Raw genomic sequence first — 1,153,433 nt, 5'->3', positions numbered from 1 at the left:
AACACTCACACCCAGTCAACAGATCTGGGTTTGATCCATCACAGTTCTTTAGCCAAATCTGCCACCCCAGTTCAGACATGGCCATATGCAAATCAGTCTAACCCTGTGCCTCATGGGAACAGTCCAGCCCGAACTGCCAAGCCATGCCTTCCCTGGACCAGAAAGAAGCTTCCTAGGACCGGTTTCTGGCATTTCAGCCGTCTTCAGCCAGGCTTGCTTGAATCCAGTGGCAAAGTGAGCAAGGGACTCACGTCTGAGCATACCCTGCCAACTTATGGCAAACAAAACGGTACAAAAGGGGGTGGTGATGGACAGAGCATCAGAACCAATCAAACACTCACCCCCAGTCAACAGATCTGGGTTTGATCCATCACCGTTCTTTAGCCAAATCTGCCAACCCAGTTCAGACATCGCCATATGCAAATCAGTCTAACCCTGTGCCTCCTTAGAAAAGTCCAGCCCGAACTGCCAAGCCATGCCTTTCCTGGACCGGAAACAAGCTTCCTAGGACCAGTTTCTGGCATTTCAGCCGTCTTCAGCCAGGCTTGCTTGAATCCAGTGGCAAAGTGAGCAAGGGACTCACGTCTGAGCATACCCTGCCAACTTATGGCAAACAAAACGGTACAAAAGGGGGTGGTGATGGACAGAACATCAGAACCAATCAAACACTCACACCCAGTCAACAGATCTGGATTTGATCCATCACCGTTCTTTAGCCAACTCTGCCACCCCAGTTCTGACATGGCCATATGCAAATCAGTCCAACCCTGTGCCTCATGGGAACAGTCCAGCCCGAACTGCCAAGCCATGCCTTCCCTGGACCGGAAACAAGCTTTCTAGGACCGGTTTCTGGCATTTCAGCGGTCTTCAGCCAGGCTTGCTTGAATCCAGTGGCAAAGTGAGCAAGGGACTCACGTCTGAGCATACCCTGCCAACTTATGGCAAACAAAGCGGTACAAAAGAGGGTGGTGATGGACAGAGCATCAGAACCAATCAAACACTCACACCCAGTCAACAGATCTGGGTTTGATCCATCACCGTTCTTTAGCCAACTCTGCCACCCCAGTTCAGACATGGCCATATGCAAATCAGTCTAACCCTGTGCCTCATGGGAACAGTCGAGCCCGAACTTCCAAGCCATGCCTTCCCTGGACCGGAAACAAGATTCCTAGGACCGGTTTCTGGCATTTCAGCCGTCTTCAGCCAGGCTTGCTTGAATCCAGTGGCAAAGTGAGCAAGGGACTCACGTCTGAGCATACCCTGCCAACTTATGGCAAACAAAGCGGTGCAAAAGGGGGTGGTGATGGACAGAGCATCAGAACCAATCAAACACTCACACCCAGTAAACAGATCAAGGTTTGATCCATCACCGTTCTTTAGCCAACTCTGCCACCCCAGTTCAGACATGGCCATATGCAAATCAGTCTAACCCTGTGCCTCATGGGAACAGTCCAGCCCGAACTGCCAAGCCATGCCTTCCCTGGACCGGAAACAAGCTTCCTAGGACCGGTTTCTGGCATTTCAGCCGTCTTCAGCCAGGCTTGCTTGAATCTAGTGGCAAAGTGAGCAAGGGACTCACGTCTGAGCATACCCTGCCAACTTATGGCAAACAAAGCGGTACAAAAGGGGGTGGTGATGGACAGAGCATCAGAACCAATCAAACACTCACACCCAGTCAACAGATCTGGGTTTGATCCATCACCGTTCTTTAGCCAAATCTGCCACCCCAGTTCAGACATCGCCATATGCAAATCAGTCTAACCCTGTGCCTCATTAGAAAAGTCCAGCCCGAACTGCCAAGCCATGCCTTTCCTGGACCGGAAACTAGCTTCCTAGGACTGGTTTCTGGCATTTCAGCCATCTTCAGCCAGGCTTGCTTGAATCCAGTGGCAAAGTGAGCAAGGGACTCACGTCTGAGCATACCCTGCCAACTTATGGCAAACAAAACGGTACAATAGGGGGTGGTGATGGACAGAACATCAGAACCAATCAAACACTCACACCCAGTCAACAGATCTGGGTTTGATCCATCACTGTTCTTTAGCCAACTCTGCCACCCCAGTACAGACATGTCCATATGCAAATCAGTCTAACCCTGTGCCTCATGGGAACAGTCCAGCCAGAACTGCCAAGCCATGCCTTCCCTGGACCGGAAAAAAGCTTCCTAGGACCGGTTTCTGGCATTTCAACCGTCTTCAGCCAGGCTTGCTTGAATCCAGTGGCAAAGTGAGCAAGGGACTCACGTCTGAGCATACCCTGCCAACTTATGGCAAACAAAGCGGTACAAAAGGGGGTGGTGATGGACAGAGCATCAGAACCAATCAAACACTCACACCCAGTCAACAGATCTGGGTTTGATCCATCACCGTTCTTTAGCTAAATCTGCCACCCCAGTTCAGACATCGCCATATGCAAATCAGTCTAACCCTGTGCCTCATGGGAAATGTCCAGCCCGAACTGCCAAGCCATGCCTTCCCTGGACCGGAAACAAGCTTCCTAGGACCGGTTTCTGGCATTTCAGCCGTCTTCAGCCAGGCTTGCTTGAATCCAGTGGCAAAGTAAGCAAGGGACTCACGTCTGAGCATACCCTGCCAACTTATGGCAAACAAAACGGTACAAAAGGGGGTGGTGATGGACAGAACATCAGAACCAATCAAACACTCACACCCAGTCAACAGATCTGAGTTTGATCCATCACTGTTCTTTAGCCAACTCTGCCACCCCAGTACAGACATGTCCATATGCAAATCAGTCTAACCCTGTGCCTCATGGGAACAGTCCAGCCAGAACTGCCAAGCCATGCCTTCCCTGGACCGGAAAAAAGCTTCCTAGGACCCGTTTCTGGCATTTCAGCCGTCTTCAGCCAGGCATGCTTGAATCCAGTGGCAAAGTGAGCAAGGGACTCACGTCTGAGCATACCCTGCCAACTTATGGCAAACAAAGCGGTACAAAAGGGGGTGGTGATGGACAGAGCATCAGAACCAATCAAACACTCACACCCAGTCAACAGATCTGGGTTTGATCCATCACCGTTCTTTAGCCAAATCTGCCACCCCAGTTCAGACATCGCCATATGCAAATCAGTCTAACCCTGTGCCTCATGGCAAAAGTCCAGCCCGAACTGCCAAGCCATGCCTTCCCTGGACCGGAAACAAGCTTCCTAGGACCGGTTTCTGGCATTTCAGCCGTCTTCAGCCAGGCTTGCTTGAATCCAGTGGCAAAGTGAGCAAGGGACTCACGTCTGAGCATACCCTGCCAACTTATGGCAAACAAAGCGGTGCAAAAGGGGGTGGTGATGGACAGAGCATCAGAACCAATCAAACACTCACACCCAGTAAACAGATCAAGGTTTGATCCATCACCGTTCTTTAGCCAACTCTGCCACCCCAGTTCAGACATGGCCATATGCAAATCAGTCTAACCCTGTGCCTCATGGGAACAGTCCAGCCCGAACTGCCAAGCCATGCCTTCCCTGGACCGGAAACAAGCTTCCTAGGACCGGTTTCTGGCATTTCAGCCGTCTTCAGCCAGGCTTGCTTGAATCTAGTGGCAAAGTGAGCAAGGGACTCACGTCTGAGCATACCCTGCCAACTTATGGCAAACAAAGCGGTACAAAAGGGGGTGGTGATGGACAGAGCATCAGAACCAATCAAACACTCACACCCAGTCAACAGATCTGGGTTTGATCCATCACCGTTCTTTAGCCAAATCTGCCACCCCAGTTCAGACATCGCCATATGCAAATCAGTCTAACCCTGTGCCTCATTAGAAAAGTCCAGCCCGAACTGCCAAGCCATGCCTTTCCTGGACCGGAAACTAGCTTCCTAGGACTGGTTTCTGGCATTTCAGCCATCTTCAGCCAGGCTTGCTTGAATCCAGTGGCAAAGTGAGCAAGGGACTCACGTCTGAGCATACCCTGCCAACTTATGGCAAACAAAACGGTACAATAGGGGGTGGTGATGGACAGAACATCAGAACCAATCAAACACTCACACCCAGTCAACAGATCTGGGTTTGATCCATCACTGTTCTTTAGCCAACTCTGCCACCCCAGTACAGACATGTCCATATGCAAATCAGTCTAACCCTGTGCCTCATGGGAACAGTCCAGCCAGAACTGCCAAGCCATGCCTTCCCTGGACCGGAAAAAAGCTTCCTAGGACCGGTTTCTGGCATTTCAACCGTCTTCAGCCAGGCTTGCTTGAATCCAGTGGCAAAGTGAGCAAGGGACTCACGTCTGAGCATACCCTGCCAACTTATGGCAAACAAAGCGGTACAAAAGGGGGTGGTGATGGACAGAGCATCAGAACCAATCAAACACTCACACCCAGTCAACAGATCTGGGTTTGATCCATCACCGTTCTTTAGCTAAATCTGCCACCCCAGTTCAGACATCGCCATATGCAAATCAGTCTAACCCTGTGCCTCATGGGAAATGTCCAGCCCGAACTGCCAAGCCATGCCTTCCCTGGACCGGAAACAAGCTTCCTAGGACCGGTTTCTGGCATTTCAGCCGTCTTCAGCCAGGCTTGCTTGAATCCAGTGGCAAAGTAAGCAAGGGACTCACGTCTGAGCATACCCTGCCAACTTATGGCAAACAAAACGGTACAAAAGGGGGTGGTGATGGACAGAACATCAGAACCAATCAAACACTCACACCCAGTCAACAGATCTGAGTTTGATCCATCACTGTTCTTTAGCCAACTCTGCCACCCCAGTACAGACATGTCCATATGCAAATCAGTCTAACCCTGTGCCTCATGGGAACAGTCCAGCCAGAACTGCCAAGCCATGCCTTCCCTGGACCGGAAAAAAGCTTCCTAGGACCCGTTTCTGGCATTTCAGCCGTCTTCAGCCAGGCATGCTTGAATCCAGTGGCAAAGTGAGCAAGGGACTCACGTCTGAGCATACCCTGCCAACTTATGGCAAACAAAGCGGTACAAAAGGGGGTGGTGATGGACAGAGCATCAGAACCAATCAAACACTCACACCCAGTCAACAGATCTGGGTTTGATCCATCACCGTTCTTTAGCCAAATCTGCCACCCCAGTTCAGACATCGCCATATGCAAATCAGTCTAACCCTGTGCCTCATGGGAAAAGTCCAGCCCGAACTGCCAAGCCATGCCTTCCCTGGACCGGAAACAAGCTTCCTAGGACCGGTTTCTGGCATTTCAGCCGTCTTCAGCCAGGCTTGCTTGAATCCAGTGGCAAAGTGAGCAAGGGACTCACGTCTGAGCATACCCTGCCAACTTATGGCAAACAAAACGGTACAAAAGGGGGTGGTGATGGACAGAATATCAGAACCAATCAAACACTCACACCCAGTCAACAGATCTGAGTTTGATCCATCACTGTTCTTTAGCCAACTCTGCCACCCCAGTACAGACATGTCCATATGCAAATCAGTCTAACCCTGTGCCTCATGGGAACAGTCCAGCCAGAACTGCCAAGCCATGCCTTCCCTGGACCGGAAAAAAGCTTCCTAGGACCGGTTTCTGGCATTTCAGCCGTCTTCAACCAGGCATGCTTGAATCCAGTGGCAAAGTGAGCAAGGGACTCACGTCTGAGCATACCCTGCCAACTTATGGCAAACAAAGCGGTACAAAAGGGGGTGGTGATGGACAGAGCATCAGAACCAATCAAACACTAACACCCAGTCAACAGATCTGGGTTTGATCCATCACCGTTCTTTAGCCAAATCTGCCACCCCAGTTCAGACATCGCCATATGCAAATCAGTCTAACCCTGTGCCTCATGGGAAAAGTCCAGCCCGAACTGCCAAGCCATGCCTTCCCTGGACCGGAAACAAGCTTCCTAGGACCGGTTTCTGGCATTTCAGCCATCTTCAGCCAGGCTTGCTTGAATCCAGTGGCAAAGTGAGCAAGGGACTCACGTCTGAGCATACCCTGCCAACTTATGGCAAACAAAACGGTACAAAAGGGGGTGGTGATGGACAGAACATCAGAACCAATCAAACACTCACACCCAGTCAACAGATCTGAGTTTGATCCAATACTGTTCTTTAGCCAACTCTGCCACCCCAGTACAGACATGTCCATATGCAAATCAGTCTAACCCTGTGCCTCATGGGAACAGTCCAGCCAGAACTGCCAAGCCATGCCTTCCCCGGAACGGAAAAAAGCTTCCTAGGACCGGTTTCTGGCATTTCAGCCGTCTTCAGCCAGGCATGCTTGAATCCAGTGGCAAAGTGAGCAAGGGACTCACGTCTGAGCATACCCTGCCAACTTATGGCAAACAAAGCGGTACAAAAGGGGGTGGTGATGGACAGAGCATCAGAACCAATCAAACACTCACACCCAGTCAACAGATCTGGGTTTGATCCATCACCGTTCTTTAGCCAACTCGGCCACCCCAATTCTGATATGGCCATATGCAAATCAGTCCAACCCTGTGCCTCATGGGAACAGTCCAGCCCGAACTGCCAAGACATGCCTTCCCTGGGCTGGAAACAATCTTTCTAGGACCGGTTTCTGGCATTTCAGCGGTCTTCAGCCAGGCTTGCTTGAATCCAGTGGCAAAGTGAGCAAGGGACTCACGTCTGAGCATACCCTGCCAACTTATGGCAAACAAAGCAGTACAAAAGGGGGTGTTGATGGACAGAGCATCAGAACCAATCAAACACTCACACCCAGTTAACAGATCTGGGTTTGATCCATCACCGTTCTTTAGCCAACTCTGCCACACCAGTTCAGACATGGCCATATGCAAATCAGTCTAACCCTGTGCCTCATGGGAACAGTCCAGCCCGAACTGCCAAGCCATGCCTTCCCTGGACCGGAAACAAGCTTCCTAGGACCGGTTTCTGGCATTTCAGCGGTCTTCAGCCAGGCTTGCTTGAATCCAGTGGCAAAGTGAGCAAGGGACTCACGTCTGAGTATACCCTGCCAACTTATGGCAAACAAAGCGGTACAAAAGAGGGTGGTGATGGACAGAGCATCAGAACCAATCAAACACTCACACCCAGTACACAGATCTGGGTTTGATCCATCACCGTTCTTTAGAAAACTCTGCCACCCCAGTTCAGACATGGCCATATGCAAATCAGTCTAACCCTGTGCCTCATGGGAACAGTCCAGCCCGAACTGCCAAGCCATGCCTTCCCTGGACCGGAAACAAGATTCCTAGGACCGGTTTCTGGCATTTCAGCCGTCTTCAGCCAGGCTTGCTTGAATCCAGTGGCAAAGTGAGCAAGGGACTCACGTCTGAGCATACCCTGCCAACTTATGGCAAACAAAACGGTACAAAAGGGGGTGGTGAGGGACAGAACATCAGAACCAATCAAACACTCACACCCAGTCAACAGATCTGGATTTGATCCATCACCGTTCTTTAGCCAACTCTGCCACCCCAGTTCAGACATGGCCATATGCAAATCAGTCTAACCCTGTGCCTCATGGGAACAGTCCAGCCCGAACTGCCAAGCCATGCCTTCCCTGGACCGGAAACAAGCTTCCTAGGACCGGTTTCTGGCATTTCAGCCGTCTTCAGCCAGGCATGCTTGAATCCAGTGGCAAAGTGAGCAAGGGACTCACGTCTGAGCATACTCTGCCAACTTATGGCAAACAAAGCGGTACAAAAGGGGGTGGTGATGGACAGAGCATCAGAACCAATCAAACACTCACACCCAGTCAACAGATCTGGGTTTGATCCATCACAGTTCTTTAGCCAAATCTGCCACCCCAGTTCAGACATGGCCATATGCAAATCAGTCTAACCCTGTGCCTCATGGGAACAGTCCAGCCCGAACTGCCAAGCCATGCCTTCCCTGGACCAGAAAGAAGCTTCCTAGGACCGGTTTCTGGCATTTCAGCCGTCTTCAGCCAGGCTTGCTTGAATCCAGTGGCAAAGTGAGCAAGGGACTCACATCTGAGCATACCCTGCCAACTTATGGCAAACAAAACGGTACAAAAGGGGGTGGTGATGGACAGAGCATCAGAACCAATCAAACACTCACCCCCAGTCAACAGATCTGGGTTTGATCCATCACCGTTCTTTAGCCAAATCTGCCAACCCAGTTCAGACATCGCCATATGCAAATCAGTCTAACCCTGTGCCTCCTTAGAAAAGTCCAGCCCGAACTGCCAAGCCATGCCTTTCCTGGACCGGAAACAAGCTTCCTAGGACCAGTTTCTGGCATTTCAGCCGTCTTCAGCCAGGCTTGCTTGAATCCAGTGGCAAAGTGAGCAAGGGACTCACGTCTGAGCATACCCTGCCAACTTATGGCAAACAAAACGGTACAAAAGGGGGTGGTGATGGACAGAACATCAGAACCAATCAAACACTCACACCCAGTCAACAGATCTGGATTTGATCCATCACCGTTCTTTAGCCAACTCTGCCACCCCAGTTCAGACATGGCCATATGCAAATCAGTCTAACCCTGTGCCTCATGGGAACAGTCCAGCCCGAACTGCCAAACCATGCCTTCCCTGGACCGGAAACAAGCTTCCTAGGACCGGTTTCTGGCATTTCAGCAGTCTTCAGCCAGGCTTGCTTGAATCCAGTGGCAAAGTGAGCAAGGGACTCACGTCTGAGCATACCCTGCCAACTTATGGCAAACAAAGAGGTACAAAAGGGGGTGGTGATGGACAGAGCATCAGAACCAATCAAACACTCACACCCAGTTAACAGATCTGGGTTTGATCCATCACCGTTCTTTAGCCAACTCTGCCACCCCAGTTCAGACATGGCCATATGCAAATCAGTCTAACCCTGTGCGTCATGGGAACAGTCCAGCCAGAACTGCCAAGCCATGCCTTCCCTGGACCGGAAAAAAGCTTCCTAGGACCGGTTTCTGGCATTTCAGCCGTCTTCAGCCAGGCTTGCTTGAATCCAGTGGCAAAGTGAGCAAGGGACTCACGTCTGAGCATACCCTGCCAACTTATGGCAAACAAAACGGTACAAAAGGGGGTGGTGATGGACAGAACATCAGAACCAATCAAACACTCACACCCAGTCAACAGATCTGGGTTTGATCCATCACTGTTCTTTAGCCAACTCTGCCACCCCAGTTCAGACATGGCCATATGCAAATGAGTCTAACCCTGTGCCTCATGGGAACAGTCCAGCCCGAACTGCCAAGCCATGCCTTCCCTCGACCGGAAACAAGCTTCCTAGGACCGGTTTCTGGCATTTCAGCCGTCTTCAGCCAGGCTTGCTTGAATCCAGTGGCAAAGTGAGCAAGGGACTCACGTCTGAGCATACCCTGCCAACTTATGGCAAACAAAGCGGTACAAAAGGGGGTGGTGATGGACAGAGCATCAGAACCAATCAAACACTCACACCTAGTCAACAGATCTGGGTTTGATCTATCACCGTTCTTTAGCCAAATCTGCCACCCCAGTTCAGACATTGCCATATGCAAATCAGTCTAACCCTGTGCCTCATGGGGAAAGTCCAGCCCGAACTGCCAAGCCATGCCTTCCCTGGACCGGAAACAAGCTTCCTAGGACCGGATTCTGGCATTTCAGCCGTCTTCAGCCAGGCTTGCTTGAATCCAGTGGCAAAGTGAGCAAGGGACTCACATCTGAGCATACCCTGCCAACTTATGGCAAACAAAACGGTACAAAAGGGGGTGGTGATGGACAGAACATCAGAACCAATCAAACACTCACACCCAGTCAACAGATCTGGGTTTGATCCATCACCGTTCTTTAGCCAACTCTGCCACCCCAGTTCAGACATGGCCATATGCAAATCAGTCTAACCCTGTGCCTCATGGGAACAGTCCATCCCGAACTGACAAGCCATGCCTTCCCTGGACCGGAAACAAGCTTCCTAGGACCAGTTTCTGGCATTTCAGCAGTCTTCAGCTAGGCTTGCTTGAATCCAGTGGCAAAGTGAGCAAGGGACTCACGTCTGAGCATACCCCGCCAACTTATGGCAAACAAAGCGGTACAAAAGGGGGTGGTGATGGACAGAGCATCAGAACCAATCAAACACTCACACCCAGTCAACAGATCTGGGTTTGATCCATCACCGTTCTTTAGCCAAATCTGCCACCCCAGTTCAGATATGGCCATATGCAAATCAGTCTAACCCTGTGCCTCATGGGAACAGTCCAGCCCGAACTGCCAAGCCATGCCTTCCCTGGACCGGAAACAAGCTTCCTAGGACCGGTTTCTGGCATTTCAGCCGTCTTCAGCCAGGCTTGCTTGAATCCAGTGGCAAAGTGAGCAAGGGACTCATGTCTGAGCATACCCTGCCAACTTATGGCAAACAAAGCGGTACAAAAGGGGGTGGTGATGGACAGAGCATCAGAACCAATCAAACACTCATACCTAGTCAACAGATCTGGGTTTGATCTATCACCGTTCTTTAGCCAAATCTGCCACCCCAGTTCAGACATTGCCATATGCAAATCAGTCTAACCCTGTGCCTCATGGGGAAAGTCCAGCCCGAACTGCCAAGCCATGCCTTCCCTGGACCGGAAACAAGCTTCCTAGGACCGGATTCTGGCATTTCAGCCGTCTTCAGCCAGGCTTGCTTGAATCCAGTGGCAAAGTGAGCAAGGGACTCACGTCTGAGCATACCCTGCCAACTTATGGCAAACAAAACGGTACAAAAGGGGGTGGTGATGGACAGAACATCAGAACCAATCAAACACTCACACCCAGTCAACAGATCTGGGTTTGATCCATCACCGTTCTTTAGCCAACTCAGCCACCCCAGTTCAGACATGGCCATATGCAAATCAGTCTAACCCTGTGCCTCATGGGAACAGTCCATCCCGAACTGACAAGCCATGCCTTCCCTGGACCGGAAACAAGCTTCCTAGGACCAGTTTCTGGCATTTCAGCAGTCTTCAGCTAGGCTTGCTTGAATCCAGTGGCAAAGTGAGCAAGGGACTCACGTCTGAGCATACCCTGCCAACTTATGGCAAACAAAGCGGTACAAAAGGGGGTGGTGATGGACAGAGCATCAGAACCAATCAAACACTCACACCCAGTCAACAGATCTGGGTTTGATCCATCACCGTTCTTTAGCCAAATCTGCCAACCCAGTTCAGACATCGCCATATGCAGATCAGTCTAACCCTGTGCCTCATTAGAAAAGTCCAGCCCGAACTGCCAAGCCATGCCTTTCCTGGACCGGAAACAAGCTTCCTAGGACCGATTTCTGGCATTTCAGCCGTCTTCAGCCAGGCTTGCTTGAATCCAGTGGCAAAGTGAGCAAGGGACTCACGTCTGAGCATACCCTGCCAACTTATGGCAAACAAAACGGTACAAAAGGGGGTGGTGATGGACAGAACATCAGAACCAATCAAACACTCACACCCAGTCAACAGATCTGGATTTGATCCATCACCGTTCTTTAGCCAACTCTGCCACCCCAGTTCAGACATGGCCATATGCAAATCAGTCTAACCCTGTGCCTCTTGGGAACAGTCCAGCCCGAACTGCCAAGCCATGCCTTCCCTGGACCGGAAACAAGCTTCCTAGGACCGGTTTCTGGCATTTCAGCAGTCTTCAGCCAGGCTTGCTTGAATCCAGTGGCAAAGTGAGCAAGGGACTCACGTCTGAGCATACCCTGCCAACTTATGGCAAACAAAGCGGTACAAAAGGGGGTGGTGATGGACAGAGCATCAGAACCAATCAAACACTCACACCCAGTTAACAGATCTGGGTTTGATCCATCACCGTTCTTTAGCCAACTCTGCCACCCCAGTTCAGACATGGCCATATGCAAATCAGTCTAACCTGTGCCTCATGGGAACAGTCCAGCCCGAACTGCCAAGCCATGCCTTCCCTGGACCGGAAACAAGCTTCCTAGGACCGGTTTCTGGCATTTCAGCCGTCTTCAGCCAGGCTTGCTTGAATCCAGTGGCAAAGTGAGCAAGGGACTCACGTCTGAGCATACCCTGCCAACTTATGGCAACTAAAGCGGTACAAAAGGGGGTGGTGATGGACAGAGCATCAGAACCAATCAAACACTCACACCCAGTCAACAGATCTGGGTTTGATCCATCACCTTTCTTTAGCCAACTCTGCCACCCCAGTTCAGACATGGCCATATGCAAATCAGTCTAACCCTGTGCCTCATGAGAACAGTCCAGCCCGAACTGCCAAGCCATGCCTTCCCTGGACCGGAAACAAGCTTCCTAGGTCCGGTTTCTGGCATTTCAGCCGTCTTTAGACAGGCTTGCTTGAATCCAGTGGCAAAGTGAGCAAGGGACTCACGTCTGAGCATACCCTGCCAACTTATGGCAAACAAAGCGGTACAAAAGGGGGTGGTGATGGACAGGGCATCAGAACCAATCAAACACTCACACCCAGTCAACATATCTGGGTTTGATCCATCACCGTTCTTTAGCCAACTCTGCCACCCCAGTTCTGACATGGCCATATGCAAATCAGTCCAACCCTATGCCTCATGGGAACAGTCCAGCCCGAACTGCCAAGCCATGCCTTCCCTGGACCGGAAACAAGCTTTCTAGGACCGGTTTCTGGCATTTCAGCCGTCTTCAGCCAGGCTTGCTTGAATCCAGTGGCAAAGTGAGCAAGGGACTCACGTCTGAGCATACCCTGCCAACTTATGGCAAACAAAGCAGTACAAAAGGGGGTGGTGATGGACAGAGCATCAGAACCAATCAAACACTCACACCCAGTCAACAGATCTGGGTTTGATCCATCACTGTTCTTTAGCCAAATCTGCCACCCCAGTTCAGACATGGCCATATGCAAATCAGTCTAACCCTGTGCCTCATGGGAACAGTCCAGCCAGAACTGCCAAGCCATGCCTTCCCTGGACCGGAAACAAGCTTCCTAGGACCGGTTTCTGGCATTTCAGCCGTCTTCAGCCAGGCTTGCTTGAATCCAGTGGCAAAGTGAGCAAGGGACTCACGTCTGAGCATACCCTGCCAACTTATGGCAAACAAAGCGGTACAAAAGGGGGTGGTGATGGACAGAGCATCAGAACCAATCAAACACTCACACCCAGTTAACAGATCTGGGTTTGATCCATCACCGTTCTTTAGCCAACTCTGCCACACCAGTTCAGACATGGCCATATGCAAATCAGTCTAACCCTGTGCCTCATGGGAACAGTCCAGCCCGAACTGCCAAGCCATTCCTTCCCTGGACCGGAAACAAGCTTCCTAGGACCGGTTTCTGGCATTTCAGCCGTCTTCAGCCAGGCTTGCTTGAATCCAGTGGCAAAGTGAGCAAGGGACTCACGTCTGAGCATACCCTGCCAACTTATGGCAAACAAAGCAGTACAAAAGGGGGTGGTGATGGACAGAGCATCAGAACCAATCAAACACTCACACCCAGTCAACAGATCTGGGTTTGATCCATCACCGTTCTTTAGCCAAATCTGCCACCCCAGTTCAGACATGGCCATATGCAAATCAGTCTAACCCTGTGCCTCATGGGAACAGTCCAGCCAGAACTGCCAAGCCATGCCTTCCCTGGACCGGAAACAAGCTTCCTAGGACCGGTTTCTGGCATTTCAGCCGTCTTCAGCCAGGCTTGCTTGAATCCAGTGGCAAAGTGAGCAAGGGACTCACGTCTCAGCATACCCTGCCAACTTATGCCAAACAAAGCGGTACAAAGGGGGGTGGTGATGGACAGAGCATCAGAACCAATCAAACACTCACACCCAGTCAACAGATCTGGGTTTGATCCATCACCGTTCTTTAGCCAACTCTGCCACCCCAGTTCAGACATGGCCATATGCAAATCAGTCTAACCCTGTGCCTCATGGGAAAAGTCCAGCCCGAACTGCCAAGCCATGCCTTCCCTGGACCGGAAACAAGCTTCCTAGGACCGGTTTCTGGCATTTCAGCCGTCTTCAGCCAGGCTTGCTTGAATCCAGTGGCAAAGTGAGCAAGGGACTCACGTCTGAGCATACCCTGCCAACTTATGGCAAACAAAGCGGTACAAAAGGGGGTGGTGATGGACAGAGCATCAGAACCAATCAAACACTCACACCCAGTCAACAGATCTGGGTTTGATCCATCACCGTTCTTTAGCCAACTCTGCCACCCCAGTTCAGACATGGCCATATGCAAACCAGTCTAACCCTGTGCCTCATGGGAACAGTTCAGCCCGAACTGCCAAGCCATGCCTTCCCTGGACCGGAAAAAAGCTTCCTAGGACCGGTTTCTGGCATTTCAGCCGTCTTCAGCCAGGCTTGCTTGAATCCAGTGGCAAAGTGAGCAAGGGACTCACGTCTGAGCATACCCTGCCAACTTATGGCAAACAAAGCGGTGCAAAAGGGGGTGGTGATGGACAGAGCATCAGAACCAATCAAACACTCACACCCAGTAAACAGATCAAGGTTTGATCCATCACCGTTCTTTAGCCAACTCTGCCACCCCAGTTCAGACATGGCCATATGCAAATCAGTCTAACCCTGTGCCTCATGGGAACAGTCCAGCCCGAACTGCCAAGCCATGCCTTCCCTGGACCGGAAACAAGCTTCCTAAGACCGGTTTCTGGCATTTCAGCCATCTTCAGCCAGGCTTGCTTGAATCCAGTGGCAAAGTGAGCAAGGGACTCACGTCTCAGCATACCCTGCCAACTTATGCCAAACAAAGCGGTACAAAGGGGGGTGGTGATGGACAGAGCATCAGAACCAATCAAACACTCACACCCAGTCAACAGATCTGGGTTTGATCCATCACTGTTCTTTAGCCAACTCTGCCACCCCAGTACAGACATGTCCATATGCAAATCAGTCTAACCCTGTGCCTCATGGGAACAGTCCAGCCAGAACTGCCAAGCCATGCCTTCCCTGGACCGGAAAAAAGCTTCCTAGGACCGGTTTCTGGCATTTCAACCGTCTTCAGCCAGGCTTGCTTGAATCCAGTGGCAAAGTGAGCAAGGGACTCACGTCTGAGCATACCCTGCCAACTTATGGCAAACAAAGCGGTACAAAAGGGGGTGGTGATGGACAGAGCATCAGAACCAATCAAACACTCACACCCAGTCAACAGATCTGGGTTTGATCCATCACCGTTCTTTAGCCAAATCTGCCACCCCAGTTCAGACATCGCCATATGCAAATCAGTCTAACCCTGTGCCTCATGGGAAAAGTCCAGCCCGAACTGCCAAGCCATGCCTTCCCTGGACCGGAAACAAGCTTCCTAGGACCGGTTTCTGGCATTTCAGCCGTCTTCAGCCAGGCTTGCTTGAATCCAGTGGCAAAGTAAGCAAGGGACTCACGTCTGAGCATACCCTGCCAACTTATGGCAAACAAAACGGTACAAAAGGGGGTGGTGATGGACAGAACATCAGAACCAATCAAACACTCACATCCAGTCAACAGATCTGAGTTTGATCCATCACTGTTCTTTAGCCAACTCTGCCACCCCAGTACAGACATGTCCATATGCAAATCAGTCTAACCCTGTGCCTCATGGGAACAGTCCAGCCAGAACTGCCAAGCCATGCCTTCCCTGGACCGGAAAAAAGCTTCCTAGGACCGGTTTCTGGCATTTCAGCCGTCTTCAGCCAGGCATGCTTGAATCCAGTGGCAAAGTGAGCAAGGGACTCACGTCTGAGCATACCCTGCCAACTTATGGCAAACAAAGCGGTACAAAAGGGGGTGGTGATGGACAGAGCATCAGAACCAATCAAACACTCACACCCAGTCAACAGATCTGGGTTTGATCCATCACCGTTCTTTAGCCAAATCTGCCACCCCAGTTCAGACATCGCCATATGCAAATCAGTCTAACCCTGTGCCTCATGGGAAAAATCCAGCCCGAACTGCCAAGCCATGCCTTCCCTGGACCGGAAACAAGCTTCCTAGGACCGGTTTCTGGCATTTCAGCCGTCTTCAGCCAGGCTTGCTTGAATCCAGTGGCAAAGTGAGCAAGGGACTCACGTCTGAGCATACCCTGCCAACTTATGGCAAACAAAACGGTACAAAAGGGGGTGGTGATGGACAGAACATCAGAACCAATCAAACACTCACACCCAGTCAACAGATCTGAGTTTGATCCATCACTGTTCTTTAGCCAACTCTGCCACCCCAGTACAGACATGTCCATATGCAAATCAGTCTAACCCTGTGCCTCATGGGAACAGTCCAGCCAGAACTGCCAAGCCATGCCTTCCCTGGACCGGAAAAAAGCTTCCTAGGACCGGTTTCTGGCATTTCAGCCGTCTTCAACCAGGCATTCTTGAATCCAGTGGCAAAGTGAGCAAGGGACTCACGTCTGAGCATACCCTGCCAACTTATGGCAAACAAAGCGGTACAAAAGGGGGTGGTGATGGACAGAGCATCAGAACCAATCAAATACTCACACCCAGTCAACAGATCTGGGTTTGATCCATCACCGTTCTTTAGCCAAATCTGCCACCCCAGTTCAGACATCGCCATATGCAAATCAGTCTAACCCTGTGCCTCATGGGAAAAGTCCAGCCCGAACTGCCAAGCCATGCCTTCCCTGGACCGGAAACAAGCTTCCTAGGACCGGTTTCTGGCATTTCAGCCGTCTTCAGCCAGGCTTGCTTGAATCCAGTGGCAAAGTGAGCAAGGGACTCACGTCTGAGCATACCCTGCCAACTTATGGCAAACAAAACGGTACAAAAGGGGGTGGTGATGGACAGAACATCAGAACCAATCAAACACTCACACCCAGTCAACAGATCTGAGTTTGATCCATCACTGTTCTTTAGCCAACTCTGCCACCCCAGTACAGACATGTCCATATGCAAATCAGTCTAAGCCTGTGCCTCATGGGAACAGTCCAGCCAGAACTGCCAAGCCATGCCTTCCCTGGACCGGAAAAAAGCTTCCTAGGACCGGTTTCTGGCATTTCAGCCGTCTTCAGCCAGGCATGCTTGAATCCAGTGGCAAAGTGAGCAAGGGACTCACGTCTGAGCATACCCTGCCAACTTATGGCAAACAAAGCGGTACAAAAGAGGGTGGTGATGGACAGAGCATCAGAACCAATCAAACACTCACACCCAGTCAACAGATCTGGGTTTGATCCATCACCGTTCTTTAGCCAAATCTGCCACCCCAGTTCAGACATCGCCATATGCAAATCAGTCTAACCCTGTGCCTCATGGGAAAAGTCCAGCCCGAACTGCCAAGCCATGCCTTCCCTGGACCGGAAACAAGCTTCCTAGGACCGGTTTCTGGCATTTCAGCCGTCTTCAGCCAGGCTTGCTTGAATCCAGTGGCAAAGTGAGCAAGGGACTCACGTCTGAGCATACCCTGCCAACTTATGGCAAACAAAACGGTACAAAAGGGGGTGGTGATGGACAGAACATCAGAACCAATCAAACACTCACACCCAGTCAACAGATCTGGGTTTGATCCATCACTGTTCTTTAGCCAACTCTGCCACCCCAGTACAGACATGTCCATATGCAAATCAGTCTAACCCTGTGCCTCATGGGAACAGTCCAGCCAGAACTGCCAAGCCATGCCTTCCCTGGACCGGAAAAAAGCTTCCTAGGACCGGTTTCTGGCATTTCAACCGTCTTCAGCCAGGCTTGCTTGAATCCAGTGGCAAAGTGAGCAAGGGACTCACGTCTGAGCATACCCTGCCAACTTATGGCAAACAAAGCGGTACAAAAGGGGGTGGTGATGGACAGAGCATCAGAACCAATCAAACACTCACACCCATTCAACAGATCTGGGTTTGATCCATCACCGTTCTTTAGCCAAATCTGCCACCCCAGTTCAGACATCGCCATATGCAAATCAGTCTAACCCTGTGCCTCATGGGAAAAGTCCAGCCCGAACTGCCAAGCCATGCCTTCCCTGGACCGGAAACAAGCTTCCTAGGACCGGTTTCTGGCATTTCAGCCGTCTTCAGCCAGGCTTGCTTGAATCCAGTGGCAAAGTAAGCAAGGGACTCACGTCTGAGCATACCCTGCCAACTTATGGCAAACAAAACGGTACAAAAGGGGGTGGTGATGGACAGAACATCAGAACCAATCAAACACTCACACCCAGTCAACAGATCTGAGTTTGATCCATCACTGTTCTTTAGCCAACTCTGCCACCCCAGTACAGACATGTCCATATGCAAATCAGTCTAACCCTGTGCCTCATTGGAACAGTCCAGCCAGAACTGCCAAGCCATGCCTTCCCTGGACCGGAAAAAAGCTTCCTAGGACCGGTTTCTGGCATTTCAGCCGTCTTCAGCCAGGCATGCTTGAATCCAGTGGCAAAGTGAGCAAGGGACTCACGTCTGAGCATACCCTGCCAACTTATGGCAAACAAAGCGGTACAAAAGGGGGTGGTGATGGACAGAGCATCAGAACCAATCAAACACTCACACCCAGTCAACAGATCTGGGTTTGATCCATCACCGTTCTTTAGCCAAATCTGCCACCCCAGTTCAGAAATCGCCATATGCAAATCAGTCTAACCCTGTGCCTCATGGGAAAAGTCCAGCCCGAACTGCCAAGCCAGGCCTTCCCTGGACCGGAAACAAGCTTCCTAGGACCGGTTTCTGGCATTTCAGCCGTCTTCAGCCAGGCTTGCTTGAATCCAGTGGCAAAGTGAGCAAGGGACTCACGTATGAGCATACCCTGCCAACTTATGGCAAACAAAACGGTACAAAAGGGGGTGGTGATGGACAGAACATCAGAACCAATCAAACACTCACACCCAGTCAACAGATCTGAGTTTGATCCATCACTGTTCTTTAGCCAACTCTGCCACCCCAGTACAGACATGTCCATATGCAAATCAGTCTAACCCTGTGCCTCATGGGAACAGTCCAGCCAGAACTGCCAAGCCATGCCTTCCCTGGACCGGAAAAAAGCTTCCTAGGACCGGTTTCTGGCATTTCAGCCGTCTTCAACCAGGCATGCTTGAATCCAGTGGCAAAGTGAGCAAGGGACTCACGTCTGAGCATACCCTGCCAACTTATGGCAAACAAAGCGGTACAAAAGGGGGTGGTGATGGACAGAGCATCAGAACCAATCAAATACTCACACCCAGTCAACAGATCTGGGTTTGATCCATCACCGTTCTTTAGCCAAATCTGCCACCCCAGTTCAGACATCGCCATATGCAAATAAGTCTAACCCTGTGCCTCATGGGAAAAGTCCAGCCCGAACTGCCAAGCCATGCCTTCCCTGGACCGGAAACAAGCTTCCTAGGACCGGTTTCTGGCATTTCAGCCGTCTTCAGCCAGGCTTGCTTGAATCCAGTGGCAAAGTGAGCAAGGGACTCACGTCTGAGCATACCCTGCCAACTTATGGCAAACAAAACGGTACAAAAGGGGGTGGTGATGGACAGAACATCAGAACCAATCAAACACTCACACCCAGTCAACAGATCTGAGTTTGATCCATCACTGTTCTTTAGCCAACTCTGCCACCACAGTACAGACATGTCCATATGCAAATCAGTCTAACCCTGTGCCTCATGGGAACAGTCCAGCCAGAACTGCCAAGCCATGCCTTCCCTTGACCGGAAAAAAGCTTCCTAGGACCGGTTTCTGGCATTTCAGCCGTCTTCAGCCAGGCATGCTTGAATCCAGTGGCAAAGTGAGCAAGGGACTCACGTCTGAGCATACCCTGCCAACTTATGGCAAACAAAGCGGTACAAAAGAGGGTGGTGATGGACAGAGCATCAGAACCAATCAAACACTCACACCCAGTCAACAGATCTGGGTTTGATCCATCACCGTTCTTTAGCCAAATCTGCCACCCCAGTTCAGACATCGCCATATGCAAATCAGTCTAACCCTGTGCCTCATGGGAAAAGTCCAGCCCGAACTGCCAAGCCATGCCTTCCCTGGACCGGAAACAAGCTTCCTAGGACCGGTTTCTGGCATTTCAGCCGTCTTCAGCCAGGCTTGCTTGAATCCAGTGGCAAAGTGAGCAAGGGACTCACGTCTGAGCATACCCTGCCAACTTATGGCAAACAAAACGGTACAAAAGGGGGTGGTGATGGACAGAACATCAGAACCAATCAAACACTCACACCCAGTCAACAGATCTGAGTTTGATCCATCACTGTTCTTTAGCCAACTCTGCCACCCCAGTACAGACATGTCCATATGCAAATCAGTCTAACCCTGTGCCTCATGGGAACAGTCCAGCCAGAACTGCCAAGCCATGCCTTCCCCGGACCGGAAAAAAGCTTCCTAGGACCGGTTTCTGGCATTTCAGCCGTCTTCAGCCAGGCATGCTTGAATCCAGTGGCAAAGTGAGCAAGGGACTCACGTCTGAGCACACCCTGCCAACTTATGGCAAACAAAGCGGTACAAAAGGGGGTGGTGATGAACAGAGCATCAGAACCAATCAAACACTCACACCCAGTCAACAGATCTGGGTTTGATCCATCACCGTTCTTTAGCCAACTCTGCCACCCCAATTCTGACATGGCCATATGCAAATCAGTCCAACCCTGTGCCTCATGGGAACAGTCCAGCCCGAACTGCCAAGACATGCCTTCCCTGGACCGGAAACAAGCTTTCTAGGACCGGTTTCTGGCATTTCAGCGGTCTTCAGCCAGGCTTGCTTGAATCCAGTGGCAAAGTGAGCAAGGGACTCACGTCTGAGCATACCCTGCCAACTTATGGCAAACAAAGCAGTACAAAAGGGGGTGTTGATGGACAGAGCATCAGAACCAATCAAACACTCACACCCAGTTAACAGATCTGGGTTTGATCCATCACCGTCCTTTAGCCAACTCTGCCACACCAGTTCAGACATGGCCATATGCAAATCAGTCTAACCCTGTGCCTCATGGGAACAGTCCAGCCCGAACTGCCAAGCCATGCCTTCCCTGGACCGGAAACAAGCTTCCTAGGACCGGTTTCTGGCATTTCAGCGGTCTTCAGCCAGGCTTGCTTGAATCCAGTGGCAAAGTGAGCAAGGGACTCACGTCTCAGTATACCCTGCCAACTTATGGCAAACAAAGCGGTACAAAAGAGGGTGGTGATGGACAGAGCATCAGAACCAATCAAACACTCACACCCAGTCAACAGATCTGGATTTGATCCATCACCGTTCTTTAGCCAACTCTGCCACCCCAGTTCAGACATGGCCATATGCAAATCAGTCTAACCCTGTGCCTCATGGGAACAGTCCAGCCCGAACTGCCAAGCCATGCCTTCCCTGGACCGGAAACACGCTTCCTAGGACCGGTTTCTGGCATTTCAGCCGTCTTCAGCCAGGCATGCTTGAATCCAGTGGCAAAGTGAGCAAGGGACTCACGTCTGAGCATACTCTGCCAACTTATGGCAAACAAAGCGGTACAAAAGGGGGTGGTGATGGACAGAGCATCAGAACCAATCAAACACTCACACCCAGTCAACAGATCTGGGTTTGATCCATCACCGTTCTTTAGCCAAATCTGCCACCCCAGTTCAGACATGGCCATATGCAAATCAGTCTAACCCTGTGCCTCATGGGAACAGTCCAGCCCGAACTGCCAAGCCATGCCTTCCCTGGACCGGAAACAAGCTTCCTAGGACCGGTTTCTGGCATTTCAGCCGTCTTCAGCCAGGCTTGCTTGAATCCAGTGGCAAAGTGAGCAAGGGACTCACGTCTGAGCATACCCTGCCAACTTATGGTAAACAAAACGGTACAAAAGGGGGTGGTGATGGACAGAGCATCAGAACCAATCAAACACTCACCCCCAGTCAACAGATCTGGGTTTGATCCATCACCGTTCTTTAGCCAAATCTGCCAACCCAGTTCAGACATCGCCATATGCAAATCAGTCTAACCCTGTGCCTCCTTAGAAAAGTCCAGCCCGAACTGCCAAGCCATGCCTTTCCTGGACCGGAAACAAGCTTCCTTGGACCGGTTTCTGGCATTTCAGCCGTCTTCAGCCAGGCTTGCTTGAATCCAGTGGCAAAGTGAGCAAGGGACTCACGTCTGAGCATACCCTGCCAACTTATGGCAAACAAAACGGTACAAAAGGGGGTGGTGATGGACAGAACATCAGAACCAATCAAACACTCACACCCAGTCAACAGATCTGGATTTGATCCATCACCGTTCTTTAGCCAACTCTGCCACCCCAGTTCAGACATGGCCATATGCAAATCAGTCTAACCCTGTGCCTCATGGGAACAGTCCAGCCCGAACTGCCAAACCATGCCTTCCCTGGACCGGAAACAAGCTTCCTAGGACCGGTTTCTGGCATTTCAGCAGTCTTCAGCCAGGCTTGCTTGAATCCAGTGGCAAAGTGAGCAAGGGACTCACGTCTGAGCATACCCTGCCAACTTATGGCAAACAAAGAGGTACAAAAGGGGGTGGTGATGGACAGAGCATCAGAACCAATCAAACACTCACACCCAGTTAACAGATCTGGGTTTGATCCATCACCGTTCTTTAGCCAACTCTGCCACCCCAGTTCAGACATGGCCATATGCAAATCAGTCTAACCCTGTGCGTCATGGGAACAGTCCAGCCAGAACTGCCAAGCCATGCCTTCCCTGGACCGGAAAAAAGCTTCCTAGGACCGGTTTCTGGCATTTCAGCCGTCTTCAGCCAGGCTTGCTTGAATCCTGTGGCAAAGTGAGCAAGGGACTCACGTCTGAGCATACCCTGCCAACTTATGGCAAACAAAACGGTACAAAAGGGGGTGGTGATGGACAGAACATCAGAACCAATCAAACACTCACACCCAGTCAACAGATCTGGGTTTGATCCATCACTGTTCTTTAGCCAACTCTGCCACCCCAGTTCAGACATGGCCATATGCAAATGAGTCTAACCCTGTGCCTCATGGGAACAGTCCAGCCCGAACTGCCAAGCCATGCCTTCCCTCGACCGGAAACAAGCTTCCTAGGACCGGTTTCTGGCATTTCAGCCGTCTTCAGCCAGGCTTGCTTGAATCCAGTGGCAAAGTGAGCAAGGGACTCACGTCTGAGCATACCCTGCCAACTTATGGCAAACAAAGCGGTACAAAAGGGGGTGGTGATGGACAGAGCATCAGAACCAATCAAACACTCACACCTAGTCAACAGATCTGGGTTTGATCTATCACCGTTCTTTAGCCAAATCTGCCACCCCAGTTCAGACATTGCCATATGCAAATCAGTCTAACCCTGTGCCTCATGGGGAAAGTCCAGCCCGAACTGCCAAGCCATGCCTTCCCTGGACCGGAAACAAGCTTCCTAGGACCGGATTCTGGCATTTCAGCCGTCTTCAGCCAGGCTTGCTTGAATCCAGTGGCAAAGTGAGCAAGGGACTCACATCTGAGCATACCCTGCCAACTTATGGCAAACAAAACGGTACAAAAGGGGGTGGTGATGGACAGAACATCAGAACCAATCAAACACTCACACCCAGTCAACAGATCTGGGTTTGATCCATCACCGTTCTTTAGCCAACTCTGCCACCCCAGTTCAGACATGGCCATATGCAAATCAGTCTAACCCTGTGCCTCATGGGAACAGTCCATCCCGAACTGACAAGCCATGCCTTCCCTGGACCGGAAACAAGCTTCCTAGGACCAGTTTCTGGCATTTCAGCAGTCTTCAGCTAGGCTTGCTTGAATCCAGTGGCAAAGTGAGCAAGGGACTCACGTCTGAGCATACCCCGCCAACTTATGGCAAACAAAGCGGTACAAAAGGGGGTGGTGATGGACAGAGCATCAGAACCAATCAAACACTCACACCCAGTCAACAGATCTGGGTTTGATCCATCACCGTTCTTTAGCCAAATCTGCCACCCCAGTTCAGATATGGCCATATGCAAATCAGTCTAACCCTGTGCCTCATGGGAACAGTCCAGCCCGAACTGCCAAGCCATGCCTTCCCTGGACCGGAAACAAGCTTCCTAGGACCGGTTTCTGGCATTTCAGCCGTCTTCAGCCAGGCTTGCTTGAATCCAGTGGCAAAGTGAGCAAGGGACTCATGTCTGAGCATACCCTGCCAACTTATGGCAAACAAAGCGGTACAAAAGGGGGTGGTGATGGACAGAGCATCAGAACCAATCAAACACTCATACCTAGTCAACAGATCTGGGTTTGATCTATCACCGTTCTTTAGCCAAATCTGCCACCCCAGTTCAGACATTGCCATATGCAAATCAGTCTAACCCTGTGCCTCATGGGGAAAGTCCAGCCCGAACTGCCAAGCCATGCCTTCCCTGGACCGGAAACAAGCTTCCTAGGACCGGATTCTGGCATTTCAGCCGTCTTCAGCCAGGCTTGCTTGAATCCAGTGGCAAAGTGAGCAAGGGACTCACGTCTGAGCATACCCTGCCAACTTATGGCAAACAAAACGGTACAAAAGGGGGTGGTGATGGACAGAACATCAGAACCAATCAAACACTCACACCCAGTCAACAGATCTGGGTTTGATCCATCACCGTTCTTTAGCCAACTCAGCCACCCCAGTTCAGACATGGCCATATGCAAATCAGTCTAACCCTGTGCCTCATGGGAACAGTCCATCCCGAACTGACAAGCCATGCCTTCCCTGGACCGGAAACAAGCTTCCTAGGACCAGTTTCTGGCATTTCAGCAGTCTTCAGCTAGGCTTGCTTGAATCCAGTGGCAAAGTGAGCAAGGGACTCACGTCTGAGCATACCCTGCCAACTTATGGCAAACAAAGCGGTACAAAAGGGGGTGGTGATGGACAGAGCATCAGAACCAATCAAACACTCACACCCAGTCAACAGATCTGGGTTTGATCCATCACCGTTCTTTAGCCAAATCTGCCAACCCAGTTCAGACATCGCCATATGCAGATCAGTCTAACCCTGTGCCTCATTAGAAAAGTCCAGCCCGAACTGCCAAGCCATGCCTTTCCTGGACCGGAAACAAGCTTCCTAGGACCGATTTCTGGCATTTCAGCCGTCTTCAGCCAGGCTTGCTTGAATCCAGTGGCAAAGTGAGCAAGGGACTCACGTCTGAGCATACCCTGCCAACTTATGGCAAACAAAACGGTACAAAAGGGGGTGGTGATGGACAGAACATCAGAACCAATCAAACACTCACACCCAGTCAACAGATCTGGATTTGATCCATCACCGTTCTTTAGCCAACTCTGCCACCCCAGTTCAGACATGGCCATATGCAAATCAGTCTAACCCTGTGCCTCTTGGGAACAGTCCAGCCCGAACTGCCAAGCCATGCCTTCCCTGGACCGGAAACAAGCTTCCTAGGACCGGTTTCTGGCATTTCAGCAGTCTTCAGCCAGGCTTGCTTGAATCCAGTGGCAAAGTGAGCAAGGGACTCACGTCTGAGCATACCCTGCCAACTTATGGCAAACAAAGCGGTACAAAAGGGGGTGGTGATGGACAGAGCATCAGAACCAATCAAACACTCACACCCAGTTAACAGATCTGGGTTTGATCCATCACCGTTCTTTAGCCAACTCTGCCACCCCAGTTCAGACATGGCCATATGCAAATCAGTCTAACCTGTGCCTCATGGGAACAGTCCAGCCCGAACTGCCAAGCCATGCCTTCCCTGGACCGGAAACAAGCTTCCTAGGACCGGTTTCTGGCATTTCAGCCGTCTTCAGCCAGGCTTGCTTGAATCCAGTGGCAAAGTGAGCAAGGGACTCACGTCTGAGCATACCCTGCCAACTTATGGCAACTAAAGCGGTACAAAAGGGGGTGGTGATGGACAGAGCATCAGAACCAATCAAACACTCACACCCAGTCAACAGATCTGGGTTTGATCCATCACCTTTCTTTAGCCAACTCTGCCACCCCAGTTCAGACATGGCCATATGCAAATCAGTCTAACCCTGTGCCTCATGAGAACAGTCCAGCCCGAACTGCCAAGCCATGCCTTCCCTGGACCGGAAACAAGCTTCCTAGGTCCGGTTTCTGGCATTTCAGCCGTCTTTAGACAGGCTTGCTTGAATCCAGTGGCAAAGTGAGCAAGGGACTCACGTCTGAGCATACCCTGCCAACTTATGGCAAACAAAGCAGTACAAAAGGGGGTGGTGATGGACAGGGCATCAGAACCAATCAAACACTCACACCCAGTCAACATATCTGGGTTTGATCCATCACCGTTCTTTAGCCAACTCTGCCACCCCAGTTCTGACATGGCCATATGCAAATCAGTCCAACCCTATGCCTCATGGGAACAGTCCAGCCCGAACTGCCAAGCCATGCCTTCCCTGGACCGGAAACAAGCTTTCTAGGACCGGTTTCTGGCATTTCAGCCGTCTTCAGCCAGGCTTGCTTGAATCCAGTGGCAAAGTGAGCAAGGGACTCACGTCTGAGCATACCCTGCCAACTTATGGCAAACAAAGCAGTACAAAAGGGGGTGGTGATGGACAGAGCATCAGAACCAATCAAACACTCACACCCAGTCAACAGATCTGGGTTTGATCCATCACTGTTCTTTAGCCAAATCTGCCACCCCAGTTCAGACATGGCCATATGCAAATCAGTCTAACCCTGTGCCTCATGGGAACAGTCCAGCCAGAACTGCCAAGCCATGCCTTCCCTGGACCGGAAACAAGCTTCCTAGGACCGGTTTCTGGCATTTCAGCCGTCTTCAGCCAGGCTTGCTTGAATCCAGTGGCAAAGTGAGCAAGGGACTCACGTCTGAGCATACCCTGCCAACTTATGGCAAACAAAGCGGTACAAAAGGGGGTGGTGATGGACAGAGCATCAGAACCAATCAAACACTCACACCCAGTTAACAGATCTGGGTTTGATCCATCACCGTTCTTTAGCCAACTCTGCCACACCAGTTCAGACATGGCCATATGCAAATCAGTCTAACCCTGTGCCTCATGGGAACAGTCCAGCCCGAACTGCCAAGCCATTCCTTCCCTGGACCGGAAACAAGCTTCCTAGGACCGGTTTCTGGCATTTCAGCCGTCTTCAGCCAGGCTTGCTTGAATCCAGTGGCAAAGTGAGCAAGGGACTCACGTCTGAGCATACCCTGCCAACTTATGGCAAACAAAGCAGTACAAAAGGGGGTGGTGATGGACAGAGCATCAGAACCAATCAAACACTCACACCCAGTCAACAGATCTGGGTTTGATCCATCACCGTTCTTTAGCCAAATCTGCCACCCCAGTTCAGACATGGCCATATGCAAATCAGTCTAACCCTGTGCCTCATGGGAACAGTCCAGCCAGAACTGCCAAGCCATGCCTTCCCTGGACCGGAAACAAGCTTCCTAGGACCGGTTTCTGGCATTTCAGCCGTCTTCAGCCAGGCTTGCTTGAATCCAGTGGCAAAGTGAGCAAGGGACTCACGTCTCAGCATACCCTGCCAACTTATGCCAAACAAAGCGGTACAAAGGGGGGTGGTGATGGACAGAGCATCAGAACCAATCAAACACTCACACCCAGTCAACAGATCTGGGTTTGATCCATCACCGTTCTTTAGCCAACTCTGCCACCCCAGTTCAGACATGGCCATATGCAAATCAGTCTAACCCTGTGCCTCATGGGAAAAGTCCAGCCCGAACTGCCAAGCCATGCCTTCCCTGGACCGGAAACAAGCTTCCTAGGACCGGTTTCTGGCATTTCAGCCGTCTTCAGCCAGGCTTGCTTGAATCCAGTGGCAAAGTGAGCAAGGGACTCACGTCTGAGCATACCCTGCCAACTTATGGCAAACAAAGCGGTACAAAAGGGGGTGGTGATGGACAGAGCATCAGAACCAATCAAACACTCACACCCAGTCAACAGATCTGGGTTTGATCCATCACCGTTCTTTAGCCAACTCTGCCACCCCAGTTCAGACATGGCCATATGCAAATCAGTCTAACCCTGTGCCTCATGGGAACAGTTCAGCCCGAACTGCCAAGCCATGCCTTCCCTGGACCGGAAAAAAGCTTCCTAGGACCGGTTTCTGGCATTTCAGCCGTCTTCAGCCAGGCTTGCTTGAATCCAGTGGCAAAGTGAGCAAGGGACTCACGTCTGAGCATACCCTGCCAACTTATGGCAAACAAAGCGGTGCAAAAGGGGGTGGTGATGGACAGAGCATCAGAACCAATCAAACACTCACACCCAGTAAACAGATCAAGGTTTGATCCATCACCGTTCTTTAGCCAACTCTGCCACCCCAGTTCAGACATGGCCATATGCAAATCAGTCTAACCCTGTGCCTCATGGGAACAGTCCAGCCCGAACTGCCAAGCCATGCCTTCCCTGGACCGGAAACAAGCTTCCTAAGACCGGTTTCTGGCATTTCAGCCATCTTCAGCCAGGCTTGCTTGAATCCAGTGGCAAAGTGAGCAAGGGACTCACGTCTCAGCATACCCTGCCAACTTATGCCAAACAAAGCGGTACAAAGGGGGGTGGTGATGGACAGAGCATCAGAACCAATCAAACACTCACACCCAGTCAACAGATCTGGGTTTGATCCATCACTGTTCTTTAGCCAACTCTGCCACCCCAGTACAGACATGTCCATATGCAAATCAGTCTAACCCTGTGCCTCATGGGAACAGTCCAGCCAGAACTGCCAAGCCATGCCTTCCCTGGACCGGAAAAAAGCTTCCTAGGACCGGTTTCTGGCATTTCAACCGTCTTCAGCCAGGCTTGCTTGAATCCAGTGGCAAAGTGAGCAAGGGACTCACGTCTGAGCATACCCTGCCAACTTATGGCAAACAAAGCGGTACAAAAGGGGGTGGTGATGGACAGAGCATCAGAACCAATCAAACACTCACACCCAGTCAACAGATCTGGGTTTGATCCATCACCGTTCTTTAGCCAAATCTGCCACCCCAGTTCAGACATCGCCATATGCAAATCAGTCTAACCCTGTGCCTCATGGGAAAAGTCCAGCCCGAACTGCCAAGCCATGCCTTCCCTGGACCGGAAACAAGCTTCCTAGGACCGGTTTCTGGCATTTCAGCCGTCTTCAGCCAGGCTTGCTTGAATCCAGTGGCAAAGTAAGCAAGGGACTCACGTCTGAGCATACCCTGCCAACTTATGGCAAACAAAACGGTACAAAAGGGGGTGGTGATGGACAGAACATCAGAACCAATCAAACACTCACATCCAGTCAACAGATCTGAGTTTGATCCATCACTGTTCTTTAGCCAACTCTGCCACCCCAGTACAGACATGTCCATATGCAAATCAGTCTAACCCTGTGCCTCATGGGAACAGTCCAGCCAGAACTGCCAAGCCATGCCTTCCCTGGACCGGAAAAAAGCTTCCTAGGACCGGTTTCTGGCATTTCAGCCGTCTTCAGCCAGGCATGCTTGAATCCAGTGGCAAAGTGAGCAAGGGACTCACGTCTGAGCATACCCTGCCAACTTATGGCAAACAAAGCGGTACAAAAGGGGGTGGTGATGGACAGAGCATCAGAACCAATCAAACACTCACACCCAGTCAACAGATCTGGGTTTGATCCATCACCGTTCTTTAGCCAAATCTGCCACCCCAGTTCAGACATCGCCATATGCAAATCAGTCTAACCCTGTGCCTCATGGGAAAAATCCAGCCCGAACTGCCAAGCCATGCCTTCCCTGGACCGGAAACAAGCTTCCTAGGACCGGTTTCTGGCATTTCAGCCGTCTTCAGCCAGGCTTGCTTGAATCCAGTGGCAAAGTGAGCAAGGGACTCACGTCTGAGCATACCCTGCCAACTTATGGCAAACAAAACGGTACAAAAGGGGGTGGTGATGGACAGAACATCAGAACCAATCAAACACTCACACCCAGTCAACAGATCTGAGTTTGATCCATCACTGTTCTTTAGCCAACTCTGCCACCCCAGTACAGACATGTCCATATGCAAATCAGTCTAACCCTGTGCCTCATGGGAACAGTCCAGCCAGAACTGCCAAGCCATGCCTTCCCTGGACCGGAAAAAAGCTTCCTAGGACCGGTTTCTGGCATTTCAGCCGTCTTCAACCAGGCATGCTTGAATCCAGTGGCAAAGTGAGCAAGGGACTCACGTCTGAGCATACCCTGCCAACTTATGGCAAACAAAGCGGTACAAAAGGGGGTGGTGATGGACAGAGCATCAGAACCAATCAAATACTCACACCCAGTCAACAGATCTGGGTTTGATCCATCACCGTTCTTTAGCCAAATCTGCCACCCCAGTTCAGACATCGCCATATGCAAATCAGTCTAACCCTGTGCCTCATGGGAAAAGTCCAGCCCGAACTGCCAAGCCATGCCTTCCCTGGACCGGAAACAAGCTTCCTAGGACCGGTTTCTGGCATTTCAGCCGTCTTCAGCCAGGCTTGCTTGAATCCAGTGGCAAAGTGAGCAAGGGACTCACGTCTGAGCATACCCTGCCAACTTATGGCAAACAAAACGGTACAAAAGGGGGTGGTGATGGACAGAACATCAGAACCAATCAAACACTCACACCCAGTCAACAGATCTGAGTTTGATCCATCACTGTTCTTTAGCCAACTCTGCCACCCCAGTACAGACATGTCCATATGCAAATCAGTCTAAGCCTGTGCCTCATGGGAACAGTCCAGCCAGAACTGCCAAGCCATGCCTTCCCTGGACCGGAAAAAAGCTTCCTAGGACCGGTTTCTGGCATTTCAGCCGTCTTCAGCCAGGCATGCTTGAATCCAGTGGCAAAGTGAGCAAGGGACTCACGTCTGAGCATACCCTGCCAACTTATGGCAAACAAAGCGGTACAAAAGAGGGTGGTGATGGACAGAGCATCAGAACCAATCAAACACTCACACCCAGTCAACAGATCTGGGTTTGATCCATCACCGTTCTTTAGCCAAATCTGCCACCCCAGTTCAGACATCGCCATATGCAAATCAGTCTAACCCTGTGCCTCATGGGAAAAGTCCAGCCCGAACTGCCAAGCCATGCCTTCCCTGGACCGGAAACAAGCTTCCTAGGACCGGTTTCTGGCATTTCAGCCGTCTTCAGCCAGGCTTGCTTGAATCCAGTGGCAAAGTGAGCAAGGGACTCACGTCTGAGCATACCCTGCCAACTTATGGCAAACAAAACGGTACAAAAGGGGGTGGTGATGGACAGAACATCAGAACCAATCAAACACTCACACCCAGTCAACAGATCTGGGTTTGATCCATCACTGTTCTTTAGCCAACTCTGCCACCCCAGTACAGACATGTCCATATGCAAATCAGTCTAACCCTGTGCCTCATGGGAACAGTCCAGCCAGAACTGCCAAGCCATGCCTTCCCTGGACCGGAAAAAAGCTTCCTAGGACCGGTTTCTGGCATTTCAACCGTCTTCAGCCAGGCTTGCTTGAATCCAGTGGCAAAGTGAGCAAGGGACTCACGTCTGAGCATACCCTGCCAACTTATGGCAAACAAAGCGGTACAAAAGGGGGTGGTGATGGACAGAGCATCAGAACCAATCAAACACTCACACCCATTCAACAGATCTGGGTTTGATCCATCACCGTTCTTTAGCCAAATCTGCCACCCCAGTTCAGACATCGCCATATGCAAATCAGTCTAACCCTGTGCCTCATGGGAAAAGTCCAGCCCGAACTGCCAAGCCATGCCTTCCCTGGACCAGAAACAAGCTTCCTAGGACCGGTTTCTGGCATTTCAGCCGTCTTCAGCCAGGCTTGCTTGAATCCAGTGGCAAAGTAAGCAAGGGACTCACGTCTGAGCATACCCTGCCAACTTATGGCAAACAAAACGGTACAAAAGGGGGTGGTGATGGACAGAACATCAGAACCAATCAAACACTCACACCCAGTCAACAGATCTGAGTTTGATCCATCACTGTTCTTTAGCCAACTCTGCCACCCCAGTACAGACATGTCCATATGCAAATCAGTCTAACCCTGTGCCTCATTGGAACAGTCCAGCCAGAACTGCCAAGCCATGCCTTCCCTGGACCGGAAAAAAGCTTCCTAGGACCGGTTTCTGGCATTTCAGCCGTCTTCAGCCAGGCATGCTTGAATCCAGTGGCAAAGTGAGCAAGGGACTCACGTCTGAGCATACCCTGCCAACTTATGGCAAACAAAGCGGTACAAAAGGGGGTGGTGATGGACAGAGCATCAGAACCAATCAAACACTCACACCCAGTCAACAGATCTGGGTTTGATCCATCACCGTTCTTTAGCCAAATCTGCCACCCCAGTTCAGAAATCGCCATATGCAAATCAGTCTAACCCTGTGCCTCATGGGAAAAGTCCAGCCCGAACTGCCAAGCCAGGCCTTCCCTGGACCGGAAACAAGCTTCCTAGGACCGGTTTCTGGCATTTCAGCCGTCTTCAGCCAGGCTTGCTTGAATCCAGTGGCAAAGTGAGCAAGGGACTCACGTATGAGCATACCCTGCCAACTTATGGCAAACAAAACGGTACAAAAGGGGGTGGTGATGGACAGAACATCAGAACCAATCAAACACTCACACCCAGTCAACAGATCTGAGTTTGATCCATCACTGTTCTTTAGCCAACTCTGCCACCCCAGTACAGACATGTCCATATGCAAATCAGTCTAACCCTGTGCCTCATGGGAACAGTCCAGCCAGAACTGCCAAGCCATGCCTTCCCTGGACCGGAAAAAAGCTTCCTAGGACCGGTTTCTGGCATTTCAGCCGTCTTCAACCAGGCATGCTTGAATCCAGTGGCAAAGTGAGCAAGGGACTCACGTCTGAGCATACCCTGCCAACTTATGGCAAACAAAGCGGTACAAAAGGGGGTGGTGATGGACAGAGCATCAGAACCAATCAAATACTCACACCCAGTCAACAGATCTGGGTTTGATCCATCACCGTTCTTTAGCCAAATCTGCCACCCCAGTTCAGACATCGCCATATGCAAATAAGTCTAACCCTGTGCCTCATGGGAAAAGTCCAGCCCGAACTGCCAAGCCATGCCTTCCCTGGACCGGAAACAAGCTTCCTAGGACCGGTTTCTGGCATTTCAGCCGTCTTCAGCCAGGCTTGCTTGAATCCAGTGGCAAAGTGAGCAAGGGACTCACGTCTGAGCATACCCTGCCAACTTATGGCAAACAAAACGGTACAAAAGGGGGTGGTGATGGACAGAACATCAGAACCAATCAAACACTCACACCCAGTCAACAGATCTGAGTTTGATCCATCACTGTTCTTTAGCCAACTCTGCCACCACAGTACAGACATGTCCATATGCAAATCAGTCTAACCCTGTGCCTCATGGGAACAGTCCAGCCAGAACTGCCAAGCCATGCCTTCCCTTGACCGGAAAAAAGCTTCCTAGGACCGGTTTCTGGCATTTCAGCCGTCTTCAGCCAGGCATGCTTGAATCCAGTGGCAAAGTGAGCAAGGGACTCACGTCTGAGCATACCCTGCCAACTTATGGCAAACAAAGCGGTACAAAAGAGGGTGGTGATGGACAGAGCATCAGAACCAATCAAACACTCACACCCAGTCAACAGATCTGGGTTTGATCCATCACCGTTCTTTAGCCAAATCTGCCACCCCAGTTCAGACATCGCCATATGCAAATCAGTCTAACCCTGTGCCTCATGGGAAAAGTCCAGCCCGAACTGCCAAGCCATGCCTTCCCTGGACCGGAAACAAGCTTCCTAGGACCGGTTTCTGGCATTTCAGCCGTCTTCAGCCAGGCTTGCTTGAATCCAGTGGCAAAGTGAGCAAGGGACTCACGTCTGAGCATACCCTGCCAACTTATGGCAAACAAAACGGTACAAAAGGGGGTGGTGATGGACAGAACATCAGAACCAATCAAACACTCACACCCAGTCAACAGATCTGAGTTTGATCCATCACTGTTCTTTAGCCAACTCTGCCACCCCAGTACAGACATGTCCATATGCAAATCAGTCTAACCCTGTGCCTCATGGGAACAGTCCAGCCAGAACTGCCAAGCCATGCCTTCCCCGGACCGGAAAAAAGCTTCCTAGGACCGGTTTCTGGCATTTCAGCCGTCTTCAGCCAGGCATGCTTGAATCCAGTGGCAAAGTGAGCAAGGGACTCACGTCTGAGCACACCCTGCCAACTTATGGCAAACAAAGCGGTACAAAAGGGGGTGGTGATGAACAGAGCATCAGAACCAATCAAACACTCACACCCAGTCAACAGATCTGGGTTTGATCCATCACCGTTCTTTAGCCAACTCTGCCACCCCAATTCTGACATGGCCATATGCAAATCAGTCCAACCCTGTGCCTCATGGGAACAGTCCAGCCCGAACTGCCAAGACATGCCTTCCCTGGACCGGAAACAAGCTTTCTAGGACCGGTTTCTGGCATTTCAGCGGTCTTCAGCCAGGCTTGCTTGAATCCAGTGGCAAAGTGAGCAAGGGACTCACGTCTGAGCATACCCTGCCAACTTATGGCAAACAAAGCAGTACAAAAGGGGGTGTTGATGGACAGAGCATCAGAACCAATCAAACACTCACACCCAGTTAACAGATCTGGGTTTGATCCATCACCGTCCTTTAGCCAACTCTGCCACACCAGTTCAGACATGGCCATATGCAAATCAGTCTAACCCTGTGCCTCATGGGAACAGTCCAGCCCGAACTGCCAAGCCATGCCTTCCCTGGACCGGAAACAAGCTTCCTAGGACCGGTTTCTGGCATTTCAGCGGTCTTCAGCCAGGCTTGCTTGAATCCAGTGGCAAAGTGAGCAAGGGACTCACGTCTCAGTATACCCTGCCAACTTATGGCAAACAAAGCGGTACAAAAGAGGGTGGTGATGGACAGAGCATCAGAACCAATCAAACACTCACACCCAGTCAACAGATCTGGATTTGATCCATCACCGTTCTTTAGCCAACTCTGCCACCCCAGTTCAGACATGGCCATATGCAAATCAGTCTAACCCTGTGCCTCATGGGAACAGTCCAGCCCGAACTGCCAAGCCATGCCTTCCCTGGACCGGAAACACGCTTCCTAGGACCGGTTTCTGGCATTTCAGCCGTCTTCAGCCAGGCATGCTTGAATCCAGTGGCAAAGTGAGCAAGGGACTCACGTCTGAGCATACTCTGCCAACTTATGGCAAACAAAGCGGTACAAAAGGGGGTGGTGATGGACAGAGCATCAGAACCAATCAAACACTCACACCCAGTCAACAGATCTGGGTTTGATCCATCACCGTTCTTTAGCCAAATCTGCCACCCCAGTTCAGACATGGCCATATGCAAATCAGTCTAACCCTGTGCCTCATGGGAACAGTCCAGCCCGAACTGCCAAGCCATGCCTTCCCTGGACCGGAAACAAGCTTCCTAGGACCGGTTTCTGGCATTTCAGCCGTCTTCAGCCAGGCTTGCTTGAATCCAGTGGCAAAGTGAGCAAGGGACTCACGTCTGAGCATACCCTGCCAACTTATGGTAAACAAAACGGTAAAAAAGGGGGTGGTGATGGACAGAGCATCAGAACCAATCAAACACTCACCCCCAGTCAACAGATCTGGGTTTGATCCATCACCGTTCTTTAGCCAAATCTGCCAACCCAGTTCAGACATCGCCATATGCAAATCAGTCTAACCCTGTGCCTCCTTAGAAAAGTCCAGCCCGAACTGCCAAGCCATGCCTTTCCTGGACCGGAAACAAGCTTCCTTGGACCGGTTTCTGGCATTTCAGCCGTCTTCAGCCAGGCTTGCTTGAATCCAGTGGCAAAGTGAGCAAGGGACTCACGTCTGAGCATACCCTGCCAACTTATGGCAAACAAAACGGTACAAAAGGGGGTGGTGATGGACAGAACATCAGAACCAATCAAACACTCACACCCAGTCAACAGATCTGGATTTGATCCATCACCGTTCTTTAGCCAACTCTGCCACCCCAGTTCAGACATGGCCATATGCAAATCAGTCTAACCCTGTGCCTCATGGGAACAGTCCAGCCCGAACTGCCAAACCATGCCTTCCCTGGACCGGAAACAAGCTTCCTAGGACCGGTTTCTGGCATTTCAGCAGTCTTCAGCCAGGCTTGCTTGAATCCAGTGGCAAAGTGAGCAAGGGACTCACGTCTGAGCATACCCTGCCAACTTATGGCAAACAAAGAGGTACAAAAGGGGGTGGTGATGGACAGAGCATCAGAACCAATCAAACACTCACACCCAGTTAACAGATCTGGGTTTGATCCATCACCGTTCTTTAGCCAACTCTGCCACCCCAGTTCAGACATGGCCATATGCAAATCAGTCTAACCCTGTGCCTCATGGGAACAGTCCAGCCCAACCTGCCAAGCCATGCCTTCCCTGGACCGGAAACTAGCTTCCTAGGACCGGTTTCTGGCATTTCAGCCGTCTTCAGCCAGGCTTGCTTGAATCCAGTGGCAAAGTGAGCAAGGGACTCACGTCTGAGCATACCCTGCCAACTTATGGCAAACAAAGCGGTACAAAAGGGGGTGGTGATGGACAGAGCATGAGAACCAATCAAACACTCACACCCAGTCAACAGATCTGGGTTTGATCCATCACCGTTCTTTAGCCAACTCTGCCACCCCAGTTCTGACATGGCCATATGCAAATCAGTCCAACCCTGTGCCTCATGGGAACAGTCCAGCCCGAACTGCCAAGCCATGCCTTCCCTGGACCGGAAACAAGCTTTCTAGGACCGGTTTCTGGCATTTCAGCGGTCTTCAGCCAGGCTTGCTTGAATCCAGTGGCAAAGTGAGCAAGGGACTCACGTCTGAGCATACCCTGCCAACTTATGGCAAACAAAGCGGTACAAAAGAGGGTGGTGATGGACAGAGCATCAGAACCAATCAAACACTCACACCCAGTCAACAGATCTGGGTTTGATCCATCACCGTTCTTTAGCCAACTCTGCCACCCCAGTTCAGACATGGCCATATGCAAATCAGTCTAACCCTGTGCCTCATGGGAACAGTCGAGCCCGAACTTCCAAGCCATGCCTTCCCTGGACCGGAAACAAGATTCCTAGGACCGGTTTCTGGCATTTCAGCCGTCTTCAGCCAGGCTTGCTTGAATCCAGTGGCAAAGTGAGCAAGGGACTCACGTCTGAGCATACCCTGCCAACTTATGGCAAACAAAGCGGTGCAAAAGGGGGTGGTGATGGACAGAGCATCAGAACCAATCAAACACTCACACCCAGTAAACAGATCAAGGTTTGATCCATCACCGTTCTTTAGCCAACTCTGCCACCCCAGTTCAGACATGGCCATATGCAAATCAGTCTAACCCTGTGCCTCATGGGAACAGTCCAGCCCGAACTGCCAAGCCATGCCTTCCCTGGACCGGAAACAAGCTTCCTAGGACCGGTTTCTGGCATTTCAGCCGTCTTCAGCCAGGCTTGCTTGAATCTAGTGGCAAAGTGAGCAAGGGACTCACGTCTGAGCATACCCTGCCAACTTATGGCAAACAAAGCGGTACAAAAGGGGGTGGTGATGGACAGAGCATCAGAACCAATCAAACACTCACACCCAGTCAACAGATCTGGGTTTGATCCATCACCGTTCTTTAGCCAAATCTGCCACCCCAGTTCAGACATCGCCATATGCAAATCAGTCTAACCCTGTGCCTCATTAGAAAAGTCCAGCCCGAACTGCCAAGCCATGCCTTTCCTGGACCGGAAACTAGCTTCCTAGGACCGGTTTCTGGCATTTCAGCCATCTTCAGCCAGGCTTGCTTGAATCCAGTGGCAAAGTGAGCAAGGGACTCACGTCTGAGCATACCCTGCCAACTTATGGCAAACAAAACGGTACAAAAGGGGGTGGTGATGGACAGAACATCAGAACCAATCAAACACTCACACCCAGTCAACAGATCTGGGTTTGATCCATCACTGTTCTTTAGCCAACTCTGCCACCCCAGTACAGACATGTCCATATGCAAATCAGTCTAACCCTGTGCCTCATGGGAACAGTCCAGCCAGAACTGCCAAGCCATGCCTTCCCTGGACCGGAAAAAAGCTTCCTAGGACCGGTTTCTGGCATTTCAACCGTCTTCAGCCAGGCTTGCTTGAATCCAGTGGCAAAGTGAGCAAGGGACTCACGTCTGAGCATACCCTGCCAACTTATGGCAAACAAAGCGGTACAAAAGGGGGTGGTGATGGACAGAGCATCAGAACCAATCAAACACTCACACCCAGTCAACAGATCTGGGTTTGATCCATCACCGTTCTTTAGCTAAATCTGCCACCCCAGTTCAGACATCGCCATATGCAAATCAGTCTAACCCTGTGCCTCATGGGAAATGTCCAGCCCGAACTGCCAAGCCATGCCTTCCCTGGACCGGAAACAAGCTTCCTAGGACCGGTTTCTGGCATTTCAGCCGTCTTCAGCCAGGCTTGCTTGAATCCAGTGGCAAAGTAAGCAAGGGACTCACGTCTGAGCATACCCTGCCAACTTATGGCAAACAAAACGGTACAAAAGGGGGTGGTGATGGACAGAACATCAGAACCAATCAAACACTCACACCCAGTCAACAGATCTGAGTTTGATCCATCACTGTTCTTTAGCCAACTCTGCCACCCCAGTACAGACATGTCCATATGCAAATCAGTCTAACCCTGTGCCTCATGGGAACAGTCCAGCCAGAACTGCCAAGCCATGCCTTCCCTGGACCGGAAAAAAGCTTCCTAGGACCCGTTTCTGGCATTTCAGCCGTCTTCAGCCAGGCATGCTTGAATCCAGTGGCAAAGTGAGCAAGGGACTCACGTCTGAGCATACCCTGCCAACTTATGGCAAACAAAGCGGTACAAAAGGGGGTGGTGATGGACAGAGCATCAGAACCAATCAAACACTCACACCCAGTCAACAGATCTGGGTTTGATCCATCACCGTTCTTTAGCCAAATCTGCCACCCCAGTTCAGACATCGCCATATGCAAATCAGTCTAACCCTGTGCCTCATGGGAAAAGTCCAGCCCGAACTGCCAAGCCATGCCTTCCCTGGACCGGAAACAAGCTTCCTAGGACCGGTTTCTGGCATTTCAGCCGTCTTCAGCCAGGCTTGCTTGAATCCAGTGGCAAAGTGAGCAAGGGACTCACGTCTGAGCATACCCTGCCAACTTATGGCAAACAAAACGGTACAAAAGGGGGTGGTGATGGACAGAATATCAGAACCAATCAAACACTCACACCCAGTCAACAGATCTGAGTTTGATCCATCACTGTTCTTTAGCCAACTCTGCCACCCCAGTACAGACATGTCCATATGCAAATCAGTCTAACCCTGTGCCTCATGGGAACAGTCCAGCCAGAACTGCCAAGCCATGCCTTCCCTGGACCGGAAAAAGCTTCCTAGGACCGGTTTCTGGCATTTCAGCCGTCTTCAACCAGGCATGCTTGAATCCAGTGGCAAAGTGAGCAAGGGACTCACGTCTGAGCATACCCTGCTAACTTATGGCAAACAAAGCGGTACAAAAGGGGGTGGTGATGGACAGAGCATCAGAACCAATCAAACACTAACACCCAGTCAACAGATCTGGGTTTGATCCATCACCGTTCTTTAGCCAAATCTGCCACCCCAGTTCAGACATCGCCATATGCAAATCAGTCTAACCCTGTGCCTCATGGGAAAAGTCCAGCCCGAACTGCCAAGCCATGCCTTCCCTGGACCGGAAACAGGCTTCCTAGGACCGGTTTCTGGCATTTCAGCCGTCTTCAGCCAGGCTTGCTTGAATCCAGTGGCAAAGTGAGCAAGGGACTCACGTCTGAGCATACCCTGCCAACTTATGGCAAACAAAATGGTACAAAAGGGGGTGGTGATGGACAGAACATCAGAACCAATCAAACACTCACACCCAGTCAACAGATCTGAGTTTGATCCAATACTGTTCTTTAGCCAACTCTGCCACCCCAGTACAGACATGTCCATATGCAAATCAGTCTAACCCTGTGCCTCATGGGAACAGTCCAGCCAGAACTGCCAAGCCATGCCTTCCCCGGAACGGAAAAAAGCTTCCTAGGACCGGTTTCTGGCATTTCAGCCGTCTTCAGCCAGGCATGCTTGAATCCAGTGGCAAAGTGAGCAAGGGACTCACGTCTGAGCATACCCTGCCAACTTATGGCAAACAAAGCGGTACAAAAGGGGGTGGTGATGACAGAGCATCAGAACCAATCAAACACTCACACCCAGTCAACAGATCTGGGTTTGATCCATCACCGTTCTTTAGCCAACTCTGCCACCCCAATTCTGACATGGCCATATGCAAATCAGTCCAACCCTGTGCCTCATGGGAACAGTCCAGCCCGAACTGCCAAGACATGCCTTCCCTGGACCGGAAACAAGCTTTCTAGGACCGGTTTCTGGCATTTCAGCGGTCTTCAGCCAGGCTTGCTTGAATCCAGTGGCAAAGTGAGCAAGGGACTCACGTCTGAGCATACCCTGCCAACTTATGGCAAACAAAGCAGTACAAAAGGGGGTGTTGATGGACAGAGCATCAGAACCAATCAAACACTCACACCCAGTTAACAGATCTGGGTTTGATCCATCACCGTTCTTTAGCCAACTCTGCCACACCAGTTCAGACATGGCCATATGCAAATCAGTCTAACCCTGTGCCTCATGGGAACAGTCCAGCCCGAACTGCCAAGCCATGCCTTCCCTGGACCGGAAACAAGCTTCCTAGGACCGGTTTCTGGCATTTCAGCGGTCTTCAGCCAGGCTTGCTTGAATCCAGTGGCAAAGTGAGCAAGGGACTCACGTCTGAGTATACCCTGCCAACTTATGGCAAACAAAGCGGTACAAAAGAGGGTGGTGATGGACAGAGCATCAGAACCAATCAAACACTCACACCCAGTACACAGATCTGGGTTTGATCCATCACCGTTCTTTAGAAAACTCTGCCACCCCAGTTCAGACATGGCCATATGCAAATCAGTCTAACCCTGTGCCTCATGGGAACAGTCCAGCCCGAACTGCCAAGCCATGCCTTCCCTGGACCGGAAACAAGATTCCTAGGACCGGTTTCTGGCATTTCAGCCGTCTTCAGCCAGGCTTGCTTGAATCCAGTGGCAAAGTGAGCAAGGGACTCACGTCTGAGCATACCCTGCCAACTTATGGCAAACAAAACGGTACAAAAGGGGGTGGTGAGGGACAGAACATCAGAACCAATCAAACACTCACACCCAGTCAACAGATCTGGATTTGATCCATCACCGTTCTTTAGCCAACTCTGCCACCCCAGTTCAGACATGGCCATATGCAAATCAGTCTAACCCTGTGCCTCATGGGAACAGTCCAGCCCGAACTGCCAAGCCATGCCTTCCCTGGACCGGAAACAAGCTTCCTAGGACCGGTTTCTGGCATTTCAGCCGTCTTCAGCCAGGCATGCTTGAATCCAGTGGCAAAGTGAGCAAGGGACTCACGTCTGAGCATACTCTGCCAACTTATGGCAAACAAAGCGGTACAAAAGGGGGTGGTGATGGACAGAGCATCAGAACCAATCAAACACTCACACCCAGTCAACAGATCTGGGTTTGATCCATCACAGTTCTTTAGCCAAATCTGCCACCCCAGTTCAGACATGGCCATATGCAAATCAGTCTAACCCTGTGCCTCATGGGAACAGTCCAGCCCGAACTGCCAAGCCATGCCTTCCCTGGACCAGAAACAAGCTTCCTAGGACCGGTTTCTGGCATTTCAGCCGTCTTCAGCCAGGCTTGCTTGAATCCAGTGGCAAAGTGAGCAAGGGACTCACGTCTGAGCATACCCTGCCAACTTATGGCAAACAAAACGGTACAAAAGGGGGTGGTGATGGACAGAGCATCAGAACCAATCAAACACTCACCCCCAGTCAACAGATCTGGGTTTGATCCATCACCGTTCTTTAGCCAAATCTGCCAACCCAGTTCAGACATCGCCATATGCAAATCAGTCTAACCCTGTGCCTCCTTAGAAAAGTCCAGCCCGAACTGCCAAGCCATGCCTTTCCTGGACCGGAAACAAGCTTCCTAGGACCAGTTTCTGGCATTTCAGCCGTCTTCAGCCAGGCTTGCTTGAATCCAGTGGCAAAGTGAGCAAGAGACTCACGTCTGAGCATACCCTGCCAACTTATGGCAAACAAAACGGTACAAAAGGGGGTGGTGATGGACAGAACATCAGAACCAATCAAACACTCACACCCAGTCAACAGATCGGGATTTGATCCATCACCGTTCTTTAGCCAACTCTGCCACCCCAGTTCAGACATGGCCATATGCAAATCAGTCTAACCCTGTGCCTCATGGGAACAGTCCAGCCCGAACTGCCAAACCATGCCTTCCCTGGACCGGAAACAAGCTTCCTAGGACCGGTTTCTGGCATTTCAGCAGTCTTCAGCCAGGCTTGCTTGAATCCAGTGGCAAAGTGAGCAAGGGACTCACGTCTGAGCATACCCTGCCAACTTATGGCAAACAAAGAGGTACAAAAGGGGGTGGTGATGGACAGAGCATCAGAACCAATCAAACACTCACACCCAGTTAACAGATCTGGGTTTGATCCATCACCGTTCTTTAGCCAACTCTGCCACCCCAGTTCAGACATGGCCATATGCAAATCAGTCTAACCCTGTGCCTCATGGGAACAGTCCAGCCAGAACTGCCAAGCCATGCCTTCCCTGGACCGGAAAAAAGCTTCCTAGGACCGGTTTCTGGCATTTCAGCCGTCTTCAGCCAGGCTTGCTTGAATCCAGTGGCAAAGTGAGCAAGGGACTCACGTCTGAGCATACCCTGCCAACTTATGGCAAACAAAACGGTACAAAAGGGGGTGGTGATGGACAGAACATCAGAACCAATCAAACACTCACACCCAGTCAACAGATCTGGGTTTGATCCATCACTGTTCTTTAGCCAACTCTGCCACCCCAGTTCAGACATGGCCATATGCAAATGAGTCTAACCCTGTGCCTCATGGGAACAGTCCGCCCGAACTGCCAAGCCATGCCTTCCCTGGACCGGAAACAAGCTTCCTAGGACCGGTTTCTGGCATTTCAGCCGTCTTCAGCCAGGCTTGCTTGAATCCAGTGGCAAAGTGAGCAAGGGACTCACGTCTGAGCATACCCTGCCAACTTATGGCAAACAAAGCGGTACAAAAGGGGGTGGTGATGGACAGAGCATCAGAACCAATCAAACACTCACACCTAGTCAACAGATCTGGGTTTGATCTATCACCGTTCTTTAGCCAAATCTGCCACCCCAGTTCAGACATTGCCATATGCAAATCAGTCTAACCCTGTGCCTCATGGGGAAAGTCCAGCCCGAACTGCCAAGCCATGCCTTCCCTGGACCGGAAACAAGCTTCCTAGGACCGGATTCTGGCATTTCAGCCGTCTTCAGCCAGGCTTGCTTGAATCCAGTGGCAAAGTGAGCAAGGTACTCACATCTGAGCATACCCTGCCAACTTATGGCAAACAAAACGGTACAAAAGGGGGTGGTGATGGACAGAACATCAGAACCAATCAAACACTCACACCCAGTCAACAGATCTGGGTTTGATCCATCACCGTTCTTTAGCCAACTCTGCCACCCCAGTTCAGACATGGCCATATGCAAATCAGTCTAACCCTGTGCCTCATGGGAACAGTCCATCCCGAACTGACAAGCCATGCCTTCCCTGGACCGGAAACAAGCTTCCTAGGACCAGTTTCTGGCATTTCAGCAGTCTTCAGCTAGGCTTGCTTGAATCCAGTGGCAAAGTGAGCAAGGAACTCACGTCTGAGCATACCCTGCCAACTTATGGCAAACAAAGCGGTACAAAAGGGGGTGGTGATGGACAGAGCATCAGAACCAATCAAACACTCACACCCAGTCAAAAGATCTGGGTTTGATCCATCACCGTTCTTTAGCCAAATCTGCCACCCCAGTTCAGATATGGCCATATGCAAATCAGTCTAACCCTGTGCCTCATGGGAACAGTCCAGCCCGAACTGCCAAGCCATGCCTTCCCTGGACCGGAAACAAGCTTCCTAGGACCGGTTTCTGGCATTTCAGCCGTCTTCAGCCAGGCTTGCTTGAATCCAGTGGCAAAGTGAGCAAGGGACTCACGTCTGAGCATACCCTGCCAACTTATGGCAAACAAAGCGGTACAAAAGGGGGTGGTGATGGACAGAGCATCAGAACCAATCAAACACTCATACCTAGTCAACAGATCTGGGTTTGATCTATCACCGTTCTTTAGCCAAATCTGCCACCCCAGTTCAGACATTGCCATATGCAAATCAGTCTAACCCTGTGCCTCATGGGGAAAGTCCAGCCCGAACTGCCAAGCCATGCCTTCCCTGGACCGGAAACAAGCTTCCTAGGACCGGATTCTGGCATTTCAGCCGTCTTCAGCCAGGCTTGCTTGAATCCAGTGGCAAAGTGAGCAAGGGACTCACGTCTGAGCATACCCTGCCAACTTATGGCAAACAAAACGGTACAAAAGGGGGTGGTGATGGACAGAACATCAGAACCAATCAAACACTCACACCCAGTCAACAGATCTGGGTTTGATCCATCACCGTTCTTTAGCCAACTCTGCCACCCCAGTTCAGACATGGCCATATGCAAATCAGTCTAACCCTGTGCCTCATGGGAACAGTCCATCCCGAACTGACAAGCCATGCCTTCCCTGGACCGGAAACAAGCTTCCTAGGACCAGTTTCTGGCATTTCAGCAGTCTTCAGCTAGGCTTGCTTGAATCCAGTGGCAAAGTGAGCAAGGGACTCACGTCTGAGCATACCCTGCCAACTTGTGGCAAACAAAGCGGTACAAAAGGGGGTGGTGATGGACAGAGCATCAGAACCAATCAAACACTCACACCCAGTCAACAGATCTGGGTTTGATCCATCACCGTTCTTTAGCCAAATCTGCCAACCCAGTTCAGACATCGCCATATGCAGATCAGTCTAACCCTGTGCCTCATTAGAAAAGTCCAGCCCGAACTGCCAAGCCATGCCTTTCCTGGACCGGAAACAAGCTTCCTAGGACCGATTTCTGGCATTTCAGCCGTCTTCAGCCAGGCTTGCTTGAATCCAGTGGCAAAGTGAGCAAGGGACTCACGTCTGAGCATACCCTGCCAACTTATGGCAAACAAAACGGTACAAAAGGGGGTGGTGATGGACAGAACATCAGAACCAATCAAACACTCACACCCAGTCAACAGATCTGGATTTGATCCATCACCGTTCTTTAGCCAACTCTGCCACCCCAGTTCAGACATGGCCATATGCAAATCAGTCTAACCCTGTGCCTCTTGGGAACAGTCCAGCCCGAACTGCCAAGCCATGCCTTCCCTGGACCGGAAACAAGCTTCCTAGGACCGGTTTCTGGCATTTCAGCAGTCTTCAGCCAGGCTTGCTTAAATCCAGTGGCAAAGTGAGCAAGGGACTCACGTCTGAGCATACCCTGCCAACTTATGGCAAACAAAGCGGTACAAAAGGGGGTGGTGATGGACAGAGCATCAGAACCAATCAAACACTCACACCCAGTTAACAGATCTGGGTTTGATCCATCACCGTTCTTTAGCCAACTCTGCCACCCCAGTTCAGACATGGCCATATGCAAATCAGTCTAACCTGTGCCTCATGGGAACAGTCCAGCCCGAACTGCCAAGCCATGCCTTCCCTGGACCGGAAACAAGCTTCCTAGGACCGGTTTCTGGCATTTCAGCCGTCTTCAGCCAGGCTTGCTTGAATCCAGTGGCAAAGTGAGAAAGGGACTCACGTCTGAGCATACCCTGCCAACTTATGGCAACTAAAGCGGTACAAAAGGGGGTGGTGATGGACAGAGCATCAGAACCAATCAAACACTCACACCCAGTCAACAGATCTGGGTTTGATCCATCACCTTTCTTTAGCCAACTCTGCCACCCCAGTTCAGACATGGCCATATGCAAATCAGTCTAACCCTGTGCCTCATGAGAACAGTCCAGCCCGAACTGCCAAGCCATGCCTTCCCTGGACCGGAAACAAGCTTCCTAGGTCCGGTTTCTGGCATTTCAGCCGTCTTTAGACAGGCTTGCTTGAATCCAGTGGCAAAGTGAGCAAGGGACTCACGTCTGAGCATACCCTGCCAACTTATGGCAAACAAAGCGGTACAAAAGGGGGTGGTGATGGACAGGGCATCAGAACCAATCAAACACTCACACCCAGTCAACATATCTGGGTTTGATCCATCACCGTTCTTTAGCCAACTCTGCCACCCCAGTTCTGACATGGCCATATGCAAATCAGTCCAACCCTGTGCCTCATGGGAACAGTCCAGCCCGAACTGCCAAGCCATGCCTTCCCTGGACCGGAAACAAGCTTTCTAGGACCGGTTTCTGGCATTTCAGCCGTCTTCAGCCAGGCTTGCTTGAATCCAGTGGCAAAGTGAGCAAGGGACTCACGTCTGAGCATACCCTGCCAACTTATGGCAAACAAAACGGTACAAAAGGGGGTGGTGATGGACAGAACATCAGAACCAATCAAACACTCACACCCAGTCAACAGATCTGGGTTTGATCCATCACTGTTCTTTAGCCAACTCTGCCACCCCAGTTCAGACATGGCCATATGCAAATGAGTCTAACCCTGTGCCTCATGGGAACAGTCCAGCCCGAACTGCCAAGCCATGCCTTCCCTGGACCGGAAACAAGCTTCCTAGGACCGGTTTCTGGCATTTCAGCCGTCTTCAGCCAGGCTTGCTTGAATCCAGTGGCAAAGTGAGCAAGGGACTCACGTCTGAGCATACCCTGCCAACTTATGGCAAACAAAGCGGTACAAAAGGGGGTGGTGATGGACAGAGCATCAGAACCAATCAAACACTCACACCTAGTCAACAGATCTGGGTTTGATCTATCACCGTTCTTTAGCCAAATCTGCCACCCCAGTTCAGACATTGCCATATGCAAATCAGTCTAACCCTGTGCCTCATGGGGAAAGTCCAGCCCGAACTGCCAAGCCATGCCTTCCCTGGACCGGAAACAAGCTTCCTAGGACCGGATTCTGGCATTTCAGCCGTCTTCAGCCAGGCTTGCTTGAATCCAGTGGCAAAGTGAGCAAGGGACTCACATCTGAGCATACCCTGACAACTTATGGCAAACAAAACGGTACAAAAGGGGGTGGTGATGGACAGAACATCAGAACCAATCAAACACTCACACCCAGTCAACAGATCTGGGTTTGATCCATCACCGTTCTTTAGCCAACTCTGCCACCCCAGTTCAGACATGGCCATATGCAAATCAGTCTAACCCTGTGCCTCATGGGAACAGTCCATCCCGAACTGACAAGCCATGCCTTCCCTGGACCGGAAACAAGCTTCCTAGGACCAGTTTCTGGCATTTCAGCAGTCTTCAGCTAGGCTTGCTTGAATCCAGTGGCAAAGTGAGCAAGGGACTCACGTCTGAGCATACCCTGCCAACTTATGGCAAACAAAGCGGTACAAAAGGGGGTGGTGATGGACAGAGCATCAGAACCAATCAAACACTCACACCCAGTCAACAGATCTGGGTTTGATCCATCACCGTTCTTTAGCCAAATCTGCCACCCCAGTTCAGATATGGCCATATGCAAATCAGTCTAACCCTGTGCCTCATGGGAACAGTCCAGCCCGAACTGCCAAGCCATGCCTTCCCTGGACCGGAAACAAGCTTCCTAGGACCGGTTTCTGGCATTTCAGCCGTCTTCAGCCAGGCTTGCTTGAATCCAGTGGCAAAGTGAGCAAGGGACTCACGTCTGAGCATACCCTGCCAACTTATGGCAAACAAAGCGGTACAAAAGGGGGTGGTGATGGACAGAGCATCAGAACCAATCAAACACTCATACCTAGTCAACAGATCTGGGTTTGATCTATCACCGTTCTTTAGCCAAATCTGCCACCCCAGTTCAGACATTGCCATATGCAAATCAGTCTAACCCTGTGCCTCATGGGGAAAGTCCAGCCCGAACTGCCAAGCCATGCCTTCCCTGGACCGGAAACAAGCTTCCTAGGACCGGATTCTGGCATTTCAGCCGTCTTCAGCCAGGCTTGCTTGAATCCAGTGGCAAAGTGAGCAAGGGACTCACGTCTGAGCATACCCTGCCAACTTATGGCAAACAAAACGGTACAAAAGGGGGTGGTGATGGACAGAACATCAGAACCAATCAAACACTCACACCCAGTCAACAGATCTGGGTTTGATCCATCACCGTTCTTTAGCCAACTCTGCCACCCCAGTTCAGACATGGCCATATGCAAATCAGTCTAACCCTGTGCCTCATGGGAACAGTCCATCCCGAACTGACAAGCCATGCCTTCCCTGGACCGGAAACAAGCTTCCTAGGACCAGTTTCTGGCATTTCAGCAGTCTTCAGCTAGGCTTGCTTGAATCTAGTGGCAAAGTGAGCAAGGGACTCACGTCTGAGCATACCCTGCCAACTTATGGCAAACAAAGCGGTACAAAAGGGGGTGGTGATGGACAGAGCATCAGAACCAATCAAACACTCACACCCAGTCAACAGATCTGGGTTTGATCCATCACCGTTCTTTAGCCAAATCTGCCAACCCAGTTCAGACATCGCCATATGCAGATCAGTCTAACCCTGTGCCTCATTAGAAAAGTCCAGCCCGAACTGCCAAGCCATGCCTTTCCTGGACCGGAAACAAGCTTCCTAGGACCGATTTCTGGCATTTCAGCCGTCTTCAGCCAGGCTTGCTTGAATCCAGTGGCAAAGTGGGCAAGGGACTCACGTCTGAGCATACCCTGCCAACTTATGGCAAACAAAACGGTACAAAAGGGGGTGGTGATGGACAGAACATCAGAACCAATCAAACACTCACACCCAGTCAACAGATCTGGATTTGATCCATCACCGTTCTTTAGCCAACTCTGCCACCCCAGTTCAGACATGGCCATATGCAAATCAGTCTAACCCTGTGCCTCTTGGGAACAGTCCAGCCCGAACTGCCAAGCCATGCCTTCCCTAGACCGGAAACAAGCTTCCTAGGACCGGTTTCTGGCATTTCAGCAGTCTTCAGCCAGGCTTGCTTGAATCCAGTGGCAAAGTGAGCAAGGGACTCACGTCTGAGCATACCCTGCCAACTTATGGCAAACAAAGCGGTACAAAAGGGGGTGGTGATGGACAGAGCATCAGAACCAATCAAACACTCACACCCAGTCAACAGATCTGGGTTTGATCCATCACCTTTCTTTAGCCAACTCTGCCACCCCAGTTCAGACATGGCCATATGCAAATCAGTCTAACCCTGTGCCTCATGAGAACAGTCCAGCCCGAACTGCCAAGCCATGCCTTCCCTGGACCGGAAACAAGCTTCCTAGGTCCGGTTTCTGGCATTTCAGCCGTCTTTAGACAGGCTTGCTTGAATCCAGTGGCAAAGTGAGCAAGGGACTCACGTCTGAGCATACCCTGCCAACTTATGGCAAACAAAGCGGTACAAAAGGGGGTGGTGATGGACAGGGCATCAGAACCAATCAAACACTCACACCCAGTCAACATATCTGGGTTTGATCCATCACCGTTCTTTAGCCAACTCTGCCACCCCAGTTCTGACATGGCCATATGCAAATCAGTCCAACCCTGTGCCTCATGGGAACAGTCCAGCCCGAACTGCCAAGCCATGCCTTCCCTGGACCGGAAACAAGCTTTCTAGGACCGGTTTCTGGCATTTCAGCCGTCTTCAGCCAGGCTTGCTTGAATCCAGTGGCAAAGTGAGCAAGGGACTCACGTCTGAGCATACCCTGCCAACTTATGGCAAACAAAGCAGTACAAAAGGGGGTGGTGATGGACAGAGCATCAGAACCAATCAAACACTCACACCCAGTCAACAGATCTGGGTTTGATCCATCACTGTTCTTTAGCCAAATCTGCCACCCCAGTTCAGACATGGCCATATGCAAATCAGTCTAACCCTGTGCCTCATGGGAACAGTCCAGCCAGAACTGCCAAGCCATGCCTTCCCTGGACCGGAAACAAGCTTCCTAGGACCGGTTTCTGGCATTTCAGCCGTCTTCAGCCAGGCTTGCTTGAATCCAGTGGCAAAGTGAGCAAGGGACTCACGTCTGAGCATACCCTGCCAACTTATGGCAAACAAAGCGGTACAAAAGGGGGTGGTGATGGACAGAGCATCAGAACCAATCAAACACTCACACCCAGTTAACAGATCTGGGTTTGATCCATCACCGTTCTTTAGCCAACTCTGCCACACCAGTTCAGACATGGCCATATGCAAATCAGTCTAACCCTGTGCCTCATGGGAACAGTCCAGCCCGAACTGCCAAGCCATTCCTTCCCTGGACCGGAAACAAGCTTCCTAGGACCGGTTTCTGGCATTTCAGCCGTCTTCAGCCAGGCTTGCTTGAATCCAGTGGCAAAGTGAGCAAGGGACTCACGTCTGAGCATACCCTGCCAACTTATGGCAAACAAAGCAGTACAAAAGGGGGTGGTGATGGACAGAGCATCAGAACCAATCAAACACTCACACCCAGTCAACAGATCTGGGTTTGATCCATCACCGTTCTTTAGCCAAATCTGCCACCCCAGTTCAGACATGGCCATATGCAAATCAGTCTAACCCTGTGCCTCATGGGAACAGTCCAGCTAGAACTGCCAAGCCATGCCTTCCCTGGACCGGAAACAAGCTTCCTAGGACCGGTTTCTGGCATTTCAGCCGTCTTCAGCCAGGCTTGCTTGAATCCAGTGGCAAAGTGAGCAAGGGACTCACGTCTGAGCATACCCTGCCAACTTATGGCAAACAAAGCGGTACAAAAGGGGGTGGTGATGGACAGAGCATCAGAACCAATCAAACACTCACACCCAGTCAACAGATCTGGGTTTGATCCATCACCGTTCTTTAGCCAACTCTGCCACCCCAGTTCAGACATGGCCATATGCAAATCAGTCTAACCCTGTGCCTCATGGGAAAAGTCCAGCCCGAACTGCCAAGCCATGCCTTCCCTGGACCGGAAACAAGCTTCCTAGGACCGGTTTCTGGCATTTCAGCCGTCTTCAGCCAGGCTTGCTTGAATCCAGTGGCAAAGTGAGCAAGGGACTCACGTCTGAGCATACCCTGCCAACTTATGGCAAACAAAGCAGTACAAAAGGGGGTGGTGATGGACAGAGCATCAGAACCAATCAAACACTCACACCCAGTCAACAGATCTGGGTTTGATCCATCACTGTTCTTTAGCCAAATCTGCCACCCCAGTTCAGACATGGCCATATGCAAATCAGTCTAACCCTGTGCCTCATGGGAACAGTCCAGCCAGAACTGCCAAGCCATGCCTTCCCTGGACCGGAAACAAGCTTCCTAGGACCGGTTTCTGGCATTTCAGCCGTCTTCAGCCAGGCTTGCTTGAATCCAGTGGCAAAGTGAGCAAGGGACTCACGTCTGAGCATACCCTGCCAACTTATGGCAAACAAAGCGGTACAAAAGGGGGTGGTGATGGACAGAGCATCAGAACCAATCAAACACTCACACCCAGTTAACAGATCTGGGTTTGATCCATCACCGTTCTTTAGCCAACTCTGCCACACCAGTTCAGACATGGCCATATGCAAATCAGTCTAACCCTGTGCCTCATGGGAACAGTCCAGCCCGAACTGCCAAGCCATTCCTTCCCTGGACCGGAAACAAGCTTCCTAGGACCGGTTTCTGGCATTTCAGCCATCTTCAGCCAGGCTTGCTTGAATCCAGTGGCAAAGTGAGCAAGGGACTCACGTCTGAGCATACCCTGCCAACTTATGGCAAACAAAGCGGTACAAAAGGGGGTGGTGATGGACAGAGCATCAGAACCAATCAAACACTCACACCCAGTCAACAGATCTGGGTTTGATCCATCACCGTTCTTTAGCCAACTCTGCCACCCCAGTTCAGACATGGCCATATGCAAATCAGTCTAACCCTGTGCCTCATGGGAACAGTTCAGCCCGAACTGCCAAGCCATGCCTTCCCTGGACCGGAAAAAAGCTTCCTAGGACCGGTTTCTGGCATTTCAGCCGTCTTCAGCCAGGCTTGCTTGAATCCAGTGGCAAAGTGAGCAAGGGACTCACGTCTGAGCATACCCTGCCAACTTATGGCAAACAAAGCGGTGCAAAAGGGGGTGGTGATGGACAGAGCATCAGAACCAATCAAACACTCACACCCAGTAAACAGATCAAGGTTTGATCCATCACCGTTCTTTAGCCAACTCTGCCACCCCAGTTCAGACATGGCCATATGTAAATCAGTCTAACCCTGTGCCTCATGGGAACAGTCCAGCCCGAACTGCCAAGCCATGCCTTCCCTGGACCGGAAACAAGCTTCCTAAGACCGGTTTCTGGCATTTCAGCCATCTTCAGCCAGGCTTGCTTGAATCCAGTGGCAAAGTGAGCAAGGGACTCACGTCTCAGCATACCCTGCCAACTTATGCCAAACAAAGCGGTACAAAGGGGGGTGGTGATGGACAGAGCATCAGAACCAATCAAACACTCACACCCAGTCAACAGATCTGGGTTTGATCCATCACCGTTCTTTAGCCAACTCTGCCACCCCAGTTCAGACATGGCCATATGCAAATCAGTCTAACCCTGTGCCTCATGGGAACAGTCCAGCCAGAACTGCCAAGCCATGCCTTCCCTGGACCGGAAACAAGCTTCCTAGGACCGGTTTCTGGCATTTCAGCCGTCTTCAGCCAGGCTTGCTTGAATCCAGTGGCAAAGTGAGCAAGGGACTCACGTCTGAGCATACCCTGCCAACTTATGGCAAACAAAGCGGTACAAAAGGGGGTGGTGATGGACAGAGCATCAGAACCAATCAAACACTCACACCCAGTTAACAGATCTGGGTTTGATCCATCACCGTTCTTTAGCCAACTCTGCCACACCAGTTCAGACATGGCCATATGCAAATCAGTCTAACCCTGTGCCTCATGGGAACAGTCCAGCCCGAACTGCCAAGCCATTCCTTCCCTGGACCGGAAACAAGCTTCCTAGGACCGGTTTCTGGCATTTCAGCCATCTTCAGCCAGGCTTGCTTGAATCCAGTGGCAAAGTGAGCAAGGGACTCACGTCTGAGCATACCCTGCCAACTTATGGCAAACAAAGCGGTACAAAAGGGGGTGGTGATGGACAGAGCATCAGAACCAATCAAACACTCACACCCAGTCAACAGATCTGGGTTTGATCCATCACCGTTCTTTAGCCAACTCTGCCACCCCAGTTCAGACATGGCCATATGCAAATCAGTCTAACCCTGTGCCTCATGGGAACAGTTCAGCCCGAACTGCCAAGCCATGCCTTCCCTGGACCGGAAAAAAGCTTCCTAGGACCGGTTTCTGGCATTTCAGCCGTCTTCAGCCAGGCTTGCTTGAATCCAGTGGCAAAGTGAGCAAGGGACTCACGTCTGAGCATACCCTGCCAACTTATGGCAAACAAAGCGGTGCAAAAGGGGGTGGTGATGGACAGAGCATCAGAACCAATCAAACACTCACACCCAGTAAACAGATCAAGGTTTGATCCATGACCGTTCTTTAGCCAACTCTGCCACCCCAGTTCAGACATGGCCATATGTAAATCAGTCTAACCCTGTGCCTCATGGGAACAGTCCAGCCCGAACTGCCAAGCCATGCCTTCCCTGGACCGGAAACAAGCTTCCTAAGACCGGTTTCTGGCATTTCAGCCATCTTCAGCCAGGCTTGCTTGAATCCAGTGGCAAAGTGAGCAAGGGACTCACGTCTCAGCATACCCTGCCAACTTATGCCAAACAAAGCGGTACAAAGGGGGGTGGTGATGGACAGAGCATCAGAACCAATCAAACACTCACACCCAGTCAACAGATCTGGGTTTGATCCATCACCGTTCTTTAGCCAACTCTGCCACCCCAGTTCAGACATGGCCATATGCAAATCAGTCTAACCCTGTGCCTCATGGGAAAAGTCCAGCCCGAACTGCCAAGCCATGCCTTCCCTGGACCGGAAACAAGCTTCCTAGGACCGGTTTCTGGCATTTCAGCCGTCTTCAGCCAGGCTTGCTTGAATCCAGTGGCAAAGTGAGCAAGGGACTCACGTCTGAGCATACCCTGCCAACTTATGGCAAACAAAGCGGTACAAAAGGGGGTGGTGATGGACAGAGCATCAGAACCAATCAAACACTCACACCCAGTCAACAGATCTGGGTTTGATCCATCACCGTTCTTTAGCCAACTCTGCCACCCCAGTTCAGACATGGCCATATGCAAATCAGTCTAACCCTGTGCCTCATGGGAACAGTTCAGCCCGAACTGCCAAGCCATGCCTTCCCTGGACCGGAAAAAAGCTTCCTAGGACCGGTTTCTGGCATTTCAGCCGTCTTCAGCCAGGCTTGCTTGAATCCAGTGGCAAAGTGAGCAAGGGACTCACGTCTGAGCATACCCTGCCAACTTATGGCAAACAAAGCGGTGCAAAAGGGGGTGGTGATGGACAGAGCATCAGAACCAATCAAACACTCACACCCAGTAAACAGATCAAGGTTTGATCCATCACCGTTCTTTAGCCAACTCTGCCACCCCAGTTCAGACATGGCCATATGCAAATCAGTCTAACCCTGTGCCTCATGGGAACAGTCCAGCCCGAACTGCCAAGCCATGCCTTCCCTGGACCGGAAACAAGCTTCCTAAGACCGGTTTCTGGCATTTCAGCCATCTTCAGCCAGGCTTGCTTGAATCCAGTGGCAAAGTGAGCAAGGGACTCACGTCTCAGCATACCCTGCCAACTTATGCCAAACAAAGCGGTACAAAGGGGGGTGGTGATGGACAGAGCATCAGAACCAATCAAACACTCACACCCAGTCAACAGATCTGGGTTTGATCCATCACCGTTCTTTTGCCAACTCTGCCACCCCAGTTCAGACATCGCCATATGCAAATCAGTCTAACCCTGTGCCTCATTAGAAAAGTCCAGCCCGAACTGCCAAGCCATGCCTTTCCTGGACCGGAAACTAGCTTCCTAGGACCGGTTTCTGGCATTTCAGCCATCTTCAGCCAGGCTTGCTTGAATCCAGTGGCAAAGTGAGCAAGGGACTCACGTCTGAGCATACCCTGCCAACTTATGGCAAACAAAACGGTACAAAAGGGGGTGGTGATGGACAGAACATCAGAACCAATCAAACACTCACACCCAGTCAACAGATCTGGGTTTGATCCATCACTGTTCTTTAGCCAACTCTGCCACCCCAGTACAGACATGTCCATATGCAAATCAGTCTAACCCTGTGCCTCATGGGAACAGTCCATCCAGAACTGCCAAGCCATGCCTTCCCTGGACCGGAAAAAAGCTTCCTAGGACCGGTTTCTGGCATTTCAACCGTCTTCAGCCAGGCTTGCTTGAATCCAGTGGCAAAGTGAGCAAGGGACTCACGTCTGAGCATACCCTGCCAACTTATGGCAAACAAAGCGGTACAAAAGGGGGTGGTGATGGACAGAGCATCAGAACCAATCAAACACTCACACCCAGTCAACAGATCTGGGTTTGATCCATCACCGTTCTTTAGCCAAATCTGCCACCCCAGTTCAGACATCGCCATATGCAAATCAGTCTAACCCTGTGCCTCATGGGAAAAGTCCAGCCCGAACTGCCAAGCCATGCCTTCCCTGGACCGGAAACAAGCTTCCTAGGACCGGTTTCTGGCATTTCAGCCGTCTTCAGCCAGGCTTGCTTGAATCCAGTGGGAAAGTAAGCAAGGGACTCACGTCTGAGCATACCCTGCCAACTTATGGCAAACAAAACGGTACAAAAGGGGGTGGTGATGGACAGAACATCAGAACCAATCAAACACTCACATCCAGTCAACAGATCTGAGTTTGATCCATCACTGTTCTTTAGCCAACTCTGCCACCCCAGTACAGACATGTCCATATGCAAATCAGTCTAACCCTGTGCCTCATGGGAACAGTCCAGCCAGAACTGCCAAGCCATGCCTTCCCTGGACCGGAAAAAAGCTTCCTAGGACCGGTTTCTGGCATTTCAGCCGTCTTCAGCCAGGCATGCTTGAATCCAGTGGCAAAGTGAGCAAGGGACTCACGTCTGAGCATACCCTGCCAACTTATGGCAAACAAAGCGGTACAAAAGGGGGTGGTGATGGACAGAGCATCAGAACCAATCAAACACTCACACCCAGTCAACAGATCTGGGTTTGATCCATCACCGTTCTTTAGCCAAATCTGCCACCCCAGTTCAGACATCGCCATATGCAAATCAGTCTAACCCTGTGCCTCATGGGAAAAATCCAGCCCGAACTGCCAAGCCATGCCTTCCCTGGACCGGAAACAAGCTTCCTAGGACCGGTTTCTGGCATTTCAGCCGTCTTCAGCCAGGCTTGCTTGAATCCAGTGGCAAAGTGAGCAAGGGACTCACGTCTGAGCATACCCTGCCAACTTATGGCAAACAAAACGGTACAAAAGGGGGTGGTGATGGACAGAACATCAGAACCAATCAAACACTCACACCCAGTCAACAGATCTGAGTTTGATCCATCACTGTTCTTTAGCCAACTCTGCCACCCCAGTACAGACATGTCCATATGCAAATCAGTCTAACCCTGTGCCTCATGGGAACAGTCCAGCCAGAACTGCCAAGCCATGCCTTCCCTGGACCGGAAAAAAGCTTCCTAGGACCGGTTTCTGGCATTTCAGCCGTCTTCAACCAGGCATGCTTGAATCCAGTGGCAAAGTGAGCAAGGGACTCACGTCTGAGCATACCCTGCCAACTTATGGCAAACAAAGCGGTACAAAAGGGGGTGGTGATGGACAGAGCATCAGAACCAATCAAATACTCACACCCAGTCAACAGATCTGGGTTTGATCCATCACCGTTCTTTAGCCAAATCTGCCACCCCAGTTCAGACATCGCCATATGCAAATCAGTCTAACCCTGTGCCTCATGGGAAAAGTCCAGCCCGAACTGCCAAGCCATGCCTTCCCTGGACCGGAAACAAGCTTCCTAGGACCGGTTTCTGGCATTTCAGCCGTCTTCAGCCAGGCTTGCTTGAATCCAGTGGCAAAGTGAGCAAGGGACTCACGTCTGAGCATACCCTGCCAACTTATGGCAAACAAAACGGTACAAAAGGGGGTGGTGATGGACAGAACATCAGAACCAATCAAACACTCACACCCAGTCAACAGATCTGAGTTTGATCCATCACTGTTCTTTAGCCAACTCTGCCACCCCAGTACAGACATGTCCATATGCAAATCAGTCTAACCCTGTGCCTCATGGGAACAGTCCAGCCAGAACTGCCAAGCCATGCCTTCCCTGGACCGGAAAAAAGCTTCCTAGGACCGGTTTCTGGCATTTCAGCCGTCTTCAGCCAGGCATGCTTGAATCCAGTGGCAAAGTGAGCAAGGGACTCACGTCTGAGCATACCCTGCCAACTTATGGCAAACAAAGCGGTACAAAAGAGGGTGGTGATGGACAGAGCATCAGAACCAATCAAACACTCACACCCAGTCAACAGATCTGGGTTTGATCCATCACCGTTCTTTAGCCAAATCTGCCACCCCAGTTCAGACATCGCCATATGCAAATCAGTCTAACCCTGTGCCTCATGGGAAAAGTCCAGCCCGAACTGCCAAGCCATGCCTTCCCTGGACCGGAAACAAGCTTCCTAGGACCGGTTTCTGGCATTTCAGCCGTCTTCAGCCAGGCTTGCTTGTATCCAGTGGCAAAGTGAGCAAGGGACTCACGTCTGAGCATACCCTGCCAACTTATGGCAAACAAAATGGTACAAAAGGGGGTGGTGATGGACAGAACATCAGAACCAATCAAACACTCACACCCAGTCAACAGATCTGAGTTTGATCCATCACTGTTCTTTAGCCAACTCTGCCACCCCAGTACAGACATGTCCATATGCAAATCAGTCTAACCCTGTGCCTCATGGGAACAGTCCAGCCAGAACTGCCAAGCCATGCCTTCCCCGGACCGGAAAAAAGCTTCCTAGGACCGGTTTCTGGCATTTCAGCCGTCTTCAGCCAGGCATGCTTGAATCCAGTGGCAAAGTGAGCAAGGGACTCACGTCTGAGCACACCCTGCCAACTTATGGCAAGCAAAGCGGTACAAAAGGGGGTGGTGATGGACAGAGCATCAGAACCAATCAAACACTCACACCCAGTCAACAGATCTGGGTTTGATCCATCACCGTTCTTTAGCCAACTCTGCCACCCCAATTCTGACATGGCCATATGCAAATCAGTCCAACCCTGTGCCTCATGGGAACAGTCCAGCCCGAACTGCCAAGACATGCCTTCCCTGGACTGGAAACAAGCTTTCTAGGACCGGTTTCTGGCATTTCAGCGGTCTTCAGCCAGGCTTGCTTGAATCCAGTGGCAAAGTGAGCAAGGGACTCACGTCTGAGCATACCCTGCCAACTCATGGCAAACAAAGCAGTACAAAAGGGGGTGTTGATGGACAGAGCATCAGAACCAATCAAACACTCACACCCAGTTAACAGATCTGGGTTTGATCCATCACCGTTCTTTAGCCAACTCTGCCACACCAGTTCAGACATGGCCATATGCAAATCAGTCTAACCCTGTGCCTCATGGGAACAGTCCAGCCCGAACTGCCAAGCCATGCCTTCCCTGGACCGGAAACAAGCTTCCTAGGACCGGTTTCTGGCATTTCAGCGGTCTTCAGCCAGGCTTGCTTGAATCCAGTGGCAAAGTGAGCAAGGGACTCACGTCTGAGTATACCCTGCCAACTTATGGCAAACAAAGCGGTACAAAAGAGGGTGGTGATGGACAGAGCATCAGAACCAATCAAACACTCACACCCAGTCAACAGATCTGGGTTTGATCCATCACCGTTCTTTAGAAAACTCTGCCACCCCAGTTCAGACATGGCCATATGCAAATCAGTCTAACCCTGTGCCTCATGGGAACAGTCCAGCCCGAACTGCCAAGCCATGCCTTCCCTGGACCGGAAACAAGATTCCTAGGACCGGTTTCTGGCATTTCAGCCGTCTTCAGCCAGGCTTGCTTGAATCCAGTGGCAAAGTGAGCAAGGGACTCACGTCTGAGCATACCCTGCCAACTTATGGCAAACAAAACGGTACAAAAGGGGGTGGTGATGGACAGAACATCAGAACCAATCAAACACTCACACCCAGTCAACAGATCTGGATTTGATCCATCACCGTTCTTTAGCCAACTCTGCCACCCCAGTTCAGACATGGCGATATGCAAATCAGTCTAACCCTGTGCCTCATGGGAACAGTCCAGCCCGAACTGCTAAGCCATGCCTTCCCTGGACCGGAAACAAGCTTCCTAGGACCGGTTTCTGGCATTTCAGCCGTCTTCAGCCAGGCATGCTTGAATCCAGTGGCAAAGTGAGCAAGGGACTCACGTCTGAGCATACTCTGCCAACTTATGGCAAACAAAGCGGTACAAAAGGGGGTGGTGATGGACAGAGCATCAGAACCAATCAAACACTCACACCCAGTCAACAGATCTGGGTTTGATCCATCACCGTTCTTTAGCCAAATCTGCCACCCCAGTTCAGACATGCCCATATGCAAATCAGTCTAACCCTGTGCCTCATGGGAACAGTCCAGCCCGAACTGCCAAGCCATGCCTTCCCTGGACCGGAAACAAGCTTCCTAGGACCGGTTTCTGGCATTTCAGCCGTCTTCAGCCACGCTTGCTTGAATCCAGTGGCAAAGTGAGCAAGGGACTCACGTCTGAGCATACCCTGCCAACTTATGGCAAACAAAACGGTACAAAAGGGGGTGGTGATGGACAGAGCATCAGAACCAATCAAACACTCACCCCCAGTCAACAGATCTGGGTTTGATCCATCACCGTTCTTTAGCCAAATCTGCCAACCCAGTTCAGACATCGCCATATGCAAATCAGTCTAACCCTGTGCCTCCTTAGAAAAGTCCAGCCCGAACTGCCAAGCCATGCCTTTCCTGGACCGGAAACAAGCTTCCTAGGACCGGTTTCTGGCATTTCAGCCGTCTTCAGCCAGGCTTGCTTGAATCCAGTGGCAAAGTGAGCAAGGGACTCACGTCTGAGCATACCCTGCCAACTTATGGCAAACAAAACGGTACAAAAGGGGGTGGTGATGGACAGAACATCAGAACCAATCAAACACTCACACCCAGTCAACAGATCTGGATTTGATCCATCACCGTTCTTTAGCCAACTCTGCCACCCCAGTTCAGACATGGCCATATGCAAATCAGTCTAACCCTGTGCCTCATGGGAACAGTCCAGCCCGAACTGCCAAACCATGCCTTCCCTGGACCGGAAACAAGCTTCCTAGGACCGGTTTCTGGCATTTCAGCAGTCTTCAGCCAGGCTTGCTTGAATCCAGTGGCAAAGTGAGCAAGGGACTCACGTCTGAGCATACCCTGCCAACTTATGGCAAACAAAGAGGTACAAAAGGGGGTGGTGATGGACAGAGCATCAGAACCAATCAAACACTCACACCCAGTTAACAGATCTGGGTTTGATCCATCACCGTTCTTTAGCCAACTCTGCCACCCCAGTTCAGACATGGCCATATGCAAATCAGTCTAACCCTGTGCCTCATGGGAACAGTCCAGCCCAAACTGCCAAGCCATGCCTTCCCTGGACCGGAAACTAGCTTCCTAGGACCGGTTTCTGGCATTTCAGCCGTCTTCAGCCAGGCTTGCTTGAATCCAGTGGCAAAGTGAGCAAGGGACTCACGTCTGAGCATACCCTGCCAACTTATGGCAAACAAAGCGGTACAAAAGGGGGTGGTGATGGACAGAGCATCAGAACCAATCAAACACTCACACCCAGTCAACAGATCTGGGTTTGATCCATCACCGTTCTTTAGCCAACTCTGCCACCCCAGTTCTGACATGGCCATATGCAAATCAGTCCAACCCTGTGCCTCATGGGAACAGTCCAGCCCGAACTGCCAAGCCATGCCTTCCCTGGACCGGAAACAAGCTTTCTAGGACCGGTTTCTGGCATTTCAGCGGTCTTCAGCCAGGCTTGCTTGAATCCAGTGGCAAAGTGAGCAAGGGACTCACGTCTGAGCATACCCTGCCAACTTATGGCAAACAAAGCGGTACAAAAGAGGGTGGTGATGGACAGAGCATCAGAACCAATCAAACACTCACACCCAGTCAACAGATCTGGGTTTGATCCATCACCGTTCTTTAGCCAACTCTGCCACCCCAGTTCAGACATGGCCATATGCAAATCAGTCTAACCCTGTGCCTCATGGGAACAGTCCAGCCCGAACTTCCAAGCCATGCCTTCCCTGGACCGGAAACAAGATTCCTAGGACCGGTTTCTGGCATTTCAGCCGTCTTCAGCCAGGCTTGCTTGAATCCAGTGGCAAAGTGAGCAAGGGACTCACGTCTGAGCATACCCTGCCAACTTATGGCAAACAAAGCGGTGCAAAAGGGGGTGGTGATGGACAGAGCATCAGAACCAATCAAACACTCACACCCAGTAAACAGATCAAGGTTTGATCCATCACCGTTCTTTAGCCAACTCTGCCACCCCAGTTCAAACATGGCCATATGCAAATCAGTCTAACCCTGTGCCTCATGGGAACAGTCCAGCCCGAACTGCCAAGCCATGCCTTCCCTGGACCGGAAACAAGCTTCCTAAGACCGGTTTCTGGCATTTCAGCCATCTTCAGCCAGGCTTGCTTGAATCCAGTGGCAAAGTGAGCAAGGGACTCACGTCTGAGCATACCCTGCCAACTTATGCCAAACAAAGCGGTACAAAGGGGGGTGGTGATGGACAGAGCATCAGAACCAATCAAACACTCACACCCAGTCAACAGATCTGGGTTTGATCCATCACCGTTCTTTAGCCAACTCTGCCACCCCAGTTCAGACATGGCCATATGCAAATCAGTCTAACCCTGTGCCTCATGGGAACAGTCCAGCCCGAACTGCCAAACCATGCCTTCCCTGGACCGGAAACAAGCTTCCTAGGACCGGTTTCTGGCATTTCAGCCGTCTTCAGCCAGGCATGCTTGAATCCAGTGGCAAAGTGAGCAAGGGACTCACGTCTGAGCATACCCTGCCAACTTATGGCAAACAAAGCGGTACAAAAGAGGGTGGTGATGGACAGAGCATCAGAACCAATCAAACACTCACACCCAGTCAACAGATCTGGGTTTGATCCATCACCGTTCTTTAGCCAAATCTGCCACCCCAGTTCAGACATGGCCATATGCAAATCAGTCTAACCCTGTGCCTCATGGGAACAGTCCAGCCCGAACTGCCAAGCCATGCCTTCCCTGGACCGGAAACAAGCTTCCTAGGACCGGTTTCTGGCATTTCAGCCGTCTTCAGCCAGGCTTGCTTGAATCTAGTGGCAAAGTGAGCAAGGGACTCACGTCTGAGCATACCCTGCCAACTTATGGCAAACAAAGCGGTACAAAAGGGGGTGGTGATGGACAGAGCATCAGAACCAATCAAACACTCACACCCAGTCAACAGATCTGGGTTTGATCCATCACCGTTCTTTAGCCAAATCTGCCACCCCAGTTCAGACATCGCCATATGCAAATCAGTCTAACCCTGTGCCTCATTAGAAAAGTCCAGCCCGAACTGCCAAGCCATGCCTTTCCTGGACCGGAAACTAGCTTCCTAGGACCGGTTTCTGGCATTTCAGCCATCTTCAGCCAGGCTTGCTTGAATCCAGTGGCAAAGTGAGCAAGGGACTCACGTCTGAGCATACCCTGCCAACTTATGGCAAACAAAGCGGTACAAAAGGGGGTGGTGATGGACAGAGCATCAGAACCAATCAAACACTCACACCCAGTCAACAGATCTGGGTTTGATCCATCACCGTTCTTTAGCCAAATCTGCCACCCCAGTTCAGACATCGCCATATGCAAATCAGTCTAACCCTGTGCCTCATGGGAAAAGTCCAGCCCGAACTGCCAAGCCATGCCTTCCCTGGACCGGAAACAAGCTTCCTAGGACCGGTTTCTGGCATTTCAGCCGTCTTCAGCCAGGCTTGCTTGAATCCAGTGGCAAAGTAAGCAAGGGACTCACGTCTGAGCATACCCTGCCAACTTATGGCAAACAAAACGGTACAAAAGGGGGTGGTGATGGACAGAACATCAGAACCAATCAAACACTCACATCCAGTCAACAGATCTGAGTTTGATCCATCACTGTTCTTTAGCCAACTCTGCCACCCCAGTACAGACATGTCCATATGCAAATCAGTCTAACCCTGTGCCTCATGGGAACAGTCCAGCCAGAACTGCCAAGCCATGCCTTCCCTGGACCGGAAAAAAGCTTCCTAGGACCGGTTTCTGGCATTTCAGCCGTCTTCAGCCAGGCATGCTTGAATCCAGTGGCAAAGTGAGCAAGGGACTCACGTCTGAGCATACCCTGCCAACTTATGGCAAACAAAGAGGTACAAAAGGGGGTGGTGATGGACAGAGCATCAGAACCAATCAAACACTCACACCCAGTCAACAGATCTGGGTTTGATCCATCACCGTTCTTTAGCCAAATCTGCCACCCCAGTTCAGACATCGCCATATGCAAATCAGTCTAACCCTGTGCCTCATGGGAAAAATCCAGCCCGAACTGCCAAGCCATGCCTTCCCTGGACCGGAAACAAGCTTCCTAGGACCGGTTTCTGGCATTTCAGCCGTCTTCAGCCAGGCTTGCTTGAATCCAGTGGCAAAGTGAGCAAGGGACTCACGTCTGAGCATACCCTGCCAACTTATGGCAAACAAAACGGTACAAAAGGGGGTGGTGATGGACAGAACATCAGAACCAATCAAACAATCACACCCAGTCAACAGATCTGAGTTTGATCCATCACTGTTCTTTAGCCAACTCTGCCACCCCAGTACAGACATGTCCATATGCAAATCAGTCTAACCCTGTGCCTCATGGGAACAGTCCAGCCAGAACTGCCAAGCCATGCCTTCCCTGGACCGGAAAAAAGCTTCCTAGGACCGGTTTCTGGCATTTCAGCCGTCTTCAACCAGGCATGCTTGAATCCAGTGGCAAAGTGAGCAAGGGACTCACGTCTGAGCATACCCTGCCAACTTATGGCAAACAAAGCGGTACAAAAGGGGGTGGTGATGGACAGAGCATCAGAACCAATCAAATACTCACACCCAGTCAACAGATCTGGGTTTGATCCATCACCGTTCTTTAGCCAAATCTGCCACCCCAGTTCAGACATCGCCATATGCAAATCAGTCTAACCCTGTGCCTCATGGGAAAAGTCCAGCCCGAACTGCCAAGCCATGCCTTCCCTGGACCGGAAACAAGCTTCCTAGGACCGGTTTCTGGCATTTCAGCGGTCTTCAGCCAGGCTTGCTTGAATCCAGTGGCAAAGTGAGCAAGGGACTCACGTCTGAGTATACCCTGCCAACTTATGGCAAACAAAGCGGTACAAAAGAGGGTGGTGATGGACAGAGCATCAGAACCAATCAAACACTCACACCCAGTCAACAGATCTGGGTTTGATCCATCACCGTTCTTTAGAAAACTCTGCCACCCCAGTTCAGACATGGCCATATGCAAATCAGTCTAACCCTGTGCCTCATGGGAACAGTCCAGCCCGAACTGCCAAGCCATGCCTTCCCTGGACCGGAAACAAGATTCCTAGGACCGGTTTCTGGCATTTCAGCCGTCTTCAGCCAGGCTTGCTTGAATCCAGTGGCAAAGTGAGCAAGGGACTCACGTCTGAGCATACCCTGCCAACTTATGGCAAACAAAACGGTACAAAAGGGGGTGGTGATGGACAGAACATCAGAACCAATCAAACACTCACACCCAGTCAACAGATCTGGATTTGATCCATCACCGTTCTTTAGCCAACTCTGCCACCCCAGTTCAGACATGGCGATATGCAAATCAGTCTAACCCTGTGCCTCATGGGAACAGTCCAGCCCGAACTGCCAAGCCATGCCTTCCCTGGACCGGAAACAAGCTTCCTAGGACCGGTTTCTGGCATTTCAGCCGTCTTCAGCCAGGCATGCTTGAATCCAGTGGCAAAGTGAGCAAGGGACTCACGTCTGAGCATACTCTGCCAACTTATGGCAAACAAAGCGGTACAAAAGGGGGTGGTGATGGACAGAGCATCAGAACCAATCAAACACTCACACCCAGTCAACAGATCTGGGTTTGATCCATCACCGTTCTTTAGCCAAATCTGCCACCCCAGTTCAGACATGCCCATATGCAAATCAGTCTAACCCTGTGCCTCATGGGAACAGTCCAGCCCGAACTGCCAAGCCATGCCTTCCCTGGACCGGAAACAAGCTTCCTAGGACCGGTTTCTGGCATTTCAGCTGTCTTCAGCCACGCTTGCTTGAATCCAGTGGCAAAGTGAGCAAGGGACTCACGTCTGAGCATACCCTGCCAACTTATGGCAAACAAAACGGTACAAAAGGGGGTGGTGATGGACAGAGCATCAGAACCAATCAAACACTCACCCCCAGTCAACAGATCTGGGTTTGATCCATCACCGTTCTTTAGCCAAATCTGCCAACCCAGTTCAGACATCGCCATATGCAAATCAGTCTAACCCTGTGCCTCCTTAGAAAAGTCCAGCCCGAACTGCCAAGCCATGCCTTTCCTGGACCGGAAACAAGCTTCCTAGGACCGGTTTCTGGCATTTCAGCCGTCTTCAGCCAGGCTTGCTTGAATCCAGTGGCAAAGTGAGCAAGGGACTCACGTCTGAGCATACCCTGCCAACTTATGGCAAACAAAACGGTACAAAAGGGGGTGGTGATGGACAGAACATCAGAACCAATCAAACACTCACACCCAGTCAACAGATCTGGATTTGATCCATCACCGTTCTTTAGCCAACTCTGCCACCCCAGTTCAGACATGGCCATATGCAAATCAGTCTAACCCTGTGCCTCATGGGAACAGTCCAGCCCGAACTGCCAAACCATGCCTTCCCTGGACCGGAAACAAGCTTCCTAGGACCGGTTTCTGGCATTTCAGCAGTCTTCAGCCAGGCTTGCTTGAATCCAGTGGCAAAGTGAGCAAGGGACTCACGTCTGAGCATACCCTGCCAACTTATGGCAAACAAAGAGGTACAAAAGGGGGTGGTGATGGACAGAGCATCAGAACCAATCAAACACTCACACCCAGTTAACAGATCTGGGTTTGATCCATCACCGTTCTTTAGCCAACTCTGCCACCCCAGTTCAGACATGGCCATATGCAAATCAGTCTAACCCTGTGCCTCATGGGAACAGTCCAGCCCAAACTGCCAAGCCATGCCTTCCCTGGACCGGAAACTAGCTTCCTAGGACCGGTTTCTGGCATTTCAGCCGTCTTCAGCCAGGCTTGCTTGAATCCAGTGGCAAAGTGAGCAAGGGACTCACGTCTGAGCATACCCTGCCAACTTATGGCAAACAAAGCGGTACAAAAGGGGGTGGTGATGGACAGAGCATCAGAACCAATCAAACACTCACACCCAGTCAACAGATCTGGGTTTGATCCATCACCGTTCTTTAGCCAACTCTGCCACCCCAGTTCTGACATGGCCATATGCAAATCAGTCCAACCCTGTGCCTCATGGGAACAGTCCAGCCCGAACTGCCAAGCCATGCCTTCCCTGGACCGGAAACAAGCTTTCTAGGACCGGTTTCTGGCATTTCAGCGGTCTTCAGCCAGGCTTGCTTGAATCCAGTGGCAAAGTGAGCAAGGGACTCACGTCTGAGCATACCCTGCCAACTTATGGCAAACAAAGCGGTACAAAAGAGGGTGGTGATGGACAGAGCATCAGAACCAATCAAACACTCACACCCAGTCAACAGATCTGGGTTTGATCCATCACCGTTCTTTAGCCAACTCTGCCACCCCAGTTCAGACATGGCCATATGCAAATCAGTCTAACCCTGTGCCTCATGGGAACAGTCCAGCCCGAACTTCCAAGCCATGCCTTCCCTGGACCGGAAACAAGATTCCTAGGACCGGTTTCTGGCATTTCAGCCGTCTTCAGCCAGGCTTGCTTGAATCCAGTGGCAAAGTGAGCAAGGGACTCACGTCTGAGCATACCCTGCCAACTTATGGCAAACAAAGCGGTGCAAAAGGGGGTGGTGATGGACAGAGCATCAGAACCAATCAAACACTCACACCCAGTAAACAGATCAAGGTTTGATCCATCACCGTTCTTTAGCCAACTCTGCCACCCCAGTTCAGACATGGCCATATGCAAATCAGTCTAACCCTGTGCCTCATGGGAACAGTCCAGCCCGAACTGCCAAGCCATGCCTTCCCTGGACCGGAAACAAGCTTCCTAAGACCGGTTTCTGGCATTTCAGCCATCTTCAGCCAGGCTTGCTTGAATCCAGTGGCAAAGTGAGCAAGGGACTCACGTCTGAGCATACCCTGCCAACTTATGCCAAACAAAGCGGTACAAAGGGGGGTGGTGATGGACAGAGCATCAGAACCAATCAAACACTCACACCCAGTCAACAGATCTGGGTTTGATCCATCACCGTTCTTTAGCCAACTCTGCCACCCCAGTTCAGACATGGCCATATGCAAATCAGTCTAACCCTGTGCCTCATGGGAACAGTCCAGCCCGAACTGCCAAGCCATGCCTTCCCTGGACCGGAAACAAGCTTCCTAGGACCGGTTTCTGGCATTTCAGCCGTCTTCAGCCAGGCATGCTTGAATCCAGTGGCAAAGTGAGCAAGGGACTCACGTCTGAGCATACCCTGCCAACTTATGGCAAACAAAGCGGTACAAAAGGGGGTGGTGATGGACAGAGCATCAGAACCAATCAAACACTCACACCCAGTCAACAGATCTGGGTTTGATCCATCACCGTTCTTTAGCCAAATCTGCCACCCCAGTTCAGACATGGCCATATGCAAATCAGTCTAACCCTGTGCCTCATGGGAACAGTCCAGCCCGAACTGCCAAGCCATGCCTTCCCTGGACCGGAAACAAGCTTCCTAGGACCGGTTTCTGGCATTTCAGCCGTCTTCAGCCAGGCTTGCTTGAATCCAGTGGCAAAGTGAGCAAGGGACTCACGTCTGAGCATACCCTGCCAACTTATGGCAAACAAAGCGGTACAAAAGGGGGTGGTGATGGACAGAGCATCAGAACCAATCAAACACTCACACCCAGTCAACAGATCTGGGTTTGATCCATCACTGTTCTTTAGCCAAATCTGCCACCCCAGTTCAGACATCGCCATATGCAAATCAGTCTAACCCTGTGCCTCATTAGAAAAGTCCAGCCCGAACTGCCAAGCCATGCCTTTCCTGGACCGGAAACTAGCTTCCTAGGACCGGTTTCTGGCATTTCAGCCATCTTCAGCCAGGCTTGCTTGAATCCAGTGGCAAAGTGAGCAAGGGACTCACGTCTGAGCATACCCTGCCAACTTATGGCAAACAAAGCGGTACAAAAGGGGGTGGTGATGGACAGAGCATCAGAACCAATCAAACACTCACACCCAGTCAACAGATCTGGGTTTGATCCATCACCGTTCTTTAGCCAAATCTGCCACCCCAGTTCAGACATCGCCATATGCAAATCAGTCTAACCCTGTGCCTCATGGGAAAAGTCCAGCCCGAACTGCCAAGCCATGCCTTCCCTGGACCGGAAACAAGCTTCCTAGGACCGGTTTCTGGCATTTCAGCCGTCTTCAGCCAGGCTTGCTTGAATCCAGTGGCAAAGTAAGCAAGGGACTCACGTCTGAGCATACCCTGCCAACTTATGGCAAACAAAACGGTACAAAAGGGGGTGGTGATGGACAGAACATCAGAACCAATCAAACACTCACATCCAGTCAACAGATCTGAGTTTGATCCATCACTGTTCTTTAGCCAACTCTGCCACCCCAGTACAGACATGTCCATATGCAAATCAGTCTAACCCTGTGCCTCATGGGAACAGTCCAGCCAGAACTGCCAAGCCATGCCTTCCCTGGACCGGAAAAAAGCTTCCTAGGACCGGTTTCTGGCATTTCAGCCGTCTTCAGCCAGGCATGCTTGAATCCAGTGGCAAAGTGAGCAAGGGACTCACGTCTGAGCATACCCTGCCAACTTATGGCAAACAAAGAGGTACAAAAGGGGGTGGTGATGGACAGAGCATCAGAACCAATCAAACACTCACACCCAGTCAACAGATCTGGGTTTGATCCATCACCGTTCTTTAGCCAAATCTGCCACCCCAGTTCAGACATCGCCATATGCAAATCAGTCTAACCCTGTGCCTCATGGGAAAAATCCAGCCCGAACTGCCAAGCCATGCCTTCCCTGGACCGGAAACAAGCTTCCTAGGACCGGTTTCTGGCATTTCAGCCGTCTTCAGCCAGGCTTGCTTGAATCCAGTGGCAAAGTGAGCAAGGGACTCACGTCCGAGCATACCCTGCCAACTTATGGCAAACAAAACGGTACAAAAGGGGGTGGTGATGGACAGAACATCAGAACCAATCAAACACTCACACCCAGTCAACAGATCTGAGTTTGATCCATCACTGTTCTTTAGCCAACTCTGCCACCCCAGTACAGACATGTCCATATGCAAATCAGTCTAACCCTGTGCCTCATGGGAACAGTCCAGCCAGAACTGCCAAGCCATGCCTTCCCTGGACCGGAAAAAAGCTTCCTAGGACCGGTTTCTGGCATTTCAGCCGTCTTCAACCAGGCATGCTTGAATCCAGTGGCAAAGTGAGCAAGGGACTCACGTCTGAGCATACCCTGCCAACTTATGGCAAACAAAGCGGTACAAAAGGGGGTGGTGATGGACAGAGCATCAGAACCAATCAAATACTCACACCCAGTCAACAGATCTGGGTTTGATCCATCACCGTTCTTTAGCCAAATCTGCCACCCCAGTTCAGACATCGCCATATGCAAATCAGTCTAACCCTGTGCCTCATGGGAAAAGTCCAGCCCGAACTGCCAAGCCATGCCTTCCCTGGACCGGAAACAAGCTTCCTAGGACCGGTTTCTGGCATTTCAGCCGTCTTCAGCCAGGCTTGCTTGAATCCAGTGGCAAAGTGAGCAAGGGACTCACGTCTGAGCATACCCTGCCAACTTATGGCAAACAAAACGGTACAAAAGGGGGTGGTGATGGACAGAACATCAGAACCAATCAAACACTCACACCCAGTCAACAGATCTGAGTTTGATCCATCACTGTTCGTTAGCCAACTCTGCCACCCCAGTACAGACATGTCCATATGCAAATCAGTCTAACCCTGTGCCTCATGGGAACAGTCCAGCCAGAACTGCCAAGCCATGCCTTCCCTGGACCGGAAAAAAGCTTCCTAGGACCGGTTTCTGGCATTTCAGCCGTCTTCAGCCAGGCATGCTTGAATCCAGTGGCAAAGTGAGCAAGGGACTCACGTCTGAGCATACCCTGCCAACTTATGGCAAACAAAGCGGTACAAAAGAGGGTGGTGATGGACAGAGCATCAGAACCAATCAAACACTCACACCCAGTCAACAGATCTGAGTTTGATCCATCACTGTTCTTTAGCCAACTCTGCCACCCCAGTACAGACATGTCCATATGCAAATCAGTCTAACCCTGTGCCTCATGGGAACAGTCCAGCCAGAACTGCCAAGCCATGCCTTCCCCGGACCGGAAAAAAGCTTCCTAGGACCGGTTTCTGGCATTTCAGCCGTCTTCAGCCAGGCATGCTTGAATCCAGTGGCAAAGTGAGCAAGGGACTCACGTCTGAGCATACCCTGCCAACTTATGGCAAACAAAGCGGTACAAAAGGGGGTGGTGATGGACAGAGCATCAGAACCAATCAAACACTCACACCCAGTCAACAGATCTGGGTTTGATCCATCACCGTTCTTTAGCCAAATCTGCCACCCCAGTTCAGACATCGCCATATGCAAATCAGTCTAACCCTGTGCCTCATGGGAAAAATCCAGCCCGAACTGCCAAGCCATGCCTTCCCTGGACCGGAAACAAGCTTCCTAGGACCGGTTTCTGGCATTTCAGCGGTCTTCAGCCAGGCTTGCTTGAATCCAGTGGCAAAGTGAGCAAGGGACTCACGTCTGAGCATACCCTGCCAACTTATGGCAAACAAAGCAGTACAAAAGGGGGTGTTGATGGACAGAGCATCAGAACCAATCAAACACTCACACCCAGTTAACAGATCTGGGTTTGATCCATCACCGTTCTTTAGCCAACTCTGCGACCCCAGTTCAGACATGGCCATATGCAAATCAGTCTAACCCTGTGCCTCATGGGAACAGTCCAGCCCGAACTGCCAAGCCATGCCTTCCCTGGACCGGAAACAAGCTTCCTAGGACCGGTTTCTGGCATTTCAGCGGTCTTCAGCCAGGCTTGCTTGAATCCAGTGGCAAAGTGAGCAAGGGACTCACGTCTGAGTATACCCTGCCAACTTATGGCAAACAAAGCGGTACAAAAGAGGGTGGTGATGGACAGAGCATCAGAACCAATCAAACACTCACACCCAGTCAACAGATCTGGGTTTGATCCATCACCGTTCTTTAGAAAACTCTGCCACCCCAGTTCAGACATGGCCATATGCAAATCAGTCTAACCCTGTGCCTCATGGGAACAGTCCAGCCCGAACTGCCAAGCCATGCCTTCCCTGGACCGGAAACAAGATTCCTAGGACCGGTTTCTGGCATTTCAGCCGTCTTCAGCCAGGCTTGCTTGAATCCAGTGGCAAAGTGAGCAAGGGACTCACGTCTGAGCATACCCTGCCAACTTATGGCAAACAAAACGGTACAAAAGGGGGTGGTGATGGACAGAACATCAGAACCAATCAAACACTCACACCCAGTCAACAGATCTGGATTTGATCCATCACCGTTCTCTAGCCAACTCTGCCACCCCAGTTCAGACATGGCCATATGCAAATCAGTCTAACCCTGTGCCTCATGGGAACAGTCCAGCCCGAACTGCCAAGCCATGCCTTCCCTGGACCGGAAACAAGCTTCCTAGGACCGGTTTCTGGCATTTCAGCCGTCTTCAGCCAGGCATGCTTGAATCCAGTGGCAAAGTGAGCAAGGGACTCACGTCTGAGCATACTCTGCCAACTTATGGCAAACAAAGCGGTACAAAAGGGGGTGGTGATGGACAGAGCATCAGAACCAATCAAACACTCACACCCAGTCAACAGATCTGGGTTTGATCCATCACCGTTCTTTAGCCAAATCTGCCACCCCAGTTCAGACATGCCCATATGCAAATCAGTCTAACCCTGTGCCTCATGGGAACAGTCCAGCCCGAACTGCCAAGCCATGCCTTCCCTGGACCGGAAACAAGCTTCCTAGGACCGGTTTCTGGCATTTCAGCCGTCTTCAGCCACGCTTGCTTGAATCCAGTGGCAAAGTGAGCAAGGGACTCACGTCTGAGCATACCCTGCCAACTTATGGCAAACAAAACGGTACAAAAGGGGGTGGTGAGGGACAGAGCATCAGAACCAATCAAACACTCACCCCCAGTCAACAGATCTGGGTTTGATCCATCACCGTTCTTTAGCCAAATCTGCCAACCCAGTTCAGACATCGCCATATGCAAATCAGTCTAACCCTGTGCCTCCTTAGAAAAGTCCAGCCCGAACTGCCAAGCCATGCCTTTCCTGGACCGGAAACAAGCTTCCTAGGACCGGTTTCTGGCATTTCAGCCGTCTTCAGCCAGGCTTGCTTGAATCCAGTGGCAAAGTGAGCAAGGGACTCACGTCTGAGCATACCCTGCCAACTTATGGCAAACAAAACGGTACAAAAGGGGGTGGTGATGGACAGAACATCAGAACCAATCAAACACTCACACCCAGTCAACAGATCTGGATTTGATCCATCACCGTTCTTTAGCCAACTCTGCCACCCCAGTTCAGACATGGCCATATGCAAATCAGTCTAACCCTGTGCCTCATGGGAACAGTCCAGCCCGAACTGCCAAACCATGCCTTCCCTGGACCGGAAACAAGCTTCCTAGGACCGGTTTCTGGCATTTCAGCAGTCTTCAGCCAGGCTTGCTTGAATCCAGTGGCAATGTGAGCAAGGGACTCACGTCTGAGCATACCCTGCCAACTTATGGCAAACAAAGAGGTACAAAAGGGGGTGGTGATGGACAGAGCATCAGAATCAATCAAACACTCACACCCAGTTAACAGATCTGGGTTTGATCCATCACCGTTCTTTAGCCAACTCTGCCACCCCAGTTCAGACATGGCCATATGCAAATCAGTCTAACCCTGTGCCTCATGGGAACAGTCCAGCCCAAACTGCCAAGCCATGCCTTCCCTGGACCGGAAACTAGCTTCCTAGGACCGGTTTCTGGCATTTCAGCCGTCTTCAGCCAGGCTTGCTTGAATCCAGTGGCAAAGTGAGCAAGGGACTCACGTCTGAGCATACCCTGCCAACTTATGGCAAACAAAGCGGTACAAAAGGGGGTGGTGATGGACAGAGCATCAGAACCAATCAAACACTCACACCCAGTCAACAGATGTGGGTTTGATCCATCACCGTTCTTTAGCCAACTCTGCCACCCCAGTTCTGACATGGCCATATGCAAATCAGTCCAACCCTGTGCCTCATGGGAACAGTCCAGCCCGAACTGCCAAGCCATGCCTTCCCTGGACCGGAAACAAGCTTTCTAGGACCGGTTTCTGGCATTTCAGCGGTCTTCAGCCAGGCTTGCTTGAATCCAGTGGCAAAGTGAGCAAGGGACTCACGTCTGAGCATACCCTGCCAACTTATGGCAAACAAAGCGGTACAAAAGAGGGTGGTGATGGACAGAGCATCAGAACCAATCAAACACTCACACCCAGTCAACAGATCTGGGTTTGATCCATCACCGTTCTTTAGCCAACTCTGCCACCCCAGTTCAGACATGGCCATATGCAAATCAGTCTAACCCTGTGCCTCATGGGAACAGTCCAGCCCGAACTTCCAAGCCATGCCTTCCCTGGACCGGAAACAAGATTCCTAGGACCGGTTTCTGGCATTTCAGCCGTCTTCAGCCAGGCTTGCTTGAATCCAGTGGCAAAGTGAGCAAGGGACTCACGTCTGAGCATACCCTGCCAACTTATGGCAAACAAAGCGGTGCAAAAGGGGGTGGTGATGGACAGAGCATCAGAACCAATCAAACACTCACACCCAGTAAACAGATCAAGGTTTGATCCATCACCGTTCTTTAGCCAACTCTGCCACCCCAGTTCAGACATGGCCATATGCAAATCAGTCTAACCCTGTGCCTCATGGGAACAGTCCAGCCCGAACTGCCAAGCCATGCCTTCCCTGGACCGGAAACAAGCTTCCTAAGACCGGTTTCTGGCATTTCAGCCATCTTCAGCCAGGCTTGCTTGAATCCAGTGGCAAAGTGAGCAAGGGACTCACGTCTGAGCATACCCTGCCAACTTATGCCAAACAAAGCGGTACAAAGGGGGGTGGTGATGGACAGAGCATCAGAACCAATCAAACACTCACACCCAGTCAACAGATCTGGGTTTGATCCATCACCGTTCTTTAGCCAACTCTGCCACCCCAGTTCAGACATGGCCATATGCAAATCAGTCTAACCCTGTGCCTCATGGGAACAGTCCAGCCCGAACTGCCAAGCCATGCCTTCCCTGGACCGGAAACAAGCTTCCTAGGACCGGTTTCTGGCATTTCAGCCGTCTTCAGCCAGGCATGCTTGAATCCAGTGGCAAAGTGAGCAAGGGACTCACGTCTGAGCATACCCTGCCAACTTATGGCAAACAAAGCGGTACAAAAGGGGGTGGTGATGGACAGAGCATCAGAACCAATCAAACACTCACACCCAGTCAACAGATCTGGGTTTGATCCATCACCGTTCTTTAGCCAAATCTGCCACCCCAGTTCAGACATGGCCATATGCAAATCAGTCTAACCCTGTGCCTCATGGGAACAGTCCAGCCCGAACTGCCAAGCCATGCCTTCCCTGGACCGGAAACAAGCTTCCTAGGACCGGTTTCTGGCATTTCAGCCGTCTTCAGCCAGGCTTGCTTGAATCTAGTGGCAAAGTGAGCAAGGGACTCACGTCTGAGCATACCCTGCCAACTTATGGCAAACAAAGCGGTACAAAAGGGGGTGGTGATGGACAGAGCATCAGAACCAATCAAACACTCACACCCAGTCAACAGATCTGGGTTTGATCCATCACCGTTCTTTAGCCAAATCTGCCACCCCAGTTCAGACATCGCCATATGCAAATCAGTCTAACCCTGTGCCTCATTAGAAAAGTCCAGCCCGAACTGCCAAGCCATGCCTTTCCTGGACCGGAAACTAGCTTCCTAGGACCGGTTTCTGGCATTTCAGCCATCTTCAGCCAGGCTTGCTTGAATCCAGTGGCAAAGTGAGCAAGGGACTCACGTCTGAGCATACCCTGCCAACTTATGGCAATCAAAACGGTACAAAAGGGGGTGGTGATGGACAGAACATCAGAACCAATCAAACACTCACACCCAGTCAACAGATCTGGGTTTGATCCATCACTGTTCTTTAGCCAACTCTGCCACCCCAGTACAGACATGTCCATATGCAAATCAGTCTAACCCTGTGCCTCATGGGAACAGTCCAGCCAGAACTGCCAAGCCATGCCTTCCCTGGACCGGAAAAAAGCTTCCTAGGACCGGTTTCTGGCATTTCAACCGTCTTCAGACAGGCTTGCTTGAATCCAGTGGCAAAGTGAGCAAGGGACTCACGTCTGAGCATACCCTGCCAACTTAGGGCAAACAAAGCGGTACAAAAGGGGGTGGTGATGGACAGAGCATCAGAACCAATCAAACACTCACACCCAGTCAACAGATCTGGGTTTGATCCATCACCGTTCTTTAGCCAAATCTGCCACCCCAGTTCAGACATCGCCATATGCAAATCAGTCTAACCCTGTGCCTCATGGGAAAAGTCCAGCCCGAACTGCCAAGCCATGCCTTCCCTGGACCGGAAACAAGCTTCCTAGGACCGGTTTCTGGCATTTCAGCCGTCTTCAGCCAGGCTTGCTTGAATCCAGTGGCAAAGTAAGCAAGGGACTCACGTCTGAGCATACCCTGCCAACTTATGGCAAACAAAACGGTACAAAAGGGGGTGGTGATGGACAGAACATCAGAACCAATCAAACAATCACACCCAGTCAACAGATCTGAGTTTGATCCATCACTGTTCTTTAGCCAACTCTGCCACCCCAGTACAGACATGTCCATATGCAAATCAGTCTAACCCTGTGCCTCATGGGAACAGTCCAGCCAGAACTGCCAAGCCATGCCTTCCCTGGACCGGAAAAAAGCTTCCTAGGACCCGTTTCTGGCATTTCAGCCGTCTTCAGCCAGGCATGCTTGAATCCAGTGGCAAAGTGAGCAAGGGACTCACGTCTGAGCATACCCTGCCAACTTATGGCAAACAAAGCGGTACAAAAGGGGGTGGTGATGGACAGAGCATCAGAACCAATCAAACACTCACACCCAGTCAACAAATCTGGGTTTGATCCATCACCGTTCTTTAGCCAAATCTGCCACCCCAGTTCAGACATCGCCATATGCAAATCAGTCTAACCCTGTGCCTCATGGGAAAAGTCCAGCCCGAACTGCCAAGCCATGCCTTCCCTGGACCGGAAACAAGCTTCCTAGGACCGGTTTCTGGCATTTCAGCCGTCTTCAGCCAGGCTTGCTTGAATCCAGTGGCAAAGTGAGCAAGGGACTCACGTCTGAGCATACCCTGCCAACTTATGGCAAACAAAACGGTACAAAAGGGGGTGGTGATGGACAGAATATCAGAACCAATCAAACACTCCCACCCAGTCAACAGATCTGAGTTTGATCCATCACTGTTCTTTAGCCAACTCTGCCACCCCAGTACAGACATGTCCATATGCAAATCAGTCTAACCCTGTGCCTCATGGGAACAGTCCAGCCAGAACTGCCAAGCCATGCCTTCCCTGGACCGGAAAAAAGCTTCCTAGGACCGGTTTCTGGCATTTCAGCCGTCTTCAACCAGGCATGCTTGAATCCAGTGGCAAAGTGAGCAAGGGACTCACGTCTGAGCATACCCTGCCAACTTATGGCAAACAAAGCGGTACAAAAGGGGGTGGTGATGGACAGAGCATCAGAACCAATCAAACACTCACTCCCAGTCAACAGATCTGGGTTTGATCCATCACCGTTCTTTAGCCAAATCTGCCACCCCAGTTCAGACATCGCCATATGCAAATCAGTCTAACCCTGTGCCTCATGGGAAAAGTCCAGCCCGAACTGCCAAGCCATGCCTTCCCTGGACCGGAAACAAGCTTCCTAGGACCGGTTTCTGGCATTTCAGCCGTCTTCAGCCAGGCTTGCTTGAATCCAGTGGCAAAGTGAGCAAGGGACTCACGTCTGAGCATACCCTGCCAACTTATGGCAAACAAAACGGTACAAAAGGGGGTGGTGATGGACAGAACATCAGAACCAATCAAACACTCACACCCAGTCAACAGATCTGAGTTTGATCCATCACTGTTCTTTAGCCAACTCTGCCACCCCAGTACAGACATGTCCATATGCAAATCAGTCTAACCCTGTGCCTCATGGGAACAGTCCAGCCAGAACTGCCAAGCCATGCCTTCCCTGGACCGGAAAAAAGCTTCCTAGGACCGGTTTCTGGCATTTCAGCCGTCTTCAGCCAGGCATGCTTGAATCCAGTGGCAAAGTGAGCAAGGGACTCACGTCTGAGCATACCCTGCCAACTTATGGCAAACAAAGCGGTACAAAAGAGGGTGGTGATGGACAGAGCATCAGAACCAATCAAACACTCACACCCAGTCAACAGATCTGGGTTTGATCCATCACCGTTCTTTAGCCAAATCTGCCACCCCAGTTCAGACATCGCCATATGCAAATCAGTCTAACCCTGTGCCTCATGGGAAAAGTCCAGCCCGAACTGCCAAGCCATGCCTTCCCTGGACCGGAAACAAGCTTCCTAGGACCGGTTTCTGGCATTTCAGCCGTCTTCAGCCAGGCTTGCTTGAATCCAGTGGCAAAGTGAGCAAGGGACTCACGTCTGAGCATACCCTGCCAACTTATGGCAAACAAAACGGTACAAAAGGGGGTGGTGATGGACAGAACATCAGAACCAATCAAACACTCACACCCAGTCAACAGATCTGAGTTTGATCCATCACTGTTCTTTAGCCAACTCTGCCACCCCAGTACAGACATGTCCATATGCAAATCAGTCTAACCCTGTGCCTCATGGGAACAGTCCAGCCAGAACTGCCAAGCCATGCCTTCCCCGGACCGGAAAAAAGCTTCCTAGGACCGGTTTCTTGCATTTCAGCCGTCTTCAGCCAGGCATGCTTGAATCCAGTGGCAAAGTGAGCAAGGGACTCACGTCTGAGCATACCCTGCCAACTTATGGCAAACAAAGCGGTACAAAAGGGGGTGGTGATGGACAGAGCATCAGAACCAATCAAACACTCACACCCAGTCAACAGATCTGGGTTTGATTAATCACCGTTCTTTAGCCAACTCTGCCACCCCAATTCTGACATGGCCATATGCAAATCAGTCTAACCCTGTGCCTCATGGGAACAGTCCAGCCCGAACTGCCAAGCCATGCCTTCCCTGGACCGGAAACAAGCTTCCTAAGACCGGTTTCTGGCATTTCAGCCATCTTCAGCCAGGCTTGCTTGAATCCAGTGGCAAAGTGAGCAAGGGACTCACGTCTGAGCATACCCTGCCAACTTATGCCAAACAAAGCGGTACAAAGGGGGGTGGTGATGGACAGAGCATCAGAACCAATCAAACACTCACACCCAGTCAACAGATCTGGGTTTGATCCATCACCGTTCTTTAGCCAACTCTGCCACCCCAGTTCAGACATGGCCATATGCAAATCAGTCTAACCCTGTGCCTCATGGGAACAGTCCAGCCCGAACTGCCAAGCCATGCCTTCCCTGGACCGGAAACAAGCTTCCTAGGACCGGTTTCTGGCATTTCAGCCGTCTTCAGCCAGGCATGCTTGAATCCAGTGGCAAAGTGAGCAAGGGACTCACGTCTGAGCATACCCTGCCAACTTATGGCAAACAAAGCGGTACAAAAGGGGGTGGTGATGGACAGAGCATCAGAACCAATCAAACACTCACACCCAGTCAACAGATCTGGGTTTGATCCATCACCGTTCTTTAGCCAAATCTGCCACCCCAGTTCAGACATGGCCATATGCAAATCAGTCTAACCCTGTGCCTCATGGGAACAGTCCAGCCCGAACTGCCAAGCCATGCCTTCCCTGGACCGGAAACAAGCTTCCTAGGACCGGTTTCTGGCATTTCAGCCGTCTTCAGCCAGGCTTGCTTGAATCTAGTGGCAAAGTGAGCAAGGGACTCACGTCTGAGCATACCCTGCCAACTTATGGCAAACAAAGCGGTACAAAAGGGGGTGGTGATGGACAGAGCATCAGAACCAATCAAACACTCACACCCAGTCAACAGATCTGGGTTTGATCCATCACCGTTCTTTAGCCAAATCTGCCACCCCAGTTCAGACATCGCCATATGCAAATCAGTCTAACCCTGTGCCTCATTAGAAAAGTCCAGCCCGAACTGCCAAGCCATGCCTTTCCTGGACCGGAAACTAGCTTCCTAGGACCGGTTTCTGGCATTTCAGCCATCTTCAGCCAGGCTTGCTTGAATCCAGTGGCAAAGTGAGCAAGGGAATCACGTCTGAGCATACCCTGCCAACTTATGGCAAACAAAACGGTACAAAAGGGGGTGGTGATGGACAGAACATCAGAACCAATCAAACACTCACACCCAGTCAACAGATCTGGGTTTGATCCATCACTGTTCTTTAGCCAACTCTGCCACCCCAGTACAGACATGTCCATATGCAAATCAGTCTAACCCTGTGACTCATGGGAACAGTCCAGCCAGAACTGCCAAGCCATGCCTTCCCTGGACCGGAAAAAAGCTTCCTAGGACCGGTTTCTGGCATTTCAACCGTCTTCAGACAGGCTTGCTTGAATCCAGTGGCAAAGTGAGCAAGGGACTCACGTCTGAGCATACCCTGCCAACTTATGGCAAACAAAGCGGTACAAAAGGGGGTGGTGATGGACAGAGCATCAGAACCAATCAAACACTCACACCCAGTCAACAGATCTGGGTTTGATCCATCACCGTTCTTTAGCCAAATCTGCCACCCCAGTTCAGACATCGCCATATGCAAATCAGTCTAACCCTGTGCCTCATGGGAAAAGTCCAGCCCGAACTGCCAAGCCATGCCTTCCCTGGACCGGAAACAAGCTTCCTAGGACCGGTTTCTGGCATTTCAGCCGTCTTCAGCCAGGCTTGCTTGAATCCAGTGGCAAAGTAAGCAAGGGACTCACGTCTGAGCATACCCTGCCAACTTATGGCAAACAAAACGGTACAAAAGGGGGTGGTGATGGACAGAACATCAGAACCAATCAAACACTCACACCCAGTCAACAGATCTGAGTTTGATCCATCACTGTTCTTTAGCCAACTCTGCCACCCCAGTACAGACATGTCCATATGCAAATCAGTCTAACCCTGTGCCTCATGGGAACAGTCCAGCCAGAACTGCCAAGCCATGCCTTCCCTGGACCGGAAAAAAGCTTCCTAGGACCCGTTTCTGGCATTTCAGCCGTCTTCAGCCAGGCATGCTTGAATCCAGTGGCAAAGTGAGCAAGGGACTCACGTCTGAGCATACCCTGCCAACTTATGGCAAACAAAGCGGTACAAAAGGGGGTGGTGATGGACAGAGCATCAGAACCAATCAAACACTCACACCCAGTCAACAAATCTGGGTTTGATCCATCACCGTTCTTTAGCCAAATCTGCCACCCCAGTTCAGACATCGCCATATGCAAATCAGTCTAACCCTGTGCCTCATGGGAAAAGTCCAGCCCGAACTGCCAAGCCATGCCTTCCCTGGACCGGAAACAAGCTTCCTAGGACCGGTTTCTGGCATTTCAGCCGTCTTCAGCCAGGCTTGCTTGAATCCAGTGGCAAAGTGAGCAAGGGAGTCACGTCTGAGCATACCCTGCCAACTTATGGCAAACAAAACGGTACAAAAGGGGGTGGTGATGGACAGAATATCAGAACCAATCAAACACTCCCACCCAGTCAACAGATCTGAGTTTGATCCATCACTGTTCTTTAGCCAACTCTGCCACCCCAGTACAGACATGTCCATATGCAAATCAGTCTAACCCTGTGCCTCATGGGAACAGTCCAGCCAGAACTGCCAAGCCATGCCTTCCCTGGACCGGAAAAAAGCTTCCTAGGACCGGTTTCTGGCATTTCAGCCGTCTTCAACCAGGCATGCTTGAATCCAGTGGCAAAGTGAGCAAGGGACTCACGTCTGAGCATACCCTGCCAACTTATGGCAAACAAAGCGGTACAAAAGGGGGTGGTGATGGACAGAGCATCAGAACCAATCAAACACTCACACCCAGTCAACAGATCTGGGTTTGATCCATCACCGTTCTTTAGCCAAATCTGCCACCCCAGTTCAGACATCGCCATATGCAAATCAGTCTAACCCTGTGCCTCATGGGAAAAGTCCAGCCCGAACTGCCAAGCCATGCCTTCCCTGGACCGGAAACAAGCTTCCTAGGACCGGTTTCTGGCATTTCAGCCGTCTTCAGCCAGGCTTGCTTGAATCCAGTGGCAAAGTGAGCAAGGGACTCAAGTCTGAGCATACCCTGCCAACTTATGGCAAACAAAACGGTACAAAAGGGGGAGGTGATGGACAGAACATCAGAACCAATCAAACACTCACACCCAGTCAACAGATCTGAGTTTGATCCATCACTGTTCTTTAGCCAACTCTGCCACCCCAGTACAGACATGTCCATATGCAAATCAGTCTAACCCTGTGCCTCATGGGAACAGTCCAGCCAGAACTGCCAAGCCATGCCTTCCCTGGACCGGAAAAAAGCTTCCTAGGACCGGTTTCTGGCATTTCAGCCGTCTTCAGCCAGGCATGCTTGAATCCAGTGGCAAAGTGAGCAAGGGACTCACGTCTGAGCATACCCTGCCAACTTATGGCAAACAAAGCGGTACAAAAGAGGGTGGTGATGGACAGAGCATCAGAACCAATCAAACACTCACACCCAGTCAACAGATCTGGGTTTGATCCATCACCGTTCTTTAGCCAAATCTGCCACCCCAGTTCAGACATCGCCATATGCAAATCAGTCTAACCCTGTGCCTCATGGGAAAAGTCCAGCCCGAACTGCCAAGCCATGCCTTCCCTGGACCGGAAACAAGCTTCCTAGGACCGGTTTCTGGCATTTCAGCCGTCTTCAGCCAGGCTTGCTTGAATCCAGTGGCAAAGTGAGCAAGGGACTCACGTCTGAGCATACCCTGCCAACTTATGGCAAACAAAACGGTACAAAAGGGGGTGGTGATGGACAGAACATCAGAACCAATCAAACACTCACACCCAGTCAACAGATCTGAGTTTGATCCATCACTGTTCTTTAGCCAACTCTGCCACCCCAGTACAGACATGTCCATATGCAAATCAGTCTAACCCTGTGCCTCATGGGAACAGTCCAGCCAGAACTGCCAAGCCATGCCTTCTTGGACCGGAAAAAAGCTTCCTAGGACCGGTTTCTTGCATTTCAGCCGTCTTCAGCCAGGCATGCTTGAATCCAGTGGCAAAGTGAGCAAGGGACTCACGTCTGAGCATACCCTGCCAACTTATGGCAAACAAAGCGGTACAAAAGGGGGTGGTGATGGACAGAGCATCAGAACCAATCAAACACTCACACCCAGTCAACAGATCTGGGTTTGATCCATCACCGTTCTTTAGCCAACTCTGCCACCCCAATTCTGACATGGCCATATGCAAATCAGTCCAACCCTGTGCCTCATGGGAACAGTCCAGCCCGAACTGCCAAGACATGCCTTCCCTGGACCGGAAACAAGCTTGCTAGGACCGGTTTCTGGCATTTCAGCGGTCTTCAGCCACGCTTGCTTGAATCCAGTGGCAAAGTGAGCAAGGGACTCACGTCTGAGCATACCCTGCCAACTTATGGCAAACAAAGCAGTACAAAAGGGGGTGTTGATGGACAGAGCATCAGAACCAATCAAACACTCACACCCAGTTAACAGATCTGGGTTTGATCCATCACCGTTCTTTAGCCAACTCTGCCACACCAGTTCAGACATGGCCATATGCAAATCAGTCTAACCCTGTGCCTCATGGGAACAGTCCAGCCCGAACTGCCAAGCCATGCCTTCCCTGGACCGGAAACAAGCTTCCTAGGACCGGTTTCTGGCATTTCAGCGGTCTTCAGCCAGGCTTGCTTGAATCCAGTGGCAAAGTGAGCAAGTGACTCACGTCTGAGTATACCCTGCCAACTTATGGCAAACAAAGCGGTACAAAAGAGGGTGGTGATGGACAGAGCATCAGAACCAATCAAACACTCACACCCAGTACACAGATCTGGGTTTGATCCATCACCGTTCTTTAGAAAACTCTGCCACCCCAGTTCAGACATGGCCATATGCAAATCAGTCTAACCCTGTGCCTCATGGGAACAGTCCAGCCCGAACTGCCAAGCCATGCCTTCCCTGGACCGGAAACAAGATTCCTAGGACCGGTTTCTGGCATTTCAGCCGTCTTCAGCCAGGCTTGCTTGAATCCAGTGGCAAAGTGAGCAAGGGACTCACGTCTGAGCATACCCTGCCAACTTATGGCAAACAAAACGGTACAAAATGGGGTGGTGATGGACAGAACATCAGAACCAATCAAACACTCACACCCAGTCAACAGATCTGGATTTGATCCATCACAGTTCTTTAGCCAAATCTGCCACCCCAGTTCAGACATGGCCATATGCAAATCAGTCTAACCCTGTGCCTCATGGGAACAGTCCAGCCCGAACTGCCAAGCCATGCCTTCCCTGGACCGGAAACAAGCTTCCTAGGACCGGTTTCTGGCATTTCAGCCGTCTTCAGCCAGGCTTGCTTGAATCCAGTGGCAAAGTGAGCAAGGGACTCACGTCTGAGCATACCCTGCCAACTTATGGCAAACAAAACGGTACAAAAGGGGGTGGTGATGGACAGAGCATCAGAACCAATCAAACACTCAACCCCAGTCAACAGATCTGGGTTTGATCCATCACCGTTCTTTAGCCAAATCTGCCAACCCAGTTCAGACATCGCCATATGCAAATCAGTCTAACCCTGTGCCTCCTTAGAAAAGTCCAGCCCGAACTGCCAAGCCATGCCTTTCCTGGACCGGAAACAAGCTTCCTAGGACCAGTTTCTGGCATTTCAGCCGTCTTCAGCCAGGCTTGCTTGAATCCAGTGGCAAAGTGAGCAAGGGACTCACGTCTGAGCATACCCTGCCAACTTATGGCAAACAAAACGGTACAAAAGGGGGTGGTGATAGACAGAACATCAGAACCAATCAAACACTCACACCCAGTCAACAGATCTGGATTTGATCCATCACTGTTCTTTAGCCAACTCTGCCACCCCAGTTCAGACATGGCCATATGCAAATCAGTCTAACCCTGTGCCTCATGGGAACAGTCCAGCCCGAACTGCCAAACCATGCCTTCCCTGGACCGGAAACAAGCTTCCTAGGACCGGTTTCTGGCATTTCAGCAGTCTTCAGCCAGGCTTGCTTGAATCCAGTGGCAAAGTGAGCAAGGGACTCACGTCTGAGCATACCCTGCCAACTTATGGCAAACAAGGAGGTACAAAAGGGGGTGGTGATGGACAGAGCATCAGAACCAATCAAACACTCACACCCAGTTAACAGATCTGGGTTTGATCCATCACCGTTCTTTAGCCAACTCTGCCACCCCAGTTCAGACATGGCCATATGCAAATCAGTCTAACCCTGTGCCTCATGGGAACAGTCCAGCCCAAACTGCCAAGCCATGCCTTCCCTGGACCGGAAACTAGCTTCCTAGGACCGGTTTCTGGCATTTCAGCCGTTTTCAGCCAGGCTTGCTTGAATCCAGTGGCAAAGTGAGCAAGGGACTCACGTCTGAGCATACCCTGCCAACTTATGGCAAACAAAGCGGTACAAAAGGGGGTGGTGATGGACAGAGCATCAGAACCAATCAAACACTCACACCCAGTCAACAGATCTGGGTTTGATCCATCACCGTTCTTTAGCCAACTCTGCCACCCCAGTTCTGACATGGCCATATGCAAATCAGTCCAACCCTGTGCCTCATGGGAACAGTCCAGCCCGAACTGCCAAGCCATGCCTTCCCTGGACCGGAAACAAGCTTTCTAGGACCGGTTTCTGGCATTTCAGCGGTCTTCAGCCAGGCTTGCTTGAATCCAGTGGCAAAGTGAGCAAGGGACTCACGTCTGAGCATACCCTGCCAACTTATGGCAAACAAAGCGGTACAAAAGAGGGTGGTGATGGACAGAGCATCAGAACCAATCAAACACTCACACCCAGTCAACAGATCTGGGTTTGATCCATCACCGTTCTTTAGCCAACTCTGCCACCCCAGTTCAGACATGGCCATATGCAAATCAGTCTAACCCTGTGCCTCATGGGAACAGTCCAGCCCGAACTTCCAAGCCATGCCTTCCCTGGACCGGAAACAAGATTCCTAGGACCGGTTTCTGGCATTTCAGCCGTCTTCAGCCAGGCTTGCTTGAATCCAGTGGCAAAGTGAGCAAGGGACTCACGTCTGAGCATACCCTGCCAACTTATGGCAAACAAAGCGGTACAAAAGAGGGTGGTGATGGACAGAGCATCAGAACCAATCAAACACTCACACCCAGTCAACAGATCTGGGTTTGATCCATCACCGTTCTTTAGCCAACTCTGCCACCCCAGTTCAGACATGGCCATATGCAAATCAGTCTAACCCTGTGCCTCATGGGAACAGTCCAGCCCGAACTTCCAAGCCATGCCTTCCCTGGACCGGAAACAAGATTCCTAGGACCGGTTTCTGGCATTTCAGCCGTCTTCAGCCAGGCTTGCTTGAATCCAGTGGCAAAGTGAGCAAGGGACTCACGTCTGAGCATACCCTGCCAACTTATGGCCAACAAAGTGGTGCAAAAGGGGGTGGTGATGGACACAGCATCAGAACCAATCAAACACTCACACCCAGTCAACAGATCAAGGTTTGATCCATCACCGTTCTTTAGCCAACTCTGCCACCCCAGTTCAGACATGGCCATATGCAAATCAGTCTAACCCTGTGCCTCATGGGAACAGTCCAGCCCGAACTGCCAAGCCATGCCTTCCCTGGACCGGAAACAAGCTTCCTAGGACCGGTTTCTGGCATTTCAGCCGTCTTTAGCCAGGCTTGCTTGAATCCAGTGGCAAAGTGAGCAAGGGACTCACGTCTGAGCATACCCTGCCAACTTATGGCAAACAAAACGGTACAAAGGGGGGTGGTGATGGACAGAACATCAGAACCAATCAAACACTCACACCCAGTCAACAGATCTGGGTTTGATCCATCACCGTTCTTTAGCCAACTCTGCGACCCCAGTTCAGACATGGCCATATGCAAATCAGTCTAACCCTGTGCCTCATTAGGAAAGTCCAGCCCGAACTGCCAAGCCATGCCTTTCCTGGACCGGAAACAAGCTTCCTAGGACCGTTTTCTGGCATTTCAGCAGTCTTCAGCCAAGCTTGCTTGAATCCAGTGGCAAAGTGAGCAAGGGACTCACATCTGAGCATACCCTGCCAACTTATGGCAAACAAAACGGTACAAAAGGGGGTGGTGATGGACAGAGCATCAGAACCAATCAAACACTCACACCCAGTCAACAGATCTTGGTTTGATCCATCACCGTTCTTTAGCCAAATCTGCCACCCCAGTTCAGACATGGCCATATGCAAATCAGTCTAACCCTGTGCCTCATGGGAACAGTCCAGCCCGAACTGCCAAGCCATGCCTTCCCTGGACCGCAAACAAGCTTCCTAGGACCGGTTTCTGGCATTTCAGCCGTCTTTAGCCAGGCTTGCTTGAATCCAGTGGCAAAGTGAGCAAGGGACTCACGTCTGAGCATACCCTGCCAACTTATGGCAAACAAAACGGTACAAAGGGGGGTGGTGATGGACAGAACATCAGAACCAATCAAACACTCACACCCAGTCAACAGATCTGGGTTTGATCCATCACCGTTCTTTAGCCAACTCTGCGACCCTAGTTCAGACATGGCCATATGCAAATCAGTCTAACCCTGTGCCTCATTAGGAAAGTCCAGCCCGAACTGCCAAGCCATGCCTTTCCTGGACCGGAAACAAGCTTCCTAGGACCGTTTTCTGGCATTTCAGCAGTCTTCAGCCAGGCTTGCTTGAATCCAGTGGCAAAGTGAGCAAGGGACTCACGTCTGAGCATACCCTGCCAACTTATGGCATACAAAGCGGTACAAAAGGGGGTGGTGATGGACAGAGCATCAGAACCAATCAAACACTCACACCCAGTCAACAGATCTTGGTTTGATCCATCACCGTTCTTTAGCCAAATCTGCCACCCCAGTTCAGACATGGCCATATGCAAATCAGTCTAACCCTGTGCCTCATGGGAACAGTCCAGCCCGAACTGCCAAGCCATGCCTTCCCTGGACCAGAAACAAGCTTCCTAGGACCGGTTTCTGGCATTTCAGCCGTCTTCAGCCAGGCTTGCTTGAATCCAGTGGCAAAGTGAGCAAGGGACTCACGTCTGAGCATACCCTGCCAACTTATGGCAAACAAAGCGGTACAAAAGGGGGTGGTGATGGACAGAGCATCAGAACCAATCAAACACTCACACCCAGTCAACAGATCTGGGTTTGATCCATCACCGTTCTTTAGCCAAATCTGCCACCCCAGTTCAGACATCGCCATATGCAAATCAGTCTAACCCTGTGCCTCATTAGAAAAGTCCAGCCCGAACTGCCAAGCCATGCCTTTCCTGGACCGGAAACAAGCTTCCTAGGACCGGTTTCTGGCATTTCAGCCGTCTTCAGCCAGGCATGCTTGAATCCAGTGGCAAAGTGAGCAAGGGACTCACGTCTGAGCATACTCTGCCAACTTATGGCAAACAAAGCGGTACAAAAGGGGGTGGTGATGGACAGAGCATCAGAACCAATCAAACACTCACACCCAGTCAACAGATCTGGGTTTGATCCATCACCGTTCTTTAGCCAAATCTGCCACCCCAGTTCAGACATGGCCATATGCAAATCAGTCTAACCCAGTGCCTCATGGGAACAGTCCAGCCCGAACTGCCAAGCCATGCCTTCCCTGGACCGGAAACAAGCTTCCTAGGACCGGTTTCTGGCATTTCAGCCGTCTTCAGCCAGGCTTGCTTGAATCCAGTGGCAAAGTGAGCAAGGGACTCACGTCTGAGCATACCCTGCCAACTTATGGCAAACAAAACGGTACAAAAGGGGGTGGTGATGGACAGAGCATCAGAACCAATCAAACACTCACCCCCAGTCAACAGATCTGGGTTTGATCCATCACCGTTCTTTAGCCAAATCTGCCAACCCAGTTCAGACATCGCCATATGCAAATCAGTCTAACCCTGTGCCTCCTTAGAAAAGTCCAGCCCGAACTGCCAAGCCATGCCTTTCCTGGACCGGAAACAAGCTTCCTAGGACCGGTTTCTGGCATTTCAGCCGTCTTCAGCCAGGCTTGCTTGAATCCAGTGGCAAAGTGAGCAAGGGACACACGTCTGAGCATACCCTGCCAACTTATGGCAAACAAAACGGTACAAAAGGGGGTGGTGATGGACAGAACATCAGAACCAATCAAACACTCACACCCAGTCAACAGATCTGGATTTGATCCATCACCGTTCTTTAGCCAACTCTGCCACCCCAGTTCAGACATGGCCATATGCAAATCAGTCTAACCCTGTGCCTCATGGGAACAGTCCAGCCCGAACTGCCAAACCATGCCTTCCCTGGACCGGAAACAAGCTTCCTAGGACCGGTTTCTGGCATTTCAGCAGTCTTCAGCCAGGCTTGCTTGAATCCAGTGGCAAAGTGAGCAAGGGAGTCACGTCTGAGCATACCCTGCCAACTTATGGCAAACAAAGAGGTACAAAAGGGGGTGGTGATGGACAGAGCATCAGAACCAATCAAACACTCACACCCAGTTAACAGATCTGGGTTTGATCCATCACCGTTCTTTAGCCAACTCTGCCACCCCAGTTCAGACATGGCCATATGCAAATCAGTCTAACCCTGTGCCTCATGGGAACAGTCCAGCCCAAACTGCCAAGCCATGCCTTCCCTGGACCGGAAACTAGCTTCCTAGGACCGGTTTCTGGCATTTCAGCCGTCTTCAGCCAGGCTTGCTTGAATCCAGTGGCAAAGTGAGCAAGGGACTCACGTCTGAGCATACCCTGCCAACTTATGGCAAACAAAGCGGTACAAAAGGGGGTGGTGATGGACAGAGCATCAGAACCAATCAAACACTCACACCCAGTCAACAGATCTGGGTTTGATCCATCACCGTTCTTTAGCCAACTCTGCCACCCCAGTTCTGACATGGCCATATGCAAATCAGTCCAACCCTGTGCCTCATGGGAACAGTCCAGCCCGAACTGCCAAGCCATGCCTTCCCTGGACCGGAAACAAGCTTTCTAGGACCGGTTTCTGGCATTTCAGCGGTCTTCAGCCAGGCTTGCTTGAATCCAGTGGCAAAGTGAGCAAGGGACTCACATCTGAGCATACCCTGCCAACTTATGGCAAACAAAGCGGTACAAAAGAGGGTGGTGATGGACAGAGCATCAGAACCAATCAAACACTCACACCCAGTCAACAGATCTGGGTTTGATCCATCACCGTTCTTTAGCCAACTCTGCCACCCCAGTTCAGACATGGCCATATGCAAATCAGTCTAACCCTGTGCCTCATGGGAACAGTCCAGCCCGAACTTCCAAGCCATGCCTTCCCTGGACCGGAAACAAGATTCCTAGGACCGGTTTCTGGCATTTCAGCCGTCTTCAGCCAGGCTTGCTTGAATCCAGTGGCAAAGTGAGCAAGGGACTCACGTCTGAGCATACCCTGCCAACTTATGGCAAACAAAGCGGTGCAAAAGGGGGTGGTGATGGACAGAGCATCAGAACCAATCAAACACTCACACCCAGTAAACAGATCAAGGTTTGATCCATCACCGTTCTTTAGCCAACTCTGCCACCCCAGTTCAGACATGGCCATATGCAAATCAGTCTAACCCTGTGCCTCATGGGAACAGTCCAGCCCGAACTGCCAAGCCATGCCTTCCCTGGACCGGAAACAAGCTTCCTAAGACCGGTTTCTGGCATTTCAGCCATCTTCAGCCAGGCTTGCTTGAATCCAGTGGCAAAGTGAGCAAGGGACTCACGTCTGAGCATACCCTGCCAACTTATGCCAAACAAAGCGGTACAAAGGGGGGTGGTGATGGACAGAGCATCAGAACCAATCAAACACTCACACCCAGTCAACAGATCTGGGTTTGATCCATCACCGTTCTTTAGCCAACTCTGCCACCCCCGTTCAGACATGGCCATATGCAAATCAGTCTAACCCTGTGCCTCATGGGAACAGTCCAGCCCGAACTGCCAAGCCATGCCTTCCCTGGACCGGAAACAAGCTTCCTAGGACCGGTTTCTGGCATTTCAGCCGTCTTCAGCCAGGCATGCTTGAATCCAGTGGCAAAGTGAGCAAGGGACTCACGTCTGAGCATACCCTGCCAACTTATGGCAAACAAAGCGGTACAAAAGGGGGTGGTGATGGACAGAGCATCAGAACCAATCAAACACTCACACCCAGTCAACAGATCTGGGTTTGATCCATCACCGTTCTTTAGCCAAATCTGCCACCCCAGTTCAGACATCGCCATATGCAAATCAGTCTAACCCTGTGCCTCATTAGAAAAGTCCAGCCCGAACTGCCAAGCCATGCCTTTCCTGGACCGGAAACTAGCTTCCTAGGACCGGTTTCTGGCATTTCAGCCATCTTCAGCCAGGCTTGCTTGAATCCAGTGGCAAAGTGAGCAAGGGACTCACGTCTGAGCATACCCTGCCAACTTATGGCAAACAAAACGGTACAAAAGGGGGTGGTGATGGACAGAACATCAGAACCAATCAAACACTCACACCCAGTCAACAGATCTGGGTTTGATCCATCACTGTTCTTTAGCCAACTCTGCCACCCCAGTACAGACATGTCCATATGCAAATCAGTCTAACCCTGTGCCTCATGGGAACAGTCCAGCCAGAACTGCCAAGCCATGCCTTCCCTGGACCGGAAAAAAGCTTCCTAGGACCGGTTTCTGGCATTTCAACCGTCTTCAGCCAGGCTTGCTTGAATCCAGTGGCAAAGTGAGCAAGGGACTCACGTCTGAGCATACCCTGCCAACTTATGGCAAACAAAGCGGTACAAAAGGGGGTGGTGATGGACAGAGCATCAGAACCAATCAAACACTCACACCCAGTCAACAGATCTGGGTTTGATCCATCACCGTTCTTTAGCCAAATCTGCCACCCCAGTTCAGACATCGCCATATGCAAATCAGTCTATCCCTGTGCCTCATGGGAAAAGTCCAGCCCGAACTGCCAAGCCATGCCTTCCCTGGACCGGAAACAAGCTTCCTAGGACCGGTTTCTGGCATTTCAGCCGTCTTCAGCCAGGCTTGCTTGAATCCAGTGGCAAAGTAAGCAAGGGACTCACGTCTGAGCATACCCTGCCAACTTATGGCAAACAAAACGGTACAAAAGGGGGTGGTGATGGACAGAACATCAGAACCAATCAAACACTCACACCCAGTCAACAGATCTGAGTTTGATCCATCACTGTTCTTTAGCCAACTCTGCCACCCCAGTACAGACATGTCCATATGCAAATCAGTCTAACCCTGTGCCTCATGGGAACAGTCCAGCCAGAACTGCCAAGCCATGCCTTCCCTGGACCGGAAAAAAGCTTCCTAGGACCCGTTTCTGGCATTTCAGCCGTCTTCAGCCAGGCATGCTTGAATCCAGTGGCAAAGTGAGCAAGGGACTCACGTCTGAGCATACCCTGCCAACTTATGGCAAACAAAGCGGTACAAAAGGGGGTGGTGATGGACAGAGCATCAGAACCAATCAAACACTCACACCCAGTCAACAGATCTGGGTTTGATCCATCACCGTTCTTTAGCCAAATCTGCCACCCCAGTTCAGACATCGCCATATGCAAATCAGTCTAACCCTGTGCCTCATGGGAAATGTCCAGCCCGAACTGCCAAGCCATGCCTTCCCTGGACCGGAAACAAGCTTCCTAGGACCGGTTTCTGGAATTTCAGCCGTCTTCAGCCAGGCTTGCTTGAATCCAGAGGCAAAGTGAGCAAGGGACTCACGTCTGAGCATACCCTGCCAACTTATGGCAAACAAAACGGTACAAAAGGGGGTGGTGATGGACAGAATATCAGAACCAATCAAACACTCACACCCAGTCAACAGATCTGAGTTTGATCCATCACTGTTCTTTAGCCAACTCTGCCACCCCAGTACAGACATGTCCATATGCAAATCAGTCTAACCCTGTGCCTCATGGGAACAGTCCAGCCAGAACTGCCAAGCCATGCCTTCCCTGGACCGGAAAAAAGCTTCCTAGGACCGGTTTCTGGCATTTCAGCCGTCTTCAACCAGGCATGCTTGAATCCAGTGGCAAAGTGAGCAAGGGACTCACGTCTGAGCATACCCTGCCAACTTATGGCAAACAAAGCGGTACAAAAGGGGGTGGTGATGGACAGAGCATCAGAACCAATCAAACACTCACACCCAGTCAACAGATCTGGGTTTGATCCATCACCGTTCTTTAGCCAAATCTGCCACCCCAGTTCAGACATCGCCATATGCAAATCAGTCTAACCCTGTGCCTCATGGGAAAAGTCCAGCCCGAACTGCCAAGCCATGCCTTCCCTGGACCGGAAACAAGCTTCTTAGGACCGGTTTCTGGCATTTCAGCCGTCTTCAGCCAGGCTTGCTTGAATCCAGTGGCAAAGTGAGCAAGGGACTCACGTCTTAGCATACCCTGCCAACTTATGGCAAACAAAACGGTACAAAAGGGGGTGGTGATGGACAGAACATCAGAACCAATCAAACACTCACACCCAGTCAACAGATCTGAGTTTGATCCATCACTGTTCTTTAGCCAACTCTGCCACCCCAGTACAGACATGTCCATATGCAAATCAGTCTAACCCTGTGCCTCATGGGAACAGTCCAGCCAGAACTGCCAAGCCATGCCTTCCCTGGACCGGAAAAAAGCTTCCTAGGACCGGTTTCTGGCATTTCAGCCGTCTTCAGCCAGGCATGCTTGAATCCAGTGGCAAAGTGAGCAAGGGACTCACGTCTGAGCATACCCTGCCAACTTATGGCAAACAAAGCGGTACAAAAGAGGGTGGTGATGGACAGAGCATCAGAACCAATCAAACACTCACACCCAGTCAACAGATCTGGGTTTGATCCATCACCGTTCTTTAGCCAAATCTGCCACCCCAGTTCAGACATCGCCATATGCAAATCAGTCTAACCCTGTGCCTCATGGGAAAAGTCCAGCCCGAACTGCCAAGCCATGCCTTCCCTGGACCGGAAACAAGCTTCATAGGACCGGTTTCTGGCATTTCAGCCGTCTTCAGCCAGGCTTGCTTGAATCCAGTGGCAAAGTGAGCAAGGGACTCACGTCTGAGCATACCCTGCCAACTTATGGCAAACAAAACGGTACAAAAGGGGGTGGTGATGGACAGAACATCAGAACCAATCAAACACTCACACCCAGTCAACAGATCTGGGTTTGATCCATCACCGTTCTTTAGCCAACTTTGCCACCCCAGTACAGACATGTCCGTATGCAAATCAGTCTAACCTGTGCCTCATGGGAACAGTCCAGCCAGAACTGCCAAGCCATGCCTTCCCCGGACCGGAAAAAAGCTTCCTAGGACCGGTTTCTGGCATTTCAGCCGTCTTCAGCCAGGCATGCTTGAATCCAGTGGCAAAGTGAGCAAGGGACTCACGTCTGAGCATACCCTGCCAACTTATGGCAAACAAAACGGTACAAAAGGGGGTGGTGATGGACAGAGCATCAGAACCAATCAAACACTCACACCCAGTCAACAGATCTGGGTTTGATCCATCACCGTTCTTTAGCCAACTCTGCCACCCCAATTCTGACATGGCCATATGCAAATCAGTCCAACCCTGTGCCTCATGGGAACAGTCCAGCCCGAACTGCCAAGACATGCCTTCCCTGGACCGGAAACAAGCTTTCTAGGACCGGTTTCTGGCATTTCAGCGGTCTTCAGCCAGGCTTGCTTGAATCCAGTGGCAAAGTGAGCAAGGGACTCACGTCTGAGCATACCCTGCCAACTTATGGCAAACAAAGCAGTACAAAAGGGGGTGTTGATGGACAGAGCATCAGAACCAATCAAACACTCACACCCAGTTAACAGATCTGGGTTTGATCCATCACCGTTCTTTAGCCAACTCTGCCACACCAGTTCAGACATGGCCATATGCAAATCAGTCTAACCCTGTGCCTCATGGGAACAGTCCAGCCCGAACTGCCAAGCCATGCCTTCCCTGGACCGGAAACAAGCTTCCTAGGACCGGTTTCTGGCATTTCAGCGGTCTTCAGCCAGGCTTGCTTGAATCCAGTGGCAAAGTGAGCAAGGGACTCACGTCTGAGTATACCCTGCCAACTTATGGCAAACAAAGCGGTACAAAAGAGGGTGGTGATGGACAGAGCATCAGAACCAATCAAACACTCACACCCAGTACACAGATCTGGGTTTGATCCATCACCGTTCTTTAGAAAACTCTGCCACCCCAGTTCAGACATGGCCATATGCAAATCAGTCTAACCCTGTGCCTCATGGGAACAGTCCAGCCCGAACTGCCAAGCCATGCCTTCCCTGGACCGGAAACAAGATTCCTAGGACCGGTTTCTGGCATTTCAGCCGTCTTCAGCCAGGCTTGCTTGAATCCAGTGGCAAAGTGAGCAAGGGACTCACGTCTGAGCATACCCTGCCAACTTATGGCAAACAAAACGGTACAAAAGGGGGTGGTGATGGACAGAACATCAGAACCAATCAAAGACTCACACCCAGTCAACAGATCTGGATTTGATCCATCACCGTTCTTTAGCCAACTCTGCCACCCCAGTTCAGACATGGCCATATGCAAATCAGTCTAACCCTGTGCCTCATGGGAACAGTCCAGCCCGAACTGCCAAGCCATGCTTTCCCTGGACCGGAAACAAGCTTCCTAGGACCGGTTTCTGGCATTTCAGCCGTCTTCAGCCAGGCATGCTTGAATCCAGTGGCAAAGTGAGCAAGGGACTCACGTCTGACCATACTCTGCCAACTTATGGCAAACAAAGCGGTACAAAAGGGGGTGGTGATGGACAGAGCATCAGAACCAATCAAACACTCACACCCAGTCAACAGATCTGGGTTTGATCCATCACAGTTCTTTAGCCAAATCTGCCACCCCAGTTCAGACATGGCCATATGCAAATCAGTCTAACCCTGTGCCTCATGGGAACAGTCCAGCCCGAACTGCCAAGCCATGCCTTCCCTGGACCGGAAACAAGCTTCCTAGGACCGGTTTCTGGCATTTCAGCCGTCTTCAGCCAGGCTTGCTTGAATCCAGTGGCAAAGTGAGCAAGGGACTCACGTCTGAGCATACCCTGCCAACTTATGGCAAACAAAACGGTACAAAAGGGGGTGGTGATGGACAGAGCATCAGAACCAATCAAACACTCACCCCCAGTCAACAGATCTGGGTTTGATCCATCACCGTTCTTTAGCCAAATCTGCCAACCCAGTTCAGACATCGCCATATGCAAATCAGTCTAACCCTGTGCCTCCCTAGAAAAGTCCAGCCCGAACTGCCAAGCCATGCCTTTCCTGGACCGGAAACAAGCTTCCTAGGACCAGTTTCTGGCATTTCAGCCGTCTTCAGCCAGGCTTGCTTGAATCCAGTGGCAAAGTGAGCAAGGGACTCACGTCTGAGCATACCCTGCCAACTTATGGCAAACAAAACGGTACAAAAGGGGGTGGTGATAGACAGAACATCAGAACCAATCAAACACTCACACCCAGTCAACAGATCTGGATTTGATCCATCACTGTTCTTTAGCCAACTCTGCCACCCCAGTTCAGACATGGCCATATGCAAATCAGTCTAACCCTGTGCCTCATGGGAACAGTCCAGCCCGAACTGCCAAACCATGCCTTCCCTGGACCGGAAACAAGCTTCCTAGGACCGGTTTCTGGCATTTCAGCAGTCTTCAGCCAGGCTTGCTTGAATCCAGTGGCAAAGTGAGCAAGGGACTCACGTCTGAGCATACCCTGCCAACTTATGGCAAACAAAGAGGTACAAAAGGGGGTGGTGATGGACAGAGCATCAGAACCAATCAAACACTCACACCCAGTTAACAGATCTGGGTTTGATCCATCACCGTTCTTTAGCCAACTCTGCCACCCCAGTTCAGACATGGCCATATGCAAATCAGTCTAACCCTGTGCCTCATGGGAACAGTCCAGCCCAAACTGCCAAGCCATGCCTTCCCTGGACCGGAAACTAGCTTCCTAGGACCGGTTTCTGGCATTTCAGCCGTTTTCAGCCAGGCTTGCTTGAATCCAGTGGCAAAGTGAGCAAGGGACTCACGTCTGAGCATACCCTGCCAACTTATGGCAAACAAAGCGGTATAAAAGGGGGTGGTGATGGACAGAGCATCAGAACCAATCAAACACTCACACCCAGTCAACAGATCTGGGTTTGAAACATCACCGTTCTTTAGCCAACTCTGCCACCCCAGTTCTGACATGGCCATATGCAAATCAGTCCAACCCTGTGCCTCATGGGAACAGTCCAGCCCGAACTGCCAAGCCATGCCTTCCCTGGACCGGAAACAAGCTTTCTAGGACCGGTTTCTGGCATTTCAGCGGTCTTCAGCCAGGCTTGCTTGAATCCAGTGGCAAAGTGAGCAAGGGACTCACGTCTGAGCATACCCTGCCAACTTATGGCAAACAAAGCGGTACAAAAGAGGGTGGTGATGGACAGAGCATCAGAACCAATCAAACACTCACACCCAGTCAACAGATCTGGGTTTGATCCATCACCGTTCTTTAGCCAACTCTGCCACCCCAGTTCAGACATGGCCATATGCAAATCAGTCTAACCCTGTGCCTCATGGGAACAGTCCAGCCCGAACTTCCAAGCCATGCCTTCCCTGGACCGGAAACAAGATTCCTAGGACCGGTTTCTGGCATTTCAGCCGTCTTCAGCCAGGCTTGCTTGAATCCAGTGGCAAAGTGAGCAAGGGACTCACGTCTGAGCATACCCTGCCAACTTATGGCAAACAAAGCGGTACAAAAGAGGGTGGTGATGGACAGAGCATCAGAACCAATCAAACACTCACACCCAGTCAACAGATCTGGGTTTGATCCATCACCGTTCTTTAGCCAACTCTGCCACCCCAGTTCAGACATGGCCATATGCAAATCAGTCTAACCCTGTGCCTCATGGGAACAGTCCAGCCCGAACTTCCAAGCCATGCCTTCCCTGGACCGGAAACAAGATTCCTAGGACCGGTTTCTGGCATTTCAGCCGTCTTCAGCCAGGCTTGCTTGAATCCAGTGGCAAAGTGAGCAAGGGACTCACGTCTGAGCATACCCTGCCAACTTATGGCCAACAAAGTGGTGCAAAAGGGGGTGGTGATGGACACAGCATCAGAACCAATCAAACACTCACACCCAGTCAACAGATCAAGGTTTGATCCATCACCGTTCTTTAGCCAACTCTGCCACCCCAGTTCAGACATGGCCATATGCAAATCAGTCTAACCCTGTGCCTCATGGGAACAGTCCAGCCCGAACTGCCAAGCCATGCCTTCCCTGGACCGGAAACAAGCTTCCTAGGACCGGTTTCTGGCATTTCAGCCGTCTTTAGCCAGGCTTGCTTGAATCCAGTGGCAAAGTGAGCAAGGGACTCACGTCTGAGCATACCCTGCCAACTTATGGCAAACAAAACGGTACAAAGGGGGGTGGTGATGGACAGAACATCAGAACCAATCAAACACTCACACCCAGTCAACAGATCTGGGTTTGATCCATCACCGTTCTTTAGCCAACTCTGCGACCCCAGTTCAGACATGGCCATATGCAAATCAGTCTAACCCTGTGCCTCATTAGGAAAGTCCAGCCCGAACTGCCAAGCCATGCCTTTCCTGGACCGGAAACAAGCTTCCTAGGACCGTTTTCTGGCATTTCAGCAGTCTTCAGCCAGGCTTGCTTGAATCCAGTGGCAAAGTGAGCAAGGGACTCACGTCTGAGCATACCCTGCCAACTTATGGCAAACAAAGCGGTACAAAAGGGGGTGGTGATGGACAGAGCATCAGAACCAATCAAACACTCACACCCAGTCAACAGATCTTGATTTGATCCATCACCGTTCTTTAGCCAAATCTGCCACCCCAGTTCAGACATGGCCATATGCAAATCAGTCTAACCCTGTGCCTCATGGGAACAGTCCAGCCCGAACTGCCAAGCCATGCCTTCCCTGGACCGGAAACAAGCTTCCTAGGACCGGTTTCTGGCATTTCAGCCGTCTTCAGCCAGGCTTGCTTGAATCCAGTGGCAAAGTGAGCAAGGGACTCACGTCTGAGCATACCCTGCCAACTTATGGCAAACAAAGCGGTACAAAAGGGGGTGGTGATGGACAGAGCATAAGAACCAATCAAACACTCACACCCAGTCAACAGATCTGGGTTTGATCCATCACCGTTCTTTAGCCAAATCTGCCACCCCAGTTCAGACATCGCCATATGCAAATCAGTCTAACCCTTGCCTCATTAGAAAAGTCCAGCCCGAACTGCCAAGCCATGCCTTTCCTGGACCGGAAACAAGCTTCCTAGGACCGGTTTCTGGCATTTCAGCCATCTTCAGCCAGGCTTGCTTGAATCCAGTGGCAAACTGAGCAAGGGACTCACGTCTGAGCATACCCTGACAACTTATGGCAAACAAAGCGGTACAAAAGGGGGTGGTGATGGACAGAGCATCAGAACCAATCAAACACTCACACCCAGTCAACAGATCTGGGTTTGATTCATCACCGTTCTTTAGCCAAATCTGCCACCCCAGTTCAGACATCGCCATATGCAAATCAGTCTAACCCTGTGCCTCATGGGAAAAGTCCAGCCCGAACTGCCAAGCCATGCCTTCCCTGGACCGGAAACAAGCTTCCTAGGACCGGTTTCTGGCATTTCAGCCGCCTTCAGCCAGGCTTGCTTGAATCCAGTGGCAAAGTGAGCAAGGGTTTCACGTCTGAGCATAACCTGCCAACTTATGGCAAACAAAACGGTACAAAAGGGGGTGGTGATGGACAGAACATCAGAACCAATCAAACACTCACACCCAGTCAACAGATCTGGATTTGATCCATCACCGTTCTTTAGCCAACTCTGCCACCCCAGTTCAGACATGGCCATATGTAAATCAGTCTAACCCTGTGCCTCATGGGAACAGTCCAGCCCGAACTGCCAAGCCATGCCTTCCCTGGACCGGAAACTAGCTTCCTAGGACCGGTTTCTGGTATTTCAGCCGTCTTCAGCCAGGCTTGCTTGAATCCAGTGGCAAAGTGAGCAAGGGACTCACGTCTGATCATACCCTGCCAACTTATGGCAAACAAAGCGGTACAAAAGGGGGTGGTGATGGACAGAGCATCAGAACCAATCAAACACTCACACCCAGTCAAAAGATCTGGGTTTGATCCATCACCGTTCTTTAGCCAAATCTGCCACCCCAGTTCAGACATGGCCATATGCAAATCAGTCTAACCCTGTGCCTCATGGGAACAGTCCAGCCCGAACTGCCAAGCCATGCCTTCCCTGGACCGGAAACAAGCTTCCTAGGACCGGTTTCTGGCATTTCAGCCGTCTTCAGCCAGGCTTGCTTGAATCCAGTGGCAAAGTGAGCAAGGGACTCACGTCTGAGCATACCCTGCCAACTTATGGCAAACAAAGCGGTACAAAAGGGGGTGGTGATGGACAGAGCATCAGAACCAATCAAACACTCACACCCAGTCAACAGATCTGGGTTTGATCCATCACTGTTCTTTAGCCAACTCTGCCACCCCAGTACAGACATGTCCATATGCAAATCAGTCTAACCCTGTGCCTCATTAAAAAAGTCCAGCCCGAACTGCCAAGCCATGCCTTTCCTGGACCGGAAACCAGCTTCCTAGGACCGGTTTCTGGCATTTCAGCCGTCTTCAGCCAGGCTTGCTTGAATCCAGTGGCAAAGTGAGCAAGGGACTCACGTCTGAGCATACCCTGCCAACTTATGGCAAACAAAACGGTACAAAGGGGGGTGGTGATGGACAGAACATCAGAACCAATCAAACACTCACACCCAGTCAACAGATCTGGGTTTGATCCATCACTGTTCTTTAGCCAAATCTGCCACCCCAGTTCAGACATGGCCATATGCAAATCAGTCGAACCCTGTGCCTCATGGGAACAGTCCAGCCCGAACTGCCAAGCCATGCCTTCCCTGGACCGGAAACAAGCTTCCTAGGACCGGTTTCTGGCATTTCAGCCGTCTTCAGCCAGGCTTGCTTGAATCAAGTGGCAAAGTGAGCAAGGGACTCACGTCTGAGCATACCCTGCCAACTTATGGCAAACAAAGCGGTACAAAAGGGGGTGGTGATGGACAGAGCATCAGAACCAATCAAACACTCACACCCAGTCAACAGATCTGGGTTTGATCCATCACCGTTCTTTAGCCAAATCTGCCACCCCAGTTCAGACATCGCCATATGCAAATCAGTCTAACCCTGTGCCTCATGGGAAAAGTCCAGCCCGAACTGCCAAGCCATGCCTTCCCTGGACCGGAAACAAGCTTCCTAGGACCGGTTTCTGGCATTTCAGCCGCCTTCAGCCAGGCTTGCTTGAATCCAGTGGCAAAGTGAGCAAGGGACTCACGTCTGAGCATAACCTGCCAACTTATGGCAAACAAAACGGTACAAAAGGGGGTGGTGATGGACAGAACATCAGAACCAATCAAACACTCACACCCAGTCAACAGATCTGGATTTGATCCATCACCGTTCTTTAGCCAACTCTGCCACCCCAGTTCAGACATGGCCATATGCAAATCAGTCTAACCCTGTTCCTCATGGCAACAGTCCAGCCCGAACTGCCAAGCCATGCCGTCCCTGGACCGGAAACTAGCTTCCTAGGACCGGTTTCTGGCATTTCAGCCGTCTTCAGCCAGGCTTGCTTGAATCCAGTGGCAAAGTGAGCAAGGGACTCACGTCTGAGCATACCCTGCCAACTTATGGCAAACAAAGCGGTACAAAAGGGGGTGGTGATGGACAGAGCATCAGAACCAAACACTCACACCCAGTCAACAGATCTGGGTTTGATCCATCACCGTTCTTTAGCCAAATCTGCCACCCCAGTTCAGACATGGCCATATGCAAATCAGTCTAACCCTGTGCCTCATGGGAACAGCCCAGCCCGAACTGCCAAGCCATGCCTTCCCTGGACCGGAAACAAGCTTCCTAGGACCGGTTTCTGGCATTTCAGCCGTCTTCAGCCAGGCTTGCTTGAATCCAGTGGCAAAGTGAGCAAGGGACTCACGTCTGAGCATACCCTGCCAACTTATGGCAAACAAAGCGGTACAAAAGGGGGTGGTGATGGACAGAGCATCAGAACCAATCAAACACTCACACCCAGTCAACAGATCTGGGTTTAATCCATCACTGTTCTTTAGCCAACTCTGCCACCCCAGTACAGACATGTCCATATGCAAATCAGTCTAACCCTGTGCCTCATGGGAACAGTCCAGCCAGAACTGCCAAGCCATGCCATCCCTGGACCGGAAACAAGCTTCCTAGGACCGGTTTCTAGCATTTCAGCAGTCTTCAGCCAGGCTTGCTTGACTCCAGTGGCAAAGTGAGCAAGGGACTCACGTCTGAGCATACCCTGCCAACTTATGGCAAACAAAGCGGTACAAAAGGGGGTGGTGATGGACAGAGCATCAGAACCAATCAAACACTCACACCCAGTCAAAAGATCTGGGTTTGATCCATCACCGTTCTTTAGCCAAATCTGCCACCCCAGTTCAGACATGGCCATATGCAAATCAGTCTAACCCTGTGCCTCATGGGAACAGTCCAGCCCGAACTGCCAAGCCATGCCTTCCCTGGACCGGAAACAAGCTTCCTAGGACCGGTTTCTGGCATTTCAGCCATCTTCAGCCAGGCTTGCTTGAATCCAGTGGCAAAGTGAGCAAGGGACTCACGTCTGAGCATACCCTGCCAACTTATGGCAAACAAAGCGGTACAAAAGGGGGTGGTGATGGACAGAGCATCAGAACCAATCAAACACTCACACCCAGTCAACAGATCTGGGTTTGATCCATCACTGTTCTTTAGCCAACTCTGCCACCCCAGTACAGACATGTCCATATGCAAATCAGTCTAACCCTGTGCCTCATTAAAAAAGTCCAGCCCGAACTGCCAAGCCATGCCTTTCCTGGACCGGAAACCAGCTTCCTAGGACCGGTTTCTGGCATTTCAGCCGTCTTCAGCCAGGCTTGCTTGAATCCAGTGGCAAAGTGAGCAAGGGACTCACGTCTGAGCATACCCTGCCAACTTATGGCAAACAAAACTGTACAAAGGGGGGTGGTGATGGACAGAACATCAGAACCAATCAAACACTCACACCCAGTCAACAGATCTGGGTTTGATCCATCACTGTTCTTTAGCCAAATCTGCCACCCCAGTTCAGACATGGCCATATGCAAATCAGTCGAACCCTGTGCCTCATGGGAACAGTCCAGCCCGAACTGCCAAGCCATGCCTTCCCTGGACCGGAAACAAGCTTCCTAGGACCGGTTTCTGGCATTTCAGCCGTCTTCAGCCAGGCTTGCTTGAATCAAGTGGCAAAGTGAGCAAGGGACTCACGTCTGAGCATACCCTGCCAACTTATGGCAAACAAAGCGGTACAAAAGGGGGTGGTGATGGACAGAGCATCAGAACCAATCAAACACTCACACCCAGTCAACAGATCTGGGTTTGATCCATCACCGTTCTTTAGCCAAATCTGCCACCCCAGTTCAGACATCGCCATATGCAAATCAGTCTAACCCTGTGCCTCATGGGAAAAGTCCAGCCCGAACTGCCAAGCCATGCCTTCCCTGGACCGGAAACAAGCTTCCTAGGACCGGTTTCTGGCATTTCAGCCGCCTTCAGCCAGGCTTGCTTGAATCCAGTGGCAAAGTGAGCAAGGGACTCACGTCTGAGCATAACCTGCCAACTTATGGCAAACAAAACGGTACAAAAGGGGGTGGTGATGGACAGAACATCAGAACCAATCAAACACTCACACCCAGTCAACAGATCTGGATTTGATCCATCACCGTTATTTAGCCAACTCTGCCACCCCAGTTCAGACATGGCCATATGCAAATCAGTCTAACCCTGTGCCTCATGGGAACAGTCCAGCCCGAACTGCCAAGCCATGCCTTCCCTGGACCGGAAACTAGCTTCCTAGGACCGGTTTCTGGCATTTCAGCCGTCTTCAGCCAGGCTTGCTTGAATCCAGTGGCAAAGTGAGCAAGGGACTCACGTCTGAGCATACCCTGCCAACTTATGGCAAACAAAGCGGTACAAAAGGGGTGGTGATGGACAGAGCATCAGAACCAAACACTCACACCCAGTCAACAGATCTGGGTTTGATCCATCACCGTTCTTTAGCCAAATCTGCCACCCCAGTTCAGACATGGCCATATGCAAATCAGTCTAACCCTGTGCCTCATGGGAACAGTCCAGCCCGAACTGCCAAGCCATGCCTTCCCTGGACCGGAAACAAGCTTCCTAGGACCGGTTTCTGGCATTTCAGCCGTCTTCAGCCAGGCTTGCTTGAATCCAGTGGCAAAGTGAGCAAGGGACTCACGTCTGAGCATACCCTGCCAACTTATGGCAAACAAAGCGGTACAAAAGGGGGTGGTGATGGACAGAGCATCAGAACCAATCAAACACTCACACCCAGTCAACAGATCTGGGTTTAATCCATCACTGTTCTTTAGCCAACTCTGCCACCCCAGTACAGACATGTCCATATGCAAATCAGTCTAACCCTGTGCCTCATGGGAACAGTCCAGCCAGAACTGCCAAGCCATGCCATCCCTGGACCGGAAACAAGCTTCCTAGGACCGGTTTCTAGCATTTCAGCAGTCTTCAGCCAGGCTTGCTTGACTCCAGTGGCAAAGTGAGCAAGGGACTCACGTCTGAGCATACCCTGCCAACTTATGGCAAACAAAGCGGTACAAAAGGGGGTGGTGATGGACAGAGCATCAGAACCAATCAAACACTCACACCCAGTCAACAGATCTGGGTTTGATCCATCACCGTTCTTTAGCCAAATCTGCCACCCCAGTTCAGACATGGCCATATGCAAATCAGTCTAACCCTGTGCCTCATGGGAACAGTCCAGCCCGAACTGCCAAGCCATGCCTTCCCTGGACCGGAAACAAGCTTCCTAGGACCGGTTTCTGGCATTTCAGCCGTCTTCAGCCAGGCTTGCTTGAATCCAGTGGCAAAGTGAGCAAGGGACTCACGTCTGAGCATACCCTGCCAACTTATGGCAAACAAAGCGGTACAAAAGGGGGTGGTGATGGACAGAGCATCAGAACCAATCAAACACTCACACCAAGTCAACAGATCTGGGTTTGATCCATCACCGTTCTTTAGCCAAATCTGCCACCCCAGTTCAGACATCGCCATATGCAAATCAGTCTAACCCTGTGCCTCATTAGAAAAGTCCAGCCCGAACTGCCAAGCCATGCCTTTCCTGGACCGGAAACAAGCTTCCTAGGACCGGTTTCTGGCATTTCAGCCGTCTTTAGCCAGGCTTGCTTGAATCCAGTGGCAAAGTGAGCAAGGGACTCACGTCTGAGCATACCCTGCCAACTTATGGCAAACCAAGCGGTACAAAAGGGGGTGGTGATGGACAGAGCATCAGAACCAATCAAACACTCACACCCAGTCAACAGATCTGGGTTTGATCCATCACCATTCTTTAGTCAACTCTGCCACCCCAGTTCAGACATGGCCATATGCAAATCAGTCTAACCCTGTGCCTCATGGGAACAGTCCAGCCCGAACTGCCAAGCCATGCCTTCCCTGGACCGGAAACAAGCTTCCTAGGACCGGTTTCTGGCATTTCAGCCGTCTTCAGCCAGGCTTGCTTGAATCAAGTGGCAAAGTGAGCAAGGGACTCACGTCTGAGCATACCCTGCCAACTTATGGCAAACAAAGCGGTACAAAAGGGGGTGGTGATGGACAGAGCATCAGAACCAATCAAACACTCACACCCAGTCAACAGATCTGGGTTTGATCCATCACTGTTCTTTAGCCAACTCTGCCACCCCAGTACAGACATGTCCATATGCAAATCAGTCTAACCCTGTGCCTCATGGGAACAGTCCAGCCAGAACTGCCAAGCCATGCCGTCCCTGGACCGGAAAAAAGCTTCCTAGGACAGGTTTCTGGCATTTCAGCCGTCTTCAGCCAGGCTTGCTTGAATCCAGTGGCAAAGTGAGCAAGGGACTCACGTCTGAGCATACCCTGCCAACTTATGGCAAACAAAGCGGTACAAAAGGGGGTGGTGATGGACAGAGCATCAGAACCAATCAAACACTCACACCCAGTCAACAGATCTGGGTTTGATCTATCACCATTCTTTAGCCAACTCTGCCACCCCAGTTCAGACATATGCAAATCAGTCTAACCCTGTGCCTCATGAGAACAGTCCAGCCCGAACTGCCAAGCCATGCCTTCTCTGGACCGGAAACAAGCTTCCTAGGACCGGTTTCTGGCATTTCAGCCGTCTTCAGCCAGGCTTGCTTGAATCAAGTGGCAAAGTGAGCAAGGGACTCACGTCTGAGCATACCCTGCCAACTTATGGCAAACAAAGCGGTACAAAAGGGGGTGGTGATGGACAGAGCATCAGAACCAATCAAACACTCACACCCAGTCAACAGATCTGGGTTTGATCCATCACCGTTCTTTAGCCAAATCTGCCACCCCAGTTCAGACATCGCCATATGCAAATCAGTCTAACCCTGTGCCTCATGGGAAAAGTCCAGCCCGAACTGCCAAGCCATGCCTTCCCTGGACCGGAAACAAGCTTCCTAGGACCGGTTTCTGGCATTTCAGCCGCCTTCAGCCAGGCTTGCTTGAATCCAGTGGCAAAGTGAGCAAGGGACTCACGTCTGAGCATAACCTGCCAACTTATGGCAAACAAAACGGTACAAAAGGGGGTGGTGATGGACAGAACATCAGAACCAATCAAACACTCACACCCAGTCAACAGATCTGGATTTGATCCATCACCGTTCTTTAGCCAACTCTGCCACCCCAGTTCAGACATGGCCATATGCAAATCAGTCTAACCCTGTGCCTCATGGGAACAGTCCAGCCCGAACTGCCAAGCCATGCCTTCCCTGGACCGGAAACTAGCTTCCTAGGACCGGTTTCTGGCATTTCAGCCGTCTTCAGCCAGGCTTGCTTGAATCCAGTGGCAAAGTGAGCAAGGGACTCACGTCTGAGCATACCCTGCCAACTTATGGCAAACAAAGCGGTACAAAAGGGGGTGGTGATGGACAGAGCATCAGAACCAAACACTCACACCCAGTCAACAGATCTGGGTTTGATCCATCACCGTTCTTTAGCCAAATCTGCCACCCCAGTTCAGACATGGCCATATGCAAATCAGTCTAACCCTGTGCCTCATGGGAACAGTCCAGCCCGAACTGCCAAGCCATGCCTTCCCTGGACCGGAAACAAGCTTCCTAGGACCGGTTTCTGGCATTTCAGCCGCCTTCAGCCAGGCTTGCTTGAATCCAGTGGCAAAGTGAGCAAGGGACTCACGTCTGAGCATAACCTGCCAACTTATGGCAAACAAAACGGTACAAAAGGGGGTGGTGATGGACAGAACATCAGAACCAATCAAACACTCACACCCAGTCAACAGATCTGGATTTGATCCATCACCGTTCTTTAGCCAACTCTGCCACCCCAGTTCAGACATGGCCATATGCAAATCAGTCTAACCCTGTGCCTCATGGGAACAGTCCAGCCCGAACTGCCAAGCCATGCCTTCCCTGGACCGGAAACTAGCTTCCTAGGACCGGTTTCTGGCATTTCAGCCGTCTTCAGCCAGGCTTGCTTGAATCCAGTGGCAAAGTGAGCAAGGGACTCACGTCTGAGCATACCCTGCCAACTTATGGCAAACAAAGCGGTACAAAAGGGGGTGGTGATGGACAGAGCATCAGAACCAAACACTCACACCCAGTCAACAGATCTGGGTTTGATCCATCACCGTTCTTTAGCCAAATCTGCCACCCCAGTTCAGACATGGCCATATGCAAATCAGTCTAACCCTGTGCCTCATGGGAACAGTCCAGCCCGAACTGCCAAGCCATGCCTTCCCTGGACCGGAAACAAGCTTCCTAGGACCGGTTTCTGGCATTTCAGCCGTCTTCAGCCAGGCTTGCTTGAATCCAGTGGCAAAGTGAGCAAGGGACTCACGTCTGAGCATACCCTGCCAACTTATGGCAAACAAAGCGGTACAAAAGGGGGTGGTGATGGACAGAGCATCAGAACCAATCAAACACTCACACCCAGTCAACAGATCTGGGTTTAATCCATCACTGTTCTTTAGCCAACTCTGCCACCCCAGTACAGACATGTCCATATGCAAATCAGTCTAACCCTGTGCCTCATGGGAACAGTCCAGCCAGAACTGCCAAGCCATGCCATCCCTGGACCGGAAACAAGCTTCCTAGGACCGGTTTCTAGCATTTCAGCAGTCTTCAGCCAGGCTTGCTTGACTCCAGTGGCAAAGTGAGCAAGGGACTCACGTCTGAGCATACCCTGCCAACTTATGGCAAACAAAGCGGTACAAAAGGGGGTGGTGATGGACAGAGCATCAGAACCAATCAAAAACTCACACCCAGTCAACAGATCTGGGTTTGATTCATCACCGTTCTTTAGCCAAATCTGCCACCCCAGTTCAGACATGGCCATATGCAAATCAGTCTAACCCTGTGCCTCATGGGAACAGTCCAGCCCGAACTGCCAAGCCATGCCTTCCCTGGACCAGAAACAAGCTTCCTAGGACCGGTTTCTGGCATTTCAGCCGTCTTCAGCCAGGCTTGCTTGAATCCAGTGGCAAAGTGAGCAAGGGACTCACGTCTGAGCATACCCTGCCAACTTATGGCAAACAAAGCGGTACAAAAGGGGGTGGTGATGGACAGAGCATCAGAACCAATCAAACACTCACACCAAGTCAACAGATCTGGGTTTGATCCATCACCGTTCTTTAGCCAAATCTGCCACCCCAGTTCAGACATCGCCATATGCAAATCAGTCTAACCCTGTGCCTCATTAGAAAAGTCCAGCCCGAACTGCCAAGCCATGCCTTTCCTGGACCGGAAACAAGCTTCCTAGGACCGGTTTCTGGCATTTCAGCCGTCTTTAGCCAGGCTTGCTTGAATCCAGTGGCAAAGTGAGCAAGGGACTCACGTCTGAGCATACCCTGCCAACTTATGGCAAACCAAGCGGTACAAAAGGGGGTGGTGATGGACAGAGCATCAGAACCAATCAAACACTCACACCCAGTCAACAGATCTGGGTTTGATCCATCACCATTCTTTAGTCAACTCTGCCACCCCAGTTCAGACATGGCCATATGCAAATCAGTCTAACCCTGTGCCTCATGGGAACAGTCCAGCCCGAACTGCCAAGCCATGCCTTCCCTGGACCGGAAACAAGCTTCCTAGGACCGGTTTCTGGCATTTCAGCCGTCTTCAGCCAGGATTGCTTGAATCCAGTGGCAAAGTGAGCAAGGGACTCACGTCTGAGCATACCCTGCCAACTTATGGCAAACAAAGCGGTACAAAAGGGGGTGGTGATGGACAGAGCATCAGAACCAATCAAACACTCACACCCAGTCAACAGATCTGGGTTTGATCCATCACTGTTCTTTAGCCAACTCTGCCACCCCAGTACAGACATGTCCATATGCAAATCAGTCTAACCCTGTGCCTCATGGGAACAGTCCAGCCAGAACTGCCAAGCCATGCCGTCCCTGGACCGGAAAAAAGCTTCCTAGGACAGGTTTCTGGCATTTCAGCCGTCTTCAGCCAGGCTTGCTTGAATCCAGTGGCAAAGTGAGCAAGGGACTCACGTCTGAGCATACCCTGCCAACTTATGGCAAACAAAGCGGTACAAAAGGGGGTGGTGATGGACAGAGCATCAGAACCAATCAAACACTCACACCCAGTCAACAGATCTGGGTTTGATCTATCACCATTCTTTAGCCAACTCTGCCACCCCAGTTCAGACATATGCAAATCAGTCTAACCCTGTGCCTCATGAGAACAGTCCAGCCCGAACTGCCAAGCCATGCCTTCTCTGGACCGGAAACAAGCTTCCTAGGACCGGTTTCTGGCATTTCCGCCGTCTTCAGCCAGGCTTGCTTGAATCCAGTGGCAAAGTGAGCAAGGGACTCACGTCTGAGCATACCCTGCCAACTTATGGCAAACAAAGCGGTACGAAAGGGGGTGGTGATGGACAGAGCATCAGAACCAATCAAACACTCACACCCAGTCAACAGATCTGGGCTTGATCCATCACCGTTCTTTAGCCAACTCTGCCACCCCAGTTCAGACATGGCCATATGCAAATCAGTCTAACCCTGTGCCTCATGGGAACAGTCCAGCCCGAACTGCCAAGCCATGCCTTCCCTGGACCGGAAACAAGCTTTCTAGGACCGGTTTCTGGCATTTCAGCCGTCTTCAGCCATGCTTGCTTGAATCCAGTGGCAAAGTGAGCAAGGGACTCACGTCTGAGCATACCCTGCCAACTTATGGCTAACAAAGCAGTACAAAAGGGGGTGGTGATGGACAGAGCATCAGAACCAATCAAACACTCACACCCAGTCAACAGATCTGGGTTTGATCCATCACCGTTCTTTAGCCAAATCTGCCACCCCAGTTCAGACATTGCCATATGCAAATCAGTCTAACCCTGTGCCTCATGGGAACAGTCCAGCCCGAACTGCCAAGCCATGCCTTCCCTGGACCGGAAACAATCTTCCTAGGACCGGTTTCTGGCATTTCAGCCATCTTCATCCAGGCTTGCTTGAATCCAGTGGCAAAGTGAGCAAGGGAATCACGTCTGAGCATACCCTGCCAACTTCTGGCAAACAAAACGGTACAAAAGGGGGTGGTGATGGACAGAGCATCAGAACCAATCAAACACTCACACCCAGTTAACAGATCTGGGTTTTATCCATCACCATTCTTTAGCCAACTCTGCCACCCCAGTTCAGACATGGACATATGCAAATCAGTCTAACCCTGTGCCTCATGGGAACAGTCCAGCCCGAACTGCCAAGCCATGCCTTCCCTGGACCGGAAACAAGCTTCCTAGGACAGGTTTCTGGCATTTCAGCCGTCTTCAGCCAGGCTTGCTTGAATCCAGTGGCAAAGTGAGCAAGGGACTCACGTCTGAGCATACCCTGCCAACTCATGGCAAACAAAACGGTACAAAAGGGGGTGGTGATGGACAGAACATCAGAACCAATCAAACACTCACACCCAGTCAACAGATCTGGGTTTGATCCATCACCGTTCTTTAGCCAACTCTGCCACCCCAGTTCAGACATGGCCATATGCAAATCAGTCTAACCCTGTGCCTCATGGGAACAGTCCAGCCCGAATTGCCAAGCCATGCTTTCCCTGGACCGGAAACAAGCTTCCTAGGACTGGTTTCTGGCATTTCAGCAGTCTTCAGCCAGGCTTGCTTGAATCCAGTGGCAAAGTGAGCAAGGGACTCACGTCTGAGCATACCCTGCCAACTTATGGCAAACAAAGCGGTACAAAAAGGGATGGTGATGGACAGAGCATCAGAACCAATCAAACACTCACACCCAGTCAACAGATCTTGGTTTGATCCATCACCGTTCTTTAGCCAAATCTGCCACCCCAGTTCAGACATGGCCATATGCAAATCAGTCTAACCCTGTGCCTCATGGGAACAGTCCAGCCCGAACTGCCAAGCCATGCCTTCCCTGGACCGGAAACAAGCTTCCTAGGACCGGTTTCTGGCATTTCAGCCGTCTTCAGCCAGACTTGCTTGAATCCAGTGGCAAAGTGAGCAAGGGACTCACGTCTGAGCATACCCTGCCAACTTATGGCAAACAAAGCGGTACAAAAGGGGGTGGTGATGGACAGAGCATCAGAACCAATCAAACACTCACACCCAGTCAACAGATCTGGGTTTGATCCATCACCGTTCTTTAGACAAATCTGCCACCCCAGTTCAGACAACGCCATATGCAAATCAGTCTAACCCTGTGCCTCATTAGAAAAGTCCAGCCCGAACTGCCAAGCCATGCCTTTCCTGGACCGGAAACAAGCTTCCTAGGACCGTTTTCTGGCATTTCAGCCGTCTTCAGCCAGGCTTGCTTGAATCCAGTGGCAAAGTGAGCAAGGGACTCACGTTTGAGCATACCCTGCCAACTTATGGCAAACAAAACGGTACAAAAGGGGGTGGTGATGGACACAACATCAGAACCAATCAAACACTCACACCCAGTCAACAGATCTGGGTTTAACCCATCACCGTTCTTTAGCCAACTCTGCCACCCCAGTTCAGACATGGCCATATGCAAATCAGTCTAACCCTGTGCCTCATGGGAACAGTCCAGCCCGAACTGCCAAGCCATGCTTTCCCTGGACCGGAAACAAGCTTCCTAGGACTGGTTTCTGGCATTTCAGCAGTCTTCAGCCAGGCTTGCTTGAATCCAGTGGCAAAGTGAGCAAGGGACTCACGTCTGAGCATACCCTGCCAACTTATGGCAAACAAAGCGGTACAAAAGGGGGTGGTGATGCACAGAGCATCAGAACCAATCAAACACTCACACCCAGTCAACAGATCTTGGTTTGATCCATCACCGTTCTTTAGCCAAATCTGCCACCCCAGTTCAGACATGGCCATATGCAAATCAGTCTAACCCTGTGCCTCATGGGAACAGTCCAGCCCGAACTGCCAAGCCATGCCTTCCCTGGACCGGAAACAAGCTTCCTAGGACCGGTTTCTGGCATTTCAGCCGTCTTCAGCCAGGCTTGCTTGAATCCAGTGGCAAAGTGAGCAAGGGACTCACGTCTGAGCATACCCTGCCAACTTATGGCAAACAAAGCGGTGCAAAAGGGGGTGGTGATGGACAGAGCATCAGAACCAATCAAACACTCACACCCAGTCAACAGATCTGGGTTTGATCCATCACCGTTCTTTAGCCAAATCTGCCACCCCAGTTCAGACATCGCCATATGCAAATCAGTCTAACCCTGTGCCTCATTAGAAAAGTCCAGCCCGAACTGCCAAGCCATTCCTTTCCTGGACCGGAAACAAGCTTCCTAGGACCGGTTTCTGGCATTTCAGCCGTCTTCAGCCAGGCTTGCTTGAATCCAGTGGCAAAGTGAGCAAGGGACTCACGTCTGAGCATACCCTGACAACTTATGGCAAACAAAGCGGTACAAAAGGGGGTGGTGATGGACAGAGCATCAGAACCAATTAAACACTCACACCCAGTCAACAGATCTGGGTTTGATCCATCACCGTTCTTTAGCCAAATCTGCCACCCCAGTTCAGACATCGCCATATGCAAATCAGTCTAACCCTGTGCCTCATGGGAAAAGTCCAGCCCGAACTGCCAAGCCATGCCTTCCCTGGACCGGAAACAAGCTTCCTAGGACCGGTTTCTGGCATTTCAGCAGTCTTCAGCCAGGCTTGCTTGACTCCAGTGGCAAAGTGAGCAAGGGACTCACGTCTGAGCATACCCTGCCAACTTATGGCAAACAAAGCGGTACAAAAGGGGGTGGTGATGGACAGAGCATCAGAACCAATCAAACACTCACACCCAGTCAACAGATCTGGGTTTGATCCATCACCGTTCTTTAGCCAAATCTGCCACCCCAGTTCAGACATGGCCATATGCAAATCAGTCTAACCCTGTGCCTCATGGGAACAGTCCAGCCCGAACTGCCAAGCCATGCCTTCCCTGGTCCGGAAACAAGCTTCCTAGGACCGGTTTCTGGCATTTCAGCCGTCTTCAGCCAGGCTTGCTTGAATCAAGTGGCAAAGTGAGCAAGGGACTCACGTCTGAGCATACCCTGCCAACTTATGGCAAACAAAGCGGTACAAAAGGGGGTGGTGATGGACAGAACATCAGAACCAATCAAACACTCACACCCAGTCAACAGATCTGGATTTGATCCATCACCGTTCTTTAGCCAACTCTGCCACCCCAGTTCAGACATGGCCATATGCAAATCAGTCTAACCCTGTGCCTCATGGGAACAGTCCAGCCCGAACTGCCAAGCCATGCCTTCCCTGGACCGGAAACTAGCTTCCTAGGACTGGTTTCTGGCATTTCAGCCGTCTTCAGCCAGGCTTGCTTGAATCCAGTGGCAAAGTGAGCAAGGGACTCACGTCTGAGCATACCCTGCCAACTATGGCAAACAAAGCGGTACAAAAGGGGGTGGTGATGGACAGAGCATCAGAACCAATCAAACACTCACACCCAGTCAACAGATCTGGGTTTGATCCATCACCGTTCTTTAGCCAAATCTGCCACCCCAGTTCAGACATGGCCATATGCAAATCAGTCTAACCCTGTGCCTCATGGGAACAGTCCAGCCCGAACTGCCAAGCCATGCCTTCCCTGGACCGGAAACAAGCTTCCTAGGACCGGTTTCTGGCATTTCAGCCGTCTTCAGCCAGGCTTGCTTGAATCCAGTGGCAAAGTGAGCAAGGGACTCACGTCTGAGCATACCCTGCCAACTTATGGCAAACAAAGCGGTACAAAAGGGGGTGGTGATGAACAGAGCATCAGAACCAATCAAACACTCACACCCAGTCAACAGATCTGGGTTTGATCCATCACTGTTCTTTAGCCAACTCTGCCACCCCAGTACAGACATGGCCATATGCAAATCAGTCTAACCCTGTGCCTCATGGGAACAGTCCAGCCCGAACTGCCAAGCCATGCCTTCCCTAGACCGGAAACAAGCTTCCTAGGACCGGTTTCTGGCATTTCAGCCGTCTTCAGCCAGGCTTGCTTGAATCAAGTGGCAAAGTGAGCAAGGGACTCACGTCTGAGCATACCCTGCCAACTTATGGCAAACAAAGCGGTACAAAAGGGGGTGGTGATGGACAGAACATCAGAACCAATCAAACACTCACACCCAGTCAACAGATCTGGATTTGATCCATCACCGTTCTTTAGCCAACTCTGCCACCCCAGTTCAGACATGGCCATATGCAAATCAGTCTAACCCTGTGCCTCATGGGAACAGTCCAGCCCGAACTGCCAAGCCATGCCTTCCCTGGACCGGAAACTAGCTTCCTAGGACCGGTTTCTGGCATTTCAGCCGTCTTCAGCCAGGCTTGCTTGAATCCAGTGGCAAAGTGAGCAAGGGACTCACGTCTGAGCATACCCTGCCAACTATGGCAAACAAAGCGGTACAAAAGGGGGTGGTGATGGACAGAGCATCAGAACCAATCAAACACTCACACCCAGTCAACAGATCTGGGTTTGATCCATCACCGTTCTTTAGCCAAATCTGCCACCCCAGTTCAGACATGGCCATATGCAAATCAGTCTAACCCTGTGCCTCATGGGAACACTCCAGCCCGAACTGCCAAGCCATGCCTTCCCTGGACCGGAAACAAGCTTCCTAGGACCGGTTTCTGGCATTTCAGCCGTCTTCAGCCAGGCTTGCTTGAATCCAGTGGCAAAGTGAGCAAGGGACTCACGTCTGAGCATACCCTGCCAACTTATGGCAAACAAAGCGGTACAAAAGGGGGTGGTGATGAACAGAGCATCAGAACCAATCAAACACTCACACCCAGTCAACAGATCTGGGTTTGATCCATCACTGTTCTTTAGCCAACTCTGCCACCCCAGTACAGACATGTCCATATGCAAATCAGTCTAACCCTGTGCCTCATGGGAACAGTCCAGCCCGAACTGCCAAGCCATGCCTTCCCTGGACCGGAAACAAGCTTCCTAGGACCGGTTTCTGGCATTTCAGCTGTCTTCAGCCAGGCTTGCTTGAATCCAGTGGCAAAGTGAGCAAGGGACTCACGTCTGAGCATACCCTGCCAACTTATGGCAAACAAAGCGGTACAAAAGGGGGTGGTGATGGACAGAGCATCAGAACCAATCAAACACTCACACCCAGTTAACAGATCTGGGTTTGATCCATCACTGTTCTTTAGCCAACTCTGCCACCCCAGTACAGACATGTCCATATGCAAATCAGTCTAACCCTGTGCCTCATGGGAACAGTCCAGCCAGAACTGCCAAGCCATGCCGTCCCTGGACCGGAAAAAAGCTTCCTAGGACAGGTTTCTGGAATTTCAGCCGTCTTCAGCCAGGCTTGCTTGAATCCAGTGGCAAAGTGAGCAAGGGACTCACGTCTGAGCATACCCTGCCAACTTATGGCAAACAAAGCGGTACAAAAGGGAGTGGTGATGGACAGAGCATCAGAAACAATCAAACACTCACACCCAGACAACAGATCTGGGTTTGATCTATCACCGTTCTTTAGCCAACTCTGCCACCCCAGTTCAGACATATGCAAATCAGTCTAACCCTGTGCCTCATGAGAACAGTCCAGCCCGAACTGCCAAGCCATGCCTTCCCTGGACCGGAAACAAGCTTCCTAGGACCGGTTTCTGGCATTTCAGCCGTCTTCAGCCAGGCTTGCTTGAATCCAGTGGCAAAGTGAGCAAGGGACTCACGTCTGAGCATATCCTGCCAACTTATGGCAAACAAAGCGGTACAAAAGGGGGTGGTGATGGACAGAGCATCAGAACCAATCAAACACTCACACCCAGTCAACAGATCTGGGTTTGATCCATCACCGTTCTTTAGCCAACTCTGCCACCCCAGTTCAGACATGGCCATTTGCAAATCAGTCTAACCCTGTGCCGCATGGGAACAGTCCAGCCCGAACTGCCAAGCCATGCCTTCCCTGGACCGGAAACTAGCTTCCTAGGACCGGTTTCTGGCATTTCAGCTGTCTTCAGCCAGGCTTGCTTGAATCCAGTGGCAAAGTGAGCAAGGGACTCACGTCTGAGCATACCCTGCCAACTTATGGCAAACAAAGCGGTACAAAAGGGGGTGGTGATGGACAGAGCATCAGAACCAATCAAACACTCACACCCAGTCAACAGATCTGGGTTTGATCCATCACTGTTCTTTAGCCAACTCTGCCACCCCAGTACAGACATGTCCATATGCAAATCAGTCTAACCCTGTGCCTCATGGGAACAGTCCAGCCAGAACTGCCAAGCCATGCCGTCCCTGGACCGGAAAAAAGCTTCCTAGGACAGGTTTCTGGCATTTCAGCCGTCTTCAGCCAGGCTTGCTTGAATCCAGTGGCAAAGTGAGCAAGGGACTCACGTCTGAGCATACCCTGCCAACTTATGGCAAACAAAGCGGTACAAAAGGGATTGGTGATGGACAAAGCATCAGAACCAATCAAACACTCACACCCAGACAACAGATCTGGGTTTGATCTATCACCGTTCTTTAGCCAACTCTGCCACCCCAGTTCAGACATATGCAAATCAGTCTAACCCTGTGCCTCATGAGAACAGTCCAGCCCGAACTGCCAAGCCATGCCTTCCCTGGACCGGAAACAAGCTTCCTAGGACCGGTTTCTGGCATTTCAGCCATCTTCAGCCAGGCTTGCTTGAATCCAGTGGCAAAGTGAGCAAGGGACTCACGTCTGAGCATACCCTGCCAACTTATGGCAAACAAAGCGGTACAAAAGGGGGTGGTGATGGACAGAGCATCAGAACCAATCAAACACTCACACCCAGTCAACAGATCTGGGTTTGATCCATCACCGTTCTTTAGCCAACTCTGCCACCCCAGTTCAGACATGGCCATATGCAAATCAGTCTAACCCTGTGCCTCATGGGAACAGTCCAGCCCGAACTGCCAAGCCATGCCTTCCCTGGACCGGAAACTAGCTTCCTAGGACCGGTTTCTGGCATTTCAGCCGTCTTCAGCCAGGCTTGCTTGAATCCAGTGGCAAAGTGAGCAAGGGACTAACGTCTGAGCATACCCTGCCAACTTATGGCAAACAAAGCGGTACAAAAGGGGGTGGTGATGGACAGAGCATCAGAACCAATCAAACACTCACACCCAGTCAACAGATCTGGGTTTGATCCATCACCGTTCTTTAGCCAACTCTGCCACCCCAGTTCAGACATGGCCATATGCAAATCAGTCTAACCCTGTGCCTCATGGGAACAGTCCAGCCCGAACTGCCAAGCCATGCCTTCCCTGGACCGGAAACAAGCTTTCTAGGACCGGTTTCTGGCATTTCAGCCGTCTTCAGCCAGGCTTGCTTGAATCCAGTGGCAAAGTGAGCAAGGGACTCACGTCTGAGCATACCCTGCCAACTTATGGCTAACAAAGCAGTACAAAAGGGGGTGGTGATGGACAGAGCATCAGAACCAATCAAACACTCACACCCAGTCAACAGATCTGGGTTTGATCCATCACCGTTCTTTAGCCAAATCTGCCACCCCAGTTCAGACATGGCGATATGCAAATCAGTCTAACCCTGTGCCTCATGGGAACAGTCCAGCCCGAACTGCCAAGCCATGCCGTCCCTGGACCGGAAAAAAGCTTCCTAGGACAGGTTTCTGGCATTTCAGCCGTCTTCAGCCAGGCTTGCTTGAATCCAGTGGCAAAGTGAGCAAGGGACTCACGTCTGAGCATACCCTGCCAACTTATGGCAAACAAAGCGGTACAAAAGGGAGTGGTGATGGACAGAGCATCAGAACCAATCAAACACTCACACCCAGACAACAGATCTGGGTTTGATCTATCACCGTTCTTTAGCCAACTCTGCCACCCCAGTTCAGACATATGCAAATCAGTCTAACCCTGTGCCTCATGAGAACAGTCCAGCCCGAACTGCCAAGCCATGCCTTCCCTGGACCGGAAACAAGCTTCCTAGGACCGGTTTCTGGCATTTCAGCCGTCTTCAGCCAGGCTTGCTTGAATCCAGTGGCAAAGTGAGCAAGGGACTCACATCTGAGCATACCCTGCCAACTTATGGCAAACAAAGCGGTACAAAAGGGGGTGGTGATGGACAGAGCATCAGAACCAATCAAACACTCACACCCAGTCAACAGATCTGGGTTTGATCCATCACCGTTCTTTAGCCAACTCTGCCACCCCAGTTCAGACATGGCCATATGCAAATCAGTCTAACCCTGTGCCTCATGGGAACAGTCCAGCCCGAACTGCCAAGCCATGCCTTCCCTGGACCGGAAACTAGCTTCCTAGGACCGGTTTCTGGCATTTCAGCCGTCTTCAGCCAGGCTTGCTTGAATCCAGTGGCAAAGTGAGCAAGGGACTCACGTCTGAGCATACCCTGCCAACTTATGGCAAACAAAGCGGTACAAAAGGGGGTGGTGATGGACAGAGCATCAGAACCAATCAAACACTCACACCCAGTCAACAGATCTGGGTTTGATCCATCATCGTTCTTTAGCCAAATCTGCCACCCCAGTTCAGACATTGCCATATGCAAATCAGTCTAACCCTGTGCCTCATGGGAACAGTCCAGCCCGAACTGCCAAGCCATGCCTTCCCTGGACCGGAAACAATCTTCCTAGGACCGGTTTCTGGCATTTCAGCCATCTTCATCCAGGCTTGCTTGAATCCAGTGGCAAAGTGAGCAAGGGAATCACGTCTGAGCATACCCTGCCAACTTCTGGCAAACAAAACGGTACAAAAGGGGGTGGTGATGGACAGAGCATCAGAACCAATCAAACACTCACACCCAGTTAACAGATCTGGGTTTTATCCATCACCATTCTTTAGCCAACTCTGCCACCCCAGTTCAGACATGGACATATGCAAATCAGTCTAACCCTGTGCCTCATGGGAACAGTCCAGCCCGAACTGCCAAGCCATGCCTTCCCTGGACCGGAAACAAGCTTCCTAGGACAGGTTTCTGGCATTTCAGCCGTCTTCAGCCAGGCTTGCTTGAATCCAGTGGCAAAGTGAGCAAGGGACTCACGTCTGAGCATACCCTGCCAACTCATGGCAAACAAAACGGTACAAAAGGGGGTGGTGATGGACAGAACATCAGAACCAATCAAACACTCACACCCAGTCAACAGATCTGGGTTTGATCCATCACCGTTCTTTAGCCAACTCTGCCACCCCAGTTCAGACATGGCCATATGCAAATCAGTCTAACCCTGTGCCTCATGGGAACAGTCCAGCCCGAATTGCCAAGCCATGCTTTCCCTGGACCGGAAACAAGCTTCCTAGGACTGGTTTCTGGCATTTCAGCAGTCTTCAGCCAGGCTTGCTTGAATCCAGTGGCAAAGTGAGCAAGGGACTCACGTCTGAGCATACCCTGCCAACTTATGGCAAACAAAGCGGTACAAAAAGGGATGGTGATGGACAGAGCATCAGAACCAATCAAACACTCACACCCAGTCAACAGATCTTGGTTTGATCCATCACCGTTCTTTAGCCAAATCTGCCACCCCAGTTCAGACATGGCCATATGCAAATCAGTCTAACCCTGTGCCTCATGGGAACAGTCCAGCCCGAACTGCCAAGCCATGCCTTCCCTGGACCGGAAACAAGCTTCCTAGGACCGGTTTCTGGCATTTCAGCCGTCTTCAGCCAGACTTGCTTGAATCCAGTGGCAAAGTGAGCAAGGGACTCACGTCTGAGCATACCCTGCCAACTTATGGCAAACAAAGCGGTACAAAAGGGGGTGGTGATGGACAGAGCATCAGAACCAATCAAACACTCACACCCAGTCAACAGATCTGGGTTTGATCCATCACCGTTCTTTAGACAAATCTGCCACCCCAGTTCATACAACGCCATATGCAAATCAGTCTAACCCTGTGCCTCATTAGAAAAGTCCAGCCCGAACTGCCAAGCCATGCCTTTCCTGGACCGGAAACAAGCTTCCTAGGACCGTTTTCTGGCATTTCAGCCGTCTTCAGCCAGGCTTGCTTGAATCCAGTGGCAAAGTGAGCAAGGGACTCACGTTTGAGCATACCCTGCCAACTTATGGCAAACAAAACGGTACAAAAGGGGGTGGTGATGGACACAACATCAGAACCAATCAAACACTCACACCCAGTCAACAGATCTGGGTTTAACCCATCACCGTTCTTTAGCCAACTCTGCCACCCCAGTTCAGACATGGCCATATGCAAATCAGTCTAACCCTGTGCCTCATGGGAACAGTCCAGCCCGAACTGCCAAGCCATGCTTTCCCTGGACCGGAAACAAGCTTCCTAGGACTGGTTTCTGGCATTTCAGCAGTCTTCAGCCAGGCTTGCTTGAATCCAGTGGCAAAGTGAGCAAGGGACTCACGTCTGAGCATACCCTGCCAACTTATGGCAAACAAAGCGGTACAAAAGGGGGTGGTGATGCACAGAGCATCAGAACCAATCAAACACTCACACCCAGTCAACAGATCTTGGTTTGATCCATCACCGTTCTTTAGCCAAATCTGCCACCCCAGTTCAGACATGGCCATATGCAAATCAGTCTAACCCTGTGCCTCATGGGAACAGTCCAGCCCGAACTGCCAAGCCATGCCTTCCCTGGACCGGAAACAAGCTTCCTAGGACCGGTTTCTGGCATTTCAGCCGTCTTCAGCCAGGCTTGCTTGAATCCAGTGGCAAAGTGAGCAAGGGACTCACGTCTGAGCATACCCTGCCAACTTATGGCAAACAAAGCGGTGCAAAAGGGGGTGGTGATGGACAGAGCATCAGAACCAATCAAACACTCACACCCAGTCAACAGATCTGGGTTTGATCCATCACCGTTCTTTAGCCAAATCTGCCACCCCAGTTCAGACATCGCCATATGCAAATCAGTCTAACCCTGTGCCTCATTAGAAAAGTCCAGCCCGAACTGCCAAGCCATTCCTTTCCTGGACCGGAAACAAGCTTCCTAGGACCGGTTTCTGGCATTTCAGCCGTCTTCAGCCAGGCTTGCTTGAATCCAGTGGCAAAGTGAGCAAGGGACTCACGTCTGAGCATACCCTGACAACTTATGGCAAACAAAGCGGTACAAAAGGGGGTGGTGATGGACAGAGCATCAGAACCAATTAAACACTCACACCCAGTCAACAGATCTGGGTTTGATCCATCACCGTTCTTTAGCCAAATCTGCCACCCCAGTTCAGACATCGCCATATGCAAATCAGTCTAACCCTGTGCCTCATGGGAAAAGTCCAGCCCGAACTGCCAAGCCATGCCTTCCCTGGACCGGAAACAAGCTTCCTAGGACCGGTTTCTGGCATTTCAGCAGTCTTCAGCCAGGCTTGCTTGACTCCAGTGGCAAAGTGAGCAAGGGACTCACGTCTGAGCATACCCTGCCAACTTATGGCAAACAAAGCGGTACAAAAGGGGGTGGTGATGGACAGAGCATCAGAACCAATCAAACACTCACACCCAGTCAACAGATCTGGGTTTGATCCATCACCGTTCTTTAGCCAAATCTGCCACCCCAGTTCAGACATGGCCATATGCAAATCAGTCTAACCCTGTGCCTCATGGGAACAGTCCAGCCCGAACTGCCAAGCCATGCCTTCCCTGGTCCGGAAACAAGCTTCCTAGGACCGGTTTCTGGCATTTCAGCCGTCTTCAGCCAGGCTTGCTTGAATCAAGTGGCAAAGTGAGCAAGGGACTCACGTCTGAGCATACCCTGCCAACTTATGGCAAACAAAGCGGTACAAAAGGGGGTGGTGATGGACAGAACATCAGAACCAATCAAACACTCACACCCAGTCAACAGATCTGGATTTGATCCATCACCGTTCTTTAGCCAACTCTGCCACCCCAGTTCAGACATGGCCATATGCAAATCAGTCTAACCCTGTGCCTCATGGGAACAGTCCAGCCCGAACTGCCAAGCCATGCCTTCCCTGGACCGGAAACTAGCTTCCTAGGACTGGTTTCTGGCATTTCAGCCGTCTTCAGCCAGGCTTGCTTGAATCCAGTGGCAAAGTGAGCAAGGGACTCACGTCTGAGCATACCCTGCCAACTATGGCAAACAAAGCGGTACAAAAGGGGGTGGTGATGGACAGAGCATCAGAACCAATCAAACACTCACACCCAGTCAACAGATCTGGGTTTGATCCATCACCGTTCTTTAGCCAAATCTGCCACCCCAGTTCAGACATGGCCATATGCAAATCAGTCTAACCCTGTGCCTCATGGGAACAGTCCAGCCCGAACTGCCAAGCCATGCCTTCCCTGGACCGGAAACAAGCTTCCTAGGACCGGTTTCTGGCATTTCAGCCGTCTTCAGCCAGGCTTGCTTGAATCCAGTGGCAAAGTGAGCAAGGGACTCACGTCTGAGCATACCCTGCCAACTTATGGCAAACAAAGCGGTACAAAAGGGGGTGGTGATGAACAGAGCATCAGAACCAATCAAACACTCACACCCAGTCAACAGATCTGGGTTTGATCCATCACTGTTCTTTAGCCAACTCTGCCACCCCAGTACAGACATGGCCATATGCAAATCAGTCTAACCCTGTGCCTCATGGGAACAGTCCAGCCCGAACTGCCAAGCCATGCCTTCCCTAGACCGGAAACAAGCTTCCTAGGACCGGTTTCTGGCATTTCAGCCGTCTTCAGCCAGGCTTGCTTGAATCAAGTGGCAAAGTGAGCAAGGGACTCACGTCTGAGCATACCCTGCCAACTTATGGCAAACAAAGCGGTACAAAAGGGGGTGGTGATGGACAGAACATCAGAACCAATCAAACACTCACACCCAGTCAACAGATCTGGATTTGATCCATCACCGTTCTTTAGCCAACTCTGCCACCCCAGTTCAGACATGGCCATATGCAAATCAGTCTAACCCTGTGCCTCATGGGAACAGTCCAGCCCGAACTGCCAAGCCATGCCTTCCCTGGACCGGAAACTAGCTTCCTAGGACCGGTTTCTGGCATTTCAGCCGTCTTCAGCCAGGCTTGCTTGAATCCAGTGGCAAAGTGAGCAAGGGACTCACGTCTGAGCATACCCTGCCAACTATGGCAAACAAAGCGGTACAAAAGGGGGTGGTGATGGACAGAGCATCAGAACCAATCAAACACTCACACCCAGTCAACAGATCTGGGTTTGATCCATCACCGTTCTTTAGCCAAATCTGCCACCCCAGTTCAGACATGGCCATATGCAAATCAGTCTAACCCTGTGCCTCATGGGAACACTCCAGCCCGAACTGCCAAGCCATGCCTTCCCTGGACCGGAAACAAGCTTCCTAGGACCGGTTTCTGGCATTTCAGCCGTCTTCAGCCAGGCTTGCTTGAATCCAGTGGCAAAGTGAGCAAGGGACTCACGTCTGAGCATACCCTGCCAACTTATGGCAAACAAAGCGGTACAAAAGGGGGTGGTGATGAACAGAGCATCAGAACCAATCAAACACTCACACCCAGTCAACAGATCTGGGTTTGATCCATCACTGTTCTTTAGCCAACTCTGCCACCCCAGTACAGACATGTCCATATGCAAATCAGTCTAACCCTGTGCCTCATGGGAACAGTCCAGCCCGAACTGCCAAGCCATGCCTTCCCTGGACCGGAAACAAGCTTCCTAGGACCGGTTTCTGGCATTTCAGCTGTCTTCAGCCAGGCTTGCTTGAATCCAGTGGCAAAGTGAGCAAGGGACTCACGTCTGAGCATACCCTGCCAACTTATGGCAAACAAAGCGGTACAAAAGGGGGTGGTGATGGACAGAGCATCAGAACCAATCAAACACTCACACCCAGTTAACAGATCTGGGTTTGATCCATCACTGTTCTTTAGCCAACTCTGCCACCCCAGTACAGACATGTCCATATGCAAATCAGTCTAACCCTGTGCCTCATGGGAACAGTCCAGCCAGAACTGCCAAGCCATGCCGTCCCTGGACCGGAAAAAAGCTTCCTAGGACAGGTTTCTGGAATTTCAGCCGTCTTCAGCCAGGCTTGCTTGAATCCAGTGGCAAAGTGAGCAAGGGACTCACGTCTGAGCATACCCTGCCAACTTATGGCAAACAAAGCGGTACAAAAGGGAGTGGTGATGGACAGAGCATCAGAAACAATCAAACACTCACACCCAGACAACAGATCTGGGTTTGATCTATCACCGTTCTTTAGCCAACTCTGCCACCCCAGTTCAGACATATGCAAATCAGTCTAACCCTGTGCCTCATGAGAACAGTCCAGCCCGAACTGCCAAGCCATGCCTTCCCTGGACCGGAAACAAGCTTCCTAGGACCGGTTTCTGGCATTTCAGCCGTCTTCAGCCAGGCTTGCTTGAATCCAGTGGCAAAGTGAGCAAGGGACTCACGTCTGAGCATATCCTGCCAACTTATGGCAAACAAAGCGGTACAAAAGGGGGTGGTGATGGACAGAGCATCAGAACCAATCAAACACTCACACCCAGTCAACAGATCTGGGTTTGATCCATCACCGTTCTTTAGCCAACTCTGCCACCCCAGTTCAGACATGGCCATTTGCAAATCAGTCTAACCCTGTGCCGCATGGGAACAGTCCAGCCCGAACTGCCAAGCCATGCCTTCCCTGGACCGGAAACTAGCTTCCTAGGACCGGTTTCTGGCATTTCAGCTGTCTTCAGCCAGGCTTGCTTGAATCCAGTGGCAAAGTGAGCAAGGGACTCACGTCTGAGCATACCCTGCCAACTTATGGCAAACAAAGCGGTACAAAAGGGGGTGGTGATGGACAGAGCATCAGAACCAATCAAACACTCACACCCAGTCAACAGATCTGGGTTTGATCCATCACTGTTCTTTAGCCAACTCTGCCACCCCAGTACAGACATGTCCATATGCAAATCAGTCTAACCCTGTGCCTCATGGGAACAGTCCAGCCAGAACTGCCAAGCCATGCCGTCCCTGGACCGGAAAAAAGCTTCCTAGGACAGGTTTCTGGCATTTCAGCCGTCTTCAGCCAGGCTTGCTTGAATCCAGTGGCAAAGTGAGCAAGGGACTCACGTCTGAGCATACCCTGCCAACTTATGGCAAACAAAGCGGTACAAAAGGGATTGGTGATGGACAAAGCATCAGAACCAATCAAACACTCACACCCAGACAACAGATCTGGGTTTGATCTATCACCGTTCTTTAGCCAACTCTGCCACCCCAGTTCAGACATATGCAAATCAGTCTAACCCTGTGCCTCATGAGAACAGTCCAGCCCGAACTGCCAAGCCATGCCTTCCCTGGACCGGAAACAAGCTTCCTAGGACCGGTTTCTGGCATTTCAGCCATCTTCAGCCAGGCTTGCTTGAATCCAGTGGCAAAGTGAGCAAGGGACTCACGTCTGAGCATACCCTGCCAACTTATGGCAAACAAAGCGGTACAAAAGGGGGTGGTGATGGACAGAGCATCAGAACCAATCAAACACTCACACCCAGTCAACAGATCTGGGTTTGATCCATCACCGTTCTTTAGCCAACTCTGCCACCCCAGTTCAGACATGGCCATATGCAAATCAGTCTAACCCTGTGCCTCATGGGAACAGTCCAGCCCGAACTGCCAAGCCATGCCTTCCCTGGACCGGAAACTAGCTTCCTAGGACCGGTTTCTGGCATTTCAGCCGTCTTCAGCCAGGCTTGCTTGAATCCAGTGGCAAAGTGAGCAAGGGACTAACGTCTGAGCATACCCTGCCAACTTATGGCAAACAAAGCGGTACAAAAGGGGGTGGTGATGGACAGAGCATCAGAACCAATCAAACACTCACACCCAGTCAACAGATCTGGGTTTGATCCATCACCGTTCTTTAGCCAACTCTGCCACCCCAGTTCAGACATGGCCATATGCAAATCAGTCTAACCCTGTGCCTCATGGGAACAGTCCAGCCCGAACTGCCAAGCCATGCCTTCCCTGGACCGGAAACAAGCTTTCTAGGACCGGTTTCTGGCATTTCAGCCGTCTTCAGCCAGGCTTGCTTGAATCCAGTGGCAAAGTGAGCAAGGGACTCACGTCTGAGCATACCCTGCCAACTTATGGCTAACAAAGCAGTACAAAAGGGGGTGGTGATGGACAGAGCATCAGAACCAATCAAACACTCACACCCAGTCAACAGATCTGGGTTTGATCCATCACCGTTCTTTAGCCAAATCTGCCACCCCAGTTCAGACATGGCGATATGCAAATCAGTCTAACCCTGTGCCTCATGGGAACAGTCCAGCCCGAACTGCCAAGCCATGCCGTCCCTGGACCGGAAAAAAGCTTCCTAGGACAGGTTTCTGGCATTTCAGCCGTCTTCAGCCAGGCTTGCTTGAATCCAGTGGCAAAGTGAGCAAGGGACTCACGTCTGAGCATACCCTGCCAACTTATGGCAAACAAAGCGGTACAAAAGGGAGTGGTGATGGACAGAGCATCAGAACCAATCAAACACTCACACCCAGACAACAGATCTGGGTTTGATCTATCACCGTTCTTTAGCCAACTCTGCCACCCCAGTTCAGACATATGCAAATCAGTCTAACCCTGTGCCTCATGAGAACAGTCCAGCCCGAACTGCCAAGCCATGCCTTCCCTGGACCGGAAACAAGCTTCCTAGGACCGGTTTCTGGCATTTCAGCCGTCTTCAGCCAGGCTTGCTTGAATCCAGTGGCAAAGTGAGCAAGGGACTCACATCTGAGCATACCCTGCCAACTTATGGCAAACAAAGCGGTACAAAAGGGGGTGGTGATGGACAGAGCATCAGAACCAATCAAACACTCACACCCAGTCAACAGATCTGGGTTTGATCCATCACCGTTCTTTAGCCAACTCTGCCACCCCAGTTCAGACATGGCCATATGCAAATCAGTCTAACCCTGTGCCTCATGGGAACAGTCCAGCCCGAACTGCCAAGCCATGCCTTCCCTGGACCGGAAACTAGCTTCCTAGGACCGGTTTCTGGCATTTCAGCCGTCTTCAGCCAGGCTTGCTTGAATCCAGTGGCAAAGTGAGCAAGGGACTAACGTCTGAGCATACCCTGCCAACTTATGGCAAACAAAGCGGTACAAAAGGGGGTGGTGATGGACAGAGCATCAGAACCAATCAAACACTCACACCCAGTAAACAGATCTGGGTTTGATCCATCACCGTTCTTTAGCCAACTCTGCCACCCCAGTTCAGACATGGCCATATGCAAATCAGTCTAACCCTGTGCCTCATGGGAACAGTCCAGCCTGAACTGCCAAGCCATGCCTTCCCTGGACCGGAAACAAGCTTTCTAGGACCGGTTTCTGGCATTTCAGCCGTCTTCAGCCAGGCTTGCTTGAATCCAGTGGCAAAGTGAGCAAGGGACTCACGTCTGAGCATACCCTGCCAACTTATGGCTAACAAAGCAGTACAAAAGGGGGTGGTGATGGACAGAGCATCAGAACCAATCAAACACTCACACCCAGTCAACCGATCTGGGTTTGATCCATCACCGTTCTTTAGCCAAATCTGCCACCCCAGTTCAGACATGGCGATATGCAAATCAGTCTAACCCTGTGCCTCATGGGAACAGTCCAGCCCGAACTGCCAAGCCATGCCTTCCCTGGACCGGAAACAATCTTCCTAGGACCGGTTTCTGGCATTTCAGCCATCTTCAGCCAGGCTTGCTTGAATCCAGTGGCAAAGTGAGCAAGGGAATCACGTCTGAGCATACCCTGCCAACTTATGGCAAACAAAACGGTACAAAAGGGGGTGGTGATGGACAGAGCATCAGAACCAATCAAACACTCACACCCAGTTAACAGATCTGGGTTTTATCCATCACCATTCTTTAGCCAACTCTGCCACCCCAGTTCAGACATGGACATATGCAAATCAGTCTAACCCTGTGCCTCATGGGAACAGTCCAGCCCGAACTGCCAAGCCATGCCTTCCCTGGACCGGAAACAAGCTTCCTAGGACCGGTTTCTGGCATTTCAGCCGTCTTCAGCCAGGCTTGCTTGAATCCAGTGGCAAAGTGAGCAAGGGACTCACGTCTGAGCATACCCTGCCAACTTATGGCAAACAAAGCGGTACAAAAGGGGGTGGTGATGGACAGAGCATCAGAACCAATCAAACACTCATACCCAGTCAACATATCTGGGTGTGATCCATCACCGTTCTTTAGCCAAATCTGCCACCCCAGTTCAGACATCGCCATATGCAAATCAGTCCAACCCTGTGCCTCATTAGAAAAGTCCAGCCCGAACTGCCAAGCCATGCCTTTCCTGGACCGGAAACAAGCTTCCTAGGACCGTTTTCTGGCATTTCAGCCGTCTTCAGCCAGGCTTACTTGAATCCAGTGGCAAAGTGAGCAAGGGACTCACGTCTGAGCATACCCTGCCAACTTATGGCAAACAAAACGGTACAAAAGGGGGTGGTGATGGACAGAACATCAGAACCAATCAAACACTCACACCCAGTCAACAGATCTGGGTTTGATCCATCACCGTTCTTTAGCCAACTCTGCCACCCCAGTTCAGACATGGGCATATGCAAATCAGTCTAACCCTGTGCCTCATGGGAACAGTCCAGCCCGAACTGCCAAGCCATGCTTTCCCTGGACCGGAAACAAGCTTCCTAGGACTGGTTTCTGGCATTTCAGCAGTCTTCAGCCAGGCTTGCTTGAATCCAGTGGCAAAGTGAGCAAGGTCTCACGTCTGAGCATACCCTGCCAACTTATGGCAAACAAAGCGGTACAAAAGGGGGTGGTGATGGACAGAGCATCAGAACCAATCAAACACTCACACCCAGTCAACAGATCTTGGTTTGATCCATCACCGTTCTTTAGCCAAATCTGCCACCCCAGTTCAGACATGGCCATATGCAAATCAGTCTAACCCTGTGCCTCATGGGAACAGTCCAGCCCGAACTGCCAAGCCATGCCTTCCCTGGACCGGAAACAAGCTTCCTAGGACAGGTTTCTGGCATTTCAGCCGTCTTCAGCCAGGCTTGCTTGAATCCAGTGGCAAAGTGAGCAAGGGACTCACGTCTGAGCATACCCTGCCAACTTATGGCAAACAAAGCGGTACAAAAGGGGGTGGTGATGGACAGAGCATCAGAACCAATCAAACACTCACACCCAGTCAACAGATCTGGGTTTGATCCATCACCGTTCTTTAGCCAAATCTTCCACCCCAGTTCAGACATCGCCATATGCAAATCAGTCTAACCCTGTGCCTCATTAGAAAAGTCCAGCCCGAACTGCCAAGCCATGCCTTTCCTGGACCGGAAACAAGCTTCCTAGGACCGGTTTCTGGCATTTCAGCCGTCTTCAGCCAGGCTTGCTTGAATCCAGTGGCAAAGTGAGCAAGGGACTCACGTCTGAGCATACCCTGACAACTTATGGCAAACAAAGCGGTACAAAAGGGGGTGGTGATGGACAGAGCATCAGAACCAATCAAACACTCACACCCAGTCAACAGATCTGGGTTTGATCCATCACCGTTCTTTAGCCAAATCTGCCACCCCAGTTCAGACATCGCCATATGCAAATCAGTCTAACCCTGTGCCTCATGGGAAAAGTCCAGCCCGAACTGCCAAGCCATGCCTTCCCTGGACCGGAAACAAGCTTCCTAGGACCGGTTTCTGGCATTTCAGCCGCCTTCAGCCAGGCTTGCTTGAATCCAGTGGCAAAGTGAGCAAGGGACTCATGTCTGAGCATAACCTGCCAACTTATGGCAAACAAAACGGTACAAAAGGGGGTGGTGATGGACAGAACATCAGAACCAATCAAACACTCACACCCAGTCAACAGATCTGGATTTGATCCATCGCCGTTCTTTAGCCAACTCTGCCACCCCAGTTCAGACATGGCCATATGCAAATCACTCTAACCCTGTGCATCATGGGGACAGTCCAGCCCGAACTGCCAAGCCATGCCTTCCCTGGACCGGAAACAAGCTTCCTAGGACCGGTTTCTGGCATTTCAGCAGTCTTCAGCCAGGCTTGCTTGACTCCAGTGGCAAAGTGAGCAAGGGATTCGCGTCTGAGCATACCCTGCCAACTTATGGCAAACAAAGCGGTACAAAAGGCGGTGGTGATGGACAGAGCATCAGAACCAATCAAACACTCACACCCAGTCAACAGATCTGGGTTTGATCCATCACTGTTCTTTAGCCAACCCTGCCACCCCAGTACAGACATGTCCATATGCAAATCAGTCTAACCCTGTGCCTCATGGGAACAGTCCAGCCAGAACTGCCAAGCCATGCCTTCCCTGGACCGGAAAAAAGCTTCCTAGGACCGGTTTCTGGCATTTCAACCGTCTTCAGCCAGGCTTGCTTGAATCCAGTGGCAAAGTGAGCAAGGGACTCACGTCTGAGCATACCCTGCCAACTTATGGCAAACTAAGCGGTACAAAAGGGGGTGGTGATGGACAGAGCATCAGAACCAATCAAACACTCACACCCAGTCAACAGATCTGGGTTTGATCCATCACTGTTCTTTAGCCAACTCTGCCACCCCAGTACAGACATGTCCATATGCAAATCAGTCTAACCCTGTGCCTCATGGGAACAGTCCAGCCCGAACTGCCAAGCCATGCCTTCCCTGGACCGGAAACAAGCTTCCTAGGGCCGGTTTCTGGCATTTCAGCCGTCTTCAGCCAGGCTTGCTTGAATCCAGTGGCAAAGTGAGCAAGGGACTCACGTCTGAGCATACCCTGCCAACTTATGGCAAACAAAGCGGTACAAAAGGGGGTGGTGATGGACAGAGCATCAGAACGAATCAAACACTCACACCCAGTCAACAGATCTGGGTTTGATCCATCACCGTTCTTTAGCCAAATCTGCCACCCCAGTTCAGACATCGCCATATGCAAATCAGTCTAACCCTGTGCCTCATTAGAAAAGTCCAGCCCGAACTGCCAAGCCATGCCTTTCCTGGACCGGAAACAAGCTTCCTAGGACCGGTTTCTGGCATTTCAGCTGTCTTCAGCCAGGCTTGCTTGAATCCAGTGGCAAAGTGAGCAAGGGACTCACGTCTGAGCATACCCTGCCAAGTTATGGCAAACAAAGCGGTTCAAAAGGGGGTGGTGATGGACAGAGCATCAGAACCAATCAAACACTCACACCCAGTCAACAGATCTGGGTTTGATCCATCACTGTTCTTTAGCCAACTCTGCCACCCCAGTACAGACATGTCCATATGCAAATCAGTCTAACCCTGTGCCTCATGGGAACAGTCCAGCCCGAACTGCCAAGCCATGCCTTCCCTGGACCGGAAACAATCTTCCTAGGACCGGTTTCTGGCATTTCAGCCATCTTCAGCCAGGCTTGCTTGAATCCAGTGGCAAAGTGAGCAAGGGAATCACGTCTGAGCATACCCTGCCAACTTATGGCAAACAAAGTGGTACACAAGGGGTTGGTGATCGACAGAGCATCAGAACCAATCAAACACTCACACCCAGTCAACCGATCTGGGTTTGATCCATCACCGTTCTTTAGCCAAATCTGCCACCCCAGTTCAGACATGGCGATATGCAAATCAGTCTAACCCTGTGCCTCATGGGAACAGTCCAGCCCGAACTGCCAAGCCATGCCTTCCCTGGACCGGAAACAATCTTCCTAGGACCGGTTTCTGGCATTTCAGCCATCTTCAGCCAGGCTTGCTTGAATCCAGTGGCAAAGTGAGCAAGGGAATCACGTCTGAGCATACCCTGCCAACTTATGGCAAACAAAACGGTACAAAAGGGGGTGGTGATGGACAGAGCATCAGAACCAATCAAACACTCACACCCAGTTAACAGATCTGGGTTTTATCCATCACCATTCTTTAGCCAACTCTGCCACCCCAGTTCAGACATGGACATATGCAAATCAGTCTAACCCTGTGCCTCATGGGAACAGTCCAGCCCGAACTGCCAAGCCATGCCTTCCCTGGACCGGAAACAAGCTTCCTAGGACCGGTTTCTGGCATTTCAGCCGTCTTCAGCCAGGCTTGCTTGAATCCAGTGGCAAAGTGAGCAAGGGACTCACGTCTGAGCATACCCTGCCAACTTATGGCAAACAAAGCGGTACAAAAGGGGGTGGTGATGGACAGAGCATCAGAACCAATCAAACACTCATACTCAGTCAACATATCTTGGTTTGATCCATCACCGTTCTTTAGCCAAATCTGCCACCCCAGTTCAGACATGGCCATATGCAAATCAGTCTAACCCTGTGCCTCATGGGAACAGTCCAGCCCGAACTGCCAAGCCATGCCTTCCCTGGACCGGAAACAAGCTTCCTAGGACCGGTTTCTGGCATTTCAGCCGTCTTCAGCCAGGCTTGCTTGAATCCAGTGGCAAAGTGAGCAAGGGACTCACGTCTGAGCATACCCTGCCAACTTATGGCAAACAAAGTGGTACGAAAGGGGGTGGTGATGGACAGAGCATCAGAACCAATCAAACACTCACACCCAGTCAACAGATCTGGGTTTGATCCATCACCGTTCTTTAGCCAAATCTGCCACCCCAGTTCAGACATCGCCATATGCAAATCAGTCCAACCCTGTGCCTCATTAGAAAAGTCCAGCCCGAACTGCCAAGCCATGCCTTTCCTGGACCGGAAACAAGCTTCCTAGGACCGTTTTCTGGCATTTCAGCCGTCTTCAGCCAGGCTTACTTGAATCCAGTGGCAAAGTGAGCAAGGGACTCACGTCTGAGCATACCCTGCCAACTTATGGCAAACAAAACGGTACAAAAGGGGGTGGTGATGGACAGAACATCAGAACCAATCAAACACTCACACCCAGTCAACAGATCTGGGTTTGATCCATCACCGTTCTTTAGCCAACTCTGCCACCCCAGTTCAGACATGGCCATATGCAAATCAGTCTAACCCTGTGCCTCATGGGAACAGTCCAGCCCGAACTGCCAAGCCATGCTTTCCCTGGACCGGAAACAAGCTTCCTAGGACTGGTTTCTGGCATTTCAGCAGTCTTCAGCCAGGCTTGCTTGAATCCAGTGGTAAAGTGAGCAAGGTCTCACGTCTGAGCATACCCTGCCAACTTAAGGCAAACAAAGCGGTACAAAAGGGGGTGGTGATGGACAGAGCATCAGAACCAATCAAACACTCACAACCAGTCAACAGATCTTGGTTTGATCCATCACCGTTCTTTAGCCAAATCTACCACCCCAGTTCAGACATGGCCATATGCAAATCAGTCTAACCCTGTGCCTCATGGGAACAGTCCAGCCCGAACTGCCAAGCCATGCCTTCCCTGGACCGGAAACAAGCTTCCTAGGACAGGTTTCTGGCATTTCAGCCGTCTTCAGCCAGGCTTGCTTGAATCCAGTGGCAAAGTGAGCAAGGGACTCACGTCTGAGCATACCCTGCCAACTTATGGCAAACAAAGCGGTACAAAAGGGGGTGGTGATGGACAGAGCATCAGAACCAATCAAACACTCACACCCAGTCAACAGATCTGGGTTTGATCCATCACCGTTCTTTAGCCAAATCTGCCACCCCAGTTCAGACATCGCCATATGCAAATCAGTCTAACCCTGTGCCTCATTAGAAAAGTCCAGCCCGAACTGCCAAGCCATGCCTTTCCTGGACCGGAAACAAGCTTCCTAGGACCGGTTTCTGGCATTTCAGCCATCTTCAGCCAGGCTTGCTTGAATCCAGTGGCAAAGTGAGCAAGGGACTCACGTCTGAGCATACCCTGACAACTTATGGCAAACAAAGCGGTACAAAAGGGGGTGGTGATGGACAGAGCATCAGAACCAATCAAACACTCACACCCAGTCAACAGATCTGGGTTTGATCCATCACCGTTCTTTAGCCAAATCTGCCACCCCAGTTCAGACATCGCCATATGCAAATCAGTCTAACCCTGTGCCTCATGGGAAAAGTCCAACCCGAACTGCCAAGCCATGCCTTCCCTGGACCGGAAACAAGCTTCCTAGGACCGGTTTCTGGCATTTCAGCCGCCTTCAGCCAGGCTTGCTTGAATCCAGTGGCAAAGTGAGCAAGGGACTCACGTCTGAGCATACCCTGCCAACTTATGGCAAACAAAGCGGTACAAAAGGGGGTGGTGATGGACAGAGCATCAGAACCAATCAAACACTCACACCCAGTCAACAGATCTGGGTTTGATCCATCACCGTTCTTTAGCCAAATCTGCCACCCCAGTTCAGACATGGCCATATGCAAATCAGTCTAACCCTGTGCCTCATGGGAACAGTCCAGCCCGAACTGCCAAGCCATGCCTTCCCTGGACCGGAAACAAGCTTCCTAGGACCGGTTTCTGGCATTTCAGCCGTCTTCAGCCAGGCTTGCTTGAATCCAGTGGCAAAGTGAGCAAGGGACTCACGTCTGAGCATACCCTGCCAACTTATGGCAAACAAAGCGGTACAAAAGGGGGTGGTGATGGACAGAGCATCAGAACCAATCAAACACTCACACCCAGTCAACAGATCTGGGTTTGATCCATCACTGTTCTTTAGCCGACTCTGCCACCCCAGTACAGACATGTCCATATGCAAATCAGTCTAACCCTGTGCCTCATGGGAACAGTCCAGCCAGAACTGCCAAGCCATGCCATCCCTGGACCGGAAACAAGCTTCCTAGGACCGGTTTCTGGCATTTCAGCAGTCTTCAGCCAGGCTTGCTTGACTCCAGTGGCAAAGTGAGCAAGGGACTCACGTCTGAGCATACCCTGCCAACTTATGGCAAACAAAGCGGTACAAAAGGGGGTGGTGATGGACAGAGCATCAGAACCAATCAAACACTCACACCCAGTCAACAGATCTTGGTTTGATCCATCACCGTTCTTTAGCCAAATCTGCCACCCCAGTTCAGACATGGCCATATGCAAATCAGTCTAACCCTGTGCCTCATGGGAACAGTCCAGCCCGAACTGCCAAGCCATGCCTCCCCTGGACCGGAAACAAGCTTCCTAGGACCGGTTTCTGGCATTTCAGCCGTCTTCAGCCAGGCTTGCTTGAATCCAGTGGCAAAGTGAGCAAGGGACTCACGTCTGAGCATACCCTGCCAACTTATGGCAAACAAAGCGGTACAAAAGGGGGTGGTGATGGACAGAGCATCAGAACCAATCAAACACTCACACCCAGTCAACAGATCTGGGTTTGATCCATCACCGTTCTTTAGCCAAATCTGCCACCCCAGTTCAGACATCACCATATGCAAATCAGTCTAACCCTGTGCCTCATGAGAACAGTCCAGCCCGAACTGCCAAGGCATGCCTTTCCTGGACCGGAAACAAGCTTCCTAGGACCGGTTTCTGGCATTTCAGCCGTCTTCAGCCAGGCTTACTTGAATCCAGTGGCAAAGTGAGCAAGGGACTCACGTCTGAGCATACCCTGACAACTTATGGCAAACAAAGCGGTACAAAAGGGGGTGGTGATGGACAGAGCATCAGAACCAATCAGACACTCACACCCAGTCAACAGATCTGGGTTTGATCCATCACCGTTCTTTAGCCAAATCTGCCACCCCAGTTCAGACATCGCCATATGCAAATCAGTCTAACCCTGTGCCTCATGGGAAAAGTCCAGCCTGAACTGCCAAGCCATGCCTTCCCTGGACCGGAAACAAGCTTCCTAGGACCGGTTTCTGGCATTTCAGCCGCCTTCAGCCAGGCTTGCTTGAATCTAGTGGCAAAGTGAGCAAGGGACTCATGTCTGAGCATAACCTGCCAACTTATGGCAAACAAAACGGTACAAAAGGGGGTGGTGATGGACAGAACATCAGAACCAATCAAACACTCACACCCAGTCAACAGATCTGGATTTGATCCATCACCGTTCTTTAGCCAACTCTGCCACCCCAGTTCAGACATGGCCATATGCAAATCAGTCTAACCCTGTGCCTCATGGGAACAGTCCAGCCCGAACTGCCAAGCCATGCCTTCCCTGGACCGGAAACTAGCTTCCTAGGACCGGTTTCTGGCATTTCAGCCGTCTTCAGCCAGGCTTGCTTGAATCCAGTGGCAAAGTGAGCAAGGGACTCACGTCTGAGCATACCCTGCCAACTTATGGCAAACAAAGCGGTACAAAAGGGGGTGGTGATGGACAGAGCATCAGAACCAATCAAACACTCACACCCAGTCAACAGATCTGGGTTTGATCCATCACCGTTCTTTAGCCAAATCTGCCACCCCAGTTCAGACATGGCCATATGCAAATCAGTCTAACCCTGTGCCTCATGGGAACAGTCCAGCCCGAACTGCCAAGCCATGCCTTCCCTGGACCAGAAACAAGCTTCCTAGGACCGATTTCTGGCATTTCAGCCGTCTTCAGCCAGGCTTGCTTGAATCCAGTGGCAAAGTGAGCAAGGGACTCACGTCTGAGCATACCCTGCCAACTTATGGCAAACAAAGTGGTACACAAGGGGTTGGTGATCGACAGAGCATCAGAACCAATCAAACACTCACACCCAGTCAACAGATCTGGGTTTGATCCATCACCGTTCTTTAGCCAAATCTGCCACCCCAGTTCAGACATGGCGATATGCAAATCAGTCTAACCCTGTGCCTCATGGGAACAGTCCAGCCCGAACTGCCAAGCCATGCCTTCCCTGGACCGGAAACAATCTTCCTAGGACCGGTTTCTGGCATTTCAGCCATCTTCAGCCAGGCTTGCTTGAATCCAGTGGCAAAGTGAGCAAGGGACTCACGTCTGAGCATACCCTGCCAACTTATGGCAAACAAAACGGTACAAAAGGGGGTGGTGATGGACAGAGCATCAGAACCAATCAAACACTCACACCCAGTTAACAGATCTGGGTTTTATCCATCACCATTCTTTAGCCAACTCTGCCACCCCAGTTCAGACATGGACATATGCAAATCAGTCTAACCCTGTGCCTCATGGGAACAGTCCAGCCCGAACTGCCAAGCCATGCCTTCCCTGGACCGGAAACAAGCTTCCTAGGACCGGTTTCTGGCATTTCAGCCGTCTTCAGCCAGGCTTGCTTGAATCCAGTGGCAAAGTGAGCAAGGGACTCACGTCTGAGCATACCCTGCCAACTTATGGCAAACAAAGCGGTACAAAAGGGGGTGGTGATGGACAGAGCATCAGAACCAATCAAACACTCACACCCAGTCAACAGATCTGGGTTTGATCCATCACTGTTCTTTAGCCGACTCTGCCACCCCAGTACAGACATGTCCATATGCAAATCAGTCTAACCCTGTGCCTCATGTGAACAGTCCAGCCAGAACTGCCAAGCCATGCCATCCCTGGACCGGAAACAAGCTTCCTAGGACCGGTTTCTGGCATTTCAGCAGTCTTCAGCCAGGCTTGCTTGACTCCAGTGGCAAAGTGAGCAAGGGACTCACGTCTGAGCATACCCTGCCAACTTATGGCAAACAAAGCGGTACAAAAGGGGGTGGTGATGGACAGAGCATCAGAACCAATCAAACACTCACACCCAGTCAACAGATCTTGGTTTGATCCATCACCGTTCTTTAGCCAAATCTGCCACCCCAGTTCAGACATGGCCATATGCAAATCAGTCTAACCCTGTGCCTCATGGGAACAGTCCAGCCCGAACTGCCAAGCCATGCCTTCCCTGGACCGGAAACAAGCTTCCTAGGACCGGTTTCTGGCATTTCAGCCGTCTTCAGCCAGGCTTGCTTGAATCCAGTGGCAAAGTGAGCAAGGGACTCACGTCTGAGCATACCCTGCCAACTTATGGCAAACAAAGCGGTACAAAAGGGGGTGGTGATGGACAGAGCATCAGAACCAATCAAACACTCACACCCAGTCAACAGATCTGGGTTTGATCCATCACCGTTCTTTAGCCAAATCTGCCACCCCAGTTCAGACATCACCATATGCAAATCAGTCTAACCCTGTGCCTCATGGGAACAGTCCAGCCCGAACTGCCAAGCCATGCCTTCCCTGGACCGGAAACAAGCTTCCTAGGACCGGTTTCTGGCATTTCAGCCGTCTTCAGCCAGGCTTGCTTGAATCCAGTGGCAAAGTGAGCAAGGGACTCACGTCTGAGCATACCCTGCCAACTTATGGCAAACAAAGCGGTACAAAAGGGGGTGGTGATGGACAGAGCATCAGAACCAATCAAACACTCACACCCAGTCAACAGATCTGGGTTTGATCCATCACTGTTCTTTAGCCGACTCTGCCACCCCAGTACAGACATGTCCATATGCAAATCAGTCTAACCCTGTGCCTCATGTGAACAGTCCAGCCAGAACTGCCAAGCCATGCCATCCCTGGACCGGAAACAAGCTTCCTAGGACCGGTTTCTGGCATTTCAGCAGTCTTCAGCCAGGCTTGCTTGACTCCAGTGGCAAAGTGAGCAAGGGACTCACGTCTGAGCATACCCTGCCAACTTATGGCAAACAAAGCGGTACAAAAGGGGGTGGTGATGGACAGAGCATCAGAACCAATCAAACACTCACACCCAGTCAACAGATCTTGGTTTGATCCATCACCGTTCTTTAGCCAAATCTGCCACCCCAGTTCAGACATGGCCATATGCAAATCAGTCTAACCCTGTGCCTCATGGGAACAGTCCAGCCCGAACTGCCAAGCCATGCCTTCCCTGGACCGGAAACAAGCTTCCTAGGACCGGTTTCTGGCATTTCAGCCGTCTTCAGCCAGGCTTGCTTGAATCCAGTGGCAAAGTGAGCAAGGGACTCACGTCTGAGCATACCCTGCCAACTTATGGCAAACAAAGCGGTACAAAAGGGGGTGGTGATGGACAGAGCATCAGAACCAATCAAACACTCACACCCAGTCAACAGATCTGGGTTTGATCCATCACCGTTCTTTAGCCAAATCTGCCACCCCAGTTCAGACATCGCCATATGCAAATCAGTCTAACCCTGTGCCTCATGGGAAAAGTCCAGCCTGAACTGCCAAGCCATGCCTTCCCTGGACCGGAAACAAGCTTCCTAGGACCGGTTTCTGGCATTTCAGCCGCCTTCAGCCAGGCTTGCTTGAATCCAGTGGCAAAGTGAGCAAGGGACTCATGTCTGAGCATAACCTGCCAACTTATGGCAAACAAAACGGTACAAAAGGGGGTGGTGATGGACAGAACATCAGAACCAATCAAACACTCACACCCAGTCAACAGATCTGGATTTGATCCATCACCGTTCTTTAGCCAACTCTGCCACCCCAGTTCAGACATGGCCATATGCAAATCAGTCTAACCCTGTGCCTCATGGGAACAGTCCAGCCCGAACTGCCAAGCCATGCCTTCCCTGGACCGGAAACTAGCTTCCTAGGACCGGTTTCTGGCATTTCAGCCGTCTTCAGCCAGGCTTGCTTGAATCCAGTGGCAAAGTGAGCAAGGGACTCACGTCTGAGCATACCCTGCCAACTTATGGCAAACAAAGCGGTACAAAAGGGGGTGGTGATGGACAGAGCATCAGAACCAATCAAACACTCACACCCAGTCAACAGATCTGGGTTTGATCCATCACCGTTCTTTAGCCAAATCTGCCACCCCAGTTCAGACATGGCCATATGCAAATCAGTCTAACCCTGTGCCTCATGGGAACAGTCCAGCCCGAACTGCCAAGCCATGCCTTCCCTGGACCAGAAACAAGCTTCCTAGGACCGATTTCTGGCATTTCAGCCGTCTTCAGCCAGGCTTGCTTGAATCCAGTGGCAAAGTGAGCAAGGGACTCACGTCTGAGCATACCCTGCCAACTTATGGCAAACAAAGTGGTACACAAGGGGTTGGTGATCGACAGAGCATCAGAACCAATCAAACACTCACACCCAGTCAACAGATCTGGGTTTGATCCATCACCGTTCTTTAGCCAAATCTGCCACCCCAGTTCAGACATGGCGATATGCAAATCAGTCTAACCCTGTGCCTCATGGGAACAGTCCAGCCCGAACTGCCAAGCCATGCCTTCCCTGGACCGGAAACAATCTTCCTAGGACCGGTTTCTGGCATTTCAGCCATCTTCAGCCAGGCTTGCTTGAATCCAGTGGCAAAGTGAGCAAGGGAATCACGTCTGAGCATACCCTGCCAACTTATGGCAAACAAAACGGTACAAAAGGGGGTGGTGATGGACAGAGCATCAGAACCAATCAAACACTCACACCCAGTTAACAGATCTGGGTTTTATCCATCACCATTCTTTAGCCAACTCTGCCACCCCAGTTCAGACATGGACATATGCAAATCAGTCTAACCCTGTGCCTCATGGGAACAGTCCAGCCCGAACTGCCAAGCCATGCCTTCCCTGGACCGGAAACAAGCTTCCTAGGACCGGTTTCTGGCATTTCAGCCGTCTTCAGCCAGGCTTGCTTGAATCCAGTGGCAAAGTGAGCAAGGGACTCACGTCTGAGCATACCCTGCCAACTTATGGCAAACAAAGCGGTACAAAAGGGGGTGGTGATGGACAGAGCATCAGAACCAATCAAACACTCATACCCAGTCAACATATCTTGGTTTGATCCATCACCGTTCTTTAGCCAAATCTGCCACCCCAGTTCAGACATGGCCATATGCAAATCAGTCTAACCCTGTGCCTCATGGGAACAGTCCAGCCCGAACTGCCAAGCCATGCCTTCCCTGGACCGGAAACAAGCTTCCTAGGACCGGTTTCTGGCATTTCAGCCGTCTTCAGCCAGGCTTGCTTGAATCCAGTGGCAAAGTGAGCAAGGGACTCACGTCTGAGCATACCCTGCCAACTTATGGCAAACAAAGTGGTACAAAAGGGGGTGGTGATGGACAGAGCATCAGAACCAATCAAACACTCACACCCAGTCAACAGATCTGGGTTTGATCCATCACTGTTCTTTAGCCAAATCTGCCACCCCAGTTCAGACATCGCCATATGCAAATCAGTCCAACCCTGTGCCTCATTAGAAAAGTCCAGCCCGAACTGCCAAGCCATGCCTTTCCTGGACCGGAAACAAGCTTCCTAGGACCGTTTTCTGGCATTTCAGCCGTCTTCAGCCAGGCTTACTTGAATCCAGTGGCAAAGTGAGCAAGGGACTCATGTCTGAGCATACCCTGCCAACTTATGGCAAACAAAACGGTACAAAAGGGGGTGGTGATGGACAGAACATCAGAACGAATCAAACACTCACACCCAGTCAACAGATCTGGGTTTGATCCATCACCGTTCTTTAGCCAACTCTGCCACCCCAGTTCAGACATGGCCATATGCAAATCAGTCTAACCCTGTGCCTCATGGGAACAGTCCAGCCCGAACTGCCAAGCCATGCTTTCCCTGGACCGGAAACAAGCTTCCTAGGACTGGTTTCTGGCATTTCAGCAGTCTTCAGCCAGGCTTGCTTGAATCCAGTGGCAAAGTGAGCAAGGTCTCACGTCTGAGCATACCCTGCCAACTTAAGGCAAACAAAGCGGTACAAAAGGGGGTGGTGATGGACAGAGCATCAGAACCAATCAAACACTCACACCCAGTCAACAGATCTGGGTTTGATCCATCACCGTTCTTTAGCCAAATCTGCCACCCCAGTTCAGACATCGCCATATGCAAATCAGTCTAACCCTGTGCCTCATTAGAAAAGTCCAGCCCGAAGTGCCAAGCCATGCCTTTCCTGGACCGGAAACAAGCTTCCTAGGACCGGTTTCTGGCATTTCAGCCATCTTCAGCCAGGCTTGCTTGAATCCAGTGGCAAAGTGAGCAAGGGACTCACGTCTGAGCATACCCTGACAACTTATGGCAAACAAAGCGGTACAAAAGGGGGTGGTGATGGACAGAGCATCAGAACCAATCAAACACTCACACCCAGTCAACAGATCTGGGTTTGATCCATCACCGTTCTTTAGCCAAATCTGCCACCCCAGTTCAGACATCGCCATATGCAAATCAGTCTAACCCTGTGCCTCATGGGAAAAGTCCAGCCCGAACTGCCAAGCCATGCCTTCCCTGGACCGGAAACAAGCTTCCTAGGACCGGTTTCTGGCATTTCAGCCGCCTTCAGCCAGGCTTGCTTGAATCCAGTGGCAAAGTGAGCAAGGGACTCACGTCTGAGCATACCCTGCCAACTTATGGCAAACAAAGCGGTACAAAAGGGGGTGGTGATGGACAGAGCATCAGAACCAATCAAACACTCACACCCAGTCAACAGATCTGGGTTTGATCCATCACCGTTCTTTAGCCAAATCTGCCACCCCAGTTCAGACATGGCCATATGCAAATCAGTCTAACCCTGTGCCTCATGGGAACAGTCAAGCCCGAACTGCCAAGCCATGCCTTCCCTGGACCGGAAACAAGCTTCCTAGGACCGGTTTCTGGCATTTCAGCCGTCTTCAGCCAGGCTTGCTTGAATCCAGTGGCAAAGTGAGCAAGGGACTCACGTCTGAGCATACCCTGCCAACTTATGGCAAACAAAGCGGTACAAAAGGGGGTGGTGATGGACAGAGCATCAGAACCAATCAAACACTCACACCCAGTCAACAGATCTGGGTTTGATCCATCACTGTTCTTTAGCCGACTCTGCCACCCCAGTACAGACATGTCCATATGCAAATCAGTCTAACCCTGTGCCTCATGGGAACAGTCCAGCCAGAACTGCCAAGCCATGCCATCCCTGGACCGGAAACAAGCTTCCTAGGACCGGTTTCTGGCATTTCAGCAGTCTTCAGCCAGGCTTGCTTGACTCCAGTGGCAAAGTGAGCAAGGGACTCACGTCTGAGCATACCCTGCCAACTTATGGCAAACAAAGCGGTACAAAAGGGGGTGGTGATGGACAGAGCATCAGAACCAATCAAACACTCACACCCAGTCAACAGATCTTGGTTTGATCCATCACCGTTCTTTAGCCAAATCTGCCACCCCAGTTCAGACATGGCCATATGCAAATCAGTCTAACCCTGTGCCTCATGGGAACAGTCCAGCCCGAACTGCCAAGCCATGCCTCCCCTGGACCGGAAACAAGCTTCCTAGGACCGGTTTCTGGCATTTCAGCCGTCTTCAGCCAGGCTTGCTTGAATCCAGTGGCAAAGTGAGCAAGGGACTCACGTCTGAGCATACCCTGCCAACTTATGGCAAACAAAGCGGTACAAAAGGGGGTGGTGATGGACAGAGCATCAGAACCAATCAAACACTCACACCCAGTCAACAGATCTGGGTTTGATCCATCACCGTTCTTTAGCCAAATCTGCCACCCCAGTTCAGACATCACCATATGCAAATCAGTCTAACCCTGTGCCTCATGAGAACAGTCCAGCCCGAACTACCAAGGCATGCCTTTCCTGGACCGGAAACAAGCTTCCTAGGACCGGTTTCTGGCATTTCAGCCGTCTTCAGCCAGGCTTACTTGAATCCAGTGGCAAAGTGAGCAAGGGACTCACGTCTGAGCATACCCTGACAACTTATGGCAAACAAAGCGGTACAAAAGGGGGTGGTGATGGACAGAGCATCAGAACCAATCAAACACTCACACCCAGTCAACAGATCTGGGTTTGATCCATCACCGTTCTTTAGCCAAATCTGCCACCCAAGTTCAGACATCGCCATATGCAAATCAGTCTAACCCTGTGCCTCATGGGAAAAGTCCAGCCTGAACTGCCAAGCCATGCCTTCCCTGGACCGGAAACAAGCTTCCTAGGACCGGTTTCTGGCATTTCAGCCGCCTTCAGCCAGGCTTGCTTGAATCCAGTGGCAAAGTGAGCAAGGGACTCACGTCTGAGCATAACCTGACAACTTATGGCAAACAAAATGGTACAAAAGGGGGTGGTGATGGACAGAACATCAGAACCAATCAAACACTCACACCCAGTCAACAGATCTGGATTTGATCCATCACCGTTCTTTAGCCAACTCTGCCACCCCAGTTCAGACATGGCCATATGCAAATCAGTCTAACCCTGTGCCTCATGGGAACAGTCCAGCCCGAACTGCCAAGCCATGCCTTCCCTGGACCGGAAACTAGCTTCCTAGGACCGGTTTCTGGCATTTCAGCCGTCTTCAGCCAGGCTTGCTTGAATCCAGTGGCAAAGTGAGCAAGGGACTCACGTCTGAGCATACCCTGCCAACTTATGGCAAACAAAGCGGTACAAAAGGGGGTGGTGATGGACAGAGCATCAGAACCAATCAAACACTCACACCCAGTCAACAGATCTGGGTTTGATCCATCACCAATCTTTAGCCAAATCTGCCACCCCAGTTCAGACATGGCCATATGCAAATCAGTCTAACCCTGTGCCTCATGGGAACAGTCCAGCCCGAACTGCCAAGCCATGCCTTCCCTGGACCGGAAACAAGCTTCCTAGGACCGGTTTCTGGCATTTCAGCCGTCTTCAGCCAGGCTTGCTTGAATCCAGTGGCAAAGTGAGCAAGGGACTCACGTCTGAGCATACCCTGCCAACTTATGGCAAACAAAATGGTACAAAAGGGGGTGGTGATGGACAGAACATCAGAACCAATCAAACACTCACACCCAGTCAACAGATCTGGGTTTGATCCATCACCGTTCTTTAGCCAACTCTGCCACCCCAGTTCAGACATGGCCATATGCAAATCAGTCTAACCCTGTGCCTCATGGGAACAGTCCAGCCCGAACTGCCAAGCCATGCTTTCCCTGGCCCGGAAACAAGCTTCCTAGGACTGGTTTCTGGCATTTCAGCAGTCTTCAGCCAGGCTTGCTTGAATCCAGTGGCAAAGTGAGCAAGGTCTCACGTCTGAGCATACCCTGCCAACTTATGGCAAACAAAGCGGTACAAAAGGGGGTGGTGATGGACAGAGCATCAGAACCAATCAAACACTCACACCCAGTCAACAGATCTTGGTTTGATCCATCACCGTTCTTTAGCCAAATCTGCCACCCCAGTTCAGACATGGCCATATGCAAATCAGTCTAACCCTGTGCCTCATGGGAACAGTCCAGCCCGAACTGCCAAGCCATGCCTTCCCTGGACCGGAAACAAGCTTCCTAGGACAGGTTTCTGGCATTTCAGCCGTCTTCAGCCAGGCTTGCTTGAATCCAGTGGCAAAGTGAGCAAGGGACTCACGTCTGAGCATACCCTGCCAACTTATGGCAAACAAAGCGGTACAAAAGGGGGTGGTGATGGACAGAGCATCAGCACCAATCAAACACTCACACCCAGTCAACAGATCTGGGTTTGATCCATCACCGTTCTTTAGCCAAATCTGCCACCCCAGTTCAGACATCGCCATATGCAAATCAGTCTAACCCTGTGCCTCATTAGAAAAGTCCAGCCCGAACTACCAAGCCATGCCTTTCCTGGACCGGAAACAAGTTTCCTAGGACCGGTTTCTGGCATTTCAGCCGTCTTCAGCCAGGCTTGCTTGAATCCAGTGGCAAAGTGAGCAAGGGACTCACGTCTGAGCATACCCTGACAACTTATGGCAAACAAAGCGGTACAAAAGGGGGTGGTGATGGACAGAGCATCAGAACCAATCAAACACTCACACCCAGTCAACAGATCTGGGTTTGATCCATCACCGTTCTTTAGCCAAATCTGCCACCCCAGTTCAGACATCGCCATATGCAAATCAGTCTAACCCTGTGCCTCATGGGAAAAGTCCAGCCCGAACTGCCAAGCCATGCCTTCCCTGGACCGGAAACAAGCTTCCTAGGACCGGTTTCTGGCATTTCAGCCGCCTTCAGCCAGGCTTGCTTGAATCCAGTGGCAAAGTGAGCAAGGGACTCATGTCTGAGCATAACCTGCCAACTTATGGCAAACAAAACGGTACAAAAGGGGGTGGTGATGGACAGAACATCAGAACCAATCAAACACTCACACCCAGTCAACAGATCTGGAATTGATCCATCGCCGTTCTTTAGCCAACTCTGCCACCCCAGTTCAGACATGGCCATATGCAAATCACTCTAACCCTGTGCCTAATGGGAACAGTCCAGCCCGAACTGCCAAGCCATGCCTTCCCTGGACCGGAAACTAGCTTCCTAGGACCGGTTTCTGGCATTTCAGCCGTCTTCAGCCAGGCTTGCTTGAATCCAGTGGCAAAGTGAGCAAGGGACTCACGTCTGAGCATACCCTGCCAACTTATGGCAAACAAAGCGGTACAAAAGGGGGTGGTGATGGACAGAGCATCAGAACCAATCAAACACTCACACCCAGTCAACAGATCTGGGTTTGATCCATCACCGTTCTTTAGCCAAATCTGCCACCCCAGTTCAGACATGGCCATATGCAAATCAGTCTAACCCTGTGCCTCATGGGAACAGTCCAGCCCGAACTGCCAAGCCATGCCTTCCCTGGACCAGAAACAAGCTTCCTAGGACCGATTTCTGGCATTTCAGCCGTCTTCAGCCAGGCTTGCTTGAATCCAGTGGCAAAGTGAGCAAGGGACTCACGTCTGAGCATACCCTGCCAACTTATGGCAAACAAAGTGGTACACAAGGGGTTGGTGATCGACAGAGCATCAGAACCAATCAAACACTCACACCCAGTCAACAGATCTGGGTTTGATCCATCACCGTTCTTTAGCCAAATCTGCCACCCCAGTTCAGACATGGCGATATGCAAATCAGTCTAACCCTGTGCCTCATGGGAACAGTCCAGCCCGAACTGCCAAGCCATGCCTTCCCTGGACCGGAAACAATCTTCCTAGGACCGGTTTCTGGCATTTCAGCCATCTTCAGCCAGGCTTGCTTGAATCCAGTGGCAAAGTGAGCAAGGGAATCACGTCTGAGCATACCCTGCCAACTTATGGCAAACAAAACGGTACAAAAGGGGGTGGTGATGGACAGAGCATCAGAACCAATCAAACACTCACACCCAGTTAACAGATCTGGGTTTTATCCATCACCATTCTTTAGCCAACTCTGCCACCCCAGTTCAGACATGGACTTATGCAAATCAGTCTAACCCTGTGCCTCATGGGAACAGTCCAGCCCGAACTGCCAAGCCATGCCTTCCCTGGACCGGAAACAAGCTTCCTAGGACCGGTTTCTGGCATTTCAGCCGTCTTCAGCCAGGCTTGCTTGAATCCAGTGGCAAAGTGAGCAAGGGACTCACGTCTGAGCATACCCTGCCAACTTATGGCAAACAAAGCGGTACAAAAGGGGGTGGTGATGGACAGAGCATCAGAACCAATCAAACACTCATACCCAGTCAACATATCTTGGTTTGATCCATCACCGTTCTTTAGCCAAATCTGCCACCCCAGTTCAGACATGGCCATATGCAAATCAGTCTAACCCTGTGCCTCATGGGAACAGTCCAGCCCGAACTGCCAAGCCATGCCTTCCCTGGACCGGAAACAAGCTTCCTAGGACCGGTTTCTGGCATTTCAGCCGTCTTCAGCCAGGCTTGCTTGAATCCAGTGGCAAAGTGAGCAAGGGACTCACGTCTGAGCATACCCTGCCAACTTATGGCAAACAAAGTGGTACAAAAGGGGGTGGTGATGGACAGAGCATCAGAACCAATCAAACACTCACACCCAGTCAACAGATCTTGGTTTGATCCATCACCGTTCTTTAGCCAAATCTACCACCCCAGTTCAGACATGGCCATATGCAAATCAGTCTAACCCTGTGCCTCATGGGAACAGTCCAGCCCGAACTGCCAAGCCATGCCTTCCCTGGACCGGAAACAAGCTTCCTAGGACAGGTTTCTGGCATTTCAGCCGTCTTCAGCCAGGCTTGCTTGAATCCAGTGGCAAAGTGAGCAAGGGACTCACGTCTGAGCATACCCTGCCAACTTATGGCAAACAAAGCGGTACAAAAGGGGGTGGTGATGGACAGAGCATCAGAACCAATCAAACACTCACACCCAGTCAACAGATCTGGGTTTGATCCATCACCGTTCTTTAGCCAAATCTGCCACCCCAGTTCAGACATCGCCATATGCAAATCAGTCTAACCCTGTGCCTCATTAGAAAAGTCCAGCCCGAACTGCCAAGCCATGCCTTTCCTGGACCGGAAACAAGCTTCCTAGGACCGGTTTCTGGCATTTCAGCCGTCTTCAGCCAGGCTTGCTTGAATCCAGTGGCAAAGTGAGCAAGGGACTCACGTCTGAGCATACCCTGACAACTTATGGCAAACAAAGCGGTACAAAAGGGGGTGGTGATGGACAGAGCATCAGAACCAATCAAACACTCACACCCAGTCAACAGATCTGGGTTTGATCCATCACCGTTCTTTAGCCAAATCTGCCACCCCAGTTCAGACATGGCCATATGCAAATCAGTCTAACCCTGTGCCTCATGGGAACAGTCCAGCCCGAACTGCCAAGCCATGCCTTCCCTGGACCGGAAACAAGCTTCCTAGGACCGGTTTCTGGCATTTCAGCCATCTTCAGCCAGGCTTGCTTGAATCCAGTGACAAAGTGAGCAAGGGACTCACGTCTGAGCATACCCTGCCAACTTATGGCAAACAAAGCGGTACAAAAGGGGGTGGTGATGGACAGAGCATCAGAACCAAGCAAACACTCACACCCAGTCAACAGATCTGGGTTTGATCCATCACTGTTCTTTAGCCAACTCTGCCACCCCAGTACAGACATGTCCATATGCAAATCAGTCTAACCCTGTGCCTCATGGGAACAGTCCAGCCAGAACTGCCAAGCCATGCCATCCCTGGATCGGAAACAAGCTTCCTAGGACCGGTTTCTGGCATTTCAGCAGTCTTCAGCCAGGCTTGCTTGACTCCAGTGGCAAAGTGAGCAAGGGACTCACGTCTGAGCATACCCTGCCAACTTATGGCAAACAAAGCGGTACAAAAGGGGGTGGTGATGGACAGAGCATCAGAACCAATCAAACACTCACACCCAGTCAACAGATCTGGGTTTGATCCATCACCGTTCTTTAGCCAAATCTGCCACCCCAGTTCAGACATGGCCATATGCAAATCAGTCCAACCCTGTGCCTCATGGGAACAGTCCAGCCCGAACTGCCAAGCCATGCCTTCCCTGGACCGGAAACAAGCTTCCTAGGACCGGTTTCTGGCATTTCAGCCGTCTTCAGTCAGGCTTGCTTGAATCAAGTGGCAAAGTGAACAAGGGACTCACGTCTGAGCATACCCTGCCAACTTATGGCAAACAAAGCGATACAAAAGGGGGTGGTGATGGACAGAGCATCAGAACCAATCAAACACTCACACCCAGTCAACAGATCTGGGTTTGATCCATCACCGTTCTTTAGCCAAATCTGCCACCCCAGTTTAGACATCACCATATGCAAATCAGTCTAACCCTGTGCCTCATTAGAAAAGTCCAGCCCGAACTGCCAAGCCATGCCTTTCCTGGACTGGAAACAAGCTTCCTAGGACCGGTTTCTGGCATTTCAGCCGTCTTCAGCCAGGCTTGCTTGAATCCAGTGGCAAAGTGAGCAAGGGACTCACGTCTGAGCATACCCTGCCAACTTATGGCAAACAAAACGGTACAAAAGGGGGTGGTGATGGACATAACATCAGAACCAATCAAACACTCACACCCAGTAAACAGATCTGGGTTTGATCCATCACTGTTCTTTAGCCAACTCTGCCACCCCAGTACAGACATGTCCATATGCAAATCAGTCTAACCCTGTGCCTCATGGGAACAGTCCAGCCAGAACTGCCAAGCCATGCCTTCCCTGGACCGGAAAAAAGCTTCCTAGGACCGGTTTCTGGCATTTCAACCATCTTCAGCCAGGCTTGCTTGAATCCAGTGGCAAAGTGAGCAAGGGACTCACGTCTGAGCATACCCTGCCAACTTATGGGAAACAAAGCGGTACAAAAGGGGGTGGTGATGGACAGAGCATCAGAACCAATCAAACACTCACACCCAGTCAACAGATCTGGGTTTGATCCATCACCGTTCTTTAGCCAAATCTGCCACCCCAGTTCAGACATGGCCATATGCAAATCAGTCTAACCCTGTGCCTCATGGGAACAGTCCAGCCCGAACTGCCAAGCCATGTCTTCCCTGGACCGGAAACTAGCTTCCTAGGACCGGTTTCTGGCATTTCAGCCGTCTTCAGCCAGGCTTGCTTGAATCCAGTGGCAAAGTGAGCAAGGGACTCACGTCTGAGCATACCCTGCCAACTTATGGCAAACAAAGCGGTACAAAAGGGGGTGGTGATGGACAGAGCATCAGAACCAATCAAACACTCACACCCAGTCAACAGATCTGGGTTTGATCCATCACCGTTCTTTAGCCAAATCTGCCACCCCAGTTCAGACATGGCCATATGCAAATCAGTCTAACCCTGTGCCTCATGGGAACAGTCCAGCCCGAACTGCCAAGCCATGCCTTCCCTGGACCGGAAACAAGCTTCCTAGGACCGGTTTCTGGCATTTCAGCCGTCTTCAGCCAGGCTTGCTTGAATCCAGTGGCAAAGTGAGCAAGGGACTCACGTCTGAGCATACCCTGCCAACTTATGGCAAACAAAGCGGTACAAAAGGGGGTGGTGATGGACAGAGCATCAGAACCAATCAAACACTCACACCCAGTCAACAGATCTGGGTTTGATCCATCACTGTTCTTTAGCCGACTCTGCCACCCCAGTACAGACATGTCCATATGCAAATCAGTCTAACCCTGTGCCTCATGGGAACAGTCCAGCCAGAACTGCCAAGCCATGCCATCCCTGGACCGGAAACAAGCTTCCTAGGACCGGTTTCTGGCATTTCAGCAGTCTTCAGCCAGGCTTGCTTGACTCCAGTGGCAAAGTGAGCAAGGGACTCACGTCTGAGCATACCCTGCCAACTTATGGCAAACAAAGCGGTACAAAAGGGGGTGGTGATGGACAGAGCATCAGAACCAATCAAACACTCACACCCAGTCAACAGATCTTGGTTTGATCCATCACCGTTCTTTAGCCAAATCTGCCACCCCAGTTCAGACATGGCCATATGCAAATCAGTCTAACCCTGTGCCTCATAGGAACAGTCCAGCCCGAACTGCCAAGCCATGCCTCCCCTGGACCGGAAACAAGCTTCCTAGGACCGGTTTCTGGCATTTCAGCCGTCTTCAGCCAGGCTTGCTTGAATCCAGTGGCAAAGTGAGCAAGGGACTCACGTCTGAGCATACCCTGCCAACTTATGGCAAACAAAGCGGTACAAAAGGGGGTGGTGATGGACAGAGCATCAGAACCAATCAAACACTCACACCCAGTCAACAGATCTGGGTTTGATCCATCACCGTTCTTTAGCCAAATCTGCCACCCCAGTTCAGACATCACCATATGCAAATCAGTCTAACCCTGTGCCTCATGAGAACAGTCCAGCCCGAACTGCCAAGGCATGCCTTTCCTGGACCGGAAACAAGCTTCCTAGGACCGGTTTCTGGCATTTCAGCCGTCTTCAGCCAGGCTTACTTGAATCCAGTGGCAAAGTGAGCAAGGGACTCACGTCTGAGCATACCCTGACAACTTATGGCAAACAAAGCGGTACAAAAGGGGGTGGTGATGGACAGAGCATCAGAACCAATCAAACACTCACACCCAGTCAACAGATCTGGGTTTGATCCATCACCGTTCTTTAGCCAAATCTGCCACCCCAGTTCAGACATCGCCATATGCAAATCAGTCTAACCCTGTGCCTCATGGGAAAAGTCCAGCCTGAACTGCCAAGCCATGCCTTCCCTGGACTGGAAACAAGCTTCCTAGGACCGGTTTCTGGCATTTCAGCCGCCTTCAGCCAGGCTTGCTTGAATCCAGTGGCAAAGTGAGCAAGGGACTCACGTCTGAGCATAACCTGACAACTTATGGCAAACAAAATGGTACAAAAGGGGGTGGTGATGGACAGAACATCAGAACCAATCAAACACTCACACCCAGTCAACAGATCTGGATTTGATCCATCACCGTTCTTTAGCCAACTCTGCCACCCCAGTTCAGACATGGCCATATGCAAATCAGTCTAACCCTGTGCCTCATGGGAACAGTCCAGCCCGAACTGCCAAGCCATGCCTTCCCTGGACCGGAAACTAGCTTCCTAGGACCGGTTTCTGGCATTTCAGCCGTCTTCAGCCAGGCTTGCTTGAATCCAGTGGCAAAGTGAGCAAGGGACTCACGTCTGAGCATACCCTGCCAACTTATGGCAAACAAAGCGGTACAAAAGGGGGTGGTGATGGACAGAGCATCAGAACCAATCAAACACTCACACCCAGTCAACAGATCTGGGTTTGATCCATCACCGTTCTTTAGCCAAATCTGCCACCCCAGTTCAGACATGGCCATATGCAAATCAGTCTAACCCTGTGCCTCATGGGAACAGTCCAGCCCGAACTGCCAAGCCATGCCTTCCCTGGACCGGAAACAAGCTTCCTAGGACCGGTTTCTGGCATTTCAGCCGTCTTCAGCCAGGCTTGCTTGAATCCAGTGGCAAAGTGAGCAAGGGACTCACGTCTGAGCATACCCTGCCAACTTATGGCAAACAAAGCGGTACAAAAGGGGGTGGTGATGGACAGAGCATCAGAACCAATCAAACACTCATACCCAGTCAACATATCTTGGTTTGATCCATCACCGTTCTTTAGCCAAATCTGCCACCCCAGTTCAGACATGGCCATATGCAAATCAGTCTAACCCTGTGCCTCATGGGAACAGTCCAGCCCGAACTGCCAAGCCATGCCTTCCCTGGACCGGAAACAAGCTTCCTAGGACCGGTTTCTGGCATTTCAGCCGTCTTCAGCCAGGCTTGCTTGAATCCAGTGGCAAAGTGAGCAAGGGACTCACGTCTGAGCATACCCTGCCAACTTATGGCAAACAAAGTGGTACAAAAGGGGGTGGTGATGGACAGAGCATCAGAACCAATCAAACACTCACACCCAGTCAACAGATCTGGGTTTGATCCATCACCGTTCTTTAGCCAAATCTGCCACCCCAGTTCAGACATCGCCATATGCAAATCAGTCCAACCCTGTGCCTCATTAGAAAAGTCCAGCCCGAACTGCCAAGCCATGCCTTTCCTGGACCGGAAACAAGCTTCCTAGGACCGTTTTCTGGCATTTCAGCCGTCTTCAGCCAGGCTTACTTGAATCCAGTGGCAAAGTGAGCAAGGGACTCACGTCTGAGCATACCCTGCCAACTTATGGCAAACAAAACGGTACAAAAGGGGGTGGTGATGGACAGAACATCAGAACCAATCAAACACTCACACCCAGTCAACAGATCTGGGTTTGATCCATCACCGTTCTTTAGCCAACTCTGCCACCCCAGTTCAGACATGGCCATATGCAAATCAGTCTAACCCTGTGCCTCATGGGAACAGTCCAGCCCGAACTGCCAAGCCATGCTTTCCCTGGACCGGAAACAAGCTTCCTAGGACTGGTTTCTGGCATTTCAGCAGTCTTCAGCCAGGCTTGCTTGAATCCAGTGGCAAAGTGAGCAAGGTCTCACGTCTGAGCATACCCTGCCAACTTAAGGCAAACAAAGCGGTACAAAAGGGGGTGGTGATGGACAGAGCATCAGAACCAATCAAACACTCACACCCAGTCAACAGATCTGGGTTTGATCCATCACCGTTCTTTAGCCAAATCTGCCACCCCAGTTCAGACATCGCCATATGCAAATCAGTCTAACCCTGTGCCTCATTAGAAAAGTCCAGCCCGAAGTGCCAAGCCATGCCTTTCCTGGACCGGAAACAAGCTTCCTAGGACCGGTTTCTGGCATTTCAGCCATCTTCAGCCAGGCTTGCTTGAATCCAGTGGCAAAGTGAGCAAGGGACTCACGTCTGAGCATACCCTGACAACTTATGGCAAACAAAGCGGTACAAAAGGGGGTGGTGATGGACAGAGCATCAGAACCAATCAAACACTCACACCCAGTCAACAGATCTGGGTTTGATCCATCACCGTTCTTTAGCCAAATCTGCCACCCCAGTTCAGACATCGCCATATGCAAATCAGTCTAACCCTGTGCCTCATGGGAAAAGTCCAGCCCGAACTGCCAAGCCATGCCTTCCCTGGACCGGAAACAAGCTTCCTAGGACCGGTTTCTGGCATTTCAGCCGCCTTCAGCCAGGCTTGCTTGAATCCAGTGGCAAAGTGAGCAAGGGACTCACGTCTGAGCATACCCTGCCAACTTATGGCAAACAAAGCGGTACAAAAGGGGGTGGTGATGGACAGAGCATCAGAACCAATCAAACACTCACACCCAGTCAACAGATCTGGGTTTGATCCATCACCGTTCTTTAGCCAAATCTGCCACCCCAGTTCAGACATGGCCATATGCAAATCAGTCTAACCCTGTGCCTCATGGGAACAGTCAAGCCCGAACTGCCAAGCCATGCCTTCCCTGGACCGGAAACAAGCTTCCTAGGACCGGTTTCTGGCATTTCAGCCGTCTTCAGCCAGGCTTGCTTGAATCCAGTGGCAAAGTGAGCAAGGGACTCACGTCTGAGCATACCCTGCCAACTTATGGCAAACAAAGCGGTACAAAAGGGGGTGGTGATGGACAGAGCATCAGAACCAATCAAACACTCACACCCAGTCAACAGATCTGGGTTTGATCCATCACTGTTCTTTAGCCGACTCTGCCACCCCAGTACAGACATGTCCATATGCAAATCAGTCTAACCCTGTGCCTCATGGGAACAGTCCAGCCAGAACTGCCAAGCCATGCCATCCCTGGACCGGAAACAAGCTTCCTAGGACCGGTTTCTGGCATTTCAGCCGTCTTCAGCCAGGCTTGCTTGAATCCAGTGGCAAAGTGAGCAAGGGACTCACGTCTGAGCATACCCTGCCAACTTATGGCAAACAAAGCGGTACAAAAGGGGGTGGTGATGGACAGAGCATCAGAACCAATCAAACACTCACACCCAGTCAACAGATCTGGGTTTGATCCATCACCGTTCTTTAGCCAAATCTGCCACCCCAGTTCAGACATCACCATATGCAAATCAGTCTAACCCTGTGCCTCATGAGAACAGTCCAGCCCGAACTGCCAAGGCATGCCTTTCCTGGACCGGAAACAAGCTTCCTAGGACCGGTTTCTGGCATTTCAGCCGTCTTCAGCCAGGCTTACTTGAATCCAGTGGCAAAGTGAGCAAGGGACTCACGTCTGAGCATACCCTGACAACTTATGGCAAACAAAGCGGTACAAAAGGGGGTGGTGATGGACAGAGCATCAGAACCAATCAAACACTCACACCCAGTCAACAGATCTGGGTTTGATCCATCACCGTTCTTTAGCCAAATCTGCCACCCAAGTTCAGACATCGCCATATGCAAATCAGTCTAACCCTGTGCCTCATGGGAAAAGTCCAGCCTGAACTGCCAAGCCATGCCTTCCCTGGACCGGAAACAAGCTTCCTAGGACCGGTTTCTGGCATTTCAGCCGCCTTCAGCCAGGCTTGCTTGAATCCAGTGGCAAAGTGAGCAAGGGACTCACGTCTGAGCATAACCTGACAACTTATGGCAAACAAAATGGTACAAAAGGGGGTGGTGATGGACAGAACATCAGAACCAATCAAACACTCACACCCAGTCAACAGATCTGGATTTGATCCATCACCGTTCTTTAGCCAACTCTGCCACCCCAGTTCAGACATGGCCATATGCAAATCAGTCTAACCCTGTGCCTCATGGGAACAGTCCAGCCCGAACTGCCAAGCCATGCCTTCCCTGGACCGGAAACTAGCTTCCTAGGACCGGTTTCTGGCATTTCAGCCGTCTTCAGCCAGGCTTGCTTGAATCCAGTGGCAAAGTGAGCAAGGGACTCACGTCTGAGCATACCCTGCCAACTTATGGCAAACAAAGCGGTACAAAAGGGGGTGGTGATGGACAGAGCATCAGAACCAATCAAACACTCACACCCAGTCAACAGATCTTGGTTTGATCCATCACCGTTCTTTAGCCAAATCTGCCACCCCAGTTCAGACATGGCCATATGCAAATCAGTCTAACCCTGTGCCTCATGGGAACAGTCCAGCCCGAACTGCCAAGCCATGCCTTCCCTGGACCGGAAACAAGCTTCCTAGGACAGGTTTCTGGCATTTCAGCCGTCTTCAGCCAGGCTTGCTTGAATCCAGTGGCAAAGTGAGCAAGGGACTCACGTCTGAGCATACCCTGCCAACTTATGGCAAACAAAGCGGTACAAAAGGGGGTGGTGATGGACAGAGCATCAGCACCAATCAAACACTCACACCCAGTCAACAGATCTGGGTTTGATCCATCACCGTTCTTTAGCCAAATCTGCCACCCCAGTTCAGACATCGCCATATGCAAATCAGTCTAACCCTGTGCCTCATTAGAAAAGTCCAGCCCGAACTGCCAAGCCATGCCTTTCCTGGACCGGAAACAAGTTTCCTAGGACCGGTTTCTGGCATTTCAGCCGTCTTCAGCCAGGCTTGCTTGAATCCAGTGGCAAAGTGAGCAAGGGACTCACGTCTGAGCATACCCTGACAACTTATGGCAAACAAAGCGGTACAAAAGGGGGTGGTGATGGACAGAGCATCAGAACCAATCAAACACTCACACCCAGTCAACAGATCTGGGTTTGATCCATCACCGTTCTTTAGCCAAATCTGCCACCCCAGTTCAGACATCGCCATATGCAAATCAGTCTAACCCTGTGCCTCATGGGAAAAGTCCAGCCCGAACTGCCAAGCCATGCCTTCCCTGGACCGGAAACAAGCTTCCTAGGACCGGTTTCTGGCATTTCAGCCGCCTTCAGCCAGGCTTGCTTGAATCCAGTGGCAAAGTGAGCAAGGGACTCATGTCTGAGCATAACCTGCCAACTTATGGCAAACAAAACGGTACAAAAGGGGGTGGTGATGGACAGAACATCAGAACCAATCAAACACTCACACCCAGTCAACAGATCTGGAATTGATCCATCGCCGTTCTTTAGCCAACTCTGCCACCCCAGTTCAGACATGGCCATATGCAAATCACTCTAACCCTGTGCCTAATGGGAACAGTCCAGCCCGAACTGCCAAGCCATGCCTTCCCTGGACCGGAAACTAGCTTCCTAGGACCGGTTTCTGGCATTTCAGCCGTCTTCAGCCAGGCTTGCTTGAATCCAGTGGCAAAGTGAGCAAGGGACTCACGTCTGAGCATACCCTGCCAACTTATGGCAAACAAAGCGGTACAAAAGGGGGTGGTGATGGACAGAGCATCAGAACCAATCAAACACTCACACCCAGTCAACAGATCTGGGTTTGATCCATCACCGTTCTTTAGCCAAATCTGCCACCCCAGTTCAGACATGGCCATATGCAAATCAGTCTAACCCTGTGCCTCATGGGAACAGTCCAGCCCGAACTGCCAAGCCATGCCTTCCCTGGACCAGAAACAAGCTTCCTAGGACCGATTTCTGGCATTTCAGCCGTCTTCAGCCAGGCTTGCTTGAATCCAGTGGCAAAGTGAGCAAGGGACTCACGTCTGAGCATACCCTGCCAACTTATGGCAAACAAAGTGGTACACAAGGGGTTGGTGATCGACAGAGCATCAGAACCAATCAAACACTCACACCCAGTCAACAGATCTGGGTTTGATCCATCACCGTTCTTTAGCCAAATCTGCCACCCCAGTTCAGACATGGCGATATGCAAATCAGTCTAACCCTGTGCCTCATGGGAACAGTCCAGCCCGAACTGCCAAGCCATGCCTTCCCTGGACCGGAAACAATCTTCCTAGGACCGGTTTCTGGCATTTCAGCCATCTTCAGCCAGGCTTGCTTGAATCCAGTGGCAAAGTGAGCAAGGGAATCACGTCTGAGCATACCCTGCCAACTTATGGCAAACAAAACGGTACAAAAGGGGGTGGTGATGGACAGAGCATCAGAACCAATCAAACACTCACACCCAGTTAACAGATCTGGGTTTTATCCATCACCATTCTTTAGCCAACTCTGCCACCCCAGTTCAGACATGGACTTATGCAAATCAGTCTAACCCTGTGCCTCATGGGAACAGTCCAGCCCGAACTGCCAAGCCATGCCTTCCCTGGACCGGAAACAAGCTTCCTAGGACCGGTTTCTGGCATTTCAGCCGTCTTCAGCCAGGCTTGCTTGAATCCAGTGGCAAAGTGAGCAAGGGACTCACGTCTGAGCATACCCTGCCAACTTATGGCAAACAAAGCGGTACAAAAGGGGGTGGTGATGGACAGAGCATCAGAACCAATCAAACACTCATACCCAGTCAACATATCTTGGTTTGATCCATCACCGTTCTTTAGCCAAATCTGCCACCCCAGTTCAGACATGGCCATATGCAAATCAGTCTAACCCTGTGCCTCATGGGAACAGTCCAGCCCGAACTGCCAAGCCATGCCTTCCCTGGACCGGAAACAAGCTTCCTAGGACCGGTTTCTGGCATTTCAGCCGTCTTCAGCCAGGCTTGCTTGAATCCAGTGGCAAAGTGAGCAAGGGACTCACGTCTGAGCATACCCTGCCAACTTATGGCAAACAAAGTGGTACAAAAGGGGGTGGTGATGGACAGAGCATCAGAACCAATCAAACACTCACACCCAGTCAACAGATCTGGGTTTGATCCATCACCGTTCTTTAGCCAAATCTGCCACCCCAGTTCAGACATCGCCATATGCAAATCAGTCTAACCCTGTGCCTCATGGGAACAGTCCAGCCCGAACTGCCAAGCCATGCTTTCCCTGGACCGGAAACAAGCTTCCTAGGACTGGTTTCTGGCATTTCAGCAGTCTTCAGCCAGGCTTGCTTGAATCCAGTGGCAAAGTGAGCAAGGTCTCACGTCTGAGCATACCCTGCCAACTTAAGGCAAACAAAGCGGTACAAAAGGGGGTGGTGATGGACAGAGCATCAGAACCAATCAAACACTCACACCCAGTCAACAGATCTTGGTTTGATCCATCACCGTTCTTTAGCCAAATCTACCACCCCAGTTCAGACATGGCCATATGCAAATCAGTCTAACCCTGTGCCTCATGGGAACAGTCCAGCCCGAACTGCCAAGCCATGCCTTCCCTGGACCGGAAACAAGCTTCCTAGGACAGGTTTCTGACATTTCAGCCGTCTTCAGCCAGGCTTGCTTGAATCCAGTGGCAAAGTGAGCAAGGGACTCACGTCTGAGCATACCCTGCCAACTTATGGCAAACAAAGCGGTACAAAAGGGGGTGGTGATGGACAGAGCATCAGAACCAATCAAACACTCACACCCAGTCAACAGATCTGGGTTTGATCCATCACCGTTCTTTAGCCAAATCTGCCACCCCAGTTCAGACATCGCCATATGCAAATCAGTCTAACCCTGTGCCTCATTAGAAAAGTCCAGCCCGAACTGCCAAGCCATGCCTTTCCTGGACCGGAAACAAGCTTCCTAGGACCGGTTTCTGGCATTTCAGCCGTCTTCAGCCAGGCTTGCTTGAATCCAGTGGCAAAGTGAGCAAGGGACTCACGTCTGAGCATACCCTGACAACTTATGGCAAACAAAGCGGTACAAAAGGGGGTGGTGATGGACAGAACATCAGAACCAATCAAACACTCACACCCAGTCAACAGATCTGGATTTGATCCATCGCCGTTCTTTAGCCAACTCTGCCACCCCAGTTCAGACATGGCCATATGCAAATCAGTCTAACCCTGTGCCTCATGGGAACAGTCCAGCCCGAACTGCCAAGCCATGCCTTCCCTGGACCGAAAACTAGCTTCCTAGGACCGGTTTCTGGCATTTCAGCCGTCTTCAGCCAGGCTTGCTTGAATCCAGTGGCAAAGTGAGCAAGGGACTAACGTCTGAGCATACCCTGCCAACTTATGGCAAACAAAGCGGTACAAAAGGGGGTGGTGATGGACAGAGCATCAGAACCAATCAAACAGTCACACCCAGTCAACAGATCTGGGTTTGATCCATCACCGTTCTTTAGCCAAATCTGCCACCCCAGTTCAGACATGGCCATATGCAAATCAGTCTAACCCTGTGCCTCATGGGAACAGTCCAGCCCGAACTGCCAAGCCATGCCTTCCCTGGACCGGAAACAAGCTTCCTAGGACCGGTTTCTGGCATTTCAGCCATCTTCAGCCAGGCTTGCTTGAATCCAGTGACAAAGTGAGCAAGGGACTCACGTCTGAGCATACCCTGCCAACTTATGGCAAACAAAGCGGTACAAAAGGGGGTGGTGATGGACAGAGCATCAGAACCAAGCAAACACTCACACCCAGTCAACAGATCTGGGTTTGATCCATCACTGTTCTTTAGCCAACTCTGCCACCCCAGTACAGACATGTCCATATGCAAATCAGTCTAACCCTGTGCCTCATGGGAACAGTCCAGCCAGAACTGCCAAGCCATGCCATCCCTGGATCGGAAACAAGCTTCCTAGGACCGGTTTCTGGCATTTCAGCAGTCTTCAGCCAGGCTTGCTTGACTCCAGTGGCAAAGTGAGCAAGGGACTCACGTCTGAGCATACCCTGCCAACTTATGGCAAACAAAGCGGTACAAAAGGGGGTGGTGATGGACAGAGCATCAGAACCAATCAAACACTCACACCCAGTCAACAGATCTGGGTTTGATCCATCACCGTTCTTTAGCCAAATCTGCCACCCCAGTTCAGACATGGCCATATGCAAATCAGTCTAACCCTGTGCCTCATGGGAACAGTCCAGCCCGAACTGCCAAGCCATGCCTTCCCTGGACCGGAAACAAGCTTCCTAGGACCGGTTTCTGGCATTTCAGCCGTCTTCAGTCAGGCTTGCTTGAATCAAGTGGCAAAGTGAACAAGGGACTCACGTCTGAGCATACCCTGCCAACTTATGGCAAACAAAGCGATACAAAAGGGGGTGGTGATGGACAGAGCATCAGAACCAATCAAACACTCACACCCAGTCAACAGATCTGGGTTTGATCCATCACCGTTCTTTAGCCAAATCTGCCACCCCAGTTTAGACATCACCATATGCAAATCAGTCTAACCCTGTGCCTCATTAGAAAAGTCCAGCCCGAACTGCCAAGCCATGCCTTTCCTGGACCGGAAACAAGCTTCCTAGGACCGGTTTCTGGCATTTCAGCCGTCTTCAGCCAGGCTTGCTTGAATCCAGTGGCAAAGTGAGCAAGGGAGTCACGTCTGAGCATACCCTGCCAACTTATGGCAAACAAAACGGTACAAAAGGGGGTGGTGATGGACATAACATCAGAACCAATCAAACACTCACACCCAGTCAACAGATCTGGGTTTGATCCATCACTGTTCTTTAGCCAACTCTGCCACCCCAGTACAGACATGTCCATATGCAAATCAGTCTAACCCTGTGCCTCATGGGAACAGTCCAGCCAGAACTGCCAAGCCATGCCTTCCCTGGACCGGAAAAAAGCTTCCTAGGACCGGTTTCTGGCATTTCAACCATCTTCAGCCAGGCTTGCTTGAATCCAGTGGCAAAGTGAGCAAGGGACTCACGTCTGAGCATACCCTGCCAACTTATGGGAAACAAAGCGGTACAAAAGGGGGTGGTGATGGACAGAGCATCAGAACCAATCAAACACTCACACCCAGTCAACAGATCTGGGTTTGATCCATCACCGTTCTTTAGCCAAATCTGCCACCCCAGTTCAGACATGGCCATATGCAAATCAGTCTAACCCTGTGCCTCATGGGAACAGTCCAGCCCGAACTGCCAAGCCATGTCTTCCCTGGACCGGAAACTAGCTTCCTAGGACCGGTTTCTGGCATTTCAGCCGTCTTCAGCCAGGCTTGCTTGAATCCAGTGGCAAAGTGAGCAAGGGACTCACGTCTGAGCATACCCTGCCAACTTATGGCAAACAAAGCGGTACAAAAGGGGGTGGTGATGGACAGAGCATCAGAACCAATCAAACACTCACACCCAGTCAACAGATCTGGGTTTGATCCATCACCGTTCTTTAGCCAAATCTGCCACCCCAGTTCAGACATGGCCATATGCAAATCAGTCTAACCCTGTGCCTCATGGGAACAGTCCAGCCCGAACTGCCAAGCCATGCCTTCCCTGGACCGGAAACAAGCTTCCTAGGACCGGTTTCTGGCATTTCACCCGTCTTCAGCCAGGCTTGCTTGAATCCAGTGGCAAAGTGAGCAAGGGACTCACGTCTGAGCATACCCTGCCAACTTATGGCAAACAAAGCGGTACAAAAGGGGGTGGTGATGGACAGAGCATCAGAACCAATCAAACACTCACACCCAGTCAACAGATCTGGGTTTGATCCATCACTGTTCTTTAGCCGACTCTGCCACCCCAGTACAGACATGTCCATATGCAAATCAGTCTAACCCTGTGCCTCATGGGAACAGTCCAGCCAGAACTGCCAAGCCATGCCATCCCTGGACCGGAAACAAGCTTCCTAGGACCGGTTTCTGGCATTTCAGCAGTCTTCAGCCAGGCTTGCTTGACTCCAGTGGCAAAGTGAGCAAGGGACTCACGTCTGAGCATACCCTGCCAACTTATGGCAAACAAAGCGGTACAAAAGGGGGTGGTGATGGACAGAGCATCAGAACCAATCAAACACTCACACCCAGTCAACAGATCTTGGTTTGATCCATCACCGTTCTTTAGCCAAATCTGCCACCCCAGTTCAGACATGGCCATATGCAAATCAGTCTAACCCTGTGCCTCATAGGAACAGTCCAGCCCGAACTGCCAAGCCATGCCTCCCCTGGACCGGAAACAAGCTTCCTAGGACCGGTTTCTGGCATTTCAGCCGTCTTCAGCCAGGCTTGCTTGAATCCAGTGGCAAAGTGAGCAAGGGACTCACGTCTGAGCATACCCTGCCAACTTATGGCAAACAAAGCGGTACAAAAGGGGGTGGTGATGGACAGAGCATCAGAACCAATCAAACACTCACACCCAGTCAACAGATCTGGGTTTGATCCATCACCGTTCTTTAGCCAAATCTGCCACCCCAGTTCAGACATCACCATATGCAAATCAGTCTAACCCTGTGCCTCATGAGAACAGTCCAGCCCGAACTGCCAAGGCATGCCTTTCCTGGACCGGAAACAAGCTTCCTAGGACCGGTTTCTGGCATTTCAGCCGTCTTCAGCCAGGCTTACTTGAATCCAGTGGCAAAGTGAGCAAGGGACTCACGTCTGAGCATACCCTGACAACTTATGGCAAACAAAGCGGTACAAAAGGGGGTGGTGATGGACAGAGCATCAGAACCAATCAAACACTCACACCCAGTCAACAGATCTGGGTTTGATCCATCACCGTTCTTTAGCCAAATCTGCCACCCCAGTTCAGACATCGCCATATGCAAATCAGTCTAACCCTGTGCCTCATGGGAAAAGTCCAGCCTGAACTGCCAAGCCATGCCTTCCCTGGACTGGAAACAAGCTTCCTAGGACCGGTTTCTGGCATTTCAGCCGCCTTCAGCCAGGCTTGCTTGAATCCAGTGGCAAAGTGAGCAAGGGACTCACGTCTGAGCATAACCTGACAACTTATGGCAAACAAAATGGTACAAAAGGGGGTGGTGATGGACAGAACATCAGAACCAATCAAACACTCACACCCAGTCAACAGATCTGGATTTGATCCATCACCGTTCTTTAGCCAACTCTGCCACCCCAGTTCAGACATGGCCATATGCAAATCAGTCTAACCCTGTGCCTCATGGGAACAGTCCAGCCCGAACTGCCAAGCCATGCCTTCCCTGGACCGGAAACTAGCTTCCTAGGACCGGTTTCTGGCATTTCAGCCGTCTTCAGCCAGGCTTGCTTGAATCCAGTGGCAAAGTGAGCAAGGGACTCACGTCTGAGCATACCCTGCCAACTTATGGCAAACAAAGCGGTACAAAAGGGGGTGGTGATGGACAGAGCATCAGAACCAATCAAACACTCACACCCAGTCAACAGATCTGGGTTTGATCCATCACCGTTCTTTAGCCAAATCTGCCACCCCAGTTCAGACATGGCCATATGCAAATCAGTCTAACCCTGTGCCTCATGGGAACAGTCCAGCCCGAACTGCCAAGCCATGCCTTCCCTGGACCAGAAACAAGCTTCCTAGGACCGGTTTCTGGCATTTCAGCCGTCTTCAGCCAGGCTTGCTTGAATCCAGTGGCAAAGTGAGCAAGGGACTCACGTCTGAGCATACCCTGCCAACTTATGGCAAACAAAGCGGTACAAAAGGGGGTGGTGATGGACAGAGCATCAGAACCAATCAAACACTCACACCCAGTCAACAGATCTGGGTTTGATCCATCACCGTTCTTTAGCCAAATCTGCCACCCCAGTTCAGACATGGCCATATGCAAATCAGTCTAACCCTGTGCCTCATGGGAACAGTCCAGCCCGAACTGCCAAGCCATGCCTTCCCTGGACCGGAAACAAGCTTCCTAGGACCGGTTTCTGGCATTTCAGCCGTCTTCAGCCAGGCTTGCTTGAATCCAGTGGCAAAGTGAGCAAGGGACTCACGTCTGAGCATACCCTGCCAACTTATGGCAAACAAAGCGGTACAAAAGGGGGTGGTGATGGACAGAGCATCAGAACCAATCAAACACTCACACCCAGTCAACAGATCTGGGTTTGATCCATCACCGTTCTTTAGCCAAATCTGCCACCCCAGTTCAGACATCGCCATATGCAAATCAGTCTAACCCTGTGCCTCATGAGAACAGTCCAGCCTGAACTGCCAAGCCATGCCTTTCCTGGACCGGAAACAAGCTTCCTAGGACCGGTTTCTGGCATTTCAGCCGTCTTCAGCCAGGCTTGCTTGAATCCAGTGGCAAAGTGAGCAAGGGACTCACGTCTGAGCATACCCTGACAACTTATGGCAAACAAAGCGGTACAAAAGGGGGTGGTGATGGACAGAGCATCAGAACCAATCAAACACTCACACCCAGTCAACAGATCTGGGTTTGATCCATCACCGTTCTTTAGCCAAATCTGCCACCCCAGTTCAGACATCGCCATATGCAAATCAGTCTAACCCTGTGCCTCATGGGAAAAGTCCAGCCTGAACTGCCAAGCCATGCCTTCCCTGGACCGGAAACAAGCTTCCTAGGACCGGTTTCTGGCATTTCAGCCGCCTTCAGCCAGGCTTGCTTGAATCCAGTGGCAAAGTGAGCAAGGGACTCACGTCTGAGCATAACCTGCCAACTTATGGCAAACAAAACGGTACAAAAGGGGGTGGTGATGGACAGAACATCAGAACCAATCAAACACTCACACCCAGTCAACAGATCTGGATTTGATCCATCACCGTTCTTTAGCCAACTCTGCCACCCCAGTTCAGACATGGCCATATGCAAATCAGTCTAACCCTGTGCCTCATGGGAACAGTCCAGCCCGAACTGCCAAGCCATGCCTTCCCTGGACCGGAAACTAGCTTCCTAGGACCGGTTTCTGGCATTTCAGCCGTCTTCAGCCAGGCTTGCTTGAATCCAGTGGCAAAGTGAGCAAGGGATCACGTCTGAGCATACCCTGCCAACTTATGGCAAACAAAGCGGTACAAAAGGGGGTGGTGATGGACAGAGCATCAGAACCAATCAAACACTCACACCCAGTCAACAGATCTGGGTTTGATCCATCACCGTTCTTTAGCCAAATCTGCCACCCCAGTTCAGACATGGCCATATGCAAATCAGTCTAACCCTGTGCCTCATGGGAACAGTCCAGCCAGAACTGCCAAGCCATGCCATCCCTGGACCGGAAACAAGCTTCCTAGGACCGGTTTCTGGCATTTCAGCAGTCTTCAGCCAGGCTTGCTTGACTCCAGTGGCAAAGTGAGCAAGGGACTCACGTCTGAGCATACCCTGCCAACTTATGGCAAACAAAGCGGTACAAAAGGGGGTGGTGATGGACAGAGCATCAGAACCAATCAAACACTCACACCCAGTCAACAGATCTGGGTTTGATCCATCACCGTTCTTTAGCCAAATCTGCCACCCCAGTTCAGACATGGCCATATGCAAATCAGTCTAACCCTGTGCCTCATGGGAACAGTCCAGCCCGAACTGCCAAGCCATGCCTTCCCTGGACCGGAAACAAGCTTCCTAGGACCGGTTTCTGGCATTTCAGCCGTCTTCAGCCAGGCTTGCTTGAATCCAGTGGCAAAGTGAGCAAGGGACTCACGTCTGAGCATACCCTGCCAACTTATGGCAAACAAAGCGGTACAAAAGGGGGTGGTGATGGACAGAGCATCAGAACCAATCAAACACTCACACCCAGTCAACAGATCTGGGTTTGATCCATCACCGTTCTTTAGCCAAATCTGCCACCCCAGTTCAGACATCGCCATATGCAAATCAGTCTAACCCTGTGCCTCATGAGAACAGTCCAGCCCGAACTGCCAAGCCATGCCTTTCCTGGACCGGAAACAAGCTTCCTAGGACCGGTTTCTGGCATTTCAGCCGTCTTCAGCCAGGCTTGCTTGAATCCAGTGGCAAAGTGAGCAAGGGACTCACGTCTGAGCATACCCTGACAACTTATGGCAAACAAAGCGGTACAAAAGGGGGTGGTGATGGACAGAGCATCAGAACCAATCAAACACTCACACCCAGTCAACAGATCTGGGTTTGATCCATCACCGTTCTTTAGCCAAATCTGCCACCCCAGTTCAGACATCGCCATATGCAAATCAGTCTAACCCTGTGCCTCATGGGAAAAGTCCAGCCTGAACTGCCAAGCCATGCCTTCCCTGGACCGGAAACAAGCTTCCTAGGACCGGTTTCTGGCATTTCAGCCGCCTTCAGCCAGGCTTGCTTGAATCCAGTGGCAAAGTGAGCAAGGGACTCACGTCTGAGCATAACCTGCCAACTTATGGCAAACAAAACGGTACAAAAGGGGGTGGTGATGGACAGAACATCAGAACCAATCAAACACTCACACCCAGTCAACAGATCTGGATTTGATCCATCACCGTTCTTTAGCCAACTCTGCCACCCCAGTTCAGACATGGCCATATGCAAATCAGTCTAACCCTGTGCCTCATGGGAACAGTCCAGCCCGAACTGCCAAGCCATGCCTTCCCTGGACCGGAAACTAGCTTCCTAGGACCGGTTTCTGGCATTTCAGCCGTCTTCAGCCAGGCTTGCTTGAATCCAGTGGCAAAGTGAGCAAGGGATCACGTCTGAGCATACCCTGCCAACTTATGGCAAACAAAGCGGTACAAAAGGGGGTGGTGATGGACAGAGCATCAGAACCAATCAAACACTCACACCCAGTCAACAGATCTGGGTTTGATCCATCACTGTTCTTTAGCCAACTCTGCCAACCCAGTACAGACATGTCCATATGCAAATCAGTCTAACCCTGTGCCTCATGGGAACAGTCCAGCCAGAACTGCCAAGCCATGCCATCCCTGGACCGGAAACAAGCTTCCTAGGACCGGTTTCTGGCATTTCAGCAGTCTTCAGCCAGGCTTGCTTGACTCCAGTGGCAAAGTGAGCAAGGGACTCACGTCTGAGCATACTCTGCCAACTTATGGCAAACAAAGCGGTACAAAAGGGGGTGGTGATGGACAGAGCATCAGAACCAATCAAACACTCACACCCAGTCAACAGATCTGGGTTTGATCCATCACCGTTCTTTAGCCAAATCTGCCACCCCAGTTCAGACATCGCCATATGCAAATCAGTCTAACCCTGTGCCTCATGGGAAAAGTCCAGCCCGAACTGCCAAGCCATGCCTTCCCTGGACCGGAAACAAGCTTCCTAGGACCGGTTTCTGGCATTTCAGCCGCCTTCAGCCAGGCTTGCTTGAATCCAGTGGCAAAGTGAGCAAGGGACTCACGTCTGAGCATAACCTGCCAACTTATGGCAAACAAAACGGTACAAAAGGGGGTGGTGATGGACAGAACATCAGAACCAATCGAACACTCACACCCAGTCAACAGATCTGGGTTTGATCCATCACTGTTCTTTAGCCAACTCTGCCACCCCAGTACAGACATGTCCATATGCAAATCAGTCTAACCCTGTGCCTCATGGGAACAGTCCAGCCAGAACTGCCAAGCCATGCCATTCCTGGACCGGAAACAAGCTTCCTAGGACCGGTTTCTGGCATTTCAGCAGTCTTCAGCCAGGCTTGCTTGACTCCAGTGGCAAAGTGAGCAAGGGACTCACGTCTGAGCATACCCTGCCAACTTATGGCAAACAAAGCGGTACAAAAGGGGGTGGTGATGGACAGAGCATCAGAACCAATCAAACACTCACACCCAGTCAACAGATCTGGGTTTGATCCATCACCGTTCTTTAGCCAAATCTGCCACCCCAGTTCAGACATGGCCATATGCAAATCAGTCTAACCCTGTGCCTCATGGGAACAGTCCAGCCCGAAACGCCAAGCCATGCCTTCCCTGGACCGGAAACAAGCTTCCTAGGACCGGTTTCTGGCATTTCAGCCGTCTTCAGCCAGGCTTGCTTGAATCAAGTGGCAAAGTGAGCAAGGGACTCACGTCTGAGCATACCCTGCCAACTTATGGCAAACAAAGCGGTACAAAAGGCGGTGGTGATGGACAGAGCATCAGAACCAATCAAACACTCACACCCAGTCAACAGATCTGGGTTTGATCCATCACCGTTCTTTAGCCAAATCTGCCACCCCAGTTCAGACATCGCCATATGCAAATCAGTCTAACCCTGTGCCTCATTAGAAAAGTCCAGCCCGAACTGCCAAGCCATGCCTTTCCTGGACCGGAAACAAGCTTCCTAGGACCGGTTTCTGGCATTTCAGCCGTCTTCAGCCAGGCTTGCTTGAATCCAGTGGCAAAGTGAGCAAGGGACTCACGTCTGAGCATACCCTGCCAACTTATGGCAAACAAAACGGTACAAAAGGGGGTGGTGATAGACAGAACATCAGAACCAATCAAACACTCACACCCAGTCAACAGATCTGGGTTTGATCCATCACTGTTCTTTAGCCAACTCTGCCACCCCAGTACAGACATGTCCATATGCAAATCAGTCTAAACCTGTGCCTCATGGGAACAGTCCAGCCAGAACTGCCAAGCCATGCCTTCCCTGGACCGGAAAAAAACTTCCTAGGACCGGTTTCTGGCATTTCAACCATCTTCAGCCAGGCTTGCTTGAATCCAGTGGCAAAGTGAGCAAGGGACTCACGTCTGAGCATACCCTGACAACTTATGGCAAACAAAGCGGTACAAAAGGGGGTGGTGATGGACAGAGCATCAGAACCAATCAAACACTCACACCCAGTCAACAGATCTGGGTTTGATCCATCACCGTTCTTTAGCCAAATCTGCCACCCCAGTTCAGACATCGCCATATGCAAATCAGTCTAACCCTGTGCCTCATGGGAAAAGTCCAGCCCGAACTGCCAAGCCATGCCTTCCCTGGACCGGAAACAAGCTTCCTAGGACCGGTTTCTGGCATTTCAGCCGCCTTCAGCCAGGCTTGCTTGAATCCAGTGGCAAAGTGAGCAAGGGACTCACGTCTGAGCATAACCTGCCAACTTATGGCAAACAAAACGGTACAAAAGGGGGTGGTGATGGACAGAACATCAGAACCAATCAAACACTCACACCCAGTCAACAGATCTGAATTTGATCCATCACCGTTCTTTAGCCAACTCTGCCACCCCAGTTCAGACATGGCCATATGCAAATCAGTCTAACCCTGTGCCTCATGGGAACAGTCCAGCCCGAACTGCCAAGCCATGACTTCCCTGGACCGGAAACTAGCTTCCTAGGACCGGTTTCTGGCATTTCAGCCGTCTTCAGCCAGGCTTGCTTGAATCCAGTGGCAAAGTGAGCAAGGGACTCACGTCTGAGCATACCCTGCAAACTTATGGCAAACAAAGCGGTACAAAAGGGGGTGGTGATGGACAGAGCATCAGAACCAATCAAACACTCACACCCAGTCAACAGATCTGGATTTGATCCATCACCGTTCTTTAGCCAACTCTGCCACCCCAGTTCAGACATGGCCATATGCAAATCAGTCTAACCCTGTGCCTCATGGGAACAGTCCAGCCCGAACTGCCAAGCCATGACTTCCCTGGACCGGAAACTAGCTTCCTAGGACCGGTTTCTGGCATTTCAGCCGTCTTCAGCCAGGCTTGCTTGAATCCAGTGGCAAAGTGAGCAAGGGACTCACGTCTGAGCATACCCTGCAAACTTATGGCAAACAAAGCGGTACAAAAGGGGGTGGTGATGGACAGAGCATCAGAACCAATCAAACACTCACACCCAGTCAACAGATCTGGGTTTGATCCATCACCGTTCTTTAGCCAAATCTGCCACCCCAGTTCAGACATGGCCATATGCAAATCAGTCTAACCCTGTGCCTCATGGGAACAGTCCAGCCCGAACTGCCAAGCCATGCCTTCCCTGGACCGGAAACAAGCTTCCTAGGACCGGTTTCTGGCATTTCAGCCGTCTTCAGCCAGGCTTGCTTGAATCCAGTGGCAAAGTGAGCAAGGGACTCACGTCTGAGCATACCCTGCCAACTTATAGCAAACAAAACGGTACAAAAGGGGGTGGTGATGGACAGAACATCAGAACCAATCAAACACTCAACCCAGTCAACAGATCTGGATTTGATCCATCACCGTTCTTTAGCCAACTCTGCCACCCCAGTTCAGACATGGCCACATGCAAATCAGTCTAACCCTGTGCCTCATGGGAACAGTCCAGCCCGAACTGCCAAGCCATGCCTTCCCTGGACCGGAAACTAGCTTCCTAGGACCGGTTTCTGGCATTTCAGCCGTCTTCAGCCAGGCTTGCTTGAATCCAGTGGCAAAGTTAGCAAGGGACTCACGTCTGAGCATACCCTGCCAACTTATGGCAAACAAAGCGGTACAAAAGGGGGAGGTGATGGACAGAACATCAGAACCAATCAAACACTCACACCCAGTCAACAGATCTGGATTTGATCCATCACCGTTCTTTAGCCAACTCTGCCACCCCAGTTCAGACATGGCCACATGCAAATCAGTCTAACCCTGTGCCTCATGGGAACAGTCCAGCCCGAACTGCCAAGCCATGCCTTCCCTGGACCGGAAACTAGCTTCCTAGGACCGGTTTCTGGCATTTCAGCCGTCTTCAGCCAGGCTTGCTTGAATCCAGTGGCAAAGTGAGCAAGGGACTCACGTCTGAGCATATACCCTGCCAACTTATGGCAAACAAAGCGGTACAAAAGGGGGTGGTGATGGACAGAGCATCAGAACCAATCAAACACTCACACCCAGTCAACAGATCTAGGTTTGATCCATCACCGTTCTTTAGCCAAATCTGCCACCCCAGTTCAGACATGGCCATATGCAAATCAGTCTAACCCTGTGCCTCATGGGAACAGTCCAGCCCGAACTGCCAAGCCATGCCTTCCCTGGACCGGAAACAAGCTTCCTAGGACCGGTTTCTGGCATTTCAGCCGTCTTCAGCCAGGCTTGCTTGAATCCAGTGGCAAAGTGAGCAAGGGACTCACGTCTGAGCATACCCTGCCAACTTATGGCAAAGAAAACGGTACAAAAGGGGGTGGTGATGGACAGAACATCAGAACCAATCAAACACTCACACCCAGTCAACAGATCTGGGTTTGATCCATCACTGTTCTTTAGCCAACTCTGCCACCCCAGTACAGACATGTCCATATGCAAATCAGTCTAACCCTGTGCCTCATGGGAACAGTCCAGCCAGAACTGCCAAGCCATGCCTTCCCTGGACCGGAAAAAAGCTTCCTAGGACCGGTTTCTGGCATTTCAGCCGTCTTCAGCCAGGCTTGCTTGAATCCAGTGGCAAAGTGAGCAAGGGACTCACGTCTGAGCATACCCTGACAACTTATGGCAAACAAAGCGGTACAAAAGGGGGTGGTGATGGACAGAGCATCAGAACCAATCAAACACTCACACCCAGTCAACAGATCTGGGTTTGATCCATCACCGTTCTTTAGCCAAATCTGCCACCCCAGTTCAGACATCGCCATATGCAAATCAGTCTAACCCTGTGCCTCATGGGAAAAGTCCAGCCTGAACTGCCAAGCCATGCCTTCCCTGGACCGGAAACAAGCTTCCTAGGACCGGTTTCTGGCATTTCAGCCGCCTTCAGCCAGGCTTGCTTGAATCCAGTGGCAAAGTGAGCAAGGGACTCACGTCTGAGCATAACCTGCCAACTTATGGCAAACAAAACGGTACAAAAGGGGGTGGTGATGGACAGAACATCAGAACCAATCAAACACTCACACCCAGTCAACAGATCTGGATTTGATCCATCACCGTTCTTTAGCCAACTCTGCCACCCCAGTTCAGACATGGCCATATGCAAATCAGTCTAACCCTGTGCCTCATGGGAACAGTCCAGCCCGAACTGCCAAGCCATGCCTTCCCTGGACCCGAAACTAGCTTCCTAGGACCGGTTTCTGGCATTTCAGCCGTCTTCAGCCAGGCTTGCTTGAATCCAGTGGCAAAGTGAGCAAGGGACTCACGTCTGAGCATACCCTGCCAACTTATGGCAAACAAAGCGGTACAAAAGGGGGTGGTGATGGACAGAGCATCAGAACCAATCAAACACTCACACCCAGTCAACAGATCTGGGTTTGATCCATCACCGTTCTTTAGCCAAATCTGCCACCCCAGTTCAGACATGGCCATATGCAAATCAGTCTAACCCTGTGCCTCATGGGAACAGTCCAGCCCGAACTGCCAAGCCATGCCTTCCCTGGACCGGAAACAAGCTTCCTAGGACCGGTTTCTGGCATTTCAGCCGTCTTCAGCCAGGCTTGCTTGAATCAAGTGGCAAAGTGAGCAAGGGACTCACGTCTGAGTATACCCTGCCAACTTATGGCAAACAAAGCGGTACAAAAGGGGGTGGTGATGGACAGAGCATCAGAACCAATCAAACACTCACACCCAGTCAACAGATCTGGGTTTGATCCATCACCGTTCTTTAGCCAAATCTGCCACCCCAGTTCAGACATCGCCATATGCAAATCAGTCTAACCCTGTGCCTCATTAGAAAAGTCCAGCCCGAACTGCCAAGCCATGCCTTTCCTGAACCGGAAACAAGCTTCCTAGGACCGGTTTCTGGCATTTCAGCCGTCTTCAGCCAGGCTTGCTTGAATCAAGTGGCAAAGTGAGCAAGGGACTCACGTCTGAGTATACCCTGCCAACTTATGGCAAACAAAGCGGTACAAAAGGGGGTGGTGATGGACAGAGCATCAGAACCAATCAAACACTCACACCCAGTCAACAGATCTGGGTTTGATCCATCACCGTTCTTTAGCCAAATCTGCCACCCCAGTTCAGACATCGCCATATGCAAATCAGTCTAACCCTGTGCCTCATTAGAAAAGTCCAGCCCGAACTGCCAAGCCATGCCTTTCCTGAACCGGAAACAAGCTTCCTAGGACCGGTTTCTGGCATTTCAGCCGTCTTCAGCCAGGCTTGCTTGAATCCAGTGGCAAAGTGAGCAAGGGACTCACGTCTGAGCATACCCTGCCAACTTATGGCAAACAAAACGGTACAAAAGGGGGTGGTGATGGACAGAACATCAGAACCAATCAAACACTCACACCCAGTCAACAGATCTGGGTTTGATCCATCACTGTTCTTTAGCCAACTCTGCCACCCCAGTACAGACATGTCCATATGCAAATCAGTCTAAACCTGTGCCTCATGGGAACAGTCCAGCCAGAACTGCCAAGCCATGCCTTCCCTGGACCGGAAAAAAGCTTCCTAGGACCGGTTTCTGGCATTTCAACCATCTTCAGCCAGGCTTGCTTGAATCCAGTGGCAAAGTGAGCAAGGGACTCACGTCTGAGCATACCCTGACAACTTATGGCAAACAAAGCGGTACAAAAGGGGGTGGTGATGGACAGAGCATCAGAACCAATCAAACACTCACACCCAGTCAACAGATCTGGGTTTGATCCATCACCGTTCTTTAGCCAAATCTGCCACCCCAGTTCAGACATCGCCATATGCAAATCAGTCTAACCCTGTGCCTCATGGGACAGGCCAGCCCGAACTGCCAAGCCATGCCTTCCCTGGACCGGAAACAAGCTTCCTAGGACCGGTTTCTGGCATTTCAGCCGCCTTCAGCTAGGCTTGCTTGAATCCAGTGGCAAAGTGAGCAAGGGACTCACGTCTGAGCATAACCTGCCAACTTATGGCAAACAAAACGGTACAAAAGGGGGTGGTGATGGACAGAACATCAGAACCAATCAAACACTCACACCCAGTCAACAGATCTGGATTTGATCCATCACCGTTCTTTAGCCAACTCTGCCACCCCAGTTCAGACATGGCCATATGCAAATCAGTCTAACCCTGTGCCTCATGGGAACAGTCCAGCCCGAACTGCCAAGCCATGCCTTCCCTGGACCGGAAACTAGCTTCCTAGGACCGGTTTCTGGCATTTCAGCCGTCTTCAGCCAGGCTTGCTTGAATCCAGTGGCAAAGTGAGCAAGGGACTCACGTCTGAGCATACCCTGCAAACTTATGGCAAACAAAGCGGTACAAAAGGGGGTGGTGATGGACAGAGCATCAGAACCAATCAAACACTCACACCCAGTCAACAGATCTGGGTTTGATCCATCACCGTTCTTTAGCCAAATCTGCCACCCCAGTTCAGACATGGCCATATGCAAATCAGTCTAACCCTGTGCCTCATGGGAACAGTCCAGCCCGAACTGCCAAGCCATGCCTTCCCTGGACCGGAAACAAGCTTCCTAGGACCGGTTTCTGCCATTTCAGCCGTCTTCAGCCAGGCTTGCTTGAATCCAGTGGCAAAGTGAGCAAGGGACTCACGTCTGAGCATACCCTGCCAACTTATGGCAAACAAAACGGTACAAAAGGGGGTGGTGATGGACAGAACATCAGAACCAATCAAACACTCACACCCAGTCAACAGATCTGGATTTGATCCATCACCGTTCTTTAGCCAACTCTGCCACCCCAGTTCAGACATGGCCATATGCAAATCAGTCTAACCCTGTGCCTCATGGGAACAGTCCAGCCCGAACTGCCAAGCCATGCCTTTCCTGGACCGGAAACTAGCTTCCTAGGACCGGTTTCTGGCATTTCAGACGTCTTCAGCCAGGCTTGCTTGAATCCAGTGGCAAAGTGAGCAAGGGACTCACGTCTGAGCATACCCTGCCAACTTATGGCAAACAAAGCGGTACAAAAGGGGGTGGTGATGGACAGAGCATCAGAACCAATCAAACACTCACACCCAGTCAACAGATCTGGGTTTGATCCATCACCGTTCTTTAGCCAAATCTGCCACCCCAGTTCAGACATTGCCATATGCAAATCAGTCTAACCCTGTGCCTCATGGGAACAGTCCAGCCCGAACTGCCAAGCCATGCCTTCCCTGGACCGGAAACAAGCTTCCTAGGACCGGTTTCTGGCATTTCAGCCGTCTTCAGCCAGGCTTGCTTGAATCCAGTGGCAAAGTGAGCAAGGGACTCACGTCTGAGCATACCCTGCCAACTTATGGCAAACAAAACGGTACAAAAGGGGGTGGTGATGGACAGAACATCAGAACCAATCAAACACTCACACCCAGTCAACAGATCTGGGTTTGATCCATCACTGTTCTTTAGCCAACTCTGCCACCCCAGTACAGGCATGTCCATATGCAAATCAGTCTAACCCTGTGCCTCATGGGAACAGTCCAGCCAGAACTGCCAAGCCATGCCTTCCCTGGACCGGAAAAAAGCTTCCTAGGACCGGTTTCTGGCATTTCAACCATCTTCAGCCAGGCTTGCTTGAATCCAGTGGCAAAGTGAGCAAGGGACTCACGTCTGAGCATACCCTGACAACTTATGGCAAACAAAGCGGTACAAAAGGGGGTGGTGATGGACAGAGCATCAGAACCAATCAAACACTCACACCCAGTCAACAGATCTGGGTTTGATCCATCACCGTTCTTTAGCCAAATCTGCCACCCCAGTTCAGACATGGCCATATGCAAATCAGTCTAACCCTGTGCCTCATGGGAACAGTCCAGCCCGAACTGCCAAGCCATGCCTTCCCTGGACCGGAAACAAGCTTCCTACGACCGGTTTCTGGCATTTCAGCCGTCTTCAGCCAGGCTTGCTTGAATCCAGTGGCAAAGTGAGCAAGGGACTCACGTCTGAGCATACCCTGCCAACTTATGGCAAACAAAGCGGTACAAAAGGGGGTGGTGATGGACAGAGCATCAGAACCAATCAAACACTCACACCCAGTCAACAGATCTGGGTTTGATCCATCACCGTTCTTTAGCCAAATCTGCCACCCCAGTTCAGACATCGCCATATGCAAATCAGTCTAACCCTGTGCCTCATGAGAACAGTCCAGCCCGAACTGCCAAGCCATGCCTTTCCTGAACCGGAAACAAGCTTCCTAGGACCGGTTTCTGGCATTTCAGCCGTCTTCAGCCAGGCTTGCTTGAATCCAGTGGCAAAGTGAGCAAGGGACTCACGTCTGAGCACACCCTGACAACTTATGGCAAACAAAGCGGTACAAAAGGGGGTGGTGATGGACAGAGCATCAGAACCAATCAAACACTCACACCCAGTCAACATATCTTGGTTTGATCCATCACCGTTCTTTAGCCAAATCTGCCACCCCAGTTCAGACATCGCCATATGCAAATCAGTCTAACCCTGTGCCTCATGGGAAAAGTCCAGCCTGAACTGCCAAGCCATGCCTTCCCTGGACCGGAAACAAGCTTCCTAGGACCGGTTTCTGGCATTTCAGCCGCCTTCAGCCAGGCTTGCTTGAATCCAGTGGCAAAGTGAGCAAGGGACTCACGTCTGAGCATAACCTGCCAACTTATGGCAAACAAAACGGTACAAAAGGGGGTGGTGATGGACAGAACATCAGAACCAATCAAACACTCACACCCAATCAACAGATCTGGATTTGATCCATCACCGTTCTTTAGCCAACTCTGCCACCCCAGTTCAGACATGGCCATATGCAAATCAGTCTAACCCTGTGCCTCATGGGAACAGTCCAGCCCGAACTGCCAAGCCATGCCTTCCCTGGACGGGAAACTAGCTTCCTAGGACCGGTTTCTGGCATTTCAGCCGTCTTCAGCCAGGCTTGCTTGAATCCAGTGGCAAAGTGAGCAAGAGACTCACGTCTGAGCATACCCTGCCAACTTATGGCAAACAAAGCAGTACAAAAGGGGGTGGTGATGGACAGAGCATCAGAACCAATCAAACACTCACACCCAGTCAACAGATCTGGGTTTGATCCATCACCGTTCTTTAGCCAAATCTGCCACCCCAGTTCAGACATGGCCATATGCAAATCAGTCTAACCCTGTGCCTCATGGGAACAGTCCAGCCCGAACTGCCAAGCCATGCCTTCCCTGGACCGGAAACAAGCTTCCTAGGACCGGTTTCTGGCATTTCAGCCGTCTTCAGCCAGGCTTGCTTGAATCCAGTGGCAAAGTGAGCAAGGGACTCACGTCTGAGCATACCCTGCCAACTTATGGCAAACAAAGCGGTACAAAAGGGGGTGGTGATGGACAGAGCATCAGAACCAATCAAACACTCACACCCAGTCAACAGATCTGGGTTTGATCCATCACTGTTCTTTAGCCAACTCTGCCACCCCAGTACAGACATGTCCATATGCAAATCAGTCTAACCCTGTGCCTCATGGGAACAGTCCAGCCAGAACTGCCAAGCCATGCCATCACTGGACCGGAAACAAGCTTCCTAGGACCGGTTTCTGGCATTTCAGCAGTCTTCAGCCAGGCTTGCTTGACTCCAGTGGCAAAGTGAGCAAGGGACTCACGTCTGAGCATACCCTGCCAACTTATGGCAAACAAAGCGGTACAAAAGGGGGTGGTGATGGACAGAGCATCAGAACCAATCAAACACTCACACCCAGTCAACAGATCTGGGTTTGATCCATCACCGTTCTTTAGCCAACTCTGCCACCCCAGTTCAGACATGGCCATATGCAAATCAGTCTAACCCTGTGCCTCATGGGAACAGTCCAGCCCGAACTGCCAAGCCATGCTTTCCCTGGACCGGAAACATGCTTCCTAGGACTGGTTTCTGGCATTTCAGCAGTCTTCAGCCAGGCTTGCTTGAATCCAGTGGCAAAGTGAGCAAGGGACTCACGTCTGAGCATACCCTGCCAACTTATGGCAAACAAAGCGGTACAAAAGGGGGTGGTGATGGACAGAGCATCAGAACCAATCAAACACTCACACCCAGTCAACAGATCTTGGTTTGATCCATCACCGTTCTTTAGCCAAATCTGCCACCCCAGTTCAGACATGGCCATATGCAAATCAGTCTAACCCTGTGCCTCATGGGAACAGTCCAGCCCGAACTGCCAAGCCATGCCTTCCCTGGACCGGAAACAAGCTTCCTAGGACCGGTTTCTGGCATTTCAGCCGCCTTCAGCCAGGCTTGCTTGAATCCAGTGGCAAAGTGAGCAAGGGATCACGTCTGAGCATACCCTGCCAACTTATGGCAAACAAAGCGGTACAAAAGGGGGTGGTGATGGACAGAGCATCAGAACCAATCAAACACTCACACCCAGTCAACAGATCTGGGTTTGATCCATCACTGTTCTTTAGCCAACTCTGCCACCCCAGTACAGACATGTCCATATGCAAATCAGTCTAACCCTGTGCCTCATGGGAACAGTCCAGCCAGAACTGCCAAGCCATGCCATCCCTGGACCGGAAACAAGCTTCCTAGGACCGGTTTCTGGCATTTCAGCAGTCTTCAGCCAGGCTTGCTTGACTCCAGTGGCAAAGTGAGCAAGGGACTCACGTCTGAGCATACCCTGCCAACTTATGGCAAACAAAGCGGTACAAAAGGGGGTGGTGATGGGCAGAGCATCAGAACCAATCAAACACTCACACCCAGTCAACAGATCTGGGTTTGATCCATCACCGTTCTTTAGCCAAATCTGCCACCCCAGTTCAGACATGGCCATATGCAAATCAATCTAACCCTGTGCCTCATGGGAACAGTCCAGCCCGAACTGCCAAGCCATGCCTTCCCTGGACCGGAAACAAGCTTCCTAGGACCGGTTTCTGGCATTTCAGCCGTCTTCAGCCAGGCTTGCTTGAATCAAGTGGCAAAGTGAGCAAGGGACTCACGGCTGAGCATACCCTGCCAACTTATGGCAAACAAAGCGGTACAAAAGGCGGTGGTGATGGACAGAGCATCAGAACCAATCAAACACTCACACCCAGTCAACAGATCTGGGTTTGATCCATCACCGTTCTTTAGCCAAATCTGCCACCCCAGTTCAGACATCGCCATATGCAAATCAGTCTAACCCTGTGCCTCATTAGAAAAGTCCAGCCCGAACTGCCAAGCCATGCCTTTCCTGGACCGGAAACAAGCTTCCTAGGACCGGTTTCTGGCATTTCAGCCGTCTTCAGCCAGGCTTGCTTGAATCCAGTGGCAAAGTGAGCAAGGGACTCACGTCTGAGCATACCCTGCCAACTTATGGCAAACAAAACGGTACAAAAGGGGGTGGTGATAGACAGAACATCAGAACCAATCAAACACTCACACCCAGTCAACAGATCTGATTTTGATCCATCACTGTTCTTTAGCCAACTCTGCCACCCCAGTACAGACATGTCCATATGCAAATCAGTCTAAACCTGTGCCTCATGGGAACAGTCCAGCCAGAACTGCCAAGCCATGCCTTCCCTGGACCGGAAAAAAGCTTCCTAGGACCGGTTTCTGGCATTTCAACCATCTTCAGCCAGGCTTGCTTGAATCCAGTGGCAAAGTGAGCAAGGGACTCACGTCTGAGCATACCCTGACAACTTATGGCAAACAAAGCGGTACAAAAGGGGGTGGTGATGGACAGAGCATCAGAACCAATCAAACACTCACACCCAGTCAACAGATCTGGGTTTGATCCATCACCGTTCTTTAGCCAAATCTGCCACCCCAGTTCAGACATCGCCATATGCAAATCAGTCTAACCCTGTGCCTCATGGGAAAAGTCCAGCCCGAACTGCCAAGCCATGCCTTCCCTGGACCGGAAACAAGCTTCCTAGGACCGGTTTCTGGCATTTCAGCCGCCTTCAGCCAGGCTTGCTTGAATCCAGTGGCAAAGTGAGCAAGGGACTCACGTCTGCGCATAACCTGCCAACTTATGGCAAACAAAACGGTACAAAAGGGGGTGGTGATGGACAGAACATCAGAACCAATCAAACACTCACACCCAGTCAACAGATCTGGATTTGATCAATCACCGTTCTTTAGCCAACTCTGCCACCCCAGTTCAGACATGGCCATATGCAAATCAGTCTAACCCTGTGCCTCATGGGAACAGTCCAGCCCGAACTGCCAAGCCATGACTTCCCTGGACCGGAAACTAGCTTCCTAGGACCGGTTTCTGTCATTTCAGCCGTCTTCAGCCAGGCTTGCTTGAATCCAGTGGCAAAGTGAGCAAGGGACTCACGTCTGAGCATACCCTGCAAACTTATGGCAAACAAAGCGGTACAAAAGGGGGTGGTGATGGACAGAGCATCAGAACCAATCAAACACTCACACCCAGTCAACAGATCTGGGTTTGATCCATCACCGTTCTTTAGCCAAATCTGCCACCCCAGTTCAGACATGGCCATATGCAAATCAGTCTAACCCTGTGCCTCATGGGAACAGTCCAGCCCGAACTGCCAAGCCATGCCTTCCCTGGACCGGAAACAAGCTTCCTAGGACCGGTTTCTGGCATTTCAGCCGTCTTCAGCCAGGCTTGCTTGAATCCAGTGGCAAAGTGAGCAAGGGACTCACGTCTGAGCATACCCTGCCAACTTATAGCAAACAAAACGGTACAAAAGGGCGTGGTGATGGACAGAACATCAGAACCAATCAAACACTCACACCCAGTCAACAGATCTGGATTTGATCCATCACCGTTCTTTAGCCAACTCTGCCACCCCAGTTCAGACATGGCCACATGCAAATCAGTCTAACCCTGTGCCTCATGGGAACAGTCCAGCCCGAACTGCCAAGCCATGCCTTCCCTGGACCGGAAACTAGCTTCCTAGGACCGGTTTCTGGCATTTCAGCCGTCTTCAGCCAGGCTTGCTTGAATCCAGTGGCAAAGTGAGCAAGGGACTCACGTCTGAGCATACCCTGCCAACTTATGGCAAACAAAGCGGTACAAAAGGGGGAGGTGATGGACAGAACATCAGAACCAATCAAACACTCACAACCAGTCAACAGATCTGGATTTGATCCATCACCGTTCTTTAGCCAACTCTGCCACCCCAGTTCAGACATGGCCACATGCAAATCAGTCTAACCCTGTGCCTCATGGGAACAGTCCAGCCCGAACTGCCAAGCCATGCCTTCCCTGGACCGGAAACTAGCTTCCTAGGACCGGTTTCTGGCATTTCAGCCGTCTTCAGCCAGGCTTGCTTGAATCCAGTGGCAAAGTGAGCAAGGGACTCACGTCTGAGCATACCCTGCCAACTTATGGCAAACAAAGCGGTACAAAAGGGGGTGGTGATGGACAGAGCATCAGAACCAATCAAACACTCACACCCAGTCAACAGATCTGGGTTTGATCCATCACCGTTCTTTAGCCAAATCTGCCACCCCAGTTCAGACATGGCCATATGCAAATCAGTCTAACCCTGTGCCTCATGGGAACAGTCCAGCCCGAACTGCCAAGCCATGCCTTCCCTGGACCGGAAACAAGCTTCCTAGGACCGGTTTCTGGCATTTCAGCCGTCTTCAGCCAGGCTTGCTTGAATCCAGTGGCAAAGTGAGCAAGGGACTCACGTCTGAGCATACCCTGCCAACTTATGGCAAAGAAAACGGTACAAAAGGGGGTGGTGATGGACAGAACATCAGAACCAATCAAACACTCACACCCAGTCAACAGATCTGGGTTTGATCCATCACTGTTCTTTAGCCAACTCTGCCACCCCAGTACAGACATGTCCATATGCAAATCAGTCTAACCCTGTGCCTCATGGGAACAGTCCAGCCAGAACTGCCAAGCCATGCCTTCCCTGGACCGGAAAAAAGCTTCCTAGGACCGGTTTCTGGCATTTCAGCCGTCTTCAGCCAGGCTTGCTTGAATCCAGTGGCAAAGTGAGCAAGGGACTCACGTCTGAGCATACCCTGACAACTTATGGCAAACAAAGCGGTACAAAAGGGGGTGGTGATGGACAGAGCATCAGAACCAATCAAACACTCACACCCAGTCAACAGATCTGGGTTTGATCCATCACCGTTCTTTAGCCAAATCTGCCACCCCAGTTCAGACATCGCCATATGCAAATCAGTCTAACCCTGTGCCTCATGGGAAAAGTCCAGCCTGAACTGCCAAGCCATGCCTTCCCTGGACCGGAAACAAGCTTCCTAGGACCGGTTTCTGGCATTTCAGCCGCCTTCAGCCAGGCTTGCTTGAATCCAGTGGCAAAGTGAGCAAGGGACTCACGTCTGAGCATAACCTGCCAACTTATGGCAAACAAAACGGTACAAAAGGGGGTGGTGATGGACAGAACATCAGAACCAATCAAACACTCACACACAGTCAACAGATCTGGATTTGATCCATCACCGTTCTTTAGCCAACTCTGCCACCCCAGTTCAGACATGGCCATATGCAAATCAGTCTAACCCTGTGCCTCATGGGAACAGTCCAGCCCGAACTGCCAAGCCATGCCTTCCCTGGACCGGAAACTAGCTTCCTAGGACCGGTTTCTGGCATTTCAGCCGTCTTCAGCCAGGCTTGCTTGAATCAAGTGGCAAAGTGAGCAAGGGACTCACGTCTGAGCATACCCTGCCAACTTATGGCAAACAAAGCGGTACAAAAGGCGGTGGTGATGGACAGAGCATCAGAACCAATCAAACACTCACACCCAGTCAACAGATCTGGGTTTGATCCATCACCGTTCTTTAGCCAAATCTGCCACCCCAGTTCAGACATCGCCATATGCAAATCAGTCTAACCCTGTGCCTCATTAGAAAAGTCCAGCCCGAACTGCCAAGCCATGCCTTTCCTGGACCGGAAACAAGCTTCCTAGGACCGGTTTCTGGCATTTCAGCCGTCTTCAGCCAGGCTTGCTTGAATCCAGTGGCAAAGTGAGCAAGGGACTCACGTCTGAGCATACCCTGCCAACTTATGGCAAACAAAACGGTACAAAAGGGGGTGGTGATAGACAGAACATCAGAACCAATCAAACACTCACACCCAGTCAACAGATCTGATTTTGATCCATCACTGTTCTTTAGCCAACTCTGCCACCCCAGTACAGACATGTCCATATGCAAATCAGTCTAAACCTGTGCCTCATGGGAACAGTCCAGCCAGAACTGCCAAGCCATGCCTTCCCTGGACCGGAAAAAAGCTTCCTAGGACCGGTTTCTGGCATTTCAACCATCTTCAGCCAGGCTTGCTTGAATCCAGTGGCAAAGTGAGCAAGGGACTCACGTCTGAGCATACCCTGACAACTTATGGCAAACAAAGCGGTACAAAAGGGGGTGGTGATGGACAGAGCATCAGAACCAATCAAACACTCACACCCAGTCAACAGATCTGGGTTTGATCCATCACCGTTCTTTAGCCAAATCTGCCACCCCAGTTCAGACATCGCCATATGCAAATCAGTCTAACCCTGTGCCTCATGGGAAAAGTCCAGCCCGAACTGCCAAGCCATGCCTTCCCTGGACCGGAAACAAGCTTCCTAGGACCGGTTTCTGGCATTTCAGCCGCCTTCAGCCAGGCTTGCTTGAATCCAGTGGCAAAGTGAGCAAGGGACTCACGTCTGCGCATAACCTGCCAACTTATGGCAAACAAAACGGTACAAAAGGGGGTGGTGATGGACAGAACATCAGAACCAATCAAACACTCACACCCAGTCAACAGATCTGGATTTGATCAATCACCGTTCTTTAGCCAACTCTGCCACCCCAGTTCAGACATGGCCATATGCAAATCAGTCTAACCCTGTGCCTCATGGGAACAGTCCAGCCCGAACTGCCAAGCCATGACTTCCCTGGACCGGAAACTAGCTTCCTAGGACCGGTTTCTGTCATTTCAGCCGTCTTCAGCCAGGCTTGCTTGAATCCAGTGGCAAAGTGAGCAAGGGACTCACGTCTGAGCATACCCTGCAAACTTATGGCAAACAAAGCGGTACAAAAGGGGGTGGTGATGGACAGAGCATCAGAACCAATCAAACACTCACACCCAGTCAACAGATCTGGGTTTGATCCATCACCGTTCTTTAGCCAAATCTGCCACCCCAGTTCAGACATGGCCATATGCAAATCAGTCTAACCCTGTGCCTCATGGGAACAGTCCAGCCCGAACTGCCAAGCCATGCCTTCCCTGGACCGGAAACAAGCTTCCTAGGACCGGTTTCTGGCATTTCAGCCGTCTTCAGCCAGGCTTGCTTGAATCCAGTGGCAAAGTGAGCAAGGGACTCACGTCTGAGCATACCCTGCCAACTTATAGCAAACAAAACGGTACAAAAGGGGGTGGTGATGGACAGAACATCAGAACCAATCAAACACTCACACCCAGTCAACAGATCTGGATTTGATCCATCACCGTTCTTTAGCCAACTCTGCCACCCCAGTTCAGACATGGCCACATGCAAATCAGTCTAACCCTGTGCCTCATGGGAACAGTCCAGCCCGAACTGCCAAGCCATGCCTTCCCTGGACCGGAAAATAGCTTCCTAGGACCGGTTTCTGGCATTTCAGCCGTCTTCAGCCAGGCTTGCTTGAATCCAGTGGCAAAGTGAGCAAGGGACTCACGTCTGAGCATACCCTGCCAACTTATGGCAAACAAAGCGGTACAAAAGGGGGAGGTGATGGACAGAACATCAGAACCAATCAAACACTCACACCCAGTCAACAGATCTGGATTTGATCCATCACCGTTCTTTAGCCAACTCTGCCACCCCAGTTCAGACATGGCCACATGCAAATCAGTCTAACCCTGTGCCTCATGGGAACAGTCCAGCCCGAACTGCCAAGCCATGCCTTCCCTGGACCGGAAACTAGCTTCCTAGGACCGGTTCATGGCATTTCAGCCGTCTTCAGCCAGGCTTGCTTGAATCCAGTGGCAAAGTGAGCAAGGGACTCACGTCTGAGCATACCCTGCCAACTTATGGCAAACAAAGCGGTACAAAAGGGGGTGGTGATGGACAGAGCATCAGAACCAATCAAACACTCACACCCAGTCAACAGATCTGGGTTTGATCCATCACCGTTCTTTAGCCAAATCTGCCACCCCAGTTCAGACATGGCCATATGCAAATCAGTCTAACCCTGTGTCTCATGGGAACAGTCCAGCCCGAACTGCCAAGCCATGCCTTCCCTGGACCGGAAACAAGCTTCCTAGGACCGGTTTCTGGCATTTCAGCCGTCTTCAGCCAGGCTTGCTTGAATCCAGTGGCAAAGTGAGCAAGGGACTCACGTCTGAGCATACCCTGCCAACTTATGGCAAAGAAAACGGTACAAAAGGGGGTGGTGATGGACAGAACATCAGAACCAATCAAACACTCACACCCAGTCAACAGATCTGGGTTTGATCCATCACTGTTCTTTAGCCAACTCTGCCACCCCAGTACAGACATGTCCATATGCAAATCAGTCTAACCCTGTGCCTCATGGGAACAGTCCAGCCAGAACTGCCAAGCCATGCCTTCCCTGGACCGGAAAAAAGCTTCCTAGGACCGGTTTCTGGCATTTCAGCCGTCTTCAGCCAGGCTTGCTTGAATCCAGTGGCAAAGTGAGCAAGGGACTCACGTCTGAGCATACCCTGACAACTTATGGCAAACAAAGCGGTACAAAAGGGGGTGGTGATGGACAGAGCATCAGAACCAATCAAACACTCACACCCAGTCAACAGATCTGGGTTTGATCCATCACCGTTCTTTAGCCAAATCTGCCACCCCAGTTCAGACATCGCAATATGCAAATCAGTCTAACCCTGTGCCTCATGGGAAAAGTCCAGCCTGAACTGCCAAGCCATGCCTTCCCTGGACCGGAAACAAGCTTCCTAGGACCGGTTTCTGGCATTTCAGCCGCCTTCAGCCAGGCTTGCTTGAATCCAGTGGCAAAGTGAGCAAGGGACTCACGTCTGAGCATAACCTGCCAACTTATGGCAAACAAAACGGTACAAAAGGGGGTGGTGATGGACAGAACATCAGAACCAATCAAACACTCACACCCAGTCAACAGATCTGGATTTGATCCATCACCGTTCTTTAGCCAACTCTGCCACCCCAGTTCAGACATGGCCATATGCAAATCAGTCTAACCCTGTGCCTCATGGGAACAGTCCAGCCCGAACTGCCAAGCCATGCCTTCCCTGGACCGGAAACTAGCTTCCTAGGACCGGTTTCTGGCATTTCAGCCGTCTTCAGCCAGGCTTGCTTGAATCCAGTGGCAAAGTGAGCAAGGGACTCACGTCTGAGCATACCCTGCCAACTTATGGCAAACAAAGCGGTACAAAAGGGGGTGGTGATGGACAGAGCATCAGAACCAATCAAACACTCACCCCCAGTCAACAGATCTGGGTTTGATCCATCACTGTTCTTTAGCCAACTCTGCCACCCCAGTACAGACATGTCCATATGCATACCAGTCTAACCCTGTGCCTCATGGGAACAGTCCAGCCAGAACTGCCAAGCCATGCCATCCCTGGACCGGAAACAAGCTTCCTAGGACCGGTTTCTGGCATTTCAGCAGTCTTCAGCCAGGCTTGCTTGACTCCAGTGGCAAAGTGAGCAAGGGACTCACGTCTGAGCATACCCTGCCAACTTATGGCAAACAAAGCGGTACAAAAGGGGGTGGTGATGGACAGAGCATCAGAACCAATCAAACACTCACACCCAGTCAACAGATCTGGGTTTGATCCATCACCGTTCTTTAGCCAAATCTGCCACCCCAGTTCAGACATGGCCATATGCAAATCAGTCTAACCCTGTGCCTCATGGGAACAGTCCAGCCCGAACTGCCAAGCCATGCCTTCCCTGGACCGGAAACAAGCTTCCTAGGACCGGTTTCTGGCATTTCAGCCGTCTTCAGCCAGGCTTGCTTGAATCAAGTGGCAAAGTGAGCAAGGGACTCACGTCTGAGTATACCCTGCCAACTTATGGCAAACAAAGCGGTACAAAAGGGGGTGGTGATGGACAGAGCATCAGAACCAATCAAACACTCACACCCAGTCAACAGATCTGGGTTTGATCCATCACCGTTCTTTAGCCAAATCTGCCACCCCTGTTCAGACATCGCCATATGCAAATCAGTCTAACCCTGTGCCTCATTAGAAAAGTCCAGCCCGAACTGCCAAGCCATGCCTTTCCTGAACCGGAAACAAGCTTCCTAGGACCGGTTTCTGGCATTTCAGCCGTCTTCAGCCAGGCTTGCTTGAATCCAGTGGCAAAGTGAGCAAGGGACTCACGTCTGAGCATACCCTGCCAACTTATGGCAAACAAAACGGTACAAAAGGGGGTGGTGATGGACAGAACATCAGAACCAATCAAACACTCACACCCAGTCAACAGATCTGGGTTTGATCCATCACTGTTCTTTAGCCAACTCTGCCACCCCAGTACAGACATGTCCATATGCAAATCAGTCTAAACCTGTGCCTCATGGGAACAGTCCAGCCAGAACTGCCAAGCCATGCCTTCCCTGGACCGGAAAAAAGCTTCCTAGGACCGGTTTCTGGCATTTCAACCATCTTCAGCCAGGCTTGCTTGAATCCAGTGGCAAAGTGAGCAAGGGACTCACGTCTGAGCATACCCTGACAACTTATGGCAAACAAAGCGGTACAAAAGGCGGTGGTGATGGACAGAGCATCAGAACCAATCAAACACTCACACCCAGTCAACAGATCTGGGTTTGATCCATCACCGTTCTTTAGCCAAATCTGCCACCCCAGTTCAGACATCGCCATATGCAAATCAGTCTAACCCTGTGCCTCATGGGAAAAGTCCAGCCCGAACTGCCAAGCCATGCCTTCCCTGGACCGGAAACAAGCTTCCTAGGACCGGTTTCTGGCATTTCAGCCGCCTTCAGCCAGGCTTGCTTGAATCCAGTGGCAAAGTGAGCAAGGGACTCACGTCTGAGCATAACCTGCCAACTTATGGCAAACAAAACGGTACAAAAGGGGGTGGTGATGGACAGAACATCAGAACCAATCAAACACTCACACCCAGTCAACAGATCTGGATTTGATCCATCACCGTTCTTTAGCCAACTCTGCCACCCCAGTTCAGACATGGCCATATGCAAATCAGTCTAACCCTGTACCTCATGGGAACAGTCCAGCCCGAACTGCCAAGCCATGCCTTCCCTGGACCGGAAACTAGCTTCCTAGGACCGGTTTCTGGCATTTCAGCCGTCTTCAGCCAGGCTTGCTTGAATCCAGTGGCAAAGTGAGCAAGGGACTCACGTCTGAGCATACCCTGCAAACTTATGGCAAACAAAGCGGTACAAAAGGGGGTGGTGATGGACAGAGCATCAGAACCAATCAAACACTCACACCCAGTCAACAGATCTGGGTTTGATCCATCACCGTTCTTTAGCCAAATCTGCCACCCCAGTTCAGACATGGCCATATGCAAATCAGTCTAACCCTGTGCCTCATGGGAACAGTCCAGCCCGAACTGCCAAGCCATGCCTTCCCTGGACCGGAAACAAGCTTCCTAGGACCGGTTTCTGGCATTTCAGCCGTCTTCAGCCAGGCTTGCTTGAATCCAGTTGCAAAGTGAGCAAGGGACTCACGTCTGAGCATACCCTGCCAACTTATGGCAAACAAAACGGTACAAAAGGGGGTGGTGATGGACAGAACATCAGAACCAATCAAACACTCACACCCAGTCAACAGATCTGGATTTGATCCATCACCGTTCTTTAGCCAACTCTGCCACCCCAGTTCAGACATGGCCATATGCAAATCAGTCTAACCCTGTGCCTCATGGGAACAGTCCAGCCCGAACTGCCAAGCCATGCCTTCCCTGGACCGGAAACTAGCTTCCTAGGACCGGTTTCTGGCATTTCAGCCGTCTTCAGCCAGGCTTGCTTGAATCCAGTGGCAAAGTGAGCAAGGGACTCACATCTGAGCATACCCTGCCAACTTATGGCAAACAAAGCGGTACAAAAGGGGGTGGTGATGGACAGAGCATCAGAACCAATCAAACACTCACACCCAGTCAACAGATCTGGGTTTGATCCATCACCGTTCTTTAGCCAAATCTGCCACCCCAGTTCAGACATGGCCATATGCAAATCAGTCTAACCCTGTGCCTCATGGGAACAGTCCAGCCCGAACTGCCAAGCCATGCCTTCCCTGGACCGGAAACAAGCTTCCTAGGACCGGTTTCTGGCATTTCAGCCGTCTTCAGCCAGGCTTGCTTGAATCCAGTGGCAAAGTGAGCAAGGGACTCACGTCTGAGCATACCCTGCCAACTTATGGCAAACAAAACGGTACAAAAGGGGGTGGTGATGGACAGAACATCAGAACCAATCAAACACTCACACCCAGTCAACAGATCTGGGTTTGATCCATCACTGTTCTTTAGCCAACTCTGCCACCCCAGTACAGACATGTCCATATGCAAATCAGTCTAACCCTGTGCCTCATGGGAACAGTCCAGCCAGAACTGCCAAGCCATGCCTTCCCTGGACCGGAAAAAAGCTTCCTAGGACCGGTTTCTGGCATTTCAACCATCTTCAGCCAGGCTTGCTTGAATCCAGTGGCAAAGTGAGCAAGGGACTCACGTCTGAGCATACCCTGACAACTTATGGCAAACAAAGCGGTACAAAAGGGGGTGGTGATGGACAGAGCATCAGAACCAATCAAACACTCACACCCAGTCAACAGATCTGGGTTTGATCCATCACCGTTCTTTAGCCAAATCTGCCACCCCAGTTCAGACATGGCCATATGCAAATCAGTCTAACCCTGTGCCTCATGGGAACAGTCCAGCCCGAACTGCCAAGCCATGCCTTCCCTGGACCGGAAACAAGCTTCCTAGGACCGGTTTCTGGCATTTCAGCCGTCTTCAGCCAGGCTTGCTTGAATCCAGTGGCAAAGTGAGCAAGGGACTCACGTCTGAGCATACCCTGACAACTTATGGCAAACAAAGCGGTACAAAATGGGGTGGTGATGGACAGAGCATCAGAACCAATCAAACACTCACACCCAGTCAACAGATCTGGGTTTGATCCATCACCGTTCTTTAGCCAAATCTGCCACCCCAGTTCAGACATCGCCATATGCAAATCAGTCTAACCCTGTGCCTCATGGGAAAAGTCCAGCCCGAACTGCCAAGCCATGCCTTCCCTGGACCGGAAACAAGCTTCCTAGGACCGTTTTCTGGCATTTCAGCCACCTTCAGCCAGGCTTGCTTGAATCCAGTGGCAAAGTGAGCAAGGGACTCACGTCTGAGCATAACCTGCCAACTTATGGCAAACAAAACGGTACAAAAGGGGGTGGTGATGGACAGAACATCAGAACCAATCAAACACTCACACCCAGTCAACAGATCTGGATTTGATCCATCACCGTTCTTTAGCCAACTCTGCCACCCCAGTTCAGACATGGCCATATGCAAATCAGTCTAACCCTGTGCCTCATGGGAACAGTCCAGCCCGAACTGCCAAGCCATGCCTTCCCTGGACCGGAAACTAGCTTCCTAGGACCGGTTTCTGGCATTTCAGCCGTCTTCAGCCAGGCTTGCTTGAATCCAGTGGCAAAGTGAGCAAGGGACTCACGTCTGAGCATACCCTGCAAACTTATGGCAAACAAAGCGGTACAAAAGGGGGTGGTGATGGACAGAGCATCAGAACCAATCAAACACTCACACCCAGTCAACAGATCTGGGTTTGATCCATCACCGTTCTTTAGCCAAATCTGCCACCCCAGTTCAGACATGGCCATATGCAAATCAGTCTAACCCTGTGCCTCATGGGAACAGTCCAGCCCGAACTGCCAAGCCATGCCTTCCCTGGACCGGAAACAAGCTTCCTAGGACCGGTTTCTGGCATTTCAGCCGTCTTCAGCCAGGCTTGCTTGAATCCAGTGGCAAAGTGAGCAAGGGACTCACGTCTGAGCATACCCTGCCAACTTATGGCAAACAAAACGGTACAAAAGGGGGTGGTGATGGACAGAACATCAGAACCAATCAAACACTCACACCCAGTCAACAGATCTGGATTTGATCCATCACCGTTCTTTAGCCAACTCTGCCACCCCAGTTCAGACATGGCCATATGCAAATCAGTCTAACCCTGTGCCTCATGGGAACAGTCCAGCCCGAACTGCCAAGCCATGCCTTCCCTGGACCGGAAACTAGCTTCCTAGGACCGGTTTCTGGCATTTCAGCCGTCTTCAGCCAGGCTTGCTTGAATCCAGTGGCAAAGTGAGCAAGGGACTCACGTCTGAGCATACCCTGCCAACTTATGGCAAACAAAGCGGTACAAAAGGGGGTGGTGATGGACAGAGCATCAGAACCAATCAAACACTCACACCCAGTCAACAGATCTGGGTTTGATCCATCACCGTTCTTTAGCCAAATCTGCCACCCCAGTTCAGACATGGCCATATGCAAATCAGTCTAACCCTGTGCCTCATGGGAACAGTCCAGCCCGAACTGCCAAGCCATGCCTTCCCTGGACCGGAAACAAGCTTCCTAGGACCGGTTTCTGGCATTTCAGCCGTCTTCAGCCAGGCTTGCTTGAATCCAGTGGCAAAGTGAGCAAGGGACTCACGTCTGAGCATACCCTGCCAACTTTTGGCAAACAAAACGGTACAAAAGGGGGTGGTGATGGACAGAACATCAGAACCAATCAAACACTCACACCCAGTCAACAGATCTGGGTTTGATCCATCACTGTTCTTTAGCCAACTCTGCCACCCCAGTACAGACATGTCCATATGCAAATCAGTCTAACCCTGTGCCTCATGGGAACAGTCCAGCCAGAACTGCCAAGCCATGCCTTCCCTGGACCGGAAAAAAGCTTCCTAGGACCGGTTTCTGGCATTTCAACCATCTTCAGCCAGGCTTGCTTGAATCCAGTGGCAAAGTGAGCAAGGGACTCACGTCTGAGCATACCCTGCCAACTTATGGCAAACAAAACGGTACAAAAGGGGGTGGTGATGGACAGAACATCAGAACCAATCAAACACTCACACCCAGTCAACAGATCTGGGTTTGATCCATCACCGTTCTTTAGCCAAATCTGCCACCCCAGTTCAGACATGGCCATATGCAAATCAGTCTAACCCTGTGCCTCATGGGAACAGTCCAGCCCGAACTGCCAAGCCATGCCTTCCCTGGACCGGAAACAAGCTTCCTAGGACCGGTTTCTGGCATTTCAGCCGTCTTCAGCCAGGCTTGCTTGAATCCAGTGGCAAAGTGAGCAAGGGACTCACGTCTGAGCATACCCTGCCAACTTATGGCAAACAAAACGGTACAAAAGGGGGTGGTGATGGACAGAACATCAGAACCAATCAAACACTCACACCCAGTCAACAGATCTGGATTTGATCCATCACCGTTCTTTAGCCAACTCTGCCACCCCAGTTCAGACATGGCCATATGCAAATCAGTCTAACCCTGTGCCTCATGGGAACAATCCAGCCCGAACTGCCAAGCCATGCCTTCCCTGGACCGGAAACTAGCTTCCTAGGACCGGTTTCTGGCATTTCAGCCGTCTTCAGCCAGGCTTGCTTGAATCCAGTGGCAAAGTGAGCAAGGGACTCACGTCTGAGCATACCCTGCCAACTTATGGCAAACAAAGCGGTACAAAAGGGGGTGGTGATGGACAGAGCATCAGAACCAATCAAACACTCACACCCAGTCAACAGATCTGGGTTTGATCCATCACCGTTCTTTAGCCAAATCTGCCACCCCAGTTCAGACATGGCCATATGCAAATCAGTCTAACCCTGTGCCTCATGGGAACAGTCCAGCCCGAACTGCCAAGCCATGCCTTCCCTGGACCGGAAACAAGCTTCCTAGGACCGGTTTCTGGCATTTCAGCCGTCTTCAGCCAGGCTTGCTTGAATCCAGTGGCAAAGTGAGCAAGGGACTCACGTCTGAGCATACCCTGCCAACTTATGGCAAACAAAACGGTACAAAAGGGGGTGGTGATGGACAGAACATCAGAACCAATCAAACACTCACACCCAGTCAACAGATCTGGGTTTGATCCATCACTGTTCTTTAGCCAACTCTGCCACCCCAGTACAGACATGTCCATATGCAAATCAGTCTAACCCTGTGCCTCATGGGAACAGTCCAGCCAGAACTGCCAAGCCATGCCTTCCCTGGACCGGAAAAAAGCTTCCTAGGACCGGTTTCTGGCATTTCAACCATCTTCAGCCAGGCTTGCTTGAATCCAGTGGCAAAGTGAGCAAGGGACTCACGTCTGAGCATACCCTGACAACTTATGGCAAACAAAGCGGTACAAAAGGGGGTGGTGATGGACAGAGCATCAGAACCAATCAAACACTCACACCCAGTCAACAGATCTGGGTTTGATCCATCACCGTTCTTTAGCCAAATCTGCCACCCCAGTTCAGACATGGCCATATGCAAATCAGTCTAACCCTGTGCCTCATGGGAACAGTCCAGCCCGAACTGCCAAGCCATGCCTTTCCTGGACCGGAAACAAGCTTCCTAGGACCGGTTTCTGGCATTTCAGCCGTCTTCAGCCAGGCTTGCTTGAATCCAGTGGCAAAGTGAGCAAGGGACTCACGTCTGAGCATACCCTGACAACTTATGGCAAACAAAGCGGTACAAAAGGGGGTGGTGATGGACAGAGCATCAGAACCAATCAAACACTCACACCCAGTCAACAGATCTGGGTTTGATCCATCACCGTTCTTTAGCCAAATCTGCCACCCCAGTTCAGACATTGCCATATGCAAATCAGTCTAACCCTGTGCCTCATGGGAAAAGTCCAGCCTGAACTGCCAAGCCATGCCTTCCCTGGACCGGAAACAAGCTTCCTAGGACCGGTTTCTGGCATTTCAGCCGCCTTCAGCCAGGCTTGCTTGAATCCAGTGGCAAAGTGAGCAAGGGACTCACGTCTGAGCATAACCTGCCAACTTATGGCAAACAAAACGGTACAAAAGGGGGTGGTGATGGACAGAACATCAGAACCAATCAAACACTCACACCCAGTCAACAGATCTGGATTTGATCCATCACCGTTCTTTAGCCAACTCTGCCACCCCAGTTCAGACATGGCCATATGCAAATCAGTCTAACCCTGTGCCTCATGGGAACAGTCCAGCCCGAACTGCCAAGCCATGCCTTCCCTGGACCGGAAACTAGCTTCCTAGGACCGGTTTCTGGCATTTCAGCCGTCTTCAGCCAGGCTTGCTTGAATCCAGTGGCAAAGTGAGCAAGGGACTCACGTCTGAGCATACCCTGCCAACTTATGGCAAACAAAGCGGTACAAAAGGGGGTGGTGATGGACAGAGCATCAGAACCAATCAAACACTCACACCCAGTCAACAGATCTGGGTTTGATCCATCACCGTTCTTTAGCCAAATCTGCCACCCCAGTTCAGACATGGCCATATGCAAATCAGTCTAACCCTGTGCCTCATGGGAACAGTCCAGCCCGAACTGCCAAGCCATGCCTTCCCTGGACCGGAAACAAGCTTCCTAGTACCGGTTTCTGGCATTTCAGCCGTCTTCAGCCAGGCTTGCTTGAATCCAGTGGCAAAGTGAGCAAGGGACTCACGTCTGAGCATACCCTGCCAACTTATGGCAAACAAAGCGGTACAAAAGGGGGTGGTGATGGACAGAGCATCAGAACCAATCAAACACTCACACCCAGTCAACAGATCTGGGTTTGATCCATCACTGTTCTTTAGCCAACTCTGCCACCCCAGTACAGACATGTCCATATGCAAATCAGTCTAACCCTGTGCCTCATGGGAACAGTCCAGCCAGAACTGCCAAGCCATGCCATCCCTGGACCGGAAACAAGCTTCCTAGGACCGGTTTCTGGCATTTCAGCAGTCTTCAGCCAGGCTTGCTTGACTCCAGTGGCAAAGTGAGCAAGGGACTCACGTCTGAGCATACCCTGCCAACTTATGGCAAACAAAGCGGTACAAAAGGGGGTGGTGATGGACAGAGCATCAGAACCAATCAAACACTCACACCCAGTCAACAGATCTGGGTTTGATCCATCACCGTTCTTTAGCCAACTCTGCCACCCCAGTTCAGACATGGCCATATGCAAATCAGTCTAACCCTGTGCCTCATGGGAACAGTCCAGCCCGAACTGCCAAGCCATGCTTTCCCTGGACCGGAAACAAGCTTCCTAGGACTGGTTTCTGGCATTTCAGCAGTCTTCAGCCAGGCTTGCTTGAATCCAGTGGCAAAGTGAGCAAGGGACTCACGTCTGAGCATACCCTGCCAACTTATGGCAAACAAAGCGGTACAAAAGGGGGTGGTGATGGACAGAGCATCAGAACCAATCAAACACTCACACCCAGTCAACAGATCTTGGTTTGATCCATCACCGTTCTTTAGCCAAATCTGCCACCCCAGTTCAGACATGGCCATATGCAAATCAGTCTAACCCTGTGCCTCATGGGAACAGTCCAGCCCGAACTGCCAAGCCATGCCTTCCCTGGACCGGAAACAAGCTTCCTAGGACCGGTTTCTGGCATTTCAGCCGTCTTCAGCCAGGCTTGCTTGAATCCAGTGGCAAAGTGAGCAAGGGACTCACGTCTGAGCATACCCTGACAACTTATGGCAAACAAAGCGGTACAAAAGGGGGTGGTGATGGACAGAGCATCAGAACCAATCAAACACTCACACCCAGTCAACAGATCTGGGTTTGATCCATCACCGTTCTTTAGCCAAATCTGCCACCCCAGTTCAGACATCGCCATATGCAAATCAGTCTAACCCTGTGCCTCATGAGAACAGTCCAGCCCGAACTGCCAAGCCATGCCTTTCCTGGACCGGAAACAAGCTTCCTAGGACCGGTTTCTGGCATTTCAGCCGTCTTCAGCCAGGCTTGCTTGAATCCAGTGGCAAAGTGAGCAAGGGACTCACGTCTGAGCATACCCTGACAACTTATGGCAAACAAAGCGGTACAAAAGGGGGTGGTGATGGACAGAGCATCAGAACCAATCAAACACTCACACCCAGTCAACAGATCTGGGTTTGATCCATCACCGTTCTTTAGCCAAATCTGCCACCCCAGTTCAGACATGGCCATATGCAAATCAGTCTAACCCTGTGCCTCATGGGAAAAGTCCAGCCTGAACTGCCAAGCCATGCCTTCCCTGGACCGGAAACAAGCTTCCTAGGACCGGTTTCTGGCATTTCAGCCGCCTTCAGCCAGGCTTGCTTGAATCCAGTGGCAAAGTGAGCAAGGGACTCACGTCTGAGCATAACCTGCCAACTTATGGCAAACAAAACGGTACAAAAGGGGGTGGTGATGGACAGAACATCAGAACCAATCAAACACTCACACCCAGTCAACAGATCTGGATTTGATCCATCACCGTTCTTTAGCCAACTCTGCCACCCCAGTTCAGACATGGCCATATGCAAATCAGTCTAACCCTGTGCCTCATGGGAACAGTCCAGCCCGAACTGCCAAGCCATGCCTTCCCTGGACCGGAAACTAGATTCCTAGGACCGGTTTCTGGCATTTCAGCCGTCTTCAGCCAGGCTTGCTTGAATCCAGTGGCAAAGTGAGCAAGGGACTCACGTCTGAGCATACCCTGCCAACTTATGGCAAACAAAGCGGTACAAAAGGGGGTGGTGATGGACAGAGCATCAGAACCAATCAAACACTCACACCCAGTCAACAGATCTGGGTTTGATCCATCACTGTTCTTTAGCCAACTCTGCCACCCCAGTACAGACATGTCCATATGCAAATCAGTCTAACCCTGTGCCTCATGGGAACAGTCCAGCCAGAACTGCCAAGCCATGTGTTCCCTGGACCGGAAACAAGCTTCCTAGGACCGGTTTCTGGCATTTCAGCAGTCTTCAGCCAGGCTTGCTTGACTCCAGTGGCAAAGTGAGCAAGGGGCTCACGTCTGAGCATACCCTGCCAACTTATGGCAAACAAAGCGGTACAAAAGGGGGTGGTGATGGACAGAGCATCAGAACTAATCAAACACTCACACCCAGTCAACAGATCTGGGTTTGATCCATCACCGTTCTTTAGCCAAATCTGCCACCCCAGTTCAGACATGGCCATATGCAAATCAGTCTAACCCTGTGCCTCATGGGAACAGTCCAGCCCGAACTGCCAAGCCATGCCTTCCCTGGACCGGAAACAAGCTTCCTAGGACCGGTTTCTGGCATTTCAGCCGTCTTCAGCCAGGCTTGCTTGAATCAAGTGGCAAAGTGAGCAAGGGACTCACGTCTGAGCATACCCTGCCAACTTATGGCAAACAAAGCGGTACAAAAGGGGGTGGTGATGGACAGAGCATCAGAACCAATCAAACACTCACACCCAGTCAACAGATCTGGGTTTGATCCATCACCGTTCTTTAGCCAAATCTGCCACCCCAGTTCAGACATCGCCATATGCAAATCAGTCTAACCCTGTGCCTCATGGGAAAAGTCCAGCCCGAACTGCCAAGCCATGCCTTCCCTGGACCGGAAACAAGCTTCCTAGGACCGGTTTCTGGCATTTCAGCCGCCTTCAGCCAGGCTTGCTTGAATCCAGTGGCAAAGTGAGCAAGGGACTCACGTCTGAGCATAACCTGCCAACTTATGGCAAACAAAACGGTACAAAAGGGGGTGGTGATGGACAGAACATCAGAACCAATCAAACACTCACACCCAGTCAACAGATCTGGATTTGATCCATCACCGTTCTTTAGCCAACTCTGCCACCCCAGTTCAGACATGGCCATATGCAAATCAGTCTAACCCTGTGCCTCATGGGAACAGTCCAGCCCGAACTGCCAAGCCATGCCTTCCCTGGACCAGAAACTAGCTTCCTAGGACCGGTTTCTGGCATTTCAGCCGTCTTCAGCCAGGCTTGCTTGAATCCAGTGGCAAAGTGAGCAAGGGACTCACGTCTGAGCATACCCTGCAAACTTATGGCAAACAAAGCGGTACAAAAGGGGGTGGTGATGGACAGAGCATCAGAACCAATCAAACACTCACACCCAGTCAACAGATCTGGGTTTGATCCATCACCGTTCTTTAGCCAAATCTGCCACCCCAGTTCAGACATGGCCATATGCAAATCAGTCTAACCCTGTGCCTCATGGGAACAGTCCAGCCCGAACTGCCAAGCCATGCCTTCCCTGGACCGGAAACAAGCTTCCTAGGACCGGTTTCTGGCATTTCAGCCGTCTTCAGCCAGGCTTGCTTGAATCCAGTGGCAAAGTGAGCAAGGGACTCACGTCTGAGCATACCCTGCCAACTTATGGCAAACAAAACGGTACAAAAGGGGGTGGTGATGGACAGAACATCAGAACCAATCAAACACTCACACCCAGTCAACAGATCTGGATTTGATCCATCACCGTTCTTTAGCCAACTCTGCCACCCCAGTTCAGACATGGCCATATGCAAATCAGTCTAACCCTGTGCCTCATGGGAACAGTCCAGCCCGAACTGCCAAGCCATGCCTTCCCTGGACCGGAAACTAGCTTCCTAGGACCGGTTTCTGGCATTTCAGCCGTCTTCAGCCAGGCTTGCTTGAATCCAGTGGCAAAGTGAGCAAGGGACTCACGTCTGAGCATACCCTGCCAACTTATGGCAAACAAAGCGGTACAAAAGGGGGTGGTGATGGACAGAGCATCAGAACCAATCAAACACTCACACCCAGTCAACAGATCTGGGTTTGATCCATCACCGTTCTTTAGCCAAATCTGCCACCCCAGTTCAGACATGGCCATATGCAAATCAGTCTAACCCTGTGCCTCATGGGAACAGTCCAGCCCGAACTGCCAAGCCATGCCTTCCCTGGACCGGAAACAAGCTTCCTAGGACCGGTTTCTGGCATTTCAGCCGTCTTCAGCCAGGCTTGCTTGAATCCAGTGGCAAAGTGAGCAAGGGACTCACGTCTGAGCATACCCTGCCAACTTATGGCAAACAAAACGGTACAAAAGGGGGTGGTGATGGACAGAACATCAGAACCAATCAAACACTCACACCCAGTCAACAGATCTGGGTTTGATCCATCACTGTTCTTTAGCCAACTCTGCCACCCCAGTACAGACATGTCCATATGCAAATCAGTCTAACCCTGTGCCTCATGGGAACAGTCCAGCCAGAACTGCCAAGCCATGCCTTCCCTGGACCGGAAAAAAGCTTCCTAGGACCGGTTTCTGGCATTTCAACCATCTTCAGCCAGGCTTGCTTGAATCCAGTGGCAAAGTGAGCAAGGGACTCACGTCTGAGCATACCCTGACAACTTATGGCAAACAAAGCGGTACAAAAGGGGGTGGTGATGGACAGAGCATCAGAACCAATCAAACACTCACACCCAGTCAGCATATCTGGGTTTGATCCATCACCGTTCTTTAGCCAAATCTGCCACCCCAGTTCAGACATGACCATATGCAAATCAGTCTAACCCTGTGCCTCATGGGAACAGTCCAGCCCGAACTGCCAAGCCATGCCTTCCCTGGACCGGAAACAAGCTTCCTAGGACCGGTTTCTGGCATTTCAGCCGTCTTCAGCCAGGCTTGCTTGAATCAAGTGGCAAAGTGAGCAAGGGACTCACGTCTGAGCATACCCTGCCAACTTATGGCAAACAAAGCGGTACAAAAGGGGGTGGTGATGGACAGAGCATCAGAACCAATCAAACACTCACACCCAGTCAACAGATCTGGGTTTGATCCATCACCGTTCTTTAGCCAAATCTGCCACCCCAGTTCAGACATCGCCATATGCAAATCAGTCTAACCCTGTGCCTCATTAGAAAAGTCCAGCCCGAACTGCCAAGCCATGCCTTTCCTGGACCGGAAACTAGCTTCCTAGGACCGGTTTCTGGCATTTCAGCCGTCTTCAGCCAGGCTTGCTTGAATCCAGTGGCAAAGTGAGCAAGGGACTCACGTCTGAGCATACCCTGCCAACTTATGGCAAACAAAACGGTACAAAAGGGGGTGGTGATGGACAGAGCATCAGAACCAATCAAACACTCACACCCAGTCAACAGATCTGGGTTTGATCCATCACTGTTCTTTAGCCAACTCTGCCACCCCAGTACAGACATGTCCATATGCAAATCAGTCTAACCCTGTGCCTCATGGGAACAGTCCAGCCAGAACTGCCAAGCCATGCCTTCCCTGGACCGGAAAAAAGCTTCCTAGGACCGGTTTCTGGCATTTCAACCATCTTCAGCCAGGCTTGCTTGAATCCAGTGGCAAAGTGAGCAAGGGACTTACGTCTGAGCATACCCTGACAACTTATGGCAAACAAAGAGGTACAAAAGGGGGTGGTGATGGACAGAGCATCAGAACCAATCAAACACTCACACCCAGTCAACAGATCTGGGTTTGATCTATCACCGTTCTTTAGCCAAATCTGCCACCCCAGTTCAGACATCGCCATATGCAAATCAGTCTAACCCTGTGCCTCATGGGAAAAGTCCAGCCCGAACTGCCAAGCCATGCCTTCCCTGGACCGGAAACAAGATTCCTAGGACCGGTTTCTGGCATTTCAGCCGCCTTCAGCCAAGCTTGCTTGAATCCAGTGGCAAAGTGAGCAAGGGACTCACGTCTGAGCATAACCTGCCAACTTATGGCAAACAAAATGGTACAAAAGGGGGTGGTGATGGACAGAACATCAGAACCAATCAAACACTCACACCCAGTCAACAGATCTGGATTTGATCCATCACCGTTCTTTAGCCAACTCTGCCACCCCAGTTCAGACATGGCCATATGCAAATCAGTCTAACCCTGTGCCTCATGGGAACAGTCCAGCCCGAAATGCCAAGCCATGCCTTCCCTGGACCGGAAACTAGCTTCCTAGGACCGGTTTCTGGCATTTCAGCCGTCTTCAGCCAGGCTTGCTTGAATCCAGTGGCAAAGTGAGCAAGGGACTCACGTCTGAGCATACCCTGCCAACTTATGGCAAACAAAGCGGTACAAAAGGGGGTGGTGATGGACAGAGCATCAGAACCAATCAAACACTCACACCCAGTCAACAGATCTGGGTTTGATCAATCACCGTTCTTTAGCCAAATCTGCCACCCCAGTTCAGACATGGCCATATGCAAATCAGTCTAACCCTGTGCCTCATTGGAACAGTCCAGCCCGAACTGCCAAGCCATGCCTTCCCTGGACCGGAAACAAGCTTCCTAGGACCGGTTTCTGGCATTTCAGCCGTCTTCAGCCAGGCTTGCTTGAATCCAGTGGCAAAGTGAGCAAGGGACTCACGTCTGAGCATTCCCTGCCAACTTATGGCAAACAAAGTGGTACAAAAGGGGGTGGTGATGGACAGAGCATCAGAACCAATCAAACACTCACACCCAGTCAACAGATCTGGGTTTGATCCATCACTGTTCTTTAGCCAACTCTGCCACCCCAGTACAGACATGTCCATATGCAAATCAGTCTAACCCTGTGCCTCATGGGAACAGTCCAGCCAGAACTGCCAAGCCATGCCATCCCTGGACCTGAAACAAGCTTCCTAGGACCGGTTTCTGGCATTTCAGCCGTCTTCAGCCAGGCTTGCTTGAATCCAGTGGCAAAGTGAGCAAGGGACTCACGTCTGAGCATACCCTGCCAACTTATGGCAAACAAACCGGTACAAAAGGGGGTGGTGATGGACAGAGCATCAGAACCAATCAAACACTCACACCCAGTCAACAGATCTGGGTTTGATCCATCACCATTCTTTAGCCAACTCTGCCACCCCAGTTCAGACATGGCCATATGCAAATCAGTCTAACCCTGTGCCTCATGGGAACAGTCCAGCCCGAACTGCCAAGCCATGCCTTCCCTGGACCGGAAACAAGCTTCCTAGGACCGGTTTCTGGCATTTCAGCCGTCTTCAGCCAGGATTGCTTGAATCCAGTGGCAAAGTGAGCAAGGGACTCACGTCTGAGCATACCCTGCCAACTTATTGCAAACAAAGCGGTACAAAAGGGGGTGGTGATGGACAGAGCATCAGAACCAATCAAACACTCACACCCAGTCAACAGATCTGGGTTTGATCCATCACTGTTCTTTAGCCAACTCTGCCACCCCAGTACAGACATGTCCATATGCAAATCAGTCTAACCCTGTGCCTCATGGGAACAGTCCAGCTAGAACTGCCAAGCCATGCCGTCCCTGGACCGGAAAAAAGCTTCCTGGGACAGGTTTCTGGCATTTCAGCCGTCTTCAGCCAGGCTTGCTTGAATCCAGTGGCAAAGTGAGCAACGGACTTACGTCTGAGCATACCCTGCCAACTTATGGCAAACAAAGCGGTACAAAAGGGGGTGGTGAGGGACAAAGCATCAGAACCAATCAAACACTCACACCCAGACAACAGATCTGGGTTTGATCTATCACCGTTCTTTAGCTAACTCTGCCACCCCAGTTCAGACATATGCAAATCAGTCTAACCCTGTGCCTCATGAGAACAGCCCAGCCCGAACTGCCAAGCCATGCCTTCCCTGGACCGGAAACAAGCTTCCTAGGACCGGTTTCTGGCATTTCAGCCGTCTTCAGCCAGGCTTGCTTGAATCCAGTGGCAAAGTGAGCAAGGGACTCATGTCTGAGCATACCCTGCCAACTTATGGCAAACAAAGCGGTACGAAAGGGGGTGGTGATGGACAGAGCATCAGAACCAATCAAACACTCACACCCAGTCCACAGATCTGGGTTTGATCCATCACCGTTCTTTAGCCAAATCTGCCACCCCAGTTCAGACATGGCCATATGCAAATCAGTCTAACCCTGTGCCTCATGGGAACAGTCCAGCCCAAACTGCCAAGCCATGCCTTCCCTGGACCGGAAACAATCTTCCTAGGACCGGTTTCTGGCATTTCAGCCATCTTCAGCCAGGCTTGCTTGAATCCAGTGGCAAAGTGAGCAAGGGAATCACGTCTGAGCATACCCTGCCAACTTATGGCAAACAAAACGGTACAAAAGGGGGTGGTGATGGACAGAACATCAGAACCAATCAAACACTCACACCCAGTCAACAGATCTGGATTTGATCCATCACCGTTCTTTAGCCAACTCTGCCACCCCAGTTCAGACATGGCCATGTGCAAATCATTCTAACCCTGTGCATCATGGGGACAGTCCAGCCCGAACTGCCAAGCCATGCCTTCCCTGGACCGGAAACAAGCTTCCTAGGACCGGTTTCTGGCATTTCAGCAGTCTTCAGCCAGGCTTGCTTGACTCCAGTGGCAAAGTGAGCAAGGGATTCGCGTCTGAGCATACCCTGCCAACTTATGGCAAACAAAGCGGTACAAAAGGCGGTGGTGATGGACAGAGCATCAGAACCAATCAAACACTCACACCCAGTCAACAGATCTGGGTTTGATCCATCACTGTTCTTTAGCCAACCCTGCCACCCCAGTACAGACATGTCCATATGCAAATCAGTCTAACCCTGTGCCTCATGGGAACAGTCCAGCCAGAACTGCCAAGCCATGCCTTCCCTGGACCGGAAAAAAGCTTCCTAGGACCGGTTTCTGGCATTTCAACCGTCTTCAGCCAGGCTTGCTTGAATCCAGTGGCAAAGTGAGCAAGGGACTCACGTCTGAGCATACCCTGCCAACTTATGGCAAACTAAGCGGTACAAAAGGGGGTGGTGATGGACAGAGCATCAGAACCAATCAAACACTCACACCCAGTCAACAGATCTGGGTTTGATCCATCACTGTTCTTTAGCCAACTCTGCCACCCCAGTACAGACATGTCCATATGCAAATCAGTCTAACCCTGTGCCTCATGGGAACAGTCCAGCCCGAACTGCCAAGCCATGCCTTCCCTGGACCGGAAACAAGCTTCCTAGGGCCGGTTTCTGGCATTTCAGCCGTCTTCAGCCAGGCTTGCTTGAATCCAGTGGCAAAGTGAGCAAGGGACTCACGTCTGAGCATACCCTGCCAACTTATGGCAAACAAAGCGGTACAAAAGGGGGTGGTGATGGACAGAGCATCAGAACGAATCAAACACTCACACCCAGTCAACAGATCTGGGTTTGATCCATCACCGTTCTTTAGCCAAATCTGCCACCCCAGTTCAGACATCGCCATATGCAAATCAGTCTAACCCTGTGCCTCGTTAGAAAAGTCCAGCCCGAACTGCCAAGCCATGCCTTTCCTGGACCGGAAACAAGCTTCCTAGGACCGGTTTCTGGCATTTCAGCTGTCTTCAGCCAGGCTTGCTTGAATCCAGTGGCAAAGTGAGCAAGGGACTCACGTCTGAGCATACCCTGCCAAGTTATGGCAAACAAAGCGGTTCAAAAGGGGGTGGTGATGGACAGAGCATCAGAACCAATCAAACACTCACACCCAGTCAACAGATCTGGGTTTGATCCATCACTGTTCTTTAGCCAACTCTGCCACCCCAGTACAGACATGTCCATATGCAAATCAGTCTAACCCTGTGCCTCATGGGAACAGTCCAGCCAGAACTGCCAAGCCATGCCTTCCCTGGACCGGAAAAAAGCTTCCTAGGACCAGTTTCTGGCATTTCAACCATCTTCAGCCAGGCTTGCTTGAATCCAGTGGCAAAGTGAGCAAGGGACTCACGTCTGAGCATACCCTGCCAACTTATGGCAAACAAAGCGGTACAAAAGGGGGTGGTGATGGACAGAGCATCAGAACCAATCAAACACTCACACCCAGTCAACAGATCTGGGTTTGATCCATCACTGTTCTTTAGCCAACTCTTCCACCCCAGTACAGACATGTCCATATGCAAATCAGTCTAACCCTGTGCCTCATGGGAACAGTCCAGCCAGAACTGCCAAGCCATGCCGTCCCTGGACCGGAAAAAAGCTTCCTAGGACCGGTTTCTGGCATTTCAGCCGTCTTCAGCAAGGCTTGCTTGAATCCAGTGGCAAAGTGGGCAAGGGACTCACGTCTGAGCATACCCTGCCAACTTTTGGCAAACAAAGCGGTACAAAAGGGGGTGGTGATGGACAGAGCATCAGAACCAATCAAACACTCACACCCAGTCAACAGATCCGGGTTTGATCCATCACGTTCTTTAGCCAACTCTGCCACCCCAGTTCAGACATATGCAAATCAGTCTAACCCTGTGCCTCATGAGAACAGTCCAGCCCGAACTGCCAAGCCATGCCTTCCCTGGACCGAAAACAAGCTTCCTAGGACCGATTTCTGGCAGTTCAGCCGTCTTCAGCCAGGCCTGCTTGAATCCAGTGGCAAAGTGAGAAAGGGACTCACGTCTGAGCATACCCTGCCAACTTATGGCTAACAAAGCAGTACAAAAGGGGGTGGTGATGGACAGAGCATCAGAACCAATCAAACACCCACACCCAGTCAACAGATCTGGGTTTGAACCATCACCGTTCTTTAGCCAAATCTGCCACCCCAGTTCAGACATGGCCATATGCAAATCAGTCTAACCCTGTGCCTCATGGAAACAGTCCAGCCCGAACTGCCAAGCCATGCCTTCCCTGGACCGGAAACAATCTTCCTAGGACCGGTTTCTGGCATTTCAGCCATCTTTAGCCAGGCTTGCTTGAATCCAGTGGCAAAGTGAGCAAGGGAATCACGTCTGAGCATACCCTGCCAACTTATGGCAAACAAAACGGTACAAAAGGGGGTGGTGATGGACAGAGCATCAGAACCAATCAAACACTCACACCCAGTCAACAGATCTGGGTTTGATCCATCACCGTTCTTTAGCCAACTCTGCCACCCCAGTTCAGACATGTCCATATGCAAATCAGTCTAAACCTGTGCCTCATGGGAACAGTCCAGCCAGAACTGCCAAGCCATGCCTTCCCTGGACCGGAAACAAGCTTCCTAGGACCGGTTTCAGGCATTTCAGCCGTCTTCAGCCAGGCTTGCTTGAATCCAGTGGCAAAGTGAGCAAGGGACTCACGTCTGAGCATACCCTGCCAACTTATGGCAAACAAAGCGGTACAAAAGGGGGTGGTGATGGATGGAGCATCAGAACCAATCAAACACTCACACCCATTTAACAGATCTGGGTTTGATCCATCACCGTTCTTTAGCCAAATCTGCCACCCCAGTTCAGACATCGCCATATGCAAATCAGTCTAACCCTGTGCCTCATTAGAAAAGTCCAGCCCGAACTGCCAAGCCATGCCTTTCCTGGACCGGAAACAAGCTTCCTAGGACCGGTTTCTGGCATTTCAGCCGTCTTCAGCCAGGCTTGCTTGAATCCAGTGGCAAAGTGAGCAAGGGATTCACGTCTGAGCATACCCTGCCAACTTATGGCAAACAAAGCGGTACAAAAGGCGGTGGTGATGGACAGAGCATCAGAACCAATCAAACACTCACACCCAGTCAACAGATCTGGGTTTGATCCATCACTGTTCTTTAGCCAACCCTGCCACCCCAGTACAGACATGTCCATATGCAAATCAGTCTAACCCTGTGCCTCATGGGAACAGTCCAGCCAGAACTGCCAAGCCATGCCTTCCCTGGACCGGAAAAAAGCTTCCTAGGACCGGTTTCTGGCATTTCAACCATCTTCAGCCAGGCTTGCTTGAATCCAGTGGCAAAGTGAGCAAGGGACTCACGTCTGAGCATACCCTGACAACTTATGGCAAACAAAGCGGTACAAAAGGGGGTGGTGATGGACAGAGCATCAGAACCAATCAAACACTCACACCCAGTCAGCATATCTGGGTTTGATCCATCACCGTTCTTTAGCCAAATCTGCCACCCCAGTTCAGACATGGCCATATGCAAATCAGTCTAACCCTGTGCCTCATGGGAACAGTCCAGCCCGAACTGCCAAGCCATGCCTTCCCTGGACCGGAAACAAGCTTCCTAGGACCGGTTTCTGGCATTTCAGCCGTCTTCAGCCAGGCTTGCTTGAATCAAGTGGCAAAGTGAGCAAGGGACTCACGTCTGAGCATACCCTGCCAACTTATGGCAAACAAAGCGGTATAAAAGGGGGTGGTGATGGACAGAGCATCAGAACCAATCAAACACTCACACCCAGTCAACAGATCTGGGTTTGATCCATCACCGTTCTTTAGCCAAATCTGCCACCCCAGTTCAGACATCGCCATATGCAAATCAGTCTAACCCTGTGCCTCATTAGAAAAGTCCAGCCCGAACTGCCAAGCCATGCCTTTCCTGGACCGGAAACTAGCTTCCTAGGACCGGTTTCTGGCATTTCAGCCGTCTTCAGCCAGGCTTGCTTGAATCCAGTGGCAAAGTGAGCAAGGGACTCACGTCTGAGCATACCCTGCCAACTTATGGCAAACAAAACGGTACAAAAGGGGGTGGTGATGGACAGAGCATCAGAACCAATCAAACACTCACACCCAGTCAACAGATCTGGGTTTGATCTATCACCGTTCTTTAGCCAAATCTGCCACCCCAGTTCAGACATCGCCATATGCAAATCAGTCTAACCCTGTGCCTCATGGGAAAAGTCCAGCCCGAACTGCCAAGCCATGCCTTCCCTGGACCGGAAACAAGATTCCTAGGACCGGTTTCTGGCATTTCAGCCGCCTTCAGCCAAGCTTGCTTGAATCCAGTGGCAAAGTGAGCAAGGGACTCACGTCTGAGCATAACCTGCCAACTTATGGCAAACAAAACGGTACAAAAGGGGGTGGTGATGGACAGAACATCAGAACCAATCAAACACTCACACCCAGTCAACAGATCTGGATTTGATCCATCACCGTTCTTTAGCCAACTCTGCCACCCCAGTTCAGACATGGCCATATGCAAATCAGTCTAACCCTGTGCCTCATGGGAACAGTCCAGCCCGAAATGCCAAGCCATGCCTTCCCTGGACCGGAAACTAGCTTCCTAGGACCGGTTTCTGGCATTTCAGCCGTCTTCAGCCAGGCTTGCTTGAATCCAGTGGCAAAGTGAGCAAGGGACTCACGTCTGAGCATACCCTGCCAACTTATGGCAAACAAAGCGGTACAAAAGGGGGTGGTGATGGACAGAGCATCAGAACCAATCAAACACTCACACCCAGTCAACAGATCTGGGTTTGATCAATCACCGTTCTTTAGCCAAATCTGCCACCCCAGTTCAGACATGGCCATATGCAAATCAGTCTAACCCTGTGCCTCATTGGAACAGTCCAGCCCGAACTGCCAAGCCATGCCTTCCCTGGACCGGAAACAAGCTTCCTAGGACCGGTTTCTGGCATTTCAGCCGTCTTCAGCCAGGCTTGCTTGAATCCAGTGGCAAAGTGAGCAAGGGACTCACGTCTGAGCATTCCCTGCCAACTTATGGCAAACAAAGTGGTACAAAAGGGGGTGGTGATGGACAGAGCATCAGAACCAATCAAACACTCACACCCAGTCAACAGATCTGGGTTTGATCCATCACTGTTCTTTAGCCAACTCTGCCACCCCAGTACAGACATGTCCATATGCAAATCAGTCTAACCCTGTGCCTCATGGGAACAGTCCAGCCAGAACTGCCAAGCCATGCCATCCCTGGACCTGAAACAAGCTTCCTAGGACCGGTTTCTGGCATTTCAGCCGTCTTCAGCCAGGCTTGCTTGAATCCAGTGGCAAAGTGAGCAAGGGACTCACGTCTGAGCATACCCTGCCAACTTATGGCAAACAAACCGGTACAAAAGGGGGTGGTGATGGACAGAGCATCAGAACCAATCAAACACTCACACCCAGCCAACAGATCTGGGTTTGATCCATCACCATTCTTTAGCCAACTCTGCCACCCCAGTTCAGACATGGCCATATGCAAATCAGTCTAACCCTGTGCCTCATGGGAACAGTCCAGCCCGAACTGCCAAGCCATGCCTTCCCTGGACCGGAAATAAGCTTCCTAGGACCGGTTTCTGGCATTTCAGCCGTCTTCAGCCAGGATTGCTTGAATCCAGTGGCAAAGTGAGCAAGGGACTCACGTCTGAGCATACCCTGCCAACTTATGGCAAACAAAGCGGTACAAAAGGGGGTGGTGATGGACAGAGCATCAGAACCAATCAAACACTCACACCCAGTCAACAGATCTGGGTTTGATCCATCACTGTTCTTTAGCCAACTCTGCCACCCCAGTACAGACATGTCCATATGCAAATCAGTCTAACCCTGTGCCTCATGGGAACAGTCCAGCCAGAACTGCCAAGCCATGCCGTCCCTGGACCGGAAAAAAGCTTCCTGGGACAGGTTTCTGGCATTTCAGCCGTCTTCAGCCAGGCTTGCTTGAATCCAGTGGCAAAGTGAGCAACGGACTTACGTCTGAGCATACCCTGCCAACTTATGGCAAACAAAGCGATACAAAAGGGGGTGGTGAGGGACAAAGCATCAGAACCAATCAAACACTCACACCCAGACAACAGATCTGGGTTTGATCTATCACCGTTCTTTAGCTAACTCTGCCACCCCAGTTCAGACATATGCAAATCAGTCTAACCCTGTGCCTCATGAGAACAGCCCAGCCCGAACTGCCAAGCCATGCCTTCCCTGGACCGGAAACAAGCTTCCTAGGACCGGTTTCTGGCATTTCAGCCGTCTTCAGCCAGGCTTGCTTGAATCCAGTGGCAAAGTGAGCAAGGGACTCATGTCTGAGCATACCCTGCCAACTTATGGCAAACAAAGCGGTACGAAAGGGGGTGGTGATGGACAGAGCATCAGAACCAATCAAACACTCACACCCAGTCCACAGATCTGGGTTTGATCCATCACCGTTCTTTAGCCAAATCTGCCACCCCAGTTCAGACATGGCCATATGCAAATCAGTCTAACCCTGTGCCTCATGGGAACAGTCCAGCCCAAACTGCCAAGCCATGCCTTCCCTGGACCGGAAACAATCTTCCTAGGACCGGTTTCTGGCATTTCAGCCATCTTCAGCCAGGCTTGCTTGAATCCAGTGGCAAAGTGAGCAAGGGAATCACGTCTGAGCATACCCTGCCAACTTATGGCAAACAAAACGGTACAAAAGGGGGTGGTGATGGACAGAACATCAGAACCAATCAAACACTCACACCCAGTCAACAGATCTGGATTTGATCCATCACCGTTCTTTAGCCAACTCTGCCACCCCAGTTCAGACATGGCCATGTGCAAATCATTGTAACCCTGTGCATCATGGGGACAGTCCAGCCCGAACTGCCAAGCCATGCCTTCCCTGGACCGGAAACAAGCTTCCTAGGACCGGTTTCTGGCATTTCAGCAGTCTTCAGCCAGGCTTGCTTGACTCCAGTGGCAAAGTGAGCAAGGGATTCACGTCTGAGCATACCCTGCCAACTTATGGCAAACAAAGCGGTACAAAAGGCGGTGGTGATGGACAGAGCATCAGAACCAATCAAACACTCACACCCAGTCAACAGATCTGGGTTTGATCCATCACTGTTCTTTAGCCAACACTGCCACCCCAGTACAGACATGTCCATATGCAAATCAGTCTAACCCTGTGCCTCATGGGAACAGTCCAGCCAGAACTGCCAAGCCATGCCTTCCCTGGACCGGAAAAAAGCTTCCTAGGACCGGTTTCTGGCATTTCAACCGTCTTCAGCCAGGCTTGCTTGAATCCAGTGGCAAAGTGAGCAAGGGACTCACGTCTGAGCATACCCTGCCAACTTATGGCAAACTAAGCGGTACAAAAGGGGGTGGTGATGGACAGAGCATCAGAACCAATCAAACACTCACACCCAGTCAACAGATCTGGGTTTGATCCATCACTGTTCTTTAGCCAACTCTGCCACCCCAGTACAGACATGTCCATATGCAAATCAGTCTAACCCTGTGCCTCATGGGAACAGTCCAGCCCGAACTGCCAAGCCATGCCTTCCCTGGACCGGAAACAAGCTTCCTAGGGCCGGTTTCTGGCATTTCAGCCGTCTTCAGCCAGGCTTGCTTGAATCCAGTGGCAAAGTGAGCAAGGGACTCACGTCTGAGCATACCCTGCCAACTTATGGCAAACAAAGCGGTACAAAAGGGGGTGGTGATGGACAGAGCATCAGAACGAATCAAACACTCACACCCAGTCAACAGATCTGGGTTTGATCCATCACCGTTCTTTAGCCAAATCTGCCACCCCAGTTCAGACATCGCCATATGCAAATCAGTCTAACCCTGTGCCTCATTAGAAAAGTCCAGCCCGAACTGCCAAGCCATGCCTTTCCTGGACCGGAAACAAGCTTCCTAGGACCGGTTTCTGGCATTTCAGCTGTCTTCAGCCAGGCTTGCTTGAATCCAGTGGCAAAGTGAGCAAGGGACTCACGTCTGAGCATACCCTGCCAAGTTATGGCAAACAAAGCGGTTCAAAAGGGGGTGGTGATGGACAGAGCATCAGAACCAATCAAACACTCACACCCAGTCAACAGATCTGGGTTTGATCCATCACTGTTCTTTAGCCAACTCTGCCACCCCAGTACAGACATGTCCATATGCAAATCAGTCTAACCCTGTGCCTCATGGGAACAGTCCAGCCAGAACTGCCAAGCCATGCCTTCCCTGGACCGGAAAAAAGCTTCCTAGGACCGGTTTCTGGCATTTCAACCATCTTCAGCCAGGCTTGCTTGAATCCAGTGGCAAAGTGAGCAAGGGACTCACGTCTGAGCATACCCTGCCAACTTATGGCAAACAAAGCGGTACAAAAGGGGGTGGTGATGGACAGAGCATCAGAACCAATCAAACACTCACACCCAGTCAACAGATCTGGGTTTGATCCATCACTGTTCTTTAGCCAACTCTGCCACCCCAGTACAGACATGTCCATATGCAAATCAGTCTAACCCTGTGCCTCATGGGAACAGTCCAGCCAGAACTGCCAAGCCATGCCGTCCCTGGACCGGAAAAAAGCTTCCTAGGACCGGTTTCTGGCATTTCAGCCGTCTTCAGCAAGGCTTGCTTGAATCCAGTGGCAAAGTGGGCAAGGGACTCACGTCTGAGCATACCCTGCCAACTTTTGGCAAACAAAGCGGTACAAAAGGGGGTGGTGATGGACAGAGCATCAGAACCAATCAAACACTCACACCCAGTCAACAGATCCGGGTTTGATCCATCACGTTCTTTAGCCAACTCTGCCACCCCAGTTCAGACATATGCAAATCAGTCTAACCCTGTGCCTCATGAGAACAGTCCAGCCCGAACTGCCAAGCCATGCCTTCCCTGGACCGGAAACAAGCTTCCTAGGACCGATTTCTGGCAGTTCAGCCGTCTTCAGCCAGGCCTGCTTGAATCCAGTGGCAAAGTGAGAAAGGGACTCACGTCTGAGCATACCCTGCCAACTTATGGCTAACAAAGCAGTACAAAAGGGGGTGGTGATGGACAGAGCATCAGAACCAATCAAACACCCACACCCAGTCAACAGATCTGGATTTGATCCATCACCGTTCTTTAGCCAACTCTGCCACCCCAGTTCAGACATGGCCATATGCAAATCAGTCTAACCCTGTGCCTCATGGGAACAGTCCAGCCCGAAATGCCAAGCCATGCCTTCCCTGGACCGGAAACTAGCTTCCTAGGACCGGTTTCTGGCATTTCAGCCGTCTTCAGCCAGGCTTGCTTGAATCCAGTGGCAAAGTGAGCAAGGGACTCACGTCTGAGCATACCCTGCCAACTTATGGCAAACAAAGCGGTACAAAAGGGGGTGGTGATGGACAGAGCATCAGAACCAATCAAACACTCACACCCAGTCAACAGATCTGGGTTTGATCAATCACCGTTCTTTAGCCAAATCTGCCACCCCAGTTCAGACATGGCCATATGCAAATCAGTCTAACCCTGTGCCTCATTGGAACAGTCCAGCCCGAACTGCCAAGCCATGCCTTCCCTGGACCGGAAACAAGCTTCCTAGGACCGGTTTCTGGCATTTCAGCCGTCTTCAGCCAGGCTTGCTTGAATCCAGTGGCAAAGTGAGCAAGGGACTCACGTCTGAGCATTCCCTGCCAACTTATGGCAAACAAAGTGGTACAAAAGGGGGTGGTGATGGACAGAGCATCAGAACCAATCAAACACTCACACCCAGTCAACAGATCTGGGTTTGATCCATCACTGTTCTTTAGCCAACTCTGCCACCCCAGTACAGACATGTCCATATGCAAATCAGTCTAACCCTGTGCCTCATGGGAACAGTCCAGCCAGAACTGCCAAGCCATGCCATCCCTGGACCTGAAACAAGCTTCCTAGGACCGGTTTCTGGCATTTCAGCCGTCTTCAGCCAGGCTTGCTTGAATCCAGTGGCAAAGTGAGCAAGGGACTCACGTCTGAGCATACCCTGCCAACTTATGGCAAACAAACCGGTACAAAAGGGGGTGGTGATGGACAGAGCATCAGAACCAATAAAACACTCACACCCAGCCAACAGATCTGGGTTTGATCCATCACCATTCTTTAGCCAACTCTGCCACCCCAGTTCAGACATGGCCATATGCAAATCAGTCTAACCCTGTGCCTCATGGGAACAGTCCAGCCCGAACTGCCAAGCCATGCCTTCCCTGGACCGGAAACAAGCTTCCTAGGACCGGTTTCTGGCATTTCAGCCGTCTTCAGCCAGGATTGCTTGAATCCAGTGGCAAAGTGAGCAAGGGACTCACGTCTGAGCATACCCTGCCAACTTATGGCAAACAAAGCGGTACAAAAGGGGGTGGTGATGGACAGAGCATCAGAACCAATCAAACACTCACACCCAGTCAACAGATCTGGGTTTGATCCATCACTGTTCTTTAGCCAACTCTGCCACCCCAGTACAGACATGTCCATATGCAAATCAGTCTAACCCTGTGCCTCATGGGAACAGTCCAGCCAGAACTGCCAAGCCATGCCGTCCCTGGACCGGAAAAAAGCTTCCTGGGACAGGTTTCTGGCATTTCAGCCGTCTTCAGCCAGGCTTGCTTGAATCCAGTGGCAAAGTGAGCAACGGACTTACGTCTGAGCATACCCTGCCAACTTATGGCAAACAAAGCGATACAAAAGGGGGTGGTGAGGGACAAAGCATCAGAACCAATCAAACACTCACACCCAGACAACAGATCTGGGTTTGATCTATCACCGTTCTTTAGCTAACTCTGCCGCCCCAGTTCAGACATATGCAAATCAGTCTAACCCTGTGCCTCATGAGAACAGCCCAGCCCGAACTGCCAAGCCATGCCTTCCCTGGACCGGAAACAAGCTTCCTAGGACCGGTTTCTGGCATTTCAGCCGTCTTCAGCCAGGCTTGCTTGAATCCAGTTGCAAAGTGAGCAAGGGACTCATGTCTGAGCATACCCTGCCAACTTATGGCAAACAAAGCGGTACGAAAGGGGGTGGTGATGGACAGAGCATCAGAACCAATCAAACACTCACACCCAGTCCACAGATCTGGGTTTGATCCATCACCGTTCTTTAGCCAAATCTGCCACCCCAGTTCAGACATGGCCATATGCAAATCAGTCTAACCCTGTGCCTCATGGGAACAGTCCAGCCCAAACTGCCAAGCCATGCCTTCCCTGGACCGGAAACAATCTTCCTAGGACCGGTTTCTGGCATTTCAACCATCTTCAGCCAGGCTGGCTTGAATCCAGTGGCAAAGTGAGCAAGGGAATCACGTCTGAGCATACCCTGCCAACTTATGGCAAACAAAACGGTACAAAAGGGGGTGGTGATGGACAGAACATCAGAACCAATCAAACACTCACACCCAGTCAACAGATCTGGATTTGATCCATCACCGTTCTTTAGCCAACTCTGCCACCCCAGTTCAGACATGGCCATGTGCAAATCATTCTAACCCTGTGCATCATGGGGACAGTCCAGCCCGAACTGCCAAGCCATGCCTTCCCTGGACCGGAAACAAGCTTCCTAGGACCGGTTTCTGGCATTTCAGCAGTCTTCAGCCAGGCTTGCTTGACTCCTGTGGCAAAGTGAGCAAGGGATTCACGTCTGAGCATACCCTGCCAACTTATGGCAAACAAAGCGGTACAAAAGGCGGTGGTGATGGACAGAGCATCAGAACCAATCAAACACTCACACCCAGTCAACAGATCTGGGTTTGATCCATCACTGTTCTTTAGCCAACCCTGCCACCCCAGTACAGACATGTCCATATGCAAATCAGTCTAACCCTGTGCCTCATGGGAACAGTCCAGCCAGAACTGCCAAGCCATGCCTTCCCTGGACCGGAAAAAAGCTTCCTAGGACCGGTTTCTGGCATTTCAACCGTCTTCAGCCAGGCTTGCTTGAATCCAGTGGCAAAGTGAGCAAGGGACTCACGTCTGAGCATACCCTGCCAACTTATGGCAAACTAAGCGGTACAAAAGGGGGTGGTGATGGACAGAGCATCAGAACCAATCAAACACTCACACCCAGTCAACAGATCTGGGTTTGATCCATCACTGTTCTTTAGCCAACTCTGCCACCCCAGTACAGACATGTCCATATGCAAATCAGTCTAACCCTGTGCCTCATGGGAACAGTCCAGCCCGAACTGCCAAGCCATGCCTTCCCTGGACCGGAAACAAGCTTCCTAGGGCCGGTTTCTGGCATTTCAGCCGTCTTCAGCCAGGCTTGCTTGAATCCAGTGGCAAAGTGAGCAAGGGACTCACGTCTGAGCATACCCTGCCAACTTATGGCAAACAAAGCGGTACAAAAGGGGGTGGTGATGGACAGAGCATCAGAACGAATCAAACACTCACACCCAGTCAACAGATCTGGGTTTGATCCATCACTGTTCTTTAGCCAAATCTGCCACCCCAGTTCAGACATCGCCATATGCAAATCAGTCTAACCCTGTGCCTCATTAGAAAAGTCCAGCCCGAACTGCCAAGCCATGCCTTTCCTGGACCGGAAACAAGCTTCCTAGGACCGGTTTCTGGCATTTCAGCTGTCTTCAGCCAGGCTTGCTTGAATCCAGTGGCAAAGTGAGCAAGGGACTCACGTCTGAGCATACCCTGCCAAGTTATGGCAAACAAAGCGGTTCAAAAGGGGGTGGTGATGGACAGAGCATCAGAACCAATCAAACACTCACACCCAGTCAACAGATCTGGGTTTGATCCATCACTGTTCTTTAGCCAACTCTGCCACCCCAGTACAGACATGTCCATATGCAAATCAGTCTAACCCTGTGCCTCATGGGAACAGTCCAGCCAGAACTGCCAAGCCATGCCTTCCCTGGACCGGAAAAAAGCTTCCTAGGACCGGTTTCTGGCATTTCAACCATCTTCAGCCAGGCTTGCTTGAATCCAGTGGCAAAGTGAGCAAGGGACTCACGTCTGAGCATACCCTGCCAACTTATGGCAAACAAAGCGGTACAAAAGGGGGTGGTGATGGACAGAGCATCAGAACCAATCAAACACTCACACCCAGTCAACAGATCTGGGTTTGATCCATCACTGTTCTTTAGCCAACTCTGCCACCCCAGTACAGACATGTCCATATGCAAATCAGTCTAACCCTGTGCCTCATGGGAACAGTCCAGCCAGAACTGCCAAGCCATGCCGTCCCTGGACCGGAAAAAAGCTTCCTAGGACCGGTTTCTGGCATTTCAGCCGTCTTCAGCAAGGCTTGCTTGAATCCAGTGGCAAAGTGGGCAAGGGACTCACGTCTGAGCATACCCTGCCAACTTTTGGCAAACAAAGCGGTACAAAAGGGGGTGGTGATGGACAGAGCATCAGAACCAATCAAACACTCACACCCAGTCAACAGATCCGGGTTTGATCCATCACGTTCTTTAGCCAACTCTGCCACCCCAGTTCAGACATATGCAAATCAGTCTAACCCTGTGCCTCATGAGAACAGTCCAGCCCGAACTGCCAAGCCATGCCTTCCCTGGACCGGAAACAAGCTTCCTAGGACCGATTTCTGGCAGTTCAGCCGTCTTCAGCCAGGCCTGCTTGAATCCAGTGGCAAAGTGAGAAAGGGACTCACGTCTGAGCATACCCTGCCAACTTATGGCTAACAAAGCAGTACAAAAGGGGGTGGTGATGGACAGAGCATCAGAACCAATCAAACACTCACACCCAGTTAACAGATCTGGGTTTCATCCATCACCGTTCTTTAGCCAACTCTGCCACACCAGTTCAGACATGGCCATATGCAAATCAGTCTAACCCTGTGCCTCATGGGAACAGTCCAGCCCAAACTGCCAAGCCATGCCTTCCCTGGACCGGAAACTAGCTTCCTAGGACCGGTTTCTGGCATTTCAGCCGTCTTCAGCCAGGCTTGCTTGAATCCAGTGGCAAAGTGAGCAAGGGACTCACGTCTGAGCATACCCTGCCAACTTATGGCAAACAAAGCGGTACAAAAGGGGGTGGTGATGGACAGAGCATCAGAACCAATCAAACACTCACACCCAGCCAACAGATCTGGGTTTGATCCATCACCATTCTTTAGCCAACTCTGCCACCCCAGTTCAGACATGGCCATATGCAAATCAGTCTAACCCTGTGCCTCATGGAAACAGTCCAGCCCGAACTGCCAAGCCATGCCTTCCCTGGACCGGAAACAATCTTCCTAGGACCGGTTTCTGGCATTTCAGCCATCTTTAGCCAGGCTTGCTTGAATCCAGTGGCAAAGTGAGCAAGGGAATCACGTCTGAGCATACCCTGCCAACTTATGGCAAACAAAACGGTACAAAAGGGGGTGGTGATGGACAGAGCATCAGAACCAATCAAACACTCACACCCAGTCAACAGATCTGGGTTTGATCCATCACCGTTCTTTAGCCAACTCTGCCACCCCAGTTCAGACATGTCCATATGCAAATCAGTCTAAACCTGTGCCTCATGGGAACAGTCCAGCCAGAACTGCCAAGCCATGCCTTCCCTGGACCGGAAACAAGCTTCCTAGGACCGGTTTCTGGCATTTCAGCCGTCTTCAGCCAGGCTTGCTTGAATCCAGTGGCAAAGTGAGCAAGGGACTCACGTCTGAGCATACCCTGCCAACTTATGGCAAACAAAGCGGTACAAAAGGGGGTGGTGATGGATGGAGCATCAGAACCAATCAAACACTCACACCCAGTTAACAGATCTGGGTTTGATCCATCACCGTTCTTTAGCCAAATCTGCCACCCCAGTTCAGACATCGCCATATGCAAATCAGTCTAACCCTGTGCCTCATTAGAAAAGTCCAGCCCGAACTGCCAAGCCATGCCTTTCCTGGACCGGAAACAAGCTTCCTAGGACCGGTTTCTGGCATGTCAGCCGTCTTCAGCCAGGCTTGCTTGAATCCAGTGGCAAAGTGAGCAAGGGATTCACGTCTGAGCATACCCTGCCAACTTATGGCAAACAAAGCGGTACAAAAGGCGGTGGTGATGGACAGAGCATCAGAACCAATCAAACACTCACACCCAGTCAACAGATCTGGGTTTGATCCATCACTGTTCTTTAGCCAACCCTGCCACCCCAGTACAGACATGTCCATATGCAAATCAGTCTAACCCTGTGCCTCATGGGAACAGTCCAGCCAGAACTGCCAAGCCATGCCTTCCCTGGACCGGAAAAAAGCTTCCTAGGACCGGTTTCTGGCATTTCAACCGTCTTCAGCCAGGCTTGCTTGAATCCAGTGGCAAAGTGAGCAAGGGACTCACGTCTGAGCATACCCTGTCAACTTATGGCAAACTAAGCGGTACAAAAGGGGGTGGTGATGGACAGAGCATCAGAACCAATCAAACACTCACACCCAGTCAACAGATCTGGGTTTGATCCATCACTGTTCTTTAGCCAACTCTGCCACCCCAGTACAGACATGTCCATATGCAAATCAGTCTAACCCTGTGCCTCATGGGAACAGTCCAGCCCGAACTGCCAAGCCATGCCTTCCCTGGACCGGAAACAAGCTTCCTAGGGCCGGTTTCTGGCATTTCAGCCGTCTTCAGCCAGGCTTGCTTGAATCCAGTGGCAAAGTGAGCAAGGGACTCACGTCTGAGCATACCCTGCCAACTTATGGCAAACAAAGCGGTACAAAAGGGGGTGGTGATGGACAGAGCATCAGAACGAATCAAACACTCACACCCAGTCAACAGATCTGGGTTTGATCCATCACCGTTCTTTAGCCAAATCTGCCACCCCAGTTCAGACATCGCCATATGCAAATCAGTCTAACCCTGTGCCTCATTAGAAAAGTCCAGCCCGAACTGCCAAGCCATGCCTTTCCTGGACCGGAAACAAGCTTCCTAGGACCGGTTTCTGGCATTTCAGCTGTCTTCAGCCAGGCTTGCTTGAATCCAGTGGCAAAGTGAGCAAGGGACTCACGTCTGAGCATACCCTGCCAAGTTATGGCAAACAAAGCGGTTCAAAAGGGGGTGGTGATGGACAGAGCATCAGAACCAATCAAACACTCACACCCAGTCAACAGATCTGGGTTTGATCCATCACTGTTCTTTAGCCAACTCTGCCACCCCAGTACAGACATGTCCATATGCAAATCAGTCTAACCCTGTGCCTCATGGGAACAGTCCAGCCAGAACTGCCAAGCCATGCCTTCCCTGGACCGGAAAAAAGCTTCCTAGGACCGGTTTCTGGCATTTCAACCATCTTCAGCCAGGCTTGCTTGAATCCAGTGGCAAAGTGAGCAAGGGACTCACGTCTGAGCATACCCTGCCAACTTATGGCAAACAAAGCGGTACAAAAGGGGGTGGTGATGGACAGAGCATCAGAACCAATCAAACACTCACACCCAGTCAACAGATCTGGGTTTGATCCATCACTGTTCTTTAGCCAACTCTGCCACCCCAGTACAGACATGTCCATATGCAAATCAGTCTAACCCTGTGCCTCATGGGAACAGTCCAGCCAGAACTGCCAAGCCATGCCGTCCCTGGACCGGAAAAAAGCTTCCTAGGACCGGTTTCTGGCATTTCAGCCGTCTTCAGCAAGGCTTGCTTGAATCCAGTGGCAAAGTGGGCAAGGGACTCACGTCTGAGCATACCCTGCCAACTTTTGGCAAACAAAGCGGTACAAAAGGGGGTGGTGATGGACAGAGCATCAGAACCAATCAAACACTCACACCCAGTCAACAGATCCGGGTTTGATCCATCACGTTCTTTAGCCAACTCTGCCACCCCAGTTCAGACATATGCAAATCAGTCTAACCCTGTGCCTCATGAGAACAGTCCAGCCCGAACTGCCAAGCCATGCCTTCCCTGGACCGGAAACAAGCTTCCTAGGACCGATTTCTGGCAGTTCAGCCGTCTTCAGCCAGGCCTGCTTGAATCCAGTGGCAAAGTGAGAAAGGGACTCACGTCTGAGCATACCCTGCCAACTTATGGCTAACAAAGCAGTACAAAAGGGGGTGGTGATGGACAGAGCATCAGAACCAATCCAACACCCACACCCAGTCAACAGATCTGGGTTTGAACCATCACCGTTCTTTAGCCAAATCTGCCACCCCAGTTCAGACATGGCCATATGCAAATCAGTCTAACCCTGTGCCTCATGGAAACAGTCCAGCCCGAACTGCCAAGCCATGCCTTCCCTGGACCGGAAACAATCTTCCTAGGACCGGTTTCTGGCATTTCAGCCATCTTTAGCCAGGCTTGCTTGAATCCAGTGGCAAAGTGAGAAAGGGACTCACGTCTGAGCATACCCTGCCAACTTATGGCAAACAAAGCGGTACAAAAGGGGGTGGTGATGGACAGAGCATCAGAACCAATCAAACACTCACACCCAGTTAACAGATCTGGGTTTGATCCATCACCGTTCTTTAGCCAAATCTGCCACCCCAGTTCAGACATCGCCATATGCAAATCAGTCTAACCCTGTGCCTCATTAGAAAAGTCCAGCCCGAACTGCCAAGCCATGCCTTTCCTGGACCGGAAACAAGCTTCCTAGGACCGGTTTCTGGCATTTCAGCCGTCTTCAGCCAGGCTTGCTTGAATCCAGTGGCAAAGTGAGCAAGGGATTCACGTCTGAGCATACCCTGCCAACTTATGGCAAACAAAGCGGTACAAAAGGCGGTGGTGATGGACAGAGCATCAGAACCAATCAAACACTCACACCCAGTCAACAGATCTGGGTTTGATCCATCACTGTTCTTTAGCCAACCCTGCCACCCCAGTACAGACATGTCCATATGCAAATCAGTCTAACCCTGTGCCTCATGGGAACAGTCCAGCCAGAACTGCCAAGCCATGCCTTCCCTGGACCGGAAACAAGCTTCCTAGGGCCGGTTTCTGGCATTTCAGCCGTCTTCAGCCAAGCTTGCTTGAATCCAGTGGCAAAGTGAGCAAGGGACTCACGTCTGAGCATACCCTGCCAACTTATGGCAAACAAAGCGGTACAAAAGGGGGTGGTGATGGACAGAGCATCAGAACGAATCAAACACTCACACCCAGTCAACAGATCTGGGTTTGATCCATCACCGTTCTTTAGCCAAATCTGCCACCCCAGTTCAGACATCGCCATATGCAAATCAGTCTAACCCTGTGCCTCATTAGAAAAGTCCAGCCCGAACTGCCAAGCCATGCCTTTCCTGGACCGGAAACAAGCTTCCTAGGACCGGTTTCTGGCATTTCAGCTGTCTTCAGCCAGGCTTGCTTGAATCCAGTGGCAAAGTGAGCAAGGGACTCACGTCTGAGCATACCCTGCCAAGTTATGGCAAACAAAGCGGTTCAAAAGGGGGTGGTGATGGACAGAGCATCAGAACCAATCAAACACTCACACCCAGTCAACAGATCTGGGTTTGATCCATCACTGTTCTTTAGCCAACTCTGCCACCCCAGTACAGACATGTCCATATGCAAATCAGTCTAACCCTGTGCCTCATGGGAACAGTCCAGCCAGAACTGCCAAGCCATGCCTTCCCTGGACCGGAAACAAGCTTCCTAGGACCGGTTTCTGGCATTTCAGCCGTCTTCAGCCAGGCTTGCTTGAATCCAGTGGCAAAGTGAGCAAGGGACTCACGTCTGAGCATTCCCTGCCAACTTATGGCAAACAAAGTGGTACAAAAGGGGGTGGTGATGGACAGAGCATCAGAACCAATCAAACACTCACACCCAGTCAACAGATCTGGGTTTGATCCATCACTGTTCTTTAGCCAACTCTGCCACCCCAGTACAGACATGTCCATATGCAAATCAGTCTAACCCTGTGCCTCATGGGAACAGTCCAGCCAGAACTGCCAAGCCATGCCATCCCTGGACCTGAAACAAGCTTCCTAGGACCGGTTTCTGGCATTTCAGCCGTCTTCAGCCAGGCTTGCTTGAATCCAGTGGCAAAGTGAGCAAGGGACTCACGTCTGAGCATACCCTGCCAACTTATGGCAAACAAACCGGTACAAAAGGGGGTGGTGATGGACAGAGCATCAGAACCAATCAAACACTCACACCCAGCCAACAGATCTGGGTTTGATCCATCACCATTCTTTAGCCAACTCTGCCACCCCAGTTCAGACATGGCCATATGCAAATCAGTCTAACCCTGTGCCTCATGGGAACAGTCCAGCCCGAACTGCCAAGCCATGCCTTCCCTGGACCGGAAACAAGCTTCCTAGGACCGGTTTCTGGCATTTCAGCCGTCTTCAGCCAGGATTGCTTGAATCCAGTGGCAAAGTGAGCAAGGGACTCACGTCTGAGCATACCCTGCCAACTTATGGCAAACAAAGCGGTACAAAAGGGGGTGGTGATGGACAGAGCATCAGAACCAATCAAACACTCACACCCAGTCAACAGATCTGGGTTTGATCCATCACTGTTCTTTAGCCAACTCTGCCACCCCAGTACAGACATGTCCATATGCAAATCAGTCTAACCCTGTGCCTCATGGGAACAGTCCAGCCAGAACTGCCAAGCCATGCCGTCCCTGGACCGGAAAAAAGCTTCCTGGGACAGGTTTCTGGCATTTCAGCCGTCTTCAGCCAGGCTTGCTTGAATCCAGTGGCAAAGTGAGCAACGGACTTACGTCTGAGCATACCCTGCCAACTTATGGCAAACAAAGCGATACAAAAGGGGGTGGTGAGGGACAAAGCATCAGAACCAATCAAACACTCACACCCAGACAACAGATCTGGGTTTGATCTATCACCGTTCTTTAGCTAACTCTGCCACCCCAGTTCAGACATATGCAAATCAGTCTAACCCTGTGCCTCATGAGAACAGCCCAGCCCGAACTGCCAAGCCATGCCTTCCCTGGACCGGAAACAAGCTTCCTAGGACCGGTTTCTGGCATTTCAGCCGTCTTCAGCCAGGCTTGCTTGAATCCAGTGGCAAAGTGAGCAAGGGACTCATGTCTGAGCATACCCTGCCAACTTATGGCAAACAAAGCGGTACGAAAGGGGGTGGTGATGGACAGAGCATCAGAACCAATCAAACACTCACACCCAGTCCACAGATCTGGGTTTGATCCATCACCGTTCTTTAGCCAAATCTGCCACCCCAGTTCAGACATGGCCATATGCAAATCAGTCTAACCCTGTGCCTCATGGGAACAGTCCAGCCCAAACTGCCAAGCCATGCCTTCCCTGGACCGGAAACAATCTTCCTAGGACCGGTTTCTGGCATTTCAGCCATCTTCAGCCAGGCTTGCTTGAATCCAGTGGCAAAGTGAGCAAGGGAATCACGTCTGAGCATACCCTGCCAACTTATGGCAAACAAAACGGTACAAAAGGGGGTGGTGATGGACAGAACATCAGAACCAATCAAACACTCACACCCAGTCAACAGATCTGGATTTGATCCATCACCGTTCTTTAGCCAACTCTGCCACCCCAGTTCAGACATGGCCATGTGCAAATCATTCTAACCCTGTGCATCATGGGGACAGTCCAGCCCGAACTGCCAAGCCATGCCTTCCCTGGACCGGAAACAAGCTTCCTAGGACCGGTTTCTGGCATTTCAGCAGTCTTCAGCCAGGCTTGCTTGACTCCTGTGGCAAAGTGAGCAAGGGATTCACGTCTGAGCATACCCTGCCAACTTATGGCAAACAAAGCGGTACAAAAGGCGGTGGTGATGGACAGAGCATCAGAACCAATCAAACACTCACACCCAGTCAACAGATCTGGGTTTGATCCATCACTGTTCTTTAGCCAACCCTGCCACCCCAGTACAGACATGTCCATATGCAAATCAGTCTAACCCTGTGCCTCATGGGAACAGTCCAGCCAGAACTGCCAAGCCATGCCTTCCCTGGACCGGAAAAAAGCTTCCTAGGACCGGTTTCTGGCATTTCAACCGTCTTCAGCCAGGCTTGCTTGAATCCAGTGGCAAAGTGAGCAAGGGACTCACGTCTGAGCATACCCTGCCAACTTATGGCAAACTAAGCGGTACAAAAGGGGGTGGTGATGGACAGAGCATCAGAACCAATCAAACACTCACACCCAGTCAACAGATCTGGGTTTGATCCATCACTGTTCTTTAGCCAACTCTGCCACCCCAGTACAGACATGTCCATATGCAAATCAGTCTAACCCTGTGCCTCATGGGAACAGTCCAGCCCGAACTGCCAAGCCATGCCTTCCCTGGACCGGAAACAAGCTTCCTAGGGCCGGTTTCTGGCATTTCAGCCGTCTTCAGCCAGGCTTGCTTGAATCCAGTGGCAAAGTGAGCAAGGGACTCACGTCTGAGCATACCCTGCCAACTTATGGCAAACAAAGCGGTACAAAAGGGGGTGGTGATGGACAGAGCATCAGAACGAATCAAACACTCACACCCAGTCAACAGATCTGGGTTTGATCCATCACCGTTCTTTAGCCAAATCTGCCACCCCAGTTCAGACATCGCCATATGCAAATCAGTCTAACCCTGTGCCTCATTAGAAAAGTCCAGCCCGAACTGCCAAGCCATGCCTTTCCTGGACCGGAAACAAGCTTCCTAGGACCGGTTTCTGGCATTTCAGCTGTCTTCAGCCAGGCTTGCTTGAATCCAGTGGCAAAGTGAGCAAGGGACTCACGTCTGAGCATACCCTGCCAAGTTATGGCAAACAAAGCGGTTCAAAAGGGGGTGGTGATGGACAGAGCATCAGAACCAATCAAACACTCACACCCAGTCAACAGATCTGGGTTTGATCCATCACTGTTCTTTAGCCAACTCTGCCACCCCAGTACAGACATGTCCATATGCAAATCAGTCTAACCCTGTGCCTCATGGGAACAGTCCAGCCAGAACTGCCAAGCCATGCCTTCCCTGGACCGGAAAAAAGCTTCCTAGGACCGGTTTCTGGCATTTCAACCATCTTCAGCCAGGCTTGCTTGAATCCAGTGGCAAAGTGAGCAAGGGACTCACGTCTGAGCATACCCTGCCAACTTATGGCAAACAAAGCGGTACAAAAGGGGGTGGTGATGGACAGAGCATCAGAACCAATCAAACACTCACACCCAGTCAACAGATCTGGGTTTGATCCATCACTGTTCTTTAGCCAACTCTGCCACCCCAGTACAGACATGTCCATATGCAAATCAGTCTAACCCTGTGCCTCATGGGAACAGTCCAGCCAGAACTGCCAAGCCATGCCGTCCCTGGACCGGAAAAAAGCTTCCTAGGACCGGTTTCTGGCATTTCAGCCGTCTTCAGCAAGGCTTGCTTGAATCCAGTGGCAAAGTGGGCAAGGGACTCACGTCTGAGCATACCCTGCCAACTTTTGGCAAACAAAGCGGTACAAAAGGGGGTGGTGATGGACAGAGCATCAGAACCAATCAAACACTCACACCCAGTCAACAGATCCGGGTTTGATCCATCACGTTCTTTAGCCAACTCTGCCACCCCAGTTCAGACATATGCAAATCAGTCTAACCCTGTGCCTCATGAGAACAGTCCAGCCCGAACTGCCAAGCCATGCCTTCCCTGGACCGGAAACAAGCTTCCTAGGACCGATTTCTGGCAGTTCAGCCGTCTTCAGCCAGGCCTGCTTGAATCCAGTGGCAAAGTGAGAAAGGGACTCACGTCTGAGCATACCCTGCCAACTTATGGCTAACAAAGCAGTACAAAAGGGGGTGGTGATGGACAGAGCATCAGAACCAATCAAACACCCACACCCAGTCAACAGATCTGGGTTTGAACCATCACCGTTCTTTAGCCAAATCTGCCACCCCAGTTCAGACATGGCCATATGCAAATCAGTCTAACCCTGTGCCTCATGGAAACAGTCCAGCCCGAACTGCCAAGCCATGCCTTCCCTGGACCGGAAACAATCTTCCTAGGACCGGTTTCTGGCATTTCAGCCATCTTTAGCCAGGCTTGCTTGAATCCAGTGGCAAAGTGAGCAAGGGAATCACGTCTGAGCATACCCTGCCAACTTATGGCAAACAAAACGGTACAAAAGGGGGTGGTGATGGACAGAGCATCAGAACCAATCAAACACTCACACCCAGTCAACAGATCTGGGTTTGATCCATCACCGTTCTTTAGCCAACTCTGCCACCCCAGTTCAGACATGTCCATATGCAAATCAGTCTAAACCTGTGCCTCATGGGAACAGTCCAGCCAGAACTGCCAAGCCATGCCTTCCCTGGACCGGAAAAAAGCTTCCTAGGACCGGTTTCTGGCATTTCAGCCGTCTTCAGCCAGGCTTGCTTGAATCCAGTGGCAAAGTGAGCAAGGGACTCACGTCTGAGCATACCCTGCCAACTTATGGCAAACAAAGCGGTACAAAAGGGGGTGGTGATGGATGGAGCATCAGAACCAATCAAACACTCACACCCAGTTAACAGATCTGGGTTTGATCCATCACCGTTCTTTAGCCAAATCTGCCACCCCAGTTCAGACATCGCCATATGCAAATCAGTCTAACCCTGTGCCTCATTAGAAAAGTCCAGCCCGAACTGCCAAGCCATGCCTTTCCTGGACCGGAAACAAGCTTCCTAGGACCGGTTTCTGGCATTTCAGCCGTCTTCAGCCAGGCTTGCTTGAATCCAGTGGCAAAGTGAGCAAGGGATTCACGTCTGAGCATACCCTGCCAACTTATGGCAAACAAAGCGGTACAAAAGGCGGTGGTGATGGACAGAGCATCAGAACCAATCAAACACTCACACCCAGTCAACAGATCTGGGTTTGATCCATCACTGTTCTTTAGCCAACCCTGCCACCCCAGTACAGACATGTCCATATGCAAATCAGTCTAACCCTGTGCCTCATGGGAACAGTCCAGCCAGAACTGCCAAGCCATGCCTTCCCTGGACCGGAAAAAAGCTTCCTAGGACCGGTTTCTGGCATTTCAACCGTCTTCAGCCAGGCTTGCTTGAATCCAGTGGCAAAGTGAGCAAGGGACTCACGTCTGAGCATACCCTGCCAACTTATGGCAAACTAAGCGGTTGAAAAGGGGGTGGTGATGGACAGAGCATCAGAACCAATCAAACACTCACACCCAGTCAACAGATCTGGGTTTGATCCATCACTGTTCTTTAGCCAACTCTGCCACCCCAGTACAGACATGTCCATATGCAAATCAGTCTAACCCTGTGCCTCATGGGAACAGTCCAGCCCGAACTGCCAAGCCATGCCTTCCCTGGACCGGAAACAAGCTTCCTAGGGCCGGTTTCTGGCATTTCAGCTGTCTTCAGCCAGGCTTGCTTGAATCCAGTGGCAAAGTGAGCAAGGGACTCACGTCTGAGCATACCCTGCCAACTTATGGCAAACAAAGCGGTACAAAAGGGGGTGGTGATGGACAGAGCATCAGAACGAATCAAACACTCACACCCAGTCAACAGATCTGGGTTTGATCCATCACCGTTCTTTAGCCAAATCTGCCACCCCAGTTCAGACATCGCCATATGCAAATCAGTCTAACCCTGTGCCTCATTAGAAAAGTCCAGCCCGAACTGCCAAGCCATGCCTTTCCTGGACCGGAAACAAGCTTCCTAGGACCGGTTTCTGGCATTTCAGCTGTCTTCAGCCAGGCTTGCTTGAATCCAGTGGCAAAGTGAGCAAGGGACTCACGTCTGAGCATACCCTGCCAAGTTATGGCAAACAAAGCGGTTCAAAAGGGGGTGGTGATGGACAGAGCATCAGAACCAATCAAACACTCACACCCAGTCAACAGATCTGGGTTTGATCCATCACTGTTCTTTAGCCAACTCTGCCACCCCAGTACAGACATGTCCATATGCAAATCAGTCTAACCCTGTGCCTCATGGGAACAGTCCAGCCAGAACTGCCAAGCCATGCCTTCCCTGGACCGGAAAAAAGCTTCCTAGGACCGGTTTCTGGCATTTCAACCATCTTCAGCCAGGCTTGCTTGAATCCAGTGGCAAAGTGAGCAAGGGACTCACGTCTGAGCATACCCTGCCAACTTATGGCAAACAAAGCGGTACAAAAGGGGGTGGTGATGGACAGAGCATCAGAACCAATCAAACACTCACACCCAGTCAACAGATCTGGGTTTGATCCATCACTGTTCTTTAGCCAACTCTGCCACCCCAGTACAGACATGTCCATATGCAAATCAGTCTAACCCTGTGCCTCATGGGAACAGTCCAGCCAGAACTGCCAAGCCATGCCGTCCCTGGACCGGAAAAAAGCTTCCTAGGACCGGTTTCTGGCATTTCAGCCGTCTTCAGCAAGGCTTGCTTGAATCCAGTGGCAAAGTGGGCAAGGGACTCACGTCTGAGCATACCCTGCCAACTTTTGGCAAACAAAGCGGTACAAAAGGGGGTGGTGATGGACAGAGCATCAGAACCAATCAAACACTCACACCCAGTCAACAGATCCGGGTTTGATCCATCACGTTCTTTAGCCAACTCTGCCACCCCAGTTCAGATATATGCAAATCAGTCTAACCCTGTGCCTCATGAGAACAGTCCAGCCCGAACTGCCAAGCCATGCCTTCCCTGGACCGGAAACAAGCTTCCTAGGACCGATTTCTGGCAGTTCAGCCGTCTTCAGCCAGGCCTGCTTGAATCCAGTGGCAAAGTGAGAAAGGGACTCACGTCTGAGCATACCCTGCCAACTTATGGCTAACAAAGCAGTACAAAAGGGGGTGGTGATGGACAGAGCATCAGAACCAATCAAACACCCACACCCAGTCAACAGATCTGGGTTTGAACCATCACCGTTCTTTAGCCAAATCTGCCACCCCAGTTCAGACATGGCCATATGCAAATCAGTCTAACCCTGTGCCTCATGGAAACAGTCCAGCCCGAACTGCCAAGCCATGCCTTCCCTGGACCGGAAACAATCTTCCTAGGACCGGTTTCTGGCATTTCAGCCATCTTTATCCAGGCTTGCTTGACTCCAGTGGCAAAGTGAGCAAGGGACTCACATCTGAGCATACCCTGCCAACTTATGGCAAACAAAACGGTACAAAAGGGGGTGGTGATGGACAGAGCATCAGAACCAATCAAACACTCACACCCAGTCAACAGATCTGGGTTTGATCCATCACCGTTCTTTAGCCAACTCTGCCACCCCAGTTCAGACATGTCCATATGCAAATCAGTCTAAACCTGTGCCTCATGGGAACAGTCCAGCCAGAACTGCCAAGCCATGCCTTCCCTGGACCGGAAACAAGCTTCCTAGGACCGGTTTCTGGCATTTCAGCCGTCTTCAGCCAGGCTTGCTTGAATCCAGTGGCAAAGTGAGCAAGGGACTCACGTCTGAGCATACCCTGCCAACTTATGGCAAACAAAGCGGTACAAAAGGGGGTGGTGATGGATGGAGCATCAGAACCAATCAAACACTCACACCCAGTTAACAGATCTGGGTTTGATCCATCACCGTTCTTTAGCCAACTCTGCCACACCAGTTCAGACATGGCCATATGCAAATCAGTTTAACCCTGTGCCTCATGAGAACAGTCCAGCCCGAACTGCCAAGCCATGCCTTCCCTGGACCTGAAACAAGCTTCCTAGGACCGGTTTCTGGCATTTCAGCCGTCTTCAGCCAGGCTTGCTTGAATCCAGTGGCAAAGTGAGCAAGGGACTCACGTCTGAGCATACCCTGCCAACTTATGGCAAACAAAGCGGTACAAAAGGGGGTGGTGATGGACAGAGCATCAGAACCAATCAAACACTCACACCCAGTCAACAGATCTGGGTTTGATCCATCACCGTTCTTTAGCCAACTCTGCCACCCCAGTTCAGACATGGCCATATGCAAATCAGTCTAACCCTGTGCCTCATGGGAACAGTCCAGCCCGAACTGCCAAGCCATGCCTTCCCTGGACCGGAAACAAGCTTCCTAGGACCGGTTTCTGGCATTTCAGCCGTCTTCAGCCAGGCTTGCTTGAATCCAGTGGCAAAGTGAGCAAGGGACTCACGTCTGAGCATACCCTGCCAACTTATGGCAAACAAAGCGGTACAAAAGGGGGTGGTGATGGACAGAGCATCAGAACCAATCAAACACTCACACCCAGTCAACAGATCCGGGTTTGATCCATCACCGTTCTTTAGCCAACTCTGCCACCCCAGTTCAGACATATGCAAATCAGTCTAACCCTGTGCCTCATGAGAACAGTCCAGCCCGAACTGCCAAGCCATGCCTTCCCTGGACCGGAAACAAGCTTCCTAAGACCGATTTCTGGCAGTTCAGCCGTCTTCAGCCAGGCCTGCTTGAATCCAGTGGCAAAGTGAGAAAGGGACTCACGTCTGAGCATACCCTGCCAACTTATGGCTAACAAAGCAGTACAAAAGGGGGTGGTGATGGACAGAGCATCAGAACCAATCAAACACCCACACCCAGTCAACAGATCTGGGTTTGAACCATCACCGTTCTTTAGCCAAATCTGCCACCCCAGTTCAGACATGGCCATATGCAAATCAGTCTAACCCTGTGCCTCATGGAAACAGTCCAGCCCGAACTGCCAAGCCATGCCTTCCCTGGACCGGAAAAAAGCTTCCTAGGACCGGTTTCTGGCATTTCAGCCATCTTTAGCCAGGCTTGCTTGAATCCAGTGGCAAAGTGAGCAAGGGAATCACGTCTGAGCATACCCTGCCAACTTATGGCAAACAAAACGGTACAAAAGGGGGTGGTGATGGACAGAGCATCAGAACCAATCAAACACTCACACCCAGTCAACAGATCTGGGTTTGATCCATCACCGTTCTTTAGCCAACTCTGCCACCCCAGTTCAGACATGTCCATATGCAAATCAGTCTAAACCTGTGCCTCATGGGAACAGTCCAGCCAGAACTGCCAAGCCATGCCTTCCCTGGACCGGAAACAAGCTTCCTAGGACCGGTTTCTGGCATTTCAGCCGTCTTCAGCCAGGCTTGCTTGAATCCAGTGGCAAAGTGAGCAAGGGACTCACGTCTGAGCATACCCTGCCAACTTATGGCAAACAAAGCGGTACAAAAGGGGGTGGTGATGGATAGAGCATCAGAACCAATCAAACAATCACACCCAGTTAACAGATCTGGGTTTGATCCATCACCGTTCTTTAGCCAACTCTGCCACACCAGTTCAGACATGGCCATATGCAAATCAGTTTAACCCTGTGCCTCATGAGAACAGTCCAGCCCGAACTGCCAAGCCATGCCTTCCCTGGACCTGAAACAAGCTTCCTAGGACCGGTTTCTGGCATTTCAGCCGTCTTCAGCCAGGCTTGCTTGAATCCAGTGGCAAAGTGAGCAAGGGACTCACGTCTGAGCATACCCTGCCAACTTATGGCAAACAAAGCGGTACAAAAGGGGGTGGTGATGGACAGAGCATCAGAACCAATCAAACACTCACACCCAGTCAACAGATCTGGGTTTGATCCATCACCGTTCTTTAGCCAACTCTGCCACCCCAGTTCAGACATGGCCATATGCAAATCAGTCTAACCCTACGCCTCATGGGAACAGTCCAGCCCGAACTGCCAAGCCATGCCTTCCCTGGACCGGAAACAAGCTTCCTAGGACCGGTTTCTGGCATTTCAGCCGTCTTCAGCCAGGCTTGCTTGAATCCAGTGGCAAAGTGAGCAAGGGACTCACGTCTGAGCATACCCTGCCAACTTATGGCAAACAAAGCGGTACAAAAGGGGGTGGTGATGGACAGAGCATCAGAACCAATCAAACACTCACACCCAGTCAACAGATCTGGGTTTGATCCATCACCGTTCTTTAGCCAACTCTGCCACCCCAGTTCAGACATGGCCATATGCAAATCAGTCTAACCCTGTGCCTCATGGGAACAGTCCAGCCCGAACTGCCAAGCCATGCCTTCCCTGGACCGGAAACAAGCTTCCTAGGACCGGTTTCTGGCATTTCAGCCGTCTTCAGCCAGGCCTGCTTGAATCCAGTGGCAAAGTGAGCAAGGGACTCACGTCTGAGAATACCCTGCCAACTTATGGCAAACAAAGCGGTACAAAAGGGGGTGGTGATGGACAGAGCATCAGAACCAATCAAACACTCACACCCAGTCAACAGATCTGGGTTTGATCCATCACCGTTCTTTAGCCAACTCTGCCACCTGAAGTACTGGGAATTTTAAGCCCATCGGTGCAGGGGAACACACCCTATGACTTCGGGTTCTTCCTGTTTCAGACCTACAGAAACACAGAGTCTTCTGGGTGAAGTCAAAGATCAGTTTATTGACTGCAGACCAATTACAGGTATCCTAGAAGTACAACAGCATGTATGTTCTCAGGAGACTGCTAAAAATCACAGAAACGGGCTTCTCCTTAAATACAAAATATCATGCTTCAGGCACACATTCCTTGGTTTACGATATGGCCATATACATGTATACATTTCAAACGAAAAGGCAGAGTCATGATGACCATCCCACATTCCAGTTAAGCCAGCCCACAATTATTTACCCAGCAAGGCTCAGATCCCACATCAGATATCAACAGGCCCCAATAAACACGAGCATCTCCTGTTTAGAAAACAAGCCATAAAGCAGGAACAGTCAGGTGTGAAAGAGATTTGCTGGAGGCTCGTGTGGGATGAAAAGGCTTTATGGTGTGTCAAACCCTGATCCTAATCACAGGTGGAGCGAAGGACGGGGAGCTCGTGAGACCGGACTGACCTGGGGCAGCGGGGCCAAGCTGTCCAGGTCACAGAGAAGTCAAAGGAAGGCACATGTGCTCTAAAAGGCCCGTATTTGCTTCATGATATGTAGCCTATGTGAGGGCAACCATAAGATGGCCACCGCTCTAAGATGGAACCCACGGAGTCAATGTATAATAACGTATACATAGTGCATTCATAGCTAAAACGTTACACAAAGCACTTGTACATACCGCATTGACCATTCGTGGTTCGCTAATACCGGGATAGACAGGGGTAGGGCCCTGCCTCCTACGTGGTTCCAAATTTCAGAGTACGACAGACCCTCCTTTTGCCCTTACATAGGCAATAACTACACTTATTTCAATCCGAGTCTAGGTCAATATTCACGAAGTCATGGAGATGTTGCTGTAGCATCATCCTATTACTTAGCTCGTCCCTCGATACAGGTTTCCTTACACATAATGTAGCACAGAGGCCACATATCGCAGGAGCACACTGTATGCACAGACAGAACAGGAAAAGGATGGCTAAGATCATTCCAATGACCATCAGAACTTTCCAACCCCAGGCAGATATCAGTTCCCAGAACCACCCCACCAGTGACCAATCTCCTTTATCCACGTGTATGGACTCAGGTATTTTATGTAGTTTGGAGATGGCTTGATAAACTGTTGGAGCGTTGTCTGGTATGAAAATGCAACAACTAGATTGGATAACCTTACATACCCCACCGCGGTCTGCAAGTATGACGTCTAGAACCATGCGGTTCTGCAAAGTCATGAGGCGATCCGCTTGGAGCTCAGCTGTTAAATTACCAAGGGCACCAGCCGTAACATTAACAGTGGATTCAACCACACGAGTCAGTTGTCTCAGGTTCCTACTATTGACCATGGGTCCCCAAAACGGCAGGAAACCCAAAAAGAAGTCTCCCGCTTCCTGACCGGCAGTATCCTCCTTACTAATCACGCCTCTCACAACTCTGGTCTTATGATAGGCAGAGGCGGCAGTAAATGTTGGCGGTAGCAGATTTGCAATATAACATGTGCCCGAGAAATCAGGGGGCAACCATGTATATGCTCGGTCACTGCAGACAAAATATGTACCCTTGGCAGCCAAAACGCAGGGGAAAACTGTGACGGAAAAGTGTACGTTTCAGTACAGTCACTTCTTCCCAGTTGAGCTCTAGGATTCTGACCATTACCTTGTAAACAGAACCGACCCATGTGGGGTACGACCCAAATTGGGGATGAAATTTTTCGCTGTCTTTCACCCAGACTAATACTATACCCCGTCGCGTTCCACCCTACATAAGCTCTCAATTCCTCCTTGGGTATAGATGAGTATGCGTCGATATCTCTGCTCATATCGGCAACTCCTTTCATTAAAGCTTTATTATTTGTGCTAGGTCTGATGGAACGCGGTTGTCGTGGGGAGTACGCATCTAGAACAAAGAGAAACATGGTCTGGAATGCCCATGACGATCCATTGTAACTAAACGGCAGCACTAGATAAGGAATACCCTTATTAATGGTATGTGGCATTAAACCACACACCCAGCAATTGGTTGTATTCATGACTAGTTGGTGCTGGTGCAGGAGCTGAATAAACGAGTTGTTTACAAACTCAGACCGTCTAGCTTGTTCATGTTCAGGCAGAGGGTGAAAAGAGTGTGAGGAGACAGTAGGAGGAGGTATAGGCTGTACAGTGGGTGCAATGGGCTCTTGAGAGGAGAAGAATACAAATCCTACAGTAAACACTACCATACTACATAATATAAACAAACATAAAAATACAAAACGTTTGCTCTTCATTATTTTACATATTTTCGCTTTAAAGTTCATTTCCTCAGCGAGTCTCTCCATCTTGAAAAACTCCATCCTCTAATCGTGCCGCTCGCGGCGGATGAGTATCTTCTGCTAAGGAGTACGCCTGTCAGTCCAGGGAACGCCCTAGACCAACCAGAGCCGTTGACCTAACGTCTTAGGCCTGTACCCCAAAGTCTTGGCACCGCGACCCTGCGGCTGAACCCGGATGGTGGTTCGAAAAACAAAAATCAAGAAAGTCCTTCAGATGGGAGAACTATGATATCAAAAAATAAAAAGGTAAAAGAAAAAGAATATTTATTTGTCCATAGGCCTTGGTCTTAGATTGTAGTGGAAACGGCCAGGTACTGTCTGATCTTGAAACAAGAGTTCAGGCTCTGTGGTGTCCAATCGAATTGACGGTGGCACAGCTTCTTGTAAAATATCGTCACTCTGTTGTGCTGAAGTTGTGCCTTTTATGCGTGCATCACTGAACGGCACAAAACGAGGTACAGTGTCAGTTTCAGAGTCAGCAATACCCTCCTGGACCCACTGGTCATAAGGCAGAGGCAAAGGTATCCTTTTGACGTGGGCGCCGTGGATCCAGTTCTTCTTCCCCTTTACTCGAACAGCTGATCTTGTAGACAGAAGTACGAGATGAGGGCCGATCCAACGAGACTCATCGTTGCTTTTGCGCTGGAAATTCTTCACCAGAACCCACGTGCCAGGGTCGATAGGGTGTCCTGGAGCTTCAGAGGCCTGGGGGAGAGTATCATGCACCTGTTGGTGTAAAACACGCAATTTAGCCGTCAATTCGTACAAGTAATCAAGCAGTACTGAATGTTCGATTTCACTGAATTTCGTCGGTCTTGGTACACCCCATTCATTGGCCGGGCGGCCAAAAATAACCTCGTATGGGCTAAGTCCCACTCGTGAGTGTACGGTCATTCTGGTGGACAGGAGTGCTAGAGGCAGAGCGTCAGGCCATTTAAGACCGGAGCTCGCCTGGATTTTGGCCAGCTTGAGTTTTAGAGCGCCATTGTAGCGCTCTACTAATCCAGCTGATTGGGGGTGATTTGCAGCGTGGAACTTCTGCTTGATCCCTAATCCCTCACACACATTCTTCATCACTTGGCCCACAAATTCACTCCCATTATCACTCCACACCATTCTTGGCATTCCAAACCTAGGAAAAAATTCCTTCACAAGGGCTTTGGCTGTGGATAGAGCAGTGTTGTCTTTTAGGGGATATGCCTCTATCCATTTTGAAAAAGCGCAGACAACCACCAATACATATTTCAGGTTGTTGCACCTTTCCATGTGGATAAAATCTAGCTGCAAAACTTCAAATGGATATGATGGAGGCGCAAAATGACCAGCTGGAGTTGGGGTTCCCCTTCCAGGGTTGTATTTCAAGCATACCATACAATTCTTGACCACATTCTCTGCACACTTGGGAATTCCAGCATTCTGCCATACTGGAGCCAACAACTTACAGATTCCTTTCATACTGATATGTGCCATTCCATGTGCCATAGTAACCACTGGAAGCACATACGCATCAGGTAACAACCATCGCCTATGTTCTGACAAATCAATCCAACAACCATTCTCATCCAACTTACCCGTACTTTCTCTCCACTTGCTCAACTCTTTCTCTGTGGCTTCAGCTTGAAGGGACTTCACACTCTCTATTGTGTTTTCACACATTCCAACATCACCTACCCAATTTGCAGGGCCTGCAACATACATTCGAGTCTTCACATCTTTTGCTGTTTCTTTCGCGACTTCATCAGCAAACGCATTACCACGACCAACATCATCAGTGATTTTCTTGTGCGCACTGCATTTCATAATCGCAACTTGTAACGGTAGGGTCAGCGACTCAAGGAGATCATTCACCAACTTGCCATTCTGAATCTTAGCTCCATGCGAAGTCAGGAACCCACGTTCTTTCCACACTCGCCCAAAACTATGAGCCACGCCAAAGGCGTACTGGCTATCCGTATATATGTTCACTTTCATTCCTTCAGACAACACGCATGCTCTTGTAAGGGCAATCAATTCTGCTGCTTGAGCCGAATTTTGTGGCACACGTGCAGTTTCAACAATCGTGTGCAAAGTCGTGATAGCATATGCAGCAGTCGTATCACCATTCGGAAGCTTGAAACACGAACCATCCACCCATAAAGTACCATCACACTCAGTCAGGGGAGTATCTTTAAGATCTACTCTCCCTTTCGTCTCTTCTTCTGTTCTGAACAGACAATCATGTTGCTCAATCTCATCTAGGTCTGCTGGAACTGGTAATAATGTAGCTGGATTCAACGTGTTGCATCTCTTTATGTGTATATGATTTGCTAACAGTGTCAGCTCATATCCGGATAATCGCGCACTAGTTAAGTGTTGTGTCTTGGTCCTGTTTAACAATGTGTCCACAGCATGTGGAACCATAACAATCAATGTATTATCCATTACTAGGCCAGCAGACTGTCGAATAGACATAGCTGCGGCGGCTGTAGCTCTCAGACAACTTGGCAATGCCCTCGCTACCGGGTCCAAGGTTGACGAAAAATACGCGCATGGACGCGGTCTGTCGCCAAAAGGCTGTGTTAACACTGATAATGCGCAACCATCTTTTTCATGAACATACAATGTAAAAGGCTTGCTGTAGTCAGGGGTACCCAACACAGGAGCTGAACACAATGCATTACGCAATTCCAAAAAACTTTTCTGACACTCTTCAGACCATGGGATAGGATTCGGTGTGTCTTTGCATGTTAATGCTAACAAAGGTTTTGCCAACAAGGAAAAATTAGGAATCCAATGCCTACAGTATGAAGCAATGCCCAAGAAAGCACGCACTTCTCTCTGTGTTCTTGGCACACTCAACTGTGCAATGGCTTGAATTCTTTCTGGGGTCAGTTTCCTTCCCTCCTTCGATAAGAGATGACCTAAGTAGGGCACTTCTTGTCGACAACATTGCAGCTTTGAGAGAGACACTTTGTGATGAAAGGCAGACAAATGACGCAACAATGACAAGGTAGCGTTTTTGCAAATCTTTTCAGTATCCGCGGCGATTAGAAAATCGTCAACGTACTGAATAAGGATCGCGCCACTGGGTAAAACCAGTGCATCAAGCTGCGCTTTTAATGCCTGACTGTATATAGATGGACTCTCACAGTAGCCCTGGGGAGCGCGTTTAAAGCGGAAGCTTCGGCCTCCTAAACTAAAGCCAAAAATGTCTCTGCTCTCCTTTGCAATTGGGATGCTAAAGAAAGCATTCTTTAAATCGATCACTGAGAACCATGTAGCGGAGGCTGGAATCATGGTTAACAAGGCAGTTATATCAGGGACAACTGGAAACTGTGGCACAACAATCTTATTAACCTCTCTAAGATCAATCACAAATCTGTAAACAGGTGGCTGTGAAGGGTCCGTTCGTTTTAAGACAGATAAAACAGGACTATTGCAAACGTTGCCTCTTGTCTCTTCAATTACATCCTTTTTAATCAAATCACTGACAATTGCTAACAATGCTTTCTGACCTTCATTGGAGATCTTGTACTGGGGAATACGTGGCAATCTGACATTGGCTTTTAAAGTGACCATATATGGCGGTATTTCCAGGAGACCCACATCATTGGGACCAGTAGCCCAAAGGACATCCGGAAGGGATGACAATTCAGGTGGCATTGCATTTTTAGACAAATACATTGGGGAAATCACTTTCTTGCCTAATGTAAGTTGTACTCCTGAGGGAGAACAATATAGCGTTGCATGCAATCTTTTTAGCAAATCTAATCCTAGCAAATTTTCACCACAACCTGTCGTTAGGATGAGGGGTGCTTTTAGCTCACAAGGTCCAACAGAAAGTGGCATAGGACTAGAAATCGGGTTCCTAACTGGGGCGCCAGAAAAACCTACTGAAACATTCATTTCGCCAGACAAAGGCGCGTCAGGGAGTTTTGAATGCATGATTGAACTCTTTGCAGCACCAGTATCCAGCAAAAAGGGCTCCGATACATTTGCTGTAGTTACTTTAACATAAGGTCCGCTCTGATCCACTGGCACTGAAACAACTCCCTCTCTCTGTCTACGGCTGTCCTAGTAATCATTATCTTCTACATTGTCATCTTCTGCATAATAATCATTATTGTAATACTGAGCTGTATTACCAGTCGCGTTGGCTTGCTGATCAAAGCTATTTATGGTATTTTGAGGCGGAAGAGGACGCGCGTTCTGGGGAGCATTTCCACGCCCTCTGCCTCTAGGAGCTTGCTGACCACCTCTACCTCTTGCGCCATACGCATTACTGTTACGCTGCATTAATTTAGGGCAACTATATTTAAAATGACCTTCCTCTTTGCAATATGAACATTGGTTGGGACCTACAGGGATTCGTGGTTGATAATACCCATTCATTTGCTGATTATTCTGAAATTGTTGGGGTTGCTGATAGATACCTTGGGTTTGGCTATAATTATTCTGTCCTCCACGTGGTGGATAAGCCTGCTGCAAGAGGACCTTTGTTTTCAGTTCTTTCGTTTTCCTATCTGTTCTATCCTTCTCGTCTTTATCTCTATTTTCATAATACTGTGCAGTAGCCAGTATTTGCGCTGAAGAGGAAACCGCCCAGAAACTTTCTGAGTCTTTTAATTTCTTACACAACTCGGGAAGTAGATTCTGCACAAATTTATCAACAATTAACCGTTGCCCACCTTCAGTGCTCATGTCTTGACCACTGTGGTCGATAAACGTTTCTTCAAACCTGGTGAAGAAATCGGAAACTGTCTCATCTTTCTTCTGCTTACATGCGGATAGTTTATCCCAATTTACGCGCATCGCGGGCATTAAAGTTTTCATATATGTAATAATTCTGCCAGGGAGTTCTGCTACCAGAGGCTCAGGTTTTGCACCACCAACTTGTCTAGTGTCTGCGGAAATAATATTGGCCCATGTAGCAACTAGTTCTGCATCGTGATCTACATTACGAATTGACCCCCACAAAGGCTGTGGAACAACATTTCCAAACAACATATCAATGTCAGCTAGATTCATGATACATGATCCTGCAGTTTGTGATAACTCCTTATAATATCCTGCAGGGTTTTTACGGGGGTCAGGCAATGTCTGTTTAAGCGCTATTACTTCAGATCGTTTCCAAGGGACATGCACCCAAACACGCTGAAAATGAGCTGGCATAGCAGCAATACCATTAGCGGCATCAGCCGCAACAGCTTCCTTCCATACCGGAGGGACTTCTCTCATAGGGTATTGTCGCGCTTTTCCCTTTCTCCCCACAGGGAAATCTTGTTCAAACAACGACTGTTGACAATCATCATTCCTCAAGTTTAATAAGATCGCAACTGCTCTATTTACATTGGGGCCCACAATCGTACCTTTTCCAAAATCGAATCTCACTCGACACAACTCCTGCGGGTTTGGATCTCTACCATGATCATCCAATTCCTCACAGAGGATTTCACACATTTTCTCGAACACATACCTCTGTTTCGGGGCATCCCATTGGTGAAAAACGCCAACAACTGACTCCACATCATAGAGTGAAGAAAAAATAATCCACCTACGCGCCATATGATCTAATGTCTTTTTCTCTTCAGGATCAGGCAGCTGACTGCGCAATTGCTTACGCTGTAAGCCAGGAGTCGCACTAGATGATCCAAAGAGAGGCGACATTAAACTAGTAACTACATTAGCTAGTCGTTGTCGTGCTGAAGGAGAAGTTGAGGCGAAAACAGGGGGATAGACAGAGGGAAGAAAAACGGATTCAGATACAGGTACCTGGGTAGTGTAAGAAGGAGCGCCAGGGGAAGCCGCTGATGTGCTAGGCAAAGTCGCAGGAAGCGCGGGGGCAACAGGTAACACAACTGGCGGCCCTTGAGAGGGCTGCACTGCAGGGATAGGAGCCAGCTGTGGAGGAGCTGGCGGTTGTGGGAAGGCTTGCGGCATATTTACTGGAGGCTGCACATTTACAAGCTGTGGAGGTGCGGTGGCATTTTGCGCATATGGGGGTGGCGAACTTAGCAAATGGGACATTAGGGAATCTTTCTCATTCTCTTTTGTCTCATCTTGCACAAGGGGTGACAAAACAGGGTGACATTTATCGATCCCTAGTTTGCGCTGTCTATGTAATTGCTCATTCATTTGTTCTTCCTCATTATCTTTAAATTGCACAGCTGCTTGCATAACTGACATACCTCTTTCTCTCTTATTCCTTTTCGCTAGCTTAATTTCCTTCTGTTTGGCTTCCTTTCGCCATAGGCGGAAAGAATCAAACATCGCCGGCCGGGCTTTCTTTTTAAACAATTTAACTTCCAAATTATCTAAGATATCTGTATCGAAACTACCATTTTGGGGCCATTTTAAAACACCGTCCTTTCTGGTGTATCGGATCCATACTTCATTATATGCAATGGGGCCCACGCCATGTTTTACATAAAGCTCATAAGTTGGAGTTCCAATTGGAGGAACCGGACATGAATCCTCTAACTGGAAATCCCTTCCACAACCCAAACAAAATAATCTTCCAAATACACTAGCACCAGGCATCTTCGCTCACTAGTCTAGTTCCAAACTTCAAAGGATTATCGATTACGATAGTGAAGCCGTCGGGACGTGGAGAACCTCGCAGAAAAGACTTTCGGACCACGTCGACATGCAGGGGTCGATTAAGTGGCGGCCTTCCTCCAGAATTTCCACACGAAGCTCCTCACGAACCTCTGGCTTGGACCGGTACCGCTGAAATCGCCCCGAGTTGGGCGCCAACTGAAGTACTGGGAATTTTAAGCCCAGCGGTGCAGGGGAACACACCCTATGACTTCGGGTTCTTCCTGTTTCAGACCTACAGAAACACAGAGTCTTCTGGGTGAAGTCAAAGATCAGTTTATTGGCTGCAGATCAATTACAGGTATCCTAGAAGTACAACAGCGTGTATGTTCTCAGGAGACTGCTAAAAATCACAGAAACGGGCTTCTCCTTAAATACAAAATATCATGCTTCAGGCACACATTCCTTGGTTTACGATATGGCCATATACATGTATACATTTCAAACGAAAAGGCAGAGTCATGATGACCATCCCACACTCCAGTTAAGCCAGCCCACAATTATTTACCCAGCAAGGCTCAGATCCCACATCAGATATCAACAGGCCCCAATAAACACGAGCATCTCCTGTTTAGAAAACAAGCCATAAAGCAGGAACAGTCAGGTGTGAAAGAGATTAGCTGGAGGCTCGTGTGGGATGAAAAGGCTTTATGGTGTGTCAAACCCGGATGCTAATCACAGGTGGAGCGAAGGACGGGGAGCTCGTGAGACCGGACTGACCTGGGGCAGCGGAGCCAAGCTGCCCAGGTCACAGAGAAGTCAAAGGAAGGCACATGTGCTCTAAAAGGCCCGTATTTGCTTCATGATATGTAGCCTATGTGAGGGCAACCATAAGATGGCCACCGCTCTAAGATGGAACCCACGGAGTCAATGTATAATAACGTATACATAGTGCATTCATAGCTAAAACGTTACACAAAGCACTTGTACATACCGCATTGACCATTCGCGGTTCGCTAATACCGGGATAGACAGGGGTAGGGCCCTGCCTCCTACGCGGTCCCAAATTTCAAAGTACGACACACCCCAGTTCAGACATGGCCATATGCAAATCAGTCTAACCCTGTGCCTCATGGGAACAGTCCAGCCCGAACTGCCAAGCCATGCCTTCCCTGGACCGGAAACAAGCTTCCTAGGACCGGTTTCTGGCATTTCAGCCGTCTTCAGCCAGGCTTGCTTGAATCCAGTGGCAAAGTGAGCAAGGGACTCACGTCTGAGCATACCCTGCCAACTTATGGCAAACAAAGCGGTGCAAAAGGGGGTGGTGATGGACAGAGCATCAGAACCACTCAAACACTCACACCCAGTCAACAGATCAGGGTTTGATCCATCACCGTTCTTTAGCCAACTCTGCCACCCCAGTTCAGACATGGCCATATGCAAATCAGTCTAACCCTGTGCCTCATGGGAACAGTCCAGCTCGAACTGCCAAGCCATGCCTTCCCTGGACCGGAAACAAGCTTCCTAGGACCGGTTTCTGGCTTTTCAGCCGTCTTCAGCCAGGCTTGCTTGAATCCAGTGGCAAAGTGAGCAAGGGACTCACGTCTGAGCATACCCTGCCAACTTATGGCAAACAAAGCGGTACAAAAGGGGGTGGTGATGGAATGGTGATGAGGGAACGTACCTGCATCCGACGTTACAGTTTCACTCAACAGTTGATTGAGGACTTGCCCGACAGGCTGGCACCACACCTCCAACCGCGACACAGGTATCCTACTGCGCTGACCCCAAAGATGAAGGTGATGGCAGCCCTACATTTTTCTTGCCACAGGTATGTTTCAATTCACCATAGCTGATGTTGGTGGCATGTCACAGACAATGTTCAGCCGTGTCCTGCGTGATGTTTTAGGAGCCATGTTGGAGCAACTTGATGAATTCATCACATTTCCTAATCCTGAGGAGTTGACAGATGTCAAGGGTGATTTCATTGTCCTGGGAGGGATGCCCCATGTAATTGGGTCCATTGATGGTACACATGTGGCTTTGGTACCACCACAGGCACAGGAACAAGCCTATCGCAATAGAAAACATTACCACTCGATACATGCCCTAGTGGTGTGTCTTGCTAACATGCTGATTTGCCATGTCTGTGCACGTTTTCCAGGATCAGCACACGATGCCTACATCATGAGGCGTAGCACGGTGCCACAAATGATGCTGCGGCTGCACAACGAACGAGCATGTCTTGTTGGTGAGTATACTCGGTTTGTCCTGTGTGTTGCGGTATCTTTGGCTCTTACGGCATCTCCTGCCCACTTTTTTACAGGATGTTTCCATGTAGGGGACTCTGGCTATCCCAACATGCCATGGCTGCTGACACCTCTCCGCAACCCAAGAACAGCTGCAGATCACTGGTACAACAATGCACACGGGCAGACCAGGCGAGTGATTGAGAGGACGTTTGGACTCCTGAAGAGCCGATTCCAGTGCCTGGACAAGACAGGCGGGTCCCTCCCTTATGCCCCGGAGAAGGTCTGCCGAATCTTCCTTGTGTGCTGCATACTGCACAACATGGCAGTTGAGAAGCCAGTGCCACTCATCCTGGATCCGGATGAGCAGGAACATCCACCCGTGGAGGATCAAGGGCTTGCTCACCAGGCTAGTGATGAGGAAGAGGAGGAGTATGATATCCGGAGTCAGCTCATACACTACTTCTTCTCATAATGGTGAGTAACTGGGTATGAGTGTGCAAGCTTGTAGCATTGAGTGGCATGTGTTGCAATGTGTGTGTCCAGCTGACTGAATGCAAAGTGACTTTGATGTGTGTTCTGATGTGTCACTCGAGTGATGATGTCATGCCACACAGTTTTGCGGAGAGACTTTCTTTGAAATTTACATGTGTCCAACATTGTTCATGTTTTGTAAATGTCCATGTGTGCGGCGAGAATTGTTTTAGGTGACTTCTTGTGTGTATGTCATTCCCAGGTTTTTGCACCTGTTGTCTGCTCGTGTCATCTTTGTCCTCCTGCTATTCCTCCTGAGGATTGCAAAGTGTGCTGAATCAACGTTCCATGCACGGACATGTGGAAATGTCAGTTTGGGTAAGGATTGCAGCAAGGCTTTTTGGTGGTGGTACGGGTTGGGAATGTGTGGGCCTGCTTCTGTGCATGTTGTGGTACCATGCATACATGTCTTCTCACCATGGAGCATATAACATGTAGCATCACTCCCATGACATGATAGTCAACCTTCTTGACTGTCATCTGTAGTGGAGTATGGCGTCTGATGAAGGCATCAATGTGTGTTAACCTTGCCTCTGAAACATTGCGGATGCTACGGGTGGACATAGTGTGGGACATCACAACAACAGGCTCTATGGGGAATTGCAGCCTCTCCGTGTGCAGCAGGATGTGTTTGGCTCATCCCCTTGACTTGTGTGCCAGTTCATTGGGATTGACATCATCCGTGTCGTGAAGGGGGGGTCCAGCGTATGTCCCACATGTTCTGTCAACTGACCTGTGAGCCTGTTCACATGGATGCATTTCCCTCTGTGTGTGTATGTGGAATACAGGTGTTTCGCACAATCCAAAGTGCCTCATCTCTGTCACTGCAGCTCTCTTGCCAGTTTGCATGCGTCATCTATGGCATACTTGTCAAATATTGAGCATATGTGTATGTGTACTTTGGCAACATGTATGCAGTTCTTCATGGCTAATAATATCTATTGTGCATGAAGTCCCTGGTTGTGTATGTATTTGTGCAGGTTGCTCTCCGCAACGGGACGTGAACACATGCTGATGGTGTGTCTCCTGTGCGCAGCTCCGCATTTTTTTGCCTGACCCTGTGACCGTCATTTTTGGTGATTGGTCATACATTTTCTCGTAGTGACCCATGAGTTACCTGACACTCCTTCCTTTACATACACCTGTTGCACTGTGCCTTTTTGACCTCCTTGTCTTTGTGTGCTACTTTTTGCCTAGTTTCTCACCCCTTCCGCCTGCTGCTGCATCACCTGCGGCACCGCCCTGCCGAATGCCCTGATTCTGCAACCCACACGCCTCCAAAATGCTCCTCCCTTCCCCCTCCACCCATTCTTAATGCAGCCAGCAGCTTGTCTGTGCCACTGTTGCGCCAACGTCGTGCCAAAGGCAGGACCGTCTGCGCCTGCAACGTGCACAGTGCACGAGCCTCTGGTCTTTGCATGACCCAGGTCACACAACAGGCTCATGCTGCAGCCAACCTCCAAGCAATGTCCTCCAGACAATCATCCGCCTGCTATCAAGCAACCCCTAAGCGCACACACGACACCTTTGCATGCTGAGTGTGCAACTCCAACTGCCTACACAACGCTGCCCAGCCTACCAGACCCTGTCAGAACAACCAGGTCATGTGCCTCCTACTCCACACCCGCACCGTCCACCAGCACGCCATTGGACTCTGTTACCTCCTCAACACAACAGCCCCACACATCACCTTCATGACAGTAACCTGGACAAAAGCATCAACAGCACACGACTTCTTCATTGCCATCTCAGACGGGTACAAGATCACCTACAGGAACGGCACCAACAATCCCGGAGGATGAATTGCAATTTATTCACAAGTACACCCTCAGAGTCACAAATCCGGGTTTGCAGCAACTCCCTGGCAACCCTCAGAGTAACACTCATCTACAGATATCCAGGCCTGCATCCACAATTGCGCTAAGCCATCAACACGTACATCTGCACGCACGCCCTCACCTCCACAGGCTACATGTGGCTGGGGGCCAGTAACTTCTGGCTGGAGGAGAACCACACCACCATCCATCATTGGTCCATCAACATTTTAATCGACATCTCCGACAAGCAACACACTGCCCCACACCCTGCTAACGATCCCCCAAAGATGCTTGATGTAAATCACCACAGACAAGCTGTGTGGGACACTGTGTGGCAACAACCTGAAACCTCACGCACTGGATTAGCAACTGATCCAACAATTTTGCCACATTGACAGACTTTCCTGCAAGCACAACAATAGTTAAGGCACCTGGGACAAGGCAGACCTACTGGACTCCTACAGACCTAGCTGGACTCTTGTGCACACCTTGCAACACAAAGAGCCATCATTTACCTTACAGACATGGAAAAGACCACACACAGCCATCACCATATCATCAGCAAGGACAAGTGGAGATCCTTCAGATAGTGCTGAGACACCAAAACACACGACATCAAGGAGCTCATTAGCATTGTGAGTGAACTGACAGCAGATCTACATCCAAGACACCCCACCCTTTCAAGGCAGATCACATCCCTTGCAACTTTGTACCACTGCTAGCTCATGGTCATACACAACAGCCTTGGCACACAGAGGCAGACAGCACTATTATCCGCAGGACAAACCCCCCTTAGGTTCTGGACTCCCGTCAGCAGCAAGTACACCACCTGGCTCATGTGCACCATTCACTCTGGCTCTCCATCAGGCCCCTTCCCACACAACATCTCAACCACATCATTCCCCATCCTTGAAATCCACGTCCAGCGCGTCCTGAATGTCTCCTTTGAGTTAGCCACATTCCATGGGTGCTGGAGGCATGCAGAGACCCAGGCCCTTCTTAAACAACGGACGGCAGTACCGCAGGATCTCCTGGTACATCACCCTGCTTCCCTACCCAGCAAATGTCATCCGGAAGACACTCAACAAGCAACTGACAAATTTCCTCCACGCAACCAGCTCCAGGCAACCGGCACCAGACCATATTCCACGGTAATCACACCACTGCAACCGTCATCATTGCCACCACCAACGACAACTTTGCCCTGCTCAACAATGGTGAGCCCACACCCCTTGACCTCTCAACGGCATTGTACACCATGTGCTACCACACTGTCAGCTCACACATCTCCAACACTGGTATCCAGAGGAGGGCCCAGGATTAAATCAGAAAGTAGCTCACCAGCAAGGCCCAGGGAGTCGGCCTCCACCCTGCAGCATGTAGTACACTGGGGTCATGTGGCACATGCCCCAGGGCTCTTCTCTCAGTGTGACGATCTTCAATGTCTCCATGACCCCCCTCTCCACCATCACATGCGCACACGACCTCATCATCATCTCGTATGCCATTGACACCCAGCTGCTCCTCAAACTCACCAAAGAGCCAGCCATTGCCAGATCCAAACTTCAAGAAGGCATGAGATCCATTGACGAATGGCTGAACATCAGCCACCTGAGGTTGGACTTGGACAGGACTGAGGTCATCTTCTGAGGATTGTCCCCTTACAGCTGGGTCAACTCCTTGTGTCCCACTGGTCTGGGCACCGCACCAGCATCCAGTGGCCACGCACGCAAGCTGGTGTTCATCATGGACCCATCGCTCACAATTACCATGCAACTCACCACCATCTGTACCTCATGCTGCAACACCCTCCGCATGCTGCAAATGATCCACAGATAGATCCACTACAAGGCAAGACAGACCGTCCCCCAGGTCCACGACACCAGCCGGCTCAACTACAGCACCGGCCTCTACGCAGAACAACAGCAAAACTGCAGGAGAACTTGTCCATATCCAGGGTGAATCCGCACACCTCATCTTCAACATCCCCAGCCCCAGCCACATCACGGTCCACCTGAGATAGATAGAATGGCTCACTGTCTGCTGCAGGATCACTTTCAGACTCCTCAACCACACTCAGGAGGCAGTCCACAACTCCAGACCCAAAACAAACCTTGGACGTCTGTCATCCAACACCCCGTTGGCCCAACTCCATGCAGCCCACCTTGCCCTGGACACCATTCATCACATCCACATAAAAACTGCATGCAGGAGATAGTTCTCCCACCTCGCCAAACAGACCTGGGACTCCCTCCCCGGGCACATCAACATGACCCATGACCTCTACACCTTCATGATACTCTTCCAAATTGTTCTGTCTGAGCAGTATTACAAGCCCCCCCTCAGCAGCTTGAGGCCATCACGGGTGAGTATTGGGCTCCATGTCTGTATTTGGTGATACATTGAGACACATGTGTGTCCTCGACCGGACTCAGATCCAAGTGTATGGATGGCTGGAGTTAGTTCCACACTCAGGCATACTTTGACATATCCCCACACGTATGTTGTGGACTCATGCTAAATGACTGCAACATAAAATTTCACGTATTACTTATTTAATTATAGCTCTGTGGTGTGATTTGTGCACTGAAAAAGCTGCTGTGCAGGGACCATAGAATCCAAAGTTCACAGGGGGAGATGGGATCCTTGCCATTTGAAGTCATCAGAGTCCAGACCACAGTGTTTGGCATCATTAGTCAGACTGTGACCAGCAGGTCCATGTGGCAGATGATGTCAGTCAATGAGGTGATGCTGTCGCACATGAAGGCCAGGTGCCAGGCCAGGTGACCTGGGAGATGTGGATGTGCCGCTGCCTCTCACGGTCTTTTCCGTGGACGACCCACCTTCCTCGGGGGACCCTCAGATGCAGGCCTTGATGATGCTTGGGACGCTCCGTCGGACGAATCCTCCTCCTCCTCCCTCCCTGTGGCTGGTGGTGGTCTTCGCCTGGTGGCACAGGGAGGGTTGGCCATGTTGTCGGCGATCCGACGGAGTGAATGGCTTATGTCCCTTTGCACCGCCAGGAGCTCAGCCAGTCTTGCCTCCATCCATCCTTGGTGTTCTTGTTGACTGGCGTGTTGCTCGGCCTGCTGGTTCTTGATCTCTGTGAGGGTCACCACTACCTGGCTGAACTCCCTGGTGTCACGCCGGTATGCCTCCATGATGTTGTGTATGTGTGGCATACCGGTCCCTTCAGCTGGCTGGTCAGGTTCTCGCCTCCGCCTGCCTCCACTCCCACCACCCCTGCCCACACGAGCCTGGCCTGCCGTTGTGGGCACATCGGGTCTATGGGACCCCTGAGGGATGGCAGTGGCGGTGTTGTCTGCCTCCTCCTGGGTGCCCGGCGCTCCTTGTCCCTCCTGGTCAGACTGGCTCAGTTGTTCACTGCGGGCAGGGCTCCTCGGTGTCTCCTGGGATGTGGCAGGAATGGAGGTGGTGGTTGGCACAGATGGTCCTGAACCAGGTTCTGCAGGGGCTTGGACACCAGAGGGTCCAGGTCGGTCGGGGTCATCCGTGGAATGTTGAGAGGCGTCGCTGCCGGTGGGATCAGGTTCCTCCCGGGCCAGGGACTGTGAATCTTCATCCCCATTGTTGGGGGTAGATTCATCATGTTGCCCTGTGTGTGTGAGACAGACAATGTTAATGCTGTTTCATGCAACATGCATGTATCATACACATTCAGGTTGGCACTGTTGCTCCAGGTAGTTGTATGTGCCTAGCATTCTCCTCAATGTTCACTTGTGGATGGGAATGTTACGGGGGACAGATTGATATGTTCTCCTGAGTCTTTGACATGTAGATTTTTGGATTGGATGCTTCTTTGGCTGTGTATTGGTGTTGTTGTGTTACATGTCCATTGTGACAGTGGGTAAATCCATTGCCTGTCCCGGGGGTGTCTGCTTGTGTAAGGGATGTGTGTGACAGGGCCTGCTGGTGGGTGTAGTGTGATTTGGCACTGGGGCTCCCAGGTGATGTAGCTGTCCCCCCATGTGGCATGCTGCCATGACAGTGATTGTGAGTTCTTGTCCTAGATATCTGACCTTGTTGTCTTGGTGTTTGTGTTTGCACTGGTCACAGGAGGGCCTTGTGCTGCCTACACCCGGGCCGAGTGTGAGCTATCTTGTCAGTACTTTCCCAATCCCTGTGCATTGCGCATGGTGCATGGGTATGTACCTGGGCCATATGGGATGAGGGCAATTGTGTCTGATTTGGAGTTCAACAATGTGTTTTGTGCCACCCACCATCCCAGCATACCGGACATCCATTCTTGGGTTGCTGCTTCATGTAGCATGGGACATAGCATGGCCTTGCTTTCTCAATGGAGGATACACATGTTAGTGGCATTAGCGTTATTTTTGCTTGTGGTTCTGGCCGGTGAGGGCTTGGGGGTAGTTGCGTGCATTTGGTGTAGTTGGGGTGTGGATGCCATTACCCCCATGTTACATAAGTTATTTGTGTACTCACCAGGCTCTGGAAGTCCTTGCAGTCCATGTACTCCCACCGGCGGAAGCAGGGCCATCACCTTCTCCTCCCAGGGATGGAAATGTACTGGTCTGCGGGGCGCACCACCTCCAGTGATGTTGCTCTGGGCGTAGTCATCATTCATTTTGCGCTTGACCGCCCTCCGCAGATTGTACCACCTGGCTTGGCATTCATTCCTGGTCCTTCTGATGGGTGCAACAGGATTCACCCTATCGAGATCCTCTGCCACAGGCGTGATTTTTCAGCTATGCTGGTCTATCTGACCAATGTTCCAAACAGCTGTGGCTCAACTCTGATGACTTCATTGACAAGGATCTCCAGCTCCTCCCTTGTGAACTTTGGATTCTTGTCTGTGGGAATGGTGTGGGGTGAGGGTGTGGATGGTTGTGGGTGTGTGGGTCTGAATGTGGCGGTGTGGGTGTGAATGTGAAGAGGGGGTATGTGTGAAGGAGGTTGTGTGAAGGTGTATATGTTAAGGTGGATGGGTGCAGTTGTTGGTGTGTGCTCTCTAGCTGCAGTGAGTCTGTTGCAAAGGCTCATCGTTTGTGTGTGGGCCCTTTTTATTGGTCCATTTGTGGGTGGGCCTCAGTTTGAATTTTTGGTGGGTGTGTTATAAGGGGTGGTTGTGAGTTTGCCCCTCTGTTTGCCTGTTTGGATGTGTCCAGGTCAGTCATTTCCATTTTTAGTGCACTGTAGACGTGTTTTGTGGTGTTGTGCGAGTCGAATAGACCCTCCTTGTGCTGTTTTACAGTCTCCGTGGTTCAGTACGGTACAGGGGTACGAGTCGTACAAGCACACACCGCCATGCGTTGTGTATGTACGGTGCGTACACGGCCATTGCTATGTACGGTGCGTACACTGCCATTGCATATGTACTGTGCGTACACCGCCAATGCTATGTACGGTGCGTACACCGCCATTGCGTATGTATGATGCGTACACCGCCATTGCATATGTACGGTGCGTACACCGCCATTGCTATGTACGGTGTGTACACCGCCATTGCGTATGTACGGAGCGTACACCGCCATTGCATATGTACGGTGCGTACACCACCATTGCATATGTACGGTGCGTACACCGCCATTGCTATGCACGGTGCGTACACCGCCATTGCTATGTACGGTGCGTACACCGCGATTGTGTATGTACGGTACGTACACCGCCATTGCATATGTACGGTGCGTACTACAACATTGGTGCGTACAACAACATTGCGTATGTACGGTGCGTACACCGCCATTGCATATGTACGGTGCGTAATACAACATTGGTGCGTACAACAACATTGCGTATGTACGGTGCGTACACCGACATTGCATATGTACAAGTCATTCCCCGTGTACGGGACGTTTTCTGTACGATTCGTAAATCGGAAAGCCGGTCCGGATCGTACTTGTACGCGCGGACTGTAGATTCGTACGGGTCCGTCTCGTACAACTTTTCCCGCTACGTTTCGTACGGATCGGGCGGGTCCGTATGTACTTTTTCCGGTACGAATCGTACTTCACGGGTCGGACGTGACTTGTACGGTTCGTACGGAAAAAAATACGGATACGAGGTGTACGGGAAAAAAAAATACAGGATCGGAATCGACCCCGAAATGTAACAGAAGTAGAAAATCAAGTAATTTCAAATTGCAAATTGGCCCTGAAAAGTTGGAGGTAGTTGATTCATACCTATATTTAGGGGAAATAATAGCAAGCAATACGAAGAATAAACTTCATCTCGAAACATAGTTCTTGTAAAGCTATGTCCCACGCTAATGGTCTGCACATTTTTTATAGTGCAGTGGGCAGAAGGCACTTTTTCCATCTGCTGACGGGTTTTAAAGCAAAAATTCCACCAACTCTGCTCTATGCTATTGAATCAATCCCTGTAAAGGACTGGAGTTTTTTTAGATAGGATTGAAGGACAGATTTTACGTAAATTGTGCAATTTTAACACATTAGTTCCATCATCAGCTATGAGATTGGAATTTGGCTTGATAAGCACCTATATTCAAGGTGTTTCCAGATTTTCACGTTGGGGATACCAGTTAAAAAATAGCGAACCTCATTTATTAAGAGGTTTCATGTGTCAAGAAATCTTTGGTGGTATTGAGGGAAATATTCCCTATATCGTGATTTCTCCCTGGCACTAAAACTTTTCTGCGTACAGGAAGAATCAGTGATTACCCTCCCGCCATTAAAATTTAAATCCTTTTTAAAAAACTTAAATGGTAAGATCAGCTTTAATAGAAATATTAAGTTCTGTAACACTAAAGAAAGATTAAAGATAATAGCCAGGACAAGCTCCCCGAGAACTTCCCAGTAATATTTATCCTGGAACCTAGAACATGGAATTCGACGCTGGCTCTCTTTATGCCACATGAATCTTTTACCTCTAAATGATTTAACAGTAAACTGGTCCCAGAACATGAAAAATGGAAAATATTTTAGTTTTTGTGAACTGAGCATTCAGAACCTGGATCATGTCTTGTTTGTCTGTCCCGCATTGGTCTTAAGTCGTCGTCGCTGGCTTCGGCCGATGTTCTTACGGAATGGTGTTAAGGATGTACTTCAGCCCTCGACTTTCTCTTTTGTCCAAAAAATTAAGCAGTCTGTGTAAAAGTATTCAACTTTTTTAAGGAGTTTATGTACATATTTTAATTTTTTACATATTCTTTTAAATAGGCTGTTACCCCTGAGCCTGTTGCCCTTACTAAGTAGTTTTGATATTCTCTCCTTTTTCCCGAATGTATTTTGCACATGTTTTGACTATTACTTAATCGTTATTTGCACATCTGGTATATGTTTTGTTTTTCGCCCACTGTCTTGTTGCAAATTTTAAAACTTGATTCTCTATTGAAGCTGGTTTTCGGATTGTTTTCTGCATATGATTCTGCAGTAACACAACTGTTTTTCTGAGTTAACTCTCTGCTGAAGCTGGAATTTTAAATTATATTTTGCACATGAACTGGCTGCTTTCTAAATGCTTTTTGTGCAATTCAGGATATGCTCTGCTATCTCATACTTCTTGCTGATAATCCCAAATTTTAGTTCCCGAAAATGCTATGCTTTCAAAATTTGTACTTGGAGTTGATGTCATTAATGCATTTCTGCATGTTTATTTATATTTTATGTCAAAATTAGTATGTATTCTTTGAAGTGGACCTCCTTGGAGTTCCAAATCTTTAATAAATATTGAATTGAATTGAAGAGAAGTTGATGTGGGGATGAAAGGTTATAAAAACTATATAAAAACACATTCAATTAAAGAAAAAGGAAAGAGGAAATTCACTGGTGGCTCTTTGGAGTGTTGACTGGGCCCTCTGTACCCTTTGTGGCTCACCTATATGCAACTACATCTAGATAAAATCTGTGTTTTGACCTGGTAAAAGGTTTCACCTTCAAACACAGAACCTTTTCTGTAGGTTGAAGATCTTCACTGAGGGAAGTCTAAAAGCTGTGGCCGAGTAGGGCTTCATCAGATTCGATCCTTTAGCTGAGTGGTCGAACTGTAGCTTCAGACTTTGCACTGTAACAGATGTGAAAGCAGCTACAAAATAAAGCAGTCAAGGTTGCATCTTATTTTAGGTGGGATTGGCACCTTGCCTAAGTCCTCCAGAGATGTACATTCTACAAAACGTGTTCTGTAATACTGTTAACTTTAAAAAATATATATATTTGCATTGGTAACATCAAAGTCACGGACAAATATCACAGCAGTATCAAAACTGCCAGGTAGCAGCTTTCCAAACATATCATGGGATGCAAAAGCAACTACGTTTGCTTTCCTTTGTTAAAGGAGATACAGAATCCCTACCCCTTGCAACTTGTGTACTGGTCTACATTTGTGACTTGTGGTCTAGCACTATCTAGCCAGCTATTTAATAGGTGAAAATCAACTTCAATAAAGTTAAACAAATTGGGGTATGTTCCACAGGCAGCAGCATCCACTAATGACAAAAGTGGAGTTCGAGAGTTCAGGTTGACATTTCATTGGACTTGACCTCCACAGCGGCTAAGTCTTGTTGCCAGTGTGGAGGTGTGGATGGACCAGTACCCCCCACACCCAGTTTGCAGAGTGCATTCCGCTCAGCAGGATGCCAGAAATCAGATCAGAGAGGCCCAAATGATATGGGGGAGCAAGGGCTGTCTTTCAGCCCATAGCTATTTGGGGCTTGGCGAGAATCAGTGCCAAATCTATTAATTTACCAGGTGGTTTTCATTCGGCGGTGCATGTGTTGAGGCCCAGCAGACAGTGGATGATGTCCTTTGGGAGAGGAGGGCCAAGGTCAGGGAGGCAGGAAATTCTAAACACCTCTGATGGTGGATTCCTCCAGACTCTTCTTCTACTTCAAAGTGGGCACCAAATATAAATAATGGACCCTCTGACTGAACTCTTCATTGCACCTCTGGATCTGGGGAGACTTTGAAGGACTGCTGTGCTGTTCTGCAAGAAGGATTGCTACTCTGTTGCCGTGCTGTTCTGCTGCCTGAGTGAAAGGATCAGACCTGCACCTTGATCTCAGGACCCGCTGAGTAATTCCAAGAGGCAAGTTGGATGGCCTCCTGATCAGGGGCTCAGGGAAAGAAAAGGCTCCTACCACCTTGATCCCATTGTCTGAACTCAGTCTGCTTGGGTCTTGACCGCCAAGTGGTTCCACCTGAGACCTGGAGACTTGGAAGTGGGCCTGATGGTGCTCTACTAGTCCATCTATGGTAGGAACCAAAGCATCATGATGCATCTCCTCGCAGTTCGACTTTGGAATCCCCGCAGCATGACACATCCTGGTACCTGACCTCGCATTGAGGCTCGCAGTCTCCTCAGAACTATTATTTATTTATTTATTTTAGTGTTTTATAGAGCGCAAACATGACCCATGAGGGTATCAGAGCGCTTTACATGGTTAACAGGAGAAAAAAACATCATAGAGAAACAGTGCAAACAGTAAAGTATCAAAAGCAGAGAAATATAACATATAGGGGGGGGATGAGGGAGCATGGGGGCAAAGGGTGCACACATGAGAGCTTAAAATTCAAGCTAGGGTTGGCGGAGACCGTGGCCCCCTTGGGTATCGATGGAGTCCGGTTATAGAGTTGCGGAAGACGCAATGGTCATGGAATCAAGTAGCAAGTCATATCTGCTGAGAGGAGGACTTAGTACAGGAATTTACCCATGAGGAAGGTTTTGGCTTCCTTCTTGAAGCGAGCAAGAGTGGGGATTCTTCTGATAACGGGCGGGAAGGAGTTCCAAATTCTTGGTGCTGCCCCGGTGAATGCTCTATTGTAGGTTCTTTTTTTACGAAAGTGGGCGGGTCGGAGCAGGAGACTGTTAGTGGATCGAGATTTCCTGTTTCCTCCCGATAGCACAAGCTTCTGTGAAAGGTATGCAGGGGAGTTTGCGTATAAGGCCTTGTGTGTAATGCACGCCAGTTTCAACTGTATTCTGGCCTCTAGAGGGAGCCAGTTTAGGGCTTTCAGATGTGGAGAGATGTGGTTGAATTTCCTGGTGCCGGTGAGTAGTCTGGCTGCCGCGTTGAGACAGGCTTTTAGCGGTGCCAAGGAGCGCTTGGGTAGGCCTATGAGGGTGGAGCATAGAAATTCAGTGAGAGGCTCTAAGTAAAGATTAAAGAGGGTAGGAGACAGGGTTGAGCCTTGAGGGACTCCAACCGTGACCGGGGTGGGAGCGGATAGTTTGCCTTCAATGAGGAATCTTTGAGATCGGTTATGGAGGAAGGACCTGAACCATTCAAGGACAACGCCATCCAGACCCATCCTGTGTTTAAGGCGTTCAAGTAGTTTTTCATGATTGACCGTGTCGAAGGCGGAAGATAGATCTAAAAGGATTAGGAGGCATGTTTTGCCTTGGTCCAGTGCTTGGAGGGCGTCGTCCACAATGTGGAGCATGGTTGTTTCAGTGCTGTGCCCTGGTCTGAATCCCGATTGGAAGTCGTCCAGCAGGTGGAAGTTGTCGATGTGTTGACTAAGCTGGTATTGTACGCATTTCTGTAACACTTTGGCTAGTAGGGGTATATTAGAGATGGGTCTGAAATTGTCTGGTGCGGCGGGATCAAGCGTTAGTTTTTTTAGAATAGGAAGGACTTGGCCGGCTTTCAAGGGGTCCGGAATCGATCCCTGCTGGAGAGAGGCGTTGATCATCGCGGTCCAGCAAGGAACAATGGCACGGGAGGCCGCAGCGAGGCAGTTGGATGGTAGCGGGTCATTGAAGTGGTTGTTTGGGTTTAATGTAGAGAGGATTTTAGCAATGGAGTCTTCGTTGTAGACTTTGAAGTCAGTCCAGCAAGCTTCGTTTTTGGGTAAGGTCGAAGATGAGGGTGCATGGGGAGGCAGTTGGTCATGAGGGGGTTGAGCGCAAGAGGCGGTACTAAGTTCGATTCCTAGGGAGGCAATTTTTTCGGCGAAGAAGGAGGAGAATTCATCCGAAGATATAAGAGATTTCGGGGATTCTTTAGGGGTTTTGGCCAGCTTGTTTGATTGAAGTTTAACCAGTTCAAAGAGCTTTCGGGGCCTATTCGTGGCATTCCCCAGTTCGGATCTGAAGTAATCTTTTTTTGAGTTGAGGATGTGTCTGTTGTAGGAGTTTCTTGCCTGCCGGAGAAGTTTGAGGTGCTCGGTAGATGGGTACTACCTCCATATTCTTTTGGCTTGACGTAGGGATCTCCTCTCTGAGTTGAGGGAGGCGGAGAACCAGAGGTTTCTGTCTTTGATTTGTGTTCTCTTTAGTTTCAGGGGGGCAAGGTCGTCTAGAATGTTCGACATAGACGCCGAATAATGGTCATAGAGGTCATTGATTGTGGTAGTGTTCGAGGTCAGGTAGAGCTCAAGTTTGCAGCGAGCCTCCAGCTTCGTAAGGTCCAGATTTTTGGTGTCCCTGATCCAGCGTTTGGGAATCATCGGTTGTAGGGGCTTAGTCTTGATTGATCCGGGTAGGATGAAGGAGATGGTGTGGTGGTCGGACCAGTCACAAGGGTCGATAGAGATGAGTTTGACTACGGAGTCCTTGGATATGATCCAGTCCAGGGTGGCTCCTTTTGAGTGAGTTGGTAGGGAACAGGATTGAGTCAGGGCTTGGTCATTTAGGAGGTCTTTGATGGTATTGACGTGAGGGTCATTGGGGTCATTCCAGTGGAGATTGAAATCACCGAGGAAGATCTCTTTTGAATTAGAGGAAATTTTTGAGGTGATGACTTCCAGTAGGTGATCGGTGAAAGAGTCATTAGAGCCAGGGGGGTGGTAAAAAATTTGCAAGTTACAAAGGTGAAGGGCGTTGTTGGTGAGGGAGAGTGAGAGATACTCGCAGGAGTCGGTAGTGAGCATTCCGAGTTCCTTGACCAGGAGGGAGGATCTGTAGATGCAGGCGAGGCCTCCGCCCTTTCTGTTCGACTGCCTGTCTAGCCTAGCTATGTTGTAATTAGGAGGGACTAATAAGTCCAGACAAGGGGAGGAGTATTCATTTAGCCAGGATTCAGTAAGAATGTGCAGGATGAGGTCAGCGATATCGGCTGCATGTTTAACTGCTGAACGACAGTTGATTAGGAGACCTGATAGTGGGGGGTCTGGGGGAGTGTCAAGTGTCTGGGAGGATGGAAGAATTGGCGCAAGATTGCTCTTAACCACATTTCTATTACGTTGTGTGGTTGGCCTGTTGGGGTTGATGGTGACCGTGCTGATGGGGTGTGCATGACCTGTGACAGGAGGGCAGGGGTTGGCTAGGGCAGTATTGTAATCTTGGAGGATAGCAAGGATTTCGTCTTCAGTGAGGTCAGCTGGGGTAGGGGAGGTGGGTGGGGAATTATAGGAGAGTGCCAGAGCTCGGGATTCCGCTTCAGAGATGCGGCAGGGTTGCTTGCGCGGGCGTAGGTGTCTTAAGGGAAGCGGGAGAGGGAGCATGGGGGGCGCATTTGACTGTGGGGGGGGTGGATGAGGTTTGAGGTTCGCAAGGGAGAGTTCAGCGAGGTGCAAGAGGTTCATAAGGTCCAGAATGGAGCAGTGGATGCTCTGAGTTAGGGTGGATGCTCTGGAGTACAAAGCTTCTAGGTCGATGAGGGCTGGGGGTGTTGGCAGGGAGGGGGGCGAGGGTTCAGGAGCCGATGTTAGGGTAGGGGGGTCCATGGTAAGGATCACAGAGTATGCAGGGAGGGGAAGGAGGAACTATGGTGGGGGCTGTAGTGGGGGTATGCAGGTTGCTAGGCATAGTGGGCGGGTAGGACGGAGGGCTGCTGGTGATGGAGTCAGTTCTCCTGTCCGTATCGTGAACGTGGTTTCTGAGGAGGGTGAACCGGTCAGCGAATTTGTTAAGGTTATTAGTTGTGGCTTGGACCAGGACTATGCCGCTTTTGTAGAGGGTGATAGTGAGGTCTGCTCTGAGGGTAGGAGAGGGAATAATAGTAAGTTTGGTGCCATAGGGAATGTTTTTAGATGAGTGAACATTCAGAAGGTGTGTTAGGGTTTTTCGCCAGGCGGCGTTTTTTTTCGAATAGAAGATAAGGTCATTTATGCAGGTGCCACTGCCCGAGTTGACGTGGAGGTCTGATATCAGTGTCTCGGGGTGGTTTTTTAGGGTGGTGTGTTTGAAAGATTTAGCAGCGGTTTTGGAAAGGTTGGGGGGGTAGACCAGAGTGAAGGCATTGTCACCCGCCTTCGCAATGGCCGGGCGGGACATGTTGGCTGAGGAGGGGCCCTGAAGTGGGAGGAGACTAGTGGGGTAGCGGTAGGGCTGTATCTCTAGGTGGGCTGGTGTGGGAGCAGCAGGGCTCGCAGGAGGGATTCTCGTGTCACAAGCGTGCGTGGGGAAGGACACTAGAGTATGAGACAGTAGTGAAGGGCTGGCGCAGGTGTGGTTGGCAGCGATATGAGACTGTTGCGCGCAGGTTCATAGGGAGCCGAGTCTGCTGGTATAGCACTGGAGCAGGGTGTAGGGATAGCGGACGTTAGAGGCAGCATTAGGATCGGGTCGGGGGCATCTAGCCGGGAGAGGGTTGGAATGTTCAGACCAGGATTAGGAACTGCGTAAGTGTTGGCTGCAGTGGTATGTCCTAGGTAGCAGTGAAGTACTATAGGGTAGGGATCATAGAGGTAGAACAGCATATTTCAAGGGTAGCGCCATCTTAGGGTCAGGCAGTAAGGGACTAATGAGGATGTCCTGGACGGGCGCCATTTTGGAATCAGGCAGGAAGGTTCAGGGCCCTGTTCGAGCTGTGCAGGGGGCCCCCAGGCCATCCAGACAGTGGAGGCCAGGGCGGAGGAGGAGCGCTGTGCAGCTGCAGAACCACAGCACTGGAGAAATGAAGGCGGGACGTGGAAAGCGCGTTCCGGGGCACAGGCAGTGAAGGACTCCAACGGTAGGCGAGGTGAGGGCACCCAAGCCGCTTCACAGATCGCAGCGAAGGATTCCAACGGCAGGAGCAGGCGAGGCGAGGGCACCTAAGCCGTTACTCAGATCGTCATACCTGGAGCGCTGGGGCCAGTGAAATCGCGGGACATCTTGAAGGGCGGCGATCTCTCACCAGGATCGGCAGCTGGGGTCGCGGAGTCAGTGGGAGCCGTGCAGGGCTCTCGGCGGCTGAGCGGTGCACCATGACCAAAGTCGGGAACACTGGTGGAGGTCGCAGTCGATGGTCTCGGTGGTACAGATACCCCCGGTGCAGGCAGCCCACAGCGGCGACCGGCGCAAATCAGCAGCAGCGAAGGAGCCGGTCCGCAGTCCGACGGGAACCCAGATGCGAGGACGCAAGAGTCGGCGAGGGAAGACTCGACGATTGTATCTCCCCAGGTAGGTCGTTTAGTTGTGTCTGTTGTTGCGAGCTTAGTTCCAGCAAGGGACGGGGTGGAGCGGAGGTTTAAACGGGGATAGTAATCTTTGGGTGATCCCCAAACCAGGAGCTCCTCGTAGATGCTCCTACTCCTTGGCGGCCATCTTGCACCAAGTCTGCTGCACGATGCACCCTCGACACAGGCTTTCGCATCGCAAGCCCCTCATTGACGGTCTCCTCAATGACAACGCAGGACTCCTCATTATAGCTCCGCAGCTACTTTGGAGCCCCCGGTGCGCCACGCATCTGTGATGCAGGCATGCGCATTTTAAGCCCCCCAATGATGGCCTCCTTGATGATGATGCATGACTTTGCATCGTCATGTCGCAGCTCCTTAAAACCGCCACTGCGCACCACATTTTTGACGTGGGATAAAGCTTGCCAAACCAGAATTTAAGGTACTTTTCTCAGCGGGGCTAACTTGGCCCCTGTATCCAGCCCACGCACCATTGTAGTCGGGGCTGAACTTTTGACATTGCCCTGGAATGGGTATCGCGGCGGACGCAAAGTGCGTCCCCCGCTTTTCCGTCGATCGGCAATCGTTCCGATTGCTGGCCGGGCGGACTTGGGCCACAATATGGTGACTGTACCTCGCAGGCACCACCATCCACAATAGTATTTGTGGTTTTAAGGCCTTTCCATGGTGGCGATGCTGCCATGGAAAGGCTGGTGGGGAATTGCTTTGGGGGCCCGTTGTGGGCCCCCAGGGGTGTGGGGGGCTGCACTTGAGGGGTAGCCCCCTACATTGCCATGCACAAGGTGCTAGGCACTGCTCGGTGCCTGCTACATTGTGCATGGCAATGCACAACATGGCACTTTGGCATTGCGGCGGGTGGTGTGCAGCACCCGCAGTAATTTCAAAAATGCGGAATGCGACCGCCAGGGTGGCAGTAGCATCCTAATTAGCGGTGCAGGACGGCCGTATGTCTGTCGGCCTGTCCCAGCAACGCTATGGTGGCGGGCGAACTAAAGTCCGCCTGCCATCCTAATCACCCCCTTGGTTAGCATCTGTCAAGGTTCAACCATACCCATGAAATTGTCTCATAGTTAGTAACAAATGAACAATTTTTCGGACCCCCTTTAACATTTGTCCTCCCCATGTGTCAGGTCTGCATGAAACAAAATAATCCTACACTAGTTTTATCTTTCTAGAAGCCGCTTAAATTTTGTGCAAATTCATTGAATTGCATCAAAGTTATTAGCACACAAACATGTTTTCCTCCCTCCTTTAGGTTTGCCCCACTTTATGAAGCTGCAGGAAGTTTGACATAGCACCAGATAACTAAACATGCCAAATGATTGTCGGATATCACAAAGTTTCTACAAAGTACGTCACAGCCATTAGAAATTGAACACTTGAATACTCTGCATGGATTTAAAAATAAAAAGTATAAGCTAAATATGCTAACCACTTGATACATTTTGTATAAATTTGTCAAATGGCGCTAATGTTAGACGCATATCCATACGCATTTCCATCATGCAAGATATGTCTACACAGCAGTGGCCCATGCAGGTAAGAGCGGTGGGGCATTGGGGCCGGGTTGGGGGGGATTCGGCAGACAACCATAAGAGAAAATTCAATAAATAATAAATTTTCCCTCGTCGTCGTCTGTCAATCTTACCTGCACTAGCCACGGCTGTGTCTACATTTAAATCAATGCCTTTAAAAAAAATACTAGTATCTCAGAAACTATGGAACAGATATGCACCAATTCAAGCAATGGAACAATACTGAGTAAAGTTGTACTTCATGCCAAATTTGGTATAATTCTTTTGAATGTGGCAGGGCTTTTACCTGATACTATTATACATGTTGCATGCTAGACAGGGCTGACTGCATGTAAACATTACTGTATTAAATATTAGAGAATGTGCATAAAAAGCACAGGGCCTAGAGGAAACTAACTAAAATCATAATACCACACTGATGATCACCATGTTTTCAGTTCAGTTGAACCAGCAAGTTGAATTAGACTGGCAATGCGACGTCAGTGGCTGCAGCTCGGTGAGAGTCCGGTGATAGCCTCTGGTTCTTTTTGGAGAAAGTGTCTAAGGGGTTTATTGCGATGGTGGAAAAATAGCCACCACCGGGCCGGCGGTGGCGATTGTCCCTCCATCGTCATGAGATTTACCCCCCCGCCACATTATGAAAGTCCATCCCCCGCTTTCCCTCCGGTAGCAATCATCACGATTGCCTGGCGGAGTGGTCAGCATGCTCACAATGGCGGCGGAGCCAAGCAGGCTCCGCTGGCACAATTATGATGCTGGCGGAAGCCAGCCTTTCTGTGGTGGTTGAACTGCCATTGAAAGGCTGGTGGAGAATGTCTTCAGGGGCCTGTTGCGGGGCCCCCTTGTGTTGGGGGAGGTGTGGGTGCACTGGGGGGTACCCATGGTACCCCCCTACATTTCACTACACCAAGTGGCAGGCACAGTGTAGTGCCTGCCATGTAGTGCAGTGAAATGCACAACATGCTCTTTTTAACATCACGGCCGTGCTGCTGTCAGCACCCTCAGCCACAATGTTAAAGGTGCGGAATCTGACCGCAGCGGTGGCGGTCCCATCATAATTGTATATGTGGGACTGCCGCACGCATGGCGGTTGGACCCAATCACCGCTACGGGTCCGCCCGCCATCCTATTGAGCCCCCAAGTGTCTTGTTTTGCAGTTCTTGTAGGAGAAGAGTACTCTCTAACACAACTCAAGGGTCTAGGACCTTTTGGACACCTCTTGGGGGTTAGGGCTCAATCTCCCAGAAAGAAACCATCAAATGCTGTACATCCATGGAGAACAACACACCTATCATGGAACACGTGCACTTCAAACTGTAAATCAACAATAGCTACAACCTAAAAGGAACCCTCGCCTACCGACCCCCAGGACCAAGGACCAACTTATGCAGCCTCATCATCACAGATTTCATCATCAACTCCTGGTACTTCCTACCGCTCAATGATCTCAATTTCCACCTAGAGGACTGAATGGATTCCTTCTCCACAGCTCTCTTCGAAAGCCTGGACAACATCTGACTCACCCAGCACATCACAGACCAAATCACATGTCAGGACATAAATTGGACCCAAACTTTGCCACCAGCGACATGCTTATACACAACTTCACCTCACCACTCACATGGATAGACCACTCCATCATGGTATTCAGTCAACATATCGTATGGGTTGTGGGGATTATAGGTTTAAAGGGTCGGAAGTTAATTACATTTGATGTGTTTTAATTTGTTCTTTAATTAATAATGTTTGTTTAATTGATAATTAATTATGTTAAATATGTAAATATTTTTTTTCAATGTGGGTTGTGAGTTGTGTGGTGTTATAGGCTAGGAACTAAATAGACTTAATGTATGTAATAATTAGGTGCCGATTCCGATCCTGTAAAACCCGGGTACGAATGGTCGTATGGAGCGTATTCTCCGTACGACTCGTACCCGGGAAATCCTCCTTACAAACCAGCAAGTACGATTCGTACAGAAATACCATTTCCGTACGAATCGTAAAAAACTACGCGCGACGAAAAAATACCCACAATTCCGATCCGGGACATCGCGTACGTGACGTCCGGACGGAGTCAGGCAGCGTTCTACGGACCAGCAAGTACGATTCGTGCCTACGTCACTCCGCACGGATCATTTTTTACGGCAGCCAAAAACTCCTGGGAAATTGAGGACGACGCGAAGAAGGAGCAGCGGTACGCGACGGACAGCCATGGACCCCATCCTATGTGTCATCCCGGCCCTCCTAGCCTATGACCTGGTGCACTGAAACCGCCGCGCACGCCGCAGAAGGTCAGCACAACACCGAGGGGCAAAGGGGGGGCGTGGGGCAGGAAACATAACCTCTACCTAATTTTTAAAATACCATATACTGTCCATACATTACCTCCAGGGTCTGGTCACGCGTACCCGTCACCACTACAATGGTGGTACGGGCCGTACCCATGCCCTCAGAGCGTGTGTCCAGCCCGTACCACGCGTACCCCTACATCACCACTACAACGGGCCGTACCCACGCTTTGAGGGCGTGGGTACGGCCCGTACCACCATTGTAGTGGTGATGTAGGGGTACGTGCCGTACCCACGCCCTCAGAGCTTGTGTACGGCCCATACCACGCGTACCCCTACATCACCACTACAATGGTGGTACGGGCCGTACCCACGCCCTCAGAGCGTGGGTACGGCCCGTACCAGCATTGTAGTGGTGATGTAGGTGTACACGCCGTACCCACGCCCTCAGAGCATATGTACGGCCTGTACCACGCGTACCCCTACATCACCACTACAATGGTGGTACGGGCCGTACCCACGCCCTCAGAGCGTGGGTATGGCCCGTACCACGCGTACCCCTACATCACCACTACAATGGTGGTACGGGCCGTACCCACGCCCTCAGAGCATGTGTACGGCTCGTACCACGCGTACGCCTACATCACCACTACAATGGTGGTACGGGCCGTATCCACGCCCTCAAAGCGTGTGTGCGGCCCGTACCACGTGTACCCCTACATCACCACTACAATGGTGGTACGGGCCGTACACACGCTCTGAGGGCGTGGGTACGGCGCGTACACCTACATCACCACTACAATGGTGGTGCGGGCCGTACACACGCTCTGAGGGCGTGGGTACGGCCCGTACCACCATTGTAGTGGTGATGTAGGGGTACACGTGGTACTGACCGTACCAAACCTATGAATGCGGGGGTACGGACCGCATCACCTGTACCCCTAGGGCACCAGTACATCAGTGATACAAGGCGTACACACCATGTGTCATGGCCAGGACAGCAGTGTACAGCACCAAGGGTGCGGGTGGGTGGGTGTCTGCCTAGGAGTCCCAGCAGTGGACAAAGACATGTGAGGTGTGGGTGTCTATCACTCCCAGCAGTGGACAGAGACATGGGGCTGGGTGCCTATCACTCCCAGCAGTGGACAGAGACATGGGGGTGGGTGCCTATCACTCCCAGCAGTGGACAGAGACATGGGGGTGGGTGCCTATCACTCCCAGCAGTGGACAGAGACATGTGAGGGGTGGGTGCCTATCACTCCCAGCAGTGGACAGAGACATGGGGGTGGGTGCCTATCACTCCCAGCAGTGGACAGAGACATGTGAGGGGTGGGTGCCTATCACTCCCAGCAGTGGACAGAGACATGTGAGGGGTGGGTGCCTATCACTCCCAGCAGTGGACAGAGACATGTGAGGGGTGGGTGCATATCACTCCCAGCAGTGGACAGAGACATGGGGGTGTGTACATCATGATCAGATGACCACAACTCCATGGGTATATGTACGCATCCCTAAGGTTCGACTATGTTGATAGTGCCATAACAACACATCACTGACAGCAGTGTCCCACTCCCATGAGGATGGATGTCTTTCCCCCACTGCATGACACAACACATGTGGGTGTGAGGACAAATGAAACATGCATACCCACCCCTGGCGGATGCAGCACAATACACACACAGAGATCATGCCACAAGACTGTATAGTCATGTCAATGCCTACTAAACTAAGAGAGCCAAAGGGAACACACACTGTCACGCACATCCCAGGACTGATAGGAATGTACAGGTGCTGGGACAGCCACCAAGATGTTGCCTCTCATGGAAGGAATAGGGTGGAGTTCCCACAGATACAATGCCCACAATTGTCAGTCAGGTGCCCAAATACCCTGCAGAACAAGTACCAATTGTGTGCTAGGCTGGGATAACACACATGCATAGTGCGGAAAATGGTGAAATTCGCCATTAAGGCATTACAACATACTCAATACACAAGTACAGTGACTAGCAAGGATGGCACAGACGATGCAGCCGGAGACATTGCTGAGCAGGCATGGCCATAGTTTAAGGGATCCGTCACCAACAAAGGAAATGTAGACAGAGGTCAGCACAACAATTGTGCAACTCCCTGCAGGGAAGATGTCAGGTGCCACAGAGGAACACAAATAGCACACATGACCAAAGATTCTTTGCAGAGACCTTGTGATGGCACGCAGATACCATGGTCCACCCCATGAGCATCAGACTACAACATTTTCCTGAAACATGACACATTACCACAACCCCAACTCCTGGAGCATCAGCACCCACATCCATACCTGAAATGCAATAGTGTTCAAAATGAAAAGAAAATGCTTTATTCAGCATTAAATGAAACCCTCAGGTTCGTCGACTGGGGGGGCATCATGTGGGGAAGGACCAGGCACCGCAGGGACAGGAGGTGTAAGGGTAGGTGTGGTGGGTGCAGGGACGGACGCCTCCACCACAGGGGGTGGGGCAGCGCCAAAGGTGGAGGTCAGCTCGGCGCTGCACACTGCTGCCAGGTCGTCCAGCGTATCCCCTGCACCCGAAGAAAACACAGGCTCAAAGGAGGGGGGGGTCGGAGTGATGGGGTGCAGCGCTACTGGGGGAGGGGGTGGACAGGGGGGGACTCAACTCCCGACCCGTGGAGTGCCGTTCCCGTTTGCGGGCTGGAGAGCCAGAGGGGCTGAGGCCCAGCACAGCCAAGTAGTAGGCCTCCTTGTCAGATTGTGTGGTAGGGGAGCCAAGGGGAGTGCAATTGGAGGGACTGGGTAGTGCGGCATGCGGACTCGGACTGTGGCTGCGTGTATGCCTGTGTGCCCCAGACCCAGTGGGTGTGCCTTCATCCCCCTGAGAGTGCGTGCCAGGAGGAGTGCGCTTGCCCTTACGTGTTGGTGTGCTGCCTGTGTCTGGTGTGGTGCGTGCTTGGGAATGTCTGTGTGTGCTTGGGATAGGCATGGGAGTGGGAAGTGTGGATGGTGCAGGTGTAGGGGGGGACGAAGTGCTGCAGGAGACTCACTGCTGCCGTCAGTGAAGAGTCCATGGACCTCAGCAACATCCGTTGGTCAGACATCTCTGATGACATGCCCTCCATGTACGATACCATCTGTGTCATCATTCTGGTGTGGCCATGGGGGACATTCAGCATCGATGTCTGGCCAACCTGCAACTGCTGCAGAATGTCCACAGACTCTGCAGTGAGGGCAGCAGGGGGGACAGGGGCAGGGGGCGCGGTGCCTGGCACGAAGGAGACACGGTGTTGCCTAGCACGGACAGAAGGGACCGGAGCAACTGGGAGGGCGGTGATGGGAATGGAGGGGGCGGTGACAGATGTAGTGCTGCTGCCAGGTGTTGTAGCAGCCTCCGCCCCCTCGAGGAGATCAGCCTCGGACCCGTCAGCATCGTAGTCAGTGTTGCCACTAGACAGGTCCTCCGCCTGACTCCCCTCGCCCTCTGTGCCACTTGCTCCCGCAGACTCGCCAGCAGTGGTGGCAGCGGTGCTGGATCCCTCCTCCAGGTCCGTGCAGGTGTCTCCCTCGGTGTCCTCCGATGATGCTGTGGGTAAGGTGAAGATACAGAAAATAATCAGGCACCTGTATACATCTGACACATGAGTCCAAACAAAATATGTCACAGTGCATATCAGGAAATGCATCATGAGTAACATCTAGAATACTCCGCACATATGTAACCCTGCACTCCCCAATTGTTGACCCACCATGCCACTTGGAAACAATGGAGATTATGACACAACAGCAAATAACTTGATATCGAATTATTCTGAGAAGCTAGAGTCTGGGAACAGTTGAGCACAGCAAGACCATGAAGGCATGCCACCTCTTGTTCACTGTGAACGAAACAGTATTGGTGCACCCAAGGCCAAATAACAGACCTCAATGCTGAAGGTGTCCACACTCTGAGACCTGTGAGTACTTTTGAAACCCAAACGGAAAACATTGCGATCCCTTGGGACTCACAACACTTTACACAATGTACATGTTTAGAATGTGTGAATGTGCCACTTTGTGAACAGAACACACATGTGCCTGTATAACAGAAGTCACACAAGGAGGTGCACACAAAACTACATTTACACAGTCATTGTATGAGCTGCCAGCCGAATTCAAATAAGCCACTGTAAAGAAGAAATGGGGTATCAGTAAGTACATATACATGGCACCACGGTGGTCTGGATGACTTGACACTCGTAAGTTGGTATCAGCAACAACCAAGGACTTACCCAAATGCAAACACACTGTGGGAACATGGATATGTATAATCAGAAAACAAGTGGTAATCGAACTGTGCCTTTCTTTAAAATGTGCCAGCGTGTCCCCGGAAAGTGTAAAGGTACTTTCTTTTGCACTTCCCTGGGAGACATCTGTCATGCAGGCACATTATTGTCCTTCACAACAAACTAGCAAAGTCAAGCATATGAAAAATTGAGACATGTTGACAAGTGTAGTGAGTGCCAAGGTACAATACTTCTTGACTAACAACTTGAATCATGCCACCTGTCACATGGCCATCCGTACCATGATGACACAGTTGGCAACACATCTGACCCACTGCCTGTCATGTGGAGTGGCACACATGTCCAAACACAGGACAATGCATTATCTAATGGGCCTGCAATTGTGTCAGGACAAGGAGCACCTGCACTGAGGAGACACCCTCATGGCAAGCAAGAATGTCCACACAGATGTCAGCACACACAGACCAAACTACGTAGCATCTCGACCACACACAGGTGGCAAAAATGGATGAGCATGAACCATGTATTTTACATTTTGACACATGCTGCAAAGCACAAACATTAAACCCTGCACAACATGACTGGGTCACTGCATGTTGAGTGTCTGTCCAGACAATTATCACACACAGGTCAGACCTGGCAAGGAGACATAAGGTTTGAACATGTAGGCCTTGCCCACGCAAACCCCCCATACCTGAAACAATGTTATTGAGACAGATCAAGAAGTTACACCTCTTAATCTGGGTTTACTAAAATGTGCATCAAGAATTCCAAAATGTACTCCACATCACCTCGTGAGTCTGCCAACACATATTTGTGACAACCAACCATCAACAGATAGTTGTACATAGACACACAGGCACTGCCCAGTGTGAGGATGCACAAGCCAAATGGGGTCAGCCTGTACAATGGGCACATGTAGCACACTTTAGATAAATACAAATGAGGCCAGGGAACAATGCCACAGAGGCCAACCTATGCTGAACACACAGAGAATGGGCACAGTGTTAGATGACACACATGATTCCGAGGCAAGGGTGTCTTAGGGGACTGTAGTGGGCACACTGCTCCATGGTCCTGGAATAATCTGACTGTAACATGAGCTACCGTCCCGGCACTATGCATATCTCCCACTCATGCACATCATGTCTGAGGCCACAACATCGGTCATGCATGCTGCAAGTCTGTTCATTTGAAAACTCACACTCCTATGTTGAGACTCAGCATCAGTGCCAACTAATATGGACCCCCAAATGACTGAACAGGACAGGGCACAGGCAAAGTAACAACACATGTCTCAGACCCCCCCCCCCCACATGATGCAGAAAGCAATGTGCACTTGGATTAACTGGCAGCCTAGATGACCATGTGCAATAGTGATTACACACAGACCAGGGAACACATGTCAAGGAGGGAAAGGGAGGAAGAACCGTTTGACTTTGGGGAACAGGATATGCACTGCACAAATTAACCCTCGCAGTGTATCCAGGCGACTGAGCACTTCCTAAAGCTGGTGACACACAACAAACACACATGTACCTACCCCCTTCCTGCTGCTGCAACTCCTGTAACCGCCTATCCAAGTCAGGGAAGACCACCGCCAGGACACGCTTCATCTGGTGGGTCAGGCGTCGGCGCCCGCCGTGCTTGCGTGAAGGTGAGTCCTTCAGCTGGCACCGGGCGATCCTCTGGGTCCAGCACCGGATGTCCTGCCAGCGTCGACTGCGACCCTCCACCGATCTCACGGCCCTGTCGGCCCGCTTCCAGATCTTCCCCTTCTCGTAGGCAGTTACCTGTGAGGATGACAAAGTGAGACAACATCACTACACCTGCTCCATGTCAGAGAGACACACATTTGAACATCTTTGATATGTTGAACAGGGCATAGTATGCTGGCAACAAATAGCACCTTTGTCATAGGGACATTAGCCTCTGTGGAAGCCCCAATGCACTACATGACATTGAAAGTACACAGGTGGCATGAGGGGTGCAACACACTCCCTGATCATGGCACACACTGTGCATCACATGCAACACCAGGCTTATGGACAGCACCTCCAAGCAGTCACATGCCCAGGCCACTGACGCAACCTCAGCAGAGTACACAGACACACACAGGCACAGATCAATCACCTGCCATTGGCAACAGCAGATACAAACCTCACTCTGCACATGTGCCACTTGCCTGTGGGGTGTCACAGGTGTGGTGATAGCTCAGCAAGTCAGACACTCCGCACGGCTTACTTCTCACATCAGATGGGTGGAGCTGTTGCCTCCTCCATGCAGCTGTGGTGCAACACTCCACATAGACACTCACCCACATGACAAGGAATATTCACACACATCAATGTCCAGGGGGCGTACACATCATTTGGACACTCTCACCACTCTCACCACAGCTCCACTCAACTCACACACATCTGTGGGTACAGTCACCTGTCACACCGGGGGGGGGGGGCACTGAATCACCTCTGGACTATAGAACAAAAATGGCCCAAATGATTGGGCAGGCTGAATGTGCCATGCACTATGCAGTGAATGTCACAGTAAGCACAATGCAAGTGAGGATTGCACACAGGAACTACATCATGCTCTGCGTGGGAGACATAAGCCATTCCCCCCCTGGGACTCACTCTAAACAACATTGCAAGTCTGTCACACCTGGACACAATGCCAGAAGTGACAGTCACCAAAAAAGGTGCACAGTCAAAGGTAGTGGAGTCAGCACTCACCTGCTCCCCTGGTCTCCCATACAGGCTGGTGTACTGTGGGAGGATGACATCCAGCAATGCCTCATTCTCCTCCTGGGTGAATGGCTGGGCCCTCTCCACAGACCTTGACATGGTGCCAGAGGAAGCACAGGCAGCAGCAGTGGTGTCGACTGAAAGGTAGTGCAGGCAAGTGCCCTCTCATGGGTTCTGGCTGACTTATATCTGCCTTGCTGGGCTTTTTCATTTACAGGAGTACAGAGTGATTGGTCAGTCTCATTTGCATCCTACGTTTCCTCCAATCCCTTTAAACATACACCAGTGAGTGACTTTGCATGGTTCAAAATTTGAGCATAATGTGAAGTCAACAAGCACTTTGCAACAAAGTATTTAGTTGCCAACTGCCTTTTACAGGCCACCTGATGGAAAAATTTGAACTGTAAACTCGGTATCCATGACAACCAGCATGCATTTAGGCCCTAATACTTGTCCCTCATGTGTCCCTATGTAATTTAGCAATCCACACACAGGTACGGTGTGTTTCACACGTACCCCTACCGTTTGACACGTACGTGTACGACCAGTGTGTACACGTACGTGTATGACCAGTGTGTACACGTACGTGTACTACGGTCGTACGACCAGTGTGTACATGTACGTGTACTACGGTCGTACACACTGGTTGTACACGTACGTGTACACACTGGTTGTACACGTACGTGTGTACGGTCCGTACACACACCCATACTCGGGCGGTAACACCAATATAATGATACGGACCATGCACACGCCCTCAGAGCGTGTGTACAGGGCGTTTCACAGCTTATACTGGTGATAGGAGGCGCACACGAAATAAATGGAGGTGTCAGACTCGTGCACGGCTGTACATCAAGTCGTTGTCATTGCAGTCCTTCATGTGCAGGGCCTAGGTGTGTCAGGCAGTGATATGGCACATGTCTCCTCATGTTTTAGCACAATAGATGTGTGATGACCTGTGTACACATGTCATGTGTGATGGGGCAGTATGTGGCACACTTCCCCTTCCCACTTTGCACATGTGTGCATGTAGTACAAACGTGTCAAGCACTCCATCACTGGTATGGCACAGTCACCAACACCCGCAACTTTCCCCTGATGCCAGGGACAGGGACACTAACACCTGACATCTAAGTACCAGCGTGCCCCGATGTGACTATGTCCTGTGTGTGTCATGTGTTCCCATGAGCTTGCTGTTGGTGTTCCGTCAACTGCATCTGCTGTTGCTGCATCCAACATGTGTCTGTGTGTAGGTGGGCATGGCACACATATACGCACACCATGCCACATGTGGATTCACACGTTACGTGTGTCTGGATGCTTCGAAGATGATTTTTTGACATGAGGTCATATCTGCGCCGTATCCATGTCTGTGTTTTCGTTTTTCACGTGTACCCCTTCATTGCAATGTGTGTCATCTGTACATTTTCAATGACATGTGACCTGTGCGTCTAACTTGCCGCCAGCTGTCTGTATGAGATGACATCCTTCAAAAGCAGATATGTGGATGTATGTGACTCCTGTGATGTATCTGGCTGTTCACTTACACTGGCCCACAGATAGTTTCGGGGCATGTCATGTAGAACTTGACTATCACCGGTTGTAGTTGGCTTGTCGTAGGAGTATCACCTGGCTGGCATACGTGTCCTGGATGTATTGCACAGACCAGACTCTGTATTTAGCAGATGTGTAGTAGCAGTTGAGCATGTGCTCAGTTCATTGACATTGATGTTGTTATGTACTCACTCTTCGTTATTCCTTCCAATTTTCTGCAGGGCACCGCCTGTCCCCCGACCAATGCCAGACTCGGGTGCCATGAGGGAACGTGACTTCATAAGACGTTACCGCTTCTCGCAACAGTTGATTGAGAACTTGACCGCAAAGCTGGAACCACACCTCCAACCGCGACACAGGTATCCTACTGCGCTGACCCCCAAGATGAAGGTGATGGCAGCCCTACTTTTTTTTGCCACCGGTACGTTTCAATTCACCATAGCTGATGTGGGTGGCATGTCACAGACCATGTTCAGCCGTGTCCTGCATGATGTTTTAGAAGCCATGTTGGAGCACCTGGATGAATTCATCCATTTTCCGACTCGTGAGCAGTTGACAGGTGTCAAGGGTGAGTTATATGCCCTAGGAGGGATGCCCCATGTAATTGGGTCTATTGATGGGACACATGTGGCTTTTGTACCACCACAGGCACAGGAGGTCGCCTATCGCAACCGTAAACATTACCACTCTATAAATGCCCTTGTGGTGTGTCTTGCTAACATGCTGATTTCCCATGTCTGTGCACGTTTTCCAGGGTCAGCACACGATGCCTACATCATGAGGCGTAGCAGGGTGCCAGAAATGATGCTGCGGCTGCACAACGAACGAGCATGTCTTGTTGGTGGGTATACTCTGTTTGTCCTTTGTTTAGCGCTATCTTTGTAGATTACGGCATCTCCTGACCCACTTCTTTACATGATGTTTCCATGTAGGGGACTCTGGCTATCCCAACCTGCCATGGCTGATGACGCCTCTCCGCCACCCCAGAACAGCTGCAGATCACCGTTACAACAACGCACATGGGCAGACCAGGCGAGTGATCGAGAGGACGTTTGGCCTCCTGAAGAGTCGATTCCGGTGCCTTCACAAGACAGGCAGGTCCCTCCCATATGCACCGGTGAAGGCCTGCAAGATCTTCCTCGTGTTCTGCATGCTGCACAACATGGTAGTGGAGAAGGCTGTGCCACTCATCCTGGATCCGGATGAGCAGGAACATCCACCCGTGGAGGATGAAGGCCTTGGTCACGAGGCAAGTGAGGATGAGGAGGAGACGACATCCGGAGTCAGCTCATACGCAACTTCTTCTCATAATGGTGAGTCCATCGGTCTGAGTGTGCATGCCTGGAGCCTTGTGTGGCATGTGTTGCAATGTGTGTGTCCAGCTGACTGTATGCTAAGTGACTTAGAGGTGTGTTCAGATGTGTCACTTGAGTGATGATGTCCTTCCACACATTTTAGCTTAGACACTCAATTTTTATATAGCATGGTGACACACTTATTCCTGTAGAGTAAATGACCATGCATGCGGATGACAATCTTTTCCCTGACTTCTTGTGTGTCTGTCATCCCCAGGTAGTTTTGCATGCTGTCTGCTCGTGCCATCGTTGGCCTCCCGCTATTCCTCATGAGTATTGCAACGTTTGCTGAATCAGCGTCCCATGCACGGACATGGTGAAAAGTCATTTTGGTTAAGGATTGCTGCAAGGCATTTTGGTGTTGGTAGGTGTTTGGAATGTGTGGACACTGCTCCTGTGCATGTTGTGTCACTATACATACATGTCGACTCACCATGGGGCACATGACATGTTGCATGACTCCCATGTATTGATAGTCACCCTTCGTAACAGCCATCTGTAATGGGACTGTGGATTCTGATGCAGGCATCAATGTGTGAACAACTTCCCTCTGAAACATACGGGATGCTACGGGTGGACATAGTGTGGGACATCCCCATGAGAGGATCAATGGGGAATTGTGCAGCAGGGGGTGTTTGGCTCACCCCCTTCACTTGTGTGCCAGTTCAATGGATTTACAGCATCTGTGTTGTGAAGGGGGTGTCCAGTGTAGGTCCCACATGTTCAGCCAAATGACCTGTGAGTCTGTTCATATTGATGCATTTCCCTAGGTGTGAACCTGAGTAATGAAGGTGTTCCTCACCCTCCAAGGTGCCTCATCTCTGTCAATGCAGGTCTCTTGCCACTTTGCATGCGGCATCTCTGGCATAGTTGTCAAAGATTGTGCATATGAGTCTATGTGTAGTTTAGAAACATGCATGCAGTTCTTCAGGGATTAGAATCTCTATTGTGCATGATGTCCATGGTTGTGTATGTATTTGGGCATGTTGGTGACCACAACGTGCCATCAACACCTGCTGAGGGTGTGTATCCTGTGCACAGCTCGGCCTTCAGTTTCATGATCCGGGGTCAGTCATCTTTGGTGATTGTGCATCCATTGGCTCTGGGTGTGCCATGGGAAACCGGACACTCCTTTACATACGCCTGATGCAGTTGTCCTTTCTGACATCCTTGTCTTTGTGTGCAACTTGTGGCATAGTTTCCAGGACATGCCGCCTGCTGCTGCGGCCCCTGCAGCAAGGGCCCACAAAGTTTACAGATTCGGCAACCCACACACCTCAAAGATGCTCCTCCCTTCCTCCCTCCACCCATTCATTTGGCTGGCATCAGCTTGTCTGTGCCACTGTTGCGCCCACGCGGTGCCAAAGGCTGGACCGTCAGCGCATGCAACGTGCACATTGCATGACCCTCATGTCCTTACATGACCCACATCGCACTACAGTCTGATGTTGCAGCCACCCTCCAAGCATTGTCCATCCAAAAATCTACCGCCTGCTCTCAGGCATACCCTAGGCGCACACACGACACCTTTGCATGATGAGTGTGCAACTCCAACTGCCTACACAGCACTGCCCTGCCTTCCAGGCCCTGTCACACCAACCAGGTCATGTCCCTCCTACTCCCCACCGGCTCCCTACACCAGCAAAGCCACGGGAGTGGGACTCAAGCCTTCAGCTTGTAGTATAGTGGCATAATCTGGCACATGGCCCAGGTATCATCTCTCAGCGTGTCAATCTTCAATGTGTCCATGTCCCCCTCTCCGGCATCACATGCGCACAGCACCTCATCATCAGCTCGTATGCCATTGACAGCCAGGTGCTCCTCACCCTCACCAAAGATGCAGCCATTGCCAGTTCCAACATTCAAGATTGCATGAGATCCATTGATGAATGGCTGAACATCAGCCACCTGAGGCTGGACTTATACAGGACTGAGATAATCATCTGAGGATTGTCCTCTTACAGCTGGGTCAACTGCTTGTGTCCCACCCGCAAGAGCCCTGCACATGCACCCAGTGCCCACGCACACAAGATGGTGTGCATCATGGATTCGTCACTCACATTTGCCATGCTAATCACCAGCATCTGTACCTCAGGGTGCAACACCCTTTGCATGATGCACATGATCCACAGATAGATCCACTCCAAGGAAAGGCAGACCATCCCCCAGGCCCATAACACCAGCCGTGTCAACTACTGCCCCGCCCTCTACGGAGCAAGTACATCCTAACTCCCGGGAAACTTGTCCACATCTAGGCTGCATGTGCACACCTCAGCTTCAACATCCCGCGCCCCAGCCACATCACCGTCTACCAGAGATTGCTGCAATGGATCACTGTGTGCTGCAGGATGACCTTCAGACTCCTCACCCACACTCAGGAGGCAGGCCACAACCCCAGACCCCAAACCAACCTTGACCGCCTGTCATCTGAGACCCCGTTGTGCCAACTCCGTGCATCCAACCTTGCCCTGGCAACCATTCTTCACATCCACCGTACTCCAGCATGCAGGACATAGTTCTCCCACCTGGCAAGACATACCTGCTACTCCCTCCCCGGCAACATCCACATGAGCCATGACCTCTACGCCTTCAGGATACTCTTCCCAATTGGTCTGTCCGCACAGTATTGCATGCCCCCCCTCAGCAGCTTGAGGCCATCACGGGTGAATATTGTGCTCCATGTCTATACTCTATGATACATTGTGACCCATGTGTGTCCTGTCCCAGACTCAGATTCCAGGGTATGGATGGCTGGAGTTAGTTCAACACTCAGGCATAGTTTGACATTTCCCCACACGTAGGTTGTGTACTCATGCAAAATGAATGCAACGTGTAATTGTAGAAATTAAGATTTATTCTCACTGGGGAGCCTGTTTAGTGTGGACAAATAGGTGCTATACAGTGTGCATGGAATCCAAAGTTCACAGGGGGAGATGGGATCCTTGTCCTTTGGAGTCATCAGAGTCCAGACCACAGTGTTGGTCATCATTGGTCAGACTGTGACCAGCAAGTCCATGTGGCAGAGAATGTCATTGGATGAGGTGCTGCTGTTGCGCATGAGGGCCAGGTGCCAGGCCAGGTGACCTGGGAGATGTGGATGGTCCGCTGCCTCTCATGGTCTTTTCCGTGGACGACCCACCTTCCTCTCGGGACCCTCAGATGCAGGCCTTGACGATGCTTGGGACGCTCCGTCGGATGAATCCTCCTCCTCCTCCCTCCCTGTGGCTGGTGTTGGTCTTCGCCTGGTGGCACAGGGAGGGTTGGCCATGTTGTCGGCGATCCGACGGAGTGAACAGCTTATGTCCGTTTGCACCGCCAGGAGCTCAGCCAGTCTTGCCTCCATTCGTCCTTGGTGTTGTTGTTGACTGGCGTGTTGCTCGGCCTGCTGGTTCTTAATCTCGTTGAGGGTCCCCACTACCTGTCTGATGCCCCTGGTGTCACGCCGGTATGTGTCCAAGATGTGGCGTATGTGTGACACACCGGTTCCCTCAGCTGGCTGGTCAGGTTTGCGCCTCCGCGTGCCTCCACTACCACCACCCCTGCCCACACGAGCCTGGCCTGCCATTGCTGGCACATCGGGTCTACGGGACCCCTGAGGGATGGCATTTGCAGGGTTGTCTGCCTCCTCCTGGGTGGCCGGAGAACCTTGTCCCTCCAGGTCAAACTAGCTCAGTTGTTCTGTGCGGGCAGGGCTCCTGGGTGTCTCCTGGGATGTGGCAAGAATGGGGGTGGTGGTTGGCAAAGATGTACCTGACGCAGGTGCTGCAGGGGCTTGGGCACCAGAGGGTCCAGGTTGGTTGGGGTCATCCACAGAGTGCTGAGAGTCGTCGCTGCCGGTGGGATCATCTTCCTGCCGAGCCTGGGCCTGTGATTGTTCCCCCCCAGTGTTGGGGGGAGATCCATGACATTGCCCTGTGTGTGAGAGAGAGACAATGTTAATGCTGTTTCATGCGACATCCATGTTTCATACATGTTCTAGTTGCCACAGTTCCTCAAGGTAGTTGTATGTGCCTAGCATTCACATCAATGTTCACTTGTGGATGGGTATGTTGCAGGGGACTGATTGAAATGTTCTCCAGGGTGTTTGACATGTCGCATTTGGCCTTGGATGCTTTTTTGGCTGTGGCTTGATCTTGTTGTGTCACATGTCCATTGTGAGAGTGTGTGACTCCATTGGCTGTGTGCTTGTGTAAGGGGTGAGTGATCATCCCTCAGCTCAACGCTGTTCAACATCCACATGGCCCCCCTCACACAAGTGGCCCGCTACCACAACCTCAAAAACATCTCCTACGCCGACGACACCCAGCTCATCCTCTCCCTCACCAAGGACCCTCACACCGCCAAGACAAACATCCACAAGGGTCTGAGGGCCATCCCCGACTGGATGCGGAGTGGCCATCTGAAACAGAACTTGGACAAGATGGAGGTCCTCATCCTCTGACCCACACCCTCAGCCTGGGACGACTCCTGGTGGCCAATCGTTCTGGGGACATCACCGACACCCACCAAACACGCACGCAACCTAGGATTGATCCTCGCATTCTCCCTCTCCATGTCCAAGCAGGTCAACGGCGTCTCCTCCTCCTGCTACGACACCCTACGCACGCTCCGCCGGATCCACTGGTGGATCTTGACATAAACAAGTAGGACAGTGACACAGGCCCTCGTCAGCAGCTGACTGAACTACGCCACTGCACTCTACGCAGGACTCCCATCCACACACCAACGGCAGCTACAACGCTTCGGAAACGCCTCGGCACAACTGATCGTCAACGCCCCCCACCACAGCCACATCACCACCCTCCTGAGAGACCTGCACTGGCTCCAAATCGACAAGAGGATCACCTGTAAGCTCCTCAGCCACGCACACAAGGCACTCCACACCACCGGACAAGCCTACCTGCACATCAGACTCAGCTTCTACACCCCCACCCGCCAGCTCCGCTCCGGCATCTTCGCCCTTGCAGCTGTCCCCCGCATCCAACGTATGCCTGCCTGCAGCAGATCCTTCTCCTACCTCGCCGCCAAGACCTGGAAGTCCCTCCCAACCCACCTACGACTGACCCAAGTCCTACTTGCCTTCAGGAGACTCCTCAAGACCTGGCTCTTCGAGCAGTGGTGGAACCCCCCCCTCAGCGCCTTGAGACCCTCACAGGTAAGTAGCGCACCTTACAAGTACCCTGATCGATTGTTGATTGATTGACAGTGCCTGCTGGTGGGTGTGGTGTGATTTGGCAGTGGGTCTCCCAGGTGATGTATCTGTCCCACCATGGCACATGCTGCCATGTCAGTGAGTGTGAGTTCCTGTCCTAGATTTCTGAGCTTGTTGTGTTTGTGTTAGAGTTTGCAGTTGTCACAGGAGGGCCTTGTGCTGGCTACAGTAGGGCCAAGTGTCAGCTACCTTGTCAGTACTTTGCCAGTCCCTGTGCATTGCGCATGGTACATGGGTATGTACCTGGGCCATATGGGCTGAGGGCAATGGTGTCTGTTTCTGAGTTGTACAATATGTTTAGTGATCCCCACCCTCCCAGCATCCCGGACAACCTGTCTTGGGTTTGTGTAGGCTGGGACATGGCATGGCCTTGCTTTGTGAATGGGGCATACTCATGTTAATGGCATGAGCGTTGTTTAGAGTGTGGTTGTGTCAGGTGAGGGCTTGGGGGTAGGTGAGTGCATTTGTTGTAGTTGGGGTGTGGAGGCCATTCCCCCCATGTTACGTGAGTTGTTTGTGTACTCACCAGGCTCTCGAACTCCTTCGACTCCGTGTACTCCCACCAGCGGAAGCAGGGCCATCACCTTCTCCTTCCAGGGATGGTGATGTACCGGTCTGCGGGGCAGCCCACCTCCTGTGATGTTACTCTGGGCATATTCCTCGTTCATTTTGCGCTTGACTGCCCTGCGCAGATCGTACCACCTGGCTTGGCATTCATTCCTGGTCCTTCTGATGGGTGCAACAGCATTCACCCGATCGACGATCCTCTGCCACAGGCTAGTTTTTTGGGATATGCTGGTCTGTCTGACCAATGTTCCAAAGAGCTGTGGCTCGACTCTGATGATTTCGTTGACAAGGATGTCCAGCTCCTCCCTTGTGAACTTTGGATTCTTGTCTGTGGGCATGGTGTGGGGTGTGGGTGTGGATGGTTGTGGGTGTGAATATGTAGGTGTGTGTGTATGTGTAGAGGGGGTCTGTGTGAAGGAGGTTGTGTGAAGGTGTGTAAGTTAAGGTGTATGGGTGCAGTTGTTTGTGTGTGATGTCTGTCAGCAGTGGGTCTGTTGCAAAGGCTCATGGTTTGTGATTGTGGGCCCTTTTTATTGGTCCATTTGTGGGGGTGGCTGGGTTTGAACTTTTGGTGGGTGTGTTATAAGAGGTGGTTGCGAGTTTGGGCCTCTGTTTGACTGTTTGGATGTGCCAGGTAAGTCTTTTAGTTGTTTTTTGTCCTGTAGACGTGTTTTGTGGTGTTGTGCGAGTCGCATTGACCCTCCTTGTGCTGTTTTACAGTGCCCTGGTGCAGTACGAGTCGTTTTCCCGTATGTAAGGTGCGTCCATAGCTATGTTGTTGTACAGTGAGGAACTGAGGCATTCGACATCGCGGACTGCCAACACTGCACTATTCAGTGTTTTTGCTCAGCGCCATCTCGCTGGCACCGGAGACCCTGGATACCAGGGCGTAACTATTTTATATTTCAAAGTAACCACTTATTAGGGTGCTGTATCAGTGGTAAGTATTAGTTGCTACCACTACCAATAAGTGTGTGAACTTTCTGGTCCTGAAGAATTGCGGCCAACTTGACCGATGCAAGAAATATGTTGACCACTATTCACTAGAGCGTAATTCAGACACCCTCACTGGAAGATTACGCATGCTATTGTTTTTAATTAAGAGTGGGACCTCTCTTATTAAAATTTGTTATTTAGGATCTCCACTACTTATTTTTAACACACTTAGTCTCACACGCACATCACAATAGGGCCCTCACTTGCACTCACCAACCGGCAATGAATGGAATAAAGATCTCCACTAAAAGGCGCCTCTAAGGTCGCCGATCGGGGATTGCAGCGCCGCCCCGATTCGGAGCAGACCTGATGATGAAACTTGACATCTGGGCCACCTGCTGACGACATATGACAGCTAGTTTGCCGGATGTGTGAGGGTCTCTTTCCTGAAGGAGGAACCTCCTCCTGACTTATACTTTTCCACAATCCTTGACAGCCTCTTTAGGAACAGCATACCTTTGTACTTTTAGGTTGTACAGTGATCACATATGCAATGGTGTTGTACGATTCGTACATACGCGATGCTGGGGTACGGTGTTGGGGTACGGTACGTCCAAGTACGGGGCTGGGGTGGGGGGTACGGGGCGTACATACGCATGTGCTGGGGTACGGCGCGTACATGCACGGGTGCTGGGGTTCGGGGGTACGGCGCGTACATATGCGGGTGCTGGGGTACGGCGCGCACATGCGCGGGTGCTGGGGTGGGGGGGTATGGTGCGTACATACGCGTGTGCTGGGGTACGGCACGTACATGCGCGGGTGCTGGGGTGGGGGGGTATGGCGCGTACATACGCGGGTGCTGGGGTACGGCACTTACATGCGCGGGTGGGGTAGGGGGCCGTACGACTCGTACCCCGGGCCCGGGGTAGGGGTCGTACAAATTTCTCTCCGTACGGGACGTTTTCCATACGCTTGTGTATTCGGGACGCCGGTACGGATCGGACTTGTGCGCTCGGACTTCAGTTTTACGACTCGTACGTAAATCTGTCCGGGGACGTCTCGTAGACTTTTCCCGATGCAATTCGTATGTATTTTTACGGTACGAATCGTACTTCGCCGTTTGTACGGGACTTGTACGACACGTACATAAAAAAATACGGATACGAGTCGTACGGGAAATAATTTTACCCGATCGGAATCGGCACCTTAATGTTTTTGTTGATAAATAAAAAAAATATTTCTTTGTTTGAAAATTAATTTTATTTTATTTCATATAATATTTGTAGCTATTTGTGATATGTATTGCCCATGATAATATGTTTTTAATATTGAATATATTTTTATTTTTAACATTTATATATTTTTTCAATTACTTAAAAATATATATTTCGTATTCTGCTGCTGATTTTTTTTTGTTTTTAATTTTGAACTGACTGGAGTGAGAATAGTAAATTTTACCCCTGCGTAATCCAACACTTTCCCTATTGATGCACTGACTGGAGTGGGAATAGTAAATGTATTCCTCCGCTAGCCAACACTTTTCCTACTATTGGACTCACTGGAGCGGGAATAGTAAATTGTATCCCTCCGCTATCCAACTTTCCCTACCGTTGCACTCACTGGAGTGGGAATAGTCATGTTTACCAGTCCGCTATCACTTTCCCTACTGTTGCACTCACTGGAGTGGGAATAGTAATTTTTACCCCTCTGCTTTTTCTAATAGATTTTATATTTTGTACAAATATATTTATGACATCTATTTTTTTTTAACAATATTTTGTACTCCCCATTATAAGTATAGGATGTAGATATTTTTGACATCGATATTTTGGTCACAATATTTTTGTATAGGGATATTTTGAGTGTCGATATTTTGTCAGTGTACCCTCCATCATCCACTTCAGAATCACCACACCACAATTCAATGCACCCATCAGCATCAGCCTGCCAACTTGCAGCTGGGGAAAAATCTCAGAAGCAGACTGGCTCAACGCCCTCAACGTCGACCAACCCAACATCACCAACAATCTCAATGAGGACATCACCAATTTCAATGTGTGGATCAAGAACTGTAAACACTCCCGCGCACCAATGAAAACCAACAGACAAAAAAGAGCCAACAGATAAGCCAACTGCTACACAGACGACCTCCAAGAATCAAAACATCACTGCCAATAGCTAGCAAGGAAATGGAGAACCAACTACAAGACCACCTTCAGAACCACATAGAAGGCTGCACTCAGACGTTACCGACTGCATGAACGAAACATCAAAAGGGGCACTAGTGGAACTCATTGAAGCGAGCACCACCAGCTGCAAGGAAATCTTCTTTATTGTCAAATAATTCACCAACACTAAGCCGCAGTCAACAGCATCACCCCGGCTTAGAAACTCTGCAACAACTTATCAAACTTCTTCCACAGCAAAATAGCAAACATCTACAGTAACTTTAACAGCAGGACCCAGTGACCTCATCTCTGACCCGCCCATCACCAACCAACATGGACGCTTGACCAAATGGAAAACACTTACCAAAGAATACACAGCAGCGATCATGCAGACGGTCCACTCCGGTGCCCATTCAGATCCTTGAACCCACCATATCTACAACATGGGAGGATCTCAGAACAGCAATTCCCTTACCCACCTCATCAACACCTCCATCAGATCCGCCAGCTTCCCAGAAGACTGAAAACATGCTGTAGTCAACGCCTTCCTCAAAAAACCATAAGCTGACCAAAATGAGCTGAGCAACTTCCGTCCCATATCACTGCTCCCCTATCATGCCAAAGTGATGAAGAAAGCCATCAACAAACAGCTCAATAGCCTCCTTGAAATGATACACCACCTTCTGGATCACTCCTAATCAGGATTCAGAGGTAACCATGGCAGTGAAACCGAGCTTTTCGCAGCCACAGATGACATGCAAACCATACTGGACCACAGATAGACCACAGCCTTCATACTGCTCAATCTCTCCGCAGCCTCCGACAGGGTCTCTCATCACACACTCATCAGAAGACTCCAAAACACCAGCATCCAAGCACTGGCCTTCAACTGAATATGCTCCTTCCTCACAGGAAGAACACAGAGGGTTCTATTAGGATGGAGTTCGGAAAATCACTCCGACCGCCATGGTAGCGGGAAAACACCGCCCGCTAGGACCGCGGCATTACCGCGGTCCAATTAGTATGCTCCGCAGTCGAAATCCGACCGTGGAGCTACGATCGTGGCATTTAACATTGTGATGGTTTCTGCTGCCAGCAGCACCGCCGCAATGTCCAAAAAGACATGTCCAGCATATCCCTGCACTGCGTGGCAGGCACTGCGCAGTGCCTGCCACCGGGCAGGGGGACATGTAGGGGGGCACCCCCAGTGCACCCACACCACCCCCAAACACATTGGGGGCCTGCAATGGGCCCCCGGAGACATTCTCCGCATGCCTTTCCATGGCGGTTCCACCGCCGTGGAAAGGCTGGCTACCGCCGGCATCATAATCATGCCGGCGGAACCTGACCCTGCACAGGCCCCATTTTAGCAGTCCAGCTCCACCCACCAGGCAAGCGTGCGGACTGCTACCGGCGGAAAAGTAGAGGGCGGAAAATTCACCGCCACGGTCGTCACTGCCATGCTAATGGGACCGGCGGTTTTCTGGGTTGCGATCGCGGGTGGATGACTGCCGCCGGCCCGGCGGTTGCCACCACTGGCCCGGCAGCGGCCATCCGACCACCATCCGAATAGACCCCAGAATGTCAGACTACCAACCTACACATTGGAATCAAAGAACCTGATCTGTGGAGTCCCTCTGGGCTCATCCTTCAGTCCAACCCTATTCAACATCTACATGACACAGTTCGCTAACATCATAAGGTCGCAAGGCATAACCATAATATCCTACGCCGACCACACCTAACTCATTCTATATCTGAACCAACTGCATGAGCAAGGTAGCAGAATGGATGAGAACCAACTGCCTGAAGCTCAACTCTGAAAACACAGAAGTGCTTCTCTTTGGAAACAAGAACTTTCCCTTGAACTCTACCTGGCAGCTGTCAGAGGTAGGATATACACCAAAACCCACTGACCATGCCAGAAACGTGGTGTGATAAACTCAACATGACAAATGCAGGTAAATGCAGTTAGCTCCTCCTGCTTCCGCATCCTATGCATGATGTGCAAGAGCCCCAAAACACCAGATGTACCGTCACAAAGGCATTCTTCACAAGCAGGCTCAACTACAGCAACACACTCTACACTGGGATCTACAAACAGTTCCTACACAGACTCCAGACCATCAAGAATGCCGTAGCAAGACTTATCCTCAACCTCCCTTGTGGCACCCACATCTCATCACACCTCAGACAGAGGACGGGGTGGAGGTGTGGAGGCAGCAAGGCAAAGGCACACAAAGGCATTCACAAACAAGTGCAGGTGCAATAATGGCGCACAGAAACACTTTACTGGTGAATGTGAAAAAAGTAAGAAAGTGTCCTGACTGGAGGAATTTGAAGAAATAGAGTCCCACCCTATGAAATGAGAAGCAACAAGAAGAGACACAAACAGTTCAATCATTTCACACAGGAGAAATGTGGCTATTGCAGTTACAGCAGAAGACACCGATACTTTAGATATTGCATAACTGATTCACTTGAGGTCTGATTTTCCAGCTGTAAACACCATTGCCAAATAACCACGTGTGGTGTAAACATGCACACACCTAGTACCCACATGTACTGAAAATAAACAGACTACACGTGTGCCGAGTAATAGCATCCGTGCACACATGCTCCAATCAGCATGTCAGCTATATCCTAACTGACATTAAAAAGCAGAACACCATCACTCACTAGAAACCGACTACAAAGGGGGGATAAAGCAGCGACAGGGTCAGGGGAGTGGTGATATGTGGATAGGACAAGCACTGGGAGGTGCGAGTGAGCAAGCAGTGACGGAAGGGAGGAGTTGGGGGAAACAAAAAGGAGCAACAATAAGCAAAGCAGTGACGAGGGAGGGGGTGACCTGTGGATGGAGCATGAGTGCTGGTGGGAGGAGGTGGAGCTGATAAAACAAGAGCACTGTGTAAAGTGATGAAAAAGAAACAAAAAGTAGGTCCTACAATGGTCATAAAGACTGAAGCAGTGGATGTTTAGAAGTAATTGGCCCATGATCTGGGTGGAGGGCTAAACACAAGAAGAGTCATGACCATGCATGCCAGGGAGAATTGGTGACTAAGAATATAGACAGACAATAGAGTGAGCTAATGGGAAGCCTGTGTGCGGCCTGAAGCCACAGATTGAACAAGCGTCTCTTTGTGAAAGCACATGTGCTGTCTAGCCGAGACCTAAAAAGGAAGGTTTAGGTCTGTTAACAATGGTGATTTTAACAAGTCGAAATGACAGTTTTAAAGCTGCCATGCTAGGCTGCTCTGGCCCGGCCTAGAGTCATGTTTTACACAGCTACATTAGTGGTGGTGCAATAAATGCCTCAGTCCACTAGTGAGATTTAACTTACAGGCCCTGAGTACACTGAATACCATGCACTAGGGATTTACAGGTAAATTAAATGAGGGATTTAGGATTTTCAGCCAATTTGACATGATTTGAGAGGTCAGAGCACATGCAGTCGTTCCTAGTACACAAAGTCCAAAAACCAACAGCATCAGTCTTAAAGCATATGTCCGATCATGCAACAAGAGGCATTTTCTTACAGGTCACAAGGGGAGGGGCTAAATTTATCATCACCTGCAGATGCATTTTCTATCTGGTTTGTCTGACTCAGAACACTCCTTGTCTAAGAGAGTGTAACTGTAGAGAAGGGGTGGGAGACATCTGCCAGTGCTGCTTTCCTCTTAAAACTAGGCCTGGGCAGTGGCTTTGTTCCGCCAGTGTAGTAGACGGAATTATAGTAATTCCGTGTTAATCTTTTGACGCAGAATTACTTTATTTATTAAATTCCACCACTCTGCCAGCAAAATTAATTTATGCAGTGGTTTCTAAAGTTTAGAAACCACTGCATACTTCTTGGTGCCCTTAAATACTCTGCAGTAATGAACTTTTAATCAATGCAGAGTAGTGTAAGGGTGCTGAGTGATATATGCAATGGTTTCTAAACTTTAGAAACCACCACATATCCCACTCACCAGCGCCCTTCATACTGTGCAGTGATTAAAAGTTTTAGTCACTGCAGACACTGGCATAACGAAACTTGAGGGGGCCCCCCTGCGAGTTTCATAGAGGGCCCCCTCCAGACTAGATCAGGAGCACTCCGGCCAGAGTATAGTGCAGGGTAGGGGGCTGCAGGGGCCTGTGTAACACCACTGACTGCAGAGTATGTAAGGGATGGGCATCAAGTGATATGCAGTGTTTTTAAAGTTTTGAAACCACTGCATACCACTTGGTATGTTTGGCTGCGCTATTTTCATAGCCCAAAATACACCCTTGCATATATTTCTGTACGTGAGGGTGCATTTAGCGCTATGAAAATAGCACCAAATGCCCTGCAGTAGAATTTCACTGAATCTCTCTGAAAATTTATGTAATTCCACGTGATTGCGCAGAATGAAACTCCACCAATTTCAGGTATCATCTCAATAATACAGGGGTGAATTGCGTTCAGAGATATTTGCTTTAGTGAAGAGCAACATTTCCTGCCTGACCTAAAATGGGAAATGCATCTTTTCTTTTTTGTTTTAACCTCTCTTTTACTTTTTTTTTCCTCTACTGGGATTTGCACGAAATTTGGCATGGCGAATCATAGCCCATTTTGACAGGGTGTGCAAAGTTCAAGTTCAAGTTTACTTATTATGGTCTTTTAATTAAAATCATTATGTAAGATAAAATCAATACCTAAAACAAAATGGAGACCAGTGATCATACAAGTCTTAAAAAGTGCTCAAAGTGGTTAATAATTCCTAAAGGGCACACTCCTAGGTACACCGAGTTCCATTGCACCCCGGTTGTTTAAAACCCTCGCAACTGCCAATGTCAGGTCGAGAGTACCAGAGCAGGGCCATTATGAGCCCTTAAAATGTTAGGTACTTGATGTTGTAAGGTGTAAATAGACCCCTAAAGTGCTAGGTCATTATTTTTTATGAGAATTAAAAGAGGATTGGTAAATCAAAAACAAGTTCTTTCTCATACTATTGTCTTAATCCACTTCTATTGGGGAGGGCATTTCTTGTTGTTGAGTCGTAGGTCTCAACACATAAAAATGGAAGAACTCCTAACATGCTGAAAGCTTAATTAATATAAGGTGTAAACAAACCACTTAAGTGCTTCTTTTTTGTGGAGATTAAATGATGTTTGATCGATCCAAAACAAGTTCCCTTTAGTACTATTATCTTAATCCGCTTCTGCTATGGAGGGCCAGGGAGCGCAATGTTTTGTGCAAATCTGTCAAACGCCATAGCTATTAGCAATCCACAGAATGTCTTTTCAATGTAATATATATATATATTCACTGAAAAAAACAGTTAAAATGAATTTAAGGTTAGAACTCATACAGGGTATTATAATGGTAATTTAAAAACCTCTTAGAAGACAGTTAAAATTAAGTTTGAGTTAGAACCCAAATACACTATTATGATGGCATGCATTTAAAAAACTCAAATATTCGCTGAAAAAACTATGGTTAAAGGAAGCTTTAATTACAAAACAAAACCAAAAACTCAATGAAATCTGTCATTTCTGGTTAGGTATAGTAACCATAACTTGTGCCCCTGCTCCTGAACTCTCAGCGCTGAATATTCCGGGAGAGCATTTTGAGTATTTTGGCAGTTAGGCACAAAACACACAAACAAAATAAATCAACACCAAACCAACATAACAATACAAACCATGATATGATACAACACAGCACAACACCACCACAGACGTAGAACACCACATAATATACCACTGTCCAACAGCACAAATGAACTACCCCTTAAAATAACACAAAATAAAACACCACAACACAACAATATTGTAAAATTACAAGCCACAATATTAAAACAACCCAACATCCACATCAAATCAATAACAAAAGAGCACAGGACAAAACAACTTAACACAAAATAAAAGACAACTGAATAACAGCACATTAAAAGACAATTACAATTACTCAAAACGCAAACACAATATAGTAAAAAAGTACAATAATCAATTACGCATACCACAGTAAAAATACAGAAGTATAGTACGACAACTACATAGCATAACAACACGGTAACACAGACCAAATGCAACAGAACTACTCAATACAACAGGAACAGATCAACATAAGCATTTTAGCAACAAAACAGCACAATACAAAAAAACAACACAAGTACCAACACTGTATAGTACCTCAGCAACAGAACACACACAGCATGATATAACATAAATACAAATTACCACTGCACAACACAACACAATAGAACAAAAAGACACCTCAACCCAACAAATCAATACACCAACAGCATATCAAAACACACAAACTCCATCCAAAAACATCTTCCATCACCACCCCTTGCATGAAGGGGGCATTTCCTATGCTATAAACCATACACATCATATTGCAAGCAAAATACAATACAATACAGTGTAAAATGCATTTTGGGGGGATTGATATATAAGATCAGAATGGCCATAGGGGGGATGTAAAGTATGGACCCGTATGGGGTCACTAGGCTCATATAGGCCTTGCTTGGCCAATGTAAACACTGAAGATGCATAATGGATAACTGTGTAGTATGGTACAATAATGTCTCTGGCCTTGTGGTTTATGATGTCACCAGAACCTCTAGATATCTATCTATCTATCTATCTATCTATCTATCTATCTATCTATCTATCTATCTATCTATCTATCTATCTATCTATCTATCTATCTATCTATCTATCTATCTATCTATCTATCTATTTAAACAATGTATGTTTATTTTGGGGAATGGGTTGCAAAAGATCTTTTCTTCAAAGTGCATCTAACAATATCCACTGATTGGAAATAGAATATTTAGGTTTTGTTTACATTCTTGAATAAATTGTTGATAAAACAATGGACGTAGATGAGATCCACAAAAGGTGTGTAATCCTGTGGCTGCAGAGTTTAACGCATAATTATGGATTTAACTTATTTGCTACATAATATGCCACATAATGGCATATTTTGCAGATTTCACAAAAATAAATTCAGATAAATGGATAAAATAATTAATGCCAGAGAATGAGTCATGTGACTCGTGCCTGGCGAGGGATCTCTACCTCTGTTCACCGATTGTGTCCTGAGCTGCTGTGCCTGAGCTGACGCTGTCTCTGTTTGTTGCTCCGTGGCGCCCCTCCCCTTGACTCGCTGGTGTGAGCATGAGCTGCAATCCGCACGCTCTGCCTGTTGCTCCCAGCTGGAGTCAGAAGGGTTGAGGCTGGGCGAAAAACTACAGCGCGCCTAACCTGGGGGACTGCGAGGACCAGAATTCCAAGCTGGGATCAGCTGGTTCCTCTTCCCCCAGGCGACACGCCCACGGACACGCCCACTGACGAGGCAGGACAAGTATTCGTGACACCCGCTTCGCGGGTGCCACTCACTGCTATCTGGTTTCTGTGAACTGCTGCTACTCGTGCCTGGCGAGGGATCTCTACCTCTGTTCACCGATTGTGTCCTGAGCTGCTGTGCCTGAGCTGACGCTGTCTCTGTTTGTTGCTCCGTGGCGCCCCTCCCCTTGACTCGCTGGTGTGAGCGTGAGCTGCAATCCGCACGCTCTGCCTGTTGCTCCCAGCTGGAGTCAGAAGGGTTGAGGCTGGGCGAAAAACTACAGCGCGCCTAACCTGGGGGACTGCGAGGACCAGAATTCCAAGCTGGGATCAGCTGGTTCCTCTTCCCCCAGGCGACACGCCCACGGACACGCCCACTGACGAGGCAGGACAAGTATTCGTGACACCCGCTTCGCGGGTGCCACTCACTGCTATCTGGTTTCTGTGAACTGCTGCTACTCGTGCCTGGCGAGGGATCTCTACCTCTGTTCACCGATTGTGTCCTGAGCTGCTGTGCCTGAGCTGACGCTGTCTCTGTTTGTTGCTCCGTGGCGCCCCTCCCCTTGACTCGCTGGTGTGAGCGTGAGCTGCAATCCGCACGCTCTGCCTGTTGCTCCCAGCTGGAGTCAGAAGGGTTGAGGCTGGGCGAAAAACTACAGCGCGCCTAACCTGGGGGACTGCGAGGACCAGAATTCCAAGCTGGGATCAGCTGGTTCCTCTTCCCCCAGGTGACACGCCCACGGACACGCCCACTGACAAGGCAGGACAAGTATTCGTGACACCCGCTTCGCGGGTGCCACTCACTGCTATCTGGTTTCTGTGAACTGCTGCTACTCGTGCCTGGCGAGGGATCTCTACCTCTGTTCACCGATTGTGTCCTGAGCTGCTGTGCCTGAGCTGACGCTGTCTCTGTTTGTTGCTCCGTGGCGCCCCTCCCCTTGACTCGCTGGTGTGAGCGTGAGCTGCAATCCGCACGCTCTGCCTGTTGCTCCCAGCTGGAGTCAGAAGGGTTGAGGCTGGGCGAAAAACTACAGCGCGCCTAACCTGGGGGACTGCGAGGACCAGAATTCCAAGCTGGGATCAGCTGGTTCCTCTTCCCCCAGGCGACACGCCCACGGACGCCCCCACTGATGAAACGTAGAAAAACCAATTAGCCTTCCGCGACGCGGGACGCGCCCGGGACCAAGCGCGGAACGAAGACCGGACAAAGAGCGGGCCGTCGGAGGCCGTCCGGGGACGACCGAGGACGGGACGGGCCACCCCACTAACGTTCAGCACACGAGGACACTACTTAACCAAATTCTGAAACCGACGTGAAAAAACCCCCCATCTCTTACTGATCAACTGAGATTGTGAGATAAAGATAAAGTTATTACAAATACACAAAACCTGCTGCGACTACTATAAGCTATAAAGTAGATTTCCGGTCCCAAGTATGAGGGCTCTAAAAAAACTACGCTCACGGACAATCTACATGAGGCGTATGGGGACAGACGCAGCTGTAAGAAAATCAGTTGACAAATCACTAAAACCTGGTCAAATATCAAGTACTCCAGCTATAAGTCAATACTTCTCTACCCTCTCCAAGAAAAAGTATCTTTCTCCATATTTAACTGATGATCAAAATAAGCTGGATCCTTCAATGAATAAGGTTGAACATGATTCGTTACATTTCTCAGATCAGAAACCCAATAAACAAGGTCAAATAATAACTGAAAGTAATTTTGCAAATTTCTCTCTCTCGGAAGAATGTCAAAAATCATTCCCAGATACGTCTCAAATAACATCTATAACACCTATAAAAAACCAGGACAACGACTTATTCTTCGATGTATCTGTAAATCATAACACGAAGACCGAAGAAGAAAAAAATGAAATATTGCTAAGTCAAAAACATCCACTAACCAGTTCACCAGAAAAATCACCTAACCTTTATTCTAATCTGGCCAACCTATCAGACCCTAATTTTATAAATCCAAATTCTGAAAACACTGCCTCTCCCCTGTCAAAAGCACTTTTTTCATTGCAAAAAATTTTGGAATCAGTACTAACTCATCTTGGTCAAATTTTAGCTAACTCGGACGATACTTTAGACGTACAAATAGGAATACTTAAATTCCTGGTTGAAGAAAAAAAGAAAAAAGATCTAACTAAAGTCTCACCAAAACAACCCGGAGCAGTCGAATTACAACAAATAGATGATTTTCATAAAAATGGAAGTGCGACCCCAAAACAACAGGAAGCAAGCACGCAAACGAACGACGTACTAATAATTAAGACTAAAACTAAGGGACTAAGAAATAAGGAAAAACCTCTTATCACATATTCACTTAAAAAACTGTTCAAAGAAGAATCGGAAACCATCACGGAAAACAAAACTAAACATTATCCTATCTTTTCGAATAAAGTATCCGATAATAATCGTGATCAGATTATCGGGGAAAATAAAGCAGAGTTATCGGGAGTTACTGCCGAACAGGATTTCAGCCAAGGAGGACAGTCTGAAAAAAGTAACACTAGGGAAAAAGTAAGGGGGAAGAAGAAGAGAAAACCCTTGAGGAGAATACAGAGGAAAAAAGGGAATAAGCTTAAATTCCAAAAATTCACTCCCGTAAACTTGGTGAACTCTCCAGAAACTCAAAAAATACCATCAGAAAAACCCTTAAACCCAAAAGCAGACGAATTTTGTCCTCCGATAGAAAACAGATCAACAACGCAAAATATCATGGATATAAAAGAACTACGTGATAATAAATCTCAATCATGGGAAGTAATTCCATCTAAACACATAACTATCGAAGAGCTATTTCCCTCAGATAAGGAGCCGTTTAATCGTGGTAGAATAATTAATCTCTTACAAGAAATACCATCCCTGAACTCTCTGACAAGTAAAGAAATCGACCTAGTACTCTTTCCAATAAAAGAAAATAACAAACTAGTACAGGTATCCTTTTATTCCCCAGTTTTGCCTGGAATAATAATCAGAGAGAAGGAAATTCTTCACAAAAATGGCTATGATGTAATCTCGGTGGAAGATCTTAAAATCAATAACCTAAACAAAGGTACATTAGGACAAACTAATAGAAGAAAAGAAAACAATAGTTTTAATTGGGGAGATTCAGCATCAAATATTATGAGGAAAGATTCACTCAAAATACAAGTAATACAAGGTGAGAGGTCAGTATGGTCCCGGAATTCAAGCTCTAGTAACACTGAGAACTCAATAAAATCGTGGGTATGGTTATCAGAAACCTTAAACAGCAAAAAAACGGTAAATTCACAACAACACCAAGTTTAGCAAAGGTCTGACGTTATTGTCCTGGAACTTGGCAGGGAAAACTGATTTAAAAATGAAACATGCAATCAAAAACTCCCCTGATATCATTGCCCTCCAGGAAACATGGTTAATTAATACCTTTACTCAAAAAGGATACTATGTATATGAAACGTTGGCAAAAAGATCTAGAAGGGGACACGCCAAGGGTGGTCTGGCAATATTATTAAAAGAAGATCACTCTTGGTCACAGGAAATAATCGATACAAACATAGACAATCTACAATGTTTAAAAGTATCCCTTAGAACTCAAGCGTCAGCCAAACTTGAAAAAATATTACTTTTCAATATCTACGCACCTCCCAGTAATAATAATGATTTGCTGTTTGACCGCCTAATAGAGATTATCACCCATATCATTGAAGATCAATCTCACTTGCCATATCTTATAATGGGGGATTTGAACGCTAAAATTTCAAACTGTGAGATAAAGAAATGGGCTCGTCTTTTCAAAGAGGAATCTTTGGAAACATCACTCCCTGAATTCCCAAAAGGATCTAAATCAGATAAGAGAGGACGCGCACTATTATCTTTTCTCTCCAGCATTAATGGGACTATATTAAACGGTAACATCAACGGTGACATACCAGCAACATACACACGGCAAGGAAATGGATCTCCCTCTACCCTGGATTATTTTATATGCGGGATCGAAGAAAAAGAACAAATGATTCAACTTTCAATAATATTCAATGAAGAAAGTGATCATGCTCTTCTAAACCTTTCAACCCATTGGATTGCACAGTCCTCTTCTTATAACCAGCCAATATTTCTTACAACAAAAACGGAAGTAAACATAACAAGGCGTCGCATTTATTGGGGGACAGAAAATCTGGACTATCTGAGGCTATTAATTTCCGAAACCAATATATTGACTAACATATATTCAGATGACCCTATAAAGAATTTCGAACAATTAACGAATAATCTCAAACAAGCTCTGCAAAGTAAGTTAGAACACAACAGATCAGTAAAAAGTTAATGGAGAAATAAGAATAAAAACTGGAACCAACCAGTCGTAAAACAACTCAATAGGCTGATACGCGCCCAGTATCTGAACTTCTCGTCAGCAAACAAAAAGGTAATCAATAGATTAAAGAATCAAATACGACGAGAAAAAACTAAACAGAAAAAACTGAAACAGGACTTCAATTGGACTGAAATCCAACAAGCAGCTAAACAAAACAACCAGCGCAAATATTGGACACTGATTGCAATAATGACGGGATCCAAAAAAAAGCTGGAGGCAACTCCTGTTTCAGAAGAAAACTGGGATATTTACCTTCGTGAGCTATATAAACAGAATAAGTCTATTAAAAATGAAGAGGCGGGAGAACAAATTGTGGAAACTAAAGATACTAAGATCAATAAAACGTCGGCAGTGTCAGTCTCTACGAATATCAGGAAGGCAAGGAGCACGGGTGCATCTGGCCCCGATCAGATACCTATCAAGGTCTACCAAACTGAACATAAAGAGTGGGGACTGGTGCTCTCGCCGCTATTTAACTATATATTCGACAGTGGTCAAATGCCAAACTCCTGGAAAGGAAGTATTATAATCCCGATTTACAAAAAAGGAAAAAGAAACATACCGGGAAACTATAGGCAAATTGCCCTCATGGATGCTGCCGGGAAGATTTTTGCAGCAGAAATCCTGGATAGGCTGAAAAATTGGGCCTTCTCATTGGGTCTAATCCCTAAGTTTCAGTCCGGATTTCGCTCAAACCACTCAGTCACTGACAATGTAGCAATCTTCCAAACCATTTTAGACAAGTACGCAACAGGGAAAAAACAAACTATTTACGCAGCGTTCATCGATTACTCGACAGCTTTCGATCGAGTGGACAGACCGACCCTGTGGTCAAAGTTAAGAAGAATGGGCATTCCGGAGCAGCTATTACATTTGATAGTGAACCTACACAGTGACACCTGGTGCCGTGTCCAAATGGGGAGTGACAAGGGCCTATCGAAGATAATACGAACATCAAATGGCCTGAAACAAGGGTGCCTCTTGGCTCCAATTTTATTCTCACTGTATTTAAGTGACCTACCTTCCCAACTGCAGCAAGGGATATGCACTCCTCCTAAGATAGCCACTGAATATATTCATTCCCTGCTGTACGCAGACGATATAGTCATGTTTGACCTAACACCTTTCGGACTACAAAATCTTTTAGATATTTTATACAAGTATTCTATAAAAAATTTTTTAACCCCAAATACAAACAAAACCAAAGTGGTTGCTTTTTCAAACCAGAAGAAAAGGGTAAGGTACGAATGGAAGTTGGGAGGTGAGAAGCTAGAACAAGTAAAGGAGTATACATATCTGGGCAGAATTTTCTCACAAAACATGAGTAACATCAACCAAATCAATCACCTGAAAAGGAAAAGTGACCTACATGCTGGGGTTTTGTCCCGCTTATACTCGGCCACTGGACAAAGGCATTTCTCTGCACTAATTCAAGTCTATCGAGCCAAAATCTCACCGGTCCTGTCTTACGCCTCGGAATATATTCCTTTTAAACAATGGACCTATATGGACTCAGTAGAAGGTAAAATATTGAAAAAACTACTGAAGATTACTACATCTACCCCAGTACAGGCATTGAGACTGGAATGTACCATCACGAGTGCATATGCTACAGCCATAGCTAGTATTATAAGGTGGGCCTATAACCTTCTTCATTCAAAAGAAGGCACTCTAAGAAGTTTACTAAAAATAGAGACATTCGAGACCAGCTCTACCCATATTACCTTTTTAAAAAATATGCGAGAGGCCCTACAGCTTGCAAAAGTTAGTGTGGAAATTTTGTCTACGTGGTCACCAGCCCAACTCAAACTTTTTCTAAAAAACTTCACTCCCAAACTGAGCTACGAGATTGACCACTTACATTGTAATAGACTATCGTCATATAAGATCTATGCAGCCTCCCAGGAATAAAAACAATGCCAGCCTTATTTAGAGTATACACTTCAACACGGTGCAAGGCGTGCAATTATGATGTTGCGCCTGGGAACACTTCCTGTACAAACCTTTACCTCCTCCTGGAGGCCTGACAGTTCTGCCTTTTGTACCCTCTGTCAAGGGGGCAACCAGAATTTGGAACACTTACTTTTTATATGTCCAAATGCAGAAATTGTAAACGCAAGGTTAACATGTCTTAAGTCCATCTATCGGTCCTGTAGGATCGTTAACTCAAAATACTTTTTATCATTATGCAAAAGCCCTCCTAATGAATTCGTCTGTTACAGAATTTTTAAGTTTTTGAAAATCTCATTGAAAATGTATTAAATGGAAAGTATAATGTATATTTTATTTTGTGGTCCTCGAAAGAGTACCGTAACAAAAATAAAAACTTTTTGACTTTTTTTGAGTCATGTGATTTGCTTTTTGCGTTACAATTGCTTATTAATGTGCTTAATTTGGTCCTCCAGGCAACATAATTCTAGTTTTCTCAACATCGGTAAAGCTCTTCAGAGGGGTTTGGGAGCTGTCATTTTAATGGTGAAATGCATATTTCACAGGGAGCCATAAACTATTTTCCAAACGTAAGTTTCCTATGAAATTAATTTTTTATACTACTGTATTTTGTGCAATAAAAACATCCAGGCAAGTCAATAAGGTTGATTGATTGATTGATTTTAGGTTTTATATCATGACAAAACATTCAACTATCTTCAATCAATCAATCAATCAATCAATCAGCATTTGTATAGCGCAGCACTGTCACCCTGAGGGGTGTATGGATGCTCTGGGTGTGACGTTTCAGTTGAAGAGCTTTCTAGGGAGGGTGCTGGTCGAAGATGAAGAGGTAGGTCTTTCTAGGTCTTGGTGGCGATGTAGGAGAAGGAGCGGCCCGTGCTGCAGCTGCGATGGAAGTGGGGAGTATGAGCAAGGGCTAGTGAGGGGGAGCAGAGGTGCCTTGCGGTCAGATGGAAATTCTGTCAGTGGTTGATGTAGGCCGGTCCTTGATCGTGAAGAGCTTGGTAGGCGTGCGTGTGGATCTTGAACTGGCATCTCTTCTGGGTGGGGAGCCAGCGGAGCTTTCAGAGGTGTGGGGTGATGTGGGTCCATGTGGGGAGCTCTAGGATGAGTCTGGCTGTAGCATTCTGTATCGTCTGTAGTCTTTGGAGGAGCTGGGAGGAGATGCCGGCGTAGAAGGCATTGCCATAGTCAGGGCGGCTATTGAAGAGGGCCTGCGTGATGGTTTTCCTGGTGTTGACTGGGATCCACCTGAAGATTTTGTAGAGCATGTGCAGGGTGTGGAAGCATGAGGAGACGACTGTGTTGACTTTTCGTTTCATGGTCAGTTTGCTGTTAACGATGATGCCTAGGTTGCGTGCCTGGTCTGTGGGCGTGGGTGTTGGTCCGAGTTCTGCTGGCCAGCAGCTATGATCCCATAAGGACTTGTTCTTCCTGAAGATGAGTACTTCTGTCTTGTCAGACTTGAGCTTAAGGTAGTTTTCTCTCTTCCAGTTGGCTACATTGGTCATAGTGTTGTGAAAGTTATTTCTGGCAGTGAGGGGTCTTCGGTGAGCGAAATAATGAGTTGAGTGTCTTCTTCATAAGAAATTATGTTGAGGCCCTGGGATCTGAGGATTTCTGTGAGGGGGCCATGTAAGTGTTGATCAAGATAAGGCTGATGGGCGATCCTTGGGGTACGCCGCAAATGATGTGTTTGGGTTTGGAGGTTAACCCCTTCGCTGCTGCGGACATTCCGCTGCAGCGCTGGGGGGGCAGGGGGGCAGCGCGGTGGGCCTGTGCTCATGACGGAGCCGCTCCGTCATGAGCCACAGTTGAGCTGTGCTCATGACGGAACGGTTCCGTCATGACTCCGCCCATTTGCGTTGTCGCCCCGCACAGGCGGGGAAACAGCGCCGCGCAGGCGGAGCGGCCGCCGACAGGATTGTCATGACGGAACCGTTCCGTCATGAGCACACGACAACCGTGGCTCATGACGGAACGGTTCCGTCATGAGCAGGGAAGGGGTTAAAGGAGGCAGATGGATGCTCTGCATGCGTCGAGGAAGGAGGTGATCTACTTGAGAGCATTCTGCTGTATGCTGATTTCATGTGTTCTGTTGATGAGGGTGAGGTGGGAAACAGTTTCAAACAACACAGCAGAGAGGTCAAGGAGGACCAGGGTCATAGTCTGTCCTTGGTCAAGGAGGGTTCTAATGTCATCTGTGGTGGCAATGAGCACTATCTCCATGCTGTGGTTGGCGCTGATTGAGAGGCATCGAGAAGGTAGTTTTGTTCCAGGTAATTGGTGAGCTGTTGGTTGATGGCCTTCTCGAGTACCTTGGCCCGGTAGGGTAGTAGGAAGTTCGGTCGATCATTTTTGCATTTGTTAGGGTTGGCGGAGGGTTTCTTTAGAAGGGGTATGACTTCTGCATGTTTCCAGCTGTCTGGGAAGATTTCTGTGGAGATAGAGGTATTGATGATGCTGGTGAATTCTGTGCTGATAAGGTTAGTTCTGAGGTTGAAGAGATGGGGGCTGGGGTCGTTAGTGCTCTGGAGTGGACGGTAGACTTGATGACTGTGGTGATCTGTATGGTGCGCAGAGACCAGGTGGTGACCGTTTTTCCGGTGTGCATTGGTTTGTTGAGGCTGTTGAGGGCAGTGGGTTGAGGGTCGAAGTTGTTGTATGTGGTGGTGATCTTGCTGTGGAAGTAGTACGAGAGAGTGTTGCAGAGCTCTTGGGATGGGGGATGGTGTTCTTGGTGTCTGCTGGGTTGGAGAATTTGTTGACTATATCGAAGAGTTCTTTCGTGTGGTTGGCCGCTGCATCAATGCGGGCATTGAAGGCCGCTCTCTTGGCTTGCTTGATGCCTAGGTGGCTGTTACTGAGGGCAGTTTTGTGGGCAGCTCTGTCAGAGGGGGTTTTTGAGGCGTACGTTTCCCGAGTCGGTAGTAGTTGCACGTGGTGGTTCTGAGCTCTGGTATATACCAGCTGATTAGTTTTGAGGTTTGGTAGATTTTTGATGGTTTCATCAGGGTGACTGTTGGCGCATTGGTGAGTCAAGCGGAGAAGTTGAGGACGGCCTGGTCGATGTCTGATGAGGCTTCAGGTTGGGTTGTGCTGAGGGCCTGTGTCCACTGCATTTCAATTGGGCGGGCTGTGGTGCTTGGTGATAGTGGATTGAGCATCAGAAATGGTGCAGTGAGCGATGGCATGGTCGGTCCATATGTGACCTGTGAAGTGGCTAAATTTGATTCTGTTGCTGGAAGTAAAAATGGAGTTGAGTGTGTGGCCGACTTTGTGTGTGGGTTCAGTGACCTGTCGGGTGAAGCCGATGTTGTTCATGTTGACCAGTAGGTAGGTGGATTTGGCGTCATATGGGTAGTCGACGTGGAAATTGAGGTGCCGGGTAGGACATAGTCGTAGGAGTTGGTAGCTAGGGGGGGGGGATGGAGTTGGAAATGATGTTTCAGAAAATCAATCGGATGGGGTTCTGTATATGAGGGTGCCTCTGATTGTGGTCTTGGTGTTGGTCTGAAGTTGGAAGTTGAGGTGTTCCATGAGTGGTGTGGGGTCGTCATTGGTAGCTTCTCATCAGATGGTTTCCTTGAAGATTATGGTGATGCCCCCGTCGTGAATGTTGGTGCAGTCTCAGTGTATCATCTTGTATCCTTCAGCAGTCGTGATAGCGATGTCGAGGTTTGAGGAGAGGTTGATCCAGGTTTCTATGATGAAGGCAGCATTAGGGGAGAGGATGGCGATGGTGTCCCAGATTTCTGTGATGTGTTTGCAGAAGGATCTGGCAATGAGCAGGAAGTGTTGGAGCAGTGCCATGTTGTTGGAGGTCTCCTGGGTGGAATCCGTGCTAGATCTAGTGTGGGAAGGTGATCCTGTGTTGCAGGAGAAGCGGCAATGAGGGCAGGTGGAAGGAACATTGGTAGAACTTGGGGAGAACGTGCAGCAGGTGTTTCGGTGTCTGAGGTCCCGGGCATGGATCTCCTCTGCGGTGTTGGTACAGATGGCGGAAGGGCCAGGGGTCCTGGCACTGGTCGTGGTACAGCCTTTGGCATGCTGGCTGCGTGGCTGCGACCTTCATTAAGTAATTCCTGGGAGGGGGGGAGCTCTGGGTGGTGGGAAGCAGGAGGCGGAAAAGGCCAGAGAAAATGGCGGGAATCGGCGTGGGAAAGACGAGAGGAAAGTGCAGCAGAGACAACAACAAACTAAACTGTACAAAACTAAATGAATGACACAAAACAAACTGTGCAAAATCATTGCAGCTGTACAATTACAGGCAAGGGACACGGCATTAGCTGGCTAACAACCGGATGCTGGTTGCGCACTGGCACTGGCGGAGCATAACAGATGTGTCACACTGACACTTACTGGGCAGGCGGCAGCGAGCAGAGAAAAAGGCAAAAGCAGGCAGAGTCAAGAAACCTGCTGGCCTGGACGTGAGAGCTGGCACAGGACCTGCTTGACCAAGCTACCCCAGAGAGTTAAAGAGGAATTGGAAGATCAGCTTTTAATTTCAGACCAAGTACCCAGGATCCAGTTTGCCAATGAACATTACATTCTCACCTCCGGTTATCCTGTAATTTATCGCTTTTAGGGAAACGTCTGGTACAGAGATGAAGTGGAAGAAGGCCAAAAATTGCAACTGCTGGCATGAGCGTGGTGTATGAAAAGATTCCGAGTCGGGTATTAGAGCGTGTTCATGATGAATGTCATGTGTTGTCAGTAGAGGTTATCCGAGCTCATTGGATGCTCGTGTGATTTTTATGCAAGAGGAAATATTTATTAACTACTCGTCAAGACAATCTTTTAAGAATAAAGCACAAAGAGAGAAGCGATAGCTGAGGTATTGTTTTACTGAAAAATAAAATCATGCTTTCGACAGTGCCTAAACTGCAACAGGATCTAGGGGCGCAACAGGTCAGATGCTTCAGTCTTCATAGAAACTGAAAAAATACAACCAGCTCAAGCAGAAGCATTCCATTCATGAAATCAAATAAATCAGTAATTTTTCATGTTTTGTTTGAAAAATAATGAACTGCTTTTGCCGGGCGTGGCTAAAGTTAAGAAATAAACTATGCTTGCTGGGTTTGAGAGTTTTTGCAATTTATGTTAAATTAATTGAATTTATGGTCTGAAGGGAGGGGGTGCTCTATGTGGATTTGTATGCTTGAAGCATACAAATGCTTCCTTATTGGAGAAAAAAGAGGTGCATGCACACGTTTGGGGGGGCAGATATTTGCTATAGTAGCTTTGTGCATATTATTATCTAATATTGTTTTTAGAAGTCTTTGCTCCCTCATATCAAATTTAAACAACTCAGGGAGACTCATCGTCAGTCGATAAGTAATTAAAAATCCTATATACTTTATGAAGAAAATGCTAAATCTGGAATGAATCAGCTAGCTTCTCCTCTGAATTTATCATTCCTCTGCATATCACATGATTTTTAATTATCAATCATCTCTAGATCAGTCCATTGTGTTTTTTTAGACCATTCATGTATTCTGTAAGTGACGGCTCGCCGAGGGAGTGCTGCGGGGCTGTGTTGCGAGGCGGTGTGACGGGACGGGGGAGAGGCGGGGTAGCAACCTCCGGCATACGGAGGTACGGAGTTAAGTAAGTAAATAAAACATTTTACATTGCGCGCTGCATCGCCGAGTTGGCGATGTAGCGCGCGCAGTGTAAATTGTATTATTTATTTACTTAACTCCGTACCTCTGCATGCCGGAGTTTACTATCCCCCGCCCTGCCCCCCTCCCTCGCCCCTCCTCACTGTCCCGCAGCACTCCCTCGGCGAGCCGCCACTGTATGCTTCCTGATTGGAGATAAAAAGAGGTGCATGCACACCTTTGGGGGCAGATATTTGCTGTAGTAGCTTTGTGCATATTATTATATTGCCGCACTTTAGTAAATTGCTCGTCTAATATTGTTTTTAAAAGTTTTTGCTCCCTCATGTCAAATTTAAACAACAATTTGGGGAGACTGATCGTCAGTCGATAAGTAATTAAAAATCCTATATACTTTATGAAGAAAATGCTAAATCTGGAATAGAATCCGCTTGCTTCTCCTCTGGATTTATCATTCCTCTGAATACCACATGATTTTTAATTATCAATCATCTCTAGATCAACCCATTGTTTTTTTTAGACCATTCATGTATTCTGGGAAGTGTAAGCACAGATAACGAAAATAAGAGGCAAAGACGACAATCGTAAGGGAGAAGCATATTGGGGATTTAAAAATGATTTAAAAAAATATATTCCCATTCTGCTAAAAACAAAGGGGCAGATTTACAAGAACTCACGCTTCTCCGCATATCAGCAGAGATGCGCCGGTTAATTTGCGTCACGCAAAAAAACCCTTGCGCCACCATGGATGTGTCCCATTTACAATGCGGCGCACCGTGGTGCAAGGATTGACAGATGCATGACGCATCTTTTGGCATAAAGGCAACACATTGCTGGAGTCGTGTCGCAAGCACGGCACAACTCCAGCAATGCCTATTTCTAGGATGCTGCGTCACTCTTTACGCCTGCCTCAATCAGGCGTAAGGTTTTGATGCAGTGGCGTCGTATAAGTGACTCAGTGAAGTCCTGTAGATTTCGCTGCGTCACTTTTATGAGGCTTTCTTGCGTCGGAACACCCGCCCTGCAAACATTATACCTGACCCAGGTATAATGTGAGGCAGGGCTGCAGATGCGTCACGTTGTAAATGTGTCACAACGTGGTACATTGTTTACGACTAATAGAGAGTAACCCTTCAAACGAACAAAGGGAACTGGGTTCAAATAACCGAAAAAAACTATAGACCCCCTTGTGCTGATTCAATCAATCTTGTGGAACACCAGTATTGTTCTTTTATTATCATATTCATGCATACATACTCAAAATACATAAAACCTGTTTTTTTGCAAAAGATGTCTCCTCCTTTATTAAAAATGTTTCCTTTTATTTCATGTAACACTGAATCACAATAATTGATATTTATATACAGAGCCACAGACTCAATGTCAAAGTGATAATAGAAGAACAATAGGGGTGTTCCACAAGATTGATTGAATCCGCATAAGGGGGACAATAGTGTTTTTTCGGCATTGTTTATGACGCCGCTGCGTCACAAAAGTGACGTAACTCTGCCCCAAAAATGGGTACAGGCAGGTATTTACAGACTTACGAAATTTGAGCAGATTCCTTTCTGAACGAAGTTTGAATGGAAGAACGTTCCAAAACACTGCTCCTACTACTGAAGAGTCCTCCCTTCAATTGAGGAGTGCCTAACTATCTACGGGGCATATCAACAAGGGCTTTATCTCTGCTTTTTTGGCTTTAAAAGCCAAAAAAGGAGAGATAAAACTAGAGCCCTATCAACAACAGGGTGCTAACATGCAAATTTGCATGTTAGCACCCTTTTACTCTACGCTTCCCCTTGCATCTCTAATGAGATGCAAAGGGGGCATTCCAGAGTAAAATAACAGGAGAAATGTCGCTAAGCGACATTTCTCCTATTATCAAGAATGTCGCTAACCCTGTTAGAGACAAAAAAAGCAGCGCTAACTGCGGTTAACGCTGCTTTTTTACGTCTGGTATTTTTCAGACTTAGCCATGATATCCTATGGAAGGAGGATATCATGGCTAAGTTTGCCTGTCCCTATCAACAAGGTAACGTGAGATTATCGCTGGGTTTCCAGTGATAATCTCACGTTAGCCTGTTAGCGTGAGGATTTTTATCGCTATTGAGATAAGCGTTGCTAATAGCACGCTAGCTCAGCGATAAAAATTCACGCTAGCCGGCGATAATTATCCTAGCGCTAAGTGCGCTTAGAGATAATTATCGCCGGTTGTTGTTGATATGCCCCCACATTTGTGAGAAGCAGAGGTCAGTTGATCATAAAGCATGTCGAGCGTCGTACCGGGCAAAATGATCAGACAAAAGTGATTGCTACCCGAGTGCGAGGCTTTGAGTACCAGGCGCACTGATTTAAATAAAACCCTCTGAGATACAGGCAGTCAATGGAACACGCTAAGAGCTGGGGACATCTGGTCCTGTTCAAACAACCCGGGTATCATTCGAGCTGCCACATTTTGATCTAAATTTAACTTTTTCTAGTAAGTCCTTGGGTAGATAAAGCTAATTGGAATTACAGTAATCAAGGCACGATTTATTGAAAGCATTAATGATCATAACCTTATTAAGAATTGAGAATAAATGACAACCTGAACTGACTACTGTACAGATTTTTCAATGACATGCTTAATTTAGAATCCATCTTAATCCCTATTTTTTATGCAGCTTGTTTCGTTAGGAGGCTGCTCAAAAGGATGTAGCCAGATACGTGAATGTCATGGTGAAGTATGTGAAAGAAAATTAACTGGCCAGTCTTGTCATCATTGAATGTCCAATTATCAAGGCACATCAGTTTATTTATTTATTTATATCATTTATAGAGCGCCCAAATCACCCCAACCGGGGTCAAGCAATTTAGTGCAATTGCAGGGAATGCTTCTAACTTCCACTCGTTTGAAATTGTGTTTGTTTTAAGTGAAGCATTGATTATGTTTTGCATGTTCTCGTTGAAATGGCTCCTTGAAAAGTTGATATGGTGTAATATCTTCTGAGGAGCCAGACAGCATGCTATGTAATATTAGTAAGTGCACGCAGAGAATGGCTAAAACGTTAGAGCCTTATAAATACCTCTCTGATTACACCCTTTTCGAGGGACAATCCCACCTGAGCAATTCAGTATCTGACTTTTGATATCAGTAATTTTCTTCAGAAATAAATCCAGCAAATTGATTGCAGTGGGCTTGAAAACTTTGCCGTGTCGAATTTTGTATTCTAACGGTTGGAAGAACTGTGGCTAAATGTTTTGAGCAGAAAACAGATTATCGGTGTAGCGGGCTGATTTTGCTACCTTAAAATCTAATTTTTATTTCTGATTAACTTGTTGCTACTGTGTTTTGAGAATTGGGGAATTGTCTATTCTCTATTGCAGCTCCAAGGAGTGGAGTTTCCGTCTTAAATTCCAAATATCTGCAGAAGATCAAGGCTAATCTTGTGTCTTCTAGGCGGGTTTCAAGCTAGATTTGCTTCTCTGGGGCTAAAATATCTAATGTCCTACAGACACTTGGCAGAGTCTTGGACTAAAGAATCTAGGGGCACATCAGCAACAACCGGCGATAATTATCGCTAAGCGCACTTAGCGCTAGGATAATTATCGCCGGCTAGCATGGATTTTTATCGCTGAGATAGCGTGCTATTAGCAACGCTTATCTCAAAAGCGATAAAATCCTAGCGCTAACTGCCTAACGTGAGATTATCGCTGGAAACCCAGCGATAATCTCACGAAATGTGGCGTTAGCTTGTTGATAGGGCCCCACAAACTTAGCCATGATATCCACCTTCCATAGGATATCATGGCTAAGTCAGTCCTGAAGCAGGTGTAAGGAAAGTAGCGATAACAGGGGTTATCGCTACTATTCCTGCCGCTATGCTTCCTAGCGTGGGGCTTGATGATAGGAGAAATGTCGCTTAGCGACATTTCTCCTGTCAAGTCAGGTCAGGAATGCCCACTTTGCATCTCATTAGAGATGCAAAGCTGGGCGTTAAGAATTTGGGCGCTAATGCAAGGTTTCACGCGTTAGCGTGACCTTGCTAATTAGGCGGTAAAATTATTGCCGCTTTTCGGCCGAAAACGGCTGCAAAAGCAGCGATAATTTTCTATCGCCACCTTGTAAATATGCCCCCTAGATCTTCCGAGGAGCAAGGGGCTACTGCCAGCACTCCAATAGATACATTGTTTCCAATTTCTTGATGTCGTATCGCTGTTGTTGGTTTCTGTATGAGCGGATGGTCCCTCTGTTCGTCAACTAAAAAAATGCCCAAATGATTAGATCAAGTGCAGCAGTAACGCTTTCCCATGGAACACAAGAGAGTACATGGGACAATGGTACGTAGAACATGGCCTTTATAATGAGTGAAGGCTGTACCAGCTAGTGTTATGTCAAACATAAATATTTCTAGAAATTGGTTTGCTAGTTATTGAGTGGGTTTATCAAGGTGGATGTTTAACTCTCACATTATTGTAAGGGGGTATCCACAATTAATCTTGAAATCTGCTGTATTAATCGCTGCAGTGCAATGTGGGTGGCTATAGGGGATGATAGGATAATAGGATTTTGCTGCTGTTAGAGTGAGATATTTTAAAGTTGACTGGCCTTGTTCCAGTGATACATGAAGGCTGGTTTCTGTAATTTCGCTTTTAGAGACTGTTTTAGAAATAATTAGTAATATGGTAGCTTTATAGTTTCAATGCACTATTTACATCACAAAGGCAGAATATATGTTGTCTGTAGAATAACTGGCCTGCTTTAGTAGATGCATGCATACTGCAGTGTAACTAATGTTTCAGAGTCACATTTTGAATGCCAAGCATCATGTTAAAGTCTTGAGCTCTCATTTAACATATCAGTGCATTCTAGAAGTTGTAGTTTGCTTGAACTGAACCACCAGGAGAAAAACGGCTCCTAGCAGCTGGGATAGTCACATGGAGTTACATGGAGTCATGTGGCAACACAAAATCTGAGCTATGTAAATATAAGAGATGCAAGAGCATTGAATTGCTATTCTACATATGTATAATTTTACCAGCATCCAAAGAATGGACTGGGAATGCGGTATGCACTGTATTGTTACTTAGTTTTACCTATGGGTGATCAAATTGGACAAAACTGGACTGGCCAGGAGACTCAAGTATACCATTATCCAATAGACAATGCTTCTCTCAGCAGTGGTCAAGAATGAATGGGGTGGATGCTAGACTCATCTCTTTGTTATTGTAGGTACAGAATGGAAACCGAGCCTACATCCTTTGAGTATCACCCATGAACCTATTCACTTGGCATTCATTGATCCTTCCATCAGCCAGTCTCTCCGACAGTGCCTCGTTTTTTATTGTCTGTCACTGTTATTTTATGTGTCTGAATGTCATGTCTGTTTGTGCATGAATGCTGTTGTTATGTAAATGGTGGATGTATGTAAAGCAACATGACGACACACAATGTTTTTATACATTCAAGATGGCAACCCTGATGTATGTTGCAACGTTACATAGCAACATGGAAGCCATCATGAAAGAAAAAAAAGATTGTTGTTTATACTTTCAGAATGGCCAATAAGTTGCATCGTTCCTTTGCGTCCCACCATTTCGCATTGTTTTCTATACTTCAAAATGGCTGGTTGCAACTATTGACTCTTCTGGCACATTTTATAGTCGTCTGACATTGGCAAAGCTAATAGCAGTGGTCCCCATCAAGAGGGGATGGAACGATGTCTGGGGGTGGGGACAACTCAAGACGCATTAAAGTGCTGCAGGGCAACATATAAAGCATCACAACGTCCGCCACGGTTCCTGCAATGGAGGAGACTAGGAGGGAAGGAAAGTGGTAGGGAATTGACAGGGTGGGAGATGTTCAGGGAATGTGGAAAGGAAAAGGACACACACTCCCATGGAGTGCTAAAAAACAATAAAACGGGGAAAAAAGTAAGAAGTTCTATTAAGTCAGCAGTAGAATAACAGACCTTATCAATGAAAAGTAAGGGTAAAGAAAGAATACTCTAGGTTTCAGTATAAATTCAAGAATAGGGAAGAAAGCATTCCACAAAAAACAGGGCGCTCAGATAGACACGACCACCATCCAGTATTGAGCAAGGGTCTGACCCAAAGCCAATTTAGAATTGTATATATGCTGTCTGAGAAAGACAGCACAAGCTGTCTGTAGCAATACCTCAAAAATTGCCAATGCTCTGTTGGGGTCCAGTGGATGTGATTCTCTTAATGGAACCTGAAGGCGAGCTCCAGTTCTTGTGACACTTGCAACAGGGACTTCATAGTGATGCCTCGAGCATAGCATTTAATTTGGAAAGAAGGGATGTACAAAATGATATAACCCTCAGGAATAAGGAATTTAGAACAACTTTTGATGTTGTGTGGTAATTAAAAGCCCTATTTTTAAGAGGAATTACAAAATCCTGAGCAGTTTTTCACAGATGGATTAGTCTCTGGACTAAGCTTTTCCTTTATTAGGGAACAAACTATATACAAGTTAATGTTGACCCATGTTAGAAGCTGCTGTCTACACCTGGGGCCTCCAGCCTTTGCTGCATTTAATAAGAGCTACTTATGTTCAATGAAAATCCTCCAGAGTTACACATATTACTTGTATTACATTAGTGGCCTCTGTTGGACCTGTCAGCCTTAGGGCGGTTCACCCCCGAACGTTTTGTCTTCACTCCTCCTATTTTTCTGAATTTATTTTTTGTTGGACTTTAGAACTCTGCACACCTTACCACTACTAACCAGTCCTAAAGTGTGTTTACTCTTTCCTTTAAACATGGGGAAATTGGCTTACATTCATTTGGTGCATTTAATAAACTAGTTCTACAAGTACCCAGGTCCTGTAAATTAAATGCTCCTGGAGGGTTTGAAGCAATGATTGTAACATCCACTTATGTGTCCTTTCAAACATTTCCCAGGCCTGACATTGCAACCTGTGTGTGCAGTTTTAAACTGCCATTTCAACATGACAAAATAAACCTTTTGCCAGGTCTAAACCTTCCTTTCCTTTTAATACATAGGCCACCCCTAGGGTAGGCCCTAAAAAGCCCATAGGACAGTTTGCAGTCAATTTAAAAAGTCAGACATGTACTTTTACGTTTCACATGTCCTGATAGTAAAAAACTCCTACATTTGTTTTTCACTATGGCAAGGCCTACCTCTCCCATAGGATAACCTTGGGTTACCTTACAGCATTTAATAAGTGATAACCTTTGATTGGGAGCAGGAAGAAAAGTCATGTTTGATGTCTGTAGACCTGTATTTTAAAACTCTTTTATGATAAAGTCCGGTTTTAAGCCATGATTGTGAAAATGCCACTTTTGACATTTTCTTGCCCGAACCATTTGGTACCTGCAGCCTGTTCCTGGGTCACATGACTAGGTGGCAGTTGGCCTTTGTTTATTCCTCCCAGACAGCCACTCAATAGAGTGATACAATGTGCCTGAATGGGCCATCACTGGCAGGAAGGGGGTGGGTGAGCTGTGCACAGTCCCACTTATACATCATTAGGCTGGGTCCTGCTCACACAAAAAGAAATTCACGCTAGTCTTTTGTGCCTGTAGCCAGGCTGAAGCTAGGGTTGGGAAACAGGAAATTCCAGACACTTCTGTATGGGGAAACTTCAAAAGCTTCTCCTACTTCAAAGCAGGCACTGGGTATAAAATATTGGACCATCAGACCCACTGTTCAGTACACTCCTGGAACTGTCGATACTACAGAAGAAGGATGGCCTGCTTCTTGAAGCATGGCCTGCTTTTTGAGAAGGAAGAAAGAAGCTGCAACCTTCATTCCGGGCTGAAGTGACTCCAGGGGTCAGCTGATAAACCTCCTGTTAGAGCTACAGGGACATAACAAGCTCCAGAGGCCTCCCTGCATTTGCCCAGAAGACCTGCTGCCTGGACCTGCAACTGGAACTATCCGAGCCGTGCTGGAGTGGGTTCCAGATATCCAAGAGGTGCCCCAAGGTCCTGGACCCTTGGTGTAGCATCAGTTGAGCTCCTCCCTGAAGAAAGGAAGAAATTCTGAATGTGTGGACTGTTTGTGACTGCTAAGAGGCACGCTTGCGCCAAGATCTTGCCGCCTCTGCATACCGCCAAAGCCAATCTCCATTAAACCCAACTCTTCACACCATACTGACTGCCCACGATGAATAGCAATGCAAGATCTGCAATTTGCGATAAACAATGACAGCTCACAGTGAGCATGAACGCGAATCTCCACCAACAACCATCGGTGAGGCCCAACAGGATTTTTGCGCTACAGCAACGAACATCGCCAATGCTCTCCCTGCTCCTCATGGCCTCCTCCACCACAAATGGAAGTCTTTGTACCAGACTTTAGACAGTAACCTTTTCAGCTGGACTAACCTGGTCCCAGTTTCTGGCTCGGAGTTGGCTTTAACTTTTGACTTTCACCCGGTCTCGCATCTCCAGAGAGCCTCAGTGGCGCTTTGTGCTTTTTATGCGCTATACCTACCCTAAATCTTTCAAATTGCATATTTCCGGATCTACTGTTTGAATTTTCATCATTTTGGTGTCAAATAATGTATTACATTTTAATGTGTTTTTCTAAACAGGTGTGGGATTTTTCTTGTGTTTTCACTTTATTACTGTTTGTGTGATGCATAAATACTTCACACATTTCTTTTAAATTAAGCATGACTGCTCATGTGCCAAGCTACCAGAGGGTTTAGCACAAGTTTATTTACTGACTATTTGTTGTTCACCTTGACAAGAATTATGGGTGTTGCTTGAGTAAGGTTTCACCCCCCACCCCACCCAACAACCCAATTTCTCACAACCACCATATGCAAAGATTACCAGCACTGATCATTTCAGTGCATCAGGCACAGTTACTAGTAGTAATGAAAAATGCTTTGCCAATGTTGAATGCCGCTACATGGGTTATACCTAATGGCCACAACAGCAGTGGTTCTGACACCAAAATAATAATATTTCGAATAAGTCTTCCCAATTCCGTCTCATGTTTATCATTTAAATATCAGCTTTGAATATATTTTGGAAATTCTGCGTTTTTCTGCAAACCTTAGCTTATGAGTTCTGAAAATAAACATTTTCTTGTTGAATACATGCTTTTCAATTTTGGTATACTTGTTGGCGAACCCTGGTCTAGACCTAACTGCTGTGCCATGACTCCTCTGCAATGAAAGCAACAAATGGGATAGGTTTCTGCCTCTTGCTTAGGCGCTCTTGGCTATAGACCAAAAAAGTGATGGGTATTAATCTTAGACTCTTAATCTAAAGAATTTCTTGCTGTCAAAAAATGTTGGCTTAAATATGTGAACGTTTTTTATCTCAGTGAGTCTACCTCAGTGAGACTCTGAGTCTTATTAAGAGGGCGTTTGAGGCTCAAGATTAGGGATGGGTGGAAAACTCCCACATTTGAAAAAAACGCCACCAACCGCAGCATGGCGGAGTATTATCTCATGTGATGCTCGCCAATGGTAAGTTGGCGAGCGAGAAAATCAAGCACTAGACCAGCTCCTGATGAGATTTCTCAATTTGGAAGGTTGCGGCAGATCGCTACCGCTCGTGTTGAGAAAGCTGCTGCCCGCGGTGTGAAATCTGCCTCTCGAGTATAAAATCTACTCAAGCAGCAGAAAGAACCAGCACCCTCTTGTGCGCTGCATGGTGGCATTCACGCTGATTTTATAGTGCCAGATAAGCTCCTGGCACTAAAAATCAGCATGAGCAGTGTGTCGTACCACAACTCACAGAGTTTTTGGGCAACTCTGTGGAACTCTGCGGAGTGAAACTCTGCGAGTTCTGCCCAGGCCTATTCAAGATACACCTAACTGATGAGCTTCAAAATACCCTCTGATTTTCTCTCAAAAGTCATGCTGCCTGGGGGGCGTGGCTAGGCGTGCGCGGAGAATGGTGGCGTCTTGGTGAGGCGCTCCGACGGGATGGGAAGTTTCCGCGCTTTACTGCTAATACCCGCGAAACCAAGACGAGGATGAGAAGTCGGAAGATGCCCGGAATATTTTGAGACCCTCTGCGCTTTCAACAAGTGAGTTCTCCCGGTGGCGACGCGTTTTCGCGGCTGCCATCTTAGGGCTTGCATCAACGGTGGCATTACTCAGAAGCACGGAGGTGCTGACCTCGGAATCCCTGATGTCTTTTTGATTGATTTTCAGCGCTTGCTTGCCTCTACGCGTTCCACTGCGCATTTCCAGGAATTTCTCCACAAGGCAGAGGAGAGTTTAATGTTTTGGCACTTTGTTATGCCTAGCAATGCTTGTTTAGATGGGGTGAATGTTCTGTATGTTGTCATAGTGTTCTGATGTCAGGGGGTTCTGTGAAAGGACAGTTGGGACCTCTAAGACACTGGATGTGTGGAGCGGTGGCTCGTTGAACCTACAATTAAACTTGTTTTTTTTATAACAAGTCTTTGGTCAATCCTATTATTCTAATAGGGTACAACATATTTTTGGCGACGAGGATGGGCGAGCCATCGTAAGGGACAATCTAATGTGAACTGGTTTTTTTTGGATCCGGTGTTGTGACACACGACAAACAGCCATTGGGGAAGAGGTAACGACGCGCTGCAAGGCTGTGGTGTTACTGGGCAAACGAGTCAGAGTTGTGCATCTGAAGTGCAGCCGTGAAAAACTAACGCTGTGGAAGTGTCGTGAAGTCCGACAACAAACGACACTGTTCACAAGGTTTGGTGGAGCTTTAACACTTAGCGGGACAGTTGTGCTGAAGTAAGGACAACCGACGTGGCAGCTCCTGTGCTGGCTACTTCTAGCTACGAAAAAAGAGGAAAGAGTACCTGGTGGTGAGGAGTTGACGCAGATCGGGCAGTCCGGGAGCCGTTGGAGTGTCAGAGGTAGTTTCCCTGGCGAGCGCTAAGGAGGAATGATGACGTACTAGAATTGTTCGCAACGTATTGGTGGAAGCTTGGTGGGGCAACAGCCTATCACAGGTGAAGACGTTTCTGCAGCGACGTAGGAAACACGTCAGTTTCGTATGAGGAAGTCAAAGCTTCTGTGAGGTGCCGAGCCTGGTTCCTTTTCATTTTTTTTTTTTTTTTTCACAACGCGCTAAGAGCGGATCATCTGTCAAGGAGTATCGGCTGGTGACAGTGGATTTTTCTTACGACACGCTAAGAGCGGATCATTCGTCTAGGAGTATCGGCTGGTGACAGTGGATGTCGTGCCTTCAGGGTGTTTGAAGGTGAAAAGACTATGGTACACTTTTGTTTTGGTTCGTTTTTCACAGCGCTTTGATCCATCGAGGAAATTTTTTTCTGTTTTATTCTCTGAACTGTGTTTTGGATTATTGATATGACTACTAGGTATTAACTGTTGAGCTGAATTCGGTAGGGGGACAGAGTAACTTCGTGACATTCTGGTTTTTTTTTGGAGAGTTGGTATTTTTAGCTTTGTGCACTACGGTTACGGGGAGTAGTTTGACTAGTTTGTCATAACTAGAATTGTAACAGAGAAAATTTGTGGATAGCAGTATGCAAGCTGTAAATCCGCCTCCCCCGTTCCTAGAAAGTCCGGGAGCACCACCAATACAGTGGAGACAATGGTTTGACGCGTTTGAGACTTATGTGGGGGCCATTGGAGCTTCGCGTTACAGAGCGGAAAGGAAAAAGTTTCTCCTCTTAAATTCACTAGGTTTTGAGGGAAGAGAAGTTTACAAACATCTTCCTGTGTTGGTATTAGCTGAAGGCGAGGTCTTTGATGAATATCAAGAAGCAGTGAAGAAGCTAATTATTAAGTTTGACGTTCAGCCAAGTCTGGTTGTGTTAAGACACAAATTCTTTAAAAGAGCACAAGTACAAGGAGAAAATGTAGATACCTATTTAAGTGCGTTGAGAAAGTTGTGTGCGGAGTGTGATTTTGGTGAATACAGAGACCAGTTGGTTAGAGATCAATTCATCGCGCATTGTGCAGATAAACAGATACAACAAAAATTGCTCACTATGGGGAATCCTAGTCTGGAGGAAATTATAAAAGTGGCAAAAAGTTTGGAGTTGGCACAAAACTCTATCTAGGAGTTGAGTAGTGGGACGGTCACAAAAGATACGGTTAATGCGGTTGCAACCACTAGTGTTGTGGGGAACATGATTAGAAAGGATAAAAATCAAATGAAGGGTCCTTTCAAGAAAACTAATATGTGTTATCGTTGTGGGTATGCTCCGCATGGCAAGGACAATAGAATTTGTCCCGGGAGAAATGCAAAATGTCATAAGTGTGGCAGATTGGGACATCTCGCTAAGGTGTGTCAGTCAAACTTTCTAAAAAATGAGAAAGTGAATAGTGTTGGCAAAGATGAGAGCTTGAGTGAGAATGATTTAGTCCAAGAGTTTCATGATATGATTGTGACTGTAATTGATGAGAGCGTTGTTTCTGGAGATCCTGCAGACTGTGTTGATCCATATGAGGAAATAAAGGTGGGTGATGTGACTTTGAAGTTGTTGGTGGATTCGGGGGCACGTATCACTATGATTACTTATGATTTGTTTAAGAAGTCATGGGGTGACAGACCGTTGTTTCCACCAGATAGAGCGCCTGTCTCCTACGAAGGACGCAAGATAGATTTAGAGGGATTTATAGAAGATGTGCTGGAGTTTAAGGGGCGCAAGATTCATGGTAAAATCTATGTGGCTGTGCGTGGTCTAAACATCCTAGGGTGGTTTCACCAAGGGTTGTTCGGCATGGTATTGAGACCAGGGACGAGTGAACAGGTGTTGGTTGTGCAAGATTTTTTTGGGTTCTGACAAGTTGGAAAGTGATTTCCCTGGTGTATTTTCTGATTCTTTGGGAAAAATTAAAGGTTTCAGACATAAAATCAAGATTAAGGATGATGCCATCCCAGTTAAGCACAAGGTGAGGTCTGTACCTTTTAGTCTTAGAGCTGACCTTAAAGCAGAGTTGGACAGACTGGAAAAATCTGGCATAATATAGCCGATAGAATCTAGCCTATGGCTTAGTCCATTGGTGGTCGCACGTAAACGCAATGGCGAGATTCGTTTATGTGTAGATTTGAGGAGTCTCAACAAGGAAATTTGGGTGGATGCACATCCTCTACCTAAGATTGGGGATTTATTAGAGGAACTGAGAGGAGCTGAATGGTTCTCGAAAATTGACTTAGCGTCGGCATACCATCAGGTGTTGTTGGATGTGGACTCTCGACATTACACAGCTTTTAATTCACCTTTTGGGTCATTTCAATTTTGTAGAATGCCTTTTGGATTAGCTTCTGCAGCGTCTGTCTTCCAGAGGGTTATGCAATCTGTATTACAAGAGGTGAAAGGGGTGGTGATCTTTCAGGATGATGTATTAATTTTCAGCAAGCATTTGGATGAACATGACAGAGTCCTTAGATCTGTTTTAAGCATTTTTGAAGAAAAAGGGATTGTGGTTAAGAAAAGCAAATGTGAATTTTGGAAGAAGGAGATAGAGTTTTTAGGACACTTGGTCTCTGGTGTGGGTGTGAGTCCGAGGCCTGGTTGGTTAAGGCTGTTGTGGAGTGTCCCTGTCCCAAGAATAAGGACGAGCTGCGTTCGTTCTTGGGTTTATGTGAATTCTATTCGCGCTTCATCCCAGGGTATGCCGGTAAAATGAAAGCGCTTTCCAATATGTTGAGATCTAATGTCATGTTTGTGTGGGATGAGTTGTGTCAAGAAACCTTTGAGTTTGTCAAGGCTGAAATGACGAATGCGAAGTCTTTGAGGGCATACGATCCAATGATACCTTGTATTATTACGGTGGATGCCAGCAACTATGGTTTGGGGGCAGTCCTTACGCAAGTTGTGGGTAATGAGGAGGTCACCATCAGTTATGCGTCCAGGCTTTTGAGAGATGCTGAGGTCAATTATTCCATAATTGAGAAGGAACTATTAGCATGTTTTTGGGCATGTGAGAAGTTTAGAACGTATGTTTGGGGCAGGAAATTCCAGATTCACACTGACCATAAACCGTTGGTTTATATTTTAGGGGGTGAGCGTGTAAAATACGCAACTCCCAAAATTGCGCGATTGACTACAAAGTTGTTACAGTATAATTTTGTCACAAAACATATACCTGGAAAACAGAATGTCAGGGCAGATATGTTGTCTAGACTGCCTTTGAGTGATGATGACCCGTTAGATTTGGAAGAGGACAAAGAGGATTGTTTTATTGCGGTGGTAGATGCAGTGGATAACAAGGCTTGTAGTGAGATGGAATGGAATGTGGCAGTGAAAGCTGATCAGTGTCTTGACAGGGTGAAAGAGTTCATTATAAAGGGATGGCCACGGGAAAAATGTATAAGTCAAGAAATTCAACCTTTTTGGAAAATTTCTGAAGAGCTGTCTATTGAAGATGGTGTGATTATGAGGGATGGCAGGTGTGTTCCTCCTTCAGGTCTTCGTTGCAAGCTTATTGATTGTGCGCATGATGGCCATCTGGAGGCAACCATGACGAAAAGGCGCCTTAGATTGCATTATTGGTGGCCTTCTATGGATAAAGATATTGAAGAAAGAGTGAAATTGTGTGGTGTATGTAGTGGTGCGGAAAAGAAGCTGAGAGTTGTTACACCTCCACTTCAACCTATTGATTATCCCATGAGACCGTGGTCGAAAGTGGGTATAGATCTAATTGGTCCTTTCAACTTTCTTCCGTACAATCTTCGCTTTGCCTTCGTGTTAATGGATTTCCATAGTAAATGGCCGGAGGTAAAGTTTTGTGCTACTCCCACTGCTAATAATGCTATTTTGTTCCTCAAAGAAATATTCATGAGAGAAGGTTTTCCGGAAGTCATTGTGTCTGACAATGGTGTGCAATTTGTAAGTCAGGACATGGAAGATTTTCTGAAGGAGTCAGGAGTGAAACATTTAAAGAGTTCAGTTGGGCATCCACAGACCAATGGATTGGTGGAGAGAATGAACAGGGCTGTGAGCGATTGTATCAAATGGGCTAAACAAAATTGTCTTGATATTGAAGGTGCGGTTAGATCTATGTTGTGGTTCTATCGCACAACACCTCATTCTCTTACCAAAATTGCTCCTTTTGTGTCTTTAAAGGGGAGAATTCCTACTTCTGTGTTGTATCCTGCTTGGTTGTTGAGGACTGTGGCTAACAAGGTGTCCTCTAATATTGATAAGGATGCTTTGGAGTTACGAGTGAAGGATGCTCAGAAGAAGATGGCTGACAGATATAATATAAAAAATTCTGTCAAGTTGGTTGGGCTTAATCCTGGGGATCTAGTTCGTATTAAAAGCACGAGGTTTGTCAGTAAGGGTGGAAAGAATTTTGGTGAACCTGTTTGTGTGGAGAGAGTGTGTGGAGGTGCAGTTATGGTCGAAGGGGGTCACTGGTGGAACTTGAGCAAAGTTGTCAAGGTGCAACCCGCAGTGGGCGCATCTCCTTCAATAGATCATAGGTCTACTGGAGAAAGCAATGTGTTATGTAATGGGCCAAGAAGATCCACACGTGTTAAGCAACTGCCGTGGAAACTGCGGTAATGGGAACAATTATTTGTGTAATAGTTAATTCTTCATTTGTACGGTATTACTTTTGCTTCTTGAACTTTTATTTGTTATTGTGTTTTGTGTGTTTTGTTTTTTGTTTATTTCAAAAAGAGGTAATATGTTATGCCTAGCAATGCTTGTTTAGATGGGGTGAATGTTCTGTATGTTGTCATAGTGTTCTGATGTCAGGGGGTTCTGTGAAAGGACAGTTGGGACCTCTAAGACACTGGATGTGTGGAGCGGTGGCTCGTTGAACCTACAATTAAACTTGTTTTTTTTATAACAAGTCTTTGGTCAATCCTATTATTCTAATAGGGTACAACACACTTCTTTTTTTTTTCCTGACTAGAGGAAAATCTTGTTGGCCATTTTGCGCACACCTCCCCTGCTTTGAGACACACTCTTTTTTGTGTTCTTTTCACTCATGGAATGCTGGTGTTTTTATTTCTATATTTTTTATGACTGTTGTGTATATTTCCAGCATACATAAAATGGTTCTTACAAAAAGTGACTCAATATTTCTCTATTTGCTCCAAACATGGCCATAATTGTGACATCATCTACCTGGCATAAGGTTCAATTAGTGCTCAGAAGTTGACTTTTTACGCCATTCCTGCATATTTTGTATAAATATTACATGGTTCTCTCCTTCTGACTGCGTATTACTTCAAGTCACAAACACAGTGCCTTTTTTTTTTTTACTGAAAGGTGTGTTGCTGGCTCTATGGCAGAACGAAAGGAGCTCTATCTTCGAAGCCGCAACCGAAACATATTTTTGTTACAAACTCAAAAGTTTTCACTGCTTACTCTAAATTGGAGGACTCTTTATTGGCCACGCCACTTTCCTCAGTAGCAGATATGGATTCCTCATTGGCGCCCTCTGGGAAGTCTGTCACTAAACGCCTCAAGCACAACTCTCCTTCTCCTCCAAATTCAGTCACCAAGTATACATGGAGATGTTGTTGGATGAAATAAGGGCCCTTAGGCCATTTATGGAGGAGACTAATTCTAAATTACAAACCCTAACAGACAATTGGTCTGAACTTGATACAAGAGTCATTGCAGTTGAACAAAGTTTGTCTTCATTTAGGGATACTAATGCAAACATATCACAACTTCAATCCCAAGTTCCGACGCTCCAAAGGCAGATTGAGGACCTTGAAAATCGCAGTAGGAGGAATAACCTGCGAATTTACAGTCTGGCAGAGGGAATTGAGGAGTCAGATCCCTCACCCTTCTTTAAATCATTTCTTCCCAAAGTTGTGCACTTAGCGGAAAGCACAGTACTCAACATACAAAGAGCACACAGATTAGGTCATCCTTCTTCTAGCACTTCGCCCTCACAAAGACCAAGAGGAGTCATCATACACTTTCTGGAATACACGGATTTGTTAATGGTGTTATCTGCGGTCAAAGCGTCTCAGCGGATTACTTGCTCTGGTTCAACTTTATTCTTTGCGCAAGACTATGCTAAAGCCACTGCCAACAGACGTAAAGCTTTCCTCAATTTGAGACCAGCTCTTCGCTCAGTGGGTGCTCTCTACGGTCTTTTTCATCCCTGTTTATTCAAGGTTACATACAATAACAGGACAACTACGTATGAAGATCCGGTCAGGTTACAAAGTTTAATTAATTCATGTAATCCTAATGCAATGGACGTTCTGCAATCTTCTGCTTCAAGCAATACTTGATTCCACGGCCGCATTGTTATTACTTAACACATAAGTCTTCATGGATGGGTCTCTTGTTCATAAGGATCCTCATCCAAATTGACTAAACTTTGTCAATGTTTCACTTTTAATTTCAATTTTGTTACCTTGTTGGTCCGTTCTGTTTTTTATTGTTCATTGTTCTTTATTCCCTTATTAATTTTACGTTTTTGTCCTTTTCCGTACTTATGGACGTCCTTCGTTACCTTGGAATACTTATGATTCCTTACCCATTCTGTTCAACCAGTTTGATGTTATTTATACTGTTCTGCCTTTGGTTTTTTATTGTACCTAATTACTAATTTTTCCCTGGATACTTCATAAATACATTGTTCTTTGATTTCTGCAGCTATTCTTATTTTTTGGCATGGTGTCTCCCTACCCCAGTTGGTCCTCCTTGGATGATCCATCTGCTCCATGTGGTTCCACCCACCCTCGCTTTCCTGTTCCATTCTTGTAGGTATGTTATGTGTATTGTCTTTTGTTCTGTTTTTGGTCTCACATTTCTTTTTCTTCTCTTCTCATGGTGTCTTTAATACTTCTATCTTTTCTTTCATTTCTAAATTGTTTTCTTTCTTTCGCATAGTATATTCAAATATTTCTCTTCTGTATTTCTTTCGCTATCTATACTTCTTATTGTTCTCTCATGGCTTTGTTTCAACAGAGCTTTCTTTCTGGATTCAACCTAATATTACTCTTTCTCCTTTCTGGCTCCGGATTATTCTGTGTAAGTACTTTTCTCTTCTCGTTTCTAACAGTCTTTTTTTATTATACTATACTATATTGGACGGTCAATATAGCTTGTCATTTATGCCTTTCTTTAAATTCACATGCCATTGAAATTCATCTAATGGAATGTTAGGGGATTAAATTCTCCTATAAAGAGACAAAGGGTTTTAACTCATTTGGCAAGGCTGGATACAGACATAGCCTTCTTGCAAGAGACACATCTTACGGAAATTGAATCGTTGAAATTAAAAAGAGGTTGGGTAGGGGAAGTATATTTCTCGAAGGGTGATGGTAAACGAAATGGAGTAGCGATCTTATGTCGTAAATTGCTTCCAATTACATATATTTCACAAGAATCAGATTTGGAGGGTAGATGGCTAAATGTTAAACTATCATTAAGAGGTGTTCCAGTTTCTTTCCTCATTGTCTATGCCCCTACTGGAGGTGATGCCTCATTCTGGCCTGGACTGGCTAAGCATCTTCCTAATTGCATGGAAGATAATTTCATATTAGCTGGAGATTGCTATCAGGTGTTTGATCCCTTCATTGATCGGAATTCTAGAGTGCCTTTAGCTCCTAACAAACCACATAAATCTTTTATACACACTGTCACTCAATACAATCTTCTAGATGCATGGCGTTTATGCAACCCGACAACTAACAAATTTACATTTTTCTCCCCTGCACATCAAACTCAATCCAGAATTCATTATGTATTTGTATCCCATAATGTCTTGCAATCACTTACACATGCCGAAATTGGACCTATTCTATTATCAGACCACGCACCGGTTTTGATTGGATTTAATTTATTACCAAATTTAATGCCCCAAGAAGATGGCGTTTTAATAACAAACTTCTTCTAGACCCAGAATTTAATACCTCTTTTATCTCTTTCTTTAATGAATACTTTGAGATAAACCAAACAGATTCCTTACCATTCTCGACGATTTGGGATGCTTTTAAAGCTGCAGCACGAGATTTCATTATTAATTTTTTTGCAAAAAAAGTAATATTGCACGCAAAAAAACTAAAGATCTCCTCCAAGACATTAAGAAACTGGAACACTCCCATTATGTCTCTAATTCGAAAGAATGTTTAACGGCTCTCATAAATGCTAAATTGTCATTTAATAAGAAGTCAACAGAAGACGCATCACTTTATTTGTTAAAGTCAAGCGCAAAGTATTACAGTGGTAAAAACAAGGCACTAAAATACTAACAAATTATTTAAAAATTAAACACAAGTCAAATATTGAATCGATCTACGACGAACACAATGTCTTAAAACTTAAGGATGCTGAAATTTTGAATGAATTCTCCTTTTTTTACAAATCCCTATATGCATCGGAAACCCATCCTATTGATCACACTTTATCATAGTTTTTTTCAAGCATTCAAAAATCCTAACAGGACCATCCAGATCTTTCTCCCCTAGAAGTAGATCTCAATCAACAAGAGCTTTTAAAAGCTCTTTATACCTTGAAAAAAGACAAAGCACCCGATCCTGACGGACTCACTGTTGAATTTTATCTCCACTTTTCTACTCTTTTAATACCTAAATTGCACTCTTTGATAAAAAAATGTATTCTTCAAAAAACTCATCTGGTTCCTTTTCAGAAGCACACATTTGTCTCATCCCTAAGGAGGGTAAAGACTCCAAATATTGTAAAAATGATAGGCCCATCTCCCCGGTCAATATCAAAACCGTAGCTATTTGCTTAGATTCATACTTACTGAAATTATTAGAAAAAGATCAGGCTTTGATAAGGGGAGGTTTATAGCAGATAACACAAGGTTATTCTTTAATGTCTTATTCAAATCCACTCACTTAAATTACCCTTTAGCAGCAATTGCGTTGGATGCCGAAAAGGTTTTTGATAGAGTTGAATGGAAGTACTTATTTTATACCCTCAAATGGTTTGGTTTTGGTCCCAATTTTTTAAATCTAATTTCTCTCCTCTATTCCAAACCTCGAGCCGCTGTATGTGCCAACGGGATGATCTCTTCATTTTTTAATTTAGGTAGAGGAGTACGTCAGGGATGTCACCGTTCCCCATTTTTATTTAATTTGGCCTTGGAACCATTTTTAACCAAAATACGTCAGAATCCAAATATACATGGATTTCAAACGTCAAATGCACATATAAAACTAGCGGCCTACGCGGAAGACATTTTACTTTTTTTATCAAAACCAAATGATTCAGTTCCAAGTTTTTTAACAGAAGTTATTCTCTCATTTCTGGATACAAATTAAACAATGACAAATGTGAAATTCTACCCCTGACGAAATACACTTTTAGTACTGACTTCATTACCTCTAAATTCTCTTGGAGCCCTAATCATATTAAATATTTAGGTTTACATTTTACACCTTCAATTTCAACTACGGTACTTTTATGTATGAATAAATGTATCCAAAAACGTTCTGATCTCACCTCTAAATGGCACCCTCTTTATTTCTCCTGGTGGGGCCGCTTAGATACCTTAAAAATGATGTTGACACCCACAGTTTTATATTCTATTTCTAACATACCGGTTTCAATCCCCACCAAATTATTTAAGAAAATTAATTCTATCCTTTCGTCTTTTTTATGGAACAATAAGAAACCTCAAATGTCTTTATTAAAATGAACAAGACCCAAAGCAGAAAGGGGTGTACATTTTCTAGATTTCCGAACTTACCAGAAAGCTTTCCTTTTACGCCATGCATCTCTTTGGTTGCTTGATTCTACGGATGACTGTCCTCTTTGGACTACATTAGAAGGTCGTTTTTTTTCTCCCTTCTCATTCCAAGAGTACCTTTCCTTCTCACGTAAGCCACCATCCATTTCAACTCCAATAATAAAGCAAACTTTCAAACTTCTTGGATTACCCCCCACTCACATTTACATCACAGCAGATTCTTTCCTTGACTCAACAATTTGGCACAACAAAAACTTGACGATCCGAAATAAACCCATTTATTGGAAATCTTGGAGAAATAAAGGTTTAGTATGGATTCATCAATTATTTTTAGATTCAAACTTTTTATCTTTTGAAACTCTCAGCCAAACATTTATCTTACCAGCTTCTTTTAAGCATAAATACAACTTGTTAAAAATAGCTGTGTTGGATACATATAATCAATTCCGAGAGTCACATGACACCTCCATCATCCCACAGTCCTCTCCAAATCTTCACACACTATTAAAAACTACACCTAGAGCCTCTACTATTTATATATTTTTACGGAATACTGACCCAGTCAGACAAAAGACTAAAATAGAAGAAGCATGGGAGCATGACCTGGATACCTGCTGGCAACTATCACTCTGGAAGAGCATATGGACTAAGATCCGTAAATCTTCTAGGGCTGCAAATACTACGCAAAGACTATTTTTTGTTTACAACAGACTCCTAATCACACCGGCTACCTTGAATAAAAGATTCCCCACCACATCAGACTCATGCTGGACTTGCTCTTCACCCATGGCTGACTTATTCCACATGCTTTTTTAATGCCACACATGTACACACTTTTTGGAAGCAAGTATGGATTCAAATCAACTTAATTTTTAACACTAAATTTTCTTTCTCTTTTTCTCACATTTTTCTAGGCAGTCTCTCCCCTATTTGGGATAATGTCCGACTCAAGGTTAAAATTATTGATTTATTATTAGCAGTTGCCTTTCAGCAAATAACAATTAATTGGAAAGATTCCACAAAAATTTCTTTTAAAGCCTGGCGGTACACTGTTTGTCATAATCATAGATTGGATAATGCATTTGTTTATCCCATTAATTTGTCGACGAAACGCCTGGATTTATGGTCACCTGTTACAACTTATATTGATGTTTGTGCAAATAGTTATTCTATGTTAAAACCCTCTCAGCAGGAAGTTCTTAAACCACCTTGATCCCCTTAACGGTTCCATTAATTTATTCTTAGCTCCCAATGATATTTATGTTCACATATCCTTAATTCTGTTGTTCAGAGTCCAATATCTGTATTTTATATATAAATTCAATGACTGTATTAATTCATATTTCAGACTGTATGTTGAACTCAGACACCTTACTTTCTTTCAATAAAATTTCTTTTTTAACTTAAAAAAGGCATGCTGCCTTATTGCCTTCTAACAACCCTATGCTCACAGCAATCACTATACCCTAGCTAGTTACCTTCCCTCCTAATCACAAGGTTCAGTTTACATATTCATCAGTAAGTGGCCATTAAATACCATTACCAAGCATAAATCATTGTATACAACATTGTGCACTTCACACACTCATCATTTTGTATTGGTGAGCAACTGCAAGACTAAAATGTACAGGTACACTGTTTTTACTCCTAGAGTACTAAGTTCCCTTTCAGTTGGATATCAGGGATTCCTTAATTCTCCTTGGTCTGTTGTGATCTGATTTTTGAAAACATGCCAGGATTAGTCTTACTTAAAAAGGACGCAGAGCCCTCACCCATCCTAAGTGACATGGTCATCTCTGTGAGCCTATTTTGTTTGTGTACGTGTCTTCTGGTTTATAGAAAGACTGGAGGTTTGAATACCTCTTGGTGTTGATGCAGCCTTTAACAGTGTATGTTATTAGGTTCAATAAACCTTTAATTATGTGTACCCGTGTACTACAGGATTAAAAACTGTAGGCTTGGACTTTAAGGACCTTCTCTACCTATCCATTCAACATGTATGAAGGAACATATTATCATGCTTTTACCTAAAGTTTTAATTACTTCTTAGTCGTAGGCTTTTTTAAGACCATTCAGACTCCTAAGATCCTCCCTAAGAAATCATATCCTAACATTATTGCTATCTCTAGGTCTAACCAATTAATGGAAAATATTATTTTCTAAAACAAATATCAAATATTATAATTATTTTAAAATATGTTGTGCATTTTTAAATATAATGTTCAGTGCCAGAGGGTATATTTAACCTAACTTTAATACTAACCCCAACAGTAATTATTATATTATGGTTAAATATGTTCTTTTTTAGTTGCATTGAATTAAAGCAAATTATATTAAAATATGTAAGCAGTAATAATTTGATTACATTTACTACTTGTATTTGCCAAGTAATTATGTACAGTGTAATAGCTTAGAAATTAATAGTATTATAGAGGTAATGGTTTTACGGTAATGTTAAAGATATAATGTTATGATTCCTGCGGTGGTCGAGTCATACAATGGAGACACCAGAACTACTGTCCAAAGTCAGGACTCAAGAAACAATTAAAATTCCCAAATCTATATCATTTCACACCACAAGATATATCACTGAAGTATGTCATTTTGATTTAGACCCTTGAGGCTGTTCTACAATGCCTATGATTACATTTCGGCTGCTACTAGTTTTGAGAGTACAAACTCCTGTTTGTATCTGAGGCAGATTAGGATTCGGGTTCAAACTGTTCTTGATGACTAATTAGAACCACAATTTGAAACCAAGCCTAATAATATATTTATTAATTCCTGGATCTTTCAAAGTGTCACTTTTACTAGCCTGAAGACTTTCTTGCTGTCTTTTAAAAGATGGAATATCACCGGAGTATTGGTGAAAGGCTATAACCATTGGGCTTAGCAGTTCAGAGTATTTCAATATAGAAAATTGAATAGGATGTACAATAAGGATGAACCGTGTGCAACATGCTAAATTACATTTCTAGGTGGAGACATGAAAATACCAGTGCATACCTTCACTGGTCTATCGTTCAGTAATGCATACAACCATAGACCTATCTGTTCAAACACCCCTGCCACGTTTCCCAGTCTATTCAACGAGGGTGTAAAATCCTCCTAGAAGGGATAATAACATCAGGAATGCAGCATTCCCATCCAACAACAGGCCTACTGTTAGACTTGGCATCTTTGGCGTGGTTTCCCCTGACTTTTTGCCTCTACCTCCTGTATTTTTGATGTTGCGCTGGATTTCGTTTTTGCTGGCTTAGATGCTTTGGGCACTTTGCCACTGCTGATCAGTGTCAAAGTGCAAGTGCTCCCTGTGTAAATTGTTGTTACAATTGGTTCTCCCTGATTGGCATATTTGATTTACTGGTAAGCCCCTAGTAAAGTGCACTGAAGTCTGCCAGGGCCTATAAATGAAATGCTACTAGTGGGCCTGCAGCACTGATTGTGCCACCCACGTGAGTAGCTCTGAAAAGGTAACACTGCAGTGTCTGTGCGCAGTTGTTGACGGCGATGTCGACTTGGCAAGTGCACCTACTTGCCAGGCCCTAACCTTCCCTTTCTCTACATGCAAGGCACCCCTATGGTAGGCCCAAGGTACCCCCCTTGGCAGGGTGCAGTGTATGTGAAAGGTAGGGCATGGACTGGTGTGTGTAACATGTCCTGATAGTGAAATACTGGCAATTTCGTTTTTCACTATTGAAAGGCTATCTTGCCCCATAGGATAGAATGGGAGTTTATTTATAATATCTAATAAATATAACTTCCCATTGGGACACAATAGAGAAATAAAGTTTAGGCTCTCTGAACTCAGAATGTAATAGCACATCTTTTAGTAAAGATGGTTTTTAAATTGTGTGTTTGAAAATGCCACTTTTAGAAAGTACTATACAAACAAATGATGGATAAATCATTAATTCGCCCCCAGTCAAGAGATCTGGGTCAAATACATCATTATTTTACTCACCATGCCACCACAGTTTAGACCCAGCCATATACAAATCAGTCTTGACCCTGTGCCTCATGGGAACAGTCCAGACCGAACTGCCAAGCCAGTAGGCAATTTCTTGTTTACCCATTCTGTGTGCCTATGCCTGTTTGTGTACTGAATGTCTGGTTTTGGAGTGACAGGGGCTGGGGATGTTCATTCACTGTAGACAGCCACTGGGGGGGGGGGTTGAGGTGTTCCTGGCCCTTCCTGGATGACTCATAGCTGGGCTGAATAGACCCTGACTGAATTTAGAGTAGTGGAAGGAGATTTCCTTGCACCTCAATAAGGCCTGTCTCCCTTGTACAATGCTGTCTCCACCCCTGCAGTCATGCTGCACCAGAGAAGACAGAACTGGTTTGGACTGAGGTCAGAGACCCTTGCACAAAGAGAACCAAGACATTTTGGGGTATAAGTATGACAGCTGAAACCCCAGAACTTTAGATCATTTCTGGAATTCAAGAGGAACCTTTGCCAAGGAGAAGGAGAAGCTGGAAATACTGAAGGAGAAGTACTGCCCCTTTGCTGTGTGCTATATGGGGTTGGCTTGCAGTAGCTGATTCTGCCATAGACAGGAAAAGGACTTTGCTATGTGCTGTGTCCAATGCTTGAGGAGGATCACCAAGGGCCTGTGTGTGCTGGCATCCTGTTCTGAAGTCTCAGGGACACAAATGCTTCGCCCCCTGCGCCCCTGAACTTCCTTGCTGGGTGTCCGGACCTGCCAAGCGGTTCCTGTGACTGTTTCGGGCCTCTGGAGGTTGTTCCTGCTGTTGAGAGCTGGAAGAGAAACGCAACTACAAGAAAATTGATGCATCGCTCTTCTTGCGGCTGTTTTTTGCTGACGTAGCACCGCTGTGTGAGAAGAATCTCCATGCATTGCCGCGCCACTGCCGAAACCAACGCAGCACCTTTTTCCACTGCAAGAACCAATGCATCGAGGAATCATGGCTGAAGAAACCGCTTGACAGCCCTGCATTGATCGCGGACGCATCCCGGATTTCCACGCATCGTACCTGTGTGGCAAGTTTTCCCGACGCATCACCCGCAGACCAGAATCGTCTTGGAATCGACGCATCACTTCCCCCTACAGACCGGATTCAATGCATTACTTCTCCTGTGTGCAGCAGAACTGTTGCATCACCTCCCCATGGTCTCAGGAACTGACACATTTCTTTGTTTTTGACGCTTCTCATCTCTGCAGCTGTTTGGCCTTGTGAAATTTTGTCGCAACTACAAATACTTTGAGAGAAATCACGCATCTATATTTTTCTATGGGCCAAGTTGTTTGAAAACTTTTTAAAGTCATATTCTTATTACATGTATGTTGGATTTTTGTCGTTTTGGTCTTGTTGAGTTTAGATAAAGATACTTTCTTTTTCTAAACTGGTGTGGTGTCCATTTGTGGTGTTATCACTGTATTACTGTGTGTTTTGAGTACAAATACTTTACACACTGCCTTTGGATAAGTCTGTCTGCTCGTGCCAAGCTACCCAGGGGGTGAGCAGGGAGCAGGGGTTATCTAAAGTGTGTCTCCCCCTTACTCTGACTAGAAGCAAAGGTCCCTATTTGGAGAAAAGTACCTACCTCTGCCAACTAGAGACCCCCATTTCTAACACCCAGTATTATGGTTTAGACATCTGTAAACAAGGTTTCCATCCGTCCATTGAGAATGAAACCAGTCACCCTGGCCACAGCACATTGCTAAGCTCTTGGTGGTCTTGATGCTGGCTCATGGAAACCATCTCCATCATTTTAGCTGGAACAGTACCATTGTAAATAGATTGGTAGTTTTGGGGTTAATTGAACAAGGATTGAATGTAAATGTACTTATATAGCGCCGAATCACCCCTAGGGGTATCTCAGCACTGTACTCATACCGCTGAAGGAACCCTTCCTGGCTTTCCATGTGAAGTGTCCACTCCTGGGCACCCCCATGGTGAAGCCAGGCATCCCAGCGCTGTTGGGGCCGTTGTGGAGATTAAGCAAGCTATTGCCCAGAGTTGCAGCGTGGGACCCATGATTAGAATAGGCACTGAGGCGAGAATATCCAGTCCGAGGAATTTATAGCCCAAGACCCTGCCGCAGCGGGAATCGAACCCTGGTCCCAGACCAGTGCTCTGCATCGAGATCTGCCACTCTAACCATTGAGCCACACTTCTCCATTGAAGGCTGGATTAACCACTGTGGTACAATTAAAAGTACAAATAGGATGAAAATCACCCAAACTATACAAGGCATTGGTAAAACGGTGAAGTTAATTCAGAAGCTGCAGAAAACAATCATAAAACAAACATCACCAGTATAAAACCATTAACTATGTCTCAGTCCCAATCAACGATAATGTTGATTATGCCATTCTTATTTGACCAATCTTACTGATTATAGGTAGAGATTTCCCATCAAATAGATCTAATGGGGGTCTCCAACCTTTCCTGTAATAAGACCTAATTAGATTATTGAAAATCCTCTCAAGCTACTAATATTAGTGATGTAATACCCTATCCAAGATTGTCAGCAGCGAACACATCAGTGCATTAGACAGGGTTTCCAACAGTAATGTGAGAAAGGCTTTGACAGTTTGAATGGAAATGTTGCATGGGTAATACATAAAAACCACAGAGAGCAATCCCCCTGGAACCAAGGAACAAATATGAGAAAGCAATCTCTCCAACTCAAATAGCTTTAAATACATTTTGAAAAATGCAACCACTTTTCTCCACACATCAGTTTATGAGTGCTCCAAATACACACATTTTCATTTTGAATACATTATTTCTAATTTTAGTATATATATATAATAATTCAACCAAGTATAAGCTTCTATATTAGAAGGGTAGGCTTATCACAGGAGAGCTACTCACAGGTAGCTGGAGAGGTACTGATAGCTTGTGAGCTACTCATCGAAGGCACCTGATCTAAATTGTTTGAGATCTTCAATATTACCCAGTCCCAGATCTGTTGAGAAATCTGTCATGTTTGTTTCCGTTCACATAAGATGTCTTTACTGTGAGGATAGCTCACCCTATATTATGTAGATAGTCTTTACAAGACTTTATGAGGTGAAGGTACCAGTAAATTTAAACCCCACTTTAGTCAGTTCATTACTGGATAACAACATACCATAAGACCCGGACAATGCACAGTGCTGAACATTCTACACATCACGTGTTCATTAGTCAGAGCAATACAATACACAGACACTCACCCAGTATACATAACATGCTCAACAATTTGCAGCCACATGCGTCAATAGCGCAATGCTCAGACACATTTGTTCTATAATCCAAGTGTTTATCCTATAATCAAGGCTTTAAGTGGGATGAGAAAGAGGGTGTTACCAGACAAGCTTAACGAGGAATAGTGCTTAATTTGAGCCAGTGGTCTCCAGTGCTTAGCACTGGCACTTCATTTTCAACACAGGCACTTATGACAGTCTGCCACGTGGTGGCAAGTTTACAGACAAACACAAAAACTGTTGTTTATGAATTCAATATATATTAAAAATACCTGCTGCTAAAGCTATTGTTGTAGCTTTGGGGGCCAGGAATTGTCTGAATTGTCACATTTGCAGAAGTGTGATGTTTAGTTGTTGGGTTGTTTTAGACCCGGTATCCCTGGTTGGATGAGGTAGGTACCCTAGGCCAAATAGGGACCCGCGTTTCCACGTCAGGGAAAGGAAGGTCACCTTCTGAGATAGCCCCCGGTCACCCCCTTGGTAGCTTGGCACAAGCAGCCAGGCTTATCTTCAAGGCAAATGTGTAAAGTATTTGCAACCACTCTCACAGCAACCCAATGATGACACCACAAATAGACTCCACACGAGTTTTATAAAAACAAGTATACATTTTATGTAAAAAGATATATGGTAAGACCACACAATATAAATCCAACATATGAGTATGTGTACTATTTCTCCTGACCGGTTGTTAGCCCAGCCAGCCCTTGTAAGTTCTGGCGATATTAATGAGCACTTCTAAACATTCCACTCTAATTCTAGTACCATGTTATGCAGTTCGTAATGCTAGAATCAGGCACTTTTGCAAGGTAAAAATAATGCAATGCGTAATACAACAATCAGGTACTTTGCAATGTGAAAATAATGCAATGCGTAACGCAACAATCAGGCACTTTGCAATGTAAGAATAATGCAATGCGTAATACAACCACCAGGTAAGTCGTTATGCAGAAATAAGGCAATGTGTAATACATTAATCAGGTAGTTCGTTATGCATGAATAATGCAATGCGTAAGACGCTAATCAGGTAGTTCGTTATGCAGAAACAATGCAATGCGTCATACAGTAATCAGGTAGTTTATAATGCAGGAATAATGCAATGCGTAATACACTAATCAGGTACTCTGTTATGCAGAAATGAGGAAATGTGTAATACGACAATCAGGTACTCCGTTCTGCAAAAATAAGATAATGCGTAATAGACTCCGGCACAAAGCTCGGTCCCTTAGGCGGTCTCTCTGCCGCTCCTTCTTACTCGCAGTCAGCCTCTGTCAACAGTTGCCCCCAACACGGGTATGGTGTAACAAAAAGTGCAGCTCCGCACTCCGGCTCCGGTACTTCCACTCCCTTGGCAATACGGGCCGCCATACGAGCCGAAGCAGAGGCTAGCGCTGCCGGAATGAGAGAGAGGCCGAGAGCGTCTCCCTCCGAGCCCACACCCTGCCCCAGGAGTCGACACACGTACCTGGGGGCGCAAACTCACTCTCCTCTCCTCATCCAGTGGCTTGGGCCTCCGATACAATCTTTGTGAATTGGCAACGGTGGGCTCGGGCCGGCAGCTCAGCGCCCCTGGGGCGGACGGTCCAGGCCACTACTGCTACGAAGATCTCAGGCTGCCACAGGGCCTCTTCACCTCTAAGGGCTACTCTTCCCCCTACACTCCAGATGCAGGTCAGCCTGTTGCTGTCTCACCTCCTCCCCTGGGTCAAGACATTTCCCAGATCCTATCGCTTTCAAATCCAGACAGTCAATTCACAACCAGGCAGAGATACACAGAAATGTTAAAGCACAAAAATCCAGCCACTTCTAAAAGAGTGGTTTTTAAACACACAATGCAAAAACCACCTTCATATAAAGATGTGTTATTACATTGTGAGTTCAGGCATACTAAACTTCACCACTCCAGATTAAGCCTTTGGAAAGATAGGCTGGAAAACATATTATACAGCCTTCCCATTCTATCCTATGGGCAAGATGGCCTTTCAACAGTGAAAAACGAAATGGAGATTATTTCACTGTCAGGACATGGTACACACCTTGGTACATGTCCTACCTTTCACATGCACTGCACCCTGCCCAGGGGGTTCCTTGGACCTACCTGAGTACATTTGTCAGAACAACATGGCAGTTTAACAAACTGCGCGCAGGCACTGCAATGGCAGGCCAGAGTTCCCTTTTTAAGGCTACTTTTGTGGGTGGCACAATTAGTGCTGCAGGCCCACTAGTAGCATTTGCATTACCAGCCCTGGCACACATAGTGCACTTTAATAGGGATTTTACTAGTAAGGCAAACATACCAATCATGGACAACCAATTACCATTACACTTTATACAGGGAGCACTTGCAGTTTGACACTGTTTAGCAGTGGCAAAGTGTCCAAAGCATCTAAGTTGGCAAAACAAAATCCATCACAGCACCAACAATAGAGGAGGTAGAGGCAAAAAGTCAGGGGTAATCACGCCAAGAAATGCCAGGTCTGCCTGGTTGGTACTGTCATTGATAGCGCTGGCAGGGGCAATGGGTGGTGCAAACTGGCCTACTGATGAGGGCCCTGGCACTTACTTCTTTTTTTTTTTACAAACTAAGCACTGACTAGGAATCCTTTCCAAGAGCTGTGACCCATGTAATTAAAATCTGTAAACGAAAATCCTCTGCTTCAGATAACACCTGTACAGTATTTGGATGTCTTCCTGAACATTTTTTGTTACTGGATCTTTACACATAACACACAAATGGATACATGCTTAAAACAAGCCAGACCTATTAGTTTTTCTATTGCTTGTTCTCATAATCAAATAAATGAGTAGCATCAATAATTTTGTTGTGACTGAATAGAAGTGCAGATTCTTCAGTTCTGAAAATATGAGACAGTGAATTAAACACTATGGAAGGGGTAGTAGCTAGGGGATGTCCCATTCGCCCCAGTATACACCTGCGAGGTCAGTGTTGCATTATATCAAGCTCTTATTCATTAATTTACTCCAGAACTCTACTTCAAACGATTTTCATTTGCAATTTCACACTCTGTTGCGGCACTTACACTCTTCTCACCAGCATGTTTTTAAATCCTCCACCTGCATACATCGCACATCACCTCTTTCCTCTTCGGCAATCTTTTCACTCTCTCCTTCTTCATTTATTTCCGTTCATCTCTTCTGCTCCACCATCCTCCCACACACAGAATCCACCTACTCACCTTTAAACACTGCATTTTTATTTCCTTTGGTGCTTACCATATTTCAACAGCAGTGGACCTCCATTAAACATTTTTGTACAATTAAAGTTGGCAAATATGTGACCATCTCTCTCTGCAATGGGCAGAGAGCCGAATGATTGAATGTGTAGTCTGGCCATCTTTATGACCCACTGACAGGCACTATGAGAAGTTGCAATGACTTCAGCCTTAAATCTAGAGATTTGAATCATATCTCATCATAAACACTCACCCACAACCTGAACCCACCTAGGCACGTGGAGACGACTCCGTTTATATTATGCACTACACAGGAGTGATATGTCGCTTGGAAAACCACTACAGAAACACATCTGGAAAAAGCTAATAATTTTACAAGTAAAACGTGAAATGTAGACAGGGACTGCACTTCTGGCAAGAATTGCCTGAAGTGTGTTTATGGTCATTGTTGAGAACTCGATCACTGTTTTTGCCTGTAAAGTAGAAGTAGGCGAATATCAATTCCAATAGGGCTCCGTTTCAATTTTTAAATTACTAATGGGTCTGAGACCCGCCAGGATCCAGCTCACTTAAAGCCCTGCTTGTATCACATTGCAATAATAACAGGTGTTAAATCATACATAACACAATGGTATACTTTTTCATGAAACTTAGAAGGATGTAAGACTGAAAGGACATGCCAGGGTTTAAACCGTACAGGCGCACACAGCTCACTGAAGTGGACGCAATGCGTCCACTTCAGTGAGCTGTGTGTGCCTGTTTTAGAGTCAGTAATTAAGGTGCATTGTGCAACTCCATCCATTTCATAATGGTAAGTTCATAATTTTTGGGAACTATGCTATTCTAAAGCATCATGGCGCAGTCACTGGTCATCCTCTTTAGCAGCACACAGTGATAATGCATTGCGCAGACGCACATATAATGGACAGGAGCACCTTTCTCACTTACAGGGCTCATGAGACTGTTACAGCATGTATTGTTTACATTACAATGCGTAGACGCAAACAGTCTCATGGCACAAACTGGGGCGCAGTCTCTCACCCCGTAAAATGCATACAGTAAAGGGCTCAGCTTCTTGCAATCCATATAGCACCAGGAAACAATGTATTACAACCACACCTCTTTTATTACCAAAGAAAAGTGTTTTCGTGACATCAAGAGAAAAATGCCCATCCTCGTTTAACACTGACGATGTTTATAAGAGTAAACAATCCACTACATACTCTGGCACAGCCCTCTAGTTCTGACACTCGAGTCGGGTCTTTGCACTGCCTCCCGCTGTCCACCTCCCAATAACGCCAGCGGAAGAGACTCAGGGGCAGATTTACATGCCCTTTGCGCCTCCTTATGCTGCCGTTGCATCACTTTTTTTGATGCAATGGCGGCGCAAATAATGCGGCCTATTTACAACGTGACGCATCTAGGGAGATGCGTCACGTTGTAAAGCCCTGCGTCACATTATACCTGCGTCAGGTATAATGTATGCAGGGTGGGCGTTCCCACGCAGGAAGGCCCCGTAAAAGTGACGCAGTGAAATCTGCAAAATTTCACTGCGCCACTTTTAGGACGCCACTGCATCAAAACCTTACGCCGGCTTGAAGCAGGCATAAGGAGTGACGCAATACAGTAAGTATAGGTCTCAAAATACATTGCCGGAGTTGCATCGTGCTCACGACACAACTCCAGCAATGCGTGACTTTTGGACCAACAGATGCGTCAGAATTTCTAACGCATCTGTTAATCGTTGCGCCAAAGAGCACTGTATTGTAAATACAGCACATCCATGGTGGCGCATGGACATTTGACACTGGTGCAAGGAAACTGTCGCATCTATGCAGATGCATCAGTTCCTTGTAAATCTGCCCCTCAGTTTCGGGTGATCACTGATGAGGTCCCCACTTTTAAGCACACCGTTTCCATGCCAGTGCAGCAGTACTCCAGAACCCTTACATTTCAGCATAAATATGTGTAGAAACACCGCCTGTATTGCAGGATTCCAGAACTTTTGATGATATTCATAGAATCCTATACAAGGGAGTTGCCAGTAAATTAAAATATACCCCACTCGAACCGTACCTTCAATCACACCGGGCACGTGAAACGAGCAAGTACAACTATCCTTAGGAGCGTTTACTTAACCCCCTCACCCTCCTTCCATCCATGGATCCATTCACCTTTCTATTTTTTTATCCATTCTCCATACCCGCTCTTTACCCACCCATCTTTAAACCTTCACTCTTCCCCATCTGTCCATTCTTCATCTTTAAATCCATGTACTCTTTCACCAATTCACCCTTCCATCCATTTACTCACCCTTCCCTTCGCCTTCTCTTCCTTCTTTACTGCCTTCCTTTCTCACCCAATTCAAGCTTTCCTCCATCTACCCCAATTTGATTGTTCATCTAGACTCCTTCTTTCTAATCTTTTTTTTCATGCTTGCTTTTTCTCTGTGTCACTTCTCTGTGCTTTCCACTATTGTCATAATTTCGCTTTACATGTTTCTTTCCTGTGTGTCAGCCACCCTCCCACGCCCTTCTGTCATGGTATTCCCTAACAGTGTTCTTTATGTCTAGAAAGAGGCCGAGGAACAACTAATTGATGTTTTAGTGAGACCAAGTTTACCAGATCTTTAGACCTTTCTCAAATACTTCTTCCATGCCACTCAGCAGTATTTAGTTAAAAAGCAAAAGTGCAAACAACCGTTAGCAAAACCAAGTCGTCTGGCCTAGGAACCTCGTGTGATGTTTATTTTTATATTTATTTGAAACATATCGTACAAAAATGAAAAGAAGACTGGACCAAACAAACTTGCTTCTGCCAAGACATGGCACCCATATGCTTGCAACGCAAATTTTACATTAAAAAAATCTATTTTTTTTTAATAGAACAGTACTTTTTAGCAAACCTAAGTGCATAGAACAGGTATAAAAAAAACCTTTTTATTTTTAATGCATGCCATAGGCCCATTATGTATGTGTATTTGTATGTATTTAAAGTTCTGAAGACTGAAGCTCTAGTGATAATGGCTGTGGTTATCATGGCTCGGCAGCAGCAGGTGCTTGTGCCCAAATCAGGATTCAAAGTGGTGTGCAAATATCAACTCACCAGTTTTTCACTGCACACCTTTTGCTAGGAAAGGCCTAGGAAAATGTGGGTTGGCAAAACTACACATTTCTGGGCTTTACATAGCCGAAGAGGGAACATGCAATAGTACCCGTTCTGACCTGTGGAGCATAGAAAAAAAGGGCAGTAACACCGTACTGGGGAAAAACTGATAAGCCCCCTCCCCCACACTGCACCCCCCACCGCCACTCCCTGCCTCTACCCCCCTCTCTGTTATTTCTCCACTGGCGCCATTACCTTCCACGGTTAACTATTGCAATGCGGACCGAAATGCTACTGACGCGCATTTCTACAGGGCAAATCCTATCATGTGTTTTTTTGTGAAGTTTTGCCCCTAGTCCGAGTTCCATTTTCAAGAAAATATATCACCGCTCTACACTGTTATGTTTAATTATTGATAGAGCGCCATGTTATTCTGAAAATTGTAGGGGTGCATCATAATCACTGTTAGTCTGCACCCACATATTAAGGGATCCATATTAAAGTGTGCCTTAGAAATGTATTACTAAAATCTGCTTATAATAGTGTGATTAGGAATTTAACCATGCCATTTATGAAGCTCATGCATAATGATTGATTTTTTGTGTAATCTGATGCATTAGGTTTAACGTGCACCATATTAAAGCCTGCACGTGTAGTTTGCTTATTCATACATGAAGTGTAATGAAGTTAATGCTTATAGTGTGATTTTAGAAGTGTGTGTTTAAATTGTGTAAAGGCCTGATCGCATATACGTTAAGAGAAAGGCCTGTTTGTTTCTTATGTTAGCTAAATATTGTAGACCGAAAATGATTTCCCTTTGTAAGGCTTTGGGTTTCAGGACGTTAGACAATCTCAGAGAAGTGGAAAGTTCTTCGTTCCCATGTTTCTGTTGCAGGTGTAAGGACACCTAGCTCGTTAGAGAAACTAACTCTTTGTTTCAGGAGTCAGGATGGCCTGAGAAGCCAATATGGGAGCATACTGGAATGTAGGGATGATACTTTCGGCGGAGAAGGTGCCCGGGACCCAAGGACGAGTAAACCGTCGTTGGAAGGGTGACAAGTTTCGCTGGAAAATCACTGGGAGAAGACCTGGCTGAAGAGGTGTGCCGGAGGGCGTGTTCTACGTTTTTGGGATATTGAATTAGGGACAGTGCCCCGTGGGTTGAGCAGTTGAGGTTTAGATGGGGAGCTAGAAGGAGCATCTTAGAACGAGCTGTGACTAAGTGAGTGTACTTCTAACTTCTGACACCTTTTATTTTCTTGCCTGGGAAAATGCTAAGTAGGGATGTCACCTTAGAAATAGAGTAGGGATAGACTAACTGATTTCTTTTTAGGTTAATGACTTCTAATATCGAGATTGGAGTGATTATCGCTTGTCTAATGATTCTAGAGCTGACTATTCTTCTTATTCTGAGTCGGATGAGACTCCTGCGAAGGATATTTTTTGTATTAGTGCCCATTTATTTCCTTAACCTCGTGCTGAGGTGCTTGTATGTGCAATTATTTTTGGCTTTGTAATAAATACCTAAAATTTGAGATTCGGAGTCAGTGGTCCTTTAGAGTTCAAATTTGATTCTGTTGATTATGTACTAAAGATTGGATTTCCTCCCCTATACAATATTTAGCAGATAAAAAGATCCTGGCGACCTGAGAGGATTCTTGGTGATGGTAAGCTAGATAAGAATCCGGCTTTATCAGTTGGTAGCAGAGGATGGTTATCTCTGATAGTGAGGGGAGATCTAGATCAAGATGAGAGATTCTGGAGAGCCCATAGAATACGGGTGATGGTGACCCATTGGATGGTGAGCGGCAGATGACGGCAGCTGATGGAGACTGACGGAGAGTAGCGGTGCGGCGGAGAGCAGCAGTTCGTGGAGGAGTGAGTATGAATAGGGCGATGTGTTTTGGAGATTGCAGTGTTGATTTGATTGTGTGATGTCTTGTGGAGTTGGTATGAGAGTTGAGTGATTGTGAGATCAGGCTGTGAGCGCGCGCAGCCTGGGGATTCTTAGACTCGACGAGTAGTAGAAGTTGTGCTGTAGAAGACACCCAAGTTAGATTTTGTTGACCATTGAAAGGGAATCGTGAAACGTCATCGATTACCCAGACCGAGATAGGGGGGGCGAATGTGTGAGTGCGTGAGTAACCGACGCTGGTCGTGGGTTGTTGTGTGTGGAACATTAAGCGTTTGAAACCTATCAGTTGAGGCGATTGTCCGGTTGTTTCGCGGACAGACAGACAGTTGCCAGGTTTGAGGTCAACAATTTCGAGAGACTGTCAAAGGCAGTCAGAGAAGTGATTGTCCAGTCGTTTCGTGGACAGATAATTATTTCAGAGTGTGAATGGGACGAATGCTAGAGTGAGAAGCGAATTGTGAAGGAGGGGAACTGCTGCGAGCGGAGGAAGTGTGACGTCAGAAGGTGTCGCGATGCGATAGGTCGGTTGGTGTGAGTCGCGCTGCTATTGGTGGATTGACACCAGGAAGTGAACGAAAATATTGTATCACAATCAAAATTTTGTTCATTATGAAATGTTTTAAGGTTTTCCGAGAATTGTGTAGAAGTGACAGACATGTGGCTACTCGTGGGGGAGAAGAAGCCCCTCCCGAGGATACTCAAGCACATTATATGGCAAAAGAATGGGATTGCATACTATAATTTGGCTTGAAAATTGGCATAAAATTACTCAGGGTGAGGGAGAATTGACGTTCCCACGATATGGCACTTTCAGGTTGGATGTGTTATATCAGTTGAAGTCTGTGATGTCTTCTTTGCGACCTTTGCCTAGATCAACCCAGTTTGAGGCATTACATGCATGGATCAGAGCAGCGTATGGCAGGAAAAGAGACAGAAATCAAGAAAGAGTGAAGAAGTCGATCAGGGCATTCCAAGATGCGAGGTGGGATGCACTAGAGAAGAGGTGGAGAGTGGAAATGATTGAGGGGGATAGATTGTACCCACTACTAGAGAAAACAGATAGTGCGAAGGCAAAGAGCGTAGATGAGGATGATAGTGATACGGATGACAGCTTGGTAGAGAGGTTGTTGTCGGGAAGACCGCCTCCGTTCAATCCAGATTCCTACGAAGGAAAGTCGGCTCCAGCGGAAGGGACTAGTGGAATACAGACTCAGTCAGATGTGAGAGTTGTAGGGAAAATTTCGACAGGAACGGAGGCCATGAGAATCCAGTCCTTAGCAAACACAGGAGCTGCGAGAGGTGTGAGGTTACCGGATGCATTGAAAGTACCGGTTACTATTGGACCCATAGTTTCAGTTTACAACCCAGACCAAGAGACAGTTGGTAGACTAGCACAGTCAGCTGCTGGAACAAGGAGTGTCATTGAGGGAAACGGGACAGTGAGCGAGATGGAACAGGCTCCGAGACCTATAGAATGGAGTACGCCATTGCCAGCCACCGCAGACTTGTCTAGGGGACAGGTGGATGTGAGACCGATAAGACCAAGGTCTCTGGCCGAGTCAAGATCAGATCTGAGAATGTGGGTATCGCCTGCAAGAAATCAGAGTGAGAGAACTGCAGGGAATGATGAGCAAGATAATTCAGGAAACCGACCAGTCTCTGGGAACATAAGAGAAGAGAGCAGATCTCGAGATCAAAGTCGCGAGTATGATGAACGGAATGGTGCAGCTTGTCGAGAAATATTGAAAGGCGCCATGAAAGTGAGGATGTTAGATGTAGTGAGATTGAAAGCAGAAGTAGACGAAATAATAAATGGAAATTTGCCTCTTGAAAGGATAGATATTTATGAACAAGATGAGTTACTTTTTGTAGCAAAGGATGTGACTCGCAAGGCAAGAACCGCACATGAGAAACTGACAGAGTTGGCCAAGAAGAAAATTTGTCCAAAACAAAGTCATTGCAGGGAAACCATAGATTGCAGTATGGTGACCAAGAACTAGAAGAGAAAAGGGTCATAGGGCTGAGAACACACATCAGAGATTCGATTATAGCGATGCGTGCATGGATCATGCTTGATAAATGGGAGGAAAGATGGTCCAAGAAGAAGAGTTCCAAAAGGACAGTAGGAGAGACGCCGCCTCCAGGTGGAGAGACGGTAGGCATAGGGAATTCCCCTTTACGAGAGGTACAAAATGAAGGGTACGTGCATGTGCCTTGGAGTAGGGGTGATTTGGCTGCATTTACGAATGATTTTCCTTGGCTGAGGGAGAAGCCTGTAGAATGGTACAAGCAGGTAGATCACTTTGTCAAGATCTCAAAAGTGTTGTGGATTGATTTGAACACGTTGTTTGACATTGTGGTTCCAGGGGACTTATGGTCTGCATGTCAGATTGTTGTTGAATGGCCGACTTCAGAGCCAGAAAGAGATACTGTCACGAATGGTCCGTCACCCATAGTTATGAAAAAATTTGAGCAGGTGATCACATGGTTAAAATCGAAAATTTCGCCTCAGGATATTGATTGGGTTAAGATAGATCGGGCAGTCCAAGAACCAAAAGAGATGGTGCACGAATACTATGAACGCCTTTTGCAGGCTTTCAAACAGTACAGTGGATTAGATGCCTTAGATTCGAAAGACATGGGACAGTTTGTTTCGAAGTTTGTGTTGGGATTGTGGCCAGAGGTTAGTCTCGTGATACAGCAACAGTTGATCTGCTGGATGAAACCTTGCGGTATGCCAGATACTGCAGTGATGAGGTAGATTCGAAGCACAGGAAGTTGAAAGACAAATTGATGCTTGTTCAGATGCAAACGGCTCAAGTTCAGCCTAGCGGAGGGAAGTTAGGAAGGAGACAGGGAAATAATCAAGGAGGAAACCAGAATGTCCAAGGTCAGGGAAGAGCAAAGTCAGTTGATCCCAAGACAGGAGTGGATGTGGGGACATTGAAGAAGACCACTGAGTTTCATCTTTGTCACCAGATTGGACATTGGAAGCACGAGTGTACTTTGAACCCGATTAACCAAGTGCAGCAGGAAGTAAAGATAGTTCAGGTACCTGTACCTGAAGCAGTCCCTACAGTGACTAGACCAAGGTCGATGAAAGGGGGGACGTTCAGTTCGCAGGTACAAGTTCCCCAGCCACATAGGGTTCAACAGGTTCAGTGGGGAACTCAGACTTATCAACAGATGCCTTTGTTCGAAGGGTATGATGAGTTCAGCCCTGATCCGTTGGCATGACGGTGCCTGAGAGGGGAGGAAGACTGCACACTTGGACCAGAGGGGACCATTTAAGCAGATGTTGATGGTCACCCTACCACCTTTTTGGTTGACACTGGTGCTACCCATTCTACTTTAAGATCAGCAGTTGTCCCTAACCTACCCCTCTCGGGACAATCGATCCAAGTTGTTGGAGTACCGAATAAGAAAATGATCAGTCCACTAACAGAGCCAATTCCTGTGAGAATAGGAACTTTCAGAGATCGACACCAGTTTGTGGTGTGTGACTCGAGTCCAGTTTGCCTGTTAGGTAGAGATCTGTTGTGCAAATTAAATTGTATCATCTATTGCACACCTAAGGGAGTTGAAGTACAGACGAAAGATGCTGATGCGACCTTTAAAGTTGCCAATCAGCATTTGTGCATAGAAATGTACCCAGCGCTGACAGTGGAGGAACTTTCACTTGACTTGAGAGACTCTGTGTCACACGAGGTGTGGGACTTCACTGGAGAAGAGATTGGGTTGATCAAAGGTGTAGAGCCAGTGTAGATTCAGGTCAAGCAGAATGTAGAATTACCTAGGACGCCCCAGTACAATTTGTTGTTGTTGTAGTTACTATATTCGATATAATAAAAATATCATAAAAGTTTGGTACAGTAAATATAAAAACATTTTAAAACCCACTACAACTGTGTACTTCGATCGTTATACAATTAAAAGCGATAAAATACAAAACAGTAATTTTATACATACAACATGATCAAAGACCCCCGTTTGTCGGTACATTAGGCAAGGATATTCATTGTGGGCGGAGGTCTTAAGTTTATAGCTTAAAATTAGTGCACCTTAAGAAGCTTGCGTCTGATCCTCCAGGCCCAACCCAAGTATTTGGCAGTCCCACAGATGGCACTAGGGGCTGATGCATCATGGGTCAGGATGCGCAGTGCCACCCTAGCAGACCTGATCCCCAGATTTTTGCAGACCGGTATCAGCCATCTTGATCTTGGTTGCCGGTATGCTTGGCATGCAAACATAAAGTGACCGATAGACTCTAAGGGCGAGGCACAGCCTGGGCAACCTTTCAAGCTCACGGGTGCCGTACTCCATCTAGATTGAAACTCGTGGAGTGGGAGAATACCATATCTCATTTTGAGATAAAGGGACCTATCTTCAGGAGATTCAATCATGTCGAGAAAGAGTTCCATGCTAGGTGCAGGTTTCACATCCAGGAAAATCAGAGTTAGCTTACCTCCCTGATTTCTTAGGGTATTAGTCATGACCCATTCCCAATACATCTTTTTTATCAGAGGTTTGGGTGGGGGGAGCTGGGTTTCCCAGGCCTCTTCCAGACCTATCTTCTGGAGCTCCTTTTTCAAGATCGATACCCAAGGAATCTTGCGCTCAGCTCCAAGTTTTATTAACTCGTCCAGGGCAGAAGCATAATGGTGGAGTTCAGGGGTTCTTCGAAGCCTAGCCCAGTATAGTATAGGACGCAGCCTGGCCACATTGCTAATATTTTGTCTACCGAGATCGTTACGGAGAGGAACTAGCAGGGTAGACAGAGGGAGCGAGAGTAAGTCTCTGAAGAACTTATTCTCCGATCTAAGCAGCTCTGTTAAGTTTTCGAACCCCCACAGTTCCGCCCCGTAGAGGGCCGCTGGTATTGCCTTCCCCTCGTAGACCTTGACTGCCGCAGCAATGGGCCTGCTGTAAGAGAGTCTCTGATGTTTCGCAATTGCCCCTGAGGCTCTCTTATGGGCAAGAAGCATTTTCGATAGGTGGGGGGCCCATTTTAGCTTGTTGTTTACCCTGACTCCAAGATAATCAAAAGCCTCAACTAGCTCAAGAGTAGTGTCATTAAGCTTGATGTTATTCCTAAAATTTTTAGAGGGTGATAGTGCCATTAGCTTAGTTTTTGAAGTGTTTATTTTCAAGCCCCTGATGTCACAGAAATGGGAAAAACGGGAGAGCAATCTTTGTAGGCCCATAGGGCTTTTAGATATCAACAGAGTGTCGTCAGCAAAGAGCAGGGTGGGTGTTTTTTCCCCGCACAGGGTTGGTGCGTCGACCGTGTCATCTCTCAAATGGTCTGCCACCCCATTTATAAAGAGAGAGAACAGGGTCTGGGCTAAAACACAGCCCTGGCGCACCCCTTTCTCGACGATTATCCTCTCTGTAAGCTGACTCTGATGCCCCCATCGGATTTTGGCAAAATTACCTTCATGGAGGCGTTTGAGGAGGTCCAGGATTAAGGGGGGATGCCCAAATCATACAGGACCTGCCACAGCTGTAGTCGTGGGACCAGGTCGAAGGCCGTTTTTAAATCAATAAAAGCCAAATACAGGCTGCCTTTTTCAATGACCACAGATTTCCAATGTATGGTACAGAATCTAAAAACCTGGTCAATGGTGCCAACTCCCTCCCTGAAACCAGCTTGAAAATGGCTCAGGATGCCCTCCTCATCTATCCAGGCCTTGATTCTGGTAAGGAGGACTCTGCCAACCACTTTTTGTAAGACATCGATTAAACTAATCGGTCTGTAGTTGGCAGGGTCCCCCCTATCCCCTTTTTTATAAATGGCCACCACCTCCGCCCCCTTCCAAGAATCCGGAACCGGGCATCCCAAGGCTAAATTATTTAAAATACGGAGAATAAATTCTGCCCATAGATCTTTATCGTGTAACAAGAGATCGCCCAGGAGACCATCAGGTCCTGCTGCCTTTCCCGGAGCAATCATATTGATTGCAGAGAGGACCTCCGATAGTCCAAACGCGGCCTCCATTTCCAGAGGTACCAAGTTCTCAATTACCGGGGTTAGGTTCTCTGGAGCCGTTCTTTCCCCAAATGAGTAAAGGTCAGAGAAGTGCTGGTGCCATTGACTCCCCGTTATATGATTTGGGATTGGGTCAGCCCCTCCCCTAGTGCTGACATTGATGAGGCTCCAAAAGGGAGCTGAGTCTTTTTGTAAAGCTGCGGCCTTTAGATCCTGCCAGTGGCTTTCCTCCCACAGTCTCTTCGCCTTCCTGATGGCTTCGTAATAAGTTTTTCGAGCTTTAACTATGGCTGGTTGGACCTTATGTTTTATGGCTTCAGATAGGGTCTGTCTCTTTTCCCTACAGTCCTGTGAAAACCAAAGATTTTCTGGTTTGAGGGGGGGGTGCTTATGGTCTCCCTTTTCCTGCATCACAAAAAAGTTCCCCACCCTAGTCACTGTTTGATGATAGACCTCTAAAAAGTATTGGGGTGAAGGGGCCTGTGGGAAGCAGCCCGTGGGCGTATCCAGGGCTGAAGAGCCTTCTTTCACTATCCTTTTGATTTTTTCCAGGTCCATCTCGCGCTTTACCACCCTTGGCCACTTAAGACGCCTATTACAATTGGTCGGGACAACCTCTCTTGCCCCTGGCCTCTGTTTGTTGAAGGGCTCGATGGAGGTAGTAACCAACTCGCGCCTGAGCTTCATAGACAGCGGGCTGTGATCGCTCTCACACCTGTTGATCACTTCCATGTCGATAAGATCTGGCCAGAGCTCAATGCCCAACAAAATGTAATCAATGCGCGAGGGAGCTCTAGTCCTTGTAAAAGTGGGGGCTCCCTAGCCATCTGAGGGGGTTCGTCCATTTGTGGCCCTCAAGTTGAACTCCAATGTTAGCGCATTAAGTTGCAGAGCCCTCTTAGACCATTTCTTTATTGGCGGGAGGGTGAGTTGAGGTATGCCCTGCTTGAAATCGGCATCTCCAATGCCCAGGATATCGTTGCTGCTCAGGGGCTCAAAAGTGCAATTGAAGTCCCCGGCAACGACGACATCCACCTTGGTAGTGATTGCTGTTAATTCGGACTCGAGAGCCGATACAGCAGGGCTTTACCGTGCTCCAGGGGTCCCCCTGGCATAGATGTTAAATATTTCAAGCGGGGATTGATGGTCCACCCCGTTGATGGATAAATGGAGGAGGTCATGATATGTAATTACGTGCCTCTTAACTGCCCAGTTCAAGTTGATGTTAACCCAAATTAGGAGGCCCCCAGAGGGCCGTCCTCGTGTGGACCTAATTGCGGGGACAAAATGGGTAATAAACCCTGATCTATACAGGGGGACCAAACTCCACGTTTCCTGAAAGAGGATAACATCAAACTTATCGATGAAATCACTCCAAACAGGATCTGCGAGATTCCTCCTAAGCCCCGCAATATTCCACGATAAAAAATTGATAACACCCGAAGGAGCAGGAGTTGGGGAGACCCTCATGTCCACCGCCTGACTATCTTGACAACCCTCATTAGTTACCAAAGTATCGACATTTTCACCCAAGTCATTTGAGAACAGGTTTGAGGTGGGAATAATGTTTAAATCCAACCCCTCATTAGAGTAAGATATAGGAAGGTGTACAGGGGAACTCCTATAGGAATTGGTTAGTCAATCCACCTGTCTTAAGCCCGAGTCCTGTCCCTCCCTCTGGTCAGACCATACGGGGAGCCTACGGACCTGGATTGAAGAGTGGGCGGGGGGAGATGACCTAAACTCGAGCAATAATAAGTTTTCAGCTAGGACAGGATCCCCAAACACAATCTCAACACAATCCGTGAAAGCATCCACCCGTGATAGCCTTTTTGTCCTTATGATGTCCTCTCTAATGATCGATCTACACCCTCTGACATGTCTCAACCAGTGTATAACTTTATTATGAAGAGATACACTGTTTTCAAAGGTAGACCGTGATGACAATTTTGGAACATGAGTCATAAAGACAGAGGGGTTGGCATACACAGGTTGGAGATTGGCCGAATAAACTGGGGTATGGAGTGATTGGTTATTATTGCCCTGTCTATGGGATAGGAAAGAACTAGGGGGGCGTCTAATAGGAGACTTTGCATTCGGTGTGCTTGCTGGGTCAGGGCATCTTGACATGTCCGCATATGATTTAATATGGCCGTGTATTCTGATTGTATTATCCTCATTATGAGCCCCCCCATGTACATGACCGGCATTCGTTTTGGCAGGGGTTAGCTTAGAGGGTGCAGGCTTCATCCTTACAGGAACTGCCCCAGAAGATGGTAATTGAAGAATAGAAATCGAAGAGGGTACTTGACCTAAACTAAGGCTCTCGACCCTCTTATTAAGGACCCCCACTAGCTCCTCTAATTTCTTAATTCTCTCAAAAAAAGTCGCCAAGGTATCAACATCAGACCTGACAGGTGCCACAGGATCGTCAGCGGGTTTTGCAGCAGAGCTAGTTGCTTGAAATAAATCAGGATCAAGGGGGGCGAACCTGTTAGAGCATAAGATGGATTTGGGGACACAATCAGGAGTAGCTAGGTCCCCTTCTATACCATTCATATTGCCCACAATCTGTGCAGATGTAATTTGAGGGTCAGAAGACGGTACAATTTGTCACCAGAGACTATTGCAGGGATCAAACCTGTAATCGAGTCCATGATTAAGTAGGGAATTCTGAAGGAGATCATGGGTATCCCATGCAATTCACCTATCATGGGACTACAGAAACCGAGTGGGAAATTCATGATCGTGCAGGACCTGCGAAAAGTCAACACGATAGTTGTTCCATGCTGTCCAGTGGTACCGAATCCATCTGTGATACTGTTTCAGATTCCGTGTGAAGCTGAGTGGTTTACAGTAATTGATCTGTGTCAAGCATTCTCATCGATTCCACTCCATGAGGAAAGCCACTTTCTTTTTGCTTTCCGGCTGGAAAATTGTGTGTTAACGTGATGTCGTATCTCTCAAGGGTATACAGAGAGTCCATCGATCTTTAATCAGATCTTGAAGAAGAATCTTGAGAGTCTTGTGTTGCCACAGAACTCTGTTCTGGTGCAATACATCGATGACTTGCTCATTGCCTCAGAAACAGAAGACGCTTACAGGATTGATACCATTGCTTTACTGAATCATTTGGCAGAGAATGGACACAAGGTGTCTCCAAACAAATTGCAATACTGTCTGAGTGAAGTGCAGTATTTGGGTCACAGAATTGAGAAGGGCAAGAGGAAGGTGTCACCAGATCGCATTGAGGCAATTATGAACATGCCTGTGCCTACCACACAGAGAGAGGTCAGAATGTTCCTGGGGATGGTTGGTTATTGTTGCCAATGGATTCCCAACTTCTCCTTTGAAGCGAAGCCTTTACAGCGGCTGACGCACAAGGATGTGAGTGATCCGGTACCATGGGACAACAACTGTTTAATGTCGTTTTTAAGGCTGAGAGAAGCCATGTGTCGCGCTCCAGCTTTGGGAATGCCTGATTACAACAAGGCTTTCTCGTTGTTCTGTTGCGAGAGAAAAGGTTGCGCATTGTCAGTTTTGACTCAGAATCATGGAGGTGACCGTAGAACAGTTGCCTACTTTTCAGCTACTTTAGATCCAGTAGCTTCTGCATTGCCCGGATGTCTTAAATCCGTTGCTGCAACAGGTGTCAGCATTGAAAGGTGTGGAAGTATTGTCATGGGACATCCACCTACAGTTTATGTGCCACACTCTGTTGAACTGCTGATGATGAAGACCAAAACACAGCACCTCACAAATAACAGATTAACACGCTATGAGCAAGTTATACTTGCGGCAGAAAATGTGACTTTGAAGAGGTGTTCTGTTTTGAATCCTGCAACATTAATGCCCATTCCAAATGCAGATGATGAAGATTGTGAGGACCAGGATTGTCTTGATGTGACTGAACTGTGCACCAAACCGAGACCAGACATTGTTGATGAACCACTCCCTGATCCTGATGAAATTTTCTTTGTGGACTTTTCATGCTTAAGGGACAATGTTGGTCGATTAAGAGCAGCATTTGCTGGATGTACCATCACTGGAGTTGTTGAAGCTGCTTGTTTAGAGGGAGTACACTCCGCACAGGTGGCTGAAATCATTACTTTGACCCATGCCTGTTTGGCTGCTGATAAGATTCGGATAACGATCTACACTGACAGTCAGTACGGGTTTGGTGTGGTTCATGACTTCGAGCAGTTATGGTCACAGAGAGGTTTCATGACATCTTTAGGTTCGCCCATCAGAAATTGGGAATATGTGAGACAATTGTTGGAAGCCTTACAGTGTCCCAAGGAAATTGCGGTTGCCAAATGTTCTGCTCATGGGAAAGGGACTGATTTTGTTTCATTGGGTAACAACTATGTGGATGAGGTTGCCCGTTTCTGTGCAGAACAAGGATGCATAGTCACAGGAGGTTACACTGGAGAAAGCCAAGAAAGAACCGAGCTCCGCGTGATGTTAGCCATGGCAGACACTTGGGAGGAACTAAAACGATTACAGGATGAGGTCACCGACCAAGAACGAGATGGCTGGATAAGGTCGGGATGCGAGAAGGGAGATGTGGATGTGTGGGACTCGAGTGATGGTCGAGCCGTGTTGCCGGAAAGTTTGTTGAGCCCAATGGCAAGGCTGATAAATGGTGCAGTTCATCTTGGCAGGGATGCAATGGTGCGAGTGTTTAGACAGACATGGTACAATCCGAAGTTTCGTGCAGTTGCTGAAGCTGTATGCCAGAGGTATGTTACATGTCAACAGATGAATGCAGGAAAGAAGACTGCTGTAACTTTGAGCCACATTGGGAGGTCAGGAGGACTCATCGAGATGCCAAAGTGTAATGGGTTGAGGTAAATTTTAGTTGTGGTATGTGTTTTCTCAAGGTGGGTGGAGGCTTACCCAACACGTAGATGTGACACACTCACTGTAGCTAAGCTATTGTTGAGGGAGCTTATCCCGAGGTTCGGTTTTTCGACCTCTTTGGAATCAGATAGAGGGACAAATTTCCACAGTGAGATCATGAAGTTACTTTGTGCTGCATTGAATGTGGATCAGAGGTTACATTGCAGCTATCGACCTGAGGCTTCTGGGATTGTGGAGCAGGTTAATGGAACTTTGAAAGCACGGATGGCAAAAGTGTGTACTTCAACATCCCTGAAATGGCCTGATGCATTGCCTTTGGTCCTTATGAGTCTACGCAGTGTTCCAGATAGGAGAACTGGATTATCACCTCACGAGATCCTGATGGGGAGGGCAATGCGACGGCCAGCAATACCTGCAACTGCTCTAATTAGCATCCCTGATTACTTGATTCTCGATTACTGCAAAGGACTGGCTGATGTGGTCCGTTTTGTGTCTCAGCAGGTGCAAGCAGCAACTGTTCCAGCCTCAAGTGACCTGTGCCACGACCTGTGTCCGGGAGATTGGGTGTTTGTTCGTAAGCACATGAGGAAGAGCTACCTGGATGTTTGGTGGCGTGGCCCGTACCAGGTACTATTGGTCACGAACACGGCAGTGAAGTGTGGAGGGTTGCCGAACTGGGTGCATGCCTCCCATACCCGCAGAGTCCCAACACCCTTGGAAGAAACAGCCCCTCTTGTGAATGAAAATCCAGCTGAGGTGGCAGGACCATCTGAGAGGGCAAGTCAAGCTGTAAGGGTTGCTGACGCAGTTGGTTGTGCACTGGATCGAGCTGAAAGGGGATGTGTCAATCAGAGCCCCAAATTTGACTCGGACGGAGAAAGCATTGCTGTGGGTGGAGTAGGGTCAAATTCAGCAGAAGAAGGAAGTGGTGCACAGGGTACCCAGAGGGAGAGCAGAAGTGCCACGAGAGCAGAAGAGGTTTGGCCCGGGAGTCAGAGGCGACTGAACCTGAGGTTGGCACCTGAAAGAGATCTTGCCCCAGTTTCTGAAACGTCTGACTCTGAACAGAGTGACAAAGAACAAGCTTGAGGGGTCTGAGAAGATCCAGGAGAGCAAGAGTGTTGTGTCAGAGATACGCCACCCCAGACTGGACGTACGTTGTGACTGATGCCAGGAGTTCTGAGTTCAGGGAGGTTGAGGTTTGTGACTGTGGTCAGCAAGACACCAAATGCGAAAATAGACGTGGGATTGGTGGTCCCAGGTCTCGAAAATCGAAGGAGTGCTGACCCTGACCGTTCCGAATCCCCCACTTCTGAGTAAAGTCCGTGAACTGATACTGCAAAGATTGGTCTTTCCAACGTTTGGATTTGAGGCACCAACCCATGAGGTGATCGTTCTTCGTCTTGAACTTTTCCAACATGTTTTAGAGATTCTGGGAGCTGATCTTATTTTGGACTGAAAGTGAACTTTGTTGTAAATTAAGGTCTATAAAGAAGATAACCTAGGCCCGAGTGGAAGAAGAATAAACTTAGGGATTTTCAGCAGAGAAGGCGAAGGAGGGCTAGGTAAGTCTTTTTGTGGACTGTGTAAATAAGGAACTGAAATTGCAAGGGGATTTCCAGCTTCTCGGATTGTTCAACTGGTTAGCAAGCGACATCTGGAGGAGAAAATAGACTCTTAATTGTTTGTTGCTGAAACCAAGAACTTTTGAGAACTTTCCGAGATCATGGATGCTGGAAATACTCATCGTAGGTCCAAATTAGTAGTAGGTACACTTCTAGGGGGAGTGATAGTCTCTATAATCAGAATAGTTGTAGCTTTGTATATTGTTTCACATGAGCAGGAAGCGGAGGTATAGGGAACACCTAAACCTAACACTTCTAGCCAAAAGGAGGTCACCATAGGAGCTGAAAGAGCTTTACTAATCGAAGAGTCGTAGGTTTCACATAGATTTGTCAAAAGGTGATTTTAAGCTTAATGCGTATGCAAGGCTGCTATACGAATATGTGGATGCGATGAATGCGAAAGACTGCTACGTGTGCATGCAGTTACCTGCCTCAGTGGATGAGGGTATTACATATCACCATCTTCCACTGATGTATGGAATTTCATGTAGTTTGTTGCTTAGCATCTTTTATGAAAGAGGTCAGTTTGAGTATTACTTTTCCAATTACGATGCAGTGCTTCCCAAAGTTTCCGCCTACAAGCATTTGAATAAGTATGACTATTATAAGTCAGAGGACAGACTTCGGAAGTATTTCATATGGTCTTTGGAACTGGATACGGCTTATGCTCATCGGCATAACTTGACCTGTTCATTGTCAGACGTAGAGAAGAAATTCGTAGATCAGGTAGAAGATAGATATAGTATACTAACACAGACACGAAATACTGGAGAGAGTCCGGTAGATTGGACTGAAGAAGAAAGATCTCACAGAGCTAGAGGAAGTTATGGTCCTATAGCATTGGACAAGGAGCAGAAAGGGAAGTTGTGTGTGAGACGTTATCAGACCTACTATGAAAAAGGTCCGGTGGGTCAGAGTGCGTGTGATCATATTTTCACCATGGAAGATTCTGCTAGGAACTTTCTGCAAGGCTCTCTGCAAGTGATTCCAACTGTTTATTATGTGTGTGGAAAGAATGCCTATGTCAGGTTGCCTGCGAATTGGTATGGTACGTGCTATTTGGGAATTATTTTTCCGAAGATTTACCATACAGAGGATTTGGAGCGTTTGGAGGATGGACAGCATTCGAGGGTGAAGAGAGCTGAGAGTGCAGGAGCAGTGATTGGAGATATTTTTTGAGCAATAATACCGATCTTGGGTGTGGTTTTGAATGATGTGACGATCAAACGATTGGCGACTGTGGTTGATGAATTGTCGATGAATACAGCGAAGTCACTGCTACTTGTGGATGGAGAGATGTTATCGATAAGGACGATGGTTTTGCAGAACCGCCTTGCTTTAGATGTATTATTAGCAAAAGAGGGCGGAGTCTGTAAATTATTGAAGGTTCAGGAATGTTGTACATATATTCCAGACAACAGCAAGGATCTGGAGAAATATATAAGCAACATTACCACAATCCATAATGAGATAGAGGATTTGACTGAAGAGGGTGAGTGGGAAAAGATTGGTAAAGGATTTGGTCGTGTGGGAAGTTGGTTTGCTAGCCTAGGGAGGGGGTTCCTTGGCGTTGTGTTAAAACCACTCATTATTGTTGTGGTTTGTGTGGTTTGCTTATGGGGATTCATCTGAGCTTATAAGTAGTATAAAGGAAACAGAATTGAGAGAGCGCTCAGAGCGAGTGAAATGCGAATGGCCAGACTGCAGGACAGTCAATATCAGAACCTTAAGAATATGGAGAGACTCCGACGGGGGAGGATGGCGACAAGTACTGTTTAGGTCGGTTCTTTCTCCAAGGGAATTGTGAAATGGTGTGATGACACTAGTCATCAAAGGGGGTAACTGATAGAGCGCCATGTTATTCTGAAAATTGTAGGGGTGCATCATATACACTGTTAGTCCGCACCCACATATTAAGGGATCCATATTAACATGTGCCTTAGAAATTTATTACTAAAATCTGCTTATAATAGTGTGATTAGGAATGTAACCATGCCATTTATGAAGCTCATGCATAATGATTGATTTTTGTGTAATCTGATGCATTAGGTTTAACATGCACCATATTAAAGCCTGCACGTGTAGTTTGCTTCTTCATACATGAAGTGTAATGAAGTTAATGCTTATAGTGTGATTTTAGAAGTGTGTGTTTGAATTGTGTAAAGGCCTGATCACATATACGTTAAGAGAAAGCCCTGTTCATTTCTTATGTTAGCTAAATATTGTAGACCGAAAATTATTTCCCTTGGTAAGGCTTTGGGTTTCAGGACGGTAGAAAATCTCAGAGAAGCGGAAAGTTTCTCGTTCCCATGTTTCTGTTGCAGGTGCAAGGACATCTAGCTCGTTAGAGAAACTAACTCTTTGTTTCAGGAGTCAGGATGGCCTGAGAAGCCAATATGGGAGCATACTGGAATGTAGGGATAATACTTTCGGCGGAGAAGGTGCCTGGGATCCAAGGGCGAGTAAACGGTTGTTGGAAGGGTGACAAGTTTTGCTGGAAAATCACTGGGAGAAGACCTGGCTGAAGAGGTGTGCCGGAGGGCGTGTTCTATGTTTTTGGGATATTGAATTAGGGACAGTGCCCCGTGGGTTGAGCAGTTGAGGTTTAGATGGGGAGCTAGAAGGAGCATCTTAGAACGAGCTCTGACTAAGTGAGTGTACTTATAAGGAAGTCTTCACTTCTTACACCTTTAATTCTCTTGCCTGGGAAAATTCTAAGTAGGGATATCACCTTAGAAATAGAGTAGGGATAGACTAACTGATTTCTTTTTAGGTTAATGACTTCTAATATCGAGATTGGAGTGATTATCGCTTGTCTAATGATTCTAGAGCTCACTATTCTTATTCTGAGTCGGATGAGACTCCTGCGAAGGATATTTTTTGTATTAGTGCCCGTTTATTTCCTTAATCTCGTGCTGAGGAGCTTGTATGTGCAATTATTTCTGGCTTTCTAATAAATCCCTAAAATGTAAGATTCTGAGTCAGTGGTCCTTTAGAGTTCAAATTTGATTCTGTTGATTATGTACTAAAGATTGGATTTCCTCCCCTCTACGCTCTTGTGAGAACTGCCGCTGCCGCTGCCGACTCTAGAGGAGGAGGAGGAGCCGCAAGACTGAGAGCAGTGGGAGTCGCGCACCGTGAGCTGCAGGAGAAGCGGAGGAAACTTGTGCTGCGGGCGAAAACTGGAGGACCTGTGCTTTGTGCTCTGCTCTTGCTCCTTGTGCTCCTTGTGCCTTGCGCGTCGATAGGGAGCGATTGGGAGTGAGCCGAGGGGCCGAGGGGCCGAGCCGAGCCATCACGGTCCGGTGATCCGGAGTCAACCGCGGGTTTGACTGCGGCATTGACTGGTGTCTCCTCTAGGCAAGCTCTGCGGTAGGAGAGAAGGAGTGAAGCTAGAAAAGCCGGAAACAGCGGTCGGGGCGCTGTGAAGTAGGAAACGCTGTGCAGTGAGAAAGGTACACAGCGCAGCGAAGCCAGACAAAGCCAAGCAGCAGCAATACAGCACACCACGCCCAGGGCCAGCATCGAGAGGTGAGACAGGCGGTGTGGAGCAGTGGCTGCCTGATTATACTGTTTAGACTTTTAGAGTTCCAGTCAGCTTACTCGGGGATTCATGGGCTATAGTGGCCTGGGACCGAACTCAGCCCTGCTTTGACCTGACCTGATAGGAAATCATCGGGGGAGCTACACTCTCTTCAGCCCCGCTTGGGGGGGATCAGCGATCTATCACCCACCACTGCCTGTATTACCCTCAGGAGGGGGGAGCGTGGGAGTTACTCAACGAGGTGTGGTGAGGCAAGGCTGAGTAGAGCTGCTGGGGGCAAAGTAGAGACGACGCACGAGCGCGACTGCCGTTAGAGGCGGTCGCAAAGTAAGAGCCCGGTGGGTCGACTGGAAGGCGGCTTGGCTAGGCCAGTCAGTTCGAGGTCCCCTACGTGAGCACCGCTCGTCACCTAGCTCCTCTTCCCTCTTATCCTACCCCCACTGTCAGCATGTAAGCAGCAACCTGCAGTTATTATTCCGCCTACTGGAAAAAACTCAATAAACAACAAGGAAAAAGGGGGGAACAAGGGGGCACAAATTAATGGGGAGTTATACCATCGAAATTTGCTGAAAACTGTAGGAATCTGCTTCCAACTGCAATAATATCTGCTTCAAACTGCAATAATCTCTGCTGTATACTGTGTACTGTATACTAAGCCGCAGTTCATCATCATTTAAACAACGCAAGTGCTGAACTAGTTACAAACTACATACTGTGCCTAAGTATCATAACGGAACATAAGTAAATATCAAATACATCAGTTGTATATAACATGGAAAAAATGAGATCAGGCAGAGTGAGGCAGTCACCTTCCAATTCACCGAATAAAAAATCAAACCCCAAAATCAACTCTATACCCAAATCTCGGAAAAGGAAACTAGAGTCAGTATCTCCACCAATACATTTAAGTTCCAATAAAAGCAGAGGAAGCCAACCTGTGGAAACCAGAGAAGATACGATGCCAACCATCAACGAAGAACTAAAAACTAGTTACGAACTAACTCTCACTTCGGATTTACACAAAACCTTAAACATAAAGTGCCATGAAAGCTATAACGCATCTACTGTATTACCCTGCCTGGAGGCAGCTCCACAACGACTGCAGAAATCACAGGAACTATCCCAGGTGCTTCCGCCCCGGGCATTAAAATCGCCAACAATGGTTTCAAACAACCTTATAACCATTGATGGAACGCCAGTGAAGAAAAAGACACATCTTTACCAACCGAAGATATATACAAAGTTTTCTTTCTTAAAAGATCCAGGATCAGGAATCTTTTCTAAAACAGGGAGCATCAAGGGCCTCCACGCACCGCTCCTACCAAGTGAGTATAATCAAAGCTGCATAAAAAATTTCGATAGAAACCAAACAGGCCCGCTCGGGCAAGCTGGCCCTTTGAACATATCTAACATTGCGGTAGCTGAAGCAAGATTAGCACCAATTCTATTGAAGGAAAACAATAGGAAAGTGGATTCACTTACCCACTTAGCAACCTTGGCAGTCCAAGCAAACTCCAACTATATAAATACGGGAAAAGAGCCGACCAACAATTCCGTTATTAAAAATTGGAATTTACCAAAGAAAGTTGAAACCACAGAGGCAGTAATCCACCAATATCAATATCCAGTAAGACAGGTTGAGAATAAGGACTTTGAGACCCAGACTCATAAGGAGGAAGAAAGGGAAGACCCACACTGTTTCCAACCATTAAGTAGCTCACCAAAATCAAAGAAATCAAAGAAGGCAATCCTGGACTTCGAGGAGACGCAAACATTGCACCAAGTCAAAACAATTAAACAAGGAAATGGTACCCAGCACCATCAATCGGTTAACATCTCCTTGATCCAAAAACAGACATCTCAAATAAACTTAAATAGCAATATAGCAATAACTGTATCAAATAACAGGCCAGTAATACATACTTCACCGCAACGTTGCACTTCATTACAGCACAACGATTTTCAACTTACAGATAACTACACAAACAATGATGTATCCTCCATAGCAGCGCAGGAATGGGAGGAACTAGTTGCAACTTATAATCAGAAATCAGTTGGATGCAGCCCATCCACCGACGCATCACCAAGATTGGACAAAACCGACAAAAATGACAATCTGGGCCACGATGCAATATGGGCAACAATTTTGGAAACCCTGCAACATTCGACCACCGCTTTAGAATTTCAATCTCAAAAGATGGATCTGCAACTCATAGTTTTGCAGACAATGGCGGATACAATTTCAGGAATTGACCGGAAGATTTCAGAATTAAATGGCCTCATAAAAAGAGGACAAGACGCAGTATACGAGTCCCAAATAAATCCTCAACAATTGCAAACTTATGACCCGATTATGGACAAATTATCATCACTACCAGCAATGCTGGGAGATTTAATAAATGACTTGAAATTGACAACCCTACAAACCCCGATCCCACAAACTTCGGACCCACCGTCTGAGTCCTTATTGATACACACAAGCCGAGAGACCGAGCCGTCTGCTGAGCAGAGTTTAACAACCAATTTACCTACAAAACAAACACCCCCTTTTGACTCGTTGGTTATTGTTCCCACGATTGTTCCTACATCCACAGATAATTCAACTCCAACAAACAACCAAGCGTTGAATAAAACCTGCAGAAAGAAAAAAAGGAAAGGAAGGAATAGGTTGTCAACACACGGAAAGCATAACAAAGAGACACAATTGTATCTACCCGTTTCAGAAGTGACCCGTGGACAAAAAATAAAACATAAAGAGCAATTATCACCCTCGCATATGACCACTGGTAGCACCTCCTCATCATCTTCAGAATCCTGCGACAAACTGATAATCAGTTCAACTCAGGAACTTGTTCTCAAAGAACTCGAACAGGAAGGTCCTCAAATCCAATCAAAACAAGCGGTATACAACGCTCACAAGGTTAAGTCAACATCTGTCGAACACACTCGAATAACAAAAAGTGCAGACAATGCTGCAGTCACCAAAGTAGAGCTGCCGCTTCATCCAAAAAGGAATGCGAACAGCAACACAAGGCCTCAAAAGGCAGACAACATTCCAATGGAGCAACTAAACCATCTAGACACAACAAGCACAGCACGTTCTCCCCAACCAATCCGTCAAGATAATGTGGGATTTCAGTAAACCCAATAGCATCTCACCATTTGCATAGTCAAGCATCAATCCTCTTCATTCCCGAATACGTCTCCCGAGGTAGGGATGACATATTGAATAGGGATAATATCTTAAGACTCTTGCATTCAGTCACTACTCTAGAAAACATTAGTTCTCCAGAACTTGTACAAATAGAGTTTCAGCCAAATACTGAGCCCCATCGCCCGGAAATAACCAAAGCAACCTGGAACTCCATTGAAACAGCAAGTAAAATCATGGAAGAAGTAGCAACATTCCAACAATGGAGGATAGAGTTGAGATTAGAGCAGCTTCCCCGCTATCCAACGCCCTTTTTATCATCTAATAGGTCTTTAGCCCCTAAAAATACCAATTCAGTTCTAAGGGGTGCCAGAAGTAATTCCCCGAGGGCATTTTCCAAAGATAACAGAAAATCACAAATAGGACCAAATCAAATTCATAGTAGTTACTTCCCGCAGGACCATAACCCCAATTGGAAGTCAATCCAACGCACAATTAGTATAACGACTGGTGCAATTTGACAAAAAGGGCAACAACCAGCTAATCTCTCAAACAAGATCAGGGAAATCAGAATCTGCTCATGGAACATCAATGGCTTAGCCAGCAAAAGCAATGATTCCGAATTCCTTCAATAATTGAACAGATTTGATCTCCTATTACTTCAAGAAACTTGGGAAGAAAAAGCATTTGACCTATTAGGGTTTGCATCATGCTGCATCCCGGCCAATAAAAATTCCATCTTTGGACGGAGGTCAGGTGGACTGATGCTTTTTGCCTCTTTACAATCAATAGGCGAAATTAAAGAAATAGATTCTTACATATCCCCTCCGAGTACAATACAGGTGGTAAAGATCTCACTTTGGTTACAGAACCTGCTTCAAGAAGTTATCATAATTAACACATACATACATCCAAAACATAAGCAAAAGGCCGCAAAAGATCTGGGAGCAGCCTTGGAGAAGATAAGGGAAGAACAGGACACCGACTTAATCATCATGGCCGGGGATCTCAACATGCCCTTAATCAGTGAGGACCAAGATGACGACCTTATTCGAGATCTGAATGCTGCATGGGGCATACCCACACAAGGCTTGATAAAAAATAAGAAATTAACTAAGAACTCAAAAAACTTACTCCGAAATTTGGAACATCTTAACTTAAGGGCCTTGAATGGGCGTTATGTCGATGACGACCCACCAGTCTCAACCTTTCACTACAATAAACAATCTTCCCACCTCGATTACATGTTCACATCTTTAAATATGTTTAGCTGGACTAAAACGTTTAGAGTAGGGATGAGTGACCACAGTGACCACCTACCCCTAGAAACCACAATAATAGTCAATTCTCAATATGGAATAGAATCATACAAAGGCCCTTGCTTGGAAGTCACGTCTAATTTACGGCGGCTACGATGTAACCCTGACAACATCGGGTCAGTAAGCACGATAGCTAAAGATCTTTTTACTCAAACAGTCAATCCCTCACACCAAGCGTCGGACAACTGGCAAAACTTCATTACAAAAGTTAGCGAGAAACTGATAAAAAACTCGCCTAACCTGTTATGTCAGGGGAAGGGAGCCCCTAATAAAAATCTAGTAACTTTGGAAATGAAGACTCAAAAACGGCTAATAAATCAAACATTAAGGCTGTTGCGAAAGGATCAAACAAATTGCAGTTTGCGCATAGTCCTACAGACAGCAAAAAAATATCTAAAACGGATGAAATGCGACAAAAGGAAGGAACAGAATGAAGCACTATGGGCAAAACTCCATTACGAAGGGAAGCAGAAAAATAGCTTGAAGTTTTGGCAAATGGTTAAAAAAAAAAAATAACCCAGACCATCGGGGTCAAAATTCCCACATACCAGAGGAGGTTTGGACAAAATATCTGTTAAAACATTTTGATAAACCAGTACCAACGGCAGAAGTGTTGACAAGTGTCGAACAATGGCAAAACCTAATTATCCCAGCCGACATAAAACGACAAATAACAAGAGAACGACCTTCGGGAGCACCGGGCCCAAATGGTATTCCTCCCATGTTGTACAAGGAAGACGTGGAATTTTGGAGCAAATCATTGGCACCCTTATTTAACACTCTAATTTTCACCCAGATACTCCCTGAGTCCTGGCATGGGTCAGTAATTAGCCCAATTTATAAGCATGGTAGCAAGAAGCAGCCAAACAATTACCGGCTAATTGCATTACTAGACGTGGAGGCTAAATACTTTGCAGGCATAATCTTGGAAGAGTTAACAACATGGGCAGCTGAAAAATCTATTATCCCGATTACTCAAACAGGATTCTGCAGAGGCCAAGGTACCACAACTAAAATCATGGCATTGTCCCTGTTGATGGGACAAGCCAAAGAGACCAAGTCACCCTTATATCTCACGTTTATCGACTACACAGCCGCTTTTGACCATATAGATCGCAACAAACTCTGGCAGAAATAAAGCCATTGGGGAATACCGAAACATCTCTTAGACGTTTTAATATTACTTCACTTCAATACATGGATCAAAATTAAACTTGGCACAGGAACACACCTTTCGAAGCCTATAAAAACAACGAAAGGATTAAAACAAGGGTGTATACTGGCCCCCTTACTATTTAATCTCTTTCTAGCTGACCTACCTGGGGAACTAGACAAATCCTCCAACCATGCGCCCAAACTGGGGTCAGTCACCCTTTCCAACTTACATGCAGACGACTTAGTGTTAATAAGTCGCACCCCAATGGGGCTTCAACATCTCCTGGACGTCGCATATATTTATTCTGAAAGAAACGCCCTTCAAATAAACTTTAAAAAGACCAAGGCTATGGCTGTGAATTACAGGAAAAAAGGGAAGTTCGTTGGTACCTGAACGGAGAGAAAATAGACCTGGTAAATACTTACAAATATCTGGGAGTAATCCTGGACGCAAAAAACACGTCTAAGTCACAACTTGAATCCCTACGAGGGAAGGCGACTATGATCCATCTGGCCATCAAATCATTAAAGGCCAAACTTCCGGACCTAACACTTCAACCTCTCCTTCAAATACTACGCGCAAAATTACAGCCGACCCTCACTTACGGAAGCGAATCCCTACATGGGAAGGACGCCACTCTATTGGACATAGTTACGGCCAAAGCATACAGGGCCATTTTCAATCTCCCCAAATACGTTTCTCCTGCTCAGATCCGGTTGGAATTTGATATATTCAAACAGACAATAGGAAGGCGGAGTGCGTATGTAGGGACTTGGCACAAGATTCGCACTGCTGAGACTGGCACCTTAAGCTCCAATGTATGGGGGGAGCTATTTAGACATCAAAAATCTTTGGCCAGAGACTATCTACTCGAATAACTTCAAGTCTTAGGCTTGATTGACTTATGGAAAACTCCAACTGATCACCTTTCTTTTAAAAAAAATCGCAAAGAAATCGGCACGAATCATTTCAGCAATTGAAGACAAGAATGATCTAGCGAAAAGAGCCCATGGCTGGACAACGCTGGGTGATTATGGGCCAGTACAACCACAAGCATACCTTAGTACTGGAATGAAAATAAAAACTAAAGAAAGGTTTCTGAAACTACGTCTTGGAGTAATCCCTATATTCCCACACTTGCCACCCTGGGAGAAGAAGAATTCCTTAGAGCAGTGTCGACTGTGTAAAACTGGCAAGGAGGACATTGTCCACGTAATCTGCATCTGCACCAAACTAAATGATTTAAGGCGTCATCTACTACGTCCATTCTTCAACCAGCATGGCGTGCGGACTTGCAGACAAGCTGTAAAACTGTGTTTTAACCCGAAGCACATTAAACTGAATTGCCAGGTTGTAAAGTTCTGTGATCAAATGGGAAAAAGACTCAAGAGATTTGATGACAACTAAAAAACCTTTCTAACTGATCTTAGATAATCTTTAAAGTCATGTATTAATGACTTTTTAAAAAAAAATTCACTCTTTTGATGTTTTACAATATTTGTAAAGATTTTAATAAATCATGCACAAATAAACAATTATCTTATCCCTCTACACTATTTAGCATATAAAAAGATCCTGGCGACCTGAGAGGATTCTTGGTCATGGTAAGATAGAAGAATCCGGCTTTATCATAATTTACAAATCTCACATGCATTTCCTGTTTTTTTCTTACAATCACGGCCGACAGTTTTCTTAATGGATGCATAAGAGTTTTTTGTTTTTTTATTCTAAACCCTGGATTCAGTGTATGTGATCAGCTTTTTTTTGCTTTTTCTCTTTCAATGCTGTCATTTAACTAAGTCACCGCCTCAGTTCTGAAGGGAGGCCTTGAACTCTATCTGCTAATGCATACTAAGCTATATTTACTGCCAGATGCCATTGTTCTTTCTCCCTGCATGAACTGTGATACCTGATCAAGGCAGGAGCTCTTTTTCAGGGACAATCTGCGCCCTGCAATTCCTCTCTGTGACCGAAGGCCTCAACCTTTCAACTGGCTAGGCATCTAGATTCATAACGCTCTGAGACCTTTTGGCCGCAACAGTACTGAGTACATAAATCATTACAATGCAAGCACCATAGGAGGTGATATGATACACCAAACAACCTATAGCATAAAGTGAGAGGTGCTCCTCGGGTGGAGCCAAAGCCCACGCTATGAATATTTAAAGCATTACTAACTAACAATCAAACAGCCAGCTGCCTAAGAATCGAGGCCTAAAACCTGCCCACAGAGCAGTGACCAGGCACTGTGACTGGGCGGACCTGAGTGACCTGTCCTGCATTTAGAGTCTACAGGGACAGCTACCTACCCCTCTCTTCATTAGTCTGTGGAAGTCTTCACTCTTGAGATTAGAGGTGGCCCAGAGCACGTGCCAGATGTGCCAGCATGTTTCTTTCTAGCTGCACATCATTGCTGTTTGCAAACAATAGTAACAAGCAGTGGCAAGTGCAGACAAAAAGATATGAAAAATGGATGCTACAGAAAACAAGCATTGGCAAGACAATTGGTCTGGCTTTGATGATCAAAAACTCAACCCGACCGGGATTCAGAGTGCTGTAAAGAAGAAAGGCCAGGCAGAATTGCAAGGTTGACTCTACACAGAAGTCAACCACGCATTTACTGACCGCATAACATAGCAGATCATTTACATTATAACCTTGGTCATGGACTACAGACGAAGAGAGGTTTGCCATATATAGAAGGTATAATATAGTAGAGGAGAGATAAGCGCATAAATAGTGGTAGATCTGGGGTTACCAAAAGCTTATAATACTAATGCAATATCAGTGAGCAATAAATAGATAACAAAATGAAGCAGCAGTTAGTATACACAGTTGTTCTACAATTGATGATACCAAGTATCAATCAAGCAATGGTTAGACAAAGCAATAGGCACAACTGACGACCCTGTTTTAAACGTTGAAGGATAAGCTAAACGGGCTGTGGGAAGGTGTGAAATACCCAGATTATAGAATTGTTGTAGAATGGGTAGTAGAGATTGAAATGGTAGGATGAGACAATATCGTCAGTAACAGAGTATACATTCAGCATAATCAAAAAATAAATGCAAATAGTGGCATCGTAAAAAATGTAAGGCACAATTGGTCATATAAGCAACGGCCTCAAAGAGTATAAGATCTAATGTGATGAGTTAAAGGCTATGAGGCTGTCACAGGGAGCACGGTGTCGCCAGAAGTTGCAAGTTTTTTTTGGCACTGAGCAAGGACCTTATGAAGGATGGATTACACTGTTGGGTGCTGGTGTTCTGCTAAGAGCAGGTTCTTAAGGTGAGATTAGAAACATTGAAAAGAGAGGGCATTTTTATGTAAGGAGAGAGCACGTTCTAGATTCTGGGGGTGTTAACAGAGGAGACTAGGCAACGTCAGAACGTTTTCCTGAAAGGTAGTATGGATAGATCTGTTGACCTTGCAGAAGAAGTGAGCCTCCAGAAAAGGAAAATTCCTCTGTTAAATTTTTTTTAGTTTTGAGGTTCAGAGCTTTAAAAGGGAGGTAGTCTGTCTCAACTGGGATCCATTTAAGGTAAGTTAGCTATGCCCCAGACAGTCTGCTGGGTCATGGGGTTCCCCTTTCTTATAGCTGGCCTACAGAAACAGGGCATTCCCCCTTTCGCCTCTGACTCTAAATCTGGTGGAGAAACAATGGGTTTGGAAGGATAGGTAAACCATCAATTTATGATGATTATCACATTCTGCTAAACCTTAAATGACCCCCACAATTTTCAAAATGCATATGGCAACATGCAGATAAGTTAGAGGGTCCTTTAGTTACCCTGCATTTGAAGGATGAGAATTATTATGATTTGGTAGAGTGGCAAAATATTTTACATGTCAATGGGACAATAATTATTGCCTATGCAATTTATTGGGTTGGTTACAGTGTTTACCATGCTATGTAACTGTCCTACAGGTCATGTGGGCGTAAATAATGTGTTAAAAAGGACCAGACAAGCATACCACTTGCTTCATTACTGTTTGCACTGGTCTTATAATCACTGTTCAAAATGATCAGATAAAATCGTACACCTAAGGGACTTTAAGTTGCGTGGAAGAATGAAGATCAAATATCTTTATATGTAGATTTTATTTTGATTTTGGTAGCAGCTGGATGCACCCAACTATATGATAAAAGAATATGCAGCAACTTAGTTTCCAGACAGCCAACATCGTTGAGGTCACATCACGGCAGATGAGAAATAGACAAATACCAATAAAATAACATAAAAAACATATCAAAAGAATTACAGTTATAGTACTGGTGTTTGTATGCAAAGTGGGTACTGTAAAACACATTTTCAATTGAATGGTGTTTTTTTTCTACTCATTGCACAGTATTCCATCCGACATCTCGTTAATCAAACTTTTCACAACATGCTCTGGGGTTTGTGTATTGAAGGAAATCAAATCCACACATGAGGTAATTTTTCAGTGCAAAATTCAGAAAAGAAAATAACTGTGTTCATGATACATATTTCTGCAGCTTTTTTGATCAACATGCCCATTTTTCCCTTTCATATCTACACAAATCTCAGCAACATCCAGAATGTAATATATATCTCACAAATAGAGTATTCATTTATTAATATCATGAAAGATTCATTAGATAAATGATGATTAAAGAGTTATAAACTAAAGTTATTTCAATACACAAAAACAAATCCTATTAATTCTAAGTTAAACAATGTAATATATGTATGGCAGAGTACTGCAGTATTTGTCTAAGAAAACTTTTGAATAGTCCCCAGTAAACTGCACAAGCACATTGGTGATAATTAACAGTCCCTTACAAACATGCTCACAATCCCAAGCAGACCCTACACAGCCACTTGATAGATGGCCCATATTGAGCCTTTTCTGTTTTTTTCCATCAGATCACCATATAACACAAAACAAATTTTGAAGCCTATACCGCATCCTCCTACACATCCAACAGTTCCTGAAATTGATGTATGTGAATAAATGGACAAATTAAAACTGAGAAACCACATTGGAAGAAGCCAAGTAATGGCAAACCAATTTAAGGAAAGTCAATTTTAACGAAATACAAATAATAAATAACATATTTTAAACAGATCCTCGTGTAGCACATACGAGAATTTCAAACCAGTCCCTCCAGACTCTCACAAAACGCCCAATAGATCAAACCTAACAAGGCATTTACTAGACTCTCTGGTAGCCCCCAAGAGACCCTCTTGTGAACCACAAATGATCCCCCACATTGGATAGACCCTGGAATCAGTAGCACATTACACTGCACCGCAAGGGCACAAACTGATCACAATTCAACCTAGGGACACTGTTCTGCATCCATGAGGCACTTTCCCACCTCAAAAATGTTAATACTGTACACTGCACTGTTTCTGTCCACAATGTACAGTAGACACATGAACAGCCGCACTCCAGTGTATCTTAGGCATATAGCCCACACTGTTCCAGGTTCTAGAATGTCTAACCAACCACACTGCACAGCATACTAACGACAGTAACCCACCACACTTCACCTAATGCTAAGGGAATTACCCCTCCACACTGTCTCACTATATACATCAAACTACCTTCGATTCCATTGACTCTAATGTACCACAGCACAATGATTGCTTAGGCAATAAGCCAATCCTACTCACTGTATCCCAGAAACACTAATCCATAAAATTGCACATCATGCTGTGTGCAGTTGCCAAACGAGCTGCACTGTATTCTAGGTACATTATTCAATCACACAGCAGTTCATCCAAGAACGCTAATCAAGTACTTTGCATTGCATTTTAAGGATTTTATGCCCCCACACTGCCCTATGTAGTAGGTACACTGACCAATAACATCAGTGAGGCTAAAACACCACACTGCACTGCATCATAGGAACATTAGCTCTCCACAAATGGTGGTTGTATGACAGAACAATGCCGTGAAATAGCCAGAATGCCTTTACCACGCATTTTTTACTACACATTTTTTTAGATCGCATATGCTCTTACAACATATGCCTTTACCACTCATTGTTTATATATATATTTATATATATAAACAATGTATTTGTGGGGGGAGACCCCCCGGTAAACCACCATTACTACGCGGATATTATTTTGTGGTACCTTTACAACGCATCTTTACTTTCGCAGGTACCATTACTATGCATTTTTTTTTACACATACTTCTACAACGCAATTACTCTTACATCGCAATTACCATTACAATGACTAGGTGAGTGAGTGTTAAGCATTTTAACAGTAATTGCGTAATAATACTCTAGAAATAATTTAATACAACATAATTAACATTATAGTACCTCGAAGTATCCGCGTAGTAATGGTGGTTTTGAATCACCAATTGTGGAGTAATAAACAAGAAGAATACCACTAAACAGCATGGCTCTTCATGATGCCATTTTATCAACATATATCTTTAAATTTAAAGTTAAATCTTTCATGCAATAGCAGAAAAAGGAATATTTTAAAAGAAACAAATAATAACAAAAAATAAAAAAGTGTTACACAATTAATGTGTATAATAAAAACAAGTACTCACAGTTTAACATAGGATTGATTTCTTGGAATTGACCTTTTCCTATTTTAAGCAAAATGCATTATGTAGACGCACGTACGTAAAGACGTAATTCGGAGGATTCTGGGGAAAGGGAGATGTAGCACGGAAAAGCGTTGTACAGGTAAGTGCTTTCTAAAGTTTATTTTAAAAGTTATTTGCAGTATGGATAATTGTAATTTGAGAGGAGTTTGGTATGATTTATTTGTGTAGAGTTTAAAAGTTAGGTAGTTGTTAAAGTGAAATGATAACTAAAATGAGCATGTGAGCATGTTGAAGGCAAGATTAAAGCATGCGAATTATGTGTTCGAGTTGCGTTGTGTCGACTTATAGTCAATTTAGAATAAAGAATATACAATCGCAATTTTGATTTTATATTGGTTATTGTGCTTGAGTAAAAATAGTTGAAGGACTGCCTTTTTATCTTATGGAAATATGCAGCGAGTACTGTCTAGCCGTGAAAAATATATACATAGCTTTATACTATATTTATTTTTATTTTTTTTAAATATATACGATATATTTCGTTTTTTACTTCTCAATATTATTGTGAATATATTTGGTTTTATTTTAAGTGCATTTTTATTATCTCTTAAAAGGATGATAGAGTAATTTAAAAAAAAGAAACAATTGAAATAGCAGAATATTTTAAAAACTACTCGAGTAACAATTTTAATACAAGAGTAGTACATTTTTCAACCATATTTTAATTTACTCCCCCACCCAAATCCCCTATTTACCCTACATCCCGTCCCAAGGGTTAGGTTACTTTAATAAAATATTTACAGTTAAAACGATCCAAAAATGTGCTGTAAAAGTATGCGAAGTATTGGATATCGATGTAAAGGCAATTATAATACATTTGAATGCATTCGCGAAGTAACTGTATGGTAACTAAAATATTGCGTTGTAATGGTATTTGCGTAATAAAAACCTCGATGTAAAAGCATGCTAATGTTTGGATCGCGTTTTATCAACATATATTCAGACCCCCACATCCTCTAACTTAACCGTAAATGCATGGTAAACACATACGTTAGAAAAGCATATGTGTTCTAAAAACGTGTGGTAAAAAATGTGTGGTAAAGGTACAATGTGGTAAAAAACCACGTTGTAAAGGCTGTTTGCCTCCACAAAGCAATACAGTCTGAGGTACATCAATTCAACACACTGCTCTGCCTCCATGCAAAATCTGTACTTATGATACCATAGGCAGTACTTGCCATATGGTATATAAATAAAATATGTAAAAGTAAAGAAAGGAACTTAATGTTGTTTGGTCACGGCCTTTAACTGAGAAACAAAAACACTTCCTAGCTGATTTTTTTCCAAAAATAGATTTGTTATATAAACATGAAGCGCATAATACAAAAAAGGTACATGCTATTGAATACTTGCATTATTTATGGAATCAAACACAACCCATCACCATGAAAAAGAATTAGACATGAGAGGGCAAGTGACAAGACAATTGTGCAGACACAGGATAAAGTGACTGACTATCTAAAGTACCTCGAAAATGGAGCCAGTTATAAAATGGACAAGGGGCCATGTTGTCGTTGCTGAATTTATAATTTCTTAGGATATTTCTTGTACTTGAGACACCTGAAAAGGAATATATGTTGGATGTGTTCCAAGAAGGTCTCCTTATAAGAGGAACAGAAGTAAAGTGGACATATAGATCAAATATTTCTTGCTTTTCTGTTTTTACAGATTCATGAAACATAGGAAAGGTCCTCCAACAGAATGGTGTCTACGCTGTGTGTTTCATCCCTGGGACTGGATTACATGGTATTTAGCAGGACAGGGGTCCGGGCTTCTGTGTGTCACAATGTGTGTACGACTGGGCATTCTTGACCGAAATGACTACTGAAGATAATTACTCATAGTGCTGAATTTCTATGGCTCGAAGGTGTTGCTGCATGAGGCAGCCGCTCTATCCAGTGATTGTGCATATTAATCGTTATTCTGGCACTGGTTCTACCATAGAGGCTGAAGGAGACCAGGAGATTCATCACAGGGCTAACTAAAAGAAAATGACAATGCACTGTGGCAAGCCAAAAAGCGAGGTTGATTGGTGGTTGAAAATGATCAAGTCATGGTTGCATCTGTAGTACTAACTTTAAAGTATATCTTCGCGTTTAAGTTGTGGTTAGAAATGGGGGTCTCTAGTTCACAATGGCTTGCACCCTGTCCAATTATGGACCCTTATTCTAGTCAGGGTAAGTGGATTACACACCAAGATAACCCCTGATCACCCCCTTGGTAGCTTGGCACGAGCAGTCAGGCTTATCTCAGAGACAATGTGTAAAGCATTTGTACATCAACGCACAGTTACACAGTGCAGCTCTTTTCTCATTTAGAATAAATTGCATACACATTTGCACTGTACAGGTACTCTAAGGTTAACTTTTAGACTTTAGTACTTCAGACATTAACATGTTTTCACCCATCATGGTCATCATTTTGTGCAGCTATATCAACATAGACCATTGTATTACTTTCACAAACATGAGCGCATTGTACATGCTACCCTAGCACACATCATTATACTGAAGCAACTGCATAAATAAATACCCTATCGCAAAGAAGTATTTTTCCCCTTTAACCACACTTGCTTTTGTATTCCCCTCTTCAAATGTTCATGTGTTTAAATTATAAAACGTGTAGAAAAAAAAAATTCCTCTTCCTACCTATTTAATTATATATCTATTACAAAAAATAGACCTCATACAGCTATATAAGTGGTTGCTAGGTATGGGGATATTTTGACTGATGAAACTGATAGGCATACAGAGATTCCTAAATTGACAAGATATTCAAGTTCTCTATGTACAAAATTGAAGAAAACTTGCCAGTGCCTTCCACTCAACACAATGGCCGGTGTAATGCCCTACATGCAGCTCATCCATGCGTGTAAAGGGGAAATCTCCATTAGTGGTGATGCTGTTGGTCACATGTTAAAACCTATTGTTGCGGCGTCCATTAAGCACACATTTATTTTCAAAGTGTGCTGTCTCCTGAGAGATTTCAAATGCAGTCAATGATAGGGTACTTGCTCATGAAGCAGTGTATGAAATAGGATTTTAATATCTGCATTCCTGACTCATTGGTTGATCAATGAGGATTACAGCACTCTGAGCAAACCAATTCTCTCCAGGTGATTTGTTTTATAACATAGTTGGCAATGCTATATCCCAGGGGCAACCATGGGCATACAATATTTTTAAGGAAGATGAAATCCCAGGGGCTATCATTTGTAATCCAGATACAAATAATATCGCAGTGCCCACACAGTCTATCTAATTTCACATTCTAATTCACAAACAATGAGATGTAATACTCCATAATAAGTTTTAGTAAAAAAAACCCTGTCATATGAAAATTGATTGTTAATTGGGGTGGGTGACTACCCACCTAAAGGAATAATCACAACCCTTTGAAAGGATGAACTCTTAAAGTCACTAAATTAACCTCAATTCAACCCTCTGGAAGCTATGCCACAGAGCAGACAGGTTTGTGGTTAGAGTAGCTCCAAGAGGCACAAAGTGTCAATAAAACTCAATGGTTTTAGTAGACCAAACCTAGGTGCAATTTAAGGGAGAAGCGCCAATCTTTCAGGGCACCTCTCAAGTCGCAGACAAGAGGTCTAGTCCTCTTCCACAGGTTCAGCAATGTTGTGAAGTTGGTGTGTGGAGATGCCACATTTATGTCTTGCACAAAATAGTGGACACAAATGACTCACAGGCTCACCCTAACCAATGGGATAAAGGCTCCTGAGAGTCGACTCTACCTGCATTGGGCATTTTCAAGATGGGGATTGTCTTCAGCCACACTAAACTTGAGCTTTGAGTGCTAGGTGTGTGTTTGGGGAGTGTCCTCCCACATCTACACTAAAATCCAGTTTTAGGTAGCCACGGTAATCACAATAAACCCAGAGACAGATGTCTGGTAGAACAAAAGGAGGATTCTTCAGCAACCACAGTGAATACACAAGAATTGTCTTGCCATCTTGTTCCCTTCCTTTCAAGTGCACCCCAAGAGTAATGGGTGAACTCAATAGACCTGTCAAGCAGAATTTGACAATCAAGCTGGATTTGACACTGTAATGTCAAGAAGTATGCTGTCAGCTCCTACCTTTCTGCTGTGGGCTGCAAGGCCTGCCTAGGGGGACTTGTTGATATTTAAAAGGAAGGCTTTTACCTGTGAATAGTGTTTATGTTTTACAGGTCAGCCTGCAGTTTCTACACTGCTACAGCCAGGCTACACAGTGTGGGCCTTATCCATGCTTTCTCATACACTGGATTAGATTGCACAATAGGTAATGGAGTCCACTAGTGGCATTTAACTTCCAGGCCCTGGGTAAACCACGTACCATATACTAGGGACTTATAGGTAAGTGAAATATACCACTGAGGAGTACGCCAAATTTGAAGATATTTAAAGGGAGAGCACAGGCATTTTACTGCTGGTTAGCAGGGGTAAAGTGTACAGAAAACTAAAGCAAACATAAATATATGGTCCAGTAAAGGCAACAAATTCAGGCTGACCACACATAAAAGGCGGATTTCCATGTTTCAAAATTATATGTATTTGCATCCATCCAACATTTAACAATATATCAATTCAACGCAGCATGTATCAAAAATCCCACAATCAAGGCAATAAAAAGGCTCCTACGAATTAGTGAACATACACACTAACCAATAACTTGGGCGCCAACTCTGATTATCGACATTTCAGCCGTCAACAAGACAAAAAAAATTAAATGGCTTAACGCTTACTCGTTTGACGCAAGACCATACCAGTCATTTTAGAAATACTTAAACAATCATCTACTAGCATTTGGACAAGGTTGGCACCATACTGTCAACATCCATTTGTCGGCCTGAAACCTGTCTACTCAAACTGTGAACCGTTAAAGAATCCTAATGAATAAGTGGGTTAGCCAAATTTCTTTGAACATGCACATTAGATATATTGTATTTTTGCTAAATTCGTTTTCTGGATTACAAACGATAAAAATGGGGGATTATATTTTATTTATGTATCGAGGTGTAATGTGTCTCTTAGTCAAGAGATAGTCATCAATTCACTATGTTTTTGTTCAGCATTGCCACAGAGAAAACATTTAAAATACATTCCCATGTGACAATTATCAATTAATGTTGCATCCAGCCGTTATATTGTACTTTTTCAAAGATTTACCATATCCATGACTTGTAAAAGAGAGACTGCATGTTACCCAGAATGCCCAGAACATAAGTGGCCCCCAGCGAATTTTGTGGAGATTTTATTGGTGGCTTTCTTTATATTAGTGTCTCATTAGTGACATGCTGTGGGCATTTCATGGCACATGCGGACTATTCCTGACATATTGGTGATTCTTGGTGACATAGATGTGGGTATTCTAGAAAGCTGCAGTCCAATTCCAAAATAATGGCTGCCCATCACTAACATATTGTGGCCTTCTCTCTGACAAGCTGGCTATTTCTTCGTGATAGTAGCCTATCATTAGCAAGCTTGTGAACGTTTTTGGAGACATACTGACTATTCTTTCATAATATTGGCTCATCCATGCTATATTCTAGGTATTTCTGGGAACATCCTGTTATCCTTGTTGTAAAGGTGATGTGATTTACGTGATGGTGCTCCCTTGTATGGGATGATAATGTATGGGCATGAAAGAAACACTTTGAATATATACGTGATAGCAATATAAGCAAGTATTTTTCCCCAATCATATTTAGGGACCAAAAATGTATTTGCCCCAAATAAAAATCAGTTTTTCGAGGCAAAATTCAGTATTTTTCCATGTTGTCTAAATTTTTAATAATTGACAATCTGAGGTTTCAGACAAATTTACTGCGTTTAAAAAACATAATGTTTCAAGTCAATGTGTGAGCTGGTATTGGGTTGAGGAGTCGTATTGCTGGTTTGTTGGTACCAGAAGGCTCACTGCTGTGCTTATTATTTCATAACTTGCATGGAGGCATTTCACCATCTATACTGATGAAGCTTTTTTGATGATATTACTACTGCTGCCTTCATCAATTAGTATATACAATTGTCTTAACCTATATGCTGCCTGATCGTGTAATCACTGATTAGCTAAGCAGCATTCTGGTATGAGCTGTATGATGTGTCTAACTTTGTACTTGACAATTCGTGATTGTGCGCTCTATATAGCATGTTAATTGTTCACCATGCCTCTTCATCAGAAATGCATGGGGAACAATCGGAAGAGACTTGGGGGCATATCAGCAAGGCGAGGCGAGGCGATAAAATTATCGCTGCTTTTGCGGCCGTTTTCGGCCGAAAAGCGGCGATAATTTTATCGCCTACTTAGCAAGCTCACGCTGACGCGTGAAACTTGCGTTAGCATAGGAATTCCTAACGCCCAGCTTTGCATCTCTAATGAGATGCAAAGTGGGCGTTCCTAACCTGACATGACAGGAGAAATGTCACTAAGCGACATTTCTTCTATCATCAAGCCCCACGCTATGAAGCATAGCGGCAATAAAAGTAGCGATAACCCCTGTTATCGCTACTTTCCTTACGCCTGCTTCAGGACTGACTTAGCCATGATATCCTATGGAAGGTGGATATCATGGCTAAGTTTGTGAGTCCCTATCAGCAAGCTAACGCCACACTACGTGAGATTATCGCTGGGTTTCCAGCGATAATGTCACGTTAGGCAGTTAGCGTAAGGATTTTTATCGCTGAGGAGATAAGCGTTGCTAATAGCACGCTATCTCAGCGATAAAAATCCACGTTACCCGGCGATAATTATCCTAGCGCTAAGTGCGCTTAGCGATAATTATCGCCGGTTGTTACTGATATGCCCCTTGATGAATAATTGAATGAAGTAAAATTTTAAAGTTAATAACCAGTGCCGATCTGGCGGCGTGTGCGCCTGGTTCCCGATAAAGAGTGCATGGCGGCTGGACAGAACGCCTCATGTCAGGACACTGTTTACAAATGTTAGCGAATGTGAGAAGAGTGCTGCAGTCCTGCCAAAAATAAAATACTCGGCCTGGCCTGATGTTGACAAATTAGCACAGTGTGCTCTCTGCCTGTGGAGTAGCTGCTGTTGCCAAACACTGTGTCAGATATCAAGCCACATCAATTAAATGAAAAATAACACAATATCAAACATCAGGTACAAGCGGTGAGCTCCACAGAGTAGAGGAGAAAAATAAAGAGGCTCAGACCGAGACACCAATCAACCGCTACAGCTGATGCGAAATACTGAGCCTGTTAGTTTAAAAAAATAAGCATCATATTGACCTGCTTCTTGGGCATGTTTAGGCTTCCGAAGTGTGGATATTGATCAAATCCTAACGTCAGTAGCAACGTTTGATGAGACCTTTATATACGTTGTCTACATAGAAGAGATTAAATAATGAACATTATATTAATAGTGTGCAAAGTTCTGTGTATTGTGAGTGAGAGGAGCGGCAACCACACTGTCTGTAGCTGGCTCACACTCACTCAATCAATCAATCAATCAATCAATCAGGGAGTTTTAAGTGCACTACTCACCCGTCAGGGTCTCAAAGTGCTGGGGGGAGGAGACAGCAGTTCCAGGACAGCAGTTCCATTAAGTTGAATAGCCAGGTCTTGCGCGCCTTCCTGAAGGCGTTCAGGGAAGGGGCGCGTCTGATGTCGACAGGGAGCTCGTTCCAGGTCTTGGCCGCGATGTAGGAGAAGGCTCTTCCCCCTGTTTTGGCTCTACAGATGCGCAGGGTTTCGGCGAGGGCGAGGTTGGTGGAGCGGAGGTTTCTCTTGGGTACATGGAAGGCCATTCTCTCTTTGAGGTATTGGGTTCCTGTGTTGTCCTTCCATCCTCACCATGATCACACTTTCCTATTGACCTGTGTAAGTTTGCCCTGTCTGGATATTCAAAGGTGAATAAAAAGCAAACAAAGGACTCCTAGTTCTCTCCTAAATTTTTGTCCTGGCGAGAATCATGCCATCCTCATTGTCAGTTTTATTTTGGGTCGTTAAGTTCCATGGCAGAGAGTAGGTGTGAGGGGTACAAGAAACTACGGGGCATATTATCAAGAAACGGCGTTAAAATTATCGCCACTTTAGAGGCAGAAAGATGCCGCTAAAGCGGCGATAATGGGCCTGATAATATGCCCTTGAGAATTCCAATAGAAGCCCATGTTCTGGTGTCAACATGAACTTCTATGGGAATTCTCTGCGGCATATTGTCAAACCCATTATCGCCGCTTTAGCGGTAGTTTTCTGCCGCTAAAGCGGCGATAATTTTAACACCGTGCTTGATAATATGCCCCTTGATGCCTCTGAATGTGCACTCATCTTATCCACAGTCCGCTAACAGTGAAAACAGGGAGATCTAAGAGCAATATATATTTTCAAGGTCTTCGAAACAGCAAGCGATTTTCAACAGTAAAACGAAACAGCAGATGTATAAATCAAACACAAATAGCAAAAACAGTCGAAGATATATTGCATCCTGTCTTGAGGCAAGCAAGGAAAATAACGTCCCTTGAGTACTGAATGTATGTAATGTGTTGTAGGTCTAAGAGAGTAACTGTACCAGTAGTGAATGTGTATATAGCACACAGGTAATTGTTTCTTGGTCCTTACAATAGGGGTTATGTACTGCCCAACACAACGATTCTCATTCTATAACCCTCAGAATAGTTAAAGCTGTAGTTAGGTTTGCATAGATTAAACTGTCTGCCCTTTGCAGCAAATGCGGGTCTTTACAGAATGGCCATAACTTGCCACACTACATTCATGAATGAAACCTTCAGGCTGCCTCTGTATCTCTACAACACTTCATGAACCCACTGTGCAGTGTTATAGGGTTTAAATGTATGACCGTGGGTGTGAGCAGTCCACTGCACTTCAGCTACATGACCGGTACAGACAAGCTGAGACCTCATAATGCACACACATCTCTGCAGTGGGCGTTTGGCCCATCTGAGCATTTTTACTAGCTGACATGCCTAGCACGAAGATTGTGGGCATGGTTCCCAAAGCTATTTGTGAATGCAAATGTGGTTATTGATGAGTGCGAACCCACTTTTCTAAATCGAAGGGGTTGGTTTTGCATTGGAAAAAGGATGCTCTTGCGATCAAGTCAACAAGGGGGGTATCCATAAGGAGAGGGGGTTCTTTTTTGGGATATTGGCAGAGAGTGTTTGTTATAGGGTGGGAATGCTTTGTGAGTAGGGAAAACCGTATATGTTTGAGGGTGTTTATAGCAGGTCTGTGACCCTCTGCCCCTCTAGAAACGGTCAGAACGGTACTTCTCTCAAGCTGAGGTGTAAGTCTTTTTTCAGACTAGGAAGGTAAACCCTAAAAATTGTGGTTGGTGTTGGGCAAGGGTCTTCTCCATAGTTTACACTTACACAATTTACTTATGTCAAAAACGTGGGAGGCGACTGTGCAGAGGTTTTCTAGAAGTATTAAATCTCCACCCATACAAAGTAAACTATCATTGGCATAGCCAATAGGTCTCGCTTTTGGGACTTTCTAAGTATTAGTAATGCAGCACAATATCCTTGGTGCAACAACATCAACTGTTGCATGGCTAAACACTTATAAGGTCCCAAAGGCGAGACCTATTGGCTATGCCAATGCGTGTTCTTTTTACTACTGAAAAGTGTTTTAGGGAGAACAAACTATTTAGAAAATATCAACACATGACATATCACTGTTTTAAGTCTGTAAAAGTATTGCCAATCCACAGGCAGGGAACTTTCACATTCCATTTTGTCGATCGAGGTATTCAGTATTGTAACGGTTTCAATTAAATATCTGGACTATTGGGTTATAGTTTGTCTTTATAAGTAAGGCATGCACATTTAGCAATCTTCTTTCAAGATCAGTGTCATGTGAACAGTAGGCAAAAGAAAAGTAGAGTGCATTTTTCAAGGCGACGTTTCTCTATTTTTTCAATGGAAAGTTAAAGTAATGTTGCTGTACAGAAGAAAGCAGGAAAATGAAAATTTTTACATTGAATGGCAGGAGAGATGCAGTAATAAGTGTGTAAGTAAGACTCAGAGAGAGAGAGTCAGCAAGAGAGAGAGGGCAATGGGGCTCAATACAGCTGGATGTAGAGATGAGAAGTATTGAATTGTCCATTCACCATGATCAGATGGCAGTTGAAGGTCAGAGAGAAGAAAATAAATCATATGCTCATGTCTTAGAGCATGCATGAAGTCTAAATTATAAAACATATCTGGCTAAGAAACACGATGAGGGTGACATACCCTGTAGGCTCTTGGCATAGCTGATTCCATCCAAGAAAAAAGGAAGTCCCTGTTACCATTATTCATAACAGCAAGAGAGTGGAAGTCCACACGCCATGAGATCAGTTGTGATTTTTATGACTACTATGCTACACAATACAGAAAGGACACCAATGTTACTTAGGCTGATATATAGGGTTTCTTGGATGGGGTGGGGATAGTTCACCACACAAGTTGGCCTTCTGTCATAACCTGACAGCACAGGAAATCAAGAGAGCGATCCGCAAGCTGGCCAGAGGAAAGGGGCCTATAGCAGATAGATTATCTGTAGTTTTATGACACATTTGTGAACGTACTGGCACCAGAAATAATGGAGATGTATTTTGCAGAACAGGATAGCAGCCTGCTACCACATCCAACTAAAGAAGTGCTGATAGTTTTGCTTCCAAAATTTGATTGGGATACCCCAAAAAAAAAGTAATATAGACCACTTTCCATGCTCAACACGGATTATAAGATAGTCAGCAAGCCTTGGCCAATCATTTGCTCCCTCTCTTACCTACTGTAGTACACGTGGGTCAAACTAGGTTCTCACTTGGTCGAAATAAGGCTTCCAACATCAAAAGGCTTTTTTATGTGATGAAGCAAACCCCTTCCACTGTGACATGGTCAGCTGTACAGTCAACTGACTTAAAGAAAGCTTTTGACATGGTCAATTGGCTGTATGTGAATGTAGTGTTGAATGAAGAGTTGAAACACAACATACTGGGAACAGTACTGTCAAATGGCGAACTCTTTTACAGGTTGAAAGAACAGCCAGGGTCCATACCAGTTAATTTCTGATAACAACCTTAAGGAGAAAGGGATGTGCCGTGAATGCCTCATACCCCTTTAATTTTTGCACTAATGAGGGATAGCTTTGCAAATCTGAGGTGTAGGATGGATAGGTACTTCGGTGTCACCATATCAGACATACCACACTGAATATTGTTGTACATTGATTGTGATCTGCTTTCTACACAAGATGTAGAGGGAGAGCTTACAAGTCCTGAGAGACAGCATATAGCTATCTGGTGATAAATCAAGCCTCTGGATTAATTGTGGCAAGTCTTGTGTGTACACTATTTGGTAGGCTCAGGCTGCTTGTGTATGCTTCAGAGTGTGTGATCAGCTCCACTGAGAACAGCATACGTGCCAGTATTTAAGGAAGCAAATATGTGACAGGGTGTAACACTGGTAGGGTCCTGATAAAACTGAAGGGGATAATTACTTTTGGTGAGGTGGGGGACACTCCCATTGTCTGTGATATAGAGGATTGCTTAAATTAAAATGGTATTACCACCTTCATTCCTTTATATTCATTCCAATGACATGACCAGGTAAATCATTGGTACCCACAAACATTTTCTTCGGGGCCAAAAACTACAGTGTAGGGTGTATTGGAGTGCCGCAACTCCAGAGAGACAGGTTAGAATATGAAACTATGGGGACATAAAAGAAACACACACTTTTTCAAAACATTATGAGAAAATGCTTTGTTTCAAATCTTTTTTGCACAATGTTCAGCAACCTATCTAAAACTATGTGTATCCTATACATTTTTCACATTTTGTAGCCTATGTTATCCTGTGTGTAAAAAAAAATAACACAAATTTCATATTCATAGCACTTACAGACACAAGATGAGATCCAATACCATTATAAATGTACATCACTTTTCCCCAGTGCACCAACCAGGATTTAAGTCAGTAACCTTCCAGTTACACACAGATATCTGAAGTGTGTAGTGATAAACGGAGCTTTCCCACTGAAACTATGCATTTCCTCATATTAAAGGGTCGCCACGTTTAAGCCTACTTATGTGTAACATTGCCATGTTTGCATGGTGCCTACTTGTGACATTTTCATATTTTAAGTGTGACACTTCATCCTAAAATGTATTGGCCTAAAGCAGAGAAACCGCCATAACTGCAAAACGTATTACCCTCAGTAGTATATTCAATTACATTCAAGCATTAGAATTGCTCCATGCATTACCAGCAACATACCCAGCAGTAAAATGATGCCAGAGAGGTTGACATAAAGCTAACTGATTGCTCAAATGTTCTCAAGTTTACCATTTCCATGTGTGAGTAGCTCACCCATGGCAAGACATTTCTTTGCACTCGCTTGCCTGTACTCTTGAATTTATAATGAAATAAAAATGATTGCAGGTGCCAAAATGCAAATAAAAACTTACTCACTAACCCAACCCTGTTTTAGCTCTGTTCACTGTCCCATACTGTTTTCAATGCCTAACCACAATCCACTCAACACACCTTTCACCTTTGAGCAAGCTTTCCTTGTGGACAGTGCAAGCTTAAGTGGCTGTAGAAACAAAGACCACAACCAGAAGAGTATAACAAATGTACGCCTGCAACATTGTTTTCTTTCTTTTCTGATTCTGGGCTGTGTTTCCATAGTCACTTCAGCTTGTTCTACGAGCAGGAGCGCCCTGCATAGAATTACCAAACGAGGCAGCTTCACAACAGGAAAAAAAAAAAAAAGAGTTTGTGAAGCTTTATATCTATGCTGTGGTTTACAGATTCCCGGGGACAGTCAGTGGACCGCAATAAAAGGTCTTGTCAGGCCGCCGGTGACCTGCTGGCCGTAAGTTGAATACGACTGAGGTAAATGGTTCAGACAGAGACTTAGTATGCTTGTGTCGTTAAAATGGGGCACAAGCAATTTATGGCGCTTGGTAAAATCTACCTCGCCTTGAATCATGGCGGGCTGTTGTGCCCGACATAGAGCATTATTATTACTTAGCAGCAGCGGCAGTGGATTGCTAAATGATTACTGGACCCCACAATTTGGAAGCAACTTATGCACTGGTTAAAGCAGGGGAGAGAAAACTGATCAAGTTACCTCTGGGCCGCAAGAGCCATAATAAAAAATTAATCAACTGATGGCAGCTGAACTATATTGCTTAAAGAGTTGCTAAGGACACTTTACAACCTCCTAAAATATTTCAAATGGGCATTTCCTGACACACAGGAAATTATTGAAACTGGTATAAGACCTGGTTGTGGGGCATAGAGATGATGGAACGCTCTGCAAACAAAATTATGCACACCATATTGCTAATGGGTGATGGACGGATGGCTGTTATTATACAAACAAATGCAGGAGGAAACCAAAGGTGACCTGGAGGGTCTCAGAGGGATCTGGTCCAGAGACGTGGTGAGAGACTTGGATAACAAGAGTGGAACATAATATTAAGTTGTACTCCCAAAATTTCCTGAAATGCAAGTTTTAAATTTCCCACAGAACGTACCTTACCCCTATGAAGATTGGGGCGATTAATCTGCAGAGCAGCCAATAGTTGCCGTCCGTATGGGATGAGGGGAGTAGGTTTATCTCATATTGTGAGACTGTCCCCACACCTACTGAATTATTGGAAGGACATTACGGGGTTGACTGAAAATGTTAAGGGGAGGTCAAACATGCCTACTTTAGAACAGTGCATGCTGGACATCACCACTACACTGAAAAGGAAGGTTTGTTAAAATGTATAAGTTTGGCATTAATAGGAGCAAAGGACATAATGCAAAGCATTGGGAGGCCATGAGTTTCCTTCAAGTGGAAGCATGGAGGAGAGAAGTGGTGCACTGGGCTAAAATCCAAATAATGGTGTTGAATGGAGAGAATACGTAAGTAAAGGAAGTAGGAAACCAGTTCAGGGCTGGAAAATATAACTCATTTACTGGCGGACAATGATAACAGCCTCACTTCTCCTCTGGAATCCTGTGTACCTTAACGGCAGGGTCGGATTGACAGGGCAGGCAAACGGACGGAAATAACAAAGGGAAGGGAGAGTAACAAAATGGATATAGAAAGGGACGTAATGAGGAGAAACACAAAAGGAGAGGTGATACAGGAGGGTGAAGAGTGACAAAAGGGAGTGACAAGAAGGGAAATAGGCAATAAAGAGAGATAAAAAAGAAAAGGTAGAGGGAGCAGGGAAAGAATGCTAAAGGTGCAGAGAGATGGAGGCGTGCAAGGGAAGAAATTAGGGAGAATTGATGAATGAGAGGACAAGACGGGTGGACACTGGGAAAAGCTAGCAAAAGTGCAGTGACTGAAATCCCCCCTCGTGAGATTGGGCCATTTGCAATAACATGGGCGAAAAATAAGTGATCAAACATACAAGATCAGGACAACGTGTGAGGCAAAATGACAGGCGGCTAAATAAACAAGCATTTACAATGCAAATGGTTTCGCCTTTGGGACCTTATAACTGTTTAGCCAGCTATTAGCTCAGCAAATGCACAAGTGGGGTTACAGAAAGGTTATGATTGAAAAACAAAACAGGGATGCACTACGAGACTGGCACTGCATTCCATTTTTTGTTAGATTTAGTTAATCTAACTCATTAGTGAATGCAGCATTTTCCCACCAACCCTGGTCCCTGTAAATGTTCATAGGGCTCTTTCTAAATTTCACTACCAATTGCTCCCGGTTTTAGTCATTTTCAAGAAATCATCCATGTGCTCCTAACACACATCAGAAATCTTGAGAACATTCAGGAAAAGTACTGCACGCCACATATTCCTATAGAATTTCGAAATTATGAAAATGTTTCACATAAGCAATCTGAAACCTTAGCAACTATGGGTGTACTGACGCTCAGGTGTATGTGTACTGGAGAAAAACAATCTGCCCTGCAACTGCTATAATAGGCATAGTAGCCATTGGATATAAAGCACTGTGCAGCATAAAACACGTCCCAAATATTGTCACACTGGAGCGAATAATATACAAATCTGCACCCAATGGAACAATGTTTTTGTAAGCAATATTTAGGACACTGTGTGAATGTCAGATGATATCTCTGTGTATGATACCCGGACCTAGAGCTGACCAGCCACATCAATCCATCTATCGGACCTTTGGGTCACAACTGGGCAATCACTCCCTACACGGCCTTTAAAAATAAAGCGTTATTTTATAAGCTATGAAAGAGCAGCGTATACTGCAGCCTTTACTCCCATACTTCATAAAAACATTTGAAGTGCAGTGGCATGTTGTTTGATAGAACGTTGCAGGCATGCAATCAAAATGCACACCTGGACTGCACAAACAAAGGTGCATGATCTCCAAACCCCAAAAGAGAAGCCCAGGCGATCCACTGATTGACGCTATTTGCATTTTGGCAAACTCATTACCGATTTAGTGAGGCCTCCCTCCATTATGTGTTTGTGTTGATGTTCCCTCGCGGCCCGAGCCCACAGGAATCAATCTACTCTAATTCTTTTCTTACCAATCTTGGTGCATCCCCCTGTAAAGTTAACTTTTGAAAACAGTAAAATTCGGCGTGCTGTGATTCCTTTTGCATCTGAATCACATATAAAATATTTATAGCGTTCTTGGTGTAGTAAAACACCTCTCTCAGAGCAGTTTCCCCAGGAGCAGCATCTCATTGTTAGAGGGCTCTTCTATAATTCCAAGGATTCGGGTAGTTTGTGAAGCAAATCATTGCTGAAGCTTTAAAGGCAATTTTGATTATCAGCGTGATTAGCAAAATAACAGTACAGGTGGCATTCAGTACAGAATTTATATTTTGCATTGTCTGCATGCAGGTGATGACTCAGAATTACGTAGGTGTAGAGTTCTACCCGGCCTCTACGGACTACAGCAAGGTCCTTCAGAAATTGCTCTATAAGGTTAAACATTTCTTGTTGCACTTTCTCTGACCTAGTCAGAGGCGCAACTAGAGCCAAATTTCGGGGGGTGGGGGGGGGGGGGGCTGAGCAAAAATTTCGGGGGGAGCTGAACTTTAAGCAATAGGTAGAGTGGAGCTGCAGGGGCTCTTACAAGGGGTGAAACAACAGCGAGGCCTCATTAACATGCAAATGGTCTTTTAAAGACCTGTGAAGTGCTCGGGTGCGGCTGCTTTTTTGCCCAGGAAGGTGTCTCATCCCGGGCTGCCACACACGACGGGGGGGGGGGGCTGAAGCCCTTTGAGTCCAATGGGTGTTGCGCGCCTGGACCTAGTAATATAAACTCTCATGCCAGTGCCACGTACAACAGACTAGAAATGTTCAGTGACATCAACATGATTTACTACAAAGGACTGAAGAAATAAACGCGGGTTCTCTGCGAGTCTGTCAGTCATTATCTGATCATCCTGCAGACCCTCCTCTCCTTCCCAGCTGTGCCGGCCGGCCTTAGAAGCAAACGCTTGTCCCCCCCACTCCCATCTCCGTGACGTCACCTGCTGCCTGCGCCTTACAAGCAGAACTGTCATGTACCCCCTCAACTTGTCTCCCCCAGGGGAAGTAATAATAATGTCATCCTGGCAGCACAGACACACGCGGGACTTAAATGAAAGCTACAGAACATGCCAAAAGGGCGGGCACACAATAATGGGCAGACCATGCTCCCGTGGAACCGTTTTATATCTAAAAAGTAGTCATTCAATGGGACAGTGTCTGGTTTAAATACCATGCTCCTTGTTTGAAGGATGCCACGCGAAGCGAATGTCCTCTGATCCTGCGGGAGGGCTAGCTGGCACACATGGCACGCACTCTCACACACCATATTATTAATTTCGATTTTCTATCGTCTTCTTACCCACCTACGGCTCAGCCCCCTCACATTCCAGCATTTTTTTGTACCTAACCTTATCTCAAATGAGATATTTTACCTCACAAGAACTGTTTCATGATGTTGTTTGTTGCTTTTCGTGCATAGTAGAACTAACAATGCGTGTCTCAGCAAACAAGAGACGCTATTTATGCAAGGCGTATACGAAGGTACATTTGGATATGTCGACGTTCACATCTTTCATGATAAGTGAAGAGATGGTGTCTATGTGAACAAGCCTCGAGATTGTCCCGAAAGTGAAAGCGCAATGAAAGCAAACAAAGCACATCGTCCTGCCTCAAGTAGGACAAACCCAAAAAAAGAATATAGTGCTTACCACGTGAGAACAAAGTAAAGGGGCCGATAGCCATGGGAGGAATCAAATGACCATATTGACGTCACTAAGAAGGGACTAAAAGCCTATGAAGGAATTGGAAGCCAGCATTAAAGAAGGACAAAGGCACAAGCGAATGAAAAATATGGGCAGAGAGGTGGGCGGGGCTGCTCTCCCATACTGAACTACCCCAGATCTTCCCTAGGGCAGCGCTTGCGCGCTGACTCTAGGCTCGACCTAAAACAAGAAGCGTGAGCAACAAGCCCGGGAGTTGTGTGCACGCGCAAAAAAAACAACAACACGCGAGTGGTGCGCGCAAAGGAGAGGCCTGTGCACGTTCACGCTCACATGAACGCAGGCTTTAGGCCACTCTGGTAGCACTTTGAAAATCCGCTTACTAAAGGTCTCGCCTGAGCGTGCCTTTTTTTATTTTTGTGAATCAGCTGTAAAGACTTCATCATAGTAGATGATGCTAATATGCCTTCATTGTAAGTTTATTGGCAGTGTGAAGATCGCAGGTCTATATCTTGAGGTGGCAAACACAGTAACACGTCATTCTAAGATTGATAAAAATGTGTGCCTGGTAGGTTTCTCATTACCCTATTGCAGTCCTTCCTCTTAATCAATCAATCAATCAATCATAGTATTTGTAAATCACGCTACTCACCCGTGAGGGTCTCAAGGCGCTGAGAGGGGGGGTAGTTTCGCTACTGCTCGAAGAGCCAGGTCTTAATCAAACTCTTGTCCATTTACTGCTTGTTAAAGAGCCTCCAGTGAGTGATTGAAAGGGTAGGATGGGGAATGAGGACCCTTTGAATAGAAGTGATTGAACTATGCTGCATGCATTCTTGAAGTGACCTTCAATGGAAAACCCAGACCAACAATTCACAGGTAGTGAAAGGCAGTGGAATAAAGGGATCATTTGGAGTGTCCTACCACAAACAAGGGAGTGAGAAGTAGAGAGCTCGTAACACTACCTTCTTTAGTATCATCATACAAAAAGTATTACCAGATCTAATGAAGCGCATTAAATGTTTACATAGCTAACCACAGAACAGGATCACTGTTATCAGGTGGCAGGAGCCTCGCCGACATTGTGTGCCATTCTTCATCATCGGATCCTATCTCATCCCAGACACGTCTTGTGGGATGGACTCCACAACAATTAGGAGCCCTTGTGATTATCTGTAGGGATTATAAATTTGAGAGAAAAATGTTCTAGAATTATCTACAGCATAATGCCAGAGATTAATGTATTCCCTTTTGCTCTAACTAGGGAGGAGTGGGGCTCTAGCAGCTGGGTGATTAGATCCCTACTCGTTGCCTTATGAGAGTTTGGAGGATCACGTCTGGAAATTTGCCTGGGGCTCTTTGGAAAAAGGCATATTTATACTTTACAGGAGTGCTGGGTGGGAGAGTGGGACGAGGGAGGCGGTTTAATTCAATATGGGAAACATGCTATATAGAAATTACCCTATGTACACATCACAGGCCATCGCATTTAGATATGTGGCTGCACCTGGGGTCGTCATGTTCTGCCCGGCATTTCAGAAAGAAGGGCCTGGCTGGACACTCCCCATTTCTGGTACTTAACTTGTTTAAAAAAAAAGTAATTGCCAGGGCCCTCGTCAGGAAGGCACTGCAATTTGCACCACCCATTGCCCTTGCCAGTGCTACCAGTGGCAATACCAGCACATCTACTAAGCATCGCACTTCTGCAAATGTGACAATTCAGACTATCCCAGGCCCCCAAATCTAAAACAATGGCTTTAGCATCAGGTATTAGTAATTTTTAATGTATATCGAATTAATAAACTGTTTTCGTGCTCGTCTCTAAACCAGCCACCACGTGGCAGACTTTCATAATTGCAGGTGTTGAAAAGTGAATGCTGGTGCTAAGCACGGAGAACACAGGCTCAAATTAAACACTGTCCTTTTCCTAACAGAACAATCAGATAAGTCTAAAGTCAGGCTGGTGTACATCGACCATACCAATGCTTTCGGCAATCGATTGTTATTCCTATGCCTAGAGCACATCAGCACCTGCTGCAGACAGCAACTTTGAAGGTGCACCATTGGGAGTGATGCAGACAGAAAGCAGCCCTTGTACATTACAAGGGAACTGAATGCGTACCGGACACCAGAGCGGCCGATGCAAAGCCTTCATTTCTGCAGCTTTTTCACTCTGATTTGTCGACCTTCTGCACAATGGAAATGGTTATAAACAGACACGAGGAACTTTTCACAAAAGTGCAATCTAATGACAATGAAAAGGCTGTAATAGTGAAATGTTTTGAAGTAATCAATTGCAAGGAATATTTTTGTTTAAATAGTTCAATACAAAAGGCAGTCTCCAATCGCAGTTCTAGACGGTTGAAGGGATGCATGAATGAACAATGTAAAATTCAAAGTTCGTTCCTGCAACTCGTCTATTTCTAATGCAGGGAAGGAATGGGCTGTGCTCGTTTACATCCGTAGTGACACTGAAAACAGAGGAAATGGATGACTTACCCCCATAATGAACCGGAGTTTAGAACGCAACCAGCACCTGCGGTATATCCCAATAAGACTGTCTCGACGGCCACCGTAGAGCAAGCCCAAAGCACAGCTCACGTGAGTTGTATTTCCACTAAGACTCACCGCACACTCAGAAATCCTATCCTGGAGTGAAACTGTATCTCAGTTTGTTGTCATCGACGGTAGAGGCAGCTCTTGAGAAGAGACGTGTCCTGGAAACCCAAGAGACCTGGCTTATTTTTTCTTGAGAATTAAATATTTACCTGTGAACAGAAAAAGCTCTTTTCGAAACTGGCACAAGACTTGCGCATACCACAGGGAGATGCTTACTGCATGTTCGCTCAGGCTGAACTATCTTTAGTTTCAGGAGTCTGCAATGCCAGAAGGTACAACGGCCCTGCCGTGCCATAATATTACAAAAACGAAAAGCGTGACACCCGGGGGTCTGCGCTGTCTGCTCCAGGACAACGGACCGAGTGCTCTTCACAAGTGCTTAGATGGCGTCTGAGAAAAGCTGAGAGGGCTGCCACTGCTTCTTATTTCATATGCAGCGAGCTTTTTCATCGCACTGTTACTTTATTCACCTTGATAGTGCACTGTACACCATGCAACTACCCTGCACTCCGTGCGATCGGATTGCACCCTAAGCAGTTAGTGTTCAGGATGAAGTAGCAATGCACATCTTGCTATCACAAAATGCAGCCAACTGTTGCATCAGCCATTTTTATTACACTGCTCATTGCACTGTTGAGATGCGCACACGCGTACATTGCACGTACAAGTATAGTGTTTCTGCATTTGCTCAGAGGTCTATGCGACCTCGAGGAATCCTGCGCGGCCGCTACTGGATTTCCTAGCACTTGGTGAGCATGCATAGTCACAGTGCACCATATCTTTAAATAGCCTCTTGTTTACACTCAGTGCCCATATTTCCTATTCTTCATGCAACGGGGCATTGCATGAAACATTGAGGGCTGTATTTCCCAAAGGGAAAAAAACAGCGGAGTGCAGCATCGGCTTTAGCAAGTGTTTGCTGTACTCCGCGATGCTCGCACTAGAAGATCAGTTTTGCATGACACTAAGCCTCATACCAGGCTGCTAGGGTCTTCCAGCAGTGTCTAACGTAGGATCTGAACTCGAGGTACACCCCAGTTCAAATTCTTATGTGTAGTAGACAAAAGCACAGCTCTCAGACGTGTAAGATGTATGTTTTGTGCTAAAGGGTACACATTACACATAGGTATATCAGGCGATACACGCTTATGTGAACTTTTTCAGGGGTCACAGGGCAGACCAATCTTACTGGGTTCAGACCGTTGAAATCAGAGCCTTTTTACCACTGGTGTCCTCGGTTTGACCTTACTTTTGAGCCCAAAACCAAGCCCCAACACCTTTAACACTTGACCCTCAAGACAGCATAGTCCATTAGTCTAATGGCCTGATTATGATTTTGGTGGTGCTACAGCGGGGGTGGCAACGCGGCCTCCTCTATAGGAATGGCAAAGCTGTGGGCGACCGCCCACCCAATTAGAAGTTAAATCCTTGTCTGGTGGGCGGTCCTGCGGCGGTCTGACAGCAGCTCCTGTTAGGCTTATAGAAGAGCCTAACATGCAGAATGCTGCCATCAGAGCACTGACGGCACCATTCGGCATGGTGTGACATACCTGTCACACCATGAAGGAACTGGGGGTGCAAATCAAGGGAGGCACTACATGTGCCCCCCCGCGTGCATCCCACCCAGGCTTAGGTGCCACAGGGGGACCTGTTAGGGCTCGTTAAGTTGCCTCTCCACCAACCTTTTCATGGTGGGCTCACCACCTTGATATGGGTGGTGGACATGCTCAGTGGTGCCGAAGCGGCACTGCCTGCATATTGCTGCCTCTGTCAGGACCGCTTACGCCGCTCAGAATCCCTGATCTCAGCTGAGCAGGCGGTCTAGTGACGGTCTGACCCCCACACTCAAAATACTGCAGGCGGATCTGCTGTGTGGCGGTGGTCAGACCACCAACATGAGTACGGCGGTCCTGTGGACTGCCATACTCGTAATCAGGCCCTAAGGCTTTTTCAGGGAGGCCGCATCGGGTCGACACTAAGAACTTACCTTACCAATTAACAGAGATCAATTACGCAATGTCTAGTCAATGTTTAGTTTTTGAAAAAGAAAAAATACTTTATTCAAATTACACGCACAATGTTATAATTTTTTTAAAGTAACACATTACAGTGGGCATTAGTAATGACTTTGGGTGATTAACGAAGGAGTTCGCCTAGGCCACTCCTGCGCAACAGCCTCTTAAGATACACCTTGTGTGTATAATATTACACCTTGTGTGTACAATATCCCACTTAGTCTCTTGTTGTTACCCTCTATTAGAATGTGGGAGTTAGGGAAGTCTTTGGAGGCTGACAGACTATATCATGGAACAGTTCTGGAGAATGTGCCCTCCTTACAAATGTGAGCCAATTTCACCCCTTTGCAGGATCCCTTGGGCTATACAATTTATTTCGCTGTTGTTTTGATCATAGTATGTCACACCTGCATTGTTTGGGAATTTAAGCTGGGCTGCGCTGTTTGCAGGGTATGCACTGCTGGCTTAGTCCAACTGATTGGTGTACGGTTGGTGCCCACAGCACAGGTGTGGTGTTCAGGAAAGTGGAGATCCACCATCAGTTGAGGAGGCTGAGCTAGAGCGGTGGGACTTTCTCCTTATAAAACATCTGGCCTGGGATTTTTCTTGGCTCAAACTCAAAACCCACTACCCAGACATGTTTCTTGCCTACCCTGGTGATCAATTAGAGGAATGTGGACAGACAAGTTTTAAAGTACCCTCCATCCATGGAGATACAGAGTCACTTTTGGGACTTTAAGGACTCACCCTTGCAGAGCGGTGCAGGTCTTCTAATGGTGTGCAGGAGGCATCTTCAGCTCATCCTGCCTCTGCTCCATTCATTGCTCCTCTTCTTCTCAGCAGCATCTTCCTCATGCTAGGGCGACCCCAATGCCCCCCCTGAACTGTAGGTCAGCTCTCTCCCTCAGGATGCAGGCTGCCTCTTCTGGCAGTGTTGGTCAAAGATTTCATGTTTCAATCAGGGGTCTATATAAATCAGGGGTTTATAAAGCGCGCTACTCACCCGTGAGGGTCTCAAGGCGCTGCGGGGAGGGGGGAAGGGTTGGGGGGTGCAGCTTAAGGTTAGCTGAAAAGCCAGGTCTTGAGGCTCTTCCTGAAGGTGTGCAGGGTGGGGGGGGGGGGGCGCATGATGTTGACTGGGAGTTCGTTCCAGGCTTTGGGTGTGACATAGGAGAAGGCTCTACCCCAGACTCTGGTTTGCGGATGCGTGGGGCATGATCGGCAGAGCGGAGGTTCCTTTAGGGTGCGTGGAAAGAGATTCCTTTGTTGAGGAATTTGGATCCGATGTTGTGGAGGGATTTGTAGGTGTGGGTGAGTAGCTTGAAGGTTACTCTCTTCTTGACTGTGAGCCAGTGCAGGTCTTGCAGCTGTTGGGTCATGTGCTCATGCCGTGGGCTGCAGAGGACGAGTCTGGCTGTGGTGTTTTGGATGTCCTGGAGCTTCTGTAGCTGGGATTTCTTGATTCTGGCACAGAGGGCGTTTCCGTAGTCCAATCTGGTGGAGATGAGTGCATGGGTGACGGTTTTTCCTGCTTCTGGTGGGATCCACTTGAAGGTCTTGCGGAGGATGCGAGGGGCGTTGAAACAGGTGGAGGCAACAGCGTTGATAGAGCGAGTCATGGTGAGGGAGGAGTCTATAATGATGCAGAGTTTCCGGGTGTAGTCTGTCAGGGTGGGTGGGTTTCTGAGGGTGAAGGGCCACCAGTAGCTGTCCCACGCATTGGGGGAGGGACGAAGGACGAGGACCTCTGTCTTCTCCGAGTTCAGTTTTAGACAGCTGTCGCTCATCTAGGCTGCAATGTCTTTCATTCCTTCTTGGAAGCTAAGTGTGGTGGCTTTGGGGATCTTCTTGAGGGAGAGGATGAGCTGGTTGTCGTCGGTGTAGGATACTATGCTGAGCCCATGCTGTCTGGTTATGGTGGCGAGGGGGGCTATGTACATGTTGAAGAGCGTGTGGCTGAACGATGATCCTTGGGGTACTTCGCAGGTGATCTCTGTGGGTTCAGAGAGGAAGGGTGGGAGTCTGACCCGCTGGGTTCTGCCGGTGAGAAAAGAGCGGATCCAGTCGAGGGCGAGTCCTTGTATGCCAGTGTCGTGGAGTCTGGTTGCAAGAGTGCGGTGGGAGACGGTGTCGAAGACAGTGGAGAGGTCTAGCAGGATGAGGGCCGTGGTGTGTCCCTAGTCGAGTAGCATGCAGATGTCGTCGGTGGCGGCGAGGAGGGCGGTCTTGGTGCTGTGGTTGCTGCGGAATCCAGACTGGGAGGAGTCGAGTATGGTGTTCTCTTTGATGAAGGTGGTCAGTTGTGCGTTGATGAACTTCTCGGTGACTTTGGCTGCAAAGGGAAGGAGAGAGATGGGCCGGTAGTTTTTTAGTTCTGTCAGGTCAGCCGAAGGTTTCTTGAGGAGGGGCTTGACCTCACCCCGCTTCCACTCATCGGGGAAGATGCCGGATTCGAAGCTGGTGTTGATGGTGTGGCGTAGTTCAGGCGCGATGGCGACTCTGTGGTAGATGTGAGGCGGGCAGGCGTCTGTGGGGGATCATGAGTGGGTGCTTTTCATGGTTTCTTCGATGGTGACCGGTGTCCAGGTGGTGATGGTGGGCTGGTTGGAATTGCTGGAGGGGAGGGTGGTTTCTAGAGTCTGTTCGCTGAAGTTGTCGTAGAGGGCCTTGATCTTTAGATGGAAGTAATCCAAGTTGGTTGCAGAGGTCCTGGGACGGTGTGATGTCCGTGGCTTCGCTGGGGGGTTTGGTGAACTACTGTTTCGAGTCTCGAACCTGGCAAGCAAAGTTGACTTGAATACCCCAACCCTGGAGCGCAGAGAGTTTCACATTTCCACTTGTGTGGAGAAGCTGGAGGTAGAGAAACTTTGGCTGGAAGTCTCTTCCCCATCTTTATAATGAAGCTACAGACAGTAGTTGTATTTTCCTACAGCAATGCTAGAAACTGGTTCTGAGCAGTTCTGTTTCCTTTTGCTTATATTACTCAAACTGGTCCAGGCAACGTTTGTCACAAGGTATTAACAGGAAGGTGGGGTAGAGCTGGGAGAAACACAAAACAAGGGTGCAAAAGCATGGAAGGTTGTCCTACTTAACTACCTGTAAACCTCTGGGAGGCAACCCTTTCAGTGAACAAAGCATGAGGAAAGATCAGGGGATCCTTCCTAGCTTCAATGGAGCCCTGGTCTCTTTGACTTCAAACAGAAAAGTCTGATTCACTTGAAGGAATCTCTGGAATGTTCTGAAAGAGACTGGCAATTCACATATGCTGTCTATTCTCTCTCCAACCCTTCATCCTAGGTACAACTTGAAGCTAGCCAATATAAAATGGATTCCAGTGTAGCTATGGCCACATGAATTACATATGCTCCATACACAAATCTATCCTCTATATAGGTAGAAAGGTGTGCACACACAGCATAGTTATCCCACATGGAAGTGAGAAGGACTCGGTTGCAGGGGAATGGCAGACCAAATCACAAAGAGGTCAGAGGGGCTATTAGGCGACACTCCCTGCCATGGGCAGGTAAAACATGTGTACAGCAGTCTTGCTTGGTTAGTTGGTTGCACATGGTGTGCCCCCTAGCAAAGTCCTGCTCTGGGTCTCAGTCCGTGTCCCAGTGGTCTCCAGTGCACAAGTATAACTGTTGTGCATGCAGAGGTAGGAGGTCAAAAATCTTTAACTTAATATGGTGGAGCATGCTCTTCCGAGCAATCCTGAGAAACTTTATCCATCCTATCACCACTTGACCCATTGATTTCACCTGCTCTTGTTTGGTGTTAAGACATTTTTCTCCGAGCCAACAACTAATGTCAGCCACTGTGGTATCAACCTCCTTATCAGCACACTAGGCTGAAAAAGCCCTCCAATGTCTAGCATAGGAGAGAAGAGTAGAGGACCTACGAGAAGTCTGTAATGTAACAGCCAAATGGGCAGGAACTCCCAAACCGGCTGAGCCCTGCCACTCAACCATCAGGCCGTCAACTGTAACTTCTTCAAGGTGCTCAAGGGAAGGGTCGGAAAACATCAAAGGAGAAGGAGCCATCGGAAGGACCCACTCCGGTCGCAACACAACCGAGCCAGGATAGGAAACCAATTCGCTCAAGGCCAATAGGGCGCAATCAATACCACCTGAGCATGGTCCCTCGGACCCGAACCAGAAAGGCCCGGAGCAGTGGAAAAGGAGGGGAAGGCATACAGAAGACCCGAGGCCAAGGAGAAGTCAAGCTGTCGACTCCCAGAGCCCTGGGACACCACCCAGAGAACAAAGCAGGCCCACCTTGGCATTTACAGAGTCCGCTAACAGGTCCACCACAGGGAGGTCCCACCAGCCAACCAACTGGTCGTACAAACACGGAAGGGTGGAGAAATCCTTTGATGAGGGAATGTCCCTGTTCAAGCAATCGGCCTGCACATTCTCCACCCCCCTAATGTAGAGAGCAGACAGACCCAGCAGCCAAACCTGAGCCCATAGAAAAATGTCACTGGCTATCAAGTTCAAAGACCTGGACCTGGTTCCCCCCTGTCTTTTGACATAGGACTTCGTCACCAGATTGTCCATCTGAACCACCCCCAAATGGCCCTGCAGAGAGTCCTGAAAGTGAATCAAGGCCAGCCAAACTGCCCGCAAATCCCTCCAGTTTGAAGACCTTCAGGAGTCCTGCAGGGACCTGCACCCCTGAACCTGTTCTGACCCCAGAAAAGAACACCACCCGGACTGGCTGGCATCCGAAGTCACCACACACGGGGCTGAGGGAGACAAGGAATTCCCGTCCAGAAGATGATGCCGGCAGAGCCACCAGAAGAGCTCCTCTCGGATCTGGACCGTCATTGACAGTGGAGACAATAGACTCTGAGACCCCGGAGACCAACCCAACAGGATCCAGTTGGCCTGGCGAAGAAGGTTAAAACGAGCCCAGGGAACCAGAAACACCACAGATGCCCCTGCACCCTCAGCCACTCCACAGCCTGAGGAGCCTCCAGGGCCATCAAGGCCAGAACCTGCGACTGAAGAGAGACCAGGCGCCGGTCGGACAGAGTAACATGGCTGACCAGAGTCTGAAAACGAGCCCCCATGAACACCATGTCTTGAGAGGGGGACAAAGAAGATTTTACCCAGTTCACCAAAACGCTGTGTCCTTGAAGAACCTTCAAAGCCCTCCCGACCTGAGCGAGAAAAAGAGATCCTTCTGTTGCATGCATGAGGTAGTCCAAATAAGGATGAATGAACACCCATTCCACATGAAGGAGAGCCATGAGAGGCGCCAGGACCTTCGTGCAGACCCTGGGTTAGGACTTGAGGCCGAAGGGAAGAATACAAAATTGAAAATGGGCGTCTTCCAGGAAATGCTGAGAAGAGGCAGCGACAAGGACGTGGAGATAGGAGTCCTCGAGATCCAAGGAGGCGAAAACCCGCTTGGCTGAACCAGAGGAATAATTGCCTGAAGGGTCAACATACGGAAGTGAACAGTCCGAACCAAGAAGTTGACCCATTTGAGATCCAGAACGGGCCGAAAACCGCTAGACACCTTCTGCACCAGGAACAGAATAGAATAGGCCCCAGTGCTGAAGTCTGTGACTGGAACCCCTCATATGGCCCGTTTGGCAAGCAAACTGGACACCCCTTTCAGCAGAGCCACTCTGCATGGACTGGAGATTGGTACAGGAGTCATCCGAACCCCGGTATCCGGAGGAACCTGCCAAAAGTCTATCACGTAACCATGATTACATTGTTCAGGACCCAGCAACCTGAAACGTCCTCTTGCCACCGTGGAAGAAAAATGCCTGACCCGGCCTGCCACGGACAGTGAATCGTCCAGACAGTAGTTGTCAGGGACCCTTCTTGTCAGAGCCCTTAGGTGCGGAGGCAGCGAGCTTGGGAGAAAAATGGGGCTGAAAACGTCTCCTCTGGAAAGACTGACGAGACTCATGCTTCAGGGATGACCAAGCGGCCCTATTCCATGGCTTACCAGACGAAGCCAAACCCCCTTTATAAGGCAAGCCATGTTTTCATTCTTTGAAAACCTTAGAGATCATGGCTGGCCACTGATCCCCAAAGAGAGCCTGGCCATCAAATGTCAATTTCAACAAAGCCACCTTTTCCCCTGGATCAGCCTTCCAGTGTTGGAGCCATAGGGAACGTCTTGCCGCCACCAAAGCTCCAGTAGACATAGCATATCACTTAACAATGTCTGAGGAGATGTTGGACCAAAGCTTAGCCTGCTGCTCCATCGTGGCCAGAAGGTCAGAGCATTCTGGGCTGTCCTGAACAGCCGCCGCCAATTTCTCAAAATCCTGCACCAAGGACTGCGCAGAATAAGCAGAGAAAAGGCTAGCCCTCAGCGCCAGGTTTTCTGCAGCAAATGCCTTATTAAGGCCAGAGTCCACCTTCTTATCCGTAGCATCAGTCGGGGTACAATCCTCAAGTTGAAGCGTGGACAGGATAGAGTCCAACTTCACATTGTGTGGCAAGGGGTTGTCCCCCTCCAACAAGTAAAGTTTCTGGAGGAAGCGAGAGACCTGCAACTTGTCCACCTCACGCCATTGTCTCAGCACCATCTCCTTCACCAGGCCTTGAAAGGGTATGCCCAACCGGGAGGGCTTAGTGTACTGAAGAAAAAGAGTCCCACTGTCCTCGCCTAGCTGTAACGGAGGAAAACCTAAATTGTCCCGCACATGATCCAGAATGCCCCACATCTCCCCACTGGAGACATACTTTCCACCAGAGGAGGTAGAAGGACCTTTACCAGCCGAAGGGGATAAATTGACCACAGGATCCAAAGGACAAGGACGAGACGGCCCAGAAGGCACAGGACAATAAAAATCAACAAATTCAGATAGTTCACTGTTGCTCACCAAATTTATTTCGGAATGCTGTTACCGATACAGAAACTGATCAAGGCTTATGCTCCTACTTATGTGGAAAGATTGGTCGATTTCAGAACTCCTACAAGGTTTTATTCTACTTTATGCAATACCAGTTTGACAATGGTCAGATAGTCGAGATCAATTAAGGTTCTCGGAGTAAAAAGTTAATGCCTTGACAAAAGTGTACGAGATAGATGGTCTTTTCACTTCTAAAACCAGGTTGTACACCTAATTTTGCATTAATGACAAATTGATTAATTTTTTTTAACTCTGTATCCAGGGCTTATTAAATATACGGAAGTAGTTCGAAAAACCTTTGCCTTAAAAGTTTGCTATTGTTTCTGTGAGAGAAAGTAATTGTTTTTTTCACATGCCAAAGGGAATGTACATTTCTTAAGGCCACTAAGTCACCAAAAATAACAGTTTTGTCTACTAAAAATCAGCTGCTACCATTACGATTTTTCTTCTGTTTTACCTCCCGAATCACCCTAATTGTCATTACCTCTATGAGCAACTATGGTAATATGGCCCATGAAGGTTGGTCCTATTTCTGCGATAGATTACAATTAGACTCACATTGAAACAATTTTTTGATGCAAAAGGGCACACGGTGGGGCTGTTCTCAGGTGTGTTCATTATGTAACATCACATTCCAATCTGTTGTAATTACTATTGGTATATTCAAGGACAGCACAAGGCAGCCCACATGGAAAAAGCAAAAAAGAGGAGAAATAAAGCATTTCTCCTCTTTTCGCCATCTTAAGACCAGAATTTTCCTGGTCTTAAGTTCGGTGCTGACACCTATTATCGCCACCCTTGATAATAGGTGGCAACGTCGAATTCAATGGGTGTTGCTGTGGAACGCCTACCGGAACACCCACTGCACGCCCCTTTCACGCTAAATTTAGCGTGAAAGGGACACTATTATCAAGGCAGCATTAAGCCACGTTCAGTGGCTTAACGCTGCCTTGATAATAGGGAGCTGACACTATCGCCACCACAACGTCACAAAAAGCAACGTTGTGGTGGCGATAGGGGCTTGATAATATGCCCCCTTGTGTTCCACAACCAGTGCACAGTGGGAAGCAACAGACCATAGGCACAGCCTAAGACTCCTGTAAAAACTGGAGATCAGAGTTTCAGTTGCAAATTAGATTTCCTTCAAACTCGGCAGGATTAGCAAGGACACATAGCCTCTCAGAACAATCCTTTTTTACTAAACACATTAGCAATTTTAGCCATTTCTAGGTGATGGATGTAGGTGTTTTTTGTGTTTAATTGTGCATTATTAACAACATGCAGAATAATAATTTACACTCAAATTCACAAATGTTTTACATATATGATGCTATTGTCTTTGGAACGATTTTGACACAACCTGCTAAAGTGCATTTTCTTGGCTTATGCTAACTAATCCTCAGCTAGGCCTCGACAACATCTTGTTTAAAATGGATGTCTCACCCTGCTGAATCACTGTTTATTATTTCTGCTGCACGTAGCTAAGCAAAGCATGTTTTGTTTATTTTAAACTGATGTTGTTCTCGAAGGCTCAGTAATGTAACTTTCCTTCAAGGTTTCTTTCACCTGCTCACATTATTGCTTTCATTCACAATAGTTTACTGTTGTTTTGCAACTAATTTTTCCTGATCTTTGGATCACATTAGCATAGAGGGACCTGAATCAATATTTATGTAATGGGGTAGTGCTTAGGTGGTAAGGCTGTGTGCCGCTCTAAAATTCTGTGTTCTAATTTGCTGCAAATGTATTCTTTTGCTTACATCAGGATGAATCTGCAGTTTCTATTATGTTCAATGAGAAGATTTCCTATATATACCCTTGGATTTAGAGGTGAGCCAGATGACTTACCCATACTAATAGGGATGTTGTCTGATTTCTTTCTGATTTTCCTGCTCATTCGCAACTAACAATAATTTTGATTTTGCTTAGTATTCTGTATTGCCCAATTTCTGAGAGCCTTGTGACAATGAATTTATGCATCTGCACTTCACAAATTATATTTTCTAACCTTAAAATGTTTATAATAAATCATTAAATTAATAAAATTGAGGTTTAACACTGTCTCGATCCACCCACCTGTGGGAGTATGATTGCGGTGTTTCCTGGGCTGTAATCAATGTAGGGGAACTCTGTGACCCTAAATGTATGCATAAGAAGCTTCATCTGACAGGGTTAGGGTTGCCTTGAGCTAGAAAGCTCAGCTCTCCACTCTTAATATTTTCTGCTGGAGGAAAATTATCTCTGGTGCCAAATGCTTCCTGAGAGGAGCTGCAAAGCAGATTATTGATGAAGGCCAAAAAAATGCATGTCTTGTACCAGGAAGCCTGACTTTCCCCTATGTTTCCACTTTTGACTTGACACACAATAATTCTGTGTCACATGAGGAGGGTAGATGGGTGGGGAGAGGAAAAAAATGTCTACTGAAGAGTCACTGCACTGTAGCAGTCTCTATATGAGCATTCAATTTTTCAAGGTATAACTTTGAAAATGGAAGAGTCTTAATTTTCAAAAGGTCACTCTCCCCCTTTCTTTCTGCACATGTAATGCAGCAATCTGGGTGTAAATTTCACCTCTACAGGAACACAGGAGACTGCAGTGGTAGAGTTGATTTGATCTTTATTAAGATGCAGACATCAGAGACCGTATCCAGCACCGGAGACTGTCAACTGTCAACTGACAGATTCCACAGTCCTCTTTAGCAACCTTCAGATTCCATGTTCGTGACAAGGTAACATTCTGATAAAGCAAGACACTACGTCACCTTTCCCCCAATATACAGTAAAACTACAGAATAAGCATAAGCGTAAAAACAACAAAAAGAGAAAACAGCATTACAAATATGAATTGGAGGTTTAAGAACCTTACACAATATCTCGCAATCTGGTAGGACGACTAACAGCCCTACGAGGTCTCAAGGCTCCTTTCTTCAGGAATTGACACAGATGAGGAAATGTTAGGATCAGATACAACAGTGGGATGACATTTAGAATCCCAGTTAAGATCCACACTCTGTGGTCATTGGTCTTAATGGCATTCTTAAAAACTTTTATCACCCCAAAGGGTTTACTAAACTTGGAAACACCTGTGCCCAAGAGAGGAGACTTAATCTTAACCCAGTCCCCCACAGAAACAACAGTTTCTTTCACAGCTTTACGGTCATCAAACCAAACCTTTCTGCTTACCAGCACCTGCCTTTCCTTCTCTTCCCATCCTTCCACACTCCCGACATTTTCATCAATGAAAGATCTCTTAGAAAATACCCATGAAGGACACACCTCAGTGTTTGCCACTCTTCCCTTGAATAGACGAAAAGGGGGAATCCCTGTGGCAGAGTGTGGAGTAAAACTATAATCTCTGACTTTCTTTCTCATGACTAGCTCCCGGTTCAATCCTGACAACTTGGCCTGCTGCAAAGTCTCCTTTAAGACTTTCACAATCCTCTTGACAACACCATTGCTTTCAGGATGGTAGAGAGCAGCTTTCTTATGCTTGATACCTCTGGAAGACAAGAACTCTTCAAAGATCTTGGAGGTAAATTGGACGCCATTATCCGACAATAAAGAAGATGGGAAACCCTCCCTCTCAAACAACTCGTCCAAAAAGTTAATCACAACATTCGACTCCACAGAGTTCACAATCTTAATCTCTGGCCATCGTGAGTGCATATCTATAAAAACCAAAACGTACTGATCACGTGCATTCCTTTTGACTGGACCCAGAATGTCTACGGCAATGTCAGACCATGGCCCCTCAGACTGCCTTTTTGTTACCATGGGTTGAGTCCTGCACTTTAGTATCCTATCGCTACAAGCATACTCTGTACAATTTCTAACAACTCTCTCTACATGAACATCAACACCAGGCCACCAATAAGCTTCCCTAATTCTCTCCTTGGTCTTGACAATTCCCATGTGACTGGCATAAGCGCTCTTTAGCAACCGATCCCAAAGATCGCGAGGAGGAACCAACTTACTGCCCCTCAAGAGAATACCATCAACAACAGACAACTCTTCTATGACCTGCCAGAAACCCTTGAGTTCTTCACCGCATTCTTTTTTTTTCACACCACACACCCAATACCATGGTGACGACCTTTTTTAACAACTCGTCCTTGGCCAAAGACTCCTTCCATTCATTCTCAGAAACAATGCCCTCGCTAATCAGACATACATCAACTTCTTCCTCAAGTTCTTCCCCACCGAACCATTCACCTTCACCAGGAACTGCAAAACCATCATCATGGGCATCACCTAGCCTAGAAAGACGGTCTGCCAACGTGTTACTAGCCCCAGGAAGGTAAGAAACAATAAAATTAAACTCCTGTAGAGCCACAACCCATTTTTTAATGCGGTGAGACACCAAATCAATGCCTTTCCTCAAAAATACTTCCTTCAGCGATTTATGGTTGGTTACTATAGTGAATTTACAACCCCATAGAAACTTTTGCAACTTGCTGATGGCCCAAAGTATAGCAAGAGCCTCCCTCTCAATGACTGAATAATTACACTTCGCATCTCTCAAGGGTCTGGACAAAAACAGGATGGGTTTCTCCTCACCACCAGATTTCTGAAGAAGCACAGCACTGAATGCAGCGATAATTTCATGGTAATTTCTCAATGCAAAACCTCATTTACCTCTAATTTACCGCTGTAAAGGTACTGGACCCTTGCCACTGTATATTACCTTCAGGAGATTTTACATAAACATGAAAAATCAAAACTGCATTTAATATTTGAGCCAATAAAGCGAGCTATGATTATTTTTAAAGGGTTTTATTTTCTAATTAAAAGTTGTCTGACCCTTTATTCATTAGTCAAATATCAATCCGGTTACAGAATTTTGAAAACAGGAAAAATACAATTAATACAGAACATATTATAGGTTGCATACAAAGCATTCCATAAAGGAAAGGAATAAGGCATCAAATGTCAGTCAGAATTCTTTAAAGAGTTCAGGAAAATATAATTCAAGAGTGAGTTTGCAAGGCTAATCAATAATTATTAATGGCAAAAATCTCCCATAAAGAGAAATAAATGCATAAGACAAATATATCGTTTCAAAATTAGTCAAAGTATATACTTAAAGTTTTAGCATTCTAAATCTACCTTCTGCTCTGCTCTGTTCATCTCTGCCAGTCTGAACTACACAAGGAGCAAGACAGCCCCTCCTTCACAGACCACAGAGAAATGTGATCTGCCTTGCCAAAAATATGACGTGCAAGGACTCTCTGAAAAAATATGAGCAAAAGGCCCCCATGTCTCTCCTCGGAGGCAATCTCCACCAATGCTGCACCCGCGACGATCACGAACCTAACCCATATGATGTATGGCCTCATCTGCTGCCTCTCCTCTCTCCTAAAGCTAAGGCTTAAGACTTAAGGCTGACACGCCCGCTTTGGGGTCATTATTTATACTCTAATTTTTGGCAGACTACACTAATAATGTTTCAGATTCAGAGAAACTCGCATTGTGATTGGTTACCATAGATGACATGAGGATCTCACCATCCTGTTCTCATTGCAAATTCCAAATCTTACTGGCTTTAACAAAAGAAGCGTCAATGATTAATACAATCATATATTTCAACAACATTTAATAGGAAAAAATGTTTCAGTCCAGTTTCCTCCTTCCTGTGATATCGCACGCAGGATAAGCACATTCCACAAACTCTGGTACACTGGCAGAATAGAAAGAATTTACAGTTCACAGTGGCCTTGACCAGGTCTTCACTTGAGGCAAGCTGGTATAATCTGCGCATGCTCTCAAATTCAGCACAATTCTCAGCCTTGCTGGATTCACAGGCAGCCATTTTGTATTAGGCCCAAAAATAAAACAAACACAAAAATAGAATTAATTTACCAAACAAAACCCATTCTGTTTACCTCCCCCATACTAATACCTTGTATTATTTATTTACCTAGCAAAAGCTATTAGTTTAAAGCAGCTTTTATATTATTTGTGCAACAACTTGCAAACATGTGCAATGTACAACATAGCATAAAACATGCACCAGTGCAAATTTTCAAAGCACAAGCAGTTAATACATACTTATAGCAACATGCTCTAATGTTTTAGATAGCTTTTCATGCAAAAATGCTTTAGCCCCACGTGGAGTCATGGTGCATGGTTAATTTAAAACACATTATAAAAAGATGTGTTATTAACTGAATATGCATTGTTTTAATATGCAACAAAGACAAAGTCTCTTAAGACAGGAATATGGAGTGTAGATTACATGGAAAATGAGCTGGGAAGAGAGAACATATTCAATGATTATCTTCACAGCCAAAGAGGCCACTAAAATCACGAGTTTTCTCTACACTGCAAAAACACATGTTAATTCAGCACAAGCATTTCAGACTGAAAGCATTGACTAGGCCTCATTGTATGTCTTTCACTTTGCTATGCACCAAAAGTGCCACTTTTAATATTCATTTGTCTAGGCCTCATTTCATGTTTCATGTGACATGTGTTTTCCACTTGCACCAAAATCTGCGTCATTTTAAATGCAGTCTGCCTGAAGCACAAAAATAAAGCAATGCCTGACTCCAGATGAAATCTGAGCTACATCAGCACCAAGACCCTAAGAACTAGCATCGGTCATGAGATAAGCTGCTTTCTTTGGGTCAAAGCTACCTAGATCAGGCGCTTTGTTCAAAGAGACTTTCACATTTTTTAATTCGTCATCACAGGACTTACACCATACAAACTCACACCCTTCTTTAGGAGATTTCTTAAATGTTCTGTAACACCAGCAAAGTTAGGAATTAACTTATGATAGAATTCAGCCATCCCTAAGAACTTTACAAGTTCAACCTTATCTTGAGGAACTCTAAGATTGCTAATGGTATTCACAAGAGCCCGTTTTGGTTTGTTGCCATTAGCAGACATTACATGCCCTAGATATTCAATCTCTGCCACATCAAAGAGTCACTTGTCAGCTTTTAAGGTCAGACCTGCTTCACATAATTTACCCAAGACCACTCTCATTCTACTATCATGCTCTTTGCTGTCAACACCAAACACAAGGATGTAATTTTGGTATATTTTCACACCATCCACAGCCCTCAAGTTACGCTCCATAACCCTCTGAAAAACATAGGCAGCTTAAATGAGACCAAAGGGCATCCTCAAAAATGTTAAAGTGCCGAAGGGTGTCACAAAGGCCGTAAGATCTTGAGAGACAGGATGTAGTTTGACCTGATGGTAGGCAAAGATCAAATCGAGGGACGAGAAATGTTTTGCTCCACCTAGTGAACACAACATTTCACTAATATTGGGTAGAGGGTAATGGTCCACCACCACCGCTTTATTGAGCTCCCTCAAATAGACACACAGCCTGGCCTCGCCATTGGCCTTGCGGGCCATAACAATTGGAGAAAGCCCATCTGTCCCTTCGACTTCTTGTCAAGTTCTACTCTCATGCTTTCCTTTGCTAAGAGAGGTACACCCCGAACCTTAGCCACCTTTGGTACAGAGTCACGCCTAACCTTGATGTAATGCATGTAGTTCTTGAGGCACCCAAGTTTTTTGTCGAACACCTCAGAAAACTCCTTGACCCATGGTTTCCAGCCATCACCAACTTGTTTAACAGGTTGAATCTCCTTCAAGCACACAGGAGGATTCTCATTAGGGCCCAAGAACACGTGCAAATCATGTTGATGGAACCAGCTCATAAGGGAGTCACCCTTCATGGACACATACACCTTTCGGGGTATGTTCTTACCCTTAAAATCAATTCTTCCCCAAAAGTATCCCAAGAGATCGATTATTTCTCCGCCATACTCCCTTGGCCTTATATCAGGTTTAGACAATTTAACCTTCTTCACTAGATGTTGTTCAAAGAAAGATTTGGGAATTAATATGACCTTGGCTCCTGAGTCAAATAGGATCTTTACTGGTTCATCATTAATTAGAACCACCTCCATGGGACCATTACTACCAGATCCCTTGATTTGGCAGATGTTTAGCTCCTCTAATTCTAAATCATCTTCATAAAGATCTACTTCCCTGACTTTCTTCAAATCTTCACCTGATGTGCAACATTTCGTAAAATGGCCCTTGCGTCCACAAAGATTACATGTAACCTTCCAACCAGGACAACCTTTGAAATTAGCCATATGTCCAGGATTGACACATCTGAAGCACTTGCCAGTGAAAGGTTTGGAGAAAGAAGGCTTGTTCTCTACCTTAACAGGGATTTTGGTTCTAGTCACTTTTTCTTTGTCAACTACCAATACACCATTCGCGCCATTCTTGTTCAAAGGTTCATTTTTACGAATTGTTTCAACACAAGCCTTAGAGTGCTCATGAGTCTTGGCTATGGTAAGAACCTTGTGTAGTGACGGATTGTCCTTCTGCCACAATCTGTCCCTTGCTTTACCAATACTACAGCCTAACATAAATTGATCTCAGAGTCGTTTGTCCAAAGATGCTGCAAAATTGCACGTAGAAGCAAGTTTGCATAGCTCAGTAATGTACTGCTCCACCGACTCATCCTGTCACTGCATCCTTCTTCCAAAATGATAGCTTTCAAGAACAGTACTAACTTTTGGCAAGTAATGCAAGTCCACTTTTTTTACTGAAATCTCGAATTCATTTAGACCTATGGCATCACCATCCGAGAGTTCAGGAAGGTGCTTGAACACCTCTTCCCCCTCTGAACCCAAGCAATGCATTAAAAGTGACGTTTTCCTTTCAGCACTGAGAGAAGTACCACACACTCTTGCATAATGGGTAAAAACCTTCTTACACTTCACCCAAGGAAGAACTGGCTCCCCAGGGTAAGATAAGAAAAAGGGTGGAGCGGGAACGTTTTGCATACCGGAATGACTTGAAAAACAGAAATATGTATAGAAGCAGTAGATACTAAAATTTACCTATGTCAGAGTCAATAAATGTAGACAAATAAGAGAAATGTGTCAGCTGTGCTCATCAGCACAGACCCCTTCGTGGACACTTTTATAATGACCCACAATGTAACAGAAGGAAAATAAAGGCTGTGCGCATCAGCGCAGACTCATTCGTGGACACTTTTATATTAACACACAATGTATTGTAGCGTTGTGCTCTAGTGTTTGAGAGCGCCCCAGTGCATGCTGGGCAGCGGCGTGCGTTCGCGCCTGTTAGCCGCGAGGAGAGCTAGAGGGCAGATGCGTCCCGGCGCTCGGAAATAAACAAAGTTAATTAATCTTCCCACGAAGCGTGAACGTCTTATATATATATATAAACCCGGCTTCTTACAAAATGGCGACGAGGGTGGGATATCACCCATGAGGGAGTTGAGAAACTGCAGAACCCAGACACCCAAGACCGGGGAAGAACCGAGCGTGGCAGAGGAGCATCATCAACACAGGCCGAGGCCGGCACAAGGTACGGAGGAGTCCGGCGCAGTCACCGGCGCCCCGTTGAACTGCGAGTGAGCAGGAGGAGCGACAGACGGAGAGGCCAGGCACGCTCGAGGGTGAGAGTCACGGGGGGGGCGTGCAAGCACCTGAGGCCCTTGGCCTGGAGGGAAAGACCCAGGCAACACCCCAAATGAGACAGGACTCCCCGAAGGGAGGGGGCAACACCAAGAGAGAGCAAGACCGGCCGAATAAGGGAAAGACTCACCGCGAGGCACACGAAACGACACGGGGAGCAAGAGGGAGCAGCAGTCAAAAGTGGAGCAACAGAGCGCGCCATCCAGAGGGTAACCTGCGTCCGGCCAGCCAAGGGAAGCAACAGATCTGGCGACCCCAGGGTCATCGCGGAGAGGGCAAGGAAGCCTTTCACCCACCCAACCCGGCAGATCAGGCGAGAGGCAGGCTCCAGGGAGTCCACCGGAGACGGACGACAGACGCAGCCTAGCCCAACGCGACAGGGGCAGGATGTGCGCCCAAGCGACGTCTCTCACCAACCTAGTTCCCTTCCTACCCAAGAGAGGAGAACCGGCGATGCCCTGGGAGGATTGGAAGCGGTATTTCCTGAACTATCTTGAAGCCTTAGAAGAAGAAGGGGAAGGAGGATTCTCAAGTTCAAGGAAAAAGAAAATACTACTACACAACCTAGGCCCGGAGGGCATCAGGGTATACGACAGCCTAGTGAAGGTGACCAGACCAGCGGGTGATGCAGAAGTGTTCCAACACGCGCTGGAAGGCCTAGACGCTCACTACCGCCCAGTCGTGTGCACGGCCATAGATAGATGCAATTTCTTCTAAAGACAACAGAGCAAGGGAGAGTCTATAGATGAGTATGTGTCAGCTTCACAGAAGTTAGCGTTGACATGTAGATTCGGCACACTTCATGACGAACTCATCAGAGACCAGATCGTTATGCACACGGCCAACATGGCCATACAGGAGAAACTATGGGTCAACGGCGATGCGCCGCTGAAGGAGGTGGTGGCGTTGGTGAAGAAAGCAGAGCTATCAAAAAAACGCGCGGAAGCGGCCAAAAGAGAGAGTGGCGACAGAACACCGGTCTGTAGGATAACAGACAGAAGCAAACCAGAAACTCCAAAGCAGCAGACACCTACCAACACAAAGTACCAAAGAAGATACCCTCAGAAGACCACGAGAAACCAGAAACTACAAGGAGAGAGCAAAAACATGTGCTACAGGTGTGGCAGCCAAACACATGCGGGCAACGACAGAGCATGCCCTGCATTCCGAGCCAAATGCTCCTACTGCAATATTATGGGGAATTACGAGAAAGTATGCAGGCGTAAGCTCAGCAGGATGGAAGTGAAGTACGTTGCTCAAGAACCAGAGGGTGAGGAGGAAACCCAAGAAGAGGGAGAAGAGGAAGACAAAGTACTATGCATCGACGACCAGGTGTTGGGAGTAAACTGCACGCGTTCCAAGAAACCAGCGTTACAGATGGAGATCGGCTGGGTGCAAGTGAACATGGTGGCGGACTCTGGCTCCCCATACACAATCATCCAAAGGACCATATGGGAAAATGAGTTCAGGCCCAGAGTAGGGGAAGAGCTACTACCCACAGACATCCACCCAGTCACATTCACAGGTGAACCCATACCCATGGTGGGGTACCGAAGGCTACGATTCGAATTCAAAGGACGCAGAGCGGAAGGGAAGCTGTACGTGGTAGAGAAGGGACTGTCCGTGCTAGGATGGATGGACCAAGGTAATTTAGGGATACAACTCAACCCGGGCGGGTCCACACAAGTGCTGATGATCGAAACAAAACAAGTGCACGAAGAAAGCAGATGGAAGACAGAATACCCGGAAGTGTTCAAGGGTACCATAGGAAGGATGACGAAATTCACGCACAGAATCCGACTCATGGCAGGAGCAAAGCCAGTTAGCCACAAAGCTCGCAACATTCCTTTCAGAAGCAGAGAAGCGGTCCAAGAAGAACTGCGACGACTGGAGAAAAACGGAGTCATAGAAGCGATCGAAAGTGCGGAATGGCTCGCACCGCTGGTGGTAGCCCAGAAGCCGAATGGGAAGGTACGCCTGTGCGTGGACTTGAGGGAACTTAGCAAGAACATCCTAGTAGACAAGTTCCCGTTGCCCTGGATAAATGAGATGTTGGCAAAAACGAAAGGAGTCAAGTGGTTCTCAACAATAGACCTCACCTCTGCATACCACCAAATCGCACTACATGCCTCCTACAATCATCTGATGTCATTTATCACGCCGTTTGGGTGTTACAAGTTCCTCCGGATGCCATTTGGCCTAGCGTCAGCTGCAGCCGTTTTCCAAAAACTCATGCATCGGCTGTTCCAGAAGGTGGAAGGAGTCCAGTACTTCCAAGACGACATCCTCATCATGGGGAAATCCAAAGAAGATCACGATGAGAAACTGCACGCAGTATTGGCAATCTTAGCCCAAAACGGGCTCACGGCGGAATGGCAAAAGTGTAGATTTGGAGTGGACTCGGTGACGTACCTGGGTCACAAAATCAGTGGGAGAGGAATAGAACCAAAAAGGGCGAACATGGCGGCTATCAAAGAAGCACCAACACCAACAAGGAAGGAAGATGTCCGATGCTTCCTAGGCATGGCGGAGTTCTACAGTATGTTTGTCCCTCATTTTGCGACCAAAACGCACCACCTGAGGCAACTCTTGAAAGAGAAGAACACGTTCAAATGGACACGGGAGGAACAAAAGGAGATAAAACACAACATCTGCACAGCAATTCCCCTGGAAGGGTTTGATCAAGAAGCTTTATCTATACTAACCACGGACGCCAGTGACAAAGGCCTGGGGGCAGTCATAATGCAAAAAGCCAGGAGCAGAGACATCACCACGGTCAGCTTTGCCTCGAGATCCTTAGCGGCCAATGAAGAGAAATTCAGCGTCATAGAGAAAGAAATGCTGGCGACTGTCTGGGCAATGGAACGATTCAGACAGTTCTTGTGGGGCTCGAAGTTTCTGCTCCGTACCGACCACAAACCGCTGGTGAAAGTCCTGACCTCAAGCGGACATGCGCATGTGACACCCCGCATAGCGAAGATGAGCCTGAGGCTGTTGGATTATGTGTATGACGCGGAGTACCTCTCAGGGTCCAAGAATAAGGTAGCAGACTTCTTGAGCAGAGCAGCCGCAATGGAACCAGCAGACAATCGGGAACCTTCGGAATGGGAGGAATACATGGTAGCGCTCACGCAGGACCATGAAGGAGCCGTCAGCGCACAAGAGTGGGAAGAGGCGTACGCGGCAGACGAAACCCTAGGTACAGTAAAAAGCTACGTGACCCAAGGATGGCCTGACAAACGGCCCCTCGACAGTGAGCTGAGGAAATACTGGGAAGTCAGAGAAGAACTATCCCTTGGAGACAACCCCGTATTCCTACTGAGAGGGGACAAGGTGGTTCCACCGCAATCCCTGGTGAGCCATCTCCTCACCATTCTACACGGAGGACATCTGGGGATCATGAAGACCAAGGCGAGAGTGAAGCAGGCATACTGGTGGCCAGCGACAGATGGGCACGTGGAGAGACACGTCAGAATGTGCGAACAGTGCAGTAGGGCCGATAAAACACAAACCTTACTACGCCCGCCGCTGGGAAAATTCACGGGGCTGTCTAGCCCATGGGAAGCGCTTTCCGTGGACATACTGGGTCCAGTCCTGAATGCAGAAGGTGTGCCCAAATACGTCATAGTACTGATGGACAGCTACTCTAAATGGCCGGAGGTGGAAGTATGTGAAACGGCAGACACCGAGGCAGTGGTAGCATTTCTCACGGCCACATTCCTGAGGGAAGGAATACCCAAGGTGATAACGTGTGACAATGGCCCACAATTTGTGTCAGCAAGATGGAACTCCTTCATGACCAGAAATGGGATAGAGGTCAAACACACTCCAGTCTACCACCCAGCGGGAAACGGACTCGCAGAAAGGTTCAATCGGGTAATAATGGGATCCGTACAAGCAGCAATAAGTGCTGGACTAAACTGGGAGAAGGAACTCCAACGCATGCTATGGGCGTATCGCATCACCCCGACCAACACTGGGTACAGTCCGTTCAAGATCCTACGGGGGCGTGATCCTTTCACGAAGGACAATGTAGCGTGGAAACACCTCCTGGTGCAAAGCAAATGGTCGCCCGCAGTGGTGAGGGGCAACCTAGATAAAGCACAAGCCCTGTACACTGAGTACTATAACAAACGACGCAATAATAATAATAATAATACAGCAGCTTATAGAGCGCGACAGCTACACCCGACAGGTGTGTCCCGGCGCTAAACCTCAGGCACTGCAGCAAACGAAGAAGGAAGAGAGCCACCTCAAGAGTGTTAATCTGATTTGAACAGCCAGGTCTTCAGGGCCTTCCGGAAGCCAGGTTCTGTGTTAGCCTGACGAAGGTAGCCTGGCAAGGAGTTCCACAGTGTGGCTGCTCTAACCGTGAAGGTTCTCCCACCCAGGCGAGATTTCCTAAAGTGGAGGGATTGTAGCAGGTTTTGGGAGTTAGAGCGCAACGCACGGGTCTGTTTATAGGGGTGCAATCTTTCTTTCAGATAGCTCGGGCATTTACCGCTTAGAGCCCTGTAAACCAGGGTCATGGCCTTAAAAACGATTCTCTTCTCTACTGGAAGCCAGTGGAGTTTCAGAAGATGCGGAGAGACATGGTCTCGAGAAGGCAAACGGCAGACCAGTCTCGCAGCCGCGTTCTGAACCATCTGGAGTCGATGAATCGCATATTTTGGCAGACCAAGGTACAGTCCATTAGCATAGTCCAGCCTTGAGGTAACTGTTGCATGGACTACAGTTTTCCGGCAGTCTTCTGGTAAATACAGCAGTATTTTCCGTAAATTTTTTAATTTACTGAAGCAAGTAGCTGAGACTTGCTGTATTTGAGCTAAGAAGGAGAGATCTGTCTCCCATCTCACCCCTAGGTTCCGGATGCATTTGGCGGGAGAGGGAGGTGGACCCATTTCTACCGGCCACCACAACTCTGCGTCAGGGACACAGCCCTGACCGAAGAACAATACTTTGGTCTTCCCCGCGTTCAGCTTTAATTTGTTTGAGTTCATCCAAGCCGCAATATCCCGTAAGCAGCCTTTAAAATTCTTAAAAGCCTCCTCCGTCTGCTCCTTGAAAGAGAAAAACAACTGGGTGTCGTCAGCGTAGGAAATCGCTTTAACACCCCAGTTGGCGATCAAAGAGAAGAGCGGAGCGAGGTATAAATTGAAGAGTAGGGGGCTCAAGGCCGATCCCTGCGGGACACCACACCACAGCTGTTTCGGATCGGACTCATATGGCTTAAGGGCGACCCTCTGAGTACGGCCCCTCAGATAGGATGTCAGCCAGGACAGAACTTTACCCTCATATCCCGCGGCGTGTAATCTCTGGATCAGTATAGAGTGGTCCACGGTATCAAACGCCGCAGATAGATCCAAGAGCACCAGCATTGCCGAGGCTCCTGAGTCCAGAGCCCATCTAACTGACTCTGCGACCTCAAGGAGCGCGGTTTCTGTACTGAAACCGGCCCTGAAGCCTGATTGTGTATCATGCAGTGACCCTCTGAGCTCGATGAAGGAGTTCAGTTGAGATTGCACCAGTTTCTCCAGCATCTTGCCTGGGGCGGAGAGTAAGGAAATAGGTCTGAGATTACTAAGATCGTCCGGGTCACCATTCGGTTTCTTTCGTAGTGGTAGAAGAGTTGCATGTTTCCAAGAGTCCGGGAAGATTCCCGTGTCCAGCGAGGAGTTCCATAGCTGGAGTAATGTATCCGCCATAGGGGCGGATATTATTTTCCATAATTTAGGTGGGCAGGGATCATCAGGAGCGCCTGAGCGACATTTCTGAATTACGGCTAGAGCATCCATTAATAGTATAGGCGTAAAATTGATAAGCATAGGAGAATCTGACGCGATTGGAGATTTGTCTGGCACCATAGTTGGCTCCGATGGTGCGAAGGAGTCGTAGACCTTTAAAATTTTGTTTTCAAAGTGATTGGCTATTTTGCCACACAGGGCTGGGGTGGGTCTGACATTGGTCTCCAGTGCCTTAGGGTTAAAAAAGGATTGAACTACTTTAAAAACCTCGCGACCAGAGTGGTCTGCATTCTGGATGCGGTTGATAAAGTAATCTCTCATAGCTGCTTTTATGTCCTTATGATAGTCTTTTAATGCTTTTTTGTAGGAAGCCTTGGTTGAGTCGCTATAACTCACTCTCCACTGGCGCTCTAATCTTTTGCACTTACTTTTTGTGGCTTTAAGGGCGCATGAGAACCAGGCGGCAGTCGGGGACAATCTCGTGGATTTGACTACTCTAACCGGAGCTACCGCGTCTACTGCAGAGGCAATCCATTGATGAATGGAGACTGCGTCTACATTTGGGTCAGAGGATAGGTGGGGACGAGTAGCCCGTAAAACAGTGCTTAGGCCAGCTTCATTCAGGTTTTTCCAATTTCTCTTTAGCGTCCAGCGGGAGCCCTCCGCTTGCCCACCATTTGGCAGGGTAAAGCCAAAAGGGAGCAACGTCAAGGAGGTAACATTAGAAGAAGGGGAATGGGTAAGAGTAAAACAAGCTACGCTAAAAAGGAAAGGAGACAGCAAATTCAGCCCACCTCTACAAGTGATAGAACCCTATGCCAGGTCGGCGTTGTTGAGTGATGGGAAGGTATGGTCGCAAGACAGGATGGCGAAGTGCAATAAAATCATGAAGTGGGAAGATCCGGAGGACAGAAGAGTACTGATTACAGAAGAGGGAGATGAGCCTGAGAGAGAGGAAAGTCCGGAGGTCAGAGAGCAAAGCCCTACTCCTCCCAGGAGGAATGGGGAATGTCAAAGCGCATCAGGTGAAAGCAGAGAAGGAGGAACGAACAGACAGGGCTACCCTACGAGCGTGGGGGCCCAAGTAAAGGAAGAAGTGATACAAGGAGAGTTGGAAGCAAGAGGAGAACTCTGGACCAGATGTCAAAGGTCGGCTCAAGAGCAAGGACAGAACTGTACGAGATTGGGCAGAGTGATCAAGATGCCTAGAAGATTCGAGGACTTTGACACGCAAAGCAAGTAAGACTGTAAACGTTAGGCCAGCTTTGGGCTTTGTGTTGTAAGGGGCTAAAGGGGGGAGATATGTAGCATTGCGCTCTAGTGTTTGAGAGCGCCCCAGTGCATGCTGGGTAGCGGCGCGCGTTTGCGCCAGTTAGCCGCGAGGAGAGCTAGCGGGCAGATGCGTCCCAGCGCTCGGAAATAAACAAAGTTAATTAACCTTCCCACGAAGCGTGAGCGTCTTATATATATATATATAAACCCGGCTTCTTACATGTATTTGATGAAACTAGATGCGTGTATCAGAAGTCAAGTTCTTGGCACAGCTAGAGAAGAAGAGTGATCAATAAAGAGATGCCATACCATGACAACTTGCTGTGTGCGTCAGCGATAATAGAGATGCACAGCAAACCATAAGAGGAGACGAGTAAAAAAGCTGTGCGCATCAGCACTGAAACGCTGTAAAAGGAAGACAAGTAAAGAGGCTGTGCGCCTCAGTGGTGAAACGCCGAAGTGCGCTTATTCCCCAAGAGAAGAGTGAAGAAGCTGTGCGTGTCAGCGCTGTAACGGCGTGAAGGGCAGATGAGTGAAGAGGCTGTGCGCGTCAGCGGTGAAACGCCGTTGCACGCTTATTCCCCAAACCAAGATGGCACCGGCAACGTGATGATGTTCGTCGTCAGAGTGAGTGAGAGCACACAGAGTATGGTTGCGAGGCAAGGAGTTGCAAGACATAGCTTAGCAACGTCTCAGTCCCTCAATCCACGCGACATCAGGTGACAAACACGTCGTCAATGAAGTGGCAACTCACGTGACTTCAGGTGAAGAACGCGTTATTGATGTCTTCGCGTGCCGTGGTGAGTTTTACCAGCACGCGATGTCCTAACACGCCACAGCAAGCCCCTTCATAGGTATTTCAGGAGACACGAGGGATAATATCGAACCTGGAGACAGGATGAAATCCATTGTGCTTTGCACGCATGGGTTCGTATCCAATCCTCGTCACCAAATGTAAAGGTCACCTCTACAGGAACACAGGAGACTGCAGTGGTAGAGTTGATTTGATCTTCATTAAAAAGCACACATCAGAGACCCCATTCAGCACCGTAGACTGGCAACTGTCAACTGACAGATTCCACAGTCCTCCTTAGCAACCTTCAGATTCCATGTTCCATGGTGACAAGGTAACATTCTGATAAAGCAAGACAATACAATGGGCCTTCTTCTTTACCATAGGCAGGCTGTTAAAAAAACCTCATACAAATGGGCTTTACACTTCAAGGAGAGTCGGGTGAGGCAGTTGGGCAACAACAGCCTAATATGCCTTTCCCCGGTAGGGGAACAATATTTGTATCAGTGTAGAGTCATGCTATTAATACCATAGATCACAATTTCCATTGTTTTCTGCCACCTAAATTTGAAGAAATATGTTTTTGCCATTAATTGAAATTTGAAGATCGTTTAAGGTAAGACTATATATATGTATATTCACTGAAAAAACCATAGGTTTCACACACGTTATAGTTAGCTGGACATTTCACTCGTACAAAACCATTGAAATTCCCCCGTTATAGTTAGTTCAGCTAACTATAACTCGTGCACCCGCAATCCACTGCTGATGACGTCACATATTACATCACTCATGACATGGTCAGTGACATCACTCATGACATCACTGATGACATCTCAAATTACATCACTGATGACATCACTGATGACATCATCCAGTGACTGTGTGTTTCTTTAAAATTTAAATATGTTTTATATATTTATAGTGAAAGGCCTGTGGAAGAATGAGTGGCTGTACAAGTGTGTGAATGGATGATTTTCTAGGTGCGTAACTGACTCCATAAGTGAGTTATTAAATGTATCTTACTGCAGACTAGTGACTAAACTGTGTGAATGTCTGTATGTGTCTGTGTGTTGGTGTATAAGTGGCTGCATGGTTTTGTGAATAGCTATATGAGTGTCTATATGGGTTATTGATTGGTTGTCTGAGTATCTGTATGGGTGCCTGAGTTTGTGTGGGTAGGGTGTGTATGACTCTGTGCATAGATGTGTGACTGGGTGATTCTATGGGTGCATGGTTTTAAGAGTGAATCTGTGACGGACTGTATGGTTGGGTGAGTGTATGTATGGGTGTGTTAGTGATTGAATGTATATCTCAGTGGTACATTTGTGACTAACTACATATGTGAAAGGCAGTATATATGCGTATAAGTAGGTATATGTGAGAGTGTGTGATTGTGAGAGTGGCTGTATGGATGAGTGTGTGCTTGTATCAATGATTGTATAAGAGCGTAAGAATGTGGTACTATTTTTATGATTAAGTGAACTTGTTTGTGTATAACTGTATAGGTGAGTAAATGGGAGTGTGATGAATTATTTGCATGACTGACTAGGTGTGACAGTACCTCTATGGATGATTGGTGGTGTGTGAGTGTCTATGTAGGTGCATAAATGCATATGATAGTCTTGTACGGAGTGACTGTAAGTATGAGTGACTGTACATATGAATGAGTGGAGGTGTATGTTAACCTAAGAGTTAATAAGTGGGTATGTAGTTTTTGGTATTGGAGTATCTATGGTTTTGAGAATGGACGTCTGAAATTTTAAGTTTGTGTATCATCGGTTAAATTAGGGTGTGAGAAGATGCAGTAATTTATCACATTGATGATGTCATCAGTGATGTCATGAGTGATGTCACTGACCATGTCATGAGTGATGTAATATGTGACGTCATCAGCAGTGGATTGCGGGCACGCGAGTTATAGTTAGCTGAACTAACTATAACGGGGGAATTTCAATGGTTTTGTACGAGTGAAATGTCCAGCTAACTATAACGTGTGTGAAACCTATGGTTTTTTCAGTGAATTTGCAAGGTTTTTTAAATGCTAATTCCTAACTATAACGTGTGTGAAACCTATGGTTTTTTCAGTGAATTTGCAAGGTTTTTTAAATGCTAATTCCTAACTATAACTTGTGTGAAACCTATGGTTTTTTTAGTGAATTTGCAAGGTTTTTTAAATGCTAATTTATGATTGTTTTATTATATTTTTTATTTATTTATTTTACAATATGCTACCTATATATATAATTATAGATTTACTGTATCCTGCAATATGGAATGGCTCACCTTTTTTAAAAAATGTTTTAGATATAGTTGAACAGCATAGTTAATATCTTCTATAAACCTCTAAACATTGGTTTTTTTAAGGGTTTTTGACCGTGCGCGCACCGTACGCGTACCGTACGCGTACGGTACGGTACGCGTACCCTGCGCGCACGTGGCTTGCATGCGTACGTGCTCCGTGTGCGCATGCGTACGTGATTTACGTGCGCATGCGTACTTCGTTCGTGATGCGTACGCGCGTGCTCCATACGCGCATGCGCGCGTGTTCTTTTTGCGCATGCACGCGTGCTCCGTACGCGCATGCGCGCGTGTTCTTTTTGCGCATGCGCGCGTACTCCGTACGCGCATGCGCGCGTGCGTCATACGCGCGTGCTCCGTACGCGCATGCGCGCGTGTTACGTGCACGCATGCGTGCTTGTACCATGCGCGCACCGTAAGCGTACGGTGCGCGCACGGTAATTCACGTGATCAAGAAACAACACTTTTCATTGGTTTATAGTAGTTTCAGTTCCAGAACTTCCAACACCACACCCACTCCCCTCATTATTACTTCTGATTCCCTGGGAAAAGGAGCTGAGCAGCTTTTCTAGTACTTCAGTACTTCAGAATGGCAGAGCAGCAGTCATCTTCTGGGAGTGAGCAGGAGACTCTTGTGAGACAGAGACAGAGGAAACAGAAAGATTCTTTTATCTGGCAATATTTTACATTTCCACAGGGGCAGAAGAAAGTCACCTGCACTCTTTGTGGTCGTGTCTTATCAAGAGGAGATCCTAAAAAGAAATACTCTTTTAGTATCTTCACTATGATCAGGCACGTTAGGGATGTACATCCTGTGGCTTATGCTCGAGCTGCTAGAGAAAACCCTCCTGCAGCTCAGCCGAGCACATCCGCAGCAGCTCAGCCGAGTACATCATCGGCAGCTCAGCCGAGCACTTCATCTGCGGTGGCAGCTTCACCTTCTTCTGCTCCTCTGGATATACACCCTCTGTTTAAGAGGGTGCATATACAGTGCAATACGTGTAATGCTCTTCTTGCTTTGGGGAGACCAGCATTCCCCTAATACATATCAAGATACAGCAGCACACGTGCGGCACCCTATAATTTTTGCCATTCTTTCCTTCCTCTGTCCCTCAATTAACACAACGGCTCTTTTTAGAGCCACCTAACATCTAAACACTTTTTTTTTTAATAATTTTTTTTGCCCCTGCCTTGCGCTCGCACCGTGCGCGCACAGTACGCGCACCCCTCGAATATTTAAATAAAATAAAATGTTTTTTTCACCCTTCATGGTCCTTCAGGGACCTCCTGTCAAAAGGTAGGGGGTCAGGAACTCTGTACCCTGCCCCCTTTTCACGTTCTCCACTTTTTTTTTTTATGGAAACACACATTTCTATTTTTTGCATATTTTAACCCTTTCTAAATGATTTCTACCCCCAACATGACTTCTGCCTGCTAGCATAGCATTAGATCATGTAACACTTGTGTGTGCAGAGACGTCAGAAGTTCAGCACATAATGTTTCTAATCCAAAGAGCAAGAGTACATTTCACAGATGAAGGGAACAGAGTCGTCCTCTTGATCTTTAGACTCTGCATCGATACTTACTTATAGGTACCAAAAAACACTCAATTAACACAATGGCTCTTTTTAGAGCCAACCAACATCCAAAAACGTAAACTTTTTTTTAAATTTGATTTTTTTAACGATTTTTTTGTCGCTTCTCTATGCTTCCCCTGCGCAGGCGTACAAACTGCAGCCATGCGCCGGCGCAGGCTCCCTTGCACCATGGTACAAGGATGCCTGCGTGGTGGGGAGATTGTTCTTGTGCAGGAAGGGACACCTTCCTGCACAAATACAATCACAAGAGGCTTTTTCCTCTTTCAATGCGTGCTGTAGAATGGAGGACGCACTAAAAGAGGAAAAAACAAGGAGAAATAAAAACATTTCTCCTCGTTGTGCCTCGCAACACCACCTCTAGGGTAGCGTAGCATTCACACGCATCTCCAGAGTTACGATTTCTCGTAAACCTGGAGATGTGTCTAGTTCTTTGTGTGTTGCGTGGGAACACCCACAACAACACCCATGGAACGCCCCTTCAACACACAGTGCTGCATGTGAAGTGGCTGTATTTATGTGGAGAGGAAAAGTCACGCAGGGTGGCTTTTTCTCTCCTTGTAAATATGAAGGAGCTCCCTGCGCCACCAGTACGTTATGAAAAGTGATGTAGTGGTGGCGCAGAGGCCTTGTTAATCTGCCCCAGAGATGTTAAGGAAATTAAGGGTAAGACAGACAAAGGAAGAGAGACAGAAACAGAGACAGAGAGCAAGGAACTGAGAAGGAGTAAGGCAGTTAGAATGACTGAGACACATGGAGACAGGGAGAGATACATGGTTGAAAAAGTAGTGATGGAGGCAGTAAACCTAGGGGAGTAGTATAGAAGGAGTAAGGGAGTTACGAAAGAGCAGTAAAGGAAGAAGACAGAGAGAAGGGGAATGAGAAAAGCAGAGTGAGGAGAAGTGAAGAAAAGGGAGCATGAAAGTGAAGGGGTGAGAAATACAGATATTTCAAACTCACCTGACCATCAAAATAACTTAATTATAAATAAATGGTTTTTTTTAATTGCTAGAAAAAAGGATTCAATTTCCTAAATTTTCTTTCTCGATCTGAAAAAAAAGAAAAAAAGTATTAATATTTAACAATACATTTTAGAAGACAGTACACATATTTTCATATTTAACAAAGTAATTTTTTGCCCTTTTTTTGCTGTTTTCAGAATATATTGAATTTCACTGCAAATTGTGAAATCAATTGCATTCATCACTTAACAGCGGGCAAAAAAATTAACAATCTGAAAGATTGTTTAAAAAAAGCCCTGAATCTCTTCTCAGTAAAATATACCTTGATAGAAATGTAACATATATATTAAAAATATCATCCAAGAACAATAACTATTTCCAATAAATAACGTCTGTAAATCTTGTTGCTTAAGCTCATACACCAAAATAATATCTGTCAAAGAAGTCCACAATAGAAATTTTTACCTTTCCATGAGGCCAAATGGTAATTTTAAAATTCTTTTTTGGCGAGATATACAATGTTAATACTATAAAATCGAAATAATGGTTTCTTCAGATACTGCAATTTGTATCTAAAATGCTGGTTTTTGAAAAATTAAGTAGGAATTTGGTAATTCTGCAGGCAAACGTTGTTTGAAAATCAATTGAGAATCATTACACAGTGTCCAGCCTCTTTCACATTTTAGATAAACTGTGTAATGACCAGAAGTTATAGAAAGTCCATCATGGAAAATTATTGCAACTGCAACAAAAGTTTTTCCTGATATTGATAATTGATTTCCTGTAAACTTCTTTATTAAAGTGTCCAATTTTGTTCCATCAGCTCTACAACGTTGCATCATTAAAATTACATACTGTCCATATTTCTTTAAAAATAACGTTGATAACATGTCTGATTTACATTGAGAACATTCCATGTTGTGATTTGCATTTTTAACTAATTTACTAAAAGTCACTGATTTACTCTCTGGTAATGTTAAATATATGAACCTTTCAGAATCAAGATTAGAGCTGCATGTGTTCAAACAGTTTTCACAACTATGTTCCCATTTATAAGAGAGACCAAACATATTTTCTATTTCTACCCCTTCATCTTCCAGTACCATAAGCATATACATTAAGAATTCCTGTGCATCTTGCTGGACATTTTGAGTAATCTGTGTACATCCTGAACATACATCTAAAAGATTTCTAACATCAGAAGCACTTTCTATTTTAGTTTTATCATTACTCAGCTTCTCATAAAGAAAACTCAGCAGAGAACAGAATCTTTTTTCATGATTTAGTATTATCTGCTCTTGCAAACTTTCAAGATAAAATACAACATTCAGCACTACATTAGCGTAGCAGTTGACACCAGAGCTATTTTCAAAATGACAACCAACAACCTCTTCAACATTGTCCTTTTTCTTTTTGCTTGGAATCACATCACTCTCCTTTTGTTTTCTCTTCTGTACATCCTCATTACAGATATTCTCAATTCTCCTTCTCCGACAAACAACAAGTTTTTCAAACACAGGATACTGACCTAAATGAGGAGCATAGCTTCTTCTTAATCTATTATATTCCTTTACACAGTTTGCATCAGCACTAACTTTTGACTCATCAAAGTCTATCATGAATAAACCAGATATTTTTTTCACGCGTGGCAAAGCAACATATGCCATACCTTCTTTAAACACAGTAGATCCAATGTTTACAATAGCACTATCTACAGTTAATCCTTGAGATTTGTGAATAGTTACAGCATATGCTAGAGAAAACGGAAACTGCTTCCTACGTACATATAAGTCTTTCACAAGCAAGAAACGAACTGAACAACGACTAATGTCTTTAACCTCTTCAATCTGATCAAATTTTATTTTTAAAAATTCAATTCCATCTTTTTTCTGGTAATTAACAAAACCCACAACTTTACCCATAGCTCCATTCACTAAACCTTTTTCTACATCCAAATTATGTCTTAAAATTACTCAACAGTTCATACATACATAGAGATTCTTTTCTAAACCAGCTGTTTTCGATATGTTTTTCTCTAGAGAAACCAATTTAGTTGTCAATTTGCTTGTCAATATAATAGTTATTACTTCATGCTGTATTTTATCCACAGCTTCCAGTTTTACAATCTCTTCATTTTCCAATTTCAAAAGTTCTTGATTGAATATAGAGCATTCATGTAGTGTTGGCATTAAGCAGATTACAGTATTTTTTCCAGCAATTTTCTTGTATATTTTCTCTGGAACTATTTGTTCTGTTGGAAACAAATTACATAGCAATCGACTCTGTAAAGCTTTTCTGTCATGTTCTGTGAGTAGTCCAATTCTGATATCTTTGAGAATACTTGCATAATCATCATCATTTGCTTGCCGCATATTGGTAATGAGTTCTTTGTACTCAAAGTATGTCCAAATGTTCACATTACCTATACTTCCTAACGACTTTTTCGTGTCTTTATGTGTAAGAGTATGAAATACTGGTTGTCCTTTAACTGGAGTGAGCTTCAGTAGATCCCCAAAATCTTTAACATGTTTTCCTCCAAATAGCACGTCATAGTTTGTCTTTAGAATTTGCTGCATTCTTAAATGCACAAAGGCAAGCATTAAGTTTGATACCATGCTTACCTCATCAATAATGAGAACTTTCATTTGTTTCAATACTCTTGAAACTTCAAAACATGCTTCTCCTGTTAGCTTGTGGTATTGTATTTTGTTCTCATGCTCTACTGGTAACATTAGCAAACGATGGAGGGTAATTCCTTTTATGTTATATGCTGCTAACCCAGATGGAGCAGTAACAACACAAGACAAAGTTGAATCAGTTTTTTTCTGTAGGTAGCTTCTAATTACTTGAATCAAGAAACTTTTTCCAGTTCCAGCTTGTCCACTCACATACAGTCTGATTGGTTCAAATGATGTGCATGTGCACTCTTTATTTTCATGTAGTAATCCATGATCAATTTGTTTTGTGACTTCCTCATACATTTGTTGTTGTTCATCATTCAGTTGCTGTTCCAAATTTGGTAAGTTTATTAAATCTTCCTGTGCTTGATTCATAGCTGTTTCCACTTCAGTCATGGCTATTGCAGCTTCATTTTCTACAATTGGTTGTCCTAGGGGATCTTGACTGAGCATCCCAGAGCTTTGACTGTCTTGAGAACTGTCTCTAGCTACTTCAGCTGCAATTGTTGCTTCTTGTTCAATTTCTTCATTTAACATTTGTACATAAGTTGTGAAAGTACTGCATTCTATGGTATCTTTGCATGCATTAAAGGAATCTTCATAGCTTTGAAATTGTCCAAGTAATTCATCCTCTGAGCGCCATGGTTTAAACAACTGTAAAAGTGCTAAGTGGTAAAATTCCTTCTTGTCAGTAGTGTCGCAACTCAGCTTTCTGTGATTAATCAAACTTCCTTTTGTTTGTTTAACCAAACATCCTTCCTCACCAATGACTTTATATTTTCCATTGTTGATGTCTTCTGTGGCATTCCGTTTATAAATGTAGTTCTGCAGCACTTCATAGAGACACATGTTCTCAAGATAATGACTTCTCTTTGGGTAATATGTGTCCAACATGTTTGTTCTTAAAATGTCTGTACTTTCAGGTTCGTACTCTGCTAAATATTCAATTTCTCGAATAGATTTCAGTACCCGATTTCGCATTCCTGCAAGGCCTAAACTTACCCAAATTATTCTTCTGGATTTGGAGTACAGACTTGCAGATGATAACCTATCTGAGCATTCGTAAGAGCCAATTTCTCGATGCGATAACATCTTTAAACTGAAACTGTACAGCTTTTTACTGACAGTCTTCTCGTGAGAAATCTCTTCCCACATTTCTTTCAATTCCGTTTTCTCAGATTTAGTGATGTAAGATGTGACATACCGAGCAACAGCAATAGAATTGTCAGCAACATACTGAATATCCATGTTAGCATTCCACATGGATAAAATGACTGGGTTGTAGTCATTTATATATTTTGACTCTACTTTTCTTCTTAGGTTGTAGGTATTCTTAGGCGATTTTCTTGTAATAGTATGTCGCACAGCTGACATAAAACTGTTTACTCTTCCTTTTGAAAGAACAGGTTGTGGAAATCCAAATCGACATTTTGTGTAGAATTTATCCTTACTCTTGTACTTTCGTCGACAGTATTTTCCACACCGATGACTTTGGAAACGTAAAACTTGCTCTTTTATATTTTTTTCTTCTGTGCTTTTAGGTATAGCACATGTTGCATATCCTTCAATGAAAGATAAAACTGCATCATCAGAATCTGTTCCAAATTTTGGGGCATCCTTGATCCACAACAGCATATGAATATGAGGAGCACCTCTTGCTTGGTACTCTTTTCTCCAAAAGAAATCCACAACTTCTCCAAGAGGTGGATTTTTTTTATTGCAGATGAAGGACATCATAGCCTCAAATCTATGATTGAAATATCAGCAAACATTAACCGGATCCAATGAGCACAATTCTCCTGCTGTCTTGTATTGGATGTTTTCAATATTTGAATTTGCCTCTCGAAGAAAATCCAGTAAATCATCCCAAGCGTACTCTGCACAGCTTAGGGTAAGGAACCATGTAGGAGTTCCTAAATTCCGTAACATACATTTCAATTCTCCATGGGGTCGGTACCAATATTCATTAGTCCAAGCTGACAAGCCATTAGATTAATTAATTGAGATTCCAAATGATCATCTCGCTGTTGCACTTTGTTCAGAAAATCCTTTGCAGACACATTATGTAGATGTACTCCAGTTTTCAAAATGTGATTTACTGCATAAGATAGTGCTGATAAGTCACTTTCAAATAAAAGATGGAACAAATAAGGAATACTTTCACGAAATCTTGGATCTTCTGCATATAATCTTGTAGTCTGATACTCAGAAGCAGGAATCTGTACTGGACGTTCATCATATCGTCCACCTTTTCCTGTAGGAAACAGCTGGGGAAAACAACGAGCTTCCAAGCTCTCCTCCCATACACTCATAGGAGTTCCTTTTGCTTTTTTCATCTGAAAGAGATCAATAGTGTTTCCCATAACTTCTTTAGAATGAAGAAGATGTATGCTGAAATGTTCATAAATTGCTTCTTCTTTTGACTTATCCACTTTTTCAATTTGCCCAGTTGGGATTCCTGTGTCTGCTAGTAAATGTTCGTCATCTTCATCCATATAAATTGATTCATACCATTTATTATTTCTTTTCAAATATAAATTTGCTCTTTGTACTTTTCGTACATCCACCAGCTCCTGCCTAATTTTCTTATTCTTTGTAGGTACACCATTAACCAGAATAACTAATGGTTCAGTTTCCAAACTATCTGCATCAATTGTTTCAATATTTTTTTTCAAATCTAATGGCAAATAGACAACTCTTCCTTTTAAACCTCTTTGTAAATCTGTAGGAGGTAATTTGCCTGTTTTGGGCTCCATGCGAACTATAGTCTGAAACGGATGGACACATTGAATGAGTATAGACTCATACGTATTTAAATCACTAAGTTCTGCAGGAATATCAACCAATTCTAAATTATTATGTACAGCTCTAGCTGGCATTTTATTTTCTTTTAACTTGTTATAACAGTATTTACAAATACGCTGATCTTCACCCAAATCAAAACAATTTTCCAGAAACAAATATGTAGCAAAATCCTTCCACTCATAATTATTTTCTTTTTCACTTTTTTTATAGAGATCAACATTCCTTGTTTGATTTTTATAATGGTTTCTCCGGCAACAAATACAAGTAATATTTGGTCTTTCATTAGAGATGATAGTAAATGTTGTCATTTGATCTTCAAATGTTTTACTAACAGTGGGTTCTACATTCTCTTCCACATTTTCTTCAATAACTGTGTCATTTCCTGCACTTTCTTGCTCTGGACCAAAGTAACAAAACTCAATATCCTCACAAACCTTCTTCACATCTGTTATAGATCCACGGAACAGAGCACTATTCAACTCATGTAACTTTAGTGCTGGACTTTTAGCAAAATACAATCTTCTCACAAACTTTCTCATTTCAGTATGATGAACTGCCAGCATCCTAAAATGGTAAAAAACACTTTGACAAACTTTCCTAGAAAGACAAGCCAGAGAATGTCCTTGCAAACCAGTATTCTCTCTCACTCTGCATGGATCTAGTTTTTGAAGCACCTTAATCTTCTGTTTAACACTTTTTTTACTATATTCTCTTAGAAAGTCACGAAATTTATCAATAGATTCCTGTCGTACAGTACAAATAATACTACAATTCCAAGTGTACACTGGGGCTTTAGGACGTCTCCCCATAACCTCATCAGCTAACACTTCTGCCTCATTTCTTGGAACCATTTTCTCCTTTTCCATTACACAACCATCCTTAACTTCATATGCTCGACCACTGGTGTCAACTGCATGCAGCAAACTATTACTTTGAAGATAACTCTCTTCATTAAAAAATGGTTCAGTACTTGAACTATGCTTCCATTCTCCTAAGAACACTTTACAAAAGTTTTTTTTTTCACTTCTCTTTTTCTTTTGCTTTTTGACTTCATTACATTCACTAATTTATCTAATGTACGGATCCTGTTCAAAATTAAAATGAATAGTTTCCTTTTTAACTCCAAAGCCTTTGCAACAATTGTTTCAATATGTTTCTTTGTCTTATAAAATTTGGATTTCTTCCTATATTTTTTCACATCCTTTAGCAAATTGAACATCACTCTTCTCTGAAACATTTTTCTATGAATGTTTTTAAAATCTATTTTTCTTTTTAAGTCATTCTTTCTTACTTCTCTTTGTACATTAGCATTTAGTATATTCTGTCGATTGTCTTGTTGTTTTCTACTTGAAACACTATTTCCAGTGGATATATTTTTTACATTTTTTCTTTGCTTGAGGATATTTTAAAAAAAATCCTTAGTCTGATAACCAGAAGGCTTTTTCTTTTTTCCAACATGAGGTTCTTCAACTAATTTTTGTTGTCCAGTTGTCTTCAAATATAGATGTTGTTGCTGTTCTTTTCTCTTTCTTGATTTTATAGGCATCTTTAATTTATTTCAGTCTTGTTCAGCAATACCTGAAAGAAACTAAAAAAAAAAACTACCTTTATGTAATTTATGTATATTACTATATTTTTTATGAGCTTTTCAAAACATATCATATGAGCTATCCCTTTCCTACGACTGCAAGTCTTACACAATAAAAGCTACACAAATTAAATCTCTGACAACAATTCCTGTGTGCACACAGACTCATGGTGTGATTCTAGGCAGAAAACATTATTTGATTGGCAATTTCAAAGCACATTTACTACTGTGGTTGAGCAAGTGATAATTACTGTAAGAGCCTGACACATTTTCCTTATACTTTAGAGAGGCAGAAAAGAGCACATGTCCTAACAGCTACTTGAGAGCATGAGCATGTGGAACCTGGGTGAGTGATTAGACTAGAGCAAAGGAAATGAGCCTTGGTGATGTTGAATGTCGTAGCGTTACACACTACTATCTGAAATACAACACAGTGCTGTATACTTAGCATGGGAGTGCAGGAGAAGCAACTGCCTGTGTGCTAAGAGTGTGTTTCTGGAGACTGTGTATTGTCAGGTGCAAGAGAGATCTGCATGGACGCTTGCACAACTGCATGAAGACTGCATAGATGTATGTAAGATCACCTGTGCTAAGGGTTAATTGCAGTTTTGAACATGTAGGAACTACCTCACCCATTGCAGGAGTGGAAGGAAAATCTACCCTGTTATTTTCAAATGTATTAGCATTTGCCTCTCTTTTGTGAGATATTGATTTGTGCTGAATGCTAGCCATCACAGTTCAAGAAAACAAGCTGCCCCTCTCCTATGAATGCAAGTCTTACAGAACCTGACCAACAAGAATTAAATCTCTGTCAACAAATTCCTGTGTGCACACAGACTGATGGTGTGATTCTAGGCAGAAAACGATTTTTGATTGGCAATTTCAAAGCACATTTACCGCTGTGGTTTTGCAAGTGATAATTACTGTAAGAGCCTGACACATTCTCCTTATAGTTTAGAGAGGCAGAAAAGAGCACATGTCCTAACAGCTACTTGAGAGCATGAGCATGTGGAACCTGGGTGAGTGATTAGACTAGAGCAAAGGAAATGAGCCTTGGTGATGTTGATTTTGGTAGCGTTACACACTACTATCTAAAATACCACACAGTACTGAATACTTAGCATGGGAGTACAGGAGAAGCTACTGCCTGTGTGCTAAGAATGTGTTTCTGGAGACTGTGTATTGTCAGGTGCAAGAGAGATCTGCATGGACGCTTGCAGAACTGCATAAAGACTGCACAGATGTATGTAAGAGTACATGTGGGGTAAGGGTTAATTGCAGTTTTGAACATGTAGGATCTACCTCACCCATTGCAGGAGTGGAAGGAAAATCTACCCTGTTGTTTTCAAATGTGTTAGCATTTGCCTCTCTTTTGTGAGATACTGATTTGTACTGAATGCTAGCCATCACAGTTCAAGAAAACAATCTGCCCCTTTCCTGCGAATGCAAGTCTTACAGAACCAGACCAACACGAATTAAATCTCTGACAACAATTCCTGTGTGCACACAGACTCATGGTGTGATTCTAGGCAGAAAACTAATTTTCATTGGCAATTTCAAAGCACATTTACTGCTGTGGTTTTGCAAGTGATAATTACTGTAAGAGCCTGACACATTTTCCTTATAGTTTAGAGAGTCAGAAAAGAGCACATGTCCTAACAGCTACTTGAGAGCATGAGCATGTGGAACCTGGGTGAGTGATTAGACTAGAGCAAAGGAAATGAGCCTTGGTGATGTTGAATGTGGTAGCGTTACACACTACTATCTGAAATACCACACAGTGCTGAATACTTAGCATGGGAGTGCAGGAGAAGCAACTGCCTGTGTGCTAAGAGCGTGCTTCTGGAGACTGTGTATTGTCAGGTGCAAGAGAGATCTGCATGGATGCTTGCACAACTGCATGAAGACTGCAGAGTTGTATGTAAGAGTACATGTGGGGTAAGGGTTAATTGGAGTTTTGAACACGTAGGATCTACCTAGCCCATGGCAGGAGTGTAAGGAAAATCTACCCTGTTGTTTTCAAATGTGTTAGCATTTACTTCTCATTTGTGAGATATTGATTTGTGCTGAATGCTAGCCATCACAGTTCAAGAAAACAAGCTGCCCCTTTCCTGCGAATGCAAGTATTACAGAACCAGACCAACACGAATTAAATCTCTGACAACAAATTCCTGTGTGCACACAGACTCATGGTGTGATTCTAGGCAGAAAACGATATTTGATTGGCAATTTCAAAGCACATTTACCGCTGTGGTTTTGCAAGTGATAATTACTGTAAGAGCCTGACACATTTTCCTTATAGTTTAGAGAGGCAGAAAAGAGCACATGTCCTAACAGCTACTTGAGAGCATGAGCATGTGGAACCTGGGTGAGTGATTAGACTAGAGCAAAGGGAATGAGCCTTGGTGATGTTGAATGTGGTAGCGTTACACAGTACAATCTGAAATACCACACAGTGCTCAATACTTAGCATGGGAGTGCAGGAGAAGCAACTGCCTGTGTGCTAAGAGCGTGCTTCTGGAGACTGTGTATTGTCAGGTGCAAGAGAGATCTGCATGGACGCTTGCAGAACTGCATGAAGACTGCACAGATGTATGTAAGAGTACATGTGGGGTAAGGGTTAATTGGAGTTTTGAACACGTAGGATCTATCTAACCCATGGCAGGAGTGTAAGGAAAATCTACCCTGTTGTTTTCAAATGTGTTAGCATTTACTTCTCATTTGTGAGATATTGATTTGTGCTGAATGCTAGCCATCACAGTTCAAGAAAACAAGCTGCCCCTTTCCTGCGAATGCAAGTCTTACAGAACCAGACCAACACTAATTAAATCTCTGACAACAAATTCCTGTGTGCACACAGACTCATGGTGTGATTCTAGGCAGAAAACGATTTTTGATTGGCAATTTCAAAGCACATTTACTACTGTGGTTTTGCAAGTGATAATTACTGTAAGAGCCTGACACATTTTCCTTATAGTTTAGAGAGGCAGAAAAGAGCACATGTCCTAACAGCTACTTGAGAGCATGAGCATGTGGAACCTGGGTGAGTGATTAGACTAGAGCAAAGGAAATGAGCCATGGTGATGTTGAATGTGGTAGCGTTACACACTACTATCTGAAATACCACACAGTGCTGAATACTTAGCATGGGAGTGCAGGAGAAGCAGCTGTCTGAATGCTAAGAGCGTGCTTCTGGAGACTGTGTATTGTCAGGTGCAAGAGAGATCAGCATGGACGCTTGCACAACTGCATGAAGACTGCAGAGATGTATGTAAGAGTACATGTGGGGTAAGGGTTAATTGGAATTTTGAACACGTAGTGTCTACCTCAACCATTGCAGGAGTGTAACAAAAATCTACCCTGTTGTTTTCAAATGTGTTAGCATTTGCCTCTCATTTGTGAGATATTGATTTGTGCTGAATGCTAGCCATCACAGTTCAAGAAAACAAGCTGCCCCTTTCCTGCGAATGCAAGTCTTACAGAACCAGACCAACACGAATTATTAAATCTCTGACAACAAATTCCTGTGTGCACACAGACTCATGGTGTGATTCTAGGCAGAAAACGATTTTTGATTGGCAATTTCAAAGCACATTTACTACTGTGGTTTTGCAAGTGATAATTACTGTAAGAGCCTGACACATTTTCCTTATAGTTTAGAGAGGCAGAAAAGAGCACATGTCCTAACAGCTACTTGAGAGCATGAGCATGTAGAACCTGGGTGAGTGATTAGACTAGAGCAAAAGAAATGAGCCTTGGTGATGTTGAATGTCGTAGCGTTACACACTACTATATGAAATACCACACAGTGCTGTATACTTAGCATGGGAGTGCAGGAGAAGCAGCTGCCTGTGTGCTAAAAGTATGTTTCTGGAGACTGTGTATTGTCAGGTGCAAGAGAGATCAGCATGGATGCTTGCAGATCTGCATGAAGACTGCACAGATGTATGTAAGAGTACATGTGGGGTAAGGGTTAATTGCAGTTTTGAACATGTAGGATCTACCTCACCCATGGCAGGAGTGAAAGGAAAATCTACCATGTTGATTTCAAATGTGTTAGCATTTGCCTCTCTTTTGTGAGATATTGATTTATGCTGAATGCTAGCCATCACAGTTCAAGAAAACAAGCTGCCCCTTTCCTGCGAATGCAAGTCTTACAGAACCAGACCAACACAAATTAAATCTCTGACAACAATTCCTGTGTGCACACAGATTCATGGTGTGATTCTAGGCAGAAAACGATTTTTCATTGGCCATTTCAAAGCACATTTACTGCTGTGGTTTTGCAAGTGATAATTACTGTAAGAGCCTGACACATTTTCCTTATAGTTTAGAGAAGCAGAAAAGAGCACATGTCCTAACAGCTACTTGAAAGCATGAGTATGTGGAACCTGGGTGAGTGATTAGACTAGAGCAAAGGAAATGAGCCTTGGTGATGTTGAACCATTGCAGGAGTGTAAGGAAAATCTACCCTGTTGTTTTCAAATGTGTTAGCATTTGCCTCTCACTTGTGAGATATTGATTTTTGCTGAATGCTAGCCATCACAGTCCAAGAAACCAAGCTGCCCCTTTCCTGTGAATGCAAGTCTTACAGAACCAGACCAACACAAATTAAATCTCTGACAACAAATTCCTGTGTGCACACAGACTCATGGTGTGATTCTAGGCAGAAAACGATTTTTGATTGGCAATTTCAAAGCACATTTACTACTGTGGCTTTGCAAGTGATAATTACTGTAAGAGCCTGACACATTTTCCTTATAGTTTAGAGAGGCAGAAAAGAGCACATGTCCTAACAGCTACTTGAGAGCATGAGCATGTGGAACCTGGGTGAGTGATTAGACTAGAGCAAAGGAAGTGAGCCTTGGTGATGTTGAATGTGGTAGCGTTACACACTACTATCTGAAATACCACACAGTGCTGAATACTTAGCATGGGAGTGCAGGAGAAGCAGCTGCCTGTGTGCTAAGAGCGTGTTTCTGGAGACTGTGTATTGTCAGGTGCAAGAGAGATCAGCATGGACGCTTGCACAACTGCATGAAGACTGCAGAGATGTATGTAAGAGTACATGTGGGGTAAGGGTTAATTGGAATTTTGAACACGTAGGATCTACCTCACCCATGGCAGGAGTGAAAGAAAAATCCACCGTGTTGATTTCAAATGTGTTAGCATTTGCCTCTCTTTTGTGAGATATTGATTTGTGCTGAATGCTAGCCATCACAGTTCAAGAAAACAAGCTGCCCCTTTCCTGCGAATGCAAGTCTTACAGAACCAGACCAACGCGAATTAAATCTCTGACAACAATTCCTGTGTGCACACAGATTCATGGTGTGATTCTAGACAGAAAACGATTTTTCATTGGCAATTTCAAAGCACATTTACTGCTGTGGTTTTGCAAGTGATAATTACTGTAAGAGCCTGACACATTTTCCTTATAGTTTAGAGAGGCAGAAAAGAGCACTTGTCCTAACAGCTACTTGAAAGCATGAGTATGTGGAACCTGGGTGAGTGATTAGACTAGAGCAAAGGAAATGAGCCTTGGTGATGTTGAACCATTGCAGGAGTGTAAGGAAAATCTACCCTGTTGTTTTCAAATGTGTTAGCATTTGCCTCTCATTTGTGAGATATTGATTTGTGCTGAATGCTAGCCATCACAGTCCAAGAAAACAAGCTGCCCCTTTCCTGTGAATGCAAGTCTTACAGAACCAAACCAACACAAATTAAATCTCTGACAACAAATTCCTGTGTGCACACAGACTCATGGTGTGATTCTAGGCAGAAAACGATTTTTGATTGGCAATTTCAAAGCACATTTACTACTGTGGTTTTGCTAGTGATAATTACTGTAAGAGCCTGACACATTTTCCTTATAGTTTAGAGAGGCAGAAAAGAGCACATGTCCTAACAGCTACTTGAGAGCATGAGCATGTGGAACCTGGGTGAGTGATTAGACTAGAGCAAAGGAAATGAGCCTTGGTGATGTTGAATGTGGTAGCGTTACACACTACTATCTGAAATACCACACAGTGCTGAAAACTTAGCATGGGAGTGCAGGAGAAGCAGCTGCCTGTGTGCTAAGAGCGTGCTTCTGGAGACTGTGTATTGTCAGGTGCAAGAGAGATCAGCATGGACGCTTGCACAACTGCATGAAGACTGCAGAGATGTATGTAAGAGTACATGTGGGGTAAGGGTTAATTGGAATTTTGAACACGTAGGATCTACCTCAACCATTGCAGGAGTGTAACGAAAATCTACCCTGTTGTTTTCAAATGTGTTAGCATTTGCCTCTCATTTGTGAGATATTGATTTGTGCTGAATGCTAGCCATCACAGTTCAAGAAAACAAGCTGCCCCTTTCCTGCGAATGCAAGTCTTACAGAACCAGACCAACACGAATTAAATCTCTGACAACAAATTCCTGTTTGCACACAGACTCATGGTGTGATTCTAGGCAGAAAACGATTTTTGATTGGCAATTTCAAAGCACATTTACTACTGTGGTTTTGTAAGTGATAATTACTGTAAGAGCCTGACACAATTTCCTTATAGTTTAGAGAGGCAGAAAAGAGCACATGTCCTAACAGCTACTTGAGAGCATGAGCATGTAGAACCTGGGTGAGTGATTAGACTAGAGCAAAAGAAATGAGCCTTGGTGATGTTGAATGTCGTAGCGTTACACACTACTATATGAAATACCACACAGTGCTGCATACTTAGCATGGGAGTGCAGGAGAAGCAGCTGCCTGTGTGCTAAAAGTATGTTTCTGGAGACTGTGTATTGTCAGGTGCAAGAGAGATCAGCATGGACGCTTGCAGAACTGCATGAAGACTGCACAGATGTATGTAAGAGTACATGTGGGGTAAGGGTTAATTGCAGTTTTTACATGTAGGATCTACCTCACCCATGGCAGGAGTGAAAGGAAAATCTACCATGTTGATTTCAAATGTGTTAGCATTTGCCTCTCTTTTGTGAGATATTGATTTGTGCTGAATGCTAGCCATCACAGTTCAAGAAAACAAGCTGCCCCTTTCCTGCGAATGCAAGTCTTACAGAACCAGATCAACACAAATTAAATCTCTGAAAACAATTCCTGTGTGCACACAGATTCATGGTGTGATTCTAGGCAGAACACGATTTTTCATTGGCAATTTCAAAGCACATTTACTGCTGTGGTTTTGCAAGTGATAATTACTGTAAGAGCCTGACACATTTTACTTATAGTTTAGAGAGGCAGAAAAGAGCACATGTCCTAACAGCTACTTGAAAGCATGAGTATGTGGAACCTGGGTGAGTGATTAGACTAGAGCAAAGGAAATGAGCCTTGGTGATGTTGAACCATTGCAGGAGTGTAAGGAAAATCTACCCTGTTGTTTTCAAATGTGTTTAGCATTTGCCTCTCATTTGTGAGATATTGATTTGTGCTGAATGCTAGCCATCACAGTCCAAGAAAACAATCTGCCCCTTTCCTGTGAATGCAAGTCTTACAGAACCAGACCGACACAAATTAAATCTCTGACAACAAATTCCTGTGTGCACACAGACTCATGGTGTGATTCTAGGCAGAAAACGATTTTTGATTGGCAATTTCAAAGCACATTTACTGCTGTGGTTTTGCAAGTGATAATTACTGTAAGAGCCTGACACATTTTCCTTATAGTTTAGAGAGGCAGAAAAGAGCACATGTCCTAACAGCTACTTGAGAGCATGAGCATGTGGAACCTGGGTGAGTGATTAGACTAGAGCAAAGGAAATGAGCCTTGGTGATGTTGAATGTGGTAGCGTTACACACTACTATCTGAAATACCACACAGTGCTGAAAACTTAGCATGGGAGTGCAGGAGAAGCAGCTGCCTGTGTGCTAAGAGCGTGCTTCTGGAGACTGTGTATTGTCAGGTGCAAGAGAGATCAGCATGGACGCTTGCACAACTGCATGAAGACTGCAGAGATGTATGTAAGAGTACATGTGGGGTAAGGGTTAATTGGAATTTTGAACACGTAGGATCTACCTCAACCATTGCAGGAGTGTAACGAAAATCTACCCTGTTGTTTTCAAATGTGTTAGCATTTGCCTCTCATTTGTGAGATATTGATTTGTGCTGAATGCTAGCCATCACAGTTCAAGAAAACAAGCTGCCCCTTTCCTGCGAATGCAAGTCTTACAGAACCAGACCAACACGAATTAAATCTCTGACAACAAATTCCTGTTTGCACACAGACTCATGGTGTGATTCTAGGCAGAAAACGATTTTTGATTGGCAATTTCAAAGCACATTTACTACTGTGGTTTTGTGAGTGATAATTACTGTAAGAGCCTGACACATTTTCCTTATAGTTTAGAGAGGCAGAAAAGAGCACATGTCCTAACAGCTACTTGAGAGCATGAGCATGTAGAACCTGGGTGAGTGATTAGACTAGAGCAAAAGAAATGAGCCTTGGTGATGTTGAATGTCGTAGCGTTACACACTACTATATGAAATACCACACAGTGCTGCATACTTAGCATGGGAGTGCAGGAGAAGCAGCTGCCTGTGTGCTAAAAGTATGTTTCTGGAGACTGTGTATTGTCAGGTGCAAGAGAGATCAGCATGGACGCTTGCAGAACTGCATGAAGACTGCACAGATGTATGTAAGAGTACATGTGGGGTAAGGGTTAATTGCAGTTTTTACATGTAGGATCTACCTCACCCATGGCAGGAGTGAAAGGAAAATCTACCATGTTGATTTCAAATGTGTTAGCATTTGCCTCTCTTTTGTGAGATATTGATTTGTGCTGAATGCTAGCCATCACAGTTCAAGAAAACAAGCTGCCCCTTTCCTGCGAATGCAAGTCTTACAGAACCAGATCAACACAAATTAAATCTCTGAAAACAATTCCTGTGTGCACACAGATTCATGGTGTGATTCTAGGCAGAACACGATTTTTCATTGGCAATTTCAAAGCACATTTACTGCTGTGGTTTTGCAAGTGATAATTACTGTAAGAGCCTGACACATTTTACTTATAGTTTAGAGAGGCAGAAAAGAGCACATGTCCTAACAGCTACTTGAAAGCATGAGTATGTGGAACCTGGGTGAGTGATTAGACTAGAGCAAAGGAAATGAGCCTTGGTGATGTTGAACCATTGCAGGAGTGTAAGGAAAATCTACCCTGTTGTTTTCAAATGTGTTTAGCATTTGCCTCTCATTTGTGAGATATTGATTTGTGCTGAATGCTAGCCATCACAGTCCAAGAAAACAATCTGCCCCTTTCCTGTGAATGCAAGTCTTACAGAACCAGACCGACACAAATTAAATCTCTGACAACAAATTCCTGTGTGCACACAGACTCATGGTGTGATTCTAGGCAGAAAACGATTTTTGATTGGCAATTTCAAAGCACATTTACTGCTGTGGTTTTGCAAGTGATAATTACTGTAAGAGCCTGACACATTTTCCTTATAGTTTAGAGAGGCAGAAAAGAGCACATGTCCTAACAGCTACTTGAGAGCATGAGCATGTGGAACCTGGGTGAGTGATTAGACTAGAGCAAAGGAAATGAGCCTTGGTGATGTTGAATGTGGTAGCGTTACACACTACTATCTGAAATACCACACAGTGCTGAAAACTTAGCATGGGAGTGCAGGAGAAGCAGCTGCCTGTGTGCTAAGAGCGTGCTTCTGGAGACTGTGTATTGTCAGGTGCAAGAGAGATCAGCATGGACGCTTGCACAACTGCATGAAGACTGCAGAGATGTATGTAAGAGTACATGTGGGGTAAGGGTTAATTGGAATTTTGAACACGTAGGATCTACCTCAACCATTGCAGGAGTGTAACGAAAATCTACCCTGTTGTTTTCAAATGTGTTAGCATTTGCCTCTCATTTGTGAGATATTGATTTGTGCTGAATGCTAGCCATCACAGTTCAAGAAAACAAGCTGCCCCTTTCCTGCGAATGCAAGTCTTACAGAACCAGACCAACACGAATTAAATCTCTGACAACAAATTCCTGTTTGCACACAGACTCATGGTGTGATTCTAGGCAGAAAACGATTTTTGATTGGCAATTTCAAAGCACATTTACTACTGTGGTTTTGTAAGTGATAATTACTGTAAGAGCCTGACACATTTTCCTTATAGTTTAGAGAGGCAGAAAAGAGCACATGTCCTAACAGCTACTTGAGAGCATGAGCATGTAGAACCTGGGTGAGTGATTAGACTAGAGCAAAAGAAATGAGCCTTGGTGATGTTGAATGTCGTAGCGTTACACACTAATATCTGAAATACCACACAGTGCTGTATACTTAGCATGGGAGTGCAGGAGAAGCAGCTGCCTGTGTGCTAAAAGTATGTTTCTGGAGACTGTGTATTGTCAGGTGCAAGAGAGATCAGCATGGACGCTTGCAGAACTGCATGAAGACTGCACAGATGTATGTAAGAGTACATGTGGGGTAAGGGTTAATTGCAGTTCTGAACATGTAGGATCTACCTCACCCATGGCAGGAGTGAAAGAAAAATCCACCGTGTTGATTTCAAATGTGTTAGCATTTGCCTCTCTTTTGTGAGATATTGATTTGTGCTGAATGCTAGCCATCACAGTTCAAGAAAACAAGCTGCCCCTTTCCTGCGAATGCAAGTCTTACAGAACCAGACCAACGCGAATTAAATCTCTGACAACAATTCCTGTGTGCACACAGATTCATGGTGTGATTCTAGACAGAAAACGATTTTTCATTGGCAATTTCAAAGCACATTTACTGCTGTGGTTTTGCAAGTGATAATTACTGTAAGAGCCTGACAAATTTTCCTTATAGTTTAGAGAGGCAGAAAAGAGCACTTGTCCTAACAGCTACTTGAAAGCATGAGTATGTGGAACCTGGGTGAGTGATTAGACTAGAGCAAAGGAAATGAGCCTTGGTGATGTTGAACCATTGCAGGAGTGTAAGGAAAATCTACCCTGTTGTTTTCAAATGTGTTAGCATTTGCCTCTCATTTGTGAGATATTGATTTGTGCTGAATGCTAGCCATCACAGTCCAAGAAAACAAGCTGCCCCTTTCCTGTGAATGCAAGTCTTACAGAACCAAACCAACACAAATTAAATCTCTGACAACAAATTCCTGTGTGCACACAGACTCATGGTGTGATTCTAGGCAGAAAACGATTTTTGATTGGCAATTTCAAAGCACATTTACTACTGTGGTTTTGCTAGTGATAATTACTGTAAGAGCCTGACACATTTTCCTTATAGTTTAGAGAGGCAGAAAAGAGCACATGTCCTAACAGCTACTTGAGAGCATGAGCATGTGGAACCTGGGTGAGTGATTAGACTAGAGCAAAGGAAATGAGCCTTGGTGATGTTGAATGTGGTAGCGTTACACACTACTATCTGAAATACCACACAGTGCTGAAAACTTAGCATGGGAGTGCAGGAGAAGCAGCTGCCTGTGTGCTAAGAGCGTGCTTCTGGAGACTGTGTATTGTCAGGTGCAAGAGAGATCAGCATGGACGCTTGCACAACTGCATGAAGACTGCAGAGATGTATGTAAGAGTACATGTGGGGTAAGGGTTAATTGGAATTTTGAACACGTAGGATCTACCTCAACCATTGCAGGAGTGTAACGAAAATCTACCCTGTTGTTTTCAAATGTGTTAGCATTTGCCTCTCATTTGTGAGATATTGATTTGTGCTGAATGCTAGCCATCACAGTTCAAGAAAACAAGCTGCCCCTTTCCTGCGAATGCAAGTCTTACAGAACCAGACCAACACGAATTAAATCTCTGACAACAAATTCCTGTTTGCACACAGACTCATGGTGTGATTCTAGGCAGAAAACGATTTTTGATTGGCAATTTCAAAGCACATTTACTACTGTGGTTTTGTAAGTGATAATTACTGTAAGAGCCTGACACAATTTCCTTATAGTTTAGAGAGGCAGAAAAGAGCACATGTCCTAACAGCTACTTGAGAGCATGAGCATGTAGAACCTGGGTGAGTGATTAGACTAGAGCAAAAGAAATGAGCCTTGGTGATGTTGAATGTCGTAGCGTTACACACTACTATATGAAATACCACACAGTGCTGCATACTTAGCATGGGAGTGCAGGAGAAGCAGCTGCCTGTGTGCTAAAAGTATGTTTCTGGAGACTGTGTATTGTCAGGTGCAAGAGAGATCAGCATGGACGCTTGCAGAACTGCATGAAGACTGCACAGATGTATGTAAGAGTACATGTGGGGTAAGGGTTAATTGCAGTTTTTACATGTAGGATCTACCTCACCCATGGCAGGAGTGAAAGGAAAATCTACCATGTTGATTTCAAATGTGTTAGCATTTGCCTCTCTTTTGTGAGATATTGATTTGTGCTGAATGCTAGCCATCACAGTTCAAGAAAACAAGCTGCCCCTTTCCTGCGAATGCAAGTCTTACAGAACCAGACCAACACAAATTAAATCTCTGAAAACAATTCCTGTGTGCACACAGATTCATGGTGTGATTCTAGGCAGAACACGATTTTTCATTGGCAATTTCAAAGCACATTTACTGCTGTGGTTTTGCAAGTGATAATTACTGTAAGAGCCTGACACATTTTACTTATAGTTTAGAGAGGCAGAAAAGAGCACATGTCCTAACAGCTACTTGAAAGCATGAGTATGTGGAACCTGGGTGAGTGATTAGACTAGAGCAAAGGAAATGAGCCTTGGTGAATTTGAACCATTGCAGGAGTGTAAGGAAAATCTACCCTGTTGTTTTCAAATGTGTTTAGCATTTGCCTCTCATTTGTGAGATATTGATTTGTGCTGAATGCTAGCCATCACAGTCCAAGAAAACAATCTGCCCCTTTCCTGTGAATGCAAGTCTTACAGAACCAGACCGACACAAATTAAATCTCTGACAACAAATTCCTGTGTGCACACAGACTCATGGTGTGATTCTAGGCAGAAAACGATTTTTGATTGGCAATTTCAAAGCACATTTACTGCTGTGGTTTTGCAAGTGATAATTACTGTAAGAGCCTGACACATTTTCCTTATAGTTTAGAGAGGCAGAAAAGAGCACATGTCCTAACAGCTACTTGAGAGCATGAGCATGTGGAACCTGGGTGAGTGATTAGACTAGAGCAAAATAAATGAGCCTTGGTGATGTTGAATGTGGTAGCGTTACACACTACTATCTAAAATACCACACAGTGCTGAATACTTAGCATGGGAGTGCAGGAGAAGCTACTGCCTGTGTGATAAGAGCGTGCTTCTGGAGACTGTGTATTGTCAGGTGCAAGAGAGATCTGCATGGACGCTTGCACAACTGCATGAAGACTGCAGAGATGTATGTAAGAGTACATGTGTGATAAGTTTTAATTGCAGTTTGTAACACATAGGAACTACCTCACCCATGGCAGGAGTGGAAGGAAAATCTACCCTGTTGTTTGCAAATGTGTTAACATTTCCCTCTCACTTGTGAAATATTGATTTGTGCTGAATGCTAGCCATCACACTTCAACAAAACAAGCTGCCCCTTTCCTACGAATGCAAGTCTTAAAGTACCAGACCACCACGAATTAAATCTCTGACAACAATTCCTTTGTGCACACAGACTCATGGTGTGATTCTAGGCAGAAAACAATATTCCTGGGTGATACCAGTACACCTTTACTTATGGTGAAGGCATACTCCATAATATCTGACAAGTTCAAGGCAGTTAAATATCTTCCAAAACATAAAATGTAAAACACAACTATAAAACAAGAATCTCATTTACATTTTTATATCAAAATGCACCACATACATCCTCTCTCAAATTCATAACTCACCTTTAAAAGTAGTTAGTTGAGAAAGAAATGTGGCACTCACACAGTAGATTATCAGAGCCAGAATCTCTGAACTGTACACCTCTCAGCAGAACCAGTAAATGGCAATGTTTCCCTCTCTTTTTTCACACATATACATGTTAACTTCAAATCACAGTGCTTCCCACATTTTTTCAAATGGAAACACACATTTCTATTGGTTGCAAATTTCAACCCTTTCCAAATGATCCCTACCCCCAAAATGACTTCTGTCTTCTACCATAGCAACAGGTCATGGAACACTGGTGTGAGCAGAGAGGTCAGAAGTTCAGCACACAATGTTTCTAATCCAAAGAGCAAGAGTGCTTGACTTTTCAAACCTAACAGCAAATCCAAAGTAATGTTCTGTGGGAACACATTTTTCTGAACCAATACAAAACATGCTTTTTAAAATTTAAGCATACAGCCTAGTTTTTAGTGTAGAATGATCTGAAACAGCCAATGAGCTCTTTTTATTAAAAAAAAGTTTGTAAGCCTCCATTTTACAACTATCTTTCTTTTCATATTGCCATTCTACTGAAAGACACCTTCTGAGTGCATCCAGATCTCTTTGAAAGATGTTCACAGTGTGGATTGTAGGTCATAGCTATGTCTTCTGGAGTGAAAAGTATGCAGAAAAAATAGGTATTTTCAAAGACCTTGCTTTGCCAAATGTAGACATTAAATGGATTGGTCAGAGAGGGTTAAAGTGGCACCAATTAATGCCTTTGGTGAAATCCTTTCTACATCTTCCACAGCCTGACCTTATAATTGTGCACTGTGGTGGAAATGACCTAGGCACTTTACCTGGGGTAGGTCTGGAAATGCTTGTTAAGGACACCTTTGTGCAATTGATGTCACTTTTTCCACAAACTACCTTTGTATATTCTAATAGCAAAGACAAAGCAAGAAAGCACGTCAATAAGTCTGTTTCTGGTTTCCTCAGAGACTATGGTATGGGTTCTATATACCACAACAACTTGCGTTACAACATGCAAGGCATTTATAGAGGAGACGGTGTTCATTTCACAGATGAAGGCAACAGAGTCTTCCTCTTGAACTTTAGATTCTGCATTGGTACTTACTTGTAGGTACAAAAAAACACTCAATGAACACAACGGCTCTTTTTAGAGCCAACCAACATCTAAACACTTAAACTTGATTTATTAATCTATTTTTTTAATGTTTTTTTAGCCACCGTGCGCACACCGTACGCACACCGTGCCCGCACCCCTTGATATTTTTGAATTTTTTTTTTTTTTAGACCTAAGAGGTCTTTCATGGTCCCCCTGAGAAGGCCTAGGGGGTCTGGGACTCTCTACCCTGCCCCCTTTTCACGTTCTCCACTTGTGTTTTTAGCTCTCTTCGACCTCTAAAACTCAAAATGGCGGCTGGGGGTGCGCGCACCGTGCGAGCACCCCGTGATTTAAAAAAAAAAAAAAAAATGTTTTTTTCACCTTTCAGGGTCCTTCAGGGACCCCCTGACAAAGGCTAGGGGGTCAGGAACTCTCTACCCTACCCCCTTTTCACGTTCTCTACCTTTCTTTTTCCCTGTCACACACACAACACACAAAATGGCGGCCAACACTTCCTGATTTCGACCGATTCGAATGTTGACTGTCATGAATCCACCAATCAGAATTACGCTCGCGCACGTTAGGGTGCGCGCACCGTGCGCGTACGGTGCGCGGATGGTGCGCGGCTATAGATATTTATGTGCTTTTAACTGCAATTTTCTCAGGAACTACTAAACAGATTGCCACCATATATGCAAAAGGCACATGCCTGACCTGAGGACTACCTCTTTGCCAAATTTCTAGTAATTCTGTTCAGCCGTTCGGGCTGTACCTTCGACTAAAGGTCCTATGGGAAAATGCATGGGGAAAATGCGTTTTGGGACCCCCCTTTTTTCTCGGCCCCCACTTGACGAATCACCCCGAGACTTTCAGGGAAGGAGCTAAGTGGATCGCCCCATTAGTTTTGAAAATTTCGCGAGGATTCGTCAACCGGCGCCAAAGTTATTCAAAATAGAATTTTTAGATTTCCTATAGAAACACGGTCCTAACTATAACTATCTACTGGCCACGGCCAGTAGACAATATATTAGAATGCTTGTAAACTACACGTTCCTGAATTCCTCTGGAGGTCTAGGTTTCTTTAGGGCCTGGTGTTGGCAGGGTTCATTGGTTCATGCTGAAGCTGGTACCAAATGCAGAAGCCAACCAGCACGGGAGTTAAGAGGAAATTTATTTATGGAACCATTATTTGAGGTTTGCAAGGCATTCTTGAGAGCAAGAAACTGGTGGGACCAATAAAAGCCACAATCCCGTGGATTTACCTTTAGGTTTCAGGAATACTTAAGATTGTTATGTCCCCTAGTTGCAGGGTTCCCTGGGTGGCAACATATTCGTGTGCATATTTAAAAATGCATGGCTTCTTTAACATACAGTGTCTGTTCATTTAATTTTTCATTTCTTTTTCATTTTTCAACCTTTATCAATATTTCCAAATGGCCGCTTATTGAATTCAGAAGTTTTGTTTTTGCATAAAGATATAGCTTTATAGGTTCACTTATGAGTTTCCACGCCCATTTCCTCTCTAGCTGCTCCATAGTTAGAAGATAATCTGAACACAGAAAGCCTTTTGTTGACACTATTTTCAGAAAGAAAAAAAAAACTACACATCTCTTTCTTCATATTTTACCAAATGTGGGCTCTTTACTTAGTCCCCTAGAGAATAAATCACAAAACCTGGGTCTCTCTATTGTAAGAAAGTAGGTTATTAATTGAGATGGATGGTAATTTACCTCAAGCACCACCACAAGTAATATGAACAGAATCATGTCAGGTTAAACGCACATTTTCGATCATTCATATCAAAAATGATTAAAAAGTCATCCAACAATAAATTTCGAAACATTTTAATTTAATAAAGAAAATTGACACATAAATTTATTAAAACCCAATCAGGGTTATCAGAGACATGGATGTTGGAAATGGGTATGCTAAAATGGACCAAGAAGCATCATAACATTTATGGGTGCAGTTGACTAGGGCTTGGGCACATGTTGAAACTGATGCTTTGGGAGTTTGTTTTTGAAAAACAATAAAGTTTGGTGCTCATCTTCCTGAAAGATGGCAGGTGCACACCAAACTGGCAGTGTCTTTTAGAGGAACCACCATGTCCATGGTTCCACTGAATACACAAACATCACCATTGGGTTGGCGGTGATCTCTAAATATGGTGGTCGATAGAGTTAATGAACCCCTGCTACCCTGGAGAGGGGTTGGCTGCCTGCTAAAGCCATTGGTTTTAATAACTGGGAGCCAGAAAATTAAAATGTAGCACTGAGCAAAGCTCTTGGGTGGGCCAGATGATTGTTGTGCCTTTGCCTCATCAAGATTTCTATGTTGAGACTTAGGGCCTGATTTAGATCTTGGCAGACGGGTTACTCCGCCACAACGGTGACAGATAGCCTGTCCAGCGAAATATAAATCCCATTATATACTATGGTATTTATATTTTGTCAGACGGGATATCTGTCACCGCTGTGATGGAGTACCACATCCGCCAAAATCTAAATCAGCCCCTTAGTGTTAGTCCCTTTCTAGGAGTTTGAAAACCTTAGAAATGTGGTTGTAATCTCTTTTAGGAGCTCAAAAACCTATAGCGGGACAAGCCTGGAAGCTGTAGCCAGCATTGTCACACCAAAGCCAGATACCTTAATTCGAGTGTCTGGTGAAGTCTCTTTTTGGTAGGAAAAAAATGCTCCTAGTGGGATCTGGAAGTTGTACATTTTCTTTAGTCCCAGCTTTTTTTAAATAACTGGAGTAACTCCTTTTGGTCACCTCCAACATTCCCAGAAACCTCAGAGGCAGCACTCAGAGTCCAGGACCCAGATGACATTAGGACAGTCCAGTCCATGTCCACTTGTTTCAGGTCAAATGGACACTCCAGGAAAAGGCTCTTACAGATTTGGAATGTGTCTGCAACCAATAGGCTGAAAATAGACTGAAGGAGAGGAAAAGAGGGTAACAGGTACACGTTGAGGAGGAAAGGAGTGTGAAGACTTGGTGTCTGGTAAATATTTGGAAACATGGGAAACTTCTAGAAAGATCCCAGGTCAAGCCTTGGAGATCCCCAGTCAACAAACTAACATGGAGATACTGGCACAGACATACAGCAAACCTAAAGGCATCCAAGGGCTGCCGCTCAAGTTTCTGGGAGCGTTAGCGGTGACCAAAACTAGATACTCCAGTTATTTAGAAAAAGCTGGGATTTAGGAAATTGTTCAGCTTCCAGCTCCCACTCGGAGTATTTCGTATACAAAGCCAGTCTGTGCAGAAATATGCCCACATAGATGGATTGGAATGAAAGAACAGAAATAGGGATAAATAGATGTAGATTTGATGTTCTCCTAATATTTAGATCCTATGTTGACATACTTTGGTAGTGGAAAGACTGGTAATGCCAATTCAGTTCTTAGCATTGTAGAAATTGCTTATACTGGGTGATATAATACTTCTTGCCCTCTTTAGAATGATCACCTGTTGACAAATATACAGCATTCTCTGCATACGCATTCCATTCTTGACCTCTTTGTTAGCGGCACATAGCACTTCAATTAGCTGCTTTCATTTCCGATATACTAACATGAGGCCCACTTAAATTTTCCATATCACTTCACTTGCAACAAAAACAATGCATTCAGTTCTGGACTTACTGTACGAGTACCAAAGATGTCGCCGCAGGAGCACCAGGAGTCAACCATCACTTCAAAACTTTCCCTTAAATCCTCCTCATGAGCTATAAAGTGTAACTACGTTTTGGCATGAAGAAACAAGGGGAAAACGGAATTGGAATAGAAAAAACTCTTGAAGTCATCATAGCTGGAGGGCAGTGACTCTAGAATATAGCTTTCTCTTCCCAGGAAAAGTTAGTTACTTTTACCACCAGAAGTCACTCACTCATACTCACCAGTGCCTACCTCAGTTGTAATGCAATTGCTCCCCAATAGTTTTAGGGCTCAGGGCAGTGGGGAGGGGTTCAGTTTTCAGGGCTGGGGGGCAGTTTTAGGGCTCACATCCCTTTAGCAATCATACCTTTACAACAAAATTCGTTGTAAAGGAATGCGTGGTAAAGGCATGCATGGTAAAGATATATTTGTGGTTCAGACTGTGTAGTTTATTTACTTATTTGAAAGGTTTATTATAGCATGAACAAGACCCATCAGGGTATCAGAGAGTTAATCGGCTTAAGCTATGAAGGTTGGAATCCTTAACCACTGGTGTTCTAAGTCACAGTGCTATCTGACCACAAACTTAATTGCAAAGTACTTCCCTTTGCCAGTAGAGACTCGCTGACAATGAGGAAGAGAAATCCAAGATTTACTCAAGGGAGTGAAGAGGACTAGACACTTTAAACACGGTAACAGAATGTCCTGTCAGTGCTTTCCTTTAGAAATAAAAACATACTTAAATACATGTAGCACAGCATACTGCATACTGTGAACAAAATAAGGGTAAACAAAGCTAACCAGACCTCTCTATTACCCACCTAGGCAGCGATCTACATCCATATGTTATTATAGCACTAAACAGTGCAGGTAAGAGCGGTGGAGCAGGGTTGGGGGGAAATCAGCAGACGATGACGAGGGGAAATTAAATATTTATTTAATTTTCTCTTGTTGTCCATCAAGTCTACCCCATCGCACCGCTCTTTCGAGGATGGGTCGCTCCTGTTACTAAGATGAATCTTGAACCATTTTTCTAACTGCTCTCAAATTAAAATTAGCCACTACAAAGTCTTATAGCGTAACCCAGTGGGGGGGATGGAGAGGTTGGGGTGGGTTGGTAATGTTGTTGTCTTTCATATGTTGTCTTGACACTGATCTTCAAAAAAAGCGAGCAAATATTGATTTAGTATTTCACTGTTATAGACATTATTTTGAAGAAGAAAATTGTATCTTTAAAAATGGGGTCTAGAAGGAGAGGAATATCTATATCTTCTTGGAATATTTGTGGGCTAAATGATAGGAGGAAAAGGGGCTTATTAGCCAAGTATATACAATTTATGCAAATTGATGTATTATGTCTACAGGAGACTCATATACCATGTAGCAAAAGTGGGTGGTTGAAGGAACTTGGTCTTGATTTGTTGGCATACACTCGCCAGGGTACTACAATCAGGGGGGTGGCTATCTTAGCAAGGCGTGGCTTAGGGACTTGTAAAAAAGTAAAGGAGGATCGTTTAGGATGGTGGGTGATTGTTGAACTTATTGTCAATTGTGTTCCTCTCTCAGTCTGTTCTGTATATGGGCCTAATCTGGATGATCCGGAAGTCCTAAACTATTTAAGTATAGAATTAGCCACATCCACTAATTGTTTGTGGAGATCTCAATATCCATCTGGATAGCAATTTTAATATCTCTAGCGCTGCCCCATATCAAGGACGGAAAAACAGGACCTTCAAGGCTTTGAGAGGATTTGTAAATGAACATGGGTTGACCAATGTTTGGTATAGACATAAACGGGAGGACCCAGGGTATACTTTTTATTCGTCCCCTCATAATAAACTGGTCCGTCTTGACTATTTTTAAATAACTCACCAAATGACTGAGGGAATTAGTATTGAGAGCCACCCTAGGGTTATCTCAGACCATAACCCTATAGTAATAGTGCTGCCATTCAGCCGCTAAGTAGAAAGGCCGAGATCATGGACGTTTGAACGTAAGTTATTGCTGGATCAGGCATATTGCGAGCATATGGCTAAGTGGATAGCAGAATTTTTTAACTTTAATAGAGATACGGCTCCTGGAATTATAGTGTGGGATGTGTTCAAGGTGGCCACAGGTGGAGAGACTATCAATTCTTCTAGCTACCGACGGAAATCAGCTAAAGAAATAACTAGAGGCTGGATAGATCAACTCAGACTTGCTGAGATAGACCTCATGAAGAAAATTAAGGAAGATCAAAATATCGAAGAATGTCAGCAGCTAATTACTATCATCAAGGCTAGAATACACCAACATTTTGGGGAAGAGACTGCTGCTACATATATGCAGTATAGACGGGAAATTTATGAACTTGGGGAAAACACTGGCAGGGTTCTGGCGAAACGTCTACAACAAAGGGAGGTTTCAAATAGAATCTGTAAAATCCAAGACCAGATGGGGCAGATCCAGGACTCCCCAACAGGAGTCCTGAATGTATTTCAGAATTTCTATTCCCAGCTCTATAATGAGGGAAGAGATCACGAGGTTGGCTCTACTGGGGAGGACCCCCTGGAGGAGTACTTCAAAGACTTAGAAACACGGGAGATCACACCCGTTCAGAATACGATCCTATCTGACCCCATCACATGGGAAGAAAATGAAATGGCCATAACTTATTTAGCTTCTGGTAAGGCTGTGGGGCCAGACGGGATCCCTTTGGAATTCTTTAAAACATTTCAGAATATATTGCAGCTAGATGTAGTACCTTTTTTTCAGGCAGCGCAAAGGGGATATGTTCCTGATTCTTGGCGAAGGACGACTATTGTTGTATTTAAAAAGAAAGGCAAGCCAGAACTCCGCCGATCTTCATATCGACCCATATCGCTTATTAATGCTGATAGTACGATCTATTCAAAAATATTTGCGTCTCGATTGAGTAAGGTTATCAAGCCCTTGGTCCACATCCGGCAGCATGGGTTTATCCCTGGCAGAGACACGACTGATCATGTTAGAAGAACTATTGCTCTCCTTGACTGGGCTCAGGCCATGAGTTCTTCGCTGGGATTGATCCTGTAGGACGCTGAGAAAGCGTTCGACAGGGTCTCCTGGCGGTTTCTGTGGTCTGTCCTACGATGGAAGGTGATGGGTGCTGAATTTATTCAGGGGATTCAGGCTTTGTATCAACGACCGGAGGCAGTGATTCGTATTTCAGGACAGGAAACTGAATCGTTCAGAATTAGTAGAGGCACTCGACAGGGGTGCCGTGCTCTCCTCTTTTATTTTCATTGTATATTGATCCTTTTCTTATTAAATTAGAACAATGTAGCAACATTAAACCAGCAAAGGTCAATGGCACAGAATATAAGACATTGGCCTACGCTGACGATATCGCGATACTTACTTTTGATATTATCTCTGCTTATCCAGCTGTGAAAGACATGGCTGAACGATTTGGTATCTTTTCTGGATACAAATTAAACATCAATAAGACTCAGATTCTCTACTCTGGCACTGAGTAGTTCGTGGATCTGCCAATAGTCCCTAAAGTAACATATCTGGGGGTCAAGCTTACAGCAGGAGTGGACCAAATTCCGGAAATAAATATAGAACCAATGATCGATACAGTTGGTCAGACACTGGAAAGGTTGGACCATTTGCATCTGTCCATGTATGGGTGCAGTAACATTATTAAAATGATGGTATTTCCAAAATTTCTGTATCTGTTCCAGGACTATCCCCTTAGAATTCTCTGCTACTTGTTTTTCCAAGATTGAAATGATGTGCTCTAGGCTTCTGTGGGGATATCATAGAGCCAGGAGAGCGGCTAAGTGGATGACTCTCCCAAGACTACGGGGACGGTGGGAGATCCCCAATTTTATGTTATACTACTGGGCATGCATGCGGCAACACATGGGTGTATTTTTAGTAGCGGACAAAGTTAAAAGCTCGGAGGCGGTTAGACCAAATATCTATGAAATCAGCCTGGGGGATAAGGCCAAGCACTGCTTGGTTAAGATCCTGGAACCTAGCTATTATAAAAAGACTAGATTCAAAACAATCAAGGCAGCTTATTTGATTTGGAAGAATATACGGCGCAGGTTAAAGATACCAAATATCAATGGCTACACGCCGTTTTCGGCCTGCAGGATACTACCACCAATTTTTCAAGACCAAACGACATATAGATGGGGAAAGGGTGGAATTTGTTCCTTTGGCGATTTGGGCTATGAAGGTCATATGGCTCCTTTCCCGCTTTTACAAGAAAGGTTCGGTCTGGACAAAAGAGATTTTTCTACTGATGCGCAGTTTTTTAGATAGAAAGATGCCAGGTCCAGCTTTAAATCTTGGGAAGCTCCGATTAGTGGAACTAATTTCCAGTAAAACCCGTATAGGGGGAATTTACCAAAGCTTACAGGAGACCCTCCCTGATGACATAGCAAATCAGAATAGTAAATGGGATAGGAAATTTTGGAAGGAGGGGATAAACATTGAGGATTCATTTGTATTCGCTAACCAGGTTTTAATAACCGGAAGCCTGAGGAGCCAGCACTACATATCTATTTTTTATCTCTATTATATCCCAGCAAAAGTTGTAAAGTGGGGAGGGATACGAGGGGCAACATGTAATAGATGTGGAGGGATGTCTGCTGATACAGTACATATGTTTTATTCCTGTCCTGGCTTAGCGCAATTTCTTCAGAACATTGAGCTTTTCTTGACTAAGCTGTTGGGGATCCCAATAACAATTACTGCAGATCTGGTAATCCTGGGGATTGATGGGAATATAAATAGTTCTTGAGCCGTTATTGGATTTTTGTTCATTTCAATGTGCATAGCTCGACTTTGTATCACTTCCCAGTGAATTAGTTCGGATCCCCCTACTTTTTGCAATTGGCGATCCCGGCTGTTAGCAATATATAACATTGAATTTCCAGTTTACCGCCTCAAAGGGCGAAGGTGGCGGGAGCAGGGGCAAATGCTTTGGGCCCCTTTAACAGAGTGGCTACAGTAAGATTGGTTGAAACAATGCTTAAATAACAAACAATACAAATATGTAAATTTGTAGCCTATTTGTATAGATTACATGAATGTGTCAGGACAGGGTTTTTGTCTATTATATAGCATTTGCTTATTTTGGCTATCTTCCTACCTTCTCCTCTTTCCCTCCTTCTTTTCTCTTTTTCTTTTGCCTTTTTTTCAGACTCGCTTAAAAAGTACAAGGTATTGTTTGCATATTATATGTATATGTTGCTGTTTTACTTATGTTTTTCTGCTCTCTATGAACACAATAAGAAAATTAATAAAAAAGGAAAAAAAAAAGCAGTCTAAGAACAGTGCTTTCTGATAATGCTGCAGTCTAAGGCCAATGATTGACCATGCGACATGCCACTGTGACATGCCACCTTTACAAGCATGGAACCAAGCTCACAGTTCAGTGGTTGTTGGAACTAAATATCTTTTGTGTGGTATTTCCTTAGATTTTTGTCTTATTTTGTAGAACATGAGTTTGTTGACCATAGGACTCTGTGCACTTTACTCCACCTAACCCATAGTAACGTTATTGTGCTCTACCTTTTAAGCCTGGTAAGGCTGACATTTACGTAATTGGCACATATTGGGCCTCATGTAGGTAAATATAATTTACCGATTCATAAATACTGAACTTTACCGAATCTGTATTTATGAATCGGTAAGTTATATGTAGGCAATAATTCGGTAATAATTACCGAATCGGTAACATTCGGTATTCAAGAATCGGAATTTACCGAATCGGTAAATACCGAGGTGGTATTTACCGAATCGGTAAATTCCGAAGTGGTATTTACCGATTCGGTAAATACCAAATCGGTATTTACCGAATCGGAAAAACAAAAACACATGACTGGATGAAACAGCCAATCCTGTGCAACCACACCCCACCCAACCAGGAAGTGGCCACACCCAGGCAGGTGCACACAATCAACAGACCCTGGAGAGGCTGGGAGTGCAGAGGAGAGGCAGGGAGCCAGTGCCTGATTGTGCAGCTCAAAATCACAATGTCCAGCCAGAGGACACAGAGAGATGGAGGGGAAAGGAGGAGGAAGCAGAAATTCAGCCCCAAGGAACTCCAGGTGCTAGAGGAGGAGGTGGTGAAGCAGCACCAGAAGCTGTTTGGGAGGCAGTCCCTGCAAGTGCCAGAGTCTGAGAAGCGCAATATATGGCTGGGAATCCAGGCGCAGGTCAATGCTGTTGGAGTGACCCCCAGGGACATTGAGGTACTTAAAAGCGCTGGTACGACCTGAGGATCGTCACAAAGAGGAAGATGGGGGAACTACAGAAGGAGGCCAGCCTGACAGGAGGTGGAATTAACAGGGCACCTGCCCTCACCGAACTGGAGGAGCTGGTGGAGGCCACAATAGAGCACGAGAGCGTCGTGGGGCTTGGGGATGCCGACAGCTCTGCCAGAGCCGCCACCCAACAAGGTAAGACGAATGCACAGCAATGTAGCCCCCCCTACCCCTATTCCACATCCCCCATTGTGAAATGAGTATCCCACTCCAGTCCATGTGTTAGTGGAGACAGGCAATGCATTATGGGAGATGTAGTCAGGGAAACCCCAACCATAAACTGAATAGCACAGAACAACAATGCATGGTACACACATTAGCCAAAAGCAGGCAGAGGACAATGTGAGAGTGTTACATACATTTATTGTGATGCTTGCAATGCAGGCCTTCAGGTACACTGAGCTGATGTTGCATTTCTGTCCACAGATGTAACATCGCGCAGGACTGCACATGCTACAGGAGAGAGGGCACACCGGCAAGACAGGTCAGCTCTGGCCAGCACAAGTTCTGCCCAGGGATCATTGCCACAGCCAGCATCACCACTACCACAGCCAGCATCACCACCACCAAAGCCTGCACCACCACTACCACAGCCAGCATCACCTCTACCACAGCCAGCATCACCACTCATGCTTGAGTCACCGGCCACATCACCGCCTGCATTTGTGAGGTCGAGGAGGCGTGCTGCTGCCAGGTTGCGAGCGTTAGAGACCTCATCTGACGACAGCAGGGGCCCGGAGCCAAACACTATGCCCCAGGATGGGAGCCATGCCACTGTGCCCTCCACCTCACAGGGAGAACACACGGGTCCAAGACGGCGCCGCAGGTCGTGGGTGCAGAGTCCACCAGCAGACGTTGACAGCCATGGGGTCTTCTCGGGGCTCGAGGGCAACATGTTGAAGCAACAGCGCCTACAAACAAAGGCAGTTATGTCAGTTCAGCGGCAAATGCGGGGACTGAAAACCACTTTTGTCAACATGGACAGGAACATCAGCGCAATGGAGGTGGGGATGAGTGACATGGCAGCGGGCATGCGGGACATGTCCCAGTCCATCAAGCTGTTGTGCAGCAAGTGTGACGCAGACACAGCTGCACGGCGCAGGGAACGGCAGAGGAGAGACAGTCATACCAGGGCACTCAACCGGCTGGCAACTGCCACTTCACTACTCTGCCGGCGCTCTGTGTCTATGCAGGAGGGCCTGACACACTGCAGCAGCGATGTTTCTAGGGGGATGGTGCAGGTCACCAGTGCACTGGAGGTGCTATTGACAAGTCAGGCGGCCACAACTGGTGCAGGGGATGCTGCTGAAAGGATCGACACCAGCAGCAGGAGCAGCATAACACCCCCGGTCCCAGATACACGCAGGAGCAGCAGGCGGCATGGGGCTGGCACTAGTGAGGAGGCTCAATCCGTGCCATCCCACACTGTAGCGCGTGGCCGCAAACATTAATGCAGCACCGCATAGCCAAAGACAATTGGGTGACGTAACCCTGGACTTGCTACTTGTAATTACGCAATGTTGCCAGAATGGCATATTCTTGGTGTTGTGGCGTAGTGCCGCATTATAAAACTACGTCATGACATACTACAACTGGCTGTGTCCCCTTACTTACTCAGAAATAGTTGCATGTGATCTCTGCCCGTCTCTCTCTCCCATCTGTTGCTGTTGGCACTCCAGCAGCGTTGGCCTCTGGCTGACCTGAATCATCCTCATTGTCCTCAAAATCTGTTAGTTCCACCTCTGTACCTCTCTTCGTGGCAAGGTTGTGCAGCATTGCACAAGTGGCAATGATCTTGCAACAGATGATGGGTGTGTACTGGCGTGCGCCTCCGCTCTTGTGGAGGCAGCGGAACCTGCTTTTCAATAGTCCAAACGTGCGCTCCACCACGTTGCGTGTAGATTTGTGTGCCACGTTATATCGTCTCTCACTCTGGGTTGATGGGTGTAGGTAGGGATTGAGGATGAATGACCGCACGGCATATGCACTGTCGCCTAGGTGAGTATGAGAGTACCATCAATCACATGCCTCAATACACGATGATTTGCACTTAGTAGAATGGAGCGTCACTGTTACTTACCTAGCAGGTATCCTTCTCCAAATTCTCCGGCAAGCAGTCGTGTGTAGATCCCACTGTTCTGGAAGATGAAGGAGTCGTGGGTGCTCCCAGGAAACTTAGCTACGATATCAGTGATTATGTTCCCTGCATCGCAGATTACCTGCACATTTATGGAGTGGGTGGACTTTCTGTTCCTGTAGATGTGCTCAGTGGCAGCTGGTGGGCAGATTGGAATGTGTGTGCCATCAATACAGCCTATGACATGGGGGAACTGTGCCATGTGATAAAAGTCTGTTTTGGTTTTCTGAAGTTCAGCCTGTGTGATTGGGAAGCTGATGTAGTGGTGCATTCTCTGCATCATGGCATCCAGGAACTTCCTGAAGAAACGGGACAGGCAACTCTGGGATACACCACCCACCGCAGCTATCACCCCCTGGTAACTTCCAGATGCGAGTAGATGTAGGCTGCAGAGCACCTGCACATGTGGTGGTATGGCATGCGCCCTTCTTGTTGGCTGGTCCAGGAGTGGGTGCAGGTCCCTTATCAGGTCCATGATGGTTTGGGGGTGTAGCCTGTACCTTTCATGTATCTCATCCTCAGTCAGTTGGAAGAGTGTGATGCGCTGTCTGTAAATGCGTTCCTCCCGTCTCCAAATCCTCAGTCCTGCTGCCTGTAGACGTAGGCGCCTTGCAATGACATACAGAGCGGCCATGTTGTCCATGCTGTTGCATTTTGGGATTGCTTATATGCACTGTTGATGCTTACCACCTGCTTTCAATCTGTGTTAATTACCGACTCTTAATTACTGAATTTCATGGACTTCTAAATTACCGAATTTACCTACATCTCTTTTCTCATTTTTACCACTTCTTATTTACCAATTCGGTAAATATGTATTCGGTAAATATGAATCGGTATTTTTGAATTCGGTAATCATGAATCGGTATTTACCGATTCATATTTACCGAAATCTGGTTTTTGGCCTCCTACATCTCACTTGACTAAATACCGGTCGGTAACGGGATATTTACCGAATTTCGGCCGTTACCGACCGGTATTTAGCTACCTACATGAGGCCCTTAATGTACCATTTAATTTTCTTGTGAGTCCATAATCTCTGGTACTACCTGTACCAAGGGCCTGCAAATTAAATGCTACTAGTAGGCTCGCAGCACTTATCGTGACACCCACTAGCACTGTAAATTGTCTCCAAGCCTGCCCCTGCAGCCTGAGTGGGCAGTTTTAAAATCCTTAACTTTTATAAGTCACCCCTAAGATTGGCCCTAAATGGACACAGGGCAGGGTGCATGGTATTTAAAAAGTGGGACATGTATATTTAATGATTTACATGCCCTTTTAAAAACCTACAAGTCACTGTGGCAAGGCTGACTCTCCCATAGGAAAATACTGGGTTACACTATAAGACTTTGTAGTGCCTAATTTTAGTTTGCGAGCAGTTAGAAAAATGGTTCAAGATTCATCTTAGTAGCAGGAGCGGCCAATGCAGGTAAGAGCGGTGGAACGGGGTAGGGGGGAAGTGGACAGACGATGACGAGGGAAAATTAAATGTTTATTTAATTTCCCCTTGTTGTCCATCAAGTCTACCCCCTCCCACCGTTCTTTCCTGGACAGGCCGCTCCTGTTTAATAGTAATTTAAAATCAAACATAATGGTCATTGGATTTAATATTACTGTTTTTGAAATTACACTTTTAGAATGGTGTCCTTTCCCTGCCTAAGCCAAAAGGGGCCTTTCTGCCAGTGCCACATGACTCCCCTGTGGTGAGGTGTGGATTGGTTCCAGACAGTTGTTGAAGGATTTGGGTGTGGAGAGGTGATTTCTTTTCTTGTGCAGGAATGCCTGGGAGCTCTGGCCACACCCTTTGTAAGCTTCACAGGATACCAACCCTGTTTACTGGCAGTTGTAGTTCACATCTAGCCCTGGCTCCATTTGGTCTTGCTAGCCTCGGAGCAGGATTTCAGAAAGTCTCTGAAAACTTTGCTCTTTAAGCTATGGGATAAGTGGCCCGGTCTCTCTTCTCTGCTGGCTTCCGCGTTAGCGCCGGGACACCACGCTCGAGGTAGCTGTGCACTCTACAAATGCCCTTTATCATTATTATTATTATTATTATTTTTAGTCAACTTGGCTCCAAACCGAATGGGTGGGGGGAGCTGCCCCGGAACTGGTTTGGAGTGACAACAAGGGAAGGTTTGCCCATAATTATAGCCACGCCTCTGAGTAGGCACATGGAGCTCTGACCAGGGGAATAGTTTACACTAAAACATAGGAAATGCTGCCCATATGGGCAGGGCCACCCCAGTGAACCTTTCCCCAATTAGCTAGGAAGTAACCAGGAGTTTCCCCCATCTACCCACCTACAGGCTGGCATTGGGCATAAATGCGGTATCCACAGTGTCCCCCTCAGAACACTCATAGAGCTCTGAAGATCAGGAGAAAGGCTGCACGTCTGCCTGAAACCTGAAGGAAGACTTGACCTGCTTGCCTTGCACTCAGGACGCCAGGAGTGACTCAAAGTGTCAGTTGGCTAACCTGTTTGCGCTAGAGGGACACAATAAACTCCCAGAGGCACTGCAACTGCCCAGTTGACATTACCAACTGGACCTGCCAGGGACCCTGCTGCTGGCCTCTGTTGGGGGTAAGTTCTAACCCCCAAGCGGTGCCCTCCCCAGGTCCCGGACCATTGACTGATGTCAGAGTATAGTCCACCTGTCCCCTAACTACAAGAAGTGGGACTTAGAAACCTTTTGCCAACTTACTGACTTGGGAGTCGTTGGAGACCTGGACTGTCGTCGAAGCCACAGCGATCATTCTCAACTTTCCGGTCAGCCTCAGCTTGCTGGTTTGCCCCACTGAAGGAGATATGACTTGCAGAAACGTTTTTAGGTCTGAACATACAGGGCTTCATCTGGAGTGATGCAGAGCAGCAAACTATTGACAACAGTGCCTACCTAGGCACAGACTTCAGACTTCACCTGATCTGAGCTTTTCCGTCTTTAGCGATGTTCACACTGGGACCCTGCTCTTCAGCATCCCGCTGTTGTCGAACCCCGCTTCGGATCCATCTTTCCCCACTGACTCATTGTAGGAAATTGAGTTACTGGTTGTAAGGGTAGAAACCCTACTCAAGCAGCAATCACAATTCTTGTCAGGGTGAAACTCAAACAAACCCCATATTAACCTTTGCTCTACCCTCTGGTAGCTTGGCACAAAAGCAGCTCGGCTTAAATTAGAGGCAATATGTTAGACCTGGCATCTTTTGCTGTGGTTTCCCCTATCGTATTGCCTCTGACCTCCTGATTTGATTGAGTGCTGCATTTCATTTTTGTGCTCTCTGTCTGAATTGTATTTGTGATTGGTTTATCCATGATTGGCATATTTGACTTACTAGTAAGTCCCTAGTAAAGATTTTCAGGTTTACCCACAGCCTGTAAAACAAATGCTAAAAGTGGGCCTGTGGCACTGATTGTGCCACCCACATGAGTAGCCCTGCAAACATGTTTCAGACCTACCACTGCAGTGTCTGTCTGAGCAGTTTTATCTGTCCCGTCGACCTGGCAGCTGCCCCACTTGCCAGGTCTAAACCTTCTTTTCTATTACATTTAAGACACCCCTAAAGTTTGTCCAAGGTAGCCCCATGGGCAGGGTGCAATATATATGTACTGTTGTGTTTTACATGTCATGGTAGTGAAATGCTGCAAATTTTGTTTTTCACTAAAGCAAGGCCTATCTCTCCCATGGGTTAGCATTGGAGCTGCCCTGTAACATCTTAGAAGTGTATCTTTCAATTGGGAATAGATAGGGATTTGGAGTTTGGGATCTCTGGACTCACAATTTTAAAATTAATCTTTTGGTAAAGTTGGTTTTTAAAATGCCTGTTGGAAAAAGGGCATTTTCTTGCCTTAGCATTCTGGGCCTCTGCCTGTCTGCTGAATACATGTCTGAGTTAGGTTGACAGTTGGGGTGTTTGAGCATTCACTCCAGACAGTCACACAAAGAGTGCTGAGGTGTGCCCTGCATATCCTTATGGGCCATCACCAGGCTTATGGGTCTTCCTGAGCTAGAGTGGTGGGAGGAGTTGACACTGACACCTGAATATTGCTGTGAGTGTCCACACACAAAGCGATCTCCCCCCCACAGTGTGTCTAGAGCATGGCCAGGGAAAGGCAGGGTCTTGTGTACTACAAAGACTTTCCTTTAAAGTTTACCTACTTTAAAAGCTGAAATGGGTAAAAGTACTGGACCTCTAACACCATATACTCAGAACACTTCTGGTTTGAGGGCATTTTGCAAGGAAGAAGAGCTGTGTTGCTTTAGGATGGACTGGCACTTTGCTGGATGCTTTGCTGTGCTGGCCTGTTGCTTGTTGCTGCTGTCAATTGAGTAAAAGGACTAGACTTTGCTTTCTACATCCCGATTCCAAGGTTCTCTGCCCTTGGAAGTGAAATCTGTGATCTTAAGTAGAATATCCAGTCATCAACTCCCAGCAGCTGTCTGAATCAACATCACGCTGTAAAGATTTACTCATCGCGGCTGCCTGCCCCGAAGCGTGGTTCCCACTTGCCGCATTCACCATGGTCTTCAAAGCAGGCCCCAGCTTGCTGTCGCAGTGTGTCAGAAAAATCACTGTTCCGTGATTCTCGAGCACCGCATCACCAACATCTGTGACACCTGCTCCGACTCTGATGTGGCACCTGCTTCGTGACGGTGGAATCGACGCAGCACCTGCTTCATCACTGTTGAATTTACGCATCGCGTCTGGATTTTTTAAGCATCGTCCCTTGGCACCGATTCTTTATCAACACCCAATGCAGTAAGGGTCTGAAGACACGTGCCCGCAAACTGACGCATCACCTCCCCTCCTAGTAAGGAGCCAACGCATCCCCTCCCTTGCCAGTAAGAAACCTACATATTACCTCACCTGCCTAGAAGTAAGGAACTGATGCCTCACCTCCCATGGAACAGTAAGGAACCGATGCATCACCTCCCCAGTGTAGTAAGGAACTGATGCATTATTTTCCGTTTCCAGTGCCCCACCTACCCTGCACCTTGCCTCGTCTTAGACTTTTGACGCATCTAAGGTACTTTGGCCTAAACAAATGCAACCATTGATTTCTAGGGACTAAACTAGCATAATAGTTTAAAAGTGATGCTTTGACTTGTTTATGTTGAATTTTTTTGTCATTTTGGTCTTGTTTTATTCAGATAAAAATTGCCTTTTTTAACCTGGTGTGGAGTTATTTTGCAGTATTTTCATTGTGTTACTGTGTGTGTGCGTCTGCACAAATACTTTACACATTGCCTCTGAGATAAGCCTGACTGCTAAGCTACCAAGGGGGTGAGCAGGGGTTATCTTAGCAGTGTGACTCCCTGACTAGAGTGAGGGTCCCTACTTGGACAGGGAGCAAACCACTGCCAACTAGAGACCCCATGTCTAACTCAATGCGTAAATATTTGTGCAGCATTTTTAAACAGTAATGAAGTTGAAACACAACACAAGAAAAATCACATACCAATTTAGAAAAATAAAGCAACATTTTGTAAGTTATTTGAGACCAAAAACACAAACATCCAATTAGTAGGTCCAGAGGTATGACAATTCAAAGATTTAAGTAGCAGCAGTGCCTAAAAGCACAAAGCACCAACCACCAAATGTGGTTATTTTTTTGTGCCGGATCTGAACAAAGTCACACCTTCAAGCCGACTGCAATGAAACATGGGCCTGCTACAGGGTTCCCAGTCAGGCCCACTGAACAAAGTACCTTAAATACTGGTGCACGTTCTGTGCTACGTTGCTTTGTGAAACTTTGCCTTGTCCAGCGTCAGTTCCAAGGGGCTGCGTGGTCCACAATGTGAGGTCCAGCATCAGGTTGTGTCATGCTTCATTGCTTCCAATAAATCAAAGCAGCTTTGCGGTACTTCACAGTGCATTTGGTGAAGACCACAGCTCGAAACCTCTATCCCCACTTCCAAGGGTCCAGGACTGGTGGGGCACCACTTGCAGAATTAGGACTCACAGCAAGCAGATTCCAGGTGCAGGGTCCAAGAGAATTGGAGCCTTTTCTGTCCCTGGGGCACTGATCAGGAGGCCGGCCAACTAGCCCTTGGAGTCAGTCTGGTGTTCTTGGATTCAATATTCAGGTCCAATCCTTATCACTCAGGCAGCAGGGCAGAAGAGTAGCAGTCCTTCTTGCAGCAGAGCAACAAGGCAGCCCTTCTTTTGAGTCTCCCACAGGTCCAGATGCGTACTAAAGAGTTGCGTTCGAGAGTGTACTATTCATCCTTGGTGCCAGCTTTGAAGTGTGAGAAGTTTCTAGAGGGTACGCCACCCTCCACGCTGCCCCACAGAAGTGCTCTGTACTTCCTGACACCCTGCCCTGGACCCATCTTGACAGGGGACACAAAAGACTAGTGACAAAACATTTGTGAGTGTGCTGTGGCAGAGACTTTGTAAGGTGCAAGTGTGTTAGTTGGCAGCTCTGCACCCCTATCAAGTCAGAGATGGCCTATGCAGCCAACACCTATTCTCCCTTTGTCTTACTGCCTTGAAACAATGCATAAAGGCCAAATACCAACTACACCTAGTCATTTGACCCAGGCACCAAATAGTTTGAACAAGAAAATGCAAACTTTCTATATGATATTTTTAGAATTGTGACTCAAAATCTAACTTTACCATTTAAGAGGGTTTTCAATTAAATTTATTCATACGTCTAGCTAGACATTCCTACTTGCTCCAATTAAAAGAGATCACTTATTAAATGTAATAGGGTAACCCAATGTAATGCTATAGGAGAGGTAGGACTTGCAGTAGTGAAAAATGAATTTAAGAGTTTCTCATTATCAGGACATGCAAAACCTACATGTCCAAATTTTAAACACATGGCACCCTGCCACCTGAGCTCTGTAGGCCTGTCCTAGGGGTGACCTAAGTGTATCAAAAAGAAAGATTTAGGCCTGGCGAAAGGTTTACTTTTCCAGGTCAAATGGCAGTTTAAAACTGCATACACAGACTGCAATGGCAGGCCTGAGACATGTTTAAAAGGCTACTTAAGTGAGTGGCGCACAATCAGAACTGCAGGCCCAATAGTAGCATTTAATTTATAGGCCACGGGTGAAGGCAGTACTACTTTACTAGGAACTTTAAAGTAAATTAGATGTGCCAACTGGGTGTAAGCATATTTCAACATGTTTAAAGAAGAGAGCACAAGCATTTTAGCACTGGTTAGCAGTGGTAGTGTGCAGACTCCTAAAAGTCAACACAAATGGGTTCAGATAGCAGTAGGGTGAAGGAAAAACGTTCTTGGGTGACCCTGCCAAGAGCGCAAAGTCCAACACTCATTGCCGACCACTTTTTCTCCATAAACGTTTGTAGGTCAGAAGGTACACTTTCCACCACGATGAACCTGGTCACTGTATCCGACTTGCGGGCAGCCTTATCTTTTGACTTTGACCTGTCTAGCATGACAAGATTACCGAGGTTGGTGCTTTGTGCAGCATTTTAAATTCAAAATTTAAAAATTCATATCTCCAGTTCTACTTATTCGATTTTGGTGTTTTGGTGTATTTTTATGTATAAAACTTTACTCCGGTTTTCTAAATTGGTTTGGGCTTTTTCTTGTGTAGTCACTTTAATACTGTTTGAGTGCTGCATAAATACTTTATACATTATTTCTAAGTTAAGCCTAGCTGCTCGGATAGAAGCCCACACACAGGCTCTCCAGCATTTTAGGTTGCCACTTGAGACAAAAAAGAAATCTGCCATGCATTTTATCAGGTATTCACACAGACCACAAACTTTACCTGTACGCACACGGTTATGCACATACATCTTCCATATCAGTCCCTTACACATGGAAGCAGATAAACCCTCTTAATGAGAATGGAAGAACTTTTTACACGGAGAGGCCTGTAGACCTCTCCCTCTAAAGGGTACAGGGAAAAATGGCTGGCCTTACACTGCCAGTCCCTAGAAGCCTGGGTAGAGTGGGCAGTACACACTCTCAGAAAATGAGGTGTGATTTGGTTGCCCTCTCAATCTTAGAGCCAGGTCAGGCTTTATTTTATTTATTTATATTATTTATTTAATGGGTTTTTATATAGCGCTGACTTTACCCGAAGGTGTCAGAGTGCTTCACAATAGGAACAGTAATGATACATGAGGAGAAAAATTACAAGTGAGCATGTTACAAAAGCAAACTTTACGTTACATGAGGCAATAGTGGCATTTGTGCAAGTATCAAGAGCAAACAAAATACAAGAGGTAGCAAACGATACGTTGCAAAAGGAAAAAGTGACATGTGTGCAGGTTACAAAAGCATACAAAGTACACGTAGAGGTAAAAACTGCAATAAATGGCAGACACTCAAAACACTAAAACAAACGTTGCGTTACATGAGGCAATGGTGGCAATTGTGCATGTATCAAAAGTAAACAAAATACAAGAGGAAGCAAACGATACATTACAAAAGGAAAGGTGACGTGTGCATGTTACAAAAGAGTATAAAGTACAAGTAGAGGTATAATACTGCACTAAATGGCAGACACTCAAAACACAAGAACACACATGGAAGGTACTTCTATAGGCATGGAGAACACAATTTCCTATAATGGAAGGACTTCCTTCAGAAAATAGAGGGCGTGAATTAAATTTGGAAGTGTCTTTGTAGGAGGAGAGGTTTGAGGTCAGTTTTGAAGGCCTGGGAAGAGGTGGTGGTCCGGAGCTGAGGCGGAAGTGAGTTCCAGATTCTCACCGCGTTGCCTGAAAAGGATTGGGCCATCGATCTTTCCTTCTTGAACGTGGGAGGTTCAAGCAATACTTTTTCTGCATTACATGATGGTCTGGAGCCTCCAGAGAGTTTCAGTTTATTCGCCAAGTAGCGAGGGGAGGAGGAGTGCAAGGCTTTGTGGGTGATACAGGCAGTCTTGTAGATAGATCTTGCCTCGATGGGAAGCCGACGGAGGGTGGATAAAATGGGTGTGATGTGGTCGCTTCCTTTGGCCCCATATATGAAACGAGCTGCTGAATGGAGAACAGACTTCATGGGGGACAGGGGGACAGGTGGGATTTGTGGAGGCCAGTAAGAAGAGAATTGCAGTAGTCCAATCTGGAGAGAACCAGCGATTGGACCAGGGTTTTAAGGTCGTGCTCCGGGAAGAAGCGACGAATCCCCCAAAGAAGGCGCAGTTGGTATCGAGCAGACTTTGCAATGGAATCGATGTGGGAGAGTAGATTGAGTTTTTTGTCGAGTATGACACCAAGGGATTTTGCGCTGTCGACAATGATGAGTTTATTGTTAAGTAGATTCATCTGATCCATCCATGATTGAACTGGGGGAGGAGAAAGTGAGGAGGAGGAATTCAGTTTTGGAGGGATTCAGAATCAGTTGATGAGTTAACATCCAGTTTTGAATGGAGTCGAGAGTAGAGCTTAGGAAGGAGAGATCATGAGTGGAGGCCACCTTAAGGTAGATTTGAGTGTCGTCCGCATAGAGATGATAGTGGATCCCAGATTTACTAAGGAGATTTCCCAAAGGTTCTAAATAGAGATTGAACAATGTGGGTGCAAGTATAGAGCCTTGAGGAACACCTTGACCGACCGCCAAAGGAGAGCTTTAGGGCTGTGCGACCAGTGCGGTCGCACCTGGTGCGGCGTTCAGGAGTGGGCGCTGTGTTTATAAATAACTTATGGGTTTAAAAGCACTTACTGCAGATTCCCATGTGCGTCCAGCAGTTTTCAGGCAACAATAAAAATAAAAATGTAATAATAACTTTGGTGATTAATGTTTCTGCTGGAGAGAGATCGGAGTTTTGTCCAGGGGCAGTTTTGAGTCATCATTAAGTAGCGCAGAGAGTCAGTATTCCTGCTGCAAAGAACCCGCACCATGCAGATCACAGAACTGTAGTTTATGGGGAACAGCCATTCCAATGCGGTTTTTACCACGTGCAGCTTTTACATCGCATGCGTTACAGCGCATGCGATGTTACAACGCAATGCCATTACAACGCAAGTCTTTACATCGACTTGCGCTAGATGGCGTGCTAACATTACAAATAGTGTAGTTTACTATCCCAACACCTTCCTACTGCTACGTGGACTGGAGTTGGAATAGTAAATTACACTTTTCTAATGTTAGCACGCCATCTAGTGCAAGTCGATGTAAAGACTTGCGTTGTAATGGCATAGCGTTGTAACATTGCATGCGTTGTAACGCATGCGATGTAACTGCACGCGTTGTAATGACACGCGTTGTAATGTCATACATCCGTAGTTTATTATGATAGCTCAATGGGTCACTCCTTTTGAAACAGAGATCTTTTTGTTACTTGCAAGTTCATAAATTACAATCCTAATGTATCACAGTGCCCCATCAAATGTGTTCAAAGAGCTGCCTGTAAACTTCATTGTAGAGTTTAGAGTGTTATGGTTTTTCCTCAGTGTTTCATAATCGTAATGTTGCTAAAAACCATTTGTTTGGGTAGAAATACATTGTTATTAGTAAATACAGACCCATCCATTGTGGTCTGTTTTAAATCCCGAGTTTGTAGTTCTCTGGGCCAAATATTCCTAAAATGTACTGCCTATAAGTATGGATGACGTGATTTCAACCGCCTTGCAATCCCCATTGTTTTTGTAACATTTCCTGTAGACTGATTTAGGGATGGGTAGCACAGATATACAGAATCCTGTGGGACACTTTATGTCTTAAAACATGATTAAAAATGAATAAATAATGTAATTTAGGATATTGAGAGTGTTATGAAGAGTTTGAGTAGAAGACGAGTTTAAGTAGAATCTCACATCTTATACTTACAGATGATATAGTGAATTAATTTATGGAATACAAATTGATACTAAATAAGTTAGTCGACTCTGGATCAGAAGCAATTTATCTTCTATTATATGAGTGATATATCAATACCTTCATCTACTAGTTGCGATTCACTTGGCAGCTTTGTGTCCTACCACCAGGTTCTTTGCATGGTAGCCACTGTGTCTTATTGATACACCAAAATCTTTTGAGTAATAAAACTGATATTACATTTTTAATATATTTCCTCGCCATCCAATCATAGGATGCACCACTACCGATTCTGGTTTCCCTACTCTAATAACTAACAGTAAAGTGCATCATTCGCTTCTGTGTCTCCCAAAATACACCCTCTCGAATTAAAATTCTGAAAGTTAGGCCTCGCTACTTAAATATTTTCCGCGTATGCGTTTGTGCTTAGGTCACAACTGTGTCAGCTAGTTGTGCTAAGTAATGCACCTTCTTCAGGCCCAACTTATATGCAGGGCTTATGTTTACTCAGAACAAAAGAAGTCACCTGTATTGTCTACCAATCAACAATGGGTGTGGAGTGCAGGGAGATACTAACAGGCAAAATTAAAGAAGTGCTCTGAATGCAGAAGAAGTAGAGTGTATGTAAAATGAAGCATACATTTCAGTCAACACGATGGTAATTTGCACAGCAGTTTACCTGCTGGCCTTGCAGATATTTTATCCAAAACCCTTCACAAGCCCCTTGAGCCGCCCGTACGTCACTTTTTCCCATATTAAAAGTGAGGCACCTGTGGCTTTTAAATACCCCTCCCCCCCACTGAGTATTGGGAACTAAAGAAAACAATGGCAACGACTCTGCTGTCTCTTGTGTAAGTGCACCTTAATCTTATGTACTTTGTCAATGACTTCGAAAACTTAGATGTAATTTAAAAGGACTTGCAATTAAGAGATGCTGGATAAGTAATGACAATATTATTAGTTTGTGTGATGTTTGAACTGCTATATTTTTTATAGGTGAAAAAGAAAGATGATTCATTGTTATGCTGGTAACCTAGTAATTAAGGATATAGGGGGTCTTGTTTAGTGAAAATGAGATTAATTAATATTGTAGGAATTTTATGTGTCTTCTATAATCATAGCACAATGACATACAGTGGAGCTAAAGAAGTGTACATGATAACAGAGTACAGAACACTTGGAATAAATGCACTGTTAAAGAAAATCAAGCAGGGAAATGGCAGGGTGCATGGTCAAGCTCATGAGGATGAGGAACACACTGTAAGCAGCTCCCATTGTGGGTCCTAAGGATCCTCAGCTATACCGTGGGATCCACCATAATCCGCCAGCGTCTTGTGCAAGGGATTTGCTATGTTCCCACTGGCATCACCGATAAGGGGTCACCTGGCTGCTCTGTACCTGTCAATTCAACAATGGGGGTCAATGTTCCTCGTGGGGAGGGATAGGTAGTGGGCAGACCAAGAGGCAGACAGTTAACAAGACTGTTTCTTGATGCCCTCACACACACCAAGGGGTGCCATGCTTCATCATCGGGCAAATGATCCTTGTTGGGCCGGTGCTGCAATGCCCTACGGGTCCCAAAAAGGGTCACTTTGGCAGAGATATTTATATTTCAGTTGCTGTATGATGAGTGCAAAGGTGTCGTAAAGTGGGAAGATCGGTGCAATGTGGTGACGCTGAGCTAAAAATTACTAGGGGTTGTCAGATTCTAGCCTTTATTCTGGTAACTCCCCAGGCAAGTTTAAAAATGTTGGTGCTACTTATGCGGTCAATTGATTTGCCCTAGTTGCTCATGAAGTGAAAATGCAGTTTGACATGTTTCGGCCCTAATGGTCAAACTGATCTGCGGCGCTTCCTCAGGATGAAGAGCAGGGCTAATTTGCCTACTCCACTACGAAGTATAGCATATTTGGGCACCCATAAGTGGGTGGCACCTGTTTGTTGTGTGATGAAAGCGGTTGTGTAACCTGAAAGAGAGAAAGAAAGAAAGCACATAAAGAACGGTAATAATTAGATACATTTGTTTGTTCTCAGGAATAGGTATCCTTATATACCAGAGTAAAACCCTCTGTTGTGGACTCATATGTGAACAAATAAAACACAAGGAGATGATGGACGGAGCGCTGAAACTTTTCAGACACTCACCCCCAGTCACAGAACTGGGTTTAATCCATTATCATTCTTTAGCTCACTCCGCCACCCCAGTTCAGACATGGCCATATGCAAATCAGTCTGACCCTGTGCCTCATGGGAACAGTCCAGCCCGAACTGCTAAGCCATGTCTTCCCTGGAACGGAAACAAGCATCCTGGGACCGGTTTCTGGCTAATCAGCCGTCATCAGCCAGGCTAGCTTGAATCCAGTGGCAAAGTGAGCAAGATCAGTTGACTGGGGGTGAGTGCTTGCAATGTTCAACACTCCTTCCATCATCCCCTTTAGTTTTGCTTTGTTCGCCCTAAGTTGGCAGGGTATGCCCAGACATGGGTCCCTTGCTCACTTTGCCACTGGATTCAAGCTAGCCTGGCTGATGACAGCTAATTAGCCAGAAACCGGTCCCAGGATGCTTGTTTCCAGTCCAGGGAAGACATGGCTTGGCAGTGTGGGCTGGACTGTTCCCATGAGGCACAGGGTCAGACTGATTTGCATATGGCCATGTCTGAACTGGGGTGGCGGAGTGAGCTAAAGAATGATGATGGATTAAACCCAGATCAGTTGACTGGGGGTGAGTGCTTGCAATGTTCAACACTCCGTCCATCATCCCCTTTGGTTTTGCTGTGAACTCATATGTGTGCCATGGGTAAGTCTCTGGCATCATTAAATCTGTAATGTGTGTTTATAAGCATAAAACCAGGTATCAAACAACATGGAAATGGTACGAAAACGTAAATTCTCATCTCAGGATCAATGTGGACATATCAGGAAAGGTAAGGCAACCCCCTAAAAAGTAAATAACTTGGAGGTCAGGGAAAAGGGGGAAAGAAACAAGAATTACAAATAGGTAATATCCCTCTAGACCTATATTTCTTTACATAAGGCTTCTATAAGCTCATACCTGGGGCACAGAGAACACTCTTTTGTACACACAACTGATATTTCTTTTTTTCATATTTTATTTCTTTTTCATCATTTTTTGTTCATTCATCTTTTTTATATTATTACATACAAAGCCATATAATGATAAAAATTTGACGAACTTTACAAAAATATGACAATATTTTTTTATAAGAGACAAAACTTATGCAAAACATACAGAATATTTATCAATTAGAACCAACGTATGGATATTGACAACTAATTAGAATATCCAAACTCACAATCCCCCATACTCTTTCACACCTCTTCTCACTCCACATCCACATCACTTACACTCTATACATACATACAAACCACCCCAGAACCAGTCTACATACACAGATCAAACCATTGGGGTGAGGAACTCAACCCTCAAATGCTGTGCTGAGAGCTGGGGCGTGTCACTCAAACTGGTCAATGCGCGTTTCGAGGGCTAATTTTACTTTGCTTGCCATCTTCTTCAGGACCTGTTACTTTAGGGATTTGTAATGGGCAGGATGAAGGGGGGAGCAGATTTTCTGTAATGATAATGCAGAGCGTTATTTTACTGCTTGCAATGAGCCCCACAGGAGATATCTTACATTTCTCCTTAAGAAAATACATATTATATACAAATGTGCCACTCTAAGGCGTTCTCTTGAGAAAAATAGACCCACACCAGTGATAAGCGTGCAAAGCAGGTGAAGAAGCAGGAACAAGGTGATACATATACTCACCTCTATCTTAAATTGACATGATGTTCATCCCCCTCGTGTCATGTTAAAATCACATTCTCAAAGAGACACTGATATATCGCATCAAAATTATTAATTTACCAGGGAGGCATAAGTAGAGACACAGTATCTGAGGAAACATAGATGCACCCAAGAGGCACAGGTCCAGACAGATTTGTCAAAGGCAAAGCATGCTTTCCAAAAGTTAGTAACCACACTGCAGCTAATTACCTTGTAATATATCGATATCAGGAAATGCTTCTACCACATTTGTTGTTGTGTTGCTGCCCTCATTTTTCTGATGCTGTTTTCTCACTCTATATATTAATGCAATAAGGAGACATATCTATCAGTTAGAAACCCACACTTATTTATGTGGGCTAAAAATATAACATTCACATCCTATGTTTTAGCGAATTTACCTATTGTTCTACTTTATTGATCCGTGGTTTTATGGGAATCCCTTTTCAGAACAAGCTTCACTTCAAAGCTGCTCTTAATATGCCATGTTGGATACCATAGTCAATGTTGTCACTCAGTCTCTGTGTATTAGAAGGAGTGAACAAAACATCAGTGTGGCTGTCCCTACTTATTACTATTTGCTAATAGTTCCAATGTTATACTTTCAAGGAAACACATTTTTATGATAGACATACCTAGTCGTGTTGGTGTCTTTAAGCTTCGTCTTCCTTTTTTTCTTTTTTGCAGCGATTATGCGTAGAGGCTGCCGTTGAGGTGTTCGATTCATTCCTCTTTGGCTGGCCCTACTTTCAATACAAAATAGTAGTGAAAATTGCCGTAAATCACATGGCACTGTGAGGGTCTGCCACAATAGTGCTTGGTATACCATGGTTTCACTCATTATCAGCCGCGGCCCGTGGAGGGTGTTCCGTGGGGCGGAAAGGCGGGGCGGGAGAGGGGCAGCGTGGGGGTACTAAAAACCGGAATATGGATATTTGGAGGTAAGTAAACAATTAAATAAATAAAATGAATTTCGTAGCGCGCGCTGTATCGCAATGCGATGCAGGGCGCGCTACGAAATTCGTTTTATTTATTTAATTGTTTACTTACCTCCAATTATCCATATTCCGGTTTTTAGTACCCCCACGCTGCCCCTCTCCCGCCCCGCCTTTCCGCCCCACGGAACACCCTCCACGGGCCGCGGCTGCTCATTATTTATCGGGGCACTATTTTGCCGATTGCGAGGCTTAACTCTGAATGTAACACTGTATGGGTGACAAGTGTTTAAAAACAACCCTATTCCTTAAAGAAACATTGTGACCTCGATAATCTCTCGTCCATAGTTTCTGTATCTCAATACACCAAACGGCCGAACGGGTGTTACAGATTTGCTACATTTACTCTAGGGCAGAGGTCTTCAAACTTTTGGATGCCGAGACCCCCCTGTCAACATTTTGAGGCATAAGGACCCCCTCCTGACAAAAATGTCTAAACCTGTTGACTAAATTGCGTGGGATGAAAATGTAAATGAGGTTATGTGATGCCGCGTATTTTGGGATAGCATTGCTTCATTATTTTGATATTTGTTACACACAGTAACGCTGAGGAAAGATTTCACCCAATCAGTACCCATTTATAACCAAAATACAGCAATTATCATCAGAAAGATTTCAAGTCAACCTTTGTGAAGGGCCTTCCACTCTGCAGCAATACGTGCTGCCACATTAGAAGCTCACCTGGCCCTGACCGGAAGAAGCAGGGGTCCCTTAAAATCCTGGCGGTTTTGTGTAGAGTTAAGCCGTTTACCCATGCAGCTTTCCTCTCACCCCCTCCCTTCCATCCCTCTCTCCTCTCCTAACCCCGGATCCCTCTCTCACTTTGCAGGTCATTTTCTTTCACCCCTTTTTACTACTTCTGAACTCTCCCCATTCAACCTCTCACTTCACCTTTAATCACCTCTTGCCATTCTGTCCTTTCACTGCCCTCATCTCTAACAGTCTCTCACATTTATCTCATGGCCTCTCTGGCCCTGTCACCTCCCGTGCCCCTCAGCACTTCTCATTCACCTCGTCTCTTCATTCAAATTTTTGTCTATTTGTATCTTACACCTCTCCAGTCCCCCCATTCCTCTTTCACATCTCCCCTTTGTTCTAACAGAAGCCCTCACCTTTGGATCACACTCACTTCTTGCGTGTCCACACTTCTCTTCGGCAATTCACATTTCTCCTCATCCCTGACCTCTTCAATCAAATTCTCTCACTCCCTTGCTGTCCTCTCTCATTTTGGGTGCGGATGCAAGTTCAGAATGGGATGAATGAATGTATGATTACTGATGGGCTTGTTTGAGTGAGTTGCATATTGAGTAGTGAGGGGGACAGGTGAGTGAAGTGTCACATGAGTGCAGGATGAGTAGTGTACTCGTGTGACTGCAGGTTGAGGTATAGTGTGAGCAGGACAAGTGCATTTTGAGTGCAGAGTGATCACTGTGAGTGCAAGGTGAGAGGGTGAATGGTGCAAGTGCATGGTGATCAGTGTGAGTGCATTGTGATCACTGTGAGTGCAAGGTGAGCGTGACAATAAAGGGCGAGAATGAGGAATGAGTTGTCTGAATGCAGGGTGCATTCCCAGACCCATGAAGTAACTCAGCAGGTTATTGACGGGCGTAGACTTTAAGATCTAAGTTAAACTATTGTGGCATTAATCGAGGGTGAAGGAAATAAATAATGTGCTGATCCTGCAACAAACTTCCAGTCCTATGGTTAGGGTTACCAGCAGATTATTTTGATGGCTCAGTCGGTACAAAAAAAAGCAGTCACCTAAAGCGGTATTTTCAGCGCTTATCTGTGCATACTTCCCTGGGCCGGCTTTAGTGCTGGTGGTGCCCTGTGCGACAATGTTTGTTGGTGCCCCCCCAATAACCACCCCACCACGGATTCTCTCACTAGCACCCTTTAACAGTGACCAAGTCTCCATAACCCCACACTCTCAGATGCATTGAATTAGTTATATAGTGCCACTCATACCAGTGTAGGGTGTCCGAGCACTTTGCATCACACACACATTACACAGAGACAATCAATCATAAGTGTATAGGAAATGTTACATAAGCCAAAGGACTAAAAGTATAGGAGTCACATGTCATCCATACTGGTAGGCAGTATAGTTCAAGAGTGCTTGGTGTGGAGAAGCACAAACTCAGAGTCGAAAAAGAAACAGCATAGTTGGGAGTTTCCTTTAATAATAAGAATTGATTTCTAGCCAAATTAACCCTTTTTGCAACATTAATCAATGGTCTAATAATGTACTCTTTGTAGTGTGCATGCTGTTCTAGGATGAAAGTTAATAGCTCACTATCCTATATTAGGACTTTAAGTTATAAATTGCAAGTAACAAAAGGATGTCTCTTTTGAAAGCAGTAACCTGCTGATCTCTTCACATCATACGCACTCTGTAATCTACTTGGTACATGTTCTTTGCAGCAGGCATATTAACCCTCTGCACTAACTTCACCTAAGTCAAAACCTCAACTATACAAAATTCTGATCTCTCTCCAGGAAGATAATTAATCACAGGAGTTATCTTGACATTTATGTGAGGCCTGGTAATTGCCGGGAAAGAAACGCTGCAGCAGGTGCTTCAAAAGCACAATAAACTTTCACACACGGCGGTGCCCCCAGAAAGCCAACTTTGTATTCCTTTCCATGAAATGCATTCTCACACTACGGCAGTGAATGTAAAATCCAAATGTAAGGAATAGGCACAGTGGGGACCCAGGGGGTACTGGAACCAGCAAAAAAACCTAAGCCTCTGTAACCAGTTTACAAAGGCATGTTAAATGGTCTTTAAAGACCTGTGAAAAAACACGGGGGTGCCGGAGATAGGAATCCAGACACTGCCCAGCTGAGCCCCCAGCAGCTCAAGTTTCACTGCAGCAGCCGGGCTGAGACACAGGACGGGGAAGTGTGGGGGGGGGGGGCTGAAGCCCTTGGGCCGGGCAGAAGTGTGACTGGGAAGGCGCGACCCCCTTTGCATCACTCCACGGCCCCCCTGGGGGTCGCGCCCCACAGTTTGAAGACCCCTGCTCTAGGGGGTCGCAATTAGTATCGTGCGTTACATGCCAAGCCACCTGGTACATCCCAGGACCCTGCCACGGTCCAATAATGTTTTTTCCCCTTTCAAATACAAATCGGGTATTTTACACTCAAATGTCCTACATCGGACGTACAATATTCCCTTTCCGTGATAGTCCCTTCATCTAACATATCTTAATACGATCGCCCACAACAAACTGGGGGTATGTAAGTTGGTGCATACTTACAAAGTTCTCCCTCAATTTCGATGGCAAATTTGTACTTTTTTCTTTCAAACCTCTAGACCAAACTTCACAGCAATAAGGACGCGCAATGTAGATTATCAAACAGTAATGTTTAAACGTGCGCTCCTCGCTTTTTGCGCACAATCCCTTTCCAAATCCCAATTTCGTCCGCTTTCGCTGGCAATCACTTGGAAGTAACTTCGCCAAAATATGGCAGGGACAGACCAAGCCACACGTAATTTCACAGTAAACAGTTTGAAGGCAATTACCAAAGGCTCTGAGAACACTCTCTGTATATCCATGAGTCCAAAGCTGACTTGCTGACACTTTCACGAGAAAATATGGTTATTAATTGTGTTCCACTTGCCTTGGGGTTCTCCAATGACCATGCTCAAGATCATTATGCTGTATACCTTCCTTTTGAAATTTACGCGATCTCTTCCTTCTTAATCGCACATCCCATCCTCGTCGCCAATTTTGAAGAAAGGAGATCGATTATGTTGTAGAAATAAGTTTAATTTAAGAGAGATACAGCAGTCCCCAACAGCTGACATCTAACACTCTGCTGTCCTGTCTCCGTGACTCCACAGACTAGCCTCACGTAGTAGAACACCAGTTGCCAGGCTACAGCTGCTGGATGACAACATGGTGACATCACCAAAAGGAACACATAAGATTACAACAGTATGGTCTACCTTACCTTTAGGTTTTAGCAATTTCACGTATCCGGCGTAACCCCATGTCGTCGAGTCTCGACAAATGTACGTTAGCTATTTCTCCGTTTTTATCTCCCTTGTGACTGAGGCTATTGAGTCCTCCGAAATTAAAAACAGACGCGAAGTGCCATGTCGTCATCCTCAGTGTGACGGCGCTAGTAATGTTTATCAAATAGAGTCTACGGATCTCAGCGCCATCTTAGAACAGTTTTACGGTAATAGAATACAATATCGATTTGCCAACACGTCATGTGACAAAAACCGTACTTACAATGTATATCCAAGATTAGTAATGTCTTGGCATCATCCTGTAACTATATTTTAATTTCCCAAACCTCTAAATACCATCACGTCATATACAATGTATTGACGCTAATGATATATATCCGAATGTAAAATCTCAGTGCCATCTTGGAGCTGTGTTTACACTCTCTAATCACATAGTGTAGTAGATATCACTACCTTTAAGATACGGCCGTTTTGTCTATCAATGATTTGTGCACTATCCTGTTAACAGAAATGTACCAAATATATACATTGCGGACGTATCTTCATATATTGTTCATTCATTGCCATACTGATGTCTTTTATTGTCAGCATTGTATTTTTTGTAACATGATGTGCACATGCGGTAATGTATCCGACATGCAATAATGCTCCCCATGTCTGGGCCATATAGCTTTACCGGTTGGTTGTAGAGCTATGCCCTAATGGTCGGCTCAGATGACATGCGCTCTTTGCGGGCTACAGAAAGTTAATGGGGAAGAAAACATTAGAAGTCAGAGATTTATGTTTCTATTCTGATATAATAAGTCAAATGTGTAGGAGCTGTAATATGACCTCCGGTGTCCTTTTGAGGTTAAAAGAGGAAATTCTACTCACGTTTTTTTCAGCATTCCCTCAGCAGTAAACTTACCCAGCCCCTCTGCTCAGTCGGGTCAAGGACGAGTGTTGGGTCATGTTGCTTATATCGATGGGTGTTGGGGCAGAAAGGACCACGCATGACTGGTGGCCATCTTGTAATGGTATATCATTTACTGATCTTCTATCTGGCTATTAAAGTTACAATGAAAGAGGAAGCCTGGCATATTAGTCTGCTGTGTATAGACAGGTTCAGGGATGAAAGAAGCTCCTAAATATAATTTTAACACCAAGGGGGATGTATGGTGTGGGGCGTGGGGCATGTTCTGGTACAGGAAAGTCAAGAAAGGAGCAAATAGTATGCGAGTTTGGTCATCTCAATAATGGTACATAGTACAGATTGGTCATAGCCCAGTTTATTCTTCTGACTAAAGGAGTTATGATTTCTTGTGGCTATGGTTGCCTTGATCATTAAAAAGAAAGCAGCCAAGTACTACAGAACTGTGCAGATGTATCTATTGTGTCATTGTCTAAAATGAATTATGTACATAGTGTTATAATAGTGTTATAATTCAAGCCAGGGAATGTCATAATTCAGACCATGTTTGTGTGAGCAAAGGTGGAACACCCAGCATTGTTCTTTTCTGAACAATGAAGTTGTATTCCATTGTGGGGTGGCTTCTAAGAGGGTCCACCTCAAGTCATCAGGTGACTGTTTCAAATGATTGACAGGGTTACACATCTTGGTTGCACTCAATCCTGATCTTTACAGATCTGCTTGTCATTCCTGTGTATTGAAGGCAGCATGGGCAGGCGATAACATATACACATTCTTGGTGTTGCAATTTGTGTGTTGTCTTTGCGTCCATATAAAGTCAGACTCGAGGTTAAGGGTTTTTGAGTCTGAGGTGCGCTGACAGATACTGCAAGGGGTAGTGGCCAGTCACAGGAGGGAGTGTGCACTAGGTGGATTGTCTTAGATCTCGTATAGGTTGTGGTCTGGTGTGCACCAGATGATTTCTTAAGTTCTGCGTCCATCTGAATGCAAACCGAGGACGTTCAAGATTCATACAGCTGGTGTTCAGAATGCCCCAGTGTTTCATAATAATGTTCCTGATCTTGTTTGATTGTGGTGTGAAAGTAGTAACACATGTGATGGTGTGTTCCGTGGGTTTTTTTTTTAAAAGGGCCTCATGGTTATTATTACATGCCCTTTTCTCATGCATTTGATCACCTTCTGTAGGTAGTTCCTTGCTACTAGGTTTTTGCTTAGTGTTTTTGCCTGTATGTCATAATCACCCATAGTGCTGCAGTTCCTCTGTAGGCATAGGAATTGACCAAACAGTAATTTCTAATGGGAGGCTTTTGGATGATGGCTGTCAAAAGACAGCAAGCTGTTGCAGTCAGTTGTTTTTCTGTAGATCCTTGTGTGGAGTACTCCTTCGTTTATGGAGCTCAGAAGATCCAAGAATGGTATCTCTTCGTTGGAGTGTGACCTTGTGGATTTTAGGAACGGATCCAGTGTGTTGACCCATTTGCTGAACTCTTGGCTTTTTCCCTCAACCCCTTTCCAGAAAAGCAGGATGTCATTAATGTATGATTTCCAGAAAAGGCTGTTGTTCTGGTATGGGTTTGAAGAAGTAAATATGTGTTGTGTTTCAAATTGCACCTTATATAGACAAGCCAGGCTTGGAGCAAATGTGCTGCCCATCGAAGGGCCTTGTATTTGATGGTATAATTGAGTTTTATACTTGAAGAAATTGCTGGATGTTTGTATAAAGAGCTTCCATGTCAAGAGTCATCAGGAGGTTAATCTCTTCTGGGTGGGTCACATTGGCAATCAGGTTTAAGACATCCCTGGGAATGTCTTTTAAGTATGATGGTATACTTTGGACAAAGGGATGGAGGAAGTAGTCACAGAATTGGCTGAGAGGGTCCAGGAGGGATCCAATCCTAGAGATGATGGGTCTGCCAAGTGGGGGATGTACACCTTTGTTTATCTTTGGTAGCACATAGAAATAGGATGTAAGTGGAAAAGGGTTCACTAGGACCTCTGCTTCATGTTGTGAGATCCATTGTTGAGCTTCTGCAGTAGAAACAATAGATTTGATCCATTTCATTAGAGTGTCCGTAGGATCAGTTTCCAATTGAAGATAATACTTGGTGTTTGCTAGTTGGCGCAGACATTCTTGATCGTATTCAGCGGTATTCATTATCACTGTTGCTCCCCCTTTGTCTGCTGGTTTTATAGTGATAAGGGAATTCTCCGATAAGATATTCAATGCTGATCTTTGTCTTGTAGGTAGGTTATCATATGGTCGTTCTGGTTTAAGTGCCTTGGATTCTTTGAGCACCGCTCTGTACCTGTACCTTTACTGGGTGGGGGCAGCCACATGTGTTGAGTGGGAGATGCACTGGGGCTACATGGCCTTAGCGGACCTCTAACTTAACGTCAGGAGGGCTCCTGTCTAGGTGAGGTGCAACTTGCCTGTGCTAATGGCGTCTTTTGTGCTTCAGTGACAACCGTGTCAACTAGTTTCAGAGCTGGTTGTGCTAAGTGATGTGCTTTTTTCAGTTCCAACTTCTATGCTGGGTTCATGCACCCTCAAAACAAAAGAAGACGTGTATTGTCTAGCAATTTTTACCAACTGTTCAGGTAAACACTCATAGATCCATTAACTTTGGTTCTTCTAACTTAACATTAGGAGGACTCACTCTGTCCAGGTGGGGTGGTGAGTGAGGGCAGGAACCCAGGAGTCTATTTGCATGGCCTTGGTGTGCCTCACAACTCCTGCGCTTGGATGGCACTGCTGAGGGCGTGTGTGCATGGACTGGTGTTGCAGCGCGGAACGTTAAATTCCACTTTCGGCACAGACCAACTACCTCAGCATCAAATTCACTCAAATACTTTCATTGGTGGGGCCCATAACACCAATATACTTACACTCAGTTGATCTGTTCCCTGAGGGAAATACGCTTCCAAACGCTGACATGAGAGGAATACCTTTACCTTACTCTAAACACAGACCTAAAATATCCCTCTCATAAGGAGATGGATCATTTAGTTGTTTGAAGGTTTAGATTCACAGTCATTTATCTAGTCTTTAAATCCCATCAAATTCTCTTCTTAAAATAATCGACACAACACATTTGTCAATTAATCAATTATTCTTTATCTAAGAAATATTGCAAGAAACGTTGGAAATCATCATCAGTATTTCAGAGCATCATATTTACCTATTCTGGCTAAAGTTGTCCTCTAAGTCAGTCAGTCAAGAAGAATTTTATTCAGCAAAGTTAGGCCGCAATTCAGTCTCTCAAAGATTCAGGATAACAGCTGTCCAGCAGTGTCACCGTCCTCTCCATAAGCATAACGTCAGGAAATCGAGTTTGTCAAAGAAGAGCAAGCGATGCGATAACGTTAGCGTTTTTAAGCTCAATTCCCTACCTACTTTTATAATGAAAATAATGTCAAAAAGTATCAAGATCGGGGTTTAGAAAGTCCTGATTGGTCCACTTGGGGTCGAGGGGTACAGTTCTCAGGGTGTTAAATGATGAAGTCATCAAACTTGCTTGTTCCGGCTTTTAAATTGAGCTTTGTCTTTGGTCTTGGATAGGTTCCCGGAGCGTCCTTGAAGGGTACATGTTCTCCCAGGGTCAGGTCCAGGCCACTGCTGCTGGTGGGGACGCCTGCGCACTTCACCCAGAACCTCGTGTTGTCAGGGCAGTCACGTCTAACGTCTCGTTCAGCCATCTTGTTTAGGCCGAAATGGTCAACTTAAGCAAAAGAAACACAAAAACGTAATTAAAACATAGAAATGGCTAATAAAATGTTATCCCCTTGCTAATACCCATATGTGTGTGTATTTATCTAGCAGAAGCAACACTCAGAGCGGTTTATACTCACTGAATAAAGCACAAATCACAAATACATCACCAAAGCGACATATAACATGCAATATTCTAGTTTTCTACTATTAATATGCGTACTCAAGTTAGTTTACAATTAATATAGCCAGGCAAGGTGCAATTCCCACGTGTAATTCTTTTGTTAATATAATTGGTGAGTTATCACTTCAAACAAATTAATAATATTACAATAAATTGATTGTTCGGATTAATATAAACATGCAGAATGGGGTGGGTATACAAAATGTTGTACTACCCGCTCCAGCAATCCCCCCTTTCGTAATTCTATCACCGTACTAATTAAAAATGTTGTACCCTTTTACGGAAGTTTAAATTGATTTCTTGTTTCGTTCATATTTCAGTTTCCCCTGTTTCTTCTCTTTTTGCTGTTTTATACATGCTATCCTTTAACAAATACAACCTACTCTAATTATTAATACTAAAGTAATCACACATGTTAATGAAAATAATATCTTACCTATAAATGTACTACCTAGTTTTACCACAAAGTCTTTAATAGCTGATATTTTCTTACCAATCTTCTCCCAAACACCTTCAACCTCCAGTGGTACAATTTCGTCATGCAATTCTGTAATATTCTTAATATACATTTTCAAATCTCTACTTTCGTCAGGAATGTAAGTACAACAATGTTGAACTTTCAGCATTCCACAGACTCCACCATCTTTTGCCAATAAAATATCAAGGGCAAGTCGATTTTGCATTACCATAGCACGCATGGCAACCATTTCAGTATTTACCAATAAGAATCCTTCAGCGGTGCTTGTTGACAAGCGATCCACTACTGTTGAAAGTTTTCTAATTTTGTTTGCATTCAGAGATATTCCCACTGCGGGTATCAGTGCTCCAAAAATGTCACCCACAATTTCAGTCCAAGATTCTCTCTTACTACATGCTAAATAACTACCTAAACTATGTACACCATCTTCTCCTCTATCCATGTGAAAAATCTTTGGAAAAACCAGGCCAACATAACATGTGCCATACCAATGGTCTGGCAAACGATAATATGCCCTGTTCCCACAAATGAAATATAGTCCTGGAAAGACTGTATCTCTTCCACCTTTAAATCCTCATCCTCCCATGATTCGGTATGTCACTATTCCCTAGAAAATAATTGTCATACGCCGTCTGATTCCTTCTTATACACAATTTCCCTTTCTGAGGCCAATCTAAAGCCATAGTTGGACTCGTTTCCCCTCTTAAGTGTTTCTCCGTTTCTACATCCCAAACTGTTTTCTCCATTTTCTCTTCTGAAGCCTTTCTTTGCATTTTCAATCTCCTTTCTTCAACCATATCCAAAAATGTCTTCTCTTCTTTCTTTAAACTTGCAAGTCAAATTATTTCTAAATATATATTCTAAGGTTAGTTCTTTAGTCTCTAAGAAAAATTCACCTAATACCTTTGCAGGTTTTACCTTGTTTAGTTTGTTAATTGCTGGTACTTGTGAAAATATAGTATCTATAGCTGAAAAATAATACTCTAATTTACCTGTTTGATAAAATAAACTAGCTATTACACTACATGTTATTCCATATGTTACAGGAAGGTGATGATAAGTCACTCCTTCAGATACAGATGCAGGTAATTGCATACATACGTAGCAATCCCTTACGTCCATTGTTTTTACATATTCATACAACAACTTTGAAAACACATTGTTAGAGAAATATGTTATTGACCTGTCTTTATGTAAATAGTTTTTATCTATTCTAGTTGGAACTACCTTTTGAACTTTCTCTATATATAATCCTGTACAACAACAACACATTTTGCACCATCTTCTAAGGAAGGTACATCTACTTTTGCTACTTTCTATGTTTGCCATCTTTTCTAAATGAGCCGTGTCTTTTGACTTAGCCTCTTCTACTTCACAACTAGTTTCTAACCCAAGGCTTCTAAGCACCTACATGATTCTACCAGTTTTTGTATTTTTCAGTTTTTTATTGTTTTTCCATCAGTAACTTCCTTGTCTCATTCAGTTTGGCATCTCATCATCTTTCACTTTCCTTTAGTTTTCAGCATACAGGTTGTCCTGAACATCTGCTTCTTCTCCAATATCGGACAAGATAACTCTCAGGATTTCCGATTCTCCGTCTTCCTCAACCACTTCCGGTACAACCACTTCTGGATTTCCTTGGCTATCCGCCTCTTCCTTCACTTCAGGCAAGGCCACATATGTCCATTCCGGTGATTTATACTTCTGGTTAGGTTTTCTTGTTCGTTTGTTTTCTTTGACTACTGTCTGTTCTTCTTCTTTCGATTTTTCCTGACTCGTTACTTCATTCACCTGTTCAGCTCTTGGCGAATTTACACGTGTCAGTCGATATCTCAGTCTCTTTCTTTTGTTTGGCCACACCTCGTCTTTTGCCGCTCTTTTCAATTTACTCCCTTTATCATTCTTTTCAGTTCTCCAAGCTCTCTTTCTCAGAACTCGGCCTTGTGGTATTTCATCTTCGCTTTCCTCAGACTCTGTTTCAACTTGCTGTTTACCTTCAACGAGTTCTTTTTCCACCACTTCTTTTGTTTTCCCTACTTCTGTCCCTCCTTGAATCTCCGTCACGCAATCTTCCTGCTGAATACTTGTCCCTGCTTCTAACCGGATGTTGGAGTTCCCTACACCTCCTCGGGGGTCTTCCGCAATATTCTTTCCCTCTCTCTCTGTATCTGGCACCTGTCCATCTAAAGGTGTATTTTCGGGTGGAATTTCTCTCAATCTTTCATCTGGCACTTCCTTCTCATGGATTTCTTTTATAGTCTCTCCACTGTCCTTTTCTTTGTTCTTCCTTTGTTCTTTCTTGGACGAATGTGCTCTTTGTTGTGTCTCTGAGTCTGAACTGGTATCAAAAATGTGTAACTTTCTCCTCAGGGAATTACTTCTGGGGACCAAAGTTAACCTTGGCTCTGTCTCCCCCCTTTCAGGGTTTTCTCTTTCTTTGTCTTTTGGCTCTCCGTCATCTGACTCAGTACTGGATTCTGACTCATCAAAATACTTCTTTTCTTTACAATCAACTGGATTTGGAATTCTCAAAGTATGACTTGCATGGATCCAGTTCTTCAATCCAGCACACTTCACAGCTGTTTTTGTAGTCAAGATGACTTGCCTTGGTATTCCCCACCTGGGAACGAAACAGTTTCTTCTTCTGTGTACTTTTATCCTTACCCAGTCCCCTGGGCTTAGATCATGAGCTGGCTTCTTTTCAAGAGTGGTGGCATCCGCTCCAACCTGATGAAACACAGAATAAACTGCGTCAGCCAGGCTTTTACAGTATTCCAATACCATGTCATCAGTTATTGTCATCAGCTTGTTGACTGGTATAAATACATGTCTCATTGCGCGTCCCATGAGGATCTCATGAGGACTCAAACCAGTAGTTCTGTTTGGTATTGATCTAATAGTCATGAGTACTAGAGGCAAGTCATCATTTTTAACATGGAAAAGTGACACAAGGGGCTTGTAAATCTGCCCCTATATGCGCAAATAGGGAGGTCCATAAATAATCTCTGTTATGAGCCCAAAGCATGTAATTTCGTTGTAAATTGAGAACGTGTTACTGCATTTACATAACGTTTGCCTTTTTATGTCACTACATAAATTTAAGAATAAAAAACTGCATAAGAACGGTAACCCAGGTAGAGCGCCGTCCCCCACCTCAAAACAGGTGCCGCAGTGTTTCTGTACAACCGGGAGTCGATTGGCAGAGTATACCCCCAGACTGCCCCTTTGGGCGCAGGGAGTATATGTGATATCAGGGAAAAATAGACCTAAAAAAACAGATGTTCTTCTTTGAGAGCTTTTCCTAAAATGTCTTTTGATCCGGTTTCCTTGTTTTCTGATTCGCCCACTTCAATTCCCCTTCCTCTTCTTTGCTCACTTGGATATAGGACTGACTAGCCCACCCTGCCATTGAAGCACATTCATTTTCAGGCAGAGGTAAATATGTGATCAAAAAATGCCGTCACTTACAGGGCAAGAGAGCAAATGACTGATGTAGACTAAATCATGACTCCATTGCACAACGCTGTCATGGATGGAAGTCTCGGGGTCATAGTCACACCTCTGGGTGGGCACAGAGTGCTATGATCAGGGGAAGAAGCGTTCTTTCATTTTGAATGTAGGTAGGGAACGGCACTGTGGGATAGTTTACAGTAAAACACCCAGGAAGAGCTGCAAACACTCCTAGACCTTTGAAGACAGACTACCATGCTGTCTGAGACCTAATGGAAGACTGGATCTGCTTGTCCAGAACCCAGGACCCTAGAAGGGACTCCAAGGATCAGTTGGATGACCTCCTGTTTGAGATACAGGGACACAACAAGCTTCCGGATGGCCCTTCCCTGCAACTGCCCAGCTGACTAGATGTGCTAGACCCTCCTCCTGACCTCTGTTGGAGTGAGCCCTAATGCCAAAAAGTTGCCCACCAGGCTCTGGACTCTTGGATGATGTTTGGGTTTACTCCTCTGTCCCTAAACTGAAAGAAGTGGGTCTTAGAAAGTTTTTGCCAACTTTCTGCCCGAAGGACCGTCAGAGATCAGGACTGCCATAAAAGCTGCAGCTGTTGACATCGAATCACTGGCTTCATCGGGACAAACACCAAGTGTTGCAAAGTTATCCTTAGTCCTGGGAACCCCGCTAGTGTTTGCTGACTGGTACTGGTGGTAACTGACTCTGACTGACCCTCAGCTCTGCCTAACCAAGCCCAGGACCAGTGCTATGCTGAAGACACACGTAGAATACAGTGAAAACACCTACATACACTAGGGTACCCCTTTGATTAGCATGACCTCCCCTATGAGTCCCTAGTATATATAAGGCAGGGGGATTGAAACTACCTTTAAGTCTCTTGGATAGAATAGGGCAGGGCAGTTTAGAGGCCAGCAGCCTTTTCTGCACTTCCATGTGTGCACTGCTGAAGCCTGAGGTCAGTTTAAAATCAGCCCTGTGTTGCAGGACTGCGTTTAAAATGCAAATAGTGCACAAACTCGACTTTGGTGTTTGGGGCACTTAAAATGGATAAACTACTATGTTTTGGCATGGTAGGTACCCCCAGGGTCTCCCCTAGGTGTCCCAGGGGTGGCGGTCAGGTACGTATAAGGCAAATCCTTATAAAAAGGCTTTTATATTCCCTGGGGGTAGTGACATTGCACATTTCACTCCCCACATTGTAGTAAAGTGCTTCCCAAAATTGAACTTTGTGCTAGGAGCACTGTAAAATGAGGATCTGCAAAATGTTGATATATTCAGAACCCCTAAAGTCTTTCCAGGTGTTCCAGGGGTGGAGGGTCCTGTAGGTGTAAGCAGGGTCCTTATAAAACCTGTTTTATAGGCCCTGGTATTAGAGAGATTGGAGAATTCATTTCTCGTATTTCACTGCGCGTCGATTTCTGTGATTTCGTGTTGAGAATCATGGAAGATGTAGTCATTCGTCGACGCGCTGTGGGAAACATGTGCCCACATACTCTTCATGTGACTGCCTCCCTTGATCTAACACCAGATTCTCTAAGACAATACTTTTCTCACTAACCCTGGGGATGCAGGGCAGCCCGCGGTTCTAGGTCTCAATAGTAACTACATTTCCCACCACGCATTGACGAAGGATTACATCTCCCATTATTCTCAACACGAAATCACAGAAGTCGACGCGCAGTGAAATACGGATCATCTGGACGCTGCAGTTAAACTGCCGGCCGGACTTACGCCCTCAGAGGCAACGCTCCGTTTGAGCGGTAAGTTACGTTCCCCCTTTGATGTTCACCGTGACGGGGCATTTTCCCCTTTTTCCTCCCTCCTTTCAAACTGGCACTCAGACGGCCTGGGAGTGTTTGTCCTGCCGACCATGCCGGGTGTCTCACAGTTGTTCCCTGATAGCCAAACCCCGGGCTCAAACTCCTGTACGAGCCTACCTTGACCCGCACCACTGATACAGGGATGCCTAATTAACAAACAGGGACAATTTTCTCTGTTTTTTGGGCTCTTTGGCATTTCTATGCCGGACTCTTATCTCTTTATTTTTCTGACAAGCCGGCTTGGTTCTCTTTGGCGCATGTTCGCCATTCACCTCTTAGCCTGGCTTCCAGGGACACTTCTCCTCTGGTTCCGCCATATAGTCTATCCCGGGTCTACTATTACTATGGTTGTACCTGCATCTATTTTCCATTTCTCTGGTCCTTTCAGACACAGATATGCCCCCTCTTCATCCATTGATATGAAGGGCTTGGCTTCAGAGTTCTGGTCAAGCGTAATTACTTACAGCCTCTCGGATGACTCATGAGTCTTAACTGGTTTTCCCACAGTCTATCCCCCTTTATACCTTGTATGAGCATTTTTGCTCTTCTGGAACATAAGCATTTGTCTTGAACCTGGGCTGAGCGCCTGGGTTTATACTCATGGGAACATAGACACAAGCATCTCGCCCCTTTGCCAAATTGACTCTGGTTCTCTCAACTACCTCTTCCTGACTTAATGGACAGATATCAAGCTTTTCTGCTCTTCTGCTTTCTCTCTCTGTTTACCGCCACACCTTTCTTTCTCAGATTGGTTGGCGTATGTAGCCATGGCGAATAAGCCCCGGACAGTAGTGGTAACCCTTTTAACCTAAATAGGTTCCATCGGTGAACAAGACTCAATGCAAGGACACCTGGTTCAGTATAACACACCGTTCCACAATATTTTATATTTTATATTTTGGTGCACTTTCACATTTTTGCAGTAGCTGCTTCTTTGGATCCTGATGAAGGCCATGACACTTCTATAGGTCTTAACGGCCAAAACATGTTGATCTCTCTAATGTAGCTGTCTCTAATGTTGACAGGCTCATTATTCAGTTTATTGCTTTTAATCCTGTCACAGGGTAGCTGAATAGAGCTTGCTGCTAGCTCTGTAGGCGGTTTTAACTTATTTTTCACACATCACTTCAGCAATGCACCACACAATTTTTTCACACACCACGCTCACATAGGGTTTTTAGGAAAACCCATGTGTTTTATTTGAAAACATTCCTGAGCTCCTCCCTCGTAGAGAGGGGGTTGTAACCTGCGCTAAGACTAGGTCTTGACGCGAGAAGGCACCCCTATGATGAAGCATGACACCTTTGGTGTGTGAGGGGAACCGTCCTTAAAAGGGATATTCCCCTTTCTTTCCTTTATTGCATGGTATATTCAGTCCACATACGCACTGAATCTTAAATGTGAATGTGTCCCTGTCAGAGGCAACAAAATGACCAAAAAGTGGCACTGTTGGTTTCTAAGTACTAGAAAGTGACTAATCTTGAAAAAGAAAATGTTTTGGTGTCATTTAAATGATAAACATATTTCCTATTTTTATAAATTGGTGTTGGACTTTTATTGTGTGTAGTGTCTTAATCATTTACTGAATTGGTGTTTTTAAAAGCTTTACATAACTGTCTTTGAAGTTAAGCCTGACTGCTTGCAGCCAAACTACCAAGGGTTGAGCATGGGAATAATTTTCCAAGACCTATTCTGAGCTCTTGTGAGTGGTATTATTGCCAATGGTAAATGCATATCTGCCACTACTAATAATCCACTTTCCAACACCAAGCCGCTACCCATCAACATTGAGCCTTCTTGAGCACAGACATCAGACTTTGCATGCTCTGAGCCTTCCTGCCTTCGCTGATGACCGTCCCGGTACTCCGCTCTTCAGCAGCCCACCATCATTGAGCCCCAGTTTGGACTCAGCTTGCGGTGTGCCCCATCGATGACCTCATTTTCTCCATAAATGTTTCTAAGTGAGAAGGTAAACTTTCCACGTATCCGATCTGCGATCCATTGCAGTCCACCTTAGCTTTTGACTTTGACCTAGTCTACCGTGACCAAATATCCAGGGTTGGTGCTATTTTTTATTCAAACTTTAAAAATTCATATTTCTGGTTGTACATATTGGATTTTTGGTATATTGGTTTCATTTTATTTATTAGACTGTGATTTATTTTTCTAAATTGGTTTGGGATTTTTCATGTGTTGTGTTTTAACTTCATTACAGTTTTTATACTAAATACATTACACTTTGAAGTTAAGACTGCCTGCTTTGAGCCAAGCTACTTAAGGGTTAGACATAGGTTTATTTAGTGACTTTTGTGCTTCACCCTGACTAGGATTGTGATTATTGTTTGAGGTGGTTTCTCACCTCCCTCAACTAATACTTCAATTTCTTACACCTACAAAAGTAATTTGTGACACTTCATATACCAAAATACCTATCTATAGGCTTTAAAATACAGAAATTGCAGTCCACTTTACTTACTTGAATAACTTTATTCAGTTTTTTACTTGAAACCATCAAAGTATACAAAACAATCCAACATTTTATGATTTAAAACAAGATAAAAGTCTTGGGAACATCTAAAATGTATAGTAAAAAGAGCAAGAATAAAACGTTAACACCGTTAAAACAAGCAGTCATCCTGTTGACTGTCATGCAATTAGGAAACACACCATTTGGGAGGCTTGGAATAAAATCTTATGTGCAATACCCAGTTCATTTGCTCTGATAACCAACATTTCATAATGGCAAAAATGTATTCTAATAATAGTAATCAACACCGACTAGGATAAAAGCTTCTGTCGATTGATCCAAAAGGAGAATAAAAAACGACTGACTGCAAAAACTATTGGTCCTGTAGTATCAATTTTCAGGATTCTGTAGGCAGCCTGGTATTGCCTAACTCCAATGTTTAAACAGATCAGTCATATCCACCGCTCAGATCATTTGATATTTAGTGCAAAAGAAGAGTATATGTTCTTCCGTCTCTTGTGTTCTAGAACAGGCAGGGCATAGTTCCAGCGATAGTCCAACAGCCTGATTACTTGGGAACCTTAATAAGAGGTTGCCATACCTAAATCTAACGTATACGCTTTTGGCAAGAGGTGGTGTAATTTGGTCCAGAAAGGGTTCAAAACTAGGGCGTGGCTTGGCACATAAGAACTGTGATGTTAATTGGCCATTTGTTGATCTAGTAACATAGCGCTCTACCACAGCCACCCAATGCCTAGTCTTGAGCTTTAATAGATCTACTTTAGTTGCCCTCTCTAGATGTTTCCATAATTCTGACATACCAAGTGTTGGATACCAACTTACAACATGTTTAAACCAGGATAGACTTTTAGCGCTGCTAATCACCAAAACCTCACTCAGAGAATGACAGTAATCAAAAAGCTGTGGTGTTGTCCACAAATGCAGCCAGTATGTTAAGGGTTTCATTGAGGCTATGTCATCAATTCTTTTTATCCCTAGGTCAAAAAACAATGGGATCAGAGGGGTGGTGATAGGTACTGAGTTAAGGGATCTAGCAAAGATGTTTTCAGATATCGTCAGTTTATTTATGTTAGTATACCCCATATCTCTGCTCCATACAGAGCTCCACTCTGGTCTTTTGCTTGATACACTTCTAGTGCAGGAGTCAGCGATCGTCTGTAAGACTGCCTGTAGTATCTCAGTATTGATTTTGACCTATGACATAGGGTCAGATGGCTCTTTTCCAGTTGTTGCTCCCAGCCAAGTGTGTTGCTTAGTCTTATCCCCAGGTAGTCAAAACTGTTCTCCCGCTCCAAAGGTTCACAAGCAATCCTGACCTCACTTGATTTACCCTTAGCTTTCCCAAACTCCAGGAATTTGGTTTTGGCAATGTTAAGTTCCATACTCCTGCTCTTACAGAAGTCTAAAAACGTATCCACTAGCATTTGCAAGCCCATTGGGGTTTTGAAAATGAGTAAAGAATCATCAGGATTGGGACTTTCGTGCCATGCATGACAGGAGAGTCATTCCTACTGTCCAGTAGAGACTGCTAGCCACATCGTTAATAAACAAGGAAAATAGTATAGGAGCGAGCACGTACCCCTGGCACACCCCATGCTGTATGGGTATTCTGTCAGTTAATTCACTACTAGTTCCCCATCTGACCTGGGCACAGTTGTCTTCGTGAAGTCTAGCTATCAGAGTCACCAGTTCTATGGTGGTCCCTAGGTCAACCATTATTTTCCACACCATTTCATGTGGTACTAAGTTTGAACGCAGATCTTAGGTCGACAAATGCTACATAGAGTTTTTGCTTTTTCAGTAGCACATATTTCCATATTAGCAGGGTGAATCTAAAAGCCTGATCACACGTACTAATTTTGGAGCAGAAGCCTGCTTGGTTCGGGGACAATATCGCCTTCTCTTCCAACCAGCTTTGGAGTTCTTTCTGAACCTGTCGTTCAAAAATCTTTTGGAGGTTATCAATCAAGCGGATGGGTCTGTATTTGGAGGGGATGGAAATATCACCTTTCTTGTGTATGGTGATTATCTCGGCTCCCCTCCAAGTTGTTGGAAAAGCTCCACCAGCCGATATACAGTTTGTTAAAAGGTTTCTGTACCCATACCATGGGTTCCGATTTATATAAATCTCCTGGTATCTGATCGGGGCCAGGGGCCTTTCCTGCCTTTAGTCTGTTTATTGCTGACACAGTGTCATCCAAACTAAAAACTAGTGTTGTACCAATCGTAGACATGACAGTCCACCCTTATATGCCTAGTTTGTTTATCATATATTTTCATAATAAACAGATCAGCATCCGATTTATTTTCCTACTTAACCAATGAGACCTCGAGTCATTATCATTGGCTTGTCACTATTGCCAAAGAAGGCCTGCTGTTTTTGAGCTTAGGCTTTCGCACCAGGCAACCATTAGGTGTACAGTCATAAAATTACAAGGCATACAAAATTGAAGCTGGCAAAGCAAAATACTGTCTCACCTAAGATGGCCTAACGGGATTCTGACCGTGCAAACCTTCTATACCCAGGGTTTGTCAGAGGGGGTAACCAATACCAAAACCGTTGCCTACTACAGTAATGTGTGAGAATCCATTTCACAAAATACCTACCTGTAGGCTTTAATACTGAGTAATACCATAGTGCAAATAGCTAATCATCATTGTGTGGGTCAACATCACCAAATCATTTGTCTACTACATTAAACAGTGAGATTCTATATAACAAAATACCTGCTTACAGACTTTAGCACAGGGCAATAATAATCCACCTTGTTGCCTTTAACACATGCTTCTCACAATAAGTATGTAGAACCTACTTGCTTTGTCATAACGTCATTAAAAACAGAACACACAACTTTTCCCAGTGAACCGATAAGGCCTCTGGCCTTTATCAGTGGCTTCACAATATGTACAGCCCAGGCCCTTCTGAAGTGCATACACTGGCAACCATCAGGCATACAGTTATAACATTACAATTGTGCACAAAATTGCAGTTGGCTCAACAGTATACTACCCTCTCAGTAGGGCCTAACAAGAATAATCACAGTTAAATTCTACTCCCAGGGTTTGTCATAGTGTGTGACCAACATAAAAACCCTTGTCTACTATGGTAATCTATGAAATCAATGTAACCAAATACCTTTCTACAGCTTGTACCCTAATGTGATAACAATCTACCATATGCTTTTCAAAATAATTTATCCACGCCTACTCCCATTGTCACAATGTTTAATAATATACAAACCAGATTTATGGCATCTGACATAGCATTTCCCTGCACACCAATCAAGCCCTATTGCTATTCGTATCATATCATAGCTATTATCATTGGCTGGTCACCATAACCAACTCAGGCATACTATAATGAGTGCAAGCTTTCCCAAAAGGTAACCATCTGGCATACAGTCATAAAATATGAAATGCATACAAAATTACAGTTTTCAAAGCCAAATACGATATCTCTTAACAGAGATTCTCACAGTGCAACTCTTTTGTACCCAGGGTTTGTCCGAGGGTGTAACCAACACTATAACCCTTGCCTACTAAGGCAATCTGTGAGATTCCATATTACAAAATACCTATCTGTAGGCTTTAATATGGAGTGATAACAATGCACACTTAAATGCCTATTGACTTTAACTGATACTTCTCATTAATAATACGTCAGACCTATTGCCTTTATTAAAACATTTCATAATATTCAGATCAGGCCTATAGCCATGATCATTGGCTTGCCACCATAACCAACTCAGTCCTGGTGTATTGAGTATAACCTTTGCCGCAAGCCAAAAAGTGCCATACAAGCAGACATTTTAATGGAAATACAGAAATTCGGCGCGATCAAATCCTGTACTCAAAGAAACCAACAATGTGGGTGGATCCTAAGCCCCTCTCCCAGTAGTATTCTGAAAGCTCTTTTGTGTTGGTCACATAAGGTCACTGACAACTGCACTGTTAGGCCACTACTAAAACCCATGCAGATTAGTGCAGCCTTCAGCATCAAATTCTACTCTCAAAACTGCACACTTTAAAGTTAATGATTGAAGGGGAGGGTGCTAAGACTACCTACCTTCCCGTTATGGTGCAGCCAAAGTAAACCAAACACTGTAAATTATCCAGTTATTAAACAGCATTACAAGGTCATGTGTGTGCCCTTGAAAGTTCAGGCGACTGGATAAATGAACAAAATAATGAAAGCAGTGTGGATGGGAAGCACTTTTTTTGTGGAAGCACACAACTTTTGCCCACTCAAAACATGTATGTACCCTGGCTAACAACTCTTTTTAGGATGATCACATTACGTCTTGTGAAATGCTTTTTTTAAATGCCCTTATTAGGAACAACTAGTAAACATTGCTTGCATTTTAAATATTATTGTACTCAGACAAAGTAAGTGGTTGTTTCTTTTTGTCTCATTGCCAACCTGGCCTTTCACTGAAAAGCACCACAATGAATGGAATAGCTAGATCAGAGTCCAAGTGACCAGGACAGGTATCGTGCCATTAACCCCATTAATATGCAGAGCATGCATTTTTAAAGTTGTCGGTCAAAAGCACAGGTTACTGGAAGTTCATGAACTTGTAAAATATATCTGAAAGACAAAACTACGGACCCTGTTTCCCAAGCTCTGAAAAACAATTAGCAACTTCATGAACTTGACCCGCTGGCTGCACTTTTCACAAGTTACAATTCCATGCTGTGTATTTAACTGTGACATTCACAGACATCCTGTGGCAAACGGGGCTATTCTCAGCCATGAACGAGGTCAGGGCACTTAACTTTGTAACGTGACGTTTCTCGCATATTTCACTCCATACACATTTATGCTGATGAAACACCCACGACAGTGATAAAGGGAGACCTCAGATTGTACTTCATATAGTAGGCGGTGGGTGAGGATGGATGCTGTACCTACCTGGACAACACACTAGAATCTTTATTGTCCGTGCTCCAGCCTGGCAAATTCGTCATGTGTGGATAAAAGAGAAGAATACATCAAATTTCGGTAAGCAGTGATGCAGCTATTAGCCTTTTTCACTTTCGCTATGCTCATATTATGAGCATACAGAGACTGGACTATTTTTAGGTCTCGCCTGAGCCAGCGCATGCATGCGCTGCTCGGGCGAGACATTTAGTAAGCGAGGTTTTGAAAGTGCTACCCCATGCTTTGGCTGGCCTAGCGCTTGCGTTCACGCGAGTGTGCACGCGCGCGGCCGCCATCTGTCTTTCACGGGTCATTAAGTGAAGTGCATCGCGATCACTTTCACTTTCGCAGCCCACGTTAGAAAAGCCCACTTTGTAGTACTGTGCAGTTTTCTACTTGTTTTCAATGCTCTATCTTCAGTATTCACAGTGTTTAGCCATTTTAACGGTTCTTTAGACCATGTTTTAATACTTGGTACCCGCCTTCAGTTTTCACTCTTATTACACTATTAACAGTGTTTTAATAAACTCCCCCATACCGCACCGCTTTTTTCAACATTCCTTCCTTTTTTAACCACTGGCGCTATATCCCAGCGCACAACCTGCCCCTTTCAGCGTGCTCCATCCTTGTACTTCAGCCCACAACCCCAACATTCACAAATCTACTTATTCGTCTTCGGATCCCCATTCCAGTATGCTCTACTCCACCAAGGACCCGCCTGCTTTTAATTTTCAATCCTTTACTCCAGCACCCCTCCTCCCCAACAAACTGTGCCCCAAGACTAACTTTCAGCAGTTTTACTAAGCACTCATCAGACGCTCGCACAGCTACACCTTAGAACTGAGATTCAGTTTCAAACCGATGAATATCCCCACCCCTGACAAATATACTAAGGCTTCAGTCCCCACAGAAAAGAGATCTTACGGCAGGAAGTGCATGACTTTTATTTTCCATTTGACTTGCAGTGAAGCGACTTATATTTTTCGAGAGAGGAAGTAAAACTAGGGGATATGCAAACGTTTTTGTCAAAGGCGAGAGAGATTTATATCTAAATGGCAACTTTGTATGTGTACTCTCATTTAGTCCCCGCCGCTACACTTAACCATATCTCTCTTAAATGCTCTCGTCCTGTTTCAACACTCAAAACCCCACCCATCCTTCAGCAGCCTCCTTTCTTAGGGAACGCCTCAAACCCTGCGCCAGCCCACTCCGAAACTCCTCCGGTGTTACTCCATACATTCTGTGCCTTCATAAAACAAGCATTGGCATAGCCAATAGGTCTTGCCTTTGGGACCTTATACGTGTTTTGCCATGCAACAGTTGATGTTGTTGCAACAAGGATATTGTGCTGCATAACTAAATACTTATAAGGTCCCAAAAGCGAGACCTATTGGCTATGCCAATGCTTGTTTTATTTTTATTTGGGGAGGTTTATAAAGTGCGAGCTAGACCCGAAGGTAACAGCGCGCTTTACATGGGCACCATTTGTGTTTCAGAGGGACGCATTCATATTTTGTTAGGCATGGGGAGATTAATTGGTTTGCCCAGAATGACAGGATGAGTGTCCCTGCCGAGAGTCGAACTCGGTTCCCCAGTTCCGAGGTCGACCCTCTAGCCGTTAAACCACATCCTCTCTTAACTTTATAGTGCAGTAACTTTGACGTGTAGCATAGTGCAGGTCACAGCATAGTACTATCACACCAGAATGCACATAAATCTACAAGAAAAGATACAGCACAAAACCTCAGTAAAACACACCAAAGCGCCAACACAACAAAAAAGCACATAAAAAATACACCATAACACCACTAATAAACAATACAAGATAACAACGAAATATTATTGAAAACATAGCACATCAGCAGCACTCTACACAACAACAAAAGTATATACTAGGTGTTAACTGGCGATAGCTATAGCAGTAGAGGTAGTTTGTAGGATTTGCAGGGGTCCCTGGAACGAAACCCTAATTTACCATTCTTTTTTCTTGCTAAGTGAGGTTCCGCACATATGCAAATGACACTCACTAACATATTTCAACAAGACAGCTTGCAGTTAAGTGAAATTAATAATATGGAAGACAGCTGGATGGAAATTAACTGTTCGGCACTAAAAAACCTATAAAACAGACATCCTGTTGGCGGGAACATGCCCTACGGTTTCTTAACTCAAACTAACATAGAAGCCTGGTGGGTATGAGATATCTCTCCCAGTGTCCCAGAAGGTAAACGCGTTATGAGTCTCCTGTGCAATTCTTTCTAAATATGGCAACAGCTCAAGAAAACATTCACTTCTTATTTGAAAACCCTTGCAAAATTGAGTCTGTTTTTGGTGGGTTTTCAAATGGATTATTGAATTAAATTAAAATTAAGTGAAAGTAATAATTGCACTTATTTTCAAAGGGGCATATTAGCAACGCTTTGCGATAAATATCGCAAAGCGCGCTTAGTGTTCATTTTCTTAACGCCGGCTATCGCTGGTTTTCATCGCGGAGTTAGCGCGTTATCAGCAATGCGTATCTCCAAGGCGATAAGAAATCCAGCGATAGCGGCAAAATGCCTGATTATCGGTGGAAATCCAGCGATGAAATTCCTGCGATAGTGAAATCCTTGGTAATAAGCCAAGGTGGTCTCAGGCTGACAATCCATCTCCCATTGGAAATATGGCTAAGTCAGGTTTCTATAAGGCGTTAGGAAGCAGCGATAATCGTGGTTAGCGCGAGTTATTTCATCGCTTCGCGGCCATTGGTAATAGGGGGAAGGTGAGTTAGCGACTGCTTACAGTTGCCTTGAAGTTGGGAATGCCTACTTTGCATGTCATTAGCGATAAATATCGCTGACATGCAAAGCGGCACCCAAACCGGTCGCTTTCGCCAGCTGATAGGGCGATGAAAATATCGCCGCTTTAGCAGCGAAAAGTGCCGCTAAAGCAGCGATAGCGCCCTTGCTAATATGCCCCAAAGTGTTTTATTCAAAGATGTTATTATGTGGAGCAATTAGCACAACACAATTTGTAAGTGATTCTGAGGCAGCTTTTGTACAACGTTTTTTAAGATAGGAAGTGAAAAATATTTTAAAAACTCATTAGATAATAGAAAATGCTCTACTAACCTGCATTCCAACACTTCTCCCACTTAAAACTGTAACCCACAAGTGTATTGCCTAGGACAAGAAATGAACTTGGAGCTAAGGGGCATATTAGCAACGCTTTGCGATAAATATCGCAAATCGCGCTTAGCGCTCATTTTCTTAACGCCGGCTATCGCTGATTCTCATCACGAAGATAGCACGTTATCAGCAATGCGTATCGCCAAGGCGATAAGAAATCCAGCGATAGCAGTGAAATGCCTGATTATCACTGGAAATCCAGCGATGAAATTCCTGCGATAGTGAAATCCTTGGTAATAAGCCAAGGTGGTCTCAGGCTGACAATCCATCTCCCATTGGAAATATGTCTAAGTTAGGTTTCTATAAGGCGTTAGGAAGCAGTGATAATCGCGGTTAGCGCAAGTTATTTTATCGCTTCACGGCCATTGGTAATAGGGGGAAGGTGAGGTAGCGACTGCTTACAGTTGCCTTGAAGTTGGGAACGCCTACATTGCATGTCATTATCGATAAATATCGCTGACATGCAAAGCGGCACCCAAACCGGTCGCTTTCGCCAGGAAGCTGTTGCTAACAGCTGTTAGGGCGATGGAAATTTCGCCACTTTAGCGGCGAAAAGTGCCGCTAAAGCGGAGATGACGCCCTTGCTGATATGCCCCTAGGTTTCTTTTTGGGATGTGAGTAGCTGTGGCATTTGAGCCTGTGGTCGTCCATAACTAGGAGAAACCTACCAATCCCAGTTATTTCTGAATAGTTGACACATGGAAGCTTGATGGGATATCGTCACTTTTTCTTACCCAAATAATAAACATAATTTATCCATATTTCTCTCTTGGAAAATTCCAGAATTTGTGGGGGAAGGCAACATTTCACCAAGCTGGCGTTCTCATAATTCTGACAATAAAAACAGTACCTCACCTGTGTGAGTGGGCCTATTTAACTAAAAGGAACAGGCCAAATCTGTGACAGCATGAAGCCAAAAGTTTCAGTGTTTGGCCTATTTCTTTCCCGTACAATCTGGATAACCCACACTGTTTGGATACCATTTCAGTGTGGGGACATTGGAGGTCAATATTTTAACCATTTGTTGGCAGTGCTGGAGTTAAGAAAGGTAAAGAAATAGCGATTTTTCTTACCCATATTTTAACATTTGTAGGGGATTCCGGGTACTAAAACGTGGAGATTCATGCAAACTATATCCCAGTGTATTCTGTTGTGTCTGTAGGTTTCTGTAATGACTGGAGTTTGAAGCTTTCCTGGGTGCCAATTAGCCCTGGGCCCAAACACTGTTGCACACCCATTGGAATTTCCCCCGTCAAAGACGTTTGCTGGTGTCCAGTGTGTGGCCCATGCATCTGATAACCCTGTACCGATAAGTCTCACGAGAACATTTGTTTGGCAAGAATACATACCTGTGAGAAGAAGACTGAAGTGCCAGGTTTTGGGCGGAACAGTGCTGAAAATCTGACAAATGTGTTCAGCATATTGTGCCAGCCAGTCAGTATATGGTCTATCTGGCAATCAGTGATAGAACCTTAGGATGTATAAAGATGTCTGGTTGTGATGATATGTTTCCTTGCAGCTAATTGGTGATACCTGCTACCAAATGACAGAAGACCTAAACCGCCATTTCACTAGTGTAAGTAATTGAACTATTAGCCGAGGGGGCTGAGAACTCCTCCGCCAGGGGTCGCCGAGTTTTGCTCACCCTGCACTTTCAGAAAAACTCCAGCAACCACTGCCTGGTGGAGTTTTTTCTCACACGCAGCTCACCAATTTTTAAGTTGTTGAGTGAGAAAATCGAGCGCTAGACCACCTACGAGTGAGAATGCTCAATGAGAGCGGTTGCGGCAGGTTGGACTGGAGGGCCACGTGGTACAGTTGTTGTGTAGTTCCTAAAAATTCATAGGATCTCAATCAATCAGTCAATCAATCAGAGTTTTGTAGAGTACACTACTCACCCGCGAGGGTCTCGAGGCGCTGGGGAGGGGGGAGTGAAGCAGATCAGTTAGGGTCATTTGAAGAGCCAGGTCTTTAGGTCCATTCTGAATTGGTGCAGTGTCGGGCTCCGTCGGGGGTGAAGGGGGAGTTAGTTCCAGGTTTTGGCTGTGAGGTAGGGGAAGGATCTTCCACCAGCTCTGGTCCTGTAGAAACGAGGGACGGTGGCTAGGGTGAATGTCGGCTGAGTGAATGTTTCTCTTGGGTGCGTGTGAGAATATTCAGTCATTGAGGTATTGGGGTCCGGTGTTGTGGAGGGCTTTGTAGCCGTGTGTGAGCAGTTTGAAGCGTATTCTTTTTTCGACGGTGAGCTAGTGGAGGTGTTGTATGATGTGGTTGTGTCGTGGAATATCGAGGATGAGTCTAGTGCAGCATTCTGGTCTTTGCAGAGGAGGTTTTTGTTGATTCTGGTGCAGAGAGCATTGCTGTAGTCCAGTGTACTGGTGATGAGTGGGTGGGTGACAGTTTTCCTGGAGTCAGGGGGGGTCCACTGGAACGTCTTGCGAAGTATGCAGAGGTTGTTGAAGAATGTGGAGGATAGGGCGTTGATCTGGCGGTTCATGGTGAGTGAAGAGTCGAGTATGATGCTGAGGTTGCGTGCGTGGTCCATTGGGGTGGGCAGGTTTCCAAGGGCGGGGGTCCACCAAGTGTTGTCCCATGTGGAGGGGGTAAAGCTGAGGATGAGGACTTCTGTTTTCTCATAGTTGAGCTTCAGACAGCTGTTGCTCATCCAGGTTGCAACAGCTTTCATCCCTTCTTAGAATATGTGCCTGGTGATGTTGCATTCCTTGGTGAGGGAGAGGATGAGCTGAGTGTCATTGGCGTAGGAGACGATGTTGAGACTGGTTTCTGACGATGTTTGCGAGGGGGGCCATGTAGAAGTTGAAGAGAGTGGGGCTGAAGGAGGATCCGTGGGGTACTCCGCATCTGATCTCTGTCGGTTCTGAGAGGAAGGAGGGGGAGTCTTATTCTCTGTGTTCTGCCTGATAGAAAAGAGCGTATCAAGTCTAAGGCCTATCCTTGGATGCTGGCATCGTGGAGTCCGGTGGCTAGTGTGCGGTGGGAGACGATGTAGAAGGCTGCAGATAGGTCCAGAATGATGAGGGCTGCCGTGTGGCGTTGGTCGAGGAGGGCGCGGATGTACTCTGTGGCGGTGAGGAGGGTGGTCTCGGTGCTGTGGTTGTGAGGAATCCAGACTGAGAGGTGTCTAGGATGCTGTTGGTTTCTATGAAGTGCACTGGCTGGGTGTTGACGGCCTTTTTGATGACTTTGGAGGCAAAAGGAAGCAGTGAGATGGGCCTGAAATTCTTGAGGTCCGTCGGGTCTGCAGAGGGCTTCTTTAACAGGGGGTTGACTTTGGTGGGCTTCCAGTAGTCGGGAATGTGGCTGTGTTGAGGAAGCAGTTGATGGTTCAGCGTAACTCGGTTGCGATGGCGGACCTGTGGAAGATGTGCAGTGGGAAGGTGTTGGAAGGTGCTCTGGAGTGGATGCTCTTCATTGTCTTTAAGGTGTCTTCTGTGGTGAGTGGGTTCCAGGTGAGAAGGGTCTGTTGGGTGGTGTCATAGGGGGTGGGAGTTGAGACGGTGCCATGGCCTTGATTGTCGAAGTTGTCATTGAGTGTCTTGATCTTGAGGTAGAGGAAGGAGCTGAGCTTGTTGAAGAGGTCTTCCGAGGGAGGGATGTTGGTTGCTTCGCTGTTGGGTTTGGCAAATTCATGTATGATGGCGAAGAGTTCCTTGGAGTTGTGGACATTGACGAGGATTCTTTCTTGGATGAAGTTTTTCTTTGTTGATTTGATGAGTTGGTGGTGTGCTGTGATGGCTATTTTGTAGGCGGCGCATGCTTCCAGGGATCTGCTGTTTCTCCACGTCTGCAGGAGTGCTTGGATTCTTGGAGTTCTGTGGTGAACAAGTTGGCTTTCTTGTTGTGTCGTCTCATGGTTTTCTGAAGGGGGGCGAGAGTGTTGGCGCAGTTGGTGATCCCTTGGTGGAGGTTGCTTGCTGCTGTGTTGGTGTCCATCATAGTAGGGGGTGACTTGCAGGTGAGGGTAGAGGTGAAGAGTTCTTTGGAGACTTTGATCCAGCTTCTGCTTGGGAGGCGGCGCTTCTGCTTGGGTGCGGTGGGTTTCGTAAAGGAGAAATGGATGTAGTGGTGGTCGGACCAGAGCAATTCCATGGTGTGGCTGAAGTGGATATTGTTTCCTCCGGCGAAGATGGGGTAGAGTGTGTGTTCTGCTGTGTGAGTGGGGGTGGAGACAAGTTGCTTTAGTCCTATGTAGGTGAGGTTCTCCAGGAGGGCGGTAGTGTTGGGGTCACTGTGGTTGTCCAGATGGAAGTTCATGGCTCCTAGTATTATATAGTCCATAAAGGTAAGGAGTGGGGTGCGTTGTGGTCGGCGAAGACGTTGGTGAAGGGGGCGCCGGGTCCAGGCGGTCTGTAGTCGAGTGTTCCGCAGAGCGTTGTTCTGGGGTTGGGCTGGATCTGGAAGGGGATTTGTTCCATGGAGGGTGAGGCGTCGTCTAACTTGGTGGTTGTCAGTCGGAGGGAGCTTTTGTGGACGATGGCGAGGCCTCCTCCTGGGCGGTTGTGGCGGTCTTTTCTCAGGATCTTGTATCCGTTGGGGATGGCGGTTGCAATGTCGGGTACAGAGCTGGCATTGGTCCAGGTCTCTGTGAGGAAGGTGACATCGGGTGTGTGGGTGTTGAGGAGGTTTCAGATTTCTACGGCGTGTCTGTGCAGGGAGTGTACTTTGAGGAGGATGCCGTCCAGTGGTTTGTGTGCACTGGCGTCCAGTGAGCTGGAAGCTACTTCTCGGGTCTGGAGGTGGGTGAAGGTGCAGCGTCAGTGGCAGCAGGAGATTGGGCCTTGAGTGTTGCTCGGCGTCGAGAGTTGGAAGTTGCTGTTGTTGCATCTGGGGATGGGTACGTGGCGAGTGCTGGGGTCATAGCAGCGGGGGGTCGTGGGACCAGGGTTCCTGGCACTATTTACGGTTAGGTCACAGACGGGCGCAGTTGGGCTTGCCTCCAGAGTGCTTTCGGCACGCCAGTGACGTGCCCGCTGCGCACAGCGGCTGCCATTAAGTAGGGGTTGCGGGGAAGGCAGTCAGCTGGGAGGCAAGAATGGGAACGACATGCTGGGGGGAGGGGCTGCGGGGTCAGCAGCGATGGGGAGCGTGGGAAGGGGGAGCAGGGAGGGCAAGAGGAAAAGAGGAGAAAAGATGAAGAAAGCGAACAGGCAAAGACAGAGAGGCAAAACACAGGAATAAGGCAAAGAGAGAGGCAAAAAAAGAGAAAAAATGCAAATAAAAAGAGGTAGAGTATAGGAAAAAGGCTAAGAGAAAGTGGCAAAAAAGAGAGAAAAAGGCAAGGAAAAGGAGGCATAACAGAATCAAGAGGCAAAGAAAAAGAAGCACATGCGAGAGAAAAAAAGGCAAACATGAGAAAGCAAAATTACACCGAACAAAGAGGAATAGCACAGGAGCAGGGTGCTCTTCCACTAGACCACCAGGGATAAGGCGTATGCAGAAGCCAGCGGGTGGAGGAGGGCCTCAAACACCTACCTGAAGGGTTCAAGCTGGCGCTAAGGGCAGAGCCTTAACGGTGGACCTGCGCGGGTGAGAACAGTGACTACGACTAGGAGGTCAGAAGTCTTGCTCTTCTTGCAGCGCAGCAGCCGCCATTAAGTAGGTGTCAGGGAGAGTTCGGTCAGCTGTGAGGCGGAAGTGGGAACGACACGCTGGGGAAGCATCTGTGGGGGCAGCAGCGGTGGGGAGCGCGGGAAGGGGGAGCGGGAAGGGCAAGAGGAAAACAGAGAGAAAAGACACAGAAAGGGAACAGGCAAAGAGAGAGAGGCACAACAGAGGAAAAAGGCAGAGAGAAAGAGGCAAAAGGAGAGAAAAAAGGCAAAAAGACAGAATAGGGGAAAAAGGCTGAGAGAAAGAGACAAAAACAAGATAAAAAAGGCAAGGAAAAAGAGGCACTATAGAAGAAAAAGGCAGAGAGAAAGAGGAACAACAAGATGAAAAAGGCAAGGAAAAAGAGATACAGGCAAGAGAAAAAAAGGCAAACACGAGAAAGCAAAATGACACAGAACAGAGCGGAATAGCAAAGGAGCAGAGTGCTCTTCCACTAGACCACCAGGGATGAGGCGCAGACAGAAGCCTGTGGGTGGAGAAGGGCCTAAAACACCTACCTGAAGGGTTAAAGCTGGCGCTAAGGGCAGAGCCTTAATGGTGGACCTGCGTGGGGGAAAACAGTGAGTACGACCAGGAGGTCAGAAGTCTTGCTCTTCTTGCAGCACAGAAGCCACCATTAAGTAGGGGTCGGGGGAGATCGGCCAGCTGGGAGGCAGAAGTGGAAAGGACACGCTGGGGGAGGGCTGTGGGGGCAGCAGCGGTGGGGAGCGCGGGAAGGGGGAGCTTGGAGGGCAAGAGGAAAACCGAGAGAAAAGACACAGAAAGGGAACAGGCAAAGACAGTGAGGCACAACAGAGGAAAAAGGCAGAGAGAAAGAAGCACGTGCGAGAGAAAAAAAGACAAACACGAGAAAGCAAAATGACACAGAACAGAGCGGAATAGCAGAGGAGCAGGGTGCTCTTCCACTAGACCACCAGGGATGAGGTTCATGCACAAGCCAGCGGGTGGAGGAGGGCCTCAAACACTTACTTGAAGGGTTCAAGCTGGCGCTAAGGGCAGAGCCTTAACGGTGGAGCTGCGCGGGTGGAGAACAGTGAGTACGACCAGGAGGTCAGAGGGCTCGTTCTTCTTGCATTGCAGCACCAACCATTAAGTAGGGGTCGCGGGGAGGTCGGTCAGCTGGGAGGCAAGAGTGGGAATGACAAGCTAGGGGAAGGGGCCACGGGGGCAGCAGCGATGGGGACCGCGGGAAGGGGGTGCGGGGAGGGCAAGATGAAAACAGAGAGAAAAGACACAGAAAGCGATCAGGCAAAGACAGAGAGGCACAACAGAGGAAAAAGGCACAGAGAGAGGCAAAACAAGAGAAAAAAGGCAAAGAGACAGAGGCAGAATATAGGAAAAAGACTGAGAGAAAGAGGCAAAAATGAGAGAAGAAGGCAAGGAAAAGGAGGCACAACAGAATCAAGAGGCAAAGAAAAAGAAGCACATGCGAGAGAAAAAAAGGCAAACATGAGAAAGCAAAATTACACAGAACAAAGAGGAATAGCAGAGGAGCAGGGTGCTCTTCCACTAGACCACCAGGGATAAGGCGTATGCAGAAGCCAGCGGGTGGAGGAGGGCTTCAAACACCTACCTGAAGGGTTCAAGCTGGCGCTAAGGGCAGAGCCTTAACGGTGGACCTGCGTGAGGGAGAACAGTGAGTACGACCAGGAGATCAGAGGTCTTGCTCTTCTTGCAGCGCAGTAGCCACCATTAAGTAGGGGTCAGGGAGAGTTCGGTCAACTGTGAGGCTGAAGTGGGAATGACACGCTGGGGAAGCAGCTGTGGGGGCAGCAGCGGTGGGGAGCGCTTGAAGGGGGAGCAGGGAGGGCAAGAGGAAAACAGAGAGAAAAGACACAGAAAGGGAACAGGCAAAGAGAGAGAGGCACAACAGAGGAAAAAGGCAGAGAGAAAGAGGCAAAAGGAGAGAAAAAAGGCAAAGAGAAAGAGATAGAATAGGGGAAAAAGGCTGAGAGAAAGAGACAAAAACGAGATAAAAAAGTCAAGGAAAAAGAGGCACAATAGAAGAAAAAGGCAGAGAGAGAGGCAAAATGAGAAAAAAGGAAAAGAGAAAGAGGAAAAATAGAGAAAAAAGGCTGAGACAAAGAGGCAAAAATGAGATAAAAAAGGCAAGGAAAAAGAGGCACAACAGAGGAAAATGGCAGAGAGAAAGAGGAAAAACGAGAGAAAAAGGCAAGGAAAAGGAGGCACAACAGAGGAAAAAGGCAGAGAGAAAGAGGCAAAAATGAGAGAAAAAAGGCAAAGAAAAAGAGGCACAACAGAGGAAAGAGGCAAAGAAAAAGTAGCCCAAGCAAGAGAAAAAAAGGCAAACACGAGAAAGCAAAATTACACAGAACAGAGGGGAATAGCAAAGGAGCAGGGTGCTCTTCCAGTAGACCATCAGGAATGAGGCGCATGCAGAAGCCATCGGGTGGAGGAGGGCCTCAAACACCTACCTGAAGCGTTCAAGCTGTCGCTAAGGGCAGAGCCTTAACGGTGGAGCTGCGTGGGGGGAGAACAGTGACTACGTCCAGGTCAGAGGGCTCGCTCTTCTTGCAGTGCAGCAGCCACCATTAAGTAGGGGTTGCGGGGAGGTCGGTCAGCTGGGAGGCAAGAGTGGGAATGACACGCTAGGGGAAGGGGCCGCAGGGGCAGCAGCGATGATGAGCGCGGGAAGAGGGAGCTTGGAGGGCAAGATGAAAACAGAGGGAAAAGACACAGAAAGCGAACAGGCAAAGAGAGAGAGGCACAACAGAGGAAAAGGCACAGAGAGAGGCAAAACAAGAGAAAAAAGGCAAAGAGACAGAGGCAGAATATAGGAAAAAGACTGAGAAAAAGAGGCAAAAATGAGAGAAAAAGGCCAGGAAAAGGAGGCACAACAGAATCAAGAGGCAAAGAAAAAGAAGCACATGCGAGAGATAAAAAAAGGCAAACATGAGAAAGCAAAATTACACAGAACAAAGAGGAATAGCAGAGGAGCAGGGTGCTCTTCCACTAGACCACCAGGGATAAGGCGTATGCAGAAGCCAGCGGGTGGAGGAAGGACTCAAACACCTACCTGAAGGCTTCAAGCTGGCGCTAAGGGCAGAGCCTTAATGGTGGACCTGCGTGAGGGAGAACAGTGAGTACGACCAGGAGGTCAGAGGTCTTGCTCTTCTTGCAGCGCAGCAGCCACCATTAAGTAGGGGTCAGGTGGAGTTCAGTCAACTGTGAGGCGGAAGTGGGAACGACACGCTGGGGAAGCATCTGTGGGGGCAGCAGCGGTTGGGAGCGCTTGAAGGGGGAGCGGGGAGGCCAAGAGGAAAACAGAGAGAAAAGACACAGAAAGGGAACAGGCAAAGAGAGAGAGGCACAACAGAGGAAAAAGGCAGAGAGAAAGAGGCAAAAGGAGAGAAAAAAGGCAAAGAGACAGAATAGGGGAAAAAGGCTGAGAGACAGAGACAAAAACGAGATAAAAGAGGCAAGGAAAAAGAGGCACAATAGAAGAAAAAGGCTGAGAGAGAGGCAAAACGAGAAATTAGGCAGAGAGAGGAAAATGACAGAGAGAAAGAGGAAAAAAGAGAGAAAAAGGCAAGGAAAAGGAGGCACAACAGAGGAAAAAAGCAGAGAGAAAGAGGCAAAAATGAGAGAAAAAAGGCAAAGAAAAAGAGGCACAACAGAGGAAAGAGGCAATGAAAAAGAAGCCCAGGCAAGAGAAAAAAAGGCAAACACGAGAAAGCAAAATTACACAGAACAGAGGGGAATAGCAAAGGAGCAGGGTGCTCTTCCAGTAGACCATCAGGAATGAGGCGCATGCAAAAGCCATCGGGTGGAGGAGGGCCTCAAACACCTACCTGAAGGGTTCAAGCTGTTGCTAAGGGCAGAGCCTTAACGGTGGAGCTGCGTGGGGGGAGAACAGTGACTACGTCTAGGTCAGAGGGCTCGCTCTTCTTGCAGTGCAGCAGCCACCATTAAGTAGGGGTTGCGGGGAGGTCGGTCAGCTGGGAGGCAAGAGTGGGAACGGCACGCTAGGGGAAGGGGCCGCGAGGGCAGCAGCGATGGGGAGTGCGGGAAGAGGGAGCTTGGAGGGCAAGATGAAAACAGAGGGAAAAGACACAGAAAGCGAACAGGCAAAGAGAGAGAGGCACAACAGAGGAAAAAGGCAGAGAGAGAGGCAAAATAAGAGAAAAAAGGCAAAGAGACAGAGGCAGAATATAGGAAAAAGACTGAGAAAAAGAGGCAAAAATGAGAGAAGAAGGCCAGGAAAAGGAGGCACAACAGAATCAAGAGGCAAAGAAAAAAAAGCACATGCGAGAGATAAAAAAAGGCAAACATGAGAAAGCAAAATTACACAGAACAAAGAGGAATAGCAGAGGAGCAGGGTGCTCTTCCACTAGACCACCAGGGATAAGGCGTATGCAGAAGCCAGCGGGTGGAGGAAGGCTTCAAACACCTACCTGAAGGGTTCAAGCTGGCGCTAAGGGCAGAGCCTTAATGGTGGACCTGCGTGAGGGAGAACAGTGAGTACGACCAGGAGGTCAGAGGTCTTGCTCTTCTTGCAGCGCAGCAGCCACCATTAAGTAGGGGTCAGCGGGAGTTCGGTCAACTGTGAGGCGGAGGTGGGAACGACACGCTGGGGAAGCATCTGTGGGGGCAGCAGCTGTGGGGAGCGCTTGAAGGGGGAGCGGGGAGGCCGAGAGGAAAACAGAGAGAAAAGACACAGAAAAGGAACAGGCCAAGAGAGAGAGGCACAACAGAGGAAAAATGCAGAGAGAAAGAGGCAAAAGGAGAGAAAAAAGGCAAAGAGAAAGAGACAGAATAGGGGAAAAAGGCTGAGAGAAAGAGACAAAAACGAGATAAAAGAGGCAAGGAAAAAGAGGCACAATAGAAGAAAAAGGCAGAGAGAGAGGCAAAACGAGAAATAAGGAAAAGAGAAAGAGGAAAAATAGATAACAAATACTGAGAGAAAGAGGCAAAAACGAGTTAAAAAGGCAAGGAAAAAGAGGCACAATAGAGCAAAATGGCAGAGAGAAAGAGGAAAAACAAGAGAAAAAGGCAAGGAAAAGGAGGCACAACAGAGGAAAAAGCAGAGAGAAAGAGGCAAAAATGAGAGAAAAAAGGCAAAGAAAAAGAGGCACAACAGAGGAAAGAGGGAAAGAAAAAGAAGCCCAGGCAAGAGAAAAAAAGGCAAACACGAGAAAGCAAAATGACACAGAACAGAGGGGAATAGCAAAGGAGCAGGGTGCTCTTTCAGAAGACAATCAGGAATGAGGCGCAGGCAGAAACCTGCGGGTGGAGGAGGGCCTCAAACACCTACCTGATGGGTTCAAGCTGGCGCGAAGGGCAGAACATAAATGGTGGAGCTGCCCGGGGGGAGAACAGTGACTACGTCCAGGTCAGAGGGCTCGCTCTTCTTGCAGCACAGCAGCCACCATTAAGTAGGGGTGTGGGGAGGTCGGTCAGCTGGGAGGAAGAACTGGAAATGACACGCTGGGGGAGGGGCTGTGGGGGCAGCAACGGTGGTGAGCACCGGAGGGGGGAGCTTGGAGGGCAAGAGGAAAACAGAGAGAAAAGTCACAGAAAGGAAACAGGCAAAGAGAGAGAGGCACAACAGAGGAAAAAGGCAGAGAGAAAGAGGCAAAAGGAGAGAAAAAAGGCAAAGAGAAAAAGGCAGAATAGAGGGAAAAGGCTGAGAGAAAGAGGCAAAAATGAGATGAAAAAGGCAAGGAAAAAGAGGCACAATAGAGGAAAAGGCAGAGAGAAAGCGGCAAAAATGAAAGAAAAAGGCAAGGAAAAGGAGACACAACATAGGAAAAAGGCAGAGAGAAAGAAGCATGTGCGAGAGAAAAAAAGGCAAACACGAGAAAGCAAAATGACACAGAACAGAGCGGAATAGCAAAGGAGCAGGGTGCTCTTCCAGTAGACCATCAGGAATGAGGCGCAGGCAAAAACCTGCGGGTGGAGGAGGGCCTCAAACACCTACCTGAAGGGTTCAAGCTGGCGCTAAGGGCAGAGCCTTAATGGTGGACCTGCGCGAGGGAGAACAGTGAGTACGACCAGGAGGTCGGAGGTCTTGCTCTTCTTGCAGCGCAGCAGCCACCATTAAGTAGGGGTCAGCGGGAGTTCGGTCAACTGTGAGGCGGAAGTGGGAACGACACGCTGGGGAAGCATCTGTGGGGGCAGCAGCGGTGGGGAGCGCTTGAAGGGGGAGCGGGGAGGCCAAGAGGAAAACAGAGAGAAAAGACACAGAAAGGGAACAGGCAAAGAGAGAGAGGCACAACAGAGGAAAAAGGCACAGAGAAAGAGGCAAAAGGAGAGAAAAAAGGCAAAGAGAAAGAGACAGAATAGGGGAAAAAGGCTGAGAGAAAGAGACAAAAACGAGATAAAAGAGGCAAGGAAAAAGAGGCACAAGAGAAGAAAAAGGCAGAGAGAGAGGCAAAACGAGAAATAAGGAAAAGAGAAAGAGGAAAAATATATAACAAATGCTGAGAGAAAGAGGCAAAAATTAGTTAAAAAAGGCAAGGAAAAAGAGGCACAATAGAGCAAAATGGCAGAGAGAAAGAGGAAAAACGAGAGAAAAAGGCAAGGAAAAGGAGGCACAACAGAGGAAAAAAGCAGAGAGAAAGAGGCAAAAATGAGAGAAAAAAGGCAAAGAAAAAGAGGCACAACAGAGGAAAGAGGGAAAGAAAAAGAAGCCCAGGCAAGAGAAAAAAAGGCAAACACGAGAAAGCAAAATGACACAGAACAGAGGGGAATAGCAAAGGAGCAGGGTGCTCTTCCAGAAGACAATCAGGAATGAGGCGCAGGCAGAAACCTGCGGGTGGAGGAGGGCCTCAAACACCTACCTGATGGGTTCAAGCTGGCGCGAAGGGCAGAGCCTAAATGGTGGAGCTGCCCGGGGGGAGAACAGTGACTACGACCAGGAGGTCAGAGGTCTCGCTCTTCTTGCAGCACAGCAGCCACCATTAAGTAGGGGTGTGGGGAGGTCGGTCAGCTGGGAGGAAGAAGTGGAAATGACACGCTGGGGGAGGGGCTGTGGGGGCAGCAACGGTGGTGAGCACGGGAGGGGGGAGCTTGGAGGGCAAGAGGAAAACAGAGAGAAAAGTCACAGAAAGGAAACAGGCAAAGAGGAGCAGGGTGCTCTTCCAGTAGACCACCAGGGATGAGACGCATGCAGAAGCCAGCGGGTGGAGGAGGGCCTCAAACACCTACCTGAAGGGTTCAAGCTGGCGCTAAGGGCAGAGCCTTAATGGTGGACCTGCGCGGGGAGAACAGTGAGAATGACCAGGAGGTCAGAGGTCTTGCTCTTCTTGCAGCGCAGCAGCCACCATTAAGTAGGGGTCAGGAGGAGTTCGGTCAACTGTGAGGCGGAAGTGGGAACGACATGCTGGGGAAGCAGCTGTGGGGGCAGCAGCGGTGGGGAGCGCTTGAAGGGGGAGCGGGGAGGGCAAGAGGAAAACAGAGAGAAAAGACACAGAAAGGGAACAGGCAAAGAGAGAGAGGCACAACAGAGGAAAAAGGCAGAGAGAAAGAGGCAAAAGGAGAGAAAAAAGACAAAGAGTAAGAGACAGAATAGGGGAAAAAGGCTGAGAGAAAGAGACAAAAACGAGATAAAAAAGGCAAGGATAAAGAGGCACAATAGAGGAAAAGGCTGAGAGAAAGAGGCAAAAATGAGGGGAAAATGCAAGGAAAAGGAGGCACAACAGAGGAAAAAGGCAGAGAGAAAGAGACAAAACGAGAGAAAAAAGGCAAGGAAAAAGAGGCACAAGAGAGGAAAGAGGCAATGAAAAAGAGGCACTGGTGAGAGAAAAAAAATGCAAAGACGAGAAAGCAAAATGACACAGAACAGAGAGGAATAACAGAGGAGCATCGTGCCCTTCCACTAGACCACCAGGGATGAGGCGCAGGCAGGAGTCTGCAGGTGGAGGAGGACCTCGAACACCTACCTGAAGGGCTCAAGCTGGCGCTAAGAGAAAAGCCTTAATGTTGGAGCTGCGCAGGAGAGAGAAGTGACTCCAGTCAGGAGGTCAGAGGTCTTGCTCATCTTGCTGCGCAGCGGCCACCTTTAAATAGGGGTTGGGGTAGGTCGGTCAGCTGGGAGGCGGGAACCACACTCTGGGGGGAGGTTACACGGGGGCAGCAGGGACGGGGACTGCGGGAAGGGGGAAGAGGGATGACAAGAGGAAAACAGAGAGAAAAGAGACAGAAAGCAAACAGGCAAAGAGAGCGAGGCGCAACAGAAGAAAAAGGCAGAGGGAAAGAGACAAAACGAGAGAAAAAAGACAAGGAAGAAAGAGGCAGAATAGAGGAAAAAGGCAGAGAGAAAGAGGCACAAACGAGAGGAAAAAGGTAAGGAGAAAGAGGCACAACAGAGGAAAAAAGGCAGAGAGAAAGAGGAAAAAGCGAGAGATAAAAGACAAGGAAAAAGAGGCACAACAGAGGAAAAAGGCAAAGGAAAAGAGGCAAAGACGAGAAAAAAGGCAAACATGAGAAAGCAAAATGGGACAGAACAGAGCGGAATAGCAGAAGAGCAAGGTGCTCTTCCTGTAGAGCACCAGGGATGAGGTGCAGGCAGGAGCCTGTGGGTGGATGAGGTCCTCAAACACCTGCCTGAAGGGCTCAACCTGGTGCTAAGGGCAGAGTCTTAATGGTGGAGCTGCGCGGGGGAGAGCCATGACTCAGACCAGGAGGTCAGAGGTCTTGCCCATTTAGACAACATAAACTAAGGGATTGGTGTCTAGACTGATTCCGGACACACCCAAAGGATATGTTATCCCAGCTAGCTCACAGTGCTACCATGTCACCATAAAGACCATAAAAAGCATCCACTCCGGAGTACCTTCGAATCCCTACCTGCTCCACATCTTCTACAGAGCCGCCTCCGCCATCGCACCCAAGCTGTGCCAAACCATCAACTGCTCCCTCGAGACTGTCACCTTCCCTGATGACTGAAAACACGCAGAGATTAACCCCCTCCTGAAAAAACCCTCCGCTAAACTGATGGACCTCAAGAACTTCAGGCCCATCTCCATGCTCCCCTTCCCTGAAAAAGTCCTTGTAAAAGCCATCAACGCCCAGCTCGCCGACATTATCGAAACCAACCACGTCCTGGACATCTCCCAATCCAGATTCCGAAGCAATTATAACACCGATACCACCCTCCACGCTACCACTGACAACATCCGTTCCCTCCTTGGCCAGGGTGAAACCATGACCCTCATCCTACTAGACCTCTTGGCTGCTTTTGACACCGTCTCCCACCGCACCCTAACCACAAGACTCCATGACGCTGGTATCTGAGACAAGGTCCTCAACTGGATCCAACCCTTCCTTATGGGCAGAACATACCGGGCTAGACGCGAACCGAACTCTCAAAACCAACAGAGATCAGCTACAGAGTACCCGAGGGCTCTTCTCTCAGCCCCACCCTCTTCAACGGTTATATGGCCCCCCTTGCAGTCATCGTCAGGAACCACAGGCTCAACATCGTCTCCTATGCTGCCAACACCCAGCTGATCCTCTCCCTCCCCAAAGAATCAACCTTTGCCAGGAACAACATCCACGAAGGAATGAAATCTGTTGTGGCCAGGATGAAAGACAGCTGCCTGAAGCTGAACTCAGACAAGACAGAAGTCCTCATCGCTTGGAATGGCTCCTGGTGGCCCTCTGCTCTAGGAAGTTCCCTTACCCCCACGAACCACGCACGAAACCTCAGCATCGTACTGGACTCCTTGCTCACAATGGACCGCCAAATAAAAAACGTCTCCTCGGCCTACTTCAACACACTCCGCCTGCTTCAAAAGACCTTCAGATGGATCCCCACTGAATCCAGGAAGACAGTCACCCATGCCCTCATCAGCAGTAGACTGGACTACAGCAATGCACTCTACGTTGTCGTCACCCAGAAACTCTTCCGAAGACTCCAGAATATCCTGAACATCGCAGCAAGACTAATCCTCAACATCCCCCATCACAACCACATCACTCAACACCTCCACAACCTCCATTGGCTCCCAAGTTGACAGTAGAATAGCCTTCAAACTCCTCACCCACGCATGCAAGGCCCTTCACAACACCGGACCTGCATACCTGAATCACCGCCTCACATTCCACGTACCCAACAGACACCTCCGCTCCGACCAGCTTTCCCTGGCTACCATCCCATGAATTTGCAAGACCAGAACTGGAGGAATGTCCTTGTCCTACCTAGCTTCCAAGAAATGGGACACCCTGCCCATCCACCTCAGGAAGTCATCCTCGCTGACGCAATTCGGGAAGGACCTCAAGACCTGGCTCTTCAAATGAACTCTGCACTAAGTCTGATCCGCTGCACCCCCTCCCCCCGTTCACCCCCACAGTGCCTTGAGACCCTCACAGATGAGTAGCCACGCTTTACAAACCATGATTGATTGATTGATTGATGTGACTGGCAGCCATTTTGTGCATCTAGCCAGTGTGCCTTTGCTATAGGCTTGCATGTGTTCTTTGTTCCCCATGCCTAGTTACTCACTGCTGTTCTCTGACCATGTGGCTTGCAGCCATTTTGTCCAGTGTGCCTTTGGCATAGGCTTGCTTGACTTCTTGCTTCCCCATGCCTCCTTGCTCACTTTTGTTATTTGACCATGTGGTTGACAACCATTCTGTGCATCCAGCCAGTGTGCCCTTGCCATAGGCTTGCATGGATGGATGTGATATTAGGTTAAAAATATGCTTGAGGATCATTGTAGTATATGTATATTAAGAATATGATTTTGATGAAGAGTGCTTATATATTACATGCATTTTTTATACTGTACCTCCATGCTTCACAAAAGGTTTCATTCCTCACATACAAACATCGGCAATTATTGATCTTTTCTATTTCATTTTTTTTTGTGTTTATTTTAATTTATTTATTTTTAAAAATTCTTACATTTTTTTACTGTAACTTTTTATGTCAATTATTTAATGACTTATTTTTTATTTTTATTTCTGTAAATTTTAATTTTATTTTTTCTAAAATCTTATTTTATTTAAATGTTTTAATTTTTTAATATTTTTATGTATATATAAAAAAAATTGCATTTTCCTTGGTCCATCCATCCATCCGTCTGTCCATCCTTCCATTCATCCACTCATCCATCCATCCATTCATTGACCTTAGGCATACAGCCGCGCAACAGCATTAATTTGTTAGAGGCATAATTCCATTTCCTCCTGGACACCCTGGCTGTAGCGCACTGCAGATACTTCAGCATGATTCACAGGACCACATTGCCCACCATAGGCGCACACAAACCTTCATTTTTTTAAAGATTGTATTCCATTTACCCATGCAGTCCCCTGAGGGTCATATATGGACAGAAAGGAAGCAGTAAATCTGTATGTTGTGTTATTCTGGTGGTGTGGTTTGATTTTAAAGTTTTTGATATATTATTACCTAAGTAACCAACCATACTAAGATTGCCTTTGTCTGTACTAATTCAAACTGCAACAATGCCACATTTTACTAAAAGAGAAGAGGAGACATCACCCGCAGTACTGCCAAACAGAACGTGACGTCAGTCCTCCAATCTCTTCCAATCTCTTCCACTTGTGTAGCTTAGTGGCTCTGTTAACTGAGAGCTTTAAGATGGCCCCAAAGAAGCTGCTGCCAAGAAAGTGGTCAGTGAGAAGAAGCAGCTTTTCACCTGTGGTGTGCCAACCACAACCTTTTTCTGGAGATGTGAGCCTGCCGGACGGGCCTCTAGGGAGGAACCTGGGAGCAGCACTCCAGCATCAACAACACCACCCCAATCTAAGCCCAAGACCATGTCTGTCACTGAGGCAGCCACTGCAATCATGGCAACTCCGACGATGAATTGGATTTGTCATTTTTGCTAGGTAGTACTCAATCATTTCAGTAAACAGAGCAAAGTGGACAGCAGCCGCAGCCAGTAATAGAACATCTTCCTGAAGTTGGAGCAGAACAGGAAGTTGATCTTCCTGTCGAGCAGGAACCTCCTCTTTTAGAATCATTAGTTTCCAGAATTCCAGAAAGAGAAAGGAAGGGTACTAGGAAGGGTACTACTCCATCATCTTCTCCAAGCACCACTTCTGATGATGATGATAGTGACATGGAGTGGACACCAGCAGAGTCCTGGAGATGCCATTAGAGGCAAGGTAAAAGAAAAGTTTCTGAAAGCCTTAGAATTATGGAAGGCGATGATGATGAGGAGGATGACGAGCTAGGCATTGTGGAAGGTGACACAGAGGAGTCCGACATTCAACCTACTCCGAGGGATGTGGCACAGGTAGCACCACCAGCTCCCACATTTTCAAAGACTGCAATAACCCCTACCACTGTAGAAGTATGCACTGCAGAGAGGCAATCAACGACACGCCCACCTACCTCCAGTTCTTTTTCAGGCATTGGAAGTGGCCCAGTAAAAAAGTAGTTTTCCCCAGTTCTGGGACATTTCTTTTGATAATCAACTCTATTATGTTTTAGAACAGGAAAAAAAAAACATAAGACCAGCAGTAATGAGAAGCAGTGGTATACAGCAAAGACATGACATCATCTTAATTTCATACAGCGAACACGTCTGAAGGAATAAGTACGAAAAGGATGACAGAGTAGAGTCTTGCACCGAACTTGCAGTTGCACAGGTGTGGTGTTATTCATCTAGCCCCCCCAGCCATTTGCCCCAGACTCTAGGATATTTCGCTGGGCCTCCCCTGGGTTTTGCAAATAGGTGTCTCTTGTGCTGCGCACCAGTCTACCCCCCTACGCCATTTGGCTATGGTAGGTGTAGCAGGATTCAACCAGTTACCGCAATGTCTCTCTTGGCCACCATCGTGGCTGTGTTCAGGAATAGTTTGTTGGCTCTAGACCCGGCCAGCCCATCTGCAACCCCCAGGAGCACTTTCAATGGCCTATGCGGTACCTCCCAGCCCAAAACTTTTGTGAGTTCCTTTTCTATGGAATCCCAATATCGTGTAATGACGGGGCAAAGCCATACCATGTGGAAGAAATCTGATTGGTGCTGGTTGCAATGTGGACCTGATGCCTCTGGTCTTAGCCCTGCAGTGTTTCGGTGTTAGGTATGCGGCATGTAGGTAGTACAGTTGGACCAGGCGGAGTCTAGCAGATGTGGTGATTGTTTTGGGAGCCATCAGTGCGTCTCTCCAGTCCTCTTCTTCCAGAGGTCCAATCCATCCCTCCCACTGGTCCCTGAGTCGGTATAAAGTATTAGGAGTATTGTTTGTTAAGGATCGATAGATTTGGCAGACCCCTCTTCCCCAGATTGCCTGTCATGATTGGTGCCTCAGGTGGGCTGTATTCAGGTAGAGAAGTAACATCTGGTATGTGGCTGCGGAGCATGTGGCGCAACTGCAGGTACCTATAAAACTGGGAGGGGTGCAGAGAATACCGAGTTTGTAGATCTTGAAAGGTACGCATGTGGTCACCTCCCCATATGTCTCCAAGTTGTGAAATGCCAATAAGGTACCAGGCCCTTAATCTTTTAAGGCTGCTGACCTCTTTGACCCAAGAGCCCCACCAGAGCAGTGTGTATTGAGTCAGCTTGTTCGACCATTGGGTATGGCGTAAAGAAGCGCGCCAGGCCAGGAGAACCCTTTGTGTCACTATGGGCAGAGATCTGGGGATAGCTCCCCCATACATCATCTCCTGGATCCGAGATAGGCCCAGGGCATTCAGTTTCACACTGTACTCTGGGTCAGCTGCTGTTGAACCAGTCATGTATAATGAGGAGTCGGGTTGCTAAGTAGTAAAGGTCATGCCCATTGCTCCATCGGAGGGTGGAATCCGGCATTGGGCCAGGGCCAATTGAGGTCTCCGCTCCCCCCAAAGAAATGTGGTGTTCAGACTGTCCAGTTCTTTAAACCAGGTTCGTGGAAAAAGGAAGGGTGTATTCTGAATTATGTACAGAAACTTGGGTAATATCATCATTTTGAACAGGGCTATTCTTCCCAGGAGGTTCAGCGGTAGCATGTGCCGTCTGTGGAGGTCATCACAGGCTCTTTTCACCTGTGGGGTCACGTTAAGTGACCACGCGAGGTCGGGAAGCGGGGCGACCCAAATTCCAAGGTATTTAAAGGATTGCCTCCTGAGAGGTATGGTGGATTGCCAGTCGTAGCAGTCTCTCGAGATGTGGAGAGGAACTAAGATGGACTTGGCGGGGTTTAGGCGCAGGCCGGAGGCCTGCCCAAAGAGATGCAATTTCCGAAGACAACGGGGTCTGGACCGGGCCAGCTCGGCCATAAAGAGCAGGACGTCGTCCGCATGAAGAGCAATTTTATCCTCGTCCGAGCCTGGCCATTTCCATCCCATGATCCAAGCCAGGGGCTCCATTGCCAAGGCGAAAAGGGGCAGCGAGAGGGGGCATCCCTGCCTCGTACCTCTCCTAATGGGGAACGGCCCGACAACGCCCAGTTGACAAGCACACGTGCCTGCGGTCTGGCGTCCAGTACCTTAACTAGCTTGCGGAAGTGTTGTCTCAGTCCCAACTCCACCAGCACCTCCTCCAGGTACCGCTAGTCTATGGAATCAAACGCTTTCTCAAAGTCAATGAGAAGAAGCGCTAAGTAAGGGGTCAGCGACTGGCGGTTCGCTAGGGCCAGGTGGAGGCATCTGGGGCAGTGCCTAGTGCCTCGGTAAGGCATAAAGCCGCATTGGTCGGGGTGGACCAGCTTGGTTAGATATGGTATTAGTCGGTTGGCTAGGACAGATGCGAATATCTTGACCTCCGCATTAATGAGGGAGATGGGGCGGTAGTCGGAGCAGTGCCCAGAGGGAGGCTGGGACTTAGGGATTACTACTATGTTGGCGGTGTCTGTTTCTGGTCAAAACGCGCCGTTTCCAACAACTTCGGCGTACATCTCCAGGAGGTGGGGAATAAGTGTTTCCCGGCAGGCCGCGTAGTACTCCTGCGGGAGCCCATCTAGACCTGGGGTTTTGCCAGACGCGGTGCGGGATATGGCGTCATTAATCTTCTCCTGGGTAATGGGGAGGTTCAGGTCTGCCGTTTCAGCCGCGTTTAGGCAAAGGAGAGAGATGCGCTCTTGGTAAAGCAACTATAGGAGTGAGAGGTTGGTGACTGTGCAGCGTAAAGTGTGGAATAGTAGGTGGCAAAGCACCAGGCCATCGCCTCGGGTGAGCGCTGGGTAACGCTGTCTGGAGCTTTAATCTCTGGAATTATGCGGTTGGCCATGGGATATGTGGCCAGGCGGTGGAGGATCTTCCCATTTTTGTCCCCCATCCATATACTCTAGCTATAGATGACCTCCTCAGTAGCCTGGCGGCCTCTATGGAAGCCTATCTGATCTCATCCCTTAGGAGTGCAAGTAGACTGTCATGTGAATCAGCTCTCAAGGAGGGTTGCCTGGGCCTCTAAAAGGGTTATTTGAGAGTCCTGGGCGAGCCGCTTGAGTTTAAGCTGGCTTTTGGAAAAGCCGCGAATGGTGGCCTTGCTAGCTTCCCACAAGGTGCCCGGGGTGGATACGGAGCCTTGATAAGTGAGAAAGTACTGTTTGAGCTCTTTTCTTGCTGAATTCTTAAAGTCTTTGTCCTGGAGGAACCATGCGTTCAGTCTCTAGATTGGCCGCAACGTGTCTGGGGATCCCCCACTCCCAACGACAAGGGCGAGCGATCAGATATACCCCTGGGTTTGGATGGCAATGTCTCTATCTGGCAATCGAGGGCGGGCATGAAGATGTGGTCCAGTGGTGCGTGGGTGTGGTGCACGGCAGAAGTGTGCATGAATTGTTTGGTCTGTGGATGCCAGACCCTCCAGGCGTCGCAGACCCCCAGGGTGCTCGCCCAGTTCATCAAGAGTTTAGCATGGGTGGTTCTAGTGGCAGACAGGGTGCTTGTAGTGTCTAGGACCGGGTGCATAACTGCATTGAAGTCCCTTCCAATTATCGTCCTCCCGCAGGGTAAAGATGTGATGTGGTCTGGAGTACGTTTAAGGGTGGGAGAAAGCAGTGATGGTGGGGAGTATATGGACATTAGGTTAAGAGCAGTGTCTCCTATGGTGCCTCCCAGAGCTAGGAAGCGACCCTGGGGAATGCTGGAGACTTTGGTCAGCACAAATGAAAGAGTGCGCCGCATGAGGATTGCCACGCCTCTTGACCTGCGGTTGAGCCCTGAGTGCCAGACTCTGTCATAAACATATCGCGCCAGTAAAGGGCAGTTGTGGCCTATAAGATGGGTTTCTTGGAGCAGTAGTATGTCGGCCGCTTGGTGCTGTGCATAACGCAGGGCCGCCGTCCTTTTGACTCTATCTACCAGCCCATTGATGTTCCATAATATTATACGGATTAGTTCCCTGCCATTATGGGTGTCTGTCATAGTGGGCAGAAGTGTGGAATAGGGTCCGTAGAATGGGCACCAAGCGCAGGTGTGGTGCTCCGCCTACATGCTGTGGGACTATAGGTGCGTTGCTGTAGCTTTGGTTGCGCGTACAAGTGTTGTATTGCTGAAGAAAAGTGCTGGTGTAACAAACAAGGTGCAGTAACAAAAAACCGAGACAACTGTCCACCCTCCCTTGCCTTCCACCCACCCTATACTTCAGGAACGGAAGCATCTGTCAACCCTAACAGACAAACTTAGATACCAAACTTGAAGGCTTGGGTGTGGAGGAAACCTCCTCATATAAGGATATTCAGATCGGCGCCATCATGAGAACTAGAGTTGCGGTGACCATGGCTAGCTAGGTGACCCATGTCTTGTGTTACAGGCTGTCCACCGCAGAACCAGGTTAGCTCTCTAAGAGAGGTGGACTTCGAGAAAGGTCTGTGTCTACCAAGTTAATTGGGGAGGGTCGGTCGGAGTGACCCCAGGATCTGAGTGGCCCGTGGAGCCGGCCCTTCTGGAGAGGTGGGAGTTGCTCTGGGGCTCTCGGGCTTGTGGGAGCAGCCCACGGCCCGAGGGTGATTCTGATCTGGCTCGTTGTAGTCCTCGTCCATTGCGTGAGCCGGTGCGTTTATTATGTGGTCTGGGAGACACCCTCAGGCGTCCCCGGTACGGGCCTTGGAGGATTAGTTCAAGGCATTTACTCTCAGAGGGCGTTCTTCTGTTAGCCATGTCCAGGCCTCCTTGGGGGATTGAAAGAAAATGGTTTTGTTCTGGAACACCACCCGGAGGCGGGCTGGGAAAAAAAGCCTGTACTGGAGGTCCAGGGCATGGAGCTTCTACTTAACCTCCACAAATGAACGTCTTTGACTCTGAACCTCTGGTGTGTAGTCAGGGAAGATCATAATCAGTTGACCCTGGTATGTGAGGGATTTTTGCCTGAGTGCCTCGGCAAGGATAGAGTCTCGGTCCTTGAAATTGAAGATCCACACTATTATTGGCAGGTGTGGTGCCCCCGGTGGAGGCTTTGGAGCCAGAGAGCGGTGAGCCCGTTCAATCGCAAACCACGGGGAGAGGGAGTCCTTGGGCATCCAAGAATTTATCCAGTGCTCAATGAAATTGCTAATTTGCTCCTGCTCCGAGCCCTCCGTAAATCCCACCAGGCGGAGGTTATTGCGCCTCGACCTGTTTTCAGCATCTTCTACTCGCTTATGCAGTTCTTTAGTGTAGGTCTGTAGGTGTACGACTTGTTCTTTTAACTGGTGGATGTCGTCCTCTACCGTGGAAATACAGGATTCGGTTTCTTTGATCTGGGCCGTCGCATTGCGGAGGTCTTGCCGGATGAGGGCTACGTCGACTCGGACTTCGCTAATTTTACTCTCCACTGAGGTCTGCGAGGTGCTAATTGCTTGAAGGATGGTGCTGAGGTCGGTGGCAGCAGGGGCATTCTTTTTGGTAGGGCCGCTTGCCGCCTTAGTCTCCGTGGTCATGTATTGGTCCATCTTGGTCTGAGTTGTGGGGGCCTTCGGTCCCCGGTCTCTCCCCATTGCAGTTGATCGGTGGTTGCTCCTCTGGAGAGCTTCTCTGGGGAGCAGTGTCTCTGGCGATCCCACATGAGCGGAGGAGAAGAGGAAATCGCCGCAGACCACAGAACGGGTGAGGAACGCAAGAGTTCGACTGGCCTAGTGATCGGGGAGCAGACTCCCTGTGGCTGCAAAGGACAGGAGGATGCGAGACAGCAGATGTAGGCCTGGATCTGGTGGTTCACTCGTGGCCCCGGTGGCTCCACTCTCACCGCTACGCGATACTGCAGTCGAACACACCGCAGGCAAGCAGCCGAGTGTTCCAGCTACAGTGGCAGGCCGGTCTATCACCTCTGTTCTCTGCCACCAATCCCACTCGTCAGGTCACAGAAGATCCAGGGACCAGGGGTTTCCGCAGGGTGAAGGGTCCACAGGGCTCGCTGGGCCACTCTATGCCCACAGGGTCGGCAAAGGGGGAGGGACCCTACCTTCGGATCCCTTCTGCCCGAAATGGCTGTCGGACCCCCTGGCTCAGCTGCTCCCGCCCGGCTGTGGTAGCCCCCAGTCTGGCCGCCCAAGAGAACAGTTGAGAGTGCGCCCCACAAACCAAGGCCTCACCTCATCTCAATGACCTCCAATGACAGTGGGGGTCCCCAGTAGCACTTCCAGGTGGATGGTCACAGCGGCAACACCCAGGGTTCTCTAAGCTGGTGAACCCCTGGGCCACGTGGCATGAGGGCACCTCTGAATGTGCTGGGTCTCGTAGTCAGGGGCAAGCCTAAGCCGAGACTCCAGCTGCCCGTGTAGGCAGCTGTTCCACCCCGTTGTGGGCCCCTCTGCACTGGCGACTCACCCGGCAACCAGGCTACTAGGCATTGGAGCCACAGTCACGTCGGGTCCGGGAACAGGTGTAGGGCCGGCACCCCTCCTTCCACGCGCCGCAGCCCAGCACTCACCGGATCACAGGTGGCTAGGCAATAGGTGCTCCTCCCCACGTCAGTGGGGTCCCAGGGTCATGCACAGCCCGCGACCACCCCTCGCCCCAGAGTTAAGGAACAAGTAAAGGGGGAAACCCAGGCCATCGGTCCCACGATGCCAGAGGTGGCAGCCGGTCCCCCCACACACCACCTCCAGCAGGGATGTGATCAGGGTAGGCCTCTCTCTTCCCATGCACCACAGCCCAGCCCGCTTCAGGCCGCAGGAGGCTCGGGCAGGGAGTTTGGGACATTTTTATGGTTAGCACACAGAGGAAGCACATTGCAATATGCAAAGTTTGCCACAAGAACGTTCGTCGAAGTAAGCCTGGTTCACATTATAGCGCTGGAGGCCAAACAACCCATATGAAAAAACATCACGCAATCCGGTGAGAAGAGCAGCTTAAAGAAATTGCTGAATGTGTTTGTGGTGGTGAAGGTGGGGAGAGCCGGTGAACATCAGCTACAAGTCCAATCTTCTGGGGAGGTGATGATGAGTAAGAAGATGGTGACATCCTCATGCAAAGTAGCTCTGTTCCCAGCAGTGCACCAGCAGAATCCCACACCTCAGAAACTTCACAATGGCACAAGAAGAGTCAGATGGAGACACCACGGCATACAGGGACTGCCCCACCACATCACACAGTGAGTCTACCACCACCTACTTCTCAAAAGTTGCCTGCGTCAGTTGGCCCAGAAAAGAAGACAACACAGACTTCTATTATGGGCATGTTTAGGCAGTAGGGGCCATGTGACCAGAATCACCACGTTTGTACAATAGGAAGCTGGAAAAATGTTAGCGCTGGACCTCCTCTTTTTTCTTTTGTGGAAGGAGTGGCATTCTTAGAATTTATGGAAGCCATCTGCCTGAAATGGACGGTTCCAAGTTGGACCCATTTTGCCAGAGTTACTGTTCCAGCACTGCATCATGATGTGCTGCAATTTGTTGGACAAGCTCAAACTTTGCTGCAAAGTGTTGTTCTCACTATCCACCGTACCACAGACTTGTGGACCTGTTGTCAGGCAACTGATTACATGTGCATCACTGCACACTGGATCTCTTTTGTGCAGGTAAAGCAGAAGCTATCTTCAGGTCTTGGCCCTGAAGAACACTTGTAAGACTGTTTGGCAGCATGCAACAGTATCGAAGTTCGCCAAAAAGAAATCACATACAGCTGCAAACATCTTGGACAAATTTAATAGCAAGGTGGCTGAATGACGGTGACCCAGAGGTCTCAGAATTTGATTTGTTGCCATGGACAATGGCAGCAACATAGTCAAGGCCATGGCAGACGGTGGCTATTTCAGGGTCCTGTGTTTGGTGCATTGCATCAACTTGGTTGCGCAAGACTTTCTAAAAAAAGAAGACAAAGTCTGCAACATACTGACCACATACAGAAGCATCTGCACTCACTTCATCCATTCTTTTAATGCCCAGAAGCAGTTTTTTCAGCATGCTAATAGAGTACCAGTTAAAGCCCTGCTACAGGAGGTGCCAACACACTGGACCTCGACCCATTACATGTTGCAATGTCTATTTTAGCAGTACAAACAGATCAATGACTATGTTATACAAAGAGAAGAGGATGCAATTGGGAAAGCTTTGATCTTGGATGCAGACAAATGGGTCCTAGTCAAAAGCTGACATAAATGCTACTCCTTTTTGAGGTTTTTACATGGGAAGTTAACAAGGAGGACAGTACAATGGACCAAGCTATCCCTTTGCTGCATCTGCTACAGGATCTGCTGAAAGAAGGTATCTGAAAGGTTCGCACTCGGAGGTGTGAAAAAACACAGAAGCGCATGCCTTGGTTGAGAGCTTAATCTTTCGCTTGGCTTGTAATGCAGGGCTGCAAAATGAAATAATCTCACCAAGAGTACATCTGTGCCACACTACTTGTTCCATTGTACAAAAAAAATTCTGCCCACTTTCATTCCTTTTTCTGAAGGGGATGTTTCAAAATACAAGATGTGGCTTGTTGAGCAAGCTGGAGACCTGGAAGAAGATCAGCTGGAACTTATAGTCCAACTCTGCAGTTCTGGGGTGCCGCTTTCAACTTCTAGAGAGGACAGTCTTGTCTCACAGCAGCCAACACCAGCAACCAGAACACCGGCAACAACAGCAACAGAAGAATCAGACCCAACCTCTGCAATGGCTTGGTTTCAAGTGGCAGGTCTTAAGTCCAGTGCAGAGGCAACGGCAAAAGAGGTTGAGCAAGTAGCAGCATCAATGACCATTCAGAGGATGTTCCTAGAGTATCTGGGTGATCCAAAAGATGTCTATGTGGATCAAAAACCATTGATGTATCGGTATGGGAAGATGCACCAATCGCAAGAGCTCAGCAGGTGGACAATAAAGTATCTGGCTTGTCCTGTACCCAGGCTGTCTGCTGAGCATGTGTTCAGTGCAGTTGCCACAGTATTTACAATGAGAAGGACCAATCTCTCACCTCTAAATGTGGAGAGATTGACCACAATCAAAATGGACCAACATTTCATACCACACAGTTACACCTTAACTGAAACAGCACAGGAGAAGGTGGATGCTTGGTGAGAATCATGGGTTTTGGTTGACCAATTTCTGGGTGAACCACCTGAGTTTGAGGATGAACTCTACTTCCAAGACTGAGCATGCTAGTGCCATCATAGAACTTTTTAATTACTTCTCGTTAAACTGCTTTCTTTGCAAAAAAATTAGGTAGTGGAAAATTATGTTCAATTCAGATTTATGATGCCCCACCATGTTTTAGCCAAATGTATGGCCATATTGGAGTTGCACCAGTGTGCAGTGCAGAAGCCTCCACAATTCCTTCATGACACTGGAGACAATGCCTGCCTCACTCGCATGCCTATCCTTTTTTGCATCACTTAGTAGGGCTGCCCCAGAAGATCATTTATTTAAAAGATTGCCAAATCCAAATTCTAAAGTGTTGTCTGCATCAAAGATACAATTGGGTACCTACAACCTAACCTACCCGTGCTTGGATTGAGAGAGATAACTACAACTATTGTAACTATGAGTGAGTGAATGTTAGTGATTATTGATGATTTATGTGATGGCAGACAATGAGGGAAAGTGTTCAATTAATAGTAAACTTGATTTTGATGAATTACAATGTTTGGTGCCTGATAAGTGATCATTTTTCCTGAAGGTGATTGGCCTTTACAGTCTTACTTAATGAAAATGTACCTGTGCAGTCCACTTTGTGGGTTCTTCCGAGACCAGACCACTCACTTGAGTTAACAAACACAAACCTTTACAAATACTGCAATTCTATTTCTCTACTTGTTCTTTAACAGTAGTGCACTACACACCTGTCTTGTTAGGGTCGGGACTGGGACGGAGTTGCTCGGTGTCAGGAGGAGGATAGAAGGACTCAGGGTGGGATTACCTCATCAACACATGAAGAAGGACATTATCAACTTCAAAGGGAAACCATGACTCTGAGGACTAATACTCAGCTATGTGGAATGGAGAGAGGTGTGTTTGTTTGGGAAATGCTGCTGAGTGTGTCTGTTGCACTTGTGTCAAAAGAGAAACTCTAAGTCCTCTTGTGTTTGGTCTGCCTCTGAGTCTTATTGGGTAAACTAATCATGAAGCTTACCTTCCTCCTGTCCTTCTCCTTGACTCTACAATACAGTTTCTGTTTTACAATCCGCAGGGCTTCTCGTCTCCTGTACGAAAGAGAGGCGAAAGCTGAGCTCAACACTTCTGCCTACATACTGGACTGCTCTAGACTGGCACCCAAGAGTGATGGACATTCCAGAGGAGAAGACAGATGCACCACCCCATTTGGCAATACAGTATCATTTTTCTTTTACCAATTATATTTTCACAACTGGGTAGGTTCAATTCACACCTCCAGAATTTGATTTTTTTCAAACCTAGACCGCAGAACATTTAGATAACGGATAACTTAGGTCTCTGGGGCAGAAAGGCTGTTTGCAATGCATTTAACTGTACTGTGTCCTACTCATTACTTTATTTCCTTCCACAACTTATTGATGCTGATGATATGCTGCCCATCACCCTGATGAATATTGTTGTTGTGTTTGTCTTTGTCACACTTTTACCCAAATCCCCTTTCCCATCAATTCATCAAACCCCTAACCCTCTTCCTCCGGGCTGTGTGATTTTTTGTGAGGTGTGTCTTAATATACACCAAATAGATCACACACTTGGTGGGACAGATGTGGCTAAATGCAACACCAACCCACTGCAGGATCATCTGTTACTTGAACAATAGCCCACACCAGCCCCACTTACCCAACCATGCATAAGTAAGAATGTCATTCTTCAACGTCAACATTATCTTTCCGGCCTTTGTTATGTGTAATGAATAGACTCCCAGTACATTTTCCTTGAGTTGAGAATTTCCTAACTTTGGTTTTCAAATTCCATGCTCATCATTGTTCAGAATCATTTACTATTGCTAGTTTTTGTTATAATATGTGGATTCTTTGATGTGTCATGGTGGTAGTAGTCTGTCTTTAGTCTTTCAACAACTATAATATAAATGTATATGTATAACCAACTACTCTCTTCTTTCAATGTATCTACCTGTGATCCTTTTCATTAATCCTGCGGTTGGAGATCACCTAGGTGAGAGTGGGACTTCACTGTGATGCCTTCCCTGTTGCTGCACTACCACTACCATAAAGAAGGCACCTTGGGAAACCCTCCAGTAAGAGGTGGTAGATTGACAGAGGGAACAGCAACAAGCCAACACTTCATCTATTCTGGCAAGAGAACTATGGGGTGAAGTGAAATATTTTACTCAGTACGTAACTAACTTGTACTGCGGATGAGATAACTGAATTGTTTATCTATGTTTATCTATGTTTCGGTAGGCAATATGGGGAATGACAGCATACCCTCCTAACTGGCATGAACTTTAAGAAATGGTACAGACAGGCTGTGCAAAAAGGCATCAGTGCAAAGTTAAAGTAAAAAACAAAACAACTTCATACATAAAGTGGATTACAAAAGATTTCCCCTTTACCAACATATATAATAACATATAAAACCCACCCTCTCCACCTACAACAGGCCCACACCTCTCCCACATTCTTCCCCATCCTCAACAAATGTCCAAGATAAATATAAATCATGTCAAAATTGTCCAAAAATGCCTTGCCCAAGTTCCCACCCTCTCCAACCACAACAACACACTCCCACCAAAACCACAAATTTAAAAAAGACCTAATGGAGGGCATTCTCTACGAGGGGCTTCAGATATTGTTTGCGGGCCTCGTGACATGCCAGCCTATGCCCCAAGTGCTCCAGCTCATGCAGCACACGGCGATAATGGAACCTGGTCTGAAACGTGGGTGGCACGGGCACTGGGACCGGCACGGGCAGCTCAAAGCTGCCAGCTGCGCTATTGTAGGCTGTAGGCGCAGGTGGTTGGCCAGGGGAACTGAGCCCAGGAGCAGGGGCATGTGTTGGGCCCTTCTAGTCCTCCAGTGGTTCCGGGTGGCCTCCAGTCTCTGCTTCAGAAGCCAGGCCGAGATCTCCTGCCGGGCCGATTGTGGTGGTGGACCAGCAGGAGTATCTATATCAAGAAAGAAAGAAAATAAACACAACAAATTGTAAAGAATGCTCTGTGCAAACACTTGTTTTTTTTTAAATTATATATTGGCACAGTATAAGTACATTTGCTGGTCTGTCATCTAGGGCCATTGGAATTTTTGATGTGGTTAGGAAAATCAGTCCAAGGGACATGATTTTAACAACACATGCCGCGCATAAAAGCACTGACTGGCTGAAAGGAGGCCGCATAAGATTTAAAAATACGAGTGATTTTATTTTTTTTAAAGGATTTCCTATAAAAAGTAAACCACACAGACATTTTGTGTGCAAAAAAGAAATATAAATCTGTTTAATGAGTAAGGCATCATCCACTATGGAGTACACATATTCTATTCTTGTTAAATGACTAGAAGTGTGCTAGCTAGTGCATCAGGTACAAATTTGCTCTTCTCTGCAGTCTGTAGCTGGGGCAGGTGCAATGGACAAAAATTATCTTTGATTTCAATGGTCCTGCTCTTCTCCAAATTTCTTTCAATTCTACCCTGACTCCAGATCATTAATAATATGTCATACACGTCATGCATAACATGCAGTTAATGAATATCCTATCTGGCGTGAGTAGACAGTGGGAAAAATGATGCACTGCAGTACAGGAAAAGGAATGGGATATATAGATTTTATTGGCATGTTTGTCACAGAGTATCCCATTCGCAAAACATGAAAATCACAGACACTTAATCCCACTTTACTTCCTGGCCTCACCCTCAAGCACAAATTATTTAAATCAAATTCATTCGCTTGGCAGTAAGGGAAGGAAATTTGACTTAAGGACTGATTCAGACTAGAGTTTGGTGGAGGGGTTACTCCATCACATATGTGACAGATATTCCATCCTACGTATTCCGATTCGTTATAGGGGTCGCAACGCATGTGTCTGGCCTGCCATTGCCCTGCCCTGCCCTGCCCAGCTAGTGAGGAATACCCATGTGGGTTTCCACTACATATGATGTTTGTTTTCCCCATAGTCTAACATGGGGACATGGGGAAATGGTCAAAATACCTTCAGGCTGAAAAAATGGATTGCAGTGGAGCAGCCTCATGATGTTTACTAACATTGGATTCACAGCAAAGACCCCTTGCCAGGGGTCAAGGTGGCTTTGTCATAATTCACGTAGAACTGCCATTCCTAGAAATTGGGCATTTCTGTGCTCTAAAACTTTTTGTGTGCCTTTGAGCTTGGCTCCAGTCCACACTGGAGGTTGGGGGAGCACATCTAGGCACTCCCCAGTGAAAGCCATAAAACACAGGGCATGCCACTGGAACGACAGACCTCTGCAATTTGCGGACCTGACGGAGAGAATGGAGAAAGAGGTTTTGACACTTGGCCTCTGGAGCCAGATCATGATCCCACTAGAGATAAAGATCTGCATTCCACGGTCTCACGGCAGACAGAACTGAAATGTAGGGAAGAAGCCTGTAGTTCAAAGGGAGATCCTTTGAACTACCCCCAACTTCAAAGGCGCACTTCAGTATAACTACTAGTGCCATACTTCAGCAAGGGGTGAGATACACTTGTGGGGACGTAGAACTGGAGATTTAGGACCACATGGTGCACACTTCCAGGGGACTCTGATGTGCTCAAGGAGGATTACTGACATTGAAAGAGACTGTGTGACCATCCTGAATAGTGGCTAATTTGCTGTTGTGTGGCACCCAAAAGTGTGCTCTCCAAGGGCATGTGGAGCTTGCCCCCAGTTCTTTAAGAGGTCTCAAGGACATCAAAGATCTCCCAAGAGTTACCCACACCGTCTATCCATGACACCTGAAGCGCGGTGCCCTCCTGAAGTGATAAGTGCCCACATCATCTGCTGGATTCCAACTGGTAGCACGGCGTGGAACTAAGAATTGTACCTGGTGACCAGATTGCCTATTGTGGAGCCCAAAATGTCTTGCCCGCATGTAAGGCATGTGGATCCCAGATCGTGTCGACCTTGACACGCATAAGTGTCTTTTTGATGGTGAGTGGATTGACCGGTTGCAGAACCCAGAATGGCCCAGTTCATCAATCGTGCCACATCTCACGTGCGACACACTACTGCATGCTCATTGCGTGTGGTGTCCGATTCACAGGTTGCAATCCTCAGAGGTGGGGACGTAACCGCAGTAGTGCCTCATTCTACCTCGTGAGGCATTGCTGAACTTGCGCATATGTGTGTGTGTGAGACCGGAACTGTCTGGTGCAACCAATATCACCGAGCACCGGACATTGTGCCTCATTTCTAGGGAGGTATGGAATTTGCAACTCTTTGTTGTGTGCGTGACTGGAAAGTGCTTTGGACATTGTGCCTCATTTCCAGGGAGGTACGGGCATTGCAGCTCTTCATTGTGTGTGTGACCAGAGTTGTGTGGTGCAGCCAATAACGACGTACATCGGACGTTGTGCCCCATTTCCAGGGAGGTACAGAATTTGCAACTCTTCATTATGTGTGGATCAGAATTGTCTGGTGTGGCCAGTATCAACGTGCACTGGACATTGTGCCTTATTTCCAGGGAGGTACGGAGTTTGCAACTCTTCCTTGTGTGTGACAAGAATGGCCTTGTGCAACCCATATCGCACCTGACGTTGTGCCCGGATTGCCTGGGTGTGGCTCTGATCAATTTGCATCTAATGGGGTACCTCCTCCACCTGAGAGGCCCCCCTGCTTCATTCTACATTTATCAACTGTAACCTTACTTGGCTCTCAGCAACTCTCACCAACTACCCTCTCCTCACCCTGCCTTTCCTGATGACACTGTGCTGCCAGGAGTATTTTCTGGCTCAGCCTGGTTGGTGAGAGTGACTTACTGGGCTGGAGGAATGCTTCTGAGAAAGATCAGAAGTGAGTCAAGAGACTGCGTGACCCCCCTGTGCTTTACAGAACTGGGCTGGTGTTGAAAGGCCATTGTGGACCCCTTTGGTGTGACCGACTATTGCCCCCAGCCTGTTTCTGCTCCACATACTGTGGGTGAACTTATTAATTGTCTGCCAAATCCCTTTTGCCAACTGCCTCTTAATTAACCTTGCTTCCTACCCTCCCCTGCTTCTCTGGGATCCGACTGAGAGTGACCTTGGCCACTTGCTACTTAGTGCATAGGAAGAGGATGGGTGTCTCCAGTCAGTGGGTGTAGGATGTATGGGGTGGGTTGGAGGGCAGAGGGAGGCTTGGGGTCATGGGGTCTGCAGTATTGAATCAATTGACCTGCTGGGTATCAGTTGCACCGCATTAGGGTGCTGAGTGCATATGTGCACGAGCACGTTCCTTACAGACTTGCCTGATATCTGTTGCACCGTGCATTGGTACAGAGTGAGTGCATGTGTGTGGGAGTGACAGTGGGGAGCTGCCTGTGATTCACGACACTGGACGGTAGTTTGCCTGATACGTTGATTGTTTGCCAAAAGAGCAATACGTTTGACATTGGTTTTCCCCCGCGCTGCCTTGGCCCGCGGTGCTGCTAAAAAGTACCATAATTCAATGCGTGTATATATTTCTGCTATCGTTGAGACCCAGGGTGCACCCTCAAACTGAGTGGGATTGGAATAGAAGAAGTGCAAGTGTGGGCCAGGGCTGGACAACGTGTTGCACAGCTTAAGATTGCTGGGGTGGGGGGGGGTCTTTCCCAAGTGTGCATATTGCTGATGTCATTCGAATACGATTGGGCCTAGTATTGTTAGTAATAATTCTGAGTGGAATTTATGCACAGCAATACATGATGTTCATGTTATGTTAATTATTATGTGTGTTGAATATGAACATTATTTACATGCATCACATGTGAAGTCTCTTGTGACACTCAAGGTACTTATCGTGAGGGAGTGCTGTGCCAATCCTTTATACATTGCCTCTGTGGTAGGCCTGACTGCTCAGTGCCAAGCTATCCAGGGGTGAGCTCAGGTTATACAGTGTGTGTAATCACTCTTCTCCACAGCAGTCTACGCTCCAGCAGACCATACCCACTCCCTGTCCTACCGCCTGCTGCTAGCATAGAGGGGAGGTGGTGCTGCACAAAAAATCGAGTGCTGCCACCTCCTCCTAGCAAAAAATGGTACAAAGCTGCACCCTCTGGAGGTACCGGCGGCCACAGGGTGTGCGGTTTACTGCACCCCTACACTGGTGAGGCCTCTCCCACACTCTGCCATGGAGACAGGAGGAAGAGAAGGAATAGACTAGCGAGGGTTGAAATTAAAAAGTTTGAAAGTTAGGAATAGTTAGGGAAAAACGAATTAAAGAACAAAAACAGTCAAAGAAAATAAAAAAAGAGGCAAAAACATAAACTACACAAACACAAATACAAACACTAAGGAAATATATGTGAAACAGGGGAGATTAAGTTAAATAAAGTAAGAATGGCAAAGATGTAGTTCGGATTGAGAAGTAGGCCCCGCACCATGCACAGAAAAGGAAAAACAAAATGGGCTCGCGTGTGGGCGACAGCGTGGTGCCGTTCACACCTGTGTTGCTACGCAGAGTGTGCTAATTGCACCAAACAGAGCAAACGGGCAGCCAAGCACAACTCTGCCCATTCACGTGGAGTTAGGTGGAGTTCACATAGTTTTCTTTTCTCTCTGTGGAATTCCGTGGGTACGAACTCCTCGAATTCCGCCCACCCCTAGTTTTAGGCAGGAAAATGCTAACCTTCTAAACGTGTCATTCCCAAAATAGTAACGTAAACTCCAACTTGGCCATTAAGGTGGATTTGTAAATACTATTAAAATTAATCCTTCTTCCAGCAACTCCCAAAATGAATTTAGCACCTATGCAACATAATAGTATAAACCCGTGCTAACCTATATGAGAGCCAGCATAGGTACAGTGAAAAATTACTTTGGAGGTTTTTCACCCCACGGGCATGTAAAACATTAAAATATACACGCCCTGCTTTTAAAATAAAATGTACATGCCTCAATGGGCACTTAGGGCATGCCTTAGGGGTGACGTTTATGGTTTTAAAAAAAAGTTTAGGACTGGCAAAAGATGTGTTTTGCCAGGTTGAAATGACAGTTTAATACTGCTCACCCAGGCAGTTCTACTTTGGTGGGTGGCCCAATGAGTGCTGTAGCACACCAATAGCATTTAATTTACATGCCCTTGGTATATGTTGTGCTCTATACTAGGAACTTAGAAGCCAATGAAATATGCCAAACAAGTTTATAACAATTTTAACATGTTTAACAGGGAGAGCACACTCACTTCACCATTGGCTAGTAATTGTAATTGTATTTATATAGTGCTTACTACCCCTCAGGAAGAGTTGAAGAGCTTTTCAGCAAGTAGCACGTTACTCCGGAACCCAAAGTATTAGTGGTGGATTAGTATAGGGAAATATAAGTTGTTAATTTGAGCAGTGGACATATGTGAGTTTGTTAGTTTGATTGAATAGAATAAAGGAGGGATGGCGGAGGGAAGAGTCTAAATAGTGTTATTTTTGAGATCATAGTAGTAGAATGAAGTTTGGGATGGGTCAAGGAGGCATAGAGAAGGGAAGAGTCTAGAAAGGATTATATGGGAGATCATTGTAGTATACTTAGATTTAGGGGAGTCAAGGAAGTATAGAGGAGGTAAGAGTAAAGAAAGGATTTTAGGGAGCTCATGGTAGTTGAATGAGGGATGGGATGAGTCAGAGAATGAAGGTAGAGGATATACTGAGAGAGGTATTGGATGAGATGCAGAGTAGTTCATTGGAGGAAGATTAACGTTTTTTTCTATTGTTCTTTCGTAGGAGTAAAGTAATCAAATATATAGATACATAATTACATAAAAAAGGTAAACATGTATAAAGGAAAATAATAAAGAGATATAAACCTGTATTGCATTAAGCTCCATATGTGCAAGTATGGATAGAAAGGCAGAATTTCAGATATTCAGGTGTTGCCGTATGTAAAAGCTAAAAATATATATATCTACAAAAACAAAGTGTAGTTCCTTCTGATAAAGTTACCACGTGCAAGTCATTGTTGTAGCAGCAATGAAAATAATACAAATGCCTGCATTTCAAAATTGTCAGAGAGAGGAAATATCTCTCTCATATCCCTTTCTCACCTTCGCTGCAGAAATACCAGGATAATCCAACCGTCTGGAGCCAGGCAAGCAAGTCATGCCCCCAAATTAATCACACCAAACAAAGTTCCATTCTGCTGATGCATCAAAGTGAAAGGAGAACCCGTCATTTCAATCCACAAAAACAAAGAGCAGAGCCCGATTTCGAAATGCATCTAATCATTTATTATCAGATCGTACTGGCTGCATGGTCATACCCTGACTCGTTTCGTCTATTTCAAGACTTGTTCATAGGTGAGTATATTTACAATGCTGGATGCAACTGTTTAAATTCAAAAGGTCATGTGACATGTGCTGGCATACTACACATCCCAAAGTGCACAATGCTGGTATATTCAATGCTCGTACTGCTGTTAAATATTAATGTTGCTGCATAGCGTCCATCACTGCAGTAATGATGTTTAATATAATCTGGTTCCTTGGGATAAAGTGACCACATGCAAAAAATTGTTGTAGTAGCAATGAAAATAATACAAATGCCTGCATTTCAAAATTGTCCGAGAGAGTAAATATCTCTCTCATCTCCCTTTCTCACCTTTGCTCCAGAAATATCAGGATAATCCAACCGTCTGGTGCAGGGCAAGCAAGTCATGCTCCCAAATGTATCACACAAAACTAAATTCCTTTCTGGGGGCCTCCAACCCTGCAGGGCGGCTTCTGCCACCCTGCCATAGCAAATGTCAATGTGCCGGGGGTGGGCACTTGGGTCCTTGGTGCAGTGTGGGGAGGGGCAGGAGCCCCCCCACACTAATTCAAATTATTGAGGTCCCGGGGAGGTGGCGGTCCCCGGGGCTTGGGGGGGCCCGTGAGGCCTCCCGCCCTGAAATTCAGTGTGCCCCAGGGAAGTGGTGGATCCCGGGGCAGTGTGGGACGGCAGGAGCCCCCCACACTACTTTTTTTAAAAATTGAAGCCCCAGGGAGGAAGCGGTCCCTAGGGCTTGGGGGGGCCAGCGAGGCCCTGATCATAATTACCAATGCCCTGGGGAAGTGGTGGTCCCCGGGGCAGCATGGGGGGGAGGATGCCAAATTTGGTATAATTCTGTTCAGCAGTTCGGGCTGTAGCCGTGTCTAAAGTTCCTTTGGAAATAAAAATGGGGAAAATGCATTTTGGAACCCACCTTTTTTCTCGGCCCTCACTTGATGAATTACCCCAAAACTTTCAAGACAGGAGCTGACCTGAGGGAACCTTTAGTTTTGAAACATTCGCGAAGATTTATCAAACGGCGCCAAAAATATTGATAAAGATAAAAGAAAAAACGCTTTTTGAATAGAAACAAGGTCCTAACTATAACTACCTACTGGCGACTGCCACTAGGTAATATTTATATATATATATTACAATATAATATAATATATATATATTAAAAACCATTTCTGAGCTCCATATAGATCAGACACCGACACAGTGGTAGCTTTGCTTATTTCATCCTTTGTTTATTCCGAAATTGTTGCTATGACGCGTTTCGGCATTCCTGCCTTGTTCACATTGGCAGTCGTCTAAAAACAATGTACTTTATTTAAACAGAGTACTTAGGTCACATGAACCAGTTCTTAAGTAGCCATGGAAAACAGACTCGCTTGTCTGCTATAAATACAAGATATAAACTTTTTCCTTACAAATGCTTTTCAAAGCAGACATAGCCACAATTACATCATTGTTGTCAGCATAAGAATTGAAATACTTTTAACATTATGTCAATCAATTAAAACAAAAATAATATTTTTTTATGGATCCTGACATGTCACTACAATGCTCAATTCTCTTTACATAGTGACTCATGAATATTCAGAACATACTGGCACATGTATCAAAGCTTTTTGCGATCGCAAACGGTGCGATTCGCAAAAATCGGCCGTTTGCAATCACAAAATTAGCTTTTGCGATGCATCAAGGGTCAAGGCCCTCGCAATTTGAGAATTCGCAATTAATTGCGAGTTCTCAAATTGCGATTGCATTTAAGGAATCGCAAATTGAGATTCCTTCAATGCAATGCATTAAAGTAAAAAAATTAGCGATTTCGCTAATAGGGGGTGCAAATTACCATGAAGTTGAACTTCATGGTAATTTGCAAAAATTTTGAAAAATGGACTAAAGTGCATTTTTCAAAGTTCCATTTTACACACACACATGCCCTTGGGGCATGTGTGTGTGCAAGAGGTACTCATATGCAGATTTCAGGGGTGCAACAGGGTGTCCTTTTGACACCCTGGCACCCTTGAAATTGCATTCTCAATTTGCGATTCTCTAATTGAGAATCGCAAATTGAGAATGTCTTCCCATTCATTCCTATGGGCCTCTAGGCCCATAGGAATGAATGGGGAAGTATTCCTTAATTGCGACTCGCTATTTGCAAGTCGCAATTAAGGAATGTTTAGAAATCGCTATTTTTTAAGCGATCTCTACATGCATGGGCTTTTGCGATTCCTTAATTGCGATTCCTTAAAAATCGCAATTAAGAAATCGCAAAAGCCAACATTGATACATGTGCCCGATAGTGTCCTACAGTGCACCCCTTGTTTAATATATCTCACAAGTGGTGCCTACCAATCTAGATTCCTTTACAATAAATAGCATATTGATATTTTATTCCTCATATCAATACAAAATCATGATGTTAAAAAAAATATATATATACATTTTATAAAGGAATATAAAAGTTCTCTTTAGCAGCATCGAAAGATGAATAAAGTGCAAGTGCACAATTTCTCATATAAATTGCATCATTATTATGCTGATTTACAAGATTTTCTGGGATTTTCTTCTTTTTTTCCCCTCCTTTTTTATCAATTTCTCTCAATCCACCTTGGCATCTGCCAATATAAACCAAAAATATCACATTAAGATAACATAAATGACCTCTTTCATAGTGCAAATTCAATACAGTACTTGAAACGACAGATTGTTGTAGTCCAAATAAAGTGCAAGTGCTTTACAGTACTTAAACTACATTTCTAGCCTCCCGCCTTGTGCAAAATTCGCTATAAAAAAGTGTAAGTGCTATGGTTCATGGTGGATTGTACATAATATTCAGCTCTAAAAGTAGCTCATCTATTGAATTTTAAAACTTATAGTCCAATCTTGTGGGTTCGTTTTACGAGTTTGTTGTCCCTTCTCTGTTCTCTGTTAAATTTATAACTTAAAACAATTATACTGCAATGGATAACTCATTTAAATCAAGTGTACATGTAGATTCTCTTCAGCATTGAGTCCATGAGGATTTTTCGAATTGAACAACATTATGTATCTTAGCAAGCGAGTCATGCTCCCAAATTAATCACATCAAACTAAGTTCCATTCTGGGGGCCTCCAACCCTGCAGGACGGCTTCTGCCACCCTGCCATAGCAAACGGCAATGTCCCCGGGGTGGGCACTTGGGTCCTCAGGGCAGTGTGGGGAGGGGCAGGAGCCCCCCCACACTAATTCAAATTATTGAAGTCCCGGGGAGGTGGCGGTCCCCGTGGCTTGGGGGGGCCCGTGAGGCCTCCCGCCTTGAAATTCAGTGTGCCCCGGGGAAGTGGTGGATCCCGGGGCAGTGTGGGGCGGCAGGAGCCCCCCACACTTCTTTTTCTTTCAATTGATGCCCCAGGGAGGTGGCAGTCCCCGGGGCTTGGGGGGGCCAGCGAGGCCCCCGATCATAATTACCAATGCCCTGGGGAGGTGGCGGTCCCCGGGGCAGCATGGGGGGGGGAGGATGCCAAATTTGGTATAATTCTGTTCAGCAGTTCGGGCTGTAGCCGTGTCTAAAGTTCCTTTGGAAATTAACATTAGGAAAATGCATTTAGGAACCCACTTTTTTTCTTGGCCCCCGCTTGATGAATTACCCCGAAACTTTCAAGACAGGAGCTGACCTGAGGGAACCTTTAGTTTTGAAACATTCGCCAAGATTTGTCAAACGGCGTCAAAAATATTGATAAAGATAATAGAAAAAACGCTTTGTGAATAGAAACAAGGTCCTAACTATAACTACCTACTGGCGACTGCCACTAGGTAGTATATATATATATATATATATATATATATATATATATATATATATATATATATATATATATATATATATATATATATATATATATATATATATATATATATATATATATATATATATATATTAAAAACCATTTCTGAGCTCCATCTAGATCAGACACCGACACAGGGGTAGTGTTGCTTATTTTATCCTTTGTTTATTCCGAAATTGTTGCTATGACGCGTTTCGGCATTCTTGCCTTGTTCACATTGGCAGTCGTCTAAAAACAATGTACTTTATTTAAACAGAGTACTTAGGTCACATGACCCAGTTCTTAAGTAGCCATGGAAAACAGACTTGCTTTGCTGCTATAAATACAAGGTATAAACCTTTTCCTTACAAATGCTTTTCAAAGCAGACATAGCCACAATTACATCATTGTTGTCAGCATAAGAATTGAAATACTTTTAACATCATGTCAATCAATTAAAACAAAAATAATATTTTTTATGGATCCTGACATGTCACTACAATGCTCAATACTCTTTACATAGTGACTAATGTATATTCAGAACATAGTGTCCTACAGTGCACCCCTTGTTTAATATATCTCACAAGTGGTGCCTACCAATCTAGAGTCCTTTACAATAAATAGCATATCGATATTTTATTCCTCATATCAATACTAAAATCATGATGTTAAAAAAAAATATATATATTAATTTTATAAAGGAATATAAAAGTTCTCTTTAGCAGCATCGAAAGATGAATAAAGTGCAAGTGCACAATTTCTCATATAAATTGCATCATTATTATGCTGATTTACAAGATTTTCTGGGATTTTCTTCTTTTTTTTCACTCCTTTTTTATAAATTTCTCTCAATCCACCTTGGCATCTGCCAATATAAACCAAAAATATCACATCAAGGTAACATAAATTACCTCTTTCATAGTGCAAATTCAATACATTACTTGAAAAGACAGATTGTTCTAGTCCAAATAAAGTGCAAGTGCTTTACAGTACTTAAACTACATTTCTATCCTCCCGCCTTGTGCAAAATGTGGTATAAAAAAGTGCAAGTGCTATAGTTCATGGTGGATTGTTCATAATATTCAGCTCTAAAAGTAGTTCATCTATTGATTTTTTAAACTTATAGTCCAATCTTGTGGCTTTGTTTTACGAGTTTGTTGTCCCTTCTCTGTTCGTTGTTAAATTTATAACATAAAACAATTATACTGCAATGGATAACTCATTTAAATCAAGTGTACATGTAGATTCTCTTCAGCATTTAGTCCATGAGGATTTTTCGAATTGAACAACATTATGTATCTTGATTCAAGTTGGCGGAGTTTACCTTCTCTATTTCCGCCTCTTCTCAGCTTTTTTACTTGATCTATAGAAAAATACGATAAGTCATTGATGTTTCCTTTATGTACCTCATTGATGTGGCGAGCGACCACATGATTTTTATCATTATTCTTTACAACTCTAAGGTGCTGCAAAATGCAAATGTGTACCATATGAATTGTACTACCAACATATATTTTGGGACCTTTTACATTGAATAATGTAAACCACATAATCACTTTTGCAATTTAATGAACATTTTATCTTCCATGGGTTGCTCATCAATGGAGATATGACTTGTTGTTCATTTTTACCAAACCTGCAAGCTTTACACTTAAAACATTTGTGGAAGCCAGGACTGGCCATTAGCCATCCTCCTACTCTTGCTGTTTCCAAGCTGGTATTAAATAGATAGTTTCTCATAGACTTTGCTTTATTAAAAGTGACCATAGGTCTAAGTGATATTATTCCATGTGATATAGGGTCTTGTTTCATCAGATACCAATGTCTACACAGGCTATCTCTCACTTTCGCCTGGTAGGCATTGTATCCAGTGATCATCCTAATCTGACTTTCACCATTCTTTTTCTTTTCTTTTGCCTTCTCTGAGTCAGGTTTAAGTAGTGTATCCCTTCTAATGTTGTCGACTTTGTTTTTAGCCTGTTTCAATGTTTCATGTGTGTACCCTCTTTGTCAGAAACTCTCCGAGAGGGCTTCTTGTGCATCATGTAAGGCAGAAGGCTCACTACAGTTTCTCTTCATTCTCAAGTGTTCTGCATATGGGATGCTCAATTTCAAACGTTGTGGATGGAAGCTTTGAGCATGAAGAATTGTATTCCCAGCAGTGAGTTTCCTATATGTGCGGGTATGAATCATGTCTTGCTTCACATAAACTTCAAGATCTAAATATGTAAAACTAGACACACTTATGTGTTCTGTGAATTGTACATTTAGATCATTGTCATTGATGTCCTGTATGAACATCTCAGCCAATTCTTTTGATCCATCCCATAGGATGAAGAGATCATCTATGAAACTAATCCATAATACTATATGGTCGTTCCATATTCTGCTGTATTTGGTTTTGAGCACCCTGCTCCTCCCACCAGCCCATATGCAAATTCGCATAGCTGGGGGCGAAGCAGGTGCCCATCGCCGTGTGTGTGTATATATTACCTACTGGCGGTCGCCAGTAGGTAGTTATAGTTAGGACCACGTTTCCATAGGAAATCCGCAACATTCTATTTTTAATAACTTTGGCGCCGGTCGACGAATCCTCGCAAATTTTTCAAACTAGGTGGGGCGCTCCGCTCCGCTACTTCCCTGAAAGTCTCGGGGGGATTCGTCAAGCGGGGGCTGAGATAAAAGGGGGGTCCCAAAATGCGTTTTTCCCATGCATTTTTCCATAGGACCTTTAGACAGGGCTACAGCCCGAACGGCTGAACAGAATTACTAGAAATTTGGCAGAGAGGTAGTCTCAGGTCAAGGAAGTGCCTTTTGTAGGTTTGGTGTAAATCTGTTCAGTAGCTTCTGAGAAAATAGCCTTTAAATCAATATATATATCTGAGCCAGCTTACGGTGCGCTTACGGTACGCTTACCGTACGCGTACGGTGGCATGCGCGAGCGCGATTCTGATTGGCTCTTAGATCTTAGTAAACATTCGAATCGGCCGAAACCAGGAAGCGGCGGCCGCCATTTTCTCTCTCGCACTGAGAGTGATGTTTAAAATATTAAGCCCAAAAACATGTAAAGGGGCTGTTTAGACAGCTCCCACACACATAGCAATGTTGAGGGAGTCCCCAAAGATCCCCCAAGGCCAAAAACGGAATTTTTATTTTTTCGCTAATTTCGCGGATTACGCTTACCGTACGCGTACGGTAAAAAATTATAAAAAAAAAAAAAAATTATCCACACTCTCCCCACTCCGTGTGCAATTGGTGCCCGAATGGCACTAATTGTGCATGGCTTATTAAAGATGAGTTAAACTAAAATATTTAAAAAAATAATAATAAAAAAAAAAATTATCCATACCCAGTGTGCAAATGGTGCCCGAAGGGCACCATTTGTGCATGGCTTTTAACATATACGAAAAATTAAAATATTACCTTTCAAAACGAAGTGCATCATATGTCCTCCATGTGCGCACGGTGCGCGAAGCGCATCGTGCGTACATGGCCCATCTAGCGTAACGTGGGCACGCGGTGCGCGTAGCGCACCGCGTGCCCACCGTGCGTGCACGGCACTAACTGCGTAAAGTGGGCGCGCGGTGCGCAAAGCGCACCGCGTGCTCACTGTGCGCGCACGGAACGAACTGCGTTAAGTGGGCGCGCACGCCACGAATGGCGTAAAGTAACTTAGCATTTAAAAAACCGTACAAATTCACTGAAAAAACCATAGGTTTCACACACGTTATAGTTAGGAATTAGCATTTAAAAAACCTTGCAAATTCACTGAAAAAACCATAGGTTTCACACATGTTATAGTTAGCGGAAATTTTACTGATAAAAAACCAATGAAATTCCCCCGTTATAGTTAGTGCAGGCAACTATAACTCACGCGACCGCAATCTTCTGCTGATGACATATGTGTCTTTATGAAAAAAAAATATTTGTAATAGATGTATAGCTAAAAATGTATGGAAGAAGACATGGGCAAATAAGTGTCTAAATACAGTATTAGCATCAGCAGAGGATTGCGGTCGCGTGAGTTATAGTTGCCTGCACTAACTATAACGGGGGAATTTCATTGGTTTTTTATCAGTAAAATTTCCGCTAACTATAACATGTGTGAAACCTATGGTTTTTTCAGTGAATATATATATATATATATATCTATATATATTCACTGAAAAAACCATAGGTTTCACACACGCTATAGTTAGGAATTATCATTTACAAAACCTTGCAAATTCACTGAAAAAACCATAGGTTTCACACATGTTATAGTTAGCTGGACATTTCACTCGTACAAAACCATTGAAATTCCCCCATTATAGTTAGTTCAGCTAACTATAACTCGCGCGCTCGCAATCCACTGCTGATGACGTCACATATTACATCACTCATGACATGGTCAGTGACATCACTCCACAGGGCGTGTTTGCACACGTCACCTCAGGCCTCGCCCCCTTCCTTCACCATTGTACAAATATTCCTCTAAAATCAGCCGAACTACGAATTCCAATTTACTCACCTGTTATTAGGAGAGAACCCAGGGCTGCATCTTTTAGACCAGCACTGACCCTGAAAATTAATTCTAAGCGTACTTACCAGTAACTTGTATTTCCTTCCATAGGAATCCATTGTGTGGTTTTCAGCAGAAAAGTTTCTAAGTGTCCATTTTTGAAACGTACAAATATTCCTCTAAACTCAGCCGAACTACGAATTCCGGTTTACTTACCTGTTATCAGGAGAGAACCCAGTGCTGCATCTTTTAGACCAGCACTGAAAAGTAATTCGAAGCGTACTTAGCAGTAACTTGTATTTCCTTCCATAGGAATCCATTGTGTGGTTTTCAGCAGAAAAGTTTGTCTATTTTCACAAACTAAAAATATTCCTAAAAAATCGTCTGTATGACTTAAACACATTCTTTCAACTGTTTACAGGAGATTGGCCAGTGCTGGATCCAGGATCCACCAGTGATGTCATTTGAGATGTCATCAGTGATGTCACTGACCATGTCATGAATGATGTAATATGTGACATCATCAGCAGTGGATTGCGGGCGCGCGAGATGTAGTTAGTACAACTAACTATATCGGAGGAATTTCAATGGTTTTGTTCGAGTGAAATGTCCAGCTAACTATAACACCCCAACAAGCTATTGTTTTTTCAGTGAATTTCTAAGGTTTTTTAAATGCTAATTCCTAACTATATCAGGCCTGAAACCTATGGTTTTCTCAGTGAATATATATATATATCTATATTCACTGAAAAAACCATAGGTTTCAGGGGTGTTATAGTTAGCTGGACTTTTCACTTGTACAAATCCATTGAAATTCCCCCGTTATAGTTAGTTCAGCTAACTATAACTCGCGTGCCCGCAATGCACTGCTGATGACATCACATATTACATCACTCATGACATGGTCAGTGACATCACTCATGACATCACTGATGACATCTCAAATGACATCACTGATGACATCACTGATGACATCATCCAGTGAATGTGTGTTTTTCTGAAAATTAAATATGTTTTATATATGTATATCTCAAGGTCGATGGAAGAATAAATGGGTATATAAGTGTCTAAATGGATGATTTGTTTTTGAAAAATTGATTGTGTAACTGACTGATTAAGTGTATCATAGTGAATACATGGCTTAGTGAGTAATGTTTAAATATGTAAATATCTGTATCAGTCTCTCACTTTGTGTATAAGTGGCTGCATGGGTTGGTGAGTAGCTATATGGGTGTCTATATAGGTTATTAGTTGGTTTTTTGAGTATCAGTCTGAGTGTCTGCATGGTTCGGTGGGGGTATTACGTAGTGCATAGGTGCATGAATGAGTGACTCACTGTTTGTATGTGTTGAAGACAGCATGTGTGCAGGACTGTATGGGTGGATGAGTCTGTGTATGGGTGTGTTAGTGAGTGAATGACTGTCTCAATAGTGTCTTTATGAGTAACTACATATGTTTTAAACTAGTTTATGTGACTATTGGTGTATATAAGTGAGTATATGTGAGAGTGAGAGATTGAAAGAGTTCCTGTATGAATAAGTATGTGTTTCTATAAGTGATTGTTTAAAAGACTAAGTATGTGTAAGTTTCCCTAGAAGTAAGTGTGGTGGTGTGTGTATAACTGTATATGCAAGTAAATGTATGTTTGATTCTTTATTAGCATGAGTGACTATGTGTGTGAGTAACTCTATGGATGAGTGGCATTGTGTAACAGGATGTATAGGTGTATGAGTACATATGATGAGTGAGTACATGTATGAGTGACTGTATAGGACTGTTGGTGAATGAGTGGATGTGTATGTGGATCTTAGAATTACTGAAGAGGTTGTTGTAACTGGTATTGGTATGTCCATTGTTTTGAAAATTTTAGTCTCTATTTTTGAATGTGTGTATCAAAGGTTATATTAGGGTGAGAGGAGGTCTGCCACTCTATCACAAGGATGATGTCATCAGTGATGTAATCAGTGATGTCATTTGAGATGTCTTCAGTGATGTCATGAATGATGTCACTGACCATGTCATGAGTGATGTAATATGTGACGTCATCAGCAGTGCATTGCGGGCGCGCGAGTTATAGTTAGCTGAACTAACTATAACGGGGGAATTTCAATGGATTTGTACAAGTGAAAAGTCCAGCTAACTATAACACCCCTGAAACCTATGGTTTTTTCAGTGAATTTCTGAGGTTTTTTAAATGCTAATTCCTAACTATAACGTGCCTGAAACCTATGGTTTTTTCTGTGAATTTCAAAGGTTTTTTAAATGCTAATTTCTAACTATGCCTACAGAGATAGGACATGTGAAGAAAGAAGAAAAAATGCACAGAAAGAAAAAAACAGAAGTGCAGAAAGAAGCAACAGAAGTCCTCAAAGACGAAGAAAAGTGCAGGAAGAAGGATAACGTGCAGAAAGAACAAAAAGAAGAACAGAAAGAATCCTTGTTGCAAAATCATCCTGTACCCTCAACTTTTTCAGACGGATACTGGTGGTAACTGAGTCCGACTAACCAGTCCTAGAGCCAGTGCTATGTTAAAAGACACTTAGAATACAGTGAAAACACCTACATACACTAGGGAACATCATGCGTTGGGGTCCCCCTGTGATTAGCATGACCTCCTCTGTAAGCCCCTAGTATATAATAGGGCAGGGGGATTAAAACTACCTCTTAAAACAGGCCACAGGGCGTTTTTGCACACGTTAACTCAGGCCCCGTCCCCTCCCTTCACCACTGTGTAAACACGCCCTGTGTCCGTTTTTAGTTGAGAGATTAAGTTCATTTGAATCCTGAGGGTCCCTAGGGTCCAACTAGCCCACAAGGTACCTCCAGTAAGCGCCACAGAGCTGCGTTGCAGAGAGGTGTAAAAAGTGGCACGGCCTCAGGACACCTGTCTGCAGCGCAGCTCCCTGGCGCATACTGGAGATGCCTGTTGGGCTAGTTAGCCCTCAGGGACCCTCAGTATTGAAGAGGAATTAATTCCCCAACTTACAACTCGCCAGGGGGCGCGTTTTCAGAATGCTGCAAGGAGGGGGCGTGGCCTCCGGCACAATGCCAGTCTTTTATTTATTTTAATTTTTTAAGAAGGGGGGCTGTGTGGTTCCCCTTCTTATTCTAATTTATTGGCCCTGATGACCCCATCCCCCAGGGCCTGTCTCCTAATTATATTTTTTAGACCCCAATCCCCAGGGCCGGCCACTGTTTTTTATTATTTTTAAAAAATATATATTTATAGACACACCTAGGACATGCTGGACAAACCGTACGTACCTATCACCATGACGATTTGCGTGATATTCATTAATAGGCGACTATGCATAAAATGAATCCACGTGGAATGTATTTACACCACTAGTGAAGCTCTGACATGTCTGATGCCCTACCGTGCCTAATCCCGGTAGACACCCTTGTCGTTTATTTATACAAACATGGGTAACTATTGACGGGCACATTTAATACACATGCACACCAAGCCATTCAAAGGGGATTCGACAAAAATTCGACCAAAACTATGCAAGAAACCCCCCTCACGGTTTAATTAAACACACATCCACTGCCGGATGTGTAATACTTTTTATTTTACTCTCTGGAAAGGGGACGAACATCACTTGAGAGTCACAGCGTGCTCCTGGCAGAGCCCAATGCTGTGTTACACCCACCATTGCCTGCCGAGTGCCACACACCTCTGTGCTGTATTCCACCAGCTAGTGCATATGCTATGACACTCTCTAGGCCATGTGCACTGTAACACCCCCCGTGAATATGTCATGCCGCACTTGTCTTCGTACGGGTTATATTGCCCCATCTAACGTGCCTTCCTCAATGCCTATGTTATAACGCACAGTGCTATGCCATACATATTACAATCTGGGATCCATATCTTTGTCACAGTGCATATGCAACTTTACACTCCCCAACACAACTTTAGAGACTAGTTAGGTTACACAACACTGCCCTGTGCATATTACACTCCAAGGCGCATATCGCATAGCACGCGCTAGTGCCTGTGCTATCTCGCGCTCTCCAATAAATCTGTCATTGCGCACAATGTATTGCATATTATATTTCACGCCCGGTTCATCTTATATCACACTTTTTGGTGCATAGTTTATACCATACACTATATCTAGTTTTCATTTTCAATCGTGCTCTCAGGACTATGTTCTATATAACACTGTGTTCACCTACCCTTTTCACGGGCATTACATTTTGCGATAGGGGGTGGAGGGTCAGGGGGTGTTTCTGCCAAGTGAGCCCGGAGTCACAGTCACAAACGTCCTCTTCTTCCTAAATAAAAGTGAGATTATGCTGCATACTTGATTATATTTTAAGTAGTTCGCACAGACACACGTTTTAAAAACAATAAAGTTCCTAATACCCGCCTTCTCTGAACAGTTAGCTTGCTGCCCAATCCCCCTCCTCCCTATCCTCTGTTGTGTGAATCCATGGACTAGCCTCCTCCCTCCTGCCATGCATGGTCTGATGTGCTCCCACTGCCCTCAATTTAGTATGATGTACCAGTCCACCCCTCCTGCCCTCCATTGCCCAATTCTATGCCCCATCATTGACCTCCTGCTTAAACTCTGTGCTTAGCTTGCTGCCCCTATTCTCCTCCCCCCTGCCCTCTGATGTCTTTGTGCATGCCCCTGCTCCATCCTTTTTGACCACCATGTTCCATGGACCTGCCACTCCTATCTACTCTGAGTGTTCTGTTGAGCTGCCACTCCCCTCCCACCTGCCTAGCATTGTCAGATGACTGTAACCTGTCCCTGCCACCTCCACCCTGCCTGTCCACATGCCATGCCCCTATCCTCTTCCTCCTGTCCTACATGGTCCATTGTACTGCCACACCCTTCTGCCCTCCCTGGTCTGTTGTGCTGCAACTGCTCCTCCTGCCTGCCCCGTGCGGTCTGTTGTGAGGCCCCTTCCCCTGAACTTTCTTTTCTGTGCACAGGTCCTGACCCTCCCTTCTATCCTCCATCGTCCTTTGTGCATGCCCCTGCACCCTCCTTCTTGCCCATCATAGCCATTGTGCTGCCACTAACCCTCCCACTTGCCATGCATGGTCTTCTGTGCTGCCATGGCCCCTCCCAACCCCCTCCCAACTTCCCTGTGTGGTCAGCTAGCTGCCCCTGACCCCCTCCCACCTTCCCTCCATTGTCTGTGTGTATGCCATCACAGTCTCACTGTTGCTCTTCACGGTGTGTCTTGCTTCTAGTGCCCATCCTGCCTGACCTCCATGGCTATCTTGCTGCTCCTGCCCTACCCCCTTGCCCCCAGCCCTCTGTTTACATGTGCAGACCCCTACTCCCTCCCTCCTGGCTTGTCTGTTCCATTGTAATGCCCCTGATCCGTCCCTCCTGCCCTTTATGGTCTGTTATGCTGCAGCTTTCTCTCCTGTCTGTTCATTATGGTCAGCTTGCTACCATTGCCTCTTGCCCCTCTGTTCTCTGTTGTCCATGTGCATGGTCCTGTCCCCTCCCTCTTGCTTTCTATGGATTGTTGTGCTGCACTCCCGTCCCGCATGCCCTGTGTGGTGTATTGTGCTGCTGCAAACCCTGATGCCTGCCCTGCAGGGTCAGTTTGGTGCACCTCTCCATGTCCCTCCTGTCCTCTGTTATCCAAGTCCATGTCCCTACCCCATTTCCTTCCATGATCCAATGTACCATACTTGCGAACATTTTGAACTTGGTAAGAGGGAGATTTTGAAAAACAACTGGGGTATTGATTTTCCCCTTTGAGTTACATTGAAAAAGAGGAGATTGTAGACAGGAGACAGATCAAATAAAGCCCATTTGAGCTTAAAAACATTGGACGTTTCCTGGCTGAATCGGGTCTGTTGGCATGTATGGTTGTACTACCATTGTCTCTTCCTTCTGCCCACAATGGTCTATTACATTGCCACAGCCTCTCTTGCAAGTCCTGTATTGTTGGTTTGTTGCCCCTGCCCCCCTTTCCACTGCCCTCCATAGTCTGTTGTGCTGCCACGTCCCTTCCTGCCTGCTCAGTGTGGTTAAATTGTTGCCTTTGCACCCTCCTACCTGCCTTCAATTTTCAGAGTCCGTGCCCCTGGCCTCAGCCTCTCAACAGAATCCTAATGAACAACTAGATTGCTAACATTCTATATTTATTACAAAAGTGTGGAACGCCTGACGTCATCTTGATGTAATCAAAACTGTAATACCTAGAGCATTTCCTTTAGAAATTACATATATGAGAGGGTCTTATTGGCATCAAAATTATGATTAGTGCTCTAAAAGACTAAAATAAGGACATATTTTCTGAGTTTTCAAATAGCGACAAAGCACTTTTAAATTATTTGTTATCTTTATGTTTTTTTAATACAGTTGACCACTTGATTAAATGTTGCACTTAGGGGAGAGGATGTGGTGTTACTTCCAGAACTGTAGACTTTGCAACTGGAGAACCAGGTTGGAGTTTCTGCTTCAGCTCGACATTCTGTGATTCTGGTCAAATCACTTAGTCTCCCTATGTCTACAACCAAAATTAATTTGTTCTTGTGTGATGTAACCAATGCTCATGTAAAGCACTCTAATACCTGACAAGTCTGCACTATATAACACTGCAAAAACACAAAATAATAAGTGTTTTGCACACTTCTGTCATTGGGCTATATTTGGGCTACATCTGGGTGATTTTGGGCTACATTTGGGCTCTTTTATCTCCGGTGGCAATCTTGGGAGATTTATTTGTTATGAAGTTTCCTAATTTCCTCATGTACTGCAGTCTCCTCAGTAGGAAATGCTTTCAGTTTTTTACTTTGATTCCATCATGAAGGTATTCAGATATGTCACACATTTGCCATAAATTCTGAAAGTTAGCACTCTAGTTGCTCATTAGATCACTGTAGTAAAACTACTGTTCACCATGGAAGTCTGCTCCTGGTATTAAAAGTGCATGTTTCAGTCTGCATGTCAGAATTTTTTAATGAAATAGAAGAGGATTTGAGAAGTCACTCAAAGTGTGCCCTCATTTTCTTTCTTCAGCATTAATCATAATTTCTATGGCAAAATGAACCCCCTCATTGTGTTCCTTTTTAAATTAAATGTTTTAAGTGTTACCAGTTTATTCCAATCAAGATGGCTTCAGGTGTGCCATACTTTTGTCATAATGAAGACAGTAAGCGCTCTAGTTGTTTTTAAGAACACTCTGGGACATTCTGTCATTGGGCTATACTTGGGCTACATCTGGGTGATATTTGGGCTACATTTGGGCTCTTTTGTCTCTGGTGGCCATCTTGGGAGACTTATTTGTTATGATGTTTCCTAATTTCCTCATTTACTGCAGTCTCCTCAGTAGGAAATACTTTCAGTTTTTTACTTTGATTCCATCAAGAAGGCATTCAGATGTGTCACACATTTGCCATAAATTCAGAATGTTAGCACTCTTTTTGCTCATTAAATCACTGTAGTAAAGCTACTGCTCACCAGGGAAAACTACTGCTGGTATTAAAAGTGCATGTTTCAGGCTGCATGTCAGAATTTTTTAATGAAATAGAAGAAGATTTGAGAAGTCACTCAAAATGTGCCCTAATTTTTCTTTCTGCAGCACTAATCATACTTTTTATGGAAAAATGAACCCCCTCATTTTGTTCCTTTTTAAATTAAATGTTTTAAGAGTTACCACTTTAATCCAAGCAAGATGGCTTCAGGTGTGCCATACGTTTATCATAAGTAGGACTGTTAGCGCTCTAGTTGTTCTTTGTAACACTCTGGAAAGCTGCAGTAGAACACAAAGGAATCAACTGACAGTCTCTGCCCTTGTTGGATGTACATGTTTTACTGAGAATGTCAGACTTCATTCTCACATGACTGAGAAAGATAATGTGAATTTACAGAAAATAAGCTCTCAGTTTAGCTTATAGATCACCTTCCAAACCTCTGTGGGAAAAGCATGAGAAAATATTTTTCTCTCAATCATGATATCCCAGCAGAGGGCTTTTTCACATGGTGAAATCACTTTAGAACATACCACAATTCCTAAAATGAGTATGGTACCATCAACAAATGATTTATAATGTAACTAAAGTCTTAAAACCTTCTATTAACTGCAATGCTTTTTAATGAGGTGCTATCATGTATATTGGTCCCAAGATGGCTGCCAACACTTCTTGGATGAAGTGCTGACAGCCAATCAGATCTCAGGATGAGATGTGTGGTTAGGCTCCGCCCACATATATATATGATTTTACTTTTGATTTTCTCAGGAACTACTGAACAGATTGACACCAGACCTGCAAAAGGCACTTCCCTGACCTGAGGACTACCTCTCTGCCAAATTTCAAGTAATTCTGTTCAGCCGTTCGGGCTGTACCTTGGACTAAAGGTCCCTTTGGAAAATTGCATGGGGAAAACGCGTTTTGGGACCCCCCTTTTTTCTCAGCCCTCGCTTGATGAATCCCCCCGAGACTTTCAGGGTAGGAGCGGAGCGGAGCGCACCACCTATTTTGAAAATTTCGCGAGGATTCGTCAACCGGCGCCAAAGTAATTCCAAATAGAATGTTGCGGATTTCCTATGGAAACACGGTCCTAACTATATCTATCTACTGGCGACCGCCAGTAGTTAATATATATATATATATATATATATATATATATATATATATATATATATATATATATATATATATATATATATATATATATATATATATATATATTTATTTATATATATATATATATATATATATATATATACATAAATATGTATGTATATTACCTACTGGCGGTCGCCAGAAGGTAGTTATAGTTAGGACCTAGTTTCCATAGGAAAAGCGTTTTTTGTTTTCCCAATAACTTTGGCGCCGGATGATGAATCTTTGCGCTCCTATCCTGAAAGTTTCAGGTTGATTCGGTAAGCACTTGTTAATAAAAGTATGTTATTTTCCATAGGAAAAATTAGACACGGCTACAGCCCGAACTGCTGAACTGAATTACACCAAATTTGGCAAAAAGATAGCCCTTTTTTGAGAAAGAACTCTTTTTGTTAAATGGTGTAAATCCGTTCAGTAGTTGCTGAGAAAACCAAAAAATAAAAGTTTTGATATCTATGGCCGCGGTGGATCCGCGGACCCTCCCGACCATGAGCTTTATGCTAATTGGCTGTCAACACTCCAAACCAGGAAGTGTTGGCAGCCATCTTGTGACTCGGTAGAACCGAGTCACAAGAAATCAGAAACAAAACGCGTAAAACAAGAAAAGGGGGCAGGGTAGAAACACCATGCCCCCCTAGGCCTGCTCAGGGGGTCCCACAAGGACCTCCTGGGCCAAAAATTGAAAATCATTGCGGAGGATCCGCGGATCCTGCCGCGAAAATAAAAAAAACAAAGCACGGACTCCCGCGCTTTGTTATTATTTAGCCCCTTGGTGGGCCAAGTCCCGGGGGCAATGTTTATATTGTGATTGGGGCCAAAAGGGCCCCCCCCAGCCCTGGGGACCGCCACCCCCAGGGCTTTCTTTACATATTTGCAGGGGGCACATGGCCCCCCCGCAGTCCCGGGGACCGCCACCCCCTGGGGCTTGTTTTTATTTTAAATAAAGAACCTGTGTGGGGGGCTCGAGCCCAGGGCCGGCTCCTGCAGTGTTCCGGGGTGCCCACCCGGGACACTGCTGTTTGCAATGACAGGGCTGAAGCCGTGCAGCTCCCGCCCTGTCATTGCAAACGGCTTTGCTTCATTGAAGCGAGAGCAGGGAAACCTGCTCTCGCTTCAATGAAGCAAAGCAGATTGCTTTTCTACACGGGGAGCTGCATGTCAGCAGCTCCCCATGTGGAAAAGCAATGCCAGCTCCTGCAGGATGCGGGGAGCCGGCGGGACCGTGGGGGCATTGGGGCTCCCCCCATGGTCCCCAACGTATAGGGCCTGCCCTGGGGGATGGGGTCCGGGGCTAGAAGTGGCCTGGGAGGGGGGCCGCACAGCCCCCCTCCCCAAAATTAAAAAATAAATAAAGGCCGGTCCCGGGGGATGGGCTACCTGCGGCCAATAGAGGCCTCAGGAGGGGGCCACACAGCCACCATCCATTAAAAAAAAGAAAAATGTGGCCATGCCCCGGAGGATGGGGTCCCTGGGGCCAGAGTTGGCCGCAGGGACCAATTCCGGTGCTTACTATGTTACTTACTGGAAGTACCTGGTGGGCTAGTTGGACCCCAGGGACCCTCAGGATTCAAGGGAACTTAATCCCCCAACTTAAAACGCGCCACAGGGAGCGTTTACACAGTGGTGAAGGGAGGGGGTGGGGAATGAGGTAACATATCTGCAAACACGCCCTGTGGCGCTTTTTAACTTAGGGAATTAATTCCCTTTCAATCCAGAGGGGTCCTGGGGGCCAACAAGCCCACTAGGTACCTCCAGTAAGTGCCACAGGGCTGCTTTGCAGAGAGGTTGTCCAGGCCATGCCCCTTTTTACACCTCCCTGCAATGCAGCTCTGTGGCGCTTACTGGAGGTACCTGGTGGGCTAGTTGGACCCCAGGGACCCTGGGGGCCAACAAGCCCACTAGGTACCTCCAGTAAGTGCCACAGGGCTGCTTTGCAGAGAGGTTGTCCAGGCCATGCCCCTTTTTACACCTCCCTGCAATGCAGCTCTGTGGCGCTTACTGGAGGTACCTGGTGGGCTAGTTGGACCCCAGGGACCCTCAGAATTCAAGGGGACTTAATCCTCCAACTTACAATGCACCAGGGGGCGTGTTTGCAGAGTGGTGGAGAAAGGGGGCATGGCCTTTGTCTACCTCTCACTAATCCCACTGCGTGGGGCTTACTGGAGGGAAAAGGCAGGCTAGTTGGCCCCTAAAGGCCCCCCAGCAGTGAAGGGGACTTCATTCCATATCCAAGAGCATGCCAGGGAGTGCGTTTGTAGAGTGTTGGGCAAAGTGGGCGTGGCCTGGTACGAGTACTTACCAATGCTGCTGTGTGGGACTGACTGGAGGTAATAGTTTGGGAAGTTGGCCCCCAAGGATGTCCTTGGGGGCCAACTACCCCTCTTGTTACCTCCAGTCAGTCCCACACAGTGGGATTGCTAAGACGTCTTCGGAGGCCATGGCCCCCTTTCTTTACCACTCTGCAAACGATGTGCCTCGTGGCAGACTACGGGATGAGGGATGAAGTCCAATTTAGTCCTGAGGGAGTTTGGGGGCCAAGAATCCCTGCTGGTACCTCCTGTAAGTCCAACGCAGCGGAATTACTGAGCATTGGTTGGACACCCAGCACCATTTCTCCACCGCTCTGCAAATGCGACTACTAGTTAAAGTAGCATATTTCTGCACCTCTGACTTAGAGGTAGTTTTAATCCCCTTGCCCTATTATGTACTGGAGAACAACAATGGGTCTTGGCTCCAATCACTAAGGCTGAGCCTCTAATATACAAAACAACAAGAAATTGCCAATACTGATATTATATCAAACCTTCATTCACTGGTACATAGAAATGAAGTCTATAACAACCCTTTTCTATAATTGAATTGTTTCAACTTTATTTAAACTTTCCTTTGTCTTTTTGATTCAAAGAAATTACTTTTGGATATACATCAACACTTTATAAAGAAGTAATAATAAAACACATTTTCAATCCATCCAATCAAACCATAATTGATACAAACTGACCACAATCTCTTAAACATTCCTTCATACTACTAACAGACCCGATTCGCAAGCATTTATCACCCACACTATACACCAGCCATACACCACAACCTCATCCTGGCTAAGAACACCTATTCAATCAATTAGATAAGCCAAGGGTAACAACCAAATAACACAAAAACGTTTACACAACAGTCTTTCAAGTGCACTACTACACTGAATGTACAACCCTTTTGAATCTACAACCGATTTACAGTTCACGAAAGCAACACTATTATACACAAGTTTGTTTGGTACAAAACAAGCAAGGTCGACGCGTTTCGAACCCACTCCTTCAGGGGTTCTCCTCAGGACCAAAATAGCTGCAACAAAAAAGAAAAAATACCAGATCTTAATGACCAAATAAACGAGAACTCATTCGACTTAAATCAGCAGAGATACACATCCAGTATCTGTCTGCTTACCGCTTATATCGTTTGAATAAATCCACCGTTCAATGAGAGAATGTCTATGAATAGGGTATCTGTGAAACGGTGAAAGAAAAATCTAAAACTTGTCCCAAAATAAAATATTGTCCTTATTTCTAATTTGTCCAATAAAAGGAAGATCAGGCAGGTACAACGTTTGGAAGGTATTAGCATTTAAATTGCATGTAGTGAATAAGCAGGCAGACTTCGCAAAGGAGCTGCAGTAAAGAAAAAGCATCTATAAATGGCCTGCTATATTCGTTAAACCGTCAAATAGCTATTTAAATGAATACAAAGAATACCTTTAGCATGTATCAAAGTCCTGTGGCATTATTTCACAGCCATCCGTCGAGAAGAAAAAACAATTTGTGGTTAATTTTCTCGCCCGCTACCTCTGTAAATAAAACACGGCAATGAGCGTTACCGGGATCTAGATAAATCCCTCTGTTTACGATGTTATGAGCGAGCTGCGTATGTAGCGCGTGCTCCTCCAAAAGGTCAAATTATTTTTTGCTATGTAACTAGAAACTCTTCATACCTGATCACTGGCAGTCTTTTATCTCCAGTTAAGCTTTCGCGTTGCGCTCGCGTCGCACACTTGAAGCCATTTTCATCAGCCGTTATGGAAACACGATACTTTGATGCTATATCCCACTGCATTGTGGGCGGTCTTTCTGTAACCATGGGAAATGTAGTTTAAACAAAACAACATCAGATTATACACCCAGTCAGCCACATATGGGTTATGGTTAGATTTCTTAATTCCTGCAAAAGAACCTCATTTCGTCATTGTTGCAAACCAGTCCAAGGAGAAAAATAGGACTGGTTTGTGAAACTTGTATACCACCTAGCAATGAGTGAACATCCATGCAGGATAGTTATAATTTATATAATTCAGAAAGTTTGTTTGACCCATTGGTTGTTGTATTGAGTTTGACAATCAACATTGCCTCTCGCTGAATTAATTTCTGATCCAGATTGCCACCTCTTGGGTCTGATACAATTTTTGAGATAACAGTCCATTTAAGATCTCTCTCAGTATGTCCCTTTAATTTCCAATGATTAACCAGAGGTGCTGTTTCAACATTTTTTCTAATCCTAGATTTATGTTGCGTGATTCTCTGGCGAACTTCTTGATTCGTCTTGCCCACATATAGTTTGGGGCATGGACAGAGTATTCCAAACACGACAAACTTAGATTTACAATTAGTGAAAGTGTCGTGTTTCCAATAGATCCCATTGTGGGAAAAGAGCGCTCCCTCAATTGTCTGCTCGCAACAGGAGCAAGAGCCACACTTATGATGCCCACTAACCGGGGCCAGGCCCACATAGTCTCCAAGTGTTGGTTGAATCACTTTTGGTAGCATTGCACGAACCACATGATTGGGGATGCTTTTATCTTTCTTGAAAGCAAAAAGGGGTCCATTAGCAAAGGATTGATCCAAATTTTTGATCTAATGCCAATTTTGGTAGATTATTTTTTTGAAGATATTCGAATTAGGGCACAATGTGGAGACACATACCATCTTATTGGTAGATGTTTGTTGTTTCTTTTGTAAAAGTGACTCTCGTGGTGTCCACCACGCCCTCCTCAAGGCGTTCTGCAGAAATTTTTTGGGGTATCCTCGATCAACTAATCTGTCAAATAAGTTGCTGGCATGCAGGAAATACTCATCTTTAAAATGACAATTCCAACGAATTCTTAGAAATAGTCCAAAGGGCAAATTTTGCTTCAGACTTCTAGGATGGTTGCTTGAATAGTGGAGGGCCTGTTGGTTTTATGAATAAGGTTGTAACAAGACCTCCATCAGAGAGAAAAACTTCTACGTCAACGAAAGTCATTCGCTGTTTAGAATGATTAAGACTAAACTTGATATCCTCTGTTCTTGCATTAAGCCAATTGTAGAATTCGATTAGTTGTTCTTGTGTTCCTGACCATACCATAAAGATGTCATCAATATAACGCATCCAGTTCGAAATGAACTGTTGGAAGGGATTATTGTTATAGATGAATCTTCCTTCGTACATCGCCATAAAAAGTACGGCTAACTCCGGTACAAATGGACAGCCCATCGCGACTCCTTTAATTTGATAAAAGAAGTTCGTTACCAAACATGAAAAAATTATTTTTAAGTGCAAAGCTGGCCAACTGGACAATGAAGTCTGTGGGGACCCTTTTTGGTTTAGTTCTTGTTTCCAAATAATGGATCAGTACTGCTATACCATCATCCTGTGGGATCTGTGTATACAAAGATACAACATCGAGGGTCACCTTGATGTCTTTATTCATTTCAAAATTGATGGAAACCAGCCTATTAATAAAGGCTGTTGTGTCTTAAAGATGAGATGGTACATCATCCCAAAATGGTTTTAAAAAATAGTCCAAGTATTTTGAAATGGGTTCAATCAGAGAGTCGCAGCCTGACACTATAGGTCTCCTAGGTGGACTTGTCTCATTCTTGTGGACCTTTGGGAGAACATAAAACACAGGTACTCACAGATCTTTATTTTACATAAGTTGATATTCCTTGGGACCTAGAAATCCTGAATCACTAGCAACCTTTAAGATTTCAAATAGTTGGCCCTGGAGCTCAGATGTTGGATTTCGAGCAATCTTTTTATAACATTCAGCATCTTCCAATTGTCTCATGACTTCCTGCGTATAGCTGGCGGTACCCCAGACTACCAGGGAGCCACCCTTGTCCGCTTGTTTTACGACTATTGAAGTGTCATTTTTTAAGGAAAAGATGGCTTCTTTGTGTTCTTTTGAAGTGTTGTGTTTAACAAACTTTTTACTTTTCTCCATATTAGAGATGGCAGACAGCACAACTTTTTCAAAAGTTAAAACTTCTTTTGGTATCTTATTTGAAGGGGGACAAAACGAAGATTTCTTGTGGAGTCCTGTTACCTCTAGGTTGTTTAGAGTCGTATATTCTGTAAAGAAAGTCTTTAAACTGATTTTACGGCAGAATTCAATTACCTCTGTTTTTAGTTTAATAAAATCTGTAGGTCATGAGGGGACAAAAGTCAACCCTTTTTCCAAAATGCTATTTTTGGCTTGAGTAAGAGAACGTTCTGACAGATTGAAAATGGGAGACGGATTTAATTTTTGTAATATTATCACTGCGTCATCATTTCCCATGACTGATTGTTGAACCGATTTCGTCCTCTTTGTCTCTGTTGTCCTCTCCCTAAAAAGGAAAAGATTGTTGTTGTCTCTGTTGTCCCCTTCCTGTGAAGGGAATAGACTGTTGTTGATAATTATTGCCTCTTCTATTGATGTTGGGAGGACCCCCGTTACTATCAGTTTCACCTCCTGAGGATGATGATGTGTCCGAAAATGTAATGAATTTGTTCCTGGATCTTCCCTGACATTCAAGGAGAAACCTACAGGATTCTGCTCGTGTGTAAAAGTCAAGCTGTAAAAAAGGATACACGTTGTCCAGAGAGAAGTTCTTTTTGTCTTTTCCAAACTTGTTTCCTTTTTGGTTTACAGTAAAATCCTTAAATTCCAATATTTCCTTTTCAACTTTCTCCAGTAAAGCTTTTGAATCGGTTATTAATTGGCTATTTTTTATCTCTGTCTCTAGTAAAGCTATTACTTCCAATTGCTGTTGTGATATTCTATGGCAAGTTTCCACAGTTAGGACCATCAGGTCCCTACTGCATTTCGTCTCAATACAGCTATAGCCCTTCTTATATACAGGATCGTCGATGAAGATGACAGGAATGTTGCGTATTTGGAGACCTCCAGGGATCGTACCAGCCTTGAGATGCTCTAAAAGGAAGTGGGCATGAAGATCAGTTCGAATTTGTTTCTTCTTTAAATGAATACGTTTATCAGATTCATTCTGAGTTTTTGCAGAAGCACTTAAAGAGGCAGAGGCAAACACTGCAGGTGTATTTATTAGCCTTTGAATATGTTCTTCGCTGTAGGCGAAGGTATCTCTCTCAGTCATTGTCCAAAAACAATTTTTTTTAAAGTCAAAATAAATTATAAAAACAAAAACTGAAAGAAAAAAAAACAATGTGTAAGATTTTACCCAAGCAACGGTTCTGAAAAGATCCCGTCTGTTATGTTATGTTATGTTAATGGGTTTTTTAGAGCACGACAGCTGCCTCGGCTAAGAGCCGTCCCGGCGCTAAGCAATAAAAGAGCCATATGCAAGTGACACCAAAGCCTACAAAGAGGGGAGCAAAAATGTCTTAATAGCCTTCCTGAAATGAAAATAGTTGGTGAGCCCACGAATATGAGCCGGCAAAGAGTTCCACAGAATAGCAGCTCTGTTACGAAAAGACTGCCCACCAGCTCTTGCTCTTCTCACCCGGGGAACCACCACCAAGCATTGTCCTATAGATCGAAGTGATCGTGTAGGAGTGTAAGGTAAAAGAAGGTCAGACAGAATTTGATGGGATGCCAATTTCAGGATTTTAAAGGAAATACACAGTGCCTTAAACTCAATTCGCCTGGCCACAGGCAACCAATGAAGATGGCGAATTGCACTGGTCACTGAGCAGGTTCTGCGCAAGCCCAAAAGCGAACTTACGGCCGCATTCTGGACTCTCTGTAGCCTCTGAACTTCGGATTTGTTTGCTCCCAGATACAGCGAGCAGGCATAATCCAGCCTGGACAGAATCAGGGCCTGAATAATAATCTGTCTGGTCGAGGCGCAGCAGGCTGAAACAAGTTCCTGCCACCCTTTTTGTCTGAGTCTGGAAGTTAAGTGAACTGTCCATCCAGACTCCCAGGTTCTTTACTACAGGTTTAGGGGTAGGAGCCACCCCCAAACTCTAAGGCCACCACAGTTCACTCCAGCAACCATGGTTCCCTCCCACCAGCAGCACCTCAGACTTGTTGGTATTCAGTTGAAGACAGTTGGCGGACATCCACTCGGCGATCACCGAGAGTTCGCCCTGAAATTTCCTGGAGTCCTGCTCCGGGGTCACTCGAGAGAGCCACCACCAACTGAGTGTCATCGGCATAGGAAACCATGGTTAGCCCCCTGCTCCTGGCTACGTCCGCTAGAGGCTGAACATAAAGGTTAAAAAGCAGGGGGCTCAAGGACGAGCCCTGTGGGACCCCCTCTCCAATAGGAAAAATGCCAGAAGCAAAAGGGGGAGCAACCACCTGAAACGTCCTATCGGCGAGAAAGGAGGACAGCCACCCAAGAGCCAGGCCAGTGACTCAAGCCTTAGCTAGACGATTCAGGAGAATGGCATGAGACACGGTGTCAAACGCGGCGCTGAGATCTAAAAGGATCAGCGCCGACGTTTGCCCTGCGTCTAAAGCTGTCCACAGATGTTCAGTCACGCCCAGAAGTGTGGATTCAGTGCTGTGGTCAGGCGAAAACCATTTTGGGAAGGATCGAGCCTCTGATTGACAGTAAAAAAGTCTGTCAGGAGGGAGTTGACATAAGCCTCGGTGATCTTCGCAATCCAGGGTAACAGGGAAATGGGATGAAAGCTGTCAGCTTTATGAGGGTCTAGAGATGGTTTCTTAAGAAGTGGCAGAACCCTGGCCTGCTTCCAGCCCATGGGCACGACCGCTGCGCTCAAGGACCCATTGATCACCATTTCCAAAGGATAAATGATAGTAGGTAACAGTTTTTAAATTGGTCAGGCTTCAGGGAAACGGCCGGAGAGCCCTATTTAACCTTGGAACAGAGTGTCAGTAGAACCTCATGCATTATAAGGGGAAAGGCTTCAAGAACACCATCAGTGAGGTTACAAAAGGTCTCAAGAGGACCTATGGAAGCCGTAGGGAAGCTTTTGTAGATGTCCTCAACCTTCTTGACAAAAAAGTTAGCCAGGTTCTCTCCAGCTTCTTACAGATCTTACGTAGGGCCACTAATTTCGCATTATATCAAGGATTGGATTTATTGCGCCGGTTCCTGGACAACCTAACAGGAATAAGGGTGTCCAGAGGCCGCGTTATCCAATCGGAAAAAGCGGAATAAGCCTCGTTGGGGTCAGCTGAGGTAGCTACAAGATGGCTTTGAAAATGTTCCCAGCTCAGTTTGTGCCAGGGGTGCTTAAAAAACTGGATCTGGATCAGAAATTCATTCAGCGAGAGGCAATGTTGATTGTCAAATTCAATACTACAACCAATGGGTTAAACAAACTTTCTGAATTATATAAATTATAACCATCCTGCATGGATGTTCACTCATTGCTAGGTGGTATACAAGTTTCACAAACCTGTCGTATTTTCCTCCTTGTACTGTTTGCAACAATGAGGAAATGAGGTTCTTTAGCAGGAATAAATAAATCTAACCATAACCGATATGTGGCTGAATGGGTGTATAATCTGATGTTGTTTTGTTTAAACTACATTTCCCATGATTACAGAAATACCGCCCACATTGTAGTGGGATGTAGCATCAAACTATCGCGTTTCCGTAACAGCTGATGAAAATGGCTTCAAGCGTGCAACGCGAGCGCAACGTGAAAGTTTAACTGGAGATAAAAGACTGCCGGTGATCAGGTATGAAGACTTTCTAGTTACATAGCAAAAAATAATTTGACCTTTTGGAGGCGCGTGCGCTACATAAGTGGCTCGCTCATAACATCGTAAACAGAGTCATTTATCTTGATCACGGTAACGCTGATTGCCATGTTTTATTTTCAGAGGTAGCGGGCGAGAAAATTAACCACGGATTGGTTCTTCTTCTCGACGGATGGCTGTGAAATAATGCCACGGGACTTTAATACATGCTAAACGTATTCTTTGTATTCATTTAAACAGCTATTTGATGGTTTAACCAATATAGCAGGCCAGTGATAGATAATTTTCTTTCCTGCAGCTCCTTTGCGAAGTCTGCCTGCTTATTCGCTACATACAATTTAAATGCTGAAACCTTTCAAAAGTTGTAAGTGCCTGATCTTCCTTTTATTGGACAAATTAGAAATAAGGACAATATTTTATTTTGGGACAAGATTTAGATTTTTCTTTCACCATTTCACAGATATCCTATTCATAGACATTCCCTCATTGAACAGTGGATTTATTCACATGATATAAGAGGTAAGCAGATAGATACTGGATGTGTATCTCTGCTAATTTAAGTCAAATTCGTTTTTGTTTATTTGCTCATTAAGATCTGGTATTTTTTCTTTTTTGTTGCAGCTATTTTGGTCCTGAGGAGAACCCCTGAAGGAGTGGGTTCGAAACGCGTCAACCTTGCATTTTTTGTACCAAACAAACTTGTGTAGAATAGTGTTGATTTCGTGCACTGTGAACCGGTTGTAGATTCAAAAGGGTTTTATATTCAGTGTAGTAGTGCACTTGAAAGACTATTGTGTAAACTTTTTTGTGTTGTTTGGTTGTTACCCTTGGCTTTTCTAATTGATTGAATAGGTGTTCTTAGCCAGGATGAGGTTGTGGTGTATGGCTGGTGTATAGTGTGGGTGATAAATGCTTCCGAATCGGGTCTGTTAGTAGTATGAAGGAATGTTTAAGAGAGCGTGGTCAGTTTGTATCAATTATGGTTTGATTGGATGGATTGAAAATGTGTTTTATTATTACTTCTTTATAAAGTGTTGATGTATATCCAAAAGTAATTTCTTTGAATCAAAAAGACAAAAGAAAGTTTAAATAAAGTTGAAACAATTCAATTATAGAAAAGGGTTGTTATAGACTTCCTTTCTATGCACCAGTGAATGAAGGTTTGATATAATATCAGTTTTGGCAATTTCTTATTGTTTTGTCTATTATGTACTAGGGCCTTACAGAGGAAGTCATGCTAATCACAGGGGTACCCCAACGCATAGTGTTCCCTAGTGTATGTAGGTGTTTTCACTGTATTCTAAGTGTCTTTTAGCATAGCACTGTCTGTAGGCCTGGTTAGTTAGAGTCAGTTACCACCAGTATCCGTCTGAAAATGTTGTGGGCACAGGATGATTTTGCAACAAGGCCTCTTTCTGCTCCTCTGTTGGTTCTTTCTGCACATGTCTTGCTTTGTCCTGCACTTTTATTCATCTTTGTGGACTTCTGTTGGTTCTTTCTGCATTTCTTTTGCTTCTTTCTGTGTGTTTTTTCTTCTTTCTTCACATGTCCTACCTCTGTAGGCATATTTAGAAACTAGCATTTAAAAAACCTTAGAAATTCACTTAAAAAACCGTGGGGTTCTGGTACGTTATAGTTAGAAATTAGCATTTAAAAAACCTTTGAAATTCACTCAAAAAAACCACAGGTTTCAGGCATGTTATAGTTAGAAATTAACATTTAAAAAAAACTTTGAAATTCACTGAAAAAAACATAGGTTTCAGGCACGTTATAGTTAGAAATTAGCATTTAAAAAACCTTTGAAATTCACTGAAAAACCATAGGTTTCAGGGGCGTTGGACATTTCACTTGTACAAAACCATAGAAATTTGCCCGTTATAGTTAGTTCACCTAACTATAACTCTCACCCCCGCAATGCACTGCTGATGATGTCACATATTACATCACTCATGAGATGGTCAGTGACATCACTGATGACATCTCAAATGACATCACTGATGACATCATCCATGTGATAATTGCATGCATCTTCTCACACCCTAATATAACTTTTGATACACCAACTCTAAATTATAGACTGCCATTCTCAAAATCATAGGCACTCCAACACCAATAACGACATACCCCTCTTAGGTCTACACATACATCCACTCACTCACCTGTAGAGTCACTCATACTTACGGTCACTCAGTACAGGACTATCATATGCACTCATATACCTATATAGACACCACACACCGCCACTCATCCATAGAGGTACTCATATACCTAGTCAGGCATGCAAATAATGAATCACACTCCCATTTACTCACCTATACAGTTATACACACACCAGCTCACTTACTCATACAAATACTAGCACTTTCTTACACTCTTATACAATCACTGATACAAGCACACCCTCGTCCATACAGCCACTCTCACAATCACACACTCTCACTTATAGCCATTTATATACTCTAAAACACACATATACTGCCTTTCACAAATGTAGTTACTCACACATGTACCACTGAGATATACATTCACTCACTAACACACCCATACACACACTCACCCACCCATACAGTCCATCACAGATGCACTCTTGAAATCATGCACCCAGTGAATCACCCATTGACACATCTATGCACAGAGTCACATACACCCCACCCACACAAACACTCAGGCACCCATACAGATACTCAGACAACAAATCAATAACTTATATAGATACTCATCTAGCTATTCACAAACCCATGCAGCCGCTTACACACCAACAGACAGACAGATACAGACATTCACAGTTTAGTCAATAACCCATGCATTCAGTAAAATACGTTTAATCACTCACTTACACAGTCAGTCGCGCACCTATTAAATCATCCATTCAGACAATTATACACCCACTTATTCTTCAATACGCCTTTCCCTATATATATATTAAACATATTTAAACTTTACAGAAATACACAGTCACTGGATGATGTAATCAGTGATGTCATTTGAGATGTCATCAGTGATGTCATCAGTGATGTCACTGACCATGTTATGAGTGATGTAACATGTGACGTCATCAGTATTGCGGGGCGCGAGTTATAGTTAGCTGAACTAACTATAACGGGGGAATTTCTATGGTTTTGTACGAGTGAATTGTCCAACTAACTATAATGCCTCTGAAACCTATGTTTTTTTCAGTGAATATATATATATATATATATATATATATATATATATATATATATATATATATATATATATTACCTACTGGCGGTCGCCAGTAGGTAGTTATAGTTAGGACCCCTTTTCCATAGGAAATCCGCAACATTCTATTTTGAATAACTTTGGCGCCGGTCGATGAATCCTTGCGAATTTCTCAAAATAGGTGGGGCGCTACGCTCCGCTCCTACCCTGAAAGTCTCGGGGGGATCCGTCAAGCGGGGGCTGAGATAAAAGGGGGGTCCCAAAACGCGTTTTTCCCATGCATTTTTCCATAGGACCTTTAGAACGAGCTACAGCCCGAACGGCTGAACAGAATTACTCAAAATTTGGCAGAGAGGTAGTCCCTAGGTCAAGGAAGTGCCTTTTGTAGGTTTGGTGTAAATCTGTTCAGTAGATTCTGAGAAAATAGCCTTTAAATCAATATATATATCTGAGCCCGCTTACGGTACGCTTACCGTACGCTTACGGTAAGCGTACGGTGGCGTGCGCGAGCGCGATTCTGATTGGCTCTTAGATCTTAGTAAACATTCGAATCGGTCGAAACCAGGAAGCGGCGGCCGCCATTTTGTGTATTTCACTCTGAAAAAAAAGAGTGAATACAAGGAAAGGGGGCAATGAGGAGAGTTACAGACCCCCTAACATTTGTAAGGGGGTCAAAGAAGGACAGAAAAGTACAAAAAAAACATTTATTGATTTTAAAAAAAATCACGGGGTACGCGTACGGTAAGCTTACGGTAAGCGTACGGTAAAAAAAAATAAAAAAAAATAAATGAAAAGCAGATTTAAGAGTTTAGATATTAGGGAGCTCTAAAAAGAGCTGTTGTGTTTATGAAGTCATTTTTTTAGTGGTACCTACAAGTAAGTACCGATGCAGAGTCTAAGGTTCAAGAGGAAGACTCTGTTCCCTTCATCATTGAAGTGCACACCATCTCCTCTATAAATGTCTTGCATGTCATAACGCAAGTTGTTGTGGTAAATGGCACCCATACCATAGTCACGGAGGAAAGCAGAAACAGATTTGTTGACGTGCTTTCTTGCTTTGTCAATCTGTGGACAGAAATGATTGGACCAGTTCCATTTTTGCCTTTGGCATATGTTGGAAAACACAAAGGCAGTTTTAGGGAAAAGTGTAAACAGTTGTGCAAAGGTGTCCTTCATAAGCATTTCCAGACCTACCCCAGTCAAAGTGCCTAGGTCATTGCCACCACAGTGCACTATTATGAGGTCAGGGTGTTGGATTTGAATGAAGGATTTCACCAATGGCATCAATTGGTGCCACTTTAACCCTCTCTGACCAATCCATTTAATGTCTACATTTGGCAAAGCAAGGTCTCTCACCATACCTGTTTTCTCTGCAAACTTTTCACTCCAGAAGACATAGCTGTGCCCTACAATCCACACTGTGAACATCTTCAAAGGAGAACTGGATGCACTCAGGAGGTGTCTTTCAGTAGAATGGCAATATGAAAAGAAAGACAGTTTGGAAATGGAGGCATACATATTTTTTTCAAAACAAAAAGAACTGATTGGCTGTTTCATACCATTCTAGAATAAAAACTAGGCTGTATGTGTAAATTAATAGAAGCATGTTTTGTATTGGTAAAAAAAAATGTGTAACCAAAGAACAGTACTATGGATTTGCTGTTAGGTTTGAAAAGTCAAGCACTCTTGCTCTGTGGAATTGAAACATTGTTTGGCGAACTTCTGACCTAACTCAACACAGCAGTGTTCCATGAGCTGTTGCTATGGTAGCAGGCAGAAGTCAAGTTGGGGGAAGGGTACTAGGCAGAAGTCAAGTTGGGGGAAGGGTACTTTTGGAAAAGGGTTGGTTTTCAACCAATAGAAATGTGTGATTACATTTGAAAAAAAGGGGGAAGCACTGAGATTTGAAACTTACAAGTATATGTGTGGAAAAATAGAGGGAAAGTTTGCCATTATCTGGTTCTGCTGAGAGGAGAGAGGTGAACACAACAGAGATCCTGGCTCTGATAATCTGCTGTTTGAGTGTCACATTTCTTTCACAACTAACTAATTTTAAAGGTGAGTTTAGAGTTTGAGAGGGGATGTATGTGGTAACTTAAGAAATGAATAATTGAAATGGAAATTGTTTTTGTTGTAGTTACACATGGTGGTTTCATAATGTGTCAGTCTGTAAAAGTGATTTTCACTTGCCCCGAAAAAAAAAAGAGCAGTAAGTGTGCTTTCAAATTGGCAAAGAAATTTCGTTTTGGGACTAATGTGAAATCATGACTCTGTGTGCAGAGAGGAATTATAGGCAGAGATTTATTGCGTATTGCTCTGGTGATTTCACAGTTGCATTAGATGGAAAGGGGGAGCGAATTTTTGGGGGAAGAAGCAGAGTCTTAGCACACACCCATGTGCTTGCCATGTATAGTCATGCACAGTATTTACAAGCGAGTGGGGTTTTCAGGTTTCAGTCTGTAATGCAAATACATTCAGCATCACTAAGGCTGGTTGCCCTTGCTGGAGTGTAGGCAGTCACCGAGAAAACACATGGTGGTGGTCTGAAAAAACAGTTTGGACATGTGCATTTAAAAAAAAGAAAAAAAGTGGTTTCATAATGTGTCAGTCTGTAAAAGTGATTTTCACTTGTAAAAAGTGATTTTCACTTGCCCCGAAAAAAAAAAGAGCAGTAAGTGTGCTTTCAAATTGGCAAAGAAATGTAGTTTTGGGACTAATGTGAAAACATGACTCTGTGTGCAGAGAGGAATTATAGGCAGAGATTTAAAGCGTATTGCTCTGGTGATTTCACAGTTGCATTAGATGGAAAGGGGGAGCGAATTTTTGGGGGAAGAAGTAGAGTCTTAGCACACACCCATGTGCTTGCCATGTATAGTCATGCACAGTATTTACAAGCGAGTGGGGTTTTCAGGTTTCAGTCTGTAATGCAAATACATTCAGCATCACTAAGGCTGGTTGCCCTTGCTGGAGTGTAGGCAGTCACCGAGAATACACATGGTGGTGGTCTGAAAAAACAGTTTGGACATGTGCATTTAAATAAATCAAAAAAAGTGGTTTCATAATGTGTCAGTCTGTAAAAGTGATTTTCACTTGCGCCGAAAAAAAAAAGAGCTGTAAGTGTGCTTTCAAATTGGCAAAGAAATTTCGTTTTGGGACTAATGTGAAAACATGACTCTGTGTGGAAATAGGAATTACAGGCAGAGATTTATTGCGTATTGCTCTGGTGATTTCACAGTTACATTAGATGGAAAGGGGGAGCAAATTTTTGGGGGAAGAAGCAGAGTCTTAGCACACACCCATGTGCTTGCCATGTATAGTCATGCACAGTATTTACAAGCGAGTGGGGTTTTCAGGTTTCAGTCTGTAATGCAAATACATTCAGCATCACTAAGGCTGGTTGCCCTTGCTGGAGTGTAGGCAGTCACCGAGAATACACATGGTGGTGGTCTGAAAAAACAGTTTGGACATGTGCATTTAAATAAATCAAAAAAAGTGGTTTCATAATGTGTCAGTCTGTAAAAGTGATTTTCACTTGCGCCGAAAAAAAAAAGAGCAGTAAGTGTGCTTTCAAATTGGCAAAGAAATTTCGTTTGGGACTAATGTGAAAACATGACTCTGTGTGGAAATAGGAATTACAGGCAGAGATTTATTGCGTATTGCTCTGGTGATTTCACAGTTACATTAGATGGAAAGGGGGAGCGAATTTTTTGGGGAAGAAGCAGAGTCTTAGCACACACCCATGTGCTTGCCATGTATAGTCATGCACAGTATTTACAAGCGAGTGGGGTTTTCAGGTTTCAGTCTGTAATGCAAATACATTCAGCATCACTAAGGCTGGTTGCCCTTGCTGGAGTGTAGGCAGTCACCGAGAATACACATGGTGGTGGTCTGAAAAAACAGTTTGGACATGTGCATTTAAATAAATCAAAAAAAGTGGTTTCAGAATGTGTCAGTCTGTAAAAGTGATTTTCACTTGTAAAAAGTGATTTTCACTTGCCCCGAAAAAAAAAAGAGCAGTAAGTGTGCTTTCAAATTGGCAAAGAAATTTCGTTTTGGGACTAATGTGAAAACATGACTCTGTGTGCAGAGAGGAATTATAGGCAGAGATTTATTGCGTATTGCTCTGGTGATTTCACAGTTGCATTAGATGGAAAGGGGGAGCGATTTTTTGGGGGAAGAAGTAGAGTCTTAGCACACACCCATGTGCTTGCCATGTATAGTCATGCACAGTATTTACAAGCGAGTGGGGTTTTCAGGTTTCAGTCTGTAATGCAAATACATTCAGCATCACTAAGGCTGGTTGCCCTTGCTGGAGTGTAGGCAGTCACCGAGAATACACATGGTGGTGGTCTGAAAAAACAGTTTGGACATGTGCATTTAAATAAAAAAAAAAAAGTGGTTTCATAATGTGTCAGTCTGTAAAAGTGATTTTCACTTGCGCCGAAAAAAAAAAGAGCAGTAAGTGTGCTTTCAAATTGGCAAAGAAATTTCGTTTTGGGACTAATGTGAAAACATGACTCTGTGTGCAGAGAGGAATTATAGGCACAGATTTATTGCGTCTTGCTCTGGTGATTTCACAGTTGCATTAGATGGAAAGGGGGAGCGAATTTTTGGGGGAAGAAGCAGAGTCTTAGCACACACCCATGTGCTTGCCATGTATAGTCATGCACAGTATTTACAAGCGAGTGGGGTTTTCAGGTTTCAGTCTGTAATGCAAATACATTCAGCATCACTAAGGCTGGTTGCCCTTGCTGGAGTGTAGGCAGTCACCGAGAATACACATGGTGGTGGTCTGAAAAAACAGTTTGGACATGTGCATTTAAATAAATCAAAAAAAGTGGTTTCATAATGTGTCAGTCTGTAAAAGTGATTTTCACTTGTAAAAAGTGAGTTTCACTTGCCCCGAAAAAAAAAAGAGCAGTAAGTGTACTTTCAAATTGGCAAAGAAATTTAGTTTTGGGACTAATGTGAAAACATGACTCTGTGTGCAGAGAGGAATTATAGGCAGAGATTTATTGCGTATTGCTCTGGTGATTTCACAGTTACATTAGATGGAAAGGGGGAGCGAATTTTTGGGGGAAGAAGCAGAGTCTTAGCACACACCCATGTGCTTGCCATGTATAGTCATGCACAGTATTTACAAGCGAGTGGGGTTTTCAGGTTTCAGTCTGTAATGCAAATACATTCAGCATCACTAAGGCTGGTTGCCCTTGCTGGAGTGTAGGCAGTCACCGAGAATACACATGGTGGTGGTCTGAAAAAACAGTTTGGACATGTGCATTTAAATAAATCAAAAAAAGTGGTTTCATAATGTGTCAGTCTGTAAAAGTGATTTTCACTTGTAAAAAGTGATTTTCACTTGCCCCGAAAAAAAAAAGAGCAGTAAGTGTGCTTTCAAATTGGCAAAGAAATTTCGTTTTGGGACTAATGTGAAAACATGACTCTGTGTGCAGAGAGGAATTATAGGCAGAGATTTATTGCATCTTGCTCTGGTGATTTCACAGTTGCATTAGATGGAAAGGGGGAGCGAATTTTTGGGGGAAGAAGCAGAGTCTTAGCACACACCCATGTGCTTGCCATGTATAGTCATGCGCAGTATTTACAAGCGAGTGGGGTTTTCAGGTTTCAGTCTGTAATGCAAATACATTCAGCATCACTAAGGCTGGTTGCCCTTGCTGGAGTGTAGCACTCTGGACATGGGCTTTTTAAAAAATCTGAAAAGTGGTTTCATAATGTGACAGTTTGTAAAAGTGATTTTCACTTGCCCAAAAAAAAGAGCAGTTTGTGTGCATTCAAATTGGCAAAGAAATTTCGTTTTGTGACTATTGTGAAAAGAAATGTAGTAATATATTTAAATACAATAAAGGATTTTTTTTTTAGTTTTTTTCAGGTATTGCTGAAGAGCAGTGAACAAAATTTAAGATGCCTACAAAATCCAGAGTTCAAAAAACGCTAAAAAAAAAACTATATTTGAAGACAACTGGAGGACCAAAGTTAGTAGAAGATGCTCATGTTGGGAAAAAGAAAAAATCTTCTGGTAAGCAGAAAAAACAATTTCTTAAAAATATATTCAAAACAAAGAAAAATGTACAAAATGTCTGTACTGGAAAGAATGTTACAAAAGGAAGAGAACAGGAAAAAATTGAGAATTTAGTTAATGCAAATATACCTTCTGCAACTGAAAAGATTTACATAAACAGAAAAACAGCGTTTAAAGAGATACGTAGAAAAATGTTTCAGAGAAGAGTTATGTCCAATTTGATAAAGGATGTGAAGAAATATAAGCAAAAGGCAAAATATTACAAGAGAAAAAAAGAAATTGAAGCCATTGCAGCAAAGGCATTAGAATTAAAAAGGAAACTATTCATATTAATTTTGAATAGGATGCGTACATTAGACAAAATGGTTAATGTACTGAAATCACATAGCAAAAGGAAAAGAGTAGTGAACAGAACAAACTTTTGTAAAGTGTTTTTAGGAAAGTGGATGCATAGTTCAAGTAGTGAACCTTTTTTTAATGAAGAGAGCTATTTTCAAAGAAATAGTTTGCTGCATGCAGTTGACACCAGAGGTCGTTCATACGAAGTAACAAATGGTTGCATAATGGAGAAGGAGATAATGGTTCCAAGAGATGAGGTACAAGTGATGGCAGATGAGGCAATGGGGAGACGTCCTAAAGCCCCAGTGTACACTTGGAATTGTAGTAGTATTTGCACTGTGCGTCAGGAATCTATGGACACATTTCGAGAGTTTCTAAGAGAATATAGTAAAAAAAGTGTAAAACAGAAGATTAAGGTGCTTCAAAGTCTGGATCCATGCAGAGTGAGAGAGAATACTGGTTTGCAGGGTCATTCTCTGGCTTGTCTATCTAGAAAAGTGTGCAATAGTGTTTTCCATCATTTTAGGATGCTGGCTGTTCATCATACTGGAATGAGAAAGTTTGTGAGACGGTTGTATTTTGCCAAAAGTCCAGCAATAAAGTTAAATGAATTGAATAGGGCTCTGTTCCGAGGAACGGTATCAGATGTAGAGAAGGTTGTTGATGAAATTCAGTTTTGTTACTTTGGTCCTGAACAAAACAGTGCAGAGAAGGACACAGTAAATGAGGAAGAAGTGGAAGAGAATGTAGAACCTTCTGTAAGTAAGACATTTAATGATCACATAACAAAATTTGCAATAGTCTCTAATGAAAGACCAAATGTTACTTGTATTTGTTGCCGCAGAACTCATTATAGAAAACAAACTAGGAATGTTGATCTCTACAGAAAGAGTGAAAATGAAGATAATTATAAGTGGAAGGATTTTGCCACATATATATTTCTAGAAAATTGTTTTGAATTGGGTGAAGATCAGCGTATTTGTAAATACTGTTACAACAAGTTAGAGGAAAATAGAATGCCGACCAGAGCTGTACATAATAATTTAGAATTGGATGCTATTCCTGCTGAACTTTCTGAATTAAATACATATGAGTCCATACTCATTCAATGTGTTCATCCGTTCCAGACCATAGTACGTATGGAGCCCAAAACTGGTAAATTACCTCCTTCAGATTTACTGAGAGGTTTAAAAGGTAGAGTGGTGTATTTGCCCTTGGATTTGAAAAAAAATATGGAAACTATTGATGCGGATACTTTGGAAACTGAACCATTAATTATTCTGGTTAATGGTGTACCTACAAAGAATAAGAAGATTTGGCAGGAGCTGGTAGATGTGCGGAAAGTACAAAGAGCAAATTTGTATTTGAAAAAAAATAACAAATGGTATGAATCAATTTATATAGAAGAAGAAGAAGAAGAAGAAGATTTTCAAGAAGACACAGAAACACCAACTGGACAAATTGAAAAAGTGGACAAGTCAAAGGAAGAAGAAATTTATGAACATTTTAGCATACATCCTCTTCATTCGAAAGAAGTTATGGGAGACAATATTGATCTCTTTCAGATGAAGAAAGCAAAAGGAACTCCTGTGAGTGTATGGGAGGAGAGCTTGGAAGCTCGATGTTTTCCTCAGCTGTTTCCTAAAGGAAAAGGAGGACGATACGATGAACGTCCAGAACAGATTCCAGCTTCAGAGTATCGGACTACAAGACTATATGCTGAAGATCCCAGATTTCGACAAAGTATTCCTTATTTGTTCCATCTTTTATTTGAAAGCGACTTGTCTGCACTGTCTTATGCAGTAAATCACATTTTAAAAAGTGGAGTACATTTACAAAATGTGTCTGCTAAGGATTTTATGGAGAAAGTGCAGCACCGAGATGATCATTTGGAAACACAACTGATCAATCTGATGGCTTGTCAGCGTGGGACAAATGAATATTGGTACCGACGCCATGGTGAACTAAAATGCATGTTACGGAATTTAGGAACACCAACATGGTTCCTTACCCTAAGCTGTGCCGAGTACGCTTGGGATGATTTACTGGATTTTCTACGAGAGGCCAATTCAAACATTAAAAACATCGAATACAAGACAGCAGGAGAACTGTGCTCATTGGATCCGGTTAATGTTTGCAGATATTTCAATCATAGATTTGAGGCTATGATGTCCTTCATCTGCAATAAAAAAAATCCACCCCTTGGAGAAGTAGTGGATTTCTTTTGGAGAAAAGAGTACCAGGCAAGAGGTGCTCCTCATATTCATATGCTGTTGTGGATCAAGGATGCCCCAAAGTTTGGAACAGATGCTGATGAAGCAGTGTTATCTTACATTCAAGAATATGCAACATGTGCTATACCAAAAAGCACAGAAGAGAACAAGTTAAAGGAGCAAGTTTTACGTTTCCAAAGTCATCGGTGTGGAAAATACTGTCGACGGAAATACAAGAGCAAAGAAAAATACTACACTAAATGTCGATTTGGATTTCCTAGACCTGTTCTTTCAAATGGAAGAGTAAACAGTTTTATGTCAGCTGTGAGACATACTATCACAAGAAAATCACCTAAGAATACCTACAACCTTAAAAGAAAAGAAGAATCAAAAAATATAAATGACTACAACCCAGTCATTTTATCCATGTGGAACGCTAACATGGATATACAGTATGTAGCTGACAATTCCATTGCTGTTGCACGATATGTAACGTCTTACATTACGAAATCAGAAAAAACAGAATTGAAGGAAATGTGGGAAGAGATTTCTCACGAGAAGACTGTCAGTAAGAAGCTGTACAGTTTCAGTTTGAAGATGTTATCGCATCGAGAAATTGGATCCTACGAATGTTCAGATAGGTTATCTTCTGCAAGTCTCTACTCGAAGTCAAGAAGAATAATTTGGGCAAGTTTAGGCCTTGCAGCAATGAGAAATCGGGTACTGAAATCTGTAGGAGAAATTGAATATTTGGTCGAGAATGACCCAGAAAGTACAGATATATTGAAAACAAACATGTTGGACACATATTATCCCAAGAGAAGTCAACATCTGGAGAACATGTGTCTCTATGAAGTGCTGCAGAACTACATTTATTCAAGGAAAGCCGCAGAAGACATCAATAATGGAAAATATAAAGTCGTTGGTGAAGAAGGATGTTTGGTGAAGCAAACAAAAGGAAGTTTGATAAATCACCGGAAGCTGAGTTGCGACACTACTGACAAGAAAGAATTTTACTACTTGGCTCTTTTACAGTTGTTTAAACCATGGCGTACAGAGGATGAACTACTGGGAGAATTTCAAAGCTATGAAGATTCATTTAATGCTTGCAAAGACAGCATACAATGCAATACATTCACCACTTATCTGCAAATGTTAAATTAAGAAATTGAACAGGAAACTACAATTGCAGCAGAAATAGCTAGAGACAGTTCTCAGGACAGCCAAAGTTCAGGAACACACAGTCAAGATCCCCTAGGACAACCAATCATTGAAAATGAAGCATCAATAGCCATGAATGAAGTGGAAACGGCTATGAATCAAGCTCAAGAAGAATTTATAGACTTAGAAAATTTGGAAAGACAACTGAATCAAGAGCAGCAACAAATTTATGAAGAGATCAAAAACAAAATTGATCACGGATTTCTACATGTAAAAAAAGAGTGCTCATGCACATCATTTCATCCAATCAGAATGTATGTAAGCGGACAAGCTGGAACTGGAAAAAGTTTCCTAATAAAAGTCATCAGAAGCTACCTACAGCAAAAAACGGATTCTACTTTGTCTTGTGTGGTTACTGCTCCAACTGGGTTAGCAGCATATAACATAAAAGGAATCACCTTACATCGTTTGCTAATGTTACCAGTGGAGCATGAGAACAAAATACAATTCAACAAGCTAACTGGAGAAGCATCCTTGGAAGTTTCAAGAGTATTGAAGAAGATGCAAGTTCTCATTATTGATGAGGTGAGCATGGTATCAAACCTAATGCTTGCCTTTGTGCATTTAAGAATGCAGCAAATTTTGAAGACAGACTATGACATGTTATTTGGTGGAAAACACGTCATAGTTTTTGGAGATCTTTTGCAACTTACTCCAGTTAAAGGACAACCAGTGTTTAATACTGTGACACATGAAGACACGAAGAAGTCATTGGGAAGCATCGGAAATACAAATATTTGGTCCTTCTTTGAGTACAAGGAACTTACTACTAATATGAGGCAAGCAAACGATGAAGAATATGGAAGTATTCTGAAAGATATCAGGATTGGACTACTGACAGAAGTTGGCAAAAAAGCATTACAGAGTCGGCTGCTACATAATTTATTTCCAAAGGAAGAAATAGTTGCAGAGAAGATATACAAGAACATTGCAGAAAACAAAAGTGTCATCTGCTTAATGCCAACTCTACGTGAATGCTCAATATTCAATGAGGAGCTTTTGAAATTGGAAAAGGAAGAGATCAGGAAATTGGAAGCAGTGGACAAAATTGAGGATGGAAGAATTACTGTCACAGTAACAGGCAAACTGAAAAATAAATTGGACTCACTAGAGAAGAACATCTCCAAAACAGCTGGATTAGAAAAAAATCTATATGTTTGCATGAACTGTAGAGTGTTTTTAAGGAGAAATTTGGATGTTGAGAAAGGTTTAGTTAATGGAGCGATGGGAAGAGTTGTGGGTTTTATTAATTACCAGAAAAAAGAAGGAGTTGAATGTTTAAAAATAAAATTTGATCAGATAGATGAAGTTAAAGATATTTGTCGTTGTACAGTTCGTTTTATGCTTGTGAAAGACTTATATGTACGTAGGAAGCAGTTTCCGTTTTCTCTAGCATATGCTGTAACTATTCACAAGTCTCAAGGATTGACTGTAGATTGTGCATTTGTGAACATTGGTTCAACTGTGTTCAAAGAAGGTATGGCATATGTTGCTTTGTCACGAGTCAAAACATTATCAGGTTTATTCATGATAGACTTTGATGAGTCAAAAGTTAGTGCTGATACAAACTGTGTAAAAGAGTATAATAGATTAAGAAGAAGCTATGCTCCTCATTTAGGTCAGTATCCTCTGTTGGAGAAACGTGTAGTTTCTCGTAAAAGAAAAAATGAGAATATCTGTAGTGAAGATGTAGAGAAGAGGAAAAAAAAGAGGAGTGATGTAATTGCAAGCAAAAAGAAAAAGGAAAATGAAGAACAGGTTGTAGGATGTCATTTTGAAAATAGCTCTGGTGTCAACTGCTACGCAAATGTAGTGCTGAATGTTGCATTTTATCTGGAAAGTTTGCAAGAGCAGATAATAGTAAATCAGGGAAAAAGATTCTGTTCAGAGCTGAGTCTCCTTTTTCAAAAGCTGAGTAAAGAAAAAACTCAAATAGAAAGTGCTACTGACATTAGAAAACTTTTAGATGTATGTTCAGGACGAACACAGTTTTCTCAAAATGAACAGCAAGATGCACATGAATTTTTGATGTATTTTCTTCAGGTAGTGGAAGAAGAAGGAGTTCCCATTGACATTTTTTTTGGTCTCTCTTATAAATGGGAACATAGTTGTGATAATTGTTATAATATATGTGGCTCTATTGTTGATAATGAAAGGTTTATTTATTTGACATTGCCAGAGAGTAAAACAGTCACTTTTGCAAAATTAGTTAAAGATGCTAATCATAGCATGAAATGTGGTGAGTGTAATTCTGACATGTTTTCAACATTAATTTTAAAGGAATACGGACAGTATGTAATTTTAATGATGCAACGATGTAGAGCTGATGGTTCAAAATTGGATACTTTAATAAAGAAGTTTACAGGACAGCAATTATCAATTTCAGGAAAAACTTTTTTAACTGTTGCAATAATTTTCCATGATGGACCTACTGTTACTTCTGGACATTACACAGTTTATCTTAAATGTGAAAAAGGCTGGACACTGTGTAATGATTCCCAATTGATTTTCAAACAACGTTTGCCTTTTGATTTAGCAAATTCCTATCTAATCTTCCTGAAACCTAAATTTTAGAGAGACTTGGCAAGATCTGGACAAAACAATTTTACCATTTTACTGGATTACCATTGCAATTTTGTAAAAAAAAGATTTTTTAAATTATCATTTGGCCTAATGGAAAGATAACCAATTGTAATGTGGACTTTTTTAATTTTTAATGAAACTTTGAAAAACCAATAATTTAGAGATTATCGGTAACTTCTGCACATTTTAAATTTTGGAATGTTATTGGACTGCCATTGGAAATTTTTTCAAAAATGTTTTAAAAAATTACTATTTGGCCATGTGGAAAAGTAACCAATTCTATTGTGGACTTAATAAATTATTCAAAAAATTTTCGTGAACCAAAATGTTACAGAGAATCGGTGAGATCTGGACAAATTAAACTTTAGAATTTTATTGGATTACCGTTGGAAATTTATTCCAAAAAAAAATTTAAAATTACTATTTGGTCTAAAGGAAAAGAAATCAGATGTATTTTGGAGTTATTTAAGATATAATATTGTGATTATACTTCTGAAACAAACATATCAGACGGTATTTTAAAGAAATAACTATTGGTATTAGATGATATTTTTTTACAATATTATGCATTTCTATAATGTTAAGTTTAAGTAAAAAAAGAATCAGGGCATTTTTAATACAATCTTTGTGATTGGTATTTTTTTTTGCCCGCTGTAAAATGATGAATGCAATTGCTTTCACAATTTATAGTGAAATGCAATATATTCTGAAAACAGCAAAAATAAGGCAAAAATATTTTTTGGAAAAAAATGTAAATATGTGTACTGTATTATAAAATGTTTTAAAAATATTAATACTTTTTTCTTTTTTTCCAGATAGATATAGAAAATTTTCGAAAACTACAAACATTTTTAAAACTATTTTTAAAAAAAACAAATGAATAAATATTTTTTCAGTGAGTATGGTAAGTCAATAATAATAATTGTAGTCTCTCAAGGACAATGTAATGTGATAAATGATTTTTAGTGTTTGTTTTAAAAAATAAAAAAAAAGTACGCGCACCGTACGCGTACGGTAAAAAAAAAATAAAAAAAAGTTTTTAAAAACATATGTAAAAAAAAGATGAAAGATAAGGTTGGCTCTTAAAAGAACCGTTGTGTTCATGCAGGGACAGAGGAAAGGAAGCATGGGAAAATTATTCAAAGCGACAAATGTGCTGATCTATTTTGTTGTTCACTAGGGAAACACTGGTCTCCCTATGGCAAATTAGATCTTTACAAAATGTGCAATGAATATCAACCTTCCGAAATCGAGGGTTCATTTCCAGAGGGCCAGCAAAAGGAGATTCTCCCCCCACAGATGAAGGGCTCACCTGACCTGCAGAAGAAGGAGTCAGCCCTGCAGATGATGGTCCAGGCTGAGCTACTGTGGATGTACTGGCTCGTCTTTCTGAAGAGTTACCTCCAAAAAGATGACCATGTGTCCTTCTGTGTACATCCTGGAGGTGTCTCTTCATGGTGTGATTCCCAAAGGAATACTTCCTGTTAGGATTACCTCTAGAAAGTACACGCTTACACAGCTTACAAGTCACTAAGGGTGCATTTACCTTTTGCTGGCCTTCAGGAAAAGTAAAATAATCCCATACATAAGAGGGCTTTTGTTTCCTCGATCTCTGCCTCAAGACAGTGCTGCTAGTGCTAGCCTCACTCTCAGAAGAGCTCTGCTGTTCTGCCATCGTATCCCAAAGACAAACCAGCTCCTTCTCCCAAGGGATCACAAGCAGAAATGAGGGGAATGGGTGTGGTGTAGGAGAGTTCTAGAAGTGAAAGTAGTTTCAACCAATCAAAAGTTGTGTTTCATGATCACATGACCTACCGTACGCTTACGGTACGCTTACGGTACGCTTACGGCAAAAAGTACGCATGCGCGTAAAAAAGACACGCGCTTGCGCGCATGCGCATAACAGTCACTACCCGACACTTCCGCGTAACGTGCGCGTGTGGCGTAAGCGCGCACGCGTCCCACGCGCAGTACGTGCGGCTACGCAAAGTGCGTAACTATACGCAAGCAGCGTAGATAGATTACGGACGTTGCGTAAACCGTACGCTTACCGTGAGCTTACGGTACGCGTACTAAAAAAATTTTTTTTTTTAAAAAAAAGTACTGCAAAAAAATTTTACATGTTTATTTTAAAAAATATATTTAAAAAAACATATTAAAGAATTTTAAAAATTTAATCATAGTCTTTATAAAAGGTAAGATAATTAAATTAAAAATATGTTAGAAAAAAAAAAAAAAAAAAAATTAGCATTTAAAAAACCTTGCAAATTCACTGAAAAAACCATGGGTTTCACACACGTTATAGTTAGGAATTATCATTTAAAAAACCTTAGAAATTCAGTGAAAAAACCATAGGTTTCACACACGTTATAGTTAGGAATTAGCATTTAAAAAACCTTAGAAAATCAGTGAAAAAACCATAGGTTTCACACATGTTATAGTTAGCTGGACATTTTACTCGTAAAAAACCAATGAAATTGCCCCGTTATAGTTAGTTCAGCTAACTATAACTCGCGCGCCCGCAATGCACTGCTGATGACGTCACATATTACATCACTCATGACATGGTCAGTGACATCACTCATGACATCACTGATGACATCTCAAATGACATCACTGATGACATCACTGATGACATCATCCTTGTGATAGAGTGGTAGACCTCCTCTCACCCTAATATAACCTTTGACACACACATTCAAAAATAGAGACTAAAATTTTCAAAACAATGGACATACCAATACCAGTTACAACAACCTCTTCAGTAATTCTAAGATCCACATACACATCCACTCATTCACCAACTGTCCAATACAGTTACTCATACATGTACTCACTCATCATATGTACTCATACACCTATACATCCTGTTACACAATGCCACTCATGCATAGAGTTACTCACACACATAGTCACTCGTGCTAATAAAGATCAAACATACATTTACTTGCATATACAGTTATACACACACCACCATACTTACTTCTACGGAAACTTACACATACTTAGTCTTTTAAACAATCACTTATAGAAACACATACTTATTCATACAGGAACTCTTCCAATCATTCACCCTTGCATATACTCACATATATACACCAATAGTCACATATACTAGTTTTAAACATATGTAGTTACTCATAAAGACACTATTGAGACAGTCATTCACTCACTAACACACCCATACACACACTCATCCACCCATGCAGTCCTGCACACATGGTCTGTTCAACACATACAAACAGTGAGTCACTCATTCATGCACCTATGCACTACGTAATACCCCCCACCGAACCATGCAGACACTCAGACTGATACTCAAAAAACCAACTAATAACCTATATAGACACCCATGTAGCTACTCACCAACCCATGCAGCCACTTATACACAAAGTGAGAGACTGATACAGATATATACATATTTAAACATTACTCACTAAGCCATGTATTCACTAAGATACACTTAATCAGTCAGGTAAACAATCAATTTTTCAAAAACAAATCATCCATTTAGACACTTATATACCCATTTATTCTTCCATCGACCTTGAGATATACATATATAAAACATATTTAATTTTCAGAAAAACACACATTCACTGGATGATGTCATCAGTGATGTCATTTGAGATGTCATCAGTGATGTCATGAGTGATGTCACTGACCATGTCATGAGTGATGTAATATGTGACGTCATCAGCAGTGCATTGCGGGCGCGCGAGTTATAGTTAGCTGAACTAACTATAACGGGGCAATTTCATTGGTTTTTTACGAGTAAAATGTCCAGCTAACTATAACATGTGTGAAACCTATGGTTTTTTCACTGATTTTCTAAGGTTTTTTAAATGCTAATTCCTAACTATAACGTGTGTGAAACCTATGGTTTTTTCACTGAATATATATATATATATATATGTTTTCCAAGAGTTCCCCAGATGTGGGACCGCACTCCGTATTAGGTCGGAAACATTCCTTTATTCTTTAAGACATGTGGCTTTCCCTCCCCGTATCTCGTCCCGGGCCTGATGCGTTTCAAAGCGTTCTTAGCTTCTCATCAGAGGCCCTTGCAACAGGTTTAGTTAACAGCAATGCCACACCCCCTCCACACGTATTCATTAATTGATAGGCTTCCGGTGTGCCCTCACAATGGATGACTGTAGCTGATGCACGCTGGGGAGTGTAGTTTATTTTGCCAATTCATACCCTCCATTGGGTTACCCTGCCGCACTCAATGTAGGACAACAGTGTTCGCAGCCCTCTGGTGGGCTTCAGAAGAGAACTCCACATGTCTGCTTGATTCACCCAATACGCCCATGCAAACGTGAGTATTCACTTGCGGGTCCATCGTTCATTCGATTTGGTGCGTCGTCCCTGCGGCCTGGAAGTGCTGCAAATACTGGTTTTCCAAGAGTTCCCCTGATGCGGGACCGCACTCCGTATTAGGTCGGAAACATTCCTTTATTCTTTAAGACATGTGGCTTTCCCTCCCCGTATCTCGTCCCTGGCCTGACGCGTTTCAAAGCGTTCTTAGCTTCTCATCAGAGGCCCTTGCAACAGGTTTAGTTAACAGCAATGCCACACCCCCTCCACACGTATTCATTAATTGATAGGCTTCCGGTGTGCCCTCACAATGGATGACTGTAGCTGATGCAAGCTGGGGAGTGTAGTTTATTTCGCCAATATATACCCTCCAGTGGGTTACCCTGCCGTACTCAATGTAGGACAACAGTGTTCGCAGCCCTCTGGTGGGCTTCAGAAGAGAACTCCACATGTCTGCTCGATTCACCCAATACGCCCATGCCAACGTGAGAATTCACTTGCGGGTCCATCGTTCATTCGATTTGGTGCGTCGTCCCTGCGGCCTGGAAGCCGCTCTTGTTTTCCAAGAGTTCCCCAGATGCGGGACCGCACTCCGTATTAGACCACCACCCCCCCAGGCCAGCTTTTGCAGTGTCCCGGGGTGCCCATCCCTGGTAACCTGCCGTTTGCAATGGCAGGGCGGGAGCCTCGCGGCTCCCACCCTGCCATTGCAAACTGCTTTGCTTCATTGAAGCGAGAGCAGGGAAACCTACTCTCGCTTCAATGAAGCAAAGCAGATTGCTTTTCCACATGGGGAGCAGCATGTTAGCTGCTCCCCATGTGGAAAAGCAATGCCGGCTCCCGTAGGAAGCAGGGAGCCGGCTGGGGCCGTGGGGGGATTGGGGACCCCCCCATGGTCCCCAACGAGGTGGCTAGGCCCCGGGGGATGGGGTCCCCGGAGCAAATTAGGGCCTCGGGAGGGGGCCCCCATCCCGATTTTTGTTTTTAAAAAAAATAAAAAAAATTGGGGGCAGGCCCTGGGGGATGGGGTCCCCAGGGCCAATAAATTAGAAAAAGAAGGAGGGCTGCACAGCCACCTTCTAAAAAAAAATTAACAAAAATAAGATGGGATCGGGCCTGAGGTCATGCCCCCTCCTTGCACCACTGCAAACGCGCCCCCTGGCGCGTTGGCAGAGGGGGATCTAATTCCCCTTGAATACTGGAGTCCCTGGGGGCCAACTAGCCCACCAGGAACCTCCAGTATGCGCCAGGGGGCTGCGTTGCAGAGAAGCGTAATGAGGCCACGCCCCTTTTTAAACCTCTCTGCAACGCAGCTCCGTGGCGCTTACTGGAGGTACCTGGTGGGCTAGTTGGCCGCCAGGGGACCTCAGGATTCAAGGGGACTTAATCTCCCAACTTAAAACACGCCACTGGGCGCGTTTGCACAGTGGTGAAGGTAGGGGGCGGGGCCTGAGGTTATATGTGTGCAAACACGCCCTGTGGCGCTTTTTAAGTTGGGGAATTAATTCCTCTTCAATCCAGAGGTCCCCTAGGGGCCAACTAGCCCACCAGGTACCTCCAGTAAGCGCCACGGAGCTACGTTGCAGAGTGTTGTAAAAAGGGGCATGGCCTCTGAACACCTCTCTGCAATGCAGCACCCTGGCGCATACTGGAGGTACCTGGTGGGCTAGTTGTCCCCCAGGGCACCTCAGGATTGAAGAGGAACTAATTCCCCAACTTAAACACGCCACAGGGCGTGTTTGCACACGTCACCACAGGCCTCGCCCCCTTCCTTCACCATTGTACAAATATTCCTCTAAAATCAGCCGAACTACGAATTCCAATTTACTCACCTGTTATTAGGAGAGAACCCAGGGCTGCATCTTTTAGACCAGCACTGACCCTGAAAATTAATTCTAAGCGTACTTACCAGTAACTTGTATTTCCTTCCATAGGAATCCATTGTGTGGTTTTCAGCAGAAAAGTTTCTAAGTGTTTATTTTTGAAACGTACAAATATTCCTCTAAAATCAGCCGAACTACGAATTCCGATTTACTCACCTGTTATCAGGAGAGAACCCAGTGCTGCATCTTTTAACCCAGCACTGACCCTGAAAAGTAATTCTAAGCGTACTTACCAGTAACTTGTATTTCCTTCCATAGGAATCCATTGTTTGGTTTTCAGCAGAAAAGTTTCTAAGTGTCCATTTTTGAAACGTACAAAAATTCCTCTAAAATCAGCCGAACTACGAATTCCGATTTACTCACCTGTTATCAGGAGAGAACCCAGTGCTGCATCTTTTAGACCAGCACTGACTCTGAAAAGTAATTCTAAGTGTACTTACCAGTAACTTGTATTTCCTTCCATAGGAATCCATTGTGTGGTTTCAGCATAAAAGTTTGTCTATTTTCACAAACTAAAAATATTCCTAAAAAATCGTCTGTATGACTTAAACACATTCTTTCAACTGTTTACAGGAGATTGGCCAGTGCTGGATCCAGGATCCACCAATGAGTAAGAAAAAGTAACGATAACACTACTTACCTGCTAAGTGAATTTTCTGCCGTAGGATAACATTGGTGATTCTATGTGAAATATTTTCTAAGTGTCAACTTTTAAAATACAATAATATTCCTTAAAAATAACTACTGTAACCAAACGCTTTTACTCAACTGTTTACAGGAGATGTCCAAGGACTGAATCTAGGATCCAGTCCTGTGGTTAGAAAAGTAATACATAAAGTAACTAATTGCATTTGACTAGAAATTCACATTGAGCTCAATGTTGCATTGTGTTTGAAATTGTGTTGCCTATTGCAACAACTGTAACTACTGTACTTAAGAGTCTATTGCCTATTTGCAAAGTATTTAAACTAAGGTAATTCATTCTGAGAAAGTATATTTTGTATTGTAATGTATAATGTAATTAAAGCAAAATATATCTAAAAATAAATCGTTTAAAAAATGTAGTAAATCAGTATAAAAAAAATCAGTATAACAATTAATACATTAAAAATTGTCATTTACAAAACCTTTGAAATTCACTGAAAAAGCCATAGGTTTCAGGCCTGATATAGTTAGGAATTAGCATTTAAAAAACCTTTGAAATTCACTGAAAAAACCATAGGTTTCAGGCCTGATATTGTTAGGAATTAGCATTTAAAAAACCTTGGAATTTCACTGAAAAAACCATAGGTTTCAGGCCTGATATAGTTAGGAATTAGCATTTAAAAAACCTTAGAAATTCACTGAAAAAACAATAGCTTGTAGGGGTGTTATAGTTAGCTGGACATTTCACTCGAACAAAACCATCGAAATTCCTCCGATATAGTTAGTTGTACTAACTACATCTCGCACGCCCGCAATCCACTGCTGATGATGTCACATATTACATCATTCATGACATGGTCAGTGACATCACTGATGACATCTCAAATGACATCACTGATGACATCATCCATGTGACAATCAGATACACCTCATCATACACTAGTATAACCTTTCATCACTCACTGTAAAATAGAGTGCCAGATTTAAAACCATTGACACACCAATACAAGTTTCTAAACACCCACTCAGTGATTCCTAGATCTATACACACATCTAATCACTTACCTCTAGATTCACTCATACATGCTGTCAATGATCAATAGAACACTATCAAATATACTTATACACCTATATTGACATTTCACACCAGCACACATCCTAATCACTTATGAAGTCACCCTACTCACTTATGCAAACAATGGATCATACTTACTTTTACTTAGCTATACACTTATAAAAACACAACTTCATCTATTCATATAGATAATATCTCATACTTAGTGTGTTATAAAAACACAAGTACAAGTATACAGTTATCCATACAGTCACTCATACAATCACTGAATCTTATGTATACTTATTTATATAGAACAACTGACACTTACACTGGTTTTTATTTTCCTAGTTTGTTGGACATGTACCATTGAGACATATATTGGCTGATCGCCACACCCAGAAAGATATTCACTCACCCAAACAACTGTTATAACATGCAGTTTTACCTTCAGATACCTACTGAATCAACTATTCACACATCTATGGGCAGTCACACACCCCCACCGAACCACACACACATTCACTCTCCCATACAAATACTCAGTTAACTAATCAATAAATATTATAGACTTTCACGTAGCTAGTAACCAACTGGTGCAGCAGTTTACACAACAACTGACAAAGTGATACAGATATTCACACATTTTAGTCACTATCCAATATATTTAGTGAGACACTATAAATTAGTCAAGAAAACAGTCAATCACACTGCTATTAAATCCTCCATCCAGATATTTATATTTATATATCCACTCATTCTTCAATGCAAATTGCTATATATATATAATACATATTTAAATAATGAACCAAACCACATTCACTGGATGATGTCATCAGTGATGTCATTTGAGATGTCATCAGTGATGTCACTGATCATGTCATGAATGATGTAATATGTGACATCATCAGCAGTGGATTGTGGGCGCGCGAGATGTAGTTAGTACAACTAACTATATCGGAGGAATTTTAATGGTTTTGTTCGAGTGAAATGTCCAGCTAACTATAACACCCCTACAAGCTATTGTTTTTTCAGTGAATTTCTAAGGTTTTTTAAATGCCAATTCCTAACTATATCAGGCCTGAAACCTATGGTTTTTTCAGTGAATATATATATATATATATATATATATATATATATATATATATATATATATATATATATATATATATATATATATATATATATATATATATATATATATATATATATATATTACCTACTGGCGGTCGCCAGTAGGTAGTTATAGTTAGGACCCTGTTTCCATAGGAAAACCGCAACATTCTATTTTAATTAACTTTGGCGCCGGTCGACGAATCCTCGCGAAATTTTCAAAACTAATGGGGCGCTACGCTCCGCTCCTACCCTGAAAGTCTCGGGGGGATTCGTCAAGCGGGGGCTGAGATAAAAGGGGGGTCCCAAAACGCGTTTTTCCCATGCATTTGTCCATAGGAGCTTTAGACACAGCCACAGCCCGAACGGCTGAACAGAGTTCCTTGAAATTTGGCAGAGAGGTAGTCTACAGGTCAAGGAAGTGCCTTTTGTAGGTTTGGTGTAAATCTGTTCAGTAGATTCTGAGAAAATAGCCTTTAAATCAATATATATATCTGAGCCAGCTTACGGTGCGCTTACGGTGCGCTTACCGTACGCGCACCGTAAGCCGTAAGCTTACAGGAAGTGTCGGCCGCCATTTTCTCTCTCGCACTCTGAGAGGGGGTTAAAAAACAAAGAGCAAAAACATGTAAAGTGGCTGTTTAGACAGCTCCTAAGCACCTAGCCATGTTGAGGGAGTCCCCAAAGTTCCCCTAAAGCCAAAAACGGAATTTTCATTTTTTCGATAATTTTGCCGATTACGTTTACCGTACGCGTACGTTAAAAATTATTTTAAAAAAAAAATATCCACAATCTCCCCACCCCATGATCAAATGGTGCCCGACGGGCACCATTTGAGCATGGCTTATTTAGCAATGTGAAAAATTTAAATATTACCTTTCACAACGAAGCGCATCATATGTCCTCCATGTGCGCACGGTGCGCGAAGCGCATCGTGCGTACATGGCCCATCTAGCGTAAGGTGGGCACGCGGTGTGCGTAGCGCACCGCGTGCCCACCGTGCGTGCACGGCACTAACTGTGTAAAGTGGGCGCGCGGTGCGCGAAGCGCACCGCGTGCTCACTGTGCACGCACGGTGCGCGAAGCGCACCATGCGCGCACGGAACGAACTGCGTTAAGTGGGAGCGCACGCCACGAATGGCGTAAAGTAACTTAGCATTTAAAAAACCGTACAAATTCACTGAAAAAACCATAGGTTTTCACACACGTTATAGTTAGGAATTAGCATTTAAAAAACCTTGCAAATTCACTGAAAAAACCATAGGTTTCACACATGTTATAGTTAGCTGGACATTTTACTGATAAAAAACCAATGAAATTCCCCCGTTATAGTTAGTGCAGGCAACTATAACTCACGTGACCGCAATCCTCTGCTGATGACATATGTGTCTTTATGAAAAAAAAATATTTGTAATATATGTATAGCTAAAATTTAATGGAAGAAGACATGGGCAAATAAGTGTCTAAATACAGTATTAGCATCAGCAGAGGATTGCGGTCACGTGAGTTATAGTTGCCTGCACTAACTATAACGGGGGAATTTCATTGGTTTTTTATCAGTAAAATGTCCAGCTAACTATAACATGTGTGAAACCTATGGTTTTTTCAGTGAATATATATATATATATATATATATATTAAAACTCCAAAGACAGCGCTCCTGCTGATTGCTGGGACCCTAGGGAGCTGGCGCACACGCCGGCGGAGCACGCCGGAAATTAAATTTTCCAAATGTCAGATATCGTGCGCTCTCAGGAACCAAGTAGAACGACACAGATAGCGGAGAAACGGGTGTTTATTCACAACGCGTTTCGACTTACAAGCCTTGATCACGTGAATAACAGTGCTATGGTGGCAACGAACTTAAAAGAGTGTAGAGCTGTGAAAACAAACAAAGGACCAAATGCATGGTAACAGTATCCCACTGTGGCGGCCATCTTAGAGTGGTCAAATGACAGCATAAGCATGGAAAAAATCGCTCACATGTTGCCCCACTGCTGCATTGAGAACAAATAAGCAACAAAACAAGTAGACACAATTAATGACTTCCAAACTACATAGTGTTCTGGAACCTGGCAAGTGCCTGCGGTGTATTGTTCAGACCACCCCATGTGACTCCAAGTGGAGAGAAAATACAAAGGTAAAAGAAGTGACCTGTGTATTCGGGATGTCAAAACGAGCTAAGCAGTGGACAATACAAAGCGACAGAGGGAGAATAGTATGTGTTCCCCAAGTGGGGCTAACCGTGATGACCAAGAGATGGACCAAAGTCTTTCACACGCCCATGTGTCCAGAACTGGTGATGACCTCGGTGACATGGAGGGGAGAGAGGGTAGGCTGCCCGTGCAGAGTGAGTGTCAGTGTTGGGGCCCCTTCCTCTCCTCCTGAAAATAAAATAAAATGAAAAAATATTGTTAAAAACAGATGCAAATGAGTCTGCATCGTACACAATTCTAGTGCAAGTTCTAAAATAGGAAGAAGGGAAGAAAGTGCACACTAGTTGCAACGACAAGACATAATACAACCATATGTACATCAAGCATAAACATATTGGCAATTAATCCAAATACATCATTCTCTAAGGTGTATGGCCAATTCTTCGTCTTGATTGAGACCACCAGGGTCCTTGCTTTGAAAGTCAACAATGTATTTGGATTCCCTCTGTCTCAACCTCAGTACCCTGTCTCCTCCCCTGGGATTGCTGGGGATTTGTTCCAGAATAAAGTATCTGAGTAGTGTGGAATCAGAGAAATGATGGTCCCTGTAGTGCCGTGCGACAGGATATTTTTCGTCAATGTGTGTTATGGCCCTACTATGTTCCAGTACCCGTTTTTTGGCCTGGAGGGTAGTGCTCCCTATGTACCACTTGTTGCAAGGACATACAATCACATAAATGGCGAATGTGGTGCTGCATGTAAGGAATTGTTCTATCTCTTTATACACTCCATTGTATGTGGTCGTTTTGAGGAATGTACTTTGTTTGCATGCCTTGCAATGTCCACAGGGAAAAAATCCCTGCAGCCCATGCGTGTGTCTGTCAGGGTACAAGGTTACATCGCTGCGTACCAACATGTCCCTGATGTTCTTCCCCTTCCTATATGTGATACTGGGTCTCTTGGGAATATTGTTGCCAATGATGTTGTCAGTGGTGAGAACATACCAATGTTTGGTCAGGATATGCTTGATGTTGTCTGAATTGGTGTTGTATGTCATGATGATGCGCGTGGTATCGTCATCATCCTTGGATGTCGGAGTCTGTTCGTTTGTCAATGTAGAAGTTCTAGAAATCCCGCTGGCCCTGTCTCTGGCTCTGTTGAGTACCCAATTGGGATAGCCTCTATCCCTGAAACGTTCAAACATCGCCTCACTCACTTGCAAATAGGCTTCTTCAGAGTTACAGTTTCTTTTGGCCCTCATGAGCTCGCCAAAAGGGATACTCCATTTTAGTGTCTCAGGGTGACTGCTCAATGCATGCAAGATGCTATTGCCAGCCGTGGCCTTTCTAAAGAGAGTGGTGCGTAGTTGGTTATCCAAGATGTCAATTCTGACATCAAGATATTCTGCCCCTGTACTGCTGACATGTCCTGTGAGAACAATATTGCTAGAGTTTTGATTCAGGCAATTGATAAAAGCCAGTGCTTCGTCCTCGTCACCATCCCAGACAATAAAGAGGTCGTCAATATAGCGCAACCATCTAATGACATGCGCGAAATGATGGGCAAGTTCTTGCTTTGCCCGTATGGTCTCCTCCCAGTAACCCATAAATAAGTTGGCAAAGCTGGGGGCAAAGCAAGATCCCATCGCGGTACCTGTTGTCTGCCTGTAGAGTGTGCCATCAAATAGAAAAATGTTGTTGGAGAGACAGAATTCTATCATCCCCAACAGCATCCTGCTATGTTCCCTGAGTCTGAGAGGTCTTCCGTTGAGGAAATGTTCACAGGCCCTCAAACCTTGTCTGTGATCAATGATCGTGTAGAGGGATTGTACATCAAGTGTGATGAGAAAGAATTTCTCATCCCACTGGATGTCTTGGATCTTGGTAAGGAAATCTTTCGTGTCCCTCACATAGCTGGGAAGTGCCATGACAAACTCCCTAAGGAAATGGTCCACGTATTTGGAGACATGTTCCGTGACACTCCCTCTAGATGATACGATGGGGCGTCCCGGGGGATCTGTGGGGTTTTTGTGTAGCTTGGGCAAAAGGTATAGTACTGGGAGCACAGGATGATCGTTTTTGAGGTATCTGTACTCCTCCCATTCTAAGATCCCTTTATCTTTCCATACAAGAAGTTTGTCCCATAGATCGATGATGCTGAGATTGTATATCTCCATGGAAACAGATGTGTAACTGTGGGAATCATCTAGCTGTCTAAGAGCTTCCGCTACATACTTGTCCCGACTGAGAATGACAACATTGCCGCCCTTATCAGCAGGGCGTACTACCACATTGGAGTCATTGGCAAGCTCAAAAAGAGCCTGCCTCTGATCAAAGGAAAGGTTATTACATTTAATGTTGTTTTTCTTTTTGTTAGTTCTGTATGTACATAGGGCTTTGGCAACACAGTCATGGAAAGTATCAATGTTGTCATGTGGAAGGGAAGGGAGAAACGTGGATTTGGGTTTGAAACCTGATAATGCACTGTCATCCATGACGACCCCACATTCAATGAGGGTCTGTGTATTGGTGGTCGAAACAGAATTAACATCACCATTGGTCACATTGTGGATGTTCACATCAGTGGCACTCGTAGCTTCTCGTTCTAGTTCTATGAGGTTGATCAGGGCATCCATGTCTCCAGTGGAGATCTCATTCTGGCGTCTTGGGATGAATGATTTAGTACCAACAGTGTTGCCCAATCTTTTAAGTGCATGCCATTTTTTCAACTTTAATTTGCGGGTGAATTTAAACAAATCAATCCTGGTTTCAGTGAAGTTAAATGATCTGGAAGGGCAGAAGGACAGACCCAGACAGAGAGTTCTTTTCTCCAAATCACTCATGACCCTGTTGGACAGATTAATGACAGTTTTATTTACCATAGTCATATCCATTATCGCATCCTTCTGGAGCGGGTTCTGTAGCTTCCCATGCCGCCCCTTCCTCTGCCTCTCCTCCCATCGTTGGTGGATTCTCTTTCTTCTGTTCCTTCGTTTCCTCGTCCCCTTCCACGTCCTCGTCCCCTCCATCCTGGTGTTGTCTTCGCCGGAGCCTCCTTTGTCGTCCGTCTGCTCCGGCGCAGGTGACGATACTCTTCTAAAAAAAATTCACTTGCCGTGTTGTTGTCTCCAGGCTGTTGGTTTCTTCCGTGGAAATGTCAGATTCAATGTCACTAGCTGTGGATGTTGATGGTGTTGGTTCCGTGTCTCTGTCTTCCCTCATGGATGGTGGTTTGTCTTTATGCTCGTACAGATGGTCATACTTGCGGCTGAAAGTGAGTATTCTGCCAGACTCGTAATCATTATAGTCCCTATTCATCTTTCTCTCCTTCCGTGCTTTGATCTCCTCTTCATGCTTTTTCAGCCGTTCTTTCATGCTCTGTAGAGATTTCTCTATGGTCTCTTTATCTATGACGGTTTTCAATTCTTCAGTAATTTCCTGTATTTGTTTCAGAATTGTCTCTCTATCAATCCAAGCGTATTTAACTAAAATCTCAAGCATACGCCTGGAGCTTGTGGCAGAGTTCTCGGACCATTCCTTAAGCATGGCTGGATTGGGTGCTTCATAAGTCGGTGTTGTGAAAATTCTTAGACCCCTGGGCACCATTTCCTGGTCAATATAGTTCTGGAGTGAAATGGCCTCCCACCATTTCGAAATTTCCGATCTTTTGAGTTTCTCAAGTTTACTCATTTTGTCATCTGTAGATACCATCATTGTTGTTCCTGGTTTGTTGACTGTCAGGCTTTTGGGTTTCTTAGCAAATATCGCCAGGGCAGCCGCCCTGCGTTCTTCCTCTTCTTCCATGTGCACTACACCCGAGTGCAATATCCGCTAAATGCGTAGGTACTGTTCCCCTTGTGCTATACAAGTTGCTCCTGCCAGTCCAAGTTTTGACTGATGTAAAGGGTGCCTGGGAAAGCTCCACCTGGATGGAGACAATGCTGCAATGACCCCCTGATTGCTGTAAATGATACTAATGCCACATGGTGTAAAGGTCCTTTTAACGAAGGTTGCCGTGCCAAAATACGGAAGTCTGTACCATGGACGGGGTCTGTGGAGTAAGTACCGCGCTATCGTAGATACTCTGATAGTCGCGTGTGGCTACATATGCATATTGCAGTCAAGTGGTGCTAGGAAGTTGTCCAGGTACCCTGCGTAGAGAGAGTGTGTCTCACCGCCACGAACCCAGAGGACACACGCCTTGGTGGCAGCTACGTGTAATTGTGAGAGATTGAAGCGCGACCCCCCCGCCGCTTCCCCGGGAGAGGAGAGACGAGCGCCACCAGGGACCCCCACCCTCGCCCCCCAAGGGGCGGACAGACAGGGTCAAGCACTTACCCTCAGTACTACGAGCTCCTCGAGGTGTCGGGTTGCCGGGAATCACGGTGTCTCTGTACGTATGAAGGACGGCCGGTCCGGTGCAATCTTCAATAGTAAAACTCCAAAGACAGCGCTCCTGCTGATTGCTGGGACCCTAGGGAGCTGGCGCACACGCCGGCGGAGCACGCCGGAAATTAAATTTTCCAAATGTCAGATATCGTGCGCTCTCAGGAACCAAGTAGAACGACACAGATAGCGGAGAAACGGGTGTTTATTCACAACGCGTTTCGACTTACAAGCCTTGATCACGTGAATAACAGTGCTATGGTGGCAACGAACTTAAAAGAGTGTAGAGCTGTGAAAACAAACAAAGGACCAAATGCATGGTAACAGTATCCCACTGTGGCGGCCATCTTAGAGTGGTCAAATGACAGCATAAGCATGGAAAAAATCGCTCACATGTTGCCCCACTGCTGCATTGAGAACAAATAAGCAACAAAACAAGTAGACACAGGCACTTGCCAGGTTCCAGAACACTATGTAGTTTGGAAGTCATTAATTGTGTCTACTTGTTTTGTTGCTTATTTGTTCTCAATGCAGCAGTGGGGCAACATGTGAGCGATTTTTTCCATGCTTATGCTGTCATTTGACCACTCTAAGATGGCCGCCACAGTGGGATACTGTTACCATGCATTTGGTCCTTTGTTTGTTTTCACAGCTCTACACTCTTTTAAGTTCGTTGCCACCATAGCACTGTTATTCACGTGATCAAGGCTTGTAAGTCGAAACGCGTTGTGAATAAACACCCGTTTCTCCGCTATCTGTGTCGTTCTACTTGGTTCCTGAGAGCGCACGATATCTGACATTTGGAAAATTTAATTTCCGGCGTGCTCCGCCGGCGTGTGCGCCAGCTCCCTAGGGTCCCAGCAATCAGCAGGAGCGCTGTCTTTGGAGTTTTACTATTGAAGATTGCACCGGACCGGCCGTCCTTCATACGTACAGAGACACCGTGATTCCCGGCAACCCGACACCTCGAGGAGCTCGTAGTACTGAGGGTAAGTGCTTGACCCTGTCTGTCCGCCCCTTGGGGGGCGAGGGTGGGGGTCCCTGGTGGCGCTCGTCTCTCCTCTCCCGGGGAAGCGGCGGGGGGGTCGCGCTTCAATCTCTCACAATTACACGTAGCTGCCACCAAGGCGTGTGTCCTCTGGGTTCGTGGCGGTGAGACACACTCTCTCTACGCAGGGTACCTGGACAACTTCCTAGCACCACTTGACTGCAATATGCATATGTAGCCACACGCGACTATCAGAGTATCTACGATAGCGCGGTACTTACTCCACAGACCCCGTCCATGGTACAGACTTCCGTATTTTGGCACGGCAACCTTCGTTAAAAGGACCTTTACACCATGTGGCATTAGTATCATTTACAGCAATCAGGGGGTCATTGCAGCATTGTCTCCATCCAGGTGGAGCTTTCCCAGGCACCCTTTACATCAGTCAAAACTTGGACTGGCAGGAGCAACTTGTATAGCACAAGGGGAACAGTACCTACGCATTTAGCGGATATTGCACTCGGGTGTAGTGCACATGGAAGAAGAGGAAGAACGCAGGGCGGCTGCCCTGGCGATATTTGCTAAGAAACCCAAAAGCCTGACAGTCAACAAACCAGGAACAACAATGATGGTATCTACAGATGACAAAATGAGTAAACTTGAGAAACTCAAAAGATCGGAAATTTCGAAATGGTGGGAGGCCATTTCACTCCAGAACTATATTGACCAGGAAATGGTGCCCAGGGGTCTAAGAATTTTCACAACACCGACTTATGAAGCACCCAATCCAGCCATGCTTAAGGAATGGTCCGAGAACTCTGCCACAAGCTCCAGGCGTATGCTTGAGATTTTAGTTAAATACGCTTGGATTGATAGAGAGACAATTCTGAAACAAATACAGGAAATTACTGAAGAATTGAAAACCGTCATAGATAAAGAGACCATAGAGAAATCTCTACAGAGCATGAAAGAACGGCTGAAAAAGCATGAAGAGGAGATCAAAGCACGGAAGGAGAGAAAGATGAATAGGGACTATAATGATTACGAGTCTGGCAGAATACTCACTTTCAGCCGCAAGTATGACCATCTGTACGAGCATAAAGACAAACCACCATCCATGAGGGAAGACAGAGACACGGAACCAACACCATCAACATCCACAGCTAGTGACATTGAATCTGACATTTCCACGGAAGAAACCAACAGCCTGGAGACAACAACACGGCAAGTGAATTTTTTAGAAGAGTATCGTCACCTGCGCCGGAGCAGACGGACGACAAAGGAGGCTCCGGCGAAGACAACACCAGGATGGAGGGGACGAGGACGTGGAAGGGGACGAGGAAACGAAGGAACAGAAGAAAGAGAATCCACCAACGATGGGAGGAGAGGCAGAGGAAGGGGCGGCATGGGAAGCTACAGAACCCGCTCCAGAAGGATGCGATAATGGATATGACTATGGTAAATAAAACTGTCATTAATCTGTCCAACAGGGTCATGAGTGATTTGGAGAAAAGAACTCTCTGTCTGGGTCTGTCCTTCTGCCCTTCCAGATCATTTAACTTCACTGAAACCAGGATTGATTTGTTTAAATTCACCCGCAAATTAAAGTTGAAAAAATGGCATGCACTTAAAAGATTGGGCAACACTGTTGGTACTAAATCATTCATCCCAAGACGCCAGAATGAGATCTCCACTGGAGACATGGATGCCCTGATCAACCTCATAGAACTAGAACGAGAAGCTACGAGTGCCACTGATGTGAACATCCACAATGTGACCAATGGTGATGTTAATTCTGTTTCGACCACCAATACACAGACCCTCATTGAATGTGGGGTCGTCATGGATGACAGTGCATTATCAGGTTTCAAACCCAAATCCACGTTTCTCCCTTCCCTTCCACATGACAACATTGATACTTTCCATGACTGTGTTGCCAAAGCCCTATGTACATACAGAACTAACAAAAAGAAAAACAACATTAAATGTAATAACCTTTCCTTTGATCAGAGGCAGGCTCTTTTTGAGCTTGCCAATGACTCCAATGTGGTAGTACGCCCTGCTGATAAGGGCGGCAATGTTGTCATTCTCAGTCGGGACAAGTATGTAGCGGAAGCTCTTAGACAGCTAGATGATTCCCACAGTTACACATCTGTTTCCATGGAGATATACAATCTCAGCATCATCGATCTATGGGACAAACTTCTTGTATGGAAAGATAAAGGGATCTTAGAATGGGAGGAGTACAGATACCTCAAAAACGATCATCCTGTGCTCCCAGTACTATACCTTTTGCCCAAGCTACACAAAAACCCCACAGATCCCCCGGGACGCCCCATCGTATCATCTAGAGGGAGTGTCACGGAACATGTCTCCAAATACGTGGACCATTTCCTTAGGGAGTTTGTCATGGCACTTCCCAGCTATGTGAGGGACACGAAAGATTTCCTTACCAAGATCCAAGACATCCAGTGGGATGAGAAATTCTTTCTCATCACACTTGATGTACAATCCCTCTACACGATCATTGATCACAGACAAGGTTTGAGGGCCTGTGAACATTTCCTCAACGGAAGACCTCTCAGACTCAGGGAACATAGCAGGATGCTGTTGGGGATGATAGAATTCTGTCTCTCCAACAACATTTTTCTATTTGATGGCACACTCTACAGGCAGACAACAGGTACCGCGATGGGATCTTGCTTTGCCCCCAGCTTTGCCAACTTATTTATGGGTTACTGGGAGGAGACCATACGGGCAAAGCAAGAACTTGCCCATCATTTCGCGCATGTCATTAGATGGTTGCGCTATATTGACGACCTCTTTATTGTCTGGGATGGTGACGAGGACGAAGCACTGGCTTTTATCAATTGCCTGAATCAAAACTCTAGCAATATTGTTCTCACAGGACATGTCAGCAGTACAGGGGCAGAATATCTTGATGTCAGAATTGACATCTTGGATAACCAACTACGCACCACTCTCTTTAGAAAGGCCACGGCTGGCAATAGCATCTTGCATGCATTGAGCAGTCACCCTGAGACACTAAAATGGAGTATCCCTTTTGGCGAGCTCATGAGGGCCAAAAGAAACTGTAACTCTGAAGAAGCCTATTTGCAAGTGAGTGAGGCGATGTTTGAACGTTTCAGGGATAGAGGCTATCCCAATTGGGTACTCAACAGAGCCAGAGACAGGGCCAGCGGGATTTCTAGAACTTCTACATTGACAAACGAACAGACTCCGACATCCAAGGATGATGACGATACCACGCGCATCATCATGACATACAACACCAATTCAGACAACATCAAGCATATCCTGACCAAACATTGGTATGTTCTCACCACTGACAACATCATTGGCAACAATATTCCCAAGAGACCCAGTATCACATATAGGAAGGGGAAGAACATCAGGGACATGTTGGTACGCAGCGATGTAACCTTGTACCCTGACAGACACACGCATGGGCTGCAGGGATTTTTTCCCTGTGGACATTGCAAGGCATGCAAACAAAGTACATTCCTCAAAACGACCACATACAATGGAGTGTATAAAGAGATAGAACAATTCCTTACATGCAGCACCACATTCGCCATTTATGTGATTGTATGTCCTTGCAACAAGTGGTACATAGGGAGCACTACCCTCCAGGCCAAAAAACGGGTACTGGAACATAGTAGGGCCATAACACACATTGACGAAAAATATCCTGTCGCACGGCACTACAGGGACCATCATTTCTCTGATTCCACACTACTCAGATACTTTATTCTGGAACAAATCCCCAGCAATCCCAGGGGAGGAGACAGGGTACTGAGGTTGAGACAGAGGGAATCCAAATACATTGTTGACTTTCAAAGCAAGGACCCTGGTGGTCTCAATCAAGACGAAGAATTGGCCATACACCTTAGAGAATGATGTATTTGGATTAATTGCCAATATGTTTATGCTTGATGTACATATGGTTGTATTATGTCTTGTCGTTGCAACTAGTGTGCACTTTCTTCCCTTCTTCCTATTTTAGAACTTGCACTAGAATTGTGTACGATGCAGACTCATTTGCATCTGTTTTTAACAATATTTTCTCATTTTATTTTATTTTCAGGAGGAGAGGAAGGGGCCCCAACACTGACACTCACTCTGCACGGGCAGCCTACCCTCTCTCCCCTCCATGTCACCGAGGTCATCACCAGTTCTGGACACATGGGCGTGTGAAAGACTTTGGTCCATCTCTTGGTCATCACGGTTAGCCCCACTTGGGGAACACATACTATTCTCCCTCTGTCGCTTTGTATTGTCCACTGCTTAGCTCGTTTTGACATCCCGAATACACAGGTCACTTCTTTTACCTTTGTATTTTCTCTCCACTTGGAGTCACATGGGGTGGTCTGAACAATACACCGCAGGCACTTGCCAGGTTCCAGAACACTATGTAGTTTGGAAGTCATTAATTGTGTCTACTTGTTTTGTTGCTTATTTGTTCTCAATGCAGCAGTGGGGCAACATGTGAGCGATTTTTTCCATGCTTATGCTGTCATTTGACCACTCTAAGATGGCCGCCACAGTGGGATACTGTTACCATGCATTTGGTCCTTTGTTTGTTTTCACAGCTCTACACTCTTTTAAGTTCGTTGCCACCATAGCACTGTTATTCACGTGATCAAGGCTTGTAAGTCGAAACGCGTTGTGAATAAACACCCGTTTCTCCGCTATCTGTGTCGTTCTACTTGGTTCCTGAGAGCGCACGATATCTGACATTTGGAAAAAAAAAAAAAAAAAAAAAAAAAATATATATATATATATATATATATATATATATATATATATTCACTGAAAAAACCATAGGTTTCACACATGTTATAGTTAGCGGAAATTTTACTGATAAAAAACCAATGAAATTCCCCCGTTATAGTTAGTGCAGGCAACTATAACTCACGCGACCGCAATCCTCTGCTGATGCTAATACTGTATTTAGACACTTATTTGCCCATGTCTTCTTCCATACATTTTTACCTATACATATATTACAAATATTTTTTTTTCATAAAGACACATATGTCATCAGCAGAAGATTGCGGTCGCGTGAGTTATAGTTGCCTGCACTAACTATAACGGGGGAATTTCATTGGTTTTTTATCAGTAAAATTTCCGCTAACTATAACATGTGTGAAACCTATGGTTTTTTCAGTGAATTTGCAAGGTTTTTTAAATGCTAATTCCTAACTATAACGTGTGTTTAACCTATGGTTTTTTCAGTGAATTTGTACGGTTTTTTAAATGCTAAGTTACTTTACGCCATTCGTGGCGTGCGCGCCCAATTAACGCAGTTCGTTCCGTGCGCGCACGGTGCGCGCACAGTGAGCACGCGGTGCGCTTCGCGCACCGCGCGCCCACTTTACGCAGTTAGTGCCGTGCACGCACGGTGGGCACGCGGTGCGATGACAAAGCAAGAAAGCACGTCAACAAATCTGTTTCTGCTTTCCTCCGTGACTATGGTATGGGTGCCATTTGCCACAACAACTTGCGTTATGACATGCAAGACATTTATAGAGGAGATGGTGTGCACTTCAATGATGAAGGGAACAGAGTCTTCCTCTTGAACCTTAGACTCTGCATCGGTACTTACTTGTAGGTACCACTAAAAAATCATTTCATAAACACAACGGCTCTTTTTAGAGCCCCCTAATATCTAAACACTTAAATCTGATTTTCATTTTTTTTTTTTTTTTTTTCTACCGTACGCTTACCGTAAGCTTACCGTACGCGTACCCCGTGATTTTTTTTAAAATCAATAAATGTTTTTTTTGTACTTTTCTGTCCTTCTTTGACCCCCTTACAAATGTTAGGGGGTCTGTAACTCTCCTCATTGCCCCCTTTCCTTGTTTTCACTCTTTTTTTTCAGAGTGAAATACACAAAATGGCGGCCGCCGCTTCCAGGTTTCGGCCGATTCGAATGTTTATTAAGATCTAAGAGCCAATCAGAATCGCGCTCGCGCACGCCACCGTACGCTTACCGTAAGCGTACGGTAAGCGTACCGTAAGCGGGCTCAGATATATATATTGATTTAAAGGCTATTTTCTCAGAATCTACTGAACAGATTTACACCAAACCTACAAAAGGCACTTCCTTGACCTAGGGACTACCTCTCTGCCAAATTTTGAGTAATTCTGTTCAGCCGTTCGGGCTGTAGCTCGTTCTAAAGGTCCTATGGAAAAATGCATGGGAAAAACGCATTTTGGGACCCCCCTTTTATCTCAGCCCCCGCTTGACGGATCCCCCCGAGACTTTCAGGGTAGGAGCGGAGCGTAGCGCCCCACCTATTTTGAGAAATTCGCGAGGATTCGTCGACCGGCGCCAAAGTTATTCAAAATAGAATGTTGAGGTTTTCCTATGGAAACGTGGTCCTAACTATAACTACCTACTGGCGACCGCCAGTAGGTAATATATATATATATATATATATATATATATATATATATATATATATATATATATATATATATATATAAATATGTATGTATATTACCTACTGGCGGTCGCCAGAAGGTAGTTATAGTTAGGACCTAGTTTCCATAGGAAAAGCGTTTTTTGTTTTCCCGATAACTTTGGCGCCGGATGACGAATCTTCGCAAAATTTTAAAAACTCGTGGGGCGCTCCTATCCTGAAAGTTTCAGGGTGATTCGGTAAGCTCTTGTTAATAAAAGTATGTTATTTTCCATAGGAAAAATTAGACACGGCTACAGCCCGAACTGCTGAACTGAATTACACCAAATTTGGCAAAAAGATAGCCCTTTTTCGAGAAAGAACTCTTTTTGTTAAATGGTGTAAATCCGTTCAGTAGTTGCTGAGAAAACCAAAAAATAAAAGTTTCGATATCTATGGCCGCGGTGGATCCGCGGACCCTCCGGACCACGAGCTTTATTCTAATTGGCTGTCAACACTCCAAACCAGGAAGTGTTGGCAGCCAGAAACAAACCGCGTAAAACAAGAAAAGGGGGCAGGGTAGAAACACCATGACCCCCTAGGCCTGCTCAGGGGGTCCCACAAGGACCTCGTGGGCCAAAAATTGAAAATCATTGCGGAGGATCCGCGGATCCTGCCACGAAAATAAAAAAAACAAAGCACGGACTCCCGCGCTTCGTTATTATTTAGCCCCTTGGTGGGCCAAGTCCCGGGGGCAATGTTTATATTGTGATTGGGGGCAAAAGGGCCCCCTCCAGCCCTGGGGACCGCCACCCCCAGGGCTTTCTTTACATATTTGCAGGGGGCACATGGCCCCCCCCGCAGCCCCGGGGACTGATACCCCCTGGGGCTTGTATTTAAAATGGGTGGGGGGCCTCCAAGGCCCCCCAAGACCCAGGGACCACCACCCAAGGGGCTTTTCTTAAATATTTGCGGGGGCACATGGCCCCCCCGCAGCCCCGAGGACCGCCACCCCCTGGGGCTTGTTTTTTTTTAAAATAAAGAACCTGTGTGGGGGGCTCGAGCCCAGGGCCGGCTCCTGCAGTGTTCAGAGGTGCCCACCCAGGACACTGCTGTTTGCAATGACAGGGCGGAAGCCGTGCAGCTCCCGCCCTGTCATTGCAAACTGCTTTGCTTCATTGAAGCGAGAGCAGGGAAACCTGCTCTCGCTTCAATGAAGCAAATCAGATTGCTTTTCCACACGGGGAGCTGCATGTAAGCAGCTCCCCATGTGGAAAAGCAATGCCAGCTCCTGCAGAATGCGGGGAGCCGGCGGGACCGTGAGGGCATTGGTGCTCCCCCCATGGTCCCCAACGGATAGGGCCTGCCCCGGGGGATGGGGTCCTGGGGCTAGAAGTGACCTGGGAGGGGGGCCGCACAGCCCCCCTCCCCAAAATTAAACAATAAATAAAGGCCGGCCCCGGGGGATGGGCTCCCTGGGGCCAATAGAGGCCTCAGGAGGGGGCCACACAGCCACCATCCATAAAAAAAAAGAAAAATGTAGCCATGCCCCGGAGGATGGGGTCCCTGGGGCCAGAGTTGGCCGCAGGGACCAATTCCGGCACTTACTATGTTACTTACTGGAAGTACCTGGTGGGCTAGTTGGACCCCAGGGACCCTCAGGATTCAAGGGAACTTAATCCCCCAACTTAAAACGTGCCACAGGGAGCGTTTGCACAGTGGTGAAGGGAGGGGGTGGGGAATGAGGTCACATATCTGCAAACACGCCCTGTGGCGCGTTTTAACTTAGGGAATTAATTCCCCTTCAATCCAGAGGGGTCCTGGGGGCCAACAAGCCCACTAGGTACCTCCAGTAAGCGCCACAGGGCTGCTTTGCAGAGAGGTTGTCCAGGCCATGCCCCTTTTTACACCTCTCTGCAATGCAGCTCTGTGGCGCTTACTGGAGGTACCTGGTGGGCTAGTTGGACCCCAGGGACCCTCAGGATTCAAGGGGACTTAATCCCCCAACTTACAATGCGCCAGGGGGCGTGTTTGCAGAGTGGTAGAGAAAGGGGGCATGGCCTTTGTCTACCTCTCACTAATCCCACTGCGTGGGGCTTACTGGAGGGAAAAGGTAGGCTAGTTGGCCCCTAAAGGCCCCCCAGCAGTGAAGGGGACTTCATTCCACATCCAAGAGCATGCCATGGAGTGCGTTTGTAGAGTGTTGGGCAAAGTGGGCGTGGCCTGGTACGAGTACTTACCAATGCTGCTGTGTGGGACTGACTGGAGGTAATAGTTTGGGAAGTTGGCCCCCAAGGATGTCCTTGGGGGCCAACTACCCCTCTTGTTACCTCCAGTCAGTCCCACACAGTGGGATTGCTAAGAAGTCTTCGGAGGCCATGGCCCCCTTTCTTTACCACTCTGCAAACGATGTGCCTCGTGGCAGACTACGGGATGAGGGATGAAGTCCAATTTAGTCCTGAGGGAGTTTGGGGGCCAAGAATCCCTGCTGGTACCTTCTGTAAGTCCAACGCAGTGGAATTACTGAGCATTGGTTGGACACCCAGCACCATTTCTCCACCGCTCTGCAAATGAGACTACTAGTTAAAGTAGCATATTTCTGCACCTCTGACTTAGAGGTAGTTTTAATCCCCTTGCCCTATTATGTACTAGAGAACAACAATGGGTCTTGGCTCCAATCACTAAGGCTGAGCCTCTAATATACAAAACAACAAGAAATTGCCAATACTGATATTATATCAAACCTTCATTCACTGGTGCATAGAAATGAAGTCTATAACAACCCTTTTCTATAATTGAATTGTTTCAACTTTATTTAAACTTTCCTTTGTCTTTTTGATTCAAAGAAATTACTTTTGGATATACATCAACACTTTATAAAGAAGTAATAATAAAACACATTTTCAATCCATCCAATCAAACCATAATTGATACAAACTGACCACAATCTCTTAAACATTCCTTCATACTACTAACAGACCCGATTCGCAAGCATTTATCACCCACACTATACACCAGCCATACACCACAACCTCATCCTGGCTAAGAACACCTATTCAATCAATTAGGTAAGCCAAGGGTAACAACCAAATAACACAAAAACGTTTACACAACAGTCTTTCAAGTGCACTACTACACTGAATGTACAACCCTTTTGAATCTACAACCGATTTACAGTGCACGAAAGCAACACTATTATACACAAGTTTGTTTGGTACAAAACACGCAAGGTCGACGCGTTTCGAACCCACTCCTTCAGGGGTTCTCCTCAGGACCAAAATAGCTGCAACAAAAAAGAAAAAATACCAGATTAATGACCAAATAAACGAGAACTCATTCGACTTAAATCAGCAGAGATACACATCCAGTATCTGTCTGCTTACCGCTTATATCGTTTGAATAAATCCACCGTTCAATGAGAGAATGTCTATGAATAGGGTATCTGTGAAATGGTGAAAGAAAAATCTAAAACTTGTCCCAAAATAAAATATTGTCCTTATTTCTAATTTGTCCAATAAAAGGAAGATCAGGCAGGTACAACGTTTGGAAGGTATCAGCATTTAAATTGCATGTAGTGAATAAGCAGGCAGACTTCGCAAAGGAGCTGCAGGAAAGAAAAAGCATCTATAAATGGCCTGCTATATTCGTTAAACCGTCAAATAGCTATTTAAATGAATACAAAGAATACCTTTAGCATGTATCAAAGTCCTGTGGCATTATTTCACAGCCATCCGTCGAGAAGAAAAAACAATTTTTTGGTTAATTTTCTCGCCCGCTACCTCTGTAAATAAAACACGGCAATGAGCGTTACCGTGATCTAGATAAATCCCTCTGTTTACGATGTTATGAGCGAGCTGCGTATGTAGCGCGTGCTCCTCCAAAAGGTCAAATTATTTTTTGCTATGTAACTAGAAACTCTTCATACCTGATCACTGGCAGTCTTCTATCTCCAGTTAAGCTTTCGTGTTGCGCTCGCGTCGCACACTTGAAGCCATTTTCATTAGCCGTTATGGAAACGCGATACTATGATGCTATATCCCACTGCATTGTGGGCGGTCTTTCTGTAATCATGGGAAATGTAGTTTAAACAAAACAACATCAGATTATACACCTATTCAGCCACATATGGGTTATGGTTAGATTTCTTAATTCCTGCAAAAGAACCTCATTTCGTCATTGTTGCAAACCAGTCCAAGGAGAAAAATAGGACTGGTTTGTGAAACTTGTATACCACCTAGCAATGAGTGAACATCCATGCAGGATAGTTATAATTTATATAATTCAGAAAGTTTGTTTAACCCATTGGTTGTTGTATTGAGTTTGACAATCAACATTGCCTCTCGCTGAATTAATTTCTGATCCAGATTGCCACCTCTTGGGTCTGTTACCATTTTTGAGATAACAGTCCATTTAAGATCTCTCTCAGTATGTCCCTTTAATTTCCAATGATTAACCAGAGGTGCTGTTTCAACATTTTTTCTAATCCTAGATTTATGTTGCGTGATTCTCTGGCGAACTTCTTGATTCGTCTTGCCCACATATAGTTTGGGGCATGGACAGAGCATTCCAAACACGAAAAACTTAGATTTACAATTAGTGAAAGTGTCGTGTTTCCAATAGATCCCATTGTGGGAAAAGAGCGCTCCCTCAATTGTCTGCTCGCAACAGGAGCAAGAGCCACACTTATGATGCCCACTAACCGGGGCCAGGCCCACATAGTCTCTAAGTGTTGGTTGAATCACTTTTGGTAGCATTGCACGAACCACATGATTGGGGATACTTTTATCTTTCTTGAAAGCAAAAAGGGGTCCATTAGCAAAGGATTGATCCAAATTTTTGATCAAATGCCAATTTTGGTAGATGATTTTTTTGAAGATATTCGAATTAGGGCAAAATGTGGAGACACATACCATCTTATCAGTAGATGTTTGTTTCTTTTGTAAAAGTGACTCCCGTGGTGTCCACCACGCCCTCCTCAAGGCGTTCTTCAGAATTTTTTTGGGGTATCCTCGATCAACTAATCTGTCAAATAAGTTGCTGGCATGTAGGAAATACTCATCTTTAAAATGACAATTCCGACGAATTCTTAGAAATAGTCCAAAGGGCAAATTTTGCTTCAGACTTCTAGGATGGTTGCTTGTATAGTGGAGGGCCTTGTTCCGATCTGTTGGTTTTATGAATAAGGTTGTAACAAGACCTCCATCAGAGAGATAAACTTCTACGTCCAGGAAAGTCATTCGCTGTTTAGAATGATTAAGACTAAACTTGATATCCTCTGTTCTTGCATTAAGCCAATTGTAGAATTCGATTAGTTGTTCTTGTGTTCTTGACCATACCATAAAGATGTCATCAATATAACGCATCCAGTTCGAAATGAACTGTTGGAAGGGATTATTGTTATAGATGAATCTTCCTTCGTACATCGCAATAAAAAGTACGGCTAACTCCGGGGCAAATGGACAGCCCATCGCGACTCCTTTAATTTGATAAAAGAAGTTCGTTACCAAACATGAAAAAATTATTTTTAAGTGCAAAGCTGGCCAACTGGACAATGAAGTCTGTGGGGACCCTTACTGGTTTAGTTCTTGTTTCCAAATAATGGATCAGTGCAGCTATACCATCATCCTGTGGGATCTGTGTATACAAAGATACAACATCGAGGGTCACCTTGATGTCTTTATTCATTTCAAAATTGATGGAAACCAGCCTATTAATAAAGGCTGTTGTGTCTTAAAGATGAGATGGTACATCATCCCAAAATGGTTTTAAAAAATAGTCCAAGTATTTTGAAATGGGTTCAATCAGAGAGTCGCAGCCTGACACCATAGGTCTCCTAGGTGGACTTGTCTCATCCTTGTGGACCTTTGGGAGAACATAAAACACAGGTACTCGCAGATCTTTATTTTACATAAGTTGATATTCCTTGGGACCTAGAAATCCTGAATCAGTAGCAACCTTTAAGATTTCAAATAGTTGGCCCTGGAGCTCAGATGTTGGATTTCGAGCAATCTTTTTATAACATTCAGCATCTTCCAATTGTCTCATGACTTCCTGCGTATAGTTGGCGGTACCCCAGACTACCAGGTAGCCACCCTTGTCCGCTTGTTTTACGACTATTGAAGTGTAATTTTTTAAGGAAAAGATGGCTTCTTTGTGTTCTTTTGAAGTGTTGTGTTTAACAAACTTTTTACTTTTCTCCATATTAGAGATGGCAGACAGCACAACTTTTTCAAAAGTTAAAACTTCTTTTGGTATCTTATTTGAAGGGGGACAAAACGAAGATTTCTTGTGGAGTCCTGTTACCTCTAGGTTGTTTAGAGTCGTATATTCTGTAAAGGAACTTCAAACACCGGAGGCTTGGATTACCGTTTGGGGGACCTTTGTTACCTAACCTGCTGCACTTGTGTTCCTGCTGCCGCTTCTTGGCCCTGTGCGCTCCGTATCTCCCTCGCCACTGCCGCCACTACACTCTGCGGCCGAGAGCGGGGAGACTACAGCTCCCAGGCGCCCTACCGGACGGTGACGCTACCCACGCGCCCGGAGGCGCACAAAAGAGCGCGGCTCCCTCGGGGGAGCGGGAACTTCAAACACCGGAGGCTTGGATTACCGTTTGGGGGACCTTTGTTACCTGACCCGCTGCACTTGTGTTCCTGCTGCCGCTTCTTGGCCCTTTGCGCTCCGTATCTCCCTCGCCACTGCCGCCACTACACTCTGCGGCCAAGAGCGGGGAGACTACAGCTCCCAGGCGCCCTAGCGGACGGTGACGCTACCCACGCGCCCGGAGGCGCACAAAAGAGCGTGGCTCCCTCCGCGTCGCGGGACGCGCGCGGGCGCGGCCGGGCTAAGCCCAGGCAAAGGGCGGGCCATCTGTGGCCGTCCGGGGCAGGAAGAGACAGGGCTGGGGCCACTCACTAAGAACTGTGTAACGATTCTATAGGTACAGTCTGCCGTATTGTGTATTGCAAATATTACAACTTTATCATCTCCTGGTTCCGATTGAGTGTTTTGTACATCTGGTGTTTATTATTACCAATTTTCATTAACTTACATAGCTGCCTCACCCAATTATTATTATGTCAACTCGTACTCCAGCACGTAGATCATCTTTGCTTGGAGGGTCAGTGAGAGGCACGCTGGACAACTTCATTACAAGGGCTACTTCAGTCCTTGAGAAGGAGATTATCATGGTGGAGCGACGTCTATCGGCCGAATATTTACAATCTAAACGCTCCTCGCTCGGCCCTATTCAGATAGCCGTCTCACCTGTGTTGGTGCCTCCTATCCTCTGTACATCAAATCCTTTCCAGACTGCTTCTAGATCTTCTTCGCCTATTCAAGTTCCAAATACAGCGACACAACTTCATATGCACTTAACTCCATCTGCCTCTGATCTTCATGTTAATCATTCTTCTGATTGTTCATTAATGGACTTGCAAGTATCTAGGGCCACTGCCATTGCCACTATTGCTAGTCCACAGAAGAAAGGAGGGAGAATCATTAATGCAGGTCCTCCCCCTTTTAAAAAAAGTAAGAAGGGAGGAAAGAAGTATAATAAAAAGAATCAACTCGGTAATGACAAGTGCAACCAAGTGGAAAACCCTGCGATTTATTTTCCCTTAGTAGCCAAACAATTACAAGATTCAGAAACACAGTCGGATTCCCACAATTATGATTTAATAACAAACGAAATTGTGGGTCGACTGGAAACACTTGTTAAATCACTTCTCCTCCCATTGATAGAAAGAATGAAAGGCATATCGAAACAACTTGGGCTAATGGAGAAGTTGATTCTAAAAAATATTGACCAACCAAAAGAGCCATCGCCCATTGTAGCGGTACCTGTAAATAGTACCTCTCATTCTAATACATCGTTAGTGCCAGATGATAGACAAACTAGTTCTGAGATAACTAAAATTAAAACTTTACTATCCTCATTAAATCTAACTAATTTGTCACCTAATCGGAAGAACAATACTGAGCTAAATCATCGCCAGATAACTACCAACTCTTGTTCTGATGGCCCCGATCTTTCTACACGTAATGTACCTGCTGTCACTTCTTTGACTAAAACTCCCGGTGCTAATTGTCATCATATAGATTTGCCTCCGGAGGCAGTTCCCTACGCTGTATGTATGGCAGGAGTCCCAGTATTAGAGTTAGGAAAGAAGGAAGGCTATTATGACCTCAAAAACAAGGTCATGCACTGGTTGGGAAAGAACAGGCCTTTACCTCCTAACATCAATGGTGAAATTTTGAATGTTTGTAGGCTTGGTTGGGTGGGTTCAAGGCCAAAGGATATTGAAGGTGATGTAATCATTGTAAATTTTAGAGACCATAGGGCAACTAGCCACATAACTAATTGGTTTCAAGGACAATATCAGAGTGCCATTAGAACCCTTGACCTAACCTATTTTTACCCACAGTCACTAACCAGGAACTCAATAAAACCCAGTTTTTATTCACGGACCCAAGTAGGGTCCCATAATTTTAACTTACCTATTTTTAATCGTTTTTCACCTCTCAAAGGTCTAGAGGATATTGATTGACTTCCCCCAGGAGACTGTACTCGACGCTCTTCTTGTGGTACAATGAAGGTTCAAAAAATTAGTGATGACTCTCTTTTTCCATCGACCCACGCTGTCTTAGACAGCGGGGGGGTAATTCTGGAACAATCCACATACTCTCTTGGAACATTGCAGGCCTCAAGAAGCATCTGGTCAATCCGGATTGGTATGACTTTGTCAATAAATATGAGATTTGCATGTTCCAAGAGACTTGGAGCCTGGATCCCCTATATATGTCCGGTTATTCTACCTTTTATATACCGGCTGTGACTCAGGGTGTGGGCCGCCCTTCAGGGGGACTACACATCTGGATTAAGGTAGCATTGAATTTGGATATCAAAGTCCATAATGAAAACTCAGTAGACATTCTGCATTTATCTTTCAAAGGGCCATGGAATGGTACTAGAGTTGATCTTTTTAATGTGTACGTAAGAGGAGGCCCTCCCAACCAAAACTCTGTCACTATTTTCTCCCTGGAAAATTTCCTAGCAGGTATCCCCCCACTCTCTAATATTATTTTGGGAGGTGATTTAAACTGCACATATGAGCCGTTAAGTGCCGAAGACCTTCTAGGGATCAGTGAGGACGATAATAAATATTTCATCCCTTCTTTAAACCTGAGCCCCATTAAGAAATGGACAGCGAGGGCATTGCAGATCACCGGTTTAACCATGGAATTTAATCTTCGGGCATTAAATGGAAGAACCCTCTCTGACTCTCATGGGGCTATGACCTTCAACAGATTAAATGGGCCATCGCGTATTGATTATATCATCCTAGATACAAAATCATGGGGGTATGTGGTTGATATGAAGGTAGAGCAGATGCCAGATAGTGATCATAACCCTCTCTGTGCAGTTATTAAGCGGCACGTAAAGGAAAGTATCACATCCACGAATTTAGCCTCAAAAGCAGTAATACCTACAAACTGCAACAGAAGGCTTAAATGGCATAAAGTGTCATGTCATGAGGACATTTTATCTGCTATAGCCCACCAAGTGGCCTCTAGGGCAGCAGAATTTGCCCTCTTCAATGTCACGTTGGCTGAGAAGAATTGTTTAGACCTTAAAAATTCTTATAAAGTACTTATAGAAGCCATAAGCTCTTATTTTAAAATAAGAGGGTCAAAGGGTGGGACAAATCCCGCAGTTAAGAGAGGCAACCCATGGTTTACTGCTGAATGCAGAGCCCGGAGAAAGGCCATTACACTAGCCTTACAGAAAAAAGATCCGGTAGTTGTAAGGCTGGCTAGACAAAATTACCGAAAATCCATTGAAGCTGCTAAACGGGCTTGGGAGGAGGATCATTGGCAAGAATTAAAGAAGGCCGCCTTTTTAAAAGATTCTAGCATCTTTTGGGCTTTAATAACCCAACTAACCAAAAGAGGCTCTGATCCTATCCCCAATAACATAACTGCTCAGCAGTGGTTTTTGCACTTTTCAAATCTGTACTGCAGTGAGGTAGAGTCTGATCTTCCCTTGTCTGCTGCTCCAGACCCTAACCCAGTGCCTATACAGCCTGATCCAACAGATGTTTTTACATTCATGGAGGTACAGACAGCTATTAAAAGCATAGCACCTGGGAAGGCAGCTGGCCCAGATGGGCTGCCAGGAGATTTGATTCTTCATGACCCCGTAATATGGGCAAATCTTATTTTTAATTTGATGAATTTATTGCTACGGGGCCACGCAGTTCCAGACTCTTGGAAGGGCGCAGAGGTTGTCACAATTTACAAGAAGGGGGCGAGAGAGGACCCTGCCAATTATAGACCGATAAGTCTAATTGATGTCATCCAAAAGGTGGTTGGCAGGGTACTCATCTCACGAATGGGGACCTGGTTAGAGGAGGGAAACCTTCTAACACATTTACAAGCGGGTTTCAGAAAGAAAGTAGGTACTATGGACCAAGTATTCAGATTTATAGCTACCTACTGGAAGACTGTTCTAATTGGTGGGGGATCTTTGTACTTGGCCTTTATTGACCTTAAAACCGCTTTCGACCTTGTTCCCCGGGTTAAATTGTGGCAGGTATTGCATGATATGGGTCTTCCCCGATATCTTCTGGAACTTATCAAAAGATTACATGAGGAAACGTATGCAAGAATTAGATGGGGTAGTGAAGGCCAACTGACTGACAGAATACCTGTCCAGAGGGGGGTCCGCCAGGGATGTGTGATGGCTCTGACCTTGTTCTCCCTCTTTATTAATGGGGTGGCAGACCATTTGAGGGAGGACCCAGCGGATGCCCCCGCCCTGGCGGGGGAAAAAATACCTACCCTCCTCTTCGTAGATGACACTCTCCTTATGTCTAAAACACCCTTTGGTCTCCAGAAACTGCTGGACAGGTTCAGTACCTTTTGTAATAATCGTGGCCTTACTGTCAATACTACTAAAACAAAATTGATGGTATTGTCCAGGAATAAAAAATCTAAGAAAATTAATATTGCATTAAATGGCACTTTATTGGAGGAAGTGGATGCATTTGATTATTTAGGGGTTAGGATAAACTCGAAAATGAAATGGGATTCGCACATCGCCAAGATGTTATTAAATTTCAAGAAAGTGACAGGAGCAATTGCTAGAGATCATCGCCTGTCCTCTAGTAAGCCCATTAGCCCCGCATTACTGGTTTATGAGGGTAAGGCACTGTCTGCCGCAACCTATGGCTCTGAATTATGGGGTTCAGAAAGAGTCCCTTACTTAGTCATAGCTGAACATAAATTTATGAGAGAGCTAGTGGGTCTCCCAGTTTCTACCCCAATTAAACCATTATTATATGATTTGGGTCGTCGCTCGATTAAAGATATTGTTGGGCTTCGCCCTTTACTTTTTTGGGTTCGCCTTAGAAGGACCGCGGAACTTAGCAACTATGCCTCAGTCCTTGACGAACTCATTGCCTTAAATGGTTATGGGGTAATTCCGTGGCCCAAAAATCTAAGGGACCTGGTAATCAATTTGGGGTTAAAAGAAGAATGGTTTTCTCAACAGCCCCCGCCAAAAGATGCCATCAAGAAACTATATTGGGCAAGCATAGAAGCAATGGATCTGGGTAATCCTAAATTGGGCACTCTTACTGACATATTTTTGACTCACAAGCCAGTACCGAAGTTGGAGCCGTTTCTTGATTTCATCTCTACACCAAGAGATAGAGCTCTGTTCCTCAAAATGAGGTTAGGCACGCTACCCCTGAATGAATTTACAAACAGTTGGAAAAATTTTAAATCCCATCAATCAGTTTGCCCGGGCTGTTCTAATCCAACTGAATCCCTGGGCCATTTCCTGTTTGCCTGTAAGGCATACAGGGGGCCCAGGAAAAGATGGCTAAACCCAGTTTGTAGAAATCTGGGAACTAGGCAGTGTTCAGTGGCTCTTCGTATCTTAACAACGGATACTACATCCCTGCTGATAATCTGTGGGGTTGCTAAATATTTGGGGAAAGCGTGGCAAATACGAACTAAGCTTGTTGAATCAAAAATTGGATAGACCATCACATTGTGTTATTGTGCCACTTTCATGAATTAATGTCCTAATAATTGATATGCATTTGCTTGATTATATTTTTCTGGGTTTGTCACTTTTTTTATTTCTATCTAGGTATTTTAAGAAACTTAAGTGTATTTGTATACTGTTTTTTATTAATAATTTATATTAATCTTTTTTTATTCTTTTTTTAATGTAATCTGATTCACGTTGTATTGTATTTACTTTTATGATACCTTGTTATCGAATAAAGTATTAACAACAACAAGAAAGTCTTTAAACTGATTTTACGGCAGAAGTAAATTACCTCTGTTTTTAGTTTAATAAAATCTGTAGGTCATGAGGGGACAAAAGTCAACCCTTTTTCCAAAATGCTATTTTTGGCTTGAGTAAGAGAACGTTCTGACAGATTGAAAATGGGAGACGGATTTAATTTTTGTAATATTATCACTACGTCGTCATTTCCCATGACTGATTGTTGAACCGATTTCGTCCTCTTTGTCTCTTTTGTCCTCTCCCTAAAAAAGGAACAGATTGTTGTTGTCTCTGTTGTCCCCTTCCTGTGAAGGGAATAGACTGTTGTTGATAATTATTGCCTCTTCTATTGATGTTGGGAGGACCCCCGTTACTATCAGTTTCACCTCCTGAGGATGATGATGTGTCTGAAAATGTAATGAATTTGTTCCTGGATCTTCCCTGACATTCAAGGAGAAACCTACAGGATTCTGCTCGTTTGTAAAAGTCAAGCTGTAAAAAAGGATACACGTTGTCCAGAGAGAAGTTCTTTTTGTCTTTTCCAAACTTGTTTCCTTTTTGGTTTACAGTAAAATCCTTAAATTCCAATATTTCCTTTTCAACTTTATCCAGTAAAGCTTTTGAATTGGTTATTAATTGGCTATTTTTTATCTCTGTCTCTAGTAACAACGGTTCTGAAAAGATCCCGTGTGTTATGTTATGTTATGTTAATGGGTTTTATAGAGCGCGACAGCTGCCTCGGCTAAAAGGCGTCCCGGCGCTGAGCAATAAAAGAGCCATATGCAAGTGACACCAAAGCCTACAAAGAGGGGAGCAAAAATGTCTTAATAGCCTTCCTGAAATGAAAATAGTTGGTGAACCCACGAATATGAGCCGGCAAAGAGTTCCACAGAATAGCAGCTCTTTTACGAAAAGACCGCCCACCAGCTCTTGCTCTTCTCACCCGGGGAACCACCACCAAGCATTGTCCTATAGATCGAAGTGATCGTGTAGGAGTGTAAGGTAAAAGAAGGTCAGACAGAATTTGTGGGGATGCCAATTTCAGGATTTTAAAGGAAATACACAGTGCCTTAAACTCAATTCGCCTGGCCACAGGCAACCAATGAAGATGGCGAATTGCACTGGTCACTGAGCAGGTTCTGCGCAAGCCCAAAAGCGAACTTACGGCCGCATTCTGGACTCTCTGTAGCCTCTGAACTTCGGATTTGTTTGCTCCCAGATACAGCGAGCAGGCATAATCCAGCCTGGACAGAATCAGGGCCTGAATAATAATCTGTCTGGTCGAGGCATCAAAGAATGCCAGAATAGGCTTGAGCCCGCGCAGCAGGCCGAAACAATTTCCTGCCACCCTTTTTGTCTGAGTCTGGAAGTTAAGTGAACTGTCCATCCAGACTCCCAGGTTCTTTACTACAGGTTTAGGGGTAGGAGCCACTCCCAAACTCTTAGGCCACCACAGTTTACTCCAGCAACCATGGTTCCCTCCCACCAGCAGCACCTCAGACTTGTTGGTATTCAGTTGAAGACAGTTGGCGGACATCCACTCGGCGATCACCGAGAGTTCGCCAGGAAATTTCCTGGCGACCTGCTCCGGGGTCACTCGAGAGAGCCACCACCAACTGAGTGTCATCGGCATAGGAAACCATGGTTAGCCCCCTGCTCCTGGCTACGTCCGCTAGAGGCTGAACATAAAGGTTAAAAAGCAGGGGGCTCAAGGACGAGCCCTGTGGGACCCCCTCTCCAATAGGAAAAATGCCAGAAGCAAAAGGGGGAGCAACCACCTGAAACGTCCTATCGGCGAGAAAGGAGGACAGCCACCGAAGAGCCAGGCCAGTGACTCAAGCCTTAGCTAGACGATTCAGGAGAATGGCATGAGACACGGTGTCAAACGCGGCGCTGAGATCTAAAAGGATCAGCGCCGACGTTTGCCCTGCGTCTAAAGCTGTCCACAGATGTTCAGTCACGCCCAGAAGCGCGTATTCAGTGCTGTGGTCAGGCGAAAAACATTTTGGGAAGGATCGAGCCTCTGATTGACAATAAAAAAGTCTGTCAGGAGGGAGTTGACATAAGCCTCGGTGATCTTCACATTCCAGGGTAACAGGGAAATGGGACGAAAGCTGTCAGCTTTATGAGGGTCTAGAGATGGTTTCTTAAGAAGTGGCAGAACCCTGGCCTGCTTCCAGGCCGTGGGCACGACCGCTGTGCTCAAGGACCCATTGATCACCATTTCCAAAGGATAAATGATAGTAGGTAACAGTTTTTTAAATTTGTCCGGCTTCAGGGGATCGGTCGGAGAGCCCGACTTAACCCTGGAACAGAGTGTCAGTAGAGCCTCTTGCGTTATAAGGGGAAAGGCTTCAAGAACACCATCAGTGAGATTGCAAGAGTTCTCAAGAGGACCTATGGAAGCCCTAGGTAAGCTTTTGGAGATGTCCTCAAACTTCTTGACAAAAAAGTTAGCCAGATCTTCACACTGCGAGTCAGAGGTGATTACTGAACTTGCGGCATCCTTCTGAATTTTAAGCTCTGTTACTATAGAGAAGATGGTCTTAGCCGGATTTGAGCTCCCTCGGATCTGCTCAGCATAGAATGCGGCACGTTCAACGTGAAGAGCCCTATGGTAGCGCTTAATAGCAGCACGATAGAGAACCTTAGCAGAAGGATCAAAATCCAGCCGCCAGGTTCTCTCCAGCTTCTTACAGATCTTACGTAGGGCCGCTAATTTCGCATTATACCAAGGATTGGATTTATTGCGCCGGTTCCTGGACAACCTAACAGGAATAAGGGCATCCAGAGGCCGCGTGATCCAATCGGAAAAAGCGGAATAAGTCTCGTTGGGGTCAGCTGAGATAGCCGGGGAGGTAGCTACAAGATGGCTTTGAAAATGTTCCCAGCTCAGTTTGTGCCAGGGGCGCTTAAAAAACGGGGTGCTGACTGGCTTGCGCACTGACAGGATGTCAACACTCACCATAGTGACTAAAAAGTGGTCAGACCAGTCCATAAGGACAGGAGCTAGCACCACAAGGGAAGATATATTAACAAAAACAGGATCGAGTAGATGTCCAGCCAAATGTGTGGGGCCTGAGACTCGTTGCTTGAGCTGACAGGCCGCCAAGTCAGCCAGAAAGGATAGCACAGTAGGATCGGAAACACTTTCTAGGTGTAGGTTAAGGTCACCTATCACCAAAAAGTTGGACGCATTGACTGCTAGGGTATTAACTGTTTCGGGCAACCAATAAAGATGGTGAATTGCACTGTTCACTGAGCAGGTTCTGCGCAAGCACAAAAGCGAACTTATGGATGCATTCTGGACTCTCTGTAGCCTCTGAACTTCAGATTTGTTTGCTCCCTGATACAGCGAGCAGGCATAATCCAGCCTGGACAGAATCAGGGCCTGAATAATAATCTGTCTGGTCGAGGCATCAAAGAATGCCAGAATAGGCTTGAGCCCGCGCAGCAGGCCGAAACAAGTTCCTGCCACCCTTTTTGTCTGAGTCTGGAAGCTAAGTGAACTGTCCATCCAGACTCCCAGGTTCTTTACTACAGGTTTAGGAGTAGGAGCCACCCCCAAACTCTTAGGCCACCACAGTTCACTCCAGCAACCATGGTTCCCTCACACCAGCAGCACCTCAGACTTGTTGGTATTCAGTTGAAGACAGTTGGCGGACATCCACTCGGCGATCACCGAGAGGTCACCCTGAAATTTCCTGGCGTCCTGCTCCGGGTCACTCGAGAGAGCCACCACCAACTGATTGTCATCGGCATAGGAAACCATGGTTAGCCCCCTGCTCCTGGCTACGTCTGCTAGAGGCTGAACATAAAGGTTAAAAAGCAGGGGGCTCAAGGACAAGCCCTGTGGGACCCCCTGTCCAATAGGAAAAACGCCAGAAGCAAAAGGGGGAGCAACCACCTGAAACGTCCTATCGGCGAGAAAGGAGGACAGCCACCCAAGAGCCAGGCCAGTGACTCCAGCCTTAGCAAGACGATTCAGGAGAATGGCATGAGACACGGTGTTAAACGCGGCGCTGAGATCCAAAAGGATCAGCGCCGACGTTTGCCCTGCGTCTAAGGCTGTCCACAGATGTTCAGTCATGGTCAGAAGCGCGGATTCAGTGCTGTGGTCAGGTCGGAAACCATTTTGGGAAGGATCGAGCCTCTGATTGACAATAAAAAAGTCTGTCAGGAGGGAGTTGACATAAGCCTCGGTGATCTTTGCAATCCAGGGTAACAGGGAAATGGGATGAAAGCTGTCAGCTTTATGAGGGCCTAGAGATGGTTTCTTAAGAAGTGGCAGAACCCTGGCCTGCTTCCAGCCCATAGGCACGACCGCTGCGCTCAAGGACCCATTGATCACCATTTCCAAAGGATAAATGATAGTAGGTAACAGTTTTTAAATTGGTCAGGCATCAGGGAAACGGCCGGAGAGCCCGACTTAACCTTGGAACAGAGTGTCAGTAGAGCCTCATGCATTATAAGGGGAAAGGCTTCAAGAACACCATCAGTGAGGTTGTAAAAGGTCTCAAGAGGACCTATGGAAGCCGTAGGGAAGCTTTTGTAGATGTCCTCAACCTTCTTGACAAAAAAGTTAGCCAGGTTCTCTCCAGCTTCTTACAGATCTTACGTAGGGCCACTAATTTCGCATTATATCAAGGATTGGATTTATTGCGCCGGTTCCTGGACAACCTAACAGGAATAAGGGCGTCCAGAGGCCGCGTTATCCAATCGGAAAAAGCGGAATAAGCCTCGTTGGGGTCAGCTGAGGTAGCTACAACATGGCTTTGAAAATGTTCCCAGCTCAGTTTGTGCCAGGGGCGCTTAATAAACTGGATCAGAAATTCATTCAGCGAGAGGCAATGTTGATTGTCAAATTCAATACTACAACCAATGGGTTAAACAAACTTTCTGAATTATATAAATTATAACCATCCTGCATGGATGTTCACTCATTGCTAGATGGTATACAAGTTTCACAAACCAGTCGTATTTTCCTCCTTGTACTGGTTTGCAACTATGAGGAAATGAGGTTCTTTAGCAGGAATAAATAAGTCTAACCATAACCGATATGTGGCTGAATGGGTGTATAATCTGATGTTGTTTTGTTTAAACTACATTTCCCATGATTACAGAAAGATCGCCCACATTGTAGTGGGATGTAGCATCAAACTATCGCGTTTCCGTAACAGCTGATGAAAATGGCTTCAAGCGTGCGACGCGAGCGCAACGTGAAAGTTTAACTGGAGATAAAAGACTGCCGGTGATCAGGTATGAAGACTTTCTAGTTACATAGCAAAAAATAATTTGACTTTTGGAGGCGCGTGCGCTACATAAGTGGCTCGCTCATAACATCGTAAACAGAGTCATTTATCTAGATCACGGTAACGCTGATTGCCGTGTTTTATTTTCAGAGGTAGCGGGCGAGAAAATTAACCAAGGATTAGTTCTTCTTCTCGACGGATGGCTGTGAAATAATGCCACGGGACTTTGATACATGCTAAACGTATTCTTTGTATTCATTTAAACAGCTATTTGATGGTTAAACAATATAGCAGGCCAGTGATAGATAATTTTCTTTCCTGCAGCTCCTTTGCGAAGTCTGCCTGCTTATTCGCTACATACAATTTAAATGCTGAAACCTTCCAAAAGTTGTAAGTGCCTGATCTTCCTTTTATTGGACAAATTAGAAATAAGGACAATATTTTATTTTGGGACAAGATTTAGATTTTTCTTTCACCATTTCACATATATCCTATTCATAGACATTCTCTCATTGAACGGTGGATTTATTCACATGATATAAGAGGTAAGCAGACAGATACTGGATGTGTATCTCTGCTGATTTAAGTCGAATGAGTTTTTGTTTATTTACTCATTAAGATCTGGTATTTTTTCTTTTTTGTTGCAGCTATTTTGGTCCTGAGGAGAACCCCTGAAGGAGTGGGTTCGAAACGCGTCGACATTGCATTTTTTGTACCAAACAAACTTGTGTAGAATAGTGTTGCTTTCGTGCACTGTGAACCGGTTGTAGATTCAAAAGGGTTGTATATTCAGTGTAGTAGTGCACTTGAAAGACTATTGTGTAAACTTTTTTGTGTTGTTTGGTTGTTACCCTTGGCTTTTCTAATTGATTGAATAGGTGTTCTTAGCCAGGATGAGGTTGTGGTGTATGGCTGGTGTATAGTGTGGGTGATAAATGCTTGCGAATCGGGTCTGTTAGTAGTATGAAGGAATGTTTAAGAGAGCGTGGTCAGTTTGTATCAATTATGGTTTGATTGGATGGATTGAAAATGTGTTTTATTATTAGTTCTTTATAAAGTGTTGATGTATATCCAAAAGTAATTTCTTTGAATCAAAAAGACAAAAGAAAGTTTAAATAAAGTTGAAACAATTCAATTATAGAAAAGGGTTGTTATAGACTTCATTTCTATGCACCAGTGAATGAAGGTTTGATATAATATCAGTTTTGCCAATTTCTTATTGTTTTGTCTATTATGTACTAGGGCCTTACAGAGGAAGTCATGCTAATCACAGGGGTACCCCAACGCAAAGTGTTCCCTAGTGTATGTAGGTGTTTTCACTGTATTCTAAGTGTCTTTTAGCATAGCACTGTCTGTAGGCCTGGTTAGTTAGAGTCAGTTACCACCAGTATCCGTCTGAAAATGTTGTGGGCACAGGATGATTTTGCAACAAGGCCTCTTTCTGCTCCTCTGTTAGTTCTTTCTGCACATGTCTTGCTTTGTCCTGCACTTTTAATCATCTTTGTGGACTTCTGTTGGTTCTTTCTGCATTTCGTTTGCTTCTTTCTGTGTGTTTTTTCCTCTTTCTTCACATGTCCTACCTCTGTAGGCATATTTAGAAACTAACATTTAAAAAACCTTAGAAATTCACTTAAAAAACCATAGGGTTCTGGTAAGTTATAGTTAGAAATTAGCATTTAAAAAACCTTTGAAATTCACTCAAAAAAACCACAGGTTTCAGGCATGTTATAGTTAGAAATTAACATTTAAAAAAACCTTTAAAATTCACTGAAAAAAACATAGGTTTCAGGCACGATATAGTTAGAAATTAGCATTTAAAAAACCTTTGAAATTCACTGAAAAACCATAGGTTTCAGGGGCGTTGAACATTTCACTTGTACAAAACCATAGAAATTTGCCCGTTATAGTTAGTTCACCTAACTATAACTCTCACCCCCGCAATGCACTGCTGATGACGTCACATATTACATCACTCATGAGATGGTCAGTGACATCACTGATGAAATCTCAAATGACATCACTGATGACATCATCCATGTGATAATTTCATGCATCTTCTCACACCCTAATATAACTTTTGATACACCCACTCTAAATTATAGACTGCCATTCTCAAAATCATAGACACTCCAACACCAATAACGACATACCCCTCTTAGGTCTACACATACATCCACTCACTCACCTGTAGAGTCCCTCATACTTACGGTCACTCAGTACAGGACTATCATATGCACTCATATACCTATATAGACACCACACACCGCCACTCATCCATAGAGGTACTCACATACCTAGTCAGGCATGCAAATAATGAATCACACTCCCATTTACTCACCTATACAGCTATACACACACCAGCTCACTTACTCATACAAATACTAGCACTTTCTTACACTCTTATACAATCACTGATACAAGCACACCCTCATCCATACAGCCACTCTCACAATCACACACTCTCACTTATAGCCATTTATATACTCTAACACACACATATACTGCCTTTCACAAATGTAGTTACTCACACATGTACCACTGAGATATACATTCACTCACTAACACACCCATACACACACTCACCCACCCATACAGTCCATCACAGATGCACTCTTGAAATCATGCACCCAGTGAATCACCCATTCACACATCTATGCACAGAGTCACATACACCCCACCCACACAAACATTCAGGCACCCATACAGATACTCAGACAACCAATCAATAACTTATATAGATACTCATCTCGCTATTCACAAACCCATGCAGCCGCTTACACACCAACAGACAGACAGATACAGACATTCACAGTTTAGTCAATAACCCATGCATTCAGTAAAATACGTTTAATCACTCACTTACACAGTCAGTCGCGCACATACTAAATCATCCATTCAGACGATTACACACCCACTTATTCTTCAATACGCCTTTCCCTATATATATATTAAACATATTTAAACTTTACAGAAATACACAGTCACTGGATGATGTCATCAGTGATGTCATCAGTGATGTCATTTGAGATGTCATCAGTGATGTCATCAGTGATGTCACTGACCATGTCATGAGTGATGTAATATGTGACGTCATCAGCATTGCGGGGCGCGAGTTATAGTTAGCTGAACTAACTATAACGGGGGAATCTCTATGGTTTTGTACGAGTGAATTGTCCAACTAACTATAACGCCTCTGAAACCTATGGTTTTTTCAGTGAATATATATATATATATATATTATTTTTTATTTTTTTCAAGAGTTCCCCAGATGTGGGACCGCGCTCCGTATTAGGTCGGAATCATTCCTTTATTCTTTAAGACATGTGGCTTTCCCTCCCCGTATCTCGTCCCGGGCCTGACGTGTTTCAAAGCGTTCTTAGCTTCTCATCAGAGGCCCTTGCAACAGGTTTAGTTAACAGCAATGCCACACCCCCTCCACACGTATTCATTAATTGATAGGCTTCCGGTGTGCCCTCACAATGGATGACTGTAGCTGATGCACGCTGGGGAGTGTAGTTTATTTCGCCAATTCATACCCTCCAGTGGGTTACCCTGCCGCACTTAATGTAGGACAACAGTGTTCGCAGCCCTCTGGTGGGCTTCAGAAGAGAACTCCACATGTCTGCTTGATTCACCCAATACGCCCATGCAAATGTGAGTATTCACTTGCGGGTCCATCGTTCATTCGATTTGGTGCGTCGTCCCTGCGGCCTGGAAGCGCCGCAAATACTTGTTTTCCAAGAGTTCCCCAGATGCGGGACCGCACTCCGTATTAGGTCGGAAACATTCATTTATTCTTTAAGACATGTGGCTTTCCCTCCCCGTATCTCGTCCCTGGCCTGACGCGTTTCAAAGCGTTCTTAGCTTCTCATCAGAGGCCCTTGCAACAGGTTTAGTTAACAGCAATGCCACACCCCCTCCACACGTATTCATTAATTGATAGGCTTCCGGTGTGCCCTCACAATGGATGACTGTAGCTGATGCATGCTGGAGAGTGTAGTTTATTTCTCCAATTCATACCCTCCAGTGGGTTACCCTGCCGTACTCAATGTAGGACAACAGTGTTCGCAGCCCTCTGGTGGGCTTCAGAAGAGAACTCCACATGTCTGCTTGATTCACCCAATACGCCCATGCAAACGTGAGTATTCACTTGCGGGTCCATCGTTCATTCGATTTGGTGCGTCGTCCCTGCGGCCTGGAAGCGCTGCAAATACTGGTTTTCCAAGAGTTCCCCAGATGCGGGACCGCACTCCGTATTAGGTCAGAAACATTCCTTTATTCTTTAAGACATGTGGCTTTCCCTCCCCGTATCTCGTCCCTGGCCTGACGCGTTTCAAAGCGTTCTTAGCTTCTCATCAGAGGCCCTTGCAACAGGTTTAGTTAACAGCAATGCCACACCCCCTCCACACGTGTTCATTAATTGATAGGCTTCCGGTGTGCCCTCACAATGGATGACTGTAGCTGATGCAAGCTGGGGAGTGTAGTTTATTTCGCCAATTCATAACCTCCAGTGGGTTACCCTGCCGCACTCAATGTAGGACAACAGTGTTCGCAGCCCTCTGGTGGGCTTCAGAAGAGAACTCCACATGTCTGCTTGATTCACCCAATACGCCCATGCAAACGTGAGTATTTACTTGCGGGTCCATCGTTCATTCGATTTGGTGCGTCGTCCCTGCGGCCTGGAAGCGCCGCAAATACTTGTTTTCCAAGAGTTCCCCAGATGCGGGACCGCACTCCGTATTAGGTCGGAAACATTCCTTTATTCTTTAAGACATGTGGCTTTCCCTTTCCGTATCTCGTCCCTGGCCTGACGCGTTTCAAAGCGTTCTTAGCTTCTCATGTGACCAAGGCCTGTGACGGGCTGAAACGCGTAATGGCGGCGATGGTGTTTTTTATATTTAAATAAATCATTGGATTCTTCACCGCATTTTGGGTCTGCTTCCGTTCTTTGAGGATTTTCCTGCAATTTTGAAACGGAGTTTGGCTATATATATATAAAGAATTTTACAGCACATCAGAGCTATTAATCATGGTGATCCCACATACCCAGTAGCGCGCCACTTTGATGAAGTACACGCAAGGAGGTCTAGTGAGCTTGGTTACTTTCTGATTGACTCAGTTCCTCCCCTAAGAAGAGGTGGGAACCGCGGTTCTCTGTTAAGAAAACTGGAAACTAGATTTATAATTGAGTTAGATAGCAAGATTCCAAATGGATTGAATTCTAGTGAGGACTTTTTTACTCACTTATGATGCCTTTAATTATTAGATATTCAATCCTGCTATCTCCAAACATTTTAGCTGCTAGCTCGTTTTTAACCTATGCAACTATTATATTTTCTTTTTCTGCACATATTTTATTCTATTTATAGCACAATTTTGCACATTAGGTTATTGACATCATTGGAGGATGACACCGGGCGGACAGCTAACTTTGGGTGCCCTCAGTACTCGCTCAGTGCAATAACCCACAGGGACAGTTCAGAATATTTCTGGAGTAAGTTTTTTAACAATATCAACGAGGTGTTAATTGAGAGGAAAAGGGTATTACACCCATAATGTGTCGCTTACAATCCCTGTTACTCATGTGTCAAAGGTTTACTTACAGATGGTTTTAATCCATTTTATAATGTGTCTTATGATTTTTATCAAATGTGAATGTTTATATAACCTGGCTTTTAACCCTGTTTAACCTTATTTGACTTTTAAATAAGTATATTTATTTATATATTTAATAATCATGAGTATGTGGTATTTAGGCCATAAACCAGCTTTACTTTGCACAGAGCGTTACTTTGCACATAGAGGTGTATCAAATTGGAATTCACAATTTGTATTGAAAATCTGAGGGCGTATTTTGCAGTATTATGCTGAAATGTTTTCTGTGTCTATGATTTGGATACAGAAGTGTTTGCTTCTCCTTCCCGCGCACTGTCACTTTAAATGGTGTAGCAAGGACCATGTGGTGTATCATGTGACCAAGGCTCCTAGAGGGCTGAAACGCGTAATGCGGCGGTGCAGGGCACGAAATAAATCTTTGAAGCACTGAATCTGGGTTCGCCTCGTCTTTTCCTGAGTACAAGGATTGTGGGACGAGTATCGGATATATATATATATATATATATATATATATATATATATATATATATATATATATATATATATATATATATTATCTACTGGCGGTCGCCAGTAGATAGTTATAGTTAGGACCGAGTTCCCATAGGAAATCTGAAAATTCTATTTTGAATAACTTTGGCGCCGGTTGACTTATCTTCGTGAAATTTTCAAAACTAATGGGGCGCTCCGCTCAGCTCCTACCCCGAAAGTCTCGGGGTGATTTGTCAAGCGGGGGCTGAGAAAAAAGGGGGGTCCCAAAACATGTTTTCCCCATGCATTTTCCCATAGGACCTTTAGTCGAAGGTACAGCCCGAACGGCTGAACAGAATTACTTGAAATTTGGCAAAGAGTTAGTCCTCAGGTCAGGCATGTGCCTTTTGCTTAAATGGTGTAAATCCGTTCAGTAGTTCCTGAGAAAATCAAAAGTAAAATCACATATATATCTGGGCGGAGCCTAACCACACATCTCATCGTCAGATCTGATTGGCTGTCAGCACTTCATCCAAGAAGTGTTGGCAGCCATCTTGGGACCAATATACATGATAGCACCTCATTAAAAAGCATTGCAGTTAATAGAAGGTTTTAAGACTTTAGTTACATTATAAATCATTTGTTGATGGTACCATACTCATTTTAGGAATTGTGGTGTGTTCTAAGGTGATTTTACCATGTGAAAAAGCCTTCTGCTGTGATATCATGAATCATGTTTGAGAGAAAACTATTTTCTCATGCTTTTCCCACAGAGGTTTGGAAGGTGATCTATAAGCTAACTAAGAGCATATTTTCTGTAAATTCACATTATCTTTCTCAGTCATGTGAGAATGAAGTCTGACATTCTCAGTAAAACATGTACATCCAACAAGGACAGAGACTGTCAGTTGATTCCTTTGTGTTCTATGGCAGCTTCCCAGAGTGTTCTAAAGAACAAATAGAGCGCTAACAGTCCTACTTATGACAAAGGTATGGCACACCTGAAGCCATCTTGGTTGGAATAAAGTGGTAATTCTTAAAACATTTAATTTGAAAAGGAACAAAATGAGGGGGTTCATTTTGCCATAGAAAGTATGATTAGTGCTGCAGAAAGAAAAATTAGGGCACATTTTGAGTGACTTCTCAAATCCTCTTCTATTTCATTAAAAAATTCTGACATGCAGACTGAAACATGCACTTTCAATACCAGCAGCAGACTTCCCTGGTGAGCAGTAGCTTTACTACAGTGATCTAATAAGCAACTAGAGTGCTAACATTCTGAATTTATGGCAAATTTGTGACACATCTGAATGCCTTCTTGATAGAATCAAAGTAAAAAACTGAAAGTATTTCCTACTGAGGAGACTGTAGTAAATGAGGAAATTAGGAAACATTATAACAAATAAGTCTCCCAAAATGGCCACCAGAGACAAAAGATCCCAAATGTAGCCCAAATATCACCCAGATGTAGCCCAAGTATAGCCCAATGACAGAATGTCCCAGAGTGTTCTAACGAACAACTAGAGCGCTAACAGTCTTACTTATGACAAAAGTATGGCACACCTGAAGCCATCTTGAATGGAATAAAGTGGTAACACTTAAAACATTTAATTTACAAAGGAACACAATGCGGGGATTCATTTTGCCATAGAAATTATGTTTAGTGCTGCAGAAAGACAAATTAGGGCACATTTTGACTTCTCAAATCCACTTCTATGTCATAAAAAAATTCTGACATGCAGACTGAAACATGCACTTTGAATACCAGCAGCAGACTTCCCTGGTGAGCAGTAGCTTTACTACAGTGATCTAATGAGCAACTAGAGTGCTAACATTCAGAATTTATGGCAAATGTGTGACACATCTGAATGCCTTCTTGATGGAACCAAGTAAAAAATTGAAAGTATTTCCTACTGAGGAGACTGCAGTAAAGGAGAAAATTAGGAAACTTCATAACAAATAAATCTCCCAAGATGGCCACCAGAGACAAAAGAGCCCAAATGTAGCCCAAATATCACCCAGATGTAGCCCAAGTATAGCCCATTGACAGAATGTCCCAGAGTGTTCTAACGAACAACTAGAGCGCTAACAGTCTTACTTATGACAAAAGTATGGCACACCTGAAGCCATCTTGATTGGAATAAAGTGATAACACTTAAAACATTTAATTTAAAAAGGAACACAATGAGAGGGTTCGTTTTGCCATAGAAATTATGATTAGTGCTGCAGAAAGAAAAATTAGGGCACATTTTGACTTCTCAAATCCTCTTCTATGTCATAAAAAAATTCTGACATGCAGACTGAAACATGCACTTTGAATGCCAGCAGCAGACTTCCCTGGTGAGCAGTAGCTTTACTACAGTGATCTAATGAGCAACTAGAGTGCTAACATTCAGAATTTATGGCAAATGTGTGACACATCTGAATGCCTTCTTGATGGAACCAAGTAAAAAATTGAAAGTATTTCCTACTGAGGAGACTGCAGTAAAGGAGGAAATTAGGAAACTTCATAACAAATAAATCTCCCAAGATGGCCACCAGAGACAAAAGAGCCCAAATGTAGCCCAAATATCACCCAGATGTAGCCCAAGTATAGCCCAATGACAGAATGTCCCAGAGTGTTCTAACGAACAACTAGAGCGCTAACAGTCTTACTTATGACAAAAGTATGGCACACCTGAAGTCATCTTGATTGTAATAAAGTGATAACACTTAAAACATTTAATTTACAAAGGAACAAAATGAGGGGGTTCATTTTGCCATAGAAATTATGATTAGTTCTGCAGAAAGAAAAATTAGGGCACATTTTGACTTCTTAAATCCTCTTCTATTTCATAAACAAATTCTGATATGCAGACTGAAACATGCACTTTTAATACCAGCAGCAGACTTCCGTGGTGAGCAGTAGCTTTACTACAGTGATCTAATGAGCAACTAGAGTGCTAACATTCAGAATTTATGGCAAATGTGTGACATATCTGAATACCTTCTTGATGGAATCAAAGTAAAAAACTGAAAGCATTTCCTACTGAGGAGACTGCAGTAAATGAGGAAATTAGGAAACTTCATAACAAATATCACCCAGATGTAGCCCACATGCAGCCCAATGACAGAAGTGTGCAAAACACTTATTTTTTGTGTATTTGCAGTTTTATATAGTGCAGACTTGTCAGGTATTGGAATGCTTTACATGAGCATTGGTTACATCACACAAGATCAAATTCATTTTGGTTGTAGACATGGGGAGATTAAGTGATTTGACCACAATCACAGAATGTTGAGCTGAAGCAGAAACTCCAACCTGGTTCCCCAGTTGCAAAGTCTGCAGCTCTGGAAGTAACACCACATCCTCTCGCCAAAGTGCAACATTTAATCAAGTGGTCAACTGGATAAAAAAACATAAGGATTACTAATAATTTAAAAGTTCTTTGTCGCTATTTGAAAACTCAGAAAATATGTCCTCATTTTAGTTTTTTAGAGCACTAACCATAATTTTGATGCAAATAAGACCCTCTCATATATGTAATTTCTAAAGGAAATACTCTAGGTATTACAGTTTTGATTACATCAAGATGACGTCAGGTGTTCCACACTTTTGTAATAAATATAGAATGTTAGCAATCTAGTTGTTCATTGGGATACTGTTGAGAGGCAGAGGCCAGGGGCACGGACTCTGAAAATTGAAGGCAGGTAGGAGAGTGCAGAGGCAACAATTTGACCACACTGGGCAGGCAGGAAGGGCAGTGGCAGCACAACAGACTATAGAGGGCAGTGGATATGGGGGCAGGGGCAACAAACCAACAATACAGGACTGGCAAGAGAGGCTGTGGCAATATAATAGACCATTGTGGGCAGAAGGAAGAGGCAGTGGTAGTACAACCATACATGCCAACAGACCCGTTTCAGCCAGGAAACGTCCAATGTTTTTAAGCTCAAATGGGCTTTATTTGATCTGTCTCCTGTATACAATCTCCTATTTTTCAATGTAACTCAAAGGGGAAAATCAATACCCCAGTTTTTTTTCAAAATCTCCCTCTTACCAAGTTCAAAATGTTCGCAAGTATGGTACATTGAATCATGGTAGGCAGGAGGCATTGGGGTAGGGACATGGACTCGGATAACAGAGGACAGGAGGGACATGGAGAGGTGCACCAAACTGACCCTACAGGGCAGGCATCAGGGTTTGCAGCAGCACAATACACCACACAGCGCATGCTGGACGGGAGTGCAGCACAACAATCCATAGAAAGCAATAGGGAGGGGACAGGACCATGCACATGGACAACAGAGAACAGATGGGAAAGAGGCAATGGTAGCTGGCTGACCATAATGGACAGGCAGGAGAGAAAGTTGCAGCATAACAGACCATAAAGGGCAGGAGGGACGGATCAGGGGCATTACAATGGAACAGACAAGCCAGGAGGGAAGGAATAGGGGGTCTGCACATGGAAACACAGGGCTGGGGGCAAGGTGGCAGGGCAGGAGCAGCAAGATGACCATGGAGGTCAGGCAGGATGGGCACTAGAAACAAGACACACCATGGAGAGCAACAATGAGACTATGGTGGCATACACACAGACCATGGAGGGAAGGTGGGAGGGGGTCAGGGGCAGCTAGCTGACCACACAGGGAAGGTGGGAGGGGCCATGGCAGCACAGAAGACCATGCATGGCAAGCGGTAGGGTTAGTGGCAGCACAATGGCTATGATGGGCAAAAAGGAGGGTGCAGGGGCATGCACAAAGGACCATGGAGGATAGAAGGGAGGGTCAGGACCTGGGCACAGACAAGAGAGTTCAGGGGAAGGGGCCTCACAACAGACCGCGCGGGGCAGGCAGGAGGAGCAGTTGCAGCACAACAGATCAGGGAGGGCAGAAGGGTGTGGCAGTCAAATGGACCATGGAGGACAGGAGGAAGGGGATAGGGGCATGGTATGTGGACAGGCAGGGTGGAGGTGGCAGGGACAGGTTACAGTCATCTGACAATGCTAGGCAGGTGGGAGGTGTGAGAAGTTGGCCTGGTATATGCTGTTCACTAGTTCTAGTGACCACCTTGTACCATGCCAAGCAACCCTTATGGTGTGGTTGTAAGTCAACCTTTTCGGACTAGCTGCCCTAGTGGTAGCGTAGGCTAAGCAGTCTTTGAGGCTAAACTCGTGAAGCGTGTTAAGCAAGCTGTTTTACCAATAGTAACCCCCTTTTATACCAATGAAAGGACACCACACAGATATATATTCAAAATATATATGTATTTATTTCTCAAAGTAACCCCTAGTCTCTTTATGAGCACAGGAGCACAAATCGTCAAACAAGATTACAGTAGAATACACAGAAGTTGCACTTTATATGGATAGGCCCTGGTGGCCACTCAAACCATATACTAAAATAGTGGTATAAGTACCACGAACAGAAAAGGGAAAAGGCCTAGGGCCTCTAGAATCGCTGGGCCTACAAGGAGCTAACGTCAGTTAGTGACCAGGAGGTCCACGGGTGGCGTGTGCAGAGCAAATAGTCACACGCGGGCTCCCATAGGTTTCAATGGGTGCGTAAAAAGTACAAAGTTACTGCAAAAGGAATCTTCCGGATGACCTAGGAACTTAAGATTTGGGACACAGGCACTAGAGATGTATTACTACACATGGGCACCGGAGTACCAGCTTTACCTCACCCACAGGAAGCGGGTGCATAGGCCTCGAAGTGCGTCGGGTTTCTTCTATCTGTTCCGTGGGGCCTGTAGACAAAAGTGCTGCAGGCGGTCGGTCGGGAAGAGATGCAGTGGATCCAAGAGTGGATCGGAGATGTTGAAGACCTGTAAGCAGAGGGGACAGTGTTCACAGTCACTAGCCAGTGACCAGCGTGGCACCAGGTGGGTACCAGGCGATGTCGGGTGCAAACAGGTGATGAGGGGTAGCTTGTCTCCGCAGCCACGTGGTCCCTGAAGGTCGACGACGTCCAGGAGTCGGCTCACGAGCTGTCCCACGCAGGCTCTCGCTGTCGGCGGTGTCGGCGACTTGATCGAAGCAAACAAGCCTTGGCAAAAGCAATTGCAGGAGGATTCGGAAATCAGCTGTTGGTTCTGACCAGCAAGGTCAGAGGGATTGCTCCTTTGGAGGGGAGCAAGGGCCAGTCTGGAGCAACCAGACCAGCGGTGTTTGTCGTAGATTTCGTCGCCAAGATGGCCACTAGCCAGCGGGCCAGCAACCGGTTAGGCGCGTCGAGTGGCAAAATGCAGAAGGGCCCCACGCAGATCGTGGAGATGCTGGAGGGCTCACCTTTGGTGCAGATGCTGCTCGAGGGTTGGGCTTCTCAGGACCCAAAGCACAACTTGGAGGGAGCCTCGGTTGTTGCACTGGTCAGCTTGTCGTAGTCGTTCCAAGATGGCTGGCTCCACGTGTCTCGGTGCCTCCACGGGTCTCCTCTTTTCAGGGACTGTGGATCGGGCGGTGAGAGGTCTGGAGGTCCAGGTCTTGTCAGTCTCTGGGCTCGGGCTCCGGCGGGAGGCGGCGGCAAAGCAGACGGTGATTCGCTGGATGGTGCTTGCGTTAGCAAGGTGGTCACTCCCTGACCACAGGGGAGATTTTCTTCAGTCTTCTGTGCAGCAGAATGTCGAAGTTCCCGTCTTCTTCTTAGTTTCAAGTTGATTCCAGGATGTCTGAAGTCTTAGGACACAGCTCCTACCTTTAAGCGGATTCTAGGGGCCGGACTACCTGCTAGGTCCCTCCCTAAGGGTGGGACCAGGAAGGGGGGTGGTTACACCCCCAATCCTTTGTCCAGCTCGCCCCAGGCCCGGGACTGGTGTGCCCCAGGACCGGTTTGAACTGGCATATGCACCGAGGCTCCTTGTGAGCCACAGGCATGTCTGGTTTCTTTCAAGCCCTACCTGACCAATACACAAAATCCTGTCTGGGGTGGTGCACGCACCTCCCCTGGCAGGAAACCCTTTGTCCACACCTCCCAAGCTGGAAGGACTCCCAGCAGCAGGAGGGCAGACTTGTGTCTGTGGTGGCAGCATCCATTTTGTGGAGCTGAGGCTATGTCTGATTTTACCCGGGTTTCAGGTACTGTACATGTCGTGTCCCTCTAGAAGGGTGGAATGCTAACCCCGTCGCCAGAATTGGCGAGGGGTTAGTATTCCAATTCGTATGACACCTTACTCGACATGTTTTGATAAAGCCAAACCAAAGATAGCATTTAACCGCGAGGTTCATAATGCACTTAAGAGTATATGGTATGACGATATCTGGAAACAGTAGAAGGAAGTTGTTCCGACCACTGCAGACAGGCTCAGCTCATGCCAGAGCACCATCTCACATGGAACCAAGCACTCTGCCTTCAGGATTGTTAAGGCCTGCCATAGGAGTGACTCATAGGTTACCAGGTGTCCCATTTAAGGTTAGGTATAGGTATACTACACCTAAGTAAGAGGTGATTACACCAACTTACCCCAGCTGAGTGATCAGCCAGTTGTGTCAGATTGTTAGGCCAAGCCTGGGGTGGCATAATACATGCTGCAGCCCCTGGCAGGCCTTGGGTACACCAATGCCCTGGGTACCTAGTGTACACTGGTACAGGGGCTGACAGGGTGATCCAACCAATTGGGTATGTACCTAGGGTACATGGAGTCCATTTTACAGAGAGAGCAGATAGCCTGAGAGCCTGAATGGCAGGATCTCAGGCCAACTAAGTCGAAAAACCAGCTAGACACTAGGCAAAAATTTGGGGGTAACCATAGTCAGATATCCACCTTCCTACACAACCCCCCCCCAAACGAAGGGAGATAAGGCTGACCTTGACCAGGTAAGCCTATATTGCCCAAGTGGCCATATAAGGAGGAACCAGCACTGGCATGGTTACCCCCTGTCTCATGGTCCACTAAGCAATCCCTCACCCTAAGGGTATCAGAGGGTCTCCACCATAGGGAATCTCTACCTGTGGTGTGTCTTGGCAAAGTAAAAGGCTGGTGTTGAGATGGAGTACTGAAGTGAGTGTCCTCAAAGTGAGGCCTCAGCTTCCTCCAATCATCCTCCACCATGGATGCCTTTCTTTCTTTAACTGAGTTGCACTGTGCTCTCAGGGTCAGCCTCTGGCTACCTAAAGCTGGAGGCTGGGTCCCTTTTGTGGGCTTACTGGAGGGACAGGTCAGGTTTGGGGCCCTAAGGTCCCATGTTTGCCTGTGCCCAACAGAATCCCCCTGGGGGAGGTCCCTAACTACCTGTAAAGGAGATCCCTCAGGAATGTTTTTACCCATCACCTGACTAGGGCTACTAGCCAGGCAATCCTCATTCTTTTGATGGGGGGGTTCTTGTGGACAGGGGCCCTCTGGGGGTCCACTGGCCTCCCTGACCTCTGCAGCCCTGGGCTGACTGAGGCAGGGTAGAGAGAGGCAGGCTACCTGCACCAGACTGGATCCCACCTTGGAAGGGGCCACTGACATCAGAGGCTCTGCCAGGCCAGGCCTGGCTACCTCTGGGGCAGTTCCTTCACAAGGGGTGAGGTCAGATCCCTGAGGAGGCTGACCTTTTCCTAATGTCTGGGGAGAGGGAGACTTTTCTTCCTCCCCACTACTCTCAGTTTGTGTGGAGTGATCCATTGTTTCAGGCTTCACTACACCTATGTCAGTCTGAGTATAGGCTGAGACCATTACAGCCTTGCCAACCTTTTCAGGGGGGCACTCAGTTTGTGTTTGAGCTGTGACTGTCACAGCTCTGCCAGTCCCTACAGGGAAGTCTGTCTGTGCCTGGGCTGTGGCTACCACTGCCCTTCCAACCTTTTCAGGGAGGAAATCTATTTGGACAGGGGTTGTGAATGGCACAACCCCCCTACCCTTTTGTGAAAGGCCTACCATTTTAGAATGGGTGTCTTGTTCAACTCCAGCCCAAGCTGAGAGTTCTAAGTCATTCCCCAGTAAGCAGTCTACAGGCAAGGTTGGGGACACTGCTACCCTTTTAGGGCCAGTGACCCCTCCCCAGCTGAGACATACCTCTGCCATGGGATGACTGTTCTGTTTGCCATCAATGTTAGTCACCTGGTAGGAGAAACCGGGCAAAAGCTGCTCAGAGGGAACTAGCCAATGGGCCACCATTGTGATGCTAGCCCCAGTGTCTCTGTAGGCCTCAGCTTTTGTACCATTGATGTAGGGCTCCTGTCTGTACCTACCCAAAGTGTTGGGACAGGCAGTGAAGTTGGCAAACCCCATGCCACCATCACAGACAAGAGTGGTTGCTGTAGGGGAATTGGCTAAGCCAGGGTCCCCCTGTGTTCCCCAAGTAAACCCACCCAGATTTCTGGGGGCACTCCCACCACCTGGGGGATTACTGCTGACAGTAATAGGTGGTGTGACAGGAGTAATTGGAGGAACAGTTTTGTTTTTAGCCCTTGGGCAACCGCTGTCAGTTTTCCAATGCCCAGGAGTTTTACACTCATGGCAGTAGGGCTTTTTAGCTGTGGTAGAGGAGGGAGCTTGGGACCCACCACCCTGTGTGGAGTTTTGGGGCCCTGAGGAAGGTTTCTCTTTTTCTTTATCCCCACCCTTCTCTTGAGGCTTGGTGGTATCTTTCTTTTGGTCACCACCCTGGTTTTTAGGCCTGATCCTGGTCCTGACCCATTTATCTGCCCTCTTTCCCAATTCTTGGGGAGAGGTCAAATCTGAGTCTACCAGGTGTTGATGGAGAAGCTGGTTTTGACAATTACTTAAAATCTGCTCTCTCATCATCAAATTGTACAATCCTGTATAATCAGACACCTTACTTCCCAGCAACCAACCCTCCAAAGCCTTAGTGGCACATTCCACATATTCAGACCAGTCCTGAGTCTGTGTCTTCTGGGTGTCTCTGAACATTAACCTGTACTGTTCAGTGGTTAAGCCTAACCCATCAACTAGGACACTCTTCAGGACTCTGTAATTTCTGACATCCTCTTCTCTAACAGTGAGGAGTCTATCTCTGCCTCTCCCCTCAAAGGAGAGCCATAAGATTGCTGCCCACTGGTCTTCAGGAACCTGCTGCACTTTGCAGGCTCTCTCAAGAGCAGTCATCCATTTGTGGATGTCATCCCCACTTTTGTAGGGGGGCACAATCTTGGACAGGTTCCTATTGTCAAAGACCCTATCTTTGTCCCTAGGGACATTGCTGCCACCAGTGGGTATAGACCCACTCTCTCTATGCTGCCTAGCCTTGCTCAGTTTTTCTTCCATCAGGGCTACTTCTAGCTCCTGCTTCCTGATCCTCAGCTGGGCTTCCTGCATTCTGGCCTCATGTTCCCTCCTCTGAGGGGTGGTCAGTCTCCTTCTGGAGTGACCTTGAGAGCCTCTAGAGCCATGGGAAGCATTGGAGTCACCTGAGCGATTCCTTTGCCTTCCAAGCCCTGTGTTAAGTCCACTGGGGAGATCCAATGGGGTGAACCCACTGTCAGTCCCCAATAGCCTTAGTTTAGCTGGGCCAAGTATAACACTTGGCACTGGGCTAGTTCTCCCTTCATCCCCACTCACATCTGTATCCCCATCACTTTCTTCCTCTGTGGTAGGCATCCCATCTAAGGGGTGACTATTGAAAGGGGGTACCTCTGTGGCATCTTCAGAAGGGGGGCCTCCTGTTCCTGACCCTAAGGGGGCTAACTGGGAAGCTTTCCTGAGTTCTCTCTGATTCTCATCATTTTGTAAGAGTTCTCTGAGCTCAGCAGAGGTAGGGTTCTTGGGCTGTTTAAGGCCTCTAAGAGTTGCCAAATGCCTGAGCTCATTCTGGTTAAGGGTAGCAAAGCTGGATGTTGCCCTCTGGGGGTCACTCTCAACAGAGATGGGTACAGTGGACCCCTCTGCCCCGGCCATTGCTCTTAAGTGTGGGTGGATGTGTTGCAATCTACCTACACTTGTGTTTACCTACTAAACCTATCTAGTAGTTGTAGTCAGGGTGTGCTACTCCCTTTGCTCTACAACAACTAAGTTCAGTAGAACTTATGTATATCTAATCTTGTTTTATATGTACCTACAGGTAACTATGTGATCTTTCAATTGGTAACCAAGAGATTACAATGGTAAAACACAGCAAGCTCAAATCCAACCGCTGCTCACCAATGTGAGAAGTTGGCCTGGTATATGCTGTTCACTAGTTCTAGTGACCACCTTGTACCATGCCAAGCAACCCTTATGGTGTGGTTGTAAGTCAACCTTTTCGGACTAGCTGCCCTAGTGGTAGCGTAGGCTAAGCAGTCTTTGAGGCTAAACTCGTGAAGCGTGTTAAGCAAGCTGTTTTACCAATAGTAACCCCCTTTTATACCAATGAAAGGACACCACACAGATATATATTCAAAATATATATGTATTTATTTCTCAAAGTAACCCCTAGTCTCTTTATGAGCACAGGAGCACAAATCGTCAAACAAGATTACAGTAGAATACACAGAAGTTGCACTTTATATGGATAGGCCCTGGTGGCCACTCAAACCATATACTAAAATAGTGGTATAAGTACCACGAACAGAAAAGGGAAAAGGCCTAGGGCCTCTAGAATCGCTGGGCCTACAAGGAGCTAACGTCAGTTAGTGACCAGGAGGTCCACGGGTGGCGTGTGCAGAGCAAATAGTCACACGCGGGCTCCCATAGGTTTCAATGGGTGCGTAAAAAGTACAAAGTTACTGCAAAAGGAATCTTCCGGATGACCTAGGAACTTAAGATTTGGGACACAGGCACTAGAGATGTATTACTACACATGGGCACCGGAGTACCAGCTTTACCTCACCCACAGGAAGCGGGTGCATAGGCCTCGAAGTGCGTCGGGTTTCTTCTATCTGTTCCGTGGGGCCTGTAGACAAAAGTGCTGCAGGCGGTCGGTCGGGAAGAGATGCAGTGGATCCAAGAGTGGATCGGAGATGTTGAAGACCTGTAAGCAGAGGGGACAGTGTTCACAGTCACTAGCCAGTGACCAGCGTGGCACCAGGTGGGTACCAGGCGATGTCGGGTGCAAACAGGTGATGAGGGGTAGCTTGTCTCCGCAGCCACGTGGTCCCTGAAGGTCGACGACGTCCAGGAGTCGGCTCACGAGCTGTCCCACGCAGGCTCTCGCTGTCGGCGGTGTCGGCGACTTGATCGAAGCAAACAAGCCTTGGCAAAAGCAATTGCAGGAGGATTCGGAAATCAGCTGTTGGTTCTGACCAGCAAGGTCAGAGGGATTGCTCCTTTGGAGGGGAGCAAGGGCCAGTCTGGAGCAACCAGACCAGCGGTGTTTGTCGTAGATTTCGTCGCCAAGATGGCCACTAGCCAGCGGGCCAGCAACCGGTTAGGCGCGTCGAGTGGCAAAATGCAGAAGGGCCCCACGCAGATCGTGGAGATGCTGGAGGGCTCACCTTTGGTGCAGATGCTGCTCGAGGGTTGGGCTTCTCAGGACCCAAAGCACAACTTGGAGGGAGCCTCGGTTGTTGCACTGGTCAGCTTGTCGTAGTCGTTCCAAGATGGCTGGCTCCACGTGTCTCGGTGCCTCCACGGGTCTCCTCTTTTCAGGGACTGTGGATCGGGCGGTGAGAGGTCTGGAGGTCCAGGTCTTGTCAGTCTCTGGGCTCGGGCTCCGGCGGGAGGCGGCGGCAAAGCAGACGGTGATTCGCTGGATGGTGCTTGCGTTAGCAAGGTGGTCACTCCCTGACCACAGGGGAGATTTTCTTCAGTCTTCTGTGCAGCAGAATGTCGAAGTTCCCGTCTTCTTCTTAGTTTCAAGTTGATTCCAGGATGTCTGAAGTCTTAGGACACAGCTCCTACCTTTAAGCGGATTCTAGGGGCCGGACTACCTGCTAGGTCCCTCCCTAAGGGTGGGACCAGGAAGGGGGGTGGTTACACCCCCAATCCTTTGTCCAGCTCGCCCCAGGCCCGGGACTGGTGTGCCCCAGGACCGGTTTGAACTGGCATATGCACCGAGGCTCCTTGTGAGCCACAGGCATGTCTGGTTTCTTTCAAGCCCTACCTGACCAATACACAAAATCCTGTCTGGGGTGGTGCACGCACCTCCCCTGGCAGGAAACCCTTTGTCCACACCTCCCAAGCTGGAAGGACTCCCAGCAGCAGGAGGGCAGACTTGTGTCTGTGGTGGCAGCATCCATTTTGTGGAGCTGAGGCTATGTCTGATTTTACCCGGGTTTCAGGTACTGTACATGTCGTGTCCCTCTAGAAGGGTGGAATGCTAACCCCGTCGCCAGAATTGGCGAGGGGTTAGTATTCCAATTCGTATGACACCTTACTCGACATGTTTTGATAAAGCCAAACCAAAGATAGCATTTAACCGCGAGGTTCATAATGCACTTAAGAGTATATGGTATGACGATATCTGGAAACAGTAGAAGGAAGTTGTTCCGACCACTGCAGACAGGCTCAGCTCATGCCAGAGCACCATCTCACATGGAACCAAGCACTCTGCCTTCAGGATTGTTAAGGCCTGCCATAGGAGTGACTCATAGGTTACCAGGTGTCCCATTTAAGGTTAGGTATAGGTATACTACACCTAAGTAAGAGGTGATTACACCAACTTACCCCAGCTGAGTGATCAGCCAGTTGTGTCAGATTGTTAGGCCAAGCCTGGGGTGGCATAATACATGCTGCAGCCCCTGGCAGGCCTTGGGTACACCAATGCCCTGGGTACCTAGTGTACACTGGTACAGGGGCTGACAGGGTGATCCAACCAATTGGGTATGTACCTAGGGTACATGGAGTCCATTTTACAGAGAGAGCAGATAGCCTGAGAGCCTGAATGGCAGGATCTCAGGCCAACTAAGTCGAAAAACCAGCTAGACACTAGGCAAAAATTTGGGGGTAACCATAGTCAGATATCCACCTTCCTACAGGAGGGGAGTGGCAGCTCAACAGAACACTCAGAGTAGATAGGAGTGGCAGGTCCATGGAACATAGTGGGCAAAAAGGATGGAGTAGGGGCATGCACAAAGACATCGGAGGGCAGGGGGAAGGAGAATAGGGGCAGCAAGCTAAGCACAGAGGCTAAGCAGGAGGTCAATGATGGGCCATAGATTTGGGCAATGGAGGGCAGGAGGAGTGGACTGGTACATCATACTAAATGGAGGGCAGTGGCAGCACATCAGACCATGCATGGCAGGAGGGAGGAGGCTAGTCCATGGATTCAGACAACAGAGGATAGGGAGGAGGTGGATGGAGCAGCAAGCTAACTGTTCAGAGAAGGTGGGTATTAGGAACTTTATTGTTTTTAAAATGTGTGTCTGTGCGAACTACTTAAGATATGAACAAGTATGCAGCATAATCTCACTTTTATTCAGGAAGAAGAGGACGTTTGTGACTGTGACTCCGGGCTCACTTGGCAGAAACACCCCCTGACCCTCCACCCCCATCGCAAAATGTAATGCCCGTGAAAAGGGTAGGTGGACGCAGTGTTATATAGAACATAGTCCTGAGAGCACGATTGAAAATGAAAACTAGATGTAGTATATGGTATAAACTATGCACCAAAAAGTGTGATATAAGATGAATCGGGCGTGAAATATAATATGCAATACATTGTGCGCAATGACAGATTCATTGGAGAGCGCGAGATAGCACAAGCACTAGCGCGTGCTATGCGATATGCGCCTTGGAGTGTAATATGCACAGGGCAGTGTTGTGTAACATAACTAGTCTCTAAAGTTGTAATATAAAATATGTGCTGGGGAGTGTAACGTTGCATATGCACTGTGACAAAGATATGGATCCCAGATTGTAATATGTATGGCATAGCGCTGTGCGTTATAACATACACATCGAGGAAGGCACGTTAGATGGGGCAATATAACCCGTGCGAATGCAAGTGTGGCATGACATATTCACGGGGTGGTGTTACAGTGCACATGGGCTAGAGAGTGTCATAGCATACGCACTAGCTGGTGGAATACAACACAGAGATGTGAGGCAATCGGCGGGCACTGGTGGGTGTAACACAGCATTGGGCTCAGCCAGGAGCACGCTGTGACTCTCAAGTGAGGTTCGTCTCCTTTCCAGAGAGTAAAATAAAAAGTATTACACATCCGGCGGTGGATGTGTTTTTTATTAACAGTGAGGGGGGTTTCTTGCATAGTTGGGTCGAATTTTTGTCGAATCCCCTTTGAATGGCTTGGTGTGCGTGTATATTAAATGTGTCTGTAAATAGCTACCCATGTTTGTATAAATAAACGACAAGGGTGTCTACTTGGAGAGTACCCAACGGCGGGGGCGCCGGGATTAGGCACGGTAGGGCGTCAGACACGTCAGAGCTTCACTAGCGGTGTATATACATTCCATGTGGATTCATTCTATGCATAGTTGCCTTTTAATGAATATCACGCAAATCGTTATGGTGATAGATACATATGGTTTGTCCAGCATGTCCTAGGTGTTTCTATAAATATATATGTTTTTAAAATAATAAAAACAAAGGCCGGCCCCGGGGGATGGGGTCCCCGGAGCCATAAGTGGCCTGAGGAGGGGGGCAACGCAGCCCCCTCCTAAAGAATTTAAATAAAAAAAAGGCCATGACCCGGGGGTTGGGGTTCCCGGGGCCGATTAAGGCCTTGGTAGGGCCAAATTTTTTTTTTCAACAAAAAAAATTAAGGTGCAGGCCCTGGGGGATGGGGTCCCCAGGGCCAGTAAATTAGAAAAAGAAGGGGGGCCACACAGCCCTCCTTCTTAAAAAAATAAAATAAATAAAAGACCGGCATCGCGCTGGAGGCCACGCCCACTCCTTGCAGCACTCTGCAAACGCGCCCCCTGGCCAGTTGTAAGTTGGGGAATTAATTCCCCTTCAATACTGAGGGTCCCTGAGGGTCAACTAGCCCAACAGGTATCTCCAGTGTGCGCCAGGGAGCTGCGTTGCAGACAGGTGTTCTGAGGCCACGCCCCTTTTTACACCTCTATGCAACGCATCTCTGTGGCACTTACTGGAGGTACCTAGTGGGCTAGTTTGACCCTAGGTGACGTGTGCAAACACGCCCTATGGCACGTTTTAAGTTGGGGAAATAATTCCCCTTCAATCCTGAGGGCCACTGGGGGCTAACTAGCCTACCAGGTGCTTCCAGTAAGCGCCACTAAGCTGCGTTGCAGAGAGGTGGTCCAGGCCGTGCCACTTTTTACACCTCTCTGCAACGCAGCTCTGTGGCGCATACTGGAGGTACCTAGTGGACTAGTTGGACCCTAGGGACCCTCAGGATTCAAATTAACTTAATCTCCCAACTAAAAACGGCCACAGGGCGTGTTTACACAGTGGTGAAGGGAGGGGACGGGGCCTGAGTTAACGTGTGCAAACAAGCCCTGTGGCACGTTTTAAGTTGGGGAAATAATTCCCCTTCAATCCTGAGCGCCCCTGGGGGCAAACTAGCCCACCAGGTGCTTCCAGTAAGCGCCACGGAGCTGCGTTGCAGAGAGGTGGTCCAGGCCGTGCCACTTTTTACACCTCTCTGCAACGCAGCTCTGTGGCGCATACTGGAGGTACCTAGTGGGCTAGTTGGACCCTAGGGACCCTCAGGATTCAAATGAACTTAATCTTCCAACTAAAAACGGCCACAGGGCGTGTTTACACAGTGGTGAAGGGAGGGGACGGGGCCTGAGTTAACGTGTGCAAACAAGCCCTGTGGCGCGTTTTAAGTTGGGAAATAATTCCCCTTCAATCCTGAGGGACCCTGGGGGTCAACTAGCCCACCAGGTGCTTCCAGCAGAGAGGTGGTCTAGGCCGTGCCCCTTTTTACATCTCTCCGCAACGCAGCTCTGTGGCTCTTACTGGAGGTACCTAGTGGTCTAGTTGGACCCTAGGGACCCTCAGGATTCAACGGGACTTAATCTCCCAACTTAAAACGGCCACAGGGCATGTTTACACAGTGGGGAAGTGAGGGGATGGGGCCTGAGGTGACATGTGCAAACACACCCTGTGGCGCGTTTTAAGAGGTAGTTTTAATCCCCTTCCCTATTATATACTAGGGGCTTACAGAGGAGGTCCTGCTGATCACAGGGGGACCCCAATGCATAGTGTTCCCTAGTGTATGTAAGTGTTTTCACTGTATTCTGAGTGTCTTTTAACATAGCACTGGCTCTAGGACTGGTTAGTCAGACTCAGTTACCACCAGTATCCGTCTGAAAAAGTTGAGGGTACAGGATGATTTTGCAACAAGGCTTCTTTCTGCTCTTCTGTTTGTTCTTTCTGCACGTTATCCTTCTTCCTGCACTTTTCTTCGTCTTTGAGGACTTTTGTTCCTTCTTTCTGCATTTCTTTTTTTTCTTTCTGTGCGTTTTTTCTTCTTTCTTCACATGTCCTATCTCTGTAGGCATAGTTAGAAATTAGCATTTAAAAAACCTTTGAAATTCACTGAAAAAACCATAGGTTTCCGGCACGTTATAGTTAGGAATTAGCATTTAAAAAACCTTAGAAATTCACTGAAAAAAACATAGGTTTCAGGGGCGTTATAGTTAGCTGGACTTTTCACTCATACAAAACCATTGAAATTCCCCCGTTATAGTTAGTTCAGCTAACTATAACTCGCGCGCCCGCAATGCACTGCTGATGACGTCACATATTACATCACTCATGACATGGTCAGTGACATCACTCATGACATCACTGATGACATCTCAAATGACATCACTAATGACATCACTGATGACATCATCCTTGTGATAGAGTGGCAGACCTCCTCTTCCCCTAATATAAACTTTGATACACACATTCAAAAATAGAAACTACAATGTTCAAAACAATGGACATACCAATACCAGTTACAACAACCTATTCAGTAATTCTAAGATCCACATACACATCCACTCATTCACCAACAGTCCTATACAGTCACTCATACATGTACTCACTCATCATATGTACTCACACACCTATACATCCTGTTACACAACGCCACTCATCCATAGAGTTACTCACACACATAGTCACTCATGCTAATAAAGAATCAAACATCCATTTACTTGCATATACAGTTATACACACACCACCACACTTACTTCTACAGAAACGTACACATACTTAGTCTTTTAAACAATCACTTATAGAAACACATACTTATTCATACAGGAACTCTTTCAATCTCTCACTCTCACATATACTCACTTATATACACCAATAGTCACATATACTAGTTTAAAACATATGTAGTTACTCATAAAGACACTATTGAGACAGTCTATCACTCACTAACACACCCATGCACACACTCATCCACCCATACAGTCCTGCACACATGCTGTCTTCAATACATACAAACAGTGAGTCACTCATTCATGCACCTATGCACTACGTAATACCCCCGCCGAACCATACAGACACTCAGACACTCATACTGATACTCAAAAAACCAACTAATAACCTATATAGACACTCATGTAGCTACTCACCAACCCATGCAGCCACTTATACACAAAGTGAGAGACTGATACAGATATTTACACATTTAAACATTACTCACTAAGCCATGTATTCACTAAGATACACTTAATCAGGTTTCAGGTTTCATACGTCTTTATTTCGATTGTTATATCATAAAAGACAATTGCATAAAAAGATATTAAGATCAATCAATCATAAAAGCAAATTATTTAAAACACCATATTAGTGCATAGCAATGCACGATTTAAGAAAGAATTAAATAGTATTTAAGGACGCAGTATAAAGTGGAGTAAAACCCAATGTTAAAATTGAAAAACCAGGATAATTAAGAATGTCTGGCTCTAATAACCCAAGCCCACCCTAGGTACTTTGCTACCCCAATTACAACCAATTCTAAGGTGTTAGTTCTTAGGGCCCACAATGCCTCTATGCATCTACTGATGTTCATCCGTTGGAAGATGGGCCTAATCCATTTGTACCTTGGGGCATAATAAGCGGGACAAGCAAAGAAGAAGTGGCCCACACTCTCATTTTGATCGTTACACCAGGGGCAGTACTCATTCGAACTACCAGCCTATTTTTGGGAAAAAGACCTTACTGGCAAACAACCTACTCTAAACTGGTGGTATAATTTTTTGTCCAGACTCTTGGTGATAACATCCCAGTAATTCTCCAGGGAGGGATCTAATTTATGCACCAGAAATCTGCCAGAATGGGAAGCGCCATCGGAACACACAACGGATTGATGTCTAACTGATGCCCAGTACAGTGACTTGAAGGCTTGCTTAGAAGGGAAAACAGAACTCCCCGGGGAATCCCACAGTTGGATAGGACCCATTTCATCCAGGATTTTTTTCACTTCACGGAACCAAGGGATGTTGCTAGAACCCAGGATAGATCTTACTTCCGCAAGTTCAGTAGCAAAGAGACTTAGATCCGGCGATATCCAAATCCGTCTCCACAACGCAACCAACCAATATCGTGCCATCTCTTTGATAGACTTACAATCCATGTCCAACACGAGAGGTTTGATTGGGGTGGATTGGGGTAGTCCTACCAAATTACGCAAAAATTTGTTTTGGACTGTTAGCAAAGGGGATAGGTCCAAAAAAAAACACAGGTCAGCCCCATATAGTATAGCTGAACTAATTTTTGCGTCATAGATCTTAAGTGCCGGTATTACCCTTTTGGTAAGAGAAATTTTTTGCTCCTGGATCAAACAGCCCGTGAGGCATGCAAATTTTAAGCGAAGAACATCAACCTGAGGCTTCCAACGTAACCGAGAGTCTAGGGTTACTCCTAAATAAGTCATAACCTCCACCTGTTCCAGACCCACACCATTCATGCTTACACAACTCTTTATGGGGCGATTTTTTGTTAGAACCATAAATTTAGTCTTGCTCACATTTATTTGCAGATCGTTTAATTTACAAAAATTCTCAAATCTGTTTAGGGCCGTTTGGAGGCCCTTACGCGTCTTTGATAGGATTAAAGTGTCATCTGCAAAGATGAGCAAGGGAAATTTAGTCCCACCCAGGGTCGGTGCATCAGTAGGAGTGTCTGAAAAGAACTTCACCACCTGGTCAATAAACAGTAAAAAGAGTGTAGGTGCTAAAACGCACCCCTGGCGGACACCCCGTGTTACGGGGAAACTATCTGTCACCTGCCATTGACCTCCCCACCTCACCCTAGCAAAATTGCCCTTGTGTAATCTTACCAGGAGTTCAAGGAGTTCTGCCCAGAACAGCCCACAATTTTGCCCTGGGCACCAGATCGAAGGCGGACTTTAGGTCCACAAAGGCGGCGTAGATAGACCCGCCGCCCAACAGCACCACCTTCCAGTATATCAGAATAAATCTGAAGACCTGGTCAATGGTGCTACCTGATCTAAAGCCAGCCTGCATCGGAGAAAGGATGCTCTCCGACTCCATCCACCCCTGAACCCTGGCGAGGACCATCCTGGCAACAATTTTTTGGAGGGAGTCAATGAGACTGATGGGGCGGTAGTCTCCTGGAGCCGAGCGGTCCCCCTTTTTAAATATAGGAAGAATTTCCGCCCCCTTCCAGGACTCAGGGATTCTAGCCCCCTTAGCAATGGCATTTGCAAGCTGAGTAACGTAGGGAACCCAAAGGTGGGGTTCGATTTTAAATAAGTCTGCCGGGATGCAATCCATCCCAGGGGCTTTTCCCGCTTGAACCAAACAAAGTGCAGTCTTGGAGTCATCATTCGTAAACACCAGGGGATGACAAGGGGGGGCGGCAAAGGCGCGCAGATCCCCAGGTCAACAAGAGGTTTATAGTCTGGGTCCCTAAACTGGGTTGAATAAAAGTCCACCCATGGTTCTACTGGTACATGATTTGCAGGGGTTCGGGAGTCGGGGTTCCTGCCCCATTTCACGACTTCCCAAAACTTAGTCTGGTTAGACGAAAGGCAAGCCTCAAGCAAGTTTGTCCAGTGGGCTTCGTCCCACTCCCTCTTCGCCTCCCACTGGACCTTTTTATACCATTGGCGAGCCATTTTAATATCGGTGGTCACCCTAGACTTGATGGCTTTTATTAGCCCACTATGAGCTTCCCTGCATTTTTTATTATACCATTTCCTACTAGAACTGGGAGTTTTTAGTTTCCTTAGCTTAGGTGGTAAGAAGGGCCTTGAGTTTAATAAAACACTGCTCGTGCAAATCACTAATCCGGTGGATATCACCCTCGTTCGGAGATAGGTTCGCTATGGCATTCAAGGTAGATGATACTTCCAATGATGTGCCGTTAAGCAGGGTGCGGTCCTCCACAACCCTGCTCCATTTAACCCTTCTTCTATCATTGGTTAGAATAGCCTCGGCAGTGATGCACGAGGCTACAGGGGATCTAACAAGTCCACCAGGGAGCTTTATACTTAAGGACAAGGGGTTTTGATCACTCTTGGGACGGTCAATGACAGCCATGTCTTCCAAGAGAGACCAGTACTGTATTTTAACCAGAATGTAATCAATTCTACTTTGGCTAACCCCATTGTCAAATGTGGATTTACCATTAGCCGCTCTCAGACCCCACTCCAAACACAGCCCTGCCCAATGCAGAGCGGCTTCTGTGGCCTTTTTGATATTATTTAATGACAGGGATGGGATATTCCACACAGCATCCTCCTCAGACCCCAAATCCTCATCATCGCTTAACAGGGGTTCGAAAGTACAGTTTAGATCCCCCCCAATAAGTATTAATTTATCCCTCCCAATAAGTTCAAGGTAAGAATCCAGCTCCTCTAAGATGACCGGACATCGCCCACCGGGATGTCCTCGAGCGTATATATTAATAACAATGATTTCCCGATGTTTCTCCTTGATTAACTTAATTCCCAGAAGATCGTGGTTATTAACCAAAATTTCCACTGGTCTATAACTAATGGACTGCTTAACCCAGATTACCAGGCCCCCGGAAGCTCTACCCTTAGTACCCTTGATTGCTGGTTTAAAAAAATTAAGAAAGCCTTCCCGAAATATCGGTTCAGGGGCCCAACTCTCTTGAAATAATAAGATATCATAGTTGTCTATGAAATCTGTCCAGTCTTCTGAGCCAATTCGTCCCTTTAGGCCAGCGATATTCCATGAGGCTATTTTAAGTGAAGAGTCCAGCATGGTTGGAGCAGCTCGATTCATGTCCCCATGCTCTGATATTGTCTCCCCACCCTCGGGTGATGGAAAACCAACCGACGAACTACCCCCTAGCACTCGCTCGGGGACCTTGACCGGCTCATAAAGCCCATCACCCTCACTGGATAGGCATGCAACCCCAATAGTGGGGATGCTACAATGACTCCCTCTGCCAGGTTCGGGACTAAGTCAATCGATACCCTCCAGGCCAGAGAGTGGTTCGAAACGGTTGTGTAATTGGGGGAGAAAAGATGAGTATGGAAGCCTAACAACCGGTACACTCCCAACATTTCTTCTGGACATTAGGGGATTGAAAAAGGGCACTGTATTTCTTTTGGGATCAAAATAACTGAGGCCAAAAGACTGCACATCGCCCATCCTCCCAAATCTAGCATCCCTACGTATATGGTCCACCACCCAAGGGTCCCTGAAATTTATCACAATGCAATCCCCTTCCAGGTCCTTCGGACAGTGCCCCACCCAGTGTACTCTCCTCACACTCAATATTTCTGTGCCAGAGGACGGGGGAAGGGGTCTGTTTTTATTTAACCACAAGACCACCTTGTTTTTAAGATCCCCATAGGATTCAGTTGTATCTTCCCTTAGGTTTGAGACGCCTGTTAAGACAATCGTATAAGGAGTGGCCTCTGGGGGTAAATCAGTGCAGGGGGGACCCTGTTTGTTGAGCTTCTGTGGGGCCACAGTGGGATTAGTTTGATTATTATGATGACTCCCCTGTACTCTATTGCTTGACTTAATATGTGAAATCGACTTGGGACCACCCCTTGAAGAATTCAAAGCAGGGGCAGCAGCAATGGATTTGGAGGTGCTTGGTTTGGGCAATGTGGTAGGTTTGGAGCTAACCTTCGTGGTGGGCAAGACTTGTGCAGCAACACCTGCTTTGCTATTAGATGTTATATTAGTATTTGAGCTCCCTCCCCTAGGGGCCACGCCTGCAAAGTTGGTTAAAACAGTTCGGGTATTAGATTGTTTAGCAGTAGCTGGAAGGGACTGCTTGATAGTACCTACGGCTCCTTGGGGGTTTAGAATATCAGATAAAGTGGATGATACCTTTTGTGCATTTATTAGCTTGTTTAACATGCCCATATTACCATTAACCAGGTTCTCAAGAGCTTCCAGTTTCGAGTTCATAAGTCTAGTGCGCTCTAATAGTGGAAGCATAAGTGTTTTTAATAATATTTCTATTTTGCTTATAAGGCCATCATCTTTACAATTGTTACTGGAACTGGTAGCCAAGTTCCTAGGTGATTCATAGGGGGAAATAGGAAAATTGCTTATGATCATAGGGGACTGATGACAGGTAATAGTTTCCGGAGCACTGGTGGGCTGGAGTGTACTATTTACTTTCAGGATTTTTTTTTAGTTGCACCCCCCTCTGGCGGCCCTTCCTTCTCTTTCTCTTTCCAGGTATGTTCATCTGTGAGTCCCCGTTAGTAGAGTCCAGTAAGGCTGGGCTTGCTGATAGCACACTATCCCCTCCCCCACTACCAAGCGAAACACTGGTGTGGGAGTTGCTAACTGATGAATTCAAAAACTCCCCCTCCACCACGGGATGGACATCCACCAGAACGGGAACCGATAACTGGGTGGCGCTCATAGCGGGTGCTTGGGGGCTTGGCGCTAAGGCAATGCGACCTAGAGATGAGCGTTTCCCAGTAATATGATCTAGAGAAAGCCGTTTCTCCGCAAAGGCTATCTCCTTTTCCAAAATGCCCGTTGCTCTAATTAGAAAGGCATCTAGAGGGCCAGATACCACCCCACTAGATGTCTGCAAATTCACAGAACGTTCTTTCCCTGAACGTAAGGGCATATTTTATAGGGGGGCTAAAACACCCAAGGATGGTAAAATACAAACAAAACCAGCAAAAATCCACAATACCACCCTATAGACAAAATGAGGATATAGTACAAACACAACAAAACAGATCGAGGGGGGTGGGCCAACCCAACCACAACCGACCACGGACGGCCACAGACGGTCCCGCCCTTGTCCCGGGCTTCTCCCGGGACTCTCCCGCGCGCTCCCGCGCAGCGGAAGCAGACGCCACTAATATAGAAAGTATGTGATGCGCAGGGGGCGGGGCTAGCCGGGAGAGCGGGCCAGGTGATGCAGATTGGCCAGGCAGGGACTCCTGGGAGATGGAGTCCCTGCAGAGACGCTTGCAGCCCTGCAGCGATGCCCCAAGACTCCCCAATCGTCACAGCCACTGCACAAGCACAAGTCCCCCACCGACTTCCTCTGCGATGCGGGACCTGCGAAGCGGGTCCGGCGAGCAGTGGGACAGCAAACTAAACAACAGCCCAGTACAGGATTCCAAAAGTCAAAGGTCCGTGTAGCAGAAGGTCCAGGCAGCAAGAGGTCCCGCAGATGTAGGGGTTGGAAAGCTCTTTAACAACGACCTGTGCGCAGGGGGCGGGGCTAGCCGGGAGAGCGGGTCAGGGGATGCAGATTGGCCAGGCAGGGACTCCTGGGAGATGGAGTCCCTGCAGAGACGCTTGCAGCCCTGCAGCGATGCCCCAAGACTCCCCAATCGTCACAGCCACTGCACAAGCACAAGTCCCCCGCCGACTTCCTCTGCGATGCGCGACCCGCGAAGCGGGTCCGGCGAGCAGTGGGGCAGCAAACTAAACAACAGCCCAGTACAGGATTCCCAAAGGCAAAGGTCCGTGTAGCAGAAGGTCCAGGCAGCAAGAGGTCCCAGTCAGTTATACAATCAATTTTTCAAAAACAAATCATCCATTTAGACACTTATATACCCATTTATTCTTCCATCGACCTTGAGATATACATATATAAAACATATGTCATTTTCAGAAAAACACACATTCACTGGATGATGTCATCAGTGATGTCATTTGAGATGTCATCAGTGATATCATGAGTGATGTCACTGACCATGTCATGAGTGATGTAATATGTGAGGTCATCAGCAGTGCATTGCGGGCGCGCGAGTTATAGTTAGCTGAACTAACTATAACGGGGGAATTTCAATGGTTTAGTACGAGTGAAAAGTCCAGCTAACTATAACGCCCCTGAAACCTATGGTTTTTTCAGTGAATTTCTAAGGTTTTTTAAATGCTAATTCCTAACTATAACGTGCCTGAAACCTATGTTTTTTCAGTGAATATATATATATATATATATATATAAATATATTGAAAAAACCAAAGGTTGCAGGGACGTTATAGTTGGACTCTGATTTCACTTGTGTAATACCAGTAAAATTCAGCATTTACACTTAGCTGAGCTAATTATAACTTACACCCCGCAATGCACTACTTATGACCTCACATATTACATCACTCATGACATGGTCAGTGATTTCACTGACGACATCACCAATAACAACTCAAATGACATCACTGATGATATCATCCACAGAATGACTCTCACACCCCTATACAACCTCCCATCCACCCACTCAGACCCCTGTACAACCACTCACATACCCATTCACAGACCCATACAATTACTCACACAACCACCCACTCATCAATGGAGCTACTCACAGACCCAGTCACTCCCTCATACAGCCACTTATGCACCCTTACAGATCCTCATAAAACCAGTTACTCACCCACACCACCACTCACATAGCCACACACTCACCCATATAGCTACTCACACACCCACTTATTCACCTATACCTCTACTCTCATACCCACTCACTCACCCATACAGCTGCTCAGCACAGCCATTCTCTCACTTATACAACTACTCACACACTCACTCACACACCCACACAACCAGTTACATACCCATTCACATATCCAGACAAGCACTCACACTTCTGCTCACTCATTCATACAGCGATTCACACAGACACTTACTCTCCAATACAGCTTCTCACACACCAACTCACTTAACCAAACACCCACTCAAATAGCCACTCAATCACCCATCCAGCCACTTATACACAGTCACTCACTCACACAGCCATTCAGACACCCACTCACTCCCAATTACAGTCACTCACAAAACCACTCACTGCCATACAGCCACCCATACAAACACTCACATGTGTACTCACTCGCCCATACAGCCACTCACATAGACACTCACTCTCTAATACAGCCACTCACAAAATCAATCAATTAACCAAACACCCACTCAAATATCCATTCACTAACCCATAAAGCCAATTACACATAGTCACTTACCCATACAGCCACTCACACAGCCACTTAGTCACCCATACAGCCACTCACATATCTACTCACTCACCAAGACAGACACTCACATACCCACTCACTCATCCATAAAAGCACTCACTCATATACCCACTCCCTCACCCATGCAGCCACTCACTCACCCATACAGCCACTCACACATTCACTCACTCACTCACCAATGCAGCCAGTCACACAGCCACTTCCACACCCATGCAGGTACTCACACACACATGTATTCACCCATACAGCCACTCACACACCTATACAGCCTCTCAGACATCTACTCACACATGCATACACACAGTCAAACATCCACTCACATAATATATGTTAGAAATGGTATCACTCATTAGTAGTACACAAAGTATATTAATTTAACTTCTGTAGCATAGTAGTATATATATTTATCACTCATAAACTTTTAGGAAAACACTCACAATCACCCCATGATATCATCAGTGATGTAATATGAGATGTCATGAGTGCTGTCATATGTGAGTTCATAAGCATGCATTATAAGGATGTAAATTATAGTTAGCTCAGGTAACTATAACTGCTGAATTTCACTAGTTTAGTATGAATGAAATCTGAGTCTAGCTGTAATGCCACTGGAACATTTGTTTTTTTTCAGTGAATTTCTATGGTCTTTTTAATTCTAATTTCTAAGGTTGTTTTTAACGTTAAGTAAGAGGCCCATTGCAATGTACAGTGGGGGAGAGGGGTTAAAGCAGGGCCTGGCCTGGCATTGTGCCCTCCCACCCAAGCTTGCTGCTTCTGCCCTCCTCCTCCTTGCCATCCAATGTCTAAGTCCATGTAAGTCCATGACTCTGCTCCCTCATTATTCATTATTCATTATTATTGTTCTGCCACTGCCCTTCCCCTCTTCCCTAAACAGTTAGCTTGCTGCCCCGTCCACCTTCTCCCTACCCTCTGTAGTCAGAGTCCATGCACCAGCCCACTCCTTCATGCCCTGCATGGTGCAATGTGCTGCCACTGCCCTCCATTTAGCTCAATGTCCCTGTCCATTCCTCCTGCCCTCCATTGCCCAATGCTATGGCCCATCATTGCCCTCTGGCTTAGCCTCTGCACTTAGCTTGCTACCCCTATTTTCCTTACTCCTGCCTTCTGATGTCTGTGTGCATGCCCCTACTCCCTCCTTTTAGCCCACCATATTCCATGGACCTGCCACCCTCCTATCTACACAGAGTGTGCTGTTGAGCTGCACCTGCCCCTCCTACCTGCCCAGCATGATCAGATGTCTGCCGCCTTTCCCTACCACCTCCACCATACCTTGTACAAGTTCCATGCCCCTATCCCCTCACTCCTGTCCTCCATAGTCCATTTTGTTGCAACTCCCTTCTGCCCTCTATGCTCTGTTGTGCTGCAACTGCTCCTCCTGTGTGGTATGTTGTGAAGCCCCTTCCCCTACCCTCTTTTGTCTCTGTCTACCCCTAAGCCTCTAATCTGTCCACCATGATCCTTTGTGCATGCCCCTGCCCCCTCCCTCATGCCCACATTGGCTGTTGTGCTGCCACTAACCCTCCCACTTGCCGTGATTGGTCTTCTGTGCTGCCACAGCCCCTCCCACCTGCCCTGTGTGGTCAGCTTGCTACCCATGACCCCCCTCCCACTTTCCATCCGTTGTCTGTGTGTATGTCATTGTAATCTCGCTGTTGCTTCCAGTACCTATCGCGCCTGCTCTCCATGGTCAGCTTGCTGCTCCTGCCCATTTGCCCCCTGTACTCAGTTTTCCATGTGCAAAATGCAGCACACATAGAAATAGTAAAATAAGAGGAGAAATTAAAAATGTCTTCTCGTTTCACCATCCTAAGACCAGGTTTCACTTGGCCTTAGTTTTTGATGCTGCCCCATCCTTGTAAATATGGGACACTGTCAAAAAGCAATGGGTATTGCTGTGGAACCTCACTGTAACACCCATTGCCCACCCCTTTGCCGCAGTGGATTGCTGCAGAAAGGGGAATATTTACCAGGTGGTGTTAAGTGGCTTGAGCAACCTTGTAAATTGTGGGTATGGAGCAACGTGACGGGAGCATTAGAAAAAGTGAAGTTTCGATGGCGTTAGGGGTTTGTAAATATGCCCCATGTGTCTTCAGTAGGCCCAGGTGGAGTTTGCGTAGCCACGCTATGTGGAACTCTGCGAAGTGGCAAAAAAACTCTGCTGCTGTGCTATGCGGAGTTCCACGTGTGGGTGGAGCTCCTTTGTCTCGCCTGTTCGTGTGACGTTTCTGCCGTACGGCAATGCGAATTGCGTTTTCGGGTGGAAATATCATGTGAACTGTACCACACGGTCATGCATGTGCGCGGCCATCTTGTTTCTTACTCTGTTTATGGTGCTGGGGCCTACATTTTCATCCTTCCTCAATCACTGTAATCCTTGTTTTCTAAAAAATCCCATCTTTTTTTTTTATTATCTTACCCTGTGTCTTTCTGAGTGTGTATTTTGGGATTTTTTCCGCTTTACTGCCGTCCTAATTCTTTTTTACCTTAATTGCTTCTTATTCCTGTTTCTGTATTTTCTCCCTAAACACCCCAATGCCATGGCAGATAAGGGTACCCTAAAAAGGCCCACAACAAGAAGCCACCAGGAAGGGATGCAGCCATGTGCGTTGTTTTCCGAGGTGGAGGTGGCAGCACTGGTTTTTCACGTCCAGCACCACCCCCCTCCAGCCTAGCAGCAGACGTCAGGCCTGGGTCCGGGTCGCCGGGCTCTGTGAGTAGCTAATTATTAACATTATAATTACTTGTGTGTTCTATGCTATTGCTAATATTTTTTCCCAAATAGCAAGCATGCTACTCACATTCAGGTAAGTTCAGTTTACAAATATTATATTGTGTGATCATTATTCTAGGCAGGTGCTCGGTGCTACCAAATCGTACTTATTGGCGCTCGCTTGGGCTGATATGTAGAAAGTAATGCAGAGACTCCTTTGTCCTGTCACTAAGATAGTTGTAGTTAGTATTAGTAATTTAGCGGCGTGCATCCTCCCACTTCAGTTCTTAGAGCCTTTTTTGTAGCTCGTACAGTGACAAGCAACCAATTTGGTGTATGCATGTTTCCATCTATGCATTAAAGAAAAAATACAGACTTAGTGAATCGGCCTGTCAAAGGGGGTTGAGATTGCAATTTATTAGTATTTGCTAAATCTAGTTTACTAAATTTGGAATAGGGCTAGGTAGGTTTAGGAAATTTGGAATAGTATAGGACAGTCAGCAATACTAGTATACTACTAGTCGATCTGATTTAGAAAACTTCAATGTTGTTGCGATTGCCTTTTCCTGTCAAAAAATATTTTTGGAGAGATTATTTATTTATCACCAATCTTTTTTTATGTCTTACATCAGCATCCAGGAGCAAGAAGAGGTCTGAGTTGGGTGAGGGCGCTGGAGGTGCCTCCCAGTCCCAACGTTCCTCGGCCGATGGCTCTGCTGGACCCAGTAATCCCTCCTGTTGTTAACATTAATATTTACTTTCCTAACTTTTACTACTCCTCATTTTGAATTATTTCTACCAGTGTCCTAATGTTTTCCAAATCCTCTTGATTTCTATCTGATTCAAAATTCTTGTTATCCCTGCATTATCCTCTTTAATTATTTTCTATATTCCTTGTGTCTGTACCTTACTTCAAACTGTCTATGCACTAGTTTGTCTGTAGCTTCCTTACTTCTGCTTTGTCAGTCAGCTTTCCTTATCCCCTTATATTATATGTTGTGGACTGCCTAGTGGTGGTACTGTAAGACTCAGAGAACCCATTAGTCACATACTACTACTACTACTCTGCCATGCAGATTGCATGCCCAAGTAAGGAATTCTACACATGTTTGTTGAGATGAGAAGGCTTTCTTTTACTTTCTCATGCTCAATCAGTATAACGAGAGAGTGGCCATGGCCACGTTGGACATCCCAAAGTTGTTAGCTTCTTAGCTAGGCCTAGTATTATTAGCAGCAGTTGGTGAACTGATGACCGTGCACCATGACTGGAAGGCAGTATGAGGAGGACTTCCCCATTCGCTTTGCCAACCAAGAGCATATGTGCAGTTGTCCACTCTTTAGTTTCTTTTCAAAAACGCTGATTCATCAATAGCTCTAGCCACTCCTTTTCAGTTTGAGGTGATGCTTTTCAAGAATTTCCAACAAAATGCCCTACCTGATACTTTTGATAAAAGATACAGCCTGTTTCCGAATTGTAGTGATGTGTGTGATGAATTTGCTATAAAAATAATTAATAGGAGTAGGCGTATCTGGCATCTAAAAAATGTGTAATATTTTTTCTAGCTGCACCAACCACCAGTGCCGGGGCCAGCAGTGACAGCGTCAGCTAGTCAGCAGATGCAGCAGCAGTAGGGGGTGAGCCAACGCCAGCGGTGGGCCGTGGTAAGTCATATTGCTTGCTTATTGACAATTAATTATATACTCAATGCAGGGGTGAACTGTTGCCTTGCAAACAGTTAAACACACCCTGCTTTATTTAGCATATACAGCAGGATTTGAGTTGAGTAACTAATGGCCACTTCTAACTTCAACTCAGCAGTGAAAGATTCATGAAGACCTTTAACTATGATGGGTTGATGGAAAAGGGAAAGAAAGATGGAAGGTCAAAGGACGGGTGAAATGGAATATGACTGGAATAGAAGGAATGTGTGATTGAAGGATGCTTATACTATAGTTGGCCGATAAGATGCATGGGTGGGTGAAGGATGGATGAAAGGGTATACATGTAAAATGCCTGCCTGGGTGGGTGAAAGTGTGTGGGTGAAAGGATGTCTGCCTGGGTGGGTGAAAGGAATCCTCCAGTGAGTTTGATGGGTGAAAGGACGCATGGGTGGGTAAATGACAAATGTATGTTGGTGAAAGGTTCATTGAGACTGAGAGCCATGCTTGGATAGGTGGATATATGGATGGATGGATGGTTTTCAATGGTAAAGACTGGATTGACTGAATGTAAAACTTAAACGGTGAATAGTAAAGCCAAGGGTGGGAGTTGGGGAATTTTTGGGATGTTATTTATGGACAATTTCGTTTTTTGGATTGGACATGACTTGGGACATTGGTTGGGGTTAGGGAGAGGGGTGGGCTAGTTGTGGGTTTACTATTGTATATTTGTTAGGGGAATACATGTTTTATAGTTTTAAATTATGATTTAAATCTTTTTTGGGGTGTTACCATTTTACTTTGTACTGCTGCCCTTGTCACAGCCAGTTTTTAAAATCTGCTGTTAGTGTAACAACAAAATAGTTATGAGGTACCCTCCCTTGTTCTACTACTCTCTCCTCCTATTCTCTGCAGTCTGCAACTATATTAACCCCTAAGGACTTGGAGGGGGTAGGTGTGTGTTTTTTCATTGTATTTAGAATTATTGCAGTTCACAATGACTCAACCACAGTTCTCTTACCTGATTATAAGCGAGGGCTGCATGGTGTCCCAAGGTGCCATGGTGGTGGAAGTAGTAGCATCATGCTAGCACACTCACAGTGAAGGCATCACGGGCAAGATCCCACTCCCTCTTAGGCGAACTCGAACTGTAGGATAAGCACTATTCATCGTATAGGAGGAGTTATGGGGGAACACTATCATAATCTAACCCTCACCCTTATCGGCCCAACTCACTGGAGAAGGGTGCCCAAGGAGAATACACAACTTCAGGCAAATCCTCTAGTAGCAAAACCCCAGAAAGTACCCAACACTTGAAGAGCTGTACCAGCACCCACAGACGGGCGATTGAGACTTGTACCGTAGGTGGGCTGATAAAGCCCTCTGCAGAGATACGGTCAAGCACACAGACCTCACAGTGCTGCTGAGACCAGTATCATTTCACAAAAAAATGCTGTCCCATTCACATAAGCAAGCAACGACGAGACAAACCTGCAGTCTGGAGCATCCTGCAACTCTGAGAGACTGCATAAAACCAGGCAGTCTTCCAGGATTCAAAACAGAGGGAGTAAAGATGAGAAAGTTGGGAGACAGAGAGAGACGGTAAAGGAGAGAAAGTGAGAAAAGTCATAAACAGTTACGTCTCATGCTCCATTCGTCTTCCTTCGTCTTTAATGTACAGGACGATTTCTTCCACTCTATCCTAATTCAAACTACCAAATGCCCTCCTCTTTCTTACCACAATGCCTCCTATTTCATTCTACATCAAAATTCAACTTTACCCTCATGTCCCATTTCTACTACTTCATCCTACCCTAATTCCCAATCCTACCCCTACTACAGCCTACCTTACAGTCACAGTCCATTTGCTCCCACACTAACCTACCCATGCCCCGCTCTTCCCACTCCAACAAACCTCACAGCCCCACTCCTCCCACGCCATCCTAATTTCTCCTATTCTACACTACCCCATAGTTTTGTTCCTCCTAACCTCCAATATTTCCCAATCGAATGGTAATAAGCACCAACACAGATGTGTCGTCTCCTCACGAGGTATACTTAAGCATTGGAACTTGAAAAATGTTAGCAAACTTTTTTGGGGGGAACAAACGTGAGCAAAAGAGATGGGGGCATATTTACAAATAGTTCACGCAACCCAGCAGAGCAAGGCAAGTTGCTGCATGCGGTGCGTGGATGGGACGGAGCTGAATAGCGGCATACTTCCAAGATATGGCGCTGTTGAGTTCTATCTATGTGCTGGTGCACCCTTGCATTATGGTGCAAGGGCGCATATGTTACCGGCAGGATTGTTTTCGTCAAGGAAGAGACACCTTCCCTCACAAAAGCAATCCTTAGAGGCATATTCCACTTTAAAAGTGTGGTGCAAATGTTGGCACACATGGAAAGAGGAACTAACAAGGAGACATAAAGATATGTCTCCTTGTGATGCATCTGTCGGGCAGGCACACCATTTTGGATTTATAAGTATTTGCAAATCTTGGTTTGCGTTATAACACATGGATGGATGCATGGGAATGGCCATGCTGCACCTATGTAATGCCTACCTGACGCAAACGAGCGCATGGGTGTGCCATATAAGGCTCTGTGTTACTTTGCATTTAGTAAACCCACTCAAATAGACTTTGCATGTCTCAGTAGATGCCAACATGGATTTTGCTTCGGGAATGCGCCACAAAAGTGATACAACCACGATGCAGAATCTTAGTAAATATGGGCCCAACTTTTAAGGCAAAAACGTACATACTCAAAACTTTGCAAGCTGCATGGAGTCATTTTAATAGTCACATATATGATGGGAGTTTCACAATTCTGAAAACTCGCAAAAATATTTAAAAATTGTTGCACCATTCCACTACTGTGTGAAAACAACACTCTTAGCAAGTCCCACCTGAAACAGACTAACTGCGAACAAGTGAACCCTTTAAAGCATGGAAATATTGTAATAATCATCGACTAATCGTGGTTTTATGGCACTTCAATTTTCTTAACCTACTAGCCACGGCGACTCGTGTTTTGGTAGACTATCAGAACACCTCTGGCCCAGTAAGCATCCTTTTCAAATCCCGTAAGATTAAGTACGCGCTACTCGGGCGCCCTGTTTCCCACTAGTTGCTATCATGTCATGTTGGTTGTTTGTATAGCGCTTAACGGTCCACCCCTAAAGCACTACTGGGAGACAGGAGAGACAATGAGGTAAGTTATGAGGGAAAGGGATAATGGAGAACGCGAGGCGTGGCGAGGGGGACAGGAGGAAGAGAGTGGGGTGCAAAATGCAGCAAAAAGGTAGAAGAACGAATGTACCGCAATCGGTCTGTGCTCATCACCTGCACTGCTTGAAATCAAGCCTTGCAATGGAGTCAGGTAGGGTGACCAACCGTCCGTAAATTTCATGGACTGCCCGTTATTTGGGCCCCTTGTCCGTTGTCCGTGAGCATTTCTTTCACGGGCGCCTTTTGTCCGTAATTTTGGGGATGGCAGCAAGCTGTGCCAGCTCGCACTTCTCTGAGGCTGCAGCAGCCCCTGCCCAATCTCGCTCAGGGGCATATTAACAACGGCCAGCGTTAATTATCGTTGGCCGTGCTTAGCGATAATTATATTATCGCAGGCTATCTCTGGAATTTATCGCCCTGGTAGCGCATTATTAACAACGCGTTACTCCAGGGCGATACAAATTCCAGAGATAGCGAGGTGATAGCCCTTTTGCAGGGAACATTGCTGGTTTTCCAGCGATGTCCCTGCAAAAGGGCGATAACCTTGCTGATACGACCCATAGGGTCTTATCAGCATAATCCACCCCCTATGTTAGGGATGGCTAAGTCAGGATTTTTGCAGATGTTAGGTTTTGGCGAAAACGGCCGTTTTCGCCAAAATCTAATGTGTGCTAAAATCATGTGGGCTGCCTTGTAAATATCGCGATGTAAACATCCGCGATATTTGCAAGGTAGTCCATCTTGGGTGCACCCAGTAATGCCCACTTTGCATCTCACAAGCTTTATTGTACAGTTAATAAAAACCATTACAAATATTTAAAATACCTGAATTTAAAAGACAGAAAATGAACATAGACAACAATAAACAAGTAATGAGTCATAAAATTTATATAAATTAGTCTTGTGCTTGAAAAAATTACCGTGTCAGGGACAAGGAGTGCATTCATGTTTAATGTACAAGTTCATGATGGTGATTAGAACTTTACCAAGGTTCCTCTCTTTTTCTCAAAATTAGTTATGAATTGGACTACTCTGCAAATTAGTTGGGGGTCCACAGAACACAGTATTTGTATAATAGCGGACCGACAAGTACGTACTCCAATTTCATTGAACTTCACCTTTAGTCTGCTCCGACGTTCCAAATTCATGGCAGGACAGATGCAGATCAGATGAATTAAGTCCTGTTTTCTTGCTCCACACAGTTCGCACCCTTTATTTTCATGCATCCGCCATTTTGGTTGATCAAAATTTGTTGGTAAGTTACCCAGTCTCAATGTAAGATATCTAGATTTGTTATATGCTGAGAAGGCAAGTTGTAGATATGCTGCCGGAACCAGCTTTTTATATGATTGTATTGTCATCCAGGCATGTTCACGATGACTCAGGGATGACTTATCGTTAAGTAACGAATGCCTGCTGGCCGCCTTCTTTGCTATTTGTTTAAACAGTGATACCGAAAGCCTGGTTTCCCAAAGTGGGGCCAATTCTGTTGTTTCTAAAGAGGTTTTTAAAAATTTGGCATACTGGGAATTAGGACTATTATGAATTGCTTCCCACATGGCACGATAAATCTCTGTTTCCTGGTTCATCCAGACATCGTACCAAAATTTGACAGTCTCGTATTTTTTTAGCATTGATTGCAGGCCAAATTCAAGCCGCACTTGTGCGGGTGATGCATTAATTGGCAAACCAAATACACGCTTGTAAATTTTTGTTTGTATTTTTTCAATAAGCTGTGCACTCATCCCGTGATGTAATACGCTCCTGTAAGATATTGTTGGCAATAACTTTGCTTTCATTACGTTTAAGAGCGGATTGAACATAGGGCCTTTGAGTTTAGTTGCTAAATTGCTGAATGCGTGTAACAAGGCAGTCCCCTTCTTTTCGATGGCATTCAAATGCGTTACAAAGTTTAGGCGCTTGTCTAGTTGTACCCCCAGATACTTATAACTTTCCACCACTTCCAATTTGCTTTTATCTATTGCGAATGCTGGTGGCGCTTTATGGCTGCGAGTTATAACCATGATCTTTGTCTTCTTACTGTTTATTTCTAATAAATTTGATTTTGTATATCTGGTCAGTTCTTGCAATAGACGTTGTAAACCAATTTTTGTCTGGCTGAGTAAAACCACATCATCGGCATAGGATAGATGTGTAACGCACAGGTGACGTAGCCGTGGTGGATGAGAGTTGATCTGATCCAAGTTTAATGTTAAATCAGCCATAAATAAATTGAAGAGATGGGGTGCAAGCACGCAGCCTTGTTTTAAACCATCAAGGGTGCTGATCTTTCGAGTTAGCCGCTGGCCGTTGTCAATCTTTACCTGCATCCAGGTGTTAGTGTGCAGGTCTATGATTGGAATTAAGATTGAGTCTGGCAGGCCCTGCTGCTTCAGTTTATACCGGAGTAAATGCCTGCTTACACGGTCAAAGGCCGCCTTGAAGTCTACAAAACAGGCATAAAGTGCTTGGTGATTTTGTAAACTTTTTTCCGCGATTAGGCTCAAGGCCATTATGTTTGCCATCGTGCCTGTTCCGCGGCGAAACCCTGTCTGATTGATCGGGATTTTTTTGTTGGTTTCAGACCATTTTGCAAGATCCGCTAATACTAGGGATGCGTAGTATTTAGCTTCTGCATTAATGAGAGCTATCAACCGGTAATTGGCCGGGTTTTTGCGATCTCCGCCTTTGTAAATTGGATTAATAATTGCTCCCCTCCAACTTTCTGGGAGCCGACGTGTGTTGTTTATAGATCGAAACAGGTGGTTTAGTTTACCAGCCCAATATTGTGGGTCCTCCTTGTAAATTGCCTGTGGGATGCCATTCGGTCCTGGCGCGCTGTCTTGCCTACTTCTTCGGATTATTTGTGATATTTGAAGTTCGTCGCTTGTCCGCGACGATTGGTCTAGACTTTCCTGTTGGATTTTGTACTTGTTTGGCCAGTCTTAAGGCATGTCTTTCAAGGCCACTATGCTCGAGGTAGCTGCTGGCAGCTGCAAGATTGATCTTATTGAAAAGGTCTCGGCTATGTGTTGGACCCATGCGCTTTCGGTTATGCAGGTCATACTTATAACTTGTGCTGATCTGCTCAGAGAGTTGACTTGCAACCAAAAGGCCCTGGTATCAGATTTTTTTATGTTATACAAAAGTTTAGTCCAGAACACATTGGCTTGATGGTTTTTTTCCGTCCAGATTAGCTTCTTATAGAGTTTCCTTATTCTTCGAACTTCCTGCCAAGAACTTGAATTTGCCTTTTGGCCTTGTGCTCGTCTTGTGGATTTCCGCAAGCGTCTTCTCAAAGTAAGTGTGGCTTTTGAAAAGGCGGCACTCTGTGTTGAGTTAGCCTTCTTTTTAGTATTGATACTTGTCCTAGGTAACTTGTTTAGGTAATCAGTCCAAGTCTCAGAACACAGATCTTTGTCTAAGACTAGGGATTGAAGTTCCTTCTTGGCATCCAGCGCTATTTGTGGCAGGGTGGTACTTGTCCACCTCAATCGCTTCAGATTAGTTGTAGATACTTCGCCTACCATTGTTTGTACTTGTTGGTACCTAGGAGTCAGTTTTATTTCAATGTGCTGCATTGAATGGTCACTATCCAATGAACTGATTATTTGAATTTTTTTTATCAATCTTAGCAAGGGTAGTGTGACTATGGTGTAGTCCAAAATTGAACTTTGGTCCGTGACCTATGTAGGTTGTAGAAGGTGGTTTATCTTGCACGTATCTTCCATTTAACACCCTTAACCCGATATGCTCCAGGTCCCACATCAAGTGCCTACCAGCTATATCCATCTTCTTTACATGTGGAATCTCCTGGGGTTCTACGCCCCACTGCTCATTTGCTATAATGATGTGATCCTCTTCTTCCGGGCAATGCAGAAGATTGGCATTGAAATCGCCTGTCAAGATAATATCCCATTTTGGTTGTTCAAGGCGAAAGTTGGAGATGACATTATTAATGCGTTTAAAGAGCTCTTTTTTAGATGCGTTTTTCGGGTGGGCGTATACATTAATTAAGATGATTGTTCCAATTTTACCATGGGACATCCCATCCAGTTTGATAATTTGCATATCTGCCGATGATGTGGGCAATTGAGAGGCCTTGATCTTAAGTGCGGTGGATATGTATACTGACAATCCCCCCTTAGCACGCCCGTGGCGCTGAGTACGGGTCGCAATAGCATGGAAACATAGTCTACCTGGTACATCGATTGTCTCCATTAACCATGTTTCCTGGAGGGCTATGATGTCATACATGCCCCAGGTGTCTGTTTTTCTAGTATTATTTAAAATGGCTTTTGCTCCTGCAATATTCCAGGAGAGGAGTTTGATCGAATTACCCTCTACTTTGTCTGCCTGGCGACAGGTTCAATCGTCATTAATACACTGTATCAGAACCCGGCTATCATTGTTGTCGTTATCTGCTCCCCTGGCACCATGTAATACAGAATGAGTGAGTTGACTTGCGCGTGTGTGATCTTCTCTTTTGCCATGCTCCCTTAGGAGGGGAGATGGATATCCCGGTTTTGCTTCTTCTTTCAGACTAATTCCCCACTCCTCGAATTTGGTGGCTTCAGCAAGAATACTCTTGACAATTCCCTCGTTGCTCCATGTTGTCAATGTGCCTTCCTTTGCTACGTTGTCTCTGAGGGAGATAAATTCTATTGAGAGTAGATCAGCTGTTGTTAATTGGCTGAGACTTGTGATTGTGGCTGTCAAATGAAGAATGTTTCCTTGGTTTAGATAGTCTTGTGTACCATGTACTTTGTAATTTGGAATAAAGAGTAGCCTTCCTACTGTTGCGGTTTTTGAGTCTGGTGTTAGTTCACAGGTGAGGCGTGTTTTATCGATTGGCCAAGTCCTTCTTATTTTATGGCTTCCGTGGCCCTTTGTGTCAACACACAGGTGTTTTGTAATTTGCTTATTAGCATCCTTCGGAGGCTGTTCGATTGGTGTACTGCTCTTAGGAATACCATCCTTGCAATCTCGTGTTAGGCCGCCATTTTGTGTATAGTGCCCTTTTTCCCTAGCAACAAATGTGGAACTGGGTCCAAGTTTTACTACATTTGTTAATTCAATGTTTTGTTGTGATTCTTTATTCCCTGAAGTTAGTATTACTTGTAATTGATCATAACATCCCTTATCAACCTTGGCTGTGATGGTCCTGACGTTTTTGTTATCACTTTTGCCTGATCTGCAATTGGCATTTGGAATTGAGATCTGGATAGGTAATGCCTTCTTATTATTTTCCGTGCCTTTAATGACCATCCTTTGGCATCCCTGATTGGTGGCCTCACACTTATTTTGATCTGGCTCATTAATGTTGAGTTTTTTGCTCTGCTGCAGTGTGTACACTTTTTTATTAGGGGTAATCACCTTATGATGCAAATCACTGTGGACTCGCTGCAGAATGATTTTGTTCTGCTACGTCGCTGTCCACTTGTTCCATGCTCCAATCCGCACTACTTGAGACAGAAGGTGAGGTCATTAGGTCGATTTTAGTACCTAGAATTTGTGGTTGTGCAATCCCCTCACAATTCATAGGTATTTTTGATGACACCCTATGCATCTGGTCAGTTGGTCTTTTGGGCATGGATTTGGATCTCTCTTTTTGGGGTGTATGCTTCAGGTCTTTACAATCGTTCTTTGCCCTTTCAGGTGATATCTGTGCCCTCAGGTTTGGATCAATTTCAGTTTTTTTGTGTGTTTTTACACGATTAAAAATGGGGTAGCTGATCAACACCTGCTTCTCGGCAGGTAGACACTTTGCAAGCTGATTTCTATTTTTTCTTGCTCGTTTCTTTTGCCGCTTCGTTAGACCTTTTTGATTTATCTGATTTTCCATCCCATCCAGCTCTGGTTGATCTTTCTCAGTTGGTTTATGACAGTTGGAAAGTCCGACAGGGGATTTGGTTCGTGATGTTTTTATTCTCTCTGATGTAGCATCATTTAGCTTTATTAATTCATCATTCATAATACTTTGGTCCAATGTTTGTTGTACTAACACTTCTGTTTTGTTTTTATTGCTCTTTTTGTGTGTGACTGTATCCTTGGTTAAAGGTGTTAAAACATTGCACAAAGGAAATTAGGTCACTTCCATTTAATGTACTGGTGGTACTTTGATTGGCGAGCTTACATTCCCGCAAAATATCCTTCAGTATGGATGGCAGATCTTTCAATTTTTCCAATATGGGGTTGCAACTACATATCTTGGATGTTCCCCACTGACGGATTTGCTCCTGGATCATATCAAATGTGATGACCATAGTATCTAGTTTTTTACTTATAGTGGATATATATTCAGCCATAGAGCTCATTAGTTGTATTTGTATGTCTAATTTGTCAGACTGCATGTTTAGGGTTTTAATTGAATTTTCCAGTATGCTCCCCAGTGCACTGTGTAGTGTGATTATTGATTCCAGATTTTTATTTAATTCTTGCCTTTGTTCTTGCTGGCATTGATTCACTTTATTATGAGTTTTGTCAGATTCCCAGAATGCCTGATCTTCTTTGGGGATCCTAACTGTTTTCGGCTCCTCGTCTTTTTTGTGTAATTTGCCCTGACTTTTTGATGTAAGTAGATCAATCCCCTGTGAAACACTTGAGATTTCAATTACAGATGTTTCCTTGAAGCCCTTTACACTTTGGCTTACGGGTGGGTATAGGGACCCATCCGCGTCCTCAACATCTACACAATGATTCAACCTGCTGGATATCTCAATTATATTTGTATTTAGGGTTTCCATGACCGATGTATTATTTACATTTTTAAATGCTACTTCCTGGAACTCCACTTTCGTTGCTAGTGATTTGTTGTGGTGTTGTGTTTGCTCCAAGTTAAGTACATTTACTTTATCATCAGACTGCTCCATGTGTGTTTGTGTGATACCTTTATTATCCGTTTGACCTTGAGATTGGAGTTGGGACCCCCCCCAAGGTAGTTTACGGACCTTTCTCTCTTTATTGAGGTTTATCGCTACCTGGTTTGGGCACGGTTCATGCCTTGGAGTTGAGTGACTGTTGGGATGTTCATTGTGTACTTCCTTATAGGTGCTGGTATTACACTGCCCATCGTTACTGCGAGAGACCTCTTGACTTTTATTAGGTATTAAAGTGGTCACCATGCTATCCTCAGTGGAGGAAGTAGAGGTTTTCATCTTGGCTTTTTTTTGTTGCTATTTGCGGGGGGTTTCTTCGTGTCCTCCCCGACCTCATTTCTTAGCTGTTACTCCCCTTTTTTCCTATTAGTATTTTACTTTAGTTTGTTGGTAGGTGACGCCTTACGTGTGAATGAGGGCTTCTGAGGCTTCTGAGGGCTTCTGCCCCTTCTTTGTTCTTCCTTAAAAAATGAGGTTATGATGTTATTTATTGTTGTTTAGTGCAGTCTATGTGTTGCTTCTGCTCACAGCTCGTAGCTCTCTGGGTGCACTTGACAGGACACACTGTCTCTGTCCTTCCTGTCCTGCAGTGTGAGTGTGACCTGTGGCTTAGGCTGGGAACCTGGGAGCGTGTGCTAACCAGCGATATAACACAGTTTCTCTATGTTCTGATTTAAGGGAGGGGGTTACTTTAACCCTTGAAGGAGAGCATTTTTTTGCTTTTGCGTCTCTCCTACAGTTGTCTGACCCTTTGCCTTTGGTCTCCGCACCCCCCCTGCCGTTTCCTTCTCCGTTTTCCCCCGCTGCTTTACTTCGGATATTGCTGGGGGAGGGCGAGGAGAGTAGCCAGGCTTATCAGTGCTTGAGGCGCAGATTACTCTTGTTCGGAGGGTATACCTGTTTATCTTGGGTATATCACCCTTTCTTGCCTCCTGCTTCCTAATCCTGCCTGAGCTGACCCCCGACTCTGAGCCTACATCCATGCCATCCTCAATCGGGTGTAGAGTTGTTTTTAAGGAAGAGTTGTAAAGAAGAAAATGTGGCTCCACTTTATCAGAGAACCCCCCAAGCTTGGCACAGGTCTTACCTCGAATTATAAAAAATGAAAATCGCCGACTTTCTACCTGCGGGGAGCTTCCCGAGTTACCGTGACCCCCACTGGCCTGAAAATCAGAGGTAACCTGCCGGAGGAAGGGGACGCCGCTGATCTGAATGTGGCTGCTTCTGTCTCTGCTCCCAGTAACCCGGAACTGATAGGTGACGAGGTCCCTTCTCTGAAACAGTGTTGCCGCCTCCTCCCAGCGCCAGCTCCGCGAAACTCGAATGCTCGGCAGTTCGAAATCCTGTGTCCGTGGCAGTGCTTGCTCCGGTCGAGACTCCGGACATACACCCAGCACAGGTGTGAACGGGCAGCAGGGGTCCCCCACACTTCCAAGTAGAGCGGGCACCGGGGGCATCACTCCAAAGGTAAAGAGAGTTTTTTACTGATGAAAAAAAGGGCTTAAACCAGCATAATTACACGGACGTTTTACGCAGTCCAGGGGAAGAGAGGAATGGGAGCCACAGCCGTTTACCTAGCGGCCGCCATGTTCCTCCCGGACCCCACCACCTCTGCCTCTGTCTCCGTGCCCTCTGACCCTACAGTCCCTACTGTCTTGGTTAATACTCGCCTGAAAATTAAAGAATCTGGTTTGGACCCAGTCGCCGGGACTCCTATGAAAAGGGGGGGCGCTCTCACTCACGAGTTGAGCGCAGCAGAGGTGTGCCTCGGCATACCTCTCACGAATAGATACTCCCCCCTGGCCCTACAAGGAGCCCAGACAGAAGGGGAAGGGGAAGTGACCTCTCAAAATGAGGACCCTAGCTCTGTTGTCTCTCCCTCATCAGTTAAAAAGACTCTATCAGATAACCCTGATGGGAAAGGTACAACTACGGCCTTGGGCCCTGTAACAGAAAATGCAGAATCAGCCTCATGCTCAGCTATCACTGGAACAGAGCCGCACTCCCTCGCTGACATTCTATTTGCTATCAAAGAGGAAATGTCGAATAGATTCAAGGTCTCCGAGATGAACCAAGCAGAGCTATCAAAGAGATTCAATATCTCTGAGACCAATCAGGCAGCCATTCAAGCCTCTTGCGAGGCCCTCTCCAACAGATTGGATGAGGTCTCACTAAGAACTGACGCGATTGAGTTGGAGATCCCAAAAATAAAGGACTCTATAAATTCAACAGCTGGGGAGCTGGCTAAAACATTAGCTCAGAATAAGGACCTCAGAGAGGACTTAGAACGCTTGGAAAATTATTCCCGCCGGAACAATTTAAGAATTCTGAACGTCCCGGAAGCCCTGGAGGGTGCTGACTTAAAGGGATTCACCATCTCTCTCCTAAAAAAAACAGTCCTGCTAGGTGCACCAGAGATTGATCTCATTTATGATATTCAGAGAATACATAGAGATCCCTTTAGGAGAAACCCAGCCAAGTCAAAGCCGAGGAAAATACTGATTAATTTTTTGACCTACTCAGTAAAGGAACTGATTTTGTCCTCCGCTCTTAAAGATGGCTCCATTAACTTTGGGGGGCCTACTCCTTTTACCTTTCAAATAAGATCTGATATTTCTCATGCGACGGCCTCAAGGCAGTGGGAGTTGGGGAAAAGAATGGAGGAGTTGAAAGGTATCGGAGCTAAGGTTCAACTGAAGTTTCCCGCTCTTCTCCGTGTAATGTGGAATAACCAGATGCACCAAATCAAAACGGGAGAAGAAGCGGATGCTTTAATAGAAAGAATTAAAAGCAGCGTAGGAAAATAGGCCTTCTGTATGTATCCTCGGTAGATCCAGAAGCAGAATATGAGGGTTAAAATAATAAATCCTTATGTGGCTTAACGTGGTTCAAGTTAGATCTATTAAGCGCTCTTATGTTATTTGATTCACTTCTCTCTTTATAGTCCGGGGGGGGGGGGGCAGGGGTCGAATAGGTTCGCCTATTGGAAGGGAGGGTTCCTCAAGGTGGAGGGTGGCACAGGGGGGGTTGGGGAAAAGGTGGTAGGGTGGACACGGGTGGGGAGCAGTGGGTAAAAAACAAAAAAAATGAATCTCATCTCGTATTAAATGTTGGTCTTGGGAACGGTAGGTCTGTAGGTTCGATCCAAAGTAATGGCTTCTAATCGTAATATGGGGGGGAGAAGGGTCATCTTCACTTCCTGGAATGTTAATGGGTTAAGGTGTCCCCGTAGGCAAAGGCTGATTTTAAAATATCTTGAGCTCTCCTCGGCCCAGGTTTGCATTTTACAGGAAACTCACCTGAGCCAAACGGAAAGTTCTCTCCTTTTCTCCAGGGCTCCCTGGATAGATTGTTTTTGTACCTCTCAGCAGTCAGCCCACAACAGAGGGGTGGCAATTTTGGTCAAAAAGGGCCTACATTGCACTATAACAAATTGCCAGTCTGATTTATCCGGAAGGTGGTTGGTGGCCACTCTCTCCATTGATGACACTAATTTAACCTGTGTGTCATATTACGGACCAAACACTGACGACCCCTCTTACATCGGTAAACTTCAGTTGATTTTAACTCTGGCAATGCCCCCTTTCATCATAGGTGGTGACTTTAACCTCCTCTTAGACCCTGTCAGGGATAGATCCAACCTGAGCTATTACATCGGTGCCCCAAAATCCCGTCGAGCCTTTATCAATTTATTAAATGACTTAGACTTGGCAGACGTCTGGAGGACAAAGAAAGGTGATTTGCAAGAATTCACATTCTATAGCAAAAAGTACGGACATTCCTCCCGAATCGATTATGTCCTGGCAGACTCACCATCCCTCAATAATATTGAGGATATATTAGTTAAACCTAGTCACCTTTCCGATCATGCGCCAATCCAGATTGTCTATAGAGCCAAAGGGTCGGCGTTGCAGTCACGATGGACACAAAATAGAGCGATGTTGTCCGATCTTGAGATTATTAAGGCTGTTAAGCTTTCCACTAATAACTTCTTTGAGTTAAATGGGGAATCAACGTCATGGGATTTTATTTGGGATGCATACAAGGCTAATCTGAGAGGTAATTTTCATAGCCTCATCTGTTTTAAAAACAGAATTGAAGCTAGTGCCCTAAAATCTGCTGAGGCAAAAATAAGTCAGTTGGAGAGGGATAGGAATAGACTTCCCCAGGGAGATTCGGAACAACTATCGCAAGTTTTAAAAGATCTGGAAGATGTAAGACGGGAATACAGAGGGAAGTTAGAATCAAAGTGCAGGGCACAATGGCACGCAAGGAACATGCAGAATTTTGAGTACGGCGAAAAAGCTGGGGCTCTACTTGCATGGAAGGCCAGAACAGATAGAGCAAAAAATAACATGAATACATTGACAATAAACAGTACGGGGGAGACCTCGAGTAGATTTGAAGATCTCCAATCCTGCTTACTTTCTCTCTTTTCAGATCTGTATAAAGAGGATTTGGAGCCCTCCCCACGCTCAGTTCAAGCATGGTTAAGCACTAAATCTCTTCCCTCTATAACAGAGGAATGCAGAAAGGAATTAGAGGCCCCCATCAGCATGGAAGAAATAAGTGGGCTAATCAATAAAAGCAAGAATAAAAAAGCTGCCGGTACAGACTCACTCCCAAATGAAGTATATAAACTTCTAGCGGGAGAACTGACCCCTGCCCTGTGCTCCCTGTTTAATGCGGTCTATAGTCCTGTCGGTAGGGTTCCAGAGTCTTGGAAAGAGGCAACTATAGTCTTGATCCTCAAACCAGGTAAAGATCCACTAAGTGCTGATTCTTATCACCCTATCTCCCTGCTTAACGCCGATTATAAGATCTTTATGGGCGTGTTGGCAGGGAGACTGGCGAAGATGGTCCCCAAGTTGATTCATCCAGATCAAAAGGGGTTCGTAGAAGGCAGGCAGATCCAAGAGCAAACTCAGTTAATGATATGTAACATCGATTTGGCCACCACAAGATCTGACCCTCTGGCTATAATAGCCCTGGACGCGGCCAAAGCATTTGATAGAGTTTGCTGGGTTTACTTATGGGAGGTACTGGCAACATTAGGGTTTGGTCCAATCTTCATCCAAACTCTGAGAAATTGCTATCAAGGTTCATCTGCTCGTATCTTACTGAACGGGATACTTACACCAGCCTTTAGCATTCAGAGAGGGACTCGGCAAGGTTGCCCGATCTCTCCACTTTTGTTCAACTTCTACATTGAACCACTAGCCCAAGTCATCAGGTTAGATAATGATATTCATCCCTTTAAATCTCTATCTTACAGTTGCAAATTAGCACTGTATGCTGATGACCTGACTGTATTTACGAACAATCCTGGTGTTGCGCTTTCCCGTTTAGAGTCTATTACGGAGGAATTTGGGGCTCTGTCAGGCTACCTGGTAAATAAATCTAAGACGGAGGTGATGGGCTGGAATGTTGAACAATGGGGAGGAGCTGACTCAGTAGAATTAAAATACGTGGCTATCTACATAGTCAAAGATCTAGCCAGAGTCCCCTCTCTAAATCTGTCCAGAGTAATCAAGGAAATAGATCGCCTCTTCTCTAGATGGAGAAATCTCCCTTTGACCATATACGGGAAAGTCAATCTGGTGAAGATGATCATTCTCACCAAGGTCTCCTATGTCTTCTCTGCTATTCCTCTATCTTTTCCCCAAAACTTAATAAGTAAAGTTCAGAGTAAGATCGGGAGTTTTATCTGGGGAGATAAAGGTACCCGATTATCGTGGAAAAAACTAAGGCGTAGACTCGCTAAGGGGGGTTTGGCACTCCCGGATATATGCTGGTATGCAGTGGCCTTCCAGTTTAAAGCTATTCGATCGCTACTGTTGAGACCTGAAGACTCGGCGTGGGGGAAACTGCTCTATGAAATGACAAGAACGGCAGAAGAGGGAGGAAGAGTAGAGGCATTTCTGCATAAGTTTGGCGCTACAAAGTACTTCAAAAAAGTACGCTTGAAGGTTCTAAGGGCAGCTTTAGTTCTCTGGCTTAAAGTAAGAATTTTATGGGGGATAGGGTATTATTCGCTCCATGCTCCTATTTGGGACTCCCCAGGGACACCTCATTGTCTAAAGGACGGGTTGGCCTTACCTATAAAAAGGGCTGGAATTACAATCTGGTCGGAATTGGTGGACACCGAGGGGGTCCTTCCGTGGGAGGTTTTGAGGGCCAGGATTGGCACAGGTTTCTCCAGGTTTAAATACTTACAGCTTGCCTCGTGGTACGAAGCAGAGAAAGAGCAAGTAAAAGGAAACTGGGAGGTAGAAAGGCTGTGCCACTCTGTCCAGCCCTTAAAAAAAGAGGTATCAGTGTGGTACAACCTAGCCCTTGAAGCTGTAGACTCGGAAACACCCTCATCGATCAAAATATGGGAGCAGTCCCCCTTTGAGCCAACAATAGAAGTACTGTTTGAACCATCATTGAAGCTGCTGTATAAATTCATCAAACCTGCAGCTTTAAAAAAGAACCACTTTTTTGTTGTCAATAGACTTTACTACACACCAGCGAGAACCGCAAAATTCGCTCCAGCTCCAATCCCGAAATGCTATAGGTGCAAGCTTCCCCTAGCAAATGATCTTCATATATTCTTTGAGTGCCCTGAAATTAAGACCTTCTGGAAAGAAATCGGAGACACTCTCAAAGATGTGTTTAACTCTATCATAGAGGTCAATATGTCACTGATTTTCTTTGGGGACGATGGCCTATTTTGCATCAAGGCGTCACAACAGCAACGAGGTCTATTGTTATACTTGATTTTGCTTGCAAGAAGGGAAATATGCAAGAGATGGAAAGACCATCAACCACCCAATAGAGAGGATTGGCTCAAGGTTTCCTTCGCCATGGCCCATCTGGAATATAATGGAATAGGGGATGCGTCTACTAATCTTTGGCATCCCTTTATGAATTGGGGTCATAATCTATGACTAAACACCTTTGTCCAATGATTACACCAGTTACCCATACAAACAAGGGACTGGCCAACCAACGGAAACATATGTGGTAAGCCGTGGGCCTCCTCCCCCCATAAATCATTTAAGCGGCTTCATAAGACCCACAAGTGTTTACTGGTGAGATGAGGACAAAAAAAAAAAAAAAAAGAGTCATCTACCAGCCCTCCAGCCCTCCGGCCCACCAGCCTACCTACCAGCTCTATGCTCCGTGCGCCGCTGGTCTCTCCAACTCATTGGTCTATGGCTCAGGAGGGAGCTGAACAGGATACACAAGCCCGACTTGCAACCTTGAAATTCGCCTGCAGGTTACCCCCTAGCTGATACTGATGCTGAGGCGGTGTTGTTATCTCAGCGCGACTAATGTCAGCGCTCACAGCCGCACGCAGCTCACAGCCACTGTGAGTACCGCTCAGCGCTCTGCGCTCTGCTCTGCTCTACTCTGCTCTCCGACAGTGATTCCCCCAGCCACTTGTCCGCTCGGTGCCGGTCCACGGTTGTCGTGAGAGCAGTGGAGGACAGTGGGGGGCTCCGTGGCGCTCCGTGGGGATGCGGCATGGATGTGGGTGCGGGTGTGGGTGCGGGTGCAGCTCAAAGCGCCGCACTTCCCCATCCGCACTCCGGACACTAACACGAAAACTTGCACCAACTCACACCAACTCGTACTCCGCTCCGCCCGCTCCGGTCAGCAAGAGAGATCTCCCCTCAGGTACTCGGCCGAGTCTCCCCTCTTTTCTGCTGCTTGAAGGGACGCGTCGCAGCTCCCCGGGACCATGTTGGATTTGTTCGGGTCTGGTCAGGTCGGCTCGCGGCTCAACCGCCCTGCAGCGTCTGCAGCGTCTGCAGCGTCCCTGCAGCGTCTCTCCTCACGTCTCGCGTCTCTCCTCACGTCTCATTGGAGATGCAAAGTGAGGCGTTGGGAAAAAGGGTGCTAACATGCAATTATGCATGTTAGCACCCTCTTGTTAATAGGGCGTTGGTTTTATCTCTGCTTTTTTGGCTTTGCAAGCCAAAAAAGCGGAGATAAAGCCCTTGTAAATATGCCCCTCAGTCTTTGTAGAGGCCCATTGTCATTCTGATGTGGCTGATTATCACCTAAAGAATGACAATGGGCCAAAGGTGTAGGGAAGCAGGGGGGGCTTGGGGGGCGGGTGGGGGGGTCAGATAAGTGTTTCCTGGCCCTTCCTTTGATCTGTGACTCTCAGATCAGCACAGGACAGAATAACAAGTAAATAAAGCTAGAATAATCACTGTGATGCAGCTTGAATGTGTGTGTGTGTGTGGTGGGGGTAGGTGCAGAGGGGTAGAGGGTGCCGAAGTAGACAGAAGCGGTGACAGAAAGAGAAATTATGATAATGGTAAATCAAAAAAAAGCACAAGTCAACTAGAGGGAGAAAGCGAAGGAAGAATAGAATGCAAATAATGAAAGAAAGCTGGAAAGAAAGAGAAAGATTGAAATTTAACAATGGAAGGAAGGACAAGAGGATGATAAATGGAAAAAATGGAACACAAATGAATGTTAATGTGGAATATGGAAATATGAAAAGAAAATGAAATATGAATTTAAAGAATAGAGAGAGAGTGAGAGACGAAATGAAAGGGTGCACAGACAGAAAGATGGAAAGAAAATAAATGGAGGATGTAAAGAAGAAAGTAGAGAACAAAGGTGGATAGAAAGAAGGACATAAGGAAAGAAAGAAAATGAAAAGACGGAAAGAATAAAACACAAACGTCAATTTAGGTAAATGCAGTTTTTGACCAAGTTTCTTTCCTGCTGTAAAAAGCATAATTTTGCATTATTTTTGCAAACTTTTATCAGGAGAACAATTTTCACAGACTTCAAAAGGAAAGACCAGGATAGCTCACTTTGCTCCTTTATTTAGTGTCATATAAAGCGTGGGTATTTTATTTTTCTGGCTACTCCCTTGCAATGAGCCCTTGTGTAGTTACAGCATGTGGTGTGCCGTCCTCTGCATAGGCCTAGGGCACTGCATGCTGCTTTTGTGGAGGAGCCGTGCTGGAGGACTTAGCTACATTTTTAAATATCCAACAGGTTTAAAGGCAAAACTTCTCAGTGCTTTGCGCTACTGCAATTTTCGGGCCATAACAAAAATGACTATTTAACTCTGGTGATTAATGTATCTCTTGGAGAGATCTGAGGTTTCACTAATCCCGGTTTTGACTCATCATAAAGAAGCATAGAGGCATAATGCGCCTCTTGTGAAGCACAAAGTGTAACATGCAGAGTAAAGTATTTATTTGTATTATAATTGTAAAGACAACCCCCACCACTAGGTTATGTGTTATATTCTCAATTTGTATATCGTGGTCACTGGAATTATGCAATTGTGCGGCTTCAACAGTTTTCGCATGATTATGGATTTGCCGCATGTGCCACATAATCCATCATTAGCTGAATATAGCTGAAGATTCTAATTTAAAAACAGTTGCTACCTCAAATGGTTAAAAAATAACTAAATAGACAGTAATGTATTGCAAAGGCCCTTTGTAAACGTTGACTGGTCACTTTCCTTTGCATATTACTATATTTGGGTGTTATACGGGTACTAATGAGGTACAACCTATGACCAGAAAGTGTTAAAATGTGCAAAAATGAGAAAATAATATGGTAGTACTATGACAAAATTTGCAGCATACATTCCCTTGTCTTGCCATTTAATTTAGTCAACCCTGCAGCATTATTTGGCCCTCCCTGCTGCATAATTCCAGTGTTCCTTCATATAGTACCTACCAGTATGGATGCCATGTGACTCCTACACCTTGTAGCCCTCCTTGTCTTAAGTAACATTTCCTATATATTGATTTACACACTTATATGAGTCATTGTCTCTGAACAATAAGTGTGTGAGCTAAAGCGCTCAATACCCTAGATTGGGCTGAGCAGCACTATAAAATAAATGACATACACATGAGCGAGGGTCTATAGGGAGATGAGGGGCACCATGGGAGGTTGATAGTGAGGGGATCTGTGCAGAGGGAGGTCTTTGGTGAAGGGGTGTGATGAAGGCTGAAGGCCTATGCATCCCCTGCAGTGCGGGTGGGACAACACTTCAAAAGAACCCCAAACTGTAAACAAAATATCATATGAAATACCACAAAAAGACCTGCACAGTCGCTCAAAACTGTGCACATAATTGGTGAGTCGCACGATTGTCTCAACTCAATATAAACTTATTTTGACGTGTACTTATGTTGGTTGTCTATTTACTTACTTATACACTATTGTACGACCTCCTCTGATGTGTCTGAAAACATACCTTTTGTCCCAAATTTCTGTCCTGAATTTTGACCCTTTGTCCTGAATTTTTGTCCTGAATTTTGACCCTTTATCCTGAATTTTTACACTTACTGTCCTGAATTTGCACCTATGCCAGTTGGTCACCCTAGAGTCAGGTTATCTGCAGCCACAAGCTCCGACATATCGTCCACAGCGGTACAAGGAGTACACACAATGGTTACAAGTTCACAACATGCTCTGCGGGAACTTTCCACTGACTTTACTTCACACAGATTATTTATTTTGTAAGTTTTTTTCAATTTAGCCCGCCATTTCCTGTTCAGCAGCAGTTTATCCCCCTCTCCGACCCACACACTCACTCACTCCTCCGTCAGCCTGAGTGACCTTGAGTGTCTGGCACTGCCAGGGTGGGTGTTCAGCCGGCTCTGGCCTCACTGATACAGGACAGCGCTCCGGGGGAGGTGAACATGCTACTTAATCGAGTGTTGTGCAGGCTCGTGGGGTTGGGAAGACAAGTATGGTCTAGGGCAATAATTCTTACACCAGTGTTCTAGGACCCTTAGAGGAGCGTGACGCCTACTCTGTTTACAAACCTAAAGAATATTAACAGATTAATAAAGTGTATAGATAATGCAAAATGTATAATTTTAAAACGTTCTGTAAACGTGAAGGAATTCGAAAGTGGAGGCTCAAAATTAAGTTGGTCTCCTCAGATTGATTCAGGAGAGCAGTGCAAGCGCATCAAACAAAATGTGGTATGGGCGATGGGTGGCCTCGATTGAATTTCGAAAAGCTCTATTTGTCTTAAAAGTTAGATTTTTTAAAACAATATTTGTTTGTTAATTAAGTGAAATATTTCATTTTAGTATTTGTTTGATGAATGTGTGATTCCAAATTTCTGTGCATTGTTTTTTGTTCAAATCTTTGGAATTGCTTAGGCTGGCCGCCCAGATTCCAGTAATGACTCAATGGGGTGGGCGGGGGGGTCCCTGTTTTCCAGTAATGATTAATGGGGGTCCACAGAATGCAAAAGGCTGAGAACCACTGGTCTAGGGTTTCTCATGCTGCGCTGCACAGCCTTGGATTTCCCTTAGGTGCTATGCTTGCTGGGTTGGATGGGCTGGCACACACGTGTATCTCCTGTTGCCTGCATGGGCTAGGTTAGGCTAAATCATGTCTTGTGGTGTCTGACATGTCTTGTGGTGTCTGATATAGGCCATCCTTGAAAATTGTGCAGCAGGGACAAAGTTGAAAACATGTTTTTAGGTGTCTTTACTGTTCAATTTTTAAGAGAGGTGGACATTATTTTTGGGTTTTTGGGTTTGCACCATAATTATGGTTGGTGAGAAAGGTCTGTTTTTAGGATTTTGGCTCTGTGTCATGCTAAATGTTAATGGTGAGGGTGTGATATTGCACTTGTGGTACTGTATCATGCTTGGGGTTGATGGGAAGGGCATTCTTGCTATTGAGTTTCATAAATATACCATGGTTGGAGATGATGGGAGGTTGTAGCGTTTACGTTTCAGCCATTCTAATATTCTAGTAGTTGGCGAATAGTTTTGTTCTTAAGACTCCAATACTTTTGTACCCTTAGGGCTGCTGGGACACACACTCTTCGAATATGTACTGTGCTGGGTGATTGTTGGACATACGTAGCTTTTGATTTTTGGCTCATAGATTGTGTTTAAGGGTTTTCTGTACTGCGGTTTGCTTAGGGTTGGTGGGACAGTTGCGATTCGGCCACTCTGATTTTTGGGGCTTTGGGGGGAGGGGGGGGGGGGATTCTTATGCTTGGGTTTCTTGTTCTGTGCCATGAAATACGTTGGCAGGGAGGCTTATTCTTCTTCAGTTTCTGGTACTGCAGCAGTCTTGAAGCAGGTGGTAGGACTGTCCTTGATTTACTCAATCAGTACAAAGTTTGGGGGGATTAAACTGACTTATCTTTTCCTTTTTGATACAGTGCCATTTTTGGAACTGGTGAAAAACTGCTCCCTTGCTTTGGGCTGTTTGAATGTTCTTCAGTTTCTGATTTTGTGCCATGTTGTGGACCAGGGACGGATTTGTTCTTGGGTTTTTGATATGTTCTCATGCCCGTTCTGGCCAGAAATTCAGTAGAGTTTCTGATACTGTACCATACCTGGAGGCTGCAGCAATTCTTGTTCAGGGTTTGATAATATTATACCATACCTGGTTACTAATGGGATATACATGTTCCTGGTATTTTGTACTATTGGTGCAGATCGGGGCTTCCGAATCCCCTCTACTTCCACGGACGGAGTGATTTCACAGTCACACGCACACACACACACATCACACGCTGGTGAGGCTCATTACACCAACATTCAACCTACCACTCTATCCGTGCCATGTATAAGGGGAAACACTTTCTTAATACCTAACCAATCTGCATATACCTTGAGGTCAATGGCATCAACTAGTTGCTATAGATCTGGTGAAAACATTTTAGACATGCAAATAAATTCAATAACATGACAATAAATAACCACCCGACACAGTGATTCAAACAGAATATTTGTTTATCTAAAATTGTATGAAAAGCCAAATAAAATGCAAGTTCATTTCTCTCATATTTACCTATTCTGGCTAAAAGTCAGATCCTAAGTCAGAACCGGTCCTCAGCAAAATAGTCAGAGTTTCTAGCCGTCATGTAGAGTCACCGTCCTCTCTCCGTCAACATTGGGACCTCTGATCATCAGTTCGGGAAGAAGTGGCACTAGACCTCTCTAGTCTACTAATATTTAAACAAAAACTACATTCCAAAATGTTGCAATCATATCGTACAAAACGGATGAATGGCAGAAATAATGTCGTCTTGGTACACTGGGCTACATTAGAAAATTTTCACACACATTGATCGTCTCAAATAATGAATAGAAATAAAGAGTCCATAACTAATTTGTTACTTCTACGGATGTCTCTTTTGGATGATTTGTATCCCATTCGTGGGATCATTACAAGTTCATAAAGTCAGTATTTGGTTTACCAACACATTTCATGTTCAGGGGCACTTGGCATCCATCCTGGATTTGTCGTCATGGTCATGGCTTTTCAGTTCGTCAAGAGGGCAAGGTCACAGGCAGCGCAAAGCCTCCTTGCAAAATTTCCATCAACTCGAATGCAGGCTGCGGGTGGTAGCCATATTTTAGTAGGCCACATTGGTCAACTTAAGTAAAATGAAACACAAAACAAAATTACTGCACAGAAATGATTATACAGTGTTATTCCCCTGCTAATACCCTTATGTGTATGTATTTATCTAGCCATTTGCGACATCAAAAGCCATTAATGCGTATTAATTATAAGCGCAAAACAAATAACATCACATAAGCAACATCTATTTCTGTCAGTTTGCTCACCAACTTAGTTCACTTATTATTTTAGCCATGCAATAGCATTCCCACGTGTAATTCTTCTGTTAATAAGGTTGATTAGACTAGACTCGACACATCTTTAGTGGTTATTAATTAATCAGTACTTTTAATTATAACATGCGAAAATGAAATAGGTATTTGGTTTAAAAGTAAAAACCCTGCTCCATCAATATCACATGGTAAGATTTGGTGAACAGGCTTGTCCTTGTTTTTCTGGCACTGCTGAGTGTTTGGAGCTGGTGAAACAACGTTTTTTGCTATCTCTGCCACCGTGCACGGTTTGGAACAGATGAACATGCATTCTTAGTTTCAGGCACAGCGTGGCCCCTGTTGGAAAAGATGTTTTGAGGTGGGGAGGAGGGGTCAGGGAGCTTGTCCTTACATGTGTGGTACTGTGCCATACTCGGGTTGGTAGGACAGGCTAGCCCTTTGATATCTGGTATTATATCTTGGGTGAGATGCGTGGACAGGTCTTTACTTTTGTTTTTAACACTATTTTATACCTAAAGTGGATGAAAAGCCTTACTTTTCATTTGCCATGCTTGTGGTCGAGTAGGTAGGTTTATTAAGGTATGTAGTTCAGGGGAAGGGTGGCCCTTCGCTGTCGCGTAGTACAGCATGCACGCACAGGGACTGTCAATGCCATCTCGCCGTGGCATTGTGTTCAGAGGTGTCAGAAAGAGCGTAGTTCCTTGTACTGAGTCGCGCATTGGTTTGGCAGACTGGCCTCTTTGTAGGTTTCCATTACCGTGGCAGGCTGGAAGGCAGCCTTGTTCAGAGGATACAAAGGAATGCACCTGTCAGACCACATTTCATGCAACCCACAGCCTCTCACCTGCCTGCGATCTGCCAAGAGGAAGATGACGAAACGCTCAGGGCAGGGACGCAGCTATCAACTGTGCAGCAGGTGCTGTGGCACCGAGACCCAGAAGCATGAGGGGCCAAATTAAATCCTTTATTTTTGTATTTTACAACCCAGCCAGTGGCTCGTTGTCCTTGATCTGCCCTAGGTACCCTTGCTATGTCACTGGCCCTGGGTATATTTACCCCACTCTAATAAATTAATACCTCATGTCACTCACGCCTCTCACCTACTTGAAGTCAGCCAGGAGGGTGATAAATGTCCCATCAGCCTTCCTGTACTCCACACTGATGCAGTCCTGCTCGCTTTCCACCTCCAGGCTCTCCTTGGCGACCTGTCCATCCTCCAGCCGGACACCGACACGGAGCTCGGCCAGCCCCAGCATGGAGCTCGGTAAGAGGGACAGCAGGAGGCACAAGACCCTCAAAGATGAGAGAGGCTAGAGGTGTAGAGCAGAGAGCACATCCCCCCTGGGCACATCCAGAGGTAGGGGGTGGGGAGAGGCCACAGAGTGGATGGGCAGAGTTGAGTTACGGGGAGGAGGTGGGGGGTTGGAAGAAATAATTGAGGGATGCAAACAGGGAAAACAGAAAGAAAGTAGAGAAACAGGAAAAAATGGACTGAGAGGAAAGATGGATCCAGAATGGTATCACTCTTTGCCTTTAGGGGCGCCACCTGGCCGCTCCCTACCTGGTGTCCTAGGTACACCACATAACCCTGCCCTATCTGGCACTTACTTGCCTTGATAGTTAGTCCCGCCCTCTGCAAGGCCTTCAACACTTCACAGAGGTGTTGCAAATGTTCCTCCCAACTGGAGCTGAACACAGCAATGTTGTCCAGGTATGTGGCGCTGAAATCCTCCAGCCCACTTAGCACCTCTTTAACCCCTTCGATGCTCATGACGGAGCGGTTCCGTCATGAGCATCGGTTGGGCTGTGCTTATGATGGAACCGCTCCGTCATGAGCACAGCCCCTGGGGGAAGCGCTGGCTCTCCCCCCCTGGGGCATCGATCTTGCCCCCACAGAGGGGGATGGCAGCGGAAGAGTTTCCGCTGCCACCCCCGAGCCCCCCCCGCGCTTCCCCATGACGTCAGCGCGCACAGCGCGCGCTGACGTCATCAGGAAGCGCTGGGACGCCTGGAAGCCATTTGCTTCCAGGCGTCCCAGCGAGCAGCAGGTGAGTTTTCTTCTCCGGTGGGGCCGCGGGGGCATGTTTGCAAGTATTGAGGCATCGGGGGAGAGGAAAGAGTATTTCCTCTTCCCTGATGTCTCAATGCTGGGCATTCCTGCTTCACGATCGCGCACAGCGTCACGATCGTGGAGCAGGGATGCCCCACTAGACACCAGGGATGTCTTCCTCTGCAGTAAGGAAGCGACCCCTTAGGCAAGGGTCGCTTCCTGGGGGCAAAAATAAATGTTAAGACTTTTCTGCCCCCCCTGGAGGCAGATCGGTCGTGTTTGTATCTGTTTCTGCTCCCAGGGGGGCAGAAAAGCCCACTAGACACCAGGGATGTCTGTTTCAGCATTAGGAAGCGACCCCTTGGGCAAGGGTCGCTTCCTTGGGGACAAAAATAATGTTAAGACTTTTCTGCCCCCCCCGAGGGCAGATCGGTCGTCTTTCTATCCGTTTCTGCTCCCAGGAGGGGCAGAAAAGCCCCCTAGACACCAGGGATGTCTGTTTTTAGACTTAAGGAAGCGACTCCTTGGGCAAGGGTCGCTTCCTGGGGGGCAAAATAAATATTAAGACTTTTCTGCCCCCCTGGGGGCAGATCGGTCGTCTTTGTATCCGTTTCTGCTCTCAGGGGGGGGCAGAAAAGCCCACTAGACACCAGGGATGTCTGTTTTAGCATTAAGGAAGCGACCTCTTGGGCAAGGGTCGCTTCCTGGGGGCCCTTATTTTTATTAGGACTTTTCTGCCCCCCCTGGGGACAGATCGGTCTTTTGTGTAGCCGTTTCTGGTCCGGGGGAGGGCAGAATAGCCCACTAGACACCAGGGAATTAGTTTAAATAAAAAAGGAAGTGACCCCTTGGGCAAGGGTCGCTTCCAGGGGGCAATTTTTACATAATGTGTATTTTGCCCCCCCCCCCCGCCCCGGGACAGATTAGCCTGTTTTTTTTTTCCTGCTGTTTTCTGCCCCACCTGGCACACAACCCGATTTACCATTTGGGTAGTAACATAGCATGTTATAATGTTTATTGTTATATTTTTTGTGAATTGCAATTGTAATTGTTTTTTTTTTTACTTTTTTGTTCGAGGTGAAGGCTTTTGCTCTTTTCAGTTTGCGGTTTCGTTACTGGTGGTTCTGCTGTTTGTGTAGTTTGGTAAGAGACTTTTTTTGTACAATGTAAATGTGTTTGATTTCTCTGCATGAAGTTTTTTTTTGCAAATGGTGTAATAATAGCAGTATATTTGGTTTTTGAGTGTCAAAAACTGTTTGCATTTGTGCTCGATGTGTATTTTGTTGTCTTGTGAGTAATTTTTTTTTTTTCTTCTTTCTAGTTGGATATCGTTGGTTTTTGCTGTGTCACTGCAGAGTAGGTTCTGGTGAGTGTATATGCTGTGTGACAGTAGGACTGGATATGTCTCTATTTTCAGGGTGTACACCGGTAAGGAATCCAGGATTAACCCCCCTGGTTGTCCGTCCACTTTTGGAGTGACTGAGAAAATTGTTTGGGAACTTGGTAGAGGATTGTTTAACAAAGGCCACCATTTATATGTAGATAACTTCTACACTGGTGTGCGGTTGTTCAGGGAATTGGCCAAAGTGGACACTGTTGCTTGTGGCACAATCCGCTCGAACCGTAAAGGTTTCCCAAAAGGACTTGTTTGTCAAAAGCTTGTGCGGGGACAGTGCAGTGCGTTGCGTTGCGAGGAGCTTCTTGCTGTGAAGTTTTCAGACAGGAGAGATGTCTACATGCTGACTACCATCGATGATGAAAGCACTGCACCTGTGACTGTTTGGGGTCAGGTCGCTGAAGTGCGCAAAAGTGCAGTACTTGGGCCTCACACACAAGTGAGGCACCATTTTTACCGGGAGACCTGGGGGAACGCTGGGTGGTGGTAAATTTGTGTGAGCCCGGTGATGCCACAACTTTCCCACACCAAAATGTGTGAAAAAAGTGATTTTTTCAGCAAAAATTGAGGTTTGCAGGGGATTCTGGGTAAGGAAACGTTGGGGGATCCACGCAAGCCATACCTCCCTGGAAGCCGCCGGGTGTCTAGTTTTCAGAAATGTTTGGGTTTGGTAGGGTTCCCTATGTGCCGGCAGAACTAGTGTTAAAAAACTACAGCTAGTCACATTGCCAAAAAAGGGTCATTTTTCACTGCAAAATTGAGGTGTGACCACGTTGCGTTTTGTGCCGTTTCCTGATGCGGGCACTAGGCCGACCCGCACAAGTGAGGTACCATTTTTCTCGTAGGACTTTGGGGAACGCGGGGTGGGTGGAAATTTGTGGATCCACGCAGATTCCAGAACATTCCATCACAGAAACCTGGGGAAAATGTGATTTTTTTGTCAATTTTTTACGTTTGCAAGGGATTCTGGGTAACAGACCCTGGTGGGAGGCACTCAAGTCACCCCATCCTGGATTCCCCTGGGTGTCTAGTTTTCAAAAATATATAGGTTTGCTAGGTTTCCTTAGGTGCCGGCAGAGCTAGGGTTCATAAACTACAGCTAGTCACTTTGCCAAAAAAGGGTCATTTTTCACTGCAAAATTGAGGTGTGACCACATTGCGTTTTGTGCCGTTTCCTGTCACGGGCACTAGGCCGACCCGCACAAGTGAGGTACCATTTTTCTCATAGGACTTTGGGGAATGCGGGGTGGGTGGAAATTTGTGAATCCACGCAAATTCCAGAACTTTCCATCACAGAAATGTGGGGAAAAGGTGTTTTTTTTGTCAATGTTTTACGTTTGCCAGGGATTCTGGGTAACAGATCGTGGTGGGAGGCACTCAAGTCACCCCATCCTGGATTCCCCTGGGTGTCTAGTTTTCAAAAATATATAGGTTTGCTAGGTTTCCCTAGGTGCCGGCAGGGCTAGGGTTCAAAAACTACAGCTAGTCACTTTGCCAAAAAAGGGTCATTTTTCACTGCAAAATTGAGGTGTGACCACGTTGCGTTTTGTGCCGTTTCCTGTCGCGGGCACTAAGCCGACCCGCACAAGTGAGGTACCATTTTTTTCGTAGGACTTTGGGGAACGCCGGGTGGGTGGAAATTTGTGGATCCATGCAGATTCCAGAACTTTCCATCACAGAAATATGGGGAAAATGTGTTTTTTTTGTCAATTTTTTACGTTTGCAAGGGATTCTGGGTAACAGACCCTGGTGGGAGGCACTCAAGTCACCCCATCCTGGATTCCCCTGGGTGTCTAGTTTTCAAAAATATATAGTATGCTAGGTTTCCCTAGGTGCCGGCAGAGCTAGGGTTCAAAAACTACAGCTAGGCACTTTGCCAAAAAAGGGTCATTTTTCACTGCAAAATTGAGGTGTGACCACGTTGCATTTTGCGCCGTTTCCTGTTGCGGGCACTAGGCCGACCCGCACAAGTGAGGTACCATTTTTCTTGTAGGACTTTGGGGAACGCGGGGTGGGTGGAACTTTGTGGATCCACGCAGATTCCAGAACTTTCCATCACAGAAATGTGGGGAAATTATGTTTTTTTTGTCAATTTTTTATGTTTGCAAAGGATTCTGGGTAACAGACCGTGGTGGGAGACACTCAAGTCACCCCAACCTGGATTCCCCTGGGTGTCTAGTTTTCAAAAATATATAGGTTTGCTAGGTTTCGCTAGGTGCCGGCAGAGCTAGGGTTAAAAAACTACAGCTAGGCACTTTGCCAAAAAAGGGTCATTTTTCACTGCAAAATTGAGGTGTGACCACGTTGCGTTTTGCAACGTTTCCTGTTGCGGGCACTAGGCTGACCCGCACAAGTGAGGTACCATTTTTCTCGTAGGACTTTGGGGAACGCGGGGTGGGTGGAAATTTGTGGATCCACGCAGATTCCAGAACTTTCCATCACAGAAATGTGGGGAAAATGTGTTTTTTTTGTCCATTTTTTACGTTTGCAAGGGATTCTGGGTAACAGACCCTGGTGGGAGGCAGTCAAGTCACCCCATCCTGGATTCCCCTGGGTGTCTAGTTTTCAAAAATGTAGGTTTGCTAGGTTTCCCTAGGTGCTGGCAGGGCTAGGGTTCAAAAACTACAGCTAGACTCTTCGCAAAAAATGTGTACATTTTCAGTGTGAAAATGTGGTGTGTTCACCTTAGGTTTTGGGCCACTTCCTGTCGTGGGCACTATGCCTACCCACACAAGTGAGGTACCATTTTTATCGGGAGACATAGGGTAGTTCAGATTTGTAAAGCAACTGTTATTACCTATTGATTTTTGATGCATTTCTCCCTTCCAAATAAAAGACATTGTGTGAAAAAAAAAGTCATTTTGAAAAATGACCAATGATTCTCATGCTAGTATGAGTATTCCCAAATTTCGAAATGTGCAAATATGCACTGTTTCTAAACTCTGTAATTTGTTCCCATTTCAGAAATACCTAGGTGTCTTTCATACCAATTTTTCCATGTATACATTTTCCCACAATAATTGCAATATACCCGGAACAAAATAAAAAAAACATTACAAAATGCTGCTCAGTTTTTTACTCTGGGTTCGTTGGGCTCTTGGTGAACCTACAAGTCCTATATATCCCCACAACCAGGAAGGTCCAGCGGATGTAACGGTACATTGCTTTCAAAGAGATGTCATAATTAGAAGAAGTTACAGGTGAAAATGTTGACACAAAAGGCTGCTTTTTTCAACTAATGTTTAATTTTTCCTATATTTAACTGTTAGTTTCTATAAAGAAACCTTGATGGATCTACACAAATGACTCCTTGCTGAATTCAGAATTTTGTCTACATTTCAAAAATGTATAGCTTTCCAGGATCCATTATTGCTTTTGTACCCATTTCTACCAATAACTGGAAGGAGGTTGAAAGCACAAAAAATAGCAAAAATAGGGTATGTCCCAGAAAAATGTCAAAACTGTGTAAAACATTTTGGATTTCTGACAAAAATCTGTCATTCCCTAAAAGCTGGAGAAATGGTGATTTCAGCCCCACAAACCCTTTTTTTATATCATTTTCAGAGAAAACCCCAGACGCTTTCATTTGCAGCCAGTTTTTCCCATTTTTCACAAAAAAACAACATTTTGCTGTATTTTGACTAATTTCTGGGAACCCTCTAGGAGAATCCACAAACCCTGGGTACTTTTAGAATCCCCATGATGTTGGAAGAAAAGAACGCAAATTTGGCGTGGATACCTAATGTGGTCAAAAAGTTACAGGGGCCTAAGCGCGTACTACCCCAAATAGCCCAAAAAAGGCTTAGCACAGGAGGGGAAAAGGCCTAGCAGCGAAGGGGTTAATCAGTCTCCGGAAGGTGGCAGGGGCGTTCTTCAACCCAAAGGGCATAACCCTGAACTGGGAGTGCCCCTCTGGCGTTGAGAACGCTGACCTCTCTTTGGCCCCCTCGGTCAAGGCAATCTGCCAGTACCCAGACATCAAGTCAAATGTACTGTGGTACCGGGCAGCTCCCAGCCGATCCACGAGCTCATCAGCTCTGGGGATGGGGTGAGCTTCCGTCTTGGTGACCGCATTGAGCCACGGTAATCCACAGAGAACCGGAGTTGTGGGGTGGCACCTGGCGCAGCAGCTTTTGGCACAAGGACCACTGGGCTAGCCCAGGGGCTACTGGATGGCTCAATCACCCCTAGCGCCAGCATCTTGGAAACCTCCTCCTTGATGCTGGCCCTGACCTTATCAGCTACTCTGTAAAATTTTTGTTTTACAGGCAGACTGTCTCCAGTGTCCACATCATTGATGCACCAATGGGTGACTCCTGGGGTCAGGGGGAACAGGGAGGCGAGCTGACCCAATGCCTGGCGACAGTCCCCATGCTGTTCCGGGGTCAGGGTAGGTGAGAGGTTCACCCCATCCACTGACCCATCCTTCTCCTTGGCAGACAGGAGGTCAGGAAGATGTTCACTCTCTTCTTCCGTCCCGTCATCTGTAGCCAAGAGCATGGTTACATCAGACCTCTCAAAGTGGGATTTGATGCGGTTCACATGGAGGACCCTCAAAGGGTTCCTAGGAGATGGTAAGTCAACCAGGTAGGTCACTTCGCTCCTGCGCTCCACCACCTCATAAGGCCCAGTCCACTTGTCCTGAAGCACGCAAGGCTCCACTGGCGCCATCACCCACACCTTTGACCAGGTTGAAACTCGACCAAAGGGGCATTCTGGTCGTACCACCATTTCATTTCTTCCTGGCTGGCTTCCAGGTTCGCCTGAGCGAGTTACATGAAATGCCTAGTTTGGTTCCTAAAGGCCAGCATGTAGCTATATACATCCTGAGGAGGGGTTTACTAGGAGCCTTCTCCCAGCCCTCCTTCACCAAACTTAAGGGTCCTCTTACGGGGTGCCCAAACAGGAGCTCAAAGGGACTGAACCCTAAGGACTTCTGTGGCACCTCTCTGTAAGCAAACAGCAGGCATGGTAAGAGGATGTCCCACTTACGCCTCATGGGTTCCTCAAGACCCATAATCATGCCCTTTAGGGTCTGGTTAAATCTCTCAACCAGACCGTTCTGCTAGGTGTGGTAAGGCGTGGTGAACTTGTAGGTTACACCGCACTCCTTCCACAGAGATTTCATATACCTAGATATGAAATAAGTACCCCGTCGGACACCACCTCTCTGGGGAACCCCACGCGGGAGAAAATCCTCATCAGTGCATGGCCCACCATGCGGGCTGTTAGCGTCCGGAGAGGGATGACTTCCGGATACCGGGTGGCATGGTCCACCAAGACCAGGATGAAGCTGTTACCCATGGCCGTCTTGGGATCCAGAGGCCCCACAATGTAAATGCCCACCCTTTCAAAGGGGGTGCAGAATACAGGGAATGGTTGGAGGGGAGCCTTGTGCTTCCTTCCATTCTTACCACTTGCCTGGCAAGTCTGACAGGTCCTGCAATGAGTATCAGAACTCTTGCGCATTTGAGGCGAGTAAAAGTGGGTGGCAAGTAAGGGTGGGCGTCAAATTCCGTTCCGCTCGCGGAATTTGCAATATTTTGACATGTTCGCGTTCCGCGGAGAGCGCGAAAATGCAAAAATGTCCGCGATTTGCAGCGTTGCGAAGATTTTTTTCATATTCGCACTTTGAAAATGGGTTCTCGCGCGCGCGATCGCCTTACTGGGATCCCTGCATTCGCCGACGAGTTTTCCAATCCGTTTGCGTGCTCCACGAGATGTTGATAGCCGGTCGCGCTATCCCGTGAGATTTCGCGGTCACGATCACGTCATTCGCCTTGCCATCAGACACCGCGAGAGTCTGAGATCGCGAACACGTAATTTTCCACCTCGAGAGAGAGCATGACGTCGCGAACACATCAATCTCCACCGCGACAGAGAGCATGAGATCGTGAACACGTCATTTTGGACGCGCCATCGACATCCGGCGGAAGTGTGGTGAAGCTCGCGATCACGAACACGCCAAATTTTCAATCTGAAGAAGAATATTAACTCTAGCAGCATAAAACCTTCTGTAAATGATGATTTGGATGAAAAAAACTTCTCAGATTGACATTTGGCTGTCCTTGTTTGTGCAAGGAGTCCTTTTTAAAAAAAATACTTTTTGGGGGGAGAGGGGGGAAGTGCCACATCGTCTCCAACTTCCTGTTCCTGTCCAGCAGGCTCCTCCAAGTGCTTTGTCCATCTCCTGTTCATTCTGCCTTTGGATTTGAGCTGGAAGGATCACTCTTTGTGTCTGCTGCATCATTATCATTGGATTTGAGGACTTTTGAATCATTCTTTTTTTTTTTAATTGTTGGGGTAGCCAGTAGGCCCAGAGCTAGTCATGGGTGGGTGCATGATGAAGCAACTGTTCCTTTGGTGTGTGTTGAATGTTTTTCAAACATCATTTAGGGCATGGATGGCATTGGATTGAGTAGGAAAATGTGTTTTTGGGGGGTATTTCTGTTTTTGGGTGTGTGTTAAAGAAATGCCTTTGTTGTGTGTGCCTGGTGCGTTGGTGTGCACCCTGCAGACCTTGTTTTGCCCTGTGGATTTTCGTTTTTGCATTTTATTGCATTAAAAAGGCAAAGCAGTGTGGTTTAGCATGCATCTTTTGCCTGGCTTCTTTTATAGGCCTTTTGTCAGTTCATTGTTTCCCAGGCCTCCTGCGTGTTGCTTGTGATTTGTGAGTGTCCATGTGGCTGGTGGCCTTTTCTGGTGGGAGTTATTAGTGTGCTGCTTTTGCCATATATAGGCCTGCATGGTATTCCTTTGTGGCCTAGGCTTCTTGTTGTGGGCCTGGCCATGAGGCTGCCGGCCATTTTGAAGGCAGGTAGTGTGTTTTTTGCAACAGGCCTCCATTGTCTTTCTTCTGTTTCTTGTAGTTGGGTGGGCCTGGCCATGTGGCTGGTGGCCATTTTGAAGCCTAGGCCTGTAAGTTCGTGTCGCCTTGTCTGCCCAAGGGCCTGCTTTCATCCAGTAGGCTCAGAGCAGGTAGCCACAGGTGCATTAAACAAGTGTTTCTGTGTGTTCTGTTGAATTTAAACATCATTTAGGACATGGATGGCATTGGATTGAGTTGGAAAATGTGTTTTTTGGGGGGTATTTCTGTTTTTGGGTGCGTGTTAAAGAAATGCCTTTGTTGTGTGTGCCTGGTGTGTTGGTGTGCACCCTGCCGACCTTGTTTTTCCCTGTGGATTTTCGTTTTTGCATTTTATTGCATTAAAAAGGCAAAGCAGTGTGGTTTAGCATGCATCTTTTGCCTGGCTTCTTTTATAGGCCTTTAATCAGTTCATTGTTTCCCAGGTCTCCTGCTTGTTGCTTGTGATTTGTGAGTGTCCATGTGGCTGGTGGCCTTTTCTGGTGGGAGTTATTAGAGTGCTGCTTTTGCCATATATAGGCTGGCATGGTATTCCTTTGTGGCCTAGGCTGCTTGTTGTGGGCCTTGCCATGAGGCTGGTGGCCATTTTGAAGGCAGGTAGTGTGTTTTTTGCAACAGACCTGCATTGTCTGTCTTCTGTTTCTTGTAGTTGGGTGGGCCTGGCCATGTGGCTGGTGGCCATTTTGAAGCCTAGGCCCGCACGTTTGTGTCGCCTTGTCTGCCCAAGAGCCTGCTTTCATCCAGTAGGCTCAGAGCAGGTAGCCACAGGTGCATTAACCAAGTGTTTCTGTGTGTTCTATTGAATTTAAACATCATTTAGGGCATGGATGGCATTGGATTGAGTTGGAAAATGTGTTTTTTGGGGGTATTTCTGTTTTTGGGTGTGTGTTAAAGAAATGCCTTTGTTGTGTGTGCCTGGTGCGTTGGTGTGCACCCTGCAGACCTTGTTTTGCCCTGTGGATTTTCGTTTTTGCATTTTATTGCATTAAAAAGGCAAAGCAGTGTGGTTTAGCATGCATCTTTTGCCTGGCTTCTTTTATAGGCCTTTTGTCAGTTCATTGTTTCACAGGCCTCCTGCTTGTTGCTTGTGATTTATGAGTGTCCATGTGGCTGGTGGCCTTTCCTGGTGGAAGTTATTATTAGTGTGCTGCTTTTGCCATATTGGCCTGCATGGTTTTCCTATTGGCTTACTGCTTCCATCCATCCCCTTTGCCAGCAGCAGCTCCCTTCCATTACATTTGTATTTTGGTTGTTGTTCTTATTCTTTCCTGTCCTTCCTGAGAGTGTAGTGTGTACACTGTACACAGTAAGTAGTATACCATAGCCCTTGTTGCCAAAGTCTCACAAATGGCTACACTATATCTTTTATTTGTTTGTTTGTACTAGTAGTAATTGAACCACAACAACAAATGCAACATTTCACTGATGTTCTTCTCCTTTGCTTTTAGGTGCACAAAAAGACAGAGGAGGAGGTAACTATCAACATCATCCGTTGTACTGCCAGACAGAAGTCCTGCTGCGCACCACACCACGTCCATGTGTGACCACAGACATCTCTGCAACTTGTGCACCTGTGTCCTGTCTGACATCTGAAGAACATGGCCCCAAAGAAAGGTACCAGGTCCTCCAGTACCAAGAAAGTTGCCGGTGAGAAGAAGAAGGAACAGAAAAAGGAAGAGGCACTAACCACGACTAGTGTGCCGGCAAATGTGTTTTTTGGGACCCAAAAAATTACGCCTGCAGCAGCGTTGTCCGGGAACCAAGCTGGGAGCAGCACCTCCACACCAGCGGGCCAACCCCACCCACCTAGGCCCAAGCCCATGAGTGTCGCAGAGGTAGCCAGTCTACTAACGAGCAGCGATGTTGAAATGTCCTTATCGCAAAGTAGTACACAATCAACGCAGGCGGAAACTCAGCAGATAGGTGTGCAGCAGCAGGCACAGCAGCAAGAACAGCAGCTGCCGCAACAACAGCTGCCAGAACAGCAGCAGCCGCAAGAACAGCAGCCGCCACAAGAACAGCAGCAGCCACAACAACAGCCACAACAACAGCCCACAATAGTAGTTGTTGCTCCTGAAGAAGGGGCATTTCAGGAAATCGAGCTTTCTGCCGACAAACTGGAGCAAACCACTGTTTCAGAAGATCCATTGTCTTCCAGACCCCCAGCAAGGAAAAGGAGGGTTAGTCCATCATCTTCTCCTTCAAGCCCCACTTCTGATGATCTTGATGCCACTTGGAAGCCACCAGCTCAATCTGAGAGTGATGCATGTCACAAGACAAGGCTAGTGAAAAGGAAGGTTCCAGAAAGCCTTAGAGTTATGGAGGTAGATGTACAAGAGGGGGATGATGATGATGACGGACATCACTCCCAGCCCGAAGGAGGTGGAGACCAACATTATTACCCTATCCAAAATGGCTGCAAGGCATGTAGCATGGATACCACCAACACAGGTAACACCACCACGACCTCCAGCTTCCATATTTTCATTTGCAAAGGAAAGGCAGGGACCTACATCCAGCTCAACCACCACCTCAGTAGGTAGTGGTAGAAGTCACAGTGTAGCTGCACAGTCACATTCCAAGCACACCCTCCAGTTCATCTGGTATTGAAAGTGGCACATCCAGCAGCACCAGAAAGTTCTCCTCCCCGGTTTGGGACTTCTTTTCGGTTAGCAGTAAGGAGGAGAACATTGCTATATGCTCAATTTGTCGACATGCTGTTAGGCGGGTTAAGCTTGGTACAAACTATGGTACCGGAGGCCAAACAAGTCATCTCAAAATACACCACACTATTGTGTGGAAGGCTCACCTACTTCACTTAGAACAAAGTAAAACTCAACCCATTGTTGTTGGGCATGTAGAATCAGGGGATGATATTATCGCGGTGGAAGGTGAACAAGAGGGAGACATTTCTAGCCCTGTCCCCAGTAGTGTAGTGGTACCACCCACATCCTCAGCAACATCTCAGTGGCACCGCAGTACTAGTCAGAGTCAGGCTGAGACACCAAGGCGACCGAGTAGTACTGCAATAAAACAAAGTGCGTCGTTTAGCCTAACTGGGTTAAGGAAAACAACTGCACCACAAAGGAAAATAATCCAGCCTACCATCGACAGCATGCTTAGGTTGGAGGGGCAGTACCAATGCAACCACCCAACGGCACGGTTGTACAATGCAAAGCTGGCTAAAATGTTAGCGCTGGACTTTCTCCCTTTTTCATTTGTGGAAGGGGTGGGTTTCCTTGAATTTGTTTCAACCATCTGCCCTAAATGGAAGGTTCCCACCCAGTCCTATTTCACAAGAGTTGCTGTTCCAGCACTAAATCATGATGTGCTGGAATTGGTTGGACAAGCTTTGCAGCAGAGTGCTGTTCACAATATCCACCTGACAACAGACATGTGGACTAGTTGCCAAGCCACTGATTACATGTGCATCACTGCACACTGGGTCTCTTTTGTGGGGGTTAGAGATAAGCTATCTGAAGTAGGTGCCATTGACACAGCTGAGATTTTCAAAGCTACTCGGAAACATGCAACTGTATCCATGTTCGCCATGGAGAAATCTCATACTGCTGTAAACATATTGGAAGAGTTTCACAGCAAGGTTTTTGAATGGCTGCGCCCAAGAGTGCTTAAGATTGGTTTTGTTTCCACAGATAATGGCAGTAATGTACTTAAGGCCATGGAGCTTGGTTCCTATTTCAGGGTTCCGTGTTTGGCGCACTGCATTAACATTATTGTTCAAGACTTTCTGAAAAAAGAAGCCATAGTCAGCTACTTACTGACCACCTGCCGAAGAATATGCACTCACTTCAGCCATTCTTTTAAAGCTCAGAAGCAGCTGAGGATCATTCAACGTGACTATAGAATGCCAGTCAAAGCACTCATCCAGGAGGTGGCAAAATGTTGGAACTCAACTTATTACATGCTTGACCGTCTGAGCAGTACAGGCCAATCAATGAATATGTCATGCGAAGAGGGGTTGCTACTGTGAAAGGCATGACCCTTTAGAAGGACCAATGGTGCCTAGTTAAATGCCTGACTGAGATGCTTCTTCCTTTCGAAGTCTTCACACGTGAAGTCAACAAGGAGGACTGCACTATGGGCCAAGCTATCCCATTGTTGCAAATGCTAGAGCATCAGATGAAGGAGTTGTCTGAAGCATACAAAGGTGTAGAGGGAAAAAAAAACATATGAGTTGGTGGAGAGCTTAGCCCGTCGCTTAGCTGACAATACAAGGGTGCAAAATAAGATTTTGTCACAAAAACTTTACATTTGTTCCACAATTCTGGATCCACAGACAAAATGGGCACTGAAGACATTAATTCCTTTTTCAGAAATGGATGTTGCACGGTAAAAAACTTGGATAACTGAGTCAGCGAGTAAGTTGGAAAATGAAAGGCTGCTAATTATAAGCCCGCTAGATAAACCCACAACAACTACTGCAGCAGGGCACCCGGCGTCAAGTTCAACTTCGGAGCCTGAGGGCAGTGCGTTTGGCTCAGAACACACACCAACACTATCGACAGCAGCAAGAACTGGCTCATGAGGCCCAGTAAAATCTTTACACGATTGGTATTTACAGCAAGGCATTGGTAAGTCCAGTGCTGATGCAACAAGAAAAGAGCCCGAAAAAAGTTTAGCACCCCTGAACATTGAACGGATGGTCTAGGCCTATCTGGAAGACCCAACAGAGGTGTACATTGATCAAAACCCATTGCGGTATTGGTATGGGAAAAGGGGCCAATGGCCACTGCTCAGCAGGCTGGCGATAAACTATCTGGCTTGCCCTGTCGCAAGTGTCTCTTCTGAACGTGTTTTCAGTGCTGCTGGTTCCATTGTAACAGTGAGAAGGACCAGTCTCTCGCCCAAAAACGTGGAGAGGTTAACCATGTCCAAAATGAATCAGCACTTTATACCACCGAATTACACGATACATGAATCAAGGGAGGAAGATGAGGACAGTGGCTCAGGTGACGGAAGTTGTGTGTTAGATGATGATTACCTACTTCTGGTTGAACCCCTAGAGTTTGAGGACGAGCTATACTTCCCTGACAATTAGGCTTGCACTTCTTACTGTCTTCCTCCCTTATTTTCTTTTATTTGTGTGTCTGTCTTCCTGGTTAGAAACTTCGAATCACAACAAATCCATCACCAAATCGTTTTATTGCCATGCACAAGTTTCAGCTGTCTGCATTTCACAGTACACTCCTCCGAATCCTGCTCCTCCATCCTCCTGAATCTCCCTAAATCCACTGCCCTCAAGAAGACAGATGATGATTGGATGATGCAAAATAGAAGAAAAAAGAAAATCTTTCCTAGTCCCTCCAAAAGAAGTGGAACATGATTGATAATGACTACTATAGCTATCCTCCTTTCTGATCTGAGAGAGACTGCCCATTAACTGAAGATGAGAAGGAACAGGTAATGAATGATGCCATGCATTGGACGCTGACTGAGTGATTTTGTTGTTGTTTGTTGTGCATGAAGTTACTTCATTGTGTACTTTATGTAATAATCTACACACTAAAAGTAACTGAAGTCACTTTTTCCCTTCTTGTATTTTTAATAACAAACTTGTACTTCTACTGCAGGCCGATACATTGCATTTTGAATATAGGAAGGGGACTCAATCTGTACACTGCACACTGAGTAGGACAACACCATGATGATGATGGCGAGAGAGACGGCCCCTTCACTTAAGATGAGAAGGAACAGGTAATGAATGGCATGCATTGGACACCAACTCTGAGTGATTGGTGTTTGTGTTTTTGTTGTTTGTTGTGCATGAAGTGAAGTCAAAGTGTACCAGTATTTACTCTACACACTAACAGTGACTCAAGTCAATATTTCCACTCTTGTTGTTTAATAACAAAATTGTACTTCTGCTGCAGGCCAATCCATTGCATTTTTGAATATGGAATCTGGACTCACTCGGTACACTGCAGACTGAGTTGAACAACACCCTCATGATGACCACAGTGACATAGTATCTTCACAGTCACTCAGTACACGGATCGGAGATGATTAATGGAATAAGTCAGGGCATTTCATGAGTGGCATAAAAGGTAAACAAGTAAACAACAACCACAGCAGACCTAAATGTCTGTGTAACGGTGGAGTCAAGTGTAGCGGTGGTATGACTGCGATGCATTTACTTAGTCACTTAAATTGTAAAATGCTATGTTGCTGGATATGTGCTTTATCCAACTCTTTCAAAAAACGTACGCTAAATGGAGGATGTGCAAAGGGTGCCATCACCGTGGGCCTGCTTTGTCCTGTTGGTGTTGTAGGTTAATGCTGGAAACAGACTAGAGTAGAGATGATGCATTCATGCCGCCTCGGAAAGTGTTCTTGTTGCACTACACCATAACCTGTGCATTTTTTTCAACTTGGTTTCTCAATATCCCTTTTATTTTTTCATCTACAATTACAGGCCGGGCCTTACCCTGTGCTATACTTGGGAAAACAATGCACACTTACCTTACCAATGAATCTACATCTGCCAGGCAGGCAGTGGCGTCACCCGAGATTGATGGACGGAGCATCCATGGAAGGTAGGACCAAGAGGAATGCCGAGATTCAACTCCCCATTTGACCAGGATAACACAGTAACAGTATCAACTTTCACCATCTTTTAAATAATTCGATTCATTTTTTTGTCTACAATCATTACAACAGTGTGTACTTGTTGTTATTATTATCATTAGGTTTGCTCTCTGTTTATAATTCATCCCTACTGATATTTTAAAATTTTCTTTGCTATCTGTAAAAGTAAGCCTGGTAACACTGAACACAAACTGTATGTAATCAGGGTGTCCTTATCATTATCATGCATACATTTCCTTTTTCTCCCTTAACATATTGATATGGATATGGTAGTCTACAAAGATTCTGTTGTTTGTTGTTTGTCCATGCGTACTGTTTTTCTTTCTCAAACCTTTCCCCAAATCCCCCTTCCCAACCATTCAACAAACCCTAACCCTCTTCCCCCGGCCTATGTGACTTATTGAGGTATGACTAAATTAAATGTACACCAATAATTTATCACACACTTGCTGGGGCGGATGTGGCAAAACCAACAGTACTTCAATTTCAAGGCAGGGCGGGGATCTTCTTCTGCTTGCCCACCCATGAGCAGCATATTTGTGAGGTAATCTTTTTACCAAAGGAACCCAATACATCAGCATTAATTGCCGGCATTGATTGGATTAATGGATTTGTTGTCATCCTCCTACACAGCACTAACAGTTATGCTTGTGTCCTGTGTACTGTAGGCCTAGTCAAGTGACTCGACACAACTTGAGTTTACAACTCTGCGTACTACTAGGCTATCCCCTCCACCATTATGTTTTGTTGTATTTTTGCATATTATTGTTTAGCAGTAAGTTCTGTACTGTACTTCATTCTACTACTCCTCGAAGAGTCTCTCTCAGGCTACTGACTGTCTCATTTTCTTTTTTTGCAAATGCTGCTGCCAGTGTCTACTACTACTACTACCACCACAACCATGGCATGTTAGGAAAGAAAACCATCATCACCATGCAGCCATTGCTGTGCCTAAGTTAAACATCAAGCAAAGGTAAGAGAAGTTTGGGGGAGGCATAATTATTAATGGACATGTTTTCATTCATTCAATTTCACACACCCCTCTAAGTCCAGTTGCAGAGTGCCTAGAGTAGAAGAGACTGATAGTACTAGTAGGACAAGTCACTCAATGAGGGGTGCCGCATCTATCTGTTTGTGTCTTACAAAGTCAGCCAATTATTAAAATTAAACACTGGCTGTGGGCGGCCCTGCACCAGCAAGGAAACAGTGTGATGTAAAACAGTAACCCCACCCAGAAAACATTAACAACATCGTATGCAAAGTAGAAATATATTATTTAATACCCTAACAAAAATAAACTGTGTAAAAAAATCCCACAACACCTGACCCACCCCTCTCCCTAACCCCAACCAATGTCCGTAAAGAAAAAGTCCAACATAATGTCCAATTGTCCAATGAAAAGAGAAAACCCAACCCCCGATTCCCACCCACCAAAAGAATAAATAAAAAAGGGGCAATGAACAGGGTCTTATGTTCGGCGGGCTTGACTCTGGAGGACACGTACTTGCTCCTCTAGGCGGGCAACACGGCGCTTCAATGCACGGCAGTTGCATCCACGGGGGGGGGCAGCACTGATGGAGGGGCGGCGGCGGGCGGCTGCAAGATGGTGGCGCCGTACCACTGCAGGGCGGTGGCTGGGGCCCGGGGCATTGGAGGAGGCTGCAGCTGCTGCCACCTTCTCCTCCTCCTCTTCCAGAACCACCAGCCGACGGTATTCACTCTGTATGGCCCCCAGCTTCTGGCGCCGGGCCTTGGCTGCCAACTCCTTCCTGTCAGGTTTCCCCTTGGAAGGAGTAGCTATATATCAAGAAGAAAAAATAAGACTATTGTAAAATATACTCTTAGCAAAGCAGTAAGACAAATTAATTCTACACATAGTGGCACAGTAATACTAGCAAGCACAGTACATAACATTTGTAGTATGTATCTATCCTCCCACTTTCTTGGACTTTAACATTTGTGGGAGTTTCAGGCATTCAACCAACTATGCATCTGATTCCTATCAGCCACCTATGCATGCATGCATCCCACGTATCCTTCTCTGCCAGTCATAAATATTAAATCTCGCCCGTCCTTCTTCCTTCCACTCTTCTTTCCCTTTTCGTTCAACCGATCCATCAAGGCCATCTGATCTGACTTTTAGTCTTTTACATAAAACTTTCACAGCTGAGTTGAAATCAGATGGAAGAGGCCATTGGTTACTCAACATTCCCACTGCTAATGCTTTTACTAATGCTAAGTAAAGGGTGTCTTCAACCGTTCACAACAACTTCTTACTTAGTAAGTCTCAACTGTACAGTATACAGTACACCCTTGCAGTGAGTGTAATGTCAATAAGTAAGGATTAGGAATCTAACTTACCACCGCCCGCCACTGCTGCTGGCTCACCCCCTGCAGCTCCTCCTGCAACTGCCGCATCCTCTCCTCCATCTGCAGCCGCGTCGCCTTCGCCGCTGGCCCCGGCGCTGGTGGTTGGTAGTGCGCCTTAAAAAAAACATTACACATTTTTTAGGTGTCATATACACCCCACCCTATTTTTCACAAGCAAGATTGAAAAATAAGTTAATAGTAATACATACATATACAACATACATCACTAGTACAAATCAGGTAGTAGTAGAGTAGACACTAGTAGTTATATGGTCCCTAGGGTCATTCTAGTCTTTGCTTAGTAGCCCGAGCCATGCAACCATTTTACCTTTGTGTCTTTTATTTTTGCACACGCATCGTTACCTCGCAGCTTGTTGTATAAAGAGTGACGCCTTTGAGCCCACATGAGCTCATACTGCTACTGCCTAAGCACTGCGTACAAGGTCAAACAAAAAAAGTCACTTTGTTATGGAGTTCTGGTGTTAGTCCATATTGCTTATCCAAAATGCTACACTTTTTGGCACGACTGAGAAATGCTTCCAATATACTAACGTGCACCATTTTTCTCATAACAGACGGAAGATTCCCTTCTACGAACCAGAGCTTTGCAGAGCTTATGATGTAACCAGTACTAGGTTCTTCTAAGGTGAGGGGTCCACAGAATTCGCTCAGAGATCTTCATTTATAATTTTATATAAACTATATTCCTACAAAGGGGATGGTGGTGCTTCCACCACTGTTCAGTTATCATGATTTCGCTTTTTTTTTTTTCTTCGTTCTATGGACTTTTAGTTGTTGTAAGTGTAACTAAGTGTAACAATGTTTATAGTTTTAATCTTATGCATTTTGCTGCTGTTGCTGCATTATAGAACAATGTACAGAGCTTGTCAACTGCAAATTAAACTTTTGAACTTACATAGACTCGGTGGTATTTGGTGTGGATGGACTTACACGAGTGAGCGAGCGAAAGGGACTGAGAGGTCGGGAGTGTTATGTTCTGGGTTGTCTACTCATTGGGTATCTTGGGGGGGGTTCGGAGAGCTAATAGTAATGAAACACTACTATAACTAGTCGGGCAGGGGATTGTGGTGGGTTCTGTTCTGATTGAGGTGTGAGGAAGGTCCAACCTCCCATCATCAACATCCTATTTTCTTGTGCAAAGTTCTGTATGTGCAAAATCCCTACAACAGTACTAGTATGTCCTATCCTATCAAAATAGTAAAATCTGGTTGGGCATTTTGTTGGTGGGAATTGTCGAAAACCATAAAGATAATAAAGCCTCAAAGATTAAGAAGACTAGGAGTACAAGAGGACAACCCAAAGGACTGGACTCAATGGCTAGAGCTACTGGTGAAACTGAGTTTTATTTAAAACCTTTTAACTAAAGAGTGGCCAACTGGGCAAGCTTAGCTATAGACAGACTAATAGTAGTAGTACAGAGAGTCATAGCAGAGGCAGTTAGAGGCAGGCATAACAAGAATTTAGAAACAGAGAGTCTAGATCGAAGGATAATCGTTGGTAAAAAATAGCATTAGGAAACGGAAATAATAGTTCGGAAAAAATACGGTGCAGTAAAAGTTAGTGAATAAGAATTATTAATATTAAAAACAGGAAGACTTACTGGGGCCAGCGGAAGAGCCCTCGTTCTGGTCCTCCTGTCCTTGGTGTTGAACTGCTCCCGCCAAATCTGACCCCGTCTTCTTGCCCCTGGGTGCTGATCGTGAAAGATATGAGAAAGAAAGAGACAAACATTGATGATTGGTGTGAAACAAATAAAATATGTTTAAAAGACTGTCAAAAAAACATTTATGTAAACAACAATTGCAACAAAATTGACCTATCTAATCTGGTCGGCAAGTAGTATCGGGGGATTCGCGGACCGATTAGTTAATATTTATCAACACTAATCCAGTGTTCCATTCTGATTCCAGAATACTAACTAAGCCTAAGTAGTACGTACCACCTGACCCAGCCCACCTATTCCAGGTGTGCCAATTGTACATTAAGTAAGCATTTCCACTTTTTTAGTCCTCAAAAATGCATAAATGGAGGACACATACCAAATTGTTGGTTGGTTGATGCTGATGTTCTGCTAGTGTGCTAAGCCTATTACCACTCACTGAACAAACTACAAAGGGTTCTACTAAGGACTGGGGTAAGCACTAGCAGCACTCAGCAGCACGTGACGTAACAGAGGGGGCGTCAAGCAGACCACTAAAAAATTACAAACTTATAATAAGTAACTAAACCTAAGTATCAATCCACCCCTATCTCTTAGTGACAGGACAAAGGAAGGACTAGAGTTACTCTAGCATTACCTAACTTAAGTTTTCTAAAATAAACTCTTACATAATCACGCAAAACAAGCGCAAACGCAAAGTTACAAATAACAAGATTAGTAGTGCAGAGCACCTGTGCCATAACAATCACAGAAGACTTTTAAACGTAAATTACCTGTAATGTAAGCAGCAGCATTCTAGCTGGTCGGAAAAAAAAATATATTCGCAATATATAACACAGAGCAGAAGAACAGACACAAAGTAGTAATAATTAAATAGCTACTCACCAAGATCGGGACCTCCACTCCTAGCAGGTCCAGCAGGTCCTGCTCCCGGTCCAGGATATCGGACCACCGGTGCGTCAACTGGTTGTGGCTGCGCCGGACACCAGAGCAGAGAAACACTGCCCGGCGCACCTTTCCCCACCGCTGCCGACGCTCCCGGAGCCCGTACCTGGACCCAGGCCTGCCGCCTGCTGCCAGGGCTAAGGGGAGGTGGCGCTGCAAAAAAAAAACTGTGCGGCCAACTCCACCTCCCCAAATAAGGCCTGTGCCTGCAACCCTTGTGGGCGTCGCCTTCCACAAGGAAGGTGGTCGCGGCTTTGGCTGCGATGATGAGCCCTGCTGTGGCCCTTTGCCATGGTTCTGGGGTAGGCGGGGCGGAAAAGAAAAGGTAAATATTTAAAAAGTAAGTAAAAGAAATGAAAAAAGCATGTAATAGAAAAAGAGTGAAATAGTAGTTAAAAAACACACAAAAAGTAGACAAAAACAAAAAATATAGAATCAGGAAAATAGAGAGAGAGATTATAAATAAAAAAGATCCAAAAAAACTATTCAGAAACAAAGGATTGAAAAGATAGAGGGAGGATTGAAAAGCAGGCCCCAGAACCATAGCAATAGAGTGAAAAACAAGATGGCTTCGCCCATTCCGACCGCATGGGCAAGTTCGCGAGATATTTTTCCCCCGAGCACGCAAAAAGCATCGCGAACACATAATACGCGTTCCCAAGCAGGAAATACTTATCGCGAACGGGCGCAAGCATGCATTGCGTGACCCGGAAGAGGAAATAGCATCGCAAGTGGGCGTGACAAGTGAAAACAAGATGGCTGTGCCCATTAGCGACCGCATGGGCAAGTTGGCGACACATTTCCAACGCGAAAAACATTGCGAACAGGCAGGACAAGCACTTCCGCGTCTTCGCGATATTTTCACGTGTTTGTGGAGATTTTTGACATTTTCGCGAAGATTTGCGTAACGCGATTACGCAAATTCCGCCCACCCCTAGTGATAAGCCTCTCAAAGGTCTTGTCCTGCCCCAAATGTCCTGCTAAAGGTACATCATGAGCCAACCCCATTAGGAAGGCTCTGAAGCGCTGGGGTAACACCAGCGCACGGGCTGACCCAGGCTCAGCAACCTTAGGCTCACTATATAGGAGATCATTCTGCCAGTAAATCAAGTGTGATCCAAACTGATCACCTGCTGCCTAGTTTGAAGCCTTTTGCCACAAACCTACAAGAGAAGGGCACTTATTCTGCTCCTCACCGAATTCCTCCCGGGAGGGCCCTCCTTCCTGCTGCCATTCAGTCAGCTCAGGTAGGGCCCCCAGTTCAGCCACTTACTCCCCCATAGGCTCCAGGGCATCCCCCACAAAGGGTGCCTCCTCCTGAACATAGGGAACTGTGGGGGCCGGTTTCCCGCGTCACCTGCCTCTTCTCTTTACGGCAGGCACCCAGGCCACTGTTTCAGGCTCCAGGTCCTCTTGAGCACCTTTACTGGCTGCCATAGCCGGAGTTGTCACACAAGCCGACTCAGGCAGACCCAACATCTCCAAATGCCCCTGGCACTCCACGTCCTTCCAGGGGGAACTCTCCAGGTCATTTCCTAGCAGACAGTCTACAGGCATGAACGGACTTACAATGACCTTCAAGGAACCTGAGACCGCCCCCCCCACTCAAGGGGAACCAGCGCCACCTTGCAGAGGCGCACTGAGTTGTCTGCTGCAACTACAGCGTGAAGCACATCGGGAATTACCTGCTCTTCAGACACCCACTGACACCTGACAGATGTCAAACTGGCTCCGGTGTCCCTCAGAGCCTCCACCCTCCTTCCTTTGATGGTCACCCGCTGCCTGCATTTCTTAGTATTTTCAGGCAGAGAGATTTCCTGGACCATCTCTCGATCTCCTAATGAGACCAGGGTCATAATGGCTTGCTCCTCCCCATTGCAAGGACTCAATTCCTCCCCAGTTACACTCACTAATCCTGGTGTTGGAGCACCAATGGATTCAGATGACTTCTTGGGGCATTTAGGGGAAATATGACCCACTTCTTTACAGAAGTAACAAGTAGGAGGACCTCGGTTGTCCCGCTTGCCCTTATGGGGCCACCACCTTTGAGCCTTGGGGGACTGGGACCCTTTCACCTGGGAACTACTTTGGGGCCCTTTAGAGAACCCCTTGTGGTTACCCTTGTCCTCCCCCACCTTCAGCGGGGGACCCTGTACAGTTTTGGTAGTGGTACCTCCAATCCCCTTATGGACCTGGGTACTGGTCCAGCGGTCCGCCTCTTCAGCAAGCTTACTGGGATCAGTCAGCTTACTGTCCAAAAGATGCTGGCGCAGCTCTGGAGCACACAGACTACACAAGTACTCCAAACTACTTAATTCGTAAAAGCTCTTAAAATCAGTTGCCTTGCTGCCCTTCAGCCAACCATCCAGTGCACGCGTGTACGCATTCACACACTCAACCAAACTACTGGATTCCAGTTTCCTGAAGTTCCTGAATTTCTGCCTGTACTGTTCAGGAGTGAGCCCATACCTGAGGCATAAAGCCTCTTTCATATTGGCGTAGGTCAGGGTTGCCGTCCTCTTTAAAGGGGGTGAAACATCCCTCCCAGAAGCCTCAAAATATTTCCATAGGTCCGCCTTCCAATGCTTCTCAGGCTACTCATTCATCCTCAATGTGATCTCATCTTGCAGGGGTCTCTGGATTGGCCCTTAAATGGCTCCATTCCTTTCTATCGGACAGATGCTTCTCCGTTTTTGAGGATGAGGTGTCATCGAGCCAGCTGCAACTGAGTCACGGCGTTCCCCAGGGATCATCACTCAGCCCCACGTTGTTTAACATTTACATGAGACCATTGGCTGAGGTGGGGCTTCCCTGGGGAATCCAGCTTATCACCTACGCCGATGACACGCAGCTGGTTGTTTCTTTAGTGAGGGACGATGCCTTACATCAGGGGATCAACAATCTGACCCCGTGTCTCACCAAAGTCCTTGAATGGATGACCTCGTCTTTTTTAAAGCTAAATGGGGCCAAAACAGACATTATGCTTCTGGGCTACAAAGCCCCAATTAACCTGGACCCCTGGTGGCCGCATTGTCTGGGACCTCCTCCGGTGCCCAAGACCAAAATAAAAAGCTTGGGGGTCTGGCTGGACTCCGCCCTGAATTTCCAACATCAGGCTAAGAAGGTGGCCGCGACCTGCTATGGATTGATGCGAGTTCTAAAAAAAGTCCTAGATCTTCTTCCATTTGAAGCCAGACGCGTATTGGTCCAGTCGTTGATTCTTTCGCGACTGGACTATGCAAATGCTATTTATATGGGGGCACTAGCAGCTACCTTAAAAACTCTGCAATCTGTGCAGAATTGTGCAGCTCGCTTGCTTATGAAAGTCCCCAAACGATGTTCAGCGAAGGCCTCAATTCGGTTGCTTCATTGGCTACCAATTCAGGAAAGGATTGTGTTCAAGACTATGTGCTTGGCACATAAATCCATCCACAATGTTGGCCCGTCCATTCTGGACTCCCTGTTTCGTCGCCATCAATCGGTTAGATCTCTTAGATCCAACCAACGAAATCTGCTTGTAGTTCCCAGGGTGAAGTTGGCCCGGATGGGCGGCCGCCTGCTTTCTGTCCAAGCGGCCAAAGGATGGAATAAACTCCCCGACAACATCAGGCATGAATCTAATCATCTGGTTTTCAGGAAGCGACTAAAGACATTTTTGTTTCAATAATGTCTTTTGACGTTCTCTGGTCTTACAGCGCTGGGATGCTCTAGGGTAGCCATGCGCTATACAAGAAAGTACTCACTCACTCACTCATATGCCGTGAACCATGCATATTTATCATCACCCCCATGCTGCCACCATTTAAACTGGACTCTGCCTGTTTAACCTTCATTTCCAGTTCCTTCATGCTTAACTCATGAGCGAAGAGAATCTTTTTCTCTTCCAAGGCAAGAGCGTACCTGCTCTCCTCTGCTCGCTTTTCACTTTCAATGAGCAGCTTCTCTTCAGCTTGAGTTTTAAGTTTTAAAACCTCCAACTCATGCTCTCTGACCCTTTGGTTTTACTCCAGCTCCTCTGGTGAAAACCTCCTCCCTGAATGGTTACTACCAGCCCCTGAGGCTTGTCCCTCCACTGGCAAGACCTGTGGACCAAATCCATTCCCTGGGTCATCCTCTTCCACCTCAACATCACCCATCTCCTGAGCCCCTTTGGCTTCCCACCAGGCCCTCAAGGCCATTTGCAGCTCCTCCTTCTTGGCACTACTTTTCATGGGACATCCCAAAGCTCTGCAGAATTGCCTTAATTGATCATGTTTGTAGGTAAGCAATGCCTCAATGTCGAACTCCAATTCTGCAGCCTCACTGGTTACTTGACTCCTCTGAGACATAATGTGTGGCTTAAAGGTCCCTCAAAAATAGAACCAATAAAATCAAAAACACAATATGTGGTTGCGTCGTGGTCTGCGCTAAACTTGTGATGTACACCAATCACTGTGAGTGAATTTGCAAATACACGTTCAAGTCCCAACCACTGACCACCAAATGTTAGACCCGGGATCCCTGGTTGGCTGAGGTAGGTCCCTTAGGCCAAATAGGAACCCTCGTTTCCACGTCAGGGAAAGGAAGGACACCTCAGATAGCCCCTGCTCACCCCCTCGGTAGCTTGGCATGAGCAGCCAGGCTTATCTTCAAGGCAAATGTGTAAAGTATTTGCAACCATGCTCACAGCAACCCAATGATGACACCACAGATGGACTCCACACGAGTTTCATAAAAAACAAGTATAAATTTATATAAAAAGATATACGATAAGACCACACAATATGAATCCAACATATGCGTATTTGTAATATTCCTCCTGGTTGGTTGTTAGGCCTGCCAGCCCTTGTAAGTTCTAGCGATATTAATGAGCACTTCTAAACGTTCCACTGCAGTCCTACTGCAATGCTATGCAGTTCGTAATGCTAGAATCAGGCACTTTGCAATGTAAAAATAATGCAGTTCGTAATGCTAGAATCAGGCACTTTGCAATGTAAAAATAATGCAATGCGTAACGCAACAATCAGGTACTTCGTTATGTAGAAATAATGCAATGCGTAATACACTAATCAGGTAGTTTGTTATGCAGGAATAATGCAATGCGTAATACACTAACCAGGTAGTTCGTTATGCAGAAATAATGCAATGCGTAAGACACTAATCAGGTAGTTCGTTATGCAGAAATAATGAAATGTGTAATACGACAATCAGGTAGTTTGCTATGCAGAAATAATGCAATGCATAATACACTAATCAGGTAGTTTGTTATGCAGAAAAAATGCAATGTATAATACACTCCAGCACCGATCACGGTGCCTTAGGCGGTCTCTCCACCACTGGTGCAGACTCGCAGTCAGCCTCTGTCAACAGTTGCTCCCACACTGGTATGGTGTAAACAAAAAGTGCAGCTCCGCACTCCGGCCCCGGTACTGCCACTCCTTTGGCAAGTACGGGCCGCAATACGAGCTGAAGCAGAGGCTCACGCTGCAGGAATGGGAGAGGCCGAGAGCATCTCCCTCTGAATCCGCACCCCCAGGCATCGACACACGTTACCTGGGGGGCATGACCTCGCTCTCTTCTCCACTTCCAGCGACTTGGGTCGCCGATGCAATCTTTGTGAATTACGGGCAGTGAGACTCGGGCCCTCCCTCGGCGAGGTTGGTTTGAGTTCCCGCTCAGGCAACGGCGGGCTCGGGCCAGCGGCTCAGCTCCTCCGGGGCTGCCGATCCGGGCCGCTGATGCTACAAAGATCTCAGGCTGCAACAGGGCACACACACAGCGTCGTTGAGACTCACTTGGACTTCGGGTGTGCACGATAACAAGGCAATCCTCACAAAGGTCTCAGGCTGCACAAAGCACACGCACACAGCGTCACTGAGACTCACTTGAACTCCGAGTGCACGATAACAAGGCAATCCTCATGAAGGTCTCAGGCTGCATAAAGCACACGCATATAGCATCGCTGAGACTCACTTGGACTCCGGTGCACACGATCACAGGACAATCCTCACGAAGGGCTCCGGCTGCAAAAAGCACACACACACAGCGTCGCTGAGACTCGCTTGGACTCCAGGTGCCCGCTGACCCCTGTTCAAACCAGTTCTGGGTGGCTCCCTTTTATTGATACCTTCTTCCTTTGATTAGTGGGGGTCTGGATTCTCAATCACTCAGCAGGAGATGGCACCATTGTTTTATGGCAGTAACCCAGACCTCTTCACCTCTAGGGGCTACTCCTCCCCTACACTCCAGATGCAGGTCAGCCTGTTGTTTTCTCACCTCCTCCCCTGGGTCAAGACATTCCCCAGATCCTATCACTTTCAAATCCATACAGTCAATCCACAACCAGGTAGAGACACACAGAAATGTTAGAGCACAAAAACCCAGCCACTTCTAAAAGAGTGGCTTTTAAACACACAATGCAAAAACCACCTTCATAAAAAGATGTGTTATTACATGGTGAGTTCAGGCACACTAAACTTCACCTCTCCATCTTAAGCCTTTGGGAAGATAAGCTGGAAAACATATTACACAGCCTTCCCATTCTATCCTATGGGCAAGATGGCCTTTCCACAGTGAAAAACGAAATGGAGAATATTTCACTGTCAGGACATGGTACACACCTTAGTACATGTCCTAACTTTCACATGCACTGCACCCTGCCCAGGGGGTACATTGGACCTACCATAGAGGTGTCTGATCTGCATAGAAAGGGAAGGGTAAGGTCTGGCAAGTGGGCGCTCTTGTCAGAACAACATGGCAGTTTAACAAACTGCACGCAGGCACTGCAATGGCAGGCCTGAGTTCCCTCTTTAAGGCTACTTGTGTGGGTGGCACAATTAGTGCTGCAGGCCCACTAGTAGCAGTTGCATTACCAGCCCTGGCACCCATAGTGCACCTTACTAGGGACTTTAAAAACATAGCAATCATGGACAACCAATTACCATTACACTTTATGCAGGGAGCACTTGCAGTTTGACACTGATCAGCAGTGGCAAAGTGCCCAAAGCATCTAAGCCAGTCAAACGAAATCCATCACAGCATCAAAAATAGAGGAGGTAGAGGCAAAAAGACAGGGGTAATCATGCCTAGAAATGCTAGGTCTAACAACGCTCAGCAGAGAAACTGGCTACCGGGCAAGCCAGATAGTTTATTGCCAGCCTGCTAACCTCTGGCCATTGGCTCCTCATACAATAATGTACACCAATGGTTTGATGTTGGGTCATCCAGATTCGCCTGGACCATCCGCTCAATGATCATGGGTGCTCCACCTTGCTTGACCTCTTTTGCCTTCGCCTCTGCACTGGACTTAAGCCCTGTCAGTAGAAACCACTCAGTTTCAGATTTTGGGGCTGATGCTCCTGTTCTTGTTGTTGATGGGGTTCTTGTTGTTGGTTTTGGCTGCTGTGAGCCAACAGCACTGCCCTCAGGCTCTGAACTTGATGGCTGCCCCGCAGGACTTTTGTCCTAGAGGAGAGGGCCTCAAATTCCCTGCCGTTCTTTTTCTAGCTCACTTGCTTGCTCAGCTATCCATGTTTTATATTTTCCAACAACCCCAACTGAAAAAGGAATGAAAGTGGACAGTAATAGTTTGTATCGAGGATCAAGAATTGTGGCACGGATGTAATGTTTGGATGACACAATGTCTCTTTGCACCCATGTATAAATAGATAAGCGAAAAATTAAGCTCTCCAGCACACATTGCAGACACTTCCTTTAGCTGTTCCTGTATAATGTGCAACAACAGTATAGCTTGTCCGATGGTACTGTTCTCTTTACTGACTTCCTGTGTGAATTCCTTAAAAGGAAGCAGCATCTCTGTCAGGCATTTAACTAGGCCCCATTGGTCCATCTCCATGATCATGCCTTTCACAGTTGCACCCCCTCTTTGCATGACATAATCATTGATCCGTCTGTACTGCTCAAACAGGATTTCAAGCATGTAATAAGTCAAGTTCCAATGTGTTGGCACCTCATGTATGAGTGCTTTAACTGGCATTCTATTATCACACTGAATGACCCTCAGGTGTTTCCGGGCTTTAAATGAATGGCTGAAATGAGAGCAGATTCTTCTGCAGGTGACAGTAAGTTGCTTATGTGGTCTTCTTTTTTGAGAAAATCCTGTACAGTGATGTTGATGCAGTGCGCCAAAAACAGGACCCTGAAATAGCCACGATCGGCCATGGCGTTAACTATATTACTGGGGTGGCGTGGTGAGCAAAATAACGATGGATTAAACCCAGATCTGTGACTGGGGGTGAATGTTTTGCCAATGTGCAACATTCCGTCCATCATCTTGTGTGTTTTGCTGTTCGCCCTATGTGGGAAGGGTATGCCCAGACGTGGGTCCCGTGCTCACTACGCCACTGGAGTCAAGCTATCCTGGCTGACGAAGGGTGAAACCCCGAAACCGGTCCTAGGATGCTTGATTCCGATCCAGTGAAGACATGGCTTGGCAGTTTGGGCTGGACTGTTCCCATAAGCCACAGGGTCAAGACTGATTTGCATATGGCCATGTTTGAACTGGGGTGGCGTGGTGAGCAAAATAACGATGGATTGAACCCAGATCTGTGACTGGGGTGAATGTTTTGCCAATGTGCAACATTCCGTCCATCATCTTGTGTGTTTTGCTGTTCGCCCTATGTGGGAAGGGTATGCCCAGACGTGGGTCCCGTGCTCACTACACCACTGGAGTCAAGCTATCCTGGCTGAAGAGGAGTGAAACCCTGAAACCGGTCCTAGGATGCTTGATTCCGATCCAGGGAAAACATGGCTTGGCAGTTCGGGCTGGACTGTACGCATGAGGCACAGGGTCAAGGCTGATTTGCATATGGCCATGTCTGAACTGGGGTGGCGTGGTGAGCAAAATAATGATGGATTAAACCCAGGTTTGTGACTGGGGGTGTATGTTTTGCCAATGTGCAACAGTCTGTCCATCATCTTGTGTGTTTTGCTGTTTGCCCTATGTGGAAAGGGTATGCCCAGACATGGGTCCCGTGCTCACTACGCCACTGGAGTCAAGCTATCCTGGCTGAAGAGGGGTGAAACCCCGAAACCGGTCCTAGGATGCTTGATTCCGATCCAGGGAAGACATGGCTTGGCAGTTCGGGCTGGACTGTTCCCATGAGGCACAGGGTCAAGACTGATATGCATATGGCCATGTCTGAACTGGGGTGGCGTGGTGAGCAAAATAACGATGGATTAAACCCAGATCTGTGACTAGGGGTGAATGTTTTGCCAATGTGCAACATTCCGTCCACCATCTTGTGTGTTTTGCTGTTCGCCCTATGTGGGAAGGGTATGCCCAGACGTGAGTCCCGTGCTCAGTATGCCACTGGAGTCAAGCTCTCCTGGCTAAAGAGGGGTGAAACCCCGAAACCGGTCCTAGGATGCTTGATTCCGATCCAGGGAAGACTAGGCTTGGCAGTTCAGGCTGGACTGTTCCCATGAGGCACAGGGTCAAGACTGATTTGCATATGGCCATGTCTGAACTGGGGTGGCGTAGTGAGCAAAATAACGATGGATTAAACCCAGATCTGTGACTGGGGGTGAATGTTTTGCCAATGTGCAACATTCCATCCATCATCTTGTGTATTTTGCTGATTAACTATATTACTGCCATTGTCTGTAGCAACAAATCCAATGTAAAGTCTCTTGGTCACGCCATTCAAAGACCTTATTGTTAAAGTCTTCCAAAATGTTTGTAGCAGTATGAGATTTTTCCTTGGCAAACGTGGCTACTACCACATGCTTCCAAGCGGCATTAAAAATCTCAGCAGTGCCAACACCTGCAGATATGTTTTCTCTAGCCCCCGCAAAAGAGATCCAGTGTGCAGCGATGCACATGTAATCAGTGACTTGGCAACTGGTTCACATGTCTGTTGTCAGGTGGATACTGTGAGCAGCACTCTGCAGCAAAGCTTGTCCAAATGTCCAAACAATTCCAGCATATTGTGATGTAGCGCTGAAACAGCAACTCTGGCGAGATAGGACCGGCTGGGAATCTTCCGTTTTGGGCACATGGCTGCCACAAATTCAAGAAAACCCACCCCTCCCACAAACAAAAAAGGGTGGAAGTCCAGCGCTAACATTTTAGGCAGCTTCATGTTGTACGAACGTGCCGCTGGGTGGTTGCGTTCATACTGCCCCTCTGGCCTAAACATGCCAGGAATTGTAGCCTGGATTTTTTTCTTTTCTGGTGCCACTGATGCAGGTGACTTCTTGAAAGCAGGCAGTGGTAGGCTCAATGTGCATTTCAGCAAGGCAGTCACTGATCTCTCTTGGCTTGGTGTCTCAGCCTGGATCTTGAGGCATTGCGATGGTGGTGATGGGGTGATACTACTTCACTGCTGGGAAGAAGCCTGCTTTGCGTAATGAAAATGTCCTCCTCTTCTTCGCCTTTCACTGTGATCGGATCGAATTCCCTGCTAAGCCGGCTCTCACCCCCTTCACCAACAACACTTGAAGCTTTTTGGCCGCTAAGGTGCGCCTCCCAAAGGATCGTATGGTGCTTTCGCAAATGGGTTGTTTGGCCCCTGGTACCATAATTTGTACCAAGCTTACCCCGACTAACACTTGCTCCGCAAAGGGAGAATATGACAATGTTCACCTCTTTCTAGCTACCCGAAAAGAAGTCCCGAACTGGGGAGCTCAACTTTCTGACCCCTGGTACCACTGCCAATGCCGGACGAACTGGCGGTAGGAGGGCGTTTTGACTTTTGACTCTTTGTAGTACCTACTTATACTGAAGTGGTTGTGGATTTAGGTCACTGACGGCACTTTTCAAATATGACAGCTGGTGATGGTGGTGATTGTATCTGTGGTGCCACTGCCACATTCCTCCCAGCAAGTTGGAATGGGGTAACGTCGATCTACACTGGGGCTGGGCTAATATCAATGGTGACTGGCTCGTCGTCATCCTCCTCTTCTACATCTGCCTCCATAACTCCAAGGCTTTCTGGAACCTTCTTTTTCTCTAGCCTCATCTCGTGGTGTTTCTCACTCTCAGACTGAGGCGGGATCCAAGTGATGTCTAGATCATCAGAAGGGAGGCTTGAAGAAGAAGATGATGCACCACCAAACCTCCTTTTTCTAGCTGGAGATCTGGAAGACAATGGATCTTCTGAACGAGCAGCTTCCTCTAGTTCCTAGCATGAAGCTCAATCTCTTCGACTGCTTCTACTTTGAGAGGAACTACTATTGGTGGTTGCAGTTGTTGCTGTCTACTTCTCTGAGTTTCCTGCAACAATGTTATGTTATCCGGATTTATAAAGCGCATGGCTGCCCCAGCATCAAGGCGTCTCAGCGCTATAGCTAGCAGAAGCGGAGAGGACGAGGGAGCTAGTGACTGGAGAATAGCCAAGTCTTGATCATTTTCTTGAAGATCCAGTGGTACTACTTTGTGATAGAGATAAGTCAATTTCATAATTACTGCTTGTCAGCGTTGCCTTGATTAGACTGGCTACCTCTGTGACAAACAGGGGCTTGGGCCTAGATTGGGGTAGGTCCACTGATGTGTGATGCTGCTCTCAGCTTGCTCTCCAGAGGCCGGTGCATCAGGGACAAATTTATTTTGAGCAAAGGAGTTCTGTCAACACACCAGTGGTGGTAAGCTCCTTCTTCTTCTGACTGGCCGCTTTCTTGGTCGCATTTTTCTTTGGTACCACCTTGAAGCTATAAGTTAGCTGTGGCACTTAGCTTCACACATTCCGAAGAGATGTCTGTGTGATGTGTGGGTCATGTGTCATGTCATGCACAGGCCTTCTGTCTGGCAGTACCGTGGGTGATGTTGCCTCTTGTTTGTGCACCTAAAAGAAAAGAAGCAAGAAGAACATCAGTGAAACACGACATTGTTGCAGTTCAATTAGTAATACAAACAAAAACAATATAATTTAGTTAGGTTACTTGTTACTCTTATTAAAAGTAATTAACAATACAGTGTATCCATTCGTAAAATGGAAAACCACACCAACATAAACTTTCATGGTGAGTGACTGTACACTCAGGAAGGATAAGAAAGAGCAACAACAACAACAACATACAGATGTAACAGTTTGTTTTAGGTTTGTCACATGATGTCCCGTGGGATGTAGCACTCAGGGAGCTGCAGCTGACAAATGAGCACAACAGGAAGCATGAGGCATGTAAAACAAAGAACACATGCAGGCCTATGGACACTGACTATACAAATTGGCCCCTGGCCACATGGCATGTGGAACAAAGGCAAATGGTGGCCTATAGCAAACACGCACACACAGGCCAGACAAACGAGGCATGGAAAAACAGAGAACACAGCATTAATTCAGCAATGCCAAAAATGTAAATTAACAGGGCTAAAAATGTTTACAACAACACACATCCTCCAAAGGCATTACCCCACCTATACACCGTTTGCAGGTAACAAAACGTGAAATACCACAAAAAACACATTTTGTAGTTCAATTTAAATCCATCCATGGCCTAAATGATGTTTCAAATTCAACAGATGTGTCATGCACCTATGATTAGCACTGGGCCTACTGGCTGGAAGGCCAATTGGCAGACTAGGCCACATAGTGAGTTAAATCAATATTGCAAATGTATTTTAAAAAAATGTAGAAAATGTAGTGAATGTGCACCATTTTCCTTTATAAAAGAAGAAAAATGACTTACAAACTTTATAAAGAAATAACTACTATGCCCCTACTAAAACTACACGTCACCCACCACAATAGATTTTTTTAACCGATTAAAAGTACAACGAATCCAGGTGCATGGCCTCAATCAAACAAACAACACCAGGAGTGGAATCTCAAATACAAAGTCCTTAAATCCAATAGTATATGCTCCTAATTCAAATCAAAAGTGACCAGGAGATGGACAAAGCTCTGGGAGGAACCTACTGGACAGGAACAGGAAGTTGGACACTCAGGGGCACTCCCTTACACTTGCACACAAAAAAATAACATCAAATATCCATTTGTTGAGGTTCTTGACTCCAAATTGTCATTTTGGGAAGATTTGGATCCTTCTCGAGAAGAGAATCTTCCCCAGATTGCAGCCGTGGTACATCCTGCGTGTTAAGGATCGCGTATGGCAGAAATCACCTGCCGGAATCCTCTGGTGCGGCCGAATGACGTGCTGGCGACTGCAAAATCTCACAGGAGCATGCGGCTGGCCAGAAAATCTTGTGGCGACCATGTAAGGCTCTGAAAATCTCGTGGCTGATTGCAAGTGCCCGGCAACTCGCTCCTGCGCATGAGAAAGGACATTTCAAGTGCACTAACTACAAAAGAACTCTACTCCGTTGCGGAGGTCGGAGTTTATCAACAACAATTCATGGTCCGTGTTGCTGAATTCCACAAACTCCGCGAGCGGAGCGGAATTTTACGCCCACACCTAGTCTTCAGTCAGGTTTAGGAATGAGGTTACGCACTATCTGAAGGTGGCTCATTAAAGCACCCATAAGAGCCAAGATCTGTAAAGGAAGAGAGTTAGTACCCATTGTAGTAACGAGGTCCACGCAAATTGATGTAGTTCAAGATGTTTTATTGTAGTTAGTTACATGTTCTGTAGATCAGCCCCACCAGGAGCAGCCAGCATGCTGCTCAGTCCAATCTCAACTGTCACCTCTCCTCACAGGCTCCCAACATTCCTAAGCGCATCATCACTGAAACATTCCACTGGCTGAGTAAGTGGTGAAAATGGTATAACATTAACATGGACAGAATACTAGGATACTACATATCCCCCTTTCTTATATAACAAAAGCAATTAAGGTGGTAAACTGAAAAAGAAGAACCATAAATGAGGAAAGAAAAAGAGGAATACAGAAACAGCATAAAAGTGCAAACAAGTGAACAGCCCATCCTCCCTTCTATAAATAACAACAGAAAAGAATAGAAAGACACAGCGAAAGAAAACAAGAAATAAAATAAACGTGAAAGCACCAATGACTACCCCCAGACACACCTACTGGCCAGACAGGCATGCGAGAAGACAAGGCATAGCACTACACACCAAACACTGCACTACATCCAGACACACACAAAGTGGTGAAGAAAAAGTAACCTCAAGAGGAAGGAAGAACAAAAAACACACTACGATAAGAGAATGACAGAGAACAAAGAAAGACTAACAACAAGAATCAAGAATACACGGATGACAAGAAGAAAAGACATAACAAGAAGAACTGAAAAAGCGAGAAAACAGAGAAGAAGAGGAGAAAATGCAATAAAATCACTCATACTTTCCGGTTATAAAATAGACATTGTTATATAATATAAACATAACATTGCGTTGCAAAATAAACAATGTAAAATAATGAAGGCATAACGTTGAGAACATAACAGCAAATGGGACTGGGACCCAAGAAACACACCCTATGTAAGGGTAATGATGTACCCAACGTATGTGAGAATGGGAGAATGGGACCCATGCAATAATAACCCTTGCAAAGACAATAATGTACAGTTCACATACTGTGCAGTGTAGAAATGGGAATAAAACCAATACAACACACGTGTAAGAGAACATGGGACTGAAACCCCTGACATACCTCAAAACGAAAAGAAAGTTAGCTATTGTTAACTACTGTACATGGGTCTGAACCCAAAACCTACCCCAATACGAAGGAGAGGTTAGCTATTGTTAACTAGTATATATATAGGTCTGAACCCATAACCTATCCCTAAGTATAGAGATGGTTAACTAATGGAAAAAGGACTATTACCCATGCATCGATGCCCTGAAAGAGGGAACCGTAAGTAGCTCTAGAAGGCAAGAATATTGTGAGCACAACGGATTAAAACCCATTGCTATCCCTATGTAGGGAAGAATAAAATGTAGATTGCGTGCATGTAAAATGAAACAATGAACCTCTGAAGGTGTGTACTCCGAGTCCATATACGTAAAATGATGAGAACAACAAAACCCACCATACAATCTCATGGAGGATATAAGTGAAGAAAAACAGTAACTTCATGAAATGTACAACAAGCCAAAACATAGATGCATATGGTAAAATCACAACCACTACTAAAACAGGCTTAAATTGCAATACCCATTAACATTTCATTTGCGGACAGTTACAACTATGTGTGTACGTGTCACCATATCCATGTGACACACACCAGTGTTTGAACAAACACACTAGAAGACATAGTCCGGTACCGGCAGTTGCATGGGAAATGGCATCCATATACTGTAATGATGCTCACATGGAACATGACAAGTGGCAGCTTCAGCCAACAAAAAGAAATATAACGTTCCTCTAACTGTGCTTGACATCAGCAAAACAAATGATGTAGAAAATACATGCAGAACTGTTGGTTCAAAGAAAGTGACATGTCTTTAAAATATATGATGACCGTTGGTATATAAGAATACCAGCCAACCAAGAGAACACAAATACAACTGTAGGCAAAGTTCAGTGTCCTGCATTGGTTTAATAGCACAAAAAAACTAAAAAAAACACGAACTCACCAGATCCTCATGATGCCTGACATTTTTAAAATCAATGAGCAGATACTCAAATAATTGGAGATAGAAAGTTCTTGTGGTTTTCCGGTGCTCCACAAAACCACCCAGCACCAGGTAAAGCATATAAGGACACAACGACGTTACCCTACTCACGTCAAATTTTTCAATTAACTTTATTGTCAATACAAAGAACGTGGTTGGCAGACATCAGCAAAAAGAAAACAGCACAATGCATTTCAAGCCTACACAGAGTGCCTGCAGGCTACAACCCCAAGATGTCGGCACGCTGTAAAGACGCCTGCAGGGTGGCTCCTGGCACGTTAGTGCTCAAAAAACGTCTATGAGCAGCAATAGTCATGTTGAACTGCTGCAACTTCATGGAAGACACGCAGATCATGCACGCAACCGTCGTAGGGCAGGTAAGGCTTGCGCAACAGATTTGTACTGGCACAGTGACAGTTAAACTGCCACATAATGGAAAGTCAAGATGGAGGAAAAGCAAACAAAAACAAAACTCACCAAATGTCCCGGTTCTGGCACAAATGACCATATAACTCACGCCACGTCCAAGTTCCATACAAAACACTGTGCAGACTGTGCACATTTCCAAGAGGAACAATGTTGTACAAACACATGTACCTGCGATGTAATGCTGCCAAATACAAATAACCCAGGCAACAACTGACTTTCTGTAGAGCAGGGGTAGCTGCAAATACTTGTTGAAGGCATCACATACTTTGAGCCACCTCTGCTCCTATATACTCCATACAGGTCCACTGGCCAAAACGATAGCACTCTACCTCCTACAGAGCGAAGGCCAAGAGCATGAAAATACATCGAGCAGGCATCTCCCATCTAGCGCACACATCTAGACGACAACTCAGGTTGACAGGCTTACTGGAGAACAAATGTCCTTTAAAATCTCATGGTGCGAAGCGTCCAAATTAGAAAAGTTGACATGTGGAGTGCCAAAAAGGAAGTGGATTAGTTTCCTAGAATTAGTAGATCTTGTAGATGTGTCCAGATGAAACAGAGTACAGCACACTTGGGCTGGGGCTGTCCGATGTAATGGACACTGGTGGGGCTGCAAGACGTGCTGTTCCAGTTTCCTTTGTGGCTTCTTTGGTTTCTGTGTGGCCTCTTGTGACCTACACTTGTTGCGTACTTTTCGATATGCTGTATGATCTTGTACATCTTGACGCTTCTCCCCAACATTTTGACCAACTATAGATGTCATCTCAAGGTAGTTTCAGACCAACTTCAAAGCTTGAGAGAAAGTCTCCAAATCCCATCCACGTCGCCAAATAATTGTAGTAACGAGGTACACGCAGATTGATGTAGTTCAAGATGTTTTATTGTAGTTAGTTACACGTTCTTTAGATCAGCCACACCAGGAGCAGCCAGCATGCTGCTCAGCCCAATCTCAACCGTCACCTCTCCTCACAGGCTCCCAACATTCCTAAGCGCATCATCACTGCAACATTCCACTGGCAGAATAAGTGGTAAAAATTGTATAACAGTAACATGGACAGAATACTAGGATAATACATACGTTCACTAAGAAGCCCTTTTGTAAGATTCACCAAAGCCATCTGCACTATATGTTTAAAAAAGATTTGGCAACACAATGTAGACATATACTACCATTAAGTTGTGCTTTATGGAAACTATGCTGATAATTAATCTCGTTATCATTTGCAGCCAAGTTTGAAAAAGGGAAGATTGGGAACATCAAGAACGGTATAACATTACTTTAACATTCTATTTTAAACACTTCATGGACCTTGTCATCCTTTGTTGACCACAAGTGTTGTTCATAAACCAAAATACATCTTTCCTAAACCGTCCGCATAATCCAGGCTTTTCTTAGTTTCAATCGTTTTTTGGGCAAGGTCATTTCCGCTTAACATTTCAGCAAATGCTGGGAAATAATTATAGTCCAAGAATTATCTATGTGGTCATGAATCCAAATTAATACCCAATGAAATATGTTTTCGGCTTTAACCTTTCAGGGGTCCATGAATATTAGATGCCATATTTTATGACAAACTTCTTTTCTACATAATAATGAGCCTGCCGGAGGCTTTGATTGAAGGTTCAACAAATGCAGTTCCCTAAAATATTAATTAATCCACCATGTAAATCATCGGGTCAGCTTCAGAAGAAAAATACTTCATGACCTTAAAATTAAAGGGAAAATGTGATGAACTCAAATGATAAAAAAGGGCAGACACTTTGGCTGTCCCCAAGGACAAAATCTTTTCAGCAGATTCTAACGAGGTGTAACACTTGGAAAGTATGTACACGGTATTTGCTGAAATGTCTCAAAGAGGCAAATCAGTAGACCAAATGTCTATGACTTATGTGCCTTATTGGTCTTATAGACAAGTTGTAAGAGAGTGCTTTACACACAACAACAGTTAGCCAAACGATAAATAGGAAAGTTGCAATTAAATAATGCTACGTGTTCACAGATGGAAGCGTCCAGCTGGGCACATGACCAGAATAATGTGTGCTAAACAACATGCACTAACCATGATATTCAGTACACGACATTCTTACATACAACCTCCAGCTGAGCTGAAGTGATGTTATGTTATGCAGTGGCGGCTCGCCGAGGGAGTACTGCGGGGTGGGGGGCTAGTGGACTCGGACAAACGACGGACAGACTCAGAGTAAGGCTTACTCTGAGTTCTGTCCGTCGTATGTCCCAGTCTGCTAACCCCCCACCCAGCCCCTCTCCCGCCCCACCTCACCGCCTCGCAGCACTTCCTCTGCGAGCCGCCACTGATGTTATGTTATTTTAATTTATTACACGCTCGAATCACCCCCAGAGTGGTATCTTAGCGCGGACCCAAGACGATGGACAGCGGGAAAGAAGGCATTCTTAAAATAAGTTGGTCTTTAGCGTTTCAATGAAATGGGTGTGATTTTCATAGATGTGTAATTGCAATGGCAATTTGTTCCAGAGGTGGGGGGCAAGGAAAGAGAACGATCTAAGACCTGAGCTGGCCTTTCTGAACCTGGGGACTTTGAGCAAGGCCTTGTCACAAGATCTTAGGAGTCCAGAGGGATAAAGGTGTATCTCAGAATATTCTGCAACAATTAGATTTTGGAACAAAAGACAATATGATTACATTATGGCCTTGCTGAACATTCCTTTAGGCCATCCTCCATAACTTAAAATATCTAACTGGGGCCCTATTACAGAAAGTGCCCTGGGGGCAGCGTATTTCTCGTAATAGGGTGCATTTTCATTGTTTACACAAGGAGCACCAATTTAAAGATGCGTCCGGCGTAAACAATGAAAATACGCTTATTGTGTAATGTGGCCTCTGGTCAAGTAACAGAACAGCCCTTTGGTCATTGATGTTATCACATGGTTGGCCACTTCTCCAAATGCCAGCCCCTCCTTTGGTGCATTAGCAGCTTCCTATTTGCTGCAGATAGGCTTGAGAAAGGGCATAGACTGGATGCCACAGGAAAAAAAAATCATTGGTAACGTCAATAGATTTGGCTTTAAAGGAACTATAGAATAATATTGGTGAAGGTTAAAAAGTCAGGTGACAGTTGCACTGTCAAGTCAGACATGAAAAAATCATGTAGGTTAATGCTGTTTGCTTGGAGCTGGGATCAACAGCTGGAAATATTGGGGAACATTCTTGGCTGTAATGATCGGAGGCTGGAAAGTGCAGCTCATCTACTATTGACCGGAGCATCTCCCTCCAATAACATGTACATGATTTATAAGGCCAAGTAGAGTCATGTTTAGCTTTAAAGGACGCTTGCTGTTGTTCGGTGCATTACCTCTGGTCACTGTAGGCGTGGACGCAAAAACGTTAAAACTGATAAGGTACGACATGGTATTTTGTGGTGGGGACAGCCATCCAGTGCTTAGCTAGAGCTTTTGACACCCAGGACGATCCGATAGTTTGCTGGCCGGTGCCGGGAAGAGCGGCAGGGGGTATAGTGGGTGCTGGCGAAAGACGACATCGAGTGGTGGGTGGGTGCTGACGATAAAGGGCAAGTTGGGAGGGGACGTTTTCGATGCCGACGAGGGAGAATAAGAAACAAGCATTTGCAATGCAAAAGGTCTCGCATTAACACCACTTTGAGCTATTGACATTGTAAATGACAATGCCTTTTATTTGTGTTTTAGTTTTAAAAACATAAATTAAAGGCATTGTTATTTATAATGCTAATAGCTTAAACTCTTGTATACTGAACATGTTGGAACTATCTAGCTGCAGTGAGAGTGATCTTATACCTATATCTGCAGTGATGTTGATTTCACACCTATATCTGCAGATAGTGATCTCACACCTATATTTGCAGTGATAGTAATTTCACACTTATATGTGATGTTGGCGATCTCACACTTATATATGTTTAGTGATAGTGATTTCATACCTATATCAGCAGTAATGGTTATTTTACACCTATATGTGCAGCAATGGTGAACTCACATATATTTCTACAGTGATAGTGACCTTACACCTATATGTGCAGTATTGGTGACCTCACACCAATATCTACAGTGATAGAGATCTTACACTTATATCTGCAGTGAAAGTGATCTATCGCTGCATATCTGCAGTCGGTGATCCTATACCAATATGTACAGTGATAGAGACCTCACACCTATATGTGCAGTTTAGAGGTGTCACACCTATATCTGAAGTGCTAGTGATGTCACCCCAATATTTGCAGTGATGGTGATCTCACACCTATATCTGCAGACAGTTTTTTAGACACCTATACCTGCAGTGTTGGTGATCAAGGTTGTTTCTTTCTGTTTAAGTAGACGAGTAGGAAATAAAAAGATAGCTATCTACTTGGAATAATAAAGGAGTGCGGAAATGCGTGGAGTTAAGGAGTACGACAAGTGGTGTTGCGGAAATGCGTGGAGATGGTGTGAAGTGCGTGGAGATGGTGTGGTGATATCCAGCCGTATGTAAATGTGCTGCGAAAGCTTTGTTGTGAGGATAAAAGGGATGTATAGGAGTAGGATGCATGAGCCATTAGAAAGTATATGTGAGTAATGTTGTACGGTATGCTATAGTAAAGTAAACATACGCTCGAGTGTGTGCACCTTGAAAAACTTACCTGAAAACAAAGTGCTGTGAAAAGCTCTGCAGTGTCCAGCGGTACCTAAACAGTGAAAACAACATATGCTCAAATGTGCGCATCTGTAAAAACGTACGAGAAAACGAAGCGCTGTAACAAGTTGAGCAGTGTAAAAAACATATGCTTGTGTATGCGCTTTTAAAAGGGCAAACCTACCGGAAAAGAAATGTTTGTGGATAGCTTTGTACTGTCCGGTGAATATATCGCCACACACAACATCCATTACATCTTTAAACATACAACCCCAATCGTATACCGCTGCAGCTGCGCACTGAAAAACGAAGCGCCGTAAAAGCTAAGCACGGTGCAGCGGCACCTAAACAATTTCAAAAACATACGCTTGTGTCTGCCCCTCAAAAAGGAAAAGCTACTGCAGAACAAAGCCAGTGAAAAGCGCAGCAGTGTCCGATGAGATGCAAGCGCTGCACAGATTGGGCCACTGTTTATTACAAAGATTACACATTGAAACAAAAAGAAGGAGAGTAAAGTAAGTGGGGGATTAAGTTTGAAATAAATATATCTATTGTGCCTATATTGACACTGACAGGATGATACAATGAGCGGGCTCCCATGTATATAATCCTGTGCGAGCTGATCTCCGTTTGTTCCTTGCTTCCCCACATTGTATATTGTTTTTCATAAGTGTGTTTCTATGTTGTATTAAGGTGCCTGGCAACGGGGCCTTGGCCGGCGCAATTATCAATTAATGTGCGAATATACATAAAAGGAGCTGTTGTTAAGTGCGCCCCAACTTTTAGTGCAGAAAGTAGAGAGCTTGCATCCAGCGAGCCTGCATGGGCCTGCTGCTTGTTGTCAATAGCCAACAATGCTGGAGTCGAACTTTCTGGAGCACCACAAATTGCCCCATTAATCCATGAGCCTGCAATGCGGCAGGAAGTGCAATGGAGCAGCAAGGGCTGTGTCGTTGACCAATGGCCAATGATGCTACAGTGGAACTCCAAGTGTCCAAAATGTGTTGTATTACGAAGCATTTTGCCTTTCCTTGCAGCAAAATGTACTCAACCTTGCTGCATAATTGGCTAGACCTGCCGCATAATTCCAGTGGCTCTAAGTAAACCAATAATACCGAATAACAGCAAACACCAACTGAAAGGTGGCAGTTTACCTTTATAGAGTGCCTTCCGCGGCGCTGTACCACTTGTAGCGCATCTTTTTATTACATTTTTCTATTCATTTGATCGAGAGGCAATTTTTTTTCTGGAAATGATAAAGCAGAAGGTGGAAAATAGCACAATCCCATTTGTGGGTGGGGTTTATATATGTGCCAAGCAAACATGAGCAGCGTCATCCCAACAATTAACACACTCATGTGTGCATAAAAAAGGTTCACCTACCGGAGAATAAAGCGACATAAGAAAGGTACTTAATAATAAAAAAAGCTCCTGCCAATAAAAAGCTCAGTACTGCCGAATGTATAAGTGTTGTGTTTGATTAAGTACAATAATTGTATCAACTTTGAGAGTCTGGGGAATGGAGCAAAATTGCACTGTATCGTGTCTATAACCAATTTATGTAACACATATCGCTGCAGTTCGTACACACATTGCTTTGCTTATCCATGATACCTATGGGAGATGGAAGAAGTAAACAAGCGGCGATTACGATCAAACATCAAAGCGGCCGTGAAAGTGAAAGTAACCTCGGTCAAGCGCGGCGCGCGTGCCCGCGCACATGCACTGTAGCTCTAGGCTGGCCTGGTAGCACTTTTTGGAGACCTCAAAAAATGTCTCGCCAGACCAGCGCATGCGCTGGGTCAGGCGAGACCTAAAAAACGAAACGTAACTTGCGCTCGCAGCTCGCTTCCAAACAAGTGACACCCAGGGCGGACCCCCACCCCCAGCTACGCAACTGTAGGTACCACAAATAAAACCAATAATTGCTGCTGTGATGTTTTGCTTTGGCCACTCACTGGCAAGGTAATATTCCAATTCAGTCTACTATTAGAGCTTGTGATGCCAAAGGGCAAAATAAAATGTCTGCATCATGTGCAAGAGAAGTGCTTCATATTTCTCTTGCTCAGCTTTCCATACACCTGCACAGAATGTATTAAATAAAAATAGTATGTGCGTAATATCCTGGGCAAAGTTAGCAGCAAAACTAAAATAGGTGTAAGCCTTTCTATGATTCAAGCCTCGTTTTGTATGAATGTCACCCGTTTAAAAATAGAATGTGATGCAATTAAAGTGTACCATATGTGCGTAATATGGGATGTTTTTTTAATCAACATTTTTGTAAGCTTGGACATACTGAATGAACAGAAAGAGAACAGTGGTGTTTTTTGTCTGAGGCGGGCAAGGTACATTGTTACAGTTTTGGAAGCTATTTAGAAAAGGGGATTCATTATACCAAATTTGTTAACTTTGTTAAAGTTCTAGCTCTAAACAGCCAAATTGTTTGTATATGTAAGCTCATAATAATAGTAGGGTGATTTTAAAACCTGGGAAAGCCTTTAAAACACTTATAACCCAGACAGACATGCCGTCTCCACGGCCAGAATTGGAACACAAAGCAGCCCTGGTAATTCTATGGGACGGCGCGGGTGTGTGTGTGTGTGGGCGGGGGGGGGGGGAGGGGGTCTGGGGGAGGCAGGGGAGAGGGGGAGGGAGGGTCGTGGGGTGAGGGTGCTAGTCTGTATAAAGCACTGCTGTTTAACCAGGACTCGAGTCGGGGGTACACGGAGGTACACAGCGTCCCCCCACTCTTTTCACAGGGTGGACGCCGTCCCCCCTGCCAAGAACTTGGGCCCCACCGGGCGTAGATGAAAAAGGGAAACCATTCGTGTAAGCGGTATTGTCCTAATTGCAGTAATATAAAACGGCGTTCATTTGCCGTCCTGTGACTTTAAAACACAAATCGGCGAAGGACTGGGTTAATCGCACAGCATTCGCAGCAACTCTTTGCTATCTAGTGTGGGCATTCGATTTAACTGGGGGCAGCTTCCTCTAGTAATGCAAAGCCCCCAGCTTTCCCAGAGTCTTGCGTGAGTAGTTGTAGCGGTCTAGTTGTTCACGTCACGTTGACGTGACGCAGGCGGCCCCGTTGGCGCCGGGGTGCGCGCGCAGATCAGCGCGCTGGGAGATGAGGAGAGAGTGCCGGCCGACGCTCCTCGGTACATGCTCATTTGAATGCTAAATAAATATAGCGGTAACCCAACAACGTGCCTCGTGTGATTACTGAGCAACATTACAGTGGCGACGAGGTCGGGACAGAGACCTGACCGACGCGGGAGCACAGGAGAGGGCAACACTCCACGTGGCCCCCACGAGGCGAAGGAAGACACGCAAGCAGGTCACCAGGCCCAAAACGGAACACCAGACAGGCCTGCCTGGAGCGGGGGGAGTCACGGAAAACGTCCTAGTCAACTACGTCGGACGATCCGAGGTACGGAGCAACCGAGGAGCGTGGCAGTGCCACAGTACAGCACACGAGCTGCATATAGGCCACAGGGACGACGCTACCCACAAACGGCCAAGAGCACACACGCCACCTTCACACAAATCCACGCACAGGGAGCGCTGCGCTGGCTACCAAAGAGGAGGAGGTGGGGTCTAGTAACAAAAGCCCCCAGAGAATCAAGCACACAGGGAACAACAACAACACCCCAGGCAGCCCCCCGAGCAAAGCCACCGACGGAACGAGCGCCAAGGAAGTGAAGATGAGTACCCCGGCAGGGTATGCGATTGCACCAGTGCAATTCCTAACGAAACCCGGAGACCCACTGATGAAATGGGAGGACTGGAAGGAATATATAGACAATTTCATAGGGGTCCTGGAGGACGAAAATGAAGAGCAGTTCACTCCTCAGAGAAAAAAACGCATCCTGCTACTAAATCTGGGCCCAGAAGGTCTGAGAATATACAAGAGTCTAGTACCAACGAAGAGAGAAGACACAGACGACGATGTGTATGCGCATGCAGTGGAGGCCCTAGATGAACGATACCGCCCCACCATCTGTGTTTCAGTGGATAGATATAACTTCCAGCAAAGGAAACAAAAGGTGGGGGAATCCATCGAAGAGTATGTAGCAGCGTTGAGAAAGCTAGCAGCCCCGTGTAAGTACGCACTGTGGGAAGATGAATTCATAAAAGACCAGGTGATCATGCACACCACCAGCGCAAACGTGCAAGACAAGCTGTGGGCGAGTGGGGACACCACACTCAAGGAAGTAATGGTCATAGTGAAGAGGGCAGAACTCTCGAAGAGGTGCGCCGATGCTACCAAAAAAGAGGCGGTCACCCCAACCATGGTGAACAGGATACAGGAGGGAGATCACCGCAAGGACCAGAAACACAAACAACCCATGGCCAAAGGGACTAGCAGATGGCAAGGGAAACAAGCGGACAGTGAGAACAAGAAAACGTGCTACAGGTGTGGAAGTTGGTCCCACGAAGCCCACGACAGACGTTGCCCGGCATTCCGAGCCAAATGCCTGCACTGCGGTATCATGGGTCACTACGAGAAGGTGTGTCGGAAGAAACAACAGAAAGGAGTGGTGAAATATGTTGACCAAAGCGCAGAAGACCTGGAGGAAGCCACAGAGGAAGAAGTGGTCACCGTCTTATGTATATACGATCAGGTATTGAGCGTAGACGCCAAGAGATCAACCAAACCAGTCCTAGAGATGTCCATGGGCGGCATCACCATTTCTGTAGTGGCAGACACCGGATCCCCATTTACCATTATACAGAGAGCAGTGTGGGAAGAACAGTTCCAATCCAAGTTGGGCCCTGAACTGGAGAGACTAGACATACGACCGGTTACCTATAATGGGGATCGCATTCCCATGCTGGGCTTCCGACGTCTACTGTTCGAGTTCAGAGGCCGATCAGCGCGGTGCAAACTGTATGTGGCCGAGAAAGGACCCTCCGTCCTAGGATGGTTAGACCAAGGCGACCTAGGCATAAAACTCGACCCAGGAGGGAAGGAACAAATTCTACTCACAGAACAGGAGGAATGGCCGGACATGAACAGATGGAAGAAGAACTACCCTAAAGTGTTTGGGGGCACTGTAGGGAAAATGGAGAAATTTCAACATAAAATAGTGCTCAAGGACGGAGCCACACCAGTGGCACATAAAGTAAGGAATGTGCCCATTGCAGTAAGGGAAGCCGTCCAAACAGAACTCCAAGATCTGGAGAAGAAGGGCATCATAGAACCCATTACCTGCGCCGAATGGCTGGCGCCCTTGGTGGTCGTGATGAAACCCAACGGGAAGGTCAGGCTCTGTGTGGACCTGAGAGAACTCAACAAAAACATAGTGGTGGAGAAATTTCCCCTTCCCAAGATAGAGGAGATGTTGGCAAGAACCAGAGGAGTTCAGTGGTACTCCACCATTGACCTTACCTCAGCTTACCACCAAGTAGCTCTACACCCGGACAGCAAAAGCCTGACATCGTTCATCACCCCGTTTGGGTGCTACAGATTTTGTCGCATGCCGTTCGGGCTAGCCTCGGCGGCAGCCGTCTTTCAGAAGATGATGCACCAATTGTTCAGAGACTGCAAAGACGTACAGTACTTCCAGGACGATATCCTAGTGATGGGGAGAGATAGGAGAGATCATGACCGGAAACTAGAAAAAGTACTACAAACACTGGAAGCCAAAGGCCTCACGGCGGAATGGTCGAAATGTCGGTTAGGACTGCAATCGGTAACCTATTTAGGCCATGAAATTGGGCGACAGGGGATCACACCCAAGACGGGGAACGTGAAAGCCATCGCGGAAGCACCGCCCCCCAAGAACAAGGAGGAAGTCAGATCGTTCCTGGGGATGGCGGAGTACTATAGCAAATTCGTGGTACATTTCGCATCCAAGACCTACAACATGAGGAGGCTGACAAGAGAGAGCACGGTGTTCCAGTGGACACCGGAAGCCCAAGCGGAATTTGAAGTCATCAAAAAGGGAATCCTAGAGGCCATACCGCTCAAGGGGTACGACCCACAAGGCGCCACCATACTCATCACCGACGCCAGCGACAAGGGGTTAGGCGCTGTACTCATGCAAGACCGAGGAAGAGGGGACATGGAGACAATAAGCTTCGCCTCCAGAGCACTGACGGATACGGAAGGCAAGTACAGCGTCATCGAGAAGGAGATGTTGGCGGTTGTGTGGGCCATGACGAGGTTCCGGCAGTTCCTATGGGGTACCCGATTCCTGCTCAAGACAGACCACAAGCCGTTAGTGAAGGTACTAACTTCGAGCGGGCACGCCAGCGCCACGCCCCGGATATCGAAGATGTCCTTAAAACTGTTGGAATTCAGATATGATGTGGAGTACATCCCTGGAAACAAGAACCGAGTGGCGGACTACTTGAGTCGAGCGGCGGCCATGGAGCCGGGAGAAGAAGACCCAGCGGACAAAGGAGAGATGGTAGCTCTCATAGAGGACCAAGAGAAGATAATCAGCATACAAGAGTGGACGGAAGCCTAAGAAGAAGACTCTGACCTTATGGAAGTAAAAGCGCACATCACACAAGGGTGGCCTGATAAGAAAAAGGTGAAAACCAACCTCAAACCATTTTATGAAGTGAAAGAAGAACTGACAGTAGGAGACAAGGGCATATTCATCTACAGGGGAGACAGAGTAATTCCCCCCACGAATCTCATCAACAAGCTGCTGGACTTATTACACGAAGGCCACCTTGGCATAGGGAAACTCAAAGCCAGATCGAAACAGAACTACTGGTGGCCAGGTATGGACGTAAGAGCAGAGAGGTATGTCAGAGAGTGTCCCCAATGTCAAGGGGCCGACAAAACATTGAGACCACTACGGCCAGCCCTTGGGAAATTCGACACTCCCTCAAACCCGTGGGAAGAGTTGTCAATAGACATTCTGGGACCGGTGCTGGATGACCAGAGCATACAGAAGTACGTGTGTGTCCTCATCGACCGTTATTCCAAATGGCCAGAAATAAAGGTGAGCGAATCCATGGACACGGAGAACATCCTGGAGTTTCTATCGGAAACATTCACCCGAGAAGGTATTCCCAAGTCCATCTTAAGTGACAATGGACCACAGTTCACGTCGGAAAGATGGAAGCAATTCATGGGAAGAAATGGCATCTCCGTAAAGCACACGGCCATATACCATCCGGCAGGCAACGGTCTGGTGGAACGATTTAACAGGGTGGTGATGGGGGCCATACAAGCGGCCATCACCTGTAATAAAGACTGGAAGAAAGCGTTGGAGAACATGGTATGGGCCTACAGAATAACGCCCACAAGCACGGGGTATAGCCCGTTTCAAATATTGAGAGGACGTGAACCCTTCACGCACGACAACAGAATCTGGAAGGAGAAGGTGGTGACCAGCGAATGGTCTCCGGCGGTAGTAAGAGCAAATCTGGAGAGAGCACAAGCCACCTACACCGACAACTACAACAAGAGGAGGAATGTGAAGGACACTCACTTAGAGAGAGGAGAATGGGTGAGAGTAAAGCTGGCGACCCTACAAAGAAAGGGAGACAGCAAGTACAGCAAGCCGATGCAGGTTAAGGAAGTTTATGATCGAGCGGCCCTGCTCAGTGATGGGAACGTGTGGTCGCAGGACCGCATGGCCCGGTGCAACAAGATATTGAGATGGGAACAGTGGGATCCGGAAGGTGAAGTCACGGAAGACGGGGAGGAAGAGAACAAGGAAGGCGGAAGTGAACTAATGGAAGAAGCAGGTGCAGGAGAGGAGCAAGAAAGTGTGTTAAGGGGTGAGGCCCCAGTGGCAGAGAGGGACAGGCCGAGAGGCAATATGAACAGCGAAGGAGCGATGAGTGGAGGAACAGAAATCGAGGAAACGCAGAGCCAAGGGGCTCGAGGGAACATTGGTAAGGTGACCAGGAGTGGAAGACAAGTTGTAAGGCCTTCCAGGTTCCAAGACTTCGAACTAACCTGCGAACTGTAAGTGACTGATTTTTGGTTTGGTAAAAGGGGGAGATATGTAGCGGTCTAGTTGTTCACGTCACGTTGACGTGACGCAGGCGGCCCCGTTGGCGCCGGGGTGCGCGCGCAGATCAGCGCGCTGGGAGATGAGGAGAGAGTGCCGGCCGACGCTCCTCGGTACATGCTCATTTGAATGCTAAATAAATATAGCGGTAACCCAACAACGTGCCTCGTGTGATTACTGAGCAACATTACAGTAGTTCCCTCAGTCCAGGTTTTTACTTTGTATACGATGTCTTTATTTGTGCATTTTCTAATGGGATAAGCAGGACTACAAGTTCAGGTGTTGTGTAATATCTGGTATCCCCACGGTATCGTGTATCCCCTGCACTTCGGGACTTTTCGGAAACGAAACTCAGCCCGGGCAGGTTCAGACAGAAGCAGCTGATCACTGCTCGGGCTGAGTTAGGGGATACACGATTCAACAGGATGCCAATTGCCAAACTCGGCTCTGGCGAAAAAAATCACTTGAAACATTTGCACTATCAAAGACGGACAGAAATAATAAATAGAGAGAATGAATCGTAATGGAAATGACAATTAATTAATAAACATTGTGAAAGCAAAGAAACTATTGCTGAAGCATATCGAATTGTAACGAAATAAGACGAGGGGAAGAGAATAGAAACAATTGGCAGGGGTTCAAATAAGGGGAAAAATAATATCAAAACGAGCGAAAGATTAAAGGGTAAAAAAAAGGCAATGAAAAAAGCAAAGTATTAAGATGGGGAAAGAAAGTGTTTAGATTTTCATATAATGAATATGTTGCAAGGTGTTAATGATAAACATATAACTTGCACAATAAGTTGAATAACAGTGCATGTTTAGTTTGACTCATACAACATACTTGGCATTTTACCAGCTGCCCTATCTTTCTGTGTCCATGCTAATAAACAAGCATTGGCAACGCAATCATTCTCATACTTTTGTGAAAGTTAGAGCTATTGGCGTTGTAAATGAAATTTTTTTTAAATTATTTTTTGGGTTGAGCCTGGGCAGCGCATGCGCTACTCTGTGGCATGATGTATTGGAGCATGCAATAGAAGCCCCGCCCACTCTCCTCCCATATTTGCCATTGGCTTTTGTCATTGTCCTTCGTAAATGCTGGTTTCTGATTCGTTAATAGGTTTGTAAGTCCCTCCTTAGTACCGCCTTGTATTCATTTGTAACCTCCCATGAGGACTGGCCCTTTTACTTCAGTTGTTACACGGTACATCTTTCTTAGTCTGTAAGCACTATTTTCTTTAATGAGTTTCTCCTACTGCAGGCACAACATGCTTTCCTGCAAAATTCAGTGCGCCATGCGTGCTTTCACCTTCCAAGCAGCCAGAGATAATGGCGGCCGCTTCTTTGAATAGGTCTCGCATTTACAAGAGTTTGAACTATTGGCTTTGTAAATTACGATGACTTTTATTTATGTGTTAATTAGCAATACAGACAGATAAAAGTCATTGTCATTTAACAATGCCAATAGCTTAAACTCTGGCAAATGCGACACCTATTGCATTACAAATGCTTGTCATACATGGTTCCTGGTGGCACACATTCTGATGTTCGTTTCTCATATTGCTGGTTTTCGTACACAGATACTGGTGCACGCTTGTGTCTCAGGCTACACAGCACACATTCTGGGACTAGTTCCCTTACTGCCTTTGTTCGTACACGGATCCTGGTGCACGCTGGTGGCTCACGGCATTCATTCTGGTGCCAGCTTCCTATGTGGCAGGTTTTTAACAGGAATTCTGGTTCACGCTCATGTCATTCACTGCACAGCACACTCTAATGCTGTTTTTCCACATAACAGAGCAGGTTTTCCTCCACAAATCCTGGTGCGCTTGTGTCGCATGCTGCACAGCACACTCTAATGCTACTTTTCCACATGTCTGTTTTTTATGCACAGATTCTGGTGCATGCTCATGCTGCACAGTACACACTAATGCTGGTTTTCCACAGGGGTATTTTTAATGCATTTATCCTGGTGCACGCTTGTGTCTCACGTAGCACTGCACACATTTTGATGCTGGTTTTCATACACGGATCCTGGTGCACGCTTGTGTCTCGCGCATCAGAAAACATTCTAATGCTGGTTTCCCACATGGCTGGCTTTCGCATAGAGATCCTGGAGCACGCTCGTGTCTCACGTTGCACAGCACACACTAATTCTGGTTTTTCACAGGGCTGGTTTTAATGCACGGGTCCTAGTGAACGCTCATGTCTCGTGCTGCACAGAAAACTCTAATGCTAGTTTCCCGCTTGGCTGGTTTTCACACACGGATACTGGTGCACGCTCATGCCTCATGCTGCACAGAAAACTCTAATGCTGGTTTCCCACACAGCTGGTTTTCTCACACTGATCCTGGTACACTCTCATGCCTCACACTGCAAAGCAAACACTAATGATAGTTTTCATACATGGACCCTGGTGCATGCTCGTGTCTCATGCGGCACAGCGCACTCTAATGCTGGTTTTCCATAATGCTGGTTTTAAGGCACAGGGCCTTGTGTACACTTGTGTCTCACGCTGCACAGCACACTTTAATGCTGGTTTCCCACATGGCTGGTTTTCACGCACGGAACCTGGTGCATGTTTATGCCTCATGCTGCACAGCACAATCTAATGCTGGTTTTCAAATGAGTTTCTCCTGCTGCAGGCAGAACAGGCTTTCCTTCAACATTCAGCACTCCATGCGTGTTTTCACTTTCCAAGCAGCCCGGGACAATAGCGGCTGCTTCTTTGAAAGGAAATAGGTCTCCTATTTACAAGAGTTTGAGCTACTAGCATTGTAAATGACAATGGGGGATATTCTCAAGAACGTGTGATAATTATCGCAAAATTAACTTAACGCAACTTTCAACATCACAGTCTATCATGGGAAAATAACGCAGTGTTAATGTGGTATTCTCAACACGGTGGTATTATGCGGCACATGACCATGGCAAAATTAACACGATGCCTGAAAAATGAGAAACACTAACGTGAAAAAAGCGGCGATGTCCCAAACCGTGATACAATATTCAGTGATTACCAGCGACAGGCCTGGAATTCCCACGCGTCATGCGGGAAAATGCACCACAAAAGCAGAGAAGAAAACTGTGAGATGACAATGTACGAGTACAACCTCACATATGTGACGTAGTACAAATGTCCACTGGCCCGCCTCACATATGTGACGTAGTACAAATGTCCACTGGCCCGCATCAAAAAGGCATCTCCTCACAAACAGCCACAATGTACATTGACATGCAGTCCATATGTAAAGTTCGCCAATGCGTAAACATACATGGAACACACTGTGAAACTGCATCTCCCCTTTACATTGCAGAGGGACAATCAACACCTCCTGCAGAGCAGACCCTACATCACGTCATTGATGATGGAGATGACCCCCAGGACAACAAAGAACTCCAACGGTTCATGGACAACCTCCTAACCCCACCTCCAGTAGCAGGGCAGCCCAGCACCATCGAGGTGAGCCCACCCCCCTGCACAGACCACACAGCAGAAATCACCCACCACCACGTCTGGCTCCCAGCAAGCACCTCACCGAAGAACACATGGCGTTTCAACGCCGTGTGTTAGACCGCCAGAAAGAGCTGGCTGAACAGCTGCGGGTGGGGTTGGGCCTCATGGCAGCCAAACTAGATGCCACACGTGGGTTTCTAAGTCCCATCAGGGACCACTCACACTCCCTAACAGACATCCACAGTCCGCCCCATGCCCTCCAACAATTCATGGCTGGCATCGCTGGAGTCATGACTCGGAGACAACAACAACTAGTCTAGTCAGAGTGGCTACAGCGATGTCATCCGTGATTTGGGAAACATAAGGAGGGTCATGGAGAACATGGAGCGGATGCAGGCACAAAGGATGGCTAACACAGCTGCACACGAGCAAGCTGTAGATGGGATCTTCCATGCCCTGCAGATCCTCATCATGGGAGTGATGCTACAAGACAGTGCGCAGATAAATGCTGCTGCTACTTCTACATCCACATCTTCGGCCCCTAATGTGTCAGTGTCACACACTGCTGCAGACCAAACACCACCACCCACATGTGAGGCACATGAAACATCAGAGGACGAAGATAAGGATGAATCTGCCTTAGTGGTAAGAAGGAAGCAGTAGCACTCATCTCCGCCATATGGCTTTTTTCTGCTTGGTTCTGCACTCTGCATCATGCCCTGGAAAAACACCTTCCACAGGCCCCCGATACACTCTACGACACTAACCTTGGACCTTGACATGGACATATTTTGCTTGCTTAACAATGACACAGCAATCAGCCTGCGGAATGGACTCTTCCCCTTTTGAGTAACTTGTCAATCCCAAAGGAGTCTGGCTGGCCCTCCACGTGGCAACATTGTAAAGTGTTGTCTGCATGGCCCAGTACTAAGACAGCTTCAACACTCCACTGAACGTGAATAATACATACTAATACACACAGATGTGTCATGTCTATGATTAATCAAGTATGAAAGCATGGATGAATGTAGTGGCAGTGATATCCCCTTAAGCCTATGTTGCTTATGTCGTGGGACTTGAATCACAGGGTGCAACCCTGCATCAAGGTGGTACATATCTGACCCAAAAAGAAGGCCTGTTGTCAATTGTAGGTCACAAATGACAGCCTATATGTAATGATTTGGGACACATGTGAAACGCTGATGAGTGGGATTCCGTACTATCTTTGACACACAGAAATGCCATTTTGAATACGTGACACCCCAAACAGCCTCTCTGTACAGAGGTGACACACCAACCATCTATTTTAAAATTATGAGACTGTTAGCACTTCATGTCGCACTCACACTTGTCTGAGTGATGTGCCTGTACAGAGGAGTGACATGCACTCAGGGAATGTGTGTTGGAATGAGTTTATTTGCACATGCTGTGCATGTGGTCATTTTGGACTGCCCATGATTGGTAAGGACTGTGACAATGTGACGTGCTTATGTGAAGAAATTGTCAATGATGGTGTTCCTATGGGCTATTTATGCTGCGGCTGCAGTGGGGTGTGGTCCACCTGCCTCATCTTCCTCATCATCGTCCAGTGCATCTGGCACTTGTATCCATGGGGCATTGGCGCATACACATATGTTGTGCAACACACAACATGCAACGATGATCTTGCACACGATGGCTGGGCTGTACAGGAGCCTTCCACCTGTGATGTCCAGGCACCTGAAACGTAACTTCAACACGCCAAATGTGCGTTCCACGATGCCCCTGGTGCGTTTGTGGGCCGCATTGTACTGCCTTTGGGCCTGTGTGTTTTGGGCTCGGAGGGGTGTCATCATCCAAGAGCAGAGTGCATATCCTTGATCACCTGTGACAGTGCAGAGAGACATGAGTCAATAGTTGGTTATGCATGATATGTTGGCAGGCTCACTGGTTCATTGGTGTGTGATATGTGTAACTAAATGATTCCTGTTTGACATGTACTGATGGTAGCAAATGAGGGGCATCAATGTGTATTACGTAGCCTCACTGCTGCTCCCCCTCGAGCCTATTTACTAGTGTGCGCAGCGCAGTTGCATCACTTGCACTCCTACGGCACATCATTGTCATGGCTCTCTGTGCATGTCCACAAGCCTGACAACGACACTGTGATGTTGTGCGTTGAAGGTGGGCGGCCACGTGTGTGTGAAGGCCTACGGTAAGGATTGGGCAGACACAGATGTAGAGTTCATGGCTGGCTGAACTCGCGATGCGGTTGTTGGTAGACCTTTGGCTTATGCTGAGGTAATAGCGACACACACACAACAGTTGGCATGTATGATCCCTGACCCCGAGCTGGCTTGTGCTCCCTCATTTTCCCCTTCGGCTGAGCCCGCACTCCCGGGGATGCTACATTGCAACATTGTCCATTGTGGGACAGGTGGCGCCGATACTAGAACAGAGACACACGCATTAGTTACTTCCTTGGCAAGGCCAATACTTAACCACACCCAGAGCCTCGGGTTGATGAACCACACCCCTACGCTGGACTGTTGTACGCCAGTCCACTCCGCTTACGCTTACTGGGGGGTATGACGCAGCTACATGTCCCAGGTCTACCCCACTGCCTGAGGTGACATGGTTGCTTCCGCTGTACACAGCACAATGTTATGTGTTAGGGCCCAGGGCCCTCATGCATACATATTAACCACACGGACATAGTTTGTGGAACTGGCTACGGGCACGTGCGCCCGGTCCCTTTTATTGCCAGGGTCACATGTCCAGTGACGCCTGTGCTAGATGAGTGTGGGGTGAGTGTAAGCCAGCCCTCAGGGAGTGGTTGGTGCAGGCAACAACTACAACAGTGATCAGACAATCAGAAGTTCAAAGTTCAAATAGCAAGGGTCCATGACTTGAGCTGCACAGAGTTATTGGCCCCAGATGCACTGCGGCAGGCACAGGCACACCGCCACGGGACGGTGACTTGCGGTGCACTGAGGTAGGGACACGAGAGCTGACCGGGTCCTCGTCGATGTCCAAGGTGAATGTCGTGGAGGGTTTCGGGGGACAGTGGAAGGTGTTCTTCCAGGGCATGATGCAGAGGGCAGAACCAAGCAGGAACAGGCAATATGGAGGAGATGAATGCTGCAGACTCATTCTTAACACCAAGTCAGTATCAGCTACATGATGATGGAGACAACCCCAGGCCATATACTCAGACGCCACCAAAGTTCAACCAGAGAGTGTCCATGAATTTCGTGGCACAGAGTTAGTGGCTCCAGAGCTGAAAGGGGATGCAGTCTGCGATGAGGTCTGTACAATGATATAAACTCTGACATAATTAAATCAAGACTCCTTTCCAAATGTGTGACCTACTCGACCGCAGTGTAGGCCGGAGGCAGGGGTCAGAAGGGGCCCAAAGCCAAGTGTCGTCGGCTTGTGATGCACAGAGTTAGTGGCGACAGAGCAGTTGTTGGTAGTGTTCGAACACCTCCGTAACGATGATCCTTTTTTCCTCCGGACTGAACCGCGTCTTCCTCTTATTCCTCTCCCTGCGTACAATGATACAAACTCTGTCATGAATAAATCAAGACTCAGTTCCAAATGTGTGACCTACTTGACCGCAGTTTAGGCTGAAGGCAGTTGTCAGCAAGGGACCACAGACCGGTGTTGTTGGAATGCTATGCACAGAGTTGGTGGCACCACATCAGAGGAAGTATAGTGATATAAACGCGGCCTTGGACATATGAACTTGGCCATCATGATATCAAGACTCAGTTCCAAATGTGTGACCTACTAGACCTCAGTGTAAGCCGGAGGCAGCGGTGGAGTAATTAAATGAGAAAGGATAATTGCGGGCCTGTGTTGCAGAGGCCGTGATGGTCTGAGAAGGCTGCCAAGGTCGCGGGCCTCAGGCTTGGAGCTTGCACAGGCACGTGGTGGGCCCTCTTTGACACACGCCGGTGTTGGAAGGTGAGCAGTGAGGCCTGGGTGCGCAGGGGTGGGCAAGACGGGTATGGGGACCAGCAGCCTGGGGTGCAGCAGGAGCGCAGGCGTCGGCCTCATGACGGGGTGAGAGGCGCCGCCCTGGCAGACACGTTGGCCATTCCAGAAGAGAACCACGCCCAGAGCAATGTGCTTTTTAATCACACCCCTACGCTAGCCTGGCGTACGCCGGGCTAGCCCACTCCGCTCACGCTTACAGGGGGGACGTAACAAGCTACTTTTCCGCGATCTTCCCCACTGGCTGAGGTAACATGGTTGCGTCCACTGTCCACTACACTCCAAACACCAGCAGTGTATGTCAACATGGATATGTCTGTGGTCTGCATACTAAAGTCTCTCCGGCACATCCACGCCACACTTGGTATTGTGTACATTCTCATTCATGGGTCACTTGCCTCCTTCGCACATGCCTGGTTCCCACCTCTCCCCACACTCTGCTATTGTGTGGCTGAGGTGCCATGCCATTGATGGCTTATGTACATGGCTAGCCGAGGTTACCACAGTAAGTTGTGCTGTCATGTCTGGTATGTGGGCATGTTGTTTGGCATGATGGATGTGAGTTTGTAACATGTGCATCCCCAGAGTTGTGAGTTGCATGACTGTGGAGTTGAGGTGTGTGGTGTGCGCGAAGAGCAGGGCGACTGTGGGCAACCCTGCCTCGTGCCTCTACCCACTTTGCAAGCAGCAGAGATCAACCCTCCCGTTCTGACCCTGGCCATGGAGTTGTTATACAAGATTGCTGTCCATTCCACGAAGCAGTCTCCCAGGCCAAACGCCCTCAGGACCACGTACAGATATGGCCACTCTAGACTATCGAAGGCCTTCTTTATGTCAACCGTAAAAATACAAGCCTCCTCCATGCAATATGTGTCCGCCCACAAGATACGCAGTAGCCTCCGTACGTTCATCGCAGTGTTCCTAGTTGGGATAAATCCCGCTTGGTCCACGTGAACTAACGTCGATATGTGGGCCATTAGCCGACTAGCCAGGATTCAGCTTAGTATATTATAGTCCAGATTAAGCATGGCAAGCGGTCTGTATGCAGTCCGGTCCCAGGCCGGTTTAGCCGGTTTGAGGAGAGGCAGGTTGATTGCCTGCCTCGTGGAAGCAGGAAGACAACCCTCCCGTTGCGCCTTGTTATATATTACGACTAGCTTCGGGGCCAGGATATCTACAAATTCAGAATAGAATTCCATTGGAAGGCCGTCCGCCCTCGGTGTCTTGTTCCTAGCCATATGCTTGATAGCGCTACGCACTTCCCCCACATCTTTACCAAGCTCCTCCGCCGCCTCGTTATCAATCTGGGGGAGTTCTATCCCCTCTAAGAACCCCGTTCCGTTGGCAGCCCCAGGATCAAGCCTACTCTGATAAAGAGTGGTATAATAGTCCAGAAAGTGTGTGTTGATGGCTTGTTGAGTATAAGACGCCACCCCCGATCCTGAATCTCCAGGATCGGTGCACCTCTACACGCGGGGTTCACCAACCACGCCAGCAGTGCCCCAGACTTGTCCCGTTCTGCTTGGGCCCGAGTGGTGTAGGCCCTATGATCAAAGGAACGCAGCCTTTCCACCTGTGTCGCCACCTCCTCGCGCGCTGCAAGCAGGTCTTCCTGCCTATCAGCCATTCTGGTCTCTCCTTTTACAGGTCACGGAGCCTATTCTCTGCCCGCAGCACATCCTGTGTCAACACCTTTTGGACTCCCACCACCTACCCAATGCAACGCCCTCTGATTACACTTTTGAATGCGTCCCATTCGATAAGTAGGTTCGATGCAGACCCAGCATTATCTAGGAAGTAGTCATCAATCGCAGAGCCAATCGTGTTTTTAAATTCCAAATCTTCTAGCGCCTCCTGTCTCAAACGCCAAGTAGGAATGGCGGGCCTCACCCATATTCAATCCAGCGATATTAGCAACGGGTTATGATCAGAAATCGTTCTGGTCAATTATTCACTATGGGTAATCCCTCCGTGGACATCTGGAGAGCAAAGAAACGAGTCCAGACGAACATGTAACTCGTGCAACCCAGAGAAGTATGAGTAGTCCCTATCTCCCGGGTGGTGAGCCCTCCAAGTATCTATCAGTCCCCACTGGGACTGCCACGCCCGCGTAGTCACTGCAAGTCTGTGCATGGGAGCATCTGGGAGAGGTGGATGAGAGCGATCCAGGTCCACGTCAGCAATGCAATTAAAGTCACCCCTCAGCAGCACTGAACCTGTCAACAGGGGCGCCAGCTTCCCGGAGAGGCACGCAACAAAAGCATCTTGGTTTACGTTGAGGGCGTAGGCCTACTCCAGCGTTTCTCGGGTTAGAAGTTTCCAAGATTCAATTTGACATCGCCTTATGTTGGATGGAGGAGCACAGTATTTCTATACCAAATGGCACCCTTCCTTTTGCTTTCCAACATCATTTACTATGGGGATACTGTTGGACTTGGCCCTTTTTGCAGGGTCATCCCTAAACTTTTTGCCTTTCTACTAGCCTTTTCTCTGACATGGTGTTAGTGGTTTTAGGCCCATGGGTACTTTAGCACTACTGTCCAGTGTAAAGTGCATGTGCTCTCTGTTTTACATATGGTAAGATTGGTCTAGACCTGTTTGGCCTATTTAATTTACCTGTCAGTCCCTTGTAAAGTGGTATCTCATATACCCAGGGCTGGTAAATTAAATGCTACAGCTGAATGCGCCACCCACCAAAGTAGCCTTGCAAACCTATCTCAGGCCTCTGCCATTGCAGGGCCTTTGCGTGCAGTGTTACTGCCGCTGTGACGTGGCACCTAAAGTGTGTGCCATGTCTGTGACCCCCCTTTTACTGCATGTCAGTAACCCCTAAGGTAGGCCCTAGCTAGCCCTATGGGGCGGGTGCATTGTAGGTAGAAGATAGGACATGTACCTTAAGTGTGTGACATGTGTCACATGTCCTGGTAGTGACAAACAGCCATTTTGGTTTCTCACTACTGTGGGGCTGGCCTCCCATAGGAATGCATTGGGGATACCCTGATAAGTGTTTCAGTGGTAATTCCTGATATGAGAGGAGCAGCGTGGTCAGGTTTAGTATATTTGGAATGGTAACAATAAATGCTGCGCAATGGTGTGCACAGATTTATTATAACTATTTTAGACATACCACTTTTAGAAGTTGGCATTTCTGTGTGCTATGTGTTTGCCTGCCTGATGTCTGGCTTTTGAGTGACAGGGGCTGGGAGGTGTGTGTGGCTCCAGGAGGGGCAGAGTGAGTCAGCACTAGGCTGAATAGGACATCTACATTTGGAGTAGTCGGAGGAGTAGTCCCCTGACCTTGAATAGGATTGTGCCTGCTCTGTACAATGCTGGCTTCGCCCCCTGTGGTGTGTCTGATCACCGAGCCCCCACCTGACAAAGGGGAAGGGGAGCCTGGTAAACAGAGTGCTCCAATTCCCCCCTGAACCAGTTTTTACTGGTTCCCCCAAATCCTGTACTGCAGACAAAGGAATGTGTAGTATAAATATAGGGGCTGGTGACCCCATGAATTTTGTGCTGTTCCCTGACTTGTTGGGGGCGTGCTGCTGCTGGGGGCCCAGGAGGAGCCGCCACAGGGTATTGCCTCCCTGCTGGAGGGCCCTGTGTGCTGGCCTCCCTGGGCCCAGCTATGCCCCACGGACCTAAGGACTTTTGTTGCATCCAGCGCCTCGTGAGCGCTGTACTTTTCTTGCCCCAGATGAGGAGCGCGTGGGCTTTGCAACGCGGAGCTGCAGCCCTGTTAGAAGGAATCCCGATGTGGGGATTCCCCCGCATTTTGTGCCTTTTTAGGCGGGAGCCTACCCCGCTTTATGAATATTCTATCAGCGGGTGCCCACCCCGCATTATGGTGCCTTATTAGACCCCAAGGGAGATTTCTTCAGTCCTCTGGTCTTGAGCAGAGCGTCGAAGGCCCAGGATTCAGTGTCAGAGTTTCATCCAGGGTAATCTAAAGTCCTAAGGACAGGGGTCCCATACTTACACTAAGGTAGGGGGTTGGACATACTCTGGGCACCCACCTATGGGAGGGTTTGGAAAGAGGGGTGGCTACACCCATTTCCTTTGTCCAGTTTCGTGCCAGAGCAGGGGCTGGACTATGCACAGGGACACCAAGTGTTGCCCAGTACAGGACTTCAAAGTGCTCCCACCCAGCCCTAATACACATAAGCCTGTCTGGGAGGTGGTTACACCTCCCTGTGACAGGAAACCTATTGTCCAGGCATCCCCTGCCTGAGTATCAGTCAGCAGCAGGAGGCCAGACCCGTGTCTGTCGCTGCAGCATCCATTTTGTGATGCCAGGGCTCTATTAAGTTTCTACCGGGTATACCAGTGCTGCCATGTCTCTCCCTCTAGAAGGGTGGGATCATACTCCCACACCAGTTACTGGTGTGGGGGTATTACTCCAAGGTGTTTGACACCAAACACTACATTTTTCTGTACAGCCAGTCCAAAGTTAGCATTTATTGTTTGGTTATAATGCACTTAAGAGTATATGGTCAAGCTGCACTACCAACAGCATCAGAGAAGGGTCTCCGAACGCTGCAGAGGGGCTCTGCTCATGCAGGGGCACCCTCTCACATAGGAACCAAACACTCTGCCTTCAGGATTGATAAGGCCTGCCATAGGACTGACTTATAGGTTTATATGTGGGTATATTGTGAGATATAGTGAACCTATATCTCAGTAAGGGGGGCTTGCACCACCTTACCCAGGCTGCAGTAGCAGACCTGTGGTGTCATTTTGGGTGGTTTTCCAGGGGTGACATAATACATGCTTCAGCCCCTGGTAGGCCTCTGGGGTACCTATGCCCTGGGTACATAGTATACCATATACTAGGGGCTTACAAGGGCACCTCAGTTCCAATCTGAACTGTACCTAAAGTACATGGAATCATTTTAGAGAGGAAGCAGCTAGGCTGGGGCCCTGATTAGCAGGGTCCCAGCCAGACTAAAGTCGGAAAACAGTGAAACACCAGCAAAAAGTGGGGGTAAACATGTAAAGCAGATCTTACTCTCCTACACAGGGCAGCTGCAACGTTGTCCGCATTTTAGTTGTAGAGTCACTGAGTGGGACAGGAGAGGCACAGTCGTGCCAGGGCCTTGTAGTGTAGTTCCTATATCCCTGATAGGCTCTGCACATTGGAATAATATACACTATAGCTTTGACACAGGACTGAGGTCAGTATGTCTCTATTGAGTACATTAAACTTAATTACTTGTGTGTGCCAGCTAACTCAGAGGTCACTAGAAATTTCTCCAATATACAAGAAGGGATTCGTTTCTGACAACCGCATAAACATGACAACTTTGTTTCCCTTAGAGTCGGAACAATCTCAGAACCGTGGAAACAATAGATAACAGTTTCACTCAGTCAATCATGCATGCTTCGTTTCTACAGAGTTGAACAGAAACAGACAGCTGGGCGTTTCAATAAAAAAGGGTTTATTGAACAGTCTTATTTCTCATGCAAGAGATATGAACTGCTTCAATCGTAAGACAGGATGCGAACTACAATACGTACAGGGTTAGCAGTAAGATAAACGAATACTGCAAAGAGCATGGTTTGTAGCTATGACATATATTAATAAAATACATACATAAATAACCCAGGCTAAAATGTGAATACTCCCCTGATGCTTCTAAATAGTTCTACCCCAGTGTACCTAACCTAAGTGTAGTACGAGGTAAGAAGTAGTTGCTGTTTTCTAAAGTATAGCTAGCTATAGTTTTAGTTTTGCCAAGAGTTGCCAAAAGTTTCTCTAAGTTCTAGTCTGCTCCATACCTTAGAATGTGTGAGGTTGGAATCTCTTTCTTGGACTCGATATCTAACACCCCGCAAGGGGAGTCAGAAACACTGGAGCTGGATTCTCTGTGAGGAGGATTACAGCGTCTAGTCAGTGCGTCAGGCGGGAACTCGATCTCCTTCCGAACTTGTCGTGGCGAACCGCAAGTAGGCAGTCGAACCGGACCGTACCGGAACCGTGGTTTGCCAGGGCAAGTGCAGGTATATTTATACCTTGAAGGTGTTTAGGAATGCCTGAATTGACGTAAAAGCCGGGCATTGGAACGTCATGAATGAACCCCTAAGGAATAGATGTTCATGCATAATAAATGAGCCCTTGGAGAAATCAATATACAAGCAAGGGAAATTCCCAAAGGCTTAAGAGTCTGGTTTTCCAAGTACTCGCTGTGACGTGGATTGACGGATGTAGGAGACCATGCCTGTATTTGGTTAGCATGGACAATGCCTAAATAAGGGCTGGATTTTCTATGCCTAAATAAGGGCAATGTGAATTGTACCTATATAAGGGCATAAATCGGGAAACCTATATACGGAATCTAAATCTACACACAACAGCCTCTTGATTAATTACCCACAGCTGCCCCGCACCAGCGCGGGCAGCTGCAATGATTGGCACTACTGTTTTAGAGTCCCAGTGTGGACTCCTGAGGGCACTGAAGCACCAGTTCCTGATTCTTTTCCCGCAACGTGGAGCACATTTGCTTACAGAGTCCCAGTGGGGACCCACCCAGAGGACACAGTGACACATTTTGCGTCACAGATGCACAGCATTTAGTGGCAGCTGCAACGTTTAGGCCAGCGCAATTGCCCACTTTTGGATTCTGCTGCGGTGGCAGCACGCCCTGACATTTAGGACATAGTGCATTTGAGCCCTTTGAGAAGGCCAGTTGGCCAGGGGGTCAATCAGGTTGGTAGGGCGCCAGGCCCTAATGTGATTTATGTTCTAAAATGCTAAATGTGTTTTATGCACCATGATTTATGCCTCTGATGTTTATGTTTAGGAGGTTATTCCCTAATCTGAGGTTTAGGTGTATGAGATTATTGCATAATGTGGTTTATACTTGTGAGGTTTTTCTCTACTGTGATTTATGCCTCTAATCTGGGATTTATGCTTATGCGATTATTGCATAATGTGTTTATGCCGGTGAGGATATTATTACCTAATGTGTTTAGGCTTATGAGGTTGGCGCAGAATGTATTTTAAGCCTGATATGATACTGATTGCATAATATGATTTATGTTTCAGGATATAATGCTGAGTACAGTGTTTTGCCAGTATTTACTGATTGTGTTATACATTTACTAATTGTGCTTGTGATGGTTCGGTTCTGACAGTGGCCCAATTGGCCCTGTCATGTGTATATAATCTCCTGTACATATTGCCTAGTGCCAGTTAGCACAGTGTATATGGTGTGATTACAACTCTAATGTGTTTTCGATAATATAAAGGCTATTTCTATATATAACCTTGTGTGGAGTTCCTTTTGTGGTGTGCCTAGTATGTTGCTGCTGTGTGTGTGTTGCACAAACGCTTTACACATTGCCGCTGGGATAAGCCTCACTGCTCGTGCCAAGCTACCAAGGGGGTGAGCAGGGGTTATCTTCAGCGTGTAACTCCCTTGACCTGACTAGAGTGGTGGTTTCTGCCTCACTTAGGCGCAAGCCCTAGCCAACCAGAAATCCCATATCTAACAGATACCAAATATTATGGCTCACGCATTGCAGTAATATCTCGTACCCCCTATGTTTCATGGGTTACCCTTTAGCCATTGACTAGTTGAAATCGCCTATTGTTTGATAGCAGACTACAGTATCTTTTCACATTTTGTACATAATTCCACAAGATTTTGCATCCATACCCTTAGGGGATACCAACTATAATACTTTATACGGTCGATAATAGTTGGTATCCCCAGTGTTTCTTGGGTTAGAAGTTACCAGGATTCAATTTGGCTGCACCTTATGTTGGATGCAGGAGCAAGCTATTTCTATACCAAATATCCCCCTTCCTTTTGCTTTCCAACATCATTTGCTATGGGGATACCAAATATTAGGATACCAACTATAAATGCCTGTACGGCCTATAATATTTGGTATCCCCAGTGTTTCTCAAGTTAGAAATTACCAGGATTAAATTTGACTTCGCCTTATGTTGAATGGGGGAGGACAGTATTCCTATACCAAAGAGCACCCTTCCTTTTGCTATCCAATATCATTTACTAAGGGGATACCAAATATTATGGCTCACACATTGCCATAATATCTCGTATCCCCTATGTTTCACGGGTTACCCATGAGCCATTGAATAGTTGAGATTGCCTTTTGTTTGCTAGCAGACTACAGTATCTTTTCACATTTTGTACATCATTCCACGAGAGTTTGCATCCGTACCCTTAGGGGATATCAAATTTAATAGCCTATACGGCCTATGATATTTGATATCCCCATTGTTTCTTGGGTTAGAATTACCAGTATTCAATTTGAATTTGCCTTATGTTGGATGCAGGAGCACGCTATTTCAACAGCAAATAACACCCTTCTGTTTGCTTTCCAATATAATTTACTAAGGGGATACCAAATATTATGGCTCTCGCATTGCCATAATATCTCGTATCCCCTATGTTTCATGGTTTACCCTTTAGCCATTGACCAATTGAGTTTGCATTTTATTTGATAGCAGACAACAGTATCTTTTCACATTTTGTATTTCATTCCACAAGATGTTGCATCTGGTACACTTAGGGGACACCAAATATAATAACATATACGGCCTATAAAATTTGGTATCCCCAGCGTTTCTTGGGTTAGAAGTTACCAGGATTCAATTTGACATCACCTTATGTTGGAAGGAAGAGCACAGTTTTTATATACCAAATAGCACCCTTCTTTTGCTTTCCAACATCATTTACTGTGGGGATACCAAATATTAAGTCTGACGCATTGCCGTAATATCTCTTATCCCCTATGTTTCATGGGTTACACTTTAGCCATTGACCAATTGGATTTCCCTTTTATTTGATAGCAGACTATAGTATCTTTTCACATTTTGTACATCATTTCACAAGATTTTGCCTCTTTGCCTCCAGTACCCTTAGGGGATACTATATTAAATAGCTTATACGGCCTATAATATTTGGTATCCCAGGTGTTTCTCGAGTTCGAAGTCACCAGGCTTCAATTTGACATCGCATTAAGTTGGATGGAGGAGCACGGTATTTGTATACCAAATAGCACCCTTCCTTTTGCTTTCCAACGTCATTTACCATGGGGATACCAAATATTATGGCTCGCGCATTGTTGTAATATCCCGTATCCCCTATGTTTCATGGGTTACTCTTTAGTTATTGACTTGCTGAAATTGCCTTTTGTTTGATAGCAGACTACAGTATCTTTTCATATTGTGTACATCATTCCACAAGATTTTGCATTCGCACCCTTAGGGGATACAAACTATAATAGCCTATACGGACTATAATGTTGAGTATCCCCAGTGTTTCTCGGGTGAGAAGTTATCAGGATTCAATTTGACTTCGCCTTATATTGGATGGGGGAGCAAGGTATTTCTATACCAAATAGCACCCTTCCTTTTGCTTTCCCACATCATTAACTAAAGGGATGCCAAATATTATGGCTCACACATAGCCATATTATGTTGTATCCTCTATGATTCATGGATTACAATTTAGCCATTGACCAATTGAATTTGCCTTTTATTTGATAGCAGACTACAGTATCTTTTCACATTTTGTACATCATTCCACAAGATTTTACATCCGTTACCCTTAGGGGACACCAAATATAATAGCCTAAAGGGCCTATAATATTTGGTATCCCCAGTCTTTCTCTGGTTACAAGTTACCAGGATTCAATTTGACATCGACTTATGTTGGATGGAGGAGCACATTATTTCTATAACAAATAGCACCCTTCCTTTTGCTTTCCATCATCATTTACTCTGGGGAAATCAAATATTATGGCTCACGCATTGTTGTAATATCTTGTATCCCCTATGTTTGATGGGTTACCTTTTGAGCCATTGAATAGTTGAAATTGCCTTTTGTTTGATAGCAGACTACAGTATCTTTTCATATTTTGTACATCATTCCACAAGATTTTGCATTCGTACCCTTAGGTAATACCAACTATAATAGCCTATACGGCCTATAATATTTGGTATCCCCAGCGTTTCTCGAGTTAGAAGTTGGCAGGATTCAATCTGACACCGTCTAATGTTGGACAGAGGAGCACAGTATTTGTATACCAAATAGCACCCTTCCTTTTGCTTTCCAACATAATTTACTAAGGGGATAACAAATAATATGGCTCATGCATTGACATAATATCTGGTATCCCCTATGTTTCGTGGGTTACCCTTTAGCCAATGACCAATTGAATTTGCCTTTAATTTGATAGCAGACTACTGTATCTTTTCACATTTTGTACATCATTCCACAAGATTTTACATCCGGTACCCTTAGGGGATACCAAATATAATAGCCTAAAGGGCCTATAATATTTGGTATGCCCAGAGTTTCTCGGGTTACAAGTTACCAGGATTCAATTTGACATCGACTTATGTTGGATGGAGGAGCACAGTATAGCTATACCAAATAGCACCGTTCCTTTTGCTTTTCATCATCATTTACTATGGGGATACCAAATATCATGGCTCATGCATTGTTGTAATATCTTGTATGCCCTATGTTTCATGGGTTACATATTGAGCCATTGAATAGTTTAAATTGCCTTTTGTTTGATAGCAGACTACAGTATCTTTTCATATTATGTACATCATTCCACAAGATTTTGCATTAGTACCCTTAGGTGATACCAACTAATAATAGCCTATACAGACTATAATATTTGGTATCCCCAGCATTTCTCGGGTTAGAAGTTACTAGCGTTCAATTTGACATCGCCTTATGTTGGATGGGGGAGCACAGTATTTCTGTACTAAATAGCACCCTTCCTTTTGCTTTCCAACATCATTTACTACGGGGATACAAAATATTATGGCTCTTTCATTGGTATAATATCTCGTATCCCCTATGTTTCATTTGTTACCCGTTACCCATTGACCAGTTGAAATTGGCTTTTGTTTGATAGCAGACTACAGTATATTTCCACATTTTGTACTTCGTTCCACAAGATTTTGCAACCGTACTGTAAGTGGATATCCACTATAATAACCTATACGGCCTATAATATTTGGTAAACCCAGTGTTTCTCGGGTTAGAAGTTACCAGGCTTCAATTTGACATTGCCTTATGTTGGATGGGGGAGCACAGTATTCCTGTACCAAATAGCACCCTTCCTTTTGCTTTTCAACATAATTTACTATGGGGATAACAAATAATGTACCTCATGCATTGCTGTAATATCTTGAATCCCCTATGATTCATGGGTTACCCTTTAGCCATTGACTAGTTGAAATTGCCATTTGTTTGATAGCAGACTACAGTGTCTTTTCACATTTTGTACATCATTCCATACGATTTTGCATCCGGTACCTTTAGGGGATACCAAATATAACAGCCTGTATTGACTATAATATTTGGTATCCCCAGCGTTTCTTGGGTTAGAAGTTACCAGGGTTGAATTTGACATCGCCTTATGTTGGATGGAGGAGCACAGTATTTGTATACCAAATAGCACCCTTCCTTTTGCTTCCCAACCTCATTTACAATGGGGATACCAAATGTTATGGCTTATGCATTGCTGTAATATCTTGTATCCCCTATGTTTATTTGGTTACCCTTTTGCCAGTGACCAGTTGAAATTTCCTTTTATTTGAAAGCAGACTACAGTATATGTTCACATTTTGTACATCATTCCACAAGATTTTGCTTCTGGTACCCTTAGGGGATACCAAATATAATAGCCTACACTGTCTATAATATTTGGTATCCCCAGTGTTTCTCGGGTTAGAAGTCACCATGGTTCAATTTGACATCGCCTTATGTTGGATGGGGGAGCACAGTATTTCTGTACCAAATAGCACCCTTCCTTTTGCCTTTCAACATAATTTACAATGGGAAAAACAAATATTGTGCCTCATGCATTGCTGTAATATTTTGTATCCCCTACGTTTCATGGGTTGCCCTTGCGCCATTGACTAGTTGAAATTGCCTTTGTTTGATAGCAGACTACAGTATCTTTTCACATTTTGTATATCATTCCACACGATTTTGCATCCGGTACCTTTAGGGGATACCAAATATAATTGCCTATATGGCCTAACATATTTGGTATCCCCAGAGTTTCTTGGGTTAGAAGTTTCCAGCGTTCAATTTGGCATCACCTTATGTTGGATGGAGGAGCACAGTATTTCTTTACCAAATAGCACACTTCCTTTTGCTTTCCAACATCATTTACAATGGGGATACCAAATGTTATGGCTCACGCATTGCTGTAATATGTCATATCCCCTATGTTTCATGGGTTACCATTTAGCTAGTGATAAATTGAAATTGCTTTTTATTTGAAAGTGGACTACAGTATCTTTTCACATTTTGTACATCATTCCACAAGATTTTGCATCTGGTACTCTTAGGGGATACCAAATATAATAGCCTGCATGGCCTATAATATTTTGTATCCCCAGTTTTTCTCAGGTTAGAAGTTACCAGGGTTCTATTTCACATCACATTATGTTGGATGGGGGAGCACAGTATTTGTGTACCAAATATCATCCTTCCTTTTGCTTTCCAACATCATTTACTATGGGGATACCAAATATTATGGTTCATGCATTTCTGTAATATGTCGTATCCCCTATGCTTCATGGGTTACCCTTCACCCATTGACCAGTTGAAATTGCCTTTTATTTGAAAGCAGACTAGAGTATCTTTTCACATTTTGTATATTACCTTTAGGGGGTACCAAATATTATAGCCTATCCCCAGCGTTTCTCGGGTTAGAAGTTACCAGGATTCAATTTGACATCGCCTTATGTTGGATGGAGGAGCACAGTATTTCTATACCAAATAGCATCCTTCCTTTTGCTTTCCAACATCGTTTACATAGGGGATATCAAATATTATAGCTCATGCATTGCTGTAATATCTCGTATCCCCTATGTTTATGGGTTACCCTTTACCCATTGACCAGTTGAAATTGCCTTTTATTTGATAGCAGACTACAGAATCTTTTCATATTTGGTACATCATTGCAAAAGATTTTGCATCCGGTACCCCTAGGGTATACCAAATAAAATAGCCTATCCAGCCTATAATATTTGGTATCACATGTGTTACTTGGGTTGGAACTTACCGGGGTATAATTTGACATGGTCTTATGTTGGATGGCTGAACACCATGTTTCTATGCCAAATGGCACCCTTCCTTTTGTTTTCCAACATAGTTTACTAAGAGGATACCAAATATTATGGATCACGCTTTGCTGTAATATCTTGTATCTCCTATGTTTCATGGGTTACCCTTTAGCCATTGACCAGTTGAAGTTGCCTTTTATTTGATAACAGACTACAATACCTTCTCACGTTTTTTACATCATTCCACAAGATTTTACATCCGGTTCCCTTAGGGGATACCAAATATCATGACCTTAGCAGCTACAATATTTGGTATCCTCAGTGTTTCTCGGGTTAGACGTTACCAGGATTCAATTTGACATTGCCTTATGTTGGATGGGGAAGCGCAGTATTTTTTACATCAAATTGTACCCTTCCTTCTGCTTTCCAACATTGGTTAGTATGGGGATACCAAATATTATGTCTCAGGCATTGCTGTAATATCACGTATCCCCTTATGTTTCTGGGGTTACCCTTTAACCATTGACTAGTTGAAATTGCATATTGCTTGATAGGAGACTACAGTATCTTTTCACGTTTTGTACATCCTTCCACAAGATTTTGCATCCGTACCCTTAGGGGATACCAACTATAATGGCCTATAGGGCCTATAATATTTGGAATCCCCACTGTTTCTCGGGTTTGAAGTTACCAGGATTCAATTTGACTGGATGAGGGAGCACAGTATTTCTATACCAAATAGCAATCTGCCTTCCGCTTTCCAACATCATTTACTAAGGGGATATCAAATATTATGGCTCACGCATTGCCGTAATCTCTCGTATCCCCTATGTTCCATGAGTTACCCTTTAGCCATTGACTAGTTAAAATTGCCTTTTATTTGTTAGCAGACTTCATTAGCTTTTCAAATTTTTTACATCATTCCACAAGACTTTACAACCGGTTCCCCTAGGGGATACCAAAAACAATGGACTTTACCGCCTATAACATTTGGTATCCCATGTGTTTCTCAGATTAGAATGTACCAGGATACAATTTGACATGGTCTTATGTTGGACGGGTGAGCACAATATTTATATGCCAAATAGAACCCTTCCTTCTGCTTTCCAACATTGGTTAGTATGGGGATACCAAATATTATGGCTCACGTATTGCTGTAATATCGCGTATCCCCTTCTGTTTCTTGGGTTACCCTTTAACCATTGACTAGTTGAAATTGCCTTTTGCATGATAGGAGACTACAGTATCTTTTCACGTTTTGTACATCCTTCCACAAGATTTTGCATCCGTACCCTTAGGGGATACCAACTATAATGGCCTATAGGGCCTATAATATTTGGTATCCCCACTGTTTCTCGGGTTAGAAGTTACCAGGATTCAATTTGACTTCGCCTTATGTTGGATGCGGGAGCACAGTATTTCTATACCAAATAGCACTCTGCCTTTCGCTTTCCAACATCATTTACTAAGGGGATATCAAATATTATGGCTCACGCATTGCCGTAATCTCTTGTATGCCCTATGTTCCATGAGTTACCCTTTAGCCATTGACTAGTTGAAATTGCCTTTTATTTGTTAGCAGACTACATTAGCTTTTCAAATTTTTACATCATTCCACAAGACTTTACAACCGGTTCCCCTAGGGGATACCAAATACAATGGACTTTACCGCCTATAACATTTGGTATCCCCCGTGTTTCTCGGATTAGAATGTACCAGGATACAATTTGACATGGTCTTATGTTGGACGGGTGAGCACAATATTTATATGCCAAATAGAACCCTTCCTTTTGCTTTCCAACATTGGTTACTATGGGGATACCAAATATTATGGCTCACGTATTGCTGTAATATCTTGTATCCCCCTACCTTTCATGGGCTACCATTCAGCCATAGACCAGCTGAGGTTGACATTTATTTGACAGCAAACCACAGTAGTTTTTCACATTTTATACATCATTCCACAACATTTTACGTCCAGTTCCATTAGGGGATACCATATAAAATGGGCTATACTAGCTATAATATTTGGTATCCCCTGTTGTTCTCGGGTTAGAACTTAACCAGGATTCAATTTGACATGGCCTTATGTTGGATGGGTGGGCACAATATTTCCATGCCAAATATGACCCTCCCTTTTGCTTTCCAACATTGTTTACTATGGGGGTACCACATATTATGGCTCACACATTGCTGTTATATCTCATATCCCCTATGTTTCATGGGCTACCCTTTAGACATTCACCAGTTGAAGTTGCATCTTATTTGATAGCAGACTAAATTAGCTTTTCACATTTTTTACATCATTCCACAAGACTTTACAACCGGTTCCCTTAGGGGATACCAAATACAATGGCCTTTCCCGCCTATAATATTTGGTATCCCATGTGTTTCTCTAATTAGAATGTACCAGGATACAATTTGCATGGTCTTATGTTGGGAGGGTGAGCACGGTATTTCTATGGCAAATAGCACCCTTCCTTTTGCTTTCCAACATTGTTTACTAAGGGGATACCAATTATTATGGCTCACACATTGCTGATAAATCTGGTATCCCCTACATTCGATGGGCTACCATTCAGCCAGTTGAGGTTGACATTTATTTGATAGGAGACTACAGTAGATTTTCCCCTTTTACACATCATTCCACAACATTTTACATCTGGTTCCATTAGGGGGTACCATATATAATGGGCTACACCAGCTATATTACTTGGTATCCCCTGTGGTTCCTCGGGTTAGAACTTACCAGGATTCAATTTGACATGGTCTTATGTTGGATGGGGGAGCACAATGTTTCTATACCAAATATCACCCTTCCATTTGCTTTCCAACATCGGTTACTATGGGGATACCAAATATTATGACTCACGCATTGCTGTAATATCTCGTATCCCCTACTTTTTGTGGGCTACCCTTTAAACATTCACCAGTTGAAGTTGTATTTTATTAGTTAGCAGACCACATTAGCTTTCCAAATACATCATTCCACAAGATTTTACAACCGGTTCCCTTAGGGGATACCAAATACAATGGCCATTACCGCTGATAATATTTGGTATCCCCTGTGTTACTCAGGTTGGAACTTACCAGGGTTTAATTTGACATGGTCATATGTTGGATGGGTGAGCACAGTATTTCTGTGCCAAATATCACCTTTCCTTTTGCTTTACAACATTGTTTACTATGGGGATACCTAATATTATGGCTCACGCATTGCTGTAATATCGCGTATCCCCTATGTTTCTTGGGTTACCCTTTAACCATTGACCAGTTAAAATTGCCTTTTATTTGATAGCAGATTACAGTACCTTTTTATATTTTGTACATCATTCCACAACATTTTACTGGGGATACTATATATAAATGGCCTTCACCGCCTATAATATTTGGTATCCCCTGTGTTTCTCGAGTTAGAAGTTACCAGGATTCAATTTGATATAATCTGATGTTGGATGGGTGAGCACAGTATTGTTCTGCCAACTGGCACCCTTTCTTGGGTTTTCCAACACCTTTTACTATTGGAATACCACATATTAGAGCTCTTGCGTTGCTGTAATATCTTGTATCCCCTTCTTTCCAAGGGTTAGCTTTTAGCGATTAAGCAACTGGAGTTGCCTTTTATTTGATACCAGATTGCAGTCTCTTTTTGCAATTTTGATTTCATTCCACAATCCTTCACATCCACGTCCTTTGGAGGATACCAAATATAGTGGCCCAAAGGCACTATAATATTTGATTTCCCCTATGTTTCGCTGGTTAGAGCTTATCAGGATTCAATTTGACCTGGTCTTCTGTTGGCTGGGTGAGCACAGTGTTTTTCTGCCAACTGTCACCCTTCCCTTACTATGGGGATACCAAATATTATGGCTTATGCAAGGCTATAATATCTTGTATTACCTACTTTTCTTTGCTTACCCTTTAGCTATTGAGCAACAGAAATTGCCTTGTAATTGATAGCCAATCACACTATCCTTTCGCATTGTTGATTTATTTCCACAAATTTTCACATAAGGTTCTTTTTGGGATAGCAAATATAATGCCCCATACAGGCTATAATATTTAGTATCCCCTATGTTTTTCGGGTTCAAACTTACTGGGATTCAATTTGACAAGGACTTATGTTGACTGGGGGAGCACAGTATTGTTCTGACAACTGGCACCCTTTCTTGAGTTTTCCAATACCTTTTAATATGGGGATACCACATATTACCGCTCATATGTTGCTGTAATATCTCGTATCTCCGACTTTTCATGGGTTACTCTTTAGCCATTGACCAACTAAAGTTGCCTTTTATTTGATAGCAGGATATAGTATTTTTTGCAATTCTTTGATAACATTCCACAAGCTTTCACATTCAGTTTCTTTGAGGGGGCGTGGCGGACACCACATGCAGGTCCAGCATTGCATTGCACTCACCTGCAGCCCGAACCTGACAGAGACGGGTGTGATGGTGCACTGTCTAGAACCCACTGGAACATCCACTTGCCGTTGATACTAATGCTGCCATGATTGTGAAGCCCAAATCTGCTAAAAACCCCCAAAGGCATTAGGGTGTCAGCTGGCTCTTCCGCTCCTCCTGATAATGGAGTTGACACTCTGGGTCAATCTCCACAGTTGCTCTGTTCAATTTGAATAGATATTGCATGCAATTCTGGACACATAAGCCACACTGAAAACCAAGATCAATGCAGTCTACTTGGATGTGAACCTGCTTTGTTCAGATCACAGGAAACTGGTGTGCCATGTGGATAATGCTGAATCCACATTAAACATCATGTGACACACATAGCAGGAATTACAAACCCAACTAAAGGATATGAGGGCAGAGGTGACCTTTCTACATTGGAGGATGCAGAGGGCTGCTGCTTGAGGCATAACACAGTTTACTTCTTGGGATTTCTGGAGTGCTTGGAGGGTCTGAGTATGGAACGCATCCTTGAACTGTGGCTGATGACCAAAGTGCTGACAGGCAATGTACCCACATTCTTCTCTGTGTAGAAAGCACATTGTCTACTTGGGAGGGTGCCGCCACCAGGGGCCTAGCTGAGTCTTGTAATTGCGAAATTACTTAATTATAGGGACAGAGACTTGATTCTGCAATTGTTTGGATGAATGGTCCCTGGCACTTCGAGGGTAGCAGCATCACTGCATACCCAGATATTACTGTGGAGGTGCAGCATCTTTGCAACTCATATGGTCAAGCAATGCTTCTGGGAGCTAGGCTTAAAGTATGCTCTTCTCTATCTTGCTAAATTTAAGGTGATGGACGATGAGTGAACCACTTCTTTCTTGACTCCTGGAGATACATAAACCTGATTACATGGTAAGGAGAATTGCAAAGCCTACATCAGATGACCGGAACGCTCGTAAATGGCTGATGTTGCATCCGAGACGTAGGAGGAGCGGGGAACCGAGAGCTCCCCCTTCACAGCTGGGGCAGCCAAGGAGTGAGCACAGGCAGGGGAAGTGGTGCTGCAATGTGGCCAGAACTCTTTTGAGGCATTGCGGTCAGACCTTGCCTCTGACAGTCGGATACTACTGGCTCCATAGCCTCTGCTGGGAGGACTCCCAGGACCCTGAGTTGACGCCATGGCTGGCGGATGATCTACTATGAGGGGTGGGGGTCTGTTCTTTGCTGTGTGATAAGTGGTGTGGACTGCTCACTGGTGACTATTAGAGACAAATTGGGGCCTCATGAGAAAAGGTTGGATGGCCAGATCATTGGAGAGGGCCGGTGTGTCCATGAGACCTGACCTCTCCAAACAGGGCATGTATTGTATTACACATTTGTCTTTGGTTGTTGTTCATTCGTTGGATGGTCTTGGCTGGTCAATCAGAGGAATCCTGATCAGGGACGTGGGGTTACAAATCTTGTGATTTCTTTTGACACACAGATGAAGTTTCCTGCATATAATTCTGTGGCATGACCCTGTATGGCACTGGTCTCTTGATTGTCGATGGGGTGTTTTGGGGGACCCACACACTGGAGTGTCGGGCATGGGAATCACGGAATGCGATGCAGCACTACTTACCACCATACCCAATGGACACACCTACAGGCTACACTACCCCACACTATAACTTGCTAACATGGAACGTGTAGGGCATGGCTACAACCACAAACAGGTACTGGGTTCATACATATCTTTAGCACTGCTGCACACACATAGCTTTGTTGCAAGAGATGCATTTGACACAGGCAGAGTTACAAATGTACATGCAAATTGAAGTGGCCAAGTCTATGGCACTACGACACTGGACTGCCCTGGGAGTCCCATTTGTGAAAGCCATACACAGAGCTGACACTGAGGGTAGGTGCATGATGGTGAAAGGACATATGGATGGTGCCCCCCTCATGCTGGTGGTTGTTTATGCCCCAGCAGTAATCACTCTACTGTTTTTAGGCCTCTTCACCCCAGCTCTTTTCTGGGACTCACACAATCACAGCATAACTTGCAGAGACTTTAATAGTGTTCCGGATGTTGTCTGGGACTGTTCCAGCCCTCCGCTGAATGGTGCTATGTGTATCAGGGTGCCACAATACTTTCTGGACTGGATGTTTAACAATAGCATGTTCGATATGTGGCACTTGCACCATCCAGACACCAGTGACTTCTTGTTTTATTGCCTGGTCCATGACCTCCAAACCAAGCATGCTCTTTTTCTCTGCAATGAACCATTGGGCACGCAGATAACTATGATGGAGTCTTTGGCGTGTACCCTCTCATATCACTGCTCTCTACTTTTGACATTTTTGATTGCTGGTCTTATGGGACATTTCGATACCTTACACAACACTTTATTATCAGCAGCACAAAGAATCATGTTCTTGCAATAACAAATTGCACATTTTACACTACACCTTTGTAAGAAAACGCATCTTTTTGGATGTGGATGATCACCCCATTTGTTTTGGACTGATGCTGCTGGTAATTTGACTCTGTGCACAGGGATTCTGCTAGTCAGGCCCTGTTGCTTGTACTCTGATGCCTAAAACAAATAGGGCCTAATTTATGATGTTTTACCGTAGGGCAGCGCCGCAGGCCTTCGTGCTGCACTGCCCTATGGTAAAAGGAAAGGGAAGGAATGTACCATATCTATCAGATATGGTGCATTCCTTTCTTTTTCCCCTGTGCCGGCGCACAATGGGCTGCCATGCGCAAACGCAGGCACCTTTGCACTATGGTGCAAGGGTGCCTGCATTGCGGGGTGATTACTTCTGTGCAGGAAGGCAAACCTTCCTGCACAGAAACCATCAGAAGGAGCTTTTTCCTCTTTCTATGTGTGCTGCAGAATGCAGCACACATAGAAAAAGGAAAAACTAGGAGAAATAACGATATTTCTCCTTGTTGTACCTCCCTTACGCCTCCCCTGGGGAGGCGTACGTTTTTGGCGCTGCCTATGATTTAAGACTTCATTAAACTTGGAGCAGTATCCAAAAGCCATGGATGTTGCTGGAAGGCCTCCAGCAACACCCATTGTACACCCCTTTAATGCAGAAAACTGAGTTAAAGGGAGCCATATTTACGAGGCAGCATTAAGCCAAAAACAGTGACTTAGTGCTGCCACGTAAATATGGAGAAGGCTCCTGTGCCATGGGAACGTCACAAAATGTGACATTCCGGCGGCGCAAGGAGCCTCATAAATGAGGCCCGTAGTATTTAGCTATTCTCCTAATTGGCCTATTTAACATACCTATAAGTCCCTAGTATAAGGTACAAAATGCATCCAAGACCTGTAAATTAAATGTCCCTAACGGACTGCATCTCCCATTATCCCAACCACTACAGTGGCCATGCAAGCATGACTCCTGGCCTCCCATTGTAGTCTGGCTAAGCAGTTTTAAAACTGCTAATTCGACATATCACAATAACCCATTTCGACAGGCCTAAACCTTCTTTTTAAATATTAATAAATCACCCGTAAGTAGGCCTTCAGCCCAAAAGGCAGGGTGGATGGTATTTAAAAGTAAGACATGTAAACATTTAATGTAAAACATATCCTTACAGTCAATAGGCCCCAAATGCTATTTTCACTCTAGCAGATTTAGATGTTCCATAGGAAATGATTCGGATACAGTGTTACATGTAATATTAATAATTTGTTCAGCTAGGAAACACCTATAAATATAATACTTGAACTTATAAGACAAAGTGTTACAAACTCAATTCACTAGTAAAATAAAATTTTAGAAAGTTACTTTTTTCCTGCATAAAGCCTCAGAAGGCACGTGTGCACAGTGCCAACTGTCACTGAGTAGCGGAATAGCTATCTTAATGAGGTGTGAACTTGCTCCCAGAGCTGGTACAAGGGTCTTGGGTGTGGTAAGGTGTTCTCTTCCTTCAGCAGGATGACCATATGAGCACTGCCCAGGAATTTGATTAACTCAAAGAGGCCTATCCTGCCACAGGCAAATATTAGCTCACACTTTGGCAGGGTCCTTCTTTGTGGTTTGTGGTTTGAAGAGTGGGGCAATGTGGGATTGCTTGCTTAAGGGCACAAATGAATTGCTGAAAAAGTGTGTAGGGCTACCCCTAGAAACCAATTTGTAAAAAACAGAAGTGCCAGGGCTCTCGTCCGCTTCCTGCAGCCCATTTCTCCTGTTAGCTCTGCCTTACGCAGAAGCAACAAACCCTGCAAGTGGGGAGGGGATGTGGTATATTGGCCAGAGCTGCCAACTTTGGAGCTGGGGAACCAGATTCAAGTCTTGGCGTCGGCTCAACATCCTGCGATTGTGGGCGACTCACTTAATCTCCCCGTATCCACCAAAAATTAATGTGTCCTTAACTGGTGCCCAGGCACTGGTGTTGATGATTAAGTGCTGGTGCTGAGCACCGGAAACCACTGGTTCAAATTAGGCACTGCTAGGAACATTTTCCCTATTGGTTAAGGATGGTTCCAGGGGTCACCCTTACCCACTGGCTAGTGGCAGGCATAAATGTGACACCCAAGGAAACCCTCTTAGAAACACTGTGAAAGACAGAAGAAGGACTGAACTGGTTCTTGAGACCTGTTGGGGGACCTGAAAGGCTGGACCTGCTCCCACTTGTACCCAGGACAAAGAAAGGGACTCCAATCATCAGTTGGCTGACCTCCTAATAACCTACAGGGACAAAACAAGCTACTGGAAGGCCTTTTCCTGAAGATCCCAGCTGACTACTCCCAACTGGACCTGCCCTGGACCCATCTGGTAGCTCCTGCCAGAGTGAGTCTTGCCCCCTCAAGTGCTGTTCCTGAGTTTCTGGGACCCTTGGCAGTGTCAAAGTGTATTCTGCCTAACATACTGAGAAACCTTGGACTTTATGTTACAAGTACCTTTGGAGGACAAACCTGCCAAGTCAATCTAAAAAAGGTGAATTGCCGCTGGGCCAAAGATTCAGGTTGCTCCAACTAAGACCTTTTCTGGAGCAGCAAATCCATGCCAACCCCAGGTCATGGGAAGGTTATCTGGCATTATTAGATGTTGTGGACTACCATCCACTCCAACTAATAATACACTTTCTCACAAGCCTACTGAGCAATGCAAAAGCGTTCTTGCTAATTGCTTTATCTCAGCACTCCCTTGCAGTATTTAATAGTATTTCCATTTTTACTCTGCATTTTAAAAATGTATACTGAGAGCATCACAGCACTGGTATTAATCTTAGAAACAAGTATGATTTTTCTTTTAATAACAATTTATAAATTAATTCCTTGTTGTTTCAGCTAATTTTCTGCTGCTTCGTTCATAACTGACTAGTCATTGCACTTTTTCTGATTACCTCTTCCTTTAATTTGTCCTTTGCATTAACCGCTGTCTTAATGGACCTATGCTGCATGATGATTCTTACCTGCCTGTGACTTAAGTTAAGCTTAGTTACCCTCTCTCAATGTCCTGGGGCTTCGCTTCTGGGCTCCAATCAGATACAGTGCTTATCTGTGCCATGAACTGTGTAAATGTATTACTGAGTAAAAACATATCTATATAATATTTGTGTTGAGAGAATACTGATTTGTCTGTAATGTGCCCTTTTTCTAAAGACTACTAAGAAGTGGTTCCCAGATGGTCCTGAACCAATATCCAGTACCTATCCTTAACCTCTGTCTCCAGTGTCTTTTCTTTCTCCCATTTTTTCACTGGTACCTATTTGAGACATTTACTCATACCATATTTCAGACAGAACTGGTGTGCTAGTGGGATTCTCTGAGGGCCTAATAAAAAGATAGGACAGGCTTATCTTTTTATATGCAGAGTTTACTTTACGACTGCAGATTCTCCCCAGTCATAAAGTTACTATAAAATCATAGTTTTTAAATACAAAAAGAGTACATATACACAAAAGTGTAATTTAACCTTTGTGAATTAGGCCCTCAGTTTCTTTGATCATCATAAACTTTCTCAAGGTATCAACAGCTCCCAAATCTTATTAGTGGGCAACACATTACTGCTCAATTTGATGTGGAAAGGGCTGATGCATCATCTGACTTAAACTTGACAGTTTCCATAAAGGCTAGTTCATTGGCAGAAAAATGGTCGGCATACCTGTAGTAATAGCCTCAGTGTAAGAGACTGGACTATTATTTGAGGTGTTTTACTACCAACCTCAAGAAATTTTCATGGGGGCGTGGCTAGCGGCCGACAGGAATGGTTGCTCCTTGAAACAGCTCCGCAGCCCTCGCCTAGAACATCTGGCAAATATCCGCTTACAGCACGACAGATTCCCCCTGTTCCAGGGGAACCGCTATCTGAACCGGTCTGGCAGATAATAGCTGGATGACGACAAGATTCCTCGGCTGATGTACGGCGGAAACGACCTCCGGCGGAGCGACCGGGAGCCTCCCAAGATGGCGATCGGCTTCTGCTAGGTGGAGAAGATTGCTGCCTCCTCGCTGGCAACGAAGTGGCGCCAGCCCACGGCCGCTGTGCGAGCACGGGGCCTTGCTGCTCCGGCGCTGAGCAGACGCCGAACCATCACCACCGGAGCCAGAGGTGAGAGCGACCGGGGCGGGCCGCGCAGGCACGGTGGAAATCGGCTGCCCCGTGGAGCGAGTTCCCCGGCTTAGAGGCCCTCCCGCTGCAACGCCCATATACTCCGGAAGAGGGGAAACATTATAGAGGCCCCCCCCGGGTGCGAACTCCATAATGCCCTCATTGCTCCTAGCGGGGCGGAAAGCGACGCACTGCCCACCCTGCTGCCGGTAACTGCCTGCCTGAAGAGGTGCGACCCTCTGCCAAATTGAGGCTCCAGGCCTACTCGGCTCTCCACTGGGACGGCTGCCCTGCACACAGAAGCTGTCATGAAGGGGCCTGTGTCCACATCCCCCTGGCTATAAGAGACTCACCTGAGGCCATAGTGGCGATCTGTGTGTTGTGTAGGTGGGCCCTGGACTGCGGTACTGACGGAGGAGGAAGGGGCCATCTCATTGACCTGCAAGTGCGGGCGGGGCGGTAGGGCCTACTGATAGCTCTGCAATCTGGGCTGACGCTGACCTCGGGGGGGACACTGCTTGAATGCGTCCACAAGACCCTACCTGCTGATCCACGGCGGCAGAGCTGGGTGTCGCTGCCACACCGAACAACAAGCAATAAGCGGAGGACAGTCCTTGTGCACGGGGGGTGCAACCCGACTTGTCTGGCTTCCCCCAACCACAGAGGGGTGTTATATGCTCTCGCCTCACTCTGTAAATTAGGGGCCGCTCCATACCACAACCCTCCCCGCGCCGGAGAAGGTACCATCCCCCGGAGGTGGTGGAGTTCACAGGGGTCTTCTGCTAGATTACCAGATAAATAACTGCACGTCCCCCCGGCCCCCCCCCCCCCGGCTGACTTACCTGGAACCCCAACAGCCCGGCGGGGGCTTGCTTTTCCCTCATGCTGGCGGCGGATATTACAGGTGGGTCCAACTAACCTCCGAGAGCAACCTTGGAGTTTTCTGGACTCCCTTGTTTCCCCTCTACAACCATGGCTACGAATAGGGGGCTGAAGTATCAGATGCAAAAACAGCTTGCCAAGTTTGCTTGGTCTCGGCAGGGGGAGGAGACTGAAACTACGCCAGGCGAGGACCCCAAGACCCCGCAGCCCCATTCCTCATCCAAAACTCTCACTCTAGAGCACAGTTCTTCAAACTGTGGGGCGCGCCCCCCTGGGGGGGCGTGGATGGGTTACCAGGGGGGCGCGAAGGCCTCTGCAAGCACATGTAAATGAAGACGCCTGGAAGTGCAGCGAAGTTTATTTGCTGCATTTCCAGGCTGTCTTCATTTACTCCGAAGCCCTCAGAGGTCAGTGGGTGTGCTGCTGGGGGCTCGGCTGGGCAGTGTCTGGAGTCTTATTAAGACTCCAGCATGCCCCGGTTTTTCACAGGTCTTTAAAGACCATTTGCATACCTTTGGAAACTGGTTACGGAGGCTGTTTTTTTTTCCTTTTTCCAGTACCCCCTGGGCCCCGACTCAGCCTATTCCTCCTTACATTTGTATTTTACATATACTGCTGTAGTGTGAAAATGTATTTCAAGAAAAGGAATATAAAAAAGGGTTGCCAATAGAAAAAATGCCAGCCATGTATGTTAAAAGAGCCTGCAAAGACCTTGCTTTGACACTAAATAGGGTCTTAAATAAAAAAGTATGTATTCATTTGTAATTTGACTTTCTGTCTGGTCCTTTTATCTTCAGTCATGAAACATTCAGGCAGCCGTAGAACACATTTAAAGGTGCTTTATATTTGCTTTTCGAAGTATGCACAGATAAGTGCTGAAAATAGGGCTTTAGGTGACTGTTTATTTTTGTACCGTCTGCAACATCAAAATAATGAGCTGGCAACCCTGATCATAAGACTGGAGGTTTGTTGCAGGATCAGCACATTATTTATTTCCTTCACTTTCGATTCCCTGATTTAATTCCATAGTAGCAATAGTTTAATTTATATCTGAAACCCTACGCCCTGTCAATAACATGCTGATTAACTTCAAGTGTCTGGGAATTCACCCTGCATTCAGACAACTCACTCCTCATTCTCACCCTTCACTTTCACACTCACCCTGCACTCACAGCGCATAGTTATGGTTTTCCCTCATTTGCCACACAATCCATCATCTGCTGTATAATTTGCAGATTGAAAAATGCAGCAACACATGTTACCTCACAGTGGAAGGCCCTTTCTAAATGTTGACTGGTCACCTTTCTGTTGCTTATTGCTATATATTGGGTGTTAATGTGGTACTTATGAGGGGCAATAAAGGCCAGGACAATGTTAACAAGTGTAAAAATAGCAAAGTAGTGCAGTAATGCTATCACAAAATATGCAGCATAATTTGCCTTTGCTTGCTGCAGAATTTAGTCAACCATGCTGCATAATTTGGTCTTCTCCTGCCGCATAATTCCAATGGCCCTGTATATAGTGCTATGAGGTCCCAGCCTGTGGCAGAAAGCACTGTGAATATGTAAGTCATTATTTTAAAACAGTATTTACATACTCTAAGCTAGGCAGCGGCAACATGATGCAGTGATTGAGATAAAACAAGTTCTTACAAAACATACTTTTTAGTAATAAGTAATCAAACTGTATCAAATGCAGACATTTTTGTAAGTGTCTCCACTAGTCAAGATCCCAGCTGATAACTCCTTTAATTACATCTTAAAAAGAATAGATCTTTGCCACCATAAAGCTTTAAGCAGATCCACTGGAATTATTCAGCAGAAGAGGACAACATTATGCGGCAGGTTTGACTAAATTATGCAGCAAGAAAAGGTAAATTATGCGGCACAATGCGCCACATTTTGTGGTTAGCATTACTTCATTATTTTGTCATTTTAACTCACGGTAACACTGTCAGGGGAAATATTTCACCTCATTAGTACCAGTGTAGCACCCAAATACAGCAGTAAGCAACCACAAGATTACCAGTCAATCTTTGCAAAGGGCCTTCCACTGCTCCAGAACACTTTGTCACGCTTTAAGTAACTTTTGTTCCGTTTGAGCTACAATCAAGTTTTTTTTGTTGAAATCTGCAGATTATGTAGCAAATGCAATACACTGATAATTATGTGGAAAACGCTGCTGCAGAAACTCATAATTCCATGGTTTCTTTTTTAACTTTCTGCACTACCACCCGCACTTCAATTTCAGGCAGAGGCATCTCAAAGTCAGTATTAACCATTCAGGGGCAGTTTTTTTGTGAAAGCTGAGTCCATGGAGTAGCAGGCAGAAGGCCAGCAGTGTTGCAATCGGATGCAGAGCCCTAATCTACTCAATCCCTGGGGGCCTCACAGTAATGGTCTAAGAGACAGAGGAAAGGAGCGAGATTCATAGATATTGTCAAAGAGAAGGCCCGGAATAGGGAGCACTGTATGGGGACTCATTTTTATGTTTACAAATGGCCAGAGACCGCTTCTTCAGCGAGATACCCCAAATAAGGGGACAATATAAGTGTTTTTTTTTTAAAGGGACATTCATTAGTGAAGCTGGTACTGCTGCCAAGTGTGTAAGTGGCCACTGCTGGTCATCATAAAGGTGCAGATGCAGCAGGACTGGGGCCCATGGATTTTGGGGAGCCCACTGCATCACAATTATGACCGTCTACCTTTAAAAAAAAAAAGGGGCATCAGAGCTTATTGTCCTTTCAAGCATTAGGACAGAGGTGATGATCCATCATGGAGGGGAAGAGGTTAAAAAGGCAAAGGAGATAGCCTGCTACTCAGGACTGCAGTTATCATTAATGCAGCAGGTATAGTTGCACTGGGGTCAAAGAGTGTGACGGGCTCACAACACCCCAATTATGGGGAGCAGTTTATTTGGGATATCTGTTTTTGTTTGATGCATTTGCTGTTTTATAAGTCTCAGATTTGGTGCAGTTCATAAGCTATAGAAAAAGTATTCCTGAAATCATCTCATAAGCCCAGCTCTCTGCACGCAGCCATGTCCCTCCCGCTCCCCCAATCCTTGTCATTAGTTTTGGAGGGGGGCCTGACCTCAAAACATTTTGCTTAGGGGGGGCTCAGAGTAAAAAAGTTTGAAGACCTCTGCTCTAGAGGATGTCATGGAGGCCATCACTGGGGTGCGCACTTCATTGGAAACTCGCATTGACTCTGTGAACGTAGAAGTCACTCTCCTGCGTGCAGACCTGAAGAAAATGGACTCAAGAGTAAAAGATGTAGAAGTCACCACGAAAACTCTGGTATCGGACACCTACACTCTGCAGGGCCAGGTGTCCCAGCTTCAGGACCAACAGAAGAAGATGGAAGAGCTCCTGGACGACTATGAAGGGAGGGCGAGGCGGAACAACATTCGTATCCTGGGGGTCCCGGAAAAATCAGAAGGACCGGCTGTAGATCTCTATGTGGAGGACTTGTGCTCAACAAACTCCAACCAAAGCGCCTCTCTAGTTATTTCTCCATCGAGCGAGCCCAGAGAGTCCCGGGCGGGTGCCCAAAACCTGCCCCCCCCCCCCCCCAAGACCTATAATCGCGAGGGTCTTTAACTTTCTGGATAGAAACATCATCCTCCAAGCAGCGAGAACAGGCCCTCCGATCAAGGTTGACAATGCAACTATCACCTTCTTTCCGGACTTCACAGTTAAGGTTCAGGCCCAGAGTTGCAGCTTTATGGCGGTGAAAAAATCCTTCAGGGACAAAGAGATTAAGTACTCTATGCTGTTCCCAGCCAAATTCAGGGTGGAATCCGAAGGGAAATCATGGTTCTTCTTTTCTCCGAACGAAGCCTGGGAATGGCTTGATGGATGGTTGCGAGTGGGGAGATCGCCGGACGGTAACAACAAAAAAGATCCCAGACATTGTCAACGTGCCACGCCGCTGTCCCAGGAACGAAGCCTGGGGGATGACCCCTTGGGTGGACACTGACCCTTTGCACTGAACTCGTCTTCTCCTCTGCGGACTTGGCTGGGGGCCCTCTTGTACCCTTGGATTGCATTCTCAGACTTATCTGTGGTCACTACGTAATATTCTACGGTTAATAATGAGGTGATGTAATGGATCAAATTTGCAACCACGACACAGTGGTTGGGCTAGTAACGTGTTTGTAATCTGTCTTCGTTCAAAATTTGTTCGGCTACAGATCGGTTTACTAAGTGAGGATCTAATACACGCTGAGAAACACATTATCTCTGATAATTCGAGGGGTGATGGCGGCTGTCCAGACACCCTCTCAAGGATGGGGCAGGCGACAGGCACTCTGCCTAGTTGGGGTGTGGAAAGTTGTAATTCCATGGGCAGGAGGTGGCAGATTCATTTGCCGACCATCTGGAGCTAATATATTCTTCAAAAATGGTCGTCTCCGCCGGCAACTCCCATCAATTACTGGAAGAAATTACCCTCCCCGTAATCTCAGACAGTGACAGAGAGACCTTAGATGCTGACATAACCTCAGAAGAAATCAGTAAGGCGATATTTGCTATTAAATCTGGGAAAGTCATGGGGCCCAACGGAATTCCAATTGAATCCCTCAAGGGTATGGCCCCCAAAATAGCTCCACATTTAAAAAACCTATATGATGAAAGCTTAGAGCGGGGTGATCTCCCCTTGGACCAAAGACTGGCATCGATCGTCGTTATTCACAAACCCGGTAAGCCAGCGACAACTTGTAGTTCAGACAGGCCCATTTCTTTAATTAGTTCGGAGGCCAAGGTCCTGGCTAAACTCCTCGCTTCACGCTTGCTGACAGTTCTCCTCTCCCTGGTCCATGAGGACCACTCTGGATTTATACCAAGCCGCAACACGGCCTTCAATTTTTGCCAAGTCCATAACATCCTGGGCATGCAACCATACTTGCAAGAAGATGCGGTAATGCTATCATTGGATGCCGGACTGGCGTTTGACTCGATTGAGTGGCCCTACCTATTCGAGGTCCTGACCAGGTTCAGATTCGGTCCTCGATTCCAACAATGGATCACGCTATTGTATACCGCTCTATTGGCTCAGGTTCGAGTCAACAACTGTACTTCGCGTGTGTTTGCACTGCAGAGGGGGACAAGACAGGGATGCCCCCTGTCCCCTCTCTTGTTCGCATTGACTCTGGTGCCGCTTGCACACTGGATTCGTAAAGATACTCCCATACGTGGCCTGCGATGGAGGAGGATGTAGAGGATAAAATATTGTACGCGGATGATATCTTAATTTATATGGCATCTCCACGGGCTTCACTTAATAGCCTATTCCGCGTCATCACTAACTTTGGTAAATATGCAGGATATACTATTAATTGGTCAAAGTCGGTACAATATGTTCTTCATGGCCCCCCGCCTCGGCTGCCATGCGGATATGACGTCGCCGTGGTCACCGACGGTTTTAAATATTTGGGGAATTATATTACCACCAACCCCAAAACATTCTATGATCGTAATCTTCTTTGCCCCCTTTGAAAGTTGCAGGATGATGTGCAGCATTGGAGGCCGCTGCCCCTATCCCTCCTGGGAAGAGCAGCCTTATTTAAAATGCTTGCATTACCTAGATTTTTGTATGCCCTCCAGAACTGCCCTTTCCCCATAGCTGACTCGTATTTTGCTGCCATAGAGGGAGAGATCTGGACTCTCTTATGGGATGGCAGGGCACCTCGAATTGCCCTCCGCAAGCTGACGCAGGGGTGGTATGATGGGGGCATCGCTCTCCCTGACCTTCGCCTATACTATTGGGCCTCGCAACTGGTGGCCTCAAACTACTAGATTCATGGCTCCCCATCGAATCCAGCCTTTCATCTGGAGAGGTATCAGATGGGGAGGGAAGGCTATCTAGGTGCCCTGTATAGTAAGGCTTGGAGGGTCCGATATCTTGGACCCATGTAATTGACGGTGGCCGTCTGGCATCAAGCCACCAAACATCTAGGCTGGGCAGATAAGCTCACGAAATCTACACCGTTCTGGTCCACGCAGAAACTGGGGCTACTCTGCCATCATATGGGCTTTGATAAATGGGACATGATCGGTATCACAACTATTGGCCATTTGGTAAATCGAGGGAAACTCCTCACATTTAAAGAACTGCATACGAAACACGATCTTGCTCCAAGCGAGGTTTTTCGGTATCTGCAAATTCGACATGCCCTTCAGACTACTATCCCGGACTTGTCCTCTATACCAGATCTGTACCAGGAGAGCTTCTTAGCCCCCAAAGCCCCTCTGTAGTAATGTGGACTTCATCCCCCATCCCATAATCTGACTGACTGACTGAAGAACTTATAAAGCGCACTTTTGCCAAGGCGTCTTGGCGCTGGGTGAGTAGGATGCCGACAGCTGATGGATCTTAAGACCTTGTAAAGAGCCAGGTTTTTATCAGTTTCCTGAATAAGGTCCTGTTGGATTCTAACCTGATAGTTACGGGAAGGGAGTTCCATAAGACGGATGCTTGGTAAGAGAAACCCTTTCCTCCCCATCTACCTCTTTTTATTCTAGGAACACATAGCAATCCTGTGTTGTCTGACCTAAGACAGCGTTGGGGCTGATATACAGAAAACAGGGTTTAAATGTCCACAGCCCCTCCTCCGTATATGGTCTTATGCGATAAGCACAGGGCTTTAAAATTCACTCTCTGATGGACTGGGAGCCAATGTAATGCTTGATCACCGCTGACGTGGGGTGGTGTTTGGGTAACCCAAGCAGAACTCGGGCCGCTGCATTCTGACGTGATTGAAATTTTGTGATCTGTCCCTTATCAACCCGTAAGAACAGGGCATTACATTAATCGACTCTGGACAGGACTAAAGCTCCAGCCACTGTTTTCCTAAGTGATAGAGGGATGAATGGCAATATTTTCCGCAGGACTTTTAATGTAAAAAAGCATGCAGAGGAAACTTGATTTATTTGCAAGGCAAGTTTGAGGTCCTTGTCAAGCACAAATCCAAGGTTCCTGGCCTTGGGCACAGGGACTGGACAACTTCCAGTTTCAGGAGGCCACCAGGCCTGGCTCCATACTGATGATAATTGACCAAACTCTAGGACCTCGGTTTTTTCGGTATTGATCTTTAAAAAGTTCGCATTCATCCATGCCATCACATCTGTGAGGCAGTTACGAAACCTTTCCGCTGTTATCCCCACACTTTGTGTCACTGATGCCACTAGTTGAGTGTCGTCGGCGTACGACACCAACATAATGCCATGTTCTTTAATTACTTGTGCCAGAGGTCTGACATATAAATTAAATAGTGTAGGGGACAAGGCCGAATCCCTGTGGGACACCACATGGTAGTCTTCCAGGAAGCTTGTTTGCAGAGTGGTGGAGAAAGGGGGCGTGACCTCCGAAGACGTCCTAGCAATCTCACTGTGTGGGACTTACTGGAGGTAACAAGAGGGGTAGTTGCCCCCAAGGACATCCTTGGGAGCCAACTACCCCTCCTATTACCTCCAGTAAGTCCCACACAGCAGGATTGCTAAGTTCTCATAGCAGGCCACGCCCCCTTCCATTTGCCCACCACTCTGCAAACGCACTCCTTGGCGCGCTCTTGGATGGGAATTGAAGTCCCCTTCACTGCTGGGGGTCCTTTGGGGCCAACTAGCCTACCTCTTACATCCAGTAAGCCCCACACAGTGGGATTGCTGAGAGGTGGGCACAGGCCATGCCCACTTTCTCCACACCTCTGCAAATGCACCTCCTGGCGTGGTCTTGGTTGGGGGATGAAGTCCCCTTTCCTCCTGAGGGTCCCTGGGGGCCAACTAGCCCTCCTGTTACCTCCAGTAAGCCCCATACAGCTGGTTTGCTGAGAGTGCTCAAAGGCCATGCCCCTTTGTACACCACTCTGCAAACGCGGCTCCTGGCACACTGCTGCTCGGGGGATGAAGTCCAGTTGTGTCCTGAGATCCTCAGGACACTTTGTGGGGCTCACTGGAGGTACCTGGTGTAGGAGAGTAGGGTCTGCTATCCTATGGTCACCCCAAATTTTTGCTTTTTGCTTCACTGGTTTTCGACGTATTGAGGCTGTGGGCCTGCTAATCAGACCCCCAGCCTGCTGTTCTCTCTGCTAAATTGACACTATGCACTTTAGGTGCATGACCCATTTTAACTGGATCACCCTGTGAGCCCCTGTACTAGTGTACCCTAGGTACTCAGGGCATTGGTGTATCTGAGGCCTACCAGGGGCTGAAGCATGTATTGTGCCGCCCCTGGCCTGGCCTGGCCTAGCAATTTGACACAACTGGCTGATCACTCAGCTGGGGTAAGTTGGTGTATCCACCTCTTACTTAGGTGTAGTATGTCTATACCTAACCTTAAATGGGATACATGTTAACCTATAAGTCACTCCTATGGCAGGCCTTAACAATCCTGAAGGCAGAGTGCTTGGTTTCATGTGAGATGGTGCTCTGGCATGAGCTGAGCCTGTCTGCAGTAGTCGGAACAACTTCCTTCTACCGTTTCCAGATATCGCCATACCATATACTCTTAAGTGCATTATGAACCTCGCGGTTAAATGCTATCTTTAGTTTGGCTTTATCTAAACATGTCGAGTAAGGTGTCATATGAATTGGAATACTAACCCCTCGCCAATTCTGGCGACGGGGTTAGCATTCCACCCTCCTAGAGGGACACAACATGTACAGAACCTGAAACCCGGGTAAAATCAGACATAGCCTCAGCTCCACAAAATGGACGCTGCCACCACAGACACAAGTCTGCCCTCCTGCTGCTGGGAGTCCTTCCAGCTTGGGAGACGTGGACAAAGGGTTTCCTGCCAGGGGAGGTGCGAGCACCACCCCAGACAGGATTTTGTGTATTGGTCAGGTAGGGCTTGAATAGAATCAGACATGCCTGAGGCTCACAAGGAGCCTCGGTGCATATGCCAGTTCAATCCGGTCCTGGGGCACACCAGCCCCAGACCTGGGGCGAGCTGGACAAAGGATTGGGGGTGTAACCACCCCCCTTCCTGGTCCCACCTTTAGGGAGGGACCTAGCAGGTAGTCCGGCCCCTAGAATCCGCTTAAAGGTAGGAGCTGTGTCCAAAGACTTCAGACATCCTGAAATCAACTTGTAACTAAGAAGAAGACGGGAACTTCGACGTTCTGCTGCACAGAAGACTGAAGAAAATCTCCCCTATGGTCAGGGAGTGACCATCTTGCTAACGCAAGCACCATCCAGCGAATCTGCTTTGCTGCCGCCTGGTACCTACCTGGTGCCACGCCGGTCACTGGCTAGTGACTGTGAACACTGTCCACTCTGCTTACAGGTCTTCTACACTTCCGATCCATCCTTGGATCCACCGCATCTCTTCTGGACCGACCGCCTGCAGCATCTTTGTCGTCAGGCTCCATTGAACAGATAGACGAAACCCGACGCACTTCGAGCCCTATGCACCCGCTTCCTGTGGGTGAGGTAAAGCTGGCACTCCGGTGCATGAGTGTAGAGTAACATCTCTAATGTCTAGGTTTGAAGTCTTGAATTCGTAGTCCAACCAGAAGACCCTTCTAGCAGTAACTTTTGAACAATTACGCACCCATTGAAAACCTATGGGCGCCCGCGTGTAACTTTCCTCACTGCACACGCGACCCGTGGACCTCCTGGTCACTAACTGAAGTTAGCTCCTTGTAGGCCCAGCGATTCTAGAGGCCCTAGGCCTTCTCCCTTTCCTGTTCGTGGTACTTATACCACTATTTTAGTATATGGTTTGTGCGGCCACCAGGGCCTATCCATATAAAGTGCAACTTTCGTATATTGTGATACTTTCTTGTTTAATGATTTGTGCTCCTGTGCTCATAAAGAGTCTAGGGGATACTTTAAGTAATAAATACATATATATTTTGAATATATATCTGTGTGGTGTCCTTTCATTGGTATAAGGGGGGGTTACATATGGTAAAACAGCTTGCTTAACATACCTAAACGAGTTTAGCCTAAAAGACTGCTTAGCCTACGCTACCACTAGGGCAGCTGGTCCGAAAAGGTTGACTTACAACCACACCATAAGGGTTGCTTGGCATGGTACAAGGTGGTCACTTTAATTAGTGAACATCATATACCAGGCCAACTTCTCACACCTGGTGGACTAGTTGGCCCCCAGAGACCCTCAAGAATTAAGGGGACTTAATCCCCCTCCCAACTATTTAAAGCCCAGGGGAGGTGGTGGTCCCCGGGGGTCCACAATGGACCCCTGTATTTAAATAATCAGTGCCCCTGGGAGGTGGCGGTCTCCGGGGCAGTGTGAGGGGGGCAGGAGCCCCCCCACTCCTTTTATTAGATTGGAGCCCCGGGGAGGTGGTGGTCCCCGAGGCAGCATGGTGGGGACAGGAGCCCCCATGCATTTTTTTTAAAAAAGCCCCGGGGAGGTGGCAGTCCCTGGAGCTGCGAGGGGGCCACGTGCCCCCACAAATTGTGAGCAAGGCCCCGGGGAGGTGGTGGTCTCAGGGGCTGTGGGGCCCACCATTGGACCCACACCATAATTATAAATTGCCCCCGGGACCTGGCCCACCCGGGGACTTAAAACTAACGAAGTGCGGGAGCCCGCTCTTTGTACTTTTTAAATTTTGGGCAGGATTTGTGCACCCATCACAAATTCTGTCAATTTAAAAAAAATAAAAATGCTATTTGTGTGCCTGGGGGTCCTTGTGGTACCCCCTGAGCAGGCCTAGGGGGTCAGGGTGTTTCTATCCTACCTCTTTTTCTTGTTTTTTATCATTTCTTAACTGTTTTGTTGTGACTCGGTGAGCGAGTCACAAGATGGCTGCCAACACATTCTGGTTTGGAATATTGGCAGCCAATCAGAATGAAGCTCGTGCTTGGGAGGGTTCACAGCTCCTCCTCGGCATTCAGAAATCGATATTTTAATTTTTTTAATTTCTCAGGAACTACTGAGCGTATTTACACCATTTGAAAAAAAAAGGTCGCTGTCTGAAGCAAGAGCTACCATTTTGCCAAATTTGGTGTAATTCCGTTCAGCAGTTCGGGCTGTAGCCTGTTCCATAAAATCCTATGGAAATTAACATGGGGAAAACGTGTTTTGGGACCTCCCTTTTTTCTCAGACCCCACCTGATGAATCACCCCCAAACTTTCAAGACAGGAGCTGACATGAGCTCGTCATTAGTGTGCGAAAATTCGTCAAACGGCGGCAAAAGAAAAAACACTTTTTGAAAAGAAACAAGGTCCTAACTATAACTACCGAGTAGCGACCGCCAGTAGGTAATATATATATATACATATGCTCTGGTTGCCTCTAGGTTCTCACTTGGGGGGGCTTATTTACGAGACAATGTCGGAGTGCGGAGCTGCCCCAAATTTGGCAGCGCCATGCTTTGACATTTTCAAAACACAGAAATGTGCCGTATTCACAAAAATACGTTGCACCCCTGTGTTTTCCCTAGAGCTCGTGCTAAATTTAGCTGCCTAACGCCAATGCAGGCAAGTTTTCACCATAGTGCAAGGGTCCCTGCGTTGCTGGGAATGATTGTTTATGTGTAGGAAGGTGTCCCTTCCTGCACAAAAACAATCATAATGGTGATTTGTTACTTTTTTTTAATAACATATTTTATTAGTTTTCTTAGTACAACGACATCCAGTATAGAAGGCATTCACAGGTACGGCACGATTGACACGTCAATATTTGCCAGTGTCAGCACATTATATACTCAGTGACATTCGGATGCGATTTACAGTACGTAAGCAACAACAGCAATTATAATGCCTGTACATACAACGTGATACAGTATGAGCCAATGAAAGACAACCCACCCACCACCCACAGCTACTAACATAACAGTAGTGTCCCACCCCCTACCCCACTCCCTCAGACTCATTCAATAATACACCTAGGTCTTTAGCCAGAGTTCCAATCCTATTTTATGCATCAGTTCTTTTGGAAGATTCATTGTTCCTGTACTATCTGTCACTATTGGGCGTGATCAGGGCTGCCCCATGACTATCCAGTTAAGTGCGCCGTTCAGTGTGTTAAGTTATCCATTTTCATGCACTGGTAGTTCCGTGTCAATAAACCCCTCCAGCATTGTATTCCATTCCAGCGAGATGGAATTCTTTCTCAGTCCTCTATTTTCCTCCCTTTTTATTTACATACTTTCAGCTCTGCCCCATCTAACGACCTCATCCTACCATCCTATTACTGTCGTGCTCTTGCAGCTTTCCATCTCATCGTGATTGGCCGTTTGACCAGAATCAATGCCATATTGGCAAACCTATTCTGTGGTCCCTTCTTCTTGTGTTTAGGGCCTAGCCCCAATATGCAATATTCAAGCATATCTCCTCCTACCACTGGCGCTACTTCACTTAATATTTTTTTCACTTTTGTCCAGAAGTGTATGAATCGCAGACAAGTCCACAACATGTGCACCAAGTCCACTTGTGGTGCATGGCACCTAGGACAAGTGTCTGCCATATCTAGGAACATTCTATTCACCCCATAGGGAATCAGGTAAGCTCTATGTGCCACCATGTATTGTATAAGTTTAAACTTGGGGTTTCGAGATACCTTCTTTGGGTACTCTAGTATCACCCCCCATTCTTTGTCCGTTAGTTCACAGCCTATGTCCCCATTCCATTTATCTCTGAGCTCCTGTAATGAGGTTGCAGCATGAGTCCATATACAACTATACAACCATTTGGTCAAGTGTCTCCCGTTCCCCATTAGGTATTGCATGTGCACTAGCTCATCCGTTGGGGTTCCTTCCGTCTAGAGCCAAGGTATGCTTAAAGTACCTGCTAATGCTAGCGTGGAGAAAGTAGAAGTTGTTGGGGACTCTTTGCTCCCTTACAAATGTATCATGATTCATTAGCATATTATCAGCAAACAACATCCCAACCATATTCACTCCCTCATCTGACCATTTGGAGATACATTTCAAGGTGGTTATTCTATATGGTGTGGGGAGCCCCAGCAGTTAGGGGCATATGGGAGTACCCCCTTAGTGTAGCTGATCGCTTCCCTCCAGTACGCTAAAGCCACTTTTAATAGAGGAGGTGCTGTTGTCGGGCTGCTTTTAGGTAATAATAGTGTGTGGAGCGCTCCTCGCTCCCACATGTGTTTTGACATACCTATTTCTTGCAGCTGGTGGCCCGCAATCCAATACGATAGCCATTGTAATTGGCTGGCGTAGCAATATGCTTTAAAGTCCGTGACTCCCAGTCCTCCTTTGTCCGTGTCTTACTGGAGTTTGAACAATCCTATTCTTCTACACCCCGTTCCCCAGATCATTTCTACTAATAATGTATTTCTCATTTTGAACACGTGTGTCGGGATTAGTATTGGTAGATTTGCAAAGAAATATAATAATCTGGAAAGCATTACCATTTTAGAGATGGCCACTCGTCCTGCCACCGATAGTGGCAAAAAGGGTCAGAATGTCACCTGGGCTTTTAATGCTGTATCAGCCCGGGTCAAATTACCATCCAATAAATCCTGCCCCTCCCTGTAGATGTGAATATCGAGGTATCTGAAAGTGACTGGTGCCGTTGGAAACGTCCAGTCACCAAAGCATACAGGATTTACTTGAGTTACGTCAGTAAAGAAGTATGCATATGATTTGGTTTCATTAATGGATAATCCTGACAGTACTTGAAAGTTGTGAAATACTGTGGGAATAGGCTCGTGATCACCTTTATGATTTTTGAGATACAGCATTATGTCATCTGCATAGGCAGAAATAATACATGTGTCAGTCCCAATTCTAATTTCCTTATCTTCTGCAGCTGCCCGGAGCTTGATGGCCAGTGGTTCAAGCACTAGTATAAAGAGCAAGGGCAAAAACGGACATCCTTGTCGGGTACCTCTTGCCACTCTGTATTGTTGTGAAATGTGAGCACGCGCTGTCAGATTTGTGTACAGTAAGCTTACCCATTTTACATATTCGTCCGGAATTCCAAACCTCGTTAGGGTTCTCAGATTGAAACTTCAATGTAAAGAGTCAAATGCCTGTCTCAGGTCCAGGGACACACACCTCATTGTGGCACTATCTACCTCCGCCTGTGTCAGCACTTGATGCAGCTGTCTGATGTTGAGTGCAGTTCTCCACCCAGGCACAAACGCGCACTGGTCCGGGTGTATCAGTTTTGGAGTGTACTGGAGAACTCTGTTTGCTAATATCTTACTCAAAATGTTATAGTCAGTATTCAATAGTGAGAGTGGGCAGTATCCTGCCATATCTTTGGGGTCCTTGCCAGGTTTCGGGAGGGATGCAACCAAGGTGGGAGGGAACCCGTTTCCATTGCTGCTTGGTACAGTCGTTCCAAGTGAGGGACCAGAAGGTTTGAATATGCCTTATAAAACTCCACCGGCAATCATCCTGGCCTGGTGTTTTGTTGCGGGGGAGATCTTTAATGGCTGCTCTATTTTCTGTTTTTGTGATGGGTTTTGCTAATTCTTTTTTATGGTCGCCTGTCAGTTGGAGAGATTGTAGCCCTTGAAGAAAGGATACATAATCCTCCTCTTGAAGTTCTGCCGGTGGTGCATACAGTGTCTCAGAATATCTCCTGAAGGCTGGGTTAATATCTAGCTGCGTGGTTGCCGTTGTGCCCTCTAAAGTAATCACCTCTGTTATGTGGGCTGTTAGCGGACTCTCCCTTATGATACTAGCTAGTAGGGAACCCGCCCAGTCCGCTTCGGTGTGTATGTGCTATAGTCAATGATGCGTAGTTGTTCAAGGAGCTCTGCATGGCATATATGTGCCTCCTGTAGAGCCGCTTTGCGTGTGTCATTCAATGCTGCGTCCCGCTCGAGATTGCCCAGACCGTCTTCCAAGTCCCGTAGTTCTTTTCCCAGAGCACAACGGGCACCCACTTTCGTACTAATAGGCACCCCACGTATTACCGTTTTAAAGGCCTCCCACTCCATCTGCCATGAGCTAACGGTATCTGCGTTTTCAACGAAATAATTAGTGATGGCTGTGGATAGTGGGCTGTGGAATAACAGAATCTTCTAGGAGTAAAGGCTGTAGTCTCCATGTGGGAACTCGTGTGGAAATTTTCCCCCAGGAGAATGTAATCTCCAGTGGGTTGTGATCGGACAATGTTTTCCCTAGATATGTAGTATTGTCCACGGTAGCAAGTAAATGCAATGCAATGAGCAGAACACTCTATCTATATGAGTATGCAACATGTGGGGAGTTGAATAGAATGTGTACTCCTCGCTATCAGTATTGCGTGCACACCACGCATCACACATGGTCCACCCCTCCGCCCATCCTTTTAATGTCTTTGCCAGTTTCTTACAACTGGCGCCCTGTAATGGTGGGTGGGAGCAGTCCAATTCCACATCCAGTACTGCATTGAAGTCCCCTCCAATGATCCAGGGGTACCCATCCCACCCCACCACCGCTGTGTTAAGTGTCCCTAGAAATTTCTCTTGTTCTGTGTTCGGGGCATAAATACTACCCAGTACTACGTGCTCCCCATTTAATGTACCATGGAGCAACACGTACCTGCCATTTGTGTTAATTCTCTGTTTGAGAACTACAAAAGGGGTGCCATTCCTAATCCATATTGCAGTTCCACGGGCAAATGCAGAGGGAGACATGTAGAATAACTGCCCTTCCCATTTCTTCTTTAATTTAACGGCCTCAGAATTGGTAAGATGTGTCTCTTGGAGAAAGACAATTTGGGTTTTCCTCCTATTGAGTTGGGCATATATTCTTTGTCTCTTGTGCACAGACCCTATTCCTCTAACATTCGAGGTCACGCACAAATATTTACCAGTCATAGCCATGTGGCGTTGGGTGATGTGATATTCGGAACATTCCCATATCTGTGTGCTGACTGGTTAAGGATACAACTATGAATGAGTCTGCCCATACATGTCCCCTAATAACTCCCAATACAAGGTTCACCCATAAAACGATAGAGGACCAAACAAGAAAAACAAGTTCAACTTGAACACTTTGTATCTTATAACATTGTGCAGTTGCCATGGGGGAGGTGGCTACCATCATTTACTGGATGTGTATTGGTGCAATATACCTGATAACAACTCCAGTGGCCGAGCTCAGGACCTATCATTGTACAATTACAATCTACACTGCGACCATCCACATACATATGTTATATCAATTATACTCCTCTGTACGACGAGGGACATGCTGATAATAACCCTGCTCTTTCAGCCCACATAGTCAATTGCAGTCGGTGGGCTAATTGAAGGGAATAGAACCATACTGTTCTCAGAGTCTGGGCGTAGGTTCATGTCTTCTGACGAGTCAATCGAGTCAGCTACTCATATCGCATCTTGGTCGTCCAACACCGCCGCCGCTAGTATTGCTGATTGCTGGCTCTCTAACTTCTGCTCTGGAGAGGGGTTTGTTTTGGTAGCAGGACAAGCCTTCCGACCTCTGCCTAGTCTGTTTCTCCCAGACCTCTGAGTTTTATACGGCTTCTGCTGCCGCATTTGCGATGAACCTTGTAATGCATCCAGCGACAACGTGACCTCCGCCAATTCCGCCGCTTCTTACGGGCTATCGAAAAAGTGGGCCTTCTGTTCATAAAGAACCTTCAAGCGGGTGGGAAACAATAGAGCGTATTTCAAATTATGAGCCTTGAGTGTTTTTTTAACATCCTAAAATTTGTCTCTCAGTCGTTGGACTGCCACTGTGAAGTCCGGATATAGTGAGATGCTTTTATTTTCAAAGTGAATTGGAGCTTTTTCTCTGGCAGCGCATAACAGCGTGTCACGGTCCTTATAGTTCAAGATACGCGCTATGATGGGTCTGGGCGGCATGCCGGGAACAGGTGGGCAAGACGTTTTCTGTGCGCTCTCTCTACACTGTTTAAATCCGTAAGGCCTTCCGGTGCAATATTGTTGCGCAACCATTGTTCTATGAATTGGGTAGGGTTCGAGCCTTCGCTGCGTTCTGGTATGCCTAGTATCCGCACATTATTGCGCCGAGACCGCCCCTCGGTGTCGTCCACTCTGTCCTGCAATCCTGCAAGTTGACGCCGTAGCTGTTCAAGTTGTGTCATATGGGCCTTGTGTTGTGGCAATATCTCTTCTAGCAGCAATTTTGTTACTTTTCACTGTTTCTGCCATTTTGGTCTGATCCGCTTTCAATAGCGTGAAGCTTTTGGCTAGCGCCCTCACCTGTTGTTCAATTGCTGCTCCAGAGTCACGCACTTCCTTGAGAATCAAATCCAGTTTGTACTACTGGATTCCCAGGCGCTGTTGGCGGTACAAAATCCGGGCTAGAGGCTTAGTATAAGGTCATTCTGAATAGTGTTGTCAGTCCCTCCAGAAGTGAGTGGTTCCATTTGTTTTCCTCTGGTGCGTCCCATCCCCCAGCGCAGCACAAGCTTCAATCTGTTCTTGCACTGGGCCGACTCGTAACACACTACGCGCTAGTAACTACGCACTGTCTTTAGCGTGGATTTCCACCGCACCCTACTGGTCCCATCACTCTGTGTTTCCTGCTTGCAACATGCGATTATGGCCAGTCCTCACCTTCAGTCAGCGACTAGCAAAGCCCACGCTGCGATGTACTCCGAATGTAAATGTTCTGTGCTGCTTTTGGGGCCCAACGTGGCAGCATAAGGGATCTTATGTCCCAGCACTTTCCTGGTGATGTCTCTCCGCTGGGGGGAGGGGGCCCATGCACCAATGCTATGCACCGATTCCGGGTTGTATCGTCCTATCTGTGTTTGCCCCCTTTCTGTGGAGCAACATTGTTGGCGGCGGAACCAATGGTCTCTGCTTTCAGACCGGGCCTCGGCACACCGCTGCCATCATTACTCGCATTGGGTGCTTCACCCCACCGCTCCCATGTCGTTACGCGGTGAGTCCTCCGCTCTCAATATTGCTGCGCATTTCCCTCCACGGTATACTAGTACACAGTCAGTTATAACTGATTTCAGGGCCGCCCCACGTCTGATGCCCCGATTCTCAGTCCGATGCCGTGAGTCTGCCGCAACAGCCGGTATATGCAGCCCTCTACTTTTCAGGCATTTCAGAAGCCAATCGCTTCCCGGGGTGTCAGGCGCCACTACCGCAGGGGTATTGTGCGTAGTGTGGCTCTTCGGTTACATTGCAGCTTGCCAGGCATTCAAGTCTCGGCCTCCATTGCCCCCACAGCCCGCCGCACTAGTTTCTGTTGCTCCCGTATCCCTGTACCTTGAGTTTGCAGGCAATGGCCACCGGTCTCGCCGGTCCGCTGTTTTCAGGCACCTTAGAAGCCGATGACTGTCCGGACCCGCTCCCGCAGGTATGCAGCACTTTCTCCGGCCTCGCAATGACTCCTCCGGGTCCAGGGTGCGATCCTTATGGTGTCCGTTATCCTTGTGGTATAGGCCGCAGCATATTCCTCCGGAGCCCACACAAAGGTCGATTTTCTTTCCCTTCCGCTATGTAGCCCAGTGGCACAGGAGTAAGCTTCAGCTAGTTTTGAGTGCAGATGTCCAAGCATTGGCAGAGTAGCAGATAGGATTCAGGGCCCGGCTCGCAGCTCATCTAAACCACGTCTGCCCTGCTTGACGGTTAGCTACGCCCTCCTGATTTGTTACTTCTTTGTGCACTGCTTAATGCAGCACACATAGAAGTAGCAAATCATCATTATTTAATGATTGTTTATGGGCAGGAAGAGACACCTTCCTGCACATAAACAATCATTAATGGCATTTCTCTTTCTATGTGTTCTGCAGAATGCAGCGCACATAGAAAAAGCAAAAACAAGGAGAAATAAAAGATCAAGTAGTGGAGGGCGTCTTTTATTTCTTATAATGTTGCTAAATTATGGAACTGCCTTCCTCCCCAGATTCGTCTTGAGGCCAATTATCTGACCTTTCGAAAACAAATTAAAACCTTTCTGTTTCCCTAACACTGCTTGAAGTTTTTGAGAGCACTGCTAGCAGCGCTGGGATGCCTACGGGTAACCATGCGCTTAAGAAATACAGATTTGTTCAGTCATTTCTCCCCGTTTTGTCATTCACATCATGCCCTTGGATGGCTATAGTTTTTGGCGCTGCCTCAGATTTACACCTCCTTGTAAATCTCGGACAGCATCAAAAGCAATGGTTGTTGGAGTGGAACACCCACAGCAACACCCTTTGCACACCCCTTTCACACGAAGTGATGCGTGTAAAGGGGCCTTATTTACAAGGCAGTGTTACGCCATAAAAAGTGGCTTGATGCCACGTTGTAAATAATGGAGAAGGGCATATCACCAACAGAACATCGCTAAAAGTGACATTCTGGTGGTGATCCCCTTGTAAATATGCCCCTGGGTTTCTCTTGCCACCATATGGGAGGCCCTGTATCCTTTAACGAGTGATTGACAATGCCAGGGTGTATAAAACAGTAAACTAGTATGTGGCTTGAGCTGCATTGTGATTGGTTGTGTAATGACATTGTAAGTGTGATACAGGGACTATAATTTGCTTTCAATCTCTGGCATACAGCAAGCTGCAGGCTATGATTTCAGACCCCTGATCAATAACAGAGTGCAAGTGTGTTAGCAATCTATACAACACAAATAGTGCATGTGTGATAGACTGAGCATAGCATACCGATCATTCAAACAGGCAGTTTTTTATTTTTGATGTCACTATAAGGTTCTGGTACTGTGGTGCTAAAGCAGTTCTGCTCAACTTCAGACTATTAGAGTAAAACTGGAACAAGTCTAATGATTCACTGCATGAACCCCCATGAAGTGAGTCATCTCGGTTTTAGAGCATGCGGCTGGAGTATCTCAACAAAGTCACTATGGAAATATATGCTTTGTAAAGTGCCCAACGACTCCCAAAGTGATCTTTTGATACTGATGGCAAGGTGTATTGTTAATTAACTCAGGGGTACTAATTTTATCGACTTAGGAAAAAGATAAGCAAGGGCAAAAGTTAGTTTACAATGGCATAATTTCACAAACTGTCCTGCATTTCACATCAGACTTGTTCTACAAAATGCCAAAATTACAGTATTACACCATGTTGCTTATTCGGTTTTCATTTATTTAAAAATGTGATTGTGTGAGCACGATTTCCATTATGAATTAATAGAACATGAGTAGCTGTTCATGTCACATGCAGTGTTTCACTATTCTTTTTTAGTGTCAAATGGGCCCTCAAAATGAATGTAAAGAAGTATTTCATGCTAAAAATAGCACAAAATGCCGCCTCAGCATTTTGCATAATTTCTGAAAAGAAAACTGTTGGGACGGAAAAGTCCTCGCATGGTAATGAACTTGTACCCCTACCCTGAGTGCCCAACTGTACTGTTGTCTGGATCCCTACTGCAGATTTTTGTTGTCATACGCAAACACTGATCATACGTGCGTGCCATGACATAGGCCAGTCTCACTGATTGGGGTCTTGTTGGACTTGGGGTGCCCAAAGAGCTACCCTCATTGTGTTGGAAGGCTACCGCCTTCACCAGGAGTTAAGCAGTGCAAGCGTGGTAGTGGCAGTAGTAGTGAACAGGTACATTTTTCCCTGTCACAGGTTCAAGCACCTTTTTAAAAGTTTTAAAGCTGTGTGTTTAACTCATGCTTACTCTACATCAGAGTGGTGACTCCGCACTGGGTATATGTGTGCCTGGGAAGGGTACAATATAGGGATAGGGCAGTGCTGAGCAGTGCATGCATGGTGAGTGTATGTGCTGAGTGTTTGTGTACCTGTGAGGAGAACAGTACATGAAGGATGTAGTGCTGTAGTGCATGCATCGTGAATGCATGTACTGGGTGTATGTGTACCAATAAGGAGTACAGTATATGAAAGAGATAGTGTTGTGCAGTGTGTACATGGTGATTGTGTGTGCCCGGTGTATGGGTCCCTGTGGTGGCACAATACTGTTGCAGGGATTCTGCACATATGCAGAACTATGCGCAGGAAACCAGGACCTAAGTGTGTAGTGGTGTCGCAAAATACCCACCTCGGTGCCCAGAGCCCCTATCCGACTAGCTACAGTGTCTCATTTGTTCTCTGTGCTACAGCGAAGCTACCAATGATTAGACATCCTAGAACATGTTACTCCCTCCTCTCTCAGGATACGTGGGAACAAGAACACTCTTTCATTCAAACTCTCATACTTGTCCACAACATGACTAAATAGAGTCAAAGTATAGTTTAAAATGTTTATTGTAACTAACGTGCTCTATAATGCAATACACGTTTCAGTACTAGCAGCAAAATTCATAGGATCAAACAAATCAGCATAGTTACAATTCCATATAGAACAATAGGAGAAATCATATTACAATGATGGTGGAAACAGGACTACAGCGCCTTGCCACCCTCCCCTTGCTAGAAGCTAGTTTATTATAATTATAGAAGTCCTGTAGGCTTTGTCAGGGGACCCCATACCTCTGAGTTTAGATTCAGGAATTTACATCTCCGGACCAGCCCAGCTCTTCTATCCTGGAAAGCGTTTTCTCCAAGTGTGTTAACATGCATGCCCAGCAATAATAAAAGCACCAGATTTCCAGGGTTGCAGCTGTGTTCTATGTTATGGCTAGGGACATGAGACTGACCAAAGCAATTCAACAGAGCTCATTGTTTTTTTACCTTGAACACGCTGTGCAGACGAGGAGCAGAGTGTTCAACTGAATACATGAAATACAGATAGTTCCCATGTGAAAGCGAGCAAGCAAAGTGTTTACCCGGAATGTGCCATGTAGTAACGTGAGCAAAAGCGGCAAAATTACGTCCAACTTATGCTAACTTAGCAATGTCTGTAGGTGGATCCTTATCCTCACTACAATACACAGAGGTAACAGTTCTGGACAGTGTGTGTACTGTGGCTGTGTACGTGCACTGAGTGCAAGTTTGCCTGTAAAGGAGGAATTTAGGTTCCCTTTTGGAATACGAAAGGCCTGCATGGTAAAGAAATGAGGCGTTAGAGGAATCTTACCAGACAGATTTGTGTATTGCTGCATTTCTGTGAGCTTGGTGGGACACACCTGGGAGAGGAGAGGTAGGCACTAAATATACTCTTCAAAAGGTGTTCTTTGATTCAGTGAAGCAGTGAGTTTGTATGGAAAGACTGAGAGAGAGACAGAGTTGAGATAGAGAGTGATAGAGGTGATTGAGGTTGAGAGAAAGAGGTGAGGTAGTGAGAGAGGTAGAAAGATGTGGGTGTGAGAAAGGTATATTGATAGTGAGGTTGAGTAAATCTAGGTGAGGGAGAGATTTCAAATAGAGTGAGAACTGTGATAGGTACATAATGTAGAGTTTGGTAGAGAGGTAAAGAGAGAAAGATAAGATAGAAGAGGTGATGTGATGATGGAAAGAGAGACATAAGACAGAAAGTTTATTCTTTAACTCGATTACCACAAAATCCCTGAGAGCATGAGGGTTAAGGTGCGGTAGGTGGTTATGCAGTTTAACATTCTCTGAAGTGTGCATGCTCATCAGACAAACAAAATCTGTTCTTCTGGCTATCTTGATCACTTTACCAGGGGGCCCTTTGGATGTTGGAGATCTTGGGCAATCGCCCTATTTGCCCATGCCTTACAACAGCACTGCAACAAGCACCAGAAATCCAAGAAAGATAAGAACTGGTGCAATTTCTCACATAAAGATATGGAAGAACATGAGTGAACCCAAGAGCAAGGGGCAAAGGCTATATGTCTCAGGGGAGCATAGTGTAGTGTGCAACACGTTTCAAAGATTATGTGTAGCAAGGGACTCCCTTGTATTCTGCAAGATGGAAGAGCAGGATAACTTGCTTCAGTTCAGGGAAGTGCAAGCTGATGTACATTGGGAGCAATGAATGTTGTGTATCTGGAAGGACGGGGTGATTGGCAGTAAGGGGCACAGACGGATATACATTGGGGGACATAGGGTGATGTGGAGCAGTGAGCACATGCTGATGTGCACATGCTTAACGTCCACTGGTAGATGAGCACGTGGTGATATCAGAGCCTTCTGCAGAACAAAATACATGGGTGTTGGTCTGTGAACATGGAGCCTGTGTGCACGCTTATGTGCATGAGTATCTATATATATATGTTGATCAGCAGCATGCATGATAACCTTCTCTCATTGACAGTAAAGACTCCCCGCCATCCATGACATTTATAAGATTTTAACAGATTTTAGCTTTAGGTGTTTGTAAGATCTGTTAGACCTGGCACATTGGCGTGAGTCTCCCTTCCATTTTTCGCTGTGCCTCATGTATTTTTTGCTGGTGTTAGTTGCTCAGGGCACTGTGCCACTGCTGTCCAGTGCCACAGTGCAAGTGCTCCCTATTGTAAATTCATGTATAATTTGTGATTCCATGATTGGTTGGTTTGGTTTACTTGTCAGACCCTAGTACAGTGCACCAGGAGTGCCCAGGGATTGTAATCCAAATACTGCTGGTGGGCTTGCAGCACTGGTTGTGCCACCCACAGAAGCAGCCTGTAAACATGTGTCTAAGGTCTGCCATTGCAGAGCCTGCGTGCAGTCTGGTACTGTCATGCTGACTGGGCAAGTGCACCCACTTGCCAGTCCCTAAACCTTCCCTTTTCTTCATATCAGACACCCCTATGGTAGGCCCAAGGGCAGGGTGCATTGTAAGGATAAGGTAGGACATGCCCTGATGTGTGTGGCATGTTCTAATAGTGAATTACAGCCATTTTAGTTTTTCACTATTGCAAGGCTACCTGTTCTCCATAGGCTAGAATGAGCAGTTTGGTTATTACATTTCATAATCCTAATTGACTCAGAGAGCATGGTAGAAATTCGAATTTAGTATGCCTGAACTCAGGATAATAAAATACATCTTTTAGTGAAGTAGGTTTTAACATTCTGTGTTTGAAAATGCCACTTTTAGAAAAGTAGGCATTTTCTTGTCTAACCATTCAAACCTGCCTCTGCTAGGCTGTGTGTATTCCTTTGTCTGGAGTTTGAGTGACAGGGCTGGGGAATTCCAGGAGACAGGGTGAGGTGTCCCAGTGGTGAATAGAGAGATCTGTATCCAGATGGGTGGGAGGAGTTGCACCTGGGACTTGAATAGGGCTGTGCCTGGCTTCCACAATGCTGGCTCCACCTCCTGGGGAGCGGCTGATGTCTCTGCCCTACACAGTGAATGAAGAGAAGGAATCCTGTCAACAAAGTGCTCCAGAGCCGTACTTGCCTTCCACAATGCTGGCTCCACCTCCTGTGGGGCGTCTAATGTTTCTGCCCTGCACTGTGAAAGGAAAGGAGAAGTCTGGTAAACAGAGTGCTCAGGAACTGGTTTGGACTGGGCAAAGGCCCCTCTGCCGTCAGAGGACAAAGGATTTCTGGGTATAAATATTGGGACCCTGATCCCAAGAAATTAGATCACTTTGGGAAAACAAGAAGAACCTCTGCTGAGGGAAGACCCAGAAGAAGCTGAGGAGGAAACTATCCCTGACCTGGGGGATTGGCCTGCAGTGGTTGCCTTACTGCCAAAGAGAGGAGAAAGGAACTTTGTGTGTACTTTTGCACAACTTGTGAAGGATCTCCAAGGACTTGGAAAAGAGCTTGCCTCCTGCTGAAGTCTCAGGAACAACAGACTTCACCACTCAGCTCCCCAGAGGTCTTTGGAAGTGCCTGCTGCTGTTGTTGGGCCTTCTGATGGACTGCTTGTCGCAAGGAGCTGGAAGCGCGACTCAAGAAGGAGAAGCATGCCGCTGTCGAAGCTGTTCTCGTCGCATCTCGTAAAGTGTGTCGCCGCATCAGCATCGCATCGAGCGGAAGCATCTCGCATCATCCAGGAAGTGTCTCGCAACGCTGAAGAAGCGTGTCGCCATCGTAGTTGATGCATTGCACCACATCAAGAGAAGAGTCTCGCATCGAGGAAGAAGCGTGTCGCCATCGCAGCCAGCGTAGTTGTCGCATTGCACCGCATCAAGAAAAGCGCCTTGCATCCACGGAGAAGCGTGCCGCCGTCGGAGCTGTTGTCGTCGCATTGCGTAAAGGGGTTTTTGCCGCTGCAGCACCGCATCGAGCGGAAGCGTCTCGCAAACCTCGGAGAAGAGTGCCGCTGCCAAGGCCGCTGTCGTTGCATCGCGTAAAGTGTGTCGCCGCTGCAGCTGAAGCATCGAGTCGAGTCTTCTCGCAACATCGGAGAAGCGTGCCGCATCTGGAAGATCTTCACGTCTTTATTTATTTGCACCAAAATCTTCATCGCATCAACATCATTGCAACACTTTCGTTGCCCTGCGTGTTGTATCTAAAAGGTACATTGACTTAAAGTGTCGCATTTAAGAACTTAAGAGAATTAAGCAAAATCCTACCATCTAAAGTAACAGTATTGTGTGTTTTTGTCGTTTACTGGTCTTGTGATAAATCTATATAAAGAATACTTATTTTTAATATAAAACCTGTGTGGTGTCCATTTGTAGTGTTGCCACTTGGTTACTGTATGTGTTCACAAATGCAGGTGAGCAGGGGTTATTTTAGGAGTGTACCCCCTTACACTGACTAGAGGAGAGGGTCCCTATTTGTCACAAGTGCATACCTGTGCCAACTAGGGACCCCCAAGTCTAACAAGATCTAAATTCATAGATGGACAGAGGGACCTCTAACTTTAAACCAACACTACGCTTTACCAGTATTTCATTCTTTCAAAACAACGGCTATATCCTTTAGAAACAATGACTATTGAAGGTTTTTAAATACCACTTCCAGCTCCAGAAGAAATTGCTACCAGAGGGAGTCTACATACAGCCACATGGGCACACATTGATTAGACTGTTGGCAGGTGTGCATAGGGCCTGTATCTGTTAGTCTGTCTGCATGGGGGTATTCATGACTATACATACTGATTCTGTCCATACAGGGGTCTTTATATCTGTGTGCGTGGTTGTCCATATTTTTCTGTGTGTAAGTGTCTATATCTGGAGTCTCTAGAGCTAGTTGTACGGAGGTTTCTTGCGGGATAGGAAAGTAAAATTAAAAAGATGTCAGGCATGGCTCTTGCTCAAGCTGGCATAACATATTGAGCTACGGCCCAGACCCCAACCCACCAGCCTGACTGGGATCCTCTTGCTGTCTAAGATGCCTGCCTGACTGTTTTATGGCAGAGCTGGTTGAAGTATACTATTTACATGAGATCAGTGGAGTGAGTGAGGGTTTCATAAGGCCTGTATACATATACACTCTACTTCCATCATTGTCTTGTACTTCTGGCTCTTTAATGAGCCTGTCTACAGGCTGAAATGCGATGTGCACATGTCTTGCACCTTTAATAGAAACATAGTGCACATACACAGCCCAACTTAAACATGCCAACACTTTCAATGGTTTCACAACAGAGGGTCAGTGACAGCATTTTCTTTTATTTGTTTGGTTTTAGATGTGCTATTTAAAAAAACAAAAAACACAGCTGTTACATAGAAAACTGATGCCGTGGGACTGCCCTAACCACATATTAGGTGGCCCCCCCTTTGTGGGCTCTTGTCAATGGCCCATTTTGACTATGCTTTAAAACATAATTGACTCCTCAACTATCCCAGTCTTTGCTGGACAGATAAGAGAGGCCCAGAAGCAGTGTGTTCACGCTGCATGTCATTCTGCTGCCTGCATACAGTGCCCTCCCCAATGGCAGTGAGGCTCCAGGAGAGGTAGTTCTTATGATTCATAAGTCAATATTACTATCATTCAGTGCACCCGGGTGTGCACGACAGCCTCAGCCCAGCCCCCCCTTACTTCTGTCTGTCCCTCTGCCTCAGTCTCTTACTCTGGAGACAGATACGGTTCTTTCAGTTTCAGTATTAGTAATGCTGGCAGAGTTGAGGCCGCATATCATTTGCACCGTCTCAAATGTCAAGCTTATCCATATATTTATTAAATAACAGAAACTGAAAGGTCGTGGCGTTTTTAGTTGGAGGGCCAGAGCACATTATGGCCCTGGCAGGGCCCCACTCACCCCTCCGCCCCGCATGGCTACGGCCCTGCCTGAGTCCCTCTGCTGTGGGCCTTGCTCTGCGAAGTGGTGCCAAATCCAGTCCTGGGACCTTAGAAGTGAGTTTTTGTGCCACAACCAGGAAACCGATGTGTCGACTCCAAAGTGTCATTATGGAACCGGTGCATCCCTGCAAAACTGACGCATCGCCACTGCGTGCACCAAAGTCGTGGACACCGTTCACCAAGTGCACAACGTCACAACCTCAACTTTCAACTAAGCCCGACTATGCCGCAGCACCTCCGATGAACCACTGCTGCATGAGTCTCGGACACCGCATACCGACATTCGTAGTGTACCATCCCAACTCTGACCCATTCCAGGCTCTGCAAGTCTTTCGACCAATGCATCGCCTTCACTTCAGCCCAGCGGTTCGACTACGACACAACAAAATTGATGCACACCGCGCTCTTGACATTGACATATCACTGTTGCTGCACCGCCTTCGGAAACCAAAGCCTCGCACATCCAACTGATGCATCACCTCCTTTGCGCAACACATCGTCCCGGATGCCAACGCCTCAACAACCTTGCACTTCCTCCAGCATCCGACATATCACAAACCATAATAAAATAACACCAAAACAAATGAAATCCTATCACTATACCCAGATTCTTTTTAAGTGTTTAGTGAAATCTAGCACCTAAAAGATCAAAATGTCAACTGTGTGTATCTGGTTGCGTGAGACCGTGACAGAGTCAAAAGTTAAGGTTGACCACAATGGAGCACAAGTCAGATACACAAGGTGGATTGGGCCTGGTCTTGGCTGAACTTCGGACTGAGGTAAATTTTTGAAGAAAAAGTCCAGGAGAAGGTAGAGTGCAGCGGGGCAAGGCAGCAGGCTGCAGGCTGCATCCAAAGAGGAGTCATCATCACCGGGAAGCACTGGATGAAGTCTCAGTGAAGCCATTGACAACAGCATGAAAAAGCTCTGAGCAGAAATAGAAGGATTTCCAGGCTGAGGAGTTTGTCGTTATCAATGGGGAGCTGGTCACCATCGAGTCCGGTAAAGGTTTTTACCTTCAAACTTCAGCAACTTTTTAACAGCCAAAAACCTCCAGCGGGACACAGCTCCAAGCTGTAGCAGAAGAGGGCTCCATGAAGCCAGACACTGTCACTGAGAGATCTTGGTGAACAGGATTTGCTGCTGCGTAGAATAATGTAGCAGGAGCTACTGCAATGTCAAACCAACTGGCAATGCACCTTGGGTGGATCGACTGTCAGGTAGCTCTTTGTCTTCTTCAGTTCTTTTGGTACATTCTGTGATCTCTAACACCTTTTTCAAGAGTACAGGACCTGGAAGCCACCACTTGGTGGGTGGGGACTAAAATTCACTCCAGCAAAGAAGAGGTGCTGAGTTCAAGGTCTCTGGAGCTTTTTATGCCCCTGTAGTTCACACAGAAGGGCAGCCAACTATCCCTTGGACTCATGTCTGGTGGTCCTGTGTTCATGAAGATAGTCCAGTTCTCCTTCAACTTACAAATATACAACAATATCTCAACCGGATTCATTGAAAATAATTAGGCTTGTATGTGCAAGACATTACAATAGAAGAACAAAGGTGAGAGACTCCAAATTATTTGCTGAATGTGCTCTTAGGTATCATATATTTAGAAGATTGGAATATACATAACAGTTATGACAGCACTGTTAAGCATGTATGCAGTGGCAACCCAAAGGAAGTGCACATTGTGCTCGTGATAGAACATGACAGCGCAAGTGACAACGTGAGACAAACACAGCGCAGGGCGCAAGGTGAAGAGAAAAATATCATATATACAGAATTATTGGTTCACATCATGATTATTTCGTAAAGATAGGCTATGATTTTCAGCGATTACGAGAACCAAAGTATGGTGTGCGCCAAAAGATTTTTGCTGATGTGGGAGGGTCGATGGCGTTTAGATCCTTTCAAGTTAGGATCATCATCAGGACCGGGTAGCCAATTGATGAGTGCTGTGGCATGAAGAGATCAGTGCACGCGGGAAGAAGGGCCGATTTAGGATGCCAGGAAGGCGTCGTAGGACGTCAGCTGTGTAGGGCTGATCGTACGAGTGAAATCATCCAGTGGAGGAGTGAGGGGTTGTTTTGGAAATTGAATATTCGCTGCAGGGTCGGAGCCCCGATCCGCTGCACAGGAACCGGGAGGAGTCCTCGGTGGAGCGTTCAGAGCGAGGGAATGAATCCAAGAAAATCCGGGGAACAAGTATCGCCGGGCCACCACGGACGTGTGCGGGTTTCAGCCGGTGTCTCCTTCAAGCATCAAGGCAGGCCTCTCGAAGCAGGGAAGTCCTCTGGTGAGCAAGGCATTCCTCGCAGCAGGGCAGTCCTCTGGTAGCAGCAGAACAGACCTCTAGGAACCGGAGAGAGGATGTGGCCTAACAGCTAGATCGGTTGACCTCAGAGTAGGAGAACCGGGTTCGAGCCTCGGCAGGGATGCTCAACATCCTGTGATTCTGGGCAAATCACTTAATCTCCCTGTGCCTAACAAAAATGAATGTGTGCTTCTGTAAGGAAACTAGTGCTCATGTAAGAAGTCTGATACCTGTGGGTCTAGTTCATGCTATATAAAACTAAAAAAATAAAAAAGGCAGGCCTCAAGCAGCAGGGCGGTCCTCTAGGGGTCCAGGAAGTCATTCTGAAGTCTTCCACAAGTTCAGAAGTATAATAAAAAGGTGTTCTGGAGGTGCAATATTTCTACCTAGAGCCAGCCTTTGAAGCTGGGGAATTTCCCATGCTACCGTCACATCTGGTTCTGGAAAGTTCTTCCCTTAACCTTCCAAGAAGTCTGGGGTGGAAAAAGGTCGGTGCCAGGTTCCCTGGTTTGTGTGCTGGAGGCAGCCCTTTGAACTGTAGGTGGGCAGGGAACAGCCAAGTCTGCCAACATCTAATCCCTTTTTGTCTCACTGGGAAGAATACACAAAGCCCAACAGCTAAGCTAATCGCAGTCACATGACCAGCCCATCCAAGAACCATGCATCAGGCTTTAGACTAACGCATTTTAGAGTGGTGGCCCGCATCACCGCACTGAAATACATTGTCACACATTTATAGCACCTCCAGAGCAAGCTGGAGCCGAGCGCTGCTAATTAAACCACACTGACAGAGTAAAGGCTTTTAGCTGACAGCAGCGCGTCTGCACTGCTTGCAGCAGGCTTGAAGGCTGAGTCAACTCGCTCAGCTGCCAACAAAGTATAACAAGATATTTACCCGACACTTTAGCGCAGCACCTCTGATTAACTCAGGACGTCACAAGCATAGTTGCCCAATCCCTCTGCTGAGACAGCCTGCTGAGACAGCCTTGCAGGGAACACTGCGCGGGAAGCACACCTATAGGCTTCATGCGCGCTATAGTTTATCTTTGGAAGCCTGCCTCACAGCTGGGAGCCTGCCTCCACTGCTGAAACTCCCACCGCATTATGCCTCGCAAGCCAGATGGGACTTAGGAGCGTAATGATCACTGGGACCGAATCCCAGCTGACTTGTGGCAGCCACCGGAGAGGTGGCCTGGTGCCTTAGCACTGCAGCCTGGCCCCCAGGTTAGTGATTTTCACAGCTTCAAAGCCTGGCAGCTTTCTGTAATGTAATTCCTTTCGTAATTCACATCTCTTTCTCTGATATCAAGGTATGAGATCCTGTGTCTTTAATAAAGCTACCGATTCTTTTGGGCAAGGCTCCCTGATGTGATGGGCTCTGCTCTCCCAGCACGCAGCTCCGCCTCAGCTCTACCTGCTAGTGCCCCTGCCTCCCACGAAGGAGAGCACGTTCGAGTTCCCAGGATTCCCCTTTCTACCTTTGACTTTGTCGTCAGGCATCTCACCTCACTTTTGCCTACTTTCTTTTTTCTTCGTATTGTACTTTTGTCGTGCCTTTGCCCTCATTCTTCGTTACTACTTTTCACTGTGCCTATTTTCGCCGCTCCTGCAGCTTCCCTTTCCATTTTTTTCTGCTTCCCGTGGCCCCTCCAACTCCTGCCTCCCAGCTGTTCCTGCCCTTCCCCTACCCCTACTTAATGGCGGCTGCTGTGCGGCTGCGCAGCGGGCACGCTACTAGCACACCGAAGGCATGCCAAAGGCAAGCCCGTCTGTGCCTGTCGGCGACCCGCCCGTGACCAGTGCCAGGAACCCTGGTCCTCCGGCCACCAGTGCTATGACTTAGCAACACTCCGCGCACTCAACCCCGGAAGAAACAACAACTGCCAGCTGTCAACACTGAACACCGCCCAAAACTAGTTCTCCTTCCGACACTGCCGCTGCTCCTTCACCCACCTCAGGATGCCCACAGCCACCACCAACCCACCGTACGCCAGCGCACCCAAACCCCTAAGCTGCATCCTCCTCAACATTCGCTGCCTGAACAGACACGCAGTAGAAATCTGGGACCCTCCTCAGAACCCTCTCGACCGTCGTCGTCTTCTTCACAGGAACTTGGGCCAACGCCAGCTCCGCACCCCACAGCCACCCCCAACGGATACAAGATCCAGAGGAAGGACTGCCCCAACCGCCCTGGAGGTGGACTGGCCATCGTACACATGAACTTCCTCCGACTCACCACATCCAGCACGAACGGCTCTACATTCCCCATGGACACATGCATTTCCAGATCCAGATCAACCCTAGAATGACTCTATGCGGCACCCTCACCTACAGACCTCCCGGATCACGCTCCATGTTCTCCACTACCATCGTAGACCTCATTGCACTCCACACCATCGCATCCACAGACTACGTATTCCTCGGAGACCCGAACTTCCACCACGACAACCCCAGAGACCCCAACTCCACCGCCCTCCTGTACAACCTCAACAACATCGGACTGAGACATCTTGTTACCACCCACACCCACAAGGCAGGACATACCCTTGACCACATTTTCACTGGAGGACACAACTCTCGCTTCAGGCACACCACAAAACCCATGTGGAGGGACCACCGTTGCATCCACTTCTCCTTCTCCAAGCCCACCACACACAGGCCTATACCTCGCCCCTCGTGCAGGAACTGGCGCAAGATCACCGAGGAGCAACTCAACTCTGCCCTCAACCACGCTCCTCTCCCACCACAACCGACGCCAACTCTGCAGCCGACGCACTCCACAGCTGGATCACAGAACTGTGCAGACAGTCCAAATAGCAGGACACTCAATGTGTCCTGCTATTTTTGTAATGTTCTATTTTGTAACATTTCTCTCATGTAACGTAACTGGTTCTATTGTACAGCGCTCTGACACCTTCGGGTAAAGTCCACGCTTTATAAAAATGCATTAAATAAATAAACTCTTGCTTCCCTTCGGAACTCCCACAGACAATACACCACGAAAGCCACCTGGTTCACCACTGACCTCCGAGAATCCAAGCGCATGTGCTGATGAGTTGAGAAAGCTTGGAGGAACAGCAAAACCCCCAAAGCACGCTCCGCCTATGAAACCGCTATGACAGAAAACCACCAACTCATCAGAACCATAAAGAGGAACTTTATCCAGAACAAAATAGTCACCAACTTCCCCAACACTAATGAACTTTTCAGCATCATCCAAGAATCCAAACCCCACAGCGAATCCTCTAACGCCCCTCCCTCCCTGGACCTTTGCAACAAACTCAGCTCCTACTTTCATATGAAAACTCTCGACAGCAACTTCGACGAGCAAACCCTAGACACTGACCCTACTCCTCCAACCAACACCGCAACCTAGCCCACCATCACCGCCTGGACCCAGGTCACCACAGAAGACCACCAGAACTACGACATACCATCAACTGCTCTCTCGAAACAGGCACTTTCCCTGACGACTGGAAACACACAGAGGTCAAGCCCCTCCTCATGTGCCCATCGCAGACCCAACGGACCTCAAGAACCTCTCTCCTCCCCATCACAGCCAAAGTTACGGAGAAGATCTTCAACAACCAGCTCACTAACTTCATAGAAGCCAACTCGATCCTTGATTCTTCCCAATCCGGTATCCACAGCAACCACAGCACTGAGACCGCCCTCCTAGCCACCACTGATGACATCTTACCCTCCTTGACCAGGGCCACACGGCAGCCCTCATCCTACTAGACCTCTCAGCAGCCTTCCACACTGTCTCCCACCGCACACTAACCGCCAGACTCCATGACACCGGCATCCGGGGAACTGTCCTCCACTGGATTTGCTCCTTCCTCACCGGACGAACCCAAAGAATCAGACTCCGACCCTTTCAATCCGAACCCAAAGAGATCAGCTGTGGAGTACCCCAAGGATCCTCATTCAGCCCCACACTCTTCAATAGCTACATGGCCCACCTCTCTACCATCGTCAGAAAACACAGACTCAGCAAAGTCTCCTACCCTGATGACACCCAGCTCATCTTCTCCCTCACCAACAAACCCGGCATCACCAGACACAGATTCCAGGACGGCATAAAAGACGTTGCTTCCTGGATGAGCAACAGCTGACTAAAGCTCAACTTAGAGAAAACAGAAGTCCTCATCCTCGGGTCCACCCCCTCAGCATGAGACAACACCTGGTGGCCCACCACCCTTGGCGAACCCCCCACACCCACAGACCACGCTCGCAACCTCGGCATCATACTCGACTCCTCTTGCACCATGCACCAAGAGATCAACGCCATATCCTCCACATACTTCAACACCCTCTGCATCCTCCACAAGACCTTCAAATGGATCCCACCCGAATCCAGAAGGATCGTCACCCACACACTCATAACCAGCAGACTTGACTATGGGAACGCCCTCTATGCCAGAATAAACAAATCTCTACTCCTCGAACTCCAGAAAATCCAGAACGCCAGAGCTAGACTTGTCCTCAGCATCCTACGACAAGATCACACCACCCAACACCTATGAGAACTTCACTGGCTCCACGTCCAAAAGAGAGTGACCTTCAAGCTCCTCACTCATGCCTACAAATCCCTCCACAACATCGGACTCCAATACCTCAATGAAAGAATCTCCTTCTACGCACCCAAGAGAAGCCTCTGATCCGCCGATCTTGCCCTCGCCGAAATACCACGCATTCGCAGAGCCAGAATGGGGGGAGGTGATCCTTCTCCTACATCGCAGCCAAGACCTGGAACAAACTCCCACTCAGCATCAGACAAGCCCCCACACTGCAAGCTTTCAGGAAGAGCCTCCAGACCTGTATCTTTGGATGAGACAAAGCTGAGCGAATACCCACCCCCTGCGCCTTGAGACCCTCGCGGGTGAGTAGTGTGCTTCACAAACCCCTGATTGATTGATTGATTGATTTTGATCACTGTGGTGTCACAATAAACTGAGGAGGCCTTGTGGGTGAGTCAAATAGAAGAAGAAGGAGGAGTCAGTGACAAGAGATCCCTTGGAGGGGGCGCAGTGCGTGCAACCTCTGCTTCCGAATCTCTGGTGTAATGTAGCACCTCTTCATTCCATCAGAGTAGGTGCTGTCAGGGCAGAGTGCATGATTCTGTAACCTAGTCTGGTGCCATTCGGTGGTCTAGAGAAACCCTTGCTCACCTCTGAGAGGCGAGAACCGCCACTGTGGAGGACTGGATCTCCGCAGCCTGGCTCCCCCTGACTAAAGCTTCCAGCAGAACTCGGGACCAGTCCATGCGTATCTGTAGGCCCCCAACACCAGAATCCCCGTGCAACCCCTTGAAAGGTGAGAGATGCCACAGATGTAGCAAGGGTTGCAAGCAGTTGCACCCACATGACATATCTGTGATGTTACATGTGCAGAAGGGATAACGGCGTACTCCAATTAATAACATGGAGACCTAGCAGGAGATAAGTAGGTAATAAGGGTCCATGCACGAGCAATAACATGCTGAGTGAATTCTTTTTGAGAACAACGGATGCATATGCTTTAAGGAATCAAAGATTTAGCTTGAATGCATGGTGTCAGCAACATGTACAAATGGGCTCTCTCTGATGAGTGCACAAAGTGTGAAGCATCATGTTTCAATTATATTTCATGTCTTCTTGTCTTTAAAGCAACTTTTAATTATCACTGCTCGATCTGTTGTATCAAACATCTTCAGTAAGGTCTGGATTTTTAGTCAAAAGTGCACAGAAAAGTTACACTACGTGTCCCCGAGTGCAACTTTATATTGGATAAGAAATGTCAGAAATGGCTGAAAATATAACACATTATAAGACCACTTTTGGAAAGCAGTTTACCTGTCTTGGTACAACTGAATGTTGCTCTAAAGCCATCAGCTCAGATCACACTCCCTGACCTTCACATGTGTGCACCCGGCTCCCGAACACGCAATTGAAACCATCTAGTTAATCGAATTCAGCAATGCGGCTTTTGTTTGCACTTTTTTTTTAAACTTATTTTTATTATAGTACTGCGTTATTTGACACAACAATTTGCACCTCATGCAGTTTACAATTCTCCTGATCTGCCCAACCGGTTTCCATCAAGACTGCATTTCGACATATGTGATGTATCTGGGTTTACTCACCCAGACCATGGATGTGTGCATCATCATACAATGTTATCAGAATATGAATTGCTGAAAACATAACTATTGCAACAAAGAAAAACAACAATTTGCAGCAGTGTCAAGTGACGGTATTTCTTTTCAAAGTATTTTTACCATATCTTTAGTGCATTTATTTGGAGCTGGAGTCTGTCCACAATTCAAAGTGAAAGGGTGTTAGGTCTTTGCAACCCCTCCAGCATGTACCCCCAGTTTTCAATAGCTTGTTCTGCATTCTCGTCTGTGCACACTGTTTTTAGATGGCGTTCTTCCGCCACACCCCACTCTCGCATGTCCGATAACCATTTGTCCAATCTTGGGGGGGAGAGTTTAAGTCCAATCTATTGCAATACGCTGCTTTGCTAAAACTAGGCCTAGCAGTGCGAATTTGTATCTTGTACGCATTCTTTTCTTTGGGGTCGGGCTTACCCCCAACAGGCAATGCTTAATGGATGCTTCTATATTAATGGCTGTGACAGTGCGTAATATCTGGATTACCTGGTGCTAATACTGCTGCAGACGAATACACAAGCAGGTCATATGTAAGAAAGTTGCTGGGTCTATACTACATCGGGGACGGTTGGAGTGGCGATCCATATAAAAACTGGCAAGTCTTGAGGAGTCAAGTAAGTGTGTTGCATATAGTGAAATTGAATATGTTTAAATCTGGCATTACTGGGCATCTCCCGCACATGCACAAATACTTTTCTCCATTCTCCTTCCGTAAGGGGGACCGGAAGGTCCTCTCACCATCAGCCTTTTATTAATGTATCAACCATGCGGTCTTCTTTGAGGGCCTTGTAGCAATGGGAGATTAGGCCTTTAGTGGATCCTGGGTTGAGCATCAATGCCAGTGTATGTGACTCTATTGGCTCCTCTGGGAAAGAAGGCCATATTTTGTGAACTGTGCAAGATATTTTGGTATATTTAAGAAACTAACACTCAGGGATTTGATACCATTCTCTTGCTTCATCAAATGTCAAAAATGTCCCATTTGCATATAAGCCTCCAGCCGACGTGCAATCCCCCGCGCACCATTTGGATATATCCATGACAGATTTGATTTGAGAGAATCCCTGCAACCATTGTATAGGGAACGAGTTTGGGTATGGTGCTCTGCGAATAACCAGAGTGACCGCGCTCTCCCAGAACGCCGCCACCCGCCTGATTATATATGGACATGTATTAGGAACCTGCATGCCCATCATTAGGTACCACGGGAGGTCTGAGCCTCTATGTTTGTCTGCTTGGAGCGCTTTTTCTATATTGTGCCCCTCCATACACCACTGTGCGGCGTACTGTAATAGTAAATGTCCCAATGCCCCCATCTGCATCTCCAGTTTAAGCACATCAAATTTCACCCTGCTCCAGCCGTCAGCCCATACTAGCGATACCAGTAATTTATTTAATGTGGTAAACGTAGAGGTCGGGATATTGCAGAATGCATTTTGTAGCGCATATAGACACCGAGGTAGCATGACCATTCTGGCAAGTGCAACTCGTACTATAATAGAAATGGGGAGTCTGTTCGAAAGGCGGATTGACTCTTTCAGATTTGCAATAACTGCACCAATATTTAGTGCATATTGGTCTCGGGAACTATGTGTCACCTGCATGCCAAGGTATCTGAAATGGTTTGTTTCCCAGCTGAACTCTACCTTAGGAAGGCCTTACATTTCTTCCCGTGCTAAGGCGGCTAATGGAAAGATGACGGGTCTTCCGGCGGTTAATATGGAGCCCTGATACTTTTCCAAACAAATAAAGTACTTCTAGCAGGGCCGGTATAGCTTCTTCTGGAGAACAGATATACAGAAGCGCATTGTCTGCGTACAGTGAAATCACGTTTGTTCGCCCGTCAACAGTGATACCCCACCCCTCCATATTTCGCCGCAATCTAATAATAGCCAGAGCTTCCATAGCCAAAGTAAATAGCAACGGGGAGAGAGGACACCCCTGCTGTGTGCCAACTTTTCCTCACTTTTTTCCCCAACTTTTTCCTCAACTTGTTTCTCCTTCTCGTTCACCCTCACATTGGTGGGAGACTATGTACAAGTAGACAGCATATACCACAGTTACAAATAGTGATTTTGGTCACTGTCTAGCAGAAGTAAAATTTGGATTCTCTGCTGTGACACACAAAGTTGTGTGTCTTCTTTAAAAGTATATGGTGAAGGTTGATATTCGTTCACACAATAAGACGGAACAGGTCTATTGTTGAGGTGAAGTTAATGAGTGGGGGGCGGCCTGTTCTTTTTTACCCCCTAAGCTCCCAATTGTGGACCCCACTTGAGTATGACAGGGGCGTGGTCTGATAGGAATTGTGTGAGTATGTGGGTCTGCACAGCGGCTGTTATGGCCTCTCCTAAGAGAAGGAATCAATCTAGTCTTCTAGAAACGTGCTGAGCTGGCATGTAACACATGTATTCCTGCAAGCTCAGGTGGGTCTCCCGCCAGATATCTACACATAGCAAGCGGCGCATCACTTCTTAAAGAGCTGAGGTAATGTTAGGTTTGGTGTGCATTTTTGAGGGGTGCCTGTCAAAATTGCCATCAATTACAACATTAAAGACCCCCTCCCATATAAGAGGAATTCCAGCATGTGGAATGAGCAGTTTTTCCAGTTCCAAGAAATAATCTCCATCGTCTGCGTTTGGGGCATATGTGTTTACCAGACAGACCTGAATCCCATCTAGTGTGCCATGAATTACTATATATCTACCCTCAATATCCGCTGTATAAATGTGCATCTGGAAACAAACTTGTGGGGCCACCCATCCTAATACCCCCCTTGCATATGTGGAATATGTAGAGGCATATAGCTGTCCTCTCCATTTCTTGTGCAGCTTTTCAATTTCAGAGTGTAGTAGGTGGGCTTCCTGCAGCATCACCAATTGTGTCCCTTGTCTGTGCAGGTAGGAGTGTACTCTGTACCGCTTTGTAAATGAATAGAGACCCCTCACATTCCAAGTTATCATCTAAAATTGTGCCATATCTCTGTGCATCTACACATGGCTCTTCCCTATTATTTCTTTGTTCCATCACTTGCACTGCTTTCCTATAACTAGTACATTTACCACAACATTCAACTTTTCCCACCCCCTTGCGTAAACACTATATCAACAATTCATGCATTCCCAATCCTATTAACCCCTTCCAACCCTCCCCATTTCCCAGTCCCCAGACAGCCTCAAATCTATTAAAACTAACATGACATCAGTGTCATTATGCGTGTAGGTCATGCTCTTAACCAAATCTGTTGTGGACCGATCAAATCTCATTTACAACTATAACACTGATTCACACTCAATCCAAGTTACTTATACTTAATACACAAAGTCATCCAAAACTATATACGGAGCAAGAGTGTAATGAAATGTGCCAATCCACACCAGTGAACCACTCAGCTATCTCATCCCAACTCTTGGCCTCCATACATTCAACAACTCGCTCACTTCTCTCCTATCTATCCATTCATTCCACACACTCACTCTCAACACGTTACTGAGGGCTCAATGAATAAAAAAGAAAGAAATATATACTAAGTGAATTAAAGTGCAGCTGAGTGAGAAAAATAATAGAATGATAGATTAGATAGGAGGAGAAGAGGAGATAAGATAAGGTAAGATAAGATGGGAGTGTGTGCAGCTCCACCCGTTTATCAATTTAGTCCAGCCAATCACACACATCCACCAACATATATCTCATATCACCGCTAATGCTCGTCTTTCACATTTGGACTAAGCGCATGGCTCATATTCAGTTATCCCACACATACTAGCTTCCCACTCCTGGTACTTCTGTTTGTCCCGCTTTGGGTCAGTTCAATGTTCATCTAGTTGTGTATCCTCTATCGCGTCTCCCATGCTGCTGTCTGAGTTGGACGCTGTAACCACCTCCACCAAGGCTCTCGCAGCCTCCCATTCAGTTTGTTGTAGGTGAGGATCCACACTGGATTCACTCTGGCCCTTTCTGCCCATGTCTTCGTGCTCCAAGTCCCGGGATCCATCTTGGCGAACCACCACTCGATGGGTCGAGCTCGATGACTTTCTGGACCTCCTCCCTCTCCTTCCCCTTGTAGACTGATCTGGCTTCACCCCGCACCTACAACCAGTCCCAGGCATCCTCAGGTGAAGTGAAAAAATGCACCCGCTCATTATGTATCACTTTTAGTTTAGCGGGGGACAGGAGTGCATACTGTAGGCCCATTGCCCTGAGATTTTGCTTTACCCCACCAAAGGATGCCCTTTGCCGCTGAACTAGGCGTGTTTAGTCTGGGAAAATACAAATTACATTATTCTCATAAGTAGGGTCACCCTCTAGTCGCGCTGCTGTTAGTATACAGTCCCTGTCTCTGTAATTGAGCACTTTGGCAATAAGGGTCTTTAGAGGTGCGCCTGCAGGTGGTTTTTCTATAAGAGCTCGATGCGCTCTTTTGATCACAAAAATAGTAGACAGTTGTGCTGCGGGACACGTGTCTTTGATCCATCATACTAGAATCTGTTCAGGGGCATTACCTTTGGCGCCTTTTGGAAATCCCACAAACCTAAGGTGCTTCTCTGTGATGGTCCTTTGGCATCTTCCGCTCTTTGTTACAGGGTAGTCGTTTTGGAAACTAAGTCTGCTAATGTTGTTTTTATGTGAAGACGTCATTTTCCAGTTAAGCCACGTTTTGTTTGTGGCCAGGGATCTCTCTGCAACCATACGGAGGTCGACTCGTAGTAAGCCTATGTCCAGGGACATGGCATCAATTTTTGTCTGGACCGCTGTGCTGGAGGACTCAATGGCCGCAAGGATTTGGTCCCCGTGGGGCCTGGCTGTGTGTTTACATGCTCTGAGGTGGGGGCCTCCCTTGGAGGATCAGGGTTTGAGGGCCCTCCCTGTGCAATGAACTGGTCCATCTTTGTTTGCTGTACTCCTCTTTGTGGCCTGTCTTTGCCCATATTTATTGCAGCTGAGGACCCTGGAGGCAGAGAAGCGCGGACAACACCCAACCACAGCAGGGGCCAGCTTTGGTCGTCAGAGGGGTCTTCCCAAGTATGGTATAAGTATAGTGTGCCAATCCGGGACCTAGCTCCAGTGCCACGCTGCCATTAATGTCCGTGTACAAGTAGAAAATAGAATAACTGTGGCTGAAGGAGGTATACTTATTATTAGTATTGAACGTTCTGGGGCTAGAGAAACACCAGACCCAAAGCTACGGAAGAGCAGGTGCCGCAGATCCAGCAACAACACGCAAGAGTGGTGCAGCAGTTCACGTCTCCCTTATATACAGTTCAGCAGAGTACCACAAGGCTCCATAATCCTCGAGAACCGCTAGGAGTTTAGGAGGATCATGTGTTCCCTATTACATTTCCAGCCACTCTCAACTTTAAAACTATGGTGACCGAAGCGGGTTAGTGTTCATTTGGCAGAACACCTATTAAATGGACGTCTCTGCAGGGGAGTGGGCTTTTACACGTTGGCCTTCCGGTGGTTGTATAACGTGGGATGGGGGTCAGTTCCCCATGTTGCATTGTGGCCCATTTACAACGCTATGCATCTAGGGAGATGCGTCACGTTGTAAAGCCCTGTGTCACTTTATACGTGCGTCAGGTATAATGTATGCAGGGTGGGCGTTCCCATGCAAAAAAGTCTCGTAGAAGTGATGCAATGAAATCTCCAAGATTTCACTGCACCACTTCTAGGACGCCACTGAGTCAAAACCAAATGCCTGCTTGGAGCAGGCGTAAGGAGTGACGCAGCACAATGAGGATAGACCTCCCCATGCATTGCTGGAGTTGCATCGTGCTTGTGACACGACTCCAGCAATGCGTGACTTTTGCACCAACAGATGCATCAAAATTTCTGACACATCTGTCAATCCTTACGCCATGGTGCACTGTATTGTAAATACGGCGCATCCATGGTGGCGCAAGAGTTTCGAAGGGTGGCGCAGGGAAAGTGGCGCATCTCTACAGATGCGCCACTTTTTTGTAAATCTGCCCCAGGGTGTTCTCTCAACCCCAAGCTCAATCCCTACATTTCCACCTATGTCATGCCACCATGAAGACCTTTTCAACCTGAGGTTCAACCTGTTGTGTATGTCGCACAACATGAAGTGGGTGACCTCTGAACCCTAAGCTCAACCCCTACATTTACTCCAGTGTGTCAGAATAACATGAAGAGTCTATCTCCTCAAGCTGAAGCTGAACCTCTTCACAGCGCGGTGTGTTGCACAACTTGAAGCAGGCGTCCTCAAAACCCCCAGCTCATCACTTTCATTTACACCAATTTGTCGGCTCAACATGAAAGGTGCACCCTCTCAAGTTCTTCACAGCGGGGTCTCTCACACCAGGTAAAGCGGTGTCCTCTCCACAGCACCCTCAACCCCTTCAGTCACAGCAGTCTATCAGCACAGCAAGAGTATCTGCTCACCCAGAACCCAAACCCTCTACAGCAGGAGAAATTGTACATACAGCATCATCAGGCCCCATCCTCCAACCATTGCAGGCCCCCTTCACTCGCACCAGGCAGCTTTGTACCATTCTCTACCTAAGGGAGAAGAAAACACACAAAAGGGAAAGTCACAGCACACACTGTAAAGTGTGTTACCTACTGGTGCGACGTGTGGAATGGCTGAGCGTCCACTGACCCAGAGTGACTCACCTCTATACTATTGAATCGTTCCTTTAAAGTATTTTCAGGCTCTGCTGGGGTGTGGATGCTAATCAGTGGTCGAAGTGGGGAAAAAAAAGTAGAGGAACTGTGGGTGGAGACTAAGAGGGCGGGACTAACCCGAGGATGGAATCAGTGGGCGGAGTCAGAGGTGTGACCAGAATGCACAAAACATATCAATTTTTAGTATTTGTTTAGCATTTCACTGCTCAGTTACAGCTTATTATGTTATTTAATTCAACCAATGGATACACATGCTACATTAATCTGACAATTTTAACTAATAAACTATTTGTAGCTCAAACGGATCAAAAGTTACTAAAAAATGTGACATTTGTTGCTGTGAAGTGGAGGGCTCTTTGCAAAGGTTGACTGATCACTTTTCTCACTGCTGCATTTGTATGTTACACTGGTACTAATGAGGCAAAATCTTTCCTGAGACTGCCCCACAAAACTGGCCAAGACAGAAAAATAAAATGATAATAACATTGTGTAATTATCATTTTAATTTTCCTTTTTTGCCGTGTTGAAAGGCAGTGGGGCGACGCTCCTCGTCCTTAGCAGAGGAGCCGCCACACAATACATTGAGACAATCAATTAGACATGTGTAAATCACTATTAGGAAAGATTACATAAGACTAAGGGCTACATGGTTGGGGGTTCTCTTTAATAATCAGAATTGATTTCTTTCCAAATTAACACTTTTTGCAACATTAGGATAATCTAAGACTGGGGGAAAAAAAACAACGCTCTAATTTATACCTTGCAGTTTGCGTGCAACTCTAAGATGACAGTTAATAGCTCACTGTGATATGTTAGGATTTTGACTTATAGACTGCAAGAAACAAAAGGATCTCTCTTACAAAAGCAGTAACCCACAGACCTATTTACAATATGTGCACTTTGTGATTGGCATGGTAGATGTTCTTTGCAGCAGGCACATCAACCCTCTGTGCTACCTTTCTATGAGCCAAAACTTCCACTAGACAAAACTTAGATCTTTCTCTAGGAAGAACATTAATCACTGGAGTTATTTTTACATTTTTATTGTTGCTGTCGCCCCCACCCAAAGTCAGCGCCCAGTGCAGTCACAATGGTCGCACTGCCCTAAAGCTGGCCCTTCTCAAGGGTCCTGTCACCTCAGTGACGGAGTCACTGTCACTCTAGGGTGTGCTGGTTCATAGGCCTTCCCGCAAGAATGGAGGTGAACTTCAGTATGGATTTGTGGTGGACAGGCCTTCAAGGTTATCCCATACTTGCCCCCACTAGGGTCCACCTCCTGGTGCTAATATACCAGGGCTTCTAAGGTGTTGCGGGGCATTCTAAGGTCTAGCATAGGAATGTGCTCCCTCAGGAGAGTGGTCTGGGGGACTGGTCATGAAGGCTGAACCCAGTTCCCAAATTGGCAGCTCTGACCATAGTGCCACATACTCTCCCCCACTGAACACCATACTGCCCCACTAAGAGAAACTTGCACTGCCTTCAACTACCACCCAATTGTGCCCCACTATAAACACTTGGATGCGACTCAATTCAAATTACGCATTAGACGAGAGTAAAATGCTGCGTAAAACAAAAGGTAACAACATCCTGGAAATAGCGAACACCCATAGAGAATTATGTAAAGCATGTAAAATGTATGCTGGAACAACATGGCTACCTTAACGCTTTTACACTCGCTATTCTGAAATCAGTGTAAGGTTTTGCCAGAAAAGTTAAGGACATAACTACAGGGCCCTGAAGGGACCCATTTCAATGTCCAGTCCAGTGCTTATATTGTGACAAAACGTTAGCACTATGGTTGAAAAACACCACATCCGTGAACACAAAGCCGCGGTACACATTTTGTTTTCCGATCCGCCCATCAATTAGGTCCTTCACTGGCAAACTCTGTGAAGTGGCGCAAATGTGATTGGGAGGAAAGAAAACAAATCTGGACATTTTGCAACCACTCTTTCTTGCGTTATTTAGTTATTTATTTTCCATATTTTGAACCTTGTATTCTCTAAGCTGCTCTTTGGAATAGAAAAATATTAAAAAAGAAGACATTTCCAGCACAAGTGTTTTTCTCATTTTTTGGATCCATTTCACAAGGGAACAAATAAAAGAAAGGAGAACAGAGAGGATGAGAACCGTTTCTTGAAGTCACGGTTTTCAGAAAGTGAGGAGGAGCGAGGCAGAAAGAGAGGGAATAAGAGGAGGAAAGAGAGGAGGGGGCAGCTGAAGAGACACTGTCCTAGTCTTTTCTGGGCAAAGAAGGAAAAGACAGAGTCCTTTTCCTTCTCTGCCCTTCTGGCCGTCACCTAACAGTCACAAACGCCGAGCCATAGGCTATTCATGCTGTCCTGGAATGCATGTTGAATATAAAAAAAAATAGGGAACGGTATATTTGGACTTAAAGAAGTAGGGGCACGCCGTGCCCGCCCACTGATGCTAATACGTTACTCCATACTTAATTTTTTTTATGCATCTTTTATATAGCGCGAACTCGACCCGAAGGTATGGGAGCGCTGTACATGAGCACCGTATTTACATTACATATTCAGGCATGGGGAGATTATTTACATTACATATTCATGCATGGGGAGATTAAGTGATTTGCCCAGAATCACATGATGTGGACGCGTCCTCGCGGCTCGAACCCTGGTTTCCTGCACCAAAGTCGGCAGCGCAGCCGACGGACCACATCCCCTCCTTATGTATTTTCCCTTTGTGGGTGATTCAAAACTAATTACACTTAAGTACAGAACGCTTGCAAAATACTGCTTTCACGTGACAGCCCAGCTCGTGCTCAATTTCGTGACCTGCGTGCCCCTGTAAGCTCTTAACAGAGAGGTGTGCTTTAATGACAGTTGCTCGGCTCGGTGCGCTGCTACTTCTGCCTGCTAGAGCCGACGCTACCTCTCCGGGGGTGGGAGGGGCTGCTCGTGGGCCTGTCTGAGCTGTCCAATAGGTGAGACCTCCGAAGTCTCCCGAAGTCAGGGGATACACGATCCCAAGGGGATACCTGATATTACACAACACCGGAATACAGAGTAAAAACTTGGACTGGACGTAGGAAACGTGCGAGCTCTGCTTTTCATGACGTCTTGAGGTCATTTGCATATTGTTAGTCCCCCAACTTCTTTTTATAGGACTTGTGCCCTCTGCTTAACTAAATTGCCCCCAGCACTGCTGCTTTTGCTACTGAGGGCCGATATTACAGCACTGCTGCATAATCAGCCCACAGTAACAACAAGCATTGGCATAGCCAATAGGTCTCGCCGTTGGGACCTTATAAGTGTTTAGCCATGCAACAGTTAATGTTGTTGCACCAAGCATTTTGTGCTGCATAACTAAATACTTATAAAGTCCCAAAAGCGAGACCTATTGGCTATGCCAATGCAGTTTCTTCCTTCTATGCCTCCTTGTATAACACGAATGGTAGCAAATGAATTTTAGGTGAGAAACAAATAAGCGAAAGTTGAACAAAAAAAAACGTACGGCTGACCAATGTTGAGCACATCAAATCCAAAATCAATATGCAAATTCTTAGTAGGTGCAAGAACACGTCCAGAGCAAGCCGTACTTGTGCTCTACTGGAAACCAGATATACAAACTTTTTTGCAAAAGGACGGTGCACCAAAGAAAAGTCTTTTCAAGTACTCCAATTGTTCTTCTTTTATTCTTAGTCAACTTTTTAGAGATATCAGACTCAGCCAACGCGTTTCGTTCTTTACGAACTTCGTCAGGGCATAAATTGTATTTTAGAAACGACCTCCAGGAATTTCAAAAGATGGTCAACTTCCAATTTGTATGCTTGTTCATAAGAAATGTCATGTGACCTCTCCAGGTAGCTGAAAGGTGTATATACAGTTAAGATCCTGTGTACACCACCGGTTAGTTCAATTAGAGATCGGACTCTTAGTTAGTCCATAGGTAGCGTAAGTAAAAATGAATCAACACTGTTGTTGTATATTTAAGACCAATGTGTGGGCTCCATTTTCTTAGCAACGGGTGCTTCCTCGAATCAGCGGCGAAACCATCTTTTGAAATTCCTGGAGGTCGTTTCTAAAATACAATTTATGCCCTGACGAAGTTCGTAAAGAACGAAACGCGTTGGCTGAGTCTGATATCTCTAAAAAGTTGACTAAGAATAAAAGAAGAACAATTGGAGTACTTGAAAAGACTTTTCTTTGGTGCACCGTCCTTTTGCAAAAAAAAAAAAAAAATAAGCGAAAGTTGACATTTGAAACAGGGAATGCACGACATGTAATGTCCCACATCCGTGTCAAGTTAGGATGGGTGTACTTCCCTGAAAAGTGAGGACTGTGTGTATAACTACAGGCATACAGTAGCTAAAGAGCATGCTTTTTTGTCAATTACATGTACCCTCTATATTATAGCCCGGTTTTCAGTCTACGTAAAATGACATTTCACGCCAAAAGGTAGATAGAAAAGAGTAGAATAGAGAAAAAAGTTCCTTAAAAAAATCAGAGGCACAATACATTTTCTAAAACCAACTCTTCCACATCGACGTAATAAAACCAGCTTCGGGGCCACTATAGTGGTATCGACGTACAATACAAATGCCAAATACAATACTATACCAGAGGCGTTTTAAGGAATAAAGTGGAATAGTTTCGTAAAGCAGGGGTACAGATTGCACATGAATGAAAACACTTTAAATATGTAACTAAAGTTAAATATTTCGCGATATTCCTGACTCAGCACCGCATAGTGGCATAATCATTCCAATTGCAGAATATAGCGGAGAAACGTAAACAGCGTATTTAAAAAAACACATATTATCTCTCCCTAGCTGTGTGTTTGCGGCAAAAGCAGAGCGCTAGTCGATAAGCCGCATTGGGGACTCCGCTGCACGCCTACCTTACTCCGGAAGTACATTGGTTGTAATTCCTGGCGAGGCACACAGCGCCCTAATCTCTTCTTCAGTACTTTGTACACTTCCGGGCGTTAAGGTGTCAAGAACCTCACACCATACCACAGACAAGCCCACTAGTCTCCTTGATTCTTACTCATTTTAGCAGCACGTCTGCTGCTCTTTCCATCAGAAAGAAGTCCTTCAAACTATTGTGCAAGTTTAAATTTGAGCATTTCATGTTATGAGAGATAAATCGGAAGACCAATGAAAGATCCCTGTTGCACAAAGTCTTTGCTTTCAAATTCTTTAGTGAGGTTAACATGCACACTGAAACATGGCAGTAATAGTGCTGGTTGTCAAGATGAACGCTCTTGGTCTCCAAGAAGCAGGTCATTTTCTTACTCTTAGTCGCCACCTTGTGGGCAGCAGAGCTAAAAGATTCATGTTGGTTTAGCTGCTGTTGAGTTGAATTGCTCCCCGAGGTGGAGGGGCAGGGTCACGTGAAGGGCTTGTGCTAGATCTTACCCGGGGAGTGAGGGGTGTGGATTGAGAGCAGAATCAGCTAGGTAGGATTTCATGTTAAAGGATGTGTACAGACTTGCTATATTGATGCGAAGCCACGACTGCCTGACTGGGCACAGCGAGTCTGTAGGGGAAGCAGCAGGAGGAGAGTGGTAAGAGCACGGATGAAAGTCCAATATAATTTAAAGCAAAAGTAGATTTGCAAAGTGGGTGAGGAGACGGGCGTTTAATGGGCTGCGGGCAGGCTTGTGAAAAGTTGAAGCAAGCGCTATCAACGGGAAAGACGTGAAGGGTAACACGTGCACGTGTGTATAACATTATCTGAAATGCGAGAGTGAGGTTCTTGGACTGAGAGGGGTTCAAGAAGCAGAAACATAGGCTGTGTGAATTGTAGTGCATTGTTTGCCTGTCACCTCCCATTCAAGGAAGTCCCGTAGCATCAATTATCTCTTCAGTAAACTGCTGATGTGTCACGTCCGCTTTATTAACAACTCTAAAGACCTGCGTGCAAAACCGTCTTATGCATATCAGTTGACCATGTGTAAGTGGGAGGAATAGCTTGCTTCTCGAGCAAACGTACTTGCTTGTTTGATGCCGGAGCTCATACTCAACCATAGGGGAGTGACCGCCCACCTCGTGATTTAGTTATGAAGAGGCAGCAACAGTGAAAGCTGGATTTTGCGGCTTGGTGCCCAACCTGCAGTTCGATCCACCGGCATATAGCAGGTCATTGAGAGGATTGACTTCAGTTAACCTTTTGGCCTTTAACTTGCATACCATACATACTGACTAGAATAATGACCTACTTCTGTGTTCAGCAGGTTCTCGTAGCAGTCTAGGCTGGAAGTTGGTCCTGTAATGCTGGCTTGAACGAAACAATCAGAATGTCGGATTTGCTCGAATCCCTGACTGTCAGTCCACAAGGAAACAGCATTGTAGAGATGAGGAACTTTACTTCTCCCTGTCTTCTCCTGGCAAAGAGACAAATTAGATTGCTGAAAATATTTCGATTAAAACCACATCAGCAAATGCAAGTTAACACTGTGGTGGTGTTATCTGTACTGTTCTTTAAATATCAATTTCCAGAACTTTTTCCAATAAGATACTGTGAGATAAGGTTTAAGAGCCCTTTTGCTTGAAAAAAAAAAGCATTGGCCGCGCGGCAGTAAAAGTAACGCCGCGCGGCCGTAAAATCAAAAGTCATCGCGATCACTCTAAAAGCGAAAGTGATCGCGATGACGCGCTAAAGCACGCTAGGGATGCGCGCGCAGCAGCGGTGGGAGGGGTATGGTGCTGAAGCTGGCGCAGGAAAGGCAGATGGCTGGGCGAGAAGGGAGGGGGGAATGCGGGGAGCAGCTGTGCGCGTGCACGCCCTCGTGCACTCAAGCTTGTCGCCAGCACAAAAATGTGGGTAGCACTTTCAAAACCCACCTACTAAATGTCTCGCCAGACCAGCGCATGAGCTGGGTCAGGCGCGACCTAAAAACGGCCCCCACCATTCCAAAACCGGCCCCCACCCTTCCAGCGCCCAAGGAAATGCCCGATGTCCGCTACGGCCAGTCCGGTCCTGGGTGTCTCTGTCACTCAACAATCCAGGCAGCAAAGGAAACATGGTACCACGTGCTACAACAGCAGATGCAGCAATGTGGAGCAACTTTTCATTAACAATCACTGGTAAAGTCAATAGGTCTGCCTATATTGTAAGTTAAAGTAAGTGTTTGTTGATTGACAAATTTGTTTATGGTTTGTGTGGATGGGCGAGTGTTATAATGAGTTAACTGTTGAATGTATGAATGTGTGCACGGATGGCCAAATGAATAAGTGACAGAGAGCATGGATAAGGATAGGGCTACTTTATAGATAACAGGATTATTGAACAATTGAATATATTGATGTTTAAGCTAATGCCACTACACCCCTTCCCATCTTTCCACAACAGTGATTTTGTTATCACTTCCTCTTGAAGAACGCAGAATGTCAGTGTTGGACTTGGCCCCTTCTGCAGGGTTATTCCCCAAACGTTTTACTTTCACCCTTCTATTTCTGAATCCGTTTTTGTTGGCTTTTAGGACTCTGCACACTCTAACACTGCTAATCATTGCTAAAGTGCTTGTGACCTCTCCTTAAAACATGAAAGAATTGGCTTATATCCAATTAGCATATTTAATTTACTTGTAAATCCCTCGTAAAGTGGCACTACCTGGGCCTAGTTCCCGTGAGTTAAATGCTACAAGTAGTCCTACAGCACTGATTGTACCACCCACTTAAGTAGCACTTTAACATGTCTCAGGTTCGCCATTACAGACCTGGCAAAAATTACCTTTTGCCAGGCCCAACCCTTTGTTTTTAATACATATAAATCATCCCTAGAGTAGGCCCTAAACAGACCAGAGGGCAGGGTACAGTCTATTTGAAACATTGGACATGAACCTTTTAGGTTTATACGTACTGGTACTGAAAAAGTCTTAAATTCTTTTCTTGCTACTGTAAGGCCTACCTCTCCAATAGGCTAATATTTGTACATAATATTGTTACATATGATTACATTTAATAAGCTGTAACTTCCAATTGGGAACAGGTAGACAATCTGAGTTTTGTGTCTAAAGAATTGTAATCAAATGTCCTCTTTAACGGTAAAGTCGGATTTCTTATCACAATTCTAAAAATGTCACTGTTAAAAAGTTAAAAAGAACAATTGATGGACAGAATGCAGAACAATGTCATGTATTCACCCCAGTACAGAGATCTGGGCCTAAATCCATCGTTTTTTTGCTCACCATGACATTCCACTTTGGACCCAGCCATATGCAAATCAGTCTTGACCCTGCCCCAATGTGAACAATCCAGCCCGAACTGCCAGGCCAGGTCCTCCCTGGACTGGAAACAAGCATCCTAGGACCGGTTATGGGCTTTCAGACCTCATCAGCCAGGATAGCTTGACTCCAGTGGCATGGAGAGCACGGGACCCACGTCTGGGCATACCCATCCCACTCGGGGTGACAAATGCAAAAAGAAAAATTGATGGACAGCATGCAGAACAATGTCAAACCCTCACCCCAGTACAGAGATCTGGGCCTAAATCCATCGTTTTTTTTCTCACCATGCCATTCCAGTTTGTACCCAGCCATATGCAAATCAGCCTTGACCCTGCACCCAATGGGAACAGTCCAGCCCGAACTGCTAGGCCAGGTGCTCCCTGGACTAGAAACAAGTATCCAAGGACCGGTTTTGGGCTTTCATCCCTCATCAGCCAGGATAGCTTGACTCCAGTGGCATTGAGAGCACAGGACCCACGTCTGGGCATACCCGTCCCACCTGGGGTGACAAATACAAAAAGAACAATTGATGGACAGAATGCAGAACAATGTCATACATTCACCCCAGTAAAAAGTTGGCATTTTCCTGGGTCACACGACTTTGTCTGTGTGTATTTCTCCCAAACAGTGAGACAAAGGAAAGATAGGTGATGGCAGGAGGGGCCACTCTGAGTTAACGAGGGAGAGGAGCTGTCACCTACCACACTTGCACATCACAAGGGCAATACCTAAGCAGTCTCACAAAGGGATTGCCACTAGTGTATTGTAACCCCAGACAAGCTGGGGCCAGGACAGGGAAGAAGGCGATGCCTGACGCATTGGGCGGCAGGGGGGAGGGGCGTCCGGAAACCTCTATAGCCTTCTTCAACTTCAAAGGCAAAGCTGGGTTAAAAAACTGGACCTCAAACACAAGTTCTTCAGTACACTTCTGGACCTGTGGTTACTCTGCCTGGAAGAAGGACTGCTGTGTTGCTGAAAGGGCTGCCACTCTGCTGGACTGCTGATCTGAAGGACTGCTGCACTACTGTGCTGAGCTGCTGCCCTCTTGCCTGGGTGAGAAGAACTGGGCCTTAATCTGTTGAACCCAGGACCCAAAAGTGACTCAAAGGGCTAATTGGCAGGCCTCTTGACTTGAGCCTCAGAGACAGAAGGCTCTAACAACCTCGATCCCAACATCTGGTGTGTGTGATCTATGAGTCCTACCCTGCCAAGTGGTACTTCCCCACTCCTGGACCCTTGGAACTGGGCCTGAAGGTGCTCTGCCAGGCCATCTGTGGTTTCCGCAGAACAAATGCATCTCCTCTGCTGCGCGGCACAACCCTGAACAGAACCGAAGCATCTACTCTGATGCATGGTTTGCCCCGATGCAAGGACTTTGCATTGCCGCCAGCGGCCTCACAAGAACCGAAGCATTGCCCGAGTGCGCAATGCATCCTTGACACCAGACTCCGCATTACAAGCCCTTGTCAGCTGGATCCACAAAAATAATGCAGGTCCTCACATCTCACCTTTGCTGCATCTCGGAACTGACACATCGCCTCGGCTGCATGATGTATCTTCAATGTGGACCCTCCAACGTTCCACATACCAGATTTAATGTTACTTTAGACATAGGAGGGGTGGGTGCCTATCACTCCCAGCAGTGCCCAGACATAGGAGGGGTGGGTGCCTATCACTCCCAGCAGTGCCCAAACACAGGAGGGGTGGGTGAGAGTCCTCCCAGCAGTGCCCAGACATAGGAGGGGTGTGTGCAGAGTCCCCCCAGCGGTGCCCAGACATAGGAGGGGTGGGTGCCTATCACTCCCAGCAATGCCCAGACACAGGAGGGGTGGGTGAGAGTCCTCCCAGCAGTGCCCAGTCACAAGAGGGGTGTGTGCAGAGTCCTCCCAGCAGTTCCCAGACACAGGAGGGGTGGGTGCCTAACACTCCCAGCAGTGCCCAGAGACAGGAGGGGTGGGTGCCTAACACTGCCAGCAGTGCCCAGAGACAGGAGGGGTGGGTGCAGAGTCCCCCCAGCGGTGCCCAGACATAGGAGGGGTGGGTGCCCATCACTCCCAGCAGTGCCCAGACACAGGAGGGGTGGGTGCAGAGTCCTCCCAGCAGTGCCCAGACATAGGAGGGGTGGGTGCAGAGTCCTCCCAGCTGTGCCCAGACATAGGAGGGGTGGGTGCAGAGTCCCCCCAGCAGTGCCCAGACATAGGAGGGGTGGGTGCAGAGTCCTCCCAGTAGTGCCCAGACATAGGAGGGGTGGGTGCAGAGTCCCCCCAGCAGTGCCCAGACATAGGAGGGGTGGGTGCCTATCACTCCCAGAAGTGCCCAGACACAGGAGGGGTGGGTGCAGAGTCCTCCCAGCAGTGCCCAGACATAGGAGGGGTGGGTGCAGAGTCCTCCCAGCAGTGCCCAGACATAGGAGGGGTGGGTTCAGAGTCCCCCCAGCAGTGCCCAGACATAGGAGGGGTGGGTGCCTATCACTCCCAGCAGTGCCCAGACACAGGATGGGTGGGTGCAGAGTCCTCCCAGCAGTGCCCAGACATAGGAGGGGTGGGTGCAGAGTCCTCCCAGCAGTGCCCAGACACAGGAGGGGTGGGTGCAGAGTCCTCCCAGCTGTGCCCATGGAAAGAAAGGAGTGGAGTACCCACAGGTACAATGCCCACAATTGTCAGTCAGGTGCTCAAAGACCCAGCAGAACACGAAACACATGTGTGCAAGGCTGGGAGTACACACATGCATAGTGCGGAAAAGGTAACATGTACACATGAAGTCATGTCAATATACTCCAGTCACAAGTACAGTGACCCCCAAGGATGCCACAAATGATGCAGGTGGAGACCTTGCCCAGCATGCATGGCCAAAGTCGAAAGGGTCCCTCACACACCCAGCAAATGTAGACACAGCACTGCACAAATGTCTTCACAACACCCTGCAGGGAAGATGTCAGGGTCCACAGAGGAAGGTACACGCCTTGGGACAATGTCACCATGCAGTAACAGCTTACATGAACAAAGTTTGATAGCAAATACCGTGTGATGGCACACAGATAACAGGGTCCACCCCACGACCAGCACACTACAACATATCCCAGACACCTAACACATTATCGCCACCCCAAATCATGGAGCAGCACCACCAACAGCAATGCCAGAAAAGCAGTAGTGTGCCAAGGAAAATAAAATAGCTTTATTCAGCAATGTTCTAAAATGTATTGTATGAAAAGTTCCATATGCACAAGGCCCATAGGGCAGTCCATAGTTCCAATCCAGGTGGGGGACACATTGGGATGCGTGTCCTCTAGCTTGCCTGCACAGTTCAGACTACCTTGTCATCCACAGGGGGGGGGGCATCATGTGGGGGGGAAGGACCAGGCACCGCAGGGACAGGAGGGGCAAGGGTAGGTGTTGTGGGTGCAGGGACGGACGACTCCAACACAGGGGGTGGGGCAGCGCCAAAGGTGGATTCGAGCACGGCGCTGCACACTACTGCCAGGTTGCCCAGCGTCTCCCCTGCACCCGAAGGAACCACAGGCCCCAAGGAGGGGGGGGTCAGAGGGATGGGTCGCAGCGCTACTGGTGGAGGGTGTGGACAGGGGGGGAACTCAACTCCCCTGCCGGTGTCCTGCCTCCACCGCTTGCGGGGTGGTGCCACACTGGGGCTGATGGACACACTGGGCAGGACTGACCCTGTGTCCGACTCTTGGCCAGGAGAGCTGAGGGGAGTGGATTTGGAGGGTGGTGGTCGTGAGGAATGTGGACTCCCACTCTGGCTGCGTGTCTTCCGTTTCCCCCCGACCCAGTGGGTGTGCCTACTTCACCCTGTGTGTGCGTGCCAGGAGGTGTGTGCTTTGCCTTCCCTGGTGGTGTGGTGCCTGTGTCTGGTGGGGTGCATGCATGGGGACGTCTGGGTGTGCTTTGGACAGGCATGGGAGTGGGAAGTGTGGAGGGTTCAGGGGTAGGGGGGGACGTAGTGCTGCAAGAGACCCACTGCTGCAGTCAGTGTCGAGTCTATGGACCTCAGCAAGTTGCATTGGTCAGACTGCGCAGCTGAAATGCCCTCCATGTATGCCTCCATCTGGTTGAGCACTCGGCTGTGGCCATGGAGGACATTAAGCATCGCAGTCTGACCAACCTGCAACTGCCGCAGGATGTCCACAGACTCGGCATTGGTGGCAGCAGTGGAGACAGGGGCAGGGGGTGTGGTGCCTGGCAAGAAGGAGACACGTGGTGACCTAGCACGGCGGGAAGGGACACGAGCAAGTGGGAGGCCGGTGATCGGAATGGAGGGGGCGGGTAGTGATGGATTGCTGCTGTCAGCTGTGGGAGCAGCCTCCGCCCCCTCGGAGAGCTCAGCCTCGGACCCGTCAGCGTCATAGTCGGTGGTGGTTTGACTGGACAGGTCCTCCGCTGCACTCCCGTCGGCCTCCGTGCCACTCGATGTGCCAGCCAACTCAGCACTGTTGGCACTGGTGCTCGCTCCCTCCTCACGGTCCGTGCCAGTGTCTCCCTCGTAGTCCCCCGACGATGCTGTGGGCAAGGTGAAGAGACAGGAGAAATCAGACACCTGTATACATATGTCACATGAGTCAACTCTACATAGGTCACAGTGCATAGCCTGAAAAGCAACAAGAGTAACATCTACAATACAAGGTACATATGTAGTCCCTGCAACACACAGTTTGTTGACCCACCATGCCACTGTTAAAATATGGAGAGCATGACACAATAGCAAATAACTTGATATCAAATTGTACAGAGGAGCCAGGCTCTGGGGACAATCTAGCACAGCATCTGCGACACACAGCGTAGCCAAGAAAGGGATGAGCAGGAACCATGTCTATCAACTCTTGGGACATGCTGCAAAGGTAATACTGAAAACCATGGCAAACATGACTGGGTCACTGCACCTTGAGTGTTTGTCCACACAAACATCACACACTGGCCAGACCGAGCAAGGAGACTTCAGGTTTGGACATGTAGGCCTTGCCCGCACCAACCCCCCCCCCTACCTGAGACAATGTGATTGAGACAGAGGAAATACCTACACCTCTTAGTCTGGGATGAAAACACATGGCCTGCTATAAATCCTGATCGTACACAAACTACCGCTGGTGCGCCTGTCCACATATATCACTGACAAACAACCATCATCAGATAGTTGTACCAAGACACACAGGCACTGGCCCCTGTGAGTATGCACCAGCTAAATTAGGTCACCCTGTACAGTGGACACATGTAGCACAGTATACGTGAATACAAATGAGGCCAGGGTACGAATGTCCACATTGTCTGATGACACACATGATACCTAGGAAAAGGTGCCCCAGGGGACTGTAGTGGCCACACTACTCCATGGCCCTGGATGGATATGACTGGAACACAAGCCACCATCCCTGCACTATGCATATCTCACACTCAAGCACATCATGTCAGAGGGCACAACATTCGACATGCAGGCAGTAAGGCAGTACACATGAAACACACACTCCCATGTCGGGACTCAGCATCAGTGCCAACTAACATGGACCCCACAATGACAGAACTGGCCAGGGCACAGGCAACGTCCAAAAACCTGTTACACACCACCCCCACACATGATGCTGCAAGCATTGGGCACTTGGATTAACTGCCAGCCTAGATGACCTTGTGCAAGAGTGACTACACACAGACCAGGGAACACATGGCAAGGAGGGGAAGGGAGGAAGAACAGCACCGCTTTACTTTGGGGAACAGGATATGCACTGCACATTTAAACCCTGGCAGTGTATCCATGCAACTGCGCACTTCCAAAAGCTGGTCACACACAACAAACACACATGTACCTACCCCCTTCCTGCTGCTGCTTCTCCAGTAAGCGCCTCTCCAAGTTGGGGAAGACCACCGCCAGCACACGCTTATGGATGTGGGTCAGACGCCGGCGCCCACGGTTTTTGTGGCTCTCAGGTGAGTCCCCCAGCAGGACCCGTGCGATCCTCTGTGTCCAGCACCGGATATCCTGCCAGCGTTTCCTCACCTGGGCTAGGCGCCGCTTCCGACCCTCGGTCCTCCTCACGGCACTGACGGCTTGCTTCCAGATCTCCCCCTTGGCACAGACGCCTACCTGTGACAAAAGTGACAATACATCAATCCACCTTATCAATGATACAGAGACACACATATTACAAATTATGCATGTTTGAACTGGCCATAGTATGGAGCCAACTCATTGCACCTTTGTCATAGTGACATCATCCTCCTGGGAATGGGCAAATGCAGTAGGTGCCATTGAAAGTACACAGGTGGCATGAGGGGTGCAACACAATCAATGATGCAGGCTCACACTGTGCATCCCAAGCTACACCAGGAATCTGAACAGTACCCCTAAGCAGTCACATGCCCCAGCCCACTTACGCTACCTCAGCAGAGTACACAGACACACACAGAAACTGAACAATCACCTGGCATTGGCAACTGCCGCTACAAACCTCACTCTGCACATGTGCCACTAGACTGGGGGTGTCACAGATGTGGGGCTGTCTCAGCACGGCAGACATCCAGCACAGCTCCCTGCTCACATCAGATGGGCAGGGTATATCCATCCCACATGCAGCTGGGGTGCAACACACCCACATGACAGGGGACTCACACACACACACCAATGTCCAGGGGACGACCACATCATTTGGACACTCTCACCACAGGTACACTGAACAGACACACATCTGTGGGTACTGGCACCTGTCACCCTGGGGGGAGCACAGACTCACATCAGGACTGTAGAAACAACATTTCCAGGAGGATTAGGCAGTCCGAAAGCGGCATGCACCATCCAGTGATCGTCACAGTAAGCACTATGCAAGTGCGTTGTGCACACAGGAACTACAGCATGCTCTGCATGGGAGACATGAGCCCTTCCCCCCCCTGGGAACCACTATGAAGAAACCTGCATGTCTGTCACACCTGGACACAATGCCAGAAGTCACAGTCACAAAAAGGGGCACAGTTTAAGCTAGTGGAGTCTGCACTCACCTGCTCCCCTGGTCGACCATACAGCATGGTGTACTGTGGGAGGATCACATCCACCAACGCCATATTCTCCTCCATGGTGAATGGCTGGGCCCTCTCCACAGACCTGGACATGGTGCCAGAGGAATCACAAGCAGCAGCAGTGTTGTGGAATGAAAGGATGTGCAGGCAAGTGCTCTCTCAAGGGACCTGGCTGCCTTATATCTTCCTTGCTGGCCTGTTTCATTTACAGAAGTACAGAGTGATTGGCTCAGTCACATTTGCATCCTACGTTTCCTCCAATCAATTTAAAACTACCCCAGTGACAGGCTTTGCATGGTCTTAAAATTGAGCATGATGTAATGTCAACAACCACATTGCAACAAAGTATATTGTCTCCAACCGACTTCTGCTGGCCACATGATGCAAAATTCAAAAATGAAACTCGGTCTCCATGACAACCAGCATGCATTTAGGCCCCTATACTTGTCCCTCATGTGTCCCCTATGTCAATGCTATGTTACAACACAGGTACGGTGCGTTCCACAGCCCTAGGGCACCCCAAATGCATTGCAACGGACCGTACACGCGTGTGTACGGGCCCCATCACTATGGGAGTGCTGGCGTATGCGTACGCCATAGTGATACGGACCGACCCTACACACGCGTGTGTACGGTCCGAACTACTATGGCGTACACGTACACGAGCACCCCCATAGTGATAGGGACCGTACACACGCGTGTGTACGGTCCGAACAACTATGGCGTACACGTACGCGAGCACCCCAATAGTGATAGGGACCGTACACACGCGTGTGTACGGTCCGAACTAGTATGGCGTACACGTACGCGAGCACCCCCTTAGTGATAGGGACCGTACACACGCGTGTGTATGGTCCGAACTACTATGGCGTACGCATACGCCAGCACCACCATAGTGATAGGGACCATACACACGCGTGTACGGTCCGTATCACTATGGCGTACGCATACGCCAGCACCACCATAGTGATAGGGACCGTACACACGCGTGTGTACGGTCCGAACAACTATGGCGTACACGTACGCGAGCACCCCCATAGTGATAGTTTTCAGTTTCAGTTTCAGTTTCTAATTTATTGCACAGTTAATTAAAACCAATGCGATACAATAACACATAATAAAATTCATTAAAATCTACAGCATAAATAATTCATCTGTGTAAGTTAAATCAAATGTCCTGTTTTGCTGAGTTAATCATGGATCAATTTTTGGTAGTTTTTTTTCTACTACTTTTAAAAATTTCACAAATCTACAGCTCAGCTGAGGGTCCTGTGCTGAAAAGCAGGTTAGCACTACATTCCTTCGTGTGCGTACCCCCTGTAGGATGAAATGGCGTTTCAGCAGGAGCTTCCTTTCTTCGTGCAGTTCCTCACACGAGCATAGCAGGTGCAACATGTCTTCTAGCCCTTTGCCGCATAACCTGCATAATGTGCCTGCTTTCGATCTCAGCCAGCTAGGAAGATGTAGGATGCATGGTAACAAGCCCAATCTATATCTTAAAAAACACAGTTTGATTTTTTTTGTGTAACCTAGGGCAAGGTAAGGCTGGGAGGCTTGTGTCAGGTAGGTATTTAATACCATCCAAGCATGAGATCTTTTTGATAGGATGGCTTTATCCTGAACCCATGACTGTAGCTTGATCGATTTTTTCACCAATTTGTTGAGTGTTTTATGATCTACAGGGGACGCCCAGAGCCCTACCAGCCCGGTGTTCCTTATGCTTTTTTCCAGGTATTTTGCAGCTGGTGAGTTTTGGGTCTGCTCTAGCTCTTTCCATAGATATTCGTTCAGCGTCCCTTCGGTCGTTTTTCTTACTTTATCCCAGGAGCAGATATATGCCCCCTGTCGTGCCAGTAACTGTGACCGAATTCCAAACTCCAGTCTGATCTGTGCTGGGGAGGATCGCCTTGGGAGGCTGAAGATGATTCTGTATGCCGACACGATTGTGCTGTCAAGTATAACGGCATCTCTGCCTCGATGGACCTCACTCCCACATGTTAGTGTTGGTAACAGTTTGGCACGCATAACATGTAGTAAGGGGGACAGAGTAGGGCCGGAGAGGTTGTTATTTAATGTTTATAAGGCAATTGCCAGAGCAGTGCCTTTCCCTCTTATGCTAGCCCTTTGTTCGCTAAATTGGCCGCCACTGTCAATCTTCACGCCTAGATATTTATACGCCGAGGTGTCTTTGATTCGGGTGTTTTTCCAGACCCACGAGAAAACTTTCTTCTTTTTGTTGTTACTGATTGTCATTGTTTGCGTTTTCTCGAGGTTCACTGTTAAATCATTTAACTCAGAATATCTCTGGGTCGTATTCAGAAGATTTTGAAGCCCGACTCTTGTGTGGCTTATTAACACCAGGTCGTCTGCATATAAGAGGCATGGTAAATTGAGGCCTCCTAATTTTGGCGAGTGTGAATTGCAGTTGTTTAGTAGGGGCACCAAGTCCCCCAGGAACAGGTTGAACAATGTGGGGGCCAGCACGCAGCCCTGCTTGAGGCCGTTATTAGTTTGTATCCGCCTCGACAACATTGAGCCGTCCCCCACCTTGATCTGAATCCAAGTGTCTGTATGTAAATTAATTAACAGCTCCAACAAGCCTTTTGGGATACCCCAACCATTGAGTTTTGTCCATAGTAGGTTGCGATTAATGTTATCGAATGCTGCTTTGTAGTCTATATAGCAGAGGTGCAGAGGCAATTTTTTTGTCTCTGCCTTGTCAATAAGCATACCCATCGTCAGTATATTTGTCGTCGTCCCCACTGATTTAACAAAGCCTGTTTGATTGACAGGTATGAGAGATTTCTTCGTGGCCCATTCTTTTAGTTCTTCCAAAATTAGACCTGCGAAATACTTCGCATCGTTATCGATTAGAGCAACTAACCGATAATTTTGAGGAAGGCCCCTATCCCCTGCTTTGTGTATGGGGGCAATAATGGAGCCCTTCCAAGTATCTGGCAAGATGTTTGTATGTCTGATCTCCCGAAAGAGAGGTTCAAGTGCCGCTGCCCAGTAATCCATATCTTGTTTGAAGAGGACGGGCGGGATCCCGTTTGGACCCGGCGCGCCTTCCCTTCTACCTTTCTTTATTTGCCGCTTTATTATGGGTACCAAGGAAATATAATCTGCGTCTCCCGCCGTGTCCTGGTCAATTGGGCACCATAGTGACCTATTGCCGTCGTCCTGGGCTCGCACAGGAAAAGGATTGTTCATGATCTGATTGGCCAACAGATCTCGGTTAAAGTGGTTTTCGAGATATGCTACCCAATTTGCCTCTGTGATGTTTGATGTTATCTCCGTTTTTGCAGGGTGCGTTAATGAATTTATTGTTTTCCAAAACCTTGCACCATCATTCTTTTTTATGTCCTCATGAAGGGTTGCCCAGAGTTGTTCCTCTAAGGTTCTATTTGCTTCCCACTTGAGTTTTTTTAATGAGGCTTTTAGTTCAGAGAGTTGATACAGCATCCTTATGTTGTTGTGATCCTGCTGTACTATTCTCCTTAACTTGGAGATTGAATATTTTATTTCTTTAATTTTCACTCTGTGTGATTGAGGGAGGGTGCTCAACTTATTTGTCCTTGTGCGCAGTTTAGATTTTGTTGCATATTGCCCCAAGGTGGTAGTGAACTGCACCCATTTCACTACTTCATTAGGGCCCATGCGCTCCAAATAGTGTTGTTTTGCCAGTCCAGTCAAAAGTTCGCCCATTGCGGTCGAATACTTGATCTTTTTAAAATTTTCGGTATCAATGGACTCTTTGGGGGCTGTCGAGCGCTCGTAAGTTGGCTTAGCAAGGTCCATAATGATTTCCTGAGGGCAGTGATCGCTATCTGTTTGGATCCCAATCTGATAGGATATTACGAATTGGAAAAGTGGAAGTGACATGAAGGTATAATCTAGCGTGCTGTTCGCTTTTTTGAGTGAAAAGTTGAAGCTGGCGGGTTGTCCCCTGCAAACCTGCCATTTAATGCCCTTATGTTAAAGTTTTCTAGTTTCTCAAGTACCTTCTTTCCCAGTTTTGATTGAATGGCTATTAGTGGCTTGCTTTGTTGTGGTAGTGCCCAGAATGTATTTTGTGCCGTAGTACCTTCCTCTTGTGTTGTTCCCATAAGATTGAGGTTGAAATCCCCAGTGAGTACTAAGTTCCCTGTTTTTTCCCCCGTAATACACTCTTCAATATATGCATATAACTCCCTCGCTGCTTTTTTCTTTCCTTTGGGGTGTAAGTAAGCATTAACCAAAATGCAGTTATTAGTTGTTTTGCCTTGTCCTGTTGTCAAAGTCAGGTTAACTGCGAGTGCAGCTGTCGCCGAGTGCCCGGTTTCTTTGGCCATCGCAAAGCTGGTTGTAGCTACATATGTTACCAATCCTCCTCTTAAATGACCATACTTAGCTAAGCTCTTTGCGCCGGAGAAGAAACGTAGGTATCCATGCAGGTGTGGGGGCTCGTCAAGCCAGGTTTCTTGTAGCGCTATTAGGTCAAAAGATCGAATGTAAGCTATGAAGTCTGGGTCAAGCATTTTGGATGCTTGGCCATTTATGTTCCAGGAGCATAAGCGCAAGTGGTCCTGCAAGTTCTCCGTTATTGGCCGGTGCACTTGTCAATTGCTGTTTGTTATGGTTCTCACAAGCCGTCTTTGTTCCTGCCACCTGTTAGGAGCTTGTCTTCCCTGTCGTACTCCGAGAGTGAGTTCGCTCGACCCGTTGCTGCCAGTACGGCTTGGCCCGACAGCGCCCCTGAGAACCGAGATTTTGCTACCTTCTGTATGCACCCTCGGATTCGGGTTTCTCTCAGAGCACAGTACATCCGGGTATCGTGGCTTTGTGAAGGGCTTCAGTGTGATGCCCCAGTTTTTAAAGGTCTCAGATTCCAGAAGGATCTTTCGTGCCATGTCTGCCGAGGCCCAGGTCGCCTTTGTTGCTTCTTTTCCTATGCCATCCACAGCTATGAATTCGATAGTCTTCAGGTCCGAGCTTACCACAGATGACAATGGAGGAATGTGGGCCAATAATCGCAAGATATTGCCTCTGTTGAGGATGTCGTGGCTTCCTTTGGAGATAAAATCCGGGATGAACCATGTGGCATCCGAGGCTTCCCCTTGATCAATAGCGCCTCCAAATACGTTGTCCTTGTTTGGTGTTGCTTGCCGCTTCGTATTGCTAGCTATATTTGATGGTACCCGATAGCCCTCTCGGTTGTGATCCCATACTGAAATTAGATCTCTTGCATCATTTGGCAGATCAGAGATTTCGCGGCGTGGAAGCTGTTTGTTTAAAGTCAGGATTACAGGGGCAATTGTTGACATTGTTTGGTCCACCTGTAGATATTTTGACACCGTTTCTTTGGTGATGGCTGATATTTGATTTTCGGTTAGTCCTAGATCCTGTCTTCCTGTTTTGTCTTCCCTTTGACTTATAGGGGCTTTTCGGCTTTCCATGGGTTTTGTGCAAGGCCGGATGTTAGGTATTAGTCGGTTCCAAGACCCCGGGTCGACCAATGTAATTTTGGACCCAGAGTGTAGGGGCGTCACTGCTTGATTGCTTTGTGGAACAGCTGCTGTCTTCACTAAGGTTTTAATTGCTGGTTGGGCGATGTCATCGATAATGCTGACTCTTTCTTCTTGTTCGTGATTCGGTGATGTTGCTTCAACCAGATTGCTCGTGCTTTGTTCTGCAGTTTTAATTTGCCCGAAAAGTTGCCTAAAGCCTTCACGTTTGGAGCAGAGCTTCTGTTTCCTCCCTTTGCGTTTTTTCGCTCTCCTCTGTTTGGCATTTGATTTCTGGTTTGTGTCCGCGTCGTCTTCGACACCTGCTGATAGAGATGTTATATTCTCCGTCCTGTTTTCCCCTGTGTCCAGGATTTTCGCTACCGTTTTTTGATGGTCATGCCCACCGATCATTGTTGTTTCATCGCGCCGTATGGCAGCGGTATCTTTGCTGACGGTGGCGTCATCCTCAGCCACCCCTATTCGTGCAGTAGACTCTTTGCCGGGTCCATTTGGTTTCTGGCAGCCAGGTGCACCACTGCTGATCTTCTGGCTAAGTTCTGCAGATTGTTTAAGATGTCCGATAAGTCTGATATTACCGTTGGCAGAGTGGCCAGTTTGTCAATGATTGGGCCACATTCGCAATCAATGTTGTTTCTCCTTTTGGTATCCACATGTTGGTTCAGTTTGCTCTGAAGAAGCGAGTTTAGTGTGCCCAGCTTCCCGTCTATTGCAACTACGAATACTGCCAGCGTATCTAACAGCGTTAGTTGGGCATCCATTTTCTCTGATTGATATTGTGCTGCGTCCACCAGGAGTTGTACTGTGTTGAGGAGACTGGGCCATGCGCTTTCTTGTCTGGCCTGAGCTAAATATGCATCCCGGTTCCCATCACACTCTTTGGGCCCCGCTTCTTGGAGCACGGGTGACACTTTGAAGAGTTGCGCTGTTTCTGGCCCCTCCGTTCCTGCTGTGTTTGTCTGCTGGAGGACCATTCCGCATTTTGGTATCTCACTGGTCAGCCTACTTGTGCTTAGGTCTATGGGGTATGCCGCCATGAGATCCTCCCACTCCTCTTTCTTTAGATAAGAGGAGATTTCGATCACTTATGGAGTGCAAATCTTCTGGCTTCCATCTTTTTTTCCCGTCCCTTCTGACGCCTTAGGTACTGGTGTTGCTGCATTGTTTTTTATATCAAGGACTACTAATGAGGGTTCCATCCCTGATGACCTTGCTGAAGCGGTTTCAGGTTCCTCTTTCCTCCTGCCTTCTTCATTATTGCTTATGCCCTCGTGACCCTCCTGGCCTAATTCATTGCTCATGCTGACTTTTTCGGTGTTAATGTTAATGTTAGCAATATTCTTCTCCCATTTTAATGGTAACAAATCCGTGGCTTCCTTTGGCCAATGTATTTGTATTAAGTTGGCATCTATGGTCATTTCCCGTCTTACCGGGATGTCTGCCATCACGAGCTTTTGCCCCGTTTTAAGATTATTGCGCTGAGGTGTTGAAGTTTTATGGGGTGTTATTATAGATGTTGAACTTTTATCTTCTCTGCTGTTGCCGATGCTGTTGCTGTAGCTATCGTCCAGTCAGCCCTGACTGTCGCTGGGATGGTGGTTTAAGGTTGGTTGGAGCGGTTCGAGAGTTGACTGGAGGCCTGATACTTTGTTGATCTTAGAAAATATAATGTCACCTGGATTCTTTAAAAAGCAAAATTTTGTATAGATTTTAGGCTGAACCAAGGTTGTGTTAGTTTTTTTCCCCCTTCTTTGCTCGTCATAGTTCTTATTTGTTTGGGTGTAGTTGTAGCAATACGGGCCTGAGCTGGCTCCACTGACTCGCTTGAAGCTGTTAGGTCAGTTATTTCTGGTGGGGGGGACTCCTCTGTAGGTTTGGACACATCTGACTGTGCCTCAAACTCCCCCTTAGATGATTTAGTCCTTTGTTTCCGCTTGTTTGGACCTCCCTTATGCGTTTGGCTCCCTCGGATCTTACCAGATCTCATGTTGGATTATTGAGCCTGGATTGCGAGGACCGACAAACGGTGGAAGGTAGCAAAGCGGAAGCTGGGTAGGGGTTGGGGTGCCCCCTGACCGTGATGTGGTTGTCTCAGTGGCAGCACTCTAGTCCTTTAGCTCCCCTCTCCCCTTGCACCCCACACCAACACACCAATACACCACTCACCGATTTGTCCTTGTCCTTGTGTGTGTTCGGTCCCTCCCGGGGTGGCTGCCCGCCTCTCCCCCTTGCTCAGACTCTGTTCCTGTGTGCTTTGCACCACAGCAGGCTTTTCCACGGGCACCCCGCAGACTGGAAACCAGGGACGAGACTACCGGCTGCTGGATAACGTGGGAGGGCAGGGCGCTGGTTGAAAGGCCCCGGGCACAGGCTCCGGGCAATCAGCTCGCCTGCTCCTCGCTCGCTGCTGCTGATTGCTGACTGCTCGCAGGCGTGGAGAATGGCGGCTAGGCTCTGCTTGCTGCTGCTGCTACTGCTCGCTGCAGCTCTCTGCTGGACACCAACGCCTCTGCATGCTCATTACTCACTGCCTGTCGCTTCTGGCATGGCTCTGCCTGGATCTGGTGGTTTTCAGCAAGGCTCTGGCCGGCCGGGCACCAGCCGACACTCCTGGCCCTCCAGCTCCTGCTTGGACCGCAGAGGGCGCCACACGGGGGCTAGAGGAGCGCTGAAGGAGGAGCAGAGCTGCTTGCTCCTCTGTGCTCCGTTACCCTTGCCCCCGCAAGTCCGCCACTGTGCACTATACACTGTGCACCAAACACGCACCAACCGTGTCCCAGCTGGAACAGGCTCCTGCACAAGAGGAGCAGGGGAGCGGCGGCAATGTTGGCAGCACTGGGTAGGCTGGCGGTGGGCAGGCTGTAAGGAGCGTGAAAGGGCCGCAGGAGATCGTGTAGAATGCAGATACCGGCTGAACTTGGCGGCTGCCGGTTGCCCTCAGATGCCTCAGATGCCGCGGTCGTTAGTTACCGGCCTCGGGAGCGGCGGCAGCAACAACCTCTCCTTTCCTCTGTGTAATGTGACAGTGTGCACGTCACTGAACAGATGAGCACCTATTGGAAGAGTGCGTGTCCCCCATAGTGATAGGGACCGTACACACGCGTGTGTACGGTCCGAACTACTATGGCGTACACGTACACGAGCACCATCATAGTAATAGGGACCGTACACACGCGTGTGTATGGTCCGAACTACTATGGCGTACGCATACGCCAGCACCACCATAATGATACGGACCGTACACACGCGTGTACGGTCCGTATCACTATGGCGTACGCATACGCCAGCACTCCCATAGTGATAGGGACCCTACACACGCCCTCAGAGCGTATGTACGGTGCGTTTCATACCTGACAGTGGTGACAGGCGGCACACAGGAAGGAATTGAGCTGTCATACATGGCCAAGGCTGGACATCAAGGCATTGTCTGTGCAGTACTACATGTGTCGGGCACAGGTGGGTCAGGCTGTGATGTGGCACCATACTCCTGAGGTGTGAAGCTAATTAAAGTATGATGAGCTGTGTACACATGTCACGTGTGATGGTGCCCTATGTGACACACATCCCCTTCACTCCTTTGACATGTGTGCATGTAGTACAGACTTGGTGGGCCATGCGTCACTGGCATGGCACAGTCACCGACACCCGCAAATGTCCCCTGATGCCAGGTACACGGAATGTTACCCCTGACAAGTGAATGCCCGCGTTGCACGCTGTAGCTATGTCATGTGTGTATCATGTGTTCCCATAGGTTTGCTGTAGGTGTTTGGTCAAATGCATCTGGTGTTGCTGCAACCAACATGTGTCTGTGTGTAGATGGGCATGGCACACTGTTACGCACACCAGCACACATGTGTAATCCGACGTAAGGTGTGTATGTATGCATCGACACGGAGTTCCAAAACAAGGACATATCTGCATACTCTCAATGTATGTGTGATCAGTCTTGACATGTAATCCTTCATGGCAAGGTGTGTGGTCTGTCCTTATTCTATGACATGTGACCTGTGCCTCTAGTGTTCCGCAACCTGTCTGTACAATAAACATCCTTCTTCTGCACATATTAGGATGTCTGTAACTCCTGTAATGTGTCTGCCTGCTCACTTACACTCGCCCACAGCTAGTTTCATGGCATGGCATATTGAGGTTGAGAATCAACGTTTGTAGCTGGCTTTTGGTAGGAGTGTCACATGCCTGGCATACGTGTCCAGGGCATATTGAACAGACCTGACTCTGTATGTAGCATATGTGTATTGCCTGTTGAGCATGTGCTCAGTACATTGACATTGGTGGTGTACTGTACTCACTCTTCGTTGTCCCTCCTAATTCACTGCAGGGCTCCGCCTCTCCCTCGAGCAATTCCGCACTTGGCTGACATGCGGGAAAATGACTGTATACGCCGCTACCGCTTCCCCCAACGTTTGATTGTGGACTTGACGACACGGCTGGCAGCACACCTCCAACCGCTACACAGGTATCCTGGTGCACTGACACCCAAGATGAAGGTGATGGCAGCCCTACATTTCTTGGCCACGGATACTTTTCAACATACCATTGCCCATGTCGGTGGGATGTCCCAAACCATGTTAAGCCGTGTTCTGCATGATTTTTTAGAGGCCATGTTGGAGCACCTTCATGAGTTCATTAAATTCCCAACTCCTGAGCAGTTGACAGCTGTCAAGCGTGAGTTCTATGCCCTGGGAGGGATGCCCCATGTCATTGGGTCCATAGATGGAACACATGTGGCTTTGGTACCACCACAGGCACAGGAGGTAGCCTTCCGTAACCGCAAGCATTACCACTCCATTAATGCCCTTGCGGTGTGTCTTGCCAATATGGTGATTTCACATGTCTGTGCTCGTTTTCCAGGATCAGCACACGATGCGTACATCATGAGGCGTAGCAGGGTGCCTGAAATGATGCTGCAGCTGCGCAACGAACGAGCATGTATTGTTGGTGGGTATACTCTGGCAGTCCTGTATTTAACGTCATCTTCCTGTCTTACTGCTTCTCCTGACCCACTGTTGTCCATGATGTTTCCATGTAGGGGACGCTGGCTATCCCAACATGCCATGGCTGATCACACCTCTCCGCAACCCCAGCACGGCTGCCGATCACTGCTACAACAACGCCCATGGGCAGACCAGGTGAGTGATAGAGAGGACGTTTGGCCTCCTGAAGAGCCGATTCCGTTGCCTCCACAAGACCGGTGGCGCACTCCCATATGCACCGGTGAAGGTCTGCAAGATATTCCTCGTGTGCTGCATGCTGCACAACATGGCAGTGGAGAAAGCTGTGCCACTCATCCTGGATCCAGATGAGCAGGACCATCCACCCGTGGAGGATGAAGGGCTTGGGCACGAGGCAAGTGATGTGGAGGAGGAGGAGGCGGTAGAGGACATGCGGAGTCGGCTCATACGCGACTTCTTTGCTTAGTGGTGAGTTCCAGTGTCTGAGTGTGCACGCATTTGACTGTGTGTGGCATGTGTTGCAATGTGTGTGTCCATCTGCAAGTCTTCCAAGTGAGTCAGAGGTGTGTTTGGATGTGTCACTCGAGTGATGGTGCAATAGAAGAATGTTTTTCCAGAGTCATCATTGTCACCTCGCATGTTGACAACCTAATACGTGTCGAGTACATGCACATGCATGCGGATGTGCTTCTTTTGGCTGACTTCTGGTGTGTCTCCCATCCACAGGTACTTGCGCATGCTGTCTGCTGGTGGCATTGTTGTGCTCCTGCTATTCCTCATGAACACAGCAACATGTGCTGAATCAGCGTTACATGCACGGACAAGTTCGAAAATCTCCTTCGGGTAAGGGATGCAGCACGGCTTTTTGGGAGTGGTATTTGTTTTGAATGTGTGTGCACTGCTCCTGTTCATGTTTGGATACTTTACCTACATGTAGAATCACCATGGGGCACATGACATGGAGCTGAATTCACCTGAATTGATGGTCAGACTTGGTGACACTCATCTGTAATGGGATTGTGGATTGTGATGGAGCCATCAATGTGTGTAACACTGCCCTCGGAAACATACGGGTTGCACCGGGTTGACATGGTGTGTGAATTCCCCATTAGGGGCTCAATGGTGTATAGCAGCCTCTCCGTGAGCAGCAGGGGGTGTTTAGCTGTAACCCGTCACTTGTGTGCCAGTGCCATGGATTTCCAGCATCTGTGGTGGTAAGGGGGGTGCCAGTGTTGGTCTCACGTGTTCATCCACATGACCTGTGTATGTGTTGACAGAGTTGCATTAGCATTCCGACACACATGAGTAATAAAGGTGTCCCTCTGCCTTCAAGGTGCCTCATCTCTGTCAATGGTGGGCTGTTGCCACTGTGCATGCGGCATGTCTGGCATTGTTCTCAGAGATGGTGCATATGAGTCTATGTGTGGAGTAGCAAGATGCAAGCTGTTTGTCAGGGATTAGATTCTGTATTGTGCATGATGTCCATGGCTGTGTAGGTATTGTGGCATGTCAGTCTCCACGACGGCCACTGTGCTGCATGTGAATCCATTGTGTGTGTGTGTGCCATGTTGAACCAGACATTCCTTCCTTGACATTCACATTTTGCATAGTTCCTTCCTGAGATCCTTGTCTTTATGTGCTACTTGTGGCATTGTTTTCTTGACATGGCGCATGCTGCTGCAGGCCCTGCAGCAAGGGCACCCAGTGTCCACGCAAACGAGCTGGTGTTCATCATGGATTGCTTGCTGACATGTGCTATGCTGATCAGCAGCATCTGTGCCTCATGCGGCAGCACACTCTGCATTATGCACAAGATCCCCAGTTCCATCAACCTCAAGGGAAGAGGGAGACCATCCCCCAGGTCAACTACGACATCCGTGTCTAATCCTACCCTGCACTCTACGGACATGTGCGTTAGAAATCCCATGATACTTGTCCACATCCAGGGTGCATCTGCACAGCTCTGCTACTACATCCGGCGACCAGGCCACATCAACGTCCAACAGAGATGGGGGGAGTGGATCACTGCCAGCTGCAGGATGACCTTCTCAATCCACGCACACACTCAGGATGCAGCCCACAACCACAACACAACCTTGTGGCACTGTGATCCAACACCCAATTGTGCCATCTCCATGCATCCAACCTTGGCTGGCCCACCATTCTCCACATCCACCTGACTCAAGCATGCAGGACATGGTTCTGCCACGTGTCTACACATACCTGGGACTCCCACCCCACAACACTCCACATGATCCCTGACCTCTGCGCATGACTGTTGCTCTTCTAAATAGGTCTGTAGCCACAGTTGTGCGGGCACCCCCTCAGCTGGTTGGGCCCATCACGGGTGAGTATGGTGCTCCATGTCTGTCTTGGATGGTACATTGTGACCCATGTGTGTCCTGTGCCAGACTCAGACCCCAGGGTATGGATGTTTGGAGTTACTTCTGAAATCAGGCATGGTTTGACTTTACAACACACACATGTAGTGGAATAATGCAAACTGACGGCATCATCTTGTGATTGTGATGATTTTTATTGGTGCTGGGGTACGTGTTTGGGGGGGTGACAAGAGGTGCTTGGCGGGAGTGTAGAATCCAAAGTTCACAGGGGGAGTTGGTATCCTGCCATTGAAAGTCATCAGAGTCTGTGCCACAGTCTTTGTCAACATTGGTCAGACAGTGACCAGCAAGGCCATGTGGCAGAGAACGTCAGTTGCTGCTGTGCTGCTGTTGGGCCAGAGGGCCAGGTGCCAGGCCAGGTGACCTGGGAGATGGTGATGTTCCGCTGACTCTCACGGTTTTTTGCGTGGACGACCCACCTTCCTGCGGGGACCCTCAGAAGCAGGCCTTGACGATGCTAGGGACGCTCCGTCAGATGAATCCTCCTCCTCCTCCCTCCCTGTTTCTGGTGCTGGTCTACGCCTGGTGGCACAGGGAGGGTTTGCCAGGCTTTGGGCGATCTGACGGAGTGATTGGCTCACGTCCCTGTGCACCGCCAGGAGCTCAGCCAGTCTTGCCTCCATCCGTCCATGGTGTTGTAGATGACTGGCATGATGCTCGACCTGCAGGGTCTTCATCTCATTGAGGGTCTCCACTACCTGGTCGATGCCTCTGGAGTCACGCCGGTATGCGTCCAGGATGTTTCTGACGTGTGACATTACCGGTTCCTGAGCCAACTGGTCAGGTTCGCGCCTCTGCCGTCCTCCACTCCCACCACCCCTGCCCACTTGCGCCTGGCCTGCCGTTGTGGGCACATCGGGTCTCCGGGACCCCTGAGGGATGGCATTTGCGAGTTTCACCTGACTCCTCCTGGGTGCCCGGAGAACCTTGTCCCTCCTGGACAGACTGGCTGTGTTGTGTGCGGGCAGGGCTCCTGGGTGTCTCCTGGGATGTGGCAGGAATGGGGGTGGTGGTTGGCACAGTTGTACCTGACGCAGGTGCTTGGACACCAGAGGGACCAGGTTGGTCTGGGTCATCCACGGAGTGGTGAGAGTCATCGCTGCCGGTGGGGTCCTCTTCACGCAGAGCCTGGTCCTGTGAGTCTTCCCCCCCAGTGTTGGGGGGAGATCGACGACGTTGACCTGTGTGTGAGAGAGACAGTGTTAATTGTGTTACATGCGACATCCATGTTTCATTCATAGGCACAGTTCCTCTGGGTGATTGGATTTGGCTAGCATTCCTCTCACAGTGCACTTGTGCATGGGTATGTCCCTTGGCCACAGCTTTCGACACTTTACCTATGTGTGACACAATCTTAGTTGATGCATCTTTTAGGAACGCAGTCAGCAGTGTAGTGAGCGGGCGTAGCAAGTCATGCAGAGCCGCCTTACGAGTTGCACTGTATGTGGCCAAATGGTGTTTTTTCCATGCTATTTGAGAATGCAGGTAGGTAACTTAACAATTTGTGACAGGGTTCTGACAAACACAGTGGGAGGGTATACTGGGTGTAAGGTTGTGTTTGTGCCTGCAGCACGGATGTACTCGTGCAAAGATTGACACATGGCCCAGTGTTTATCAAAGGTTGAAGGGGGGGTTCACGCAGTGCCAAACCTTGTCTACATGCACACAGTCCACCTGCTGACGAGCAGACATGGCCACACCACCCAAGGGTGATTTGGTCTCCCTCTGTCTCCCTTTCTCCCTCCCTCTGTCAGCCCCCTCCCTCTGTCCGTCTCCCTCTGTCTCCCTTTCTCCCTCCCTCTATCAGCCTCCTCCCTCTGTCCGTCTCCCTTTCTCCCTCCCTCTGTCAGCCTCCTCCTCTGTCCGTCTCCCTTTCTCCCTCCCTCTGTCAGCCTCCTCCCTCTGTCCGTCTCCCTTTCTCCCTCCCTCTGTCAGCCTCCTCCCTCTGTCCGTCTCCCCTTCTCCCTCCCTCTGTCAGCCTCCTCCCTCTGTCCGTCTCCCTCCGTCTCCCTTTCTCCCTCCCTCTATCAGCCTCCTCCCTCTGTCCGTCTCCCTCCGTCTCCCTTTCTCCCTCCCTCTATCAGCCTCCTCCCTCTGTCCGTCTCCCTTTCTCCCTCCCTCTGTCAGCCTCCTCCCTCTGTCCGTCTCCCTTTCTCCCTCCCTCTGTCAGCCTCCTCCCTCTGTCCGTCTCCCCTTCTCCCTCCCTCTGTCAGCCTCCTCCCTCTGTCCGTCTCCCTCCGTCTCCCTTTCTCCCTCCCTCTATCAGCCTCCTCCCTCTGTCCGTCTCCCTCCGTCTCCCTTTCTCCCTCCCTCTATCAGCCTCCTCCCTCTGTCCGTCTCCCTTTCTCCCTCCCTCTGTCAGCCTCCTCCCTCCCTCTGTCTGTCTCCCTGTGTCCACCTCTGTCTCTGTTCCTCTCTCTGCCCCTCTCCCTCCCTCTGTGTGTCACCCTCTGTCACCTCAGCCCAGCTTCCTGGGCACACACAGTTTGCAGGTCTTTCAAAGGCCATTGGCTTGTTCATGTGGGTTTGTTTCTTCTCTGCCGGCACCCATTGGGCGGAGTGTCTGAGTCTGCGCTGCTGCTGTGGCGGTGTGTGCTGACACTCTTTCAGTGTGATGCTTCTTCATTAGCTGCTGTTATGTGCAAATTGTGCCTTCATACCCATGTCGTCCTGCAACGCGGCCACCATTAGCAGGCAAAACAGTACTGTGTGGGGACACACTGTTTGTATGGCTGTGCCCTAAGCCATATGGGCTGAGGGCATTGTTGTGTGCTTCAGAGTTGCTCTATGTTAGTTTTGAGGCCCACCCTCCCGCCATCGGGGACATCCTGTCTTGTGTTGGTGTTTTGTGTGGCCTGTGACTTGGCATGGCCTTGCTTGGGGCATGGAGCATGGAGGCGCTAGTGGCATGTGTGTGTTTTTGGAGTGTGGTTGTGTACGGTGCGGGCTTTGGGGGGGTTGCGTGCATGATTGGTATTTGGGTTGTATATGGCGTTCCCCCCATGTGAGGTGAGTTGTTTGTGTACTCACCAGGCTCTCAGACTCCTTCTAGTCCGTCTACTCCCACCGGCGGCAGCGTGGCCATCACCTTCTCCTCCCAGGGATGGTAGTCTACCGGTCTGCGGGACGGACCTCCTCCAGTGATGTTGGCCTGGTTGTGGTCATCCGTCATTTTGCGGCGGACCGTCCTCCGCAGATCGTACCACCTGGCTTGGCACTCATGCCTGGTCCTTCTGGTGGCCCCAACAGCATTCACGGAATTGACTATCCTCTCCCACATGGCAGATTTTTCGGCTATGCTGGTCCGTCTGACCAATGTTCCAAAGAGCTGTGGCTCGACTCTGATGATTTCGTCGACAAGGACCTCCAGCTCCTCCTTTGTGAACTTTGGATTCTTGTTAGTGGACATGGTGTGGGGTGTGAGTGTGGATGGTTGTGGGGGTGTGGGTGTGGATGGTTGTGGGTGTGTGAGTGTGGTTTTGCAGGTGTGTGTGTGTGAATGTGATGAGGGTGTGTTTGTGATGGTGGTTGTGTGAAGGAGTGCAAGTGTAAGGTGTATTGATGTATGTAGTATGGTGCAGTGCGTTGTCTCTGTGGTCTGGCAGTAGGGGATCTGTTCCAAAGGATCATGGTTTGTGTGTGCTGGGCCTTTTTATTGGTCCATTTGTGGGTGTGGCTGTGTTTGAACTTTGGGTGGGTGTGTTATAAGGAGTGGTAGTGGTTTGGGCCTCTGTTTAGCTGTTTGTCAGTGGCAGGTCAGTGTATAGGATGTATTTGGCCTTGTTGGATATGTTTTGTGGTGTTGTGTGCCTCGAATTGACTCTCCTTGTGTTTTTTTGGTTTGTCCTGGTTCAGTACGAGTGTTTTTTGCGTCTGTACGGTGCGTACATGGGCCATGTTGTTGTACAGTGCTGTCCTTTGCTATGGCTTAGTACGACTCATACATGCGCGAGGTTGGGTGAGGGTGCTGGTGTGTGGGCCTGGGGTAGGGTGCGTACGAACACGGGCAGGTTGTTGGTCCGCACCGTCCATCGGTGGTGGTGTTTCGCACGTACATACAGGGGGGGCTGGGTGTAGGGTCCATACATACACGGGTGGGGAGTTGGTACGCTCCATGCATACACGGGTGGAGGTACGGTCTGTACATACACGGGTGGGGGTACGGTCCGTACATACACTGGTGGGGTGGGGGTACAGTCCGTACATACACGGGTGGGGTGGGGGTACGGTCCGTACATACACGGGTGGGGTGGGGGTACGGTCCATACATACACTGGTGGGGTGGGGGTACGGTCCGTACATACACGGGTGGGGAGTTGGTACGCTCCATGCATACACGGGTGGGGGTACGGTCTGTACATACGCAGGTGGGGGTACAGTCCGTATATACACTGGTGGGGTGGGGGTACAGTTCGTACATACACGGGTGGGGTGGGGGTACGGTCCGTACATACACGGGTGGGGTGTGGGTATGATCCGTACATGCACTGGTGGGGTGGGGGTACGGTCCGTACATACACGGGTGTGGTGTGGGTACGGTCCGTACATACACTGGTGGGGTGGGGGTACGGTCCGTACATACACGGGTGGGGAGTTGGTACGCTCCATGCATACACGGGTGGGGGTACGGTCCGTGCATACACGGGTGGGGGTACGGTCCGTACATACACTGATGGGGTGGGGGTACGGTCCGTACATACACGGGTGGGGGTACGGTCCGTACATACACGGGTGGGGGTACGGTCCGTACATACACAGGTGGGGAGTTGGTACGCTCCATGCATACACGGGTGGGGGTACGGTCCGTACATACACGGGTGGGGTGTGGGTACGGTCCGTACATACACGGGTGGGGAGTTGGTACGCTCCATGCATACATAGGTGGGGGTACGCTCCATGCACACACTGGCGGGGGTTCGGCGCGTACATCCGCGGCCGGGGGGCGTTTTGAGCGTACATGCGGTGTCTGTGGTGGGGTGTTCGGTGCGTATGCGGGCACATGTCTCCATGGTTGCTATGGGAGTTCGGTCCGTACGGTGTTTTTTCCATACAGTTGTGAAATCGAAAGGACGGGAGTGATCGTACTTGCGCGGTCGGACTTCATTTTTCCGATTCGTACGGTAAATCATCCGGGGATGTGTCGGATACAATTTCCGACCCGAGGACGCGTGGGGAAATTTTCCCGATGTGATTCGTATGGAGTTTTTCCCATGCGAATCGTACTTGGCAGTTTGTACGCTACTTGTACGATTCGTACGGGAAAAAATCCGGATTCAATTCGGACGGTGGGAATTTTTCCAGGATCGGAATCGGCCCCATAATGACTCATTCTGGCATACATGCTCTAACTTTAAATTAAGCCCAATATTGAAATCACCCATTAGTGCAAGCAAACTATTGGGTACCTTAGTTATCGCACACAAATCATTGCTAAAAATGTTTGACTTTTATATTACATTTTTTTTTTCCCTCCCTACTTCCTGGGCTGAACATTATGAGCATTGTGCTCCATTTATACTGTCACTATGGATGACTTCATGGCCAGCATTCTGCACTGATCATGTCCTCTTCACATATGTAAAACAAATTAGATTAACCACATAGTGATTTTTACAACCCTTGGAGTATATAAATCTTTCGTGTGGTGTGCATGGATTTCAGCAAATGCACAGGATATAATTAAAACAAAAATCTATCACCATTTGCACCTTGAGAAAATCCTGTGTGGGATGAAACATGTCGGCTGGAAATTGGCTGTCATTAATGTTTTTATCCATGTTTACTTCAGATTTAAAAGAACAGTAAAGGAATACAAATCAGACTAATTGAAAGAGCTCTGGAAAGTATTTCTTTGATGGACTCATATTGGCTTAAAAAGCATTGAAAGTATATAATTTCTACTGACTGCACATAAACGTTCTTAATATGTGGACTTATGTGACACGTGCTAGCATTTTGGGGGTCGGTAGCACCTGACCGTAAGTGTTTGCATGAGCAATTGATTGCTTATTAAGTGTATGGACAAATATGAGTGTTATCTTTACATCATTTGATCTTCTCTATGCTTTGTTTTTAGGTCGAGCCTAGCAGCGTGCATTTGCTGCTTTGCGAGGCTTCTTGTAGCTACTCTGTGTGGGTCTGACTCCTCCCACACATTGGATTGGCTTTTGCGTATGTCTTTCTATAATGAAAGCACGCAAATGGCTAAAGGTTGCTGCACGTCCCACCTCTTTTGAAATGTTCACTACCATGGCGTTTTGCCTCTTGAGTGAGCAACGTCGCGCAGGGCGGCAGCTGCAGTGCTCGTGGGTCAGGTTACTATCTACACATCGCGCCTGCTTGTGCTTTCACTTGCAATCTGGGGGCCTCCCGCTTTTGTATACGTGAATTTCTTTTTTTAGAGCGCTGTGCTTTTCACAAGCGCTACTGTCTACTTGTTTCGCACATCGCACACCACTCACGGGACGCTGTTCTTTAATTTAAGTTATGCGTTTTTCCTGTGCCTTGTGTGCCCGCCCCTCCATCCCTCCGAGATTGTTGTGATTTTTCACCCTTACAGTGCGTGCACACCACTCACAGGACGCTGTACTTTAATTTATATTAGGCATGGTTCCTGGGCCTTGTTTATTTTTTTTTATTGTAGCCTGGCAACACAGTTGGGTGGAGAAGCGGATTCCTGGCTGGTCCTTTTATATGGAGACTTTATCGAAGGAGGCTCCTCAGTTCTCACCGCGCAGTTTCTACACTTGCTTCGCTGCTCCCACTCCCAGGGGGGGCAGGCTCAGTCCGCACGGTGATGCACGCCCATCTCAGTGACGTCCCCGACACTAATCTTCTGCCAGCTGATGCAAAAGCGAGCACCCGCCTCTGTACAATGAACGCCAGTCTTCATTAGAGCTAGACCTGGGCAGTGTTGTGTCCTGCTGGACACAGTCTAGTGTTTTCTGCCAGCCACTCCCCCGAGGGCTGGCCCACACACACACCCCCTCACCCATCCAACACGGACGTCACCAGTCAGGTGACCCGGCTAATAAAGGGGCCCGAGTGCACGTGCTCGTGGCCAGTTAACTAACGGTAGCCACGGTGTCTGTGTCAGTCATTGAACATCATGTGGGCCTAGGGCCCACGACGTAACATTTGGCGACGAGAGGGTCTATCCCGCGTGTGCAGCCGCCCGGGGGAGAAGGGGGAATGTGCATCGCCCTTGGAGAGGGCAGACCCTGAAGCAGGTGATTAAATCATCGAAGCGTCTGAGGGGCGTGTGAAGGGCCCCACGGTGAAGTTGAGGTGGTGGGAGCCCACCCCGTGCATGACGAGCCTGCTGACCCCCCTGCACATGACGAGCCTGCAGCTCCTACCGCCGGTGTGAGGTAAAGCCCCATGAACACAGAATGAGCACGGGCGAGACCGGACTGCTGCGACGTGCCCCGAAGAAGAAGTGAGCCTGTCCGGCGATCGGGACAAGGTGAGCCCGAGATGGCGACACGTGCTGGGTTTTTATGGAGCCCCGCAAAGGAAGCGGCAGCCGCCCGTTGCTGACCTGACAAACACCGGTGCACAGCCGTGTCCAGCGAGAACTGCAGAGAGGAAGGCTGGCCGCAGTGCAATCGAGCGGAGCGGGGGCACATCCTGCATTTGATCGGCCTGCAATTCCGCGGGTGTAAGGTGAGCCCTGGCTGCGGGACATCGGGGGCATTGAAGCGAAGCGGTAGCCTGCTATGTCACCCCTCGAAGGAGACAAACAATGCCCCATACCGGCAGCTGCGCCAAACTCCCGCACCCCCCCCCGCGCAGCGTGTGAACTGCGAGGCTGCGGCGGTGGGGTGGAGTAAGGAAGAGACCGTGTTCCCCCCACCAGGCGATCAGAGCACCGTAAATGCAAACTCTGACCAGGCGGCCGTCAATTAAAAGTGCCGAAGCACACGAGGGCTGCTGGGCGTGGGACTAACCCGAGATGGAAGGCCCATTCAAATGTGTGCAGAAAGAATAAAAAGAAACTTAGAGAAATCTTACCGCAGCATAGAGTGGCCGTGGAGCCACGAGGACTGCTGGTGCCGTTCGCAGAGGCCCAGGGACGTCCAGGTGTGTCTGCAGATTGGTGGGCATCGGGGCTGTAGAGAAGGCAGCACCCACCACGAGGTGCCTGCCCTCCATTCCTGTGCCCCATCGAAGCCCGGGAGTACAGAACAAACGGCAGCATAACGGAACTGAGCGGGGTTCCAGAACGAAGGAAAACGACCGCAGTCAGCCAGAATTTGCCCTGTAGCGCCATCTAGTGGCCGTTTTGCGCTACCGCGGCTAAAAAAAAAAAATCACATTGAAAGTAACAGGCAGTGCAGAACAATGAGCCCTGATCTGCAGTTGCTGAGCTCCTCACTGCTGAGCAAGAACCGTTGCTATCAGGAGCTGTTCTGGAGTTAGATAAAACAAAAAATAAGACTGTTATAATCGGTTATGTGTGTGGCACAGTGTGCATTGCTTCAAAGAGGAGAACATTATTCTACTGCCAGTTTGTGGGTTTCTTTTTTTAACTGTATTTGCCTTCATGCTGAATCCTATTGGTGCTGTTCTCATGAATGCAAATTGAATCTTTCTTCTCCTTTGTTCTTGGAGAGGTCCAGAGATATCGCAGACACAACAGAGCCGGTTAGTGCCTGCTGAGTACTCCTTGCATGCCTTCCTAACCTTGCTGCATGCCTTTGTACCCCAGCCTGATGTATGTGCTGTGAGCGTTTGTTTGTGATACCCATAGCTGCCAAGGTTTCACATTGCTATGTGTGATATTTTCATAATTAAAGTGTAATCATAAGTGACATTTCAACGACTATAAGTGACACTTTTTTTGCGAGCAAAACTCAAGCAATGAAGATTAGGGAAACATATACATATCGCAAATTACACCCATTTGAGCAATGAGAAACTCTAAGAAGACTTTAAAACTGGTGCAAACCCCTGCAGCAGCGGACTCATAATTACAATAAAATTATGAAAATATCACACATAGCAATCTGAAACCTTGGCAACTATGCACTTTAAGGCTTCTCTTGACCAACTGACGTTGGAACTATTCAAAACAACAATGTATAGTAGAACACTGCTTCCGGTGTATCATCCATGACTTGTCCATGTACATCAAGGGTTAAATCTCTCTGGCAGTACCACCATATAAGTCATATAGATTGCACAGTTTTCTTCTCTAATGTAGAATTCAGATGTGGCTTACTCAAATTATTTTAACTTATGTTGGTAATATATTTTAACAGACACATCAAACAGGGGGTCACAGTAGTATAGCACAATACAGACCATTCCATAATGTCCATGATTATCTCATGTACATCCAGGGTTCGATTCCCTGGCTTTACTTCCCTTAATTTTCAGTTTGATTGCGCTGAGGCTCTGTATTTCCAACAGATGACTCTCGACACCTGGAATGACTTTGCCTATTGAGTGTTGAATTAATTAAAAAAAAATAACCTATACATAAAGAAACAAAATGAGGCTTAATAGCAACACCAAACCGATTTTACAACTTGAAAACAAGATTCCTTCCGTGGTAGGTCAAATCAAAAATGGTGTAACAATTGGCAGCGCTGAAGCAAAAATAAATTTGGTCTGTTCAAGCGCTCCCCTTGTATTTATTTGTGGCTTTTTGTGCTGTTTACCAGTGTGGTGCAATTTGCGGTCTCGATTGGACCTGTAGCATATTATTTTCTATGTTTTTTATTATGTTTTCAATGTAACAATTTATTATTTTCAGTGTTGCGGTTGCGAGTTGAAATAATGTTGTGGTTTAGGTAAACATTATTCCAACCCTTCCCACACATTACACAACATAGGTGGAGCTGGAAAACATCCAGCAGTGCTTTCTTTTGAGCTTGCCTTGCGGCGCTTAAATGAAGTATTGTGTAATTTATACAATCTCTTAAAAAAAATATATCCTACAGCGCAGCATCATCTCAGAATCAAATAAGCATCTCCTCAAAAGACCACCAGTTAAACAGAACTCAGCACCACCTTAACATCACCACCTCACCATGCCTCACTACCACCACAGCATCACTAACCACCACTATAGCATCCGTCAACACCACCTCAACATCACTAAGCACCACCTAAACTTTAGAATAGCCAGGAAGAAGTCGCTAGAATTGCAATGACCCAAAAAACAAGACATTGTTTTATGATAATATTTTTTTTTATTGGGTCATTCAGTTGTACAGAATATCTTCTTGGTTATATACAAGGTAACAAAAATACTCATAATACTTTTTTATTATAACCTTTCAACATGCTGCACAGCAGCCACAATGCTCTATAACATAGTTTAAAAACATTGGCAAAGCCGAGAGCACTGGCTGAACACTTATAAGGACCCAAAGGCGAGACCTATTGGCTATGCCAATGCTTGTTCATATTGCTAAAGAGTTCACCTGCGTAAGAAGCTTAAGCCCAACACTAGCCATGGGAGAAATTCCTCGATGACTGACGAGGACCGTGTTAAGAGAGCTGGTTCGGCCATCCCTAGTGTTTCTCTCTCCCCAACCCCATTGTACCCTGAGGTGAGAGTGACTGGACGATTACCTTCTCTTCCGCATCCCTTCTCCTTTCAGATAAGAAATTGGTTGATTATCATTGTTGGTCTTTGGTCACAACACTGTCTCCAAAGCTCGCTTTGTGACACCTACATAGGGTGAATGTGTTCGTAGATGGGTACATGTTTGAATGAGTATGTGCATTGTTGGCTGGCCGGGTGATTTTGTATGCGAATGAGAAAGAAAACAGACACAAACAAGAAAACTCAAAAGTGATTAATAGAAGAATTGTTAGCTTTTTATGAAACAAAATAAACTTTGAGATCTAATGCAGTTCAATGAATAGTTATTTTAAAACTTAGGACACAAAAGGATTTCTATAATGTGTTCGGTATTGTATGGAGGAGTTTGTCAGCAGAGTGGGAACCTGATGTAAGGAATCTGGAGGGGGCATGCACCAGCAGGAGCTGAGATAGCATCTTGGATCCTTTCTGATAGAACGGAATTTGAGCCAAGCACAATGTCATTAAATGGATGCACAGTTTGATTGGAAGCCAGTGTAGCCATGACTCACCTCAGACCGATGGTCACATTTACATAGGCCTGTTACAAGCAGAACGTCAATGCTGCAACCTTTGGAATATGTTGATTAAGACCTCGGGAAGCCCTGGATAGATAGTGTTGGCACAGATAAAGCAAGAGAGAATCGGAGAGCCAACCATAACGGTATGAGACTCTGGTCTAATAAAGGGGATATATTTTTAAAGCCTGAAGAAGCTGGTTACAGATTGCCCCTAGCCTGTGAATTTGACAGTTGCAGGATAGCGCCTTATCACTCCAGACTCCTAGATTCTTCACACTCTGGACTGAGATGGGGAAACTCCCCATGGATGCAGGCAACAGCTAAGCAGACCATGCAACATGATCTATGCCATGATTATCATTTCTGTCCTGTTAGCACTGAGACTTAGAAAGTAGTAGCCAACCACCCTAGAATCATGAAAAAGCATACCTTAAGAGGAGGTCTCTTAAATTCAGGTAAGTTTCAAGACTCAACAGCAAATGGCTATCATCAGCATACAACAGCGCCTGGAACCCAAACGTATAGCACTTACTGTAACCTGGTTCCATTCAGGCTCTTCCCATGGTATAGCATGAGGCATACCTACAGGCTATAAAATAGCTGCATTCTGGATTTGGAAACAAGATTGCTTTCCTTGAGCAAGAGTCACTCAAATCATGTTGTATTCAACTTCTGGCTTTCACCATGGTGGAGCTGCTTGTCATTGTATTCAACTCTCATCTTAGTGCTCTATTTTATGCATTCTGCTTTACAATTTAAACCACTCAGCCACATGTTTATACATTACAGTAGAAAGATCCTGGCAAATTCACTAGCTTCCTGTATTGCCATGGCATCAAATGTGATGCTAGTAGGACATTTCAATATCTGGATAGATTCTGCATAATTAAATTCAAACACATTTTCTACAGGGCCCACATGTATAGCCCGATGGTCCTTAGATACAATCATTCAAAGAAATGTTCATATTTGATAGAATATGCAAGGGAAACAAAGAGGTTCCTCTTTTACATTAAAGTGTCAAGTCCTGCTTGAATGTCACGTCCTGCTTAAAGGTCTACTGGGGTTTTTCATATGACACTTGGGCGCACATCAAAGAGGCCTCCCCTTTCATATGCAAATATTAGCTGACTCCTTTACCCCATTGGTTAGGGTGTCCTCAGGGGTAATTCCGACCCATTAAATCATGCCAGGCATACATAAGGTACCTCCAGGCACCCACTTCAGCACACTCTTGGACCCGCGGAAGATCAGTAAAGGACTGAACCTGCTGTCTGGGACATGAGAAGAGCCTAGAAGAATGGACCTGCGCGTTCTTCCTCTTGTATCCAGAACTATGAAGTGCACTCTAAAAGTCATGAAACTGACCTCCTGTTAATGCTACAGGGATACAACAAGTTACAAGGCCATTTCCTGCAACTGCCCAGCTGGCCAGTGGCAACTAGACCTGGACTGGACCCTCCTGTTGGCCGCTGACTACCACCCTGTGGGTCTCTAAGTGCCTCCCCTGAAGTCTGGGGGAATTTTAGAAGTGTACTCCTGTGGTGGATTGGGACTTAATGGACTAAAGTCAAAAGGTAAAATCTTTGAGCAGGATGTAGCTTGGTAGACTATCTGAACTGCACTCCATCACGGTCAGAGTCAAATTGCCCCAAGGTCCTGTTCTAGCCTGAATATCATTGGGACTTTGGGGCAAACGTATCATCTTAGCAGTTTGCGAGTCCTTAATAGCGATTTTTAGCGAATCGCTATTAAGGACTCGCAAAATGCTATGTATGTAGGAATTGCAATAATAATTGCGATTCCTTGATATTCCTTGATTGTGAATCGCAAATTGCGATTCGCAATTAAGGAATACCTTCCCATTCATTCCTATGGGAATGAATGGGAAGACATTCGCAATTTGCGAGTACCCATTAGGTAATCACAAATTGCAAATGCAATTTCAAGGGTGCAAGGGTGTCAAAAGGACCCCTGAAATACGTATGCGTGCACATGTGGTGCACATACATGCCCTAAGGGCATGTATGTGCGCCACATGGCACTTTGAAAAATGCAAAAAAGTGCATTTTTCAAAGAAATCGCAAATTACCACCAACTTGACATTGGTGGTAATTTGTGATTTCTTAAGGTAAAACCGCACAACTTGGGTGTTACCTGCATTGCATTTAAGGAATCGCAATTTGAGATTCCTTAAATGCATTCGCAAAATAGGGAATCGCAAATTTTGCGATTCCATATTTTGCAAGGGTCTTTTGGGACGATACATCCCAAAAGGCTTTTTCCCGTTCGCAAATGGGACGATTCTGAGAATCGGCCCATTTGTGAACAAGATAAGGGCTTCATACATCTGGCCCTTTGTGCTTATTGGAGATATTTTTGCTTCAGACTTCAAAAATTCATATCTATAGTTCCCCTTAATGGATTTTTCTTATATGGTGTTGTTTCGTTTATTAAATTGTACTCAGATTTTCTAACTTTATTACTGCTTTGGTACTGCATAAATTGCTGCTAAGTTAAGGCATTATGTTCTGTGCCATAGCTACTAGAAGGTTGAGCTCAAGTTGATTTAGTACCTTTGAGGGTCACTCTGACATGGATTTTTATTATTAACTGAGGTGATTCCCTACTCCCCTCAGCTAATATCCCAGTTTCCGACACCGTACAATGGATTTGTTATCCAAGCAACCATCTCAATAAGACTAGATTGTGGAAATTGCAGTAAAGTTGCCTTTTTTGAATGGTCACCCCATATTTTCACCTTTTTCTGGACCATATTTTTCTGTTTCTACAAACTGTACTAAAACTATTCAGCACAGCAGTACATGTGTTCTGTTGATGAAACACCACCCACATACATAACAAAAGTACATAGCTGCATGAGGCAACATTGTGCACTCGCTGGACTGTAGTTTAAAAGGGCTGGAGTAACACATGGCAGAAAAGGTGTGTGCCATATAGAAAAACCCATAGTGTGCCTTGTAAACTTGCAAGTGCTTGATATATAAAAAGGTTGCTATACTACACAGGTATTCCATCTTAAAATCAACTCCAGAATATTGTGCTATCAGAATATCACCATGGACCAAAATATTAAGAAGGTACGTGCATATAGGTAAGTATAGCTTTAGGATCACTCCCTTCAGAATCTATTAAGTACACCATCGCCACGCAGACTTGTAACTAGGCTGTACACCATCACACAAATACACACACCATACTCGGACCCTGGTGAGCTTATGCAGTGGCGTCTAGCCCAGGGAGGCATCCCTACAGACGAGCAGTGGGCCCATTGCTGCTTTCAGACAAAATGTTTATCTTCAAACTATAAGTTACGTTTAATACACTTCAAGTTTCTTCACAGACTTTATAGGACCCCTCTACAACTATTTAAAATAGCACTCAGAGACACCTCGAATTGTTGGAAATGTAGACGAGAAGGGGCCGCTTTTCTTCACGTGGCCTGGGACTGTCCCGCGGTCTCTGACTATTGGATAAAGGTATCCGAAACTATACATGAAATTACAGGTCAGCCCATTGCCCACACCCCCCTGGTGTTGCTGTTGGGTTACGTGGCACAGACACTCCCCGAGTACCGCCGCTTAACGGCCATGATGATTGTTCTTGCTAGACGTAGACTCGCAATCCATTGGGGAGCCACCCGAGGCCCCAAAGTCAAGGACTGGATACACAACATAGTTTATTGTCAAGAGCAACTGACACTTTACTGGGACCTCATGCCAACGGCATCCAGACCAAAAGACATCTGGGAACCTTTCACAACATGGCTTCGTGCCCACGATGCACCTCCAGACCCCGATGTGTCACCACCCACCATACCTGCACCAAATGAGGATCAGACTTCCAACTGATCAGGCATTTTCCTGCATATCGAGCTCTTAATGGGTTTGAGAATACAGAGTTGAAGCTGTGGCTAGTGTATTTGATTGTAAGCTATACATTATGCTAAAGTATCTCTGCCTGTGAATGTTTTCAGTTCTGACACTTCGATGCATACACTGCTACTTCTCTCCCACAACGGGGTTCCCCAACCACCTATGGGTTTACATCAATCGTTGAACATGTACATTGTATGAACTCTGTTATTGGCTATTTCCCTGCCATCTTTGTATACATTGTGTATGATCTCTCCAAAAAAATATAAATAAAACGTTTTTTTAATCCCTTGGATGCTCATGACGGAGCGGTTCCGTCATGAGCATCAGTTGGGCTGTGCTCATGACGGAACCGCTCCGTCATGAGGACAGCCCCTGGGGGAAGCGCTGGCGCTCCCCCCCTGGGGCACCGATCGTGCCCCCACAGATGGGGATGGCAGCGGAAGAGTTTCCGCTGCCACCCCCGAGCCCCCCCACGCTTCCTGGTGACGTCAGCGCGCACAGCGCACGCCGGCGTCATCAGGAAGTGCTCGGACGCCTGGAAGCCATTTGCTTCCAGGCGTCCACAGCGAGTAGGTGAGTCTTGTGTGTTCCGGTGGGGCGGCGGGGGCCTTTCAGAGCGTATTGAGGCATCGGGGGAGAGGAAAGAGTATTTCCTCTCCCCTGATGTCTCAATACAGGGCATTCCTGCTCCACGATCGCGCACAGCGTCGCGATCGTGGAGCAGGGATGCCCCACTAGACACCAGGGATGTGTTTTATTTTATTTTGGAAGCGACCCCTTGGGTAAGGGTCGCTTCCTGGGGGCCATATATAATTATAAGACTTTTCTGCCCCCTCTGGGGGCAGATCAGTGGGTTTTTTTCGCCGTTTCTGCTCCCAGGGGGGGCAGAAAAGCCCACTAGACACCAGGGATATCATTATTTATGTAGGAAGCGACCCCTTGAGCAAGGGTCGCTTCCTTGGGGCCCTAAATTGTTGGAAGACTTTTCTGCCCCCTCTGGGGGCAGATCGGTGTCATTTGTTTTGCCGTTTCTGCTCCCAGGGGGGGCAGAAAAGCCCACTAGACACCAGGGATCTTATTATTATTGTAGGAAGCGACCCCTTGGGCAAGGGTCGCTTCCTTGGGCCCCTAAATTTTTTGAAGACTTTTCTGCCCCCTCTGGGGGCAGATCGGTGTTATTTTTTTGCCGTTTCTGCTCCCAGGGGGGGCAGAAAAGCCCACTAGACACCAGGGATCTAATTTTTGTTGTAGGAAGCGACCCCTTGGGCAAGGGTCGCTTCCTTGGGCCCCTAATTATTTTGTAGATTTTTCTGCCCCCTCTGGGGGCAGATCGGTTTTATTTTTTCGCCGTTTCTGCTCCCAGGGGGGGCAGAAAAGGCCACTAGACACCAGGGAATTAGTTCAAATAAAAATAGAAGTGACCCCTCGCTTCCAGGGTGTAATTTGTTTTCTGGCACACAACCCGATTGACCATTTGGGTAGTGACATAGCATGTTATAATGTTTATTGTTATATTTTTTGTGAATTCCAATTGTAATGTATTTTTTTTGTTTACTTTTTTGTTCTAGGTGAAGGCTTTTCTTCATTTCACGTTGCAGTTTTGTGACTGGTGGTTCTGCTGTTTGTGTAGTTTGGTAAGAGACTTATTTTTGTACAATGTAAATGTGTTTGATTTCTCTGCCTGTTTTGCAAATGGTGTAATAATAGCAGTATGTTTGGTTTTTGAGTGTCAAAAACTTTTTGCATTGGTGCTCGATGTGTATTTTGTTGTCTTGTGAGTAATTTGTTTTTTTTTCTTCTTTCTAGTTTGATATCGTTGGTTTTTGCTGTGTCACTGCAGAGTTGGTTTCTGGTGAGTGCAGCTGTCTCTTGTAATTGGATTGTATAGTTTTTGAGTACATTGATCTTTGTGATAAAGGTACACATTTCTTTACTTACTTGGTTTGCACATTGTTGGTTGTTGTTGACTTGTTTGTGCAGTCTTCTATCTTAGTAAGTATAATGGCTAGCCGCAGGATTACTGCTCAGCAGGTTGTTGGTTTGCTGTTTGAGTCTTCCTCTGACCATGGTTCAGAGACTGACTCTGCATCTGAGGGAGAGGAGGCAGGGGACGATTCTGGCAGTGAGTTTTCTCTCCGTATGGGGTCATCGGATGATGAAGATACTCTTAGTGCGGATGAAGTGCCTGTGTTAGAGGAGGAGACTGATGTGCCGATAGTGCGGCAAGAGGCATCTGGGCTGCAGCCTGCGGCTGCAAGGCTTCCAGTTGGTGTAGTGCAGCAAGAGGCTTCTGGGCTGCAGCCTGCGGCTGCAAGGCTTCCCGTTGGTCTAGTGCGGCAAGAGGCATCTGGGCTGCAGCCTGCGGCTGCAAGGCTTCCCGTTGGTGTAGTGCGGCAAGAGGCTTCTGAGCTGCAGCCTGCGGCTGCAAGGCTTCCCGTTGGTGTAGTGCGGCAAGAGGCATCTGGGCTGCAGGCTGGGGCTGCAAGGCTTCCCGTTGAAAGTGATGACCTCTGGGTTGCCCCTGGCATGGTGCAGCCGGCATTGCCAGAGTTTACTGGTGTTCCAGGGCCTAGAGTGAATACTGAAAACTTTTTGCCGGTAAATTTTTTTCAGTTGTTTATGGACGATGTGTTTTTGGCAGAGATTGTTGAGCAGACTAATTTGTATGCCGAACAGTTTTTGAGGGACAACAGTGCCAGTCTTAAGCCACACTCTAGAGCTACCCGGTGGACTCCCACAAATGTTGAAGAGATGAAGAAGTTCTTGGGTTTAACTTTTTTGATGGGCTTGCTAAGGAAGCCATCAATGTCTTCATATTGGTCTAGCAGTCCCTTGATGGCAACGTCTATTTTTCCGGCAGTCATGAGTCGTGACAGGTATTTGCTTCTGCTTCGGATGATGCACTTTGTTGATAATGGTTTAGCGTTGCCACGAGATCACCCTGGTTGTGACCGTCTTTTTAAGATTAGGCCTGTCCTTGATCACTTTGTTGATCGATTTTCTGAGATTTATGCCCCTGGTAGAGAAATTGCAGTGGATGAGTCTTTGGTGTTGTTCAAGGGCCGCTTGGTTTTTAGGCAATACATTCCTAGTAAGAGGGAACGCTATGGAATAAAGTTGTATATGCTGTGTGACAGTAGGACTGGATATGTCTCTAATATCAGGGTGTACACCGGTAAGGAATCTAGGTTTAACCTCCCTGGTTGTCCGTCCACTTTTGGAGTGACTGAGAAAATTGTTTGGGAACTTGGTAGAGGAATTTTTAACAAAGGCCACCATTTATATGTAGATAACTTCTACACTGGTGTGCGGTTGTTCAGGGAATTGGCCAAAGTGGACACTGTTGCTTGTGGCACAATCCGCTCTAACCGTAAAGGTTTCCCGAAAGAACTTGTTTGTCAAAAGCTTGTGCGGGGACAGTGCAGTGCGTTGCGTTGCCAGGAGCTTCTTGCTGTGAAGTTTACAGACAGGAGAGATGTCTACATGCTGACTTCCATCCATGATGAAAGCACTGCACCTGTGACTGTTTGGGGTCAGGTTGCTGAAGCGCGCAAACCTGTGTGCATTTTAGACTATAATAGGCACATGGGTGGTGTTGACAGAGTAGATCAGAGGTTGGAACCTTACACTGCTCTTCGTAAGGCTTACATTTGGTACAAGAAGTTGGCTATCCATCTTTTCCACTTGGCAATGTTTAATGCTTTTGTTGTGTTCCAGGATTCTTGCCCTGAGTCAAAGATGACTTTTGCTAAGTTTCAGGAGTCTGTAATAGGCAGCCTTGTTGTAGTGGAACAGGCAAGTGTTCCTAGAGTTGGAGTGGTGGAGGATGTTGCTAGATTGAAAGAACGCCACTTTCCAGATCACATTCCTCCCACACCCGCAAAAGATTTTCCCAGTAGGAGATGTAGAGTCTGTTGGCGAAGAGGTTTGCGGAAGGAGAGTCGTATGTACTGCCCCGATTGTCCCTCTCATCCTGCACTGTGTCTCCCTGCTTGTTTCAGAGCGTACCACACGCGAAAAAACTTTTAGGAACATTCATGAGTGGTAAAGTGAACTGGCTGGTCTGTATTCTTTGGAAAATATGATTCTGTTTCAAGGTTGGTGTTAGTGCAATGTATTTAGTTGCTGATTTTCTGTTAGAAGATTTGTATCTATTTGCAATTTGTTTGTGTTTTTATTTTTTTCTAAAAAAATCCTAAATGTGATGGCGTTGTGTGTAGGCTTGCGCTTGGCTGTTGGCGTGTGTGGTCTGGCACTTGGTTGGTGGTGTGCGTGGAATGGTGCTTGGCTGGCGGTGCGCGTGGACTGGCGGTGCGCGTGGACTGGCGGTGTGCATGGACTGGCGGTGTGCGTGGACTGGTGCGTGGCTGGTGGTGTGCGTGGAATGGTGCTTGGCTGGCGGTGTGCGTGGAATGGTGCTTGGCTGGCGGTGTGTGTGGAATGGTGCTTGGCTGGCGGTGTGCGTGGACTGGTACTTGGCTGGCGGTGTGCGTGGACTGGTGGTGTGTGCGGACTGGTGTTTGGCTGGTGGTGTCCGTGGACTGGAGCTTGGCTGGTGGTGTGCGTGGACTGGAGCTTGGCTGGCGGTGTGCGTGGAATGGTGCTTGGCTGGCGGTGTGCGTGGACTGGTACTTGGCTGGCGGTGTGCGTGGACTGGTGGTGTGTGCGGACTGGTGTTTGGCTGGTGGTGTCCGTGGACTGGAGCTTGGCTGGTGGTGTGCGTGGACTGGAGCTTGGCTGGCGGTGTGCGTGGAATGGTGCTTGGCTGGCGGTGTGCGTGGACTGGTACTTGGCTGGCGGTGTGCGTGGACTGGTGGTGTGTGCGGACTGGTGCTTGGCTGGTGGTGTCCGTGGACTGGAGCTTGGCTGGCGGTGTAGGTGGATTGGCGATTGGCTGCCGGTGTGCCTGGACTGGCGATTGGCTGGCGGTATGCCTGGACTGGCGCTTGGCTAGCGGTGTGCGTGGACTCGCGTTTGGCTTGCGGTGTGTGTGGACTGGTGCTCGGCTGGCTGTGTGTGTGTAGTGACTTTCTGCTGGTCACTACACACACTGCTAGCTGAGTGCCACTCCACGCAATCCATCAGCCTGTGTAGTTGCTGTGTCTGGATTGTGGGCGTGTGAAAGTGATGGGCCCTTGAATGGCGCTGTGTGCTGGTGTGAGTTTTGTTATGTGATGGGCCCGCGGCTGGCGGTGTGAATGGTTTTGTATGTCTCACACGTATGAAAGGTGTATGAATGGCCTGTAAAGAGGTTGGTGCCTTGTCGTGGCTTTACAGCTCACGAGCTGTGAGTCAATGGTTCAGTTTCTCGCCCTTTCAATTATTACCAGTGCATTTCATGTTTTGTGAAATCACTTGCTAATACAATTTTATCTACTGAACCATCACTCACCCTCGTGCCAAATCCAACCAGTATGTGTGTGTGCTTGCGGATTAGATGGCTGTGCAGTAATATTTGTCTTTCTGAAGCAGGGTGTACCTTGTCCCTTCTTGGTGATTTTTGTACTGTGTTGCTTTTGTACCTGGTGGTGCGAATGGTCTTGTTTGTATCACGTATGAAAGGTGTGTGAATGGCCTGTAAAGTGGTTGGTGCCTTGACGTGGCTTTACAGCTCACGAGCTGCGAGTCATTGGTTTGGTTTTTTGTGAATTTAATTATTGACAGTGCATTTCATTTTTGTGAAATCTCTTGTTAATAAAATTGAATACACTGAACCATGACTCGCCCTCGTGCCAAATCCAACCAGTATGTGTGTGTGTTTGAGGAATAGATGGTTGTGCAGGAATCTTTGTCTTTAGTTTCTCTGCCAAGGTACACTTTCCATGCAAGAATAACCCACCAACTGTAGATATTGTCGAAAACCCTTGGGAGTTCATGGTGATGTCTCTCTAGTGAATTGAAAATTATTTTTTATCCCCATTGTCCTGTAAACCTCGAACTGTCTGCCACATTTTCTTTGCAGTATTATTCCAAAATTCTCACGCTGTAGTAACAATAGTTAATCTGGTTTTGCAAGGGGGGTTACTTTGGTTTTTGGCCCGGTGCTCGGCGGCCATCTAGGGAAACCTACCAAACCCACGCATTTCTGAAAACTAGACACCCGGCGGCTTCCAGGGAGGTATGGCTTGCGTGGATCCCCCAAGGTTTCCTTACCCAGAATCCCCTGCAAACCTCATTTTTTGCTCAAAAAATCACTTTTTTCACACATTTTGGGGTGGGAAAGTAGTGGCATCACCGGGCTCACACAAATTTACCACCACCCAGCGTTCCCCCAGGTCTCCCGGTAAAAATGGTGCCTCACTTGTGTGGGAGGCCCAAGTACCCACGGCAGGCAAGGGCCCAAAACGTAGTGAGGCGACATCAAAATGGCCTATCGCAAAACCACCTGGTTTTGCAAGGGGGGTCACTTTGGTTTTTGGCCCGGTGCTCGGCGGCCATCTAGGGAAACCTACCAAACCCACGCATTTCTGAAAACTAGACACCCGGCAGCTTCCAGGGAGGTATGGCTTGCGTGGATCCCCCAACGTTTCCTTACCCAGAATCCCCTGCAAACCTCAATTTTTGCTCAAAAAATCACTTTCTTCACACATTTTGGGGTGGGAAAGTAGTGGCATCACCGGGCTCACACAAATTTACCACCACCCAGCGTTCCCCCAGGTCTCCCGGTAAAAATGGTGCCTCACTTGTGTGGGAGGCCCAAGTACCCGCGGCAGGCAAGGGCCCAAAACGTAGTGAGGCGACATCAAAATGGCCTATCGCGAAACCACCTGGTTTTGCAAGGGGGGTCACTTTGGTTTTTGGCCCGGTGCTCGGCGGCCATCTAGGGAAACCTACCCAACCCACGCATTTCTGAAAACTAGACACCCGGCGGCTTCCAGGGAGGTATGGCTTGCGTGGATCCCCCAACGTTTCCTTACCCAGAATCCCCTGCAAACCTCAATTTTTGCTCAAAAAATCACTTTTTTCACACATTTTGGGGTGGGAAAGTAGTGGCATCACCGGGCTCACACAAATTTACCACCACCCAGCGTTCCCCCAGGTCTCCCGGTAAAAATGGTGCCTCACTTGTGTGGGAGGCCCAAGTACCCGCGGCAGGCAAGGGCCCAAAACGTAGTGAGGCGACATCAAAATGGCCTATCGCAAAACCACCTGGTTTTGCAAGGGGGGTCACTTTGGTTTTTGGCCCGGTGCTCGGCGGCCATCTAGGGAAACCTACCAAACCCATGCATTTCTGAAAACTAGACACCCGGCGGCTTCCAGGGAGGTATGGCTTGCGTGGATCCCCCAACGTTTCCTTACCCAGAATCCCCTGCAAACCTCAATTTTTGCTCAAAAAATCACTTTTTTCACACATTTTGGGGTGGAAAAGTAGTGGCATCACCGGGCTCACACAAATTTACCACCACCCAGCGTTCCCCCAGGTCTCCCGGTAAAAATGGTGCCTCACTTGTGTGGGAGGCCCAAGTACCCGCGGCAGGCAAGGGCCCAAAACGTAGTGAGGCGACATCAAAATGGCCTATCGCAAAACCACCTGGTTTTGCAAGGGGGGTCACTTTGGTTTTTGGCCCGGTGCTCGGCGGCCATCAAGGGAAACCTACCAAACTCATGCATTTCTGAAAACTAGACACCCGGCAGCTTCCAGGGAGGTATGGCTTGCGTGGATCCCCCAACGTTTCCTTACCCAGAATCCCCTGCAAACCTCAATTTTTGCTCAAAAAATCACTTTTTTCACACATTTTGGGGTGGGAAAGTAGTGGCATCACCGGGCTCACACAAATTTACCACCACCCAGCGTTCCCCCAGGTCTCCCGGTAAAAATGGTGCCTCACTTGTGTGGGAGGCCCAAGTACCCGCGGCAGGCAAGGGCCCAAAACGTAGTGAGGCGACAACAAAATGGCCTATCGCAAAACCACCTGGTTTTGCAAGGGGGGTCACTTTCGTTTTTGGCCCGGTGCTCGGCGGCCATCTAGGGAAACCTACCAAACCCACGCATTTCTGAAAACTAGACACCCGGCGGCTTCCAGGGAGGTATGGCTTGCGTGGATCCCCCAACGTTTCCTTACCCAGAATCCCCTGCAAACCTCAATTTTTGCTCAAAAAATCACTTTTTTCACACATTTTGGGGTGGGAAAGTAGTGGCATCACCGGGCTCACACAAATTTACCACCACCCAGCGTTCCCCCAGGTCTCCCGGTAAAAATGGTGCCTCACTTGTGTGGGAGGCCCAAGTACCCGCGGCAGGCAAGGGCCCAAAACGTAGTGAGGCGACATCAAAATGGCCTATCGCAAAACCACCTGGTTTTGCAAGGGGGGTCACTTTGGTTTTTGGCCCGGTGCTCGGTGGCCATCTAGGGAAACCTACCAAACTCATGCATTTCAGAAAACTAGACACCCGGCGGCTTCCAGGGAGGTATGGCTTGCGTGGATCCCCCAACGTTTCCTTACCCAGAATCCCCTGCAAACCTCAATTTTTGCTCAAAAAATCACTTTTTTCACACATTTTGGGGTGGGAAAGTAGTGGCATCACCGGGCTGACACAAATTTACCACCACCCAGCGTTCCCCCAGGTCTCCCGGTAAAAATGGTGCCTCACTTGTGTGGGAGGCCCAAGTACCCGCGGCAGGCAAGGGCCCAAAACGTAGTGAGGCGACAACAAAATGGCCTATCGCAAAACCACCTGGTTTTGCAAAGGGGGTCACTTTGGTTTTTGGCCCGGTGCTCGGCGGCCATCTAGGGAAACCTACCAAACCCATGCATTTCTGAAAACTAGACACCCGGCGGCTTCCAGGGAGGTATGGCTTGCGTGGATCCCCCAACGTTTCCTTACCCAGAATCCCCTGCAAACCTCAATTTTTGCTCAAAAAATCACTTTTTTCACACATTTTGGGGTGGGAAAGTAGTGGCATCACCGGGCTCACACAAATTTACCACCACCCAGCGTTCCCCCAGGTCTCCCGGTAAAAATGGTGCCTCACTTGTGTGGGAGGCCCAAGTACCCGCGGCAGGCAATGGCCCAAAACGTAGTGAGGCGACATCAAAATGGCCTATCGCAAAACCACCTGGTTTTGCAAGGGGGGTCACCTTGGTTTTTGGCCCGGTGCTCGGCGGCCATCTAGGGAAACCTACCAAACCCACGCATTTCTGAAAACTAGACACCCGGCGGCTTCCAGGGAGGTATGGCTTGCGTGGATCCCCCAACGTTTCCTTACCCAGAATCCCCTGCAAACCTCATTTTTTGCTCAAAAAATCACTTTTTTCACACATTTTGGGGTGGGAAAGTAGTGGCATCACCAGGCTCACACAAATTTACCACCACCCAGCGTTCCCCCAGGTCTCCCGGTAAAAATGGTGCCTCACTTGTGTGGGAGGCCCAAGTACCCGCGGCAGGCAAGGGCCCAAAACGTAGTGAGGCGACATCAAAATGGCCTATCGCAAAAACACCTGGTTTTGCAAGGGGGGTCACTTTGGTTTTTGGCCCGGTGCTCGGCGGCCATCTAGGGAAACCTACCAAACCCATGCATTTCTGAAAACTAGACACCCGGCGGCTTCCAGGGAGGTATGGCTTGCGTGGATCCCCCAACGTTTCCCTACCCAGAATCCCCTGCAAACCTCAATTTTTGCTCAAAAAATCACTTTTTTCACACATTTTGGGGTGGGAAAGTAGTGGCATCACCGGGCTCACACAAATTTACCACCACCCAGCTCTCCCCCAGGTCTCCCGGTAAAAATGGTGCCTCACTTGTGTGGGAGGCCCAAGTACCCGCGGCAGGCAAGGGCCCAAAACGTAGTGAGGCGACATCAAAATGGCCTATCGCAAAACCACCTGGTTTTGCAAGGGGGGTCACTTTGGTTTTTGGCCCGGTGCTCGGCGGCCATCTAGGGAAACCTACCAAACCCATGCATTTCTGAAAACTAGACACCCGGCGGCTTCCAGGGAGGTATGGCTTGCGTGGATCCCCCAACGTTTCCTTACCCAGAATCCCCTGCAAACCTCAATTTTTGCTCAAAAAATCACTTTTTTCACACATTTTGGGGTGGGAAAGTAGTGGCATCACCGGGCTCACACAAATTTACCACCACCCAGCGTTCCCCCAGGTCTCCCGGTAAAAATGGTGCCTCACTTGTGTGGGAGGCCCAAGTACCCGCGGCAGGCAAGGGCCCAAAACGTAGTGAGGCGACATCAAAATGGCCTATCGCAAAACCACCTGGTTTTGCAAGGGGGGTAACTTTGGTTTTTGGCCCGGTGCTCGGCGGCCATCTAGGGAAACCTACCAAACCCATGCATTTCTGAAAACTAGACACCCGGCGGCTTCCAGGGAGGTATGGCTTGCGTGGATCCCCCAACGTTTCCTTACCCAGAATCCCCTGCAAACCTCAATTTTTGCTCAAAAAATCACTTTTTTCACACATTTTGGGGTGGGAAAGTAGTGGCATCACCGGGCTCACACAAATTTACCACCACCCAGCGTTCCCCCAGGTCTCCCGGTAAAAATGGTGCCTCACTTGTGTGGGAGGCCCAAGTACCCGCGGCAGGCAAGGGCCCAAAACGTAGTGAGGCAACATTTGGGATAGGCAATGTTGATGTCGCCTCACTACGTTTTGGGCCCTTGCCTGCCGCGGGTACTTGGGCCTTCCACACAAGTGAGGCACCATTTTTACCGGGAGACCTGGGGGAACGCTGGGTGGTGGTAAATTTGTGTGAGCCTGGTGATGCCGCTACTTTCCCACCCCAAAATGTGTGAAAAAAGTGATTTTTTGAGCAAAAATTGAGGTTTACAGGGGATTCTGGGTAAGGAAACATTGGGGGATCCACGCAAGCCATACCTCCCTGGAAGCCGCCGGGTGTCTAGTTTTCAGAAATGCATGGGTTTGGTAGGTTTCCCTAGATGGCCGCCGAGCACCGGGCCAAAAACCAAAGTGACCCCCCTTGCAAAACCAGGTGGTTTTGCGATAGGCCATTTTGTTGTCGCCTCACTACGTTTTGGGCCCTTGCCTGCCGCGGGTACTTGGGCCTCCCACACAAGTGAGGCACCATTTTTACCAGGAGACCTGGGGAAACGCTGGGTGGTGGTAAATTTGTGTGAGCCCGGTGATGCCACTACTTTCCCACCCCAAAATGTGTGAAAAAAGTGATTTTTTGAGCAAAAATTGAGGTTTGCAGGGAATTCTGGGTAAGGAAACGTTGGGGGATCCACGCAAGCCATACCTCCCTGGAAGCCGCCGGGTGTCTAGTTTTCAGAAATGCGTGGGTTTGGTAGGTTTCCCTAGATGGCAGCCGAGCACCGGGCCAAAAACCAAAGTGACCCCCCTTGCAAAACCAGGTGGTTTTGCGATAGGCCATTTTGATGTCGCCTCACTACGTTTTGGGCCCTTGCCTGCCGCGGGTACTTGGGCCTCCCACACAAGTGAGGCACCATTTTTACCGGGAGACCTGGGGGAACGCTGGGTGGTGGTAAATTTGTGTGAGCCCGGTGATGCCACTACTTTCCCACCCCAAAATGTGTGAAAAAAGTGATTTTTTGAGCAAAAATTGAGGTTTGCAGGGGATTCTGGGTAAGGAAACGTTGGGGGATCCACGCAAGCCATACCTCCCTGGAAGCCGCCGGGTGTCTAGTTTTCAGAAATGCGTGGTTTTGGTAGGTTTCCCTAGATGGCCGCCGAGCACCGGGCCAAAAACCAAAGTGACCCCCCTTGCAAAACCAGGTGGTTTTGCGATAGGCCATTTTGTTGTCGCCTCACTACGTTTTGGGCCCTTGCCTGCCGCGGGTACTTGGGCCTCCCACACAAGTGAGGCACCATTGTTACCGGGAGACCTGGGGGAACGCTGGGTGGTGGTAAATTTGTGTGAGCCCGGTGATGCCACTACTTTCCCACCCCAAAATGTGTGAAAAAAGTGATTTTTTGAGCAAAAATTGAGGTTTGCAGGGGATTCTGGGTAAGGAAACGTTGGGGGATCCACGCAAGCCATACCTCCCTGGAAGCCGCCGGGTGTCTAGTTTTCAGAAATGCGTGGGTTTGGTAGATTTCCCTAGATGGCCACCGAGCACCGGGCCAAAAACCAAAGTGACCCCCCTTGCAAAACCAGGTGGTTTTGCGATAGGCCATTTTGATGTCGCCTCACTACGTTTTGGGCCCTTGCCTGCCGCGGGTACTTGGGCCTCCCACACAAGTGAGGCACCATTGTTACCGGGAGACCTGGGGGAACGCTGGGTGGTGGTAAATTTGTGTGAGCCCGGTGATGCCACTACTTTCCCACCCCAAAATGTGTGAAAAAAGTGATTTTTTGAGCAAAAATTGAGGTTTGCAGGGGATTCTGGGTAAGGAAACGTTGGGGGATCCACGCAAGCCATACCTCCCTGGAAGCCGCCGGGTGTCTAGTTTTCAGAAATGCATGGGTTTGGTAGGTTTCCCTAGATGGCCGCCGAGCACCGGGCCAAAAACCAAAGTGACCCCTTGCAAAACCAGGTGGTTTTGCGATAGGCCATTTTGTTGTCGCCTCACTACGTTTTGGGCCCTAGCCTGCCGCGGGTACTTGGGCCTCCCACACAAGTGAGGCACCATTGTTACCGGGAGACCTGGGGGAACGCTGGGTGGTGGTAAATTTGTGTGAGCCCGGTGATGCCACTACTTTCCCACCCCAAAATGTGTGAAAAAAGTGATTTTTTGAGCAAAAATTGAGGTTTGCAGGGGATTCTGGGTAAGGAAACGTTGGGGGATCCACGCAAGCCATACCTCCCTGGAAGCCGCCGGGTGTCTAGTTTTCAGAAATGCGTGGGTTTGGTAGGTTTCCCTAGATGGCAGCCGAGCACCGGGCCAAAAACCAAAGTGACCCCCCTTGCAAAACCAGGTGGTTTTGCGATAGGCCATTTTGATGTCGCCTCACTACGTTTTGGGCCCTTGCCTGCCGCGGGTACTTGGGCCTCCCACACAAGTGAGGCACCATTTTTACCGGGAGACCTGGGGGAACGCTGGGTGGTGGTAAATTTGTGTGAGCCCGGTGATGCCACTACTTTCCCACCCCAAAATGTGTGAAAAAAGTGATTTTTTGAGCAAAAATTGAGGTTTGCAGGGGATTCTGGGTAAGGAAACGTTGGGGGATCCACGCAAGCCATACCTCCCTGGAAGTCGCCGGGTGTCTAGTTTTCAGAAATGCATGGGTTTGGTAGGTTTCCCTTGATGGCCGCCGAGCACCGGGCCAAAAACCAAAGTGACCCCCCTTGCAAAACCAGGTGGTTTTGCGATAGGCCATTTTGATGTCGCCTCACTACGTTTTGGGCCCTTGCCTGCCGCGGGTACTTGGGCCTCCCACACAAGTGAGGCACCATTTTTACCGGGAGACCTGGGGGAACGCTGGGTGGTGGTAAATTTGTGTGAGCCCGGTGATGCCACTACTTTCCCACCCCAAAATGTGTGAAAAAAGTGATTTTTTGAGCAAAAATTGAGGTTTGCAGGGGATTCTGGGTAAGGAAACGTTGGGGGATCCACGCAAGCCATACCTCCCTGGAAGCCGCCGGGTATCTACTTTTCAGAAATGCGTGGGTTTGGTAGGTTTCCCTCGATGGCCGCCGAGCACCGGGCCAAAAACCAAAGTGACCCCCCTTGCAAAACCAGGTGGTTTTGCGATAGGCCATTTTGATGTCGCCTCACTATGTTTTGGGTCCTTGCCTGCCGCGGGTACTTGGGCCTCCCACACAAGTGAGGCACCATTTTTACCGGGAGACCTGGGGGAACGCTGGGTGGTGGTAAATTTGTGTGAGCCCGGTGATGCCACTACTTTCCCACCCCAAAATGTGTGAAAAAAGTGATTTTTTGAGCAAAAATTGAGGTTTGCAGGGGATTCTGGGTAAGGAAACGTTGGGGGATCCACGCAAGCCATACCTCCCTGGAAGCCGCCGGGTGTCTAGTTTTCAGAAATGCGTGGGTTTGGTAGGTTTCCCTAGATGGCCGCCGAGCACCGGGCCAAAAACCAAAGTGACCCCCCTTGCAAAACCAGGTGGTTTTGCGATAGGCCATTTTGATGTCGCCTCACTACGTTTTGGGCCCTTGCCTGCCGCGGGTACTTGGGCCTCCCACACAAGTGAGGCACCATTTTTACCGGGAGACCTGGGGGAACGCTGGGTGGTGGTAAATTTGTGTGAGCCCGGTGATGCCACTACTTTCCCACCCCAAAATGTGTGAAAAAAGTGATTTTTTGAGCAAAAATTGAGGTTTGCAGGGGATTCTGGGTAAGGAAACGTTGGGGGATCCACGCAAGCCATACCTCCCTGGAAGCCGCCGGGTGTCTAGGTTTCAGAAATGCATGGGTTTGGTAGGTTTCCCTAGATGGCCGCCGAGCACCGGGCCAAAAACCAAAGTGACCCCCCTTGCAAAACCAGGTGATTTTGCAATAGGCCATTTTGATGTCGCCTCACTACGTTTTGGGCCCTTGCCTGCCGCGGGTACTTGGGCCTCCCACACAAGTGAGGCACCATTTTTACCGGGAGACCTGGGGGAACGCTGGGTGGTGGTAAATTTGTGTGAGCCCGGTGATGCCACTACTTTCCCACCCCAAAATGTGTGAAAAAAGTGATTTTTTGAGCAAAAATTGAGGTTTGCAGGGGATTCTGGGTAAGGAAACGTTGGGGGATCCACACAAGCCATACCTCCCTGGAAGCCGCCGGGTGTCTAGTTTTCAGAAATGCATGGGTTTGGTAGGTTTCCCTAGATGGCCACCGAGCACCGGGCCAAAAACCAAAGTGACCCCCCTTGCAAAACCAGGTGGTTTTGCGATAGGCCATTTTGATGTCGCCTCACTACGTTTTGGGCCCTTGCCTGCCGCGGGTACTTGGGCCTCCCACACAAGTGAGGCACCATTTTTACCGGGAGACCTGGGGGAACGCTGGGTGGTGGTAAATTTGTGTGAGCCCGGTGATGCCACTACTTTCCCACCCCAAAATGTGTGAAAAAAGTGATTTTTTGAGCAAAAATTGAGGTTTGCAGGGGATTCTGGGTAAGGAAACGTTGGGGGATCCACGCAAGCCATACCTCCCTGGAAGCCGCCGGGTGTCTAGTTTTCAGAAATGCGTGGGTTTGGTAGGTTTCCCTAGATGGCCGCCGAGCACCGGGCCAAAAACCAAAGTGACCCCCCTTGCAAAACCAGGTGATTTTGCAATAGGCCATTTTGATGTCGCCTCACTACGTTTTGGACCCTTGCCTGCCGCGGGTACTTGGGCCTCCCACACAAGTGAGGCACCATTTTTACCGGGAGACCTGGGGGAACGCTGGGTGGTGGTAAATTTGTGTGAGCCCAGTGATGCCACTACTTTCCCACCCCAAAATGTGTGAAAAAAGTGATTTTTTGAGCAAAAATTGAGGTTTGCAGGGGATTCTGGGTAAGGAAACATTGGGGGATCCACGCAAGCCATACCTCCCTGGAAGCCGCCGGGTGTCTAGTTTTCAGAAATGCGTGGGTTTGGTAGGTTTCCCTAGATGGCCGCCGAGCACCGGGCCAAAAACCAAAGTGACCCCCCTTGCAAAACCAGGTGGGTTTGCGATAGGCCATTTTGATGTCGCCTCACTACGTTTTGGGCCCTTGCCTGCCGCGGGTACTTGGGCTTCCCACACAAGTGAGGCACAATTTTTACCGGGAGACCTGGGGGAACGCTGGGTGGTGGTAAATTTGTGTGAGCCCGGTGATGCCACTACTTTCCCACCACAAAATGTGTGAAAAAAGTGATTTTTTGAGCAAAAATTGAGGTTTGCAGGGGATTCTGGGTAAGGAAACGTTGGGGGATCCACGCAAGCCATACCTCCCTGGAAGCCGCCGGGTGTCTAGTTTTCAGAAATGCATGGGTTTGGTAGGTTTCCCTAGATGGCCGCCGAGCACCGGGCCAAAAACCAAAGTGACCCCCCTTGCAAAACCAGGTGGTTTTGCGATAGGCCATTTTGATGTCGCCTCACTACGTTTTGGGCCCTTGCCTGCCGCGGGTACTTGGGCCTCCCACACAAGTGAGGCACCATTTTTACCGGGAGACCTGGGGGAACGCTGGGTGGTGGTAAATTTGTGTGAGCCCGGTGATGCCTCTACTTTCCCACCCTAAAATGTATGAAAAAAGTGATTTTTTGAGCAAAAATTGAGGTTTGCAGGGGATTCTGGGTAAGGAAATTTTGGGGGATCCACGCAAGCCATACCTCCCTGGAAGCCGCCGGGTGTCTAGTTTTCAGAAATGCGTGGGTTTGGTAGGTTTCCCTAGGTGCCGGCAGGGCTACGGTTCAAAATCTACAGCTAGTCACTTTGCAAAAAAAAGGGTAATTTTTCACTGCAAAACCACGTTGCGTTTTGCGCCGTTTCCTGTCGCGGGCACTATGCCGACCCGCACAAGTGAGGTACCATTTTTCTCGTAGGACTTTGGGGAACGCGGGGTGGGTGGAAATTTGTGGATCCACGCAGATTCCAGAACTTTCCATCACAGAAATGTGGGGAAAATGTGTTTTTTTTGTCATTTTTTTACGTTTGCAAGGGATTCTGGGTAACCGACCATGGTGGGAGGCAGTCAAGTCACCCCATCCTGGATTCCCCTGGGTGTCTAGTTTTCAAAAATGTATAGGTTTGCTAGGTTTCCCTAGGTGCCGGCAGGGCTAGGGTTCAAAATCTACAGCTAGTCACTTTGCCAAAAAAAGGGTCATTTTTCACTGCAAAACCACGTTGCGTTTTGCGCCGTTTCCTGTCTTGGGCACTAGGCCGACCCGCACAAGTGAGGTACCATTTTTCTCGTAGGACTTTGGGGAACGCGGGGTGGGTGGAAAATTGTGGATCCACGCAGATTCCAGAACTTTCCATCCCAGAAATGTGGGGAAATGTGTTTTTTTTGTCAATTTTTTACGTTTGCAAGGGATTCTGGGTAACAGACCATGGTGGGAGGCAGTCAAGTCACCCCATCCTGGATTCCCCTGGGTGTCTAGTTTTCAAAAATGTATAGGTTTGCTAGGTTTCCCTAGGTTCCGGCAGGGCTACGGTTCAAAATCTACAGCTAGTCACTTTGCCAAAAAAAGGGTCATTTTTCACTGCAAAACCACATTGCGATTTGCACCGTTTCCTGTCGCGGGCACTAGGCCAACCCGCACAAGTGAGGTACCATTTTTCTCGTAGGACTTTGAGGAACGCGGGGTGGGTGGAAAATTGTGGATCCACGCAGATTCCAGAACTTTCCATCGCAGAAATGTGGGGAAAATGTGTTTTTTTTGTCAATTTTTTACGTTTGCAAGGGATTCTGGGTAACAGACCATGGTGGGAGGCAGTCAAGTCACCCCATCCTGGATTCCCCTGGGTGTCTAGTTTTCAAAAATGTATAGGTTTGCTAGGTTTCTCTAGGTGCCGGCAGGGCTAGGGTTCAAAATCTACAGCTAGTCACTTTGCCAAAAAAAGGGTCATTTTTCACTGCAAAACCACGTTGCGTTTTGCGCCGTTTCCTGTTGCGGGCACTAGGCCGACCCGCACAAGTGAGGTACCATTTTTCTCGTAGGACTTTGGGGAACGCGGGGTGGGTGGAAATTTGTGGATCCACGCAGATTCCAGAACTTTCCATCACAGAAATGTGGGGAAAATGTGTTTTTTTCTCAATTTTTTACGTTTGCAAGGGATTCTGGGTAACAGACCATGGTGGGAGGCAGTCAAGTCACCCCATCCTGGATTCCCCTGGGTGTCTAGTTTTCAAAAATGTATAGGTTTGCTAGGTTTCCCTAGGTGCCGGCAGGGCTAGGGTTAAAAAACTACAGCTAATCACTTTGCCAAAAAAGGGTCATTTTTCACTGCAAAATTGAGGTGTGACCACGTTGCGTTTTGCGCCATTTCCTGTCGCGGGCACTAGGCCGACCCGCACAAGTGAGGTACCATTTTTCTCGTATGACTTTGGGGAACGCGGGGTGGGTGGAAAATTGTGGATCCACGCAGATTCCAGAACTTTCCATCCCAGAAATGTGGGGAAAATGTGTTTTTTTTGTCAATTTTTTACGTTTGCAAGGGATTCTGGGTAACAGACCATGGTGGGAGGCAGTCAAGTCACCCCATCCTGGATTCCCCTGGGTGTCTAGTTTTCAAAAATGTATAGGTTTGCTAGGTTTCCCTAGGTGCCGGCAGGGCTAGGGTTCAAAATCTACAGCTAGTCACTTTGCCAAAAAAAGGGTCATTTTTCACTGCAAAACCACGTTGCGTTTTGCGCCGTTTCCTGTCGCGGGCACTAGGCCGACCCGCACAAGTGAGGTACCATTTTTCTCGTAGGACTTTGGGGAACGCGGGGTGGGTGGAAAATTGTGGATCCACGCAGATTCCAGAACTTTCCATCCCAGAAATGTGGGGAAATGTGTTTTTTTTGTCAATTTTTTACGTTTGCAAGGGATTCTGGGTAACAGACCATGGTGGGAGGCAGTCAAGTCACCCCATCCTGGATTCCCCTGGGTGTCTAGTTTTCAAAAATGTATAGGTTTGCTAGGTTTCCCTAGGTGCCGGCAGGGCTACGGTTCAAAATCTACAGCTAGTCACTTTGCCAAAAAAAGGGTCATTTTTCACTGCAAAACCACGTTGCGTTTTGCACCGTTTCCTGTCGCGGGCACTAGGCCAACCCGCACAAGTGAGGTACCATTTTTCTCGTAGGACTTTGGGGAACGCGGGGTGGGTGGAAAATTGTGGATCCACGCAGATTCCAGAACTTTCCATTGCAGAAATGTGGGGAAAATGTGTTTTTTTTGTCAATTTTTTACGTTTGCAAGGGATTCTGGGTAACAGACCATGGTGGGAGGCAGTCAAGTCACCCCATCCTGGATTCCCCTGGGTGTCTAGTTTTCAAAAATGTATAGGTTTGCTAGGTTTCTCTAGGTGCCGGCAGGGCTAGGGTTCAAAATCTACAGCTAGTCACTTTGCCAAAAAAAGGGTCATTTTTCACTGCAAAACCACGTTGCGTTTTGCGCCGTTTCCTGTTGCGGGCACTAGGCCGACCCGCACAAGTGAGGTACCATTTTTCTGGTAGGACTTTGGGGAACGCGGGGTGGGTGGAAATTTGTGGATCCACGCAGATTCCAGAACTTTCCATCACAGAAATGTGGGGAAAATGTGTTTTTTTTGTCAATTTTTTACGTTTGCAAGGGATTCTGGGTAACAGACCATGGTGGGAGGCAGTCAAGTCACCCCATCCTTGATTCCCCTGGGTGTCTAGTTTTCAAAAATGTATAGGTTTGCTAGGTTTCCCTTGGTGCCGGCAGGGCTAGGGTTCAAAAACTACAGCTAGTCACTTTGCCAAAAAAGGGTCATTTTTCACTGCAAAATTGAGGTGTGACCACGTTGCGTTTTGCGCCATTTCCTGTCGCGGGCACTAGGCCGACCCGCACAAGTGAGGTACCATTTTTCTCGTAGGACTTTGGGGAACGTGGGGTGGGTGGAAATTTGTGGATCCACGCAGATTCCAGAACTTTCCATCCCAGAAATGTGGGGAAAATGTGTTTTTTTTGTCAATTTTTTACGTTTGCAAGGGATTCTGGGTAACAGACCATGGTGGGAGGCAGACAAGTCACCCCATCCTGGATTCCCCTGGGTGTCTAGTTTTCAAAAATGTATAGGTTTGCTAGGTTTCCCTAGGTGCCGGCAGGGCTAGGGTTCAAAATCTACAGCTAGTCACTTTGCCAAAAAAAGGGTCATTTTTCACTGCAAAACCACGTTGCGTTTTGCGCCGTTTCCTGTCGCGGGCACTAGGCCGACCCGCACTAGTGAGGTACCATTTTTCTCGTAGGACTTTGGGGAACGCGGGGTGGGTGGAAATTTGTGGATCCACGCAGATTCCAGAACTTTCCATCACAGAAATGTGAGGAAAATGTGTTTTTTTTGTCAATTTTTTACGTTTGCAAGGGATTCTGGGTAACAGACCATGGTGGGAGGCAGTCAAGTCACCCCATCCTGGATTCCCCTGGGTGTCTAGTTTTCAAAAATGTATAGGTTTGCTAGGTTTCCCTAGGTGCCGGCAGGGCTAGGGTTCAAAAACTACAGCTAGTCACTTTGCCAAAAAAGGGTCATTTTTCACTGCAAAATTGAGGTGTGACCACGTTGCGTTTTGCGCCATTTCCTGTCGCCGGCACTAGGCCGACCCGCACAAGTGAGTTACCATTTTTCTCGTAGGACTTTGGGGAACGCGGGGTGGGTGGAAATTTGTGGATCCACGCAGATTCCAGAACTTTCCATCCCAGAAATGTGGGGAAAATGTGTGTTTTTTGTCAATTTTTTACGTTTGCAAGGGATTCTGGGTAACAGACCATGGTGGGAGGCAGTCAAGTCACCCCATCCTGGATTCCCCTGGGTGTCTAGTTTTCAAAAATGTATAGGTTTGCTAGGTTTCCCTAGGTGCCGGCAGGGCTAGGGTTAAAAAAGTACAGCTAGTCACTTTGCCAAAAAAGGGTCATTTTTCACTGCAAAATTGAGGTGTGACCACGTTGCGTTTTGCGCCATTTCCTGTCGCGGGCACTAGGCCGACCCGCACAAGTGAGGTACCATTTTTCTCGTAGGACTTTGGGGAACGCGGGGTGGGTGGAAATTTGTGGATCCACGCAGATTCCAGAACTTTCCATCCCAGAAATGTGGGGAAAATGTGTTTTTTTTGTCAATTTTTTACGTTTGCAAGGGATTCTGGGTAACAGACCATGGTGGGAGGCAGTCAAGTCACCCCATCCTGGATTCCCCTGGGTGTCTAGTTTTCAAAAATGTATAGGTTTGCTAGGTTTCCCTAGGTGCCGGCAGGGCTAGGGTTCAAAATCTACAGCTAGTCACTTTGCCAAAAAAAGGGTCATTTTTCACTGCAAAACCACGTTGCGTTTTGCGCCGTTTCCTGTCGCGGGCACTATGCCGACCCGCACAAGTGAGGTACCATTTTTCTCGTAGGACCTTGGGGAACGCGGGGTGGGTGGAAAATTGTGGATCCACGCAGATTCCAGAACTTTCCATCCCAGAAATGTGGGGAAAATGTGTTTTTTTTGTCAATTTTTTATGTTTGCAAGGGATTCTGGGTAACAGACCATGGTGGGAGGCAGTCAAGTCACCCCATCCTGGATTCCCCTGGGTGTCTAGTTTTCAAAAATGTATAGGTTTGCTAGGTTTCCCTAGGTGCCGGCAGGGCTAGGGTTCAAAATCTACAGCTAGTCACTTTGCCAAAAAAAGGGTCATTTTTCACTGCAAAACCACGTTGCGTTTTGCGCCGTTTCCTGTCGCGGGCACTATGCCGACCCGCACAAGTGAGGTACCATTTTTCTCGTAGGACTTTGAGGAACGCGGGGTGGGTGGAAATTTGTGGATCCACGCAGATTCCAGAGCTTTCCATCACAGAAATGTGGGGAAAAAGTGTTTTTTTGTCAATTTTTTACGTTTGCAAGGGATTCTGGGTAACAGACCATGGTGGGAGGCAGTCAAGTCACCCCATCCTGGATTCCCCTGGGTGTCTAGTTTTCAAAAATGTATAGGTTTGCTAGGTTTCCCTAGGTGCCGGCAGGGCTAGGGTTCAAAAACTACAGCTAGACTCTTCGCAAATAAAGTGTAAATTTTCAGTGTGAAAATGTGGTGCGTTCACCTTAGGTTTTGAGCCACTTCCTGTCGTGGGCACTATGCCTACCCACACAAGTGTACCATTTTTATCGGGAGACTTAGGGTAGTTCAAATTTGTAAAGCAACTGTTATTACCTATTGATTTTTGATGCATTTCTCCCTTCCAAATGAAAGACATTGTGTAAAAAAAAAGTCATTTTGAAAAATTACCAATAATTGTCATGCAAATATGAGTATTCCCAATTTCGAAAATGTGCAAATATGCACTGTTTCTAAACTCTGTAATTTGTTCCCATTTCAGAAATACATAGGTGACTTTCATACCGATTTTTCCATGTATACATTTTCCCACAATAATTGCTATATACCCGGAACAAAAAAAAAAAACATTACAAAATGCTGCTCAGTTTTCTACTCTGGGTTCGTTGGGCTCTTGGTGAACCTACAAGTCCTATATGTCCCCACAACCAGGAAGGTCCACCGGATGTAACAGTACATTGCTTTCAAAGAGATGTCATAATTCGAAGAAGTTACAGGTGAAAACGTTGACTCAAAATGCTGCTTTTTTCAACAAATTTTTAATTTCTCCTATATTTACCTCTAAGTTTCTATAAAGAAACCTTGATGGATCTACACAAATGACCCCTTGCTGAATTCCGAATTTTGTCTACTTTTCAAAAATGTATAGCTTTCCAGGATCCATTATTGTTTTTGTACCCATTTCTACCGTTAACTGGAAGGAGGTTGAAAGCACAAAAAGTAGCAAAAATAGGGTATGTCCCAGAAAAATGCCAAAACTGTGTGAAAAATATTGGTTTTCTGACAAAATTCTGTCATTCCCTAAAAGCTGGAGAAATGGTGATTTCAGCCCCACAAACCCTTTTTTGATACCATTTGCAGAGAAAAACCCAAAAGCTTTCATTTGCAGCCCGTTTTTCCAATTTGTCACAAAAAAAACAAAATTTTGCTGTATTTTGACTAATTTCTGGGAACCCTGTAGGAGAATCCACAAACCCTGGGTACCTTTAGAATCCCCAAAATGTTGGAAGAAAAGGACGCAAATTTGGCATGGATACCTAATGTGGTCAAAAAGTTACAGGGGCCTAAGCGCACACTACCCCAAATAGCCCAAAAAAGGCTTAGCACAGGAGGGGAAAAGGCCTAGCAGCGAAGGGGTTAAAAATCCAAAACAAAGTATAGCTTTAGGATTGTTGACTCCACATTTACATACTTGAATTATCAAGTTACGTAGATGTGAAGTTAAGTAGCGTAAACCTATACTTAACTATATGTACTTACCTTCTCAATATTTTGGTCTTTGATATTTACACCTCTTTGTTTTCATAGCATGATGTTTCTATAGCCCATAAAACCACTACACATTAGGAATAGTATGCTCTCACAGTGAACCTTTATCCTTATCGGTGACTGATCTGACACAGAATACCTCAGGGTATGGCTAGGGACTTGTATCGCAGCACCTCACAGCCCCTGATCGGCAGCTTCACCAGATCCGATGCAGGATGACACAAGGGCCTCGCATTGCAGCACATCTTGCATCTGCTCGGCGATTTCTCCGGATCTGATGAAGAGCCTAACATTGCATCACACTAGGAAAACAGAGTAAACTTAATTGATAAAATAACACAGTGAAGACAAAAATCCAATTAGTAGAATTGGAGATATGCATATTTTAAGATTTTGATACAAATAGCACCAAAAGGTGCAAAGCGCCCACTGAGGGTATCCGGTCAGACTGGACATGGTGGAAGTCACAAGTTCAGGCTGACCACAATGGAACACAGACTTGACACAGGACCAAATTTAGCCCACTGAGGATTGTACCTTATGTCCTAGGTGTGCGGTCTGTGCGGTGTTGCTTTGAGGGACTTCATGTCACACCAGATTTGTGGAACCTTTAGTTAGGCTGGTACAGCACCTTTAACCCCACTTCCAAGGGTCTAGGACTGGATGGGCACAAAATGGAGGGTCTGGGCTAGGTTCAGATGCAAGTTCAAGATGGTTGGAGCCTTTTCTGCCCCTGAGGCTCTGATCAGGAGCCAGGAGGCCAGTCAACTATCTCTTGGAATCATTTTTTAAGTAGCCAACGCAGGGCTTGATTGATTATTTGATCATGTAAGACTGGTCATATCCAAGTGAGCATGGTCTTTTGGCTCCCACTGGGCTTGCAAGCCTGCTATGATACTACTCTCTTTATCCATATGTCAGCATCTCTCCTATTATGGTAGATCCCAGTTTCTCAAGGTTCATGTTCAAGCCTATGTTGGCATCCCAAATCTCCTTCACTGCGAGCAGCAACTCGTGTGTAAAGCAGAATTTGTCAGCAAACGTGACATTCCTACGTGCTGCCAAACAAAAGTTATCACTTATTAAAAGTGATAATGTAATCCAATGCTATCCTATGGGAGGAGTAGGCCTTGTAATAGTGAAAAACACATTTTAGAGTTTTTCACTACCAAAACATGTAAAAACGTAAAGGTACATATCCAAATGTTTAAATAAAATGCACCCTGCCATATGGACAGCTTAGAGCTTACCGTAGGGGTTAGTCAAAAAGGAAAGTTTAGGCCTGCCAAAATGGCAGTTCAAAACTGCACACACAGGCTGCAGTGGCAGGCCTAAGGCATATTTACAAAGGCTACGTAAGTAGGTGGCACAATGTGTGCTACAGGCTCACTACTAGCCTTTAATTTACAGTCCCTAGGTGCATGTATTACCAATTTGCTAGGGAATTGCAAGAAAATTAAATGTGCCAATTGGATGTAAGCCAATTTGATCATGTTTAAAGGAGAGAGCACAAGCACATGAGGGCAGGTTATCAGTATTAAATTGCGCAGACTCCTAAAGCCCCCAAAAAGGCAAGAAAACAGGAGGGGTGAAAGCCAAAGGTTTAGGGGTGACCCTTCAGAGAGGGCCAGGTCCAATAGATTGTGATTATTATTTCATGAAGATCTCACCCCCTTAAAACAATATTTCCATTTCTTATGTTAGTGTTCAGCATTGGGATCCAGTACTTTTTGTGCAGTGGCCTTAATTGATATGTGTGAAGCAAAATAATCCCTTGTTATAATCTGACATCAAAATTAATATCTTTCAAAGTTCTCGCCATTTTTAATTGGGCAATGTTTTTGTTTTTCCATATTCAATTCCAGCTTCATACTTTGTCTGTGATATTTTTCGCAAAAATGGATGGAGACCTGAGCAACATGGAAGGGTTCACTGTGCCAGAGCTGAACAAATTGTGCAAGGAGAGGGAGCTGAAGCTAACAAAGTGTACCAAGAAAATAGATTACCAGATAGCCCTCAGAGCCCAGGAGGTTTGCAATCTCCATCACAGGAGCAGAACCAATGAGGCATAACTAGGATATCCTTTTGCCATGCCTTGTCTTTGCATACAGGGAAGTGCCTCAGAAAGGAGTGGGGTTTAGCCCGTTGAACTCCTGGGTGTGGACATCTCAGTCTTGTAAAGGAGGGGTGAGAGCAAGCTCCCAAGAAACCCTCTGAAGACATAGCGAGCTACATGTTGAAGCACTTCTGTAAAGAGGTCACTGAGAACCTGGTGGTCAGTGAGGTAGTTATGACACACTGGTGTAATTAGACGGCCACTCTGATGGAGTATTAGCCGGACAAAAAGTGTGGGCATTGGAGTCTGTGAAGCTCTGGGCCTTGAAGAACCTGCGGAAAAGGCCCTAAGAGAAATAAGACCAGAAAGGGCACGTCCTCTACCTGATGGACCTCAAGACCTCCAGGAACACCTGAAGGGTCCTGCATGTGAACCGCTTCAAGCCCCATTTTGAGAGGTCCTTAGTCATTATGCTCCTGGAGACAAATGATGGTTAGGAGCAACAGAGGACTGTCACCACATTTGAAGCAGTTTGCCTTTCTCTTCTCACTGACCTCACGACTCATTGATTGGTGTACCCATGACATAGACTTAGGGACAGCATGCCTGTCAAAAAATGTTTGCAGCCTGCATGACTAGGGGAGAGGTGTGGCCCCGTGGCCAGGGCGACTGACGCTGGACGCTGGAGATCACGGTTCGATACCTGGCTCCGGCGGCAGGGGTCTGCCCAGCACCATGCGACTCTGGGCATTAGCTCGTTTAATCTTCCCAACGGTCCCCAGCACCGAGATACCCCTTTGGGGGTGATTTGTGCGCTATACAAGTACTGGATTTACATTTAAATTTTTACATTAAGGGTGAAGTGTGAAGATGCTAGATTTTTGGGTGAATGATCCCTCCTGTAGTCCCTGGTCCAGTCAGTAGTACTGGTATCCAAGGCTGTCCCATCGGGCTCCCTTCCAGAGCTGAGGTTCTGTGTGGATTACAAGGGTCTCAATTCAATCACCAGACTAATGCTCACCCCATCACCAAAGCTGATGAGCTCATTGATCAGCAGGGAGCTGTCAAGTTCCTGAGTACCTTTGATCTGGCATCAGGGTATTGGCAGATTGCCTTAACCGAGGCGGGCAAGGAGAGGTAAGCATTCTCCACCTCAGAGGGTTACTTTCAATTTAAAGTGATGCCCTTTCAATTAGAGAGTGCCCCAGCGACCTTCCAGGGGCTGGTGAACCAGGTTGGAGGACTTCAGTGCTACCAAGACAATATTGCTGTCATCAGCTCCAGCTGGGCTGACCGCCTGCACCACCTACAGGAAGTGCTTCAGGGCTTGCAATAGGAAGGTCTGACTATCACGGCCAGTAAGTGCCAGGTAGGGCAGGGATCAGTTGTGTACTTGGGCCATCAAGCTGGTGGGGGCAAAGTGCAGCCCCACAGCCCACGGTACACACCATCACAGCTTGGGAACACCCCCCCCCCCCACCCAAGACTCAGACTGAGATGAGAGCCTTCTTAGGGCCCACTGTGTATTACAGGAGATTCATTAATGGGTATGACACCATTGTTGCCCTTGAATTCAGCTGACTGCTAAGAAGCAGCCCAACAAGGTGATCTGGATGGATGTGTGCCAGAAAGCATACCCTGAAGTTAAACCATATGTACAGCACCAGTGCTTAGGGCACCCAGCGTGTCTAATGAATTTGTAGAGCAGACAGATGCTTCAAAGCATTGAATTGAGGCTGTCTTTTAACAACGAAATAATTAGGGCTTAGACCAACCTGGAACCTTCATCAGCAGGAGGCTTCTTCCCAGGGAACAGAGGTGGAGTGCAATTGAAAGGGAAGCATTTGCAGTAGTCAGGGACCTGAAGAAGATGAGACCATACTTGTTTGGAGCTCAATTCTAAGTTCAAGCAGACCACTAACCCCTCAGACGGCTGATGCAGATGAGGGGTGAGAATCCAAAAATGTTGAGGTGGTTCATCTCCCTACCCTACAGGGAATGGACTTTACAGTGGAAAATTGCCCTGGGACTGACCATGCCAATACTGATGATCTTTCCAGGTTTTCCACCTTTAGGGTGGGTAGTTCTCCCTGCTTTCTGCTGGGTTGGGGGCATGTTGCAGTTACCATATTTTGCGTTTGGGATGCGGCTCTGAGCAATTGCCAGTGGCTGAGATTAATTTAAGCATTCCATCCATCACTGTTGTTTCTGCATTTGCCGTCCTAAGTGCGCCGAGTATGCTCAGACGTGGTTCTCGGGCTCACTGTGCTGCTGGAGTCAAGGCTACAGTAGGGGTTTCCAACACTGCCAACATTAAACCCTGCCACAAGACCAACAGATTTCTGAGCGCTTTTGTGGCCAAGGCCGTGGCCTACAAAGGCAATGGCCAGAGCATCAGTGACAACTGGCAACTTAGTCTCCTGCCCTTCCAGCTCCCACTGCTGCAGTCGGTAAACGTCTTTGGTGTGTCCTTTCTGGCACAAAACCACCTTCACCGAGGCAGGATCCAATGTTTCTTCCAGGGGTGATACACCATCTCCTCAGACAAATGGGTCCTCTAAATTGTCCATGAGGCAATGCCCGCCTAGTTCTTTCCACCTAGTTGCACATCCTATTACCTTTAGGTTAGCTGACAGAGGACTGCCTGTATGCCTTGCAGCAGGAAGTGCAGGCTTTTTTGACCAATGGCACCACAGAGAGGGTTTTGGAATTGGAAATAGCTGCTCAGTGTTACTCCTGCTAATTCCTGGTGCTGACGAAGGACGGAGGCCTTCATCCTATATTAGAATTTCTCCCTCTCAATGCCTTCTTGCTGAAAGACAAGTTCAAGATTCTCATGATAGCCCAGGTCCTGTCTGCTGTCGACCCTAGAGACTGGACGGTGAGGTTTGGCCCCCCACAAACCTATTTTCATATCTCTATCTTGCAGTCCCCCTTTTGGTCTCACCGGTGTCCCTTGGGTAATCACAAAAGTGATGGTGGTAGTCGCGGCACACCATCAGAGGTTAGGGGTATCAGTCTTCCTCCACCTCAATGACTGGCTATTGAAGGTGGGTTTATCCAAAACATCAACAACCTCCAGACAACAGCGATCCCCTTAAAGTTCACTGTCAACATGCTGAAGTTGCACCTGACTCCTCCTTAGATGCTCCTGTTTATCAAAGTAATTCTGGATATGGTACAGTTTCATGCCTTTTCCCTGCAACAGAGAGCCCAGGGAATGTGGACTATGCTCCTGATGTTTTAGCCTCTGTCCTGGATCTCAGTGTGGATGACTCTGAGGCTGCTGGGAGCGCTCGCCTCCATCATCCTGCTGGTGAAACATGCCATATAGCATACAATGGCTCTGCAGTGGGACCTTAAGTCCTAGTGAGCATTGCACCAGGGGAATCTGTTTGATTGCATCCAGAATTCAGAGGAAACTGCAAAAACTTGCAATGGTGGCTGATGGACTGTGATTGGGTCACTGGCAGACCCCAATACTTACCTCACACAGATTTGATAGGGGTGATAGATATATTGCTTCTGTGTTGGGGTGACCATCTGGGAGAGGCGGAGACCAAAGGCCACTGGACTGAAGCAGAAGCTTCACTCCACATCAATTTGTTAAAGTTGAGGGTGCTACACTTGGCCTTGAAGTCCACCATCATAGGAAGACTGGTGCATGTGCTCATACACAATGGCACCACCATGTGATACAGCAACAAGCAGGGACTCTAGAAGGGGTTGGATTGCCAAGGAATATTTTTGTGATGAATCATCTGACAGGATCTCCAAATGGAAGTACAAACAAACTCACCCTTCAAAGCTTAGTGAACCAAGAATGATTATACATGCTGTCGTACTTTAGAATTTGGGACCGCGTAGGAGGCAGGGCCCTACCCTGCCTATTCCGGTATTAGCGAACCGCGAATGGCCAATGCGGTATGTACAAGGGCTTTGTATAACGTTATATCAATAAATGCACTGTGTATACGATATTTTACATTGGCTTCGTGGGTTCCATCTTGGAGCGGTGGCCATCTTATGGTTGCCCTCACATAGGCTACACATTACGAACAAGTACGGGCCTTTAGAACACATGTGCCTTCTGTTTGACTTCTCTGTGACCTGTGCAGCTTGGCTCCGCTGCCCCAGGTCAGTCCGGTCCCACGAGCTCCCCATCCTACGGCCACCTGTGATTAGCATCAGGGTTTGACACACCATAAAGCCTTTTCATCCCACACAAGCCTCCGGCTAATCTCTTTCACACCTGACTCTTCCTGCTTTATGGCTTGTTTTACAAACAGGAGATGCCCGTGTTTATTGGGGTCTGTGGATATCTGATGTGGGATCTGAGCCTCGCTGGGTAAATAATTGTGGGCTGGCCTAACTGGAATGTGGGATGGTCATCATGACTCTGCCTTTTCGTTTGTAATGAATACATGTGAATTACCATATCGTAAAACAAGGAATGTGTGCCTGAAGCATGATATTTTGTATATAAGGAGAAGGCCGTTTCTGTAAGTTTAAGCAGTCTCCTGAGAACATACATTGTGCTGTACTTCTCGGACACCTGTAATTGGTCTGCAGCCAATAAATTGATCTTTGACTTCACCTAGAAGACTCTGTGTTTCTGTGTTTTTGAAACAGGAAGAACTCGAAGTCTTAGGGTGTGTTCCCCTGCACCGCTGGGCTTTAAAAACCCAGTACTTCAGTTGGCGCCCAACGGGGGGCGAATTCAGCGGTACCAGTCCAAGCCAGAGGTTCGTGAGGAGCTTCGTGTGGAAATTCCAGAGGATGGCCGCCACTTCATCGACCCCTGCATGTCGACGTGGCCCGAAAGTCTTTTCTGTGAGGTTCTCCGCGTCCCGACGGCTACGAAGGACTGCTGCCCTGATTAATCGCCCTGTTTTGGACCCTTGACGATTTTGGTAGAGTGAAACAATTGAGAGAGTCTTCTGGTGACGCCATCGATCAACGATATTCAGTTAGGTATAAGTGGAGCGTCTCCCAGTTTGTTTGGTATCCTTCGGGAATTTGGTATCCTTCGGGATCGGTTTGATTTGGAACTTGCAAGTGCCAAAGCCAGAGGACTCGTGTATTCACGAGACTATCGTATTCGATAATCCTTTGAAGTTTGAAACTAGACTAGTGAACGAAGATGCCTGGTTCTAGTGTATTTGGAAGATTGTTTTGTTTGGGTTGTAGAAGGGATTCCCAGTTAGAGGATTCATGTCCGGTTCCTCCAATTGGAACTCCAACTTATGAGCTTTATGTAAAACATGGCGTGGGCCCCATTGCATATAATGAAGTATGGATCCGATACACCAGAAAGGACGGTGTTTTAAAATGGCCCCAAAATGGTAGTTTCGATACAGATATCTTAGATTATTTGGAACTTAAATTGTTTAAAAAGAAAGCCCGGCCGGCGATGTTTGATTCTTTCCGCCTATGGCGAAAGGAAGCCAAACAGAAGGAAATTAAGCTAGCGAAAAGGAATAAGAGAGAAAAAGGTATGTCGATGATGCAAGCAGCTGTGCAATTTAAAGATAATGAGGAGGAACAAATGAATGAGCAGCTACATAGACAGCGCAAACTAGGGATCGATAAATGTTACCCTTTTTTGTCACCCCTTGTACAAGATGAGACAAAAGAGAAAGAGAAAGATTCCCTAATGTCCCATTTGCTAAGTTCACCACCCCCGTATGCGCAAAATGCCACAGCGCCTCCACAGCTCGTAAATGTGCAGCCTCTAGTTAATGTGCCGCAAGCCTTCCCACAACCGCCAGCTCCTCCTCAGTTGGCTCCTATCCCTGCAGTGCAGCCCTCTCAAGGGCCGCCAGTTTTGTTACCTGTTGCCCCTGCGCTTCCTGCGACTTTGCCTAGTACATCAGCTGCCTCCCCTGGCGCTCTTCTTTACACTACCCAGGTACCTGTATCTGCATCCACTTTTCTTCCCTCTGTCTATCCCCCCTGTTTTCGCCACAACTTCTCCTTCAGCACGACAACGACTAGCTAATGTAGTTACTAGTTTAATGTCGCCTCTCTTTGGGTCATCTAATATGACCCCTGGTTTACAACGTAAGCAATTGCGCAGTCAGCTGCCTAATCCTGAAGAGAAAGAGGTACTAGATCATATGGCGCGTAGGTGGATTGTTTTCCCTTCACTCTATGATGTGGAATCAGTTGTTAACGTTTTTCACCAATGGGACGCCCCAAAACAGAGGTATGTGTTTGACAAAATGTGTGAATTCCTCTATGAGGAATTGGAAGATCATGGTTCAAACACAATCCCGCAGGAGTTGTGTCGAGTGCGATTTGATTTTGGAACAGGTACAATTGTGGGTCCCGATGTAGATAAAGCAGTTGCGACTTTACTGTCCTTCAGAAATGGCGATTGTCAGCAATCATTGTTTGAACAGGAATTCCCTGTGGGGAAAAAGGTAAAAGCGCGCCAATATCCGATGCGTGAGGTTCCCCCAGTTTGGAGACCTGCTGATGCAAATGCTGTTCCACCTGTCTTAGCACACTTTCAGCGTGTTTGGGTACATGTCCCATGGAAGCGTTCTGAGGTGTTAGCGCTTAAGCAGACATTGCCTGACCCCCGTAAAAACCCTGCAGGATATTATAAGGAGTTATCACAAACTGCAGACTCATGTGTCATGAAACTGGCTGACATAGATATGTTGTTCGGGAATGTGGTTCCACAGCCTTTATGGGGATCCATTCGTAATACGGATCATGCTGCAGAACTAGGGGGCACATGGGCTAATATCATTGCTGCAGACACTAGACAAGTTGGTGGCGCGAAGCCTGACCCTTTGGTAGCAGACCTCCCTGGTAGAATTATTACCTACATGAAAACTATAATGCCCGCGATGCGCGTGAATTGGGATAAACTATCTGCATGTAAGCAGAAGAAAGATGAGACAGTGTCCGATTTCTTTACAAGGTTTGAAGAAACGTTTATCGACCACAGTGGTCAAGACATGAGTACTGAAGGTGGCCAACGGTTATTTGTGGATAAATTTGTGCAGAATCTACTTCCCGAGTTGTGTAAGAAATTAAAAGATTCAGAGAGTTCTTGGGCTGTTTCCTCTTCAGCGCAAATACTGGCTACTACACAGTATTATGAAAATAGAGATAAAGACGAGAAGGATAGAACAGACAAGAAAACGAAATAATTGAAAATGAAGATCCTTTTACAGCAGGCTTATCCGCCACGTGGAGGACAGAATAATTATAGGCAAACCCAGGGTATCTATCAGCAACCCCAACAGTTTCAGAATAACCAGCAAATGAATGGGTATTATCAACCACGTATCCCTCTAGGTCCCAATCAATGTTCATATTGCAGGGAGGAAGGTCATTTTAAGTATAGCTGTCCTAAATTAATGCAGCGTACTAGTAATGCGTATGGCGCAAGAGGTAGAGGTGGTCAGCAAGCTCCTAGAGGTAGAGGGCGTGGAAATGTTCCCCAGAACGCGCGTCCTCTTCCGCCTCAAAATACGATAAATAGCTTTGATCAGCAAGCCAACGCAACTGGTAATACAGCTCAGTACTATAATAATGATTATTATGCAGAAGACGACAATGTGGAAGGTAATGATTACTAGGACAGCCATAGACAGAGAGAGGGAGTTGTTTCAGTACCAGTGGATCAGAGTGGACCATATGTTAAAGTGACTACAGCGGGTGTAACAGAGCCCTTTCTGCTGGACACTGGTGCTGCAAAGAGTTCAATTATGCATTCAAAACTCCCTGGCGCACCTTTGTCTGGCGAAATGAATGTTTCAGTAGGTTTTTCTGGCGCCCCAGTTAGGAACCCGATTTCTAGTCCTATGCCACTTTCTGTTGGACCTTGTGAGTTAAAAGCACCCCTCATCCTAACGACAGGTTGTGGTGAAAATCTGTTAGGGTTGGATTTGTTAAAAAGATTGCATGCGACACTATATTGTTCTCCCTCGGGAGTACAACTTACATTAGGTAAGGAAGTGATTTCCCCGATGTATTTGTCAAAGAATACAATGCCACCTGAATTGTCATCCCTTCCGGATGTCCTTTGGGCAACTGGTCCCAATGATGTGGGTCTTTTGGAAATACCGCCATACGTGGTCACTTTGAAAGCCAATGTCAGATTGCCACGCATTCCCCAGTACAAGATCTCCAATGATGGTCAGAAAGCGTTGTTAGCCATTGTCAGTGATTTGATAAAAAAGGGTGTAATTGAAGAGACAAGAGGCAACGTTTGCAATTGTCCTGTTTTACCTGTTTTAAAACGAACGGACCCTTCACAGCCACCTGTTTACAGATTTGTGATTGATCTTAGAGCGGTAAATAAGATTGTTGTGCCACAGTTACCAGTTGTCCCTGATATAACTGCCTTGTTAACCATGATTCCAGCCTCCGCTGCATGGTTCTCAGTGATCGACTTAAAGAATGCTTTCTTTAGCATCCCAATTGCAGAAGAGAGCAGGGACATTTTTGGCTTCAGTTTAGGAGGTCGAAGCTTCCGCTTTAAACGCGCTCCACAGGGCTACTGTGAAAGTCCATCAATATACAGTCAAGCTTTAAAAGCGCAGCTTGATGCACTTGTTTTACCTAGTGGCGCTATCCTTTTTCAGTACGTTGACGATTTACTAATCGCCGCGGATACTGAAAAGATTTGCAAAGAAGCTACATTGTCATTGTTGCGTCATTTGTCTGCCTCTCATCATAAAGTATCTCTCTCCAAATTGCAATATTGTCGACAAGAAGTGACCTACTTAGGTCATCTCTTATCGAAGCAGGGAAGGAAACTGACCCCAGAAAGAATTCAAGCCATTGCACAATTGAGTGTGCCCAGAACACAGAGAGAAGTGCGTGCTTTCTTGGTCATTACTTCATACTGTAGGCACTGGATACCAAATTTTTCTTTGCTGGCAAAACCTTTGTTAGCATTAACATGTAAAAATACACCGAATCCTGTTCCATGGTCTGAAGAGTGTCAGAAAAGTTTTTGGGAATTACGTAATGCATTATGTTCAGCTCCTGTGTTGGGTATCCCTGACTACAGCAAGCCTTTTACATTGTATGTTCACGAAAAGGACGGTTGCGCATTAGCAGTGTTAACACAGCCTTTTGGTGACAGACCGCGTCCATGCGCATATTTTTCGTCAACCTTGGACCCGGTAGCGAGGGCATTGCCAAGTTGTTTGAGAGCTACAGCCGCAGCAGCTATGTCTATTCGACAGTCTGCTGGATTGGTAATGGATAACACATTGATTGTTATGGTTCCACATGCTGTGGACACATTGTTAAACAGGACCAAGACACAGCACTTAACTAGTGCTCGATTGTCAGGGTATGAATTGACACTGTTAGCAAACCATATACACATAAAAAGATGCAACACGTTGAATCCAGCTACATTATTGCCGATTCCAGCAGACATGGATGAGATTGAGCAGCATGATTGTCTGTTCAGAACAGAAGAAGAGACAAAAGGGAGAGTGGATCTTAAAGATACTCCCCTGACTGAGTGTGATGGTACCTTATGGGTGGATGGTTCGTGCTTTAAGCTTCTGAATGGTGATACGACTGCTGCATATGCTATCACGACTTTGCACACGATCGTTGAAACTGCACGTGTGCCACATAATTCGGCTCAAGCAGCAGAATTAATTGCCCTTACAAGAGCATGCGTGTTGTCTGAAGGAATGAAAGTGAACATATTTACTGACAGCCAGTACGCCTTTGGTGTGGCCCATAGTTTTGGGCGATTGTGGAAGGAACGTGGGTTCCTGACTTCGCATGGAGCTAAAATTCAGAATGGCAAGTTGGTGAATGATCTCCTTGAGTCACTGACCCTACCGCTACAAGTTGCGATTATGAAATGCAGTGCGCACAAGAAAGTCACTGATGATGTTGGTCGTGGTAATGCATTTGCTGACGAAATCGCGAAAGAAACAGCAAAAGATGTGAAGACTCGAATGTATGTTGCAGGCCCTGCAAGATGGGTTGGTGATGTTGGAATGTGTGAAGACACGATAGAGAGTGTGAAGTCCCTTCAAGCTGAAGCCACAGAGAAAGAGTTGAGCAAGTGGAGAGAAAGTACGGGTAAATTGGATGAGAATGGTTGTTGGGTTGATTTGTCAGAACATCGGCGATGGTTGCTACCTGATGCATATGTGCTTCCAGTGGTTACTATGGCACATGGAATGGCACATATCAGTGTGAAAGGAATCTGTAAGTTGTTGGCCCCAGTATGGCAGAACGCTGGAATTCCCAAGTGTGCAGAGAATGTGGTCAAGAATTGTATGGTATGTTTGAAATACAACCCTGGTAGGAGAACCCCAACTCCAGCTGGTCATTTTTCGCCTCCATCATATCCATTTGAGGTTTTGCAGCTAGATTTTATCCACATGGAAAGGTGCAACAACTTGAAATATGTACTGGTTGTTGTTTGCGCTTTCTCAAAATGGATAGAAGCATAGCCCCTAAAAGACAACACTGCTCTATCCACAGCCAAAGCCCTTGTGAAAGAATTTTTCCCTAGGTTTGGAATGCCAAGAATGGTGTGGAGTGATAATGGGAGTGGATTTGTGGGTCGAGTGATGAAAAATGTGTGTGAGGGATTAGGTATAAAGCAGAAATTTCATGCTGCAAATCACCCCCAATCAGCTGGATTAGTAGAGTGCTACAATGGCACTCTGAAGCTAAAACTGGCCAAAATCCAGGCGAGCTCCGGTCTTAAATGGCCTGACGCTCTGCCTTTAGCACTCCTATCCACGAGAATGACTGTGCATTCACGAGTGAGACTTAGTCCATATGAGGTGGTTTTTGGCCGCCCGGCCAATGTATGGGGTGTGCCAAGACCGACAAAGTTCAGCGAAATCGAACATCCAGTACTGCTTGACTATCTGTACGAATTGACGGCTAAATTGCGTATTTTACACCAACAGGTGCACGATACTCTCCCCCAGGCCTCTGAAGCTCCCGGACACCCTATCGACCCTGGCACGTGGGTTCTCGTGAAAAACTTTCAGCGAAAGAGCAACGATGAGCCCCGTTGGATCGGCCCTCACCTCGTACTTCTGTCAACAAGATCAGCGGTTCGAGTGAAAGGGAAGAAGAATTGGATCCATGGCACCCACTGCAAACGGATCCCTTTGCCCCTACCATGTGACCGGTGGGTCCAGGAGGGTATCGCTGACTCTGAAACTGACACTGTACCTCGTTTTGTACCATTTAGTGATGCACGCGTAAGAGGCACAACTTCAGACCAGGAGAGTGACGATATTTTGCAAGAAGCTGTGTGCCACCGTCAATTCGATTGGACACCACCGAGCCTGAACTCTTGTTTCAAGACCAGACAGTACCTGGCAAACACCGCTATAATTTGAGGCCGAGACCAAGGCCTATGGATAAATAAAATTCCCTTCCCTTACTATTTTTTAATATTATAGCTCTCCCATCTGAAGGACTTTTTGATTTTTTGTTTTTCGAACCACCATCCGGGTTCAGCCGCAGGGTCGCGGTGCCAAGACTTTGGGGTACAGGCCGAAGACGTTAGGTCAACGGTTCTGGTTGGTTCCCTGGACTGACAGGCATACTCCTTAGCAGAAAATACTCACCCGCCGCCAGCGGCACGATTAGAGCATGGAGTTTTTCAAGATGGAGAGACCCGCTGAGGAAATGAACTTTAAAACGAAAATCTGCAGGATAATGAAGAGCAAACATTTTGTATTATTATGTCTGTTTATATTATTTAGTATGATGGTGTTTACTGTAGGTTATGTATTCTTCTCCTCTCAAGTACCATTTGCACCCACTGAACAGCCTATACCTCCTCCTACTGCCTCCTTACACTCTTTTCACCCTCTGCCTGAACACGAACAAGCTAGACGTTCCGAGTTTGTAAACAACTCATTCATTCAACTCCTGCACCAGCACCAACTAGTCATGAATACATCCAATTGTTGGGTGTGTGGTTTAATGCCACATACCATTAACAAGGGTATTCCTTATCTAGTGCTGCCGTTTAGCTATAATGGATCGTCATGGGCATTCCAGACCATGTTTCTTTTTGCATTAGATGCCTACTCCCCGCGACAACCGCGTTCCATCAGACCTAGCACAAATAATAAGGCCTTAATGAAAGGAGTCGCCGATATGAGCAGAGATATCGACGCGTACTCATCTATTCCCAAGGATGAATTGCGAGCCTATGTAGGTTGGAACGCGACGGGGTATAGCATTAGTCTGGGTGAAAGGCAGCGAAAAATCTCATCCCCAATCTGGGTCGTACCCCACATAGGTCGGTTCTGTTTACAAGGTAATGGTCAGAATCCAAGAGCTCAACTGGGGAAAAGTGACTGTACTGAAACGTACACTTTTCCATCACAGTTTTCCCTTGCGTTTTTGGCTGCCAAGGGTACATATTTTGTCTGCAATGACCGAGCATATACATGGTTGCCCCCTGATTTCTCGGGCACATGTTATATTGCAAACTTGCTACCGCCGACATTTACTGCTGCCTCTGATTATCACAAGACCAGAGTTGTGAGAGGCGTGGTTAGTAAGGAGGATACTGCCGGTCAGGAAGCAGGAGACTTCTTTTTGGGTTTCCTGACCTTTTGGGGACCTATGGTCAATAGTAGGAACCTGAGACAACTGACTCGTGTGGTTGAATCCACTGTTAATGTAATGGCTGGTGCCCTTGGTAATTTGACAGCTGAGCTCCAATCGGATCTCCTCATGACTTTGCAGAACCGTATGGTTTTAGACGTCATACTTGCAGACCGCGGTGGGGTATGTAAGGTCATCCAATCTAGCTGTTGCATTTTCATACCAGATAACGCTCCAACAGTTTATCAAGCCATCTCCAAACTGCATAAAATATCCGAATCTATACACGTTGGGTTGGAAGATTCTGATGGTCATTGGAATGATCTTAGCGATCCTTTTCCTGTTCTGTCTGTGTATACAGTGCGCTCCTGCGATATGTGGCCTCTGTGCTACATTATGTGTAAAGAAACCTGTATCGAGGGACGAGCTAAGTAATAGGATGATGCTACAGCAACATCTCCATGACTTCATGAATATAGACCTGGACTCGGATTAAAATGAGCCTAGTTATTGCCTATGTAAGGGCAAAAGGAGGGTCTGTGGTGCTTTAGAATTTGGGACCGCGTAGGAGGCAGGGCCCTACCCTGCCTATTCCGGTATTAGCGAACCGCGAATGGCCAATGCGGTATGTACAAGTGCTTTGTATAACGTTATATCAATAAATGCACTGTGTATACGATATTTTACATTGGCTTCGTGGGTTCCATCTTGGAGCGGTGGCCATCTTATGGTTGCCCTCACATAGGCTACACATTACGAACAAGTACGGGCCTTTAGAACACATGTGCCTTCTGTTTGACTTCTCTGTGACCTGTGCAGCTTGGCTCCGCTGCCCCAGGTCAGTCCGGTCCCACGAGCTCCCCGTCCTACGGCCACCTGTGATTAGCATCAGGGTTTGACACACCATAAAGCCTTTTCATCCCACACAAGCCTCCGGCTAATCTCTTTCACACCTGACTCTTCCTGCTTTATGGCTTGTTTTACAAACAGGAGATGCCCGTGTTTATTGGGGTCTGTGGATATCTGATGTGGGATCTGAGCCTCGCTGGGTAAATAATTGTGGGCTGGCCTAACTGGAATGTGGGATGGTCATCATGACTCTGCCTTTTCGTTTGTAATGAATACATGTGAATGACCATATCGTAAAACAAGGAATGTGTGCCTGAAGCATGATATTTTGTATATAAGGAGAAGGCCGTTTCTGTAAGTTTAAGCAGTCTCCTGAGAACATACATTGTGCTGTACTTCTCGGACACCTGTAATTGGTCTGCAGCCAATAAATTGATCTTTGACTTCACCTAGAAGACTCTGTGTTTCTGTGGGTCTGAAACAGGAAGAACTCGAAGTCTTAGGGTGTGTTCCCCTGCACCGCTGGGCTTTAAAAACCCAGTACTTCAATGCAGGTGGAGTAGGGTATCTTTCATCAGTGGAGAGAACCCTGGTTTGTTCATTTCACTATGGCCAAGAACACGCAATGTCAGCACTTTTGCTTGTTACAGTTCAAAAAGAGGTTCTGTCTTGAAGATGCTTTCCACTTAGAGTGGATCTCAGAACTCCTGTACGCCTTCCCACTGCCATCTCTCCTGCCCCAAGTTCTGAAGAAGATCAAGAATGTCTGGTCCCAAGACACCCCAGGAGTACTGGATTTGACAATTAAAGTTGGGTTCCAGAACTCCTGAAAATTAGCATTTGTCCTCTGATAAAGCTACCAATTCAGTAGGATCTTCTGTTGTAGTTTTTTTAGATGTACTGAGAAACAGATTATTCCTGTAGTAATAAAAACTTCCAATGTAAAAGTGTTCATTCTTCTTAGTACAGTGTGTGTGATACTGTAAATACCAAAATAAGGTTTATTGTTGGTTCCACAATGCCTCTGATCCCTTTATGGAAATGTTAGTAACCAAAAAGTAACACTTCAATATCAGTTGCACATTGAATAGTGTCTTGTGGGGCCACAATAGCTTGCCTTTCACATTCATCGCTGGAGAATTGAACCAACTTCACCTGTGGCAGCACACCTTGTAGAGTTATGTCAAAGTTGTAACTTATGCAACAGAAGAATAGGATGGGAGAGCGAGTCAATTGGAGAGATAAAATAAAATCAGGGCTGCAGGCCCCCACTGATTCTAAATAATGCACATTTCATCAGTGGCAGCAAGTATGGCCGACTGAAATCCTGACTTAGAGAGGCCAAAACTTTACAATGTTCTAAGTAGTTTGCCAGATGTTTGTTTACCATCTACCATTTTAGCTGGGAAAGGAAGAAGAGAAATGGGTTGATAGTGTGTGTGGTCCTCTGTTTTGGGAATAGGTTTCTTTAAGTAGTGTTGTCCCAGATACATGCTTCAATTGTGGGAGACAGTCACTGAATTAAGTGAAAACATACATAAATCAGTGATAATAGGTTTGATAGTATGAACACCTTGGATAAGATATGTGGAGGACAGTGATCTTTAGGGGAGACTGATTTTACAGTGAGAGAAATGCCTAGGATCTCATTCAGAGTTTTTAGAGTATATTTTGTAATTTGGTGTTGGAAAGCCACTGGCAATAAGGCCACTAACACATGCTGGACTCAGCATAGGTCTAAGAAAATTATTCCCATGCTCAACCCTTGGTAACGTAGCTGCGAGCAGACAAGCTTAACTTCAAAGACAGGTATGTAAAGCATTTAAAAACACCAATTCAGTGAATAATTAATACACAACACAAAATAAAAATCAAACACCAAGTTATAAAAATAGGTAATATTTGTATCTTTTAAATGACACCAAAACGAAATACATCCACTGTAGGGAACCAGAGATATGATTTTTTAAAGATTAGTCCCTTTCTAGTGCTTAGAAACTAACAGTGCCCCTTTTAGTTATTTTGTTTTCTCTGACAGGGACACACCTTTAGAAATTGCTCTGGAGAATTTCTCACCACTGTGTGTGCCGCCCTCTCCAGCAGGCGGGGTCCAGTTAGAACTCCTTCCTGACGTTCTGCTTGCGGGTCCCAAAGTATCCAACACCCAATCCAAGGTTCTGGAATCTCCAAGCGGAACCTTGAAAGTGTGAAACTTCAATTCCACAATCCACTTGAACAAAACCCTTACAAATCCACTGGTACTCCAGGCTGGGAATTCTTTGTGGGGATGTCCAGGTGAGCTCTGTTAACCTGTAGCTTGCAGGGAGTCCACTCTGTAGTCCTTTTGAAGCAGGTTTGTAGTTTCCAATGGTGCAAAAAGGCGCAAACTCAGAGTCATGGCCTTTGGAAATGCACTTCAAATTCTTCAGCGCAGACAGACCCTTCCGATTCTCTTCAGTTTCAAGCAGCAGTTCTGGAGGGTTCTGTCCCTCTCAGATACTTATTCCAAGTTCTCTGGGTCATGCAGGAGGTCATTTCTGACCAATGGGAGCAGGGTAATTCCTCAAAGTTATGACCACATCCTGTAGAGTGTGGCATTCTTTTGTCCCAGAGTGCATCAAAACTTCCAAATCCATAATGGTTGATTTTCCAGCAAGGAGGTAAGAGCTGGCTAAACACTAGGCCTGGGCTAAAATTCCGTCCTGCTTGCGTAAATTGCGATAATTTGACATTTTCGCGTTCCGCGGAGAGCGCGAAAATGTAAAAATGTCTGAAATCCGCATTTTACCGTAAATTTTTTGCTTGCTCGCGCTGTAAAATAATAGATTCTCGCGTGCGCGCGATTGCCTTAACTGAATCCCCGCGTTCGCCGACAAGTTTTCCCGATCCTGGCACGTTCTCCACAAGATGTTGGATTGTTGGTAGCCATTTGCGCTATCTCGCGACAGTTCGCGCCCGCAGTAACGTCATTCGTCGCGCGATCACGTCTTTCTTCTCGCGATCATGCACCACGAGTGAAAACAAGATGGCCGCGCCCGCGAGCAACCGCATGGGTAAGTTGGCGAGCCGCGACCACGCAGAAAATACCGCAAACGGGCGGGAAAAAAACTTCCTCATCTTCGCGATATTTCCATATGTTTGCAGAGATTTTTAACATTTTTGCGATAATTTGCGAAAGTGAATTTCGCAAATTCCGCCCACCCCTACTAAGCACCCCCCCTAGGATGGCTTATTTCCATAAACTCTCCCCCTACCATCTGCACATACCTTCCCTAATCCTAGGTGTGGTGGGGGTCAAAAGTGTAAAGTGGAAACTGACACTGGCCATTCCTCTGCCTTTGAAGACCATGGTTTATGACTCCTCCCCCTGGCCTGGCATTCCTATGGAACAGCACTACACTCCCAGCAGAGCTGGTTAACCCCAGGGGCTCTTAATCACCTCTTCAAGGCAGCATGGCTAATCCACTTAACAATCAGGGCAGACCACTGGAAGGCTGGATTTGGACTTACAAACAAGAAAGTATTATAACTTCTTGTATGTACACTTTAGGAGAAATTCAACAACATGATATTGTTGAGTTTGTTAATACCATTCTGGGAAGTCTTTGTATGGCCTTTCTATCCCCCTCCTATCAAGAGTTATTAATCAATAACTTTCTACCATGTTAACCTATGTGACTGGGGATTTGCAATGGGAAAAATGACTTGGGCCATTTTTCCAGCACCAGGACTTACAAAAACATATCTTATAAGTACTTGCCTTATATCTACAGGAACCCCACCCCATGTGCAACTAGGGGAGACTTTAGGGGTCCTGAATCTGTAGAAATATTGCAGATCCTTCTTCCCCAGTGCTCCTAGCATCAAAGTCGAATTTGAGCAGCACTTTACCACAATGTGGGGAGTGAAATTTCACTTTACCCAGGCATATAAAAACTCATTTTATAAGGGTGTACCTTAAACATATCTCACCCCCCACCCCTGGGATACCTAGTGGAGACCCTGGGGGTCCCTAATATGCCACAACATTGTAGCTTATCCATTTTTAAGTGCCCCAAACACCAAAGTTGAGTTTGGGCACAATTTACTTTTTAAAAGCAGCCCTGGCACCCAAGGCTGCTTTTAAACTGACCTCAGGCTTCAGCAGTGCACACATGCAAGTGCAAAAAGAGCTGCTGGCCTCTAAACTGCCATGCCCCAGGGTACTGGGGACTTCTAGGTAGTTTCAATTCCCATGCTCTATCAATACTAGGGGCTTATAGGGTAGGTCATGCCATACACAGGGGTACCCCACCATACCATTGTGTACCCTAGTGTATGTAGGTGTTTTAACTGTATTCTAATGTGTTTCCTCAGCATAGCACTGGCCCTGGGCCTGGTTAGACAGAGCCCAGAGTCAGTCAGAGTCAGTTACCACCAGCATCCATCAGCAAACAGTTGGGGGGTGCCCAGGGCGCAGGATGACTTTGCAACAGTTGAGGAAAGTCCTGAATAGGCCTGGGCAGTCAACTCTGCTCTTTTCACGGAGTTTGTTGGGTTTTCTGCACTCCACACTCTGTGGAGCTCGTGGAGTGTAGAAACCTCCGCTCCATGTAGTGTAGCAAAGTTTTTTGCAAGCTCACATACGCCAAAGGTAAGTTGGAGAGTGCAAGTTACCACTCTGGTAGAATTTCTACTTGAGTGGCAGGAAGATCAGCGCGAACTGCAGTTCGCACTGCACTCCCCCACTTGCTCAACTCCTCTGAGTTTTTTTGTCACTACGCCCATGCCTGGTGAGCAGAATGCTTGGTGGAATTAATTGTGTCCTTCGGAATGCAAGAAGTTTTAAATTAGACCACAAGTGTCTCTAGAGGGTTTGAAGGAGTGGCCTAACAGCTTGGCGTAGTAGATGAGATGAGTTATGTTTGAAATATGAATGTCTCCACCTCCTTACCAAGGTTTTGCAAAAAAGGTGTGTTCTCTGCACTCTTGAGAATACCTAGGGATAGTAAGAGACTTCAAATGAGTTTTATGAGCTTTATTTGGAGCAATGATGTCTACGGTATCTGTGAGCCAATGGGTCTAATTATTCATAGCACAGGTAATATTAGAGCTAATGTCAGGTGGGGATGACATAAGGGCCTTATGCCTGACATATACTAGATGGCATGTTTTCTTTTAACCTCAAATAGTGTCGTTGCAGTAAATATGGTGCGTAATTCCATGAAGTGGCGCAATTTCAAGATTTTCGCATTACAAAGATAAAGCAAAATTCCCCAAATTATGCCGGTGTCATTTAAATTTCATGCTAGCATAGACATTACCTTTGTGATCAAAGTACCAATCTATAAAAAACACCTCAAAGACTGCAACAGCCGACATACAGGCAATGGAAATAATTACACCTCTAACACTTATCTCTGACCTCAAAACTGCTATGTGACCACATAATGTACCTGCCTTCTACAATTGAACTTCCATTGGACTGGACAAACAGATTCGCTAAAGACCCAAACCAGAATTAATCTCAATAGAAGACCACATCGACTAATGACAAGACCAGAGAATTGAAAACAGAACTCTACATTCATCAATCTAAGTGAAGGAAATCAAGGGATAAAAAAGAGAAAATCCTGTTGTGATGCTATAACAAAGTGGCCATCAAAGCCACAAAAAGCATTCATATTCCACATGCATAACTGAAGTTGGCACCACCAATCTCCTATCTCGCACAACTTGAATATCTCTCTGAAAGAAATTTCTATGACATTAACAGCATCCCCTTCCAAACCAGCCTCTCAAAAAATCTTTAAAGATATTCTTTGGGCAACCTGTGCAGCGTAAGGAGCTAGACGTATATTGAACAAGTCCTTGGAAATAGGATCTTCGCACCCTGTAGCTGGAAGAACACTAGACCACTCCTCAAGAAAAAACATTTTGAACCATCTGACCCAGCAAACAATAAGCCTACATATAGGCCAATGACCAATGGCCATTTCTTGGTAAATTATTAAAAAGAGCGTTTTTACACAACTTTCCAATTATACTAGTAGAACCCGCTTGAGCAAGGCAAAAAATCTGGATTCACACCTGGTACTGGCACACAGTCAGCCCTCTTGTCCATATGGGACAATCTAAAACTTACAGTGTACTAGAACAGTGTAGCTGCAATACTACATCTTGAGCTTTCAGCAGCGTTTGGTACAGTCCACCAACAGATGCTACTCCACAGACTACCTCATCTGAACATACATTGAAACATTTTAAAATGTATTTCCTCTTACCTCAAAGACATATGGAGCCTCTCATACCCAAAATTGAGACATTCCTCAGGGACCCATCATCTCTCTTCTCTTATTCAACGTTTACCTAAATACCTTACATGGTCTGATCAAATTGTTCAGTCTTACGTGTTACAACTATACAGGTGCAACACAAACCATTCTAAAAATGAATGGCCAGAAGACTTGTACAAGTCAAGTTTGATTATTGTCTCCACACCATAGGCATAAGGATTAGTTACACCTCTAAAGCTCAACTGTGCAAAAACCGAGTTCATAATCTGTGAACAAAGGCACAAATACACTCTTTGCCCATATGGCCCAAGGATCTTAATTACCCATCAGCCTTGTCAAAAGGTGTTGAACCTTGGGCTAACTATGGACTGACAGCTATCTCTGACATCACATTTCAACGAGGTCAGAAGAAGCACTTCTGCAAAATGAAAATACTGCAGCACTTTTTCCCATACCTTGGATACCAAAAAGAAAAATAAGTTAACCTCACACTTGTGATAACCCAGCTTGACTATGTAAAACACAGTGAATCCAAAAATGCTGTGACAAGACTCTCCCTGTATTCACCACAGAGTACACATGACACAAGTTCTCCAAGCACTCCACTGGCTACCTACAGCTAGATGATCAATGCTCAAGGCACTGTGCATTGTCCACAAGAGCCTACCAATGAAAAGTATAACTATACCTACATGTAACATTTAAACAGTACAAACAAAATTGGACACTGCATTCAAGGCTAGCACCACGTTTCTTATAATATAAGGTTTGCTAAGACCGAAGGGATCTACTTCACATTGCTGTTCACCAGAGGGCCCTGCAGGTCTTGAATAGTCATATACTCTAATCACTGACATCCTATAATATCAATGTTAAAAAAGGATGAATATGTGGGAGGTCATTTTGGCATATCACTTTAAATGATGTATCATAATGGCAATGATATAAATGAGAATTGTAATGCGGCATATCTCTGATCTCAGATCTCTGACTACTGCACTACTTCGCTACACATTATAGATCTCAGAGTGGATGACTCCCTGCCAAAGCCAGCAAAGGAAATCTGATTGAGAACAACATTTAAAAAAATTGTTAATTCAATATAGGGACCTGCAGAGGTAATCAGAGCCTCCAGCATACTTCAAACTAGGAAATAGGCATGTACCTCTCACACTTCCACATCAATCAGGCCAGCAAGCACTGCTTCTCATAATATGGAAACCACAACTCTATGGTCATTACTCACTTCATGGCAATACTTCTCAAATAGGCTCAAAACAAAGACAATACCCTTCTAACCAGTGCTTTATTTGTAAAATAACAAGTGTCAGGGCTCTCGCCGTAAGGTCGATGTAGCTTGCACCATCCATTGCCGGTGCCAGCGCTGCCAATGCCATTACCAATTAGGGTGACCAACCGACCGACTGCCCTTTATTTGGGCCTCTTGTCCGTTGTGAATTCTTTCACGGACGCCTTTTTTCCCTAAATTTGCCCATTAGAGTGAGCTGTCGCCCTGCAAGCAGCCTGAGACTGTTGTATTCCGCTTTAGGTGTACGTATATAGGTTTTCCTGAAACATGTCCTTTTATCGGCACAATTCGCAGGCATAAGATCCCAGTCCTTATTTAGGCATTAGCCCATGCTATCCAAATGCAGGCATGGTCACCTACATCCGTCCACCCCAACGTCACAACGAGTTCTTAGAAACCAGACCCTTAAGCTCTTGCGAGTTCCCTTAGCACAGGATTATTGATTTCTCCAAGAACTCATTTATTATGCATGAACTGCTATTCCTTAAGGGTTCATTCCTGACGTCTTCCTCTGCCCAACTTTACGTCAATGCTAACATTCCAAGGCACCTACCAGGTATAAATATACCTTCCCTTGCCCAAGCAAGTAGGACGAGACCTCAACTTTAGAGGAGCCCGTGTCCCGGCCTGACGCACTGTCAAGAGACGCTGTCATCCCTGCTCGCAGAGAATCCAGCTTCCAGTGTTCTGACTCCCTTCGTGGGGTGTTAGAGTTCGAGACCCGGAAAGAGATTCCCACCGCTCTCATTCTCAAGGTATGGAGCTGACTAGAACCTAGAGGGAGTCTTGGCATACCAGACTTGGCATACCAGACTATAGCATACCATACTATAGCCTACCATACTATAGAATACATCACCTACTTCTTACCTTGTACTACACTTAGGTTAGGTACACTGGGGTAGAACTAGTTAGAGAAGCATCTTATGAGTACTCGCATTTTTAGCTTATGTTATTTATTTAAATGAATATATGTGTTATAGCTTACAGATAATGCTAGCGCGGTATTATTTATTTCTACTGCTTACGCTGTACATAATATATCTCGCATACTGTCTTACGATTGTAACAGCTCATATCTCTTACACGGGAAACAAGACTGTTCAATAAATCTTTTTATTAAAACGCCTGTCTATTCTTTCTGTGTAACTCTGAAGAAACTAAGCATGCACGATTAGCTGAGAACAACTGTTATTTGTTGTTTCCACGATTCTGAGAGTGTTCCGATTCTAAAGGGAAACAAAGTTGTCATGATTATGCGGTTGCCAGAAACTACTCCCTTCTTGTTTAAAAGGAGTTTCTAGTGGCCTCTGAGTTAGCTGTCACAAAGTAATTTAGTTTAATATACTCGATAGGGGCATACTGACCTCAGTCCTATGCCAAATCTATAGGGTACACTACATGGCACCCAACATTTGGTAAGGCACTAATTTAACGCTAGATACTGAGTAACTCAGTCGTGCTTTTCTCAGAGACCCCTACTCACATACTCCATAAGACGTCTAGAGTGGGTAGGGTTAAGTATCTGCCAAAGAGGAATAGGACTAAAATCCTATATATTAGCTGTTTGGTTTGTTCAACGTTGAAGGATGCAGTGTTCCAAAATATTGTGAACCTTATCTTTGTTTCCTTGAAACTTGTTCTACATTTTTCAAAAACAATGTCCCTTAACGGGGATACTAACACCGAGAATGGTGTAGCTGCGGCTGACCCAGTCGTAACAGCTTTTAATTTTACAGGTTTAAATAAAACCGATGAGGATGTTATAAACATCCCTCCAAACTTAAGGAGAGCCATCACTCTAAAACTTATATAACACGGCCTAACACCAAGAGGTAGTAGAGCAGTTTTTGTGATAGAAGCACACAAATCCTTTCAGACAGAGGTAGTCTATTCACGGATTGTATTCCCAGAATCAAATCCAGTAACAAAAGTATTTCACTTCTTTAAAGAAGATGAACCACCGGAGGAATATATTCCTTTCGAGGATATTGAAATTCCACTCCATACCAGGAGAATAATCTCTGGTTTAAAGGCGCCCTAAAACATCACGAAAACATTACCAGGCTCGGTCCACTACGTAGACCAGGAGCAACATGGCCGATTCTAGCTGGCTACACACCTCATCCTGACATCGAAGAGATGTCAGACGAGGAATTACTCACTCAACTACAAGAGTTAATAAAAATTTACAGACAATAAGTCGAATATGTCCTGCGGACTTTCACAGTCCAACCCCCAATGACCATTCCAAATCAAAGCCCTCAACAGGGGTATGCACTAAAAATTACTCCACAGACTTTACACGCAGTCATGGGTAAAATGCCCACATAACGTGAATAAATTCCATTCTGGATAGCTCAAAAAATTACTCAAATCAAAGCAGTATTTCCAAATACTAGCCCTTATTAGAAACACTGAACCCTAACAATCTGTTTACCAATGGGGATCACACCACAACTGGAAGACTGCACCAGTTGGGGCACAGTCCTTGCTGCCACCTATACTAAAACACATGGTGTTCCGTCAATTGCAGTAATACCAGATGTCCTGAAACAAATTCAAAACGAATACAGGGCAGAGCCTGCTCTGAATTTAGGTATGAAATTACTGAAAAACTTCGACCAGGTCTCAACAATGATCCGCCAACGCTGAAGGGAATTTGAGGTAACAAAATATCAACATGAACTACCCAAAATAATAGAAAAATCTTATGCAGAATTAGGCAGAGATAGTTTGGGGGGAAAACCTTTGAAGCCACAACTGTCTGAAGGTACTGAGAAGGACTCTATTAAACAAAATCCTACATCTTCTAAAAAGAAGTGGGAAACTAATAAACAAAATTCAAAAGAGAAACGTTCTCAATCCCGAGGTATGTCTCCTGAAAAGGAGCCCTCTGAAAGGTGGTATAACCTCAGGAATAGGGATAATTTAAGAAAACTTGACAGGTATCAGGATACTGATACACGTTCCTCTCGTACCTTTTAGGTATCGTCACAGAAAGAAGAGGACGGTCAGATAACAAAGAAGAAAGTGTGAAGTCCAAAGACGATTAACACGTTCAGAAAGATAAATCAAAACCTCAATTCACCAAAAAGAAGGTAGCAGGTCTGAAGATCAGACATGCGGAGAATCCTGAGAACACAGCTCAAGAATGGAGAATGGGCTCAGACAATGCTGGACAGTGCAGCAGAAGTAACAATAGCTCGCCAGAACCTGAAGGAACTTCTGGAGATAGTGGACTTGAACGAGTACATCACAGTAGAGACTGTAGACACCAGGGTTAGTACTCCACAAACGTTATATGAAATAACGCTCCGGATGGAGAGAGACATATCAAGAAAAGTGAAAGCACTCTTTTGGGAGAAACTTTCAAGGGGTTATGATAGATTTCTAGCAGAACAGGACTGGCCACCAAAATTTGTCAGGGAGTGCCCACATGGCGAGGACATCATTATGCCAGCTTTCTCCAACCATATTCCAATTCACCTAAAATATACTTATGCCAGGAAATGGGCAGTTGCCCGGGCCCCAGCATTATACAAAAATCATGTAGGATGGGATGAGGACTCACCTCACCACAAAATACTGCTAAAAAATCAACCTACTGCACAAAGGCAGTACCCAATAAAGCAAGAAGCTAAAATACAGGTCAGGGAGATCTTAGATCAACTTGAATACCAAGGGGTGATAGAAACATGTACCTCCTCAATGAACAATCCTTTGTTTCCTATATCCAAACCAGACAATACATATCGTCTAGTTTTGGATTACAGACACTTGAACACTTGTTCCAAAACATTTGCTGTGCAAAATGCACAAATTACAGCATTAATGAATTACATTGTGCGTAAAAAATATAAAACCACATTGGACATTTCAAATGTTTTTTTTTGTCAAAACATAGCACCTGAAAGCAGGTACTTAACAGCTTTCTCAATAATGGGGACGCAGAATCAATTTTGTCGACTCCCACAAGGGTTCAAAAACATCCCGGGGTTATTCTCAGCAAGGGTAACAGAGTTACTACAAATTTATGATGACGAGGCATTGTCATATGTCGATGATATCTATCTGACAGACGATGACCTAGATAGGCACTTGAACAGGGTGAGTACCATTATACTGGGCTTTGCCTCTGAGGGCTATAAATTCAACTTTAAAAAATCCAGAATTGCTCATCTCAGTGTCCTTTTCCTAGGGTATGAGCTTTCAAGTGAAGGCAAAAGCCTGGCAGCTACCTTTTTAGAAAAGCATGCGCTGCTCCAACCTCCAAAAACACTGAAAAATGTACAATTCATCTTGGGTTTCCTAAATTTTGGAAGAACTTACATTCTAAATTACGCAGAAAGGGTTAAACCTCTCTACAAATTAATCAAACCTGATTTTTCAACAAAACATTGGACACAGGAACACACAGACATCCTGCGTTCACTCCAAGCTAACATGTTAGCAACAAATCACTTACAAACACGCATAAATAAACGCAAAATAGTGATCAGAATAATTTCGGGTCAATGAGGATTTACCTATTTAACATTTAATGAGGGTAAAAAAGTACCAATAGCATACAAATCACATTTGTATACACAAGCAGAAATGCGCTTCACTTCAACAGAAAAAATACTGTCAGCAGTTCAAACCGCTGTAGCAAAAGAAAGAGCACTAGCTCAGGGGAAACGCATTATTGTCATGACTCCAGTACCAGCCTTAGAGGTGGTTACAAAAGCGAGCATTCCAAATGCAAAAGCTTTACATCCTAGATGGATACAATGGGTTAATTCTCTTGCTCCAACAGATGTTGAATGTTTTTGATCCTGATTTAAAAACACAAGAGTTCCTGCAAAATCAACATGAATGTCCTCTGCCCACTGAAATTCTGCCTCTTGATCAGTATGAATTTATAATTTATACTGACGGATCAGCACAACCCCGCTACAGGGAGTAAGAAAGCTTACAGTGCAGCGTGCGCAATCGTTAAAGGTCGCATGCACGATGGTAACTTCTGACCAATGGTCACTAAAACTCAATCTCTAGGAGATTGTACAGCTCAGCGAGCTGTACTACAAGCATTCAAACTGGCACTTGAAAGTACAGATCGTGAATTCCCCACACGTATAGTGTGCGATTCTTTTTACTGTGTTCAGTCATATAATTAATATTTACAGAATTGGCTTCAAAACGGATTAAAAGATGCAAAAGGTGGCACAATAAAGCATAAAACGCTTTGGGAACAAGTAGTTCAGTTGGGAAACAAACTACCAAAAGCTCTCATGATACACACGCTGAGTCATCAATGTGATGGCGTTCACGTTGCAGGGAATTCATTGGCTGATAAAGCCGAAAAGGGGGCTGCTCAGACGGCTTCCATAGCTGTGATCACTTGTTCAAAAACGAGAATAGACAGTGAGATATTGTTGGCTGTCAATGCTTCAAGCAAAGGCAGTGGTGCAGCGTTACCAAATAAATTTCCACTCAAGTACTCTTATGTAATTGATGCGAACAACGTTCCTTTTGCTTGAATCCCTGGAGTGCGGGATAGGGTAATTCCAAACATGGAACGTAGAGCAGCTTTGATTTATGAAGCACATCTTGGGGAGGGTCTGTCACATCAGGGGATCTATAAAACAATATTAACATTAAGAGATGTACTGGTGGCCTGGAATGAATACACTAATTCACATCTTCATCAATGACTGCAGAGACTGCAATAGACAGCGTAGTGCAGAACGCCATCAGACACCAGACTACGAAATAGCCTGCGCAGTACAGACACCATCGTTAGACAGCATTAGACTATCTACGCGCAGGCGTCCTTTATGACAAATGCATTCCCACAAACACTAAGTCAAGGTTCCTATGGATGTGGCCTCAGCGCTCGGCTGACGCTCGAACTGTTATAAAAGATTTGCGAGTCTTTATCGGCACATACACAATTGGCACACTACATTCTGACCAGGGCCCTGCGTTTAGCTCTCAGGCTTACAAAGAAGCCATGGCCAGTTTGGGTGTAGCATTGCGATACTCCTATGCATTTCATTCTGAGGGAAATTCTGTTGTGGAAGGGAAAAACCGGGACATAAAGCAGTCTATAACAGCTAGAGTATTAGGTTCGGGTGAAGGGTGGGTCAAACATCTTTATGGGGTCCAACACTCATTAAATAATTTGCCAAGAAGTTCTCTAGGGGGGTCACTCCATATGAGGTCCTATTTGGGACAAGAATGTGGGTACCTGTTCTCGAATGTAATGCACAGTGGTGGAAAATAAACCCTTTGATATCAAAGATCGTTTGGTTGTTTTGCAGGATCTAAATGAACTAAGATCGAAACAAAGCAACGTGCCCCTGAAGCCAACCACCACTGGGGAAAAACCAGCAGTCCCAGCAAGGACTGTCTGGATCCCAAAAGTTGGGGATCTAGTCAGAGAGAAGACTGCGGACAAGAAGGAATTTGGACCTTCTTGCAGACAACCAGTACCTGTACACGGAACAAGAACAGTACTTCTGTCGTCCCTTGCTGGAAAAAAGGAGAAAAGATTTGTATCAATCGACCTCATCAAACCGCACTATGTGGCCGATACTAAATAGTAGGCCTCATGGACTCCGACCTAGTAGCAGACGCCGTACTTTCACTACTATCCAAGAGGTTCAGACTGAAAGACTCATAACCATTGAGAATTCAGCAGTAAGAGATGAAGGACTGAGCAACAATACTATGGAACTCATCCCTCTTGAAACTCAAGTAACAGTTCGTCCAGATACACCTGTCTACACCAACGTAACACGTGATCAACTGGTTCCCAACAATTTCGACTAATCCTGATGCAATTCCAACAGTTGATTGAACTGCTTCTGACTACTGCATTAACTTTGATACGTTTTCTGAGGATCCAAGTGAGCCTGAAACGACGCCAGCCATAAAAACTTTCAAACAACAAGTACAAGTCTTTTTTCATTTTCTGAATGACACTTATCTGGTTTCACCATGGATTGAACTATGGATTATTTCTGGAATATTTTTCTTTCTGCTTTGGCTAGCTTTGGTAATGACTCCTAGCGTGCTTATGAATGGCAGATACATTCGTTTGGACAATGAAAGTAAAAATGTGAACTTACTTTTAAAGCCACACAAATCTTCCCATCGTGAAGCAAGTGACTTGTCAGCAGTGAAAATCACAGCCGTTCCTATACAGGATGGTATAGTTTTGGACAAAACCGATTTCGACATATTCGGCCCGACAGAACTTTTGAAGATTCCACATTTATTTAAAATTTCATTAAGTGACTTTATTACCTCCAGTACCTATTCTGATGATTGGGACTTTGAGACTGTTAATTACATGATGTCTGATCTAGAAAGGTCTGCTGCGTTCTCTAACAATGAAAACTTAGAGGGTTCATCGGACTACGAACAGCTTTATTGTTACAACCACTATGTTCATCATTTCTTGCATAAATCTGCAACAACTAGAAATGTGCTTATGTTTAACTAATAGGAACATTGTCCTACACCACCAAAGGGTAGTTCAAAAAAGTTTGCAAATAAGTTTCCATATTTTTCAGGGTACAATACATCTGATCCAGAATTTTTTTTCTATAGAAATGTAAACAAAACAGGACAGAAAAATATGTTGACTAATACAAAACAGATTTATTCTGCAGCCTTTATTGCCCAACTGTCTAGGCAAGGGTTTGACTTTTGGAAAGACACAATTGACACAAAATCTGTCTGGGGTTCTAAAGATTGGCAATTGCAGGGGATAGAAGCTTTGTTTAGAGCCTGTATCATCCCACAGCAAATAATGTTTTTGAATGAGACTGTGCAACAAACATCTTGCCTTGGATTAGCCAAGATCAAAGACATGAACACACCTTCTGTACAAAACACCTGCAAGTAATAGCACTACACAGGGAGCGGTCACAGTAGACACAATACTACAAAACAACAGATCAGATCCTGATTGGAAAAAATGGTTGCTCTGGCCCACAGACACAAACATCTGTCAAGAAAGATTCCTGAATAGAATACAGGGCTTTACTATCCACAGGCCAGACCCATGTTATGTTCAATGGCAGCACCCGGGGGTAGTAACAACGTACAGTGTAGGAAATTTGTGCATCGACTGGTTACAAAAATCTACACTCGAGGATGTGAAACAACACTTATCTTTACTTAAAGAAGACGTAGACCTTAGGGATTTCGTGCTAGGACCAAGAAATCCGTGTCAAAAACGTTATATACATGCCGGCATTTATGCTGCTTATAATGAAATATGGAAGGTTTCACAGACAGAGGCCGCAGAAAGAATACATGAGCTTGATCGTATTAACTTAGAGAAATCTCTCACTGTGGCTGACAGTGGGTTAACAACTTCGTCATCTAGAATATATTCACTGGACAACATTGTATTCTCTGTTATTGACATACTGGAACAAGATTTAGGCATGTTACAACAAGGCCAATCTCAGTTACGTTCTATTATGTATTAGGCTGGATGCTGCAATCCTTGCGTGCAGGCTATGTGCCTTGGCGTTTTATCAACACATCGTCTCTGTTTTCAGAATAAAATCTCACAGATAAACAGATCGAACTGGCACAAAGGGGAGCTAAGTATACAGTGCTGAGCATTGAAAAACTGGAAAAATTACCATTTACGGTAGCAGAAAAAACAACTACAGAATGGCTGATCCATGGCAAAATAACTCTGCCTGTCACTACTTTTCATTTTCAGTATTGCCTCAAACAAATGCAAGCAGGCAAATATGAAAGGTTGGGTAAAGAATACATTGAGACATCCTGATATTTACCTTATGAATACAGATGTTGGGGTGGGGGTCGTGAAGTGTTTCTAAGCGATAAACACTGAAAATGCACTGAGCGGATCACTCATATGTCAGGACATTTCTTTACACGGGGCTTGTAATGGTTCTGTGGCAAACTTGTCCTGCCACCTGCAGGGTACACCAGCTGCTGTGATTAATCCAATGTTTGGCCAACCTTTTAACAGGAGTTACCTCATGTTGAATGATCAAAGTTGCTGTGGCATGTTGCCAGGAATCCCATATCTGGTAACGGTTAGCTCCAGGGTTACTTGTTGTATGCAAGTATTGTTCCCCCAAATAGACACAGACAGGGAGTCGCCTCTATGACCTTCATTGAATATTTCTTTTATACGTTTTGATACTTTAAGCAGAATGAAAGCCATGCTTTTGCAACAGACCGTGCCTTTGACCTTGGCCAAAGAAACCTTTGTTCTACAAATTTCAAGGACTTCGGCTGAGATACAGGCCCTAATACGTACAAAATGCCCTCTACATTTCGTAGAAATGATGGGACGTATCTTAAACATGTCTGATCCGAGCGGGATTGTACATGTATTTAAGACCATATGTTCGGGACTGTTAACACCTTTTCAGGCAGTCCTCGGAATCATTACGAACTTTGTGCATTCGGTGTTTCGTGGTCTGCCATTAATTCTAGTACTCATTGCAGGAATCCTGTTTCTATTCCTACTACTACGCTATGGCAAGCCTATCCACGGGCGTCACTCCCAGCAACTTGGTGAAAGCTCTCCTAGAACCGAAGTGCCATGAGCGCGTAGTGCAACTTTTGGGCATTCCTCATCTACGTGAACTTAATACAGTATGGTTTCTGTAATTTAGACCAATCAATCTGGCAAGATTGCATCTTACCTGTTCTACGCTGCCTGCTTTGCGGTGAAGAATGCGTGCTAGACATCTGTCGAACACGCCCATCAGTCATGCCAACAGATATCGATACTCTGCTGGACCCGATAACGGCCCATGCTCTGTGTTGTCCCCAGAGGCTACCAATCCTGATGACAGCATTTGTTGAGATCTCACAGACGCTTCCTGCTGCTGCTGAGGTACAAGATGGATCAACAGGCACACAGGTAACAACGGACGCGAACATTACTGTGGCATCCCATGCTGAAGGCGATGCTTCAGATCTCTGTGCAGTGAACCTTCTAAACGAGGTGTTCCAACTGTCACTGACATCGGTAAGTGATCTTTTGTCTACAGGAATAGATGATTTCATGTTTACACCAAACGCCAAACACTGACTTTGATTCGGCTCACAGTGTACCGGGGGAAGCTATGAATTTGGCCTCCATATTTTCAAAACAGAACAAAACTTGGAACTCTTCCTACAATTTATTTTTATTTTCTAAATTTGAAAATACATGGCAAGTTACTCTGCTTACAGTAGAACTATTCATATAGAACGGACTTCTTTGAATACTTCCAGGGACACATTGTTACCTTATTTACCACTTTTTTCACGTAGTACCATGTTATGAAATGGCTTTGGTTTTGAATAATTGTCAACCATTTCGTCATATGTATATATTTCTATTCATTCATATTGCATTTATTTCCGATATATGCTTAGAATGAAAAACTGCTTTAAAATGAACAGTACCTTTGCATTACATGTTTAGCATTACATGTTTAGCAAACCTTTTTTTAAACTTCTTTTAGTATGCTTTTACTGATTTTTTTTGCAACATGTGGTACTCAGTTTAATGTTTAGCATTTAATGTTTAGCATTTAGTATTATCGTTCATTCGAAAGTGGAGTGGGTGTTATATTCCGCTTTAGGTGTCCGTATATAGGTTTTCCTGAAACATGTCCTTATATAGGCACAATTTGCATTACCCTTATATAGGCATAAGATCCCAGTCCTTATTTAGGCATTAGCCATGCTATCCAAATACAGGCATGGTCACCTACATCCGTCCACCCCAACGTCACAACGAGTTCTTAGAAACCAGACCCTTAAGCTCTTGGGAGTTCCCCTAGCACAGGATTATTGATTTCTCCAAGAACTCATTTATTATGCATGAACCGCTATTCCTTAAGGGTTCATTCCTGACGTCTTCCTCTGCCCGACTTTACGCCAATGCTAACATTCCAAGGCACCTACCAGGTATAAATATACCTTCCCTTCCCAAGCAAGTAGGAGGAGACCTGGACTTTAGAGGAGCCCGTGTCCCGGCCTGACGCACTGACAAGAGACGCTGTCATCCCTTCTCAGAGAGAATCCAGCTTCCAGTGTTCTGACTCCCTTCGCGGAGTTCGATACCCGGAAAGAGATTCCCACCTCTCTCATTCTCAAGGTATGGAGCTGACTAGAAATACACTGTTCAAACGGTGATGATAATGCTCAAATCCCTACTAATTAGTTGTCTTTAAACAATCCATCAGACCAGGGGTTAAACATATACCATCTACACTGGTGGGATTCGGATCACCAAATATTAAAATCTGTCTGTTGTGTTAATTCTAACCCATGTCTCCCGACATATACCCATCCTACATGTGATAAACTATGGCTAAATTCGCCAAAACAGAAATGTGAAAAAAGTGTGAGAAAAGATTGGTGGTGCCTCACGATAGTAACACCAAGGGGGTAAGCAGGAAGGTACTCGCCTGCTGCCTCAGGTTCTCATCATCAGCTACCACCAATCCAAAACAGAAACTGTGACAAGATAGAAAGAAAAAATATAGAGACAAGGTGCTAGGGTGTGTATCAAATATTGCCTGTGCACCAATTGGTGCGGCAAAATCTACCCCACAATTGAAACTGAGGAGTCAAAGCTGTAGCTCCACCGGTCCCAATATAAAACCGAGCTAGATCACACTCGGTATCAATTTTATTCAGTGCTGTGTGTCTGCTCATTAAAAGCCGACATGTTTCATTGCCAAAGGAAAAAACTCACGGCAAGCAGTAGTGAGTTGTTATACATATGCTGCAATGCAGTGCACTGTGAGCTAGGACGCAAGGTTTGCCCCGACAATCTACACAGCGTCCAGCCTCTATTCAAAGTGTTATTGGGGAACTTACCCCATCTATTTACTATTCACCTGACATCATCAGACTCCACAGCGTACAAATCACACACTAACAAACACACAGGCATACTTATATAGTATTCGAACGAACCCGAGAAACAATGAGTTTTGAATCTGAGGCGGTGTCAGGCCTACAAATGTGAACAGTACAAACATTTTACCCATCATCACCCGGGTATGTTAACCCGCTTCAAAGCGCACGTACAGGGTATTTCAGAGGGCAGTGCGCGGCCTCTTTCCAACGCAACTTCGCACTTAAGGTGATGATAAAATCCTAAATTTGATATTCGTGGGGCGAAAGCCGGAACACTCAATCTTCCGCCGGATTGACAGCGGAGCCCTAGAGAGCATGTCACACGAGCCACAGAAGCAAGCACGTCCGAAACTGAATACCAGGGGACCTCCGATCCGTTTAAAAATAACTTTTCGACACCAGTGCTTGGAATTTCCTAGAAGGCCCACTCATTAATGTTTAATTATATCGGAAACCATATTTGTTTTTCTAAAACTCCCATATGATACCGTGCCAGACACAGATGGGTCATCAGGCACCCAGGGAAGAGCGTCATTTTGGCCCATCATTGTGTATTGTGCAGCGGGGCAGGTTTACACGGAGCTATAACGTATTCTATTTGCTTTATGTTTAACAGGCGCTATATAGTACATGGGATGAAGGGCTCCTCGCGCTGCTGCACCTCAAAAAACATTAATAGCCTCACACACAACTCTAAAGCGAATGCACATCTCGTGGGGCCAGATGTGGCGAAGCGTAACTTGGGGCCATTTGTAGCGTTCTTGGGATTCTCAAAAATCGTAGGGGCATATCAGCAAGGGCCGGTGATCATTATCGCTAAGCGCGCTTAGCGGGAGGATAATTATCACCGGCTATCGCTGGATTTTATCGCTGAGATAGCGAGCTGTCAGCGACGCTTATCTCCAAAGCGATACAATTCCAAACGCAAGCTGCCAAATATGCGATTATCGCTGGAAATCCAGCGATAATCGCACAACGTTTGGCAATAGCTTGATGATGGGGCAGGTCAGACTTAGCCATTATATCCACCTTCCATTGGATATAATAGCTAAGTCAGCAAAGCAGGCGTAAGGAAAGTAGCGATAACCGCGGTTAGTGCTAGTTTTCTTATCGCTACGCAGGCTAGCGATCAGCTTGCTGATAGGAGAAATGTCTGTTAGCGACATTTCTCACGTTGTTTTGGGGAGGAACGCCTACTTTGCATCTCATTAGAGATGCAAAGCTGGGCGTTAAGGGAAAGGGTGCTGAGGCATGGATTCACGTGATAGCGTGTCCTTGCTGATAGTGCGATAAAATTATCGCCGCTTTTCGTCCGAAAACGGATGCTAAAGCGGTGATAATTTTATCGCGGCGCCTTGATGATATGCCCCGTAGATATTAGTGAAAATCAGTCCATGTAAACAAATCTTAGTCAGGTGGGAATAGTCATTAGCATGCACACAAGTTTAGCTACCTAAGAATTACATTCAGTTATGTTACGGTACAGTATGCCTCTTAGCACTATTTAACAGAATTGCTGCGTATTCAAAAAATTGTAACGGGTTGTCCTCACACACCACCAGGGGAACTATTATCCCATCACCACTATTACCGCTGTCGAGAACTCAGTTCATAGATACCCCAACGTAGGGTGTTATGCCCCATGGAAGAACTGTTTTTGGGACCCCTGTTTGTCAAGGGGAGGAGTGTGGCTCAATGGTTAGAGCGGCAGACCCTGAAGCAGAGTTCTGGCCAGGAATCAGGGTTCGATTCCCGCCTCGGCGGGGCTCGGGCTCAATTTCCTCGGACCTGTCTATTCTCGCCTCGGTGCCTATTCTAATCACGGGCCCCACGCTGCAACTCTGGGCAATAGCTTGCTTAGCCTCCACACCGGCCCCAACAGCGCTAAGGATGCCTGGCTTCACCCTGGGGGTGCCCAGGAGTGGACACTTCACAGGGAAAGCCAGGAGGGGTTCCACAGCGGTATGAGTATCAGCGCCAGGAAACCGCAAAGGCGACACTGCAAGGTGGCCGTCTGGTGACAGTGCGCTCTATAAGTACCTTGACATTTACATTTACATTTACATTTTTGTCAAGGTGTGCCATCGCCATACACATACATGCATCTGCTCCTTCCTCCCAATGTTGGAGTATATATGAACCAAGTTTTAGTTTTAGAGATAGACACGGGTCACCCTAACAACAAAGCATTTCGTAGTGCAGCATTGCCTCACCAGGAGCCCGTTTGTTAGTCCTGAAGAATGCTGTGGACTCAGTAGAGCCACAAGGCAGAAACATGCAGACGACTGTAATAGTGCTGATGGGGAAATAGTTCCCATTATCCCCTACATTTTCAATTTTTAATACCAAGGAGTATGTCCAATGAATACATGAAATCTAAGATGCCACATTGGTTTTTAAATTCACTATTCACGCGGGCCTATTCTAACTTAGAAGTGCCTCTCTGTCTTCAGGTGTAGGCCCGCTTTCCATCAAGTCGGGGTTTTGGGGAGTGAGGGATGTCCTATAATGAAGCATGACAGCTGGTGGTGTGTGAGGACAACCTGATACAATTTTTTATATGCCCAGCATTTCTATTAAATAGTGCTAAGAGGGATTGTGTAGCGTAACATAACTGAATGTAATTCTCTGGTAGCAAAACTTGTGTGCATGCAGTAGGTTGGAGGCCAGCTCACCCTGCAGACCCCCTAGCCTCTAGATCCCTCCCCTGGATACATCTTGGGGGGTGTTGACGTGAATAGTCATTAGCACACAGAACGTTTTTTCTTCAAAATATGTTTTCCCGGTGGAGTAAATCCTGGAACACAGAACCAAAGTTTACATATGGGCCAGGGCCAAAGAAAGCATGATTGGAAAACACAAGGCTTTGACGGAGATATGATGTTAAACATGAAGCCAGGGTATTTAAGAGACCACCCCAACAGACAGGAATGGGCCAAGATGCAGAATGTTTGAAAGAACAACAGAACACTGAGTGAGACAGGGTCAGGGTTCTGATGCATAGGTGAAAATATAGAGGAAGACATCAGAAATAAAAAGAAAAACAAGCATTTGCAATGCAATAGGTCTCATATTTGTAAGAGTTAGAGATATTGGTATTGTAAATGCTAATGTGTTTTACCTATGTGCTTTTGTTTGGAATGGAGTGGATGTGTGTGGTGTGGAATTGAATTATGTGGTTGAATTGGAATTGGTAGTTTTGGAATTGTGTGGGGTGGAATTGAGTGGTGTGTAGTGTATTTGTGTAGTGGAATTATGTGGCATGGTGAATAGATAGGGGTGTGAGCTGCACAGAACAGATAGAAAAGAAGATAGAGATGGATAGGTAGTTTGTGCACGAAGTGGTGAATGACCTCCAGACAGAGGAGCAGATATAGTATGTGAGAAAGAAGGGGAGAGCAGGAAGACGAGGAGAGCAGGCCATAGACGCATAAAGAGGGAGCACCTGTGTACTCAGAAGACACCCTAAGAAGAAGAGGAGACTGTAGATTTGAGGGTCAAAATCTTAAAAAGGTATGGGGAAGAAACTAGGCTTAAAGACCTGCAGTGAATCACATGAGAGAGGCAGGAAGAGTGCGTGAGGAGTGAGAGAGAAGTGTTGGAGAGAGTACAAGAGGGAGAAGGATGAGTGGGAGGGGCACCGGGGGTTGAAGTCAGAGAGGTGGACAGTGCATAGTGCAAGGAGGTATAGGAAGGTAGCATGGTGAGCAGGCATTATAGAGAGGGGATAGGGAGTGTAAGGGAGGGAAGAGAGGCAGTGGAATTGTGAGATGAGTGGGGTAGCGGGAGTGTGAGGGAGAGATGAGGTGGAGGTGGGTGTGTGTGTGGGAGAAATGACACGGTTGGTAGAAGTACGAGGTATGGATGGGTTGTTTTGGAATTGTATGGCATGGAATTGTGTGTTGTGTTGTTGAGTTGTGTAGTGGAAGTATGTGGCATGGTGTGCTGTGGAATTATGTGGATATTAATTAAATGGTATCAACTGTGCTAGAATTATGTAGAAATAAATTGTGTGTTATGGAGTTAATTATGTGGAACGGTGTTGTGGAGTGGCAGGTTGTGGAGTTGAATTGTATGGTGTGCTGTTAACTTGTGTGGTGTGGTGTGGTGTGGTGTGGTTTGCAGGTATGTGGTGTGTTGAATAATTACCTTGTGTAGTTAATATATATGGCTTGTTGTTTATAGGAAATGTGTGGAGTTGAATTGTGAGGCATGAACTGTGTGATGTTGAGTGAAATTATGCTGATTGACTGGCTCTACAGTGCCCTGACACAAACAACTGACATAGTACGAACTAATAAATGAAAGTTGTACATTTGCTCCATCTCAAATCGTAAGATAATGTAAAAGATATACATGGAAGAATAATGCCAATGTGAAATCTAATTACATTAATGGAAATAATATATGTTGTTGATAAGAAAATGTTGTATTACACATCTGGCATTCTGTACACCAAGCTCTAGTGACTATAATTTATATAAGTATATTCTGGCAACTTGAAGCACATCCTATTGTAACAGAATCCATTAACAAGAAGCCCAAAAAACACCTCCAAACAAATACAACATCCTTGAAAGTATTTTGGCAGAACTCTGTTCAAGACTGACATAGCTTGAACCTCCTAAACTGACAGCAACGGCAGCTATGTAACTACAGTGCAAAGATATAAGGAGACGTGTAAGCTGTCAACACAGAAGATGGTGGTCCATGTTCACAGCAGAAGATGCGGGTATCGATCATACAAATGGTTCCTGTAAATGTCTTGTTATGAAAACTTGCTATAGGACTCACATTCAGCCCCGCACTTGAAATACCAGTAAGGACTTGCCGCTAACTGGTGAATACAATTATGAATAATAAGGAACAGTAGCATCTGTCTAAGGGGCAGCCTTGGCACACTCTCTTGAACTATATGGAACAAAATTCAGAAGAAATTAAAAGTGAATACAATAGAAAATAGCAAAGTTTGTAGTAAACTGTGATCTAAAAGTTTTGTTTTTGATTTTAGCATTGTCTCACACAGAAACCGTGGCGCAGTGTATATGTACATTGTTCAACTTAAAGGGAAATAATGATAAAACTAGAAAATAGGAAGGGCATACAAGCGTGTTTAACACATTTAAAGGCCACATCAAATGAAAAACTCTCAATTGAACACGTAGTGGAAGTGTTTATTTAACCCATGATGCAGTTGAACATCTTAACAGAACAAAACAAGCATTTGCAATGCAATAGGTCTCGCATTGCTGAAAGTTTGAGCTATAGGCGTTGCAAATAATAATGCAACGCCTATAGCTCAAACTCTCAGTAATGCAACATCTATTGCATTGCAAATGCTTGTTTGCTAGTTGTGACCTGACTGTGTCCACAATAAACGGAAACCCAGCTGGATACAGCCACATCTCTTTACAGACTCAGCAGACCATTGGGATAAACAAAGATACAACTTGTAATGTCACTTCGCAAGTTAACCAAAATGATAAGTGTTTCACTTTCTTAAGCTGCACAGAGCGCTCTGTGCTGCGAGGAGCGTTATGCCATGCGCTGTGAATGCAGAATGCAGACGGCAATTAAACGTTTTTCAGCAGACTCCTCTCCTAAAAGAAGCAAACATGTACCTTAGAGCATGTTATCAAAGTATAGTTCATGCGAACACCGCCCAGACACATGCTAATCATGACTTGGCTTAATGTAAAGTTGTAAGCAGACTCTGAGATGTAAACATGGAGAACATGGTAGTTCGAAGGGGGAGGATCAGGGATGTCAGGAATTCACAGCTAACCTAACCCCTCAGGTGGAAAATACGCACAGAAATTCTCATAACCCAAAAGATGGTTTCTAAGTCGAGCATCTTCATAGGCCACTAAGAATTGTGTTCTCTTCCTTTCTAATTGACAATGAACCCCTTTAACACTGCCTCACCCCAACACACCACATAATCTATTGACATTCTATGACCTGATGATGGAGCAGTGGTCTTCGGCCAAACTAAAAAACAGAAAAAGTGGTTTCACTGCACAGACAATATAATAGACATTAGTGTTCCTGTTTCCAGGGAGCATTGTAACCTTCTTTCCGCAGATTTCAGCCTGACAATAAAGCTATAATCAATAAATACAACAGCTGTACGAAAGACCTAGTTTGATTTTATTCTGCTGAAGTGCAAAATGAAAAGACCATGGGGCATATGCATCAAACTTTTCTTTAGCGACTCGCATTTTGAGATTTTTACAGAATCGCAAATTGCGAGTCGCAAAATGCGATGAAGTAAAAAATTCGCACAAATGTAGCGATTCGGTAAAGGAGAGAAAAAGGCAGAAGAAGTTTAGTGAAAAGGAATTGGAATTACTAATCGAAGAGGTGGTGAGCAGCCATGACAAATTGTATTGGAAACTGTCACTGCAAGTCCCTGAATCTGAAAAAAGATAATTGTGTCTGGCAATGCAAAGGGAAATTATTGCAGGGGGAGTTGTTGTCCGCAGCATTGGAGATTTGCTCAAAAGGTGGTACGACCTGCATAGCCGTGCCAAAGAAAGAGTTGCAGATAGGCTTGCAGAAGCAAAAAAACTGGAGGTGGCCCATCAACCCAAGCCAGCCCCACAGCCATGGAGGACCTTGTGGAGTCTACCCTGCAGCCGGAGGCAGTAGTTGGAGTTACAACAATAGATTCCTCTGCATCACCCAGTACCTCCCATGGTAAGTTGCATGCAACTTCATTTCCACATTTCAGTGTTAGCTAGCAAACAGTGTAAATCAGATCTGGCTTGTGCAGGAAATAGTATTCCAGTCCATGTTTTACTTATGACACACTAATGCATTATGGGAATTGTAGTCAGCAAAACTACAAGGGAAGTCTGGTGTCTAGCAAACAAGATAAGTTCAAATCTATTGTACCAGGGAAGTCAGTCTACACACACACTGTAATTCAAAATAACTTTATTAAACAAAACTTTGTACAAAAAAGGAAACATGTCCTAAATGCCAACTAATCATGCACTGTTCCACATCACAGATGCATGTGACCAAGAGTCTGAGGACAGTGATGGACCTGCACCACCAGAGAGTGAGTCTCATTCAGAAGAGGACATAGCAATCTTACCAGCACTCACAACACCAGCTCCAAAAAAACACAGGACCACTGTGGACCCATTGCTAGCATTGGAAACAGAGGATGAGGGACAACCTGAGTCCACAATAGCACAACCAGTGGATACACCCACATCCTGACCACGCAAACAGCTGCAACAGGGGAACATGCAATTTCGGAGAAGCAGGGCAGCTGCACTGGTGAGATCTGGCGAAGGCGAGAGTTCCACATCACTTGATGGTCTAGAGAGGGCCATGTTAAGAGCACAGCGCATGCAGGTCAAACACATGCAGTTAATGCAGGGAAACCTTTCCACTCTTGCATGCAAAATGGGGGACATGAGTGACAGCATCAAGCATCTAACAACTGCTGTGCAGGAAGGTCTCAGGGAAAGCAGAGCACAATTTGTAGAGAGGACTGTAGCACTCAGGGACCTATGCAAGGTTCTAAAGGAGGATCAGGTGTCCCATCGCAAAAGACACACCCAATTACTTGGACGCTTGGATGGGTACACTAGGGCCACCAACCGTCTTAGTACTGCTATAGCACAACTATCCTGACGTGCAATAGCCATGCAGTTGGAAATGAGCCATTGCTGCAGAGATTTTGCCAGGGGACTGGTCCAAGTCACAAATGATGTGGAGCAGATGCAGACCAATGCTGTTGCTGGCAGTAGTGTAATGGGGGGGGGGGAGTGAGGATGCCTCAAACCAGAGTAGCAGCTTGGCACCAGTGCAGGACTCCAGGAGGCACAGCACACAGAATATGGCAGATCAGAGAGCTCACAAAGTGATGTGTCTGACCCCCCAGAACAGGCTATGGGAGTGAGGGAATGCAGGAAATAGTGTGGCCATGTCCACAGCAATTGTTACTGGTGAAGCAACCAGTAACTACTTTTGTCTGGACTGAAGTGAAGTACCATGACATACCATTATGTGTAGACATCATTATATTCAGGCTATGCAAGTATGCATTAACACAACAGTTTACTTTGCTTTAAATAAATCTAGTTGGCAAATTGACAGTGTTGTGTCGTGTTGGATTATTACTCACATCAAAAATAATTCTCTGTGATTTCTGCACGTCGCGTTCTCCCTTCAGCTGCACTCGCTGCACTTCCTGCATGTTGTGGGTATATGTTATCCTCTTCCTTATCGGGGTCACTATCCGATGTTTCAAGTGGTACGCCTCTGGCAGTTGCTATGTTATGTTGGCAATTATCTTAAACATATGTCTGGCCTGTATTGCAAGGCATCACCAGTTTTATGGATGCAACTAAAGCGACTTTTTAGCAGCCCAATGGTCCTCTCTACCACATTTCACGTTGTCCTGTGTGCTGCATTGAACCGGTGTTTACTAGGTGTGCTTGGATGCAGGTACGGTGTCAAGATAAAAGGACTCACAGCATATGCGCTGTCACCTGTGGAGAAACAGCATATATATTAGTCACTGTGATCTTTCACCATAAAATGTAGATATGCATGAGACAGTGGAATGTGTTTACCAAGCAGGAATCCTTCTCCAAATCCACCCCCAAGTAGACATGTATGTATGCCGCTGTGCCTAAAGATATAGGAATCATGCGTACTACCTGGGTATCTTGCTACTATGTCCGTGATTATGTACTTCGCATTGCATATCACTTGTATGTTCAGTAAATGATATGGCTTTCTATTCCTGAAGATATACTCATTCACTCAGGGAGGACATATGGCTACATGTGTCCCATCTATTCAACCTATTACATGGGGGATGTTGGCTATCTGATAAAAGTCCATGTTAGTTTCAAACAATTCCTGTGGGGTATTTGGGAATCTGATGTGTTGGCGCATCTGCAGCAACATAGCATCCAGAAACACATTGAAGAAACGCGAAAGTGAACTTTGTGACACTCCGCCAGCTGTAGCTATTACCCGCTGGAAGCTACCAGATGCTAGGAGGTGCAGGGAACACAGGACATGCACATGGGTGGGGATGGCATGTGTCCTGTGAGATTGACGCTGCAGTAGTGGGTCCATATCTGCAATTAGATCATCTATCATTGCTGAATTCAATCTATACTTCTCATAGATTTCCTCCTGTCTACCCCAACAGAGTAACGGGCACTCTGAAAAGGTGCTCCTGTATCCTCCTTCTCCTCTGTGCTGCTGCTCTTAGCCTCATCCTCCTCACCATAAAATAGGGCGCTGCCATTCTGAGGCCTTCTGGGCCTGTTTATATACTTTCCTGAAACTTCCAACCTGTTTTGAGTGTTTTTACCTGGTTACCAGCTAGTTTGATTTGGTGGTATTTGGCGAATGCAAAATCGCAAATCCTTAATTTTTCGCAATTTGCGAATTTTCTTGCATTGCTTTGTGACTACGCAATTGCTATTCGCAAATAGGGATTCGCAGATTTGGGTAATTGCAAATTTGGTAATCGCTAAATGTAGCGAATACTTGGGATATTCTGTGATTTGGGTTGATGCTATGCTTATTGCTATTTTGCGTTCGCAAATGCTAATTTTTTGCGAATCGCACTGTTTGCGATCGCACAATAGCCTGATGCATCTGGCCCCAAAGTCCTTACTTACCTGATTATCGAGGCACCTTTACAAAGAAAGAAAAGGTCTAGTAAAACAAAAAACAAAAAAGCAAGACAATCACCTTCTCCCTCATAAACTGTATGATGCCCCATGCTCGAGAGATGGTGCAAAGGCTTCGTGAATCTCTCCAAAATCTGTAGGCTCTGATGACCGCATCAACCTTCAATTATTTGTTTTTTTCAAATATTTAAAATAAATTGCAATAAAAAAGGGAAGTTAAATAAGATATAGTTAAATTCACGGTGATTGTGACGGGCTGATTCCATGGAGCAAAGATATTTTTTCAATCCTACTGCACCATCCAGAAATTCCATTCTCACTTGTAATTCTATCGCAGAAGCCAGAGTGCTAGCCCCATATTTTACAAACAGGACGTAAATACAAACGCCTTTTATTTAAAAACAATAACAATGGCATTATTTATCCAATGCATAATGCCAATTTTTTTTATTGAATTACTAACGGGCCATTCTGTGAACCATGCCACAATACTTTTCAAATCCCAAGCTGAAATCATCCACAAAAAGCTACTCGAAAACGACCCAAATAAATTGCCTGTTTGTCACCATCTGAAAATGACATTCACTTCTTTTATTCGCACAGACATCAAAAGAAGCCCTTGTGGACGGCACATTACCTTAAAAACAAGCATTTGCAATGCAATAGGTCTCGCATTTGCAAAAGTTTAAGCTATTGGCATTGTTCATGACAATGCCTTTTTAAATCTATTTTATAAAGCAAAGACATAAATAAATGCCATTATCATTTACAAAGCCAATAGCTAGTGTTGCATTATTATTAGCAATTCCAACTGCTCACACTTTTATAATGCGAGACCTATTGCACTGCAAATGCTTGTTAATGCTTGTTAATAGTTATTTAATGGGGTTTTAGCATGGTTCATCTAGCTTTCCCTTTTTATTAATGAAGCCTTCATTTTCTAACAGGACAGTATCTTAATATAAATAAGTAGTAAAATCCAAAGGATCAAAGAATTATGCAGGCATTTAAGGTCACTGAAAACGTGTGAACCCGAAGCAATGGATACCTCATTCACTTTTGAAGAGTCAAATATGGTTCGCCCTCAGCATAGAACATTAAAGAGAGTTTGTAAGTTTCTAAATAGCAGGTCTCATAATTGGTAACCTCAATTAATAATTTTCTAACAAATTACTTTAAAGATGGAAATAGTCTGGGGAGTAAAGTTGAGCCTCTTGTTACAAAAGGACAATTATTGAGGTTTCAGTAGTTATTTCTGGCAATTCACTAGAAGTAACCCAGAGGAAAAAGTATCATGAAGGAATTATTAATCAACATTTTAATTCTAGGGTTACAGAGTCACTATGACCATTTCATTTGTATTTCCACAGCTGACTCCTGAGAATTCTGCACTCTGACCAACTTCAACAAGTGTTCGTTCACTTCTAACCTCTTAGACCCTTCTCTGCACTAAGCTCAGCAGGAAGGTGGGTTAAATTCAAATTCGTTCACTGCTACTTCATTTCCTGGCTTCCGCGACCGCTGACTCAAGTTTCAGTTTCCTCAAGGTGGTCAGCAGATTAATTCTATTCGGATATAACATTGTAATAATGCTGTCTATGTCTTTTCTCAATGATTACAGCCCTGCAGGGTGACCAATACAAACAAGACCACCCCTGTCAATATCTCCACAATACTCCGTGGATGATTACTACTGTGTTGGGTTTCCGGTGAGTGCTTGTTGCTTCATGACATTTCTTGAATTAGACTACCCAGCATGCTGTGGAGTGCTCTTCTTTATAAACTGTCCTGATGAGGACCTTACCACCGAAACACTCTACTGTATTACAATTAGAATCACAAGACCTCATCCACCTGGAATTTTCTCTTGAGTCTTGTTTTTATTTGTATCCACACTTGTCGCCATATCATGTTTTTTGCACCATGCTATCACTTCTTGTTGAGCACTCCCGGGTCATTGATGAATAATTTCTATACCATTACAATATAACAATTACATTTAAAAAGTAAATGTTTTCGGCCATGGCTGCAACAATGTGGTACAGGAGGTTTGCCCCCACAGTCGCCCCGGACACCAATGGGAGCGAGCGATGGTGTGGAGTTTGGAGAAGGAGCGCATGGTGGTTGCGTGGGGTAGGGAGGAGGGAGGACAGAGGACTTGGGGGAGGGCGGGATCGCGCCTCGTGCCTGGAGGTGGACGGCACTGTCCTTGGGTGGGCTCTGATATGGGCACTGGCGGGGGCTGACAGCGAGGATTCCGCTCCCGTTGTTTCTGGAGCCGCAGGTTGGGACAACACTTCCCCCCCCCTTACCCGGATGCTGGTGGTTGCTGCTTCGGGTTTCTGGCGGTCCTGAGAGGATCCAGGGCGGGGCTCCGATGCAGCACCCCCCCGCGTTGTGGTGAGTGCAGGAACGGGCTCAGCACTGGGCGGATGCAGGTGGACGGGGATTGGGGTTTCTGGCGGTCCTGGGGTGCTCCTCGTGTTGGGGCAGGGGGCGCATGTCTACTTTTGGCTGCGGGTCCGGGCGCAAGGTGGCCGGGCAGCACTTTGGCAGGGGTTATGGTGGCCAATCGGCGGAGTCGCGCACGGTGGGGTAGATTGGCGAGGCTGCGCATGCTGTGATCTTGGACAGATTAGGGGTTTGGTGCGCATGCTGTGATCTTGGACAGATTAGGGGTTTGGGCTGGATAGAGGTCCGCACACAGGCTGAGTTTGGCAGAGAGCCACGGCCTGAGATTGGTCCAGGCCGCCTTGCACGTCTGTCTTAAGGGCAGGTCCAGTTGGAGGTGGGCAGGTTCTCTGGAGGTGCGGCAGAGAGGGGTTGGTGGTGGGGGAGACACAATGGGGGCAGCCTGGAAGGCACTTCGGCGTTGGGGGGAGGCAGCACCACGTAAAATAATGGGCAGCGACCCAGGCAGAGCATCTTCTCTCGGGCGTCTTATTTATTGTATGCCTTTTAATGCAGGAGAAAGTGAAAGTGCGCCATGCGCGCGCTGTGTTCACGCGGGGACAGAACAGCAGAGAGGCGAGTCTCGCTCGCAAAAGTGAAAGGGGGGAGAGAGCGCAAGAAGAGACGCTGCGGGTGCACATGGGATGTCCGGGGGACAGGAGATGTGCACACCACGTGGCTGTACGTGCGTGTACACCAACTCAAATCCGCCAAAGCCTGCGCGTGCCCATCTCCTGTCCCACTTCCGAGGCAAGTCAGCAACAATAGATCTCGCTGGCGACAGCAGCGCTTCGCGCTGCATTCGCCAGGCGAGACCTAAAAAGGAGAAGCAGAAAAAAGTGATATTTATTTTTCATGCAGCATAAATAATCCCATGTTGTTGATTCCTTCTATAAACTCTTTATCTGATGGGCAAGCGCTGCTCTTTGTTTAATTGTAATCTTAAATTCACAAGCAAGTGTGCTGGAAATTGATCAAAAAGCTAGCGTATGCTCTGGTTTCGGGGCCGTAAATGACAGGATAAACAGATATTCCATTAATGTCAACATGAACGACCAGCGTGTGCACCTTTTGTGTGCGCTCTGTGGCCTCTCCAGCAGTTGCTTCAGGAATTAAAATAATTGCTTAAAGCAGGCACTAGGCAGCAATGGAACAAAGCTACCCTGAAAGCGAATGCATGAGAATGAGGCAGCAGTGGGACAAGACTGCACCATGCTTGCAGCGACATTTGAAAAAAAAAGAGTTCTCCACAGAAACAGATACAGAATGACACGCTAAGGAGACTGTAATCGGCCGGTGCTCCTCTGCCTCAAACGGAAGTGAACTACCGGCTGCCAGAACAACTCCGGATGCAGCAATTAAGAGGGGCACTAGAGGGAGCCTATCGCAAGCAGCCCGCAGGAATAACATGTAGTTTAGTGATTACAAAAGTTCTTGCAGAAAGCGCATGCGCTGATGCTCGACCTAAAAATGATACACCTGAGGATTACATCAGTGTTAACTTGCATTAGAAAACGCTATGCTTCTGAGGGCTTGAGTTCGTTTTTTATGATATACTGCATTCCAGGCAAAGCAAACGTCAGAACCTCAGCTGGAAATACTGCAATGTCGAGTATAGTGCTTTAGCTGGCAGCGTTTCTAAAAAGCAGATTAAAGCAATCATTTTCAATGCAATAGGTCTCGCATTTGTGAGATTTAGAGCTATTGGCATTCTAAATGTTTTTTATGTATGTGTTTTGGAGTGGAGTGGATGTATGTCATGTGTAGAGAAATTATGGGGTATGGTGTGCAGTGAAATTGCTTGGTGTTAGGGGCTGAAATAGCATTTTTTTGGGCAGTTGTATATAGCTAAAACTTGAGCTGAAGTTATTGGCGCACTTTAAATGAGGATATGGGAAACTTCACTCTTTTGTATTTTTTTACTCTAGATCCTTTTTAAAGTGAATGGACGGTGCAGCCCCATGCACAATCAGCTAGAGTTTGGGGCACTTGTTTGTACCAGCTGATTGGAATCCAACTAGGCTTTATTTACAAGTTTCATTTGGTGGGGCAGGGCGAGCATGTGCTGGGGCTGGTGTTTCAGGGTTCAGGGCAGTGCAGTGGTGTTCGGGCAGTGTGGGGAGTCATGCTGTGGCTGGTGTTGCAGGGTTTAAGGCAGTGCTGGGATGTTCAGGGCGTGTAGGGGGTCATGCTGGTGTTTCAGGGTTTGGGGCATTGCAGTGGTGTTTGGGCAGTGAAGTGGGTTGTGCTGGGGATGCTGTTTCAGGGTTTAGGGCAGTGCAATGTTGTTCGGGCAGTGTAAGTGGTCTTGCTGGGGCTTGTGTTTCAGGGTTTAGGCCAGTGCAGTGGTGTTCAGGCAGTGTAGGTGGTCATTCTGGGGCTGGTGTTTCAGGGTTTAGGGCAGTGCAGTGGTGTTCGGCAGTGTAGGTGGTCGTTCTGGGTCTGGTGTTTCAGGGTTTAGGGCAGTGCAGTGGTGTTCGGGCAGTGTAGGGGTCGTGCTGGGGCTGGTGTTTCAGGGTTTAGTGCAGTGCCGTGGTGTACAGGCAGTATAGGAGGCCATGCTGGGGCTGGTGTTTCAGGGTTTAGGGCAGAGCAGTGGTGTCTGGGCAGTGTAGGGGGTCGTGTTGCGGCTGGTGTTTCAGGGTTTAGGGCAGAGCAGTGGTGTGCGTGCAGTGTAGGGGGTCGTGCTGGGGCTGGTGTTTCAGGGTTCAGGGCAGTGCAGTGGAGTTCGGGCAGTGTAGGGGGTCGTGCTGGGGCTGGTGTTTCAGGGTTCATGGCAGTGCAGTGGTGTTCGGGCAGTGTAGGTGGTCGTGCTGGAGCTGCTGTTTCTTGGTTTAGGGCAGTGCAGTGGTGTTCGGGCAGTGTAGGGGTCGTGCTGGAGCTGCTGTTTCAGGGATTAGGGCAGTGCAGTGGTGTTCAGGCAGTGTAAGGGGTTGTGCTGGAGGTGGTGTTTCAGGGTTTAGGGCAGGGCAGTGGTGTTCGGGCCGTGTAGGGGGTCGTGCTGGGACTGGTGTTTCAGGGTTTAGGGCAGTGCAATAGTGTTTGGGCAGTGTAGGGGTCATGCAGGGGGTGGTTTTTCAGGGCTTAGGGCAGTGCAGTGGTGTTCGGGCAGTGTAGAGGGTCGTGCTGGGGCTGGTGTTGCAGGGTTTAGGGCAGTGCAGTGGTGTTCGGGCAGTGTAGGGGTCCGTGCTGGGGGTGGTGTTTCAGGGTTTAGGGTAGAGCAGTGGTGTCCGGGCAGTGTAGGGGGTGATGCTGTGGCTGGTGTTTCAGGGCTTAGGGCCGTGGTGTTCGAGCAGAGTAGGGGGTCTTGCTGGGGATGGTGTTTCAGGATTTAGGGCAGTGCAGTGGTGTTTGGGCAGTGTAGGGGTCATGCTGGGGGTGGTGTTTCAGAGTTTAGGGCAGTGCAGTGGTGTTTGGACAGTGTAGGGGGTCATGCTGGGGGTGGTGTTTCAGGGTTTAGTGCAGTGCAGTGGTGTTCGGGTAGTTTAGGGGGTCATGCTGGTGGTGGTGTTTCAGGGTTTAGGGCAGTGCAGTGGTGTTCGGGCAGTGTAGTGGGTCATGCAGGGGGTGGTGTTTCAGGGTTTAGGGCAGTGCAGTGGTTTTCGGGCAATGTACGGGGTCTTGCTGGGGGTGGTGTTTCAGGGTTTAGGGCAGTGGTGTTCGGGCAGTGTAGGGGGTCTTGCTGGGGGTGGTGTTTCATGGTTTAGGGCAGTGCAGTGGTGTTCAGGCAGTGTACGGGATCGTGCTGGGGCTGGTGTTGCAGGGTTTAGGGCAGTTCAGTGGTGTTCGGGGAGTGTAGGGGGTCGTGCTGGGGCTGGTGTTTCAGGGTATAGGGCAGTGCAGTGGTGTTCGGGCATTGTAGGGGGTCATGCTGGGGGTGGTGTTTCAGGCATTAGGGCAGTGCAGAAGTGTTCAGGCAGTGTAGGGGATCGTGCTGGGGCTGGTGTTTCAGGGTTTAGGGCAGTGGTGCAGTGGTGTTCGGGCAATGTAGGGGGTCTTGCAGGGGGTGGTGTTTCAGGGCTTAGGGCAGTGGTGATCGGGCAGTGTAGGGGGTCTTGCTGGGGGTGGTGTTTCAGGGTATAGGGCAGTGTAGGGGGTCTTGCTGGGGTGGTGTTTCAGGGTTTAGTGCAGCGGTGTTCAGGCAGCATAGGGGGTCATGCTGGGGTGGTGTTTCAGAGTTTAGGGCAGTGCAGCGGTGTTTGGACAGTGTAGGGGGTCATGCTGGGGGTGGTGTTTCAGGGTATAGGGCAGTGCAGTGGTGTTCGGGCAGTGTGGGGGGTCATGCTGGGGGTGGTGTTTCAGGGTTGAGGGCAGTGCAGTGGTGTTCGGGCAGTGTGGGGGGTCATGCTGGGGCTGGTGTTGCAGGGTTTAGGGCAGTGCTGGGGTGTTCAGAGAGTGTAGGGGGTCATGCTGGGGCTGCTGTTTCAGGGTTTTTCGGTAGTGCAGTGGTGTTGTGGCAGTGTAGGGGCTCTTGCTGGGGCTGGTGTTTCAGGGTTTAGGGCAGTGCAGTGTTTTTTGGGCAGTGTAGGGGGTCTTGCTGGGGCTGGTGTTACAGGGTTTAGGGCAGTGCAGTGGTGTTCGGGCAGTGTAGGTGGTCGTGCTGGGGCTGGTATTTCAGGGTTTAGGGCAGTTCAGTGGTGTTCAGGCAGTGTAGGTGGTCGTGCTGGGGCTGGGGCTGGTGTTTCAGTGTTTAGGGCAGTGCAGTGGTGTTCAGGCAGTGTAGGGGGCCGTGCTGGGGGTGGTGTTTCAGGGTTTAGGGTAGAGCAGTGGTGTACGGGCAGTGTAGGGGTTCATGCTGGGGATGGTGTTTCAGGGTTTAGAGAAGAGCAGTGGTGTCTGGGCAGTGTAGGGGGTCTTGCAGGGGCTGGTGTTTCAGGGTTTAGGGCAGTGCAGTGGTGTTTTGGGAAGTGTAGGGGGACGTACTGGGGGAGAAGTTTCAGGGTTTAGGGCAGAGCAGTGGTGTCCGGGCAGTGTAGGGGGTCGTGCTGGTGCTGGTGTTTCAGGGTTTAGGGCAAAGCACTGGTGTTCGGGCAGTGTAGGGGACGTGCTGGAGGTGGTGTTTCAGGGTTTAGAGCAGAGCAGTGGTGTTCGGGCAGTGCAGGGGGTCGTGCTGGGGCTGGTGTTTCAGTGTTTAGGGAAGTGCAGTGGTGTTCAGTCAGTGTAGGGGGCCGTGCTGGGGGTGGTGTTTCAGTGTTTAGGGTAGAGCAGTGGTGTCCAGGCAGTGTAGGGGGTCGTGCTGGGGCTGGTGTTTCAGGGTTTAGAGCAGAGCAGTGGTGTCCGGGCAGTGTAGGGGTCCTGCTGGTGCTAGTGTTTCAGGGTTTAGGGCAGGGCAGTGGTGTTCGGGGCAGTGTTGTTGGTCGTGCTGGGGTTGGTGTTTCATCGTTTAGGGCACTGCACTGTTGTTTGGGCAGAGTAGGGGGACGTGCTGGGGGTGGTGTTTCAGGGTTTAGGGCAGAGCAGTGGTGTTCGGGCAGTGTAGTGGGTCGTGCTGGGGGTGGTGTTTCAGGTTTTAGGGCAGTGCAGTGGTTTTCGGGCAGTGTAGGGGGTCATGCAGGGGGCGGTGTTTCAGGGTTTAGGGCAGTGCAGTGGTGTTTGGCCAGTGTAGGGGGTCGTGCTGTGGCTGGTGTTTCAGGGTTTAGGGCAGTGCAGTTGCGTTTGGGGAGTGTAGGGGGTCGTGCTGGGGCTGTTGATTCAGGGTTTAGGGTAGAGCAGTGGTGTCCGGGCAGTGTAGGGGTTCATGCTGGGGCTGGTGTTTCAGGGTTTAGAGAAGAGCAGTGGTGTCTGGGCAGTGTAGGGGGTCTTGCAGGGGCTGGTGTTTCAGGGTTTAGGGCAGTGGTGTTCAGGCAGTGTAGGGGGTCTTGCTGGGTGTGGTGTTTCAGGATTTAGGGCAGTGGTGCTCGGGCAATGTAGGGGGTCTTGCTGGGGGTGGTGTTTCAGGGTTTAGGGCAGTGCAGTGGTGTTCGGGTACTGTAGGGGGTCATGCTGGGGATGGTGTTTCAGAGTTTAGGGCAGTGCAGTGGTGTTTGGGCAGTGTAGGGGGTCATGCTGGGGGTGGTGTTTCAGGGTTTGGGCAGTGCAGTGGTGTTCGGGCAGTGTGGGGGGTCATGCTAGGAGTGATGTTTCAGGGTTTAGGGTTGTGCAGTGGTGTTCGGGCAGTGTGGGGGGTCAAGCTGGGGTTGGTGATGCAGGGTTTACGTTAGCGCAGTGGTGTTGCAGCAGTGTAGGTGGTCGTGCTGGGGCTGGTGTTTCGGGGTTTAGGGCAGTGCAGTGGTGTTGCGGCAGTGTCGGGGGTCATGCTGGGGCTGGTGTTTCAGGGTTATGGAAGTGCAGTGGTTTTTGGGCAGTGTAGGGGGTCGTGCTAGGGATGCTGTTTCAGGGTTTAGGGCAGTGCAGTGGTGTTCGGGCCGTGTAGGTGGTCATGCTGGGGCTTGTATTTCAGGGTTTAGGGCAGTGCAGTGGTGTTCAGGCAGTGTAGGTGGTCATGCTTGGGCTGGTGTTTCAGGGTTTAGGGCAGTGCAGTGGCGTTCGGTCAGTGTAGGTGGTCGTGCTGGGGCTGGTGTTTCAGGGTTTAGGGCAGTGCAGTGGTGTCTGGGCAGTGTGGGGGGTCAAGCTGGGGTTGGTGATGCAGGGTTTACGGTAGCGCAGTGGTGTTGCAGCAGTGTAGGTGGTTGTGCTGGGGCTGGTGTTTCGGGGTTTAGGGCAGTGCAGTGGTGTTGCGGCAGTGTAGGGGGTCATGCTGGGGCTGGTGTTTCAGGGTTATGTAAGTGCAGTGCTTTTTGGGCAGTGTAGGGGGTCGTGCTAGGGATGCTGTTTCAGGGTTTAGGGCAGTGCAGTGGTGTTCGGGCCGTGTAGGTGGTCATGCTGGGGCTTGTTTTTCAGGGTTTAGGGCAGTGCAGTGGTGTTCAGGCAGTGTAGGTGGTCATGCTGGGGCTGGTGTTTCAGGGTTTAGGGCAGTGCAGTGGTGTTCGGTCAGTGTAGGTGGTCGTGCTGGGGCTGGTGTTTCAGGGTTTAGAGAAGAGCAGTGGTGTCTGGGCAGTGTAGGGGGTCTTGCAGGGGCTGGTGTTTCAGGGTTTAGGGCAGTGGTGTTCAGGCAGTGTAGGGGGTCTTGCTGGGTGTGGTGTTTCAGGATTTAGGGCAGTGGTGCTCGGGCAATGTAGGGGGTCTTGCTGGGGGTGGTGTTTCAGGGTTTAGGGCAGTGCAGTGGTGTTCGGGTACTGTAGGGGGTCATGCTGGGGATGGTGTTTCAGAGTTTAGGGCAGTGCAGTGGTGTTTGGGCAGTGTAGGGGGTCATGCTGGGGGTGGTGTTTCAGGGTTTGGGCAGTGCAGTGGTGTTCGGGCAGTGTGGGGGGTCATGCTGGGAGTGATGTTTCAGGGTTTAGGGTAGTGCAGTGGTGTTCGGGCAGTGTGGGGGGTCAAGCTGGGGTTGGTGATGCAGGGTTTACGGTAGCGCAGTGGTGTTGCAGCAGTGTAGGTGGTCGTGCTGGGGCTGGTGTTTCGGGGTTTAGGGCAGTGCAGTGGTGTTGCGGCAGTGTCGGGGGTCATGCTGGGGCTGGTGTTTCAGGGTTATGGAAGTGCAGTGGTTTTTGGGCAGTGTAGGGGGTCGTGCTAGGGATGCTGTTTCAGGGTTTAAGGCAGTGCAGTGGTGTTCGGGCCGTGTAGGTGGTCATGCTGGGGCTTGTATTTCAGGGTTTAGGGCAGTGCAGTGGTGTTCAGGCAGTGTAGGTGGTCATGCTGGGGCTGGTGTTTCAGGGTTTAGGGCAGTGCAGTGGTGTTCGGTCAGTGTAGTTGGTCGTGCTGGGGCTGGTGTTTCAGGGTTTAGGGCAGTGCAGTTGTGTTTGGGCAGTGTAGGGGTCGTGCTGGGGCTGGTGTTTCAGGGTTTAGGGCAGTGGTGTTCAGGCAGTATAGGAGGCCATGCTGGGGCTGGTGTTTCAGGTTTTAGGGCAGAGCAGTGGTGTCTGGGCAGAGTAGGGGGACGTGCTGGAGGTGGTGTTTCAGGGTTTAGGGCAGTGCAGTGGTGTTCGGGCAGTGTGGGGAGTCATGCTGTGGCTGGTGTTGCAGGGTTTAAGGCAGTGCTGGGATGTTCAGGGCGTGTAGGGGGTCATGCTGGGGCTGGTGTTTCAGTGTTTGGGGCAGTGCAGTGGTGTTCGGGCAGTGTAAGTGGTCTTACTGGGGCTTGTGTTTCAGGGTTTAGGGCAGTGCAGTGGTGTTCGGGCAGTGTAGGTGGTCGTGCTGGGGCTGGTGTTTCAGGGTTTAGGGCAGTGTAGTGGTGTTCGGGCAGTGTAGGGGTCGTGCTGGGGATGGTGTTTCAGGGTTTAGTGCAGTGCAGTGGTGTTCAGGCAATATAGGAGGCCATGCTGGGGCTGGTGTTTCAGGGTTTAGGGCAGACCAGTGGTGTCTGGGCAGAGTAGGGGGACGTGCTGGAGGTGGTGTTTCAGGGTTTAGAGCAGAGCAGCGGTGTCCGGGAAGTGTAGGGTGTCGTGCTGGTGCTGGTGTTTCAGGGTTTAGGACAAAGCACTGGTGTTCGGGCATTGTAGGGGGACGTGCTGGAGGAGGTGTTTCAGGGTTTAGGGCAGAGCAGTGGTGTTCGTGCAGTGTAGGGGGTCGTGCTGGGGGTAATGTTTCAGGGTTTAGGGCAGTGCAGTGGTGTTTGGGCAGTGTAGGGGGATGTGCTGGGGGTGGTGTTTCATGGTTTAGGGCAGAGCAGTTGTGTTCGGGCAGTGTAGTGGGTCGTGCTGGGGGTGGTGTTTCAGATTTTAGGGCAGTGCAGTGGTGTTTGGGCAGTGTAGGGGTCATGCAGGGGGTGGTGTTTCAGGGTTTAGGGCAGTGCAGAGGTGTTCGGGCAGTGTAAGGGGCCGTGCTGTTGCTTGTGTTTCAGGGTTTAGAGCATAGCAGTGGTGTTCAGGCAGTGTAGGGGGATGTGCTGGTGGTGGTGTTTCAGGGTTTAGGGCAGTGGTGTTTGGACAGTGTAGGGGGTCGTGCTGGGGCTGGTGTTTCAGGGTTCAGGGCAGTGCAGTGGTGTTCGGGCAGTGTGGGGAGTCATGCTGTGGCTGGTGTTGCAGTGTTTAAGGCAGTGCTGGGATGTTCAGGGCGTGTAAGGGGTCATGCTGGGGCTGGTGTTTCAGGGTTTGGGGCATTGCAGTGGTGTTTGGGCAGTGTAGTGGGTTGTGCTGGGGATGCTGTTTCAGGGTTTAGGGCAGTGCAATGGTGTTCGGGCAGTGTAAGTGGTCTTGCTGGGGCTTGTGTTTCAGGGTTTAGGCCAGTGCAGTGGTGTTCAGGCAGTGTAGGTGGTCATTCTGGGGCTGGTGTTTCAGGGTTTAGGGCAGTGCAGTGGTGTTTGGCAGTTTAGGTGGTCGTGCTGGGTCTGGTGCTTCAGGGTTTAGGGCAGTGCAGTGGTGTTCGGGCAGTGTAGGGGTCGTGCTGGGGCTGGTGTTTCAGGGTTTAGTGCAGTGCCGTGGTGTACAGGCAGTATAGGAGGCCATGCTCGGGCTGGTGTTTCAGAGTTTAGGGCAGAGCAGTGGTGTCTGGGCAGTGTAGGGGGTCGTGTTGCGGCTGGTGTTTCAGGGTTTAGGGCAGAGCATTGGTGTGCGTGCAGTGTAGGGGGTCGTGCTGGGGCTGGTGTTTCAGGGTTCAGGGCAGTGCAGTGGTGTTCGGGCAGTGTAGGGGGTCGTGCTGGGGCTGGTGTTTCAGGGTTCATGGCAGTGCAGTGGTGTTTGGGCAGTGTAGGTGGTCGTGCTGGAGCTGCTGTTTCTTGGTTTAGGGCAGTGCAGTGGTGTTCGGGCAGTGTAGGGGTCGTGCTGGAGCTGTTTTTTCAGGGATTAGGGCAGTGCAGTGGTGTTCGGGCAGTGTAAGGGGTTGTGCTGGATGTGGTGTTTCGGGGTTTAGGGCAGTGCAGTGGTGTTCGGGCCGTGTAGGGGGTCGTGCTGGGACTGGTGTTTCAGGGTTTAGGGCAGTGCAATAGTGTTTGGGCAGTGTAGGGGTCATGCAGGGGGTGGTGTTTCAGAGTTTAGGGCAGTGCAGTGGTTGGGCAGTGTAGGGGGTAATGCTGGGGGTGATGTTTCAGGGTTTAGGTCAGTGCAGTGGTGTTCGGGCAGTGTAGTGGGTCATGCAGAGGGTGGTGTTTCAGGGTTTAGGGCAGTGCAGTGGTTTTCGGGCAGTGTAGGGGTCCGTGCTGGGGGTGGTGTTTCAGGGTTTAGGGTAGAGCAGTGGTGTCCGGGCAGTGTAGGGGGTGATGCTGGGGCTGGTGTTTCAGGGCTTAGGGCCGTGGTGTTCGAGCAGAGTAGGGGGTTTTGCTGGGGATGGTGGTTCATGATTTAGGGCAGTGCAGTGGTGTTCTTGCAGTGTAGGGGATCGTGCTAGGGCTGGTGTTGCAGGGTTTAGGGCAGTTCAGTGGTGTTCGGGGAGTGCAGGGGGTCGTGCTGGGGCTGGTGTTTCAGGGTATAGGGCAGTGCAGTGGTGTTCGGGCATTGTAGGGGGTCATGCTGGGGGTGGTGTTTCAGGCTTTAGGGCAGTGCAGAAGTTTTCGGGCAGTGTAGGGGATCGTGCTGGGGCTGGTGTTTCAGGGTTTAGGGCAGTGCAGTGGTTTTCGGGCAGTGTAGGGGTCCGTGCTGGGGGTGGTGTTTCAGGGTTTAGGGTAGAGCAGTGGTGTCCGGGCAGTGTAGGGGGTGATGCTGGGGCTGGTGTTTCAGGGCTTAGGGCCGTGGTGTTCGAGCAGAGTAGGGGGTTTTGCTGGGGATGGTGTTTCAGGATTTAGGGCAGTGCAGTGGTGTTCAGGCAGTGTAGGGGATCGTGCTAGGGCTGGTGTTGCAGGGTTTAGGGCAGTTCAGTGGTGTTCGGGGAGTGTAGGGGGTCGTGCTGGGGCTGGTGTTTCAGGGTATAGGGCAGTGCAGTGGTGTTCGGGCATTGTAGGGGGTCATGCTGGGGGTGGTGTTTCAGGCTTTAGGGCAGTGCAGAAGTTTTCGGGCAGTGTAGGGGGTCTTGCAGGGGGTGGTGTTTCAGAGCTTAGGGCAGTGGTGATCGGGCAGTGTAGGGGGTCTTGCTGGGGGTGGTGTTTCAGGGTATAGGGCAGTGTAGGGGGTCTTGCTGGGGGTGGTGTTTCAGGGTTTAGTGCAGCGGTGTTCGGGCAGCATAGGGGGTCATGCTGGGGTGGTGTTTCAGAGTTTAGGGCAGTGCAGTGGTGTTTGGGCAGTGTAGGGGGTCATGCTGGGGGTGGTGTTTCAGGGTATAGGGCAGTGCAGTGGTGTTCGGGCAGTGTGGGGGGTCATGCTGGGGGTTGTGTTTCAGGGTTAAGGGCAGTGCAGTGGTGTTCGGGCAGTGTGGGGGGTCATGCTGGGGCTGGTGTTGCAGGGTTTAGGGCAGTGCTGGGGTGTTCAGAGAGTGTAGGGGGTCATGCTGGGGCTGCTGTTTCAGGGTTTTTCGGTAGTGCAGTGGTGTTGTGGCAGTGTAGGGGCTCTTGCTGGGGCTGGTGTTTCAGGGTTTAGGGCAGTGCAGTGTTTTTTGGGCAGTGTAGGGGGTCTTGCTGGGGCTGGTGTTTCAGGGTTTAGGGCAGTGCAGTGGTTTTCGGGCAGTGTAGGTGGTCGTGCTGGGGCTGGTATTTCAGGGTTTAGGGCAGTTCAGTGGTGTTCAGGCAGTGTAGGTGGTCGTGCTGGGGCTGGTGTTTCACGGTTTAGGGCAGAGCAGTGGTGTTCGGGCAGTGTAGGTGGTCATGCTGGGGCTGGTATTTCAGGCTTTGTGGCAGTGCAGTGGAGTTCGGGCAGTTTAGGGGGTCATGCTGGGGCTTGTGTTTCAGGGTTTAGAGCAGAGCAGTGGTGTCCGGGCAGTATAGGAGGCGATGCTGGGGCTGGTGTTTCAGGGTTTAGGGCAAAGCACTGGTGTTCGGGCCATGTAGGTGGTCATGCTGGGGCTTGTATTTCAGGGTTTAGGGCAGTGCAGTGGTGTTCAGGCAGTGTAGGTGGTCATGCTGAGGCTGGTGCTTCACGGGTTTAGGGCAGTGCAGTGGTGTTCGGTCAGTGTAGGTGGTCGTGCTGGGGCTGGTGTTTCAGGGTTTAGGGCAGTGCAGTGGTGTTTGGGCAGTGTAGGGGTCGTGCTGGGGCTGGTGTTTCAGGGTTTAGGGCAGTGCAGTGGTGTTCAAGCAGTATAGGAGGCCATGCTGGGGGTGGTGTTTCAGGTTTTAGGGCAGAGCAGTGGTGTCTGGGCAGTGTAGGGGGTCGTGTTGCGGCTGGTGTTTCAGGGTTTAGAGCAGAGCAGCGGTGTCCGGGCAGTGTAGGGTGTCGTGCTGGTGCTGGTGTTTCAGGGTTTAGAACAAAGCACAGTTGTTCGGGCAGTGTAGGGGGAAATGCTGGAGGTGGTGTTTCAGGGTTTAGGGCAGTGCAGTGGTGTTCGGGCAGTGTGGGGAGTCATGCTGTGGCTGGTGTTGCAGGGTTTAAGTCAGTGCTGGGATGTTCATGGCGTGTAGAGGGTCATGCTGGGGCTGGTGTTTCAGTGTTTGGGGCAGTGCAGTGGTGTTCGGGCAGTGTAAGTGGTCTTATTGTGGGTGGTGTTTCAGGGTTAAGGGCAGTGGTGTTTGGGCAGTGTAGGGGTCATGCTGGGGGTGGTGTTTCAGGGTTTGGGCAGTGCAGTGGTTTTCGGGCAGTGTGGGGGGTCAAGCTGGGGTTGGTGATGCAGGGTTTACGGTAGCACAGTGGTGTTGCAGCAGTGTAGGGGGTCGTGCTGGGGCTGGTGTTTCGGGGTTTAGGGCAGTGCAGTGGTGTTGCTGCAGTGTAGGGGGTCATGCTGGGGCCGGTGTTTCAGGGTTATGGAAGTGCAGTGGTTTTTGGGCAGTGTAGGGGGTTGTGCTAGGGATGCTGTTTCAGGGTTTAGGGCAGTGCAGTGGTGTTCGGGCCATGTAGGTGGTCATGCTGGGGCTTGTATTTCAGGGTTTAGGGCAGTGCAGTGGTGTTCAGGCAGTGTAGGTGGTCATGCTGAGGCTGGTGCTTCAGGGTTTAGGGCAGTGCAGTGGTGTTCGGTCAGTGTAGGTGGTCGTGCTGGGGCTGGTGTTTCAGGGTTTAGGGCAGTGCAGTGGTGTTTGGGCAGTGTAGGGGTCGTGCTGGGGCTGGTGTTTCAGGGTTTAGGGCAGTGCAGTGGTGTTCAGGCAGTATAGGAGGCCATGCTGGGGGTGGTGTTTCAGGTTTTAGGGCAGAGCAGTGGTGTCTGGGCAGTGTAGGGGGTCGTGTTGCGGCTGGTGTTTCAGGGTTTAGAGCAGAGCAGCGGTGTCCGGGCAGTGTAGGGTGTCGTGCTGGTGCTGGTGTTTCAGGGTTTAGAACAAAGCACAGTTGTTCGGGCAGTGTAGGGGGAAATGCTGGAGGTGGTGTTTCAGGGTTTAGGGCAGTGCAGTGGTGTTCGGGCAGTGTGGGGAGTCATGCTGTGGCTGGTGTTGCAGGGTTTAAGTCAGTGCTGGGATGTTCATGGCGTGTAGAGGGTCATGCTGGGGCTGGTGTTTCAGTGTTTGGGGCAGTGCAGTGGTGTTCGGGCAGTGTAAGTGGTCTTATTGTGGGTGGTGTTTCAGGGTTAAGGGCAGTGGTGTTTGGGCAGTGTAGGGGGTCATGCTGGGGGTGGTGTTTCAGGGTTTGGGCAGTGCAGTGGTTTTCGGGCAGTGTGGGGGGTCAAGCTGGGGTTGGTGATGCAGGGTTTACGGTAGCACAGTGGTGTTGCAGCAGTGTAGGGGGTCGTGCTGGGGCTGGTGTTTCGGGGTTTAGGGCAGTGCAGTGGTGTTGCTGCAGTGTAGGGGGTCATGCTGGGGCCGGTGTTTCAGGGTTATGGAAGTGCAGTGGTTTTTGGGCAGTGTAGGGGGTTGTGCTAGGGATGCTGTTTCAGGGTTTAGGGCAGTGCAGTGGTGTTCGGGCCATGTAGGTGGTCATGCTGGGGCTTGTATTTCAGGGTTTAGGGCAGTGCAGTGGTGTTCAGGCAGTGTAGGTGGTCATGCTGAGGCTGGTGCTTCAGGGTTTAGGGCAGTGCAGTGGTGTTCGGTCAGTGTAGGTGGTCGTGCTGGGGCTGGTGTTTCAGGGTTTAGGGCAGTGCAGTGGTGTTTGGGCAGTGTAGGGGTCGTGCTGGGGCTGGTGTTTCAGGGTTTAGGGCAGTGCAGTGGTGTTCAGGCAGTATAGGAGGCCATGCTGGGGGTGGTGTTTCAGGTTTTAGGGCAGAGCAGTGGTGTCTGGGCAGTGTAGGGGGTCGTGTTGCGGCTGGTGTTTCAGGGTTTAGAGCAGAGCAGCGGTGTCCGGGCAGTGTAGGGTGTCGTGCTGGTGCTGGTGTTTCAGGGTTTAGAACAAAGCACAGTTGTTCGGGCAGTGTAGGGGGAAATGCTGGAGGTGGTGTTTCAGGGTTTAGGGCAGTGCAGTGGTGTTCGGGCAGTGTGGGGAGTCATGCTGTGGCTGGTGTTGCAGGGTTTAAGTCAGTGCTGGGATGTTCATGGCGTGTAGGGGGTCATGCTGGGGCTGGTGTTTCAGTGTTTGGGGCAGTGCAGTGGTGTTCGGGCAGTGTAAGTGGTCTTACTGGGGCTTGTGTTTCAGGATTTAGGGCAGTGCAGTGGTGTTCGGGAAGTGTAGGTGGTCTTGCTGGGGCTGGTGTTTCAGGGTTTAGGGCAGTGCAGTGGTGTTCGGGCAGTGTAGGGGTCGTGCTGGGGATGGTGTTTCAGGGTTTAGTGCAGTGCAGTGGTGTTCAGGCAATATAGGAGGCCATGCTGGGGCTGGTGTTTCAGGGTTTAGGGCAGAGCAGTGGTGTCTGGGCAGTGTAGGGGGACGTGCTGGAGGTGGTGTTTCAGGTTTAGAGCAGAGCAGCGGTGTCCGGGAAGTGTAGGGTGTCGAGCTGGTGCTGGTGTTTCAGGGTTTAGGACAAAGCACTGGTGATCGGGCATTGTAGGGGGACGTGCTGGAGGTGGTGTTTCAGGGTTTAGGGCAGAGCAGTGGTGTTCGTGCAGTGTAGGGGGGCGTGCTGGGGGTGATGTTTCAGGGTTTAGGGCAGTGCAGTGGTGTTTAGGCAGTGTAGGGGGATGTGCTGGGGGTGGTGTTTCATGGTTTAGGGCAGAGCAGTGGTGTTTGGGCCGTGTAGGGGGTCGTGCTGGGACTGGTGTTTCAGGGTTTAGGGCAGTGCAATAGTATCTGGGCAGTGTAGGGGTCATGCAAGGGTGGTTTTTCAGGGCTTAGGGCAGTGCAGTGGTGTTCGGGCAGTGTAGAGGGTCGTGCTGGGGCTGGTGTTGCAGGGTTTAGGGCAGTGCAGTGGTGTTCGGGCAGTGTAGGGGTCCGTGATGGGGGTGGTGTTTCAGGGTTTAGGGTAGAGCAGTGGTGTCCGGGCAGTGTAGGGGGTGATGCTGGGGCTGGTGTTTCAGGGCTTAGGGCCGTGGTGTTCGAGCAGTGTAGGGGGTCTTGCTGGGGATGGTGTTTCAGGATTTAGGGCAGTGCAGTGGTGTTTGGGCAGTGTAGGGGTCATGGTGGGGGTGGTGTTTCAGAGCTTAGGGCAGTGCAGTGGTGTTTGGGCAGTGTAGGGGGTCATGCTGGGGGTGAAGTTTCAGGGTTTAGGGCAGTGCAGTGGTGTTTGGGCAGTGTGGGGGGTCATGCTGGGGGTGGTGTTTCAGGGTTTAGGGCAGTGTAGTGGTGTTCGGGTAGTGTAGGGGGTCATGCTGGTGGTGGTGTTTCAGGGTTTAGGGCAGTGCAGTGGTGTTCGGGCAGTGTAGTGGGTCATGCAGGGGGTGGTGTTTCAGGGTTTAGGGCAGTGCAGTGGTTTTCGGGCAATGTACAGGGTCTTGCTGGGGGTGGTGTTTCAGTGTTTAGGGCATTGGTGTTCGGACAGTGTAGGGGGTCTTGCTGTGGGTGGTGTTTCAGGGTTTAGGGCAGTGGTGTTCGGGCAGTGTAGGGGGTCTTGCTGGGGGTGGTGTTTCATGGTTTAGGGCAGTGCAGTGGTGTTCAGGCAGTGTAGGGGATCGTGCTGGGGCTGGTGTTGCAGGGTTTAGGGCAGTTCAGTGGTGTTCGGGGAGTGTAGGGGGTCGTGCTGGGGCTGGTGTTTCAGGGTATAGGGCAATGCAGAAGTGTTCGGGCAGTGTAGGGGATCGTGCTGGGGCTGGTGTTTCAGGGTTTAGGGCAGTGGTGCAGTGGTGTTCGGGCAGTGTAGGGGGTCTTGCAGGGGGTGGTGTTTCAGGGCTTAGGGCAGTGGTGATCGGGCAGTGTAGTGGGTCTTGCTGGGGGTGGTGTTTCAGGGTATAGGGCAGTGTAGGGGGTCTTGCTGGGGGTGGTGTTTCAGGGTTTAGTGCAGCGGTGTTCGGGCAGCATAGGGGGTCATGCTGGGGTGGTGTTTCAGAGTTTAGGGCAGTGCAGTGGTGTTTGGGCAGTGTAGGGGGTCATTCTGGGGGTAGTGTTTCAGGGTATAGGGCAGTGCAGTGGTGTTCGGGCAGTGTGGGGGGTCATGCTGGGGGTGGTGTTTCAGGGTTAAGGGCAGTGCAGTGGTGTTAGAGCAGTGTGGGGGGTCATGCTGGGGCTGGTGTTTCAGGGTTTAAGGCAGTGCTGGGGTGTTCAGGGAGTGTAGGGGGTCATGCTGGGGCTGCTGTTTCAGGGTTTTTCGGTAGTGCAGTGGTGTTGTGGCAGTGTAGGGGCTCTTGCTGGGGCTGGTGTTTCAGGGTTTAGGGCAGTGCAGTGGTTTTTGGGCAGTGTAGAGGGTCTTGCTGGGGCTGGTGTTTTAGGGTTTAGGGCAGTGCAGTGGTGTTCGGGCAGTGTAGGTGGTCGTGCTGGGGCTGGTATTTCAGGGTTTAGGGCAGTTCAGTGGTGTTCAGGCAGTGTAGGTGGTCGTGCTGGGGCTGGTGTTTCACGGTTTAGGGCAGAGCAGTGGTGTTCGGGCAGTGTAGGTGGTCATGCTGGGGCTGGTGTTTCAGGCTTTATGGCAGTGCAGTGGTGTTCGGGCAGATAAGCGGGTCATGCTGGGGCTGGTGTTTCAGGGTTTAGAGCAGAGCAGTGGTGTCCGGGCAGTATAGGAGGCGATGCTGGGGCTGGTGTTTCAGTGGTTAGGGCAGTGCAGTGGTGTTCAGGCAGTGTAGGGGGCCATGCTGGGGATGGTGTTTCAGTGTTTAGGGTAGAGCAGTGGTGTCCAGGCAGTGTAGGGGGTTGTGCTGGGGCTGGTGTTTCAGGGTTTAGAGCAGAGCAGTGGTGTCCGGGCAGTGTAGGGGGTCGTGCTGGGGCTGGTGTTTCAGGGTTTAGGGCAAAGCACTGGTGTTCAGGCAGGGTAGGGGACGTACTGGAGGTGGTGTTTCAGGGTTTAGGGCAAAGCACTGGTGTTCAGGCAGGGTAGGGGACGTGCTGGAGGTGGTGTTTCAGGGTTTAGGGCAGAGCAGTGGTGTTCGGGCAGTGAAGGGGGTCGTGCTGGGGCTGGTGTTTCAGTGTTTAGGGCAGTGCAGTGGTGTTCAGGCAGTGTAGGGGGCTTTGCTGGGGGTGGTGTTTCAGTGTTTAGGGTAGAGCAGTGCTGTCCAGGCAGTGTAGGGGGTCATGCTGGGGCTGGTGTTTCAGGGTTTAGAACAAAGCACAGTTGTTCGGGCAGTGTAGGGGGATGTGCTGGAGGTGGTGTTTCAGGGTTTAGGGCAGTGCAGTGGTGTTCGGGCAGTGTGGGGAGTCATGCTGTGGCTGGTGTTGCAGGGTTTAAGGCAGTGCTGGGATGTTCAGGGCATGTAGGGGGTCATGCTGGGGCTGGTGTTTCAGGGTTTGGGGCAGTGCAGTGGTGTTCGGTCAGTGTAGTGGGTCGTGCTGGGGATGCTGTTTCAGGGTTTAGGGCAGTGCAGTGGTGTTCGGGCAGTGTAAGTGGTCTTGCTGGGGCTGGTGTTTCAGGGTTTAGGGCAGAGCAGTGGTGTCTGGGCAGTATAGGGGGTCATGCTGGGGCTGGTGTTTCAGGGTTTTTCGGTAGTGCAGTGGTGTTGTGGCAGTGTAGGGGCTCTTGCTGGGGCTGGTGTTTCAGGGTTTAGGGCAGTGCAGTGTTTTTTGGGCAGTGTAGGCGGTCTTGCTGGGGCTGGTGTTTCAGGGTTTAGGGCAGTGGAGTGGTGTTCGGGCAGTGTAGGTGGTCGTGCTGGGGCTGGTATTTCAGGGTTTAGGGCAGTTCAGTGGTGTTCAGGCAGTGTAGGTGGTTGTGCTGGGGCTGGTGTTTCACGGTTTAGGGCAGAGCAGTGGTGTTCGGGCAGTGTAGGTGGTCATGCTGGGGCTGGTGTTTCAGGCTTTATGGCAGTGCAGTGGTGTTCGGGCAGTTTAGGGGGTCATGCTGGGGCTTGTGTTTCAGGGTTTAGAGCAGAGCAGTGGTGTCCGGGCAGTATAGGCGGCGATGCTGGGGCTGGTGTTTCAGGGTTTACGGCAGGGCAGTGGTATCTGGGTAGTGTAGTGGGTCGTGTTGGGGCTGGTGTTTCAGGGTTTAGAGCAGAGCAGTGGTGTCCGGGCAGTGTAGGGGGTCGTGCTGGTGCTGGTGTTTCAGGGTTTAGGGCAAAGCACTGGTGTTCGTGCAGTGTAGGGGACGTGCTGGAGGTGGTGTTTCAGGGTTTAGGGCAGAGCAGTGGTGTTCGGGCAGTGAAGGGTGTCGTGCTGGGGCTGGTGTTTCAGTGTTTAGGGCAGTGCAGTGGTGTTCAGGCAGTGTAAGGGGCCGTGCTGGGGGTGGTGTTTCAGGGTTTAGGGTAGAGCAGTGGTGTCCGGGCAGTGTAGGGGTTCATGCTGGGGATGGTGTTTCAGGGTTTAGAGAAGAGCAGTGGTGTCTGGGCAGTGTAGGGGGTCTTGCAGGGGCTGGTGTTTCAGGGTTTAGGGCAGTGGTGTTCAGGCAGTGTAGGGGGTCTTGCTGGGGGTGGTGTTTCAGGATTTAGGGCAGTGGTGCTCGGGCAATGTAGGGGGTCTTGCTGGGGGTGGTGTTTCAGGGTTTAGGGCAGTGCAGTGGTGTTCGGGTACTGTAGGGGGTCATGCTGGGGATGGTGTTTCAGGGTTTGGGCAGTGCAGTGGTGTTCGGGTAGTGTGGGGGGTCAAGCTGGGGTTGGTGATGCAGGGTTTAGGGCAGTGCAGTAGTGTTTGAGCAGTGTAGGGGTCATGCAGGGGGTGGTGTTTCATGGCTTAGGGCAGTGCAGTGGTGTTCGGGCAGTGTAGAGGGTCATGCTGGGGCTGGTGTTTCAGGGTTTAGGGCAGTGCAGTGGTGTTCGGGCAGTGTAGGGGGCCGTGCTGGGGGTGGTGTTTCAGGGTTTAGGGTAGAGCAGTGGTGTCCGGGCAGTGTAGGGGGTGATGCTGGGGCTGGTGTTTCAGGGCTTAGGGCCGTGGTGTTCGAGCAGTGTAGGGGGTCTTGCTGGGGGTGGTGTTTCAGAGTTTAGGGCAGTGCAGTGGTGTTTGGGCAGTGTAGGGGGTCAAGCTGGGGGTGGTGTTTCAGGGTTTAGGTCAGTGCAGTGGTGTTCGGGCAGTGTAGTGGGTCATGCAGGGGGTGGTGTTTCAGGGTTTAGGGCAGTGCAGTGGTTTTCGGGCAATGTACGGGGTCTTGCTGGGGGTGGCGTTTCAGTGTTTAGGGCAGTGGTGCTCGGACAGTGTAGGGGGTCTTTCTGTGGGTGGTGTTTCAGGGTTAAGGGCAGTGGTGTTTGGGCAGTGTAGGGGGTCATGCTGGGGGTGGTGTTTCAGGGTTTGGGCAGTGCAGTGGTTTTCGGGCAGTGTGGGGGGTCAAGCTGGGGTTGGTGTTTCGGGATTTAGGGCAGTGCAGTGGTGTTGCTGCAGTGTAGGGGGTCATGCTGGGGCCGGTGTTTCAGGGTTATGGAAGTGCAGTGGTTTTTGGGCAGTGTAGGGGGTCGTGCTAGGGATGCTGTTTCAGGGTTTAGGGCAGTGCAGTGGTGTTCGGGCCATATAGGTGGTCATGCTGGGGCTTGTATTTCAGGGTTTAGGGCAGTGCAGTGGTGTTCAGGCAGTGTAGGTGGTCATGCTGGGGCTGGTGCTTCAGGGTTTAGGGCAGTGCAGTGGTGTTCGGTCAGTGTAGGTGGTCGTGCTGGGGCTGGTGTTTCAGGGTTTAGGGCAGTGCAGTGGTGTTTGGGCAGTGTAGGGGTCATGCTGGGGCTGGTGTTTCAGGGTTTAGGGCAGTGCAGTTGTGTTCAGGCAGTATAGGAGGCCATGCTGGGTATGTGTTTCAGGTTTTAGGGCAGAGCAATGGTGTCTGGGCAGTGTAGGGGGTCGTGTTGCAGCTGGTGTTTCAGGGTTTAGAGCAGAGCAGCGGTGTCCGGGCAGTGTAGGGTGTCGTGCTGGTGTGTCAGGGTTTAGAACAAAGCACAGTTGTTCGGGCAGTGTAGGGGGAAATGCTGGAGGTGGTGTTTCAGGGTTTAGGGCAGTGCAGTGGTGTTCGGGCAGTGTGGGGAGTCATGCTGTGGATGGTGTTGCAGGGTTTAAGGCAGTGCTGGGATGTTCAGGGCGTTTAGGGGGTCATGCTGGGGCTGGTGTTTCAGTGTTTGGGGCAGTGCAGTGGTGTTCGGGCAGTGTAAGTGGTCTTACTGGGGCTTGTGTTTCAGGATTTAGGGCAGTGCAGTGGTGTTCGGGCAGTGTAGGTGGTCGTGCTGGGGCTGGTGTTTCAGGGTTTAGGGCAGTGCAGTGGTGTTCGGGCAGTGTAGGGGTCGTGCTGGGGATGGTGTTTCAGGGTTTAGTGCAGTGCAGTGGTGTTCAGGCAATATAGGAGGCCATGCTGGGGCTGGTGTTTCAGGGTTTAGGGCAGAGCAGTGGTGTCTGGGCAGTGTAGGGGAACGTGCTGGAGGTGGTGTTTCAGGTTTAGAGCAGAGCAGCGGTGTCCGGGAAGTGTAGGGTGTCGAGCTGGTGCTGGTGTTTCAGGGTTTAGGACAAAGCACTGGTGTTCGGGCATTGTAGGGGGATGTGCTGGAGGTGGTGTTTCAGGGTTTAGGGCAGAGCAGTGGTGTTCGTGCAGTGTAGGGGGGCGTGCTGGGGGTGATGTTTCAGGGTTTAGGGCAGTGCAGTGGTGTTTGGGCAGTGTAGGGGGATGTGCTGGGGGTGGTGTTTCATGGTTTAGGGCAGAGCAGTGGTGTTTGGGCCGTGTAGGGGGTCGTGCTGGGACTGGTGTTTCAGGGTTTAGGGCAGTGCAATAGTGTTTGGGCAGTGTAGGGGTCATGTAGGGGGTGGTTTTTCAGGGCTTAGGGCATTGCAGTGTTGTTCGGCAGTGTAGAGGGTCGTGCTGGGGCTGGTGTTGTAGGGTTTAGGGCAGTGCAGTGGTGTTCGGGCAGTGTAGGGGTCCGTGCTGGGGGTGGTGTTTCAGGGCTTAGGGCCGTGGTGTCCGGGCAGTGTAGGGGGTGATGCTGGGGCTGGTGTTTCAGGGCTTAGGGCCGTGGTGTTCGAGCAGTGTAGGGGGTCTTGCTGGGGATGGTGTTTCAGGATTTAGGGCAGTGCAGTGGTGTTTGGGCAGTGTAGGGGTCATGGTGGGGGTGGTGTTTCAGAGCTTAGGGCAGTGCAGTGGTGTTTGGGCAGTGTAGGGGGTCATGCTGGGGGTGAAGTTTCAGGGTTTAGGGCAGTGCAGTGGTGTTCGGGCAGTGTGGGGGGTCATGCTGGGGGTGGTGTTTCAGGGTTTAGGGCAGTGCAGTGGTGTTCGGGTAGTGTAGGGGGTCATGCTGGTGGTGGTGTTTCAGGGTTTAGGGCAGTGCAGTGGTGTTCGGGCAGTGTAGTGGGTCATGCAGGGGGTGGTGTTTCAGGGTTTAGGGCAGTGCAGTGGTTTTCGGGCAATGTATGGGGTCTTGCTGGGGGTGGTGTTTCAGTGTTTAGGGCATTGGTGTTCGGACAGTGTAGGGGGTCTTGCTGTGGGTGGTGTTTCAGGGTTTAGGGCAGTGGTGTTCGGGCAGTGTAGGGGGTCTTGCTGGGGGTGGTGTTTCATGGTTTAGGGCAGTGCAGTGGTGTTCAGGCAGTGTAGGGGATCGTGCTGGGGCTGGTGTTGCAGGGTTTAGGGCAGTTCAGTGGTGTTCGGGGATTGTAGGGGGTCGTGCTGGGGCTGGTGTTTCAGGGTATAGGGCAGTGCAGAAGTGTTCGGGCAGTGTAGGGGATCGTGCTGGGGCTGGTGTTTCAGGGTTTAGGGCAGTGGTGCAGTGGTGTTCGGGCAGTGTAGGGGGTCTTGCAGGGGGTGGTGTTTCAGGGCTTAGGGCAGTGGTGATCGGGCAGTGTAGGGGGTCTTGCTGGGGGTGGTGTTTCAGGGTATAGGGCATTGTAGGGGGTCTTGCTGGGGGTGGTGTTTCAGGGTTTAGTGCAGCGGTGTTCAGGCAGCATAGGGGGTCATGCTGGGGTGGTGTTTCAGAGTTTAGGGCAGTGCAGTGGTGTTTGGGCAGTGTAGGGGGTCATTCTGGGGGTGGTGTTTCAGGGTATAGGGCAGTGCAGTGGTGTTTGGGCAGTGTGGGGGGTCATGCTGGGGGTGGTGTTTCAGGGTTAAGGGCAGTGCAGTGGTGTTCGAGCAGTGTGGGGGGTCATGCTGGGGCTGGTGTTTCAGGGTTTAAGGCAGTGCTGGGGTGTTCAGGGAGTGTAGGGGGTCATGCTGGGGCTGCTGTTTCAGGGTTTTTCGGTAGTGCAGTGGTGTTGTGGCAGTGTAGGGGCTCTTGCTGGGGCTGGTGTTTCAGGGTTTAGGACAGTGCAGTGGTTTTTGGGCAGTGTAGAGGGTCTTGCTGGGGCTGGTGTTTTAGGGTTTATGGCAGTGAAGTGGTGTTCGGGCAGTGTAGGTGGTCGTGCTGGGGCTGGTATTTCAGGGTTTAGGGCAGTTCAGTGGTGTTCAGGCAGTGTAGGTGGTCGTGCTGGGGCTGGTGTTTCACGGTTTAGGGCAGAGCAGTGGTGTTCGGGCAGTGTAGGTGGTCATGCTGGGGCTGGTGTTTCAGGCTTTATGGCAGTGCAGTGGTGTTCGGGCAGTTTAGGGGGTCATGCTGGGGCTGGTGTTTCAGGGTTTAGAGCAGAGCAGTGGTGTTCAGGCAGTGTAGGGGGCCATGCTGGGGGTGGTGTTTCAGTGTTTAGGGTAGATCAGTGGTGTCCAGGCAGTGTAGGGGGTTGTGCTGGGGCTGGTGTTTCAGGGTTTAGAGCAGAGCAGTGGTGTCCGGGCAGTGTAGGGGGTCGTGCTGGGGCTGGTGTTTCAGGGTTTAGGGCAAAGCACTGGTGTTCAGGCAGGGTAGGGGACGTACTGGGGGTGGTGTTTCAGGGTTTAGGGCAAAGCACTGATGTTCAGGCAGGGTAGGGGACGTGCTGGAGGTGGTGCTTCAGGGTTTAGGGCAGAGCAGTGGTGTTCGGGCAGTGAAGGGGGTCGTGCTGGGGCTGGTGTTTCAGTGTTTAGGGCAGTGCAGTGGTGTTCAGGCAGTGTAGGGGGCTTTGCTGGGGGTGGTGTTTCAGTGTTTAGGGTAGAGCAGTGCTGTCCAGGCAGTGTAGGGGGTCGTGCTGGGGCTGGTGTTTCAGGGTTTAGAACAAAGCACAGTTGTTCGGGCCGTGTAGGGGGACGTGCTGGAGGTGGTGTTTCAGGGTTTAGGGCAGTGCAGTGGTGTTCGGGCAGTGTGGGGAGTCATGCTGTGGCTGGTGTTGCAGGGTTTAAGGCAGTGCTGGGATGTTCAGGGCATGTAGGGGGTCATGCTGGGGCTGGTGTTTCAGGGTTTGGGGCAGTGCAGTGGTGTTCGGGCAGTGTAGTGGGTCGTGCTGGGGATGCTGTTTCAGGGTTTAGGGCAGAGCAGTGGGGTTTGGGCCGTGTAAGTGGTCTTGCTGGGGCTGGTGTTTCAGGGTTTAGGGCAGAGCAGTGGTGTCTGGGCAGTATAGGAGGTCTTGTTGCGGCTGGTGTTTCAGGGTTTAGAGCAGAGCAGCGGTGTCCGGGAAGTGTAGGGTGTCGTGCTGGGGCTGGTGTTTCAGTGTTTAGGGCAGTGCAGTGGTGTTCAGGCAGTGTAGGGGGCCGTGCTGGGGGTGGTGTTTCAGGGTTTAGGGTAGAGCAGTGGTGTTCGGGCAGTGAAGGGTGTCGTGCTGGGGCTGGTGTTTCAGTGTTTAGGGCAGTGCAGTGGTGTTCAGGCAGTGTAGGGGGCCGTGCTGGGGGTGGTGTTTCAGGGTTTAGGGTAGAGCAGTGGTGTCCGGGCAGTGTAGGGGTTCATGCTGGGGATGGTGTTTCAGGGTTTAGGGTAGAGCAGTGGTGTCCGGGCAGTGTAGGGGTTCATGCTGGGGATGGTGTTTCAGGGTTTAGAGAAGAGCAGTGGTGTCTGGGCAGTGTAGGGGGTCTTGCAGGGGCTGGTGTTTCAGGGTTTAGGGCAGTGGTGTTCAGGCAGTGTAGGGGGTCTTGCTGGGGGTGGTGTTTCAGGATTTAGGGCAGTGGTGCTCGGGCAATGTAGGGGGTCTTGCTGGGGGTGGTGTTTCAGGGTTTAGGGCAGTGCAGTGGTGTTCGGGTACTGTAGGGGGTCATGCTGGGGATGGTGTTTCAGGGTTTGGGCAGTGCAGTGATGTTCGGGCTGTGTGGGGGGTCAAGCTGGGGTTGGTGATGCAGGGTTTAGGGCAGTGCAGTAGTGTTTGGGCAGTGTAGGGGTCATGCAGGGGGTGGTGTTTCATGGCTTATGGCAGTGCAGTGGTGTTCGGGCAGTGTAGAGGGTCGTGCTGGGGCTGGTGTTTCAGGGTTTAGGGCAGTGCAGTGGTGTTCGGGCAGTGTAGGGGGCCGTGCTGGGGGTGGTGTTTCAGGGTTTAGGGTAGAGCAGTGGTGTCCGGGCAGTTTAGGGGGTGATGCTGGGGCTGGTGTTTCAGGGCTTAGGGCCGTGGTGTTCGAGCAGTGTAGGGGGTCTTGCTGGGGGTGGTGTTTCAGAGTTTAGGGCAGTGCAGTGGTGTTTGGGCAGTGTAGGGGGTCATGCTGGGGGTGGTGTTTCAGGGTTTAGGTCAGTGCAGTGGTGTTCGGCAGTGTAGTGGGTCATGCAGGGGGTGGTGTTTCAGGGTTTAGGGCAGTGCAGTGGTTTTCGGGCAATGTACGGGGTCTTGCTGGGGGTGGCGTTTCAGTGTTTAGGGCAGTGGTGTTCGGACAGTGTAGGGGGTCTTTCTGTGGGTGGTGTTTCAGGGTTAAGGGCAGTGGTGTTTGGGCAGTGTAGTGGGTCATGCTGGGGGTGGTGTTTCAGGGTTTGGGCAGTGCAGTGGTTTTCGGGCAGTGTGGGGGGTCAAGCTGGGGTTGGTGATGCAGAGTTTACGGTAGCACAGTGGTGTTGCAGCAGTGTAGGGGGTCGTGCTGGGGCTGGTGTTTCGGGGTTTAGGGCAGTGCAGTGGTGTTGCTGCAGTGTAGGGGGTCATGCTGCGGCCGGTGTTTCAGGGTTATGGAAGTGCAGTGGTTTTTGGGCAGTGTAGAGGGTCGTGCTAGGGATGCTGTTTCAGGGTTTAGGGCAGTGCAGTGGTGTTCGGGCCATGTAGGTGGTCATGCTGGGGCTTGTATTTCAGGGTTTAGGGCAGTGCAGTGGTGTTCAGGCAGTGTAGGTGGTCATGCTGGGGCTGGTGTTTCAGGGTTTAGGGCAGTGCAGTGGTGTTCGGTCGGTGTAGGTGGTCGTGCTGGGGCTGGTGTTTCAGGGTTTAGGGCAGTGCAGTGGTGTTTGGGCAGTGTAGGGGTCGTGCTGGGGCTGGTGTTTCAGGGTTTAGGGCAGTGCAGTGGTGTTCAGGCAGTATAGGAGGCCATGCTGGGGGTGGTGTTTCAGGTTTTAGGGCAGAGCAATGGTGTCTGGGCAGTGTAGGGGGTCGTGTTGCGGCTGGTGTTTCAGGGTTTAGAGCAGAGCAGCGGTGTCCGGGCAGTGTAGGGTGTTGTGCTGGTGCTGGTGTTTCAGGGTTTAGAACAAAGCACAGTTGTTCGGCCAGTGTAGGGGGAAATGCTGGAGGTGGTGTTTAAGGGTTTAGGGCAGTGCAGTGGTGTTCGGGCAGTGTGGGGAGTCATGCTGTGGCTGGTGTTGCAGGGTTTAAGGCAGTGCTGGGATGTTCAGGGCGTGTAGGGGGTCATGCTGGGGCTGGTGTGTCAGTGTTTGGGGCAGTGCAGTGGTGTTCGGGCAGTGTAAGTGGTCTTACTGGGGCTTGTGTTTCAGGATTTAGGGCAGTGCAGTGGTGTTCGGGCAGTGTAGGTGGTCGTGCTGGGGCTGGTGTTTCAGGGTTTAGGGCAGTGCAGTGGTGTTCGGGCAGTGTAGGGGTCGTGCTGGGGATGGTGTTTCAGGGTTTAGTGCAGTGCAGTGGTGTTCAGGCAATATAGGAGGCCATGCTGGGGCTGGTGTTTCAGGGTTTAGGGCAGAGCAGTGGTGTCTGGGCAGTGTAGGGGGACGTGCTGGAGGTGGTGTTTCAGGTTTAGAGCAGAGCAGCGGTGTCCGGGAAGTGTAGGGTGTCGAGCTGGTGCTGGTGTTTCAGGGTTTAGGACAAAGCACTGGTGTTCGGGCAATGTAGGGGGACGTGCTGGAGGTGGTGTTTCAGGATTTAGGGCAGAGCAGTGGTGTTCGTGCAGTGTAGGGGGGCGTGCTGGGGGTGATGTTTCAGGGTTTAGGGCAGTGCAGTGGTGTTTGGGCAGTGTAGGGGGATGTGCTGGGGGTGGTGTTTCATGGTTTAGGGCAGAGCAGTGGTGTTTGGGCCGTGTAGGGGGTCGTGCTGGGACTGGTGTTTCAGGGTTTAGGGCAGTGCAATAGTGTTTGGGCAGTTTAGGGGTCATGCAGGGGGTGGTTTTTCAGGGCTTAGGGCAGTGCAGTGGTGTTCGGGCAGTGTAGAGGGTCGTGCTGGGGCTGGTGTTGCAGGGTTTAGGGCAGTGCAGTGGTGTTCGGGCAGTGTAGGGGTCTGTGCTGGGGGTGGTGTTTCATGGTTTAGGGTAGAGCAGTGGTGTCCGGGCAGTGTAGGGGGTAATGCTGGGGCTGGTGTTTCAGGGCTTAGGGCCGTGGTGTTCGAGCAGTGTAGGGGGTCTTGCTGGGGATGGTGTTTCAGGATTTAGGGCAGTGCAGTGGTGTTTGGGCAGTGTAGGAGTCATGGTGGGGGTGGTGTTTCAGAGCTTAGGGCAGTGCAGTGGTGTTTGGGCAGTGTAGGGGGTCATGCTGGGGGTGAAGTTTCAGGGTTTAGGGCAGTGCAGTGGTGTTGGGGCAGTGTGGGGGGTCATGCTGGGGGTGGTGTTTCAGGGTTTAGGGCAGTGCAGTGGTGTTCGGGTAGTGTAGGGGGTCATGCTGGTGGTGGTGTTTCAGGGTTTAGGGCAGTGCAGTGGTTTTCGGGCAGTGTAGTGGGTCATGCAGGGGGTGGTGTTTCAGGGTTTAGGGCAGTGCAGTGGTTTTCGGGCAATGTACGGGGTCTTGCTGGGGGTGGTGTTTCAGTGTTTAGGGCATTGGTGTTCGGACAGTGTAGGGGGTCTTGCTGTGGGTGGTGTTTCAGGGTTTAGGGCAGTGGTGTTCGGGCAGTGTAGGGGGTCTTGCTGGGGGTGGTGTTTCATGGTTTAGGGCAGTGCAGTGGTGTTCAGGCAGTGTAGGGGATCGTGCTGGGGCTGGTGTTGCAGGGTTTAGGGCAGTTCAGTGGTGTTCGGGGAGTGTAGGGGGTCGTTCTGGGGCTGGTGTTTCAGGGTATAGGGCAGTGCAGAAGTGTTCAGGCAGTGTAGGGGATCGTGCTGGGGCTGGTGTTTCAGGGTTTAGGGCAGTGGTGCAGTGGTGTTCGGGCAGTGTAGGGGGTCTTGCAGGGGGTGGTGTTTCAGGGCTTAGGGCAGTGGTGATCGGGCAGTGTAGGGGGTCTTGCTGGGGGTGGTGTTTCAGGGTATAGGGCAGTGTAGGGGGTCTTGCTGGGGGTGGTGTTTCAGGGTTTAGTGCAGCGGTGTTCGGGCAGCATAGGGGGTCATGCTGGGGTGGTGTTTCAGAGTTTAGGGCAGTGCAGTGGTGTTTGGGCAGTGTAGGGGGTCATTCTGGGGGTGGTGTTTCAGGGTATAGGGCAGTGCAGTGGTGTTCGGGCAGTGTGGGGGGTCATGCTGGGGGTGGTGTTTCAGGGTTAAGGGCAGTGCAGTGGTGTTCGAGCAGTGTGGGGGATCATGCTGGGGCTGGTGTTTCAGGGTTTAAGGCAGTGCTGGGGTGTTCAGGGAGAGTAGGGGGTCATGCTGGGGCTGCTGTTTCAGGGTTTTTCGGTAGTACAGTGGTGTTGTGGCAGTGTAGGGGCTTTTGCTGGGGCTGGTGTTTCAGGGTTTTGGGCAGTGCAGTGGTTTTTGGGCAGTGTAGAGGGTCTTGCTGGGGCTGGTGTTTTAGGGTTTAGGGCAGTTCAGTGGTGTTCAGGCAGTGTAAGTGGTCGTGCTGGGGCTGGTGTTTCACGGTTTAGGGCAGTTCAGTGGTGTTCAGGCAGTGTAGGTGGTCGTGCTGGGGCTGGTGTTTCACGGTTTAGGGCAGAGCAGTGGTGTTCGGGCAGTGTAGGTGGTCATGCTGGGGCTGGTGTTTCAGGCTTTATGGCAGTGCAGTGGTGTTCGGGCAGTTTAGGGGGTCATGCTGGGGCTGGTGTTTCAGGGTTTAGAGCAGAGCAGTGGTGTCCGGACAGTATAATGAGGCGATGCTGGGGCTGGTGTTTCAGTGTTTAGGGCAGTGCAGTGGTGTTCAGGCAGTGTGGGGGGCCATGCTGGGGGTGGTGTTTCAGTGTTTAGGGTAGAGCAGTGGTGTCCAGGCAGTGTAGGGGGTTGTGCTGGGGCTGGTGTTTCAGGGTTTAGAGCAGAGCAGTGTTGTCCGGGCAGTGTAGGGGGTCGTGCTGGGGCTGGTGTTTCAGGGTTTAGGGCAAAGCACTGGTGTTCAGGCAGGGTAGGGGACGTACTGGAGGTGGTGTTTCAGGGTTTAGGGCAAAGCACAGGTGTTCAGGCAGGGTAGGGGACGTGCTGGAGGTGGTGTTTCAGGGTTTAGGGCAGTGCAGTGGTGTTCGGGCAGTGTGGGGAGTCATGCTGTGGCTGGTGTTGCAGGGTTTAAGGCAGTGCTGGGATGTTCAGGGCATGTAGGGGGTCATGCTGGGGCTGGTGTTTCAGGGTTTGGGGCAGTGCAGTGGTGTTCGGGCAGTGTAGTGGGTCGTGCTGGGGATGCTGTTTCAGGGTTTAGGACAGTGCAGTGGTGTTCGGGCCGTGTAAGTGGTCTTGCTGAGGCTGGTGTTTCAGGGTTTAGGGCAGAGCAGTGGTGTCTGGGCAGTATAGGGGGTCGTGTTGCGGCTGGTGTTTCAGGGTTTAGAGCAGAGCAGCGGTGTCCGGGAAGTGTAGGGTGTCGTGTTGGTGCTGGTGTTTCAGTGTTTAGGACAAAGCACTGGTGTTCGGGCAGTGTAGGGGGACGTGCTGGAGGTGGTGTTTCAGGGTTTAGGGCAGAGCAGTGGTGTTCGTGCAGTGTGGGGGGTTGTGCTGGGGGTGGTGTTTCAGGGTTTAGGGCAGTGCAGTGGTGTTTGGGCAGTGTAGGGGGATGTGCTGGGGGTGGTGTTTCAGTGTTTAGGGTAGAGCAGTGGTGTCCAGGCAGTGTAGGGGGTTGTGCTGGGGCTGGTGTTTCAGGGTTTAGAGCAGAGCAGTGGTGTCCGGGCAGTGTAGGGGGTCGTGCTGGGGCTGGTGTTTCAGGGTTTAGGGCAAAGCACTGGTGTTCAGGCAGGGTAGGGGACGTACTGGAGGTGGTGTTTCAGGGTTTAGGGCAAAGCACTGGTGTTCAGGCAGGGTAGGGGACGTGCTGGAGGTGGTGTTTCAGGGTTTAGGGCAGAGCAGTGGTGTTCGGGCAGTGAAGGGGGTCGTGCTGGGGCTGGTGTTTCAGTGTTTAGGGCAGTGCAGTGGTGTTCAGGCAGTATAGGGGGCTGTGCTGGTGGTGGTGTTTCAGTGTTTAGGGTAGAGCAGTGCTGTCCAGGCAGTGTAGGGGGTCGTGCTGGGGCTGGTGTTTCAGGGTTTAGAACAAAGCACAGTTGTTCGGGCAGTGTAGGGGGACGTGCTGGAGGTGGTGTTTCAGGGTTAAGGGCAGTGCAGTGGTGTTCGGGCAGTGTGGGGAGTCATGCTGTGGCTGGTGTTGCAGGGTTTAAGGCAGTGCTGGGATGTTCAGGGCATGTAGGGGGTCATGCTGGGGCTGGTGTTTCAGGGTTTGGGGCAGTGCAGTGGTGTTCGGGCAGTGTAGTGGGTCGTGCTGGGGATGCTGTTTCAGGGTTTAGGGCAGTGCAGTGGTGTTCGGGCCGTGTAAGTGGTCTTGCTGGGGCTGGTGTTTCAGGGTTTAGGGCAGAGCATTGGTGTCTGGGCAGTATAGGGGGTCGTGTTGCGGCTGGTGTTTCAGGGTTTAGAGCAGAGCAGCGGTGTCCGGGAAGTGTAGGGTGTCGTGTTGGTGCTGGTGTTTCATGGTTTAGGACAAAGCACTGGTGTTCGGGCAGTGTAGGGGGACGTGCTGGAGGTGGTGTTTCAGAGTTTAGGGCAGAGCAGTGGTGTTCGTGCAGTGTAGGGGGTCGTGCTGGGGGTGGTGTTTCAGGGTTTAGGGCAGTGCAGTGGTGTTTCGGCAGTGTAGGGGGATGTGCTGGGGGTGGTGTTTCATGGTCTAGGGCAGAGCAGTTGTGTTCAGGCAGTGTAGTGGGTCGTGCTGGGGGTGGTGCTTCAGATTTTAGGGCAGTGCAGTGGTGTTTGGGCAGTGTAGGGGTCATGCAGGGGGTGGTGTTTCAGGGTTTAGGGCAGTGCAGTGGTGTTCGGGCAGTGTAAGGGGCTGTGCTGTTGCTCGTGTTTCAGGGTTTAGAGCATAGCAGTGGTGTTCGGACAGTGTAGGGGGATGTGCTGGTGGTGGTGTTTCAGGGTTTAGGGCAGTGGTGTTTGGACAGTATAGGGGGTTGTGCTGAGGCTGGTGTTTCAGGGTTCAGGGCAGTGCAGTGTTGTTCGGGCAGTGTAGGGGGTCGTGCTGGGGCTGGTGTTTCAGGGTTTAGGGCAGTGCAGAGGTGTTCGGGCAGTGTGGGGAGTCCTGCTGTGGCTGGTGTTGCAGGGTCTAAGGCAGTGCTGGGATCTTCAGGGTGTGTAGGGGGTCATGCTGGGGCTGGTGTTTCAGGGTTTGGGGCAGTGCAGTGGTGTTCGGGCAGTGTAAGTGGTCTTGCTGGGGCTTGTGTTTCAGGGTTTAGGCCAGTGCAGTGGTGTCCAGGCAGTGTAGGTGGTCATTCTGGGGCTGGTGTTTCAGGGTTTAGGGCAGTGCAGTGGTGTTTGGGCAGTGTAGGTGGTAGTGCTGGGGCTGGTGTTTCAGGGTTTAGGGCAGTGCAGTGGTGTTCGGGCAGTGTAGGGGTCGTGCTAGGGCTGGTGTTTCAGGGTTCAGTGCAGTGCAGTGGTGTTCAGGCAGTAGAGGAGGCCATGCTGGGGCTGGGGTTTCAGGGTTTAGGGCAGAGCAGTGGTGTCTGGGCAGTGTAGGGGGTCGTGTTGTGGCTTGTGTTTCAGGGTTTAGAGCAGAGCAGCGGTGTCCGGGCACTGTAGGGTGTCATGCTGGTGCTGGTGTTTCAGGGTTTAGTACAAAGCACTGGTGTTTGGGCAGTGTAGGGGGACGTGCTGGAGGTGGTGTTTCAGGGTTTAGGGCAGAGCAGTGGTGTTCGTGCAGTGTAGGGGGTCGTGCTGGGGGTGGTGTTTCAGGGTTTAGGGCAGTGCAGTGGTGTTTGGGAAGTGTAGGGGGGTGTGCTGGGGTGGTGTTTCATGGTTTAGGGCAGAGCAGTTGTGTTCGGGCAGTGTAGTGGGTCATGCTGGGGGTGGTGTTTCAGATTTTAGGGCAGTGCAGTGGTGTTCGGGCAGTGTAGGGGTCGTGCTGGAGCTGCTGTTTCAGGGATTAGGGCAGTGCAGTGGTGTTCGGGCAGTGTAAGGGGTCGTGCTGGAGGTGGTGTTTCAGGGTTTAGGGCACTGCAGTGGTGTTCTGGTCATGTAGGGGGTCATGCTGGGACTGGTTTTTCACGGTTTAGGGCAGTGCAGTAGTGTTTGGGCAGTGTAGGGGTCATGCAGGGGGTGGTAATTCAGGGCTTAGGGCAGTGCAGTGGTGTTCGGGCAGTGTAGAGGGTCGTGCTGGGGCTGGTGTTTCAGGGTTTAGGGCAGTGCAGTGGTGTTCGGGCAGTGTAGGGGGCCGTGCTGGGGGTGGTGTTTCAGGTTTTTGGGTAGAGCAGTGGTGGCCGGACAGTGTAGGGGGTGATGCTGGGGCTGGTGTTTCAGGGCTTAGGGCCGTGGTGATCGAGCAGTGTAGGGGGTCTTGCTGGGGATGGTGTTTCAGGATTTAGGGCAGTGCAGTGGTGTTTGGGCAGTGTAGGGGTCATGCTGGGGGTGGTGTTTCAGAGTTTAGGGCAGTGCAGTGGTGTTTGGGCAGTGTAGGGGGTCATGCTGGGGGTGGTGTTTCAGGGATAAGGGCAGGGCAGTGGTGTTCAGGCAGTGTGGGGGGTCATGCTGGGGGTGGTGTTTCAGGGTTTAGGGCAGTGCAGTGGTTTTTGGGTAGTGTAGGGGGTCATGCTGGTGGTGGTGTTTCAGGGTTTAGGGCAGTGCAGTGGTGTTTGGGCAGTGTAGTGGGTCATGCAGGGGGTGGTGTTTCAGAGTTTAGGTCAGCGCAGTGGTGTTTGGGCAGTGTAGGGGGTCATGCTGGGGGTGGTGTTTAGGGCAGGGCAGTGGTGTTCGGGCAATGTGGGGGGTCGTGCTGGGGGTGGTGTTTCAGTGTACAGAGTAGTGGTGTTCGGACAGTGTAGGGGGTCTTGCTGTGGGTGGTGTTTCAGTGTTTAGGGTAGAGCAGTGCTGTCCAGGCAGTGTAGGGGGTCGTGCTGGGGCTGGTGTTTCACGGTTTAGAACAAAGCACAGTTGTTCGGGCAGTGTAGGGGGACGTGCTGGAGGTGGTGTTTCAGGGTTTAGGGCAGTGCAGTGGTGTTCGGGCAGTGTGGGGAGTCATGCTGTGGCTGGTGTTGCAGGGTTTAAGGCAGTGCTGGGATGTTCAGGGCATGTAGGGGGTCATGCTGGGGCTGGTGTTTCAGGGTTTGGGGCAGTGCAGTGGTGTCCGGGCAGTGTAGTGGGTCGTGCTGGGGATGCTGTTTCAGGGTTTAGGGCAGTGCAGTGGTGTTCGGGCCGTGTAAGTGGTCTTGCTGGGGCTGGTGTTTCAGGGTTTAGGGCAGAGCAGTGGTGTCTGGGCAGTATAGGGGGTCGTGTTGCGGCTGGTGTTTCAGGGTTTAGAGCAGAGCAGCGGTGTCCGGGAAGTGTAGGGTGTCGTGTTGGTGCTGGTGTTTCATGGTTTAGGACAAAGCACTGGTGTTCGGGCAGTGTAGGGGGACGTGCTGGAGGTGGTGTTTCAGAGTTTAGGGCAGAGCAGTGGTGTTCGTGCAGTGTAGGGGGTCGTGCTGGGGGTGGTGTTTCAGGGTTTAGGGCAGTGCAGTGGTGTTTGGGCAGTGTAGGGGGATGTGCTGGGGGTCGTGTTTCATGGTTTAGGGCAGAGCAGTTGTATTCAGGCAGTGTAGTGGGTCGTGCTGGGGGTGGTGCTTCAGATTTTAGGGCAGTGCAGTGGTGTTTGGGCAGTGTAGGGGTCATGCAGGGGGTGGTGTTTCAGGGTTTAGAGCATAGCAGTGGTGTTCGGGCAGTGTAGGGGGATGTGCTTGTGGTGGTGTTTCAGGGTTTAGGGCAGTGGTGTTTGGACAGTGTAGGGGGTTGTGCTGAGGCTGGTGTTTCAGGGTTCAGGGCAGTGCAGTGTTGTTCGGGCAGTGTAGGGGGTCGTGCTGGGGCTGGTGTTTCAGGGTTTAGGGCAGTGCAGAGGTGTTCGGGCAGTGTGGGGAGTCCTGCTGTGGCTGGTGTTGCAGGGTCTAAGGCAGTGCTGGGATCTTCAGGGTGTGTAGGGGGTCATGCTGGGGCTGGTGTTTCAGGGTTTGGGGCAGTGCAGTGGTGTTCGGGCAGTGTAAGTGGTCTTGCTGGGGCTTGTTTTTCAGGGTTTAGGCCAGTGCAGTGGTGTCCAGGCAGTGTAGGTGGTCATTCTGGGGCTGGTGTTTCAGGGTTTAGGGCAGTGCAGTGGTGTTTGGGCAGTGTAGGTGGTAGTGCTGGGGCTGGTGTTTCAGGGTTTAGGGCAGTGCAGTGGTGTTCGGGCAGTGTAGGGGTCGTGCTGGGGCTGGTGTTTCAGGGTTCAGTGCAGTGCAGTGGTGTTCAGGCATTAGAGGAGGCCATGCTGGGGCTGGTGTTTCAGGGTTTAGGGCAGAGCAGTGGTGTCTGGGCAGTGTAGGGGGTCGTGTTGTGGCTTGTGTTTCAGGGTTTAGAGCAGAGCAGTGGTGTCCGGGCACTGCAGGGTGTCATGCTGGTGCTGGTGTTTCAGGGTTTAGTACAAAGCACTGGTGTTTGGGCAGTGTAGGGGGACGTGCTGGAGGTGGTGTTTCAGGGTTTAGGGCAGAGCAGTGGTGTTCGTGCAGTGTAGGGGGTCGTGCTGGGGGTGGTGTTTCAGGGTTTAGGGCAGTGCAGTGGTGTTTGGGAAGTGTAGGGGGGTGTGCTGGGGTGGTGTTTCATGGTTTAGGGCAGAGCAGTTGTGTTCGGGCAGTGTAGTGGGTCATGCTGGGGGTGGTGTTTCAGATTTTAGGGCAGTGCAGTGGTGTTCGGGCAGTGTAGGGGTCGTGCTGGAGCTGCTGTTTCAGGGATTAGGGCAGTGCAGTGGTGTTCGGGCAGTGTAAGGGGTCGTGCTGGAGGTGGTGTTTCAGGGTTTAGGGCACTGTAGTGGTGTTCTGGTCGTGTAGGGGGTCATGCTGGGACTGTTTTTTCACGGTTTAGGGCAGTGCAGTAGTGTTTGGGCAGTGTAGGGGTCATGCAGGGGGTGGTGATTCAGGGCATAGGGCAATGCAATGGTGTTCGGGCAGTGTAGAGGGTCGTGCTGGGGCTGGTGTTTCAGGGTTTAGGGCAGTGCAGTGGTGTTCGGGCAGTGTAGGGGGCCGTGCTGGGGGTGGTGTTTCAGGTTTTAGGGTAGAGCAGTGGTGTCCGGGCAGTGTAGGGGGTGATGCTGGGGCTGGTGTTTCAGGGCTTAGGGCCGTGGTGATTGAGCAGTGTAGGGGGTCTTGCTGGGGATGGTGTTTCAGGATTTAGGGCAGTGCAGTGGTGTTTGGGCAGTGTAGGGGTCATGCTGGGGGTGGTGTTTCAGAGTTTAGGGCAGTGCAGTGGTGTTTGGGCAGTGTAGGGGGTCATGCTGGGGGTGGTGTTTCAGGGATAAGGGCAGGGCAGTGGTGTTCAGGCAGTGTGGGGGGTCATGCTGGGGGTGGTGTTTCAGGGTTTAGGGCAGTGCAGTGGTTTTTAGGTAGTGTAGGGGGTCATGCTGGTGGTGGTGTTTCAGGGTTTAGGGCAGTGCAGTGGTGTTTGGGCAGTGTAGTGGGTCATGCAGGGGGTGGTGTTTCAGAGTTTAGGTCAGCACAGTGGTGTTTGGGCATTGTAGGGGGTCATGCTGGGGGTGGTGTTTCAGGGTTTAGGGCAGGGCAGTGGTGTTCGGGCAATGTGGGGGGTCTTGCTGGGGGTGGTGTTTCAGTGTACAGGGTAGTGGTGTTCGGACAGTGTAGGGGGTCTTGGTGTGGGTGGTGTTTCAGGGTTTAGGGCAATGGTGTTCGGGCAGTGTAGGGGGTCTTGCTGGGGGTGGTGTTTCATGGTTTAGGGCAGTGCAGTGGTGTTCAAGCAGTGTAGGGGATCGTGCTGGGGCTGGTGTTGCAGGGTTTAGGGCAGTTCAGTGGTGTTCGGGGAGTGTAGGGGGTCGTGCTGGGGCTGGTGTTTCAGGGTTTAGGGCAGTGCAGTGGTGTTCGGGCATTGTAGGGGGTCATACTGGGGGTGGTGTTTCAGGCTTTAGGGCAGTGCAGAAGTGTTCGGGCAGTGTAGGGGATCGACCTGGGGCTGGTGTTTCAGGGTTTAGGGCAGTGGTGCAGTGGTGTTCGGGCAGTGTAGGGGGTCTTGCAGGGGGTGGTGTTTCAGGGCTTAGGGCAGTGGTGATCAGGCAGTGAAGGGGTCTTGCTGGGGGTGGTGTTTCAGGGTATAGGGCAGTATAGGGGGTCTTGCTGGGGGTGGTGTTTCAGGGTTTAGTGCAGCGGTGTTCGGGCAGCATAGGGGGTCATGCTGGGGTGGTGTTTCAGAGTTTAGGGCAGTGCAGTGGTGTTTGGGCAGTGTAGAGGTCATGCTGGGGGTGGTGTTTCAGGATATAGGGCAGTGCAGTGGTGTTCGGGCAGTGTGTGGGGTCATGCTGGGGGTGGTGTTTCAGGGTTAAGGGCAGTGCAGTGGTGTTCGGGCAGTGTGGGGGGTCATGCTGGGGCTGGTGTTGCAAGGTTTAGGGCAGTGCTGGGGTGTTCAGGGAGTGTAGGGGGTCATGCTGGGGCTGCTGTTTCAGGGTTTTTCGGTAGTGCAGTGGTGTTGTGGCAGTGTAGGGGCTCTTGCTGGGGCTGGTGTTTCAGGGTTTAGGGCAGTGCAGTGGTTTTTGGGCAGTGTAGGGGGTCTTGCTGGGGCTGGTGTTTCAGGGTTTAGGGCAGTGCAGTGGTGTTGGGGCAGTGTAGGTGGTCATGCTGGGGCTGGTGTTTCAGGCTTTATGGCAGTGCAGTGGTGTTCGGGCAGTTTAGGGGGTCATGCTGGGGCTGGTGTTTCAGGGTTTAGAGCAGAGCAGTGGTGTCCGGGCAGTATAGGAGGCAATGCTGGGGCTGGTGTTTCAGGGTTTAGGGCAGAGCAGTGGTGTCTGGGCAGTGTAGGGGGTCGTGTTGGGGCTGGTGTTTCAGGGTTTAGGGTAGAGCAGTGGTGTCCGGGCAGTGTAGGGGGTGATGCTGGGGCTGGTGTTTTAGGGCTTAGGGCCGTGGTGTTCGAGCAGTGTAGGGGGTCTTGCTGGGGATGGTGTTTCAGGATTTAGGGCAGTGCAGTGGTGTTTGGGCAGTGTAGGGGTCATGGTGGGGGTGGTGTTTCAGAGCTTAGGGCAGTGCAGTGGTGTTTGGGCAATGTAGGGGGTCATGCTGGGGGTGAAGTTTCAGGGTTTAGGGCAGTGCAGTGGTGTTCGGGCAGTGTGGGGGGTCATGCTGGGGGTGGTGTTTCAGGGTTTAGGGCAGTGCAGTGGTGTTCGGGTAGTGTAGGGGGTCATGCTGGTGGTGGTGTTTCAGGGTTTAGGGCAGTGCAGTGGTGTTCGGGCTGTGTAGTGAGTCATGCAGGGGGTGGTATTTCAGGGTTTAGGGCAGTGCAGTGGTTTTCGGGCAATGTACGGGGTCTTGCTGGGGGTGGTGTTTCAGTGTTTAGGGCATTGGTGTTCGGACAGTGTAGGGGGTCTTGCTGTGGGTGGTGTTTCAGTGTTTAGGGCATTGGTGTTCGGGCAGTGTAGGGGCTCTTGCTGGGGCTGGTGTTTCAGGGTTTAGGGCAGTGCAGTGGTTTTTGGGCAGTGTAGGGGGTCTTGCTGGGGCTGGTGTTTCAGGGTTTAGGGCAGTGCAGTGGTGTTCGGGCAGTGTAGGTGGTCATGTTGGGGCTGGTGTTTCAGGGTTTAGGGTAGAGCAGTGGTGTCCGGGCAGTGTAGGGGGTGATGCTGGGGCTGGTGTTTTAGGGCTTAGGGCCGTGGTGTTCGAGCAGTGTAGGGGGTCTTGCTGGGGATGGTGTTTCAGGATTTAGGGCAGTGCAGTGGTGTTTGGGCAGTGTAGGGGTCATGGTGGGGGTGGTGTTTCAGAGCTTAGGGCAGTGCAGTGGTGTTTGGGCAGTGTAGGGGGTCATGCTGGGGGTGAAGTTTCAGGGTTTAGGGCAGTGCAGTGGTGTTCGGGCAGTGTGGGGGGTCATGCTGGGGGTGGTGTTTCAGGGTTTAGGGCAGTGCAGTGGTGTTCGGGTAGTGTAGGGGGTCATGCTGGTGGTGGTGTTTCAGGGTTTAGGGCAGTGCAGTGGTGTTCGGGCTGTGTAGTGAGTCATGCAGGGGGTGGTGTTTCAGGGTTTAGGGCAGTGCAGTGGTTTTCGGGCAATGTACGGGGTCTTGCTGGGGGTGGTGTTTCAGTGTTTAGGGCATTGGTGTTCGGACAGTGTAGGGGGTCTTGCTGTGGGTGGTGTTTCAGTGTTTAGGGCATTGGTGTTCGGGCAGTGTAGGGGCTCTTGCTGGGGCTGGTGTTTCAGGGTTTAGGGCAGTGCAGTGGTTTTTGGGCAGTGTAGGGGGTCTTGCTGGGGCTGGTGTTTCAGGGTTTAGGGCAGTGCAGTGGTGTTCGGGCAGTGTAGGTGGTCATGCTGGGGCTGGTGTTTCAGGCTTTATGGCAGTGCAGTGGTGTTCAGGCAGTTTAGGGGGTCATGCTGGCGCTGGTGTTTCAGGGTTTAGAGCAGAGCAGTGGTGTCCGGGCAGTATAGGAGGCAATGCTGGGGCTGGTGTTTCAGGGTTTAGGGCAGAGCAGTGGTATCTGGGCAGTGTAGGGGGTCGTGTTGGGGCTGGTGTTTCAGGGTTTAGGGTAGAGCAGTGGTGTCCGGGCAGTGTAGGGGATGATGCTGGGGCTGGTGTTTTAGGGCTTAGGGCCGTGGTGTTCGAGCAGTGTAGGGGGTCTTGCTGGGGATGGTGTTTCAGGATTTAGGGCAGTGCAGTGGTGTTTGGGCAGTGTAGGGGTCATGGTGGGGGTGGTGTTTCAGAGCTTAGGGCAGTGCAGTGGTGTTTGGGCAGTGTAGGGGGTCATGCTGGGGGTGAAGTTTCAGGGTTTAGGGCAGTGCAGTGGTGTTCGGGCAGTGTAGGGGATCGTGCTGGGGCTGGTGTTGCAGGGTTTAGGGCAGTTCAGTGGTGTTCGGGGAGTGTAGGGGGTCGTGCTGGGGATAGGGTTTCAGGGTATAGGGCAGTGCAGAAGTGTTCAGGCAGTGTAGAGGATCGTGCTGGGGCTGGTGTTTCAGGGTTTAGGGCAGTGGTGCAGTGGTGTTCGGGCAGTGTAGGGGGTCTTGCAGGGGGTGGTGTTTCAGGGCTTAGGGCAGTGGTGATCGGGCAGTGTAGGGGGTCTTGCTGGGGGTGGTGTTTCAGGGTATAGGGAAGTGTAGGGGGTCTTGCTGGGGGTGGTGTTTCAGGGTTTAGTGCAGCAGTGTTCGGGCAGCATAGGGGGTCATGCTGGGGTGGTGTTTCAGAGTTTAGGGCAGTGCAGTGGTGTTTGGGCAGTGTAGGGGGTCATGCTGGGGGTGGTGTTTCAGGGTATATGGCAGTGCAGTGGTGTTCGGGCAGTGTGGGGGGTCATGCTGGGGGTGGTGTTTCAGGGTTAAGGGCAGTGTAGTGGTGTTCGAGCAGTGTGGGGGGTCATGCTGGGGCTGGTGTTTCAGGGTTTAAGGCAGTGCTGGGGTGTTCAGGGAGTGTAGGGGGTCATGCTGGGGCTGGTGTTTCAGGGTTTTTCGGTAGTGCAGTGGTGTTGTGGCAGTGCAGGGGCTCTTGCTGGGGCTGGTGTTTCAGGGTTTAGGGCAGTGCAGTGGTTTTTGGGCAGTGTAGAGGGTCTTGCTGGGGCTGGTGTTTTAGGGTTTAGGGCAGTGCAGTGGTGTTCGGGCAGTGTAGGTGGTCGTGCTGGGGCTGGTATTTCAGGGTTTAGGTCAGTTCAGTGGTGTTCAGGCAGTGTAGGTGGTCGTTCTGGGGCTGGTGTTTCACGGTTTAGGGCAGAGCAGTGGTGTTCGGGCAGTGTAGGTGGTCATGCTGGGGCTGGTGTTTCAGGCTTTATGGCAGTGCAGTGGTGTTCGGGCAGTTTAGGGGGTCATGCTGGGGCTGGTGTTTCAGGGTTTAGAGCAGAGCAGTGGTGTCCGGGCAGTATAGGAGGCGATGCTGGGGCTGGTGTTTCAGTGTTTAGGGCAGTGCAGTCGTGTTCAGGCAGTGTAGGGGGCCATGCTGGGGGTGGTGTTTCAGTGTTTAGGGTAGAGCAGTGGTGTCCAGGCAGTGTAGGGGGTTGTGCTGGGGCTGGTGTTTCAGGGTTTAGAGCAGAGCAGTGGTGTCCGGGCAGTGTAGGGGGTCGTGCTGGGGCTGGTGTTTCAGGGTTTAGGGCAAAGCACTGGTGTTCAGGCAGGGTAGGGGACGTACTGGAGGTGGTTTTTCAGGGTTTAGGGCAAAGCACTGGTGTTCAGGCAGGGTAGGGGACGTGCTGGAGGTGGTGTTTCAGGGTTTAGGGCAGAGCAGTGGTGTTTGGGCAGTGAAGGGGGTCGTGCTGGGGCTGGTGTTTCAGTGTTTAGGGCAGTGCAGTGGTGTTCAGGCAGTGTAGGGGGCTTTGCTGGGGGTGGTGTTTCAGTGTTTAGGGTAGAGCAGTGCTGTCCAGGCAGTGTAGGGGGTCGTGCTGGGACTGGTGTTTCAGGGTTTAGAACAAAGCACAGTTGTTCGGGCAGTGTAGGGGGACGTGCTGGAGGTGGTGTTTCAGGGTTTAGGGCAGTGCAGTGGTGTTCGGGCAGTGTGGGGAGTCATGCTGTGGCTGGTGTTGCAGGGTTTAAGGCAGTGCTGGGATGTTCAGGGCATGTAGGGGGTCATGCTGGGGCTGGTGTTTCAGGGTTTGGGGCAGTGCAGTGGTGTTCGGGCAGTGTAATGGGTCGTGCTGGGGATGCTGTTTCAGGGTTTAGGGCAGTGCAGTGGTGTTCGGGCCGTGTAAGTGGTCTTGCTGGGGCTGGTGTTTCAGGGTTTAGGGCAGAGCAGTGGTGTCTGGGCAGTATAGGGGGTCGTGTTGCGGCTGGTGTTTCAGGGTTTAGAGCAGAGCAGCGGTGTCCGGGAAGTGTAGGGTGTCGTGTTGGTGCTGTTGTTTCAGGGTTTAGGACAAAGCACTGGTGTTCGGGCAGTGTAGGGGGACGTGCTGGAGGTGGTGTTTCAGGGTTTAGGGCAGAGCAGTGGTGTTCGTGCAGTGTAGGGGGTCGTGCTGGGGGTGGTGTTTCAGGGTTTAGGGCAGTGCAGTGGTGTTTGGGCAGTGTAGGGGGAAGTGCTGGGGGTGGTGTTTCAGTGTTTAGGGTAGAGCAGTGGTATCCAGGCAGTGTAGGGGGTTGTGCTGGGGCTGGTGTTTCAGGGTTTAGAGCAGAGCAGTGGTGTCCGGCAGTGTAGGGGGTCGTGCTGGGGCTGGTGTTTGAGGGTTTAGGGCAAAGCACTGGTGTTCAGGCAGGGTAGGGGACGTACTGGAGGTGGTGTTTCAGGGTTTAGGGCAAAGCACTGGTGTTCAGGCAGGGTAGGGGACGTGCTGGAGGTGGTGTTTCAGGGTTTAGGGCAGAGCAGTGGTGTTCGGGCAGTGAAGGGGGTCGTGCTGGGGCTGGTGTTTCAGTGTTTAGGGCAGTGCAGTGGTGTTCAGGCAGTGTAGGGGGCTGTGCTGGGGGTGGTGTTTCAGTGTTTAGGGTAGAGCAGTGCTGTCCAGGCAGTGTAGGGGGTCGTGCTGGGGCTGGTGTTTCAGGGTTTAGAACAAAGCACAGTTGTTCGGGCAGTGTAGGGGGACGTGCTGGAGGTGGTGTTTCAGGGTTTAGGGCAGTGCAGTGGTGTTCGGGCAGTGTGGGGAGTCATGCTGTGGCTGGTGTTGCAGGGTTTAAGGCAGTGCTGGGATGTTCAGGGCATGTAGGGGGTAATGCTGGGGCTGGTGTTTCAGGGTTTGGGGCAGTGCAGTGGAGTTCGGGCAGTGTAGTGGGTCGTGCTGGGGATGCTGTTTCAGGGTTTAGGGCAGTGCAGTGGTGTTCGGGCCGTGTAAGTGGTCTTGCTGGGGCTGGTGTTTCAGGGTTTAGGGCAGAGCAGGGGTGTCTGGGCAGTATAGGGGGTCGTGTTGAGGCTGGTGTTTCAGGGTTTAGAGTAGAGCAGCGGTGTCCGGGAAGTGTAGGGTGTCGTGTTGGTGCTGGTGTTTCATGGTTTAGGACAAAGCACTGGTGTTCGGGCAGTGTAGGGGGACGTGCTGGAGGTTGTGTTTCAGAGTTTAGGGCAGAGCAGTGGTGTTCGTGCAGTGTAGGGGGTCGTGCTGGGGGTGGTGTTTCAGTGTTTATGGTAGAGCAGTGGTGTTGTGGCAGTGTAGGGGGGTGTGCTGGGGGTGATGTTTCAGGGTTTAGGGCAGTGCAGTGGTGTTTGGGCAGTGTAGGGGGATGTGCTGGGGGTGGTGTTTCATGGTTTAGGGCAGAGCAGTTGTGTTCGGGCAGTGTAGTGGGTCGTGCTGGGGGTGGTGTTTCAGATTTTAGGGCAGTGCAGTGGTGTTTGGGCAGTGTAGGGGTCATGCAGGGGGTGGTGTTTCCGGGTTTAGGGCAGTGCAGTGGTGTTCGGGCAGTGTAAGGGGCCGTGCTGTTGTTTGTGTTTCAGGGTTTAGAGCATAGCAGTGGTATCCGGGCAGTGTGGGGGGATGTGCTGGTGGTGGTGTTTCAGGGTTTAGGGCAGTGGTGTTTGGACAGTGTAGGGAGTTGTGCTGAGGCTGGTGTTTCAGGGTTCAGGGCAGTGCAGTGTTGTTCGGGCAGTGTAGGGGGTCGTGCTGGGGCTGGTGTTTCAGGGTTTGGGGCAGTGCAGAGGTGTTCGGGCAGTGTGGGGAGTCCTGCTGTGGCTGGTGTTGCAGGGTCTAAGGCAGTGCTGGGATGTTCAGGGCGTGTAGGGGGTCATGCTGGGGCTTGTGTTTCAGGGTTTGGGGCAGTGCAGTGGTGTTCGGGCAGTGTAAGTGGTCTTGCTGGGGCTTGTGTTTCAGGGTTTAGGCCAGTGCAGTGGTGTCCAGGCAGTGTAGGTGGTCATTCTGGGGCTGGTGTTTCAGGGTTTAGGGCAGTGCAGTGATGTTTGGGCAGAGTAGGTGGTCGTGCTGGGGCTGGTGTTTCAGGGTTTAGGGCAGTGCAGTGGTGTTCGGGCAGTGTAGGGGTCGTGCTGGGGCTGGTGTTTCAGGGTTCAGTGCAGTGCAGTGGTGTTCAGGCAGTATAGGAGGCCTTGCTGGGGCTGGTGTTTCAGGGTTTAGGGCAGAGCAGTGGTGTCTGGGCAGTGTAGGGGGTCGTGTTGTGGCTTGTGTTTCAGGGTTTAGATCAGAGCAGCGGTGTCCGGGCACTGTAGGGTGTCGTGCTGGTGCTGGTGTTTCAGGGTTTAGTACAAAGCACTGGTGTTTGGGCAGTGTAGGGGGACGTGCTGGAAGTGGTGTTTCAGGGTTTAGGTCAGAGCAGTGGTGTTCGTGCAGTGTAGGGGGTCGTGCTGGGGGTGGTGTTTCAGGGTTTAGGGCAGTGCAATGGTGTTTGGGAAATGTAGGGGGGTGTGCTGGGGTGGTGTTTCATGGTTTAGGGCAGAGCAGTTGTGTTCGGGCAGTGTAGTGGGTCATGCTGGGATTGGTGTTTCAGATTTTAGGGCAGTGCAGTGGTGTTCGGGCAGTGTAGGGGTCGTGCTGGAGCTGCTGTTTCAGGGATTAGGGCAGTGCAGTGGTGTTCGGGCAGTGTAAGGGGTCGTGCTGGAGGTGGTGTTTCAGGGTTTAGGGCACTGCAGTGGTGTTCTGGTCGTGCAGGGGGTCGTGCTGGGACTGGTTTTTCATGGTTTAGGGCAGTGCAGTAGTGTTTGGGCAGTGTAGGGGTCATGCAGGGGGTGGTGATTCAGGGCTTAGGGCAGTGCAGTGGTGTTCGGGCAGTGTAGAGGGTCGTGCTGGGGCTGGTGTTTCAGGGTTTAGGGCAGTGCAGTGGTGTTTGGGCAGTGTGGGGGTCATGCTGGGGGTGGTGTTTCAGGGTTTAGGGCAGTGCAGTAGTTTTCGGGTAGTGTAGGGGGTCATGCTGGTGGTGGTGTTTCAGGGTTTAGGGCAGTGCAGTGGTGTTTGGGCAGTGTAGTGGGTCATGCAGGGGGTGGTGTTTCAGAGTTTAGGTCAGTGCAGTGGTGTTTGGGCAGTGTAGGGGGTAATGCTGGGGGTGGTGTTTCAGGGTTTAGGGCATGGCAGTGGTGTTCGGACAATGTGGGGGGTCTTGCTGGGGGTGGTGTTTCAGTGTACAGGGTAGTGGTGTTCGGACAGTGTAGGGGGTCTTGCTGTGGGTGGTGTTTCAGGGTTTAGGGCAATGGTGTTCGGGCAGTGTAGGGGATCATGCTGGGGCTGGTGTTGCAGGGTTTAGGGCAGTTCAGTGGTGTTCGGGGAGTGTAGGGGGTCGTGCTGGGGCTGGTGTTTCAGGGTTTAGGGCAGTGCAGTGGTGTTCGGGCATTGTAGGGGGTCATACTGGGGGTGGTGTTTCAGGCTTTAGGGCAGTGCAGAAGTGTTCGGGCAATGTAGGGGATCGAGCTGGGGCTGGTGTTTCAGGGTTTAGGGCAGTGGTGCAGTGGTGTTCGGGCAGTGTAGGGGGTCTTGCAGGGGGTGGTGTTTCAGGGCTTAGGGCAGTGGTGATCGGGCAGTGTAGGGGGTCTTGCTGGGGGTGGTGTTTCAGGGTATAGGGCAGTGTAGGTTGTCTTGCTGGGGGTGGTGTTTCAGGGTTTAGTGCAGCGGTGTTCGGGCAGCATAGGGGGTCATGCTGGGGTGGTGTTTCAGAGTTTAGTGCAGTGCAGTGGTGTTTGGGCAGTGTAGGGGTCATGCTGGGGGTGGTGTTTCAGGATATAGGGCAGTGCAGTGTTGTTCGGGCAGTGTGTGGGGTCATGCTGGGGGTGGTGTTTCAGGGTTAAGGGCAGTGCAGTGGTGTTCGGGCAGTGTGGGGGGTCATGCTGGGGCTGGTGTTGCAGGGTTTAGGGCAGTGCTGGGGTGTTCAGGGAGTGTAGGGGGTCATGCTGGGGCTGCTGTTTCAGGGTTTTTCGGTAGTGCAGTGGTGTTGTGGCAGTGTAGGGGCTCTTGCTGGGGCTGGTGTTTCAGGGTTTAGGGCAGTGCAGTGGTTTTTGGGCAGTGTAGGGGGTCTTGCTGGGGCTGGTGTTTCAGGGTTTAGGGCAGTGCAGTGATGTTCGGGCAGTGTAGGTGGTCATGCTGGGGCTGGTGTTTCAGGCTTTATGGCAGTGCAGTGGTGTTTGGGCAGTTTAGGGGGTCATGCTGGGGCTGGTGTTTCAGGGTATAGAGCAGAGCAGTGGTGTCCGAGCAGTATAGGAGGCAATGCTGGGGCTGGTGTTTCAGGGTTTAGGGCAGAGCAGTGGTATCTGGGCAGTGTAGGGGGTCGTGTTGGGGCTGGTGTTTCAGGGTTTAGGGCAGAGCAGTGGTGTCCGGGCAGTAAAGGAGGCAATGCCGGGGCTGGTGTTTCAGGGTTTAGGGCAGAGCAGTGGTATCTGGGCAGTGTAGGGGGTCGTGTTGGGGCTGGTGTTGCAGGGTTTAGGGCAGAGCAGTGGTGTCCGGGCAGTGTAGGGGGTCGTGCTGGTGCTGGTGTTTCAGGGTTTAGGGCATAGCACTGGTGTTCGGGCAGTGTAGGGGACGTGCTGGAGGTGGTGTTTCAGGGTTTAGGGCAGAGCAGTGGTGTTTGGGCAGTGTAGGGGGTCGTGCTGGGGCTGGTGTTTCAGTGTTTAGGGCAGTGCAGTGGTGTTCAGGCAGTGTAGGGGGCCGTGCTGGGTGTGGTGTTTCAGTGTTTAGGGTAGAGCAGTGGTGTCCAGGCAGTGTAGGGGGTCGTGCTGGGTCTGGTGTTTCTGGGTTTAGAGCAGAGCAGTGGTGTCCGGGCAGTGTAGGTGGTCGTGCTGGGGCTGGTATTTCAGGGTTTAGGGCAGTTCAGTGGTGTTCAGGCAGTGTAGGTGGTCGTGCTGGGGCTGGTGTTTCACGGTTTAGGGCAGAGCAGTGGTGTTCGGGCAGTGTAGGTGGTCATGCTGGGGCTGGTGTTTCAGGCTTTATGGCAGTGCAGTGGAGTTCGGGCAGTTTAGGGGGTCATGCTGGGGCTTGTGTTTCAGGGTTTAGAGCAGAGCAGTGGTGTCCGGGCAGTATAGGAGGCGATGCTGGGGCTGGTGTTTCAGGGTTTAGGGCAGGGCAGTGGTATCCGGGTAGTGTAGTGGGTCGTGTTGGGGCTGGTGTTTCAGGGTTTAGAGCAGAGCAGTGGTGTCCGGGCAGTCTAGGGGGTCGTGCTGGTGCTGGTGTTTCAGGGTTTAGGGCAAAGCACTGGTGTTCGGGCAGTGTAGGGGACGTGCTGGAGGTGGTGTTTCAGGGTTTAGGGCAGAGCAGTGGTGTTCGGGCAGTGAAGGGTGTCGTGCTGGGGCTGGTGTTTCAGTGTTTAGGGCAGTGCAGTGGTGTTCAGGCAGTGTAGGGGGCCGTGCTGGGGGTGGTGTTTCAGGGTTTAGGGTAGAGCAGTGATGTCCGGGCAGTGTAGGGGTTCATGCTGGGGATGGTGTTTCAGGGTTTAGGGCAGAGCAGTGGTATCTGGGCAGTGTAGGGGGTCGTGTTGGGGCTGGTGTTTCAGGGTTTAGGGTAGAGCAGTGGTGTCCGGGCAGTGTAGGGGATGATGCTGGGGCTGGTGTTTTAGGGCTTAGGGCCGTGGTGTTCGAGCAGTGTAGGGGGTCTTGCTGGGGATGGTGTTTCAGGATTTAGGGCAGTGCAGTGGTGTTTGGGCAGTGTAGGGGTCATGGTGGGGGTGGTGTTTCAGAGCTGAGGGCAGTGCAGTGGTGTTTGGGCAGTGTAGGGGGTCATGCTGGGGGTGAAGTTTCAGGGTTTAGGGCAGTGCAGTGGTGTTCGGGCAGTGTAGGGGATCGTGCTGGGGCTGGTGTTGCAGGGTTTAGGGCAGTTCAGTGGTGTTCGGGGAGTGTAGGGGGTCGTGCTGGGGATAGGGTTTCAGGGTATAGGGCAGTGCAGAAGTGTTCAGGCAGTGTAGAGGATCGTGCTGGGGCTGGTGTTTCAGGGTTTAGGGCAGTGGTGCAGTGGTGTTCGGGCAGTGTAGGGGGTCTTGCAGGGGGTGGTGTTTCAGGGCTTAGGGCAGTGGTGATCGGGCAGTGTAGGGGGTCTTGCTGGGGGTGGTGTTTCAGGGTATAGGGAAGTGTAGGGGGTCTTGCTGGGGGTGGTGTTTCAGGGTTTAGTGCAGCAGTGTTCGGGCAGCATAGGGGGTCATGCTGGGGTGGTGTTTCAGAGTTTAGGGCAGTGCAGTGGTGTTTGGGCAGTGTAGGGGGTCATGCTGGGGGTGGTGTTTCAGGGTATATGGCAGTGCAGTGGTGTTCGGGCAGTGTGGGGGGTCATGCTGGGGGTGGTGTTTCAGGGTTAAGGGCAGTGTAGTGGTGTTCGAGCAGTGTGGGGGGTCATGCTGGGGCTGGTGTTTCAGGGTTTAAGGCAGTGCTGGGGTGTTCAGGGAGTGTAGGGGGTCATGCTGGGGCTGGTGTTTCAGGGTTTTTCGGTAGTGCAGTGGTGTTGTGGCAGTGCAGGGGCTCTTGCTGGGGCTGGTGTTTCAGGGTTTAGGGCAGTGCAGTGGTTTTTGGGCAGTGTAGAGGGTCTTGCTGGGGCTGGTGTTTTAGGGTTTAGGGCAGTGCAGTGGTGTTCGGGCAGTGTAGGTGGTCGTGCTGGGGCTGGTATTTCAGGGTTTAGGTCAGTTCAGTGGTGTTCAGGCAGTGTAGGTGGTCGTTCTGGGGCTGGTGTTTCACGGTTTAGGGCAGAGCAGTGGTGTTCGGGCAGTGTAGGTGGTCATGCTGGGGCTGGTGTTTCAGGCTTTATGGCAGTGCAGTGGTGTTCGGGCAGTTTAGGGGGTCATGCTGGGGCTGGTGTTTCAGGGTTTAGAGCAGAGCAGTGGTGTCCGGGCAGTATAGGAGGCGATGCTGGGGCTGGTGTTTCAGTGTTTAGGGCAGTGCAGTCGTGTTCAGGCAGTGTAGGGGGCCATGCTGGGGGTGGTGTTTCAGTGTTTAGGGTAGAGCAGTGGTGTCCAGGCAGTGTAGGGGGTTGTGCTGGGGCTGGTGTTTCAGGGTTTAGAGCAGAGCAGTGGTGTCCGGGCAGTGTAGGGGGTCGTGCTGGGGCTGGTGTTTCAGGGTTTAGGGCAAAGCACTGGTGTTCAGGCAGGGTAGGGGACGTACTGGAGGTGGTTTTTCAGGGTTTAGGGCAAAGCACTGGTGTTCAGGCAGGGTAGGGGACGTGCTGGAGGTGGTGTTTCAGGGTTTAGGGCAGAGCAGTGGTGTTTGGGCAGTGAAGGGGGTCGTGCTGGGGCTGGTGTTTCAGTGTTTAGGGCAGTGCAGTGGTGTTCAGGCAGTGTAGGGGGCTTTGCTGGGGGTGGTGTTTCAGTGTTTAGGGTAGAGCAGTGCTGTCCAGGCAGTGTAGGGGGTCGTGCTGGGGCTGGTGTTTCAGGGTTTAGAACAAAGCACATTTGTTCGGGCAGTGTAGGGGGACGTGCTGGAGGTGGTGTTTCAGGGTTTAGGGCAGTGCAGTGGTGTTCGGGCAGTGTGGGGAGTCATGCTGTGGCTGGTGTTGCAGGGTTTAAGGCAGTGCTGGGATGTTCAGGGCATGTAGGGGGTCATGCTGGGGCTGGTGTTTCAGGGTTTGGGGCAGTGCAGTGGTGTTCGGGCAGTGTAATGGGTCGTGCTGGGGATGCTGTTTCAGGGTTTAGGGCAGTGCAGTGGTGTTCGGGCCGTGTAAGTGGTCTTGCTGGGGCTGGTGTTTCAGGGTTTAGGGCAGAGCAGTGGTGTCTGGGCAGTATAGGGGGTCGTGTTGCGGCTGGTGTTTCAGGGTTTAGAGCAGAGCAGCGGTGTCCGGGAAGTGTAGGGTGTCGTGTTGGTGCTGTTGTTTCAGGGTTTAGGACAAAGCACTGGTGTTCGGGCAGTGTAGGGGGACGTGCTGGAGGTGGTGTTTCAGGGTTTAGGGCAGAGCAGTGGTGTTCGTGCAGTGTAGGGGGTCGTGCTGGGGGTGGTGTTTCAGGGTTTAGGGCAGTGCAGTGGTGTTTGGGCAGTGTAGGGGGAAGTGCTGGGGGTGGTGTTTCAGTGTTTAGGGTAGAGCAGTGGTATCCAGGCAGTGTAGGGGGTTGTGCTGGGGCTGGTGTTTCAGGGTTTAGAGCAGAGCAGTGGTGTCCGGCAGTGTAGGGGGTCGTGCTGGGGCTGGTGTTTGAGGGTTTAGGGCAAAGCACTGGTGTTCAGGCAGGGTAGGGGACGTACTGGAGGTGGTGTTTCAGGGTTTAGGGCAAAGCACTGGTGTTCAGGCAGGGTAGGGGACGTGCTGGAGGTGGTGTTTCAGGGTTTAGGGCAGAGCAGTGGTGTTCGGGCAGTGAAGGGGGCCGTGCTGGGGCTGGTGTTTCAGTGTTTAGGGCAGTGCAGTGGTGTTCAGGCAGTGTAGGGGGCTGTGCTGGGGGTGGTGTTTCAGTGTTTAGGGTAGAGCAGTGCTGTCCAGGCAGTGTAGGGGGTCGTGCTGGGGCTGGTGTTTCAGGGTTTAGAACAAAGCACAGTTGTTCGGGCAGTGTAGGGGGACGTGCTGGAGGTGGTGTTTCAGGGTTTAGGGCAGTGCAGTGGTGTTCGGGCAGTGTGGGGAGTCATGCTGTGGCTGGTGTTGCAGGGTTTAAGGCAGTGCTGGGATGTTCAGGGCATGTAGGGGGTAATGCTGGGGCTGGTGTTTCAGGGTTTGGGGCAGTGCAGTGGAGTTCGGGCAGTGTAGTGGGTCGTGCTGGGGATGCTGTTTCAGGGTTTAGGGCAGTGCAGTGGTGTTCGGGCCGTGTAAGTGGTCTTGCTGGGGCTGGTGTTTCAGGGTTTAGGGCAGAGCAGGGGTGTCTGGGCAGTATAGGGGGTCGTGTTGAGGCTGGTGTTTCAGGGTTTAGAGTAGAGCAGCGGTGTCCGGGAAGTGTAGGGTGTCGTGTTGGTGCTGGTGTTTCATGGTTTAGGACAAAGCACTGGTGTTCGGGCAGTGTAGGGGGACGTGCTGGAGGTTGTGTTTCAGAGTTTAGGGCAGAGCAGTGGTGTTCGTGCAGTGTAGGGGGTCGTGCTGGGGGTGGTGTTTCAGTGTTTATGGTAGAGCAGTGGTGTTGTGGCAGTGTAGGGGGGTGTGCTGGGGGTGATGTTTCAGGGTTTAGGGCAGTGCAGTGGTGTTTGGGCAGTGTAGGGGGATGTGCTGGGGGTGGTGTTTCATGGTTTAGGGCAGAGCAGTTGTGTTCGGGCAGTGTAGTGGGTCGTGCTGGGGGTGGTGTTTCAGATTTTAGGGCAGTGCAGTGGTGTTTGGGCAGTGTAGGGGTCATGCAGGGGGTGGTGTTTCCGGGTTTAGGGCAGTGCAGTGGTGTTCGGGCAGTGTAAGGGGCCGTGCTGTTGTTTGTGTTTCAGGGTTTAGAGCATAGCAGTGGTATCCGGGCAGTGTGGGGGGATGTGCTGGTGGTGGTGTTTCAGGGTTTAGGGCAGTGGTGTTTGGACAGTGTAGGGAGTTGTGCTGAGGCTGGTGTTTCAGGGTTCAGGGCAGTGCAGTGTTGTTCGGGCAGTGTAGGGGGTCGTGCTGGGGCTGGTGTTTCAGGGTTTGGGGCAGTGCAGAGGTGTTCGGGCAGTGTGGGGAGTCCTGCTGTGGCTGGTGTTGCAGGGTCTAAGGCAGTGCTGGGATGTTCAGGGCGTGTAGGGGGTCATGCTGGGGCTTGTGTTTCAGGGTTTGGGGCAGTGCAGTGGTGTTCGGGCAGTGTAAGTGGTCTTGCTGGGGCTTGTGTTTCAGGGTTTAGGCCAGTGCAGTGGTGTCCAGGCAGTGTAGGTGGTCATTCTGGGGCTGGTGTTTCAGGGTTTAGGGCAGTGCAGTGATGTTTGGGCAGAGTAGGTGGTCGTGCTGGGGCTGGTGTTTCAGGGTTTAGGGCAGTGCAGTGGTGTTCGGGCAGTGTAGGGGTCGTGCTGGGGCTGGTGTTTCAGGGTTCAGTGCAGTGCAGTGGTGTTCAGGCAGTATAGGAGGCCTTGCTGGGGCTGGTGTTTCAGGGTTTAGGGCAGAGCAGTGGTGTCTGGGCAGTGTAGGGGGTCGTGTTGTGGCTTGTGTTTCAGGGTTTAGATCAGAGCAGCGGTGTCCGGGCACTGTAGGGTGTCGTGCTGGTGCTGGTGTTTCAGGGTTTAGTACAAAGCACTGGTGTTTGGGCAGTGTAGGGGGACGTGCTGGAAGTGGTGTTTCAGGGTTTAGGTCAGAGCAGTGGTGTTCGTGCAGTGTAGGGGGTCGTGCTGGGGGTGGTGTTTCAGGGTTTAGGGCAGTGCAATGGTGTTTGGGAAATGTAGGGGGGTGTGCTGGGGTGGTGTTTCATGGTTTAGGGCAGAGCAGTTGTGTTCGGGCAGTGTAGTGGGTCATGCTGGGATTGGTGTTTCAGATTTTAGGGCAGTGCAGTGGTGTTCGGGCAGTGTAGGGGTCGTGCTGGAGCTGCTGTTTCAGGGATTAGGGCAGTGCAGTGGTGTTCGGGCAGTGTAAGGGGTCGTGCTGGAGGTGGTGTTTCAGGGTTTAGGGCACTGCAGTGGTGTTCTGGTCGTGCAGGGGGTCGTGCTGGGACTGGTTTTTCATGGTTTAGGGCAGTGCAGTAGTGTTTGGGCAGTGTAGGGGTCATGCAGGGGGTGGTGATTCAGGGCTTAGGGCAGTGCAGTGGTGTTCGGGCAGTGTAGAGGGTCGTGCTGGGGCTGGTGTTTCAGGGTTTAGGGCAGTGCAGTGGTGTTTGGGCAGTGTGGGGGTCATGCTGGGGGTGGTGTTTCAGGGTTTAGGGCAGTGCAGTAGTTTTCGGGTAGTGTAGGGGGTCATGCTGGTGGTGGTGTTTCAGGGTTTAGGGCAGTGCAGTGGTGTTTGGGCAGTGTAGTGGGTCATGCAGGGGGTGGTGTTTCAGAGTTTAGGTCAGTGCAGTGGTGTTTGGGCAGTGTAGGGGGTAATGCTGGGGGTGGTGTTTCAGGGTTTAGGGCATGGCAGTGGTGTTCGGACAATGTGGGGGGTCTTGCTGGGGGTGGTGTTTCAGTGTACAGGGTAGTGGTGTTCGGACAGTGTAGGGGGTCTTGCTGTGGGTGGTGTTTCAGGGTTTAGGGCAATGGTGTTCGGGCAGTGTAGGGGATCATGCTGGGGCTGGTGTTGCAGGGTTTAGGGCAGTTCAGTGGTGTTCGGGGAGTGTAGGGGGTCGTGCTGGGGCTGGTGTTTCAGGGTTTAGGGCAGTGCAGTGGTGTTCGGGCATTGTAGGGGGTCATACTGGGGGTGGTGTTTCAGGCATTAGGGCAGTGCAGAAGTGTTCGGGCAATGTAGGGGATCGAGCTGGGGCTGGTGTTTCAGGGTTTAGGGCAGTGGTGCAGTGGTGTTCGGGCAGTGTAGGGGGTCTTGCAGGGGGTGGTGTTTCAGGGCTTAGGGCAGTGGTGATCGGGCAGTGTAGGGGGTCTTGCTGGGGGTGGTGTTTCAGGGTATAGGGCAGTGTAGGTTGTCTTGCTGGGGGTGGTGTTTCAGGGTTTAGTGCAGCGGTGTTCGGGCAGCATAGGGGGTCATGCTGGGGTGGTGTTTCAGAGTTTAGTGCAGTGCAGTGGTGTTTGGGCAGTGTAGGGGTCATGCTGGGGGTGGTGTTTCAGGATATAGGGCAGTGCAGTGGTGTTCGGGCAGTGTGTGGGGTCATGCTGGGGGTGGTGTTTCAGGGTTAAGGGCAGTGCAGTGGTGTTCGGGCAGTGTGGGGGGTCATGCTGGGGCTGGTGTTGCAGGGTTTAGGGCAGTGCTGGGGTGTTCAGGGAGTGTAGGGGGTCATGCTGGGGCTGCTGTTTCAGGGTTTTTCGGTAGTGCAGTGGTGTTGTGGCAGTGTAGGGGCTCTTGCTGGGGCTGGTGTTTCAGGGTTTAGGGCAGTGCAGTGGTTTTTGGGCAGTGTAGGGGGTCTTGCTGGGGCTGGTGTTTCAGGGTTTAGGGCAGTGCAGTGATGTTCGGGCAGTGTAGGTGGTCATGCTGGGGCTGGTGTTTCAGGCTTTATGGCAGTGCAGTGGTGTTTGGGCAGTTTAGGGGGTCATGCTGGGGCTGGTGTTTCAGGGTATAGAGCAGAGCAGTGGTGTCCGAGCAGTATAGGAGGCAATGCTGGGGCTGGTGTTTCAGGGTTTAGGGCAGAGCAGTGGTATCTGGGCAGTGTAGGGGGTCGTGTTGGGGCTGGTGTTTCAGGGTTTAGGGCAGAGCAGTGGTGTCCGGGCAGTAAAGGAGGCAATGCCGGGGCTGGTGTTTCAGGGTTTAGGGCAGAGCAGTGGTATCTGGGCAGTGTAGGGGGTCGTGTTGGGGCTGGTGTTTCAGGGTTTAGGGCAGAGCAGTGGTGTCCGGGCAGTGTAGGGGGTCGTGCTGGTGCTGGTGTTTCAGGGTTTAGGGCATAGCACTGGTGTTCGGGCAGTGTAGGGGACGTGCTGGAGGTGGTGTTTCAGGGTTTAGGGCAGAGCAGTGGTGTTTGGGCAGTGTAGGGGGTCGTGCTGGGGCTGGTGTTTCAGTGTTTAGGGCAGTGCAGTGGTGTTCAGGCAGTGTAGGGGGCCGTGCTGGGGGTGGTGTTTCAGTGTTTAGGGTAGAGCAGTGGTGTCCAGGCAGTGTAGGGGGTCGTGCTGGGTCTGGTGTTTCTGGGTTTAGAGCAGAGCAGTGGTGTCCGGGCAGTGTAGGTGGTCGTGCTGGGGCTGGTATTTCAGGGTTTAGGGCAGTTCAGTGGTGTTCAGGCAGTGTAGGTGGTCGTGCTGGGGCTGGTGTTTCACGGTTTAGGGCAGAGCAGTGGTGTTCGGGCAGTGTAGGTGGTCATGCTGGGGCTGGTGTTTCAGGCTTTATGGCAGTGCAGTGGAGTTCGGGCAGTTTAGGGGGTCATGCTGGGGCTTGTGTTTCAGGGTTTAGAGCAGAGCAGTGGTGTCCGGGCAGTATAGGAGGCGATGCTGGGGCTGGTGTTTCAGGGTTTAGGGCAGGGCAGTGGTATCCGGGTAGTGTAGTGGGTCGTGTTGGGGCTGGTGTTTCAGGGTTTAGAGCAGAGCAGTGGTGTCCGGGCAGTCTAGGGGGTCGTGCTGGTGCTGGTGTTTCAGGGTTTAGGGCAAAGCACTGGTGTTCGGGCAGTGTAGGGGACGTGCTGGAGGTGGTGTTTCAGGGTTTAGGGCAGAGCAGTGGTGTTCGGGCAGTGAAGGGTGTCGTGCTGGGGCTGGTGTTTCAGTGTTTAGGGCAGTGCAGTGGTGTTCAGGCAGTGTAGGGGGCCGTGCTGGGGGTGGTGTTTCAGGGTTTAGGGTAGAGCAGTGATGTCCGGGCAGTGTAGGGGTTCATGCTGGGGATGGTGTTTCAGGGTTTAGAGAAGAGCAGTGGTGTCTGGGCAGTGTAGGGGGTCTTGCAGGGGCTGGTGTTTCAGGGTTTAGGGCAGTGGTGTTCAGGCAGTGTATGGGGTCTTGCTGGGGGTGGTGTTTCAGGATTTAGGGCAGTGGTGCTCGGGCAATGTAGGGGGTCTTGCTGGGGGTGGTGTTTCAGGGTTTAGGGCAGTGCAGTGGTGTTCGGGTACTGTAGGGGGTCATGCTGGGGATGGTGTTTCAGGGTTTGGGCAGTGCAGTGGTGTTCGGGCAGTGTGGGGGTCAAGCTGGGGTTGGTGATGCAGGGTTTAGGGCAGTGCAGTAGTGTTTGGGCAGTGTAGGGGTCATGCAGAGGGTGGTTTTTCATGGCTTAGGGCAGTGCAGTGGTGTTCGGGCAGTGTAGAGGGTCGTGCTGGGGCTGGTGTTTCAGGGTTTAGGGCAGTGCAGTGGTGTTCGGGCAGTGTAGGGGGCCGTCCTGGGGGTGGTGTTTCAGGGTTTAGGGTAGAGCAGTGGTGTTCGGGCAGTGTAGGGGGCCGTGCTGGGGGTGGTGTTTCAGGGTTTAGGGTAGAGCAGTGGTGTCCGGGCAGTGTAGGGGGTGATGCTGGGGCTGGTGTTTCAGGGCTTAGGGCCGTGGTGTTCGAGCAGTGTAGGGGGTCTTGCTGGGGGTGGTGTTTCAGAGTTTAGGGCAGTGCAGTGGTGTTTGGGCAGTGTAGGGGGTCATGCTGGGGTGGTGTTTCAGGGTTTAGGTCAGTGCAGTGGTGTTCGGGCAGTGTAGTGGGTCATGCAGGGGGTGGTGTTTCAGGGTTTAGGGCAGTGCAGTGGTTTTCGGGCAATGTACGGGGTCTTGCTGGGGGTGGCGTTTCAGTGTTTAGGGCAGTGGTGTTCGGACAGTGTAGGGGGTCTTTCTGTGGGTGGTGTTTCAGGGTTAAGGGCAGTGGTGTTTGGGCAGTGTAGGGGGTCATGCTGGGGGTGGTGTTTCAGGGTTTGGGCAGTGCAGTGGTTTTCGGGCAGTGTGGGGGGTCAAGCTGGGGTTGGTGATGCAGGGTTTACGGTAGCACAGTGGTGTTGCAGCAGTGTAGGGGGTCGTGCTGGGGCTGGTGTTTCGGGGTTTAGGGCAGTGCAGTGGTGTTGCTGCAGTGTAGGGGGTCATGCTGGGGCCGGTGTTTCAGGGTTATGGAAGTGCAGTGGTTTTTGGGCAGTGTAGGGGGTCGTGCTAGGGATGCTGTTTCAGGGTTTAGGGCAGTGCAGTGGTGTTCGGGCCATGTAGGTGGTCATGCTGGGGCTTGTATTTCAGGGTTTAGGGCAGTGCAGTGGTGTTCAGGCAGTGTAGGTGGTCATGCTGAGGCTGGTGCTTCAGGGTTTAGGGCAGTGCAGTGGTGTTCGGTCAGTGTAGGTGGTCGTGCTGGGGCTGGTGTTTCAGGGTTTAGGGCAGTGCAGTGGTGTTTGGGCAGTGTAGGGGTCGTGCTGGGGCTGGTGTTTCAGGGTTTAGGGCAGTGCAGTGGTGTTCAGGCAGTATAGGAGGCCATGCTGGGGGTGGTGTTTCAGGTTTTAGGGCAGAGCAGTGGTGTCTGGGCAGTGTAGGGGGTCGTGTTGCGGCTGGTGTTTCAGGGTTTAGAGCAGAGCAGCGGTGTCCGGGCAGTGTAGGGTGTCGTGCTGGTGCTGGTGTTTCAGGGTTTAGAACAAAGCACAGTTGTTCGGGCAGTGTAGGGGGAAATGCTGGAGGTGGTGTTTCAGGGTTTAGGGCAGTGCAGTGGTGTTCGGGCAGTGTGGGGAGTCATGCTGTGGCTGGTGTTGCAGGGTTTAAGTCAGTGCTGGGATGTTCATGGCGTGTAGGGGGTCATGCTGGGGCTGGTGTTTCAGTGTTTTGGGCAGTGCAGTGGTGTTCGGGCAGTGTAAGTGGTCTTACTGGGGCTTGTGTTTCAGGATTTAGGGCAGTGCAGTGGTGTTCTGGAAGTGTAGGTGGTCGTGCTGGGGCTGGTGTTTCAGGGTTTAGGGCAGTGCAGTGGTGTTCGGGCAGTGTAGGGGTCGTGCTGGGGATGGTGTTTCAGGGTTTAGTGCAGTGCAGTGGTGTTCAGGCAATATAGGAGGCCATGCTGGGGCTGGTGTTTCAGGGTTTAGGGCAGAGCAGTGGTGTCTGGGCAGTGTAGGGGGACGTGCTGGAGGTGGTGTTTCAGGTTTAGAGCAGAGCAGCGGTGTCCGGGAAGTGTAGGGTGTCGAGCTGGTGCTGGTGTTTCAAGGTTTAGGACAAAGCACTGGTGATCGGGCATTGTAGGGGGATGTGCTGGAGGTGGTGTTTCAGGGTTTAGGGCAGAGCAGTGGTGTTCGTGCAGTGTAGGGGGGCGTGCTGGGGGTTGATGTTTCAGGGTTTAGGGCAGTGCAGTGGTGTTTGGGCAGTGTAGGGGGATGTGCTGGGGGTGGTGTTTCATGGTTTAGGGCAGAGCAGTGGTGTTTGGGCCGTGTAGGGGGTCGTGCTGGGACTGGTGTTTCAGGGTTTAGGGCAGTGCAATAGTATTTGGGCAGTGTAGGGGTCATGCAGGGGGTGGTTTTTCAGGGCTTAGGGCAGTGCAGTGGTGTTCGGGCAGTGTAGAGGGTCGTGCTGGGGCTGGTGTTGCAGGGTTTAGGGCAGTGCAGTGGTGTTCGGGCAGTGTAGGGGTCCGTGCTGGGGGTGGTGTTTCAGGGTTTAGGGTAGAGCAGTGGTGTCCGGGCAGTGTAGGGGGTGATGCTGGGGCTGGTGTTTCAGGGCTTAGGGCCGTGGTGTTTGAGCAGTGTAGGGGGTCTTGCTGGGGATGGTGTTTCAGGATTTAGGGCAGTGCAGTGGTGTTTGGGCAGTGTAGGGGTCATGGTGGGGGTGGTGTTTCAGAGCTTAGGGCAGTGCAGTGGTGTTTGGGCAGTGTAGGGGGTCATGCTGGGGGTGAAGTTTCAGGGTGTAGGGCAGTGCAGTGGTGTTCGGGCAGTGTGGGGGGTCATGCTGGGGGTGGTGTTTCAGGGTTTAGGGCAGTGCAGTGGTGTTCGGGTAGTGTAGGGGGTCATGCTGGTGGTGGTGTTTCAGGGTTTAGGGCAATGCAGTGGTGTTCGGGCAGTGTAGTGGGTCATGCAGGGGGTGGTGTTTCAGGGTTTAGGGCAGTGCAGTGGTTTTCGGGCAATGTACAGGGTCTTGCTGGGGGTGGTGTTTCAGTGTTTAGGGCATTGGTGTTCGGACAGTGTAGGGGGTCTTGCTGTGGGTGGTGTTTCAGGGTTTAGGGCAGTGGTGTTCGGGCAGTGTAGGGGGTCTTGCTGGGGGTGGTGTTTCATGGTTTAGGGCAGTGCAGTGGTGTTCAGGCAGTGTAGGGGATCGTGCTGGGGTTGGTGTTGCAGGGTTTAGGGCAGTTCAGTGGTGTTCGGGGAGTGTAGGGGATCGTGCTGGGGCTGGTGTTTCAGGGTTTAGGGCAGTGGTGCAGTGGTGTTCGGGCAGTGTAGGGGGTCTTGCAGGGGGTGGTGTTTCAGGGCTTAGGGCAGTGGTGATCGGGCAGTGTAGTGGGTCTTGCTGGGGGTGGTGTTTCAGGGTATAGGGCAGTGTAGGGGGTCTTGCTGGGGCTGGTGTTTCAGGGTTTAGTGCAGCTGTGTTCGGGCAGCATAGGGGGTCATGCTGGGGTGGTGTTTCAGAGTTTAGGGCAGTGCAGTGGTGTTTGGGCAGTGTAGGGGGTCATTCTGGGGGTAGTGTTTCAGGGTATAGGGCAGTGCAGTGGTGTTCGGGCAGTGTGGGGGGTCATGCTGGGGGTGGTGTTTCAGGGTTAAGGGCAGTGCAGTGGTGTTAGAGCAGTGTGGGGGGTCATGCTGGGGCTGGTGTTTCAGGGTTTAAGGCAGTGCTGGGGTGTTCAGGGAGTGTAGGGGGTCATGCTGGGGCTGCTGTTTCAGGGTTTTTCGGTAGTGCAGTGGTGTTGTGGCAGTGTAGGGGCTCTTGCTGGGGCTGGTGTTTCAGGGTTTAGGGCAGTGCAGTGGTTTTTGGGCAGTGTAGAGGGTCTTGCTGGGGCTGGTGTTTTAGGGTTTAGGGCAGTGCAGTGGTGTTCGGGCAGTGTAGGTGGTCGTGCTGGGGCTGGTATTTCAGGGTTTAGGGCAGTTCAGTGGTGTTCAGGCAGTGTAGGTGGTCGTGCTGGGGCTGGTGTTTCACGGTTTAGGGCAGAGCAGTGGAGTTCGGGCAGTGTAGGTGGTCATGCTGGGGCTGGTGTTTCAGGCTTTATGGCAGTGCAGTGGTGTTCGGGCAGATAAGGGGGTCATGCTGGGGCTGGTGTTTCAGGGTTTAGAGCAGAGCAGTGGTGTCCGGGCAGTATAGGAGGCGATGCTGGGGCTGGTGTTTCAGTGTTTAGGGCAGTGCAGTGGTGTTCAGGCAGTGTAGGGGGCCATGCTGGGGACGGTGTTTCAGTGTTTAGGGTAGAGCAGTGGTGTCCAGGCAGTGTAGGGGGTTGTGCTGGGGCTGGTGTTTCAGGGTTTAGAGCAGAGCAGTGGTGTCTGGGCAGTGTAGGGGGTCGTGCTGGGGCTTGTGTTTCAGGGTTTAGGGCAAAGCACTGGTGTTCAGGCAGGGTAGGGGACGTACTGGAGGTGGTGTTTCAGGGTTTAGGGCAAAGCACTGGTGTTCAGGCAGGGTAGGTGACGTGCTGGAGGTGGTGTTTCAGGGTTTAGGGCAGAGCAGTGGTGTTCGGGCAGTGAAGGGGGTCGTGCTGGGGCTGGTGTTTCAGTGTTTAGGGCAGTGCAGTGGTGTTCAGGCAGTGTAGGGGGCTTTGCTGGGGGTGGTGTTTCAGTGTTTAGGGTAGAGCAGTGCTGTCCAGGCAGTGTAGGGGGTCGTGCTGGGGCTGGTGTTTCAGGGTTTAGAACAAAGCACAGTTGTTCGGGCAGTGTAGGGGGATGTGCTGGAGGTGGTGTTTCAGGGTTTAGGGCAGTGCAGTGGTGTTTGGGCAGTGTGGGGAGTCATGCTGTGGCTGGTGTTGCAGGGTTTAAGGCAGTGCTGGGATGTTCAGGGCATGTAGGGGGTCATGCTGGGGCTGGTGTTTCAGGGTTTGGGGCAGTGCAGTGGTGTTCGGGCAGTGTAGTGGGTCGTGCTGGGGATGCTGTTTCAGGGTTTAGGGCAGAGCAGAGTTGTCTGGGCAGTGTAGGGGGTCGTGTTGTGGCTGGTGTTTCAGGGTTTAGAGCAGAACAGCGGTGTCCGGGAAGTGTAGGGTGTCGTGCTGGTGCTGGTGTTTCAGGGTTTAGGACAAAGCACTGGTGTTCGGGCAGTGTAGGGGACGTGCTGGAGGTGGTATTTCAGGGTTTAGGGCAGAGCAGTGGTGTTCGTGCAGTGTAGGGGGTCGTGCTGGGGGTGGTGTTTCAGGGTTTAGGGCAGTGCAGTGGTGTTTGGGCAGTGTAGGGGGATGTGCTGGGGGTGGTGTTTCATGGTTTAGGGCAGAGCAGTTGTGTTCGGGCAGTGTAGTGGGTCGTGCTGGGGGTGGTGTTTCAGATTTTAGAGCAGTGCAGTGGTGTTTGGGCAGTGTAGGGGTCATGCAGGGGGTGGTGTTTGAGGATTTAGGGCAGTGCAGTGATGTTCGGGCAGTGTAAGGGGCCGTGCTGTTGCTCGTGTTTCAGGGTTTAGAGCATAGCAGTGGTGTTCGGGCAGTGTAGGGGGATGTGCTGGGGGTGGTGTTTCAGGGTTTAGGGCAGTGGTGTTTGGACAGTGTAGGGGGTCGTGCTGGGGCTGGTGTTTCAGGGTTTAGGGCAGTGCAGTGGTGTTCGGGCAGTGTAGGGGGTCGTGCTGGGGCTGGTGTTTCAGGGTTTAGGGCAGTGCACTGGTGTTCGGGCAGTGTGGGGAGTCATGCTGTGGCTGGTGTTGCAGGGTCTAAGGCAGTGCTGGGATGTTCAGGGCGTGTAGGGGGTCATGCTGGGGCTGGTGTTTCAGGGTTTGGGGCAGTGCAGTGGTGTTCGGGTAGTGTAGTGGGTCGTGATGGTGATGCTGTTTCAGGGTTTAGGGCAGTGCAGTGGTGTTCGGGTAGTGTAAGTGGTCTTGCTGGGGCTTGTGTTTCAGGGTTTAGGCCAGTGCAGTGGTGTTCAGGCAGTGTAGGGGTCATGCTGGGGCTGGTGTTTCAGGGTTTAGTGCAGTGCAGTGGTGTTCAGGCAGTATAGGAGGCCATGCTGGGGCTGGTGTTTCAGGGTTTAGGGCAGAGCAGTGGTGTCTGGGCAGTGTAGGGGGTCGTGTTGCGGCTTGTGTTTCAGGGTTTAGAGCAGAGCAGCGGTGTTCGGGCAGTGTAGGGTGTCATGCTGGTGCTGGTGTTTCAGGGTTTAGGACAAAGCACTGGTGTTCGGGCAGTGTAGGGGGACGTGCTGGAGGTGGTGTTTCAGGGTTTAGGGCAGAGCAGTGGTGTTCGTGCAGTGTAGGGGGTTGTGCTGGGGGTGGTGTTTCAGGGTTTAGGGCAGTGCAGTGGTGTTTGGGCAGTGTAGGGGGATGTGCTGGGGTGGTGTTTCATGGATTAGGGCAGAGCAGTTGTGTTCGGGCAGTGTAGTGGGTCGTACTGGGGGTGGTGTTTCAGATTTTAGGGCAGTGCAGTGGTGTTTGGGCAGTGTAGGGGTCATGCAGGGGGTGGTGTTTCAGGGTTTAGGGCAGTGCAGTGGTGTTCGGGCAGTGTAAGGGGCCGTGCTGTTGCTCGTGTTTCAGGGTTTAGAGCATAGCAGTGGTGTTCGGGCAGTGTAGGTGGATGTGCTGGTGGTGGTGTTTCAGGGTTTAGTTCCGTGGTGTTTGGACAGTGTAGGGTGTCGTGCTGGGGCTGGTGTTTCAGGGTTCAGGGCAGTGCATTGGTGTTCGGGCAGTGTAGGTGGTTGTGCTGGAGCTGCTGTTTCATGGTTTAGGGCAGTGCAGTGGTGTTCGGGCAGTGTAAGGGGTCGTGCAGGAGGTGGTGTTTCAGGGTTTAGGGCACTGCAGTGGTGTTCTGGCCGTGTAGGGGGTCGTGCTGGGAATGGTGTTTCATTGTTTAGGGCAGTGCAGTAGTGTTTGGGCAGTGTAGGGGTCATGCAGGGGGTGGTGTTTCAGGGCTTAGGGCAGTGCAGTGGTGTTCGGGCAGTGTAGAGGGTCGTGCTGGGGCTGGTGTTTCAGGGTTTAGGGCAGTGCAGTGGTGTTCGGGCAGTGTAGGGGCCGTGCTGGGGGTGGTGTTTCAGGGTTTAGGGTAGAGCAGTGGTGTCCGGGCAGTGTAGGGGGTGATGCTGGGGCTGGTGTTTCAGGGCTTAGGGCCGTGGTGTTCGAGCAGTGTAGGGGGTCTTGCTGGGGATGGTGTTTCAGGATTTAGGGCAGTGCAGTGGTGTTTGAGCAGTGTAGGGGGTCATGCTGCGGGCTGTGTTTCAGGGTTTAGGGCAGGGCAGTGGTGTTCGGGCAGTGTGGGGGGTCATGCTGGGGGTGGTGTTTCAGGGTTTAGGGCAGTGCAGTGGTGTTCGGGTAGTATAGGGGGTCATGCTGGTGGTGGTGTTTCAGGGTTTAGGGCAGTGCAGTGGTGTTCGGGCAGTGAAGTGGGTCATGCAGGGGGTGGTGTTTACGGGTTTAGGGCAGTGCAGTGGTTTTCGGGTAGTGTAAGGGGTCATGCTGGTGGTGGTGTTTCAGGGTTTAGGGCAGTGGAGTGGTGTTCGGGCAGTGTAGTGGGTCATGCAGGGGGTGGTGTTTCAGAGTTTAGGGCAGTGCAGTGGTGTTTGGGCAGTGTAGGGGGTCATGCTGAGGGTGGTGTTTCAGGGTTTAGGGCAGGGCAATGGTGTTCGGGCAAAGTGGGGGGTCTTGCTGGGGGTGGTGTTTCAGTGTATAGGGCAGGGGTGTTCGGACAGTGTAGGGGGTCTTGCTGTGGGTGGTGTTTCAGGGTTTAGGGCAATGGTGTTCGGGCAGTGTAGGGGGTCTTGCTGGGGGTGGTGTTTCATGGTTTAGGGCAGGGCAGTGGTGCTCAGGCAGTGTAGGGGATCGTGCTGGGGATGGTGTTGCAGGGTTTAGGGCAGTTCAGTGGTGTTTGGGGAGTGTAGGGGGTCGTGCTGGGGGCTGGTGTTTCAGGGTTTAGGGCAGTGTAGTGGTGTTCGGGCATTGTAGGGGGGCATGCTGGGGGTGGTGTTTCAGGCTTTACGGCAGTGCAGAAGTGTTCGGGCAGTGTAGGGGATCGTGCTGGGGCTGGTGTTTCAGGGTTTAGGGCAGTGGTGCAGTGGTGTTCGGGCAGTGTAGGGGGTCTTGCAGGGGGTGGTGTTTCAGGGCTTAGGGCAGTGAAGGGGGTCTTGCTGGGGGTGGTGTTTCAGGGTATAGGGCAGTGTAGGGGGTCTTGCTGGGGGTGGTGTTTCAGGGTTTAGTGCAGCAGTGTTCGTGCAGCATAGGGGGTCATGCTGGGGGTGGTGTTTCAGGGTATAGGGCAGTGCAGTGGTGTTCCGGCAGTGTGGGGGGTCATGCTGGGGGTGGTGTTTCAGGGTTAAGGGCAGTGCAGTGGTGTTCGGGCAGTGTGGGGGCTCATGCTGGGGCTGGTGTTGCAGGGTTTAGGGCAGTGCTGGGGTGTTCAGGGAGTGTAGGGGGTCATGCTGGGGCTGCTGTTTCAGGGTTTTTCGGTAGTGCAGTGGTGTTGTCGCAGTGTAGGGGCTCTTGCTGGGGCTGTTGTTTCAGGGTTTAGGGCAGTGCAGTGGTTTTTGGGCAGTGTAGGGGGTCTTGCTGAGGCTGGTGTTTCAGGGTTTAGGGCAGTGCAGTGGTGTTCGGGCAGTGTAGGTGGTCATGCTGGGGATGGTGTTTCAGGCTTTATGGCAGTGCAGTGGTGTTCGGGCAGTTTAGGGGGTCATGCTGGGGCTGGTGTTACAGGGTTTAGAGCAGAGCAGTGGTGTCCGGGCAGTATAGGAGGCAATGCTGGGGCTGGTGTTTCAGGGTTTAGGGCAGAGCAGTGGTATCTGGGCAGTGTAGGGGGTCGTGTTGGGGCTGGTGTTTCAGCGTTTAGAGCAGAGCAGTGGTGTCCGGGCAGTGTAGGGGGTCGTGCTGGTACTGCTGTTTCAGGGTTTAGGACAAAGCACTGGTGTTCAGGCAGTGTACGGGACGTGCTGGAGGTGGTGTTTCAGGGTTTAGGGCAGAGCAGTGGTGTTCAGGCAGTGTAGGGGGTCGTGCTGGGGCTGGTGTTTCAGTGTTTATGGCAGTGCAGTGGTGTTCAGGCAGTGTAGGGGGCCGTGCTGGGGGTGGTGTTTCAGTGTTTAGGGTAGAGCAGTGGTGTCCAGGCAGTGTAGGGGGTCGTGCTGGGGCTGGTGTTTCAGGGTTTAGAGCAGAGCAGTGGTGTCTGGGCAGTGTAGGGGGTCGTGCTGGGGCTGGTGTTTCAGGGTTTAGGGCAAAGCACTGGTGTTCGGGCAGTGTCGAGGACGTGCTGGAGGTGGTGTTTCAGGGTTTAGGGCAGAGCAGTGGTGTTCGGGCAGTGTAGGGGGTCGTGCTGGGGCTGGTGTTTCAGTGTTTAGGGCAGTGTAGTTGTGTTCAGGCAGGGTAGGGGGCCGTGCTGGGGGTGGTGTTTCAGTGTTTAGGGTAGAGCAGTGGTGTCCAGGCAGTGTAGGGGGTCGTGCTGGGGCTGGTGTTTCAGGGTTTAGAACAAAGTACAGTTGTTCGGGCAGTGTAGGGGGACGTGCTGGAGGTGGTGTTTTACGGTTTAGGGCAGAGCAGTGGTGTTCGGGCAGTGTGGGGAGTCATGCTGTGGCTGGTGTTGCAGGGTTTAAGGCAGTGCTGGGATGTTCAGGGTGTGTAGTGGGTCATGCTGGGGCTGGTGTTTCAGGGTTTAGGGCAGTGCAGTGGTGTTCGGGCATTGTAGGGGGTCATGCTTGGGGTGGTGTTTCAGGATTTAGGGCAGTGCAGAAGTGTTCGGGTTGTGTAGGGGATCGTGCTCGGGCTGGTGTTTCATGGTTTAGGCCAGTGGTGCAGTGGTGTACGGGCAGTGTAGGGGGTCTTGCTGGGGGTTGTGTTTTAGGGTATAGGGTAGTGTAGGGGGTCTTGCTGGGGGTGGTGTTTCAGGGTTTAGTGCAGCGGTGTTCGGGCAGCATAGGGGGTCATGCTGGGGTGGTGTTTCAGAATTTAGGGCAGTGCAGTGGTGTTTGGGCATTGTAGGGTTCATTCTGGGGGTGGTGTTTCAGGATATAGGGCAGTGCAGTGGTGTTCGGGCAGGGTGGGGGTCATGCTGGGGGTGGTGTTTCAGGGTTAAGGGCAGTGCAGTGGTGTTCGGGCAGTGTGGGGGGTCATGCTGGGGCTGGTGTTGCAGGGTTTAGGGCAGTGCTGGGGTGTTCAGGGAGTGTAGGGGGTCATGCTGGCGCTGCTATTTCAGGGTTTTTTGGTAGTGCAGTGGTGTTGTGGCAGTGTAGAGGGTCGTGCTGGGGCTGGTGTTTCAGGGTTTAGGGCAGTGCAGTGATTTTAGGGCAGTGTAGGGGGTCTTGCTGGGGCTGGTGTTTCAGGGTTTAGGGCAGTGCAGTGGTGTTCGGGCAGTGTAGGTGGTCGTGCTGAGGCTGGTATTTCAGGGTTTAGGGCAGTTCAGTGGTGTTCAGGCAGTGTAGGTGGTCGTGCTGGGGCTGGTGTTTCACGGTTTAGGGCAGAGCAGTGGTGTTCGGGCAGTGTAGGTGGTCATGCTGGGGCTGGTGTTTCAGGCTTTATGGCAGTGCAGTGGTGTTCGGGCAGTTTAGGGGGTCATGCTGGGGCTGATGTTTCAGGGTTTAGAGCAGAGCAGTGGTGTCCGGGCAGTATAGGAGGCGATGCTGGGGCTGGTGTTTCAGGGTTTAGGGCAGAGCAGTGGTATCTCGGCAGTGTAGGGGGTCGTGTTGGGGATGGTGTTTCAGGGTTTAGAGCAGAGCAGTGGTGTCCGGGCAGTGTAGGGGGTCATGCTGGTGCTGGTGTTTCAGGGTTTAGGGCAAAGCACTGGTGTTCGGGCAGTGTAGGGGACGTGCTGGAGGTGGTGTTTCAGGGTTTAGGGCAGAGCAGTGGTGTTCAGGCAGTGCAGAGGGTCGTGCTGGGGCTGGTGTTTCAGTGTTTAGGGCAGTGCAGTGGTGTTCGGGCAGTGTAGTGGGTCGTGCTGGGGATGCTGTTTCAGGGTTTAGGGCAGTGCAGTGGTGTTCGGGCCGTGTAAGTGGTCTTGCGGGGGCTTGTGTTTCAGGGTTAAGGGCAGTGCAGTGGTGTTCGGGCAGTGTGGGGGCTCATGCTGGGGCTGGTGTTGCAGGGTTTAGGGCAGTGCTGGGGTGTTCAGGGAGTGTAGTGGGTCATGCTGGGGCTGCTGTTTCAGGGTTTTTCGGTAGTGCAGTGGTGTTGTCGCAGTGTAGGGGCTCTTGCTGGGGCTGGTGTTTCAGGGTTTAGGGCAGTGCAGTGGTTTTTGGGCAGTGTAGGGGGTCTTGCTGAGGCTGGTGTTTCAGGGTTTAGGGCAGTGCAGTGGTGTTCGGGCAGTGTAGGTGGTCATGCTGGGGATGGTGTTTCAGGCTTTATGGCAGTGCAGTGGTGTTCGGGCAGTTTAGGGGGTCATGCTGGGGCTGGTGTTACAGGGTTTAGAGCAGAGCAGTGGTGTCCGGGCAGTATAGGAGGCAATGCTGGGGCTGGTGTTTCAGGGTTTAGGGCAGAGCAGTGGTATCTGGGCAGTGTAGGGGGTCGTGTTGGGGCTGGTGTTTCAGCGTTTAGAGCAGAGCAGTGGTGTCCGGGCAGTGTAGGGGGTCGTGCTGGTACTGCTGTTTCAGGGTTTAGGACAAAGCACTGGTGTTCGGGCAGTGTACGGGACGTGCTGGAGGTGGTGTTTCAGGGTTTAGGGCAGAGCAGTGGTGTTCAGGCAGTGTAGGGGGTCGTGCTGGGGCTGGTGTTTCAGTGTTTATGGCAGTGCAGTGGTGTTCAGGCAGTGTAGGGGGCCGTGCTGGGGGTGGTGTTTCAGTGTTTAGGGTAGAGCAGTGGTGTCCAGGCAGTGTAGGGGGTCGTGCTGGGGCTGGTGTTTCAGGGTTTAGAGCAGAGCAGTGGTGTCTGGGCAGTGTAGGGGGTCGTGCTGGGGCTGGTGTTTCAGGGTTTAGGGCAACGCACTGGTGTTCGGGCAGTGTCGAGGACGTGCTGGAGGTGGTGTTTCAGGGTTTAGGGCAGAGCAGTGGTGTTCGGGCAGTGTAGGGGGTCGTGCTGGGGCTGGTGTTTCAGTGTTTAGGGCAGTGTAGTTGTTTTCAGGCAGGGTAGGGGCCGTGCTGGGGGTGGTGTTTCAGTGTTTAGGGTAGAGCAGTGGTGTCCAGGCAGTGTAGGGGGTCGTGCTGGGGCTGGTGTTTCAGGGTTTAGAACAAAGCACAGTTGTTCGGGCAGTGTAGGGGGACGTGCTGGAGGTGGTGTTTTACGGTTTAGGGCAGAGCAGTGGTGTTCGGGCAGTGTGGGGAGTCATGCTGTGGCTGGTGTTGCAGGGTTTAAGGCAGTGCTGGGATGTTCAGGGCGTGTAGTGGGTCATGCTGGGGCTGGTGTTTCAGGGTTTAGGGCAGTGCAGTGGTGTTCGGGCATTGTAGGGGGTCATGCTTGGGGTGGTGTTTCAGGATTTAGGGCAGTGCAGAAGTGTTCGGGTTGTGTAGGGGATCGTGCTCGGGCTGGTGTTTCATGGTTTAGGCCAGTGGTGCAGTGGTGTACGGGCAGTGTAGGGGGTCTTGCTGGGGGTTGTGTTTCAGGGTATAGGGTAGTGTAGGGGGTCTTGCTGGGGGTGGTGTTTCAGGGTTTAGTGCAGCGGTGTTCGGGCAGCATAGGGGGTCATGCTGGGGTGGTGTTTCAGAATTTAGGGCAGTGCAGTGGTGTTTGGGCATTGTAGGGTTCATTCTGGGGTGGTGTTTCAGGATATAGGGCAGTGCAGTGGTGTTCGGGCAGGGTGGGGGTCATGCTGGGGGTGGTGTTTCAGGGTTAAGGGCAGTGCAGTGGTGTTCGGGCAGTGTGGGGGGTCATGCTGGGGCTGGTGTTGCAGGGTTTAGGGCAGTGCTGGGGTGTTCAGGGAGTGTAGGGGGTCATGCTGGGGCTGCTATTTCAGGGTTTTTTGGTAGTGCTGTGGTGTTGTGGCAGTGTAGAGGGTCGTGCTGGGGCTGGTGTTTCAGGGTTTAGGGCAGTGCAGTGATTTTAGGGCAGTGTAGGGGGTCTTGCTGGGGCTGGTGTTTCAGGGTTTAGGGCAGTGCAGTGGTGTTCGGGCAGTGTAGGTGGTCGTGCTGAGGCTGGTATTTCAGGGTTTAGGGCAGTTCAGTGGTGTTCAGGCAGTGTAGGTGGTCGTGCTGGGGCTGGTGTTTCACGGTTTAGGGCAGAGCAGTGGTGTTCGGGCAGTGTAGGTGGTCATGCTGGGGCTGGTGTTTCAGGCTTTATGGCAGTGCAGTGGTGTTCGGGCAGTTTAGGGAGTCATGCTGGGGCTGATGTTTCAGGGTTTAGAGCAGAGCAGTGGTGTCCGGGCAGTATAGGAGGCGATGCTGGGGCTGGTGTTTCAGGGTTTAGGGCAGAGCAGTGGTATCTCGGCAGTGTAGGGGGTCGTGTTGGGGATGGTGTTTCAGGGTTTAGAGCAGAGCAGTGGTGTCCGGGCAGTGTAGGGGGTCATGCTGGTGCTGGTGTTTCAGGGTTTAGGGCAAAGCACTGGTGTTCGGGCAGTGTAGGAGACGTGCTGGAGGTGGTGTTTCAGGGTTTAGGGCAGAGCAGTGGTGTTCGGGCAGTGCAGGGGGTCGTGCTGGGGCTGGTGTTTCAGTGTTTAGGGCAGTGCAGTGGTGTTCGGGCAGTGTAGTGGGTCGTGCTGGGGATGCTGTTTCAGGGTTTAGGGCAGTGCAGTGGTGTTCGGGCCGTGTAAGTGGTCTTGCTGGGGCTTGTGTTTCAGGGTTTAGGGCAGTGCAGTGGTGTTCAGGCAGTGTAGGTGGTCGTGCTGGGGCTGGTGTTTCAGGGTTTAGGGCAGTGCAGTGGTGTTCGGGCAGTGTAGGGGTCGTGCTGGGGCTGGTGTTTCAGGGTTTAGTGCAGTGCAGTGGTGTTCAGGCAGTATAGGAGGCCGTGCTGGGGGTGGTGTTTCAGGGTTTAGGGTAGAGCAGTGGTGTCTGGGCAGTGTAGGGGGTGATGCAGGGGCTGGTGTTTCAGGGCTTAGGCCGTGGTGTTCGAGCAGTGTAGGGGGTCTTGCTGGGGATGGTGTGTCAGGATTTAGGGCAGTGCAGTGGTGTTTGGGCAGTGTAGGGGTCATGCTGGGGGTGGTGTTTCAGAGTTTAGGGCAGTGCAGTGGTGTTTGGGCAGTGTAGGGGGTCATGCTGGGGGTGGTGTTTCAGGGCTTAGGGCAGGGCAGTGGTGTTCGGGCAGTGTGGGGGGTCATGCTGGGGGTGGTGTTTCAGGGTTTAGGGCAGTGCAGTGGTGTTCGGGTAGTGTAGGGGGTCATGCTGGTGGTGGTGTTTCAGGGTTTAGGGCAGTGCAGTGGTGTTCGGGCAGTGTAGTGGGTCATGCAGGGGGTGGTGTTTCAGGGTTTAGGGCAGTGCAGTGGTTCTCGGGTAGTGTAGGGGGTCATGCTGGTGGTGGTGTTTCAGCGTTTAGGGCAGTGCAGTGGTGTTCGGGCAGTGTAGTGGGTCATGCTGGGGGTGGTGTTTCAGGGTTTAGGGCAGGGCAGTGGTATTCGGGCAATGTGGGGGTTCTTGCTGGGGGTGGTGTTTCAGTGTATAGGGCAGTGGTGTTCGGACAGTGTAGGGGGTCTTGCTGTGGGTGGTGTTTCAGGGTTTAGGGCAATGGTGTTCGGGCAGTGTAGGGGGTCTTGCTGGGGGTGGTGTTTCATGGTTTAGGGCAGTGCAGTGGTGTTCAGGCAGTGTAGGGGATCGTGCTGGGGCTGGTGTTGAAGGGTTTAGGGCAGTTCAGTGGTGTTCGGGGAGTGTAGGGGGTCGTGCTGGGGCTGGTGTTTCAGGGTTTAGGGCAGTGCAGTGGTGTTCGGGCATTGTAGGGGGTCATGCTGGGGGTGGTGTTTCAGGCTTTAGGGCAGTGCAGAAGTGTTCGGGCAGTGTAGGGGATCGTGCTGGGGCTGGTGTTTCAGGGTTTAGGGCAGTGGTGCAGTGGTGTTTGGGCAGTGTAGGGGGTCTTGCAGGGGGTGGTGTTTCAGGGCTTAGGGCAGTGGTGATCGGGCAGTGTAGGGGGTCTTGCTGGGGGTGGTGTTTCAGAGTATAGGGCAGTGTAGGGGGTCTTGCTGGGGGTGGTGTTTCAGGGTTTAGTGCAGCGGTGTTCGGGCAGCATAGGGGGGTCATGCTGGGGTGGTGTTTCAGAGTTTAGGGCAGTGCAGTGGTGTTTGGGCAGTGTAGGGGTCATGCTGGGGGTGGTGTTTCAGGGTTATGGGCAGTGCAGTGGTGTTCGGGCAGTGTGGGGGGTCATGCTTGGGCTGGTGTTGCAGGGTTTAGGGCAGTGCTGGGGTGTTCAGGGAGTGTAGGGGGTCATGCTGGGGCTGCTGTTTCAGGGTTTTTCGGTAGTGCAGTGGTGTTGTGGCAGTGTAGGGGGTCGTGCTGGGGCTGGTGTTTTAGGGTTTAGGGCATTGCAGTGGTTTTTGGGCAGTGTAGGGGGTCTTGCTGGGGCTGGTGTTTCAGAGTTTAAGGTAGTGCAGTGGTGTTTGGGCAGTGTAGGGTGTCATGCTGGGGCTGGTGATTCAGGGTTTAGGCCAGTGCAGTGGTGTTCGGGCAGTGTAGGGGATCATGCTGGGGCTGGTGTTTCAGGGTTTAAGGCAGTGCAGTGGTGTTCCGGCAGTGAAGGGGGTCGTGCTGGGGGTGGTGTTTCAGGGTTTAGGGCATTGCAGTGATGTTCGTGCAGTGTAGGGGATCGTGCTGTGGCTGGTGTTTCAGGGTGTAGGGCAGTGGTGCAGTGGTGTTCGGGCAGTGTAGGGGGTCTTGAAGGGGGTGGTGTTTCAGGTTTTAGGGCAGTGGTGTTCGGGCAGTGTAGGGTGTCTTGCTGTGGGTGGTGTTTCAGGGTTTAGGGCAGTGGTGTTCAGGCAGTGTACGGGGTCTTGCTGGGGGTGGTGTTTCATGGTTTAGGGCAGTGCAGTGGTGTTCAGGCAGTGTAGGGTATCGTGCTGGGGCTGGTGTTGCAGGGTTTAGGGCAGTTCAGTGGTGTTCGGGGAGTGTAGGGGGTCATGCTGGGGCTGGTGTTTCAGGGTTTAGGGCAGTGCAGTGGTGTTCGGGCATTGTAGGGGGTCATGCTGGGGGTGGTGTTTCAGGATTTAGGGCAGTGCAGAAGTGTTCGGGCAGTGTAGGGGATCGTGCTGGGGCTTGTGTTTCAGGGTTTAGGGCAGTGGTGCAGTGGTGTTCGGGCAGTGTAGGGGGTATTGCAGGGGGTGGTGTTTTAGGGCTTATGGCAGTGGTGATCGGGCAGTGTAGGGGGTCTTGCTGGGGTTGGTGTTTCAGGGTATAGGGCAGTGTAGGGGGTCTTGCTGGGGGTGGTGTTTCAGGGTTTAGCGTAGCGGTGTTCGGGCAGCATAGGGGGTCATGCTGGGGTGGTGTTTCAGCGTTTAGGGAAGTGCAGTGGTGTTTGGGCAGTGTAGGGGGTCATGCTGGGGGTGGTGTTTCAGGGTATAGGGCAGTGCAGTGGTGTTCGGTCAGTGTGGGGGGTCATACTGGGGGTGGTGTTTCAGGGTTAAGGGCAGTGCAGTGGTGTTCGGGCAGTGTGGGGAGTCATGCTGGGGCTCGTGTTGCAGGGTTTAGGGCAGTGCTGGGGTGTTCAGGGAGTGTAGGGGGTCATGCTGGGGCTGCTGTTTCAGCGTTTTTCAGTAGTGCAGTGGTGTTGTGGCAGTGTAGGGGGTCGTGCTGTGGCTGGTGTTTCAGGGTTTAGGGCAGTGCAGTGGTTTTTGGGCAGTGTAGGGGGTCTTGCTGGGGCTGGTGTTTCAGGGTTTAGGGCAGTGCAGTGGTGTTCGGGCAGTGTAGGTGGTCGTGTTGGGGCTGGTATTTCAGGGTTTCGGGCAGTTCAGTGGTGTTCAGGCAGTGTAAGTGGTCGTACTGGGGCTGGTGTTTCACGGTTTAGGGCAGAGCAGTGGTGTTCGGGCAGTGTAGGTGGTCATGCTGGGGCTGGTGTTTCAGGCTTTATGGCAGAGCAGTGGTATCTGGGCAGTGTAGGGGGTCGTGCTGGTGCTGGTGTTTCAGGGTTTAGGGCAAAGCACTGGTGTTCGGCCAGTGTAGGGGACGTGCTGGAGGTGGTGTTTCAGGGTTTAGGGCAGAGCAGTGGTGTTCGGGCAGTGCAGGGGGTCTTGCTGGGGCTGGTGTTTCAGTGTTTAGGGCAGTGCAGTGGTGTTCAGGCAGTGTAGGGGGCCGTGCTGGGGGTGGTGTTTCAGTGTTTAGGGTAGAGCAGTGGTGTCCAGGAAGTGTAGGGGGTCGTGCTGGGGCTGGTGATTCAGGGTTTAGGCCAGTGCAGTGGTGTTCCGGCAGTGTAGGGGGTCGTGCTGGGGCTGGTGTTTCAGGGTTTAACTCAGTGCAGTGGTGTTCCGGCAGTGTAGGGGGTCGTGCTGGGGGTGGTGTTTCAGGGTTTAGGGCATTGCAGTGGTGTTCGGGCAGTGTAGGGGTCCGTGCTGGGGGTGGTGTTTCAGGGTTTAGGGTAGAGCAGTGGTGTCCGGGCAGTGTAGGGGGTGATGCTGTGGCTGGTGTTTCAGGGCTTAGGGCCGTGGTGTTCGAGCAGAGTAGGGGGTCTTGCTGGGGATGGTGTTTCAGGATTTAGGGCAGTGCAGTGGTGTTTGGGCAGTGTAGGGGTCATGCTGGGGGTGGTGTTTCAGAGTTTAGGGCAGTGCAGTGGTGTTTGGACAGTGTAGGGGGTCATGCTGGGGGTGGTGTTTCAGGGTTTAGTGCAGTGCAGTGGTGTTCGGGTAGTTTAGGGGGTCATGCTGGTGGTGGTGTTTCAGGGTTTAGGGCAGTGCAGTGGTGTTCGGGCAGTGTAGTGGGTCATGCAGGGGGTGGTGTTTCAGGGTTTAGGGCAGTGCAGTGGTTTTCGGGCAATGTACGGGGTCTTGCTGGGGGTGGTGTTTCAGGGTTTAGGGCAGTGGTGTTCGGGCAGTGTAGGGGGTCTTGCTGGGGGTGGTGTTTCATGGTTTAGGGCAGTGCAGTGGTGTTCAGGCAGTGTACGGGATCGTGCTGGGGCTGGTGTTGCAGGGTTTAGGGCAGTTCAGTGGTGTTCGGGGAGTGTAGGGGGTCGTGCTGGGGCTGGTGTTTCAGGGTATAGGGCAGTGCAGTGGTGTTCGGGCATTGTAGGGGGTCATGCTGGGGGTGGTGTTTCAGGCATTAGGGCAGTGCAGAAGTGTTCGGGCACTGTAGGGGATCGTGCTGGGGCTGGTGTTTCAGGGTTTAGGGCAGTGGTGCAGTGGTGTTCGGGCAGTGTAGGGGGTCTTGCAGGGGGTGGTGTTTCAGGGCTTAGGGCAGTGGTGATCGGGCAGTGTAGGGGGTCTTGCTGGGGGTGGTGTTTCAGGGTATAGGGCAGTGTAGGGGGTCTTGCTGGGGTGGTGTTTCAGGGTTTAGTGCAGCGGTGTTCAGGCAGCATAGGGGGTCATGCTGGGGTGGTGTTTCAGAGTTTAGGGCAGTGCAGTGGTGTTTGGACAGTGTAGGGGGTCATGCTGGGGGTGGTGTTTCAGGGTATAGGGCAGTGCAGTGGTGTTCGGGCAGTGTGGGGGGTCATGCTGGGGGTGGTGTTTCAGGGTTAAGGGCAGTGCAGTGGTGTTCGGGCAGTGTGGGGGGTCATGCTGGGGCTGGTGTTGCAGGGTTTAGGGCAGTGCTGGGGTGTTCAGAGAGTGTAGGGGGTCATGCTGGGGCTGCTGTTTCAGGGTTTTTCGGTAGTGCAGTGGTGTTGTGGCAGTGTAGGGGCTCTTGCTGGGGCTGGTGTTTCAGGGTTTAGGGCAGTGCAGTGTTTTTTGGGCAGTGTAGGGGGTCTTGCTGGGGCTGGTGTTACAGGGTTTAGGGCAGTGCAGTGGTGTTCGGGCAGTGTAGGTGGTCGTGCTGGGGCTGGTATTTCAGGGTTTAGGGCAGTTCAGTGGTGTTCAGGCAGTGTAGGTGGTCGTGCTGGGGCTGGGGCTGGTGTTTCAGTGTTTAGGGCAGTGCAGTGGTGTTCAGGCAGTGTAGGGGGCCGTGCTGGGGGTGGTGTTTCAGGGTTTAGGGTAGAGCAGTGGTGTACGGGCAGTGTAGGGGTTCATGCTGGGGATGGTGTTTCAGGGTTTAGAGAAGAGCAGTGGTGTCTGGGCAGTGTAGGGGGTCTTGCAGGGGCTGGTGCTTCAGGGTTTAGGGCAGTGCAGTGGTGTTTTGGGAAGTGTAGGGGGACGTACTGGGGGAGAAGTTTCAGGGTTTAGGGCAGAGCAGTGGTGTCCGGGCAGTGTAGGGGGTCGTGCTGGTGCTGGTGTTTTAGGGTTTAGGGCAAAGCACTGGTGTTCGGGCAGTGTAGGGGACGTGCTGGAGGTGGTGTTTCAGGGTTTAGAGCAGAGCAGTGGTGTTCGGGCAGTGCAGGGGGTCGTGCTGGGGCTGGTGTTTCAGTGTTTAGGGAAGTGCAGTGGTGTTCAGTCAGTGTAGGGGGCCGTGCTGGGGGTGGTGTTTCAGTGTTTAGGGTAGAGCAGTGGTGTCCAGGCAGTGTAGGGGGTCGTGCTGGGGCTGGTGTTTCAGGGTTTAGAGCAGAGCAGTGGTGTCCGGGCAGTGTAGGGGTCCTGCTGGTGCTAGTGTTTCAGGGTTTAGGGCAGGGCAGTGGTGTTCGGGGCAGTGTTGTTGGTCGTGCTGGGGTTGGTGTTTCATCGTTTAGGGCACTGCACTGTTGTTTGGGCAGAGTAGGGGGACGTGCTGGGGGTGGTGTTTCAGGGTTTAGGGCAGAGCAGTGGTGTTCGGGCAGTGTAGTGGGTCGTGCTGGGGGTGGTGTTTCAGGTTTTAGGGCAGTGCAGTGGTTTTCGGGCAGTGTAGGGGGTCATGCAGGGGGCGGTGTTTCAGGGTTTAGGGCAGTGCAGTGGTGTTTGGCCAGTGTAGGGGGTCGTGCTGTGGCTGGTGTTTCAGGGTTTAGGGCAGTGCAGTTGCGTTTGGGGAGTGTAGGGGGTCGTGCTGGGGCTGTTGATTCAGGGTTTAGGGTAGGGCAGTGGTGTCCGGGCAGTGTAGGGGTTCATGCTGGGGCTGGTGTTTCAGGGTTTAGAGAAGAGCAGTGGTGTCTGGGCAGTGTAGGGGGTCTTGCAGGGGCTGGTGTTTCAGGGTTTAGGGCAGTGGTGTTCAGGCAGTGTAGGGGGTCTTGCTGGGTGTGGTGTTTCAGGATTTAGGGCAGTGGTGCTCGGGCAATGTAGGGGGTCTTGCTGGGGGTGGTGTTTCAGGGTTTAGGGCAGTGCAGTGGTGTTCGGGTACTGTAGGGGGTCATGCTGGGGATGGTGTTTCAGAGTTTAGGGCAGTGCAGTGGTGTTTGGGCAGTGTAGGGGGTCATGCTGGGGGTGGTGTTTCAGGGTTTGGGCAGTGCAGTGGTGTTCGGGCAGTGTGGGGGGTCATGCTAGGAGTGATGTTTCAGGGTTTAGGGTTGTGCAGTGGTGTTCGGGCAGTGTGGGGGGTCAAGCTGGGGTTGGTGATGCAGGGTTTACGTTAGCGCAGTGGTGTTGCAGCAGTGTAGGTGGTCGTGCTGGGGCTGGTGTTTCGGGGTTTAGGGCAGTGCAGTGGTGTTGCGGCAGTGTCGGGGGTCATGCTGGGGCTGGTGTTTCAGGGTTATGGAAGTGCAGTGGTTTTTGGGCAGTGTAGGGGGTCGTGCTAGGGATGCTGTTTCAGGGTTTAGGGCAGTGCAGTGGTGTTCGGGCCGTGTAGGTGGTCATGCTGGGGCTTGTATTTCAGGGTTTAGGGCAGTGCAGTGGTGTTCAGGCAGTGTAGGTGGTCATGCTTGGGCTGGTGTTTCAGGGTTTAGGGCAGTGCAGTGGCGTTCGGTCAGTGTAGGTGGTCGTGCTGGGGCTGGTGTTTCAGGGTTTAGGGCAGTGCAGTGGTGTCTGGGCAGTGTGGGGGGTCAAGCTGGGGTTGGTGATGCAGGGTTTACGGTAGCGCAGTGGTGTTGCAGCAGTGTAGGTGGTTGTGCTGGGGCTGGTGTTTCGGGGTTTAGGGCAGTGCAGTGGTGTTGCGGCAGTGTAGGGGGTCATGCTGGGGCTGGTGTTTCAGGGTTATGTAAGTGCAGTGCTTTTTGGGCAGTGTAGGGGGTCGTGCTAGGGATGCTGTTTCAGGGTTTAGGGCAGTGCAGTGGTGTTCGGGCCGTGTAGGTGGTCATGCTGGGGCTTGTTTTTCAGGGTTTAGGGCAGTGCAGTGGTGTTCAGGCAGTGTAGGTGGTCATGCTGGGGCTGGTGTTTCAGGGTTTAGGGCAGTGCAGTGGTGTTCGGTCAGTGTAGGTGGTCGTGCTGGGGCTGGTGTTTCAGGGTTTAGAGAAGAGCAGTGGTGTCTGGGCAGTGTAGGGGGTCTTGCAGGGGCTGGTGTTTCAGGGTTTAGGGCAGTGGTGTTCAGGCAGTGTAGGGGGTCTTGCTGGGTGTGGTGTTTCAGGATTTAGGGCAGTGGTGCTCGGGCAATGTAGGGGGTCTTGCTGGGGGTGGTGTTTCAGGGTTTAGGGCAGTGGTGTTCGGGTACTGTAGGGGGTCATGCTGGGGATGGTGTTTCAGAGTTTAGGGCAGTGCAGTGGTGTTTGGGCAGTGTAGGGGGTCATGCTGGGGGTGGTGTTTCAGGGTTTGGGCAGTGCAGTGGTGTTCGGGCAGTGTGGGGGGTCATGCTGGGAGTGATGTTTCAGGGTTTAGGGTAGTGCAGTGGTGTTCGGGCAGTGTGGGGGGTCAAGCTGGGGTTGGTGATGCAGGGTTTACGGTAGCGCAGTGGTGTTGCAGCAGTGTAGGTGGTCGTGCTGGGGCTGGTGTTTCGGGGTTTAGGGCAGTGCAGTGGTGTTGCGGCAGTGTCAGGGGTCATGCTGGGGCTGGTGTTTCAGGGTTATGGAAGTGCAGTGGTTTTTGGGCAGTGTAGGGGGTCGTGCTAGGGATGCTGTTTCAGGGTTTAAGGCAGTGCAGTGGTGTTCGGGCCGTGTAGGTGGTCATGCTGGGGCTTGTATTTCAGGGTTTAGGGCAGTGCAGTGGTGTTCAGGCAGTGTAGGTGGTCATGCTGGGGCTGGTGTTTCAGGGTTTAGGGCAGTGCAGTGGTGTTCGGTCAGTGTAGGTGGTCGTGCTGGGGCTGGTGTTTCAGGGTTTAGGGCAGTGCAGTTGTGTTTGGGCAGTGTAGGGGTCGTGCTGGGGCTGGTGTTTCAGGGTTTAGGGCAGTGGTGTTCAGGCAGTATAGGAGGCCATGCTGGGGCTGGTGTTTCAGGTTTTAGGGCAGAGCAGTGGTGTCTGGGCAGAGTAGGGGGACGTGCTGGAGGTGGTGTTTCAGGGTTTAGGGCAGTGCAGTGGTGTTCGGGCAGTGTGGGGAGTCATGCTGTGGCTGGTGTTGCAGGGTTTAAGGCAGTGCTGGGATGTTCAGGGCGTGTAGGGGGTCATGCTGGGGCTGGTGTTTCAGTGTTTGGGGCAGTGCAGTGGTGTTCGGGCAGTGTAAGTGGTCTTACTGGGGCTTGTGTTTCAGGGTTTAGGGCAGTGCAGTGGTGTTCGGGCAGTGTAGGTGGTCGTGCTGGGGCTGGTGTTTCAGGGTTTAGGGCAGTGTAGTGGTGTTCGGGCAGTGTAGGGGTCGTGCTGGGGATGGTGTTTCAGGGTTTAGTGCAGTGCAGTGGTGTTCAGGCAATATAGGAGGCCATGCTGGGGCTGGTGTTTCAGGGTTTAGGGCAGACCAGTGGTGTCTGGGCAGAGTAGGGGGACGTGCTGGAGGTGGTGTTTCAGGGTTTAGAGCAGAGCAGCGGTGTCCGGGAAGTGTAGGGTGTCGTGCTGGTGCTGGTGTTTCAGGGTTTAGGACAAAGCACTGGTGTTCGGGCATTGTAGGGGGACGTGCTGGAGGAGGTGTTTCAGGGTTTAGGGCAGAGCAGTGGTGTTCGTGCAGTGTAGGGGGTCGTGCTGGGGGTAATGTTTCAGGGTTTAGGGCAGTGCAGTGGTGTTTGGGCAGTGTAGGGGGATGTGCTGGGGGTGGTGTTTCATGGTTTAGGGCAGAGCAGTTGTGTTCGGGCAGTGTAGTGGGTCGTGCTGGGGGTGGTGTTTCAGATTTTAGGGCAGTGCAGTGGTGTTTGGGCAGTGTAGGGGTCATGCAGGGGGTGGTGTTTCAGGGTTTAGGGCAGTGCAGAGGTGTTCGGGCAGTGTAAGGGGCCGTGCTGTTGCTTGTGTTTCAGGGTTTAGAGCATAGCAGTGGTGTTCAGGCAGTGTAGGGGGATGTGCTGGTGGTGGTGTTTCAGGGTTTAGGGCAGTGGTGTTTGGACAGTGTAGGGGGTCGTGCTGGGGCTGGTGTTTCAGGGTTCAGGGCAGTGCAGTGGTGTTCGGGCAGTGTGGGGAGTCATGCTGTGGCTGGTGTTGCAGTGTTTAAGGCAGTGCTGGGATGTTCAGGGTGTGTAAGGGGTCATGCTGGGGCTGGTGTTTCAGGGTTTGGGGCATTGCAGTGGTGTTTGGGCAGTGTAGTGGGTTGTGCTGGGGATGCTGTTTCAGGGTTTAGGGCAGTGCAATGGTGTTCGGGCAGTGTAAGTGGTCTTGCTGGGGCTTGTGTTTCAGGGTTTAGGCCAGTGCAGTGGTGTTCAGGCAGTGTAGGTGGTCATTCTGGGGCTGGTGTTTCAGGGTTTAGGGCAGTGCAGTGGTGTTTGGCAGTGTAGGTGGTCGTGCTGGGTCTGGTGCTTCAGGGTTTAGGGCAGTGCAGTGGTGTTCGGGCAGTGTAGGGGTCGTGCTGGGGCTGGTGTTTCAGGGTTTAGTGCAGTGCCGTGGTGTACAGGCAGTATAGGAGGCCATGCTCGGGCTGGTGTTTCAGAGTTTAGGGCAGAGCAGTGGTGTCTGGGCAGTGTAGGGGGTCGTGTTGCGGCTGGTGTTTCAGGGTTTAGGGCAGAGCATTGGTGTGCGTGCAGTGTAGGGGGTCGTGCTGGGGCTGGTGTTTCAGGGTTCAGGGCAGTGCAGTGGTGTTCGGGCAGTGTAGGGGGTCGTGCTGGGGCTGGTGTTTCAGGGTTCATGGCAGTGCAGTGGTGTTTGGGCAGTGTAGGTGGTCGTGCTGGAGCTGCTGTTTCTTGGTTTAGGGCAGTGCAGTGGTGTTCGGGCAGTGTAGGGGTCGTGCTGGAGCTGTTTTTTCAGGGATTAGGGCAGTGCAGTGGTGTTCGGGCAGTGTAAGGGGTTGTGCTGGATGTGGTGTTTCGGGGTTTAGGGCAGTGCAGTGGTGTTCGGGCCGTGTAGGGGGTCGTGCTGGGACTGGTGTTTCAGGGTTTAGGGCAGTGCAATAGTGTTTGGGCAGTGTAGGGGTCATGCAGGGGGTGGTGTTTCAGAGTTTAGGGCAGTGCAGTGGTTGGGCAGTGTAGGGGGTAATGCTGGGGGTGATGTTTCAGGGTTTAGGTCAGTGCAGTGGTGTTCGGGCAGTGTAGTGGGTCATGCAGAGGGTGGTGTTTCAGGGTTTAGGGCAGTGCAGTGGTTTTCGGGCAGTGTAGGGGTCCGTGCTGGGGGTGGTGTTTCAGGGTTTAGGGTAGAGCAGTGGTGTCCGGGCAGTGTAGGGGGTGATGCTGGGGCTGGTGTTTCAGGGCTTAGGGCCGTGGTGTTCGAGCAGAGTAGGGGGTTTTGCTGGGGATGGTGGTTCATGATTTAGGGCAGTGCAGTGGTGTTCTTGCAGTGTAGGGGATCGTGCTAGGGCTGGTGTTGCAGGGTTTAGGGCAGTTCAGTGGTGTTCGGGGAGTGCAGGGGGTCGTGCTGGGGCTGGTGTTTCAGGGTATAGGGCAGTGCAGTGGTGTTCGGGCATTGTAGGGGGTCATGCTGGGGGTGGTGTTTCAGGCTTTAGGGCAGTGCAGAAGTTTTCGGGCAGTGTAGGGGATCGTGCTGGGGCTGGTGTTTCAGGGTTTAGGGCAGTGCAGTGGTTTTCGGGCAGTGTAGGGGTCCGTGCTGGGGGTGGTGTTTCAGGGTTTAGGGTAGAGCAGTGGTGTCCGGGCAGTGTAGGGGGTGATGCTGGGGCTGGTGTTTCAGGGCTTAGGGCCGTGGTGTTCGAGCAGAGTAGGGGGTTTTGCTGGGGATGGTGTTTCAGGATTTAGGGCAGTGCAGTGGTGTTCAGGCAGTGTAGGGGATCGTGCTAGGGCTGGTGTTGCAGGGTTTAGGGCAGTTCAGTGGTGTTCGGGGAGTGTAGGGGGTCGTGCTGGGGCTGGTGTTTCAGGGTATAGAGCAGTGCAGTGGTGTTCGGGCATTGTAGGGGGTCATGCTGGGGGTGGTGTTTCAGGCTTTAGGGCAGTGCAGAAGTTTTCGGGCAGTGTAGGGGGTCTTGCAGGGGGTGGTGTTTCAGAGCTTAGGGCAGTGGTGATCGGGCAGTGTAGGGGGTCTTGCTGGGGGTGGTGTTTCAGGGTATAGGGCAGTGTAGGGGGTCTTGCTGGGGGTGGTGTTTCAGGGTTTAGTGCAGCAGTGTTCGGGCAGCATAGGGGGTCATGCTGGGGTGGTGTTTCAGAGTTTAGGGCAGTGCAGTGGTGTTTGGGCAGTGTAGGGGGTCATGCTGGGGGTGGTGTTTCAGGGTATAGGGCAGTGCAGTGGTGTTCGGGCAGTGTGGGGGGTCATGCTGGGGGTTGTGTTTCAGGGTTAAGGGCAGTGCAGTGGTGTTCGGGCAGTGTGGGGGGTCATGCTGGGGCTGGTGTTGCAGGGTTTAGGGCAGTGCTGGGGTGTTCAGAGAGTGTAGGGGGTCATGCTGGGGCTGCTGTTTCAGGGTTTTTCGGTAGTGCAGTGGTGTTGTGGCAGTGTAGGTGCTCTTGCTGGGGCTGGTGTTTCAGGGTTTAGGGCAGTGCAGTGTTTTTTGGGCAGTGTAGGGGGTCTTGCTGGGGCTGGTGTTTCAGGGTTTAGGGCAGTGCAGTGGTTTTCGGGCAGTGTAGGTGGTCGTGCTGGGGCTGGTATTTCAGGGTTTAGGGCAGTTCAGTGGTGTTCAGGCAGTGTAGGTGGTCGTGCTGGGGCTGGTGTTTCACGGTTTAGGGCAGAGCAGTGGTGTTCGGGCAGTGTAGGTGGTCATGCTGGGGCTGGTATTTCAGGCTTTGTGGCAGTGCAGTGGAGTTCGGGCAGTTTAGGGGGTCATGCTGGGGCTTGTGTTTCAGGGTTTAGAGCAGAGCAGTGGTGTCCGGGCAGTATAGGAGGCGATGCTGGGGCTGGTGTTTCAGGGTTTAGGGCAAAGCACTGGTGTTCGGGCCATGTAGGTGGTCATGCTGGGGCTTGTATTTCAGGGTTTAGGGCAGTGCAGTGGTGTTCAGGCAGTGTAGGTGGTCATGCTGAGGCTGGTGCTTCACGGGTTTAGGGCAGTGCAGTGGTGTTCGGTCAGTGTAGGTGGTCGTGCTGGGGCTGGTGTTTCAGGGTTTAGGGCAGTGCAGTGGTGTTTGGGCAGTGTAGGGGTCGTGCTGGGGCTGGTGTTTCAGGGTTTAGGGCAGTGCAGTGGTGTTCAAGCAGTATAGGAGGCCATGCTGGGGGTGGTGTTTCAGGTTTTAGGGCAGAGCAGTGGTGTCTGGGCAGTGTAGGGGGTCGTGTTGCGGCTGGTGTTTCAGGGTTTAGAGCAGAGCAGCGGTGTCCGGGCAGTGTAGGGTGTCGTGCTGGTGCTGGTGTTTCAGGGTTTAGAACAAAGCACAGTTGTTCGGGCAGTGTAGGGGGAAATGCTGGAGGTGGTGTTTCAGGGTTTAGGGCAGTGCAGTGGTGTTCGGGCAGTGTGGGGAGTCATGCTGTGGCTGGTGTTGCAGGGTTTAAGTCAGTGCTGGGATGTTCATGGCGTGTAGAGGGTCATGCTGGGGCTGGTGTTTCAGTGTTTGGGGCAGTGCAGTGGTGTTCGGGCAGTGTAAGTGGTCTTATTGTGGGTGGTGTTTCAGGGTTAAGGGCAGTGGTGTTTGGGCAGTGTAGGGGGTCATGCTGGGGGTGGTGTTTCAGGGTTTGGGCAGTGCAGTGGTTTTCGGGCAGTGTGGGGGGTCAAGCTGGGGTTGGTGATGCAGGGTTTACGGTAGCACAGTGGTGTTGCAGCAGTGTAGGGGGTCGTGCTGGGGCTGGTGTTTCGGGGTTTAGGGCAGTGCAGTGGTGTTGCTGCAGTGTAGGGGGTCATGCTGGGGCCGGTGTTTCAGGGTTATGGAAGTGCAGTGGTTTTTGGGCAGTGTAGGGGGTTGTGCTAGGGATGCTGTTTCAGGGTTTAGGGCAGTGCAGTGGTGTTCGGGCCATGTAGGTGGTCATGCTGGGGCTTGTATTTCAGGGTTTAGGGCAGTGCAGTGGTGTTCAGGCAGTGTAGGTGGTCATGCTGAGGCTGGTGCTTCAGGGTTTAGGGCAGTGCAGTGGTGTTCGGTCAGTGTAGGTGGTCGTGCTGGGGCTGGTGTTTCAGGGTTTAGGGCAGTGCAGTGGTGTTTGGGCAGTGTAGGGGTCGTGCTGGGGCTGGTGTTTCAGGGTTTAGGGCAGTGCAGTGGTGTTCAGGCAGTATAGGAGGCCATGCTGGGGGTGGTGTTTCAGGTTTTAGGGCAGAGCAGTGGTGTCTGGGCAGTGTAGGGGGTCGTGTTGCGGCTGGTGTTTCAGGGTTTAGAGCAGAGCAGCGGTGTCCGGGCAGTGTAGGGTGTCGTGCTGGTGCTGGTGTTTCAGGGTTTAGAACAAAGCACAGTTGTTCGGGCAGTGTAGGGGGAAATGCTGGAGGTGGTGTTTCAGGGTTTAGGGCAGTGCAGTGGTGTTCGGGCAGTGTGGGGAGTCATGCTGTGGCTGGTGTTGCAGGGTTTAAGTCAGTGCTGGGATGTTCATGGCGTGTAGGGGGTCATGCTGGGGCTGGTGTTTCAGTGTTTGGGGCAGTGCAGTGGTGTTCGGGCAGTGTAAGTGGTCTTACTGGGGCTTGTGTTTCAGGATTTAGGGCAGTGCAGTGGTGTTCGGGAAGTGTAGGTGGTCGTGCTGGGGCTGGTGTTTCAGGGTTTAGGGCAGTGCAGTGGTGTTCGGGCAGTGTAGGGGTCGTGCTGGGGATGGTGTTTCAGGGTTTAGTGCAGTGCAGTGGTGTTCAGGCAATATAGGAGGCCATGCTGGGGCTGGTGTTTCAGGGTTTAGGGCAGAGCAGTGGTGTCTGGGCAGTGTAGGGGGACGTGCTGGAGGTGGTGTTTCAGGTTTAGAGCAGAGCAGCGGTGTCCGGGAAGTGTAGGGTGTCGAGCTGGTGCTGGTGTTTCAGGGTTTAGGACAAAGCACTGGTGATCGGGCATTGTAGGGGGACGTGCTGGAGGTGGTGTTTCAGGGTTTAGGGCAGAGCAGTGGTGTTCGTGCAGTGTAGGGGGGCGTGCTGGGGGTGATGTTTCAGGGTTTAGGGCAGTGCAGTGGTGTTTGGGCAGTGTAGGGGGATGTGCTGGGGGTGGTGTTTCATGGTTTAGGGCAGAGCAGTGGTGTTTGGGCCGTGTAGGGGGTCGTGCTGGGACTGGTGTTTCAGGGTTTAGGGCAGTGCAATAGTATTTGGGCAGTGTAGGGGTCATGCAAGGGTGGTTTTTCAGGGCTTAGGGCAGTGCAGTGGTGTTCGGGCAGTGTAGAGGGTCGTGCTGGGGCTGGTGTTGCAGGGTTTAGGGCAGTGCAGTGGTGTTCGGGCAGTGTAGGGGTCCGTGATGGGGGTGGTGTTTCAGGGTTTAGGGTAGAGCAGTGGTGTCCGGGCAGTGTAGGGGGTGATGCTGGGGCTGGTGTTTCAGGGCTTAGGGCCGTGGTGTTCGAGCAGTGTAGGGGGTCTTGCTGGGGATGGTGTTTCAGGATTTAGGGCAGTGCAGTGGTGTTTGGGCAGTGTAGGGGTCATGGTGGGGGTGGTGTTTCAGAGCTTAGGGCAGTGCAGTGGTGTTTGGGCAGTGTAGGGGGTCATGCTGGGGGTGAAGTTTCAGGGTTTAGGGCAGTGCAGTGGTGTTTGGGCAGTGTGGGGGGTCATGCTGGGGGTGGTGTTTCAGGGTTTAGGGCAGTGTAGTGGTGTTCGGGTAGTGTAGGGGGTCATGCTGGTGGTGGTGTTTCAGGGTTTAGGGCAGTGCAGTGGTGTTCGGGCAGTGTAGTGGGTCATGCAGGGGGTGGTGTTTCAGGGTTTAGGGCAGTGCAGTGGTTTTCGGGCAATGTACAGGGTCTTGCTGGGGGTGGTGTTTCAGTGTTTAGGGCATTGGTGTTCGGACAGTGTAGGGGGTCTTGCTGTGGGTGGTGTTTCAGGGTTTAGGGCAGTGGTGTTCGGGCAGTGTAGGGGGTCTTGCTGGGGGTGGTGTTTCATGGTTTAGGGCAGTGCAGTGGTGTTCAGGCAGTGTAGGGGATCGTGCTGGGGCTGGTGTTGCAGGGTTTAGGGCAGTTCAGTGGTGTTCGGGGAGTGTAGGGGGTCGTGCTGGGGCTGGTGTTTCAGGGTATAGGGCAATGCAGAAGTGTTCGGGCAGTGTAGGGGATCGTGCTGGGGCTGGTGTTTCAGGGTTTAGGGCAGTGGTGCAGTGGTGTTCGGGCAGTGTAGGGGGTCTTGCAGGGGGTGGTGTTTCAGGGCTTAGGGCAGTGGTGATCGGGCAGTGTAGTGGGTCTTGCTGGGGGTGGTGTTTCAGGGTATAGGGCAGTGTAGGGGGTCTTGCTGGGGGTGGTGTTTCAGGGTTTAGTGCAGCGGTGTTCGGGCAGCATAGGGGGTCATGCTGGGGTGGTGTTTCAGAGTTTAGGGCAGTGCAGTGGTGTTTGGGCAGTGTAGGGGGTCATTCTGGGGGTGGTGTTTCAGGGTATAGGGCAGTGGTGTTTGGGCAGTGTAGGGGGTCATTCTGGGGGTAGTGTTTCAGGGTATAGGGCAGTGCAGTGGTGTTCGGGCAGTGTGGGGGGTCATGCTGGGGGTGGTGTTTCAGGGTTAAGGGCAGTGCAGTGGTGTTAGAGCAGTGTGGGGGGGTCATGCTGGGGCTGGTGTTTCAGGGTTTAAGGCAGTGCTGGGGTGTTCAGGGAGTGTAGGGGGTCATGCTGGGGCTGCTGTTTCAGGGTTTTTCGGTAGTGCAGTGGAGTTGTGGCAGTGTAGGGGCTCTTGCTGGGGCTGGTGTTTCAGGGTTTAGGGCAGTGCAGTGGTTTTTGGGCAGTGTAGAGGGTCTTGCTGGGGCTGGTGTTTTAGGGTTTAGGGCAGTGCAGTGGTGTTCGGGCAGTGTAGGTGGTCGTGCTGGGGCTGGTATTTCAGGGTTTAGGGCAGTTCAGTGGTGTTCAGGCAGTGTAGGTGGTCGTGCTGGGGCTGGTGTTTCACGGTTTAGGGCAGAGCAGTGGTGTTCGGGCAGTGTAGGTGGTCATGCTGGGGCTGGTGTTTCAGGCTTTATGGCAGTGCAGTGGTGTTCGGGCAGATAAGCGGGTCATGCTGGGGCTGGTGTTTCAGGGTTTAGAGCAGAGCAGTGGTGTCCGGGCAGTATAGGAGGCGATGCTGGGGCTGGTGTTTCAGTGGTTAGGGCAGTGCAGTGGTGTTCAGGCAGTGTGGGGGGCCATGCTGGGGATGGTGTTTCAGTGTTTAGGGTAGAGCAGTGGTGTCCAGGCAGTGTAGGGGGTTGTGCTGGGGCTGGTGTTTCAGGGTTTAGAGCAGAGCAGTGGTGTCCGGGCAGTGTAGGGGGTCGTGCTGGGGCTGGTGTTTCAGGGTTTAGGGCAAAGCACTGGTGTTCAGGCAGGGTAGGGGACGTACTGGAGGTGGTGTTTCAGGGTTTAGGGCAAAGCACTGGTGTTCAGGCAGGGTAGGGGACGTGCTGGAGGTGGTGTTTCAGGGTTTAGGGCAGAGCAGTGGTGTTCGGGCAGTGAAGGGGGTCGTGCTGGGGCTGGTGTTTCAGTGTTTAGGGCAGTGCAGTGGTGTTCAGGCAGTGTAGGGGGCTTTGCTGGGGGTGGTGTTTCAGTGTTTAGGGTAGAGCAGTGCTGTCCAGGCAGTGTAGGGGTTCATGCTGGGGCTGGTGTTTCAGGGTTTAGAACAAAGCACAGTTGTTCGGGCAGTGTAGGGGGATGTGCTGGAGGTGGTGTTTCAGGGTTTAGGGCAGTGCAGTGGTGTTCGGGCAGTGTGGGGAGTCATGCTGTGGCTGGTGTTGCAGGGTTTAAGGCAGTGCTGGGATGTTCAGGGCATGTAGGGGGTCATGCTGGGGCTGGTGTTTCAGGGTTTGGGGCAGTGCAGTGGTGTTCGGTCAGTGTAGTGGGTCGTGCTGGGGATGCTGTTTCAGGGTTTAGGGCAGTGCAGTGGTGTTCGGGCAGTGTAAGTGGTCTTGCTGGGGCTGGTGTTTCAGGGTTTAGGGCAGAGCAGTGGTGTCTGGGCAGTATAGGGGGTCATGCTGGGGCTGGTGTTTCAGGGTTTTTCGGTAGTGCAGTGGTGTTGTGGCAGTGTAGGGGCTCTTGCTGGGGCTGGTGTTTCAGGGTTTAGGGCAGTGCAGTGTTTTTTGGGCAGTGTAGGCGGTCTTGCTGGGGCTGGTGTTTCAGGGTTTAGGGCAGTGGAGTGGTGTTCGGGCAGTGTAGGTGGTCGTGCTGGGGCTGGTATTTCAGGGTTTAGGGCAGTTCAGTGGTGTTCAGGCAGTGTAGGTGGTTGTGCTGGGGCTGGTGTTTCACGGTTTAGGGCAGAGCAGTGGTGTTCGGGCAGTGTAGGTGGTCATGCTGGGGCTGGTGTTTCAGGCTTTATGGCAGTGCAGTGGTGTTCGGGCAGTTTAGGGGGTCATGCTGGGGCTTGTGTTTCAGGGTTTAGAGCAGAGCAGTGGTGTCCGGGCAGTATAGGCGGCGATGTTGGGGCTGGTGTTTCAGGGTTTACGGCAGGGCAGTGGTATCTGGGTAGTGTAGTGGGTCGTGTTGGGGCTGGTGTTTCAGGGTTTAGAGCAGAGCAGTGGTGTCCGGGCAGTGTAGGGGGTCGTGCTGGTGCTGGTGTTTCAGGGTTTAGGGCAAAGCACTGGTGTTCGTGCAGTGTAGGGGACGTGCTGGAGGTGGTGTTTCAGGGTTTAGGGCAGAGCAGTGGTGTTCGGGCAGTGAAGGGTGTCGTGCTGGGGCTGGTGTTTCAGTGTTTAGGGCAGTGCAGTGGTGTTCAGGCAGTGTAAGGGGCCGTGCTGGGGGTGGTGTTTCAGGGTTTAGGGTAGAGCAGTGGTGTCCGGGCAGTGTAGGGGTTCATGCTGGGGATGGTGTTTCAGGGTTTAGAGAAGAGCAGTGGTGTCTGGGCAGTGTAGGGGGTCTTGCAGGGGCTGGTGTTTCAGGGTTTAGGGCAGTGGTGTTCAGGCAGTGTAGGGGGTCTTGCTGGGGGTGGTGTTTCAGGATTTAGGGCAGTGGTGCTCGGGCAATGTAGGGGGTCTTGCTGGGGGTGGTGTTTCAGGGTTTAGGGCAGTGCAGTGGTGTTCGGGTACTGTAGGGGGTCATGCTGGGGATGGTGTTTCAGGGTTTGGGCAGTGCAGTGGTGTTCGGGTAGTGTGGGGGGTCAAGCTGGGGTTGGTGATGCAGGGTTTAGGGCAGTGCAGTAGTGTTTGAGCAGTGTAGGGGTCATGCAGGGGGTGGTGTTTCATGGCTTAGGGCAGTGCAGTGGTGTTCGGGCAGTGTAGAGGGTCATGCTGGGGCTGGTGTTTCAGGGTTTAGGGCAGTGCAGTGGTGTTCGGGCAGTGTAGGGGGCCGTGCTGGGGGTGGTGTTTCAGGGTTTAGGGTAGAGCAGTGGTGTCCGGGCAGTGTAGGGGGTGATGCTGGGGCTGGTGTTTCAGGGCTTAGGGCCGTGGTGTTCGAGCAGTGTAGGGGGTCTTGCTGGGGGTGGTGTTTCAGAGTTTAGGGCAGTGCAGTGGTGTTTGGGCAGTGTAGGGGGTCAAGCTGGGGGTGGTGTTTCAGGGTTTAGGTCAGTGCAGTGGTGTTCGGGCAGTGTAGTGGGTCATGCAGGGGGTGGTGTTTCAGGGTTTAGGGCAGTGCAGTGGTTTTCGGGCAATGTACGGGGTCTTGCTGGGGGTGGCGTTTCAGTGTTTAGGGCAGTGGTGCTCGGACAGTGTAGGGGGTCTTTCTGTGGGTGGTGTTTCAGGGTTAAGGGCAGTGGTGTTTGGGCAGTGTAGGGGGTCATGCTGGGGGTGGTGTTTCAGGGTTTGGGCAGTGCAGTGGTTTTCGGGCAGTGTGGGGGGTCAAGCTGGGGTTGGTGTTTCGGGGTTTAGGGCAGTGCAGTGGTGTTGCTGCAGTGTAGGGGGTCATGCTGGGGCCGGTGTTTCAGGGTTATGGAAGTGCAGTGGTTTTTGGGCAGTGTAGGGGGTCGTGCTAGGGATGCTGTTTCAGGGTTTAGGGCAGTGCAGTGGTGTTCGGGCCATATAGGTGGTCATGCTGGGGCTTGTATTTCAGGGTTTAGGGCAGTGCAGTGGTGTTCAGGCAGTGTAGGTGGTCATGCTGGGGCTGGTGCTTCAGGGTTTAGGGCAGTGCAGTGGTGTTCGGTCAGTGTAGGTGGTCGTGCTGGGGCTGGTGTTTCAGGGTTTAGGGCAGTGCAGTGGTGTTTGGGCAGTGTAGGGGTCGTGCTGGGGCTGGTGTTTCAGGGTTTAGGGCAGTGCAGTGGTGTTCAGGCAGTATAGGAGGCCATGCTGGGTATGTGTTTCAGGTTTTAGGGCAGAGCAATGGTGTCTGGGCAGTGTAGGGGGTCGTGTTGCAGCTGGTGTTTCAGGGTTTAGAGCAGAGCAGCGGTGTCCGGGCAGTGTAGGGTGTCGTGCTGGTGTGTCAGGGTTTAGAACAAAGCACAGTTGTTCGGGCAGTGTAGGGGGAAATGCTGGAGGTGGTGTTTCAGGGTTTAGGGCAGTGCAGTGGTGTTCGGGCAGTGTGGGGAGTCATGCTGTGGCTGGTGTTGCAGGGTTTAAGGCAGTGCTGGGATGTTCAGGGCGTTTAGGGGGTCATGCTGGGGCTGGTGTTTCAGTGTTTGGGGCAGTGCAGTGGTGTTCGGGCAGTGTAAGTGGTCTTACTGGGGCTTGTGTTTCAGGATTTAGGGCAGTGCAGTGGTGTTCGGGCAGTGTAGGTGGTCGTGCTGGGGCTGGTGTTTCAGGGTTTAGGGCAGTGCAGTGGTGTTCGGGCAGTGTAGGGGTCGTGCTGGGGATGGTGTTTCAGGGTTTAGTGCAGTGCAGTGGTGTTCAGGCAATATAGGAGGCCATGCTGGGGCTGGTGTTTCAGGGTTTAGGGCAGAGCAGTGGTGTCTGGGCAGTGTAGGGGAACGTGCTGGAGGTGGTGTTTCAGGTTTAGAGCAGAGCAGCGGTGTCCGGGAAGTGTAGGGTGTCGAGCTGGTGCTGGTGTTTCAGGGTTTAGGACAAAGCACTGGTGTTCGGGCATTGTAGGGGGATGTGCTGGAGGTGGTGTTTCAGGGTTTAGGGCAGAGCAGTGGTGTTCGTGCAGTGTAGGGGGGCGTGCTGGGGGTGATGTTTCAGGGTTTAGGGCAGTGCAGTGGTGTTTGGGCAGTGTAGGGGGATGTGCTGGGGGTGGTGTTTCATGGTTTAGGGCAGAGCAGTGGTGTTTGGGCCGTGTAGGGGGTCGTGCTGGGATTGGTGTTTCAGGGTTTAGGGCAGTGCAATAGTGTTTGGGCAGTGTAGGGGTCATGTAGGGGGTGGTTTTTCAGGGCTTAGGGCATTGCAGTGTTGTTCGGGCAGTGTAGAGGGTCGTGCTGGGGCTGGTGTTGCAGGGTTTAGGGCAGTGCAGTGGTGTTCGGGCAGTGTAGGGGTCCGTGCTGGGGGTGGTGTTTCAGGGCTTAGGGCCGTGGTGTCCGGGCAGTGTAGGGGGTGATGCTGGGGCTGGTGTTTCAGGGCTTAGGGCCGTGGTGTTCGAGCAGTGTAGGGGGTCTTGCTGGGGATGGTGTTTCAGGATTTAGGGCAGTGCAGTGGTGTTTGGGCAGTGTAGGGGTCATGGTGGGGGTGGTGTTTCAGAGCTTAGGGCAGTGCAGTGGTGTTTGGGCAGTGTAGGGGGTCATGCTGGGGGTGAAGTTTCAGGGTTTAGGGCAGTGCAGTGGTGTTCGGGCAGTGTGGGGGGTCATGCTGGGGGTGGTGTTTCAGGGTTTAGGGCAGTGCAGTGGTGTTCGGGTAGTGTAGGGGGTCATGCTGGTGGTGGTGTTTCAGGGTTTAGGGCAGTGCAGTGGTGTTCGGGCAGTGTAGTGGGTCATGCAGGGGGTGGTGTTTCAGGGTTTAGGGCAGTGCAGTGGTTTTCGGGCAATGTATGGGGTCTTGCTGGGGGTGGTGTTTCAGTGTTTAGGGCATTGGTGTTCGGACAGTGTAGGGGGTCTTGCTGTGGGTGGTGTTTCAGGGTTTAGGGCAGTGGTGTTCGGGCAGTGTAGGGGGTCTTGCTGGGGGTGGTGTTTCATGGTTTAGGGCAGTGCAGTGGTGTTCAGGCAGTGTAGGGGATCGTGCTGGGGCTGGTGTTGCAGGGTTTAGGGCAGTTCAGTGGTGTTCGGGGATTGTAGGGGGTCGTGCTGGGGCTGGTGTTTCAGGGTATAGGGCAGTGCAGAAGTGTTCGGGCAGTGTAGGGGATCGTGCTGGGGCTGGTGTTTCAGGGTTTAGGGCAGTGGTGCAGTGGTGTTCGGGCAGTGTAGGGGGTCTTGCAGGGGGTGGTGTTTCAGGGCTTAGGGCAGTGGTGATCGGGCAGTGTAGGGGGTCTTGCTGGGGGTGGTGTTTCAGGGTATAGGGCATTGTAGGGGGTCTTGCTGGGGGTGGTGTTTCAGGGTTTAGTGCAGCGGTGTTTAGGCAGCATAGGGGGTCATGCTGGGGTGGTGTTTCAGAGTTTAGGGCAGTGCAGTGGTGTTTGGGCAGTGTAGGGGGTCATTCTGGGGGTGGTGTTTCAGGGTATAGGGCAGTGCAGTGGTGTTTGGGCAGTGTGGGGGGTCATGCTGGGGGTGGTGTTTCAGGGTTAAGGGCAGTGCAGTGGTGTTCGAGCAGTGTGGGGGGTCATGCTGGGGCTGGTGTTTCAGGGTTTATGGCAGTGAAGTGGTGTTCGGGCAGTGTAGGTGGTCGTGCTGGGGCTGGTATTTCAGGGTTTAGGGCAGTTCAGTGGTGTTCAGGCAGTGTAGGTGGTCGTGCTGGGGCTGGTGTTTCACGGTTTAGGGCAGAGCAGTGGTGTTCGGGCAGTGTAGGTGGTCATGCTGGGGCTGGTGTTTCAGGCTTTATGGCAGTGCAGTGGTGTTCGGGCAGTTTAGGGGGTCATGCTGGGGCTGGTGTTTCAGGGTTTAGAGCAGAGCAGTGGTGTTCAGGCAGTGTAGGGGGCCATGCTGGGGGTGGTGTTTCAGTGTTTAGGGTAGATCAGTGGTGTCCAGGCAGTGTAGGGGGTTGTGCTGGGGCTGGTGTTTCAGGGTTTAGAGCAGAGCAGTGGTGTCCGGGCAGTGTAGGGGGTCGTGCTGGGGCTGGTGTTTCAGGGTTTAGGGCAAAGCACTGGTGTTCAGGCAGGGTAGGGGACGTACTGGGGGTGGTGTTTCAGGGTTTAGGGCAAAGCACTGATGTTCAGGCAGGGTAGGGGACGTGCTGGAGGTGGTGCTTCAGGGTTTAGGGCAGAGCAGTGGTGTTCGGGCAGTGAAGGGGGTCGTGCTGGGGCTGGTGTTTCAGTGTTTAGGGCAGTGCAGTGGTGTTCAGGCAGTGTAAGGGGCTTTGCTGGGGGTGGTGTTTCAGTGTTTAGGGTAGAGCAGTGCTGTCCAGGCAGTGTAGGGGGTCGTGCTGGGGCTGGTGTTTCAGGGTTTAGAACAAAGCACAGTTGTTCGGGCCGTGTAGGGGGACGTGCTGGAGGTGGTGTTTCAGGGTTTAGGGCAGTGCAGTGGTGTTCGGGCAGTGTGGGGAGTCATGCTGTGGCTGGTGTTGCAGGGTTTAAGGCAGTGCTGGGATGTTCAGGGCATGTAGGGGGTCATGCTGGGGCTGGTGTTTCAGGGTTTGGGGCAGTGCAGTGGTGTTCGGGCAGTGTAGTGGGTCGTGCTGGGGATGCTGTTTCAGGGTTTAGGGCAGAGCAGTGGGGTTTGGGCCGTGTAAGTGGTCTTGCTGGGGCTGGTGTTTCAGGGTTTAGGGCAGAGCAGTGGTGTCTGGGCAGTATAGGAGGTCTTGTTGCGGCTGGTGTTTCAGGGTTTAGAGCAGAGCAGCGGTGTCCGGGAAGTGTAGGGTGTCGTGCTGGGGCTGGTGTTTCAGTGTTTAGGGCAGTGCAGTGGTGTTCAGGCAGTGTAGGGGGCAGTGCTGGGGGTGGTGTTTCAGGGTTTAGGGTAGAGCAGTGGTGTTCGGGCAGTGAAGGGTGTCGTGCTGGGGCTGGTGTTTCAGTGTTTAGGGCAGTGCAGTGGTGTTCAGGCAGTGTAGGGGGCCGTGCTGGGGGTGGTGTTTCAGGGTTTAGGGTAGAGCAGTGGTGTCCGGGCAGTGTAGGGGTTCATGCTGGGGATGGTGTTTCAGGGTTTAGGGTAGAGCAGTGGTGTCCGGGCAGTGTAGGGGTTCATGCTGGGGATGGTGTTTCAGGGTTTAGAGAAGAGCAGTGGTGTCTGGGCAGTGTAGGGGGTCTTGCAGGGGCTGGTGTTTCAGGGTTTAGGGCAGTGGTGTTCAGGCAGTGTAGGGGGTCTTGCTGGGGGTGGTGTTTCAGGATTTAGGGCAGTGGTGCTCGGGCAATGTAGGGGGTCTTGCTGGGGGTGGTGTTTCAGGGTTTAGGGCAGTGCAGTGGTGTTCGGGTACTGTAGGGGGTCATGCTGGGGATGGTGTTTCAGGGTTTGGGCAGTGCAGTGATGTTCGGGCTGTGTGGGGGGTCAAGCTGGGGTTGGTGATGCAGGGTTTAGGGCAGTGCAGTAGTGTTTGGGCAGTGTAGGGGTCATGCAGGGGGTGGTGTTTCATGGCTTATGGCAGTGCAGTGGTGTTCGGGCAGTGTAGAGGGTCGTGCTGGGGCTGGTGTTTCAGGGTTTAGGGCAGTGCAGTGGTGTTCGGGCAGTGTAGGGGGCCGTGCTGGGGGTGGTGTTTCAGGGTTTAGGGTAGAGCAGTGGTGTCCGGGCAGTGTAGGGGGTGATGCTGGGGCTGGTGTTTCAGGGCTTAGGGCCGTGGTGTTCGAGCAGTGTAGGGGGTCTTGCTGGGGGTGGTGTTTCAGAGTTTAGGGCAGTGCAGTGGTGTTTGGGCAGTGTAGGGGGTCATGCTGGGGGTGGTGTTTCAGGGTTTAGGTCAGTGCAGTGGTGTTCGGCAGTGTAGTGGGTCATGCAGGGGGTGGTGTTTCAGGGTTTAGGGCAGTGCAGTGGTTTTCGGGCAATGTACGGGGTCTTGCTGGGGGTGGCGTTTCAGTGTTTAGGGCAGTGGTGTTTGGGCAGTGTAGTGGGTCATGCTGGGGGTGGTGTTTCAGGGTTTGGGCAGTGCAGTGGTTTTCGGGCAGTGTGGGGGGTCAAGCTGGGGTTGGTGATGCAGAGTTTACGGTAGCACAGTGGTGTTGCAGCAGTGTAGGGGGTCGTGCTGGGGCTGGTGTTTCGGGGTTTAGGGCAGTGCAGTGGTGTTGCTGCAGTGTAGGGGGTCATGCTGCGGCCGGTGTTTCAGGGTTATGGAAGTGCAGTGGTTTTTGGGCAGTGTAGAGGGTCGTGCTAGGGATGCTGTTTCAGGGTTTAGGGCAGTGCAGTGGTGTTCGGGCCATGTAGGTGGTCATGCTGGGGCTTGTATTTCAGGGTTTAGGGCAGTGCAGTGGTGTTCAGGCAGTGTAGGTGGGCATGCTGGGGCTGGTGTTTCAGGGTTTAGGGCAGTGCAGTGGTGTTCGGTCGGTGTAGGTGGTCGTGCTGGGGCTGGTGTTTCAGGGTTTAGGGCAGTGCAGTGGTGTTTGGGCAGTGTAGGGGTCGTGCTGGGGCTGGTGTTTCAGGGTTTAGGGCAGTGCAGTGGTGTTCAGGCAGTATAGGAGGCCATGCTGGGGGTGGTGTTTCAGGTTTTAGGGCAGAGCAATGGTGTCTGGGCAGTGTAGGGGGTCGTGTTGCGGCTGGTGTTTCAGGGTTTAGAGCAGAGCAGCGGTGTCCGGGCAGTGTAGGGTGTTGTGCTGGTGCTGGTGTTTCAGGGTTTAGAACAAAGCACAGTTGTTCGGGCAGTGTAGGGGGAAATGCTGGAGGTGGTGTTTAAGGGTTTAGGGCAGTGCAGTGGTGTTCGGGCAGTGTGGGGAGTCATGCTGTGGCTGGTGTTGCAGGGTTTAAGGCAGTGCTGGGATGTTCAGGGCGTGTAGGGGGTCATGCTGGGGCTGGTGTGTCAGTGTTTGGGGCAGTGCAGTGGTGTTCGGGCAGTGTAAGTGGTCTTACTGGGGCTTGTGTTTCAGGATTTAGGGCAGTGCAGTGGTGTTCGGGCAGTGTAGGTGGTCGTGCTGGGGCTGGTGTTTCAGGGTTTAGGGCAGTGCAGTGGTGTTCGGGCAGTGTAGGGGTCGTGCTGGGGATGGTGTTTCAGGGTTTAGTGCAGTGCAGTGGTGTTCAGGCAATATAGGAGGCCATGCTGGGGCTGGTGTTTCAGGGTTTAGGGCAGAGCAGTGGTGTCTGGGCAGTGTAGGGGGACATGCTGGAGGTGGTGTTTCAGGTTTAGAGCAGAGCAGCGGTGTCCGGGAAGTGTAGGGTGTCGAGCTGGTGCTGGTGTTTCAGGGTTTAGGACAAAGCACTGGTGTTCGGGCAATGTAGGGGGACGTGCTGGAGGTGGTGTTTCAGGGTTTAGGGCAGAGCAGTGGTGTTCGTGCAGTGTAGGGGGGCGTGCTGGGGGTGATGTTTCAGGGTTTAGGGCAGTGCAGTGGTGTTTGGGCAGTGTAGGGGGATGTGCTGGGGGTGGTGTTTCATGGTTTAGGGCAGAGCAGTGGTGTTTGGGCCGTGTAGGGGGTCGTGCTGGGACTGGTGTTTCAGGGTTTAGGGCAGTGCAATAGTGTTTGGGCAGTTTAGGGGTCATGCAGGGGGTGGTTTTTCAGGGCTTAGGGCAGTGCAGTGGTGTTCGGGCAGTGTAGAGGGTCGTGCTGGGGCTGGTGTTGCAGGGTTTAGGGCAGTGCAGTGGTGTTCGGGCAGTGTAGGGGTCTGTGCTGGGGGTGGTGTTTCATGGTTTAGGGTAGAGCAGTGGTGTCCGGGCAGTGTAGGGGGTAATGCTGGGGCTGGTGTTTCAGGGCTTAGGGCCGTGGTGTTCGAGCAGTGTAGGGGGTCTTGCTGGGGATGGTGTTTCAGGATTTAGGGCAGTGCAGTGGTGTTTGGGCAGTGTAGGAGTCATGGTGGGGGTGGTGTTTCAGAGCTTAGGGCAGTGCAGTGGTGTTTGGGCAGTGTAGGGGGTCATGCTGGGGGTGAAGTTTCAGGGTTTAGGGCAGTGCAGTGGTGTTGGGGCAGTGTGGGGGGTCATGCTGGGGGTGGTGTTTCAGGGTTTAGGGCAGTGCAGTGGTGTTCGGGTAGTGTAGGGGGTCATGCTGGTGGTGGTGTTTCAGGGTTTAGGGCAGTGCAGTGGTTTTCGGGCAGTGTAGTGGGTCATGCAGGGGGTGGTGTTTCAGGGTTTAGGGCAGTGCAGTGGTTTTCGGGCAATGTACGGGGTCTTGCTGGGGGTGGTGTTTCAGTGTTTAGGGCATTGGTGTTCGGACAGTGTAGGGGGTCTTGCTGTGGGTGGTGTTTCAGGGTTTAGGGCAGTGGTGTTCGGACAGTGTAGGGGGTCTTGCTGGGGGTGGTGTTTCATGGTTTAGGGCAGTGCAGTGGTGTTCAGGCAGTGTAGGGGATCGTGCTGGGGCTGGTGTTGCAGGGTTTAGGGCAGTTCAGTGGTGTTCGGGGAGTGTAGGGGGTCGTTCTGGGGCTGGTGTTTCAGGGTATAGGGCAGTGCAGAAGTGTTCAGGCAGTGTAGGGGATCGTGCTGGGGCTGGTGTTTCAGGGTTTAGGGCAGTGGTGCAGTGGTGTTCGGGCAGTGTAGGGGGTCTTGCAGGGGGTGGTGTTTCAGGGCTTAGGGCAGTGGTGATCGGGCAGTGTAGGGGGTCTTGCTGGGGGTGGTGTTTCAGGGTATAGGGCAGTGTAGGGGGTCTTGCTGGGGGTGGTGTTTCAGGGTTTAGTGCAGCGGTGTTCGGGCAGCATAGGGGGTCATGCTGGGGTGGTGTTTCAGAGTTTAGGGCAGTGCAGTGGTGTTTGGGCAGTGTAGGGGGTCATTCTGGGGGTGGTGTTTCAGGGTATAGGGCAGTGCAGTGGTGTTCGGGCAGTGTGGGGGGTCATGCTGGGGGTGGTGTTTCAGGGTTAAGGGCAGTGCAGTGGTGTTCGAGCAGTGTGGGGGATCATGCTGGGGCTGGTGTTTCAGGGTTTAAGGCAGTGCTGGGGTGTTCAGGGAGAGTAGGGGGTCATGCTGGGGCTGCTGTTTCAGGGTTTTTCGGTAGTACAGTGGTGTTGTGGCAGTGTAGGGGCTTTTGCTGGGGCTGGTGTTTCAGGGTTTTGGGCAGTGCAGTGGTTTTTGGGCAGTGTAGAGGGTCTTGCTGGGGCTGGTGTTTTAGGGTTTAGGGCAGTTCAGTGGTGTTCAGGCAGTGTAAGTGGTCGTGCTGGGGCTGGTGTTTCACGGTTTAGGGCAGTTCAGTGGTGTTCAGGCAGTGTAGGTGGTCGTGCTGGGGCTGGTGTTTCACGGTTTAGGGCAGAGCAGTGGTGTTCGGGCAGTGTAGGTGGTCATGCTGGGGCTGGTGTTTCAGGCTTTATGGCAGTGCAGTGGTGTTCGGGCAGTTTAGGGGGTCATGCTGGGGCTGGTGTTTCAGGGTTTAGAGCAGAGCAGTGGTGTCCGGACAGTATAATGAGGCGATGCTGGGGCTGGTGTTTCAGTGTTTAGGGCAGTGCAGTGGTGTTCAGGCAGTGTGGGGGGCCATGCTGGGGGTGGTGTTTCAGTGTTTAGGGTAGAGCAGTGGTGTCCAGGCAGTGTAGGGGGTTGTGCTGGGGCTGGTGTTTCAGGGTTTAGAGCAGAGCAGTGTTGTCCGGGCAGTGTAGGGGGTCGTGCTGGGGCTGGTGTTTCAGGGTTTAGGGCAAAGCACTGGTGTTCAGGCAGGGTAGGGGACGTACTGGAGGTGGTGTTTCAGGGTTTAGGGCAAAGCACAGGTGTTCAGGCAGGGTAGGGGACGTGCTGGAGGTGGTGTTTCAGGGTTTAGGGCAGAGCAGTGGTGTTCGGGCAGTGAAGGGGGTCGTGCTGGGGCTGGTGTTTCAGTGTTTAGGGCAGTGCAGTGGTGTTCAGGCAGTGTAGGGGGCTTTGCTGGGGGTGGTGTTTCAGTGTTTAGGGTAGAGCAGTGCTGTCCAGGCAGTGTAGGGGGTCGTGCTGGGGCTGGTGTTTCAGGGTTTAGAACAAAGCACAGTTGTTCGGGCAGTGTAGGGGGACATGCTGGAGGTGGTGTTTCAGGGTTTAGGGCAGTGCAGTGGTGTTCGGGCAGTGTGGGGAGTCATGCTGTGGCTGGTGTTGCAGGGTTTAAGGCAGTGCTGGGATGTTCAGGGCATGTAGGGGGTCATGCTGGGGCTGGTGTTTCAGGGTTTGGGGCAGTGCAGTGGTGTTCGGGCAGTGTAGTGGGTCGTGCTGGGGATGCTGTTTCAGGGTTTAGGACAGTGCAGTGGTGTTCGGGCCGTGTAAGTGGTCTTGCTGAGGCTGGTGTTTCAGGGTTTAGGGCAGAGCAGTGGTGTCTGGGCAGTATAGGGGGTCGTGTTGCGGCTGGTGTTTCAGGGTTTAGAGCAGAGCAGCGGTGTCCGGGAAGTGTAGGGTGTCGTGTTGGTGCTGGTGTTTCAGTGTTTAGGACAAAGCACTGGTGTTCGGGCAGTGTAGGGGGACGTGCTGGAGGTGGTGTTTCAGGGTTTAGGGCAGAGCAGTGGTGTTCGTGCAGTGTGGGGGGTCGTGCTGGGGGTGGTGTTTCAGGGTTTAGGGCAGTGCAGTGGTGTTTGGGCAGTGTAGGGGGATGTGCTGGGGGTGGTGTTTCAGTGTTTAGGGTAGAGCAGTGGTGTCCAGGCAGTGTAGGGGGTTGTGCTGGGGCTGGTGTTTCAGGGTTTAGAGCAGAGCAGTGGTGTCCGGGCAGTGTAGGGGGTCGTGCTGGGGCTGGTGTTTCAGGGTTTAGGGCAAAGCACTGGTGTTCAGGCAGGGTAGGGGACGTACTGGAGGTGGTGTTTCAGGGTTTAGGGCAAAGCACTGGTGTTCAGGCAGGGTAGGGGACGTGCTGGAGGTGGTGTTTCAGGGTTTAGGGCAGAGCAGTGGTGTTCGGGCAGTGAAGGGGGTCGTGCTGGGGCTGGTGTTTCAGTGTTTAGGGCAGTGCAGTGGTGTTCAGGCAGTATAGGGGGCTGTGCTGGTGGTGGTGTTTCAGTGTTTAGGGTAGAGCAGTGCTGTCCAGGCAGTGTAGGGGGTCGTGCTGGGGCTGGTGTTTCAGGGTTTAGAACAAAGCACAGTTGTTCGGGCAGTGTAGGGGGACGTGCTGGAGGTGGTGTTTCAGGGTTAAGGGCAGTGCAGTGGTGTTTGGCCAGTGTGGGGAGTCATGCTGTGGCTGGTGTTGCAGGGTTTAAGGCAGTGCTGGGATGTTCAGGGCATGTAGGGGGTCATGCTGGGGCTGGTGTTTCAGGGTTTGGGGCAGTGCAGTGGTGTTCGGGCAGTGTAGTGGGTCGTGCTGGGGATGCTGTTTCAGGGTTTAGGGCAGTGCAGTGGTGTTCGGGCCGTGTAAGTGGTCTTGCTGGGGCTGGTGTTTCAGGGTTTAGGGCAGAGCAGTGGTGTCTGGGCAGTATAGGGGGTCGTGTTGCGGCTGGTGTTTCAGGGTTTAGAGCAGAGCAGCGGTGTCCGGGAAGTGTAGGGTGTCGTGTTGGTGCTGGTGTTTCATGGTTTAGGACAAAGCACTGGTGTTCGGGCAGTGTAGGGGGACGTGCTGGAGGTGGTGTTTCAGAGTTTAGGGCAGAGCAGTGGTGTTCGTGCAGTGTAGGGGGTCGTGCTGGGGGTGGTGTTTCAGGGTTTAGGGCAGTGCAGTGGTGTTTCGGCAGTGTAGGGGGATGTGCTGGGGGTGGTGTTTCATGGTCTAGGGCAGAGCAGTTGTGTTCAGGCAGTGAAGTGGGTCGTGCTGGGGGTGGTGCTTCAGATTTTAGGGCAGTGCAGTGGTGTTTGGGCAGTGTAGGGGTCATGCAGGGGGTGGTGTTTCAGGGTTTAGGGCAGTGCAGTGGTGTTCGGGCAGTGTAAGGGGCTGTGCTGTTGCTCGTGTTTCAGGGTTTAGAGCATAGCAGTGGTGTTCGGACAGTGTAGGGGGATGTGCTGGTGGTGGTGTTTCAGGGTTTAGGGCAGTGGTGTTTGGACAGTATAGGGGGTTGTGCTGAGGCTGGTGTTTCAGGGTTCAGGGCAGTGCAGTGTTGTTCGGGCAGTGTAGGGGGTCGTGCTGGGGCTGGTGTTTCAGGGTTTAGGGCAGTGCAGAGGTGTTCGGGCAGTGTGGGGAGTCCTGCTGTGGCTGGTGTTGCAGGGTCTAAGGCAGTGCTGGGATCTTCAGGGTGTGTAGGGGGTCATGCTGGGGCTGGTGTTTCAGGGTTTGGGGCAGTGCAGTGGTGTTCGGGCAGTGTAAGTGGTCTTGCTGGGGCTTGTGTTTCAGGGTTTAGGCCAGTGCAGTGGTGTCCAGGCAGTGTAGGTGGTCATTCTGGGGCTGGTGTTTCAGGGTTTAGGGCAGTGCAGTGGTGTTTGGGCAGTGTAGGTGGTAGTGCTGGGGCTGGTGTTTCAGGGTTTAGGGCAGTGCAGTGGTGTTCGGGCAGTGTAGGGGTCGTGCTAGGGCTGGTGTTTCAGGGTTCAGTGCAGTGCAGTGGTGTTCAGGCAGTAGAGGAGGCCATGCTGGGGCTGGGGTTTCAGGGTTTAGGGCAGAGCAGTGGTGTCTGGGCAGTGTAGGGGGTCGTGTTGTGGCTTGTGTTTCAGGGTTTAGAGCAGAGCAGCGGTGTCCGGGCACTGTAGGGTGTCATGCTGGTGCTGGTGTTTCAGGGTTTAGTACAAAGCACTGGTGTTTGGGCAGTGTAGGGGGACGTGCTGGAGGTGGTGTTTCAGGGTTTAGGGCAGAGCAGTGGTGTTCGTGCAGTGTAGGGGGTCGTGCTGGGGGTGGTGTTTCAGGGTTTAGGGCAGTGCAGTGGTGTTTGGGAAGTTAAGGGGGGTGTGCTGGGGTGGTGTTTCATGGTTTAGGGCAGAGCAGTTGTGTTCGGGCAGTGTAGTGGGTCATGCTGGGGGTGGTGTTTCAGATTTTAGGGCAGTGCAGTGGTGTTCGGGCAGTGTAGGGGTCGTGCTGGAGCTGCTGTTTCAGGGATTAGGGCAGTGCAGTGGTGTTCGGGCAGTGTAAGGGGTCGTGCTGGAGGTGATGTTTCAGGGTTTAGGGCACTGCAGTGGTGTTCTGGTCATGTAGGGGGTCATGCTGGGACTGGTTTTTCACGGTTTAGGGCAATGCAGTAGTGTTTGGGCAGTGTAGGGGTCATGCAGGGGGTGGTAATTCAGGGCTTAGGGCAGTGCAGTGGTGTTCGGGCAGTGTAGAGGGTCGTGCTGGGGCTGGTGTTTCAGGGTTTAGGGCAGTGCAGTGGTGTTCGGGCAGTGTAGGGGGCCGTGCTGGGGGTGGTGTTTCAGGTTTTTGGGTAGAGCAGTGGTGGCCGGACAGTGTAGGGGGTGATGCTGGGGCTGGTGTTTCAGGGCTTAGGGCCGTGGTGATCGAGCAGTGTAGGGGGTCTTGCTGGGGATGGTGTTTCAGGATTTAGGGCAGTGCAGTGGTGTTTGGGCAGTGTAGGGGTCATGCTGGGGGTGGTGTTTCAGAGTTTAGGGCAGTGCAGTGGTGTTTGGGCAGTGTAGGGGGTCATGCTGGGGGTGGTGTTTCAGGGATAAGGGCAGGGCAGTGGTGTTCAGGCAGTGTGGGGGGTCATGCTGGGGGTGGTGTTTCAGGGTTTAGGGCAGTGCAGTGGTTTTTGGGTAGTGTAGGGGGTCATGCTGGTGGTGGTGTTTCAGGGTTTAGGGCAGTGCAGTGGTGTTTGGGCAGTGTAGTGGGTCATGCAGGGGGTGGTGTTTCAGAGTTTAGGTCAGCGCAGTGGTGTTTGGGCAGTGTAGGGGGTCATGCTGGGGGTGGTGTTTAGGGCAGGGCAGTGGTGTTCGGGCAATGTGGGGGGTCGTGCTGGGGGTGGTGTTTCAGTGTACAGAGTAGTGGTGTTCGGACAGTGTAGGGGGTCTTGCTGTGGGTGGTGTTTCAGTGTTTAGGGTAGAGCAGTGCTGTCCAGGCAGTGTAGGGGGTCGTGCTGGGGCTGGTGTTTCACGGTTTAGAACAAAGCACAGTTGTTCGGGCAGTGTAGGGGGACGTGCTGTAGGTGGTGTTTCAGGGTTTAGGGCAGTGCAGTGGTGTTCGGGCAGTGTGGGGAGTCATGCTGTGGCTGGTGTTGCAGGGTTTAAGGCAGTGCTGGGATGTTCAGGGCATGTAGGGGGTCATGCTGGGGCTGGTGTTTCAGGGTTTGGGGCAGTGCAGTGGTGTCCGGGCAGTGTAGTGGGTCGTGCTGGGGATGCTGTTTCAGGGTTTAGGGCAGTGCAGTGGTGTTCGGGCCGTGTAAGTGGTCTTGCTGGGGCTGGTGTTTCAGGGTTTAGGGCAGAGCAGTGGTGTCTGGGCAGTATAGGGGGTCGTGTTGCGGCTGGTGTTTCAGGGTTTAGAGCAGAGCAGCGGTGTCCGGGAAGTGTAGGGTGTCGTGTTGGTGCTGGTGTTTCATGGTTTAGGACAAAGCACTGGTGTTCGGGCAGTGTAGGGGGACGTGCTGGAGGTGGTGTTTCAGAGTTTAGGGCAGAGCAGTGGTGTTCGTGCAGTGTAGGGGGTCGTGCTGGGGGTGGTGTTTCAGGGTTTAGGGCAGTGCAGTGGTGTTTGGGCAGTGTAGGGGGATGTGCTGGGGGTGGTGTTTCATGGTTTAGGGCAGAGCAGTTGTATTCAGGCAGTGTAGTGGGTCGTGCTGGGGGTGGTGCTTCAGATTTTAGGGCAGTGCAGTGGTGTTTGGGCAGTGTAGGGGTCATGCAGGGGGTGGTGTTTCAGGGTTTAGAGCATAGCAGTGGTGTTCGGGCAGTGTAGGGGGATGTGCTGGTGGTGGTGTTTCAGGGTTTAGGGCAGTGGTGTTTGGACAGTGTAGGGGGTTGTGCTGAGGCTGGTGTTTCAGGGTTCAGGGCAGTGCAGTGTTGTTCGGGCAGTGTAGGGGGTCGTGCTGGGGCTGGTGTTTCAGGGTTTAGGGCAGTGCAGAGGTGTTCGGGCAGTGTGGGGAGTCCTGCTGTGGCTGGTGTTGCAGGGTCTAAGGCAGTGCTGGGATCTTCAGGGTGTGTAGGGGGTCATGCTGGGGCTGGTGTTTCAGGGTTTGGGGCAGTGCAGTGGTGTTCGGGCAGTGTAAGTGGTCTTGCTGGGGCTTGTTTTTCAGGGTTTAGGCCAGTGCAGTGGTGTCCAGGCAGTGTAGGTGGTCATTCTGGGGCTGGTGTTTCAGGGTTTAGGGCAGTGCAGTGGTGTTTGGGCAGTGTAGGTGGTAGTGCTGGGGCTGGTGTTTCAGGGTTTAGGGCAGTGCAGTGGTGTTCGGGCAGTGTAGGGGTCGTGCTGGGGCTGGTGTTTCAGGGTTCAGTGCAGTGCAGTGGTGTTCAGGCATTAGAGGAGGCCATGCTGGGGCTGGTGTTTCAGGGTTTAGGGCAGAGCAGTGGTGTCTGGGCAGTGTAGGGGGTCGTGTTGTGGCTTGTGTTTCAGGGTTTAGAGCAGAGCAGTGGTGTCCGGGCACTGCAGGGTGTCATGCTGGTGCTGGTGTTTCAGGGTTTAGTACAAAGCACTGGTGTTTGGGCAGTGTAGGGGGACGTGCTGGAGGTGGTGTTTCAGGGTTTAGGGCAGAGCAGTGGTGTTCGTGCAGTGTAGGGGGTCGTGCTGGGGGTGGTGTTTCAGGGTTTAGGGCAGTGCAGTGGTGTTTGGGAAGTGTAGGGGGGTGTGCTGGGGTGGTGTTTCATGGTTTAGGGCAGAGCAGTTGTGTTCGGGCAGTGTAGTGGGTCATGCTGGGGGTGGTGTTTCAGATTTTAGGGCAGTGCAGTGGTGTTCGGGCAGTGTAGGGGTCGTGCTGGAGCTGCTGTTTCAGGGATTAGGGCAGTGCAGTGGTGTTCGGGCAGTGTAAGGGGTCGTGCTGGAGGTGGTGTTTCAGGGTTTAGGGCACTGTAGTGGTGTTCTGGTCGTGTAGGGGGTCATGCTGGGACTGTTTTTTCACGGTTTAGGGCAGTGCAGTAGTGTTTGGGCAGTGTAGGGTTCATGCAGGGGGTGGTGATTCAGGGCATAGGGCAATGCAATGGTGTTCGGGCAGTGTAGAGGGTCGTGCTGGGGCTGGTGTTTCAGGGTTTAGGGCAGTGCAGTGGTGTTCGGGCAGTGTAGGGGGCCGTGCTGGGGGTGGTGTTTCAGGTTTTAGGGTAGAGCAGTGGTGTCCGGGCAGTGTAGGGGGTGATGCTGGGGCTGGTGTTTCAGGGCTTAGGGCCGTGGTGATTGAGCAGTGTAGGGGGTCTTGCTGGGGATGGTGTTTCAGGATTTAGGGCAGTGCAGTGGTGTTTGGGCAGTGTAGGGGTCATGCTGGGGGTGGTGTTTCAGAGTTTAGGGCAGTGCAGTGGTGTTTGGGCAGTGTAGGTGGTCATGCTGGGGGTGGTGTTTCAGGGATAAGGGCAGGGCAGTGGTGTTCAGGCAGTGTGGGGGGTCATGCTGGGGGTGGTGTTTCAGGGTTTAGGGCAGTGCAGTGGTTTTTAGGTAGTGTAGGGGGTCATGCTGGTGGTGGTGTTTCAGGGTTTAGGGCAGTGCAGTGGTGTTTGGGCAGTGTAGTGGGTCATGCAGGGGGTGGTGTTTCAGAGTTTAGGTCAGCACAGTGGTGTTTGGGCATTGTAGGGGGTCATGCTGGGGGTGGTGTTTCAGGGTTTAGGGCAGGGCAGTGGTGTTCGGGCAATGTGGGGGGTCTTGCTGGGGGTGGTGTTTCAGTGTACAGGGTAGTGGTGTTCGGACAGTGTAGGGGGTCTTGGTGTGGGTGGTGTTTCAGGGTTTAGGGCAATGGTGTTCGGGCAGTGTAGGGGGTCTTGCTGGGGGTGGTGTTTCATGGTTTAGGGCAGTGCAGTGGTGTTCAAGCAGTGTAGGGGATCGTGCTGGGGCTGGTGTTGCAGGGTTTAGGGCAGTTCAGTGGTGTTCGGGGAGTGTAGGGGGTCGTGCTGGGGCTGGTGTTTCAGGGTTTAGGGCAGTGCAGTGGTGTTCGGGCATTGTAGGGGGTCATACTGGGGGTGGTGTTTCAGGCTTTAGGGCAGTGCAGAAGTGTTCGGGCAGTGTAGGGGATCGAGCTGGGGCTGGTGTTTCAGGGTTTAGGGCAGTGGTGCAGTGGTGTTCGGGCAGTGTAGGGGGTCTTGCAGGGGGTGGTGTTTCAGGGCTTAGGGCAGTGGTGATCAGGCAGTGAAGGGGTCTTGCTGGGGGTGGTGTTTCAGGGTATAGGGCAGTATAGGGGGTCTTGCTGGGGGTGGTGTTTCAGGGTTTAGTGCAGCGGTGTTCGGGCAGCATAGGGGGTCATGCTGGGGTGGTTTTTCAGAGTTTAGGGCAGTGCAGTGGTGTTTGGGCAGTGTAGAGGTCATGCTGGGGGTGGTGTTTCAGGATATAGGGCAGTGCAGTGGTGTTCGGGCAGTGTGTGGGGTCATGCTGGGGGTGGTGTTTCAGGGTTAAGGGCAGTGCAGTGGTGTTCGGGCAGTGTGGGGGGTCATGCTGGGGCTGGTGTTGCAAGGTTTAGGGCAGTGCTGGGGTGTTCAGGGAGTGTAGGGGGTCATGCTGGGGCTGCTGTTTCAGGGTTTTTCGGTAGTGCAGTGGTGTTGTGGCAGTGTAGGGGCTCTTGCTGGGGCTGGTGTTTCAGGGTTTAGGGCAGTGCAGTGGTTTTTGGGCAGTGTAGGGGGTCTTGCTGGGGCTGGTGTTTCAGGGTTTAGGGCAGTGCAGTGGTGTTGGGGCAGTGTAGGTGGTCATGCTGGGGCTGGTGTTTCAGGCTTTATGGCAGTGCAGTGGTGTTCGGGCAGTTTAGGGGGTCATGCTGGGGCTGGTGTTTCAGGGTTTAGAGCAGAGCAGTGGTGTCCGGGCAGTATATGAGGCAATGCTGGGGCTGGTGTTTCAGGGTTTAGGGCAGAGCAGTGGTGTCTGGGCAGTGTAGGGGGTCGTGTTGGGGCTGGTGTTTCAGGGTTTAGGGTAGAGCAGTGGTGTCCGGGCAGTGTAGGGGGTGATGCTGGGGCTGGTGTTTTAGGGCTTAGGGCCGTGGTGTTCGAGCAGTGTAGGGGGTCTTGCTGGGGATGGTGTTTCAGGATTTAGGGCAGTGCAGTGGTGTTTGGGCAGTGTAGGGGTCATGGTGGGGGTGGTGTTTCAGAGCTTAGGGCAGTGCAGTGGTGTTTGGGCAGTGTAGGGGGTCATGCTGGGGGTGAAGTTTCAGGGTTTAGGGCAGTGCAGTGGTGTTCGGGCAGTGTGGGGGGTCATGCTGGGGGTGGTGTTTCAGGGTTTAGGGCAGTGCAGTGGTGTTCGGGTAGTGTAGGGGGTCATGCTGGTGGTGGTGTTTCAGGGTTTAGGGCAGTGCAGTGGTGTTCGGGCTGTGTAGTGAGTCATGCAGGGGGTGGTATTTCAGGGTTTAGGGCAGTGCAGTGGTTTTCGGGCAATGTACGGGGTCTTGCTGGGGGTGGTGTTTCAGTGTTTAGGGCATTGGTGTTCGGACAGTGTAGGGGCTCTTGCTGTGGGTGGTGTTTCAGTGTTTAGGGCATTGGTGTTCGGGCAGTGTAGGGGCTCTTGCTGGGGCTGGTGTTTCAGGGTTTAGGGCAGTGCAGTGGTTTTTGGGCAGTGTAGGGGGTCTTGCTGGGGCTGGTGTTTCAGGGTTTAGGGCAGTGCAGTGGTGTTCGGGCAGTGTAGGTGGTCATGTTGGGGCTGGTGTTTCAGGGTTTAGGGTAGAGCAGTGGTGTCCGGGCAGTGTAGGGGGTGATGCTGGGGCTGGTGTTTTAGGGCTTAGGGCCGTGGTGTTCGAGCAGTGTAGGGGGTCTTGCTGGGGATGGTGTTTCAGGATTTAGGGCAGTGCAGTGGTGTTTGGGCAGTGTAGGGGTCATGGTGGGGGTGGTGTTTCAGAGCTTAGGGCAGTGCAGTGGTGTTTGGGCAGTGTAGGGGGTCATGCTGGGGGTGAAGTTTCAGGGTTTAGGGCAGTGCAGTGGTGTTCGGGCAGTGTGGGGGGTCATGCTGGGGGTGGTGTTTCAGGGTTTAGGGCAGTGCAGTGGTGTTCGGGTAGTGTAGGGGGTCATGCTGGTGGTGGTGTTTCAGGGTTTAGGGCAGTGCAGTGGTGTTCGGGCTGTGTAGTGAGTCATGCAGGGGGTGGTGTTTCAGGGTTTAGGGCAGTGCAGTGTTTTTCGGGCAATGTACGGGGTCTTGCTGGGGGTGGTGTTTCAGTGTTTAGGGCATTGGTGTTCGGACAGTGTAGGGGGTCTTGCTGTGGGTGGTGTTTCAGTGTTTAGGGCATTGGTGTTCGGGCAGTGTAGGGGCTCTTCCTGGGGCTGGTGTTTCAGGGTTTAGGGCAGTGCAGTGGTTTTTGGGCAGTGTAGGGGGTCTTGCTGGGGCTGGTGTTTCAGGGTTTAGGGCAGTGCAGTGGTGTTCGGGCAGTGTAGGTGGTCATGCTGGGGCTGGTGTTTCAGGCTTTATGGCAGTGCAGTGGTGTTCAGGCAGTTTAGGGGGTCATGCTGGCGCTGGTGTTTCAGGGTTTAGAGCAGAGCAGTGGTGTCCGGGCAGTATAGGAGGCAATGCTGGGGCTGGTGTTTCAGGGTTTAGGGCAGAGCAGTGGTATCTGGGCAGTGTAGGGGGTCGTGTTGGGGCTGGTGTTTCAGGGTTTAGGGTAGAGCAGTGGTGTCCGGGCAGTGTAGGGGATGATGCTGGGGCTGGTGTTTTAGGGCTTAGGGCCGTGGTGTTCGAGCAGTGTAGGGGGTCTTGCTGGGGATGGTGTTTCAGGATTTAGGGCAGTGCAGTGGTGTTTGGGCAGTGTAGGGGTCATGGTGGGGGTGGTGTTTCAGAGCTTAGGGCAGTGCAGTGGTGTTTGGGCAGTGTAGGGGGTCATGCTGGGGGTGAAGTTTCAGGGTTTAGGGCAGTGCAGTGGTGTTCGGGCAGTGTAGGGGATCGTGCTGGGGCTGGTGTTGCAGGGTTTAGGGCAGTTCAGTGGTGTTCGGGGAGTGTAGGGGGTCGTGCTGGGGATAGGGTTTCAGGGTATAGGGCAGTGCAGAAGTGTTCAGGCAGTGTAGAGGATCGTGCTGGGGCTGGTGTTTCAGGGTTTAGGGCAGTGGTGCAGTGGTGTTCGGGCAGTGTAGGGGGTCTTGCAGGGGGTGGTGTTTCAGGGCTTAGGGCAGTGGTGATCGGGCAGTGTAGGGGGTCTTGCTGGGGGTGGTGTTTCAGGGTATAGGGAAGTGTAGGGGGTATTGCTGGGGGTGGTGTTTCAGGGTTTAGTGCAGCAGTGTTCGGGCAGCATAGGGGGTCATGCTGGGGTGGTGTTTCAGAGTTTAGGGCAGTGCAGTGGTGTTTGGGCAGTGTAGGGGGTCATGCTGGGGGTGGTGTTTCAGGGTATATGGCAGTGCAGTGGTGTTCGGGCAGTGTGGGGGGTCATGCTGGGGGTGGTGTTTCAGGGTTAAGGGCAGTGTAGTGGTGTTCGAGCAGTGTGGGGGGTCATGCTGGGGCTGGTGTTTCAGGGTTTAAGGCAGTGCTGGGGTGTTCAGGGAGTGTAGGGGGTCATGCTGGGGCTGGTGTTTCAGGGTTTTTCGGTAGTGCAGTGGTGTTGTGGCAGTGCAGGGGCTCTTGCTGGGGCTGGTGTTTCAGGGTTTAGGGCAGTGCAGTGGTTTTTGGGCAGTGTAGAGGGTCTTGCTGGGGCTGGTGTTTTAGGGTTTAGGGCAGTGCAGTGGTGTTCGGGCAGTGTAGGTGGTCGTGCTGGGGCTGGTATTTCAGGGTTTAGGTCAGTTCAGTGGTGTTCAGGCAGTGTAGGTGGTCGTTCTGGGGCTGGTGTTTCACGGTTTAGGGCAGAGCAGTGGTGTTCGGGCAGTGTAGGTGGTCATGCTGGGGCTGGTGTTTCAGGCTTTATGGCAGTGCAGTGGTGTTCGGGCAGTTTAGGGGGTCATGCTGGGGCTGGTGTTTCAGGGTTTAGAGCAGAGCAGTGGTGTCCGGGCAGTATAGGAGGCGATGCTGGGGCTGGTGTTTCAGTGTTTAGGGCAGTGCAGTCGTGTTCAGGCAGTGTAGGGGGCCATGCTGGGTGTGGTGTTTCAGTGTTTAGGGTAGAGCAGTGGTGTCCAGGCAGTGTAGGGGGTTGTGCTGGGGCTGGTGTTTCAGGGTTTAGAGCAGAGCAGTGGTGTCCGGGCAGTGTAGGGGGTCGTGCTGGGGCTGGTGTTTCAGGGTTTAGGGCAAAGCACTGGTGTTCAGGCAGGGTAGGGGACGTACTGGAGGTGGTTTTTCAGGGTTTAGGGCAAAGCACTGGTGTTCAGGCAGGGTAGGGGACGTGCTGGAGGTGGTGTTTCAGGGTTTAGGGCAGAGCAGTGGTGTTTGGGCAGTGAAGGGGGTCGTGCTGGGGCTGGTGTTTCAGTGTTTAGGGCAGTGCAGTGGTGTTCAGGCAGTGTAGGGGGCTTTGCTGGGGGTGGTGTTTCAGTGTTTAGGGTAGAGCAGTGCTGTCCAGGCAGTGTAGGGGGTCGTGCTGGGGCTGGTGTTTCAGGGTTTAGAACAAAGCACAGTTGTTCGGGCAGTGTAGGGGTACGTGCTGGAGGTGGTGTTTCAGGGTTTAGGGCAGTGCAGTGGTGTTCGGGCAGTGTGGGGAGTCATGCTGTGGCTGGTGTTGCAGGGTTTAAGGCAGTGCTGGGATGTTCAGGGCATGTAGGGGGTCATGCTGGGGCTGGTGTTTCAGGGTTTGGGGCAGTGCAGTGGTGTTCGGGCAGTGTAATGGGTCGTGCTGGGGATGCTGTTTCAGGGTTTAGGGCAGTGCAGTGGTGTTCGGGCCGTGTAAGTGGTCTTGCTGGGGCTGGTGTTTCAGGGTTTAGGGCAGAGCAGTGGTGTCTGGGCAGTATAGGGGGTCGTGTTGCGGCTGGTGTTTCAGGGTTTAGAGCAGAGCAGCGGTGTCCGGGAAGTGTAGGGTGTCGTGTTGGTGCTGTTGTTTCAGGGTTTAGGACAAAGCACTGGTGTTCGGGCAGTGTAGGGGGACGTGCTGGAGGTGGTGTTTCAGGGTTTAGGGCAGAGCAGTGGTGTTCGTGCAGTGTAGGGGGTCGTGCTGGGGGTGGTGTTTCAGGGTTTAGGGCAGTGCAGTGGTGTTTGGGCAGTGTAGGGGGAAGTGCTGGGGGTGGTGTTTCAGTGTTTAGGGTACAGCAGTGGTATCCAGGCAGTGTAGGGGGTTGTGCTGGGGCTGGTGTTTCAGGGTTTAGAGCAGAGCAGTGGTGTCCGGCAGTGTAGGGGGTCGTGCTGGGGCTGGTGTTTGAGGGTTTAGGGCAAAGCACTGGTGTTCAGGCAGGGTAGGGGACGTACTGGAGGTGGTGTTTCAGGGTTTAGGGCAAAGCACTGGTGTTCAGGCAGGGTAGGGGACGTGCTGGAGGTGGTGTTTCAGGGTTTAGGGCAGAGCAGTGGTGTTCGGGCAGTGAAGGGGGTCGTGCTGGGGCTGGTGTTTCAGTGTTTAGGGCAGTGCAGTGGTGTTCAGGCAGTGTAGGGGGCTGTGCTGGGGGTGGTGTTTCAGTGTTTAGGGTAGAGCAGTGCTGTCCAGGCAGTGTAGGGGGTCGTGCTGGGGCTGGTGTTTCAGGGTTTAGAACAAAGCACAGTTGTTCGGGCAGTGTAGGGGGACGTGCTGGAGGTGGTGTTTCAGGGTTTAGGGCAGTGCAGTGGTGTTCGGGCAGTGTGGGGAGTCATGCTGTGGCTGGTGTTGCAGGGTTTAAGGCAGTGCTGGGATGTTCAGGGCATGTAGGGGGTAATGCTGGGGCTGGTGTTTCAGGGTTTGGGGCAGTGCAGTGGTGTTCGGGCAGTGTAGTGGGTCGTGCTGGGGATGCTGTTTCAGGGTTTAGGGCAGTGCAGTGGTGTTCGGGCCGTGTAAGTGGTCTTGCTGGGGCTGGTGTTTCAGGGTTTAGGGCAGAGCAGGGGTGTCTGGGCAGTATAGGGGGTCGTGTTGCGGCTGGTGTTTCAGGGTTTAGAGTAGAGCAGCGGTGTCCGGGAAGTGTAGGGTGTCGTGTTGGTGCTGGTGTTTCATGGTTTAGGACAAAGCACTGGTGTTCGGGCAGTGTAGGGGGACGTGCTGGAGGTTGTGTTTCAGAGTTTAGGGCAGAGCAGTGGTGTTCGTGCAGTGTAGGGGGTCGTGCTGGGGGTGGTGTTTCAGTGTTTATGGTAGAGCAGTGGTGTTGTGGCAGTGTAGGGGGGTGTGCTGGGGGTGATGTTTCAGGGTTTAGGGCAGTGCAGTGGTGTTTGGGCAGTGTAGGGGGATGTGCTGGGGGTGGTGTTTCATGGTTTAGGGCAGAGCAGTTGTGTTCGGGCAGTGTAGTGGGTCGTGCTGGGGGTGGTGTTTCAGATTTTAGGGCAGTGCAGTGGTGTTTGGGCAGTGTAGGGGTCATGCAGGGGGTGGTGTTTCCGGGTTTAGGGCAGTGCAGTGGTGTTTGGGCAGTGTAAGGGGCCGTGCTGTTGTTTGTGTTTCAGGGTTTAGAGCATAGCAGTGGTATCCGGGCAGTGTGGGGGGATGTGCTGGTGGTGGTGTTTCAGGGTTTAGGGCAGTGGTGTTTGGACAGTGTAGGGAGTTGTGCTGAGGCTGGTGTTTCAGGGTTCAGGGCAGTGCAGTGTTGTTCGGGCAGTGTAGGTGGTCGTGCTGGGGCTGGTGTTTCAGGGTTTGGGGCAGTGCAGAGGTGTTCGGGCAGTGTGGGGAGTCCTGCTGTGGCTGGTGTTGCAGGGTCTAAGGCAGTGCTGGGATGTTCAGGGCGTGTAGGGGGTCATGCTGGGGCTTGTGTTTCAGGGTTTGGGGCAGTGCAGTGGTGTTCGGGCAGTGTAAGTGGTCTTGCTGGGGCTTGTGTTTCACGGTTTAGGCCAGTGCAGTGGTGTCCAGGCAGTGTAGGTGGTCATTCTGGGGCTGGTGTTTCAGGGTTTAGGGCAGTGCAGTGATGTTTGGGCAGAGTAGGTGGTCGTGCTGGGGCTGGTGTTTCAGGGTTTAAGGCAGTGCAGTGGTGTTCGGGCAGTGTAGGGGTCGTGCTGGGGCTGGTGTTTCAGGGTTCAGTGCAGTGCAGTGGTGTTCAGGCAGTATAGGAGGCCTTGCTGGGGCTGGTGTTTCAGGGTTTAGGGCAGAGCAGTGGTGTCTGGGCAGTGTAGGGGGTCCTGTTGTGGCTTGTGTTTCAGGGTTTAGAGCAGAGCAGCGGTGTCCGGGCACTGTAGGGTGTCGTGCTGGTGCTGGTGTTTCAGGGTTTAGTACAAAGCACTGGTGTTTGGGCAGTGTAGGGGGACGTGCTGGAAGTGGTGTTTCAGGGTTTAGGTCAGAGCAGTGGTGTTCGTGCAGTGTAGGGGGTCGTGCTGGGGGTGGTGTTTCAGGGTTTAGGGCAGTGCAATGGTGTTTGGGAAATGTAGGGGGGTGTGCTGGGGTGGTGTTTCATGGTTTAGGGCAGAGCAGTTGTGTTCGGGCAGTGTAGTGGGTCATGCTGGGATTGGTGTTTCAGATTTTAGGGCAGTGCAGTGGTGTTCGGGCAGTGTAGGGGTCGTGCTGGAGCTGCTGTTTCAGGGATTAGGGCAGTGCAGTGGTGTTCGGGCAGTGTAAGGGGTCGTGCTGGGGCTGGTGTTTCAGGGTTTAGGGCAGTGCAGTGGTGTTCGGGCAGTGTAGTGGGTCGTGCTGGGGATGCTGTTTCAGGGTTTAGGGCAGAGCAGAGTTGTCTGGGCAGTGTAGGGGGTCGTGTTGTGGCTAGTGTTTCAGGGTTTAGAGCAGAACAGCGGTGTCCGGGAAGTGTAGGGTGTCGTGCTGGTGCTGGTGTTTCAGGGTTTAGGACAAAGCACTGGTGTTCGGGCAGTGTAGGGGACGTGCTGGAGGTGGTATTTCAGGGTTTAGGGCAGAGCAGTGGTGTTCGTGCAGTGTAGGGGGTCGTGCTGGGGGTGGTGTTTCAGGGTTTAGGGCAGTGCAGTGGTGTTTGGGCAGTGTAGGGGGATGTGCTGGGGGTGGTGTTTCATGGTTTAGGGCAGAGCAGTTGTGTTCGGGCAGTGTAGTGGGTCGTGCTGGGGGTGGTGTTTCAGATTTTAGGGCAGTGCAGTGGTGTTTGGGCAGTGTAGGGGTCATGCAGGGGGTGGTGTTTGAGGATTTAGGGCAGTGCAGTGATGTTCGGGCAGTGTAAGGGGCCGTGCTGTTGCTCGTGTTTCAGGGTTTAGAGCATAGCAGTGGTGTTCGGGCAGTGTAGGGGGATGTGCTGGGGGTGGTGTTTCAGGGTTTAGGGCAGTGGTGTTTGGACAGTGTAGGGGGTCGTGCTGGGGCTGGTGTTTCAGGGTTTAGGGCAGTGCAGTGGTGTTCGGGCAGTGTAGGGGGTCGTGCTGGGGCTGGTGTTTCAGGGTTTAGGGCAGTGCAGTGGTGTTCGGGCAGTGTGGGGAGTCATGCTGTGGCTGGTGTTGCAGGGTCTAAGGCAGTGCTGGGATGTTCAGGGCGTGTAGGGGGTCATGCTGGGGCTGGTGTTTCAGGGTTTGGGGCAGTGCAGTGGTGTTCGGGTAGTGTAGTGGGTCGTGATGGTGATGCTGTTTCAGGGTTTAGGGCAGTGCAGTGGTGTTCGGGTAGTGTAAGTGGTCTTGCTGGGGCTTGTGTTTCAGGGTTTAGGCCAGTGCAGTGGTGTTCAGGCAGTGTAGGGGTCATGCTGGGGCTGGTGTTTCAGGGTTTAGTGCAGTGCAGTGGTGTTCAGGCAGTATAGGAGGCCATGCTGGGGCTGGTGTTTCAGGGTTTAGGGCAGAGCAGTGGTGTCTGGGCAGTGTAGGGGGTCGTGTTGCGGCTTGTGTTTCAGGGTTTAGAGCAGAGCAGCGGTGTTCGGGCAGTGTAGGGTGTCATGCTGGTGCTGGTGTTTCAGGGTTTAGGACAAAGCACTGGTGTTCGGGCAGTGTAGGGGGACGTGCTGGAGGTGGTGTTTCAGGGTTTAGGGCAGAGCAGTGGTGTTCGTGCAGTGTAGGGGGTTGTGCTGGGGGTGGTGTTTCAGGGTTTAGGGCAGTGCAGTGGTGTTTGGGCAGTGTAGGGGGATGTGCTGGGGTGGTGTTTCATGGATTAGGGCAGAGCAGTTGTGTTCGGGCAGTGTAGTGGGTCGTACTGGGGGTGGTGTTTCAGATTTTAGGGCAGTGCAGTGGTGTTTGGGCAGTGTAGGGGTCATGCAGGGGGTGGTGTTTCAGGGTTTAGGGCAGTGCAGTGGTGTTCGGGCAGTGTAAGGGGCCGTGCTGTTGCTCGTGTTTCAGGGTTTAGAGCATAGCAGTGGTGTTCGGGCAGTGTAGGTGGATGTGCTGGTGGTGGTGTTTCAGGGTTTAGTTCCGTGGTGTTTGGACAGTGTAGGGTGTCGTGCTGGGGCTGGTGTTTCAGGGTTCAGGGCAGTGCATTGGTGTTCGGGCAGTGTAGGTGGTTGTGCTGGAGCTGCTGTTTCATGGTTTAGGGCAGTGCAGTGGTGTTCGGGCAGTGTAAGGGGTCGTGCAGGAGGTGGTGTTTCAATGTTTAGGGCACTGCAGTGGTGTTCTGGCCGTGTAGGGGGTCGTGCTGGGAATGGTGTTTCATTGTTTAGGGCAGTGCAGTAGTGTTTGGGCAGTGTAGGGGTCATGCAGGGGGTGGTGTTTCAGGGCTTAGGGCAGTGCAGTGGTGTTCGGGCAGTGTAGAGGGTCGTGCTGGGGCTGGTGTTTCAGGGTTTAGGGCAGTGCAGTGGTGTTCGGGCAGTGTAGGGGCCGTGCTGGGGGTGGTGTTTCAGGGTTTAGGGTAGAGCAGTGGTGTCCGGGCAGTGTAGGGGGTGATGCTGGGGCTGGTGTTTCAGGGCTTAGGGCCGTGGTGTTCGAGCAGTGTAGGGGGTCTTGCTGGGGATGGTGTTTCAGGATTTAGGGCAGTGCAGTGGTGTTTGAGCAGTGTAGGGGGTCATGCTGCGGGCTGTGTTTCAGGGTTTAGGGCAGGGCAGTGGTGTTCGGGCAGTGTGGGGGGTCATGCTGGGGGTGGTGTTTCAGGGTTTAGGGCAGTGCAGTGGTGTTCGGGTAGTATAGGGGGTCATGCTGGTGGTGGTGTTTCAGGGTTTAGGGCAGTGCAGTGGTGTTCGGGCAGTGAAGTGGGTCATGCAGGGGGTGGTGTTTACGGGTTTAGGGCAGTGCAGTGGTTTTCGGGTAGTGTAAGGGGTCATGCTGGTGGTGGTGTTTCAGGGTTTAGGGCAGTGGAGTGGTGTTCGGGCAGTGTAGTGGGTCATGCAGGGGGTGGTGTTTCAGAGTTTAGGGCAGTGCAGTGGTGTTTGGGCAGTGTAGGGGGTCATGCTGAGGGTGGTGTTTCAGGGTTTAGGGCAGGGCAATGGTGTTCGGGCAAAGTGGGGGGTCTTGCTGGGGGTGGTGTTTCAGTGTATAGGGCAGGGGTGTTCGGACAGTGTAGGGGGTCTTGCTGTGGGTGGTGTTTCAGGGTTTAGGGCAATGGTGTTCGGGCAGTGTAGGGGGTCTTGCTGGGGGTGGTGTTTCATGGTTTAGGGCAGGGCAGTGGTGCTCAGGCAGTGTAGGGGATCGTGCTGGGGATGGTGTTGCAGGGTTTAGGGCAGTTCAGTGGTGTTTGGGGAGTGTAGGGGGTCGTGCTGGGGGCTGGTGTTTCAGGGTTTAGGGCAGTGTAGTGGTGTTCGGGCATTGTAGGGGGGCATGCTGGGGGTGGTGTTTCAGGCTTTACGGCAGTGCAGAAGTGTTCGGGCAGTGTAGGGGATCGTGCTGGGGCTGGTGTTTCAGGGTTTAGGGCAGTGGTGCAGTGGTGTTCGGGCAGTGTAGGGGGTCTTGCAGGGGGTGGTGTTTCAGGGCTTAGGGCAGTGAAGGGGGTCTTGCTGGGGGTGGTGTTTCAGGGTATAGGGCAATGTAGGGGGTCTTGCTGGGGGTGGTGTTTCAGGGTTTAGTGCAGCAGTGTTCGGGCAGCATAGGGGGTCATGCTGGGGGTGGTGTTTCAGGGTATAGGGCAGTGCAGTGGTGTTCCGGCAGTGTGGGGGGTCATGCTGGGGGTGGTGTTTCAGGGTTAAGGGCAGTGCAGTGGTGTTCGGGCAGTGTGGGGGCTCATGCTGGGGCTGGTGTTGCAGGGTTTAGGGCAGTGCTGGGGTGTTCAGGGAGTGTAGGGGGTCATGCTGGGGCTGCTGTTTCAGGGTTTTTCGGTAGTGCAGTGGTGTTGTCGCAGTGTAGGGGCTCTTGCTGGGGCTGTTGTTTCAGGGTTTAGGGCAGTGCAGTGGTTTTTGGGCAGTGTAGGGGGTCTTGCTGAGGCTGGTGTTTCAGGGTTTAGGGCAGTGCAGTGGTGTTCGGGCAGTGTAGGTGGTCATGCTGGGGATGGTGTTTCAGGCTTTATGGCAGTGCAGTGGTGTTCGGGCAGTTTAGGGGGTCATGCTGGGGCTGGTGTTACAGGGTTTAGAGCAGAGCAGTGGTGTCCGGGCAGTATAGGAGGCAATGCTGGGGCTGGTGTTTCAGGGTTTAGGGCAGAGCAGTGGTATCTGGGCAGTGTAGTGGGTTGTGTTGGGGCTGGTGTTTCAGCGTTTAGAGCAGAGCAGTGGTGTCCGGGCAGTGTAGGGGGTCGTGCTGGTACTGCTGTTTCAGGGTTTAGGACAAAGCACTGGTGTTCGGGCAGTGTACGGGACGTGCTGGAGGTGGTGTTTCAGGGTTTAGGGCAGAGCAGTGGTGTTCAGGCAGTGTAGGGGGTCGTGCTGGGGCTGGTGTTTCAGTGTTTATGGCAGTGCAGTGGTGTTCAGGCAGTGTAGGGGGCCGTGCTGGGGGTGGTGTTTCAGTGTTTAGGGTAGAGCAGTGGTGTCCAGGCAGTGTAGGGGGTCGTGCTGGGGCTGGTGTTTCAGGGTTTAGAGCAGAGCAGTGGTGTCTGGGCAGTGTAGGGGGTCGTGCTGGGGCTGGTGTTTCAGGGTTTAGGGCAAAGCACTGGTGTTCGGGCAGTGTCGAGGACGTGCTGGAGGTGGTGTTTCAGGGTTTAGGGCAGAGCAGTGGTGTTCGGGCAGTGTAGGGGGTCGTGCTGGGGCTGGTGTTTCAGTGTTTAGGGCAGTGTAGTTGTGTTCAGGCAGGGTAGGGGGCCGTGCTGGGGGTGGTGTTTCAGTGTTTAGGGTAGAGCAGTGGTGTCCAGGCAGTGTAGGGGGTCGTGCTGGGGCTGGTGTTTCAGGGTTTAGAACAAAGTACAGTTGTTCGGGCAGTGTAGGGGGACGTGCTGGAGGTGGTGTTTTACGGTTTAGGGCAGAGCAGTGGTGTTCGGGCAGTGTGGGGAGTCATGCTGTGGCTGGTGTTGCAGGGTTTAAGGCAGTGCTGGGATGTTCAGGGCGTGTAGTGGGTCATGCTGGGGCTGGTGTTTCAGGGTTTAGGGCAGTGCAGTGGTGTTCGGGCATTGTAGGGGGTCATGCTTGGGGTGGTGTTTCAGGATTTAGGGCAGTGCAGAAGTGTTCGGGTTGTGTAGGGGATCGTGCTCGGGCTGGTGTTTCATGGTTTAGGCCAGTGGTGCAGTGGTGTACGGGCAGTGTAGGGGGTCTTGCTGGGGGTTGTGTTTTAGGGTATAGGGTAGTGTAGGGGGTCTTGCTGGGGGTGGTGTTTCAGGGTTTAGTGCAGCGGTGTTCGGGCAGCATAGGGGGTCATGCTGGGGTGGTGTTTCAGAATTTAGGGCAGTGCAGTGGTGTTTGGGCATTGTAGGGTTCATTCTGGGGGTGGTGTTTCAGGATATAGGGCAGTGCAGTGGTGTTCGGGCAGGGTGGGGGTCATGCTGGGGGTGGTGTTTCAGGGTTAAGGGCAGTGCAGTGGTGTTCGGGCAGTGTGGGGGGTCATGCTGGGGCTGGTGTTGCAGGGTTTAGGGCAGTGCTGGGGTGTTCAGGGAGTGTAGGGGGTCATGCTGGCGCTGCTATTTCAGGGTTTTTTGGTAGTGCAGTGGTGTTGTGGCAGTGTAGAGGGTCGTGCTGGGGCTGGTGTTTCAGGGTTTAGGGCAGTGCAGTGATTTTAGGGCAGTGTAGGGGGTCTTGCTGGGGCTGGTGTTTCAGGGTTTAGGGCAGTGCAGTGGTGTTCGGGCAGTGTAGGTGGTCGTGCTGAGGCTGGTATTTCAGGGTTTAGGGCAGTTCAGTGGTGTTCAGGCAGTGTAGGTGGTCGTGCTGGGGCTGGTGTTTCACGGTTTAGGGCAGAGCAGTGGTGTTCGGGCAGTGTAGGTGGTCATGCTGGGGCTGGTGTTTCAGGCTTTATGGCAGTGCAGTGGTGTTCGGGCAGTTTAGGGGGTCATGCTGGGGCTGATGTTTCAGGGTTTAGAGCAGAGCAGTGGTGTCCGGGCAGTATAGGAGGCGATGCTGGGGCTGGTGTTTCAGGGTTTAGGGCAGAGCAGTGGTATCTCGGCAGTGTAGGGGGTCGTGTTGGGGATGGTGTTTCAGGGTTTAGAGCAGAGCAGTGGTGTCCGGGCAGTGTAGGGGGTCATGCTGGTGCTGGTGTTTCAGGGTTTAGGGCAAAGCACTGGTGTTCGGGCAGTGTAGGGGACGTGCTGGAGGTGGTGTTTCAGGGTTTAGGGCAGAGCAGTGGTGTTCGGGCAGTGCAGAGGGTCGTGCTGGGGCTGGTGTTTCAGTGTTTAGGGCAGTGCAGTGGTGTTCGGGCAGTGTAGTGGGTCGTGCTGGGGATGCTGTTTCAGGGTTTAGGGCAGTGCAGTGGTGTTCGGGCCGTGTAAGTGGTCTTGCGGGGGCTTGTGTTTCAGGGTTAAGGGCAGTGCAGTGGTGTTCGGGCAGTGTGGGGGCTCATGCTGGGGCTGGTGTTGCAGGGTTTAGGGCAGTGCTGGGGTGTTCAGGGAGTGTAGTGGGTCATGCTGGGGCTGCTGTTTCAGGGTTTTTCGGTAGTGCAGTGGTGTTGTCGCAGTGTAGGGGCTCTTGCTGGGGCTGGTGTTTCAGGGTTTAGGGCAGTGCAGTGGTTTTTGGGCAGTGTAGGGGGTCTTGCTGAGGCTGGTGTTTCAGGGTTTAGGGCAGTGCAGTGGTGTTCGGGCAGTGTAGGTGGTCATGCTGGGGATGGTGTTTCAGGCTTTATGGCAGTGCAGTGGTGTTCGGGCAGTTTAGGGGGTCATGCTGGGGCTGGTGTTACAGGGTTTAGAGCAGAGCAGTGGTGTCCGGGCAGTATAGGAGGCAATGCTGGGGCTGGTGTTTCAGGGTTTAGGGCAGAGCAGTGGTATCTGGGCAGTGTAGGGGGTCGTGTTGGGGCTGGTGTTTCAGCGTTTAGAGCAGAGCAGTGGTGTCCGGGCAGTGTAGGGGGTCGTGCTGGTACTGCTGTTTCAGGGTTTAGGACAAAGCACTGGTGTTCGGGCAGTGTACGGGACGTGCTGGAGGTGGTGTTTCAGGGTTTAGGGCAGAGCAGTGGTGTTCAGGCAGTGTAGGGGGTCGTGCTGGGGCTGGTGTTTCAGTGTTTATGGCAGTGCAGTGGTGTTCAGGCAGTGTAGGGGGCCGTGCTGGGGGTGGTGTTTCAGTGTTTAGGGTAGAGCAGTGGTGTCCAGGCAGTGTAGGGGGTCGTGCTGGGGCTGGTGTTTCAGGGTTTAGAGCAGAGCAGTGGTGTCTGGGCAGTGTAGGGGGTCGTGCTGGGGCTGGTGTTTCAGGGTTTAGGGCAACGCACTGGTGTTCGGGCAGTGTCGAGGACGTGCTGGAGGTGGTGTTTCAGGGTTTAGGGCAGAGCAGTGGTGTTCGGGCAGTGTAGGGGGTCGTGCTGGGGCTGGTGTTTCAGTGTTTAGGGCAGTGTAGTTGTTTTCAGGCAGGGTAGGGGCCGTGCTGGGGGTGGTGTTTCAGTGTTTAGGGTAGAGCAGTGGTGTCCAGGCAGTGTAGGGGGTCGTGCTGGGGCTGGTGTTTCAGGGTTTAGAACAAAGCACAGTTGTTCGGGCAGTGTAGGGGGACGTGCTGGAGGTGGTGTTTTACGGTTTAGGGCAGAGCAGTGGTGTTCGGGCAGTGTGGGGAGTCATGCTGTGGCTGGTGTTGCAGGGTTTAAGGCAGTGCTGGGATGTTCAGGGCGTGTAGTGGGTCATGCTGGGGCTGGTGTTTCAGGGTTTAAGGCAGTGCAGTGGTGTTCGGGCATTGTAGGGGGTCATGCTTGGGGTGGTGTTTCAGGATTTAGGGCAGTGCAGAAGTGTTCGGGTTGTGTAGGGGATCGTGCTCGGGCTGGTGTTTCATGGTTTAGGCCAGTGGTGCAGTGGTGTACGGGCAGTGTAGGGGGTCTTGCTGGGGGTTGTGTTTCAGGGTATAGGGTAGTGTAGGGGGTCTTGCTGGGGGTGGTGTTTCAGGGTTTAGTGCAGCGGTGTTCGGGCAGCATAGGGGGTCATGCTGGGGTGGTGTTTCAGAATTTAGGGCAGTGCAGTGGTGTTTGGGCATTGTAGGGTTCATTCTGGGGTGGTGTTTCAGGATATAGGGCAGTGCAGTGGTGTTCGGGCAGGGTGGGGGTCATGCTGGGGGTGGTGTTTCAGGGTTAAGGGCAGTGCAGTGGTGTTCGGGCAGTGTGGGGGGTCATGCTGGGGCTGGTGTTGCAGGGTTTAGGGCAGTGCTGGGGTGTTCAGGGAGTGTAGGGGGTCATGCTGGGGCTGCTATTTCAGGGTTTTTTGGTAGTGCTATGGTGTTGTGGCAGTGTAGAGGGTCGTGCTGGGGCTGGTGTTTCAGGGTTTAGGGCAGTGCAGTGATTTTAGGGCAGTGTAGGGGGTCTTGCTGGGGCTGGTGTTTCAGGGTTTAGGGCAGTGCAGTGGTGTTCGGGCAGTGTAGGTGGTCGTGCTGAGGCTGGTATTTCAGGGTTTAGGGCAGTTCAGTGGTGTTCAGGCAGTGTAGGTGGTCGTGCTGGGGCTGGTGTTTCACGGTTTAGGGCAGAGCAGTGGTGTTCGGGCAGTGTAGGTGGTCATGCTGGGGCTGGTGTTTCAGGCTTTATGGCAGTGCAGTGGTGTTCGGGCAGTTTAGGGAGTCATGCTGGGGCTGATGTTTCAGGGTTTAGAGCAGAGCAGTGGTGTCCGGGCAGTATAGGAGGCGATGCTGGGGCTGGTGTTTCAGGGTTTAGGGCAGAGCAGTGGTATCACGGCAGTGTAGGGGGTCGTGTTGGGGATGGTGTTTCAGGGTTTAGAGCAGAGCAGTGGTGTCCGGGCAGTGTAGGGGGTCATGCTGGTGCTGGTGTTTCAGGGTTTAGGGCAAAGCACTGGTGTTCGGGCAGTGTAGGGGACGTGCTGGAGGTGGTGTTTCAGGGTTTAGGGCAGAGCAGTGGTGTTCGGGCAGTGCAGGGGGTCGTGCTGGGGCTGGTGTTTCAGTGTTTAGGGCAGTGCAGTGGTGTTCGGGCAGTGTAGTGGGTCGTGCTGGGGATGCTGTTTCAGGGTTTAGGGCAGTGCAGTGGTGTTCGGGCCGTGTAAGTGGTCTTGCTGGGGCTTGTGTTTCAGGGTTTAGGGCAGTGCAGTGGTGTTCAGGCAGTGTAGGTGGTCGTGCTGGGGCTGGTGTTTCAGGGTTTAGGGCAGTGCAGTGGTGTTCGGGCAGTGTAGGGGTCGTGCTGGGGCTGGTGTTTCAGGGTTTAGTGCAGTGCAGTGGTGTTCAGGCAGTATAGGAGGCCGTGCTGGGGGTGGTGTTTCAGGGTTTAGGGTAGAGCAGTGGTGTCTGGGCAGTGTAGGGGGTGATGCAGGGGCTGGTGTTTCAGGGCTTAGGCCGTGGTGTTCGAGCAGTGTAGGGGGTCTTGCTGGGGATGGTGTGTCAGGATTTAGGGCAGTGCAGTGGTGTTTGGGCAGTGTAGGGGTCATGCTGGGGGTGGTGTTTCAGAGTTTAGGGCAGTGCAGTGGTGTTTGGGCAGTGTAGGGGGTCATGCTGGGGGTGGTGTTTCAGGGCTTAGGGCAGGGCAGTGGTGTTCGGGCAGTGTGGGGGGTCATGCTGGGGGTGGTGTTTCAGGGTTTAGGGCAGTGCAGTGGTGTTCGGGTAGTGTAGGGGGTCATGCTGGTGGTGGTGTTTCAGGGTTTAGGGCAGTGCAGTGGTGTTCGGGCAGTGTAGTGGGTCATGCAGGGGGTGGTGTTTCAGGGTTTAGGGCAGTGCAGTGGTTCTCGGGTAGTGTAGGGGGTCATGCTGGTGGTGGTGTTTCAGCGTTTAGGGCAGTGCAGTGGTGTTCGGGCAGTGTAGTGGGTCATGCTGGGGGTGGTGTTTCAGGGTTTAGGGCAGGGCAGTGGTATTCGGGCAATGTGGGGGTTCTTGCTGGGGGTGGTGTTTCAGTGTATAGGGCAGTGGTGTTCGGACAGTGTAGGGGGTCTTGCTGTGGGTGGTGTTTCAGGGTTTAGGGCAATGGTGTTCGGGCAGTGTAGGGGGTCTTGCTGGGGGTGGTGTTTCATGGTTTAGGGCAGTGCAGTGGTGTTCAGGCAGTGTAGGGGATCGTGCTGGGGCTGGTGTTGAAGGGTTTAGGGCAGTTCAGTGGTGTTCGGGGAGTGTAGGGGGTCGTGCTGGGGCTGGTGTTTCAGGGTTTAGGGCAGTGCAGTGGTGTTCGGGCATTGTAGGGGGTCATGCTGGGGGTGGTGTTTCAGGCTTTAGGGCAGTGCAGAAGTGTTCGGGCAGTGTAGGGGATCGTGCTGGGGCTGGTGTTTCAGGGTTTAGGGCAGTGGTGCAGTGGTGTTTGGGCAGTGTAGGGGGTCTTGCAGGGGGTGGTGTTTCAGGGCTTAGGGCAGTGGTGATCGGGCAGTGTAGGGGGTCTTGCTGGGGGTGGTGTTTCAGAGTATAGGGCAGTGTAGGGGGTCTTGCTGGGGGTGGTGTTTCAGGGTTTAGTGCAGCGGTGTTCGGGCAGCATAGGGGGGTCATGCTGGGGTGGTGTTTCAGAGTTTAGGGCAGTGCAGTGGTGTTTGGGCAGTGTAGGGGTCATGCTGGGGGTGGTGTTTCAGGGTTATGGGCAGTGCAGTGGTGTTCGGGCAGTGTGGGGGGTCATGCTTGGGCTGGTGTTGCAGGGTTTAGGGCAGTGCTGGGGTGTTCAGGGAGTGTAGGGGGTCATGCTGGGGCTGCTGTTTCAGGGTTTTTCGGTAGTGCAGTGGTGTTGTGGCAGTGTAGGGGGTCGTGCTGGGGCTGGTGTTTTAGGGTTTAGGGCATTGCAGTGGTTTTTGGGCAGTGTAGGGGGTCTTGCTGGGGCTGGTGTTTCAGAGTTTAAGGTAGTGCAGTGATGTTTGGGCAGTGTAGGGTGTCATGCTGGGGCTGGTGATTCAGGGTTTAGGCCAGTGCAGTGGTGTTCGGGCAGTGTAGGGGATCATGCTGGGGCTGGTGTTTCAGGGTTTAAGGCAGTGCAGTGGTGTTCCGGCAGTGAAGGGGGTCGTGCTGGGGGTGGTGTTTCAGGGTTTAGGGCATTGCAGTGATGTTCGTGCAGTGTAGGGGATCGTGCTGTGGATGGTGTTTCAGGGTTTAGGGCAGTGGTGCAGTGGTGTTCGGGCAGTGTAGGGGGTCTTGAAGGGGGTGGTGTTTCAGGTTTTAGGGCAGTGGTGTTCGGGCAGTGTAGGGTGTCTTGCTGTGGGTGGTGTTTCAGGGTTTAGGGCAGTGGTGTTCAGGCAGTGTACGGGGTCTTGCTGGGGGTGGTGTTTCATGGTTTAGGGCAGTGCAGTGGTGTTCAGGCAGTGTAGGGTATCGTGCTGGGGCTGGTGTTGCAGGGTTTAGGGCAGTTCAGTGGTGTTCGGGGAGTGTAGGGGGTCATGCTGGGGCTGGTGTTTCAGGGTTTAGGGCAGTGCAGTGGTGTTCGGGCATTGTAGGGGGTCATGCTGGGGGTGGTGTTTCAGGATTTAGGGCAGTGCAGAAGTGTTCGGGCAGTGTAGGGGATCGTGCTGGGGCTTGTGTTTCAGGGTTTAGGGCAGTGGTGCAGTGGTGTTCGGGCAGTGTAGGGGGTATTGCAGGGGGTGGTGTTTTAGGGCTTATGGCAGTGGTGATCGGGCAGTGTAGGGGGTCTTGCTGGGGTTGGTGTTTCAGGGTATAGGGCAGTGTAGGGGGTCTTGCTGGGGGTGGTGTTTCAGGGTTTAGCGTAGCGGTGTTCGGGCAGCATAGGGGGTCATGCTGGGGTGGTGTTTCAGCGTTTAGGGAAGTGCAGTGGTGTTTGGGCAGTGTAGGGGGTCATGCTGGGGGTGGTGTTTCAGGGTATAGGGCAGTGCAGTGGTGTTCGGTCAGTGTGGGGGGTCATACTGGGGGTGGTGTTTCAGGGTTAAGGGCAGTGCAGTGGTGTTCGGGCAGTGTGGGGAGTCATGCTGGGGCTCGTGTTGCAGGGTTTAGGGCAGTGCTGGGGTGTTCAGGGAGTGTAGGGGGTCATGCTGGGGCTGCTGTTTCAGCGTTTTTCAGTAGTGCAGTGGTGTTGTGGCAGTGTAGGGGGTCGTGCTGTGGCTGGTGTTTCAGGGTTTAGGGCAGTGCAGTGGTTTTTGGGCAGTGTAGGGGGTCTTGCTGGGGCTGGTGTTTCAGGGTTTAGGGCAGTGCAGTGGTGTTCGGGCAGTGTAGGTGGTCGTGTTGGGGCTGGTATTTCAGGGTTTCGGGCAGTTCAGTGGTGTTCAGGCAGTGTAAGTGGTCGTGCTGGGGCTGGTGTTTCACGGTTTAGGGCAGAGCAGTGGTGTTCGGGCAGTGTAGGTGGTCATGCTGGGGCTGGTGTTTCAGGCTTTATGGCAGAGCAGTGGTATCTGGGCAGTGTAGGGGGTCATGTTGGGGCTGGTGTTTCAGGGTTTAGAGCAGAGCAGTGGTGTCCGGGCAGTGTAGGGGGTCGTGCTGGTGCTGGTGTTTCAGGGTTTAGGGCAAAGCACTGGTGTTCGGCCAGTGTAGGGGACGTGCTGGAGGTGGTGTTTCAGGGTTTAGGGCAGAGCAGTGGTGTTCGGGCAGTGCAGGGGGTCTTGCTGGGGCTGGTGTTTCAGTGTTTAGGGCAGTGCAGTGGTGTTCAGGCAGTGTAGGGGGCCGTGCTGGGGGTGGTGTTTCAGTGTTTAGGGTAGAGCAGTGGTGTCCAGGAAGTGTAGGGGGTCGTGCTGGGGCTGGTGATTCAGGGTTTAGGCCAGTGCAGTGGTGTTCCGGCAGTGTAGGGGGTCGTGCTGGGGCTGGTGTTTCAGGGTTTAACTCAGTGCAGTGGTGTTCCGGCAGTGTAGGGGGTCGTGCTGGGGGTGGTGTTTCAGGGTTTAGGGCATTGCAGTGGTGTTCAGGCAGTGTAGGGTATCGTGCTGGGGCTGGTGTTGCAGTGTTTAGGGCAGTTCAGTGGTGTTCGGGGAGTGTAGGGGGTCGTGCTGGGGCTGGAGTTTCAGGGTTTAGGGCAGTGCAGTGGTGTTCGGGCATTGTAGGGGGTCATGCTGGGGGTGGTGTTTCAGGATTTAGGGCAGTGCAGAAGTGTTCGGGCAGTGTAGCGGATTGTGCTGGGGCTGGTGTTTCAGGGTTTAGGGCAGTGGTGCAGTGGTGTTCGGGCAGTGTAGGGGGTATTGCAGGGGGTGGTGTTTCAGGGCTCATGGCAGTGGTGATCGGAGAGTGTAGGGGGTCTTGCTGGGGGTGGTGTTTCAGGGTATAGGGCAGTGTAGGGTGTCTTGCAGGGGGTGGTGTTTCAGGGTTTAGTGCAGCGGTGTTCGGGCAGCATAAGGGGTCATGCTGGGGTGGTGTTTCAGAGTTTAGGGCAGTGCAGTGGTGTTTGGGCAGTGTAGGGGGTCATGCTGGGGGTGGTGTTTCAGGGTATAGGGCAGTGCAGTGGTGTTCGGGCAGTGTGGGGGGTCATGCTGGGGGTGGTGTTTCAGGGTAGAGGGCAGTGCAGTGGTGTTCGGGCAGTGTGGGGGGTCATGCTGGGGCTGGTGTTGCAGGGTTTAGGGCAGTGCTGGGGTGTTCAGGGAGTGTAGGGGGTCATGCTGGGGCTGCTGTTTCAGGGTTTTTCGGTAGTGCAGTGGTGTTGTGGCAGTGTAGGGGGTCGTGCTGGGGCTGGTGTTTCAGGGTTTAGGGCAGTTCAGTGGTGTTCAGGCAGTGTAGGTGGTCGTGCTGGGGCTGGTGTTTCACGGTTTAGGGCAGAGCAGTGGTGTTCGAGCAGTTTAGGGGGTCATGCTGGGGCTGGTGTTTCAGGGTTTAGAGCAGAGCAGTGGTGTCCGGGCAGAATAGGAGGCGATGCTGGGTCTGGTGTTTCAGGGTTTAGGGCAGAGCAGTGGTGTCTGGGCAGTGTAGGGGGTCGTGCTGGTGCTGGTGTTTCAGGGTTTAGGGTAAAGCACTGGTGTTCGGGCAGTGTAGGGGGTCGTGCTGGGGCTGGTGTTTCAGTGTTTAGGGCAGTGCAGTGGTGTTCAGGCAGTGTAGGGGGTCGTGCTGGGGCTGGTGTTTCAGGGTTTAGAGCAGAGCAGTGGTGTCCGGGTAGTGTAGGGGGTCGTGCTGGTGCTGGTGTTTCAGGGTTTACAGTAGTGCAGTGGTGTTGCGGCAGTGTAGGGGGTCGTGCTTGGGCTGGTGATGCAGGGTTTAGGGTAGTGCTGGGGTGTTCAGGGAGTGTTGGGGGTCAAGCTGGGGCTGGTGATGCAGGGTTTAGGGCAGTGCTGGGGTGTTCAGGGAGTGTAGGGGGTCGTGCTGGTGCTGGTATTTCAGGGTTTAGGGCAGAGCAGTGGTGTTCGGGCAGTGTAGGGGGTCGTGCTGGGGGTGGTGTTTCAGGGTTTAGGGCAGTGCAGTTTTGTTCGGGCAGTGTAGGTAGACGTGCTGGGGGTGGTGTTTCAGGGTTTTGGGCAGAGCTGTGGTGTTCGGACAGTGTAGTGGGTCATGCTAGGGGTGGTGTTTCAGGTTTTAGGGCAGTGCAGTGGTTTTCGGGCATTGTAGGGGGTCATGCAGGGGGTGGTGTTTCAGGGTTTAGGGCAGTGCAGTGGTGTCCGGGCAGTGTAGGGGGTCGTGCTGCGGCTGGTGTTTCAGGATTTAGGGCACAGTGTCGTTCAGGCAGTGTAGGGGGTTGTGCTGGGGCTGGTGTTTCAGGGTTTAGGGCAGTGCAGTGGTGTTCGGGCAGTGTAGGCGGCCGTGCTGGGGGTGGTGTTTCACGGTTTAGGATAGAGCAGTGGTGTCCGGGCAGTGTAGGGTGTCATGCTGGGGCTAGTGTTTCAGGGTTTAGAGCAGAGCAGTGGTGTCCGGGCAGTGTTGGCGGTCTTCTAGGGGGTGGTGATTCAGGGTTTATGGCAGTGGTGTTCGGGCAGTGTAGGGGGTCTTGCTGGGGGTGGTGTTTTAAGATTTAGGGCAGTGGTGTTCGGGCAGTGTTGGGGGTCTTGCTGGGGGTGGTGTTTCAGGGTTTAGGGCAGTGTAGGGGGTCTTGCTGGGGGTGGTGTTTCAGAGTTTAAGGCAGTGCAGTGGTGTTTGGGCAGTGTAGGGGGTCGTGCTGGGGCTGGTGATTCAGGGTTTAGGGCAGTGGACTGGTGTTCCGGCAGTGTAGGGTTCGTGCTGGCGTTTCAGGGTTTAAGGCAGTGCAGTGGTGTTCCGGCACTGTAGGGGGTCTTGCTGGGGGTGGTGTTTCAGGGTTTAGGGCATTGCAGTGGTGTTCGGGCAGTGTAGGGGATCGTGCTGTGGCTGGTGTTTCAGGGTTTAGGGCAGTGGTGCAGTGGTGTTCGGGCAGTGTAGGGGGTCTTGAAGGGGGTGGTGTTTCAGGGTTTAGGGTAGTGGTGTTCGGGCAGTGTAGGGGGTCTTGCTGGGGGGGTGTTTCAGGGATTAGGGCAGTGCAGTGGTGTTCGGGCAGTGTAGGGGATCGTGCTGGGGCTGGTGTTGCAGGGTTTAGGGCAGTTCAGTGGTGTTAGGGGAGTGTAGGGTGTCGTGCTGGGGATGGTGTTTCAGGGTTTAGGGCAGTGCAATGGTGTTCGGGCATTGTAGGGGGTCATGCTGGGGGTGGTGTTTCAGGATTTAGGGCAGTGCTGAAGTGTTCGGGCAGTGTAGGGGATCGTGCTGTGGCTGGTGTTTCAGGGTTTAGGGTAGTGGTGCAGTTGTGTTCGGGCAGTGTAGGGGGTCTTGCAGGGGGTGGTGTTTCAGGGCTTAGGGCAGTGGTGATCGGGCAGTGTAGGAGGTCTTGCTGGGGGTGGTGTTTCAGGGTTTAGTGCAGCGGTGTTCGGGCAGCATAGGGGGGTCATGCTGGGGTGGTGTTTCAGGGTATAGGCAGTGGTGTTCGGGCAGTGTGGGGGGTCATGCTGGGGGTGGTGTTTCAGGGTTAAGGGCAGTGCAGTGGTGTTCGGGCAGTGTGAGGGGTCATGCTGGGGCTGGTGTTGCAGGGTTTAGGGCAGTTCTGGGGTGTTCAGGGAGTGTAGGGGGTCATGCTGAGGCTGCTGTTTCAGGGTTCTTCGGTAGTGCAGTGGTGTTGTGGCAGTGTAGGGGGTCGTGCTGGGGCTGGTGTTTCAGGGTTTAGGGCAGTGCAGTGGTTTTTGGGCAGTGTAGGGAGTCTTGCTGGGGCTAGTTTTTCAGAGTTTAAGGCAGTGCAGAGGTGTTTGGGCAGTGTAGGGGTTCGTGCTGGGGCTGGTGATTCAGGGTTTAGGGCAGTGCAGTGGTGTTTGGGCAGTGTAGGGGGTCATGCTGGGGGTGGTGTTTCAGGGTATAGGCAGTGGTGTTCGGGCAGTGTGGGGGGTCATGCTGAGGGTGGTGATTCAGGGTTAAGGGCAGTGCAGTGGTGTTCGGGCAGTGTGAGGGGTCATGCTGGGGCTGGTGTTGCAGGGTTTAGGGCAGTTCTGGGGTGTTCAGGGAGTGTAGGGGGTCATGCTGAGGCTGCTGTTTCAGGGTTCTTCGGTAGTGCAGTGGTGTTGTGGCAGTGTAGGGGGTCGTGCTGGGGCTGGTGTTTCAGGGTTTAGGGCAGTGCAGTGGTTTTTGGGCAGTGTAGGGAGTCTTGCTGGGGCTAGTGTTTCAGAGTTTAAGGCAGTGCAGAGGTGTTTGGGCAGTGTAGGGGTTCGTGCTGGGGCTGGTGATTCAGGGTTTAGGGCAGTGCAGTGGTGTTCCGGCAGTGTAGGGGGTCGTGCTGGGGCTGGTGTTTCAGGGTTTAAGGCAGTGCAGTGGTGTTCCTGCAGTGTAGGGGGTCGTGCTGGGGGTGGTGTTTCAGGGTTTAGGGCATTGCAGTGGTGTTCGGGCAGTGTAGGGGATCGTGCTGTGGCTGGTGTTTCAGGTTTTAGGGCAGTGGTGCAGTGGTGTTCAGGCAGTGTAGGGGGTCTTGAAGGGGGTGGTGTTTCAGGTTTTAGGGCAGTGGTGTTCGGGCAGTGTAGGGTGTCTTGCTGTGGGTGGTGTTTCAGGGTTTAGGGCAGTGGTGTTCGGGCAGTGTAGGGGGTCTTGCTGGGGGTGGTGTTTCATGGTTTAGGGCAGTGCAGTGGTGTTCAGGCAGTGTAGGGTATCGTGCTGGGGCTGGTGTTGCAGGGTTTAGGGCAGTTCAGTGGTGTTCGGGGAGTGTAGGGGGTCATGCTGTTGCTGGTGTTTCAGGGTTTAGGGCAGTGCAGTGGTGTTCGGGCATTGTAGGGGGTCATGCTGGGGGTGGTGTTTCAGGATTTAGTGCAGTGCAGAAGTGTTCGGGCAGTGTAGGGGATCATGCTGGGCTGGTGTTTCAGGGTTCAGGGCAGTGGTGCAGTGGTGTTCGGGCAGTGTAGGGGGTCTTGCAGGGGGTGGTGTTTCAGTGCTTATGGCAGTGGTGATCGGGCAGTGTAGGGGGTCTTGCTGGGGGTGGTGTTTCAGGGTATAGGGCAGTGTAGGGGGTCTTGCTGGGGCTGGTGATTCAGGGTTTAGTGCAGCGGTGTTCGTGCAGCATAGGGGGTCATGCTGGGGTGGTGTTTCAGAGATTAGGGCAGTGCAGTGGTGTTTGGGCAGTGTAGGGGGTCATGCTGGGGGTGGTGTTTCAGGGTATAAGGCAGTGCAGTGGTGTTCGGGCAGTGTGGGGGGTCATGCTGGGGGTGGTGTTTCAGGGTTAAGGGCAGTGCAGTGGTGTTCGGGCAGTGTGGGGGGTCATGCTGGGGCTGGTGTTGCAGGGTTTAGGGCAGTGCTGGGGTGTTCAGGGAGTGTAGGGGGTCATTCTGGGGCTGCTGTTTCAGGGTTTTTCGGTAGTGCAGTGGTGTTGTGGCAGTGTAGGGGGTCGTGCTGGGGCTGCTGTTTCAGGGTTTAGGGCAGTGCAGTTTTTTTCGGGCAGTGTAGGGGGTCATGCTGGGGCTGGTGTTTCAGGGTTTAGGGCAGTGCAGTGGTGTTGCGACAGTGTAGGGGGTCATGCTGGGGCTGGTGATGCAGGGTATAGGGCAGTGCTGGGGTGTTCAGGGAGTGTAGGGGGTCAAGCTGGGGCTGGTGATGCAGGGTTTAGGGCAGTGCTGGGGTGTTCAGGGAGTGTAGGGGGTCGTGCTGGTGCTGGTATTTCAGGGTTTAGGGCAGGGCAGTGGTGTTAGGGCAGTGTAGGGGGTCGTGCTGGGGTGGAATTTCAGCGTTTAGGGCAGTATAGTTTTGTTCGGGCAGTGTAGGTGGACATGCTGGTGGTGGTGTTTCAGGGTTTAGGGCAGAGCAGTGGTGTACGGGCAGTGTAGTGGGTCATGCTGGGGCTGGTGATTCAGGGTTTAGTGCAGCGGTGTTCGTGCAGCATAGGGGGTCATGCTGGGGTGGTGTTTCAGAGATTAGGGCAGTGCAGTGGTGTTTGGGCAGTGTAGGGGGTCATGCTGGGGGTGGTGTTTCAGGGTATAAGGCAGTGCAGTGGTGTTCGGGCAGTGTGGGGGGTCATGCTGGGGGTGGTGTTTCAGGGTTAAGGGCAGTGCAGTGGTGTTCGGGCAGTGTGGGGGGTCATGCTGGGGCTGGTGTTGCAGGGTTTAGGGCAGTGCTGGGGTGTTCAGGGAGTGTAGGGGGTCATTCTGGGGCTGCTGTTTCAGGGTTTTTCGGTAGTGCAGTGGTGTTGTGGCAGTGTAGGGGGTCGTGCTGGGGCTGCTGTTTCAGGGTTTAGGGCAGTGCAGTTTTTTTCGGGCAGTGTAGGGGGTCATGCTGGGGCTGGTGTTTCAGGGTTTAGGGCAGTGCAGTGGTGTTGCGACAGTGTAGGGGGTGGTGCTGGGGCTGGTGATGCAGGGTATAGGGCAGTGCTGGGGTGTTCAGGGAGTGTAGGGGGTCAAGCTGGGGCTGGTGATGCAGGGTTTAGGGCAGTGCTGGGGTGTTCAGAGAGTGTAGGGGGTCGTGCTGGTGCTGGTATTTCAGGGTTTAGGGCAGGGCAGTGGTGTTCGGGCAGTGTAGGGGGTCGTGCTGGGGTGGAATTTCAGGGTTTAGGGCAGTATAGGTATGTTCGGGCAGTGTAGGTGGACATGCTGGTGGTGGTGTTTCAGGGTTTAGGGCAGAGCAGTGGTGTACGGGCAGTGTAGTGGGTCATGCTGGGGGTGGTGTTTCAGGTTTTAGGGCAGTGCAGTGGTTTTCGGGCAGTGTAGGGGGTCATGCGGGGGGTGGTGTTTCAGGGTTTAGGGCAGTTCAGTGGTGTTCTGGCAGTGTAGGGGGTCGTGCTGGGGCTGGTGTTTCAGGGTTTAGGGCAGGGCAGTGGCGTTCCGGCAGTGTAGGGGGTCGTGCTTGGGCTGGTGTTTTAGGGTTTAGGGCAGTGCAGTGGTGTTCGGGAAGTGTAGGGGGCCGTGCTGGGGGTGGTGTTTCAGGGTTTAGGGTAGTGCAGTGGTGTTCGGGCAGTGTGGGGGGTCAAGCTGGGGCTGGTGATGCAGGGTTTAGGGCAGTGATGGGGTGTTCAGGGTGTGTAGGGGGTCATGCTGGGGCTGGTGTTTCAGGGTTTACAGTAGTGCAGTGGTGTTGCGGCAGTGTAGGGGGTCGTGCTTGGGCTGGTGATGCAGGGTTTAGGGCAGTGCTGGGGTGCTCAGGGAGTCTAGGGGGTCAAGCTGGGGCTGGTGATGCAGGGTTTAGGGCAGTGCTGGGGTGTACAGGGAGTGTAGGGGGTCGTGCTTGTGCTGGTATTTCAGGGTTTAGGGCAGAGCAGTGGTGTTCGGGCAGTGTAGGGGGTCGTGCTGGGGGTGGTATTTCAGGGTTTAGGGCAGTGCAGTTTTGTTCGGGCAGTGTAGGTAGACGTGCTGGGGGTGGTATTTCAGGGTTTAGGGCAGAGCAGTGGTGTTCGGGCAGTGTAGTGGGTCATGCTGGGGTGGTGTTTCAGGTTTTAGGGCAGTGCAGTGGTTTTCGGGCAGTGTAGGGGATCAAGCAGGGGGCGGTGTTTCAGGGTTTAGGGCAGTGCAGTGGTGTCTGGGCAGTGTAGGGGGTTGTGCTGGGGCTGGTGTTTCAGAGTTTAGGGCAGTGCAGTGGTGTTTGGGCTGTGTAGGGGGTCATGCTGGGGGTGGTGTTTCAGGGTATAGGGCAGTGCAGTGGTGTTCGGGCAGTGTGGGGGGTCATGCTGGGGGTGGTGTTTCAGGGTTAAGGGCAGTGCAGTGGTGTTCGGGCAGTGTGGGGGGTCATGCTGGGGCTGGTGTTGCAGGGTTTAGGGCAGTGCTGGGGTGTTCAGGGAGTGTAGGGGGTCATGCTGGGGCTGCTGTTTCAGGGTTTTTCGGTAGTGCAGTGGTGTTGTGGCAGTGTAGGGGGTCGTGCTGGGGCTGGTGTTTCAGGGTTTAGGGCAGTGCAGTGGTTTTTGGGCAGTGTTGGGGGTCTTGCTGGGGCTGGTGTTTCAGGGTTTAGGGCAGTGCAGTGGTGTTCGGGCAGTGTAGGTGGTCGTGTTGGGGCTGGTAATTCAGGGTTTCGGGCAGTTCAGTGGTGTTCAGGCAGTGTAGGTGGTCGTGCTGGGGCTGGTGTTTCACAGTTTAGGGCAGAGCAGTGGTGTTCGGGCAGTGTAGGTGGTCATGCTGGGGCTGGTGTTTCAGGCTTTATGGCAGTGCAGTGGTGTTCGGGCAGTTTAGGGGGTCATGCTGGGGCTGGTGTTTCAGGGTTTAGGGCAGTGCAGTGTTGTTCAGGCAGTGTAGGGGGCTGTGCTGGGGCTGGTGTTTCAGAGTTTAAGGCAGTGCAGTGGTGTTTGGGCTGTGTAGGGGGTCATGCTGGAGGTGGTGTTTCAGGGTATAGGGCAGTGCAGTGGTGTTCGGGCAGTGTGGGGGGTCATGCTGGGGGTGGTGTTTCAGGGTTAAGGGCAGTGCAGTGGTGTTCGGGCAGTGTGGGGGGTCATGCTGGGGCTGGTGTTGCAGGGTTTAGGGCAGTGCTGGGGTGTTCAGGGAGTGTAGGGGGTCATGCTGGGGCTGCTGTTTCAGGGTTTTTCGGTAGTGCAGTGGTGTTGTGGCAGTGTAGGGGGTTGTGCTGGGGCTGGTGTTTCAGGGTTTAGGGCAGTGCAGTGGTTTTTGGGCAGTGTAGGGGGTCTTGCTGGGGCTGGTGTTTCAGGGTTTAGGGCAGTGCAGTGCTGTTCGGGCAGTGTAGGTGGTCGTGTTGGGGCTGGTATTTCAGGGTTTCGGGCAGTTCAGTGGTGTTCAGGCAGTGTAGGTGGTCGTGCTGGGGCTGGTGTTTCACGGTTTAGGGCAGAGCAGTGGTGTTCGGGCAGTGTAGGTGGTCATGCTGGGGCTGGTGTTTCAGGCTTTATGGCAGTGCAGTGGTGTTCGGGCAGTTAGGGGGTCATGCTGGGGCTGGTGTTTCAGGGTTTAAAGCAGAGCAGTGGTGTCCGGGCAGAATAGGAGGCGATGCTGGGGCTGGTGTTCAGGGTTTAGGGCAGAGCAGTGGTATCTGGGCAGTGTAGGGGGTCGTGTTGGGGCTGGTGTTTCAGGGTTTAGAGCAGAGCAGTGGTGTCCGGGCAGTGTAGGGGGTCATGCTGGTGCTGGTGTTTCAGGGTTTAGGGCAAAGCACTGGTGTTCGGGCAGTGTAGGGGACGTGCTGGAGGTGGTGTTTCAGGGCTTAGGGCAGAGCAGTTGTGTTCGGGCAGTGCAGGGGGTCATGCTGGGGCTGGTGTTTCAGTGTTTAGGGCAGTGCAGTGGTGTTCAGGCAGTGTAGGGGGCCGTGCTGGGGGTGGTGTTTCAGTGTTTATGGTAGAGCAGTGGTGTTGTGGCAGTGTAGGGGGTCGTGCTGAGGCTGGTGTTTCAGGGTTTAGGGCAGTGCAGTGGTTTTTGGGCAGTGTAGGGGGTCTTGCTGGGGCTGGTGTTTCAGGGTTTAGGGCAGTGCAGTGGTGTTCGGGCAGTGTAGGTGGTCGTGTTGGGGCTGGTATTTCAGGGTTTCGGGCAGTTCAGTGGTGTTCAGGCAGTGTAGGTGGTCGTGCTGGAGCTGGTGTTTCACGGTTTAGGGCAGAGCAGTGGTGTTCGGGCAGTGTAGGTGGTCATGCTGGGGCTGGTGTTTCAGGCTTTATGGCAGTGCAGTGGTGTTCGGGCAGTTTAGGGGGTCATGCTGGGGCTGGTGTTTCAGGGTTTAGAGCAGAGCAGTGGTGTCCGGGCAGAATAGGAGGCGATGCTGGGGCTGGTGGTCAGGGTTTAGGGCAGAGCAGTGGTATCTGGGCAGTGTAGGGGGTCGTGTTGGGGCTGGTGTTTCAGGGTTTAGAGCAGAGCAGTGGTGTCCGGGCAGTGTAGGGGGTCGTGCTGGTGCTGGTGTTTCAGGGTTTAGGGCAAAGCACTGGTGTTCGGGCAGTGTAGGGGACGTGCTGGAGGTGGTGTTTCAGGGCTTAGGGCAGAGCAGTTGTGTTCAGGCAGTGCAGGGGGTCGTGCTGGGGCTGGTGTTTCAGTGTTTAGGGAAGTGCAGTGGTGTTCAGGCAGTGTAGGGGGTCGTGCTGGGGGTGGTGTTTCAGTGTTTATGGTAGAGCAGTGGTGTCCAGGCAGTGTAGGGGGTCGTGCTGGGGCTGGTGTTTCAGGGTTTAGAGCAGAGCAGTGGTGTCCGGGCAGTGTAGGGGGTCGTGCTGGTGCTGGTGTTTCAGGGTTTACAGTAGTGCAGTGGTGTTGCGGCAGTGTAGGGGGTCGTGCTTGGGCTGGTGATGCAGGGTTTAGGGCAGTGCTGGGGTGTTCAGGGAGTGTTGGGGGTCAAGCTGGGGCTGGTGATGCAGGGTTTAGGGCAGTGCTGGGGTGTTCAGGGAGTGTAGGGGGTCGTGCTGGTGCTGGTATTTCAGGGTTTAGGGCAGAGCAGTGGTGTTCGGGCAGTGTAGGGGGTCGTCCTGGGGGTGGTGTCTCAGGGTTTAGGGCAGTGCAGTTTTGTTTGGGCAGTGTAGGTGGACGTGCTGGGGGTGGTGTTTCATGGTTTAGGGCAGAGCAGTGGTGTTCGGGCAGTGTAGTGGGTCATGCTGGGGCTGGTGTTTCAGGGTTTAGGGCAGTGCAGTGGTGTTCGGGCAGTGTAGGTGGTCGTGTTGGGGCTGGTATTTCAGGGTTTCGGGCAGTTCAGTGGTGTTCAGGCAGTGTAGGTGGTCGTGCTGGGGCTGGTGTTTCACGGTTTAGGGCAGAGCAGTGGTGTTCGGGCAGTGTAGGTGGTCATGCTGGGGCTGGTGTTTCAGGCTTTATGGCAGTGCAGTGGTGTTCGGGCAGTTTAGGGGGTCATGCTTGGGCTGGTGTTTCAGGGTTTAGAGCAGAGCAGTGGTGTCCGGGCAGAATAGGAGGCGATGCTGGGGCTGGTGGTCAGGGTTTAGGGCAGAGCAGTGGTATCTGGGCAGTGTAGGGGGTCGTGTTGGGGCTGGTGTTTCAGGGTTTAGAGCAGAGCAGTGGTGTCCGGGCAGTGTAGGGGGTCGTGCTGGTGCTGGTGTTTCAGGGTTTAGGGCAAAGCACTGGTGTTCGGGCAGTGTAGGGGACGTGCTGGAGGTGGTGTTTCAGGGCTTAGGGCAGAGCAGTTGTGTTCGGGCAGTGCAGGGGGTCGTGCTGGGGCTGGTGTTTCAGTGTTTAGGGAAGTGCAGTGGTGTTCAGGCAGTGTAGGGGGCCATGCTGGGGCTGGTGTTTCAGTGTTTATGGTAGAGCAGTGGTGTCCAGGCAGTGTAGGGGGTCGTGCTGGGGCTGGTGTTTCAGGGTTTAGAGCAGAGCAGTGGTGTCCGGGCAGTGTAGGGGGTCGTGCTGGTGCTGGTGTTTCAGGGTTTACAGTAGTGCAGTGGTGTTGCGGCAGTGTAGGGGGTCGTGCTTAGCTGGTGATGCAGGGTTTAGGGCAGTGCTGGGGTGTTCAGGGAGTGTTGGGGGTCAAGCTGGGGCTGGTGATGCAGGGTTTAGGGCAGTGCTGGGGTGTTCAGGGAGTGTAGGGGGTCGTGCTGGTGCTGGTATTTCAGGGTTTAGGGCAGAGCAGTGGTGTTCGGGCAGTGTAGGGGGTCGTGCTGGGGGTGGTGTCTCAGGGTTTAGGGCAGTGCAGTTTTGTTCGGGCAGTGTAGGTGGACGTGCTGGGGGTGGTGTTTCATGGTTTAGGGCAGAGCAGTGGTGTTCGGGCAGTGTAGTGGGTCATGCTGGGGGTGATGTTTCAGGTTTTAGGGCAGTGCAGTGTTTTTCGGGCAGTGTAGGGGGTCATGCAGGGGGTGGTGTTTCAGGGTTTATGGCAGTGCAGTGGTGTCTGGGCAGTGTAGGGGGTCGTGCTGGGGTGGTGTTTCAGGGTTTAGGGCAGTGCAGTGTCGTTCAGGCAGTGTAGGGGGTTGTGCTGGGGCTGGTGTTTCAGGGTTTAGGGCAGTGCAGTGGTGTTCGGGCAGTGTAGGCGGCCGTGCTGGGGGTGGTGTTTCACGGTTTAGGATAGAGCAGTGGTGTATGGGCAGTGTAGGGGGTCATGCTGGGGCTGGTGTTTCAGGGTTTAGAGCAGAGCAGTGGTGTCCGGGCAGTGTTGGCGGTCTTGTAGGGGGTGATGTTTCAGGGTTTAGAGCAGTGGTGTTCGGGCAGTGTAGGGGGTCTTGCTGGGGGTGGTGTTTCAAGGTTTAGGGCAGTGGTGTTCGGGTAGTGTTGGGGGTCTTGCTGCGGGTGGTGTTTCAGGGTCTAGGGCAGTGTAGGGGGTCATGCTGGGGGTGGTGTTTCAGAGTTTAAGGCAGTGCAGTGGTGTTTGGGCAGTGTAGGGGGTCGTGCTGGGGCTGATGATTCAGGGTTTAGGGCAGTGCACTGGTGTTCCAGCAGTGTAGGGTTCGTGCTGGAGCTGGTGTTTCAGGGTTTAAGGCAGTGCAGTGGTGTTCCGGCAGTGTAGGGGGTCGTGCTGGGGGTGGTGTTTCAGGGTTTAGGGCATTGCAGTGGTGTTCGGGCAGTGTAGGGGATCGTGCTGTGGCTGGTGTTTCAGGGTTTAGGGCAGTGGTGCAGTGGTGTTCGGGCAGTGTAGGGGATCTTGAAGGTGGTGGTGTTTCAGGTTTTAGGGCAGTGGTGTTCGGGCAGTGTAGGGTGTCTTGCTGTGGGTGGTGTTTCAGGGTTTAGGGCAGTGGTGTTTGGGCAGTGTAGGGGGTCTTGCTGGGGGTGGTGTTTCATGGTTTGGGGCAGTGCAGTGGTGTTCAGGCAGTGTGGGGTATCGTGCTGGGGCTGGTGTTGCAGGGTTTAGGGCAGTTCAGTGGTGTATGGGGAGTGTAGGGGGTTGTGCTGGGGCTGGTGTTTCAGGGTTTAGGGCAGTGCAGTGGTGTTCGGGCATTGTAGAGGGTCATGCTGGGGGTGGTGTTTCAGGATTTAGGGCAGTGCATAAGTGTTCGGGCAGTGTAGGGGATCGTGCTGGGGCTGGTGTTTCAGGGTTTAGGGTAGTGGTGCAGTGGTGTTCGGGCAGTGTAGGGGGTCTTGCAGGGGGTGGTGTTTCAGGGCTTAGGGCAGTGGTGATCGGGCAGTGTAGGGGGTCTTGCTGGGGGTGGTGTTTCGGGGTATAGGGCAGTGTAGGGGGTCTTGCTGGGGGTGGTGTTTCAGGGTTTAGTGCAGCGGTGTTCGGGCAGCATAGGGGGTCATGCTGGGGTGGTGTTTCAGAGTTTAGGGCAGTGCAGTGGTGTTTGGGCAGTGTAGGGGGTCATGCTGGGGGTGGTGTTTCAGGGTATAGGGCAGTGCAGTGGTGTTCGGGCAGTGTGGGGGGTCATGCTGGGGGTGGTGTTTCAGGGTTAAGGGCAGTGCAGTGGTGTTCGGGTAGTGTGGGGGGTCATGCTGGGGCTGGTGTTGCAGGGTTTAGGGCAGTGCTGGGGTGTTCAGGGAGTGTAGGGGGTCATGCTGGGGCTGCTGTTTCAGGGTTCTTCGGTAGTGCAGTGGTGTTGTGGCAGTGTAGGGGGTGTGCTGGGGCTGGTGTTTCAGGGTTTAGGGCAGTGCAGTGGTTTTTGGGCAGTGTAGGGGGTCTTGCTGGGGCTGGTGTTTCAGAGTTTAAGGCAGTGCAGTGGTGTTTGGGCAGTGTAGGGGGTCGTACTCGGGCTGGTGATTCAGGGTTTAGGGCAGTGCAGTGGTGTTCCGGCAGTGTAGGGGGTCGTGCTGGGGCTGGTGTTTCAGGGTTTAAGGCAATGCAGTGGTGTTCCCGCAGTGTAGGGGGTCGTGCTGGGGGTGATGTTTCAGGGTTTAGGGCATTGCAGTGGTGTTCGGGCAGTGTAGGGGATCATGCTGTGGCTGGTGTTTCAGGGTTTAGGGCAGTGGTGCAGTGGTGTTCGGGCAGTGTAAGGGGTCTTGAAGGGGGTGGTGTTTCAGGTTTTAGGGCAGTGGTGTTCGGGCAGTGTAGAGTGTCTTGCTGTGGGTGGTGTTTCAGGGTTTAGGGCAGTGGTGTTCGGGCAGTCTAGGGGGTCTTGCTGGGGGTGGTGTTTCATGGTTTAGGGCAGTGCAGTGGTGTTCAGGCAGTGTAGGGTATTGTGCTGGGGCTGGTGTTGCAGGGTTTAGGGCAGTTCAGTGGTGTTCGGGGAAGTAGGGGGTCATGCTGGGGGTGGTGTTTCAGGATTTAGGGCAGTGCAGAAGTGTTCGGGCAGTGTAGGGGATCGTGCTGGGGCTGGTGTTTCAGGGTTTAGGGCAGTGGTGCAGTGGTTTTCGGGCAGTGTAGGGGGTCTTGCAGGGGGTGGTGTTTCAGGGCTTAGGGCAGTGGTGATCGGGCAGTGTAGGGGTCTTGCTGGGGGTGGTGTTTCAGGGTATAGGGCAGTGTAGGGGGTCTTGCTGGGGCTGGTGTTTCAGGGTTTAGTGCAGCGGTGTTCGGACAGCATAGGGGGTCATGCTGGGGTGGTGTTTCAGAGATTAGGGCAGTGCAGTGGTGTTTGGGCAGTGTAGGGGGTCATGCTGGGGGTGGTGTTTCAGGGTATAGGGCAGTGCAGTGGTGTTCGGGCAGTGTGTGGGGTCATGCTGGGGGTAGTGTTTCAGGGTTAAGGGCAGTGCAGTGGTGTTCGGGCAGTGTGGGGGGTCATGCTGGGGCTGGTGTTGCAGGGTTTAGGGCAGTGCTGGGGTGTTCAGGGAGTGTAGGGGGTCATGGTGGGGCTGCTGTTTCAGGGTTTTTTGGTAGTGCAGTGGTGTTGTGGCAGTGTAGGGGGTCGTGCTGGGGTTGGTGTTTCAGGGTTTAGGGCAGTGCAGTGGGTTTTGGGCAGTGTAGGGGGTCTTGCTGGGGATGGTCTTTCAGGGTTTAGGACAGTGCAGTGGTGTTCGGGCAGTGTAGGTGGTCGTGTTTGGGCTGGTATTTCAGGGTTTTGGGCAGTTCAGTGGTGGTCAGGCAGTGTAGGTGGTCGTGCTGGGGCTGGTGTTTCACGGTTTAGGGCAGAGCAGTGGTGTTCGGGCAGTGTAGGTGGTCATGCTGGGGCTGGTGTTTCAGGCTTTATGGCAGTGCAGTGGTGTTCGGGCAGTTTAGGGGGTCATGCTGGGGCTGGTGTTTCAGGGTTTAGAGCAGAGCAGTGGTGTCCGGGCGGAATAGGAGGCGATGCTGGGGCTGGTGTTTCAGGGTTTAGTGCAGAGCAGTGGTATCTGGGCAGTTTAGGGGGTCGTGTTGGGGCTGGTATTTCAGGGTTTAGGGCAGAGCAGTGGTGTTCGGGCAGTGTAGGGGGTCGTGCTGGGGGTGGTATTTCAGGGTTTAGGGCAGTGCAGTTTTGTTCGGGCAGTGTAGGTGGACGTGCTGGGGGTGGTGTTTCAGGGTTTAGGGCAGAGCAGTGGTGTTTGGGCAGTGTAGTGGGTCATGCTGGGGGTGGTGTTTCAGGTTTTAGGGCAGTGCAGTGGTTTTCGGGCAGTGTAGGGGGTCATGCAGGGGGCGGTGTTTCAGGGTTTAGGGCAGTGCAGTGGTGTCCGGGCAGTGTAGGGGGTTGTGCTGGGGCTGGTGTTTCAGGGTTTAGGGCAGTGCAGTGTTGTTCAGGCAGTGTAGGGGGTTGTGCTGGGGCTGGTGTTTCAGGGTTTAGGGCAGTGCAGTGGTGTTCGGGCAGTGTAGGCGGCTGTGCTGGGGGTGGTGTTTCACGGTTTAGGATAGAGCAGTGGTGTCCGGGCAGTGTAGGGGGTCATGCTGGGGCTGGTGTTTCAGGGTTTAGAGCAGAGCAGTGGTGTCCGGGCAGTGTTGGCGGTCTTGTAGGGGGTGGTGTTTCAGGGTTTAGGGCAGTGGTGTTCAGGCAGTGTAGGGGGTCTTGCTGGGTGTGGTGTTTCATGGTTTAGGGCAGTGCAGTGGTGTTCAGGCAGTGTAGGGTATCGTGCTGGGGCTGGTGTTGCAGGGTTTAGGGCAGTTCAGTGGTGTTCGTGGATTGTAGGGGGTCGAGCTGGGGCTGGTGTTTCAGGGTTTAGGGCAGTGCAGTGATGTTCCGGCATTGTAGGGGGTCATGCTGGGGGTGGTGTTTCAGGATTTAGGGCAGTGCAGAAGTGTTCGGGCAGCACAGGGGGTCATGCTGGGGTGGTGTTTCAGAGTTTAGGGCAGTGCAGTGGTTTTTGGGCAGTGTAGGGGGTCTTGCTGGGGCTGGTGTTTCAGAGTTTAAGGCAGTGCAGTGGTGTTTGGGCAGTGTAGGGGGTCGTGCTGGGGCTGGTGATTCAGGGTTTAGGGCAGTGCAGTGGTGTTCCGGCAGTGTAGGGGTTCGTGCTGGGGGTGGTGTTTCAGGGTTTAGGGCATTGCAGTGGTGTTCGGGCAGTGTAGGGGATCGTGCTGTGGCTGGTGTTTCAGGGTTTAGGGCAGTGGTGCAGTGGTGTTCGGGCAGTGTAGGGGGTCTTGAAGGGGGTGGTGTTTCAGGTTTTAGGGCAGTGGTGTTCGGGCAGTATAGGGTGTCTTGCTGTTAGTGGTGTTTCAGGGTTTAGGGCAGTGGTGTTCGGGCAGTGTAGGGGTTCTTGCTGGGGGTGGTATTTCATGGTTTAGGGCAGTGCAGTGGTGTTCAGGCAGTGTAGCGTATTGTGCTGGGGCTGGTGTTGCAGGGTATAGGGCAGTTCAGTGGTGTTCGGGGAGTGTAGGGGGTCGTGCTGGGGCTGGTGTGTCAGGGTTTAGGGCAGTGCAGTGGTGTTCGGGCATTGTAGGGGGTCATGCTGGGGGTGGTGTTTCAGGATTTAGGGCAGTGCAGAAGTGTTCGGGCAGTGTAGGGGATCGTGCTGGGGCTGGTGTTTCAGGGTTTAGGGCAGTGGTGCAGTGGTGTTCGGGAAGTGTAGGGGGTCTTGCAGGGGGTGGTGTTTCAGGGCTTAGGGCAGTGGTGATCGGGCAGTGTAGGGGGTCTTGCTGGGGGTGGTGTTTCAGGGTATAGGGCAGTGTAGGGGGTCTTGCTGGGGGTGGTGTTTCAGGGTTTAGTGCAGCGGTGTTCCGGCAGCATAGGGGGTCATGCTGGGGTGGTGTTTCAGAGTTTAGGGCAGTGCAGTGGTGTTTGGGCTGTGTAGGGGTTCATGCTGGGGGTGGTGTTTCAGGGTATAGGGCAGTGCAGTGGTGTTTGGGCAGTGTGGGGGGTCATGCTGGGGGTGGGGTTCAGGGTTAAGGGCAGTGCAGTGGTGTTCGGGCAGTGTGGGGGGTCATGCTGGGGCTGGTGTTGCAGGGTTTAGGGCAGTGCTGGGGTGTTCAAGGAGTGTAGGGGGTCATGCTGGGGCTGCTGTTTCAGGGTTTTTCGGTATTGCAGTGGTGTTGTGGCAGTGTAGGGGGTCGTGCTGGGGCTGGTGTTTCAGGGTTTAGGGCAGTGCAGTGGTTTTTGGGCAGTGTAGGGGGTCTTGCTGGGTCTGGTGTTTCAGGGTTTAGGGCAGTGCAGTGGTGTTCGGGCAGTGTAGGTGGTCGTGTTGGGGCTGGTATTTCAGGGTTTCGGGCAGTTCAGTGGTGTTCAGGCAGTGTAGGTGGTCGTGCTGGGGCTGGTGTTTCACGGTTTAGGGCAGAGCAGTGGTGCTCGGGCAGTGTAGGTGGTCATGCTGGGGCTGGTGTTTCAGGGTTTAGAGCAGAGCAGTGGTGTCCGGGCAGAATAGGAGGCGATGCTGGGGCTGGTGTTCAGGGTTTAGGGCAGAGCACTGGTATCTGGGCAGTGTAGGGGGTCGTGTTGGGGCTGGTGTTTCAGGGTTTAGAGCAGAGCAGTGGTGTCCGGACAGTGTAGGGGGTCGTGCTGGTGCTGGTGTTTCAGGGCTTAGGGCAGAGCATTTGTGTTTGGGCAGTGCAGGGGGTCGTGCTGGGGCTGGTGTTTCAGTGTTTAGGGCAGTGCAGTGGTGTTCAGGCAGTGTAGGGGGCCGTGCTGGGGGTGGTGTTTCAGTGTTTATGGTAGAGCAGTGGTGTTGTGGCAGTGTAGGGGGTCGTGCTGGGGCTGGTGTTTCAGGGTTTAGGGCAGTGCAGTGGGTTTTGGGCAGTGTAGGGGGTCTTGCTGGGGCTGGTGTTTCAGGGTTTAGGGCAGTGCAGTGGTGTTCGGGCAGTGTAGGTGGTCGTGTTGGGGCTGGTATTTCAGGGTTTCGGGCAGTTCAGTGGTGTTCAGGCAGTGTAGGTGGTCGTGCTGGGGCTGGTGTTTCACGGTTTAGGGCAGAGCAGTGGTGTTCGGGCAGTGTAGGTGGTCATGCTGGGGCTGGTGTTTCAGGCTTTATGGTAGTGCAGTGGTGTTCGGGCAGTTTAGGGGGTCATGCTGGGGCTGGTGTTTCAGGGTTTAGAGCAGAGTAGTGGTGTCCGGGCAGAATAGGAGGCGATGCTGGGGCTGGTGTTCAGGGTTTAGGGCAGAGCAGTGGTATCTGGGCAGTGTAGGGGGTCGTGTTGGGGCTGGTGTTTCAGGGTTTAGAGCAGAGCAGTGGTGTCCGGGCAGTGTAGGGGGTCGTGCTGGTGCTGGTGTTTCAGGGTTTAGGGCAAAGCACTGGTGTTCGGGCAGTGTAGGGGACGTGCTGGAGGTGGTGTTTCAGGGCTTAGGGCAGAGCAGTTGTGTTCCGGCAGTGCAGGGGGTCGTGCTGGGGCTGGTGTTTCAGTGTTTAGGGAAGTGCAGTGGTGTTCAGGCAGTGTAGGGGGCCGTGCTGGGGGTGGTGTTTCAGTGTTTATGGTAGAGCAGTGGTGTCCAGGCAGTGTAGGGGGTCGTGCTGGGGCTGGTGTTTCAGGGTTTAGAGCAGAGCAGTGGTGTCCGGGCAGTGTAGGGGGTCGTGCTGGTGCTGGTGTTTCAGGGTTTACAGTAGTGCAGTGGTGTTGCGGCAGTGTAGGGGGTCGTGCTTGGGCTGGTGATGCAGGGTTTAGGGCAGTGCTGGGGTGTTCAGGGAGTGTTGGGGGTCAAGCTGGGGCTGGTGATGCAGGGTTTAGGGCAGTGCTGGGGTGTTCAGGGAGTGTAGGGGGTCGTGCTGGTGCTGGTATTTCAGGGTTTAGGGCAGAGCAGTGGTGTTCGGGCAGTGTAGGGGTCGTGCTGGGGGTGGTGTCTCAGGGTTTAGGGCAGTGCAGTTTTGTTCGGGCAGTGTAGGTGGACGTGCTGGCGGTGGTGTTTCATGGTTTAGGGCAGATCAGTGGTGTTCGGGCAGTGTAGTGGGTCATGCTGGGGGTGATGTTTCAGGTTTTAGGGCAGTGCAGTGTTTTTCGGGCAGTGTAGGGGGTCATGCAGGGGGTGGTGTTTCAGGGTTTATGGCAGTGCAGTGGTGTCTGGGCAGTGTAGGGGGTCGTGCTGGGGTGGTGTTTCAGGGTTTAGGGCAGTGCAGTGTCGTTCAGGCAGTGTAGGGGGTTGTGCTGGGGCTGGTGTTTCAGGGTTTAGGGCAGTGCAGTGGTGTTCGGGCAGTGTAGGCGGCCGTGCTGGGGGTGGTGTTTCACGGTTTAGGATAGAGCAGTGGTGTATGGGCAGTGTAGGGGGTCATGCTGGGGCTGGTGTTTCAGGGTTTAGAGCAGAGCAGTGGTGTCCGGGCAGTGTTGGCGGTCTTGTAGGGGGTGATGTTTCAGGGTTTAGAGCAGTGGGGTTCAGGCAGTGTAGGGGGTCTTGCTGGGGGTGGTGTTTCAAGGTTTAGGGCAGTGGTGTTCGTGTAGTGTTGGGGGTCTTGCTGCGGGTGGTGTTTCAGGGTCTAGGGCAGTGTAGGGGGTCATGCTGGGGGTGGTGTTTCAGAGTTTAATGCAGTGCAGTGGTGTTTGGGCAGTGTAGGGGGTCGTGCTGGGGCTGATGATTCAGGGTTTAGGGCAGTGCACTGGTGTTCCAGCAGTGTAGGGTTCGTGCTGGAGCTGGTGTTTCAGGGTTTAAGGCAGTTGAGTGGTGTTCCGGCAGGGTAGGGGGTCGTGCTGGGGGTGGTGTTTCAGGGTTTAGGGCATTGCAGTGGTGTTCGGGCAGTGTAGGGGATCGTGCTGTGGCTGGGGTTTCAGGGTTTAGGGCAGTGGTGCAGTGGTGTTCGGGCAGTGTAGGGGGTCTTGAAGGGGGTGGTGTTTCAGGTTTTAGGGCAGTGGTGTTCGGGCAGTGTAGGGTGTCTTGCTGTGGGTGGTGTTTCAGGGTTTAGGGCAGTGGTGTTTGGGCAGTGTAGGGGGTCTTGCTGGGGGTGGTGTTTCATGGTTTGGGGCAGTGCAGTGGTGTTCAGGCAGTGTAGGGTATCGTGCTGGGGCTGGTGTTGCAGGTTTTAGAGCAGTTCAGTGGTGTATGGGGAGTGTAGGGGGTTGTGCTGGGGCTGGTGTTTCAGGGTTTAGGGCAGTGCAGTGGTGTTCGGGCATTGTAGGGGGTCATGCTGGGGGTGGTGTTTCAGGATTTAGGGCAGTGCAGAAGTGTTCGGGCAGTGTAGGGGATCGTGCTGGGGCTGGTGTTTCAGGGTTTAGGGTAGTGGTGCAGTGGTCTTCGGGCAGTGTAGGGGGTCTTGCAGGGGGTGGTGTTTCAGGGCTTAGGGCAGTGGTGATCGGGCAGTGTAGGGGGTCTTTCTGGGGTGGTGTTTCGGGGTATAGGGCAGTGTAGGGGGTCTTGCTGGGGGTGGTGTTTCAGGGTTTAGTGCAGCGGTGTTCGGGCAGCATAGGGGGTCATGCTGGAGTGGTGTTTCAGAGTTTAGGGCAGTGCAGTGGTGTTTGGGCAGTGTAGGGGGTCATGCTGGGGGTGGTGTTTCAGGGTATAGGGCAGTGCAGTGGTGTTTGGGCAGTGTGGGGGGTCATGCTGGGGGTGGTGTTTCAGGGTTAAGGGCAGTGCAGTGGTGTTCGGGTAGTGTGGGGGGTCATGCTGGGGCTGGTGTTGCAGGGTTTAGGGCAGTGCTGGGGTGTTCAGGGAGTGTAGGGGGTCATGCTGGGGCTGCTGTTTCAGGGTTCTTCGGTAGTGCAGTGGTGTTGTGGCAGTGTAGGGGGTGTGCTGTGGCTGGTGTTTCAGGGTTTAGGGCAGTGCAGTGGTTTTTGGGCAGTGTAGGGGGTCTTGCTGGGGCTGGTGTTTCAGTGTTTAAGGCAGTGCAGTGGTGTTTGGGCAGTGTAGGGGGTCGTCATTGGGCTGGTGATTCAGGGTTTAGGGCAGTGCAGTGGTGTTCCGGCAGTGTAGGGGGTCATGCTGGGGCTGGTGTTTCAGGGTTTAAGGCAGTGCAGTGGTGTTCCGGCAGTGTAGGGGGTCGTGCTGGGGGTGGTGTTTCAGGGTTTAGGGCATTGCAGTGGTGTTCGGGCAGTGTAGAGGGTCGTGCTGGGGGTGGTGTTTCAGGGTTTAGGGCAGTGGTGCAGTAGTGTTCGGGCAGTGTAAGGGGTCTTGAAGGGGGTGGTGTTTCAGGTTTTAGGGCAGTGGTGTTCAGGCAGTGTAGGGTGTCTTGCTGTGGGTGGTGTTTCAGGGTTTAGGGCAGTGGTGTTCGGGCAGTGTAGGGGGTCTTGCTGGGGGTGGTGTTTCATGGTTTAGGGCAGTGCAGTGGTGTTCAGGCAGTGTAGGGTATTGTGCTGGGGCTGGTGTTGCAGGGTTTAGGGCAGTTCAGTGGTGTTCGGGGAAGTAGGGGGTCATGCTGGGGGTGGTGTTTCAGGATTTAGGGCAGTGCAGAAGTGTTCGGGCAGTGTAGGGGATCGTGCTGGGGCTGGTGTTTCAGGGTTTAGGGCAGTGGTGCAGTGGTGTTCGGGCAGTGTAGGGGGTCGTGCTGGGGCTGGTGTTTCAGGGTTTAGGGCAGTGCAGTGGTTTTTGGGCAGTGTAGGGGGTCTTGCTGGGGCTGGTGTTTCAGGGTTTAGGACAGTGCAGTGGTGTTCGGGCAGTGTAGGTGGTTGTGTTTCGGCTGGTATTTCAGGGTTTCGGGCAGTTCAGTGGTGTTCAGGCAGTGTAGGTGGTCGTGCTGGGGCTGGTGTTTCACGGTTTAGGGCAGAGCAGTGGTGTTCGGGCAGTGTAGGTGGTCGTGTTTCGGCTGGTATTTCAGGGTTTCGGGCAGTTCAGTGGTGTTCAGGCAGTGTAGGTGGTCATGCTGGGGCTGGTGTTTCAGGCTTTATGGCAGTGAAGTGGTGTTCGGGCAGTTTAGGGGGTCATGCTGGGGCTGGTGTTTCAGGGTTTAGAGCAGAGCAGTGGTGTCCGGGCAGAATAGGAGGCGATGCTGGGGCTGGTGTTTCAGGGTTTAGTGCAGAGCAGTGGTATCTGGGCAGTGTAGGGGGTCGTGTTGGGGCTGGTGTTTCAGGGTTTAGAGCAGAGCAGTGGTGTCCGGGCAGTGTAGGGGGTCGTGCTGGTGCTGGTGTTTCAGGGTTTAGGGCAAAGCACTGGTGTTCTGGCAGTGTAGGGGATGTGCTGGAGGTTGTGTTTCAGGGTTTAGGGCAGAGCAGTTGTGTTCGGGCAGTGCAGGGGGTCGTGCTGGGGGTGGTGTTTCAATGTTTAGGGTAGAGCAGTGGTATCCAGGCAGTGTAGGGGGTCGTGCTGGGGCTGGTGTTTCAGGGTTTAGAGCAGAGCAGTGGTGTCTGGGCAGTGTAGGGGGTCGTGCTGGTGCTGGTGTTTCAGGGTTTACAGTAGTGCAGTGGTGTTGCGGCAGTGTAGGGGGACGTGCTTGGGCTGGTGATGCAGGGTTTAGGGCAGTGCTGGGGTGTTCAGGGAGTGTTGGGGGTCAAGCTGGGGCTGGTGATGCAGGGTTTAGGGCAGTGCTGGGGTGTTCAGGGAGTGTAGGGGGTTGTGCTGGGGCTGGTGTTTCAGGGTTTAGGGCAGTGCAGTGGTGTTCGGGCAGTGTAGGTGGTCGTGCTGGGGCTGGTATTTCAGGGTTTAGGGCAGTTCAGTGGTGTTCAGGCAGTGTAGGTGGTCGTGCTGGGCTGGTGTTTCATGGTTTATGGCAGTGCAGTGGTGTTCGGGCAGTTTAGGGGTCATGCTGGGGCTGGTGTTTCAGGCTTTATGGCAGTGCAGTGGTGTTCGGGCAGTTTAGGGGTCATGCTGGGGCTGGTGTTTCAGGGTTTAGAGCAGAGCAGTGGTGTCCGGGCAGAATAGGAGGCGATGCTGGGGCTGGTGTTTTAGGGTTTAGAGCAGAACAGTGGTGTCCGGGCAGTGTAGGGAGTCGTGCTGGTGCTGGTGTTTCAGGGTTTAGGGCAAAGCACTGGTGTTCGGGCAGTGTAGGGGACGTGCTGGAGGTGGTGTTTCAGGGTTTAGGGCAGTGCAGTGGTGTTCGGGCAGTGCAGGGGGTCGTGCTGGGGCTGGTGTTTCAGTGCTTAGGGCAGTGCAGTGGTGTTCAGGCAGTGTAGGGGGCCGTGCTGGGGGTGGTGTTTCAGTATTTAGGGTAGAGCAGTGGTGTCCAGACAGTGTAGGGGGTCGTGCTGGGGCTGGTGTTTCAGGGTTTAGAGCAGAGCAGTGGTGTCCGGGCAGTGTAGGGGGTCGTGCTGGTGCTGGTGTTTCAGGGTTTAGGGCAGGGCAGTGGTGTTCGGGCAGTGTTGTTGGTCGTTCTGGGGGTGGTGTTTCAGCATTTAGGGCAGTGCACTGTTGTTTGGGCAGAGTAGGGGGACGTGCTGGGGTGGTGTTTCAGAGTTTAAGGCAGTGCAGTGGTGTTTGGGCAGTGTAGGGGGTCGTGCTCGGGCTGGTGATTCAGGGTTTAGGGCAGTGCAGTGGTGTTCCGGCAGTGTAGGGGGTCGTGCTGGGGCTGGTGTTTCAGGGTTTAAGGCAGTGCAGTGGTGTTCCGGCAGTGTAGGGGGTCATGCTGGGGGTGGTGTTTCAGGGTTTAGGGTATTGCAGTGGTGTTCGGGCAGTGTAGGGGATCGTGCTGTGGCTGGTGTTTCAGGGTTTAGGGCAGTGGTGCAGTGGTGTTCGGGCAGTGTAGGGGGTCTTGAAGGGGGTGGTGTTTCAGGTTTTAGGGCAGTGGTGTTCGGGCAGTGTAGGGTGTCTTGCTGTGGGTGGTGTTTCAGGGTTTAGGGCAGTGGTGTTCGGGCAGTGTAGGGGGTCGTGCTTGGGCTGGTGTTTTAGGGTTTAGGGCAGTGCAGTGGTGTTCGGGAAGTGTAGGGGGCTGTGCTGGGGGTGGTGTTTCACGGTTTAGGGTAGTGCAGTGGTGTTCGGGCAGTGTGGGGGGTCAAGCTGGGGCTGGTGATGCAGGGTTTAGGGCAGTGATGGGGTGTTCAGGGCGTGTAGGGGGTCATGCTGGGGCTGGTGTTTCAGGGTTTACAGTAGTCCAGTGGTGTTGCGGCAGTGTAGGGGGTCATGCTTGGGCTGGTGATGCAGGGTTTAGGGCAGTGATGGGGTGTTCAGGGAGTCTAGGGGGTCAAGCTGGGGCTGGTGATGCAGGGTTTAGGGCAGTGCTGGGGTGTTCAGGGAGTGTAGGGGGTCGTGCTGGTGCTGGTATTTCAGGGTTTAGGGCAGAGCAGTGGTGTTCGGGCAGTGTAGGGGGTCGTGCTGGGGGTGGTATTTCAGGGTTTAGGGCAGTGCAGTTTTGTTCGGGCAGTGTAGGTGGACGTTCTGGGGGTGGTGTTTCAGGGTTTAGGGCAGAGCAGTGGTGTTCGGGCAGTGTAGTGGGTCATGCTGGGGGTGGTGTTTCAGGTTTTAGGGCAGTGCAGTGGTTTACGGGCAGTGTAGGGGGTCATGCAGGGGGCGGTGTTTCAGGGTTTAGGGCAGTGCAGTGGTGTCCAGGCAGTGTAGGGGGTTGTGCTGGGGCTGGTGTTTTAGGGTTTAGGGCAGTGCAGTGTTGTTCAGGCAGTGTAGGGGGTTGTGCTGGGGCTGGTGTTTCAGGGTTTAGGGCAGTGCAGTGGTGTTCGGGCAGTGTAGGCGGCCGTGCTGGGGGTGGTGTTTCACGGTTTAGGATAGAGCAGTGGTGTCCGGGCAGTGTAGGGGGTCATGCTGGGGCTGGTGTTTCAGGGTTTAGAGCAGAGCAGTGGTGTCCGGGCAGTGTTGGCGGTCTTGTAGGGGGTGGTGTTTCAGGGTTTAGGCCAGTGGTGTTCGGGCAGTGTAGGGGGTCTTGCTGGGTGTGGTGTTTCATGGTTTAGGGCAGTGCAGTGGTGTTCAGGCAGTATAGGGTATCGTGCTGGGGCTGGTGTTGCAGGGTTTAGGGCAGTTCAGTGGTGTTCAGGGAGTGTAGGGGGTCGAGCTGGGGCTGGTGTTTCAGGGTTTAGGGCAGTGCAGTGATGTTCGGGCATTGTAGGGGGTCATGCTGGGGGTGGTGTTTCAGGATTTAGGGCAGTGCAAAAGTGTTCGGGCAGTGTAGGGGATCGTGCTTGGGCTGGTGTTTCAGGGTTTAGGGCAGTGGTGCAGTGGTGTTCGGGCAGTGTAGGGGGTCTTGCAGGGGGTGGTGTTTCAGTGCTTAGGGCAGTGTTGATCGGGCAGTGTAGGGGGTCTTGCTGGGGGAGGTGTTTCAGGGTATAGGGCAGTGTAGGGGGTCTTGCTGGGGGTGGTGTTTCAGGGTTTAGTACAGCGGTGTTTGGGCAGCACAGGGGGTCATGCTGGGGTGGTGTTTCAGAGTTTAGGGCAGTGCAGTGGTGTTTGGGCAGTGTAGGGGGTCATGCTGGGGGTGGTGTTTCAGGGTATAGGGCAGTGCAGTGGCGTTCGGGCAGTGTGGGGGGTCATGTTGGGGGTGGTGTTTCAGGGTTAAGGGCAGTGCAGTGGTGTTCGGGCAGTGTGGGGGGTCATGCTGGGGCTGGTGTTTCAGGGTTTAGGGCAGTGCTGGGGTGTTCAGGGAGTGTAGGGGGTCATGCTGGGGCTGCTGTTTCAGGGTTTTTCGGTAGTACAGTGGTGTTGTGGCAGTGTAGGGGGTCGTGCTGGGGCTGGTGTTTCAGGGTTTAGGGCAGTGCAGTGGTTTTTGGGGAGTGTAGGGGGTCTTGCTGGGGCTGGTGTTTCAGAGTTTAAGGCAGTGCAGTGGTGTTTGGGCACTGTAGGGGGTCGTGCTGGGGCTGGTGATTCAGGGTTTAGGGCAGTGCAGTGGTGTTCCGGCAGTGTAGGGGGTCGTGCTGGGGCTGGTGTTTCAGGGTTTAAGGCAGTGCAGTGGTGTTCCGGCAGTGTAGGGGGTCGTGCTGGGGGTGGTGTTTCAGGGTTTAGGGCATTGCAGTGGTGTTCGGGCAGTGTAGGGGATCGTGCTGTGGCTGGTGTTTCAGGGTTTAGGGCAGTGGTGAAGTGGTGTTCGGGCAGTGTAGGGGGTCTTGAAGGGGGTGGTGTTTCAGGATTTAGGGCAGTGCAAAAGTGTTCGGGCAGTGTAGGGGATCGTGCTTGGGCTGGTGTTTCAGGGTTTAGGGCAGTGGTGCAGTGGTGTTCGGGCAGTGTAGGGGGTCTTGCTGGGGCTGGTGTTTCAGGGTTTAAGGCAGTGCAGTGGTGTTCCGGCAGTGTAGGGGGTCGTGCTGGGGGTGGTGTTTCAAGGTTTAGGGCATTGCAGTGGTGTTCGGGCAGTGTAGGGGATCGTGCTGTGGCTGGTGTTTCAGGGTTTAGGGCAGTGCAGTGATGTTCGGGCATTGTAGGGGGTCATGCTGGGGGTGGTGTTTCAGGATTTAGGGCAGTGCAAAAGTGTTCGGGCAGAGTAGGGGATCGTGCTTGGGCTGGTGTTTCAGGGTTTAGGGCAGTGGTGCAGTGGTGTTCGGGCAGTGTAGGGGGTCTTGCAGGGGGTGGTGTTTCAGTGCTTAGGGCAGTGTTGATCGGGCAGTGTAGGGGGTCTTGCTGGGGGAGGTGTTTCAGGGTATAGGGCAGTGTAGGGGGTCTTGCTGGGGGTGGTGTTTCAGGGTTTAGTGCAGCGGTGTTTGGGCAGCACAGGGGGTCATGCTGGGGTGGTGTTTCAGAGTTTAGGGCAGTGCAGTGGTGTTTGGGCAGTGTAGGGGGTCATGCTGGGGGTGGTGTTTCAGGGTATAGGGCAGTGCAGTGGCGTTCGGGCAGTGTGGGGGGTCATGTTGGGGGTGGTGTTTCAGGGTTAAGGGCAGTGCAGTGGTGTTCGGGCAGTGTGGGGGGTCATGCTGGGGCTGGTGTTGCAGGGTTTAGGGCAGTGCTGGGGTGTTCAGGGAGTGTAGGGGGTCATGCTGGGGCTGCTGTTTCAGGGTTTTTCGGTAGTACAGTGGTGTTGTGGCAGTGTAGGGGGTCGTGCTGGGGCTGGTGTTTCAGGGTTTAGGGCAGTGCAGTGGTTTTTGGGCAGTGTAGGTGGTCTTGCTGGGGCTGGTGTTTCAGAGTTTAAGGCAGTGCAGTGGTGTTTGGGCACTGTAGGGGGTCGTGCTGGGGCTGGTGATTCAGGGTTTAGGGCAGTGCAGTGGTGTTCCGGCAGTGTAGGGGGTCGTGCTGGGGCTGGTGTTTCAGGGTTTAAGGCAGTGCAGTGGTGTTCCGGCAGTGTAGGGGGTCGTGCTGGGGGTGGTGTTTCAGGGTTTAGGGCATTGCAGTGGTGTTCGGGCAGTGTAGGGGATCGTGCTGTGGCTGGTGTTTCAGGGTTTAGGGCAGTGGTGAAGTGGTGTTCGGGCAGTGTAGGGGGTCTTGAAGGGGGTGGTGTTTCAGGTTTTAGGGCAGTGGTGTTCGGGCAGTGTAGGGTATCTTGCTGTGAGTGGTGTTTCAGGGTTTAGAGCAGTGGTGTTCAGGCAGTGTAGGGTGTCTTTCTGGGGGTGGTGTTTCAGGATTTAGGGCAGTGGTGCTCGGGCAATGTAGGGGGTCTTGCTGGGGGTGGTGTTGCAGGGTATAGGGCAGTTCAGTGGTGTTCGGGGAGTGTAGGGGGTCGTGCTGGGGCTGGTGTTTCAGGGTTTAGGGCAGTGCAGTGGTGTTCGGGCATTGTAGGGGGTCATGCTGGGGGTGGTGTTTCAGGATTTAGGGCAGTGCAGAAGTGTTCGGGCAGTGTAGGGGATCGTGCTGGGGCTGGTGTTTCAGGGTTTAGGGCAGTGGTGCAGTGGTGTTCGGGCAGTGTAGGGGGTCTTGAAGGGGGTGGTGTTTCAGGTTTTAGGGCAGTGGTGTTCGGGCAGTGTAGGGTATCTTGCTGTGAGTGGTGTTTCAGGGTTTAGGGCAGTGGTGTTCAGGCAGTGTAGGGTGTCTTTCTGGGGGTGGTGTTTCAGGATTTAGGGCAGTGGTGCTCGGGCAATGTAGGGGGTCTTGCTGGGGGTGGTGTTGCAGGGTATAGGGCAGTTCAGTGGTGTTCGGGGAGTGTAGGGGGTCGTGCTGGGGCTGGTGTTTCAGGGTTTAGGGCAGTGCAGTGGTGTTCGGGCATTGTAGGGGGTCATGCTGGGGGTGGTGTTTCAGGATTTAGGGCAGTGCAGAAGTGTTCGGGCAGTGTAGGGGATCGTGCTGGGGCTGGTGTTTCAGGGTTTAGGGCAGTGGTGCAGTGGTGTTCGGGAAGTGTAGGGGGTCTTGCAGGGGGTGGTGTTTCAGGGCTTAGGGCATTGGTGATCGGGAAGTGTAGGGGGTCTTGCTGGGGTTGGTGTTTCAGGGTATAGGGCAGTGTAGGGGGTCTTGCTGGGGGTGGTGTTTCAGGATTTAGTGCAGCGGTGTTCGGGCAGCATAGGGGGTCATGCTGGGGTTGTGTTTCAGAGTTTAGTGCAGTGCAGTTGTGTTTGGGCAGTGTAGGGGGTCATGCTGGGGGTGGTGTTTCAGGGTATAGGGCAGTGCAGTGGTGTTCGGGCAGTGTGGGGGGTCATGCTGGGGGTGGTGTTTCAGGGTTTAGGGCAGTGCAGTGGTGTTCGGGCATTGTAGGGGGTCATGCTGGGGGTGGTGTTTCAGGATTTAGGGCAGTGCAGAAGTGTTCGGGCAGTGTAGGGTGTCTTTCTGGGGGTGGTGTTTCAGGATTTAGGGCAGTGGTGCTCGGGCAATGTAGGGGGTCTTGCTGGGGGTGGTGTTGCAGGGTATAGGGCAGTTTAGTGGTGTTCGGGGAGTGTAGGGGGTCGTGCTGGGGCTGGTGTTTCAGGGTTTAGGGCAGTGCAGTGGTGTTCGGGCATTGTAGGGGGTCATGCTGGGGGTGGTGTTTCAGGATTTAGGGCAGTGCAGAAGTGTTCGGGCAGTGTAGGGGATCGTGCTGGGGCTGGTGTTTCAGGGTTTAGGGCAGTGGTGCAGTGGTGTTCGGGAAGTGTAGGGGGTCTTGCAGGGGGTGGTGTTTCAGGGCTTAGGGCATTGGTGATCGGGCAGTGTAGGGGGTCTTGCTGGGGTTGGTGTTTCAGGGTATAGGGCAGTGTAGGGGGTCTTGCTGGGGGTGGTGTTTCAGGATTTAGTGCAGCGGTGTTCGGGCAGCATAGGGGGTCATGCTGGGGTTGTGTTTCAGAGTTTAGTGCAGTGCAGTTGTGTTTGGGCAGTGTAGGGGGTCATGCTGGGGGTGGTGTTTCAGGGTATAGGGCAGTGCAGTGGTGTTCGGGCAGTGTGGGGGGTCATGCTGGGGGTGGTGTTTCAGGGTTAAGGGCAGTGCAGTGGTGTTCGGGCAGTGTGGGGGGTCATGCTGGGGCTGGTGTTGCAGGGTTTAGGGCAGTGCTGGGGTGTTCAGGGAGTGTAGGGGGTCATGCTGGGGCTGCTGTTTCAGGGTTTTTCGGTAGTGCAGTGGTGTTGTGGCAGTGTAGGGGGTCGTGCTGGGGCTGGTGTTTCAGGGTTTAGGGAATTGCAGTGGTTTTTGGGCAGTGTAGGGGGTCTTGCTGGGGCTGGTGTTTCAGGGTTTAGGGCAGTGCAGTGGTGTTCAGGCAGTGTAGGTGGTCGTGTTGGGGCTGGTATTTCAGGATTTCGGGTAGTTCAGTGGTGTTCAGGCAGTGTAGGTGGTCGTGCTGGGGCTGGTGTTTCATGGTTTAGGGCAGAGCAGTGGTGTTCGGGCAGTGTAGGTGGTCATGCTGGGGCTGATGTTTCAGGCTTTATGGCAGTGCAGTGGTGTTCGGGCAGTTTAGGGGGGTCATGCTGGGGCTGGTGTTTCAGGGTTTAGAGCAGAGCAGTGGTGTCCGGGCAGAATAGGAGGCGATGCTGGGGCTGGTGTTCAGGGTTTAGGGCAGAGCAGTGGTATCTGGGCAGTGTAGGGGGTCGTGCTGGTGCTGGTGTTTCAGGGTTTAGGGCAAAGCACTGGTGTTCGGGCAGTGTAGGGGACGTGCTGGAGGTGGTGTTTCAGGGCTTAGGACAGAGCAGTTGTGTTCGGGCAGTGCAGGGGGTCGTGCTGGGGCTGGTGTTACAGTGTTTAGGGCAGTGCAGTGGTGTTCAGGCAGTGTAGGGGGCCGTGCTGGGGGTGGTGTTTCAGTGTTTATGGTAGAGCAGTGGTGTCCAGGCAGTGTAGGGGGTCGTGCTGGGGCTGGTGTTTCAGGGTTTAGAGCAGAGCAGTGGTGTCCGGGCAGTGTAGGGGGTCGTGCTGGTGCTGGTGTTTCAGGGTTTACAGTAGTGCAGTGGTGTTGCGGCAGTGTAGGGGGTCGTGCTTGGGCTGGTGATGCAGGGTTTAGGGCAGTGCTGGGGTGTTTAGGGAGTGTTGGGGGTCAAGCTGGGGCTGGTGATGCAGGGTTTAGGGCAGTGCTGGGGTGTTCAGGGAGTGTAGGGGGTCGTGCTGGTGCTGGTATTTCAGGGTTTAGGGCAGAGCAGTGGTGTTCGGGCAGTGTAGGGGGTCGTGCTGGGGGTGGTGTCTCAGGGTTTAGGGCAGTGCAGTTTTGTTCGGGCAGCGTAGGTGGACGTGCTGGGGGTGGTGTTTCATGGTTTAGAACAGAGCAGTGGTGTTCGGGCAGTGTAGTGGGTCATGCTGGGGGTGATGTTTCAGGTTTTAGGGCAGTGCAGTGTTTTTCGGGCAGTGTAGGGGGTCATGCAGGGGGTGGTGTTTCAGGGTTTATGGCAGTGCAGTGGTGTCTGGGCAGTGTAGGGGGTCGTGCTGGGGTGGTGTTTCAGGGTTTAGGGCAGTGCAGTGTTGTTCAGGCAGTGTAGGGGGTTGTTCTAGGGCTGGTGTGACAGGGTTTAGGGCAGTGCAGTGGTGTTCGGGCAGTGTAGGCGGCCGTGCTGGGGGTGGTGTTTCACGGTTTAGGATAGAGCAGTGGTGTATGGGCAGTGTAGGGGGTCATGCTGGGGCTGGTGTTTCAGGGTTTAGAGCAGAGCAGTGGTGTCCGGGCAGTGTTGGCGGTCTTGTAGGGGGTGATGTTTCAGGGTTTAGAGCAGTGGTGTTCGGGCAGTGTAGGGGGTCTTGCTGGGGGTGGTGTTTCAAGGTTTAGGGCAGTGGTGTTCGGGTAGTGTTGGGGGTCTTGCTGCGGGTGGTGTTTCAGGGTCTAGGGCAGTGTAGGGGGTCATGCTGGGGGTGGTGTTTCAGAGTTTAAGGCAGTGCAGTGGTGTTTGGGCAGTGTAGGGGGTCGTGCTGGGGCTGCTGATTCAGGGTTTAGGGCAGTGCACTGGTGTTCCAGCAGTGTAGGGTTCGTGCTGGAGCTGGTGTTTCAGGGTTTAAGGCAGTGCAGTGGTGTTCCGGCAGTGTAGGGGGTCGTGCTGGGGGTGGTGTTTCAGGGTTTAGAGCATTGCAGTGGTGTTTGGGCAGTGTAGGGGATCGTGCTGTGGCTGGTGTTTCAGGGTTTAGGGCAGTGGTGCAGTGGTGTTCGGGCAGTGTAGGGGGTCTTGAAGGGGGTGGTGTTTCAGGTTTTAGGGCAGTGGTGTTTGGGCAGTGTAGGGTGTCTTGCTGTGGGTGGTGTTTCAGGGTTTAGGGCAGTGGTGTTTGGGCAGTGTAGGGGGTCTTGCTGGGGGTGGTGTTTCATGGTTTCGGGCAGTGCAGTGGTGTTCAGGCAGTGTAGGGTATCGTGCTGGGGCTGGTGTTGCAGGGTTTAGGGCAGTTCAGTGGTGTTCGGGGAGTGTATGGGGTTGTGCTGGGGCTGGTGTTTCAGGGTTTAGGGCAGTTCAGTGGTGTTCGGGCATTGTAGGGGGTCATGCTGGGGGTGGTGTTTCAGGATTTAGGGCAGTGCAGAAGTGTTCGGGCAGTGTAGGGGCTCTTGCTGGGGCTGGTGTTTCAGGGTTTAGGGTAGTGGTGCAGTGGTGTTCGGGCAGTGTAGGGGGTCTTGCAGGGGGTGGTGTTTCAGGGCTTAGGGCAGTGGTGATCGGGCAGTGTAGGGGGTCTTGCTGGGGGTGGTGTTTCGGGGTATAGGGCAGTGTAGGTGGTCTTGCTGGGGGTGGTGTTTCAGGGTTTAGTGCAGCGGTGTTCGGGCAGCATAGGGGGTCATGCTGGGGTGGTGTTTCAGAGTTTAGGGCAGTGCAGTGGTGTTTGGGCAGTGTAGGGGGTCATGCTGGGGGTGGTGTTTCAGGGTATAGGGCAGTGCAGTGGTGTTCGGGCAGTGTGGGGGGTCATGCTGGGGGTGGTGTTTCAGGGTTAAGGGCAGTGCAGTGGTGTTCGGGTAGTGTGGGGGGTCATGCTGGGGCTGGTGTTGCAGGGTTTAGGGCAGTGCTGGGGTGTTCAGGGAGTGTAGGGGGTCATGCTGGGGCTGCTGTTTCAGGGATCTTCGGTAGTGCAGTGGTGTTGTGGCAGTGTAGGGGGTGTGCTGGGGCTGGTGTTTCAGGGTTTAGGGCAGTGCAGTGGTTTTTGGGCAGTGTAGGGGGTCTTGCTGGGGCTGGTATTTCAGAGTTTAAGGCAGTGCAGTGGTGTTTGGGCTGTGTAGGGGGTCGTACTCGGGCTGGTGATTCAGGGTTTAGTGCAGTGCAGTGGTGTTCCGGCAGTGTAGGGGGTCGTGCTGGGGCTGGTGTTTCAGGGTTTAAGGCAGGGCAGTGGTGTTCCGGCAGTGTAGGGGGTCGTGCTGGGGGTGGTGTTTCAGGGTTTAGGGCATTGCAGTGGTATTCGGGCAGTGTAGGGGATCGTGCTGTGGCTGGTATTTCAGGGTATAGGGCAGTGGTGCAGTGGTGTTCGGGCAGTGTAAGTGGTCTTGAAGGGGGTGGTGTTTCAGGTTTTAGGGCAGTGGTGTTCGGGCAGTGTAGGGTGTCTTGCTGTGGGTGGTGTTTCAGGGTTTAGGGCAGTGGTGTTCGGGCAGTGTAGGGGGTCTTGCTGGGGGTGGTGTTTCATGGTTTAGGGCAGTGCAGTGGTGTTCAGGCAGTGTAGGGGATCGTGCTGGGGCTGGTGTTTCAGGGTTTAGGGCAGTGGTGCAGTTGTGTTCCGGCAGTGTAGGGGGTCGTGTTGGGGCTGGTGTTGCAGGGTTTAGGGCAGTTCAGTGGTGTTCGGGGAAGTAGGGGGTCATGCTGGGGCTGGTGTTTCAGGGTTTAGGGCAGTGCAGTGGTGTTCGGGCATTGTAGGGGATCGTGCTGGGGCTGGTGTTTCAGGGTTTAGGGCAGTGGTGCAGTGGTGTTCCGGCAGTGTAGGGGGTCGTGTTGGGGCTGGTGTTTCAGGGTTTAAGGCAGTGCAGTGGTGTTCCGGCAGTGTAGAGGGTCGTGCTGGGGGTGGTGTTTCAGGATTTAGGGCATTGCAGTGGTGTTCGGGCAGTGTAGGGGATCGTGCTGTGGCTGGTGTTTCATGGTTTAGGGCAGTGGTGCAGTGGTGTTCGGGCAGTGTAAGGGGTCTTGAAGGGGGTGGTGTTTCAGAGTTTAGGGCAGTGCAGTGGTGTTTGGGCAGTGTAGGGGGTCATGCTGGGGGTGGTGTTTCAGGGTATAAGGCAGTGCAGTGGCGTTCGGGCAGTGTGGGGGTCATGTTGGGGGTGGTGTTTCAGGGTTAAGGGCAGTGCAGTGGTGTTCGGGCAGTGTGGGGGGTCATGCTGGGGCTGGTGTTGCAGGGTTTAGGGCAGTGCTGGGGTGTTCAGGGAGTGTAGGGGGTCATGCTGGGGCTGCTGTTTCAGGGTTTTTCGGTAGTGCAGTGGTGTTGTGGCAGTGTAGGGGGTCGTGCTGGGGCTGGTGTTTCAGGGTTTAGGGCAGTGCAGTGGTTTTTGGGCAGTGTAGGGGGTCTTGCTGGGGCTGGTGTTTCAGAGTTTAAGGCAGTGCAGTGGTGTTTGGGCACTGTTGGGGGTCGTGCTGGGGCTGGTGATTCAGGGTTTAGGGCAGTGCAGTGGTGTTCCGGCAGTGTAGGGGGTCGTGCTGGGGCTGGTGTTTCAGGGTTTAAGGCAGTGCAGTGGTGTTCCGGCAGAGTAGGGGGTTGTGCTGGGGGTGGTGTTTCAGGGTTTAGGGCATTGCAGTGGTGTTCGGGCAGTGTAGGGGATTGTGCTGTGGCTGGTGTTTCAGGGTTTAGGGCAGTGGTGCAGTGGTGTTCGGGCAGTGTAGGGGGTCTTGAAGGGGGTGGTGTTTCAGGTTTTAGGGCAGTTGTGTGCGGGCAGTGTAGGGTGTCTTGCTGTGAGTGGTGTTTCAGGGTTTAGGGCAGTGGTGTTCAGGCAGTGTAGGGGGTCTTGCTGGGGGTGGTGTTTTAGGATTTAGGGCAGTGGTGCTCGGGCAATGTAGGGGGTCTTGCTGGGGGTGGTGTTGCAGGGTATAGGGCAGTTCAGTGGTGTTCGGGGAGTGTAGGGGGTCGTGCTGGGGCTGGTGTTTCAGGGTTTAGGGCAGTGCAGTGGTGTTCGGGCATTGTAGGGGGTCATGCTGGGGGTGGTGTTTCAGGATTTAGGGCAGTGCAGAAGTGTTCGGGCAGTGTAGGGGATCGTGCTGGGGCTGGTGTTTCAGGGTTTAGGGCAGTGGTGCAGTGGTGTTCGGGAAGTGTAGGGGGTCTTGCAGGGGGTGGTGTTTCAGGGCTTAGGGCATTGGTGATCGGGCAGTGTAGGGGGTCTTGCTGGGGGTGGTGTTTCAGGGTATAGGGCAGTGTAGGGGGTCTTGCTGGGGGTGGTGTTTCAGAATTTAGTGCAGCGGTGTTCGGGCAGCATAGGGGGTCATGCTGGGGTGGTGTTTCAGAGTTTAGTGCAGTGCAGTTGTGTTTGGGCAGTGTAGGGGGTCATGCTGGGGGTGGTGTTTCAGGGTATAGGGCAGTGCAGTGGTGTTCGGGCAGTGTGGGGGGTCATGCTGGGGGTGGTGTTTCAGGGTTAAGGGCAGTGCAGTGGTGTTCGGGCAGTGTGGGGGGTCATGCTGGGGCTGGTGTTGCAGGGTTTAGGGCAGTGCTGGGGTGTTCAGGGAGTGTAGGGGGTCATGCTGGGGCTGCTGTTTCAGGGTTTTTCGGTAGTGCAGTGGTGTTGTGGCAGTGTAGGGGGTCGTGCTGGGGCTGGTGTTTCAGGGTTTAGGGAATTGCAGTGGTTTTTGGGCAGTGTAGGGGGTCTTGCTGGGGCTGGTGTTTCAGGGTTTAGGGCAGTGCAGTGGTGTTCGGGCAGTGTAGGTGGTCGTGTTGGGGCTGGTATTTCAGGGTTTCGGGCAGTTCAGTGGTGTTCAGGCAGTGTAGGTGGTCGTGCTGGGGCTGGTGTTTCATGGTTTAGGGCAGAGCAGTGGTGTTCGGGCAGTGGAGGTGGTCATGCTGGGGCTGGTGTTTCAGGCTTTATGGCAGTGCAGTGGTGTTCGGGCAGTTTAGGGGGGTCATGCTGGGGCTGGTGTTTCAGGGTTTAGAGCAGAGCAGTGGTGTCCGGGAAGAATAGGAGGCGATGCTGGGGCTGGTGTTCAGGGTTTAGGGCAGAGCAGTGGTATCTGGGCAGTGTAGGGGGTCGTGCTGGTGCTGGTGTTTCAGGGTTTAGGGCAAAGCACTGGTGTTCGGGCAGTGTAGGGGACGTGCTGGAGGTGGTTTCAGGGCTTAGGACAGAGCAGTTGTGTTCGGGCAGTGCAGGGGGTCGTGCTGGGGCTGGTGTTCCAGTGTTTAGGGCAGTGCAGTGGTGTTCAGGCAGTGTAGGGGGCCGTGCTGGGGGTGGTGTTTCAGTGTTTATGGTAGAGCAGTGGTGTCCAGGCAGTGTAGGGGGTCGTGCTGGGGCTGGTGTTTCAGGGGTTAGAGCAGAGCAGTGGTGTCCGGGCAGTGTAGGGGGTCGTGCTGGTGCTGGTGTTTCAGGGTTTACAGTAGTGCAGTGGTGTTGCGGCAGTGTAGGGGGTCGTGCTTGGGCTGGTGATGCAGGGTTTAGGGCAGTGCTGGGGTGTTTAGGGAGTGTTGGGGGTCAAGCTGGGGCTGGTGATGCAGGGCTTAGGGCAGTGCTGGGGTGTTCAGGGAGTGTAGGGGGTCGTGCTGGTGCTGGTATTTCAGGGTTTAGGGCAGAGCAGTGGTGTTCGGGCAGTGTAGGGGGTCGTGCTGGGGGTGGTGTCTCAGGGTTTAGGGCAGTGCAGTTTTGTTCGGGCAGTGTAGGTGGACGTGCTGGGGGTGGTGTTTCATGGTTTAGAACAGAGCAGTGGTGTTCGGGCAGTGTAGTGGGTCATGCTGGAGTGATGTTTCAGGTTTTAGGGCAGTGCAGTGTTTTTCGGGCAGTGTAGGGGGTCATGCAGGGGGTGGTGTTTCAGGGTTTATGGCAGTGCAGTGGTGTCTGGGCAGTGTAGGGGGTCGTGCTGGGGTGGTGTTTCAGGGTTTAGGGCAGTGCAGTGTTGTTCAGGCAGTGTAGGGGGTTGTGCTGGGGATGGTGTTTCAGGGTTTAGGGCAGTGCAGTGGTGTTCGGGCAGTGTAGGCGGCCGTGCTGGGGGTGGTGTTTCACGGTTTAGGATAGAGCAGTGGTGTATGGGCAGTGTAGGGGGTCATGCTGGGGCTGGTGTTTCAGGGTTTAGAGCAGAGCAGTGGTGTCCGGGCAGTGTTGGCAGTCTTGTAGGGGGTGATGTTTCAGGGTTTAGAGCAGTGGTGTTCGGGCAGTGTAGGGGGTCATGCTGGGGGTGGTGTTTCAAGGTTTAGGGCAGTGGTGTTCGGGTAGTGTTGGGGGTCTTGCTGCGGGTGGTGTTTCAGGGTCTAGGGCAGTGTAGGGGGTCATGCTGGGGGTGGTGTTTCAGAGTTTAAGGCAGTGCAGTGGTGTTTGGGCAGTGTAGGGGGTCGTGCTGGGGCTGATGATTCAGGGTTTAGGGCAGTGCAATGGTGTTCCAGCAGTGTAGGGTTCGTGCTGGAGCTGGTGTTTCAGAGTTTAAGGCAGTGCAGTGGTGTTCCGGTAGTGTAGGGGGTCGTGCTGGGGGTGGTGTTTCAGGGTTTAGAGCATTGCAGTGGTGTTCGGGCAGTGTAGGGGATCGTGCTGTGGCTGGTGTTTCAGGGTTTAGGGCAGTGGTGCAGTGGTGTTCGGGCAGTGTAGGGGGTCTTGAAGGGGGTGGTGTTTCAGGTTTTAGGGCAGTGGTGTTTGGGCAGTGTAGGGTGTCTTGCTGTGGGTGGTGTTTCAGGGTTTAGGGCAGTGGTGTTTGGGCAGTGTAGGGGGTCTTGCTGGGGGTGGTGTTTCATGGTTTCGGGCAGTGCAGTGGTGTTCAGGCAGTGTAGGGTATCGTGCTGGGGCTGGTGTTGCAGGGTTTAGGGCAGTTCAGTGGTGTTCGGGGAGTGTAGGGGGTTGTGCTGGGGCTGGTGTTTCAGGGTTTAGGGCAGTGCTGTGGTGTTCGGGCATTGTAGGGGGTCATGCTGGGGGTGGTGTTTCAGGATTTAGGGCAGTGCAGAAGTGTTCGGGCAGTGTAGGGGCTCTTGCTGGGGCTGGTGTTTCAGGGTTTAGGGTAGTGGTGCAGTGGTGTTCGGGCAGTGTAGGGGGTCTTGCAGGGGGTGGTGTTTCAGGGCTTAGGGCAGTGGTGATTGGGCAGTGTAGGGGGTCTTGCTGGGGGTGGTGTTTCGGGGTATAGGGCAGTGTAGGGGGTCTTGCTGGGGGTGGTGTTTCAGGGTTTAGTGCAGCGGTGTTCGGGCAGCATAGGGGGTCATGCTGGGGTGGTGTTTCAGAGTTTAGGGCAGTGCAGTGGTGTTTGGGCAGTGTAGGGGGTCATGCTGGGGGTGGTGTTTCAGGGTATAGGGCAGTGCAGTGGTGTTCGGGCAGTGTGGGGGGTCATGCTGGGGGTGGTGTTTCAGGGTTAAGGGCAGTGCAGTGGTGTTCGGGTAGTGTGGGGGGTCATGCTGGGGCTGGTGTTAAAGGGTTTAGGGCAGTGCTGGGGTGTTCAGGGAGTGTAGGGGGTCATGCTGGGGCTGCTGTTTCAGGGGTCTTCGGTAGTGCAGTGGTGTTGTGGCAGTGTAGGGGGTGTGCTGGGGCTGGTGTTTCAGGGTTTAGGGCAGTGCAGTGGTTTTTGGGCAGTGTAGGGGGTCTTGCTGGGGCTGGTGTTTCAGAGTTTAAGGCAGTGCAGTGGTGTTTGGGCTGTGTAGGGGGTCGTACTCGGGCTGGTGATTCAGGGTTTAGTGCAGTGCAGTGGTGTTCCGGCAGTGTAGGGGGTCATGCTGGGGCTGGTGTTTCAGGGTTTAAGGCAGGGCAGTGGTGTTCCGGCAGTGTAGGGGGTCGTGCTGGGGGTGGTGTTTCAGGGTTTAGGGCATTGCAGTGGTGTTCGGGCAGTGTAGGGGATCGTGCTGTGGCTGGTGTTTCAGGGTTTAGGGCAGTGGTGCAGTGGTGTTCGGGCAGTGTAAGTGGTCTTGAAGGGGGTGGTGTTTCAGGTTTTAGGGCAGTGGTGTTCGGGCAGTGTAGGGTGTCTTGCTGTGGGTGGTGTTTCGGGTGGTGTTTCAGGGTTTAGGGCAGTGGTGTTCGGGCAGTGTAGGGGGTCTCGCTGGGGGTGGTGTTTCATGGTTTAGGGCAGTGCAGTGGTGTTCAGGCAGTGTAGGCGATCGTGCTGGGGCTGGTGTTTCAGGGTTTAGGGCAGTGGTGCAGTGGTGTTCCGGCAGTGTAGGGGGTCGTGTTGGGGCTGGTGTTGCAGGGTTTAGGGCAGTTCAGTGGTGTTCGGGGAAGTAGGGGGTCATGCTGGGGCTGGTGTTTCAGGGTTTAGGGCAGTGCAGTGGTGTTCGGGCATTGTAGGGGATCGTGCTGGGGCTGGTGTTTCAGGGTTTAGGGCAGTGGTGCAGTGGTGTTCCGGCAGTGTAGGGGGTCGTGTTGGGGCTGGTGTTTCAGGGTTTAAGGCAGTGCAGTGGTGTTCCGGCAGTGTAGAGGGTTGTGCTGGGGGTGGTGTTTCAGGGTTTAGGGCATTGCAGTGGTGTTCGGGCAGTGTAGGGGATCGTGCTGTGGCTGGTGTTTCATGGTTTAGGGCAGTGGTGCAGTGGTGTTCGGGCAGTGTAAGGGGTCTTGAAGGGGGTGGTGTTTCAGGTTTTAGGGCAGTGGTGTTCGGGCAGTGAAGGGGGTCATGCTGGGGGTGGTGTTTCAGGGTGTAGGGCAGTGGTGTTCGGGCAGTGTAGGGGGTCTTGCTGGGGGTGGTGTTTCATGGTTTAGGGCAGTGCAGTGTTGTTCAGGCAGTGTAGGGTATCGTGCTGGGGCTGTTGTTGCAGGGTTTAGGGCAGTTCAGTGGTGTTCGGGGAAGTAGGGGGTCATGCTGGGGCTGGTGTTTCAGGGTTTAGGGCAGTGCAGTGGTGTTCGGGCATTGTAGGGGGTCGTACTCGGGCTGGTGATTCAGGGTTTAGGGCAGTGCAGTGGTGTTCCGGCAGTGTAGGGGGTCGTTCTGGGGCTGGTGTTTCAGGGTTTAAGGCAGTGCAGTGGTGTTCGGGCAGTGTAGGGGATCGAGCTGTGGCTGGTGTTTCAGGGTTTAGGGCAGTGGTGCAGTGGTGTTCGGGCAGTGTAAGGGGTCTTGAAGGGGGTGGTGTTTCAGGTTTTAGGGCAGTGGTGTTCGGGCAGTGTAGCGTGTCTTGCTGTGGGTGGTGTTTCAGGGTTTAGGGCAGTGGTGTTCGGGCAGTGTAGGGGGTCTTGCTGGGGGTGGTGTTTCATGGTTTAGGGCAGTGCAGTGGTGTTCAGGCAGTGTAGGGTATCGTGCTGGGGCTGGTGTTGCAGGGTTTAGGGCAGTTCAGTGGTGTTCGGGGAAGTAGGGGGTCATGCTGGGGCTGGTGTTTCAGGGTTTAGGGCAGTGCAGTGGTGTTCAGGCAGTGTAGGGTATCGTGCTGGGGCTGGTGTTGCAGGGTTTAGGGCAGTTCAGTGGTGTTCGGGGAAGTAGGGGGTCATGCTGGGGGTGGTGTTTCAGGATTTAGGGCAGTGCAGAAGTGTTCGGGCAGTGTAGGGGATTGTGCTGGGGCTGGTGTTTCAGGGTTTAAGGCAGTGGTGCAGTGGTGTTCGGGCAGTGTAGGGGGTCTTGCAGGGGGTGGTGTTTCAGGGCTTAGGGCAGTGGTGATCGGGCAGTGTAGGGGTCTTGTTGGGGGTGGTGTTTCAGGGTATAGGGCAGTGTAGGGGGTCTTGCTGGGGCTGGTGTTTCAGGGTTTAGTGCAGCGGTGTTCGGGCAGCATAGGGGGTCATGCTGGGGTGGTGTTTCAGAGATTAGGGCAGTGCAGTGGTGTTTGGGCAGTGTAGGGGGTCATGCTGGTGGTGGTGTTTCAGGGTATAGGGCAGTGCAGTGTTGTTCGGGCAGTGTGGGGGGTCATGCTGGGGCTGGTGTTGCAGGGTTTAGGGCAGTGCTGGGGTGTTCAGGGAGTGTAGGGGGTCATGGTGGGGCTGCTGTTTCAGGGTTTTTCGGTAGTGCAGTGGTGTTGTGCAGTGTAGGGGGTCGTGCTGGGGCTGGTGTTTCAGGGTTTAGGGCAGTGCAGTGGTTTTTGAGCAGTGTAGGGGGTCTTGCTGGAGCTGGTGTTTCAGGGTTTAGGACAGTGCAGTGGTGTTCGGGCAGTGTAGGTGGTCGTGTTTGGGCTGGTATTTCAGGGTTTCGGGCAGTTCAGTGGTGTTCAGGCAGTGTAGGTGGTCGTGCTGGGGCTGGTGTTTCACGGTTTAGGGCAGATCAGTGGTGTTCGGGCAGTGTAGGTGGTCATGCTGGGGCTGGTGTTTCAGGCTTTATGGCAGTGCAGTGTTGTTCGGGCAGTTTAGGGGGTCATGCTGGGGCTGGTTTTTCAGGGTTTAGAGCAGAGCAGTGGTGTCCGGGCAGAATAAGAGGCGATGCTGGGGCTGGTGTTTCAGGGTTTAGTGCAGAGCAGTGGTATCTGGGCAGTGTAGGGGGTCGTGTTGGGGCTGGTGTTTCAGGGTTTAGAGCAGAGCAGTGTTGTCCGGGCAGTGTAGGGGGTCGTGCTGGTGCTGGTGTTTCAGGGTTTAGGGCAAAGCACTGGTGTTCTGGCAGTGTAGGGGACGTGCTGGAGGTGGTGTTTCAGGGTTTAGGGCAGTGCAGTGGTTTTTGGGCAGTGTAGGGGGTCTTGCTGGAGCTGGTGTTTCAGGGTTTAGGACAGTGCAGTGGTGTTCGGGCAGTGTAGGTGGTCATGTTTGGGCTGGTATTTCAGGGTTTCGGGCAGTTCAGTGGTGTTCAGGCAGTGTAGGTGGTCGTGCTGAGGCTGGTGTTTCACGGTTTAGGGCAGAGCAGTGGTGTTCGGGCAGTGTAGGTGGTCATGCTGGGGCTAGTGTTCCAGGCTTTATGGCAGTGCAGTGGTGTTCGGGCAGTTTAGGGGGTCATGCTGGGGCTGGTTTTTCAGGGTTTAGAGCAGAGCAGTGGTGTCCGGGCAGAATAGGAGGCGATGCTGGGGCTGGTGTTTCAGGGTTTAGTGCAGAGCAGTGGTATCTGGGCAGTGTAGGGGGTCGTGTTGGGGCTGGTGTTTCAGGGTTTAGAGCAGAGCAGTGGTGTCCGGGCAGTGTAGGGGGTCGTGCTGGTGCTGGTGTTTCAGGGTTTAGGGCAAAGCACTGGTGTTCTGGCAGTGTAGGGGACGTGCTGGGGCTGGTGTTTCAGGGTTTAGAGCAGAGCAGTGGTGTCCGGGCAGTGTAGGGGGTCGTGCTGGTGCTGGTGTTTCAGGGTTTACAGTAGTGCAGTGGTGTTGCGGCAGTGTAGGGGGTAGTGCTTGGGCTGGTGATGCAGGGTTTAGGGCAGTGCTGGGGTGTTCAGGGAGTGTTGGGGGTCAAGCTGGGGCTGGTGATGCAGGGTTTAGAGCAGTGCTGGGGTGTTCAGGGAGTGTAGGGGGTCGTGCTGGTGCTGGTATTTCAGGGTTTAGGGCAGAGCAGTGGTGTTCGGGCAGTGTAGGGGGTCATGCTGGGGGTGGTGTTTCAGGGTTTAGGGCAGTGCAGTTTTGTTCGGGCAGTGTAGGTGGACGTGCTGGGGGTGGTGTTTCATGGTTTAGGGCAGAGCAGTGGTGTTCGGGCAGTGTAGTGGGTCATGCTGGGGGTGGTGTTTCAGGTTTTAGGGCAGTGCAGTGGTTTTCGGGCAGTGTAGGGGGTCATGCAGGGGGTGGTGTTTCATGGTTTAGGGCAGTGCAGTGGTGTTCGGGCAGTGTAGGTGGTCGTGCTGGGGCTGGTATTTCAGGGTTTAGGGCAGTTCAGTGGTGTTCAGGCAGTGTAGGTGGTCGTGCTGGGCTGGTGTTTCACGGTTTAGGGCAGAGCAGTGGTGTTCGGGCAGTGTAGGTGGTCATGCTGGGGCTGGTGTTTCAGGCTTTATGGCAGTGCAGTGGTGTTTGGGCAGTTTAGGGGGTCATGCTGGGGCTGGTGTTTCAGGGTTTAGAGCAGAGCAGTTGTGTCCGGGCAGAATAGGAGGCGATGCTGGGGCTGGTGTTTTAGGGTTTAGAGCAGAGCAGTGGTGTCCGGGCAGTGTAGGGGGTCGTGCTGGTGCTGGTGTTTCAGGGTTTAGGGCAAAGCACTGGTGTTCGGGCAGTGTAGGGGACATGCTGGAGGTGGTGTTTCAGGGTTTAGGGCAGTGCAGTGGTGTTCGGGCAGTGCAGGGGGTCGTGCTGGGGCTGGTGTTTCAGTGTTTAGGGCAGTGCAGTGGTGTTCAGGCAGTGTAGGGGGCTGTGCTTGGGGTGGTGTTTCAGTATTTAGGGTAGAGCAGTGGTGTCCAGGCAGTGTAGGGGGTCGTGCTGGGGCTTGTGTTTCAGGGTTTAGAGCAGAGCAGTGGTGTCCGGGCAGTGTAGGGGGTCGTGCTGGTGCTGGTGTTTCAGGGTTTAGGGCAGGGCAGTGGTGTTCGGGCAGTGTTGTTGGTCGTGCTGGTGGTGGTGTTTCAGCATTTAGGGCAGTGCACTGTTGTTTGGGCAGAGTAGGGGGACGTGCTGGGGGTGGTGTTTCAGAATTTAAGGCAGTGCAGTGGTGTTTGGGCAGTGTAGGGGGTCATGCTCGGGCTGGTGATTCAGGGTTTAGGGCAGTGCAGTGGTGTTCCGGCAGTGTAGGGGGTCGTGCTGGGGCTGGTGTTTCAGGGTTTAAGGCAGTGCAGTGGTGTTCCGGCAGTGTAGGGGGTCGTGCTGGGGGTGGTGTTTCAGGGTTAGGGTATTGCAGTGGTGTTCGGGCAGTGTAGGGGATCGTGCTGTGGCTGGTGTTTCAGGGTTTAGAGCAGTGGTGCAGTGGTGTTCGGGCAGTGTAGTGGGTCTTGAAGGGGTGGTGTTTCAGGTTTTAGGGCAGTGGTGTTCGGGCAGTGTAGGGTGTCTTGCTGTGGGTGGTGTTTCAGGGTTTAGGGCAGTGGTGTTCGGGCAGTGTAGGGGGTCTTGCTGGGGGTGGTGTTTCATGGTTTAGGGCAGTGCAGTGGTGTTCAGGCAGTGTAGGGTATCGTTCTGGGGCTGGTGTTGCAGGGTTTAGGGCAGTTCAGTGGTGTTCGGGGAGTGTAGGGGGTCATGCTGGGGCAGGTGTTTCAGGGTTTAGGGCAGTGCAGTGGTGTTTGGGCATTGTAGGGGGTTATGCTGGGGGTGGTGTCTCAGGATTTATGGCAGTGCAGAAGTGTTCGGGCAGTGTAGGGGATCGTGCTGGGGCTGGTGTTTCAGGGTTTAGGGCAGTGGTGCAGTGGTGTTCGGGCAGTGTAGGGGGTCTTGCAGGGGGTGGTGTGTCAGGGCTTAGGGCAGTGGTGATCGGGCCGTGTAGGGGGTCTTGCTGGGGGTGGTGTTTCAGGGTATAGGGCAGTGTAGGGGGTCTTGCTGGGGCTGGTGTTTCAGGGTTTAGTGCAGCGGTGTTCGGGCACCATAGGGGGTCATGCTGGGGTGGTGTTTCAGTGATTAGGGCAGTGCAGTGGTGTTTGGGCAGTGTAGGGGGTCATGCTGGGGGTGGTGTTTCAGGGTATAGGGCAGTGCAGTGGTGTTCGGGCAGTGTGGGGGGTCATGCTGGGGGTGGTGTTTCAGGGTTAAGGGCAGTGCAGTGTTGTTCGGGCCGTGTAGGGGATCGTGCTGGTGCTAGTGTTTCAGGGTTTAGGGCAGGGCAGTGGTGTTCGGGGCAGTGTTGTTGGTCGTGCTGGGGTTGGTGTTTCATCGTTTAGGGCAGTGCACTGTTGTTTGGGCAGAGTAGGGGGACGTGCTGTGGGTGGTGTTTCAGGGTTTAGGGCAGAGCAGTGGTGTTCGGGCAGTGTAGTGGGTCGTGCTGGGGGTGGTGTTTCAGGTTTTAGGGCAGTGCAGTGGTTTTCGGGCAGTGTAGGGGGTCATGCAGGGGGCGGTGTTTCAGGGTTTAGGGCAGTGCAGTGGTGTTTGGCCAGTGTAGGGGGTCGTGCTGTGGCTGGTGTTTCAGGGTTTAGGGCAGTGCAGTGGCGTTTGGGTAGTGTAGGGGGTCGTGCTGGGGCTGGTGTTTCAGGGTTTAGGGCAGTGCAGTGGTGTTCGGGCAGTGTAGGGGGCCGTGCTGGGGTTGGTGTTTCAGGGTTTAGGGTAGAGCAGTGGTGTCCGGGCAGTGTAGGGGTTCATGCTGGGGCTGGTGTTTCAGGGTTTAGAGAAGAGCAGTGGTGTCTGGGCAGTGTAGCGGGTCTTGCAGGGGCTGGTGTTTCAGGGTTTAGGGCAGTGGTGTTCAGGCAGTGTAGGGGGTCTTGCTGGGGGTGGTGTTTCAGGATTTAGGGCAGTGGTGCTCGGGCAATGTAGGGGGTCTTGCTGGGGGTGGTGTTTCAGGGTTTAGGGCAGTGCAGTGGTGTTCGGGTACTGTAGGGGGTCATGCTGGGGATGGTGTTTCAGAGTTTAGGGCAGTGCAGTGGTGTTAGGGCAGTGTAGGGGGCCATGCTGGGCGTTGTGTTTAAGGGTTTGGGCAGTGCAGTGGTGTTCGGGCAGTGTGGGGGGTCATGCTGGGAGTGATGTTTCAGGGTTTAGGGTAGTGCAGTGGTGTTCGGGCAGTGTGGGGGGTCAAGCTGGGGTTGGTGATGCAGGGTTTACGGTAGCGCAGTGGTGTTGCAGCAGTGTAGGTGGTCGTGCTGGGGCTGGTGTTTCAGGGTTTAGGGCAGTGCAGTGATGTTCGGTCAGTGTAGGTGGTCGTGCTGGGGCTGGTGTTTCATGGTTTAGGGCAGTGCAATGGTGTTTGGGCAGTGTAGGGGTCGTGCTGGGGCTGGTGTTTCAGGGTTTAGAGCAGTGCAGTGGTGTTCAGGCAGTATAGGAGGCCATGGTGGGGCTGGTGTTTCAGGTTTTAGGGCAGAGCAGTGGTGTCTGGGCAGAGTAGGGGGACGTGCTGGAGGTGGTGTTTCAGGGTTTAGGGCAGTGCAGTGGTGTTCGGGCAGTGTGGGGAGTCATGCTGTGGCTGGTGTTGCAGGGTTTAAGGCAGTGCTGGGATGTTTAGGGTGTGTAGGGGGTCATGCTGGGGCTGGTGTTTCAGTGTTTGGGGCAGTGCAGTGGTGTTCGGGCAGTGTAAGTGGTCTTACTGGGGCTTGTGTTTCAGGGTTTAGGGCAGTGCAGTGGTGTTTGGGCAGTGTAGGTGGTCGTGCTGGGGCTGGTGTTTCAGGGTTTAGGGCAGTGCAGTGGTGTCTGGGCAGTGTAGGGGCCGTGCTGGGGATGGTGTTTCAGGGTTAAGTGCAGTGCAGTGGTGTTCAGGCAATATAAGAGGCCATGCTGGGGCTGGTGTTTCAGGGTTTAGGGCAGAGCAGTGGTGTCTGGGCAGAGTAGGGGGACGTGCTGGAGGTGGTGTTTCAGGGTTTAGTGCAGAGCAGCGGTGTCTGGGAAGTGTAGGGTGTCGTGCTGGTGCTGGTGTTTCAGGGTTTAGGACAAAGCACTGGTGTTCGGGCATTGTAGGGGGACGTGCTGGAGGAGGTGTTTCAGGGCTTAGGGCAGAGCAGTGGTGTTTGTGCAGTGTAGGGGGTCGTGCTGGGGGTGATGTTTCAGGGTTTAGGGCAGTGCAGTGGTGTTTGGGCAGTGTAGGGGGATGTGCTGGGGTTGGTGTTTCATGGTTTAGGGCAGAGCAGTTGTGTTCGGGCAGTGTAGTTAGTCGTGCTGGGGGTGGTGTTTCAGATTTTAGGGCAGTGCAGTGGTGTTTGGGCAGTGTAGGGGTCATGCAGGGGGTGGTGTTTCAGGGTTTAGGGCAGTGCAGTGGTGTTCGGGCAGTGTAAGGGGCCGTGCTGTTGCTCGTGTTTCAGGGTTTAGAGCATAGCAGTGGTGTTCGGGCAGTGTAGGGGGATGTGCTGGTGGTGGTGTTTCAGGGTTTAGGGCAGTGGTGTTTGGACAGTGTAGGGGGTTGTGCTGGGGCTGGTGTTTCAGGGTTCAGGGCAGTGCAGTGGTGTTCGGGCAGTGTGGGGAGTCATGCTGTGGCTGGTGTTGCAGGGTTTAAGGCAGTGCTGGGATGTTCAGGGCGTGTAGGGGGTCATGCTGGTGTTTCAGGGTTTGGGGCATTGCAGTGGTGTTTGGGCAGTGAAGTGGGTTGTGCTGGGGATGCTGTTTCAGGGTTTAGGGCAGTGCAATGTTGTTCGGGCAGTGTAAGTGGTCTTGCTGGGGCTTGTGTTTCAGGGTTTAGGCCAGTGCAGTGGTGTTCAGGCAGTGTAGGTGGTCATTCTGGGGCTGGTGTTTCAGGGTTTAGGGCAGTGCAGTGGTGTTCGGCAGTGTAGGTGGTCGTTCTGGGTCTGGTGTTTCAGGGTTTAGGGCAGTGCAGTGGTGTTCGGGCAGTGTAGGGGTCGTGCTGGGGCTGGTGTTTCAGGGTTTAGTGCAGTGCCGTGGTGTACAGGCAGTATAGGAGGCCATGCTGGGGCTGGTGTTTCAGGGTTTAGGGCAGAGCAGTGGTGTATGGGCAGTGTAGGGGGTCGTGTTGCGGCTGGTGTTTCAGGGTTTAGGGCAGAGCAGTGGTGTGCGTGCAGTGTAGGGGGTCGTGCTGGGGCTGGTGTTTCAGGGTTCAGGGCAGTGCAGTGGAGTTCGGGCAGTGTAGGGGGTCATGCTGGGGCTGGTGTTTCAGGGTTCATGGCAGTGCAGTGGTGTTCGGGCAGTGTAGGTGGTCGTGCTGGAGCTGCTGTTTCTTGGTTTAGGGCAGTGCAGTGGTGTTCGGGCAGTGTAGGGGTCGTGCTGGAGCTGCTGTTTCAGGGATTAGGGCAGTGCAGTGGTGTTCAGGCAGTGTAAGGGGTTGTGCTGGAGGTGGTGTTTCAGGGTTTAGGGCAGGGCAGTGGTGTTCGGGCCGTGTAGGGGGTCGTGCTGGGACTGGTGTTTCAGGGTTTAGGGCAGTGCAATAGTGTTTGGGCAGCGTAGGGGTCATGCAGGGGGTGGTTTTTCAGGGCTTAGGGCAGTGCAGTTGTGTTCGGGCAGTGTAGAGGGTCGTGCTGGGGCTGGTGTTGCAGGGTTTAGGGCAGTGCAGTGGTGTTAGGGCAGTGTAGGGGTCCGTGCTGGGGGTGGTGTTTCAGGGTTTATGGTAGAGCAGTGGTGTCCGGGCAGTGTAGGGGGTGATGCTGTGGCTGGTGTTTCAGGGCTTAGGGCCGTGGTGTTCGAGCAGAGTAGGGGGTCTTGCTGGGGATGGTGTTTCAGGATTTAGGGCAGTGCAGTGGTGTTTGGGCAGTGTAGGGGTCATGCTGGGGGTGGTGTTTCAGAGTTTAGGGCAGTGCAGTGGTGTTTGGACAGTGTAGGGGGTCATGCTGGGGGTGGTGTTTCAGGGTTTAGTGCAGTGCAGTGGTGTTCGGGTAGTTTAGTAGGTCATGCTGGTGGTGGTGTTTCAGGGTTTAGGGCAGTGCAGTGGTGTTCGGGCAGTGTAGTGGGTCATGCAGGGGGTGGTGTTTCAGGGTTTAGGGCAGTGCAGTGGTTTTCGGGCAATGTACGGGGTCTTGCTGGGGGTGGTGTTTCAGGGTTTAGGGCAGTGGTGTTCGGGCAGTGTAGGGGGTCTTGCTGGGGGTGGTGTTTCATGGTTTAGGGCAGTGCAGTGGTGTTCAGGCAGTGTACGGGATCGTGCTGGGGCTGGTGTTGCAGGGTTTAGGGCAGTTCAGTGGTGTTCGGGGAGTGTAGGGGGTCGTGCTGGGGCTGGTGTTTCAGGGTATAGGGCAGTGCAGTGGTGTTCGGGCATTGTAGGGGGTCATGCTGGGGGTGGTGTTTCAGGCTTTAGGGCAGTGCAGAAGTGTTCGGGCAGTGTAGGGGATCGTGCTGGGGCTGGTGTTTCAGGGTTTAGGGCAGTGGTGCAGTGGTGTTCGGGCAGTGTAGGGGGTCTTGCAGGGGGTGGTGTTTCAGGGCTTAGGGCAGTGGTGATCGGGCAGTGTAGGGGGTCTTGCTGGGGGTGGTGTTTCAGGGTATAGGGCAGTGTAGGGGGTCTTGCTGGGGTGGTGTTTCAGGGTTTAGTGCAGCGGTGTTCGGGCAGCATAGGGGGTCATGCTGGGGTGGTGTTTCAGGGTTTAGGGCAGTGCAGTGGTGTTCGGGCAGTGTAGGTGGTCGTGCTGGGGCTGGTATTTCAGGGTTTAGGGCAGTGCAGTGGTGTTCGGGCAGTGTAGGTGGTCGTGCTGGGGCTGGTATTTCAGGGTTTAGGGCAGTTCAGTGGTGTTCAGGCAGTGTAGGTGGTCGTGCTGGGGCTGGTGTCTCACGGTTTAGGGCAGAGCAGTGGTGTTTGGGCAGTGTAGGTGGTCATGCTGGGGCTGGTGTTTTAGGCTTTATGGCAGTGCAGTGGTGTTCGGGCAGTTTAGGGGGTCATGCTGGGGCTGGTGTTTCAGGGTTTAGAACAGAGCAGTGGTGTCCGGGCAGTATAGGAGGCGATGCTGGGGCTGGTGTTTCAGGGTTTAGGGCAGGGCAGTGGTATCTGGGCATTGTAGTGGGTCGTGTTGGGGCTGGTGTTTCAGGGTTTAGAGCAGAGCAGTGGTGTCCGGGCAGTGTAGGGGGTCGTGCTGGTGCTGGTGTTTCAGGGTTTAGGGCAAAGCACTGGTGTAAGGGCAGTGTAGGGGATGTGCTGGAGGTGGTGTTTCAGGGTTTAGGGCAGAGCAGTGGTGTTCGGGCAGTGTAGGGTGTCATGCTGGGGCTGGTGTTTCAGTGTTTAGGGCAGTGCAGTGGTGTTCAGGCAGTGTAGGGGGCCGTGCTGGGGGTGGTGTTTCAGGGTTTAGGGTAGAGCAGTGGTGTACGGGCAGTGTAGGGGTTCATGCTGGGGATGGTGTTTCAGGGTTTAGAGAAGAGCAGTAGTGTCTGGGCAGTGTAGGGGGTCTTGCAGGGGCTGGTGTTTCAGGGTTTAGGGCAGTGGTGTTCAGGCAGTGTAGGGGGTCTTGCTGGGGGTGGTGTTTCAGGATTTAGGGCAGTGGTGCTCGGGCAATGTAGGGGGTCTTGCTGGGGGTGGTGTTTCAGGGTTTAGGGCAGTGCAGTGGTGTTCGGGTACTGTAGGGGGTCATGCTGGGGATGGTATTTCAGGGTTTGGGCAGTGCAATGGTGTTCGGGCAGTGTGGGTGGTCAAGCTGGGGTTGGTGATGCAGGGTTTAGGGCAGTGCAGTAGTGTTTGGGCAGTGTAGGGATCATGCAGGGGGTGGTGTTTCATGGCTTAGGGCAGTGCAGTGGTGTTCGGGCAGTGTAGAGGGTCGTGCTGGGGCTGGTGTTTCAGGGTTTAGGGCAGTGCAGTGGTGTTTTGGGAAGTGTAGGGGGACGTACTGGGGGAGAAGTTTCAGGGTTTAGGGCAGAGCAGTGGTGTCCGGGCAGTGTAGGGGGTCGTGCTGGTGCTGGTGTTTCAGGGTTTAGGGCAAAGCACTGGTGTTCGGGCAGTGTAGGGGACGTGCTGGAGGTGGTGTTTCAGGGTTTAGAGCAGAGCAGTGGTGTTCGGGCAGTGCAGGGGGTCGTGCTGGGGCTGGTGTTTCAGTGTTTAGGGCAGTGCAGTGGTGTTCAGTCAGTGTAGGGGGCCGTGCTGGGGGTGGTGTTTCAGTGTTTAGGGTAGAGCAGTGGTGTCCAGGCAGTGTAGGGGGTCGTGCTGGGGCTGGTGTTTCAGGGTTTAGAGCAGATCAGTGGTGTCCGGGCAGTGTAGGGGGTCCTGCCGGTGCTAGTGTTTCAGGGTTTAGGGCAGGGCAGTGGTGTTCGGGGCAGTGTTGTTGGTCGTGCTGGGGTTGGTGTTTCATCGTTTAGGGCAGTGCACTGTTGTTTGGGCAGAGTAGGGGGATGTGCTGGGGGTGGTGTTTCAGGGTTTAGGGCAGAGCAGTGGTGTTCGGGCAGTGTAGTGGGTCGTGCTGGGGGTGGTGTTTCAGGTTTTAGGGCAGTGCAGTGGTTTTCGGGCAGTGTAGGGGGTCATGCAGGGGGCGGTGTTTCAGGGTTTAGGGCAGTGCAGTGGTGTTTGGCCAGTGTAGGGGGTCGTGCTGTGGCTGGTGTTTCAGGGTTTAGGGCAGTGCAGTTGCGTTTGGGGAGTGTAGGGGGTCGTGCTGGGGCTGGTGATTCAGGGTTTAGGGTAGAGCAGTGGTGTCCGGGCAGTGTAGGGGTTCATGCTGGGGCTGGTGTTTCAGGGTTTAGAGAAGAGCAGTGGTGTCTGGGCAGTGTAGGGGGTCTTGCAGGGGCTGGTGTTTCAGGGTTTAGGGCAGTGGTGTTCAGGCAGTGTAGGGGGTCTTGCTGGGTGTGGTGTTTCAGGATTTAGGGCAGTGGTGCTCGGGCAATGTAGGGGGTCTTGCTGGGGGTGGTGTTTCAGGGTTTAGGGCAGTGCAGTGGTGTTCGGGTACTGTAGGGGGTCATGCTGGGGATGGTGTTTCAGAGTTTAGGGCAGTGCAGTGGTGTTTGGGCAGTGTAGGGGGTCATGCTGGGGGTGGTGTTTCAGGGTTTGGGCAGTACAGTGGTGTTCGGGCAGTGTGGGGGGTCATGCTAGGAGTGATGTTTCAGGGTTTAGGGTTGTGCAGTGGTGTTCGGGCAGTGTGGGGGGTCAAGCTGGGGTTGGTGATGCAGGGTTTACGTTAGCGCAGTGGTGTTGCAGCAGTGTAGGTGGTAGTGCTGGGGCTGGTGTTTCGGGGTTTAGGGCAGTGCAGTGGTGTTGCGGCAGTGTCGGGGGTCATGCTGGGGCTGGTGTTTCAGGGTTATGGAAGTGCAGTGGTTTTTGGGCAGTGTAGGGGGTCGTGCTAGGGATGCTGTTTCAGGGTTTAGGGCCGTGCAGTGGTGTTCGGGCCGTGTAGGTGGTCATGCTGGGGCTTGTATTTCAGGGTTTAGGGCAGTGCAGTGGTGTTCAGGCAGTGTAGGTGGTCATGCTTGGGCTGGTGTTTCAGGGTTTAGGGCAGTGCAGTGGCGTTCGGTCAGTGTAGGTGGTCGTGCTGGGGCTGGTGTTTCAGGGTTTAGGGCAGTGCAGTGGTGTCTGGGCAGTGTGGGGGGTCAAGCTGGGGTTGGTGATGCAGGGTTTACGGTAGCGCAGTGGTGTTGCAGCAGTGTAGGTGGTTGTGCTGGGGCTGGTGTTTCGGGGTTTAGGGCAGTGCAGTGGTGTTGCGGCAGTGTAGGGGGTCATGCTGGGGCTGGTGTTTCAGGGTTATGTAAGTGCAGTGCTTTTTGGGCAGTGTAGGGGGTCGTGCTAGGGATGCTGTTTCAGGGTTTAGGGCAGTGCAGTGGTGTTCGGGCCGTGTAGGTGGTCATGCTGGGGCTTGTATTTCAGAGTTTAGGGCAGTGCAGTGGTGTTCAGGCAGTGTAGGTGGTCATGCTGGGGCTGGTGTTTCAGGGTTTAGGGCAGTGCAGTGGTGTTCGGTCAGTGTAGGTGGTCGTGCTGGGGCTGGTGTTTCAGGGTTTAGAGAAGAGCAGTGGTGTCTGGGCAGTGTAGGGGGTCTTGCAGGGGCTGGTGTTGCAGGGTTTAGGGCAGTGGTGTTCAGGCAGTGTAGGGGGTCTTGCTGGGTGTGGTGTTTCAGGATTTAGGGCAGTGGTGCTCGGGCAATGTAGGGGGTCTTGCTGGGGGTGGTGTTTCAGGGTTTAGGGCAGTGCAGTGGTGTTCGGGTACTGTAGGGGGTCATGCTGGGGATGGTGTTTCAGAGTTTAGGGCAGTGCAGTGGTGTTTGGGCAGTGTAGGGGGTCATGCTGGGAGTGATGTTTCAGGGTTTAGGGTAGTGCAGTGGTGTTCGGGCAGTGTGGGGGGTCAAGCTGGGGTTGGTGATGCAGGGTTTACGGTAGCGCAGTGGTGTTGCAGCAGTGTAGGTGGTCATGCTGGGGCTGGTGTTTCGGGGTTTAGGGCAGTGCAGTGGTGTTGCGGCAGTGTCGGGGGTCATGCTGGGGCTGGTGTTTCAGGGTTATGGAAGTGCAGTGGTTTTTGGGCAGTGTAGGGGGTCGTGCTAGGGATGCTGTTTCAGGGTTTAAGGCAGTGCAGTGGTGTTCGGGCCGTGTAGGTGGTCATGCTGGGGCTGGTGTTTCAGGGTTTAGGGCAGTGCAGTGGTGTTCGGTCAGTGTAGGTGGTCGTGCTGGGGCTGGTGTTTCAGGGTTTAGGGCAGTGCAGTTGTGTTTGGGCAGTGTAGGGGTCGTGCTGGGGCTGGTGTTTCAGGGTTTAGGGCAGTGGTGTTCAGGCAGTATAGGAGGCCATGCTGGGGCTGGTGTTTCAGGTTTTAGGGCAGAGCAGTGGTGTCTGGGCAGAGTAGGGGGACGTGCTGGAGGTTGTGTTTCAGGGTTTAGGGCAGTGCAGTGGTGTTCGGGCAGTGTGGGGAGTCATGCTGTGGCTGGTGTTGCAGGGTTTAAGGCAGTGCTGGGATGTTCAGGGCGTGTAGGGGGTCATGCTGGGGCTGGTGTTTCAGTGTTTGGGGCAGTGCAGTGGTGTTCGGGCAGTGTAAGTGGTCTTACTGGGGCTTGTGTTTCAGGGTTTAGGGCAGTGCAGTGGTGTTCGGGCAGTGTAGGTGGTCGTGCTGGGGCTGGTGTTTCAGGGTTTAGGGCAGTGTAGTGGTGTTCGGGCAGTGTAGGGGTCGTGCTGGGGATGGTGTTTCAGGGTTTAGTGCAGTGCAGTGGTGTTCAGGCAATATAGGAGGCCATGCTGGGGCTGGTGTTTCAGGGTTTAGGGCAGAGCAGTGGTGTCTGGGCAGAGTAGGGGGACGGGCTGAAGGTGGTGTTTCAGGGTTTAGAGCAGAGCAGCGGTGTCCGGGAAGTGTAGGGTGTCGTGCTGGTGCTGGTGTTTCAGGGTTTAGGACAAAGCACTGGTGTTCGGGCATTGTAGGGGGACGTGCTGGAGGAGGTGTTTCAGGGTTTAGGGCAGAGCAGTGGTGTTCGTGCAGTGTAGGGGGTCGTGCTGGGGGTGATGTTTCAGGGTTTAGGGCAGTGCAGTGGTGTTTGGGCAGTGTAGGGGGATGTGCTGGGGGTGGTGTTTCATGGTTTAGGGCAGAGCAGTTGTGTTCGGGCAGTGTAGTGGGTCGTGCTGGGGGTGGTGTTTCAGATTTTAGGGCAGTGCAGTGGTGTTTGGGCAGTGTAGGGGTCATGCAGGGGGTGGTGTTTCAGGGTTTAGGGCAGTGCAGTGGTGTTCGGGCAGTGTAAGGGGCCGTGCTGTTGCTTGTGTTTCAGGGTTTAGAGCATAGCAGTGGTGTTTGGGCAGTGTAGGGGGATGTGCTGGTGGTGGTGTTTCAGGGTTTAGGGCAGTGGTGTTTGGACAGTGTAGGGGGTCGTGCTGGGGCTGGTGTTTCAGGGTTCAGGGCAGTGCAGTGGTGTTCGGGCAGTGTGGGGAGTCATGCTGTGGCTGGTGTTGCAGTGTTTAAGGCAGTGCTGGGATGTTCAGGGCGTGTAAGGGGTCATGCTGGGGCTGGTGTTTCAGGGTTTGGGGCATTGCAGTGGTGTTTGGGCAGTGTAGTGGGTTGTGCTGGAGATGCTGTTTCAGGGTTTAGGGCAGTGCAATGGTGTTCGGGCAGTGTAAGTGGTCTTGCTGGGGCTTGTGTTTCAGGGTTTAGGCCAGTGCAGTGGTGTTCAGGCAGTGTAGGTGGTCATTCTGGGGCTGGTGTTTCAGGGTTTAGGGCAGTGCAGTGGTGTTCGGCAGTGTAGGTGGTCGTGCTGGGTCTGGTGCTTCAGGGTTTAGGGCAGTGCAGTGGTGTTCGGGCAGTGTAGGGGTCGTGCTGGGGCTGGTGTTTCAGGGTTTAGTGCAGTGCCGTGGTGTACAGGCCGTATAGGAGGCCATGCTCGGGCTGGTGTTTCAGAGTTTAGGGCAGAGCAGTGGTGTCTGGGCAGTGTAGGGGGTCGTGTTGCGGCTGGTGTTTCAGGGTTTAGGGCAGAGCATTGGTGTGCGTGCAGTGTAGGGGGTCGTGCTGGGGCTGGTGTTTCAGGGTTCAGGGCAGTGCAGTGGTGTTCGGGCAGTGTAGGGGGTCGTGCTGGGGCTGGTGTTTCAGGGTTCATGGCAGTGCAGTGGTGTTTGGGCAGTGTAGGTGGTCGTGCTGGAGCTGCTGTTTCTTGGTTTAGGGCAGTGCAGTGGTGTTCGGGCTGTGTAGGGGTCGTGCTGGAGCTGCTGTTTCAGGGATTAGGGCAGTGCAGTGGTGTTCGGGCAGTGTAAGGGGTTGTGCTGGATGTGGTGTTTCAGGGTTTAGGGCAGTGCAGTGGTGTTCGGGCCGTGTAGGGGGTCGTGCTGGGACTGGTGTTTCAGGGTTTAGGGCAGTGCAATAGTGTTTGGGCAGTGTAGGGGTCATGCAGGGGGTGGTGTTTCAGAGTTTAGGGCAGTGCAGTGGTTGGGCAGTGTAGGGCGTAATGCTGGGGGTGATGTTTCAGGGATTAGGTCAGTGCAGTGGTGTTCGGGCAGTGTAGTGGGTCATGCAGAGGGTGGTGTTTCAGGGTTTAGGGCAGTGCAGTGGTTTTCGGGCAGTGTAGGGGTCCGTGCTGGGGGTGGTGTTTCAGGGTTTAGGGTAGAGTAGTGGTGTCCGGGCAGTGTAGGGGGTGATGCTGGGGCTGGTGTTTCAGGGCTTAGGGCCGTGGTGTTCGAGCAGAGTAGGGGGTTTTGCTGGGGATGGTGGTTCAGGATTTAGGGCAGTGCAGTGGTGTTCTTGCAGTGTAGGGGATCGTGCTAGGGCTGGTGTTGCAGGGTTTAGGGCAGTTCAGTGGTGTTCGAGGAGTGCAGGGGGTCGTGCTGGGGCTGGTGTTTCAGGGTATAGGGCAGTGCAGTGGTGTTCAGGCATTGTAGGGGGTCATGCTGGGGGTGGTGTTTCAGGCTTTAGGGCAGTGCAGAAGTTTTCGGGCAGTGTAGGGGATCGTGCTGGGGCTGGTGTTTCAGGGTTTAGGGCAGTGCAGTGGTTTTCGGGCAGTGTAGGGGTCCGTGCTGGGGGTGGTGTTTCAGGGTTTAGGGTAGAGCAGTGGTGTCCGGGCAGTGTAGGGTGTGATGCTGGGGCTGGTGTTTCAGGGCTTAGGGCCGTGGTGTTCGAGCAGAGTAGGGGGTTTTGCTGGGGATGGTGTTTCAGGATTTAGGGCAGTGCAGTGGTGTTCAGGCAGTGTAGGGGATCGTGCTAGGGCTGGTGTTGCAGGGTTTAGGGCAGTTCAGTGGTGTTCGGGGAGTGTAGGGGGTCGTGCTGGGGCTGGTGTTTCAGGGTATAGGGCAGTGCAGTGGTGTTCGGGCATTGTAGGGGGTCATGCTGGGGGTGGTGTTTCAAGCTTTAGGGCAGTGCAGACGTTTTCGGGCAGTGTAGGGGGTCTTGCAGGGGGTGGTGTTTCAGAGCTTAGGGCAGTGGTGATCGGGCAGTGTAGGGGGTCTTGCTGGGGGTGGTGTTTCAGGGTATAGGGCAGTGTAGGGGGTCTTGCTGGGGGTGGTGTTTCAGGGTTTAGTGCAGCGGTGTTCGGGCAGCATAGGGGGTCATGCTGGGGTGGTGTTTCAGAGTTTAGGGCAGTGCAGTGGTGTTTGGGCAGTGTAGGGGGTCATGCTGGGGGTGGTGTTTCAGGGTATAGGGCAGTGCAGTGGTGTTCGGGCAGTGTGGGGGGTCATGCTGGGGGTTGTGTTTCAGGGTTAAGGGCAGTGCAGTGGTGTTCGGGCAGTGTGGGGGGTCATGCTGGGGCTGGTGTTGCAGGGTTTAGGGCAGTGCTGGGGTGTTCAGAGAGTGTAGGGGGTCATGCTGGGGCTGCTGTTTCAGGGTTTTTCGGTAGTGCAGTGGTGTTGTGGCAGTGTAGGGGCTCTTGCTGGGGCTGGTGTTTCAGGGTTTAGGGCAGTGCAGTGTTTTTTGGGCAGTGTAGGGGGTCTTGCTGGGGCTGGTGTTTCAGGGTTTAGGGCAGTGCAGTGGTGTTCGGGCAGTGTAGGTGGTCGTGCTGGGGCTGGTATTTCAGGGTTTAGGGCAGTTCAGTGTTGTTCAGGCAGTGTAGGTGGTCATGCTGGGGCTGGTGTTTCACGGTTTAGGGCAGAGCAGTGGTGTTCGGGCAGTGTAGGTGGTCATGCTGGGGCTGGTGTTTCAGGCTTTATGGCAGTGCAGTGGAGTTCGGGCAGTTTAGGGGGTCATGCTGGGGCTTGTGTTTCAGGGTTTAGAGCAGAGCAGTGGTGTCCGGGCAGTATAGGAGGCGATGCTGGGGCTGGTGTTTCAGGGTTTAGGGCAGGGCAGTGGTATCCGCGTAGTGTAGTGGGTCGTGTTGGGGCTGGTGTTTCAGGGTTTAGAGCAGAGCAGTGGTGTCCGGGCAGTGTAGGGGGTCGTGCTGGTGCTGGTGTTTCAGGGTTTAGGGCAAAGCACTGGTGTTCGGGCAGTGTAGGGGACGTGCTGGAGGTGGTGTTTCAGGGTTTAGGGCAGAGCAGTGGTGTTCGGGCAGTGAAGGGTGTCGTGCTGGGGCTGGTGTTTCAGTGTTTAGGGCAGTGCAGTGGTGTTCAGGCAGTGTAGGGGGCCGTGCTGGGGGTGGTGTTTCAGGGTTTAGGGTAGAGCAGTGATGTCCGGGCAGTGTAGGGGTTCATGCTGGGGATGGTGTTTCAGGGTTTAGAGAAGAGCAGTGGTGTCTGGGCAGTGTAGGGGGTCTTGCAGGGGCTGGTGTTTCAGGGTTTAGGGCAGTGGTGTTCAGGCAGTGTATGGGGTCTTGCTGGGGGTGGTGTTTCAGGATTTAGGGCAGTGGTGCTCGGGCAATGTAGGGGGTCTTGCTGGGGGTGGTGTTTCAGGGTTTAGGGCAGTGCAGTGGTGTTCGGGTACTGTAGGGGGTCATGCTGGGGATGGTGTTTCAGGGTTTGGGCAGTGCAGTGGTGTTCGGGCAGTGTGGGGGGTCAAGCTGGGGTTGGTGATGCAGGGTTTAGGGCAGTGCAGTAGTGTTTGGGCAGTGTAGGGGTCATGCAGAGGGTGGTTTTTCATGGCTTAGGGCAGTGCAGTGGTGTTCGGGCAGTGTAGAGGGTCGTGCTGGGGCTGGTGTTTCAGGGTTTAGGGCAGTGCAGTGGTGTTCGGGCAGTGTAGGGGGCCGTGCTGGGGGTGGTGTTTCAGGGTTTAGGGTAGAGCAGTGGTGTTCGGGCAGTGTAGGGGGCCGTGCTGGGGGTGGTGTTTCAGGGTTTAGGGTAGAGCAGTGGTGTCCGGGCAGTGTAGGGGGTGATGCTGGGGCTGGTGTTTCAGGGCTTAGGGCCGTGGTGTTCGAGCAGTGTAGGGGGTCTTGCTGGGGGTGGTGTTTCAGAGTTTAGGGCAGTGCAGTGGTGTTTGGGCAGTGTAGGGGGTCATGCTGGGGGTGGTGTTTCAGGGTTTAGGTCAGTGCAGTGGTGTTCGGGCAGTGTAGTGGGTCATGCAGGGGGTGGTGTTTCAGGGTTTAGGGCAGTGCAGTGGTTTTCGGGCAATGTACGGGGTCTTGCTGGGGGTGGCGTTTCAGTGTTTAGGGCAGTGGTGTTCGGACAGTGTAGGGGGTCTTTCTGTGGGTGGTGTTTCAGGGTTAAGGGCAGTGGTGCTTGGGCAGTGTAGGGGGTCATGCTGGGGGTGGTGTTTCAGGGTTTGGGCAGTGCAGTGGTTTTCGGGCAGTGTGGGGGGTCAAGCTGGGGTTGGTGATGCAGGGTTTACGGTAGCACAGTGGTGTTGCAGCAGTGTAGGGGGTCGTGCTGGGGCTGGTGTTTCGGGGTTTAGGGCAGTGCAGTGGTGTTGCTGCAGTGTAGGGGGTCATGCTGGGGCCGGTGTTTCAGGGTTATGGAAGTGCAGTGGTTTTTGGGCAGTGTAGGGGGTCGTGCTAGGGATGCTGTTTCAGGGTTTAGGGCAGTGCAGTGGTGTTCGGGCCATGTAGGTGGTCATGCTGGGGCTTGTATTTCAGGGTTTAGGGCAGTGCAGTGGTGTTCAGGCAGTGTAGGTGGTCATGCTGAGGCTGGTGCTTCAGGGTTTAGGGCAGTGCAGTGGTGTTCGGTCAGTGTAGGTGGTCGTGCTGGGGCTGGTGTTTCAGGGTTTAGGGCAGTGCAGTGGTGTTTGGGCAGTGTAGGGGTCGTGCTGGGGCTGGTGTTTCAGGGTTTAGGGCAGTGCAGTGGTGTTCAGGCAGTATAGGAGGCCATGCTGGGGGTGGTGTTTCAGGTTTTAGGGCAGAGCAGTGGTGTCTGGGCAGTGTAGGGGGTCATGTTGCGGCTGGTGTTTCAGGGTTTAGAGCAGAGCAGCGGTGTCCGGGCAGTGTAGGGTGTCGTGCTGGTGCTGGTGTTTCAGGGTTTAGAACAAAGCACAGTTGTTCGGGCAGTGTAGGGGGAAATGCTGGAGGTGGTGTTTCAGGGTTTAGGGCAGTGCAGTGGTGTTCGGGCAGTGTGGGGAGTCATGCTGTGGCTGGTGTTGCAGGGTTTAAGTCAGTGCTGGGATGTTCATGGCGTGTAGGGGGTCATGCTGGGGCTGGTGTTTCAGTGTTTGGGGCAGTGCAGTGGTGTTCGGGCAGTGTAAGTGGTCTTACTGGGGCTTGTGTTTCAGGATTTAGGGCAGTGCAGTGGTGTTCAGGAAGTGTAGGTGGTCGTGCTGGGGCTGGTGTTTCAGGGTTTAGGGCAGTGCAGTGGTGTTTGGGCAGTGTAGGGGTCGTGCTGGGGATGGTGTTTCAGGGTTTAGTGCAGTGCAGTGGTGTTCAGGCAATATAGGAGGCCATGCTGGGGCTGGTGTTTCAGGGTTTAGGGCAGAGCAGTGGTGTCTGGGCAGTGTAGGGGGACGTGCTGGAGGTGGTGTTTCAGGTTTAGAGCAGAGCAGCGGTGTCCGGGAAGTGTAGGGTGTCGAGCTGGTGCTGGTGTTTCAGGGTTTAGGACAAAGCACTGGTGATCGGGCATTGTAGGGGGACGTGCTGGAGGTGGTGTTTCAGGGTTTAGGGCAGAGCAGTGGTGTTCGTGCAGTGTAGGGGGGCGTGCTGGGGGTGATGTTTCAGGGTTTAGGGCAGTGCAGTGGTGTTTGGGCAGTGTAGGGGGATGTGCTGGGGGTGGTGTTTCATGGTTTAGGGCAGAGCAGTGGTGTTTGGGCCGTGTAGGGGGTCATGCTGGGACTGGTGTTTCAGGGTTTAGGGCAGTGCAATAGTATTTGGGCAGTGTAGGGGTCATGCAGGGGGTGGTTTTTCAGGGCTTAGGGCAGTGCAGTGGTGTTCGGGCAGTGTAGAGGGTCGTGCTGGGGCTGGTGTTGCAGGGTTTAGGGCAGTGCAGTGGTGTTCGGGCAGTGTAGGGGTCCGTGATGGGGGTGGTGTTTCAGGGTTTAGGGTAGAGCAGTGGTGTCCGGGCAGTGTAGGGGGTGATGCTGGGGCTGGTGTTTCAGGGCTTAGGGCCGTGGTGTTCGAGCAGTGTAGGGGGTCTTGCTGGGGATGGTGTTTCAGGATTTAGGGCAGTGCAGTGGTGTTTGGGCAGTGTAGGGGTCATGGTGGGGGTGGTGTTTCAGAGCTTAGGGCAGTGCAGTGGTGTTTGGGCAGTGTAGGGGGTCATGCTGGGGGTGAAGTTTCAGGGTTTAGGGCAGTTCAGTGGTGTTCGGGGAGTGTAGGGGGTCGTGCTGGGGCTGGTGTTTCAGGGTATAGGGCAATGCAGAAGTGTTCGGGCAGTGTAGGGGATCGTGCTGGGGCTGGTGTTTCAGGGTTTAGGGCAGTGGTGCAGTGGTGTTCGGGCAGTGTAGGGGGTCTTGCAGGGGGTGGTGTTTCAGGGCTTAGGGCAGTGCAGTGGTGTTCGGGCAGTGTGGGGGGTCATGCTGGGGGTGGTGTTTCAGGGTTTAGGGCAGTGCAGTGGTGTTCGGGTAGTGTAGGGGGTCATGCTGGTGGTGGTGTTTCAGGGTTTAGGGCAGTGCAGTGGTGTTCGGGCAGTGTAGTGGGTCATGCAGGGGGTGGTGTTTCAGGGTTTAGGGCAGTGCAGTGGTTTTCGGGCAATGTACAGGGTCTTGCTGGGGGTGGTGTTTCAGTGTTTAGGGCATTGGTGTTCGGACAGTGTAGGGGGTCTTGCTGTGGGTGGTGTTTCAGGGTTTAGGGCAGTGGTGTTCGGGCAGTGTAGGGGGTCTTGCTGGGGGTGGTGTTTCATGGTTTAGGGCAGTGCAGTGGTGTTCAGGCAGTGTAGGGGATCGTGCTGGGGCTGGTGTTGCAGGGTTTAGGGCAGTTCAGTGGTGTTCGGGGAGTGTAGGGGGTCGTGCTGGGGCTGGTGTTTCAGGGTATAGGGCAATGCAGAAGTGTTCGGGCAGTGTAGGGGATCGTGCTGGGGCTGGTGTTTCAGGGTTTAGGGCAGTGGTGCAGTGGTGTTCGGGCAGTGTAGGGGGTCTTGCAGGGGGTGGTGTTTCAGGGCTTAGGGCAGTGGTGATCGGGCAGTGTAGTGGGTCTTGCTGGGGGTGGTGTTTCAGGGTATAGGGCAGTGTAGGGGGTCTTGCTGGGGGTGGTGTTTCAGGGTTTAGTGCAGCGGTGTTCGGGCAGCATAGGGGGTCATGCTGGGGTGGTGTTTCAGAGTTTAGGGCAGTGCAGTGGTGTTTGGGCAGTGTAGGGGGTCATTCTGGGGGTAGTGTTTCAGAGTATAGGGCAGTGCAGTGGTGTTCGGGCAGTGTGGGGGGTCATGCTGGGGGTGGTGTTTCAGGGTTAAGGGCAGTGCAGTGGTGTTAGAGCAGTGTGGGGGGTCATGCTGGGGCTGGTGTTTCAGGGTTTAAGGCAGTGCTGGGGTGTTCAGGGAGTGTAGGGGGTCATGCTGGGGCTGCTGTTTCAGGGTTTTTCGGTAGTGCAGTGGTGTTGTGGCAGTGTAGGGTCTCTTGCTGGGGCTGGTGTTTCAGGGTTTAGGGCAGTGCAGTGGTTTTTGGGCAGTGTAGAGGGTCTTGCTGGGGCTGGTGTTTTAGGGTTTAGGGCAGTGCAGTGGTGTTCGGGCAGTGTAGGTGGTCGTGCTGGGGCTGGTATTTCAGGGTTTAGGGCAGTTCAGTGGTGTTCAGGCAGTGTAGGTGGTCGTGCTGGGGCTGGTGTTTCACGGTTTAGGGCAGAACAGTGGTGTTCGGGCAGTGTAGGTGGTCATGCTGGGGCTAGTGTTTCAGGCTTTATGGCAGTGCAGTGGTGTTCGGGCAGATAAGGGGGTCATGCTGGGGCTGGTGTTTCAGGGTTTAGAGCAGAGCAGTGGTGTCCGGGCAGTATAGGAGGCGATGCTGGGGCTGGTGTTTCAGTGTTTAGGGCAGTGCAGTGGTGTTCAGGCAGTGTAGGGGGCCATGCTGGGGATGGTGTTTCAGTGTTTAGGGTAGAGCAGTGGTGTCCAGGCAGTGTAGGGGGTTGTGCTGGGGCTGGTGTTTCAGGGTTTAGAGCAGAGCAGTGGTGTCCGGGCAGTGTAGGGGGTCGTGCTGGGGCTGGTGTTTCAGGGTTTAGGGCAAAGCACTGGTGTTCAGGCAGGGTAGGGGACGTACTGGAGGTGGTGTTTCAGGGTTTAGGGCAAAGCACTGGTGTTCAGGCAGGGTAGGGGACGTGCTGGAGGTGGTGTTTCAGGGTTTAGGGCAGAGCAGTGGTGTTCGGGCAGTGAAGGGGGTCGTGCTGGGGCTGGTGTTTCAGTGTTTAGGGCAGTGCAGTGGTGTTCAGGCAGTGTAGGGGGCTTTGCTGGGGGTGGTGTTTCAGTGTTTAGGGTAGAGCAGTGCTGTCCAGGCAGTGTAGGGGGTCGTGCTGGGGCTGGTGTTTCAGGGTTTAGAACAAAGCACAGTTGTTCGGGCAGTGTAGGGGGATGTGCTGGAGGTGGTGTTTCAGGGTTTAGGGCAGTGCAGTGGTGTTCGGGCAGTGTGGGGAGTCATGCTGTGGCTGGTGTTGCAGGGTTTAAGGCAGTGCTGGGATGTTCAGGGCATGTAGGGGGTCATGCTGGGGCTGGTGTTTCAGGGTTTGGGGCAGTGCAGTGGTGTTCGGGCAGTGTAGTGGGTCTTGCTGGGGATGCTGTTTCAGGGTTTAGGGCAGTGCAGTGTTTTTTCTTCCAGTGTAAGTGGTCTTGCTGGGGCTGGTGTTTCAGGGTTTAGGGCAGAGCAGTGGTGTCTGGGCAGTATAGGGGGTCATGCTGGGGCTGGTGTTTCAGGGTTTTTCGGTAGTGCAGTGGTGTTGTGGCAGTGTAGGGGCTCTTGCTGGGGCTGGTGTTTCAGGGTTTAGGGCAGTGCAGTGTTTTTTGGGCAGTGTAGGGGGTCTTGCTGGGGCTGGTGTTTCAGGGTTTAGGGCAGTGGAGTGGTGTTCGGGCAGTGTAGGTGGTCGTGCTGGGGCTGGTATTTCAGGGTTTAGGGCAGTTCAGTGGTGTTCAGGCAGTGTAGGTGGTTGTGCTGGGGCTGGTGTTTCACGGTTTAGGGCAGAGCAGTGGTGTTCGGGCAGTGTAGGTGGTCATGCTGGGGCTGGTGTTTCAGGCTTTATGGCAGTGCAGTGGTGTTCGGGCAGTTTAGGGGGTCATGCAGGGGCTTGTGTTTCAGGGTTTAGAGCAGAGCAGTGGTGTCCGGGCAGTATAGGCGGCGATGCTGGGGCTGGTGTTTCAGGGTTTACGGCAGGGCAGTGGTATCTGGGTAGTGTAGTGGGTCGTGTTGGGGCACGTGTTTCAGGGTTTAGAGCAGAGCAGTGGTGTTCGGGCAGTGTAGGGGACGTGCTGAAGGTGGTGTTTCAGGGTTTAGGGCAGAGCAGTGGTGTTCGGGCAGTGAAGGGTGTCGTGCTGGGGCTGGTGTTTCAGTGTTTAGGGCAGTGCAGTGGTGTTCAGGCAGTGTAAGGGGCCGTGCTGGGGGTGGTGTTTCAGGGTTTAGGGTAGAGCAGTGGTGTCCGGGCAGTGTAGGGGTTCATGCTGGGGATGGTGTTTCAGGGTTTAGAGAAGAGCAGTGGTGTCTGGGCAGTGTAGGGGGTCTTGCAGGGGCTGGTGTTTCAGGGTTTAGGGCAGTGGTGTTCAGGCAGTGTAGGGGGTCTTGCTGGGGGTGGTGTTTCAGGATTTAGGGAAGTGGTGCTCGGGCAATGTAGGGGGTCTTGCTGGGGGTGGTGTTTCAGGGTTTAGGGCAGTGCAGTGGTGTTCGGGTACTGTAGGGGGTCATGCTGGGGATGGTGTTTCAGGGTTTGGGCAGTGCAGTGGTGTTCGGGCAGTGTGGGGGGTCAAGCTGGGGTTGGTGATGCAGGGTTTAGGGCAGTGCAGTAGTGTTTGAGCAGTGTAGGGGTCATGCAGGGGGTGGTGTTTCATGGCTTAGGGCAGTGCAGTGGTGTTCGGGCAGTGTAGAGGGTCATGCTGGGGCTGGTGTTTCAGGGTTTAGGGCAGTGCAGTGGTGTTCGGGCAGTGTAGGGGGCCGTGCTGGGGGTGGTGTTTCAGGGTTTAGGGTAGAGCAGTGGTGTCTGGGCAGTGTAGGGGGTGATGCTGGGGCTGGTGTTTCAGGGCTTAGGGCCGTGGTGTTCGAGCAGTGTAGGGGGTCTTGCTGGGGGTGGTGTTTCAGAGTTTAGGGCAGTGCAGTGGTGTTTGGGCAGTGTAGGGGGTCATGCTGGGGGTGGTGTTTCAGGGTTTAGGTCAGTGCAGTGGTGTTCGGGCAGTGTAGTGGGTCATGCAGGGGGTGGTGTTTCAGGGTTTAGGGCAGTGCAGTGGTTTTCGGGCAATGTACGGGGTCTTGCTGGGGGTGGCGTTTCAGTGTTTAGGGCAGTGGTGCTCGGACAGTGTAGGGGGTCTTTCTGTGGGTGGTGTTTCAGGGTTAAGGGCAGTGCAGTGGTGTTCGGGCAGTGTAGAGGGTCGTGCTGGGGCTGGTGTTGCAGGGTTTAGGGCAGTGCAGTGGTGTTCGGGCAGTGTAGGGGTCCGTGATGGGGGTGGTGTTTCAGGGTTTAGGGTAGAGCAGTGGTGTCCGGGCAGTGTAGGGGGTGATGCTGGGGCTGGTGTTTCAGGGCTTAGGGCCGTGGTGTTCGAGCAGTGTAGGGGGTCTTGCTGGGGATGGTGTTTCAGGATTTAGGGCAGTGCAGTGGTGTTTGGGCAGTGTGGGGAGTCATGCTGTGGCTGGTGTTGCAGGGTTTAAGGCAGTGCTGGGATGTTCAGGGCATGTAGGGGGTCATGCTGGGGCTGGTGTTTCAGGGTTTGGGGCAGTGCAGTGGTGTTCGGGCAGTGTAGTGGGTCGTGCTGGGGATGCTGTTTCAGGGTTTAGGGCAGTGCAGTGTTTTTTCTTCCAGTGTAAGTGGTCTTGCTGGGGCTGGTGTTTCAGGGTTTAGGGCAGAGCAGTGGTGTCTGGGCAGTATAGGGGGTCATGCTGGGGCTGGTGTTTCAGGGTTTTTCGGTAGTGCAGTGGTGTTGTGGCAGTGTAGGGGCTCTTGCTGGGGCTGGTGTTTCAGGGTTTAGGGCAGTGCAGTGTTTTTTGGGCAGTGTAGGGGGTCTTGCTGGGGCTGGTGTTTCAGGGTTTAGGGCAGTGGAGTGGTGTTCGGGCAGTGTAGGTGGTCGTGCTGGGGCTGGTATTTCAGGGTTTAGGGCAGTTCAGTGGTGTTCAGGCAGTGTAGGTGGTTGTGCTGGGGCTGGTGTTTCACGGTTTAGGGCAGAGCAGTGGTGTTCGGGCAGTGTAGGTGGTCATGCTGGGGCTGGTGTTTCAGGCTTTATGGCAGTGCAGTGGTGTTCGGGCAGTTTAGGGGGTCATGCAGGGGCTTGTGTTTCAGGGTTTAGAGCAGAGCAGTGGTGTCCGGGCAGTATAGGCGGCGATGCTGGGGCTGGTGTTTCAGGGTTTACGGCAGGGCAGTGGTATCTGGGTAGTGTAGTGGGTCGTGTTGGGGCACGTGTTTCAGGGTTTAGAGCAGAGCAGTGGTGTTCGGGCAGTGTAGGGGACGTGCTGAAGGTGGTGTTTCAGGGTTTAGGGCAGAGCAGTGGTGTTCGGGCAGTGAAGGGTGTCGTGCTGGGGCTGGTGTTTCAGTGTTTAGGGCAGTGCAGTGGTGTTCAGGCAGTGTAAGGGGCCGTGCTGGGGGTGGTGTTTCAGGGTTTAGGGTAGAGCAGTGGTGTCCGGGCAGTGTAGGGGTTCATGCTGGGGATGGTGTTTCAGGGTTTAGAGAAGAGCAGTGGTGTCTGGGCAGTGTAGGGGGTCTTGCAGGGGCTGGTGTTTCAGGGTTTAGGGCAGTGGTGTTCAGGCAGTGTAGGGGGTATTTCTGGGGGTGGTGTTTCAGGATTTAGGGAAGTGGTGCTCGGGCAATGTAGGGGGTCTTGCTGGGGGTGGTGTTTCAGGGTTTAGGGCAGTGCAGTGGTGTTCGGGTACTGTAGGGGGTCATGCTGGGGATGGTGTTTCAGGGTTTGGGCAGTGCAGTGGTGTTCGGGCAGTGTGGGGGGTCAAGCTGGGGTTGGTGATGCAGGGTTTAGGGCAGTGCAGTAGTGTTTGAGCAGTGTAGGGGTCATGCAGGGGGTGGTGTTTCATGGCTTAGGGCAGTGCAGTGGTGTTCGGGCAGTGTAGAGGGTCATGCTGGGGCTGGTGTTTCAGGGTTTAGGGCAGTGCAGTGGTGTTCGGGCAGTGTAGGGGGCCGTGCTGGGGGTGGTGTTTCAGGGTTTAGGGTAGAGCAGTGGTGTCCGGGCAGTGTAGGGGGTGATGCTGGGGCTGGTGTTTCAGGGCTTAGGGCCGTGGTGTTCGAGCAGTGTAGGGGGTCTTGCTGGGGGTGGTGTTTCAGAGTTTAGGGCAGTGCAGTGGTGTTTGGGCAGTGTAGGGGGTCATGCTGGGGGTGGTGTTTCAGGGTTTAGGTCAGTGCAGTGGTGTTCGGGCAGTGTAGTGGGTCATGCAGGGGGTGGTGTTTCAGGGTTTAGGGCAGTGCAGTGGTTTTCGGGCAATGTACGGGGTCTTGCTGGGGGTGGCGTTTCAGTGTTTAGGGCAGTGGTGCTCGGACAGTGTAGGGGGTCTTTCTGTGGGTGGTGTTTCAGGGTTAAGGGCAGTGGTGTTTGGGCAGTGTAGGGGGTCATGCTAGGGGTGGTGTTTCAGGGTTTGGGCAGTGCAGTGGTTTTCGGGCAGTGTGGGGGGTCAAGCTGGGGTTGGTGTTTCGGGGTTTAGGGCAGTGCAGTGGTGTTGCTGCAGTGTAGGGGGTCATGCTGGGGCAGGTGTTTCAGGGTTATGGAAGTGCAGTGGTTTTTGGGCAGTGTAGGGGGTCGTGCTAGGGATGCTGTTTCAGGGTTTAGGGCAGTGCAGTGGTGTTCGGGCCATGTAGGTGGTCATGCTGGGGCTTGTATTTCAGGGTTTAGGGCAGTGCAGTGGTGTTCAGGCAGTGTAGGTGGTCATGCTGGGGCTGGTGCTTCAGGGTTTAGGGCAGTGCAGTGGTGTTCGGTCAGTGTAGGTGGTCGTGCTGGGGATGGTGTTTCAGGGTTTAGGGCAGTGCAGTGGTGTTTGGGCAGTGTAGGGGTCGTGCTGGGGCTGGTGTTTCAGGGTTTAGGGCAGTGCAGTGGTGTTCAGGCAGTATAGGAGGCCATGCTGGGTATGTGTTTCAGGTTTTAGGGCAGAGCAATGGTGTCTGGGCAGTGTAGGGGGTTGTGTTGCAGCTGGTGTTTCAGGGTTTAGAGCAGAGCAGCGGTGTCCGGGCAGTGTAGGGTGTCGTGCTGGTGCTGGTGTGTCAGGGTTTAGAACAAAGCACAGTTGTTCGGGCAGTGTAGGGGGAAATGCTGGAGGTGGTGTTTCAGGGTTTAGGGCAGTGCAGTGGTGTTCGGGCAGTGTGGGGAGTCATGCTGTGGCTGGTGTTGCAGGGTTTAAGGCAGTGCTGGGATGTTCAGGGCGTGTAGGGGGTCATGCTGGGGCTGGTGTTTCAGTGTTTGGGGCAGTGCAGTGGTGTTCGGGCAGTGTAAGTGGTCTTACTGGGGCTTGTGTTTCAGGATTTAGGGCAGTGCAGTGGTGTTCGGGCAGTGTAGGTGGTCGTGCTTTGGCTGGTGTTTCAGGGTTTAGGGCAGTGCAGTGGTGTTCGGGCAGTGTAGGGGTCGTGCTGGGGATGGTGTTTCAGGGTTTAGTGCAGTGCAGTGGTGTTCAGGCAATATAGGAGGCCATGCTGGGGCTGGTGTTTCAGGGTTTAGGGCAGAGCAGTGGTGTCTGGGCAGTGTAGGGGGACGTGCTGGAGGTGGTGTTTCAGGTTTAGAGCAGAGCAGCGGTGTCCGGGAAGTGTAGGGTGTCGAGCTGGTGCTGGTGTTTCAGGGTTTAGGACAAAGCACTGGTGTTCGGGCATTGTAGGGGGATGTGCTGGAGGTGGTGTTTCAGGGTTTAGGGCAGAGCAGTGGTGTTCGTGCAGTGTAGGGGGGCGTGCTGGGGGTGATGTTTCAGGGTTTAGGGCAGTGCAGTGGTGTTTGGGCAGTGTAGGGGGATGTGCTGGGGGTGGTGTTTTATGGTTTAGGGCAGAGCAGTGGTGTTTGGGCCGTGTAGGGGGTCGTGCTGGGACTGGTGTTTCAGGGTTTAGGGCAGTGCAATAGTGTTTGGGCAGTGTAGGGGTCATGCAGGGGGTGGTTTTTCAGGGCTTAGGGCAGTGCAGTGGTGTTCGAGCAGTGTAGAGGGTCGTGCTGGGGCTGGTGTTGCAGGGTTTAGGGCAGTGCAGTGGTGTTCGGGCAGTGTAGGGGTCCGTGCTGGGGGTGGTGTTTCAGGGCTTAGGGCCGTGGTGTCCGGGCAGTGTAGGGGGTGATGCTGGGGCTGGTGTTTCAGGGCTTAGGGCCGTGGTGTTCGAGCAGTGTAGGGGGTCTTGCTGGGGATGGTGTTTCAGGATTTAGGGCAGTGCAGTGGTGTTTGGGCAGTGTAGGGGTCATGGTGGGGGTGGTGTTTCAGAGCTTAGGGCAGTGCAGTGGTGTTTGGGCAGTGTAGGGGGTCATGCTGGGGGTGAAGTTTCAGGGTTTAGGGCAGTGCAGTGGTGTTCGGGCAGTGTGGGGGGTCATGCTGGGGGTGGTGTTTCAGGGTTTAGGGCAGTGCAGTGGTGTTCGGGTAGTGTAGGGGGTCATGCTGGTGGTGGTGTTTCAGGGTTTAGGGCAGTGCAGTGGTGTTCGGGCAGTGTAGTGGGTCATGCAGGGGGTGGTGTTTCAGGGTTTAGGGCAGTGCAGTGGTTTTCGGGCAATGTATGGGGTCTTGCTGGGGGTGGTGTTTCAGTGTTTAGGGCATTGGTGTTCGGACAGTGTAGGGGGTCTTGCTGTGGGTGGTGTTTCAGGGTTTAGGGCAGTGGTGTTCGGGCAGTGTAGGGGGTCTTGCTGGGGGTGGTGTTTCATGGTTTAGGGCAGTGCAGTGGTGTTCAGGCAGTGTAGGGGATCGTGCTGGGGCTGGTGTTGCAGGGTTTAGGGCAGTTCAGTGGTGTTCGGGGATTGTAGGGGGTCGTGCTGGGGCTGGTGTTTCAGGGTATAGGGCAGTGCAGAAGTGTTCGGGCAGTGTAGGGGATCGTGCTGGGGCTGGTGTTTCAGGGTTTAGGGCAGTGGTGCAGTGGTGTTCGGGCAGTGTAGGGGGTCTTGCAGGGGGTGGTGTTTCAGGGCTTAGGGCAGTGGTGATCGGGCAGTGTAGGGGGTCTTGCTGGGGGTGGTGTTTCAGGGTATAGGGCAGTGTAGGGGGTCTTGCTGGGGGTGGTGTTTCAGGGTTTAGTGCAGCGGTGTTCAGGCAGCATAGGGGGTCATGCTGGGGTGGTGTTTCAGAGTTTAGGGCAGTGCAGTGGTGTTTGGGCAGTGTAGGGGGTCATTCTGGGGGTGGTGTTTCAGGGTATAGGGCAGTGCAGTGGTGTTTGGGCAGTGTGGGGGGTCATGCTGGGGGTGGTGTTTCAGGGTTAAGGGCAGTGCAGTGGTGTTCGAGCAGTGTGGGGGGTCATGCTGGGGCTGGTGTTTCAGGGTGTAAGGCAGTGCTGGGGTGTTCAGGGAGTGTAGGGGGTCATGCTGGGGCTGCTGTTTCAGGGTTTTTCGGTAGTGCAGTGGTGTTGTGGCAGTGTAGGGGCTCTTGCTGGGGCTGGTGTTTCAGGGTTTAGGACAGTGCAGTGGTTTTTGGGCATTGTAGAGGGTCTTGCTGGGGCTGGTGTTTTAGGTTTTATGGCAGTGAAGTGGTGTTCGGGCAGTGTAGGTGGTTGTGCTGGGGCTGGTATTTCAGGGTTTAGGGCAGTTCAGTGGTGTTCAGGCAGTGTAGGTGGTCATGCTGGGGCTGGTGTTTCACGGTTTAGGGCAGAGCAGTGGTGTTCGGGCAGTGTAGGTGGTCATGCTGGGGCTAGTGTTTCAGGCTTTATGGCAGTGCAGTGGTGTTCGGGCAGTTTAGGGTGTCATGCTGGGGCTGGTGTTTCAGGGTTTAGAGCAGAGCAGTGGTGTCCGGGCAGTATAGGAGGCGATGCTGGGGCTGGTGTTTCAGTGTTTAGGGCAGTGCAGTGGTGTTCAGGCAGTGTAGGGGGCCATGCTGGGGGTGGTGTTTCAGTGTTTAGGGTAGAGCAGTGGTGTCCAGGCAGTGTAGGGGGTTGTGCTGGGGCTGGTGTTTCAGGGTTTAGAGCAGAGCAGTGGTGTCCGGGCAGTGTAGGGGGTCGTGCTGGGGCTGGTGTTTCAGGGTTTAGGGCAAAGCACTGGTGTTCAGGCAGGGTAGGGGACGTACTGGGGGTGGTGTTTCAGGGTTTAGGGCAAAGCACTGATGTTCAGGCAGGGTAGGGGACGTGCTGGAGGTGGTGCTTCAGGGTTTAGGGCAGAGCAGTGGTGTTCGGGCAGTGAAGGGGGTCGTGCTGGGCTGGTGTTTCAGTGTTTAGGGCAGTGCAGTGGTGTTCAGGCAGTGTAGGGGGCTTTGCTGGGGGTGGTGTTTCAGTGTTTAGGGTAGAGCAGTGCTGTCCAGGCAGTGTAGGGGGTCGTGCTGGGGCTGGTGTTTCAGGGTTTAGAACAAAGCACAGTTGTTCGGGCCGTGTAGGGGGACGTGCTGGAGGTGGTGTTTCAGGGTTTAGGGCAGTGCAGTGGTGTTCGGGCAGTGTGGGGAGTCATGCTGTGGCTGGTGTTGCAGGGTTTAAGGCAGTGCTGGGATGTTCAGGGCATGTAGGGGGTCATGCTGGGGCTGGTGTTTCAGGGTTTGGGGCAGTGCAGTGGTGTTCGGGCAGTGTATTGGGTCGTGCTGGGGATGCTGTTTCAGGGTTTAGGGCAGAGCAGTGGTGTTTGGGCCGTGTAAGTGGTCTTGCTGGGGCTGGTGTTTCAGGGTTTAGGGCAGAGCAGTGGTGTCTGGGCAGTATAGGAGGTCGTGTTGCGGCTGGTGTTTCAGGGTTTAGAGCAGAGCAGCGGTGTCCGGGAAGTGTAGGGTGTCGTGCTGGGGCTGGTGTTTCAGTGTTTAGGGCAGTGCAGTGGTGTTCAGGCTGTGTAGGGGGCCATGCTGGGAGTGGTGTTTCAGGGTTTAGGGTAGAGCAGTGGTGTTCGGGCAGTGAAGGGTGTCGTGCTGGGGCTGGTGTTTCAGTGTTTAGGGCAGTGCAGTGGTGTTCAGGCAGTGTAGGGGGCCGTGCTGGGGGTGGTGTTTCAGGGTTTAGGGTAGAGCAGTGGTGTCCGGGCAGTGTAGGGGTTCATGCTGGGGATGGTGTTTCAGGGTTTAGAGAAGAGCAGTGGTGTCTGGGCAGTGTAGGGGGTCTTGCAGGGGCTGGTGTTTCAGGGTTTAGGGCAGTGGTGTTCAGGCAGTGTAGGGGGTCTTGCTGGGGGTGGTGTTTCAGGATTTAGGGCAGTGGTGCTCGGGCAATGTAGGGGGTCTTGCTGGGGGTGGTGTTTCAGGGTTTAGGGCAGTGCAGTGGTGTTCGGGTACTGTAGGGGGTCATGCTGGGGATGGTGTTTCAGGGTTTGGGCAGTGCAGTGGTGTTCGGGCAGTGTGGGGGGTCAAGCTGGGGTTGGTGATGCAGGGTTTAGGGCAGTGCAGCAGTGTTTGAGCAGTGTAGGGGTCATGCAGGGGGTGGTGTTTCATGGCTTAGGGCAGTGCAGTGGTGTTCGGGCAGTGTAGAGGGTCATGCTGGGGCTGGTGTTTCAGGGTTTAGGGCAGTGCAGTGGTGTTCGGGCAGTGTAGGGGGCCGTGCTGGGGGTGGTGTTTCAGGGTTTAGGGTAGAACAGTGGTGTCCGGGCAGTGTAGGGGGTGATGCTGGGGCTGGTGTTTCAGGGCTTAGGGCCGTGGTGTTCGAGCTGTGTAGGGGGTCTTGCTGGGGGTGGTGTTTCAGAGTTTAGGGCAGTGCAGTGGTGTTTGGGCAGTGTAGGGGGTCATGCTGGGGGTGGTGTTTCAGGGTTTAGGTCAGTGCAGTGGTGTTCGGGCAGTGTAGTGGGTCATGCAGGGGGTGGTGTTTCAGGGTTTAGGGCAGTGCCGTGGTTTTCGGGCAATGTACGGGGTCTTGCTGGGGGTGGCGTTTCAGTGTTTAGGGCAGTGGTGCTCGGACAGTGTAGGGGGTCTTTCTGTGGGTGGTGTTTCAGGGTTAAGGGCAGTGGTGTTTGGGCAGTGTAGGGGGTCATGCTGGGGGTGGTGTTTCAGGGTTTGGGCAGTGCAGTGGTTTTCGGGAAGTGTGGGGGGTCAAGCTGGGGTTGGTGTTTCGGGGTTTAGGGCAGTGCAGTGGTGTTGCTGCAGTGTAGGGGGTCATGCTGGGGCCGGTGTTTCAGGGTTATGGAAGTGCAGTGGTTTTTGGGCAGTGTAGGGGGTCGTGCTAGGGATGCTGTTTCAGGGTTTAGGGCAGTGCAGTGGTGTTCGGGCCATGTAGGTGGTCATGCTGGGGCTTGTATTTCAGGGTTTAGGGCAGTGCAGTGGTGTTCAGGCAGTGTAGGTGGTCATGCTGGGGCTGGTGCTTCAGGGTTTAGGGCAGTGCAGTGGTGTTCGGTCAGTGTAGGTGGTCGTGCTGGGGATGGTGTTTCAGGGTTTAGGGCAGTGCAGTGGTGTTTGGGCAGTGTAGGGGTCGTGCTGGGGCTGGTGTTTCAGGGTTTAGGGCAGTGCAGTGGTGTTCAGGCAGTATAGGAGGCCATGCTGGGGGATGTGTTTCAGGTTTTAGGGCAGAGCAATGGTGTCTGGGCAGTGTAGGGGGTCGTGTTGCAGCTGGTGTTTCAGGGTTTAGAGCAGAGCAGCGGTGTCCGGGCAGTGTAGGGTGTCGTGCTGGTGCTGGTGTGTCAGGGTTTAGAACAAAGCACAGTTGTTCGGGCAGTGTAGGGGGAAATGCTGGAGGTGGTGTTTCAGGGTTTAGGGCAGTGCAGTGGTGTTCGGGCAGTGTGGGGAGTCATGCTGTGGCTGGTGTTGCAGGGTTTAAGGCAGTGCTGGGATGTTCAGGGCGTTTAGGGGGTCATGCTGGGGCTGGTGTTTCAGTGTTTGGGGCAGTGCAGTGGTGTTCGGGCAGTGTAAGTGGTCTTACTGGGGCTTGTGTTTCAGGATTTAGGGCAGTGCAGTGGTGTTCGGGCAGTGTAGGTGGTCATGCTGGGGCTGGTGTTTCAGGGTTTAGGGCAGTGCAGTGGTGTTCGGGCAGTGTAGGGGTCGTGCTGGGGATGGTGTTTCAGGGTTTAGTGCAGTGCAGTGGTGTTCAGGCAATATAGGAGGCCATGCTGGGGCTGGTGTTTCAGGGTTTAGGGCAGAGCAGTGGTGTCTGGGCAGTGTAGGGGGACGTGCTGGAGGTGGTGTTTCAGGTTTAGAGCAGAGCAGCGGTGTCCGGGAAGTGTAGGGTGTCGAGCTGGTGCTGGTGTTTCAGGGTTTAGGACAAAGCACTGGTGTTCGGGCATTGTAGGGGGATGTGCTGGAGGTGGTGTTTCAGGGTTTAGGGCAGAGCAGTGGTGTTTGTGCAGTGTAGGGGGGCTTGCTGGGGGTGATGTTTCAGTGTTTAGGGCAGTGCATTGGTGTTTGGGCAGTGTAGGGGGATGTGCTGGGGGTGGTGTTTCATGGTTTAGGGCAGAGCAGTGGTGTTTGGGCCGTGTAGGGGGTCGTGCTCGGACTGGTGTTTCAGGGTTTAGGGCAGTGCAATAGTGTTTGGGCAGTGTAGGGGTCATGCAGGGGGTGGTTTTTCAGGGCTTAGGGCAGTGCAGTGTTGTTCGGGCAGTGTAGAGGGTCGTGCTGGGGCTGGTGTTGCAGGGTTTAGGGCAGTGCAGTGGTGTTCGGGCAGTGTAGGGGTCCGTGCTGGGGGTGGTGTTTCAGGGCTTAGGGCCGTGGTGTCCGGGCAGTGTAGGGGGTGATGCTGGGGCTGGTGTTTCAGGGCTTAGGGCCGTGGTGTTCGAGCAGTGTAGGGGGTCTTGCTGGGGATGGTGTTTCAGGATTTAGGGCAGTGCAGTGGTGTTTGGGCAGTGTAGGGGTCATGGTGGGGGTGGTGTTTCAGAGCTTAGGGCAGTGCAGTGGTGTTTAGGCAGTATAGGGGGTCATGCTGGGGGTGAAGTTTCAGGGTTTAGGGCAGTGCAGTGGTGTTCGGGCAGTGTGGGGGGTCATGCTGGGGGTGGTGTTTCAGGGTTTAGGGCAGTGCAGTGGTGTTCGGGTAGTGTAGGGGGTCATGCTGGTGGTGGTGTTTCAGGGTTTAGGGCAGTGCAGTGGTGTTCGGGCAGTGTAGTGGGTCATGCAGGGGGTGGTGTTTCAGGGTTTAGGGCAGTGCAGTGGTTTTCGGGCAATGTATGGGGTCTTGCTGGGGGTGGTGTTTCAGTGTTTAGGGCATTGGTGTTCGGACAGAGTAGGGGGTCTTGCTGTGGGTGGTGTTTCAGGGTTTAGGGCAGTGGTGTTCGGGGATTGTAGGGGGTCGTGCTGGGGCTGGTGTTTCAGGGTATAGGGCAGTGCAGAAGTGTTCGGGCAGTGTAGGGGATCGTGCTGGGGCTGGTGTTTCAGGGTTTAGGGCAGTGGTGCAGTGGTGTTCGGGCAGTGTAGGGGGTCTTGCAGGGGGTGGTGTTTCAGGGCTTAGGGCAGTGGTGATCGGGCAGTGTAGGGGGTCTTGCTGGGGGTGGTGTTTCAGGGTATAGGGCAGTGTAGGGGGTCTTGCTGGGGGTGGTGTTTCAGGGTTTAGTGCAGCGGTGTTCAGGCAGTATAGGGGGTCATGCTGGGGTGGTGTTTCAGAGTTTAGGGCAGTGCAGTGGTGTTTGGGCAGTGTAGGGGGTCATTCTGGGGGTGGTGTTTCAGGGTATAGGGCAGTGCAGTGGTGTTTGGGCAGTGTGGGGGGTCATGCTGGGGGTGGTGTTTCAGGGTTAGGGCAGTGCAGTGGTGTTCGAGCAGTGTGGGGGGTCATGCTGGGGCTGGTGTTTCAGGGTGTAAGGCAGTGCTGGGGTGTTCAGGGAGTGTAGGGGGTCATGCTGGGGCTGCTGTTTCAGGGTTTTTCGGTAGTGCAGTGGTGTTGTGGCAGTGTAGGGGCTCTTGCTGGGGCTGGTGTTTCAGGGTTTAGGACAGTGCAGTGGTTTTTGGGCAGTGTAAAGGGTCTTGCTGGGGCTGGTGTTTTAGGGTTTATGGCAGTGAAGTGGTGTTCGGGCAGTGTAGGTGGTCGTGCTGGGGCTGGTATTTCAGGGTTTAGGGCAGTTCAGTGGTGTTCAGGCAGTGTAGGTGGTCGTGCTGGGGCTGGTGTTTCACGGTTTAGGGCAGAGCAGTGGTGTTCGGGCAGTGTAGGTGGTCATGCTGGGGCTGGTGTTTCAGGCTTTATGGCAGTGCAGTGGTGTTCGGGCAGTTTAGGGGGTCATGCTGGGGCTGGTGTTTCAGGGTTTAGAGCAGAGCAGTGGTGTCCGGGCAGTATAGGAGGCGATGCTGGGGCTGGTGTTTCAGTGTTTAGGGCAGTGCAGTGGTGTTCAGGCAGTGTAGGGGGCCATGCTGGGGGTGGTGTTTCAGTGTTTAGGGTAGAGCAGTGGTGTCCAGGCAGTGTAGGGGGTTGTGCTGGGGCTGGTGTTTCAGGGTTTAGAGCAGAGCAGTGGTGTCCGGGCAGTGTAGGGGGTCGTGCTGGGGCTGGTGTTTCAGGGTTTAGGGCAAAGCACTGGTGTTCAGGCAGGGTAGGGGACGTACTGGGGGTGGTGTTTCAGGGTTTAGGGCAAAGCACTGATGTTCAGGCAGGGTAGGGGACGTGCTGGAGGTGGTGCTTCAGGGTTTAGGGCAGAGCAGTGGTGTTCGGGCAGTGAAGGGGGTCGTGCTGGGGCTGGTGTTTCAGTGTTTAGGGCAGTGCAGTGGTGTTCAGGCAGTGTAGGGGGCTTTGCTGGGGGTGGTGTTTCAGTGTTTAGGGTAGAGCAGTGCTGTCCAGGCAGTGTAGGGGGTCGTGCTGGGGCTGGTGTTTCAGGGTTTAGAACAAAGCACAGTTGTTCGGGCCGTGTAGGGGGACGTGCTGGAGGTGGTGTTTCAGGGTTTAGGGCAGTGCAGTGGTGTTCGGGCAGTGTGGGGAGTCATGCTGTGGCTGGTGTTGCAGGGTTTAAGGCAGTGCTGGGATGTTCAGGGCATGTAGGGGGTCATGCTGGGGCTGGTGTTTCAGGGTTTGGGGCAGTGCAGTGGTGTTCGGGCAGTGTAGTGGGTCGTGCTGGGGATGCTGTTTCAGGGTTTAGGGCAGAGCAGTGGTGTTTGGGCCGTGTAAGTGGTCTTGCTGGGGCTGGTGTTTCAGGGTTTAGGGCAGAGCAGTGGTGTCTGGGCAGTATAGGAGGTCGTGTTGCGGCTGGTGTTTCAGGGTTTAGAGCAGAGCAGCGGTGTCCGGGAAGTGTAGGGTGTCGTGCTGGGGCTGGTGTTTCAGTGTTTAGGGCAGTGCAGTGGTGTTCAGGCAGTGTAGGGGGCCGTGCTGGGGGTGGTGTTTCAGGGTTTAGGGTAGAGAAGTGGTGTTCGGGCAGTGAAGGGTGTCGTGCTGGGGCTGGTGTTTCAGTGTTTAGGGCAGTGCAGTGGTGTTCAGGCAGTGTAGGGGTTCATGCTGGGGATGGTGTTTCAGGGTTTAGAGAAGAGCAGTGGTGTCTGGGCAGTGTAGGGGGTCTTGCAGGGGCTGGTGTTTCAGGGTTTAGGGCAGTGGTGTTCAGGCAGTGTAGGGGGTCTTGCTGGGGGTGGTGTTTCAGGATTTAGGGCAGTGGTGCTCGGGCAATGTAGGGGGTCTTGCTGGGGGTGGTGTTTCAGGGTTTAGGGCAGTGCAGTGGTGTTCGGGTACTGTAGGGGGTCATGCTGGGGATGGTGTTTCAGGGTTTGGGCAGTGCAGTGGTGTTCGGGCTGTGTGGGGGGTCAAGCTGGGGTTGGTGATGCAGGGTTTAGGGCAGTGCAGTAGTGTTTGGGCAGTGTAGGGGTCATGCAGGGGGTGGTGTTTCATGGCTTATGGCAGTGCAGTGGTGTTCGGGCAGTGTAGAGGGTCGTGCTGGGGCTGGTGTTTCAGGGTTTAGGGCAGTGCAGTGGTGTTCGGGCAGTGTAGGGGGCCGTGCTGGGGGTGGTGTTTCAGGGTTTAGGGTAGAGCAGTGGTGTCCGGGCAGTGTAGGGGGTGATGCTGGGGCTGGTGTTTCAGGGCTTAGGGCCGTGGTGTTCGAGCCGTGTAGGGGGTCTTGCTGGGGGTGGTGTTTCAGAGTTTAGGGCAGTGCAGTGGTGTTTGGGCAGTGTAGGGGGTCATGCTGGGGGTGGTGTTTCAGGGTTTAGGTCAGTGCAGTGGTGTTCGGGCAGTGTAGTGGGTCATGCAGGGGGTGGTGTTTCAGGGTTTAGGGCAGTGCAGTGGTTTTCGGGCAATGTACGGGGTCTTGCTGGGGGTGGCGTTTCAGTGTTTAGGGCAGTGGTGTTCGGACAGTGTAGGGGGTCTTTCTGTGGGTGGTGTTTCAGGGTTAAGGGCAGTGGTGTTTGGGCAGTGTAGTGGGTCATGCTGGGGGTGGTGTTTCAGGGTTTGGGCAGTGCAGTGGTTTTCGGGCAGTGTGGGGGGTCAAGCTGGGGTTGGTGATGCAGAGTTTACGGTAGCACAGTGGTGTTGCAGCAGTGTAGGGGGTCGTGCTGGGGCTGGTGTTTCGGGGTTTAGGGCAGTGCAGTGGTGTTGCTGCAGTGTAGGGGGTCATGCTGCGGCCGGTGTTTCAGGGTTATGGAAGTGCAGTGGTTTTTGGGCAGTGTAGGGGGTCGTGCTAGGGATGCTGTTTCAGGGTTTAGGGCAGTGCAGTGGTGTTCGGGCCATGTAGGTGGTCATGCTGGGGCTTGTATTTCAGGGTTTAGGGCAGTGCAGTGGTGTTCAGGCAGTGTAGGTGGTCATGCTGGGGCTGGTGTTTCAGGGTTTAGGGCAGTGCAGTGGTGTTCGGTCGGTGTAGGTGGTCGTGCTGGGGCTGGTGTTTCAGGGTTTAGGGCAGTGCAGTGGTGTTTGGGCAGTGTAGGGGTCGTGCTGGGGCTGGTGTTTCAGGGTTTAGGGCAGTGCAGTGGTGTTCAGGCAGTATAGGAGGCCATGCTGGGGGTGGTGTTTCAGGTTTTAGGGCAGAGCAATGGTGTCTGGGCAGTGTAGGGGGTCGTGTTGCGGCTGGTGTTTCAGGGTTTAGAGCAGAGCAGCGGTGTCCGGGCAGTGTAGGGTGTTGTGCTGGTGCTGGTGTTTCAGGGTTTAGAACAAAGCACAGTTGTTCGGGCAGTGTAGGGGGAAATGCTGGAGGTGGTGTTTAAGGGTTTAGGGCAGTGCAGTGGTGTTCGGGCAGTGTGGGGAGTCATGTTGTGGCTGGTGTTGCAGGGTTTAAGGCAGTGCTGGGATGTTCAGGGCGTGTAGGGGGTCATGCTGGGGCTGGTGTTTCAGTGTTTGGGGCAGTGCAGTGGTGTTCGGGCAGTGTAAGTGGTCTTACTGGGGCTTGTGTTTCAGGATTTAGGGCAGTGCAGTGGTGTTCGGGCAGTGTAGGTGGTCGTGCTGGGGCTGGTGTTTCAGGGTTTAGGGCAGTGCAGTGGTGTTCGGGCAGTGTAGGGGTCGTGCTGGGGATGGTGTTTCAGGGTTTAGTGCAGTGCAGTGGTGTTCAGGCAATATAGGAGGCCATGCTGGGGCTGGTGTTTCAGGGTTTAGGGCAGAGCAGTGGTGTCTGGGCAGTGTAGGGGGACGTGCTGGAGGTGGTGTTTCAGGTTTAGAGCAGAGCAGCGGTGTCCGGGAAGTGTAGGGTGTCGAGCTGGTGCTGGTGTTTCAGGGTTTAGGACAAAGCACTGGTGTTCGGGCAATGTAGGGGGACGTGCTGGAGGTGGTGTTTCAGGGTTTAGGGCAGAGCAGTGGTGTTCGTGCAGTGTAGGGGGGCGTGCTGGGGGTGATGTTTCAGGGTTTAGGGCAGTGCAGTGGTGTTTGGGCAGTGTAGGGGGAAGTGCTGGGGGTGGTGTTTCATGGTTTAGGGCAGAGCAGTGGTGTTTGGGCCGTGTAGGGGGTCGTGCTGGGACTGGTGTTTCAGGGTTTAGGGCAGTGCAATAGTGTTTGGGCAGTTTAGGGGTCATGCAGGGGGTGGTTTTTCAGGGCTTAGGGCAGTGCAGTGGTGTTCGGGCAGTGTAGAGGGTCGTGCTGGGGCTGGTGTTGCACGGTTTAGGGCAGTGCAGTGGTGTTCGGGCAGTGTAGGGGTCCGTGCTGGGGGTGGTGTTTCATGGTTTAGGGTAGAGCAGTGGTGTCCGGGCAGTGTAGGGGGTAATGCTGGGGCTGGTGTTTCAGGGCTTAGGGCCGTGGTGTTCGAGCAGTGTAGGGGGTCTTGCTGGGGATGGTGTTTCAGGATTTAGGGCAGTGCAGTGGTGTTTGGGCAGTGTAGGAGTCATGGTGGGGGTGGTGTTTCAGAGCTTAGGGCAGTGCAGTGGTGTTTGGGCAGTGTAGGGGGTCATGCTGGGGGTGAAGTTTCAGGGTTTAGGGCAGTGCAGTGGTGTTCGGGCAGTGTGGGGGGTCATGCTGGGGGTGGTGTTTCAGGGTTTAGGGCAGTGCAGTGGTGTTCGGGTAGTGTAGGGGGTCATGCTGGTGGTGGTGTTTCAGGGTTTAGGGCAGTGCAGTGGTGTTCGGGCAGTGTAGTGGGTCATGCAGGGGGTGGTGTTTCAGGGTTTAGGGCAGTGCAGTGGTTTTCGGGCAATGTACGGGGTCTTGCTGGGGGTGGTGTTTCAGTGTTTAGGGCATTGGTGTTCGGACAGTGTAGGGGGTCTTGCTGTGGGTGGTGTTTCAGGGTTTAGGGCAGTGGTGTTCGGGCAGTGTAGGGGGTCTTGCTGGGGGTGGTGTTTCATGGTTTAGGGCAGTGCAGTGGTGTTCAGGCAGTGTAGAGGATCGTGCTGGGGCTGGTGTTGCAGGGTTTAGGGCAGTTCAGTGGTGTTCGGGGAGTGTAGGGGGTCGTTCTGGGGCTGGTGTTTCAGGGTATAGGGCAGTGCAGAAGTGTTCAGGCAATGTAGGGGATCGTGCTGGGGCTGGTGGTTCAGGGTTTAGGGCAGTGGTGCAGTGGTGTTCGGGCAGTGTAGGGGGTCTTGCAGGGGGTGGTGTTTCAGGGCTTAGGGCAGTGGTGATCGGGCAGTGTAGGGGGTCTTGCTGGGGGTGGTGTTTCAGGGTATAGGGCAGTGTAAGGGGTCTTGCTGGGGGTGGTGTTTCAGGGTTTAGTGCAGCGGTGTTCGGGCAGCATAGGGGGTCATGCTGGGGTGGTGTTTCAGAGTTTAGGGCAGTGCAGTGGTGTTTGGGCAGTGTAGGGGGTCATTCTGGGGGTGGTGTTTCAGGGTATAGGGCAGTGCAGTGGTGTTCGGGCAGTGTGGGGGGTCATGCTGGGGGTGGTGTTTCAGGGTTAAGGGCAGTGCAGTGGTGTTCGAGCAGTGTGGGGGATCATGCTGGGGCTGGTGTTTCAGGGTTCAAGGCAGTGCTGGGGTGTTCAGGGAGAGTAGGGGGTCATGCTGGGGCTGCTGTTTCAGGGTTTTTCGGTAGTGCAGTGGTGTTGTGGCAGTGTAGGGGCTTTTGCTGGGGCTGGTGTTTCAGGGTTTTGGGCAGTGCAGTGGTTTTTGGGCAGTGTAGAGGGTCTTGCTGGGGCTGGTGTTTTAGGGTTTAGGGCAGTTCAGTGGTGTTCAGGCAGTGTAAGTGGTCGTGCTGGGGCTGGTGTTTCACGGTTTAGGGCAGTTCAGTGGTGTTCAGGCAGTGTAGGTGGTCGTGCTGGGGCTGGTGTTTCACGGTTTAGGGCAGAGCAGTGGTGTTCGGGCAGTGTAGGTGGTCATGCTGGGGCTGGTGTTTCAGGCTTTATGGCAGTGCAGTGGTGTTCGGGCAGTTTAGGGGGTCATGCTGGGGCTGGTGTTTCAGGGTTTAGAGCAGAGCAGTGGTGTCCGGGCAGTATAATGAGGCGATGCTGGGGCTGGTGTTTCAGTGTTTAGGGCAGTGCAGTGGTGTTCAGGCAGTGTAGGGGGCCATGCTGGGGGTGGTGTTTCAGTGTTTAGGGTAGAGCAGTGGTGTCCAGGCAGTGTAGGGGGTTGTGCTGGGGCTGGTGTTTCAGGGTTTAGAGCAGAGCAGTGGTGTCCGGGCAGTGTAGGGGGTCGTGCTGGGGCTGGTGTTTCAGGGTTTAGGGCAAAGCACTGGTGTTCAGGCAGGGTAGGGGACGTACTGGGGGTGGTGTTTCAGGGTTTAGGGCAAAGCACAGGTGTTCAGGCAGGGTAGGGGACGTGCTGGAGGTGGTGTTTCAGGGTTTAGGGCAGAGCAGTGGTGTTCGGGCAGTGAAGGGGGTCGTGCTGGGGCTGGTGTTTCAGTGTTTAGGGCAGTGCAGTGGTGTTCAGGCAGTGTAGGGGGCTTTGCTGGGGGTGGTGTTTCAGTGTTTAGGGTAGAGCAGTGCTGTCCAGGCAGTGTAGGGGGTCGTGCTGGGGCTGGTGTTTCAGGGTTTAGAACAAAGCACAGTTGTTCGGGCAGTGTAGGGGGACGTGCTGGAGGTGGTGTTTCAGGGTTTAGGGCAGTGCAGTGGTGTTCGGGCAGTGTGGGGAGTCATGCTGTGGCTGGTGTTGCAGGGTTTAAGGCAGTGCTGGGATGTTCAGGGCATGTAGGGGGTCATGCTGGGACTGGTGTTTCAGGGTTTGGGGCAGTGCAGTGGTGTTCGGGCAGTGTAGTGGGTCGTGCTGGGGATGCTGTTTCAGGGTTTAGGGCAGTGCAGTGGTGTTCGGGCCGTGTAAGTGGTCTTGCTGAGGCTGGTGTTTCAGGGTTTAGGGCAGAGCAGTGGTGTCTGGGCAGTATAGGGGGTCGTGTTGCGGCTGGTGTTTCAGGGTTTAGAGCAAAGCACTGGTGTTCGGGCAGTGTAGGGGGACGTGCTGGAGGTGGTGTTTCAGGGTTTAGGGCAGAGCAGTGGTGTTCGTGCAGTGTGGGGGGTCGTGCTGGGGGTGGTGTTTCAGGGTTTAGGGCAGTGCAGTGGTGTTTGGGCAGTGTAGGGGGATGTGCTGGGGGTGGTGTTTCAGTGTTTAGGGTAGAGCAGTGGTGTCCAGGCAGTGTAGGGGGTTGTGTCTGGGGCTGGTGTTTCAGGGTTTAGAGCAGAGCAGTGGTGTCCGGGCAGTGTAGGGGGTCGTGCTGGGGCTGGTGTTTCAGGGTTTAGGGCAAAGCACTGGTGTTCAGGCAGGGTAGGGGACGTACTGGAGGTGGTGTTTCAGGGTTTAGGGCAAAGCACTGGTGTTCGGGCAGGGGTGGGGACGTGCTGGAGGTGGTGTTTCAGGGTTTAGGGCAGAGCAGTGGTGTTCGGGCAGTGAAGGGGGTCGTGCTGGGGCTGGTGTTTCAGTGTTTAGGGCAGTGCAGTGGTGTTCAGGCAGTGTAGGGGGCTGTGCTGGTGGTGGTGTTTCAGTGTTTAGGGTAGAGCAGTGCTGTCCAGGCAGTGTAGGGGGTCGTGCTGGGGCTGGTGTTTCAGGGTTTAGAACAAAGCACAGTTGTTCGGGCAGTGTAGGGGGACGTGTTGGAGGTGGTGTTTCAGGGTTAAGGGCAGTGCAGTGGTGTTCGGGCAGTGTGGGGAGTCATGCTGTGGCTGGTGTTGCAGGGTTTAAGGCAGTGCTGGGATGTTCAGGGCATGTAGGGGGTCATGCTGGGGCTGGTGTTTCAGGGTTTGGGGCAGTGCAGTGGTGTTCGGGCAGTGTAGTGGGTCGTGCTGGGGATGCTGTTTCAGGGTTTAGGGCAGTGCAGTGGTGTTCGGGCCGTGTAAGTGGTCTTGCTGGGGCTGGTGTTTCAGGGTTTAGGGCAGAGCAGTGGTGTCTGGTCAGTATAGGGGGTCGTGTTGCGGCTGGTGTTTCAGGGTTTAGAGCAGAGCAGCGGTGTCCGGGAAGTGTAGGGTGACGTGCTGGAGGTGGTGTTTCAGAGTTTAGGGCAGAGCAGTGGTGTTCGTGCAGTGTAGGGGGTCGTGCTGGGGGTGGTGTTTCAGGGTTTAGGGCAGTGCAGTGGTGTTTCGGCAGTGTAGGGGGATGTGCTGGGGGTGGTGTTTCATGGTTTAGGGCAGAGCAGTTGTGTTCAGGCAGTGTAGTGGGTCGTGCTGGGGGTGGTGCTTCAGATTTTAGGGCAGTGCAGTGGTGTTTGGGCAGTGTAGGGGTCATGCAGGGGGTGGTGTTTCAGGGTTTAGGGCAGTGCAGTGGTGTTCGGGCAGTGTAAGGGGCCGTGCTGTTGCTCGTGTTTCAGGGTTTAGAGCATAGCAGTGGTGTTCGGGCAGTGTAGGGGGATGTGCTGGTGGTGGTGTTTCAGGGTTTAGGGCAGTGGTGTTTGGACAGTATAGGGGGTTGTGCTGAGGCTGGTGTTTCAGGGTTCAGGGCAGTGCAGTGTTGTTCGGGCAGTGTAGGGGGTCATGCTGGGGCTGGTGTTTCAGGGTTTAGGGCAGTGCAGAGGTGTTCGGGCAGTGTGGGGAGTCCTGCTGTGGCTGGTGTTGCAGGGTCTAAGGCAGTGCTGGGATCTTCAGGGTGTGTAGGGGGTCATGCTGGGGCTGGTGTTTCAGGGTTTGGGGCAGTGCAGTGGTGTTCGGGCAGTGTAAGTGGTCTTGCTGGGGCTTGTGTTTCAGGGTTTAGGCCAGTGCAGTGGTGTCCAGGCAGTGTAGGTGGTTATTCTGGGGCTGGTGTTTCAGGGTTTAGGGCAGTGCAGTGGTGTTTGGGCAGTGTAGGTGGTAGTGCTGGGGCTGGTGTTTCAGGGTTTAGGGCAGTGCAGTGGTGTTCGGGCAGTGTAGGGGTCGTGCTAGGGCTGGTGTTTCAGGGTTCAGTGCAGTGCAGTGGTGTTCAGGCAGTAGAGGAGGCCATGCTGGGGCTGGGGTTTCAGGGTTTAGGGCAGAGCAGTGGTGTCTGGGCAGTGTAGGGGGTCGTGTTGTGGCTTGTGTTTCAGGGTTTAGAGCAGAGCAGCGGTGTCCGGGCACTGTAGGGTGTCATGCTGGTGCTGGTGTTTCAGGGTTTAGTACAAAGCACTGGTGTTTGGGCAGTGTAGGGGGACGTGCTGGAGGTGGTGTTTCAGGGTTTAGGGCAGAGCAGTGGTGTTCGTGCAGTGTAGGGGGTCGTGCTGGGGGTGGTGTTTCAGGGTTTAGGGCAGTGCAGTGGTGTTTGGGAAGTGTAGGGGGGTGTGCTGGGGTGGTGTTTCATGGTTTAGGGCAGAGCAGTTGTGTTCGGGCAGTGTAGTGGGTCATGCTGGGGGTGGTGTTTCAGATTTTAGGGCAGTGCAGTGGTGTTCGGGCAGTGTAGGGGTCGTGCTGGAGCTGCTGTTTCAGGGATTAGGGCAGTGCAGTGGTGTTCGGGCAGTGTAAGGGGTCGTGCTGGAGGTGGTGTTTCAGGGTTTAGGGCACTGCAGTGGTGTTCTGGTCATGTAGGGGGTCATGCTGGGACTGGTTTTTCACGGTTTAGGGCAGTGCAGTAGTGTTTGGGCAGTGTAGGGGTCATGCAGGGGGTGGTAATTCAGGGCTTAGGGCAGTGCAGTGGTGTTCGGGCAGTGTAGAGGGTCATGCTGGGGCTGGTGTTTCAGGGTTTAGGGCAGTGCAGTGGTGTTCGGGCAGTGTAGGGGGCCATGCTGGGGGTGGTGTTTCAGGTTTTTGGGTAGAGCAGTGGTGTCCGGGCAGTGTAGGGGGTGATGCTGGGGCTGGTGTTTCAGGGCTTAGGGCCGTGGTGATCGAGCAGTGTAGGGGGTCTTGCTGGGGATGGTGTTTCAGGATTTAGGGCAGTGCAGTGGTGTTTGGGCAGTGTAGGGGTCATGCTGGGGGTGGTGTTTCAGAGTTTAGGGCAGTGCAGTGGTGTTTGGGCAGTGTAGGGGGTCATGCTGGGGGTGGTGTTTCAGGGATAAGGGCAGGGCAGTGGTGTTCAGGCAGTGTGGGGGGTCATGCTGGGGGTGGTGTTTCAGGGTTTAGGGCAGTGCAGTGGTTTTTGGGTAGTGTAGGGGGTCATGCTGGTGGTGGTGTTTCAGGGTTTAGGGCAGTGCAGTGGTGTTTGGGCAGTGTAGTGGGTCATGCAGGGGGTGGTGTTTCAGAGTTTAGGTCAGCTCAGTGGTGTTTGGGCAGTGTAGGGGGTCATGCTGGGGGTGGTGTTTCAGGGTTTAGGGCAGGGCAGTGGTGTTCGGGCAATGTGGGGGGTCTTGCTGGGGGTGGTGTTTCAGTGTACAGGGTAGTGGTGTTCGGACAGTGTAGGGGGTCTTGCTGTGGGTGGTGTTTCAGTGTTTAGGGTAGAGCAGTGCTGTCCAGGCAGTGTAGGGGGTCGTGCTGGGGCTGGTGTTTCAGGATTTAGAACAAAGCACAGTTGTTCGGGCAGTGTAGGGGGACGTGCTGGAGGTGGTGTTTCAGGGTTTAGGGCAGTGCAGTGGTGTTCGGGCAGTGTGGGGAGTCATGCTGTGGCTGGTGTTGCAGGGTTTAAGGCAGTGCTGGGATGTTCAGGGCATGTAGGGGGTCATGCTGGGGCTGGTGTTTCAGGGTTTGGGGCAGTGCAGTGGTGTCCGGGCAGTGTAGTGGGTCGTGCTGGGGATGCTGTTTCAGGGTTTAGGGCAGTGCAGTGGTGTTCGGGCCGTGTAAGTGGTCTTGCTGGGGCTGGTGTTTCAGGGTTTAGGGCAGAGCAGTGGTGTCTGGGCAGTATAGGGGGTCGTGTTGCGGCTGGTGTTTCAGGGTTTAGAGCAGAGCAGCGGTGTCCGGGAAGTGTAGGGTGTCGTGTTGGTGCTGGTGTTTCATGGTTTAGGACAAAGCACTGGTGTTCGGGCAGTGTAGGGGGACGTGCTGGAGGTGGTGTTTCAGAGTTTAGGGCAGAGCAGTGGTGTTCGTGCAGTGTAGGGGGTCGTGCTGGGGGTGGTGTTTCAGGGTTTAGGGCAGTGCAGTGGTGTTTGGGCAGTGTAGGGGGATGTGCTGGGGGTGGTGTTTCATGGTTTAGGGCAGAGCAGTTGTGTTCAGGCAGTGTAGTGGGTCGTGCTGGGGGTGGTGCTTCAGATTTTAGGGCAGTGCAGTGGTGTTTGGGCAGTGTAGGGGTCATGCAGGGGGTGGTGTTTCAGGGTTTAGAGCATAGCAGTGGTGTTCGGGCAGTGTAGGGGGATGTGCTGGTGGTGGTGTTTCAGGGTTTAGGGCAGTGGTGTTTGGACAGTGTAGGGGGTTGTGCTGAGGCTGGTGTTTCAGGGTTCAGGGCAGTGCAGTGTTGTTCGGGCAGTGTAGGGGGTCGTGCTGGGGCTGGTGTTTCAGGGTTTAGGGCAGTGCAGAGGTGTTCGGGCAGTGTGGGGAGTCCTGCTGTGGCTGGTGTTGCAGGGTCTAAGGCAGTGCTGGGATCTTCAGGGTGTGTAGGGGGTCATGCTGGGGCTGGTGTTTCAGGGTTTGGGGCAGTGCAGTGGTGTTCGGGCAGTGTAAGTGGTCTTGCTGGGGCTTGTGTTTCAGGGTTTAGGCCAGTGCAGTGGTGTCCAGGCAGTGTAGGTGGTCATTCTGGGGCTGGTGTTTCAGGGTTTAGGGCAGTGCAGTGGTGTTTGGGCAGTGTAGGGGGTAGTGCTGGGGCTGGTGTTTCAGGGTTTAGGGCAGTGCAGTGGTGTTCGGGCAGTGTAGGGGTCGTGCTGGGGCTGGTGTTTCAGGGTTCAGTGCAGTGCAGTGGTGTTCAGGCATTAGAGGAGGCCATGCTGGGGCTGGTGTTTCAGGGTTTAGGGCAGAGCAGTGGTGTCTGGGCAGTGTAGGGGGTCGTGTTGTGGCTTGTGTTTCAGGGTTTAGAGCAGAGCAGTGGTGTCCGGGCACTGCAGGGTGTCATGCTGGTGCTGGTGTTTCAGGATTTAGTACAAAGCACTGGTGTTTGGGCAGTGTAGGGGGACGTGCTGGAGGTGGTGTTTCAGGGTTTAGGGCAGAGCAGTGGTGTTCGTGCAGTGTAGGGGGTCGTGCTGGGGGTGGTGTTTCAGGGTTTAGGGCAGTGCAGTGGTGTTTGGGAAGTGTAGGGGGGTGTGCTGGGGTGGTGTTTCATGGTTTAGGGCAGAGCAGTTGTGTTCGGGCAGTGTAGTGGGTCATGCTGGGGGTGGTGTTTCAGATTTTAGGGCAGTGCAGTGGTGTTCGGGCAGTGTAGGGGTCGTGCTGGAGCTGCTGTTTCAGGGATTAGGGCAGTGCAGTGGTGTTCGGGCAGTGTAAGGGGTCGTGCTGGAGGTGGTGTTTCAGGGTTTAGGGCACTGTAGTGGTGTTCTGGTCGTGTAGGGGGTCATGCTGGGACTGTTTTTTCACGGTTTAGGGCAGTGCAGTAGTGTTTGGGCAGTGTAGGGGTCATGCAGGGGGTGGTGATTCAGGGCATAGGGCAGTGCAGTGGTGTTCGGGCAGTGTAGAGGGTCGTGCTGGGGCTGGTGTTTCAGGGTTTAGGGCAGTGCAGTGGTGTTCGGGCAGTGTAGGGGGCCGTGCTGGGGGTGGTGTTTCAGGTTTTAGGGTAGAGCAGTGGTGTCCGGGCAGTGTAGGGGGTGATGCTGGGGCTGGTGTTTCAGGGCTTAGGGCCGTGGTGATTGAGCAGTGTAGGGGGTCTTGCTGGGGATGGTGTTTCAGGATTTAGGGCAGTGCAGTGGTGTTTGGGCAGTGTAGGGGTCATGCTGGGGGTGGTGTTTCAGAGTTTAGGGCAGTGCAGTGGTGTTTGGGCAGTGTAGGGGGTCATGCTGGGGGTGGTGTTTCAGGGATAAGGGCAGGGCAGTGGTGTTCAGGCAGTGTGGGGGGTCATGCTGGGGGTGGTGTTTCAGGGTTTAGGGCAGTGCAGTGGTTTTTAGGTAGTGTAGGGGGTCATGCTGGTGGTGGTGTTTCAGGGTTTAGGGCAGTGCAGTGGTGTTTGGGCAGTGTAGTGGGTCATGCAGGGGGTGGTGTTTCAGAGTTTAGGTCAGCACAGTGGTGTTTGGGCATTGTAGGGGGTCATGCTGGGGGTGGTGTTTCAGGGTTTAGGGCAGGGCAGTGGTGTTCGGGCAATGTGGGGGGTCTTGCTGGGGGTGGTGTTTCAGTGTACAGGGTAGTGGTGTTCGGACAGTGTAGGGGGTCTTGCTGTGGGTGGTGTTTCAGGGTTTAGGGCAATGGTGTTCGGGCAGTGTAGGGGGTCTTGCTGGGGGTGGTGTTTCATGGTTTAGGGCAGTGCAGTGGTGTTCAAGCAGTGTAGGGGATCGTGCTGGGGCTGGTGTTGCAGGGTTTAGGGCAGTTCAGTGGTGTTCGGGGAGTGTAGGGGGTCGTGCTGGGGCTGGTGTTTCAGGGTTTAGGGCAGTGCAGTGGTGTTCGGGCATTGTAGGGGGTCATACTGGGGGTGGTGTTTCAGGCTTTAGGGCAGTGCAGAAGTGTTCGGGCAGTGTAGGGGATCAAGCTGGGGCTGGTGTTTCAGGGTTTAGGGCAGTGGTGCAGTGGTGTTCGGGCAGTGTAGGGGGTCTTGCAGGGGGTGGTGTTTCAGGGCTTAGGGCAGTGGTGATCGGGCAGTGTAGGGGGTCTTGCTGGGGGTGGTGTTTCAGGGTATAGGGCAGTATAGGGGGTCTTGCTGGGGGTGGTGTTTCAGGGTTTAGTGCAGCGGTGTTCGGGCAGCATAGGGGGTCATGCTGGGGTGGTGTTTCAGAGTTTAGGGCAGTGCAGTGGTGTTTGGGCAGTGTAGAGGTCATGCTGGGGGTGGTGTTTCAGGATATAGGGCAGTGCAGTGGTGTTCGGGCAGTGTGTGGGGTCATGCTGGGGGTGGTGTTTCAGGGATAAGGGCAGTGCAGTGGTGTTCGGGCAGTGTGGGGGGTCATGCTGGGGCTGGTGTTGCAAGGTTTAGGGCAGTGCTGGGGTGTTCAGGGAGTGTAGGGGGTCATGCTGGGGCTGCTGTTTCAGGGTTTTTCGGTAGTGCAGTGGTGTTGTTGCAGTGTAGGGGCTCTTGCTGGGGCTGGTGTTTCAGGGTTTAGGGCAGTGCAGTGGTTTTTGGGCAGTGTAGGGGGTCTTGCTGGGGCTGGTGTTTCCGGGTTTAGGGCAGTGCAGTGGTGATGGGGCAGTGTAGGTGGTCATGCTGGGGCTGGTGTTTCAGGCTTTATGGCAGTGCAGTGGTGTTCGGGCAGTTTAGGGGGTCATGCTGGGGCTGGTGTTTCAGGGTTTAGAGCAGAGCAGTGGTGTCCGGGCAGTATAGGAGGCAATGCTGGGGCTGGTGTTTCAGGGTTTAGGGCAGAGCAGTGGTATCTGGGCAGTGTAGGGGGTCGTGTTGGGGCTGGTGTTTCAGGGTTTAGGGTAGAGCAGTGGTGTCCGGGCAGTGTAGGGGGTGATGCTGGGGCTGGTGTTTTAGGGCTTAGGGCCGTGGTGTTCGAGCAGTGTAGGGGGTCTTGCTGGGGATGGTGTTTCAGGATTTAGGGCAGTGCAGTGGTGTTTGGGCAGTGTACGGGTCATGGTGGGGGTGGTGTTTCAGAGCTTAGGGCAGTGCAGTGGTGTTTGGGCAGTGTAGGGGGTCATGCTGGGGGTGAAGTTTCAGGGTTTAGGGCAGTGCAGTGGTGTTCGGGCAGTGTGGGGGGTCATGCTGGGGGTGGTGTTTCAGGGTTTAGGGCAGTGCAGTGGTGTTCGGGTAGTGTAGGGGGTCATGCTGGTGGTGGTGTTTCAGGGTTTAGGGCAGTGCAGTGGTGTTCGGGCTGTGTAGTGAATCATGCAGGGGGTGGTGTTTCAGGGTTTAGGGCAGTGCAGTGGTTTTCGGGCAATGTACGGGGTCTTGCTGGGGGTGGTGTTTCAGTGTTTAGGGCATTGGTGTTCGGACAGTGTAGGGGGTCTTGCTGTGGGTGGTGTTTCAGTGTTTAGGGCATTGGTGTTCGGGCAGTGTAGGGGCTCTTGCTGGGGCTGGTGTTTCAGGGTTTAGGGCAGTGCAGTGGTTTTTGGGCAGTGTAGGGGGTCTTGCTGGGGCTGGTGTTTCAGGGTTTAGGGCAGTGCAGTGGTGTTCGGGCAGTGTAGGTGGTCATGCTGGGGCTGGTGTTTCAGGCTTTATGGCAGTGCAGTGGTGTTCAGGCAGTTTAGGGGGTCATGCTGGGGCTGGTGTTTCAGGGTTTAGAGCAGAGCAGTGGTGTCCGGGCAGTATAGGAGGCAATGCTGGGGCTGGTGTTTCAGGGTTTAGGGCAGAGCAGTGGTATCTGGGCAGTGTAGGGGGTCGTGTTGGGGCTGGTGTTTCAGGGTTTAGGGTAGAGCAGTGGTGTCTCCGGGCAGTGTAGGGGATGATGCTGGGGCTGGTGTTTTAGGGCTTAGGGCCGTGGTGTTCGAGCAGTGTAGGGGGTCTTGCTGGGGATGGTGTTTCAGGATTTAGGGCAGTGCAGTGGTGTTTGGGCAGTGTAGGGGTCATGGTGGGGGTGGTGTTTCAGAGCTTAGGGCAGTGCAGTGATGTTTGGGCAGTGTAGGGGGTCATGCTGGGGGTGAAGTTTCAGGGTTTAGGGCAGTGCAGTGGTGTTTGGGCAGTGTAGGGGATCGTGCTGGGGCTGGTGTTGCAGGGTTTAGGGCAGTTCAGTGGTGTTCGGGGAGTGTAGGGGGTCGTGCTGGGGATAGGGTTTCAGGGTATAGGGCAGTGCAGAAGTGTTCGGGCAGTGTAGGGGATCGTGCTGGGGCTGGTGTTTCAGGGTTTAGGGCAGTGGTGCAGTGGTGTTCGGGCAGTGTAGGGGGTCTTGCAGGGGGTGGTGTTTCAGGGCTTAGGGCAGTGGTGATCGGGCAGTGTAGGGGGTCTTGCTGGGGGTGGTGTTTCAGGGTATAGGGAAGTGTAGGGGGTCTTGCTGGGGGTGGTGTTTCAGGGTTTAGTGCAGCAGTGTTCGGGCAGCATAGGGGGTCATGCGGGGGTGGTGTTTCAGAGTTTAGGGCAGTGCAGTGGTGTTTGGGCAGTGTAGGGGGTCATGCTGGGGGTGGTGTTTCAGGGTATAGGGCAGTGCAGTGGTGTTCGGGCAGTGTGGGGGGTCATGCTGGGGGTGGTGTTTCAGGGTTAAGGGCAGTGTAGTGGTGTTCGAGCAGTGTGGGGGGTCATGCTGGGGCTGGTGTTTCAGGGTTTAAGGCAGTGCTGGGGTGTTCAGGGAGTGTAGGGGGTCATGCTGGGGCTGCTGTTTCAGGGTTTTTCGGTAGTGCAGTGGTGTTGTGGCAGTGCAGGGGCTCTTGCTGGGGCTGGTGTTTCAGGGTTTAGGGCAGTGCAGTGGTTTTTGGGCAGTGTAGAGGGTCTTGCTGGGGCTGGTGTTTTAGGGTTTAGGGCAGTGCAGTGGTGTTCGGGCAGTGTAGGTGGTCGTGCTGGGGCTGGTATTTCAGGGTTTAGGGCAGTTCAGTGGTGTTCAGGCAGTGTAGGTGGTCGTTCTGGGGCTGGTGTTTCACGGTTTAGGGCAGAGCAGTGGTGTTCGGGCAGTGTAGGTGGTCATGCTGGGGCTGGTGTTTCAGGCTTTATGGCAGTGCAGTGGTGTTCGGGCAGTTTAGGGGGTCATGCTGGGGCTGGTGTTTCAGGGTTTAGAGCAGAGCAGTGGTGTCCGGGCAGTATAGGAGGCGATGCTGGGGCTGGTGTTTCAGTGTTTAGGGCAGTGCAGTCGTGTTCAGGCAGTGTAGGGGGCCATGCTGGGGGTGGTGTTTCAGTCTTTAGGGTAGAGCAGTGGTGTCCAGGCAGTGTAGGGGGTTGTGCTGGGGCTGGTGTTTCAGGGTTTAGAGCAGAGCAGTGGTGTCCGGGCAGTGTAGGGGGTCGTGCTGGGGCTGGTGTTTCAGGGTTTAGGGCAAAGCACTGGTGTTCAGGCAGGGTAGGGGACGTACTGGAGGTGGTTTTTCAGGGTTTAGGGCAAAGCACTGGTGTTCAGGCAGGGTAGGGGACGTGCTGGAGGTGGTGTTTCAGGGTTTAGGGCAGAGCAGTGGTGTTTGGGCAGTGAAGGGGGTCGTGCTGGGGCTGGTGTTTCAGTGTTTAGGGCAGTGCAGTGGTGTTCAGGCAGTGTAGGGGGCTTTGCTGGGGGTGGTGTTTCAGTGTTTAGGGTAGAGCAGTGCTGTCCAGGCAGTGTAGGGGGTCGTGCTGGGGCTGGTGTTTCAGGGTTTAGAACAAAGCACAGTTGTTCGGGCAGTGTAGGGGGACGTGCTGGAGGTGGTGTTTCAGGGTTTAGGGCAGTGCAGTGGTGTTCGGGCAGTGTGGGGAGTCATGCTGTGGCTGGTGTTGCAGGGTTTAAGGCAGTGCTGGGATGTTCAGGGCATGTAGGGGGTCATGCTGGGGCTGGTGTTTCAGGGTTTGGGGCAGTGCAGTGGTGTTCGGGCAGTGTAGTGGGTCGTGCTGGGGATGCTGTTTCAGGGTTTAGGGCAGTGCAGTGGTGTTCGGGCCGTGTAAGTGGTCTTGCTGGGGCTGGTGTTTCAGGGTTTAGGGCAGAGCAGTGGTGTCTGGGCAGTATAGGGGGTCGTGTTGCGGCTGGTGTTTCAGGGTTTAGAGCAGAGCAGCGGTGTCCGGGAAGTGTAGGGTGTCGTGTTGGTGCTGTTGTTTCAGGGTTTAGGACAAAGCACTGGTGTTCGGGCAGTGTAGGGGGACGTGCTGGAGGTGGTGTTTCAGGGTTTAGGGCAGAGCAGTGGTGTTCGTGCAGTGTAGGGGGTCGTGCTGGGGGTGGTGTTTCAGGGTTTAGGGCAGTGCAGTGGTGTTTGGGCAGTGTAGGGGGATGTGCTGGGGGTGGTGTTTCAGTGTTTAGGGTAGAGCAGTGGTATCCAGGCAGTGTAGGGGGTTGTGCTGGGGCTGGTGTTTCAGGGTTTAGAGCAGAGCAGTGGTGTCCGGCAGTGTAGGGGGTCGTGCTGGGGCTGGTGTTTGAGGGTTTAGGGCAAAGCACTGGTGTTCAGGCAGGGTAGGGGACGTACTGGAGGTGGTGTTTCAGGGTTTAGGGCAAAGCACTGGTGTTCAGGCAGGGTAGGGGACGTGCTGGAGGTGGTGTTTCAGGGTTTAGGGCAGAGCAGTGGTGTTCGGGCAGTGAAGGGGGTCGTGCTGGGGCTGGTGTTTCAGTGTTTAGGGCAGTGCAGTGGTGTTCAGGCAGTGTAGGGGGCTGTGCTGGGGGTGGTGTTTCAGTGTTTAGGGTAGAGCAGTGCTGTCCAGGCAGTGTAGGGGGTCGTGCTGGGGCTGGTGTTTCAGGGTTTAGAACAAAGCACAGTTGTTCGGGCAGTGTAGATGGACGTGCTGGAGGTGGTGTTTCAGGGTTTAGTGCAGTGCAGTGGTGTTCGGGCAGTGTGGGGAGTCATGCTGTGGCTGGTGTTGCAGGGTTTAAGGCAGTGCTGGGATGTTCAGGGCATGTAGGGGGTCATGCTGGGGCTGGTGTTTCAGGGTTTGGGGCAGTGCAGTGGTGTTCGGGCAGTGTAGTGGGTCGTGCTGGGGATGCTGTTTCAGGGTTTAGGGCAGTGCAGTGGTGTTCGGGCCGTGTAAGTGGTCTTGCTGGGGCTGGTGTTTCAGGGTTTAGGGCAGAGCAGGGGTGTCTGGGCAGTATAGGGGGTCGTGTTGCGGCTGGTGTTTCAGGGTTTAGAGCAGAGCAGCGGTGTCCGGGAAGTGTAGGGTGTCGTGTTGGTGCTGGTGTTTCATGGTTTAGGACAAAGCACTGGTGTTCGGGCAGTGTAGGGGGACGTGCTGGAGGTGGTGTTTCAGAGTTTAGGGCAGAGCAGTGGTGTTCGTGCAGTGTAGGGGGTCGTGCTGGGGGTGGTGTTTCAGTGTTTATGGTAGAGCAGTGGTGTTGTGGCAGTGTAGGGGGGTGTGCTGGGGGTGATGTTTCAGGGTTTAGGGCAGTGCAGTGGTGTTTGGGCAGTGTAGGGGGATGTGCTGGGGGTGGTGTTTCATGGTTTAGGGCAGAGCAGTTGTGTTCGGGCAGTGTAGTGGGTCGTGGTGGGGGTGGTGTTTCAGATTTTAGTGCAGTGCAGTGGTGTTTGGGCAGTGTAGGGGTCATGCAGGGGGTGGTGTTTCAGGATTTAGGGCAGTGCAGTGGTGTTTGGGCAGTGTAGGGGTCATGGTGGGGGTGGTGTTTCAGAGCTTAGGGCAGTGCAGTGGTGTTTGGGCAGTGTAGGGGGTCATGCTGGGGGTGAAGTTTCAGGGTTTAGGGCAGTGCAGTGGTGTTCGCGCAGTGTGGGGGGTCATGCTGGGGGTGGTGTTTCAGGGTTTAGGGCAGTGCAGTGGTGTTCGGGTAGTGTAGGGGGTCATGCTGGTGGTGGTGTTTCAGGGTTTAGGGCAGTGCAGTGGTGTTCGGGCTGTGTAGTGAGTCATGCAGGGGGTGGTGTTTCAGGGTTTAGGGCAGTGCAGTGGTTTTCGGGCAATGTACGGGGTCTTGCTGGGGGTGGTGTTTCAGTGTTTAGGGCATTGGTGTTGGGACAGTGTAGGGGGTCTTGCTGTGGGTGGTGTTTCAGTGTTTAGGGCATTGGTGTTCGGGCAGTGTAGGGGCTCTTGCTGGGGCTGGTGTTTCAGGGTTTAGGGCAGTGCAGTGGTTTTTGGGCAGTGTAGGGGGTCTTGCTGGGGCTGGTGTTTCAGGGTTTAGGGCAGTGCAGTGGTGTTCGGGCAGTGTAGGTGGTCATGCTGGGGCTGGTGTTTCAGGCTTTATGGCAGTGCAGTGGTGTTCAGGCAGTTTAGGGGGTCATGCTGGGGCTGGTGTTTCAGGGTTTAGAGCAGAGCAGTGGTGTCCGGGCAGTATAGGAGGCAATGCTGGGGCTGGTGTTTCAGGGTTTAGGGCAGAGCAGTGGTATCTGGGCAGTGTAGGGGGTCGTGTTGGGGCTGGTGTTTCAGGGTTTAGGGTAGAGCAGTGGTGTCTCCGGGCAGTGTAGGGGATGATGCTGGGGCTGGTGTTTTAGGGCTTAGGGCCGTGGTGTTCGAGCAGTGTAGGGGGTCTTGCTGGGGATGGTGTTTCAGGATTTAGGGCAGTGCAGTGGTGTTTGGGCAGTGTAGGGGTCATGGTGGGGGTGGTGTTTCAGAGCTTAGGGCAGTGCAGTGATGTTTGGGCAGTGTAGGGGGTCATGCTGGGGGTGAAGTTTCAGGGTTTAGGGCAGTGCAGTGGTGTTCGGGCAGTGTAGGGGATCGTGCTGGGGCTGGTGTTGCAGGGTTTAGGGCAGTTCAGTGGTGTTCGGGGAGTGTAGGGGGTCGTGCTGGGGATAGGGTTTCAGGGTATAGGGCAGTGCAGAAGTGTTCGGGCAGTGTAGGGGATCGTGCTGGGGCTGGTGTTTCAGGGTTTAGGGCAGTGGTGCAGTGGTGTTCGGGCAGTGTAGGGGGTCTTGCAGGGGGTGGTGTTTCAGGGCTTAGGGCAGTGGTGATCGGGCAGTGTAGGGGGTCTTGCTGGGGGTGGTGTTTCAGGGTATAGGGAAGTGTAGGGGGTCTTGCTGGGGGTGGTGTTTCAGGGTTTAGTGCAGCAGTGTTCGGGCAGCATAGGGGGTCATGCTGGGGTGGTGTTTCAGAGTTTAGGGCAGTGCAGTGGTGTTTGGGCAGTGTAGGGGGTCATGCTGGGGGTGGTGTTTCAGGGTATAGGGCAGTGCAGTGGTGTTCGGGCAGTGTGGGGGGTCATGCTGGGGGTGGTGTTTCAGGGTTAAGGGCAGTGTAGTGGTGTTCGAGCAGTGTGGGGGGTCATGCTGGGGCTGGTGTTTCAGGGTTTAAGGCAGTGCTGGGGTGTTCAGGGAGTGTAGGGGGTCATGCTGGGGCTGCTGTTTCAGGGTTTTTCGGTAGTGCAGTGGTGTTGTGGCAGTGCAGGGGCTCTTGCTGGGGCTGGTGTTTCAGGGTTTAGGGCCGTGCAGTGGTTTTTGGGCAGTGTAGAGGGTCTTGCTGGGGCTGGTGTTTTAGGGTTTAGGGCAGTGCAGTGGTGTTCGGGCAGTGTAGGTGGTCGTGCTGGGGCTGGTATTTCAGGGTTTAGGGCAGTTCAGTGGTGTTCAGGCAGTGTAGGTGGTCGTTCTGGGGCTGGTGTTTCACGGTTTAGGGCAGAGCAGTGGTGTTCGGGCAGTGTAGGTGGTCATGCTGCGGCTGGTGTTTCAGGCTTTATGGCAGTGCAGTGGTGTTCGGGCAGTTTAGGGGGTTATGCTGGGGCTGGTGTTTCAGGGTTTAGAGCAGAGCAGTGGTGTCCGGGCAGTATAGGAGGCGATGCTGGGGCTGGTGTTTCAGTGTTTAGGGCAGTGCAGTCGTGTTCAGGCAGTGTAGGGGGCCATGCTGGGGGTGGTGTTTCAGTGTTTAGGGTAGAACAGTGGTGTCCAGGCAGTGTAGGGGGTTGTGCTGGGGCTGGTGTTTCAGGGTTTAGAGCAGAGCAGTGGTGTCCGGGCAGTGTAGGGGGTCGTGCTGGGGCTGGTGTTTCAGGGTTTAGGGCAAAGCACTGGTGTTCAGGCAGGGTAGGGGGCGTACTGGAGGTGGTGTTTCAGGGTTTAGGGCAAAGCACTGGTGTTCAGGCAGGGTAGGGGACGTGCTGGAGGTGGTGTTTCAGGGTTTAGGGCAGAGCAGTGGTGTTCGGGCAGTGAAGGGGGTCGTGCTGGGGCTGGTGTTTCAGTGTTTAGGGCAGTGCAGTGGTGTTCAGGCAGTGTAGGGGGCTTTGCTGGGGGTGGTGTTTCAGTGTTTAGGGTAGAGCAGTGCTGTCCAGGCAGTGTAGGGGGTCGTGCTGGGGCTGGTGTTTCAGGGTTTAGAACAAAGCACAGTTGTTCGGGCAGTGTAGGGGGATGTGCTGGAGGTGGTGTTTCACGGTTTAGGGCAGTGCAGTGGTGTTCGGGCAGTGTGGGGAGTCATGCTGTGGCTGGTGTTGCAGGGTTTAAGGCAGTGCTGGGATGTTCAGGGCATGTAGGGGGTCATGCTGGGGCTGGTGTTTCAGGGTTTGGGGCAGTGCAGTGGTGTTCGGGCAGTGTAGTGGGTCGTGCTGGGGATGCTGTTTCAGGGTTTAGGGCAGTGCAGTGGTGTTCGGGCAGTGTAAGTGGTCTTGCTGGGGCTGGTGTTTCAGGGTTTAGGGCAGAGCAGTGGTGTCTGGGCAGTATAGGGGGTCATGCTGGGGCTGGTGTTTCAGGGTTTTTCGGTAGTGCAGTGGTGTTGTGGCAGTGTAGGGGCTCTTGCTGGGGCTGGTGTTTCAGGGTTTAGGGCAGTGCAGTGTTTTTTGGGCAGTGTAGGGGGTCTTGCTGGGGCTGGTGTTTCAGGGTTTAGGGCAGTGGAGTGGTGTTCGGGCAGTGTAGGTGGTCGTGCTGGGGCTGGTATTTCAGGGTTTAGGGCAGTTCAGTGGTGTTCAGGCAGTGTAGGTGGTTGTGCTGGGGCTGGTGTTTCACGGTTTAGGGCAGAGCAGTGGTGTTCGGGCAGTGTAGGTGGTCATGCTGGGGCTGGTGTTTCAGGCTTTATGGCAGTGCAGTGGTGTTCGGGCAGTTTAGGGGGTCATGCTGGGGCTTGTGTTTCAGAGTTTAGAGCAGAGCAGTGGTGTCCGGGCAGTATAGGCGGCGATGCTGGGGCTGGTGTATCAGGGTTTACGGCAGGGCAGTGGTATCTGGGTAGTGTAGTGGGTCGTGTTGGGGCTGGTGTTTCAGGGTTTAGAGCAGAGCAGTGGTGTCCGGGCAGTGTAGGGGGTCGTGCTGGTGCTGGTGTTTCAGGGTTTAGGGCAAAGCACTGGTGTTCGGGCAGTGTAGGGGACGTGCTGGAGGTGGTGTTTCAGGGTTTAGGGCAGAGCAGTGGTGTTCGGGCAGTGAAGGGTGTCGTGCTGGGGCTGGTGTTTCAGTGTTTAGGGCAGTGCAGTGGTGTTCAGGCAGTGTAAGGGGCCGTGCTGGGGGTGGTGTTTCAGGGTTTAGGGTAGAGCAGTGGTGTCCGGGCAGTGTAGGGGTTCATGCTGGGGATGGTGTTTCAGGGTTTAGAGAAGAGCAGTGGTGTCTGGGCAGTGTAGGGGGTCTTGCAGGGGCTGGTGTTTCAGGGTTTAGGGCAGTGGTGTTCAGGCAGTGTAGGGGGTCTTGCTGGGGGTGGTGTTTCAGGATTTAGGGCAGTGGTGCTCGGGCAATGTAGGGGGTCTTGCTGGGGGTGGTGTTTCAGGGTTTAGGGCAGTGCAGTGGTGTTCGGGTACTGTAGGGGGTCATGCTGGGGATGGTGTTTCAGGGTTTGGGCAGTGCAGTGGTGTTCGGGCAGTGTGGGGGGTCAAGCTGGGGTTGGTGATGCAGGGTTTAGGGCAGTGCAGCAGTGTTTGAGCAGTGTAGGGGTCATGCAGGGGGTGGTGTTTCATGGCTTAGGGCAGTGCAGTGGTGTTCGGGCAGTGTAGAGGGTCATGCTGGGGCTGGTGTTTCAGGGTTTAGGGCAGTGCAGTGGTGTTCGGGCAGTGTAGGGGGCCGTGCTGGGGGTGGTGTTTCAGGGTTTAGGGTAGAACAGTGGTGTCCGGGCAGTGTAGGGGGTGATGCTGGGGCTGGTGTTTCAGGGCTTAGGGCCGTGGTGTTCGAGCTGTGTAGGGGGTCTTGCTGGGGGTGGTGTTTCAGAGTTTAGGGCAGTGCAGTGGTGTTTGGGCAGTGTAGGGGGTCATGCTGGGGGTGGTGTTTCAGGGTTTAGGTCAGTGCAGTGGTGTTCGGGCAGTGTAGTGGGTCATGCAGGGGGTGGTGTTTCAGGGTTTAGGGCAGTGCCGTGGTTTTCGGGCAATGTACGGGGTCTTGCTGGGGGTGGCGTTTCAGTGTTTAGGGCAGTGGTGCTCGGACAGTGTAGGGGGTCTTTCTGTGGGTGGTGTTTCAGGGTTAAGGGCAGTGGTGTTTGGGCAGTGTAGGGGGTCATGCTGGGGGTGGTGTTTCAGGGTTTGGGCAGTGCAGTGGTTTTCGGGAAGTGTGGGGGGTCAAGCTGGGGTTGGTGTTTCGGGGTTTAGGGCAGTGCAGTGGTGTTGCTGCAGTGTAGGGGGTCATGCTGGGGCCGGTGTTTCAGGGTTATGGAAGTGCAGTGGTTTTTGGGCAGTGTAGGGGGTCGTGCTAGGGATGCTGTTTCAGGGTTTAGGGCAGTGCAGTGGTGTTCGGGCCATGTAGGTGGTCATGCTGGGGCTTGTATTTCAGGGTTTAGGGCAGTGCAGTGGTGTTCAGGCAGTGTAGGTGGTCATGCTGGGGCTGGTGCTTCAGGGTTTAGGGCAGTGCAGTGGTGTTCGGTCAGTGTAGGTGGTCGTGCTGGGGATGGTGTTTCAGGGTTTAGGGCAGTGCAGTGGTGTTTGGGCAGTGTAGGGGTCGTGCTGGGGCTGGTGTTTCAGGGTTTAGGGCAGTGCAGTGGTGTTCAGGCAGTATAGGAGGCCATGCTGGGGGATGTGTTTCAGGTTTTAGGGCAGAGCAATGGTGTCTGGGCAGTGTAGGGGGTCGTGTTGCAGCTGGTGTTTCAGGGTTTAGAGCAGAGCAGCGGTGTCTGGGCAGTGTAGGGTGTCGTGCTGGTGCTGGTGTGTCAGGGTTTAGAACAAAGCACAGTTGTTCGGGCAGTGTAGGGGGAAATGCTGGAGGTGGTGTTTCAGGGTTTAGGGCAGTGCAGTGGTGTTCGGGCAGTGTGGGGAGTCATGCTGTGGCTGGTGTTGCAGGGTTTAAGGCAGTGCTGGGATGTTCAGGGCGTTTAGGGGGTCATGCTGGGGCTGGTGTTTCAGTGTTTGGGGCAGTGCAGTGGTGTTCGGGCAGTGTAAGTGGTCTTACTGGGGCTTGTGTTTCAGGATTTAGGGCAGTGCAGTGGTGTTCGGGCAGTGTAGGTGGTCATGCTGGGGCTGGTGTTTCAGGGTTTAGGGCAGTGCAGTGGTGTTCGGGCAGTGTAGGGGTCGTGCTGGGGATGGTGTTTCAGGGTTTAGTGCAGTGCAGTGGTGTTCAGGCAATATAGGAGGCCATGCTGGGGCTGGTGTTTCAGGGTTTAGGGCAGAGCAGTGGTGTCTGGGCAGTGTAGGGGGACGTGCTGGAGGTGGTGTTTCAGGTTTAGAGCAGAGCAGCGGTGTCCGGGAAGTGTAGGGTGTCGAGCTGGTGCTGGTGTTTCAGGGTTTAGGACAAAGCACTGGTGTTCGGGCATTGTAGGGGGATGTGCTGGAGGTGGTGTTTCAGGGTTTAGGGCAGAGCAGTGGTGTTTGTGCAGTGTAGGGGGGCTTGCTGGGGGTGATGTTTCAGTGTTTAGGGCAGTGCATTGGTGTTTGGGCAGTGTAGGGGGATGTGCTGGGGGTGGTGTTTCATGGTTTAGGGCAGAGCAGTGGTGTTTGGGCCGTGTAGGGGGTCGTGCTCGGACTGGTGTTTCAGGGTTTAGGGCAGTGCAATAGTGTTTGGGCAGTGTAGGGGTCATGCAGGGGGTGGTTTTTCAGGGCTTAGGGCAGTGCAGTGTTGTTCGGGCAGTGTAGAGGGTCGTGCTGGGGCTGGTGTTGCAGGGTTTAGGGCAGTGCAGTGGTGTTCGGGCAGTGTAGGGGTCCGTGCTGGGGGTGGTGTTTCAGGGCTTAGGGCCGTGGTGTCCGGGCAGTGTAGGGGGTGATGCTGGGGCTGGTGTTTCAGGGCTTAGGGCCGTGGTGTTCGAGCAGTGTAGGGGGTCTTGCTGGGGATGGTGTTTCAGGATTTAGGGCAGTGCAGTGGTGTTTGGGCAGTGTAGGGGTCATGGTGGGGGTGGTGTTTCAGAGCTTAGGGCAGTGCAGTGGTGTTTAGGCAGTATAGGGGGTCATGCTGGGGGTGAAGTTTCAGGGTTTAGGGCAGTGCAGTGGTGTTCGGGCAGTGTGGGGGGTCATGCTGGGGGTGGTGTTTCAGGGTTTAGGGCAGTGCAGTGGTGTTCGGGTAGTGTAGGGGGTCATGCTGGTGGTGGTGTTTCAGGGTTTAGGGCAGTGCAGTGGTGTTCGGGCAGTGTAGTGGGTCATGCAGGGGGTGGTGTTTCAGGGTTTAGGGCAGTGCAGTGGTTTTCGGGCAATGTATGGGGTCTTGCTGGGGGTGGTGTTTCAGTGTTTAGGGCATTGGTGTTCGGACAGAGTAGGGGGTCTTGCTGTGGGTGGTGTTTCAGGGTTTAGGGCAGTGGTGTTCGGGGATTGTAGGGGGTCGTGCTGGGGCTGGTGTTTCAGGGTATAGGGCAGTGCAGAAGTGTTCGGGCAGTGTAGGGGATCGTGCTGGGGCTGGTGTTTCAGGGTTTAGGGCAGTGGTGCAGTGGTGTTCGGGCAGTGTAGGGGGTCTTGCAGGGGGTGGTGTTTCAGGGCTTAGGGCAGTGGTGATCGGGCAGTGTAGGGGGTCTTGCTGGGGGTGGTGTTTCAGGGTATAGGGCAGTGTAGGGGGTCTTGCTGGGGGTGGTGTTTCAGGGTTTAGTGCAGCGGTGTTCAGGCAGTATAGGGGGTCATGCTGGGGTGGTGTTTCAGAGTTTAGGGCAGTGCAGTGGTGTTTGGGCAGTGTAGGGGGTCATTCTGGGGGTGGTGTTTCAGGGTATAGGGCAGTGCAGTGGTGTTTGGGCAGTGTGGGGGGTCATGCTGGGGGTGGTGTTTCAGGGTTAGGGCAGTGCAGTGGTGTTCGAGCAGTGTGGGGGGTCATGCTGGGGCTGGTGTTTCAGGGTGTAAGGCAGTGCTGGGGTGTTCAGGGAGTGTAGGGGGTCATGCTGGGGCTGCTGTTTCAGGGTTTTTCGGTAGTGCAGTGGTGTTGTGGCAGTGTAGGGGCTCTTGCTGGGGCTGGTGTTTCAGGGTTTAGGACAGTGCAGTGGTTTTTGGGCAGTGTAAAGGGTCTTGCTGGGGCTGGTGTTTTAGGGTTTATGGCAGTGAAGTGGTGTTCGGGCAGTGTAGGTGGTCGTGCTGGGGCTGGTATTTCAGGGTTTAGGGCAGTTCAGTGGTGTTCAGGCAGTGTAGGTGGTCGTGCTGGGGCTGGTGTTTCACGGTTTAGGGCAGAGCAGTGGTGTTCGGGCAGTGTAGGTGGTCATGCTGGGGCTGGTGTTTCAGGCTTTATGGCAGTGCAGTGGTGTTCGGGCAGTTTAGGGGGTCATGCTGGGGCTGGTGTTTCAGGGTTTAGAGCAGAGCAGTGGTGTCCGGGCAGTATAGGAGGCGATGCTGGGGCTGGTGTTTCAGTGTTTAGGGCAGTGCAGTGGTGTTCAGGCAGTGTAGGGGGCCATGCTGGGGGTGGTGTTTCAGTGTTTAGGGTAGAGCAGTGGTGTCCAGGCAGTGTAGGGGGTTGTGCTGGGGCTGGTGTTTCAGGGTTTAGAGCAGAGCAGTGGTGTCCGGGCAGTGTAGGGGGTCGTGCTGGGGCTGGTGTTTCAGGGTTTAGGGCAAAGCACTGGTGTTCAGGCAGGGTAGGGGACGTACTGGGGGTGGTGTTTCAGGGTTTAGGGCAAAGCACTGATGTTCAGGCAGGGTAGGGGACGTGCTGGAGGTGGTGCTTCAGGGTTTAGGGCAGAGCAGTGGTGTTCGGGCAGTGAAGGGGGTCGTGCTGGGGCTGGTGTTTCAGTGTTTAGGGCAGTGCAGTGGTGTTCAGGCAGTGTAGGGGGCTTTGCTGGGGGTGGTGTTTCAGTGTTTAGGGTAGAGCAGTGCTGTCCAGGCAGTGTAGGGGGTCGTGCTGGGGCTGGTGTTTCAGGGTTTAGAACAAAGCACAGTTGTTCGGGCCGTGTAGGGGGACGTGCTGGAGGTGGTGTTTCAGGGTTTAGGGCAGTGCAGTGGTGTTCGGGCAGTGTGGGGAGTCATGCTGTGGCTGGTGTTGCAGGGTTTAAGGCAGTGCTGGGATGTTCAGGGCATGTAGGGGGTCATGCTGGGGCTGGTGTTTCAGGGTTTGGGGCAGTGCAGTGGTGTTCGGGCAGTGTAGTGGGTCGTGCTGGGGATGCTGTTTCAGGGTTTAGGGCAGAGCAGTGGTGTTTGGGCCGTGTAAGTGGTCTTGCTGGGGCTGGTGTTTCAGGGTTTAGGGCAGAGCAGTGGTGTCTGGGCAGTATAGGAGGTCGTGTTGCGGCTGGTGTTTCAGGGTTTAGAGCAGAGCAGCGGTGTCCGGGAAGTGTAGGGTGTCGTGCTGGGGCTGGTGTTTCAGTGTTTAGGGCAGTGCAGTGGTGTTCAGGCAGTGTAGGGGGCCGTGCTGGGGGTGGTGTTTCAGGGTTTAGGGTAGAGAAGTGGTGTTCGGGCAGTGAAGGGTGTCGTGCTGGGGCTGGTGTTTCAGTGTTTAGGGCAGTGCAGTGGTGTTCAGGCAGTGTAGGGGTTCATGCTGGGGATGGTGTTTCAGGGTTTAGAGAAGAGCAGTGGTGTCTGGGCAGTGTAGGGGGTCTTGCAGGGGCTGGTGTTTCAGGGTTTAGGGCAGTGGTGTTCAGGCAGTGTAGGGGGTCTTGCTGGGGGTGGTGTTTCAGGATTTAGGGCAGTGGTGCTCGGGCAATGTAGGGGGTCTTGCTGGGGGTGGTGTTTCAGGGTTTAGGGCAGTGCAGTGGTGTTCGGGTACTGTAGGGGGTCATGCTGGGGATGGTGTTTCAGGGTTTGGGCAGTGCAGTGGTGTTCGGGCTGTGTGGGGGGTCAAGCTGGGGTTGGTGATGCAGGGTTTAGGGCAGTGCAGTAGTGTTTGGGCAGTGTAGGGGTCATGCAGGGGGTGGTGTTTCATGGCTTATGGCAGTGCAGTGGTGTTCGGGCAGTGTAGAGGGTCGTGCTGGGGCTGGTGTTTCAGGGTTTAGGGCAGTGCAGTGGTGTTCGGGCAGTGTAGGGGGTGATGCTGGGGCTGGTGTTTCAGGGCTTAGGGCCGTGGTGTTCGAGCAGTGAAGGGGGTCTTGCTGGGGGTGGTGTTTCAGAGTTTAGGGCAGTGCAGTGGTGTTTGGGCAGTGTAGGGGGTCATGCTGGGGGTGGTGTTTCAGGGTTTAGGTCAGTGCAGTGGTGTTCGGGCAGTGTAGTGGGTCATGCAGGGGGTGGTGTTTCAGGGTTTAGGGCAGTGCAGTGGTTTTCGGGCAATGTACGGGGTCTTGCTGGGGGTGGCGTTTCAGTGTTTAGGGCAGTGGTGTTCGGACAGTGTAGGGGTCTTTCTGTGGGTGGTGTTTCAGGGTTAAGGGCAGTGGTGTTTGGGCAGTGTAGTGGGTCATGCTGGGGGTGGTGTTTCAGGGTTTGGGCAGTGCAGTGGTTTTCGGGCAGTGTGGGGGGTCAAGCTGGGGTTGGTGATGCAGAGTTTACGGTAGCACAGTGGTGTTGCAGCAGTGTAGGGGGTCGTGCTGGGGCTGGTGTTTCGGGGTTTAGGGCAGTGCAGTGGTGTTGCTGCAGTGTAGGGGGTCATGCTGGGGCCGGTGTTTCAGGGTTATGGAAGTGCAGTGGTTTTTGGGCAGTGTAGGGGGTCATGCTAGGGATGCTGTTTCAGGGTTTAGGGCAGTGCAGTGGTGTTCGGGCCATGTAGGTGGTCATGCTGGGGCTTGTATTTCAGGGTTTAGGGCAGTGCAGTGGTGTTCAGGCAGTGTAGGTGGTCATGCTGGGGCTGGTGTTTCAGGGTTTAGAGCAGAGCAGTGGTGTCCGGGCAGTATAGGAGGCGATGCTGGGGCTGGTGTTTCAGTGTTTAGGGCAGTGCAGTGGTGTTCAGGCAGTGTAGGGGGCCATGCTGGGGGTGGTGTTTCAGTGTTTAGGGTAGAGCAGTGGTGTCCAGGCAGTGTAGGGGGTTGTGCTGGGGCTGGTGTTTCAGGGTTTAGAGCAGAGCAGTGGTGTCCGGGCAGTGTAGGGGGTCGTGCTGGGGCTGGTGTTTCAGGGTTTAGGGCAAAGCACTGGTGTTCAGGCAGGGTAGGGGACGTACTGGGGGTGGTGTTTCAGGCTTTAGGGCAAAGCACTGATGTTCAGGCAGGGTAGGGGACGTGCTGGAGGTGGTGCTTCAGGGTTTAGGGCAGAGCAGTGGTGTTCGGGCAGTGAAGGGGGTCGTGCTGGGGCTGGTGTTTCAGTGTTTAGGGCAGTGCAGTGGTGTTCAGGCAGTGTAGGGGGCTTTGCTGGGGGTGGTGTTTCAGTGTTTAGGGTAGAGCAGTGCTGTCCAGGCAGTGTAGGGGGTCGTGCTGGGGCTGGTGTTTCAGGGTTTAGAACAAAGCACAGTTGTTCGGGCCGTGTAGGGGGACGTGCTGGAGGTGGTGTTTCAGGGTTTAGGGCAGTGCAGTGGTGTTCGGGCAGTGTGGGGAGTCATGCTGTGGCTGGTGTTGCAGGGTTTAAGGCAGTGCTGGGATGTTCAGGGCATGTAGGGGGTCATGCTGGGGCTGGTGTTTCAGGGTTTGAGGCAGTGCAGTGGTGTTCGGGCAGTGTAGTGGGTCGTGCTGGGGATGCTGTTTCAGGGTTTAGGGCAGAGCAGTGGTGTTTGGGCCGTGTAAGTGGTCTTGCTGGGGCTGGTGTTTCAGGGTTTAGGGCAGAGCAGTGGTGTCTGGGCAGTATAGGAGGTCGTGTTGCGGCTGGTGTTTCAGGGTTTAGAGCAGAGCAGCGGTGTCCGGGAAGTGTAGGGTGTCGTGCTGGGGCTGGTGTTTCAGTGTTTAGGGCAGTGCAGTGGTGTTCAGGCAGTGTAGGGGGCCGTGCTGGGGGTGGTGTTTCAGGGTTTAGGGTAGAGCAGTGGTGTTCGGGCAGTGAAGGGTGTCGTGCTGGGGCTGGTGTTTCAGTGTTTAGGGCAGTGCAGTGGTGTTCAGGCAGTGTAGGGGTTCATGCTGGGGATGGTGTTTCAGGGTTTAGAGAAGAGCAGTGGTGTCTGGGCAGTGTAGGGGGTCTTGCAGGGGCTGGTGTTTCAGGGTTTAGGGCAGTGGTGTTCAGGCAGTGTAGGGGGTCTTGCTGGGGGTGGTGTTTCAGGATTTAGGGCAGTGGTGCTCGGGCAATGTAGGGGGTCTTGCTGGGGGTGGTGTTTCAGGGTTTAGGGCAGTGCAGTGGTGTTCGGGTACTGTAGGGGGTCATGCTGGGAATGGTGTTTCAGGGTTTGGGCAGTGCAGTGGTGTTCGGGCTGTGTGGGGGGTCAAGCTGGGGTTGGTGATGCAGGGTTTAGGGCAGTGCAGTAGTGTTTGGGCAGTGTAGGGGTCATGCAGGGGGTGGTGTTTCATGGCTTATGGCAGTGCAATGGTGTTCGGGCAGTGTAGAGGGTCGTGCTGGGGCTGGTGTTTCAGGGTTTAGGGCAGTGCAGTGGTGTTCGGGCAGTGTAGGGGGTGATGCTGGGGCTGGTGTTTCAGGGCTTAGGGCCGTGGTGTTCGAGCAGTGTAGGGGGTTTTGCTGGGGGTGGTGTTTCAGAGTTTAGGGCAGTGCAGTGGTGTTTGGGCAGTGTAGGGGGTCATGCTGGGGGTGGTGTTTCAGGGTTTAGGTCAGTGCAGTGGTGTTCGGGCAGTGTAGTGGGTCATGCAGGGGGTGGTGTTTCAGGGTTTAGGGCAGTGCAGTGGTTTTCGGGCAATGTACGGGGTCTTGCTGGGGGTGGCGTTTCAGTGTTTAGGGCAGTGGTGTTCGGACAGTGTAGGGGTCTTTCTGTGGGTGGTGTTTCAGGGTTAAGGGCAGTGGTGTTTGGGCAGTGTAGTGGGTCATGCTGGGGGTGGTGTTTCAGGGTTTGGGCAGTGCAGTGGTTTTCGGGCAGTGTGGGGGGTCAAGCTGGGGTTGGTGATGCAGAGTTTACGGTAGCACAGTGGTGTTGCAGCAGTGTAGGGGGTCGTGCTGGGGCTGGTGTTTCGGGGTTTAGGGCAGTGCAGTGGTGTTGCTGCAGTGTAGGGGGTCATGCTGGGGCCGGTGTTTCAGGGTTATGGAAGTGCAGTGGTTTTTGGGCAGTGTAGGGGGTCATGCTAGGGATGCTGTTTCAGGGTTTAGGGCAGTGCAGTGGTGTTCGGGCCATGTAGGTGGTCATGCTGGGGCTTGTATTTCAGGGTTTAGGGCAGTGCAGTGGTGTTCGGGCAGTGTAGTGGGTCATGCAGGGGGTGGTGTTTCAGGGTTTAGGGCAGTGCAGTGGTTTTCGGGCAATGTATGGGGTCTTGCTGGGGGTGGTGTTTCAGTGTTTAGGGCATTGGTGTTCGGACAGTGTAGGGGGTCTTGCTGTGGGTGGTGTTTCAGGGTTTAGGGCAGTGGTGTTCGGGGATTGTAGGGGGTCGTGCTGGGGCTGGTGTTTCAGGGTATAGGGCAGTGCAGAAGTGTTCGGGCAGTGTAGGGGATCGTGCTGGGGCTGGTGTTTCAGGGTTTAGGGCAGTGGTGCAGTGGTGTTCGGGCAGTGTAGGGGGTCTTGCAGGGGGTGGTGTTTCAGGGCTTAGGGCAGTGGTGATCGGGCAGTGTAGGGGGTCTTGCTGGGGGTGGTGTTTCAGGGTATAGGGCAGTGTAGGGGGTCTTGCTGGGGGTGGTGTTTCAGGGTTTAGTGCAGCGGTGTTCAGGCAGCATAGGGGGTCATGCTGGGGTGGTGTTTCAGAGTTTAGGGCAGTGCAGTGGTGTTTGGGCAGTGTAGGGGGTCATTCTGGGGGTGGTGTTTCAGGGTATAGGGCAGTGCAGTGGTGTTTGGGCAGTGTGGGGGGTCATGCTGGGGGTGGTGTTTCAGGGTTAGGGCAGTGCAGTGGTGTTCGAGCAGTGTGGGGGGTCATGCTGGGGCTGGTGTTTCAGGGTGTAAGGCAGTGCTGGGGTGTTCAGGGAGTGTAGGGGGTCATGCTGGGGCTGCTGTTTCAGGGTTTTTCGGTAGTGCAGTGGTGTTGTGGCAGTGTAGGGGCTCTTGCTGGGGCTGGTGTTTCAGGGTTTAGGACAGTGCAGTGGTTTTTGGGCAGTGTAAAGGGTCTTGCTGGGGCTGGTGTTTTAGGGTTTATGGCAGTGAAGTGGTGTTCGGGCAGTGTAGGTGGTCGTGCTGGGGCTGGTATTTCAGGGTTTAGGGCAGTTCAGTGGTGTTCAGGCAGTGTAGGTGGTCGTGCTGGGGCTGGTGTTTCACGGTTTAGGGCAGAGCAGTGGTGTTCGGGCAGTGTAGGTGGTCATGCTGGGGCTGGTGTTTCAGGCTTTATGGCAGTGCAGTGGTGTTCGGGCAGTTTAGGGGGTCATGCTGGGGCTGGTGTTTCAGGGTTTAGAGCAGAGCAGTGGTGTCCGGGCAGTATAGGAGGCGATGCTGGGGCTGGTGTTTCAGTGTTTAGGGCAGTGCAGTGGTGTTCAGGCAGTGTAGGGGGCCATGCTGGGTGTGGTGTTTCAGTGTTTAGGGTAGAGCAGTGGTGTCCAGGCAGTGTAGGGGGTTGTGCTGGGGCTGGTGTTTCAGGGTTTAGAGCAGAGCAGTGGTGTCCGGGCAGTGTAGGGGGTCGTGCTGGGGCTGGTGTTTCAGGGTTTAGGGCAAAGCACTGGTGTTCAGGCAGGGAAGGGCACGTACTGGGGGTGGTGTTTCAGGGTTTAGGGCAAAGCACTGATGTTCAGGCAGGGTAGGGGACGTGCTGGAGGTGGTGCTTCAGGGTTTAGGGCAGAGCAGTGGTGTTCGGGCAGTGAAGGGGGTCGTGCTGGGGCTGGTGTTTCAGTGTTTAGGGCAGTGCAGTGGTGTTCAGGCAGTGTAGGGGGCTTTGCTGGGGGTGGTGTTTCAGTGTTTAGGGTAGAGCAGTGCTGTCCAGGCAGTGTAGGGGGTCGTGCTGGGGCTGGTGTTTCAGGGTTTAGAACAAAGCACAGTTGTTCGGGCCGTGTAGGGGGACGTGCTGGAGGTGGTGTTTCAGGGTTTAGGGCAGTGCAGTGGTGTTCGGGCAGTGTGGGGAGTCATGCTGTGGCTGGTGTTGCAGGGTTTAAGGCAGTGCTGGGATGTTCAGGGCATGTAGGGGGTCATGCTGGGGCTGGTGTTTCAGGGTTTGGGGCAGTGCAGTGGTGTTCGGGCAGTGTAGTGGGTCGTGCTGGGGATGCTGTTTCAGGGTTTAGGGCAGAGCAGTGGTGTTTGGGCCATGTAAGTGGTCTTGCTGGGGCTGGTGTTTCAGGGTTTAGGGCAGAGCAGTGGTGTCTGGGCAGTATAGGAGGTCGTGTTGCGGCTGGTGTTTCAGGGTTTAGAGCAGAGCAGCGGTGTCCGGGAAGTGTAGGGTGTCGTGCTGGGGCTGGTGTTTCAGTGTTTAGGGCAGTGCAGTGGTGTTCAGGCAGTGTAGGGGGCCGTGCTGGGGGTGGTGTTTCAGGGTTTAGGGTAGAAAAGTGGTGTTCGGGCAGTGAAGGGTGTCGTGCTGGGGCTGGTGTTTCAGTGTTTAGGGCAGTGCAGTGGTGTTCAGGCAGTGTAGGGGTTCATGCTGGGGATGGTGTTTCAGGGTTTAGAGAAGAGCAGTGGTGTCTGGGCAATGTAGGGGGTCTTGCAGGGGCTGGTGTTTCAGGGTTTAGGGCAGTGGTGTTCAGGCAGTGTAGGGGGTCTTGCTGGGGGTGGTGTTTCAGGATTTAGGGCAGTGGTGCTCGGGCAATGTAGGGGGTCTTGCTGGGGGTGGTGTTTCAGGGTTTAGGGCAGTGCAGTGGTGTTCGGGTACTGTAGGGGGTCATGCTGGGGATGGTGTTTCAGGGTTTAGGCAGTGCAGTGGTGTTCGGGCTGTGTGGGGGGTCAAGCTGGGGTTGGTGATGCAGGGTTTAGGGCAGTGCAGTAGTGTTTGGGCAGTGTAGGGGTCATGCAGGGGGTGGTGTTTCATGGCTTATGGCAGTGCAGTGGTGTTCGGGCAGTGTAGAGGGTCGTGCTGGGGCTGGTGTTTCAGGGTTTAGGGCAGTGCAGTGGTGTTCGGGCAGTGTAGGGGGTGATGCTGGGGCTGGTGTTTCAGGGCTTAGGGCCGTGGTGTTCGAGCAGTGAAGGGGGTCTTGCTGGGGGTGGTGTTTCAGAGTTTAGGGCAGTGCAGTGGTGTTTGGGCAGTGTAGGGGGTCATGCTGGGGGTGGTGTTTCAGGTTTTAGGTCAGTGCAGTGGTGTTCGGGCAGTGTAGTGGGTCATGCAGGGGGTGGTGTTTCAGGGTTTAGGGCAGTGCAGTGGTTTTCGGGCAATGTACGGGGTCTTGCTGGGGGTGGCGTTTCAGTGTTTAGGGCAGTGGTGTTCGGACAGTGTAGGGGTCTTTCTGTGGGTGGTGTTTCAGGGTTAAGGGCAGTGGTGTTTGGGCAGTGTAGTGGGTCATGCTGGGGGTGGTGTTTCAGGGTTTGGGCAGTGCAGTGGTTTTCGGGCAGTGTGGGGGGTCAAGCTGGGGTTGGTGATGCAGAGTTTACGGTAGCACAGTGGTGTTGCAGCAGTGTAGGGGGTCGTGCTGGGGCTGGTGTTTCGGGGTTTAGGGCAGTGCAGTGGTGTTGCTGCAGTGTAGGGGGTCATGCTGGGGCCGGTGTTTCAGGGTTATGGAAGTGCAGTGGTTTTTGGGCAGTGTAGGGGGTCATGCTAGGGATGCTGTTTCAGGGTTTAGGGCAGTGCAGTGGTGTTCGGGCCATGTAGGTGGTCATGCTGGGGCTTGTATTTCAGGGTTTAGGGCAGTGCAGTGGTGTTCAGGCAGTGTAGGTGGTCATGCTGGGGCTGGTGTTTCAGGGTTTAGAGCAGAGCAGTGGTGTCCGGGCAGTATAGGAGGCGATGCTGGGGCTGGTGTTTCAGTGTTTAGGGCAGTGCAGTGGTGTTCAGGCAGTGTAGGGGGCCATGCTGGGGGTGGTGTTTCAGTGTTTAGGGTAGAGCAGTGGTGTCCAGGCAGTGTAGGGGGTTGTGCTGGGGCTGGTGTTTCAGGGTTTAGAGCAGAGCAGTGGTGTCCGGGCAGTGTAGGGGGTCGTGCTGGGGCTGGTGTTTCAGGGTTTAGGGCAAAGCACTGGTGTTCAGGCAGGGTAGGGGACGTACTGGGGGTGGTGTTTCAGGGTTTAGGGCAAAGCACTGATGTTCAGGCAGGGTAGGGGACGTGCTGGAGGTGGTGCTTCAGGGTTTAGGGCAGAGCAGTGGTGTTCGGGCAGTGAAGGGGGTCGTGCTGGGGCTGGTGTTTCAGTGTTTAGGGCAGTGCAGTGGTGTTCAGGCAGTGTAGGGGGCTTTGCTGGGGGTGGTGTTTCAGTGTTTAGGGTAGAGCAGTGCTGTCCAGGCAGTGTAGGGGGTCGTGCTGGGGCTGGTGTTTCAGGGTTTAGAACAAAGCACAGTTGTTCGGGCCGTGTAGGGGGACGTGCTGGAGGTGGTGTTTCAGGGTTTAGGGCAGTGCAGTGGTGTTCGGGCAGTGTGGGGAGTCATGCTGTGGCTGGTGTTGCAGGGTTTAAGGCAGTGCTGGGATGTTCAGGGCATGTAGGGGGTCATGCTGGGGCTGGTGTTTCAGGGTTTGGGGCAGTGCAGTGGTGTTCGGGCAGTGTAGTGGGTCGTGCTGGGGATGCTGTTTCAGGGTTTAGGGCAGAGCAGTGGTGTTTGGGCCGTGTAAGTGGTCTTGCTGGGGCTGGTGTTTCAGGGTTTAGGGCAGAGCAGTGGTGTCTGGGCAGTATAGGAGGTCGTGTTGCGGCTGGTGTTTCAGGGTTTAGAGCAGAGCAGCGATGTCCGGGAAGTGTAGGGTGTCATGCTGGGGCTGGTGTTTCAGTGTTTAGGGCAGTGCAGTGGTGTTCAGGCAGTGTAGGGGGCCGTGCTGGGGGTGGTGTTTCAGGGTTTAGGGTAGAGCAGTGGTGTTCGGGCAGTGAAGGGTGTCGTGCTGGGGCTGGTGTTTCAGTGTTTAGGGCAGTGCAGTGGTGTTCAGGCTGTGTGGGGGGTCAAGCTGGGGTTGGTGATGCAGGGTTTAGGGCAGTGCAGTAGTGTTTGGGCAGTGTAGGGGTCATGCAGGGGGTGGTGTTTCATGGCTTATGGCAGTGCAGTGGTGTTCGGGCAGTGTAGAGGGTCGTGCTGGGGCTGGTGTTTCAGGGTTTAGGGCAGTGCAGTGGTGTTCGGGCAGTGTAGGGGGTGATGCTGGGGCTGGTGTTTCAGGGCTTAGGGCCGTGGTGTTCGAGCAGTGAAGGGGGTCTTGCTGGGGGTGGTGTTTCAGAGTTTAGGGCAGTGCAGTGGTGTTTGGGCAGTGTAGGGGGTCATGCTGGGGGTGGTGTTTCAGGGTTTAGGTCAGTGCAGTGGTGTTCGGGCAGTGTAGTGGGTCATGCAGGGGGTGGTGTTTCAGGGTTTAGGGCAGTGCAGTGGTTTTCGGGCAATGTACGGGGTCTTGCTGGGGGTGGCGTTTCAGTGTTTAGGGCAGTGGTGTTCGGACAGTGTAGGGGTCTTTCTGTGGGTGGTGTTTCAGGGTTAAGGGCAGTGGTGTTTGGGCAGTGTAGTGGGTCATGCTGGGGGTGGTGTTTCAGGGTTTGGGCAGTGCAGTGGTTTTCGGGCAGTGTGGGGGGTCAAGCTGGGGTTGGTGATGCAGAGTTTACGGTAGCACAGTGGTGTTGCAGCAGTGTAGGGGGTCGTGCTGGGGCTGGTGTTTCGGGGTTTAGGGCAGTGCAGTGGTGTTGCTGCAGTGTAGGGGGTCATGCTGGGGCCGGTGTTTCAGGGTTATGGAAGTGCAGTGGTTTTTGGGCAGTGTAGGGGGTCATGCTAGGGATGCTGTTTCAGGGTTTAGGGCAGTGCAGTGGTGTTCGGGCCATGTAGGTGGTCATGCTGGGGCTTGTATTTCAGGGTTTAGGGCAGTGCAGTGGTGTTCAGGCAGTGTAGGTGGTCATGCTGGGGCTGGTGTTTCAGGGTTTAGAGCAGAGCAGTGGTGTCCGGGCAGTATAGGAGGCGATGCTGGGGCTGGTGTTTCAGTGTTTAGGGCAGTGCAGTGGTGTTCAGGCAGTGTAGGGGGCCATGCTGGGGGTGGTGTTTCAGTGTTTAGGGTAGAGCAGTGGTGTCCAGGCAGTGTAGGGGGTTGTGCTGGGGCTGGTGTTTCAGGGTTTAGAGCAGAGCAGTGGTGTCCGGGCAGTGTAGGGGGTCGTGCTGGGGCTGGTGTTTCAGGGTTTAGGGCAAAGCACTGGTGTTCAGGCAGGGTAGGGGACGTACTGGGGGTGGTGTTTCAGGGTTTAGGGCAAAGCACTGATGTTCAGGCAGGGTAGGGGACGTGCTGGAGGTGGTGCTTCAGGGTTTAGGGCAGAGCAGTGGTGTTCGGGCAGTGAAGGGGGTCGTGCTGGGGCTGGTGTTTCAGTGTTTAGGGCAGTGCAGTGGTGTTCAGGCAGTGTAGGGGGCTTTGCTGGGGGTGGTGTTTCAGTGTTTAGGGTAGAGCAGTGCTGTCCAGGCAGTGTAGGGGGTCGTGCTGGGGCTGGTGTTTCAGGGTTTAGAACAAAGCACAGTTGTTCGGGCCGTGTAGGGGGACGTGCTGGAGGTGGTGTTTCAGGGTTTAGGGCAGTGCAGTGGTGTTCGGGCAGTGTGGGGAGTCATGCTGTGGCTGGTGTTGCAGGGTTTAAGGCAGTGCTGGGATGTTCAGGGCATGTAGGGGGTCATGCTGGGGCTGGTGTTTCAGGGTTTGGGGCAGTGCAGTGGTGTTCGGGCAGTGTAGTGGGTCGTGCTGGGGATGCTGTTTCAGGGTTTAGGGCAGAGCAGTGGTGTTTGGGCCGTGTAAGTGGTCTTGCTGGGGCTGGTGTTTCAGGGTTTAGGGCAGAGCAGTGGTGTCTGGGCAGTATAGGAGGTCGTGTTGCGGCTGGTGTTTCAGGGTTTAGAGCAGAGCAGCGATGTCCGGGAAGTGTAGGGTGTCATGCTGGGGCTGGTGTTTCAGTGTTTAGGGCAGTGCAGTGGTGTTCAGGCAGTGTAGGGGGCCGTGCTGGGGGTGGTGTTTCAGGGTTTAGGGTAGAGCAGTGGTGTTCGGGCAGTGAAGGGTGTCGTGCTGGGGCTGGTGTTTCAGTGTTTAGGGCAGTGCAGTGGTGTTCAGGCAGTGTAGGGGTTCATGCTGGGGATGGTGTTTCAGGGTTTAGAGAAGAGCAGTGGTGTCTGGGCAGTGTAGGGGGTCTTGCAGGGGCTGGTGTTTCAGGGTTTAGGGCAGTGGTGTTCAGGCAGTGTAGGGGGTCTTGCTGGGGGTGGTGTTTCAGGATTTAGGGCAGTGGTGCTCGGGCAATGTAGGGGGTCTTGCTGGGGGTGGTGTTTCAGGGTTTAGGGCAGTGCAGTGGTGTTCGGGTACTGTAGGGGGTCATGCTGGGAATGGTGTTTCAGGGTTTGGGCAGTGCAGTGGTGTTCGGGCTGTGTGGGGGGTCAAGCTGGGGTTGGTGATGCAGGGTTTAGGGCAGTGCAGTAGTGTTTGGGCAGTGTAGGGGTCATGCAGGGGGTGGTGTTTCATGGCTTATGGCAGTGCAGTGGTGTTCGGGCAGTGTAGAGGGTCGTGCTGGGGCTGGTGTTTCAGGGTTTAGGGCAGTGCAGTGGTGTTCGGGCAGTGTAGGGGGTGATGCTGGGGCTGGTGTTTCAGGGCTTAGGGCCGTGGTGTTCGAGCAGTGTAGGGGGTCTTGCTGGGGGTGGTGTTTCAGAGTTTAGGGCAGTGCAGTGGTGTTTGGGCAGTGTAGGGGGTCATGCTGGGGGTGGTGTTTCAGGGTTTAGGTCAGTGCAGTGGTGTTCGGGCAGTGTAGTGGGTCATGCAGGGGGTGGTGTTTCAGGGTTTAGGGCAGTGCAGTGGTTTTCGGGCAATGTACGGGGTCTTGCTGGGGGTGGCGTTTCAGTGTTTAGGGCAGTGGTGTTCGGACAGTGTAGGGGTCTTTCTGTGGGTGGTGTTTCAGGGTTAAGGGCAGTGGTGTTTGGGCAGTGTAGTGGGTCATGCTGGGGGTGGTGTTTCAGGGTTTGGGCAGTGCAGTGGTTTTCGGGCAGTGTGGGGGGTCAAGCTGGGGTTGGTGATGCAGAGTTTACGGTAGCACAGTGGTGTTGCAGCAGTGTAGGGGGTCGTGCTGGGGCTGGTGTTTCGGGGTTTAGGGCAGTGCAGTGGTGTTGCTGCAGTGTAGGGGGTCATGCTGGGGCCGGTGTTTCAGGGTTATGGAAGTGCAGTGGTTTTTGGGCAGTGTAGGGGGTCATGCTAGGGATGCTGTTTCAGGGTTTAGGGCAGTGCAGTGGTGTTCGGGCCATGTAGGTGGTCATGCTGGGGCTTGTATTTCAGGGTTTAGGGCAGTGCAGTGGTGTTCAGGCAGTGTAGGTGGTCATGCTGGGGCTGGTGTTTCAGGGTTTAGGGCAGTGCAGTGGTGTTCGGTCGGTGTAGGTAGTCGTGCTGGGGCTGGTGTTTCAGGGTTTAGGGCAGTGCAGTGGTGTTTGGGCAGTGTAGGGGTCGTGCTGGGGCTGGTGTTTCAGGGTTTAGGGCAGTGCAGTGGTGTTCAGGCAGTATAGGAGGCCATGCTGGGGGTGGTGTTTCAGGTTTTAGGGCAGAGCAATGGTGTCTGGGCAGTGTAGGGGGTCGTGTTGCGGCTGGTGTTTCAGGGTTTAGAGCAGAGCAGCGGTGTCCGGGCAGTGTAGGGTGTTGTGCTGGTGCTGGTGTTTCAGGGTTTAGAACAAAGCACAGTTGTTCGGGTAGTGTTGGGGGAAATGCTGGAGGTGGTGTTTAAGGGTTTAGGGCAGTGCAGTGGTGTTCGGGCAGTGTGGGGAGTCATGCTGTGGCTGGTGTTGCAGGGTTTAAGGCAGTGCTGGGATGTTCAGGGCGTGTAGGGGGTCATGCTGGGGCTGGTGTTTCAGTGTTTGGGGCAGTGCAGTGGTGTTCGGGCAGTGTAAGTGGTCTTACTGGGGCTTGTGTTTCAGGATTTAGGGCAGTGCAGTGGTGTTCGGGCAGTGTAGGTGGTCGTGCTGGGGCTGGTGTTTCAGGGTTTAGGGCAGTGCAGTGGTGTTCGGGCAGTGTAGGGGTCGTGCTGGGGATGGTGTTTCAGGGTTTAGTGCAGTGCAGTGGTGTTCAGGCAATATAGGAGGCCATGCTGGGGCTGGTGTTTCAGGGTTTAGGGCAGAGCAGTGGTGTCTGGGCAGTGTAGGGGGACGTGCTGGAGGTGGTGTTTCAGGTTTAGAGCAGAGCAGCGGTGTCCGGGAAGTGTAGGGTGTCGAGCTGGTGCTGGTGTTTCAGGGTTTAGGACAAAGCACTGGTGTTCGGGCAATGTAGGGGGACGTGCTGGAGGTGGTGTTTCAGGGTTTAGGGCAGAGCAGTGGTGTTCGTGCAGTGTAGGGGGGCGTGCTGGGGGTGATGTTTCAGGGTTTAGGGCAGTGCAGTGGTGTTTGGGCAGTGTAGGGGGATGTGCTGGGGGTGGTGTTTCATGGTTTAGGGCAGAGCAGTGGTGTTTGGGCCGTGTAGGGGGTCGTGCTGGGACTGGTGTTTCAGGGTTTAGGGCAGTGCAATAGTGTTTGGGCAGTGTAGGGGTCATGCAGGGGGTGGTTTTTCAGGGCTTAGGGCAGTGCAGTGGTGTTCGGGCAGTGTAGAGGGTCGTGCTGGGGCTGGTGTTGCAGGGTTTAGGGCAGTGCAGTGGTGTTCGGGCAGTGTAGGGGTTCGTGCTGGGGGTGGTGTTTCATGGTTTAGGGTAGAGCAGTTGTGTCCGGGCAGTGTAGGGGGTAATGCTGGGGCTGGTGTTTCAGGGCTCAGGGCCGTGGTGTTCGAGCAGTGTAGGGGGTCTTGCTGGGGATGGTGTTTCAGGATTTAGGGCAGTGCAGTGGTGTTTGGGCAGTGTAGGAGTCATGGTGGGGGTGGTGTTTCAGAGCTTAGGGCAGTGCAGTGGTGTTTGGGCAGTGTAGGGGGTCATGCTGGGGGTGAAGTTTCAGGGTTTAGGGCAGTGCAGTGGTGTTCGGGCAGTGTGGGGGGTCATGCTGGGGGTGGTGTTTCAGGGTTTAGGGCAGTGCAGTGGTCTTCGGGTAGTGTAGGGGGTCATGCTGGTGGTGGTGTTTCAGGGTTTAGGACAGTGCAGTGGTGTTCGGGCAGTGTAGTGGGTCATGCAGGGGGTGGTGTTTCAGGGTTTAGGGCAGTGCAGTGGTTTTCGGGCAATGTACGGGGTCTTGCTGGGGGTGGTGTTTCAGTGTTTAGGGCATTGGTGTTCGGACAGTGTAGGGGGTCTTGCTGTGGGTGGTGTTTCAGGGTTTAGGGCAGTGGTGTTCGGGCAGTGTAGGGGGTCTTGCTGGGGGTGGTGTTTCATGGTTTAGGGCAGTGCAGTGGTGTTCAGGCAGTGTAGGGGATCGTGCTGGGGCTGGTGTTGCAGGGTTTAGGGCAGTTCAGTGGTGTTCGGGGAGTGTAGGGGGTCGTTCTGGGGCTGGTGTTTCAGGGTATAGGGCAGTGCAGAAGTGTTCAGGCAGTGTAGGGGATCGTGCTGGGGCTGGTGTTTCAGGGTTTAGGGCAGTGGTGCAGTGGTGTTCGGGCAGTGTAGTGGGTCTTGCAGGGGGTGGTGTTTCAGGGCTTAGGGCAGTGGTGATCGGGCAGTGTAGGGGGTCTTGCTGGGGGTGGTGTTTCAGGGTATAGGGCAGTGTAGGGGGTCTTGCTGGGGGTGGTGTTTCAGGGTTTAGTGCAGCGGTGTTCGAGCAGTGTGGGGGGTCATGCTGGGGTGGTGTTTCAGAGTTTAGGGCAGTGCAGCGGTGTTTGGGCAGTGTAGGGGGTCATTCTGGGGGTGGTGTTTCAGGGTATAGGGCAGTGCAGTGGTGTTCGGGCAGTGTGGGGGGTCATGCTGGGGGTGGTGTTTCAGGGTTAAGGGCAGTGCAGTGGTGTTCGAGCAGTGTGGGAGATCATGCTGGGGCTGGTGTTTCAGGGTTTAAGGCACTGCTGGGGTGTTCAGGGAGAGTAGGGGTCATGCTGGGGCTGCTGTTTCAGGGTTTTTCGGTAGTGCAGTGGTGTTGTGGCAGTGTAGGGGCTTTTGCTGGGGCTGGTGTTTCAGGGTTTTGGGCAGTGCAGTGGTTTTTGGGCAGTGTAGAGGGTCTTGCTGGGGCTGGTGTTTTAGGGTTTAGGGCAGTTCAGTGGTGTTCAGGCAGTGTAGGTGGTCGTGCTGGGGCTGGTGTTTCACGGTTTAGGGCAGTTCAGTGGTGTTCAGGCAGTGTAGGTGGTCGTGCTGGGGCTGGTGTTTCACGGTTTAGGGCAGAGCAGTGGTGTTCGGGCAGTGTAGGTGGTCATGCTGGGGCTGGTGTTTCAGGCTTTATGGCAGTGCAGTGGTGTTCGGGCAGTTTAGGGGGTCATGCTGGGGCTGGTGTTTCAGGGTTTAGAGCAGAGCAGTGGTGTCCGGGCAGTATAATGAGGCGATGCTGGGGCTGGTGTTTCAGTGTTTAGGGCAGTGCAGTGGTGTTCAGGCAGTGTAGGGGGCCATGCTGGGGGTGGTGTTTCAGTGTTTAGGGTAGAGCAGTGGTGTCCAGGCAGTGTAGGGGGTTGTGCTGGGGCTGGTGTTTCAGGGTTTAGAGCAGAGCAGTGGTGTCCGGGCAGTGTAGGGGGTCGTGCTGGGGCTGGTGTTTCAGGGTTTAGGGCAAAGCACTGGTGTTCAGGCAGGGTAGGGGACGTACTGGAGGTGGTGTTTCAGGGTTTAGGGCAAAGCACAGGTGTTCAGGCAGGGTAGGGGACGTGCTGGAGGTGGTGTTTCAGGGTTTAGGGCAGAGCAGTGGTGTTCGGGCAGTGAAGGGGGTCGTGCTGGGGCTGGTGTTTCAGTGTTTAGGGCAGTGCAGTGGTGTTCAGGCAGTGTAGGGGGCTTTGCTGGGGGTGGTGTTTCAGTGTTTAGGGTAGAGCAGTGCTGTCCAGGCAGTGTAGGGGGTCGTGCTGGGGCTAGTGTTTCAGGGTTTAGAACAAAGCACAGTTGTTCTGGCAGTGTAGGGGGACGTGCTGGAGGTGGTGTTTCAGGGTTTAGGGCAGTGCAGTGGTGTTCGGGCAGTGTGAGGAGTCATGCTGTTGCTGGTGTTGCAGGGTTTAAGGCAGTGCTGGGATGTTCAGGGCATGTAGGGGGTCATGCTGGGGCTGGTGTTTCAGGGTTTGGGGCAGCGCAGTGGTGTTCGGGCAGTGTAGTGGGTCGTGCTGGGGATGCTGTTTCAGGGTTTAGGGCAGTGCAGTGGTGTTCGGGCCGTGTAAGTGGTCTTGCTGAGGCTGGTGTTTCAGGGTTTAGGGCAGAGCAGTGGTGTCTGGGCAGGATAGGGGGTCGTGTTGCGGCTGGTGTTTCAGGGTTTAGAGCAGAGCAGCGGTGTCCGGGAAGTGTAGGGTGTCGTGTTGGTGCTGGTGTTTCAGTGTTTAGGACAAAGCACTGGTGTTCGGGCAGTGTAGGGGGACGTGCTGGAGGTGGTGTTTCAGGGTTTAGGGCAGAGCAGTGGTGTTCGTGCAGTGTGGGGGGTCGTGCTGGGGGTGGTGTTTCAGGGTTTAGGGCAGTGCAGTGGTGTTTGGGCAGTGTAGGGGGATGTGCTGGGGGTGGTGTTTCAGTGTTTAGGGTAGAGCAGTGGTGTCCAGGCAGTGTAGGGGGTTGTGCTGGGGCTGGTGTTTCAGGGTTTAGAGCAGAGCAGTGGTGTCCGGGCAGTGTAGGGGGTCGTGCTGGGGCTGGTGTTTCAGGGTTTAGGGCAAAGCACTGGTGTTCAGGCAGGGTAGGGGACGTACTGGAGGTGGTGTTTCAGGGTTTAGGGCAAAGCACTGGTGTTCAGGCAGGGTAGGGGACGTGCTGGAGGTGGTGTTTCAGGGTTTAGGGCAGAGCAGTGGTGTTCGGGCAGTGAAGGGGGTCGTGCTGGGGCTGGTGTTTCAGTGTTTAGGGCAGTGCAGTGGTGTTCAGGCAGTGTAGGGGGCTGTGCTGGTGGTGGTGTTTCAGTGTTTAGGGTAGAGCAGTGCTGTCCAGGCAGTGTAGGGGGTCGTGCTGGGGCTGGTGTTTCAGGGTTTAGAACAAAGCACAGTTGTTCGGGCAGTGTAGGGGGACGTGCTGGAGGTGGTGTTTCAGGGTTTAGGGCAGTGCAGTGGTGTTCGGGCAGTGTGGGGAGTCATGCTGTGGCTGGTGTTGCAGGGTTTAAGGCAGTGCTGGGATGTTCAGGGCATGTAGGGGGTCATGCTGGGGCTGGTGTTTCAGGGTTTGGGGCAGTGCAGTGGTGTTCGGGCAGTGTAGTGGGTCGTGCTGGGGATGCTGTTTCAGGGTTTAGGGCAGTGCAGTGGTGTTCGGGCCGTGTAAGTGGTCTTGCTGGGGCTGGTGTTTCAGGGTTTAGGGCAGAGCAGTGGTGTCTGGGCAGTATAGGGGGTCGTGTTGCGGCTGGTGTTTCAGGGTTTAGAGCAGAGCAGCGGTGTCCGGGAAGTGTAGGGTGTCGTGTTGGTGCTGGTGTTTCATGGTTTAGGACAAAGCACTGGTGTTCGGGCAGTGTAGGGGGACGTGCTGGAGGTGGTGTTTCAGAGTTTAGGGCAGAGCAGTGGTGTTCGTGCAGTGTAGGGGGTCGTGCTGGGGGTGGTGTTTCAGGGTTTAGGGCAGTGCAGTGGTGTTTGGGCAGTGTAGGGGGATGTGCTGGGGGTGGTGTTTCATGGTTTAGGGCAGAGCAGTTCTGTTCAGGCAGTGTAGTGGGTCGTGCTGGGGGTGGTGCTTCAGATTTTAGGGCAGTGCAGTGGTGTTTGGGCAGTGTAGGGGTCATGCAGGGGGTGGTGTTTCAGGGTTTAGGGCAGTGCAGTGGTGTTCGGGCAGTGTAAGGGGCCGTGCTGTTGCTCGTGTTTCAGGGTTTAGAGCATAGCAGTGGTGTTTGGGCAGTGTAGGGGGATGTGCTGGTGGTGGTGTTTCAGGGTTTAGGGCAGTGGTGTTTGGACAGTGTAGGGGGTTGTGCTGAGGCTGGTGTTTCAGGGTTCAGGGCAGTGCAGTGTTGTTCGGGCAGTGCAGGGGGTCGTGCTGGGGCTGGTGTTTCAGGGTTTAGGGCAGTGCAGAGGTGTTCGGGCAGTGTGGGGAGTCCTGCTGTGGCTGGTGTTGCAGGGTCTAAGGCAGTGCTGGGATCTTCAGGGTGTGTAGGGGGTCATGCTGGGGCTGGTGTTTCAGGGTTTGGGGCAGTGCAGTGGTGTTCGGGCAGTGTAAGTGGTCTTGCTGGGGCTTGTGTTTCAGGGTTTAGGCCAGTGCAGTGGTGTCCAGGCAGTGTAGGTGGTCATTCTGGGGCTGGTGTTTCAGGGTTTAGGGCAGTGCAGTGGTGTTTGGGCAGTGTAGGTGGTAGTGCTGGGGCTGGTGTTTCAGGGTTTAGGGCAGTGCAGTGGTGTTCGGGCAGTGTAGGGGTCGTGCTGGGGCTGGTGTTTCAGGGTTCAGTGCAGTGCAGTGGTGTTCAGGCAGTAGAGGAGGCCATGCTGGGGCTGGTGTTTCAGGGTTTAGGGCAGAGCAGTGGTGTCTGGGCAGTGTAGGGGGTCGTGTTGTGGCTTGTGTTTCAGGGTTTAGAGCAGAGCAGCGGTGTCCGGGCACTGTAGGGTGTCATGCTGGTGCTGGTGTTTCAGGGTTTAGTACAAAGCACTGGTGTTTGGGCAGTGTAGGGGGACGTGCTGGAGGTGGTGTTTCAGGGTTTAGGGCAGAGCAGTGGTGTTCGTGCAGTGTAGGGGGTCATGCTGGGGGTGGTGTTTCAGGGTTTAGGGTAGTGCAGTGGTGTTTGGGAAGTGTAGGGGGGTGTGCTGGGGTGGTGTTTCAGATTTTAGGGCAGTGCAGTGGTGTTCAGGCAGTGTAGGGGTCGTGCTGGAGCTGCTGTTTCAGGGATTAGGGCAGTGCAGTGGTGTTCGGGCAGTGTAAGGGGTCATGCTGGAGGTGGTGTTTCAGGGTTTAGGGCACTGCAGTGGTGTTCTGGTCGTGTAGGGGGTCATGCTGGGACTGGTTTTTCACGGTTTAGGGCAGTGCATTAGTGTTTGGGCAGTGTAGGGGTCATGCAGGGGGTGGTGATTCAGGGCTTAGGGCAGTGCAGTGGTGTTCGGGCAGTGTAGAGGGTCGTGCTGGGGCTGGTGTTTCAGGGTTTAGGGCAGTGCAGTGGTGTTCGGGCAGTGTAGGGGGCCGTGCTGGGGGTGGTGTTTCAGGTTTTAGGGTAGAGCAGTGGCGTCCGGGCAGTGTAGGGGGTGGTGCTGGGGCTGGTGTTTCAGGGCTTAGGGCCGTGGTGATCGAGCAGTGTAGGGGGTCTTGCTGGGGATGGTGTTTCAGGATTTAGGGCAGTGCAGTGGTGTTTGGGCAGTGTAGGGGTCATGCTGGGGGTGGTGTTTCAGAGTTTAGGGCAGTGCAGTGGTGTTTGGGCAGTGTAGGTGGTCATGCTGGGGGTGGTGTTTCAGGGATAAGGGCAGGGCAGTGGTGTTCAGGCAGTGTGGGGGTCATGCTGGGGGTGGTGTTTCAGGGTTTAGGGCAGTGCAGTGGTTTTTGGGTAGTGTAGGGGGTCACGCTGGTGGTGGTGTTTCAGGGTTTAGGGCAGTGCAGTGGTGTTTGGGCAGTGTAGTGGGTCATGCAGGGGGTGGTGTTTCAGAGTTTAGGTCAGCGCAGTGGTGTTTGGGCAGTGTAGGGGGTCATGCTGGGGGTGGTGTTTCAGGGTTTAGGGCAGGGCAGTGGTGTTCGGGCAATGTGGGGGGTCTTGCTGGGGGTGGTGTTTCAGTGTACAGGGTAGTGGTGTTCGGACAGTGTAGGGGGTCTTGCTGTGGGTGGTGTTTCAGTGTTTAGGGTAGAGCAGTGCTGTCCAGGCAGTGTAGGGGGTCGTGCTGGGGCTGGTGTTTCAGGGTTTAGAACAAAGCACAGTTGTTCGGGCAGTGTAGGGGGACGTGCTGGAGGTGGTGTTTCAGGGTTTAGGGCAGTGCAGTGGTGTTCGGGAAGTGTGGGGAGTCATGCTGTGGCTGGTGTTGCAGGGTTTAAGGCAGTGCTGGGATGTTCAGGGCATGTAGGGGGTCATGCTGGGGCTGGTGTTTCAGGGTTTGGGGCAGTGCAGTGGTGTTCGGGCAGTGTAGTGGGTCGTGCTGGGGATGCTGTTTCAGGGTTTAGGGCAGTGCAGTGGTGTTCGGGCCGTGTAAGTGGTCTTGCTGGGGCTGGTGTTTCAGGGTTTAGGGCAGAGCAGTGGTGTCTGGGCAGTATAGGGGGTCGTGTTGCGGCTGGTGTTTCAGGGTTTAGAGCAGAGCAGCGGTGTCCGGGAAGTGTAGGGTGTCGTGTTGGTGCTGGTGTTTCATGGTTTAGGACAAAGCACTGGTGTTCGGGCAGTGTAGGGGGACGTGCTGGAGGTGGTGTTTCAGAGTTTAGGGCAGAGCAGTGGTGTTCGTGCAGTGTAGGGGGTCGTGCTGGGGGTGGTGTTTCAGGGTTTAGGGCAGTGCAGTGGTGTTTCAGCAGTGTAGGGGGATGTGCTGGGGGTGGTGTTTCATGGTTTAGGGCAGAGCAGTTGTGTTCAGGCAGTGTAGTGGGTCGTGCTGGGGGTGGTGCTTCAGATTTTAGGGCAGTGCAGTGGTGTTTGGGCAGTGTAGGGGTCATGCAGGGGGTGGTGTTTCAGGGTTTAGGGCAGTGCAGTGGTGTTCGGACAGTGTAAGGGGCCGTGCTGTTGCTCGTGTTTCAGGGTTTAGAGCATAGCAGTGGTGTTCGGGCAGTGTAGGGGGATGTGCTGGTGGTGGTGTTTCAGGGTTTAGGGCAGTGGTGTTTGGACAGTATAGGGGGTTGTGCTGAGGCTGGTGTTTCAGGGTTCAGGGCAGTGCAGTGTTGTTCAGGCAGTGTAGGGGGTCGTGCTGGGGCTGGTGTTTCAGGGTTTAGGGCAGTGCAGAGGTGTTCGGGCAGTGTGGGGAGTCTTGCTGTGGCTGGTGTTGCAGGGTCTAAGGCAGTGCTGGGATCTTCAGGGTGTGTAGGGGGTCATGCTGGGGCTGGTGTTTCAGGGTTTGGGGCAGTGCAGTGGTGTTCGGGCAGTGTAAGTGGTCTTGCTGGGGCTTGTGTTTCAGGGTTTAGGCCAGTGCAGTGGTGTCCAGGCAGTGTAGGTGGTCATTCTGGGGCTGGTGTTTCAGGGTTTAGGGCAGTGCAGTGGTGTTTGGGCAGTGTAGGTGGTAGTGCTGGGGCTGGTGTTTCAGGGTTTAGGGCAGTGCAGTGGTGTTCGGGCAGTGTAGGGGTCGTGCTAGGGCTGGTGTTTCAGGGTTCAGTGCAGTGCAGTGGTGTTCAGGCAGTAGAGGAGGCCATGCTGGGGCTGGGGTTTCAGGGTTTAGGGCAGA

Source organism: Triturus cristatus, chromosome 1_2, assembly GCF_964204655.1.
Source record: "Triturus cristatus chromosome 1_2, aTriCri1.1, whole genome shotgun sequence".
NCBI lineage: Eukaryota > Metazoa > Chordata > Amphibia > Caudata > Salamandridae > Triturus > Triturus cristatus.
The sequence above is the reverse complement of the archived record's forward strand: the minus strand, read 5'-3'. Positions refer to the sequence as shown.